Here is a 1,145,725-nt window from a genome sequence, read left to right as displayed (position 1 = left end):
TAAGAGAGTTCCTGTTGCTCCACAACCTTGTCAAACAAGATATTACTGTTGTTTGTGATCTTAGCTACTCACTACCTCCAGCACTGCACTAGGCATCCTCTCCAGAAACCGAGACTGGCCCTCGTCCTCCTTCCCACTCAGGTCGAGTCATCCTCGACCCCTCACCCTTAAGCCTTCACAGCCTGTCCATCTTTCAGTCCTGCTGACCTGCTCTCAGAGCTCTCAAACCCTCCCCCTTCTCATGCCGGCCTCACCACCCCACCAGCATTTAGGGGCTCACCCCTCCCTCATGTGGACTGAAAGCTGACCATTCACTTTCCTGCTTAAAATGTTTCAAGGCTCCCAGTTTCTACACGCTAAAGTCTAAATTCTAAGGTCTTTGTAATGTGGTCCCAAACTGCATCTCTAGCCAATTCCCTGTATGCTCGACCTGTTCCGCAATTTTCTGAACAAGGCTGGCCCTTTCAAGACTCTGTGCATTTGCACATGCTTGTCCCCTGCCTAGAATGCCATTCCCACATCCATTTGTCTCCATTTGGAATCACCCTAAATGTCATCATGAACAGTAACTCTAACAGCAGCTCCCATTCATCGAATGGCCACAGGGAGGTCTTCGTGCTGACCTCACATGTCCTGCTTCCCACCTCCTCCTGCATACTGGATAGATCTGCACTTCCTGTCCCCTCAAAAATTAGGCATAGTCATAAGAAGGTGTAGTGAAATGTAAAGAAAGTGACTGGTATCTCTTCTGAGTTAGAACTTTTAAAGCCTGAGTGCGGTTTGCCAGATTTTTTTTTTCCCTCCTGACTTAGGGTCTTGAAAAAGCAAATGTCAAGATAAAACCATGATCTTTATCTTGATGATGGCTTTACCTTTGAATGGTTACAAAGAACAGGGACCACATTAAATGGGTAGTGTGAGTGAGAAATAAACATGTGCTGTGCTTGGTCACCGAGATTTGTGGGTTATCTGCTACTGTAACATAACCTCACTTATCCCGACAGCTCCAACCCTGTACGCCAGCTGGTTGTAGTTAAACACTTTACAGGTGCTCTCTCATTTTGTCCTCAAAACATGAGGACTCTGTATCAGCCAGAATGGACTAGGTTGTATTGCAGCAATGCATGACCCTTGGAAATGCAGTGGCTTATAGTATCTATTTCTCACTCATGCCACATGCCCATCACAAGTTGGCTGCAGCTCTGATCATCGTCATCCTTACTCTGGGAGCCAGGCTGACCAAGCAGCCCTACATTTGGGCGTTGCTGGGGTCATGATAGAGGTGAACAAGAGATGAGTGTCATGAGCTCACTCTTACAACTTCATTGGCCCAAGTAAGTCACATAACCACGACTCATGAGTTAAAAGGGCAGGGAGGGACACTATAGGTCACATGACCACATGACCTCAATGGCACACGTAAGTACAATCCTCCCCCAAGGAGGGACTACAAATATTTTGCACTATAGCAGAATCTACAACAGTACTCATTTTATAAATGAACAAACAGGCGCCAAGTCACTTCCGAAGTCACCCACTAGTAAGTGGCCGAGCTGCGATTTACCCAGGTCTGTGTGAATCCAAATCTTGTACAGTCAGCCCATACTAGCTGGTACTAATGTAACTACCTCTCTGCCACCTTTCCCCTCTGTGACTGCCCAGGTCCCACAGGGAGTTCAAGGGGGTCTCTTGGTTCTTTTCGCCACTGGGAACTGTCTGGAGAGGTGGCCTGAAGCAGTACCAGGATGGATTTTTCTCCAGTGAAAGGCTAGACAAAAATCCAGCCACCCACCTTAGTCTAGGTCACAGTGCCTCTGGGTAGAGAATGTCTAAGAACGCTGAAATGTGCTAAGACCCATCAGAGAGCAATGTTACCAGGGAAGGACCCAGGGTTGTCATCTGGCCACACACTCAACGTTTAGTGATTTTCTGCCCCTGCAAAAGTAACACTCATGATAGAAAATGTGGAAAGAAAGGAAAATAGGAAGAGTGTTGTCCTGAATCCAAACATAATTACCAGAAACCTTTTGGAGTGTCTGATTCTGGGACCTTTCAAGAGAGAGTTTTGTTTTTACACAATCATGATCATACTTTATTTTTTGTATTGTATTTATTTTAATGAGATATAAATAAACAGAGACGAAAGTATATTATTACAATCCCCCACCTTTTGAATATCGATTCAAAGAAATCAGTATTAAGATTCTGACATCTGGGCTTCCCTGGTGGTGCAGTGGTTAAGAATCTGCCTGCCAATGCAGGAGACACGGGTCCAAGCCCTGGTCTGGGAAGATCCCACATGCCGCGGAGCAACTAAGCCCATGCGCCACAACTACTGAGCCTGTACTCTAGAGCCCGTGAGCTACAACTACTGAGCCCGTGCACCACAACTACTGAAGCCTGTGTGCCCTAGAGCCCATGTTCTGCAACAAGAGAAGCCACTGCAATGAGAAGTCCGCGCACCACAACAAAGAGTAGCCCCCGCTCGCCACAACTAGAGAAAGCCCGTGCAGAGCAACGAACACCCAATGCATCCAAAAAAAAAAAAAAAAGATTCTGACATCTAATATGTTAGAATCTTTTAATGTAAGAAATAAAATCAGAGATATTGAAGCTCCTTTGCATCCCTTCCTAGTCTTAATCCTCCCATTCTCTTTCCAAATTCTGCCCCCAAATTTATGTTTTCTTCTCATCCATGCTCTGTTCTTTAACACATGTACATGCATTATATCATTTTATGTAATTTTAAAATTTATACAAACATTATCACATTGATTGCACCATATTGCAAATTGCTTTTTCTCTAAGCCTTATTTTTTCAGCTCTACCTAGTTTCTTTATTGATCTCGAATGCTAGGAGAAAACAAACAATGGTGTGCCGGAGCCTGCCCCAAGAACCTTCTTGCAGGAACGGATTGTGTGTTTCTCTTCCAGACTCTGTGTTCAGTGATGTCATGGTGGTAACTAGGAATCAGCCCTGGTGGGAGTTATTTACAGCCCGGAAATCAGCAAATGCTACAGATTCAGGCTTTTTCCCTTAGATAGTAGGTTGTTAAACATTCATGAGCAGTGACTGCAATTAATTTATTATTTCTCCCATCCTCTCCACCCACTTGGATGGATATCTAGGTTGTTTCCAACCTGTAGGAATTTCAAACAACAATACAGTGACATCATTTTACCTGGTTCCTCATAACAAGTATGGACACCTGGAGGCAGGATTATGGTATATGTATATATTTAACTTCGTACATGTTGCCACAGCAAGAAACAATTTACACTCCTACAACAGTGTATCGAATTTTGAGTAGCACTTGAAACTGAGTAAATGCACCTCAAGTTGGTGGGTGAGCTGATAGATGATGGTTGTCTAATTTGCATTTCCTGATGACTAGTGAGGCTGAGAATCTCCATTTCCTCTTCTAAGAATTGCCTGATCCTCCCTTGCCCCTTTGGCTTTTTTCTTACTGATTTCCTGGAGCTTCTTATATAATTTTACTACCTATCCTCTGTCTTATCGTGGGTGTTGCAAACATTCTCTTCTAATTTGTTGCTTTTCTCTTAAATTTGTTTATGGTATTGTTTTCCTTCAGAAGTTGCTGATTTTGATGTAGTGAAGTTTATCAATATTTTCTTTTAAGTATTTTGCCTTTTGTGTCCTCTTCAGTAAATACTTCTCTACCTGCTGAGTTATGAAGGTGAGCTATAGAATGTCTTTCTTTTATATTTACATTTAGCCCATCTATAGCATAATGTTCTGTTTGGAGTGAGGTAGGGATCTAATTATACACTTTTTTTCCACATGAAGTACCTAATATCCAAATCATTTATTGACTAATCCATCTTTCTCCCTCTGATTATAATGCCAGCTCTCGTCTATACCAAGTTCCTGTATATGTGTGGGTCTATTTCTGAACTCTCTATTCTATTCCACTCGTCTTTTTATCTGGGCTATGTGCCTTAGATATTATAGTTTTATAATAAGTCAGTATCAAGTAGATCAAATGGTATAGTCTTTGTTTTTCTCAAAATTGTATTGACTATTTTTGGACCTTTGCTTTTCTATATAAATTTTCAGTTTATCAGATCCCATTAAAAAGCCCGTTGTCATTTTCATTGAAACAGCAAAGAATTTATAAATTTAACCAGGGGGAAATGATATTTTTCTAATGCAGAATTGTCCCATCCCTGGGCATGATCTATCTCTATATTTATTCAGATATTCTTTCATGTTCAATTGTGCTGTCATTTTCTTCCCAACAATAATAGCAAACATTTATATGTACCAATTACTGTTCTAAATGCTTATATTTAACTCAGAGGTACATATTATTGTCTCCCTTTACAAATGGGGAAACTGAGGCAGAGAGTGGTCAAGTACTTTACCCAAGCCAATTAGCAGTAGGGCTATAATGTAGAACCAGGCATTCTGAGTTGGAGGCTCTTCTCTGACCCGTGCTGCTATACTGCTTCCATACAGGGCTTGTACATCTGTTCTTAGATTTCATCTTAGGTACCCTATAGATTTTACTGCCTTTGTGAATGGAGTTTGCCTCTCTTATATGTTCTCAATTGTATTCCTGTTCAGGAGAAGTGCTATTGACTTTAGTGTGCTGTCTTGTACCCAGCAGTTATGTTGAACTGTTATATGATTTTAAATAATTTGAGAGATTACCTTGGATTTTCTATGTAGACAATCATGTCTGCAATTAAAGACAATTTGTGTCTTTTCTTGCCAATCTTTCCCCATTTTATGTCTGGCTCAGCTGGTTCCAGTATAAGGTAGAGTTGAATAGCAGTGGTGACAGATGGCATCTTTGTCTTTGGTTTAGCAATGCTTTTAAATTTCCACATGAAAAAATGTTTGCTGTTGGGTTTTGATAGGTGCCCTTTCTCACCCTTCCTAGTTTTCTGGGAGAGTTTATCAAGAATTACTGTCAAAATTTGTCTAATGTGGGCTTTTTTTGTTTGGCTAGTTGCTTTGTTTTGCTGTATCTATTGATATGATTATCTGGCTTTTTCCTTTTAATCTATTAATGGAGTGAGTTAAATTAATAGTTTATCTTTAAACCATTCTTGCATTCCCAGAGTGGACTCAACATAGTCATAAAGTTTTCCTGACACGTAGCCATACTCATTCATTTACGCATTTTCTATGGCCACTTTCGCACCATAATTGCAGAGTTGTATAGTTGCAATGGAGGCCATAATGTCCACAAGCCTAAAATATTTACAATCTGTTTTTTTCAGAAAAGTCTGTTAACTTTTCCTAGAAATTTTATAGGTTTGGGCTTTCCGTTTTGGTCTATGGTTCATTTTGAATTAATTCTTGTGTATGATGCGAGATAAGTTTCATTTTTTTGAAGTATAGAAGTTCATTTTTACACACACACAATTGTTTTAGCACCAATTGTCTATTTATTCTCCACTGAACTACCTTTTTATTTTTGTTCGAAATCAGCTGTATCAGCTGCCGTAAATGTGTGGGTCTATTTCTGGGTTCTCTATTCTGTTCCATTGATCTATTTGTTTACCTTGACATAATACCACCAATACCAACATCAATTACTGAAACTTTATAATAAGTTCTTGAAATTAGATCGTATTAGTCCTCCAAATTTGTTCTTTTCTTTCAAAGTTGTTTTGACTATCTTAGATCCTTTGCATTTCCATATGAATTCTAGAATCAGTTTGTCAGTTAAAAAAAAAAGCCTACTGAGATTTAATTTGCACTGTGTTGAGTCTATAGATCAACTTGAGGAGCATTGACATGTTAACAATATTGAGTCTTCCAACTGGTAGAACACTTTCTCCTTATTTAGGTTTTCATTAATTTATCTTGTGTTTTATAATTTTCAGTGCATAGGTTTTTCACATCTGTTAGATTTATTTCTCCATACTTCATATTGTAAGTGATATCTTTAAAATTTAGACTCTGATTGATCTTATATCCTGCAAACTTGTTAAATGTATTATTAATTCTGGTAGTTTTTTGTAGATCTCATTGGATTTTTACATAGACAATCATGTCATCTGTGAATAAAGACAGTTTTACTTCCTTCTTTCTAATCTGAATGCCTTTTATTTCTCTTTCTTGCCTTATTGCACTGGCTCTAACCTCTAGTACAATGTTCAATAGTCATGGTACAAGTGACTGTCCTTGCCTTGTCCTCTGTCTTGTGGGAAAGTATTCCATATTTAAGACCATTAAGTCTGTGGGTTTTTCAGAGATGTTCTTTATCAAATTAAGGAAGTTCACTTCTATTTGTAGTTTGTTGAGAGATTTTTTTTTTTTTTAAATCAGGAATAGAGGTTGGGTACTGCCAAATGTTTTTGTGTGTCTGTTTAGATGATTGTATAGTTTGGATTTTTTATTGTTAATATGATGAATTACATTGATCAATTTCCAAATGTTAAACCCAGATGGCACGCCTGGGATAAACCCACTCAGTCATGATGTATTATCATTTTTCCCTGTTGTTGGATTAGATTTGTTAAGAATTTTCGTGTTGTATATATGTCCATGCCTCTCTCTCGCCCTGTCACAGCTCACCCTTCCCCCTATACACGAACAAACGTAAGGTAGATAGCTAGTGGGAAGCAGCCGCATGGCACAGGGATATCGGCTCGGTGCTTTGTGACCGCCTGGAGGGGTGGGATAGGGAGGGTGGGAGGGAGGGAGATGCAAGAGGGAAGAGATATGGGAACATATGTATATGTATAACTGATTCACTTTGTTATAAAGCAGAAACTAACACACCATTGTAAAGCAATTATACCCCAATAAAGATGTTAAAAAAAAAAAGAATTTTCGTGTTGATGTTCATGAGGGATATTGATATTGGTTTGTAGTTTTCTTTATTCAAAATGTTCTTGTCTGGGTAATGCTGCTTCACAGAGTGATTTGGGAACTGTTCCCCCTTTTTCAATCTTCTGGAAGAGATTGTGTAGTATTGGCATTATTTACTCATTAAATATTTCATAGAAGTCATCAGTGACTGGGCCTGGAGTTTTCTTTGTGGAAAGGTTCTAAATTATCACTTCAATTTCTTTTAATACTTATAGGACTACTCAGGATATCTTCTTCTACAGTAAGCTTTGGTAGTTTGTCTGTCAATGAATTTATCCATTCTATCTAAGTCACTGAATTTATTAGCAAAAAGATGTTCATAATATTCCCTTATTATTCTTTTAATATCTGTAGGATGTGTAGTGATGTCACCCTCTCGTTCTGGCTACTGGTAATACTGTCTTCTCTCTTGTTGTCCTCATACGTCTGGCAAGAGGTTTATCAATTTTATTGATACAAAAGCTCAAAGAAACAGCTTTTGACCTCATGAATTTTCCCTATTATTTTTGTTCTATATTTTGTTAATTTCTCTTCTGATCCTTATGATTTCCTTTCTTCTTCTTACTTTGGGTTTAAGTTGCTCTTCTTTTACTAGTTTCTTAAGGCGGAGCCTAGGATAATTGGTTTGAGAACTTTCTTTTTTTCCAGTATATATGCTTAGTGCTATAAATTTCCCTCTAAGTATTATTTTAGTCACAGATTGTGACACATTGTGCTATATATGCCATAAACCACACACTCTGTTGTCATTATTTTTGTTTCAAGAGCAAATTATATTTTAAAGAGACTAAAATAATAAGGGAAAATATTATATATTTACTTGTGCAGTTACCACGTCTGATGGTAATGCTCTTCATTCCTTTGTGTAGATCCATATTTCATCTAGTATCACTTTCCTTCTGTTTGAAGGACAGCCTTTAACATATTATATTTAGGATCTGCTAGAGGTGAATTCTTTTAGTTTTCATAGGCCTGAGAAGACTTTATATTGTTTTTATTCTCTTTTTTTTTTTTTTTTTTTTTTTTTGCGGTACGCGGGCCTCTCACTGCTGTGGCCTCTCCCGTTGAGGAGCACAGGCTCCGGACGCACAGGCTCCGGACGCACAGGCTCAGCGGCCATGGCTCACGGGCCCAGCCGCTCCACGCCATGTGGGATCTTCCCGGACCGGGACACGAACCCGCATCCCCTGCATCACCAGGCGGACGCCCAACCACTGCGCCACCAGGGAAGCCCTATTTTGTTTTTATTCTTGAAAGACTTTTTTTTTCTGGATATGGGATCTAGGTTGACAGTACATATTTTTTCTTATTCAGTACTTTAGAGATGTTTCTCCACTGCCTTCTCACTTGCATTGTTTTCTACAAGAAATTTACTGTAATCCTTATCTGTGTTCCTCTGTATGTAATATGTTCTTCTCCCCCCACCCTCATCCTTTCCAGCTACTTTTAAGATTTTATCTTTATTATTGATTTTGAGCAATTTACTTATAATATGCCTTAGTGTGGGTTTTCTTTTTTGTTGTGCTTGGGTTCGTTGACACTCTTGTATTTGTAAGTGTATAGTTTTCATCAAACTTGGAAAGTTTTTGGTCATTATTTCTTCAGATATTTTTCTATTCCTCCCTGTTCACTATTTCAGGAACTCCAATTGCACATATATTAAGCATCTTGAAGTTGTCTCACAGCTCACCAAGGCTCTGTCTCTCTTTTAAATTATTATTTTTGTTTTTTTATTCTCTATGTTTCTTTTTGGATAGTTTCTACTGCTGTCTTCAAGTTAACTAATCTGTTCTTCTGCAATGTCTACCCTGCTGTTAATCTCATCCGTTGTGTTTTGCATCTTAGACATTGTAGTTTTCATCTGCAATAGCTTGGTTTAGGATTTTTTATATCCTAAACCAAATATCTTTAATATCCAAACCTATATTTATTGTATGTTCCATCTTTCCTCTAACTTTTTGAACAAATGGAGTAGAGTTATAATAACTGGTTTGGCATCTTTGTCTGCTGATTCTAACATCTGTGTCAATTCTGGATCAGCTTCAACTTACTGACTTTTCTCCTCATTATGGGCTGTATTTTCCTGCTTCTTGGCATGGCTGGTAATTTTTACATTGTTTTCTGTCTTTTATTTTTTTAATTTTGAAAACAAGTTTTTTGAAATAGAGTTGATTTACAATGTTGTGTTAGTTTTAGGTGTATAGCAAAGTGATTCATATATATATATATATATATATATATTCTTTTTTAGATTCTTTTCCATTATAGGTAATTTTTTACTGAATGTCAGACATTGTGACTTTTACCGTGTGGGATGCTGTGTATGTTTGTATTTCTATAGCTATTCTTGAGCTATGTTCTGGCTTGTTTTTAACTCAGAAACAGTTTGATCCTTTCAAGTCTTACTTTGGTGATTTGCTAAGCACATTTGGACCAGTTCTCAATCTGGGACAAATTATTCTCCAAGACTTGCCTGAGTAGGCTGCCCAATGCCCTGTGAAATGTGAATTTTTCCAGCAGGCACTCTTCCCAAATCTGTGTGTGCTCGAAACACTGTTCCCTCTGGTCCTTTTGGGTGGTTCTCTCCCTGACTTTGGGCAATTTCCTCCCACGTATGGGCTGAACAATTCTGAGCTGAGTGCTCATGCTGGACCTCTCCATACCTCCAGAACTCTCTTTGTAGCTCTCTCCTCTACATTATTCTGCCCTGGGTACTCTAACTTCCTTGATTTCCCCAGAATCTCAGCTCAGTCTCCTCAGCTTGAGGATTTTACCAGACTCAGCTTGGACAATGTCTCCCTGACACATGGCCAGGAAACTCTCAAGGCATAAGCTGGAGCAATCATGGGCTCTCCTCGTGTGCTTTCATTTCTCAGTGATCACTGTCCTTTACTGCCTATTGTCCAGTCTCTTGAAAACCACTGTTTCCGATGTTTTGTCTTGTTTTTCAGTTGTTTTGGGTGGGAAGGTAAATCTGGTCCCTGTTATTCTTTCTTGGCTGGAAACCCATCAGGTACATTTTAAGCTTTGAGTCATCCATCCACACTTGGCTCCAGAGAATGGGCAAGTACCTTCTCTTCCTCCCACTTAGCGGTGATAGGAGCCTCAGCACAGCCCCCTCCAGAGCAACACTCCTCATGACTTCCCGTCATTACCCACCACCCTACCCTGTCAGGAAGGGGTGGAAGAATCCTTACAACCCACTCTTAACATTTTTCTTTGAAAACCCGTTTCTTCATCTGGTTCCCCACTTTGGTGTATTATATTTATTTTATCTGGATATCTCAGTGAGGATTAAAGAAGGTGATATACATAGAGCCTGGTACATCACAGGTGCTCAGGGAGTATAGATTGCCCCTCATTTCTCTGATTCTGCCAGCCTACCACTCAAACAAGTAAGTCAAGCCTTGAGGGGATCGGGTGCTCAGAGCAGCACCTCTTTGCAGTACCAGGTAAAGCAAGAGCCCCTCCCCCCATTTAAGCCCCTGAATTAATCCCATCCACAGCTTTCAAACTTAATACCAAAGAGAAATGGACGGCATCCCGTTTTACCCCACAGACTGGATTCAAGCAAAATAAATGGGCACAGAACTAATCCCCACACACCAGGCCAGCCCTAGGGAAATTTGGAAAACAGGCAATTAAGCACGATGGAGCAGTTTGGCCTAGGAGGGAAATGACCTTGCCTACACATTACTCTCTGGTGATCAATAATTCACAGCACTGCCAGCCGAGTGTGCAGCCTCCACTCAGCCTCCCCTCTGACCAGACCTTGCGAGAGGGTCCTGAAGGTCCCATGCTCATCCCCATGGCCCACCCAGGCCTGGCGGTATCAGGGAAAAAGACTCCAAGTCTCCTGAGGGCAGGCTCCCAGGAGATCGGTGCAGCAGCCCAGAGCCAGACCCTCATTTGGGGACACACGTTCATCTTTCAAGGGGAGGCTCCAGGACCCAGCCTTCCACAGTGAGACGGGGTTCTTCTTTCCCACTGGCAGTTCCAAGCCACCCTCTCATGACACTTCCTCCGTGAAGCCTTCATTGATTACTTCAATGCTTGAAGTCATTGCTGAGTCCTTACAGCATTTATTCACCATCCATTAATTTAATTAGAAATTATTGATCACCATTAAGTATCAGGCCTGCAATGGACATTGGAGCAGAGACCAATGACTAACACACATTCCTGACTTCAAGGTCTCAAGTAAACTCGAGGGACAGATTCATGGGGAACCAGACGGACAGATGGACGAGAGCCATCCAGATGATCACAGACCACATTAGCGTTTAAACCTCAAAAATGAGGATCATACTCCTCGCTTCTCCTGAGCGTAACATTCCTGGACACGGAGCATGAGGGAATCTACACATCTCAGGCCACGAAGAGAAGGTAAGATTGGGGAACCACTCACATGGCATGTACTGTGCAAATGCTCTAAATGCATTATTTCACTCCACCTCCAAAACCTCAATGGGTAGGCACTATTAGTGTCTCCATTTCACAGATGGGAAAGTTGAGGCTTAAAGCAGTTGAGTAATCTCTGTCAGACCACTCACGAGCAGCAGATGGGAGGTGAAGCCCGGCAGCCTGGCTCTAGCACTGGGTTCCAACCTCTCCCCATGCTAAAAAACGGGCACCACCCCATCTAGAATTGCAGGCTTAGCCCCATCATTTCATACCCCCTGCTCTGCTTTACTTTTTATCTCTTTAGTAATTATCACTAACATAGCATATATTTTAACAACTTATCTTAGTGTTTTTTTCCCCCACTTCTCCCATTTCAACCTTGGAGAATGTCAGCTCCACGGTTGCAGGGACTTTTGCTTGTGTGTTCAGTGCTGTGTTCCCACCCACCTACCATGCCCCATCACCCCCACCCCCACCCCCACCTCCAGTGCCTGGCAGGAAGTAGAAGCTTATGCAGTACTTGTTGGATGGATTAATGAACGAATGGTTGATTGGGGAAGCCTGTCAGCAACGCAGATGGCCAGCCCCTTTCCTTCCCTCCCACCACAGTGGCTCCCATAGGGAGTGGTGCAGGCTGCCCCACAAAGTTTTTGCCATGGGCCGATGGTGCCGGGCCGGCTCAGATGTCTCGGTGGGTCAAGCCAGGGGCCATGCTGGGTGGCAGGACCATCCCAAGCATCCCTCAGGGAACCAGAGAGGCAAGTCCAATGGGGCTGTCAGAACCCAGGGGGCCTTGGAGAGCCAAGGCAGAGGCAACAGATTCATACAGGAGGGCAGCTGTGCCTGTCACGGAGCAGGGCTGGAGTTGGGGCATCTGTCACTGTGGCTGGGATCTACCTACTACCTTGCTGCAGAGCCTGAGAACTAGGGTCCTTGAGGGCCCAATTGTGCCAGGGATGATGGGAAGCGTTGGCCAGCACCCTCGGGTTGCAAGTGACAGAAAGGCGGTCCAAACTGGCTTAGCAAAAAGGGGACATGAATCCAAGCCTCAGAAAGCAGACCCAACCTGGGGACACATGGCCCCTGGGGCGTGAACTTCATCGGACCTCATCCGCCTCTCCTCTCTGTTTCTCCAAGGGGCTGGCCTCGTTCTCCGCCTGCTACAGGCGGACTTCTCTGGGTGTGGGGAGACCACGGCTAGCAGCAGCTCACATCTCACAGCATCTCTACTGGAGCAGGAAAACCGTCCCCACTCTCTGCACTCACAGACCCCAGCCTGGACACCTGCCCACTCCTGGACTAGTCCCTGAGGCCAGGGAGGTCCCATCTTTGGCCTGCCCAGGGTCATGGTGCTGAAGAATGAGACTGGTGCTGGGAAAGACACCACAACAGCCTCCGCCGTCCTCTGGTTCTAGCCGCAGCTGCGGTGGACCATTGGCCAGGCTCCGACTCGCCCGGCTGCCAGGTCCCCTCTAGCACTCTGGCGTCCTGCTGCGGTCTGCTCCCAGGCCTCACCGACACCCCTGGGTCTTGAGCCCATGCAACCTGGAGTGCGCGGAGTCAGTGCCACCTGGGCGCCCCTGACTTATTTGGAAGAAGAATCCCTGGAGAATTGCTGCTGCCCCTCTCCTTCAGGGATCAGTTCCAGACCCTTCCTTCCACGTCTCAGTGGACCGGAGCCCCCTTTCCCCACAGCAGGGAGCAAGCGATGAGCCCTGGGCTCCCCTCCCAGGTAGACTGCCTGCACCCACATGCTTTCCAGGCTCTGATTGCCAGGACCTCACGCTCAGCCCCGTCACCGAGAGGGCCCAGTGCATTTGGGAGACTGAAACATGGACACAAGGAGCAAGACGGCCCCCCGCGGCTGGGAGGCCTGTGTGCAGGGCACGGGCCTCGGGTCTGGGACTGGATTTCGGGGTCGGGATTCTGACCTGGGACCAGCATGAGAGGAGCACCGAGCGGTCGCTGAGGCTGGGGCGCTGCATGAGCCGCTCCCGCCCAGGGAGCCAGAGGGATGGCCACTCCCAGAACTGCAGGCTCTCACAGTTGTCCTTTCTGCCATATGATGAGCACCTACGGTGTGCCAGGCATGGTGCTAGGTGCTTTGCTGGCAATAGACCAGGTGGGTGTCACGGGAGCCTCTTTGCAGTTGAGGAAGTGGAGCGTCCACGCAGCCATGAGCTCCCCGGGCAGATTCAGGCTTTCCCTAGCCTCCTTCTCTTCCTCTGGTCCTTGTTCAAATATCCCCTTCTCAGACAGGCCTTCCTGGATGTGACGCCATTGCAAATGGCGGCTCCGTCACTCTCCGATTCCTTCCCTGCTCCATTTTTCTCACAGCACTTAGCATTATGTGATAATTTAGAAGAACATAGTTGACATAATATCATTTCCTTGTCTGATTATTCACTCTCCATCTGTGTCTCTAGAACATACACTTCACGAGCACAGGGCTTCCCAGCTAAAACAGTGCCAGGCCATAGTAAGCGTGCAATCGTTTCTGAGGGGGTGACTGAATGAATGAAGGAACGGAGGTGGAGTTCGTTCTTCTCCTACTTCCCCACAGTCACCAGCGTCCAGGTGCCAAGTCCTGCACATTTGCTGCAATCCCCCCTCCAAGCAGAGACTGAAGGGGGCTCGGAGGCAGAGAGGATGCAGCCAGAGGAACTGGAGCTGGGCTGAGACCCCAGAAGGCACATCCTAGCTTCTTGGAGGCCGTGCTGTCCCGCCCTTCAGCCCAGCCGCCTCCAGGCCCCTGGGAAGTCCCTGTATTGGTGATAGGGGTGGGGTAGAGAGACGAGGGGGGCCTGCAGGGGTCTGTACAGGGTTAGGGCTCCCAGGGGCAGCTACCAGTGTACACAGTGAAGATGCATGTGTGTATGTACATATGTAAGTATGTGTGTATGTACTATGTATGTACGTGTGTGTATGTATGTATGTATGTATGTACACATGTATGTATGTATGATGGGACAGAGCCCAGTTCTCCAGGACTGGGACCAGCACCTGCCATCTGAAAGATGGAATCCTGGAGCCACAGGACACACACGGGCCTGCAAAGAGCGTGTGAGTGTGGGAGAGACACAAACTGCAGTGTACGTTCCTCCCAGCTAACCGCCCTCTGCCCCATACATCACTCCTCTCTCTCTCTCTCTCTCTCTCTCTCACAGGCTGCTCTGCACATGTCCATCCACCCTCTCTACCTGCTCCCTCTCTCCCTGTCCCGTTCCCTCCCATTCATTTGTTCAATAACCACGTGCTGAGTGAGCTCTGGGGACCAGGTGTAAATCAGCCTGGGGACAGGCCATGAAGGGCCCATGGTCTAGAAGAGGAATCCGAAGCCCTAATGTAAGTGTGGCGGGGGGAGGTCCTGGGGCTGCAGGGACACCAAACACAAGGAGTACAGATGGGCTCAGCAAAAGCTTCAGAGGGAGCGGACATTTGAGCTGAGGCTTGAAGAATAAGTAGGAGTTTGTGGGAGGAAAAGGCAGGTAAGGAGCCAGCAGGTAAAGGCCCAAATTCAGTCTCTGCCACTCAGCAGCTTGGACCTCCTGCTGGCCCTTCCCCAGGGGCCTCAGCCTGCTTGCCCATGAACTAGGTAAGTGAGTCTCACCCCTCTCAGGTGCACAAACCCCCAGCACAGGACCTGGCACAGAATGGGCCAGTGAACTGCGGTTTCCCCTCCCCACCAAGTGCCCCCCTCTTCCTGCCACGAGGTCCTCCCAGTGGCCTGAGAACCCCACATGATCTGTTTCCCTCTCCCCACTCCTCCCACCTCACTCCACTCTAAACACACTGGCCTCCCTGCTGTTTCTCCAACCTGCCTCAGGGCCTTTGCACCTGCTGGATTATCCCTCCACCTGTATTGTTCTTCCTTTATCTCCAAGGCTTAGTCTCTCACTGCCTTTAAGACTTTGCTCACATATTTTCTCAGTGAGGCCAACCAGGGTTCTCCTATTTATGACTGCAACCCCCCCACACAAGACACTCACCCCTACTTCTGGACCCCTTTACTTGGCTTTGCTTTTTTTACTTTGTAGCATAAAATACACTTTTCTTGTTAAGTGTGACTATGATTTAGTATCTGTTCCCCCCAACCCCTCCTCTGAATGTCAGCTTCACCAGGTGGGGACTTCTGTCTCGCTCACCCTGGAACCCCAGCAGGGTACACAGAAGTATCAGTGAGCGCTCGGAAAGTGAACAGAGCTGGTGAGAGGCTGGAGCCCTTTGTAACCTAAGTGAGGACGATGAATCCTGGCCATCAAGATGACACACTTCACACACACTGCTAGTTTTGCACACTAGCAGTGCTGTGTTAGAAATCGGACACGTACTAAATCGATTTACTGCGAACTAAAAGGTAAATTCACGCTGATGTCTTTCTGAAGGAGAAGCCATGTCAGCAGCTGGCTCTCCACCCTCGCAGCTGAACGCACCCGGGAAGGATTGCAGACATGGAGCGTTGGCTACCCTTGGCTTTGCTCTAATTGCTGCTCACCGCTCCTGTCCTCTGGGCTGCATTTACACTCTCCCCCAGCCCCCAGCCCGATTAATGGTTTTTTCTTTGGTCAGGAGCCGCAGCTTTAAAATCACACCCGCCTCAGTGTACTCTGTTACCTAGCAACAGCCATAAATCAACAGAACATGCTGGAATGTTCAAGCCAACCTCCCTGGCTGTTAGATGCTTCGGCTGTTTTTAAACCCAAACATGTTCATTTGCCCCCATGCCTCTTCTGCACCCACCTTTCCACCACTGGCTTCATAGAGCGCCCAGGTTTGTATATTTTTAAACTATCTTATGCCCTGTCTGATTTTGCAGCAGGAATCTTTTGTGCTTTCTCCGAACTCTGGCCATTGCCCAGGAATGGGACCAGGCCTGTCTGTCCAGCCTGCATGCTTCCACTTCAGCCCTGCAGCCAGGGGACCTGGATCAACCCTGCAGAGTGTCTGGACACATGGGATCTCGGTCCTTATTGCAGGTCCCCAAATAGCTTGTCCACATGGTACCCTGGGTGGGTTGGTATGGATGTGAAGTCCCTCCCCTGGGTACCCTCACAATGACGTCTGTCCTGCATTCACTCATTCGTTCGTTCAATCATTCAGTCATTCAACAAACAGTTACAGAGCACCTCCTTCATGCTAGGCCTCTATAGGCAGAGAGGAATAAGGCCTGGTCCCTGCCTTCAAAGATCTCTCATTCCACTGGCGGGGAGCTGACCAGAACACAGCAATGCAGAAGCGACACAATCTCCCAGGCTGAGGCCATACTCAGTGCAGACACTCAGGCTACAAGAGGCAACAAGACAAACCCGATACCAAACTCTAGATGCTCGCACCACAGAGTGGCAAGCCACACCGTGCACAGATGTTCACGGTGCACAGGGCGGGTTGGAGAAGGGCCACATGACTGGGCAGGCCAGACCAGCCTTCACGGAGTGGGGGCTGCCTGCACTGAGGCTGAAGGAGTGGGAAGGCATCAGCTGGGCTCTAGGCATGGGAAACAGGGGAGCACGGTGCACCCGGCCCCTCCCTAGCTGCCCGCCACCCAGTGTGGCTGGAGAATCAGGGTCTGACCCCACAGTGCAGACTCCAGCAAAAGAGCTGTGCTGAGCTGCTGCCGCCAGGGTTTGAAGCCAGTGGGAGACAGGAGCAGAGAGTTTTGATCCGGAGGCCTCTCTCTGGCTGCTGGGAGCAGAGGCTGCCGTGGGGGTGAGGACGGAGGCAGGTTGCTGACCGGGATGTTGCAATTGCAGGGCCTGGGGTGCTGGTGGCCTGGCTTGGTGACTCACTGCAGGCAAGAGGAGAGGAGACACTGAAAGTCCCAGAAAAGGGACTGGACTGGTGCAGGGGCAGAGGGGCTGGGGGGGAGGAAGGGAGAACCCTGTGCCTGTGTGACGAGGGAAGCTGGGCACGAGGGAGCAAGTGCGGGAAGAGGCATAGAAGAGCCTGGCCCCGCCCACGAGCTCCCCACCGGCCGAGGGCCCTATCTCCAGCTGCCAGCCCGCCTGCCAAGTGGCCTCCACAACCAGGACGAGAGTCATCTAGCCGAGACCATGGTGTTGCTGAGCCAGCCAGCAGCTCTTTGGGTCCAAGTGTGAGAGCCTGGACCAGGCTACAGAGGGGCCACCACACAGCCTGGCCCTCTGCCACTGGCACGGCCGCCTCACCAGAGCCCACCCTAGTGACAGCTGGTCGGTGTCAGCGAAGTGAAGGCCACACCAACCAGCGAGGAGGCTGGGCCCCGGGACATGGTGGCAGGGGCAGCCAAGGCCGTTGATGGGCTGGACGTGAGGTCCACTAATTGAGACCCAAGAGAAGGGACAGTGCTGGGCGTGGTGCTGGCACATGGTGGAGGCCTAGGGCCTGGTGCGGAGAGATGACTGATCCCATGTGGGCTGAATGACATTTCTGTCTGCCCCCCACATCCTCCCAGTGAGGGGACAGGCTTGAGGTCCCATCTGGGCTCATCCCAGGCTCTGGCAGTGATTCAGAAGGAAAGCAATGCTGGGGCGAGGGGAGAGGGGTGAGGACACTTCCTCTGCCTGGAAAATAGAGATAGAGGTCCCCGAGCCTTTCTCCTCGGGCTGCGGAGAACATCAGCTCCAAGAGAAGGGATCAAAGGCTTTGGAACAGCACCGCTGTCCAGGAGGGAGGAAGGCTCTAGGCTAGTTTTCCCAGCTCTCTCCTGATGCGTGTGTGAAAATGAAGCAAGTCAGGGCTAGTGGGAGGCAAGGCGGGAGGGAGCAGAAAGTAGCAAGAACAACTCAGTGCAGGAGAGTCATACCAAAAGAATAACTACCTGGCCCGTCTTGCAAGATGGTTCCAGAGGCTTGCAGGCAATGAGGCTTGATTTGAGCCTATGATCCAGCGGGAGTTACTCAGAGGAAAGAGGGAGAGGGGCGCCCCAGAGAAGTGAAACAGCACCAGTGCAAAGGCAGTATGACAAACAGTTGAGTGTGTTCGCTAATGCAGGAATAGAGTAGCTAGTTACTTATCTTTAGAAGAGGAATGGATTTAGGAGGAGGGGCACTTGCACGATCAGATAACAAGACATTATAAAGCTTATTATAAACCTTAAGGCAGTGTGATATTGGTGCAAGGGTAGACAATTAGGAACAGAATAGAATCAGGACAACACATGTAAGGAGATTAGATGTAATGTGGGGAGGATGTTATAAATCAATGGGAAAGAGTAGGCCACTCACTAATGGTGCTGGAAGATTTGTTCTCCCTTTGGAAAAAAATAATTTAGATCCCTACCTCAAACCCTACAGAAAAATCAATTCTAAGCAAATTAAAGATTTAAATGTGAAAAACATTTTGTGCTTGAAACATTTTGCACTTTGATATTATAAAAGAGTATCCTTATGACCCTGGGGTAGGATGGAATTTCTTAAGTCAAAAGAGGAAGACATTCTGCTGCTTAACGTAAGAACTTAAGACACCATACACAAAGACAAGACACATGCAGGGAGAATGCCTCTGCCACATATGCAGTGAACACGGGATTAACACAGAAAATATACAAAGAACTTCTAAATGTCAACAAGAAGTGAAAGAAGGTGATAAAAATGTTTGCCCAAACCAGGAACAGGTGTCTCCTAGAGGAGGCCATGAGAAGTGCCTGGAAACATATGAAAAGATCTCCAGGGAAAATTAAACTAAATTCATAGGCAAGACCATTAACACCCACCAGACTGGCAAAATCTAGAAGGTCTGTGAATATGGAGAGTTGGTGAGGTCTTCCGTTGCTGGGGATAGTCAACCGGCACAGCAGATTCAGAACACTGTCAGTGTTCCATGAATAAAGCTGATGACGTGACACCCCAAACCCAGCAATCTCTCTCTAGTCGACACTCTAGAGAAACTCTTACAGCCCATATCCTGGGAGATACGTACAGTAACGGCCACAGGGCATCATCTTAAGAACAAAGCATGGGCAACAGCCCAAATGTCCACTCACAAGAGGATGGATAAAGTCTGGCACATTCATATAAGGGAATGGTGCACAGCAGTAAAAGTGAACGCAGAACGCTACACGTATCAACACATAACCTTGAGTGGAAAAGGCAACTCCTTGAAGGACACACACAGAATGTTCTGTTTACATAAGTTCAAAAGCCAGGCTCAGCTAAGCACTAGGTGGTTTAGGGCTACAGCTTTGTGATGAAACTGTAAAGAAACAAGGTGATGATAGAGATACCATTCAAAAGAGTGGTTACTTTTGTGGAGGGGGAGGGGGAGGGTTTGGGCAGGAAGGAGCACATAGAATAGTATGTTTGTTCTAGGCTCAGGGTAGGGTTCACAGTTGTTTTAATTTAATTTTATTATTATTATTTTTAAAAAATTTATTTTATTTATTTATTTTTGGCTGTGTTGGGTCTTCGTTGCTGCACGCAGGCTTTCTGTAGTTGTGGCGAGCGGGGGCTACTCTTCATTGTGGTGCGTGGGCTTCTCATTGCGGTGGCTTCTCTTGTTGTGGAGCACGGGCTCTAGGCACACGGTCTTCACCAGTTGTGGCACGTGGCTTGGTAGTTGTGGTGCACGTGCTTAGTTGCTCCACAGCATGTGGGATCTTCCCAGACCAGGGCTCGAACCTGTGTCCCCTGCACTGGCAGGCGGATTCCCAACCACTGTGCCACCAGGGAAACCCCACAGCTGTTTTTACTTATTGTTCTGCTTCATGATCTACACAGCATTATGGTATATCTATCTGTATGTATCAAATAATCCTTAATTTTAAAATATATAAAAATAGAAACTAAAAGTGCCAAGGATTTAAAACAGAAGTGAGGTGGGAATGATTCACTGGGTTTGCTGTGGAATATTAATGAGGGACAGCAGTTTGCCAAGGGGGCTGTGAGAGGTGACACCCTCAGTGTTCATTCCAAGGCGTAGGAGCAGATGACTGTACAGAGCCTGGGAAACCAGGGCAGCAGAAGCCACCCAAGCAGATGGCTCATTCTCTTGTACAAGAGACACCTGTGGAGCCCAAGATACTCCCAGGCTGTGCGAGGGCCAGTGGGGGGGACACAGTGTGACTCCAACAGTTACCAACAAGGGAAAGGTCTCTTCCCTGAGCCTTGGTTACTTTTGTCACCTTTCCCCATCCTGGGAGGGACTTCATTATCTATCTTCACGAGGCTGGTATTGCAGCAGGTGCCCCTAAATCTAAACCAGAAATCAAGAGGAATTTGGTCTGGAAAGGAGATGGCTAGGGACCATCTCTGTCCTTTCTGATCTGAAGGGCTGCCTGAGCAGTGGGATGAGCAGAGTGGGGTGTGGTGGATTTCTGGGGAGAGGAAAAACGGGACAGAGCGCTTCTTTCCATGTCAGAATGACACTCCTGCCTTCAGAGCTTCTCAGCACTGGAACCAGTGAGCCCTGGAGCATCCCCTGTCACACGGGCACAGGGTCCTCCCTTCCTTCCTCCCCAGCCCCTTGGCCCCTTGGCCCCTACACCTGTCCAGTCCCTCTTCTGGGTCTCCCAGGGTTTCCCCTCTCCTCCCTGCAGGAGAAGGTGGCTTCACAGGGCAGATACCAAACGGCTCTGACAAGCTTAGAAGAACTAAACTGAGATTTTAGCTGCTCCGCTCTGCAAACACATTTACTGTTTGAATTCAGAAGTTAACTATCTATAAAACAAAAAAAGGCAACACTCTTAGGTGGAACATAATAGAATCCAGAGTGTCTACAACATTTTGCTCACAAAGTTCAGGGTACAAACCAAAATCACTTGACATGAGAAGAAACATAGGAATCAACTGGGACTGACCCCAAATGTTGGAATTTGCACCTGACAATTTTAAAAGAGCTGTTATCACTGTGCTCGAGGCTGTAAAGGAAAATGAGTTCGTAGTGAATTAAAAGATAATCTCAGCAGAAAAATAGAAACTACTAAATGAACTAAATGGGAAATCTAGAGCTGAAAAATATTGCACCTGGAATAAAAAATTCACTAGATGTACTAAAAAGCAGTACAAATCTGAGAAGAAAAACTCAGTGAACTTCAAGAGAGATCGATAGAATTTACCCAATCTGAAGTACAGAGGAGGAAATTTAAAGTAATAAAAACCAAAGTCTCAAGAACAGGACAATTGACTGGACAGGGGAGCCAGAGATCTTTTTGAGGTGATGGGGTGTCCAAAAGCTGATTTGGGTAAAGGTTACACATTTGTCAAAACTCATCAAATTATACTCTCAGGATACACTTTACTGCATGAAATTATACCTTAATAAAAAATTTTTTATTTCAAATGTTGACATGGATCTCTGTGTTATGACTTTGGCATTTAGGCAGAAGACAAGCTGCTGACACAAACCCCACCTGTAACACAGCTCCACCAATGTCCACACCAGATCCTGTTCCCATGAACTCAGAGCACAAGGCAGCTACTGAGGCAACCAGCACACAGGACTGATGAGGCCTTTGAGAAGTGACCTTTGAAGAGATGATTGAGGAGAAGGGGTCAATTGTGAAAGATCTGAGGAAAGAATTTTCAGACATGGAGACAGAAAAGGGAAGATCTTGGGTAAGTGTTCCAGTCAGCTGCTGCTGCATTACAAACTCTTCCTTAAATAGCAGTGTCTTTTCACCTTCCCTGGTTCTTAGACTGACTAGGCTTAGCCGAGCTGTTCCTCTTGACTTTCCTCATGAGGTTGCAGAGGGCTTGCTACCTTGCTGGACTCTCCCTTGGAAAGATAGCAGGCCAGTCTGCCTCCAGCTGTTCTAACCATCCTGGCTGGGGCATCTTGAATCCCAGTCAGCATCCACATGACTGCTGGAGGTCACTGAGCAACCCCAGGTTGACCAGCAGAAGAACCACCCAGCTGAGACCTGCCCAGATTACAGAATCATGAGCAAATAAATGGTTGCTGTTTTCAACCTCTAGATTCTGGGGTGGTTTGTTACACAGTGACATCTAACTGATACACTAAGTAAGGCCCATCTATCCACTCCCCATGTCCTATCCTAAACTGGTCCTGTTCAAGATCAGCCCTCATTCTCTGGGCAAATCTTGCTTAGAGCACAGTTTCCTCATCTATCACAAGGTAGGGTTGATCTTATTGGTGAAGTACCTTTCAGCTCTGAAAATTCGATAACACTGAAAGACCTGACTCAAAGTTAGAGTGAACGTCAGGGTGTGAAAACAACAACAATGTAGTGCTCAATTCTTAAGAAAGATAATCCAACCATTGTTTTAACCACAGTGTTGAAAACATCTCAAACTTTTCAGACAGGAAGCTAGGTGAAACTGGGTTTCCTGTGGTTGAGAAAAGACAATTACAAAGTTACAACACTCTAACTTTGAAAACAAAAGCCTCAAACAGGAGACTTTCTTGAGAGATGGTGACTTAGCCTGCATCTCTATTTTTCCCATAACAATCCAAAGACAGAGCTAGAGCAGTGTGTCAAGGATTTGTGAGCTGAAACACAAGAGATATTCAAGAGGGAAAGTTGAAATGGGAAATTTAGAAATCAGTAAGTGCAATGAAAAAAAACCAATTCAGACTGTGGCATAAGTAAATGGGAGATAAACCTTTACACTAGAGGAAATGGCACATTCAATAAATCTACCCAGAAATCCAACCACACAAATTCCAATTGCATTCAAGGGACCCACCTACCTCTGATCTGATGAAGCCACCCCTGCCAGGAGCTCACAGCCATCAGGTGTGAACAAGGCTACCCTGGACTCACTTTTCCACCTGCCCTTGAATCTGTCTCTGCTCCCTTCTATCTGTGTGAGCTGAGCAGTCCATTCCTCAGTTCCTCCTTTGGTTTCCACAGTGCCAACAGCGGTACCTTCCTTCTCTTTTCTTCTATTCCAACAACACACCTGAACGGTGTCTGGCCTGGGTAAGTGTTCACTGTCATCAGGGTCTTTAGCCTTCTTTCTTGCACCCCCATGTCTAACTGATCAGTTCTTGTTGACTCCGTTTCCCCAATGGATCTCAAATGTTTCTATTCCCCCACTTCCATGGTCATCACCACAGTCCGGACAACTACCATCTCTTGCCTGGATGACCACAGGCTCCTTCAGACTGGTCTCCCCATCTTTAATCCTGCTTCCCTTCAATTCTGTCTCTACACAGCAGCATGGATGGCCTTTTAACACATAAGAAAGGCCATGCCATTGACCTACTCAAAACCCTTCCCACTGCACACAGAATAAACCCAAACTCCAACCCTTACCCACATGGCCTGGCCTTGCCGCTCATCCCAACCTTACTCCCAGCTCTCTCCCATGCTCAGGACCCTGGAGACTCACTAGCCTCTTTCTCTTCCGAACATGGCTGGATTGTGGCTGGTGTGGGTTTTTGGCATTTGCTGTTCCCTCTCCCTGGAATTCCGCCAACAGATCAACCCCTTCTTGTATTTTCAGTCTCAATTCAAATGTCACCTACACAGGTATTCCCTGACCAGCCAGTCTCAAGTAGCCCTGCCTCGCCACCTTTGTCGCATCACCCTGCTTTAACTGAATCACAGCACTTGTATCTCTCTGAAATTGTCTTTGTTCATTTATTTGTTTACTTCTTCATCGTCTATGTCTTTGCCTCACTCAGATGTACACACCCATGCTTGCTTGAAGGCATGCACATACACATACATGCACACACATGCATCTGCCCTTACACACACACACATACACATGCCCTGTGGAATGTAAACCTCCTGCCTCTGTCTTCTTAGTTCTGTACCTCTCAGCCCCTGGATTGGTGCCTGATACTAGGAGACCCTCTCAGAAAATATTTGCTGAATGAATGAATGAGACTAAGCATCTGATTTGATTTTCAGCTCTTTCACTCACTAGCTGGGTATTTGAGAAAATCCCTGAGTTTATCCTAATATTAGTTTCCTCATCTATTAAAAATTGAGATAATAATTGTGTCTGTTTTATGGGGTGTGTTGAGATCTACCTGAAAAAAACATGTTAAATACTGAGGCAAGTGCCTGACATGGAGTAAGCGTCCAATATTAGTTGTTCTGGTGGTGATGGTAATAGTGATAATGGTGGTGGTGACAGTGATGATGGTGTTGATTATGGTGGTGACAGTGGTAATGGTGGTGGTGATAATGATAGTGATGACGGTAATAATGGTAATGATGGTGGTGTGGTGATGGTGATGGAGGTGATGATGGTGATGTTGCTAATGATGGGGATGCTGCTGCTGAGGATGGTGATGATGGTGACAGTGTGGTGCTGATGGTGATGGTGATGACTAATGAAGAAAACGTTCAGGATGACGCATCACCTGGGCCCAGCATCCCGTACGATGATGGAATGTATATAAAAGTGCCCAGCATGGTGCTTGACGAATGGTAAGTGCCTAAGAACTATAGATTTCAGTTCAAAACAAATGTATCATCTTATGATAAAATTCAGTGAAATCAGATCCAATATAACCGTGCTTATAAAATTCTGATTTAACAGCATTAGCTGGTCATATCAGGATTATGGAAAGGACTTCACTGCACTTTATTGCATCTTGGGGAATTTTTAAAATAATATAATTAAATTTGCTCTCAATGTGAGGGTTTTAAAAAGATTTGCTGCAGCTAATATAATTTGATTACATCTTAGGGCTTGAAAAATCTTCCAAAGGAGAACACCTGATTCAGTCACTCACTTACCCACTAACTCATTCATTCATTCACAAACATTTAATAAACTTCCACTCAAAAATATGCTCAATTTCGAGGACCTCAGATATTAATGAATTGATTGTGTTACTGGAGGCCTTGTTTTTCAATTCAATGGGACGAACAGGCACTGGATTGGGATGGGGTCTGTCCGAAGGGTTTTGGCCTTCCAGGAGCTGTGGAGCAGCAGGTAGAGGGGAGGCTGTGTCAGCCCAGAGGAGCCCTCCCGGGCTGGGAAGGAGGGGGAGGGGTGAGCAAATGAATGCCTTCCTAGGAAGTGGGAGGCTCCACAGGAACTTGGAGGGAGGGGCTTTGGTAACCCGGCTGCGCAGACTGATGCCTGTTTGTGCGGCTCTGAGCCACTAGGTGGCGGGCTGGAGTGAGGCAGGTGAGCATGAGGGGACAGGTGCATTGTGTGACAAGCCTGGGCTAGTTCATGAAGGGCATCCCAACCGAGCCAAGGAGCTTCAGCTTTCTTCTCTGGGTGATGCAGACTCAGGGAAAGTTTGCACCCAGGAGAAGCCCCTGGCGGGGTGGGAAGGGTGCACCTAGAGGCGGGAGGCTGGGGAAGTGTCCCTGCAAGCCCCCATCTCCTCCCCGCTTGCTCGGTTTTGTGCATCGGGGAGCACCCGCCCTGCAGACACCACCTATTCTCTCCCCGAATGAATCACCTACAGTTCAAAATAGGCAAATATTTTGCAAATCTCTGGTGAAAATAAATTAAATCAACACTAATTTTGAGGCATTCTAAAAGTGTTCAAATGGGGTGTATAAATCGGGCCTCTTATATTTAGGAAGCTGAAGAATACAAAAGCAGAGCCATGTTAATGAGCAGTGAATTCACTTTATGTAGGGAAAGAATAACTTACCTCCCTTTGACATTTTTTTCTTTTTAGAAAGTACAAAACCTGGTATAATTGAGTTATTCTTTCCCCATGTATCTAAATTGCAGGTGAAAATATGGTGCAATTAATCTTTTCAATTTTGTGAGCCTATGATATTAACAGAAATTTAATTTCATCTATTGAATGAACCGCCCCACTGGGGGTTTGTTATTTTATTCATTTCAATTCAAGAAACGTTTGTTGAAGATCAGGTAGAATCAGGTACTCTCCAGGTGTTTGCACATCTGTCCCACTTAGTCCTCACATCTCTCAAGGCAGTGCCGTTGTGGCCACTTTTCTGGAAGAGGCGGCTTGAGGTGTTGCCTGGTGGGCCCAAGTTCTTAGCGCCGGTAAGTGACAGAGCTGAGCACTTAATCCGCTACTGGCTGACTCCAGAGCCCTTGATTTTTCTAGAACTGCACCTCCTTGCCCTGCATACACAGAGATGTAATGCACAGAGGGGAGAACGTTCATGTCATCTGAACTATTAAATTGGGGAAGTTCAGATACCTGAGTTCTAGAATATGCTGGAAGAACGTGGGGTAGAAGTTAGAAGAGGATGACCACAGTCAGCCTGTGGCAAAGCTTGGGGTATATATTCATTTCCTGGGGCTGCTATAACAAAGTACAACAAACTGGGTGGCTTAAAACAAGAGAAATATGTCCTCTCTTAGTTCTAGAGGCCAGAAGTGTGAGATCAAGGTGCTCGCAGGGCTACACTCTCTCTGGAGGCCCAGGGAAGGTCTCTTCCAGGTCTCCCTCTAGCTCTGGTGCTGATTAGCAATCCTTGGCATTCCTTGGTTCTTAAACGCATCACTATAATCTCTGCTTCCTTCATCACATGGCATTTTCCTTGTGTATCTCTGTGCCTCTTCTTCTTCTTTTTTTTCTTAAATGTATTTAATTTATTTATTTATTTTGGCTGTATTGGGTCTTTGTTGCTGCGCGCTGGCTTTCTCTAGTTGCAGTGAGCAGGGGCTATTCTTCGTTGCAGTGCACAGGCTTCTCATTGCGGTGGCTTCTCTTGTTGCAGAGCACGGACTCTAGGCGCCCGGGCTTCAGGGGTTGTGGCTCACAGGTTCTAGAGTGCAGGCTCAGTAGTTGTGGTGCACGGGCTTAGTTGCTCCACGGCATGTGGGATCTTCCCGGACCAGGGCTCAAACCCGTGTCCCCTGCATTGGCAGGTGGATTCTTAACCACTGTGCCACCAGGGAAGCCCTCTGTGCCTCTTCTTATAAGGACACCCATCATGTCACATTAGGGCCCACCCTAATCTAACATGACCTTTTCTTAATTTGTTTGCATTGGCAAAGACCCTATTTCCAAATTAGGTCATATTCACAGATACCAGGGGTTAGGACCTTCACATATCTTTGGGGGTGGACATAATTCAATCTACAACAGGATGCTAATAGAGATGAGGGCTGGTCAGGGAAGACCTCTTGGAGGAAGTGACATTTTTAAAGATAGAATCAAATCAGCCCTTATTCAGTGTATCTCAACCAGCAAACCAGAGACTCTGGCAGCCTGAGGTGGGAAAGGAAATCCTTCTCTTGTTTGAAAACCAAGGACTGTCATAGAATCCCAGAACCTTCTCAGCACAGCTGGGGAAAAGCAGTGAACACGTATGGGGTAGTCAGCATCTATTGAGCACCTACTGTATACCGTGCCATCAGCAGGGAGGCAGTATTGCAGTGCTGACCAGCCAGGGCTCTGGACTTAGAGCAGCTTACAAGACCCTAGCAAGTGGCTTGTCACTCCGTGTCTTGGTTTTCTCCTGCATAAAATGAGAACAGCAGTAGTACTCTCCTCAAAGCATTGTCCTGGGCATCAATGAATGAGTACCCTATAGTGCTCACAGGAGCACACGGCACGGAGCAAACACACGGGAAAGTTCAGCTCTCATCAAATCCTCAGCTCTTTGCCTGCTATACAGCAGGCACTCAATAAACATCATTCCTTCAGCAAACATTTGTCAAGCTCCCACTCTGTGCCCTACCTGCGTTAGGCATTTGTGTCAGTTTGCAAGGCTGCCGTAACGGAGTACTGCCACAAAATTCTGGAGGCTAGAAGTCTGAAGTAGAGGTGTCAGAGGATCCTTCGTGGCCTTCCCCTTGGCCACCCTTGGCTTCCTCGACTTGTAGCTGCAGCAGTGCCATCGCTGTCTCTGTTGTCACATGGCCGTCTGCCTGTGTCTGTTCTTACCAGGACACCAGTCATATTGGATTGGGGCTCACTCTAATCCAGTATGACTGCATCTTAACTAATTATATCTGCAAGGACCCTATATCAAAATGAGGTCATGGGGCTTCTCTGGTGGTGCAGTGGTTAAGAATCCACCTGCCAATGCAGGGGACACGGGTTCAAGCCCTGGTCCGGGAAGATCCCACATGCCGCAGAGCAACTAAGCCCGTGCACCATAACTACGGAGCCTGTGCTCTAGAGCCTGTGAGCCACAACTACGGAGCCCGTGTACCGCAACTACTGAAGCCCGGGTGCCTAGAGCCCGTGCTCTGCAACAAGAGAAGCCACCGCAATGAGAAGCCCGCGCACCACAACGAAGAGGAGCCCCCGCTCGCTGCAACTAGGGAAAGCCCGCGTGCAGCAAGGAAGACCCAACACAGCCAATAAAGAAAGAAATAAATAAAAATGAGGTCACATTCCAAGGCACCAGGGGTTAGGATTTCAATATATATTTTGAGGGGACTCCATTCAACTCATATCAGCATTGGTAATTTCTTTTTCTGGCAGGCCTCCTTAGGACACACTTCTGCGTGCTCCCAGCTGCCCACTAACTCCAGTGCATCCCCAGAACCCTGACCCAGGCAACTCCAGGGGCCCCAGGACCACCCTACCTGTGCAACCTGCAAAGAGGATCGTGACGAGGACTTCTCGTCCCGACAACAGAGCTACTGCAAATTCTCATCCATTGCCCCGTCTCACTCTCAGTACCATCCTGCGAGGTGGGAGTCAGCATCCCTATTTGCAGATAAGCCAGCTGCATCTCAGAGAGGGGCTAGGTATCCTCTTCACCCCACACCCACGGGACCCAGCATAACGCCCAGCCTCCCGACCTCGGGCCATCTGTCCATCTGTCCACCCTTCCGCCCTAGGTGTGGTCAGCACCTCAAAGCTTTAGGGTCTGGGACTCTCCACCACCAGGCCCCAGGGGCACGTGTTGTCCATCACTGTTTTCATCAGATTCTGGAAGAATTAGAACAGCTAGGACACTGCACTGAATTTTCCATTAAAAAATGTACTCAATTTCCTGGCTGGCCCTTCATTCTAAGATTATGCAATTTCTTCTTTTTTTTGGCATTAACAGAGTGTTTCTTTTATGACACGATGGCGATAATAAGTGATCCTGTTTGTACAAGTCCTTACTTGACAAAAGGAACAGCTGGCGACATGGCTGGCCCTTGAGTTTCCGTGGAAGATGTCTCTGGTTCATGAGATCCTGCCCCAGCTGGCCCCGGACTCCTTTCCACTGTACAATCACCCAACAGTCGCGGTGCGCAGTGCACAGGCAGGGCGCTACCTATCTCGCCATCCCAGAAGTGTCAGGAACTCAGAAGGAGTCAGGGGCTATATATAGATAAGCACAGTTTTCTTTAAAAAGCTCTGCCGCAGCTGGCCCCTCCACAGTTCCCCACACTCCCGGAAAACGACCTGGTGGGCCTTCCCCTTCCCCAGGACCTGGTGGCCAGAAAGAGAGCACGATGTGGATACCCACCCTCCTCCCCAGCGAGGCCACCAGGTGGCTCACCTGGCAGAAGGTGGGCAGACCCTCTGGGTCGGGGGTGGGATTGGCCCTCCCTGATGACGCCCACCCCCAGGGACTACTGTCGGGTACCTGCCCTGTGTGACAGGCACCATGCCGCAAACACAGCTCACTTGATCTCCACGCAGCAGGGTACCCTAGAAGCAGCCCTCGTCATGTCGTCCAAAGCCAGGCTAGGCAACTTGGCAGCTGGGTGAGCCCGGGAAACTTACTTAACCTCTCTGAACCTCACAATCTCTTCCATGAAATGGTAATGAGAGCGACTACTTCCCAGGGATCATATGAAGAGTACGTGTGACACCGGAAAACATTAGCACACAGAAAGCCCTGCTTATGTGTTAGGCACTGCTATTACGACCAGTCTCAGTACATATCATCCCCATTTTGCAGACGAGGAAACAGGTTCTGCATCACTAGGAAGTAGGAGAGAGAAGGTGTTACCTCGCAGGCTACCTGGGAAGTCCTCCTACAGAGACGCATCCCTCCCTATCCTCCTTTCCTTCGTTCATCATTTCAGCAGGCATCCCTGGTTTGGGAAGGAGGGAAAAGTCGTGGGTGTGAAAACCAGGCAGACGGTGTTCGGATCGCAGTTGTTGCGCTCCTGGCACGACTGAGCCTCTGCCCCTCTCTGCCCTGGGTGTCCCGGCACAGTGGGGATGCCTGCGGTCCAGGGCTGCCTGGGCTTGGGGTGAGTCCGGCCAATTCTGGGGCTCAGTCTGGGGAGCCGCTTGTCCTCAGACATAAACCACATTTTCCACTGTCAGTTTCCTTGGTCACAAGGCTGCTATTTTGATGTCCCTTCTGCCCCCTTTTTGTGTCTGCCATTTGATTGGCTCCAAACCTGGCGCACAGGTGATTTATTGGCCCCTGGTATTCCACTCCCTCCTAAACCTACAGCCAACAGGCATGGACTTAACCTGCCGAACAAACCTGGGCCTCCGGAGCCTGTCCTCCCTCCCTCCCTCCCTGGAGGGCACCTCAGCTGCTTCCCTCGCCACGACCCTGGAATTCAGCCTAGCCTCATTCTCCCTCCTCTCCTCTTCCTATCTCCGCTGCAGCCTCTCTCCCCCAGGCGTCTCCCCTCACCTGGAACACCTGGAGGGAAAGTGCTGATCAGCCCTCGCCCCTGCCCTTAGCCCGCAGGCTGCCCACGGCTTCCTGTCACTCCGGCCCTGCAGGCTGGGTTCCGGCGCACAAACTGCCCCAGGCGCGGCCCTCCTCTGGGCGTTCCGGAGACGCCTCTAGCTTCAGCTCAGCACAGACCCCCCTACAGACACCCTCCCACAGCCCTTTGCCCGGCTTCTTTCCCAGCACATCACACGCCCTTTCCTTAGGCTAAGGAGGTGTCTGACGGGAGCGGAAAAGAGCTCGGACTCCCAAATCTTCGAGACCTGGCTCAGCTCCCAGCTCTGAGCCAGCGGCACGGTTTTAAGCCGAATGGGGAGACTGGCAGCTGGCGTCAGATCCTGCTGCAGGGTCAGTGGTGGCCCTCCAAAAAGGTACATTCGTGCCGAACCCTGAAACCTGGGAAGGAGGTCTGTGAGGGGTAATTAAGTTATGGATCTTGGGGTGAGGTCGTTACAAGAGGAAGGAGAGGGAGATTTGAGACCCAGGGAGAATGCCATGTGACGACGAGGCAGAGACCCAGGTGATGGGCCTACAAGCCCCAGGGAAAGAGCAGTTCTGTCCGTGCGTGTCCCCGTCCACCCCTCCTTTTGGACAAGATCTCTCTGTCCCACATTCGCGGCAGCCCTGCCGTACCATCCTGGTGAAAAACGACCCGGCCACACACAGATGAGGGGCTGCCTGGAACAGATGATGACAAGGCCGTCCTGGAGTGCCAAGCACAGCCCCCAACAAATAAAACCTGGCAGCAAGACTCTGGCCTGATGCTCAGCTGAGCTTCACGATTCAAGTCTGACAGGCGCACGGTGAGAGCCGCCATCCACCCCCCACCAGGGCGCTCCTCACCCCCACGGCAGGGCAGCGGGCGGGATGCAGGGTGCGCTGGGCTTGGGGCCTGAAGACTTGCCACTTTAGGAAGGGCCATGATGTGCCCGGGTGTGTGCGGAGTATTCTCTACAATGAGGAGGCACACATCCTGCACCCCCCCACCCCCCAGCTGTACTGGGCACATAGAGAAACTGAGGCATGGGAGGGAAAGGACATCTCTTAATGACCCACGGCTCGAAAGGGAAATCCAAGCGTGCCCCGTTTCCACACTCTTTGTACAATGCTCTGTTGCCTCCCTCTGACAACCACGTTGATTTCACCCAGGCTCAGTTTCTTCATCTGTGAAATGGAGAGGCTGAGCCTGTGTTAAAAGGTCATTCTGAGAAGAGCAAGTTTAAATGGAAAGAAACCCACAAGACCAGTTTGGAGGCTCAAAATCATTACACAAATATTAGGTGTTATTGCCATGTCTCTCACAGAGGCAGAAGAGGGTGGGAGATTGCATGCTCTGGTCAAAATCCTGACCTCACCACATACTGGTGAAGACGACAGGCAAGTTACATGTCCTCCCTGGGCCTCCATTTCCTCGTCTGTAAAATGGGCCTAACGAGGGCACCTTCTGTGGCTTGTGCCTTGGTGCAGACTGGCTGAGATGATACGAAGGTTTTAGAATTTACCTGGCCCCTGGCGAGTCCTCCAGAAATGTCATTACAGTATTCTTACTGTCACCTTGGGGACCTCTGGGGTTTACAAACCTCCTTGTCCCGATGGAGCAAAATTTGGGTGAGGAACAAATTCAACTCCCTCAATTTACAGAGTCTGAAATGCACAAAGCTCAGAAAGTAAGGTTCAGAAAGGTTAAGTAACTAGTCTGAGGCCACACAGCATCAGCAGCAGAGCTGTGTTGACTCCAAGTCTGTCTGACTCAGAGCCCGTGCCCAAATGCTTCTAATATGCCAACAGAACATCCAGTTCCAAACCTTTGCACCACAGGCCACTTTGCTGCACAGCTCCTGTGGGTGAAAGGTTACAAACATTGGTATGTGGAGCATGAAACACTTATTGGGATATACTAAAAGATTCGAAAAACTGAAAAGGGAACTGCCGGATGACCCAGTGATTCCACTCCTGGGTTGATATCCAAAAATACCCCAAACACTCTTGCAAAAAGATACATGTACCCCAATGTTCATAGCAGCACTATTTACAATTGCCATGATATAAGAGCAACCTCAGTGTCCATCAACCAATGAATGGATAAAGAACAGGTGGTATGTGTATATATATATAAAAAAATATTACTCAGCTATGAAAATATGAAATTTTGCCATTTCCAGCAACATGGATGGACTTGGAGGACATTATGCTAAGTGAAATGTCAGACAGAGAAAGGAAAATACTGTATGATATCACTTATACGTGGAATCTAAAAATGTAACAAACTAGTGAATATAACAATAAAACAAAATCAGACTCACAGATACTGAGAACAAACTAGTGGGGACCAGTGGTGTGGTGGGAGGGGTACTATAGGGGGTGGGGAGAGGGAGGTAGAAACTCTTGGGTGTAGGACAGGCTCAAGGATGTATTGGACAACATGGGGAAATAGTCAATATTTTATAATGAATGTAAATGGAAACTAACCTTTAGAAATTATCTTAAAAATTGAAAACATTTTTTAAATAAAATTTTCAAAAGATTCAATATTCTCAAAGAATATTCGAAAAGTAGATATGCATTTCTCTAATTTTTACCTTACTGAATGCACTTTAAAGATGTGAGAAAGTATAAATACGTGACGGTGGGGGGAGAACAAACTGTGGCACCACAATTTATAACACACACACACAGATACACACGCAATCAACAAAAAATTCTGATCTGTTGATTCAGTTATAATGTGCTTTATTAACATAGATCATGACTTCCTTTGTGAATCATCAAATATGCATTCATGGCGTCCTTTTCAAAGGCTTCTGTCCATTCCCAACACAAGTGTTAATCCACCCTCCACTGCTGCCTTTGATTTACTTTCAGACAAATCTGTGATGCAAACAACTCCGTGCTCTGAATCTTTTGGGGTATGGGGTCTCAGCTCCCCTGAGGACGGGTGGTCATGCCCTCCTCCCGAGTACTCCTGCTGGTCAAGTGGGCCCTGAGAGGAGAGGGGGCTAAAGGACCTGAGGACTAAGGGTATCTTTGTGTAGATTTCTAAGGGCCACCCTCACACAACCCTAAACCCACCATGTGATTCCCACCAACCCAGCAGCATGTCCCCTAGGCAACAGCAAGCCCATACCTATTCCGGAAGGAGCTCAGCCCCTACGAATCAGGCCCAGGGAACCTGCACTTCTGGAAGTTCTTACCCCAAACCTTCACGCTACTCAGTGGTCTCAGGTGCCCTCTGCCATATAGCTCTAGCTCAGTGCTACTGAATACAGGTCTGACAGAGTAACATCGGCACCAACAAAAAGCTTGTTAAAGATGTCATTTCATGAGCCTCACAGGAGAATCATAATTAAGAGTGGGGCCTGGGTTCCCCCCAGATTTGTAAGCACTTTAAAGCTTTGGAAGAAATGTTTGCTACGTGGCTCCCATGAAGTTTCTCATTAGTATTACACGATGAGTATTTAGCAATAACATCACCTGTGCCCTCCCCACAGTCTCTTGATCTGGGTGGGAGCATCTGCGTTGTTTTAACTCCAGGTGATTCAAAGGTTAGGCCCGGTTTAAGTACGAGGGCTGCTTGGGTACCTTGATGAGAGTTGCTTCCAGTCTTTGGTCCTTTTGCCTCTGGGGAGGTGTCGGTGTCTGCTCTACGTGGGATTGGAAGGGGCAGGGCGGTGCAGCCCACTTGCTCTATGCTGTAGCAGAGTTTCTGGGCATCTGTGTGAGGGCAGAGCACGTGTAGACAGGAAAGAAAAAGCTCACAGGTTGGTCTCCACGCAGGAGCTCATTGATCCTGAATTTCTCTTTTTCTGAAGGTTGGCATTTCAGCGTTTCAAGGCCTTTTGCCTGTGGGTATGGTGGGAACAGGTGAAGGAGCTGTGCTGTTGCCGTTGAAGGCATATTCTCAAGATGCTGATGTGATTCCTCAACATGATATCAATGAGAAAATGATCAAGAGCAGGAGGTAGAAGAGGACGAAATGGCAGTTTCTCAGGTAAACGTCCTGTCCTGGGTCAGAGGCTGTGTCTGCTTTTCCTCCTGAAACGTCATGGATTGAGAACCTGCAAACCTTTCATTTTCTAATTCTGACGTTCCTCCCTAGCAAGGTTGTTTTCAACTACTTGTTTTTTTCCTTCTTATGATAGTCATAGTCAGCTCTTCAGAATATTTCTCCCCTGTGTTCCAGAGCCTTTTCCCCATTGTCTGCATCCAGGCTCCCTATAGAGCACGGAGAATTCTCACCATGAATTAATGACCTTCAACTATCGAAATTCCTATTCCTTTTGTGAAAGATCAACACGGGAAGGCATTAGTATCCAAACTTCCCTATGGGATACTTTCAGGTGTTGAGGTATTAGTGAAGAAGGGGAGATGCAATGATTAATGTACATCTGAATGCAACATCAACTTATCACAGCAGGATTAAGAAAATGCACTTTTAAATGGGATGGCATTAGTGGTCCAGATAGCTCAAAGTTCTGAAAAAAAAAGTAATTAGGAGAGACTTGATCTGTATATTGAAAAGAAAAACTATTTAAATACAGTATTAGAGTCAGAGAACATGGGAGGTGTATGTGGACTGAAATTTGCTTAAAACTGACATTTTTTTCATGATAGATTCAGATTATGATTTTCTTATGTATTTTGCCCAGAATACCAAGGCAGTGATAATGTTTTGTGTGCTTCAGTCACCTGATAATCGTTTGTCCCATTACACCTGATGTTCACTGGTGCTTTCTGCAAGCTTCCTCCTCTATGAAGTTTATATGTTTTATCTTTAGCAAGGGTTTGGTGTGATTCGCTGAGAAATGTGCATAAACCATCATGGTAAACCTGGAAACTCCCATTTCTGTTTAGTTTTCCTTTGCTTGTAGTTTGGTTTAGAAAGTGAACATTGCCATCTTTGTTTATTAACGATATTGGTTTTTCAAGTGAAGTCTGTAATCAGTCAAGGCTTGTTCTTGTAAGTTTCCATGATATTCCACACTCATGCAACAGACATATGGTTCTTTATCACTTCTTTGCATTTTCCAAAAGGTTTACAAGGACCATATTATTAATGTATGCTCAGTTGTGTTAAATTTCTGAAATATAGCTCACCTCAAATGATAAATATTTTCAAAGACATCAAAGATTCAGAACCAATAGCTCTAACTGCTTTTATATCAGTGTCTCCCCTAGTGTATTTATAAAATGCAAATTGTATCATCCACAAATAGATTCATAAGATTTATCCTGTTAAAAGTAATTCATATTAATTCTTCTTTAAAAGTTTGGTAGAATTCACCAGTGAAGCCATCAAGTCTTGATATTTTTTGTTGGGAGGTTTTTGAGAACTCCTTAACAGTAGTCAATCTCCTTAACAGTAGTCAATCTCCTTAACAGTAATTTGGTCTGTTGAGATTGTTTTCTTTCTTCATTATTCAGTCTTTTTATTTTGTATTTTAAAATTTTTCCTTGGCTCACTGATTCTTTATGTTGTTTAATTTCCATATATTTGTAATTTTCCAGACTCTGTCCTGTTGTTCACTTCTGGTTTCTTACCCTTGTGGTTGAAAAATACTATGTAAAGTGAAGTAAGTCAGAAAGAGAAAGGCAAATACTATATGATATTACTTCCATGTGGAATTTAAAATATGACACAAATGAACCTACCTATGAAACAGAAACAGAAGCACGGGCATAGAGAACTGAGTGGTGGTTGCCAAGGGGGAGGGGTTTATGGGACAGTGGAGTGGGAGTTGGATTTAGCAGATGTAAGATTTTATATATAGAATAGATAAAACAACAAGGTCCAACTGTATAGCACAGAGAACTATATTCAATATTATATGGTAAACCATAATGGAAAAGAATATTAAAAATATAAAAATATTAAGAATGTGTATGTGTGTGTGTGTGTGTATATATATATATATATATATATATATGTAACTGAATCACTAAAAAAAAATGCTTAGTATGGTATCAGTCTTCTTAAATTTGCTAAGACTTGTTTAGTGACCCATCACATGATCTGTCCTAGAGAATGTTCAATGTGCAGTAGAGAAGAACATGTATTCTGCTGCTGTTGGATGGACTGTTCTGTTTTTGTCTGTTAAGTCCATTTGGTCTAATGTATTATTCAAGTTCAATACTTCCGTATTGATTTTCTTTCTGGATGATCTATTCATTGTTGAATGGTGGGTATTAAGGACCCCTACACTATTTTGTATTGTCTAGTTCTCTCTTCAATCTGTTAGTATTTGTTTAATACATTAAGGTCCTCCACTGTTGGGTGCATATTTATTTGAGTGTTGTCTTCTTGATGAATTGACAACATAATCGTTATATAATGACCTTAAATTTTTTCTTCTTGCAGCTTTTGCCTTAAAGTCTATTTTGTCTGGTATTTTGTCTGGTGTAACTCTAGCTACCACTGCTTTCTTTTGGTTTCCATTTGTATGGAATATCTTGTTCTAAAGCTTCACTCTGAGCCTAATTTGTGTTTTTTCCACTGAAGTGAATCTCTGATAGGCAGCATATAGTTTGATCTTGTATTTTTTTTCCCCTAATTTTTATGGAGTATAGTTGATTTACAATGTTGTGTTAGTTTCAGGTGTACAGCAAAGGGAATCAGTTATTCATATACATATATCCACTTTTTTTTTAGATTCTTTTCCCATATAGGCTGATCTTGTATTTTTATCTATCTAGCCACTCTATGACTTTTGACTAGAGAATTTAATATATTTATGATTACAGTAATTATTGATAGGTAAGAACTTACCAATGCCATCTTATTGTTTCCTGTATGCTTTGTTGTTTCTTGTTCCTTTTTACCTCTTTTGTTGCCTTTATTTGTGAATTAGTGATACTCTGCAGTGGTATGTTATGATTTCCTTCTCTTTATATTTTCTGAATCTACTGTAGGTTTTTGCTTTGTGGTTCCATGAGGCTCACAGAAAATGTCTTATAGATACAACAGTCTATTTTATGTTGATAACAATTTAACTTCCATCACATCCAAAAATACCTACTCTTTTACTCCCCTCTGTGAATTTTTGTATATGGTATTACAATTTACCTCTTTGAATATTGTTTATACATTAAAATTTTTATACCTGCAGTTATTTTAATAATCTCATCCTTTAACCTTTATACTAAAGTTAACTGGTTAACACACCACCATATCACACTATTAAAGTATTCTTACCTTAACTGTGTACTTAGATTTACAACTCTATGGTGTATTTTCATGTTTTCATGGTATTATTTAGTGTCCTTCTATTTTAGCTTGAGGAACTCTTTTAGAATTTCTTCTAAGACAGATCTAGTGATGATGAACTCCCTCAGCTTTTGTTTTTTGAAACGAGTTTTTTATCTCTTCATTTAAGGACAAGTATGGTGGATAGGATATGCTTGGTTGGCAGTTTTTCTTGCCTTTTCTTTTTTATTGAGCAATTTGAATATATCATCCCACTCTCTTCTGGCCTGTGAGGATTCTGCTGCGAAATCAACTTTTAATCTTATGAGGGTTCTCTTGTTAGTTATAAGCTTCTCTCCTCTAGTTGCGTTTAAGATTCCTTGTTTTTGAGAGTTGACAGTTTTACTATAACGTGTTTTGGAGAAGAATTTTTTTTTTGAGTTAAGTTCGTCTGGCGCCCTATGAGCTTCATGAACTTGGATATCCAAATCTCTCCCGAGATTTGGAAATTTCTCAGCCACTATTTATTTAAAAAAGCTTTCCATCTCTGTCTTTTCCTTCTAAGACTCCATAATTCACAGAATGTTTCTTTTGTTGGTATCTATAGATCACATAGTCATTCTTCAACTCTTTTTATCTTGGTCTCCTCTGAGTGTATATTTTCAACTTACTGTCTTCTAACTCACAGAAAATTTCTTCTGATCTGTTTATTTATTTTCAAATTTATCCATTTATCTTTGGCTGCATTGGGTCTTCGCTGTTGCGTGCGGGCTTTTCTCTAGTTGCGGCAAGCGAGTGCTACTCCTCGTTGCGGTGCGCGGGCTTTTCATTGCGGTGGCTTATCTTGTTGCGGAGCACGGGCTCTAGGTGCGTGGGCTTCAGCAGTTGTGGCTCGTGGACTCTAGAGGACAGGCTCAGCAGTTGTGGCACACGGGCTTAGTTGTTCCGCGGCATGTGGGATCGTCCCAGACTAGGGCTCGAACCCGTGTCCCCTGCATTGGCAGGCGGATTCTTAACCACTGCACCACCAGGGAAGCCCTCTTGATCTGTTTAGATATTGATGATGCTTATTGTGTTTCTTTTATTTTTCTTGTAATATACTGAACATATAATATTATTTGAATTTAAGGTGTACAGCATGGTGATTTGATACATTTACATATTATACTATGATTGCCAAGGTAGCAGTAGTTATCACAGCTATCATGTCACATAATCATTATTTCTTTACTGTCTTTGGAAAAATTAAGATCTGGTCTATTAGCAAGTTTGATCATAATACGATACCATTGTTTATGTTCACTATACATCAGATCTTTAAGAATTATTTACTATTAGTTAATGTTTGTACCCTTAAACAACATCTCTCCTATTCCCCACACCTCAGGCCCTGGTAACCAACATTCTACTCTTTGTTTTTATGAGTTTGGCTTTTTTTTAAATTTTATTTTACATATAAATGATATCACATAGCGTTTGTCTTTCTCTTTTTGACTTATCTCAGCATAATTTACCCAAGGTACATCAATATAAAAAATGGTCGAATTTCCTTCTTTCTTATGGCTGAATAATATTCATTGTGTGTATGTATATATACGTATAGCTATCACATCTTTCTTATCCATTCATCTGCTGATGGATAAATACCAGAACAGGATAAACACCTGCCCCTAGGTTCTTCAGAACCATTGTTTTTTTTTTATATTCCATATATATGTGTTAGCATATGGTATTTGTTTTTCTCTTTCTGACTGTAGCTCTATTTACAATAGCCAGGACATGGAAGCAACCTAAGTGTCCATCGACAGATGACTGGATGAAGAAGATGTGGCACATACATACAATGGAATATTACTCAGCCATAAAAAGAAGCAAAATTGAGTTATTTGTAGTGAGGTGGATGGGCCGTTGGATTTTTAAGAGAGATTTCTTTGAATCTACCAATGGCGGGCGTTGAGATAAGTACTTTTTTTTTTTTTTTTTTTTTTTTTTTGCGGTACGCGGGCCTCTCACTGTTGTGGCCTCTCCCGTTGCGGAGCACAGGCTCCGGACGCGCAGGCTCAGCGGCCATGGCTCACGGGCCCAGCCACTCCGCGGCATGTGGGATCTTCCCGGACCAGGGCACGAACCCATGTCCCCTGCATCGGCAGGCGGACTCTCAACCACTGCGCCACCAGGGAAGCCCTAAGTATCTTATTTTTGATGCTATTGTAAATTAGTTTATTTTTTCAGATGTTTTACTACTTGTGTGTAGAAATACAACTGATGATGTATGTTGATTTTATATACTGCCATTTTACCCACTTTGTTGATTAGTTACAACATTTTGGGATTCCTTGGGATTTCTTATATACAAAATCATATCATCTTCAAATAATGAGAATTTTTGTTCTTCCTTTCTGATTTGGGTGCCTTTCTTTGTCTTTCCTGATTGCCCCAGCTAATACTTCCAGTACTATACTGAATAAGAGTGATTCACTGGGCATCACTGTCTTGTTCTTGATCTTGGCAGAATAGCTTTTACCTTTTTACCATCGAGTATGATGGTAGCTGTGGGCTTGTTATGTATGGTCTTAATTACGTGGAGGTGTGTTCCCCCTATACTCAATCTATTCAGAATTTTTCATCATAAAAGAATTGTATTTTGTCCAATGCTTTTTTCAGATCTGTTGAAACGATTATGATTTTTATTTTTACTCTATTAATGTGGTGTACCCCACATATTTATTTGTGTATGTTGAACCATTCTTACCTCTCAGTGATAAATCCCACTTGGCCCCAGTGTATAATCCTTTTCATGTATTGTTGAATTTGCTAATATTTTGTTCAGAATTTTTGCATCTATATTAATCAGTTTTATTGGCCTCTAGTTTTCTTGTAGACTCATTGTCTGGCTTTGGTGTCATGGAAATGCTGGCCTCATAGAACAAGTTTAGAAGTATTCCTTTCTCTTCAATTTTTTGGAAGAGTTTGAGAATCATTGGCATTAATTCTTCTTAATAGGTTTGATAGAATTCACCAATAAAGTCATCTGGTCCTTGAGTTTTCTGTGTTGGGAATTTTTTGATTGCTGATTCAATCCCTTGTTATTGGTCTGTTCAGATTTTCTATTTCTTCCTGATTCAGTCTTTGTAGGTAGTGAATTTCTAGGAAGTATCAGTTTCTTCCTGAGTATCTAATTTGCTGGCATACAATTGTTCATAATAGTCTCTTGTGATCCTATGTATTTCTGTAGTATCAGTTGTAGTGTCTGCTCTTTCATTTCTAATTTTGTGTCTTCTATTTTCCTAGTCTAGCTAAAAGTTTGTGAATTTTATATTTTTGAAAATCCAGCTTTTAGTTTGTTGATCCTTTCTATTGATTTTCTTGTATATGTTTTATTTATTTCCACTCTAGTCTTTATGATATCCTTCCCTCTGCCAACTTGGGAATAAATGTCTTCTTTTTCTGCTTCCTTGAGGTGTAGAGTTAGATGTTTGAGAGCTTTCTAATTTCTTGTTGTATGCACTTATCACTATAAACTTTCCTCGATGAACTGCTTTTGCAGCATCTAATAGGTTTTGGTATGTTGTTTCCATTTTCGTTGGTTCTGAGATTTTAAAAAAATTTCCTTTGGCTTTCTTTTTTGACCTACTTTATTTTTTGGAAGTGTGCTGTTTAGTTTTCACATATTTATAGATTTTCCAGATGTCATCTTGTTGATTTCTAGTTTTCTATCACTGTGTTCAGATAGTTGGTATAATTTTGATCTTCTTAAATTTGCTAAGACATGTTTGTGTCCTATCATATGATCTATCCTGGAGTATGTTCCATGTGCACTTGAGCATAAGTTGTTGGATATAATGTTCTACATATGCCTGTGAAGTCCATTTGGTGTAGTATATAGACCAGGGTTTTCTTGTTGATTTACTATATGCATGATCTAGCCATCGCTGAGAGTGGAGTATTCAAGTCCCCTACTATTAATATATTGTCTATTTTTCCCTTCAGATCTGTATTTGCTTAATATATTTAGTTACTCTGATGTTGGCTGTGTATATTTACTTCTTGATTTATTGACCCTTGTATCATTATATAACGACCTTCTTTGTGTCTTGTCATTGCTTTTGGCTTAAAGTCTGTTTGTCTGATATGAGTATGGCTACCTCCACATTATTTGGCTTCTACTTGCATGGAATATAATCATCCATCTCTTTACCCTGAGCCTATGTGTGTCTTTAAAGCTGAAATTCATGTCTTATATAAAGAACATAATTGGGTCTTATACATTTTTATCCAGCCAGCCACTCTATAGCTTTGATTTGTGAATTCAACCATTTACATTTAGAGTGATTTTTGATATGTAAGGACTTATTACTGCCATCTTATTAATTGCTTTCTGATTGTTTTATAACTCCATTGTTTCCTTTTCCCCTCTGTGTCTACCTTTGTAAGTTGGTGCTTTACCATGTTGCTGTGTTTCCTTTCTTTTTTTTTTCTTTTTTTTTTTTTTTTTGCGGTACGCGGGCCTCTCACTGTTGTGGCCTCTCCCGTCGCGGAGCACAGGCTCCGGACGCGCATGCTCAGCGGCCATGGCTCACGGGCCCAGCCACTCCGTGGCATGTGGGATCCTCCCAGACCGGGGCACGAACCGGCGTCCCCTGCATCGGCAGGAGGACTCCCAACCACTGCGCCACCAGGGAAGCCCTCCAATGATTTTTAATAACCAAAATTTACAAGATAAAGACCATATTCTCCATTATGGTTTTAAGTAGGACTCTCCCTCATAGACAAAACTTCTAGTTTCAGGAAAGCCTCAGCTTAAAAAATGCAGACCTTTTCATCCCTACATAGGTGTCTATTTATCCAGTTTCCCAAATTCCAGTCACTTGCACACTGAAGACAAGTAAATGTTAATTAATTAATAGCTTCCTACTGACATTATAACTTAATATTTTCCTATGTGTTGACTCGGTTTCTTATTAATTTACCAATATTTTCCTTTATTTTTCTTTCAGTTCTATTGAGATATTATTGACATACAGTACTGTAGAAATGGTGGGTGTACAGCATAATGACATATGTTGTAAAAGGATCAGCAAACAATTTAAATTTTAAAAAAATTACTAAATACTTCATATGACAGTTTAGTAGCCTCCATTTAAAACATAAGTTAAATTTACACAATTCATAACATTACATGAGATGGGCTGTGCAATTCGCAATATTATCTGGTGTTCTGAAATTTGTACATAAACCACAGCTGGGGAAGTGCTAATTCATGAGACAAATTCTGCTCCTTTCTTCTTTCTTTTACTCCAGTAGTCGCCTCTGAGCCCTGTTAGCCTGGAGGCTGAATCTTCCGTGCCTTGGGGCAGGGCGGGTCAGTCCCCTCAGAGGAGACCAGAAGGTCCTCCTGGAGAATGTGGACTGGGATATGGGTCAGTATCACCCAGGTTCCCCTAAGAGGTGAAACATCTGACTTGTAGGAGAAAGCTTCTTAGGAGGATGAAATGAAAGGTGTTCTGAACCTGGAGCCCTCCCCGCATCCCTTGTCCCATCATGAAGACAATTCTGAGGGGTTGGTCTGGAACATGCGTAGATGGTGGAGGTTGGGGGACAGTGCAGGCCTGGATTGGGCTCAGGTGAGGTGAGTTGGGTAGAGGCTGGGAGTCAGTGCTTAGCATTGGGGCAGGTGTCCTTATGGTCATTTGGTGTGCCTGTGTGAATCCAAGTCCAGTTGTACTGGGAAGAGGATAAAGGCTGTGGATAATTCCACAGATCAGGTCTCTGAGTATCCTCAGAGGATGAAAGGGACCTGAGTCTTACATTTTTGTGAGGAGGGGGTAGGTAGGAGGGGAAGATCTAGCAAAACAGGATGGAGACCCAGGCAGGTCTCTTGCCTGCTGCCTGAGTTTGGAGTCCTGATCACATTTATGTTTGACATTCTCTGGTCGGCACATTGAGTCTACACGTCAGTGCTCTGTGGTTGGTGACATGGTCCAGACCAGATGTCTTGGTGGCAAGCTGGGGAACGTCATAGGAGAAGCTCCCAGGCCTGTTGGCAATGATGTTTGAGGACTGGCCAATGTGGTTTGCTGTAGGTTGTGAGGTTTAACGATATCCTCATCCTTTAACTGGCCCACAAGTTGAGAGCAAAGAGCTCAGTACAGAGCTCTTGATGTAAGGCTGTGCATGGCAGATGGCCCTCATATCGAGTGTCTTGAGTGATGGATGACCTGTGAAAACAAGTTCCTTGACAAATTTTTTTAGTGACTGTGTGCACAGTAATTGGCTTGGAAGGATGTGGGAGAAGACACCACAACTATAAGGTATATTTGAAGTGCCTCTCAATCAAGAGAAAAAATAGAAGCAAACAAAAATATCTGGAACCTATGAAATTAAATTTCACTGTAAAGAAAAATGATCATTTTACACATGAAGAGGCACCCAACCTCAATGATGGTCAGGGGGAAATAAATTACAAAGCCAATGTAATCATTTTTCTTCTCTTATATAGAAAACGTAAAGTGCCTTTGTAGCGTCTCTTGTCAACGTCAGTGGAAACAAGCCCTTTGATGTCCTCTTGCAGGGAGTATACATGACTAATATCCCTTTTGAGGCAGTTTGTCCCCTCGTTTGCTTCCTCACATTCTGGACTTTAGGGGTTCTGTGGTGCTGATGTCTGTGTGATGATCTGGAAATTTGCTCTGTCCTTCCACCTCTGGTCAATCTCCTTCAGGCATTGATAACTTGATTTCCTGAAGTAGAAGAAAAAAGGCAAAAAAATCATATACACATTGAGACAAGACAGTGGAATAGAAGGGCGTGGAGTTCAAAAAGAAAAAGAAAACCAAACCACCAAATAGTTCTGTCTCATTACTTCAACCTCACGCTTCGCCCCCAGACAAATCCCAACTCCTGGAAAACCACTCTGCAGAGGGAGCTGTCCTCTGGAGGTGGGGAGACTGTAAGGGAGGAGGCTAGAGGTGGGAAACTCACCAGCAAGAGACCTGGCGACCAGGTAACTTTTCAGAGCTCTTCCAGCCCAGAGAGTCCACCGTCCTTTGGGGGTATGGGGCTTCGTTAGGGGTAGGAGTGCCCACCTGGATCTGGAGACTGTGGTCCCACGCAGATGGGACCAGGCACTACAGGTCCGAGGAGGGCTCAGTTGCTGCACCATCCTTCCCAGGTCCCTCTGTCCCAGCTCAGTCCAGCCTTGGGACCCAAGCCGGCTCATATTCTAGGGATAGCACAGCAGCCCGGGTCACTGAGGCCTGAGGGGAACACACGAGGCATTGTTTTAAATTTAATTTTCATTTTATATTGTAGTTTACTTGATTTATCATATTGTGTTGTTTTAGGTGTTCAGCAGGTTGATTCAGTTGCACATAGACATATATATGTTCTTTATTCCTATTCTTCTCAATATGTTATTAAAGAGTGTTGGGTAGAGTTCCCTGTGGTAAACAGTAGGTCCTTGTTGATGATCAATTTCATACATATTCCGGCATATATGCTAATCCCACCTTCTCATTTGTCCCTTCCTGCTACCTTTCCCCTTTGGTGAACACATGTTTGTTTTCTAAGTCTATGAGCCGGATATTGTTTTATAAATTGATTCCTTTGTTTCAGTGTTTGAATTAGACCTATAAGTGATATCATGTGAGATTTCTCTTTCCTTTCTGACTTACTTCGCTTAGTATGATCACTTCTAAGTCCATCCGGGTTGCTGCAAGTGGCATTATTTCCATTTTTATGGCTGAGCAGTATTCCATTGTCTATATGTACTCCCTCTTCTTTGTCCATTCATTGGTCTGTGAACATTTTCTTTGCTTCCATGTCTTGGCCATTGAACATACGGATGCTACGGCCGTTGGGGTATGCAGGTGTTTTCGAATGCTGGTTTTCTCTGGATATCTCCAAAGGAGTGGGACTGCTGGATCATCTGGTCTCTTTATTATTAATTTTTTAAGGAACCTCCATACTGTTGTTTATCGTGGCAGTGACCAGGTTCCGTTTCCACCAGCAGCGTAGGCACGTTCCCTTTTCTCCACGCTCTCTCCTGCTCTTATTGTTTGTAGACATTTTGATGATGGCCATTGTGACTGGTCCGAGGTGATACCTCCTTGTAGTTTTTTTTTGGTTTTTTTGCGGTACGCGGGCCTCTCACTGCTGCGGCCTCTCCCGCTGCGGAGCACAGGCTCCGGACGTGCAGGCTCAGCGGCCATGGCTCACGGGCCCAGCCACTCCGCGCGGCATGTGGGATCTTCCCGGACCGGGGCACGAACCCGTGTCCCCTGCATGGGCAGGCGGACTCTCAACCACTGCGCCACCAGGGAAGCCCTAAGTATCTTATTTTTGATGCTATTGTAAATTAGTTTATTTTTTCAGATGTTTTACTACTTGTGTGTAGAAATACAACTGATGATGTATGTTGATTTTATATACTGCCATTTTACCCACTTTGTTGATTAGTTACAACATTTTGGGATTCCTTGGGATTTCATATATACAAAATCATACCATCTTCAAATAATGAGAATTTTTGTTCTTCCTTTCTGATTTGGGTGCCTTTCTTTGTCTTTCCTGATTCCCCCAGCTAATACTTCCAGTACTATACTGAATAAGAGTGATTCACTGGGCATCACTGTCTTGTTCTTGATCTTGGCAGAATAGCTTTTACCATCGAGTATGATGGTAGCTGTGGGCTTGTTTTGTATGGCCTTAATTATGTGGAGGTGTGTTCCCCCTATACTCAATCTGTTCAGAATTTTTCATCATAAAAGAATTGTATTTTGTCCAATGCTTTTTTCGGATCTATTGAAACGATTATGATTTTTATTTTTACTCTTATTAATGTGGTGTACCCCACATATTTATTTGTGTATGTTGAACCATTCTTACCTCTCAGTGATAAATCCCACTTGGCCCCAGTGTATAATCCTTTTCATGTATTGTCGAATTTGCTAATATTTTGTTCAGAATTTTTGCATCTACATTAATCAGTTTTATTGGCCTCTAGTTTTCTTGTAGACTCATTGTCTGGCTTTGGTGTCATGGAAATGCTGGCCTCATAGAACAAGTTTAGAAGTATTCCTTTCTCTTCAATTTTTTGGAAGAGTTTGAGAATCATTGGCATTAATTCTTCTTAATAGGTTTGATAGAAATCACCAATAAAGTCATCTGGTCCTTGAGTTTTCTGTGTTGGGAATTTTTTGATTGCTGATTCAATCCCTTGTTATTGGTCTGTTCAGATTTTCTATTTCTTCCTGATTCAGTCTTTGTAGGTAGTGAATTTCTAGGAAGTATCAGTTTCCTCCTGAGTATCTAATTTGTTGGCATACAATTGTTCATAATAGTCTCTTGTGACCCTATGTATTTCTGTAGTATCAGTTGGAGTGTCTGCTCTTTCACTTCTAATTTTGTGTCTTCTCTCTATTTTCCTAGTCTAGCTAAAAGTTTGTGAATTTTATATTTTTGAAAATCCAGCTTTTAGTTTGTTGATCCTTTCTATTGATTTTCTTGTATATGTTTTATTTATTTCCACTCTAGTCTTTATGATATCCTTCCCTCTGCCAACTTGGGAATAAATGTCTTCTTTTTCTGCTTCCTTGAGGTGTAGAGTTAGATGTTTGAGAGCTTTCTAATTTCTTGTTGTATGCACTTATCACTATAAACTTTCCTCGATGAACTGCTTTTGCAGCATCTAATAGGTTTTGGTATGTTGTTTCCATTTTCGTTGGTTCTGAGATTTTAAAAAAATTTCCTTTGGCTTTCTTTTTTGACCTACTTTATTTTTTGGAAGTGTGCTGTTTAGTTTTCACATATTTATAGATTTTCCAGATGTCGTCTTGTTGATTTCTAGTTTTCTATCACTGTGTTCAGATAGTTGGTATAATTCTGATCTTCTTAAATTTGCTAAGACATGTTTGTGTCCTATCATATGATCTATCCTGGAGTATGTTCCATGTGCACTTGAGCATAAGTTGTTGGATGTAATGTTCTATATATGCCTGTGAAGTCCATTTGGTGTAGTATATAGACCAGGGTTTTCTTGTTGATTTACTATATGCATGATCTAGCCATCGCTGAGAGTGGAGTATTCAAGTCCCCTACTATTAATATATTGTCTATTTTTCCCTTCAGATCTGTATTTGCTTAATATATTTAGTTACTCTGATGTTGGCTGTGTATATTTACTTCTTGATTTATTGACCCTTGTATCATTATATAACGACCTTCTTTGTGTCTTGTCATTGCTTTTGGCTTAAAGTCTGTTTGTCTGATATGAGTATGGCTACCTCCACATTATTTGGCTTCTACTTGCATGGAATATAATCATCCATCTCTTTACCCTGAGCCTATGTGTGTCTTTAAAGCTGAAATTCATGTCTTATATAAAGAACATAATTGGGTCTTATACATTTTTATCCAGCCAGCCACTCTATAGCTTTGATTTGTGAATTCAACCATTTACATTTAGAGTGATTTTTGATATGTAAGGACTTATTACTGCCATCTTATTAATTGCTTTCTGATTGTTTTATAACTCCATTGTTTCCTTTTCCCCTCTGTGTCTACCTTTGTAAGTTGGTGCTTTACCATGTTGCTGTGTTTCCTTTCTTTTTTTTTTTCTTTTTTTTTTTTTTTTGCGGTACGCGGGCTTCTCACTGTTGTGGCCTCTCCCGTTGCGGAGCACAGGCTCCGGACGCGCATGCTCAGCGGCCATGGCTCACGGGCCCAGCCACTCCGCGGCATGTGGGATCCTCCCAGAACAGGGCACGAACCGGCGTCCCCTGCATCGGCAGGCGGACTCTCAACCACTGCGCCACCAGGGAAGCCCTCCAATGATTTTTAATAACCAAAATTTACAAGATAAAGACCATATTCTCCATTATGGTTTTAAGTAGGACTCTCCCTCATAGACAAAACTTCTAGTTTCAGGAAAGCCTCAGCTTAAAAAATGCAGACCTTTTCATCCCTACATAGGTGTCTATTTATCCAGTTTCCCAAATTCCAGTCACTTGCACACTGAAGACAAGTAAATGTTAATTAATTAATAGCTTCCTACTGACATTATAACTTAATATTTTCCTATGTGTTGACTCGGTTTCTTATTAATTTACCAATATTTTCCTTTATTTTTCTTTCAGTTCTATTGAGATATTATTGACATACAGTACTGTAGAAATGGTGGGTGTACAGCATAATGACATATGTTGTAAAAGGATCAGCAAACAATTTAAATTTTAAAAAAATTACTAAATACTTCATATGACAGTTTGGTAACCTCCATTTAAAACATAAGTTAAATTTACACAATTCATAACATTACATGAAATGGGCTGTGCAATTCTCAGTATTATCTGGTGTTCTGAAATTTGTACATAAACCACAGCTGGGGAAGTGCTAATTCATGAGACAAATTCTGCTCCTTTCTTCTTTCTTTTACTCCAGTAGTCGCCTCTGAGCCCTGTTAGCCTGGAGGCTGAATCTTCCGTGCCTTGGGGCAGGGCGGGTCACTCCCCTCAGAGGAGACCAGAAGGTCCTCCTGGAGAACGTGGACTGGGACATGGGTCAGTATCACCCAGGTTCCCCTAAGAGGTGAAACATCTGACTTGTAGGAGAAGGCTTCTTAGGAGGATGAAATGAAAGGTGTTCTGAACCTGGAGCCCTCCCCGCATCCCTTGTCCCATCATGAAGACAATTCTGAGGGGTTGGTCTGGAACATGCGTAGATGGTGGAGGTTGGGGGACAGTGCAGGCCTGGATTGGGCTCAGGTGAGGTGAGTTGGGTAGAGGCTGGGAGTCAGTGCTTAGCATTGGGGCAGGTGTCCTTATGGTCATTTGGTTTGCCTGTGTGAATCCAAGTCCAGTTGTACTGGGAAGAGGATAAAGGCTGTGGATAATTCCACAGATCAGGTCTGAGTATCCTCAGAGGATAAAAGGGACCTGAGTCTTACATTTTTGTGAGGAGGGGGTAGGTAGGAGGGGAAGATCTAGCAAAACAGGATGGAGACCCAGGCAGATCTCTTGCCTGCTGCCTGAGTTTGGAGTCCTGATGACATTTATGTATGACATTCTCTGGTCGGCACATTGAGTCTACACGTCAGTGCTCTGTGGTTGGTGACATGGTCCAGACCAGATGTCTTGGTGGCAAGCTGGGGAACGTCATAGGAGAAGCTCCCAGGCCTGTTGGCAATGATGTTTAAGGACTGGCCAATGTGGTTTGCTGTAGGTTGTGAGGTTTAACGATATCCTCATCCTTTAACTGGTCCACAAGTTGAGAGCAAAGAGCTCAGTACAGAGCTCTTGGTGTAAGGCTGTGCATGGCAGATGGCCCTCATATCGAGTGTCTTGAGTGATGGATGACCTGTGACAACAAGTTCCTTGACAAATTTTTTTAGTGACTGTGTGCACAGTAATTGGCTTGGAAGGATGTGGGAGAAGACACCACAACTATAAGGTATATTTGAATTGCCTCTCAATCAAGAGAAAAAATAGAAGCAAACGAAAATATCTGGAACCTATGAAATTAAATTTCACTGTAAAAGAAAAATGATCATTTTACACATGAAGAGGCACCCAACCTCAATGATGGTCAGGGGGAAATAAATTACAAAGCCAATGTAATCATTTTTCTTTCTTATATAGAAAACGTAAAGTGCCTTTGTAGCGTCTCTTGTCAACGTCAGTGGAAACAAGCCCTTTGATGTCCTCTTGCAGGGAGTATACATGACTAATATCCCTTTTGAGGCAGTTTGTCCCCTCGTTTGCTTCTACACGTTCTGGACTTTAGGGGTTCTGTGGTGCTGATGTCTGTGTGATGATCTGGAAATTTGCTCTGTCCTTCCACCTCTGGTCAATCTCCTTCAGGCATTGATAACTTGATCTCCTGAAGTAGAAGAAAAAAGGCAAAAAAAATCATATACACATTGAGACAAGACAGTGGAATAGAAGGACGTGGAGTTCAAAAAGAAAAAGAAAACCAAACCACCAAATAGTTCTGTCTCATTACTTCAACCTCACGCTTCGCCCCCAGACAAATCCCAACTCCTGGAAAACCACTCTGCAGAGGGAGCTGTCCTCTGGAGGTGGGGAGACTGTAAGGGAGGAGGCTAGAGGTGGGAAACTCACCAGCAAGAGACCTGGCGACCAGGTAACTTTTCAGAGCTCTTCCAGCCCAGAGAGTCCACCGTCCTTTGGGGGTATGGGGCTTCGTTAGGGGTAGGAGTGCCCACCTGGATCTGGAGACTGTGGTCCCACGCAGATGGGACCAGGCACTACAGGTCCGAGGAGGGCTCAGTTGCTGCACCATCCTTCCCAGGTCCCTCTGTCCCAGCTCAGTCCAGCCTTGGGACCCAAGCCGGCTCATATTCTAGGGATAGCACAGCAGCCCGGGTCACTGAGGCCTGAGGGGAACACACGAGGCATTGTTTTAAATTTAATTTTCATTTTATATTGTAGTTTACTTGATTTATCATATTGTGTTGTTTTAGGTGTTCAGCAGGTTGATTCAGTTGCACATAGACATATATATGTTCTTTATTCCTATTCTTCTCAATATGTTATTAAAGAGTGTTGGGTAGAGTTCCCTGTGGTAAACAGTAGGTCCTTGTTGATGATCAATTTCATACATATTCCGGCATATATGCTAATCCCACCTTCTCATTTGTCCCTTCCTGCTACCTTTCCCCTTTGGTGAACACATGTTTGTTTTCTAAGTCTATGAGCCGGATATTGTTTTATAAATTGATTCCTTTGTTTCAGTGTTTGAATTAGACCTATAAGTGATATCATGTGAGATTTCTCTTTCCTTTCTGACTTACTTCGCTTAGTATGATCACTTCTAAGTCCATCCGGGTTGCTGCAAGTGGCATTATTTCCATTTTTATGGCTGAGCAGTATTCCATTGTCTATATGTACTCCCTCTTCTTTGTCCATTCATTGGTCTGTGAACATTTTCTTTGCTTCCATGTCTTGGCCATTGAACATACGGATGCTACGGCCGTTGGGGTACGCAGGTGTTTTCGAATGCTGGTTTTCTCTGGATATCTCCAAAGGAGTGGGACTGCTGGATCATCTGGTCTCTTTATTATTAATTTTTTAAGGAACCTCCATACTGTTGTTTATCGTGGCAGTGACCAGGTTCCGTTTCCACCAGCAGCGTAGGCACGTTCCCTTTTCTCCACGCTCTCTCCTGCTCTTATTGTTTGTAGACATTTTGATGATGGCCATTGTGACTGGTCCGAGGTGATACCTCCTTGTAGTTTTTTTTTTTTTTTTTTTTTTTTTGCGGTACGCGGGCCTCTCACTGCTGCGGCCTCTCCCGCTGCGGAGCACAGGCTCCGGACGTGCAGGCTCAGCGGCCATGGCTCACGGGCCCAGCCGCTCCGCGGCATGTGAGATCTTCCCGGACCGGGACACGAACCCGTGTCCCCTGCATCGGCAGGCGGAGTCTCAACCACTGCGCCACCAGGGAAGCCCCCTTCCTTGTAGTTTTGATATCGGTTTCTCTGATAGGTAGGGCTGCTGAGCACCTTGACTTTTGCTTTTTTTTTTTCTTTTATTCGTGTGTGTAGAAGTTACCTCTTTAAATTGGCTTCTTCACGGTCGTCAGAGTTTTAAATTCTTTTTTCCATTTCCTACCCAAGGACATTTCTTGAGGGCAGGTGTCATTTACAGCCCCCCAGGCTTTGTGAATATGAAGTGCTCATAAGCACTGGTTTTAAAGCTGTCGTTGCGGTATCGGCCACAAGGTGGCAGGATTTCTTCATCCCCAAAGCTGGTTATTCTTGCCACAAGAACCTGAGAGAAAGTTGTATTTCTGGGTGTAAATTCGAGTGGTATGGGGCTGAAAAATCAACCAAGGAGACTTCCCTGGCGGTCCAGTGGCTAACGCTCTGATCTTCCAGTATAGGGGCTCGGGTTCAATTTCTGGTCTGGGAAATTGGATTGCCCATGCCACGTGGCCAAAAAAAAAAAAAAAAAGAGAAAGAAAAACAACCTAAGGGGTTGCGTCTCATTAATTCTTTGCCCTTACACTTCACCCCCGGGCAAATTCCAACCCCTGGGACACCATACTGCAGAGAGAGCTGTTCTCTGGAGGTGGGGAGACTGTAAGGGAGGAGGCTAGAGGCGGGAAACTCACCAGCAGGAGACCTGGAGACCAGCTGACTTTTCAGAGCTCTTCCAGCCCAGAGAGTCCACCGTCCTCTGGGTGCACTGGGCTTGGTTCAGGGGTAGGAGTGCCCACCTGGATCTGGAGACTGTGGTCCCATGCAGTCGGGACCAGGCACTACAGGTCCAAGGAGGGCTAATTTGCTGCACCATCCTTCCCAGGTCCCTCTGTCCCAGGTCAGTCCATCCTTGGGACCCATGCCAGAGATGTGACACAAGCACAGGTCACCGAGGGCTGAGAGGGACGTAGGAGGCATTTCGTTTTTGAATTTGTTTTATTTTATACTGGAGTAGATTGTTTAACAATGTTGTATTGTTTTAGGTGTTCAGCAAGTTGATTCTGTTTTACATAGAAATATATCTGGGTTTTTTTTCTGATTCTTTCCCCATATAGTTTATTAAAGAGTGTTGGGTAGAGTTTCCCAACATACAGTGGCATACAGTAGGTCTTTGTTGATTATCGATTTCACATAGATTATGGGGAACATGCTATACCTCATTTGTCCCTTTCCACCACCTTTCCACTTTGGTATCCATACTTTTGTTTTCTACGTCTGTGAGGCTGTTTATGTTTTGTAAATTGGTTCCTTTGTATTAATGTCTGGTTTCCACCTTTAAGTCACATCATGTAATATTTCTCTTTCCTTTCTGACTTACTTCACTTAGTATGATCACCCCTAAGTCCGCCTGTGTTGCTTCAACGGGCATTATTTCATTTTTTTTTTAACGGTTGAGTAACATTCCATCGTCCTGGGCGTATAAACAGCAAAAACCAGAATTTGAAAAACTTTCACCCCAACATTCACTGTAGCACTATTTACAATAGCCAAGACATGGAATCAACCGAAATGTCCATCAACAGATGAATGGATAGAGAAGAACTGGTACATAGACACAACAGAATATTATTCAGCCATAAAAAGGAAGGAAATTATGCCATCTGCAGCAATACGGAGGGATCTCAGACGATCATACTAAGTGAAGTAAGTCAGACAGAGCAAGACAAATATCATATGATAACCCTTATAGGTGGACTCTAGAAAGTGATACCAGTGAACTAATTTCAAGAGAGAAACAGACTCAAAGTTAGTTATTAGAGACGTGCAAATCAAAACTACAAAGAGGTATCACCTTGCACCAGTTAGAATGGCCATCACCAAAAAGTCTACAAACTGTAAATGCTAGCAAGGGAGTGGAGAAAAGGGAACCCTCCTACACTGTTGGTGAGAATGTAAACTGGTCACAGCCACTGTGGAGGACAGTATGAATGTTCCTTAACAAGCTAAAAATAGAGCTACCATATGATCCGGCAGTCCCACTCCTGGGCGTGTATCAGGAGAAAACCAGAATTTGAAAAACATGCACCCCAACGTTCACTGCCACACTAGTTACAACAGCCAAGGCATGGAAGCAACCAAAATGTCCATCAACAGATGAATCAATAAAGAAGTGGTACATCGAGACAAATGAATATTATTCGCCATAAAAAAAAGACTGAAATAATGCCATTAGCAGCAACATGGATAGACCTAGAGATGATCACACTAAGTGAAGTAAGTCACATAGAGACAAAAAAATGTCATATGATATCACTTAGTGGTGGAATCAAATAAGTGATACCAAGGAACTAATTTGTAAAGGAGACACAGATTTAGAAAAACAACTTATGGTTACCAAAGGAGAATGTTGGGGGGAAGGGATAAATTAGGAGGTTGAGATGTACGTAAACACACTAATACAAACGAAACAGCTAATCAACAGGGACCAACTGTATAGTTCAGGGAACTCTACTCGACACTCTTTAATAATCTATTGGGAACAGAGTCCGAAAAAGAATAGATAAATGTATATGTATAACTGAATCAACTTGCTGTACACCTACAAATCACAACATTGTAATTAAACTTTACTCCAGGAAAACAACAAAAATTAAATTAAAAAAAAACAAGAAGCGATTATCACAGGCATTTGGGTGTATGTTCTGGTTAATTCCCCTGTAATTTACAACACACAGAGGAGTGCAACTAAGGCTCTGGTTGCCCCAGTAACCAGTGTTGGGCATGAAGAAATCCTTCCACCACCCTGTGGTCATTTTCTTTAACAGCAAGTTACAAACCAGGTCATTTGGGCACTTCATATTCACAAGCACTCCTGGGCTATGAATGACACGTACCCTCAAGAAATGTCCTGGGGTAGGTAATTGAAAAAGAAGTCAAAGACGGCAGCCTTTCAAGATGCCAATTTCAATAGGTAAATTTTACTCTCACCATTTAAAAAAAAAAAAGCACGTGAAAATTTGTTCAACATAGCTAGCTAATTATTAGAGACACGCAAATCGAAATCTCAACGAGGTATCACCTCGCGCCAGCCAGAATGGCCATCATCAAAAAGTCTACGAACTGTAAATGCTGGCAAGGGTGTGGAGAAAAGGCAAGCCTCCTACACTGTTGGTGGGACTGTAAACTGGTCACAGCCACTGGAGAACAGTATGAAGGTTCCTTAACAAGCTAAAAATAGAGCTAGCATATGATCCGGCAGTCCCACTCCTGGGCGTATACCTGGAGAAAACCAGAATTCGAAAAACATGCACCCCAACGTTCACTGCCACACTAGTTACAACAGCCAAGGCATGGAAGCAACCAAAACGTCCATCGACAGATGAATCAATAAAGAAGTGGTACATAGAGACTACTGAATATTACTCAACCATAAAATAGACTGAAATAATGCCATTTGCAGCAGCATAGTATAATCATCCCTAGGTCCATCTGTGTGAAGTAAGTCAGATAGAGAAAGACAAATATCATATGATATCACTTGTAGGTGGAATCTAAAAATTAATACCAATGAGCTGATTTACAAAAGACAGATCACAGACTTGGAAAACATACTTATGTTTACCAAAGAGGAAAGGTGGGGTAAAGGGATAAATTAGGTGGTTGGGATTAAATATACATACTAAGACATATAAAATAGGTGATCAAAAAGAACTACTGTAGCACAGGGAACTCTGCTCAACATTCTGTAATAATCTATGTGGGATAAGAATTCAAAAATGAATAGACATATGTATATGTAGAACTGAAGAAGTTGATGTTGACCTACAAAGGAACACAACATTGTAAATCAACATTACTCCAACAAAAAATAAAAATTAAATTAAAATTAAAATATAGGTAATGAGACGCAAGCTTTTGGGTGTTTGTTCTGGTATAGTTGACGCTAATTTACAGCCCAGGAACGTGAATCCCACTAAAGCTCTGGTTGCCTGAGTAACCAGAGTTGGTCATGAAGAAATGCTGCCGCCTTGTGGCCGTTTTCCATAACAGCAAGTTAAAAACCAGCGCTTCTGGGCATGTAACACTCACAAGTACTGTGGGGCTGTAAATGAACTTGCCCGGAAGAAATGTCTTGGGGTAGGCAATCAAAAATGAATTCAAAAGAGGACAGACTTTGAAAAAGCCAATTTCAACAGGTAAATATTACTCACACTGTTAAAAAAAAACACGTGCAAAGACGCTAAACATCACTAATTATGAGAGACATGTAAGTCAAAACTACAAGGAGGTATCACATTGCACCTGTCAGAATGGCCATCATCAAAAAGTTTGCAAACAATAAATGCTAGATAGGGAACCTCCTATGCTGTTGGTGGGAATGTAAAGTGGTCACAGCCACCATGGAGGTTCCTTACCAAGCTAAAAATTGAGCTACCTATGATCCGGCAGTCCCACTCCTGGGCATATAGCCAGAGAAAACCAGAATTTGAAAAGACACTTCCTCCCCGACTTTCACTGCAACACTATTTACAATAGCCAAGACATGGAAGCAACCAAAATGTTCATCAACAGATGAATGGCTAAAGAAGAAGTGGCGCATGGGCACAATAGAATATTATTCAGCCATAAAAAAATAATGAAATACTGCCATTTGCAGCAACACGGGTCAACCTAGAGATGATCATACTAAGTGAAGTAAGTCAGAGAAAGACAAATATCATATGATATCACTTATAGGTGGAATCTAGTAAGTGATAAAAAATGAACTAATTTGTAAAAGAGAAGCAGACTTAAAGACTTAGAAAACAAACTTACAGTTAACAAAGCTGACTGGTGGGGGGAAGGAATAAATTAGGAGGTTGGGATTAACATATACACACTAATACAAATCAAATAGATAATCACCAGGGACTAACTGTATAGACCAGGGAACTCTGCTCAACACTCTGTAATATCCTATATGGGTACACAATCTGAAAAAGAATGGATATATGTATATGTATAACTGAATCAACTTGCTGTACACCTACAAAACACAGCATTGTAAATAAACTTTACTCCAATAAAAATAAAAACTAAATACACTGTGGTTCTTGTGCCCCAGGAACCAGAGTTGCGTATGAAGAAATCCTTCCACCTTGTGGCCATTCACTGTAACAGCAAGTTTAAAACCAGTGCTTTTGGGTCCTTTAATAGTCACAAAGACTTCAGGGTTGTAAACGACAGGCGCCCCCAATAAATGTCCTGGGGTAGGTAATGGAAAAACAATTCAAAACGGGGCAGACTTTCAAGAGGCCAATTTCATGAGGTAAATTTTACTCACACTGTTTCTTTTCAAAAAAAGCACATGAAAAGATGCTTAATATCACTAATTATTAGAGACATGCAAATCAAAACTACAATGAGTTATCACCTCCCACCCGTCAGAATGGCCATCATCAAAAAGTCTACAAACAATAAATGCCGCAGAGGACCTGGAGAAAAGGGTACCTTCCTATGCTGTTAGTGGAATGTAACCTGGTAACAGCCACTATCAAGAAGAGTATGAAGGTTCCTTAAAAAACTGAAAATAGAGCTAGTATATGATCTGGTAGTCCCACTCCTGGGCGTATATCGGGAGAAAACCAGAATTCGAAAAGACACATGGTCCCCAACGTTCACTGCAGCACTATTTACAATAGCCAAGACATGGAATCAACCAAAATGTCCATTGACAGATGAATGGCTAAAGAAGTGGTACATACAGACAGCTGAATATTACTCAGCCATAAAGAAAGAATGAAATAATGCCATTTGCAGTAACGTGGATGGAACTAGAGATGATAATACTAAGTAAGTCAGATAGAGAAAGACAAATATCATACGATATCACTTTTATGTGGCATCTAAAAAAATGATAGAAATGAACTAATTTACAAAACAGAAAGAGACTCACAGACTTCAAATATCCTTTAGGGAGAAAATTTTAAAAATCTATTACAGGTCATTAAATGTCAACCTGAAAAAAATAAGCAATAATTAACATTGTAAAGGTATTTATTCTCCTCCAATGAATCTGTACAAGGCATTAGCACACTAAACCTGCAGATCACATCCAGCCCACCATCTTCTTTTGTAAACAAAATTTTATTGAATGGCAAAAAAAGAAACCCACGAGACATCACGTCACACCTGTCAAAATGGCTATTATCCAAAAGTCTACAAATAACAAATGTTATTGAGGATATGGAGAAAAGGGAACCCTAGTACGCTGTTGGTAGGATTGTAAATTGGTACACCCACTATGAAAACAATACGGAGGTCCTGAAAAAACTAAAAGTAGAACTATCATATTTGCCAACAATTACACCACTGGGTATTTGTCCAAAGAAAATGAAAACACCAATTTGACAGGATACATGCACCCCAATGTTCATAGTAGCATTATTTCCAATTGCCACAATATGGAAGCAAACTAAATGTCTATCAACAGATGAATGGGTAAAGAAGATGTATACACAATAGACTATTACTCAGCCATTAAATAGAATCAAATTCTGCCACTTGCAACAACATGGATGGGCCTAGAATGTATTATATCTAGTGAAATAAGTTAGAGACAAATGCTCTATGTTCTCCCTTGTATGTGGAATCTAAGAAATGCAAGAAAGGAATGTATACAACAAAATAGGAATAGACTCAGAGAATAAATTAGTGGTTACTGGTGGGGAGAGTGAAGGGGGGAGGGAATGATGGTAGTTTGTTTCTCTTAATCCAATACCCCTATGTAGAAAATAAACAAATTAGGATGTATTGTACAACCCAGGGAAACATAGCCGTTATTTTGTAATATCTTTAAATGGAGCATAATCTATACAAATATTAAGTCAATAAGTTGTACCCCTGAGACTAATGTAATATTGTAAATCAACTATACTTCAATTTAAAAAATCCATACAGTGGCTGAGTGGATTAAAAAAAGATCAATTATATACTGGGTACAAGAGATTCGTGTGAACTTTAAGGCCATACGTAGGATAAAACTGAATGACTGGAAAAAAGGTATTTCATGCAAATGATAATTACCTGACTAGTCTATTATCAGGCAAAAAAGACTTTAAGTCAAACCTCTCACAGAAACAAAGGCTATCATATAATGATAAAGTGATTAATTCATCAAGAAATTATGACAATTATAAATATGTATGTATCCAGCATTGGAGCCTCTAAACATATAAAGAAAATATTAACACATATAAAGGGGAAAATGTGCAGAAATGAAATAATGGTAAGAAATGTCAATACCCAACTTTCAACACTATAGATCATCCGGACAGATTATCAATCAGAAACTTGAACACACACTTGATATCAAGTGAGCCTAACAGACATATATAATACATGCCACTCAACAGCAGCAAAATTTCCATTCTTCTTAAGTACACACAGAACATTTCCTAGGATAGATCAAATGTTAAGCCACAAAAGAAGTCTTCAAAAATCCAAGAAGATTGAAATCGTATCAAGTAACTCTTCCAGCCACAACGGTATGAAGCTGAAATTCAATATTAAGAAGAATAATTGAAAATTCAAGAACACTTGGAAATTGAACATCAAGCTTCTGAAGAGCCAATGCATACAAGAATAAATGAAAAGGGGAATAAAAGACATAAAGCAAACAAAATTGGAAACAAGAATAAATCAAAAGGGAAATAAAAGACATAAAGCAAACATAAACTTATGGAATACAGAAAAATCAATTCCGTTCAAAGAGTTGTATTTACAGTTATAAATGCATATATTTAAAAAAAAGTTCTTGACGGGGATCAAGATGATAGAGTAGGAAGATACTGAGCTCCCCTCCTCCCATGGACACACCCAAATTACAACTTACACAGAAATTACCTCTGTCATGACCTGAAGACTAGCAGAGAAAATTTTCCACAACTAAAGATATAAAGAGGGAGAAACCACAAGGCGGGTAGGAGGATTGGCAACACAGTCTAGTTAGAGCCCACACCTGCAGCACAGTGACCCACAGTTGAAGATCTCACAACTGCATAGGTCCTCCACAAGGAGGGCAAGGTCTGAGCCCTCCACTAGGCTGCTCAGCCCAGGGTTCCTGCATTGGGAAGAAAAGAACACAGCGGGTCTGGCTTTGAAAACCTGCAGGGCTTACTTTCAGGAGAGCTGGAGGCGAAAGGAAACCGAGACTTTGCTCTCATAGGGCACACACAAAATCTCACGTGTTCTCAGTCCCTGGGCAGTGCTGGTGGTTTGAAAGACTCCTGGGTCAGACCTACCTGCTCATCTCGGAGAGCTTCTTGGAAAGGCAAGAGGCAGCTGGGACTCTTGCTAGGGACTGAGACATTGGCAGGCAACATTTTAGAGTCTTCCCTCTAACTGATTAGTATCAAAGGCCTGCCCCATCAACCGCCATGCTTACAGCACTTCTGCATCACCAGGCCTCACAACCAGACACACTGGGGGCCTACCCTATCTACCTGTGCACCTGGAGCGCCACACAGCCACCCATAATGGAGGTGTGCCTTTCCTACCAGCACCCACGGCAATCACATAATGCTGGGCCTCACGTCAGTTTAGGTCAGTGTCCAACACCGCCTCCCAGCTTGTCCACAGTAGTTGGCTCTGCCAGAAGAGAAAGGTGTATGAAGCCCAGAGAGGGGACACCCCTGGAACATCTGGCTCTGCTGGCCACAGGAGAATGTGCTGCTGGGCCCTATAGGCCATCTCCTGTATAAGGCCACTTCTCCAAGACCAGGAAAGGTAATGAACTGGAGCTAATGACTAGAAATGCACAGAGAATTGGGAAACATAAGGAAAGAGAGGAGTATGTGACAAATGAAGTAACAAGACACAACATCAGAAAAAGAACTAGATAAAACAGAGATAAGCATTCTACCCCCTCCTCACACACACCAAGAAAAGTGTTCAAGGTAGTGATTCTAAACATGCTCACTCAAGTCAGGAGAAGAATAGATGCACATGGTGAAAACTTCAACAAAGAGTAATAAAATATCAAAAAAACCCAAACACCTGAAAAATACAATAACTGAGATTAAAACACACACACACACACACACACACACACACACACACACATACTCACTGTAGAAGGAAGCAACACTATATAATACAGAAGAAAAGATCAGTGATCTGGAAGACAGAGTAGTGAAAATCACCCAAGCTGAGTAGCAAGAAGAAAAAAGAATTAAGACAATAGGTAATGGGACCTCTGAGGCAACATCAAGAATGTTAACATGAGCATTATAGGGGTCCCAGAAAGAAAAGAAGAGAGAAAGGGGCAGAGAACTTATTAGAGGATATAATAACTGATAACTTTCCTAACTGGGGGAAGGAAACAGACATCCAGGTCCAGGAAACACAGAGTCCCAAACACGATGAAGACAAACAAGTCCACATCAAGACACGTTATAGTTAAAGTATTAAAAATTAAAGATAATGAGAGATCATAGAAGCAGTGAAATAAAAGCAACTAGTTATGTGCAAGGTATTCCTGTAAGACTAGCTGCTGACTTTTCAGCACACTTTGCAGACCAGGAAGGAATGGCAGAATATATTCAATGGGCTAAAAGGAAAAAAGCCTACGAAAAGAATACTCTACCAGCAAGATTACAATTCAGAATTGAAGGAGAGATCACGAGTTTCCTATACCTGGGACTTCCCTGGTGGCGCAGTGGTTAAGAATCCACCTGCCAATGCAGGGGACACAGGTTTGATCCCTGGTCCTGGAAGATTCCACATGCCACGGAGCAACTAAGCCAGTGCACCACAACTACTGAGCCCGCGCTCTAGAGCCCACGAGCCACAACTACTGAGGCTGTGCACCACAACTACTGACCCTGCGTGCCACAACTACTGAAGCCCACGCGCCTAGGACCCGTGCTCCACAACAAAAGAAGCCAGCGCAATGAGAAGCCCGTGCACCGCAACGAAGAGTAACCACACTCGCTGCAACTAGAGAAAGCCCGCGCACAGCAACGAAGAACCAAGGCAGCCATAAATAAATAAATATTTTTTTAAAAAAAGGTTTCCCAGACTAGCAAAAGCTAAATGAGTTCATCACTAATAAAGCAGCCTTATAAGAAATGTTGGAGGAATTTACTTAAGCTTAAAAGAAGTGTCACTAATTAGTAACAAGAAAACACACAAAAGTAAAAATCTCACTGAAAACGTATACATATAGTAAGAGTAGTAGATCAAACACTTATTAAGCTTCTGTAAAGAATTAAAGACAGAAGTAGTATTTTTTTTTAAAGAGAGAGGGTCCAAATAAATCAGCAATGAAAGAGATGAAGTTACAAGAGACACCACAGAAATACAAAGTATCGTGAGATTACTACAAACAATTATACACCAATGAATTGGACAACCTAGAAGAAGTGGATAAATTCCCAGAAACATCAGTCTTCCAAGACTGAATCAGGAATAAATAAAAAATCTAAACATAGCAATTACTAGAAATGAAATTGAATCAGTAATCGAAAAACTCCCAATAAACAGAAGTGCAGGACCAGGTGGCTTCACTCATAAATTCTACCAAACATTCAAAGGAAAGTTGACATCTATCCTTCTCAAACTATCCCCCATAATTGAAGAAGTATTGTTTCCAAACTTATTCTGAGGCCAGCATCACCCATGGATGAAAATCAGATAAAGACTCTACCAAAAAAAGTAAATTACAGGTGAAAAGCCCTGACGAACATAGATGCAAAAATCCTCAACAAAATATTAGTAAACTGAATTCAACAATATATTAAAAGAACCATACACCATGATCTAATGGGATTTATCTTGCCAATGCAGGAATGATTCAATATATGCAAATCATTTAAGTGACAGACCAGAGTAGCAGAACAAAGGATAAAATCATATCACCATCTTCATACCTCCAGCAAAAGCAGATGGCAAAATTCAAATTTTGATTTATGATAAAAACTCTCAACAAAGTGGGTATAAAGGCAACATACATTTCTATAATAAAGGGCATGTATGACAAAAACAGAGCTAACATCATACTCAATGGTTAAAAGCTGAGAGAATTTCCTCTAAGAACAGGAGCATGACAAGGATCCCTACTCTCACCACTTTTATTCAACACAGTATTAATAGTCCTAGCCACAGCAAGAAGACAAAAATTAAAATTAAAATTGGGGGCTTCCCTGGTGGCGCAGTGGTTGAGAGTCCGCCTGCCGATGCAGGGGACACGGGTTCGTGCCCCGGTCTGGGAAGATCCCACATGCCGCGGAGCGGCTAGGCCTGTGAGCCATGGCCGCTAAGCCTGCGAGTCCGGAGCCTGTGCTCCGCAACGGGAGAGGCCACAACAGTGAGAGGCCCGCGTACCGCAAAAAAAAAAAAGGGATCTAGTTTGTAAAGGCCATAAAACTGTCACTGTTTGCAGATGACTTGATAATATGTAAAGAAAACCCTAAAGATTTCACCAACAAATTAGGATAAATAAATTCAGTAAATTTGAAGTATATACAATTAATATACAGAAATCCGTTATCTTTCCCTGCACTGATAACAAACTATCAGAGAAATTAAGGCAAAAACATTTATGATTATATTAAAAATAATAAAATGCCTAGGAATAAATTTAACCATGGAGGTGAAAGATTTATATACTGAAAATTATAAGACATTGATGAAGGAAATTGAAGATGACATAAATAAATGAAAAGATAGCCCATGCTCTTGGATTGGAAGAATTAATCTTTTTAAAATAGCCATATTACTCAAAGCAACCTACAGAGTTTAAGCAATCCCTATCAAAATACCCATGACATTTTTCACAGAACTAGAACAGATAAGCCTAAAATAAATATAGAACCACAAAATACCCACATTGTCAAAGCAATCCTGAGAAAAAAGACCAAAGCTGGAGATAGCATGCTCCCTGACTACAAAGCTACAATAACCAGTCTTACAGACAGAGTTAAAAAATTGGTGGTTGCTAGAGGGGAGGTGAGCGGGTGTTGGACAAGACAGGTGAAGGGGCATAAGAAGTACAAAATTCCAGTTATAAAATAAAAATTGACAAGAATTTAATATACAGAATAAAGAATATGGTTCATGATATTGCAATAACTGTGGATGGGGACAGTTGGTTACTAAACTCATCATGGTGATTATTTTGTAATAAACTTAAATGCTGAATCATTATGTTGTACATCCGAAACTAACATACTACTGTATGTCAACTATTCTTCAATTAAAAAAAAAAAAAGAAAAGGAATGCATGCCTGACAGCATTTTAACTGAGCCATTTCTTGGGAGTGTGTTTGTAACAAACAGCCTTGAGGAGTGAGGTAATGTGTCTCCCTCAGACAAGCAGTAAGCTTGCTAAGCTCTCATTTTAAAAGCAATGGAGTCCTCAAACTCAGTGGAGTTCATCAATGTAACACAACTGAGTACACATAACACTCAACTGGATCTCTGTGTCATCCCTGTTGTAACTGGTGGGGGAGGGAGACCCAATACAATATTATGCTCACGCTTGCTGTGCCATAAGTAATAAAATCTTTTGTCTCTGAAAAAAAATCTCAAATAAAGAACCTAACTTTACAACAAAAGGAACTATAAAAGAACAAACTAAGCCCAATATTGGCAGAATGAAATAAATAAGGATTAGCGGTTATAAAAGTAATAGAAGGACCTACTGCATAGCACAGGGAACTCTACTCATTATTCTGTAATGACCTATATGGGAAAAGAATATTAAAAAGAGTAGATATATATATATATGTGTGTGTATAACTGATTCACTTTACTGTACACGTGGAACTAACACAACATTGTAAATCAACTATACTCCAATAAATTTTTTTTAAAAAGTAATAAAGGGCTTCCCTGGTGGCGCAGTGGTTGAGAGTCTGTCTGCCGAAGCAGGGGACATGGGTTCGTGCCCCAGCCTGGGAAGATCCCACATGTCGCGGAGCGGCTGGGCCCGTAAGCCATGGCTGCTGAGCCTGCACGTCCGGAGCCTGTGCTCCGCAACGGGAGAGGCCACAACAGTGAGAGGCCCGCGTACAGCAAAAGAAAAAAAAAAGTAATAAAGACCACATATATAGTAGAAGGATAATAATATTAAGGAGTTTTTTTGGAAAAAGATAAAATTGACAAACTGTTAGAATAACTAAGAAAAAGCGAGTATATATACATACATTTTATATATATATATAAAGCCATTACACTGATGCCACAGAAATACAAAGGACAATAAGAGACTACTAAGTATTATGCAAACAACTTGAATTACATAGAAAAAAATGGACAAACTCCTAGAAACATACAACCTATCAAGACTAAGTAGTTAAGAAATAGAACATCTGAACAGACCAGTAATGAGTAGAGAATGAAACAGTACTGAAAAACCTCTCAATAAATAAAATCCCAGGACCAGGTGATTTTACTGGTGAATTATGCCAAATATTTAAAGAGAAATTAAAGCTAAGACTTCTTAAATACTTCCAAAAATTTAAAGAGAAGGGAACACTTTCAAACCATCTTATGAGGCATTACTCCAATATCAAAACCAGATGAGGGCACTAGGAGAAAAGTACAGATCAATATCCCTGAAAAACATAGATGAAATATACTCAAAACACTGGCAAACTAAGTTCAACAGCACATTAAAAGGATCATTCACCATGATCAAGTGGAATTTATGCCTGGATGCAGGATGGTTCAATATATGCAAATCAATAAATGTGTTATATCACATTAAGAAAATAAAGGGAAAATATGGTCATATTAATAGATACAGAAAAATTATTTGACAAAATCCAACTTCATTTCATGAAAATTACTGTCAAGAAATTAGTTATAGAAGGAATATACCTCAACACATTAAAAGTCATATGACAAGCCCAAACTAACAGTATATTGAATTATGAATCATGAAAGCATTTCTTCTAAGTTTTGGACCAAGACATGGTTACCTATTCTTGCCTCTTCTATTCAACATAGTACTGGAATTCCTAACCAGAACAAGTAGGCAAGAAAAGTAAAGAAAGTAAATCCTCATCATAAAATTAAAGCTAAATTTTCTCTGTTTGCAGATGACATGATTTTATATCTACAAAACCCTAAACATGCCACCTCCAAAAAACTGTTCAAACTAATAAATAAATAAAGCTGCAGGATACAAAATCAACATACAAAAATCATTTGTGGCTCTATACACTAACAACAGAAACTATCAGAAAAGGTTAAACAAGTCCCATTTACAGTAGCACCCAAAAGAATAAAATACTTATGAATAAAGTAAACCAAGAATGTGAAAGACCCATACACTGAAAACTATAAAATATTGATGAAAGAATTTGAAGATGCAAAAAAATGGAAAGATCACCCATGTTAATGGATTGAATAAATTAATACTGTTAAAATGTCCATACTGTCCAAAGCAATCTACAGAGTTAATGCAATTCATGTCAAAATTCTGAAGACATTTTCCCCAGAAAATAGAAAAAGAAATCTCAAAATTCATATGGAACCTTAAAAGACCCAAAATATCCAAAGCAATCTTGAGCACAAAGAGCAAAGCTGAAGGCATCATGTTTCATAATTTCAAACCATACCTCAAAGCATAGTCATCAAAGCAGTATGGTAGTAGTATAGAAACAGACATACAGAACAACAGAACGAAATACAGACCTCAGAAATAAATCCACATATTTCCAATCCATTGATCTTTGACAAAAGTGCTGGGAATATACAATTAGGAAATGATCCTCTCTTCAGTAATTTAGTGGGAAACTGAATATTCACAAGCATAGGGAAGAAATTAGACCCATATCTCACACTATATACAAAAATTAATTCAAAGTGGTTTAGAGAATTAAATATAAGATCTGAAACTGTAAAATTAATAGAAGAAGATATAAGGGAAAAAAAACTTCTCTACAGTGGTATGTATGGGCAATGTATTTTTGGATATGACCCCCAAAACACAGGCAACAGAAACAAAAACAAAAACAAATTGAAAAATAGATTGCTATAAAGGTTTGGACTTCCCTGGTGGCTCAGTGGTTAAGAATCCGCCTGCCACATAGAAGAAACCTAAGTGTCCACCGACAGATGACTGGATGAAGAAGATGTGAACATATATACAATGGAATATTACTCAGCCATAAAAAGAAAGGAAATTGAGTTATTTGCAGTGAGGTGGATGGACCTAGAGTCTGTCATACAGAGTGAAGTCAGTCAGAAAGAGAAAAACAAATACCGTATGCTAACATATATATATGGAAACTAAAAAAACAAAAAAAAGGTTCTGAAGAACAATAAGGGCAGGACAGGAGTAAAGATGCAGACGTAGAGAATGGACTTGAGGACATGGGGAGGGGGAAGGGTAAGCTGGGACGAAGTGAGAGAGTGGCATGGACTTATATATACACTACCAAATATAAAATAGATAGCTAGTGGGAAGCAGCTGCATAGCACAGGGAGATCAGCTCGGTGCTTTGTGCCCACCTAGAGGCGTGAGACAGGGTGGGTGGGGGGGAGACGCAAGAGGGAGGAGATATGGGGATATATATATATATATATATATGTATAGCTGATTCACTTTGTTATAAAGCAGAAACTAACACACCACTGTAAAGCAATTATACTCCAATAAAGATGTTAAAAAAAAAAATCCGCCTGCCAATGCAGAGGACACGGGTTCGAGCACTGGGCTGGGAAGATCCTACATGCTACAGAGCAACTAAGCCCGTGCGCCACAACTACTGAGCCTGCGCTCTAGAGCCCGCGAGCCACAACTACTGAGCCCACACACCGCAGCTACTGAAGCCCGTGTGCCTAGAGCCGGTGCTCTGCAACAAGAGAAGCCACCGCAGTGAGAAGCCCCTGCTCGCCGCAACTAGAGAAAGCCCATGCCCAGCAACGAAGACCCAATGCAGCCAAAAATAAATAAAATAAAATAAATTAATTAAAAAAAAAAGATTGGGGCTTCCCTGGTGGCACAGTGGTTGGGAGTCCGCCTGCCGATGCAGGGAACACAGGTTCGTGCCCCGGTCCGGGAAGATCCCACATGCCACAGAGCGGCTAGGCCTGTGAGCCATGGCTGCTGAGCCTGCGCGTCCGGAGCCTGTGTTCCGCAACGGGAGAGGCCACAACAGTGAGAGGCCCGCGTACCGCAAAAAAAAAAAAAAAAAAAAAGATTGCATAGTTTCCAGGGAAATTATTTTTTAAAAAACTATAAAGATTTGAACAGCAAAGGAAACAATTTACAGAGAGAAGAGTGTACCTACAAAATGGGAAGAAACATTTGAAAAACATATCTAATATATAAAATACATAATATGCTCAAACAACTGAGTAGGAAAAAAACAACAAATAACCTGATTTTATTTTCAATGACACTTTGCTTTGCTTTAATATTTGTCTTTTTCTGCCTTTGAAGTGAGCTCTTGATTACAAAATATCAAGTGACAGTCAAAAATGCCAGCCACTGGCACAGAATGGAGAAGCCCACAAGTAAGGACATATAGCAGCAGGTGGCAAGAGGTGGGAAGTGATTGAAGCAGTGGTTACAAATGTTCACAAGAAGCTAAAACTATCCAACAGATTGTGCCCTAATGTTAGTACAGGTTAGACTAGTCACTACCTTGGTGCGTGACCTCAGTATTTTTGGCTTCAGATTGTACATGGCAATACAATTTCTTCCAGTTAAGAGTTCTTGGCTTGCACCAATGACGGTAGCTGGAGGGCACCGGACCAGTCTATTAGTTTTTCAAAACGCTGTTGTAGACCTGAAAGATGTACTGGGAGACGTCAGGAGCTCTGCACTTAGTGACAGCGTGTAACTGGGGTTTCCTGGCTGGTCTACAGAGCTTGGCCAAAATCCAAATGCCATTAGTGAGCTTCAGGGATTGATACAGAATGTCCTGCTCTTCCACATTCGTCTTGGCAACAGTATCAACATTGTTGTTTTGCAACTTGCTGAAAACAGTGTCAGCATTTAAATGACATCCCTTAATCTGAAACTGAAGTTCATTTTCATTGGGAATATCCTTCCATGTTGCAAGGAAGACCTGGTACTCCATTTTGCTGTCTTCTACAAAAAACCACGTTGAGTGGGATGAGGCAGCTGAAGCAGAAGACATCAGTGTTGTTTTTCACAGCCACCTGCAGGTTGTTCAGAGGTTCTATCTTCATGAATGGGCCCAAGATGCTGAGAGGCAGGGAGCCATCAACGCTCTGGTTTGGCATCAGTGGTGTAGGGATGGCCAGAGGAGTGCTGGGGATGACACCAAACCTATTATTGTTAAACTGAATTGCAAAGTCTGTCATGTGCTGCAGAGCTTTGTTGGTGAAGGTCATTTCCATATAGATGTGCCCTTGGCGGTGAGTAAATATTCCCGAAATCTCCTTTAGCCTTTACTGCAGGCAGCCAGACAGCCTTTGAAGCCACATATCCACCAGGTGCCATGCCTATCCTCATGGAGAGGTCAAATAGGTCATTCAGACCACTGCTGACCACAGCAGGAGTAGGTGAAGGAGCAGAGGTTGCAGGCACTGATGATGGATGAAGGATTGTCCCACCAGACTATCTAGCCCTCCACCCAGGAGATCCATCTTTTCGAATTATAGTTTTCTCCAGATATATGCCCAGGAGAGGGATGGCTGGATCATATGGCAACTATACTTTTAGTTTTTTGAGGAACCTCTATACTGTTTTCCATAGTGGTTGCACCAATTTACATTCCCACCAACTGTAGAACGGTTCCCTTTTCTCCACACCCTCTCCAGCATTTATTATTTGTAGACTTTTTAAATGATGGCCATTCTGACCAGTTTAAGGTGATACCTCATTGCAGCTTTGATTTGCATTTATCTAATAATTAGTGATGGTGAGCATCTTTCCATGTGCCTTTTGGCCATCTGTATGTCTTCTTTGGAGAAATGTTTATTTAGGTCTTCTGCCCATTTTTTAAATTATTTTTTTGTGTGTGTGATTGAGTTGTATGAGCTGTTTGTATATTTTGGAAATTAAGCCCTTGTTGGTTGCATCATCTGCAAATAGTTTCTCCCATTCAGTAGGTTGTCTTTTCATTTTTTTTTACGGTTTCCTTTGCTGTGCAAAAACTTGTAAGTTTGAATAGGCCCCATTTGTTTACTTTTGCTTTTATTTCTATTGCCTTGGGAGACTGACATAAGAAAATGTTGGTACGATTTATGTCAGAGAATGTTTTGCCTATGTTCTCTTCTACAAGTTTATGGTGTTATGTGTTATATTTAAGTCTTTAAGCCCTTTTGAGTTTATTTTTGTGCATGGTGTGAGGATGTGTTCTAACTTCAATGATTTACATGCAGCTGTTCAACATTCCCAACACCACTTACTGAAGAGGCTGTCTTTTCTCCATTGTATATTCTTGCCTCCTTTGTCGAAGATTAATTGACCATTGGTGTGTGGGTTTATTTCTGGGCTCTGTTTCATTGATTCATATGTCTGTTTCTGTGCCAATGCCATGCTGTTTTGATTACTGTAGCTTTTGTAGTATTGTCTGAAGTCTGGAAGGGTTATGCCTCCTGCTTTGTTCTTTTTCCTCAGGATTGCTTTCGCAATTCTGGGTCATTTGTAGTTCCATATAAATTTTAAAATTATTCTAGTTCTGTGGAAAATGTCATGGGTGATTTGATAGGGTTTGCATTAAATCTGTAGATTGCTTTGGGTACTATGGCCATTTTATCAATATTAATAATTCCAGTCCAATGGGATATCTTTCCATTTCTTTGAGTCATCTTCACTTTCCTTTATTAATGTTTTATAGTTCTCAGCATACAAGTCTTTCACTATCTTTGTCAGGTTTATTCCTAAGTATTTTAGTTTTTTGGATGCAATTTTAAAAGGGATGTTTTTCCATTTCCTTTCTGATATTTCATTTTTAATGTAAACACATGCAACTGATTTCTGTACATTAATCTTGTATGCTGCTACCTTGCTGAATCTGTTTATCAGTTCTAGTAGCTCGTATGGAGTCTTTAGGGTTTTCTATATATAGTATCATGTCATCTGCATATAATGACAATTTTACCTCTTCCCTCCCAATTTGCATACATTTTCTTTCTCTTTCTTATCTGATTGGTATGGATATACTTCCAATATTATGTTGACTTAAAGTGGTGAGAGTGGGCATCCTTGTCTGTGTTCCAGAGGCTAAGTGCTTTTCACCATTATGTATCATATAGGCTGTAGGTTTGTCAGAAACAGTTTTTAGTATGTTGAGATATGTTCCCTCAATAGCCACTTTCGTAAGAGTTGCTTGTGAGCTCCCAGAGCTCATAGAGGTGGCACCAAGAAGGAGGCTGCTATGGCAGCTCTGCCCCTCCCTTCACCCGCCCCTCAACAATGGTGTTTTGCTTCTATGGCCGGCCTGTGCTTCTTCTGCATACACCCAGGTTGGGCCGGTACCACACTCCAGCCCCTTCAGGCTGTCTCCATGCAGCCAACCCCAGTCCTCTCCCCTGGTTTTTCCTCTGAAGCCCCAGTTTTAACACCCAGCCCCACCCCACATACCAGTAGGCACACTTCTTGGGCTGGGGACTGCACAAGGTAGCACAGATCCTCTGTGCAGGTCTCTATTTTGTCTGCTGCAAACTTGCTGCTGGGCTCTCCTCCAACCCTCTGAAGCTCCTTTTCTGCCCCAGCTGATCTCCTCACTGGTGAAGGGGCTTCCCAGGGTAGGGTAACCTTTCCTCTTTCACAGCTTCCTCCCAGGGGTGCAGGTTTTCTTCTTTTTTTCTTTCATCCTATCTCATTACATGGAGACCTTTCTTGCACTTCTGGGTGTCTGAGATCTTCTGCTAGCATTCGGTAGGTATTCTGTGAGGACTGTTCCTCATGTAGATTTTTTTCTGACATATTCATGGGAGGAGATGAACACCGTGTCCTTCTATTCCGCCATCTTGATTCAATCTCTATATGATTTTTTTGCCTTTTTTCTTCTACTTCAGGAAATCAAGTGATCAATGCCTGAAGGAGACTACCAGAGGTCCAAGGACACAAGAAATATCAAGGTCATCACACAAACTTCAGCCCCACAGCACCCCTAAAACCAAGAACCTGAGGAAGCAAAAGAGGGGACAAACTGACTTAAAGAGGACATTAGTCATGTATACCACATGCAAGAGTATATCAAGGAGCTTGTTTCCACTGATGTTGACAAGAGACGCTACAAAGGCACTTTAAGTTTCCAATACAATGGGGAGGAAAAAATTATTACAACATTGGCACTGTAATGTATTTTTCCCTGACCATCATTGAGGTTGTGTCCTCTTCATATGTAAAATGATCGTTTTTATTTCTTTTACTGTGAAATTTAATTTCATAGGTTCCAAATATTTTTATTTGGTTGCTTCTATTTTTTCTCTTGATTGAGAGGCACTTCAAATATACCTTATAGTTGTGGTGTCTTCTCCCACATCCTTCCAAGCCAATTACTGTGCACACAGTCACTAAAAAATTTGTCAAGGAACTTGTTGTCACAGGTCATCCATCACTCAAGACACTTGATATGAGGGCCATCTGCCATGCACAGCCTTACATCAAGAGCTCTGTACTGAGCTCTTTGCTCTCAACTTGTGGACCAGTTAAAGGACAGGATGAGGATATCGTTAAACCTCACAACCTACAGCGAAGCACATTGGTCAATCCTCAAACATCATTGCCAAGCTGACAGACAACAGGCCTGGGAGCTTCTCCTATGATGTTCCCCAGCTTGCCACCAAGACATCTGGTCTGGACCATGTCACCAACCACAGAGCACTGACGTGTAGACTCAATATGCAGACCAGAGAATGTCAAACATAAATGTGATCAGGACTCCAAACTCAGGCAGCAGGCAAGAGACCTGCCTGGGTCTCCAACCTGTTTTGCTAGATCTTCCCCTCCTACCTACCCCCTCCTCACAAAAATGTAAGACTCAGGTCCCTTTCATCCTCTGAGGATACTCAGAGACCTGATCTGTGGAATTATCCACAGCCTTTATCCTCTTCCCAGTACAACTGGACTTGGATTCACACAGGCACACCAAATGACCATAAGGACACCTGCCCCAATGCTAAGCACTGACTCCCAGCCTCTACCCAACTCACCTCACCTGAGCCCAATCCAGGCCTGCACTGTCCCCCAACCTCCACCATCTACGCATGTTCCAGACCAACCCCTCAGAATTGTCTTCATGATGGGACAAGGGATGCGGGGAGGGCTCCAGGTTCAGAACACCTTTCATTTCATCCTCCTAAGAAGCTTTCTCCTACAAGTCAGATGTTTCACCTCTTAGGGGAATCTGGGTGATACTGACCCATGTCCCAGTCCACATTCTCCAGGAGGACCTTCTGGTCTCCTCTGAGGGGACTGACCCGCCCTGCCCCAAGGCACGGAAGATTCAGCTTCCAGGCTAACAGGGCTCAGAGGCGACTACTGGAGTAAAAGAAAGAAGAAAGGAGCAGAATTTGTCTCATGAATTAGCACTTCCCCAGCTGTGGTTTATGTACAAATTTCAGAACACCAGATATATTGAGAATTGCACAGCCCATCTCATGTAATGTTATGAATTGTGTAAATTTAACTTATGTTTTAAATGGAGGTTACCAAACTGTCATATGAAGTATTTAGTAATTTTTTTAAAATTTAAATTGTTTGCTAATCCTTTTACAACATATGTCATTATGCTGTACACCCACCATTTCTACAGTACTGTAAGTCAATAATATCTCAATAGAACTGAAAGAAAAATAAAGGAAAATATTGGTAAGTTAATAAGAAACCGAGTCAACACATAGGAAAATACTAAGTTATAATGTCAGTAGGAAGCTATTAATTAATTAACATTTACTTGTCTTCAGTGTGCAAGTGACTGGAATTTGGGAAACAGGATAAAATAGACACCTATGGGGATGAAAATTTCTGTGTTTTTTAAGCTGAGCCTTTCCTGAACCTAGAATTTTTGTCTCTGAGAGAGAGTTCTACCGAAAACCATAATAGAGGATATTGTCTTCATCTTATAAATTTTGGTTATTAAAATTCACTAGAAATGGTATTTGGTTAGTTTCTTCATGATAATGAGATCCTCTCAATGTTACATATTATACAGATACTTTCACTTCCAGCCATCTCTTGTATGGTTTTTTGGTTTTGTTTTGTCACCAAGTTTTATTTACTTGAGTGTAAAAGAGGATGTTAGTAGTCTCAGTGTAGTCTATGTCCCTAAATTGTGTCAGATTCAAACTCTCAGGCACAACTCACGTCTCCTGGAACAAAAACTGCATTTTAACAATATTTTCAGGTGACTCACATGCACAATTTTTACTAAGTAGGGAAAGTATACTTATTCGCACTTTGACAGCAAATTTGAATAACATGGTGATCTTTTAAAAATACTGATGCCCAGAAATACTATTTTACTGAATCATTTTCAGTCCTGGGCATGGGAATTTTTTAATGTTTTCCAAGTAATAATGATGTGAGGCAAAGTCTGAGAATTCCTGTAGGTGAAGAGCAAGGGAAACAGTTCCCTGACTTGTTCTGGTCTTTATCCAGCATGGGAAGAAACTCTGACCTGGGTCAAGAAAGTGTGGGTGGTTTTTTTAGAGAATGGGATTGTATTAGGAAGGGCAAAGAGCCTAATCATTTTTCCATGTGAGAATCTGTCTCAGGGAAGCTTCTCTCTCTCTCTCTCTCTCTCTCTAGCATTTCTTCCCTTAGTGAGGAAGACTCCAGACGGCCTCCTGATTGAGGTCTCAAGACCAAAGAAAAGATAAAAGCAAAGTAAAGGAAGCTCAGATTGAGTTACTCAATTTGACTTGAATATATTTCAGGGAGGAGTTCCATCAGCATTAAGTTTGAAGAACATGTGCTTCATGTACCCCTTCAACAACAGCTTGGCTTCATTCACAGACAAGTGTCTTTGTGGGAGGTGTAGTATACAGCACCATACATCAAGGGGACCAGGAGGAATCTCACCCATCTGTGCACAGGGTAATAGGCATAGAGACCTCAGTCCCAGCTCTGGACTTGGCAGTCATCTGTTAACTGGCTTCTCTTGGATAAAGCCCAGGGGCACCTGGAAAATACTATTTTAATCCATCACTCATGAATAAAAGAGGCTTTGAGGATATCCAGGTTTCTAGTAGAGAAGTGCTAGCACAATGTTGGAGGGGGAAAAAAAAAATATATATATATATATATATATATATATATATGAGTTTGGATACATTGGACAAAGTAAAGGGAATAGTTTCACTTTACCAACATCACACCCCCACCAAGATTGCACAATTTAGGGCCAAGAGAGATCTTCCTGGCCCATGATTTCCCCTGCAGGGGCAAGTGAGCGCATGTGAGTGAGCATGAAGCTTCTCCAACTGTGTGGGATGCTGCCAAAAAGGCCTGTTATTTTCTGGCCCCTTCCAGAGTGCTGAATCATGAGCTGCATGACTGGGGGTGGGGAAGACGTAGCAGATAGGATTCTGGTAAGGCATTAATGTGCTGCAGAGTCTACTAGCTGTATTACAGACTCCATCAAGAAGCCCATCCATGAGCCAACAGGGAGGCCTCACCCATAGATCCTCCCAAATGGCCAATGGGCACCCTTGGTCCTCTGTAAATTGTACCAACACAAATCCTCACACTGTGGTCAGTTCAGCATGTGTGCTCCCAACCAAGCCACTGAGGGAAAGATTTGGCACACAGCTTGAGAACACACACAGGTAGACGGCTCACATCTGCAGGCCAGAGACAGACCATAAATTTCTGCATTAGCACCACCCTTAGGAGAAGAAAAGAGGGGCTGTCAGTACCCAGCCTATTGTGTTTCAAGATCAAAAGACAGCATATAAGCTCAAGAATTCTGCCAAAGATGTGATAGGAGCCGTGAAACAGGTTTATCCATAAAGGTCTGAGAAAGCTTCAGAATCTCTAGAGGGCTGACAGAAGGTGTTTCTCTCCTGAAGACAATTAGTAAATGCTGGAGGAGGTGGCTACTACTTCAGAAGTGAAAACAGCAGCAGAAAACCCCAAGAATATTTTTTAAAAATCAAAGTAATCTAATGACATTAAAGGATTGCCAGTCTTTCATTTATCAATCCCAAAGACTTAGAAATCTACAATCTACCTAATAAATAATGAAAAAACACTGCTATAAGAAAGCTCAGTGAGCTACAAGGAAAGACAGAAAGACAATTCAATGGAATCAGAAAAAACATGAAGAAAAGAAAAATACAACAGACAAAAATTGTAAAAAAGAACCAAAAAAAAAATCTGGAGCTGAAATGAATGAAATGAAAAAATTAATAGAAAAATTTATAGCTATGATAGTGTTTTAACAAATATGCAGATAAAATGAAGTACCTCATGACATAAAAATATGAAAGGAGAAGAATAAAAGAATGAAAAACTTATAGGCATACAAAGATAAGTTGCTATTAGCATAAAATGTACTGTTTTAACTATGAGATGTTTTATGTGTGTCTCATGGTAACTACAGAGCAAAGATCTTTAGTAGAATCACAAACATTAAAAAATTAAACACAGCATACTGACACGGTAAACCACCAACTCACAAAGGTAGATAGACACAGAGGGGAAAAAGAAACAATGGAGTTACAAAACAATCAGGAAGTAATTAATAAGATGGCAGTAATAAGTCCTTACATATCAAAAATCACTTTAAATGTAAATGGATTGAATTCACAAATCAAAGCCATAGAGTGGCTGGCTGGATAAAAAAATATAAGGCCCAATTATATTTTGCATATAAGACACTCATTTCAACTTTTTTTAAAAAAATTATTTGTTTATTTTTTGGCTGCGTTGGGTCTTCGTTGCTGCGTGGCTTTCTCTAGTTGTGGTGAGTGGGGGCTACTCTTCATTGCAGTGTACAGGCTTCTCATTGCAGTGGCTTCTCTTGTTGCGGAGCACGGGCTCTAGGGCTTTAATAGTTGTGGCGTACGGGCTTAGTTGCTCTGCGGCATGTGGGATCTTCCTGGACCAGGGCTCAAACCCATGTCCCCTGCATTGGCAGACGGATTCTTAACCACTTCACCACCAGGGAAATCCCCTCATTTCCAGGGGAAGTCCCCTAAGCTTTAAAGACACGCTTAGGGTCAAGGTAAAGACATGGATGATTATATTCCATGCAAGTGGAAGCAAAATAATGTGGAGGTAGCCATACTTATATCAGACAAAACAGACTTTAAGCCAAAAACCATAATAAGACACAAGGCAGGTCATTATATAATGACACAAGGGTCGATACATCAAGAAGATATAACAATTGTAAATATATACACACCCAACATCAAAGCACCTAAATATATTAAGCAAACACAGATCTGAAGAAAGAAATAGACAATACAGTAATAGTAGGGGACTTCAATACTCCCTTCTCAGCAATGGATAGATCATCCGTAGAGTAAATCAACAAGAAAACACTGGTCTATACCTTACAGCAAATGGACTTAACAGGCATATATAGAACATTCTATCCAACAACTTGTTCTCAGGTGCACATGAAACATACTCCAGGAAAGATCATATGATAGGACACAAACATGTCTTAGCAAATTTAAGAAGATCAAAATTATACCAAATGTCTGAACACAATTATATAAAACTAGAAATCAACAAGAGCATAAATGGAAAATCCAAAAATATGTGGAAACTAAACAGTACACTTCAGTGGGTCAAAAAGGAAAGCCAAAGAGAATTTTTTTTAAAAAAATCTCAAAACCAATGAAAATGGAAACACAACATACCAAAACTTATTGGATGCTGCAAAAGAAGTTCAAAGAGGAAAGTTTATAGTGATGAATGCATACGACAAGAAATTAGAAAGCTCTCAATCTAACTCTACACCTCAAGGAAGTAGAAAAAGAAATTTATTCCAAAGTTGGCAGAGGTTAGGATATCATAAAGACTAGAGTGGAAATAAATAAATAAAACATATACAAGAAAGGATCAATAAACTAAAGGCTGGATTTTCAAAAATTTTCAAATTTTCAAACTTTTAGCTAGACTAGGAAAATAGAAGACTCAAAATTAGAAATGAGAGAGGAGACATTACAACTCATACTACAGAAATACATAGGATAAGAGACTACTTTGAACAATTGTATGCCAACAAATTAGATACTCAGGAAGAAACTGATACTTCCTAGAAACTCACTACCTACAAAGACTGAATCAGGAAGAAATAGAAAATCTGAATAACAATGTAAAGCTATTATACTCCAGTAAAGATGTTAAAAAAAAAAAAAAAGAAAATCTGAACAGACCAATGATAAGGGATCGAATCAGTAATCAAAAAAGCTCCCAACACAGAAAACTCAAGGACTAGATGAATTTATTGGTGAATTCTACCAAACCCATGAAGAATTAACACCAGTAATTCTCAAACTCTTCCAAAAAATGAAAGACTAAGGAATACTTCCAAACTTGTTCTATGAGAGGAGGATTTCCGGGACACCAAAGCCAGATAAAGACTCTACAAGAAAAGAAAACTGGAGGCCAATAAAACTGATTAATATAGATGCAAAAATTCTGAACAAAATATGATCAAATCAAATTCAACAATACCTGAAAGGGATTATCCACTGGGACCAAATGGGATTTATCACTGGGATATAAGAATAGTTCAATGGTACACAAACAAATATGTGGGATACACCATATTAATAGAGTAAAAATAAAAATCACATGATCATTTCAGTAGATGCTGAAAAAGCACTGGACAAAATGCAATTCTTTTATGATTAAAAACTCTGAACAGATTGAGTATAGGGGGAACATACCTCCACATAATTAAGTCCATACATAACAAGCCCACAGCTAACATCATACTTGATGGTAATAAGGTAAAAGCTATTCTGCCAAGAACAAGAACAAGACAGTGATGTCCACTGAATCACTCTTATTCAGTATAGTACTGGAAGTATTAGCTGGGGAAATCAGGAAACACAAAGAAAGGCACCCAAATCAGAAAGGAAGAAAATTCTCATTGAAGATGGTATGATTCTGTATACAAAAAATCCAAAAGAGTCCCAAAATGTTGTAACTAATCAACAAAGTAGGTAAAATTGCAGTATATAAAATCAACATACATCATCAGTTGTATTTCTACACACAAGTAGTAAAACATCTGAAAAAATAAACTATCTAATTTACAATAGCATCAAAAATAATATGATACTTAGGAATAAATTTAGTAAAGTTGGTGAAAAGTCTCTACATTGAACACTACTAACTAATTTTTGACAAGGTAACCAAGAACAACCATGGGGAAATAATAGTGTCTTCCATAGATGGTGTTGGAAAACCTGGATAAATGTAAGCAAAAATAAAATTGGACCCCTATATAAAACAACTCACAATAATTAACTCAGGATGGATCAAAGACTTGAACCTAAGACTTGATACCATAAAAGTCCTAAAAGAAAATGTAAGAAACTCCTCCACATTGGTTTTGATGATGTGACTTTTTTTTTTTTTTTTTTGGATATGACACTAAAAGCACAAACAACAAAAGCAGAAATCAACAACTGAGAATAAATCAAACTTAAAAGCTTCTGTGCAACAAAATAAACAATCAACAAAATGAGAAGTTAACCTACCAAATGGGAAAAAATGCAAATTATATATTCAATAAAGGGGCATACAATCAAAGTACATTAAAAAAAACCTCATAAAATGCCACAAGATACCAACTAATCCAATGTACAGATGGGTAAAGGAAATGGTTTTTGTTTTTCCAAAAAAGACATACAAATGGCCAATAGACATATGAAAATGTGCTCAACATGAGTAATCATCAGTACAATGCAAATCAAAACCACAATAAGACATTATCTCACACCCGTTAGAATGGCTATCATCAAAAAGACAAGAGATAAGCATTGGTGAGGATGTGGACAAAAGGGAACACGGGAACTGTTAGTGGGGATATAATTTTTGCAGCCACTATGAAAAACAATATGAAGGTTTCTCAAAAAAGTAAAAATAGATCTATTATATGATTCAGCAATTCCAATTTCTGGTATTTATTCAAAGAAAATAAAAGCACTAACTTAAAAAGATATATGCACTCCCATATTTACAGCAACATTACCCACAATAGCCAAGATATGGAATCAACCTAGGTTCTTATCAACAGATGAATGGATAAGAAAGATGTGATATTTATATCTATATATTTATCTACATATACATACACACAATGAATATTATTAAGCCATTAGAAAGAAGAAAATTCTACCATTTTCCACCATTGATGGCCTTGGGTACATTATGCTGAGATAAATCAAAAAGAGAAAGACAAATACTACCTGATATCACTTATATGTAAAATCCAAAAAAAAAAAAGCCAAACTCACAAGAATGTTGGTTATCAGGGGGCTGAGATGTGGGGAATAAGAGAGATGTTTAAGGGTACAAACTTTTAACTAATAGTAAATAATTCCTAAAGATCGATGCACAGTATAGTGAATATAAACAATGGTATTGTATTATAATCAAACTTACTAATAGACTAGATCTTAATTTTTCCAACCACAATAATGAAACAATGATTAGAAAATTGAAATAGTACCAAGCATCTTTTGTGCCCACAACACTATGAGATTAGAAATCTATTTCAGGAAAAAAAAAAACTATAATAAACAAAACAGGTGGAGGCTAAACAATATGCTACTAAATAACCAAGAGATCACTGAAGAAATCAAAGAGGAAATCAGAAAATACCTAGAAACAAATGACAATGAAAACATGATGACCCAAAATCTATGGGATGCAGCAAAAGCAGTTCTAAGAAGGAAGTGTATAGCAATACAATCCTACCTCAAGAAACAAGATAAATCTCAAATAAACAGCCTAACCTTACACCAAAAGCAACTAGAGAAAGAACAAACAAAAACCCAAAGCTAGTAGAAGGAAAGAAATCATAAAAATCAGAACAGAAATAAATGAAACAGAAACAAAGAAAGCAGTAGCAAAGATCAATGAAACTAAAAGCTGGTTCTTGAGAAGATAAATAAAATTGATAAACCTGTAGCCAGACTCATCAAGAAAAAATGGGAGAGGACTCAAATCAATAAAATTAGAAATGAAAAATAAGTTACAACTGACACTGCAGAAATACAAAGGATCACAAGAGACTACTATAAGCAACTATATGCCAATAAAATGGACAACCTGGAAGAAATGAACAAATTCTTAGAAAGGTACAACCTTCCAAGACTGAACCAGGAAGAATAGAAAATATGAACAGACCAATCACAAGTAATGAAATTCAAACTGTAATTTAAAATCTTCCAGCAAACAAAAGTCCAGGACCAGATGGCTTCACAGGCGAATTCTATCAAACACTTAGAGAAGAGCTAACACGCATCTTTCTCAAACTCATACAAAAAATTGCAGAGGGAGGAACACTACCAAGCTCATTCTACTAGGCCACCATCACCCTGATACCAAAACCAGACAAAGATACTACAAAAAAAGAAAATTACAGAGCGATGTCACTGATGAACACAAATGCAAAAATCCTCAACAAAATACTAGCAAACAGAATCCAACAACACATTAAAAGGATCATATACCACAATCAAGTGGTATTTATCCCAGGGATGCAAGGATTCTTCAATATATGCAAATCAATCAATCTATGTGATACACCATATTAACAAACTGAAGAATAAAAACCATATGATCATCTCAATAGATGCAGAAAAAGCTTTTGACAAAATTCAACACCCATTTATGATAAAAACTCTCCAGAAAGTGGGCACAGAGGGAAGCTACCTCAACATAATAAAGGCCATATATGACAAACCCACAGCAAACATCATTCTCAATGGTGAAACACTGAAAGCATTTCCTCTAAGACCAGGAATAAGACAAGGATGTGTATTCTCTGCTATTATTCAACATAGTTTTGGGAGTCCTAGCAATCAGAGAAGAAAAAGAAATAAAAGGAATCCAAATTGGAAAAGAAGAAGTAAAACTGTCACTGTTTGCAGATGACATACTATACATAGAAAATCCTAAAGATGCCACCAGAAAACTAGTAGAGCTCATCAATGAATTTGGTAAAGTTGCAGGATACAAAATCAATACACAGAAATCTCTTGCATTCCTATACACTAACAATGAAAGATCAGAAACAGAAATTAAGGAAACAATCCCATTTACCATTGCAACAAAAAGAATAAAATACCTAGGAATAAACCTACCTGAGGAGGCAAAAGACCTGTACTAAGAAAACTATAATATACTGATGAAAGAAATCAAAGATGACAAAAATAGATGGAGATATATACCATGTTCTTGGATTGGAAGAATCAATATTGTGAAAATGACTATACCACCCAAAGCAATCTACAGATTCAATGTAATCCTTATCAAATTACCAATGGCATTTTCCACAGAATCAGAACAAAAACTTTTACAATTTGTATGGAAACACAAAAGACCCCAAATAGCCAAAGCAATCTTTTCTTTTAATTAATTAATTTATTTATTTTTGGCTGTGTCGGGTCTTCATTGCTGCGTGTGGGCTTTTTCTAGTTGTGGCAAGCGGGGGCTACTCTTCATTGTGGTGTGCAGGCTTCTCATTGCGGTGGCTTCTCCTGTTGTGGAGCACAGGTTCTATGCACTCAGGCTTCAGCAGTTGCGGCTCAGGGGCTCTAGAGAGCAGGCTCAGTAGTTGTGGCACATGGGCTTAGTTGCTCCTCAGCATGTGGGATCTTCCCAGACCAGGGCTCGAACCCGTATCCCCTGCACTGGCAGGTGGATTCTTTTTTTGTTTTTTTGCAGTACGTGGGCCTCTCACTGTTGTGGCCTCTCCTGTTGCGGAGCACAGGCTCTGGACATGCAGGCTCAGAGGCCATAGCTCACGGGCCTAGCTGCTCCATGGCATGTGGGATCTTCCCGGACTGGGGCATGAACCCGTGTCCCGTGCATCGGCAGGTGGACTCTCAACCACTGCGCCACCAGGGAAGCCCTGGCAGGTGGATTCTTAACCACTGTGCCACCAGGGAAGTCCCCACCGAAGCAATCTTGAGAAAGAAAAATGGAGCTGAAGGAATCAGGCTCCCTGACTTCAGATTATACTACAAAGCTACAGTAATCAAGACAGTATGGTACAGGCACAAAAACAGAAATATAGATCAATGGAACAGGATAGAAAGCCCAGAGGTAAACCCACACACCTATGGTCACCTAATCTATGATAAAGCAGGCAAGAATATACAATGGAGATGATAGCCTCTTCAATAAGGAGTGCTGGAAAAACTGGACAGCTACATGTAAAATAATGAAATTAGAACGCTCCCTAACACCATACACAAAAATAAACTCAAAATGGATTAAAGACCTAAATGTAGGGGACTTCCCTGGTGGTCCAGTGGTTAAGACCCTGCATTTCCAATACAGGGGCCCTGGGTTCGATTACTGGTCAAGGAACTAGATCCTGCGTGCCGCAACTAAGAGACCGAATGTCGCAACTAAAGATCCCACATGCTGCAACTAAATATCCCGCATGTCGCAACTAAAGATCCCATATGCCGCAATGAAGATCCCTCATGCCATAATGAAGATCCCGCATGCAGCAATTAAGACCCAGTGCAGCCAAATTAAAAAAAAAAAAAAAAAAAAGTAAAGTCCTAAATGTAAGGTCAGACACTATAAAACTCTCAGAGGAAAACATTGGCAGAACACTCTTTGACATAAATTGCAGCAAGATCTTTTTTGACCCACCTCATAGAGTAATGAAAATAAAAACAAAAATTAAAAAAATGGGACCTAATGAAAATTAAAAGCTTTTGCACAGCAAAGGAAACCATAAACAAGACCAAAAGACAACCCTCAGAATGGGAGAAAATATTTGCAAACGAAGCAACTGACAAGGGATTAATCTCCAAAATATACAAACAGCTCATGCAGCTCAATAGCAAAAAAACTAACAATTCAATTAAAAAATAAAAAATGGACGGAAGACCTAAACAGACATTTCTCCAAAGACATACAGATGGCCAAGAGGCACATGAAAAGATGCTCAACATCACTAATTATTAGAGAAATGCAAATCAAAACTACAATGAGGTATTACCTCACACCGGTCAGAACGGCCATCATCAAAAAATCTACAAACAGGGACTTCCCTGGTGGTTCGGTGGTTAAGACTCCATGCTCCCAATGCAGGGGGCCGGCTTCAATCCCTGGTCGAGGAACTAAGATCCCACATACCACAGCTAAGCCCACACAGCACAACTACTGAGCGCTCGTGCTCTAGAGCAGCAGTCCCCAACCTTTTTGGCACAAGGGAGTGGTTTTGTGGAAGACAATTTTTTCATGGATGGGGGGAGGGGGGAATGGTTCCGGTGGGAATGCGAGTGATGGGGAACAATGGGGAGTGGCAGATGAAGCTTTGCTTGCTTGCCCACTGCTCACCTCCTGCTGTGCAGCCTGGTTCCTAATAGATCAGTGCAGCCTGGGGGTTGGGGACCCCTGCTCTAGAGCCCGCATGCTACAACTAGAGAGCCCATTCGCCGCAAAGAAGAGCCCACATGCCGCAAGGAAGACCCAGCACAGCCAAAACAAACAAACAAAATCTACAAACAATAAACGCTGGAGAGGGTGTGGAGAAAAGAGAACCCTCTCACACTGTTGGTGGGAATGTAAATTGATACAGCCACTATGGAGAAGAGTATGGAGGTTCCTTAAAAAACTAAAAATAGAACTACCGTATGACATAGTAATCCCACTCCTGGGCATATACCCGGAGAAAACTATAATTAAAAAAGATACATGCACTCCAATGTTCATTGCAGCACTATTTAAAGTAGCCAGGACATGGAAGCAACCTAAATGTCCATCAACAGAGGAATAGATAAAGAAGGCCTGGTACATATATACAATGGAATATTACTCAGCCATAAGACGGAATGAAATTGTGCCATTTGCAGAGACGTGAATGGACACAGAGACAGTCATACAGAGTGAAGTAAGTCAGAAAGAGAAAAACAAATATGGTATATTAACACATATATGTGGAACCTAGAAAAATGGTACAGATGAACGAATTTGCAAAGCAGAAATGGGACACAGACTTGGAGAACAAATGTATGGACACTACGGGGGAAAAAGGGGGGGTGGGATGAATTGGGAGATTGGGATTGACATATCTACAGTACTGTGTATAAAATAGATAACTAATGAGAACCTACTGTATAGCACAGGGAACTCTACTCAATGCTCTGTGGTGACCTAAATGGGAAAGAAACCCAAAAAGGAGGGGATATACGTATACGTATAGCTGATTCATTTTGCTGTACAGCAGAAACTAACACAACATTGTAAAGCAACTATACTCCAATAAAAATTTTAAGAAAAGAAATAATGATTATGTGACATGATAGAGGTGATAAATATTGCTACAATGGCAATCATAGTATAATATGTAAATGTATCAAATCACCATGCTGTATGCCTTAAATTCAAATAATATTATGTGTTCAATATATTACAAGAAAAAAATGCAATAAGCATCATCAATATCAAAACAGATCAAGCAGAAGAAATTTTCCATGAGTTAGCAGACAGTAAGTTGAAAGTATACACTCAGAGGAGAGCAAAGATAAAGAGTGAAGAATGACTATGTGATCTATAGATACCATCAAAAGAAACATCCTATAAATTATGGAGTCTTAGAAGGAAAAGGTATAGACAGAAGGCTTATTTAAATAAATAGTGGCTGAGAACTTTCCACGTCAGGGAATAGATCTGGATATCCAAGTTCATGAAGTTCATAGGGTACCAGACAAACTTAACTCAAAATAAAAAAAATTCTTCTCCAAAACACATTATAGTAAAATTGTCAACTATCAAAAACAAAGAATCTTAAAAGCATCAGGAGGAGAGAGGCTTATAACTTACAAGAGAACCTTCATAAGATTAAAATTTGATTTCTCAGCAGAAACCTCACAGACCAGGAGAGAGTGGGATGATATTTTCAAATTGCTCAATTAAAAAAACAAACAACAAAAAAACCCCTGCCAACCAAGAATATTCTATCCATCATAACTATCCTTCTTAAATGAAGAGATTAAAAACTCTTTTCAAAAAACAAAAGCTGAGGGAGTTCATCATCACTAGATCTGTCTTAGAAGAAATTGTAACAGTTCCTCAAGCTAAAATAGAAGGACACTAAATAGGACCATGAAAACATATGAGGATACACAATAGACTTGTAAGTATATAGTTAGGTAAGAATACTTTAATAGTGTGATATGGTGGCGGGTTAAACAGTTAAATTTAGTATATAAAGATTAAAGAATTAGATTATTAAAAATAACTGCAGCTATAATAATTTTAACGTGTAAACAGTATACAAAGAGGTAAATTGTAACACCATATACAAAAATTCACGGATGGGAGTAAAAGAGTAGATTTTTTGTATCTGATGGAAGTTAAATTGTTATCAACATAAAATAGACTGTTGTATCTACAAGACATTTTCCATGAGCCTCATGGAACCACAAAGCAAAAACCTACAGTAGATTCAGAAAATATAAAGAGAAGGAAGTCATCACATACCACTACAGAGTATCACTAATTCACAAAGAAAGGCAGCAAAAGAGGAAAAAAGGAACAAGAAACAACAAAACATCCAGGAAACAATAAGATGGCCTTGGTAAGTCCTTACCTATCAATAATTACTATAAACATAGATATATTAAATTCTCTAGTCAAAAGTCATAGAGTGGCTAGATAGTTAAAAATACAAGATCAAACTGTATGCTGCCTACCAGAGATTCACTTCAGGGTTAAAAACACAAATTGGCTCAAAGTGAAGTTTAGAAGAAGATACTCCATACATGTGGAAACCAAAAGAAAGCAGTGGTAGCTAGAGTTACACCAGACAAAATACCAGACAAAATAGACTTTAAGGCAAAAGCTGCAAGAAGAAAAAATTTAAGGTCATTATATAATGATTATGTTGTCAATTCGTCAAGAAGACAACACTCAAATAAATATGCACCCAACAGTGGAGGACCTTAATGTATTAAACAAATACTAACAGATTGAAGAGAGAACTAGACAATACAAAAAAAGTGTAGGGGTCCTTAATACCCACCATTCAACAATGAATAGATCATCCAGAAAGAAAATCAATACGGAAGTATTGAATTTGAATAATACATTAGACCAAATGGACTTAACAGACAAAAACAGAACAGTCCATCCAACAGCAGCAGAATACATGTTCTTCTCTACTGCACATTGAACATTCTCTAGGACGGATCATGTGATGGGTCACTAAACAAGTCTTAGCAAATTTAAGAAGACTGATACCATACTAAGCATTTTTTTTTAGTGATTCAGTTACATATATATATATATATATATATATACACACACACACACATACACATTCTTAATATTTTTATATTTTTAATATTCTTTTCCATTATGGTTTACCATATAATATTGAATATAGTTCTCTGTGCTATACAGTTGGACCTTGTTGTTTTATCTATTCTATATATAAAATCTTACATCTGCTAAATCCAACTCCCACTCCACTGTCCCATAAACCCCTCCCCCTTGGCAACCACCAGTCAGTTCTCTATGCCCGTGCTTCTGTTTCTGTTTCATAGGTAGGTTCATTTGTGTCATATTTTAGATTCCACATAAGAGATAACATATGATATGTCTTTCTCTTTCTGATTTACTTCATTTACTAAGTATTTTTTCAACCACAATGGTAAGAAACCAGAAATGAACAACAGGACAGAGTCTGGAAAATATACAAATATGTGGAAATTAAACAACACGATCCTAAGGAATCAATGGGCCAAAGAAAGAGTTAAAAAATACAAAATAGGGCTTCCCTGGTGGCGCAGTGGTTGAGAGTCCGCCTGCCGATGCAGGGGACACGGGTTCGTGCCCCGGTCTGGGAAGATCCCGCATGCCGCGGAGCGGCTGGGCCCGTGAGCCATGGCCGCTGAGCCTGCGCGTCCGGAGCCTGTGCTCCGCAACGGGAGAGGCCACAACAGTGAGAGGCCCGCGTACCGCAAAAAAAATAAATAAATAAAATAAAAAATAAAAAGACTGAATCATGAAAAAATAAAACAATCGCAAACTGACAAAATTACTATTAAGGACATTGAATCAGTTCTGAAAAACCTCCCAACAAAAAAATACCAGGACTAGATGGCTTCACTGGTGAATCCTACCAGACTTTTAAAGAAGAATTAATACTAATTATTTTTAACTGGATAAATCTTACGAAGCTATTTGTGGATGATACACTTTGCATTTTATAAATTCACTTGGGGAGACACACACTCAACGATATACAATAAGTTAGAGCTATTGGTTCTGAATCTTTGATGTCTGAAAATATTTATCATTTGAGTTGGGCTATATTTCAGAAATTTAACACAATTGAGCATACATTAATAAAATGATTCTTGTAAACTTTTTTCAAAATACAAAGAAGTGAAAAAGAACCATATGTCTGTTGCATGAGTGTGGAGTATAATGGAAACTTACAAGAGCAAGGCTTGACTGACTACAGACTCCACTTGAAAAGCCAATGTCTTTAATAAACAAAGGTGACAATGTTTATTTTTCACAGCAAACTACAAGCAAAGGAAAACTAAGAAGAAATTCGAGTTTCCAGATCTACCATGATGGCTTATGCACATTTCTCAGCGAATCACACCAAATCCTTACTAAAGATACAAGAAATATATGAGCTCATAGCAAAGGAATCTTGCAGAAAGCACCTGAACCAGTGAACAGCAGGAGTAATGGGACAAATGATTATCAGGTGACTGAAGCACACAAGACACATTATCACTGCTGTGGGATTCTAGGTGAAACACATAAGAAAAACATAATCTGAAACTAACATGAAAAAATGTCAATTTTATACAAATTTCAGTCCACATATACCTCCCATGTTCTCTGACTCTAATGCTGTATTTAAATAGTTTTTCTTTTCAATATACAGAGCAAGTCTCTCCTAATTACTTTTTTTTTCAGAACTTTGAGTTATCTGGACCACTAATGCCATCCCATTTAAAAGTGCATTTTCTTAATCCTGTTGTGAAAAGTTGATGTTGCATTCAGATGTACATTAATCATTCCATTTCCCCTTCTTCACTAATACCTCAACACCTGAAAGTATCCCATAGGGAAGTTTGGATACTAATGCCTTCCCGTGTTGATCTTTCACAAAAGGAATAGGAATTTCGATAGTTGAAGGTCATTAATTCATGGTGAGAATTCTCCGTGCTCTATAGGGAGCCTGGATGCAGACAATGGGGAAAAGGCTCTGGAACACAGGGGAGAAATATTCTGAAGAGCTGACTAGAACTATCATAAGAAGGAAAAAAACAAGTAGTTGAAAACAACCTTGCTAGGGAGGAACGTCAGAATTAGAAAATGAAAGGTTTGCAGGTTCTCAATCCATGACGTTTCAGGAGGAAAAGCAGACACAGCCTCTGACCCAGGACAGGACATTTACCTGAGAAACTGCCATTTCGTCCTCTTCTACCTCCTGCTCTTGATCATTTTCTCATTGACATCATGTTGAGGAATCACATCAGCATCTTGAGAATATGCCTTCAACGGCAACAGCACAGCTCCTTCACCTGTTCCCACCATACCCACAGGCAAAAGGCCTTGAAACGCTGAAATGCCAACCTTCAGAAAAAGAGAGATTCAGGAACAATGAGCTCCTGCGTGGAGACCAAACTGTGAGCTTTTTCTTTCCTGTCTACACGTGCTCTGCCCTCACACAGATGCCCAGAAACTCTGCTACAGCATAGAGCAAGTGGGCTGCACTGCCCTGCCCCTTCCAATCCCACGTAGAGCAGACACCGATACCTCCCCAGAGGCAAAAGGACCAAAGACTGGAAGCAACTCTCATCAAGGTACCCAGGCAGCCCTCATACTTAAACCGGGCCTAACCTTTGAATCACCTGGAGTTAAAACAACGCAGATGCTCCCACCCAGATCAAGAGACTCTGTGGGGAGGGCACAGGTGATGTTATTGCTAAATACTCATCGTGTAATACTAATGAGAAACTGCATGGGAGCCACGTAGCAAACATTTCTTCCAAAGCTTTAAAGTGCTTACAAATTTGGGGGGAATCCAGGCCCCACTCTTAATTATGATTCTCCTGTGAGGCTCATGAAATGACATCTTTAACAAGCTTTTTGTTGGTGCCGATGTTACTCTGTCAGGCCCGTATTCAGTAGCACTGAGCTAGAGCTATATGGCAGAGGGCACCTGAGACCACTGAGTAGCGTGAAGGTTTGGGGTAAGAACTTCCAGAAGTGCAGGTTCCCTGGGCCTGATTCGTAGGGGCTGAGCAAGGTATGGCCTTGCTGTTGCCTAGGGGATATGCTGCTGGGTTGGTGGGAATCACATGGTGGGTTTAGGGTTGTGTGAGGGTGGCCCTTAGAAATCTACCCAAAGATACCCTTAGTCCTCAGGTCCTTCAGCCCCCCTCCTCTCAGGGCCCACTTGACTAGCAGGAGTACTCGGGAGGAGGGCATGACCACCCGTCCTCAGGGGAGCTGAGACCCCATACCCCAAAAGATTCAGAGCACGGAGTTGTTTGCATCACAGATTTGTCTGAAAGTAAATCAAAGGCAGCAGTGGAGGGTGGATTAACACTTGTGTTGGGAATGGACAGAAGCCTTTGAAAAGGACGCCATGAATGCATATTTGATGATTCACAAAGGAAGTCATGATCTATGTTAATAAAGCACATTATAACTGAATCAACAGATCAGAATTTTTTGTTGATTGCGTGTGTGTCTATGTGTGTGTGTTATAAATTGTGTTGCCACAGTTTGTTCTCCCCCCACCGTCACGTATTTATACTTTCTCACATCTTTAAAGTGCATTCATTAAGGTAAAAATTAGAGAAATGCATATCTACTTTTCGAATATTCTTTGAGAATATTGAATCTTTTGAAAATTTTATTTAAAAAATTTTTTCAATTTTTAAGATAATTTTTAAAGGTTAGTTTCCATTTACATTCATTATAAAATATTGGCTATTTTCCCCATGCTGTACAATATATCCTTGAGCCTGTCCTACACCCAAGAGTTTCTACCTCCCTCTCCCCAACCTCTACAGTGCCCCTCCCACCTCCCCACTGGTCTGTTTGTTCTCCATACCTGTGAACTTACTTCTTTTTTGTTATATTCACTAGTTTGTTGTATTTTTTAGATTCCACATATAAATGATATCATACAGTATTTTCCTTTCTCTGACTTATTTCACTTAGCATAATGTCCTCCAAGTCCATCCATGTTGCTGCAAATGGCAAAATTTTATTTTTTCATAGCTGAGTAGCATGGTGTTGTATATATAGTTAAGCCCCTACATACAAACAAATTCTGTTCCGAGAGCACGTTCGTAAGTCCAATTTGTAAGTCCAGCAAAGTTAGCCTAGGTACACAACTAACACAAGAGCTATATAGTACTGTACTGTGATAGGTTTATAATACTTTTCACACAAACACATAAAACATTTTTAATCTTACAGTACAGTATCTTGGAAAGTACAGCAGTACAGTAAAACAGCTGGCATACAGGGGTTGGCATCGAGTGAACAGGCAAGAAGAGTTACTGACTGGAGGAGGGAGAGGAGGTGGGAGATGGTAGAGCTGAAGGATTGTCAGCAATAGGAGATGGAGGGCAAGTTGCAATTTCACTCGCTCCTGACGTTGATGGCACAGGTTCTGGTTCCTTTCTGAAACCAGATGCACGTTCGCATCTTTGAAACTTGATGGTTTGTATGTAGGGGACTTACTGTGTGTACGTATGTGTATATATACATATATATATATACACATACATACATACACACACCACATCTTCTTTATCCATTCATCTGTTCATGGACACTGAGGTTGCTCTTATATTATGGCAATTGTAAATAGTGCTGCTATGAACATTGGGGTACATCTTTTTGAAACAGTGTTTTGCAGGTATTTTTGGATATACACCCAGGAGTGGAATCACTGGGTAATGTGGTAGTTCCATTTTTCGTTTTTCAAATCTTTTAGTATACCCCAATAAGTGTTTCAGGCTCCACATACCAATGTCTTCAAGATTTTAGTGGTTTTTAAAAGAGCCTTTTTTCTTTTTCTTTTTTTTTTTTTTTGGCTGCAAAGCTTCTGGGATCTTAGTTCCCCGACCAGGGATTGAACCCAGGCTTCGGCAGTGAAAGCCAAGTCCTAACCACTGGGCCACTAGGGAACTCCCAGACAAATTAGATTTAAAATAAGGACTGTTACAAGAGATAAAGAAGGACACTACATAATGATCAAGTGATCAATCCAAGAAGAAGATATAAAAACTAAGTATTTATGCACCCAATATAGGAGCACATGAACACATAAAGCAAATATTAACTGACATAAAGAGAGAAATTGACAGTAACAAAATAAAAATAGGGAACTTTAAAACCCCACTTATAACAATGAACAGGTCATCCAGACAGAAAATCAATAAGGAAACTCTGGCTTTAAATGACACATTAGACCAGATGGATGGATATATACATATATGGCATATTTCCTCCAAAAGCAGCAGAATACAGTTCCTTTTCAAGTGTACATGGAACTTTCTCCAGGACAGATCACATGCTAGGCCTCAAAACAACCCTCAGTAAATTTAAGAACACTGAAATCATATCAAGTATATTTTCCAAACACAGTGCTATGAAACTACAAACTGACTATAAGAAAATAACTGAAAAAAAACCCAAAACACATGGAGGCTAAACAATATGCTACTAAACAACCAATGGATCACTGAAGAAATCAAAGAGGAAAAAAAAATACCTAGAGACAAATGAAAGTGAAAACACAACAGTCCAAATCTACAGGATGCAAAAAAAGCAGTTCTAAAGGAGAAGTTTACAGTGATACAAACTTATCATAGGAAACAAGAAAAATCTGAACTGTACAACTTAACCTTCCACCCGGAGGAGCTAGAAAAAGAAGAACAAAGCTCAGTTAGTAAAAATTCTTTTAAAAATCATAAAGATTAGAACAGAAATAAGTAAAATAGAGAGTAAAAATCAATAGAGGGCTTCCCTGGTGGTGCAGTGGTTAAAAATCTGCCTGCCAGTGCAGGAGACACAGATTCGAGCCCTGGTCTGGGAAGATCCCACATGCCACAGAGCAACTAAGCCCGTGCACCACAACTACCGAGCCTGCGCTCTAGAGCCCACGAGCCACAACTACTGAAGCCCGCGCACTCTAGGACCCGCGTGCCACAACTACTGAGCCTACACACCTAGAGCCCATACTATGCAACAAGAGAAGCCACCGCGATGAGAAGCCCATGCACTGCAATGAAGAGTAGCCCCTGCTCGCCGCAACTAGAGAAAGCCCACATGCAGCAACAAAGACCCACGGCAGCCAAAAAAAAAAAAAAAAGAAAAAAGGACAATAGATTTGAAAGATCCTCTTTCACAAAAGAGGGTATCAAAATGGTCAATAAGTGTATAATATGCTTATTTAAGAGTCATAAGATGTTATTACTCATGAAGGGAATTTAAATTTTAAAAAAAAGAATTGAGGATTCTAATTTAAACATGTAATTAAAGCTAATAGGAATAAAAGAGAAACATTTCAGTACACAGTAGGAAAGCAGGATGTGTGTTTTTAGTTATAAGGAATGGAATTACATTTTATTGAGGAAAAAAAATTCTGTGCATGGTCAGGATTAACTAAATTTAGATTGGAGTTAATTAAGTAAATGGATTTGTACTAGTAAGCTAGTACAAGACTGGAAGCTGAACAAAGTTTCTTACAGTTTTCCTTTTTGATAACAGATTGCGTGAGGTTCTGTGGCCTTAAGTGATCTGTATTTTTTTTTAATCTTTTTGTGACTTCCGTTAAATAAGTATTGTTTCATAGAGACCTATGATCCTGTTGTGTTTTAAAACCTTTTTGATATTTTTAACAAACTTCCCAAATATCAAAATCTAACTAAGTCTCTTTTAGCTTCCAACTGACTCTGGGGTGCTTTAAGGAGCATCCTGCGACAGCTCAGAGATGAATGTTACACTAACTAAGTTTATTTGGTATGTTAACTTACTTCAAAACATTGTCAAGTGATGGGAGGTGAACCTTAGGTTATAGTGTATGGATAGATGTTATTAATATAGCTATTCCAAAATTTATATGAAATTCCTAACATCTAATATAATGTTATCAGCCAAATCCTAGTTATTCTAAAATGTTATATGTCACAGAAGTATCCAGTTTCCTGATAATTGCACTGTACTCAAATCTTTAACCATGCTCTTTTAAGTTTTGTCCTTTATAGACAATCATTATTTTACACTGATGCTTTTACAAAATGAAGATTTTCAAGAAGACTCATAAAAAGAACTTTTAAACAAATGTAAGTTTCAGATAGCCTTTAGATAATACCACTGAACTGGGTAACAAATGACAAAACTCTAATGGAAAACCTGATTACTTCATCCAGATCAACAGGAATTAATTACATGGGACTGAACGAACTTTTGTTTTCCAGAAACACCTTTTCTCTTATGCTATGACCTACAACAAGTTGATAAAGCATATCTTTGTAAACAAAGATGAAACATTTATCTTTTTCTCTCTACTTGATCCTTCCAGAATTTGGCTTCTCCAGCTGGCTCTCCTGTGGACTTGATGGTTTATTATTGGGTTGGCCAAAAAGTTCATTTGGCTAGTGAATACATCGTTCAGTAAAGTTCTTTGTGAAAATGAAAAACGTGTCTTGGGACTTCCCTGGTTGTCCAGTGGGTAAGACTCTGAGCTCCCAAAGCAGGGGGCCCGGGGTTTGATCCCTGGTCGGGGAACTAGATCTCACATGCATGCTGCAACTAAGAGTCTGCATGCCGCAACTAAGAAGTCCACATGCTGCAACTAAAGAGCCCACATGCCTCAACGAAGATCCCGTGTGCCACAACTAAGACATGGTGCAGCCAAAATAAATAAATTAATTAATAAATTTTAAAAAAAAGAGCCTGGCACAAAGTATGAGCTCAATGTTAAAAAAAAAAAAAGAAAAAAGTCTTTTAACTTAAAACCGAACGAACTTTTTGGCCAGCCCAATACAACTGGATTACAACTAGTTATACTAATCATTGTTTTAATTTGTTCTTTGTTTCCAAATTGTTTATGATTTGTCTCCCTGCTGCACTATGACCTTGTCAGTGTTACTACCTACATTACTTATACCCTGCCTATTTTGCTGTCTCTTACAGTACTCAATGTGTAACCAGGCCTCCAACAAAATTGATGGCTAAACATCTTGAGGAAATAAATCACATTTGTAACTCTACATAGAATAATTGTAATAGTGTGATCCGAGGTATGGGGACAAGCAACAAGGGAAAATATCTCCTGGATCATAATAGACTAGTAAGACAGAGGATCCAGAGAATCTTTATCAACGGGGCCTAACCCAGAAATTAGCACCTGGAGTGGCGTATCAAAACGAATTTTCGCCTGATCTGGGATGAGCCTCCTAGCGCCATGGGACAAAAATTGGTCATGAAATGTCTTCCAAATATTGGTCGAATTTCAGACCAAGAGGAGGAACTGATAAATGGAATATTGCCTGCCATATCAATAAACAAAAGATGTCACAGTCATCAGCCACCTCATGGTGAGCTGGTGAACCCTGAGGGAACTCAGGAAGGAAAAGAATACCTGACATCTAGCAGCCATCAGACTGCAGCTACTCACAAAGGTGAGCCCTGAGGAATCTCAGGATGTGAAAACACAGGATACTGGCCCAGATAGCTGAGGTGCACATCAAAGGAATGATTTCAGTGAGCCGCCCAGACTCTTGCACCTTCCCATACATACAAAAGCGCTAAATTCCTTAACTTGACATATCTGTCTTTCTTTAACTAACAACAATCTTTTGACACTCAGACTACCTGCCCTTTGTCGCAAAACTCCTGTATATGCTGGCTCACGGAGCAGTTCTCTCAGGGTTACTTGACGTGCTGCCTCCCAGCTTGAATTCCTAAAAATTCCTGCCAAATAAAACTTTCAACATTGAGGCTGTAAAAATATTTTTGAGTCGACAGGTGTGACTTCCAGGGCAGAGATGCTCTCCTAACCCCGCTGTCTGTAGTGGCCGGCAGCCGAGGGGACCAAAAGGACCACAGGGTGTGAGGCGGCCCAGGCGCCCCCAGCCCAGCTCCACCCTGGAGCCCAGCAGCCCCGCAGCGCCGCTCCTCCACCCAGTCCCACCAGCCGGCCGCCACAGCCGTGCTCCAACTCCACGTCACTGCCCAAGGCCAGCTTGGCGGAGGCGGCAGCCAAGGCCCCAAACGCACCGTCGCCGGCGCACGGGCAGCTGAACATGCCCCAGAAGCGGCGCCGCATCGCGCCGGCCTGCAGGCGCAGGGGGAATCGGGGGGAGGCGTCGGGGAGGGCAGCGCACACATACAGCCGCCAGCAGCCTGCGACCTCGCCGCCACGGTGCGCTCCGCCACACCTCCGTGGGTCCCCTGCGCCAGCCACCGGCCCGGCGGAGTGCGCTCCGCCGTTGGACGGCGGCCTCACGTGACGCGAGGCTTACGTCAGCGGGTTGGCCAATGGAGGGTCCGCGAGGGCCTCGAGGGGCGGGGCCGCCAGCTGCGGTCCTGTTGCCCTTGTCCCCAAGGTGAGCCGCCGCCGGGTTAGGTTTAGGCTTTCCGGGGAGCCCTCCCGGACCGTTGTCCGAGGCTGACAGTGGTACTGTGCTAGCTGTTGTAGAATAACTCTTCGTGGTCTAGCAGTTTCAGTCCTTGCCACTGGGGGAGGTCAAGCATCAGCTCCCCCAGGGATTTCTTAAAACGCCGAATCCCGGTCCTGCCCCACACCCATTGAATCAGAATCTGCCTTTTAACAAGACTCCCAGGAGACTGACCTACACCTTCTCGTTCCGGAAAGGACAAAACGTAGAGATGCTTCGGCAGAGGGCGCTAGAGACCTGCAGACTCAGCAAGAAAGCGGGCTGCGGGGGTGGGGCGGGGGTGGAGGTTAGGGCGTCTCACAAATCAAATGGCCCAGATGGATACAAGTTCATTGTAGGAAATTTAGAAAGCATAATTAGGAGAAAATGTCATCCGTAATCACGCCACTCAGATAATCAGGATTAACATTACTTCCAATTTCCAATGCACTTAAATACTTTTAAAATGTTTTCGTTTAAGAAGTAGTACATTTCTTTGAAAATAAACTGCTATTGAGGTGTATAAAGGCCTACTTCCGCCCTCCAGGAAAGTCATTGTTATTACAGAACTTTTTCTCTATGTATAGCTTTATATATAGCACACGTTAAAAAATAGTATATGTGTGGGACTTTTTTTCTAAACATGATTTCACAGTGTGCATACTGTCCAGCAGCATTCTTTTTTTCCATTCAGTAAATTTTCATGTTAGTCCTTACTTGCCCTTCTCTCTCACAAGGTGGCTTTGTGGCTCTAATAAAAGCCAGGAAGGTTAGGGACTTCCCTGGCCAGTCCAGTGGTTAAGACTTCATGCTTCCAGTACAGGGGGCACTGGTTCAATCCCTAGTTGGGGAACTAAGATCGCACATGCCTGCAGTGCAGTGTGGCCAAAAAAAAACATGTTACAAATTGTCTCATTTTGCAGCTGAGAAAATGGAGGCTCAGAGAGGCACGGTGCCACTGAACAAAGAGCTGTGTGAGATGATCCCCTTGGAAAGCTCTTATGTTACTTGGAACCTACAGGAAATTGAGTGGTGTTGCACTGGACAAACTCTTCATGCTTTATAAGGAGTTTTCTTAAATGATGCCTCCACCTAGCACGAGAGCATCTCAGAGCTACCTCCTCTGTAGGACGAGGTTGTGTGGTTATGTGTCTGTTTCCCTGTTAGCCTGCAAGCTCCTTGAGGGCAAGGACACATTTATTTCTTCTCTAGTCCCCAGTGCCCAGCACAGGGCCTTGTTCTGGTGATGACGGTTGAGTTGATACCATTTTTGGACACCCTGCTGGGAAGTGATTTCTGTCTCCTGGACAAAAGCTCCTGTGTGCATACATATCACCTGCTAGCAGTCTTGTTAAAATGAAGATTCTGATTTAGGTCTGGAGGTGGATTGAGGTTCTGCATTTCTACCAGGCTCCCAGATGGTGCTATGCAGGCGTGGTGGGGTGGCGAGACCACGCTGATTAGCAAGACTGTAATTGACCGTTGCCCTCAGCATACTCACACAACTTGCAGCATACTTGCCTCTCTAACTGGGCTCCATCAGGCAGATGCCATGCACGTTTTCTCTTTGTTTCTGCCACAGTGCCCAATACTGTGACCAGCTCCTGTCCTTGCTACAAGTGTCTGAGTGAACAGACTATGATTTGATTATAAAAGATAAATACAATTTAAAACTTACTAACAGCATTGTAACCGAAAGTGGGGTCCGGCTGCTTGCCACTCAAAAGCCAATAAAGCGGCAAGATTGGCGGAAAGGAAAGTTTGCTTTATTGCAGTTGCTGGCAACAGTGGGTTGGGGGCGGACTCCTCCCCAAAGGCTGACTCACCCCCACCCCAACCAGTGGGCAAGAGCTTTTATAGGCGGAGGGAGGGGGCTACGTGCAGAAACAGCACCGTCAGCTCTGACAGTCGTCTTGAAATTGGTCATGCGGTGGTCTGACCAGCGTCATCTTGATTGTTTTAAGTACGGTTAATCTTCAGCTCCAGGGTCGATTTGTTTCCATTTCTTTGAGGCCAATTCTCAAATTGTGGCAGCTTATGTCATGCTTACCTTCTGGTTGTCATGTAGTTAACTTCTTCCACCTGATGGGGGTTTCAGTATCTCTAAGACAGCTGAAAGGATGCGGCTCAGAATGTTATCTGTAGCCCTTGAGAAGGAACTAAAGGTCCTTGATTATGCTTAATGACTAAACTATTATTATTTGGTCTCCTTTGACTGTTTTCCTTTGTTTCTGCATTTTCTCACTTCTCTGATTAAACTTATTCTTTGGCTAAAACTTTTCCACAGACAAAAGGCAGGCTGAAGACATGGGGGGCAAGGACTATAGGGTCCTGATTCATTTCAGCATCATGGTGCAAACTGGAGCACCCTGAACTGGGAGTATGGAGGGGAGGGAATACTTCATCCCACATTTATTTAAAAAGTAATGAAAACAAGCCTCAAAGATGGCTTATGGACAAAAGATGACATGTTGAGTTCTGGGAGACCCATTCAAACTCTCCCTCAGCTTTAGGGGCTAAAGTCACACATTTAAGAGGCCTTAGGGACCAAGGAGGGAATCTAAATATGAGAACCACACCGCCCACCCCCGTGTGAGACAGGAGGGATGGGTGTGGCCTGTGACAACCTAGGGAGTGAATGTCTTCTCTCTCTCTTAAGCCTCCTCTCCAAACTTACCTCAGTCTCTTCCTCTCTCTCTTTTCTTTTCACTGTGTCCATTTATTTCTCTGCCAAATTAAACAAATGAGCACACAGGTACCCTGGGCCAGGCCTGTTCCAGGCAGTGGAGTTGCCAGGATGACTAAGATCCCTGCACTCCTTGGGTTCTGGGGTTTTGCAAAACATTCAGTTCTAACTCCCTGTCCTGAACTGGCTTAAGGCTTTATCTCCTTTTCCTCGCTATGAGTGATGTTATGGGATGAATTGTGCCCTCTCAAAAGATATATTGGGAAGTCCCTGGTAGGCCAGTGGTTAGGACCCCGCACTTTCACTGCCAGGGTGCGGGTTCAATCCCTGGTCCAGGAACTAGGATAACACAAGCTGTGAAGCAAGGCCAGTAGATAGATAGATAGATAAATAGATAGAGAGATGATAGAAGTCTTAATCCCTGGCACCTGTGAATGTGAACTTATTTGGAAATGGGGTCAATTGCAGATGTAATCAAATTAAGATGAGGTCATTAGGGTGGGCCCTCATGTGACTAGTGTCCTTAGAAGAGACAGAGACCCAGGGGAGGATGCCATGTGACCACAGAGGCAGAGATTGGAGCGATGCACCTACAGGCCAAGGAACACCAAGGGTTGCCTGCAACACCACAAGGTGAGACAGGCATGGAACAGTTTGTCCTCTGGAGGCCTGAGCCTTGCCAACACCTTGATTTTGGACTTACAGTATCCAGAATTGTTAGAGAATAAGGTTTTGTTGTGTTTTTGTCAATTTGTCATGGCAGGCCTAGGGAACTCAAACAGGTGACCAGACCCAAGCCTCTTTATTACCAGCTTCACTACTCCACCTTCTCCCACCTCCAGAGCAGTCAGAGCCAGACCTGTAAGGGATGCCTTTGATTCAAACAGTCCCCTTAAATCATGGGACTACCGATGATTCAGTCAGGACTCTTGTATCAAGAGGCTCCCGTTGATTCAGTCAGCCCCCAAAATACACAACTCCCATCGATTGAATCAGATCCTTAAATAGCCTCACTCCCATTGATTAAGTCAATTCCTTTAACTATTGGGACCCCTGTTAACTCAATCGTCCTCCGAAAATCTCTTAAGCTTCATTAAACCAATCAAATGCCTTAGATTTCCTGACTCCCATTAAATCAACCTGCCTTCCTAATTCTCCCTACACTCATTAAGAAGGATGATTGATTTAATTAGGGTCACCAATTTAAGAAGGCATATTGAATCAATGGGAGTGCAGTGATTGAATCAATGGGAGTTCCCCCTGGGGGACAGCCAGGGAGGGGTGCTGTCCCCCATGGGGGGTGCTCGGGAGCCCCATGTAAATTAGTTCATTTGTACCAATTTTTGCATTCCACCTATAAGTGATATTGTATGATATTTGTCTTTCCCTTCCTGACTTCACTGAGTCTGATCACCTCTGGGTTCAACTGTGTTGCCGTTAAGTGGCATTATTTCATTCTTTTTTATGGCTGAGCAATATTCCATTGTCTATACGTACCACATCTTCTTTATCTTTTCATCTGTCTGTGAACATTTTGGTTGCTTCCACATCTTGACTCTTGTAAATACTGCTGCAATGGACGTTGGGGTGTGTGGGTCTTTTCGAATACTGGTTTTCTCTGGATATATATACCCCCAGGAGTGGGATTGCCGGATCATCTGATAGCTTTATTTTAATTTTCTAAGGAACCTCCATGCTGTTCTTTATAATAGCTCTTACCAGTTTCTATTCCCACCAGCAGCATAAGTGGGTTCCCTTTTCTCCATCTCTGATGATGGCCGTTATGACTGGTATGAGGTGATACCTTGTTGTTGTTTTGATTTGCATTTCTCTGATAATTAGGAATGTTGAGCATCTTGTCATGTGCTTTTTTTTAAAACAGTGTGAGTAAAAATTACCTCTTGAAATTGGCTTCTTGACAGTCTGCCCTGTTTGGAATTCTTTTTCCATTCTCTATGACAGGACATTTCTAGAGGGTAGTTGTCAATTACAGCCCCCCAGGCCTTGTGACTATGAAGTGCCCATAAGCATGTTATGAGAGGCCCCAAGTTAACAGGATTTCTTCATACTCATCTCTGGTTATTCTGGCAACAAGAGCCTTAGAGAAAGTTGTGCTCATGGGTTGTAAATTCGACTGGTATGTGCCAGTCCAAGGGGACTTCCCTGGCGGTCCAGTGGTTAAGACTCTGAGCTTCCAATGCAAGGGGCGCTGGTTAGATCCCTGGTAGGGAACTAGGATCCCATGTGCTGCGTGGCCAAAAACAAACAAACAATCCAAGTGTTGTATCTCATTACTTCTTCCCCCTTACTCTTTACCCCTGAGGCAAAATCCCAACCTCTGGAAAACCACTCTGCTGAGGGAGCTGTCCTCTGGAGGTGGGGAGACTGTAAGGGAGGAGGCTAGAGGTGGGAAACTCACCAGCAGGGGACCTGGAGACCAGCTGACTTTTCAGAGCTCTTCCAGCCCAGAGAGTCTGCCTGGACCTGGAGACTGTGGTCCCATGAAGAGGGCACCAGGCACTACAGTCCAAGGAGGGCTCATTTGCTGGTACATCTCTCCCCGTACCCTCAGTCCCAGGACCGTCCAGCCTTGGAACCCAAGCCTGCTCAGGCTCTAGGGGTGTGACTCCAGCCCAGGTCACCGAGGTCTGTCGGGAACATAGTAGGCATTTCTTTTTTTTTTTTTTAATTTAATTAATTGTTATTTTATATTGGAGTATAGTTGATTTACAACGTTGTGTTGTTTTAGGTGTTCAGCAACTTGATTCAGTTCTACATAGACGTATATCTGTTCTTTTTTGGATTCTTTTCCCATATATGTTATTATGAGTTTTGAGTAGAGTTCCCTGTGCTGGACAGTAGATCCTTATTGATTATCTACTTTATATATATGTTAGGGTGTATGTGCTAATCCCAGCCAAACATGGCCAAAAATAATAAATAAAATAAATAAATTTATTAAAAAAAATAGTGACTCAGATCATGCCATTGCTCTATGGAATCTCTTTCCATTGCAGTTAGAATAAAATCCAAACTATGTACACTGGCCTGTCCATCCTGATCGCTCTTAAAAATATTTTATTGAATCAAGTCCTGCTGGTTTGAGCGCCATTTTTCTTCTTTTTCTGGTGACTTTAGGTAGCTCTGCTCTGATCTTAAAACAGCTCCCAGGGGGCTTCCCTGGTGGCACAGTGGTTACGAATCTGCCTGCCAATGCAGGGGACACAGGTTCAAGCCCTGGTCCGGGAAGATCCTACATGCCGTGGAGCAACTAAGCCCATGCGCCACAACTACTGAGCCTGTGTTCTAAAGCCCATGCTCTAGAGCCCTCATGCTACAACTACTGAAGCCTGCGCACCTAGGGCCCGTGCTCCGCAACAAGAGAAGCCACCTTAATGAGAAGCTCGCACATCGCAATGAAGAGTAGCCCCCCGCTCAGGCAACTAGGGAAAGCCCGTGCACAGCAACGAAGACCCAACGCAGTCAAAAATAAATTGAAAAAAAAAAAAAAAAAACGGCTCCCAGAGAGTGATTTTTAAGTTCTTGAGGGAAGCCTATGGTTCTGAGAACAGTTACCATTATCATTAGGCAGGGTACGTTCCACTTACTTTTACCTTTTCTTAATTACTCAGGAATATCACTCTGAGCATCGCTTACTGGACTACACTGCAAAGCCGAAATGCCAGGCTTCTGTGCTCTGCCCAGGCGACGTGATCCATATGCAGGGTCTCTGGGAGTGGGGTCCAAGAATCTGCATAGGTAACAATTTCCCAGGTGATTCTGCCCCTGAGGTTGGAGGAGGACTGGCTGAGAACACTGTCAGAGATTGCTAAGGTACGGAGCTTTCAAGCCATGGTGCTAAAAACCTGGAAGAGATTTTTAGAAAACCAGCTGCATTTCCCTGATACTTCCCCCTTCCCTGTGTCGCTGGCTGTCACACCTCATGGTTCAGAGGCCCTGAGGCTGGAATCTCGTGCTCCTCACTGGCTGTGTCAAGGCAGTTCTGCAGGGCAGAGTGCATGAACTTTGAAATAGCTACTGGCTGCTCAGAAGTCCCTTACTTTCAAGTTTCTGCCTGTGTCCCACATAGCTGTGGGTGCTATAGGTCTTACCTAGGTAAGTGGTGTTGAACTCATAACCCATGTTTTGCAGAAAACTGTGCTTTTAAAGAGCTACATGACCTAAAAATGCTTTTTTTTTTCGGTTTGTTTTAAAAGAAAACCAAGCTTTGTTCAACTTAGTTTTATTGCAAGCTCCAAAAGTGCTATTAGACCTTTTGAAATTTGGGCTTATTTAAAAAATAAAAAAAGCCCTGGAAATTGTGTCTTCATTTGTCTATACAAAGTTCAACCTGATAATGGGAATAAATAGACATCAGCCCAGTTTTCGTGTTTGTTTTCAAAATGTATCAAATCCTTTTGCTAAAGTTCTTTCGGATTCCTGTCAGAAACAGTACGAGAATAAATGCTCACCACAAGGGGGAGCTGGACCACGAAGAAATGAATGGGTTGTTTTGGAAATAGAAACAAAAACTGGGAGAGTGCAGGTGATTCAGGGTAAAACCATCAGGGTTGGCATGAGTGATATTCACAAGTGATGATTCCATTCTTTTAGTCGTTCAGACCAAAATCAGAGTCGTGCTTGATTCCTTACTTCCCAATGAATTAAGCCTGTCTTTCTCTTCTGATGCTTTGCCATCTGGGGCCTTGCTGACCCTGGGCCACCAATTCCTTGAGACAGCAAACAACTCGTCCTTTCATATGCAAACCAACCAATCCAGAGCCCATCTTGCAACCAGCTTCTTTCAGGACTCTTAAAAGAAGAGCCCAGGCCTCTATCACCCCAAGGCCAGGTACCAGGTGACTAAAAGCAGCCCCTATACCGCAGAGCCCATTGAAATTATTCAAGCTAATTCTAAACCTTCCTGCCTGTTTCTTCCCCCAGAAACCACAATCAAGCCTCTTGTCCCTGTTTTCACCTGTTCCCTGTGCCTCCTGACAGACCCTGGAGCTTCCCTGCGTGGCCCCTGTGGCTTGGTGTCCCCTCCCCTTGGGAACTGTGAGTAATGAGCTCTCTTTTCCTTCCACGGCACTGATCTGTTGGCCTCCCTGTACCTGAGAAATAATAAGACCAACACCTTAAAATTGCTACTCCATATCTCAGCAAATCCTACTGTCTCTGCCTTTATGGTGTAGCCCCAGTTCAAGCACTCATCGCCATCGCCCCTGTGTCCCACCCACCATCATCTTGTTCTTCCTGTTTCCACCTGCCCACCACCCCACTCCCTGCCCCCTCATTCCAGGCTATTCTGCACCCTGTGAACAGTCAAGGTGAGCCTGTCACACAAGTAACGCAAGTCTTATCACTCTTCCCTTCAGAGCCCTCCAATTGAAGCCCTAACGGCAATTACGGTTTCAACAGCGTTTTTGGAACCTTCAGGAAACTAAGTTGGATAAAGCTGGTTTGTTTTTAAAAACACACAAAAGTGGTTCATGTCATCGGTTGACTTTCCATCCACTCTGAGTTAAAAACCCAGTCCTTAAAATGGCTTTGGGGGCCCCTATAGAATTCCTGCTTGCCCTCTGAGCACAGCACCCGGCCGGCCCTTTCTCCTTACAGCCCTGGCCTCCACCCTACCAGACCCCCCGATTTGCACTCCCTCCCTCAGTGTGGTCCCCCATCTAACCACCACACCCCTTGCCTTGTTCCATAGCACTTACAGCCATTGCTGGCTCATGATCAGGGTCGCCATGAAAACGTAAGCTCCACGAGGCAGGGACTTTGTTTTTGTTCACTGCCAATTTGTTAATGGCTTAGAATAGTGACTGCTACATGGTAAGAAATACGTGTTGATTGAATGAGCAAGCCGAGAAAATGATTTTTTTTAAAACGACACTCCAGCTCAGTCATTCTTACATCAAGTATTTGGAGAATGCTTTGTATGCATCCAGAAAGACACACTTGCTGGCCCCGAAGCCTGTCATCTAAGGGGGAGGCCAGCAAGGTGTTTCACTCATTAAACAATCAAGAATACAGTGTGGCCCGAGATGTCCATGGGTGCAGAAAAGCAGGGGCGGGGGGGCAGTGAGGGCAGGTCATGAAGAGTGAGGCCAGCTTCTCCTGCCCCCTCCATCCCCCACCCCCCCAAAGGTGGCATTCCAAAGCAGAAAGGACACAGTTAGTGAGTCTGCTCCATGGGTCAAGCACTCAATCTTTTTTTTTTTTTAGGTATCATTATTAATGTAAATTTACAAGTAAGGAAACTGAAACATAAAGAAGTTTTATCATACAGTTGGGAAATGGCAGCGCTGGGATTTCAATCTAAGATGATTACCAAAGCTCTCTTAAACATTACCATCTGTGGACTCCCGTTCAGTTTATTGAGTGCTTACTATGTGCCTCACATTAAGGATCCATCAGTGAATGAAACAGACTAAATCCATGCCCACCTGGCGCTGACAGTCTAGAGAGAGGAGAAAGACAGTGAACAAACATAATGGATAATGAAATCATATAGTAAGTTAGAAGGTGAAAGTGGTCTGGAGAAAAAGAAAGGAGGGTAAAGGGACTCGGAGATGCTGCGGAGAGGAGGATGCTGCAATTTAAGTGGATGGTCGAGGAAGGCATTTCAGCAAAGACTTGTAGGAGGCGAGGGAGGGAGCCATGTGGATCTGGGAGAAAGACACGCACAGGTGAGAGGGGAGCTGGAGCAAGCCTGGCATTTCTAAAGACAAGAAGGCAGTGAGAGTGACTGGAGGGGAAGGAAGAAGCTCAGGGAGGGAGGAGGGCTTGCAAAAGCTCAATCTTTATAATCCCCAAGCAGCCCTGTGCAGCAGGTGTTATCCACGTTTGCTAGAGAGCAGTCTAAAGCCCGCTGTCCTTTGGACAGTGGCAGAGCTGATGCAAACCAGTCTGACTCCAGAGCCCAGGTCCCGTCCATCACATGACCCTCGCCAGTGCCACCACAGAGAGGCAGTGAAACCTCATCACTGAGGGAGCTGCACGTGGTGGGGGTGAGGAATGAGAAATAAGATGGGATGGAGAAGCTACGACTGGAATCAAGGCAGAGGGGGTGAAAGTTCCGGATCAGGGCAGAAGGTGATGAGAGCAAAACCGTAGGAAGGTGGTCTGGATACTGACGCTGAAAGCTCAGCTTCTCTGTATACCGGTGCCGAATCAAACCTCAGAAACAGAGTTTGGGGTGAAGCAGAAAAGGATAGCTTTATTGCTTTGCCAGGCAAAGGGGGACACAGCAGGCTACTGCCTCAGAAAACCGTATGTCCCAACCTGGGAGGATGTGATGAGTTTTATGGTGGTAGTTCAGGGGCGGGGTTGCTGACAAGATGAGGGTGTGTGCAGGGTCTCAGGTGGTCCGTCTCCTAATCTTGATGGGCTTCTCTGGTCCCTGTAATCTGGCCTCAGGTGGTTTCTTAGCTGCTCCTCCCTTGATTAGCAACTGTTCGAATCTGCCCTTTGGAACTCAGGGAAGGTCATGGAGGCTGGAGTCTTGCCTACAAGAAATGGGGGACAAAAAGGCCTCCAGGCCCGGGAGCCCCACAGGGCCCCGCTCGGTTTCAGTATCGCATGGATTGGACCGAGGAGGGATGGGGCCTGGGAGATCAGTCGATTAGCTGGCTAAGCAAATGATCAAGGGAAAGAAGACTTACACTAAGGATATTAATAGCTGGTTTTACCCTGTGGAGAGCATGAAGAAGTGAAGGGCAGGAGGAGAGAGGAGCTATAAGCCATAAGTGTGGTTAGGAGAGCAGCCTGGAGCCCAGCTGCCCGGCTTCATGCTTTGCCTCTGCCACTTCCTTGTGAGTTCTGCGACCGGGTTACCTAACTGCAAGTCAAGTTACTTAACATCAGTATGCCTCAGTTCTTCCCTCTCTAAAATGGGGTGATAGCAGTACCTGTATCACATGGCTGTTTGTGAGATAAATGAATAACCTAAACATTTAAAACTGCCTTTAAACTTGACCTAAATATATCTTTGTAGAACTCTCTCCCACACCAGCCACTGGAGAATTCTCGGAGTTGATTTGATTAATTAGAAAATCCATTTATGTATCTGAAGAAACTATTTCCTTTCTTCTCTGAAGAAAATAAGACAAAACCTGTGATGTAGAAAAGGCAGACACTGTGAGTGGTCAACCCAACTGTCTTTTCTCCTTTCTTCCTTGCTGGGAGAATGCCAGCTTCGTTCAGGCCCTCTACCCTTCTCCACACAGCAGTAAGCTTCCCTCAGGTAATCATGGTGCCCCCATGGCCCTGCAAGGGATTGGTCTAGGTTTCCTCCATGGTAGAGACCATACAAGAGATTTTCCTTTTCACCCACTAGATGTTGCCAAATCTGGCTGTGATGTCTGCAACTGTGATACCCATGCTGTGACTGTAGGGTGAACTGGGCCCTCAGGGCAAACCAGACCTGCTAAGAATTGCAAAGCAGAAAGATAGAAAGTTGGTTAGAATTAACCAACTCCAGGGTCACTCAACACTTCTTGTTATGTGAGATAGTAAATCTTTATTGCTTCAGCTATATTGAGGCAGGTTTTTAGGCTTCTTGAAGCTGGAAGCATTCTGATACTTGCAATATCAGAATGATACTGATACCTGCAAAATCTGATACTTGGCAATAAAAATTTGGTAGCAATCTAGATGGAGCCATTCATCTTTTTCTATATACATTATAAGAAGTGAAGCTCTGGGGCTTCCCTGGTGGCGCAGTGGTTGAGAATCTGCCTGCTAATGCAGGAGACACGGGTTCGAGCCCTGGTCTGGGAGGATCCCACATGCCGCGGAGCAACTAGGCCCGTGAGCCACAACGACTGAGCCTGCGCGTCCGGAGCCTGTGCTCCACAACAAGAGAGGCCGCGATAGTGAGAGGCCCGCACACTGCGATGAAGAGTGGCCCCCGCTTGCCACAACTAGAGAGAGCCCTCGTACAGAAACGAAGACCCAACACAGCTAAAATAAATAAATAATTTAAAAAAAAAAAAAAAGAAGTGAAGCTCTAAATTCAAAACCATGGCTTTTGGTTTTCCCAAAGAAACAAAACTTTAAGAGAAACACATACCAGTGTGTTGCAGGGGAGTTTGCATCATCTTTTTATATAAAAGGCAACAGCTGTTTTCTAAAATACTTTTGGGGCAAAACTTTCTAGTTGAACAACCCCAAACCAGTCAGATGCATAAAATCCTTCTGAATGATTGTTATCTAATTCTAATTCTAGAAATGAATAATTTCTGAAATAATTTTAAGTCTAGTGTGAATTAGCAGGCTAAATGGTCTGGAACATTAAAACCCAAAAGCAGATATTTAGTAAGAAGTATATGTGGGACGAGTATTGAGACTAAAACAATTTGGTTTCAATCTTCCTCACAATCCCTTATGCTACAACACTTGAGCCTACATCCATCTTAATCCACAAAAAGTTGCCTGTTCGTATGGACACCAAGAGGGGAAAGGCGGGGTAGGATGAACTGGGAGACTGACATATATACGCTAATACGTATAGAATCGACAACTAATGAGAACCTGCTGTATGGCGCACGGAACTCTACTTAATGCTCTGTGGTGACCTAAATGGGAAGGAAACCCAAAAAAGAGGGGATATATGTATACATAGAGCTGATTCACTTCTCTGTACAGCAGAAACTAACACAACATTGTAAAGCAACTGTACTCCAGTAAAAACAAACCAAAACTGTTGCCTGATCGTTCACTTTTGAGAGTTGAGCTTCTTAGACTTGCCCCAGTTTTATTCAGCTTTTAATTTCACACCCCTCTCCCACACAAGGAGGAAGAATATTAATATTGTGTGTTAGTGGGCGAAACTCTGCCTTAAAGTTCCAGTGTATGGACGTGTCTTCATCCAAGTGGGGAAACTGATCTAGCCCGGTTTGGACTGAGTCATCTCACTTGCTTCAATGGAAGGAAGTGTGATAAGATCAAAGAATGGGCAACCGAGGGAGGTAAGATAAAGCAGGCGGGCTCATGGGCTGCTTCAGTTTGACACCCAGCTTACTGGAATTCACGTCTTTGGGACCATGGGTAGATGGCCCAGCTGATAGCAAAGTACTATTTTTACCTCCTTTGTCACTGGCCTTTGTGCTTTGGGAATGTTGTAGGGGAGAGTTTGGGAACGTTGGCAGTGATTGGGCAGAAATAAGGGGTTTCTGGCTTCCTTGGCTCAAAGCTGTCCTAAGATCACCAAGATCTACCACAACATCTAACAACGTTCCTGTATCTTCAACCACAAGTGGAAGTTTCCCGTTCTTCAGATATTTTCGCTGATCTTCTGATTTACGTTCAATATCCTTAACATTTATGGAGCCCATCAGATACATCTAGCTGATGTGGCTAATTTTTCTGGATCCATGGGTGTATGGGGTGCCATGCCAAATACACAGCAGGCTCCTCACCTTTCATACCCCTCCCTCAGGTCTTACTATGATGCTTTGAAAAAGGTAAAAGGTTAATACAGTAAGTCCCCCACATACGAACCTTCAAGTTGCAAACTTTCAAAGATGCGAACGTGTGTTTCATCAGCGTCAGGCATGAGTGAAACTGCAGCTTGCCTTGCATCTCCTGTTGCTGACGATCCTTCAGCTCTACCATCTCCCACCTCCCCTCCCTTCTCCAGTCCATAACTCTTCTTGCCTGTTCACTCGATGCCAGCCCCTGTATGCCAGCTGTTGTACTGTACTACTGTACTTTTCAAGGTACTGTACTGTAAGATTAAAAATGTTTTCTTTGTTGTTTGCGTTTGTTTTTTATGTATTATTTGTGTGAAAGTATTATAAACCTATTACAGTACAGTACTATGTAGCCGATTGTGTTAGCTGGGTACCTAGGCTAACTTTGTTGGACGTACAAACAAAGTGGACTTATGAACGCACTCTCAGAATGGAACTCGTTCGTATGTAGGGGACTTACTGTAACATTTTTAAACAACTTCAAATGTAAAGTTTGCATAGTAATTTAAATATACAGGAAGACATGGCAGAGAAATATGTTACTGCCTTCCTGCCCCAGGCAACCAAAGGAAGACAACGACAGGTGATTGTATATTTTGTTTAATACTTGCATTGTTTCTATAGCGCAATTATAGCAATCTTTAAATTTACTTTTCATTACAAATATTTGTCAAGTTTTGTTTCAGAAACATTTTTCCTACTCTTGCACATGCACCCAGACACACTACAAAAAACTCATTCATAACACAGTAAGGGCAAACATTATTCATGTAAACATCTTTCATTAATTTCCCATAATTTAAAAAAATCATAGAATTATAGATATTGAATAAGGCTCATAGATTTAGTTCAAATTCCACAAAAGACCAATCAAAGATGCTCGTTAACTGTGATGAGGTTAACTTTTGGTTGCAATAAATGCCGAAAGCATTCCCCTGGCTTCCAATCCTTAAACATACCTCACAACCTAATCAATGCATTTCAGGATAAAAAGAGAACACAGAAAACCCAGGAGGAAAAACTTTTGAAGTAGGGAGCTCAGAACCATGAACCCAACTTTCCTCTATGATAAGCAGACATCATGTAGTCCCTGTAGTTTCCCAGTACATGACTTGAGATGAATGACAGTCACCCAAAATGTAACCAAGTTGTATGTTAAGATACATTGGTATGTGTGTACATATTGCTAGTATACACAGTGAAAATTTGTCATCATATTTATCATTTCATTATATCCAGGACTAAAGCGGAAAAAAAAAAAACCACTCAAGTTGAATATCATTATAAAGGAGTGTTCTAGTAAGAGTCAGGGGAGTTGGGAGGTATGTCCTATAGGGAGGTGATTGGTCTTGATGTTAAAACGACTTCTAACAACGGTGTGTAAAGTCACAGACAGAGGAAGCAAGGATCTGCGTTATCCGAGGATGTCTCTCTCTGGTTGGAAGTTTGGTGCTTGGGTGCATAGTTTCCCAGAGCTGAGACCGGAAGTGTACTGTGCTGAGAAATGGGCCCCTTGCCAGCAGGACCCTCCTCCGTCCTCTCTCGAGGTGGAGGCCCAGAGGCAGGGACTGCTGGCAAAACCGTGAGGTCCCACCCGGGGGTCTGAACCCCAGCTCCACTGAGGGCAGCCTCCCTGACGTGTGTGACTAGGCAGTAAGGAAAGCGGTGGATGGCGGCCAGAAAACCCGGTTCCGAGGTTCCCGTGGCCACGTCTGGCTTCTGATTCTGCTGCCCTGCAAAGAAATTGTGCTCCGGATAACTGCACCGGTGTCTCTAATGCCTCTGAGTCACTCACGGGCCCCCAAAGGCCCGGAGTGATGTCACTAAGGGTGGACATACCTCCACGAGCACCTAACTTCCACCAGGAAGCGGCTGAGGCACTGGGGAAGCCTACGAGCTCTCTCCACGTCAGGTGCAACAACGCGGGGAAGTTGCCACGAGTCAGAGTTTTCTGTAGGCTTTTTGATTTTGTAAAAATCAAAATTGATCTGCATTATATCTCAATAGACTCAGAGAATTCTCACCAAAAATGTTTGCAATTTGTTTAAATAGCACTGGAATAATTCAACTTCACTTAAATATATTCATTCTACCATGAAAATAGTTCATACAAACATCTATTTACATACAAACACGTTAAAATTTGTGAAAAGGGTTTCCATCCCTGTGGTTGTATGGCTTGAAATAGTTTTCATTGCTTTGAGTATGTCTGCACCCATTTGGCAAAATAAAACGATGACAATTTAGGATTTTAAAAATCAAAATGGACACTGAGGCTCCACATTCCTGAAGGGAAAGATCAAAGACAAAAAAAAAAACCCAGTCTATCAAGGTACCTCAAGTAGATGTAAATTCAATATATTTTGTGAACCTTTGATCTGCGGCAAATAAACATTACGACTATCAGTCTTGCAACATGGTTTTGCTTGTTTTTCTAAAATGAAAGATGTCTGGATTCTAAATCACTACTCTTAAGACAGAAACTTGAGGCAACTGTTTTAAAACAAAGCACAACAGAAAACAATAACCTTCCTGGAAGATCTTAAATGCATTTTGCAGCGAGTGATTTAAAATTTCATATAGTAAAGGAAATTTACTAAAGTGCCACATACCACTCACTGAGAAGACAACCCTCGAACTCACTGTTCACAGTTACTGCAATTTTACCCTTACAATTAAATGTTGTCAATGGTTACACCTGGCCTTCACTTGGGCCTTTTCAGGTTGTTGGTGATAAGGAAATTGTTTTTCAATGTGAAGAACCCCCAGAAGGCAAATAAGTTTAATGACAGCCCCAGACAGGTTCAAAGGGGTCTTGAACAACGAATTTCCTTCTCAGTTTCTCAGGCAGACCAGGGATGAAGCAGGTTAAAATAAGAATAGGTAATGCAAAACTCAAGTCTTCCTTGCCTGTAGCTTTTAAATCTCATCATTCCTCTGTGTCAGAAATTCAGTCCTTACGGTTGTTTTTTGTGAGTCCTTTCAAATACCCATTTGGGGACATACTCCTACAGATTAGTTCCTATTCCTAACTCTAACACAAGATAATATTTTGTCATTGAAAAGCTGCTAAGGAAAGATCTAGTCATGCAGGAGTTGGACTGAGACAGCTCTGAGTGAATCTGATGGGGACCATGGCATCAGGCACCCTCCTCGGCACCGGCCCTTTTGCAGGAGAGCAGAAAGTTACTCCTTTATCCCCACCACCTGGACTCTTCCACATTTGTTACGATGCTGATGAAACTACCTGCTTCCTGACATATTTCCTTCCACAGCGGACATCAAGATTCAGTAGAAAAATACATCCCAAGGCTTCCCCCTCAGCTTTGGCTCAAACAGGGAACAAACCCTATTCCCTCACCAGTTAATTCCTCATGGGACCCCAACCCCCTTGACTGTTTCATCTACCTACAGAACACAGTGAATCTCAAGGCCCCCTATGACCCCACCCTGTGACAAAGCCTTACATTTGGTTGGGGGGGGGTGTCAGGGGGACAACAGAAGCAGCAGAACCAGACATGGACACAGAGTGATGGAGAGAGGTACTCGCAGAGGGACAGACAGACAGAGAGGGTCCAATGGGCCAGAGAGACTGGGAGGAGAGGAGGGAGAGAGGGAGCGGCCAGAGGGATCAGCTGGCACGCTGTTATGTACAAACACCAGCCATTCTCACAGACAACAGAGAGAGAGAGAGAGGAGCGGGTAGGGCAGGAGAAAGAAGAGCCAGAGAACAAGGGAGACAGGAGAGAGGACGTGGAGAGGCTCAGCTTGGATGTACTGCTTCCTCTGATTTGTCTGAACGTCACAGACAGACACACTGCCAGGCTTTAAACTCAGAGAGTTATTCACTATCTTATTTGAAAAATGGATTCGCTGGTTAATCACTATTTCCAACTCTTCAGCCACTTTTGTCAAAAGAAATGAAAAATTCCATTTGAATGGGGAAGCCCATTGGGACAGAAATTACACCCCATGGCAGCCGGCAGCCTGAAGTCCTTGCTTTGCAGTCCTGCGCCATCCTCCCCCGACCGACCGCACTCCCTGATCTGGCTCCACAACCCAACTCACTGGGGCTGATTAAAGCCATCTTTCTCCTGAAGACAGTCACTTTGGGACGCGTTTGAATGAAAGCACCTATCAGAATACAAGTCCCAAGACTCTGCCCATCGGCCAGTTTATGGAACGGTCTCTTTCTACAGAATAGAAGCGATCCTATCCTGGTGCCTTTTAATCTAAAAACTCTATTCAGTTCACTTCGTGGAAGATCTTCCTGGCAGCCTCAGAATTTCTCACGAGTGAACAAGCAGCTTAGCTCCCTGAAACCATGGCCACCCAGCTGCACTGCTGGGGACAGGGGAGCTCTGGGAAGCCTGGATTTACCAAGGGAAAGGGCCACTTCTGTCACTGTCTTGAAGGCTGAATCCTGTGCCCAGGAGCTGCCAGAACTGAAAGTTGTGAGCAGCTCTGGATGAAGCACTTTTGTTAAATTCTTCCCAAGAGCAATGTGTCACTGACATGAAATAGCAAACTTCCTCCTGCCTGTTTCTTTTCTCTTTTCCTGCTCCCAGCAAGCCTTCCCTACTAGCCAGAGCTACAGTGTGGAAGGCTTCAGCTTTCAAGACCAAACTGACTCGGTGACAGGTGCCCCAGCTGACAGTTGCAACTTGTAGCAACTGCTGCTTTCCAGACCTCCCAGCTCCTCAGCTGGGCATCTGAAGAGGACACAGCTATGGCGTGTGGTGAGGGCACTTACAAAAACCCCAAACTCCCAGAATTCCCCCAGAGTAATCCCAGTCAGGTTACATACCTAATTAGCTAAACTAAAAAACAGGGGCTTTTCTCCTTATTTCTGCAGTTGTGATTACACACGGCTAGCAAAAATGGCTGAAATGCTATTGATACCGTTGCTTCTAAACTATACAGGTGTTAGTCTTAATTCACAAGGCTGTGAAGCAGATAAGTGCTTTGAAATTACAATGATGAAGAGTTTTACCATTAAGGTTTGATTTGTACCTAGTGATCAGTACGTCTCTCTTAACAGTAGCGATTTTAAAAAAAAAAAAACGAAAAACGAAGAAAACCTTTTGAATTCTGTGTTATAATTCAAGTTTGCTATTTGACTTTTGAATTCAATGCACTGTGCCACAAGCCAGACTGCTCTGTTATGTACATTTAATGTGTACCCAAGGAGAAAAAAAATTACTAGCACTATTGAAGATATTGCAAAATTGCCACGTCTACTGCTTAGAAATACTAATTTCCCTCTCTTCTTTCTTAAAGTATATGTTACAACTCTTCCATAACTTAATGCAAACAAAGTAAATTCATTTCTTCTCACATCTTAAAGCAAAGATACCTTTGTTTACATGCGAGAATAATAATTCTATAATAATAGCCCGGCCCTAGGAGCCAGGTCTTTATATTAGGACATAATAATGAAACAGTGATATAGAGAGAGCCAGAGAGACCTACACACTGGCACTGAAACGAAATCCATTTGGAAGTTTTCTCTTGTGAAAGATACCTAAGATAGAGAAGAGGACTAAGGGGTGAAGTGACTCAAAAAGTGGGGTTCTGTTCGCTAGGGAAAAAACAAAGCCATTCTATTGCAAGAACAGATCAAAGGTTAAAAGGCAAATGATACTACATTTAGAGAATAAAAATGTAGTAATTCTCTGTCCTCCATATGGCGCATATGCAAGTGTGATAACGCAATTTGCACTGGCCACAGAAATAAACCTCATGGAAAAGCCACTGACTAAAAATGACTGAAAAACCCCCTTTTTCCCTTTTTTCAGTCTAATCGTTTGGCATCTCTGAATGTGGTACAGATTTAGTCTTGAACCACCCAAGAACATCACGCTGTCTTCTGTCAAGTGCTCAACAGTACCTCTCAGGAGGGCGTTGTTGCTAGCTAATTTTAAATCTGGTATGAGTAATACAGTCAGACCTAGTTAGTATTCGAGAAAGTTGTAGCGAACGCAGAGTGAGAGGATGTGATGTCACAGCATGAGCAGTCCCTGGTTGTCCCGTTGTCGGATAAACGTAGTGCATAGATCCAAGTTTCTATTCCAGGTCTCTGAAGCCCAGAGCCAGGCCTTTCACTTCTGCTGGGTGGCCTGGAAGGCCTTCAGCTCCACCTGGTACCACTCGGGGGCTTCAGGCCCACTCTTTCCCGGGGGGCTGTGGTCGTAGCCATAGGCAACAGTGAGTTCCTCGTCGGCCTCCACGGCTCGGAGCGTGCGAATGCATTTGATGGGTCCAAAACGGGGGTGGACAAACCTAGACATCAAGATGCACATGGTCATTCCCGGGCCGGACCGGGAGGTCAGATGCAAAGGCTAGAAGGGCTGAGGCGGGAATCACCCGTGTGCTTGCTGCGCCCTGGACACCACCGGCAGGTCCTCAGTGTGCGGGCCACCGAGGAGCCGGCATCAGCTTCCCCTGGGAGCCTGGTGCTCACGGGGCTACTCCGGGCTTCCCCACCCAGACCTGGTAGTGGAATCTGCATTCTAACACCCCGCCACCCTCCCCCTCCCCGGTGATTCCTATGTACATTAAGGTTTAAAAAGCACGGCCCTATCTTCCTTTCTGAGCCTATTTGCCACTCTGTATTTGTAAATCAACAATCAGGATCTTCAACAAAAATCTGTCTTTAATGAGAAATCAGATCCAGTGCAGCCTGTCAGCATTTCAGCTGTACCTCGGGGAAAGGCTTTGCCAGGGCACTTCTGGAGTTGTAAGAAAGAGCCCTGTGGATTTTCAAAAGTGAAAACCTCTGTTTTCCATCCTGCACCTATAGAGGAAGAGTTATTTTCTAGCATAAAAGTAAATGAAGGGCTTCCCTAGTGGCGCAGTGGTTGAGAGTCCGCCTGCCGATGCCGGGGACACGGGTTCGTGCCCCGGTCCGGGAAGATCCCACATGCTGCGGAGCGGCTGGGCCCGTGAGCCATGGCCGCTGAGCCTGCGCGTCCGGAGCCTGTGCTCCGCGACGGGAGAGGCCACAACAGTGAGAGGCCCGCGTACCGCAAAAAAAAAAAAAAAAAAAAAAAAAGTAAATGAAGATTTTTTTTCCCAAGAGGGAAGCCCAGACCGCTCTGCCATCCTGCTTCTTTCAGATTTCCCTCCGATGCACCCTGTGATGGGAGAGGCCGGGCTAAAGCTAGGATTATGCTCCTCTGCCAGAGGCTCCCAGCCTGGCTCACCTGCACAGCTCCCTGCAGGGGAACGGGAGCTAAATAAGTATTAAGAGACTCATCTCCTCTAACAGCTGCTGAAACCCAACACCGATACCTGCAAGGCAGGCCAGAAAGAAATTAACTTTGTTTTCCTATGCATCTGGTCAAATCCATTCATTTATAGTTACATTTTGAACAAAGGGCATTGAAACACCAAAGGAGGAGGTTCCAGGCCGGAAGTCAGAGGTACATGGGGCTTGATGGCAAGTGCTTGGTGGGAGAGGAGTGTGTCTGCAGTGTATGGACATATTTTGTGGGGAGTAAAAAGGAACAGCCACAGCCTCACTCCAAGGGGGCCTCTATGTCCACCCCCTTTGGCTGTCCTGTTTCTTGGAAAGCACACTTGATTTGGGCCCGAAGACTTTGGTGTGAGTCCTGGTGCCACACATTATTACTGCGTCCTTGTGGAAAGCTCGCCTCTGTGTCTCTGAATCTCACTTTCCTCACCTGCCAAATCATGATAACACCAGTAATCCTTATCCTCCAAGAGTCATTGTGGTGACAAGATAGGGTCACATAAATAAAGCACCACACGCAGCGCCTGGCACAACTGAAGACTCCTATCAGTTGTGACATGTGTAAGCAGGCACGTGGGTATATGAGAGCACGCACGTGCACAGGAGTCTCAGACTGTGCTCCAGCACAGAGGACATCCCTGGATCAGGGATTTGGGAATTCCTTATTAAAATCACAACTCTTGGTCTCTAAATTAAAATATTTCATTAAAAAATAATACTCCTTATAATGGAATATTACTCAGCCATAAAAAAGAATGAAATAATGCCATTTGCAGCAACATGGATGGACCTAGAGATTGTCATACTAAGAGAAGTCAGTCAGACAAAGAAAAATATATGATATCACTTACATGTGGAATCTTAAAAAAAAAAGATACAAATGAATTTATTTACAAAACAGAAATAGACTCGCAGACATAGAAAACAAACTTATGGTTACCAAAGGGGAAAGGCGGGGAGAGGGGGAGGGATAAATTAGGAGTATGGGATTAACAGATACACACTACTATATATAAAATAGATAAACAACAAGGACCTACTGTATAGCACAGGGAACTATATTCAATATCTTGTAATAACCTATAATGGAAAAGCATCTGAAAATGAATATATGTATATCCAAATCACTTTGCTGTATACCTGAAACTAACACAGTATTGTAAATCAGTGATACTTCAATAAAAAAAAATACTCCTGAAATGGAGCTCTAGGTAACCTTCTGGTACACTGGAAAAAAATCACACAAGAAGCCTAAGATTTCTCTTAGCGTCCTCTTGTACTTTAATTTTCTTGCTCATTATCGTTATTCTCAGTAGAAAATGGACAGACTGAAAAGACAGAACTCAATCTCAGGTGCTGATTCTTCAAAGCAGCCCTAAGGCACAATGGTTAAGAGCACTTCTCCACTTTGACAAGAGCCCTGCGTTTCCTTTCTTTTCTTTTTTTTTTTTTTGCAGTACGCGGGCCTCTCACTGTTGTGGCCTCTCCCGTTGTGGAGCACAGACTCCGGACGCGCAGGCCCAGCGGCCATGGCTCACGGGCCCAGCCGCTCCGCGGCACGTGGGATCTTCCCAGACTGAGGCACGAACCCGCGTTCCCTGAATCGGCAGGCAGACTCTCAACCACTGCTCCACCAGGGAAGCCCGAGCCCTGCGTTTCTTGTCACTGATCTGGGACCAGCAGTAATACCAGGAGCCCCACGAAGTTACTGGGAGGATTGAATGACAATGTGCACAGAAGGCTTTAGCACAGCACCGACCTAGAGGAAGTGCTCAGGAAACACTGGCTGCACGATTAGCACTCAGACCAAACCTCTGGGCCACCCTCTTCGGTCCCTTGTCGACAAGTAACCTATATTTACAGCGAGAAATGTAGTTCCTGCCTATCTGTCCATGTGGCACGCTGTACCAGAGTACAGTTAAAACAGCTTATAGAACTGCTGTTCTGTTTAAGTTACAGTGTGCATAACAGTACCAATGATTTTAGAAACAAATGAATGCCATGGATTGGTATCTGAATGTTATATTTGATTATTATTCAGCTAGTCTCCCCATGACCCCAAATAACTAATCGTTCACATTGGGCTTGGAAAAAAAAAACTCTGAGGAGGGACTTGATTTTGCACAAATGGTTCCTTCTCTTGTCTCCTGTGCTCTCTTCTTTTTGATGAGAAAAATCATGTTCTTGCCATGAAATCACACGACTCATTTGTTTTAAGGGGCAGCCTAAGTAGCATTTGTTATCCTTAGTTACCACTGCTTTAAAGGGTTGTTGTTCAGCTGCGTGCAGCCTGCAACGATGCTTTGGCCTAATTCACACTGGCCGCGAAAGCCTTGGAGTTAATAACAGTGTCAGTTTCATTTCACATGACACATGTCCTTTGCCATTTCTACCCGCCCTTTAAACAGAAGTTGTAGCTTCAGTACTTGGTACTGGCTGACAAGGAGAGCAAGTCAGTGCCAGAACAATTTTAAAGCCATCTCAGGGATGCAAGAAGGGATATTCAAATCCTGGCAATTTTCCTACAGATTAAATGCACATGATCAGATCCTGCTTATGTTAATGAGCTAGAGAACTAAGTGACAGCAAACTACAGCTGAGCAGAAAAGGTTGCACACAGCTGCCTAACTCCTAGACTCCTAGCCTGTCCTCAGGCTGAGTTAAGGACAGCAACAACATGGAATCTCAGCTGTATCCTTTAAGGCACAGTCGGAGATGCTTGCCTTTTGGAAGAGAGGGTTCGGAGGGCACATGAAAACTACTAAGATATTTGTAGGACTACTATGTGGAAGAGAGACTGACACTGTACACAAGAAAAAAAGGGAGGTAATTAGGGCCAAGGGCTGGATATTACAGGGAAACCCATAAGGGCTCAACAGAAGGAACTTTCTAATCATCAGAGCCCAACAGCTAATTCCATGATATGTATTTGTTTGTCCAGACAGCCGCCTTTGTGGATAATGGTAAGGTTCTCATCAATGGAGGTTTCCAAGAGGTTCAATGCACCGTTGGAAGGGGAAGTAGGATTATTTGGTTTTTTAAAATAATGATTTTGTTGAGATATAATTCATGTCTCATAAAATTCATCCATTTAAAGTGTACAATTCAGTGGTTTTCAGTTGTGCAACCATCACCACTAATTTTGGAAGCTTTCATCAGCCTCAAAAGGAACCTCCACGCTCATTAGCCATCAACTTCTACTCCGCCCACCCCCGCCCCCAGCTCTAGGCAACCACTGATCTGCATTCTGTCTCTGCGGCTATAGTGGACTGTTCATATACATGGAAATCATACACTACAAGCTCTTGTGACTGGCTTCTTTTTTAATATTTATTTATTTATTCTGGCTACACTGGGTCTTCATTGCGAGCACGCGGGATCTTCGTGGCAGCATGTGGGATCTTCGTGGCAGCATGTGGGATCTTTAGTTGCGGCACGTGGGATCTTTAGTTGCGGCATGCGGGATCTTTAGTTGTGGCATGCAGGCTCTTAGCTGTGGCATGCATGCGGGATCTAGTTCCCCCACCAGGGATCGAACCCAGGCCCCCTGCATTGGGAGCGTGGAGTCTTAACCACTGGACCACCAGGGAAGTCCCCATGACTGGCTTCTTGCACTTAGCATGTCTTCAAGTCTCCTCCATGTTGTAGCACGTGTTCAGTATTTCATTCCTCTTGATTGTTAAATGATAGGGACTCTGATTTTACACGTTTTTTTCCCAATACTGAGAGCTCACACCCTAGGGCTTAGGATCTTTGGGTTCTCCTTCCTTGCACATAATAAAAGGATTCCCTAATCTCCACTGTGCAGAGTCATTTCAATTTGTACTATTACTTCAAAGGACACTACCCTTACTTTTCCAGAATGAGACAACTAAAGGACAAAAAAGCCACACTAAAACAGCAACCACTAAGTACAGCATTTCCACAGCATTTCTACTCTTCGAAGCACTTTTCCATTTCTGAGTTTCAAGTTATAACCATGAGGCCCCTGGCCAGAGGACCCTCGAATATTCTGAGGAAGCCACCTTCCTCGAGGCAGGATGACACCTTTGAGGTGCCCTCCTCATTCTCGGGGCCCCAGTCACTGGCCGCTTGGTATCCTACTCACATGTCATAGATGCAGTTCGGAGTGAAGGAGTGATTTGCCTTGTGTCCTAAGGAGGCACAGTACTTGGATACACGGTTGTAGGGCTCAGGCACATCAATGACCGTTTCTTCATCGAGGGAGAGGGTGTTCCCATTAAGAGTCCAGTCCCTGCTATCAACCTGCAGAAAACAAGAAAGCGAACATTAGAAAGGCCCTTCCTCCCAGGAGCTCAAAGGACACCGGAGATATTAACTCATTTATCCTTAAACTTCACGGTTTGAGTGCCATATACATGGAAAGAGCCTAAGGCATCCCTTGCACCTCGATGGTGCAAACCCAGCACACTGATGGTGCAAAAGGCGTATGTGGGCAGCGCCGGGCAGCTCAACTTAGCATTTATTGATTTTCCCCTATCTTATATGAAAAAAAGGATTTAAAGTCCCTTTACAAAGACACAAAAAAGTAACCAGATGTCTACTTTTTCTAACATCTTTATTGGAGTATAATTGCTTTACAATGGTGTGTTAGTTTCTGCTTTATAACAAAGTGAATCAGCTATACACATGCATATATCCCCATATCTCCTCCCTCTTGCATCTCCCTCCCACCCTCCCTATCCCCTCTAGGTGGTCACAAAGCACCGAGCTGATCTCCCTGTGCTATGCGGCTGCTTCCACAAGCTATCTTTTTTACATTTGGTAGTGTATATATGTCCATGCCACTCTCTCACTTCGTCCCAGCTTACCCTTCCCCCTCCCCGTGTCCTCAAGTCCATTCTCTACGTCTGCATCTTTACTCCTGTCCTGCCCCTAGGTTGTTCAGAACTTTTTTTTTTTTTGGATTCCATATGTATGTGTTAGCATATGGTATTTGTTTTTCTCTTTCTGACTTACTTCACTCTGTATGACAGACTCTAGGTCCATCCACCTTACTACAAATAACTCAATTTCGTTTCTTTTCATGGCTGAGTAATATCCCATTGTATATATGTGCCACATCTTCTTTATCCATGCATCTGTCAATGGACACTTAGGTTGCCTCCATGTCCTGGCTATTGTAAATAGAGCTGCAATGAATGTTGTGATACATAACTCTTTTTGAGTTATGGTTTTCTCAGGGTATACAGTGGTATATAGTGGCCCAGTAGTGGGATTGCTGGGTCATACGGTAGTTCTATTTTTAGTTTTTTAAGGAACCTCCATACTATTCTTCACAGTGGCTGTATCAATTTACATTCGCACCAAGAGTACAAGAGCGTTCCCTTTTCTCCACACCCTCTCTAGCATTTACTGTTTGTAGATTTTTTGATGATGGCCATTCTGACCAGTGTGAAGTGATACCTCATTGTACTTTTGGTTTGCATTTCTCTAATGATTAGTGATGTTGCATCCTTTCATATGTTTGTTGGTGATCTGTATATCTTCTTTGGAGAAATGTCTATTTAGGTCTTCTGCCCATTTTTGGATTGGGTTTTTTGTTTTGTTTTTAATAAATTTATTCATTTATTTATTTTTGGCTGTGTTGGGTCTTCGTTGCTGCGCACGGGCTTTCTCTAGTTGCGGCGTGAGTGGGGGCTACTCCTCATTGTGATGGGCGGGCTTTTCATTGCAGTGGCTTCTCTGTTGCAGAGCACGGGCTCTAGGCCCGGAGGCTTCAGTAGCTGTGGCGCATGGGCTTAGTTGCTCTGCGGCATGTGGGACCCTCCCGGACCAGGACTCAAATCCATGTCCCCTGCATTGGCAGGCAGATTCTTAACCACTGTGCCACCAGGTAAGTCCCAGGTTGTTTGTTTTTTTGATATTGAGTTGCATGAGCTGCTTGTAAACTTTGGAGATTAATCCCTTTGTCAGTTGCTTCATTTGCAAATATTTTCTCCCATTCTGAGGGTTGTTTTTTCGTCTTGTTTATGGTTTCCTTTGCTGTGCAAAAGCTTTTAAGTTTCATTAGGTCCCATTTGTTTATTTTTGTTTTTATTTCCATTTCTCTAGGAGGTGGGTCAAAAAGGATCTTGCTGTGATTGATGTCATAAGGTGTTCTGCCTGTTTTCCTCTAAGAGTTTCATAGTGTCGGGCCTTACATTTATCACCAGATGTCTTGAATTAAAAGCAGGTGAGTGTTATGTCAACGAGTCAAAGATGGCGTCTGTGTATGGGCCCCTAGGTTGTTTATTTCTTCACTACTGGCTGAGACCTGTTACCTTAAAAGCCCATCACCACCAACCTTAAATTTTTACATACCCCAATGTTATTTTAAATAGCCCAAACAGAGCAGAGTTTTAGCCATTCAGAGTTTGCTTCATCCACAAAACCTCACCCCACATCTGCTAGGAGCAGATAGATAAACCCAGGACCATAAAGACGCCAGACTGTAGCTGTCCTTTGGAGTCCTTTGGCCCAGAGACCCCTCCCAGGCTACACATCACCTAGACATGTCAACCCCCTCTCCGGTCCTTCTTTTTCCCAGGAGTTCCGTTGCCCTGCTCCCCTCTGGACCTTGGCCCCTGTGCCATAAACCTCTGAACGGCCTCATGCTGGGAGGACACCCCGTCTCATGCAGCCCTGCCCAATCACCATCCCATATCTATAAAGCTTGTTGTGTGCTGCTGCCTCTTGTGGTCTTTTTCTTTAATCAGCCCTCAAATCCCTTGAACCTCTACAGAGAGAAGGATGAAGCCAAAGAAAAATGAAAGTAAGAACATCAAACAGAACCGGAAACCTAAGGAATGCAAAACTGAGCGCCAGAAAAGTCCTACACCTTTGCTGCAGATGGGCAATCGGTGTGACCAGCAGAGTCACGGACAACCAGTGTGCTTTCTCACCCACAGCAGGACGCACTATCCGCTGTGCAAGCAGCAGGCATCCCTTCTCCCAACCAGTCCTGACCAACAGGCCCCAGCATCTGTGCATGCCAGCAAGGACAGCGTTTCAGAACTAACAGGATCACACTTTCATTCAAAAACTGTTGACACTCAGAGGTATACCATCTCTCCTGTCTGTAAGCTACAATTATGCTTTTATTTGTATCTGATATTCATTCAACAGATACTGACTGAGCACCTACCATATGCTAGGCACTGTTCTAGGTGCAGGGGATACAGCAGTGATGAAAGTGAAAAAATCTTCGTGGATCTTAATATTCCAGACCTGTTATGTGATTTGATATATGACACTCAGGACCATCTTCCTTATGTTGCCACTAGTTGTGTATTTTTCTCATCTAAACTTCATGAAGGCAAGGAGGCATCCTCATTCATTTATATAGTGAGTTTCAGCACAGAGCCAGATTCTGCTGTTAGAAACCTTGCTTGAATTCTGCCAGTTACTATATTTGTGACCTTAGGCAAATTGCTTAACCCCTCTTGGCTTCAGTTTCCTTAGATGTAAAACATTTGAATAAATTATGTATCAGTATCCCGCGCCACCGTCCACAGGCTGAATTTCTTGGACTTTCTGGATTGACCATCACAAGGGGACACTGCGAGGCAGATCACAGCTCGGTTTCTGCACTGACATCTTTGTCTGGGCGGCTGCTTTGAATGTACCGTGACTTGATTATTTCTCAGCCTTTTGCTTTTTATCATTCCATAGGAACAAAAGAAAAATGAAGACGTGAAGGTGGGATGTGAGTGACCGGCTTAAGTCCCACCCAACTTCACACAAGTGAGACCAGGATGGACAGAGCCCTAGCTGTGCTCAAAGCATCAAGCTTTCACCCTTAAGCAGACACTTAAGGAAGCTAGTTGTGAAGTAAAGAAACAAAAACAAAAAAACATATATGAAATCTGAGAAGTGTATCAAAGATTGTGTCTTCAAGGCAAGAGGTGATTCAACTCTTCAACTTTTAATTTTTTTTGGAAATAGAACCCTTCCAGGTAAGATGGAGGCTACTGTATGGCTTTTGCACAGACAGAAGTAGGGGCCCTTCCTGTAAAGCACCCCACCCAAGGTCATAAATTAATTATTGACAGAGTCCGGTTGGATCTCAATTTTTCAGATACTGGGTGTAGTCCAATACAAAGCAATTACTGTCTCCCTGATGGTACCAGCCCACTCTCTATAAAATAGCTGTGGAATGTAAAAAAAAGAAAAAAAAAATCATATTAAGGCTCAAAATAAAGAGGAAAATTGGGACATCCCTGGTGGTCCAGTGGTTAAGACTCTGCATTTCCACTGCAGGGGGTGCGGATTCAATCCCTGGTCGGGGAACTAAGATCCCACATGCCGTGCAGTGTGGCCAAATAAATAAATTAAAATATATTAAAAAAAAAAAGATGAATGGACTTGATTTCACAACAATTAAAAAGAAAATAAGAGGAAAATATCTGCTATAGACTGAATGTTGATGTCCCCCCTCCAAGCATATGTTGAAATCTCATCCCCAATGTCAGGGTATCCGGAGGTGGGGTCTTTGGGAGGTGTTTAGGTCACGACAGCAGGCAGAGCCCTCATGAATGGGATTAGTGTCTTATAAAAGAGGCCCCAGAGAGCTCCCTCATCCCTCCTGCCATATGAAGTTACAGCAAAAAGAGGGACATCTATGAACCAGGAAGCAGGCTCTCACCAGACACTGAATCTGTCGGCACCTCGATCTTGGACTTCCCAGCCTCCAGAACTGTGAGAAATCAATTTCTGTTGTTCATAAGCTACATAATCTATGGTGTCTTTGCTAAAGCAGTCTGAGGCTGGCTATAAGACAATATCCAAGCATTTTACAAAAAACCCTAGCTTTTTGCTCCTTTATATTCCTAGTGAATATTAAAGTAAAAGGACTAATGAGAAAATTAATAAGGGTGCTTGAAACAAAACCCTTTAACCAATCATGCTGATTTTCCACTTCTACCCCGCTCACCTCTTGGTGTGTAATTCGGACTCCATTATAAAAAGACATAACAGTATTGGGTCCCACTGCTACCTTTGAAAACAGTCCTTCTCCAGCACTGGAAATGAGAGATTCCGCAACATAAACCCTAAACAGAAAAAAGGGGCAAATAATGATTTTTTTTTAGTTTGATATGTCATCCCTTACCTCAACCACCAAAATAGTCTTATAGCTACGGGATACAAAATGTCAGTTCATAATAATCCAATGAGGAAGTAAGAAACAGTGAAACCACATATTTTGGCATTAGAAACTGGAGAACTGTTACTTATTTCTCTCACTGCTCTCTAATAAAGGGATTATTAGTATATATTCACAAGGTAACTCAGTGCTTGATAGAAGGTTTTTAAAAATTTGTCTGTTTTAATTAATGACAATTTCCACTGTCTTCCTAGACAAGGCAAACATTTCCCAAAGCTAATTAAAGCTATACCTAAGTTTCTCAGTGCCAAATAGGAGGGAAAGACTGTTTTAATGGGGCCCCAAGATGAATCTTTTACATAATAAAATATATCCAATAAGCACTTCCCAACAAAGGAGTTTATAGCAGATCAGCTCAAGGACCGAATCTGGCTGTGTCCATTTTTGTAAATGAAGTTTTATTGGGACACAGCCACACCTATCTGTTCAATATTATCTATGACTGCTTTAGCATTACAAAGGTAGACTTAAGTAGTTGCAGTAGAGACGCACAAAGCCTAAAATACTGACCACATGGCCCTTTATAGGACAAGTTTGCCCACCACTGGTTTATAAGAAAACAGCACTCATGATTACGGAACTGGATTTAGTAAGTAAGTACATGCCCTGTCCACAGGATTTCAGTTCTTCTGGCCCCTGTGATGTAATGACTCTGGTGGAACTGGTCATCTGGGATTTTTGTTATGTAGATCTCCTGCTTATTTGATGGGCTGGAAGGCTGAATTATTGCTTTTACCTCTTGACTCTCTCCCTGGGACAGAATTATACGTCCTGCTGCTTGGCCGCATGACTGCCCTTCAGCTTGGGCTGAGGATACATCCCTGCCTGACTGACTTTGGTCTTGGCCATATGATCTGCTTTGCAACTAGGCAGAAGTGACTGCAAAGCTAGGTCTCGGATATTAAGAAGCATGGCAAGTTTCTGCCAGCTTCCTTGAGTTTCCATTCATCTCCACAAGAAGAAGATGCCCCGGGGGGCTGTTGCTCCCTTAGCCTGAGTCTTGGAATGAAGGCATGTGAGACAGACTGGAACCCAACTTGAAACCTGGAGTGTAGCCTAGTCCAGCTGAGCCGAGTTGAGCCCAGTCAAAAGTGGCTGAATGTCAGCCAATCTACAGAAGCATGAGCGTAAAAGAAAATGTTTGCTTTCATAAATCACCGAGAGTCTGAGGGTATTGTTATGTGGCATCATCACAATGACAGTAACAAAAAATGACTGATGCATACGGTTATGGTACTGTTGTGTTTTGGGGGCTAACAAGAGACCAAACCTTTCTCCCTGCAAACAGGCCAGAGCCTCGTGTCAAGAAAGAGGCCATTCATTCATTGTGACATTGTGGTGTCAGCCATGTCAGTTAAACCAGGGAAGAGGCCTTTTCTCCGATGGGGACGGGACAGAAACTGAATAGAAGCCACGCTTACAGAGTGAGGCCAAGAGAAAGCCAACTGCAGATGGCACTCTTACCCACAAACAGGCCAGTCGCTGGGGAATAAGAACCCCAGGCAGGGGACCAGAGAAAACCATACCAGGAGCTTAGAGTTTAGCTAGGGTATGAAATGGAACAGGGCTTGACACTCTGGGAGGGATCTTAGAGAATCAGAAACTTGTAATTTATAAGCTGGAATGTTTTTATGCTTCTTGCATTTTCTTTGTTTCACTCCTGTCTTCCCTTAGTGAATAAAGAAATTATCTCACATTCCAGACCCCCTCAGCTGGGCTAAGTAGAAAAGGAGGCATTTGGTCCCTGCCTCAGCTAGAGCTTTCAAGAGTGTGAAATGCTCCCTAGGGGCCAGCAGGGGCTAAGGCACAAACTGTGGCACCAGAGCCCCAAGAAAGGGGACACTTGAGCAGGGCATAGCTGGCTGCCTGGCCCAACTGCTGTCTTTGTAGAAGCTTCATTCTGGGACTGACACACAAGCTGTTCTGTGCTTTATGGGTGGAAAAACTTCCTTACAGGGACAGATTCTATATGACAATAAAAACACTCTTCCTCGGAATATATGACTATTTTTTTCTGCTCAAGAACTCGGCCTTAGCAGAGGGCCAATAATTCCTACCACAAGGGTTATTTAATCTCACATAAATGGTGCTGTTTAAACCACATGGAAAAAATTACCTCTCTGATTCATACGGATCTGGAAGAAGGGCATTGGTAGAAATGCAAGATGAAGTTGACTTATCAAAGTGGTACACCGAACCTAAAAAGCAAACAAAAATCTCAGTACAAGGCCCAGAGTTAGGGAAGAGCGTTCTCTCTATCCACAGGACCAGAAAGAGTTAAATAATGAAAAGTGTTATTCAAGTCAGGCCAACTAGAATGAAATTCTTCAATATAAATGGATAGTTTTCTAAAATGATAATAGGTTTTTATGATAAGAAAGTTTACTGGCACGGGTTAGGGGAAAAGAAAAGTTTACTTATGCTGAGTGTGCAAACATAATAAATTTCTTAGCTTCATTCTCCATCATATTCACATGAATCTCTTGGTGATTAAAATAACATCCATTATATTTAAGAGAATTTACGATTGTGAATAGATAAACCCCAACTCCTCATTTTGTTACGTAGTAAAAGGTACACATATGGGTTTTATTTCTTTTCCTGAATATCCAAGTGGAAAAAATACATACAGATAATCAGGAAAAAGTTAATCTAAAGAAATACTTTTTTTATATTACTCCTGAAATGCTTTCACTTTATTCAAGAATATAATAATGAAGATGGATATCATGTTATACAGCATAATTTACTTTCTGTCTTTCATTCTACAAATATCTGGAATTACCTGGGTGCTCTACATGTAAGCATCACCCACACCATTTGGTACAACTGATGTTACACCTCTAAGATCACTTATGATTGGAGAATCATAAGTATAACAAATATTGCCATAACGTCAAATATTTTCATACGAGGGGATTAAAATCTGCTGTTTTGTTTGTTGAACTTTGTGATGTCGAATTGAGTCGCTAAAAGATATTTTTAGGTTATTACTGAATACAGCGATTGGATGCTTAGTAGATGGGAACGGTAACATGTGGTAATATTAGTTCTAATTAAAATATGTGATAGAGGGACTTCCTTGGTGGCGCAGTGGTTAAGAACCCGCCTGCCAATGCAGGGGACATGGGTTCGATCCCTGGTCCGGGAAGATTCCACATGGCATGAAGCAACGAAGCCCATGCACCACAACTGCTGAGACTGCGTGCTGCAACTAGTGAAGCCCGTGTGCCTAGAGCCCGTGCTCTGCAACGAGAAGCCACTGCAATGAGAAGCCTGAGCACTGCAACGAAGAGTAGCCCCCGCTCGCCGTAACTAGAGAAAGCTCACGCACAGCAACGAAGACCCAAAGCAGACAAAAATTAAAAAATAAAATTAAATTAAATTAAAAAAAGTTCAATGCCAAGGGAATATTGTGTAAAAAAAAATATGTGATAGAATGAGATAGTAGCTGACTGGCTAGGTAACATGCTTCCTATAGGCAGGTTTACACCAGTCATTACAGATTGCTGTGCAAGACATAAATGGATAGTTTTTAGGTTTGTTCTGGAGTTTCGTTCTCAGGTCTTAATAAACAGCCATCAGAAGTATCTTTTAAAATCCCATTTTTGCTTTTGAATTTTCTTTATTCATATGGTTTAAAAGCTGCTTGTTTAATTACAATTTTTAATCAAGAAAAAGCTTTGTCATGAAAATTGGAGATCTCTCTGGTCAGATCAGATTGGATAATAGTTTTAAATTTTTCTTGTGGTTTTCTTGATACTAGACACAGTCTATAGACTCCAACCACCCACCCTTGGCAATTGTCTCCTTCACTAAAAATAAATTCAGCCTCAGCAGAATTAAGGAGAACAGACTGCTTTTGATAAAGCATTAACAAAGTCATCTTATTTCTATTAAAGTGGTTCAGAAGCCAATTAGTAATTTATTCCAGAAACGAAGGTACACAACCGTCCTAGAATTAATGTTCGTTCTCTGCAAAGAATTAGCTTCAGAGCATCCTCCCAGAGCACAAGGAAGATATACGGTGTTCCAAAGGCTAATAAGTAAAGAAACAAGTTTTGGAACTGGAGGGCTTACTCCAGCAAAGTCAATTATTTTAGGTACTAAGGCATCACAAATTATTCCACTAAGCAATTCCTAAGTGGTCACCAATGGCTACCAGGTCCTCTTTCTGTTTCCTTTTTTTATACAATCAAAACCCAAATTAATGGGCTTCCCTGGTGGCACAGTGGTTAAGAATCCGCCTGCCAATGCAGGGGACAGGGGTTCGAGCCCTGGTCCGGGAAGATCCCACATGATGCGGAGCAACTAAGTCCGTGCGCCACAACTACTGAGCCTGCGCTCTAGGGCCCACGAGCCACAACTACTGAGCCTGCATGCAACAACTACTGAAGTCCACGCTCCTGGAGCCCGTTCTCCGCAACAGAGAAGCCACTGCAATGAGAAGCCCGCGCAGCGCAACAAAGAGTGGCCCCCGCTCACTGCAACTAGAGAAAGCCCATGCACAGCAACGAAGACCCAACGCAGCCAAAACTACAATAAATAAATAAATAAAACCCAAATTAATGTCTCAAAGTAAAAGTCAGAAAACAATCCAGATCACTCGGTGTCTAACCAGGAAACAGACCATTTGAGTATTTCAGAGAGAGAGAATTTAATACAGGGAATTGGTTACACAGAGGCTGGAAGAGCTGGGAAGCCAAACAGGGCAGTGAAGAGCCCAGAAACTGGCAAGAGCAGGAGGCCAAAACCCTGAGCCACAGGGACAGAGGCAGAGGCATTCCTGGAGCTCTAGAGCTGGGGGAGTCCAGGGAAGCTGGACCCGTGGGGGACCGTCCTGCTGGGAGATGGAATCAGGAGACAGGCCACTGCTGGGGACTCTGCTGGACACAGAGAGGGCTTCTCCCTGCTCCTGTCCGTCTCCGTGTTCCCAGCCTGTGGCCAAAGCCAGACAGAAGCCCCAGGCACAAGAGCCTGGGGAATGCAGCCTGCAAGGGGCAGAAGCCCCATGCAGTAAAGCAGGGCAGGGAAAGGCTGAGGAATGCATCCGGACCAGCACACAGCCCATTAAAGGAAGTTAGTTCAAAAAAGAAGAAAAAAACACTTTCAAACCAAACATTTCTGTGGAATACACATTCTATTGTGCAGAAATTCTCCTGTGAATTCCCATCTCCCTTCCTTAGACTAATACTTTCCTCACGAATGTACTAAGTGCCAACCACACGTAAAGCACTGTGTTAGGGGCTGTGCAGATACCAGTGGGAGTCGCATCTCTTCCTGCCCTCAAGGATGCATCTTCTTCAACGCATACCGTCCCTCCCTCTACTCCCTTAGACAGGCCTGTGCTCCAGGAAAACAGAAGGCACCCTTTCCTTTTCCTCCTTTCCCCTATCGTTGGTACTATGACCTGTGACTAGAATTCATCCATTCACTTGACAAATGTTACTTCTAAGAGGTGAGCCAAGCTGTAAAGATAGAATAGGCAGGGACTTCCCTGGCGGTCCAGTGGTTGGGACTCCTCACTTTCACTGCTAGGGCCCAGGTTCAATCCCTGGTCGGGGAACTAAGATCCCACAAGTTACGCAGCCAAAAAAATAAAAACTAATAAGGGCCTACTGTATAGCACAGGGAACTCTACTCAGTCCTCTGTAATGGCCTATATGGGAAAAGAATCTAAAAAAGAGTAGATATATGTATATGTATAACTGATACACTTTGCTGTACACCTGAAACTAACACAACGTTGTAAATCAACTATCCTCCAATAAAAAAATTTTTTTAAATCAAATTTAAAAACATGGGAATTCTGATTTAATAGTCCCAAAGTGGGCCTGACAGCCTGCATTTCTAAGAAACATCCAGGTGATGCTGATAACTGTGTTTAAGAAGAAAAAAAAAAAAAAAGATGGAAAAGACATTGGCCAGGGAATGGAATTCCTATGGAAAGAAGCAAAGAGATGAGGAGAAAAGAAATTCCAGGCAGAGGCACAAGGAGAAACTCAACAAGAAGTAAGTGGAGACGGAGAAGCAGTTTGTGGATCCAAAAGCACAGAGAAAAAGGAGAAGGAGGTTGTAGGAGGATTTTAGGTGAGATACTCGATTTCTGTTTTCCTCTTCCCCTCCCTCAACCACTGGACCAGAGGCCACATGACCCGAAAGCCCTCATCTGTCAGCCAGTCAGTGGTTCAATCACTGTAACTGGAAGAGGAAGGAGAGAGAAACAAAAGGAGCAGAACACAGAGTAAAGAATGCGCCCGGTGCCTCCCAGTCACCCAGAGCAGCTATGGTTCCTGACCCTTTTGAGACCCAAATTGTTCAACCTATCCTTAAAAGAACTGGGACCTGCTAGAATCTTGCCAATAAATCCACCCCCCTCCTTTTTTTGGCCTTAAGTTAGTTTGAAGAGGGTGTTTGTTATTTGCAACCAGGAGTTCTAAGAAAAATCATCATTCCCCTCTCACTTCCCAAAATGTGTTTCGTACTTATACTAAGAAGAATGTAATAACCACAGTAACTTTCCTGATGGGGGCTTTATGGTAGGTGCCACTATCTGTATTTTATAATGAAAAAACGGGTTCTGAAAGGATAACTAACCTGCCCCAAACCATAATACAGTAAATGTTGGCACTGAGACTCAAACGAGGTGACTCTTAAGCCCAAGACTCTTGCCACTAAAAATGCTGCCACTTCCAAATGCTGCCACTTTTAAAATCTGCATCACCAAGTGGGATCCTCCTCTAGCTGGAGTCTCTTCATTTCTAAACCTTATAACACTGTCTCCTTTTGGAATGGATGTGAAGAGTGCAGATATTAGAGTTTGAAGTTCAAAGATTACTGTTACAACTTAAAAAACCCTTCATTTTGGAATGATTTTAAATTTACAGAAAAGTTGCAAACATAGTAGAGTTCCCAATGCCCCTCACTGCTTCTCCTAATGTTAATTTCTTGTGTTACATGGTACACTTGTCCAAATTAAGAAACCAACATAGCTGCGTTAGTATTGACTGAACTCCAGACTTTATTCAGATTTCACCAGTTTTTCCACGAATGTCCTTTTTCTGTTCCAGGATCCAATCCAGAATCCCATATTGCATTTAAAATGCCTCAATTTTTAACTTAAAAAAACAAAACCAGAGACATTTATAACAACCCAAGTTGGACCTAAATGTAAAGTGCTAGGCTTCCTATTTTTGGACTACCACCCTTTGGAGAATCTCCTTCCAATCCAAACAGCTAAATATTATTTAGGCCTATCAATGCCTATATATATTATCTTTTCTTTTTTTAAAAAAATATTTATTTATTTATTTGGCTGCACCAGGTCTTAGTTGCGGCATGCAGGATCTTTAGTTGAGGCACTCAGGATCTTTAGTTGCGGCGCTCGGGATCTCTAGTGGCGGCATGTGGGATCTAGTTCCCGGACCAGGGATTGACCAGGCCCCCTGCATTGACAGTGTGGAGTCTTAACCACTAGACCACCAGGGAAGTCCCTGTATTATCTTTTCTACTTTATTCTCCTTATACCTTAACTTGGATTGGAAATACATATATGCATATTTCAAGGAATCAGACCGATTTAGCTTTCTTAATATTGTGCCACTGCAAATACAAAATCTTGATGTTTTTCTTTGTATATCTTCCAGATTTTCTACAAGAAATAATTTTATACTCAGAAAAAAAGTTTGGTGTGCCATCCTGTACTTCTAAAAAGAAATAGGATTTTTTCTAACATTGATTCCAATAGGATCATTCATGTATGGAATATGTCCTCCAAGAAGATGCTAGACTTTGAAGAGGGCCCAGGTGCCAATGTACATTTATCCTTCCCAGTCAAAGCTCAGGCTGAATCAGCATTATAATCTGTCCCAACTTGGAGATCTACCTAATTTGATTCTTTATCAGTTAAATCATTAAACAGTTTTTTTCCCTGAGATATAATATTTAAAACTGATTAAATTACTTCTGTCATTTCTTCACTCCTTCTGTGCGTTAGAATTATACAGCTATGCCCTCGTCAGATGACTTTTTTAGCATGTGCCACTAAAGTGCACGGTGTATATTACCCTGTCTCACTGATGTCCGCCTTGGCCATGTGACTTGCTTTGACCAATGAGAAGTGGGTGAAAGGGACTTTGTGTCAGTTCCAAGCTGAGGCTTTAAGAGGCATCATAGGTGTCTGCTCATGCTCTGGCTTCCTGTGACCACCTGAGAAAACTGACCCAGGCCACCACTGTCCCTTTAGATTGGGCCCAAAATTAAGACATAGAACAGACTCAGAGCTGACTAGAAGCCTCAGGTCCAGCCTGGCCTGGCCACGCCCCACCTGGACCAGTCGAGTACAGTTGCTTAGCAGACCTGTGTTTGCTGTTGTAAACCACTGAGATGCTGAGGTATCTGTTATGCAGCCAAGCTAATACACCAGACTAGACAAAGAAATTAACTTCTCTTAAGCCTCAACAACCCATTTTTGGAATTAGAGCAACCCGTCTGAAGCAGATTCAACTTACTTCCAGGCATCAGTTCAAAGTGAGGCCTTCCTTCTTCAGTGGACAGAAGAGTAGCCAGTTTCCCTTCTATCATCTCTCCATCAATGAATTTTCCATACAGGGCAGTCCTCTCATCAGGGTACACATATGCTATCTTTTCTCCAGTCATCTCTCCATCTTCATTTACTTCTCCTACAAGGCTGCCTCCATCCTGATGGGAGAAACCCAAAACCAGAAAATATTATATATAGTATTTATCTATATGACATGAGTTCAAGACATTTCCCTTGTGCACTGCCATTGTTAACAGCACTAACATGGATCATAACAGTCTCAGAACGCAGAGCTTTTCACATGAGCGTGAAAAGCATGAGGCAGCTCTCTCCTCCCCATCCAGTCCCCTATAAGTTATATGCACAGGGGGCATATAGCCTGATTTAGAGAGTCAAAGACGGAGCTGTGCTTTATGATCCTTGGACAAGCTACTGATACTCTAACTTGGTTTGTTATCTAAGAAACAAACATGTTGTATTTGTGATGTAAGTTACAATCATCGAAAGGAAATGTAACTAAGGGTTACTCTGGGGCAATATCAAATGTGATGAGGTAGCAGGACAGTCTTACTATTCCTATGATTTCACTTCTCAAATATTGAATTCTGGATTTCTGGTCTAGTAAGAAAATCTTTAGTTCAAAGGTACTTAAGAATTAGTTCAGTATACATGAGTAATGAGAGGCATCCGCACTTTCTAAGGGATAAACAAAAGGACTTGTGGACACTGCCTTTCTGAGAATTCTATTCCATCACTTTTTTTGGAGTTAGAAGGAAAAGTGATAAACGATCAACTAAATTCTACGCCCTTCCCCATCACTTCTTTCTTCCCACTCGTCTTTATTTACTTCTCCCTTCTCCCTCCTTCCAGGAGAGAAGTCAGCTGTGCTTCCTCTTTAACTGTCATTTGCTTCATTCCAAAGGGTCATTAAATGCTTTAGGGCAGAGGCTATCAGAGAATTCTGCATCCTGGTACCAGTGCTAGGGATACAGTAGATGATATAAATATTTTTAAAACTGAATTGGGATATTAAACCAATAAATAATTTTAAAAAAATCTAATCTAGGGTGCAAGAGATGTTTCCCTTTTTTTTTTTTTTTCCCCATCCAGAAGGTCCTTATGGTATAGCTGAAAATCTAAGGCCTTCGTGGGTCTGACACAAGACTAGTAAGCCCATGACATCTTCTAAAAGCTTCGATATTCCCCCAACTGAAAAGTTCTAGAAGCAGCTACTCAAAGTCAGTGACGTGGGACGACTTTCAAGTGATTCCAAATGCTGTTTACAGAGAGACAGCAGGAAGAAATACCACCAGGTACAGGATTTCTACAGTTCATCATAGTCCAATTGCTCTTTGGAGAAAAAAGGTTATCAATTAAAAAATGAATCACAGCACTTCCATAGAAACAAAAATACTTGGAAGCATTTTTCATGGATAGAAAGTGCATTAGCGACGTATTATTGCTCTTTCTCCTTCCCGAGTTAATTCTTAATAACCCAGCCCGTACGGGGATGATACTTTTTGCAAGATCTGCCTTCAGGCTTTCAGTGACTGAGCTGAATGGTGTATTTATGCTTCTTATATGCCGTAACTAATATAAGCCATCAACATGATTATTTCTTCAGAACAGGATTCTGTCTTTCTAGGGTCTCACGTTTTTCTTCCCCCTTATGTGCTTTAAACTTCCAGTTTGGGGGGCAAATGATTTTATTTGTCTAGAATGATAAAGCAGAGATTCTTCTTTTTTTTCCAAAAGGAGTTAGGAGTTGTTTTTCTTTTTTTGCAGTACGCGGGCCTCTCACTGTTGTGGCCTCTCCCGTTGCGGAGCACAGGCTCCGGACGCGCAGGCTCAGCGGCCATGGCTCACGGGCCCAGCCGCTCCACGGCATGTGGGATCTTCCCAGACCGGGGCACGAACCCGCATCCCCTGCGTCAGCAGGCGGACTCCCAACCACTGCGCCACCAGGGAAGCCTGGAGTTATGAGTTTTTAATTAAAAACTTTCATCACTGTTTTAAGGTCAAATTTTGAAAGAAATAAACTGTCCTTAGAGTGAGCTTACAAATCCTGTAGGGAGGATCATTATTTTTGCCTCCCCTTGTTCCTGCTTTGACTTCATGTCACAAACACTTCTTTGTTGGCTGTGTCAGGGGTGCTGGGGAAGAAACTGCTCCTTTTTCTCCTCTGCTCAGTGGCTCCCCCTCATGGGAGGAGAAATCGTTCACTTGGTTAGTGAGAAGGCAGGATCTGACACCCACTGACACCCAATTCTACTGGGTAGGGGTTAACGGCATAAGGCTGCTGCTCTCATGTGTTCTGCACTTTCGCTCACCTGTCCTGGGAACTGACAGTGCCCACAGGCTGCACCTGCTCCCCTCTCGGTCCTCTCCTCTCCCTGGGGAAGCTCCCCCAAGCAGCCCTACTCCTCAAGGGAAACCTGCAGCTTTCTAGCTGCTCTGTGGGCAGCTGGCCCATCCGTTTAGTTCAGAGGGGCAGGAGTAGAAGCCCAGGCCACATCTCCAGTCCAACTCCACCATAATGAAACCAACATCCTGATCCCTGACACCTACGTCTATTTCTTAATTGATTCCCAGTCCAGAGAGCAGAGCAGTGGGGTGTGATTACCAGCCTCCCCCAGCCCCGACCCCAAATGCCAACAGATACTATATACAAAGTGTTATCAACCAAGTTGATTTTTAAAGCTTGTGACTCCCTAGTGCTTCTTCCTTCCTAAGGCAGAGTCTTCTCTCGGTGCTTTAAAAGACAGTGATTAAGGCTGAAGGCTAAAATGCAGCTGCACATTCTAGGTTTCAAAATGCAACTACATTGAGCCAATCGGATCCATTCACCTCAGTTCATCGTTGATCTCCTCTAGGGACTTAAACTGATCATAGTCACAAGTAAAATGACAGGTAGTGGGAGAATCTGGTAATCCGTGACCTCTTTCCTAGACCCACCCTCATGAGGAATTCCACGTTCCCAGGCTTCAAGATTCACTGTCATATCGGCAGCTCCCCAGCACTGGGCAGCAGGAAGCTTATCCTGCCTACTGATGAAGCAACGAAAGTTTCAGGCTTCCTAACTTGTAAGTACCTCCATCTCTTCTCCCTCTGTAACTGAAAGGACTTGTGAGCTATTGCAGATCCTACCAAGAGAATGTGTAAATGCTTTCGTAATTATTTTAAAGAATGTTTTACAATATTTTTTCTTATGCCTAGAGTATAACTTACTTTTTAGGAACAATAACGTGTAAATAGATTTAGCTGGGACTACTCTTCTTGTTATACATGTTTTTATTAATACTTTTAAATCAAAAGAGGATATGGTTAAGACTAAGAAAAAAACGTATTTTGACTTAAGCTCTGGACAAAATAAAATATTTCCTCAGGTTTATTTTCTGAAACATTTTCTGGAAATTCACTACAAACAGATGATGTATTTGAAATGCAAACAAAAATTACAGCATTAATTCCCAGCCATGGGTTTTGCCACATTTTTTTGCTCTAGTCAGCTCCAGAAAGATCATAAAATGTTATCGAATACTCAGAGGCAAGTTAATTTTAATCACCTTGATTTAAGCAAGATAAACCAGAAAGCAGGGAGTAGGATTGTAAAATCAAGTAACAATAGTGTAGTAAGTCCAAAAAGATGGGAAATTGCTGGATTAGTTCTTACATATGAGAAAGAATAACATTAATTGCAACAACGAGACATTCCACCATCTCTTTCTATATCCCAAAGGAATATTTTTAAAAAGCAATATATTTTTGTCTTTATTAGTGGTACAATCAAACCAGTTTGTCCCAGTTTGTTTTCATCATGACTAATCATTCCTTTCCAAAGCCACCCTGAGGAGAAATTCATAGTAGATCGGAGCACAACAATCGAAGTCAATAGTGAAACTGTGAGAGGATATCCCCCTAAGCTGTTGGCTTCAGCTACCGACTCTCAAGTTTCACAGCCTCACATTTCCTAAGATAGAGAATACATTTTGTTATTCATTGGGAAGACTCGAAGCATTGTCTTAAAACTCGTTACTTTCCAGCAAAATGAACAGTCGTGAGGCTTACTGGGTAATATATCCAGCACACTCCATGCCGAATGTTATCTTTATATTGTCCCTTGAAGATCAGTCGTCCATCTGTGTCGTACTCCTGGGCAGGTCCATTCAGCTCTCCGTCTACATATGTGCCCTGGAGAACTCCTCCATCCTCATAAGTGTAAACTCCCTGGCCCTGCAGGGCATCATCCACATAATATCCCTCCAGGGTGCTGTGAGAGAAGGGAGGACAAAAGAGAACAGTCAGACAGTGACTCAACTCTCTTAAAAGAAAGGATCACACCACGCCCAGCTCTGTTCCAATGCTGGCCTGTATTCAGTACATCCTCCTGAATTCTCCGAGATTGCTAGGAAAAATACTCCCAAGATATGGGTAGGATTAGATACTGAAAGGGAGATTTAATTCCTAATCTCCTGGTTCCTATTAATCCAATCTCTCTACTGGAGGAAATACAGAAGAAAGAAGCCACAGGTGGAAAAGAACAAGCCTCATCTAAGTATGTTTCCAAGGCTAGATGCCAACCAATACCGGGCAATAGAAATTCTGGTGTTACCCTTTCCACACATAAACCACCCTTTCCACACATAAACCACTCATGCTTAATTTCCCTCAAGAGTTCCAGAATTCACTGGGAGTTCTCAAGGGTCTTTCAGATGGCTTGTATATAGTGGTCTCTAGTAATACAAATGTGGTTTAGAACGTGTAGATGTCTGCTTATCTGTCTTAAGCCATTAATGCATTATTTATCGGTGACAACCATAACTGGTATCCAATCAAAAGTATCCCCATCCATCTCTTTGGAAGATATATGGGGATTTACTCGTGTGTGCGTGCGATCATGGGAAATAGGGGCAAGTAAGGAAGATGGCCCGCTCAACCTTGCTACTATCATTAGCAGCCTGATAAAGTTTGAGACCCGTCGTCCTAGAACAGAAGAAAGCTCACAAGGGTGCTCAGGGTGATTTTACAAGAACCTTTTTCTCTCCTCATAAAACACGTCTGGAATTTCAATACATGTTTTCAGTGTCAGCCTCGCAAAGGCCATTATGCAATGAAACTAACTTTATCCAAAAATTCCCTTCATGAACTGGAATCTGGAATGAGGGGAAAGACCAGCTCAAATTATTTTTTACAATTAAAAAGTAAGATGTTTAGCAACAAAGACAGTTTGATTATTTTAACATGTGCAGATAACACTCATTCATTAATTCAACTAACAGACATTTACAGGGTGCCTTCAAGTAGTGAGCGTCGTGTGAGGATCTAGAAAGCATGATGAACAAGACAAACACAGAACCAGGAGACAGGTACTGGGGACAGGTGGGACCCAAAGGGGGCCATGGGGACCGAGGTGGCTGCACCTGAGTCTGCCTGGAAAAGTGCTGTCTTGTTCTAATGAATGACAGAATGATCTGTAATTATTAAATGAAAAGCACAGTCTAAATAACGATAGCCTCTGATTACATTGTAATTATACCATTTGTAGTCTCCCAAGGAGATAAATCGTTCTCTTTCAGTTTTGTTTGTACTATCAATGATAAACAGGCCTAGTAAATTCACGAAGAGAAAAAGGTGCACTTTAGCACAGCCCTTGCATCAATAATCAAAATTCTATGTCAGTGAGGTCAGCATTAAGGAGATTCGGCTGTCATTAGACTCCTGCCATGAAAAAAAAGAACCTTGGTGAAGGATTACTAATCAACTGACATAATGATGCAATAGACAGGGCAAAAAACTATTTAATCATCTATCTTCAGTTTGGGGATTGCCAGATAAAACAGAATATGCTCAGTTAAGTCTGAATTTCAGATAAACAACAAATAATTTTTTAGCATAAGTATGTCCCAAATATTGAACTGGATATAGTTTTACTAAAATATTTTTCGTTGTTTATCTGAACCATTTTAACTGGGTGCCCTGGATTTTTATTTGCTAAACCTGGTGACCCTATTGACTTTGAATTCTCAGCAGCATTCAAAATGTTACTGTGTATGTTTGGGCAGAATTATCCCCTGACAGACTAGTCTGCCAATGTTTCTTAGGTTTATGATGAAATCTACAAGGCATGGGTCTCACGAATCAGTTAACCAGTCATGTGGGTTTGCACATATTTCCCCCAGGTCATGTCCTGTAGTTTGTCCCGCCCTCCCTCAGAGCAGAACCTTCCCTTATTAGTATCATAATCCTAAGAACAAACTGCTCTTTCCCGTAGCTCAACGAACGTTAAGATTCCCAAATGCAAATTCTTAGGTACTGGAGAGCAAAACTTACTGCATTGTTTTCCAGCCCCTGCCTGAGGAAACAGCTTAGCTTCCTTAGTACATTTTTTTGGTAGCTTGGATGGAATCTGATAACAAAAAGGGGGCATGTTATCACATGAACTGGGGTCTCCAGGGCAATAAAAAAATGATAAGGCTTTGAAATCCTTTTATTTCAAAGGAAATAAAAGCTTCTTAGTCTGGTGTTAAAGGCACCACCTTTCTTTCTAACTTTTTCCTCCAGAGGAGGCTGGCAAACCATGGCCAGCTGCCTGTTTTTGTAAATACAGTTTTACTGGAACACAGCCATGAACATTCCTTTCCGTATCCTCTGTGGCTGCTTTCATATGACAACAGCAGAGTTGAATAGTTGCAACAGAGGCCGAATGTGGCCCGAGAAGCCTACAATATTTACTATCTCACCCCAGGCAGAAAAAGTTTGCCGACTCCCGCTCTAGAATCCTCTGCTCACATTAGTTTATTCACTGGGCCGAAGCACACAGCTATGTATCTTAGCTCCTATACTATGTTTTCCCTGCCTCTTCCCTTAAAACATATATAACCAAACTTTTAAAATCCCTGAGGACACATTCAGGAAAAAAAAGTTACGGGTCACATTTTCCTTTTTTTAAATTCAAAACAAAAATGACTTTGGGAAAAGAATGAATATTCTCCAACCTCTGGTCTTTTTCTATTTCAGAAAGAAATCAACCATGAGAAAATGGCACTATTTTGTAGCAACTCAATCATTAATATCTGGTTATATCTGAGAAGTAGCTATGGAGGAATAACTTTCTAATCTTCCTTGCTGAAACTGGATTGGGAGCTGTGTTATGAAGGAAGGTGTTCTCATCACTGGCCTCCCCAGAGCCTACCCATCCTCCATATGGAGCCGTACTTCCCACAGAGTCTACCTTGACCTCTGCAACCACAGTCACTGAAGCCTAGTCATGGACTAGTACAGGATGTGCCACGTCTTTATCCATGATCAGCTTACGGGTCCTATTTCTCTAAATAGATTGTAAGCCCTTTACAGGAACAAATTAGGCATTATGTATTCCTCCCTAACATATAAACACAGCATATCTTCAAGTGATATTTCCTAAATGAAAGAGTGGAACTGGGATAATCTTGCTTTGAGAAGAGAAAATTGAGAGGGAACATAAGGATGTTAAGAGTATTTCTCAAGTGCAGGGAGGATTCTTTATATGAAGTGTATGTGCATACAGTCTGCAAGTTAGGAAAGTTTCTTAAACGCTCTGCTTTATTTCTCCATTTGTAAACTGCAGCTGCTAATAGGGTTATTAAAAAGTACATGGGTTGATACATATTAAGTGCTTAGAAGATGATCTGGGACATAATGATTGCTCGAATAAATAACAGCTATTGTTATTAAGCATGCACTTTCATGTACATGATGGTGAGCTTTCTACTGAGAAACTTGGCCTAAAACAGCAGCAGCAGGGAAATAGTTATGAGACACTGGAATAGATCATCAAAGAAACTGACAACACTGCTCTAAATCTACTTAAAAAAAAAACAAGTAAGGTCTTCCGTGGTGGCGCAGTGGTTAAGAATCCGCCTGCCAATGCAGGGGACACGGGTTCGAGCCCTGGCCCGGGAAGATCCTACATGCCGCAGAGCAACTAAGCCCGTGAGCCACAACTACTGAGCCTGCGTTCTAGAGCCCGTGAGCCACAACTACTGAGCCCACGTGCCACAAACTACTGAAGCCCATGCGCGTAGAGCCCGTGCTCCGCAACAAGAGAAGCTACCCCAATGAGAAGCCCACGCACCACAATGAAGAGTAGCCCCTGCTCACAGCAACTAGAAAAAGCCTGCGCGCAGCAACAAAGACCCAACGTAGCCAAAAATAAATAAATTATATATATTACTTAAAAAAAAACCACACAAGTAAGAAAGATCCCTCTCTGTCTGAGGGAAGGATGGAATAAATGCTTCTTTAAGTGAAAAAAGTAATATGTATTCATTGTAAAGTGAACAAATAAATCAAATACTACAAAGATGTAGAAACTCCCAGTACTCTTACCCAATTTGGCAATTTACCATTTAAGACTTTTTTCCATTTATATATTAAGCACTTTCCCACCTGTGTGGTGTTTTTTTTTTTTTTTTAACAAAAAAGGGGATCATATCATACACAATGTTCTTGACTTGTATTTTCTTAAAATTTCTTTCAACATCTTGGCAGATTTTTTAGTATGTTAAGAAGCTGCAAAACTGGTTTGATTTTTCTGGTACCAGCATCTGAATCAAATAACTCGAAAACATGGAGAAAATTTAAAAATCAATTTTAATTAGATTTCTTTCTTTCCATATACACAGACCATTTTCATCTGTTTTATCAAAGCTCTTGTACTTAAATTTCCAGTATTAAATTGAATGAGAAAATCTAACTTACAAAGAAATGAAAATTTTTTATAATTGTTTACCTAGACTGATACAGCTGCAATCTATTCAACTATTTTCATTTTAAAGTTCTCTTTAATATCGAATACACAAAAGTGTTCTTAGGAGACTAAACAGCTTTGGCTTTTCCTTCATATTTTGGCCTCTAGAAGGTTTGGGGTTTTCCAGCTCCTGAGGCATAAACTCTGTTCCCTCCCCCACTGTGTTGCCTTTCTTTTGTCTGGTATAGAATCAAGAGGGAAATTTTAAATGAATGATAATTTTACTTTAAATTCCTGTCTCTAACCAAATTAAATTATGACTCTTAGTATTAAAACATTGTCTTAAGAACTAGTTATATGACAATATATATTATCTCTTTTTTTTTAATTGAGATAGTACTGACATATAACATTATACTACATATTATCTCTTAAAATCTTGAAAACTAAGTAAAGAAGAACATCAATAACAAACCCAAATCATCTGCTGGGGCTAGATGCAACGAGAAACTTCAGCTTCTTCCAAGATGTGACAAGCAAACTGAATGGAGCTCTGTAATGCTTCCATGTAATCCAGTGCACTATCTTCAAAGTTTCTTATCCTTTAATAGAAGATCTATGAGTCCGTAGGTTCTGATTGTTATAAAGTCTCAAGATAACAGTAAAATATTTGAAGAGCAATTAGTGAAATTTAGTTTTGTTCTCTAAAAATAAACCCTGAGAAAACCCTGCTGGCCATTGTTATCAACGGATAATAATTAACAGCAGTAATAAAATATAATAGGAATAATGATAACAATAATAATCCATCCTTGAGCTTGAGGACCTTATGCCAAGTGAAATGTCAGGCAAAGACAAATACCGTTATGTGGAATCTAAAAAAGCCTAACTCATAGAAAGAGAGTAGAGCAGTGGCTGCCAGGGGCTGGAGGATGGGGAAATGGGGAGATGCTGGTCAAAGGGTACAAACTTCCAGTTCAACTTGGCTTGAATCTCAGCTCCAGCTCTTACCAACGAGGTCACCTGGGGCAAGTTAATTCATCTCTCTATGCCTTAGTTTCTTCATAAGTACAACAAAAAAGGATTATAAAATCTACTTCACAGATTGTTGTGAAGGCTACGTGTCCAGCGTTTGAGCAGATGGTAGGTATTCAAAGTTATCCACCTCATTCCCTCTCCCTTTCTTATACATCACAAAAATCTTTGCCTCGACCAGAACTGTTCCTCAGAATACAGATGAATATATTTGTTGAGACTGGTTCCAACAAAAGCGATACAGAAGGGACTTTTGCCTTGTGTGGGAGGTTGGGATACATGAGTTCCAGCTCCAATTTCTCTAAAATGTGACCAAGCACTTTCTAAAAACCAGACAAAAGAACTCCTGCATGGACCTGACACCTGGAAAACATCAGCCTTCTCAGTGGCTCATCAGATGGGCAGCTTCTCTTAGGCTACCTGGTCAATGATCAACTACAAGGAGCCCGCTTAGCCGGATTCGTTAGTGGAGCAAATCAACATCAGAAGATGACTTGGGCAGAGGAGGATAAGTCATGGAGTAGCAAATAATATCTTGAAAACTAATTGGCATGTCCGGAGGAAGCATCAATAATGTAAAAAAAAAAAAAAAAAACCTGAATGAATTCACTTATCTCTCTCTCATAATCAGGCTAAAAACCACATGATGCCCTAATATGTCACAGCCCAAAGCCAATCTGCATTGAAATATCTCTTTCTTGTTACCATTCTAAGATTTCGAGAAGTCCTGCTAAATTGTCTTTACATCCACCAACCTTGTTTGAGATGAGAACAATTCAGGAAAAAAAAATACATTAACATGAACATCCAGAATCTGGGATTAGTATAAAAAGTAGAGATATGTAGGGCTTCCCTGGTGGCGCAGTGGTTAAGAATCCACCTGTCAATGCATGGGACATGGGTTCGAGCCGTTGTCCAGGAAGATCCCACGTGCCGCGGAGCAACTAAGCCCGTGAGCCACAACTACTGAAGCCCGTGCTCCGCAGCAAGAGAAGCCACCGCCATGAGAAGCCCACGCACCGCAACCAAGAGCAGCCCCCGCTCGCCGCAACTAGAGAAAGCCCGCGCGCAGCAACGAAGACCCAACACAGCCACAAATAGATAAATAAGTAAATTTATAAAAGACAAACAAAAAAATATCTCAAAACTAGCGAACATTCTGAAGCTTCTGAAGCTGACACAGTAGTAAAAAGGTAAAAATGTACATTTTGGCTATTTAAACTGGTTTAGAAATAGATAGCTAGTTCCTTATTTTACCTCGAGTATTCTCTGCCAACAGTGGTGGCAGAGAATAAGATGCTTAAATTCTCTGCCAACAGTGGTTTACCTCTGTGACCTGAGGACGGGGGTAAAAAAAAAGGGGGGAGCATGTTCACTTTACACATTTCTGTATTTCTGGAAGTTCTTCTTTCTACCAAGTATTTGCTACCTATGTAATTAAAAAAAAATAAAATATTCTGCTTCTGTTTTTCCAGGCCATCTTTCCTGGTGATCTGAATATTTAAAATTCTTATTCAGGTTTATCATATTCTATGTAAAGGGGAAGACTGATTCCAGAACTTTCTTGATATAAATTTTTGTTTGAAACGTTCTCACAAACCACACACCCAGTCTATGACATAGATTGTGGTGACAGTTTCATGAACGTATACTTAACTCTAAATTCATGAAGTTGTATATGTTAAATAGGTACAGCCTTTTGTATGTGAATCATGTCTCTAGTTTAAAAAAAAATCGCAATCAGGTTTTATATAAGATTAGAATGCATCAGGCCAAATCTTCTGTCACTACACTAGAATTTTCCAAACACAGCCTCCTGTAACTGCAAATAAAGCCTCTGATGGGAACATAAGCGAGTACTACAGGTTGGAACAACTTTTAAAAACTCTACCATAAACCTTTTGTTTCCTCAACTGTTATTTCAAAACCTTGATGTCACCCTTTTGGGAGGAATTTTTCCAGACTAAAGCCTCCTGACTGGCAGTAAAAGCACTGAGTGCCCACTTTGTTGTTTTTTTTTTGCGGTACACGGGCCTCTCACTGTTGTGGCCTCTCCCGTTGCGGAGCACAGGCTCCGGAAGCGCAGGCTCAGCGGCCATGGCTCACGGGCTCAGCCGCTCCGCGGCATGTGGGATCTTCCCAGACCGGGGCACGAACCCGTGTCCCCTGCGTTGGCAGGCGGACTCCCAACCACTGCACCACCAAGGAAGCCCCCACTTTGTTTTACCTGATACATCAGACCCTAAAAATGGGGTGCAGTAATAGGGAGAAAAGTTAATAGAGCAGTGTAAAGTAAGCTGCTGCTTCATTAGAGGTGACTGACTTCTCCACGACCACTTCCTGCATCCCCCTTAGAAAGATCTAACAGATTCCACAGCCTTTATTGCAGTCATAAGACTCACTAACTTTTCCGCCAACCCTTTTAGCAGATGTCTCATAACATGATCATCACTGGGCTTACGAATGAAGGTGACGAGGACCTTTTGAGAAACTGTCACCACACTGCTTCCTCCCATGTCATAAAAGCAGTGATACTGACCTTCTCCCCTCAAGGTATTAACAAGGGTAAACTTTTCAGGTCCTTGCTAATACCACCACTCTTTGAGCCTACCATTGGACCCAAGTCTCTCCAGGTGTTTGAGTGGTAGGTACAAAAACCAGTGAATTCGCGCCTCTAAAAGAAAAAAGAAAGGCAATGAATTTCCTTCTATTCCATAGTTACTGGCCTAGTGCTTCAGCCTGAGCCACTGCTCCAGCTTTCCCTGGTCATGACTCCCATGCAGATCACTGCATTTGTACAGCACACTGGGGGAACTGGATGAAGCTGGTCAGAGCCAGACGTGACTGGCTTGACACAGGGAGGGAGGGAGGCGCTTGGGAAGTCTCAGGCCCCACTCAGCCCCGCAGGGCTCATTCCTGACACACTGGTTGGGAAGCTCAGCCTAGCCCTTCAGCTCGCTGAGTCTCAGGTCCGTGAAGCGAGCCAATAACAAATACTAAACTCAACGAAGCCTGCTGGACTGTTTTCCCAGAGTCAGTCAGTTACTGGGTATGACCTCCAAACTATGAGATTTAAAACAGCAGCGTGTGCACGTGTGTGTGCGTGTGTGTATGTGTGTGTGTGTGAATGCTACCCTCTTTTTCGTCTCTCATCCTCATTCAGCAAGAATTTTTTTTTTTAATACCAAATTAACAGAAAGTGCTATGAAGCATAGAAGATGGAACAGATACAGACCGTGCCCTCAAGGAAACCTCTCTCCTGTAGGGGAAGGAAGACATTTATATAAATATATATTTGCTGAATGAATAAAAGAATAATTGCATGAGGTAAACAGTGACACTTTCCAGAAAAGAGTTATAAATAAACTTCTATGGAAGTGAGGCAGGAAAAGTTTCCTTCTGGACAGGTTAAAGGAATCGTGAGAGAAGAAAGCACTGATACCACACCGAGTAAGAGGCTGCTACGGGACTCAGTTATCCACCAGGGCAGAAGAAAGGAAGCAGAATATTCGACCATTTAACATGAATAGTTTGGAAACCAATTTCTGCTAAAAAGAGGTGGGGTGTGGGGTTGAGGACAGTGGGAAAGAGAAAGTTGGAATTAAAATAAAAATTTACAAAAGTTCTCTGATAGGTTTTTATTGCTTTCCCCACCCCTCCTTATATCAGATAATTGAGAGCCTGAGGACCTGTTAATATTTTTTAAAAGCGACTCATTCCACCTACAGAAAAGGGATTGTGGGTTACAAGCCAGTCCCTGCGATCACCCTTCAACTATCAGCTTAGACGTTTTCTTTCCTGAAGGAATTCCAAGGAATAAGGAAGCTTCAGCTCATCACCAATGTCAAGAGTTTACAGTAAGCGGTGCTGTGGCCCACAGAATTCTATAACCTGCTTTAGCTAAATCCATTTCTGAATTACCCAGTCAAGTGGTATGAACAGAGCTAGTCCTTCCATGGCTCTGAATTCCTCTAAATGCTGGAGAAATTCACACGACCGCTTTTCATTTCTGAAGCGGACACGGCTTAAAAGTCACTGTTGGCCCATGCAACCCCATCTCTTCTTGAAAGAGAAAAGTCCTAGTTATTTCCACCTATCTCAAGAGGGTGAGAAGCTTCTGCCTCACAGCGTTCTCATACGGGGGGTGAAAGCAAGGTAAAAGAACCCTGCTGTGAAAAGTATTTTCACTAGTGGTAGAACACAGGAAATACTACTTACGACATCAGCATTAAGGTATCGCACACAATGTCCAGTCATCCCAAAGACAAGCATTTAGAACACTGTGAGTCTGCAGCTGTACCCCTCCTATATCTACCCATCTTACTGCTTGGACCGCGATGACGTGGCTTTGAAGAACTTTGCTAAATAGTCTCTTGACTAATCTCAGGAGGAAAGAGAATATGCTGAGAGAATTATGAAGTTGCAGAACCAGTAAGGTGGCTGAATCTTCTTTCAAAAGGAGATCAAGAAACTGGACCATGATGTCTGAGAGTGTGCTGAACACAGAGTGAGTGTGCATTACGCTTGGAAAAGAGTGTCAATCAGCCACTACTGGAACTACACACAGTGGTCCCTGACAAAAACAATCCCCACCTGTGTGACTTTATGGAGACTCATTACCTGAACGAGGAGGTGAAATCCATCAAAGACCTGCGTGACCACCTAACCAACCTGTGCAAGAGGGGGGTCCCTGAATCTGGCACGGCAGAGGCTCTCTCTGACAAGCACACCCTTAGAGGCAATGATGGCAGAGCTGAGTCTTAGGCCATAGCCACGGGGGTGTAACTAAGCAGGACGCTATGGGACCTTCCCGAGACAGACCCCTCGCCCATATCCTCCGCTGGAGCTCCTCTCTGAAGTACCCAGATAACAGGCGCTGATACACATTTCCGGAGTTGTTTTGCAAATGCTAAAACCACCACCAAATGGAAGAAATTAACTACCTGAGGTCATACGTGGTCATGACTATGTAGCCCACAGACCTACTGGTAATGTTAACCCCTGTGACACCGCCCTGTTCCCTCACCATCAACCAAGCAGAGATATGTGTGCAAGTTGATCACATGCTCCGGGACTCCCCTCCCTCACCTGGTGTTTAAAATGCTTTCCCGAAACCCACCTGGGAGTTCGGGTGTTTTGAGCACTAATTACCCTGGGTTCATTGCTTGGCGCCTGCACTCAACGCTGCACTTGCCTTCACCACAGCCAGATGTCAGACTGGCTTTACTGCACACGGCTGAGCAGACCCAAGTTTGGTTCAGTAACAGGGGGTGGCTGACATCCCTGGTCCCCCAAGCAGTACATGCACGTTGGGGTTACTTTGACTTTTTCTATAAATGGTACTAAAATATTCACTTAAATTCTCTCATTCATATCATTCCTCCAAATAAAGTAATTTGGTACCTACTCCCCACCCCCCCAAAAAACAAAATAAAACAAAACCGTGAGTGCTACCTGCCATCAAAGAAGAAGAACTTCCCCCGTCCGTTCTTTTCTCCGTGAATGAAGTTGCCCTCAAATCTGTCTGTGGAGGAGTAGGTGACTGTGCAGAAGCCGTGCGGTAATCCGTCATCATCCAGGTGCCCTGGAGAAAGGGAACCACAAGGCAAACCTTAACATCGTCCATGCTCACCCACCATCATCTGTGCTCAGATGCTGCCAGCAAGTGCCCCGTGCAGCTCAAGGGTCCCTTCCCTGCCTGAGGGGAGAGCGAACACCAAGGTTTCCCTGCCCGCATCAGCACCGTCAACTCCGCTCTTAGGTACACTTTAGAAAGGACGGGTCCACAATAGAGGGCCTTAGACACGTGTACGGTTATGAACCAAAACACGCTCATATTTCACCAGGGACTGAGAGTTATTCTCAATAATAACACCTGCAGTGTGAGTTTCAGCTGACCCAGTACTTCCCCACAGGGTACTGCTCACGTTTGGAATTAGTGCCCCCGAGCTCTCATGCTTAACGGAAACATAGCTGAGACGGCACACTGTCTTGGCAATAAGTTATCTGGTTCTAGAACTAAGTATACAATACGACTTCATACATCATTATACAGTATGTGGAGCCCTGCTAGCCAGGCGCCCTCTGAAAAGGATAGAGCCACGGCTTCAAGACTGCCCGAATATCTACACCTCATGGTACGAACACACGAACTCAGAGTCCCTCTAAGCTTAAACTTAAGCTTAACATTGAACTTACTGCTTTACTTCACAAAATCTTTCAGCTTTGAATGTTCGGTAATCACCTTGTCATACACCCTCTACCCACTGTGTTCAGAGGGTTTGTGCTTTAAATGTAGTTAGAAGTGTCCACATGACCATTTAAGCCGTGATTTTGAACATCAACAGCGATGATTACACTGTGATCTTTAAACTGCTGGTTCTTCTTGGGTCACCGATTGGTGTACTCTTATATTTACGTTTACAGTCAATGTTTAGGTTTTTTATTATTATCTACATATTTCACAAAACCCAAGAGTCACCTCACTGGTGCCTCCCCAGTCATTCTGGTGAACTAATTTTGCAGAGGCGGGTGAAAATGAAGGCAGCAGTTAAATCTACTGGCTTTCTCCTGGGTTAATGACCTGAGTCATGGATGAAAAAGGTATAAAAGCATTAAATACTGTGTGCAGTGCAGGGACATTAAACACTTAAATGTGGCTTCCAGATGGCTCACAAACATAAAAGAAAACACAAACCATTTCACCACAACGAATGCTTTACTCTCCTAAAAGAATTTCTTCTAAAGTGATAAACGAATGTCATCCCTTAGAAGAGACAGGAAGTAAGCTCTCTTATAAAGAACGAAAAAGCTCTTTATTTGTATTATTACATAAACATAAAATAAAAATGAACAAATGCACTGTTTTATTGCTACATCTGATTCTGCATAGAATGAACTACCTGGAATATATTACATTAAAACATGGCTACTTAAATAAATCACAATCAATAAGGTTCCTTTCCTCTTAACCCAAATTGTTTTCTAACAAGGGCCAGGAAATTAATGGTTAGGAGGGAAGTAGGCCACAATTGTTTCCTTCTTGCTTAAAAACCAAAAACTGTACCTGACATAATTCAATGACACTTGAGTCATATGAAGTGATTTGGACAATTATTTTCTAAATATCTACTGATGGCGTTTCTCTCATTGAAATAAATTATATCTACTTTTTCTCCTTTCATTAAAAAAAAACCACTCAGTGTATAGTTAAAAGCTTCCTTTTATGAAATGTTGCTCAGATCAAATTAAATTTAGCTACTTGCATTCCTACAAATTTAGTATTCCACTTCTGATTTAGGTACAACTATCAGAATAATCATTTTCACTTTATATCGAGGTACTTACTAATTTATTGAAAACGCTTTCCCCATAGAAACAGTTCACATATTTCAGACTTTATAAAGTTAATGTTTGATAAAATTAGTTATTCTACTTTAGATCAAGAGAAATATTATGATAAACATGAACACTAAGAAGAAAAAAAAAATCCAATGTTAATTAATTTCCACCTTTGCTCAGTTGCAATAGTCCTATCCTATTTCTGAACAAACACTGCAGGTGCACCCTCAGCAATGGCATTTAGATATCAGAGAAACTGGGAAGCATCACAGAACACACTAAAAGCACTTGAAGGACAGTACTGAACCCCACTGAGATGAAAGCAAAAAAATCACCCCTGCTCCATGAAGGATGCTTATGCCCATGCCTCCTTCCACAGGCCAGTGAACAGAAGTCCCATCACCTTGTCAGGCTCTAGGGAGGGAGAACAGAGAAGCTGCTGAATGATGGCTGTTTCTCTGGGGACACTGTGTGTTTAGAAAGAAGGCTCAGACTTGTGACGATTCCCTGCCTTTCTAAAGGTGTTTAGGCTGCTTGTTGTGAGAAATCTCCCTCTATCAGATCACAGCAGAATCCTCTGGTTGGCTCATTTGTTTTGTTTTCTTCTCATCCTTCCAAAAGGAGGATGATGTGATCAATGACCAGGATGTGATCAATGACCGGGATCAATGAAAAGGAGCTAAAAGTTAAGGCTTGCGATAATTCAAGACTTCCACCCTGAATATGTAACAGCCGGGGGTGGTGTTCCTAGCAGTAGAACTTTATGTTTAAAACAACAGCCACAACCAAAACAATAACAACAACTAAGGGACCTTCCGAGGAAAGAAACGTCAGGAAGAAAAGACATTAGGCTGGGACTTCCCTGGTGGAGCAGTGGTTAAGAATCTGCCTGCCAATGAAGGGGATACGGGTTTGAGCCCTGGTCCGGGAAGATCCCACATGCCGCGGAGCAACTAAGCCCGTGAGCCACTACTGAACCTGTGCTCTAGAGCCTGCGAGCCACAACTACTGAGCCTGTGTGCCACAACTACTGAAGCCTGCATGCCTAGAACCCGTGCTCCGCAACAAGAGAAGCCACCACAATGAGAAGCCCGCGCACCGCAACAAAAAGTAGCCCCTGCTCGCTACAGCTAGAGAAAGCCCCCGCGCAGCAACGAAGAAGCAATGCAGCCAAAAATAAATAAATAAATTTTAAAAAGAAAAATAAAGAAAAAAAAAAGAGAAGAGATTAGGTTGCTGAGACCTCATATCTCCTATCAATGTTAGTGCGAGAGGAGCTTCTGGTACAACTCTTGTTCCGCTGCCATTTGGACAATAAGATCATGTAATATCTGTCTTGCCAGCAACAGTCAATTTAATGGAGAGGGAGACTGATACACAGAGAAGAAAAAACTCTGTATACCTACTATGCATCAGGCACTGGGTTATGTAATTTCCTGTTATCTAAATTAAACCTTACAACCATCCCTCAAATTCCACTCTTATAGATGAGGAAGCCACTGCTATGTGCCCAAGAAATACATTAACTGCTACCCTGAACGCGTTCATGGATGCTGAAGGCCCCTTCCCCCAATCCTCCAATCCCTCTTCTCTCTGGTCAAGGGCAAACTGGCCGAACACCCTTTCTTCCCTGCCGATGGTGGAAGAAGCAACCTCTAAAGAGGGAGGTGTTCTCAAGTCCCAGGCAGAGAAGTGGAAGATGCCTTTGTAGTTAAGATAGTTCTCACAGAACCACCAGGATCTTCACCAGCACATCCTGGTGGCAAATGCCTGTCTCTTCCAAGTGTTACTCAATGCAAAGAGAAATGCTAGTCCAGCTTGCTCTGATTGAGATCAATCTGTGCAATGCGCCAAGTCAGCCAACAGCCTTCCGGGCCAATTCCCACTCAACAGAGACTGAACGCCAACCCAAACAACAGGGAAAACCCACTTGAATGACTGCTCTGTGTTGGGAATGCGGTCCCAGCTCGTGTGCCGTATATCTGTCTGCAGCATGGTTTTAAATATTGACTGAAGTTAGAGGAAGAGGGAATAAAACATAATCGTCTCACAAGTCTAGTTTTCCACTCTGTTCTAAAGATCATTATCTACTGAACAGAGAGAAAGTTCAATTTTTTCCCCACGGGTTCCCTCGGAGCTTTCTCCTGAACCTGATGAGAGCCAGGCCTGTATTCTATGCAGTGACGGTACCTCTCAGCACAGGAAATTCCCTCTGGGTCGGACATCTGGCTGCTTACTGCCTCAGACTTATTCACAGGACATCTGGGTGTGTGTGTGTATATGTGTGTGTTTCCCTCAGAACCAGAGGCCCTTACATGCATTGTTGGTTTTGTATAATAGAACTACTTGAAAAAAAAAAGTAATAATAATAAAAAGGCAAACTTATTCTGTTTAGTGCAAAGAATGTGCCCTCATGATGATACACTTACGCTGGTGGTTAAAGACATAATCTGAGGGCTTCCCTGGTGGCGCAGTGGTTGAGAGTCTGCCTGCCGATACAGGGGACACGGGTTCGTGCCCCGGTCCGGGAGGATCCCGCATGCCGCGGAGAGGCTGGGCCCGTGAGCCATGGCCACTGAGCCTGTGTGTCCGGAGCCTGTGCTCCGCAACGGGAGAGGCCACAGCAGTGAGAGCCCCGCCTACCGCAAAAACAAAAACAAAAACAAAAACAAAACGTGATTTGAGTTTTGAGAGTAATCCCTTGCAAGAACTCAATTATTAGTTGTGAGGGTCTTAATTTTAATGTGAGGCCTCCACGTAGAGGGTGCTACCAGGACACCTAGCCTGTATTTTTCCTAAGTACATTGCATGAGCAGTCTTATTAGAGACAGGCAGGATGAGGTATTGGGGGACTGTTAGAAATGCTCTTAGTATTTGAGGGGTTGGGACAGTGAAACATGGAGATGCTCGTTTTCATTCTGGCCCCTTAGTTCTGGAGACTCTGCTATTTCCCATTTTTGAGGATTCTTCCTCGATGTCTCCTTTATGTTTCGAGGCCTTTCTGTTTTTTCCTACCCTCGTGACCGCTACTGCAAAGAGCCTTTTAGGTGATCGCCTCACCCGCTCCCCACTGCCCGTTCATCCCATGCTCCCGCCCTCCCAGAGCAGAGCCTTCATCCTCCATTCCCAGCTCTAAAGAGCCCTCACATGGCCCACGGCCTCCAGGACAGAGTCCACAATCTCGGCCTGTGACGAGCCGCCTTTCCCTGTCTCACCTTCCACTTTTCTCCTCCTAGGCCCTCTGTTACAGCCGAACCCAGGGATTCATCTCTGAATGTGCCTGCATAATTCCACTCCTCTCTCTCTCTTTTTTTTCCCCTTTCTTTTTAATGTCTTTGTGCTCCTGGGTTAGTACTCAATTAGCTGAAATTCCTTGATGATATTAATGAATCACACGTGAGGGTGTCCCTTTCCTTGTCGGATGATATCCGTCTCATTGAATTTTGTCAATGTAATTAGAGAAAACTTTTATCTCAACATTTTCATTTGTATTTATTTAATGAAATTGTGTCTTTTCAAATGCTTATTGGTCACCTGCCTTTTTCTTGTGAATTATTGTTTCATTCCACACCTCTCTTTACTCCCAAAGTTCCCCTCTGGACTGGACTCATCTCCACGCCACCTCTTCCGGGAAATCCTCCCCCATCTATTTCCCCAAGCTAGATGCAATTTTTACTTCCTCTCAACCACCATCATTCATCAGTTTAGATGTGATATATTTATTTCAAATTATATTAGGGACCACATTGTATTCATCTCTGTGTCTACGGGTGGACGAAGAAATAGACGTAATGACGATTTCTAGTCCCAAAGCTAAACATCACTCCCTGAAGAACGAATGAGCCTCAAAGAGTTTTTTAAAAACCACAGCAGGAGCTCAGGTGATGTCTGCAGGCCTGCTGAGGCCCAGGGCTACCTTCCCAAGGGAGCACAGCCAGCACTGTACACAGACACTCCCTCCAACCACCTGCCCTCGGGGGTTCATCCACCCTGAGCTTAGAACTCCACCCAAGCCACAGTTCCACCCGACAGAGAATCAAAATGTACGTGAGGTGACAAAAGACGCAAGTCCTGAAGAGACCAATTTCTTCCCCAGAGTATGTTTCTAAGGAGGAAGAAAAAGAAGAAAAAGGCTATCTGTTGCAGAGGCTGTAAGTTAAATTCTCTTTCCCCAAATACATTTTTCTGAAAGTCACCAAACTCTTTCAGAACCAACCTCTAAAGAGTGACATTAATAAAGAACGACACCGATGCAACATTTAACTGTGGCTTCCAAACTCAGTTACCAACTACTTCATATACTTGACTGACTCATTAAAAAAAAAGAAAGATGTAGAGAGACAGTCTGGTATGGCGCAATGGGGTTCTGGAGGTCCAAGCCTGTCTCCCACCTGGCTGAATGTCCTCAGATTAGTTCTTAACTTCTCTAAGCCTCAGTTCCCTCCTTTGTAAAATTAGGATAATATTACTAGTCATGTGATAAGACTGAATGGATAATGTGTGTGTGAAACACTTAGCACGGAGCCTGCACACGTAAGGACTAAACAATTACAGCAATGATAATTTCAGCTAAGACAAACTACCGAGAGCACAGGCTCTGTAAGTGGAGAGAGGTAGGTTAGTTGGTACTTCAACACCAAGATATTCAGACTGGCCTTTTACCAGTCCCCCAGGCATGTGTTAGATGTTAAGTAAAGACTATTACAGACAGCACTTAAAAGTCCAAGAATGGCTAAAGAAAAGCCTACTTTTACACATGCAAGCTCTAGACACTGTGAGTCTGAGCCTTGGGTGCATCTAAGGACTTTTTAAATTTCTGTGTTACTCTAGTTGTTTACTGTTAGGTACAACTGAGTCACCATGTGTCCCAGATTGCCCCAGACATTCAAGGTTTAAGCCAGCTGTCCCAGCATAAGTATTAAACAGTGACCCTTCTCAAGTATGTTCTGGTTTTGGACAATAATGCATATGGTCACCCTATATAACAGAACCTTCCTTGCTTACATGAAGAAATTTCTCTGCTTTCACCCACTGAGCAATCTCAAAAACAACATCGGTGCATTTCTAAAGCTGCTTGTTCACATTCTGCAAGGAGCCTGGGACCGTGGACAACTGGGCCTTGTGTTTCCAAACAGCTTCAAAGGGGAAGATGGGTTAACCTCGGGAGCACTGCCTGTGATCAAGGGTTTGCATTAAATTTTTATGAGTAAAAGTAAACTTTGAAGAATGAGAGCCAGTCCTAACAATTTGAGAAGAGCATTTTTCAATTATCTTTCGTAATATGAAGGCACACGTAGTCAATAATTTACATTTAAAGAAGGCTTCCAACTAACATCTTTGGGCCCCAGTAAGTCCCAGCATTGGCTTTACTCATTGGAGATAAACAGTTCAGGACACTATGAAATTAAAACACCACCATCAACACTCCTTGAAGCTGGATAAAGAAATAAGAAGTTTCAATAGTTACATTAAGACAGTTAGCTTTTATAGAATTCAGAAATATTATTCTACTTAATCTCTCCTTAAGACCTTGGGACTACAAAAGGAGTCAATTATGTTGACATAAAAACTGATTTTTTTTTCTCCCAAAGTAGCAATAAGTATGCATCCTCTTTCTTTACCGTTTCTGAGAGCTTGTTTATACAAATTAGATAGATATTCAACCAAAAGCTTAAAAAATATTTACCTAGATATCTGGTTAAAATATTCCGGAATAATATCACGCAACACTGCAAAACATGACGACGTACTGTGTACGGCAGAATCAAATAAATAAATACGCTAAATTGTATTTTCCAGTATTCACTGTTACAAAATCATAACATCTCCTGATACAAACAACTAGATTGTATAACGTCCCCACCTCGCTTTTTAGAACCAGCAAAAAAAAAAAAAAAGGTGGAGAAACTCAGCAAAACAAAGTGGCGAGAAAAGTCGGGGGAGGGGCGCTGGAAGCGAAGGGGCGGAGAAACACGACACCAAGGCGGTGATATCACCCACAGCCAACTGCATGGAATTCAGAAAGTTAAGTGTCACCCAGCAATTTCAGTCCGGGCTTGCGGCGCGCCTGCACAGCGTGGCGGCGGCGGCACCCGCCTGGGAAGCAGGAAGGGGGAAGGGCGGTTTGACTGAGTTCGCTCGGGGGCAGCAGAGGCCAGGGCCACCCGCCTCCCCGCCGGCGTGCGTTCAAGCCCCGGGTCGGGAGCGTTGTCCATGGCTCTGCAATGATTTCATCGTTTCGGAGAAGCGACCGCCCGGACCGCGGCTGCCACGTGCCTGGTCCGGCCCCGTGCGCTGCGCCGGGGGACGGACCCGGACGCGGCCGCGGTCACCGCGGGTCGCAGCGGCGAGCGGAAGGAAAGGGCTGGCGCCCGGAGAGGGGCTCGGGCTTGCCAAAAACGGGCGGGGGGATTGCTCCACGGAGACGGCCGGCCGCGGGGGGCTGAACTCCTGCGCACCGCCACCTCCCATCCCCGAAAGGGGGAAGGCCGGAGTGCCCGGCAGGTTTCGCAACTCCGAAGGCGGATGCAGGCGGTGACCGGGCGGGATGGAGCAGCAGCGCTCGCCCGGAGACCCCGGCCCAGCCGAGACCCGTTCCCGGCCTGCGCCCCGCCGCGCAGTGCGCGCTCCCAGTGGCGTGGCCGTGGCGGTCCGGCCCCTGCCCAAGCAGCGGGCCACCCGCGTAGGGGACAGTGGCGGCCGCGGGGCCCGGCGCCGCGCAGGTCGCAGCCCGCCACTCCTTCCGCGTTCCGTGCCCTCGGCGCCTCCTCCCCGGGCCCCAGAGAAATGCCTGTACCTTCCACAGCCTCCTCCACCATCTCGTCGTCGCTATCCATGGCGGCTGGGGACCCTGCCCAGCTCGGAGCCGCGCGGCTGCCTCCCGTCCCTCCGGGTGCTCCCGGCGGCTGAGCGAGCGCTGGGGCTGAACCCTGCGAGTTTGGAGGAGGAGGAAGAGGAGGAGCAGTCGGGGCTGGCTCGCACTGCCTCCCCCTAGAGCCCTTTCAATTCCTTGGCCTTAAGCCGCTCCCGCAGCAGCCGTCCCTCCTCCTTCGCCCACTTGCCCCTCGCTTCCGAGGCTCCGGGGTGCCGCCGTGGCCGCCGCCGCCGCTGCAACTTTCTCCTGTAATACCCCCTCTTTGTTATCGAGCAGCTGATCCGCTGACATCACCCAGCGCCGGTGCGCTCCCTCCCTCGCTGATTGACAGTTCCCCGTCCCTTCCCAGAAGTGAGGCTCCTTAAAACGAAAGACGCTCGGGGTCCGCGCTGACGCTACGCCCCAGCCCACCAGCCCCTGGGCCCATCAGGGTTTATCTTCTGCTTCTGCGAGGCTTGGTGCGCTCCGAGCGCCAAGCCTGGTCCTGGGCGCCGCGGGCTCCTCGCGGGCACTTGGGACCTCTGGGTATCCGCCCTCTGGGGCTCAGAACTCCGACCTCCAACTGTGCCGGGGACCACTTGGAAGTCCGCGTGCAGTGCCCGCCAGTCCCCCCTCGGGACAGCCTCCAAAGAGCAAGGCAAGCTAAGGCAGCGTTCCTAAAGCTCCAGCGCCTCAACTTCCTCTCGCCCTCGCCCCCACTTCACCCCGTTTGCCACCCGGAGCTGCACGAGTGCGGCACGCACTGGAGAGCAGGTGTCTCCGCGTTGCCGCATCACATCCGCGAGCAGGTTTCCCAAACTCAAGGGGGTGACATCCAGCCCAGATGCGGGCCTGCGGCTCCCACCCGTGCGCGCTGCGTCCCCACCCTCCTCGGGACCGTCAGGCGTCTCGGGTGATTCAGAAATTCAGCAGATCCAAATGGCAGCGGGCTCTTTATCAGGCAGGAAACAAGCGGCGCGGAAGGCCTGGCAGTTCCCTCCTCGCGCTTGTGGTAAAAGAAAAGGAGCCACCGAGCGGAGCTACTGAGGAGGGACCCTCCGTCTGGCACGCCTCCCCCCCTGTACGTGTGATGTCCCCAGCCGTCTCCCTGTTTCTCCAAGTGCCAACCTTCCACAGATTCGGGCTCTTTAAGCGGAGAACATCACGGGGCACCCGCTTCGCAGCCCCGCCACTTAGCGTCATTATGGCGTTGCCTCTTACAGGTGGCGGCAAAGGGCGGCTGTAAATAGCTGGTTAAATGGATGCAAATGTACACAATGTGCCGTGGAATTACCGGGTGCCGCTTTGGGTGTCTGCCAAGAACAGCTACTGCACGGAGGGGGCGGGGGGAGGATAGGAGAGAGCCGAGAAAGTTGTTCCATTTTGTTTTCCGAACCACGAATGAGACTTTGTGGATTTCAAAGTACTTCCAGTACCCGGGAGACCATGCCTTGCTTTTGACTTTGTGCTTAAATGCCAGGTATTTTTATCGAGTATTGTGAGTTTCTTATTAAATTCAGTTTTTCCTCTGCGAAAAAAGAGAACAATGCTAGGGACATTTGTCCCATACACTGCCAGAAATTTCAACCCCTTCTGACTGTTTCAGAAAGAGAGGGAAGGGCCCTGGACCAGGCGTTAGGAAACTTGGGTCCTCGTGCTGCTCACCTGCCTAAGGGCCCTGGGAAGACACACCTCCCAGCCTGAATTCCTCCCCTAGGAGATCCCAGGCTTCGGCTACACTGGTGTCAGGCCCTCCAGCTTAGACTAGAGGCTCTGAGTTCCCCCCAGCTTAGGCTAAGTTGATGAGAGGTCCTTCCGGCTTAGTCGATACCTTTCTGAAGTCTTCTGGCTTAAATTGAACCTCCTTAAAGTCCTCCAGAGCAGATACCTGGGCTCCAAAGCTGCAAAGAGAAGAGGTTCTTGCAGTGGAAGATGAAAGCCCCACTTTGGATTACATCATTTTCAAACATGACCCACAGAAACAGGATTTTATTTCTGATTAAAAAGAAAAACAAACAAAAACCAGCCATCATGTACTGAGCTTGGTCACTCACTGGTTTTGAGTTATATGATATTTTTTGTCATTTTCCCCTTTTAAACATATCATCTCCTCTCTTACATGTTACACTGATGCACAAAAACCTGCCAGATAATCATCTTCTCCAGTTTCCAGGGCAAAAAAAAAGATGCCAAGGGACTTCCCTGGTGACGCAGTGGTTAAGAGTCTGCCTGCCAATGCAGGGGACACAGGTTCGAGCCCTGGTCCGGGAAGATCCCACATGCCGCAGAGCAACTGAGCCCGTGCATCACATCTGTGCTCTAGAGCCTGTGAACCACAACTGCTGAACCCACATGCCACAACTACTGAAGCCCCCGCGCCTGGAGCCCGTTCTCCGCAACAGAGAAGCCACCGCAATGAGAAGCCCGCGCACCACAACAAAGAGTAGCTCCCGCTCGCCGCAACTAGAGAAAGCCCGCGCGCAGTAACGAAGACCCAACGCAGCCAAAAATAAATAAATAAAATAAAATAAAATAAAAAAGGTTTGCTCATGAGGCAGGCAACACCTGGGACACAGTCCCAGCCCCCTCCCCCCACCACTCGTGCCTGCTGGCTCCGGGCCCAAAGTTTAGGCAAAATGTTTTGATGACTCCCTTAAGAGCCATTTGCATTTTTACACATCATTTTGTGTGTTTTCAATCCCCTTCTCTAGACTGACTGACTGATTCTTCTTTATAGCCCCAGAACCCAGCACAGTGCCTGGTACAGAAGGAAGGTGAAGCTTTGTCAGTGATGATTGTGCAGAGAGGAATATTCTGTTTTATATAAACAGTGCTGAGTCTTTCTCACACACTGCATCCTCTTCCTGTGTTTGGCAAAATGCTTTGTTTCAGTTCGAGTCTGAAGAGCGTTTTTGAGTTCTATTTTCCCACATCTACTGGCCCCAAATCTGCTTCCATTGCATTCTTTCCCACAGTTTTCTTCATTGAGAGCTCATTTCATAAACCCTCTTTCCACTTGGCTTCCCGCCAGTCTCCTCTGTCATACTCTGTCCCCACCAGTGTGGTCATGGGCTAGAAAATCAATCATTGAGCTCTTAATCACAGTGTGGGGCGGCGGCAGCAGAGCTCAGCTCCTAACTCAGCAGATCCCGATGCACCAGAACAAGCCCTACCAGGGACGAAAGGGGTGGCTCAGGACACCCCACAGCCAGGCTCTGGGGTGGGACTGGCTTCCACGCTCACGCCAAGGAGTGGCTCTTCTGAGCTGCCCTGCCTTTCTTCCTCTGCATCCAAGGATAAATCCTTTTCTTCCCACTCAGCTTGGGAAACAGAAGTCCCTCTTCCACTGCAGGAAGCAGTCAAAATACTGAGTTATTTTATTCATTTTACCACCCATGTCTTTCCACAGAGAAGGCTGGTGCTTACTTACAGGACTGATATAACTTTTGCAATAAATATCTTTTCATAGGCATCATGTATTTTATGCGTCTTTTTACACTGAGGGGGAAAAATTCTGTCAATTCACCACTATGTGTGCTGGCAAATAGCGAAAAGCCTAGTGGATGTGGGACTTGTGTGGAATTCATTAGTCTGGCTGTCACTGAGCCCTCATCCTGTCCTGCTGGTAGGGGCTGGAGGGGCCCAGGAGGTCTTCAGGGTCTTCATGCTCCTATGAGGCAGAGCCTCGTCAGGTGTCCTGGTGGATCTATGACTGGCGTGCCCGCTCTGCTTTGATCTTTTGCTTACACTAATGGCAGGGAGATGAGGGCAGAATGAGTGAAGGAACTCTTAAATAATCATCAATACTCTTATCGGCACTGCTCACCCCTTAACAAGACTTTTTCCCACCACATCTGCCAATGTGATTGAGTTTTCACCCTGTTTGTTTTGGTTCCTCCAAGGGCTAGCCATGCAACTGGTCAATTAAGCCCTCTGGACCTTAGTTTTCCCATCTGTAAATGAGGAGGTTGGGCTACCAAAATGCTAAGCTCAAACCTTCTCTGTCCACCTTTCCTGGGGAAAAGCTAAATAGAGCATGAAGAGCTCTGGGGACATGCACAGAAAAAGAAAGGGGAAGAAGCAGGGGCAACCCTGGCAAATGGAATATTCAAGCCCCCGTGTCATCTCAGAGTAAGGGCACTGAGATCTGGGGGTGAGGGAGGAACTTCATCTTGCTCTAGGAAGAGAAGCCTGGGCCTTTCAGAAGAACCAAGGTTCTTGGCTTCTGAATCACTGAGTTACTAATCAAATGGCTAACTGTGTTAGTGACAACTGCAGAAGCTGGAGGGAGGGGCGGGGAGAGCAGCACTGAGGAGAAGGGTGTGGGGGAAGAGATGTGGATGAAAGGGAAGCATTTACAGCATGTGGAGCAAAGAGCAACTGGTAACATCAAGGGCACCAAATAAAGGTCCGGGAGCAAAGGAAGAGATGGAGAAAATTCATTCTGCTGGAAATAGACACGACTGCGGTCATGAAGAGGACTCACAAATTCAGGGTGACCTGATTTGATTACAGCAACAGGAAGTGCAGGGGAGAGAGGGCAGGGTGACCTGACCTGAGGAAGTGAATTAAATAAGAGAGAAGACATCACAGTTGCCATGGCATTTAAATATCTTGCACCACATTAAGCTTATTTTTCTCTCTTTGGCTTGATTCTTGTTCTTGCAACATGTTAATGTCATCGCAGTATATCCTGTAAACTAAATTTAGCCCTTTGGGGGCATGGAGGAAAGGAAGACACAGCCCAGGTCTCCCTATTTGGGTCCACTCTGGACAAATATTCTTCCTCCGCAGTGTGCCTGCTTCTTTTGGTCTTCCATTATGGGATATGAAAACCCTTGTCAGGCTTGGGTCTGGTGAAGCTATTGAATGACATGATTTGAAAAAAAAAAAAAAAGAAGAAAGAAAAATTGGAAACGATTTCAAAGAGGTGATTGCTTTAGAAAGTACTTCAGAAAAATCAATAGGATGCAGGAATTTGAAAACTACAATGACCATCAAAACCAAATATGTTTTCTTAAGTATCAGTTTATTTTATTGCTTTTAAAAAAATTATTTTACTGGGCTATAATTAAAGTTATTGGGTCCTGTAATCAGTCGTATGCAAATGCTAACATTGCAGGGGTGGGTACATTACTGTCCACAGAGTGAATGGAAGGGCATTTCCAGCTGTCTTATTTATCACAAATGTCACAACATTCATCACGGCCGAGATCCTGACCTTCCTCAAATAAACTCGCATTAACCAGACCCCAGAGACTGTTGGACATACCCAAATTATGACCAGCAGACCAGAATACTCACGTTGCCATGCAAGATCAGTCTCTATAGATAAATGTACTTGAGAAGACAAGTTCCATCCAGATGTTTGCTTAGCCTGGAGTTAGAATAAATGAAATTTGTTGTATGGTCCACAGAGAAATGCCCCTGACACAATGCCCTGAAAGAATGAGGCACCCACCCCACCCCCATCCATCCTTGCTTATATGGCCCTGCCACCTTCTGAGAGTTTGGGCTTCCTTTCCGTATGCACTAGTCTCTTCAAACCAGTTTCTCCACACAGCATCCTATACACCTAACTAGGCAGACTTACACTTTTAAAGTCATAATCACATTCCATATCTACCTTCCTGATATTGCAGTCAAGTCACTTTGATGGGAATTTGGGGCATTTCCAAATTCTTCGGTCACAAATTGTCACTGTCTTGGTCTACTCCCGCTGAATTCTAGTCCAATCCATCATACGCGCAGATTTTAGTCTAACTTTCTGAGGGTGACCTGGTTTCCAGATTCTTGGAGAAGCAGCTCATTTTGCTTCATGGGCTACCAACAGTGACCTAACCTTCCTTTGGCCACCATGCACTTTGAATAAAGAGATCAGGCTTATTAAGGTCCATAGGTCCTGTGATGTGATAGAGTTGTCCACCTTTTCCTGGGCACCCAACTCAAAGATATCTTTCCTCTTCTCTGCGTGAGAAGAGAGGCTGGCCTTTTGCTATGATGACTTAAGTTGTGAAATTTCACCTTGAGGATGCAGGTACTATCTACTCCAACATAGATGGAGAGCAAACAGGACTCTGATTTTGAACTCAATCCAGAAATGAAAATATTCACATGGCCTTGTTAACTCAAGTTACCAACAAGGACAGATCGACAGAGTGTTTCTGGAACCCCTGACATTGAAATGACATCCTTGACACATAGGTAGCCCCCACCCAGAGGGGTTCGTTGCTAAGCCACCCCTTCCCCAGATGGACTTTGTTGGGGACCTGCAGCCTTTTTAAATGTAGAGTGTCCTTTCAGGTCATTTAAAGTCCTATCGATCCTCCTTGCTGAGTCCATAGATCAGTTCCCAGGAAAAAGTGCTGTGGCCAACTTTGGAATATCTTTCAGCCCAATTTAAAGAACCCAGCTCAGATGCTCCTGTGCTCAAGATAGAGGAACACAAAGAAGAAGCCCCGTGGCAGGACAGTGCAGGGCCTTGGAGAACAATGCTAGTTGAGCAGCCGTGTTATGCGGGCAGGTCTTCTACAAGCCCTGAGCATCCTTTCCCAACCTGGCATCTGGGCAGTTCCTCAAGCATGGGCTGTGCATGGGTTTTCTATGGGTGTGGGCAGCCTAGTTATTGCTCAGCTGGGAAGACAGGGCACGTTCTCCATGCTGACTATGCTCCCCCTCTCTGGACTGGCCTCCCCTGGGATTCCCTGCCCATTCAGGTGTGACAAAAGATTGTGATTTGAAGCAGGCTAGGTTCATTCTAAGTTGTGTATAAGAAAGAGGGGCAAGTCAATTTTCTCTTACCTCCCACCAATCCTGTATAAGATTTGGGTATTTTGCAATTAACTTTCCTATTTCAAAATGCTTACTGAAAAATTTGGGGTTATGCAGTGGATGTATCTCATTTATAGATTCATTTTTTTCCAAGGGCCTATTTCTCTTGTTACCATACTCTTCTAGTATCTCAAAGTAATCCTCAAGACCATGATGATTTAAAGACTTGCCCAGGATCCCACATCAAAAACATGGCTGAATGGAGCTCAAATCAAGGCCCATTGGGCCTTCACATACCACACGTCTCAGGCAGAGTGATGAGATCCTTTAGATGGTGGGCATAGGAGGGCAGGAGACAAGTGAGAAGAAAATGGTGCTCAGAGACAGTCTACTGTATCCCAGGACTTTGATCCATGTGATTTCTTTTAATCCTGAAAATGACCTTATAGAGTATTATCTCCACTTACAGATGAGGAAAACTGAGACTATAAATTTAAATAACTCATCTGCGGTCGTATCAGGAGTGGTATTGGGATTGGAGCCATAGCTGTCCAGACCATGAAAAGCCACATACAGAGGAAAGGGGAATGACAGGACAGTGGTGGAGAAACAATTCTAGGAGCTGGCTGGGTAAAGGAAAAGTACTTGAGGAAGCCCTACATCAATTTCCATGGTGTCAGGCAAAATGGAATTATGGGGGATGAAACCACAGAGCATATATGTATACATGGCTGGCCTCAGACTGCAGAGGAAACTTCGACTTTATCTCTGAAGGTATGCTCACCCCCTCCCCCTCCCAGTTTTATTGAGATGTAATTGACATATATCACTCTATAAGTTTAAGGTGTACAGGATAGTGGTTTGACTTAGATATACTGTGAAATGATCACCACAGTATGGTTAGTTGGCATCCGTCATCTCATATAGATACAATAAAAAGAAAAAAAAAAACAGTTTTTTGTTCTTGTGATGAAAACCTTAGGATTTACTCTCTTAACTATATTCCTATAGATCATACAGCAGTGTTAACTGTAGTCACCATGGTGTACATCACATCCTTAGTACTTACTTACATGGTAACTGGAAGTTTGTACCTTTTTTTTTTTTTTTTTTTGCAGTACGTGGGCCTCTCACTGTTGTGGCCTCTCCCGTTGCGGAGCACAGGCTCCGGACGCGCAGCCTCAGCGGCCATGGCTCACGGGCCCAGCCGCTCCACGGCATGTGGGATCTTCCCGGACCGGGGCACGAACCCGTGTCCCCTACATCAGCAGGCGGACCCTCAATCACTGCGCCACCAGGGAAGCCCAGAAGTTTGTACCTTTTGACCACCTTTGAAGGTATGCTTTTATGGGGGCGTCCCGGGTGACCTTCTCGTGTTTGAGATGACATACTACTTGGTGCACGTTGTTTGGTTTGTTTTTCTGGTGATGGTGGCTGAGGTAGAGGGCAGAAGTTACGTTTGCTGCTGCGCTAGGCACTTGGGGTGCCTAGTACAGTCTGGACACGTAGGTGTCTAGGAGATGTGTGGGAGCTTGTTGCCAGGAGGTGTTCTCTGCCATTGAAGGACCAATCCAAACAAGCCCATCAGGAACAGGTTGCTGAGAATAGCCATCTTGGGAGCAATTTATGTTTGACAGATGATTTTTGAGCTATGGACATGGAATAGGACAGAAAAATGTTTTTTGAAGAACTTCATTAAATTAAAAACAATCCAGTCTTTTTTTGGGGGGGCGTGGAGGGCAGTGCCTCATGGCTTGCGGGGTCTTAATTCCCTGACCAGGGATGGAACCTGGGGCCCTGGAAGTGAAAGCACCGAGTCCTAACCACTGGACCGCCAGGGAATGCCCCAAAACAATCCAGTCATTTTTTTAAAATTTATTTTAATTTATTTATTTTTGGCTGCATTGGGTCTTCGTTGCTGTGTGCAGGCTTTCTCTAGTTATGGCAAGCGGAGGTTGCTCAGCAGTTGTGGCTCACGGGCTCTAGAGTACAGGCTCAGTAGTTGTGGCACATGGGCTTAGTTGCTCAGTGGCATGTGGGATCTTCCCGGACCAGGCCTCGAACCCACGTCCCCTGCATTGGCAGGCAGATTCTTAACCACTGCGCCACCAGGGAAGTCCCAACAATCCACTCTTTATTTATTTATTTATTTATTTATTTATTTATTTATTTATTTATGGCTGTGTTGGGTCTTCGTTTCTGTGCAAGGGCTTTCTCTAGTTGTGGCAAGCGGGGGCCACTCTTCATTGCATGCACAGGCTCAGTAGTTGTGGCTCACGGGCCCAGTTGCTCCACGGCATGTGGGATCTTCCCAGACCAGGGCTCGAACCCTTGTCCCCTGCATTGGCAGGCAGATTCTCAACCACTGCGCCACCAGGGAAGCCCCCCAACAATCCACTCTTAAGCTATAATTTTAAATCACCATTTACTTTATTACTTTTAGGAGAAAAACACTACTTGTAGAGATATTAGAAAAGTAGAATATCGAAAAGAAGAACGTAAAACTCGAAATCCTAGCAACCGATAGTAACCTCTATCAACAATGCGGTATGGGGCTTCCCTCATAGCTGGGTTTTGGTGTTAGTGTAGAAGTCCCTCCTCAGGGAGGCCTTCCTGGCCACCCAGTCAAAAGGAGCTACCTGGGCGCACCTCTCCGGTTTAATTCTTCCTCTGTTTCACTTTCATCATAGCACTTGCGACATGTTGTTGTTTATTTGTATTATTCTGTTACCTCGTGTCAGTCACCCCACAGACCTTGTTTGTTCAGTCAGAATTTCCGCTGGAATACCTAGAACAGTGACCAGCTGGTTGTAACACTCAGTATATAGTTGCTGGATGATTTAATTAATTAAGTAAATTATCTTTGTCAAGTGAATGAACAGTTCAGTCACTTCCCACCACCTTCTCCGAGGGCTGGAGTTTTCCTAAAGAGGAAGAAGGAGTCATATCACTTTATTTCTAACCCTCTCTGCCAGTTAGAAAACGGATGATACAAACATCAAAACCGTTTATCTCTTAGGCTCTCCCACATGTGGCCAGACTCATAGCTTTCCAACCCAGATTGAGACATTAAAAAAAAAAAAGGGCTGACTAGGTTTCAAAAGAGAACCCTTGGAGGCTTTCAGTCAGATACATGAGGCTGGACAGGCAGTCCCCACTCTACAAAGAGGTGGTGTTCACCACGTTTCTCTGTGTATGTTGTTTGTTTCCAACACAGAATGCATTTTTTTACTGGAAACAATGTTCCCAGACTAGCCCACAAAAGCCTATTTAACCTACCATGCTCAGTAGGAAAAAAAAAAAAAACAAACCTTGGAAATCTAGGAAACAAAACTGGGAAAATGAATAAGAAATACAATTGAAATGTTTACCTTGAATACTAATGCTTGAGGAAAAGCAGCTCCCAACAAAGGAGGAGGGGGCAGTAGGGTGAATGGTGTGCACGATTCAGAGGGATGCCCAGCTGTCATGGCCATGCCTCACTCCTGCATCTGATGGACCGAGGCCGTTGACAAAAGCCACATCTCCTAGGCGCGGGCATGTCTGAGCCTGTCTGAGGGAGCAGATCTGTGTGCCAACAGAGGGCAGGCAGGGCTGACACCAACTCTTCACACGCTTAATTCTAGAGGCTAGAATCAACATGTGAGAATTCTTCCATAAGGTCAGGCTCCAAGTATGTCATACTGGTGACCCATGAGCTTTCTCAGGAAATTTCTGCTTGAGTTACCTACGTATAAACATGACAACACAGCTTAAAAAAGAATAGGTTCCGTTTTGGTTTCATCATTGAAAATCATCATTTCATCATTGAAAATACCACAAGGTAATTTCAGTCATGTTTTCCCTGTATCTGATCTTTGTGCTGCCACTTTGAGGTCAAAGCTTTTATTGCTTAAAAGTTAAGCTTCAGAAAGCAGGGGAGCTCCTTTGATGGGAGCTTCTAAAATTTCTTGTATTATATTGCATAAGAAAGTGTTCCGTTTGAGAAAGACCCATTATCCTGAAACAACTCCCATCAACCCTAATTCTGGAAGTTTGTACAGAGCATCTCTAAGATAAAAACTTCACTCTCTGAAGTGGCTCAGTTTCGTCAACTGTAAAATAAAAACAGTCATACTTGTTATATCACTGTTTTTGTCACCTCTGTTACAAATACGTAGACTCAATCATTGTTCAGCTTATATTAATAGAAGCAGGGTCTTATCCCCGCTTATTTGATTTAAATCTCAGATGACTTAACTTAAAACCATTTTACATTTTACTTAATGTGCTTTGGTATTTACCTACTCATAGGTATCTGGCCTGCAATTTTAAACAAAATAATGATACTAGGCCGTAAATATTGGCATCAGTCGTTGAGGAACTGCTTAGGTTTACTTTTCTAGGTTTAGTTCTTCCACGGAGGCTACTCTAGGGTCAGCAGCAGTAAGGCTTTGGGGTCAGATAGCCCGAGATCAAGTTCACATCCCATTCCTTTTTAGAGCTGTCTAATCTTCAGCAAATTTCTTAATCTTACTTGGTCACACCCACCTTTTTTAAAAAAATGGAGAGGACAATAAAATAAAAGTCGGGATGATAAATAAACCCATTTCATGGTTATCGAGAGGATTAAATGAGACCATGCATGTAAAACCAAGCAATAGATGGTGGCCATTATTGTTGTTGTTATTATTATTATTATTTTAAAGTCTAGGTTGGTAATTGTATTCGTTTCCTAGGGTTTCTGTAACAAAGTACCATAAACTGAGTGGCTTAAAACGATAGAAATGTATTGTCTCACAATTCTAGAGGCTAAGTCCAAAATCAGGGTGTCAGCAGGGCCCACGCTCCCTCCCCCACGCTCCCTACTGAAACCAGTAGGGGAATCCTTTGTCTTTTCCCAGCTTCTCGTGTTTGCCAGCAATCCTTGGCTTACAGGTGTATCACTCCAGGCACATGGCATTTTCTCCATGTGTGTCTTTACATGGTCTTCCTGGAGTGCATGTCTATCTCTGTGTATTATTTTCCTCCTTTTATAAGGACCCAGCCACACTGGATTACGACCCACACTCATGACCTCATTTTAACTTGACTTCTGCAAAGATCCTGTTTCCAAATGATGTCACATTCTAAGGTCCCGGAATTCAGACTCCAGCATATCTTTTTTTTTTTTTTTTTTTGTGGGGTGGTGGTTGGAGACACAATTCAACTCATAACAGTAATAGAAGTTTTTTTAAAAAGCCTCCAGGGACTTCCGTGGTGGCCCAGCGGTTAAGACTCCGCGCTCCCAATGCAGGGGGCCTGGGTTTGATTCCTGGTCAGGGAACTGGATCCCGCATGCCACAAATAAGACTCTGTGCAGCCAGATATATTAAAAAAAAAAAAAAATTCTCTAAAGTAAGAACTAGCATCTCACGTTTTGCTGTCTAAAATCTCTTCCCCACCAGATGTTATTATCACTGAAATTTTGCTCTTCAAGGATATTTAGAAACAAAACATAAACTCTTAAGTTGGCTGTGTTTGTCAATAAACTTGAAAGCAAGGAATTTGCCTTGTTTAAAGGAGTCACCCTTTCCAGCAGGATTCTGTCAAGTACATGTTACCAGTGCCCTATCCACTCCCTTCCATCCAGACAGATAAGAGCCAAACCCCATTCTCTTCTGGGTGGCAGCCAAGCCCCTCCCTGGGTCTTGATTTCAAATGGTCATTCAAATCCATCCTCATCGTCTCTGTTCTGCAACAGAAACCAGTGTCCCTGCTTTCTGTGACATTTGGGATGTACTTGGCAATACCAGCTATGTGGTGATGCTATCAAGTTGCCCTTAGTGGGGTAAGGGAAACTATCATAAGTCCTTAGAGTTGGAAGGTATCTTAGATATCATCTCATTCAGTGGTTCCCAAATCTGGCCGTGGGTAGGGATCACTCAGGGAAATTTTAAAATATAGCAATTCCTAGGCTTCATCTGAGAGATATTCACTCAGAGTGGCAGGGGAGAGCTGGACCTTAAAAACGCTCTCCAGAAAAACAAAAACAAACAAACAAACAGCTCTCCAGATGAGGCCCAGAGAGGCTGACTGACGCTGCATGCTTGCTCAGTATTTAGTAGTTGACTGACTCCTAGTTAAGGGCTGGCTCCATGCTCCAACTTTCTTCTCCGATGGTGCCAGGGCTTTAACCCTGGTGAGGTTTGCAAGGTAAGCACGAAGACTCTCACTGCTGCTTGTTCCAGAGAGCCTTTCCAGGGCACAGCAGGTGTCGGAGGCGTTTGTGATTTATTCGTCGTGTAGCTTTGCAGTGGGCTGTGCAGGTTGATACGTCTCCTTCTAAGGGTTCTGTCTTTTATGTTCTTTGTTCTGACATAATTTTTTATATCACTGAGCCATGCTTCCACGTTTTAAAATATGAATGTAGTTCTTTTTTTTTTAAAGGAGAACTAAAAGGATAGTTATAAAGAGCTGTCAACACCTTTCCATCAGAAACCACCCATGAGAGGTAGAGAGGTCAAAGAGAGCGGGGGCAGGGCAGAAAGAAAAAACGGCAGGAAATCAGGTTCCCACAGAGGTGAGAGTTTGGGATATAGAAGAGGAGGGAGGGGAGTATGATGCAGCTGCACATGTTAGGACACTGTCTGGCTCTCGGTGCCGCTTGGAATGAGTCAGCCGTCTCAGTTAAGCTGAATGTAGAGGAAAGTTAGGAACACAGGTGTTGGAGTCAAGCAGACCTGGCTTCACATTCAAGCTCTCTCACCAATTAGCCACATACTAATGTCTCTGAGCCTCAGTTTTCTCATCTGTAACATGGGGGTAGTAGCACCTCATAGGATGGGGGTGAGACTTGGGGTGTCTGATACCTGGTAGACAGTATACGAATGGCGGTGCTATGATCATGGAAGAGTTATGTTTGGGGGACTTGTGGGGACATTTTTCTGTCTTGCTTGAGGCCTTCTGCGTATATCCTTCCAAGAGAGAGCATACCACTTTAGCAAACCATGTGGTATGAATTGAACATGGCCCGACTTTGTTATCAGAGGGAGGAGGCCCTGTCTCTGGCCATCTGTTCCCCTTTCTGGTCTCTTGTTGCTGTATCTGAACTAGCAACCTTTTACTTTGCAAAAATGTGTCAATGCAGGAGAAGCAAGTTATGTTGGGAGGGGAGATCGAGGGGGAGGCCTCGAGTAGAAAAGTGTAGCTGGCTTTGGAGAGGACCTGAGGTGAGGCCAGAGAGGGTAAGCCCCAGACACTAAGGTGTTGGGCAGACATGAGGTTGAGGACACAACATCTACAAAGAAAGTAAGACAAAATGTAGGAGCAGAGAAAGTGGGGCCGACAAAGACAGGACAGGCTTCTGAACCTTAGAACTCCACCTAGGCCTACCTTGCTGGGTGAACTTCATTTTTTTTTTTTTTTTTTTTGCGGTACGCGGGCCTCTCACTGTTGTGGCCTCTCCCGTTGCGGAGCACAGGCTCCGGACGCGCAGCCTCAGCGGCCATGGCTCACGGGCCCAGCCGCTCAGCGGCATGTGGGATCTTCCCGGACCAGGACACGAACCTGCGTCCCCTGCAGCGGCAGGCGGACTCTCAACCACTGCGCCACCAGGGAAGCCCTGGACTTCATTTTAAGCTTTGAATTCCTTTCTGGATGATGACTCGTCCACCTGAGCACTTCTCCCCAAGTCCCAAGTTTTTCATCTCTAAGATGGACAAAACCCAAGGCCTCCCTCACACATTGATTAGAACACGTGAGGCGAGATCAGAACAGCTATCAAATTCTTGATTGTATTCCTTGAGGGATACATTAAGAGACCCTCCTACACTGTTGGTGGAAATGTAAATTGGTGCAGCCACTATGGAAAACAGTGTGGAGGTTCCTTAGAAAACTAAAAATAGGGCTTCCCTGGTGTCACAGTGGTTCAGAATCCACCTGCCAATGCAGAGGACACGGGTTCGATCCCTGGTCCGGGAAGATCCCACATGTCGCGGAGCAGCTAAGCCCATGTGCCACAACTACTGAGCCTGTGTTCTAGAGCCCGCGAGCCACAGCTGCTGAAGCCCATGTGTTACAACGACTGAAGCCCGCGCACCTAGAGCCCATGCTCCGCAGCAAGAGAAACTACTGCAATGAGAAGCCCGCGCACTGCAATGAAGAGTAGCCCCCCGCTTGCTGCAGAGAAAACCTGCACACAGCAATGAAGACCCAACATAGCCAAAAATAAATAAAATAAACAAATTTATTTTAAAAAAACAACTAAAAATAGAATTGCCATATGATCCAGCAATCCCACTCTTGGGTATATATCCAGAGAAAACTCTAATGTGAAAAGAAACATGCACCCCAATGTTCATAGCAGTACTATGTACAATAGCCAAGACACAGAAGCAACCTAAGTGTCCATCGACAGATGAATGGATAAAGAAGATATGGTGTATATATAATGGAATAATACTCAGCCATAAAAAAGAAGGAAAAATGCCATTCGCAGCAACATGGATGGACCTAGAGATTATCATACTAAGTGAAGTTAAGTCGGACAGAGACAAACACCGTATCATATCACTTATATGTGGAATCTAAAATATGACACAGATTAATTTATTTATAAAACAGAAACAGATTCAGAGACATAGAGAACAAACTTATGGTTACCAAAGGGGAAAGGGGGTGGAGGAAGGATACATTAGGAGTTTGGGGTTAGCAGATACAAACTACTATATATAAAATAGATAAACAACAAGGACCTACTGTATAGCACAGGGAATTATATTCAGTATCTTATAATAAACCATAATGGAAAAGAATATGAAAAAGAATATATATATATAATATATCTGAATCACTTTGCTGTACCTCCAAAATTAACACAACACTGTACATCAACTACACTTCAATTTAAAAAAAAGAGATCCTTGAGGGATCCAAAGCCCTCTCCCCTAGGGCTTTGGAAGGGGCAGTCTCTAGCCCTTGAAAGGACTCAGGCAGGTCTGTGGGAGCCAAAATGCATCAACCCTATTTCTAAACTTTCACGCTCTTTGACTGTGGCTGAATTGGTTGGGTTGTATTAACACAGGGGTAAATGCTGAATTCTGCGTGAGTCCGCTCTTCATGCCTCAAAGACAATGCCCAGATGTTATTTTTATCCCAGATCTATTCTTGGCTTCTGAAGGTTTCTAAGCCCTTTGATATAGTGATTATCACTCAATCACTTAATACCTTAACAACAAAGTTTCTAGACAAAACAGCTATCCAGGTCATATCTTCTCTCTGAGCCTCGGTTTAATACGTAAAAGAAGGTCGTCTGAACAACAACTAAGGCTCCTTATTGTGATAAAGTCCTACATCTCGAGAAGCAATGGCCCCAGGCAGTCCTCGGTGGGGATAATGCAGGGCACGTGGCTGACTGTACCAAGCAGGCGAAAGTAGGATAAAATGTGTGTCGAGCGTTCTCTCAAAGGGGAAGAATTAAGCCATTCACTCTTCTTTTACCTTTCGTTTAATAAACATGTGTTGAGCAGTCAGAATGCATAAAGGGGGACTTCCCTGGTGGTGCAGTGGTTAAGAATCCGCCTGCCAATGCAGGGGACATGGGTTCAAGCCCTGGTCCAGGAAAATCCCACATGCCGCGGAGCAACTAACCCCAGGCGCCACAACTACTGAGCCTGCGCTCTAGAGCCCGTGAGCCAGAACTACTGAAGCCCGTGCGCCGCAACAAGAGAAGCCACCGCAATGAGAAGCCCGCGCACCGCAACAAAGAGTAGCCCCTGCTCGCCGCAACTAGAGGACGTCCGCGCGCAGCAATGAAGACCCAACACAGACAACAATAAATAAATAAATAAATATTTATTTATTTTTTAAAAAAAGAATGCATAAAGAAAGAGTGCAGAAAAGACAGGTTCTGAGGAAGCTCCCGATGGAAGGAGGTGGGGCGGAGCACAGACCTCTTAGAAGGGCTTGGGCTGGGGGAGAGATTGTCCAGGCAGTGACATGGGATGTAATCTTTACCCTCTGATTTAGAAAAACCCACCTAGTTTCTCTATAGGTACCTTTCATTTGTGAGGCAGTTAACCCTATTTTGGGTTCTAAACATTTGATCAGGGTGGCCATGGGGTAAGAGAGAATCATGAAAATTACCCTCCACAAACATCATCTGATATCACTTATATGTGGAATCCAAAATAATGATACAGATGAACTTACAAAACAGAAATAGACTCACAGACATAGAAAACAAACTTATGGTTACCAAAGGGGAAAGGGTGGGGAGGGATAAATTAGGAGTTTGGTATTAGCAGATACAAACTACTATATGCATAAAATCGATAAACAACAAGGACCTACTGTATAGCACAGTGAACTATATTCAATATCTTGTAGTGGAAAAGAATCTGAAAAAGAATATATATATAAATTATAAATATATATATTATAAAAATATTATAAAGAATATTATATATATATATATCTGAATCCCTTTGCTGTACACCTGAAACTAACACAACATTGTAAATCAACTATACTTCAATTAAGAAAAGGCACCTTCGCAACCGGTGCTCGGTCGTTTGCGGGTCAGCACAGCCTCGAACTGGCAGATCCAGGATGAGGAAGCAGGTTCCGTGATGTGTTCTAAGTTCCTAAATTGGCCCACCAGGGAAAGGGCTGTCCTCACCGGAGAAGAGACTGGTGGTGAGAATGATGTTCCACACCCAACACTGGCCTCTGATCTGCCAGTAGAAGTGGCTGGACATGTAGCTAGAGATGCAGCAAGTCAGGGCATACAAGATGGCTGCTGAGTTAATGGCCCCAGGATGGTGCACACTGAACATGCCCAGCAGTGCCATGACAATAATGCCTGCAGGGTGGTAGTGGAAAGCCTGTGTCAGGTTTCACCCAACCCTCTTCTGGCAATTTCAGAGGAATCAGCTAGCCCGCTTTCTCCCAGACCCAGGGCTTCCATCCAAACAATATCCCCCAGTTCTGTTGTCTAGAAAACCCACAATAGAATAACAATAGAATATACACATCCTTGCTAGAGCCATCCACCCCTTAGGTCTGCCCCTCACCTTGGACAGAAGAGAAGATCTGCAGATCTTTTTCTGAACAAACCACCTACTTAGTTCTACCCCTTGAGAGAAATCCCTGATTAATTTTTTATCACCTCACCAGTGCCAAGGGCCAGGAACTGGGCACCCACACCAAGCACAGCACAGAGCAGACCACGATATGGAGGGAAGTGGAAGACATCTGTATAGATCATTTCCTAGCCATTGTCACCTTGGTCAAAGTCATCACCAGAACCTCCAGAGATTGGCTCTTCATCCAAGTTGTACCGAGCCAGGTCTTTTCGAAGCACACGCATGAGAATGACAGCCACGAAACCCACCAGTAAAAGCACAAGCACCATGGGATTGATGATGGACTACCATTGGATTTCCAGTGTTTGGGGAAAGAAACCGCCATCGTCGCCACGCACCTGTCACTCCAATGCTCACCTGACGTCTCAGACCAGCGCACGCTGTAGGTGTGGGTGAGGCCTAGGAACTTATGAGGTCGTAACCCATCTAAACTGGGGGGCTTGACGTCCCGCCCTGAGACTCTGGCACATATAATCCAGTCTCTGTGGAATTCTAGGTGGAAGTCTAAATGGGTCCAGAGTCCTGCCTTGTGGCTGTGAGGCAGGAAGCCACTCTCCTCCACGTAGCCCACAAAGCCACAGATTGGCAAGTTGTCCACCACAAATTCAAAATAGTATAGTTCCTTCATGGCCTGGCGCAGCCGTTCCACCTACAAAGAGCAAGCCAGGAGTCAGACAAGGCTTCCCCAGGCATTGGATTAGAGCAGGGTTTCACCCTCAGCACTAATGAAATTTTGGGCTGCATAATTCTTTGTTGTGAGGCTGTCCTATGCCTTGTACGATGCGCCATCCCTGGCTTCTTACTAGATGTCAGTAGCGTCCCCCAGTGGTGACAATCAAAAATATCTCCAGACATATCTCCAAATATCTCTGAGAGACAAAAGCCCCTGTTGAGGGACTGTCCCGGTGATCCAGTGCCTAAGACCCCTTGCTCCCAATGCACGGGGCCCACGTTCGATCCCTGGTCAGGGAACTAGATCCTGCATTCCACAATTTAAGATACTGCAAGCCGCAACTAAGACCCGGTGCAGCCAAATAAATAAATAAATATTTTTAAAAAAGAAAAAGCCCCCTGTTGAGAACCACTGGTTAGACCCTAGTATGTTGAGATTCTCCGAAATGAGCAAGTATGACTTGACAGGATGAAGGCCTAGAAGAAGAGGGATAAGGTGTAGGAAGGTCTGGAGTAGACTAAGGAAAAGTGCCCTAAGATAGAAATTGCTGAAGAAAAAAGCATGACAGGGAAAATTAGGTAGAGTGTACAGGAGCCAGTTTAAAAAGCCGAGAGGTAGGAATGGAAGAAAATGACTACGTAGGAGTGATAGTTGGGACCTTATTACCGATAGAGAAGCTTCGAGTCAGGAGCCCTGGGTTCTGATATCAACTCTGCAATCCACTATCCATGTAATCTTGAAGTTACTTCTGAGCAAGTGTGTTTCTTCATCAACCAAATGCAAATACTACTACCTGCTCTGCCTGCCACATGAGGCTGTAGTTAGAATCAAATCAGATCATTTCCCATAAAGGTGCTTTGAAAACCAAAAAAAAAAAAGAGACACCCTACACCTCTCCCCACCCTCCCAATCAGAGGGACAAGCCAAGGGCTGGAGTGGCCCCGTCTGCCTTCTTGCGGTGTCAGTGCTGGGTTAGAAGCTCAGGTTATTCATGTGCATGAGCTAGGGAGTCTTTACAATCCTAGCTTTTCCCCAATCTCTCCCTGAGTTTGGGAGGACGTGGGTGAGACTGGCCTGAGGTACCTTAGGGCCATCTCGGCCTGTGGCTCTTTTCTCTTAAAAACTTCTTTTCTGGAGGTTGAAATGAATCTCCCCATCAATCTGTGATGGGGGGAGGAGGGATTATTATCGCTCATATTTCACAGACAGGAATAGTAAAGAATTAAAAGCTTAAGTAATGTTCCCAAGGTCAGGTGGTGAATTAGTAACCGAGACAGGGAAAGGATTCAGGTTTCTGGTCCTTTCAGTTTTGTTGCCTCAGCATTAGATCTTGCTGTCTCTTTAAATCTCACATGTAGTTAGGAGTAGGGTCTGTAGCTGTGTATTAGTTCCATCTTAACTTTGCTCATTAAAAAAAAAAAAGTGGGGCAACCCTTCCTTTCCTAAACTTCTACTGCAAATCTGCTTTGTGACTTTATTGGGCAAGACCTAAAAGATGGTCGTATTTTCCCCCAGCACAGCTGAATATCCTTGTTCTTTTGGCTATTGGTATTCTGCAGCAGCTGTCTGACGGAGATGGAGAGCTCTGACAAGGATGGGCCGGAACTCCAGCTGCTGGTAAGCAAGTGTTCACTATTTATAGCGAGAGGGGGGCTGCAAAAGAGTGGAATTTTTTCCTTCTGAGTCGTTTTGATGCAACCAACAGGAAGTGGGCTCTGATAGATGCTAAATCTGATGACTTGAATGAGGTCTATTACAGCACTTCTCAAACTTGTCTGTGCATCAGAATCACCCAGAGGGGAGGGGCTTGTTGAAACACAGACTCCTGGGTACCACCCCCAGAGTTTGTGAATCAGTAGATCTGGGATGGGGCTTGAGAAAGTGCATTTCTAACAAGTTTTTGGGTAATGCTGATGCTGCGGGTTGGAGAACCACTGCTTTATTGTAGTGGGTGGAGTGTCCGGGCAAGGGCCATTGTACATGGTAACAGATTGAACCCAAGAAAGGCACTGACATGCACCAAAAGACTCTTTCTGGTGATCTTACTGTCCTTGTCCAATCAAAATCAGTCACTTCTGAGCCGGCATTTCCAGGGCAAAGGTATTATTTTATAAATAAAGAAAATGGCATAAGATTTAAAGGATAGGGTTCATAAGAAATATGTGTGTATATTATTTAATAAAAATTATTCCCTCCCCCCCACCCCTTTCTCCAGTGAAAAAAGTGTGACTTGTTAGGTCATTTTATCACATCGTAATGTTTGGAGTCAAGACTGGCAGATTTCACCTCCACTTTCAACTCCAGCCAGAGACACACACCGGCCTTGCCAGCTGAGGTATCCACCTTTGATCGATGGCCAGGAAAAAGCAAGCAGACAAGTCCTGGGAGAACATGGCTGATCTGCTAAGTAGACCAAGACTTTGGCTTTGCCCTCTCAATTTCTGGTATGAGATGGGCCTGTTTAAGTTCCTGCTTCTTTTTGAATGAATTTTGATATTTTATATTTTCCTCAAAAACGATCCATTTCACTCAGACTTTGAAAATAGGAATACATATTTGTACAAATGATTCTTTTACAAGAATTTTAATTTCTTACATACAAATATCAAGTCATTATCATTATTTTACACCTGAAACGAATATGATGTTATATGTCAAATACATCTCAATAAATAAAGTTAAGAAAAAGAGAATTATAGTTTCCTATATATGTGTGTTAATCCAGTTTCTAATTCCTAACGTTATTTGTATTTTTCCTCTTTTTCCTTGATTAGACTAACTTAGTGGATTATTTATTATTGTAGCTGTTTTCTCTTTTCTGTGATGAACCAGCTCTAGATTTCCTTATCAATATGAAGACCTGCAAAGGGTCTGAGATTTTATCCTATTTGCAAGCTAACAGGTTAGTTAGTCTGTTGGTAGAGCATGCAAGCCTCCCAGATCCAAGACAGCTAGAGTATCAGCATTTTTGCCACTTCCCACAGGTCCTTGCCATGGAGGCCGCGTGATGCTTTCTCACGTAGCAGGTTGGAGGAGAGGAATCCGAATCCTAAGCTTAGCAAACTCAACTCTTTCATAAGGAAAGTAAGAATGCCTGCCCTTGGCTCCAGGTAGGGGCACTCTCTCTAGCTTCCCAAGCTGTTTGCTACACAAACCTCCTTGAAAAGATAAGTCTAGGACAAAAGTAGTCAGCGTGTCTGCTCCTGAGATGTGCAGAAATGCAAGCCACCCATGGGAGCACTGTCTCCCAACAATCAATTCCACTGACTTTGTTTTCAACATCATCATATTCTGCTTTCACTTTAAATTCTGTTTTCCTTAGATTTTAAAAGTTATTCTTTTTTTAGTCTTCTTGAATAGTCGCTTCCTTCATATTCATTCTTAAGCTAAAAAGGTTTTAAGATTATGACTTTTCCTCTGAATAAATCTTTGACTACATCTCATAGATGTTAATAAGTAGTGTTCTCTTGATCATTATTTGCTAAATTATCTAGCTTTCCTTTCTTATTTAGGAGGTTCCAAGGGTTTGAACAAAATGAATCAATCATCTTTGGCTCTGCTACTCTCTCAGTTTACTCTGGAAGCTGTTGTCTTTTCCTCAAACTTTGTAGATTAAAGCCACAAAGCCCTTTTTAATAGGATCTGTGTGACTTGTGTGCTAAACAAGTTTACATTGCACTTTATTGCAGTTTAAGAGGAAATGGGATTTGGAAGATGAAGGTTCAAGCCTGACTCTGTCACTTCATACTGGTAACCTAATAAATGCCCATTTTGAGTCTCACTTTTGTCTGCAAATGTCGGATTGAATTATATTATCTCTCATGTCCTTTTCAATTTATGACTCTAAGAGATTTGGAATTAGTTTCAATTACACTCTGAATGATTTCTAGGCTGACTTGTTAGTGGAAGCAATACGGCGAAGTGGAAAGCTCTCTGGCCTTAGAAACTGGAAAAGCTGAGTTCAACCCTTGCCATGGGCAGCAATTGCTTGATTCCTCACATGTTTTCTTGTGTGATGCTTTCAGAGGAAAGAAAATCACATGGCCGTGGCAGCTCATTTCCTCCCCTTTTTGTAGCAAGAAGCCAGCTCAGTTGGTCAGAGTTAACTAAGGAAGAAAGAGCCTGGGACTTCCCTGGTGGCACGGTGGTTAACAATCTGCCTGCTAATGCAGGGGATATGGGTTTGAGCCCTGGTCCGGGAAGATCCCACATACCGTGGAGCAACTAAGCCTGTGAGCCACAACTACTGAGCCTGCGCTCTAGAGCCCGCGAGCTGCAACTACTGAGCCCGCGTGCCACAACTACTGAAGCCTGCATGCCTAGAGCCCGTGCTCCATAACAAGAGAAGCCACCACAGTGAGAAGCCCGCACACTGCCAGGAAGAGTAGCCCCTGCTCGCTGGAACTAGAGAAAGCCCGCGTGCAGCAACGAACACCGAACACAGACAAAAATAAATAAATAAAATAAATAAATTTTTTTTAAAAAGGGAGGAAGAGCCTGATGCTGGAGGCTGAGCCTGGGAGCTTCCCCGTTCTAACATGGCTGTCTGTTTCATGGCTCAGGAAGCTCCATTACTACAGAATTACCTAGATGTTCCCGTGCTTCTTTCTCTAAATGTGTGTGGAGCACTAAAGGCATGGAACACCTCTCCTGGGATCTTTCCATGATGTGTCTGCCTCCTATGCTGAGTCCCACACACCTCTCTGGGGCACGATGGGACCTCAGAGACCCACCAACACTTGTTACTTCTATGCTTTTAAGTTTCCCCCTGATATCCTATTTTTAATTAACACCATGTGTGCTATTAATATGTGTGTTCCTGTCCTTTTCGTACAACCCATACTGTTTTGTTATTTTTAAAATAAATTTATTTATTTATTTTTGGCTGCGTTGGGTCTTCGCTGCTGCGTGGGCTTTCTCTAGTTGCGGCGAGCGAGGGTTACTCTTCCTTATGGCGCGCGGGCTTCTCATTGCGGTGGCTTTTCTTGTTGCGGAGCACGGGCTCTAGGCACACGGGCTCAGTAGTTGTGGCTCACGGGCTCTAGAGCTCAGGCTCAGTAGTTATGGCGCCCGGGGTTAGTTGCTCCGTGGCATGTGGGATCTTCCCGGACCAGGGCCCGAACCCGTGTCCCCTGCACTGGCAGGCAGATTCTTAACCACTGCACCACCAGAGAAGTACCCAACCCATACTGTTTGGTGAGCATCATACTAAGTGCTTTATACACAGCATTTCATTTAATCCCCATAACGAGCTTGACTGTCAGGTATATTATCCCCATTTTACAAACAGGAGAAACCTAGTGCTCAGAAAAGTTCAGCAATATGCTGGAAGAGGCAGAGCTAGAGTTTGAATCAAATTGTTTGGTTTTTAGGCCTGTGGTTTTAACTCTAAAAGGGCTCCATTCACATCCTAGACATCACAGGTAATTTTCCTGCAGCTGGCGCAAAAGGGTCTTATTTAAAAAAAAATCAGTATGTTAAGACAACTTTTTTAATAGATGAAGATAAAGTGTAAGGGATGCCTTTTCCAATGTGTCTGAAAGCACCGTGTGGATAAGCAGTAGCTCTGATGTAACATGACTATGTCGTGAGAGGCAATTCATACATGGTGATGAAAATGTTTTTAGGGTTTGTTTTTTTTTTTAAGGAAAGGTTCAATTCAAGATGCATTCAGCACTCTTGAGAATGCAAAGCCCAGTCTCAGAGGGAGGAGGGAAGGAAGGGCAGGGCTGGCGGTGGTGTTTCAGGAAGCCCAATACCTTGACCTCTGAGGTCCTAAGTCCAGAACATTCAAGGTAACCGCAGCTTCTCATTCTTTCCCTGCTGCTCTGTTGACACGATTTCCCAGATCTCACAGGAAAATTATTGGGAGCTCTAGTGTCTGTGAGAGTTCCACAGCACCGCTGCTTAAAGAAAATAATTTGTTGTCCTACTGGTGACATGGTAGACCGTGACTAGGAACACCCGTATAACAAAGGCAGGTGGGGGAAATCTTCATTTTTAGGAAATTAACTTTATTATGTTTCATGAGCTAAAAATGACCCTTTGGATCCATAGTGCTACAGACCCACATGGGTCTGTAGAGATTCCCTACCTTCCTAACAGCATTTTGCTACAAAATACTCTTTAATTCTTTTCCATAAGGCTCAAATGTCCTACTTTGACATGCTATTTTCAGTTTTTGTGAGCAAAATACTCTTCTGAGACTTGCCAGCACTCACATTAACTCATTCCTTTCTTTTCTCCTGGCTCAGCAAATAACAGATTCTCCGGGGTCCGAGCAGGGCCTAGTCTTCTAGATTCCCCCTTGACTCGCCTGTCATCTGGTTTAAGCAGATTCTCACTTCAGGGGAGCCAGCAGTCCTCCAAGTGTCCCCAGAGGACTTGTGATAGCAAATATGTGTATATACTCTCAACACCCAGATATGTATAAGGATGCATCCTCACTGGGCGATGTGCCAAAACAGTGAGGTGAATGGCCTCACTGGGCTTGTGAAGTAAAGCACAAGACTTTGCTGGTATACCTAAACGCAGATGCACGGAGAGCCACACAGAAACACATGCACGTCCATACAGAAATAGATACATTACCCAGAGACAGCAGATGGAGGCTCGGAGGACTTCCTATAAGAGGTATATGTCAGGGAGGAAGAAACTTTCCTCTACGCTTCTAGGTTCCTTTGGCTGGTCTAAGAATTAATTTGACACGAGATGGAAGAACAGGAGAAAATCAAACAAAAGTTTAATAACATGCATACAAGGGAGAGACCCAGAAGTGAGTAACTCGCCAAAACGACCGAAACCCTCACCTTAAAGACCATCCTCAGTTAAAGACAGAAGAGGATGTTGGGAGTGGTGGTTCAGGATCTCAAAGAGGGAGGAAGGAAATTGACATGGAGATGGAAAAGCAAATGTTTGGTGAACAAATGTTTGCTGGGCCATGCAGAGATAACAAGACATGGAGAGGAATTTTAACAAACAGACCTTGCCAGGTTCCTCCCTGTCTGCACACCTAGTTCATACAATATTTACCTATGGTGAAGGCTCCCTTCCAGGAACTGGTCCTCTATCTCCATCCTTTAGGCAGTTAGGGGGAAGATCAAAGGTTCTTCCTGAGTCTTTTGGGCCTTGATTGTGTTCAGCTCAAAATAATGCCAAAGAGAAATTTTTGGGGTGGTGAATTTTGCTCCCCTACACCAACAAATACCTTCAATAGACTTTTTTTTTTTTTTTTTTTTTTTTTTTTGCGGTACGCGGGCCTCTCACTGCTGTGGCCTCTCGCATTGCGGAGCACAGGCTCCGGACGCGCAGGCTCAGCGGCCATGGCTCACGGCCCCAGCCACTCCGCGACATGTGGGATCTTCCCGGACCAGGGCACAAACCCGTGTCCCCTGCATCGGCAGGCGGACTCTCAACCACTGCGCCACCAGGGAAGCCCCTTCAGTAGACTTTTGATTTCAAAGGATGCCAGGAACTGGGAGGCAGGTAAAATTGGCACAAACTCAAGAAGACAGCTGCCTTGATGAGAATAGGTTCACAGACAGCTCAAAGCAAAAAAATAGGGCCCTGGAATTTCATGAAGGTCTAGTTCCTAGCTTGGCATCTAGGAAAAGGAATAATTCTAACAATGTGACTTGCAGTGATTCTTCAGCACCACCAAGAGAGGGGAGAATTTGATCCACACAGGGGTGTGCCTAGTAGGAAAGTGGTTTTATGTAAGTTGTATGGGTGACTTGTGTGAATGTCCTTTAAACCTATGTAGTTTCCTTTTTACTGATCCCAGGTTCTTCTGTATTAGCCTTCTGATAATTACTTTGGCTCCCCGAGAGGTCTCTAACTACTGCTCAACTCAGCAGAATTGTAGTAATACCAAAGATAGTTTCCCTTGGAGTTTTTTTGGGTGCTTCCTAGAGAAATACTAAATCAGGTATGTCTCCCACTACAAAAATAAAAAGTATATCCTGGTGCATAAATTAGTCTCTTGAGAGTTGGGGTAATACAAATTCATTCACTAGAATTTGAGCTAAGAAAGTGGAGTTGATCTTTAACATCAGCCAATATAGCACTTCCTAAAAGAATTTACACTAACCCTTCAAGAAGCAACCTCATAGCTTTCATTCATCCATTCATTCATTCACTCACTCATTTGACAAATATTTATTTAGCGCTTTATATATGCCAGGCCACCTTCTAGACGGTAGGGATACATCAGAGAACAAAATACTCAAAACTCTCGTGGAGCTTATATTCTGGTGGAGTTAGTGCCTTGGGCTGTCCCTTTATGGAGCTTCACACAGCGTGTTGTTACTCATTTGTGTGATCATTTGATTCGTTTTTTTCCTCTTCTGTAAGGTCCATGAGGACTGGGTCAATTTTGCTGAGCATTGAACATCTAGGACGCACACAGGGCCAACTCGTAAAAGACACTCAATAAATATTTGTTGAATGAGTAAATTAGTAAATTCTCAGAGTTTCACAGCTGGACTCTGGGCCTCAAGCAACCGTTCCTAAACCCTTAGAACTTTAAGGAGTATGCATGCTTGGTAATGGCTAATGGGCATTGCTCTCTTGGCAGGAAGTGACAGAGCCAGGATTCAAATCCAGTCTTTCTGACTCAAAAGCCGATGTTTTTATTCACTGTACCAGTGGTCTCAGACTGAGAAACCTATCCCGAAGGTATTCAGAGACATATCACAGGGAATGTAGGTGCAGGAGCTCTTAAGGGTATGGTTGATTTTATTTTCCAAAAATGGCTTAAACAGTATTTCCATCCACATCCTTTTCTGGAACCTTGCCACACCCCCATCAGAAGGAGGAGTCTGTGTATCTTCCCCTTGAACCTGGGTGGGCCTTTATGAACATCTCAACTAATAGAATGGGCAGAAGTGATGCCACGTGACTTCTGAGGTGAGGTCCACCTGGACCCTTCTCTCGGGATACTTGTTTTTGGAACCCAGCCACCGTGCTATGAGGAGGTCCAGACCTCATGGAGGGGCCCACATGAAGAGGAACTGTGTCGGGGGTCCCAAGGCCGCCCCCGGGTTTGATGATTCACTGTGAGGTCTCACAGAACTCAGCATACGGTTGTGCTCGCGACTAAGATTTATTATATGAGTGGATACAGTGCCAAATCAGCGAAGGGAAAAGGTGTGCGGGGCAAAGTCAGGAGAAACAGGCGCAAGTCTCTGGAGTCCTCTCCCTGTGGAGTCACACAGGGCGCGCTGAATTCCTCCAGCAACGAGCTGAGATCACGCGTGTGAAATGGCATCTACACAGGAGGGCTAAGAGACAAAGTGCCCAAGGTTTTTATGGTGGGCTGGTCATGTAGGCACCCTCTGCCTAGCATGTCCCAAGATTCTAGACCCCCAGAAGGAGGCTGGTATTTAGCATAAACCACATTGTTTGTATAAACAATTTAAGCACAGAGAGCCACTCTTATCAGTTAGGGAGGTGAGCACCCTCCCCAAATCCAAATTCCCAAATACTAGTCAAGGACCAGCCTTGCCAGTAGGCCTTTCTAAGGAGAGCAGTCAGGCCCACTGCACAGGATATGAAGCCTGCAGCCTCAGCCCCGCCTGAGCTCCCAGCTGACAGCCATGGACAACTTGACATCCATGTGTTGTCTTGGAAACCCATCCCCCAGCCCTTAGCTAAGTCACGTGGAGCAGAGGCGAGCTTTCCCCTGTCAGCCCTACCCAAGTTACAGATCTGTGAGCAAAGTAAATGACTGTTCTTGGTTTAAGCTACCAAGTTTTGGGTAGTTTGTTATGCAGCAATAGATAGGGAATCATTTGCAGATTCGAATGCACCATTTGTCCTCTTCTAAAATTGATCATCTTAAGAATCCAGCATCACAGTAGATCCTTTCACAAAGGCCAGTCTGCACTGTACAATTAAGGTGTGTAGTTACCCTCCTGACCCTTACCAGGCTGCTTTGTCCTAGATTTGCCTGTAAAGGGTCGTATAGCAGATATTTCAGAATCTGTGGGCCACACACCGTCTCTTTGAATGTTCGTCTGTGTGTGTGTGTATGTGTGTGTGTGTGTGTGTGTGTGTGTTTTACAATCCTTTAAAAATGTAAAAACCATTCTTAGCTTGAGGGCTATACAGAAACAAGATGGGCAGAATTTGGTCAGCACCAGCTGACCTTAGTTTGTCAACCCCTGTCCTAGATAATTAAAAAAGCAAAACATCACAAACAAATAAAACAAAACCTCCAGTGCAGCAAAGAAAGGGACAATTTGAAATAATGGTGTCAATACTGAAAAAGAGAATGGCTCAAATATTTGGTAACAAACACTTTTGCAAGCCAGGTGGTTTCTAATTTTTTGCTTTCAACTGTATTGAAGGAGACCTAATCACATTTTTAGCTGGTAGGTCATAAAAAATAATTCTAGATGTTAGATCACTATGAGATTGTTGGTCTATAACTTGGAAGGCATTCAGAGAATTAAGTAAAATTGCAGTTACATAATTCATTCCATTTTCATGTCAACAATATTCTTTGGTGCTGTGTCTATAAAAAATAAAAATTGGAATAGAATTCATATAGAAGCCTGTGTCATTCTAGCAATAAGTAATGTTAATTAAAAAAAAAGAACTAGTTTTGAAAAGTCCCATCTTATTAAGAGCTACATTTCCAATAAAATTTCACTTTTCACCTTTAATAAATATATATATGTTGTTTTGTTCAATCGTATATTACTAATAATTGTAATACTAACTTAATCCAAAATAAAAATTTTAAAAACTCAGAGCCTAGTAGTTACAGGAAATTTAAATAAATTTCAATTTCAACTTCTGTGCATACATTTATGACAGATATGCAAAAGAGTGATCAATAGAATACTTTTAAGAATAAAATATATTATATTAGCATAAAATTCAATGGAGGAAATAGGATGGAAATAAAAGCTCAAGGAGAAAAAGGAGCAACATGAAATTTCCAATTGTCAAGAAGAGCTTATTCTTGTATTTTTAAAAATTGGATGATGTTGGCTCTCAAATTGCTGCCACTTTTAGATTCCACTGGATGTATTTAAAGGAGTGATATGACGGTTTTATTTTAAGATGTCAATATTTACAATACAGCAGAACAGTAGTTCTCAAAGTGTGGTTCCTGAGCCTCAGCACTGGGATCACCTGGTAACTTTACAGAAATGCAAATTCCCAAGCCCCACCTGAAACTTATTGAATCAGAAACTCTGAGGACGGGCCCCAGCAATCTGTGTTTTCACCTGCCCTCCAGGTGATTCTGATGCCTACACAAGTGTGAGGACCACTGTGCCATCAGTTGCTGCCTTTGCAGTTACTTAAACTTATAATAGAAAAATTTTAATGTCAATTTAAAATGTGTGAGGTACTTCCCTGGTGGTCCAGTGGTTAAGACTCCACACTCCCAATGCAGGGGCCCGGGTTCGATCCCTGGTCGGGGAACTAGATCCCGCATTCATGCTGCAACTAAGAGTTCACATGCTGCAACTAAGAAGTCAGTGTGCCACAACTAAGAGTCTGCATGCCGCAACTAATGCACTGTGGTATCCTAAATGGGAGAGAAATCCAAAATGGAGGGGATATATGTATATGTATGGCTGATTCACTTTGCTGTGTAGTAGAAGCTAACACAACATTGTACTCCAATAAAAATTAATTTAAAAAAAAAGAAGTCCGCATGCCACAACTAAGAGCCCGCATGCTGCAACTAAAAGATCCTGTGTGCCACAAATATAATCCGGAGCAGCCAAAATAAATAAATAAATAAATATTTTTAAAAATTAAAAAAAAAATCTGTGAGGGAACACACCGACTTATAAAAAATTATTTGACGCATACACAAGCAAAAATGTTTGAGGACTACTACACCAGACCCTGAACCTCTTATATCTTTCAGCTAAAGAAAGTTTTCTCCTGAAGAGGAATTAGTGGCTTGGACAAGTACTGAGGATGGTTTCACATAGAAACTGGATAGGATTTGGACAGGCACAAGAGAGGACAGCATGGCAGGCAGAGGTATGGAAAAGGCTCAGAGGTGGTCGAGCACAGGCATGGGTGATGGAAGAGTTGGGCTAGGCTGGAGCATGGGGTGTGGGGAGAGAGCAGTTGGAAATAAACCTGGAAAGACAAGATTGCAGTGATGCCAGGACTTTATTTTGAGCAGGAGAAAGGTATGGTCAGAGATGTGCTTTTATGGAATGAGTCTTGCATAGATCAGGTGGGAGAGACTGGAGGCAGTGAGATCAGATGCTAGGGCGCCACCTTGGAGCCCGTCCGCACCCCAGGAGGGTCACTACCCTCTCTTAGCTGGAACGGTCCTTGTCTGCCATCACTGAAAAGTGCAGATGATGCCCACTGGGGTATAATAAGTATATCTGGACTTTCTCCCTGGTTCCTGGCACAGAACTCCTCAAACCCTTGGAATTTCCTGAGTGACAGGAGTGTCTTTTGTTCTTCATAAGGAGCCCCCTTTTGAGCACACCTGAGTTTACGTTAATGAGGTGACTTAAGGTGGGACCCCTAGATCCCCTCAGATGGGGCTGGTCACCAGAAAGACCAAGTGATTAGAAGGTTGGAACTTTCAGCCCCACTCACAGGCTGGGAAGGGGACGGGGTGACGCCACAGATAAGCCCTATTAAAACTCTCAAACAATGAAATTTGACGAGTTTCTGGATTGGTGAATGCATCCATGTGCCAGGAAGGTGGTGCACCCTGGTCCCCAGGGACAGAAGTTTCTGTATTCAGAACCCTTCTGGACCTCACCCTATGTACCTCTTCATGTGGCTGTTCATCTGTATCCTTTATAAATATCCACTACAGTAAACTGACAAATGTAAGTTAATGTTTTCTGAGTTCTGTGAGCAGCACCAGCAAATGACTCGAACCTGAGGAGGGAGTCGTGGGAACTTCCTGTTTACAGCGAGTTGGTCAGAAGCACAGGTGACAACCTGGACTTGTGACTGGTGTCTGAAGTGGGGACTGTGGGACTTCAGCCCTGAGCCCCGTGGGATATGAGGCCACCTCCAGGTAAAGAGTGTCAGCACTGAGTTAAATTTGTAGGACAGTCAATTCGTGTCCACTGAGAACTGGAGAGTGGCTGGGTGGTGCTGGAAAACAGTCCAGGACAATGTTCACCCGACCCAGCGAGACTAGCAAACCCTAGGGACAGAGAGAGTCATGTTGTTCTGAGGCAGCTATGTCCATCTGTTGCTTTGGGCTCATTTGAAATCTTGGCCGTTCCCTAAGTCGGGAGCCCACCTCCTGAGATCAGTGAGATGTGTACAGAATGCCAGGAGTTGTTCAGGCAGAAGGAATTTACAAACCCCTGGAGTACATTATTGTTATCTTTGTTTCCATTTAACCAAGGACTCACCAGGGAGAAAAGATATTACATCATCAAAGCACTCTCTCATTGGCTGCCCATTCCCCAAGGGGCAGGTTTTCTTTCCAGTTGCTTAGTTCTCCTAAGTATTATATGCAGCACAGAGGCAGGTCCTGTCACTTCAGTTTCCAGATTCAATGCCTCTGATGTCATTAGGTTATGGCAAGAGAGTGAGATAACACAATGATGGTAAATTTTAGTTGACAGTGTGATGCACCTTAGAGTAAGCTGCTCTGAGCCTCATGTTTTCCCCTTTAAGGTTGCTTTCAACTTTGCATCGCTACATTAATTCATAATGCAATATGCATGAGGGATGGGGATAATGAAATTGTGACACTAGCTCTTCTACTCAGTGTCTTACAAAATGGGATGTAAATGAATTGGATCTGTCGGTGCATTTTATCACAAAGCTTTGATCTACAGTTCCTACAAGGATTTCTGTCCATGTGCTGATGAGTTTCAGGTGCCATCTCAGTTTTCATTATCTGTCTCATTTTTTGCAGATTAATAATTGAACCGATTTTTTTAAAAGTCATATATAATTATGTTGAAGAAAAGGAGGAAATTGTCACAATTTCTTTTATCCAGACCTGAATTTGATGTTCCTTTTGGATGAGAAGAGTTAAAACGAATACCTCATTTTGGGGGGGCAGTTAAAAAGCAACATAATTCTAAAGTGAAATTTCACTTAATCTACCACACAGTCCTAATCAGTTGAGGAAAAAAAAATGTCAAGAATAAAATTTCAAAGGGATTCTATTTAAAAATAGCCACTGGACATGTACTGTAATAAAACTTTTAATGGCCATTTTATTTTTCATTTCTGTGCTCATCTTTAGTGAAATTGATTGGTGGTGAATAGAACCAGAGTGATGGCCTGGGAGACAAAACTCCTTGATTTCTGAAATAATAACAAGTAGCATCCTCTGGTGACTTAAGACTCTTTCTCAGGAACTTACAGCTCCCTCGAAACAGGCTTGCCCCATCCCAGGCACATTCATTCCCTCTGGGCTAGAGGGGCTGGAGGGGCTGGAGGTGGAGAATAGTAATACACCAGCCACATTTCTCCTGGTCTTCCAGACGTGGCGGTGAGGAAACCCTGGGGGGTGCCATAACTTTTCTGAGGATCCACAGTCCCTGATCAAGTGAAACTGAGGCCTGGGGACTCCTGGGAAGAGCCTGCCCATATACGTATAGCTCTTCCAGAGTTACACACCCAGCAACTTCATGGTTCCACAGTTAGGGAGGCTGCAGGGGAGCCAGATCTCCTGAAGCCTCTCAGCATCACACAACTCAGGAGGATCTGACCCAGGATGTGCTTTTTTTGTTGTTTTTTTTTTTCCCCCCTTTCTCACAGTAGTCTTTCTGGAACACAAATCAAATTCACTGTAATGATGTCCAAAGGAAACCGTCAATAAAATTGTGTTTTGTGAAGGGCTTTTCTGATTTCAGAGGGTGTTTGGGGTGATTTTTTACATCTGAATGTTAAGAATCAATAGAGTATTGTGTTCAAAGCTCAGGCTTTGGAGTTATACTGGGTTGGGCTCCTGGATTCTGTGGCCTTGTTAATGGAAACGTTTTGAGCCTCAATTTACTTCTCTGTAAAATGGGGATACAAAATCTACATCAGAAACTTGGGGTATGGATTAAATAAGATTATATGTGTGTGCATACATATAAATAATATTTTATAGTACAAATATATAATGCTTAGCACAATGCCTAGCACATAGTAAACACTCAAAGTAATTCGATTTCTTCCTGTTACCACTACTATTATAAATCTGATCCTTTGTTCACAAGTTCTAGATGCTGAATCCTTTTTGCTATGCAAGATAAACCAACAAACTCTGAGCGAACTGGGGTAGAGAAAGAAGTACTTTTTTTTCTTTTCTTTTTTCAATACATTTATTTATTTTTATTATTTATTTTTGGCTGTGTTGGGTCTCCATTGCTGCGCTGCGGACTTTCTCTAGTTTCTGCGAGCAGGGGCTACTCTTCGTTGCTGTGCATGGGTTTCTCGTTGCGGTTGCGGAGCACGGGCTCTAGGTGTGCAGGCTTCAGTAGTTGCAGCACACGGGCTCAGTAGTTGTGGCGCATGGACTTAGTTGCTCCGCGGCACGTGGGATCTTCCCAGACCAGGGCTCAAACCCCTGTCCCCTGCATTGGCAGGCGGATTCTTAGCCACTGCACCACCAGGGTAGTCCGAAAGAAGTACTTCTGATCTCCTCTTAAGGAGTCCCTCTCTTTCCTTGGTTCTGGGAGACTGGGTCCAGGCTGGGACAATTCTGTGGTGTCCCCAGCCGCACCCTGAGCAAACTGAGGATTTTCTGTCAGGTACAAGGGTACGTGGGTCTGCAGAGTAGCCATGGGATAGATCTCTCTTCCAAAGGGCTCTAACTGTTCCTATTTCCCCAACAATTTCTGTCTTTGGCTGGAATTGGAAACAGTCTACCAGGCTAACCATTTGAGAGGACAGAACATTTCCAATCCTTAAAAAAAATCTTTCTAAAGAAGTGTCTCGGCTGGGGACAGAGTGGAGACTCAGATGGTCCTGGTGAGGACGGTGAGGCAATAGCCTTTTCTCCCATCAGGCTGTTCACAATCTCTGACTCCCCAAGGGCTGAGGAGCCTTCTGGGGAACACACGTCCTTACTGACCTTGAGGACCACTCACTGTAAAGGGCTGAACTGCCTTTCCAGAACTGCTTCCCACCCAGGCAGCACGACTTCATCCCCTGGGGGAGAAAAGGGCTTTGTGCCTGAATTGAAAGGGCTTGTGACTAAGGCTTATGACATTCTGAGGCTCAAGGACCCTTGTGTTGTCAACCCCGTAATTGAATGTAACCAGGGAATGTTCTGACTTCACCAGCGAGAGGAGCTAGTCTTCTGCTCGGAGTTTCAGAGCTGTTCCAGCCCCAGGGACGCCCAGTGGGGCAGTGGCTCTGCGCAGCCACTAGCATGGAGGGGCTCTTCTGGGGTCAGGGCTGAGATCCCCTCTCAGAGAAGCTTACAACTTTAGGGACACTATAAATACACACCCTGGGGATTTCCTAATACACTCAAGGGAGGGGAATTTGGATGTCAAGCTGGTGGAGGCTGTGGGTCATGGAGATTTGGATATTAATATTGATGAAATCCCATTTGCGGTCACAGACCAGTGAAGCCTGAGATATTCCGGCTACAGGGACACAGAAACAATTTCACAAGATGTATTTTTCAGGATTTAGCACTCGATTCTCTAATCAAACCACTTATTATCATTCACAAAAAAGCCAAAAACTGCTTAAGGTTTTAAGCTGCGTCTTTGGGATGACCACTTGGTGGAAAATCTAACCCATGGCTTCATGTTACTTCTCCCCTTTCCACCCCCATGAATGACAAACAACTTGCTTAACTCCATTGATTGATTTGACCAGATGTTTGCCATCGTGTAACAGAATTCAATCAAAATGATGGCATTTTTTCACTTGCCTAATTGCTGTCTTGGTTCCCGGTGACTACACTATTCTCTAGCAGTAGTTTAGAACCTTTTAAAACAGTTTCTCTGACTGATTTCCCTCGCAGTCCTATGAAGGATATAATAAGGCCTTCACCTCAGGAGCTTCAAATGAGAAGAATGCTGTGATTCCAGGCAGCGATAGCTCTTGACGGTTTCTCCTACCTTGTGTGGGGTTGAGACAGATGCCTTTCTTTCCCTTCTGGGTCAAATGCAGTAAACACTGACCTGGTGAGAAGGCTTTGCTGATCAAATTAAGAACGCCAACGCTTTGAAAACATACTTCATTATGAGGAACTTCAGGGTAACTGTTATGATTTCAGTCAGATGCCACTGGCTTTCCCACATCATAAAACAGAAGTTACATGAAAATTGCACAATTTTGTTATAGGAAACTACAGAGGAAATTTCACCTTTCACCTGAAGCCCTAGGTCTGAGAATTTGCAACTATGATGCCATGGTCAGAATATGGAGTTGATCACTCCTTCCTCCTTCCAGCAATTTCTCCACCCAGCTTCTAGAACCTTACACATTTCTGTTTCTCCTCAACCTGCCCGACTTCCCTTCTCAGATCTTAGCTGCATCCTCCGAACACTGGCATGGCTTCTCTCGTTTTTCTTTCTTTTTTCTTTGACCATGCTATGCAGCATGCAGAATCTTAGTTCCCCATCCCCAGCCAGGGATTGAACCCACACACCCTGCCTTGGAAGGGCAGAGTCTTAACCACTGGGCCACCAGGGAAGTCCCATGGCTTCCCTCTTCTGTCTTCATCCCTCCCGGGGTTACATCACAGGCCCCATGGCTTGCCATGCTGCCGCATCCTGGTACCTCCGTACTTATGGCTCAAGTCCTTCACTGCCCTCAGCTCCAGGTTTGCTCATCCAGCTGCCCGCCCAACATCTCCACTGAATATCAAGTAAGCCTCTCAGACCTGACGTGTCCAACACTGAGGTCCTAGCCTCCTCTCCCAACTCTGTTCAACCCATATCTTCACCACCTCACTTAATGGTGATTACATCCTCATGGTTGCTCAGGTTAAAAGCATGGTCATTGCAGTGAATTCAATGGTGTCTCCCAAAAAGATACAGCCACGTTCTAACTCCCAGTACCTGTGAATGTGACCTTATCTGGGGGAAAGGTCTTGGCAGAGGTAGTTAAGGATCTTGAGATGAGATCATGTTGAATTATCTGGGTGGGTCCTAAATCCAATGACAAGTGTTCTTATGAGAGACAAAAGAGATGACGTAGACAGAGGAGAAGGCCATGTGAGGGTGGAAGCAGAGACTGGAGTCCTGCAGCCTCCACCTAGGGAATGCCTGGATCCCCAGAAACTGGGAGAGGCAAGGAGCAGAATAGCCCCAGAGCTTCTGGACTCAGGGCAGCCCTGGCAACTCCTTTGTTTCAGCCTTCTGGCCTTTAGAATTGTGACAGAATAAACGTGTGTCGTTTTAAGCTGCCAGGTTTGTGGTGTTGTGTTCCAGCAGGCACAGGAACTAGTAGGGTGTTCTTTAACCTTTCACTTCCTTCTTCCTCTTGAGCCAGCCTCCCAGAAAATCCTGTCGGCCCTTTCCCCAAAATACACCCAGAAGCTGACCACTTCTTACCACACTACTGTCTTACCACCCTTGCTGTCTACCTGGTTTGAGCTCTTAAAATCTCTTACCTGGAATATGGCAATCCTACTAGTCTCCCTGGTTCTGCTCTTGACCTCCCCCACCCCAACCGAGATCCTTTTAACACAGAAGTCAGATCATGTCATTCCTCTAGCTGCCATCTCAGAGTAAGAGCCAAAGTCTTACTAACAGTGGGCTACCATGGCCTTCGTGATCTGGGATGACCTCTTTGATGTCTCTAACCTCATCTTAGACTACTTCCCCCTTCCTTACTCTGCTTCAGCCATTATGACCCCTTTGCTCTTCCCTGTATGTACCAGTCATGCATCTGCCTCAGGGCCTTTGCACTGACTTTTCCTTTTGTCTGGAACATTCTTCCCCCAGATACTTCCATGGATAACTTCCTTAATTCAAGTCTTACTCATATATTTCCTCAGTGAAGTCTCCTCTGACAATTCTATTTAAAATAACACCCCTTATATGTGTTTTATCCACCCTCTCCATACTCATATTGCCATCTAAATATTGTATATCTTTTTTCTTTTATTTATTTTTTCTTTGTTTTTTTCTTTTTTTAAATTGAATGAAAGATTCTTTAAATTCTATAGTGTTTTACAATTTTCAAAACTTTCACACACGATTTCATATAATCCCATAATGACCATTCCCCCCACCCCTAAGTTGCCCCGCCCCTTCCCTCTCCCCACTGATAATCACGTTTGTTCTCTATATCTGTGAGTCTGCTTCTTTTTGGTTTTATTCACTAGTTTGTTGTTAAATACTATGTATCTTACTTGTTTATTTTATTTATGGTTTTTCTCCACCTGCTGGAAGGTAAGATCCCTATGGATAGGAAATTTAGAGGACCTTTTTTGTTTGCTGTCAGCCTCTAGAACAAGGCCTAGTACATAGTAAATGGTCAGTAGATATTTGTTTAATGAATAATTGAAAATCAGACCACCTCGATGCAGTGGTCTAAGGAATAAATGCCACAAGATGTCACATCCTCCCTATTTTATGCTCCCTCTCATCTGGAGACCAAGAAGAGGGAGGGAATTCTATGCCATCAAAAGCTGCACTCTTAAGAAATATATTTACTTAAAATTTTTAATTGTGGGAAAATACACGAGTTACCCTCTTAACCATTTTAAGTATACAGTTGAGGGGTTTTAAGTACATACACATTGCTGTACAACCATCTCCGTCATCCGTCTCCAAAACTCTTTTCATCTTGCATTCCAGAGAGAAGGTCACAGTTCCATAACCTTGAGAACCACAGAAGCCCATCATGGGACTGCCTGAAACCAGCCTTGAAGGTTCTGAGATGATCCAGGGATGACAAGAATGCAAGCACTGCATGCACCCTGATTCTTTTTTTTTTTTGGACGGACTGGTTCTTTATTTCAAAAAGACATTATCAGTTTTCAGTATCAAAACAGTTACAGTATTGGTTTTTCTTTCTCCCAATCGGCCCCCAAAGAGACCACACCAAAGGAGAGTATATTCAAGCCAAGTAAGCTGTAGGATGCCCACCTAACAGACCTCACTGAAACCTCACCAGAAGGGGGGGGATTGGGTAGAGAAAGAAACTTTCAAAGATCAGCACGCTGCCAGCCCACAGACTGTAGACAGCTCTCACAGCCAGATGGTGTACCCTGCTTCTTATCTACAGCCCTGCTTCTTTGACCACTATTATAAGATTCCGTGCTACCCTCCCCAAGGGAGGACACAGTTTTGGGGCCACTAACCTGCTGTGTCCCCCTTTGCCTGGCAAAGCAATAAAGCTATTCTTTTCTACTTCACCCAACAACTCTGTCTCTGAGATTTACTTCGGTGTCAGTGTAGAGAGGCCAAGTTCAGCGAGAATGCCTCCAGCTTTATTCTTCTTTTTCAAGATTATTTTGGCTATTTGGGGTTCATAACAACTTATAACAGAGAGTTACTATCTTTACCACCATTTTATAAATAAGGAATATGAGGCACAGGAGATAAAATGACTTTTCCGAGGGCACAGAACTCATAAATGGCAATGCTTGTTTTCAAATACAGGCAGTCTGATTCTAGGATTTATACTCAACTATTATAGTCTATTGCCTCCCAAGTCTTTAAAACAATCTTCACCTCTCTACCCTATTCATATCTCTCTCTCTCTCTCTCTCTCTCTCTCTCTCTCTCTCGATATATATATATATATATATCTCTCCTATATATTCATATATATATATATATATATATATATATATATACACCCCATTTCTCTCTAGAAAAAAAAAACAAACTGTAAAATCTCACCATTTGAAGAATCATCTTGCAAAGCAGTTGCACCTTCCAGAAAGCATTTGCATCATAATGCTTGGGTTCTCCTTCTTTTTAAGAAGAACCTTGGGGACATCAGTTTCTCCTCTGGTGGGTTTATACAGATATACAGTGCTTTAAGCAAATAGGAAAGTGAAACTAGGAATATTCAAAACAAAGTCAGAGGGTGGTTGTTTACATTACCAAAGGACTCTTTAATTTAGAAGGGAAACCAGTGTTGAGTGCCTATATATAGCAGCTCCCTTGTGCAAATCAGTGCTTGTTTATTTGACCAAATGGTTGAGGTCAGAAACACTTCAAACTCAAATGTTAACAGGTCAGCACGATCCTTGGAAAATCATCAGAGATGATGGTAAGTTATCGCTAAAATGATGATGTAATCGGTGAGAAAAAAATGTATTTACTTTGTCCTCCCAAATTATCTTCAAATGGCACTTTGGAAAACACATCTTTGACGTGAAGCTAAGCATAGTCATACACGCGGTTGCTATGTGGAACTGTCTGGCATTGCAACTCACACAGAATTTAAAATTGGAAGACTGTGTAGCTGTCAGCATTTTTACAAGATCAGGAGATGAAAAGTAAGTCTGTTTACAGACAGGCAGCCAGACCCATAACTTCTCATTTACAAACAGCACACAGGCATCTTTTTATGTATGTGGTTTGTAAAAAAAAAATAGCAACTTGTGTCTTCCCTGGTGGTCCAGTGGCTAAGACTCTGTGCTCCCAATGCAGGGGGCCTGGATTCGATTCCTGGTCAGGGAACTAGATCCCACATGCTGCAACTAAGAGTTCGCATGCCGCAACTAAGACCAGGCACAGCCAAATAAATACATTTAAAAAATATATAGCAACTTGATTTTCAATCTCAATAAAGGTTTAAGGGCTTTGGAAAGCACTTAACTCTTAGTTATCATAAGCAGCCACTTACAATACGGTGTTAGTTTTCCAAATGATATTAAATGCTACCATGAACAACATGGCTATTTGAGGAGAAAGTGTAAATGCAATCTGAAATTTCGTATTTCACAAGGAAATCTTAATATTCAAAACAAAACTCAAGGTGACACCTGCAAAGGCTTTGGAGGTTATGTGGTTTATGTAACTTTTATCGACTTCATGGTTAAATACATCATTCCAGTTGATTTCTTTTAACGGTAAGGAGAAAATTCAATTTCTTCATGAGAAAATCGCATACAGCAGCAGGTAACTAGATTTGTGTCAATCTTGACAGACTTACGAGACAATTCACTTCTGTCACCAGAGGGCACCAAAGCTCAAGTTGCTAGGAAAATTGCAAACCACTGGGTCACAGCTGTCGAGGGGCTAGAAACTCCTGAAAGGTCATTCTGGGGTCTCTAGACAAGACATTACCTAATTATTTCAGAGGACTGAGAATATCTCCTATAAGGAACCATTTCCCTAGCTTGTTTTCATAGCTCAGTCTGTTATTTATCAACTCTCCAAGCCAAGAAATTCTCAATACCAGCTCATTGACTCATCCATCTCATAGATATTTATTGAGCACGTACTATGTACTATGCCCTGGGGAGCAGTAGTGGACTAGATAGGCAATCTCTGCCCTCTTGAACCCGTAGCCCAGAAGAGAAGACTGACTCTAAACAAACCCTTACAATTCAGTGTGATGTGGGTGATGAAAAGGGCAGACAGGAGCTGTGGGAGCAGTGAACACACGTGGCCTCACCTTGTCTCTGAGGTCACGGAAGTGTACTCCTTTCCTGTTGCTTCTGTAACAGATTGTCACAAACTGAGTGGCTGAAAACAACAAGAAGTTATTCTCTGGCAGTTCAGGGAGCCAGAAGCAGAAACTAGGGGCTGGTAGGGTCGCACTCCCTCCCAGGGCTCTTGGGGAGAATCTGCTTCTGTCTGTCCCTCTTCTTGGGGCTCCAGGCATCCCTTGGTTCGTGGCTGCATCACCCCAGTCTCTGCCTCTTGGGGCACATTGCCGTCTCCTCTTCTCTGTGTATCTTCTCCTCTGTGTGTCTACATTATAAGGATCCATGTGATTGCATTTAGAGCCTGTTGTGGACTGAATGGTGTGCCCCTCAAATCCACGTGTTGAAGCCCTAACCCCAATGTGACCATATTTCCATATATGGAGATAGAGCCTTTAAGGGAACAAGGTTAAATGAGGTCATAATGGTGAGGCCAATTCAATAGGATTGGCAGCCTTAAAAGAAGAGAAGGAGACATCAGATATCTCTCTCTCTCCCCAACCCCCAACCCCCTCCCGAGGAAAGACCATGTGATGACAGTGAGAATTCAGCCATCTGCAAGCCAGGTAGAGAGGTCTCAACAGAAACCAACCCTGCCAGCATCTTGATCTTGGGCTTCTACCTCCAGGACTAGGAGAAAATAAATTTCTGTTGTTTAAGCCCCCCAGTCTGTGGAATCCTGTTATGGTAGCCCAATGCGCTGCCCCACCCCAAATGATCGAGGAAAATCTGGAGATCCTTAGCTTAACCACATCTTTTGCCATATAGGGTAAGAGTTACAGGTTCCAGGAATTAGGATGGGGAATAGCTTTTTTTATGTTTGGAGGGGGGATGAAAGGCACTATTCAACCCATCACTGAATGTCTCATCACCTCCTGAGAAAGTGACGTTGAAGCTGACACTCGAGGCTCAGGAAGAGCTAGACTCGTTGGGGGAAGGAGAGGAGTGCTGGAGGACTGTCTATGGGGTGAGCTGTGGGAAGCAAGGGAACAGGAAGAGAAGTGAGGGCCCTGGGAGCCGTGTCTGAGGGTCTGCTTTTTATCTCAGGGGCCGTGGGAAATCTTAGAGAAATTCAGAGGAAGGGGAGAAGGTGCAGGACACAATCTGATGAACATCGTAGGTCAGTCAAAGCTGTTTGCAAGAGTGAAGACAGGAACCTGGTGGTCCAGTCAGGAGGGTTTTGCTATACCACCCCAAGTAAGGGCTGGTGCCTGGACCAGAAATGGCAGTGAGGATGGAGAGACGGAGCCAGAGGGACAGCTTTTTGGAATGGACAATTTGAAGACTTGACTACTGATTGGATGTCAGGAGTCAAGAGAGGGAGACTTCAAGAATAACACCTGAGTTCCTGGCAGAGCACCAGGGTAAAGAGTGGGAGAATTACTGTGAGCAGGGGAACCTGCCAGAGCCGTGAGCTGGGAGGAATGGGGGATAGTAATGAGTCCAGCTTGGGACATGATGCGTTTGAGGGATTTGAGATAGATCTGAGGGGAGGAGTCCACTGGTCAGTCGGCTACCCGCAGCTCAGAAGAAAGATCTAGACTAGATGAAAAATCTTGAGCATCTTTAGACTTTATTTTTTTTAATTAAAAAAAAAAATTTTTTTTTACATCTTTATTGGAGTATAATTGCTTTACAATGGTGTGTTAGTTTCTGCTTTATAACAAAGTGAATCAGTTATACATATACATATGTTCCCATATCTGTTCCCTCTTGCGTCTCCCTCCCTCCCACCCTCCCTATCCCACCCCTCCAGGCGGTCACAAAGCACCGAGCTGATCTCCCTGTGCTATGTGGCTGCTTCCCACTAGCTATCTACCTTATGTTTGGTAGTGTATATATGTCCATGCCTCTCTCTCGCTTTGTCACAGCTTACCCTTCCCCCTCCCCATATCCTCAAGTCCATTCTCTAGTAGGTCTCTGTCTTTGTTCCTGTCTTACCCCTAGGTTCTTCAGGACATTTTTTTTTTCTTAAATTCCATATATATGTGTTAGCATACGGTATTTGTCTTTCTCTTTCTGACTTACTTCACTCTGTATGACAGACTCTAGGTCTGTCCACCTCATTACAAATAGCTCAATTTCGTTTCTCTTTATGGCTGAGTAATATTCCATTGTATATATGTGCCACATCTTCTTTATCCATTCATCTGATGATGGACACTTAGGTTGTTTCCATCTCCTGGCTATTGTAAATAGAGCTGCAATGAACATTTTGGTACATGACTCTTTTTGAGTTATGGTTTTCTCAGGGTATATGCCCAGTAGTGGGATTGCTGGGTCATATGGTAGTTCTATTTGTAGTTTTTTAAGGAACCTCCATACTGTTCTCCATAGTGGCTGAACCAATTCACATTCCCACCAGCAGTGCAAGAGTGTTCCCTTTTCTCCACACCCTCTCCAGCATTTATTGTTTCTAGATTTTTTGATGATGGCCATTCTGACTGGTGTGAGATGATATCTCACTGTAGTTTTGATTTGCATTTCTCTAATGATTAATGATGTTGATCATTCTTTCATGTGTTTGTTGGCAGTCTGTATATCTTCTTTGGAGAAATGTCTATTTAGGTCTTCTGCCCATTTTTGGATTGGGTTGTTTGTTTTATTGTTATTGAGCTGCATGAGCTGCTTGTAAATTTTGGAAATTAATCCTTTGTCAGTTGCTTCATTTGCAAATATTTTCTCCCATTCTGAGGGTTGTCTTTTGGCCTTGTTTATGGTTTCCTTTGCTGTGCAAAAGCTTTGAAGTTTCATTAGGTCCCATTTGTTTATTTTTGTTTTTATTTCCATTTCACTAGGAGGTGGGTCAAAAAGGATCCTGCTGTGATTTATGTCATAGAGTGTTCTGCCTATGTTTTCCTCTAAGAGTTTGATAGTTTCTGGCCTTACATTTAGGTCTTTAATCCATTTTGAGCTTATTTTTGTGTATGGTGTTAGGGAGTGATCTAATCTCATACTTTTACATGTACCTGTCCAGTTTTCCCAGCACCACTTATTGAAGAGGCTGTCCTTTCTCCACTGTACATTCCTGCCTCCTTTATCAAAGATAAGGTGACCATATGTGCATGGGTTTATCTCTGGGCTTTCTATCCTGTTCCATTGATCTATCTTTCTGTTTTTGTGCCAGTACCATACTGTCTTGATTACTGTAGCTTTGTAGTATAGTCTGAAGTCAGGGAGCCTGATTCCTCCAGCTCCATTTTTCGTTCTCAAGATTGCTTTGGCTATTCGGGGTCTTTTGTGTTTCCATACAAATTGTGAAATTTTTTGTTCTAGTTCTGTGAAAAATGCCAGTGGTAGTTTGATAGGGATTGCACTGAATCTATAGATTGCTTTGGGTAGTAGAGTCATTTTCACAATGTTGATTCTTCCAATCCAAGAACATGGTATATCTCTCCATCTATTTGTATCATCTTTAATTTCTTTCATCAGTGTCTTATAATTTTCTGCATACAGGTCTTTTGTCTCCTTAGGTAGGGGAGTGCTTTCTTGTTTTAACTTTCAGATTTTTCATCATTAGTGTATAGGAATGCCAGAGATTTCTGTGCATTAATTTTGTATCCTGCTACTTTACCAAATTCATTGATTAGCTCTAGTAGTTTTCTGGTAGCATCTTTAGGATTCTCTATGTATAGTATCATGTCATCTGCAAACAGTGACAGCTTTACTTCTTCTTTTCCGATTTGGATTCCTTTTATTTCCTTTTCTTCTCTGATTGCTGTAGCTAAAACTTCCAAAACTATGTTGAATAAGAGTGGTGAGAGTGGGCAACCTTGTCTTGTTCCTGATCTTAGTGGAAATGCTTTCAGTTTTTCACCATTGAGGACGATGTTGCCTGTGGGTTTGTCATATACGGCCTTTATTATATTGAGGAAAGTTCCCTCTATGCCTACTTTCTGCAGGGTTTTTATCATAAATGGGTGTTGAATTTTGTTGAAAGCTTTCTCTGCATCTATTGAGATGATCATATGGTTTTTCTCCTTCAGTTTGTTAGTATGGTGTATCACATTGATTGATTTGCGTATATTGAAAAATCCTTGCATTCCTGGAATAAACCCCACTTGATCATGGTGTATGATCCGTTTAATGTGCTGTTGGATTCTGTTTGCTAGTATTTTGTTGAGGATTTTTGCATCTATGTTCATCAGTGATATTGGCCTGTAGTTTTCTTTCTTTGTGACATCTTTGTCTGGTTTTGGTATCAGGGTAATGGTGGCCTCGTAGAATGAGTTTGGAAGTGTTCCTCCCTCTGCTATATTTTGGAAGAGTTTGAGAAGGATAGGTGTTAGCTCTTCTCTAAATGTTTGATAGAATTCGCCTGTGAAGCCATCTGGTCCTGGGCTTTTGTTTGTTGGAAGATTTTTAATCACAGTTTCAATTTCAGTGCTTGTGATTGGTCTGTTCATATTTTCTATTTCTTCCTGATTCAGTCTTGGCAGGTTGTGCATTTCTAAGAATTTGTCCATTTCTTCCAGGTTGTCCATTTTATTGGCATAGAGTTGCTTGTAGTAATCTCTCATGATCTTTTGTATTTCTGCAGTGTCTGTTGTTACTTCTTTTTCATTTCTAATTCTATTGATTTGAGTCTTCTCCCTTTTTTTCTTGATGAGTCTGGCTAATGGTTTATCAATTTTGTTTATCTTCTCAAAGAACCAGCTTTTCGTTTTATTGACCTTTGCTATTGTTTCCTTCATTTGTTTTTCATTTATTTCTGATCTGATCTTTACGATTTCTTTCCTTTTGCTAACTTTGGGTTTTTTTTGTTCTTCTTTCTCTAATTGCTTTAGGTGTAAGGTTAGGTTGTTTATTCAAGATGTTTCCTGTTTTGTAAGGTAGGATTGTATTGTTATAAACTTCCCTCTTAGAACTGCTTTTGCTGCATCCCAGATTTTGGGTCGTCATGTATCCATTGTCATTTGTTTCTAGGTATTTATTATTTCCTCTTTGATTTCTTCAGTGATCTCTTGGTTATTAAGTAGTGTATTGTTTAGCCTCCATGTTTTTGTATTTTTTACAGATCTTTTCCTGTAATTGATATCTAGTCTCATAGCGTTGTGGTCGGAAAAGATACTTGATACAATTTCAATTTTCTTAAATTTACCAAGGCTTGATTTGTGACCCAAGATATGATCTATCCTGGAGAATGTTCCATGAGCACTTGAGAAGAATGTGTAGTCTGTTGTTTTTGGATGGAATGTCCTATAAATATCAATTAAGTCCATCTTCTTTAATGTATCATTTAAAGCTTGTGTTTCCTTATTTATTTTCAATTTGGATGATCTGTCCATTGGTGAAAGTGGGGTTTTAAAGTCCCCTACTATGAATGTGTTACTGCTGATTTCCCCTTTCATGGCTGTTAGTATTTGCCTTATGTATTGAGGTGCTCCTATGTTGGGTGAATAAATATTTACAATTGTTATATCTTCTTCTTCGATCGATCCCTTGATCATTATGTAGTGTCCTTGTCTTTTCTAATAGTCTTTATTTTAAAGTCTATTTTGTCTGATATGAGAATTGCTACTCCAGCTTTCTTTTGGTTTCCATTTGCATGAAATATCTTTTTCCAACCCCTCACTTTCAGTCTGTATGTGTCTCTAGGTCTGAAGTGGGTCTCTTGTAGACAGCAAATATATGGGTCTGTTTTTGTATCCATTCAGCCAATCTGTGTCTTTTGGTGGGAGCATTTAGTCCATTTACATTTAAGGTAATTATCGATATGTATGTTCCTATTCCCATTTTCTTAATTGTTTTGGGTTCACTATTGTAGGTCTTTTCCTTCTCTTGTGTTTCTTGCCTAGAGAAGTTCCTTTAGCATTTGCTGTAAAGCTGGTTTGGTGGTGCTGAACTCTCTCAGCTTTTGCTTGTTTGTAAAGGTTTTAATTTCTCCATCAAATCTGAATGAGATCCTTGCTGGGTAGAGTAATCTTTGTTGCAGGTTTTTCTCCTTCATCACTTTAAATATGTCCTGCTAGTCCCTTCTGGCTTGCAGAGTTTCTGCTGAATGATCAGCTGTTAACCTTATGGGGATTCCCTTGTGTGTTATTTGTTGTTTTTCCCTTGCTGCTTTTAATATGTTTTCTTTGTATTTAATTTTTGACAATTTGATTAATATGTGTCTTGGCGTGTTTCTCCTTGAATTTATCCTGTATGGGACTCTCTGTGCTTCCTGGACTTGATTAACTATTTCCTTTCCCATATTAGGGAAGTTTTCAACTATAATCTCTTCAAATATTTTCTCAGTTACTTTCTTTTTCTCTTCTTCTTCTGGAATCCCTATAATTCGAATGTTGGTGCGTTTGATGTTGTCCCAGAGGTCTCTGAAACTGTCCTCAGTTCTTTTCATTCTTTTTTCTTTATTCTGCTCTGCAGTAGTTATTTCCACTATTTTATCTTCCAGGTCACTTATCCGTTCTTCTGCCTCACTTATTCTGCTATTGATCCCATCTAGAGTATTTTTAATTTCATTTATTGTGTTGTTTATCATTGTTTGTTTCATCTTTAGTTCTTCTAGGTCCTTGTTAAATGTTTCTTGCATTTTGTCTATTCTATTTCCAAGATTTTGGATCATCTTTACTATCATTATTCTGAATTCTTTTTCAGGTAGACTGCCTATTTCCTCTTCATTTGTTAGGTCTGGTGGGTTTTTATCTTGCTCCGTCATCTGCTGTGTGTTTTTCTGTCTTCTCATTTTGCTTATCTTACTGTGTTTGGGGTCTCCTTTTTGCAGGCTGCAGGTTCGTAGTTCCCGTTGTTTTTGGTGTCTGTCCCCAGTGGCTAAGGTTGGTTCAGTGGGTTGTGTAGGCTTCTTGGTGGAGGGGACTAATGCCTGTGTTCTGGTGGATGAGGCTGGATCTTGTCTTTCTGGTGGGCAGGTCCACGTCTGGTGGTGTGTTTTGGGGTGTCTGTGGACTTATTATGATTTTAGGCAGCCTCTCTGCTAATGGGTGGGGTTGTGTTCCTGTCTTGCTAGTTGTTTGGCATAGGATGTCCAGCACTGTAGCTTGCTGGTCGTTGAGTGAAGCTGGGTGCTGGTGTTGAGATGGAGATCTCTGGGAGATTTTCGCCGTTTGATATTATGTGGAGCTGGGAGGTCTCTTGTGGACCAGTGTCCTGAAGTTGGCTCTCCCTCCTCAGAGGCACAGCACTGACTCCTGTCTGCTTCACCAAGAGACTTTCATCCACACGGCTCAGAATAAAAGGGAGAAAAAGTAGAAAGAAAGAATTAGTAGAAGTAGAAAGAGAGAGAGAAAGAAAGAAAGAAAGGAGGGAGGGAGGGAGAGAGGAAGGAAGGAGGGAAGGAAGGAAAAAAGAAAGGAGATAAAATAAAATAAAGTAAGATAAAATATAATAAAGTTATTAAAATAAAAAAATAATTATTAAGAGAAAAGAAAAAAATTTAAAAAACGGACGGATAGAACCCTAGGACAAATCGTGGAAGCAAAGCTATACAGACAAAATCTCACACAGAAGCATACACATACACACTCACAAAAAGAGGAAAAGGGGAAAAAATCATAACTCTTGCTCTCAAAGTCCACCTCCTTAATTTGGGATGACTGGTTGTCTATTCATGTATTCCACAGATGCAGGGTACATCAAGTTGATTGTGGAGCTTTAATACGCTGCATCTGAGGCTGCTGGGAGAGATTTCCCTTTCTCTTCTTTGTTCTCACAGCTCCCAGGGGCTCAGCTTTGGATTTGGCCCCGCCTGTGCGTATAGGTCGCCGGAGGGCGTCTGTTCTTTGCTAAGACACGACTGGGTTAAAGGAGCCGCTGACTGGGGGCTCTGGCTCACTCAGGCCGGTGGGAGGGAGGGGCACGGCGTGCGCGGGGCGGGCCTGCGGCGGCAGAGGCCGTCGTGACGTTGCACCAGCCTGAGGCGCGCCGTGTGTTCTCTCGGAGGAGTTGTCCCTGGATCCCGGGACCCTGGCAGTGGCGGGCTGCACAGGCTCCCCGGAAGAGGGGTGTGGATAGTGACCTGTGCTCACACACAGGCTTCTTGGTGGCCGCAGCAGCAGCCTTAGCGTCTCCCGCCCATCTCTGGGGTCCGCGCTTTTAGCCGCGGCTCGCGCCCGTCTCTGGAGCTCCTTTAAGCAGCGCTCTTAATCCCTCTCCTCGCGCACCAGGAAACAAAGAGGTAAGAAAAAGTTTCTTGCCTCTTCGGCAGGTCCATACTTTTCCCCGGACTCCCTCCCGGCTAGCCGCGGTGCACTAGCCCCCTGCAGGCTGTGTTCACGCCGCCAACCCCAGTCCTCTCCCGGCGCTCCGACCGAAGCCCGAGCCTCAGCTCCCAGCCCCGCCCGCTCCGGCGGGTGAGCAGACAAGCCTCTGGGGCTGGTGAGTGTCGGTCGGCCCTGATCCTCTGTGCGGGAATCTCCCCGCTTTGCCCTCCGCACCCCTGTTGCTGTGCTCTCCTCCGCGGCTCCGAAGCTTTCCCCCTCCGCCACCCGCAGTCTCCGCCCGCGAAGGGGCTTCCTAGTGTGTGGAAACGTTTCCTCCTTCACAGCTCCCTCCCACTGGTGCCAGTCCCGTTCTTATCCTTTTGCCTCTGTTTATTCTTTTGCCCTACCCAGGTACGTGGGGAGTTTATTGCCTTTTGGGAGGTCTGAGGTCTTCTGCCAGCGTTCAGTAGGTGTTCTATAGGGGTTGTTCCACGTGTATATGTATTTCTGGTGTATGTGTGGGGAGGAAGGTGATCCGCGTCTTTCTCTTCCGCCATCTTCCCGGAAGCCTCTAGACTTTAGATAGTAAGTGACGTCTTGAGAGTAAACAAGCTCATGCAGGGAGAGCTTGAAGAATGAAAAGAGAAGAGGGCCTCGGACAGAAGAACCCTAGGAGTAAACACAAAACAAAACACATCATGTGTGGAGGGGTCTCGAAAGGAGACTGGAAAGGAGGGGAGAGAGACAGGGAAGATAGGAGACCAAGAGAGCACAGGTATCACAGGAAGTGAGAGAGCAGGGCGTCGTCTGCAGGGGCAGACGTTGCCTGGAGGTCAAGAAAGAACCAAAGTTTACTGCAAAAGAGTTTGATCTGGTCAGTGGGGTTGAAAGCTGTTTTGGTGCCATGGGAGCCTGAGAACAACTGGAGTGAGATGAGCAAGGCGTGTGGATACAGAAAGCAGACAGGTCTTTCACGGAGACTAAGGAGACAGGTTAGAAGTGCCGACTGAGGGAGAGTTTTGATTTTATTTATTTATTTATTTATTTTTGCGGTACGCGGGCCTCTCACTGTTGTGGCCTCTCCCGTTGCGGAGCACAGGCTCCGGACGCGCAGGCTCAGCGACCATGGCTCACGGGCCCAGCCGCTCCGCGGCATGTGGGATCTTCCCGGACCGGGGCATGAACCCGTGTCCCCTGCATCGGCAGGCGGACTCCCAACCACTGCGCCACCAGGGAAGCCCTGATTTTATTTTTTAAGATGAGAGATAATGAGTATATTTAAATGCTGATGGGAAGAGTCTGTACAAAAGGAGAGACTGAATATTGAAAGCTGAGCCAATCTGTGCCTGAGAAGGTGGTAGAGGAGGGATTCAGGGTCCAGGAGGATAGGATGGATGAGGGTAACCCGTCCGCTGTCACCAGAGGAAAGGGGGAAGGTGGAAGAAGGCGGGTGTGACGATTTGGTGGCACATGTTACAGGTGCTCTTTTCTGACAGTATCTACTTTTTTTTTCTGGAGGAAGCAATGTGTGGTGATCTGCTGAGGGTGCAGTGGAAGAGACAGGATTGCAGGTGGAGGTTTGCAGCAGTCACCCTGGAGATCAGGAGGGTTGAGTCAAGAAGGATGGGGGAAAAAAAAGAAGATAAGAAACAAGGCGGGGCTGCAGAGGTCAAATAGATGCTACCTGGGCAGTAATTAAGGAAGCTAGTTGGAAGAGTAAGAAATTACTGTTTTAGGTATGATTTCCTAGGAGGCGTGGATCTGGTGTTACAAGGTCAAGAGTATAACCATGAAGTGAAGAGTGCTTGTTATCATGGTGGATCTTGAGGTCACCCAAGATGCTGACAGGTTTCAGAGTGGAGAGAGGAGCTTAGATCACGGGCCAGAATCTTCACTGGAAGACAGGAGCCTGAGTGGAGTAGGGTTTTGAAGGTGAGAAATCCTGGAGCCAGGACTTTAGAAACGGTGTTCCTCTGGCTGACAAAGGTCTACAGACCAGTCCAAGGATGGCCTGGGTTTTTTTTTTTCAAACTGTGATAAAAGCTAATTAAGATGCCTTAGTGAAAAAAAAAGCCAAAAATAATCTATCAACTGGTCCAGTCAATTGTGCAATAAATGAACGCAGCAGGGGAAAAAAATTCTGCAAAACAGTCTATGGTTGTCTTCATAAAGACATTCCCTTAATACGTGTCGATGACTTCACTTCATAGACATTTTTTTCCCATTATAAACTGGTTTGCATTATCCATTCCTTGATTCCTTTTTCTAAGTGTGTTTAATCCAGAGTTGGGTAAATCTCTACTTTAAATGCCACAGTTAAGCCTCATAATTCATTTCTGTCTTAGTGGCAATGGAACGGAGCTGACCACTATACTCATCATAATAGCTTTTAATATCCTTACTGAAGACAGCTATTAATTTCACACACTCTGCCTTCCTTTATTCCAAGTTAAATCCTGCGTCTGTTATCTCTTTCACAGTGTACATTTCTCTACCCCTTAATAATTTTATATGTAAGCCTAAAAATCCCCCTTTTAAAAAGCAACAGATTTGATAGAACCATGTATTTTTATTAAGGGCATCTGAAGACAGGTCGATACATGGACATTGGAGAGATTATGTCTAGGAAAATTTCTACCATAAGAAGGGATTAGTTTTTTGCAGATATAATTTTTGCCATCCTGTGGGTAAGCTAGGGTCTCTGTCTGATCTTCAGCAGAATGAAACCAGCCCCAGAGGAGTTTCTTCTTACAAACATCTCTACTGGTTAGGAAGCTGCCATAGGTACAGCTATTGTATGCCATTAAGTGAGAATTTACAGTGTGCCAGGTTCTGGGCTAAATATCTTATATGCACCCCAATTTTCTTTTTTTTTTGGCCGCCCCATGGGGCTTGTGGGTTTTAAGTTCCCTGACCAGGGACTGAACCTGGGCCATGGCAGTGAAAGCCCGGAATCCTAACCACTGGGAACTCCCAGTACACCACATTTTAATGTCACAAAGCCCCTATGAGCCCCTTGTATTACCCCTATTTTATGGACAAGGAAACGGGCTTAGAGTTTAGGTATATGCCTGATGGGCACAAGTCAATAAATAGCAAAACTTGAATTCAAAACAGATCAGTCTAAATCTAAAATCCATGCAGTTAATGTATTGTTTGCTGCTGTGATAAGAATGCAGGATGAATGTGCATGCGTGTGTGTGTGTGTGTGTGTGATGTGTGTGTGTGTGTGTGTGTGTGAGAGAGTTTGGTGTGTGTGTGTGTGTGTGTGTGTGTAAAAGAGAGAGAGAGAGAGAGTTTGGCAGTAGTAAAGATGTTGGTGGAGGGACAGGGACAGGCATATAGAATAAAGAGCGTGGCAAAAGGTTTGGGAACAAGTGAAGCAGAGAAGCGCCAGAACTGAGAAAAAATGTAAAGAAGCACAGGTGTATATTTAATGGTGAAACTCCAAAATGAGGTGTGTGGGAAACCCTCACCCCTTCAAGAATATGCTTTTTCACTCTTTTACTCCGTGCAAATCAATAGGCACAGCCTAGAATCTAGGGGCAGCCTAGAATAAATTTTCTTAACACTATTCTGATCTTCTTATCTGTAATCAACTTTTCTTCTTGGGTGGGAGGACTATAATTGGAAGCCTGGCCTTCCTTTAGCCTGGGAGCAGACAGGTGACTCCAGTTATGAGAGTCACATGTTCATCTCACTTTGGAACTTGACTCTTAGTTGCACCATCTCATCCCAGTGGTTGGTCCTCATCAGAATTTTCCAACCCTGTGGTTGCTATTTAGACTTTAATTTTAAATCTGGACTCTCAATTCCATTTCCTTGATCTATATGTCTTTCCTTATGCCAGTACCACAGTCTTGATTATTGTTTCTTTGTAATAAGTTTTAAAATTGAGAACTCTGACTCATCCAACTTTGTTCTTATTTTTCAGGATTGCTTTGGTTATTCTGGGTCCCTTGCATTTCCATATGAATTTTAGGACCAGCTTGTCCATTCATTTCTGTACAAGAAGGCAGCTGAGATTTTGATAAAAATTGTATTGAGTCCATAGATCAGTTTGGGGAGTGTTTCCATCTTAATGACGTTATCTTCTAATCCATGAACTCAGGAAGTTTTTCCATTTATTTAGGTCTTTTAAAATGTCTTTCAGTGCTGCTTTGTAGCTTGCAGTACTTACGTTTCTTTTATTAAATTTATTCCTTAATATTTGCTTCTTTTTAAAGCTATTGTAAATGGAATTGTTTTCTTAATTTCACTTTTGGATTGTTCATTGTTAGTATATAGAAATACAATTGATTTTTGTATATTGATATTGTATCCTGACATCTTACTGAATTTGTTTATTAACTCTAATAGTTTTTTTAATGGATTATTTAAGATTTACTATATAAAAGATTATGTCATCTGCAAAGAGAGATAGTTTTACTTCTTTTCCAACTTTTATCTCATTTTCTTGCCTAATTGCCCTGGCTAGAACCCACAGTACAATGTTGAATAGAAGTGGCAAGAACAAACATCCTTGCCTTGTTCCTGATCTTAGAGGGAAAGCATTTAGCTTTTCACCACTAAGTATAATGTTAGCTGTGGGTTTTCCATAGATTCCTTTTATTAGATTGAGGAAGTTCCCTTCTATTTCTAGTTTGAGGTTTTGTGGGGTTTTTTTTCTTTTTTTTTTTTATCATGAAAGGATGTTAGAATTAACTACATGAAAAAGACCTGTGTTCTATCCATCATTTCCCCACCCCATATATGAAGTAGATCCACTCTACGTGACGGAATAGCACACAGATAGGCATCATGTTGCTGGAGCTTTGATATACATCATATCATGTTATAATTGCTAGGATTATCTTTGCATGTAAAAAAGAATACTGACCACAGTGGCTAAGCCAAAGAGTGGCTCATTTTTCTGATGTAACCGTCTGGAGGCGGTCAGTCCGGGGCTTATGTAGCTGCTCATGGATGTTGCCAAGGACCCAGGACCCTTCCAGCTTCCTCCTCTACCATCATCAGACCTGGTGTTCGTCTTCTTCATTGAATGGCTGTTCCACCTCCATGACCACATCTATGTTCTATGCTGGACATAGAAGAAAATAGTGAAGGGCTATAAGGATGAACTAAGTGAGTCTGTGCTTTTTCTCTTTTCTTTCTTTTTTTTTTCTTTTTTAGTTGTGAAAACAGTAGTATTCCCAAGAAGCTCCATTCAGCATATTTCTGCTTTTATCTCATTGATCAAAATGAGTCACAGGGTAATCTCTAGTTGCAAGGGAGGCTGGAGCGATGGATATTTTTAACTGGGTACATTGCTGCCTGGTTAAAAATTGAGGTTCCATTGGTAAGAAAGAATGGGAGTCAGGGAGAAAAAATAGGTGTCAGAGTCAAAAAAAAAAAAGTACCATATAGCCAAGAAAAGATCCTTCTTTCTTGGAATTTTGGAAAAATAGATTTGGAAGTTTAGATTTTCTTCTAATGCTCTGTGTATTTTTCAGGTTTCTCATGGTTAATTGCAGTTGTGTTTCTAAAGAGGACTGAATCTGTAGGTCCCTCATCATAGAGCTGGCTTAGAGGGCAGCCCTCCTGCGGTTGCGTGGCAGAGAAGTTGCTCCCTCAGGCCACAATCTGCTGTTCTGATCCTCCAGTCCAATGGTCTAAAGCAGGGGTCAGCAAACGTTTTCCTAAAGGACCAGAGAGTAAATATTGAAGGCTTTGCGGGTTACATGGTGTGATAGAGTGAACACTGAGAGGTCCACATCCTAGTCACCAGAACCTGTGATTTTGTTACTTTCTATGGCAAAAGAGATTTAGCAGTTGTGATTAAACTAAGGATCTTGAGATGGGAGATTATCCTGGATTATCTGGGTGGACTCAGTGAAATCATAAGGGCCATTATAAGAGGGATACAGAAAGGTCAGAGTCAGAGGGAGAGAGGATAAAATGCTACCCTGCTTGCTTTGAATATGGCGGAGGGGACCATGAGCCAGGGAATACAGATGACCTCTAGCAGCTGGAAAAGGCAAGGAAACAGATTCTCCTCTAAGGCCTCCAGAAGGAACGCTCTCCTGCCGACACCTTGATTTTAGGACTTCTGACTTTCAGAACTGGAAGAAAATAAATTTGTATGGTTTAAGCCACTCGTTTGTGGTCATTTGTTACAGAAGCAACAGGAAATGAATATGTAACAGTTTCTACCACAGCTACTCGCTGCTGCTGTTGTAGTAAAAGCAGCCATAGATAATATGTAAATGAGTGGGCGTGTCTGTGCTCCAGTAAAACCTTATTTACGAAAACAGGCAGGCTGGATTTGGTCCATGGGCAACAGTTTTCTGACCTCTGGAATAGCCTCAGATACATACCACTATTCTATGTAATCTCTAATTTTGAGACATAGTTTGTCTCCATATTCAAATTACAATACATAATGTTCCAGTGAACATTCTTGTGGGCAGTTCATTGGGCCTATCTCAGATTACACGTCCAGAATAAATTCTAGAAATGTGATTCCTGAGTCAAAGTGTGTGTATCCTTTTCCCTAGACTGACCGTTTGCAAAGCCACGATAATCCACACTCATGGGGGAGCACAGGACGGTCTACCACACGCTCAGAGTAGCCAGTTTTTCGTAAGCAGATGTAGAGACTGGAGTAAAACACCAGGATAATGGCTCACGTTCATATTTTATACACAAATTTTAAAGCACTGGGGCAGGTTATTTATCTGGTAACCCTGAATTTAGACTGTTTAATGTGCAATTTTAAATATGGGCAACAGAAAATAAAATATAAATTCTTACTTCTGACACTTAAGCATGCTAATAAATGATTATAATCTTTACATTTTATTTGCCCCTGGAACTCAGTATGTTCTTAGTTGGCAACAGTACTTGGATTTGGTACTCTACATGTTGGCCCATTGGGAATGAAAATGGCTGGGTGACTTTCTCATCAATTGTTTAAATAGAGACTTTCAAGGACAGTATTTCTGGAATGTGCTCTTTTTTTAATATAAATTTATTTATTTATTTATTTGGCTGCGTTGGGTCTTTGTTGTTGCACGTGGGCTTTCTCTATTTGTGGCGAGCGGAGGCTACTTTTCCTTGCCATGCGCGGGCTTCTCATTGCGGTGGCTTCTCTTGTTGCAGAGCGTGGGCTCTAGGCACATGGGCTTCAGTAGTTGCAGCATGCGGGCTCAGTAGTTGTGGCTCGTGGGCTCTGGAGTACAGGCTCAGTAGTTGTGGCACACGGGCTTAGTTGCTCCGTGACATGTGGGATCTTCCCAGACCAGGGCTTGAACCCATGTCCCCTGAACTGGCAGGTGGATTCTTAACCACTGCGCCACCAGGGGAGTCCTGGAATATAATCAAGTCCTCTTGATCAACTTATTTTTATTTTAAGAAAATTTATCCTTGTATTCACAACCTTATTTCTGTCAGTCTCTACAGGAATTTGGAACCCCTGATATGGGGTGGTAGCATACAGGGAAAATGATTAGTCGATTCATTCGTTGCTATTTGGAGGGAAGAAAAATCAATACCTCCTATTTTCTAGCAAAATTCATTGTTTTTCTAAGACTGTTCTTTGACTCTTTTGGTTTTAGCAAGGATCCTCCAATTGGGGGTTATATTCAGATTGGCCAAGAGTTTTTGTATGATTCTTGGGGGAACTCCACGGGTACAGTGTCAGGATCCTGTATTCGAACGAGATACAGTGTGTGTAGATGCCAGGTGCGCACGAATAATAACTAACATTTGTTGAGGATTTAGCACATTCTGGATAGGGAAAATTACCCTGATTAACTCCGGCACCATCTTTGGGATATAGTCATTACTATTATCTTACCAATATTATTGTTGAGGAAGCCAGGAGTAATAAGTAACTTGCCCTAGGCTAACAGTTAATAAATAGAGTTGCTGGGAGAGAATTCCCTGGCAGTCCAGTGGTTAGGACTCAGTGCTCTTACTGCCAGGTGCCCAGGTTCGATCCCTCGTAGGGGAACTAAGATCCTGCAAGCTGCAAGGTACAGCCAAAAAAACAATAGAGTTGCTGGGGGTTGAACACAGGCAATTTGATTCCAAAGCCCACACTTTGCATTATGTATTATAATAAATAATCAATAGATGCATTCTTCCTTTAATTTATCCAATCAGTCGATCAGTAGGTGTTTGTTCATTTATTGGGCTTAGTATATATCAATAAGCAAAACAGATAAGATTTCTGTCCTATTAGAGATTACCTTCCAGTGGGGGCCAAGACATAAAAAACCAACAATTAACATACTAAACATATTAAATCAATCAATCAATCATAAAGTATGTTGGAAGGTATTAAGTACAATGAAAAAAAATGAAATAGAGCAAAGGTAATGGGGGCCAGGAGTGGGTGTATAGGCTTCACTGAGAGGGTGACGTTGAGCACAGATTCAAGGAAAAGAGGGAGTTCTTTGGATTCCTATCCAACCCTTTCTTTCTATACTTGTGAACATTTCTCAGTGAAATTTAAACCAGAATATCTGCCACCACTTATCTAGAGGGTGATATTGTATTTACTGTACCATCTGTAGGCTCCTTTGAATTTTCATCCAGCAGAGGACTCAAACTTAGATTATCAAGTTACTGGAAAGTGTTACTAATAATGTATAGCTCAGCCTCAATTATTTGGACATTAGATGAAAATAGAATTCCCCCCCCCATACCAGTATATCTGATTTATGTACGTATGTTGACTCAATCGCAAGGACGTCTGTAAAACTTGGGGGCAAGATACACATCACAGGCAACTGACATAGAGAACCAGGAGAGAAGCTACTGAAAAATAAAACCAAACACCTGTTTCCTCTCTGGCTTTGGTTGTCAGGCAAACATTTTCCAGTGAAAACAGCACAATACATGAGAAGTACTGAGGGTTGTTTGTTTTCACTTTAGATGCCTGGTGTCTTAACATAAAATATTTATTGAACTGCATTTGAGATATATTTTGGTAGATCACTTATCACAAAAGAAAAAGGAATTAAACTGCATCCACATACACATGTCTGGGCTGAGTATCCAGTTTGTTTCAGTCCTTCACGGGATTGTAAATTCCATGAGGCCGGAGTGTGTGCCTTGTCTTGGGAGGGAGGGAGGGAGGAAGGAAGGGAGGGAGGAAGGGAGGGAGGGAGGGAGGGAGGAAAGAAACCTAGGGAAGAAAAGAAAGAGTGGATTCTGTTTATTCAGGAGCCTTAGATATATACTGAGCAGTATTCGAATAGAGGATAGTAATGTAAGATTAGGCTGCAGGGACAAATCATTTAACTTTTGTGCTGTATGTGTGTGCACTAATTGTTTTTTGACTATAACAATTGTGAAAGAGGCATTTGTGCTTGCAAAGAGAAACACATTCACTCTTTGGCTGGTAAGCTGATGCCTGTCTTTGGGAGGTGAAAATCAAGGCAGTGGCAAGAATTTTCATAAAGATTTTTTTTTCTGTACATCCATGTCAATCAGTATTTGACCATATATGGATTTGGGCTGAGAAAAGATCCTTTTATTAGTAATTTCCAAATTGCAGAAATCAATCTAATTGTTTGTGTTGAGCACTTCTAAAAAATGGTGCAGAACAGAAAAGAATCGAACAGACCAGAGTGCATTGTGTGCTGTGAGGGTGAGTGTTGCATCACATATGTGTGTACTGGATGAAGAAGTAAAATGCATTTCTTACTATGAAAAGTGTTTATTTTTTATTTTTTTTATTTTTTACTTTTTGGCCACGCTGTGTAGCATGCAGGATCTTTGTTCCTCCACCAGGGATTGAACCTGTGCCCCCTGCATTGGGAGTGTGCAGTCTTAACCACTGAATCTCCAGGGAAGTCCCTGAAAAGTGTTTTAAAGAAAAGTTTGAAGTTCAAACTTTGAATCAATGAAGTGATTGGATTGGTATAACTACGATCTCCAGGTCAGGAGCAAGCCACTGAAATCCTTCTGAAGCTCAAATCATATTGAGTTTAGTAGAGAAGTATTGAGTGAACTTCTATCCTGGTTTTAATCCAACTTCTACCACTTCCTAACAGCCTGACTCTGGGCCTTTGTTTCCTTATGTGTAAGATGGAATAATAGTAGTATCTACTTTAAAAAGTTGTTTTGTGTATTAAAAATGAATTAATATATGTAAAGTGCTTAGAAAAGTGGCTGGCACATGGTAAGGACTATATGAGTATCAGTGATTGTTATTGTTATTTTTGTTGCTGTTGTTGTTATGTGATGAGCCCTGTGGGAGAAAATACCCAGACAATATCTTATTTAACCCAAGACCAAGTATTAGTTTCATCACATGCAATACTTTGTACCTATTTGAAGTCGAGTCTGGCTATCTGGCTTTTAAGCAGAAACATCCGACACCTTAGAAACCAATCATCTCCCTGGATGTTCTTCTATTGATACATAAGATCATAGGTAGTAACTAGGGGGCATGTTTTATTTGGATACGCAGTGTTTTTTGTGTGTTTCTGTTTAAAAAAATTTTTTTTAATTTTTAAAATTTGAATGCCCCAACTTCTTGTGGTAGAAACCAAATTCCTTTTAATATATTACATATATATGTAACACTCAAGTGAAATATATGTACTTTGAGGGGATCTATTTATGTTCCATTGGGAGTCATTCCTTCCTATCGGGAATCTCACCTGTTGTTTTGTGCGTTTGGTCAGATTCCTGGCATGTTTTGTTTCCTGTTGTTTAGTAAAGGTGCTCTTCCCGGGATTTGCTAAACCTGGTGACTTTTTTGGAAGATTTTTTTCCTTTTGATTTAATATACTGAGAAAGGAATGGGAAGGTTAAGATCAATTTTAGGAGTGCTTCAGCTTGTGTATTAAGTAGCCATTCATTCTGGAACACGAGGGTAGGATTGTAATAAAAGGTGATGGAACAGCAAGAAAAAAAAAATTTACCCCAGTTTTTATCACTTCCTATTGGCTAAAGCCACTTGACAATTTATGTTATCTGTCAGATCCCTCGATGCATTTGACTTTTAAATCCCTGCTAAAGATTGAAGTGCCTAAAACTTCCTCACTCTGCACCCAGTTGCTCGTAGCTTCAGATCTTTAAACTGAATTAACACATTATTACTTAACTGGTCTGCCCGCTTTCCCCCATGTCTCCTGGCATTTTACCTGGATGCAGAGGGCGGCAGTTGCTCTGCTGTAAGCATCTTATCCAGCTATCTTATGGATGTCACTCTAGAATGGAAAGAAAGGCTTCTATGAAGCACATATGTTTCCAGGCACAAAGACACACGCATCCATCTAGGGACCACACCAGACTCCTGCACTGAATTCCAGAACTCTTACGATGGCAGGTAGAGGAGGTGTGGGAATATTCTGTGTCTATATTGCAGCCTAGAGTACAATAAAATATATGTAAGTTGGCACATTATGGGCTTTAGCTCATTTTTAACAAGGTCTTGAATTTATATGGCACCATTCTCTAAAAAGCTAGCAATGTACACAAACTGGGTCTAATTCGTCACCACACCAGTTCCTTTAGAGTAGATAGGCGGGTGGCATAGAGTTGGGGAAGATGTAGCCGTCAAATGGCTGCTCACATTAAAAATATCTAAGGTTAGATAGTTGCAAAAGCCATAGGTTTCAACTATTCCACAAAAAGAGTACAGAGGTCTGACTTTTCTGGTTAATCTGATGGATGTAGGTAGCTCAGAGCTATATCATCTGGCCATCCCTATTGATAACATTGGCCATTTCACATAGGGCTGCATAAAGACTCCCGAGGTCTACAGTTCCCTCAACGGCCACTAGAGTCACTGAGAAGAAAAAAAAAACTTCAGAAAACACAGCATGAATAATGGCAGCAAGAGAAGCTCCTGGTTATAGCCCACTCATATATTTTTGAAATGTAGGTCAGATTTAGAGGAAGTGAAAGAAACTTCCTGTTGAATTTTCGTTTATAGCATGTGTCTGGAAATCTCTAAATGTAATTTCTTGGTGTAAAGTAAACTGCAGAAATCTGGGATGTGTCAGTCTGCTTTATGTTTATTGAAGCCATTCTATTTGAAGCTGAAATGTAAAATTATATAGTGGAGTGAAGAGCTACAATTAGTTTAACAGACATGACCGTATTCCTCAATTGAAAAGCTGTCAAGACCTCAACAATCAGATACAAAAAAGATCCAGGAATGCTATAAAATCTTGTCTCCTAGGAAAGATTACATTTCCCTTTGGTTGCTACACATCGCTCTGAATATTGTACTATCTTCTATCCTCTTTTTAAAATTTTTAATTTTTAAAAAATTGAAGTATGGTTGATTTACAATGGCCTGTTAGTTTCAGGTTAACAGCAAAGTGATTCAGTTATACATACATATATCTCTCTATTTTTTTCAGATTCTTTTCCATTATAGGTTATTACAAGATATTGAATATAGTTCCCTGTGCTATACAGTAGGCCTTGCTGTTCTACCCTCTTTTTTGTGGTTTTAAAAAAAAAAGCACCTTCCTAAAAGTCACAAATAATGGGGTATTTATTTTATTTTTTAAAAATTTTTGGCTAGGTCTTTGTTGCTGTGTGCCGGCTTTCTCTAGTTGCGGCGAGCAGGGGCTACTCTTCCTTGTGGTGTGCGGGCTTCTCATTGCGGGGGCTTCTCATTGCGGTGTCTTCTCTTGTTGCAGAGCACGGGCTCAAGGCGTGCAGGCTTCAGTAGTTGCAGCACGTGGACTCAGTATGTGTGGCGCATGGGCTTAGTTGCTCCGTGGCCAGTGGGATCTTCCTGGACCAGGGCTTGAACCCGTGTCCCCTGTATTGGCAGGCAGATTCCTAACCACTGCACCACCAGGGAAGTCCACAAATAATGTTTTTTATAAATTTGAACTGGTTAGAACAACTTAGATGTTCTCATGACCACAACCAAGCTCTCAAAATAAAAAGGGTTTCGGCAAAACTAAAATTCTCATCACTACCGTGTGGCAGACACCCCCATCTAACTTATCTATAGTCTACTTTGATTTTGGATTTTCCTTCTAAATTGAGATGCGGACGCCATTAGTGGCAAGAGGAATGCTACTTGATGACACTTGGTGTCACCTGTTGCAGACACTGTTGGCGGCCTAGGCAACCAACAGCAGAAGCTGATTCTGTGGTTGTGTCCACCCTAATATGCTCTGTGAAGGTCACCCTATTTCCTATCTGGGGGGATAGACCATCATTTTGCTGAGCCAGTCATGGTCATCCCATTCTCCTTGACAGTGAGAGCAGAGAGATGGAGTGAACCTGGGTCCTTCATGATATCATGAAACCATCAAACCCTGAAGCAACCTACATTGAGGCTTTTAAAAATGTGAGGTAATTAATTTTTTTAAATTTGTAAGCCAAATTCAGTCAGGACTTTCTGTTACTTGGTTCCCCAGACACCCTAATACTGCTGCAAAGAAAGTATCTCTATAATGCTATTGGGGGTAGAGCCTTCTGCTTCATGGGCAGAGCTAAGACTTTGCCTCTGATAGACTAGAAAGACAGCATACTATTGAGCAAAGAGCCCTGGATTTAGGGGCAGAATAACCAGTTCTAAATCACACCTGTCATTTACTGTTTGTGTGCACTCAGGCAGGTAATTTAGTCTGCCTGAGTCTCAGATTAACAATACCAACTCATGGGCTCATTATGAAGGTTAAATGAAACAATGTGTTTCACAGGCCATCAGATGGAGTATGCTTGAGGGCCAATATTGTGTTGTGCTTATCTTTGTTATCCCTGTCGCACACTGGCCAGCATATAGCAGCAAATACTTATACATCATCCACTCTGTGCCCATGTTTTTCATGTATTAAGTATTTTTCATGTATTTTAAAGCTCATTTAATTGTATTAACTCATTTAATTGTCACAACAACACTATTCTTTTATTCCACTTTACAGATGAAGAAAGAGGCTCAGAGAGATTAAATAATTTGTCCAGGGTCATCCCGATAGGAAGTAGTAGAGACAGGATTTGAATCCAGGCAGTCTTTAAAGTCTAGGGTCTCAACTACACAATATTCTACATAGTGGGGGCTTAGTATTTATTTAATGGCTGAATGGTACCTGTGAAGTTCAGTGAAGATATATTGAACAGGTGGGATGTAGCAGTTGAATAACAACTTCTTTTTCTTAAGAAGAAATGTTATACTTCGATTTTTTTTCTCTTGGAGAAAAAAGTAGTTCTTCCAAGTTTAATGAGATTCTGTGACCATGGATTACTTTGGGGGGCATTTTTCCATCCATGTTAATGAATGTGGCCCCCAAGGCAGCCACCAGTAGGATCAGGTCTGAATACAAGGATTATTCAGCACCCTTTTATCACATGACTCCCATGTATAAACAGCCCCCAAATCACGTGACTCCAATTGATTAAATCAGCCCCTTAAACATCCCAACCCCCATTAAATTAATCATCCTCCTTAAATCTCCTGACACCCATTATACCAATCAAACCCCTTAGGTTTCCTGACCCCCCCAAATCAGTCTGCCTTCTTAACTCTCCAGACACTCATTAAGTCATTGTGCCTTCTTAATTCTCTTGAACCCCATTAAATCAATCACCCTTCTTAATCCCCCAACAGCCCTTCAAACAATAAGCCCCCTTAAATCACGTGATTGCTTTGATTCAGTCAGTGCCCTTAAATAGTGGAGCTACCAGTGATTCAGTCAGGCCCACTGCATCACGTGACTCCCACCGATTAAATCAGCTCACTTAAATATTGTTAACCCCTTTAAATCAATTGTTCTTCTTAAATCTCCTGACTTTCATTAAACCAACCAAACACCTTAGGTTTCCTGAGTCCCATTAAATCAATCTGCCTTCTTAAGTCTCCTGACACCCATTAAAGAGGATGATTACTTTAATTAGGGTCACCATATTTAAGAAGGCAGAGTGAGTCAATGGGGGCCCAGCCCAGGAGGGGTGCTGTTCCCCATGGGGGGTGGGGGCAGGGTATCCCCAAGGGGTGGCCCTGGCATCCCCCTGGGGTACTCAGTTGTGTATATGCATTGTGTACACAAAGTTCTTTTGGGGAAACATAGTATGTCCACCGTTGTGTATATGTACTGTGTACCCAAAGTTCCTTTGTGGAAACAGTATGTACACTGTTGTGTATAAGCATTGTGTACTCAAATTTTTTTGTGGACACATAGTATGTATACAGTTGTGTGTATGCATTGTGTACACAGATTCCTTTGCGGACACATTATGTACACAGTTGTGTATATATATTGTGTACACAAAGTTGCTTTGTGTACCCATATTCCATACACAGTTGCATACATAGGTGCTGTCCCCCCTGGGGGGGTGGTGCTTGGGCTGATTCAATCAACCCCTTGGATAACGTTACTCCTATTGTTAAATCAGTCCCTGTAAATCAGGGAGGGGTGCTGTCCCCTCTGGGACAGTCTCTGAAATGCAGAATACGCTTAGTTTTGTCTATCATCTCCTCTCCCAAATGGTTAGTTAGAGCACATGCTCGGACAATTCTGGCTACTAGAACATCCTGGCCACACACCCATGAGTTGCTGTAGCTAAAATCTGGTTAGGTAGGTAAGTGTCTCATTTCTCTGCCGTGTCCCCATTCCCTGGGGCACTCCCATGCCTCGGTCACATCTTCAGCACCAGTGGTGCTCTGCTCACCACCCCCAAACCCCCTTCCCCCATTAAATCCTGTGGTCAAACTGTCCAGAAGTAAAGAATTCTAACAATGAAATCAAACACATAAATGACAAAAATTATGAATTGCACACCAAGTTATGTAGTTGACTCGTAGCTTAACGGATATGTTCTTCCTCTGAGGACAGTGGATAGAAAGACATTTCTCAACTCCAAGAGGTCAAGCTGACAGGCCCGCAGGAAAGAGCTGGTTGGGGAAGGAAGCCTTCTCCAAAATGACAAATGACAGCTTAGAAGGAGACCACCTACTTGTATTTCCAACAGTTAGTTGTCTCAATGACCCTATCACCTCTGAAGTAGGTGGCCTTCCTCCTTTCCTCTCCAGGCCTCCTTCTGTCCTCCCAGGGAAGTCACAATTTCCATTATCTGCCTAAAGTCTAGTATAGAATGAAGAAAGCCAGCTGTAGAACTGGTCTTTGTGGAAATATTGCTTTCAAATTCCTTCTGTTCCAGACTTCATACACCTTATAAATATAAACAGATCAAGAAATTTAGCGATTTTATAGAAAGAGGACCTAATAAACATTAAACTCTAAACTTAGCACTGTCCAGTAGAAATATAATGCAAGCCACAAATGTGAGCCACATACGTAATTTAAAATTTTCTGATAGCCACATTGAGTAGAAAGAAACAAGTGGAATTCATTTTATTTTATTTTTTATTATTATTTTTAAATTTATTTATTTAATTTACTTTTGGCTGTGTTGGGTCTTTGTTGCTGCGTGCGGGCTTTCTCTAGTTGCGGTGAGCGGGGGCTACTCTTCGTTGCGGTGCACGGGCTTCTCATTGAGGTGGCTTCTCTTGTTGTGGAGCACGGGCTCTAGGTGCGCGGGCTTCAGTAGTTGTGGCTCGCGGGCTCTAGAGCGCAGGCTCAGTATTTGTGGTGCACGGGCTTAGTAGCTCCGTGGCATGTGGGATCTTCCCCGACCAGGGCTCGAACTGGTGTCCCCTGCATTAGCAGGCGGATTCTTAAGCGGTGCGCCACCAGGGAAGCCTGGAATTCATTTTAATAATATGTTATTTAACCCAGTGTTTTAAAAATACAACCATTTCAACAGGTAATCAACATAAAATTTTTGATGAGCTATTTTATATATTTTTTCATATTAAGTCTTTGAATCCAGTTTTACACTTATGACACATGTCAGCTCAGACTACCCATTTGTACTACACTAGCCACTAGTACTACATTTCCAGTACTCCACTCCACTAGCTACATGTGGCTGTTGGCTACGGAATAGGACTGTGCCTTCATATCTTTTCACATATTCTCCTAATTTTTCTGAAAAGTTACATGTGTTTTTGCATGTATCTAACCAGTTGTTCAAACTCTCTTGGATTCTTTTCCCCTGAACTACTGTGTATATGAACACATCACATATATTTTATATGTGGCGTGCATTATGCATATTTAAATATGCAATATATATTTATCTCTAAGACTGGTATGACCCATATAAATAGCTTATCATTTATAAAATCAATCTAATAATCTTCTGTTGTGTTACTATACTGACTGTATGGGCATTCATCTATTGGACATCTGGGTAATTTACCACTTTTCTCTGTTACAAGTATTACTGCTATGAATGTCTCTTTTTTTTTTTTTTTAGAGTGGAATTTGTTTTTTCTCTTTCTATCGTTGTCCTTTTTTTCCCTATTCTACTGTCTTTTTCAGGATTACAGAAAATGAGATTGAGAAACCCTCCTTCCTCAGTTGGTCCAGGATCAACCACCTTTCCACTCTACAAGTGCTACCTGGGGGCATCTCTGTCTTCTGTGATAAATTAAAATCAGTTACCAACCCTGGGCCCAAAGCGGTTAATTCATCAATGTGTAAAGAAGAAACAAAGATGATGGGGGCGGGGGCTTGAAGGGTATAGAACAAACAGCTTCTTTCATAAAGGCTTTTGCAGGAGAAAAGCAAAGCCCCTTTCATTCTGAAGTGTAAGGAGAGAGGATGTAGTAGCAATAGGTAGGAAACACAGGCATGAATATGGATATAGTTTTCCACACGGCCCCACTGACTTGAAGACAACAATGAAAAAGCTATTATGGCTCCTATTACAAAGGTGATGGGCTGGATATAATTAGGGATTAAATCTGAAATTCCCAGTACCTACTCAGCACCTCGGGAACTTGACAAGCTGCCATCACTCCAAGATCCCTGGGAGGAGCAGTGCGGCTGGCTTAATCAAAGAGGGCATCAGTGGGGCCCGCTCATAGCAAGCCACTTATCACAGCGCTAATGAACAGGGAGGCCTTCGAAGAGGGGAAGTGGAGCAGTGGTGTCACTTTCCCTTTGTTGTGTGCACATCAGCTGGCTTCTCCGCAGGGGCGGTGACTTGTCAGAAAGGAGACAAGTTGCTAGGTAACCAGGGAGTATGAGGGAAGCCCCCTCCCCCATCCCCAGGGAAGCAAAGTGCCAAGGGGGCTCCAAGAAGGATTTGTTGGTTAAAAAACAACCCAAAACATCCATAGCCTCAAACGTGGAAAGATTAACTGCTACCCTGAGGAGCGCAGGCTACTTTTTTTTTTTTTTTTCCGGAAGGGGAAGGCTAATTGGAAGAGAATTACTGTGACCTGGGAGTCGAAGGAGGGGGAAGGAAAGGGAGGGGAAAAAGCCAGAGAGTACAGGGGGAACAAGTATTAAAAAGAGGGAGAGGGAGAAGATTGTGGGAAAGAAAGCATCTGCATCAACTCTGGAAATGACCTTATTACAGGACAGTATACTGGGGCCGCCATGAACTCCAGGGCCCTTAGAGGGTTCAGATGGTCTGTGCAATAAACAAGCTAAAAAGTATGGTCTCTGTACCAGCCATGTCTTATCTGGAAACTTGTTGGAACATGTCAAGCCCCGACCCAGGCCTACTGCTTTAGCAACTGTGTGTGTTTTTTTTTTTTAATATTTATTTATTTATGGCTGCATTGGACCTTAGTTGCGGCGGCCCTAGGGATCTTTCGTTGTGGTGCACGGGCTCTTTGTTGCAGTGCGCGGGCTTCTCTCTCGTTGTGGTGTGTGGGCTCAGTCGTTGCAGTGCACAGGCTCTCTGGTCATGGCACACAGGCTCCAGAGTGCATGGGCTCTGTAGTTGCAGCGTGCAGGCCCTCTAGTTGTGGTGTGTGGGCTCAGTAGTTGTGGCTCACGTGGCTTAGTTGCCCTGTGGCACGTGGGATGTTAGTTCCCCTACCAGGGATTGAACCCGCATCCCCTGCATTGGAAGGCGGATTCTTAACCACTGGACCACCGGGGAAGTCCCAGCAACTGTACTTCTAACAGGCCCTCCAGGTGATTCAGAAACATATTAGTTTGAGAGCCACTGCTGCAATGGAATGAGAAGCGTTTGGAGGCGTGAGCAGGGGCATGTCAAAGCAAAGATTGCACCCAGCAAAGTTAAACAGGCAAGGAAAACTTCATTCAAGGCTATTGCAATAAGGGAGAGAGGCCAGAACTCAGTCCGAGCTTAACTCCCCTGGACCAGAGGGTGGAAGGGTTTTTAAATGCTGGGGTGAGCTAGTGGAAAACTACTGGGTGGTGTTAGGGTGCTGTCAAAGGCCATCTGTGTTTGCTCATAAACCTCTCCTGTCTTTTTATATATATATAAATTTATTTTATTTATTTATTATTTCTGGCTGCATTGGGTCTTCATTACTGCGCACAGGCTTTCTCTAGTTGTGGCGACCAGGGACTACTCTTCATTGTGGTGCACGGGCTTCTCATTGCGGTGGCTTCTCTTGTTGCACAGCACAGGGTCTAGGCACGTGAGCTTCAGTAGCTGCAGCACGCAGGCTCAGTAGTTGTGGCTTGTGGGCTCTAGAGCGCAGGCTCAGTAGTTGTGGCACACGGGCTTAGTTGTTCCGTGGCCTGTGGGATCTTCCTGGACCAGGGTTGGAACCCGTGTCCACTGCACTGGCAGGAGGATTCTTAACCACTGCGCCACCAGGGAAGTCCCTCTCCTGTCTTTATGGCAGAAGTTAGCTTTACAACTGGGAGCAAGGTGTTCTCTAATGTTAGGCTTCTACCCTCCCTCAGAGGCTGAGAGATAGAGAAGTTGTCTCCTCTGATGATTGCCTTTCAAAGAGATGGTCCACAGGTCCTAGAGAAGGACATTCCTAGAGCCAAATTGAAGGTGACAGGGATGAAAGGCAGTTTATTCCAGAAGGAGACTTCTTCAGGGTGATGGAGCGGGGAGAAGGATGGAGTGGCATGGGATGGAGAAAAGAGCTCGTGTGGAGTCTTTTCTCTCGATGCTGCTGCTGGTTTCATTTCTTTCACGGGAAACCAGACAAGGGCACACAGAGAGGGAGGGCAGCTTGGGCTTGATTCACGTGATTCTCTCAAAAGGTTTTCTGAAGAGCTGATAACATTCGCTTGGAACGAAGTGTCTGTGGTTAAGAAAACAAGCCCACGGCTGTCCTAGTCAGCTTAAGCCAGGTCTTTACTGCTGCACCAACAATTGTAACTTCCCATAGGCCTGCCTTTCAGGGACTTGGCCAAGAGGAATTGCCTTCCAAGATGGATTTACTGGAAGGCTTCAGTGCCTGTAACTGTGGGGTTCCTGCGGCAGGGTATGGCCACTCTTGTCCTTGCGCATTAGAAGTCCTGCCAGAAGGGCTGGCTTTCTTCCCACCTCCATTGTCTGCCGTGGCTGTGCTTCTTCCACATAACTGGTGACCGAGCACGCAGCACTGATCAAGCCTGAACTGTTCCAAAGGACGAAGAGGCCTTTTGCTAGTGACCTTTTAGATAATCTGCCTCACTCCACCCTTTTTTGCTTTTTCTCAGAATGGTAAGGAGACAGCTGTTCCTGGAAGCCTAGCCAAGGCCAGGCATGAGAGTGTGGCTAAGGCACTGTGGGAGGCTGTGTAGCTCGTGTATACCCAGTCCTGGTCACCACACATCCTACAGCACCATGGCTCAGCTGACCTGCCTCCTGCTCTGACCAAGGGGTGAGGCCACCAGGACCAAGGGCTCTGGTGCTTAAGGTTGGCTCAGCTGAAAGACACATGCACCCCAATGTTCATAGCAGCACTGTTCACAAGAGCCAAGACATGGAAGCAACCTAATTGTCCATCAACAGATGACTGGCTAAGAAGATGTGGTACCTATATACAATGCAATAATTACTCAGCCATAAAAAAGAATGAAATAATGCCATTTGCAGCAATATGGATGGACCTAGAGATTACCATATTATCATTTCTCTCAGAGAGAGAAAGACAAATACCATATGATATCACTTATATGTGGAATCTAAAATATGACACAAATGAACTTATTTACAAAACAGAAACAGACTCACAGACATAGAGAACAGACTTGTGGTTGCCAAGGGAGAGGGGTGTGGGAGAAGATGGAGTGGGAGTTTGGGATTAGCAGATGCAAACTATTATATATAGAATGGGTAAACAATAAGGTCCTACTGTATAGCACAGGGAACTATATTCAATATCCTGTAAAAAGCCATAATGGAAAAGGGAAAAAAATAGGCTCAGTTGAGTACCAACCAATGTCTGCCACAGCCCATCTCATTTGTAAGATGCTCCTGGGCCAACCAGATGGTGACATTTAATAAATTAAAAAGGTGAGAATTCCCTGGCGGTCCAGTGGTTAGGACACTGGGTTTTCACTGCCAAGGGCCTGGGTTCAATCCCTGGTTCGGGAACTAAGATCCTATAAGCCTCACGGCATGGCCAAAATAAATAAATAAATAAATAAGCTATGAAAATATCCATCATTATCACTTCACCCTGTAATCACTAGCTCATTTGTATCCCTAGACTGTGGACTTCTTAAGGCAGGGCTGAATCCCAATAAATGCCTGTGTCAATGTATGAGTAAAAGAATGAAGGGGAGGGCTTCCCTGGTGGTGCAGTGGTTGAGAGTCCGCCTGCCGATGGAGGGGACACGGGTTCGTGCCCCGGTCCAGGAGGTTCCCACATGCCGTGGAGCGGCTGGGCCCGTGAGCCATGGCCGCTGAGCCTGCGCGTCCGGAGCCTGTGCTCCGCAGCAGGAGAGGCCACAACAGTAAGAGGCCCGCGTACTGCAAAAAAAAAAAAAAAAAAAAAAAAGAATGAAGGGGAGCCCCCAGGACTCCTTTTGTCCACTCTGTGGTTGCCTCTTACCATCCCTTTATTTTTCTGGGTTTTTTTTAAGAATTATTTTTTATTGAGGTAGAGTTGATTACAACATTATGTAAGTTTTAGGCATAAAACACAGTGATTCAAAAATTTAAAGGTTATTTTCTATTTATAGTTATAAAATATTGGCTGTTTCCCCTGTGCTGTACAAAGTATCCTTGTTTATTTTATACATAGTAGTTTGTACCTCTTAATCCCTTATCCCTATGTTGCCTCTCCCCTCCCTCTCCCCAGTGGTAACCATTAGTTTGGTCTCTATATCTGTGAGTCTGTTTCTTATTTGTTATATTCACTAGTTTGTTTTACTTTTTAGATTCCACATAAAAGTGATATATGATATTTGTTTTTCTCTTTCTGACTTGCTTCACTTAGTATGATAATCTCTGGGTCCATCCATGTTGTTGCAAATGGCATTATTTCATCCTTCTTTATGGCTGAGTAGTATTCCATTGTGTATATGTACAACATTTTCTTTATCCATTCATCTGTTGATGAACAATTAGGTTCCCTCCATATCTTGGCTACTGTAAATAGGGCTGCTTATCATCTTTCATTTCAACCATAAAAATCTTTTTGAGCTCCAGAGACCAAAATAAAACCCAACAACAACAACAAAGCTGTGCTTTTTTCACCATTCTTTAGAGTTTGAGAATTGTTTCCAGAAGAACTATATGTAGACTGGCAATCTTGGTAACATTCATGGATATTAAATTCATAAAAAAAACTAAGTTAACCAGAGAAGAACATCACCTAGCACGTGGTAACACTTTTTGGTTGAACTGCTAATAACCCAGTGAATCCAGAGGAAACACCTATCTGTGAAAATGACTTACAAAAATGGCCAAACCAACATTTTAGAGTGTGAATTAGTCTCAGATAAAAGATTAATGCGACCACACCATAAATAATTCACCAAGGAAATTATTTAGTGAGTGCTTACCGTGTGCATGGCAGGCGCCTGACCAGACACAGAAACGCTAAGGCCACATTTACCTCCTGCAGGTCTCTGCAAGCAAGATACCCTGATGATGAAGAAAGAAGCCCAGGGAGCCTGGAATTGTGCACATAAACATAACATTTGCAAGGCAAACGGTTTTAAGAGACCCATTTAGAAGACACTATTCTAAATAAATTTAAAACAAGAACAACATTAAATGGTTCCCAGGAATACCCGGGCAGTCCAGTTAAGACTCCACGCCCAGAAGCCTCCTCGCTGCCAAAAAAACGCCACCCACCCAACCAAACAAACAAACCGCCCCCCCGCCCCAAAATACATTAAATGGTTGCCATTTTAAACTGTTGGTCCTGAAGAACAAAGTAATTTTCCTTGTGATATAAACTCTCAACACAGCAAAACCAAAGGATGATCTGGAGAAACTAGTTTTAGCCATAAGAGGAAAAGGTTGGAAACGAACCAAGCCATATCCCTCCAAAGTGTCTTTATTCCATCTAATTTTAAGGAACAAGCCGGGATGCTCTTGTAAGTATTTGCATGCAAAGGAGTCTGGAAATTGGCCTTGTTTAAACAAGTGCTCCTAGCAAGGCCTCCCTCCGCCGCCCACCCTTGGCATCAGGGACCTGCCGGCCATAAAAGAGGCAGCCACGTGAGCGTTGCAGCTGAAAAGAAGCCTCTGAGTCGCTCAACTGTTTAAGTAATTAATGCAGTTCTCCCGCTAAGGTTAGAAATGAAAGGAGGGGGGAACAAATTTCTGAGCGATCCACCACTTTGGGTCCATTATGTGCTTGCAAAGAGAGATGCAACGTCCCCACGCCCGCATGCGGCTCTTCAAGCCTCTTGCGGAATCCTCCGTAATCCCGGGCATTCCCTGGAGCGCAGCGAGGCCTTTGGCTGCAGAGTGGCTCTCAATGGGTCGATAACCACAGGAAAGACTCTATACATTTATTTATTTATTTATTTTTGTTTTTGGCTGTGTTGGGTCTTCGTTGCTGCGTGCAGGCTTTCTCTAGTTGCAGCGAGTGGGTGGTGCTCTTGTTGCAGTGCGCGGGCTTCTCATTGCTGTGGCTTCTCTTGTTGCGGAACACAGGCTCTAGGTGTGTGGCACAGGCTCAGTAGTTGTGGCTCATGGGCTCTAGAGTGCAGGCTCAGTAGTTGTGGCGCACGGGCTTAGTTACTCCGCAGCATGTGGGATCTTCCCGGACCAGGGTTCGAACCTGTGTCCCCTGCATTGGCAGGCGGATTCTAAACCACTGCACCACCAGGGAAGTCCCAGGGAAGCTGCTTTTGATCCTGGCATAAATCAGAAGGAAAAAACAAAACAAAACAAAACTAAAGAACAAAACCCACACCTCCCACCACGGAACTTTAGTTATCTAAACTGGGATGTTTAAAAACTAAGCAAACCTTTGAGAGGTCTATAAAGTGACCCAAAGTGAAGGCAGAGGGCTCCCAACTCAGACAATTGCTTTTGCTAGAGGCAGAGTATTTGCCGTAGTCTGACAGCCAGCCCCAGAGATCCAGGGAATGGGGAACAGCAAAGGGGGGCTGGGGAGGTGCGTGGGCTGGCCAGGTGAGAGCCAGTGTCTTGTTGTGCGACAAATCCGCCACTGTCACATCCCTCCCCTCTCCCTTTCCCTCTCCCTTTACACCACTAGAGCCAGACCTTTGCAAAATTATGAAGAGAAATCTAGGTTCAGCATCCTAGACAAGCCTCCCCCCCTTATTATTATTTATATTTATTATTATTAATTTTTTTCCCCTGTGTTAGTCTGCTTGGGCTGCCATAACAACCGTACCACAGGCTGGGTGACTTAAACAACTGAGATGAATTTCCTCATGAACCTGGAGGCTTGAAGTTGAAGATCAAGATGCTGGCAGGGTTGGTTTCTGGTGAGGCCTTTCTTTCTGGCTTGCAGACAGCCACCTGCTCTTGTGTCCTCACACGGCCTTACCTCTGTGCCTGTCAACTCCTCCTGTCTCTTCTTATGAGGACACAAGTCCTATTGGATTAGGACCCCACCCTTATGACCTTACTTAACCTAGTTGCCTACTTAGAGGGCCTATCTCCAAATTTAGTCACACTGGGGGGTTAGTGCTTCCACATATGGATTTGGGAGACGTACAGTTCAGTCCATAGCACATCTCTTTCCTCTTGCTTTCACTTTAGCAGGCCTGTCCTTTTTACTTCTCTCCCCAAGACTCTTATCAAAATATTCGCTCAGGAAAGGGCATAGTTGGCACTGCCCTAGGCATACTGGGGGGAGATGTAAAGAACTGGATGCTTGGGAGGTGCCCTTTGTTAGAGTCTCCTCAAGATACCATGAGTGTAAAATAACTAGACTGCAGGGCAGAGTATCGATCCTGAGGAGTGCTGGAACTAAGTGGCTACTACACTGTTGTTCTCCTTTTCACATTTAGCTTCTAGAAAAAGTGAGTCACCCTTGTTTTATCCATTTTCTTATTACTCTTCATCCCCTTCTTATTCCCCACTTGGGTTCCACCACAGTTCTGAAATGTTTTTTATTGAGATGGCTAAAAAGTGCCTACCAAGCACCTCCTTGCGTTACACTGTAAAGGGAAACCTGTTCCTGTGCTTCTCTACTTTCACACTTCTGACACAAGATGTGGGCTTATGCCCACGCTGACCAATTCTGCAACACCAGCTGGGTGTCCTACAATTCAGTTCAGTTCTGACACTCCCTACCTAGAGCTGGCATCAGATTCCACAGGTAAGGGCTCAGTCCCACAAGACTGTCCCCATCCCCAGATGCCAATCGCAAGTCCAGATAGTCACCTGTGCTTTTGACCTACCAGCTGTAGGTCGGAGGTTCTCACGATCTCCTCCTCCAGTTCCATTAATTTGCTAGAGCAGCTCACAGAACTCAGGAAAACAGTTTACTTACCAGGTTACCAGTTTATTATAAAAAGGTATGTCAGGAGCAGCCAGATGGAAAAGATGCATAGGGCAAAGTGTATAGGAAGGGGCCATTCTCCCTGCACCACCATATGTTCACCAACCCAGAGGGTCACCAACCTCCAACAGGTCACCAGTAGCTCCAGTGGCTCTGGAGCTATTTCAGGAACCAAGGCCAAAGACTAAATATTATAACAAAAGATGCTCCCATTCTCTTATCACTTAGGAAATTCCAAGGGTTTTAGGAGCTCTATGGCAGAAGACCAAACGTATATTTGTTATTATAAGTCATGATGTCATACACAACTATGCACATTTCATTCATTAATTTAAGCATGCATTCAGCTGAGCACTGCATTTAGTCACAACCCACTTTCCCCAAGTCTGCATCCCTGGGGCCTTGCAGACAAATGTATCTTTGGTTCTTGGATCATCTCCTTATTAGACTGGGTTATGCAATTGTACGTACAATTTCTCTTCTCATACTTGAATTAGAAAAGTGCTTTTCAGATTTTAAACACTGTGGTTTGCATGATGTCATTTTAACTTGGGTAATAACAGGAAAGTGAAAATTTTGCTTTATTAGAATAATGCTATGCCTGTTGCAACTTTGTATTTTGGGGAAGGGGCAGAATTCCTCTTAGAGGTTGATGGCTCTTTTGTTTAGGAAAATACCTTGACAGGCCTTTCGGAAATAAAAGGTGGGACCCCCGTGGTGGCAAGGGTTGTGAAAGGACTGCACCACTGAATGTGTGTTCCCTGTATGTGAATTTAAGAGCATTATCCCGGAAGCTTGCAATAAAGGGAGGTTGGGGGACCAGATGTCCCAAAGAGGAAGCAAGGTAGAGAAGGGTCTCTGTAGAGAGAGATGACCTGAACAAAACTGGCAGAGTCAGGACCCAAGGGGAAAACTGGTCCTTGAGAAATTCCTATTAAGGACTCTAAGACTTCATAGGTGATGTTTAGTTTTAAGTTATTTCTGGCCTTATGCTCTGCTGTGTCTCCTCTTTTATCTGCAAATAGTTGGTAAATGTCTGTTACACAGAACAACTTTGTGCCAGTGGGGCTTGGGGAACGAGAGTGACCGTGGCCACCATCGAGGGCCATGGTGAGAGACAGGACAGCAGAGAGAGAAGAGGAGAGAACAAGCTGGAGCCCCGCTCTCCAAGGTTTAAGCAAGAGAGGAGAGACCCAGATCCTTTAGCGGTCTCAGGGGGGGTCTTCAATATCCACGTAGAATCCACTCAGCAGTAATCCTTCATCTCCTCATTTCCATTGCTCTTGTCCTCCAGCCTGTCTCTGCCACTCACTCTCATGGTCTTATCTATTGCTGCATCTCTTCCAAAAGTTTGATTTCAAGCATCCTAATCCCTGATTACCCTTGCATACCCTTTCGGCTCACTCCCTGTAGCACCTCTGCTCAAAAAATGATCAAGTACACGTGGATTTTTAACCCATTGGCTTTCCCATCTCTGCATTGCTATTCACCCTTTCATAACCTCACTTATCTCTTAACCCAGCCGAGAGTCTTTGGGTCATTCTTAAAATCATCTTCAGCTCTTCCTTCCATCGGTTTTTCTTGGCAAGACTCCAGTGCTACTTAGATCCAACTCTGCCTATTCTCTGTCTACACCTGAAGAAAGCTGACGGCTACTGGGAACAATCACATGCTCTGCTGATTGGTGTCTCTTTAACTTTATGAACTCAAACTTCAAGTGGGCTGTTATCAGTCTGGGTCCAACCAGGCAAAAAGAAACTAAGTGTTTAAAAGAGTGGGAATCTGATACAGGGAATGGTTCTGTAAGTGATGGTCAGACTGAGAAGTCCAGGTCGCCGGAGAGGCACCCCAAAGCTTAGCAGTAAGCATGGAGCTCTACCAGCCTTAGGCTGGAGACAAAGATGGAGACAGCATCCCCAGGGCCCAGGACCAAAGTCACTGGGTGACAGGTGACCACGGTAGGAATGTTCCGAGAGAGCCAAGATGAGATGATATAGCCCGCGTGGATCAGTCCCCTGCAATAGTTTGTTCTCACTAAAATAGACACTTATCCTGGATACAGATTCGCCTTCCCTGCCTGAGATACATCTGCCCAAACCACATGCGGCCGGACTCACAACTACTGCACATACGCACTTGTGGCTCCAGCATCGTATAACTCTACTGCACCATGATATAACACGTGAGTGCAGAAATCTGAGGTCTGGAAGAAGGCAAGAAACCCTTAAGAGGGCTGAGTAGGGGCTGGGCTGAGGATTACTTAGGTTATCAAACTGGTGTTAGTTTTCCCTCTGAGGGGACAGAAGAGCAGTCTGAGAACAGGAAGGTGCTGGAGATCCATAGATGTCAAATGACCACACAATCATTCTCCAGCCGAGGGTAACCCAGCCCTCAGCCTCTGGTCATGTTGGCCACTGTCAGACGGGAGCTGCCTTCTTTATTTTCTAATTAGGCATTTCTCTTGTCTTTCATCCACAGTTCTCCCTTGGGGAAGAGACGACCTCTTTGGGATTTCTTAATTCTCTATGAATTTCTTCTAAATGAGGCTCCATGTAGCCTGGCTTGGGGACATTCCCAGATTCAACAGACCCTCTGGCCTAATCTTTCAACCTGGGGACGACTGTGCCATCCCTACAGCCACCCAGGGTGTGTCGGGTAGATCCAGGTTGCCATCCAAGAGCTGTCTCCCAGGTAGACAGACCCCAGGCAAGGAGGGAGCTCTGTGGGCTCCGGGAGTGCACTGCATTTGGGGGTGTTCAAAAGAGAGAGATGAGGGGAAACTGCTTTTCAAAGGGAAGTAGACGCTGATGTTCTAGTTAGTTCATCGGTTAGAGACCCCAAACCAGATCCATTAGGGTTACCATGTGAGCCCCACGATGGGTCATTTTGCAATTACTTGGATTATTTCAGCTATGTTTATCCTTAACATCACACACTTGATGAAGTTCATGAGCACATTGTGACCTATGACTTTTCCTGTGACCTCTTGGGGCTAATATTAAACACAAAATTCTGCCCTCTCCTCAGGATGTTTAAACATTAGTGATCGGATCCTGTTATGGACTGAATTGTATCCCCTCACAAAGTCATATTATTGAAGCCCTAATCTCCAGTACCTCAGAATGTGACTGTGTTTAGAGATAGGACCTTTAAAGAGGCAATTAAAATAAAATGAGGCTGACTGTGGAAAACAGCATGGAGGTTCCTTAGAAAACTAAAAAAAGAAAAGATGAAAACTCTAATTTGAAAAGACACATGCACCCCAATGTTCACAGCAACCCTATGTACAATAGCCAATATATGGAAGCAACCTAAATGTCCATTGACAGATGAATGGATAAAGAAGATGTGGTCCATATACACACTGGAATATTACTCAGCCACAGAAAAGAACGAAATAATGCCATTTGCAGCAACATGGATGGACCTAGAGATCATCACACTTAGTGAAGTTAGTCAGTCAGAGAAAGACAAATAGTGTATGATATCACTTACACGGAATCTAAAAAAACAATACAAACGAATCTATATACAAAACAGATACAGACAGAAAACAAACTTGTGGTTACAAAAGGAGGATGTGAGGGGAGGAATAAATTAGGAGTATGGAATTGACAGATACAAACTATTATACATCAAATGGACAAGCAACAGGATTTACTGTATGGCACAGGGAACTATATTCAGTATTTTATAATAACTTATAATGGAAAATGAATCTGGCAAAAAAAAATAACCAAATCACTTTGCTGGACACCTGAAATGAACACAATACTGTAAATCACTATACTTCAATTACAAAAAAAAAGAGTAGTAATGCACACAAAATAAAATGAGACTGCTTGTATGTGCTCTAGTCCAGTCTGGCTTGTGTCCTTCTAAGAGGAGGAGAATAGGACACACAGAGAGATCTGGAATGCTCACACAGGGAAATGGCCATGTGAGGACACAGCAAGCCACAGAGAGAGGCCTCAGAAGGAAACAAACTGTCCTCACCTCGGCCTTGGCCTTCCAGCCCCCAGAACTGTGATACTTTGTTATGGCAGCCAAGCAGACTAAGATAGGTCCTTTAGATTTGGGGGGCGGGGTGGGGGGGTCGCGGGAATGCTGTGATGGTCCACGGGTGGGAAGGGTCTGTGTGGGAAATGGCCCACCAGTCGCTCTGGGGACCGCTGCAGGCTCCGACTCTGCACCACCCAGCCTGCCTGCTGCCCTCTCTCTTCAGGACACACTATTCCCTGATGTGGGTGGGACTCGTGCCCTGGTGTCAGAGTTGGAGAGAAAATAGAATCGAGATGTGGGTTAGCAGTAGGATGGGGAAGGAAGAAAAAAGCAAATTCATTTATAGTCTGTGGAGAGCCAACCAAGGATCCCGGTGGGAAACAGGGCCGGGCAGAAGGCTCCGCTTTCCTAAATAGAACTCTGTTTTGACACTCTCCCTGCAGCTGTTCCACCCCACGCTTGTCTGTCTCGCCAAGGGCGCCGGTAAAAAGCAGCAGGACTTTAGCCTCTCACGGCGCCATCTGGTGGCGCGCAGGGAGAGGTACAGTGGTTCTTGTGCCCACAGCCCGGTCTCCCCACAGCCAGAGAAATGCCTTCTGTTCTTTAAGAGTAATAGAGGGGTGGGAAGCAGCCGCGGGGCGCAGGGAGATCAGCTTGGTGCTTTGCGGCCGCCTGGAGGGGTGGGATAGGGATAGGGAGGGTGGGAGGGAGATGAAAGAGGGAGGGTATATGGGGACATATGTATATGTATGACTGATTCACTTTGTTATAGATCAGAAACTAACACACCATTGTAAAGCAATTATACTCCAATAAAGATGTTAAAAAAAAAGTAAGAGAGGGGTGGATACAAAGACTCTAGGGAAGAAAGGGATGATGCAAAGAGCACTGGACTGGAGTGAAAAAGGGACTCTGGCTTTGAATCTTATTAGCTGCACAATCTTGGGCACGTTGATGAATCTCTTTGTGCCTCAGTTTCTTCATGTAAAAAATATGGGTGACTAATACCAACAGGATTTTGTAAGGATTCATTGTGATAAAGCCCCAGAGCAGGAAAGTGGTGCCTCAGTGAATGCTTCATCCCTCCTTTTCTTCATTCCTCCTTGTACTCTGCCCCCGTCTCCCCACCCCGAGACGATTTTGTAAATAATCAAAAGTTATTACTGCTGCAGGCACGGCCTTTTTAATTTTAGCGGAGGGGTTGAGGGAACGGGGTCTGGAAGAACCTGAAACTGTGTGTTGGGAGAGCAGCAGGGAGTGGGTCCCGGGAGTCCCAGCTGGGACTGGGAGACCCCTAGGCTCTGCCCTCACAGGAATCAGAGTAGCTCAGACCTGTCCTTAGACCTGACCTTGACTTCTTGTTTCAGAAGAGGATCCTGCCTACCTGTGGTAAGGGACAGGAGGTGGCAGGCTCCCATCACCTCAGGCATCCAGGCACTGGTGATTGCTTTGCATTATTTCTTTTTGAGATCTCCTCCAGGCTTAGGGATATTATAAATCCGTGAACTAAAGCAACATTGACAAGAGCACCAATTATCTAAACATGCAGTGCAAAACAGGCTAACATCTTGCATATACAGAACATCTGCAATTTGGGTTAAAAAGTGAGAGGGAAGAGAAAGGGGTGCTGTATGCTGAGAAAGGGTTCCAACATATTAAAGGTAACTGAAATATTTTCCCCACACATTAAAAAAAAAATAATAAGTAAACCTGATGGTATCTCTCCTGCCAGCACTGGGATATAGGGCATGCGTTTATATATGGCAGCTCGTGCAGATGCCGTGTTCTTTCCTGGAGGCTCCCTTTGCCTTCTCTAACACACTAGCCTTGAAATACATAATTCAGCGGGACAAGGGTCCCAACCAGAGACCTGGAAAAATATTCATTGCACACAAAAGAAGATTCAGGGACAGGCTCTTAAGCCCTCTTGGGGCCCTGGAGTCTTAAGATCAATGACTTTGAGCCTCTTGGGTGTTCTGGGCTCCTGCTTCTTGCCGTATCCAATGCACACACAGGTACCTCGAACTGAGTCCCCTCCTTTTATCCAGTTCCTCTCTCAGTAAATTGCACTAATGATTTCAGTTAAAATCATTAATCTACCTGGTTGCTCAAGTCAGAAACCAGAAATGTGAGAATCCTTAACTCCTGCCTTCCCGCTGCCTCACCCCTGTATCAGACATATTAGCACACCGTGCCTGATGCCTTAACCTTATGTCTCTCCTGAATCCTCTGCCACACGCTCTACCTAGGCTCCACTGTGGTTGGCTGACTCCCTGTGGGGTATCTGTAATCTGCCATCTGAGGACCCCCAGCCATACTGCTGGTGTCCCTGGCTCCTGTCTGAGGTGCCACATGGCAGGGCTTGGGGTGATGTCAGGCCAAATGATACAGACGAGAAGGCTGAGTCATTAACCTGTAGCAAGGGTGTCCCAGTGACTTTGGGGGTGACAAATTACCCCAAAGTTCAGGGGCTTAAAACAGTCATTTAATTAGGCTCGTGGATTATTTGGGTCAGTAGGGCACAGTAGGACTGGCCTGTCTCTGTTCCTTGATGTCTGAAGGCGGAGCTGGGTGACTCATGGCTATGAGTGACCCTATGCTCGTGCAATAGAATCATCTGAAAGTATCTTCACTCCCAGGGCCGGCAGTAAATGCTGGCTGTTGACAGGGTCTGTGGTTGGAGCTATGAAGCAGAGCCCCTCCACCTGGGCTCTCTGTGTGGCCTGGGCTTCATCCCAGCACAGTGGCTTTAGGGTCGTCAACTCCTTACAGGACAGCCAAGGACTCCAAGCACAGGTGCTCCAGTGAACAAGGCAGAACCCGCATGGCTTTTTATGACCTGGCCTTGGAAGTCCTACAGCATCACTTCTGCTGTGTTCTCCTGGATTTGAGTGAGTAATTCAGGCCAGTCCAGATTCACGATAGGAGATACAGTTCCCATCTCATGATGGGAGAAATTTGCAGATGTGGGTTTTTTTGTGTGTGTGTGGTATGCGGGCCTCTCACTGTTGTGGCCTCTCCCGTTGCGGAGCACAGGCTCCGGACGCGCAGGCTCAGTGGCCATGGCTCACGGGCCCAGCCACTCCGCGGCATGTGGGATCCTCCCGGACCAGGGCACAAACCCGCGTCCCCTACATCGGCAGGCGGACTCTTAACCACTGTGCCACCAGGGAAGCCGTGCAGATGTGTTTTACTGGGAGATTTTGAAGACATGTTTTAAAACTGCCACGGGGGAATCTTTGACCAGTGAGAGATGGGAGATAGAAGCTATATTCTCCTTCCTCTCTCCAGTGGACTGTTCTAGGGTGCAGTTACTCCAGCACCCCATCCAAAGATATCCTGGGTGGCTGGCTGGGTGCCTGTTCAGTGACTAGTTGTGTCTCATCACAGCTCATCTGGAGCAGTGGTCTGGGTGGAAACGCACTGCTTCCCATCATTCTGCCTTACTTCCCTTTCCCTCGCTCTTGCTGCCCTGGTACCGTGCTGTCCAAGTAAAGCACCAGTCTTTAAGCCTTGCCTCGGGCTTTGCTACTTTCAAGAGCATGGGCTAAGATACTCACCACAACCAATCTGTCACCCAATCCCACTGATTTATTCTTTTAAGTATCTTCCTTATCCATTCACTTTTCTCCATTCACACCGACATTCCCCAAGGCTGGGCCACACCTCCTCTTGCCGGACCACAATAGATCTTCCCAACAGATCGCTTTAGAGCTACACTAATAGTTCTCTCCCATCAGTCCACACTGAAGTTAGAGTGATCTTTTTGAAATAAATCTCATCGCCAAACCTCCCAGCCTAAAACCCCTGCGTGGTTCCTGATTCTCATTCTAAACTAGGGCTTTTCCTCTGCAGCATCGTTGACATCTTGAGTGGGAGAATTCTTTGCTGTGGGGCTGCCCTGTGCAGTGTAGGATATCTACTCCCCAGATGCCAGTAGCAGCCTACTCCCAGTTGTGACAAGTAAAAATGTCCCTGGAGGGGAGGGAGGCAAAATCGTCTCGGTCGAGAAGCTCTGGTCTCAAGTAAGCATTCCTGACATCCCCCTGCGTGGACTGGCCCTGGCTCACCAGGTGCCACCCTCTCCCAGGTCTTTATGTAACAGCCAAGGCTAGACTTCTCTCAGCATCCTCTGAACCATGCCAGGGCCTTTCCCTATTCAGGCCTTCTTACTGCTGTTCCTCAGCCTGGAACATTCCCTTTTCTCCTGCCTATCCACCCTCGACACACACACCTGCACAGCACTCATCTGGCTCACCCTTTATCATCAGTCCTCGGCTAAAACGTCACTTTTGTGAAGGCTCCTCTGGCCTCCCAGACTAGGTTAGTCCGGTGATGCATGCTCCCATGGCATCAGCGACTACGCACTTAACAGCATTCATCACAGTGATGGTGAATTAATTAGCCTTGGGAAGCCCTGTTAACGCTTTCCTCAAGCCTCTGTAACCTCCACCAGAGCGTGATGCTGTCATCTTGCTCAGCCCTGTATCTCAGTACTTAGCACAGAGCTTGGCGAGTGGTAGGTGCTCAGCGCATTTGGGAATGAATGAATGAATGAACGGACAAATACTACTTACGTGTATTCTTGAGAATCTTCACATTCCTTTCTTTCCTTGCTTTAGATTTTCCTCTGTCACTATGAAGCGGGACTCTCACTGCATGTGTGGGTGAAAGCCCCGTTCTCTGATGTTTTATCAGCCAAACTCTCTGACTGATCCTGAGAATCTTTCCAGACCCTGCTCAACTCTTTGACCTGCTCCTCTACAAAGAATTTATGTAAAGTACTTTGCAGAGTACTTTTAAATTTTACTAAACTATTCTAGAAGCCAGAGGTACATTGAAGGATCAAAGTCCAAGATGTGGTATTTGATTCCTCAAAATATTTACCGAAAGATGGAATCTCGGGCTTCCCTGGTGGCGCAGTGGTTGAGAGTCCACCTGCTGATGCAGGGGACACGGGTTCGTGCCCCGGTCCGGGAAGATCCCACATGCCGGGGAGCAGCTGGGTCTGTGAGCCATGACCGCTGAGCCTGCGCGTCCGGAGCCTGTGCTCCGCAACGGGAGAGGCCACAACAGTGAGAGGCCCGCGTACCACAAAAAATAAATAAAATAAAATAAAAATAAAAAGATGGAATCTCCTCTCTTGGCTGCTTGTCCACCAAATGGGACTTCTTTTGTCTTTTCTCACCTCTCATTCCTGACTACCTCCTGCAGGGATGCCAAATGTGACGTGTTGCGTCCTTGTTTTGGACCGTTTCTCAATGGAATGTAAGCCTTTAGGGCAGAGTCTGTGTTTGGCTTGTGTCTAGTTTTAACCAGGACTAAGGGTTAAATTCTGGTCATTTTACATTTAAGCACCAGTGGGTTTTGTTCCTATCACAAGCTCTTGCTGGGAAGTGTCAATATGCTGATTTCTGAAAACCTGACATTTTTTAGGGCATCCTTTAGAAATGATTCTGGAAAACAGTGTCTGTTAACTGACTTGTTCCAGTTTTGCTGATGTGCATTCTCAGGGCATGTGGAAAGCTGGAGGAGGAAGTTTAACTGAGCCGGGAGGCTGGCCCGTGGTGACGCTCCAGCTTCCTCCCAAGGTTGCTGAATCCCTGATTTCTGGTAACCCTGGGATTTACTCCCCCTAGTGGTTTGACGAAATATAACTTCTCTCGATGGAAACGACGAACTTTCAGCTATGACTCCCAGCTCTGAATGTGTGGCGGCTCAGAATCTTCCGAATGCAAATCAGGGATGAAAAGAGATGATAAGCCAATGGGTGCTCTGAGAAGGGGTGGGAAATCGGATCATGGAGGTGGGAGACGCAGAGGGCGGAGGAAGCTGTTTTGTCTAAAATTCTGGTCCCAGAAACTGCCAGAGACTGAAATCCCGAGGATGCTTTGCTAACGAAGTCCCAGCAACAAAGGCGAGAACCAAACACAATCTAAGGTAAAGCAGGAGGGATAAATAAGAAGAAAGAAAGGAAGAGAAAAGGAAAGTGAAAACCAGGCATCCAATCTTTGAAATTCCTTATCCTCTTGCTAAGGTAGCAGAACAAAGCGGTTATAGGCCTTCATGCCTAGGTTTGTGTCACGCTAGGGTTTTCCTCTTGGGGGTGATCCACTAGCATGTGGGACCCTGTGGCAGCTGACTGCCGTGAGAGATGTCTTTCTCTCCCGTTATAGTGATAATATCCTGTTAACCTCAGCGTCTCTTCTTTCCAGTTTAAAAGTAGCAACCCCATGCTTGTGGCTCATCTGACTGCATGGCGATGGCTGTTGAATGCAGACGAAACACAAGACCTGGATTATCTACAAAATACAAGCCTACCCCTCACCCATCACTCCTAAACAATGATAGACACAGGCTTTAGGGATATTAACTCAGGGACAGGCTTGTGAATTGGACGTGGCCAGTTACCCAGAAATATGTATACTATATATATGTATGTAGGTATGTGTGTGTGTATATATATATATTCTTTTTCAGATTCTTTTCCATTATAGGTTATTACAAGGTATTGAATATAGTTCCCTGTGCGATAGAGTAGGTCCTTGTCATTTATCTATTTTATATATAGTAGTGTGTGTCTTTTAATCCCAAGCTCCTAATTTATTTTGTTATATTTCTTCTTCTGCAGGACATGACTGGGCCTTCGATCTGATAGATGGGTGTCTTGTGAGTCATGTTGGCCCAGGCTGGGCTGTGAGGCAATTACCATGGTTTGGCGTGTCAGCCCCGTGGCAGATTTAGTGCCACATTTCAAAGGCCGAGCTGCTTTTAACTGTTTGCTCTTAATCTGCGACCTTTTGTGTTTTCTCATCGAGAGGGGGAATAGCTGCCCTTTCCTAGGCTTTAACAAGCCCCAGAGAGACAGGAGGGGAAGCCACAGTCCCCCCTTTTTCTGAAGTAGCCCAATCACACTGCACCCTCTGCATGCTAGATTTCTGTCCCACCTACATAGGATAGGATGCCTAGTGAAGGGACCGGGCAACGCACGAGAGATGAACTAACATTTACGCCTTAAGGACAAGCCAAAGAGAAACGTCGTGTTTTAGTTCAGAGGAGGCGAGCTCTCTTCCTTTCGTGTGTAGAAATCTCAGTAAGTTTTCGGAGGCAGTAGCTGGCCGTGCTGATGTCACAAAATCCAAGAGATTTCTCAGTTAAATTCGTGTCTATTTCAAAAGCGCCTTTGGTGATTCTAAAGTGAGAACTGCCTAGTCTCGATGGACATCAAAACCAGTTAGTGGGCAAGTACTGGTGGATCTGATGAGGAATTAGCTGGGACACCGGCTCCAGCCAGACTGCTCTCTACTGAGACCTCGGAGCACCCCTTCTCCCCCACCTCAGCCTCGATTTCTCTCCTGTGTCTGTCTTTTCCTCCTTCCTCCACCCAGGCACCCGCAAAGTCCTGCCGTGGAAATCTCCCTCCATTTCTCCCGGGCTGCACCCTGAGGCCCCCAGGATCCCGTTCCTCCCACCCTCACCTCTTCCCTCCTGCCACTGCAGAACCTGCCATACCCGTTCCTCTTCCTTCCCGGGCTCCAAGGACACCCACTTTGGCTTCCACCAGCTGCTTCATTCCCCCAACCGCACCCCAAGATGGTGTGTGATCGTTCCTCTTTGGGAAGCAGTGAGATGGTGCGACTAGACCAGCTTCCCAAAGCTCTCTGGGTCGCAGTGTCCTTACCTGTAAACTGAGAATAATTTACAACTTTAGAGCAGTGTTGTGTGAGTTATATGAGCCTGTGGATGCTTAACCAACATGAAACTGATGTTCAAAAACGGATCCCGAATGAGGCCTAGAAATCTGCGTGTTTATATCACCTCAGGTGATGGTGGCAGGTGGTGAGGACCTCACTGAGAGACACTGGTTAAGACGGTGGTTCTCTACCTTGACTGTGCACTAGAATCATCTGGGGAGTTTTTAAACAGTTCAGGTGCCTGGGTCGAACCTGAGGTCAATTAAATCAGAATTGCTTTTGGTGGGGAAAGCTAAGCGCCAGTATTTTTAGTGACCCCGGGTGATTCCAGTGTACAGCCAAAGTTAAGCACAAGGGCTTTGGGAGCAGCAGGGCTGGGCTATACTGACCTTGGGCCAGTCACTAACCCCTGAGCCTCCGTTTCTCCATCTGAACAATGGGAATAAAACATTTGCTTCATTGTTGATTAGGCAGATTAGTTGAGACATTTCTGCATGGGGCCTGGCACAGTGCTCGAAACTTCCCTTCTGTTGAGTGGAATTGGGAGCTGGGGTGGTGGACATCAGAGCCCCCGTCAGACTGAGGCCCGTCCAGGGTGTCTCAGCCCTCTGGGCCCAGGGTCCTCCTGCCTTTTGCTGCTGTGGTCCCAGAAAGTATATATGAATCCAGCTCTGAGCATGGCCCACAGGGAGCCTGGCTTCTCTCCATGGGGGGGTGGGAAGGGAGTTTTTGCCAACAGCCCTCTTTTAAAAGTGCTTCATTTCAAATACTATTTGGTTTAAAAAAATTTACTAACGATTAAACGAAGAGGCAAATGAAGTGTTAATTCCTCTCGTTGTTCAACCGCCAATATGCAGCATGTTACCTCACTTATGGGTTACAATTTTCTTTACCGTGAAGCCACCTGAGAACATGGCCACCATTTATAATGTTATTTTTGTAAGAATATGTGCCTTGAAGTCGAAACATTCAGTTTACAAATCCCCTTTGGAGACATGAGGGTAGAATGTGTGTGTGTGTGTGTGTGTGGGTATGAGTGTGTGAATATATGTGTTAGTGTGTGTATTTATGAGAATGTGAGTGTGTAGGAATGTGTGTGAATCTGTACATGAGTGTGTTTATGTATGTGTGCACGTGTGTGTGTGTGTGTGTGTGTGTGTGTGTGTGTAGGGCTGTGTGGGCTGGGGCTTGTCAACAAGAATTTCTAATTCCCCTCCCCGGTCCCTAGATCCTGCTTTACTTTATCCTCTCCCAAGCCTTATGTACACTTAAGACAACTCAGGTTCAGACCTATTACTGTCAAGAGCCGTTCTGAAGCAATTCAAGTGCTCTGTTTCCATTCTGGGAAATTATAACGGCATCCTGTGATCATTGCTGCTTTGTACTGGGCCCTTCCCTACAAATAGATCTTGTCTCTTCTGCGTCCACCAGGCCTGAGGGCATGGAGGGGGCGGCAGAGAGACCTCGTGGATGCCCTGCCACGTGCCCCGTTCTGTGCTGTTTGCATCCCGCGTGTTACTTCATTGTCATCAGACGGACCCTGTGTGGTTGGTCCTATTATTTCCCTTTGAGAAAATAGGTCAGGGGATGTTTAGCGACTCGCCAACACCATACAGGGACGTGAGCCTAGATCACTAGCTCAAAGCTTGTGCTCTTCTCACTACACTACCCTGGGGACTCATCTTTAGTTTCCTCTCCTTTCTGCTCCCCTTTTGTCTCTGCCTTTGAGCCTGGATGGGACATTCCTGGTGTTGGATGGCTGTCAGTTTCTGCCTGAGGCTTGGTGTAACCTGTAATCCTCTGCCCTGTGCCCTGCCCATCCCAGGGCAAAGGGCTCCCCAATGTAGGAAATGCCTTAGCACTCTGTAGCTTGATTTCCACACCCAGGGTCACAGAGCAAAGTGCTCCAGCTTCTGAAGGGGGAGAAAATGTTCTGCAGGACCGCTGCAATTCCCTGAATTTTTGCAACATGTAGGCTGGGGCATAGTTTCTCAAGTTTGGTTAATCTGAGTTTTGTTTGCTGCGTTGTTAAGGTGTTTTCAATTGGTCAGGACTTCCAGCAAGAGAATGAAATAAACACTAGGCACGTGGAAACCCTTTTCTGGGCTAGTTTTCAATCAGGAGTATTATGGTCCTTGATAATTGTGATCACTGACGGTTTCTGGGCATCCTCGGGCAGGTGGTGTGTTTTCTGTCTCTCTGTGGCCAGGCCTGTTGGCAGCAGAGACGGCTTGCCGTAGTACCAGTGGAAACCAGGACAACAAGCTGTCGTTTTTTGGAGGGACAGGGATAGAACACAGAGGGTGAAGTCAGGGAATAATTGGGGGGGATGCAACTGGTCTGAGAGAACATGTCTATAGTTATATATATATCTTTTCATCTATCACCAAAATTATTCAGAAATAGTTACATTTAGAGTTTACATTTCATAACAACAGTTCTTTCACATGGTTTGGGGTTGTTTTTATATTACCAAACTTTTCTCTGGTTTGCCTTATCCAGAGTATAATTTTGGTAACAAACACTGATTAATAAGCTAAACTCTCACAAACTCTTGTAGTTTTTTTGAGTTTATATAGGGAACATAAACCTTTTAAAAACATTTTACTAGGGCTTCCCTGGTGGCGCAGTGGTTGAGAGTCCACCTGCCAATGCAGGGGACACAGGTTCGTGCCCCGGTCCGGGAAGATCCCACATGCCACGGAGCGGCTGGGCCCGTAAGCCGTGGCCGCTGAGCCTGTGCATCCGGAGCCTGTGCTCCGCAGCGGGAGAGGCCACAGCAGTGAGAGGCCCGCGTACCACACACACAAAAAAGTTCTCAGCACAAGAAAAAAACTGTAATTATGTGAGGTGATGGGTGTTAACCTAAACTTATTGTGGTGCTCATTTTGCAATATATACATATATCAAGTCATTATGTTGTAATCTGAAACTAAAACAATGCTATATGTTAATTATATCTCAACTAAAAAAAATTATGGTCACCACGATGATGGGAGAGTTGGGGTGACAGTGGGAGGAAGCCTGGCAGGGGGCTTATGGCACTGTTGGAATATGCTGGACATGGGTTCAAATCCTAGATCTTCCATTTACTAGGGAATAAAGTTAGAATCGGCTTAAATTAGCATGTTAATCTCAGTGGGGTTAAATAAAATCTTCCATCGCCTCTCTTTTCCCATGGGAGGTGGGAAAGGTCTCATCAAGGCCTTGGAGCCAGGCAGGGGACTAAGGAGTCCAGACTTTGGAAGAGAAGGAGAGGGAATTGTTTTTGAGCTGGCTGAGACGGGTTAGCCGCAGGTGCTGAGGCTGGAGGGCTAACCCCGCAGGTCGGAGCTTGAGGAGATCTGAAGCGGGTCGGGGAAGCTGTGCCCGATCCAGGTGAAGATCTTCGACAGACAGCCTGGACCCGCCTGCCTCTCTGATTCCTGTTCCAGGGCAAAGGTCACGCAGCCGCTTGAACCTCCCTTTTTTTTTCTCTCTCCTTTCTCAGCTCTGTTCGCCTTATAAGGAAGGTCAGCCTTGCCAAGTTGAAAGTGCCTTTGTTATCTTCCCCTCGATTTCTGCGAATAGTCCCGTGAACCAGAACTTTCCACATGAAAGATGGCTGCTCTCTCTGTCCTCTCTGCCTGTCAGCAAAGTAAGCGTCCCGGGTGTGTGTGTGTGTGTGTGTGTGTGTGTGTGTGTGTGTGTGTGTGTGTGTGTGTGTGTGTGTGTGTGTGTGTGTGTGTGTGTGTGTGTGTCAGAGAGGGAGCGTTTTGGGGTTTCTGCTCACTTGCTGGTGGTCCGTGGGCTTTGCAGAGCACGCTGTGCTCAGGGTCATCGGTGCCCCCGGACAGGCAGAGATTTGGAACATTCCAGGGATTAGTTCTTCCAATGGGGATGCCATGGGCCTTTGAGCCCAGAGATTCTGCATCATCTCTAGTTAGAACCCACAGCCTAGTTCGAGTGAGCATTAGAAATGCGGTAGGTAACCTGGGGGAAGTGGGCTATAAATATTAGTCTGGAGTGTTCCAAAGGTAACATTGTACCTGCTTATAAATCATGGCTGTGATTTCTTGAACCCTGATCTTTTAATTACTGTGTGTTTCTTAAATAAGCTGGGTATGGCAGGTATGATTATCAAGTTAAAAAAAAAATCTCCTGCAAAAATATGAGCTTCAGATTAAGTAATTCATTCTAAATTTTAAAGTGCCTTCCCACTAGGATTATTCAATATCCTGATTTCCTGGTTAAATAGAGGCTTCTTCTCCTCTGGGGTCACTTTTGCTCAATTCATATTATCTTAGGCATGTGCTTCCTTAACATGCAAAATGGGAAAAAGGGTCTGAGCCCTGGTGAGCACGACTTAGGAAGAACACGTATTTCTTTATTTTCCCAGTGTGCTTGTACCAGGAAACGGGGCAGAGCAGCGGACGTCTCAGCCCAAGCACGGGGCACCACGGTTTAGGATAGATAAAGAGTCTGCACACACACTCAATGGCAGACTTGCTAGCCAGTCTGTTTTGTGAGTTTATGAAAACATTATACCTTAAAACACATGTTTTGTGGTTTGATTTACCGTCTTTTCTGGAGTAAAGCAGGATGCTTATAGCCAACTAAAGCAGCACTTGGGTCTGAAACGCCTTGTGTTGACCCTCTACACGTAGGCACGGTCCACCCCGTGTGTGCCCATGTCCTGGCCCTGCAGAGAGCACAGGGGCAGCTCCACGGTTGCCCCAGGCTGGCATAGCCTCTGCCATCCCCACAGAGAGGTTCTGTTTGCTGGTGGGTGCAAGGGATGGTGTGAATTGCAGTCTGAAGTTCAGGCAGCTGAGTTGGGAAGGGGAGACGGGGCCAATGGTGGTTGGTGATAGATAGGGAAGAGAGAGAGAGGGAGGGAGTTGGCATTAAGAACCAGAATTCGCTGCTTTAGCGAAAGTCTGGTGTTTACAGAGGTGAGACGCCCTGTGCTATAGTAGAAGCAACTCAAGGCTTGAAAACAGACTTGTATCTTCTGGTCCAGCCACTTACAAGCTGGGTGCCCTTGGCCGGGAAAATCTGTCCTTCAGTGTCCTCATCAAAGAGGGTTAAACAGGACACCGGGTAGGAAGTGCCCACCATGGTGCCTGGCCCAGCGTTGGTGTTCAGCACAGTCACTTCCAGTCCTTGGCTGCTTCCCCACAGAGAGAAGCTTCTGGTGGATTGAGAGGCAGCCTTGCAGTGAAGAAGCCCAGCTGTGGCTGGGCTGAGAGTGGGGGCAGGATGAGGGGTCTTGATTCACTTTCCCCAGCACACGTGTCCCGCTGAGGCCCCTGACCTGAGACTCCTTGGAACTGGAGCTGATGCAACTGAGTCCTCCTTCCTGGGGCTGGAGGTGGGCGGGGTCTTCATTTACTGAAGCTCATTCCTCACATTTGCTGCCGCTCCAGACAGATGCCGACCAGGTGCAATGAACAACCAGAAAAAGCCAGCTCTGCAAAGCTTTCACTTATTCGCCTGAATTTTGAAGCTCTAGGTTCTGGCGCCGTTGCCAATAGAGAAATTTAGGAGCACACATCTTTCATCGTTTCCATTTTATCGTGAAAAGCAGAAGCCTTGCCCGGTGTGTTCTCTGAGGCTGCGGAGCACGTTAGAAGCAGTGGTAGCAGCAGGGTCCAGGGTGGCCAAGCCTCACTTTTCCCCTCCATAGATAGACCTCCTCTTTGGCTCCAGCTGAGGCCGTGAGCCACTGGCCTCTCCAGCTTTATGCTGCCTTGAAAAGCCTTAGCCCAGGGTTGGAAACCGTCAGTGCCTAATCCCACACTTATCTTCACTCTACTCTCCCAGACTTCAGTGATATGACTACAGTTTGAACGAGAAAGAGGCCAGTCCACACTTAGATGTTCAGCTGTAGCTTCTAAATCAGGACCAACACTTTATTTGCAGCAGAGGGGAATGAAGGGGAAGGAAAGTAGCCGGCTGTGAGAGGCTTACTCGACCAGGTTCAGTATTTACTGACTTCTTGTTGGAGGGGAGATAGTACCATGATTCAGGAGGAAACACATGGCCCCTAATACTGTCACACAGTGAGAGACTGAAGCTGTAAACTTGGTGTGGAAAAGGAAATTATTTGTAAAACATTAGCAAGTAGGAAATGGATATCAAGGTACTAAAATAAGGGAGACCAGAACAGTGTTGGAGAGAAACTGAGAAACTGAAACTGGAAGAAATAATTTGAAGGGAAATAATAGACCCCAGAAGTTAACTACGGGGTAAAACGAGGGAGATAAGGACAGGAGGTGAGAACTATTTACAGAGGAGGAGGTGTGGGTCTGAAAGTGAAAGAGGGTCACAGAACTGATGATCAGAGGCAGGTGATCCCAGGCATTGGGGTTTCATAATCTGATGTATTTTCCATGCAGCAAATGCAGAAGAAAGTCATAATCATTTCATAATAGGGAAGCTGAGTCCTGCAGGGAGCCATCATCCCCAAGTTTTCTTGTGACCCCCCCCCCCCCCCCCGCTTCCTGTCCTTCCTCACCTCCAGGCAACTACTGATCTACTTTATGTCACTGTAGATTCACTTGCATTTCTGAGAATTTTATACAAATAAACTTATACAGTAATACTTTTTGGGGGGTCTTGCCTCTTTCATTTAGCATAAATTTTTGTATAAAACATTTAATTTATTGGTCTTTTGGGGGAATTCAATGCATCACCAGTGTATTACAACTGAGCCATTCATCTTGTAGCTTCATCAGCATTAACTGGTTCGTTTTCATGACACTGCTGAGGAATCAGCTGTTTCTGCAGAGGTTCAAGAGAAAGGCCTTTTGAGAAGTGTGCAAGTTCCTTTTGTATATCTACGAAAGCTTTATTCACTCAGTTATCTTTTTCATCATTCACAATGTTTATCTTAAGATTAGTGGTAACTGGTTTTGCTTTATTTTTAACCTTAAAGCCTTTTTGGCTGGCTATGTGGAATACATTCCTGGACTTCTGCCCTCTTAGTTTGTCCTTGGCCATTGTCAGACCTCCGATACCCCTCGTGCAGCTGCTCAAGTTCCAGGTGACACCATCTGCACACACCTCATTCTGCATAATTATTCTGAGATTCATCCATGTTGTTTCATTTATTAATAGTTCATTCCTTTTTACTGTTGAATAGTATCCTGTTGTATGGACAAAGCACAAATTATTTATCCACTCACTGTTGATAGACATTTGTGTTAGTCGGTGTTCTCCAGAGAAACAGAGCCAATAGGATACACACACACACACACACACACGTACACACTCTCACATATCTATTTTAAGAAATTGGCTCATATAATAGTTGGGGCTGGTGAGTCTGACATTTGCAGGATGGATTGCAAGACTGGAAATTCCAACAAGAATTGACGTTGCAGTCTTGGGTCCAAAGGGAGGCAAAAATCTCTTCCTCTTTGGGGGACCTCAAACTTTTTTCTTAAGGCCTTCAGCTGATTGGGTGAGGCCCACCCACAATATGGAGGGTCATCTGCTTTACTCAAAGTCTACTGATGGAAATGTTAATCACCTCTAAAAAATACCTTCACAGCAACATCTAGACTGGTGTTTGACCAAACAACTGGGCACCATGGATAGCCTAGTTGACATATAATCTTAACCATCAGGGAGTTGTTCCTAATTTTTGGCTATTACAAATAAAGCTGTTGTACACATTTGTGGACGGGTGTTTTTATGGATGTATGACTTAATTTCTCATGGGGAAATTCTAGTTGTGGAATGACTGAATCATATGGTCAATGTATGTCTAACTAAAAAATTCCTTCCAAATGGTTTTCCAAAGCAGTTGTATCATTTTACATTCCCACCAGCAGTGTGTGAGAATTCCAGTTGATTTTGTATCTTCACTTGTCTGTCTGTCTTTTCTAGTTGGTATGATCTGTCTTTTTAATTTTAGACATTTTAATAGGTATGTAGTGTATCTAACTGTGGTTTAAACTTGCATTTTACTAATGAATAATGATGTGCCACATGTTTAATGTTCGTTCCTCTTTACTTGCAGGTTATTTCGCTTTGCAGGCAGGAAAGGCGAGATCAAAATACAAAGTCACACCCCCAGCAGTCTCTGGGTCACCAGAGTTTGAGAGAATATTTCATGCACAGTGAGTAATGCTTTTCCCTTCAGGGGTATGGATCTGCCACATACACACAATTTCTAATTAGGGGAAAGATACGCAGAGAAGATATGCCATTATAACAAACCACTCTTCATGGCCAAGACCCTTCTCATGATCCTTGAGGTTTGAAGTAGACAGTGCATGGAGTTTCTACCCACCTCTATTACAAATTCAGAGGATACATTTACAGAAAAGGCTGGGATCTTAGGGGGGATTGCTATATGTCTCTAAGTGTGGCAGTTTGGTCCAAGAGCCTGGAAGGGGCTCCCTGAGAGTTCAGTAGCCTCATGTTGGAATAGTTATGCTATCAATTTTCTATCTGAAATCTTTACTTCTTCCTCTCCACTTCAAAACAGAGGTAGGTCAGTGTTATCCTCTGCCAATAACCCATTTCCTAAAATCAGAAACCTATAATAATGAGAAAGCTTTCTATTTCATGTGTATTCATAGTTTTTTTTTTTTTTTAACATCTTGTGCTCCTTGCCTTTTCAGATCCACACAGAATGTTCCACTATAAACACCACGAATTTGCCTGATGCAAGATGCTAGGGCTCCCTTTACATTTAATCCCCCAAACCCGGTGCTTTTAAAAACATTGCACATATCACCATTTATACATTGCTTGGTTCTTTTGTTAATAGTTTGGGATTTTTCATGTTTGTTCATGAGTGAGGTTGGACTATAATTTTTCTTTTTTTGTATGGTCCTTGCTCATTTTGATATCAAGATTATGTTAGCCTCACAGAATGAATTAGAGAATTATTTTCTGAGTTTTAATAAGATTGGAAGAGTGTGTTCCTTCAAAGTTGTTAGAATTCACCTATAAAATGATCTAGACCAGATGTTTTTCTTGTGAAAAAAAATTAAACTATGAGATTTGATTTCTTTAATGATTATGGAATTACTTAGTTTTTTTTATTATGTCTTGAATTAGTTTGGGTCAGACATGGCCCTTGAACTGTGAACATTGGTCTCTTGTCCATCTAATTGCTCCAAGGAGGATGGCACACACTATTTCCTTAGGCTTGAAAGTGTGATGAACACCACTGGTAGTACAAGAGATAACTTTAAGAGGTGCATAGGCATGTTTCAACATTTTTTAAAATGTGGTAAGAATGTGTAACTTGAGCTCTACCCTGTTAACAAAATGTTGAGGGTATAATATATTACTGTTGACTAGAGGTACAACGTTGCACAACAGATCTCTAGAGCTTATTCATCTAACTTGGCTGAAACTTTATGCCCAAGGTATGATTTTATTTTATTTTTTTAATTAAAAAAATTTTTTGTTTATTTATTTATTTTGGGTTGCATTTGGTCTTTGTTGCTGTGCGCGGGCTTTCTCTAGTTGTAGAGAGCAGGGGCTACTCTTCTTTGCAGTGTGCGGACTTCTCATTGCAGTGGCTTCTCTTGTTGTGGAGCACAAGCTCTAGGTGCGAGGGCTTCAGTAGTTGTGGCACGTGGGCTTAGTAGTTGTGGCCTGCGGGCTCTAGAGTGCAGGCTCAGTGGTTGTGGTACATGGGCTTAGTTGCTCTGCAGCATGTGGGATCTTCCTGGGCCAGGTCTCAAACCCGTGTTCCCCTGCATTGGCAGGCGGATTCTTCACCACTGTGCCACCAGGGAAGTCCCCCAAGGTATGATTTTAGATAACATTGGACCACATGATGAGAAAGTCATTTCCACTGTCTTTGAATATTTGTGTTATATCAAGTGGAAAGTATTGATTTGGTGCTGGTATGTCCCACATCCCCAAATATTTATTTTTAGCAGGGTAACACATGTATGTAGTCTGAAAATAAAGTGAGGTTACAAGCCTTATAACGACAAGTAATTCTCCTTATCCCCAATCCATCCCCAGAGACAGCCATTGGCCCTCCTTTTGACTACTACTTTTGGTATTTATTTCCATATTTCTAAATACTATGTGTTCACTGCTATTTATTGATTCACAAATTTTAGACATTATCAATTGACTTCCTTTTATGGCAGAAAAAATTTCATGCTCCTCTGTTTCCTCTTTTCCTCACTTCATCCTTCCAGAAAAGTTATATCACTTTGTTGAGTTAAATCAATGTTTATGTTGTTGTGATTAAGTAAATAATGTTCAAAGCTGAATCAAGTAGTATACTGTGGTTACATTTCCTTCTTGTGTAGTTTTTTGCTTTACATGGGGTTAATAATTGCCTCTTTGTTTGTTTGCTTAGTTTCATCTCTGAATCTTCAGCAGAACTGAAAATTTCCTCTCAGTACATTTAAATACATTAAGTAAGCTAGTCATACCACTTGTTTTTCCTTGGAGTCATTTGTGCTTTAGTCTTCCATATTTCTTCTCCAATCTGGAGGTTGCACTTTAGATCTGTTACGTAGCTGTCATCCCACAACTTCCTGTCATCATCCTAGGAATTTCCCTTATACCCTACTGATTTGGATCACCTGTTTCCTGGATTTCATATTATCCTATGTATTGGTTTTTCTCTCTCGTTTTGGTGGAGCACATCCTCCAGACACTTCCTGAGAGAAGGGGAATGGTAGGTCTTGACACTTCTGAATATGCCTCTGTTTCTCTGTTAAAATCCTTACCCTCAGAATTTCGAAAACATTGTTTTCATTATTATCTAATTTCCACGGCTATTGTTGAGGTGTTCTGTGCTGTTCTGATGCTTTGTTTGGAAACTGTAGAAGCTTTAGGGTCTTCCCCTGATCCCCAGCCTGAGGTGTTACAGTGCTGTGCTGGCTCAGAGGCATTTTTCTTCACTATGCTGAACCCTAGAGGAGTTTTTTTCACAGCCTGAAAACTCATACCCTTTTGTTCTAGAATATTTTAAAATATTGTTTACCCCTAAATTTTGTCTTCTTATTTTCTCTGTTCTTTTATTCTTTTAAAAAATATTTATTTATTTATTTGGCTGCACCGGATCTTAGTTGCAGCACGTGGGATCTTCGTTGTGGCCTGTAGGATCTTTTATTTATTTTATTTTATTTATTTATTTAAAAATATTTATTTACTTATTTATTTGGTTGTGCTGGGTCTTAGTTGCGGCAGGTGGGCTACTTAGTTGCAGCTCGCCAGCTCCTTAGTTGTGGCATTCAGGCTCCTTAGTTGTGGCATTCGAACTCTTAGTTGCAGCATGCATATGGGATCTAGTTCCCTGACCAGGGATCGAACCAGGGCCCGCTGCACTGGGAGTGGGAGTCTTAACAACTGGACCACCAGGGAAGTCCCTCATTCTTTTTTTAAAAAATAGATTCATTTATTTATTTATTTTTGGCTGTGTTGGCTCTTCATTGCTGCGCACGGGCTTTCTCTAGTTGCAGTGAGTGAGGGCTACTGTTCATTGCGGTGCGCGGGCTTCTCATTGCGGTGGCTTCTCTTGTTGCGGAGCACAGGCCCTAGATGTGTGGGCTTCAGTAGCTGCAGCATGCAGGCTCAGTAGTTGTGGCTCACGGGCTCTAGAGTGCAGGCTCAGTAGTTGTGGCACACGGGCTTTGTTGGGCTTTGTTGCTCTGTGGCATGTGGGATCTTCCCGGACCAGGGCTCAAACCCGTTTCCCCTGCACTGGCAGGCAGATCCTTAACCACTGAGCCACCAGGGAAGCCCTGTCCCTCATTCTTAAAATATATATTAGTCGTAAGTTGACCTCCTGGACTGATCTTTAGTTTTCTTTCATCTTGAGTTTTCCATCTTCTTGGACTTTTGTTCTTTCAGGGAATTTCTTGAACTTCCAACTTTTTACTGATTTTTTAAAAAATTCAAATATGAATTTAATTCCTAAGAATTAATTTTTATCCTTTGATTGTTCTTTAGTTCTTCTTGTTGCTGCTGCTGTTATATCATTCCTTTCTTGTCTCATAGATGCAGTTTATTCTCTTCTGAGGATTTTAATGATTTTTTAAAAAAAATCTTCCTTTATCATTTCTGTTTCTTCCAAGTTCCTTCTTACTTTTCTATTTTGGCCTTTGCCTTTAATTTTTATTTGTTATTCACCTGTTAAGTGTTTTTTGAGCACCTCTATGTATTAGGCACTGTTGGGAGATAGTAGTGAACAACTCCAACAAGGATCCTTGCCCTCTTGAAGTTTATCTTATAGCCAAGGAAGACAGAAGATACACAATAAGCAGATAATACCATAAGAAAATAAGATATTGTGTAAGAGGGTGGTGTTAAGCTATACAACAAAAACGACAGCATTACATAGGGACGTGGGGGAGGGCTGCTGGGGGGTGAGCTAGAGTGGGTTGCAGTTTAAACAGAGTGGTCAGTGTAGTCCCCACTGTGAAGGTGGCACTTGAACAAAGACTTGAAGCAGGTGAAGGAATTAGCCATGTGGCCATGTAGGGAAGATGCTTTTGAGATAGAGGAAGTAGCCAATGCAAGGACTTTAAGTGGAAATGTGACTGGTGGGTTAGCAAAGAAGTTAGTGTAGCTGAGAGAGGAAGCTGGCAGAGAGTGGTAGGAGGGAAAGTCAGAAAGGTAATGGATGACCAGACCAGGCAGGGCCTTGAAGGCCATTGTAAGGACTTTGGCTTTTTCTCTAAGTGAAATGGAAAGTCGTTACAGGGTTTTAAGCAGAGGAGTAACATGATCTTGTATTTTAAAAGGATTACTTTGTCTGTTTTGCAGAGAATAGACTGGGCGCATTGGTAGAAGCAGAAAATTCAGTTAGGAAGCTACTGCAAAAATTCGGGTGAGGGATGATGGTGACTTGAACCAGGAAGATAGCAGATGACGTATGAGATACGGCAGATTCTGTATATATTTTGAGGGTAGAGCCAATAGGATTTCAACAAATATGAACTGTGAGAAGAGTCAGGAACCGCTTTCAGATTTTTGGCCTGAGCATCCTGAAGGATGGAATTGTGATTAACTGAGTCAGAGAGGGCTGCAGGAAGAGCAGTTTTGGGGGGAAGACCAGGAGATGGGACTTAACGCTACAGCTAAGGAGAGGCTCTAGACACTGTGCTCTACTAAGCTATTTGGATCGTTTGTTATTACATCATAAACTGGCTAATACATTGTTGCTTACACATCCAAGCAGAGATAGAGAGTAGACAGTTGGATATACCAGTCTGCATTTTAGCAGGGAGATCTGAACTGGAAATATAAATTCAGGAGTCATTGGCACATGAAAACCATTTAAAGCCAGGACACTGGATGACATCTTTAAGGGCGTGGGTATAGGTCAAAAAGAGGAGAGGACCAAGGACTGAACCTAGAGCCCTCCAGCGTGATGAGGCCAAGAAAACAAGGGTCCAGCAAAGAGATCAGAGCAAAAGAGACCCTAGAGGCTTTACTCAAATGTCAGGTCATTCTTGATTGGCTATCTGTGCAATTTAAGAAAGAGGCACTAGGGAGAGAACTGGGGGCTCTGTGTGCAGAGATGGGGCTTACTGAGAAGGCAGCTTCACTGAAGGGTGATGGATCAGGAGGCAGCCTTCTTCTGGGAGGACCCCAGATGATGGCATCTGTAGGTCATCTTTATGGGACCGTTAACTTCCTCTAGGAAAAAAACCCTTAACTCCCCTGTGAGGGAGGAGGGAGTGAAGGGTGAGGGAGGAGGGTGGGTATATTAGGCCTGCCTTCTAGTAGTCTGACAGTGTGGTGGGTGAAGGAAGGAAGCTTCTTCCACTCTGCAGTATGTGAATTCGCACTATGATCAGTACAGAATTTTACCCTCACGCTCCATTGTTCTTGGAGCCCCCAGAGATTCTCTGGTTCAGTTTCTCCAGACAATAATCCTCCCATCTCCTCTGATGGAGGAGTAGGGTGGGGCTCAGAGGTGGAGCAGAGCCAAAGGCCTCCTTCTACAGTCTTTCAACTAGTTCTTCTGTTTCAGCCTTTGGCCTCCAAGGGACCTGGGCCCCAGTTGCTGAGCCTCTTGGGTTCTGGGATAAGGATTGTCTCAGTCTTTTTTTTTATTTGCCGTGCCGCGTGGCTTGTGGGATATAAGTTCCCCCACAAGGGACTGAACCCGGGCCCTCGCCAGTGACAGTGCGGAGTGCTAGCCACTGTGCTCCCGGGGAATTCCTTGTCTCAGTCTTCACTGCTTCTTCCTCCTACAGGCACGTAGCTTCAGCTTTCCGCACTCTGCCAGCTCAGCTATGGTTCCCCTTGTGCTGGTTTTCCGTCAGAAATTTGCTACCATCTCTCTTCCACTGCTGTGTCTGCTCCCGTTCTCTCTGTTCTTGAAGACTTTCTATCTATTTTTTATTCCTTTACTGGCATTTTAGTGAGGTTTCAGGAGGGAGAAGAAACAAACACGGGTTCAATCTGCCATGTTTAGCAGGAAGTCCTTGGGATGTGTTCTCGACACCATCTGGACACCCATTTCCCCCCATTCAGCAGAGGAAGGGTCTCATGCTCAGAGTCTCCAGCAATCAATAGCATCTAATAAGAATCTGACAACTTTCTGTTTTCATGGCATTTATTTTTATACTTATCTTTTATTTAGAAAGTTACACTTTTACATCACTACCGCAAGTGGGAACAATTTCATTTTTCCGAATTTGTCTGAGTCAAAAAGAAGTTGATTCATAGAAAAATAATAAGAGGTATATGGAGAAGCTAAATTTTTGACAGTAATATATTAATGTTTGGAGTTTGGGAGATACCATACTATTCATACAAATGATCACAGGAGGAAATTCTGCATCTTCTCACTTTGTCTTTCATGTTCTGAGACTTTGTTGGGGAGTGTTGGATTTCCAGCGGGCTAGATTCTTGGGTCACTTCTGGTTCTATGTTCGTTCACATAGTTTTCACAGATTTGATTTTCTTTCGAGGTACTGCTCTCTCCTTCCTTTTCTGCATCTGGACGCCTCTTGTCCTGGGAATAAAGCTGGACACCACTTCCAAATATTTCTCTGGAGTTGCTGTTTATAAGTATCCAAATCCAGTTTCCTTGTTAGATGTGTTTTGTTTGATTACTCATGGCAGAGCAGAGAGGGGTTAACAAATAATAGCCAATATTAGGGTGGGGTGGGGGATTCGGAGCCATAAAATACCTTTAAGGTCACAGTATAGTTGTCCTGGGTTCTCTCTGAAGGGTGGATGGGAATGGTCCTACTCCCTTCTCTGAATTTCTTCTTGGATATTCCAGGGCACTAGCCCAGTTCTTCCCTTAGGTTCGAAGGTTTACGATGAACTTGGCCAGATCAGAGAAGATTCGTGGCTGATGAAGCCACTTCGACTTTATCTGAGGTAGTTAGGGCAGGAGCCCCTGGGATAACCAGTTTATTCCAAAGCCTACTCGGCTACCTATTCTCTTTTTCAGGGAAGGCTCCCTTGAGCTCTGCAAATCCCCAAGAGGGAATGCACTTTCTTTTCTGGCTCTTCTGCACCAAAGCGTTGAGTCCCTTCGGCCTCCCTTGAAGATCTTATGGCCTCATGAGTAACAGAAACGCTGCCTCTTCCCCTACTCTTTCTCCTGCTGCTTTGCCCTAAGCGTAGTCAAGAAGCCCGCTGTTATGACTAATTCTTTCTTTGAGCGGAATTTGGCATCTCATAGCAACCATTTCAAGGTCCCTCTGACCACCCCTGAAGTCCCTGTTTCCTGTCCGAGGGTCGCCTCAAGTTGGATACTTACCTGTCAAGCAGCGAGGATCATTATGGAGCCAGGGCCCCTTCTCTAGAGGCCCCATTCACTTCCTCTTCCCTTTTTCCAGGGAGGGCATTAGGGGTGACTCTTTCTAGAGTTTTGCAGTTTTTTGCCAGAATACACTCTTTGAAATTATGAAAATAGCAGCTATAATTTCACGGAGGGCCATTTCTTCATGGTATTGCTAAGGTTAGAAAATTCTATCTAGTCTAATTTGAGCACCTTGATCCCTTTAGATTAAAGGCTTTTATAAATTTAAAAAGTAGATCCAAGTAATAAATTGATCTTGTTGTAATTTAAATATATTTCCTCTGATTCTGTCCTCACCGGAAGAGAAGAATAGCTGCTGATGACCTCACTCTTTTTCATACACTTGAGGACCATTATTAAATGTCTTTCATCTGCTGTATTTTGAGGCTAGGTAGCAGAAATTCAGCTTCTTTTTTCGATCATTAAAAAATTTGGTTGTTCTCTTTAGACTAAAATTTTTCGTATTATTTCTAAACCTGGAGCCTAGAAATGTACCTAGTATCCCAACAATGGTTCCATCAGTTCTGGGTGAGGTAGAAGAATTGCCTCTTACTTCTTTCTTGTATGTACTCTATTTGCTTAATGCTGAATTATTAAGTTCCTGTTCCAGAATTAACCTGCCACAAGGCACAAGTAAACCCAATCATCATGAACCTGAGAACTCTTTAGAAATGTTAGCCTTTTCTTACTCTACTAGAGTTCTTCTTTTTCTTCTTCCTTTTTTTTTTTTTTTTTGCCGTTTACTAACTCCTTATAGTCACTTTGAATCCTGAAATTAAAACTGTTGACCATAATACATGCCTAAAACCTATGGAGAAAAGGAAAATTCACAATAGAGTAATTTTTCAAATATTCTGCAGCACCAGGTTTATAGTAATGTGAGTCACCTACTTTTGTAGTAAGTACAAAAATGATAAATAATAGAGAGACAATAAACACATCTCCATTCTTATTACAAGTGTACCGATCTTAGACATTAGCTGAAATCCCAAGATGTACTTTTTCACTGAGTTATAAAGGGCTTGGGTTCTCCAAGATGAGAGAGTGACTAAACGATGAGTCTTCACACTCCACCCTCCTCTAAAACCCACCTTGTATGAGTCAGCTGGGGCCACTGAAACAAAATGCCATAGACTGGGTGGCTTCCATGACAGATATTTATTTTTCACAGTTTTGGAGGCTGCAAGTCTAAGATCAAGGTTCTGGCTGATTCTATTTCTGGTGAGAGCTTTCTTCTCTTGCCTTAATGTGTCCTCACATGGCCTTTCCTTGGTGGAGGGGTGGGAGAGGGAGAGAGGGAGAGAGAGAGAGAGGGAGGGAGAGAGAGAGAGTCAGAGTCAGTCAGTCTGGCAGGTGTCAGAGAGCTCTCTGGTGTTTCTTCTTATAAGGGCACCAATCCTATTGGATCAGGGCTCCACACTTCTGATCTCATGTAACCTTAATTACTTCCTTACTCCAAATACAGCCTCACTGAGGGGTTAGGGCTTCAGCATGTAAGTTTTGGAGAGACAAACATTTAGTCCACACCACCCCCAAACAGCTTCTGTCACACAAGCTGGGTGATTCTCAGGTAGTCAGGGGACGAGAGGCAGCTAGAATTTGGATGAGCTGCCAGCCTCACTCCCTCATCTCCCCATCCTGTTCCTTATCAGCAGTACCACTGAAGTGCTAGTTAGATTTCATGCCCTCCTGCCATTAGCAGCAGCCTCCCTCCCGTGTCCCAGAGGGTTACTTGACAAGGGACAATTTAGATAGTTACAGGTCTATATAAAAGGATTAGCTCCAGCAACCTCTCATCCCCAAGCCTTTTCTGAGCATATTAACCTGTTGCTCTGACCCTCCAGCCAATGTAATAATCCAAAACACTTCTTAGGGTCAAAAGCCAGCAGACCAATTCTGGGTCTCTGTTAATAGTGCAAGTAGCTCATGGAGGTGTGCAACCTACTGGTGGTGTTTCAGAACAAGTCACCAAAACAAAAGAAGAAAAAGGAGCAGCAAAAATCTTGAACGAGGGAAACCTCCTTTAAGTTGCCTTGTCTGCGTTTTATTTTTAAAAGTTGTCATACTCTAAGCATGGCATTAGAGGTGTCCTCCGGCTGTCCAGGTTTTCCTCTATGGGAAATGGTTCAGATTTTCTATGAACGTGATTGTCATAAGCAAAGTTGCGTGTTGAGTGCTTACGAGAAATCTATCAAATAGCAGAAATATTCAGAAGTGTTTTAAGGCCAAAGATTTCCCAAGTGATGTGTACACATTGAGGGGCACACTAAGGACTCGGCTGTGGGAGTGAGGAAAACATTGGAGCTCCTATTTATATTTACTGTTAAAATATCATCTTTTAATTTCTAGTTTGTGTTTGTTTTATAATGTACATGATACTCTTTTCCAGTCGAATGTATTAACTGTGCTGATGGATCAATCCCATATTCCCAGTGGTTTAATGTAACGGAAGTTTACCGTTTTTCTTGCTCACGTCAAGTCCTGCATGGGTGTTCCTGGTTAGGTGGCCTTTCACATGGTCATTTAGGGACCAAGGCTTCTTCCATCTAAGGGTTTTGTCCCCATCCGGGTCCTCAGCATTCTCTCCACGCAACCAGTGCGTGGGGTGAAGGGAGCTTGGCACACCAGCTGCTTAGCCATCTGGCTCAGAAGTGACGTATTTCATTTCACTTACTTTCCATTGGCAAGAAGTAGCCCCACTAAGATCCCAGGAGGCGGGGAAGTGTATCCCTGACTGGGCAGCTACTGCACAGCACCAACTTCACACCATCCCTGTTGTCAGCCAGCCGCCTCTGCTATAGTAGGACGTGCAGATATTTTTTATTGGGGTTGTGCAATTAAAAAAAGTCAGAGACTAGGTTTAGGCACTGCCAGAACACAATATGATTCTTTCTTTTCCAGTATGGGGTGAGCTTTATAGTACATACACTTAATGACGGAGATAGGGCCCAAGCAGTCCTTAGTTTAGGACTACCTTCACTGCTCCCAGCCTTCGGGTCCAGACAGGGATCTGCAGTGGTCACATGTCCTGAGCCCCCAGGCCCAGGCTCCCTTGGAGTTGGGGACGGACGATGAGGGCTTTCAGTGGCTTTAAATATTCAATCTCCATTGGCTCCACTGGCCCATCTTCTAGGGTGACCAACTCTTGCCAGTTTGCCTGGAACTTTCCCAGTTTTAGCACTCCGATTTCTGTGTCCCAGGAAATCCCTCTGTTCCAGGCAAAGCCCGGATTGTCCTGGTTTAAAAAATCAAAGTCCCCCGTTCTGAAAACCTGTTCAGTCCAGGGCAAACCAGGATGGCTGGTCGCCCCACTGTTCTTCCAGTAAAGACTCTTTCTGTTATTACCCCTGGGTGGAACTTGAGGCCCATGGTGACATCTGCCTATAACAAAAGAGAAGCTTCTCCCTTATCTTTTTATGGGAAGCTTAAATATCAAAGAGCACAGGATTATAGTGCAAAGAGGGCTCTCACAAGGGAATGAGTAGACAGACTCATTTTCCCTCAGCGTGGACACGCAGGAAATGGGGCGGTCCAGCGATGGTTAGAACCAACATTACCCTCTGTTCCCACGCAAAGGGAAACTGACACAGCTGCTGCCAGCTGATTTCTGTCCCATTTCTGTCCCCTAGATTTCTCCTGAGGATCTCCTATAATATAATCTGCCTTCATGTCCAAAAAGAGATCATCAATTATTTTCACTTTGGTTTTCCTGGCAAAGTGACTGTAATTAGTCACTGATAGGATTGTGCAGGACACATTTTCAGTGTTTGGTCCCCTTGAGTTAAACAATGTCTGTGGACAGCTCACTGTGAACAAGCTGCTCTGGAGCACATCCGGGCGTGGACCACTTAACGGTGCTGTGGGGTCTGCAGGGACCCGAAAGTGCTGGTGGTGGAAGGACATGGTCACGTGGTGGAGGAGGTGCGGGAGGTCAGACTGAGCAGCCGGAATGGGATTCCAGTTATTTTAAGGCCAAGCAATACCTGGTGTCTTCAGCAGGCAGCAGCAGGGAAGACCGTTAGCAATAGCAGGGCCCCAGGCTGGCTGTCAGAGAATTATTTTCAATCTCTGAAAGGTGATAGTGGGACACATCTTCAGGGCTTAAGGCGGGTCGGTAAACAAGGGACTAGGAGAAAAGTACAACGAGCGCAGCTGGGACAGGAGGTCAGGGTGAGACCAACAGTGACTAACGGCTTATAGGGGACAAAGAGTCTCATTTCTTAGGAGAGGAGGGTGCAGAGATATGGTACTGAACTGCCCACATCCACCAGGCTGTGCCCTCTGGGAGCACAAATGCAGTTACACTCACATCCCTGCCTGAGTCTCCGTGACTTCTAACCGCTCCCCCGGGACCTCGGCACCCCTTTCCTCCATCTTCTCAGTTACTTCCTGGAGCCCCCGGGCACGTGGGCAGGGACAGCTCTGCTGCCTAGCAATTGAAGTGGGGGGCCATGCCACTGCCGTGCTCCAGTCCTCTGGTCCTGTGAGTTCGGGATCCCTCCCCAGGCCCTGGAGTCTTCCGTGACTGCTCTCCGGCTGCTCTTTGGTCTGTGGCAGAGGGAGGTGAGGGCTGTGGCTCTCTGCAGCTGTTTGGCACTTCTGTCTGAGGCATAGCACTGCAGGCATCTGGAGTTTCACCAGTCCTTTCATGAAGACCGTCCTTCAGCTTTCAGCCTGGTCTCCACTCAGGTGTGAAACCCGTACCCTGGCTTGGGCAGGGGTGGGAAAGACCCCAGAACATCCCTCCGTTTTCCTCATTTCCTCTTTCCTCACTCTTGCTTGCCCAGAGAGCTTCCTCTTGCAAATAAGAGACACAAAAGCGCACCTGCATCTCAGTGTGTGTGGACGGATGCCCACAGGGGCCACAGACCCAAGGTTCTGCCTCTGCAGCTCAGTTTGGGCTTGGCTGGGATGCTTTTATATAATATCATCTGCCCCACATGCCTAGCCAAGGCTGCTAGTACAGTGGGGAGAAAAAACCTTCTAAATAGTTAGTCTTTATGAAGAATAACATGGACTGGTTTTGAGGGTGATTTTTTAAAATTTTTTTATTTATTTCTTTTGGCTGCATTGGGTCTTTGTTGCTGCGTGTGGGCTTTCTCTAGTTACAGCGGGAGGGGGCTGCTCTTCGTTGAGGTGCGGTGGCTTCTCTTGTTGTGGAGCACAGGCTCTAGGCACGTGGGCTTCAGTAGTTGCAGCATGTGGGCTCAGTTGTTGCGGCACGGGCTCTAGGGCGCGCAGGCTTTGGTAGTTTTGGCACGCGGGCTCAATAGTTGTGGCTCGCGGGCTGTGGAGCGCAGGCTCAGTATAGTTGTGGCGTATGGGCTTAGTTGCTCTCTGGCATGTGGGATCCTCCTGGACCAGGGACCGTGTCCCCTGCATTGGCAGGCGGATTCCCAACCACTGCGCCACCAGGGAAGTCCGAGGGTGATTTTTTATTTTTTAAAAAAATCTCATCATGGATAATTTTGTGTCATGCTGTGGAAGAACTTACCCCTTAAATTTTGGGATAATTTAAGGTGTTTTACAAGACTAGATAGAAGATGGGACAATTGTGTTTTGTTTCCAAAAAGGATAAAACTCATAGAAGAAGACAAAGGGGATAATATCCTTGACATTGGGTGTGGAAAATAGAGCAGCCTTCTGCTCCTGTTCTCTTTTACTTCATGGAAAACAGACCCATGGATTTAGCCGAGGAAAAGGAAATGTTTTTTAACATAGCTGTAATTATTCTGACTTCGCATTTGTAAAGTATCTTTCCACGTAAGCTACCATAGGAACTCACAAGCTTTAAAAGACGTTGGTAAGAATGCAACCATCAGAAGCAAAATAATGCCAAGGATAGGAAATGGCAGAAAGACGACGCTCAGTTATTTCCCTAAGAATGAGAAAGTTGTGGCTATGGTTTGTGAGGTATCAGTGTCAGGCCCTGGACAAGATATTCCTTAGGTCATTCCAGTGGCCTTTCAGGCCTTAAAGGCAACAGTAAAAAAAAAATGAAGAGGAAAGCATTTGGCATTCGTATTCTGCATCTCTGGTGTGCCAGGGGTCTGATGGTCGCTCTGCTGGCTCTTAGAGAGCTGAGTGGGTGACATTACCGTTGTCATTGCCGGCTCAGGGTTAGAAAGGTCCACTCGTGCTTCTGACTCTGCACCAGCTGTGGTCTATATATGAGCGCTGAATTATGCAGTTAGTTATGAAGCTTCCTTACCCAGCTTTAAGAGATGGCTGAATGATTAGCAGGGAGTTTTTTCTAATGTAGTTGAGTCAGAAACTAATAAGGTTGAGTTAACCCATCCACAATTTCCTGTAGATTTATGGAGAATGAGGAAAGAATTATGCTTTGTAATTAGGCTTTCTTCTCCTTTTTTTGAGTTAGAGATTTTTTTTCAGATTTATTGAGGTGTAATTGACAAAATTGTAAGATATTTAAAGTGTACAACATGATGATTTGATAAACGTATAATTTGTGAAAGGATTTCCGCCACTGAGTTAATTAATACATCCCTTACCTTACATATTTACCCTTTACATATTTAGTCTTTTTTTTTTCTTTTTTTTGGTGAGGGCACTTAAGTTCTACTCTCTTAGCATATTTCAATTATACAATAAAGTGTTATGAACTATAGTCACCATGTTATATATTAGATCCTCAGACCTCATTCCTTTAATAACTGAAAGTTTGTACCCTTTTACTAGGCTCTCCCTATTTTGCTCACCCTCAGGCCATGACATCTACCATTCTACTCTCTGTTTCTGCGAGTTCACCTTTTTTTTTTTTTTTTTTTTTTAAAGATTCTACATGTAAGTGATACCATGCACTATTTGTCTTTCTTTATCTGGCTTATTTCACTTAGCATAAGGCCCTGCTGGTTCATCCAGTTTGTCGCAAATGGCAGGATTTCCTTCTTTTTAAATGTTGAATAATATTTCATTACATATAGGTATATCACATTTTCTTTATCCATTCATCCACAGTTGGATACTTAGGTGGTTTCCATATCTTGGCTACTGTGAATAACACTGTAATCAAGATGAGAGTACAGATATCTCTTCAAGATGGTGATTTCATTTCCGTTGGATATATACACAGGAGTGGGATTGCTGGATCATATGGTAGTTCTAGTTTTAATTTTTTGAGGACCCTCCATACTGTTTTCCATAGTGGTCGCATCAGTTTACACTCCCATCAGTGGTGTATAAGGTTCCCTTTTCTCCAAGTTATTGCCAGCACTTGTTCCTTGTCTTTTTGATAATAGCCATTTTAACAAGTGTGAGGTGATAGCTCACTGTGGTTTTGATTTGCATTCCGCTGATGATTAGAGATGTTGAGCACCTTTTCAGGTACCTGTTGATCATTTATGTCTTTGGAAAAATGTCTTTTCAGGTTCTCTGCCTGTTTTTTAATTGGGTTATTTGGTTTTCTCTGCTGTTGAGTTGTATGTGTTCTTTGTGTATTTTGGGTAGTAACCCCCTATCAAATGTGTGGTTTGCAAATACTTTTTCCCATTCCATAGATTGCCTTTTCATTTTGTTGGCAGTTTCCTTTGCTGTGAAGAAGCTTTTTAGTTTGATGTAGTCCCACTTGTTTTTTTTTTTTTTTTTTTTTTTGCGGTACGCGGGCCTTTCACTGTTGCGGCCTCTCCCGTTGCGGAGCACAGGCTCCGGATGCGCAGGCTCAGCGGCCATGGCTCACGGGCCCAGCCGCTCCACGGCATGTGGGATCCTCCCGGACCGGGGCACGAACCCGTGTCCCCTGCATTGGCAGGTGGACTCTCAACCACTGAGCCACCAGGGAAGCCCTATTTTTGTTTTTGTTGCCTTTGCTTTTAGTGCCAAATCCAAAAAATCATTGCCAAGGCCAATGTCAAGAATATTTTCCCCTATGTCTTCTTTTATGAGTTTTATGGTTTCAGGTCTTATGTTCAAGTCTTTAATCCATTTAGAGTTGATTTTTGTGTATGGTGTAAGACAGGGGTACAGTTTCATTCTTTTGCATTTGGCTGTCTGGTGTTCTCAACACCATTTACTGAAGAGACTGTCCTTTCCCCATTGTATATTCTTGGCTCCTTTGTAAAAACTAATTGACCACATATGCATGGGTTTATTTCTGGCTCTCTATTCTGTTCCATTAATCTATGTGTCTGTTTTTATGCCAGTACTATACTGTTTCAATTACTACAGCTTTGTAATATAATTTGAAATCAGGAAGTGCAATGCCTCCAGCTTTGTTCTTCTGTCTCAAGATTCCTTTAGCTATTCATGTTCTTTTTTGGGTTCCATATGAAATTCAGGAGTTTTTTCTATTTCTGTGAAAAATGCCACTGGAATTTTGATAGGAATTGCATTGAATCTGTAGATTGCTCTGAGTATTATGGACATTTTAACAATCTTAATGCTTCCAACTTATGACCATGGAATACCTTTTCATTTATTTGTGTCTTCTTCAATTTCTTTCATCAGTGTTTTGTAGTTTTCAGTTTACAGGTCTTTACCTCCCTGATTAAATTTATTCCCAAATATTTTATTCATTTTGATGCAATTGTAAATGGGATTGTTTTCTTAATTTATCTTTCTGATAGTTCGTTGTTGGTGTATACATACACAAATGATTTTGTATGTTTATTTTTTTAAAAATTATTTATTTATTTATTTTTGGCTGCATTGGGTCTTTGTTGTTGGGTCTTCATTGCTGCGTGCAGGCTTTCGCTAGTTGTGGTGAGCGGGGGCTTCTCTTCGTTGTGGTACGCAGGCTTCTCATTGTGGTGGCATCTCTTGTTTCGGAGCTTGGGCTCTAGGCACACAGGCTTCAGTAGTTGCGGCACATGGGCTCAGTAGTTGTGGCTCATGGGTTCTAGAGCACAGGTTCAGTAGTGTGGCACACGGGCTTAGTTGCTTCGTGGCATGTGGGATCTTCCTGGACCAGGGCTTGAACCCATGTTCCCTGCATTGGCAGGTGGATTCTTAACCACTGCCCCACCAGGGAAGTTCTGTGTGTTGATTTTGTATCCTGCAACTTTACTGAACTTATTAGTTCTAATAGTTTTTTGGTGGAGTCTTTAGGGGTTTTTATATATAATGTCATCTGCAGAGACAGTTTTACTTTTTCCTTTCTGATTTGGTTGCCTTTTATTTCTTTTTCTTGCTTAATTGCTAAGATTTCCAGTACTATGTTGAATAGGAGTGATGAGAGTAGGCACCCTTGTCTTGTTCCTGAGTTTAGAGGAAAAGTTTTCAGCTTTTTATTGTTGACTATGATGTTAGCTGTGGGCTTATCATACATGGCCTTTATTATGTTGAAGTGTGTTCCTTTTATACGCAGTTTATTGAGAGTTTTTATCATAAAGGATGTTGAATTTTTGTTTTGTTTTGTTTTTTTGTTTGTTTTTTGCGGTACGCAGACCTCTCACTGTTGTGGCCTCTCCCGTTGCGGAGCACAGGCTCCGGACACACAGGCTCAGCGGCCATGGCGCACGGTCCCAGCTGCTCCGCAGCATGTGGGATCTTCCCAGACCGGGGCACGAACCCGTGTCCCCTGCATCGGCAGGCGGACTCTTAACCACTGCGCCACCAGGGAAGCCCAAGGATGTTGAATTTTGTCAAATGCATTCTCTGCATCTATTGAGATGGTCATGTGATTTTTATCCTTCATTTTGTCAATGTGGTGTATCACATTGACTGATTTGTGTATGTTGAATCATCCTCGCATCCCTGGGATGAATTCTACTCAGTCGTGGTGTATGATCCTTTTAATATATTGTTGAATTCAGTTTGCTAAAATTTTGTTGAGAATTTTTGCATCTATGTTTATCAGGGATATTGACCTATAATTTTCTTTTCTTGTAATGTCCTTGTCTGGCTTTGGTATCACAGTAATGCTGGCCTCACAAAATGAATTTGAAAGTGTTCTCTCCTCTTGTATTTTTTGGAAGGATTTGAGAAGGAATGGTATTAACTGTTGTTTCAGTATTTGGTAGAACTCACCAGTTGTGGTCCTGGTCTTTTCTTTGTCAGGATGTTTTTGATTACTGATTCAATCTCCTTACTAGTAATTGGTCAATTCAGATTTTCTATTTCTTGATGTTTCAGACTTTGTAGGTTGTATATTTCTAGGAATTTATCAATTTCTTTTAGGTTGTCTACTTTGTTGGTATATAATTGGTCATGATAGTTTCTTATGATCCTTAGTATTTCTGTGTGATCAATTGCAATGTCTCCTCTTTCATTTCTGATTTTATTTATTTGGGTCTTCTTTTTTTTCTTCTTGGTCTAGCTAAAGTTGTGTAAATTTTGCTTCCCTTTTCAAAATATCAGTTTTTAGTTTCATTGATTTTTGTCTTTTTAGTCTCTATTTCATATTTTTTCTCTAACCTTTGCTTTTTCCTTTCTTCTACTAAGTTTGGGCTCAGTTTGTTCTTCTTTTTCTAGTTCCTTGAAATGTAAATTTAGATTGTTTATTTGAGATCTTTCTTTTTTTCTTAATGTAGGTATTTGTCACTGTAAACTTCCCTCTAGAACTGCTTTTGCTGTACTCCATAAGTTTTGTATATTGTGTCCCCATTTTCATTTGTCTCAAGATATTTTTTGATTTCCCTTTTGATGTTTTTCTTTGACTCGTGTTCAAGAGCATGTTTTTAAATCTCCACATATATATGAATTTTCCAGTTTTCTTCTTGTAATTAATTTCTTGTTTCATACAATTGTGGTCAGAGAAGATGCTTGATATGATTTCAATATTCTTGAGTTTATTTATTTTTTGATCTATCCTATTCCATATGCACTTGAGAAGAAATGTCTGTTTTGCTGTTGTTAACTGGAATGTTCTGAATATGTCTGTTAGGTCTACTGGTCTAATGTGTAGTTTAAGCCCAATGTTTCCTTATTGATTTTCCATCTGGATGGTCTATTCATTGTTGAAAGTGGGGTATTGAAGTCTTCTACTCTTATTGTATTGCTGTCTGTTTCTCCCTTCAGATCTGTTAATATTTGCTTTATATATTTAGGTGCCCTAATGTTGGGTGCATAAATATTTACACTTGTCATATCTTCTTGATGAATTGATCCCTTTGTCATTATGTAATGACCATCTCTATATCTTGTTAAAGTATTTGACTTAAAGTCTGTTTTATCTGAATCTCTTTTAGGCAGCATATAGTTGGGTCTTATATTGTTTTATCCATTTAGCCACTGTGTGTTTTTTTGATTGGAGACTTTAGTTCATTTACATTTAAAGTCATTATTGATAGGTGTGAACTTTCTATTGACATCTTGTTAATTGTTTTCTGGCTGTTTTGTAATCCCTTTGTTCCTTTCTTGCTCTCTTCCTTTGTGATATGATGATTTTCTATAGTGCTATGCTTTGATTCCTTTTTCATTAACTTTTGTATATCTACTATAGACTTTTTTTTTTTTTACTATAAACTTTTGCTTTGTGGTTACCAAGAAGCTTACATAAAACATCTTATATTTATACAGTCCATCTTAAGCAGATAGCAACTTAACTTTGAATGCATTCAAAAGCTCTATATTTTTACAGTCCTTCCCCATTTTATGTTTTTGATGTCACAAATTGATATTTTTCAATATTGTATAGCTATTAATAAATTATTATTGTTTTGTTTTTAATACTCTTGTTTTTTAACCTTTATCCTAGAGTTGTAAGTGACTTACCCACCATCACTGCAATATGAGAGAATTCTGAATTAAATTATATATTTACCTTTACTGGTGAGTTTTATACTTTCATATATTTTCATATTAGTAATTAGCATTCTTTCATTTCAACTTGAGGACCTATATTTTTTACATATGTCAGTATTTTTATTAATTTTTAAATAAAAATTTCAAAGGTTACTTTCCATTTACAGTTGTTACAGAATATTGGCTATATGCCCCATGTTGTACAATACATCCTTGAGCCTATCTTACACCCAGTAGTTTGTACTTCCCACTCCCCGACTCCTCTGTTGCCCCCTCCCACACTGGTAATCACTAGTTTGTTCTGTCTCTGAGACTGCTTCTTTTTTTGTTATATTCACTAGTTTGTTGTAAATTTTTAGATTCCACATGTAAGTGATATCATACAGTATTTGTTTTTCTCTGAAGACCTCGCTTTAACATTTCTTATATCAAGTCTAGTGGTGATGAACTCCTTCAGATTTTGTTTCTAAAATTCTTCATCTCTTCAGTTTTGAAGGACAACTTTGCAGGGTAGAGTATTCTTCGTTGGCAGTTTTTTCTTTCAGCGCTTTGAGTATATCTTCCCACTCCCTTCTGGCTTGCAAAGTTTAAAATTGCTTCTTTGTTTGCTGTGGTCCTGTGACTTGTGAGTGCAAGCCTCATTGGCTCTCAGAGCTGGGTGATTTGGAGGCCGGTCCCTCAGAGAGAAGCTGCAAAAGCTGGGGTGCCAGATGTGTGTACAGACTCCTTCCAGACAGATGCTGGCAATCTGGTTTTATCAGTGGAGCAAACTGAAGGCAAGAGAAGTGCCCATGATCTCCCCTGGGCTCCAGAGAGGATCTCAGCTAGCCCTTGGATATGTGCTAAACTAGAAGCTGGGTCTCCAGGCATCAGCTTGTAAAGTATGCAGTCAAACCCTTTCTAGAGAAAGACTGGAGACAGGGGTTTTTGCCTGCTCCCTCTGCACTGAGCCCTGGAGGCTTAGCTGTACTGAGTATTCATGTGCTCTGGTAAGAATTGCTTCTTTGTTTGCTGTAGTCCTGTGGGTCTCATGGATGCAAGCCCCAGTGGCTTGCAGAACTAGGTGTTTTGGGGACCCAGCTCTCAGGTGGAAGTCTTAAAAGTTGGAGTGCTAGATATGCAATCTAAGCCCTTTGCTTCTCCCCCAGGGAGAAGCTGGGGGTTGAGGATTTTCTCCTGAATGTATTGTGCTGTGCCAGGGGTGGTGTTTATGATGAGAGTGTGTCTCAGCTTCTCCTGCTTATTTCAGTGTGGCTACTATTTATTTATTTATTTTTCGGCCATGCCACACGGCTTGCAGGATCTCAGTTCCCTGATCAGAGATTGAACCTGGGCCACAACAGTGAAAGTCTGGAATCCTAACCACTAGGCCACCAGGGAACTGCCAGTGTGGCTATTTTCTTATTCGCCTGATGTGTAGGAGTCATTCAGCTGACTTCTGGATTTCTTTCCGAGGGAATTGCTCTGTGTGTATCCGTACATTCAGTGCATCTGTGGGAGGAGGGAAGTTTAAGAGCTTTCATGTCACCATCTTGGTCACAAAAGAAAAGAAAACAAAACACCTTTTTTTTTTTCATTAAGAAAGAAAAGAGAAAAAAGGGAAGAAAAGAAGGAAGAATCATTCATGGTGACCTGGGTTAGAAGACTCAGCCTTCAAGAACCAGAATCAACTGTTTCTGGGTCAATTGCCTCATAACCTTACATACTTAAGCTGTACGGCTTAAGGAAGCATGTAGGATCATTTCTAATCCTGTAGACTATGACTCTTCCACCAGGATCAACTCAAAACCTCATTATGAATTACATTAAAGTTTTTTTTTCTGGTTGTGATATTGTCAGGAAAGAGCTCAGCCAACCTAACCAAGATCACTTGGGGGTGTAGCACAGGAAGGAAGATGAATATAGTTCATCTTTTTTCCTTTTGCTAGGTGCAGATGAATTAATTATAGTTCCCAGAGAAGCATTCCCTTTCGCTTAAAATAGTGTCAAATTTTCCATCCAAGTCTTCTATGAATAGAAGCTATTTGACTTGACATTAGGACAGAGCTTTGGAATCTGGAGATGACACAGACTACCTCTGTTTCTCTGCAAGGCATCCATTAGCTTGGGTTCTCAGTCTTTAGGTTTTTTTTCCTCCATAAAATGGGAATGAAATACACTCATTCATTTATTTCAGGAGGCTTTAGGGGAATTATTTAAAAACCATTTTTAATGTGCTGAGTAACTCAAATGGAAGGCAGTAGATGCAAGGGAATTCTGGGGAAGAAATCCATTTAATATGAATTGAGTTATTTTCTGGGTTATTTGGATAAGATACAGAATGATCTTTAGGCTCGGAATCAGGACCATCTCCAGGCCTGTCTTTTGGAAAAGAGCTACACTTCATTTCTATTGCTGGCAACTTACATGTAGGAGAGTGATACTTAGCCCTGCTCTGAGGTTTAAAAAATGTTTGAGTCCCACCTTGAAAGGCTAATTTTACCTGTAAGGACATTTATGCTCTTTAGGTTAATTCTTATAGTTATTTTTGTAAGAAGAGGGTGCACATGTACCTGTAGATGAAAACTCACTGCTTTGGTTTATAGTTTTTTTCATAAAATAACCCACATCTTTATTTTCTTCCTGCAGACAAAACTGTGTGGAGTTTTACCCAATATTTATGATTACATTGTGGATGGCTGGATGGTATTTCAACTAAGGTAAGTTTAATGACGACTACGGTCCTTACAACTATTAAACAGCAGATACGCAACCAGACATCTACTGACCCTGGAAGTTGTTCTAAACAAAATAAGCACTGTCTGTTTGCATCCAAGGACACTGTGTTGCAGATAGGCTAACTTTGGCGTCATTGCAATTTAATTCAGTGATTTTTTAAAAACTTGGAACAAACTGTACGTGGGGGAATCCAGAATGAATATGACATGCGATTTTGTCTTCAAATCTAATATGCTAAATTCTAATTTATTTGCAGGAACAGAACACAGAATTAACAGTTCACCCTAATAATTATAGCTAATATTTATTGAATACTTACTTTGTGCCAGGTACAGTTTTTTTTTTTTTTTTCTTGCGGTACGCCGGCCTCTCACTGCTGTGGCCTCTCCCGTTGCAGAGCACAGGCTCCGGACGCGCAGGCTCAGTGGCCACGAGTCACGGGCCCAACCGCCCCGTGGCATATGGCATCCTCCCGGACTGGGGCACGAACCCGTGTCCCCTGCATCGGCAGGCGGACTCTCAACCACTGCGCCACCAGGGAAGCCCCAGGTACAGTTTTTAAGTGTCATGCATGTATTATCTCATATGTAGGATTTACCTTCCTCTGTGGCAGTGTCTGTAATTCATTCCTGCTTTACAGGTGAGGAAACTGAAGTACAGAGAGGTTAAGTCGTTTGTCCAACTTAACATTCCCCAATGTAGGAGAAAAGTAGCTTTCGAGTACAGAGCAGGGTTTATAGGTATTTGACCCAACAACCCATGTACTTTTTGTTAAAAGTTTCCAAGGATGTAGTGCTGCTACTACTGTATGTAGAAACTCTATAAACATCTGCTTTCCATTTGAATGGGGTATCCTTGGCGAGCTGAGGGCTTTACCCAAACTCTGCCCGCCCCTTTCACGGGAGCTCAGACTAGCATCAGCTACCTTATTTGGAGAAATTCAATCCCTTTTTCTTTCTGATAACTCTCGTGGCCTCATTTGGGTTTGACACTTGATTGCTACGATTTAAATAACCCCCAATCTAGCTGGTTTTTAAAGGCAACCCTATCACCTCCCCTCCTGTAATTTTTACTGTCAACTGAGAAATTTCAGCTAAAATGTGCTCTAGAGAATGACTTAACTTTTTTCTAACTTACATTTTTATCCCTTACGGGCAAGAATGAAGGCGGCAGGCCCTTGTCAGGTGAGACCACATTCACAACTAATAACAAAAGTGCCCTTTGATAATGGGGCTTGGCCTCTGCCATTTGAACCTTTGAATTTCACTGTGATGGGCTGAATGAGGCTGACCGCCTATTTTCTTCCTGCAGACAAAACTGTGTGGAGTTTTACCCAATATTTATGATTACATTGTGGATGGCTGGATGGTATTTCAACCAAGGTAAGTTTAATGACGACTATGGTCCTTACAACTGTTAAACAGCAGATACGCAACCAGACATCTACTGACCCTGGAAGTTGTTTTATACAAAATAAGCACTGTCTGTTTGCATCAAAGGACACTGTGCTGCAGATAGGCTAACTCTGGCGTCAAAGGATATCTTGGGTATCTTGTTGTAATTTGCACTCTTTCTTATCCAGAGTAGGTTGCCTATTAACTGCCTTGAACAGTTCTCATTGGATTTCTGGGAGTAATGGATTAGATAGGGAGTTTCTAAACCACAGCGTGCTCAGAACCTCTCCCCTTCCTCAGAGGCCAGGTGGCCCTTCCACCCTTTCTCCTCCTGTTCTCGTCCTTCGGGGCCCAGCACAAGCGTCACCCCCTCAGAGGGGCCTTCCCTGACCCTTCCTAAAGGCGGCCTCCTCCAGTTCCTGGTGGCCCATCCTCCTTCATTTCCTTCACAGCACGTTCAAGTCTATTTTTCTTGTTTTCCCCTTTGTTGTCTGTCTTTGATGATAAACTCCATAAGGGCAGGGAGCTTGTATCTTTTTCACAGCTAACTCGAATCCTTAGAATAATACCTGGTGTATAGTAGAAGCCAAAAAAAATGTTTATGACCTAATAAAATAAAGAATTTCATTTTATCCAGCATATCGGAGTCCCACAGACAGACTTCTAGTGTTTCTAAGAGGGCTCTGGTAATTTACATCCGTGAAGTGCTGAGGAAGACAGAGGGTTCCTAGTGTAGGGAAGATATTGAGAGTTTTCATTGGATTGGATGGCAGAATACAACCCCACATTTTACCTTTCTTTTAGGTAAAATTTGTATTTAGTGAAATGTACAGATCTTAAGTGTACCATCCGATGAGTTTTGACAAGTGTATACACCTGTGTCATTCAAATCCCTATCAAGATATGGAACGTGACAACCACTCAGAAAGTTTCCTCAGGTCCTTCCCAGTCCCTTTCAGAGGCAGACAATGCTCTGAATTTTTAAAATCACAGTTTAGTTTTGTCCATTCGAGAACTTTCTATAATTGGAATCATAGTATGTACTCTTGTATAATGCTTCATTCACTCAGCAAAATATTTTTGAGATTCACCATGCTGTTTGTTTCACCACGTTGTCTGTTTCTTTTCCTCGCCAGTGGGCCTCTGTTGTATGGTTATCACAGTTTGGTTATCCATTCTCCTGTGGATAGATTTCCAGGCTGTTCTCAGTGTTTGGCTATTATGAATAAAGCTGCAATGACCATTGTGTACAAGTCTTTTTATGGACATGTGCTTTCATTTCTCTTGGGTAAATACACAGGAAAGGAAGGAATTGCTGGGTCAGAAAGTAATGTTTAGTTTTATAAGACACTACCAGAACTTTTCCCAAAGTGGCTGTATCATTTTGCATTCCCACCAATAATGTATGAGATTCCAACACCCCCAATATTTTATGCTTCAGTCTATTTAAAATTTCGCCCTTCTGGTGGGTGTGCAAGTGGTGTCACCTTGTTGTGGTTTTAAATTGCAGTTTTGCTGATATTGAATGATGTTGAATAATGTTGAAAAAATTTTCATGTGCGTATTGGTACATTTGTTTATCTTGCTATGTGAATTTTCTATTCAAATATTTTGCCTATTAAAAACATTAAGTTGGGCTTCCCTGGTGGCGCAGTGGTTGGGAGTCCGCCTGCCGATGCAGGGGACGCGGGTTCGTGCCCCAGTCTGGGAGGATCCCACGTGCCGCGGAGTGGCTGGGCCTGTGAGCCATGGCCGCTGAGCCTGAACATCCGGCGCCTGTGCTCCGCAACGGGGGAGGCCACAGCAGTGAGGGGCCCGCGTACCGCAAAACAAAACAGAACAAAACAAAAAACAAAAAAAAAAACATTAAGTTGTTTTTCTTTCCTTATTGAATTGCCAGAGCTCTGCACACAAGTCTTTTGTCAGATACACGTTCTGTGACTGTTGTCAATTTTCACACCGCGTTTTGAGAGGCTGCCATCATGTTCTGTGTCTTTTTTTTTTTTCTCTATAGTTTTTTGATACTTGTCTAAGTCTGGTGTACATGTATGTCCATCACCAGTATTTCTGCGGATACTCAGAAGCTGCTAAAAAAAAGGTAAGGAACACCCAAGAATTGTGTGTTTAGACAAAAAGTAGCAGGATGGAGTCTATATATTAGCTTCCTGTTCCTGAGAGTAATACAGCACTGATGGCTATGACGGCAGAAGTGATCTACGTTGCCTGAGGCCAAGTCTCATCAGGTCCTCCACAACTAGGTGTGAGACAGGAAGTTGCAAGGATAAAACTGTACACTAAGTGTGCACTCTTTTGACCACCACACTTGAAATCCTTGCAGACATTTTGCACTATCTCCCAAATTGATAATCCTTATCCCAGCCTTGATAATCCTTTGAGTGTTCAGAAGGAGCCACTTGACCTCTGTGGCTAGGCATCCTCTTTAATTTATCTGATGAATCAAAATTTTCAACTGGCAAAAACATGGAAGTTCTGGGCAGTGTCCACAATGAGAGTTCTGCCCCAGGCTCCCCAGCTTCATCCCTGTAGCCCAGTTTATTTATCACCTCTCTCTCTCACAACCGCCTGCAGGATCACTGGCTTCCGGTTGAGTCTGGGGGTTTTGGCCTTGTTGACTGTCCTAAGCACCGTGGGGATTGCAAACAGCTTTCTGGATGAATACCTGGACTTCAGTGTTGCCGAGAAACTGAGGTACTTCTAACGTTCCCCCCTCCCTTTGCTCAAACGCTTGCAGAAGATGTTTCCACTCTGAAGGTTAGATGGTGCCACTTGTTCAATTAAAAGCAGTCAGTCTCCTTTCTTTTTGAAATGGCTTTGTAGAAACATCCCCTTTAGATTTTCCTGTTAGTTTAACGACTGAAGTTTGCTCTGAGGGGGGAGGATCCGTAGCATCAGTGGAAGTGTGTTGAGCCCTGGTTTTAGGAGCACATGCCAAAGTCATGACTGCCGGTGTAGGGAGAAAGCAGCCTGACCTGTCTGTGTCTAGGGCTTTCCGTGGACCACTGCTATCACTCACCTCTAAGACTGCTTCTCTCTTGATGGGAAGTTCCAGATAGATGCCGATAAGGCAGCTGAGCCCACTTCATTAGTTGCAGGAATGCAACAGTTGGTGAGGGAAGTCAGGCAAACACATCAAGTAGCCAGAGAAGAGAGTCATCAACTAACAGCACAAAACACATCTGGCTGTGAAAATGGACTTTGTAACGAACAAAGGAAAAAGGAAAGAAAGGGTCTGTCATTTTTAAGAAACCATCCAGAGAAGTGTGGTCGGGGAATATCTTGCCCCTGGGCAGGGGAAGGAGGGTCATGGTCATGGCTGGAGAGCCTAGGCTGGGTTCCACTGCACTTCCCGTGCCACGCGGGGCTGGGGGCCTGCTGCTGTTGGACCCTGATGTGCAGTCACTGTCTGGCACAAGGCAAATGACCCTTCTTCACTTTCTTCATCTGTAAAATGGGAATGAGTCTTCAGGGACCTTAGCAGAATGGAATTATGAGCATATATAACTTTTTAGCATCAGGAAAAGCGCTCTCTGTAATTTTTCTAAAGAAAGTGTGACAGCCTTGAATCTGGTGTAGGCATCTCCAAGAAACTTTTTATTGGGCCTTTTTTGGTGTGTCGGTACAAAGGCAGTTACAGAGGCTATGAATAATAGAGAAAAATAAAGGCATTAAAACACTAGCGTTTCCAAAATAGTAGGGGAGAAGACACGACAGCCTCTTGCATCCCAAATAGCTGGGCTAAATACCCTGGAGTACACTGAGAACGACCAGTCTGGGAATGGGGTATCCGGATATCAGCCCAGTTCCCCACTAACTGGCTCTTTGACTCTGGATAAGGCAGCTCACCATAGAGGTTGTGCAGCAAAAGAAGTGTAGACTCCAGGGCCACTCAACATGAATGCTGTTCTACCACTCGCTGGCTATGCTACCACAGCCGTGTAGCTCTCTGCCTCAGTTTTCTTCTCAGGTAAAATGGGGCTAATATTTTAAAATGCTATGATTCTGTGGTCTTTTTACTTTTTAGTATTTCAGTCAGTTATAGTGACTCGTATTGTGACATTTTAGTTGTTTTACACATTGAAGACAATAAAGGAAGAGAAAGTGCAATTTTTTTTTTTTTATTTTCATGGAGAACTTAAATTTAATGTGTCCCGCCAGGGGGTAAAGTGCAAATTTTTGACCATAAAGCATAATTACTGCAAACTCATTATCCTTTGGAAGTGGGAAAAACCCCACAACTTTCCAAATCTTACACTTGAGAATTTTTAAACAATTTCTATCTTGCATTTAAATTGGAACTATTTAAAGATGTAAACTATAAACACATACACACATACACACACACACACACACACACACACACACACACACACACACACACACACACAGAGTTTGGTTAAACAACATGTGGAAAAAAAATGATGGTCCCACCCGCATATCAAAGCTTTTTATCTTTAAAAATATCTGAACTATAGAATTTATTTCCTTTGTTCCAATTCTATTGTCACCAAGGCAACCTCTTGACGATTTTAATTCCTATAATTTGGTTACAGGGAGCAAACGTGTTGGCTAGGGAGATGTGGGTTTCTGATCTGACATACATATCTTTTACATATTAGTAAATTGACTGATTTTATTTTTAGAAATCAGATTCCTTGCCTCAGAAAGTCAATGTTATAAACAAAGGGATGGAGAAGAACTTTTCTGCATTAAAAGATACCCTTAAGAGGCATAAAACCCAAATGGCAATGTGGGATCCTTGATCAAATCCTGGTTAGAAAAAAACAGCTATGGGAGACATTTGGCACAATTTGAATAAGGAGTGAGAATCAGATATTAGGGAATTAATTGTGTTAGGTGTGATAATGATGTTGTGTCTAGGAAAGAAAATGCCCTAATTCTTTGGTGAGGTATGCTGGGAGGTTGAGGGGTAAAGTGACTGGGCGTGTACAGCTTACTTTGAAATGGTTCCACAAAATATGTATTTGAAGCCTATACGGTGAAGTGTTAACAAGTATCAGATCAAGTTGGTAAGTGTATAGTTATTCATTGTACTATTCTTTTTTTCTGATTGTGTGAAAATGATTGTCATACAAGTTTAAATATCTGAGGCAAAGTTAAAAGCTAAAGTCAGGTTCTCAGTAGCTCTGAAGAGTTTTATGTTGAGTGCTGCATCCTTGACTTGGGATCTGAGGTAGGGATAGAACCGTAGCATTAGCTCTGGCCCAGCAGCTGTCTTAGACGTGGCAGGGACGCTTGGGCCCCAAGTGTGTGAACGTTGCCCTAATTACCTCCGCTTGTTATGAAATGAAACAGGTGTCTGTAGTAACTTGTCCAGAGAACACCAGCATGGAAATATAGTGTCCTTAGAACTTAAAATGAAAAATAAGTTAGAAAGGTGAAGGACTGATTACACAAACAAGCAGCCCTGCTCTCTTCCAAGGTATTTTTCCTCTCGCATTTTGCAGGATTGGAAGTAGAGGAGGTGTGGCCAAAAAAGTCATTAATAAGGAAAAATATCAGGTCATTTGTTTTTTATCCTTTTTCTCTAGACACAACCTTCCTTGAAAAGAATGGTTAAAGGCAGAAATAGCTCCTTTAATGCTTTTGAATGTGCCTTAACTTTCAGCGATAAAATACCTCCTCCTTATGGGGCAAGTGCCTAGTGACTTCTTGGAAAGATGTTTATTCTCCTTCTTCCCCCGTTATACACTTGCTGTGCTGGGACTTTATAAAGGTCAACACGATTATAAATAAGAAACCATTTTAAAGGAGAATGGTATTCCATCCATCCAGTGCAGTAAATAAAAATATGTGGTTTTGCCTCATCAGGACGAGGAGCCCTTCTCAGACTTCATGTTTTCATTCTGTTGTCAGCCTTCCCATCCCCACCCGCGAATCAGTTCATTTTTGATCTCATGTCGCCGAGCCCATATCACTGGGACAAAGCCCAGCGTCACATTGTTTTCTACATGGTGTTATTTGTCAGCTGGTCTGGAACCACAGCCCACCATGGGTAGGGCTGGCCTCTTCTTCCATAGTCAAGTTCATTCTTTCTCTTGGTTTGTACATATCAAAACTCACCTTTGCTTTGGATCTATTTTTGATGATGACCTTATTCTATTCTTGTGGCCTCTTTTTCTGCTTCACCCAGAGTTTTGAAACATGTTGCTTTACCATGCTTTTTAAAGTTTGATGGGAAGACTTAGGTCAGGTCTTCTAGAAGTGGAGTGGATTCACATGTGTGTGATTTGTCACGGAAGGGCTCCCAGGAGGGGAAACTGAGGGAGTGGGGGAAACAGGGCAGAAAAAGGCAGGAAGCCAAGCAAGGGGGCACCTTCTGGCAAAGTCCCAGCCTCTGCCTGATCCTGCAGGGGACCTTGGGACAGAAATGCTATCTCAGGGTTTGTCCAGGCAAGTTAACTGGGCTCTCATGCTCCTGGCAGGTCATTGACTAACGTCAGTCTGGAGGGCTGTAAACTTCTAAGCACATTCAACTCTCTGTGGGTGGTGCTGGCCAGACTCTCTTCTTTTTACCTTTGCCACATCTCCTGGAGTGCAAATATAGAACATTTTAGTAGCGTGGTGGAATTAAAAAGGCTAGGAATGATTGATCTCCACTGTTACTTAAATGTTTAAATAATGATATAAAAATTTTGAGACAAGAACTGCAGTTAATCAGTTAAAACCCAGGCATAATCCATCTGCTTAACTAAGGCTGGAGCTCCAGTGACAGTCCTAAAATACACTCAACTTTGGATTGGTTCAGATAATGATCTTTTATTTTTTTTTTCTTTAAAAGTGGTATGTCAACATCACTTCATTTCTACATTTCAGAGTTCTGTACATTTCTTAAAAGGAAATAAGCAATGCTCCATGTACAAAGTAAAAACAGAAAACTAGAAAATCTGAATCAAATGGAGGAAGTTGCCCGAGGTCATACAGTACAAATTAGTAATATGATGTCATCTGAAGTGCAATACCACTGCTGGGATGATGAGTTAAGGAATGAAATAAAAATACTCTATTTTAAACAAACAGTATATATATATTTATATGTATATTTTTTACAGATAGTAGACCCAGTGATATCTGTCATATTGTAAAAACTTATTTACAAATAACTTTTTTTTAGACATTACATATACATCAGCACCGTAGTAAAAACCAAAACAAAACAAAACCACCTTGTTAAAATCTACCTCTCTATGTAGTTGGTCCCAGTACTGAGCATTCGGAGGAAGCTTTAAAAAGAGCATGGAGTGGCCCTCCCCCTCCATCACCACCTCCAGTTTCTCATCATTTCTTATACATTTCTTTCCTGTACCTTTCAGAAAAAGGTAATTATATATTCTGTGTCTTCTCATTTGTTTACTTTCTTCTGTTTGTTTTTGGTTTTCATCTGTTTCCACTCAAGAGTTTCCCTGGCAGTGTCCCTCCCCACACAGGGAGTTCAGTCAGCCTGCCCCCCACCACCTCTTCCCAGGGGTGGCCCACTTGTTCTCCATCCTGCCCCTGGCTGAGTAGGGCTATGACCTTAGTACTTGGCGAGCAAGCCAAGGGCAGTGTTTGCCTGCCTGCCGCCTTTCTGTATCCTCTGCCCCATCTCTTCATTCGAACCCCCTTCCTTCCCAGGACCCGCCGCCAGTGCAGCCAGTCCGGCTCCCGTGGCTGGGCCGGGGCTCTGATGTGGCGAGTTACACGTGAGTGCGCGGAAGCGAGCCTGCCTTTTGGACGCGGAGGGAGGGGGTGGCGGGAGGAAAGCTCCCACCACTCCCACTCACTCAGGACAACGGTTATGCCACGCGCCCTCCAAAACGTGACAGTGGGAGGGGAGGAAAGGACAGATGAGATCAGCTTTACGACAGTGGAGGTTGTGGATCCCTTCAGACAGACTTCAGTTAGGGCAGATTTGAGTGAATTACCATGAGAACGACCGTACAGAACTTCAGGAGTGGATCGCTTCGCCCACAGGAAAGGAACCATACCTGCTTGCTTTCCATTATCAAAAACGTGTGAAGCGGAGCAACTGATTTTTCAGTTCCTCAGTTTTCAGGGTGTGAGATTTGTCTTTCTGGTGGGTAGGGATGAAGGGCCAGGCTGACTTTAGAGCATCACCCCTGGGCTTTTCCCAAAGGGAGCCAGAGCCAGCGATGTCCAGGCCAGTCCTCCCTGGTGTCCCAGAAGCATAGAGTGGCCCACTTAGTTCCAGGCAGAGAAAGGAAACTCCAGCGTCACCTTTGCATTTCAGGCATTGTCCAAGTTCTTCTTGCACCTATTTCCCCTCTGCCCGGGCTCCCTGAAGACAAAAACTTCATTTCTTCTTGGCTGCTCTGCAAGGAAGAGCAAGTGCAGGCTCGGGTAGAGGCGAGGAGGAATAAGGGCAGGGACCGGGGAGAAAGGCAGCCGTGCTAGCGGACACAGAGCGTCCAGCCGGGGCCTCTCCATCCTCGGCCTCCAGGAGTAGATGGGAACTGCCAAGATGTGTTGGGTCCTGTCGGGTCCTCAGGAGGCTCCAGCTCAACGCCCCAGAGTGACGGCCACCCCGGTCACCAGCAGAGGGCTGCCCGCCCGGGACTGCCAGGACCCTTCTCCAAGCTCACCCTGTGAGGCAGTCGCTCTAAAATTCCTGAGGGTCATCACGGGCAGGAGACAGGCCTGTACGATTCTGTGTCTTCCTGTGACATCTCACTGTTCTTTGCACCCACCCTCCAGACCCAATAGCATGTCTTGAAGCCTGACATCTCTTTGTAGCCGGAGTTCAGCGCCTTTCTGACGTGTGCTCTTGGCTTGTGCCACCACCCAGCAGGCTCCATGGGACTCTCAGTCCCGGGCTCTCTCTCCTTTGTGTCTCCAAAGCTACAGCCTCTGGACCAGGGCCAGGAGGGGCTGACGGCCACCTCAGGTCAGGCAGCAGTCTGTCTTGGCCAGAGCGGCTCTTGCTGGGCCGGACAATCACAGGGAGGGCCGAGCAGAGGGGCTACGGAATCATCTTCCCCACCTGTCTATGGTGCGTCCCCCTCTTTCGCAGCGGTATTCGCAGAGCGTCTGTCTTGACTGCTGTGTGAAAATCAGGTGAAATGAGGCCCGGTGGGGCTGTGGATTGGCACCTGGATCTTCCACTGTCAGCCGGCTGCAGTTTTGCTCAGATTACGCAGGTCAAATAAACAAAAAAACAAGGATGATGCAACATCCTGTTTCTCTTTCACGGCTGAAGCTTTAACCACTAGAGTTGTGGCTGCCGGGGCCCCTCTTGACTAGGGGTTTCCAAACAATTCATCGAGCTCCTGCATCCACTCGTCCCCTGGCCCACCTTTGATGATGGCATCCACGAGGTCGGCACTGTCCGAGAGGCTGGGGAAGGACGCCCCGGCTGCGTCGCCACTGTAACTGTATGACATGTCCTGAGGGGGGTTCCGCTCATAGCCTTGGCCCTGGCTGCTCGAGGCAAAGCTGCCACTGGACATCTGCTGCTGTGCCGGGGGCTGGCTGAACGCTGGCATGCCGGGAACGCCCTGGCTTAGGCCAGACATGACCATTGGCCTGGCCTGGCCGGTGCCTTGCTGCCCCGGGAGCGGTGGCATCATCTGCCGACCCATGGCAGCTGGGTTGAGGGTTCTCACCGTGCCGGTGTTCGCATCCACCACCTGGCTCAGTCCCTGTGGGAAGTGTTGCTTGGTCAGCCTCGGTTGGCCAGCTTGCAGTGGGTAGCTGGCGCCGTTGTTGAATGATGCTAATTCTCCACTAGTCCTCCCAGGCATCCCCTGTAAGCTCCTCTGTTGCCAGCTCTGTGCTCCCTGCTGGACCGTTCCCATAATGCTTTGCAGCCTCGGTGGGCCCTGGGGCCTGGGCAAGGCCTGGCCTACCGGCCCCTTCATTTGCTGGTGCTGCTGGGTGATGGCCGAGTTCACCAGCATGCTCTGACCAAAACCACTCACCATCCCAACCCCTTGCCCCGGGGTGGGCTGCCGCGGCCCCGGGGCTTGGTTGTGTGGGATACTCAGGCCGCTTTGGTTTGGGTGCTGCAGCAGCTGGGTCATTCCTGTGCTCGTATTGTACATTCCCGGTTGGCTGGTAGGTGGGGTGCTATAAGGCGCCAGCCCCATCTCCGACTGGGCTGCTGCGGCCATCGTCCCTGGGTTCTGGGAGGGTCCCAGTCCCATCATGCCTGCGTTCTGTGCCATCAGCCGTGAAGTTCGCATGCTCTGGAGGGCTGTCTGGCTTCTCACGGCTGCTATGTCCTGGGGAGACCCTGCAGGGAGAAAAGGACAGACCCGTTCACTCATCTCTACAAGCAATGTATGGTAACAAGTTGTTGGACTTTTCTTTGGGACTGACAAAATTCTTTTAGATGAAAGGAGCTACTCATAATAAATCCTTAAAAATACCAGAGTATTATTTTTCTGACTGTAACATATGCTGATTGTAAAAAATTTGGAAAATAGTGGAAAGCATAAAGATGAAAATTAAGGTCATTCCCATCGTCCAGAGATGACCACCGCTAACTTACATTAATATATAAATAGACACATGAAAACTGGGACCATGAAGTACATAGGCTTTTGTAGTTGACTTTTCTATTTGATATACCCTGATTTTATTTTTGTTCACATTTCAGAAACAAATCGTTTCTCACCCGTCTTGATATGATGCCATCCTCAACCAATAAGATACCATCGTTTTGGAGGTGAGAGGAAATTCACCTCCTGGGCTAAATTAGGCAGAAATGGCTGATCACTTTGCATATCCTATTTGTGAAGTGGAATATGGTTCAGCAGAGAATACTATCAATAAAGGCCATTAGGCTAATTTCCCCTAAGACTTGAGTAGGATTTGAGAGGTTAAAGGCTATCGCTTCTGCTAAGAAGCTATTTCGACAGATGGGACATTTCTTGGAACCACTCTGTAGACTTCCACATGCTCCAGATTCTCTGAATCATAATATGTCGGTGCGAACTGGCCAGCTTCCTGAGTTAGAAAAAGAAACCATCCTCCTACTTGCTACTTGGCAATGAACTTTATGCATTTCTCCCACAAAGGCCACTCCTTCAAATCAGCAATGACCACTAAGGCAGTTTTAATGACGCTGCTTAAAAGTTGACCAGAATATCAATGCCAAGTCACTCAACCCTAACTAGACATTTGAGTGAGTCCTTCTTTACACGTTTCCGGGAAATTTCTAAACCAGTCAAGAGAATAGAAATGTCACCCCTAGAACCCGTCAATGTTGTCAAGGGCTAGGAGGTGCACAGAAATGGATTTTTCTGTGTCCCTGCTAATGATTAAGTCTATGAAAAAAAAATAGTTTTTTTCCTGGACATTTAAAAAAGGTGCAGCATGGGAGCCAATCGATACTATAAGCAAATTTGATCCTACCTGGAACCTGGATGAGAAACCAGATGAGAATAGTGTAACCTTATTAAGCCTGGCACCTTGGCAGATAACTGAAGTGTGTTTTTGTCTTCCTGATTGGGTTATTGATTTCTGGGCAGCAAATATGTCTCCATATTTTCTTTCTTTCTTTAAGAAAGAAAATTATGGGAATTTTGATTATGACAAGTTTTTGCGGCTTGAGATCAATATCATGCTGAATTGAAAAATGGAATGGTTACTGTGGGGAAAGCAGAAAGATCTGGGGGGAGATCCCTAGAAACGTTTCAACTTTTTGTTTTGAGCTTAATTGTATCTAAGTGGAGTTTTTAAAAAAAGTTCCTGATTAAACACTGGATGGTGGTATATATTGCAACTCGCAATCTTGTTATGAAGCTTTGTGACCTTAACAACTAAATTTGTATTGACTACATGGCCAATCTGATCAACTGTGGTGAAATGGGTTATTGAGTTGCTTATAAAAAAATTTAAGGGAAAAATATTGCTGACTCAGAGATTGATTGGATAGACCCACTTTACATAAAACAGGCTGCTGGAAACAGATGAAAGGACTTTCATATTTCGGACATTTTTGTTGTAACTTAGAATAAATATGTTGAGGGATTAGATATTGACTGGACTAATTTTGTGAATGAGAAATAGTTTCCTTTCTTTAGAGGGCAAAAATGCTGCAGTGCCTCTTAAGAAGTATTGAACCATTAATCCAAGCCAACCTTTATTTTTACTTGGTGTCCATGACTACACTATCCAGATGTAGTTCTTATTAAAAAAAAAAGGACCTTTTAATATCAGCAGTCAGCACCATATTTTCAACCTAAGAAAAACAAAAAACCTCATATTAATCTGGTTTTATGAACTTGGGTGATTTTAAATATACAAAGGAAAAAAATTCAAATGCCTTCAAAGAATTAACGTGTCTTTATCTGACAACTACGTATGTTAAACAATGGACTACTTTTTCTTCTTTTTTATTTTTGTCTAAGATACTACTGTGAGATACTGTAGTCAAATTAATTTTCTTGTCTGTTGGTTAACATCACAACGTCAAAGAAAATTTTCCATATTCAAACAGAGACGGTAACATGCAATTTTTTCCCTAAAAGGGTCTGTGTTCTATTTTCACTCACAAGAAGTCTATATTTATGTAAAATAAGCTTTTCCCCTAGGCATGTAACATTGCCCAGAGACACAGAACTCAGCAAGAGAAAGTGCATCTTTAAAACCTTTGAAAACTGTAGTGGTCAGTGGACCTGTAGGTCTCAGACAAATTATTCCTAACAGAACTTCTCTCCAAGGACAATATTTTTTATCTATCAATTTGCTGTTTTCCCAGATACATAACATTATGATATCTAGGATGTCAGTAAAATTACATGAAAATACAGAAGAAAAATTTAAAAGTTATCATATCAACCAGCTTAGGAAACCTAAAATGTCGCTGGTTGTTTGGCCTAAGTGGAGCTAAGTTTTCTAGGTTGATTACCTGTGATTTGGGGTTTTAGAAAAGTTCAAAGAGTAGAACTTTTAAATTGGACCCAAACCATTCAGAATAACTCATAACATAGAGGAGTTACTAAATTTTGGTGGGCCCCTGTATTCCAAAAAATAATACATGGGTTATGAACCTAGAAAACTCAAGGGACACAATACCAGGTTTATCAGATTTAATGGTTTAAATTAGTTCATAATACAAAGCACCAGTTCCCAAAGTATGGCCCCGGGCCAGTAGCAACAGCAACTGTGGGGAAACTGTTAGAGATGCAAATTCTCAGGCCCTGCTCCAGACCTACTGAATCAGAGACTCTGGGGGTGAGGGCGGGCTTCTGTTTTGAACCAGCTGTGCTGGTGATCTGATGCAGGCTCAAGTCAGTCTGAGAGCCACAGGTACAAAAGAGGGCTCCGGGTCTGCAACAAAAACTACGCATGTAACAATGACTATTTCCCACTCCTCCCCACCACTGACCAAGTGAGAAACAGAATTCTTCAAAGAATATTGGCACTAATTTAGTGCACAGAACAAACTCCCTTTGTCCTTCCCTGTGTCGAGTCCAAAGGGATCTGAAGTGATATAAATGTCCCAGGGATGGGAGGGGGTGATAGCGGCTCAAGCCCCAGGGGGTCCACAGGCAATCTTCAGGGAGATCTGGCCGTGAACATCAGTGGCTTTCAGACTCCTTAAGCCATAACTCACAGTACATACACATGTGGGTTTAGGACAGAAACAAAAGTTGCCCTAATTATGATACACTCCAATCATGTCTATTATTTCGTTAAAAAATGTTGGTTGTGGCCAATCATCTTCACAACCTACTTGAGTGTTGCAACCCAAAGACCGAAAAAGGCTACCCTAGATCACAGAATTTTCACCCACAGTCTATGGAAAAGGGTAACACTTGTGAAATGATCCACAAAGTTTGTATTTATTTATATATATGGATATTTCTGTGCAAGGGGCTTCATAGCTTCTGGCAGATTGTCAAAGCGATAGGTAACATTTGAGAAATTAGGATGCATTGATCTAGGTCTTCAAAAAGGACAGAGGACAGGAATGAGGATTTCTGCTGCTTCATGACCCCTGTGGCCCCCTGAAAACTGTGGATGAGATTGGGAAGGGTCCTCAGACTCATCCTCCACCCCATACAAGACCCCCAGGGGCTCCCATCTCTAGATGGGAGCGATTGATATTTGAGTGGACCTTCTACTTTACAGAGAAATGGCAACGCCACACAAACAGTGCACCCATTGCTCCTGGGGCCATGATTCAGGATTTGTGCAAAGGGCGGCAGGATCAAGAAAGTCCAATCAAACTCAAGTCCCTATTTGTCTTCTATGTTCAGCAGAGATTAGTGGTTGCCGAAAGCCAGATTCTTTTACCTAGGTTGCTGGAAGTGAGGGCTTTGGTCAGCTGACCTGCTGGGATTAGCAAGAAAGATGTGACACGGGATTCCCCCCACTCCTCCCCATGGCCACTGAGATGACGACCCAGACGTAAACAGGGCTGATATTAGGTCAGTCGGCACCAGTATGTCTTTGCTGGTTGTTAAACCACCGAAATACTTCCGTACCTTTGGTAAAGAACAGCTGCTCCAGTCCCAGTCCCACCGCCACCCCGCCCCCGCCCCGGGCCCACCAGGACCTCTCTGGGGCCCAGCGACCCAAAGGTTAACGCCTGGGATTCTGATTGGTTGGCATCATCAGTTCTTAAATATTTTTAATATTACCTGGACACAAACACAGCAGCCGTGGCATTGTCACTGGCTCTACATTCACTTACACTTGCCCACTGGAAGGGATACAATGGCAGAGGTGTGCACCGGCCTCACCTTGAAACTGGGCGACCTGCTGCACTGGGTACGGGTTGCGTGGCCGCTGGAGGTGCTGCCGGGGTAACTGTGGCGGCTGCAGCTGCTGAAACGATAGGACAAGGAGGGCCGGGGGGGCGGGGCGGGAGGAGGCGCACAGTTAGATCTCCTGGCTGTTCTGAGGAAGGGGTTTTCAAAAACTGAACTCTGTACTGAAGAATAACACGCATACAGGTCAGGGCACAAGCGTGTAGCATCCGTGCCCCGTGCGACGGATTTTCACAAAGGAACACGCTCGTGGGTCGAGACGCAGAATGCTGCTAGAAGCCCCTCCTGCCCGTTCCCAGCCACTGCCCTTCACCTGACCCGTGGGCACACTATCCCAGCCTAGCAACAGGTTACTTATATCTGCTTCTGTGCTTCAGAGAAGTGGCCTGAGACAATGTACTTGAGCCTGTTTTCATCGCGTTTGGGAGCTCCATCCACGGTGATGCCTGCAGTGGGGTCCATTCATTCTCACTGTCGAGTAGTATTCCCCCCATAAGAACATCCCACGATGTCTTTGCCCGTGCTACTAGGGGTGGCTGCTTAGGCTGCTTCTGGCTTTCGGCTGTCAGAGCCCCCTCTGCTGCAAACATCCTCGGTGAACATCTGTGGCCTTTCTGCTGTGTGGACCTGCTGGCTTATGAGGGAGGTGTAGCCAGGGAGGCAGTTCTGACTTTGCTTTTCCGACGTCAGCCTGCGTGCTTTCCTCAGCACGGTGGGTACCGAGCTCAAACGGACAAGCAGCTAACTTTTAAGGACCTAAAATAGATGCTTCGGGTATAGGAAGATGAGATTCTCAGGGCCTATTAAAAAAAGGGCTCATTTTATTCCCAGGAAGCCACCCTGCCTGCAAAATACATCTCCACAAGTCAAACATACAGCATTTACTGCCTTGAGGAAACCGCGTGGGGTTCCACGTACACCAGGAGCCAGGAGGCCTGCGTTTTAGTTTTTCTTCTTCCAGTCACGAGGCTTCTGCACTGCCGGCGCTGTTACCAATATACAGGGAAGGCTATTATGATCATTATCGTGCTGTATGTGAAAAGGGAGAGAAAGTAAGAGTGAGGTGGAAGGAGCAAAGAAAGGGGTTTTCGTTCTGGGTCTGCCATCAAGTAGCTGCGTGACCTTCGGCATGTCATCTGGCCTCCTCTGCAGCTGTGGAATGTGCATCAAGCACCTCTCATCTGCGAGGGCTAGGAAAGCAGACAGCGAGGGCCCCGCTCTTTACAGTGTTCATTATAAAAATAACACACATTGACCACTTCTTAACCCATGTGTTTATCTCTATTTTTTCCTCTTGTTTTTGTTCCTGGGCAGCTCTATAATTTTCTTTTTCTTTCTTTTTCTTGACAAGGCCAGCCAGCACGGGCAACCAAAGAAAAGAAGGGCCTCTGTTCACCCCATCCTGCGGTGTTTTGCATGAAACCGTTGCAATGAATTAATTGTATAGACACAGCGTAGACAAGAAACCATGCTAATCTTTTAGGCAGCAATCTAAGAACATTCCTGAGAGTAAGGTAAGCATTTAAAAGCTTCTCAGAAGTCAAACTTCCCATATTACGTAAGAATTTAACTGTCCCACTTAAAACTGGGCATCAGCCCTGGGGTAGCCTGGGGGAGTCAGGGGGCCCAGGTGCCAGTCCTGGCTCTGCCCCTCTCTAGCTCTGCGATCTCTGAAAAAAATCATGTAAGCTCCCTGGCTTCAGTCTCCTCGTGTGTAAAATAAAGGGACTCCATGATCCTCAATGTTTCTTTCAGATCCAAAATTCCAGATTCCGTTGAACCTTTGTGAATGGGTGGGATTTGACACGCTCTGTGCTCTTGAGAATAACGCATTAAATGTTAATTCACACCTGCTTTCAACTTGCTCTGTTCTGATTTCTAAGTCCACTGAGAACCATTTGAAAGTTTCCAAAGATACGCAAGATATCCCCAGTCTTTCTGTTTTCCCTCACATGTCCTTTCCGGAAACCCAAGTGTTCCCAGTACGCTGTTGGCAAAATTGAAAGTGTTAGGATGCTTTCACTGCCGCTGCAGGGACCAAGGAAATCAGCTTGGCGTTGATATGGCCACATTCAACCTCAAAAGTGTAGGCATCAATAAGCACTTTCCCCAGGTGCAGGTGAGATGCTACATCCCTCTGACCTACTTCTGGGCTAGTCCCACAGGATGGCTGGCACGTGTGGCTGCAGCTCGTACACTACCTTCTGTGACCCCAGGGTCAAGTGGCAGATCCACACCTTGTGCAGTTTCCGAAGGGTTTTACACGCATTACTCATGCTGAGCATCAGGAGGAAGGCTGGGAGATCAGGAAAACCTTATGTGGCAGATGAGGAGACAGGTTAGGTGGCTTTTCCAAAATCATACCATAAGCAAAGGATGTGACCCAGAGTGAACTGTTCTCTCCTTGGTCCCTCTTCAGCTCCCGGAACACACAGTCGTTAAGGAATTATACTCATTTTTTTTTTTTTTTTGCGGTACACGGGCCTCTCACAGTTGTGGCCTCTCCCGTTGCGGAGCACAGGCTCCGGACGCACAGGCTCAGCGGCCATGGCTCACGGGCCCAGCCGCTCCGCGGCATGTGGGGATCCTCCCGGACCGGGGCACGAACCCGTGTCCCCTGCATCGGCAGGCGGACTCTCAACCACTGCCCCACCAGGGAAGCCCTATACTCATTTTTTTTGCAGTTTCCCATTTCCTCATCTCTTCTGAGGAGCCCTATGTCTGTCTTTCCGTGTCCCGGGTTCTGAGGGGTCCCGCACTCTCTCACCTCATGGTCTGTGGGCACCATCCTGTGAAAGCAATGCTCCCGGTCTCCCGCCTTCCCCCTCATTCCCGGGGCTGGCTGACCTTTCCAAGTGGGGACACCCCTGGGCTGGCACAGCTGAGTTTGGCCTGGTTACCCCGACTCCCCTTTGTGTCTTGGTCACAGCACAGACATCGAAGACCATCCCTCCAAGTATCAGGCACACCTGAAATTTCCTGGGATTGGCTGAGGGGCGGATCTGCAAAGCCCAGCTTCCCCTCGGCAGCTCCATTTATCACTGTCTGAGAGATACGAGCATGGCTCCTTGTCACACACCTTATGCAGGGTGAGAGGGATAGAGGTTTGTTTGTACAAGAGCTGCCGGGAAGCTGACTGACCTCAGTAAAAAGGGAGATAATTACACAGCTGTTCAAGAACAAAAGCGAACAAGGGAACATAAGTGAACTGTGCTCAACAGTACAATTTTTCTATTTGGGGGATGACTGGTGTTACTTTGAACTGCTGCCCTTGGTTACTAAGGACCTCGACGTGTCTCGTGTCCTACACAACCTCTCCTATAGATATGGTGGAGGATGCTTAATACATTTCCAAAATTCTGATCCTATTAGAAACATTCTAGAAGGGTAATTGTGGGCCTTGAGCCTTAGATGACAGCCTCACGTCTCCTATAATAGAAGGGTGAGACGTGCTGGATAGGCCCCCACGGGAGGCATCCAGGGACTCCTGGGGAAGTCCTCAGGCCTTTCCCGAGATAACACGAAATCAGGCACGGGCACCTCGAAAAACAAAACACACTGGAACTGAGAGGAGTAGCCCGCATGGAAGGCTTTCTTTCAAAGCTGGAGGAATTATATATGTCAAGGGTTGTCAAAGACGCCTAAGGCAAAGCTTTCTCTGTGTTAGGCCTTTAACTCAAACATTTCCTGAGCTGTGTTCAAAGCTGCTGGGAATTTTCTCAAGTTTGCACCCTTTCTGTGACCCCGAGTTCAGGTTTCCAGGTAGTTCTGTGGGCCCTATTATTCTGCTATTGTTCCTGTTCCATTGTTCATGACCAATTCTGTAAGAATTCTTCTCAATCCCTCCTTCTGACACTTTCCTCCAAGAAGCAAAGTTCTCTGAATTATTTTCTTTTTTCTTCATGCTGGAAATACCAGAATTTACGAAGCACGTGAGCCAGCCCCCTTCCACCCTCGCCCCCCATGCTGATTCTACAGACCCCTGTACCAGAAGCCACGAGAAAAGAGCCAGACTTGAACTGAAGAACGGTCTCTGGCAATTGGGTCTTCAAATGGATGGCGGAAGCCTGTCTTTTCAGAACAAACTAATTCATTCGAAGAAAAAGCCTAACTAACGGAAAGGTCTACATTCTGCAGGTTCTTCTGTGATCTCAGGAAATGCTGGCCTGTGAATTTCTTGATGAAGGACATGAACTGAGACTCCCTCACAGACACCAGGCACTGAATAAGCGTTTGCCGAACGAATGGATCACACCACGGGCGTGAGTTACCTGCTCCGCCAGAATCTGCTGCTGCTGCTGCCTCTGCTCCCGCAGGAACTGTTGCTTCTGCTGCCCCATCAGCTGGGCCCGCTGATCAATGAGCATCTGCTTCATGAGGGCTGCCTGGGGCTGGCTGCCCAGGAAGCTGGGCCCCGCTGGACCAGCTCCGGAGACCATGCCGCCAGAGCCCGGGGGTATGGAGGACTGCATGGGGCCCGTGGTCCGGGGAAGCCCGACTGGATGCTGCTCCTGGAAGGACAGGAAGAGAAGAGAATGCAGCCACTCCACCTCTGAAGGAAAGCACAGGGGTTAGGGGGATGGGGTAGGGCCCGGCTTAGGGACCTACGGGATCCCGAGAGGCACACATTACATTTCCATAAAAAGAACCCAGTGGTCCTCAAACCTGGCCTTACCACAGGCGGGATTGGAGAGGCTACAGGGCAACAGTAATAGAGCACGGCTCTGGGAAAATCTGAGACCCGGTCCAGTCTGTTTCTGATGGGACTGGCTAAGGAACAAGAACCGCATTTTCAGCTAGCAATCTGTAAGTCTGGAATGAGGCATCCTCACCTTACCTCTTCATCCTTACTGCCTGCCTGGCTAAACTGCGCTTCTTAGCTAGTAGGAGAGACGTTCACAGAAGACTGCTGGAAGTGATTCATCAGCAGATTGCTATTTGATGAAATTCTAATTAATTGTGACATTTGAAAGCTTTAACATGTGTAAAAAAAAATCCTGCTAGTGAGAATTGTTGATGGTGAGAAGTAGGAGTGTGTTACCCTGACCAAAGATACGAAATCTCCCAACATCTTTAAAGATAGAATTGGGTCTCAGGTGTCTGGGATAACTTAAACGCGGGGGGTTGAATTGGGTCTCTTGATTCTATAATTATGTGTCCGTCAGTCAAATCAAATGATGGCAACTTTTAAGGACTGGTCCTTAAGGAACAGGAGGTAAAGTGTTAGAGAACTCCTCACACACAGCCCAAGCCACTACTCGGAGACTGTACTCAGAGGGGAAGTAACAGCCCGACGGTGTAGACCATTGGGGAAAAGCAGCTGATGGGAAAAGTAGGTTTGTGACCGTAAGATGTACTTTCTCGATGCATTCTTTCCTGTTCCTTCTACCAAGCATAGCTGGTAATGGCAAAGTATTGTCTGAACATTTCACAGAAAGGTTTCTTTTAATTCACTGAAGTTTCAAGTAATTAGTCTGAACAAAGAGAAGCTGCTGAGAGGTACACAAGTTAAATGGGTATACGTGTAAGGACATACACAGTCATATCATGAGGCACAATTATGAGACTTAGATCATGAGAAACGAATGTGAATAACTCTACAGTATTTACATTTTTGTATCCAGTTAAACTGGATTAAAAAAAATTTCCTCATTGTAAAATCTAGATATTCATTCTTTTTTTCCACACTGGTAATTATTTCCAGTTATATGGGGTGAAGGGAATTAAGACTACACCGATGTCTACAGGCAAGTGACTACCTTAAATGGATGTGTAGTAGTTATCACATTTTATTTGCAATGGTATTTCCATCATTATTAATGCATTCCTTCATTAATGCATGCCACTAGCCTGCTCTGTGAACAACATGAATTTTATCCACCTCTTCTGAGCCATCCTATATGAAAAACAGGGTGCAGTCAAACTGGATTTTAATATTTGTCCTCTTTTTGCTTTGCTACCTCTTCAGTGTTGGTACAGTCAGTCACGTGGGCAGTTTCCTCTCAAAACAGAGAGTCGTGTTTGACACAACTCCTAGAGACGCAGCCCTGCATTGGAGCCCCCATAGCCTGGGCTTGTTGGACCCCCCTTCCCGCTACTGTGTGGAGCTCAGCCATTCACGTCCTTCTTTCCAGGTACACCGAAACCCACATCTTCAGGTACTCTTCGTCCCTCCCATCAGCACCCAAAGAAAACAAAACAAGCAAAACAAACAAAAAAACCAAACAAAACCCCTTTACTCCTCTCATCTGGGAAACAACAGCTCAAGAAGTTTTGGTTAATCAGTGCGGTGGCCCAGGTCACACAGTTAGCAAATGGAAGAACCAGAACTTGCAGAACTGGAACACTGACTTTGAGTCTAAATTCAGTATTCCTTCCACAAGCATAGGCCTTTCCCAGACAACGGGTCCACGGTGCCAAGCATGTGCCTAAGAATTGCCTGTAGACTAAATATATAGTATGTCTCCCATAAATACACTGTGTTCTATTTTTCAAATGGTAAGTGTGGTGTTACTGAAATTAAAACTTCTTGTCTTTGTGTATTTTCTCTGTACATAGACAATTATTAGGTAGAGAGCTATGAGATATTAATAATAAAAAGACCTTATACTCAGCAATGCCTGGAACTTTATGCCACCAAAAAGTTCACTTTATGACTGACCCCTGCAGAGGTCAAGATACTTCACTCTTTCCTTTTCCCCCCAAACTTGCCACCTGTTTTCCAAACCCTTCCTTCCAATGGGATGAAGCTGTTTCTTGCCACCTTTGGAGACAAATGGCTGACTGACTTAACACTTTAACAAACGAATTCACACGGAAGTGCAGATAGTTGACCAATCAGTGAAAATACAGATATAGTTTTTTCTGTGTATTTCAGAATATTTGATATTTTCCAATTTTGATAATGAGGAGGGAGTTGGAAAGAAAATGAGACCCAAGGGAAGATCAAGTTCTCTTTGGCTTGGTTTTATGAGAGGACTGGTCTGGGCTGGCCCCGTTTATCTTTGTACACTTTGAGATATTCTTGTCCTGTGAGACTAGCCGTCAAGTACCTGGTGAGCTTGCCCAGGAGCTGTAAGTAGTGATGGGTTGCTCTCCCAGCCTTCTCTCCACCCAGAAAGAAAGGGAGAGGCAAATGAGGTGAGGATGTAGATTCATCTAAGCATATCTAGTCCCTGTCTTCCTAGACCAAAAAGAAATACAAGTCCGCCACTTTTCAAGAGTTCAATTTACGCCACTCCCCTTTTATGAAACACCAACACTAGTATCTGTTTTTAGTAACTGGAAGAAATCTGAAGAGGATTTTCGCTTTTACAAAAGAAGGTGAAAATCTAAGGTAGCGTTCAGTGTTTGTTTTGCAGAGTGATTGTGGAGACAGCAGGCTCCTCCAGTAACAAGCGTGGCAACACCAAGCTCCTTCCCCAGGAACCACACTCAGCAGCTCAGCACCAAGCTGCCGTAGCTTTGAACTGTGTGAGCATCTGTGCTCTCTCTCTATTTATTTCGCACATTCTTAGCAAGATGTGTCCTAAGGTGCTTGCTTCTTCACTGTAAGCCATTTCGGATTAGGAAAGGTTTCATAGGAACGCTCTCCTTTCAGATGGGGCGGGGTGTTGCTGAACTTCTAAAGCACAGTGCGTAAAACCCTTCCCAAAGGGATAGTCTGATTATTACCTCCCAGGGTTATATATGTCCCCCAATGGTTCCCTCTCAAAGATTTTGCCTTCAGGTTTCTCACCAAAGACCTGAAGACCGAGAGGCAGGAGGGCTATGTGCACTTTTGCAGGACTGCCCTCCCTATGAAACATTTGTGAGCCTAGGTTGAGCTCTGCTGCATTCAACCGCGGGTGAGTGACACCCAGAGCCCCAGCCTCAGGTGTGTATGCCAAGTGTGAAGACGTGCTGAGTGACACCTTACAAATGGAGCTGGCTGAGGCCATTAGCTGATGCACATGACATGGTGGATTTTAACCCCCCGTCTGAGAGGGCTTAATGAGCATTAGTCTGTCGAATTTCAGAATTTCAAGCCCCCGCTCTTGTTTCTAAGGAGGACACACACTGTGCGTGCAATCAGAGAAAACCAGGCTGGGCTTTCGTCACCAGAAATGTAATGCCTTGAAGCCAAATGATGCAGTATTTTTAGTTTTAATTACTAGCTTGTTCTCCACTCCACCCCCTGCCCAACGACCTCCCTTGCCTTCTACCCAGAATCTTAATTCAGCCTCTTCCTCTCAGAAATCCAGTTGACTACATAGATCTTCATTACTCCCCAAACCTCTCACTCTTCAGTAAAATAAAGGGAGGGGGAAAAAAATCAAAACCAACGAACCTATTTTACATATCTTCTCTTCTAGGGAAAAGATCTTAGCAATTTTCTAAGGGCTGGAGATAGGTCAGAGGTGTAAAAAACACCCTACTTCCCTCAAAGAGGCAGTTTTTACTTCAAAAAGCAGCTGTGGTAAAAATCTCTCAAGAGTAGCCATCTGTTTATTTATAAATCTGTGCGTAAGGAAGCTTTATTTTCTCTTACGTGTTTTCAAGAACATGCCTCGTGTTTGGGTAAGAGAGGCCGGGGTTGCTGGCGGTGGACCAAAGACTGCTGGCTCCTTGGAGGGGGGATTGCAAGAGGCTTCCGGCGGTGACTGGGACTGGGGTGCAGGGGCTTAGTGGAGAACTGGCTGGAGGATGCTCGGGGCTTCGGCGTTTTTTCAGGTGCTTGCGTCGGGGGAAACAAGGAACAGCTGCTGTTCCTCCTCGGCCCCAGCAGATGGTGGTGTCAGCCCGGTCCTCGCCGCCAGCCCGCCCGCTCGCCCGCGCGGCGTGTCCCCCCCGCCCCCCCTCCCAGCCTGCAGATGGCTTAATCAGGACTCGCCTTCCTCCCCCACCCGGTCCCCCCGGCCCCGCGCGTCTGGGCTAACGCTACGAGCGTGGAGCCAGGCAGTCAAGTGTTACTGCGTATAGCAGGTAGCCTGGCAACTGAGAGCATAATACCGAGCAGATGGTGTGCGCACGGCGTGATGGACATCACACACGACAGCCTGAGACAATCCAGGAATTCCCTGGTGACTCGAGGCCCTCTTTACACAAAATGAGTTCTCTCTCCATTGCCGTGTATCTCTGGGGTTATCTCCCTCCTCTCTCCGACTGACACTGAACTGGTTTCTTATTACCGACCTTGCTGCCAGCCCGAGGGGAGGGAGATTTCTCGTGTGGGTGGGGGAGGCCGTGGAAGGAAACGGAAGGGCCGGGAGATGGAGGAGGTGATGGGGGCGTTGGCGACCCGAGAGGGGAGGGACAGTGGCGTACCCCAGACCCAGGGGCGGAGTGTCCGAGAGGGTCAGCGTTCTCCGTAACCCGGGCTGCACGAAGCCTGCGCGGTGAGGGCCGCGCCGGGGGGCGAGCCTGGGCTTAGTGTCTTTGCCATCGCATGGCTTACGAACAGCCTAAATGAAATTTAGGATTTTACTTAAAAAGCCCCCTGGGGCGTAATTTAGCCTCTCGACTCGAGCGTATATGCTTACAAGTCCTTAGGGGGCTCTAAGAAGTCAGGAGTGAGGCCCGTGCGCCCCTGCCGGGGCCGAAGATGCGTCTCCGCGCAGGCGTCCTTAACAAAGAAACCGACTAGGCGGTCTGGGCGCGGGCAGGGGCAGCGGAGGGAGGGCGTGCGGCGGCCGAGCCGCCCAGGGGCCCCGAGATCCTCGGCCTGCGCGCTGCTCCGCAACCTGGGAGGCCGCTGCGCGCTCCCCGGGGCGCATTTCACCTCCCCCTCCCCGCCACGTCGTGTGGGCCGGTCGCCGGCAAGGAAGTGGGAGCCGGAGGGCGCTGGGGGGAGACAGGAGGGTAGTTCACGGTAGGAAGAAGTAAAATTAATACATAAACAAAAAGCATGTCCCAGAAGACAGACCTGTGCTTTTCACACACACTGAAGTGGATCAATTACAAAAAAAAAAAAAAAAAAATCCAGCCCCAGTGGAATTTTTCCTAGATTCTATACAACAAGCCGCTTCTCTGTCCAACCTCTCACCACTGTCAGGGGTCTTCTCCTGCAAAGGTACTGTTCAAGTTTTAAGTTTCAGAAGGAGGAAGTCTTTTCAAAGGTGGAAGCTGACGTTTCACGCAGAACCTCACACTTGTTGGGAAGTTCAGTACATTCATGTCAGAGAATCCGACACCCACTGCAGAGCCGGCTGGAGGCATCCGGCTGTGACAACCTGGGGCTCAGGGTGGTGAACTGGCTTCCTGAGGCTCAGGGGGCCATCTGACCTCTGGGTCTCAGTCCCCACCTCTTCAAACGGAAATCCTATCCATAGGACTCCTCCCTCGACAACGGAAACTTTGGAGATAAATAAGCTATAGAGGGAAAATGGCTAAGAAGGTGCTAAAACTTCTTCCAATTTAAGTGTGGGCTGTTGGGGAACCATGAGGGCTACATCAGGGGTTCTCAAAGCGTGGCTCCAGGACCAGCACCTGGGAGCTTGTTAGAAATGCAAATTCTCAGGCTCTGCTCCAAGCCTCCTGAACCAGAGTCTTTAGGAGCAATTTAACATGCCCTTCGATAATTACCATGCCCCACGTTTTGAGACTCACTGGGCAAATAGTCCTGGTTTATGGGCACTGACTGCAACCTGGGGTATCAGCGCTCTCTGTGATTAGATTGCAAACCCTGCACTTTCAAAAGCAAGTCAGAGTGCTGAGTTACTTAAGTTTCTATTGCCAATTCTTCTGCATTTGGAACAGAACTCTCTAATTTTCAGAGGGCTGTGCAAGCAATGTAAACTCAAGAATTCCGAAAGGAGCCTATGCCATGATTCCTCCAGAAAGGTCGGTGCTCCTGTAGCTCTGCTCCGGAGGCACAGCCAAGAGCAAGGAAGGGGTGAAGCCAGTTAAACTCCCTCCCTTACTCAGGGAGGAAGCATCAAACATCACTAGACTTCCCGTCCCCTGGTCCGCTATAAGGTAGGAAAGCTATGATTTGAGGAAAGTCCCCTCTTCAAACAAGAAGACGACCAGAAGCAACAGTGGAAGTAACACTTATGGGGCACCTACTGTATGCAAAACACTCAGCTCAGTGTTTTCTCCGGTGTACTTAAAACTCATTTTGCTGATTAAAAAGAATCCGAGTCTCTTGAGAGGTTAAATAACTTGCCTGATGTCCCACAGCTGATGGTGGTCTTTGGGATTCTGACTTTTCCACTGACCAGAACATGCATCTGGTCTAAATTGAGCAGACCACCCAAGAGGACTCTGGAGTAATGAGAAATGGGAAGGGGTGGGGTGGGGGGAGAGGAATGGGCATAAAATAAAAAGGTAGACACTCTATTGGGATCAAAGGATGAAGCTGAAAGAGCACAAAAATATACATCATTTTTTATATGTTGCCTGATACCCCAAATTAGGATGCCTCTGTGGTATCAACTTTGACATTTAAAGAAAGGGCATAAGATTAGACCGTTCAACCAGAAATGGAAGGAAGAAACAAAATAAAACAAAACCTTAGAATTCTCTTTGAAGTTGATCAAGTGTCAGGGCAGAAACTTGGTTTCAGGATGGTGGCTGCTTTTACAGACTTTCTTTGTGCTTGTCCAGGATAATTTTTCAATGTGGGTTTGGAGAGTTGCTTGTAATAAATTCATAGCAGAGCCCCAATAGGCCCACCCCAAGATAATCTGCTTCTTCAGCAGATTATTGAAGAAATTTGGATTAAAAAAAAGTGTTTTATGATGTGTAGTGGCTGTGTTGCCAAGACAGTTGAGGTTTGAGGCAGTTTACCGATTTAGGAAGCTTATCACAGACAGGGCAGTAACTTGGGGCCCAGTGCTAAGCCTGCTAAGTGGGTTCAGAAGAGATCTTTGTTCGGCTTCTAAGAAGGAGCAGTTTACATTGGGGGAAGCCAACAGGCTTGGGTAGAGACTCAGCTCCATCGAGGGTCCAGTGACTGGCACGTAACACATAGCTTGTTATCACTATTATTGCTATAACCTCTTGATTATGCAGCTTTAGAAAGTCAGGGGGAAGGAAGTGCTATGGCTCTGCTTCTAGCTTAATTCCTAAGATAATGAGGTCTAAGACTTTAAACTTGGTTTTCTTTCTAGATTCTCAGTGAGCAGGATGGATGGCATTCCTACCCAGACTTTTTTTTTTTTTTTTTTTTTTTGGTACGTGGGCCTCTCACTGTTGTGGCCTCTCCCGTTGCGGAGCACAGGTTCCAGATGCGCAGGCTCAGCGGCTGTGGCTCACGGGCCCAGCCGCTCCGCGGCATGTGGGATCCTCCTGGACCGGGGCACGAACCCGTGTCCACTGCATCGGCAGGCGGACTCTCAACCACTGCGCCACCAGGGAAGCCCTCTACCCAGACTTTTGACTCTTTAACAAATGCATGTTTTGCTGACTTTGCCCCCGATCACGGGGAAAATTTAAAAATATTCTCTAAAAGTATTTTAAAAAGGCAACATTCATTTTTAACACTCACAGGCAGCCATGTTAATATTCTGATGTGTCTCTGTGTTTCTTCTCAGCTCCCTACCCAGTGCAGTAATATATTTTCCATGCTCATGATCATGGTATATACATGAGTGTACCACTATTTCTTACTAAGTAACATAGGAGAGGTAGAAAGTTCCAGCTTTCCAAATGCTTCTAAGCAGTAATTTTCTGGTAGGATATTACCTTATGGCAACATTCCTGCAAGGTCTTTAGGTTTCTGTTATGAGGCTCCCAGCATCAGCACAGAGCTAGGTCCACGGTTGCAACAGAATAAATATTTGCTGAACTGAACTAATGGTCTATGATGAATTGTAGCTTAGACCAAGATCAGGAATGACCAGAGAGAAAAGATAACCCTTGTAATGGACTGCTTCTCCAAGCTACCAGAGCTTCTGCTGAAGATGAAAGAAAGGGTTAAAGTTGCTGGTGCAGAGTAAGATGGGAGAGTGCCGTCAGCCACAGGAAGGTCAGTTTTTCAAGGACTTACTTGGAGGTAAAAACAACAAAAATACCATTTGTCCTTATCAGTGCTTTGAACATAGTTACCATAGGTTCCTCCAGTGGAAACACAACTTTGAGAGTTATGCTTTTCCTCTGCCTTTGATGTAAATTATAGAGTCCTTCTGATCCCTTTGTTGTGATTAATTCCACCACCAAAGCAACTCTAAACTGGTTAGAAGTTCATTAGTGTGCAACAATAGGAGCTTGATTAAATAAATTATGGTACATCCATACCATGAATGCTAGGCAGCCAATAAAAATCATGCCTTTCAGATTATCTAATCAAAAAAAAGCTTACAATATACAGTGAAGAGGGGAAGAAAAAGCAGTTATTAGAATAGTAGCCATAGAACAATCATGTTAGGGGAGGATTTTAAGTGATTTTTATTTTCATACTCTTTCAAATTTTCTATTATGAACATATTACTTCAAATAAATATTAAGTCTCATGCTCTAAAACTCTAAAGTCTTTAGATTGACAAAAAAAAGAAAGAAAAGAAAAAGGGCCTATTTACTTGGTTTCAAGGAGTCCACAGTTCTGATGTGGAGTGAGGATCCCTTAGTTCCTGAGCAGCTCATGGCATCTTTGAAGGGGACACATCTCTGGGCCTTCCGCCAGGAAGCACCTGACTGTGCCTGGGGAGGGGACTGAAGGCTTCCCAGAGGAAGCGATGTCTTGGAGTGGCTCAGGTAACCAAGAGGGGAAGGGGTTCCAGGGTGGAGGGACAGAATGATCAAAGACTTGAGTACATCATACCCTGAAATTCCATTTCTAAGGACTCGTCTCCTGGAAATATTCATAGCTTTGTGCAAAGATTTATCTTGAATAGCGTGCATGGTTTTGAGTAGCAAAAAAAAAGAAACAACCTAAATGGCCAACATTTAGAGGATTCATTAAACTATAATACAACCTCCCTGCCTCCCCGAAAAACCCCCCAAAACCTCATTAAGATTATTTAGGCTCAACAGACCAGGAATGGAACGTAGCGAGTTTGAGAGGGGCTCAGGCTGTACCCGGGATCTGGACTATTTCCACCACTCACACTGTGGAGTGTGCCACAGACATCCTTAATGGGGTAGTTCTCCTGTCAAGACCTGGACATGGCATGAATGTGAACAAACTGGGTTTGGCTACAGATTCAGTAACTAGGCTAGCTTTTTGTTGCTTCAACACAGAGCCCCCAAGTGCCAGAGGAGGCTCCGAGGGGCCTGCCATCTTCCAAGAATCCTTTGGGCCTCACCCTGCTCTCTGGGGTTTTTCTCCATTCTAGGCTCGAAATCACAGAGCAGGGGCAGAACCAGCCCAGCCTTTAGAGTTTAAGAACTTGCGAGATGAGTGAAAACCGCTGTTGACCTGTATAGGCAGCCTCCTCCACAGGGCTTAAGAAAACCCAGCCCAGGGGCTTGAAACCTGCCCCACAGAGGTGGATACCGCATCTGCCCGCATCCAAGTGACCACTGTCCCGACACGACTGCAAGTGGTTTGTCAGTGGCTCCAGGAACTAGGCTTTTTACCCAGACGCCTGCTGCCTTTGTTTCCCCCTTGATTTAAAAATCGAGAGGGGGAAGAAGGAGTCTCAGCTGTCTTCAGCAGAGCTGCTGGGAAATCTTCCCTCCCGAGCTACTGTTCCCCCATGCTGTACCTTTCTCTTTCATGGCCCCTTCCCCCCCTCCCCTTTCTGATGAAGTCATCACAGCCAAGACTGCATAACTGCTGCAGAGACCTGTCTTGTGTTACACTGGGAGTCAGGCCAATGTTTCCGTTTACAGCCAAGAGCACCACCATGCTGCCAAATGGCGCTCTCTGCTGCAGCCACTACAAGACAGGAAGAAGGGAAGGAAGGCTTGGAGCTGGAGGGCCTGCTGTGCAGAGAAGGCTTGGGGACATCCTCCATGCTGTCCATCAGCCTTGGGAGCATGGCTCAGGGATGCTCCATCTGAATGCCTGGGAAGAGCCACTTCCCACAAAGTGGTCCCCCTATTGCCCCTGGCCCCCAGGAGACGCTGCCGGAGGGAGGGTCCGTGTCAGCCTGCTCTGCTGGTTTTCTCACGGTTGAACCTGTCTGTGGGCAAACCGGGTGTGATCACAGCGAGGCTCTGGAGGACAGCCCTCACCACAGCCCCGAGAGCAGAGCTAAGCCAGCCGTCGTGGTGGAGTTACGGGAGGCCATGAGGAAGGAGAAAAAAGAGGAGGAACATTTAGAAATCTGGGGTTGGTGCTTTACACACTTAGAGATTTGGGCTGAGAACCAGGTTCTTAGAGTAAGCAAGTCTAGGACAGGGGCTCACACTGGGTCAGGGAGGGCCGATGGGCACGTGGCGATGGGGGGCCACTGACCCCTAGGCCTTACATCCACAATGGTCTTCCAGTTCAGATCATCAGATATATTCTTTTTTTTTTTCTTTTGGCTGCTGCGTGCAGCATGTGAGATCTTACTTCCCAGATCAGGGATCCAACCTGTACCCCCTGCAGTGGAAGCATGGAGTCTTAACCACTGGACCGCCAGGGAAGTGCCTAAGATCCTTAGATATATTCTTCACACAAGGTTTTACAGGGGGTCACTGAGAAACCCTGATATGATTGAAAGGTACCTCCTATTTTATGGCTTAAGTTGTGTCCTGTAACTAGATCACAATGCTCTAAGTCCATTATGAATTAATATTCTTTGTTAAGTCCTGTGTTTATCTTGTGAATGATATAATTACACCAGACTGCGTTTTTTTTAAAATAAACTTTGCTTTCTTTTTTTTTTAAAATAACTTTTTTTTAAAAAAAAGATACAAAAGACACCGAATAGCCAAAGCGTCTAGAGGGAAAAAAACAGAGCTGGAGGAATCAGACTCCCTGACTTCAGACTATATTACAAAGCTACAGTAATCAAGACAACATGGTACTGGCACAAAAACAGAAATATAGATCAATGGAACAGGATAGAAAGCCCAGAGGTAAACCCACGCACTTATGGTCAACTAATCTATGACAAAGGAGGCAAGGATACACAATAGAGAAAAGACAGTCTCTTCAATAAGTGGTGCTGGGAAAACTGGACAGCTACATGTAAAAGAATGAAATTAGAACATTCCCTAACGCATACACAAAAATAAACTCAAAATGGATTAGAGACCTAAATGTAAGACCCGACACTATAAAACTGTTAGAGGAAAACATGGGAAGAACACTCTTTGCCATAAATCACAGCAAGATCTTTTTTGATCCACCTCCTAGAGTAATGGAAATAAAAACAAAAATAAACAAATGGGACCTAATTAAACTTCAAAGCTTTTGCAAAGCAAAGGAAACTACAAACAAGATGAAAAGACACCCCTAAGAATGGGAGAAAATATTTGCAAATGAATGAACGGACAAAGGATTAATCTCCAAAATATATAAACAGCTCATGCAGCTCAATATTAAAAAAAAAAACAACCCAATCCAAAAATGGGCAGAAGACCTAAATAGACATTTCCAAAGAAGACATACAGATGGCCAAGAGGCACATGAAAAGCTGCTCAACATCACTAATTATTAGAGAAATGCAAATCAAAACTACAATGAGGTATCACCTCACACCAGTTAGAATGGGCATCATCAGAAAATCTACAAACAACACATGCTGGAGAGGGTGTGGAGAAAAGGGAACCCTCTTGCACTGCTGGTGGGAATGTAAATTGATACAGCCACTATGGAGAACAGTATGGAGGTTCCTTAAAAAACTAAAAATAGAATTACCATATCACCCAGCAATCCCACTACTGGAATATACCCAGAGAAAACCATAATTCAAAAGGACACATGCGCCCTAATGTTCACTGCAGCACTATTTACAATAGCCAGGTCATGGAAGCAACCTAAATGCCCACTGACAGACGAATGGATAAAGAAGATGTGGTACATATATACAATGGAATATTACTCAGCCATAAAAAGGAATGAAATTGGGTCATTTGTTGAGACATGGATGGATCTCGAGACTGTCATACAGAGTGAAGTAAGTCAGAAAGAGAACAACAAATACCGTATATTAACGCTTATACGTGGAACCTAGAAAAATGGTACAGATGAACCGGTTTGCAGGACAGAAATTGAAACACAGATGTAGAGAACAAATGTGTAGACACCAAGGGGGGAAAGTGGTGGTGGGATGAATTGAGAGATTGGGATTGACATGTATACACTGATGTGTATAAAATGGATGACTAATAAGAACCTGCTGTATAAAAAAATAAAATTCAAAAATTCAAAAAAAAAAAAAAAAGAAAACATATGAGATGCCTCTGCTGCTGTAAAAATAAAAAACCTTATTGGCATTTCTTCCATTTGTAAGTACACCTGGTGACTTCAAAAAACAAAAGTGGTCCAGGTCTTTTGTTAACTTTGAGAAGAGTTGGGGACAAACTGGGATAAAAATAGCCTTAGAAGAAGTATGGGCCTCGAAGGGACTTTCCTCCATCACAGTGAACACAGCTACACACACACACACACACACACACACACACACACGCACAGTAACCTAGATAAAGGAAGCTGGAAGCAATTAGAAACCATCCTTTCCACAGATCTTAAACTTTTCGCTCATTTTACCAAAACTTCTCTCAGGTAGCGTGATTCAGCAGTGCTCGGCATATAGCCAGTGCTCATAAATGTTTGCAATCATTATCATCAATATTAATAATAATGAGGAATTAGAAACTTTAGGCCGGGCCTATATGTTCAGCTCATATTCTGTTCTTTCTTAATGGTCAGATCAGTTCCTCACCCTTCCGGAGAAAAAAAATCCCTGTTCACAAATGACCACCTTTCGCTTAGGATAAAAATTAAGTTGGTAACTAAATATGGAACTAGACCCTGGAATGAGAGTGAAGTTCACGAGAAACTTTCATTTTCGTGAGGAATAAATCCATTCGTGTTGGCAACAGCAATAGAGGCTTCTAAGATGGGGGTTATGGGCCACATATCTTTTGCCCCACATCCCCTCTAAAAGCCTAAGTATTTTTGCTTAAACATCTGGAAGGTATCACCAGTTTCCTATTCCTTTCTACCAGAAGCTAAAGCCTGGTCTGACCCCCTTACCATAATGTCATCACAAATGCCCACCCCTCCCCACTTTCCCCCAAAGTTTCTCGTGTTAATTCTTCCTCTAGTTTAGCCAGCTTAATACCCCCTCTGCTCTGCTTCCCAGATCCGGTCGCCTCCTTTACAACGTACAAGTGATCAAGTACACACTTCACCTAAACCTGCACAGCTCCTTTAAGAGCTTCCACAACTGCATCTTCTCTCCGAGTTGACTGCTCCTAGGAGATTAAAATCAGAACAGGAGGGTCAGGCTGATTGATGCTGGAGTAGGACCAGCAGATCTAACCTGCTGCTCAGGGTATCTATCAACCTGGGAGAGCTTCCCCAAGCCTTGAGGAGCCTATTTCTGCACTTACTTTACCTTTTGACCATTGCTCTAATACACGCTTAGTTTCTTTTACGTTGGTCCAACTAATTTGCTTTACTTCCTCCTCTTTATCCTCCCCCTATCTTCATAGAGAATTTCTCAATCAGAAATGATGAAATCCTTCCAAGTCAACCAAACCTTTTCTGGAAGCTGAGATGGAGTATAAATGGCTGGAAGCCTTTATATACAGGGGTGGGGATGACGAACCTCTGAATTCAACTTTAAGTCTGTCTCACGTCCCCATCATGTGACACACAGGAAACGCCAGCGAGAGTAAGATTTCCTTCTTTATTTACCTTAGGTTCTCATTACTGAAGTTTACTTTTTATGTAAGGCCCAGTGAACACTACCTCTTAATTCATATTTAGAAGCATGTAAAACAGGCTGACAAGGCCAATCTTTCATTCCTTTTTGGATATAGTCGTAGAGAATTTCCCAGCAAAGAAGGAAGCCACTGAGTCCCCATTAGCCAGTAAACATAAGCCCTCAGGAGTGGATGTCCATGTACAGTCTTCCCTGTGTATCTTCAGGGGTACCAGGACCCCGCTGCGGATACCCATATCCACGGATCCTCAAGTCCCTTATATAAAATGGTGTATTTGCATATAACCTATGCACACCCTCCTGTGTACTTTAAATCATCTCTAGATGACTTATAATACCTAATACAATGTAAATGCTATGTAAATAGTTGTAAATACAATGTAAGTACTATGTCAACAGTTGTCAGGCGCAGCAAATTCAGGTTTTGCTTTTTGGAATTTCTGGAATTTTTTTTCTGAATATTTCTGATCTGTGGTTGGTTGAATCTGCAGATTCGGACCCCGTGGATTTGGAGGGCTGACTATACAGAATGCTGAAAGATATCTCACAACATGGAGGGGTCAACCCCTGCCACAGGGCCCAGCCACGTCACCACGGAAATACCTGGGGCTGTTGCCGGGTCCCCCTCGCTCTTAGCATGACCCAGAGGCTCACTGGGGACAGGGCCCCAATATATTCCATAGTCAGACGCACAAACACCCTGGGTAGGAAGCTAGAGAGGTCTGGAATACTCTGATTCACTTTCTGCTAAGGGACTCAGATACGGAAGGGTGACGAGGTCAGTGAGATATATTGCCAAGGCTGCTAAACTAACGGAAGTCCAGGGATCTGGTTCAAGAACGTGGAGCCTTATGCCTGTCACTGGACAGCATGGCACAACCCGGAGTGCCGTTTTTAGTTCAATTTCCAGGGCTCAGAATTGATTAGTCCTAGAGAATCCTCGGCCACAGGTAAAACCAACAAACCAACCAACAGAACAAAAAAGCGAACAACTGACTTGTTTAATCAAATACCAAAAATCCATGGGCATGGGTTGTGTTTACAACTTCACTTTGATTTTATGTGCAGTAGAATACTACAGTTCCATGGCCAAAATGGAAACCCACCCAGAAAACAAGCATACACCACAAACCCTCCACCCGTAGCTGGAGCTCTGGAACATCATGTGCGGGATGTATAATTTGCCATTAAAGTTTTCTTTCAATTCAGATATAAGATCCCACTTTTAAAAAAGTTTTGATTGCTCCAGGAGTCCACAGGGCCCTCCAGCACCCCAGCACAATGGCAGGTGTTATGGGTGGAATCTAAGAGAAGGGCAGCCGTGGCCTCGGTGCTGGATACTAAAGTCCCAGAGGAGAGACAAAGTTCCCCTTCACTGAAAAGCTCAAGGATGATCCCAGCCTGTCAAGGGTTAGACTGTGGCATGTGCCCTGGTTCCACAGGATTTCCACAAAGCCCTCCTGGTCAGACCTGGGATGGTCAATTACACAGTGGAAAGAGGGTGGAAGGGGACACAGGACACAGGGGTTCTAGGGATTGTTTGACCCAGGGAAAGTCACTGAACATCTCTGAGCTTCATATTCTCCTTTATCAAATGAGGACACCTGCTCAGGTGAGCTCTCAGGGTCTATCTGCCCTAAAATTCTCTGGGAGGAGCTTTAAGGATAAGGGGGGGGACTTGACTGGGAGCCTCGATGTTAGTGTAGATTTGGATTTGAGGGAGCAGAGAAGGAGGGAGGAATAGCCACGGGCAAGGAGGGAGGTGGCCGTACTCAGGCCCCAGCCGAGGTGTGTGCTAGGACGTGAGGGAGAAAAGCCTCGAGGGGCAGGGTGGGTCTGACCACGGACAGGTCTGAGTGCGGCACAGACATGTGACCCAACAAACAGCCAGGTGCCACAGTAGGCTCTTAGAGGAACTAAAACGATAAAATCAGGTAAGGCAGAGATTAGAATGGGGCTGGATCAGAAGGAAGAAAGTGGGGAGGCAGGTTTGGGAGAAATCCATCCAGGACCTGAAGGGGAGGCGGCCAAGAGAGACTTTGTTACTGACAGTGGGAACTGAAGAGTAAAGAGTCAAATTTAACTGCAAGGTCTATTTCGACAAGAATAAGAATTCACACGCTCTTTGCTGAATGCAGATGTCTGGGGTCACTCCCTGGTCCACTGGCTCCCACCTCCTCCTGTTCACTCCCAGACCTTTCTCTCACTTGGCCCTCATGTGGCTACTGGAAATCTGGCAGAGATAGAGATCCCTGCTTAAAATTTGAGTGGCTGTATCAATTTACATTCCCACCAACAATGCATGAGGATTCCCTTTTCTCCACACCCTCTCCAGCATTTACTGTTTGTAGATTTTTTGAGGATGGCCATTCTGACCAGTGTGAGGGAAATTGATAACAGCCACTATGGAGAACAGTATGGAGATTCCTTAAAAAACTGAAAACAGAACTACCATATGACCCAGCAATCCCACTATTGGGCATATACCCAAAGAAAACCATAATTCAAAAAGACACATGCACCCCAATGTTCATTGCGGCACTATTTACGATAGCCGGGACATGGAAGCAACCTAAATGTCCATCAACAGAGGAATAGATAAAGAAGATGTGGTACATATATATACAATAGAATATTACTCAGCCATAAAAAGGAACAAAATTGGGTCATTTGTAGAGACATGGATGGACCTAGAGACTGTCATACAGAGTGAAGTAAGTCAGAAAGAGAAAAACAAATATCGTATATTAACGCATATATGTGGAACCTAGAAAAATGGTACAGATGAACCGGTTTGCAGGGCAGAAATTGAAACACAGATGTAGAGAATAAACATATGGACGCCAAGGGGGGAAAGTGGTGGTGGGATGAATTGGGAGATTGGGGTTGACATGTATACACTGATGTGTATAAAATGGATGACTAATAAGAACCTGTTATATAAAAAAATAAAAATCTATTTAAAAACAAAACTGAATGTAAATCATTCCACAAGGAACATTCACTTCCTTGTTCTCCCGACTTTTTAAAAACTGACTTTATTTACATCTGAATTCAGTACAGGGTATTTTAAACATAGCACCTGGCTTTTAACCAGGAGTAGGATGGTAGGTGTATACCTTCAATATTTTCAAAGCCCTGACAATATATCCTGGGGATGAAAATGCCAAACAATAACAGGAAATATGCCCAAAACTACTTGGAGAAGAAGAAACCTTTTCATTTTTGTGCTTCCTTACCTGGTTCCCCCAACTTTCTACTTCCTGCTAAGTGTTTCACTTAACTTTTTTAAGAAGACCTGATGAAGAATAATGAAAGTTAGAATAATAATGAAATGATAATAATGAAACCCAATTTCATTAACCCAATTAAAGGGTTTTAATGACAAGTAGAATTCGTAACAAACATGATAACTAAGTATTTCCACCAAGGCCATTAGTGGGTTTATGCTCTCTGATGGATTTTTTATTTTTATTTATTTTTTATTTTTTTGGCTGTGCCACACAGCTTGAGGGATATTAGTTCCCCAATCAGGGATCGAACCCAGGCACCAGCAGTGTAAGCGCTGAGTCCTAACCACTGGACCGCCAGAGAAGTCCCTCTAACAGATTTTTTTAGAAGTCAGCAAATCACTCTGAGTCTTCATGCTAACCGTTGTTTGCAACACAAGTGGTGTGATATATTTTCAGAAGATAGTTAACGTTGTATCTATTCCACCGATCTTTTAAATCTCAACTGGAGATGGGAGTAAAAATAATTTCTAATAACATAGTTAGTTAATCTCTAAGAATCCAGTCAGGCCATTGCAAATTTATGACTGAAGAATACGTTGGTGGCTCCAGGTGAAAACATGCTTTGTTCTCAGCAACTTGGAAACTAGGTGTCTCCTCTGAACAAATGAAAAATCTCCTTCTAGAACATCTTCCTACCCGGTATTGAGAGAACGCTGAGGAGAAGCAGGCGCTCTGGTCTACAGCGCTCTGAAATCTCCACGGGGCTCTGGAAAACGCACTGCTGCTACCTATTTGTTCTGTCTTCTAATCTGAGGGCGGGGCCGCAGATCTCCCCAGCTGCCTCTCCTGCTCGCTCTCGCTGGGCCCCTCGTTGCCGTGGTCTTTCCCACAGTGTCTGAAGGAACAAGATTCCTCTGACGCCTGACACCGGACCTCTGCAAGCCGCCAATTTGTTTTTCTCTCGCCTGCCCCTCCCCCTGCCCTCTCCCTTTCTATTAGAGCAGATTCTTTCTGTGCATCCACCAAAAGTAATGTGTCAAACTATGATTATGTTTTCTTTCATTAAACAACTAGAAGAGAGACGGATTGCTTTCCTTCCTTTGACCAAGTAAAGGTAATAAAAGGCCCAGGGAGAGCAGAGGTGGGAGGGGCCTGCTGTGGTCTGCGGTCCCGGGCTAGGCCAGCTCTTGTCGGGGGTTCATCTGAAGGAATTCTGGGCCACCCGTTCCCAATTTTACTCAGTGGCCAAAGGCCAGCTGCAGCAGGCGCTCACGGTGTCTGCATTCTGAACGGCTGAGTCTGTGCAGCCTGCAGCCCTCTTGGCCTGTGTTCTGGGGAGAAGCAAAAGGGGTGAAAATAGAGGGAGGCCCTGCCCTCCAGATGTGCAGGGAAATCAGTACTTAAAATATCGTTTCTGTACGATGGGTGGCTTTTGAAGGGAGTTAGTAGGTGGGGAAAAAAAAATCCATTGAAACCCTTAACACTTACTACCAAATCCATACTATCTACACTGCTGAGAAAGGAAATATAACTTGGGAATTTGTGTGTTGAGGAGAAGGGTAGAGCGCTTAGGGAAATTCTCTCTCCTTTTACACAGGGATTTTTCCTTAAAGTGTCTCTATCCCTTCAGAATTAGAGAATGATTTTGGGGGGGAAGAACTTTAAAAATTCTGGTAGGCTAGTTATTCCCTGCTGACATGATTTTACCGTGACACCTGTTAGGTGCATCAGGAATGCACGTGTAGAGCTTGGTGGGCCTCCGACAAGGACTCACAGTAACACCGGCCTTCGGTGCCTCGGCTTCCCTCCACTCATGGGCTCTCTGTAAGAGTGCCTCCAGCCCTTTATTTTTTTTATTTTATTTTTTTTTTTTGCGGTACGCGAGCCTCTCACTGCTGTGGCCTCTCCCATTGCGGAGCACAGGCTTCGGACGCGCAGGCTCAGCGGCCATGGCTCACGGGCCCAGCCGCTCCGCGGCATATGGGATCCTCCCGGACCGGGGCACGAACCCGTGTCCCCTGCATCGGCAGGCGGACTCTCAACCACTGCGCCACCAGGGAAGCCCCTCCAGCCCTTTAACTTGTCAGGGGGCTCATTGAGAGGGAGTCCTTGGGAATTGAGACTCAGATCACTTGGGCCACTTCCTAGGTTGGGGTTCTGGTGCTGGTCACCACGAGTCTCTCTGTCAATTACTTGATCACTTTCCTTTTAGGGGCTCCGGAGAAACAGGACCACCCCTCAAAACAGAGGCACTAAAGCCTTCAATACCAGGAGGAGGGGCTAGAAGCCGAGAGGAATGGAAGTCAGGTCAAAAACCACTGGAGAAAAGGATATCTGGGACTGAACTGCAAAAACAGACAAAATGCATCAATGCAAATGATTGCAATTGAGGGAGCAAGATGCAATCGGAGAAGAAATCAGGCTGAGAAAAGTCCAAGAACAGACCCTGGCTGGCAGACAATTCTATCTCCGTCCCCAAAAGCAGGACGAGGTATGGTTTGGAGAAATTCTTATCCAAAGCTGTGCTTTCTGGTGCCTATACCTTTGCGGGTTAAAGCCTGAAAGCACTATTGGGGTGACATTTCTTATTTTTCCTTTACTCCCAATGCAAGTAGCTTTGGAGAGCCAAGCAATTTCGAGCAAATGCTTCGGAGGTTTTAGACAGTGGAAGGGCAGGGGAAAAGTCAGGAAGGTCTTAGCCTGACCAGATATTTTGTCGACAGCCGTTTTCAAGGCCTGCAAGCTCACCCCAGCTTTGTGTTGCTGGCCTCAGAAGATAGCTTGTCTTGGGGGCCTCCCTTTGTGTGAGCACCATTTAGAAGATCGTGTGTCACTGGCCAGCAGAGTATGGGCATGATTTGTGGCTGCTTGAGCCCTGGAAGCCCCAGAGGGTACCTCCTCCTTCCCGTCTGGGCCCTCCAAACTGTCATCAAAAAACCCCAACAGTTCTAAACAGAGCTCAAAGGGAACAAATAATTTCTTCTTCAGGAAAGATTAGGAATTTCTTCATATTGGGGAAAAACAAAGAATGGTTTATACATGTACAGGTACTATATTTACAATGATATGATTCACCCTGATTATATAAAATGAAAGCAAAGTTCATATTTGACCTGACACTTCCGCTTTTTGGGTATCTTTGCCTTAATACCAAATTTTAAAATATGAAACATATATTCATGCTAGAATACTAAAAAAGGTTTCCACTAAGACAAATGGCTACTCAAGCACCATGGGGCCAGGGTATAGCTTTGGTGGGTTTAACACAGATATTTGCATGTATTCCCTTCCTAATCTGTTTTCTCACAGTGAAAACCTGATTTTTTTTTTTGTTGTTTGTTTGTTTTGAGGCAAAAGCCCAGCCGCAGGAGCAGCTCGTAAAGCTCACCACAGACACAGTACTCGTGGCAACAGGAGCTGTTTCTTTTGGCTTCTGAGCTCTGGTAACTGTCAAGGGTGGGGGTCACCGATCAGAGAAATCTGGAAAGACACGAGTCTGTCAGAACACGTGAAAGCACTTGACACGGAGGCCACATTCGTGTTGCACAATTTGCATGAACACTTCTGAACAAATTCTGTTTTCACATGCAATTCACAGACCCGCAGCGGCAGGGCTAATTGGTGAGGTTGCCACTCAAGTGTGGTACTGAACAGGGGCTCTCACTACACGGATGAATAATACAGAGTTTTGAGCAACTCGGTAATTATTTTACAGTTATTTTGCATCACCAGCATTCCATTACCTCTTTGTCCCATTCTCCCCACCAGAGTGGAGTTGAATAAGAGAATCCACCCCCCTCGCCCCAAAAAAGTGAGACTCATGTTACTTGAAATCAGCTTAAGAATAGGAAAAGACATGGCAAGGAACAGCTATCATTTCATTACTATGGATGGATTATTCACGTCACTAGAGTGACAGTGAATCTGATTTTACCCTGAAGTGCCAATAGGATGCCAAACACAGCCGTGAAAAAAAACACAAGAAACTCTGGACGGTAGCATGCTTTGGAATTCATCTGCGAGAATTCCAGTCCTGCAAGATAAGGTAGCTCCTGGCCCACGTGATATTTCAGTGCTAAGTGGGAAGGAAGAGAGGGTTAAGATTCCCTGGGTGCACCCCTCGCCCCCCTATACGAGAAAGAGAAGGGAAGGTAACAATTCCCCAGCCCCTTCCTAGGTGGCATTAGAAGCTTGAGAAACTTAACCCGGGCAGGCCCTCTCCTGTGGTTTACTCTCCACCTCCAATAAAATCAATGGATTCGGAGGGAAGGAGAGGCCGTCCTGCTGGAGGGTCACTAGTTCTCCTTCTGCAGACCATCCAGCATTTGCTGCCTCTGCACTAAATGCAAACCAGGCTGCCTGTAGAAATAGTCTTTGGTGCAGTTTTGGGCTTTCTTCCCCTTTGTTCCTCGGAGATATTAAGCCCTGTATCCTCTTTGACTCTGAGTTACTGATGGGGCTGTGTCTAAACCACGTTGCGTCACGTGGTGAAATCTGACACACTGGGTTCCCCCTCCTCCATTGTTCACTCTGTCTGACCTCAGTGCAGAGCCTACCCTGGTGCAGCTGAGAAAAACAGACATTTAAAGAGGCAGTTAGGCTCTCTTTGGGCTCAATTCGCTTCTTTTTCTTTTTCACCTAAAAATGGTCTAAGACTACTGTAGTTTTTTTTTTTTAACAGTGCACTGAATGAATAAACTTATTTTTAAGTTTACTTAATTTATTTATTTATTTTTGGCTGCGTTGGGTCTTCGTTGCTGTGCGCGGCCTTTAGTGGCGGCGAGCGGGGGCTACTCTTCGTTGTGGTGCGTGGGCTTCTCATTGCAGTGGCTTCTCTTGTTGCGGAGCACGGGCTCTAGGCGCGCAGGCTCAGTAGTTGTGGCACGTGGGCTCAGTAGTTGTGGCTCCCGGGCTCTAGAACACAGGCTCAGTAGTTGTGGCGCAGGGGCTTAGCTTCTCCGTGGCATCTGGGAATCTTCCCGGACCAGGGCTTGAACCCGTGTCCCTTGCACTGGCAGGTGGATTCTTAACCACTGTGCCACCATGGAAGCCCTGCTGTAGTTTGAATTTCAAAAGTCAGTGATACATTTTCATCCTGGCATTTCCCATCAGCCAATCTCATCACTACCACCACTACCCCCTATCTTTTTTTTTTTTTTTTTTTTTAATGGAGGTGAGAGGAGGTTTGGGAAGAAGGGTTTTTGTTTTGCTCTCACATTTCTGATTTCAGCCTTAGTTGAAAATGATTATCCTTTTGTGGGCAGTAGGAGCAGAAGTGTCGCCTCCTGGTTGGGACAGCTAGCAAGCTGTCTCCTGTGATCCAGTCATTCCTTTTGCCATGTTAAAGACTTTCAGACCTGAAAATCAGCCCAAGTTTCAGCCTCTAAGTCTGGATCTGGCATGGAGTGTAGGCAAAGGACGAGTCTTAAGTGGAGGTAGGGTGGGTAGTTACCTGTAGGTATGATTTGTCAGATAACAAAATGCCTCTTAAAGATCTCTCTTCCAGGTCTCAATCTCAGTGTAACATTTTCACCTATGTGTTTAGGTTTTCTAGAAGATTGCTATGATACTTAACATATTACTGAGAGCGATATATATATAACCCACACAGCCCCTAGCTCTAGAGAGTTAGGTTCTAAGGGGTGACACACAGGACTGGTAGGTTCAATGAACCCCGGGGTGCCAGGGGACAGGACCTTGCGCCTGGCAGGAGGGAAGGAAAGGACACTGAAATAAACCCAGCCCAGTTAGCCGTTTTGCCCACAGCAAGTCACAGAGTTACAATGACATCTGTGACCTCTAATCCACAAAGGATCCATTCTTACTTTTTGTAGTGTCTACATGCAAGGTTATAGCCCCTTTGTTAAAGAAAGGTACACATTCAAGCAGAGACTTCCACGGAGCCCGCATGAGAAAGGAGGCCTGTACTGCATTTATTACTACTGCGCTCTGGGTCCAGCAGTAGAAATCTGAGGCTCACAATAATTAGCCTGACTCTGAAACACAGACTTGTCTCCTCCCTTGCCCATGACTCAGAGATTCCAATTCTAAGTTTCCTTGCAGGTAGGGATTGCAGCAATTTCTACAAAATGGTGCAGATGGCTATCTTTAGGTTCTCCCTAATATGTCGTATTTCATCAACTCTAAGACTCATAAACTTTAAGGCACACGTTATGTTTTTGGTTTTTTGGGGTTTTTTTGCAGTACGCGGGCCCCTCACTGTTGTGGCCTCTCCCGTTTCGGGGCACAGGCTCCGGACACACAGGCTCAGCGGCCATGGCCCACGGGCCCAGCCGCTCCGCGGCATGTGGGATCTTCCCGGTCCGGGGCATGAACCCGCGTCCCCTGCATCGGCAGGCGGACTCTCAACCACTGCGCCACCAGGGAAGCCCGGCACACGTTACGTACTGCTAGAAAGAAAGAAGAAAAGGTACGTACGAAACTATGGCAGGTCACCAAGTGTAAGGTGCATCCTGATTTCAGAGATGTAAAAACGTGTATCTGAGGCTCAAGGGGAGATGGTGCTTAGGCCCACTGGTTATGTGGGCCCAGACTTGGGCCTACGCTCCTGTAGAACCAGTAGGACCAGAGCGGTGGTCACTCCTCCACCCACAAGTGGCGTCCACCCTGGACTTAGCCATGCTCTCTCTGTGCTCACGGCCCCGTCTCTGAAAAAGGGTGAATGACGACACCCACCCCCATCCTGTTCTGTGGGAACGAGCGGGGAGAGTGGCCGCGGGTCACCAGAGCTTCGGCCGCCAGTGTTTCCCTCTCACGGCTTCATTCAGAGCAAGACCTGGAACAAACACCTTCTGTATTTTTCTAAATGATAGTTAAAAAAACAATCTTTACCACAATGCATTGCACATATTTCTTCCAAGAGAGCATGTGTATAGATAAGAGGTGGCACGGCCAGTCAAATAAACCCAGGGCTAGCACCGAAATAATTTTAGTTCGATTCTAGAAGAAAAACGCTAGGGGAAGGTAATAATTTTAAAGGAAAAAAATGAGCCCCTACATTTAGAACCACAGTTCTTCATCCTGCTAATGCTTATGGCCAGCCGTGGCTTCCTTGTGGTGACAGCGGGACGAGCTAAAAGGAAGAAAGAAAATGGAGCAGCAAAGCTTTTGCAGGCTGGAGTGATTTTTTTTTTTTTTGGACCTATCTGCTAGGTCAAGATAATAGGATACAAGACAAACCTGAGGAATTTATTCTTCCTGTCTTCAAAAAGACTTACTGCAGTCTTGAATCGTATTCAGGAAAGGGCTCAACTAGTAAAAAACAGATTTATAGAAGGATTGGGTGCCACACGACTCAATTTCTAGTTTCCTTCCTTCCTTCCTTCTCTCTTTTCTTCCTCCCTTCATTTGTTAATTGTGGTAATACCCGATACTCCTTCATGTATCATTTCAATCATTTAAAAATGTACAATGCAGTGGCTTTAAGTACAGTCACAACACTCGTAACCATCACACTATTTCCAGAATTTTTTCATCATGCCAAGGAGAATCTGTGTACCCATTAAACAGCCTTCCTTTCTTCTCTGTTTATTTTTGCTACGATCATTTTCACTGCTATTATGGGTATTGATACAAATTTGGAAAGGAATGTGACAAAGGCAAAATGGGAAAAGTCCCGATCAAAAAGTTAAAGATGAGTTTTAGAAGCTGGTAAGAGAACTGTTATAAACAGGCCTTTATAACCCAGGGCCTAAAACTTACTGTGAAATTAAATGCCGATTTTACCAAATGACTAAAGGGGAAAAATCCATATTGGGGCAACTGCAGGCCTTTTATGCTACTGACCTACACACTTCCCTGAGGCTGAGGTCAGAAGCAGTATGTTTGCATGGCTCCTCAAGCCGGACAGATACTAAACCATCAAATCCTAGCCCTGTTCACTTCTGTCCGTCCATTGTCCGTCTCTCCTTCGTTTCACGTGTCCAGCTTTAGTGAGCAGGTGTGATACATGTACCGGATCCAGTGCTAGGCATTGTGGCTACAGAGACACACAGGCACTGGCCCACCCCCAAGTAACTCCTACATCAGAAAGGAGATGATTATGGAAACAAAGAATTATGTAATGAGCAAAACACAGATGAGGGAACGAATAATTCTGTCCTTGGACTGGGGTGCAGGCAGGAGGTGGGATTGAAAATCCTCGTCACCCAAGGCAAACTTAACATACCTCCTGTGTGATTGTACATTAATATTTGATACTGTTACACAGTTATAAATATGGATGTATAGGCTATGTATAATATGTTCAACTATAACGTTAGTTGAAAAGCAGACTATAAAATAGCATACGCCCAATGACTGCTACTGTGTTAAAACTTAAACACGTGTATAATGTGAAAAGCATAAATATGTCGTGTTAGGTTGATGAACTTTGGGTGTTTTTTTTTTTAAATTTAGAAATGTAAACATGCTCTTATATTAATATAACATTCATTTCCTTAAAATTGTTTTTCTTTTTGATTATAAATTTATCCACCATAGAAAAACTGGACAACCCAGAAAAATATAAAACACGAAAGCAAAAGCACTGGTAATCTTTATCAAAAAATGATAATCACTTGGTAATTTTCCTTCCAAAGTATTCAGTCAAATAAAATAAGGATCATATTATTTCATTGTATGGCTGTGTTATCATTTATTTCACCAACTGTCTACTGTTGGACATTCAAATCATTTTCAGTTTTTCACCATTTTAATGCATGCTGAAATGAACACTCTTGTCCATAAACATTTGTGCATATCTCTGATTATTTCCTTGGGATAGCTTCCTAGAGGTACAAGTCCTGTGTCAAAGGGCATGAATATTTTTAAGGCTCCTGTTTTAGAACATATTCCCAAACTGCTTTCTGGAAAGATTTAAACTATTTACACTTGCATCAGGAATACACAAAGGGTCTCTGTATTACACGTTACATTCAATTTTTTAAAATGACCAATTGCTCCAGGGCAATTATGATTCTACGTGTTTCCTCCCTAAGGAGTACAATGGAAGATGCTGCAAATAAGGTTAATTTATAGCATGTTATCATCTCAGCTCTTCCCTCAGTTTCTTTGCCTCTACCCAAAGCCTGGGGAGTAGGCCTGGTCAGGCTCTGCTTTCGTCAATCAGCATGCTGACAGCAGACGCCTTCTGCCCGGCCTCTTCAGGGTGGTAAATGCCTGGGTGCCACAAACACTATTCCTGGGGGCTGTCACCCGAGATTCTTCAGTTGTCTGCTCGGAGCCAAGGCCCCCGTGTATCAGAGTGAAAAGGCACGTCTTTCTTCCTGGAGTTGGCCCGGCCAGCTGGCCAGCACCGATTCTTATGAATGACAGCTGGTCTGCTGTTCCATGTTTCAACAGCCCTAAGCCAGGATAACACCTGTAGGCTCTGAGAATGAAAAGTGCCTGGAATGACACTGGAGAAAGGCTGCTTTTGTTATCTGGCTTGGACATCACACTACTTTAGCATCTTGGATCAGAGATAACTGTGCCAATAATGAGGGCAACCGATCAAGTTAGAATCTACTGCTCTGTTACAACTGCAATTGATTTGATTCAGGGTTTCAAATAACTTTTTTGGTTCCCCATACGTGGTTCACTACAATAATGAAGAAAAGAAAGAGAGTAAGGTTTTGTCTGTCAGTACCCGATAAACATCGATGCACATAACAAAGAGACACTGGCTACTTCTGATGAAACTATTAGAGGCTAGGAAGTGCTACCGAAATTTCTGGTTGTCTGAAGTTCAGGCGGTGCATCAGGATATGACAATAATTAAAATAGAAAAAAAAAAACAACCCCAAACTCTTAACTCTGTAATTTCCAAGTCAATGTATTTAATGGACATTGTGGGGTCCAAAGCTGGTTGAGAACAGTTTTTTTGCAAGTTTGAAGTTAAATTTCTATTTCTTTAGAACTTACGTTGGGGTACTTTTGGTGGTCTGAGAATAGATACAAGTGTGAGAATGGGAAATGGAAAGTTAACTTAAAAGTTATTTGTTCATCTACATAATTCATCAGAAAAGCTGCACATAAAAGACGAAAAAAAAAGCAGCTTTCTGTAGACTATTGAAGCATGTGGGTTGTCTCCGGAATAATGTTCTTTGAGCTTTCTAATCCCAATTTATTAGCTGTTTTAGTATGTTTTACAAGTAACACTCCCCCATCGTGAAAAAGTTAATGATTTTGAGAAACGTGATGTGTGCTGATAAAGGGTTGTTCACTTTAAAGTCTACCATGGTGTTGAATGAAATGGATCTCTAATTTTGAGAAGATTTTTATTATGCCCCTCAATACAAACTAAAGCCAGAAGTATGTGGGTCTATGTAACAGAATCACATCTGGCTGAAAGATGGCCTTAAAAAGTCGTCCCTCAACATTCTCATAGAGTAGCCCACAAACTAAACCTGGGAGTAAAGCACTCCAAGCCTAGATCTCAAATAGACCCAGACGTACCAGCTACATCTAACCTCAAAGGGAAGCTGCCCTGGAGAAGGTGGGCTGCAAATTCAAGCTACTGGTAATAAAATATTCCTGGAGATGACTTGGATGCGTCTAAGCAGTTGGGCGGTGCTAAGCCGGTTTAGGTTCCTGCCCGCATGGACCAGCTCTTTGCTCACTGTACACCCCTTCCCCACCTGCAACTTTTCGTCTGGACTCCGTCAGCGTCTGACAGCTTGGCACCCGTGAAACAGCTGTGACTAGGAATATCAACACACAATATTCTTGAGAACCAAAGTAATTCTGAGAACCAGGTAACTCAGAACCAAACAATTCCCTCAGGAAACATCCAGGTTTTTGCAAAGCCCGAATCCCCTGCCCTTCTCCCCAAGGTTTTTTTTTTCTGGGGCAGGCTTTCTAGCTTTGCAGGACCTGATATGAATGCGTGACTAAGTCTCCTGCCAGTACGGCTCTACCACCAACAGCTTGGAAGCAAATTCTCACGGCAAAGAGATACTCACAGCGGGACCATAATGAAATCAGCTACCCTATGTCCCCCTGCCCCTTGCACTCCAGCCTTAGACTCATGCCCCTGAGGATGGTGCTGCCATCTTGCTAGCCTGATGTCTGGCCCAGGGGGTCATCCTAGACTCTTCCTTTCCCCTCTCATTCTCCAGGTCTACTCCATTAAAGAATCTGGTAGCTTCTATCTCCTTTATATCATCCCACCTGCTATTTCACTGGTCCATGTCATCAACACTTCCCTTGGGTCACTCTGTTAGTCTCCTCATTGGTTTTCCATTTTTCTCTCTTGTTGCCCTCCAGCATAACCTACAGCCACCCAGCCACGAGGCTAATCTCTCTGATGATGCTTGTACGACTCTTCATCCCGCCCCCAGCCCTTAACTGCACGCAGGGTAAAAATCATATTCTTCAGCAGGGTGTGCTTCGCGACCTAGCTCTCCAGCCCCATCTGTTGATGGCCCCCATCCTACCACCCGGCAATGCTAACTCTGGCCTCACCAAACTACTTCTATTTGGCTGAATGTGTCTTGCGCTCCCCGATCTGTGTCCTCTGCGCCAAACCCCCTCCTTTCATTCTTCACCTGGCTAACTCCTTCTCATCCTTGAATGCTGAATTCTAATACCAGACGCGAGAAGCATTCCCTGTCATCAGCTCGGCTGGTTGCTTCCTCTCTGAGCATCCAAAGCACCCTCTGCTTTTTCTCCGTTGGCCTCCTCATTGCCTGGGTTAGGATCATGCACTCACCTGTCCATCTCCCCTGTTGGGCTATGAGTCCCTTGCCAGCCTGCATCTTTGTACTCACCTGCCTCTTGCAGTGCCCATCACACGGTAGGCACTCAATGAGTGAGTGAATGAACGAATGACAGAAAATAGGTCTGTGATTAGCTCCTTCATATAACCTTCTAAATTCCCTCTCGACCCCTCCTCAGGTCAACTCTGGATAATAACCTTTTTTTTTCGTCTTGGGAGAGAGCCGTCCGCTCCTATCTAAACTATAGCTCTCAGCATCTACGGAAGAGAAGGTGTTTTCCTACCTGGCAAATGCCTGTGTACACATTACTGTATAAAAGAAAAGAACTGAGGAGGCACTGTGGGACCTAAGTACATCTTCTAAGGTTTTTTTTTTTGACAATATTGTAAGACGTGCCCACTACAGCTGATGGTTATCTATCTGTGTGTGCAAAAGTGGCCAGAAAGACTGACGTGTTCCCAACTGTTCATTTGCTACCAGACACATAATTTGATCTGCGTCTGAAACCTCCACTTGTATGACCTGCTGTTGCCTTTTGAGGTTAAGTTCTTGACATAATGGTTACTTCCATGTTCCTTTATCCTCTCCTGCCATGTATGACTGCAGGATTAGGCTGGGGTGTCATCAAACACTTCTTCTGGCCCTTTCTTGTTTTCCTCCTTTATTTTCCATCAGCAACTTTCCCAGGACAGGCTTTTCCACATTCTTATCTATGCCATCTGATGACTAGCTTGTCTCTTCCCCAAGTTCCTCTAGACAACTCATATTTCCTCGAGGCTTTCCCTAGACCATAATGAATTTTCATGAAGATTGCCAGCCACTGACAAATATACCAACTGATATCCCTGTTTCCAAAATATCAATCACACATTCAAAGAATCACTGAGCTGGAAGGGACCTCTAGGCAGCGCTGCACCTGAACTTCTCTTGATGAGAATCTATAAGACATTTTGTTAGATGTTTGTCCATCCATCCATCTGTGAAAAATCACAGTGATTGATTGAGAGATTGGTTCTAAACTGAACCTAATGTATTTGGAGACAGATGTCCAACATATCACAGTCACCCAGAGGGAACCTTCTCGCCCATATGATTCCTCTTCTAAACTCTGATGTTCAAACTGACGTTTGAGGGGAAGAGAGAAATGTGTCCAGATAGAACTCTCAAGCTGGATAGTAGGGGGCACTGCAGTTATGACAGAAAGAGGAAAACCACAGCTGGAGAGCAGCCAAGTAATTCCTCTGGGGAAACAATATCAAGAGGTTTGGGGACTACCGTGTGCTGCCTTGAGCATCAGCAGAAACAACACACACTTGGTTGAACAGGGAGATGCCCTGGGGGTCCCACCATACATCCCTCTCTTCCTGGGGGCCCAGTCTTCTTCCTCACCTTGCACCAGCAGCATTTCTGCCCAATTCTCCTTCTTCTTTTTTTTTTTTTTTTAAGGTTTATTATTTACTTATTTATTTTATTTATTTTTGGCTGCGTCCGGTCTTAGTTGTGGTATGCGGGATCTTCGTTGAGGCATGCGGGATCTTTTGTTACGGCACGCGGGCTTCTCTCTACTCTAGTTGTGGTGCATGGGATCCAGAGCATGTGGGCTCTGTAGTTTGCGGCACACGGGCTCTAGTTGAGGCGTGCGAGCTCAGTAGTTGTGGCGCGAGCTCAGTAGTTGTGGCGCGTGGGCTTAGTTGTGGTGGTGCGCGGGCTTAGTTGCCCTGAGGCATGTGGGATCTTAGTTCTCTGACCAGGGATCAAACCCGAGTCCCCTCCATTGTTAGGCGGATTCTTTACCACTGGACCACCAGGGAAGTCCCTCCCTAATTTTCTAGCTACAGCCTAAGGGCTGTAGCTCCTGTTCTAGGTGTGGGAAATCAAACCTAGGTCTTGCCATAAATTATGTTAGCACATAGGCAAATTGCCTTCTAGATTATAAAAAGAATTAGGAGATGTCAGAGGCTATCTCTAGGATTACTGGACCATTTTATTTTGTGTTTTCTTTACCTATATTTGTACTTGCCATATTTTCATAAGAAGTATACATTAATATTTGGGGAAAAGAAAAATGATGAAAGCTAAAACTTTTTTTTTTTTGCTTCTGTGGTGGTAGAAACACTGCTGATGTTGAAATGAATGAATGAATAACGTGAGATTAGAATGAATAATGAAGCCTAGAGTCAAGGCGATAGCTCACTTTCGCACGGGGAGTAAAGGTGAACATGCTATTGATGTCTGGCAAAACTTTTGGACAAAAGATTAAACACTTAATTTGTGAAAATAAATTAAACAAAGAATCCACCTTCTGCATTATTTCTTACTGTTGTTAATCTGTTAGAGTGGAGGCATGCTACGTATATAACGTACCTCAAACCAATGTGATATTTAACGGTGTCTCTCATGACGACTTTTGGACAAAAGAGAAAAAGGGGCAGAGAATTCAAAGGTAGGTTGCTTGGAAGCTGATGGAAATCCTGGGTCCTACTGGTGCCCAGATGGTGTCAACCCAGAAGGAGTTCTCTAATGGGGAGCTAAAAGGCATTGCCGTTGATCTGGAACACAGGTATGATGAAAGCTGAGCAGATGAGCTCAAAACTCTACCCGTGGAGTTTCTGAGATGCTGGAAACTTGAGGAGAAACTCAGCTCAAACTTAACAGAGCTAACTGTGGCAATGAGGTGAAAAAAATCAGCTACACAAGTTCAGGATGGGAGGTAGGGCAGTGGGTTAAATAGAATGTGAGCTTTGGACAGTCTGCTGAGTTCAAATCCCAGGACTTTGGATAAATGACTTAACCTCACTCAGCCTCAGTGCAGATGGGAGAATTAAGGAAGGTAGTGATGGTACAGCGATCCCCAAGGTGCCTGGCTCATGGGCACAGGATGTGCTCAATAACCGGCAGCTGCTATTAGCACAATTATTAAACGTGGTCTGAGGAGTCTGTCGTATGCAGAACACGAAGGAGTTTCACTGCCCACAAGAGTAGTGAGAACTGACAAAGTGACGAGGCTGTAAAGCAAGGGAATTCGACATCATACCACTATAGCCCATACTGATCAGAAGCCCTCTGGAACATACTGTTCAGCTCAGGACACCATGTCTTAAGAGGGACATCAGGAGGCTGTAGGGTGTCCAGTTGTGTGACATGATAGGGAGAAATAGCTGAAGGCACTAGAATGATTTCGTAAGGAAAAACGAATCTGACATGGGTCACAATAACGCCCTTCTGATACTTGAAGTGTTCTTATATAGAAGAGTCAAGTTACCCTGCTGTTCTAGGAGACAAAGCTCTGAAAATCGTCAGCAGCGTTTGCTTAACAAAAGGGAGAACTTTTCAACAGATGTGACAGAGGAACAGATTGCCCGGTGAAGCAGCAAGTTCTCGGTCACTGCAACTGTTCAGAGAGAGTCTGGGTGGGCGTCCCTTAAGGGAGATGAGAGGGTTTCACAACGGCTCCCCTTCTTCCCCTGCTCTCCTCCAGCAGCAACTGCCTCTAGTACTCCCCCCACCTGGCTCCCTTTTGTCCCATTAATTACTACCAGGTAAACGGAGAGTCTCCCGATTCCCAACTTTTTCCACTAGGGCAGAAGGGACATTCTCACGTCCAGATGCATATGCACCCCACAAGTGTTCATTGGCAGCCGCCTGCAGGGCAGGACCTGTGCTATTCGACAAAGGCAACAAAGGATGGAGCCAGCATGCGCCCAGGGAGCACGCAGGCTGGTGAGAAAACAGACCCCTCAACAGACGCCCGGGAAGGGGTGAGGCCCAGTGCAGTGATACAGATCAGCACAAGGGGCCCCGGAGGCACAAAGGCAGTTCAACTAACCCAGCCGGACTGGGGCAAAAAGGGTCAAGGAGGGTTTTCTGGGGGGGGGGTAGACGCTGGAAGCGGTGCAGAGATTGGTCAAGGAAAGTAACAGAGGCAGCGGGAAAAGAAGAGCAGAGGGAAGGAGGTAAGATACAACATCTCCTGTGTCGCTGGACTGGGAAGTACAGAGCATGGGACAGGAGGAAACGGGGCTGGAGAGTTGAGCCCAGACAGTCCCCCATGGGTTTCTTTTTCTTTTCTAAAAAATTTTATTTATTTTTGGTTGCATTGGGTCTTTGTTGCTGTGCGCAGGCTTTCTCTAGTTGCGGTGCGGGGGCTTCTCATTGCGGTGGCTTCTCTTGTTGCGGAGCACGGGCTCTAGGCGCGTGGGCTTCAGTTGTTGCAGCACGCGGGCTCAGTAGTTGTGGCTCGCGGGCTTAGTTGCTCCGCGGCATGTGGGATCTTTCCAGACCAGGGATCAAACCCCTGTCCCCTGCATTGGCAGGTGGATTCTTAACCACTGCGCCACCAGGGAAGTCCCCACCATGGGTTTCTAAGGGCTCGCAAGCCACATGCACAAACTTGCACCACACACAGGACTCTTCCTCAAGCTGCAGAGTCCCAGCTGGTCCCTGCCCTCTAGGAATTATTGTGCAATTGTTTGTTTCACACCCTTAGGTCTGCTCTGCTCCCTGCGGGCAAAAGCCTTGTTTATCTCCTTCACTGTTATATTCCCAGTGCCTAGCCCAGGTACATGGCACATAGTAGGTGCCCAATAAATATGTTTTCACTGAAAGATTGGGAAAAGAAAGGATGCAACCTCACAGGATTGTTGTGAGGTTTCTCCACGTTACTATGTATGTCTTGTTTTGAGCAGCCCCTGGCCCTAGTAAATACTAATAAGGGAGAGTTGTTATTATTATGACTGTTACTCATTAGTGTTTCTTTTTCTCCTGTCTGGTTGGCTTTGCAAGCCCACTGCTTAGTACCTTTGCTTTTGTGGCCACCCGTGCTGAATACATTTTGATGAGCAATGGAGTTTGCCAAACGATAAGAGCCCAAAAAGAAATCCTCAGAGAACAGAGAGTTACGGAAATATTTAGCGTCATAAACCACAAAATGACATGTGAAGGAGACAGTTGAGAGATTGGTTCCCTCCATGGGATCCTCAGGCCTATCTTTGCATTTCTTGGAGAGAAGGTGCACGCGTCAGACAAGGCTCCTGTGCCAGGCTGATGGCTAAAATGTGTGCCCCCAAAGTGGCCTCTGGGTAAGAGGCAGGTGGAACACTGGGAACAGACAGGCTCTGCAGACCCCACTGACCCTAACAAACGTCCGAAGGGAGTCTGATCTGGTGGGGTGAGGGCAGGCACGACCCCATAGCCTCCATAAGGAGGGCAGGAGTTGGGGGGAGGTGCTTATTTGGTGGTCCAAGGCCCAAATCCAGGCTTCCTCACATTCCTCTGGCTTCTCTGGATGTAGAGTCTTCCTGGTCTGTGGATGGCCTGGGATTGGCTGATCTTAGTTATAGGGAAACTGAGCAAGGGTGTTTGGTGTACACTCCTGCTTCTGAAGATTCATGGGAAACATAACTTTCTCTGAGAATCCAAGGCCTTATCCAGGAACCACGATTTAACTGTTTAGGGTCTGGTAGAAAGGTCAGTGCACCCCCTGTGGACAAGAACTTAACTCCAGAGGGGAAATTTTTCCTTTCACAGGTCTCCCATGAGCCCGGGAAAGAATTTAACATTCTTCTCCTTTCTCAAGTCTCAAAAGGATACGTTCCTTAAAGAAAATCCTGGATCCCTCTCCTCCCCTCAATGACTAAGGCCCTAGGCAAGGTTGTAGAAGAGTCTGGATTCTGTGAGAACATGTACGGAGCTGCCCTGAGTCTGTTGCTGTGTGGCCGTCTGTTTAACCAGGTACAAGTATGGGGCTAAGAGGCGCACGGAATTAAAACATACCTGGTATAGGTCCCTGTACCTGAGCTTCTGGTCGGATGTTGAATCAGGAGAGAAAATGAAGCCTGGTGTTCAAAGCTCGAGTAGGTGGAATAACTTGGACTGCCCAAGTCACCACAATTAATTAATCTAACTGAAAAAACCTGTTCAGTACTGGCTTTAAGAAAATCATGTTGATGCTGCCCCTGTTCATTTGCTGAGTGCTGGGCGGAGGGGGTATACTTAGCCGCACTGTGCTTTTGCAGGATTGCATCTTGCAGCTCAACAGGAAGTATCTGGAGTCACCGCTAAAGATACCTCTGCATGTTCAGAAATTTACAGGCAGCTGTAAAAGTGGAGCTCTGGTGGTCAGAGGGCTGGAACAGGCCCCCTTTCAAATGAGAGAGGCTGCTGAATTAAACACTTGCATATACCAAGTTCACGGCAGGCGGAGGGCACCTGATAGGCTAAAAATACCCAAGGTGGCAGCACTTCTGTTGCTAAAAGAATACTGAACTGATATACTCCTTTTCTAAACCTACAAAGAAATGGGTGAGGGGGGAAAGGGTGGGCTCTGAGATTCCCAAAAGGGGGTGAGAGACCATGCCAAAGTGAAGGAAGTAATCTCCTACCTTTGTCACTTTTCAAAAATAAATAGCTTCCCTAAGTAAACTGAAGCGGCAGTAATCAATACGTTATTTTTTAATAACGCAGGACAGAAATGGTAGCACCAAAAAGACATCGCGTACCTGGATCTGTAGTCCTGCTGACAAGCCACCCTGCCGACAAGCAAACCCTTTCCGTCTCGGTCAGAAACCATTTACTTTTAAACGTCATTTTGCCGGACTCCCTCATCAGCAACCCTACGTCCTGCTCACTAATGCCCGGCTGGAAAGGTCCCAACTTACTCGTGTCCCGTGCCTGGCAGAGCTACTTGCTTGAGTACGGACAAGGGTGAGTATGTGTGACTGCGTGTCGGTGGACAGAGCAGGCCACTACCCCTTCCAGAATGCCCAGTGGATCCAAGCACAAGTTCACATTCATTCTTTCAAGAACTTCATTCCTAGGACGTGGCCTCACCTCCCCAAGTCTCAATTTTTTTAAAATTAATTTTTACTGGAGTATAGTTGTTCTACAATGTTGTGTTAGTTTCTGCTGTACGGCAAAGCGAATCAGCTATACGTATACATAGATCCCCTCCCCTCTTTTTTGGATTTCCTTCCCATTTAGGTCACCACAGAGCACTGAGTAGAGTTCCCTGTGCTATACAGTAGGCTTCCAAGTCTCAATTTCTTTTTCCTAGAATGTGGAGCTAAAACAGCACCCTGATGACCTACTAAGGTTGTCGTGGAGATAGAACAAGCTAATGCAGGCAAGAGCATTTTGTGACTCTGAAAAGCTGGAAGCTGGATGGAGGAAGTGTTTGCTGTTGTGATTGGGCATTTACTGGAAAGGCAGGGAAGGAACAGCAACGTCTCATGTGATTAGAAAGCGCTGTGCACACAGACTGTGTTCTCCTGTGGGATGGGGCCATCTCAAGCAGGTAAAGGCAATGCCCACATCCCAGCTCAGAGCAGCAGAGGGCACAGGATATTTTCTGCTTGCTTTCAACCTCGACTTGCTTCCTTGTCATAATCGCTGGCTCTACTCTTGTTTCAGGAGCTGCTCCTGGGTGGCTCGCAAAGCAGGGTTAGGCCTGGAGTCACTGGAAGCAGGGACCGAAGCAGATGTGGGCCCAGCCTTGATGTGAATGGAGCTAGGTTATCCCCAGGGCCTCCCCGGGACTGGTCCCCCAGGCTGGTTAGCTCTAGCTGGGAGGACGAGAGATGCCCATCTTCTCTGAGGCAGCCCCGCTAACAGCTGCTGTTTAGACATCACCTAACCGAGGTGACTGAAAAATATACAGGGGTGTTGTCTAAATCTGGGAGGGAATATTAAAAACTGAAATCACTTGTGGTGTTAGGATGGTGGGATGATGAATGCTTCCCTTGCCTCTTTCCCACACTATCTTTTCCTTTTCCTGGCTGCACCAGACAGCATGTGGGATCTTAGTTCCCTGACCAGGGATCGAACCCGCACCCTCTGCACTGGGAGCACAGAGTCTTAACCGCTGGATGGCCAGAGAAGTCCCTTTCTCACACTATCTTAATGTTGTTAGTCTTTAAAATAAAGAAGGAAAGGAACTGTAATTGGAGTTGTAACATTTTATAAAATGGCATCTGGTTACCCTGATTTTGCCTTTACTGGGCTTGAAAGTGCAAAGTTAAAGAAATGCCACGTAGGCTAAAGTATTTCAACGTAATAATTATATTTTCACCCTCTAAAATATTTTAAGGGTGGCCTCCTTCACTTCAAGGTACTTTTTGGAGTACGCAGTAAATGGCAAAGGGAGTGAGAGGTTTAAAAACTGGAAATCATATCATAGCTTTTTAATTTGGAAAATGCTTTGACATCTATAATCTTTTCAATTAATGAAGGAAGGACGAACTGTTTATTGAGAACCTACTATGGGCTGAACATCGGGCTGAGTGTCGTGTATTTCCTCTTCATGCATCTTTTTCCCTATTCTCCTACCCCAAAGGGATCATCACTGGTTGCTTTGTAAGGCACTCAGCAGTGACCTTGCTTCATGCATGATTTTAAGCTGTAGGTGCCAAAATAACGGCAGTGGGGGGAACTTCTAATAACTTGGGGTTCCTCCAACGAACAACAATAAACCATACAAAATAAAGCCCGGCACCTTAGGGCAGACCTTAGCTGTTTTTCCAGGGGACAACAATAGAAGGGGCAACTTCTCAGTCCCTCTGATTTTTCTGCACACCATTTCCTCTAGCTTGATTTCAGAAATCATTCACTCTATTTGACAAGGAGGTACATGGAGACAAGGTGAGGTGAAGGTTCCGGTTGCAGGGCACCCAGCAGAAGAGGAGAAGAATGGAGGAAACAACCAAGGTTTGCTGCTACACTGTCTCCCTGGACCCTGGCTCTATAAACAGTGGAGCTGGTGAGCTTCACAAGATTTTATGTGTGAGGCTGACCTAGTTACTTACTTTCTGTACTTCAGAACAGTAAGTCCCCTACATACAAACCTTCAAGTTGCGAAATTTCAAAGATGCGAACGTGCGTTCCATCAACGTCAGTCATGAGTGAAATTGCAGCTTGCCTTGCATCTCCTGTTGCTGACGAGCCTTCAGCTCTACCGTCTCCCACCTATTCTCCCTCCTCCAGTGAGTAACTCTTCTTGCCTGTTCACTCGATGCCAGACCCTGGATGCCAGCTGTGGTACTGTACTGCTGTACTTTTCAAGGTACTGTACTGTACGATTAAAAATGTTTTCTTTATTTTTTGTGTTTTTTTCTTTTTATGTATTGTTTGTGCGAAAAGTATTATAAACCTATTACAGTACAGTACTATATAGCCGATTGTGTTAGTTGGGTACCTAGGCTAACTTTGTTGGACTTGCGAACAAACTGGACTTACAAACGTGCTCTCGGAACAGAACTCGTTTGTATGTAGGGGACTTACTTGTATACATATGAAACACTGGACGTAACGATACACGGTCCTCCCTCCCTCGCAAAAATGTCTTGGGTACACATAACAAGTGTACACATCACCGTGATTGCCCATTTCATTAGCATACAAATTTGGTCACTTACATAAACCAATTTATCTCTTTGCCTCCCAAAGAAACAAGCACACAAACAAGAAGACATCAGCTCCGCAACTTTCCAGTTGGTGCAGGTGATTAATTCTAACCTAAAAACTCCACTCTGGGTCAGGCCCCCCATCCATCCTTTCAGCTCAGCACTGAATCTCTTTTGGAGGCACCAAGGGACAAGTTGAGGGACATGTGAAGGAAGATGGCTGTCAATGTTGATGTCAACCTCAGATGGTTAGGGCCACGCACCAAACCATTGAGTTTTCTCTAACATCCCTCATCATAGACCTATCATCCATGAAATTGGTTTAAGCCATTTTAGAAATAGCTTTGAAATAGCCCTGGTGGCGCAGTGGTGAAGAATCCGCCTGCCAATGCAGGAGACATGGGTTCGAGCCCTGTCCTGGAAGATTCCCACATGCCGCAGAGCAACTAAGCCTGTGCGCCACAACTACTGAGGCTGTGTGCCACAACTACTGAAGCCCGCGTGCCTAGAGCCCATGCTCCACAACAAGAGAAGCCACCACAATGAGAAGCCCCCGCACTGCAACAAAGAGTAGCCCCCACTCACTGCAACTAAAGAAAAGCCCAGGCGCAGCAACGAAGACCCAAAGCAGCCAAAAGTAAATAAATATTTATTTTTTTTAAAAAAAGCTATTTGTAATTCTGGCCTTACCACACCTTAAGTTAATGAAATTAGGGACTTTCCTGGTGGCACAGCGGTTAAGAATCCTCCTGCCAATGCAGGGGAAACGGGTTTGATCTCTGGTCCGGGAAGATCCCACATGCCGCAGAGCAACTAAGCCCGTGGTGCCACAACTACTGAGCCTGTGCTCTAGAGCCCGTGAGCCACAACTACTGAGCACGCATGCTGCAACTACTGAAGCCCACGCGCCTAGAGCCTGTGCTCTGCAACAAGAGAAGGCATTGCAACGAGAAGCCCGTGCACTGCAATGAAGACTAGCCCCCGCTCACCACAACTAGAGAAAGCCCGCGCGCAGCAACAAAGACCCAATGCAGCCAAAAATAAATAAATAAATATTTTTAAAAAGTGATGCTTAAAAAAAAAGTCAATGAAACTTCATAATCTTACACTGCCATGTAAATCAGTGATGCTATTTCTTTTTCTTTTTCAATTTGCCTCTTTCAAACTTCAGGGTGGTCCTCCTGATTTGTCTTACTACATCAGGATTTGGTGAAAATGTCCGTGTTGGCACTCACCACACACTTGGTAATTTAAAAAAAGAATCTGATTACATACAGCTTCTCTCAGTCTTTCTGTATTGAGACAGAAGAATCCAAACTTTAACATTTATTCTCACATAGTATTTTTTAAACCAAAGTTTCTTAACATTGGTCTGAGTACCACAAGTCAGCCACAGATGGGCGTGAGACGGCATGCAAAGTTGTGTGTGCACGTGCTTGCTGTTCTCTCTGAGATTCTCAAAGGCTTCTGTGACTCCAAAAAGCTTACGGACCACCACCTTTGATCACTTGGTTCCTTCCTGAAGCTTCTCTAGTTCTGGTTAGCTATTTCTTGAAATATAGTAGCCAGAATGGCATGTAAGGTTCTAGATGAGGACTGTCAAAATTCTGAACAAGATTATTTTGTTATATATTTGTAATCCTTCACCAGATAACGTCTGTTATTTTGGTGGCTTTTTCTGGCCGTAGTAGCTGCCCCTGTATCCATGTCTTCAGACAATGGTACAGAAGGACTCTCGTGTGTTTTCTGAACGGAATCCCATACCTTGGGATATTATCATACCATTAGTGCAAACTAATTTGTATCATTTCCCCTAGATACACTGCTTTCCGTTTCTCCACACTGAGTTTCATCTGCTGCTTATCTACTTCTCAGCTGTAGAACCAACAGATCTTCTGGAATTTATATAATGTGGGTTTGAGTTTTGGTTGTGATAAAGTGTCCTCTGCAAACCTGCATATTCTCCTGTGTACTAAATCACTTTAAAATAAGTAACCAAGTCCATGTGGCAGAAAGAACTTACTGCCCCCCAAACATTGTGCTCCTCTGTCCATAGTGAAGAGTCACAACTGGGAAGGGGGCGGCCTGGCAGAGACCACAGTTTCCAGAATGCCTTGTGTTTAGCCAGGGCCAAAAAACTGGTTCTGGCCAGTGGGATGTAATTGGAAGTGAATGGTGTCCCTCTGGCCAGAGTTGTTTAAGAAAGGGGGTGCCTTCTCCATCACCCACCTCCCTCCCTCCACTTGCCAACGGGATACAGAGGACTCTGGGAACTTGCTGAGGACAGAGGCCCAAGAGGGAACAAACTTGTGTTCCTGTGTCACCATGTGAAGAAGAGCTACCCTGGTGATCAAGGACACCCACATCAGACTGTTAGGTGAGAAATGAACATCTGTTGCTCCACTGAAATGTAGGGGGTTTGTTTATGACAGCAGATAATATTCAGATAGGCCACCACTCAGACTATTTCCATCCATGGAAAGTTCCATCTCTCTCTCTCCTGTATTCAAAGGTGTCTATATCATTTCCCCAACCACAAGAAAAAGGTCCTCTTGTAAAATCCTAGTGTCTAAAACATTGTAATAGGTTTTGTAAGATACCATATCAAAGGTATTTTTTTAAATAAATTTATTTATTTATTTTTAATTTTGGCTGCGTTGGGTCTTCGTTGCTGCGCGCGGTCTTTCTCTAGTTGCGGCGAGCAGGGGCTACTCTTCGATGCGGTGCTTGGGCTTCTCATTGCGGTGGCTTCCCCTGCCACGGAGCATGGGCTCAGGCACGTGGGCCTCTGCAGTCTTGGCACGCGGGCTCCAGAGCACAGGCTCAGCAGCTCCGCGGCATGTGGGATCCTCCCGGACCAGGGATAGAACCTGTGTCCCCTGCATTGGCAGGCGGACTCCCAACCACTGCGCCACCAGGGACACGCCAAAGGTATATTTTTTGATAGTCTTATGCCACAGGTTTAAGTGATTTGCCTGAATCCAGGTTCTAGTAAAAGGTAACATATCTGAAAAGTATTTTTGATTCTCTGAAAGCAAGTTGCTTTATAATTCCCACATGTCAGTATTTATTATTGCTCAGATTAATCTGGCCTTAACAATATAACAGTGAGGGCTGTGCCAGTCAAGTATAAACACCCGGTTGTATTTACATGTATAAGTACCTCCTTATGAATGGTAAGTAACACCAGATCTTTAGGGCTTCCCTGGTGGCGCAGTGGTTGGGAGTCCGCCTGCTGATGCAGGGGACGTGGGTTCGTTCCCCGGTCCGGGAGGATGCCATATGCCACGGAGCGGCTGGGCCCGTGAGCCATGGCCGCTGAGCCTGCACGTCCGGAGCCTGTTCTCCACAAAGGGAGAGGCCACAACAGCGAGAGGCCCGCGTACCGCGAAAAAAAAAAAAAAACAGATCCTTAAACTGTTCTACCAATGCTTATGAAATACAGCAATATCAGTGTGAATTCTGATCCTACTCTTAGTACCACCATGAGAGAGAGAAGGTGGCCTTGGTGGCCAAGGTGGAAACCAGCTCTGCTGTGGTGTGACTCGGTCCTGGCAGATGGATGGGTTTGGGTCGAGAAAATCAAGGCCGGAGAGCTACTGCGGTGCTTTTGGACCACCAAGCTGGACGATCTCCCTTCAACAACCTCTTTCCCCTCAGGTCAACAGTGTGTTTCCCCCTTCTTTTCTCCCAGGTGGTAATATAGGGCAGGAGGGTTTACATTCACCTGGCCTCTGTCAGCATTGACACAAGTGTTCATGACTATGGGAGTGGAAGAAGGAGAGACCCGGGTTGTGGTTAGGCCCAGTCTCGGCTGTGGCTGCTTTGGTAAGAGTGTGGTTTCAGGAATAATATTCCAGTCTTTTTCCGAAGCTCACCTCCTGGTGAATTCACTAAAGGAATTCCAAGTCCCGGCAGAAGCAAAGGCCCTACCATTAGCAAAGGCTTGGAGAACTCCGAGGTTGGAAAAGAACCCTTGGGCTCTGAGGACTCGGCCAGGAGCTGGGGGCAGGCGGGTGGGGGTGGCTGCTAAGCTGCATGGGGGCAGCCCTTCTCTCACAGAGGGTGGGCACCTCCCTCACACTGGAGGGGCTCTGAGGCCCCTGAATCCTGATGTAGCAGCAGGTGAGGTAAGTTGAAACACGCTCCGGAGGACACATCGCAGGAACATGGAACACAGAAAATGCTGCTTTCATGAAGTGTACTCTCCTGTGCACACTGTGCCGTAATCCATGGGAGAAGGCCATCTGCACAACAGTGACACTCTCTAGTTGACTGAAACGAGACTTTTCTAGGAAACCCATTTTGAGTGGTGTATCTTACACGAGGTGAATATATTAACAGTATAATCACCAGGAAAATTTACATGTATATATGATGCTTATCAACGGTCAAGAATATCTAAGTGCTGAAGACCTTCCACGTCAAGGCTCCTTTTCTCAGGAGGATTCAGAGACATCCTGAGAAATATTTTCATTATCTCTGAATATGAATAAAGTAAACAATGGTACTGGGGAAAAATCTTTGGACCCTTCTGGCTTCAATGGGCTTAGGGTGGAAGCTCTCAGAGTCTAGCAGTTATTCCTACGGATGAGGAAGGAAAAGACCGTCCCCACTTTAGTACTTAACTCACTAAGGACTATCTGTTCGTGTCCCTGGTAACAAGCCCCTTCCGAGGTCCTAAGGGACCCGATATAGAGGGTGGAGGAAGAGAGACTGGTCATGGTTGGGATGAAGGACGGGATAGGATCCTGATGTCAGAAGGCCAGGCAGGCACTCAGTTGAAAAGTTGCTCTTTGTTGCATATCTAACAAACAGAAGGGCCGCAACCCCTCTCCTTTAAAGAGGCTCTATTTGGGGAAGGTTTTGGGCAGCCGTCATCTAGACCGATTACGCGCTGTGATGGGTCCAAGAATCACTTTCGCTCTTCTAAGGTTGAGCCTCATGTGCTGGGCTGATAGGCCTGTGTATAAAGAGCTCTCACAATCCAAAGGGACTCTTTTTGCAGAGTCCGTCCTAACGATTCCATTGTGCAGCCAATTTAAGACCAAATGCATAAACAGAATGTCAAACAGTGAAGAAGACCTTCCCTTCCCTGGAAGAGGAAAAGGATTCTGTGAGCATTGGTGCCCATGCTCCAGTACATTCTGCCCGTCAGCGGACACTGGGAAGAAGATTCACTCAAACCCAAATCATTATTTCCTATAGCAGTAGCTGGGGCTATAGGATGTGAAATGATGAGTAAAATCACTAGTCAATCTACATACTGTGCCTCCAGAATTCAGCTGTTGGGAATAATTTTCTGGTTGAGGAAACAGAAGATGTAAAAGATTTCTCGGGGACTCCTTAGTTTTATCAGAGTCCAAATTTCCCAGCCTAGGCCAGAGTTTCTTCATTAGGTGGTTCAGAGAGACCATGGGTACCAGAATCAGCTGTAGGTGCTTTGGAGATTCCAGGCTTGGATCACAGACATCGGGCCTGAGAATCTTCACTGTGAGCAAGCTCCCTCACCTGCTGATCCTTTTGCACACTGAGGTTTAGGAATCACTGCTATGTCTTTAACCTCCCCTTGCTCTTTAAAACAAGCAAACAAATGAAAAAAAGGACATTACAGTTCTTCAGGTATAGCTCCTGCTCAGCCAATTCACAGACATTTTAAAGAAGTTAGCGTAACATTATTGGCCCGCCATTAACTTTTTGTTGTTGTTGTTGTTGTTGTTGTACGCGGGCCTCTCACTGTTGTGGCCTCTCCCGTTGCGGAGCACAGGCTCCGGACGCGCAGGCTCAGCGGCCATGGCTCACGGGCCCAGCCGCTCCACGGCATGTGGGATCTTCCTGGACCGGGGCACGAACCCGCGTCCCCTGCATTGGCAGGCGGACTCCCAACCACTGCGCCACAAGGGAAGCCCCCTCCATTAACTTTTACATGTATTATAGCAGGCCTTAAAGAATAAGCTGTCCCAAAATGGAATGGGTTAGTGAATTTTCCGTCACTGGAGGTGTTCAAGTAGAGGTTGGAAAACCACTTAGCAAGGATACTGTAGAAAGGATTCAAGTGTCAGTAGAGGGTCCCAGTCCTGAAGTAATGTATTACATTTCCTCCAGCTCTATAATCCTATGATAATATTACAACAAAACCAGCTTTAATATATCAAATACTATATTTTCAAAAGTCTAAGTGTACACTCAGAAATTTTACTGGTAGCTTGTAAAAGCAGCAAGAAAACCAGTCTATAAATCTGAAGTCCAGAAGCTGAGGACAGAACCAACAACAAACATGGGGATTCTTAGCTTTAATTCCAGCTCTGAAACTTACTGGCTGGCAGGGTGCTCATGATGACAAACAGATAAAGGACAAAGAGTCCGTCATCCTCACAATGGTCTACACATCCCAAGCATCCCGATATCTGATGTCACGGAAATGACTGCTGAGCCTTTTCACCCTTCATCTTGGTGTTCATCAGATCATAGACCTTAAATCCCTCCCAATGCTTTAGGTTCTTCAACCCTAGAGAAGGCTATCACTAAAGGACCAGGGAATCACAATCCTCGCGAGGATAAATGCCTGCCCGTGCTGGTGGCTGGAGCGGTTTTCTACCACCCTAGCGTTTATTCTTCACTGTTCAGGAATGTGTATGTGTGCGATCATTGCTACTACACAAGAAGAATGCCGGCAGAGGTGGGGGTGAGGGTGGGGTTACAGTTAGCATATTACCCAAAGGCTCAGTGTAATGGGAACAGAAGTAGGCTTGTGCCAAACAGAATAAGAGGGGGACCCTGAGGTTCCCCAATTAATAACACCAGCGATTCATATGAAGCGCAGAGTGCCTTGGTGGAGCCGGAATGATTTGCTAAAACCATTTACAGGTATCCTCTTGATGAAATGACTGCCAAAGCGCCCACCCTTCAATCCACGTCGTATGGACTGTACACAAGCACCTTGACAGATGTGGACCTCAGACGTGAAAAGAGCACCTTGAGGTGATGGCTAAGAAGAGGAACGTTCAGCTTGATAGAAATTACGACGACAGGACCACTGTGAAGCCACATGTATGGATTCTTTCCAATCGTGCCCTTTACTTCTGAAACGCTTTTCAAGTTTTGGAATTTAAAACAAACGGAATCCAAAACCGCACCTGGCCATCCTAGCACTGTGGTTGGTACCCAGTAGGCGTTCAATCCATAGCTGTGAAAAGGATGAAAAGAGCGAGTGAATGAATGAATAAGTGAATGGATGAATAAGTGAACAAATGAATGGAGAGACAATAGTAGATTCCAAAAGTAATTAGGGCTCAATCCTGTAGCCCACTTCTAAGAATGACAGCCTTTTAGAAGATGCTGGTATTTTAGCTTCAGAGATTGCTAAGTATAATTTTGTGACGTATGAAACAGGATTTCAATTCTGCTTTGTTCCTGAATGATCAAGACAGAAAGACTCCTAAGAAGGGAAAAGAGGCAAGGGAGGGGAGGATGGCAGGAGGAAAGTCATGCTGAAGAGCTAATTGAAGATTTCTACTAGTAATTTTTAAATCTTAAGAGATGAACTGCCTAAGCCATGATAACTGAATTCAGTGCAAATGCTGGTTGTAGGATGGCTTGAACTGCTACGTGATATTTTATTGAATCTTCACACTGCAAATTTTGGGGAAATTAAGCTGTTTGTAACTTACTTTGGAGGAAAGAGAAATAATGTGCATGTAAACGTTAGCCAGGTCGATGACCTGTCTTTTGGTGCAATTTGATAGCTCCACCTGGGATACTAGCCAAACTCTCTTTGGGGAAAGACCTACTTTTAGAATACCAGCAATCTCCAAATCCATAATGGTGAATTACACGGGTCTGAGAATAAGAGGAAAAGCCACCATGACTAGAATGAAAGGATAATGCAGGGGGACTTGGGCTTCTCCGGGCTGCATGGTAGATGATTCTTTGGGTTTTATACTGCTCCTTCCTCGGCCCTGAGAACTCTTAATCCTATTTTCATTGCCCTAGTAAACCGGTAAATATTTTCCCCTCCTAGACTGCAGTTACTCACACAATAAACAGGTAATAAACATTTTACTGCCCTAAGCAAACTTCTGCTAGGCAGGCAGTCAGAAGAGAAAAGCCTGTGCAGAGAGTAACCCCCTACAGGATAAACTGCGGGGGGCCAAAGGATGTGAGTAACCCTTTTAATGTCCTACACCCTCTCTGGGCTCCAGGAGAGTGACTAGGAGCTGCTGGGGTACATTAGCCGGCCCCCGGGGTCTGGATTCCTCTCTGCTTGATGCCAGTAGGGAAGATCTGATTTCACCAAAAGGTAATTTAGTTGCCATTTCAAAGCTCTGTCTAGCTAAATTAAGGATGAGGAATGAAACTGGAGTTTACAATCTCCCAGGTGAAACCATGGGCTGTGAGGCTGGAAAACCAAAGAAGTGACACTTAGCAGCTGACTGAAGTAGTTCTGGCAAGAGAATGATTCTGTTCAATTTCTGCTTGATCTCCAGTTTGCATGCTATTTTCCAACACATCCTGGTTTCATTGTGACTGTTTACATCCTCCCCCGATATCAAATCAAATAGTTGTTAACATGTGTTGACTCTGTGAAAGGCACGGTGGACATCCTTTGGCATCCTGTTTTTCCACTGTACTTAGGGTTCCCTCAAAAGCCCGTTACCTTCAGCTTAGTTGAGAGCATCTTATAGTTCCAACTGCATAGGAAATATTCCAGTTTCCTTTAACCTTGAAGGTATAGCTTGCAGCTATTAGAAGACTCGGCACCTTTCCCCATCTCAGGGAAATAAGGGCAGAGCCAAGGAGAATATGAGAAGCTCTGTTTCTTCCTCTGCCATTTAACTTATTTATGGGAGATGAAAATCTTACTTACATAAATATTTTCCACCAAATAGCATGCCAAATGTGAATGTATTAACCCAAGGCAAAATGATAAACGGATCTGCATAAACAATTTTCCAATTCATCTAGGTTGAAAGAATGATTATTTCGTAAATCAACAGTTCTTTGATATCATTTGCAGTTAATTTATGGTATTTTGCTCTAATTTTATTTTGGAATATTCATTTTTGTTGTATTTTATGGCAGAAGTGTTGCGATTTGTCTAGCAAGAACTAAAACATGCTGACATGTCTAAAGAGATCTATTTGAGGTCAGATCACATCCAGAGTGGCTGCTGTCTTGCCTACAGGACCCTAGAAACCCCACACCCACTTCTGCTTTTGCTTTTCTTTTGAACCTTTCTTGAGAGGGTCAAGGAAATGACTCAGCAGATAACAGATTAGAAAGCACTTTGAAGATGCACATTGATAAATAAAAGAAAAATAAAGAAGCTACTGGCCACTACTGGAAAAAGTGCAGGGTGCTGCCAGGCTACCAGCCATTCTGGCAGAGGTTTTCCAGTAGAGTCTTTCCCTGAATTGTGCTTGAATGACTCCTACAAAAGCAGGATGGAAATACACCCAAAGCAGATATCTGCAAAGTGGAGCCCTTAAATCCCCAAACAAAAGGCACAAACACTGGATGGCAAAGCATAGGTATAGTCAGAAGCAAAGGGGAAGAGATCACAGGTGGACCAAGGATCCAAGTCAAGGGGTTTGTGGAAAAAAGGGGTGGGGCGGCTAAAAAAGTGACTAACAAAGAGCAGGAAACAATCCTTCTGTTTGATCGGCATTAGGCTGATATTCTGTGTCCTACTTTGGTTCTGGCATTTACAGAATGACATGGAGAAAACTGGTGAGGACCCAGAGACCGGCAACAGCCATGATTCAAAGGATAGAAAAAGGGGCCTCAAAGTGAGATGAAAGGAATTGGGTTGTTTATCCTGGAGCAAAAAAGGTTAAGAGGTGACAGAAACAGTATTCAAATACAGGAAGGGTTTTGGAGGGGGACTGACCAGCTTCTCCACGTGCAGGGAGACTGATGAGAGGTAACAAGGGGCTTAAAAAGAAAGTTGGGATAGCCTCATCCACCAGAGGCCAGACAGCAAAAGCAAGAAGAACTACAATCCTGCAGCCTGTGGAACGAAAACCACATTTACAGAAAGACAGACAAGATGAAAAGGCAGAGAACTATGTACCAGATGAAGCAACAAGATAAAACCCCAGAAAAATAACTAAATGAAGTGGAGATAGGCAACCTTCCAGAAAAAGAATTCAGAATAATGCTAGTGAAGATGATCCAGGACCTCGGAAAAAGAATGGAGGCAAAGATTGAGAAGATGCAAGAAATGTTTAACAAAGAACTAGAAGAATTAAAGAACAAATACCTAGAAGAATTAAAGAACAAACAAACAGAGATGAACAATATAGTAACTGAAATGAAAAAGACACTAGAAGGAATCAATAGCTGAATAACTGAGACAGAAGAACACATAAGTGACCTGGAAGACAGAATGGTGGAATTCACTGCCGTGGATCAGAATAAAGAGAAAAGAATGAAAAGAAATGCAGACAGCCTAAGAGACCTCTGGGACGACATTATACGCAACAACATTCGCATTATAGGGGTCCCAGAAGGAGAAGAGAGAGAAAAAGACCCGAGAAAATATTTGAAGAGATTATAGTTGAAAACTTCCCTAACATGGGAAAGGAAATAGCCACCCAGGCCCACGAAGCACAGCAAGTCCCATAAAGGATAAACCCAAGGAGAAACATGCCGAGACACATAGTAATCAAATTGACAAAAATTAAAGACAAAGAAAAATTATTAAAAGTAACAAGGGAAAAACAACAAATAACATACAAGGGAACTTCTATAAGGTTAACAGCTAATTTCTCAGCAGAAACTCTACAAGCCAGAAGGGAGGGGCATGATATATTTACAGTGATGAAAGAGAAGAACCTACAACCAAGATTACTCTACCTGGCAAGGATCTCATTCAGATTCGACAGAGAAATCAAAAGCTTTACAGACAAGCAAAAGCTAAGAGGATTCAGCACCACCAAACCAGCTCTACAACAAATGCTAAAGGAACTTCTCTAAGTGGGAAACACAAGAGAAGAAAAGGACCTACAAAAATAAACCCAAAACAATTAAGAAAATGGTAATAGGATCATACATATTGATAATTACCTTAAACATGAATGGATTAAATGCTCCAACCAAAAGACACAGGCTTGCTGAACAGATACAAAAACAAGACCCATATATATGCTGTCTACAAGAGACCCACTTCAGACCTAGGAACACATACAGACTGAAAGTGAGGGGATGGAAAAAGATATTCCACGCAAATCGAAATCAAAAGAAAGTTGGAGTAGCTATACTCATATCAGATGAAATAGACTTTAAAATAAAGAATGTTACAAGAGACAAAAAAGGACACTACATAATGATCAATCCAAGAAGATATAACAATTATAAATATATATGCACCCAACATAGGAGCACCTCGATACATAAGGCAACTGCTAACAGCTATAAAAAAGGAAATTGACAGTAACACAATAGTAGTGGGGGACTTTAACACCTCACTTACACCAATGGACAGATCATCCAGACAGAAAATTAATAAGGAAACACAAGTTTTAAATGACACAATAGACCAGATAGATTTAATTGATATTTATAGGACATTCCATCCAAAAACAGCAGATTACACTTTCTTCTCCAGTGAACACGGAACATTCTCCAGGATAGATCACATCTTGGGTCACAAATCAAGCCTTGGTAAATTTAAGAAAACTGAAATCATATCAAGCATCTTTTCCAACTGCAATGCTGTGAGATTAAAAATAAGTTACAGGGAAAAAAATGTAAAAAAACACAAACACATACAGGCTAAACAATACGTTACTAAATAACCAAGAGATCACTGAAGAAATCCAAGAGGAAATCAAAAAATACCTAGAGACAAATGACAATGAAAACACGATGATCCAAAACCTATGGGATGCAGCAAAAGCAGTTCTAAGAGGTAAGTTTATAGCAATACAATCCTACCTCAAGAAAGAAGAAAAATCTCAAATAAACAATCTAACCTTACACCTAAAGGAACTAGAGAAAGAAGAACAAACAAAAACACAAAGTTAGTAGAAGTCAAGAAATCATAAAGATCAGAGCAGAAATAACTGAAATAGAAACAAAGAAAACAATAGCAAAGATCAATAAAACTAAAAGCTGGTTCTTTGAGAAGATAAATGAAATTGATAAACCTTTAGCCAGACTCATCAAAAGAAAGAGGGAGTGGAAGGACTCAAGTCAATAAAATTAGAATAGAGAAAAAAAAAAAGTTGGCGCACGTTCAGTTGCCTAGAAGGAAGAATTCAGGGAAAGGCAGGATAAGTACTATATGCAGGCTAATATGGACCTTGGACTTAACATGTCCAGAACAGAATTTCTGTTCTTTTTCCCCCCCAACTCCTGACACTCATGACGTCTCCTCTATTTCAGTAGACAATACCAACACCGACCCTGTTGGCCAAGGAAAAGTCCTAGGAATCATTCACATGTCCTTCTTTCCCTACCCACCCCAATCCAGTCCTTCAGCAGATCTTGTCAGCTCAACCTCCAGAACAAAGTCTGAATTGGCCCACTTTTCAAACTGCACCACTATCTTCCCCATCCAAGCCATCAGCATCACTTGCTTGGACTCAAGCCAGGAGGATCCTTATATCCTCCTTCAATCCATTCTCCATAGGGCTGCTTTTTAGAGCATAAATCAGACCATGTTGCTCCCCTGCTCAGCACCGTCCAAAGACTTCCCATCACACTTAGAATAACTCATCCTCTTTACCATGGCCTTCAAGGCTCTACATCACCTGGCTCCTGTCTACTGCTGGGGCCTCATCACCTCCTCCATCCCTGTCTCCCTGCTGCTCACTTTAGCCACACTGACTTCCTTGATGTTCCTGAACAAGCCAGCCTTGTTCCGTCTTTGCACCCGCTGCTTCCTCAGCCTGGAACACTCTTGTCTGACCTCTTCACTCAGCTGGTTCCTTTTTGTCAATCAGGCCTCAGCTCAAGTGTCACCTCTGCAGGCCTCCTCCAGCCACTAGCCATGCATAGTCTGAGGGTGGGGACTTTATCTTTTTCCCAATGGTGTCCTCAAGCCTCAAACAGGTACCTGACGCATTGCAAGTAATGCAATAAATATTGGTTTAATAAAGGATAGGTTGACTATAAAAGGAGGTTGTTATATCCCAAGAGAGCTGGAGATGAGAAAAAGAAACTGCTGTGAATGGACTAGATGATGTTTTGGTGAGAGATTCACAGGGCTGTGTATCTTTGAAGTGGGGAGGGGGCCTAGCCTACTCCATTGAGGTCCTAGAGAAGAGTAAAACCAGTGGGGCATCATCCTTACTAGGGTCAGGGAATTTTAGGAGAGTTTCCCTGAGCAAAGGAAAAAGCACTGAGGGCTGACCTTGGGTCTTGGAGGATAGTCACGGTGGAAGGAGAGAAGGATGGGGATGTAAGATCCACTACCCCACTCAAAAACCATTGAGCTGGGCTTCCCTGGTGGCGCAGTGGTTGAGAGTCTGCCTGCCGATGCAGGGGACATGGGTTCGTGCCCCCGTACGGGAGGATCCCACATTCCGCGGAGCGGCTGGGCCCGTAAGCCATGGCTGCTGAGCCTACGCGTCCGGAGCCTGTGCTCTGCAACGGGAGAGGCCACAACAGTGAGAGGCCCGCATACCGCAAAAAAAAAAAAAAAACCATTGAGCTGGATCACCCGTTAGGATGAATTGAGATGTCTATTCCCTTTTTACTTCATAAAGAGTCATGAGAGGCTCAGCTGCTCCCTTACTCTTCCTGAAAGTGAGTCCACAGCTCTGCTTCCATAACATTTATAAGGCCCTAGTGATTTTAAGTTACCATAGGAAATGCTGTGAGTCATCACAAATCTACGTCACATCGTCTACTTTTTAAAAACAATTTTTATTGGAGTAGAGTCGACTTACAATGTTGTGTTAGTTTCTGCTGTACAGCAAAGTGAATCAGCTATATATATATATATATATCTCCACTCTTTTTTAGATTTTTTTTCCCATATATGTCATTACAGAGTATTGAGTAGAGTTCCCTGTGTGATACCGTAGTTATCTTATTATTATTAGTTATTAGTTATCTATTAGTTATCTATTAGTTATCTATTAGTTATCTATTTTACATATAGTAGTGTATATATGTCAATCCCAATCTCCCAATTTATCCCTCCACATCTCTGATTCAGAATTGGACTAAGAAGGGATAGGAAGGACCACTGGAAGACATGGTTGCAAGATTTCTGTAGGCCTTGCATGCAATGACTTTCCATTGCCTCAGCCAGTTAGCCAAGGCTTTAAGATCAGGGTCAATAGTTTCAATTTTATTTTTGCCCTTAATGTCCCGGAAAAGCCGAGGGCAGCCTTTGACGGGGGTGGGCGGGGGAGGGGGAACTGTGTAAATGTTAATGATTGATTGACTCATAGACCTCACAGAATGCAGACTCTCGCAGGTTTCTAGTAGGCTTTGCTGCCCTTCAGTTCAAAATTTCAAAGTGTTATAATCAGGTGGCTGATAATAATTGAAGATAACTGAAGTAAATTTAGAAATTTAATTTAAAGAATACTTTATGACACCCCCCCCAAAAAAAACCCCTCCAAGTGGTCACAATTTTAATTGTGTTTTTTAAGGCTTATAGCCCTGATTGTTTCTATTTAACATTGTTTCTAAAATGTTTAAGAAAGGCCAGTGAAATCTCCTTAAATTTAGAAATACAAGTTAATATCTGCTGTCTATTTCAAGAAGTATTTCTTGGGCTATATCTGTATCCTGGGATCTGCTAGCAATACATATAAGCATAGGATATGCTGACAGACTGGAACATGGGCTGGATTCTTTATAAATCAATAACTGGAGGAGGGACGAGGGACTGGCTGCTTTGGTGATTTCATTTTTAGCCACAGCTGGCCGGATTGCTTATTGGAAAATAAAAGTCCTGGCAGATTGAGCTTGACAATAACCAGGCTTGACTACATTGGCCCCTTCTCCACTCTCTGCAATTAGAATGAGTGGAGGAGGGGAGGCCGACAGGGAGAGACTTCTCCCCTCCTCTGTCACAGATCCGTCTTAGTTTATTTTGGAGGGCACAGGCCATATGTCGCCCATGTAAAGTGCTGTTCCCTGTCAGCTCGTGGACTCTGCTGTTTTTGTGCCTCCAGGCCAGCTGAGGTGCTGCTGTTTCAGACTTCCAAGCTTCTTAAGAAGCACATGAAAATCGGGAGCCAGGCTATCCAAAGCAGTGTCACTATCTGCATTTAAGTAAAATTAAATAAAAAATTCAGTTCCTCAGCGGTACTAGCCACTTTTCGAGCGTTCATAACCACATGTGGCTAGTGGCGACTGCCTGGGACCATGCAGATAAAGGACATCTTTTATATCCCAGAAAGTTGTATCACATGGCCCTGATCCAGAAAACTCACTTGGTGCCAAGAGGCCCCTTCCTTCCTCTGTTCACAGCTACTGAAATCTTCACACCTTCGTGGTGATGAAGAGAATTGGGTCTCTTAGAAGTTGAGAATTTTCTGGGTGCCATGCATCTATGTAAAATGCGGGTACCACAAATCTGTGACATAGCTCAAGGAACCTCAAACCAAGGACTCTGAACGAACCTCAGATTTCTCAGTGGAACCCTACCCTGTGCTTTTATTCTACCAGACTGAGAAGGCACATGGAACGCTTTACCCTGTGTTTGCTACCTTTTCATTGTTCATCACCTGTGATCCCTGACAGAGATGCATTTCATCCTCTGTGGGGCTCTGCATGTGTCTCCCTTTTCTGATGACGAAGAACTACGGAGGCTCTGAGAATTAACCTGTGCTTCTAGGGCAGTCACTGAAATCATAACTTCGATGCTCAGCAATCACTACAACTGGTTCCACTAACTTCTTACCCATAATGCCTTAGTCTCTGAATGCTGCTTGCATTGCATATTACGAATTCTAAGTTCTTAATTTACTTACTGCCCTCAAAATGTGTTGTACATCATCATCAAAAAAATAAAGTTGCAGAAGAAAACCTAGAAACACCCTAGGACTTCCCTGGTGGTGCAGTGGTTAAGAATCCACCTGCCAATGCAGGGGACAAGGGTTTGAGCCCTGGTCTGGGAAGATCCCACATGCCACGGGGCAACTAAGCCCATGCGTCACAACTACTGGGCCCACATGCCGCAACTACTGAAGCCCGCGCACCTAGAGCCCACGCTCTGCAACAAGAGAAGCCATCACAATGAGAAGCCCGCGCACCACAACAACGAAGAGTAGGCCCCGCTCGCCGCAGCTAGAGAAAGCCCGCGCACAGCAACGAAGACCCAACGCAGCCAAAAATAAATTAATTAATTAATTAAAAAAAATTTAGAGACATCCTAAAACATGAAGCAATATAACACACTCTTTCCAACTCGGATCAGAATTTATTCTGTACAACTCAGTTGCTGAACTTTTGGGGTGTGAACAGTAAATGGGAAAGCCCTTTATACTCACAAATTGATATAAAACTGGGGAGTTCTACATTTTGCAAGGTTGAGGTGTGGTGAATAAATTTGGTAAACTTCAGGGTCTTGACATTTGATAAACCTCAAAGTCCCAATTCTATCACTAGATTGGATTTATGGTAAGAGCTTGATTCTAATGATTTTGAAGCACTCATCCATGGAAGCTGCGCTGCACACCCATTATGGCTATTTTCTCTGCACAGGCCTCATTTGTTTCCCTGCATTAGGCAGGATTAGCTATTATTGTTCTAATGTCATAGGTGGGCACACCGAGATAAAAGACTCACGCCACCCCACAGGCAGTGAAGTTTGGTTTTACTTCCAGGACACGGAACACAAGCCAAGCTTATTTCATGTCTAGACCACGTGGTATGGTGATGCTGCCTTTTCTGCAAAACTTGAGAAAATATCTGGCACCCAAAGGTCAAGGCAATTGAGTAAAACGAACAGCATAAAACGGTAACGATGACAAAATCCCTTCACAGCATTTCCCCCACGCGCCAGCACCCCGTTTATGTCATTTGATTAGATAATATATTCGATGATCCCTTTGGTCCAACGGAAGCTGAATCTGACTGGAGGCAGGAGGATGCTGAGTCCCAGGGAGAACTGCACTACAGAACACGAACATTGAGATCATGTGGTGGGATGTGGAAGGGAGAGGAAAAATGATGACACTCCAAATTAAGGCTAGATCCATATGCCCAATTCATAAATCAGCTTTAAAAAATAATCAGGCAAAACATTTTTTGGAAGAATTTAAGTGACTTGCAGGCCAACCTGGCATAGTGAAATTTAGAGGGCACGTTTTGAGGGCAGTAAGTAAATGAAGAACTTAGAATTCATCATACGCAATGCAAGCAGCATTCAGAGACTAAGGCATTATGGGTAAGAAGTTAGTGGGAACAGTTGTAGTGATTGCTGAGCATCGAAATTATGATTTCAATGACTGCCCTAGAAGCAAAGGTTAATTCACGTGGACACAGAAACAAGTGTTGGCTCACATACCTCTGTAGAAAAGACTTGGACGGCTCTCCCCATCTTAACAGGCTCTCAGGAAGGGCAGTACACAGGCTAAGTGGAGGTGAGCCTTCCTCACACCTCTTTCAGTCAGTCTGTACTGAATGGCACAGTCCAGCCCAGGAGCACCTGTGGGCTGCCCTCTTTTATTGTGGAGGAGGTGGCCAGGGCCCAGTGGTGTGTGTGCCTGGAACCCACAGCATCTGGGGGAGAGGCTTCACTTTAAACAGAGGTCTCTGCTGTCAACCCCTCAGCTGTTTGTGGCTGGAACATGTCCGGGGCTCAATTCTGAATCATTTCTTACCTAAAAGCAGTCTTCCCCTCTAACTTTCAGATGGGGATTTGCGACATCCCAAGTAGGGCCTTACAGTTTTATTTGCTGCTCTTCCCTAGGCTCCAAATTTGGCTGTAGGCTGCCTATTTCCAGTGTCTGGGAACCTCAAGAAGGGAGCAATGCATAAAACCTCCAGCTAATACGAATCCTTCCCCAGGGCTTGGCATTTAGCTGCAGCTCCATCAGGCATTTAGAATTGTGGCGGTGGGGGGGGGGGGGGGGGAGGCACATGCAGCCTCCCTGAGTCCAGGGGCCTTAAAGACAATGTGTTCCTTATAAGCCCGTTTGTGCTCCGACTAGCTGTGGCACAGGACAATGGACACGTGTAGCCTGCTGTTCCTATGTAAATGCCACGTCCAGGGCAGTCTGCATCCGGCAGATGGCTAATTTCTCTGCTCTAACCTCATTTCTCCAGTGTTCCTGTGTTGGTGTGATGTTCTGCCCCTGGAGTCAGGTCCTAATGGCTGTCAAATGTTCAGAGACAAAAGTGGCGTCTACACATCATTCCTGCAAAGGCCGCGACTGGCTGGGAACTGTGGCGGCGGCGGGGGCAGCGGCTGTAGCCCAAGCTGCGTGGTGGGCGGCACCTGCCAGTGCCGGGCTGCTCAGGGCTGGCTTTTCTGCGTCTAAGTGTCAAGTGCAACACTTTCTTTTGTTATCGCCTGCAGCCCCTGGACCCCAGCGTGCTGAAAGCCCTGTGTCTTTCCGTTGGGATCAACAGCCACTTCCTTAACTGCCCCTTGCTAGCTCACACTGCCTCTTGGCATCCGTCTGATCGTGCACATTTGGGCAGGGCCTCGTCACAGATTCGGGGGTGGCGGTGTGAACCCGTGGCCCCTCGGAAGCCCCGCTGCAGCGAGCAGACAGGTAATCCTCCTAGCCGGGGACCCTGCCCGTCAGCGGTGGATGCGCATTCATCTTCAAATTATGTTGTGTGACAGCCTGGGCTGCTAAACACCATTTTAACATGCAGATTGACTCCTCTGAGCCTCTTCATTATGCATGTAGCGGTCTGTTTTCAGACTAACCAGCATGTCAGAGAGGCCCGCCATCCTTTTTCCACCTGGGGGAGGAAACAGCTCACTGACTGTCGGCGGGGGGGGGGGGGGGGGGGGGCATGGATATTAAAATGCATATGTTTACATTCCTGAGCATCCGCACACAACCGCTTTCCCTGATGCAAGAGAAGCCGGAGAAGAAAAGACAGGACTCTTGATTCTGCCATTCTAGGGCAATGGCCATGCAGAACAAGGTGCCTGTGTTGCAGACAGGAGCCAGCTAGGCAAGGCCAACCCGATGCCCACTAGCCAGCCTGGGTGCATCCACACAAGACCTCCCCTTAGCGACACAGACCCCCTCCCCGTTCTCACACACACAGCCTGAAGTATTTTAAGCAGCACACTTGCAATTTCCTGTTTCTAAAACCGTCCTGCATCTCCAACGGCATTCCAAAGGATCTTGGCGAGTGACAGGATGAGACGATTAAGAGCGCACGAGCACAGGGCCTGGTTAGGCGGCTCCGGGGTTACCTAGGAGGCTTGGGGACCCCCTTACCACCCCTTCCCTCTACTCTACCTGGTGCGATTCACTTCCACTTGCTAAGGATACTTCCCTATGGCCCTAGGGTGTTACTGCATGAACACTGATGTTTTCGTGTGTGTGTGTGTGTGTGTGTGTGTGTGTGTGTGTGTATCTCCTTTCTCAAGGATCTCTTTCCCTTCCTTAAAAAGGAATCACGTTTGCATTGCTTTGTAAAATCCTACCTGTTCCTATTCAGTCCCCTGGTGTGGTATTTTGTCCATTTTTTAGGGCCTTACGCCTTCACCCGGGTATGCCCTGGCCAAGGCAGCGGCCCCCTTCTTTCACCTCCGATCAGCAGGGGCTTCCAAAACTGGGGATTAAGGGGCTCCCCTGCTTCATTTCTTTGTTGCCACCAGAGACAGATCCTGGACAGGCTTAGAAGGCTAGCTTGGACACAAAAGCTTACGAGCCCAGGGCTGACACCTGGCTTCCTAAATGACAGCCACCCTGCCACATGCCTTCGGGGTGGGGGAGAACGGAACCCATTGTCTGAACTCCATCCTGCCCCTTAGCTTCTGGGTTCTCCCAGGCATTGCCAGATCCTGATATCAAGAGCATGGATGAAGTTTTGCTATTTACATGTTTAAAATATTAAACAGCAGAGTTCATTTTAGTAGGGCTCTGGGCAGAAAATAAAACTGACAGCAGAGCCGTATTCTTAATTCCCTTGGAAAGGCTGTGAGTAGGAAGAAAATGGTTACCGATGAGTGCCCTGGGCAGTAAATACGGCTTTTTATTTTTGTACGGAATACGGTGATCCCCACTGACAAGAACAGGTTGCATGTGGTTGCTGGGCTGTTGCTCGGCTGGTGTCACACTGTACAGCACTGTTTGGAAAGACATCCCCCAGCAAGAACAATATGGCTACCCAGTGCCTGAGGTGATGTGTACAGAGATCTGTCCCCTTGTTCACATACCACCTGCCTAAATATTTTTTTTTTTCCTGTGATAAAGCAAATGGATTTCCTGAATTTAAAATGCTACTGAGGGTTTTTGGTCCTGGAACTACGCTGGGTTTTAAGAAAGCCCCTTGACTGACAAATGAGCACGTGCCAACTTGCGCTCTGCAAGCTTCTCAAACCTGTGAGAAGGAGGGTTGTGAATCTCAATTCCCATAGTTACTTGCCAGGTGGACCTGGGGAAGTCACTAAATCTTGAATTTTAAGTTGGTGGTGGTGCAATGGGTAAAATGCATGGTGTCCCCCACCAAATTCATATGTTGAGGTCCTAACCCCTAGGACCTCAGAATGCGACTGTGTTTGACATAGGGTCTTTAAAGAGGTAATTAAGGTTACATGAGACCATTAGGGTGGGTCCTAATCCCGTATGACCGGTATCCTTGTAAGAAAAGGAGCTAGGACACAGACACACACAGAGGGAGGATCTTGTGAAGACAGTGGAAGAAGACAGCCATCTACAAGTCAAGGAGAATGTCTCTCAGAAGAAATGAACCCTGCCAACACCTTGGACTTCCAGCCTCCAGAACTACGAGGAAATAAATTCTTTCGTTTGAGCCACTCAGTCTGTGGTCCACTGTTACTGCATCCCAAGCAAACTAACACAGGGGCGATGAGTACTAATGTACCTCAAGGATGTGAGAAACAATAGAAGGGGAAAAGGGGCATTTAACAGTATTTTGGGGATTTCAAGCATCATTTTAGCTGATCTGTTTTAAGAAGCCCCGTAAATCTCAGCCCAGATGCTACTTTCACAGAGATTAGGTGGAAATTGGGTTGTTTTCTGTTGGCAGAATACCTGCAAAAGACTGGCCGCTCTTTGGCTTCCTGTTCTTAAGGCAGAACTGACATCTTGAACTGAGAAAATGCTGTGAAGGACCTCGCTGGCCCTTCAAATAAATCGCTAGATTTTTGTTTGAACCAATCAATCGGTTCTCCAAGGTGGCAGCTGGTAACAAACACATCTGTCAATACGACAGTCTTGCGGTCCCCGGGCAGGTTGTGTTCCCAGCAGGAAGCACGGCTCAGCAGTTACTTATATTTGGAAAATGGATAACCGAGGATTATGTGTTTCAAGAGGTGAGGCTGAAGTGGGGTCCAGGTTAATGCTAGTACAGTTTCCACTGGAGAAAGAGAGCACCGTCTATTGATTTCAGGGAAATGATACGTGTTCCCAGCCTTGCTTTCCAATATCCTGCTTCTCATCTGTGTGGGGCCATCCTCCGGCAGAGTCTGAACACCCTGCCTTCCAGAAGCACCCCTGCCAACTGTTGCTGTAGGAAGTGCTGAATCACGAGAGCACGGTCGGAGCAAAAAGAAATATTCTACGTCTAAGAGAAACACGGACATGACTTAATTGGGTTTGCTGAGTTTTCTCTCCTGGGCTACAGGCACCACTCAGCTGAGCCCTCCCCATTCTGTATCCCCACTCAGGCCAGTATCCCGCAGGGAGTTTCCTTACACTTCACTTACTCATTCTCAGCCGAACAGACACAAATGTTAATGTAATTCTGTGTCCCTTAATCAAATACAAGTCCCCTCCTGGAACAGGGAGACCTACAATTTAAAGGAACACTGGTTAAAGATCATCTGATATCTTTGTTTAATATTCTTTTTTGTTGAATTCACTGAGTGTAGCCTTTTCATATCATAAGACACCAGAACCAAGGAGGAAGCACCCCTTTCTAAATTGTTTTTCCTCTTCTCTGTATTACACCTCCTCTTCTTTCTTCCAAAATGCCATTTTCCAAGTCAGTAAGCTTATATAAATCCCAAGTCACACTACTTTTCTAAACTATTTTCAAGTCCCTTTTCTGGGATTTAATATCTCCTATGATAACCAAAAGTAGACACAGAATAGCATTAATGTTTTCCATGTTATTTTAAGTTTTCTATATTATTTTTTCTTTTAACCCCCAAGCATCCTATTGGCTTTTTAAATTGCTGCTGGATAGCAGACAGATATTTTCCCCAAGTTACCATGACTCTTAAATTATTTTACTATGAGTTCAGAGCCTATCAGAGATGATGAGAAGTTGAGATTATTTTCCCCAAAGTGCATTAGTTGACACTTAACCAAAATGGATTTCATCTGCTGTCACACTACCCAGTCCCCTAGTTTGCTTAGCTTTGCCTGAAGTGTTTCATAGCGATCCTTAATTTTTTATTAACTGTGCCAATTCAAAACTTCCTACTTAACTCTCTGCTTCAGAGCTTTTGCCCTCCACTCTCTTCACACTTTTGAAAATCAGTGCCTTTTAAAAGGTGTGGAATGAAGCACTATTTGGGTAGATGCTATGCTAAGGGATACATAAAAGATCCCAACAAATTAATGACAACACACCTGAAGGTTAGGCTCCAGAGTAAAATTCAACCTCAAGAAGCACCTTCATTCCTATGCTGAGAAGAAATGATCCTAAAATGTTTCCCCTTTCACTGGGATATTAAATTAAAAACTCAGATAGGGGGACTTCCCTGGTGGTCCAGTGGTAAAGGATCCACCTTACAATGCAGAGGATGCGGGTTCGATCCCTGGTCAGGGAACTAAGATCCCCACATGCCGCGGGGCAACTAAGCCCACAGGCCACAGCTACTGAGCTCGCACACCTCAACTAGAGAGCCCACGTGCCGCAATTAAGACCCAACGCAGCCTAAAATAAATAAAAAATAAATCTTAAAAAAACCCCAAAAACCTCAGATAGGAATCCTAGCAGGGAGCTAATTTTCCTGTAGAGCCACCCCCTCTCTTCTGTCTTCCTTTGTGGTGGCAGCCGGGGGCCTGCCGAACACTTGTCTTCCTATCCCTCTTCACAGTGCTTACTTCTTTTAACTGAATAGAAACTAGGATCAGTGAGTTCATTAGATGCTCTTCCATGGTTATTTCCTGGTTTCTTTTCTCGGATATTAAGAGAACGATAAATATGTTGCATCTTGTCACCAATTCTTTACTCCAAGTTGTCTCTAATCCTTTCCGCTACACAACCAGAAGAGGAACTAATAAAATGAAATCCTCCAACTTCAAAATGACCATTAAGAATATTGCTCTTGGGCTTCCCTGGTGGCGCAGTGGTTGAGAATCTGCCTGCTAATGCAGGGGACACGGGTTCGAGCCCTGGTCGGGGAGGATCCCACATGCCGCGGAGCAACTAGGCCCGTGAGCCACAGCTACTGAGCCTGCGCGTCTGGAGCCTGTGCTCCGCAACGAGAGGCCGCGATAGTGAGAGGCCCACGCACCGCGATGAAGAGTGGCCCCCGCTTGCCACAACTAGAGAAAGCCCTCGCACAGAAACGAAAACCCAACACTGCCAAAAATAAATAAATTAATTAATAAACTCCTAACCCCAACATCTAAAAAAAAAAAAAAAAGAATATTGCTCTTAAACTGGACTTCCCTAGCGGTCCAGTGGGTAAGACTTTGCCTTCCAATGCAGGGGGTGCAGGTTCGATCCCTGGTTGGGGAGCCTAAGGTCCCACATGCCTTGCAGCCAAAAATCCAAAACATAAAAAGGAAGGGATATTGTAACAAAATTCAACAAAGACTTTAAAAAATGGTTCACATCAAAAAAATCTTTGGAAAAAAAAAGAATATTGCTCTTATGGAAACAACCAGAGTGTCCATCAATGGACAAACGGATAAAAATGTGGTATATGGAATACTGTTCAGCCATGACAGAGGAGGAAATCTGGCTGTTTGCAACAACTCAGACATACCCAGCGGGCACTATGCTAAGTGAAAGAGGTCAGACAGAGAAAGACAAATATTGTATGATCTCACTTATATGTGGAATCTAAAAAAGCTCAACTTGGAGAAACAGAGTAGAATGGTGGGCAGTGAGGAAATGGGGAGTTACTGGTCAAAGGGCACAAACTTCCAGTTATAAGATTAACAAGTTCTGTGGACCTAACAAACAGCTTGGTGATTGTAGGTAATAATGCTGTATTATATACTTGAAAGTTGCTAAGAGAGTAGATCTTAAACATCCTCACCATAAAAGAGAAATGGTAATCACCTGAGGTGACAACAGTGTTAGCTAATACTATGGTGGTAACCATTGTGCAATATATAAATGGATCAAATCAACACGTTGTATACCTTCAACTTACACAATGTTATCTGTCAATTATGTCTCAATAAAGCTGGAAAAAAAAGAATGGGGCTGAGACTACTAGTTGCCTGTCAAGTATCCATTTCCCCCATTTTTAACTGGTCCCTCTGCTATCCAGCTAAAAGACTATAATCCCCAATCTTCCTTGCAGATAAAAAGTGGCCAAGAAACTAAAAGTGATGTAAGTGATGCAAGTAAGATGTAAGTGAGTTTGGGGAGATCTTCTTGGAGATTTCCTTCAAAGAGGGCATGCATTCTTCTGTCCCTGGAAGTTCTGCCTGGAACTCTCATGTGATGGCTGGAGCTCTAGAAGCCGTTATAGACCATGAGGGTCACAAGTTAGGAATGGCAGAGTAGAGAGTTGGAAGAAACCTGAGTTTTTGATGGCTTTGTGGAGCTGCCATACTAGCCCTGGACTGCATACTCCTGTACTTCCTATATAAGAAAGAAAAATAAACTTTGCTATTTTTTAAGCCACTATTTCGGGAGTGGGGAGGTGAGGGTGAGGGTGGGGGTGGGGAACCTCTGTTTTTGCAGCTGTATCTAATTTTTACCGATTCAGAAAGAGTTGGCTTAGGTTTATTTCATATAACCAAGACCTTTTAAGGCTAGAGAGTGGCATTAGAGATCATCATGTAAAATCCTTTTAAATACAGCCAATTTATTTCATTTGTTGAGTCTACTATGTGAAAGTCAGTAGACTAAGTGCCATAGAGGAGGCAAAATGCTGTGAAATATGGTTTTCCCTTAAAGGAGCTTTCATCACACAATTGAAAATAGTATAAGGCAGAATATGTCAAACATCGTAAGACAGGAACGCACAGTGTACTGCAGAAACATTGGGAGAATTACAATTGATGAGGAGGCAGGATGAGTGGTCCTGAACCAGGGAAGGCTTCACAAAAGGTGTTTGAACTGAGCCTTGAAGAGGGGTAGCGTTTCACAGCAAGGGTGGACAGAGGGAAATACAATCAAGACAGAGGGAGCCTGGTGAGCTAAGAAAGGTGAAGTGCAGGTGAATCCAGCCTGGGTAGGAATTGTTGGTGTCCTGGTGTGAGCAGATACAGGAGGATGTAAAGATGCAACAGGGGTAAGGCCTGGATGGGAGCTTGGAATCTGAGTCTTGATTATCATGTAAGTTTTTATTTTAGTCTGTAAGTACTGGGAAGCCATCAAAGTTTTCTGCCCCGAGAAGTGATATATAATCAGTTTTTTAAGGGAGTCTTGGAAACAGGAAATATTGGAAATGAGAGAGGAGGTTACTCCAAAGATATTTTACAACCTCAACGAGGGCAACGTTGTTCAGAAAGGAAGGGGGTGATGCAAAGGGCATGGAAGGATCTGGATCTCGGGGCTGACGCTGACTGAACGTGGGTGACTGAAAGGCTTTGAAGCTATTAACCAGACTTTGAGGAGGCCAAGCTTGAGGCGCCAGAATGATATTCTCAGGAGAAGTCCAGCCGACTGCGGGAACGCAGGCACGTGGGACATTCAGACCTTGTTTGGAAGCTCAAGTGGAAAACTAATTATTCAGACTCTCAGCTAACACGCCCTGAAGAGGCTGGAGGCAGGCAGGGCGCAATGTGGGATGAAGGGCCACCCACCTAGCCTGAGCCATTAGTTGACTCTACTCTAGTGACCAATGGAGAGAGAGAAGGTCCACATCTGGAATGAAGCAGAGGGCTCCGGGTACAGAAGGAAACCTAGAAGGCACGAGTCCCAAAGAGACGACTGAACACACACGTCAGCAGGTGATGGAGCAAGTGAAGCGTGGGAAGAAAAGTGAATGGCAGGAAGGCCTCTGGCGAACTCACCATTTCATTTATGGTTTATGGGGTAGGTAGAACAGGAAGAGGTCAATGAGGGAGACCAAGGGCGAGTGGCCGGAGCGGCAGGAAGAGAACGAGGAACGCAGTGAAGACGGCTTCCTTACAGAAATCGCGGGGGCTGTTAGAGAGGGTCTGGGCCATGGACTCAGGGGAGCTTGGTGTGGACCCCGGATCCACCCTTTCATGCCTGGGTGACCTCAGGGAATTTAGGTGAACTCTGCAAATCTCAGTTTTATCACGTGTAAAACCGGGGCACTGAAAAGTACTAACTTCTCAAGGTGTGGTGAGAATTATAAAAAGCTTAGTAAGAGAATTATGGTAACAACTTGAGGAATACAAGTCAAGGAGAACAAACTAATAATAATAAAGAAAACCTCAAGAATATATTCTTCTCCACCTCCTTTTAAAATTTTCACAGACAATTTCACAAGAAATTGTTGTTTTCTTGATGTGTAGATAAAACCACTTTTTTAAATTGTGGAAAATATACACAACAAAATTCATCATTTGAACCATTTTTAAGCGTACAGGTCAGATCAGTGGCATTAGCACACTGACAATGTTGGGCAACTATCACCACTTTCCATTTCTAGAACATTTTCGTCATCCCAAATGGAAACTCGTTGCCCATTAAACTACCTGCTTACTCTCCCCAGTCACTGGGAACCACTATTCTACTTTCTGGCTCATGAATTTGCCTATCCTGGGTACCTCATATCAATGGAATTGTACAATATTTGTTCTTTTGTGTCTGACTTATTTCATGTAGTATCATGTTTTCAAAGTTTTCATCCATGCTGTGGCATATATAAGAATTTCCTTGTTTTTTAAGGCTGAGTAATAATTCCATCATATACCATTTGGGTTATCCACTTATCTGCTGATGGACATTTGGGTTGCTACCATCTTTCGGCTACTGTGAATAACGTTGTATCTGAGTGATTTTTTAAAAATTTAATTTAATTTTTTTAATACAGCAGGTTCTTATTAGTTATCTATTTTATACATATTAGTATATATATGTCAATGTACCTGAGTAATCTTAAATTAAAATCTTCTTAATCAATCAGCTTTTGACTAAGTCCCCACAGCAACAGGGAGAAACCTGAAAATTTTTCTAGTGTCCCCTCTTTTTTTGTTCTGGGATTTTGGCAAAGGAGGTTATGTCATTTTAAATCACCATATTGATGAACATTAAACAGAATTTTTGAATAGAAAACAAAGCTGACATCAAGACATTAAATCAAGCTTAAAGACAGTTCTGCTAGAAATTTTGCTTAAATTTCTTCTTAACTCTTAATATGTACTGAATTTCAAAAGTTTTGTAACAGAACTATCCTTATTGTTACATAAATCTTTAGTCTTATCCACTGTCCTCAAAGACAAAGGTATCCTTTAACCCAAACAGACTATGTCATTGACTTACAAAGTTATAGATAAATTTTCTCTAAAGTTGCATGATATAAGTAAGTGTTCCGTTCAGTGCATTTATTTATCTTTTAACACTATTAATTTCAAGATGAGAGTTAAGGCAACTTGCTCATAATACAGGGATATTCACCTCCTGAAGGTAGCCATTGAGCTGTTTGGCCACAAGGCACATTATTCCAAAACCAGTATTATTCCCAGAACCCTGAGCATATATTACAGCGTTTCTAGTGCATTGTGTTCTAGCCACATGTTCTGTATTGCTTCTTCACCAACTTAAGCTACTGTTAACAGCCAGCTCCCTGGATTGTTATAGAAGGTGTTCCTTCCCACAGCAGCCACTGGAGACAGATGGCCACAGCGATTACGGAGGCTCTCTCTGCTGGAGAGTGCTGGATACGCTCTGGAAAGCTCTGAACTTAGAGCTTTTCAGTATTTGGGCCAATGTATGTTATAGGCTAGAGAAGCATTAATACAGACAGTGCTACATAAGCTTTTGCTGCTTTGAACAAATGAATTCAATTCAGTCATTTATTGAGGACTTGCTAAGTTTCAGGCACCGTGACAAAGGCCAAGCATGCAATTCTCATGGCGATAAGGAGAGAGAAGAACAAAAACTGTCACATACAAAAGGCTGAGACTCAGGCGAATAGTATATGAAATCTGAAAGCGACCTAAGAGGTCATCGACTCAAAGTCCTCCCTTCACAAGGAGCATATTTAAAACAGTATAGATGATTTTGGAACAGAGATTTAAGCTGATGTCTTAACGCCAATTCAGTTTTTAAATACTTAAGAAAGAAATTTTCTTTGACATTGATTTATTTATGTCCTTTATAAACTAATATGCTCTGAATTACAAACATTCTACAATAAATACTCTCTCACAACTCTACAGAGTTTAAGTGAATTAACCAAGATCATACAAGCTTTTCTGTTCTGGTCTGTATTTTCAGATAGAAAGCACTAAAAATGTCACATACTTTGTATGTGTAAGTCACCCAGACAGCAGTAAGACTAATGCAATGTACTCAGAGCCAGACTATGCCAAAAACTCTTCTTTCTCTGTTTACAAGATTTTTAGAAGCGACGCACACTATTAACGTTTCTTTGGATGGTGGAATTGTTGCTCTGGTAGAACAGTTTTCTTTAAGAATGCTAATAAGGATGAGTGGCATTACCTCACTGGTAGAATCCATTCTTATTTATCCAAAGAAAGGATATGCATTTATTCACATAGAAGCTACCTCTTATACTATATGCTCTTGGGTCATCCCTTCCACCAGCCCATCTGACCTAAACTGAAGAGTTATAGATTCATGGAAAAAGCACTATCCCCACCTGCTCGTATCAGAGATGTGAACATGAAGATGCGGAGTGGCTGTGGGACCTCTCAGTAGAGGACCCTTACTGATGCTAGTTTCCCTATTCTCCCTTTTGGTATCGGTACCCCAATTTCCTCTTAGGGAGCCATCTCCACTAATGCCTGTGGAACCACTAATGCCTGTGGAACCACCAGGCCCTGTTCTCCTCTTACCAAGGTGTCTGCATATGATCCACTGGCCATACAGACACTCTCTCCTAAGTCTCTGAGACTCAAGCAAATGGATACAAGGATGGAAAACACCTGGAGTTGACTCATTCTGGCAGCGGCATCCTAAAAGCCTGAATACCACTTCCTGTGAAAAGAGCCCCGGAGTTGCCCTTCTTCTCATGCTTTTCCATGGTTCTCCAGCATTCTGGAATCTGTGAGCTACCTAACAGCTTTCCAATCTTTTTTTCCGCTCTGGTTCACACGAGTTGATTTCTACTGCCTTCTATACCGGAGAATCCAACTTACATACTGAGTTCAGAAATGCTGATCTTCAGCCCCAGAGGGTATTGTACACATTCTTCTACAATTTATTTATGTGTTATCAGCGAGCATCTACAGGTGCGTGTTGCATGTTCCAACTATAGTGTCCACCGGTGGGGGTACAACCAGTAATAGAAGACGATTACTATAGCTGTGCAGTGAGAATACATTACTTTTCTAATTAGAAGGAAGAAGAAAAAACAAATAGCGCTGCACACCTTGGCTACTCATCTTTTAACGTTAGCCAGAACTTCCTGTCGGAAAGTACTCATGTCCCTAAGGCACAGTCCTACCTGGGTGATTGCTTTGTGCCTATGAGCCCTGGGCTCTATTATGGTCCCAAAGTAACATGTAAATCGTTACCAAGTAAAGATTACATCGTACTTCCTTCATTTAATGTAATGTATTTTCTGGGAAAATTAACAACATTCATGATCCCTATTCAAGTTACTTCAATAAGATGAATCAGAACACCATGTTTCCTTCAAATGCCAGATAACAGACAAAGGCATCACATATCCTTGGCCAAAGAAGGATGCTCTACCTGGGAAGGCTGTCCTTCTCTCTGACTCGGTGTGTAGTACCACACCGAGGGTCACGTGCAGAATGGTGCGGAGGCTAGTAAGCTGGCTGGATCAGCAAAATCAACCCAGACAACAAACGGGGGGGCCAGTGTCCTCACACCCAAGTTGACTGTGCACTGAACGCCCGGGTGCCTTACTCGCCTCTCTCTGTTCCTGGCCCTGCCTATATGTCTATTCACAAGGCTTTGTGTAAGCATCCCGTCATTTCTAACCACTTCCATCTCCATGTTGGCAATTCCTTGGCTCTATAATGTGAACCCCAATGACTTACTGAGATGGCCTCCTAATTTGCGCTTCTACTTGGTCTGAAAAGCTCTCTTCCAGTTTTCGAAAGGACCTATTGGAAAAACGCTAGCCTCTCTGATCCCAGTTTTGTGGCAAAAATGTAGCTTGAGGGAGCACATCTGGATTCTATGCGGGAGGAGCACATCTGGATTCTATGCGGGAGGAGCACATCTGGATTCTATGCGGGAGGAGCACATCTGGATTCTATGCAGGAGGAGCACATCTGGATTCTATGTGGGAGGAGCACATCTGGATTCCGACTCCTGCTGCTGGCACCGCCAACAGCCTTTACTCCTCAGTGGAGCCGGCCAAGATTTCCTGTCTTCACGCTGCTTAATAGACTAGGGTCAGGTGCCAAGAGGTTGCCTGCCCCGAAGCCTTCTTTTCTGAAAGAGGGTAAGAATTGGTGGCAATAGATGATCTTATTTGCAAAGCAGAAATCGAGACACAGATGTAGAGAACAAATGTATGTGTACCAAGGGGGAAAGGGGAGGGGGTGGGAGGAATTGGGAGATTGAGATTGACGTATATACACTATTGATACAATGTATAAAATGGACAACTAATGAGAACCTACTGTATAGCACAGGGAACTCTACTTAATGCACTGTGGTGACCAAAATGTGAAGGAAAGCCAAAAAGGAAGGGATATATGCACACGTATAACTGATTCATTTTGCTGTACAGTAGAAACTAACACAACATTGTAAAGCAGCTATACTCCAAGAAAAATTAATTTTAAAAAAGAAAAGAAATAAACAGCATAAGATTAAAAAAATTGGTGGCAATGACACCTAGAAACTCCCCAATAGCTGAATTTTTCAAGGGAAACAATCACTCTGCCTTACCAATGTAGTTATCTCTCTTAGAAAGTGACTGAAACTGAAGTTATATTGCTTCTTCCCCAGGGTTTAGAAAGGGCAGCTCCACAAAGTTAGGTGAGAAAGCACAGGGGAATCAATGGAAGTTCTGCTTCATACCTGTCAGGTATGTCAATAATCCATCCTGAAATTCAGGAAAGCCTGAAAGACCGTCTCAATGGAAATGTCATTAATAGTAGTAATAAAAAAAAGACTAACCCAGCCACAGCCCTATCACAATGCTGAGTTTCAGAGACATTTTACTGAAGAGGAAAACAAGCAAGTAAATTTGGATGCCCCTTAAAATGTAGACTTCTGGCTGTTGTTTTGTAAAAACAAAAATATATAAGGATGTTGACTAAATTTGAATTCAGTTGAATGGGTCATGCTTTGTGTGTCATGCATCTTATACATGAAATGTCTTTGAATGCATTTTAGCGAGTGTTAAGGGTGAAATTAGAATGGTTTACAAATCAGAGGCAATTTCCTGTTAAATTGTCAAAGCTATTTTGTTCTAGGAGCTTCTCGGGAATATTTAAGGCACTACAGTTCTTGTGTTCTCAAGAAACCGAAAAGTGGAAGAAAGATTCAAAGTCATAGTTTCCAGGAAGGAATGGACTCTGTTTTTTTTTTCTCCATGCTACAGACTTCTAGGCGTCAGGTTGACAAATCTTCCTACCACAAAGATGCAGTGTCTTGAAAGCTGCAGGCCAGCAAGGAGCTTCCGTCCTTTTAGCAGACCCTCTTGAATGAAGTTTCAAGCTGATACCACTTATGACATGTGGTAGTGTTGCTGTCGGGATGTAAAACGCTTCTGGAGGATCCTAAATTACTCCAGGAGAGAGTGGTCCACTGTGTTCCCACGTTTGTAAGTGCTCAGAAAGGCACCCACAAATACATTCTCTCCTTCTGTCTTTCACAGGCAGACACACCCACTTCACGCACCTACCTACCTGCCCCCAGTAGGACTGTAACTTCCTCAGCACAGGTGTATACAATGCCGGCATTTCGTAGGGTAAGATTTAGGTACCACTGGAAATCTCTTCCCTGAGATTGGAAACTAGTTTCTTTGGGGCAGGCAGTTTGAGGTGAGAGTTCATCAGACGTAGAAATGTAGGGGCTTTAGTTTTTTGTTCTACAATGCCTTTTCTATAATTTTTTTTACAAACAAAGGATAAGATCAGTCTCTGACATTCAGTCAGATTTGTTACGCATTATAATCCTTGGTTTACAGACGTGACGGACTATTACGACGCTTTAGGAAGTGCTGATATCTGCTAGGGCTCTAGAGAGAGGAAAAACTTTGAAAAAAGAAGATACTTTACGCTTCACATGTCTGACAAGGGTGTGTGCGGCCAATTTACAGCAGGGGCTTAATATATTTTTGATGAAAATTGCTGCAATGTGGCACACAGATTAAAGAGAAAACAGCTATTTTGTAATGACAGCAGTAGATTCTGAAATGAAGCCCAGCTGGCACAAAGATCCTACATGGATTTTAAGAGATGCTACCGTCTTCTCAGACGCAGTTAAAAGTCCTCCAGGCTAGAGGACCCTATCAGAGTCTTCTGTGGGTGTGAACTCTGTGGCTCCAACCTCTAGAGGAATTAGTCCATTATGATGGAAAACCTAGTTATATGAATGTGTTAAAAAAACCAACAAACCATCATGGATTTACAGGCCATGGTTTAGCTCACCCTTCCAGAAAATACAGCAAATACTTCATATTAGAATAATGAGACTTAAGGCAGCGGGTAGTTCTATAATTCTCTATAGCAATTATAAAAAGGTTACAATATATATGTTTTAAAGTGATCACACATCAAAAGAGGGAGATAAATTAAGAATATGAGATTAAGAGATACACACTACTATATAGAAAATAGGTAAGTAACAAGGATTTACTGTATAACACAGGGAACAATATTCAATACCTTGTAATAACCTATAGTGAAAAATAATCTTAAAAAAAACGGAATCACTTAGATGTATACCTGAAACTAACACAGCATTATGAATCAACTATACTTCAATAAAAAACAAATCAGAAGAAGGGTATTCACCAAAGCCAAGCATAATGCCTGGGACATAGCAAGAATGAATGACTAAACGAATAAATCTGAATGAATGAACGAATGAATGAATGGCGATTAGCACAAAGACTCAGTAGTTAGGTTTCACAGATCTTATTTTACACCTAAGCACTGGACTTGGACCCAGAAAACCTTAGGTAGATTATTTAATTTCCCTTATACTCTATTTCCTCATCTGTAAAATGAGGTTAGTAATTCACAGGATTGTTGAGATGCCTAAAAGTGTAATGTCCAAGGGCCCGGCCCCTGCATGTGTTCCAGATGAGATTGCTTACTGAAACTGAAGCTTTCCATTTGTTCTTGTAATTGAAGAAAATAATATCTATGTCATGTGAAACTTTATAGTTTACTTCAACTAAAGTTTGTATTATTTTAAAATCATAAAACCCACGATGAGATATACACACATAGACATGCCGATGTTTATAATTAGAGTCCCCTTAAGGGGTGGTGCTGGCCCTCTGGGCTACGAACATGTCAGCAGGATCATGGTGTGGGAGCGGTCTTGGGGTCAGGAAAGCGGGGTGAGGGGCCATGGCTAGGCTCACTTAAAGCTAACAACTTCCTGTGGCGGTGAAGAGATAAATCTACAATGTGACACTGGACAACTGACCCAGTTTCTTCAAGTCAAGGGGGTATAATAAAAAGGAGGCAGGGGGATACACTGCTCCAGGTTTATAAAAAGGAGACTTAAACCAAATACCCCATTCTTGGTGGCAAGGGGCACCCTCCCATTCTTGGCAGCAAGGGCACTGCTGGCTGGCCAGCAACTGTGCGGAGAGGTAGAGATTGAATTCAGGTGGATTTGGAATTTGCTTTAAAAATACTTCAGCAGCAGGGCTTCCCTGATGGCGCAGTGGTTGAGAGTCCGCCTGCCGATGCAGGGGACACGGGTTCGTGCCCCGGTCTGGGAAGATCCCACATGCCGCGAAGTGGCTGGACCCATGAGCCATGGCCACTGAGCCTGCGCGTCCGGAGCCTGTGCTCCGCAACGGGAGAGGCCGCAACAGTGAGAGGCCCGTGTACCGCAAAACAAAACAAAACAAAAAATTCAGCAGGAGGAACAAAAGAATAAATGAAATAAATGTGCTCCCCCCGCCCCCCCCCCCCGCCCGCCAAGAAAGAGACTTAAATATTTAACACCCAAATCCCACGGGTGGACTCTGGATCATGACCAACCATAAAACCAACCATAATAAAACTCAAAAATTCAAAAAAGCACACAAAAAACAACCAACCATAAAAGACATTTTGAGACCATGTTCATATAGACCAAGCAAAGACTGATAATTTTAAGTGTGATAATGACATTGTGGTCACCTAAATATTCATATTTTAGACATGAATATGTATATATACAGTGTAGGGGCAAAGTGACCTCAGGTCTAGGACTTACTTTAAAATACTTCAGCACAGGGGACCTCCCTGGTGGTCCAGTGGTTAAGACTGCGTGCTTCCAATGCAGGGGGTGCAGGTTTGATCCCTGGTCGGGGAACTAAGATCCCACATGCTGCATGGTATGCCCCAAAATAAAATAAAATAAATAAACTACTTGAGCACAAAGAAAGTGTGCAGGTATTAGTGAAGGAAGTGTGGCAATATCTTGAAAATTGAATTGGGGTGGCATATATGTGGGAGTTCATTGTGGTAGTCCCTCAACTCTTGTTTCATTTAAAACTTTTCATAATGAAATATGAAAAAAATAATTTACCCTTCTTGGGACTTGGTCAAAATATTTAGAGTGAGTGGTATGCATTAGGTCGATTCATATGAAATTACCAGTTTTGTAGATCAGAAACCATTGTACATCAGCAACTTCATCTGGTCCAACCCAACCCAATCCACAGACTCCCAAAGCACCTTTCATCTCTGATAGTCTATCCCTAATCCTAGACAGATCGAAACTCTGCACGCAGCTCAGTATCCAAAGGTGCTGGAAATTACAGGGATGGGCAAAAAAGTTAGACAGTTTGCTAACCACCTTCAATAACTGCTTCTATTACAACTGTATTGCATTTGTTAGTATTGAAAGGCACGGGCCCAACCAGACCTGGGACGAAGCTTTGGAATTTTCCTTCGTTCCCTTGAACTTACCTGCCTGCAGGAGCCTCTGCATCCACCTTTAAAGTGTGGATAACAATGCTACTTTCCTCACAAATTAATTCAAGCTATAATGATGTGTTTAAAGGGGCCAGTTAAAAATTTCTCTTTTAAACCTCTCAGAAATACTGAACACAGGGTATGAAATGTAAGTAAAAAACCAAAAATGTCCTTGTCTTTTGTACCATACGTCTTCTTATCGTAAAGTGGAAGGGCAAGATAAAGTCAGCACAAAGGCCGCAGCTGTTACCTGCCTTGGCTCCTTATGGTTGGGCCTGCTAAGCACTGGTCACGGTGTGCTTTCCTGATGCTATTTACCCCAAGTATCCCCCTAGTACAAGTTATCACATCACTCATAGTCTATGAGATAAGACAGATGAGGGCGGTCCCACCAAAATACTGCTTCCTCCGAGTATAGAAAGTGGAAGCCCTCAGAGACTGACATTCTGCCGATTTCTAATTTTAGTCCAGGTCTCACCTCCAAAATTAAAGAAAGTAACAAAACTACTTTTGGTAATGTACTTTAAAATAGGGAAAGTTCTCCAATTTAACTAGGATGTATAAGTATTCCGTTTAAATCCTGATCTACCGGGCCCATTTGTGACTTTCACCCATTACATTTTGTAATTTTTTAATATCTAATAAATTTATCTCTTTATCTGAACTGGGCAGATTAAAGGCAGCTGAATCTCTTGGCCTATAAGTCATCAGCTTAGGCAGTTAAAGTTTTGAGTTTCTTTCCCCGGCTTTCTTCTCTGTACCATGGATAATAAGAGCATTCTGACCCCAGCCAGCCTTACTGCAACCCTGCTCTCCAAGGTTTAAGGATTGGGTGAGAACATTCAAAAGCATGACCTTTAGTGTTCGTAGTGGAGTAGGGTCATTTTTGTGTGTGTGAAGTAATAATTAAACGACCCACTGCTTCTAAAGTGAGTCACTTCCATGAGTTATAACCATTTCTCTTTGTTTGGGATCAACAATTCCTCAAGTGATTCTTGCAAGGAAACCGCCGCCCTGGATGCTATACATCAACCTAATGCTACAAATTGTCTAATGATCAAGGTGGCTCTTCTACTTACAAGGTTAAAGCAACTCAACTCAGAACATAACTGGACAAATTTTCACAGATAAAGTGTGCGTGTGCGTGCGTGTGTCTGTGTGTGTTAAGGAAACAGATGGCTAATTTAAACCCTGGGCAGTGGGAGGGAAACTCAAAAATCCAAGGAAGGCAGTTAACTGAACTCTTTTTGTCCTCATATGACAATATATTATCAGGTTCATGTAAGGAAACTGGAAATTAAGCTTATAAACCAGAAGTAGGATGAGACTGGGGCGGGGGAAGGGAAGGAAGACAGGAAGGAGTTTGAGTCTCATCTTTTCTCCAGGTTGAAGGGATCCACGTCTTCTGTTCTCTAGAAACAAAAAGACTGGACTTCTGAATCAGGCAGTCCCCTGCTGCATCAATGAGGACCAAGCGCAGCTACAGCTGATATCAATTGTGGTACTTTACAATTATTTTTCCAGAGGGAGGGCTCCCAGTAAGCCCTGTGACTCATATTTAAACAGAAGCAAATGTACTTCAATATTTACCCTCTCAAGTTTCAGGAGGAATAAGGGAAACAGGAGAAAAGCGGGAATATGAGATCAAATATTTATACTACCAAGGAAAACGTGTAAATCTTTGTATAAAACATAACTGCACTGTAAAAGATTGTATTACTTCTTCCACCATATTAAGGAACATATATTATTATAGTATTAAACCTATGCCAAACATTATTTTCATTTTGGAAAAGAGTAGCCAGGCTAGTTCGTTCAGACTTTAACAGCTCGTACTTTCTTTTTAAAATGTTACATGCACCACCCACAGTAAATATTCTTAAATGTTTCCTGATGCAGGTTGATGAGTGCAGTGTTTTTTGTTTTTTGTTTTTTTTGCGGTACGCGGGCCTCTCACTGTTGTGGCCTCTCCCGTTGCGGAGCACAGGCTCTGGACGCGCAGGCTCAGCGGCCGTGGCTCACGGGCCCAGCCGCCCCGCGGCACGTGGGATCTTCCCGGACCGGGGCACGAACCCGTGTCCCCTGCATCGGCAGGTGGACTCTCAACCACTGCGCCACCAGGGAAACCCAAGTGCAGTGTTTTAAGAGTCGTCAGAACTGGAAGAAGGCCATTTCTATGTCTAGGTTTGCTTAATGATCATCTGTGCCATCTTCCTTGAAAAGGCAGAGTCCCAGAGCACCCAGAGAAGAGTCACACAGAAGCTGACACGTGCGTGGTCCCAGTAAAGGCAAATTTATAAAGATGTGGCTTTTCCAGGGTCTCAACTCTAGTATACGGGAATACCTACGTACTTAGTATTCGATTTGATGAGGAGGATAAAGAAAGATGAAATGGACAACGAGGTACATAACTCACTGAAAATTATAAAGCTTCTTTCTCAAAGTTTTATGGATCAGAGAGATTTTAAAAAGCGAAGAAAAAAAGAAGTGCTGCACCTCTTCAGTTGGACCTTAGTAACAAAGCAGGCCTCCTTCACAGAAGACTGCGCACATAAGACAAAGCAGAAAGAATCCCAGAGGACTCTGATTTGTTTTTATTTGAAAACTCAAAGTCTGCTTTAATTTTTGAAAGGAATGGAAGATGATGACCCCAAATATGGTAGACTAGTTTTACAAACAGGCATTTGCCCAAAATGAATAATAATTTTTCATGATGAGTTGTAAACAGCCCTGATTTCATTTATTTTGCAACCAGTAATCCTGTTGAGGAGAGACAGGGCTGGCAAATTGTTTGAATTATGTGCAATGTTTTTGGCCCTTACTTGGAAAGTTGGAGGAAATCCTGGCTGAGAGAAAAAATAAGATGACATTTGCATGCTTGTAAAGAGCTGCTTCCAGGTGGGAAGATTTATTTTCAGGGATCTGGTTTGGTGCTTATGGGATTTCAGATGTGCCTGGGCCTGACGGACAGATCAAGTGGAATCTGCTTAGTTCCTAGAAATAAGCAGGCTTCTAAGGGACCTAGGAGCCCGCTATGGGATAGGCCAGTTTCCATGGCAAAGCCCACCTTTAGCACACGGCTCTGACCATCACCAGACCTCTCCCTGGGAGGGCACTGAGCATTCTCCTGAGGAGAGCTGCCGGATAAAATACAGGACACCCAGTTAACTTTGAATTTCAGACAAACAACTTATACTAACACAAATACATACTAAAATTTGTTTATCTGAAATTCAGATTTAACCGGGCTTCCTGTTTTTTGTTTGTTTTCTAAATCTGGCAACCCTACTCCCCAAATAAGGTACTTTGCCACAGGGCAGGGTGCAGCAGCACTGCTTCTGGGAGTGTTGAAGCCAGAGGCGGGAGCAGGGGCAGATGTCACAGGCTCAGCAACAGTGGACTTTCCTCCTTGGAAAGGAAGGCCATGATCTGTCAGAGTGAAGACGGTAAACGTGAGGATAGATTTTGACTTGGGTCAGCATCCAAAGGAGGCCCAAGTGTAAGAGAGCAGGAACAGGGTGTGTGTGTACACATGTGGGCACACATGTCCGTGCATGTCCACATCTTTGGAAATTCCAGGCAGCAGCGATGCTTAGTAACAGGAGCAGAGCAGATAACTAAAGTGGGAAAGTTGTTCAATGAGAAGAAAAGATGTGAAATAGGAAGGAGTACGGTCTTGTAAAGAGTCAATTCCCAAGTATAGGCAGGTTGCAGCTGGTCTAGGCTCCCCAGATGCCCAAGTGACCTGGGCAGAAGGGGGCCAGATGAACAGACAGACTGCCCTCTTCAGGATGGCGCTGGGGGTGTGGTTCAGGGTGCTGTGGTCTGGCTATTTATTTTTTATAAATTTATTTCTTTATTTGTTTTTGTTTTTGGCTGTGTTGGGTCTTTGTTGCTGCGCACGGGCTTTCTCTAGCTGCGGCGAGGGGGGGCTACTCTTCGTGCAGCGTGCAGGCTTCTCATTGTCGTGGCTTCTCTTGCTGGGGAGCACGGGCTCTAGGCATGCAGACTTCAGTAGTTGTGGCATGCGGGCTCAATAGTTGTGGCGCACAGGCTTAGAGGCTCCGCAGCATGTGGGATCTTCCCGGACCAGGGATCGAACCCGTGTCCCCTGCATTGGCAGGTGGATTCTTAACCACTGTGACACCAGGGAAGCCCGGTCTGGCTATTTCTAAACACCAAGTTTCTCTTTTGCTAAACAACAAGTTTCAATCTTAGATCTCAGATCAGCATCACGCTACTTCCAAATCCCAGCTACCAGTGATGGGGAGAGCTCTAACTCTAGCCCACTGGGATCCAGCTGGTCCTGGATGGGGTGGGTAGAGCGCAGGACAGAGAAGCCTCAAGATATCCTATAACTGGGAACATTTGGAATGAGCTGGTTGGTTCTTAGCTGACTAGAACCTCCTACTGGAAGATCACACAGTTGGCTCTCTGTATCTGAGGGATCCACATCTGTGGATTCAACCACCTTTGGATCTCTGTGGTTGGTTGAATCTGCAGATGAGGAACCCAGGGATACGGAGGGCCAACAGTACCTTGTCATTTTATAGAAGGGACTTGAGCATCCGAGGACTTTGGCATCCGTGGGGGGTCTTGGAACCAGTCCCCCGAGGATACCGAGGGATGACTGTATACATCTTTTATTGTGAATCTTTCCCCCCAGAGTGCCTGGATACAGCTGGGTCCGTGTCTGTCATAGTGTTTCTTTCTCTCTCCTTGATTCCCTATCTCTCCTATCCAGAGTTTACTGTTGAGTTTGTTCACTATTTTCCCATGAACAACTCAGTTCTTTTTGCCCTCTGCTATGCCTGTCTTCCTCTCATTACCTTAGCTTTGGCTTACTGGTTTTCCTTTTGTTCATTCATTCTCTGAATAGTTTTCTATATTTCCCTTGACTCAAAATATTGGCATAATACAAATTGCAAAAAAATATATATTCTTTTAGAAAATCAAATTGAGTATAATTGTTTGTTATAGGACCAGAGTCTTCCAGGTGGGGCTGTCTTATAACCTCTGAGAGATGGATGGAAGTCAGAAGAGTGGGGTCCAGTCCCAGGTCTGCTGATGGTTCAGTGTGGGTCTCCAGTCAGTCAACCTCCATTCCTTCATTTTAAAAATGAAGATAGGGCTTCCCTGGTGGCGCAGTGGTTGAGAATCCGCCTGCCGATGCAGGGGACACGGGTTCGTGCCCAGGTCTGGGAAGATCCCACATGCCGTGGAGCGTCTGGGCCCGTGAGCCATGGCCGCTGAGCCTGTACGTCCGGAGCCTGTGCTCCGCAACGGGAGAGGACACAACAGTGAGAGGCCTGCGTACCAAAAAAAAAAACAAAAAAAAAAACCCGAGGATAATCATTCCTTCTTAACAGGACTGTTGAGAGTATTAAATAAAATGCATGTTTATACATTAAATATAAGCACTTGTAAAAGTGCTTTGGAAACTGAATAGCACTTTTCAAATGTAACGTATTATTATCTAAATGACAAAAATGCCTTATGCCTCATTGTACTCTACAGCAAGCAGTGTTAAATGAATATATATTATAGTACTTAGAAATTATACAAGTACCCTTCATAAATATTCCCCTCTCAAATAGCCAGATTTGTGGCTTTTCCAAGATACTTAATAATATGAACTGGTGAGTGCTCTATGAAGTTTAGGGACCAATTTAAAATGCAGTGCTGCCAGAGAGTTTCCAAAAAAAAGTTTCCAAAAGAAATGTTTTTTTTCCTTAAACCGTAGTTTACCATACTCCTTCAAATGTTATATAGCTTACCTTTTTTTTTTTGGAAAAAAAATAAAGATTTTATAAAGCAAAACAAAATAAAAACAGAAGCCCTATTATGAAGTTCTAAGAGTTGTATGTTCTTTTTCTAGGCCTATCATCATAAAGAGAATTGTCAGCAGGTGTTTGGGAGATGTGTAAGTTAATGACTGTGTTTTGCTATCAAAGCAGTGGAGAGGGCTAATTAGTACTGGGAGTCTGGCTCTGGTGGAGGTTGAGATGTTTAGTGTATACGAGGTGGCAGCTGAATGTTACCAACGCTGCCACATGCGTCCACTGTGCCTCCTTTACTGCAGTTCCCCCAGAGCCATGATGAAAATAACAGCTAACCCTCTAAGCACTTTACAGGTTATAAAGTACTTAGGTATATATGGGCACACACATATCATCCCATTATATCCTCTCTAAATTCCGTGAGTAGGTCTTACTCCTCACAATTTCATAGAAGAGGAAACAAGAGGCCAGCGCTGAATACTTTGCTCAGGGTCACACAACTGGTGAGTCCAGGGCCAAATCTCAACTTGGGGCCTGGGCTCCAAATTCGACACTGGTTCCACTGCACCCAGGTCACGTGACGTAGGTACACAGGGTGTGTGGGGATATGATAGAATCTCCACACACAGCGTGCAGAAAAGTGTCGCAGAAAAAGCTGGGGATCAGGATACCTGACGTCCTGCCTCGGCCCTGGCCCAGAAGAGCTGTGTGCCCAAGGGTAGGTCTCCTCAACAAGTTGGGCCTTTGCTTTCTCTTCTGACGAATGAGAGGTTTAGAGCAGCGCAGTCATTAACTGTTTGTAGGGTCTTGGAGAGTTGGCAAGCACGTGAAATTCAGCTATAGACTCTCCCCTCAGAAAAATGCACAAACACAAACTCGCTAACAATTTCAGGGCATTCATGGATCCCAAGAAGACTAGATGGCTTTTGGCTAGTTGATTTTTAAGGTCTGTTTGTGCCCTAGAATTCTGTAACATATCCTCTTTCTACAAACATAGTAATTTAGGTATGCATTATGGTCTCGTCCGTGTGTGTAAGTTTAAATGGTGCTACACTAACATGTTTACTTTTGTCCTGGAAAAATGTATGCTTTTGGAAATCAAGTTTTACTGAGGTAAGGCCTGAGATTTGACTTAGGAAGAAGTGTGACTTTAGAAGTAGGGAATAATGGGTCTAGAACATTGTTATTTAGTAATGATAAACAGCAATGTGTTTAAAAACAAATTTATTATAGATGTGAAGTTCATTTATTTCTCACTTACTTATTGACTAAGAGTGGTGTATTCTTAGGGATAGTCATTGATGGTAATATAAGAATAGCAGTTGGGGCTTCCCTGGTGGCACAGTGGTTGAGAGTCCGCCTGCCGATGCAGGGGACACGGGTTCGTGCCCCGGTCCGGGAAGATCCCACATGCCGCAGAGCGGCTGGGCCCATGAGCCATGGCCGCTGAGCCTGTGCGTCTGGAGCCTGTGCTCCGCAACGGGAGAGGCCACAACACTGAGAGGCCCGCGTACCGCAAAAAAAAAAAAGAATAGCAGTCGGACATTTCTTGTCTGAGAAATAATACCTTAAAATGGGTTAATTTAATCCAATTAGTTTTTAGATGGAAATTATTTAATTACTAATGACTTCTAGCTTGTCAAGTTCTGTTGGGTGTTCTCATAGTCTAACCCCAATTTAGCTAATCAGGACCCTCCTTTTAAAAAGGCCACTTTGCAGTGATTTCAGAAAGAGAAATAATTAAACACTTGAGTTACCCAGGAATAAACTTAATAAGAAATGAATAGGAACTATATGAAGAAAATTAGAGAATCATAAAAGAAGGCTTGAATGAATGGAGATAAATTTCATATTCCTGAATGGAAATACTGTACATTGTGAAGAAGTCAATTCTTCCCGAATTATTCTATAGATTGAATATAATTCAAATCAACATTCCAGAGGAATTAATTTATGAATCTAATGAAATGTTTTTTACAGTTATTCTGGAAAAATAAACTGAGAGGGAGAGCTAAAGCAGCTAAGAAGAGCAATGTGTGGTATTATAATCTACTATAAAGCTAGAGTAATTGAAATTGTGCTATTGAGGTAGAAATTGATGGGTCAATGGAAGAGAAATGATAGTTCAAGAGGAGAGCTTAGGAACTTATATGTTAAAAATATGGGGAGGGACTTCCCTGGTGGCGCAGTGGTTAAGAATCCACCTGCCAATGCAGGGGACACAGGTTCGAGCCCTGGTCCGGGAAGATCCCACATGCCACAGAGGAACTAAGCCCGTGCGCCACAACTACTGAGTCTGAACTCTAGAGCCTGAGCCACAACTACTGAGCCCGCACACCACAACTACTGAAGCCCGAGCGCCTAGAGCCCGTGCTCCGCAACAAAGAAAAGCCACCACAATGAGAAGCCCATGCACTGCAACAAAGAGTAGCCCCCGCTTGCCACAACTAGAGAAAGCCCGCACGCAGCAACGAAGACCCAATGCGGCCATAAATAAATAAATAAACAAATTTATTTTAAAAGAAGCGTTTAAAAAAGTATGGGGAAAAGAAAGATCATTAAATAGATAAGAGTTGGGAGAAAAATTTGAAAGTAGATCTGGACTCACAACTACACCAAAATACATGTTCTGGAAAGCATATAATTAACTGTAAAAAATGAACTGTAAAAAATGTTTCAAAAGTCAATATTTAATGATTTTGGCATTAAGTCTAGGTATAAAAATAACTAGAAGTTACAAAAGAATAGGTTAATAGTTTTCCTTACATAAATATTTTAAAACTTTAAAAAATAAGAGGCAGATTAAAAACTGGGATAAAATATTTGCAAAAAATGCAAATTTTAATATGAAAGTTTTTTTTTTTCTTTTCGGTACGCGGGCCTCTCACTGTTGTGGCCACTCCCGTTGCGGGGCACAGGCTCCGGACGTGCAGGCTCAGCGGCCATGGCTCACGGGCCCAGCTGCTCCGCGGCATGTGGGATCCTCCCGGACCGGGGCACGAACCCGTGTCCCCTGCATCGGCAGGCGGACTCTCAACCACTGCGCCACCAGGGAAGCCCAATATGTAAGTTTTGAAAAACAAGAAATATCTCATTTTAAAAATGAGGAACAGGCATGAATAGAAGACAATTTATGAATGAAAAATATAATTTAGCCAATAACTCTTAACAAAGATGTTTAATCTCACTAATGATTATACAAATGCAAATAAAAATATCAAAATATATTTTTTACTATTATATTGCCAAAATTTTTTAATATTCATAACTCTTAAAGCTGGAAAGAGTATGGAGAGAGCTCACTCAGATGGCTGGTATATATTGATAAAATCTTTCTGAAAACCAATTATGCAACACATGTCAAGATCCCAAAAAGTTGTTAATAACTTCCAACCCAGCAATTCTTCTTCTAGGAATCCATACTATAAAAATAATCAGAAATTCCACTGAAGATTTGTTTACAAGGATGTTCGTAAACAAAAACGGTAAATAAATAAAATGTTCAACAATCAGAGATGGATTAAATTTTAAATAATTTATGCTATAGTCATACCAGAGGAAATTATACAGGCATTAAAAATCATGTTTTATAAATAATGTTTAATGACAAAGAAAAAAGTTCTCAATAAAATAAGCGAAAAAAATAAGATGTAAAGCCGAACGCTGCCTGATTTAATGCTGAATATATCAAAGCCTTATATTAGTCTTATGTGTGTAGAAATGACTAGAATGAATTGCTTCAAATGATGTCAGAGAGACCATCTTGGATGGTACAATTATGCATGATTTTTTTTTTTTATGCATGATTTTTAAAACACTTCATGTGTATATTTTTTAAAAGTTTCTAAAATAAACATCTTTTTAGCATTAAAATATAATGTAAAAAGTAATTTGCTAAAATTTGCCACAATAATTTAGAAAGACAATATATGCTCAATGACAAATGAAACTATATGTTTCATCAGCTGCTTCCATAGCTGTTTCTGCCACTTATTTGCTCTATGACCCTACATAAGTCACTTATCTCCCTCTAAGCTTTGGTTTCTTCAGGCTAAAAATAGCTACCAACAAGACCTTCCATATGGAAAACTGCCTTGCCAACCGTAAACCATCACACACACAGAAGCTATTATTACTGTGTGTGTGTGTGTGTGTGTGTGTGTGTGTGTGTGTGTGTGTGTGTGTGACTGAATTTAGAACTCCCACCTAAACGGACCTTGCGGATTAAAGCAAAAATGTACTAACCTATATGTGAGAAGCCTCGGTCGAGAAAAATCTTAAAATGAAATGTACATACTTGTGTTCTCATACACAGGAGCCATCTTTGGTCTCGTGTACAAGCACATGCTGACCTGTAACTACTGGCTTCGTAGCCAGGAGAGGAGTGATTGACCACTTCAAGGGTTATGGGTGGAGAAGATAAGAGAAGGATCCAACCCAGGAAGGGCTGAGCTCAGACTCCACAGGATACATCACCCTAAAACACCTGGCGCCTTCATGACAGAAGTGACTTGGGGTGGGGCACACCTAGTGTTCAGCCTGGGGTACAGGAGGTGGAACACAGTTTGTGGCCCACACTCCACTCTCCTTTCGAAGTGAGTAACTTGGTGTCAAATAAATTGGGAAATAAATACAGAGGGTTGATTTTATTATTAGCTTGACAAAGGAAAAAGGGCTCTGGGCATGAAGGATGCATTCCAAGTTTGATATTTTTTCTTAACAAACAAAACACATGACCGTGAATTTTAGCCTAGCAGTTTCCACGTTCGTGGTGAGGGTAGACAGGTCTGATTCACAGCTTGGGTTAGGAGACAGTCAGGATTGAAGGGCAGTAGGTGGAAACGTATGCTTCTCCACTCACGTCCAGCAATTCCTTTCCCTCACTTTCTCCTCTGTCCACAGGCACAAAGCTGAGGATAGCTACAACGTACAGTGTGTGGAGAGGGACAAGTCGTCCATCTGTCACAGAGGCTGTGCAATTTTCCTGCTTTTCAAGCTGTGTTCATAACACAACGCTGAACTCTACTCATCCATCATTCATTCATCCAACTATCCATTCATGTATTTATTTATCCATCCATTCATTCTTCAAACAGCTGTGTGTGCCTGCAGGCCCCTCCCCCCTCCAATCTCTGGTGGCCTCAATATTTTCAATGAACATACATCAGGGTACAAGGGAAGGGTGTATATCACCGGCCTGTGGCCAACCGCTGTAGGCACCACACCACTTCTAAGCCCTGTTATTTGATTATCACCATCTTTATTGGCCACAGAGGGGAAGGGATATTACAGCTCTGTGGCTTCTGAGAGTTCGGTCCTGAGTGAACTGCCAAGCCTCAGCAGCAGCTCCCAGATCACAGTGCGGAGGATTTTTATGACCGCATCTCAGTTCTCACCAGAAAAGGCAAAAAGGAGGAAGCAGGTGACACATCACAGGATACACAGCAACAGAGAAGCCCAACAAAGCCAAATGCTAAGCATCCCCCTCTTACCTTTGTGTTCTCTCCCTCCCACTTTCCCTGTCAACCCTCCCGATATCCCCTCCCAAACTGTACTCCAGAAGAATTTAAATTGGCTCGAGCTCAAAGAGAAGGAAACAGAAAACTGAGTATTCACTGTATTCCGTGCCATGCTTTTTTTTTTGTCAACATGGATCGCTGAGGCCACCCTGGTGTGAGCAACTCCTGAGCAGAGGGGGTGTGCATATGGGTGAAAGTACGTATGTGTGGGATGAGCCAGAGGCAAAGGCACAATGTGTGTGTGTGTGTGCGGGGGGGAGAGAGAGAGAGAGAGAGAGAGAGAGAGAGAGAGAGAGAGAGAGAGAGAGAGAGAGAAATAGAATGTCGGTGTGTGATTCCCCCCCTTTCTAACCATGGAGCCTGAGAGGCACTCCTCTCTCAGAGCAATTACTACAAATGATCTATGTGGCCAGTCAAGAGGGCCTGCCAGGGTTCTTATTTCATCTCCAGAAAAAGGAACTCTGCTGGAATGTTATCAGGGAGCTTGGGATTAAACTGACAGCTGCCTTTTGTTTTCCCTGTGAAACAGCTTCTCCTTTGGACTCTGGCGTTTGGCTTCTACACTGACAGCCAGAACTCAGTGGAGGCAAAGCCCAGCTAGAGAAGGGCCTCGAGGGAAGGGCACCATTTTTAAATGGGAGAGGCTTCTCTCTCTCCCTTACGGTATTTCTCTTGAGAGGATGTGTCTGTAGCTGCTGCTTTTAGGAGGCAGTCTGGCTCGTGGGGATTGGAATAGGGCTTCCTTTTCACTGCACGGAAATATCCGCAGCACTAAACCTCTCCTCTGTTTCCAGTGCTCACTTAGCCGGAGAGGAAAACAAAGGTCCCTTCCAATTTGTTATTACATGTGACCCTGCTCCCTGTCCTCTGCTAGGGTGGAGCATGGTGACAGGGCCTGGGGTGTGACAGGTGATAGGGCATGAGGTGTAAAACAAGGCGGGACTCAAAGCACTCAAAGTACATACAGGCAGGAAGATTCTACGGACAAAAAGAAGACAGAAGCCGTATGTGTTCTCACCCTCTGGCTCCCAAACTTGAACAGACCACTGCAGTTTTCATAAATCCTCAGGTGTGGCTTGGTTGGCCACAGTCCCCCTCTCACATTAGCTTCCCCACCTCCTCGACTCAACCTGGTTTATAAGGTCTTCACACGGCTTTGCTGGGTGAAGGGAGCAAAGGGGCAGTCAGTCATTGGGGCCGATTAAAGAAACACACACACACACACACACACACACACACACACACACACACACACACACACAGTGATGGTCCAATGACTGCATAATAAAGCTTTGTAGATAAATAACAGTAAATACAAATTAAGGAAACTCTCAAGACATCAAGGGAAGAGTGTGGTAAAAAGAGGTTGATGGGGGGCGGGGGGTGAGAGCTATAAAGAGAAGGGATATAAAGGAAGATTAAGGATTATAATAAAAGACATGGACTGTAAAATCATCTTTATAATCTTATATTCCGCTGTGTCTTTATATGCAGTTATTCTATGCTAAAAATACACTTTTTGACTTGTGATCCCCAGATCTCATTTTTACTAAATGTTCTGCCAACAGGTACTGTGTAATGCTCAAAACAAACTTAATTTTTATCAAATAATATACATCTGTATAGGTCTTCACAGCATATGCTAACAGCGTGGTGTGTTCGGAGATCAGAGTGGATCACAGGGAAGGGAACTAACATTTATGAAGGGCATATTATGTGTCTGGTATGGTACTATGTTTTCTTCTAAATATTTCCTCCTTTATTTTTCACTGCAAGTCTGTGAGGTAGGTATACTTATTCTCACTTTACCAATAAGGTTATAGGTGCCAAGGGAGATTAAATAACTCGCTCAAGGATATACACCTAGTGTGGCAGACACTACTGGCTGCCCAGCTAATATTCCTTTTACTTTCTTCGTTAAAATACTGATTGTATTTGAGGAGGGACTTCCAAGCTTCCCTTGCAGCTAGGGTGGTTATATAATGCAGTTCTGGCCAATGAGAAGCACGGAGAGTATGCTGGGAATTGGTGATTGCCCCCCCCCCCCGCCCCTTGTCCCTTTCTTCTTTTTCCTCAGCTTCCAGAGTGCAGGCGTCAGGCTGGTGGTAGAGATACTATCTTGTGACTTGAAATAACAAGTATTAGGATAAAAGCCACAGACTTGGGGTGGAAAGAGAGAAGGAGGTGGGAAATATCTGACATCACAGATCAGTTGCATTTCCTCTCATCTGGCTTCTTATTACATGAGGAAAATGAAACACCTTTTTTCTTTTTTTTATATTAACCTAGTGCTTTTGCACATAGACAACTGTGATCCAAGGGGCAAAGCTAGCATTAGAACCTAAATCAAATCTCCCTAAGGACATTGGTCATATTATGATACTATGATAACACCATCATACTATGATACACTGTGTTTCCAGAGTGCCCACAGTCTAGAAAAGCCTAGGACAAGGGGATGGCTGGATTTCTTCAGTTTGTAAGGAGTCTCATAGCTTAGGTACTTCTAGTTCCTTAGGCTCCTCTTGAGTTTGGGCCTGGATCTCTCTCATCTTCCGTAAACCAGGGAAATCTGATTTATGTTACCTGGGATAGCTCTAAATCTCACTGCATTTCTTAAGAGCATTCTGATGCACACCCACATCACTATGGCAGCCCCAAGTGGAAATACTCCAGGACGTGGGCCTTGCCAAGTAACCCTGACAGTTTTATTTTGATGCATATAGAAACAGTGTATTCCTTAGAAACAAAGGGTCACTCGTGAATTGCAGTTAAGCATGGCAGGTTGAATACATGTTTATTTCCACTCCTTTTCTACCATACCTCCTTACACTCCATAAAAATGACAAAAAAGAGATGTTTTTTGAAAGAGCAAAACTCTGCATAGAGTGGATAGGGAAGGAGCCAAAAGCAGACATGAGATGTCAACAGAATTTTGGAAACTGGAAAGCAGATGAATGAGTGGTAACTAATTTAGCAGAGCAGAAAGAGCCGTAATCTAAACTTTCAATGGGGGAAGCTAAGGAGAGGGAAGTCAATGTATGTTAAGAACCTTAAAAAGCTCAGGAATTGGAGGCACCAGATATTTCTGATGATGGGGTGTAAATGGGGCTAAAAACAGGAGAGTTGGTTGAAAGTCTGTATAAGAAGCATGAGACTCTGAGACCCTTTTCCTACTGCACATGGCCATGTGACTATTTCTTCTCCAGCCTGAAAGGGTTGGTGGCTTCCTCTTTGAAAAAGCAGAAGCAAAGGGGTCTGGCACTTGGACACAAAGCACAGTTGAAGTGGGGTTGTTGTACTGGAAACAAGGTAATTAAGTGGAAACGTCCACGTCACTGGTGAGATAAGCTTCCCCAACTCCAAACCCTTCCTCTACTTGCCTTCAAGAACCCTGGCAGCATCATTAAAAAGTCTACAAATAACAAATGCTGGAGAGGGTGTGAGAAAAGGGAATCCTCCTACGCTGCTGGTGGGAATCTAAGTTGGTGCAGCCACTATGGAGAACAGTACGGAGGCTCCTCAGAAAACTAAAAACAGAGCTACCATATGATCCAGCAATCCCACTCCTGGGCACATACCCAGACAAAACTATAATTCAAAAAGATACCTGCACCCCTATGTTCATAGCAGCACTATTCACAATAGCCAAGAAATGGAAGCAACCTAAATGTCCATCAACAGATGAATGGATAAAGAAGATGTGGCACATGTATACAGTGGAATACTACTCAGCCATAAAAAAGAACTAATGCCATTTGCAGCAACATGGATGCAACTAGAGATTATCATACTAAGTGTAGAAAGTCAGAAAGAGAAAGACAAATACCGTATATCACTTAAATGTGAAATCTAAAATATGGCACAAATGAATCTACCTACAAAACAGAAACAGACTCATAGACACAGAGAACAGACTTGTGGTTGCCAAGGGGGAGGGGGGAGGGAGAGGGATGGACTGGGGGTTTGGGGTTGGTTGATGCAAACTGTTACATTTAGAATGGATAAACAACAAGGTCCTAATGTATAGCACAGGTAACTATATTCAATATCTTGTGATAAACTGTAACGGGAAAGAATATTAAAAAAGAATGTATATATGTGTGTAACTGAGTCCCTTTGCTGTACAGCAGAAATTAACACAATATTGTAAATCAACTATACTTCAACTAATCAACTATAAATTGTAAATGAACTATATATTGTAAATCAACTATAAATCAACTAATAAAAATAAATAAATAAAAAATTTAAAAAAAAGAACCCTGGCAGCCAGTCTTACATCTCCTAGACAGAAGGTCAGCATACTCTTCTCTAGGGAAATGAACCAGCCTAGGAGAAATGACTGATAGATCTTGGATGCCCCATGGCTGGGTTCCAGGCCAATCATCACCACTTGAAAGTCTTCACATATAAACACAGGACTCCCAGTTAGACTGTTAATACTTTCCTCATAACAATGAATATATAGGCAAGAATAACCACACATTTGAGGAAAACCTCTGACACAAAATCCAGACTCCAAATAAATGAAAAAGAGAAAATAAAAGCAAAAAAGAGAACATTTAAAAAACTATTAATATATTCTCAGGAAACATGCATTGAACCTATGAATTAAGAACAGGATGGGGCTTCCCTGGTGGCGCAGTGGTTGAGAATCCGCCTGCTGATGCAGGGGACACGGGTTCGTGCCCCGGTCCGGGAGGATCCCACATGCCGCGGAGCGGCTGGGCCCGTGAGCCATGGCCGCCGGGCCTGCGCGTCCGGAGCCTGTGCTCCGCAATGGGAGAGGCCACAACAGTGAGAGGCCCGCGTACCGCAAAAAAAAAAAAAAAAAAAAAAAAAGAACAGGATGGTATAAGACTAAGCATTTAGAAAATTAAAACAGAATTTCTATAAATTAAAAACATGGTAGCAGAAATAATATCAAAGTAAAGTGTGGAGAGGTAAGTTAAAAAAACTTTTGAAAAGTAAAATAAAAGTCAAAGAGATGGAAAACAGAAGAAAAAAGATAAGAAAATAGGGGCTCAGTCCAGAAGGTACAACATCCAAATAGTAAGTCCAGAAAGGAAGAGGAGAAAACAGAGTGGGGGAAATTATCAATGAAATCATACAAGAAAATTTCCCAGAATTGAAGGACATGAGTTTCCATATTAAAAGGGCCTAGAAAATTCCCTGAACAATGAATACAAAGAGAGCCATAGTAGGGTACATCACTGTGAAATTTCAGAAAGCCACGAATTTTAAAAAATGCTCTAAGTGTCCAAAGAGTGGGAATTAGAATGGCAATGGACATTTTGACAGTGATCTTGGAAGCCAGGAAAAAAATCCATTAAGTGCTTCAAAATTCTTCCTGAGAGTTATTTATAGCCTAGAATCCTATATCCGGTCAGATATGAGAGAAGAATAAAGCTGTTTTCATATATGCAAGGCCTCAAAAATTTACCTCTCATGTAAATTCGTGAGTTCTTAGGCAGTGATTAGAGGATACACTATACTAAAATGAGGACAAAGCCAAGCTAGAGAAGACTTGGGATCTATGAACACTGGATCCAACATAGGAGCAAGGTGAAACGAAGGGGGGAGATGCCAGCTCTGCAGCAGCCTCAGCACCAATCCAGGTGGGGGCAGAAGGATGCAGACCTCCAAGAGGAATGACTCCATGAAGAAGTGGATTGGTTTCCTGATGTTTACAGATGTATCAAGAGGAGATCTACACTGCTGATGAAGATTCTATGAATGATTTAAGGACAGGAACATAAGAAAACTAAGCAAGCAAATAAAGCAATAGAGCCAATAACTGCAGGAAAAACAAGAGATGTACGAGATAAAAATGTGATCAAAGTCCACCATTTGGCTCAGCTGTGAATGACATTTATCGAGCCATAACACACACACACAATACTGATTTCACCGAAAGTTGTGATACAACGGTCGTTAGGAAGAGTGAGGAAGATGGAGCATGTTTGAGGGGTTGAAGGAGTAAGTGAGATAAATCCATATTTCCCATGGTAAGGTGTCAACAGGTAATAACTAAAACACAATAATCAAGAGATAACTGTACAAACATGTCATTTAAAAACACAGAGGTTCAGGACTTCCCTGGTGGCACAGTGGTTAAGAATCCGCCTGCCAATTCAGGGGACACGGTTCGAGCCTTGGTCCGGGAAGATCCCACATGCCGCAGAGCAACTAAGCCCATGCGCCACAACTACTGAGCCTGCTAGCCACAACTACTGAGCCTGTGTGCCACAACTACTGAAGCCCGAGTGTCTAGAGCCCGTGCTCTGCAACAAGAGAAACCACCGCAATGAGAAGCCCACGCACCGCAAAGAAGAGTAGCCCCCGCCTGCCGCAACTAGAGAAAGCCCGGGTGCAGCAATGAAGGCCCAACGCAGCCAAATTAATTAATTAATTTTTAAAAAACCACAGAGGTTCATACCAGCAGAAACAGCTAGAATATGTTAAAACTTGGGGGAACAGCCATCAGGAAGGGAAGAGGGGTAGGGTAGGGCTACTGCTTTCCATCATAGCAGCTGTACAGAGCTATGTGACCTCTCAAATTATGAATCCATGTTATCGCGATAAAGATACTACTGAAAAACAGAAGAGCTGACTAGTTATCACCGAACACTTAAACACAATGAAGGTGACTGAGTGTGTCTAATTCCCTCAGGCTTTGGAAGCCATCCTGAGGGTTTTTCTTGTCCCAGGGGAACATTTCAATGCTAGTAGCACTGCTTCCTACAAACTGGTGCCTAAGCTTCTCTGAGTCCTGACTTGTGGCTGCTGTGTAGATATGACCACACTGCAATGAACTGTGCTTCAGATCATTTTCGATATGGCTCTGAAAGCTGAAAGGTGGGTGGTGCAGCTCCCCCCTAGATTTGGCAAGCCAGAGTAATAATGCAGTGCTTGGGGGGCTCTCAGACCTGCTGGGAGTTTCCTGAGGACCTTTTGGATCCCAACTGATCTGATCTCCACGACCCTCCATTGGACTGTTGCCAAATGAGGCCAGCAGCTGGCCTTCCCTCCCCCCTCCAGTCAAGGAGTCAGGGCCGGAAGTGATCTAGGGACTGGAAGACAAAGGGAGAACTTCTACAGAGAGTCTTCTATGTGATTCCGGTGGCTCTGTTATTGAAATGAAAGAGTATCATTAGGGTTTAGAGTCTAATGAGGCAGCATTAGATAAGCCAAGGAAAAGTCATTGCATGTAAAATATGATTACTTGGAGAAGAAATGCACTTGGATTTGGACCACATGAGAGCCAAAACCTAATTCTGATGAAGTGAGAATAAAATTCTGGCTATAAGCAAGGCAGATTGGAAAGCTGGAAGGCTCTACTTTTCAATGAAAGACAACGAGGTCTATTCTATAACTTTGTGCCCACTTAAGTGTCCATAAAACGGGTGGCTTGTAAATTCAGAAGTAAGGGACGGTAAACTCCCAAGGTGCACTGTGCTTGCGAAAGAAAACTCTTTAAGGACTCAACCACTTATCTTAAGACAGGTAAAGACAGCCTGTTGAGTAATAATAGGCAACATAATTATTGAGAGCTTATAAGGTGCTAGACTCTGTTTTAAGCACTTTATAAATATTTGCTTATTTAATTCTCAAGACAGTTCTATGAGATGTGTACTATGATGTATGCATGCGAGGAAAGAAGTCTCCATTTTATAGAAGGGAAAATTACAAAGAAATTAAGTAACTAGCCTAAGATTACAGGTAGTAAGTGGCAGAGTGGAATTCAGACCCAGACTCTTAATTTACATCATCTCTAGAAATGGTCACACTGAATGATAATGATAAATAAATGCTAAAATGGTAGGAAAAGCTATTTTGCGTTAATGGTGCCTTCTTCAAAGGTAATATTTTTTTACAGGCCACGTTCTCTTTACATGGATCCCAGCTCAAGCTGCCAGAATTCCACCAGGATAAAGTTAAGTTTCACTTCAAAACTGCACTTTTCTCTAAAGATGAGTTTCAGAAATCAGCTCTGGGCTCCCTCCCTTGCCTACAATTCATCTTAGACTTCAGAGATAAACAGTAGCTTAAGCAGCAAGACTGCACCAGTAAGGATAACATAATAAATAATACTTATAACATTTGAACCCCTGTGTCACTAGAAAAAAAACACACTCTTTATCGAACGGTAGAAATATATCTGTGCATATGTTCACCTCAGCCCCAGTATAATTCTTTTAAGTCTGCCAAGCTCTGAGACCTAGAAATGGTGAGTCATTCGGGAGGGAGGGAAGAAAGGGGGGGGGAGCAAAGATAAAAATAGAGATGTTGATTGCATTGTTCCTAATTCCCTTTAGCTCAAACAGCCCCAGCCTGGGGAGTCAACGGCAGGGACAGGAGGACACGAGAAAGCAAGAGGCACGACGCTCTACGGGCAGAGCAGAGGACGTGCAGGCGGATGCAGACGGCCACATCAGTAACTTCACGTCACAACCAGACCAACAGCATCGAGGCTGTGGTGTGAGTTCAAAAACAAACAAGTGGAAAGTGCCGAGGGATAAAATGGGCTCAAATCGATGAGCGGCAGTGTCGCTGACCCTCTGGTAAAAGGCTGCCTTTTGTAAGAAGCCCCTGATTGGGGGGAATGGGGCCTGCAGACCGGGAGCCTCAGAGGCCAACTTACAGCGTTCAAACAAAGTATTGTTTCCTCCGGGGTATAAGGCTTACTGTGATTCCAGACATGTCGCCATGGCAGCAGTGGGGGAGGGAGGGAGAGAGGAAGGAACAGATGGGGGTCACCAAGGTCCCAATTCTCATGCAAGGGCCCCATGCTCTCCCCTTTCCCCTTAGGGGGTCCAGTGTGGAGCTGCGTCTTCTCTCACTACTCCACGGACATCAGTGCAATTCCATTTAAGAGATCTTTTTGAGGGCCTACTATGTGTAGGTCTTTCAATTCTAATTAATATTAGCTCCCGTGAAAACACCCTACCTCTACTTGATTATGGAAAACTCAAACGGGAAAAAGGCCTAGTTTCCACACTCTCAAAGTTTGTCTTTTCCTATTCTCAACCTTATAAGGAGACATAGGTTAACGATACACAGTCATATACATGGAATATAATGAATGAATGTATATGAATTTGATTGTGGTCCCCAAATGCTAACCTTATATTTCAATCAGAAAGAATGAGGTAGTCTTTTGGCATCCTTAGAGTTACTGTGATGGTCTTCCTCTAGTTTCTTGACTGCAGGTGACACTGCTAGGTCCATCTTCTCAAAACATACCTACCTACGTGATGTAACCCTGCTTACCTTCAATGGTGATCCAAAATTATTAGCTTGGAATTCAAGATCTGCTATAGCTGGTCCCCATCTAATTTTCCTCTGTCTCAAATGTTTCCATGTTCTTGGAAGGGCGTAATAGGTAGAATGAATAAATAAGTGAATGAATACATAAAAAAGAATAAAATAGGGAAGCAAACCTCACAAAACTCATTTCCATCTCAATCCTTTGGCTCATGCGGTTACCAGAGCTCCCCATCAACATTATGTTTTCCTGGCTTTCATCCGTCCAATTTCCACCAAGGTCTAGTTCATATCTCAAAGGGTCCTTAAACTTAACATGATCCAGATAAAACACGTGATCTCCACCCTCTGTATCTCAGTGACTGGAGCCTTCACGATCAATCTAGTTCATAAGCCAGAAACCTAGGCTCCGTCTGAGAGAAGCATCTTTCTCTCTCAATCCCCATTTCAAAATATTGCCAAATCCTTCCACTGTCACCGCCTGAATACATCTCAACCCCATTCACTTCCCTTTGTCTCAATATCCAATCACTCCATCACTTCTATCAGTCTCCAAATTAGAGAACTTAAGTCTACTTGCTCTATCAGTTCTCTTGTGGTCAGAGGGATGTTTTCAAAATGCAAGTGTGATCATATCACACTCTTGCTTACCGCTCCTCAGTGGCTTTTATGGCTCTTAGGACAGTGGGTAGAATCCATACAACGGGCCCTGAAGCAACGTGACCCCGGCATATCTCCCAGCCTCATGCCACCCCATTATCCTCTCTGCGGGGCCTCCTGGCAGCTCCACTTCTCGCCATCTTGCTACCAGCTTGGACTTCACTACTCTCTCTCTCCCAGCTGGAATGCTCTGCCCTCCGTCGCACTCCGCCCCACCTCATCTGCTGGTGCAGTGGTTCTCACACGTTGGGGCCCATCACAATCACCTGGAGTGCTGGCCAAAACCCAGAATGCTGGGCCCCACTCCCAGTTTTTGATTCAGTGGGTCTGGGGTGGGACCCGATCATCTGCAATTCTAACAAGTCTCCAGGTAAGGCTTTTGCTGCTGGTCCTGGAACTACACGTTGAGAATCACTGCCCTAGTTACCTCCTACTGGTTTTCTAGATCTCTGAGAAATCTCCCTTGTCTGTTTTGCCCTTCGCTAGGCTATACATGTTCACGGCCATCTATACATTTCCTTCCCAGCGCTGGCCTTCCTCCTGGGCTTTAATTACGTGTCTGTGTGATCATCTCACTAATGTCTACCTTTGTATTAGACTCCTGTGCATGGGGTTAGGGACCATGTCTGTATTGTTCAGCGTCCCGTCCCCAGCGGCTACTGAGTACCTGCACATAGTGTGTACTCCACAAGTATTTGCTACATGTAGACTAATCTCTTCTATGACGTTTCCTTTAGTTCACTGAGGTCATACTGCCCTTCCTTCTTGTGCTGCTTAATTTTATGTGTTGATCTGACTGGCCTAAGGGACTCCCGGATAGCTGATAAAACATTATTTCTGGGTGTGTCTGTGAAGGTGTTTCTGGAAGAGATCAGCATTTGAAACAGACTAAGTAAAGAAGATCCCTCTTACCAATGTGGGTGGGCATCATCCAGTCCACTGATGGTCAGAATAGAACAAAAAAGTGGAGAAGGGGCCAATTCACTCTCTTTACCTTGGCTGGGACGTCCCTCTCTCCTGCCCTTGGACTTTGACCCTCCTGCTTCTCGGGTCTTAGATTCCGACTGGGACTTAGACCATCAGCCCCCCCTGATTCTCAGGCCTTCAGACGGGGACTAAATTATACCACCAGCTTTCCTGGTTCTCCAGTCTGCAGATGGTATATTGTGGGGCTTCTCAGACTCCATGATCATGTGAGCCAATTCCTATAATAAATCTCCTCTTACATATGTATCAAAATCTATATCCTCTTGTTTCTTTTCTCTGGAGAACCCTGACTAATATACTTCCTATGCATGACTATTTTACTTATAAGAAGCCCACCTCACTTCAGAGTTGACATACTCTAGAGCTTCCCTAGAGTAGGAAAATCATCAAATACTGTCGAATAATACCTGATACCAATGTCAGAAGCAGAGAAGCTGCTTACAAAACATACTAATGCCTGTTGTGAGGCCCACTTTGAGATTGAATTAGGCAGATACCCAGATATCCTGCATGAATGACAGCCATCAACTCCCACCACGGCCTCCTCCAAGGCCAGAGAGAGAGACACCCTGCAGAGAAAGAGGCAGACTTGGTGTCTATGCAGTGCCCTTTGGTTTCTTGGCTAAGAGGCTCCTCCAGTCTTAGTTTCTTATCAGCAAAATGGGGATAATAATAGTACTTAAGCCTCATAAGATTATTGGAATGATCAAATGGGATGTTATATGGAAAGAACTTAGTGTAGTGCTTAGAATGTAGCAAATACTCAAAACTGTTAGCTGTTATTATGGGTTGGTATTACAGCAGCCTTGGCAATCTGGGTCTTTTAGGACTAGTCTAATTTCAAATATTCTGTCCCAAGGTCACATTTCTTGACATTTTTGGTCCGGAAAACATGGCTGCACGTATCTTCATATTCATATACTATCTTGTATTTGACTGAATTCAGCAAACATGTATTAAGCGACTACTGTATGAGGTCATCCGGCTTGGCATCCATCAGAGGTATTCACAGACGAGTAACAATCTGATGGGGGAGAGAAACATAAATCGCCGGCTAAAATGTAAGGCAGAATGAAATAAACATGAGATGGAGGTACCTATAGAAGTGTACAGGTATGGAAAGGAAGGTCAGATCATTTCTGACTGAGGTGGTATCTGATTGGACCTGAAAAGTAGACAGTGATCCTGATGAGCAAAGAAGCAGAGCGTTTGGGGCCATTCTGGGCCAATGGAACATCATTAGCTGAGGCTCCGACACCCTGAAGTGCATGGCTCACTCAGGGGAAAGAGAAAAGAACAGTGTGCCTGCAGAGATGAGAGACATAGGGAGAGGGAGAGAAAGTTGGAAAGATATTTGGGGTCAGAATGTATATAATGTTTTTTTTAAATTTTATTGAAGTACAGTTGATTTATAATGTGTTAATTTCTGCTACACAGCAAAGTGATTCAGTTATACCTACATACATATATATGTGTGTGTATATGTATATATACACACACATATATTCTTTTTCGTATTTTTTCCATTATGGTTTATCACAGGATATTGAATATAGTCCCCTGTCAGATTATATATAATCTTGAACATAATGCTAAGAACCTAGTATTTTGTTCCATGGGTAACAAGGTTCCAACTGCCTCATCTATATGACTCTTCCTTCATGTGTTACGTTTTTTCTCAGGTCTGGCTTAGGGTAGACCGGTGTGATGTCTACAATCCTTTGATTGGCTAGATTTGCAAGGCTAACCGTCCATTTGCCTTCTGGGGCATTTGGGGTATTTTCTTTCATGGCTTTATTTTCTAAACGCCCAAAGGTTCTCAGAGATATAATAAATTGTGAAAGCCAGATGAGCCCAAATATCTAGATATAATTAGGTAGCTTTCTTACAAATTCTTGACTCGGATTTCTCTCCACTCTAACCCTACCGAGATGCAAAGCCTTTTTCAACTGGTTCTGAGTGTTTACATTTTACACTTTGTCAGAGCTGGGGGACACACAGAGTCCTCCTCTAGAGCTGTCTTCTCACGTGTTGAAGAACCTGTTCATTTTCTTCTGTTCTGACATGTCTGGTAAGATAGGATTTTGATGCCTTGGGCTTTCTCACTTGGTCAATGTTACTGTGCTCAGCACTCCAATACTCAAACTTTCTCCCTCTCTTTCACCCCTAGAATAACAGAGAAATTGCCTTCTTTCCATCCGTATGACTGCCACACGAGAGGAAGGCGGGTATGATGAGTGCTGCCATGTCAGCAATGCAGATCTCCCACCTGCCATTTTTCGGATCAGGAAAACGTTTGTCAGACACTTCACCAACTTTGAAGAACTTGGCAATAAAGCAACTGTTACACAAACGGCACAGAGAGCTCTGCTTTTCTTTGAAAGAGACTGCTTTTGAAGGAACATGAAATTGCAAAAATATCGGCTTTGATGAAATATAACTTCAGGTTAAATGTGTTTTAAAGAAAAGAAAAACACTTAAGAGGAACATAAAGTAGTTTTAACACTGATGTTGAGCTATCCTATCACTCATTTTACTGGGAATTTATAAGAGAAAGTATTTCTTCCAAAGTCACAATTTTCTCCAGGTTATTTCTTCGAACATTTACTCCAGATTTAGTTATTGGGAAAAAATTCCTCATACTTATCCTCTATTTCATTAAACCAAAAATCCAATCTCAAGTTGTTCTCATTCTCACTCTTCTTAAAATATTGGGCTCATAGGTAGTTTTATATTCTACCTTATTTCATTTATTATATCAGGGCCACTTCCCCATGTTATTAAACACTCTTCTAAAATAACAGTTTTGAAATATTCTTTCAGTTGAATGTATCATAATGTATTCAATGAACCCCCTACTTTTGGTCATACAGTGCTTTTTTTCCCAACTTTCACCACTATAAATAATGCTGCAGTGAACATCCTTATATATACAGAAGTAGAATTGCTGGTTCAGGGGATAGGAGTACTTTTGAGGACTTCTCTGCATACTGCTTAACTGTTCTATGCCCATCTCCCATGTGGAAAATGTTTGGTGACACCGCTTGAAGGTTCCTATGAGAAAACCCATTGTCAAATCAACTGGAAGCAACAACTTCTATTATCAAAGTAAATCTACTGCTATCATTATAGGAATGCATTATTTTGTATGCTTGCCCGGAGCTGATCACTGAGTTTCAGTTTCGTCAATTAGATGTACTATCTATTGCAAAGGTTGTCAGACACATGTATTAGGCTATAAGATAATCTAAGTAAGCAGGGCCCAGCTGCCGGGCCTGTCCTTCTACCACCAATCAGAACAGAAGAGTCAGGGAACCTAGTCTGGCTGTTAGAACCCACCCTTTCTGAGTTCAAAGCCTGACTCTGTGCTGGTAGCTGGATAACTAAACCAGGCTCATTTTCCTCCTCCATGTAAAGAGGAGAATAGATAATCCAAAAGTAGAGGATTCATTAAATAAATTATGATACATTCAACTGAAAGAATGTTGCAAATAATAGTGCCTAAATTCAAAAGAACGCATGAGGATTAAGTGGGATAAAACACTTATCACAGTACCAGCTGAATGGTAAGCATCCAGGAAGTACTTATTTTTCAAAATTATTAATTCCACGCTCACAATTACCTACGGAACTTCAGTATTTGGAGAGTAGATGAAACCAGAAATAAACTGTCTATTTGGGATCCGAAGTTTCTAAATTGCACACAGCTTCCTTAGTCCTGTGTGTGGCTAAGGCAACTGAAAGTCAGATCATCATCACGGTGGCAAACGAGGGAGTTGGGGCCCTAGAGACAGACGGAAAGGGCTGCGGCTGGCCATGCCTCCCACTCTGTGCTCATCGTTGAGTTTCTAGTGTGAGTTCTTGGCCCCAGGCCTCCTGCCGGTCCCACTCTGGCTCTCTGGGCAACAGGTTTACTGGAGGAAGAATCAGGCCTCATGCTTCTCAGTCTCAGGAGTCTCCTTATTGGCCCCAGGCATACATACAGGCAGAGCATTTCTGCCGGGGTAAACGTTCTCCACACCTAAGCACAGTATCTGCTCCGTCAGAGGCAGGGCTTCCTTTGAGTCCATTCCTTCGTTTTGCTGACCACAAACAAAAAGGAAGCAGCTGCAAAAGTACACACAGACATCAGGATTTCGGCAGGACGGCTGCCTGCGCTGGGGAGTGCGGACCCACTTCAGTGATCTGCTCCACAGTCCAAGCCCTAATCAGGCAGGAAGCCAGGAGTCCTAATTTCAGTCCCAGTGAAGGAGTGGAAAAGAATCAATCAGAACTCTATCTGCTTTGCTTTTGAACTAAATCAATGCCATCACACACCATCTTTACAGTGATGCAGGAAGCACAGCACTGATCCTGAAGAACAGAAGAAATGATGGTCTATTACCTCTCCCTGAAGTGCTCTGAAATCAGGCAGGGTGATGGGTGTGGGCATATTCGCCTTGATCCTTCCTATTTAGCTGCAGGTGTAGAACACATGCAGGGAGGGAAAGAAACCATAGTTTTTAAATGAATGAAATGGACCAAACACAGGGGAACACTTGGACATTTTGTAGTTTTGTCTTTGGGTGTTAAGGAACTCTTAGTACTGGCTTAGTCCTTCTTAGAACATCAATAAATAATTCCTCATCATTCAAGTCAGCCACATTTTAATAACTGTACTTTGTGATTCTATGAACATGACAGTTGTCAGGAAAAGATTAAGTTTGACGCAGCAGGTTACGTAATGAACCACTGGCAAAGCAGAAAAGGAACCCAGAACTCTAGCTGGGAATCCTGAGATGAACTGGGACTGCTAAGGCCACCCCTCCACCCCAAAGGGAGGGCCTTAACCATTTCGCCCACCCTCTAACCCTGAACTCTTTCATAGACACACACACACACACACACACACACACACACACACACACGGAGTGTACCACTGGCCATGGCAGCCCTGGCAGGTACAATTAAGATACCCAACCACGTCTGCCGCCGCCGAAGTCACACCTCTCTTGGGTCTTCAGTTTCATGTGTCTGTGTGTGAGGGTTGGCCTCCCCTGTCCTTGGCGTTTGGTGTGGGCGGCTCGTAAACCCATGGCCCAGGCAGGACCTTCACTCTACCCTGTGTTCAATTAATTAAACAATGAGACCACTGGATTGAGGTGTTCTGATACCTTAGCAGCCTCTGTAAGCAAGCAAACAGATACCTAAGCCTGTGATGCCTCAAGGTTAAGAAATCAAAACCTAAGGACAACCAATTACAGCCAACCGGGCTTTCCCAACTAAGACGGACGTAGAAGCTATAGCCAGTCAAAGAATTTCCTTCTTTTGCCTCCGCCTTTTCTGTATAAAAGTCTCTCCCCAGCTCCTGTCGGTGCAGCCCGCCTCACAACTTCTGGTTTGGTGCGTCCTGATTCGAATCCATTTCTGCTCAAATAAACTCTGAGACATTTTAATATGCCTCAGTTTTAACACCTCCTTTACCCTGCTCTACTTCTTATTTTTCCACAGCATTTACAACATTTACAACTAACATACTATATAATTTACAGTCATTTATTATGTTTAATGTCTGCTAGAACATAAGCTGCGTAAGGGCAGGCATCTTTATCTTTTTCATACACAGATATGTTTCAAGCACCTAGAAGAGTGGTTGGTACACAGCAGGGACTCGATAAACATTTGTTTAATGAATGAATGTTTATTTGCCATTAGAATCTAATTAGAATTTACATCCTAGTTAAACAATTGCTAAGTTTGCAGCCCAAGACCTGTTCATCTCTTTGAAATATTTACCCCCAGCCTCCATCCCTCAGGCTCAAAGCTGCTCCCGGCGTCCACAAAGCACTGAGCTCTGACACTGCCAAACAGTCACTGTCACTCGGTGAAACTGAGGAGGAAGTAAAATATTTACGCAAGCAGAAACTCGGGGTGGGGGGGTGGGGCGGCAGAAGTCTGGGTTGTTTTCACTTAACTAACGATGCCTGTTGACTTCCCACCCCCATCTTGGTATTTATTTCAGAAGCAAAACAAGCCACTGTAGGACTTTGATCTGTGATTCAAGAATATTCTGGGTTTTTGTTAAATCTGCAAATTGCTTATACTGCTACTAACTCAAATGAGAAAAGATTCTTGCTTAAATGGCTCTCCATCCTCAGAAGGTCTCACACCTTTGTTTTCAGTAAATGTTTGAGAATGACCTTGAAAGTATGCAAGAGAACAGACGATAAAAAATAAACGCATACTGAAGCTGGGTATCTTTCAGGTTCTCCCAGTCGCTGAGAGGTATAATTAGGGCAAATAGATAATTTTTTGCCCGAACCAGAAGTGGCATCAACAGGACTTCTTGGGCAGATTCTAAATATGGTTTATCTTAGGTACAATCAGCTTCTGTCACTACAGAGGATGGGAAAGGGCCAGCAACGATTAGTGCCTCTGAAAAGGTCAAAAGCATTGTGGTTTGCATCCCATTCCGTTTGAATTCAAGGGTCAGCGGATCAAAATATTCATATCGCCAATTTACGCTAATTTCACTAGTTTGTAAGTATTAGGCAAGACTGTTCAATCAATGACCTAGCAAATTAATCTATTTCCCCCCATTAGTTTCTGATTCTCCAGCATGACAATATCAGATACCCTGTTAAAGCAAAGGCCCCTCAAGCTGTGCAACTGACGCCTTCTGATTCCTCCTCCGAGGCCCATCTGTCTCCTAACCGCCCCTCCCAGCACGATGCCCCCTCCTCCGCTCCAACCAGGCCCCTGTTTTCCCGTTCTTTCAGTACAATCAGAATAAGTGAAAGAGGACCCTGATGTTCCAGAGGGACCAGGCAGTCTGAAAAGGTACGTCTTCAACATCATTAGCAGTTCATCTTCTAAAACCTCAGGGCAGCCCCTAGGCAGCCCCTCCTGCAATCCCCCTCCCCCCTCTCCCCCGCCACCCCTCTCTTTTGGTGTCGGCTTATCAAATTAATGAAGCCTATCTAGACGGGAGGAAGTTGGGGTAGAAGACCAGTGGCTTAAGAGCAATTCAATGCAAGCCCCTCCCCCCCTTAAAAAAATAATGGGGGAAAAATCAGAATAGCTTTCTCTTAGAATGGGAGGAGGAAAGGGGAATGCAGCTGGGCGTGGGGTAGGAGGTTGCCACGACTGTCTCCGAGTTCCCTGGAGGAGGAGATGTCTATTTACTCTCCCCGATGAACATTTGCATGTTAAAAAAGCGCAGTTCCTTTGTGGGCAGGATTTATCTGGGCCGCGTTTCCGACTTGACAGAGCAGAGTGGAGGGTGAGGACGCCAGGTAAAGGATAAAGCAACTTCCCTCTCACCTTTTTATAAGACAGTCCCCTCTCTCACACAGAGGTTCAGGGAGGCCAGGGTGAGATTTCTGCGACCCTCCGCAGCGGCTTGGCGGGCGGCAGAGGGCAGATCCCACCCTCCGGTCGCGGGCAGCGTGGGCTGCGGGCTCCGGGCGCAGGCTGTGCCATCAGCGCCTCACCTGCCCTCAGATCCGGGGAGGAAGCATCTCTCAGCGCGAGGTACAAAACACATCAACATCCCTCATCACGTCACTGACCTAAATATAGACAATGACTTCAAGGGGAAAAAAAAAGTTGCACATTCTTCTATACCTGCAAACGCTGCAGAGCTCTTCAAACAAGCCCTGGCAATGAGGAACAATAGATAACCAGTCAGATGTGAAGGGAGAAGGGGAGAGATGGGTGTTCTAGAACGATTGCTGTGATAAGGCCATTAGAGTTGCTCAGCTCAACATCAATCCTCATTTGTAACCCGGGGTCCCGATATCACTCTGGGAGTGGTTTTGTGTCCCTGGCAGCTTCTCCACCGGGAGCCCTGCTGGAGAAAGGGGGCATGTGCCATGGGTCTGCCTGGCTAAGCGAGGCTGGTCTTTTCACTGTGTAAGGCAGGTCTCTGATTCAAAGAAAAAAGGCCACTTGAATGAGAAGTGTTTCCTTCCCATTGGGGAAGAGCACGTGGTGTCAGTTTCTTTGTCGTTCTTGAGCAGCCTTCCCCAGAAGCCACTTTTAGCCATCCCCAATCCCAGCCTCCACTTTAGCATCCCAAGTCGATGCCCTCTTCCACATCATTTTTTTTTTAAGTTTATTTATTTATTTAATTTTGGCCGCACCGTGTGGCAAATGGAGCTTCCCCGACCAGGGATCGAACCCGTGCCTTCTGCATTGGAAGTGCGGAGTTCCAACCACTGGAACACCAGGGAAGCCTTTCCACATCATTTTAGGCAAAACCTTACTAAGGACTTGGGAAAGCTGGCATGGGCTAGCTCACTTTTTACACCACGAGGGGTGTCAGGAAAGATTACTTTTCCCTCACGGTATGAACCTGCATTGGGTAGAGTCTTTTAATGCCATGTTGATAAGAGTGCTTGCCTTTTTATTAACTTGGGGATTATTCACTGGCTGGGTGAACAGAAGGGCCATAGTAGAAGCTTTTATGAACACGAATCCCATAACTAGGGACCTTGGGAAAGATATCTGAACAAATGTTAAGTATGGATGGAACAGTGTCATCAGCAGTTAGGACACAATTGTGGGCAATCAATCGCTAAGGAGAAGTCACATGTCTCTCACATATTTCTGTTCCCTCAGTCAACTATCTGCATAAGAACAGACTGCGTGGAGGCTTCCCAAGTGTAACATAATTGCCTGCTGTTAGAGAACCAGCAAGCCACTTCAGGCTTAAGCCGTCCACAACTCTGGTATTTCTGCTGAAACACAAACTCCTGCTCTTTCGTGTTAGCAAAATGTCCACACGTAAAGCCATCAGTTTGTTTCTTCAGAGAACACATCCATGTGTTCTTGATAGGAACATATTATACCATCATAAAAAGAGCCGTATCCCTTGGAAAAATAATAATGGGAAATAAAACACATCTCATACAAGATAATATAAGGATGCTAAAGACACCACTACAAATGAAATAAAATAAAAACAGTGGAAGAATCCTAACAAGAGTTGAGAACAAAAAGGAAGTAAACCAGAAGCTCTAATTTAAAACAGCAACGATGAAGAAAAGGTCTTGGCAACAGCAGACCTGTATTTGCCCAAGGTTAGTACAATCTCTGTGCATGACAGTCTGGGTACCAACATCTCTGTGGTTTCCCTAGCACAGTGAATATTCCGGTGCTCACTGCTCTTCTAAAAGATGAGGCTGAACCAGAGCAAGGAAAATAGGGAGCTACACGTTCTCAGAATGAAAGGCACCCAGAGGGTGATGGAAAAAAATGGCTCTGGATTTCAAATACCAGTTTTAGGTCACCACAACCAGAACAGGAATCTAGCTGTTTTATGATGTGTAACAGATTCCCAGCAATGTCCTTCAGGAACAAAGACTGACCGCTGATGGTTTCTAAAAAGGAACTGGGGACCGGGTTCAGGTGAAGGTGCTGGGAGATCCTGACACAGTAACAGGGAAGTCTTCAGAAAATTTGCCTCTACTGGGTTTTGGCTTCCCTACATAGACCCTTGGAAATACACTCTCTCGGATAAGTGCATGCAATTAAAAATTACCAAGGACTAGAGGGAAAAAAATAGATAATAATTTGGTCAAGAAGAAATATGCCCAGAGTCACTTTTTTCCAATCCAATATCTTTGTTAATTAAGCATTTTCCAACCTCTGCTGAGAATACTAATAGTAATCTAATACTATGCTACTCATTACTAATAAAACATATTTATGAAATGGAAATATAATGTGCCTATTTCCAAACTGTCCTTCTAAATGACTTACTCTAAGCCACAATTTAAAATGGTTTGAGAAATGAGTCTTTAATAAAGAATTGATGAGGATGATGACTGCTGATAATAATTCTATTTGGTGAGATTACATGGTTTGCTATGGCAATGTGAGCTGAGTTACTGCAAGGAACTAATATAGGGACATTTAATTGATGATAAATATAGTGGTGGTACGTCAACTCTTGAAAAAGTGAGCATGTAATTGAAGAATCCAGCATCATCTTGTCTGCTGATTACGCTGCCATTACAGGGCTGTCAGAATGTTATTTGTCTGACATATCTGCACACAGTAGGGATATAAGAGGTGAGAGAATAAGCACCTATAATTATCCCTCAATGTGGGATCCTATATGCAATTATAGTTAATCATAAACCCAATAACATTTAGGAAAAAACAATTATAGTATGGCTCAGGATAGAGCCATCATGGTGTTTGTAATCATCAGTAAAGTGGATGTTCAGCATGGTTAGAAAGCCTTGACACTAGGGCACGAGCATATAGCCTGAGCTTTTTAAAGGGAGCGAAGAAAACAAACCACTGAAGCTCACTCCTTCGTTAATGATATTACTCCACCAATAGGTCAGGGTGTCTTGACTTGAGCAAAGCATCGGATGTAACTTCTTTCCCCATCCCTTTGAACAAAGAGTAAAGTATAGGAGCAGAACTGTAGAATATTGTATTCACATATAATCTTACTAAACACCAGACACTGTCTGAGACAGTGGAAAGCCACAAAAAACAAAACACTCTCTATCAAGGAGTTGAAAGTCTAGAGGGGCCAAAAAATGAACAAGCAGTTAAAGCCAACATAATCAGTGATAAATGTTGCAGTAGCTGTGTGAAAACAGGTGCTTCACGGAGATGAAAGGTTGAAAGTGGGCCAGAGAAGGCTTTGCAGAAGAGGCATTTCTCTTTTTTTAAAAAAAGTTTATCTTAATTGTTGATGAATTATGGTCTTTATTTATAATGTCAAAATAAAACAAAACAGATGTTGGCTTCAAGGGTTAGCTGTGGGGTGGAAACCTCTGGTGTGCCCCCAGCTCCATGATCCCAACAGAGCTGAAGAGGTGATTCTTTTTACTTTTTTACCAGAAATACTTTTATTTTTGTTTTTACTCTTCTTAACTCTGTTCATTTGTGCAGCATTTTTCTTTTTTCCTTCCAGTTTTATTGAGATATAATTGGTATACAGCACTGTATGAGATTATTATATAGCAGAAGGATTTGACTTACATATATTGCGCAAATGGTTACCATAAAAAGTTTAGTTAACATCTGTCATCTCATATGGATACAAAAAAAGAAAAAAGAAAAAAGTTTTTTTCCTTGTGATGAGAACTCTTGGGATCTACTCTCTTGACTTTCAAATTACCATACAGCAGTGTTAAGTATAAGTCCTCATAATAATGCTATTTGCAGCAACATGGATGGACCTAGAGATTGTCATACTGAGTGAAGTAAGTCAGAGAAAGACAAATATCATATGATATCGCTTATATGTGGAATCTAAAAAAATGGTACAAATGACCTATTTACAAAACAGAAATAGAGTCACAGATGTAGAAAACAAACTTATGCCTACCAAAGGGGAAAGGGGGGGAGGGATAAATTGGGAGATTGGAATTGACACATACACGCTACTATATATAAAATAGATAACTAATAAGAACCTGCTGTATAGCACGGGGAACTATACTCAACACTCTGCAATGACCTATATGGGAATAGAATCTAAAAGAGAGTGGATATATGTATATGTATAACTGATTCACTTTGCTGTACAGCAGAAACCAACACAACACTGTAAATCAACTATGCTCCAATAAAAATTTTAAAAAATTTTTAAATAAAAAAGAAATCTTTCTGAAAAACCGTATAGCCATTACGTTGTACGTTACATCGCTAGTTCTCATGTATCTTATAACGGGAAGTTTGTACCTTTTGACCACCTTCGTCCAATCCTCCCCAACCTCTGAGACCTCGCATCCACCTCTGGTAACCACAAGTCTGTCCTAAGAGGTGATTCTTGAGTTAAGCATTAAAGGAGGAGTAGAAGTTTATGAGTCACAGAAAACATGGCCAAAGCCTCCCAGGCAGAGAACCAGCATGTGTGAAGACAGGAAGAACATGTGTGCTTTGAGGAACTGCAGCAGCGGGTCTCAGAGGATGTTTGGGGGGGATGGGGATGTTTGGAGATGAGGCTGCCAAGGTTGACAGCGGGCAGATGATGGAGTTGGAGGATGTACCCTGGGGGGTCTAGATTCTCCTGCGTGGTGATGGACAACCACCCCTGAAGGAATTTTGCCCTCTGTTTACATAAGTGATTTGTATACTGGCATAACAAGCAGGAAGGATGACAACTACAAGGAAAAAGAATGAATTTTACCAGGTCACAAAAGGTAAGCATTAATACTTGAACACACAGATTCATAAACACTAATTTCTCTTGTACTGCATTAGGAAAATCTTGTCTAAATGTGGTTTCTATGAAATTTTTAATTGATGCATGCACCTTTAGGCTGCAGACAAGGTGTGGTAATTTTTACTGAACTCTGTGTTGGTCAAATGACATCTGGGGTTTTGTATACAGATCTGGGAATCTCATTTTTAACAAGATAGCACATCAGGGGCTTCCCTGGTGGCGCAGTGGTTGAGAGTTCGCCTGCTGATGCAGGTGACACGGATTCGTGCCCTGGTCCGGGAGGATCCTGCATGCCGCGGAGCGGCTGGGCCCGTGAGCCATGGCCGCTGAACCTGCGCGTCCGGAGCCTGTGCTCTGCAACGGAAGAGGCCACAACAGTGAGAGGCCCGTGTACCGCCAAAAAAAAAAAAAATAGCACATCAGAAAGAGGACAGGCTTGGTGACAAAGGGTCAGATAATCATGCTAATATAAGGAATAGTGGAAGGAACTGGGAATCCAAGTTGGGAAAAAGAAGATAGAGAAATATGAAAGCTTTTTGTTAGTTCTCTAAAGGTTGCATATGAAAAGAAGGGTAGGTTTACCCTGTGTCAACAGAAAAACAAGGTGGTGGTTATGTGGAGATAGATTGCAGCTGAATGCAAGGAAGGACTTTCAGATCATTCCATATCCAAAAAATGAAAATGGATGACAAGCCAGGACTCAACAGTTATCCTGACAAAGAAGAGTTTTAGAGGAGATTCCTGCTCTTGGCCAGAGGCTGAGCTGGATGACCTTGACCAAAATTTTGATGCATAGATTCTGTAAAATGGCAATACATCCTGGCTCTCTCAGATATCTGTAATTTCAAAATAACTAATGATCCCATGCCATTTACATCTCTGGAAATCTAGTTCATGTTAGAATAATTACCAACTGTTTTTGCACATTGTGCCAGTTTTTGAGGAGGGTAAAAAAGAGAAGACATGATCCTATCACCTCTCCTGTCCTCAAGGAGGCACGCAACATGATTCTATGCACAGTCACTGACCTTTTATGAAACTGGGGCTTGATCCCAACTTGTCACTAATTTGGCAGCAGAGATCATTCAGAAATAGTTTTATTAGCAATGGAGCTTATAATGGCAACTTGAAGATATGAAGGGCTCCCTTGAGTTATAAAAAAACAAAACAATAAAAGTGATATTGAAAGAGTGTTTAGAGCGTATCAGGCACTCCACATTCTGGCTGGTACTCAATAAGGAGACTATCAAAAAACAGAGAAGTTTTCTTTTCCAAATTTGTGCTGAGGACACAATGATGATCACCCAAATCCCTCAGAGACTAGGGGGAGGTTTCAACTTTCATAAGCAAGGGGCCATCAATGAGGTCATGGTGAGAAGGTTTCCAATTACTTGCTGCTAAACCAGTAGAAGTATCAATTTCATACACCAGAGATCCATTTCCACCTATTATTTATTATAAACTCCTCAGGGTAAAAATTAACTTGAGACTGCTGTTTTAAATTTTTTAATGATTTTTAAAAGCCCAAATGAAGGTCTTTGATTCCATTGGGGGAAAAATAATCAACATTTAAAATCTTAAAATGAAAAATCTGAATGAACCAAACATTTTAAGATGTATTGACACCAGGTTCCAAACCCAAACCCAAGGTCCTGATTAGAGCGTTTAGAATTATTGGCTTCCGTCTCACTGTGGTCAGTTTTCCTGTATGATAAATACACTACTCCCTGCTTATTAATAAAGGCATGTTACATAGCAACTTCTTCTATCACTGACCAAGAGGCTGTGGCCTTCCTGATTCCAGTGACCAAGGTGACAACCAGAATAGTACTTCTCACCTGACAAAGGTACCAGATACATGTACACACTGGAGAGTAGCCTTAGACCCAAGCCCAGGATCGCCCTCTCCTGTGTGTGGCCAAAGCCGGGATTCTGAGCATGTGGCCAGGAGGCAAAAATCAATCAAACCGAACATGATATCCTGAGGAACAAAGGCCAGCACCGTCCTGGGGACTTGATTTCCCCACATATTTTAATCAGGATTGTTTTCCTCCAAATGTGCAGGAGGCTTGAGGGAGGAGGTGCATGTAGTTTACTGTCTGTACCTCTCATCCCCCTAGAGAGAGAAGAGACAGGAAATACAGCAGGAATTTTGCCCGGTACCTTTTTATGAAATCTACAGCCTCAAAAGGAAGGATGTGCAAAAGTTATTACTTAAAAATAATTTTTTTATAAAAAAGAGAAGACCTTCAGATTAAAGTGAAACACATAGAAAAGCAGAGGTCCACGTGATCCCATCGTCTGTGTAAACGAATGATCTTAAAGGTTATGTGGCAGTAAGTTTAAGTATCTGATATTTGGATGTATCATCCTTCCGTGACCAGCATGGGTTCTTCCTCTTAAATTTTAAAAAATAACCTTGGAAGAAAGGAGACACATCTCCCTTATTTCTAGTTAAGAAAAACAACAACAGGTCAGAGAGTATAACAGTAATTTATGATTTTGCTGGTGTATTATCATCCAGTAATAAGTGCAACTTGAAACTGCCAATTATCTCATGAGAGGGGTATTACCTTCCCGTTCTCAATGACTCCTTCAATAAACGAAGGTTCAGCGCACTCACTCTTCTTCATGTCACCAGCAGCTTTTTAGCCGCAGAAATATGCCAGGGCAGCACAGAGGGGGAAAAACCCAAAACAATCAAGACACAGACACTCAAGTCAGCCCAGCCTCTGGCTCGGGAAGCCAGAGAGGGGCCGGAGGAAGGCAGAGAAGGCCAAGGGGAGGGGGGCTGCGGGGAATCGCCTGGAGCGGTCGGTAGGTCACACACATGCGGTGCTCGGCAGCAAACTCGGTTTACAAAGAGACATCTGTTCCATTACTCCAATGCATTGTGGCTAATTACATCCTGGCCCGTCTGTGAAATGACAGCCACTTATTCTCCAGTGAACCGTAAAATCTGTACATGTTCGATTTGGGGAGTGAGAGCGGCGTGTGGAGGCTGGAGTGGGAGGCGAGAGAAAAGAGGAGAAAACCCAAGAAATAAGGTTTTCTGGCAAGACGATCCCGGTGGAAAGAAGACGAGGAGAAACAGAGTGTTTCGACGCCCCAGGTTTAAGAGGGAAGAATGTGCTTTCGCGGCTGTTGCTTTTCCTTCCTATTCAAGGACGGCAGGGCCCAGGGCTGGTGGGGAGAGTTCTCCATCACCGTTGCCCGGGGTTGCGGCTTGGGGACAAACCCACTTGCCCTTTTGCTTGTGTCCCCAGGGGCAGACCCAAGAGACGCAGCTGGTCGGAAGCAGGGTGAGGCTGCTGATGGGGTCAGGTTGGGGGTCCTTCTAGAAGCTCTTGAGAAAAGTGAAGAGCTGTATCCATTCTCACTCAGGGAACCTCCACATGCACCCCCTGAGAAGAAAGGGTCTTTGATACACTGTGGGTGGGGCTCGGTTCCCTGAAGAGTGGGAAGAAATCTACATGAGGATTTTTAAGAGGAAAAATCAGTGAAAGAAGCTGGGGGCGGGGGGGAAAGATGCTCCCTCGTGCTTTTGGTTGACATAAAAAACTTTACCCTAACAAAGATCCCAAATCACTTGAGTAACTTGGTGACAGGTACAAGGGAAACAGAAATGGAAAGTACAGCACAGTACCATTTTGGAATTAGGCTTCAATCCACTGTGGGTTTTAATAGGAAATTTACCTCCATTCCCACACGAAAGCTTTCTGCCAGAGGATTTACACACTTCTTTGGGAATCTGTATTCAACAACTGATGATAGGGGTTTCTAGTGTGGTTAAACATCGATCTTTTCTTCCGTTTGGAACAATACTATCTTCTGTGGATCACAGCTGCCGGCTTGAGAGATCTGGTAGTTCTCTGGAGGGGAGGGTTGCCCTAGAGCCTCTGCTTGCTGCCACCACTAGACGCAGCCTGGTCCTACTCTTGAAAACCCAAATTGCCGCCCTGCTACGAGGCCTGGGGGATCCCGTGTGCCATCTGTACAACAGTGCTCTTCGAGCTTGGAGGTGCACAGCAATCATGGGACTGTGGTGAAATGCAGAATGAATTCAGTAGGTCCTCAGTGGGGCCTGAGCTCCTGCATTTCTAAAAAGTTCCAAAGGGAAGCTGATGCTGCTAGCTTTCTGGAGAGCAGCAAAGCCCTAAAATTACTACCCTGCGCCCCCCAATTCTGCCCAATACTAGTCGGGCCCGCGTCTGGGAACGGTGGAATAAAGGAGAATTTCTTGAACGTGAAGCACTGCGTAGAATTGCTCTGGAAATTTTACTAATTTTGAGTCAAAGGAATTTCAACAACTCCGGATGGACTACAGAGATCATGAAAGGGGGACCACCCCTTCCCGGGACAGAGGGGAGGGGAGTTAAGAATAGTTAGAGAGAGGGTATGAAACATGAAGCAGGCCCTGTTCTTCTTCTTACCCCCAGAAGTGAATATTGTTCAGTTCTCAAGGGAAAAGTCAGCTTAAAGGAGTCCTGGGCTTTTATTCACTTTCCACCAATACATTTCCGGTTGGATGCAAACGGCTCTGGCAAAGATTCCAGTTACAGGGACAGGGGTATGGGACACGGGGAGCTCCCTTCTTCTGATACGTGTTCTCGCATAGCGATTTGGATTTAACGGAAGTTAACTACGGTAAATGTTTTCGTTAAGAGCGGGGGCGGAGGGAGAGCGGTGACCCCTTCATCCCAGCTCAGAGATGGCCCCGTGTGTCCAACAGCCTGTACAGGTACCCTTGGCTGTGTGCACGTGTGTATTTCTGTCCTGTGTTGGTAGTGAATGAGTTTTAGCTCAGGCGCCTCAGGACACCTTATATTATGCTGCAAGTCTAAGTGTTCAGTGAACGTTGCTGATCAATTAAGACGCGTGAGTTCTGCTTTCATTTATTATTTGAGGTATCCTAACACTGATTTCATTTCGGTTCTTGCCATATTCCTTCCAGACACTGAGCCTATAGGTTTCCGTGAACCAGAAAGCCTGTGGTTGGGTTTACAAGTCCGTCCAGCAGTGAGTAAAACATACAGATACCAAGGATAACATTACACGTTCCCAGACTGAAAAACTAGTTTTTTTAAGGCTGAAAGAAGGCTAGAAATGATCTAATTCGACCTCCCCATTTTACCAGTAGGGACTGTCCCCATTGTCACTCGATGACCTGTAGTCACTGAGGGAAAATGAGTGACTGGGTCGTGTCAGCACTTGGACTTGAACCCAACCTTCTTAATTCTCATTGGGAGTTTTTTCTATCACATCCTGATGCCTCTCACCCAAAGTTTAAGATAACTTTTCCAAAGAGGTCCTTCATTTCCTTTGTACAATAACAGAAGAATCCAATATTATTTTCATGAAGAAGGAATTTACTGTGGCTCAAAAGAAGCAAATCTAAATGCAAAGATTATAAGTGAAATTCCACTTACGTAATAAAAAAGAATAACTTTATAATTCAGGGAACTGATATTCAGGAACATGTTTTTAATGCTTATCCTTAAAGGTAAAGGAGCCCCGAGTGAGGGGGTCTGGGGGCTGCACCAGAAGGTGCAGATGACACAGAACCTTATCAGGGAAGCCAGTGAAGGTGGTGGCTCATGTGGCCCTTGGCTCTCTAGGCCTGGAATGCCAGTAAGAAGATGTTAAGACTCATCATTCTGTCTCTGTACGTCCATAACAGTTTCTATACAGAAACCACATTATAAAGTGCACCAAAATAGAACATACATAAATAAACGTAAATACTAATAGGAGCAGGAGAGTGTTACAGAGACCAGACGAACATCTGCATTTCAGCCACTCAATCAATTTCTCTGCTTTACACGCCTACTGTCTGCCAACTGGTCAGTAAAAGAAAAGAATCTGGAAAGGGCAGTTGAGAGAAATGCATCAATAACAATAAAAATCACAGACCTATACAGTATAAGATTCCATGAGCAGGAGTTAGCTTGGTGATAGGAAATACCCTCAGAGGGTTGTTATCAGAACTATTTCCAATGTAAAACAAGGAGGACGATCAACTTTATTCAATTATCAACTTCTGCTGTCTTAAGGCCATGTTTAGGGGTGGTCAGATTACCAATTAAAAATGGATACCACAGTTCCAGCAAGCAAGCCCCAGGGGCTTAGTAAAGTGCTGGAGCCCTCCTTTGATGGGGGGCTGGGGCCCTTCTCAGCTGCCTGAACCCGTGCGTTTCTCCAAAGGCCAAGGAATGCTGCAAAGCATGGACAACTGTACTCTTGATGGAATACATCATTACTCCCACTTACAAACCAATACTGTCTTTATTATGATGCGACTATTTTCCCAAGAAGCTATGGCAAGCTTACAGATCACCTTTAATTTGCTGGAGAGTTACTAACCCCAGTACTAACCCCCAAACCATCCCTTTCCCAGTCTCTTTTCCCACAAGAGCACAGTTCAGTTCTCTCAGATTGGGTAAGAGAAGGTACTTTTCCCACCATTTTTTATAATACATTATTTTATATAATAGTCATCTATATTAATTATATGTATACTCCAACAATTATTTTATAATACTATTAGTTGTAAGGATAATAAAAACTATCTCGGCCGAATAAATAAAAAACATACGGTCCCGCCTGCATTAGATGAAAAGGATAGAAGATGAGCTAGTTGGGAGACCTGTCCGTGCTAGATTATACTCCCAATAAGTGCACAGTCTGCATCAGCAGAGACTGGGTTTGGGATGCATTTTCCTAGGTCATCCCGATCGGGATAACACAAGGTGTTAGAGGCTGCCCTGTACATGCCACTCTACCAAATCTCCCTCAGGTAATAAAGGATGTCTTCTTTTGGTTCCAAAGCTAATAGTGGTATTAGCATGTATGAGAATCTACTACTAATTCTCAGCCAGGCACTAGCTTTTTAACTTTTTTGGGGGTGGTTACTTCTGAAAAAAATACTGCATTTCAGCAGTACTTCCTTACCTTACAGATATTTACCTACCCTATAGGTATTCCCTCCTGTCTAGTATCATTTCATGTCTAATTTTGGGGGAGGAATACTATCCTCTAGATATTGTCCAATCCATCTTTTTCTTCACCCCTGAGCACTCCTGCTTTGTCCATCGAACTAGTTTGGGGAAACCAAGATGTCTTTCTTAGAAACAGGAATCCTAAGGTTAGAAATGCATTTCTGAGAAAAGGGAATTCTGGAAGTGTTGCTGTTGAGGTCCCTGAATCAAAAATGCTTATTCTTGGTTCTTCTACGCATTTGCTTTTTGCGTCTCTTTCTCTTGTAAAATGGGTGAACTGTGTAAATTTCCTGTAGGAAAATGGTGTTGTTATGTTTAGGACAAGATGCAGTTTTGCACATTCTAGCCCCTTTCACCCTGGAGCAGAAAACCCATTATGATGATGACTCACTAACTGTCACTTTCAAAGCCTCCCTGTAGAATCAAGGTATGGTACGTGCACCTCCCTTTCTCGGCTTGAAATGGTGAGGTTAATGATGGCGCAGTGGCCTGTCTGGCACTTGACACAGTGTCAGTGACATGGCACTAGATTTCCGAGGTCTTCGCTTCTGATCCGTGGCTGACGTCACTTGAAAACATTCACCCTAGAACATTCAGGTGGGCTAAGTGCGAGCCTTAGCCACGTTCTCAATAAAGCGGAAAAGCTGTTTCAGGGAGCAGATCTCTGGGAGCCAGGTGGCTTGCACATCCGCAGGTCTGGCTTGAGGACACCGTTTGCCATCAAGAACCTGCTGGCATAGCTTCTCGTCAGAGCAGCTTACTACCCCCCACGTGCCCCTCCCCACTCCTCGTGGGCACGGAGGCATCTGATGCTCAGGTGGCATTGAAAGTCCATAGCTGTCCACCGTCACACAAATCAGATCCTACAAGAGCAAGGGGTCGAGGCTTAACCACTCTTGGGACACCTGCTTTACCAGGATGGGGGCTAAGAATCAATCGCTTTCGGCATGTTACCCACACTTTCCAAATACAAACCACGATGACCCAGCTCAACTTCCGCTACAGGGTACCCCATCGTAGCAGACGGCTCCATTCTTTTTTTTTTTTTTTTTTTTTTTTGCGGTACGCAGGCCTCTCACTGCTGTGGCCTCTCCCGTTGCGGAGCGCAGGCTCCGGACGCGCAGGCTCAGCGGCCACGGCTCACGGGCCCAGCCGCTCCCGCGGCATGTGGGATATTCCCGGGCCGGGGCACGAACCCGCGTCCCCTGCATCGGCAGGCGGGCTCTCAACCACTGCGCCACCAGGGAAGCCCTCCATTCTTTTTTAAAATGGAAGGCACTTCTGTTGACATGCCTTTTACACCTCCCTCAAGAGGAACTGCGTTTGGGAGCAGAGATGCAGCCCGTGTGTACACCCAGCATGTGTTTTCTCGTTCCCACCCTACATTGTTTGTTGAAATAAATATGGAAATAAGGCTGAGCAAGACAGCCAAGCCAGCCAAACTGAAATAAATTCATCACTCATGGGCTCTCAAGGGAAGGAAACCGTGCATTTTTTTCTAAATGATTATTTCTGAAGCACTGAAGGAATGGCTGTATCACTAATGAGGCCTGTACGCCATGACTGCTGATTATAAATGACCCGCAGAGAGCCAAGGAGATGGTGGGGATGAAGGGGAGACCGTGGGGGGGGGGGGGCTGTTGCTGGGGACAGGTGGTGGACACGGTACCTGGAATCAACTCCCCCTGCTTTTCTGACCCAGCACTAAGCCCCCAGCAGAGCACGTGACTTACTCTGAGCCAGCACAGGTGAATGGGCAGGTATCAAAACCCCCCAAAGACAGAAAAGCATCGTGTGTAGAAGTACTTATGCCACTACGAACCCCTCTCTCCTCCTGCGCATGGAAGTCCTGGGCAGCATCCCAGCACCTGGGATGCAGACAGCAATGACGTACAATCCAGGCTACGCCACTAAATGGCGCCAAGGCCCCTGGGATCCCACCTTGGTGGCTGTGTACTGGGCATATAGGAAAAGAAGAGGCAGATATAAATACAGTTCATGGGATGGGATCTCTCCCCAGAACAGCTGGTGAATTCCAAGCCAGGCTGACAACAATGGTCTTGCAGACTGGGTATCATAATGTTTGGACAGAGAAAGCCACGACAGATCCTGATAACACTTCTCAGAGCTTCGTGATTCAGTGGCATGATGACGTCATACGACGCACTTTAGGAAAATGCCCAGACGTCTCCTGGCATGACCTAATACGAATCATTCAGACAGAAGAACCCGCTGCGCTGTGTTAGCAGCAGCGGCTAGAAGAAAGACCTGGCAAGGGATATTCTTGACAGATGCAGTGATCCAGTCTCCGAGGGCAAGGGAAGAATGATATGGCATTGCTTTTTAAAATGGGTGTATTATTTAACCCAAGGAAATGCATTAATTATCCTTATATCCTTACGGAAAGGTAGAGGTGGAAAGGAGCTTCTGCTGCCTGTCAAACAAAGAAGCTGCGACAGGGCGTGAGATATGTTTGCAACGTGTAGTAATGCCAGAGGTCCCTGAACTCACAGAGGATGGTTGCCCTGCCTGCCCTTTGCAGCCAGCATGCTCTCACGCAACACTGATGGCGCTGCAAGGCAGCTTCTCATGGGTCACGTGCATCCTTCTGCACGTGGATTCCTGGATTGAGACTCATGTGGTGAGAGTGAAGGCTGCTCTTCAACTCTTGATGCAATGAACACTCTAGCTGTACTAGGTTACCAGCAGCTTGTCTGCTATCGGGATTGCAAAATGAACTGAGGATTCTGGAATAGACCCTCCATTTCCTGTATGTCCAAAAGGATAACAAGCCTGGAAGCAAAAGATAAATGGCTTCAAGCATTATAAAGGCAGTCTGGTCCCCAAATCTGTCCAGGGGATGCTCATAAAATTGAGAGGAAAAAGGAGGAAACAAAGGATGAAGGATAAAGTTCCGCTCCATTTACTTCTGCTTTTCAGCCTTGTTTGCTGTGGTAAGAAAGACACGTGCATTTTACTCCCTCTCTGCAGCTCTCCTGGGCAACAAAAAGCCACATGTTGGCAAAGATTAGAGCAACACACGGAGGGTCCCAGCGTTCCTCTACTTCATCACGGGGGGTGCGGTGGGGCGTGAGTGCTATTCCCAGACCTTTCTTTCTCTCTCATCTTCTCCGTGGATGGTTAGAGAATAAACAGGGGTTCTCAAACAATCATAACAAAGAAAAGAATTAAAAGCCACCCTTTCCAAGATTCGGTCTCCTTGCTTTGCTGCTCCCTACAGAGGAGCAGAGAGAGTCCTGCCGGATGCCGCCTCCCAGTGCTGACGCTCTAATGAATCTGACCCCTGGCTGCAGCTCTAAAAGGGTGCAGCAGTGTGTCAATGTAAACAGCTAAACCTAGTGTCATGTCAAGTGGTAACAAGGCCACTGCTGGTTTTTTACAAGCGCTGTGCACTTAGCAGATAAAAATGAGCATGCTATCGCCGGCCTCCACAAGTCACACTTATCAACAGTGAAAAGAAACAATGCTTTGTTCGATAGGTGTTGCTTGGTGCCAGTGACAGGAAGTCAAATTTCTTACGGGCTACCCATTAGCATGATGAAAGGGCGAGTAACAGCCCGCATTAACGAAATCTTTTTGCGTGTGTCCACGGTGACCAGCCCAGAGATCCTGATGTTCCCTCCAATTAAGAGAACTAATTACCCTCCACAATGCCACCTGGGCTTGAGACAACCAGTGACAGGAAAGGGCTTTGACAAACACATTTATTTGTCCAGGACCAAGTCCAGGGCCAGCAACCTCCATTCTTCCTGGTATCACAGTGGAGCCAGATGCACAAAAGATCAATAAAAGGTCCCGGGTTCACAGCGGGCTGGGGGCAGGACCTGCAGACAAGGGATCCCCTGGGAGGCCGTGGGCTTCCAGCCATGGCAGCCACGATGCACGCACGCCCAGTGCAGAGAGCAGCCCTGCAAGTGCACCTCGACTGGGCTCAGGGTGAAGTTCTCCTTTGAAGACAGCCAAGAGGTTTGAAAGATGTCAGACAAGGAAGGGGAGTTGAAAAGAAGGGAGAGTTGTTTTACTGATGCTCAGGTAGTTACTCTTTTTTTTTTTTTAAGATTTTTAGAAATTTCATATAATGTCTGAAACATTTATATTAACATATTTCCATACAAATAACCCAATGAAAGTTTAGTATTACTTGTTTTGTTTGTTTGTTTATACTGCAGGTTATTAGTCATCAACTTTATACACATCAGTGTATACATGTCAATCCCAATTGCCCAATTAAGCACACCACCATCCCCACCCCACCGCGGTTTTCCCCCATTGGTGTCCATACTTCTGTTCTCTACAACTGTGTCACAACTTCTGCCCTGCAAACTGGCTCATCTATACCATTTTTCTAGGTTCCACATACATGCGTTAACATACGATATTTGTTTTTCTCTTTCTGACTTACTTCACTCTGTATGACAGTCTCTAGATCCATCCACGTCTCAACAAATGACTTAATTTTGTTCCTTTTTATGGCTGAGTAATATTCCATTGTATACATGCACCACATCTTCTTTATCCATTCGTCTGTCGATGGGCATTTAGGTTGCTTCCATGACCTGGCTATTGTAAACAGTCCTGCAATGAACATTGGGGTGCATGTGTCTTTTTGAATTATGGTTCTCTCTGGGTATATGCCCAGTAGTGGGATTGCTGGATCATATGGTAAATCTATTTCTGGTTTTGTTTTGTTTTGTTTTTTTACAGTACGCGGGCCTCTCACTGTTCTGGCCTCTCCTGTTGCGGAGCACAGGCTCCAGACATGCAGGCTCAGCAGCCATGTCTCACGGGCCCAGTTGCTCCGCGGCATGTGAGATCTTCCCGGACCGGGACACGAACCCATGTCCCCAGCATCCGCAGGCAGACTCTCAACCACTGCGCCACCAGGGAAGCCCCTATTTTTAGTTTTTAAGGAACCTCCATACTGTTCGCCATAGTGGCTGTATCAATTTACATTCCCACCAACAGTGCAAGAGGGTTCCCTTTTCTCCACACCCTCTCCAGCATTTGTTGTTTGTAGATTTTCTGATGATGCCCATTCTAACTGGTGTGAGGTGATACCTTATAGTAGTTGTTGTTTTTTTTTTTTTTTCCGGTACGCAGGCCTCTCACTGTTGTGGCCTCTCCCGTTGCGGAGCACAGGCTCCGGACGCGCAGGCTCAGCAGCCATGGCTCACGGGCCCAGCTGCTCCGCGGCATGTGGGATCTTCCCAGACCGGGGCACGAACCCATGTCCCCTGCATCGGCAGGCGGACTCTCAACCACTGCGCTACTAGGGAAGAAGCCCTCTCATTGTAGTTTTGATTTCCATTTCTCTAACAATTAGTGATGTTAAGCAGATTTTCATGTGCTTCTTGTCCATCTGTATGTCTTCTTTGGAGAAACGTCTATTTAGGTCTTCTCCCCATTTTTGGATTGGGTTGTTTGTTTCTTTAATATTGACCTGCATGAGCTGTTTATATATTTTGGAGATTAATCCTTTGTCCATTGATTCGTTTGCAAATATTTTCTCCCATTCTGAGGGTTGTCTTTTCGTCTTGTTTATGGTTTCCTTTGCTGTGCAAAAGATCTGAAGTTTCATTCGGTCCCATTTGTTTATTTTTGTTTTTATTTCCATTACTCTAGGAGGTGGATCAAAAAAGATCTTGCTGTGATTTATGTCAAAGAGTGTTCTTCCTATGTTTTCCTCTAACAGTTTTATAGTGTCCGGTCTTACATTTAGGTCCTGAATCCATTTTGAGTTTATTTTTGTATATGGTGTTAGGGAGTGTTCTAATTTCATTCTTTTATATGTAGCTGTCCAGTTTTCCCAGCACCACTTACTGAAGAAACTGTCTTTTCTCCATTGTATATCTTTGCCTCCTTTGTCATAGATTAGTTGACCATAGGTGCATGGGTTTATCTCTGGGCTTTCTATACTGTTCCATTGATCTATATTTCTGTTTTTGTGCCATACCATGTTGTCTTGATTACTGTAGCTTTGTAATATAGTCTGAAGTCAGGGAGTCTGATTCCTCCAGCTCTGTTTTTTTCCGTCAAGACTGCTTTGGCTATTCAGGGTCTTTTGTGTCTCCATACAAATTTTAAGATGATTTGTTCTAGTTCCGTAGAAAATGCCATTGGTAATTTGATAGGGATTGCACTGAATCTGTAGATTGCTTTGGGTAGTATAGTCATTTTCACAATATTGATTCTTCCAATCCAAGAACATGGCATATCTCTCCATCTGTTGGTATCATCTTTAATTTCTTTCATCAGTGTCTTACAGTTTTCTGCATAAAGGTCTTTTGTCTCCCTAGGTAGGTTTATTCCTAGGTATTTTATTCTTTTTGTTGCAATGGTAAATGGGAGTGTTTCCATAATTTCTCTTTCAGATTTTTCATCATTAGTGCATAGGAATGCAAGAGATTTCTGTGCATTAATTTTGTATCCTGCTACTTTACCAAATTCATTGATTAGCTCTAGTAGTTTTCTGGTGGATTTTTAGGATTCTCTATGTATAGTATCATGTCATCTGCAAACAGTGACAGTTTTACTTCTTCTTTTCCAATTTGTATTCCTTTTATTTCTTTTTCTTCTCTGATTGCCGTGGCTAGGACTTCCAAAACTATGTTGAATAATAGTGGTGAGAGTGGACATCCTTGTCTCGTTCCTGATCTTAGAGGAAATGCTTTCAGTTTTTCACCATTGAGAATGATGTTTGTTGTGGGTTTGTCGTATATGGCCTTTATTATGTTGAGGGAGGTTCCCTCTATGCCCACTTTCTGGAGAGTTTTTATCATAAATGGGTGTTGATAAAGCTTTTTGTCAAAAGCTTTTTCTCATCTCTATTGAGATGATCATATGGTTTTTATTCTTCAATTTGTTAATATGGTGTATCACATTGATTGATTTGCGTATACTGAAAATCCTTGCATCCCTGGGATAAATGCCACTTGATCGTGGTGTATGATCCTTTTAATATATTGTTGGATTCTGTTTGCTAGTATTTTGTTGAGGATTTTTACATCTATATTCATCAGTGATACTGGTCTGTAATTTTCTTTTTTTGTAGTATCTTTGTCTGGTTTTGGTATCAGGGTGATAGTGGCCTCACAGAATGAGTCTGGGAGTGTTCCTTCCTCTGCAATTTTTTGGAAGAGTTTGAGAAGGATGGGTGTTAGCTCTTCTCTAAATGTTTGACAGAATTCACCTGTGAAGCCATCTGGTCCTGGACTTTTGTTTGTTGGAAGATTTTTAATCACAGTTTCAATTTCATTACTTGTGTTTGGTGTGTTCATATTTTCTGTTTCTTCCTGGTTCAGTCTTGGAAGGTTATACCTTTCTAAGAATTTGTCCATTTCTTCCAGGTTGTCCATTTTATTGGCATAGAGTTGCTTGTAGTAGTCTCTTCGGATGCTTTGTATTTCTGTGGTGTCTGTTGTAACTTCTCCTTTTTCATTTCTAATTTTATTGATTTGAGTCCTCTCCCTCTTTTTCTTGATGAGTCTGGCTAATGGTTTATCAATTTTGTTTATCTTCTCAAAGAACCAGCTTTTAGTTTATTGATCTTTGCTATTGTATTCTTTGTTTCTATTTCATTTTTTTCTGCTCTGATCTTTATGATTTCCTTCCTTCTGCTAACTTTGGGTTTTGTTTGTTCTTCTTTCTCTAGTTGCTTTAGGTGTAATGTTAGATTGTTTACTTGAGATTTTTCTGGTTTCTTGAGGTAGGCTTGTATAGCTATGAACTTCCCTCTTAAAACTGCTTTTGTTGCATCCCATACGTTTTGGATCGTTGTGTTTTCATTGTCATTTGTCTCTAGGTATTTTTTGATTTCCTCTTGGATTTCTTTAGTGATCTCTTGGTTATTTAGTAACATATTGTTTAGCCTGTATGTGTTTGTGTTTTTTACGTCTTTTTCCCTGTAATTCATTTCTAATCTCATTAGCGTTGTGGTCCGAAAAGATGCTTGATATGATTTCAATTTTCTTAAATTTACTGAGGCTTGATTTGTGACCCAAGATGTGATCTATCCTGGAGAATGTTGAGAAGAAAGTGTCATCTGCTGTTTTTGGATGGAATGTCCTATAAATAGCAATTAAATCTATCTGGTCTATTGTGTCATTTAAAGCTTCTGTTTCCTTATTTATTTTCATTTTGGATGATCTGTCCATTGGTGTAAATGAGGTGTTAAAGTCCCCCACTCTTATTGTGTTACTGTCAATTTCCTCTTTTATAGCTGTTAGCAGTTGCCTTATGTATTGAGGGGCTCCTATGTTGGGTGCATATATATTTATAGTTGTTATATCTTCTTCTTGGATTGATCCCTTGATCATTATGTAGTGTCCTTCTTTGTCTCTTGTAACATTCTTTATTTTAAAGTCTATTTTATCTGATATGAGTATAGCTACTCCAGCTTTCTTTTGATTTCGATTTGCATGGAATATCTTTTTCCATCCCCTCCCTTTCAGTCTGTATGTGTTCCTAGGTCTGAAGTGGGTCTCTTGTAGACAGCATATATATGGGTCTTGTTTTTGTATCCATTCAGCAAGCCTGTGTCTTTTGGTTGGATCATTTAATCCATTCACGTTCAAGGTAATTATTGATATGTAGGTTCCCATGACCATCTTCTTAATTGTTCTGGTTTGTTTTTGTAGGTCCTTTTCTTCTCTTGTGTTTCCCACTTAGAGAAGTTCCTTTAGCATTTGCTGTAGAGCTGGTTTGGTGGTGCTGAATTCTCTTAGCTTTTGCTTGTCTGTAAAGCTTTTGATTTCTCCATCGAATCTGAATGAGATCCTTGCCGGGCAGAGTAATCTTGGTTGTAGGTTCTTCCCTTTCATCACTTTAAGTATATCATGCCACTCCCTTCTGGCTTGTAGAGTTTCTGCTGAGAAATCAGATGTTAACCTTATGGGAGTTCCCTTGTATGTTATTTGTCATTTTTCCTTTGCTGCTTTCAATAATATTCCTTTGTCTTTAAGTTCTGCCAATTTGATTACTGTGTATTGGCATGTTTCTCCTTGGGTTTATCCTTTATGGGACTTGCTGTGCTTCCTGGACTTGGGTGGCTACTTCCTTTCCCATGTTAGGGAAGTTTTCGACTATAATCTCTTCAAATATTTTCTCTGGTCCTTTCTCTCTCTCTTCTCCTTCTGGGACCCCTATAATGCGAATGTTGTTGCATTTAATGTTGTCCCAGGGGTCTCTTAGGCTGTCTTCATTACTTTTCATTCTTTTTTCTTTAGTCTGTTCTGCAGCAGTGAATTCCACCATTCTGTCTTCCAGGTCACTTATCCGTTCTTCTACCTCAGTTATTCTGCTATTGATTCCTTCTAGTGTATTTTTCATTTCAGTTATTGTATCGTTCATCTGTTTGTTTGTTCTTTAATTCTTCTAGGTCTTTGTTAAACATTTCTTGCATCTTCTCGATCTTTGCCTCCATTCTTTTTCCGAGGTCCTGGATCATCTTCTCTATCATTATTCTGAATTCTTTTTCTGGAAGGTTGCCTATTTCCACTTCATTTAGTTGTTTTTCTGGGGTTTTATCTTGTTCCTTCATCTGGTATATAGCCCTCTGCCTTTTCTTCTTGTCTGTCTTTCTGTGAAAGTGGATTTTGTTCCACAGGCTGCAGGACTGTAGTTCTTCTTGCTTCTGCTGTGTGCCCTCTGGTGGATGAGGTTATCTAAGAGGCTTGATGGGAGGGACTGGTGGTGGGTAGAGCTAACTGTTGCTCTGGTGGGCAGAGCTCAGTAAAACTTTAATCCACTTGACTGTTGATGGTTGGGGCTGGGTTCCCTCCCTGTTGGTTGTTTGGCCTGAGGCAGCCCAACACTGGAGCTTACCTGGGCTCTTTGGTGGGGCTAATGACTGACTCTGGGAGGGCTCATGCCAAGGAGTACTTCCCAGAACTTCTGCTGCCAGTGTCCTTGTCCCCATGGTGAAAGAGAGCCACCCCCCCCACCCCCCCACCTCTGCAGGAGACCTTCCAACAGTAGCAGGTAGGTCTGGTTCAGTTTCACCTGGGGTCACTGCTCCTTCCTCTGGGTCCCGATGCACACACTACTTTGTATGTGCCCTCTAAGAGTGGAGTCTCTGTTTCCTCCAGTCCTGTGGAAGTCCTGCAATCAATTCCCGCTAGGCTTCAAAGTCTGATTCTCTAGCAATTCCTCCTCTCGTTGCCGGACCCCCAGGTTGGGAAGCCTGACGTGGGGCTCAGAACCTTCACTCCAGTGAGTGGACTTCTGTGGTATTAAGTGTTCGCCAGTCTGTGAGCCACCCACCCACCAGTTATGGGATTTGATTTTACTGTGATTGTGCCCCTCCTACCGGCTCATTGTGGCTTCTCCTTTGTCTTTAGATGTGGGGTATATATTTTGGTGAGTTCCAGTGTCTTCCTGTCAATGATTGTCCAGCAGCTAGTTGTGATTCTGGTGTTCGCGCAAGAGGGAGTGGTAGTTAGTTACTCTTTAATAGAAGAATTTTAAGCAGATCCACATATGCTGACATTACTATCCCTCGTTTCATATACAAGGAAACTAGAGTACAGAAGAGGTCAGTGACTGCATCGCACATCCAAAAAAAGGAAGAGAACTCACATTTTCTGAGTACCTACTGGGTATCAGTCATTTTCAGATACATTTTCTAGTTGAATCACTTCCACCGTCCTAAGAGGTAGGACTTCCAGACACACTCACACAGAGACACACACACACACCCCTGAGGAAACTGAAGCTGAAGGAGATTCATCAACTTGCTCAAAATCACTCTCCTAGGGCTGATTCACACTTCGATCCTTCTGACTTTAAAGCCCTTCTCATCCACTCCAAGCTGCTCAAGATCGTTTTGGCTCTCAGCCCGTGCGCAAGAAGCCAGGTGATCTGATTTTTAGAGTTATTCGAGTACTTCTGAAAGCCACAGGGGCCTTTAGGAAGCGTTCTGTCTGTCTGTGGCCCTGTTCCATCAACGAGGCTTTAAGACAGTAAACAAGGAAAACAAGCATGGCTCCTTTTGTTAGTTGCAGATGCTTTCTTCAACTCCTTCTCCCTCTAAAGGAAAGGTAGGACTAAAACTATAACTCACGACCTCTGTTCTTCCCCGAAGCTCTACGTGTATCCATTTGATAATGGAGCTCTGGGAATTACCTAGTTTCCCCAACCCAACTCCTCAATCTACTGTAGAGCTTAGCATTCAACAGAAGGAATATGCCTATCTTTTGCCCGAAGGTGAGTATGGTACTAAGACACAGCACCTTTCTGGATCACGTGGGTCACATTTAAAAACACACCAGATAATAACTTGATATGTCACAATTTTAGATTTACTACCCAGTCCCAAGTACACAGAAGTAGAGGGTATGAACTAAAATGCCAACTTACTGGCAGGTCTTAATTACCCATGTTTGAAGACAAAGCAAAAATAAAAACAAAAACCTGTTCGTTAACATTCATGATAATTTAATCTAGCCCATATTTTTGGATCTTCCTCAGCTCATCAAGTCTTTTTTTGGAAAAAAATTTATAGACTCCCTGTTCATAGATATAGGTAATTACATACAGTTTGGGTTTTTCTAGAAATTATTCCTAAACTAAAGTACCTTAATTCATTTGCGTCTTCTAATGAAATGGCTACTATCCTCAGTTTAAGATCCAGAACTCTCCTGCTTGGTCTGGTCCTATCCTAGTCCTGGTCCTGACTGTTCATGGAAGGAACATCCCCTGATTTCCGGAGCCCTCACTCAAAGGCCTGATGAAGTGACCTCCTACGGGTGGCATTATGGCCATGGCGAAAACCCCACCCACCCAAGGAAAGACCTCTGCCCACACGGCCCCTGGGAGTTGCCATTTTCGTCTTCTATTGCACTGCACTGACATTTTAAAATTATAATGACTCCATATCCCAAATGGGTCCTAAGAACATTCCAAATCAGCTAATTAATAAATCAATTGCTCTTGAGGATGGCGTTTATCAAATTCACAACTAACATGTGAGGTGGGGTAAGAGCAGGAGTCTGCAGCTGCTACACCGCTGGCTCTAGCAGGCGCCACTTACAAAGGACCCAGCTTGTTCCCAGACCTTCGCCACTCTCTGGCTATAAGCTAACGTGCACCTTCAAGCAGCTGTGCGTACTATTTGAGTCCACTGGGGCACAATTTCATCGACAGAGACAGCAACTTACAGATTAATGAGTGGTCGCTTGAAAGAATGAAGAACGGGGGCATCCCTACTAATCAGACACTTGGTGTCCCATATGGTGATAGTAATTGAAACATCCTTCTGGTCACACTGTTGACCTAAGATTAAAATCAATTAGGTGCCACCGTTTAAACATTGGTGGCATTCTAGTGTCTTTATCTTGTTCATTAGGCACAGATTTGCTGTGGGAGTAACAGTACCAAGCTGGGCATACTCCTTGGCAAAGAGTAGACCATTGGTAATCTCTTCAATCTCTGAAGACTGTATACTTTTTCTAGCCGGCTTCAGAATCACTGCCAACACATCTGAACTTGGTCATGACAATTAGGCTGTCAGAGCAGCTTGTACTGCTCTTAATCCTCTGCTTGGTACCTTGTGAAATCTCCATTTCTCAACCACAGGCTGTACCCTCCCCATCATCCAGCCACTGCTTTGCTTCACACGTTGTTAAGGGGCTGGAATTGACAGTGTGGGTGAGAGAAAGGAACTATGGGGAAACTGCCCAAGTGTACAGGCCACCAGTAGCGGAATGACATGGAGTCGGACTAGAAGACAAGGCAGCAGAGAGCCTGCAGACTTGGTGAGCAGAGAGGCAGAGAACCACTGCTCAGAGGCCAGAGGGCTGGAAAAAGCCTATCACTGGTTTAGTCTGAATCTGGCCCATACTATTCACCCTCCTTTCCTTCTTTATAGTGTCAATGTGGTTTTTGCAAGGTTTTTCTCCTGGAGGGGACTTTTTTTTTTTAGAAGAGATAATGGGTGTTGACTTCTCAGTCAAATAGTCACTAAAGCTTAATGGCTCCCAGAATTGAATTCTGAGGGCAGACATCAAGGAGAGTGCATGTGTATGTGTGTGTGTGTGTGTGTGTATCAGAAATGGCACAATGTCCAACAGAGAGGACACACCAAAGAAGTAAGAAGATGGAAGTAATATCTTTTTTGATCCACCTTCTAGAATAATGAAAATGAAAAATAAACAAATGGGACCTAATTAAACTTAAAAGCTTCTGTACAGCAAAGGAAACCAACAACAAAATGAAAAGATAACCCACAGAATAGGAGAAATATTTGCAAGTGAAGCGACCAACAAGGAATTAACCTCCAAAATATACAAACAGTTCATGAAGCTCTACATCACAAAAACAAATAACCCAATCAAAAAAATGGGCAGAAGATCTAAACAGACATTTGTCCAAAGAAGACATACAGATGGCTAAAAAGCACATGAAAAGCTGCTCAACATTACTAATTATCAGAGAAATGCAAATCAGAACTACAATGAGGGGACTTCCCTGGTGGTCCAGTGGTTAAGAATCTGCCTTGCAATGCAGGGGATGTGGGTTTGATCCCTGGTCAGGGAACTAAGATCCCACATGCCGCAGGGCAACTAAGCCTGCATGCCGCAACTACTGAGCCAGTGCGTCCTGGAGCCCACGTCTCACAACCAGAGACAAGTCCGTGTGCCACACCAAAAGATCCCGCATGCCGCAACCAAGGTCCCTTGTGCCTCAACTAAGACCCGACTCAGCCAAATAAATAAATAAATAAATAAATACTAAAACCCCCCACAAAACTACAGTGAGGTATCACCTCACACCGGTCAGAATGGCCGTCATCAAAAAGTCTACAAACGATAAATGCTGGAGAGGGTGTGGAGAAAAGGGAACCCTCCTACACTGTTGGTGGGAATGTAAACTGGTACAACCACTATGGAGAACAGTATGGAGGTTCCTTAAAAAACTAAGAACAGAGCCATCTGATCCAACAATCCCACTCCCAGGCATATACCCAGAGAAAACCATAATTCAAAAAGATACATGCACCCCAGTGTTCATTGAAGCACTATTTACAATAGCCAGAACATGGAAGCAACCTAAGTGTCCATCAACAGAGGAATGGATAAAGATGTGGTACATATAGACAATGGAATACTATTAAGCTATAAAAAAGAATGAAATAATGCCATTTGTAGCAACATGGATGGACCTAGACATTATCACACCAAGTGAAGTAAGTCAGACAAAGAAAGACAAATATCATATGATATCAATCATATGTGGAATCTAATTTTTAAAAAAAGATACAAATGAACTTATTTATAAAACAGAAACAGTCTTACAGATATTGAAAACAAACTTATGGTTACCAAAGGGGAAGCATGGCGGGGGAGGGGGATAAGTCAGGAGCTTGGGATGAACAGACACACACTACTATATATAAGATAGATAACCAGCAGGACCTACTGTATGGCAAAGGGAACTCTACTCAGTATTCTCTGATAACCTACATGAGAAAAGAATCTAAAGAAGAATAAATACATGTATATGTAAAACTGAATCACTTTGCTGGACACCTGAAACTAACACAACATTGTAAATCAACTATACTCCAATAAAATTAAAATATAAAAAACAAAGAAGTTAAGAAGATGGAAGGGGAGAAGTGGGGAGGGTGAGAAATGGAGAAGGAATTGGACATATGGCTGTATGAGACAGAGTACATACATACAGGGGTATGCCAACACAGAAATGGGAAAAGCCATAAATTAAGAATGAGTGTCTTCTTTTTGAAGTATAGTTGATTTACAATGTTGTGTTAGTTTCAGGTGTACAGCAAAGCGATTCAGTTATACATATATATACATATATATATATATATGTTCTTTTTCAGATTCTTTTCCCTTATAGGTTATTACAAAATATTGAGCATAGTTCCCTGTGCTATACAGTAGGTCCTTGTTGTTTGTCTATTTTATATATAATAGTGTGTATATGTGAATCCCAAACTCCTAATTTATCCCTTCTACCAAGAGGGAGTGTCTTTATCCAAGGTCGAGGTGTCTGAATCAGGTCAAATTGGCAGAAATACCCAGATAGGAACTGAAGTTAGAAAAACTAAATAAGAGCAAAGAAATCACATTCTGCTGCATGGCAAGTTCATTTCTGAAGACAGAGACATCAGAAAGTTTCAATTTATGTCTATATCCTCTTCATGACTGCACCAAGATCTCACAGAGTAAGTGATATCAGCAATTAGACTGGCTTGAGACCGAAAGGAAGCAGGAAACCACTTTGACTACAATTTTACTTAACTCAGTGTTTTTGGATTTGAAGTAGATGCTCATCTGAACGAAAGCATTTGTGATGTGATTTCTTATTTTCACATATGCTGGGATTTCTTATTTTCTCTTTTGTAGTCCCATTTCTAAAAAAACTATGGTAAGTGGTATATAATAGTTTCATTGACACCACCATCTCCTATGCCCAACATTATCATTCTAAAATGCAAACTGAATAAATACATAGGTAGGTCATTTTGAAAGTGATTTTTATTTGCTCAACAGATTGAATCCGGGCAGTAGTAAAATTACAGTTGGTTAAGTAAATCTTGAGTCAGAGTAAGGTTTATCAGGGTAATGCTGATCTCTAACCCTTAAGTCTAGAATATATCTTTAGGAGTGGGAGGAAATCCTAACATCCCTATAAACAGAGAATTCAGAGTCTGAAATGCCCCAAGCAGACTTTTTTGCGGTTATTTGTGACAGCTTGACAGTGACCAAAAAAAAATCAGCAGCTGAATTGGGAGATTGGGATTGACATATATACACTAATATGTATAAAATGGATAACTAATAAGAACTGTATAAAAAAATAAATAAAATACAATTCAAAAACAAAAATCAGGAGCTGGAATGCTTTCTCCCCAACTTTGTGGCTGAATTTTTATGCAATCTTCCCTGGATTATTTTGTGCCTTAATTTCCCTTCCTGCAGATTGCTGGAAGCTATAGATTATAAGCTATAGCTAAGCTATCGATGACAACAAGCTAGCACTGCACCTTATTTTTATTTTACTAGCCAGATTCTCTCACCAAACTAAGCATTTCTGTCTATGAGGGGAAGAGTTTAAGAAATAAATGATCTGTGCATAATAGTTTAAGTATTATTTTATATTCAAAGATGTACTTTCAAAGAGTCATTCGTTGATGACTTTTGGCGGCAGACAGAGCTTTTGTCTAGAGTTACAGTCCTTAAAACAGCTCCATTTTAAACATTTTTGCTTCTTCCCTATACTTAAAAATACCTTTTGCGTGGCTTTCTCAGGATATCCTGTAATTTAGAAAATCAAGGTGATTCATTTTGATATTCTGGAGGAAAACTGTGTGGTTTCCCTGGGAAGCTACTGATCCATGTAACAGCTCTTTGAGAGCAAAGCGGCAGTGCGGAGGGAGCCCAGAACAGTATCATGAGACTGGATAGATCTGCTTTTTCTCACATCATTCAATAAGATTTTTTCACAGTTCACACCTAGTATTTTCTGAATCTAGGCAGGCCAGCCATAGGGAAATGGGACTTCCCTCTCTCTTCTCTTTCTCAGTCTCCTTTCTCCATTGTTCAGGTTGTGTAAAATTAGAACATTAAAAAACCACACATACTGCCCTTTTCTTCTGGGTTAAGCACAGGTCACGGTTAGTCCGGGTGAGTGTGGGAAGTTGGGAAGCTGAGGGCAGTGTGCAAAGAACACGATCACTCATTGATTCAATCTGTGGAGCAAATCATAAAAACATTTTTAAAGTGGTTCCTGCGAGAGTCATAAGGAATTTCAGAACGCTTGTTTTAAATGTGTTTCCATGCATACCTGATCCTGTCATTTTCCCTCAAGGACTTCTGACAGCTCAGGTTATAAGGAAGTGTGTGGTAAGCTAGAACACTTTTTCTGGGCCTCTCTACGAAGCTTTCTAAATCTGATTTAAAGAATTGGGAATGATTAAAAAACAAAAAAGTGCTGTGGCTATCGCTAGCAAGTGGACAGTACTGGTGAACTGTTCAAATTAAGCACAGAAAATAGAATCTTCAAAAATACTTTCCAGGGCTTCCCTGGTGGCACAGTGGTTGAGAGTCCGCCTGCCGATGCAGGGGACAGGGGTTCGTGCCCCGGTCCGGGAAGATCCCACAGGCCGCAGGGCCGCTGGGCCCGTGAGCCATGGCCGCTGAGCCTGCGCGTCCGGAGCCTGTGCTCCTCAACGGGAGAGGCCACACAGTGGGAGGCCCGCGTACCGCAAAAAAAAAAAAACAAAAAAACTTTCCAATCATGCCTAGTCGCTGATCACCAAGCCCCCGGTAATGAAAGAAAACAGACTTCACCTGATTATTGTAACAACAGAATACACTGCTGCTTCTATTGTTGTGAAAGACTCGCTTGAAAAGGAAAGTTAATCTGGAGGAATGAATGAGCGAAGTGCCAAACCTAGGTTACCAAGCCCAGGGGCCCTCACAAGCAGAAACTTCTGTCTACGTGGGACTCAGGAAGAAACAGAATTGGGAATATTTGTTTGTTTGTTTGTATGTTTGATTTGGACAGAAGACTATTTTAGGGATCTCCAGTCTCATCCGTTTGAGTTATTTTTCTCTTAAGCATGTGCGCCTAGTGAATTATATATTGTTAGCGACCCTGGGGTGTGCAATCCCATCTCTTTTAATACACTCTTCCATTCTGACAAGGAGCTTCAGTGGCTTGGAATAATCTCCTTCAATTGACAAAAGCAGCCCCCAATTTCTAAGTTTTTAAACCATTAGTGGCTGATCAGTTGCAACAAATATGCTGCCGCCGCTGCTGCTGCACCTAATGATTAAATTTTAAATATTCATGATGGATGGATGTCTGTGTGTGTGCACAGAAATGACACGTCGACGGCTGCTTCTCACCAGGGCACCGTTAAAGCTAGGCAGAAGCTGCATATGTCAGGTATTTTCTGGTTAAATATTCCAGTCATTAAAAAAATTATTCTATAGATGCAGCAGCACTAATGTGTGAGATACACACATCTGCAAATATAGTGTTGAAATGGGTAGAATCCTTCCCTCAAAAATAGCCCTTTAATCATTAAAAAACAAAACAACAACAACAAAAACACCGCTGAACACACCAGCAATTTTGATAGTGGTTATTTTGGGTCATTGTGATTTTTCAGTGATTTAAATTTTCTTATTTCTGCTTGTCTGTATTTTTCGAAAACATTTTCTACAATAAACACAAATTATTTTTGTAATAAGACAAAAGATAACTTAAAAATCCCATGCTAAGAAACATAACAACATTATAATAAAATTTTGACCAATGAAAAAAATTCCTCATGGAGAAATATGCACTTATAGGTTACAAAAATAAACACAAAAGAAGAGAAGAGAGTAAGTTTTGTCTAAGTTTTAGCTATGAAATAAGTGGGAAATAAGACCTAATTTTCCTCTAAGTATAGAGAAAATGCAAGTCAATTTTTAGAGGAAATTCAATAGAGAGGATACAGCGATCTGGAGGGACACATTTTCTGAGATGAAATTAAATCAAATGTATTCTTTGGCCATTGTTTGTGGCTGAGACTACAAACAACTGAGAAAAATTAGCTGAACTGAAAAATGCCCGTGGTTTCAGTCTGCTAGGATGAACCCCTGTTTCTTTCTTATGTCTCTCTTCTTCCTGTTCAGCAATATCTCCGCTCCCTTTTTACTGTTTTCCTTTTCTGGAAATCTTCCTCACATACATATTTAAACACCATTAAATCTCATTGTTTCTTGCACTGTACATGCATACCGTCTTTTTCCAAATGGACACCCATTTGATAGCATAGATGACTATCCTGATCACAGGAAAAGGGAAAAATAATGAACAAACACAGGAATCGGAGACGACAAAACCAGACACGCTTGACCTGCTCTGTGTATGCGAGCAAATACTCAGGCTTGTCATTCTGTAATAGGATTCCATTAGCTCTCAGACCAGTGACTAACTGGTTAAAAGGAAGACTGTATCAACCGCTTGGCTCTGATTGGTCCCTAGAAACTTCCTGTAGAAAAGAATTAGAGCAAATACATTGAAAAGAGGGCCCAGATCCTGCGCCTACAAGAAACATGGGGGAAAAAAAAGACAAGGTCTGACCTCACTGTTGATAGGTGGATTAAACTGTATACCTGTGTCCGGCTCCCCCCAGTTAAGAGGTTAAACAAGGATTTTAACCAGAAGAAGAAGGAGAACCAGCAGGGATGGGAAACGGTGAAGGCAAAACCAGCGTCACTGGAAAGAGTAGTTTAAAATTTTGAGTCTGAAAATCACTTGCGTCCTAACAATACTGAGCTTGGTGGCAACAAAATCATCAAGTACAGACTAGTTACCAACCCAAATGAGATCCACTGTCACTTAACCGCTCAGCTTTTAATGTGTCATGTTTGTTCCATCCTAACAAAATATCCCTTTACAGTCCGTTTGCGGTTCAGTTCGTTTCTTTGAAATTTTAAATAAAATTCTGAAAAGTTATTTTTCTATAATTGTTAATATTTTAAATAGTATTTGTTACTTAGAGAAGTTATAGAGGAAACCATCTCATAGGAAAACATGGTTCAGGATGCTTACTAGAAACAAAATTACACATGGACATTTTCACTATATAAAAAACCTCGTGTTCCATGACTTCTATGAGGTTTACAGGGGAACAGAACTCCTGGTTTTGTAGACCATATCGTTTCAGTTTGCTTAAAATTCTCACTTGACTAAAATCTAATTTATTTAGAATCACTGGCTTTTTTCGTTTTTGTTTTCTTTCTAGACCTTGTGCATTTGTAGCTAGTTGACCTGTAGCTGTATCAGAACAAAAGAAACAAGAGCGAGTAGTATTTTATGAAATCTAAGCTTCTATATGATTCTATGTAAAAGAAAACATTTAAACAATGGCAAGACAAAATCCCAAAAGATAGTTTCAAGCCGTCATTACTGTCTTAGCCCTCTCTCCTCTTCCAGTTAACCTGACCATGCAAAATTAGGATGATGGTATTTCCTGATTTGCTCAGGACCTCTCTGGCTTACAGCATTGTCCCGTGACCCGTTTGGTGAGTGCCCCTTTTCACTCTCAAAAGTGTCCTGGTTTGGATGAAAAATTAGATGGAATTGCCCAGGGTTTTCCACGAGCCCACAAGATAATCTAGGTTGTGTTGTCAACATCTAGCTTTGGTGTAAACCTCAACCACATACATTTTCTTTGCTTCCAAAAGGACTGTTGAATAAAGCTCTTGCTGTACATATACACCCGTGTTAAGACAGACAGGACTACTTGCAGGATGAAAGGAAGTAAAGAGAGAGCATTCTACCAAAATGTAGACAATGGTCGACCCTAGAAGATTACTCATCTTTTGAGAGCCTCTTGCCAGAAAAGTGGCAAATTATGGTAGTTTTAGATGAAATTTCTTTGGATTTTTAACATTCACTCTTTGAATGACTTAAGTTCCAGAACTTTCTCTAATTACATTCTCCTTTCAGATACCGTACTCTTAGGTGCCTTCTTTCTGAAGGTACCAATGGCTCTATAACCTTGCAGACTACCCAGTGGGGTTCTGATAGCTAACCAGAACCGGAAACTGAAGGCCAACCTCTTCTCAGATACAGAGCATCACAGTTATGGCAATCCAACTTTTTGGGATGCTGTTTATGTATGGTCTAGGTCTGCTATTGGCTGGCATGTTTCGTTTCACAGACTTAATATGGACTCCTTTCTTCTTCTCCAGGGCTTTCTGAGACTCCTCAAAAGAAAGACAACTTCCTTTCACTCTGAAAATACGATTTATATTGCCAGTGCCCAAGGCTGTAAATGCTGGAGCTTGGGGAGAAATATGGAAGAGAAAGAGCAATGAAAGGGCGACCAAATTGTTTTAGAGTATAGAATACCTTCAGGCTTTTTCTCTTCTCAACTGCTGACCGCCTATATATAAATAGTTCATTATTCCCTTTTTCCATATAGAGGGCCCACGTTCATTCTGGGCAACATGGGGCTGATAGAAAGAATAACTGAACTAAGTTGGGTGGGCAGACCGACCCAGGCCCTTATGCAGAAAGTGGATTTTGAGTATGTGGCTTCAGGACTTCTCTTGAGAGTGCAAAGGAAAATAGGAAAGCATGGTCATGTTTGTAGACTGTGATCATTTCGGTCATGTTTGTTGACTGCTCATTTCGGCTTTCTCACGTTAAAACAATGGCTACTTGTGAACAGCTGATCATGCAAGGAGGGTGAAGGGCCGCTCCTGTGTGAAACTGACCTTACGACTTCTTGAGGGAATAGCTGAGGAGTCGCTAGTAGGAAGTAGAGAAGTGAAAGCCACCCTTCTAAGTCTGTACCTGGTCTCTCCCTAACAAAGAAAGGGGTTCTAAGAGCCTGACGACCTCAGGACTTGAATTGTGAGTTGGGCTGGCAACATAGCAATCTTCATCCTGGTTCCACCAGCTACATCACAGGCTATACTAACTATAGCAAGTAAGAGATTCATAGATTCACCACCTATGGGAATCAGGCTCAAAGGAGGTACAAGTTTTGGAATTATTGAAAGCACATTTTGGGACACTTGTTGTATACTGCTAAAGATCATTTAATCAAGTATATCATCCCTGTGTTACTGAACAAAGCTTGATGAAAACTTCGTAAGGCATAATTAGTTTTAGGGGGAAGTTTCAAGCTTTTTTTTTTAACTTCTCTGCAAATCAACCTGTGCCCATGTCATAGTCACAGAGTAAACCATAAAAGATATAGAAACCATCCCGGGTCTAAAGATGTGTGAAACCTATCATCAACAGCTTAATTTTATTCCCAGTGTTCACGAAGATTCAGAGGCTATGTACCTTTAGTTGAATGGCACTCTTCCCGGCTCTGGACTTGTAGTGATCCATTCCCGGAACTTCACCTTTGCCGAAGTGCATGAGAAGCATTCTGGTTAATTGTCTCTGCCTTTCGTACGGACTTGGCTATTGTGAAATAGAAAGAGCACATGAGGTTTGCCTCCCGGCTCTGCTCTTTACGAGTTGGATGATCTTGGCCAAGTCTTGAACCCTCTATGGGCCTCAGTTTCCTTATTTATAAAATACTTGTCCTTGCAGGTCAGAATTAAGAGAAGTAACATATGTGAAAATAACCTGCACGTGGGAACGCACAGTACACACATTATCACTGTCTTCTTGTGTTACAGATGAAGAATTGACGGCACCGAAAGACTAGGACAAAAAACTGACCAGAAGCACGAAGCAATTCCATTACAGCCCTGCACTCAGCCAGCACCTATGCATCAGGGCACTGTGCGCCCTCTCATTTCTGCTTCTACCTATGCACACAGACGAAGGACAGGCTTCTAATCCACTTAAAGTTTCATCAATTTCAAATGGTACCATCAAAAAAGTTGCTTCTTTCTTTATAATAACAGTATGTTCCCCCTTTGAAAATGGTAAAGAATAAACCAACTAACCTTGCCAAGGATGCCCGTATATTCCAGATCCAGAATACATAGTCTTTACATTCTTGAATAAACAGAGTGAAAGAGGAGCAGGTGGGGGCCTGCAGGTGTATTTGCTGAGTGTGATGAGGGAGCAAAGCTGGAAGGATGCTTTGGGCATTATGGGGACGGCCTGGAGGTCACCAGGGGGTAGGGTTTTAAAGACTGGGTGACAGGAACACAAAAGGCTCTTCAGAAGGCAAATGATCTCTGATCACCTCTGTGCCGAGGAGAGCAGCGAAGCTGGTGATAAACCCCTCAGTGTTAACTCCCTTGCTAAGGTCTTTAGACATCCTAGTCAGAAAACTGGAGGATGTGAAAGGGGGAAGAAACTTCAGTACCCCCCAAGGTTAAGGGAGCTGGACGTGGTTCAAATACCCTCTCTGCCTGTTACCAGCTATGAGACCTTGGGTAAGTTCCTTATCCCTTCCATGTCCTCACTTAAAAATGGAGGAAAATAGGGCTTCCCTGGTGGCGCAGTGGTTGGGAGTCCGCCTGCCAATGCAGGGGACACCGGTTCAAGCCCTGGTCCAGGAAGATCCCACATGCCACAGAGCACCTAAGCCCGTGCGCCACAATTACTAAGCCTGTGCTCTAGGGCCCACGCACCACAACTACTGAAGCCCACGCACCTAGAGCCCGTGCTCCGCAACAAGAGAAGCCTGCACACCGCAACTGGAGAAAAGCCCACGCAGCAACGAAGACCCAACGCAGCCAAAAATAAATAAAATAAATAAATTTAAAAATGGAGGAAAATAATCTCATGGGTTGTTAGAGAATTAACTCTGTTGTCTATAAATCGTTCACCTCAGTGCCTGGCAAATCGTAAGTGTTCTAAAAATGTCAGCTGTTTTTGCTACGAATTCAGCTTCTTCAGTTCCCAGCAAGAAAACTGAGGGCCGGAGAGGTATAGTGGCTTGCCCAAATTCACAAGGTTCAGATTAATGGCAAAATATGGACTACACACCAAATCCTTTTGCCGATGTTCCAGTACATTTTCCTCCACATCCTATGTTGATTCTGAGGTCCACTGTGCCCCAGGGACGGTCATCTGTTGATGGGCTCCGAGGGCCCTTCTAGGTCTATAGAATCGATGATGTTAAATGGCAGAGTAGCACACACAGCATTTCTCAATGTTCTGTGTTTCACGGATGACCCCAGGCTGCAGATGATCCACTCAATGCTGATTCGGATTTGGTGGCAACAACAGAGAGCAAAGCCACGATCTCCAGTGCGGGGGAATCTCTTTTTTTTTTTTTTTTTTTTTTTAACATCTTTACTGGAGTATAATTGCTTTACAATGTTGTGTTAGTTTCTGCTTTATAACAAAGTCAATCAGTTATACATATGTTCCCGTATCTCTTTCCTCTCGCATCTCCCTCCCTCCCACCCTCCCTATCCCACCCCTCCAGGCGGTCACAAAGCCCCTAGCGCAGGGGATCTCTTGATCCAGGCTCAAGATCATCTCTCAGAGCCTAGTGCTGTTTAGGGATTGAGGCTGGCCCTTTGCTGCAGGACATGATGTCGGGCACTCTGGTCATCTAGGGCTCTCGGCACAGTAGCTGTCAGACCAACTCCACTGGAGGGATGACCTCCTCTGTTGATGGCCTCAGCCTGGTTCTGGAATCTGAACCTTAGATACCCGTCGTAAGGCTCACTCTGAAGCTTCTCAATCTCCCCTCCCAGCTTCCCTCCAGTTTCTAAATCATCTATGTGCTCTCACCCTGGAGAAAGGGAAATCAAGCTTGTTTAATCACTAACCTGTCTACTTTCAACACCCAGTCAACAGACTTGGTCCTGAGGGTTACTCTGTGTCTTAAACTCTGTCTCTTATCCCTAGAGTTGGATCTGTTTAGATGTCTGAGGTTTCTAGAAGATTCACCAGAGGATGAATGGGGTGTCAATGGAGCAGTTGTCATACGGTAAGCAATCCTGTTCTCACCCTATTTGAATGTGAACTTCGTCTTGTGCTACATGCTGGTGGCTCATAAATCTCGGGGTCTGACACCTTTGGAGGTCTGAGGGAATGAAGCCACCGCAAGATAAAAAAAAGTTTCATGCAAAGAGATGAACCAGTATCAGAATAAAAAGTTTATCAATGTATATGTTAGAGAAAAAAGAAATTGTCCAAATAAAATGGCTTCAGGGATGTGTACGGTTGAAGCAACTGTAAAAAGCAGCAGCCCTCTATCTTTCTCCCTGTTTTTCAACACATGTACTAGACTTATCACCCTAGTGGCATAGCCACATTGCATAATGTTCTTTGCTTCCTATTTCCAAAGGATTTCAGTTCTTCAGATTTAAAATCACGAGGGAATTTATAAGGAGTGAAAAATAGTCCAAAAAGGTTGTTTGATAATCCTAAATGGAAAACCTTACATTGTTATAGCTCCCTTTACTTTATGAAATGCTTTTCTATACATTATCTCATCTTTATTACGGGCATCAGAGGTTTGATACTGTTTGGAGAGCATGAGACTAGTTCAGGTCTGTGGAGACTGTATTACAAACCCCTTCTTTCTAAGTTTTAATTTTCACAGGGCAGCAAAACATTTCATAAGTCTACAGGAGAACAAAATAAACTCATTATGGGGAAACCATTACAGGCTTCCTCATAAAAATTCCTTAGAAAAATTGTTCTGTTCCAAATGTTGGCTCTGAAAAACTCCCACTCCCCTTGAAAACTGATAAGGTCTCACTTCTTTCAGGGCACCTGGCTCACACACTGACTCCTTCGCCTTTGTCTAGATGTGCATCCTTCCTCCGACTCCACATGCACCTGCCTTTGCCAGTACCCCAGCTTATTCACGCTACACTGCAACCAACTATCTCCCCTCCTACGTACCACAAGCTCCTTGAGGGCATGCCAATGTTTTTTATCTCCCCTGTTCTTACAGAGTGAGACACTTGGGAGGGATTCAATATATATGGAATGAATGGAGAGAAAAGCCCATAGGGAACACATAGATACCTTATGGAAAGTGTGAGCGTGAACTGGGTACCTGCCTGTGTAGTCAAAGAATATTCTGAAGCAAAAGGAGGAATACAGCTTTTACAACTTATGAAGTCAAAGTCAAATGGAGCAGAGGACAGCGGTCAGGAGAAAGATTCCCCTGTTGGAAAAAGGACAGTTACGAGGACCTGCAACGTAGGGGGACTGGATGGATACAAGCAGTGACTGACCTTAACTCTCTCTTCCAGCTTCCAGAAGTTCTCTGGATAGAATGATATGGGGGAAGCAGAATGAGCAGGCAGTGCTCAGAGTCAAATGCCAGGTATCAGAACGCAAATGAATGGCTTCATCCTGATGTCTTTATACCCAGGCATTTGAGGCTGGAGTAAAGCCTCTTGTCAAAGTTCCATGAAGTGCTGGAGTCTGAACTCAGGCTACACATAAGTCAGGAGAAGCTTGCACCTTTAAGAAAAATGGCCATCTTTCACCTTTAAACTGTGCGATTCCGGGAAGAGTACTGGGGAGCGCTGGTGGCCCATCCCCTTCACCAAAAGAAAGTAAATCAACTATTATAACCTTTGCTATTATTGAAGAACATTACTTGTAGCTCTCAGGAGACTGTGACTAATGAACTGTATGTATATGCTATTTTTTAACAGTAACAGGTCTTCAAGACAATAATATATATACACCAAGGGGAGGCAAAACTGTCTATGAGTACCCATGTGGTTCCAAATTTTAAATTCGAGTAGTGGAAATAGGAAGGAAAATCCAAACAGGAAAAAGTCATGAAAATACGACATAAAAAAAGATAATTAATTAGCACAGCCATAATGAAGTTTTGTAATTTTAAACAATAAAGTGAACCCAAAGCAAACAGGAAACACAATTATCAGTGACATTAAACACCAAAAAGAAAGAGGAGTGGGAGTCGACTTAACCTCTGGGATGGGTTTACTGCTGGCTGAGGCAGGAAGAGGTTTAAAGGAGATTAAGAAAGATAAACAGGGGGCTTCCCTGGTGGCGCAGTGGTTGAGAGTCCGCCTGCCGATGCAGGGGACACGGGTTCGTGCCCCGGTCCGGGAAGATCCCACATGCCGCGGAGCGGCTGGGCCCGTGAGCCATGGCCGCTGAGCCTGCGCGTCCGGAGCCTGTGCTCCGCAACGGGAGAGGCCACAACAGTGAGAGGCCCGCGTACCGCAAAAAAAAAAAAAAAGAAAGATAAACAGTAAGCAGTCTGTTGTGCTACTCTTTATTTGGCTGCATGCGTCCAGCCAAGGGGAAGGTCTGTTTTTGAGCTAGTGGGCTCATGTACAGCCAACAAAGCCAGGAGGACAGGCGAGGCGGGAGTACTCGCTCTGGAACACGATGGAGGTTCCAGACCTCACTGCCCCCAGCCCTCCCCCATCCAGTGAGCATGAAAGGAGAATTGCCACCATCAGATGCCGATCTGATGGTCTTGGAGCTTCTCCTTTGGCGTACAAAAAAAATCAATATCTTGATGATAATTTTTCTGGTCTATTGTCTTGACTAAAATAGCCCTGTTTATTCTCAAAATCACAGAATTTCAGAGATCGGACATTACAGGTCACCAAGTCCACCCATCAAGTGGCCATCTGGCCTATCATCGCCTCTCGTGACAAGGACCTCATTTCTTCCTGAAGCAGTTCTTACCCTCCTCGAGCAGCTCTGATTATTAGCAAATTCTTCCTTAGATTGAGCTAAAATTTGTCTTTCTGAAATATCTACCTTTGGCCCCTGGGGAGAGAATAAATCTCAACCATCTACAATATGAGAACCTTTCAAATATTAGAAAATGCTATTATGTACTACTCAAGCCTTCTCTGCTACAGGCTAAATATACTTTGTTCTTTTAACCTTTTGTCTTATGACTTTAAACTTTCTCACTACTGTTGCTACTTTTCTCTGAACTCAATCCAGTTTTTCTATCTCCTTCTTATTCACTGGACATATGTCACATAATATGGTTTGACAAGCACCAGTGACAGTGAAACATCCCCACCATTTTTGGGGCTACCATACACTCCCATCAGGCAGCTGCAGACCAAAAGGAGTATTCATCACATGTACTGAGCATCTATGATGGGACAGGCATGGTAAGCACTTTACATGCATTGAGTTCAATTCTGAAAATGAGCCTATGTGTAGGGGCTGCCATACTTCCTATTTCACACCTAAGGGCCCAAAGACGTAGAGAGGTTGCATAACTTGTTTAAAGTCACACAGTAACTGGCAAGCCTTCCATTGATTCCTGATATACTTTATTTTGATAGATTCTGTCCAACTTTCCAAATTGTGAAGCTCTTTTTAGACCTCCATTCTTTCCTTCAGTGTTCTGTATTCATCATTTCTCCCAGCCCATGCCATGTCCAACTCGATAAACGTGCCCTTTATAACTTTATCCAAGTCATTCATAAAATTTTGACCAGGACAGAACAATGGCTGGGCTGCCTAATGACTCTTGGCTCCTTTTTTTTTTTTTTTTTTTTTTTTTTGCAGTGCCAGTGGAAATTATTCCATTTGGTCAAATGAGGCTTTATTTAAAAAATGAATTCATTGTAAGCTCCTTGAATGCTTGTCACATATTTCTTTGCATCCCACACAGCTAGTTTAATACTCAGTAAAAATCGTTGAAAGAAGTACTGTGTTCTGAAATATGAAGCCCGAGGAAAGGTTCAAGGGGGTGGCATATGGACTGCCTGCAGTTCTAGGATAATAGGCAAACAGTTTCTCTACCACTGACTGTTCTGACATCATTCCAGCCTTGTTCTGTTGGCTATTCTGTGCTTTTCACAAGCCAGAAACAGTGGTGAACAGATCCAGGATATAATGCTTTGGAGAAAGGGGATCTAACGGGACACTGAGAATTTTAGAAGATGAACCACATTTACGATTGAATTTATCACACTGGATCAGAAGTCATGTCATCTGTAATAAAGCCATAATGAGAAGTTATCTGTCCACCATGACAAGAGTGGAATCTAGGAGCTAGAGTAAAAATAAAGAGAAGTTTGAGGCATACCCCTCACCTCTGAGGATGCCGTCATGCATTATTCTTACCCCAGCTCTCAAAACATAATAGCACCACGATATCAGAGGGCAGCCCGAGACCTTACAAACCACCATCCATCTCAGCGTGCCATGGATCTGCTAATACGGTAGGCCAAATCAGGTCCCCAGATCTGCACTCACAGGAAGAACAGCTTGGATTTTATCTTGAAAAGTCTTGTCTCCCGACGCCAACGTTATCAGAGTTTCTACTCTACATTATATAAACTACCTTGAAGTTCATTGGAATAAAGAGCCCTGAGAATAGTGTTAACTTCCAAAATAATAACAAGCAATTGGTACTTAATAAGTGTCAGGAACAGTGTTAACTGATTGACATGCACTCTCTCATTTAATGGTCACAAGAACTTTATGAAAAATATACTAAAATGATTCCCGATTTACAGATAAGTAAACTGAGGCAGAGAGATGTTAATTACCTTGCTTATAATTAGCAGAGCCCTAAAGCTTGACTCCAGCATTGTTGAACACTTATCCTCTTAAATACACTGTGCGTTGGTCCAGGTCTTCCAAGAAGTAGACACCAAGACAGTAGTGAAGGTGCCAAGATCTCTCTTTTTTTTTTTAAAGGGAAAACACTCGTGTGAGAGAAAATGGAAAGAGAGGCTGTCAGATCGTGCTGCGAGGCTACCCCAAGGGAAGGCGAGAGGGGGACGGTCAGTGGGTGGGGTCTTAGCCCCGCCTTCTGGGGAACCCCCGAGCCAAAGTCAGAGGAGCCCCGGTCCGCCCTGGGCAGGGCTGCCTTAGTCCCCGGTTGGCTGGGAGCCAGCGGCCGTGGCAGCGCGGCCTCTGCAGACAAGCAGCGGTGGAGCCGGAGAGCAGCGCCCAGAGTTCAAGGTCAGCCAGGCACAGGTTCACGGCCGCACGCTGCCTCCACAAGGCCTCCGGAGAGAGGCCCTCAGTCTGTTCTTAAGGTGTAAAATGGACGTCTCATCAGGAGGATTTTCCTTTGTCAACGAAGACGTTTCAACACCCACGGCCTGAGTTGCTGGAACCACTAATTCTCAGGCCGCAGAAGCGGAGGGTCGTTGCCGGTGGGAGTCTGAGCGGGTCCCCGGCGCCTGAGAAAGGAGGATGGACTCGTTTCCTACCAGCATCAGGAACAGACTTGCTTCAGGTTTATCCCTCTGCTTCCAAAGAACGTTCTTCTGCAGATGGTTTCGTGGATTCTCTGAAAAGCATCTGGGAGAGGGGTTTCTCGTGGCCATATTCCAGAAAGTTCCCAAAGAGGATTTCCTATGCGTGGATCTCATGGAAACAAGCAGGGAATTTCCAAGGACGACTCCTGGCTGAGCAGATGCTGCTAACACACGGTCCTTTAATCTTCCCTTTCTTGTCTTTTTCTCGGGTCCTAATCAAACCAACCATTGCTCTCCCACAAAATAAAGTGTGACAGATCCACTGCCTTTATCTTGTTGAAACCCGAGGAGAGCCAGGCTCATTTGTTCACTCTGGCCGCTGCCCTGCACCCACTCCATCGGGACTGGGTCAGGTACCACTTCATCCATCTTCTGAGCTCTGGCTCCAGCTCAGGCTGTGAGCACAGATCACACACACAGGGCATCCAATTATGCCTTGTGAACGTGCCTACACATATATACCTACCTATACATACAGAAACACACAGAATATACATATATGTGTAAAAAACTGTCGGAACTAAAGACGAAGCCCCACTGATCCCCGGCAGACTTGGGAGCACCGTGCAGTTCATCTGTCCTTTTCCAGCCATTGACCTCCTGACCTCTCTGTAGTGTTGCCTGGTGGCCACCCTCAACCCCACGACATCACTCCTCCCTGGCTGTCCTCATAGCTCCCAGACTCCCAGCTACTTCTTTCTCTTTTCCTCCTTTTGTTTCCTCCTTACTTGCCTAATCCTTAAATACTGGTGTTCCCAAAGGCTTATTCCCGGCTGGTTCTCCTGTCCCTGTGTGCTTTCTCGCTGTAGGATTTTCTGCACTCTCCCATGCTAGAAACCTTAGGCAGCCTTGGCTTCTCCTTACAGATCTTTCTCCTGTCCCTTCAGCTTTGTCCTACCATCAAAATTCCAACCAACCTATCACAAAATAGCCTCGCCATCACTATTCCACTGGGTTAAGGGTACTAATATGTATGAATGTCTGTCCAATGTCACACAATCTGTCAGGTGTTTTACATATATATTATTTCACAAGCCTTACAACAATCAAGCAAAAAAGAGCCTATAAATTCCTATTCCAGATAGGGAAGCTGAACTCAAAGAGTTTTAGCTCATAGTCTAAAATTTAAATTTGGTCACGAAGGGTCTTTACTTTGAATCAAGGTCTTAAACTCAAAAGGGCAGGCTCCCCCTTCAGCCCACCATCAGGCCCCTGCACACTTGCTTCTCCTGCCGGATGGTGGCCTCCAGACACTCCCTGCTTGGGGCACTCTGGGTGTGGACAGAATTACTTTTTCCAGAAATGAGTATGATCATGTTTCTTCCACAAGCCCCTGTTGATGTACTCCAGGATTAAGTCCTTCCTAGCTTGTTTGGCCAGTGGTTACCAGGCTTGTCTGAACATTGGAATCACCTGTGGAGCTTTGACAACTACTGATGCCTGCATCCCACCCCCAGAAACTGTGAGTTCACTGGTCTGGAATGTGGCCTGGTTTTGACATTTCATAAAATCCCAGGTCATTCTAATGGACAAGCAAGTTTGGAAACCACTAAGTTAGGCACCAATGTCCCTCCCATTTTGACTCTTCCCTCTCTCTTCAGCAAATATGATCTCCCCAGCTCTAAACCCTACTGTGGATTAAACCATCCAGTTCCCTGTCCTGGAGTCCTTTCTCTCTTTGACCAACTTCTACATCCTTTGATATTCAGCTCAAATGTGCCTTTGAGTTTCTCTGGCCTGACCACCCCATGCTGCCCTTTGTGTTTACTTCCTAATATCTGGGCCTTCTTCCACCTTCTGTGATATTATCAGAGCAAACATTTTTCTTTTACACTGTACCACAAACTCTTGACACGTAAGGAGAATACATCCAGAAACATCCTTACATCCAAATTTGCAAATACTACTAGAGTGGATACATTTCCCCAGAAAATACAACCAACTATAACTGAATATTTCATTAGGGTCACACCTTCAGATCCACAGTGATTTGACCAATATGGGACCAAAGGAATTTTTAAAGCTTTTAAAATAATATCTGCCGCAAAAAAAAACTGCCCACCATAGGTGTCAGTGACATCACTATTATCGTAATGCCAGACATGAACTTAACCAAATTTGTAAAAATCTAAACAGTACTGATGGATAATAACAAATTCTCATCTCATGAGCAGTACTTTGAGGTAGATGACAGGCAGAAACACAGAGAGGGAAAGAAAAGCCAGACCCTGGGCCATCCTGGGCCACTGTGGGCTCGTTCACAAACTCTGACTTGCTTACTCCTTGTACTGGTGTCAAATTCATACTCCAGTATAATTATTAATTACCTATACCATGGTTCTTTGCCTTTACTTGTGATGAATAAAAATCTTGAATGATAAATTTCTGAATACTGGAAGTCAACCATGTTCACTTACTTTTTCCCTACAGTTGCCATCAACGTGTTTTGGGGCCAAGGGACAATGCTAGGTGGGGTTAAAGGACCCAAGGCCTCTCAAATTCCCTGCCTGATTAGAAATAAAGCTAAGTATGGATAAAAATACTTCTAGGAAATAGTAATACAAAGTTGCATCTTGATTTTTTTTTTTTTTTGCTACAAAGCTTAACTTGTTACTCATTTTCTTCCCTCCTCAATCATTCAAATATTTTATTCATAGAACAAAAAAAGAATTTGGGCTTCCCTGGTGGTGCAGTGGTTGAGAGTCTGCCTGCCGATGCTGGGGACACAGGTTCGTGCCCCAGTCCGGGAAGATCCCACATGCCGCAGAGCGGCTGGGCCCGTGAGCCATGGCCGCTGAGCCTGCGCATCCAGAGCCTGTGCTCCGCAACGGGAGAGGCCACAACAGTGAGAGGCCCGTGTACCACACACACACAAAAAAAAGAATTTGTGATATGGAGATAAATGATAAGTATCATTAGAATTTTCTCCAATTCCACAAAGTATATTTCTTCAAAATATCTTTTCCTCTTTAATTCTGCAAATAGTGCAGTTTCAAATACAGCAACCATCCTCTCTTTGTCTAGCTAAATCTTCAATATTTATAGTCAATAATCTCCATAAGTTATTTTTCAGTATTCTAAAAAGTAATTTTTTTCTCCTTGGGGAATCAAAATTAACCCTCAATTTCGTTCTCTTCTGGGGAGTACAATATGGTGGAATGCTTCATTCTGAAAGGGTTCAGGGGCCAGTATACAGCAGGCAGATGGCACAAAGTGCAGGAGGAAGATGGGGCCAGGGGCCTTGAGGAGAAATCATTCCCAGTCTCTGCTCTTAGCTCCAAAACCATCATTCCTTTTTTTTTTTTTGCGGTACACAGGCCTCTCACTGTTGTGGCTTCTCCCGTTGTGGAGCACAGGCTCCGGACGTGCAGGCTCAGAGGCCATGGCTCACAGGCCCAGCCGCTCCGCAGCATGTGGGATCCTCCTGGACCGGGGCACGAACCCGTGTCCCCTGCATCGGAAGGCGGACTCTCAACCACTGCGCCACCAGGGAAGCCCCCATCATTCTTTTTGCCTTTCATATCTCTTGTCACTGAATTATAGAGCCCTTTGGCTTCTGGAAAAGAAGATTTTTTCATTCTCTAACTAAACACGATAATAAATGGAGTCCCTGTCTTTGTTAGAGGTGGTCCAGGTCTGGCCTTCTCCCTTCTTTCCATCAACCTCTCTTCCAGCTGTTTGGCTGCTCCCAACTTACCACCCACCCTGCCCCTGAATGAACTGAGCAGCCTTAATGACTGTGACTTAAACACATGCCTCCCTAAGTCTTCCTCCTTCTCTTCAGTTTTGCCCTTTGACACAGGCATTGAGGGGCCCCTGCCATGACCCCCAGGTTTAGAGGGCCCAATCAGGTCTTCCTCCAGCCACCCCTCCCCACCCCTCCCTACCAGCCAGCCACCCCTCCCTACCAGGGCAGGTAGTCAGCAGGGCCAAGGCGAGAGGAGCCCATGTCTTCCCTTCTAGACTGTGTCCTGGATACCTGGAATCCCCACATACCCTGCCCAGAGAGCCTCAAGCCTGCTTTCCGAGCTCTTTGCTCTGGAAGGTGGACACACAGCTGTGTGCACTTCCAGGCCCCAAAGTGGACAAGGCGGGTGTGCATGGGGCTGTGGGCTAGAAGGTCCCAGAAGTGTGGGAAGCCCCCCTGGTACAGCACAGAGCCAAGGAAGGGAAGAAAACTAGATGGTCCAGGGAACCCACGCTGCAGTACCGATTCTGCATTCAAACCTGGCCTTCCCAGTTGCTATGAAGTTGCAGTTGTCAAAGTCAGATGATAGAACGTATTTTACTTAACCGTTAGCTAGAACTAATACATATGAAGCATATGGTATGTAGGTCTACCTCTGTACGCTTGTCTTGGGCCCATAAATGTTAGGGGCAGGCCTCTTTCTCGTCACGCAACAATTCTCTTGCAGATCTTCTCCCATGCCCAAGGCCCATGCCATCTCAGCTGTGACGACTATCAAAGTCTGGAACCTCAACGTGTTTATTTCCCTTCCTGCCCGACAGGCCTTCTTCTTTGCACTATTCCTCTCCTCTTCAGATTCAGTCCCTGACAGAAGACCCTGCAGTTCATTTGTAAACAGGGAAGGGAAGCTGTCGTGTGTCCCACTGAGAGGTTTTCACGAAGCCTGGGTCCTCCTGGGTCAGCCCCTTTCCAACATGGAAGCTGCGTGCAATGGTAACCACAGACGGACAGGTGACCCCTTTTTTCTTTGCGGATCTTCCTCCCTTCCTCAGTGTGTTATTTCATCCCCTCATTTCTAAAACGTGTTTCAGACACAGAGGGAGCGGCTGTGATGGAAGTCGGCCAAGTAAAGATACAGGGCGGGGGAGCAGTGGGCAACTCCAGTTTGACGCTAATGATTTGTGTACAATTCAAGGTCAGAGAATGATATGCGAGGCTTGTGCGCCCACCCACACAAGCACACACAATTTAGTGCTTGATTATATCAGCATATAGCGCTAATACAGCTCACGCGGCCTTGTTCACTTGCCTCTCCAATTAGAAGGAAACGCTGAGGGCAGGGGACCACATGTTAAGCTGCCTTTGTTCCCCATAACACCCACCACCTTATTAGGCACATAATAGGCATTTGACAAATACGTTTTGTTAAAAGAAGCTTGTCTCCGTTAATGAAATGTGTGTTCTTGAAATGTTCTGAATCAAGTGAGTTTTTTGGTAAACAATTCCATTTTAGCGATACTGGGAAAGTTGCGACGGGAATACTAGGATACTAAGCGATCACTATTCCATTTGGATTGTCATACATTTTTAAACTCTTGGGTCTGAACTGGGGAATCTTATTCTGGGGGCGGCGGGTGAGTGCCTATGAATCCCCTGTAATTGTATCCACATTTGTTTGGGGAATGTGTATTTTTCTGGTGATACTGCTGTAGCTTTCATTGTATGTGCTACTCAAAAAAGAAAAAAAAAAGTTAAAATCCATGAGCCTGGAAGGTACTCAGGAAGTTGGTCTAAGCTTCTAGGGAAATAGTTCAGCAGCTTTGGTACGCAGAAAACACTAATCAGAGCCAACATCTGCTGAGCCTCTGCTCCACGCCAAACATTTGACATTCACCATAGTTAATTTTCCCTGCAAGGTAGGCATTATCATCTCATTTTGCAGATGAAGAAACTGAAGAGACCTGCCCCAGACACACAGTTATTAAACATCCAATGTGAGGTCTGAATCAGGATCTGCTGGGTTCCAAATTAGGAAGCTTTTCATGAAAACTGTCTGTCTCTCTCTGATGCCCTACCTAAAATAATGATAATAAAAAATAAATTAACCTTGGGTAGATTATTATTATCCCCACTTCACAGATGGGAAAATTGAAGTTAAGAAATATATATGAAATTCAGATATACATGATACCTTGAGGAAGACCCCACAGCTGGTAAGCGAAGGGGCCAGTGTTCAAACTAAGGTCCGTCCACTTCCTGGGCCTACTGTTCCTCACTGCCTTTCACAGTCCCCTGTGGGGATGGCCTGGCCTCCCCGTGACTCTTACACAAAAATCATGTATAAGAGTCCCCATGACTCTTATACCAAAAAACTGGTTCCTGGTTTCAATATACCATAATACTTTTTAACCAGAATTTTGGACACTGTTTCTCATACATGATGGTACTTAGGGCTCTTTAGGAAAACGGTGGCTGGGCCCTCAGTGGAGCAGCTGTAATGGTCCCTCTTCAAATTTCAAGGAATACTACCCTCCACATTTATAAGGACCTCAGAGACAGTACTGTTGATACTGGATATAGACGGAAGGTTGGCTATAGGATCATTCAAGATTCATCCGATATTATGAATTCATTCCACTTAGCTACTCAGCTTGATATGAGCAGAGTAGATTAATATGTGAAAGTGCTGTTAGCTCTTTGAGAGAAAATAATATTGAAATTCAGGTTTAACTGGAAGGCAGTTTTGCACAGTAGTTAAGCAAAGCCTGGGCCCTGAATTCAAAGAGATCTGAGTTCAAATCTCCACTCTCCCCTTGACTAGCTACACGCCCTTAGAAAAAAAAACCACTTGACCTTTCTAAGCCTCAGTCTTCTCACATGTAAATGGAGATAATAATACGGTTATGACAAGCTTCATGAAGATTAAAGGAAGACACATAGGTAGGCTGTGTAGAACAATGCTTGAAACATTGTATTCACTAAAAAAAAAAGGTAGTATTTTGGTTTTTTGACTTCATGTCTAAGGAAATCGGATAAGGAATTTGTAAGATTTCTCCCTCAAAATCAAAACAGGATAAAGGATACAAATAAATTCTCCTTCTCCTTGAGTGACAGCACTGGTATTAAAAAGAAACTCAATCCTGACCAAAAAAAAAAAAAAAAAGTTCAGAGGAAAAGATTCTAAAATAAGTCTTTTCCTGTGCATAGGTTTATCCAAATTTCCTTCCTAATTATATTTATTACTGTTGACATTTTATTACTTAAAATAATCTTGGGTGATCCTGAGAGAGTCACAGAAATGGGTGGGGCACACTGAACTGTGCTATGGTCTTTCTGTACATGTCACTGTTAGAACTAATTACAGTGTATCTGTGGGTTGGTTCCACATCTGCGGAGTCAACCAACTGTGGATCAAAAATACTTGAAACGAAATTCCAGAAAGTTCCCCAAAGCAAAAGAATTTGCCACGCAGCAACTATTTACATAGCATTTACATTGTAGTAGGTATTATAAGTAACCCAGAGTTGATTTAAAGTGTAAGAGAGGATGTGGGTAGGTTACATACAGATACTATGCCATTTTATGTAAGGAACTTGAGACATCCTCAGATTTTGGTATCCATGGGGGGTACTGGAAACATTCCCCTTGGATACCAAGGGATGACTGTATTTCAATCCCATGTTGGTGTGGGAAACATGGCAAAGTGAAGACAGATTGAAGAGCCTGATTGATACTTTCCAATTCTTGTTTCTATAGTAATTTAGTATATGTAAGACAAAAGCCTTTAAAAATACAAAATTTCGGGCTTCCCTGGTGGCGCAGTGGTTGAGAATCCGCCTGCTGATGCAGGGGACACGGGTTTGTGCCCCGGTCCAGGAGGATCCCACATGCCGTGGAGCGGCTGGGCCCGTGAGCCATGGCCGCTGAGCCTGCGCGTCTGGAGCCTGTGCTCCGCAACGGGAGAGGCCACAACAGTGTGAGGCCCGCGTACCAAAAAAAAAAAAAAAGTACATCAAAGCACACGGCTGATGTCTTTCAAAACAAAAGAAAAACTAGAACATGAACAAGTTATCCTTCTGCTTATATTTCAGCTACTAGTTGTAGCTAATTATATATTACATTAATAGGGTGTACAGATTATTCATAAATGCTTGCTTTATTTTGGTTTCAAAAACACATTTTTCATCAGATTGGGTGGAATGTATTTACAATACTAGGAAGTCAACCCCACTGAATGACTTTCTTGTAGCAGTATTTCTCATCAATGTACATGCATTTACTTAATCCAAAAGACAGCTAGTTTTCTCTATTAAAAGGTATACAAAAGAATAACCTTTGAATTTCATCACTGTAACTTGGACAACATGTCACTCTATTGAATATAAATAGGAATCTGTATGCTGTTATTACTTAAATTTTTTTTTTTTTAAATCCAGCTTTTACTAGAGGATAAACTTCTTAAGGGCAGGAACCGTGCCTTTTACATCCTTTGTGATGCTCACAGTAACGGGAATATAGCTTCGTTCGTGTGCAACTGGTCTTCAGGAAATGTTGCTAGGTGATTCATATTTGAAGGGGAAATGGAAAGAAAAGCCCGAAGGACTTAAAGGATTTGCATGCACACATCTTGCTGTGAATAATACAAATGTGGAGAGAGATGACTAAGTGGACAGCATGGGGCACTGTGGGCTTTGACCCCTGTAATATGCAATAATAGGAAACTACAACGTGACTAACGGCAGCACCCAGGTCATAAGATGGAAGACGGAGGAACCGAAGGATGTACTGGAGGAACTCTGAGGTGCCGTGGAACTGCAGCATCAGCATGAAATGGCTTTCAGGGAGAAATACTTCAGTAGGAAACACAGCACAGAGGACGAGGGCAAGGATAGAAGCCATAGGATAGAAGCCACAGGACAGAAATGCCTTCAAGTGAAAAGATGAGGGAAAGAATTCTTAAAGCAGAAGTGAAAAAATCACGTAACTAACAAGGTTGGGTTTAGCGTCAACGAGATACTAGCTCAGATGCTAGGTCTTCTAAAATTGTATTGCCTGCTTTAAATAAAAGCAAAGGCTTCTTCGCACTGGACCTCAGAATTCTACATTAATTCTCTGCCACAAGGCATATTTGATATTAGGACCAGGGCTGCAAAATAAAGAGAAGCAAATTTCTGGCGTGTTGGAGCCTATGATTTCCGGCCTCCCTCCCCTCCCCTCCCCGACTCTGGACACCACGCCCACCCACATACCCACCAGATGAGTCTGCTCATCTTTGCCAGCTCAGTTTTCCCCTCCCTAAGCATCTCTGTGCCAATACCACTTAAGCACCTTATGAAATGTCAAAAGCCTTTCATGGTAATTATGGTGTCCACAAATATGTCCACAAATTTGTGACACTCCATTCAGAGGGTAGAACTAATTCCCCTCCTCTAGAAGGTGACTGGACTTACTGACCTGACTCAAAGAAATAGAATAATGAAGAGGCAAAGGTCTGTGACTTCAACGCGATGTCATACAATGTATGGTGACTTCTTCCTTGCTTTTTCCTGAATCACTCACTCTGGGGAAGCCAGCTGCCATGTTATGAGAACACTCAAGCAGCCCTGCGGAGAGATCCATGTAGTGAGGAACTGAGGCCTCTGGTCAGCTGCCATGGGAGGGAGTCCCCGGGGGGCAGATCCTCCAGCCCTCGTCCAGCCTTCAGATGACTGTGGTCCAGCTGACAATGGGACTGCGACCTTATAAGAGATCTTGAGCCACAGCCACCCAGCTCAGCTGCTCCTGGATTTCCTCAGAACTGCTTGTTCTTTTAAGCTGCTGAATTGCTGGTGTAATGTGTTACATATAGATAGAGAACTAATATAGTAAAATTTCCAATAGAGCTCTTATTTATTTTGGAGTTAAGTTTTAAACTTAAGTTTTACTAAAATGCCTGTTTTACTCTAACCAACTCCCCAGAGAGAGAGAGAAAAAGAGAAAGAAAAAAGCAGTTTTAAAGTAATAATAGTTTTCATTATTTGGGGAATACTTGTTTACCTGCTCCTAATACACAAGAAGGTTAGATGTTCTAAGTGTTCATTTGAATTAAATCCCATCTCCTTTTAAGCTTCTGATTTTGACAAAGACAAATGATTTTTGCCATACAGTAAGATTCTAGAAATAATCAGGCCTCAAATAGTCTAAGAGACTTCTAAGGTAAGGGATGGGGAAGTAGCTAGATTTTCTGTTGAGGAGTTTTTGCTCATTTAACAGAAATGAACAAAAAGTATACATATTCATATTTTATGTTAAAATATGACAAGTAATTTTAATTTCAAACAGAGGTAATTGCAGGAGGAACAATCTTGTTGTGGCCAGGATGAAAGAAAACTCTTTTTATCAGCACTTAAAACTTGCTAATAGTGGGTTTTTAAAAGAGAATATTAATACACTTTTGCCGTTTCGTTTGCAGTCCCTGTCCACATAATTTTCACATATATGATAATATGTTTCTCCCAGAATCTTTCCATCTTTGTATGCCCAATACCTAGATATTTCAGGTATATAATCAATGCCTACTGAATGAATGAATGAAGTTAGAGGAAAACTGAAACACAGTTATACTCTCCTAGAGGATTAAAAAGGTATGAAAAGCTTATGATATGATTAATGTTTTACATTAAAGAAAATGCATATAGTACATATTATGGGTCTGATACTATTCTAAATGCTATACATAAATTAAGACATAGAATCGGCATAACAATCCTATTATTATAGTCCCCATTTTCTAGATGGAAAAACTAAAGCTCAGAGAGAGCTTATGTAATCTGCCCAAGATCCTACAGGTAACGAAGAGGTGAGCAGGATGTGAATATCCCTCCTAGCTCCAGAGTCCACTCTCTTTTTCTTTTTTTTTTAACATCTTTATTGGAGTATAATTGCTTTACAATGGTGTGTTAGTTTCTGCTTTATAAAAAAGTGAATCAGTTATACATAAACATATGTCCCCATATCTCTTCCCTCTTGCGTCTCCTCTTGACCTGCCAGGGCAGCGCCCTAACTGATCTCACGTGAGCTCACACCTGGCCGGTTCTCAAGTCCAGAGAAGGTGCAGGTGGCCGGCGAGAGAACTGTACCTGCTTTGTGGCGTTCGGGGGAATTGTGGTTATTCACGAGTTTCTCTCACTAGACCGCCAATTTAACACTCTGTCAACTGTCCAATTATTCACGTTTGCGTGGAGCTAAGTGGGTTCTTCTCCAGCTGCACACCTTTTTTTCTCAACATAATTAATGAAGCTCATCAAAACCCTAGAAAACAAGCCCAGAGCACCAGCCACTCTCATTGACATGTTAATAGGAGGTCAGGCGCTCCTGACCCACCGCAGGATGTTTATATGGCCCCAAGGCTGCTGCTCGCAAATGTTATATGTTGACAATAGGGTTTGAATGAATAAGGGAAGCCCCGGGTAACAAACGGCTGTGGAAGTATCTGAAGGCCGTGGGCCACGCAGAGCAGGTGAATTCGAATGACAAGGACACAGAGCCTGCTGTGTGTGGCTCTCGGATGTCGGGAGGGCAATGGGAGGCACCAGTCTATTCTGTCCAGTCTATGCTGTCCAGTTTAGGGTCACAGAGCTGTTAAGAGTTGACATAAAGAATCAGCGGCTCTGAAACAGCCAAAACATTTTCATCCTGCTTCACCTCTGGTCCTGCCAATCGCCTTTCTGATCACACAGCAGACTTTTGCTATTGTTGTTTCAGACCTGCCCTGTCCAACACCTGGCCACTAGCCACGTGTGGCTACTGAACACCCAAAACGTGGCCTCTGCAAACTGAGTTGTGCTGTAAGTGTAAAAGACACACCCGATGTCAAAGACTTGGTATGAAGAAAACAATGTCAAATATCTCATTAACAATTTTTATATTCTTCGACATCATATTTTCATACATTGGGGCTAAATAAAAATAGATTAAGGGAATGCCCTGGCGGTCCAGTGGTTAGAGCTCCCCGCTTCCACTGTAGGGGGCACGGGTTCCATCCCTGGTTGGGGAACGAAGATCCCATGTGCTGTGTGGCACGGACAAAAAATAAAAATAAAAGCCTGGCTTAAATAGTCAATTCATTTGCTTTTTAAAAAATACACATATATATATATTAAAATTAATTTTATCCGTTTCTTTGGGCCTTTTGTGACGTGGCCAATAGAAATTTTTAAATTCCATGGTTTGTATTTGTGGTTTGTATGATATTTCTATTGGCAGTTCCGCTCTCGAGTTTGGTACACCTACACCCGTCACAGCTCTGAGAGGCCAAATGATTTTCTTGGGGCTTTTCTGCCACAGCAAGGAAAATCTTAGTAAGAAGTGATATTGAAACTAGCATTGTCTGTCCTGAAGGCTGCTCTACAGTCAGATGTGAACCACCCTGTATTCCAGGGCCTTTGGTCACCCTTCAACCTGATGGTTTCACATTCCAGGCCCCTCGGGGACAGCACAGCATGGTACCTCGTGGCACACGGTACTTGGATTCTTACTGCACGGACCTGAGAAGCTGACTCTCTGCTCTGCGCTTTAGTGGCTTTTAGGGAATGAGCAGGTGTACCAGAGCCCCAGCCTGTGGTTGTGCAATTCATGAATAGCACAACAGTGTCCAGTGGAGGGTGCAAGGGGGCTGCAGCTTCAGTCCATCTTCTCAGAGGGGGTGACCATTTCCCGATTCTCACCCAGGCACTAGAAACACTAGCAGTGGCCTCAGGTGCACTGCTGTCTCCACCCAGAGATGACCTTTTGCCTTGCACCACTGTCTCCCTTCAGCTTGGCACTGCAAGCATTGGTGGCCTAGCAAGCTCATTAAAGTCCTTTGTATGAACTGGCTGGAGCCCAGTGCAGAAAAGAAGCCCAAATACACTTTCAAATGTGTCGGATGCAAAAGCAATTAGGGAGTGCAGGTATGTTGATAAAACGTCTTCTAGGAAATCGTAATATTAATACATGAGAGTTATCAGTTTGGATACTATATGGAGTCAATACTTACTCTTTAGTAAATGAAAATGTATAGATAAGCTGCATAAGCTCATGAATCATATTAACTAATCATGACAATGGATTAGAAATGTAACTAACTCAGGAAAGGTATTTTGATTCTTTACGCACTGGGTCAGAGGCAAACCATTTGGTGTCATAAAAAAGATGAATTCCATAGACTTGCTCAGAAACCAAGATATAATAGAATATCTTTGTATCAGAAAACAGCACTTTGTTTTTCAAAGAAAAGTCCAGAGTTGCCATGAGTAGTTAATGAGTGATGACGTACTATGTTTGAAAGCTTGGAATCCTGCGCCTCTGATATTCTCGCATGATTGGCTATCTTTAGACAGGACTTTCGAGTAATAGGTAAGATGTGACCAAGTAAATCCTTATGATAGAAATATTAAGCAAAAGGAACATATAATAGTCTATTACTACTCTAATGAAAACAACTATTTTCATAATAATAGGAATTTATTGAAAACTAAACCCTTGTAAAAACAAAAAGCCCAACTACAAAACACAGAAGCTATTTGTGGCTCAATTTAACACAAACTTTTAAAAAAGTGCTATGTGCTGGCTTCACCCTGTTGCAGAGCGTGGAACCTTGGCCAATGAGAGAAACAAATCAGCAGAATAAGATAAATAATAACAACTGTTTGAGTTGCTTTTAAATACAAATAAGTTTGGATATTTCGATGTATATATGACATGCTTATCATCTTTCAGAAACTATTATACTACCCTAATATTTAACCTTATGGTCATAAATATTTGATTCATTTCCCTTTCATCTCATCATATATTCAATCACCAGGTTCTGTTATTCCTTTCCTCTAAACGCTGCTGTGTCTGTTTCTCCTTCAAATTTAAATGCCACATCCGGATCGAGATTCTTACTCTCTCCTACTTCAAATAGTAGGTCCACTAGCTGTTCTCCCATGCCTTTCGCTTCACTATTCTCCAAGGGTAACCTTCCCTCCAGACTGGCCAGAATCTATATCATCTCTTAAGGAACAACCCCTTGCCTGCGCCAGAGTGTCTTTCCACCACCTTCCACATATCCAACTCCTACTTATTCTTGGTCTGCCTCAAGGCTTACCTCCCCCTTGGAGGCTTCTCCTTTCCAGTCCCAGCAGTCCTGACCCTCGCCTGTCTCTGCCCATGAGCCTTAATGTAGAATTTAGTAAGATGGCACTTAACCACTTGTTGCCTTGTATTTACTTGTTTCATAAGCCTTCTCATCTCCCCAACGAGACTGCCAGACACTGCAGATGATATATATATATTTTTTTCACAGCCATGGCCACTGAGCCTGCGCGTCCGGAGCCTGTGCTCTGCAACGGGAGAGGCCACAACAGTGAGAGGCCCGTGTACCGCAAAAAAAAAAAAAAAAAAAAAAAAAAATCATTCTATCCTAAAAAAGAAAAAGAAATCCAGGAAGCGCAGAGTACCCTAACTTTTCCATCTTACTTCAAACGATACAAGTCGGAGACCTTGCAGAATTTATAGTTCCACAGACAATTTAAGCACATGCAAATACTGAGCAGTGAAATAAACACAGGTTGCTTTAACTGTAGTTCCAGTTATCTTATGTACTATTTCTCCAATAGAAAATGGTGGTGGATTGCTTATTAACATCCACCTTCCCAAGCCTCGTCGTAGACCTACTGACTGTGCATCTTTGGCAGTGGAATCTGATCCCCTGTATCTTGAACGATTTCTCCAGGTGATTCTTAGGCCCACAAAAGTTTCAGAACCACTGTCTGACGGGTTGTAAGCTCCCTCAGTAAATAAGAATATTCTCATCCCACAAAACCTTTAAAGAGTATTCTCATAGGGGGCTAATTAAAACCTCTTTCTTCCACAGTACTATTATAAAATGAATTCCTTCCCTAAAACTTTTCTTTTCCTGCTGTTTACTCTTAGCCTCATATTTCTAAGACTCCGACAGAATATCAATCAGGATTTTCAAAATATGCCAGTATGTGGATGGAAATGACCTATTATGCCCATGAATTGGAACATTTCATTTATTATCTGGAATTTGGTAGTGCTTCTGCCCACGGGTTTCCCCTCAGCTGGGAGGCCCTGGATTAAGTCAGTGATGAGGGTTCTGTCAATATTTTACCTTGCATCTGAGTTGCCAGATGCTATTGGCTTAGTCAGGGTCATGGAACTTAAATTGTTTCTATAGTCCTTGAAGTAATTCAATATTTTCAAGATTCTAAAAACTACTCAATGGTTATAACCACCAGATCTTATTCTAAAATAGCATGATGGTCATGTTGACACTGCTGTCTTTCTGAACACATGTATTTGACATGTACATTTTATGTCAAGAGAGCACTTTAGCATTCATGAAATCCGCTCTATTAAAGCCCAAAATGTTAGACGCAATAATGTGAAATATGCTGTAACATATAAATTTCAATATCGGACAGTATTCGATATTCAGACAGAAAGGTGTTGAAAGTCGCCAAGGAAGCCTCCGGTAGACTGAACATCCACATTTGTCTTTGATTTTCCAACTCCCTGGTATAGTGACAATGAAGTAATAAAAATGACATAAGCATCCAAAAACAAAGAGCGTGGGGGATGGAAATAGCCATCCAGGGTGTCAACAAAATTCTGGAAGATGAAAATCAGATGGTGAACGACTGAGCTGTTTAGGGAAAGCTACATCTAATCCGGCAGTGGGGGAAGCCAGAAATAAAGCAAGATGGGTCAAGTTAAAGGATGCTGTACAATCTCAGGAGTCAGAAGCACCTCTGAATGCCAGGGGGGGAGGCGTGGGGTGCACACAAAAGGAAAACTGGCTAAAGTTCTGTTTCATGAAGAGGTGGACCAGATACACAACCCCAGACTGGAAGGAGTCGGGAGAGGTGAAGCCACAAAGCTCTGGAATCCTGCATCCCAGCCCTGGCTGAGGGTGGGCTGAGGAGCCATACAAAACAGGGAACTTAAGTGAAAGTCTACAAAGTATTTACTGAGATACCCCTCGCCATCACCGCCACCTGCCGATTCCCTTCCTCTGCTCAGCTCCTGAAAGCCGGCCTCTAGATTTACAACTCTCCATAACGAGGTTGAGGGAGTCTTTTCTGACTGGCCCTGGGGGGAAAATCTGTAGACGCTGGCCCAGTGAAGTGGCTGGGTTCTAGCTCAATCCCCCTACAGTGAGGCTCCGCATTTGACAAGCCCTATCTAAGCGCACAGAGCAACTAGTTAGCTTTACCGTGCCTCACCCTTTAACTAAACAAACGTGAGAAAAGCTTTCAATGTGAAAGAAAGAAAATTAAAATGAGCATACGGAAAAATGGTGCTTAGGAGAAACAGAGACAAAGCAGGGAGTACAAGAAAACTTAAGTTTTAAAATGATAATTAATAGCTTTAGATCGAAAAAGGGTAAATCAGAGAACAAGGAAGAACTTATGGAAATTAAAAATGTGATAAATAAAATAAAATGTTTAATTTTAGAGTTGGAGCATAAAGTTAAGAAGATCTCACGGAATGTAGAACGGAAGGACCGAGATATGGAAAACTGAAAAGATACGAAAATTAGAGAACAATCCAGGAGGTCTGATACATGATGAATAAAAGTTCCAGAAAGTTAAAAAAAAGAGAAAAGGGAAGGGAGAAATGATCAGAAAATAATACAAGAACATATCTTAAGGACACAGTTCCAAATTAAAAAAAAAAAAGGTCATAGTACCAGACATAGTGAATGGAAAAGGGCTATATTAAAGCATATCATCAAGAAATTTTAGGGATAAAAGAAGATGTGAAAAGCTCTCAGAGGGAAAAAACAGGTTACACACATAGAGTAGGAGATCCAAATGTCACTGGACTTAGCAGTATGAAGGCCACAGGATGGTGAAGAAATGCCTTTACAATTTGGACGGAATATGTTTTCTTGACTATAATTCTACATCTGGCAAACTATGAGTCAAATGTTAGGATAAAGACATTTTCAAAAATCATTTTCATAAAAACAGTCTCCTGTGCACCATTTCTTAAGAAGCTCTGAGGATGTGCTCCACTAATTTAAGGGACTAAGCTGAGAAAGAAGAGGAGGAGGGATCAAGAAAAACAGATAATGCAACACAGAAGGGGGTGAAATATTCCAAGAATGATGGTGAAGGGCAGTTGTATGACTTCAGTTAAGCGGCAGACCAAGAAAATGTAGGACAGAAGAATATTGGCACAAAAGCATATAAGCCTTCAGGAGAGACACCGAAGGAAAGAAAGAGAGTGAGAGAGAGAGAGAGAGAGAGAGAAGGAGAAAGAGAGAGGGAAGCAGGAGGTGGGAGGAGAGGGAGGGAAGGAGAGAAAGAGGGAGAAAGAGAAAAAAAGAAAATAATAAAAAATAGAATATTTGATGTACTTGATCATAGTGAAAGTTGTAAACGGTCAGAAGGGTTGAGGATAGACTGAAAGTAGGTACAGAGATAACACCAATTAAAAAAAGAGGCAGTTAGGGCTTCCCTGGTGGCACAGTGGTTGAGAGTCCGCCTGCTGAGGCATGGGGACACGGGTTCATGCCCCGGTCCGGGAAGATCCCACATGCCGCGGAGCGGCTGGGCCCGTGAGTCATGGCCCCTGGGCCTGCGCATCTGGAGCCTGTGCTCTGCAACGGGAGAGGCCACAACAGTGAGTGGCCCGCGTACCGCCAAAAAAAAAAAAAAAAAAAAAGAGGCAGTTATAAATTCCAGGGAAAACAGAAGGTTATACAAGAAAGGAAATATAACCATAGTATACTACGTAGCTAAACTGTGAGGCACTACGCAAAAGTCAGCCATGTAAATATGCAATACCTTCAAAATCATAATTTGTGATATATTGAGTTCTACTGAGAGTATGCGAAGAGAAAAAGAGAGGCGGTGTGTGGAGGGGGGTGTTTGTGAGAGGCAGTGTAAGTGAGTTAAATCCTCGTCTTTTATAGAATCGAACAATTGAAATACTGAGGAACAGCAGCTTATGGAGATAAATAAGAGAAAACAACTTCATGAACTGAAGCAACTGCCTTTGGGAAGCAGAAATTAGAATGGAGGGGAGGAAGCGGGGGGCTGCTGCTTCCCATGATAAGCCTTATAGTACTATTTGATTTTCTGAACTAGGTCGTGTATTATTTGGATAAAACAAACAATACAGAATTTACAAAAACTAAGCAAAGAGGCACCAAGTTTTTAAGGTTAAGAAAAATGTATCTTCAAAGAGATTTCCATGATGTCTGTGAATATTGGAGCTCTGGTCCTTCCCTGGAGATTTTTATGGCTCCAAAGCTTATAATATACCTCACAGGAGACCCAACAGATTTTGGTCAAATAAAATTGAAAGGGGAAAACATTCTGTAAAATATAAGCACATAGGGACTCATTATGATAGACCCAGCCACACACAGAAAACACACATATGAAGAATAAAGTAGCAAAGTGTCTATGATTTATCTAGTCCTATGATTGCAACTAGTAAAAATTAACATCACATTTTGGAAATCATTCACTTTCCACTCTTCCCCGTAGGAATTATTCTTGGGCTCTGGGTATCCCTGTACCCTTCCTTGACCAGAAAGTAGTTATTTGCTTTTGCTTTACTTCGTTCATAGTTGCTCCATTGTTTTTTCACTTGTGGGACACAGAGACAGAGTTTGCCATCCCAGCAATCTCATTGTTGTTCCACTGGTTCAAGATAACCACCTACTATCAAAGGATTGTTTTTAGACTTGCCTTTCCAGTTCTTCTATTTGATCTCAATGGCAGCTCTGTGTTATCTGTGCTAACGCTCTCCCCATTGGAGCTGATAATCAACTGTGAGCATATTTTTGGTCCAAACTTTGATCATTGCCGTCAAATGAAACATCCTTATGTTTAAGACACGGCGTTCTGTACTATACAAAAATTAGTAAAAACAGAGAGAGAGAGAGAGAGAGAGACAGACAGACAGACAGAGGGAGAGAGGTCCTGTCTTTGAAAAACAAGATCAGGAAAAGATAATAGACACAAACCAAAGTAAGTTCTGGTTGTTTCACCACAGAAACACATATTTTAAAAATTAGAGAGCAATTCAGAAGGTCCAATACATGATGAAGAGGAGTTCTAGAAAGTGGAAAACGAGAAAAGGGAAGGGAGAAATGATCAAAGAAATAATAACAAGAGCATAACTCAGAGAAGAGTTGAAAGCTTATAATGGTGGAAATTTTATTAATATTTTCATTGTCACTATTTTAGCTGATTTTCATATGAATTAAGAGAAGATTGTAAGGAACGACAGGCGATGTGGAGAGAGAAAGGAAAAGAGAGTGAAGTGTGGGGAGAAGGGGTTTGAACTATCTCCTAGAGCAAGGATTCACAACTCATATATGTAAATGAATAGAAAGTAATGATGTCACCTCCATCCTACTGGCAAATTGGATAACTAAGGATTTTTTGAAAAGAAATCAGTAGAATGTAAACATTTAAAATATAGGGTATTTTCCTTCCTTAAAAACATTTTTTTCCTAGTGGTAGAATTAAACATACATGTATGATGAAACATTAAAAAACTAAGTGAAGTATAAAGAGGATTGCTCAAAAAGATACATGTACCACAATGTTCACTGCAGCACTATTTACAACAGCCAGGACACGGAAGCTACCTAAATGCCCATCAACAGATGAATGGATAAATAATATGTGGCACATATATACAGTGGAATACTACTCAGCCATAAAAAGGAACGAAACTGGGTTATTTGTAATGAGGTGGATGGACCTAGAGTCTGTCATACAGAGTGAAGTGAGTCAGAAAGAGAAAAACAAATAGCGTATGCTAAAGCATATATATAGAATCTAAAAAACCGGCACTGATGAACCTAGTGGCAGGACAGGAATAAAGATGCAGACATAGAGAAGGGACTTGGGGACACAGAGCAGGGAAAGAGAAGCTGGGACGAAGTGAGAGAGTAGCACTGACAGATATACACCACCAAATGTAAAATAGGTAGCTAGTGGGAAGCAGCTGCATAGCACAGGGAGATCAGCTGGGCACTTTGCGACCACCCTGAGGGGTGGGATAGGGAGGGTGGGAGGGAGGCTCAAGAGGGAGGGGATATGGGAATATACGTATACATATAGCTGATTCACTTTGTTGTACAGCAGAAACTAACACAACATTGTAAATTAATTATACTCCAATAAAGATGAAAAGAAAAACACAATAAATACTCAAATAAATGAAAGAAAAGTATAAAAAGGAAAACAATAATCACTCATAATTTTACCATTCTTAATACCATTAATACCATTAATACTTCTCTCTTAATACTTAATACCAGAAATACCATTCTTAATATTTTAGCTATTCAGTATTTTTCTATACCTATTAAAAAACATAATTTGGATTGTGACATACAAGCTGTTATTTGATCTGCTCTTTTCACTCATACTTTGTGCATTTCCATGTGATTAATCATTCATTAATAGCATGATTTTCATGTACATTATTCATTTTTCCAAAATGCTTATTTTGGTCCTAATTTTCACAATCATAAGTAAAACCATGAGCATAACCTTTGTACATAAATCTTTGTTCAATTCTCTAATTATAAGGAATAATATGTAAATTCTGAGAAGTGGAACTATCAGATAAAACATATTCAAAATTTTGAAATAAGTTGTTTTTTTTTTTCTCTCTATTTTTGGCTCCCTCTTTCTCAAAACCTCCAGGAACAGAGTGAATTTCTATCTGTTCCCGAGAGAAATGGCTTTTGCTGCAAATGTCCCAAATAAGTAAACATCTGTATAAGAAAATTATCTTGAAATAAATGTTCTAGTGTTATTGGCTTCAGTGCTCAAGTTACTCATTAAAACTAAGTGTTCATCATGGTCCTTGTGGCCAAGAAAGAGTAAAGTGAATTTTCACTAGCAACAGCAGAAAACAAATTTGAACTATACCTATGTATAATTATACTTTATATCTTGCCTGTAATTCACGCTTGTATTTGTGCAATGTACTCCCGTAGAGTGTAATTAACTATTCCAAGAGCTGTGTCAATACTTCTCCACAATCAGATAAAAGCATGAAATAAATGGTATGTTTGCAAAAAGATAGTCACATGTTTATATATGTATGTCAAAGCCTGTTTCAAACAGTGGTGAGTTAATATTTCATTAAAAAGCATGCTTTGCTTGATGGTCCTTTATGAGGTTAAGAAATGATTATTCTAATAAGGAAGATTCTGTCCATACTGAAAGCACCTCGTGAGATGGAAGGAGGAAAGGAGGAGCTCACAGGTTTAATCTAGAAAACCATCACTTTTGTTTCTTCATCACTTGACTGAGCCCTTTCTCAACATGACCTCTGCAGCTCAAGGCTTTGGTTACTCATAGCCAGGCAAGCATAAGGACCTGAAACAAGCACCTTCAAAATTCATGTTCCAGCAAAGACAGGAGCTTCGTCCCAAGCTGGCAAATTTCAAAAGACATTTAAGTGAGGGTGGGGAGTGAGGCTGGCTTACGTTGCACCCACATGTCTGCAGAGTTGGAACCACTGGTCTGGTTTGGAGGAAGGACTCTACCGTAGCTGGTGTGAAAAACAGCAGATGTAGAAGCACGAGATGCCTTAAGATTAAGAGCAGACCATTCTGACAGCCTGCCATCTCATAAACCTCTGGGCTACAACAAACATCCTTGTGTATTGCCTATATTCTTGCCTGCTTCAGAACTTAATATTGAAATGTGTAAAATGCTGCCTTTTTCCAATGGTATATAGGGTTTCAATGAAGCCAAGATAAGACATACAAGTTCCCATTTCCATGATGTTTTTCTACCAGCGACTGATTGCCGTTGATGTCAACCAAGCTATAGTTTTATTTCTCCAGGCAGAATTTCTCTAGAGCTGGTCAGCATGTGCAGACAAGAAACCACTATGAGGTTCTGGGGTTGGAAGGGCTGTGAAGGACAAGCATCAAGCCACAGAGCTCAGGCCTGTCTCTGCAGGCCAGCACCGCCTCCAGCCCTGCAGCCTCCCTCAGGCTTGGGGAGGTGGGGTGGGGGGCTGGGGGAGGGCGCACACAGGGAGACGCAGATGCAAACAGTGCCTGGTGATGCAAGATCTGCCTGCCTTTCTTCCCAGCGCTCCCAGTGCATCCCCCTGTGGGTGCATATCCAAGCACTAGTCTGGACCCGTTTGCACAAGGGCCCCTAAAGCAAAGACTTTCCTGCGAAGTCTCCAACTGCAATGCAAATGTGGGCGTCCAGGGAGGACTGAGGCGCAGAATTGTGCCTACACAACTGACAGCAGTTGGCAATAAAACGATGGCTCATGAATTCACCCATGTCGGGGTAAGATCAGTAGAACCGCGGATCTCCCTTCGCGCCCTGCCAGGTAGATGACGTGCTAAATTAAAGGAGGGTTGGCTGCTTGCTACACTGGTTAGGGTGAGGAGAGCCGATGCTTGTCAATGGGAGTCCACTCCCCAATGGTTGCCACTCATTTTTACCATGGATCCCTGAGAGCTCTACACCCCGATACCAGGATGTCATGAAGAAAGTGGGAAAGAGGAGACCTAATAGAGCACTAAGAGACGGTCATCATCAAATTCTCCCGAATCAGAGCTGAACGAATTGGAGAGGTTTTACTAAACTCTCAAGTCACGAGGTTGAAACAGCTTCTAATGGTGCTAGTACATCAACAAATGTTAAAACGTTACACGGTCCTACAAAAATCTATCCTCCACTTCCCTTTGCAAACACAGAAAACTCTCCCACCTTTGAACGTCAAGAATCCAAATTTCCATGATTCATAATTCAGTGAGACAGGCCAAGGTCATTCAGAACCTTCTCAGACGGTTGTAGAGATCCCTAAACGCTCTGGCCTTCCCGCCATCCCCAGTCCTGGACCGCATGACCCAGGAGAGAAGCTACAGGAGGAGAACCACGTTCTGTCATGGGACCTCGACAGCCTGCTTCCTTCCTAGTGAGCACGTTATGTCATTTTCGCTTTCTTATCTGCTCTCCAGAATAAAAGAAGTTCTATTCCCAGGCATTCAAATACAGGCAAGCATCCTGTGCCGCCTTTCCCCATCTCTTAGGAAAAAGAGGAAAAAACCGCTCAAACAAACGTGCTAACTACATGAGGCGATGTAGGAAGGATTTCCACAGGCGATTAACCCCCTACCACTGAAGCACGGGGAGCATCGCACGTTGACGGTCTGCAACGCACGCCGAGAGCACCCCCAAGCGCGTCCCACTTTCACACTTACCTGACCGTGGGATGGAAGCGCCGGGTAAGCCATGGGCTGATTCATCACTCCCTTCTGCTTGATGAGAAGCATGCGTTTCTGGTCCTCACTCAGGTGTGCCCTGGGGGCCTGGAGCTGCGGCTGCGGCTGCGGGGGCTGCTGCTGGATGTAGGGCATCAGGGGGTTTTTGCCGGGGTTGGCCATCGGGGGCGTCATCCTCTGACTCAAATCTGCATTAAAATGGGTCAGAGGCTTAGTGTTGCCGTAAGTAAGAATACTGTGCTGTTTGTTTGAGGAGTTTGTACCCAGGTTATTTGGCTGTTGATTGATCATATTCATGTGATTCTGAGGGAGGTAGTTATTCATGGTCGTCTTCTGCAGGTTGTTGGCCATCGGAGGCACTATAGGATTTTGGTTGTTAAAGGCTTGGGGGTACATCATTGGGCTATTTGGTTTTTCCGCAGTGAAAGCTGCCCCGTAGGGACTGGATGGAGGCCCTAAAGGAGACCAACTTGCAGTCTGATTTGCGTGTTGCTGCTGCTTCTGCTGCATGAGTTTAGCCCTTTGCTGTTGCTGGGCCGCCATCTGCTTGAGCTGCTCAGCCGGAGACAGCTCAGAGCCGGGCACAGCCCCAGGCCCCGACCCTGAACCAGCCACTGGCACGGCGGCCGCATTAAGGAGATAACCATTCCCAGGCCGAGGGGGAGCCTGGCCTGGAGTGTGGGCTTGGTTTGGAGTTTGAGGGGACTGGACAGCACAGTTTGCTGGGGAGCCGGCAGGGTTGGGGGCCGCGGGAGTGCTGGCCACGGAAGGTAAACTGGTGGCCGTGGAGACAGTAGAAAAGGGAGGGCCAGAAGAAGAAGGCCGGGCCTGGGGAGAGCCCATGGAGACGTGTGCAAAAGGAGAGTGAGATGATGGGTCACTCTTCGCGCTGGAGCTCTCCTGGGAGACGGGGGTCTCCGTGGCCGGCTGCGAGAACTCTGGTTCCTTCTTCTCTTCAAAGTCTTCATTGAACAGGTCCTGTATGTCATCTTCAGGAACTGTGTTGGCCAGTTCATCTATTAATTCTTGCCACTCCTGATCATTCAGGTTAATGTCTGAGAACAGCTTGTTCTGATTCGAAAGAGACGTTTCTGATGTGTCTATGCAAGTAGGGTCATCTAGAGGTTCTTGTTTGAGGTCCTTGCTCTGCAAGATGGTGAAGCTGTCCTCCAGGTCACTGCAACCATTCACAGGAATTTTAAGTTCTGGGAGTCTCCCATTCTTACTCAGATCTTCCAGAAGCCCAGGAGTGTGAGTCCCACTGTTCTGCAAGGGCAAAGAAGGCTTCAGGTCAAGTTGGTGAAGAGGAGAAGCCGAAGACAGTGGCATGTTGTTGGGCAAATTGTTGATGGCTTCCATCCCTGTAGGAATGTCCTTTCGTATTCGCTTGCTAGTTGGAGAAAAACTCCCGTCACAAGCACCATTCTGCTGGTCTCCATTAAGGGGTGATCGGGCTCCTTCCAACTTCCTTTTCACAGTCTCTTGGAGCTGGAAAAGAAACAGGAAAGAGAATGACTAAATCTCCAAGTCATGGTTTACTTACTCATTAAGCATGGTGGTATGCATTGCGACGAACTCATTTTTAAATGGTTTAGAACACATCAGAAAGATGTTATACTTCTAATTTCAAAATTGGCCAGGCTTCAATTCAAATTCTACGGGAAAAGGTTTTGCCCAAAAGCAGCACTCACACGGCTAAGAGATAGAAAGCAAACTAAAGACTGGAGGGTGGAACAAAAGGAAAGAAAGAGTTAAGGCAATAAGTCTCCTATTGGGAAGCATCGTCATATTATTATTTTTCAAATGAATGCTACGTGTGAGACTTGGACCAAAATGTGTCATGCTCTAGAAAGGTGCTAAAACCTATCTTAAGTTCTTGTCGCATCTGACTTGAGAACGTTAAGGAATTAAATCAACAATACTTTAAAGAACACTGAAAATCCTCTAAGATTACGGAATTTAACACATTTACTGAATAACACAGAAATGAAGATTAATGGTTAACATAACCAGAAACTTCGTTTTGGTTCTTATTTTACTTGACCTCCCAGCACTTTGTGACACAGTAGCCTGCTCTGTTCTAAAAGTGTGCTTCCATGGGTTTCCACGATACCACACTTTTCTGGATTTCCTTCGTTCTTTCCATCTGTGCTTTCTCAGTCTCTTATGTATTCTTCTTTCGTTCTCCTAAGTGCTGGGATTCTTCATTGTTTGGTCTTAAGCTTCCTTCTGCTTCCAAGGCACAGTACATGTTGTTTTCTTTTCTTGGAACATACTTCTCCCCTTCCCCTGGTAACAGCCACTCATCTTCCAGGTTGTAGCTTAGACTTCACTTCCTCTAGGAAATCTTCTCTCACATCCCTTCACCCCAACTACAATAGGTACCTCCTTTGACCCACCTGCACTGGGTTGGAAATCCTGGAATACGTTTTTCCAAGCAACCTCTACTTCCCCATCATAGCTTCTACCATACTTTGGGGCAATTGCTTAAGTGTCTGTTTAGTGAGCTCCAAGAAGGACTACGGCTGACTTGCTTACTGTGTATCTGTGGGGCTGCAGGTAGTGTTCAGTTCAAGTTCATAGCAGTGGTTAATAGTGGCAAAAATGAATGATTCTATTGTTTAATTCACAGGGGCTGAAGGAGGTGAGCTTGGATCAGAGCAGGAGGCAACTCCATTGACATTAAAGAATGCTTGACTTTGAGCTTCTACATTCCTGGTAATGGAATCTCTCACCCCGGAGAGTGCTGTGTCCATTTAACTGGACTCCTTTGAAAAGCCCGGGGGAAACGCTTGGTGGATGACGACAAAGGGAAGGCAAACTGGGTTAGACAGAGGTTTCAGTAACTTTGCAGAGCTGAAGGTACAAGGCAGAGTGACCTGGGGAAGGAGGGAAGAGGCAGAAGAGCCCCCCTTGGGCACTCTCCTATCCTTGCCAGAGGGGTTGCGTATCACAGGAGCAAGGGGGGAGAGGGGCAGGCTCCCCTCTGGCGCTGCACTCACACATGGAACTGGGAAGGCTCCCCAGGCGCCACCTGTAGAATAAAACCCTTCCGGAGACAATCTGGGGGATTCTAAGAAGTGCTACTGTAAAATGGAATAGAGAATTCCATTTTAAAAGGAAACAAAAGAGGTTCTTAAGTAAAAATACAGTGGAACCCTTGCTCCTAAACTTGCTATTTTTAATCACCAAACATTCTGTAGTTGCTTGGTAGGTGTTCCTGAATTTCCGAAAACAAGGCCCCAACTGGGACACACTGGGATTTGACTTCAAACAAGATCTGGCTCAATCCATCATCTTAGGTAGAACCTGCTAGAAAATTACGTTATTATTATTATTATTTTTGAAAATTACGTTATTTATTGAACAAACCAGGAAACCGTGGTTCTGATCGTAGATATGGCAGATACTTGAATGTAGCTCCAACACACAGTGGCAAGTTCAGATATGACAGCTTCAGGGTCTAAAGGAAGTAAAGCTCGGGGCCCTCGGCACCTCCTGCAGGGATATTAACCTTAAAAAAACAGGCACTTGTCTTAAAAATGAACCTGACTTTATTTTTAAAACTACAGGTCCACGATTCTGTTCTAGGCCATGAAATGGACGGGGCAGGATGGAGAAATAAAGGCAAATGCTCTGTTTGTTCCGCTGGAAAACAGTGGTGGCCGAGACCATGGAGACAGACAGGTCTGGCTGGGAACACCAAGCCTCACCTCTTATCAGCAGAGCAGGCCTAGGTGGGTGAGTCACAATAGGGCAGTAGCACAGGGAGATCAGCTCGGTGCTCTGTGACCACCTAGAGGGGTGGGATAGGGAGGGTGGGAGGGAGACGCAAGAGGGAGGGGATATGGGGATATATGTATATGTATAGCTGATTCACTTTGTTATACAGCAGAAACTAACACACCATCGTAAAGCAATTATACTCCAATAAAGATGTTAAAAAAAAAAAAGGAATAGTAACACAGAACGGTAATAGTAACAGTAACACAGAAACAGCCCTACTGGCCCTGGAGTTAGAAAGCCTGGCTTCAAACCCAAGAACCCCTGCCTAAGAGTTAATACATATAAGTATTGTCTGGTACTTCATAAATGTTAGCTACGATACCCTCCATTAGAAAGTGAGTTACATGAAGGTAGGGATTTTTCTGCGTTACTCCACTACTGGGCCCCTAGTAGCTCAAAGTAGATAATAAATACATGTTGAATGAATGAATCCTGGAAAACTTATTTAAACTCTCCTAAGCTTTGGATGCCTTATCTGTAAAAGGGTTAATAATATCTAGCTCCTATAGTTACTGTGAGGATGAACTTAAATGAAGTAATATGGAAAGCACTTAGCTTCATGTCTGGTATCGTGTAAGCACCCACTAAGCCTCAGCTATTACTATTTTAAAAACACAATTAAAATTTTTTAAAATGCAGTGATATCAATAGTCACAACTGTAGCTGAGATAGATTAGTTTCTGGATCTCTAAAAACAAATAGGTAAAATGATAATACTTCTGTTCCCTAGCCTGCAAAAGCCTAACGTTTTCCAAGCACCTTGTATAGCTTTTTAAATATGAACAACAAAAGATCAAATTTGCAATTCAAGCCTGAGTCCAAGTGCTAATGTATTTGTGTCCTAGATTGTGGAACAGCACTGGATGGTTGAGGTTCAAATCAAATACATTTCCAGGATGCAACCTGAAGGGAGCTACTGAGTATTTCCTTTTCCTTCAGGGCCTAGAGTTCTCCATTGCTGGCCCCTTTAACCCAAATCTTGACATATATTTCCTGTACCAGCGTTGGAAATATAAGAAAGACATCATGGAAGATACACTGAAACCATGTTATAGTTTTTAGTTGTATCCAAAATAGCAGAGCCATCTAAGCATCCCTCCTGTGTCTCATCATCCTTTGCTAGTCTAACTCTCTCCTGATTCTCTCTTGGGAGATAGACGGAGAGTGGGCAGGAGGAGATAGGACCTGCGGGCTGAGGAACTTGCAAGCACTGTGCTCAGTGAGCATGAGAACGGGGCAATGTCCTGGGGACGCCCCATCCCCGCAAGGATTCAGGTCAGGGTCTCATTCCGAAGAGCCTTATCTCAGGAAGTCCCTGGCCCTTCTGCCTCCCAAAGCTGGAAGCCTCCTTAGTACAATCTGTGCTCTTGTGGAAGGATCACAGGAACTCTTGACCGACTTCAGCTTCCTTGTGCCGGTATTCTTGTATTATTACATACACATGTTTTCTCCCATTAAGGGAGGCTGTGGTGCCAGGAGCTGAAGTTGCTGTTCATCCCCTGCCTAGTACAATGGGGGCCGCTCTCATGTGTCAGTTACTCTAAGGGAAACCATTCCTCCTCCACAGTGGCTCCACCACGAGTCTCTTGCCTATAGTGTGGCTTGATGGCTTGTGTTTCTGTCAAACTGTGTGTGTGTGTGTGTGTGTGTGTGAGAGAGAGAGAGAGAGAGAGAGACAGAGAGAGACAGAGAGAGAGAGACAGAGAGAGAGACTTAGAGGCAGGGAGATACAGAATGGGTTTGGGAGTGGTGATATGACACCCAGACCAGTAGTAATAAGAACAGCTGTGCCTTTGGGGTTCTAAAGCACTTTTACATAGGATCGTATATTATCCTCATAGCAGATCTTTGGGGCAGGTCATGTGCTGGTCTGATGGTTCAACAGAGAAAAGGACAGTGTTTCGGAGGAGGTGGAATGGGGAGGGTGGATGACACCCAGAACGAGGAGGCACATGGCTAAGATAGCTAGGCCTCTGCGGACATTCCCAGCAGATTCTAACGGGTCCCCTGGGCCAGTGTGTCCATGATGAAGATATTCTTTCTTCCTTTAGACTCTTAGCAGTGCTAGTAAGTTAAAAACAACAACAACAACAACAAAACTCTCATTGACTTGTCCCAGACTTTGAATGAAATTGGGGAGAATCACGGAGCTTGGGAAGAAAAATGATGGTCCTACTATTAAAATAACAAAGATTTTAGGATAGACGATATTGGGGCTAACAGATTCCTGTCTCTTACTCCTAATGATTCTAAAAGGTGGGTAGGATTTATTAGAACCACTTACAGAGGATAAATTTTAGGTACAGTGAGATTAAGCACTGTGTCCCAGATTACAGAGCTGCGGGTTGGGGGGAAGGGCGGGCGCTCAACCCGGATTCAAATTCAGACTCAGGTGTGACTGCATGGCCCACACTCCTGATTCATGCGGGCGGTGAAGCACAGTCATGCCTTCATCAATGGCCCTGGGTTCCCATGCTAATCGTGATAAAGTTCTTTCAGACTGTTTTCAGGACTCATCCTTACTTGATTCCACCCTCTCCCCACCATCCCAAACCAGTTACACTTTGAGGACTATCTGTTCTTATCCTTAACGATTTTTATTCTCATTTTCCACCCCCGACACCCCTACCTTGGTTCAGATCATCAACACTGCTCTCATGATTTCTGTAGCAGCTCTTGACTAGCCTCTCTGCTCCAGTCTTGCCTCTTCTCTAACCGATTCTCTGTGTTGTGGCTGTGATTTTCTTTATAAAATGTGGACCCAGGGCTTCCCCGGTGGTGAAGTGGTCGAGAGTCCGCCTGCCGATGCAGGGGACACTGGTTCGTGACCCGGTCCGGGAAGATCCCACATGCCGCGGAGCGGCTGGGCCCGTGAGCCATGGCCGCTGAGCCTGCACGTCCGGAACCTGTGCTCCGCAACGGGAGAGGCCCCAACAGTGAGAGGCCCGCGTACCGCAAAAAAAAAAAAAATGTGGACCCATTCTTCACTTGCAGCTCCTCTGGAGCTGTCTGCTGTCGTCAGCATCATCTAAGGCTCACACACCAACCCTCCACAACTTAATCCTCACTCCCTGCTTGGCTCTCCAGTCTCAGCTGTCACCTCCAACCTTCTTCCCCTCCACTGGCCCTCCAACACCAAGCAACTCTAAACCTTCAGTTACACTTAATGATTTGCCATAGTCGGGATGCATGGCATTTGTTCTCTGTCTCTCCGAGTCTTTGTATATGTTATACTCTCACCCAACTTCTTCACCCGACCAATTCTATTCGTCCATCACCATTCAGTTTAGACATTACGTTCTATACAGTCTCTCTTGACAGTCCCTCCCCACACCTTCAAATCTTGGAGACCCTCTATGTGCTCCCAAGGCATCCTCGTACACATCATACCATAACGGCTTGCCTTTTCCTTCATAAGATTGTACGAATGAATGAAAACTAAAAAGATTTCTCAAACAACCACACTCAGTTTGTGTAACAAGATCCCTAAAGCAGGCATTTGAAAATGTTGGCCTGTATGGTGTTTAATGACAACTGAATAAATGTACAATTTATTTTGGTTATTTTAAAATGCTGGAGATGGCTCATAGACTGTCCCTTCCATAAGATTTTTGAGGACTCTAAGGGTCCAGGAAACCTATGCTGAGACCAACTCAAGAGCACATGAAGAGCATCGTGGAAAGGAAAAGTGAACCTGAAACCCAGAGACTTTATATAACATTACCAAGGTCAAGTGTTTTGACATGGATGTGAACTCAAAATGCTGGATGTTTTCATAGTTGAATTGTAAATTTCCTTACAAAGGTTTCAAGTGGTTTTCACCTGCCAAAGCACCCCCTCCAACCAAAAGTGTGAGTGAACTTCCTTCACCAAATATTAGAGACTCAAGTATTTCCCAAGAATTAAAGATCCATTGGAATCTCAGCCTGCAGATGCTATAACTAATTTAGAGGCTCCAAGAGAACATTCTGGTCATTCTGATCTGCTCTGGTCAAACCAGAAGATGATTTGGTTTAATGATATCAATTTTCATATGGTTATTTTCTTCTCATTCGACCAGCAGATAATAAGCATATGAAGACACAGATAATTTTTTCTTAACATCTTTATTGGAGTATAATTGCTTTACAATGGTGTGTTAGTTTCTGCTTTACAACAAAATGAATCAGTTGTATATATACATATCTTCCCATATCTCCTCCCTCCCACCCTCCCTATCCCACCCCTCCAGGCGGTCACAAAGCACCAAGCTGATCTCCCTGTGCTATGCGGCTGCTTCCCACTAGCTATCTACCTTACGTTTGGTAGTGTATATATGTCCATGCCTCTCTCTCGCTTTGTCACACCTTACCCTTCCCCCTCCCCATATCTTCAAGTCCATTCTCTAGAAGGTTTGTGTCTTTATTCCTGTCTTACCCCTAGGTTCTTCATGACATTTTTTTTCTTAAATTCCATATATATGTGTTAGCATACGGTATTTGTCTCTCTCTTTCTGACTTACTTCACTCGGTATGACAGACTCTAGGTCCATCCACCTCACTACAAATAACTCAGTTTTGTTTCTTTTATGGCTGAGTAATATTCCATTGTATATATGTGCCACATCTTCTTTATCCATTCATCCGATGATGGACACTTAGGTTGTTTCCATCTCCGGGCTATTGTAAATAGAGCTGCAATGAACATTTTGGTAAATGACTCTTTTTGAATTATGGTTTTCTCAGGGTACATGCCCAGTAGTGGGATTGCTGGGTCATATGGTAGTTCTATTTGTAGTTTTTTAAGGAACCTCCATACTGTTCTCCACAGTGGCTGTATCAATTTACATTCCTACAAACAGTGCAAGAGGGTTCCCTTTTCTCCACACCCTCTCCAGCATTTATTGTTTGTAGATTTTTTGATGATGGCCATTCTGACTGGTGTGAGATGATATCTCATTGTAGTTTTGATTTGCATTTCTCTAATGATTAGTGATGTTGAGCATTCTTTCATGTGTTTGTTGGCAGTCTGTATATCTTCTTCCGAGAAATGTCTATTTAGGTCTTCTGCTCATTTCTGGATTGGGTTGTTTGTTTTTTTGTTATTAAGCTGCATGAGCTGCTTATAAATTTTGGAGATTAATCCTTTGTCAGTTGCTTCATTTGCAAATATTTTCTCCCATTCTGAGGGTTGTCTTTTGGCCTTGTTTATGGTTTCCTTTGCTGTGCAAAAGCTTTGAAGTTTCATTAGGTCCCATTTGTTTATTTTTGTTTTTATTTCCATTTCTCTAGGAGGTGGGTCAAAAAGGATCTTGCTGTGATTTATGTTATAGAGTGTCCTGTCTATATTTTCCTCTAAGAGTTTGAGAGTTTCTGGCCTTACATTTAGGTTTTTAATCCATTTTGAGCTTATTTTTGTGTATGGTGTTAGGGAGTGATCTAATCTCATACTTTTACATGTACCTGTCCAGTTTTCCCAGCACCACTTATTGAAGAGGCTGTCCTTTCTCCACTGTACATTCCTGCCTCCTTTATCAAAGATAAGGTGACCATATGTGCGTGGGTTTATCTCTGGGCTTTCTATCCTGTTCCATTGATCTATCTTTCTCTTTTTGTGCCAGTACCATACTGTCTTGATTACTGTAGCTTTGTCTGAAGTCAGGAAGCCTGATTGCTCCAGCTTCGTTTTTTGTTCTCAAGATTGCTTTGGCTATTCGGGGTCTTTTGTGTTTCCATACAAATTGTGAAATTTTTTGTTCTACTTCTGTGAAAAATACCAGTGGTAGTTTGATAGGGATTGCATTGAATCTGTAGATTGCTTTGGGTAGTAGAGTCATTTTCACAATGTTGATTCTTCCAATCCAAGAACATGGTATATCTCTCTATCTATTTGTATCATCTTTAATTTCTTTCATCAGTGTCTTATAATTTTCTGCATACAGGTCTTTTGTCTCCTTAGGTAGGTTTATTCCTAGATATTTTATTCTTTTTGTTGCAATGGTAAATGGGAGTGTTTTCTTGATTTCATTTTCAGATTTTTCATCATTAGTGTATAGGAATGCCAGAGATTTCTGTGCATTAATTTTGTATCCTGCTACTTTACCAAATTCATTGATTAGCTCTAGTAGTTTTCTGGTAGCATCTTTAGGATTCTCTATGTATAGTATCATGTCATCTGCAAACAGTGACAGCTTTACTTCTTCTTTTCCGATTTGGATTCCTTTTACTTCCTTTTCTTCTCTGATTGCTGTGGCTAAAACTTCCAAAATTATGTTGAATAAGAGTGGTGAGAGTGGGCAACCTTGCCTTGTTCCTGATCTTAGTGGAAATGCTTTCAGTTTTTCACCATTGAGGACGATGGTGGCTGTGGGTTTGTCATATATGGCCTTGACTATGTTGAGGAAAGTTCCCTCTATGCCTACTTTCTGGAGGGTTTTTATCATAAATGGGTGTTGAATTTTGTTGAAAGCTTTCTCTGCATCTATTGAGATGATCATATGGTTTTTCTCCTTCAATTTGTTAATATGGTGTATCACGTTGATTGATTTGCATATATTGAAGAATCCTTGCATTCCTGGAATAAACCCCACTTGATCATGGTGTATGATCCGTTTAATGTGCTGTTGGATTCTGTTTGCTAGTATTTTGTTGAGGATTTTTGCATCTATGTTCATCAGTGATATTGGCCTGTAGTTTTCTTTCTTTGTGACATCCTTGTCTGGTTTTGGTATCAGGGTGATGGTGGCCTCAAAGAATCAGTTTGGGAGTGTTCCTCCCTCTGCTATATTTTGGAAGAGTTTGAGAAGGATAGGTGTTAGCTCTTCTCTAAATGTTTGATAGAATTCGCCTGTGAAGCCATCTGGTCCTGGGCTTTTCTTTGTTGGAAGATTTTTAATCACAGTTTCAATTTCAGTGCTTGTGATTGGTCTGTTCATATTTTCTGTTTCTTCCTCATTCAGTCTTGGCAGGTTGTGCATTTCTAAGAATTTGTCCATTTCTTCCAGGTTGTCCATTTTAGTGGCATAGAGTTGCTTGTAGTAATCTCTCATGATCTTTTGTATTTCTGCAGTGTCAGTTGTTACTTCTCCTTTTTCATTTCTAATTCTATTGAATTGAGTCTTCTCCCTTTTTTTCTTGATGAGTCTGGCTAATGGTTTATCAATTTTGTTTATCTTCTCAAAGAATCAGCTTTTAGTTTTATTGATCTTTGCTATCATTTCCTTCATTTCTTTTTCATTTATTTCTGATCTGATCTTTACGATTTCTTTCCTTCTGCTAACTTTGGGTTCTTTTTGTTCTTCTTTCTCTAATTGCTTTAGGTGCAAGGTTAGGTTGTTTATTCGAGATGTTTCCTGTTTCTTAAGGTAGGACTGTATTGCTATAAACTTCCTCTTAGAACTGCTTTTGCTGCATCCCATAGATTTTGGGTCGTCGTGTCTCCATTGTCATTTGTTTCTAGGTATTTTTTGATTTCCTCTTTGATTTTTTTCAGTGATCACTTCGTTATTAAGTAGTGTATTGTTTAGCCTCCATGTGTTTGTATTTTTTACAGATCTTTTCCTGTAATTGATATCTAGTCTCATAGCGCTGTGGTCGGAAAAGATATTTGATACAATTTCAATTTTCTTAAATTTACTGAGGCTTGATTTGTGACCCAAGATGTGATCTATCCTGGAGAATGTTCCATGAGCACTTGAGAAGCACTTGTATTCTGTTGTTTTTGGATGGGATGTCCTATAAATATCAATTAAGTCCATCTTGTTTAATGTATCATTTAAAGCTTGTGTTTCCTTATTTATTTTCATTTTGGATCATCTGTCCATTGGTGAAAGTGGGGTGTTAAAGTCCCCTACTATGAATGTGTTACGGTTGATTTCCCCTTGTATGGCTGTTAGTATTTGCCTTATGTACTGAGGTGCTCCTATGTTGTATCCATTTTTGTTTGTATCCATTCAGCCAATCTGTGTCTTTTGGTGGGAGCATTTAGTCCATTTACATTTAAGGTAATTATCGATATGTATGTTCCTATTCCCATTTTCTTAATTGCTTTGGGTTCGTTATTGTAGGTCTTTTCCTTCTCTTGTGTTTCTTGCCTAGAGAAGTTCCTTTAGCAGTTGTTGTAGAGCTGGTTTGGTGGTGCTGAACTCTCTCAGCTTTTGCTTGTCTGGAAAGGTTTTAATTTCTCCATCAAATCTGAATGAGATCCTTGCTGGGTAGAGTAATCTTGGTTGTAGGATTTTCTCCTTCATCACTTTAAATATGTCCTGCCACTCCCTTCTGGCTTGCAGAGTTTCTGCTGAAAGATCAGCTGTTAACCTTATGGGGGTTCCCTTGTGTGTTATTTGTTGTTTTTCCCTTGCTGCTTTTAATATGTTTTCTTTGTATTTAATTTTTGACAGTTTGATTAGTATGTGTCTTGGCGTGTTTCTACTTGGATTTATCCTGTATGGGACTCTCTGTGCTTCCTGGACTTGATTAACTATTTCCTTTCCCATATTAGGGAAGTTTTCAACTATAATCTCTTCAAATATTTTCTCAGTCCCTTTCTTTTTCTCTTCTTCTTCTGGAACCCCTATAATTTGAATGTTGGTACGTTTAATGTTGTCCCAAAGGTCTCTGAGACTGTCCTCAGTTCTTTTCATTCTTTTTTCTTTATTCTGCTCTGCAGTAGTTATTTCCACTATTTTATCTTCCAGGTCACTTATCCGTTCTTCTGCCTCACTTATTCTGCTATTGATCCCATCTAGAGTATTTTTAATTTCATTTATTGTGTTGTTCATCGTTGTTTGTTTCATCTTTAGTTCTTCTAGGTCCTTGTTAAATGTTTCTTGCATTTTGTCCATTCTATTTCCAAGATTTTGGATCATCTTTACTATCATTATTCTAAATTCTTTTTCAGGTAGACTGCCTATTTCTTCTTCATTTGTTAGGTCTGGTGGGTTTTTATCTTGCTCCTTCATCTGCTGTGTGTTTTTCTGTCTTCTCATTTTGCTTATCTTACTGTGTTTGGGGTCTCCTTTTTGCAGGCTGCAGGTTCGTAGTTCCCGTTGTTTTTGGTGTCTGTCCCCAGTGGCTAAGGTTGGTTCAGTGGGTTCTGTAGGCTTCCTGGTGGAGGGGACTAGTGCCTGTGTTCTGGTGGATGAGGCTAGATCTTGTCTTGCTGGTGGGCAGGTCCACGTCTGGTGGTGTGTTTTGGGGTGTCTGTGGACTTATGATTTTAGGCAGCCTCTCTGCTAACGGGTGGCGTTGTGTTCCTGTCTTGCTAGTCGTTTGGCGTAGGATGTCCAGCACTGTAGCCTGCTGGTCATTGAGTGAAGCTGGGTGCTGGTGTTGAGATGGAGATCTCTGGGAGATTTTCGCCGTTTGATATTATGTGGAGCTGGGAGGTCTCTTGTGGACCAGTGTCCTGAAGTTGGCTCTCCCTCCACAGAGGCACAGCACTGACTCCTGGCTGCAGCACCAAGAGCCTTTCATCCACACTCCTTAATCTGGGATGATTGGTTGTCTATTCATGTATTCCACAGATGCAGGGTACACCAAGTTGTTTGTGGAGCTTTAATCCGGTGCTTCTGAGGCTGCTGGGAGAGATTTCCCTTTCTCTTCTTTGTTCTCACAGCCCTCAGGGTTCAGGTTTGGATTTGGATCTGCCTCTGCGAGTAGGTCGCCGGAGGGCGTCTGTTCTTCGCTCAGACAGGACGGGGTTAAAGGAGCCGCTGATTTGGCGGCTCTGGCTCACTCAAGCCGGGGCGGGGTGGGGGCGCACGGAGTGCGGGGCGGGCCTGCGGCGGCCGAGGCCTCCATGACGTTGCACCGGCCTGAGGCGCGCCGTGCGTTCTCCCGGGGGAGTTGTCCCTGGATCCCGGGACCCTGGCAGTGGCGGGCTGCACAGGCTCCCCGGAAGGGGGGTGTGGATAGTGACCTGTACTCGCACACAGGCCCCTTGGTGGCGGCAGCAGCAGCCTTAGCGTCTCCTGTTATTCTCTGGGGTCAGCGCTGTTAGCCGCAGCTCGCGCCCGTCTCTGGAGTTCCTTTAAGCGGCGCTCTTAATCCCCTCTCCTCGCGCACCACGAAACAAAGAGGGAAGAAAATGTCTCTTGCCTCTTCGGCAGGTCCAGACTTTTCCCCGGACTCCCTCCCGGCTAGCCGTGGCGCACTAACCCCCTGCAGGCTGTGTTCACGCCGCCAACCCCAGTCCTCTCCCTGCGCTCAGACCGAAGGCCGAGCCTCAGCTCGCAGCCCCGCCCGCCCCGGCGGGTGAGCAGATAAGCCTCTCGGCCTGGTGAGTGTCGGTCGGCCCTGATCCTCTGTGCGGGAATCTCTTCCCGCTTTGCCCTCCGCACCCCTGTTGCTGTGCTCTCCTCCGCGGCTCCGAAGCTTCCCCCCTCCGCCACCCGCAGTCTCCGCCCGCGAAGGGGCTTCCTAGCGTGTTGAAACCTTTCCTCCTTCCCAGCTCCCTCCCACTAGAGCCGGTCCCGTCCCTATCCTTTTGTCTCTGTTTATTCTTTTTCCTTTTGCCCTACCCAGGTATGTGGGGGGTTTCTTGCCTTTTGGGAGGTCTGAGGTCTTCTGCCAGCGTTCAGTGGGTGCTCTGCAGGAGTTGCTCCACGTGTAGATGTATTTCTGGTGTATCTGTGGGGAGGAAGGCGATCTCCGCGTCCTACTCCTCCGCCATCTTCCCGGAAGCCCCTCCTCCACACAGATAAATTTGATTTGCTTATTTAATGCATTTGATGAGTGACCCAGAATACTCATGTGTTAGATATTTTAATTAGTAGAATATGAATAGTGTGCGAAACAGTTCCCGAAGTGTCTTCTAGATTTAAGTGTTCTTATAAAGGATCTTTGGAGGTTTATTTAGAGGTTCAATCTTCTAGACCAGTGATTATCCGACTTTAAAGTGACTTGAGAGGCTGTTAAAAATGCAGGTTTCTTGGTGCCACTTTCTCAGTTTGATTTAGTTGCCCAAGGTAGGGCCCAGATTGGGACACACGCTGGCAGCACAGGCATCTAAAGAAATATAATAAAACCCTCTGATTTCTCTAAGGTAGTTGGTCTAGCATCCCCAGTTTTTAGAAATTCTGATCTAGAAGAACAATTCTGTCGGAGTCCTGAAATTCTGAAGTTGTTTGTTTGATTAAAAAAATATACACACACACTAACCCAATGTCAATATCAAATGTTCCTGAGTTGATTGGTGATACTCTGGGACAGCTCATCAACAGGACTAAGAAACAAAGCTCTAGATTTCAAAGCGCAGAGGATCTTGAATACTGCAGGAGCTCGCTGGATTTCTACAAGACTTTGCATGAAAACGTTTATTTTTTACCTTTTCATTCCTCATGAACTGAGGGTGTGCTGTATGCCTGTGTGCCAGGTGCAAAGGAATGGATTCATTCCCCAAAACAGAGACCACATCAGAAAGTGAACACATGTCAGCTATATATTGACAAAAGTTGAGTATGTTTGTTTAAAGGGGATCTACATGAAGGGTAGCACAACACACACAAAAAAGAGATCTCTTATCACAAATCCTGAAATACACCTTGTCAGCCTTATATACTCCTAAGATCATTTTAGAGAGAAAACAAATTTATTACATAATAAAAGTCATATGAATTTAAATACACACACACACACACACACACACACACACACACACACACAATTTCCCTGAGAGCCAAGAGTTTAAAACCTCTGCTTGTGACCATCCCAGGATAGATACAGCTTCTCTGGACCTAGTCAGTAGGAAATGACGGGTCTCCGGAGCGGATGTCAGTTAAAAACCTCTGTTCTTGGGACTTCCCTGGTTGTCCAGTGGTTAGGACTCAGCGCTTTCACAGCCGTGTCCCCAGGTTCAATCCCTGGTCAGGGAACTAAGATACCACAAGCCTCGCGGCAGGGCCAAAACAAAATAAAACAAACAAACAAAAAACAACAACAACAAAACTCTCTTCTGAAATGCTCCAGGAAGAAAAGGATCATCGCAGAAGGGGCCTCGCCCTCCTGGAAAGCATCTGAACCCTCAACTACAGAGGCCCAAGGGAATGCTGGGGTACTGCTGAACCCCCAGCCCAAGGGGAACAGGACCTTGAGTTTATTTTTATAAATGACCATGATCGTTTTCCTTTTTGCTATGAGCCAGATTTAAAACTCTATTCCTAAGAAGTTTTAGGTATGTACACACAAGAGTGGTCATACCTCTTTTCAGTGTTTGGAACATGGATGCCCACCCAATTCCAGCTGCGAGCTGCCAAGATAAGAGACTCTTTAAAAGCATTTTAAATCTTTTGTGCGTGGCTGAATTTTTAGGGACGCTTTTATCCTTCAGTTATGCCTAAACTGAACCAACTTTATCCACAACGAGACATTGAGAATGGATCATAAAACAACAGCAGCAGTGGCAATCAAGGTCCTTGACACTGAGAAACACTTAAGTCCCAAGATCTCCTCAAATCTCCATATTTCCAAATACATGAATGTTCATAGAGGCTCTTGGCTTTCTCTCAGTTGAATGAATAAAGTATATGTTCATCACAAGTCACATGAATTCTGTGTACTCTTTATATCTGAACTAATGAGGTTTTTCACATGCTCCATACATGTAGTCCAAACTGGTGTTTCAATGAATTTATTAGCTACTCATTAAAACCGGAACTGTTATCCCTGCAAATGCCAAGGTTATATGACTTTCAAATCTCCGCACATAGTTATCAGTAGAAAGCTCTAAACTTCGAAGTTTTTACTAGAGACTTTGGTTCACTGCTTACTAAATATTTCAAGATTGGCATTTAATATTGTAATTGGCTGAGAACTTCTAAAGTACCAGACATCAAGCTAAATGCTTTACCTGTATTACCTTGGTTAATCCTCACAATACCCCTATGACGAATGAGGAATGGGCTCAGAGAGGATGGTCATTTGTCCCAGGACACACAGCAGAGGCTTACTTGGTTCCATCTACCTCTCACATCTGCGTTCTCACCTACTGTGCTGTTCTGCATCTGATGACACCTGTTCTGATCAAACACGAGCAAACCTTGCTTAGAAATTCTGGGAAAGTGTTTTAGACACCTGTGTCATGACGGCCCTTAGGAGGATGTGTTCATGTTTTTGAGTCAGAGCTGCCCGATTCACAGAAAAGTGTTGTGTCCCTCTACACAGAAGGATGTTGCTCTGTAAATTTAGCATGTGTTTGAGAAGTGATGATAGCTGAAAACTTCAGGAGGGAGCAGATGTGTGTATCCCGGTGGCAGCTCCCTTTATTCAGTAGCTTTCGGTAGGAAAAACTCCGCTGAGATCTGCAGTTGCCAGTCGCTATCAGAATACAACAATCTGACACTGAACTGCTCTGTCTTTTCAGATACATAAACACACGCACACGCACACACATTACACTACATTTATTTTTAAGGACAAGAAACAATTTCCTTAGGAATATCTCCTACTAGAAGTCACGCATACTTTATCTACTCAAACACGCCTGTATGCGTGACCTTGTATTACAATCTGAAATTCCTAATGGCATTTTATTTAGAGCTGTAAAGAAATGACAGCGAAGGAGGTCAGGGAAGAAGAAGGGAAAACCATAGGGAGGAAGAGGGCAAATGAAAAGATCAGATCTTATCTACACCCTTCACAGCTGGAGACTTACACCGACAGCTCAGACCAAAGAACAGGCATATTGGGACGAAGCATGAGGTTTCAATCTGTTTATTTTCTGGGAGGAGGGAGGCAGGAGGAGAAATACTTCAGGAAGGCCGAGTACTTTTCTCTCCCTTGGGTAGGAATCAAGAATATTTTTATTTCAGTGTTTACTCAACATGTCCCTTCTTTTTCAACGAGAAATTCTCCTTTTTGTTTTTAGCCCTTTCCAGGAGTGCCTCCATGGCACTGAAGTCCCACACCAGTTCAGGGGACGCAAATAGCCCACTGTGCCTGGTCCTAACACAGCTGTTGAATAAAATCCCAGCACTTGCTATCTCCCTTTGGAAACAAAAGTATCGAAATAAGATCTCCTAGTCTATAAAAAGCCTCTTGTTTCCCTCAAAGAGGCAGGCGCTGCGCTTCCTCGGGCAGTTGAAGCTTTCACAGAAAGCAAAGGTAAGAGCTACCCTCCTGGAAGAGAATTCTCCATCTCTCTCTCCCTTTCACACAGGCGCAAACACATGCAGGCGCGGACACATGCACGCACACACACACACACCATCTTAATGAGCAAACAGGACATTTTTCTTATTTCTGGATGGCATCTGACTCCCATACCTCCATTTCTTAGCAGGTTTTTACCCCAAAGCTGAAAGCTAAGGGACTTGCCTTCATTTGCCAGCAAAGGGATCGCCGTTATTTACATCTTTGGAGTAACTTTGTTCACAAATAGGAAACAAGGCTGGAGGAGAGGATTTTTGTCTCTAGGATGAATCCTCCGTGGGTGACGAGGCCCACGTGTAGAGAGGCGCTTTCTCACATTCAGGCAAACACGGGTATGATTTAACTGGCTCTGAGAATGTTCCAGTGGGCAGAGGCAGGCAGGGCACCAGGCACTCAACCCATAAACAGCTGGGCTCCTAAGACTGTCGGCCGAGCTTTCATCTGTGGGGAGAAGCTGCTCGGCTTCATCCCACCAGCTGAAATTCATCTTTCAAAAGAAATTAGACGGAGGTACTGTTGTTATAGCAACAGTCAAAGTCACTTACACAGCCTCTTCCCCACAGCCTCACTATGGCCAGTGATTTCAGTTACGCACAGGGAGTGACCGAGGCTGAGCCCGGGTGGACCCTTTCTTTGCCCTTTAAAGAGTGGAAGCCTAGATCTCCTATGTCCAATCTGAAGCTAGAAGACCAGATTCTTATGGTCCACAGAGTTCTCCCAGTCCTGAAAGTCGACGAGCAGAGAAGCTCAGAGAAAAACCTTTGCATCTGATGTTTTCATCTCTTGGGTAGGAACTGGACACGTGACCACTGAATTTCCTGGGGTTAACCACGTACTAGTGGTTTCAGAATGGGAATTTCCAGTGAGTTTGGTAATGTTGGCCATCACCACCACATTCTCAACTTTCGTCCTCCAGGAGTTTATTCTTGGGGGTGTGGAACTCCCAAAATAATAGCCTAGTCCAAGCCCCAGAAACAACAGTCAATTCCAAAATGCCCCTTTCTTGACAAAAATATACACCTATTACCCAACCTTTCTAGCAAATAACCTTCCCAGGCAGATGGCAACAGTCCACATTCACCCCAGAGGTACCCCAAGGTGGTAAAAATCTATGAAGCCAGTGCTCACGATGAACGTGAACTGTGTCCTCCCCAAATTTGTATGTTAAAGCTCTGACCCCCAACAGCTCAGAACATGAGGGCGTCTGGAGATAGGATCTTTAATGAGGTCCTATGGGGGGCCCTCATCCAGTCTGATGGGTGTCCTTATAAAAAGAGGAAATTAGGACACAGATACCCACAGAAAGAAGACCATATGAAGATACAGGGAGAAGACGGCCATGGACAAGCCAAAGAGAGAGTTCTCAGAAGAAACCAACCCTGCCGACACCTTGATCGTGGACTTCTATTCTCCGACCTGTAAAGAAATGCATTCCTGAAGTTTCAGCCACCTAGCCTGTGTGCTACTCTGTCATGGCAAGCCCAACTAATAATCTGATTTAGACATATCTCTGTCTTCTCAGCATCTTACACAGGTTAAGCACTCCATAACTATTTTAAAGGAAAATCTTGCACGGATGTGTTCACGCTGTGATTCAACTAACGGTACACCTACTGTGTGCCAAGTTCTAGATCAGGCACTAGGGTCTCGAGAGTGAACAAGATTCAGTCTCTGACCTCAGGAGCCTTCAGAGTGGAGGGGAAAGAAGCGGATGAACAAGGACAAGATAATTGGACATAGATGCCTGTGCTGTGGAAGCCCAAAAGAAGGGCGTGTTACTCAGTCCAGATGAGGTAAGGCTTCCTGGGGGGACTGGTATGTAAGCTGAGACTTGGAGGATTCAGAGTGAGGAGAAGAAAGCATGGCCTCTAAGTGAAATTCAAGTGGTAGCGTCTGGCTTGAGCCAGAGTGCAAGGGGGAGGCTGGAGAAAGGAGAGCTATACAGATCATGGAGGGCTTGTCTGCCATGTTAAGAAGTTTGGACTTTATCCAGATGCTCTGAGAGACACTGGAGGAAAAGGGGTCACTTGCAATGCTAACTTCTGATTTCATAGTGAGAGACACTGGTTGCGAAAGGTAAGGCATTTGAAGTGATCTGTATTAGTTTGCTAGGGCTGTCATAACAAAATACCACAGACTGGGAGGCTTAAACAACAGAAATGTTATTTTCTCACAGTTCTGGAGGTGGAGGTCCAAGATCAAGGAGTTGGCGAGTTGGGTTTCTCCTGAGGCCTCTCTCCTGGGCTTGCAGACAGCCACCTTCTCACTGTGTCCTCACATGGCCTTTCCTCCTGTGGGTGTGCATCCCTGATGTCCTTTTATGTGTCCAAATTTTCTCTTCTCAGAAGGACACCAGTCAGATTGGATGAAGGCCTACCCTAACAGCCTCATTTTAACTTCATCACCTCTTAAAAGGCCCTATCTCCAGATACAGTCCCATTCTGAGGGCTTCAACATATGAATTTTGGGAGAAGACACTATTTCAGCCCATAACATGATCCAACATCATTCCCTGCATGGCTGATTAAGCCAATGGCTAAAGTCATCCTTTTTTAAAAAAAAATTTACTTATTTTATTTATTTATTTTTGGCTGCGTTGGGTCTTTGTTGCTGCGCGCGAGCTTTCTCTAGTTGCGGCGAGCGGGGGCTACTATTTGTTGCAGTGCGTGGGCTTCTCACTGCGGTGGCTTCTCTTGTTGCAGAGCACAGGCTCTAGGTGCGCAGGCTACAGTAGTTGTGGCTCGCGGGCTCTAGAGCGCGGGCTCTAGAGCGCAGGCTCAGTAGTTGTGGCGCACGGGCTTAGTTGCTCCGCGGCATGTGGGATCTTCCCGGATCAGGGCTCGAACCTATGTCCCCTGCACTGGCAGGCGGATTCTTAACCACTGCGCCACCAGGGAAGTCCCTAAAGTCATCCTTAACTTATAAATCAATACAGCGCACACTTGGTCTTGAAGCAAGTAGCTCAACAAATGCTATTCGGTACAGAGCTTAACAGCCTATTTTTTAAAAAAGTGTTTGTCTCCCAATTTTAAACCCAAATTCAAAAGATGCTTCATATCTGCCCCTGAACTATTAGCGAAGAAGTGTAGTCAGAGATGACTGCAAGCAAAGCCTCAGAAGTAGCCCGTCATGATTTAGAAGGCTCTGAAAAATGACCAGCTGTTCCCTTAAGTTTAGTAAATGTTACTTTACACTGATAATTCATGTGACCTCAGAGAGACACAGAGGGAAAACCGAGGCACCGAGAGACTAGGGCTACAACCTAACCCAGAAAGCACAAGGAATGATAGAATTTCCTGCTCCAGCCCGATGCCCCGTGCAATAAATCACTTTGCCTGTAACGGATTCAGAGTTTGTCAACTTTCTGTTCAAATTGTGGGGCACTGTAAATGTACTGTAACCGTGTAGAGTCGCAAGTGTGTATTTCAGTGGTTTTATCTCTTACCTAGCCATCCACATATTATTTATGTGGTTTCCATCATAACGCTACAGTGAAGTTTGCATAATATTTTCTGTAACCACCTACTTTTGCATGGTTATGGCTCTCTAAAGTCCCCTGGGACAGATTTGTTTTCACCTCGGTCTCAGTTCTGAAGTAAATTTTTTTTGGTAACAACAAATGATGACTTTGGGGATATTTTGAAGTTATGTGACTGTAAAAAAAAAAGAAAGGAGGATTTTTTTACTTCAATGAATATTTTGTTACCTCTTGTCCAATCGAACAGCACAAATCAAAAAGAGCTGAACATAATAAAGGCATCAAGGAAGGCAGTGTAATAGATTTCACTGAAGACTGCCCACACTGCCAGATTTAACTAAATGAGGTTTGCATTCACATGCTTATCAGTATTTAAAAATACCCTGAGTGCACACAACCGAAAACGTCAGGAAGTTGAAAAGCAAAACTGTGCATGTGGTGTTTTCCAGCTCTCACTGAAGCACGGCAATTAAACAAACTTAATTATGTGATCCGGCAGCAGTGCCTTAACCTCTCTGGACCTCCGTTTCCTCAATTGTAAAAGGAGAGGGCTGGACTACCAGATCGCCAAGGCTTGCTCCAGCTCTATTTAGACTCTGGATTCAAATCAGTGACTCACTTTCAGAATCACCCTGGAAGGCACTGTGAACTCAGAAGTGCAGCTGTATTTGGCAGGTAGTTACTGAGTAACTAAGAGCCTCATTTTAAGTCAGAGAGCAAGAATCCATTACACCCTTCTGCAAATGTTTCCTGGCTTTCGTAAATTAGAAACAAAAATTACACTAAATATTAAATCAGAGATCTTTTAAAAAACCAGAAACCCAAGGGTGTAAATCACATGGTTCATTTAAAAGAATTTCTCACTTTATGATGGTCTGCTTGGTATCAGGTACTGAGCTGGGTGCAGAAACAGGAAAGATGCAGAGGATCCTTGCTTTTAAAGAAATTCAGAGCCTGCTGCCATCTTCCTTTTGCTCCTAAGTATCTATTGGATACTTTCAGGAAACGCTCCTGTTGTGCTCGGTCGTTTGTCCGGACATAGACAACAGTGATGTTTCCATTCTGGTGACCAAAACTTGGTTAACTTTGCTAATTTACAGGATAATGCAAAGCTGCTTCTTCATTTCCACCATGAGTGATTTTTGAATAAATGATTTTAAATTACATGAAGAGTCAGTGGGTAACTGGTTACTGCACCAGGTTACAGGGAGAAGCTGTCCACATTTTCTGGGCATGGATCATCGTGTATTTCACCTAGAAGATGCAGATGGGTGTGGGTCTAATCATAGGCTTAGATTCACGGGCCCTGGGTCCTAGAATCACTTCTCTCATGACCAAGCTGTGTGTTCTGTGGAAATCAGGTGACTATTCTCCACCTCCATTCTCTCCTGGACAAAATACTCTCTAAAAATCCCCTATAGATCTAACAGCCTAGAATTTTAATCTTTCTAGGTCAATTTGGATATAGTTGGAAGATGAGCCAACTGACATTTTAGGTTTCTTTTTAACCTTGTGGTTCTTTTCTAAAATATGTAACTAATTCCTAGATTTGAAAGAATGAAAAAGTTTGTGACTATCGCCGTTTCTAAATACATTGTGTAGTAAAACCTAATTCAATTCCTGCTAACTTTGCCTTTAGCTGTAACTTGGCTAAGGGCCAACCTGATATTTATCCTTATGTAAAAAAAAAAGAGCTCACTATATAAAAGAATAGGTATAATAAAGATTATAAGGGGAATGCTTAAGCTACTTAAGACAGAAATGGGTTTCATGGACTCAAGGACTCAGGAGACTCAAATTTAAATAAACGATGGATACAGGTATTATGATTCCTTTTCATATATTAATTAAAGTAATTCCCGAGGATACTTGTTTACTAACAGTTTGATGGTCTAGTTTGAATTGCAGCTGTTACTTTAAAATATATCACAGGTAGTATATATTTACTACTATACTTCAGTTCTTCTCAATTTGGGCAACAGTTTGCCCAAATTAGTTTAAATTAGGGAGAGTCGACTGTATTCATAAACTCCTCATCTAAATGGCAGAAATGATGACTATAAAATTCATCTTAGCTTTGTTGGAATTCTGAAGCTTACCATTTAGTCGGAGACTCGTAAAGAATGAACACGGAATGATTAATGGCCATTGTTGAGTTCTTACAGCTGTAACTTATCAGAATATGTATACTCTAACACTGTACCCATGGTAATTATCTCATTACTATGAAGTGTCACAGAAATGCATTATGCGAAGTACACGGTGAATCCCATTTAGCAATTTCTTTCTATGTTTAAAACCCCGAAGCTTAGTGTTCGCTAATAGTTGGAGCTTTGTATGCAAGTTGCGGGCTTATGCAAGAGAGTTGGGGGCTTTGCAGGGAATTGGGGGCTTAGCATGGGAGTCACGCACGTGAGCTGCAGATCCCAGGCAGGACCATCACCAGCTCTGTGCCTCTGGTCTCTCTTTGAAACTTTTCTGCACCTTAATTTCTCATTTGAAAATGGGCATATTCGTGCATGACCCCTACTATACCTCATGGAAAGGATTAAGCAGATTAAGTCTATAAAACAGTGGGTCACTAGGAGGAAAGGCATTAACGAAATTACTCAGCACACTGCAGTGGTGACTTCTCCAACTGCATGAATATTTAATAAGCAGGTACACATAACACTTGACATTTCTGTGGAGCTTTTCATGCAAGCATCTTAACATCACTTAAGGAAAAAGAAATGCATGGCAACAATGATCAGAGATCTGAGAAGTGTCAGCTCATTGGCCAGAGAGGGTAGAGACACAGAAGCTTTGTTTCTAACACCAGAGTGTTCAAAAGGAGTAGGGCATCGAGATCCAGTTGTTATCACATAAACCTGAAGATAGGGCCTTAGAAATAAGGCGGTGTTTATTTGAGTCACCCATCCATACATCTGAGGTGGCCTGAACAACGTGAGAGCAAAAATTCCCAAAGAAAGTGAACACGTGGTTGGAGATGGGCCCTCTTTTTTAAATTAATTAATTAATTAATTTTTTGGCTTTGTTGGGTCTTTGTTGCTGAGTGTGGGCTTTTCTCTGGTTGCGGCGAGCGGGGCTACTCTTCGTTGTGGCACGCGGGCTTCTCACTGTGGTGGCTTCTCGTTGCGGAGCATGGGCTCTAGGCACACGGGCTTCAGTAGTTGTAGCACGTGGGCTCAGTAGCTGTGGCTCACAGGCTCTAGAGCGCAGGCTCAGTAGTTGTGGCACACGGGCTTAGTTGCTCCGCGGCACATGGGATCTTCCCGGACCAGGGCTTGAACCTGTGTCCCCTGCATTGGCAGGCGGATTCTTAACAGTGCGCCTCCAGGGAAGCCCCGGGCCCTCTTAATTAGATGAGAGCAGTCAGCAAAGAGACAAAGAAACAGTATCAGTGAGAGATTAAAATAAAACATCAGGAAAGTAGGACAGAGCAAAGAAGAACAATTTATGGTCAGATTTGTCACACCAGTTGCAGCTTTGAAATGAGACCTAAGAGACCATTAAATTAGTACCAGAGTAATTCAGTGGGAATCTAAGAAAGGGTTCCTCCAGGACACCCAGCAGCATCAGTATCACCAGGGAACTTGAGGGAGATGCAAATTCTCGGCTAGTTCCCCAGACTTCTGATCAGAAACTCGGAAGGCGGGGCCCAGAGTCTGTTTCAATCAGCCCTCCAAGTGATTCTCCTGGGCTGAGAATCCTTGTTCAAGAACAGTGCAGCCTGTCCAGCAGAACTTGCTGAGAGGATGGAGATGTTCCGTATCTACGTTATCCAATACATTAGTCTCAAGCTGCATGTGGCTGTTGTGTACTTGAAATGTGGCTAGTGCTACTGAGGAACCAATTTTTAAATTTTGTTCATTTTAATTAAATTTAAAAGAGCTGGGCTTCCCTGGTGGCACAGTGGTTGAGAATCTGCCTGCCGATGCAGGGGACATGGGTTCGAGCCCTGGTCCGGGAAGATCCCACATGCCACAGAGCAACTAAACCCAGGCGTCACAACTACTGAGCTTGTGCTCTAGAGCCCGCGAGCCACAACTACTGAGCCCGTGAGCCACAACTACTGAAGCCCATGTGCCTAGAGCCCGTGCTCCGCAGCAAGAGAAGCCACTGCAGTGAGAAGCCTGCACGCCGCAACGAAGAGTAGCCCCCTCTTGCCACAACTAGAGAAAGCCCACGTGTAGCAACAAAGACCCAACGCAGCCAAAAAAAAATTAATTAATTAATTAAAAAAAAAAAGAGCTGCATGCAACTAGGGGCTACTTTATTGGATAGCAAAGTTCTAGAATGCTGCTGTGAATGAATGCCAGGTTTTTGGTCAGTAAGAGAAGCAAATGGTGAAGAATGGAGATGCTGTCTGTGACCCTTCTACAGAAGAAATCTCATTTGGAAAAGTTGGAGGGAAAGAGGCATCATGGCTTTTATGTCAGGAGGTGAAGTCAAGGTTTTTCAGGAAAAGGAAATCCTGAGTGGGTTCAAAGGTGAAGAAAATCAGAGGGCAGGAGAGGTGGACATTAAGAAAGGAGGGACACATGAAAAATTGTGTTGCAAATGTCTAATTGTGCTAAAATACCCATAATACAAAATTTACCATCTTAACCATTTTTAAGGGTACAGTTGAGTGGTATTAAGTCCTTTTACACTGTTGTACAACCATCTCCACCATCCGTCTCCAGAACTCTTTTCTCTTGCAAAACTGAAACTCTATACCCATTAAACAATACCTCCTTATAGCCCCTCCTCAGGCCCTGGCAACCAGCATTCTGCTTTCTGTCTCTATGAATGCAACTACTCTAGATAGCTCATAAAAGTAGAATCATAGAGTATTGTCTTTTTGTGACTGGACTATTTCATTTAGTATAATATTCTCAACGTTCATCCATGTTGTAGCATGTGTCAGAATTTCCTTCCTTTTTAAGGCTGAATAATATTCATTACATGTATATACTTATCTGTCCATAGACGTTTGGGGTGCTTCCACCTTTGGCTGTTGTGAATAGTGCCTCTATGGAGATGGGTTCATAAGTATCTCGAGACCTTGCTTTCAATTCCTTTGGGTAAGTACCCAGAAATGGAATTGTTGGATCATATGGTAGTTCTATTTTTGATTTTTTTGAGGAACCACCATATTGTTTCCCATAGAGCTATACTATTTTACATTCCCATCGAGATATTTGCTTTTGAACCAATGAAGAATGGCACATCGGAGCCATCAAAAGACGGCTCTAAAGTCAAGCGTGGGGAAGAGGTATGTTGAGATGGAAGTGTTGGGGGGGAGGGGCGTGTGGACAAGGCTGCTCGGCTCTAATGGTTTCAATTTTTTCACTGAAGTTGATGCAAGGACCTCACCTCCAAGGAAGAACACTGCTAAGGAAAAACCAAGGGCTTGAGGAAAGAAGTGAATGAAGGTGTGTAAAGTTAGTCCTTCATAAGAGAATAACAGGATGAATGGATAAAGAAGATGTTGTATGTGTGTGTATGTATATATATATACATACACACACATACATACATGACAGAATACTACTCAGCCATAAAAGATAATAAAAGAACGCCATTTGCAGCAACATGGATGAACCTAGAGATGATCATACTAAGTGAAGTAAGTCAGACAGAGAAAGACAAATATCATGTGATATCACTTATATGTGGAATCTAAAAACTGATACAAATGAACTTACTTACAAAACAGAAACGGACTCATAGACATAGAAAACAAACTAATGGTTACCAAAGGGGAAGGGCGGGTAGGGATAAATTAGGAATTTGGGATTAACAGATACAAACTACTATACATAAAATAGATAAACAACAAGGACCTACTGTATAGCACAAGGAATTACATTCAGTACCTTGTAATAACCTATAATGGAAAAGAATCTGAAAAAGAATACGTGTATATATATATATATATATATATATATATATAACTGAATCACTTTGCTGTACACCTGAAACATTATAAATCAACTAAACTTCAATAAAAAAAATTAAAAAGAGCGGAACAGGGAAACTTTCCCAGGGCTCTGAAGCAGAGGTATAGCCAGGACTGTTACAGGACTGAATTGTGCTTCCAACCAAAAGATATGTTGAAGTCCTACCCACAGGACCTCAGAATGTGACTTTATTTGGAAACAGAGTCACTGCAGATGTAATTGTTAAGATGAGGTCATACTGGAGTAGACTGGTTCCTCATCCAACATGAGTGGTATCATTCTTATAAGAAGGTGAAAATGTGAAGGCGTGGAGACACACAGGGAGAATGCGACGTGATGGCAGACGCAGAGGTTGGAATTATGTCGCTGCAAGCCAAGGAATGCCAAAGAATGCTAGCAAACCATGAGAAGCTAGGAAGAGGCAGGGAAAGATTCCATGCAGAGTCTCAGAGGGCCTGCTGACACCTTGATTCTGGACTTCCAGGCTCCAGGGCTGTGAGACAATAAATCTCTGGTGCTTTCAGCCACCTAGTCTGTAGTACTTCATCATGGCAGCCCCAGGAACTAATACAGCTGCAGAGTATGAATCTGCAATAGGCCAAGGTCATCCCATGCCAAGGTCAAAATGAGTACCTCCAAATTACTTTGCGTCCCACCTACCAGCAATATGCTTTCTGATATACTGCAGTAATACAGGTCATCAGTCAATGTAACATATATTTTGAATCACAGTTCTCGCTAAAAGATTTTCTTTCTGTCAGGAACAAATGGTGCCTGCAGATAAATTGTATGCTTCTAAGAACCAAGGGAGGAAAGAAATCCCAGAATCTTAGGGGAGGAGCACGTGGAGTAGATGTGTACAAGCAGTACCTCGGGGCTGTCATTACCTGGAATTCTTCTTGAATTAATTCATTCAGACAAGCTTGTTAAAACAATTAGAGGCTTGCAAACTTTACGGGGAGGTGGGGAGATAAGGAAAGCATCCTTATCTCTTGCTCAGTGGTACATACCATTACAGCCAGCAATGGCCGCATCAGCACAGCACACGCATGGGCTTTGGGTTTAGACTAACAGCTGTCCTTCCAGCTCCCTCACTAACTGTCCAACTTTGCACAAATCACTGAATCTCAGTGAGCTTGTCTCCTTATATAAAATGTAGATAACACATGGGACTGCTTTGAGATCATGTCTTTGAAAGTACCTAACAAAGTGCCTGGCCCCCTAATAATAGGTTCTCATTCCCTTGCTGTCCCTAGTTATGCTGTCCAAGAAGGCAGCCCTGAGACACCTGTGGTTACTGAGCACTTGAAATGCAGCTACTGCAAGGATGAAATTGAAATTTTAATTAAATTTAATTTTAATTAATTTAGATTTAAATGTAAAAACTGAAGCAGTGTAAAATTTTTCTGGTAAATACAACTTTAGCATAATGGTAGGAATACACTTCACTTGGATTACGGCATCGCATAAGATACAGTATTACTATTATGTGTGTGTATCAGGCACCAGCATCATTTCTAATGCTGCACATAAACGCTGTCACTGATCCAGCCAGTGGACATCCTGATTCATTTCCCCTGAATTTTTTTTCTGGGCTATAAGTCTTAGTATGGCTCTTGCTTCATCTGTAAAAATCAAAGACTTTTCTAATTTTTTAAAATTCTTAAGTTTGTCTGCTTTTGCTGACTTTGGTCTTTAAATGCCAATGATTTGGGGAAAACAGTAGTACAATTATTTTCCTACTTTTACACTCGAGTTTTATGGCAAAAGTCAGCATTAAGGTGACGAGTGCCTAGAGATTAAGCCATTTAAGAAAAAGTTGCCTGATATATCCAGACAAAACTATAATTCAAAAAGATACATGCACCCCTATGTTCATAGCACTACTATTCACAATAGCCAAGACATGGAAACAACCTAAATGTCCATTGACAGATGAATGGATAAAGAAGATGTGGTATACATACACAATGAAATACTACTCAGCCATAAAAAAGAATGAAATACTGCCATTTGCAGCAACATGGATGCAACTAGAATATTATCATACTAAGTGAAGTAAGTCAGAAAGAGAAAGACAAACACTATATGATATCATTTATATGTGGAATCTAAAATATGACACAAATGAACCTATCTACAAAGCAGAAACAGACTCACAGACATAGAGAACAGACTTGTGGTTGCCAAGGAGGAGGTGGGTGGGGAGGGATGGCGTGGGAGTTTGGGGTTAGTGGATGTAAGCTATTATATACAGCATGGATAAACGAGGTCCTACTGTATAGCATAGGGAACTCTCTATTCAATATCCTGTAATAAACCATAATGGAAAAGAATATTTAAAAAAAAGAATATAGGGCTTCCCTGGTGGCGCAGTGGTTGAGAGTCCGCCTGCCGATGCAGGGGACACGGGTTCGTGCCCCGGTCCGGGAAGATCCCACATGCCGCGGAGCGGCTGGGCCCGTGAGCCATGGCCGCTGAGCCTGCGCGCCCGGAGCCTGTGCTCCGCAACGGGAGAAGCCACAACAGTGAGAGGCCCGCGTACCGAAAAAAAAAAAGAATATATATATATATAACTGAATCACTTTGCTGTACAGCAGAAATTAGTACAACATTGTAAATCAACTATACTTCAATTCAAAAAAAAAAAAAAACTGCTTTATTATGAATCCTGGGTGAGTCTATGCCAGAGGCAGATGTACAGTGGTTGTGAGAGCTGACGGGTGTAGGGTCAGCACTGCCACTGACTGCAGCACAAGACAAGGGTTGAAATCCTTCAAATGTCCTACCAGAAGAGTCTGTCTGGCACACCTTGTAAGGGGAGCTCAGCCATGGCTGACGTGGAAGCGATGTGAGTTATTTGGTTGAGTAGGATAACCTTGAGTGTTTGCCAAGTCAAGACACAAGTCCTAAAAACAAAGTCTTTCCCTTGCTGCCTACTTGTCCTCCTCCCTTGAAAACATACCTCTTGCTTTTGTTAAAATTCACCTACATCCTAGTAAAAGATGAGCTATGAACTGCAGTTATAAAGAAAAAAAATCCAGAAACATCTCAAGTTTTAAATTTCTTGACAAGAAATGTATCCAGTTAACAAACTCCCTCCTGTCTTGGCTCCCTTCCACAGCCCCTCACATTAAGAAAAAAAAAAAAAGCAATTAGACTCTGGCTTGTCATGAAATGCACACAGTAAAAGTATCACTGTTCCAAAATTCCAAAGCAATTTCACAATCCTAATGAAATGAGGGAGGAAATGGTTTTTTCTTGAAGTGTTGAAAACAATCACCCCGTTGCTATGTGGAGTATCTTTATAAACTGTAAAGGGATTTGCAAAAATTAGGTTGTTCCTTCAACACACACTCACTGAGCATCATTTATGCACCAGGCGCCACATGAGAAGCTGGGGATACAAAGATGAATAGGACGTGAGCGGTCTGGAAGAGCTGACAGCAGAGGGAGAGAGTCATGATTATTACCCATTATAACGTGGCCAGGCTTCCCATGCCCTCTTCCTACCTCTAGCTCCAGGAACCTTGATTTTAATTCACAAAGAACCATACTGTGGAGAGAGGGGAAAAAAGAAAAAGAAAATGACCACAGTAATGCCTGTAAAGGTGGCAGGTCTCTCTAGAAATATAGCTACTCTGTGAGTTTAGACCTCCTTTAAACGAAGGGTGAGGAAAGAACACAGCAAAACGCCTAAGCAAACTGTACCAGGCCCAACCACAACAGACACCTAGGGCTAGACGAGAGGAATTCAAAACAAATTGGGAAAGAAAATCATATACTGTGTAAAAATCAGTTAAAAAGGAAAACGAAACAACCCGGAATAGAGTGAAAAACATCTTTCTCTCCTTGTCCTTTGCAGAATTGCCCCAGAGTCACATCCGAAGAAAGACATTACCTTCAGCTCCACTGGAAACGTGAGGTTTCACAAAGTAATCCAAGTTTGGAATTGATAACCCAATTTCTACATATTTTGGTTTTAACTCAGATTAAACAACTCAAATATCCAAACTCAGGTTTTCCTGATGTGATTTTATGCCTGCTTAGAATCAGAGGCTATGGAGAAAAGTATATACACAATAAATCTAAAATCATTCCATTACCTTAAGTCAATTGGGAGGCTTATATTTACTGAGAATAGGCATTTGACTCCCACAGTACAAAGACAAGCAAATGGCTCCCATGTTGCAAAATCATTCTAAGTAGGTTATTACTCTGTGCTCGGTTGTTCAAGGGGCAAGGAGAAAGGCTTGGGAGCTTGATCAGGAAAATGCTACATCTGTCAGCTGGCAGCAACAGCGCGCCGACACAGCCTCTTGAATGGACTGCCGAATGAGCATCGGCTCACAGGAAGGGAAGAATTCAGCCCCTCTTGGGAAACAGATTCATGCTGCAAAATGAGTCAAGTTAATTTCCTTCAGTTAATTAAGCCGGTTTCCTTATTAGCAAAGGGAGATGACCAAGTCTAGTTCACATCTAATGACTCACAGAATGATGAGGTTAGCTAGCCCCATCTCTATATTTAAACTTGACTTTTAGATAGCGTCTCAGAGAACTTCCATAAGCAGTACTAGCCCTACCCAGTATTTAGTTCTGCTTTTACTACTGTGGAACCAAGGATGTGCTCAGAAATGTCCACGTGAACTACCACGGAGGTCTGCTAACTGCGAAAATTCACATACTGCTTCATCTCAGAGATGTGTATGTGTGTGCGTGCGCGCATGTGTGCGTGTGCACACCCAAGGTACCACGACATCCGGTATCCCTGAGAGGCTGGGGACTAAGTAGTATTGGGGTGTCCTCTAAACGCCCCTGTGACATGACACCTCACGTGGAGGATGGGTCTATGGTGAACACTTCCTCTTTATCTTAAGCAAAATTTTGACAGTGATGAGGGGTGGGTACAGGGACAGGAATTCCTCTGGAATGGCTCAGGGATCCAGGTCCAAACCAGGGTAAGCCTGATGGTATTGCTGAACCAAATCTACTGTTACCCAGACGGGCCCCAACAATTTAAGCCCTCCTCCAAGTCACCAGCAAGTAGCAAACATTCATCGTGTATCCATTCTATGCCAGCCAAATCCCAAATCTTTTCTCTCAATTCCCACATCGACCCTGCAAGGTAATAAACATCATTTACACAAATGAGGAAACTAGGGCTCCCGGAGATGAAACAGACCGCCCAGGGTCACACAGCTCATGTGAGAGAGTTGAGACTTGAATTCCAAAGCCTATGCTTTCCGTTAGTTACATGCCTCTGCGCTTGTGAATAGAATGTGTTTCTTATTTCCAAACTATTCTGAAATGAGTGTGGCTCTCAAATGAAATAGGGAAGGAGGGGAGGCATCTTCAGAACTGCTCTTTCTATGCAGTGGGCGGTTGGCACATAAGGAAGTACTATCTGAAAGGGGATTTCCTGTAAGGGCTGCAGTTCTTTCAGATGTTCTCAGAACAGTTCTGCAGCTGTCTGAGTTGCTCAGGTAGAGATACATACTGGCCACTAACCCAACCCCAGTCTGATCCTAAAGAGCATGGCATGCCGCCCATGTAGGCCACGGGAATGGCCAATCACATTGACGACCACCCTCCAGGGACATCTCTACAAAGGCACCAACACAAGGACGCATTTCCCAGGAAACCAAACTTGCTCATCCACCATGGTTCATCTCTGGAGCTGTAAAAACTCACACTATACTGGCACTGCCTTCACCTGGATCTCTGTAATTCTATGTTTCTTTACTAATATCCTTCACTTCAATTTCACTTTCCTCATAGACAGGGCTAATATTCTGTAGTTCAGAAGACGACTGTATACACTAAATGAGGTAACACAAGCAACGTATCCAACAATGCCACGTGACTTCCTGTAACTCTCCTCTTCCATTAATGGTTCCGTAGTGACCTGTAGGGATTTCCAAGTGGGTGTTCCTCACCCCCCTGTTCAATATTGTTATCAAGTATAAAGATAATGCAAATATACAGTTTTCGATGATGGATCCAGGGTTCCACAACATGAATACTGCTGATTTTTTTTTTTTTTTTTGCCGTACGCGGGCCTCTCACTGCTGTGGCCTCTCCCGCCACGGAGCACAGGCTCCAGAGGCGCAGGCTCAGCGGCCATGGCTCACGGGCCCAGCCGCTCCGCGGCATGTGGGATCTTCCCGGACCGGGGCACGAACCAGCGTCCCCTGCATCGGCAGGCGGACTCTCAACCACTGCGCCACCAGGGAAGCCCAATACTGCTGATTTTTTAACTTGAGGTCTACATAAAAATGGATTTTAGGATCTCTAAGAATCTCCAAGAATTGTATGCAGAATTTTGTGGTTATATGCCCCTTTTTTCAGGAGAGAGGATCTAAAGCTTTCATCAGATTCTCAGTGTGGTTCGTGATCCTCCAAAAGTGTAACAACAGGCTGGCGCGGGCCGCCATGTTGCAGCAGGACAGTAATGATGACATTGAAGATGTTTCACTGTTTGATGCAGAAGAGGAGACAACTAGTAGACCAGAAAAATCCAAAATCAGTCACCCAGTGGCATCATTTCTCTATTTATTCTTTCGAGTCAGTGCAATTATAGTCTATGTTCCCTGTGAATGGTTCAGCACCAGCTTTATTGCCTGTATGGTGACAGTTATCTTGTTGTTGTCATGTGACTTCTGGGCAGTCAAGAATGTCACAGGTAGACTAATGGTTGGCCTGCACTGGTGGAATCACACTGATGGAGATGGAAAAAGCCATTGGGTGTCTGAGTCCAGGAAGGCCTTTCCTCAAGACAGTAAAACTGTTTCAGAGGCTGAATCAAGAATCTCCTGGTTAGGACTCATCGCCTGTCTGGTGCTGTGGGTAATATTTGCCTTTAGTGCCCTCTTCTCCTTCAGAGTGAAGTGACTAGCGGTGGTTATCATGGGTGTGGTGCTGCAAGGGGACAACCTGTATGGCTACATCAGGTGCAAAGTGGGCAGCAGGAAGAATTTAACCAGCATGGCTACATCGTACCTCGGAAAGCAGTTTTGAAGACAAACCACTGGAGACGATCAGACCTCCTGAAGACAGTGAGGGAGCCTGCGTGCTCTTTCCATTGGGAACAACTGAAGGGGGTCTGGACTCTGAACCTTTAGAACTCAGTACCTATTGCAAAGAGGAGTGTTGGGTTTGGTTTTCCATTTTAAAGTTTACTTTAAAAAAAAAAGGAAAACTAGTTTTCATATTAAGTTTTTACTTTCTAGCATATGGGGCTTGAAGGTGTGGTGTAGCTAGAAACATTGTTAACATTTGGTTCACGGTGTACATATGTGTATGCACATAGTCGTGTAAGATCCGTGTGTTAAATTAACACAAGTGTTTGTGTTCATGCCCATATGGAATGGAGACCTTTGCATTTTGATCCACAGAACAAGAAGGATGTTCCTAGTCTATCTCAAAACTCTCTGTGTTTACATACTATTTCTGTAGATTATTTTAGGTTTTGCTTCCATGGTAAGAGTGAGCACTTTGGCTTATATACAGACTTAGAAATAATTGTTAATTTTACACTTAATATATACTTCATGATGAAACTTCTTATCCTAGGCATTTACAGGCAGGTAAAAACCAAATTTGGGCTATTGGTGTTAACTAGTTTCTAAAATTTTGTTTATTTTTATTTGTAATGAGTCACGTACTTAAGGCCCAGTTAATATAAAAGGAATTTTCATAGTTTATGTTCATGGGATACGTAGGCATTGCTGCTGTTCTATTTATTTGGGGGGAAAGATAGCCAGATTTTACTTTGGAACCTTCCAGAAGCTCTTCAGTGGTCCTTGGCCTAATAAAGTCTATCTTTTACCACTAAAAGAGTATTATTCTTATGTCATAGTGAGAATAATCGTTTCAATACTTGGCATTGTAAATGCCTAAAAGACGTTTTATTTTGCCAATCTATTTTTTTTCTTGCTATAATGGGGATATTGTAAATCATGTATTTGTATTAATGGTATTTCTTAAAACAATATATGTAACAATCTGCAAACTATTGTAGGCATCTGTAAATTCTGTTGCAGGTACTGTAAATTTTGTTTTAATCGGCAGATTGATTATTTCGTGATTGTATTTTTACACTGTTAAAAAATTTTTGAAGATGTTTTGTCTAATTGAATGTATCTTACTGGCATGATAGCTTTAAAGGTGCATAACTTTATATTTGTATAAAACTCTACCGCTTACAAAGCAAAAAAAAAAGTGTAACAACAGCTCTCCTACTGGTTAGCAGGAACAGATCAGGTTGGGTGGAACCTGTTTTATAAGCAGCCCTGATTTCCTCAGAGTTCAAAGCCATGTGTTCTTGTAATTCCAGGTTACAGTAATGAATGTACATTCTCCAGATCTGGGGGACTGTGTATGTTCTACACTCATGGCAGCTGGAAGGCTGGGCTTGGTTCTATGTCTTCATTCTCATCAGGCAGCAAGAGGGTATAACCAGGGCACAGAAGACCCCAGAAACCATATCACGTGAGAAACAGATGAAGAAGCCAAGTATGTTTTGCTGGAGAAAGAGAAGAACTGGGGAGTAGGAATGCCAGAGCTCGTCTTTAAATAGCTGACCATTGCTATGTAGGAAATGGATTAGATTTAATCTAATGTAGCTCCAGAATATGGAACTAAGATCAAGGGTTGGAAATTATGGGGAGAAATTTTCCAGCCTCTCTATAAGGAGGAACTTTTGAAAATACAAAGGGCTTCACTGTGAGGCTATTGAGCTTCCTGTCCCTTGAGTTTTCATACCAAGCTGCATGTTCATCTACCGGGGATTTGTAAAAGGGATTCTTTATTGGGTGGAGGTAGGGGAAAATGACCTCTACGATTCCTTTGCATTCCATGATCTGTCTATTAAGATTTTATATCTCTTATTAAAAGTTATAGTCAAAGACACATACACACGTTCCTTCCCTTACTTCACGTAATAGATCCTTGTGGTGAATCATTTCATAAAGGGGATAATTACTTCTTTAAAACTTTTGATTTCTATGGATTCTGTTGCCTTAAAATGGAGCAAACCTATGCCTGGATGCAGCGTCTGTGCTTTCAGCACACCCTCCGCCCATCTACCTCCTTGTCTGAGTCTCCCCCGCCCCCAACAGCCTTCAGCCCACCCTCGCCTCTCCCCGGGCCTCTTGTGCTCTCCACCTAACCAGTTAACATTGCTTCTCATCCTACGGTCTCTCCAATCTATTCTCCACGAGCAACCAGAGGAATCGCTTAAAACCATTCATCAGAGCATGTCTTGCTGCCTAAGGTCCTTCTATAGATTCCCATTCTCTTAAAGTCACCCTCATGGCCTGGAATCGCTGGATGACATGGTGTCTCCAAGCCCATGTCAGGCCAGGCTCCCTCCTCCACCATGCTCTGGCCACCCGGGCCTCTCCTCCTGCCTCTGCACCTGCTTCCCCTCTGCCTTGAACCTGCCCCTCCTACCTCCTGGTCATCCTTCAGGTTTCAGCGCAAGTATCAACTTCCTGGCCATGCTGTCTCAGTTAGCCTCACCCCACCCATGCTCGAGCACATCGCTGTTTTATTTCCCTCACGCTCCTTATCACAATTTATAACCATTATGCTTCTTACTTTTGACTTGGTATTCTTCCCCCATCCAAGTGTAGCTCACTGGTGATAAGGACCTAGTCCACGTTGTTGACTGATGTGTCGGTGCCCAGTGTCTAGCACAGGGACTGGCCCATGGTTGAGGTCAGTAGGTATTTCCCGAATGAAAGAATGAATGAGCGAGTGAGTGAGTGCATGAACAAGTCTGTCCAGTACAGATGGTCAGCTCTGCGGCTGTGCGTGACCTTGTTCTCCTCTTAGACTGAAATGAATACACTTCCTTGCTACCCGTCGTTCCTCTTATCTAGGACAGGGCTGTGTAAACAGCAGGCCCTCTAGAGGATTTTCCATGGGCCCCCAAGAAGCTCACTAATATAAAGCTAAAGATTAGAGAAAAACAACCTTTGTTACTGAAGAAAGACATTAGCCATGCCTCGGAGTGTCCACTGAGGGGTAAAATCCTAGAGAGGACTAGCCCAAGTCCCTAAACCTGGGACAGCGTGTCTCTTCTTCCTCCGAGGGCTCTCAGAAAACAAGTGTTCTGGCTGAGAGGAACAGGAGATGCTGGAATGGGTTGCTGAGGAGGTGGTAGGATCTCCCTTTCTGGAGATCTTTAAAAATAGAACAGCCATCTGGGATGATGTAGATATGGTCTCCATTGAGGAAGGGGGATGAAAAGGGAAGGAAACATCTCTTTAGGTTCCATCTCATCCTTGATTTTCTGATATTTCACTTTAAGTTTTGATTCATGGCAGAAGCCTGAAAGGAGCTAGGAATTCACTTTTTCTTTTTAATGGAAATGGAAGTCCCATTTTACTCTGAACTGTAATTCTGCTGCATGACTCTCCTTCTCGCCTCAAATGGGCAATTTGGATGTCATGATTTTTTGGTTAGGTAGAAAGTTTGGATGACACTTAACTTCCATTCTCTCTCCTAGAAAGGAAAGCAGAAGAATCGAAGATGGAAAAGCTCAGATGCTGGGAAATGACAGGGTGAAGAACACAAATCCGTGAGGGTCCTGCTCAGGCCACTGAAAAGGACTGAGGGACAGAGCAGCCCAGGAAAAACAGGCAAATTTTTTTAAGTGTTTAATACTTATTCTACCTTTTTTTAAATTTATTTTTTTCATGGAAAGGCATTTTATTTCAAATATAGCCGTGTGTACATGTCAATCCCAAACTCCCAGTCTATCCCTCCCCCCTCCCCCCAACAAGGTAACCATCAGTTCATTCTCTAAGTCTGTGAGTCTAAAACAGGCAAGATCTTGTGGGATGTCATACATCCCACAATAGGGACCTGCCGTGGTAACATACAGAAGTTAAGTCTAGAAGTGGTCTACTGTTTGTAACAATTCTTCATTTTTTGTCCTGCTTTGTTTTTTAATGGAATCAAGCTTGGGAAAGTCAACATGTAAACAGCATAAGGCATATTTTTTCTTATATATGGCTATGAAAGTATGGCAATTGAACTATTTCCTAGCTCTGTTCTTATGACTCTTGCTTGATTTGTCAAAGCTGCAGAGTCGAAAGAATAGTAGATTTTAATATACAGAGCTTGGATTTGACTATTTTGACTATAGAGGCCACACTGTAAAAAACCTTGTTTAATGTTCCTCAGAAGTATTTGTAGCCATAACTGTATTTCTAACCTAAGTAAACCTGGTTGTGATGATCAAATACATTTATCTTTAGATGTTCATTACAGGCACCGTTGTACATAACAAGCTACTGGCCAACGGGACTCTAGTTTTGTTTTTTCTTTTTTCCAAAAGGAATACAAATGGCTTTCAGTGATGAAATTAACTCTTTTGCCTTCCTGTAAGTTAATGGATAATCCATATTTTTATGGAATATTGTGTTAAGTCAGAACGAAGTGTGACCATAAAGGTCTTCACAAACCATACTTGAAAGACGGCCCTGTCACTTCACAGGACATCCATCAAAGCTACGTCCTCCTTCATCTGCCCACTGCTTCCAGAACGTGGGCTGAATGTCCATGGGCGACGTCCCTGTGGACCTCTGGGTGTGTCCGTGTCCACTTATGCTAGAAACAGAACCCGAATGCTGGACGTTCACAGAAAGAAAATTCTAAGGTAGAAATAAGAACAAAACAAACAAAACGAAAAGGCAGAAATGGGATATTCTCAAAGGGCTGGAACATGAATTACCTTAAGGGGCCTTCATGATATAAAATCCACACACCATTGTGTTTTGGTCCATTCTGTTGTGTAACTCTTTGCTAGAGTGGCTACCACCCACCTTTCGCTTCTGGATAGAGGACACATAAGGGTTCAGGGCAGAGAGAAACACCTGATCCTTTAACAGAGCAGGATTAAGTGTCTGCAGGAAAGTTGTAGTTTCTACAGAACATGGCTCCAACTTTTCCTCCCATGAGGACGCTGTCTCAGTGCTGGAGCCCCTGGGGTTACTGCCGGGCGTGAGTGAGTGAGGCGCGGGTCCAGCTCCGGCCAGAGCTACAGAGCTACGGCACTCGGGGATTTAATCCCTGGGGTGAAGCCTGGAAGGGTTTGGGCCCAGCCAGGTCGGATCTGAAGAAAGCAAAACCTCCTCTTCCCGCACCGCCCCCCGCCCCCCACATGCACACACAGAACCTTCTATCTGCTTTATCACCTTCCCTTTGCTCCACCCACACTAATAAGGGCAGGTGGCAGCAGCTGAGAATACAGCCTCCCACATCCCACAGGCTGAATCCCCCTGCCCTCTTTTCTTCTCGTTAGTCCTCATCTGTCTCCTCTCTGCCTTATGCTAGCTTGGTTGATCCCGGGGAGCCCTGGGCAAACTCAGGGGACAAGTGCCACACTCTCTGGGTCGCCTGAGTCTAAACCTGGAGCATGTCTATCTACCACTGCACACACCCAGGCTCCAGGATGGCTCATGCTTCAGACCCACTGTCTCCCTTTCCTGGCTTCCGGTCAACGCTCCTCCCTCTGCATCACTTGCCGGCACCTTGGAAAGCTGGTCACTTCGTTATTTACAAACTCTACAGTTTTCCGTGTCTCAGTTCACTGTACTGCATTGGTCCCTATCGCTCCTTAGGGGTTTGCTCGCAGCCTTCCCTCACAAATTCAACACCACCACTCCCTCGGTGCAAAGCAAGTGTGTGGAGCTTGCTGGGACTTGCAAAAAAGGGGGGGGGGGCGGTCAGTGCTGCTTTCCCACAGCTCTTCCTCTGGCACCGCAAATATTAACGCCTGTCTGCGGGGAGATTGCAGTTCTAACATAATGAGGTATTAATGAGCTTTGCACATGTCCCCAGCCACATTTCCCTCCCCCCCTCCGACCCCGCACCCTCCTCTTCCGCAGAGAATCTGCTCCTTTTCTGACACTGCAATTCCTCCGCCTCCCCTCCCCGCCTGCCCTCTCCCGCTCCAGCGGCCCGGCTGCCCTGTGCACCTCAAGCTGCCAGTACTACAGAGCGCCAAATGGGCTGGCACCGCCTTGTTTCCTGGCCTAATGGATGCTTGTTTAAACACTGGGGCTGTTTGCATTGCTGCGGCTCACTGCATGTTAAACACAGTCCTCTGAAACCCTATGCCAATCCAATAAAGGTATCAGCAGTTCAGTGCGGGGAGGCAATTACTAGATGGTCCCAAGTGTGCCTTCGAAGCTCTAGGAAGGAAAATTTGATCGAACAACTAAAAGGAAAATCTGATTCGGCTCAGCATCACGTGGAGGACACAAGGCTTAACTGCAGCCAGGTCTTTGGAGGGCAGAGGGAAATCAATGAGGGGCCGGAGGAGCACGTACGCAACGTTACAGGGCCGTGAGCCAGCCTGTTAGGAACCCCGGCTCCTGCCTCTGCCGAGAGACACCTGCCTGTCCTCCCACTTGGGTTCCCTTTATCTTCCTTTCTTCTTTTTCTATTCCACGGGGTATACTTATTTATTTTTTAATGAGAAACTGCTATCCTTCTTAACACCCTCCACCTCTCACTCACCTTTAATTCCTTAAGCACTCATATTAAGGAAAAAAAAGGCTTTTCTTGTGCAAGAGCATTACCATATCAAAGGCAATAGAGAGCACGAGCGCAAAAATGATAGAGGGGTAATATAGCAGCAGAGAGAAGGCAGGCCTGCTTCAGAGACGACGGTGGGTCCCTAACCTCAGGCTAGCGATCCCAGTCGATAAGGCAATGGATTGGTTTTCTGCCTCAGCTAAGTCGGAAAGATCAGGGGAATCACACACAAGATTTAAATTTATTTCTCACTCAAGAAGCAAAAGTTTTGGGAAACCCTCTATTTTTAAGTTCTGGGCTTCGGTTTCTTTTACTTTTCTCTGTTTTTCACTTTAAAATCTGCCCCGCAATGGCCCTTGTTTCCCGAGGTAGCGGGAGAAGGCAGCGGTGGATGTCTGGCAACGCTAAGAAACGCTACGCACGGCGCTCACTGGGGCGCCGTCCATTTGCCAGGAGTTTTGCCAAATCCCTGTCTCTTCCCCGAGGTTCCTGGCACAAGGGATACAGCCAAGATGGAGCAGAGCTGCTGTCAGCGTTAGACTGCAGCAGCCCCCCGATCCAGTGGACGTAAGGAAAAAGCTCTCCCTTCAAGGAGGATGGCGCTGGAGTGCGAAGGCGGTCTGCGGCCCGTGTGAGCTCTGCCCACGATAGGGTTCCAGAAAGGTAATTAACACGCTGAAAAGTAGTCAGTCTGCAAGCATGTTTGTGGAGCCTCCAGACCAGCATACACTGAGTCCCCAGAACAACAGAGGACCTGGCCTTGCACCCCTGACTTGCCTTTTTGTTACTCGCTGCACCTGCTGTAGAAAAAACTCCGGCTCCCACACCCCAGGCACCAGGTGGTGGGGAACCGGACAGTGAAGCCCCACCGGGCCAGCAGCGTGGCTGCACGGCCCCGCCTGCAGGGAGGCACGCACTCCTGTACCTCCGCCTGTCTGGGAACAGTCATGGCAACTCACGAGGACAGTAGCTTTCAGGGTCCATAACTGCTGACGTCAGGTCAAGTACTACTGTTTACATAAGCAAGGAATGGTGTATTTGGTTCATTTGTGTTCTCCGTGGTTTCCTGACTTAACATTCACGGAATTGCCTCATCGTCTCAGGCCTGGAAATACCGGTGAGTGCACTATGGTAAAACCCTTCTGAAAATTATAGTAAGTGCCTTGCTTATCCTGCACTTCGGGGAATGAAGTATTTCATTTAAGATACACACACGCACACTGAGGCTACATCTTTTGAGTGCCAAAATAATTTTTAAAGATTTGAAACATTTATGATGAAAAGCTTTCTAAAACTATTTAGATGCTTCCCTAGTTTATTAAAACGTAGGTAATTTTTTTGAAACTCATAGGGTCCTAAGTTACTGACCCTGTTGTTGGTTATAGGTCAGCTGCTTAGTTACTTTGGCATGGTAGTTGATTACTACCTCCCTTTATTAGGAAAGAAGAGCCCTGCAAAAGATGATAGACCAATATATTTAGGAGACTCGCTTATAACCCTGTCTTGAGACACCACCTTGCTATATTTCCAGAATCTAATGTCTCTAGGAATGCTAGATCTGTTTCTCAACAAGACATGAACTCTCTCCCATCCCCACTCAGCAGAAACATTACATTTTAATTTATTTTTTCTTCTTAGTGTTTGAATATCACCATGGAATCAAAAAAACGTGATACCGACCCCAGACGACTTCAACTTACTCTCTTTATCTCTCCCCAGACACAGAAACTCACAAAATCTCTGGGCTCCCATAATGTCACTCTCATCCAGAGATAGCAGCGGAATTATACTAAAATCTCAGAAAGAAATTCTACTGCAAAGATGGAGAAGTAGGGTACAAGAGAACATGCTGTTAATAGCAAGTTTGAGATGATCAAAGTAGACGCAACAGTCACAGGTGGACAGATATTCCTCTTCTTTTGATTACTTCTTTGTGTGCACATAAAGAGGCTATTTTAACTTAAAATACATAAAGATCCATCTCTGAGATCTCTACTTTTATGTTATTTACAGCAAAATGTTTTCACTTTTTTTTCTAATTTGTAACACATACAATTTTCTCTCCATGTAAGCATCTTGAATTCTGTTATCCTGAACCAAGAAATGGCATTCCTTCTCACCACCATGAAATAAAAATCATACCCTATTGTAAAATTTTTAGATGACTATGAAAATCACTGAAGTCAGTTATCGCAAAGTATACTTTCATCATCTGGCAGGTTTCACTCCCAAATACTACTTCTCTCAAAGAGGTGTGGCTTTCACGCTTTGGTATCCTACTTGGATACAGATGTGAAAATCTCTCTTACCCTCAGGAAATGAGCATCTTATTCATCTCATTTCAGTATCCATTTAGATCATCACTTTCCGATGACCAAAAATTGCTGGAATGCTTTGTTAGGAATAAAACCTGGGATTCCTAAACCTGAATTACTGATGATGGAAAAACCCAGATTAGCAACTGGAAGAACTCTGGTTTGGTGACCTTTCATTACCCTTTTTCCTTCAGGGTTTAGTCACACAATCAGCAAAACACGATTTCAGCTTCTGTTAGAAGGATCAGACTTTAGAGCAAAAAATGTCTTTAAGATTAGAGTAAAAGCATAAATTAAATTTGTGCCCCTAAGCAAACGTTTAAAGAGGTCCCTCTTTCATTAGGCACCACAGAAATGACCTCAATCTGCATTGTGCAAAGGGGTGGGAGAGTGGACTTCGGGGAACCCTCACTGGAGCAGTTGTTCCTACTGATAAGATAAAGTGGCCAAGAAACAAGGCATTGTCCCTAAACTATGAGTATAAAAATAAGTATGAATGAAGTGTAAGAACTGGGGCCAGAGCTGTCACCTTCACCCTCAGCATGCAGAATACAGACCATTGATGACCCTTGGAAATGGTACCTGTCTGGTGACGAACAAGTTCACAAAGGGTTTATTATAGTCTCTCTATTTTTCTGTATGTTTGAACATTTCCAAAATAAAACGTTTTGAAAAAAAAGTATGTCGACTGGTTCACTGGAAAAGGAGAAGGCACAGAGGGCAAAGGAGGTGAATACTGTACCAGTCCAGTCATCTTAGGACTGGCGCCATCTTGAGCACTCCACCAAGTCCCGATGCAAGAAGACACAGGAGGATGGAGAAAAGCACAGGAACAAAGATGGCAGCCTCTGCTCTTGCTAAAGAACTTCCCAGGGAAGGTCCAGGCAAAGGAGAAAATGCTGCTGTTTGCATCACGTTGTCAGAAGAGATTTCAGACAGAGCCCCGGTCAGCTAGGAAACCCAAACATCCACATACAGGGATGGCATATGTTCTGTAGTTTCTGACCAGAAGGAAAGAGCTTTTGTGCACAGGCTGTTAGACCCACATATCTAGAAACAAGTGGAAACAAGAGATGTAAGACATGGAAAAGAATGATGACTAGAAAGAATACAAAGGATGTTTGACTGCTGAACTTCCTTTAAAGGTAGTTTGGATCCTCTCTGGATTAAAGAAATGTTTACAGTATTAATCACTAATAGCCTTCCTTTAAAAAGTTTTTTTTTTAATTTTGAACTATTTTTTGACCTACAGAAAAGTTGCAAAAATACTACAAAGCCCTTCGTATCCTTTACGTTGCTCTCCTGCAATGTTCATGTCTTACTTAACCACAGTAGAATGATCAGGAACAGGAAATTAACATCCATACCATATTGCTAATTAAACTACAGACCTTATTAGAATTTCACCATTTCTTACACTAATATCCTTTTGACATTGCAGGATCCTATCCAAGATGATCCCGCATTGCATCCAGTTGTTATCTCTCCTTAGTCTTTTCCAGTTTGTAACAATTCCTCCATCTTCCCATGTCTTTCTTGGTCTTGACACTTTTGAAGAGTACTGAACAGTTATTCTGTGGAAGGTCCCTCAGTTTGGGTTTGCCTAATGTATTGTCATGACTCGAATGAACTTATGCCTTTTTAGCAAGCATACTACAAAAATGACGTTGTGTTCTTCTCAGTGCATCGTATCAAGGGGGTCATTATGATGTCATCATGGCTTATCACTGGTGGTATTTGCCTTGATCACTTGGTTAGAACAGTGCCTGCTTGTTTTTCCACTGTAAAGTTTCACTATCTTTCCCTGTGTAGTAACAAAGTATCTTGAGGGGGATATGCTGACACTATACGAATCCTGTTTCTCCTCAAATGTTACCCACTAATTTTAGCATCCATCTGTGGTTCCTGCCTGAAATAATCGTTACTGTGGTGTTTGCCTAAGGGTGATTCTGTTTCCCAATTTCCTTCCACATTTATTATCTGGAATTCTACTTAAGGAAGAGCTGTCACTTCTCCCATGTTTTTTGTTTTTTGTTTTTTAATCAGTATGGACTCCTGGATATTTATTTTATTCTACGGGTTAAAATTCAGTACTGTCTTTAGTTTTTTGCCCAAGCTGTACCAGCTTTGGTCACTAGGAACACATTTACATCGACTCCTGTGTTCTTTTGACAAGCCCTTGTCTTTTGAGGGGAGTGTTTCCTTATTTGCTGGCACTGTTAAGATGTTCCAGGTTCATTTTGTATTTCCCCTGCCTGAGGCCTGAAAAACAACTGCTTCTGCAAGGAGGCTTGGTTCCTTTTATTGGAGAATGGTGTTTAGAAACAAGATATGGGTGCTGAGTGAGCTTCTTGTTTCTCAGCAGATAGAGCTAGGTAATATATGTATGCATATTAACCCATTTATATACATACATGTATATTTCTGTATCTCTCTGTGTACATAGAGAGTAGTTTATGCTACTACTCTGATCCTGACCCAACACCATAGGGTTCATTTTAGCCTTCCTCTCTCCTTATTGATACCTTTTTTCTCCATCAGTGTGATGCCCATAATAACTTTCTTTTAACTTAAAACATAGTTTCACTTAATAATCAACTCCAAAGCCATTCGTTGATTAGACTGGAAATGGAGTTATTGATTTAGCAAATATTCATTGACAAGTACCGTATTTGTTTAAGGCCCCATACAAAGCTCTCTGGATGGAACAGGGATGACTCTTAGACCCTGCCTTCAGGTAGTTTATGGGCTACTAGGAAATATATAAAAATAATACAGAAAGTAAGGAGTGTTAGGAGAAACAAATAAATGGTGATGGGCGTGAAGAGGAAGGAGAAATGCATTCCTGCTAGAGGGATAAGGGAAGGCTTCCTGAAGAAGCTATGGACCTTTAAGGATGGGCAGGGTGGGATCTGTAAAGATTAGGGGGAAGCACTCCAGGAAGAGGAAACAGCTTGAACGAAAGCACTGGACGGAGGCTGTGGAGGCAAGGCGTAGAAAAAGAACAGCCGTGTCACCAGGGGACCAGGCCAGTGAAGGCAGCATGGCGGCTGGAGCTGGATCACAGAGCACCGTCGACAACTGGCTATGGTGGAATCTGGGCTCTGTCCGCGGGCAATGGAGAGCTCCTGAGACTTTGCGAGCAAGCAGTGACCAGCTAGGAGTGACATAGTGGGACTCAGAAGGGAGGGGGGAATCTGTGGACCAGAGAAGATCAATGCAGGAGAGAAAGCAGTTTGGAGGCTACTGATATAGGTTAGGGGACCAGGGATGGTCTGAACTGCAGCAAGAATGGCAGGTACGGAGAAGAGGTGACGTATGTGAGGACACAATCAACAACACCTGACAACAGATTAGATGAGGAGAGTAAGGAAAGAGTCAAAGGTAACTTCCGGATTTCAAGGAGGTATATTAAAAAACTATTCGAGTTAGAGACTACAACATAAGCAAGATAATGGGAAACTGTCCAACGGCCCCCAAAATGCAGGGTTGAGGTAGATCACTTCCCATGTGATCATTTTGGTGCTTTGTTATGAGTGGACAGGAAAGGAGAGAAAAATCAAATGTTATATCAAGCAGTGTTGCTCCTTTCTAGCAGCAATGCTAAAGATCCAGTACAGTAAAAAAAACTGCATTAAAAAGCAAGATGAAATTTCTAGATGATAATGAAATTTCATTTGCCCATAATGCTGGTTAGCCATTGGCATTGCTAATCACCACAAAGGGATATTTTCTTTGAAGTTGGATAGTTAGCACTCTCTAGACTAGAAATTGCCCACATTTTATCCATCATGATTTGGAGGCTAGTAAAACAGAGCCATTATAACTCTAGTCACCAGGGAGTTCTAGAACACTGAAGTTAGAATGAAACCATCACAGCTCCTCTATTAATGTTGTATCACTATTCAGATGTGATAGTTTATCTCAGGGAACAGCTGAAACTCAAATACACTAGCATCTATACAACCATGACAGCACTTATTAGTACATAATATACAGGCATAGGCTGTGTTTGCTGGAGTATATTTGGCTTTCAGGCACAAGAAGCAACTACAAGTCAACTGTTGTTATGCCACAGTCTCGGTTGATTGTGTTCTTTTTAAGGAAGAAAGGAAAGAGCTACATTTGTTCATTTGTTTTGCAAGATGCTAGACACTTAATCATGCTATAGGGCAACAGAGAAGACAGAAGTGGAGGAAGACAGCATGTACTTTTTCTGCTATTAGATCTGATGAAGTTTGGAACTGCAGACCCATTGGCTGTAGGGAAGTCTGGCGTGGATGCCCAGCCTGGCCCCAGCCAGGTGACCACGTGGGGATGGGCCAGCATCCACTGTCCACTATCGCCTGCCCCTCCTTCCCCTGGCTGTAGAGGTGAAAGATCTTCAAGCCTTGTCTTAGACAAGGTGTCTCTCCTACACTAACGGCTCTCACAGAGTAAAGCTGCTGGAATGGTTTCTACAACAGACATTCTTCCGGTAGAAATGGAGATCCTTGTAATCAGGTGGAAGACAGAGGCCTACTATTCTTCTTAAGTGGAATCAAAGGAGTCACACTGAAGGAGAGAAGTCCATGTTGTCCCGTCCCATGAAAAGCTCTGTGACCAAAAGAGTTGTCCCACCAGAACACATTTCCAGGCAGAGTCTGTGAACCCGAATTCATACCCTGAGTTGACAGAGGGGTTGAGGAAGATCCTGCGCTGGACCTTCACTAGTACAAAGACGGACTGAGGACGCAAGGGAGGAGAGGCCAGTCTCGCCATTTTGAAGATATGCAACAGCCATTCCCGCAGGGATTAAGCTCCCTCCTTACGAAATTGCCATATTAAAAGACATCGTTATCAATTAAGGCAAGCAGGGCTGGCAGGACTGGAGGGTCAATTACAAGTACTCAAACACAGCAGCAAGGAAGAGTTAAAGGCAAAAATTGCAATGCAGTGGAGACACGTCATTGTGCGCTGTCCCCGTCCCCCCACCATAACCTCCTCCCCTTCATGTCACTTTCCCTTTTCTCTGTCCTTCTAAGTCCCTTTTTCTGCTTAAATGGGGAGTAATGGGACACTAGACCTTTACACTGTTCATTGATTAACCACACATTAGTATGTTCATTGCTTAGGTTATCATATTACTAATTGATTCCATGATTTTTTTTTTTATTTCTAATTATGAAATTGAAGGCTTTGTCAGTGCTGTAGGAATTTTCAAGGCTTGCCCAGTTGTAGGCTGTGTGAACGGAGCAGTCAGAAGGGCAACTACGGTCCCATTTTTAGATCTCTAAAGAAGAAGTGAGGTGGCAGAGTTGGAAGATGAGTCCATGCTTCCTTTGTTATCCTGGAATCACTTAGGTTATGGTTCTTGTGTCCCAAGATGCTGTGAAGGAGCGTCCAATTCCAGTGAGACCAACTCTGTCACTTGTAGGACCCAGTGCTAAATGAAAATGCAGGACCCCTTGATTCAAAAATGAAGACTCTCAAGCTGGTGACAGCAGAGCATTAACCCAGATGCCCCAAGTTCCAGGAGCCATGAAGCCCGGCTGTTCTGCCTTCATGTGCCTCTTCCCTGAGCAAGCCTGTCGTTCTTGGCACTAAAATTCACCAACAGGCTAAGACACTGCTTGATCGTGACTGGGTTTCATCTGCCGTTTCTTCTTTGGACCTTGTACCACCTAGAACTGCAGAGACATATTAAAATGTTTTCCACTTCGTGTTTTGCTATTTTATGCGCTATTTAATTACATTATCACTTTGAATGCGATGTTCTAAGCACGTCCCCACCTGCTCTAATTATTTTGTAGGTCAATGGAAGGCATTCTCTTCATCAGGGGCCTTTATCTTCCTCCTGCTTAAACATCTTCACAGTGTCAACAACCCTCCCATGTCATCTCCTTCAGTAATCCCTGTTTCTGGAATCACTTTCTGAAGAGTGAAAAGAACTTTAAAAAAGTACTTTAGAAACAATTTCCTGATTTGCTTAATTCTTTGAATAGTGCTTTTTTGACTGCCTTCCTTTGACCAAACTTAAGAAAAGTAGCTTGTAAATAAAAGGCATTCTGTTCTTATTTCTCCGATCAGGACACTAATTTTCTCTTATGCTTGAATTTTTTTGTTTGATTAAAAAAATTTTTTTTTTAATTTTATTTTTTTAGAGCAGTTTAAGGTTCAGAGCAAAATTGAGGGGGGAGGTACAGAGATTTCCCATATACCCTCTGTCCCTAGAGTTAAATTGTCATTGCTTAATTTATACAGTCATCCCTCGATATTCACAGGGGATTTGTCCAGAACTCCTGTGGATACCAAAATCCACAGATGCTCAAGTCCCTTAAATAAAATGGTGTAGTATTTGCATATAACTTACATACATCCACCTGTATGCTTTTTTTTTAATTTATTTATTTGATTTATTTATTTTTGGCTGCGTTGGTTCTTTGTTGCTGTGCGCGGGCTTTCTCTAGTTGCGGTGAGCAGGGGCTACTCTTCATTGTGGTGCGCAGGCTTCTCATTGTGGTGGCTTCTCTTGTTGCAGAGCACGGGCTCTAGGGCGCGAGGGCTTCAGTAGTTGTGGCGCACGGGCTTAGCTGCTCCACAGCATGTGGGATCCTCCCGGACCAGGGCTCGAACCTGTGTCCCCTGAATTGGCAGGCAGATTCTTAACCACTGTGTCACCAGATAAGTCCCTGCTGTATGCTTTAAGTCACCTCTAGATTACTTATAATACCTAATAGGTAAGTGCTATGGAAATACAGTAGACCCTTGAACAATGGGTTTGGACTGCTGAACCGCAGGGGTCCACTTATATGTGGATTTTTTTCAATAAGTACTACAGGACTACAGGATCCACTGTTGATTGAATCTGCGGACGCTGAACCACAGATATGGAGGGCCGAGACACTATTTTCCAAACAAGTCTCTGCTAGGCCAAGGAAATGTCAACCAAAAAGCTAAAATCACCACAAATTCCAAGTAAGTATCGTCAACTAATAATCTTTATTTCTAGAAAAATGTTACCCAAAGTCCCTCTAAAAGTAGGTTTGCATGAGAGACAAACCATTGGAAAAGATACTGTGATACTCATAGACCTAATCTATTGATAGTTTCAAATACTTTCACCAGCAGTGTTGATCTCCCATATCTCCATTTTAAATGAAGCGACCAAATTCTACCAGAATTTGTAGCTTCATTGGTCATAGCTGATGGAACCAAGGAGGAACGCCTGATCCAAGGAAAGCCTGCTGTCTCTGTATGACACGGTCTGGCTTGAAAGATGAACTTGCTCCATCAGCTTCTGACTCTGGGAGATATATCGGGGAATGTAGAGAAAGAGATGCAGTTGGCAGTGCAGTTTAGCGGAACCAAAAGGATAGCAACACAGAGAGAGGCCAGGAGCTGGGGTGAGCCGCGTGGGAAGATGGGGTTGCAAAGAAATTACTTTGAGGAAATAGAGAGGTTGAGAGAGGAAAGAAGGAAAGAAGGGAGGGAGGGAGGAAAACAAATGAGAGAAAGAGATACGTATACAGACAGGACAGATGACAGACCACGTGACCCTTGAGGGCGTGGTTTGCCCCTAGAGATTCCCTTGTTGGCTTTTTCCACTCAGGCGCAGCCCATAAGCCTCCGTAGAGGAGCCTCTTTATCTTCTGAGGTAAAATGAATCTATCACTGTTCCTTATTCTGTAGCTTGCCGCCAGAGATTAACCAACACATGCCAAAACATCTTCCTAAAACGAGCAAAGTAAGGGGCCCTGGGGTGTGTGTTTGTGGCGGGGGTGCAGGATGGAGAGACATCCAACACAGAATACATTTTACACTGAAGAGCCTTCCTTCTTATAAATGTGAATTTTGGGAAAATTTTTATTGTATATTGGAGTATAGTTGATTAACAATGTTGTGTTAGCTCCAGGTGTACAGCAAAGTGATTCAGTTATACATATACATGTATCTATTCTTTTTCAAATTCTTTTCTCATTTAGGTTATTACAGAATATGTCATTATCTGTACAGAACCACAAAGGGCTCTTTCTCTGGGATGGTAAAGGCCTGGGTCCTGCCTGTAAAAGCCAGCAGTAGCTGCTGTACTGTCGGGCCTGATGCCAGGGCCGTTGGTGGAGTCTGTCACAGTCCTTTGATGTTCCCAGACAGGACAGCTTCTGCCTGCTAAATATTTATTTAATTCAATTTGGCCAATCAAACTTCAGGTCTAATAAACAATTACAGTAACAGGCAACTCTTAACCCAGAGTCCTTCTACTTCCTGAGGTCAGCCTGGGGCTTTGTTCAAAAACCAGGAGCTAGCAAAGCAGGGAGGGGGAAACCCAGAGAGAGAAAGTGAGAGAGAGAGTGTGTTGTGAACATGTTTGTGAGTGTGTGTGTGCGTGTGAATGTGTTGAGCGGGGGAGGGAGAAGGAAGGGAAGAAATGGAGAAAAACCACGAAAGGAAATGGGAGGCTGTGTGAAAAGGCATGTAGAAATCCTCCTCTCTCAACTGAACATACAGATTAACATGTAAAAAAGCCAGCCGTGGACTGGGTGTTCAGCCTCCCTTAATCAGAAGGCAGACGCCCCTCACCTTCCTCCTCCTGGCCCATCATCCTCTCGGAAAGAGTGGGGAGGAGGTCAGCGGGGGCTCTTCGGCTCCTATTTCTACCTCCATCCAAAGGCAAGTATGAACCACGTGGCTCTCCCTACCCCTCACTTAAGAGCATGTGGAGAGAAGGGACCTCACCTTCCAAAGGGCTGGGGAAAAAGGGACCTCACCTTCCAAAGGGCTGGGGAAAACACCCAACTCAACTCTTACCGCGTGCTTTCCTCTGTGGCGAGGAAATCTGGTGGGCTGCCACCGTTGTCTTTCTAAACCTCTTTTCCCTAACACCACTTTGGAACATAACATGGAGTGCAAGATTCTTTATCTGCAGAGAGAAGATAAACCCTGAGGCCTACAGCAATTTTCTGCTTGTTGAATCTTGTGCCTGGTTCGTTTCAACAAAGCCCGGTTTCGTTAGCATCGCCTGGTTCACTATAGAACGGGCACTTCCATGCGGGTGTAACCGTGTTCAGCAAAAGCTCTCCGCTTTGCCAGACACTTAATGTCCTGGTCAATGTACTGCTGCCAATATCCACTCAATTAGAAGGTATTCATCATCCATTTTACTGCTCTCCCTACTGCCCATCACCCCCCTTCCTCAGCAAGACATGGGGCCCAGCAGTCTTCTCCTGTCATCCAGCCTTCCCGGCAGATGCAGTTACATGGCAACCATACAGACACTTCTTTTTTTTTTTTTTTTTCCCACGACTGATATTCTATGAATCCTTACAAATTTATTAGTTCTGACTCATAACAATCCATCAGCCATAAGTGCAATAAATGATGCTTGTAAGTTAATACCCACATTTCAGCAGAGGAGGTTTTACATATTAAATTATCTTTAAAGTTATAAATAAGTAACCTATGTGAAATAGATTGAAGCAACAGACATATCTCCACAAACAATACTCAGGAAGCTTCCTTTTCACCAAGCAAAAGCGATTTCAGCAATGTCTTGTTAATAGACGCCCCCTCTCCACATTCCCTGCCTTTCCTCTCTTCTCCTGTAACATCATAGATCCATCACATCCAATACCGGGGTTGTTCCTTTCGTAGGAAGAAGGGTGCTTCCTTTATCTAACACTCATTCTCAATGCTCCGGCTGGCTTACTGTTTTAAAAGAATAATTTAGAAAATTTCCAAGATATATTTACTTCCACGGCCTCCTGTTTACCTGTGCCCCCATCCCCCCAACAATGCCACTTGAATAGCCTTTTTAAAATCACTGTCTTCATTTTTATATAACACTTTTATTACATGTGTATAGATCTATAAAAAACATGGTGTTCAGGTTTTTTCCTGTCCTATAATCCTGTCCTATAATCAGTGTGTTGCAGGTAAGTAATAGTACACCAGATTTTATCTTTACTAAGTAATGAAGTTATGGCATTTGTGGTAATGAAGTATCGAGTCATGGAACACAGTTTCATTCAATAAATTGTTTTGTGTAAACATTTAGGTTCTTAGAGTTGAATGTTGGGTTTTGGATATGACCTGAAAAGACTATCCCAGAAGGATCCTTAAGACCTCATTCCCTACTGAAAATTCTCCTTCAAGTATCTGTTTCAGCATTTAGATTGGGCTTTACCACTGACCTATAGGCTTCTTCTACCTTAAGAACAGACATACTGAATTTGAAAGTACCTTGTCTCTTTCCCTATGTATCTATAAAGTTTTGCTTATCTTTGCAATTTATCAAAAGAGTATCATACTTTAAGTAGGGGGTTGATTTTTTTCACTCAATATTGTATTTCTAAGATTGAATAGCTTTGGGCTTCCCTGGTGGCACAGTGGTTGAGAGTCTGCCTGCCAATGCAGGGGGCACGGGTTCGTGCCCTGGTCCGGGAAGATCCCACATGCCGCGGAGCGGCTGGGCCCGTGAGCCATGGCCGCTGAGCCTGCGTGTCCGGAGCCTGTGCTCCGCAACGGGAGAGGCCACAACAGTGAGAGGCCCGCATACCGCAAAAAAAAAAAAAAAAAGATATAGATGATGTATTTTATATGTATCAAAGATATACTTATTGTATCTATATTAAGTAATATATCTGTGTATATATGAATATATTCTAAAGGTATATATGTGTATAGCATGTATTGTAATTTAAAAAGTGAGACTAATTTTTTTTAATTAACTTATTTATTTTTGGCTGCATTGGGTCTTCGTTGCTGCGCGCAGGCTTTCTCTAGTTGCGGTGAGCGGGGGCTGCTCTTCATTGCAGTGCGCGGGCTTCTCATTGCGGTGGCTTCTCTTGCTGCGGAGCACGGGCTCTAGACGCGTGGGCTTCAGCAGTTGTGGCTCGCAGCCTCAGTAGTTGTGGCTCATGGGCTCTACAGCACAGGCTCAGTAGTTGTGGCTCACGGGCTTAGTTGCTTGGCGGCATGTGGGATCTTCCCGGACCAGGGCTCGAACCTGTGTCCCCTGCATTGGCAGGCGGATTCTTAACCGCTACGCCACCAGGGAAGTCCTGAGATTAATTTTAATGTATGGCCAATGGTACTCACAGTGCAATCCAGTCCACAAACACTTTCGGATATACACAAACCCAATTACTATAACGTGTGGTACAGCTGTTGTCTTTGCCAGACACAATATTCCTAGTCATCTTTTCTAACCTTGATGTACATATGACTAAAGAAGAGTCTGTCACTAGTAGTGCTTCCTGCACTGCAAACCATGAAGGCTGGCTTCTAATTTAAGTCTCTGTTCCATGAACAGCTTTACTTCCTCTACCTCCTGGAACACAGGATATCTTTACTCAGAAAGACGCATGGCCACATCACTGATTCTTTGCTACTCTTCATTCTTCACATTCTGATGCTACCTCTTCAATGACTGTCTCTTGTATGTGTTTCTTCCTCTTTCACTGCCACAGACTTGGTTGAGGTTCCCTTACCTTTTATATAAACTATTCCTGTAAAAGTCTTGATTCTATCCTCATTCCTCTTCATTCTTGACAGAGGCATCAGAATGACCAGCCTAAAGCACAACTCCAGACATCATTCAGTTACTCAGAAATCTTCCATGGCTCCCTACGGCTGAGTGAAGTCCAAACTTCTTGGCATGACCTCCCAGATGCTCCCAAAGATGGCTCAGTCTGGCTTACGACACTGACTCAATCCTCTAGGCATCTCCTGGTATTCCTATCAAGTTCCTACCGACCTCTGTTTGGAATGCCCTTTTCCCACACTTTTATCCCCACCCCAGGCTCTGTCACCACCAGCCAGAGCACTGTGTATCCTTCAAGGCCCATACTCAACAAATCCTTTCCCAAATCTCTCAGTTACAGTTTAGTCTCTTCTCTCCTGGGCTTCCACAGCACTCTGTTAATATCTCTAATGGTAGCTCTTAATACATTATTATATGTCTTTTTTCTCCATTCAACTATACATTTCCTGAGGGCTTTGCTACCTCCTATATGTCTGAACAAGGCACCAGTACAGAGCCTTCTGCACAGTACTTGAATTTGAATGTACCTCTACACGCCGAATCATTTGTTAGTGCTGTACTTTTCCGACCCGCTCTACCTCTTCTGCATTGTTTAACATTGTTTTTTAGGTGTACCTTTACACTTTCCCTTCCTCGCCCTTCCACTGCCCCAACCACTAATACTTCATTTAATCTGCCAGCAACCCCCTTCACTTGTATTTAGCAAACTTATTTTCTCCACATTTATTCCAATTAATCTAAGTCATATCGGCACAATATCTGTCTTAGTCCATTTGGGCTGCTGTAACAAAAATATCATAGACTGGGTGGCTTATAGACAACAGAAATTTATTTGTCACTGTCCTGGAGGTTGGAAGTCTGATATCAGGGTGCCAGAATGGTCAGGTGAGAACCCTCTTCCAGGTCAAAGACTTCTCCTTGTGTCCTCACATGGTGGAAGGGGCAAGGGAGCTTTCTTGGCCACTTTTACAAGGGCATTAATCCCACCTAATCATCTCCCAAAGGTCCCACCTCCTACTACCATCACCTTGGGGGTTAGGTTTCAACATATGAATTTGGGGGACACAAACATGCAGCCTACAGAAATATCTCAAGGTTTACTAGGGCATCTAAAGTAAAGGATGATAGGAATCTGCACCCCTTACTTCCTGTCTATATGACTTCAAGCAAAGTACTTAACTGCTCTGAGCCTTGGTTTCCTCACCTGTAGAAAAGGACGGCAATTCTTCAACTCCATGAGGACTACTGCAGTAGTAATACAGGGAAATCACCTGGCATAGAGGAGGCATCCAATAAATAGTATGTGGTAGAGTTTAGACCTGGCCAAAGAAAGTCGGCTGAGAAAGGAAGCAAATTGTTCCCCTAAGCCTGAGTTAGCTGCCTCAAGAATGAACCCCAAACTTGGCTCCCTCCTTGGGGGCCCACTTGGCTTCTCTCCAGCACAGTGGCTTTCTGAATTCCCTCACGTGGATGCCATTACTTATCTCTCTTCACGTGTACAACACGATGCAATGCCCAGCACACGTCACCCTTCACTTTAAGAGCACAGTAGAGCTCAGTCTCCATTTCTGCCGTGTCCCGGTACACAGAGATATAACACCAGGGGACTGATGTTCATTAAGATTTACTTACGTAACTCAGGAGTTGGCTCAGTTCTCAGACTTTGTTATTAATGATATTGTCCGGTGATCTATGTTAAATATAGATCATGAGCGACGCTGATGAATGAGTTGGATGTCACATTTGTGTTAGTTCAGTTACAATCATACGTTAAAATGCTCTCCACCTCTACTATGGGGATTTGGTCTAGGGTTTCATTATGATGACATAATATTCCTTTCATTTTCATAAAGACATTTTTATTTTGTTTTCTATTTCTAGATTTAGCTGTACATTATTGGCAACTTATGCTGCCCACATTACAGAATTTGGTAATAACTTATACTATCTTTGAAAATTCTTTTCAGGGTATAAGATATTCTAGTCTGGGGCTTCCCTGGTGGCACAGTGGTTGAGAGTCCGCCTGCCGATGCAGGGGATACGGGTTCGTGCCCCGGTCTGGGAAGATCCCACATGCCGCGGAGCGGCTGGGCCCGTGAACCATGGCCGCTTGGCCTGCGCGTCCGGAGCCTGTGCTCCGCAACGGGAGAGGCCACAACAGTGAGAGGCCCGCATACAGCAAAAAAAAAAAAGATATTCTAGTCTAAATTGTTCTATGTGTTTAATATTTGGTTTTCCTACCATATTGTAGATTCTGCGAAATAATCCATGGACTCGTGAATTTATCACTGTAAGTTTCTAAAACAAAGCCATCAACACACAGAGGTAGGTCGATGAATCAGGTCTAAAACTTTCAACCTGTACTATATTAAGAAGTTTTCTCCCCAAGTGTCATGCTGTAGCCTTCTTCCAATGCACAAAACTAGGGTAATCCTAATTTGCCATCACTGCTGATGGTGGTACTGGAGTCCTTCTTTCAGGGTTGGGGGAGAATTCTGGAGGCAGAAAGAATGATAATAATGACCAGACATCAACAAGGCATGTGCATATATGTGTGATAATGTGCATGTAGGTGTGTCAGCACGTGTTGTGTGCATGTGTGTATGTTTACAGAGTTGAGATACACGCTAAACCTCACTAGTTGCAGGATATGGAGAGAAAGTTAGCTTCTGGGCCCTTTGATCTAACATGCTCTCATATTTCAGGATGAAACATACACCTGAGTGAATTACTCAATCTCTTTTACTTCCCATTAGAAACCTTTAACACCAAACAAAGAGGCATAGCATCAAGGAGGACACAACCCAGAGGATTCCATTACCTTCCTTAATAGCCAAGCTAAGAGATTCAGGAGTCCATGCCCACTTAACCGTGGGCTGATGAACACAAACACAGGGCTGCAGCTTTGTTCCTTCCCACCCTCTGCCCTGCTACAAACAAGTTGTGGCCTGGAACACCGTGTGATTACTGAAGTCAGTTCTCTGTGATGAATCTGGTCATGACACTGACTGGAAGAAATGAACCAGACATCTCATCTGAGAGCCACTACTTTATGACCATGACATGAGGCCCTTGGGCCCCCATCGCCTTAGGTTGTATCTTATTTAAATCACTCATCAGAAAGATGATTTAAAGCAAACTTCAAGAAGGTACAATTTCATGACTCTTTTTTCTTACTGAGGTATGCCCCCTGTTGTATATATTCCTACCATTGAGGAGAAAAAACTCAGGTTTCTGGTTTTCGCATGTAAAAAAGACACATAGTATATGTGTCTTAGAAACACATGTTGGAGTAGTTACATTAGAAAACTGACTTGTGATTTGGTTATTTTATTCCTCAGAGCTAAATAAAGCAGCTATCTATGAAGTTACAGTGAGGCAAAGCATTTTCAGCTTGACAGGTTAGTTTGGGCAACTTTTTTTGCTCTGCTATATTAGAATAACGACCATGATAATTCAGAACAACTGATACTAAGTTTTCGCCAAGGTAAAATGTTTATATAAACATGTTTGTATTTTGATCTTTTTCTTCAACGAAACATATAATTTCATAACAAAAATATAAAATCAAAATTTATTTTACTGATACCTATGAAATGGGGTGCTGACAAAAATAAAAAAAGAATGTTTCGGGCTTCCCTGGTGGAGCAGCGGTTGAGAATCTGCCTGCTAATGCAGGGGACACGGGTTCGAGCCCTGGTCTGGGAGGATCCCACATGCCGCGGAGCGACTAGACCCGTGAGCCACAACTACTGAGCCTGCGCGTCTGGAGCCTGTGCTCCGCAACAAGAGGCCGCGATAGTGAGAGGCCCACACACTGCGATGAAGAGTGGCCCCCGCTTGCCACAACTAGAGAAAGCCCTCGCACAGAAACGAAGATGCAACACAGCAAAAATTAATTAATAAACTCCTACCCCCAACATCTTAAAAAAAAAAAAAAAAAAAGAATGTTTCACTTAAATAAAAAGATTCTTCCAAAATGAAACACTTAAAATATAAGATTGTTTTGAATAGCACCTTGTCCCTCCAATCATATAATATCAAAGAATAGAAAGCTTCTTCTATTAGAGGAAAAAAGTTTAGAATCTTTACAGCATATGGAGGTAAAAGGAGATACTGGAGAAACCAGGCATGATTGACAGGAAAAGAATAAAGAGGACCCACAATTGACGGGGCCTGGAAGGGCTCTAGAGAGGTCACAGATTGCCAGGGGCTGGAAAAGTAAAGTGGCCCTGCTTTGAAAATAGAGAAAAGAGGTAGAGAAGAAACAAACTGAACATTAGAGAAGAAGAAAAGGAATCCAGTGGAATTTGAGCCCCGGGGTGGGAGGTGGGCTACGGGGGAATGGGCACAGGAGGATGTTTACGGTTTATTTAAGGAGATAAGCCCATTGCAGCAATCCTGGAATTCTAGGGAATGATCAGCTGTGGATCCACGTGATTATGTAGAGTATCATTTGGGCTAAAATGCAAATAGAAAGAACCGGGACCAAGCATGGATGTGTATCGAGTTAGATTTAATACCTACACTGAAGGTATGTGATTTACTTGTTTAGAATACGTTCAATGGAGATCTTCTTGCAGTAGCAGATTTTATATGCTAAATAGCTCCCTTCTGTTGATTATCCACAATCTGTGGATTATTCACTACAAAAAGTCTGAAATACAACATGGTACTAAATGTTAGGTTGCAGTCCAAAGGCAAAAGTTTAAAAAAATGGAGGATTCCCTCACCCCAAGTCCTAAGAAAGGATAAAGGCAAGTTCCAGGAACTTCTGATTTGAGGTCGTCTCTGCGCAGTTTCATTCACTCTCCCAGGCTTCCCTTTTTCCTTATTTCCCTGGGCCATTAAGGGGAGTTTTGCTTCTCTGCTTTTTAAATTTCCATTTCTCAATTAAGACTAAATTATTCCAAGGCAAGTAACTCTTCCTATAGGGCACAGCATGGTGACTAAAGTTAATAATAGTCTATTGCATATCTGAAAGTGGCTAGGAGAGTAGACCTTAAAAATTCTCATCACAAGAAAAAGAAACTGTAATGTGTGGCAACGGATGTTAGTTAGACTTATTGTGGAGATCATTTCACAATATATACAAGTATCAAATCATTATGTTGCACATCTGAAATTAATATAATGTATGTCAATTTTACCTCAATAAAAACATCTTAAATAAGTATTTGCATATCGTATCCTGAATTTATCAGAAGAATTTTTTTAAAGTTAAGCAAAAAATCATTTAATCTTAAATTTGAATTTAAAATATCAGTCTAAGTCCATGACAGTTTTTCTTAAAAAAAAACACACACAGTTCCTAGCTCTGTCAACTGAAAGGCCTAAGAGCAATGACAATGCTGTAGCAAGGAGCGCCCCTAGGGCCCAGTTTGTGGCCTCCAAAGACTATCTTCCACTAAAATGAAGAAGGGGTCCTTGGAAGAATGGCTGATTCCAGATTTTTTTTTAAAGACTGAATTATTCCAAAGCAAAGAACTCTTTCTATTCCTGCAGATTATTTGAATTATCATTTTACTTGCTTCTGAAGAATTCAGATGTTTGAATGACTTCCAGCAATACACTGATGTGACTTTGTCAAAAACCTTGTAAAGAAACACTTAAAAAAAGATGTATCCTTGGGCTTCCCTGGTGGCGCAGTGGTTGAGAGTCCGCCTGTCGATGCAGGGGATGCGGGTTCGTGCCCCGGTCCAGGAAGATCCCACATGTCGCGGAGTGGCTGGGGCCGTGAGCCATGGCCGCTGAGCCTGCGCGTCCGGAGCCTGTGCTCCGCAATGCGAGAGGCCACAGCAGTGAGAGGCCCGCGTACCGCAAAAAAAAAAAAAAAAAAAAAAAAAAACAACCCCGATATATCCTCAAGCCCGGAAGTTTCATACTTGGTATCATGGATTGATGATTGCTGGATGCCAATTTCCTCTTTTTTAATAGTCAAACATTTATCCTTAATACTAAAACTAAACCACAGACAAGACAGCATTTTCCACAACACTCTTTCGGATACAATTTGAAGTCAAAGTTTTAACTGCATGGAGGTATTTAAAGGTTAACAAATCATCATGTTAACTTTAGCTTCACCAACTTTGTTTCACTGAGTTTAGATAGCCTGATACTAGATAGATATTTAATAAATGTTTGTCCTAGGCAGATTTTCCCATACATTTTCTAAAACTAAATCAAAATTTTATTTCAATTGTTAGAATGTTTCAATTCCTCTAGGTCATGGTTTTACCAGCACAGCTTCATCTACCTACCCATGTACATCATACCAAAGCATTTAAGCAGGCAGTGGTTTTTAATAAGCCACTGTATGAAACAAACAAAAAAAGGGGGGGGAAGGTGTTGCCTGGGAGCTAACAGCTGTAATGAGGAGCCAGCGGATTGCTCCCTGATAAGTTTATGCACTGCACATCTCCTCAGTCCTGATTGACTACATTCTATTTTAGCATCAGATATCTTTTTTTTTTTTAAGATGCTGGGGGTAGGAGTTTATTAACTTATTTATTTATTTTTGCTTTGTTGGGTCTTCGTTCCGGTGCGAGGGCTTTCTCTCGTTGTGGCAAGCGGGGGCCACACTTCATCGCGGTGCGCGGGCGTCTCACTATCGCGGCCTCTCGTTGCGGAGCACAGGCTCCAGACGCGCAGGCTCAGTAGCTGTGGCTCACGGGCCTAGTCGCTCCGCGGCATGTGGGATCCTCCCAGACCAGGGCTCGAACCCGTGTCCTCTGCATTAGCAGGCAGATTCTCAACCGCTGCGCCAGCGGGGAAGCCCTCAGACATCTTCTAATGAGAAAATGTTAAGTTTCCCCAAATGGTATGATGGTAGAATCAGAATGGAAATTACCAATAAAACTTTGTGAACACTATATACCCCCCAGATGTGGGCTGGTTTCATCCTTCTTAATTCCATCTTGATGTCTTTTGAATTAATCATTCAATATACACAATAGTGAAAACTTAAGTATGTGCAAAGTGTGACAAAATCTTAATGTTCAGAAGCTATAGATAATATATGTACCAGACTCACACTAAAGTCTTTAAAGGCAAGGTGGTATTTATTATTCTTCTAGATAAACCATCCAGGCTGATTCTTTCAGACTCAGGGAATGTGGGTTTCAGCAAATTTTCATGGTTGATAGGAAGGACTTGTGGCCAGAATCAAGTACTTTTCAGTCTGTGAAATGAGCCTGACAATGTGAATAATCTCAATGCAGTAATTTTTTTTTTTGATGCTAAACACACAGGTATGTACAAACACAGAAAGGTAATTCCTGAATAGTCAAGAAATAACTAGACCAAACACATAGCTGCTAATTCTGGGGATAATATGATGAATAATTACAATTTTTTTTTAAAATGTAAGTTTCCGTGCTGGAAAAAATTTATTTCCAGTAGAATAATTAGTGCATTACTTAAGTAAAAATCAAAATGAAAGCCTTCCAAATAGCCTAAGTTGACATCCCTGGTTTTATTCAAGTAAACAAATATTAAGTACTATGGTAAGAGCTACAAAAAGAGGAATAAAACATGCTTCCTGCCCTCAGGGAGCTTATCAATTCACTGAGAGTCAAGAAATAGCATATTTCTTAAAATACCATATATCGACTCCTACTGATGCTTAAAGGAAAACAAAAAAGCACCTGAACTTCTCCAGACACACACACACACACACACACACACACACACACACACTCCCTTTACAAAGGCAAAGGTTGCAACATGCTATAATTAAGCTCACATCCTGGCAGTAAAAAACACAAAGTTTCATTCTAACTATAGAGGAAGACTCTCCACATTGCACAACCTCTCTGACTGTTGTTGTAAAACTTTCATCATTGACATGTCAGCATCACCGCTGCATAAAAGAATCACTCTTTCTGAAAATACACAGACAGTACACATGAAAATTGGACCACGTTAAATTTTCACTTGCAGTGGAGATTTTCTTAACATCTCGGGTAAATTTGATTCCTTCCTTGTTCCTCCTCTAGCTTTAAACTGCTATTTAAATGGCATTTTTCTTCTTGCTCCCAAGGTAGTGAAGTGCTGTTTGCCAAATGGACATGAGAGCTAGCCACAGCCCAAGGCTTAGGTCTCAGTCCCCAGATCTCCTCCAGGGATGAAACTGGTCCACAGCAGAGAACCTACACACACAGGCTGGCTGTCAGGTACCCAGGGAAAGTCCTGCTCAGTGAAACACCAACAACACTAGCGTGAAAATGACCACTTCCTAACACACCAGATTGGACTCAGTACTATTTAATAAAACAATTACAAACCTGAGAGCAGCTGAGCGCACACCTTGCAAAACACCCCCAAGCCCCTAGCAGAAGGTAGGGCTGATGTGAATTTACGGAACTTAAAGAACATTAGAGGATTGTGGTAAGTGTTTGAATTTACGGAACTTAAAGAACATTAGAGGATTGTGGTAAGTGTTTGAGCTTTTGTATTCCTGCCACCTGGAATTCAGCTACCCATGGTGAACCTGGAGCAAGGTAACCCCTCTAAGGGTTACCCCTTAGAGTAACCGCCCCGTTCCTTCAATGGAAAATAGTGATAATAATGGTACCTTCTTTGTTGGATTATTGTGAAGATTACATGTGATGATACATATAAAGCCTTCAGTATGGTGCTTGACGCACAGAAAATCTTAATAAAAGGTAACTAGTATTAGTTTGTAGGACAATAAAAGCCACTGCTCTACACCAAAAAGTTATACGTGGAAGTATACAAAACAAAACCCATGTTGAAAACCCAACAGTTTACAGAGATAAATTAGATGTATAGGAAGGAAACACACTCCCAAGTGCTGCTTCTACTCTGTGCTACACTTGGGAGTCTAAGAACAACTGACAGGCCTTTCGGGGAAAATATTTCAGCTTTCAAATAACTGCTTGGAAAAGGACTAAAACTATATTTAACTGCCTCTCGGGCAATTAGACCGTGGCCATTGCCACATCTGCTATTTGCTCATCAGGAAACTGCTTCCAAGACATTTAACATTCATAGCTGTATTAGCTCATTATTAATACCCCGGAAATTCGCCATGACACTATTAACTTTAGCGCAGAATTGGATACAAGGAGGCTCCACCTTGGTTTCAACTCACCTAAGGGGATTATGAGCGGAATTCCCTAAAGGACAACACCAGAAAGTAGTCTCAAACATGGACTGAATTAGAGCAAAGTTCTAATGCTTACTCTACTTCTAAAAACTTTTCTTCAACCATCTCCATCTTCTACTCAGACTTTATCTCTTCATATTCCCAGGAAGTAATCATTATAAGAGCAAACATTTATGCATCACTATGTGTCTGTAAGTGCAGACACTTACATATGTTAATACATTTAATCATCACAAGAGCCCTAAGAGGTAGAAACTATTAGTATCATCCCCATTATACATAGGAGGAAACTGAGGCACAGGTGGGTTAAACAACACACCAGTAGTGCCTGAGCTGGGATCTGAACCTGGGCAGTTTCATCGCAGGGTTCGCACTCTCCCCTCTAGCGATGCAGCCTCTGTGCCTTATCGACACGCTTCTCAACGTACAGAAGTGGTGGTAGAAATTACTCTCAGGCTCTAATCATAAGACAGAGGCGGGATCAGGAATTGAGCTCTCACTTTTTCAGTGCTCTGCGTTAGCCCATGTGCTATTCCTCTGACATCAAGGTAAAACGAACTCTTTCCAATGAATGCCCATTAAGATCAGAGATTACACCAAGTATAATTTGTCACAAGGAGACCAGCAAGCACGTCAATGAGACAGCCTGACCTAAAACATGTTTTACTCTAAAGAAATTTCTATCATTTGACATATCCTCTGAATATAACGTCCCACTCCCAATGTACAAATTCTCCATGTGATGGCTAATTTTATGTGTCAACTTGACTAGGCTATGGTGCCCAGTTCTTTGGTTAAACACCAGTCTAGATGGCGCTGCGAAGGTTGTTTCTTTAGATGTGATTAACATTTAAATCAGTAGACTTTGAGTAAAGCATTTCCCTCCTTAATGTGAGTGGGTATTATATATACATCCCTATATATGTATATGTACATATATACCCACACATTGTTGACATATAGGACATATGTGATATATATAATATATATGATGTATATGTGTGTACATATATCTATCTCATATGTAAGGTATATATATATATATATATATATATATCTCTTATCTTCATCTATATATATATTTACACACACACCCCTATTGGCATATATACCCTATTGGATACGTAGATATATGTATCTATATATCCTCAAATGCATATCATAGACATATATTTGTCCTCTTGGTTCTTTTTCTCTGGGGAACTGACTTATCCACCCCAGAACCCAGCCTCTATCACTTTTACATACAAGGCTCTCAATGTACAGTCACGAATTGTTCTAGGTAGAGCCTCCTTCCTGATTTCCCGTTGTAGTCCTTACAAGAAAAGATGAAGCTGGCTATCTTAAGCACAAGCACACAGACTAACAAACTTTCTGCAGCTGGGTAACACACTCTTCCTGGTTTGACCATGGAAGATTCTAATCCACACGCCCTCTGTGAATGGTTGTGGTTTGACAGGCTACAAAGACACACACCCTGGCCTGTGGAAGTCCCCAGACAGGGCCCCAGAGACCCGCTGCTGCCCAGCTCAGAATCCCGCCAAGTCCCGCCCCATGGGAAGGGCACCACCCACCATCGTGGCTTTGGGTGCCACCGTGGGCCAGCCTTGAAGAGGTGATTTGGTTGACAATGGTATTTTGGTAACCATTTCCTCCCAAGATCTGGCGAACTCCCTCAGGACTCCAATGGCTCCCAACTTCTATCTGCACGTGGGTTCGGTTGTCATCCTCTCACTTTGCTGGCTGGCAGTCCTCCCATTCATTCCAGCTGTCCGAATTCCTCTCCTGTCCCAGCTCCCAAAGAAAGGACCCCATAGAAAACCAATATTTACTTCCTTAAGAAAAGATCTCAAAAGACCGATCTCCTTCTGTCTTTCTCCCCATGCCACCCAAACCACAGAGCCCTGGACTTGGTAAAGGGCCAGCGCTGGGAGCCGGGAATAAGTCACACCGAGAACATCCGCAGTTGCCCAGAGCTGTTTTCCTTGTGGCTTCTTCAGTAGCAGGCACGCTGCCTTCAGTGTTTACAGTCAGCAATTTCGAATGTGCTGACATGGAGAACCGTGACCACAGAGGCCACGCAGACCAGCAAGGAAGAGAAAACCCAGGCGGAAATGCCCAGGGGGACGCGAGGCCTCTTTCCTCCCCTGCCTGCCGGAGCTCCACCGGTGAGGCCACCGGTTCATAGAGGCCGGGCTGGATGGTAGGGAAAAGATGCGGCTCACCTCCTTCTGCTTTTTCCTTCCATCACTGCTTCATCTCAAAGCTTCTATTCTGGGGGCTGACGCAGGCAGAGCTGTGGAGGAGGGAGCCATCCTCCACCACTGACAGGAGGTGGCGGGAGGGAGGTTAGGCTGCGATGTTCCCAGCAGCTTCAGAACTTCTCCCTCTCCAACATTTAACTTACAAAAGTTCTTTATGTTGCTGATTTGTTTTTGCTCATTTTTTTCCCCTCTAGTAGCAAAGAAAGTTTTGTAAGTAAAAAAAAAATTGAAAATTGCTGTGTAGCAAGCCTAGCAAGAGAGGAGGGCGTGGGGAGGGAACATTAAATTAAATCTTGAAAAGGACAATAAGAATATTGCTAGAATGTTTTATAGGTAGACTGGGATTTGGGGTTGCTGGAATCCCTCTATTCTTGGCTCTATCTGGGTTAGATAATAGGGAAATCATTTAGTTTCAGGAGGTCAAATAGTGTTCAGCTGGGCAATGGATTTCCCTGTTCACAGACAGATGCAATGGGGCGGTTCTGGGACCTGGGCTCACGTACTAGCGGGGGCAAAAGCTGAACTTGATCTTTGGCTTCCTTTATAAAGTGGTCATTCTCAAACTCTCACAGGTCACATCTGTGCTATAAAAATCCCTTACCAACCTCCCTACTGTTCTCCCATATGCCAAGAGTCAAAAACCCCACTCACTGTAATTACAAAAAAAGCCAGGTACATTTGGGGATGAAAACTATGGCAGAATGACTAGCTGTCCACCCAAGATGTGTGCCCCCCTTCACCTGTATGGATTGGATACTGGTGATTGGTTGCCCAGTAAAGAACTACATTTCCCAGCTCTCCTTGCAGCTAGAAGGAGATATTCGATTTAGTTCTTGCCAAAGGACTATGGGCAGAAATGATGTGTGCCATTTCCAGGGGTGACCCACAAAAACCTCCAGCAAGAGTCCCCATGATCTTCTAGGCTCTCTCTTTTCCCCATCAGCTGGAAGCAAAAGGTTCCAAAACCCATGGACATACTTCAAGATGGAAGGAGCTGGTTGCTTGTCCACTGAATGCCCACATTGGCCTGTTGCACATGACACAAATGAACTTTTAGTGGCAAGCCACTGGGGATTTTAGCGTTCTCTATTACAAAAGCTACAGCACAAAATCAGTGCGTCATCAGAGGAAAAGTATCAATTTAATTAGACACAGTGACATAGATGTTAAACATGGATACCATTTGGGTTAAAAAAAAATATTCGCTCACATATGCATATATATGCTTTGGATGTCACTAGAAGGAAACATAAGAAAATGGTAACAGTGGTTGCTTTTAGGAAACAGAACTGGGAGACAGGAAAACAAGGGGTGGAAAAGAGATTTATCTTCCACAATATACTGTTCTGAACATTTTGAATTTTGTGCTTTGTGCATTTATTACCCAGTCAAAAGTTACATTTAAAAAACACAAATTCTGAAAGCACCCCATTTTCTGACCACCTGGAGAATGCTTACAGACACGACTATTAGTCCCAAGGGCCTTTTTTGAAAACCAGTGGTATGAAGTGTTGACATTTAAAAATACATAAAACTGTACTTTTCTTGAAAATTCCAGGGATGGGAAGAAGTAGCTGCTATTCCCACAGTGCATCTGAATTCTTGGGGTAAATTTCCTCATCCTCTTAGAGACTTTCCTTTCCTTCCAGTGGTGACAGGATGCTGAAACGAGAGAGGAGTTGTCCCTTCTGCTGGATCAGGTTACTGCTGTGTGTCGCACAAGTTATTCATAGTGCTTGGTAAAAAGAAGGATTCCTGGACCTCTTTCCTGAAAATTTGGATTCAGTAGTTCTGAGGTGCAGCCTGGGAACCATATTGTTAACAAGTGTCGGTGGACTCCCATGCCCAGGCACGCTTGGGAAACCCCATTCTCATCTGTCTGTGTGTCCTGCCTGTCACCTCGGATGAGTTGCTTCATTTTCACATTTTATCGCCCTGGAATACAGAGAATGAAATTTCTGACCTATGAAACTCAAAAGTGTCTGTTGAGACTAAGGTGATGCCTGTGAAAAAGGCTGAACTCCCCACGTCATGCGATTTACATACAAATGCCAATGATGATGATAATTACTGTTGGCATGTGTGTTTTGGATTCCTATTTTATGTTTTAAAATCCACTTTATCAAAAAACTACTTCATTTTGGGGCTTCCCTGGTGGCGCAGTGGTTGGGGGTCCGCCTGCCGATGCAGGGGACATGGGTTCGTGCCCTGGTCCGGGAAGATCCCACATGCTGCGGAGCGGCTGGGCCCGTGAGCCATGGCCGCTGAGCCTGCGCGTCCGGAGCCTGTGCTCCGCAACGGGAGAGGCCACAACAGTGAGAGGCCCGCGTACCGCCAAAAAATATATATATATTCATTTTGAAAGAGAAGGGTGGGGGTGAAAAACATGTCTCTGTTTCTGTGGAAAAGCTTTTCTAAGAATTTCTGCTGTGCTGATAGGTGTTCAGTAGGGAGCTCACACTGGGCCGATTCTCCAGCCATGACAAGTACGGCTGCTTCCAGAATGCAGAGAGCAGGGTAGGAGCCACAGGGAAGCTCCGTAGGTGAGTCCACTGGCTGGAGGCGAGGGCAGTTCAAACACAAGGATATTCAGGCAGCAACTGGTTCTGTGGCAGATTACCATATGGAACGGGGATGGATGCAAGAGATTCACTTTGCATGAGAACAATCTCACGCAGTCCAGCTGGCCCCGGACCATTTTATTTCCTGTTCAGCTCACAGGTCCCATCCTTATCTCTGAATATTCTAAAATCTTTCACACCAAAAGGCCATCCACAGCCACGCCCTCTATGCAGCTCAGAGTCAAGCTGGTTCATGTCCCTGATTGCAATTTTCCTGTACATCAATTATCCAAACATAGAGAGGACAAACCATGGAGATGCTTATTTCCTGGGAAATAACCTGAGTGGTTAATAAAACTTGTTTGGAATGACACGATGCGTTTTCTAAAATATCTTAAGAGTAAACCTTGATATTTCCTAAGGAATAACTTGAAGAGTTTTTTTTAATTTAAAAGTTTCTCTATAGAACAGAGGGGAGAGGAGGGAGAGAATCCGTACATTTAGATCACAAGTTTTCTGTTTACTTTTTGGAGAACATTCTAATTTTTTAACTATCAGGTCCAAAAAGAGAACAATATTCACCAAAAAAAAAAAGAAGAAGAAGAAGAGATAAAGATGTGAAGTGATGGACATTAATTAACTAGATGGGGGGAATCCTTTCACAATGTATATGTATATCAAATCCTTTCACAATGTATACATATATCAAATACCTTACAATTTTATTTGTCACTTACACCTCAGTAAGGCTAAAATTTAAAACAAACACAAAGGGAAATGTTAACATGACCTATTGTGAATACAAATTATTTCCCTTTTCTTTTTGGCAACTACCTCATACATCAGGTGCTGTTTAAATTGGTTTTATCTCTTTCCATTCTTCTCAAACAAATGAAAAAAAGTCCCTGTTACAATATTTATTATAAAGCATCCTTAATTCCAAATGGGCTCCCTGTACTGCAGAGTGTCTTTAAATGGACCACCTAAAATCCTGCAGTAGAGACTTCCGGGCCTCATCAGAGCTGGCTGTCCTCCTTTTCTGAGTGTATGGGAGGATTTCCCAGGCTCCCATGTGGTTAATCTGGGGCCATGCAGCTAGTCTGGCCAATAGGCTATGAGCAGAGAAAGAGCCCCCGTGAATTCTCCACCTTTTCTTCTGCTGCTGCAGCAAACCTTGAGGTCACATATCGAGATGGCAGTGCCCAGAGATGGTGGAGCCTCTGTCAGCCTGGATCCCTGAGTGGCCAGGTGGAGCAGAGCCTCCGCACCCTTCTCCCACGAACATCGAGTTGGAAATGTGGCAGGAGCAACATTTGTTGTGTTAAGCCAGTGGGATGAGGGGGGCAGGTACAACTGGTTACTGCAAGATAATCTTGCCTTTTCTGATTCACCAAAGCTACTGGTCTAAAATCTCTGAGTCCCAGTCAGGACACTGGACTTCCCATCAACGTAATTAGTAGACAAGTCACCTAATCTTTCTGAGCTTAGGGTTTTTTGTTTATTGTTTGCTTTGTTTCGGTTTTTTAACTGTACAATGGGAATAACATATTCTGGCATGTTCACCAGCCAGGGGTATGTGAGCATCAAATGAATTTTTCTGAAAGCATTTTGAAATCTGTAAATCACAACCCTGGATGTGAAGTGCTAGCCTTGCTGTGGTGGGTATATCTGGAGAACTAAAGGGGCTAAATTTGACTGCTTTTGGGGGGATCAGTTATTAGAATTCACGGCTTCATCATTCTTAAAAAGCCAAGCAATTCATTCCACTTATAGATCAGGATCATGAAAAGTCACATTCTGATACCACTTGGAGAATAATTTGTTATCTTAAAAATGTCAGGGCTAGCTGAATGGTTTCAGAAGCCTCACTTCCAGCAAAAGCAAACTCAACTATTTTGCCTTTGGCATAAAAAGAAAGGAAAAATAGAGGCCCCAAGTGAAAGGTTTGGCACAAAGCCCTTCATTCCTCCCACAGCCTGTCAGAGGGGAGGAGGGAGGGAGAACACAGGGGAGGAACAGAGAGCTTGGGCATTCCAGACTCCACCCCTGCACAGAGAGGCAGGGAGAGCCATGTATATGCAGGAGGGGTAGTACAAATCTATGCTTGTGTTACTCTCACAAAGAAGACAGATTTCTCCGTAGAGGAGAGGGGAAACGGGGGAGATGGGCTCCACACAGAGAAGATCTAGAAGCAGGGCCAGCGTCTGTGTGCCCTGCTGTCCCTGACAAAGGGCCGAGGCACTCTGCTTATAACCCAGGAGAAGGGCTTCCTGACCCTGACAGCAGATGACACCGATCCACAAACAGATCTGCGGAGGGCTGTTGTCACCCAGCTGCTTGGATTCTCAGATAATAACAGCTGCCTTTTTTTGAGCGCTTAATAAATGCCAAGCACTGACATTTTAAATACCGAGAAACTGAGTCACAGCAAGGCTAAGTAACTTGTCTGAGGTCACAGAACTGGGATATGGCAGAACCAGGACATGTACACACTGCTATATGTAAAATGGATAACCAACAAGGACCTACTGTATAGCACAGGGAACTCTGCTCAATATTCTGTAACAACCTAATTGAGAAGAGAATATGAAAAAGAATAGACACATGTATATGTATAACTGAATCACTTTGTTGTACACCTGAAACTAACACAACATTGTCAATCAACTGTACTCCAATACAAAATAAGAAGTTAAAAAATAAAATAAAATAGATAACCAAAAAAAACCCCACAAAAAACAACCACCCAGACAGTCTAGCTCTAGATTCTGCAGTCTTAACCACCACATTTATCACGGAGGGATAGAAAAAGGGAGGGAAAACAGGGGCAATCCTATCACCTGCTACGTGCCTTGCAACGGGCTTCAGACACTTTAACTCCCTTCATTTTCATATCTTTTCTAACAACTGGTATTCTTTCCCCATTTACAGGTGAAGAAACAGAGGCTCAGAGAGGTCAATTAAGTTGCCTAAAGTCACAGAGCCAAAAAGTGAAACGTCAGGAATCGAGTCCAACCTGACTATGCCAGATTAAAGGTTTCTGGCTGAAGAATATGCCAGAGTTTGGGGAAGAAATCAAATACAATAATAAGGCAGAGAAAAGAAAGACTATGGAAGGTAGGTAGAAGCTGGTACTTCTGGGTTCTGAGAAATAGAACAGATCTAAATATAGGATAAAACCTATTGATAGAGTTCCCTTTACCACAGAGCCTTTTTGTCCTTAGGGTAAAAAAGATGGTGCATTGACTGTTTGGACCAAAGAAAGATAGTCCTGCACATCAAGCAAACCTTTTTTTTAACTCAGCAAATGGAGTTACTACGAAAGTAGCTGGTCCCTTTTTTGGGGGGTGGGGGTGGGGCTGTCTTTACATCTACTCACACTAAATTGTTATGATCATATACTTCCACATTCCCTAAACTTATGAATCACTGAATAATTTTTAGTTGTTTTGTTGTTATTTTGCATCATTTGCATAACCCACAGCTAAAATGTTCTCCCAACCTCAAGCTAGAGAGGCGCAATGCAATTATGACACAGGAGCAAAAGCAGCTCATTAACATACCCATGACTGACACGGAAGATCATTAATTAGGCATTCTGAGCATAAGTATATATGTATAAATTAGCATCTATTCACCATTTAAACTGTAAGAGATTTTTCATATCTGAATATTAACTATGTTGGAAAATTACGAAGTTTTCCTGAGTGAATTCCACAAACAATACCCAACCCCGATCCCAGAAACAAAATGAAGAGAAAAGCTTCTGTGAGCAGACCAGACACAGTGGAAGGAGTCAAATGATGTTACGACTCTTCATCTGTCAGTGTCTTCATGTGTCTGTTTCCTCTCGTTTGTAGCTGTGCCTGTGGACCCTTTTCTGTCGACAGAGCTTAAATATGGCTCTACCACTGATAGTCTAGAGATGCTCTGCCTATTTCTGTATTCTGTCATTGCTCAACCATTCATTCTTTCACTACATATTTATTGGGTGTGATCTCTGTACCAAAGACAATGTGGAGAATACATACATGCATATGGCAGCATTTCTACTCTCAGGGACTTTATAGCATAGCAGGAAAGGTGAGACATAAAGTGTACACACAGCTAAAATGTTAAGGGACGGAATTACACTGCCAAAGAGTACCAACCTGACTCAAAGGAAGAGCAGACTCCTTCAAGCAGGGGGAGGACTGAGGAGTACTTCGTGGAAGAGACAGCACGTAAGCAGGACAAACAGGAAGAGTAGAGGAAGTGGGTCTGACCAAGTTTGGGCCATGTCAAGAGAGTCACCGGATGGCAGAACCATAGGTGAGTCAATGTCTATCATCACACTCAGGTCTGTGCTAGGTTTGTAGCCAGCAGGGCTCCTTCTCCATTTTTCCAACGTGGCTAAAGTACCTATCCCCTTGGGGCTCTGGAAAACTATTAGTATCAGGAGCACAGTGATAATAACACTCCGTTGTCCTTCACATATATGACAATGATACTAATTACTTTGTAGAGCTGTGCTTGCATTGTTTGTCTTGCAGTAGTGTTGGAGTCATGCCAGCACATCCATCATCCTCTATTGATTTCTCCTGGGACAGTGGCACACTTTTGTAAGATGGCTATCCTGCATGGGAGCTGGAATTCACAGTTCTTAGGCCATTTTTTTCCCTAGGTGGAGCTAACAAGTCTCTGTGGGGACTGAACGAAAGAGCTTGGTCTTTTGGGCACCAGACAATAACCATCTGAGCGCACCAACCACATGTGTTTCACTGGTATGTCTTTTCCAGCAGAACGAAAGCATTTTAACAAAATCGTCAATATGAAGAGAGGCAGCCAACTGGGTAGACTGTAAATAGGGTAAAATCTCAGAGTCTCCCCAGGCTTTGACATCTACCAGTACAAACCAGGTAGCCCAAAGATCGATGATGCCCAGAGCGTGGGCCTTTCCTAGCCCTCTTGAGACTGCATCCAAGGGGATTCAGGTTGTGGGGCTGCTGCTTTCAGGCTGAAATCCTTCTTCTGAGGCCTCCATAGCAGGAATAGGATTCAAGACGTATCTCCTTCATATTGGGTACCACTCTACAGCAGAAAGGAAGGTGGCCATCATCAAGGTCGGAGTTCAAGTGTGCTCATGGAATTAAACAACTAAGTGGCCAGCAGTAGTTTTCACGATTGTCTGAGCCTTTTTGGCCTCAGCTATTGGCAGGTATTGAAGTTTCTGAGGCATTCTGGGTCCTGAAGGGAATGAACAGTTACTTGTAATGGACTCATCTGGCAAAACATTGACTGTCATTGAAGAAAAAACTAGGATGATGACTGCTGATTTCTTCCACGCTCCTAGGTAAATAGAAATCTATCTTCTGTTTGTAGGGCAGATACATGTACAGAAAGTATAAATATTCCATCTTTCTAATGGAAGAACTTTTTAAGGCCATTAGTACCCCTGATTAAAATGCTAAGAACATCTTGACTCTTAGATCATTATAGTGGGTAATAATTACTTAATTGAAGCATCATTCACTGAGATGGTGTTATATATCTCACCCCACACCTGACAGGTAATGGACACATACAAAACGGAAAACAGAGACTATCATTTAGTTGGAGGGAACCACAGAGATCCGAGTTATGCTTGTCCTAGAAATTCAGAGGAAAAGAAAGCTCACAGTGGTCTGAGGTCACTTCAGGAGGCCTACGTGAGGGAAGGAAGATAAGGGGTTGGGTCCCACAGAAAATGAGAGTTACATGATCTTCTTGGTCAGAGTCACAGCTCTAATCTTGGAAGTACACGCACAAAGCATCTGAGTCAGATGATGGCAGTAAAAATTTTCTCAAATTTCCTCATGTCAAAGAAGGAATATAAACATGTTGTCCTGGGGGCATCTGTTGAAATGCATCTGTTTTAAGAGATGACCGGCTGTAGCCAATGGGTATATTTACCCTCCTCGCCCACTACCTTCTAGAACTGGACAAAGCTCTTCCCAAGGTGGTCATCTGACAAAGACTGAATCCTGGATTTTTAAGCTGAAATTCCTCTGCTATATCAAGGGTAGTTTGTTAAAGCTTCACAGAAAGAGATGCTCTGAGCCCAGCCTACGGAGACGTGTTCCAATTTAGGCTGTGGAATGAAAATTACAGGGCAGTCACAGAGGCAAGTTTAAAATTAGGACAGACTTCACTTTGGGCCTCTTCAGCCTCAAAGAGGTAGTAGAAGAGGCAAAGGAAAATGAAAAAAAAAAAAGAAAAAATTAACAGTAGGAACTTGAAAAGCCGAATCCTCAGCCGTCTGCCCCTTCCTATGGTCCTCCTGACACGCTAAGCTTTTGCACATGTGAACATCGGCGCAAGCAGCTTGCTTAGTCCCTCAGCAGCTTCACGGGAGCCACGGCCTCTCAGGGCCTGTGAGGCAATGCTGGAGGCAAACAGATCAGGAAATCCTGGCTGGGGAAGAAGGAAGAGGAAAAGAAATGGGGGAGATATCCCCCCAGCCCAAACCCTTTTACTCAAGTCCCCGCGGCTCAGTCCACCAGTTACCTAGGAGTCACCCAGGAGACAGGTCTGTTGCAGACATGGAGCCTTCTTAGAGAGCGGCTAAGTCACTAAGCACAGTCCAGCAACAGAGCTGTAGTTGCAAGGTAACAGACAGAAACTGTCACCTCTTCGTTGCCCTGCACCCTAACAATGGCCGTCCTCCCGAAAAGGGTCGTCTCTGGGAAAGTGACTGGGGGCCGCTAAGCTGGGTTTACTTCTTAGTCTGCAGTTTCATGCCTCTGTTTCTGAAAGTTAAGAAAACAACACTACCTACCTTTACCTTCTTTTGAGAATTTTGGCTGGGTCCTTTGTTGGTAAAGAGTTTGAATTCCTCTGAGGAATTCAATGATTACCAAATGGGAGAGGAATTATTTTTATTATTCCACAAAAAGCGTTCTTTTCACTTGAACTCAATTTTCAGAAAGCTCAAGGGTATACATACTTAGCAACCAACAGACAACCCTCCATTGGATTGTCCTGAAGCAGGTACTGAGTATTTGAACAGGGTGGGGAGGAACCAGTCAGATGTGATTGTCTTTGCAAGGTCCCCAGATGGGCCCATCCTGGGACCCCCTTTTTCAAAATCATTTGTTAGATTCACTTCCTGGTCTGGCTTCCTGGAAGTAGACTGTCTTTTTGGCTGCACTACATGGCTTGTGGGATCTTAGTTCCCTGACCAGGGATCGAACCCGGGCCCTCAGCAGTGAAAGCATGGATTCCTAACCACTGGACTGACAGGGAATTCCCTAGACTGTCTTATATGTGCCTTAATTTCTGGTTCTACATTCCTAAGAACCAGAAAGTAGAAGTCAATAAAATGTGGAAGAATGGTTGCTGTCATGTTTGACTCTTACTGATGGTCTGAAATATACTAACCAAGTCTGTTAAAGGAAATGCCCATTTTTGCTGTCTCTTTGGGAAAAAGTTCTCAATAAATGGGAAACAGAATGAGTCTCCAAAGAAAGTGTAGATACACTCCTGACCTAATTCATCAAACTAAGAAGTCAGACATAGTAGAGAGTTGGTTATTGCTCATCTAAGGCAGCCATGTTAAACCTAAAACTTTCTTAGTTCAGAGAGTATTAATAACTCAAATCATCATAACAGAGGGCCTCTTCCAACAGCTGTTGCCTCTTAGGCTGCAAAGCTTACTTTGTCAGAGGGATTTCAGCTCGAGTTAGAGCACAACTAGTTATACAACTTGATCTCATTGAAATATTGGTGCCTGCTGATATGTTCAAACAAATTCACCAGATCTTGATTATGTTCTGGCAATTAAAGCTATTAAGTCAGTAGATAGACAGCAGGTTATTTCATTGCTGGTGGAAAAAGCCAGCTTTCTTTTCTCCCCTTTTTATGTGACAGCACTGTAATTAGCCTTAATCAAATACTATTTGTGTTAGGTGCTGCAACTTTGCTTCCTTAGCCAGGAAACTCTGCCAATCAGGGAGAAGTAAATACAACTCTGGTCAAAAATCAAGAGAGATGGATAAGCATGAGGTAAATGGGAACTCTCTGTTCTATCTTTGCAACTTTTCTGTAAGTCTGAAACTGTTCTAAAATAAAGGCTTTAATTTAAAAAATTAAGAGAGAGGGAAGAAGAAGGAATGAGAAAGAGAACTGCTATTTAATGTGAGCCTTCAACTTTAGCAGGTTACCATGTAAAATCAAGGTTTAGAAATAAATAGTCCAAAAAATATGGTTCCCTTTGGAAATTCCAGGTTATTCTCTCTCTACACTGGGGATACGGCTGTGCTTCTTTTTTTTTTTTTAACCTCTGCAAATAAGTTTGTAATGGGAGACTAGAGGCAGGTGAAGGGAAAGACAATACCATGAATAAAACTGATTCTTCGGCCATTTATCCAAACTTCCAGTTTGTTTCTCTCTGTGTCTTAAACCTACCATTTCTTTCAAAGAGCAAAGAGCGCCTCAGAGAGTGAACAGATGAGGCAGCGTGTCCTAAAGTTTATGTTCATACAAATCACCTGGGGGTCTTGCACATCACATTCTGATTCGGTAGGTCTAGAATGGCCCCCAAGATTCTGCGTGTGTATCAAGCTCCTGATTGGTGCCAAAGCTGCTGGTCCACGGACCATACTTTGAGTAGCAAGGGTGTAAGGAATAGTACTTGGGTGAGTAACTGCTCCCGGCCAGAAGCAATACCACAATATCTTGACTACACGACTGACAACGAGAAGTCTGCATGAAGCAGTTGCCAGCAAAACAGGTACACGTTTTCTATTTTCCTTGGCCAATCATCCCTTGTGTCGAAAATTTGAAATACCTCAGTAGAATGGCATTATACCAGGGGTCAGACTGTCCATTAGCTCAGAGAATCCCAATAATAGAAGTAACTCTTTATTCTTGTTCAAAGTGCCCCAGCATCAGGGAACATGGGCAAGTGGCAGGGTGGAGGGGTGGTGTGCAGGGATCTGATTTTTATTATTTTGACTCAATGTCTCCTCACACTTCACATTCTACAATATAATTTATAAGATACTAGCTATTAGAGCTATTAATATTTTGAGGTTAAGGAAAAAATGTCATGTAACTCTTCGAGCTTCCCCAGAAGCATCATATTATTTTCAGAGCTGGATCTTAGCTCTCTTCCACAAGGGGGGCTGTTGCAAGAGGAAGGACCCCCTGTCCTGTGGCTGATATTCACTTGATGAAGATATGATTCATGTTATTCCATCCAAAATGGTAAGACGAGGCCAGCAGCTACTTTGAATAACAGAAAAACATATTTCTTACAACTTGTGGAAAATATTGTGGTAACTGCCACAAATGCCACATTTCTGGTTCTCCTCCACTAGGCTGTTTACCCCTTTAATACATTTTTGAATTGCAAACCATGGTTCTACTTCTTTTGGATTTCTCCCATAACTTGATTTATGCAACTCAGGCTTTACATCCAGTGATATGCTGATAAATATTTAATAACCAGCTCTCCAGGAAAAAAAAAAAAAAAGCCCTGGTATGTAGCTTTTGCCAATGTTTATGGTGTAAATACAGCCACTGTGGCCGATTTCAAGTACCAACCTGACTTTACTGAACCAAAAAACTAGAAAGAATTGTGCAAAGTCACAAACCTATATGAATCAGCTCTGGTACACAATAACAAGTGACCCTGAAGACATAAAACACTGTTGTTTTCATAATTAAACTGTAATAATCTAAAAAGGACTAAAAATATTCCATCATTCCAAAATAGCTTGTTTCTTAAAGTGTTTTTACTTTGTTACTGAAGAAGTCCATAAGCCCTTGTGTCTCTATAAACCAAAAATAACTCCCTGCTAGTTTGTTTTTTTTTAAATGACAATCTCGCAATCTGTATGATCACCACAAAATCTTACAAAGTAAGCCATTTGGATTTTAATGACACAAACATGCTGAAAGTTCAGAATTCTTCTATATGACCTCGTGAGTTTTTGTTTTAGGCTCATTCTAAGCTCCTCCTTTCATGAACTCTAAGGCACAGCTCAGTCGGCCTCTGTGGCCTAGGGATCTGCAGAAAAGGCTGAAATCACCATCACTGTGGTTTTTATTGTTCCCTACAGCTACTTCTGAGACTAAAGGCAGCTTAGTGTCTTTATTTCCTCCCCTATATCCGAAATGATTTGCTTCAAATTAAAAAACTATTTTATATTAAAAGGATACTGGAATGAGAAAACTGCATGTAAACAAAAAGTTATAACATAGGTGTGTTTTTTACATATTTAACGTATATAACTCTTTCTAACATATCATTCCTTCATTCCACCTTTAATCTACCTGAGATTCTTTATTTAACTATTTCATATTTTTACCCATGTACACCTGCTTATTGCCAGTGAGCTTCTTAGAGGAGCACAAAAGCAAAGAAGGCTTCAGCTCACAGGATGGGGGAAGGGAGGATACTGGCGAAAAATATCTGGCCAAGTAATGTCATTAAGTTGAAGAAAAACATTTGCATCAGGACTACACTCATGTCTTTTTGCATCAGCAAAAGCCCAAACCGAGCAAACAAAAAGCCACCACCACTTGCCCACCACCCCGAGTGCAAATGATTTTGTCAGAGCAGCCGACATGAAAAAATACTGCTTGAAACAAATCAGCGGAAAAACACTGCTTCAAATCAAGTCTTCCTGCTTGCTCCCATCCTGCTCACTTTGTGTCTTTGGAATTGTGTACCCTGTGCACCTATTAACTCTTCGAAAATACATGTTGTCAAGTCTTCCTAATTCTTGAACTTTTAAAATTCTCTTTTTACTGAGTACCCCGTTTAGGATGAACGCACTAGGTTATAACGCATGCAAAACACAGCACAGTATACTCCCTGCCGTTTGCCAGATGTTAGCAACTACAAACATGCAAGGATTTTTCATGTTAGAAAAATGGTGGAAGTCAGCCCATCAAAGGTAAAACAGGCAGAATCTGTCCCTGCCTCTCCTTTTCCTAAGATGCGTTTAAATTCACTAGGTTTGTCTCTAGTTTGACAGGATTATTAATGGGATGGGCTTACCACTCCTGTGGATGAATCTGTTAGCCATAGGAAAGCCTTTTACTATCCTGGATGTTTCTTACCAGTGCCTGATGACTGCCAGCAATTCTTCGCATTAACTAGAGATTTCTGGCTGGTGATCAGTTTCTAACAGAGTCGATCGGTAACCTTATTATCACTAAATTGGAGCCCGTTTTTTTTTTTTTAAACAGACATTTTTACATTAACCAGAAGACTGGCTAAGGCTTTAACAGTGACAAAATTATTCATCATGAAAGACAAAGTATTCACAATATCCAGTTTTCTTGAAAGATTTTGACAGAGACCTCTTGACTCGCCACTCATCAAGTGCACTAGCTCTGCTGCATGAAGACATTAAAAAAGAGACGTGAAGAATACAAGTTCTATCTGAGGGCTATGTATAGAATGAACATGGACATGGAAATAGATGTAGACATAGATCTATCTGGTAAACAAATGACTATTCATGCCATTTTTAACAACTGGGAATAATTATACTTAATTTAAGAGCAAAACCAAAAAAAAAATCCTTATATTTTCCGTCAGAAAAAAAAACACACAAAATAGACAAAAATATACAGCAGCAATGGAAAAGAACTCTATTAGGGAAACTTCACAGATATTTGGGGATTCTTCTAGTGAGTAAGAGGTGAAGGGGAGAAGGAGATGGACAGGAGACACTTAGAGGTCTCAGTGAAAGCAGTCACCCCTGTTAAATACACAGTTCTTTCCCTGAGGCCACCTCTCTGTCTCTGTGTTTGTGCCCTTCCTGTTGGTAGCATTTGGGAAACAAAAGAAGGAAAAGGGATTGAGAAGTAAACTGGCATTTAAATAGTACAATCTTACTCTATCTTCCTGCAGAGCCTAGAGTACATGCCTCTTTAAACATAACATGAAAAAATATCAAGTTGGTTTCCTATGTAAGGGACACACACATGCGCGCGCACCCGCGCACACACACACATGGGCAATTCGTCATCCCCAGCAGTTTCCCGAATGAAATCTGCTGTCCTGAGGTTGCTTGCAGAAGACAGCAAGAGAGAGGCTGTCCCTGCCAGGTCTGAAGAGTTCTGGAGGGCACCTAAAACTGAAAGCTTTTAGCAAAACACAGATGCAAGCAAATGGCAAAATCACAGTGCTTGCAGGACTGAATTCTGGTCGGCACAGGTCTGGATATGATTTTTTCAAACACCTGGGCAAAGGGGAATGGAGCCTCCCTGCCTCTTGGCCGGCCCCGAACTGCATTCAGGGTTCACTGCTCTATTTATTTTCTTGCTATACTGTCATCTAAACTCAACTTCTCTTTCCCAACGGACACAACCCCACGGCTCCATCTGATTTTAGAGTCACATTAGGGTGTCTATGTTGCCTTAAGAATATGCAGAGGGTGGGCAGAGGCCCATGACAAGTTTATATGCATTTTAAGTCAAGCAATACTACGTACTCTACCTGACCTCCGTTAGCTAGCTGCCTCCGCCCACTGCCTCAGTCTCCTCTGGTCAAGAAGGCAGCTAATCCCTCTTAATAATTCATTTCAATTAGCATAAACTGAATTCTTGAGCAGCAGACAAAACCATTCTTACAGTAACAGTAGCTTGATATTTATATAGAGTTGATTATGGGCTAGACATTCTTCGAAGTGCTATGTCTATGTTAACTTGCTTAATCCTCACAAATTCCCTATGAAGTGGGTTTTATTACCCCCATTTCACAGATGAGGACACTGAGGCACATAGAGGTCAAAGACCTGCCCCCCTGAGAGATAAAGGGGCTTGAAATCCTACAGTGCCACTTCAGAGGCCGGTGCTTAACTACTACCTCTTGTAGGAATTTTTCCACCAAAGATGACTGTTTAAATGCGCTCATTTTCAAATACCTTAGTGGTTGTGGGGATTACAGAAAACAAACCCTTTCTGTTGAAGAGTGGAGAACAAGAAGGCTACTGATGCTTTCATTTACCAGCATTTTCCTGTTCTGGGGAAGCAAGCCGACCAGTGTGTAGCCCCAGACCTGCCCAGTAGCATTCAGACAAGTGACTATAAACCAGACCAGATGGCAAGAGAAACAGGTAAAGGATGCTGGCTGGCCTGAGCCAGGGTGAGGAGGGAGAAGGAGGGAGCAGAGCCAGACAGCTGGTAAATGGAAGACCTCAGGTGAAAACCCATGAACCTGCAGCACGGATCATGATAACATGGTAAAGGACTCGGATCCTTCCCTGACCAGCAGGGGAAGCTTGCAGAGTGTTAAGGGAGGGATGGTCTGCAATCCCCTTCCTCTTTCCAGACCTCCCACTGCGTTGGTAATGCTGGGTCGACCAGAAACGTGTACATAATTCCCACAGCACAGTTTAGATAGATAGATGGATAGATAGACAGACAGATAGATGAGAGAGATTGGTTTAAAATATCAAAGACTAAGGCAGTCACCCCTCACTTCACCTCTACTCCCTTCTGCTGTCCCACATTTTTGCACCAGAAAATTATACTTGGAAAAATGAACACACACACACATACACACAGTATCTCCTTTCAGCACATTCTTTTGTCAAGGACCTTTATAAGGATGAAGAATTTCCACATTTCATAATTTATAACAAACTTTTCATTTGAGTATTAAAATGTAGACATCTGAAAAGCTCCCTGACACCACTTCTCCCTACAATGGTAACATATTTATGTAAAAGAATTCACAATACAGATTTTATGTTAATATTCCTTAATCTTTACTTCTGGCATTTCAACTTAACTGCCCTCATAGGAAAGAGCTTTCAGACTCCCCTTCAAATACTCATAGGGCGTACAGTAGATGGGGAAATTATGCTCAACAGAAACACATCCATCCCGACTAACCCTCAACCGGGCTGCCGCTGAAATTTCAGGAGCCATGACAACACTGGAGATTCTGCACCACGGACTCACAAAGAAGTTTCTGCAAGATGAAGCAACTGATGGAGTGGATACATGCTAGGTAATGTCTTGGAGTTCCTAAAATCTTGATAGAGATCAGATGAACCAGGTTTTTAGACTTGGATCTTCCACTTAACATCTGACCTTGGGCAATATTCAACAGCACTGGATGAGGGTTTATTTATTAACTCTGGGCTCTGAGGTCAACGGGTTAGGAGGGATGCAGTCCCTGCCAAAGTCTTCCAGAGATTTAGAATTTAATGAAAGACCTAGAACTATCAACGCTAAGCATAATCAAAGCAGAATGCGACCGTTGTCCCAGAAGTCTGCAAATGGGCATCGTGGAGACGCAAAGAATCAATAATTAAATTGAACTGGGAGAATCAGAGCAGGCTTCTTGGACCAGGTAGCATTTGAGCTGAGCTTTGAATGCATGCATTGTTTTTGATAGGTGGAAAGAAGCTGGGCAAGAAAGAACATGAGCAAAAGCTGGAAGCAGGAAACGCTGGCTGCGCGCTAAGGCAGGAGAGTGAGCGGGGGGTACTGGAGCTCAGTTCGTGGAGGAGCGTAGTGGGAAGAAAGGAAATCGTGGCTCTGAATCATGGCAGGGACTCTGGACTTACTCTGCAGGCAATAAAGATCCCCTCAGAGTTTTAAAAGGAAGACGGAGCAGTGGTTTTAAGAATGGACCAGAGAATCAAGAGATTAGTAAGCAGAAGGGAGATTAGGATGCCCAAGTAGTTTAGATGACGAGGAAAGTCATTTAATGGCTCAGGGCCTTAGTATCATTTTTTTTCCTCCAAATGAGGGGAAAAGGTCAATCATGGGATAGATGAATCTAAGTATCAATATCTTGCGGTAGACTCATGGGCTTTTTCTCCCGGGTTCTAAGTGTGCCTGGTACCTATCTTCATGACAGCAAATTTCATGGAATTCTCGTGGTTCACATTCATGTCTGTCTTCTCACTATTAGAAGTGCCTTATGAGCAGAGCCTATGCCTTTTCATTCTATTTCCAGAGACCTAGAAGGGTACCTCGCACATAGTAGGCAGTCCAACATCTGAATTACTCTATTATTTCCAGTTCCCAGATAAAGACGTGGAATTTCCCATGATCATCGAGAACATAAGAATCTACATCTCGGGTTTACACTATTCACTAGAAACTGTTATACTAATGCTACGGCAGCCTTAGAATCTCTATTTATGTTTTAAAGACCTTGGGGTTAGTTTGCAATCTCTTCATATCCCAGTTTTCCTCTCTAGTTCGCAAAACGACAGCCATCAGCCTCCACCCCCTTTGAATGATCTCCCCCTTTGAAGGATCTCCACCATCCTCTGAGCGATTTAAATGGCACTGCAGCTCCAACTCACCACAGCCTACTGGGCCTCTGTCGATCAACTACCAATCCAGTGACTGTACACTAATCTACTGAAAGTACCCAAAGGACTCTCTTCATCCCTAGTGCAACAGATTCTATTTCAAATGTCAACTTCCCCCATATTCTTGGACACACCAGATATAGCTATATTTAACGATGCTGGTATCTAAACTAACACAACAGAGCCTACAGAAGAAAGCCTCAATCTTTATGAATCGCCGAATTCAGAAATACAATAGCATATAATTTGCCTTGCACTTCATACTAATATAAATATGACTGAAAATGTAAGGGGTCTCTTCGATCCCTATTGACTTGTTTCTCTCTTAAGGAATTATTTTTTGCATTAGCCCAATTGTTCTCTGAAATTATTTAATTTTTTTTTTTCATAGAGTAAATTCATTAATGGCCGTCAACACCTCCATTCTACTGGTTAAGAAAAATTACTTTCTAGCCCTCTTCACTTCCATCTCCAATACTACTTTTAACTTTCTTTGGGGAGCTGTTTATCACAAAGACACCATGCTTCTATCACTCTATGAAAATTCCCTCATTCAGACTTGGAAGAGATCTTTACAATGGTCAGTGTTTTGCAGCTGGGGTGACTTGCAGGGGGCTTGGCTCACCCACTAGTGAACACACTTACTCTTGTACCCATCCAGCTCATAAAGTCGAGACTCAGACTTGTGCCTTGGCAGAATTACAAATTTCTTCCTGTCTCAGATCTTTTGGCTTTTTCAAAGTACACAAAATGTTCAGGCTATAAATACCAGGGGCCTATTAAGGAACCAAATAAGTGTTGTTCTTCATAGTAGTGGCCACACTGGGAGACAATACCAGGGTTTATTACACAATATATCCAATCCATTGCTCAAAATGTTTGTGGAGCTCAACTTTGAGACTGTCAGAACCAGTTTACAAGCCACATCAGAAAACAGATGCCATGATTTTATAGTCACATCTTGTTGATCTCCAGCCACTCAGCCACTGGACTTAGTTCCCTACGTTTTTCAATTCCTGCAGAAGTCAAATCCACTAAAGTAGTTATCACCAAACAAAAGTAATCGTCAAAAACGTGCTAAAATGAGAGGACTTCGGGGAAAGGTTAAAATGTTCTATATCATAATCGTGGTGGCAGTTACACAAATATATACATTATCTAAACTCATAGAAATGTACACTAAAGAGTCATGCATTTTATTTTATGTAAATGATGTCTCGATTCCAAAAATGGACACAAGTATGAACTCTAAGGAAAATTTCCAAAGAGGAATGGTCCATGTCCTAAGTATGGAAATAAAAGGATGAAGCGTTTTACAACTCTAAAGGAACAACATTCAATTAGAGCACTTAGAGAACTATAAACACCCAAGGAGTTACCACAGAGGATATCTTCCCTATAATATGCACAAAAGTACCAGATATTTAATTTCATCTTCCACATGAACACATATCTGGATTCTTTTTCAGTAAGACTATTTCTGATGCGTTCATCGAACCATTTACAATTTATCTTGGACTTGTGACCACCGATACTCATCTGTTAGACGGCTCCTTAGAGTAAGGGTCCGTTGGGCAGCCATCACTCAAGCTGCTTGGCTCGATCAGGAATCTCCTCCTTCCTCTTAGCATTACTGTCATCAACGATATGCTCAGCTAAGTTAACTGACCTAGTCGTAAAGTCGGACCATGGGTCACTAATACCGGGCTTTAAAAGCCAGAAGGATTTCTCCACAAGGTATTTCAAACCTCAGGAGCTTTACTCTGGCTGCCATGCCTGAAAAGCAATGGCAAATTGAGTTCGCTTTCCATACTTTTTCCAGTTGTTTTTATCATACGTAGGCCAAACTCAAAACAGTGCTGAATTTACTGGCAAAAACTGAAACGCTGGAAAATCATTATTGATTTGTGTGGGTGGGTCTAAAGGTTAAGTGTAAAGAGTCTATGTTCTGGACAACAGACTCTCGGAAACCACTTTGTTTTGTTGTGTACTTATTACTGGAACAGCATCTTAGCATCACCCCCACGTTGGTGCTGTGTTTTCAAGAAAACCCTATGCTTCACAAGGACATCTCTGGGTCACAGGATGAATTAGGTCTCCTGAAATAGTCCTGATAGGCCGTCAACATCTGTACACATCGAGCGATCGTGTCTGCCATCAAAACCAATAATTCTCCAAAGAAACAGCTCAGAGGATGGGACTCAGCCATGACTGGTCTTTCCCTTTTGGACAAAGAATGATTAAAAAAATTTCAATTTCAATCCAAATTGCTTTGATAAATCTTATTGAAATATTGAAAATAGCTATATCATGTAGGGATGATAGAATTACCTTTTAGCATTTCATCAGAACAAATACCTACATGAAAGGCAACATGTTTCATTCTTTCATCTAACCACGTTCACAAGCAAGTCCCTAAAATCCAAAGCCAAATCACACACAAGTATTTTACTTGGCTTTCTGCATCAGAATATCTGTGAATTCAAGATGTGGCCGATGCAGTAACAGGCTATAGTGTTCCTTTAAAAACAAACAGACAAACCAAAAAAATCAATTTACTTTTACATTTAACTGAGCTTAAAAAGCATCTGTTACATAAGTACTACGTTAGCTACTACTACAGGGGACTTTGGAGAAGTACAAGGCATGGTATCACACATTAATGAGCTTATAACGTCATTACGAAAGGCTATTTACTACTCATTAACCACTAGCTAAGTGGATCTGAGTAATGTCCTAAACTCTGCTGAGCCTCAGTTTCATTTGGAAGGTGGAGTCAGAACAGATGATTCCTGAGGCCCTTCCAGGTCTCAAATTCCACAGACCTTTTGGTATGATACCCATGAGACCTGCTTCCAAAACAGGGCAAGACGGTATATGATCAAGTCCAAATGCATGTTTTACATAATCAATAAATATGATAAAAGCAGAGAGAAAGCAATGTTGGGTACACAGGTTTTCTGGAAAAGCAGAACTTTCACCTTGAACTTGAAGGGTGGGTAGAATCTGAAGGGGATGGGGATTGTTCTTTTTACTGAGAGGGCAGAGGGCTTTTGCAGGACGAGTGGGAAAATTCTTGAGTAGGGGCCAAGAGGATGAGGTGATGTGGATAACGGGATTATATGCTGTCAAGTGGTGGGTTTAAGCAGGGGAAGTAATGACTTGAGGATATGATCCTATTAACCTGTAAGTCAGATCACACTACTTCTCAGGACCATCCAACAGCATCCCATCCCTCCAGATAAAGGCTGAAGTCCTTGCAATGCTCCTCAAGGCCCTGAATCATCTGTTCCTCCCCAGCCCCATTGACCCTCTCACCTGACCTCCACCTTCTCAGACCTTTCCTCAAACACCTGACATGCTTCAAGATTTTACAAATGCTTTTCCTCTGCCTGGACTGCTCTTTCCCTGGGGATCTACATGTTTGGCTACCTCTTCATGTATTTGCCTAAAAGTCACTTTCTCGGTGAAGCCTTCCCTGTCACCATATTTTAAATCAAGCCCACTCTTTCCCTACACACACACACACACACACACACACACACACACACACACACACCACTCCCTATTTCCCTTCTCCACTTTGTTTATCCATAGTATTTACCATATTCTACCCTACTCTATCATTTATTCATTTTGTAAAATGTCTGTCCATATACAACCCTCCCCCACTTGCCCTGAATGGAATGTAAACTCCATGAGGGCAGGGATTTTTTTTTTTTTTTTTTTTGCGGTACGCGGGCCTCTCACTGTCGTGGCCTCTCCCGTTGCGGAGCACAGGCTCCGGACGCGCAGGCTTAGCGGCCATGGCTCACGGGCCCAGCCGCTCCGCGGCATATGGGATCTTCCCGGACCGGGGCACGAACCCGTGTCCCCTGCATCGGCGGGCGGACTCTCAACCACTGCGCCACCAGGGAAGCCCGAGGGCAGGGATCTTTGTCTGCTTTATTCATGGCTGTATTTCCAGAGCCTAGAATGATGTCTGGCCCACGTGAATAAATGCACGAATATAATGAAAAAGGCTTGAAGCCAATGAATCTCACAAGTTGAACTGCAAGGGGGAGAGCCTCGAGGTTATTACCATCAGGGGAGTGTGAGGTTATGAAAGCTTGAGCTAAAGAAGGGCCATGGGAAGAGGGAAAGGGCTGACTTAGAGATCACATCAAGAAGTAAGAACCAAAAAGGACTGTTCATGAATTCAACATCCAGGCATGGATTAAAGGAAAGATATTCACCATGGGAGTTAGGAGAATGTTCAAGGGCAAAAGAGGAACTGGAAATGCACTGAAAATAAAATGGGGCATAGTTTTATAAACAAATGTCAGTTGGATTTAACTTCAGTTGTTTCTCAACATAATTGATTGCAATTTTCTTCCTGCTTACATTTCTGAGAATGGCTGAAAGGAAACTAAAAGAAAAGGAAGGGGGAAATATACAGCATGCCATGTTTTCCTTTTAAGGCAACTTCAGCCTGAATGACAGGGCAAACCTCACCCCCATTTCACAATTTCTTCTCCAGCAGCTCTTAGGAACACAAAACAGAATACAGGAAGGACAGATCTGGTTCTTCTGGGGCTTGGTTCTTTCCCTTTCTTCTCTTCATTGGGTTTTCTCCTCGCATAATATAGTAATCAATGCAGATGATAATAAATCTTTCGAACATCAGTTTTGGTGTAATTAAACATATTGGAACTGGAAAAAGCAAGAGAGTTTGTGACACAGTCTATCAGTATTTGCAGGCTGGAAGATTTGACTAGAGTCACAGCAAGAAAATACTATATATGTGAGGGTGATGTCTTATTCATGCATTTCTTAAGAAATGATTAAAACATGGTATGTTAACATTCAGTCATCCCATATTATTTGGAATCATATGTGATATCTTCAGAAGGAAAAAAGGTGGATGGTCCTCTTTCTTTTAATGATATCTCAAGTGCAACTGAGAAGGTACAGACGGTGGTATATATGTAGGAAAGGAGCTTTAAAAGAGAGTCCTACACTTCTGCTAACTCAGATTTTACTACTACCTCTTGAGAAATTCAGTATTTTTTCCCAGAGGCACACGCATAATTAAGTTTGCTTCTATATTTATTTTTCTGCCTTTCAAATACATACAACACATCAGCCTTCAATCAGTGGTTCTCAGTTGGGGGTGATTCCTCCCCCACCCCGGGGCCACATTTGGCAATGTTTAAAGACATGTTAGCTGTCACAAGTGCGGGAGGGTAGGGGCTGCTACTCGCATCTAGTAGACGGAGTCCAGGGATGCCGCTAACCATCTACAAATACACAGGACAAACACAACAAAGAATTATCTGACTCCAATGTCAACAGTGCTGAGAGTGAGAAACCCTACCCTAAATCATCTCTGACAGAGATCACCAAATTATGAAAGAGTAACAACCTTTTTCGTCTAAGTGTGTCTTTCACATAAGACTAAGTAGAAAAAGTTGAAACTCACAACTTGCATTGTTTAAAACTGCAGTCCGGCTCTGCTTTGGAATGTTCTGTCCCTATTGGTAATGCTAATTAAGAACATGTAGATTAAATCTCCAGATAAGCATTAAAAGGATATTCTATGCTCTCTTCTGTTCTTACACGGAAATTCAGGGAAATGGAATCGGGAGACACCAAAACTGAAAGGGCCGTTAGAGGTTATCAGGCGAACCCTCTCATCTTACCATGGGGGTAGGAGGCGGGGCGGCGAGCAATGCCCAGCGTGCTCAGGGCGCTTGCTTCCCGACCCACGGCTGGTTAGTTTTACAGTTGGGACTGGAACTCACCTCATCCCCCATGTCTGTGCTCCTCCTACTTGAATGAGAAGCAGATGTGAAAAATGGAGCCCAAGGAGATCACAAAGAAATCCTTGGACCACAGTCCACCTCTAGACACCAGCCTCTGAGGCAATAAGCTACTAGAGAGCCGCAAGGCCTGCCGGGCTCTCCGTCCCTGGGAGTGGCGAGCTGCCTGAGCAGAGGAGGATTCAGCACCACGTCTGGCTGCAGACCTCTCCCCAGGCCCAGCTAGCACTAGCCGGGACCTCTAGAGGGGGCTTGTTCACGTGAGGACAGAACAAGTCCAACAGGTGGCAAGGGCGGCATCTCAGGTACCACGTCTCTCTGACGGGAGAGTCCTACCAAAACGGGAAGATCTGGAAACACTTTAAAAACGAGCAGCCTCGGATGGCCTCTCCGCTCTTTCTCTTCCCGGATCAGGGGCAGAGGCACCCCCACCACACCCTCCAGGTGCTCCCCTTGACTTCCCAGCACAGCTGCATCCTAAGACGGGGAGAAGACACAAGCGCACTGGGCAGCTGCGACACCGTCTCTCTCAGGTCTCCAACCCCGGCCCTGGGGAGTTGGTTGTCAAAGAACCCGGGGTCCTCTCTGCCTCTCCACCCCCCATCTGCTCTCCGTGGCTCTTCCACCCTCCCACGGATGACACGCCTCCCACAGACCTGGCAGGTCAGCCTGCCCCTTTCCAGCTGCCACCACCTGGCCTTTCCCTGCAGAACTGGCTGTAGAACAGGAAGCAGATTTGTCACTTCTCCATCTCCAGATGGCACTGAAACAAAGACACATTCTCCTTTCCCTTTCAAAGGGCTTTATAACTAGTTACTTTTAGAGAAACTGACAGAAACAAAAGCCACAAGCCTTCCTGTGTGGTATCAGTAAATCATAAGCTCAGCCACTGTTTATTAGGCATCTTGTATGTGTCTGGCCCTGTGTTAGGAGTCATTCCGACATTATCTCCATACCTTTCAATAACCCTGTAACGCAGGTATTTTTACTTTCATTTTAAAGGTGAAGGAACTAAGGTTAGAATGATGTAAGATCACAGCGCCAGTAAATAAAATTTCAAAACATTTTAGTCTAAGCTGCCTTTTGCTTCAACATGATGTAAACAAGTCTAGACTTGCCTGGCTCATAGCTCCCTCCTTAAATCTTTTTCTTTTTAATTTTTTTTGGCTGCGTTGGGTCTTCGTTGCTGCGTGCAGACTTTCTCTAGTTGCCGCGAGCGGGGGCTGCTCTTCGTTGCAGTGAGCGGGCTTCTCCTTGTGGTGGCTTCTCTTGTTGCAGGGCACGGGCTCTAGGTGCACGGGCTTCAGTAGCTGGTGGCATGTGAGCTCAGTAGTTGTGGCGCATGGGCTTAGTTGCTCCACAGCATGTGGGATCTTCCCGGACCAGGGCTTGAACCCGTGTCCCCTGCACTGGCAGGCGAATTCTCAACCACTGCGCCACCAGGGAATCCCTCTCCTTAAATCTTTTTCATTGTGTTCACTTAAACCTGCCTTCTGACGTCTTGTGCCTAGAGGTCAAGCTCTTCCATCCTCCCCTCTGTGGAGACCAGCATCTTCACCCAGCTGTCTGCCCCATCTGCCGGGCCCTTTCCACACTGCCCACAATGGTGTCCTCCATCTGCTGTCTCAGCTCTACCCAGGACCAGCTGCTAACAGCTGGACTATCCACCATTAGCACATGGGGTCTGAGACTATCCTATTGTCCCACGCAGGGTCTAGGTGGGTATGGACAGAGTCTCAGGGCCTGACTGAGCATTGAGCTGTTTCCCTGGACCATCCTGCTACCTGCTTGGCTGGCCTGCCACAGAGCTTCTGACATATGGTTCCCCACCCATTCAGTTTCCTGCAGAGACTAAGCCCAGCCCTGGACCTAGCTAGCTGTCTGGAGGCTCTCATTCCTACCAGTCTCTTTATCCTAGCATGGGAGCTTCATCTTGAAGGGCCTCTTTGGCTTTCAACACGTCTACACATAGATGACAAAGCCTGTGTCTGCCCTTAGCATCAGATGCCACCCTCCATCCTGCTCCCTTTGAGACTCTCTCTCCCCTGCCCACATACACACCTCCCCTGGCTGTTACCACTGCCTTATTTTGACTTGATTCTGTCCCAGTCTCTGAGGCTTGATGAGGGCCTCTGGGAAGTCAGTATGCCCTGCCCTCCATTCCTGGTTCAGACTCAGGCTGCTTCTCAGACGGGAGAACATTTCAAAAATCAAATACCTTGGGCCACACGGTTTAGAGTCTGCCCACCCTCTAGATCCCAGCAACTTAGAAAGATGCATAGAAGTGCTTCTAGTCTAATAACAGAAGTGAGTAAGTGGTCCACATCAAGAGTTCCCCTACTCCAGGGGGATTCATTATCCATTCAGCAAATAATTATGGAGTGTCGACTAGGCAGCCAGCACGGGTGCTGGTGTTTGGTGCTGGGGATTCAGCTGTGAAGGAGACAGCGAAGGTTCCTCCTCTCAAGGAAGCCATATTCTACTGCAGGAAGACTAGTGATAAATGAATTAACAAATGAGAAAAATAACCGTTGGTGGTAAGCTCCATGAGGGGAAGTAAAATAGGGTAATGTGATGGTGTGGTCAGAGAAGGCTCCTCTGTGGGTGGTCTTGAGCTGAGATCCGAATGAACAAGAAAATCCAGGCAAAGGTCCTGCGTTGGGTCTAGAAAGAATGCCAGTGTTTTTTAAAAAATAAATGTATTGACTTATTTATTTATTTTTGGCCGCTTTTGGTTCTTCGTTGCCGTGCGCAGCTTTTCTCTAGTTGCGGCGAGCGGGGGCTACTCTTCATTGCGGTGCGCAGGCTTCTCATTGCGGTGGCTTCTCTTGTTGTGGAGCACGGGCTCCAGCCGCGAGGGCTTCAGTAGTTGTGGCTCTCGGGCTCTAGAGTGCAGGCTCAGTAGTTGTGGCGCACGATCTTAGTTGCTCTGAGGCATGTGGGATCTTCCCAGACCAGGGCTCGAACCCGTGTTCCCTGCATTGGCAGGCAGATTCTTAACCACTGTGCCACCAGGGAAGCCCCAGTGTTTTTTAAAATAACCTTTAATTTAGAATAGTGTACTAGTTTGCTAGGGCTGCTCTAACAAAATACCACAGCCTGAGTGGCTTAAACAACAGAAATTTTCTTCCAGGTCTAGAGGCTGGAGGTCCAAGATCAAGGTGTCAGCACTTGGGTTCTTCTGAAGCCTCTCTCCTTTGGCTTGCAGATGGCCATCCTCTTACAGTCTTCTCATACAGTCATCCCTTTATGCATGTGTACCCCTGGGTAGCTCTTCCTTTTCGTAGAAGGGCACCAGTCATACTAGGTTAGGGCCCCACCCTAATGGCCTCATTTTAACTCAGTCACTTCTTTAAAGACCTTGTCTCCAAATATGGTTATATTCTGAGGTACTGGGGGTTGGGACTTCGGCACATGAATTTAGGGTGGAGGGGGACACAATTTAGCCCATAACAAAGAGTTTTAAATTTATAGGATAGTTGCGAAGATAGTATAGAGAATTCCCATATACTCTATCCCCTATTATTAACATATCAGTATGGTATATCTGTCACAACTAATGAACCCATACTGACCCATTATCATTAACTGAAGTTCATACTTTATTCAAATTTCCTTAGTTTCTACCTAATGTCACTTTTCTGTTCCAGGAGCCCATCCAGGACACTACAGTATTTCTAGTCATTATGTCTTCTCAAGCTCCTTCTGGCTTGACTTGGGGATCATTTCTCAGACTTTCCTCGTTTTTGATAACCAGTTTGGAGAGGACTGATCCGCAATTTGGGATCTGTCTGCTGCTTTTCTCATGGCTACACGAGTGTTACAAGTTTTTGGGAGGGAGGCCACAGAGGTGCCATTTTCATCACATCTCATCAAGGGTGCATGATATCAACATGACTTACCACTGTCGATGTGAATCTTCATCATCTGGCTGGGACAGTGTTTGCCAGATTTCCTCACTGGAAAGTCACTCTTTTTTCCCTCTTTCTTCTTCAGGGGGAGGTCACTGTGTGACTCTGTGACCGCTTCAGGGGGAGTGGGAAATTATGTTCCACCTCCTTGTCAGTGGACTAGTTCCATAAATGATTTGGAATACTTCTGTGCAGGGGATCTGTCTTTCTCCCCATTTATTTCCTTATTCAATCATTTATTTATATCAGTATGAACTCATGAATGTTTATTTTATACTTTGGGTTATAATCCAATGCTATTTCATTTATTTCGTTGCTCTGATGGTTCCAGCGTTTACCACCGGGAGCTCTTTCAGTTGGCTCCTGTGTCCCTTTGGCATACCCCCATTATTGTGGGGGGTTCTTTAAAACACTTCCTTACTTCTTGACCTTACAAGATCTTCCAGGCTCATCTTCCTGCTCCAGCCCTACAATCAGCCATTTCTTCAGGAAGTCCTGGTTCCTTTTACTGGAGAATGGTATTAGAAACCAAGATCTGGGCACTAGATGGGTTTGTTGTTACAAGGGTGGAGCAAAGGAATGTATGTGTGTACAGTAACGTGTATATACACACATCTACAAATGTTTCTATTTGTATGCAAATGTACCTATATTAAGCCAAACACGAAATCATACTAATGTCTCCAACTCTATTTATGAATCATTCTAGCCTCCTCTGCTTGCTTTGCTGTAACCCTCCACCTCAACAGTGAGACCCCCTGCCTCCCACAATCCACCATTCATTTACTTAATTGTTCAATTCCAACATGCATTACAGTTGTTTCAGAACTATTCATCTATACTTCCTATAGGGAAAAGCTATCAATTAGAGTACAGTGCTCATGTATAGCTCCTTTTGCCTTTAGTTTTGCGGGCTTCACTCATTTCTAAAGCTACTTAGGTCAGCACCTTTATCCTCCATTCCCTTCAGTGAAGTTATATCATATATATAGATTTTTTTGTCACACTCTACATTCTATCCTGGGATCCTCTGACTCCCTAAATATATATCTGTATATTTAATTTGTATACATTTGGCTTCACTTTTTGTGCTGAAAAGTTCAGTGGGTCTTCACAAAGTCAGTGTCATGTATTCATCATTACAGTATCAGACAAAGAATAGTTCAGCACCCTAAAAACATCCCCTGTGCCTCACCTAATCAACCGTCCCTTCCCCTCAAATTCTTGCCAGCTGCTATTCTGTTTATCTCTGTCGTTTTGCTTTTACAGAACTGTCATAAAAATAAAATCATACAGCATGCAGCCTTTTCAATCCAGTTTGAACACCAATGTTTTTATAGCGGGGTGATGGTTAAGTGTGTTAACTGTTGCTGAGTGGTAAATAAGTACAGAAGAGTGACAAGTATTAGCATAGCACAGGCTTGATCTAGAAGTTCCCAGCAACAGAGCTGAAATTACTGATTGCTATTTTAGTTCTCAGTGTCAGTGACTCAAGAATGAGAGGAAGACTGTAACATCAGACTCCAGAGAAGGGAAATCTTGCCATGGAGCAGAGCTGTGGAGAAGGAAAGATCAAATCTCAAAGATCCTCAAATCATCAAGGATCAATACATCACATGTTAGATAATAAGCAGAAGATGAGCCAATACTTTGCAATAATTGAAGTCTCGTAGCGACAATAAAATGTCAGCGCTTTTAGATGTGTTTCATCTATTTATTTGAGCTAAAATGAATTGTGACCAACAGTGAAACATGCCTGTCTAACCTGGGAATTACTTAAACCAGCTGTCCATGTCACTTAGCTAAGAGGCCCCGAATGAGGAATGACTATGTACAAGGATTAAGATCCTGTCCTCTCTAGAAATGACCGTGTGTAGGTAGGTGTCCTAAAAAGCGTCATCCAGGAACACTGCATGCACAGATTCGCCCTAGCTTGTGGGGAATTAGCCAGAATTCCACTGTGTGCTACAGATACCAAGGAGTGTTAAAAAAAACAAACAAAAAACACCAAAAGAGGCAACAAAGATCTCCACTGAGATCCTTACAACCGTTTCTATAAATCATAGAATACCAGCTCTTGAAGGGTCGCTATGGAAATAGGCTGGATCTCTTTGCTGTCTCTAAGGTGACACCTCCTCATGTTCTTTCCAATCTCATTCCTGATGGCCTCCCAAGTTCACTGGTGGACCTAGTAACACCTCTCATGTTGTTTCTTCCAGCTCGACTGAAAGCAGTGTGAAGATGAGCAGAGCAGACCAATGTGTGCTTTCTACCATCCGTGGCTCTCGTTTTTTTTTTTTCCTGTAGGCTGCTGAGTATAAACTGTGCTTTTTCTGATTTTGGTCATAGACAGTATTATCACTTGTCATCAGAGTACCATCACACATAACAGTCATTTCTTTATTCTTCTCCTCCCAGCTGACCCCCTCCCCCTCCTACTGTGTTTCCTTGGGTTGAGTACCGAAGTTTCTTAGTATATATCAGGGACAGGCAGATTTGCCAAGATCCAAGGATACAGCATCTTGGAAGGAAGCCAAGAAAATGGTGTAGCCACTGAATTTCTACTTCTTTTTATAACTACTTTTAGTCATTATCACTGGATTAAACACATGTGCACGCACAAAACTGATTAGTTCTGGTTGTTATTCATTATTCTCCCACTTCTTGTTTCTAAAAAAATCTGCATTACAAACAACCCTCCAGGATCTTACTCCAATCAACCTATCTACAGTCTTACAATTAATATTAATAATACAGCCACTATGCTGTTCGACTTTTTTTTTTTTTTTTAAGCAACAAAACGGAGGCCAATGAATCACAAATCTCCATGAAAAGGAGGCCAGAGAGGTTAACCAGAGAGTAAACTTGACACTGCAGAGCAAGAACCACTCCCACCCCGCCCGTGTTTCCCTGCTCACTAAAGCTAGTGGTTTTGGTTAACACAGGAGACACAGTAAACACACAGTAAATTGTACACACAAAGCAGCCATCAGCAATTTGCCTGGTGGGGTCAGATAGCATGTGGCTGATAGGTCTCAGGAGATGAGGAACAAACAGCCATGATGTATTAACTGATTGCCATTGGCTGTGTGCTTGCCCTGCATTATTTCACCATGGACAGTAATCAATTGCTAGGAACCAGTCACGTTACCAATCAAACGCACTTAGCACTTCTGCACTATCAACCTGAGGGCTGCCGACCTGCCAGTCTGAAAAGGCTTAAGGCTGTGTGAGAAGTGATATGTTCGCCTTTAGAGCAGCAGAAAGCAGGCTTCTTTCCCTTCACGTTGGAAAGATAAATGGATAAATTAGCCACTCACCTGCCCTACATTAAGGTTTTGTTGAAAACTTGCACTATTCTCCCTTTCTCTCTCTCTCTCTCTCTCAAGGGGATGACTGTTTATAAACATTTGGGCATAATTTGAGGTATCCTGGTCAGCAGTTTCATGTGAGCCAACAGCCTCAAAGAAAATGACTGCACAGGAGCTGTGGTCAAGCAAGAAAGACAGCCATCCTATTGCTTCTGGATCCCATCAGTCACCATAGAGCTCTGTGGCTATGATGCCACTCACTGTTCGTTCTGTGATGGAAACACTACGCAACATCACTGTATGCCCAGAAGGCTCCTTCTGTTCTCTATGTTGTCCATGAGAAGCTGAAAAGGAAGCCAGCCTCTCTGTGTTCCTAGCATGTCAAAATATAAGTCAGTTCCATCTCTTCCTGGGCTTGGGGATCTTTTTTTCTCCTTTCACGGTCATCTTCATTTACAATATGGGAGTTCTCCGGAAGAAACACAGAGTTGTAAGTTTATGGAGTCTTTCTTTTCCAACCCTCACCGGGCTTCTGGTGCCCCCTCTTCTGTGGCCTGTTTGTTTGGTGCCAGTCTTCTATGAAATAGTGGGCTGTCCCACAATGACTACTTGGATGGACGTTTGGGCTTGACAACAGTGGTAACTAATCAAAAGGGCAGGGAGCCTCAGAAGAGGTGTCCCACACTTAATTCTTAAGGTTTATTTTTGCTGCGTTTTAACAGTTTTTCCAGACAAGGATAAATTCCCTTTTCATGAGCTGGAGAGAACAGCAAAGTCTAAGTCCATTAAAGGCTTCCAGTAAACTGCTGTTTACAAATCACTTCAGTTCTTTAGCTGTCCCGGCTGAAACTTACACAAAACAAGGATGGGAAGGGGCAAGACAGAGCATTTTAGGATGGTGGAAATGGTGTATATCTTCGGTACCGTGGTGGTTACATGAATGTATACATTTGTCAAAGCTCAAACTGTGCACTTAAAATTGGTGCATTGGTTCTATGTAAATTTTATCTGAAGAAAATTGAGTTTAAAAACTCTGGATGGCCAAGCAACTCCCAACTAAGGAGTCAGATCCTCAGATGGGGAAGTGAGATAAACATGTCCTTGTCTTACCCCCTATTCAACAAGGGGTTATCATTTTCAAACACTGCACATTCCTTGGAGAATCACCCAGCCCTGCTCTGCCCTCAGAGCAGCAGTGCAGGATCCAAGCTCTCAGAGCAGCTGTGCAGGGTCCAAGGCAGCGCTCACTGCTTGAACCTGCCCCTTCTCTGGCTGCCGGCAGCTGCTGGGTACAGATGTACTAAGTTGCAAGTCGCCTCCACTGGCAGAACTCCCTCTTCCCGGGCATTTATGAACTCTGTCTATCCAAGAGCACAGCCCAGAGGAGGGCTCTGGCAGGGAGGGAAACAAGAATCGTGGCCAAGGACACAAATCTCCCAGGACCACCAAAGACGTTGCCCTCCAACAAAAGAATGTTGGGAATGGATTCTTTGATATTCCATAACCAAGATTTTTCCTAATAGTATGCGCCACCTTACCTACGCCACAAGGGCACTGGGAGAATTAATGAAATAATGAACCCTCTGGAGCACTTTCCCAGAAAGAACGCCAGGAGAATCAGAACCATCAGCCTCCCACGAGCCAGCATTTAAGGACAAAATACTTTGATGGTTTTAACTGCCTTTTCCCTGTTCTTCGTCCCTATTATGGTTATTCTATGACGCAAACCTGGACAAAGATTTTGTTGAACTTGTCACTGAATGTGTATAACTTTTCAGCTGAACTTTCTCTGGTTTGGGATGTTATTACATGTCCAAGAGTCATGGAGCTCACAGGACTCACTCTGAAACCCAGAGATTCTACCTACTTCCTATCCCACCAGCCTCACCAAATGATTTGTGCTAAGCTTCCTCCTGCTACAAAGGATACATAATCTGATTGTCTTTCCACCCAAATGCTTTGGTCACGCTACACTTTGTCTCTGAAAACTAGTGGCCCAAGGCCTTTAGAGGGCTGGATCACAGCAGGGAACATGTGAACACGTTAATGCTATAACTGTGACCCTGGTGTTTTAATAATTTTGTTTATCTCGTTCCTGCACTTAGCATCACTGTTTCTGCCATGCGCACACACATACACACACACACAAAGTATTTACTTCGAGAATAATTTAACTACCCAAAGCAATCTACAGATTCAAAACAATCTCTTTCAAAATTCCAATGGCATCTTTTAGTGATATAGAATCCTAAAATTCTTATGGAACCACAACAGACGCTGAATAGCCATATCAATCTCTCTTTTTTTGCGATACGCAGGGTTCTCACTGTTGTGGCCTCTCCCATTGCAGAGTATAGGCTCCGGACGTGCAGGCTCAGCGGCCATGGCTCACGGGCCCAGTCACTCTGCGGCACGTGGGATCTTTCCGGACTGGGGCACGAACCCAAGTCCCTTGCATCGGCAAGCAGACTCTCAACCACTGCGCCACCAGGGAAGCCCCAGCCATATCAATCTTGAGAAAGAAGAACAAAACTGGAGGCATCATACTTCCTCATTTTCAAATATATTACAAAGCTACAGTAATCAAAACAGTATGGTACTGGCATAAAGACAGACATACAGACCGATGGACAGAAAGCCTAGAAATAAATTCATGCATATACGGTCAACAACTGGTATTCAACGAAGGTGCCAAGAATACACAATGGGAAAGGGGTAGTCTCTTCCAACAAATGGTGTTGACAAAATTGGATATCCACGTGCAAAAGAATGGAATTGGGCCTTTCTCTTATACCATACACAAAAATCAACTCAAAATGGATTAAAGACTTAAAGCCCTGAAACTATAAAACTTGTAAAAGAAAACATAGGGGAAAATCTTCATGACATTGGTCTTGGTAATGATTTCATGGATCTGACACCAAAAGAACAGGCAATGAAAGCAAACATAGACAAGTGGGACTACATGAAACTAAAAACCTTCTGCACAGCAAAAGAAACAATAAACAGAGTAAAAAGGCAACCTACATATTATGAGAAAATATTTGCAAACCATATATCTCATAAGGGGTTAATTTGCAAAATATACAAGGAACTCCTACAACTCAATAGCAAAAATACTAATAATCCAATTAAAAAGTGGACCTGAACACCTGAACAGACATTTCTCCATAGAAAACATACAAATAGCCAACAGATACATAAAAAGATGCTCAACATCACTAATCATCTGGACAACACAAACTCAAACCACAGTTGAGATATCACCTGCCTCCCACCAGGATGCCTCTTAACAAAAAACAAAAGACAACAAGTGTTGGCAACGATACGGAGAAACTGGAAACTTTGCACACTGTTGGTGGGATTAAAAATGGTGCAGCTGCTATGGAAAACAGTATGGAAGTTCCTCAAAAAATAAAAAATGGAACTATTGTATGATCGGCAAGCCCACTTCTGGATATTTATCCAAAAGAACTGAAATTAGGATCTTGGAGAGATATTAGCACTTTCATGTTCATGGCAGTACTATTCACAACAGCCAGGATGTGGAAACAACCTAAAGGTCCATCAGTGGGTATGTATAAAGGAAATATGGTATATACATACAATAGATTATTATTCAGCCTTTGAAAAGGAGGAAATTCTGCAATATGTGACAGTATGCATAAACCTTGAGGACCTTACGCTAAGTGAAATAAGCCAGTCACAGAAGGACAAATACTTCATAATTTCACTTATATGAGGTACCTAAAATAGCCAAATTTATAGAATAAAGAGTAGAATGATGGTTGTTAGGAACTGGGAGTGGGGAGGGATAGGGGGAGTTACTAATTAAAAGGGGTAAAGCTTCGGTTAAATAAGACGAATAAGTTCTATAGATCTGCTATACAACATTGTACTTATGGTTAACAATACTGCATGGTACACTTAAAATTTTTTTAAGAGGGTAGATCTCATATTAAGTGTCCTTACCACAATAAAATAAAATTTTTTTAAAGTCATAATGGTGGTTACTTTTTTGGGGCATGTAGTAAGTACTGGAAGAGGGCATAAGGAGAGCTTTTGGGTTTCTTGATCTTGATGCTGGTAACAGTGAGGTGTTCATTTTGTGAAAATTCATCAAGGTATAACTTAAGATCTGTGCACTTCTCTGTATGGATGCTTTGACAAAATGTTAAAAAACGAATAAATATTTTAAATACTAATTACTTTTAAAGTAAATTGGTAGGTAAAAGAAAAGAAAATCAGGACTGTAAGAAAATAAACAGGATAGAACTAGAAGATATTAATTATTTTGCTCTAACATGAAATAATTTAAAAATTTTTTCCCTTTTTTCAAACTTTTCAGAGTCTGATGTACTATTGATTACAACTTCTATAATTATATGAGTAACTAATCCCACCACCCAGAAATCTTAGTATTTACTTACCTGGACAGACCTAAAAATCACATGTAATAAAATAAAATCTGATCATGACACTACTTCTAATGATTATGAATCACATGTGCTAAAAAGATATGTGTATAGTAAGAATAATATTTACTAGCTTTAAATGGCAATATTAATATCAATTAATACATTTACAATGTAAATCTTGTCCTTGAAAATAGTATTACTGGAGGTTTACGATGTAAGCATTTATTTCTGGATTCTCAATTCTGTTCCATCTGCACCAATATTGCATTTTCTTGAGTATTCTGACTTTACAGTACATTTTGAAATACTATATGGAGTAGAGTAAGTCCTCCAGCTTTGCTCATCTTTTTCAAAACAGTTTTAGCTATTACAGGTCCATTACATTTCCCTATAAATTTGAGACCCAGCTTGTCAATTTCTACCAAAAAAAAAATCTAGCTGGGATTTTCATATAGGGGCTGCACTGAATTTATGGATCAATTTGGAAGAACTGCCATCTAGACAATATTTAGTCTCCCAGTGTATGAACTGGAATGTCTCTCCATTTATGAAGGTCTTTAATTTCTTTTAGGCATATTTTATAATTTTCAGTGTTTAAGTTTTATACTTCTATTAGCTGTATTTCTAAGACTTTCATTTTTCGATACTATTGAGAATGGTATCAATTAATTTAATTTTAAAATTGTTGCTTATAAGAGAAACTGAATGTTTTTTATATATGAATCTTGTATTCTGCAACCTTGTTAAACTCATTTATAAATTCTAATTGTTTGTGTGTGTGTGTGTGTGTATTCCTTGTATTTTTGTAGATTTTCTACATACAGGATCAAGCCATCTGCAAATAAACTTTCCATTCGTGATGCTTTTATTTTATTTTTGCCTTGTTGCATTGTCTAGAATTTCTAATATAATATTGAGTAGAAGTGTTAAGAGCAAACATCCTTGCCTTGTTCCCTATCTTAGTGGGAAAGCATCTCATCTTTCACTATTCTGTACGATGTTATTAGCTGTAGGGTTTTTGTAGGTGCCCTTCATCAGGTGAAGAAATTCTTTTCCATTCCTAGTTTGTTGAGAGTTCTTATCATGGCTGGGTTCTGGGTTTCGTTGCTTTTTCTACATCTATTGAGATGAAACGGTTTTTATCTTTTATTCTATTAATATGGTAATTACATTAATTAATTTTCAACTTTACATTAATGGAACACAATTTCTATGAACTGCTTTTATTCCTGAGTATAGGTCACACTCTCTTCTTTCTTTGCATATCCCACAATATTTTGTTGAAAATGGACATTAAAGATGGATATATTGTAGCAATTCTGGATTGTGATATTTTCCCCCTGAAGGTTTTTGTTTCTGTTTATTTCTTGAGTTGTTTAGTAATTTGCCTGGATTAATTCTGTGAAATCTATCACCTCTGTAGTGTGAGGTCACCGATGTCTCCTCTCTGTTTGGTTTTCTTTTTTAATCTTTGTTTTTATTTTTAATTCTTCTTTCCTAGTTGTCACCCCTGTGTCTGCATAGCTTAATGATGGGCCAATGATCTGACAGAACTGTGATCAAGCACCCTAAGCCAGTAAGACTTCCCATTCTCTGCTGATGGATCTGTCTGTAGATAGAGGAGCACCCTCAGAGTGCAGGCCACTTTCAAGCAGATCTCAGCTTTGGCTCTTCACCAAGCCCTTCCTCATTTCCTCTGTGTACGTGCTCAGCCTCAGGATTGGCCAGGAGTGCATGGATAGCTCGACCCTCTGTTGTCTGCTGCATATGTGGGCAGCCTCATCCAGAAATACGCTTACCCAGCCACATCTGCAACCCCAAGATAACAGAGCCACTGGCCCTCCCCAATCCCTAGCCACCATTCATTACGTCCACCTCTGGTCATGAGTGTTGCCCACCATTCCAAACCAAGTGAGTCCTCTTTGAGAGCAGCAGCAACCTGCCAGTCCTTGGGGACTGTGGTCTCCTCACCCCTACAACCTCCCCAGTGACTGGGGCAAAGGGATGGGTGCAGCCGCAGGCAAGAATTCCATGAACTCCCACTATTCTGAACAGAAGTTCGGCACTTGTTCTAGTATGAACATTTCTCAGATTGTTTTTGTGCCTTTATTCAATTGCCGGAGCACTGAAATGATTCTTTTTGTTCATTTTGTCCAATTTTATATTTGCCTTTTTAAAGAGAGGATTTGTTGACCTCCTTACGGAGCCAGAAGTCCCGCCCCAGGATTTATTTTTAAATGCTGTGGAGACTACATGGAAACTTGGTACTCCAAATTATTTATATCCCATCCAATATGATTTTTACAGTGTCAAATGTTATGTAGTTCTTTGTAGGTCTGATAAAACATTTATCTTTTCAAGTAAAGAAGGCCCGACTTGAAACTGTGGAATAAAAACACTATTGATAAATTAAAGATTTAAGTCAAACCATTTGGGGTCCCAGTTCTGGATACTCAGTAGAAACTCAGTAAATGACCCTTGCCTCATAGATGTGGATTACCACATATATTTTGAGAAGAAACGTGCTATTTCCCCCCATTTTTTTACAGTATTTCTGCCCACTATGTTTCATCAAGCATTTATGACATATGCCATATGAAGGATACAATTAAGGATTACTTAAAAAATACCTTCCCTAAAAACATCCAATCATAGCTACATTTTACTTTTTCATATGATCTTCCTCTTGCAAATCACAGTGGGTTTTCCATTTAATCTCAAGGAAGCATCTGATTGAGATGTTGTTAAACAGCAAAGCAGTTGATTAATGTATTAAAACTGTCAATAGTCATCTTCATTTACCTCAATAAAGAAGGTTCATTACTTTCAATGGTGCTTTATTGCTATAAGTCTGAAATTACGGGACAAAAAGAGCCAGCAAAGCAGCAGGAGATCCAGAACCTCTAGACCCTATCTCTGAAATTAAAAAACAACACAGCATTTCCCATGGCACGATTCAACCTGGGAATAAAAAGCGCTTTGCCAACATCAACTAAAACTCACCACAGCTGGTGAAGTTAAAATCAATACCAGCCCCTTTTAGGAACATAAACGTATCTGCCTGAGATCATGTAGTAAATTGGTACAACAACCAGAAAAGTGGACCAGAATGCTTGTCCTTTCATCACCATATCCCAGTCTCCCTCTACTTACATCAAAACCAAACTATAGGACCAGTTACCCAAACCTTTATCCCAGCACCACTTCTGCTTGAGAGTTTTCCTAAACACCAAGAATGGTGGTGTGGAAGAGGACAGAGATTGGTTCAAGATCTGGTTCATGAATTGGTTCAAGAATCACTTAAAAAGCGTCTTAATGGCACCCTCAATAGAGAAAGAACCAAGAATTAAGAAAAGATGTGGTCTTCTTTCCCTTCAAATGGATTGCAAGTATGATCGCAAAACCAAATCTCAAATAAACTAACAATACACAGGTGGATTTTGCTGTTTCAGCTCAGAATGGAATAGATGTCTATTAAATTTGCAACATTCTTCTCTAGTTTTCCCCATGAGCAGCTGCAGTTTTAGCCACCATCAGTTTTTACCAGGTTAAAACACATTTTCAGAGCTTCTTCTCTATAATGAAACCACTTTGAAGGTTCCAAATTGCTTTCTCATGGGGGACATTATCCCATATATCCTGATTCCTGATAACTATTATAGTACTCATTTAAGAAAGATAGGGAGCAGGTATTATAATTCCAGTGAAAGGAAAGCCAAGAGCTTAAAAGATGCCATGAGGTCTCAGAGTTCATAAGTAGCAGAGTGACAAGTCAAAGTCGCTGAAGTTGGTACAGAGCTGTGTCTAAAAAACTGGGCTCACCCCTATCCTGAGTGCTTATAAGAAATGGGTCAAAATTACAGGTGGGGCTTCCCTGGTGGTGCAGTGGTTGAGAGTCTGCCTGCCAATGCAGGGGATGCGGGTTTGTGCCCCGGTCTGGGAAGATCCCACATGCCGCGGAGCGGCTGGGCCCGTGAGCCATGGCTGCTGAGCCTGCGCGTCCGGAGCCTGTGCTCCACAATGGGAGAGGCCACAACAGTGAAAGGGCCGCGTACCGCAAAAAAAAAAAAAAAAAAATTACAGGTGAATACAAAAGCCAGATGAATACTCTCACCTGTTTGCACATGCATACACATGTACACCTTGATTTATCAAAGGTATCATTCTGAGTATTAATTAACCCAACAGTGTTTCCCAATTTATCCAGATGACTCTACAAAAGCACAATGAGTCTTTCCCCATATACTATAACTTATTTGGATAATGAAATCTATGTTTGCCTCATAAAAGTTTATTACTATTTAATCACATCCCTGGCTTAACAGATACTGTCCATCGACACTGGGGGACAATTTTCCTTTTCAAAAAAACCCAGCAAACCCAGATTCACACCTGGACTACGATGCCTTTTTCACAGCAGCATGGAAAGATGAAAACCACTCAAATGAACACTATTGATTTTTCTCTACCTGAAATCTGTTCTGTTGAACTTCTAATTACATTTGGAATAAGTTAAAAAATCTGAAGTTATTCCAGTTGAGGCCCCAAATGGGAAAATTTACATAGAAGTAGAAGCAGAAAACACAAATTAGGATTTTTAATGTCACAGTGGGAAAGAGTAAGATTAGTCAACTTCCTATCAAATTTATTTTCATGATACATTCGTAAATATTCAGAGGACAATACTGACTTCAAATTCCATCACACTAGGGGTGCTAAATACTAGACTTAAAATCAGAAGACCGGGAGCTTACTGTTATTACCATTAATCACTTATGAAGTAGCAGCCCAGCCCTAACGCTGTGTCATTACATGGCTGCCCATAGAGGCTTACACTTTGGTGTAGAATCAGAATATCCACACAACACAGAAAATAGAAATTACATGAACACTGCTTCCCCATCACTTGATTTGTTTACTAGATATACCCAAACCATTTGGCAGAGAAGAAACTTGTGTGTATTAGAATTCTTTTCCAATTACACAGCATCCCTTGCCATCCTCCTTCACCAGTAGCACCAGTCCCTTGAGCAAGCACTGGCAGACCCACGTGGAAATGCTCTGTGAAGGGCACCCGGAGAGCAGTGCGGGGACAAGGCACCCAGCTCCAGTGTGAGACTAAAGATCTGGGCGTCCAGGAACCTGAGCTTTTAATAACACAATCTGACTGGGTTGATGCTTCAGTTGACCAATTCTTTCCCAAAATTCCTCTCCGTAAATGTATATGAGGATTTAGGATTCTAGAGTCCACAGGAGTTAATACGTTTTCCTGAACTGGTACTAACCAGGACTTGATCTCCTGCCCCTGAGCCTGTCCTGTGTTGATCCTGCCACACCAGATTGGGGCACATTTGGAAATGATGCTAGCATTGCTTCTTGGGAACATGGGTTAGGCCTGGGTTACCTAAGAGAAAATTTTAGGAGGAGCTCTTGGACAGAGTTCCAGATATACTGGGAGGGAAGTACCTAGTGAAAGAAAAATGCAGGACACACGTTGGGTATAAGGAGAAAAGGCGCTAAGTGGTGTTGAGGGAGTGGATAGGTCAGGGAGAGGTGCAGGAAAGAAAGGCAGAAACAAGAGCTCTGGCATGGCTGGGGCCAAGGGTCTGGTACCTGTAAGGCCAACACGAATAATCTCAGATAGCTCAGGAGGGCTGTGAGAAACACAGGGTCCTATCTCACTGGCTTTGCCATAGAGGGCTAACACCAGGCAATGCTCTCGTTCTGTGTTTAGGGATAATAACATTTTGCCAATGACATCTTTCAAAGGGGACTGAGATATTAGCATGTGCCTCTGAAGGAGTCTTGAAAGAGCACCAGATTCAAGCCCTCGTGTGGCCGCACGTGGGCTCAGTGTCCTAGGAACCATCCTGAAGCATCCTCTAGGCTCGGTTTCCGTATCTCTAACAATGAGGCTCCTTGAATTAAGTGTGTCCCAGCTATATGATTTCTTCACATGGAGTGCTTGAAGTGCCCCCAAGGAAAGTTTCTGTGTCAATTACAAATGGCTTTCAGAGGCTTGTCAACCCCACCCTTCTCCCCTGCTGTCCTCCTCCTCAGCACAAGCAAGAGAATCACTTAAAAAGCATTGTAAGCTACAAGTAACGGGCAGAAGAGAAGAGAGACTGTAAATGAGCTCTTCAGAGTGAAGCTCCACTAAGCCATTATTAATGCCTTACGCCAGCCAGAATGCGGATGCACGTGTTTATTTCAGAAGCCGTTCTCAACACGTACCTGGCCATTTAAATTCACAAGGCATTTGTCATCACATTTCGTCTCTTGTTAACAATGGCACAGAAGCCAGGGCACACTGACAGTACTCTCCATACCCCCGGAATACTGGGGGAGGGGGTGTTCCTCAGCAGCATCCCCCTTTACCTATTATTGGTGTGCTACTTAAGGACGAGCCCCAGCCCCTCATTCACGTCCCGCCCCCCCCCCCAGTATAGACTGTCACTATAAACTGTTACATCAAGAACATATAACTCCCAAATCCACACAGGCACACTGTCCATTTTAAAGGCATCACGTCTTGTGTCTTTGCTTCTTTGAAGCTCATTAGAAGCTGGACCTTTTGAGCATTTACTTCACTAAAATCCTCTCCGATCACTTGAATCACAGAACCAGTAAAGGGCGGGGGACGGGAACGGGGTGTAGTGGGAATAGAAAGAAAGAAAATGGGATGAACAGAGGCTGAGGGAGACTGGCTACGGAGTGGAGTGTGTGACACGAGCTACCCACCGCAGACAAAGAACACCAGGCGACGGAAGGGAGACAATGAAGGCTCAGAGCAAACGCAGAGCACGCGGGGCTGGCAGGGAAGCCCCCCAGCAGCCCCCTCCCCAAATCCATGCTCGCTTGGCGCCAGCTGACGGGCTCACAGCAGCTGCTCCACCGCGAGAGACTCACACAGTCATTTCCTGGCTAAAAGTATTTCTACCGTTTTAATTAGGTTTGCTTTTTTTTTTTTTTTTTAAGATAAGAAATAACACCTCCCCATCCCCACATTCCCCAAACACAGCTGTATTTTCAACCATCCAAAGAACAAACAATGATTTCAGTTTCTTGAAGAGTTGAGAATTGCTTGTGAAATAAATAATTAAGAGGAAAAAAGAAGTTCAGCAAAGTAGTTCAAATCGGCGCTGGTTTGAAAAACACTGGTAGAAAAATTGGGGTCCTAAATGGAATGGGGGTTGGGAGACAGGGGCTGTTAATGTCGGTAAGTTAACCTTAACCCGATGGTATCAGCGCCCTTTGTCCTGTTTAGCTGTAGTGATAAGGCAATGCAGAGGAGTCGAATTTTTAATGTTTCATCTCTCTTCTTTCCCCAGAAAGATCTAGAACAGGTTAATTCACTCGTGAATCCTCATCATCCTTGACAGAAAAAGAATTGGGGATTTCACAAGTAATATGTGTAAAATCTTCCTTAACCTAGAAAACATCAGGGGGGAAAAATCAACTCAGAAGTGAGATCTAAAACTAAAACATGGAAAAGAGGCAAACTAACAGTTGCAGGGGCTAAACAGCCACGCTAGGCTGCTGAAAACATGGTCACCACACAACTAGATCTTTTAAAAACCACCGTCTGTTTACAAACAAAGCACTTACTAAATACTACCCCAGGTAATAGATGATGACAGGAATAGGGTTTGCTCTTTCAAATAACAACAGACTGGAAAAAAATATTTCAATTCCATCAGACAACAAATTAAAATGAAACATCCCTTCTAAACTGGAAGAATGCAGATCTCGCTGGGAAAATTGATTTCCACCCACCCTCCATTCTCCCGAAAGGAGATTAGAAAGAGAAAAAACTGAAAAACATACGTCCTGGAGATGAATTTTGGTAATGAGCTCTATAAACATTCATAGGGAGATAGGTTCCTATTTCACAGGTCTTTGAAAAAAAATATTTCAACATGCACACATTAGTCTGCAGTAAAATGCATTTAATGTTTGATTGTTTTTATACCCTGCAAGAGGGAGTTAAAGTCTTGTCACTCACCTGAGGAAATCTGATCTCTCTCAAATCAACTCAGCGTAAGGTGTTAAAGATGTTACTGCTGTGACATAATTCAACCTCAAGACATCTTGTGGGAAACATGGGTCAGTTTTAAAGCACCAGGTGGGTAAACAGTCAGTATTTGAATATTCTCAGATTCAAGTATCCTGACCTTGAATTTTAGAGGTTGTATACTCATCTGTTGCTTAGGGGCTGCCACTTGACATCATGTGCCTTACAAGGGTTTTCCAAATTTAAGTGGGCTTTATAAAATAAGCTGATTCTTTTTTATCAGAACAAATGAGGCATCCAAAAAAAAAAAAAAATACTCTTCTGCCTTGTCCTTAACTCTAAGATGCCTTAGAGAGAAGGAGAATGGAAGGAGGAGGGACCTGCAGCCCTCCCCTCCCCAACTCATATTAGTGTGAACAAGACGTTAAGTTAGGGAACACTTCAAAAACCCTGAGCAAAATGGAGAAAAGGGTGGTTGGCATGTTTTCTCATTCAACGGAAGTAGTTCTGTTGACCTCTAATGGGCAAACCATTTCCGGGCCAACTTTGCATCCAACCATAGCTGACGATGAACTGAAATTGACACTCTATATTCTTCCATCAAATTAAAACAATAAAACAGGTAGTAATAATAACAGCAAATACTTACATATATCTTACCCTGTGTCAGACACTGTTCTAAGTGCTTTGCATGTATTAACTCATTTAAGCCTCCCAACAACCCCGAGGTAGGTACGGTATACACGTGAATATAAACTTGGTTATATCTGAGAAATAAAAAGCTTCATGATATTGGTGGTATAATGGGATACAGGTGGGTAATAATTTTGAAATCTCTGAAGACTACACATCCTATATCATAGGATATTGCCCTATATATTGCTGGGGGTAAATGTTACAAAAAGAAAACATATAGGGATCTCTTATTTGCATTTTGTTTAAATAGCTTTGCTCATAAATTTCCACTGAAGAGAAAACTAATCTCTGTCGAGAAAAACGTAAGATTTTAAAAAGATTAGAAAAAGAAGAGGATACGTAATAAAGGGTGAAAAGACTTCAAAATAGCTAAAAAATCTACCATCAACTTGAGGAAAATTGTCTACACTCATTTCAAGAGCAAAAGAAAATCTCAGAAGACTGGGCTGGTCCTTCTTAGAAATCATAATCAGCTTTTACTTCCTGGGATTCTTCCTAATACCAATTCCTAGCAGCTAAAATAACAATAAGGATATGGAAAATGAAGCAAAGGGAGAATAGGGAATGTTTCTGTATTCTATTACATTTGTGGGCAGAGCGGGGAAGCCTCAGAGATCTAGAAAGAAAGAGGAAAAAGAAATAATTGAAAAAGGATTCCTGTATCAGTTACTTTTGCCTTCTCACCCATTTTAAATTCAGCTCTTTGGAACAAAAAAAAGGGAAGGATGATCAGGTTATACTGCAAAGCCACCAGCCCAGGACAGCCTTGGAAGACCAGGTTGATCACACTCTTCCAACAACAGCTAACTGGGAAAGTTGGGGGAAAACACTAGTCTCACCAGACTCCAATTCTTGACCCTCTATCTTTCCCATACCACCCTGGAGAAGCCACCGGCTTCCATCCACTAACACTGCTTCCCTGCTCTTTGACTAAACTCTCTGGGAAAGCCTTTCAGTGACGTGGCCCTTTAGGCCACATTAATCCAAGAACTCACAGTCATTCATTTGGCCCTACTGTCAAAGAGAATTTTTCATCAGTAAGAAATGGCATTGTTCGGTGTTGTTAAGTCACTCTCGACTGCTGAGAAAAGAGATTCCAATGTCTAGGACTAATATTTGTGATATTTACTCTAGAGTTAGAATATTTTTTAAATGTTTTCACATGGTGTTTACAGGTTGCTGACCTTTTAGAATCATATCACATGGTGAGGACCAAACATTTTCTGACCAAATATTTTCTCAAATAAAGTAGGTTTATTAGAAATACAGTTTACCACCTCTCATTCCCTTATGGCAGTGGTCCCTGAAGGAACTCCGAAGAGAAACTATGGGCCGATAAGAGATGAAAAAGCAAACGACAAATCTTACCCTTTTTTTTCCTCACAAGTTAAAAGCCTGCCTTTATATTGATTTTCAGATACTGAATATACATAGTTCATCTTTCAGATAATCTCAATGTGTCTTACTCTAATAAACAAATAAAATTTATGAGAATGAAAAAAAGAGATGGATCTATATCTGTAAACAACTTTTATACACACACACACACACACACACACACACACACATTAACCTGATACGCAATTGACTCTTTGCCATAGAAACAAACTCTTTACCAATGGATTTGACAGAAAGGGGACAGTGAAGTTGCTCATAAATTATGATTTGTACATTTGGCTTAATCTTGAGTTCCTTGAATATCTAAAACGGTCATCTTTCCTGAAAATTCTAACACCTTCCAAACTGTGACTCGATGGTAGTTATTCCTGTGAGTTCGAGTTCTCACTATAATACCATGATCGATACCCAAAACACAGGCTGTGTGACACCACTGTACAGATATAGGCATCTCTCTGCTCAGGTCTGACAACAGCTAACCCTGGACAGAACGTCAGCCCGAGCCTGTTGTTAACATGTGATGTGCATTTCAGTCACTAGAATTTTGGTTTAGTAACTGGGAATTGCCAGGAAGAAACAGACAGGGGTCAAAGTCAGGAACCATCGAGCCCCTGGTTCCCAGGCCTCATTCTGCAGCTTGAGCTCTCTCACTTTTCTTAGAATAAGCTTTCCCTCAGCCCTCCCATCACACATGTTGCCGATCCTAACCCACTTCCCTAGTCCGGGCCACAGTTAAGTGCAGACAGAATGCATTCTCCCGGCCTCTTCCTCGGTCTCTTATTCTGGTTAACAAGACATCATTTCCTATAAAGTTTTTTGTCCTCAATCAACCATGCTGATCAACGTTTAAGAATCTTTACATGAGTGAATTCTCTTACTCAACTGTAACATGTATTATAATAATAATATATCTTAAACATCACTTCACTAAGAAGTTCTCCTTAAATCAAGGAAACCCGTGTCCCTTGTATCCGTAGGCGGACTCTCAACCGCTGCGCCACCAGGGAAGCCCAGGAGGAACAAATTTAAATCAGATGTTTTGACTGGGGTGATTGGAAATTTGTACCACTAAACACTTTATTCTGATGACTTTACAAAGCAGAGAAAGGATATTCATTAGTTATACTCCAAGGAGGGTTTTTTTCCCCTTTTTGGGTCACATACACTAAGGGCCCTAATGATTTTTCTTAGTGCTTAACATTTGGCTATATACATCTAACCTCTCGTCCATCGGTAGACTGGCAAGTTTCTACATATGTGGAGAAGAGATGCTTTCATTAGCATATTACTCACTTTTCCAAAGAGCTATAAACAATTTATTCTCTTAGTCAACCCATCTTAAACATTCTACCTCTGGGAAAAAAAAAAAAAAGGGAAAAGGGAGGAAAAGCTTTTTCATGGAGAATTACAATGAAAATTTCTTCTTGCCTAAATTATCGAAATTTCTGAATTAGTAAGCCTAAATTGATTTTTACATATATTAGAGAAGTAATATAAACCTCAAAAAAAAAAGTCTTACTGAGGTTTTACGCAGTCACCTATTATTTAATAACTCTTCAATCAGACAAGCTTTCTGGTAAGAAAGGGGCCTTAAAATGGAAAGTTTTGAAAAACAGAATTCCTGCAAGTTTGACAACCAAAACAAAATTTTACTTTGGAGCTAATTCAGTGAGGAAAAGAAGATGAAAGGAGTGCTGTTTAGATTCAAAAATGAGTTTTGCTTCTGAAATCTAAGCTTCCGTTTCCCTGATGTATGACAATCTATTATACTGTATTTGCCAGAAGACATAAACTGTGAGTGTTATAGGCTGTGGTGACAGACATACCTGGAAGGTCAATGTGATCTCCGTTGTCCCGCCTCACTCCCTCTTCCCAGCTTCCATCCAGCACATCAGCTCTTTCTTTGTGTTGCCTGCAGCTCTCAGTTTCCTTCTAGCTGCTGTACTCCCATCCAAAGTCAGCATTTATGACCTTATACCTATATTTCTGAATTTACCGCCAAGGGAGCTCTCTGCCTTCGTTCACCCATGCCTTTCACCACCAAAAAAATGTTCCTAAATTTCATCTGGGCACTTGTTTAACAGTCTTCCAAGAGACCTCTTTGATTAACAAATAAAATCCATACCTTTTTAACCAGCGAGTCAAGTCTCCCCAGGGTCTGGCTCTAACCTACCTCTCCAGCTCTGGGTTCTACTGCCATCCTTCATCCTTCACTGTCCAGTTACGTAGACACCCAATGAGACAGCTGCCCTGGCACCATCCCATAGGGGGCACTGAAACACCACTAATAAATCGGAAATCCAATGCCAGTTAACTTGGGTTTCTACCCTCAAACTCCTTTACTCACTAGTGAAATGTAAACCAGACCCACTCCCATCAAAGCAAACAATGCCTCGAGCAAAGAGCCCACGTGTCTGTAACCACGTAGATTACCTCGATCCACGGGTGGGTACAACTAACTGTATCCAATTTTGAGTGATTAAAGAAAATTAAAATGAAAGACAAGTCCAAATAAGTTAAAATATCATGCTGCATTCAGAGCATGTAATAGACATCTTAATTTTTTTTTAATTTTTATTTACTTAGTTATTTCTGCTGTGCCAGGTCTTAGCTGCGGCAGGCATGCGGATCAAGTTCCCCGAACAGGGATCGAACCCAGGGCCCCTGCCTTGGGGAGCACAGAGTCTTACCCACTGGACCACCAGGGAAGTCCCTAGACATCTTATTTTGAACATATAGAAACAGGAAGAGAAAAGTATACTGATCTTATTGATAGAAAATCATTTCCCCCTTACTCTCCCACTAGGAAATGTTCAACAAATATTCAAGGGGCACCCACATAGCTCTTCACCCTTGCCACCTGGTCTACCTACAACCCCACGAACACACCTTGCCATTCTTCCTCTTCCCGGACTCATGTCTTCCCTTTCTCTGGAATACCTCTCATATTTTTTTCTCAGCCACCTACAGTTCCAACTGTCCTTTAAGACTCTACTTCCTTCTGTGGCATCTTCCTTAATCTCACTAGCCATACGCAATCCCTCTGCCCGCTGAAATTCTATATTATCTCTGACACAATGCCATACATCCTTCTGTGCCATTTTTCTTTTTTTTTTAAAAGTGTTCAAAATATATTCAAAATATATTATAAACACATTCTAAACATATAACAAATTTAACAAGATAAACATAAATAGAATTAATTATTATTTTAAGTAAGAAAACATATCTTAGCATTTATTCATTCATCCCTGTGGTAGTATTTGTCACTTTATTAAAATGATATTAACTGAATTAGATTGGTGAATTTTTCTTCGCCTATAGAAAATTAAGATTAAGAATATTCTGCAACATTTTTTATTCTAGTAAAAAATCAATATTGCTTGATAATAAATAACAACATTAGTAGCTTACAATAATCAAGGCCATTCCTTTCTGAATAAATTAAGGAATATATTGCCAATAAATAATTAAAGGAGTTGGCAATTATGTTGAATATTTCTTAATATTTTGAAACCTAATCTAGTGGTAATCAAGGGAAAATTAATGAATTATGTTAGTATTTGTTTTATGTCATTACTTTAAAATGTATTATATTGCTGTATAAGCAAAATGATTTTATGGGAAATAATACAGATTATACACACAAATAGTTAAATTAATTATTAGCAAATCACTCTATAACTTGTGCCAAGAATGAAAACATGGTACAGCTGGGAGGATGGCCAGTAAGAGGAAAAAGCAACAAGGGCTTTCAAGAAGTGATACTCCGGATTGCAAGTTGAACATTCTGCACCAATCACTGTCCAGTTCTAGAGAGGGATGGATTTACTCCCACATTTCCTTGAGTGTGACACTGCACCATGATTATGCAAGGTAAAGCCTTTAGTTATTTCTGTATTAAACGTAAGGATATTTTTAAATCAGGAAAAATCTGATCTCCATTTGAAAAAAAATCTATAAAACTTGCATTATCCTCAATAATAATTTTATAATGGATTAATTGTTTAAAATCTGGAATAAAAAATACCAGTATTATAGGAAATAGAAAATATTTAAAAAATCTTTAGATGGGGAAATAATTTTTTATCAGTACACCAAAAATTGATATTCTAAAGGTAAAGGAAGATGTATCTACATGAAATAATATCATTAATATTAATTATATTAAAACTTATATATGGCAAAGAAAATACATACCAGTGCCTCCCCTACCACACACGCAAAAGCACAGTCAATACAGACACGAATGCAAATTGAGACATTTGATATAATATGACAAAAAAGGGTTAATGCCTTTACTTTTTTTTTTTTTTTTTTGGCGATAGGTATACCTGGTTTTAATTCTCACTTCTACCGCTTGGTAGCTGGATAGCCTTAGGCAAGTTTCATACCTCCCTGAAATTCACTTAATTCAGTCTGTAAAATGGCATAATAACTTATTATAGCATCCTTTTAGGAATTTTAAATCAGTTCTTGAAATAAAAGTACACAATATATAGACAAGTATGGATTCCTCAATAGGTGTTTGACCTTTCATTTCTCCAGTATCCCACCCGCATCAAATAAAGAAAAATACTTTTTAAAATTTACGAATATTTCATTGTTGTAAAGTTAAAGCCATAAAAATAATCAAATGGCCTACTATCATACCGTTAGAAGAAAAAAAAAAGGTGTTCATGAGAGTTCCATATTAGAATACAAGTTTTCCTTAGGCACCTGTTTATGTATGCTATTCTGCTCTTTACAATAAATAATTAAATTTAAAAGACTTAATTCCTCACTTTTAAGACCTTATTAGTTTACAAATTACATATTGACCTATGCTAAATTTTATACCGACCCATGCTAATGAATTCAGTACAGAAAACAAAAAACACTGCACTCAAGCAAACTACATATATATATATATATATATATATATATAAATATATATAACTTATATGAGAATTGCTACTCCAGCTTTCTTTTGGTTTCCATTTGCATGAAATACCTTTTTCCATCCCCTTACTTTCAGTCTGTATGTGTCTCTAGGTCTGAAGTGGGTCTCTTGTAGACAGCAAATATATGGGTCTTGTTTTTGTATCCATTCAGCCAATCTGTGTCTTTTGGTGGGAGCATTTAGTCCATTTACATTTAAGGTAATTATCGATATGTGTGTTCCCATTCCCATTTTCTTAATTGTTTTGGGTTTGTTATTGTAGGTCTTTTCCTTCTTTTGTGTTTCTTGCCTAGAGAAGTTCCTTTAGCAGTTGTTGTAGAGCTGGTTTGGTGGTGCTGAACTCTCTCAGCTTTTGCTTGTCTGTAAAGGTTTTAATTTCTCCATCAAATCTGAATGAGATCCTTGCTGGGTAGAGTAATCTTGGTTGCAGGTTTTTCTCCTTCAACACTTTCAATATGTCCTGCCACTCCCTTCTGGCTTGCAGAGTTTCTGCTGAAAGATCAGCTGTTAACCTTATGGGGATCCCCTTGTGTGTTATTTGTTGTTTTTCCCTTGCTGCTTTTAATATGTTTTCTTTGTATTTAATTTTTGACAGTTTGATTAATATGTGTCTTGGCGTATTTCTCCTTGGATTTATCCTGTATGGGACTCTCTGTGCTTCCTGGACTTGATTAACTATTTCCTTTCCCATATTAGGGAAGTTTTCAACTAGAATCTCTTCAAATATTTTCTCAGTCCCTTTCTTTTTCTCTTCTTCTTCTGGAACCCCTATAATTCGAATGTTGGTGCGTTTAATGTTGTCCCAGAGGTCTCTGAGACTGTCCTCAGTTCTTTTCATTCTTTTTTCTTTATTCTGCTCTGCAGTAGTTATTTCCACTATTTTATCTTCCAGGTCACTTATCCGTTCTTCTGCCTCAGTTATTCTGCTATTGATCCCATCTAGAGTACTTTTAATTTCATTTATTGTGTTGTTCATCGTTGCTTGTTTCATCTTTAGTTCTTCTAGGTCCTTGTTAACTGATTCTTGCATTTTGTCCATTCTATTGTCCATTCTATCTCCAAGATTTCGGATCAACCTTACTATCATTATTCTGAATTCTTTTTCAGGTAGACTGCCTATTTCCTCTTCATTTGTTAGGTCTGGTGGGTTTTTATCTTGCTCCTTCATCTGCTGTGTGTTTTTCTGTCTTTTCATTTTGCTTACCTTACTGTGTTTGTGGTCTCCTTTTTTTTTGCAGGCTGAAGGTTCGTAGTTCCTGTTGTTTTTTGTGTCTGTCCCCAGTGGCTAAGGTTGGTTCAGTGGGTTGTGTCGGCTTCCTGGTGGAGGGTACTAGTGCCTGTGTTCTGGTGGATGAGGCTGGATCTTGTCTTTCTGGTGGGCAGGTCCACGTCTGGTGGTGTGTTTTGGGGTGTCTGTAGACTTATTATGATTTGGGGCAGCCTCTCTGCTAATGGGTGGGGTTGTGTTCCTGTCTTGCTAGTTGTTTGGCATAGGATGTCTAGCACTGTAGCTTGCTGGTCGTTGAGTGAAGCTGGGTGCTGGTGTTGAGATGGAGATCTCTCGGAGATTTTTGCTGTTTGATATTATGTGCAGCTGGGAGGCCTCTTGTGGACCAGCGTCCTGAAGTTGGCTCTCCCACCTCAGAGGCACAGCACTGACTCCTGGCTGCAGCACCAAGAGTCTTTCATCCACAGGGCTCCTTAATTTGGGATGATTCGTTGACTATTCAGGTATTCCACAGATGCAGGGTATATCAAGTTGATTGTGGAGCTTTAATCCGCTGCTTCTGAGGCTGCTGGGAGAGATTTCCCTTTCCCTTCTTTGTTCTCACAGCTCCCAGGGGCTCAGCTTTGGATTTGGCCCCGCCTGTGCGTGTAGGTCGCCGGAGGGCGTCTGTTCTTTGCTCAGACAGGACGGGGTTAAAGGAGCCGCTGATTCGGAGGCTCTGGCTCACTCAGGCCGGGGGGTAGGGAGGGTCACGGAGTGTGGGGCGGGCCTGCAGCGGCAGAGGCCGGGGTGACGTTGCAGCCTGAGGCGCGCCGTGCGTTCTCCCGGGGGAGTTGTCCCTGGATCCCGGGACCCTGGCAGTGGCGGGCTGCACAGGCTCCCCGGAAGGGCGTGTGGCTAGTGACCTGTGTTCGCACACAGGCCTCCTGGTGGCGGCAGCAGCGGCCTTAGCGTCTCATGTCTGTCTCTGGGCTCCGCACTTTTAGCCGCGGCTCGCGCCCGTCCCTGGAGCTCTCTCAAGCAGCGTTCTTAATCCCCTCTCCTCGTGCACCAGGAAACAAAGAGGGACGTAAAAGTCTCTTGCCTCTTCGGCAGGTCCAGACTTTTCCCCGGACTCTCTCCCGGCTAGCCGCGGTGCACCAACGCCCTGCAGGCTGTGTTCACGCCGCCAACCTCAGTCCTCTCCCGGCGCTCCGACAAAAGCCGGAGCCTCAGCTCCCAGTCCCGCCCGCCCCGGCGGGCGAGCAGACAAGCCTCTCGGCTGGCGAGTTCCGGTCGGCCCGATCCTCTGCGCTGGAATCTGCCCGCTTTGCCCTCCGCACCCCTGTTGCTGTGCTCTCCTCCGCGGCTCCCAAGCTCCCCCACTCCGCCTCCCGAAGTCTCCACCCGCGAAGGGGCTTCCTAGTGTGTGGACACTTTTCCTCCTTCACAGCTCTTTCCCGCTGGTGCAGGACCCGTCCCTATCCTTTTGTCTCTGTTTAGTTTTTTCTTTTGCCCTAACCAGGTACGTGGGGGGTTCCTTGCCTTTTGGGAGGTCTGAGGTCTTCTGCCAGCGTTCAGTAGGTGCTCCGTAGGAGTTGTTCCACGCGTAGATGTATTTCTGGTGTATCTGTGGGGAGGAAGGTGATCTCCGCGTCTTACTCTTCCGCCCCATTTTTCTTTTTTTAAGAAAAAATTTACACTTACCTCTTGCCAAGCTCTAAGAGTCTTAACATGCATTGTTTCTATTTATTTTTCAAAATAACCTTAAATAGTATCTTTATTCCATTTTACACATGAATAAACCGAGGTTTATTGAAGTTAGATAACCTTCTCAAAGCCATATATCCAGGAAGGGGCATGGCTTAAACCCAGATGTATCTAATTCTGCAGCCTGAGCTCTTACCACAGCACTTCAGTGTTGCCTCCCCAGCCATGGTTTAAGTTATTTGAGGGCAAGCATCATATTTTTGGTATCTATGTGCTTCTCCACAGTCCCCCAAAGAGATCCTTTCTTGACCATCAGGCATAGTCAATAAATATATGTAAACAATGATGCTGGGACTCCTTGCCTCTTCTGACAGAAGTGCTGTGCATATTCCACTACACCTTCAACTGTTCTGAAAACACTTCAGCATGTGAGGAGACTTCCTCTGGTCATATGGGCAAAGCCAGTCTCTGTAGGAGCAACACTGCAGAAGCTACACAATTTGCAACCACCTTTCCATGATCTTCTGCTAAATTAGTCTTACACGTTTTAGTTACAGGTTTTAAATCTTTCCTGGTCAACCTCTTTCTCAATTCTTCTAAAGAGCTCACCATCCAACACTGTTCTGACTTCCCAACACTGTAGTAGAACAGTGAAGTAATGCTATGTGCTCATTTGTTAAGAAGCTTGACATAAGTATCCAACCAAACAACCAGAGAGTGGAATCATTAAAATGACAAGACACTATGCGGGATGTCTAAAAGTCTAATGAAAACATAACGCAATTTGAAGTGAGATGGTTCATCAAAGCAGGAGGGAGTACAAAGATTTAGTTATATGTCTATCATTGCAAAAATTGGGAACAGCCTAAATGTCCAACATAAAGGGACTGCTTAAATAAACAATGGTGTATCCAAACAATGGAATACTACATAGCCATCAGAAATTATTCAGTCATTCAACAAATGCAAATGAATGCCTGATTTGAATGAGCTAAGTAAGAAAGAAATGACACCTGCCTTCATGGTGCTTAGAGTCTAGATGATGATATAGAAGAATATGTAAGGAAAAACATTTTTACACAGTGACACAGTGACACAGTGGGTTACAATGGAATATAATTTATATGAATTAACTTTTTGTTGTTGCTTTTTTTTATAACTTGAAGATATACTTGTTCTGTGTTCATAGCCTGCCTTGAAGAAATAGACATCTTCATGAGCAGGTTTGGCAATATTTAATTTTATAGGATAAAGTAAAGCTGCACATTCTAAAACAAAATTTCAAGTGAAAAGGAGGCAAGTATAAATCAAATAAAGATTAATTTGAATCTCAACTGAAACTAATTTTAGGATAGCTTTTTGAAATATTTTTATATACTCATTATAAATATATATTATTTTAAAGTGTGAATTAAAAGGCTTCCATTAGTCAATTATGATGCAAAGGTATTGTCTATTGATGTGTTAAAAAAACAGAAAGAGAAAGGAATCAAAGTCAAATATAAAAAGCAAAAAGAAATTTTAAATCTCTTATGAAATGGCAATAAAAAGGACATCTACCTCTCTGGGTTGTCCTGTTTTGCGTAAGTCCTGAAGATATATCCAACTAGCAAGAATATAAACTCTATAAGAATATCTTAAGCTAAACAATAATAACCTATAAGATTTATAATATTCAAACCTCTTTACTCTTTCAAATTCTTAATTTTTAGGAATAGAGGGAAACTTCTCCAAATTGATAAAGAGCATCTATAAAATACCATATACTTAATGTTGAAAGACTGAGTACTTTCTCTCTTAAAATCAGGAACAAAGAAAGAATGTCTGCTCTCACCACTGTTAGTCAACAAAGTATTAGAAGTGCTGATCAGGGCAATAAGGCAGGAAAAAGAAATAGAAGGTATACAGATGAAAAAGGATCTGTTCCTGTTTGCAGAGGACATGATTGGCTAGGTAGAAAACTGTAAGGAAGGTGCAAAAAAAGTTCCTAGAACTTGTGAGACCAGCAAGGTAGCAAGATATAAGATTAACATACAAAAATACAGTTATATTTTTACATACCAGCAAAAAATGTGGGCACCAAAATTAAAACTATAATGCCATTTAGAATCACTAAAAATGAAAAAGATGTATATCTAACAAAACATGTAAGGACTTATATGCTGAAAACTAAAAACAATGATAAATGAAATCAATGAAGTTCTAAACAAATGGAGAAGCTTGCTGAATTCATGGACTGGAACATTCAACATAGTAAAAAATGTCAATTTCATCAAATTGATATAGAAGTTTAATACAATTTCTATCAAAATCTCAGCAAGATTTCTTGTAATTACAAGAATATTCTCAAATTTATATAAATACACAAAGAAACTGAAATAGCTAAAATTCTTTCTAAAAAGAAGAATAAAGTGGAAGGAATCAGTCTACCTAATTCCAAGACTTAACAGTAATCAAGACTGCAGTACCAGTATGAGAGATAGACAGTAGATCAATGGAACAGAATAAAAGACCCCCAAGTACATCCATACAACATAAATATGTTCAAATGATTTTTTACAAAGGTTCAAAAGCAATTTCATGGAGGAAGGATAACTTTTTCAACAAATGGGTTGGAGCAACTAAACATTCATATTTTGGGGGGGACAAAAAGAACTTTGAGCCAAACCTCACACCTTACACAAAAATTAACTCAAAATGAGTCACAGACTTCAATGTAAAATGTCAAACTAAATCTTAGAGCATAACGAATGAAAAAATCTTTGGGATCCAGAGCCAGACAGAAAGTTGTTAAACTTTCTACCAAAAGTAGAATGAGCAAAAGAAAAATGAATAAATCAGACTTCACCAAACAAAAAGCTTTTGCTCTGTGAAAGACTCTTAAAAGAGAGGTTGAAAAGACAAATTACAGATTGGGAGAAAATAATTGCAAACCACCTATCTGACAAAAGACTTGTATCTAGAATATATAAAAAATTCTCAAAACATAGCAGTAAGAATTCTCAAAACACAGCTAGCAAAGATACAGGAAAACTGGATCGATCGCACATTGCTGGTGGGGAGGTGAAGTAATACAGCTGCCACAGAAAATAGTTCGGCAGCTTCTTTTAAAAAACTAAACATGCAACTACCATACGATCAAGCGATTGTAATATCCTGGGCATTTATCCCAGAGAAATGAAAATTATGACAGCAGAAAAACCTGTACCTGATTGTTCATAGTACCTTTATTCACAATCTGGAAATAACTCAAATGTCCTTCAAGAAATAAGTGGTTAAAAAAAATCTGTGGTATTTCCATACCATGGAATACTACTCAGCCATAAAAAGGAATGAACTATTGATACATACAACAACTTGGACAAATCTCCAGAGATTTACACTGAGTAAAAAAAGCCAATCCCAAAAGGTTACAGAGTGCATGAGTCCATTTATATAACATTCTTGAAGTGACAATATTATAGAAGTGGGGAACAGGTCAGTGGTTGCCAGGGTTAAAAAAGGTGTAGTTATAAAAAGACAATGTGAGGGATGCTGGTGGTGATGGAAATGTTCCCCATCTTGACTGTATCAGTGTCAATATATTGGTTGTGATATTGTACTACAGGGCTACGGATAAATGGGATCTCTCTGAATCATGTCTTATAACTACAAGTGAATCTACAATCATCTCAAAATTAAAAGTTTAATTTGAAAAATCAAAAGAGAAATGAAGATCAGTGCTAGTCAGGGTCAGCTAACATTCTACCAAATCTAAGAGGCTGTCTACACACAAGTGCTGGTATAGATATCCCAAGTTCAAGTAACCTAAAATTTTAATTTAAGAACTAACCCTGATTCTAATTTAAAACCTCTACATGTCCCTTTCCCCCATGTAGCCACTTCTGCTGATATATGTACTGAACGAAAACCAAACAAATGTGTAAGACACCATAAAAAAATTAAAACTCTTCACACATAGTGTTAAAGTGGAAAATGAATTAATTCCACATATCTACTTGTGGAATATGATAAATAAGTCAAACAATATTGTTGTAGCAGTGACAGAGTAAATGTTCTAAATAAGGAAAACAATCTTGTTTCTCTTAATATATTAATTTCACTAAATGAAAAGGAATAGAAAAAAGCATAGGACAATTATTTGACCCTGAATTACTAATTTCAAATATTACATTCATCAAAATAGTTTTGTCCAATTTCATGCAATTCTTTTTCTGCAGTTAATTTTTTTTTGTGAAAGGGAATATCCAACAGCCTCTTGAGGCCATGTTTCCCCTTTCATTTGTTAATGTGTCCACAAGCATTTTTGAGAGTCCTTTATCACGTACTGAGGGAGGCAAGAAGATGAATTAGAAGTGGTCTCTGCTACTCATGTTTTAATAACTTTTAAAAATGGGTTGGAAAATGAATAACTCCTCAAACCTTTCTTATAATTTTTTCCTCATTGTAAATAGTGTTTTTGAGTTTGCTGCCAGTTTATGTAACTAATCCCCTAATGTTGGGCATTTATATGTTTTCTCAACTTTTCATGATTGTAATTAACAAAGAGCAGTAATAACTGACAATAAACTAAAAATTTTAAAAGACAAAAAAACTAAAAGATGAAAAATTATTTAAAGAAAGATGAAATCTTAACCTCTCAGCTTAAACTGTTAATATGGAAAATCATTAATTGGAGGATGATTTTTTTTTCTCTTCCAAATTGTTTAAACCTCAGCTTCTTGACCAACTTGGGTTCCAACTGGTTTCTGTTGACCCATTTTTAAGTTACCCTTGAACTCTATCCTCCAGCCATGCTGAACTACTTTCAGTTCCTCTAACCAGCTATGTTCTTTTCCAGGGATTTGGTGTGTTTTCTCAGTCTTGAAAACTACCCTACCCAACATTTTGATTATCTCCTACTAAATCTTTGGGTTTCAAAGACAATTTTTTTGTGAAATCTTCCCAGATCGCTCAGAAGGCTGGATGAAGCATACCTCATGTGTTCTGTAATTGTTTCACCATATTGTAATTACCCCTTTACTTGTCTGCCTGCCCCGATGGACCTAAAACTCTTTGAGGCAGGGATGATATTTTGTTCACTATTTTATCGCCAGCATTGAGAAAATGGCCTGATCCATAGCAGATGCTCAGTGAATAACTAAGAGTTATGAAAGAATGAGAATGAATGAATGAATGAACGAACGGTTTCTTAAACCTCTGGCATAGGAAAATGGACAACTCCTTGGTCACCCCGATAACTGATTCTCACTTATGAACATGGTCAACAGGATGAGCAAGCTCCCTGGAGATGCCCCAAATCTATCTTAGAGCTTCATCTTTCCATTGCTATACAATCAGAAGCTTAAGCACCTTTGCAGAAAACACCACCTATTCTAACAGGTGTCTCCAGTGAGCTACTCTTGGAAGTACCAAAGTCCTTTACAGCAAACACTTCAAGGTCCTCAAAAAGATACATCACGTAGCTTCAGTGCGCAATGGGCAGCTAGGAGTGTCCCCAGAGAAGCTGGCATAAAAGGCTGCCTGCAATGTAATATTTAGGTAGGTTAACCTGACTGCTTCATTTTCCTGGAGAAATATTAAGGACCCGGGTATTTTAAAGTGAGGATTTCCTGGTACTAAGAGTCTGCCACTAAGTTGCCATCTTTCTCAGTATTGAGACTGCCTTAAACAGCAGTTCTGAGAGAGCTCGGCAGTACTCCCAGGGACAAAGGCCTTAAGACACAGGATGTATGCCAGCCTCTTGTTTTCTCACCTATCATTTCAGAGAGTTCTTCCCACTGCAAACAGCAGTGCTATTTTTTTTCCTCCTGACCTTTGTCAACTGTGTTGCTGTACTGCATTTGGAAGTATTAACAATGGTCATTACCTGCCCTGTTTATTCAGTGTTAAGTATTAACAAGGGCTGTGCTATCTTAGCTGCTGCCATATTTCTCCAGGAAAGACGTGCCTATGTAAATGCCCTAATGCAAACAGGAGCCTTGTCTTTTGCTAGGTAGGGACAGGGAGGAGACGTGGAAACAACTGAAAGGCTAGAACAAAACAGTAGCCATGATAAAAACATCATTTTCAGATACACATAAAATAATTGCACCATGTGGGCTTCCCCGGTGGTGCAGTGGTTGAGAGTCCGCCTGCCAATGCAGGGGACACGGGTTCGTGCCCCGGTCTGGGAAGATCCCACATGACGCAGAGTGGCTGGGCTCGTGAGCCATGGCCGCTGAGCCTGCGCGTCCGGAGCCTGTGCTCCGCAACAGGAGAGGCCGCAACAGCGAAAGGCCCGTGTACCGCAAAAAGTAATAATAATAATAATTTCACCATGAAATCTTGTTCATGGCTGATTTTTGTCTGTGCATTTGGCCACTTGAGGTTTTTGCTAATATAGGAGATACAAAGCACCTATTTCTGGGTTTGCTTATAATGGCTTCAAACAGTTTGCTATTGAATAAACAGTGTATAAATATTTCACAGAATAGAGAGAAAAGAAATAAGCCTTGGCACTGGACTCTCTTTGCTTAGGATTTGCGTGCTTGGTTTCTTGTGTGGAACAGCTATGTGGGAGTGGGAGGGAGCCTGTTTCTGAGGGGATGGAAGAAAACTGATCATATTTACTTGAGCACTAAGAAGGGTGAAGGGTTTGATTAAAACTCCTATCAGCTACTGCTTGTTAGACAGTGAAATTGCAAAACTTGCAAACAAGAGGGCCAAACACCACACAGACAAGATGAAATACAAATAAAAAACTGACTTGGGGTGGGGGGGAACCTTTCACTGGAGTCAGCTTTTCTGTAAAAACTGGCTCACTCTCATTAATTTACCTAAGTTTATTAGGCTTGGGTCAGGTGACAGGGCAAAATTCCATCTTCGGAGAATTGCTGGGAACATAACTGCCAGTGAAACAAACTGAAGCCAGATACATATTTCCTGGACAAGATTTGATGCATGGAAAGCAAAGATGGGGGTCACCTTTTCATTTTTAAAGTGCCCAAGCAGTTACACAGAAATAAAACAGACAACGTATGGAAAACAGAATACTGTTTCTTTTCTGTGTGTAGAGCCTTAAGAAATGAAACAGTCATACTATTTCCCTTGGGATTTACAAATTTATGTGTTGTTTAAGAGCAAGAGCTTTGGAATTACACTTGCAAGCTTCGAATCCCAATTCAACCATTCTGTAGCTGTGATCTTGGACAAATTAACTTTTTGATTTTCTATTTTTCAAAAGTGAGCATGGATTACTAATATAAGAGAGATGAAATAGGGATGAAAAAATAAAGACTGATTGCCTGGAAGTACTTTAGCAACATAACCTTTACATGAGAATAATTGCTACTATTTATTGACCGTCTCCTATGAACCAGGCATTTCAGACACATCATTCTAAACTTTATACAGTCCTGCAAGGTTAATACTATTATTCTCAGTTTATAAAATAAGAAAACTCATGTTCAGAGTAGCTAAGGAATTAGACTTGGTCTCAAAGCTGAAAAATGGCAAAACCATCTACCTACATCATTTTTTTTCTCATTTTTAAAAAATGACCCAAGAATTTTCCTTCCCTTTCTGAGTCCTTTTTTTCCTAATGCTATTCTAAGTCACAACTACTTTGAGAGTCTTTCTTCCTTCTTTCCCTTCTTTGGCCAGTTTCACTTTCCTAAAATCACGTACCTACTTCCTGGTACCACTGACCCTAGTACTTCTACTTAATTCGGTTTGGTTTGAGCCCCGTCCTCAACCCCACTACTCCTATTAGATCCATCTCCACCATTTGCACCATCATCATGATGATAGCAGACACTTATTTAGCACTTTTCTATGTACTGGATACCTTATGAGATAGTTACCTTACCATCATTGTCCCCATTTTAGAGATGTGGAAACTGAGTCACTGAAAAGGCAAGTAGCCTACCTATCAGGGGCCCAGACTTCAGCAATCTGGCTCCAGAGTTCTTCATCTAATCCTACACTACACTGCTTCCACGACCCTGGAGAAACCCGAAGTAAGTCACTGATTCCAGCAAGTAAGTCGGAGCAGGAGAGAGAAGTACCTGTTTAAAAAGTGTGTGAATACATTTTATGATGATTGAAATAAAATTGCTTCCTTTTTTGTTGTAAATGTGCATTTTAAGAAATCACTATGGGGACTTCCCTGGTGGTCCAGTGGTAAAGAATCCGCCTTCCAACGCAGGGGACGCGGGTTCCAACTAAGCCCACGCGCCGCAACTACTGAGTTCACGCACCTCAGTGAGAGAGCCCGCATGCTGCAAACTACAGAGCCCACGCGCCCTGGACCCCGTGCACCACAATGAAGAGCCCACGCCACAAGGAGAGATCCCGTATGCCTCAACGAAGATCCTGCATACCGCAACTAAGACCCAACGCAGCCAAAAAAATAATAAACTAACTACATAAATAAATAGTTTTTAAAAAGGCAACAAGAAATTCTTGATACTTTTTTAAAAAGTCCCTATGGATAAAATTATTTTATACTGGGCTAGCCTAGGAACGTTGTTTTCATGGGAACATAAGTTCTGAGTTTTCAAAAAAGAAAAAATCAAAACAAAACCAAAAACTATTGGAACACCCTGCTCATAAATTGAAGGCTTCCTTTATTTTCATTTGGGATAAAGTTAGGGAAACAGGAAAAAGAGGGGAAAGGAGACACTTCCAATTCCTTGTAGATATGATTCAGAATGCGATCTGGATTATACATCCCAGCTTTCTAAGTGCACTAAAAATAAACATAAATGGCTCGTTAGAGCTAATTTGGCAGCTAAAAGTGAATATTAATAACATAGAAGATCAATAAGATGCCTAGCAAAGAACAATGGATTCACTTGGTTCTAGAAATAGCAAAATTGGTGTAGGCCAGGGAGGAAGGCATGAGACAAGAGGCGGAGTCAGAAGAAAAATTCACCTCTTCCTGGTATGATTCAAGGAATTGAAAATAGACAATAAAATATGGCCATCTCTTCTTAGCTCTACCCACTAAATAAGCAGTTTAATCAATTTTTACCTTTCCTTCCCCATCTTCATCTGCCACCGCTAGCTCAATAGGAGAATGTATAACCCCTAGTTCAAATACAGGTCAGGATGACTATTATAAATACTACGAGCTTATGCTATTACTTTCTCCCTCTATTCTTGTGTTGTGTACTCTATTTAAGAAAAGGACTGCATGAGGGAGTTTTTATTAGCCAAAGCATATTCAGTACAATAGGGGTTCCATGTTCAAATAAATCTGAGAAATGCTGCATGATTACCCCCCTTTTAAGAGATTGAGGGCTCAGAGTCTTTCAGCAAAGACACTTGCTTAACATAGGTAACCCAGTGTTTCCCAGGCCTTTTGGCCATATCATCCTTTTTTCTTAACCCCTATAAACATCTCTGTGCAGAATGAAGGTGAGAACTCTGGACCAGGAGGAGGTCAAACTGAGTTCCCATCTTTCCTTCCTGTGAGACCTGAGTCACTTGACTTCCAGGACTTCAGTCTGTTTAGCCACGAGGTTCTAAGAGTATGTTCAACTCGTCAGCTTAAGTGGCCTTGGTCAGCAGCATGGCAGCCGGGCTCTGAGGAGGCACTGTGGACCAGCTAGCTCCTCCTTGCTGGGCCCACACCTCCGAGGTCCTCACATCACCCAGGAGCAGCCTAGACAATGGGTTCTTTTACACCCTTCACATTCGGCCCTTTATGCCCAGGCCTGAGCGCTAGTACTGCAAAGGCTGCTTTGGGGGGATAAGTGGCGGGAGGGAAATTTGTAGAGAATTGTTAAAACAAGCTTACGTTTGTTCTTTGAAACATTTGCTGGCATTCAGACATGACTGTTAAAATAGTTTCTTGTGCTTTTTCATTTAATTATGCAAGTTTAATAAACATTATTCATCCAAAACAGAGAAATGAGGCAAACTCTTACAACTGATTTTTAGGCCTACGTTCTTAGTCTCTATTCCAAGCTGATTTCACTTGAAATGCTGTTAACCCTGACATTTCAACTTTTCTGGGGAAAAAGTGATCACGATCCAGAGAATGGTTCCTGATACTGAAAACAGAACTTTTATACAGTTTCACAAATTATTCACCGTTTCCTTTTATTTACATGTTTTTCTTCTTCAAAACCATCTAAAGAAAACTAAGGGTTATCTATCTACAAGTTGAGGTTGATTGACTTTCTTGTTTTTACAACAAGGACATATTAATGCTATCACAGCAATAACTAACACATATAAGTGCCTAGTATGTGACACACTTTATTCTAAGCAATGTGTGCATGTGTGCCGTAATCTCAACAACAACCCTATAAGATGGGTACTGTTGTTATCCCAATTTTACAGATGTGGAAACTGAGGTGCCAAGAGGGTAAGTGATTTTCCAAAGCCACATACCTCTAGGAAGTGGCAGAGTTGAGATTTGAATCCAGCAATCTGTGTTCTTAATCGCCAGGCTATATGGATCTCTTGCTTAAATTTGTAAAACAATAGAACCATCACATAAAAATAAATAAATCACTGAGGGACACAGGTGGGGTTACATGAACTCCATAATGTAACTGAAGACCCCTTGGTTCTACTGAAGTCAGATCAAGGGGGAAAGGCCTGACCTATATTAGGAAGGATACTTATTAGATATAAGAAAACACGTCTGTCTTTTCAATGATATGAGACTGGCTTAGCTAAGGAGGCTGAGAAATCTCTTCCCAAAATGCTTAACAATAAAAGTGAGAGAACCATCTGAAATATTCTGGCAAAATTCTCACAGAAACTGAAATGGGCCAAGTTAACTGTCCTCAACCTTGTTATTCCAAGTCCTTCCTGAGAGTACTCCATGATTATTTTTCCAAGTCATTAAAAGAATGTTCTTTAACATGTTAATGGGGATGGGAGGGTGACGAAGGAAGAGAGGAAGCAGGGACTGAGATTTAAAAGATTTAAGAGCCAGAACAACCAGTGTAATGTGTGGACTTTGTCTCCATCCTGATTGACATACACCAACTAGGAAAAGGCTATTTTGAGATAATCAAGAAAATCTCATTATGGACTGGGTATCAGGTGATACCAAGGAGTTACTGTTCATTTCATTAGGTCTGGTAAGAGCATTGTGGTTATCTGACAGATCTCCATAATTTGGAGAGGAGCATCCTGAAGTAAATAAGGGTGAAACAACACAACGGCTGAGATCTTTACTTTGACCAAAAAAAAAAAAAAAAGAGGGGGCTGGATGTAGCAAGTGTGGCAAATCTTGGTAACTGTTGAACGTGTTGGCATACAAAGGGTCATCGTACTGTTCCTCTGCTTCTGCACGTTTGACAATTTTCAAGATAAAATATGTTGATAAAGAATATGGAAGGGTTTTTCCCTCCTGAGGGAAAATACTTTGAAAACAAATACACTGAAAACAAACTACTCTAGCAATGGCCAGATGTGTACCTAGGCCAGAAAAGGAAGTAAGAATGGAAGGGAAGAGCATGGAGTGACTATGGAATAGAGAGAGACAGGAAGGAAGAAGCACAATTCCATCATTTCAGGGAGATTTTTGAGGACTAGCCTGATTCTAATAGCTTAGACTATTAGAATCTAATAGTCTAAGTCTAATAGCTAAGTCTAATAGCTTAAATCTAAGTCTAATAGCTTAGACTTCCTTTAGGAATGTGCTTCTCACCCAGTATTCTCAACTACTTGGAAAAACAGTAAATAAAATGAGCCTGGTATCCCTGTTCACCTTGGGTGGTTGGTGTTTATAATCTCACCCACCGACTGGCTCTCAGTCCTTAGGACCAACTGGCGTAATCATTGAGGGTAGGTGGGTGTTTGTGTGTGTGAGGAGCCTCTCCATTATCGTGTTGGTTATAATGTACATCCTTGTCTTTTACCCATTGAATTACAGCTTTATTATAAGACCAAGAGCCACGTTTCCATTTGGTATTCCAGGCGTGCTTACTAAACATCCATCTTCAGGAGAGCTGATACCTCTCAGTAGTTAGGAAGTAAGTCTTTTTTTCCCAAAGAAAAACCACACAGCTAAAACACTATACTTTCCCTAAGTACCTTTACTAGAGGCTCATCAAAACATATTAAAATACAAATAAAAACCTTTAGAGACAGGAATAAACACACGGAACAAATTAGTTGGTCAGACTCAACAAACACTACATTTTATAGCATCCTCTTCCCCCCTGACGAAAACAACCACTGATATATTTTGTTTCTAAGCACACACTAGCTTTTTGCTTTTAATTACACTCTATGGTAAATTTTCCATTCTAGTTTTCTCACCTAACATTAAAAGATGAATATTTTCCTCTTCTAATTCTTCATAAACACCCATGAGTGGCTGGAGAATATCCATATCCTCACAAGGGAAGACAGGAAACTTAAATTTTTCCCAACTACTGGATGTCAGGGGGTTGCCATTGGTTAATATTATAAATAATACTCTAATGAACATCTTTATGTGCAATATTTCTTACATAATTATATGTATTTCCACAGAATTGATCCTCAGAGTAAAATTAAAACATGAAACGAAGAATAGTATCTAGTAATTTATCGTAACACAAGAAGGAAAAGAATAATTTAAAAAAAGGTCCCACTGAGAGGTGAGTTTGCACTAGACGAGCCCTGATGTCCTGACTCCAGAATCTGTGGCTCATACTGTGTGCCTGAAGAAGAATGTCGCTCTGTCTTGGTACTTCTTGGTTGCACACGGGGTTAACCTTAACCTAACCCTAGTCACTTCCCCTAAATGCTTCTTGCTCCCTTGTTTTTCTTACAGTGTAACAACATGAATCTGCAGTCCTGGCTGTTCTGTTTAGAGTTTCATCATCCTCCTTTGCTCCCACAGCAGTTTGCTCCACCTCCAATGTTGCACTTCCTTCATTCTACCTCATCCTGTAGTCCGTTGTTTTCATTATCTGTCTGGTGAGTCCCTTGAACTCATCCCTAAAGCTCCAACAGTGCCTGGGACTGTGCCCTGCAGAGTAAACACTGCCGGAACATTAGTTGATTTCAATCCAATTATTAGCATCATTCTGTTCCTGAGCACGTTGGTTCCCTTTTTACTGTCCTCAGCCCCACCCAGTGTTTAGAATTCCTCTCTACTTAGCTTCTTCTATAGGTTTAATGAATGGCTGTTTACATCCTTTCTCGGATAATTAATGAAGATGTTCAGTAAGATCTTGCTGAACATAGATTCCCACCTTCCCCTAGACTCGATGCATTGCCATTTATCATTACACTTTCAGTCCTTTAGGCAATTTTCAATCAATTTGAGACCTTTGAGTCAATTTGAATTCATTTTCCCATCTAGATTTTATAACACCTGGTATCAACTCTTCCATTCACATCTGGATGTATGTAGAAATAATAATATATTCAGTGCATTCTTTTTTGTCCACTTGTTTTCAGATTTTCTAAAACAATAATCAGCTAAGTTGCTCTAACATAAAAAGCTTGATAAATCTATGCCAGTTGTGGCTCATGGCTCTAATATCCCCTAGATGTTCGTATATTTACCCATTCAAATACTCTATTTGTTAGCAATGTAGTTTTCCTAATTCATTTATTTATTCCACAAGTGCCTAGGAATACAGTTGACCCTTGACCCCTGAGCATCACGGGTTTGGACCGCATGGGTCCACTTACACATGGCAGATTTTCAATAAACATACAGTACTACAGGATATGTGGTTGTGGAACTGCAGATACTGAGGGCCAACTATGGGACTTGAGCATCCACGGATTTTGGTGTCCCTGGCAGGTCCTGGAACCAATGCCCTGTGGATACTGAGGGATGACCGTACGTACCATGGGCAGGTACTGTGCTTGGAACAGGTTTAAAACTAATTCTATTTAGAAATGAATTATTCAGGGCCTCTTGTTCTGTGAAATATACAGGACAATGCTCTCTTAAACTGTTATTTTTACTATACATTAGCAACACTGTATCATAGATGGGGCAGGAAGAAGAGACAAAACTGAGTTTGGAGTCTTATTGGAAGGTATGATAAACAGGTTCCTGGGGTAAGAATTCTGAAAAAAAAGAAATAGGAAAAGAGAATGGATCTGTGCTTTACCTGTGCTATCTCTGCCAACAACTGAATATTCATTCTTGGACACTGGATAACCATGCAGTGTCAGTCTCTCTCTCTCTCTCTCTCTCTCTCTCTACCCCCCCACCCGCCATTATCCTTCGTGATTTCCAAAGAAGAGCAGCCATATTTTGATGAATTCATGATTACTTCCATTAACACTGGTTAACACATCATCTAAGACCTTGCCTATTCATTTGTTTTCTTCTTCTTTTTTTTCATGAAACAGGTCTTCATTGCTATTTAATTATCCTTATTTATCTTCTTAAAGGCCAGTCTTAAAAAGCAGTTCAGCAGCTCAGCCATTTTGCCATCAATAGCTCAGTCATTTGAGCATAATCATTATACTTATCTCCCTATTCATTTAACGTGAGGCCTCCTTTATCTCTGGCATGCCTTCCTTTCTCTTCTTTATTATGTTTGTATTATTACCCTTTGCACCACTGATTGCCATACAAACTTCTTGGTTGTAACTCTGGAACCTCTTTGATGATTCATGCTCTCCTGTGAGAGTCCTACAGACAGACTTCATCTAGTTGCAGGTTTCTCCGTTTTCTTCCCCTATTTTTGCACAGTTGTCACTGTCACTTGGATATTTCTTCTGTTTTCCCAATGACCTCTGGCCTTTGTGGTGAAACCACTGACCCGAGTTGAAGCCCTGTCCCAATGTTACAGGGTGAGAAATGCCACAGAACCATGGGAGCAAGCTCACGGGTCAGAGGCCGCTTAGATACACACTCTCCTGCCCCCATGGGACAGATTCCATCTCCTCAGCAAAACCAAACTCCGCTCAGCACAGTGGAGCTGATTCAACTGCGGAAAAGGGAGATGATCCCTATTTGTGAATCTCCCACCTCAAAAGAGCAGACTGGGCCACTTCCAGCCACAGTCCCTTTCTTCAAAACTGGCACTGCCATTAGGACAATTAACTACCTTCCCTCATTTATCAATTATGCCTCAAAGACCACAAACTAAGAGAAATACTAAATTATCTTTCTTTTCTGGGTAATATCCATGCTTATATTTGACTTTAAATATTCACTCTCTTTTTTATCCCATTGTTATTCGTGTGCTACCTGAATTTGTGACTGTTAATTGCTAGGCTAGGTTAATTTCCAACTGGCTTTCACCCTGTATTACAGCACAAAAAAGTATGTTTTTTAAAAATAGGAAAATTTTAAGAAAAAGATTCATTTTAAAGAGTCCAACTAGGAAGAAATCACAAGCTAAAGAAAAAGAGGGTCTATAACTATATTAGTAAGTATAATACTATTTGCAAATATTACATCTATCACTTCAATTATATGCTTCTTTTTAAAAGACTGAAATAAGATACCCCTAATTATTACATAAATGCCAGCTTAGCAAATGTGTGCATTTTTGTTTCAAAACCGAAAAAAGTAAAGGTGTCAATTCATTATGTTCTTTAAAACTCACACCAAATTAATCAATCTAAATTTTTTGGTCCCAAACCTGTATTTTTAACTAAAGTTATCGTGGATAGTTTAAAGAGGGCTCTTTGCTTGGTTTGGCAAAATAAGACGATGGAGACAAAATGAGTTGATTTTTTTCCTCCTCTTTCTGAGCGACAGCTAGTCAAACATTCACACTCTTTTCATTTGGGAGTGCATATAGCATGTCCATGAGGAAGAAAAAATGAATAAAGTGAAGTACGGATCTTTTTTTTCCCACCACATCTTTCTCTTTGCCCATCCTGGTTTCTCTGTGTCCATCTGGCTCCCAACTTACTTCCCCCACAATTCTTTTCTCCTCCTTTAATTCTGGCACTGATCCTGTCCACAGTTCACTCCACCCCTCCCCTCCCATTTTTAGGATAATTGCATTTTTCATCTTTAAATGCCACACCAAACACACAGCAGTAACCTTGTGGCAGCTTCTTTGGAAACAGCGGATTAAATTATTCTAAAATTACCACCATTTATTGATAAACTACCACACATAAGACGCTGGACAACAAACACCAGCTTTGGCAACTGGTCCGCCCTAAATTGTCCACACACATGCGAGGGGAAAGACTGTCTCCGGGGGGTGAAGATATGACACAGGAAGGTAAAATCCGCTTTTCCTAACAGGTCCAATGAAAACAAGGGCCAGGCTCGGATCGGCTTATTCCAAGGTATGTCATCCTCATCCCATCCACCTCCTCCCATCCTTTCCTTTTCTTCTAATTTATTTTTCTTTCCTATCCATTTCTACTTCTGTATTTCCTTAAAGCCACAGGTTCCTTTACCGCATCGCAGCTTCTTCCCCTTCAACTCTCAGGCATCTAACCCCCCGCCAAGGCCCCCCTCCCGCCACTGCTGCTCCCCAATCCCTTGCTGGCTCTCCATCCTAGTCTCCCAGCTTGCTGAGACACAAATGCAGGCTTCCAACACTGCCAGCTAAGTGCTTCAGGAAGAGAGAGTTCTGAAGTTACCCGCTGCTACTGGGCCAGCCTCATAACAGAGAAGACAGTTTAAACCCCAGGGATGGTAAAAATCATCATCATTATTACGTCTCCAGGCACTGCAGCGCTAGACAGAGATTAAGGCTGCCACCTTTGATAATGAGAAACTCAAATTACATAGGTTGGTTACACAGCATCAGCATATAATACCATCTGAAAAACTCAAGCTCTAGTTATCTCACAATAGGCAACGACAGCAGAGATGAAAATCCAACCAGAAAACAGCTGCAGAATCTAACGATACTGAGCTTCTGCACTAAATTACCCTTTCCTTCAATAGTGCCACTAGTTGGGATTCTTCTCTCTGGTCTGTTACATTAGAAAATTTAAAAATTGGGCATTTAAAACAAACTGGAGCACAAATAGATTAACAAAAGAGAAAACTTGTCCACTATTCTTCCAAGGCTTATTCATTCTATGGTTTAAATATTTATTCCTCAAATATAGCCAGTGAGTGTCCATGTGAAATCATCAGAACACTGGACCTTCAGCTCTCCTCTGAGGGTCAAAGCTGAGGTCGTGTGTATGTAATATTATTATAGAAAGAATAAATATTTAACAGTGAACCAATCTTTTTTTCTTGTAGACTACCGTGGAGAACAAAAAGTTTCACGTTGGTTCAAACTCTGAGGAAGTTTGTGACTGTATGTGAGGAAACTGTAAAGTTCCTAGGGGATAGACAAGAAACCCGCTGAGCCTGTCACAATGCTTTCACTGAAATTTTGTTATGTTAAATTTTGATTCAAATAAGTAATCTATTGGCAAAGGCTTCACAATATTGGTTATACAAATATTCTCAACAAATGACAACGTTGAAGTGGAATTTAACTTGAATTTTATAATAATCCCGTAGTAGTGGCATGGAAACTTTTCTCCACAAATTTTAATCTTTCATAGAGTTAGTAAACATGATGTTTTGGAAATGACAAGATTCGTTGAAACGGCCTTCCGCCATCTTTACTTGCCAAGCTGTATCTGAAAAATTTCTTCTTTCATAAAGATTTTCCTTCTCTCCCAATAGGTGATCTCTCCAACCTCTGAACTACACTCAAATTCTCTTACGGGTCTATTTCCAGCCTCGCTTTATCCCCAAGCCTGAATGGAAGCGATTGTTGTATCAGTAACTGTAACTAACTCTGCAGCCTCTGCCTTGGCTGACCGGCCCGGTGTCTTCTGTAGCGAGTACTAAATAAATAAAAACTGTCCAGTGAAAATGTGGAATTTTGTATTCTAACCCTAGCTCGGTCTCAGATTTGCCTCAGCTTTTAACTAGACAGGTCTCATTTTCCCACCCACCCAACAGTACTCCCGTAACTCCAGGAGTTTCCATATCGATTTGATCTATGGTTCTAATAGAATCATCCATGGAGATGGTTCTAGATATAATTTAGTTCAACCCACTCATTTTCAAAGATAAGGCAAGCAAGGGAAGCTCAAAGAGGTTAAGTGCCCCTTTTACCAGAGTTGGTGGTAAACTTCAGACAAAACTGAAAGGGGTTGCTCTGCAGCAGATGACCTGGTCTTGGAACTGGTTAGACCTCTAGCACTGAATGCAGAGTGAATTTAATCTGAATGAAAATTTCAGACTGGAAATTATTCTGTTCTCCAGGAGACCGAAATTGTTAATTAGTTATAGTTAAACCAGAGATTTAAAATCATCTCACTTCTCCATTCAGTTCCTCACCAAGCCTCAGCAGGCTTAAAGTCCTCTGAATATAAAAACTGTTATTTATTTGAGAATAATGTCTATTGCACCTTACATAAAAGTAAGAGTACTGGACTCACACACACATTGCTGGTACAAGTAGGTAATGGGCACAATCTTACTGAAGGGTATTTAGCCAGATGTTATAAAAGATTTTAACATGTGAATTCTCTTCAACCTGTCAGTGTCACCTCTAAAAATTTATTTTAAGGAAAACTCACTAGAGATCTAGGAATATGATCAATTTTTCTTTTTCTTTCTTTGCACTTTTGGAGACATTCCAAGGTTTCTTACAATGAATTTGTCAGTTCTGCCACTGGGAAAAAACAAAAAACAAAAACCCTCTCGTTGTAAAGAATGAGGGGATAGAACAGGTTGCTGACCCTCCAAGGTCCCTTTTAGCTCTCATGCTCTGCTTGATGTTTTCTTTTCTTCTGGTCAAAGGTTATAGAAAGGGAAAAACTGTGTTTTCTGGAAGAGGTCACCAACTTGTAACTGTGAGAACAGCTGTTCAGAACATTAGTTGGTGTCTGCAATTTTTTTTTTTTCTTTTCGGTACGCGGGCCTCTCACTGTTGTGGCCTCTCCCGTTGCAGAGCACAGGCTCCGGACGCGCAGGCTCAGCGGCCATGGCTCACGGGCCCAGCCCCTCCGCGGCATGTGGGATCTTCCCAGACCGGGGCACGAACCCGTGTCCCCTGCATCGGCAGGCGGACTCTCCACCACTGCGCCACCAGGGAAGCCCTAGTCTGAAGTTTTGAAAAGCTACAGAAGAACAAGGATCCGGCTGAACCTCTTCTGTGCATATGGATTTCACATAATCAATAGACCTAAAAATACTCATTGAACACAGCCTATGACCGGCATGGCACTGAGAGCTCTGTAGAAACACATCTCAGCAGCATTTCCTCACCCTTCATGACTATTTCTGCCCTGTTGCAATGACATAAGCCCGTGAAAAGATGACCGGGAATGAGAGGTATAATTAATTTCCAAATACAAAAGGTAGGCATTTAGAGAAGCGAGAAGCTCAGGCTTCATGATGTTGAAAGGCTTTGCAGAACAGGAAGGATTCAAGACTTGAAAAAGAGGTGGAGGCAGAGTCTGGGAAAGGGCCGACCTGGGAAGGGCAGTGGAGTAAATAAAGGTATACAGGAAACAAACATATGGGTACCAAAGGGGAGAGGGAGGGAAGGAGGGCCAAGTTAGGAGTATGGGGTTAACAGATACACACTACTATACATAAAATAGATATGCAACAAGGATTTACTGTAGAACAGGGAATTATATTCCATATTTTATAATAACCTATAATGGAATATAATCTGAAAAAATATATATATGACTGAATCACTTTGCTGTATGCCTGAAACTAACATGATATTGTAAATGACCTATACTTCAATTAAAAAAAAAAGGTCTGCAGGGCCTCATGTTCGTGAGACATTTCAAATGTTTCACCTACAGGATGAGGTTAAAACCGATGGCACACGGAGCCCTTCCCAATCTCACCCAGACCTCTAGCTTCAGTTCTCCCTGCTGTTCGGAACTACCTTCCAGTTCCTCATTCCTTGCCTTAGCATAGGCTGTTCCCTCTGTTCTTCCTTATTTCTTCACCTGAAAATTCCTTCATATTTTAAAGTCCAGCCCAAATGTCACCCGCCCCATGAAGCCTTCCCCTAAGTGTCCACACATTCTGTGACACCCTCATGCTTTGATTATTGCTTCTTTCTATAAAAAAACCATAATTACTCTGCTTATGATTCTGCCCCCCACCTTCTGACCATGAACTCCACAGGCACAGGGGCCAGGTAGTACTTTGTTTTATTTCCCAGACTTTGTATTATTAATCGTGAGGAGTGCGTCAAAAGAATTGTTGCCAAAAGAATAAGTGAATGAATGAATGAATGTAAGTAAAAGTGAAAACTGGAGGACAGGGTGAAGAAAGGTTTTTCTGGTTTTGAGTGGGAGAATACTGAGAAACAAGTCAGAGGGAAAGGCTGACTGGGCCCAGCCTGAAGGGCACCTTGAGTCTCTAACGTCATTTATTGTATTTTATTTTATTTTTATTTTTTTATTTTTTTATTTTTTATGCGGGCCTCCCACTGTTGTGGCCTCTCCCGTTGCGGAGCACAGGCTCCGGACGCACAGGCTCAGCGGCCATGGCTCACGGGCCCAGCCGTTCCGCGGCATGTGGGATCTTCCCGGACCGGGGCACGAACCCGTGTCCCCTGCATCAGCAGGCGGATTCTCAACCACTGCGCCACCAGGAAAGCCCTAACTTCTTATTTTAAATTGGAGTATAGTTGATAAACAATGTTGTGTAAGTTTCAGGTGTACAACAAAGTGATTCAGTTATACATATACCTGTATCTATTGTTCTTCAAATTCTTTTCCCCTTTAGGTTATTACAAAATATTGAGTAGAGATCCCTGTAATATACAGTAGGTCCTTGTTTGGTTATCCATTTTAAATATAGTAGTGTGTACATGTCAATCCCAAACTCCCTAACTATCCCTCCCCCTCCCCCTTCCCCCCCTGGTAACCATAAGTTCATTCTCTAAGTCTGTGAGTCTGTTTCTGTTTTGTAAATAAGTTCATTTGTATCATTTTTTTTAGATTCTGCATATAAGCGGTATCATACAATATTTGTCTTTCTCTGTCTGACTTACTTCATTCAGTATGACAATCTCTAGGTCCATCCATGTTGCTGCAAATGGCATTATTTCACTCTTTTTAATGGCTGAGTAATATTCCATTGTATATATGTACCACATCTTCTTTATCCATTCTTCTGTCAATAGACATTTAGGTTGCTAATGGCATTTGACCAAACACTCACTGGGGGTCTATTTTGGGCCAGATGCTACATGAGGCATACAGTGCAGTGGTGAAGAGCACTGAGTAGCTGGATTCAAAACAGCTCTGATGCTTACCAGCTCTGTGATCTTGGACCAGTCACCTCATCTCTCTAGGTCTCAGTTTCCAGGTGTGTAAAATGGGTATCAAGACAGCGCCCATCACACAGGGTTGTCAGGAGGATTCAATCATTTATTGGTGAGAACAGCGTAAATGGTGGCACACTGGCAAGGCACTGAGCATAAAATGGAATGACGTCTGCCTGCGTTAAGCAGCGGAATGAGACTTTGAAACTTTCTTCAATTCTTATTTTTAAATCATCATAAGATATATTAAATAATTTACCTGCTTTTGAAAATACAACTGCCTGAACATAAATGGTTTTTTTTTTGTTGTTGTTGTTGTTGTTTTTTGTGGTACGCGGGCCTCTCACTGTTGTGACCTCTCCCATTGTGGAGCACAGGCTCCGGACGCGCAGGCTCAGCGGCCATGGCTCACGGGCCCAGCCGCTCCATGGCATGTGGGATCTTCCTGGACCAGGGCACGACCCGTGTCCCCTGCATCGGCAGGGGGACTCTCAACCACTGCGCCACCAGGGAAGCCCATAAATTGTTTTTTGATGACTAATCATCTTGCAATGGGTCTCAGAGTCATCGTTACACACAGCTCTTCTCACAGTGTAGACTAATAATAATAATAATAACAATAACGACAACAACAACAACAGCTTTGTATAGCACCCAAGTGTTTACCAAAGACTTCTATAGCTTTCACAAGAACCCTGTGAGGTAAGCCAGCCAAGTATCATGATGGAGGCCAAGCTAGGACCCAGAGTTTCCATGTACCTGGCAGGGGTCCTACTGCCTACCAAGTGACATCATAGAAGAAAGGGGGCTAAATACAACCTGATCCCTTGTCCCAACCTGAAAGTTGATTCCTTATAAATGAACATCTGATGTGTGGTAATTTGGTTGTGATTTGACTTTGACAGAAATTTTTGACCAAAAAAAGGAAACCCTTAATAATTTGTTGAGGTTTTACTGTCCAGTGTTCATATATCTATAAATTCAACTATTCAGTAACTGAGCAGTAACTTGAAGGGGGGTAATAAAGAAGGCATTTCTATTATTTGATTGTATGTGACTCCCTGCTTGTCTAATTCCAGCAAATTCCACTTAATGATATATAACCAAATCAAATCATGCATTGGTGGGAGTTATATATGGGTAGAATCAGACAGAGTAATGTTTACAAACCCTACCGGAAGGCAATTTACCAGACGCAGGTCAAAATGTCTTTAGTTGTCCAACAATATGAGTCTAGGAAGACCTAAGGTTAAACCCTCAAAGATAGAATGTCCATGTTCCAAATGACTGAGATCAATACAGTCCTTTTCAGAACTGATGTTTGAACTCAAGACCAGGTTTTCCTCCCTGTTTTTATCCAATACCACAATCAATGGAATCATCACTTAATAAAATACAGGTTTTAAGAGACAAACCATGTCTTTACCTCTAGGGAAAATATGTAAGTCTTTCCCCTAAAATGTTCATAGAACAATAAAGTTTAACACCAAATTGCTCCATCTAAGGTTGAGGGGTAAAGCTTTAGTTTATTTCCTTTCAGAACTTACTGTTTACTTCCCCCCCACCATCCTCCCCGCTTTTATTTTTAAATTTTTTTTTTTTTTCAGTACGCAGGCCTCTCACTGTTGTGGCCTCTCCCGTTGCCGAGCACAGGCTCCGGACACGCAGGCTTAGCGGCCATGGCTCACGGGCCCAGCCGCTCCGCGGTATGTGGGATCTTCCCAGACCGGGGCACGAACCTGTGTCCCCTGCATCGTCAGGCGGACTCTCAACCACTGCGTCGCCAGGGAAGCCCCTATTTTTAATTTTTAAAATTGAATTATAGTTGAATTGCAACATTGTGTTAGTTTCAGGTGTACAGCTAAGTGATTCAGTTTTACATGTATATATATATTTTTTCTGATTCTTTTCCATTATAGGTTATTACAAGGTACTGAATATAGTTTCTTATGCTATACAGTAGGTCCCTGTTGTATCTATTTTATATGTAAAAGTGTGTATTTGTTAATCCCAAACTGCTAACTTATCCCTCCATCCCCTTCCCCTTTGGTAACCATAACTTTGTTTTCTATGTCTAAGTTGTTTACTTTTTTGTTAGAGGTTTTTCCCACTGTATTTCTTATCGAGGAGCTCACAGAAGATGAAGCAGCAGAGCTGGCTTAAGATGAACTCAAACCAGAAACAAAGCATATCTCCAACAGGGAATGGCTCGTACAGTAAAATAAGGATCGGGACATATTTCTTTTCTAAATGGCTTGTCGTTGTATCACAGCCTTATGCTCTTCATAGTATTCCTGCTTACATACCCTGCCGGTCAAGGTTTTCTCTAAATACCAAGCATGTGTGTTTTTCTAATGCATCTGAGGCCCATTCTGACAAAGTATTGCTAATGTGAGGCAAGAGGAGAAGGTACCAATTGCCCAGGTTGCAGCCTGCACTGCTGCAGCCGGTGGATACGGCAGTCGGGGAGCGGGATGCAGAGACCTCAGTCACCCAACACGCAGGAACATGCGTGTTTACCGACTGCATCTGCACTGTCAGCGAGCGCTACACGGAGGATGAAAGAGCTACAGTCATCTCAAACCTACCCCTCTTGAAACGTCCATGCCACTGCTGTGCTGCACAACGACCCTTTCAAGTCGGCACCTTGGCCTCGAGCCCTCTCACTGCTCAGTGCAGACGGCATGGTGCGGCCACAGCTCCCTGCACAGCTACAGTAGCAGGATCTCCTTGGGCAGAAGGAACAGAGATGCTGAGAAGGAACAGGTCCCGTTTCCCGCCTCAAACACACTTCCAGTCTTCCTTTTCCCACTCCAAGGGAAATGTCCTTTCTTCCTCTTTCTACTTAATAGTCACACAAGGATAATTTACTTAAAAGTTGTTAGGTCACAAAAATAATCATGCTCTCTTTCATTTCTTTTCCCAGCAGTTGGTCCCCTAGAGCTGATCTCAAGCATCAAATTCTTGGTGTGTATTTTAGAACATCTTGAAATGGGGAGAGGAACATGGGGAAGGGCTGGTGAAAGGCTACAGAGTTTCAGGATGCAAGATAGGTAAGTTCTGGAGACTGTACAACGTGGGGCCTATAACGAACTGAATTGTATACTTAGGTAAATCTGCAAGAGGGCAGATCTTATGTTAAGTGTTCTTACCACAGAAGGAAAAAAAATTGATCTTCTAAAAAATAAAATAGAGGGGGCAGAAGGAAACTTTTGGAGGTGATGGCTATGTTTAAGGTCTTGATTGTGGTGATGGTCTCACGTCTGTATTCTTATCTCCAAACTCAGCAAGTTGCATTATATTAAATATAGACAGCTTTCAGTATGTCAATCAGACCTCAATAAAGTGGTTTTAAAGAAAAAAAGCAGGGCTTCCCTGGTGGCGCAGTGGTTGAGAGTCCGCCTGCCGATGCAAGGGACATGGGTTCGTGCCCCGGTCTGGGAAGATCCCACATGCCGCGGAGCGGCTGGGCCCGTGAGCCATGGCCGCTGAGCCTGCGCGTCCGGAGCCTGTGCTCCGCAACGGGAGAGGCCATAACAGTGAGAGGCCCGCGTACCGAGAAAAAAAAAAAAGCAAAGAAGAGCCCTTGAAGGTGACAAGGCTCAGGAGCACAACACGCTACACGCTGCGATCACAGCCCTTCTCCTGGGCTCCTACGTCTCCCTTGCCAACACGGACTGAAACTGCCTTCAGCCATAAGAATTTACGTCATACCGATACTGGCACAAGTTCCAAGGATCCCAAGCATAAGCTGACATCACTGTGGCCCTGCTTGGGGGTGACAGAAGCGACGGAAGTAGAAGACATATTAGTTCACTGGCATCTCTTACTCTGCTGCTGATTGTGTTACACAATTCAGTAGATTACCGGGAAAGTGAGGCACTAAGAACCCTGATTTTTCTTTCCCGGAATATCCCAAAAATTAAGGCTGTTTACAGTGAAGCACTATAAATGCCTTCTGACCCTCTGCTTAAAAAATAAAAATAAAAAAGACTAAGACGTGAACGAGAAGTTCCCTGACTTAGATTTTCACGTAAATCCTTACCACGTGAGGATCTTTCCACTCTAAAATAAGAGTTTGCACTTTAAACAGAGATTTCAATAAATTAATGCATTAGCTATAAAGAAATGGCCTCAACTGAAATGACTAAGCAAGTGACCTCAATATTATTTCCTCTCAACAGCCTAAGCAACATAAAAAGAAACTGAATCCAAAAAGGAATCTGAGTAATGCCCTATGTCTACAAGATTGCATCTGAGGAAGAGAGCGTCTCCGTGTGACATACTTGTGGGAGGGCTTCAGTTCTGCAGCTTCAGTTCTGAACAAACTGCTGTCTCTGTTTCACTCCGCACAAAGCTAACTAGGTATCCCAGCTATCCAGGTTTGAAACATAACCAGAAATGTCCCCTCCTCCTTCAGTAAGACAAGGCCCAGTGAGCTTAGGGGTGACCCAAGACACATGTATTTCAAGGCATGTCAAACTGTACTTTTCAGAAAACCATTTCCTTTAACAAACTCTTGGCAGGCACCCCGACTAGACATCATCTATAAGGGCCTTTTGTCTCAGGCGGTGCTGCTCTGCTGTATGGGACTCTCTTTGCAGGCATAATTGGTTTGGCTGTCCATTCTACCCATCAGGTGATAGAAAACTATCAATCAGGCTAAATGCAATTGAGAGAAGTCTCTTTAGCCAATTAGTCAGTAATGAGAACATTAGCCACGATATCTTCTGCAGAGGGCACCTTAGCCATTCCACTCGAGTCTGAGAAGAGGACAGTCTCTGTGTGATTAATAAAGATCACAGGCTGCTTCAGAATTTCTGCATGGGGGAAGAAGAAAATCAGAGAGCGATGCAATCGGAAGCGCTAGATGTTTTCAGTGTCATGAGTGCTCTACACAAAAACACAAAAAACACAGAACCAGAAGACTTCAGAGCTGGAAGCAACCTTGAAGATAATTTGATCCAGCTCCTTCATTTTACAGATAAGGCAGGGAACAAAATGACTCGTCCAAGGTCACACAGCTGGCTGGCAGAGGTGCACCTCTCATTACTCGAAGTAAAAAATTTAAAGCTCGCAAGAGGGAAGAGATATGGGAACATATGTATATGTATATATATAACTGATTCACTTTGTTATAAAGCAGAAACTAACATACCAAAAAAAAAAATTTAAAGCTGTTGAAAACAAACAAAGAAACCAAAGGCAACACAGCCTACACAAGGCTTCTGATTTTTTTTTTTTTATTTTAGCCGACCCTCCCCCAGGTCATACAGAGGTGCAGGTGTGTCGTCCTTGCTGTCCTCCCCATTCCATCTGGGTGATCCAGGTAGAGCGCACCTAGGTAAAGAAATACCCTCCCCACCACCACCAAACATCCTCCCCAGTGTCGTAGGATGTCCTACCCCAGACAACACTGATATTTTTAAATGCGTCTTTTGCCTCTTCTCAGGGCAAGGATCTTGCATCTTACTTCCCAGAATTCCTAAGGGAAGCACAATGACTGCATATGGTATTTTGAGGAAGCACTGTTTGTATTTAGAGCAATGACTTCTAAGCCGTACAGTCTGAGTCCATAATGCCAGTTCCGCCACTGACTAGATGTGTGGCCTCGAGCAAACAGTGCACTCCTTGTATCTCAGTTTTGCCGTCCATAAAATGGGCATAATAAGAATACCTACCCCTCAGGGTTGTTATCAGGATTAAAGGAATTCATCTACACCAAACACAAAGGACAGGAGCTGACACGTGCAAGCTCAGCTGTTATTCGGAAGGTGCTCTTGGGATGACAACTGCAATGACAGGGCTACCTCTGTGTGTACAGGAATAACGCAGTGGTAAGTTAGGGCAAAGTAAACAAATTCCGTAACTTTCCTTAGGATGAGGTCTGAGGGGATGACGGAAAGAAGAGTTAAGTTTCAAAGGGAGAGGCCAAGGTGAGGCTGGTGTGGTAGAGACAGTTACCTGTGAAAGATATCACTGAAGCTTCGGATGATGATGTCATAGCATCCTCCTATCTGCCTGCTGGAAGGCTCCCCAGTAGGGTCACCTGAACACAGGAGGGGGAAATCTGTGTGCCCACTCACTCCTGCAGCCCACCAGCCAAGGGGCCCTGCTTCAGGTGCCTTCGCTTGGCCACTCAGCCCGAGTGGTCTGAGAGCCCAACACACCTTGGTCAGAAACATCCCCATTCTTGGAGTCTCCTCATGTGACAGATCCAGGTGACGTCACCTCTTCCATACGGCTTCCCTCACCTGTTCCTCCCATTGGCCCCTTGCCCTATCACTGCTGGTTTACTTGTATGACTCCCCCACTCATTCCAGTTCTGAATTTCCTACTCCCCAGGAGTGCTTCCTGAACTCAAGGTCAGGCAAGAACTTGACAGAAGGGCCCCTTTGGTGGACTGTCCCTGTGCCACACGCACCGAACAACACAGAGCTACTCTGATATGGGGCGCTAACGCACTGGCAGAAGATGCCTCTGAGACTTTGCTCTTTTATCTTTTAAGAACAAATACACTCTTCTATCACCTCTAGCAACCATCCCCCCGCAAAGAAAAAGAAGACACACATGAGAGCAGAGGCAAACTCCTCTGCCACTGCTGGGGCAGGGGGACAAACACACTCAAACACTCACAGAAGCTAAACAAGAGGATGTGGGAAAGGGAGCACAGGGAGACACGGGTGGACACACGCGTGAGACCACAAGGCACTTGAGACCTGAGCATTTAGTGTAGAAAAGGAAAAGGGGAGGGATGCTGCCTGACTTCCGGCTCTTTCCCTTTATATAGTATGAATATCGAGTCTCATATGAGAAAAACAGAGGGAAAGGGAGAGGAAGGGCGACGGGAGGGAGAGAGGGAAAGAGGGAGAGGAAAAGAGGAGGAGAGAGGGATGCCTTCTCATTCTCACTTCTGCTCCATCACAGTGTTGAGGATGTCTCCAATCATCTGAATGAATGAACTGATATTTGGATAGGAGACAAAGAAATATATCTTGAACTTAGGAGACGCCTCTCAAAAGTTGTCAGAACTCCCAAGAGCAAGGTGCTTCTCGTGTGGTTCTCAACCACTATGTAGAATTCACAAAGGGAATTCATCTCTAGGCAGAAGACGATGAATGTGCACAATTAATGTGACCCTCTCTCTCCCATACAAGGTTAATACAGCTGCCATCCACTAATGTGTCCATCCCTCCTTCCTCTAACCCTTGGGTAACACATTATATCTAACATGATATTAAACAGAAATCAGAAACTCCAATGCACACCACCTCAAAAAAAAAAAAAAATCAACAATACACAGGGTGAAGTGCTTAACAAAAGGACATCCTAATTTTGTGAAAAATGCAAATGTTAAATTACACACAGAGTAATTGCCATCTTTATGTCTTTCATGCTGACCTCATCTTGCCAAAGTATGGGAATCAGCGTCAGGAATGAACCTGTTACTGATTTCAATAGGATTCAAATGTATATATTATGCATAATAATAGTCTTTTTCCGCTATTACATAAACATAAAATATTACCCTCCTTCCATTCTGGAGACTTTATGACAATCTGAGCTAATACGCTTAATTCAACTCAAGTTCCCGAGAGAACAGAACTACAGTTACTGTTCAGCCAAGTGCTGGATCCATTCTGCTTGTCTGTGAAATGCATTCTGTGAAACTTGCATGGAATCATTGTGTTGTATGACACACCGTGAATATATTTTAAACTTTTATAGTCCTGACATTTAAAATAAGACTTTGTTTTCTTTAGATAAGAGTTATTTAACGTCCAATACTATGCAAGCGTTTCTATACAGATGCATATTGAGCTATCTTAATTTTAGAGAGGCAAATTACACTGTTTTGGGAGAAAGTCTTGAAGCCCCAACTATGAATGAGCGTGGTATACACCACCGGCTGGATACTACACCCTCGCCAGCCCAGGCTCCGTGGAGTAGGGCAGAGGTAGGACGATGACAAAGAAAGGCAGGAAGAAAGAGAATAGAAGAAATAGAAGAGAAGAGGGGGCGAGGCAGAAGCATAACTACTCAAAACTGGGGAAAGAGAATTAATTCCATCCCTCCTGCCCTCCCCGCCAGCAAACAATCAAAGGCGTGAACTCACCTCCAGCACTGTTTAAGATGGGAGAACATTTTTTTTTTTTTAATGATTCAGACAAGGAGAGATGCAAAGAGAAACCAAACTAGGATTTAAAGGGAATGTTGCGATTCCATCATCCAGAGAGGGTGAGTATTTCACGAGAGATCTCTAACTAGAGGAGATCCTCGTGGGACTAGGTGGGTAGCCATCTCTCGTTCGTGAGATAGAATAGAACAGTTAACCTCTACTAAGGTCTTACTAAGTGTAAGGTGCTGTTCGGAGCACATATTAACTCACCGAATCCTCACAAAGCTCTGGGGAAGTGGGAACTATTATTATCCACGTTTTACTAGTAAAATGTAAGGAGTGTACCCAAATCACACAGCTGGGAAATGGCAGAGCTGGGGAGTCAAACCCAGCTGTCTGACTACAGACCCAGCACTATTAACCATTTCATTAGGGAGGGAGGGAGTGAATGAATGAATGAATGCAAAAGTTACGCTGATTGTTTCTAACTTGTGGCTTTAAAGGCTGCTGGCAGAGCTTGTCCCTACCACAAAGAATTGCCTTATAAACGTGGGTCACCAAAACCATGCCTCACGCACACCCCTATCCGCACTGCACCCTCATCCTGACCTGGTCCTCTCTTTTCAAAGGGGCAGAGTCAGAAGTAAGGCTGATGTCTCCTTTGTCTGACCCTGTCACATCGGGACCATGCAACAAGGCAGTGCTGCACACAAGAGTGACTGCGGGGCTTCCTCTGGGGCCCACGGCACTTCCTGCTGGAGGAGAGAGATGGGTCCTGGTGCCCTGGCAACGTTCCAAGTGGGCACACACTTTACATGAAGTTTGAAGTTTCAGTTAGTGGCAGGATCTCCACTTCCTGTTCCAAGCTGTTCAGTAACAGTCATGCACCTCACAGCCCTGAGGTGTCTCTGCTTGCGTGGTGAAGACCTGAGAGGCTCATAGAGCAGGTCTCCCCTATGGGGCCAAAGAGATAAAGTCTTCAAATTCATCAGAACTGCCCCAAGATGCACCACAGCACTAAACGTATGACAATTTGAACATGACATGCATGTTTTACAATGTATTTTCCCCTTCCCCTCTGCTTCTCACCCTCCTTCCCTTTATTTCTCGAGTCTTCACTTATGGAGGCAGAATAGGAGACATTTCCAGACTCATTTACCTCAAGTTCTGTTCCACTCTCAGATCCCAAACAGCATGCTTTTCCTCACCCAGCTTCGATTTTGTTTCCCTACCTTTGAGAAATGTGCTGTTTCAAAAGCCCTGATTTTTAGCTTATAAGAATGCAGAGGAAGGGGCCCCCCAGAAGGCAATACTGTAACATTTTCCAAGCAGTCATCTGGGGGATTCATGACCTTACAAAAAGTTCTGGTGGTTTTTGACATCCAACTTCCTTCCCTTCCCCAAACTCTCTCCCTCTCCCCACACTCTGCCACATGTTTTGGGGCAAGTATTTGGATGAGTGAAGAATTAAAAACTGAGAAAAGTGAAAACATCCAACAGTCACAATGATTTTTTTTCTTTTAAAATTGCAGCATTGCAGCTGGAGCGGTTTCACAAGTATGCACCATATATTTTAATCATATCAACTGTGCCCACCTAGATTCAGCTCTTGGGAAAATTCTAACAAAGACAACACTCTCCATCAGTTTTAAATAGTCTATTGTGACAGGAAAGTACCTTGAAAATTGGTGAAGACTCACACGTAGAACCAATTTCCCCTCTAGGGAAAATCAGTGACTATAAATTCATTAGGGCAGTTAATTCCACCACGTAAGCAGTTCCTGACATCACGGTTAATACTTGGAAAAATAAGCAGCCTTTTCAAATGAACAGATTGTAAACCCTAAAGTGAAGATGGCGGAGTCCTAATTATGCTCCCTTATAAAAAGGGAATCGTAATACACGTTCTTTTTCCAGGGGGATGTCTTAAGAATAAATAAGACAAACAGGTAAAAATATTGGATTGGCCCAAAAGGTCATTCGGGTTTTTCCGTAAGATGTGACAGAAAAACCCGAACGAACATATTGGCCAAGCCAATACTTTTAGTTCTTGTGGGTAAGGCACTACCTAATTGCAAGATAGTTCTATAAGAAAAAAAAAAAGATTGGTGTGTTCTCTGAAGTTGTTCTCTGAAGTTTCAATGAGGGCTATGGGCCCAAAATGTTTTAAAAGCAGAAAACTGTTAACACTGGAGATACTGTCAAAATACATTTCCTTCTGGTTAAGAAAAGGAGGGAGGACTAAAAGGGTGGAGTGGAAAGGAATTGTCATCAAAGCATTGTTAATATGAACTGAATTATATTACAATGACGATACTTCAACATGGGGAATGAAAATTGTCCCGTATTATTGTGGATTGACAATATGACAATCGTTCATTGAGAGTGGATGACAGCTGTAGCATTAGAGCTCGGTGAACAACACAGGATGAATGAGTGTTACAAGTTCTTCCAGAATGGGCCCCTATTTCACAGGAGTTTGTATCAACCCAAAATAAATACATGCCAGTTTTTCACTATCTCAGCAAATTTAGCATCTCTTGACAAACCCCTACCAGCGGCCTCAAAGTGCCAGTGGCATGTCCCTGCTTAGTGGATTTGCAACAGCTGTGAAATGTCAAGTCAAAATGCCACGAAAGATCTATACAGCGCCTCAGCAAAAGAAAGGGCAAGAAATGGTAACATGCCTACGCCCGGACAAGTGTGAACTGACATCGAGCTGTCTCCTGATTCACGGGAACACTGCTTCTACACCTCTGCCTTGGTACCAGCTTTGTTCCACCAAGCAGGAGAGTCATTTGCGTGCCTCTTATTCATGTAAAAGAACGAACACCAGGTATGCTACTTGAAATTAACACAGACGCCAGAGATATTTACATTACCTCTTTATACGCTATACAAGTCATTCCTGCTTACTTAAGAAAAGCAAGGGAAAAAGCACAAAAACCACTCATAATATTACCACAGAAAGATGAGCCCTGGTCATATTCACATTTTTCTTTCCAGTTATAATGCGTTTTTATATTCGTATTTTTCTTTCCAGTTATATGCATTTTTAAAAAGCAGAATCGGCTCTTCGTTCTGTTCTAGTGCCTGCTTTTAAAAAATTTAGCAATCAATATATTGTGAACATTTTCCCAATCTCATTAAATATTCCTCTAAAATATAATTCGAATGGCGACACATGCTCCATTTTCTACATATACCATAATTAACACAGTTAATCTGCTATCGTTGGACATTTAGGCTGTTTCCAACTTTTTTACTATGAAATATAATGCAGCCAGTATGTAACATGTGTATACTCTCTAATCTCTTGGAATAAATTTATAAAAACTCATACTGATTTTCTACGATCCTGACTGTGACAACACTAAGTGAACCTGGGAGGCAGTCCTTGGATAGGTGTCTAGAGCATAATTTACCCATCATAAGAGCCTCTGAAGTATTGGTGAGAGTAGTTGAAGAGGTATAAACAATGGGCAAGTTCTTCACTTCATACTTCGAGAAAACAGAACCACTTATCCCTTAATTGCCGAGGCCAAGCCTTCTAGAGCCAAGCAAAGCAATCTGTCTTGGTGGGTGAGGGAAAGAAGATGGTATGTAAAGGGAGAGGAATTATGTGAATATTCTCTACACTTCCAAGCTCAGTATTAAATAGAAACTTCCTCTAAAAGCCTCTGAGTGAATAATAAAATGTGGGAGTTATTTTATGCTATTTTCCAAATATTTCTAACTTGCTATCTTCCAGGCACACAGCAGAACTGCACTTCCTGGCCCTCCTGTGGTCAGATGGGATCATGTGACCAGTTCTGATGAATAAAGTGTGAGCAGAGTGCCAGGTACCATTTCTGGGCTGGAACATTAAATCGCTGACGTTAGACCCTCCTGAGAGCTCTCTTTCCTTTGGCTCAGCCACTGGTGTGAGATAGCGGCCAGTTTCATCAAGCGTGAGTCCCTGAGTGCTGATGATAAGCAGAGTCCCCCTTCCCCCTGGCCGACCCACAATAAACATGAGCAAGAATGAGAGTTTTGTTGCTTCAAACCACTAAGATTTGGGGGCTGTTTGTTACTATATCATCACCTACCCTCTCTTGATGGATAAATACGATAATATTTCACGGACCTTTGCTGTCTCATGATCTGATTAAAATATTTACATAAAAGTCCATCCTTCTCTACACATATAATTTGAAAACCTGGAGAGTTACAGACCTAATCTTTAAGGTCTCCTGGGCTTTATGATGTGATCATTCAATGGGTATTTCCAGTGCCTTCCGGGTGCCAGGAACTTGCGTTACATGCTTCGGGAAATATGGAGACACAGCTGCGGCCCCGAGAAGCTTAAAATAAAGTGGGGAGGATACAGTTTCAGAATTTCTATAAAGGAGGAATTTAGGGTTAGCAATTGGGATGCAAAGGGCACTTGGGAGACTATCTTGAAGCTGTGTTTGCACAGCAAGCGCAGTCGGTGTGTAATTATATATTTATTTGAAGTGGCTTTGCAGGGAGGCTGATGGGGAATATTGTAGTGTCGAATGCTCTCCTCTGAGCTGCCCTTAGCACCGCCAGGGATACAACAAATACAACTCAAAGCAGATTGCAGAGAGCTTCTAAAGAAAGAGGCTGTGGTGTTCAGAGGACTGGAAGACGCGGTCTGAGTGGGAGAGACTGAGAGAAAACGTTCACTGAGGAAACTGAATCTGAGATGGGATTTGGGGGGCCAGATTGCCACAGGGAGAGACTGGAGGAAGAGAAGCCATCTGGAAGGAAGGCCCAGTTTAAGCAAAGACACAGAGAAGAGAAAACAGAGGACATATCTAGAAAGGTATCCAGGGCAAAGGTATCCTAGACTAATGTCTAGGAAGTTCGTTAGACAAGTGCAAATTTGGGGAGAGAGTGCTGAGGGGCTTAGAGGGATTTGTGCTTGAATAGCTGAGTCACGGAATTCAGGGCAGCAGAGGGAGGCAGGATGCAGGGGTTTGAAGGAAGAGAATGGTCAACTCATTCTCTTCCTTCAGCAGGCAGAGCTGGTCCTGGCAGGTTGACGTGGCTGAAGCATGGCGCCTGTGTCCGAACAATGAAGGTGATAGAACCGAGAGGGCTGCAACCCAGAGAGGGAGGTACCAAGGCAGACCTGGCTTGCACTGTGTTTCTAGCTCAAAACTTTCAGCACAGGACTGAACATAAAATAGGCGAGTGGTAAATGAATAACTGCTAACAGTACTACCCCACTGACCGACTGAGGGGCAAGGCAGTTCTACAGGACCGGCTTGCCAGTCCCCTCACCTCCTTTTAGCTTCTTTGCCCACTTTCGGAGTTTTATTTTGTCATTGTGTCTCCCTTCCAAAAATGGGCACAGCAGAAGATGAAGGTATCACTCAGATCTGAGCAGTGGGCTACCTGCAAATAGTTCTGATTTAACCTGGAAGAGCCTGAAAGTGAGTGAAATGATGTCTGTAGATTATCTAGGAATTGTAGCTTTAAATGGTATATGTGAGAACTGTATTGCCTGGTTTTTACCTCATGATAATAAGAGAAAGATAAATTCTTAAAAAGGAAAACATTCCAGGTACTCAGCATCTGCGAAGGTTTTTCACCGGTAATTCCCTTTTGGTTAATCTGATCCCCCATGCTTCCCTTTATGAAACCATTTTAGCTTTGGTTCAAAAAAAAAAAAGAAAGAAAGAAAGAAAGGATGACAAAAATTAGTCTAAAGGCTGGAAAAAAGCAGGTGGAGTGGGAGAATAATGATCACTTTTCTGTATGATACTGAGTAAGTAGATTGGACTTCTGGCCCAGGAGTACGATAGTATTTCAAGTATGAAAGGAACATTTCTTGAGGGAAATGGACAGTTTAACCACGAGTAGTGTCCTTTTGATATCCCACCAAAACACAGCAAATCCAAGAATAGGTTACAGGAAACCACAACTCTCTTGACTGAGAAGCAAACACAGGTTATTTTTTCCAAAGGCACATGAACGCCCAAATAATAAGCCACCTCCAAAAGGTCAGAAGAAATTTATTGAGAATCTATTGGACACAGAACCAAAGAAAACCTCCCTGTAATTGGACTTCACCTGGTTGCAAAAGCAGTGGATGCCTTTGCTACTTTTATGGCCAAAGATAGCAAACATTTCCCGTGGAGAACTTAAGTGGAATCTGTTTTGTTCTAAGGTCAGATCTACAAAGCCGTAATCACCCAGGTAACTTGGGTCTGATGCTGCCCAAAATATCCCGGTAATTATAGGAGAAAGGTCATTTTCTCTGTTTAATCGCAACTATACCACTGGCTGTCTACACTGGCACTTATCCAGTTAAGAACTGCCTTTCATTTCACTTTGTGCTTGCACAGACCTTGCCAAAGACAATGACATTCTTAACAGGGGATTTTTTTTTAATTGCCTTTATAAATATTCCTCCTCTCTTGTTCGTCCCCTAGGATAACCTGATGACTTCCTCCACAGGACAAGATACAAAATATCCTCCGCTAATTTGTACGTTCTTTCCGGACTGGGAGAATACTGTGAGACAGAAAGGAAATGGACAGGTGAAGAGGAAGAATCAACAGAGGGTGCCAAGATCTGCAAAATTGGGGGGATGAAAAGATTCGTAGCTATGGAGAGAGAGAGAGAGAGAAAGAGAGGAGAAGGAAGCAAAGCAGATGTGCAGGTCGACAGACGTCTTATTCAGAGTTTGAGCAGTTTGGGGGCAGAAAGCAGCACTTGTGCCCGCCTGTGACTGCTCAAGAGAAGCGCCCATTCCTTTTCTTCACAAAGAAAAAATGGCATTTATCTCAAGTACAGCGAGGCGTACGAGGCTTCACCTCCCCCACCCTCTTTCTTCGCTCTTCCTCCTGCCGGCTCCCTCCCCGCCTCCCCTTCCTGTTGGAAAAGAAAAGGTGGGAGGGGAGAGGCGGGGGGAGGACCCACCGGCCACAGACAACGCGCGGTGGGAGTCTCTTTTCTTCGGCTTTTACCAGCCTATGGGGGTCAGGATGCGATTGGTTCAGCTTTATGTGTGATCTGGTGCCTCTCACTTAGCAACAGCGAGCAGGGAAGGCAGGAAGCGACGCCACCTGCCTCTGGCGAGGGTGCGGATGGCTTAAAACGCGCCACTCGCTCCGAGGGAGACAGAAGCGGGGCGGGGCGGGGCAGGGAGGGGCGGGGCGGGGCGGGGCGGGGGGGGGGCAGTCTGAGCTTCGCGTATTGTATCGCTGAGAGCAGGGCTGAATCAGGGTGTTAACTACAACTAACCAGCAGGCTAGGGGAGGAAGAGCGGAGACTGGACAGGAGCTATTTTTAATGAGCATCTGGGTATAAATCATATACAGAAAGCCTTCATGTATTTCTTGTTTGTTTTGTTTAAAGGACAGACGACACCGTGCTGCCTGGGTGGTGCCTGGGGAGAGAGGTGGGTTCTCTAGGCAAAAAAATAAGAGAGAAGAGGAATCTGAAACTGTCCAGTGGGTTTACTCCGTTTTATTTTGTTTTCAAACCAGGGTGCTACTAGGAAAGGAAAAGTAAAAGTGGGTGTACTTGAAAAAGCAGTTGGCTGTGTAATCCCAGGATAGGATTTTTTTTTTTTTAATTAGTCAACACAGTAGCTGTTTCTAAATCCTGAGTTCCATTTTAGCGTTTGAGAATTAACTTTCTGGAGTGGAAAGTGGCAAAAGAGAAGTACATCTCTGCTAGAGAGAGATTTTTTAATTTCTGAGGAGGATGCCGACAGAAGTTCTGATAGCTCACACCGCCTGAATATAACAGGGCCCAGGGCCAATAACAACAAGGAAATGTATTCTGCTATTCCATCTTCTTTCATTTCTCTTAATAGAATTTTCCCTTCCCCTCCATCCCAGGTCCCCCACCAGACTTGAGAAGGATTATCTCACCTATTTACCCACCTCAACTCAACCCACCCCATCACATCAAACAGCCTAGTCTCAGACTCTAAACTATAGATGGGAGAGTATCTTTCTTCCCTTCTTAGAGAAAAAGGGTGCCTTTCAGCATGGACTGGAGCCTTTCATTGGTATCAACTGGGGCCCTAGAGACAAAGACAAGCAGCCCGGAGGGCACAGATGGACCTCTATCTGCCCAAATAAACCAGACCCAATTAACCCCTTCAACTCTGAGCAGTAAAAGCCACTGACTACAGTGACACCTACTGCCCGGGGCGCAGCTATACAATCTGGTATCATCTACCAGGTTCTCACAATTTGCTCCACTGGTGTGGGCTCCACTGAATACATTTCTCTCTACTAACAGCTGAATGAGGACACTTTTAGCCTCTGACTCTTGGGCCAGCCTCACCACCTGTAACTCAGGACCTCCTCAGGGGCCAGGGGTCCTCACCGCTGGGGGTACAAAAACTCCCATGTATTGAATATAAACTGACTCCCTCTGGCAGTGATTCTACACATGAGGGAGAGAAAACATAGTTTCATAAGAGCCCACACCCCGTTCAGAATCACTACTAAGGTGAAATCACTTTTATCAACAATCCTCTTTGACACCTGATTAAATTATCCTGATTAAACGTCCACGGAAGTTTCCAGTATCCACAGAATGGTACTCTGCAGGGAAAAATATGACAGTGAAGGGCTAGTACAATGGAGATATTTAGAAACTCCACTTCCATAGTTTATATAATAGCATGTTAATCAATCCACATTTCTTTTACTCTATGTGCTTAGTCAGATCCCAGAAATTCCCTCCCGTTGAAAAAAGAAAATCCATGTCATTATGAAAGTTAAAGTTATACTTTTCTGAAAGCACAGCAAAAATGCCATGTTAATGACAAAACTATCCACAAGTCTTATGATTCTTTTTTACAATAAGGACAAGAAACAATGTCGCTAACAGAATCCATGATTTCTCCCAAAATAGGCACTAAGTTTAAAACCATATTAAAGATGCCAGGATGATTATAAAAGTAATGGGTCAGGAGGTACAGCTTGATTCATTTTTGGCAAAAAATATCTAATGAGTCTTCACCAAGATAAGTACACATTGAACAGAACACTAGCAATGCTGGAAATTCAAACGTCACTCATCTTTAAGGATGCTCAAAAGTGCTCGTAGATATTCTGCTTTTTATTCCCAACCTCCCACTTGGAATGGTAAGTTGTGATACTCTCATTTCCCAACTGGCAAACAGAGGAGTCTTGCAGCTTACCCAAGGTCACAAAGCGAGTCAGTGGAGGTGCTGAAATCAGAACAGGCTTCCTGATTTCAAGCTCAGGGCCTAGCCTTTGGGCCGCTAGAACCAGGCCATTCTCTGAATCACAATGAGGTCTCCCTCATACCCTTACGGATACCTCATCCCTGTGTGTTAAATTTCTGCTACTGTCTCAGGGTTGAGATGTCATTCTACTTACATTCTCCTTAACGTTTCTTATTTTGTGATGTCATTTATCAGGTGCTTTCACCAAATGGGTTATTAAGGAAAAAAATTAGTATGTGGGAGGCTTGAGTAAAACCTACAAAAAAACCCAGAAATGGCTCACGCATGTCAAATGAAAGGCTAAACGTACCCACTTCCAACTACCAACTGTCTAGCATTTTAACATCAAAATGAGTATTAAGTGAGGATACTCTGAAAAGCAGTTGTAGGGACTCACCACTAAGATACAATCCACAAGGTGGAGCTGCTCTGGGGCATCCGGCTACATGGTCTAATTATAGCACAACAGGGAAACTTTCATTCTTTTTCACAGAAGTTCACACCGACAGAACATACCTGGAACACAAACCCATATTGTGTGTGCACAGTAAAGCTCTACCTACCACTATGCCACAAATCACACAACCCTCTGTGCAGAAATCTGGTCAGTGGGGTGAGGGTGGTAGAAATGGCATCCACAAATGTCCCTCAAAAATCGCACATACTTTTTTATAACGAGAGGCTCCTTCCCTCAAAATATTCTTAAACTTAAAACTATTTCCCCATAATAGGGAAATAAATGGTGATCCATCTGTCCCCATGATTCCTTTCCAGGCGCTGTTTTTTTTTTTTTTTGCAGTACGCGGGCCTCTCACTGTTGTGGCCTCTCCCGTTGCAGAGCACAGGCTCCGGACGCGCAGGCTCAGCGGCCATGGCTCACGGGCCCAGCCGCTCCGCGGCATGTGGGATCTTCCCGGACCGGGGCACGAATCCGTGTCCCCTGCATCGGAAGTAGGACTCTCAACCACTGTGCCACCAGGGAAGCCCCAGACGCTGTTTTAACATGAACCCAAACATCCAGCATTAACCTAATGGACATCACTTACGAGTTGTATACGAATAGCTATAAACAGGCACCGAGAACTCCCCTCATTCAAAATGTGAAAGTTGTATCTTTTCAAATCAATCGTGCAAGATGCAATCGCACAGTTTTGAGGGATTACACATTCTTCAGACGGTAACATGAACTGTCGGCACCAACAACCAGTGTTCTGGTTAGAGTTGGATGGACCGCTTCAAAGTCAGCAAGTCTGATGCTTGCCTCTCCAAAAAGTCCCCTTCGGGGCTTCCCTGGTGGCGCAGTGGTTGAGAGTCCGCCTGCCCATGCAGGGGACGCGGGTTCGTGCCCCGGTCCGGGAAGATCCCACATGCCGCGGAGCGGCTGGGCCCGTGAGCCATGGCCGCTGAGCCTGCACGTCCGGAGCCTGTGCTCCGCAACGGGAGAGGCCACAACAGTGAGAGGCCCGCGTACCGCAAAAAAAAAAAAAGTCCCCTTCAACAACATTCTTCACGTCTTCCACAGCACTAACCTGGAGGCGGGGGCACCTCTGACTGCTCCCCACCTCGTCTCCTTCAGTGACTTAACCCCTTGGACTATTCTTTTGGAACATCTCACATCTGGCTCCCATTCCCATCTGAATTCAGGTAACCCAGGTTGGGAGCACATCACTTTACACCTGTATCACTGCAGGGACCACACTCCCGGATCCTGGATCCTTGGGTTTCTCCTCTGGGCCATGTAGCTTCGAGACACTGTCTGCCCTTTGCCCTCACAACCAACAGTGGTTCTTATTTATTTAATTGTTTCAGATCTAAAGAGATTTGCTGTAAATGGCTCCTACATTTCCACTTTTATAAACAAAATAGAACACCATAAACATGCATGTGTGTGTATATCTATAAAATTTTTTTTGAAAGCATAGACCAGGGCCAGCAAAGGGCCACTTAGTAAACAGTTTAGGTTTGGAGGACCAAAAGGCAAAATTGAGGATTTTATGTAGATACGTAACGAGAGAGAAAAATTCCCACAAACTTCTTATTGACAAAATTCAATACTTTATTGGTGGACACAGTTGAATTTCATACAATTTTCACATCTCATGAAATATCCTTCTTGTGAATGCTTTTCAACCATTTAAATATGTAAAAATCATTCTTAGCCTGTGGGCCACCCGAAAACAGGTGGGGTGGGGACGTTTTGGCTCACGGGCCATAGTTTTGAAAGTCCTAGAATATACACCAAGTGGTGAAAACTGTGGTTAGGTTGAGGGAATGGGCAGGAAAGCAAAGAGATAAGTCCTTTTTTTCACTTTTTAATTAAGACATTTCTGTATTATTTACCTTTTCATTACAGGCATGGATTACTGTACTTTTATGATTTGAAAAACAGTCATGGAAGACGTGATGTGACTGATTAATTAAAGACTTCTTCAGAGCTTTCAAATTCCTCCATATCCTTCTTATTTAACTTAATTTCCATTACTATTCTCTGTGTCTCTTCATTATTTGCCTAAAACCCTATGCCCCCCTCTTGTTTTCACACCTTTGCTGCCTGGGAACATCGTAGTCGTATTTCAAGGCTTACTTCCTAGTCTTAAGTTCCTTAAGACTCCCATATACCCAAGAGAGTAAAGGGAAAGCTTCAGTTCTCTGATCACTTGTCAGTTAATTTAGCGTGTGTTTGTCTTGAGTTCCCCACAGGCAGGGACCACCTTGGAACCTTCGGCAGCACCAACCACTAAGAAATCTCCACTTAGGTGTTCGACAAACATTTGACAGCTTTTTGGTCACCCTATGCTAAAATACAATTGTAGAATAGCTAATAAATAGTCTAGGATCCGTGGATGGAAGTTAGAAGGATAGAAATGTTGGCTTGATATATGAAAATATTATTTTCTAACTTTCAAAACTGTCCAACAATGAAATACGCTGCCTCTTGAAATAACACATTTCCTGACACTAAAAAGTATTCAAAACACAAGTGGGTGACCATCTGTCAGGGATTCTATGGAAGGAATTCCTGTATTATTTAGGTCAGACCACATGGGCTCTCAAGTCCCTTCTCACTCAAGAATTTGTTATTCTTATCGATACTCTGCCCCTACCCCAAATATCTCATTTATTGTTAAAATTAAGTGATTTGAAGTAACAGGGGTGACACATTCACAACTCAGATCATCAAAAACTCTACTTTGCCATTTGTTGCAATTCTGTGGGTATGACAGGACGGTATTAATCAGCTTGCTCTAGGCAAGCTTAGTATATTTTTGATAAACCACCAATACTGCCGTGAAAGACCCCAGAGCCGTGAGGATTTTTGCCTCTTGTTTAGACGGCTCCCTGGGGATGGTTTTCTTATTGTTTTTGCTTATCCATTTGTTTGTTGGTTCTTTTTTTTTAAAGGTTCTTGGGTTGCTGTCACAATCAGCTGTCTGAATGACGACATGTAAATCGTAACCACACCTATATTTTGCTTACCTTGCATCCAGCTTTCTAGAGCCTTTAGAACTCTGGGAAAACCTCAGGTTCAAAAGGAACTTAGACACACATACCCCACAACCTCTTTGGAGGTAAAAAATATAACCTCTGAGCACTCTGTGACATGTAAACGAAGTTCCAAAATTACATGTCATGGGTTCTTTCATCATGTTGCTACTGAATACCCACCCTGGCCCAGGCAGTGCGCTAAGTACCGGGGACAGACCGTAACTCGAGGACTTACACTGTCACCTAGAAGGGCCAGTCGGTGTAAAAAAGGAAAGAAATACATCGACTGGCTTTCAGTGTCTATCAGAGACCAACCTTTTTATTGAAGAGCCTACAAATGGAGAGCTGGTAACAGGAGAGATAACAGGGGAGAAAGAAAGGCATAAAGGAGGAAAAAAAGGAAAAGAATGAGAATCAGTTGCAGCAACAAGGCCACGTGGCATTAGAAGTAAGGAGACGCTGATAGAGAGGAAAGGGGGCACCAGACGCTATTTAGAGCTTAATACTGAACCTTCCAGACTTCCAGAAGTCACGGGGGCGCCTACTCCAGGTGTCCACAGCCTCCAATGCCACATGGTGCCTTCACTTTAGCAAACTAAGCGGTGTTCATAATCAGGAATCACTTCTCTATACCTGCATGTCCCAAGGACTCTCTAAGGGTGTCCTGACATAAGTTCTAAAAAGCCTGGAACACACAGTACACCTTCAGCTAATGTTGGTTTCCTTTTCAAAGTCTCCTTGGGTCATTAAGAAAAGATTCTATCATGTTCCAGCTGTAAAAACAAATCAGGGAGTAATATTAAGAGCTTCTAATTATCGAGTGCTGACTGTGTGCAGGCACTAAGCTAAGCGCTTTAAATGGATTTTCCCAGTAGCCCTATTACATAAGACCCATTTTTTGGACGTAGAAACTGAGGATTAGAGAAGTTAGAAGCTTGCCCAGCATCATAAGGGTAGTAAGTAACAGAGCCAGGACTTAAACCCAAGTGATCTAACTCGAAATCTAGGACTCTTAAGCACTGAGTTAGAATGCAGCAAAATGCCTAAAATACCACACTGACTTGCCTTTTCAACTTCAGAGCCCTTCTCACCTTCAGGCCATGCAGGAGCTGTTTAATGTTTGAACATCAGAGAATGAGACGGTAACAGTTTACTTGTTAATAAAAGTTTAAAAGTTCTTCTCTTTAGAAAAGAAACCACAATGAATAAAAACTATATCCTAGGAATCCAAAACAAAATTTGCCCCAAAAGACTGATCCAGACTCCAGGGAGTATTTGCCAGAAGCTATTTTTTTCTGAAATTATAGAAAGAGGAAAAATCAATGTATTGGCATTAAAACAAGAAGTCTAGGGAATTCCCTGGCGGTCCAGTGGTTAGGACTCCACGCTCTCACTGCCGAGGGCCCAGGTTCAAACCCTGGTCAGGGAACTAAGATTCCGCAAGCCGCACGGCACAGCTAAAAACAACCCCAAAAAGTCTAAGGAACAGCCTCTTGGTCAGCGAAACAATGTTCTAAGGTGATGGCTAAGATAACACTTTATCTGGCTTTAAGAAAAATATGGCATTCCACATAGTTGAATTATCCAGAGAACAAAGTTTAGTCATTGAAGTAAAAAGCTATCTTGATGGAAATCTTTCTAAAACATGACATATTTATATTCATATATTCTTAAACAGAAACCATTTTCTCGATGATTTATTACAGGATCATCATTATGAATATTATTAGTAATAACAGGCTGCTATTCAATTACTTCTGGGGGGGGTGTTAAACCCAGTAGAGCTCTTTGCCCCTGCATTACATGACCTCACGACAGATGACCCCAAACTGCCATGCCTTCCAGGTCTCCAAGTCTGCCTTTTATATTTCTTTTTATCCTCCTCTCTGCACTTCTTCTTCTTTTTTTTTTTTTGTGGGTTGTTTTTTTTTTTTGAATTTTATTTTATTTATTTTTTTATACAGCAGGTTATTATTAGTCATCCATTTTATACACATCAGTGTATACATATCAATCCCAATCTCCCAATTCATCCCACCACCACCCCACCCCCCTGCGGCTTTCCCCCCTTGGTGTCCATACGTTTGTTCTCTACATCTGTGTCTCAATTTCTGCCCTGCAAACCAGTTCATCTGTACCATTTTTCTAGGTTCCACATATATGCGTTAATATACAATATTTGTTTTTCTCTTTCTGACTTACTTCACTCTGTATGACAGTCTCTAGATCCATCCACATCTCAACAAATGACCCAATTTCGTTCCTTTTTATGGCTGAGTAATATTCCATTGTATATATGTACCACATCTTCTTCATCCATTTGTCTGTCGATGGGCATTTAGGTTGCTTCCATGACCTGGCTATTGTAAATAGAGCTGCAATGAACATTGTGGTACATGACTCTTTTTGAATTATGGTTTTCTCTGGGTATATGCCCAGTAGTGGGATTGCTGGGTGATATGGTAATTCTATTTTTAGTTTTTTAAGGAACCTCCGTACTGTTCTCCATAGTGGCTGTGTCAATTTACATTCCCACCAACAGCTCTCTGCACTTCTTGCTTTCACGCTGCTTCTAGACTGCTTTCTTATTTTCCACATGGTTGGTTTGCTGAGGATCGCAGGGTGGCTCCGTACCCTCTCCAGGGTTAATTGTAAAAGGTTTCCCCCTGCTACCTCTCTCTGAGTTTTTTGTTTGTAATGTTTATTTTGGTTTTCTTTGAAACTCACTTCCCGGTTCCAGATGCTTGAGGTTGATGGAAGCCTAACCTCCAATCAAAGGTAGAATTACTCTAAATTTTTTCTTTAAAAAAAAAAAGTGTTTCTTCAAAACCAGAGTGTGGATTTCTGGAGAAGCTTTATTTTATTCACCTGAGAAATCAGGACCATACTCTTTTAAAATTAAATATCATCATACAATGGAACAGGAAGGGGAAAAAAGTGTGATTCTTTTAAAAAGTAAAATAGAATTTTGTTTTCCCTTAAACATTTCATTTGTTTTTGGTGATAGTCCTTCAAGTTTAGAGTATTTTTTTTTTTTTTTTTTTTTTTTGCGTTATGTGGGCCTCTCACTGTCGTGGCCTCTCTCGTTGCGGAGCACAGGCTCCGGACGCGCAGGCTCAGCAGCCATGGCTCACGGGCCCAGCTGCTCCGCGGCATGTGGGATCTTCCTGGACCAGGGCACGAACCCGTGTCCCCTGCATCGGCAGGCGGACCCTCAACCACTGCGCCACCAGGGAAGCCCTAGAGTATTTTTTTTAATTACGGATTTAAGTTACATTGGTGAGAAAAAGAAGCCAACATTTGATGTAATTCTTTCATTACATCATATATATAACCTTTCATATATATATGAAAGGTTATATATATATAACCTCTTTCATATATATAACCTTATATATATTATACATATACATATTTACAAACATATATATGGCATTATTGATACTATGTATGTTCACAGTATTTGTAGTCTGCCTGTCTCTGTTATGTTATTTCATGTTTCCATGTTTCAACAAAGTACCCAATCAGTATGTTATAGCTTTCTGAAATTCCTATTATTTTAGTTTCGCTATTCCCCTATTACTGAGCGTTTCATTTGTTTTTACAATTTTGTTGTTGTTTAAAAAAACATGACAATGAACGTTTTCATAGAAATTACTTGTTCCTCTGAATTAATCCTTTGGGTTTAAATATGGACCTTTGCTATTGACCCAGTAAAAAAAATCCAAGCACAGTTAGAAAAGAGAAACAGAAGAAAAAGCAAATGAGAACAGGTATGAGAGAAATGAAAGAAGAGTCTGGGGATGTGTTTTCTCCTGAGAAGGCTGCATCTTGTATGTAAAACGCTGGTTATATCATCTGTTCTACTGTGAATGCTGAACAACACTACAATTTGGGTGAAGATTGTTTTTCTCACTGTGATTTCACTTATGGCCTAGAAATTCTAAATGGAGAGCAGAAACAGGGTTCAGTGCTTTCTAGAACAACTGCCATTATTTCTACTTGAGGTTTACTTTCATTTGTAAAATTTGTCTAAATGGAGTTGGATACTACAAAGAAATAGTTATTTTATCAAAAGCTTTTAGGGTGACTTTAAGCTTGGAAGTGAAGAAAAACAACTTTCTTATTCGCTGTAGTATCCCTAGCACATTCACGGGAACACAGTAGGTAGCTGATAAGCACAGTCAAGGGAATAAAGTTAGGAGTGCAGTAAACACTTCCGGAGGGAATGATGGGTGGCAGGAAGTTGTTCCTTTCCCTGAAGGAAATCACTTTCCCCTACTCTACAGCATACTTATGGATGGAAAAGTCTTTAAAATCTGATCATGCATAGTTCCGAAGGAATGTGCTTTAGGAGCATTTGCTGACGGGGATGCAGGTCAAAGGAGAAAAGAAATGCTCTTATATTCTCATGATCTGGTTATTAAGGAAATAAAGTAAACCCTTATTATAGAATAAACACATAAAGAAATGGGGTGAATAATCAATACAGGGAATACTGCGTCTGAACCAGAAGACAGTCTGATACAGGTCAAATTTTATAAATTTGTGTTTGTATATTCCTCGCTGAAGGGAGTCAACTTTATAAAGAAGGCTGGGGTAAAAAACAGACCTTGGTGATTTTAAATATGTCTGTAAGAGTTAAAGATCAGGTTAAGAGATAGGAAAAAAATAAAAGGATTTGTTAGTTTTGCAGAAACTGTCAGGGTTTCTATGGCATTGCAATGGCAAAGTCAAATATACATCTTTTTCAAATAGAAAGGTAAGAGGCGTTTAAAACATAGGTAAAAATACTTTTCTCTGACAAAATAGTTACTATACTTAGAACTCAAAAGAGCCTTAATTTTTGGTATATGATGTGATCTATGAAGCAATATCAATTTTTATTTATATTAATGAAATCTGGAAGAGTCTAGCTGGGATTTGCAAGGGTTTCAAAGAAAAGGGAAAGGGAAGCTATTAGAAGTCACAGACATGATTAGCACAAGCTTGAAATCAAAGTAAAAACTGTGAACCAAGATGCGCTAACTTAACCCTCAGACCCTGCCTCTGATACAGCTTAATAACACAGATCCTAGAAAACATTATAAAGATTTCTTTGGACAGTGCATTAGATCAGTGTTAACATGGCCAGTCACAGTAAATGCACAGAAAGCCATTTCAAAGCCAGATACTAAATTAAAAGGAAAATTAAAGTCTCATTTTATGGATTTCCCCTACAGAGAGTGTCAGATCCTACATTAATGTTATAAAACACTTTTAAATAGCCATTGCCTGACTATCACTGTTATAAATGATATTCTGATGTTCTTAAATATCTAGAATCTATTTAAATACAGGTACTGAATATTTTGTACTGTTCATAACAGAAGCAAAGGGTTTGACCTATTCCTAATTACAGTATTAATGCAACGATCTGTGTGATCACATATAAATAGAAATCTAACTACACATGCCACTGGATTTCAGCCAGAGGGTCCAGGTTCTAGCTGAAATTCAATGACATCAGCAGAGAATAATCCACTCAGCTAAACAAGCAGGGAGAATAAGCAACTGTGGTCGCAGAAATTTTTGTTTTTTATTCCAAGTTACCATCAAGAAATATGATGGCTCAGATTTTGTATCATCAGTAGTGACAATGAGGCATGCACATCTGATGTGGATTTCTACGTAGCACTCACATGCAGAGATGGATTTTTCAAAGCTCTACTCATCTCCCCCTTTCTCCCCCACTCCCTCAGCCATCAGCACCAAAGTCTAGAGCCATATTTCATTTCTCAGTGAACACCCTGGGAACAGCCATCACTTTTTCCCAGAACTGGACTCAAAAGAAAACACCATCCCTAAGTAAGTTAAACAGTTCAATGCACCAAGGAGATTTATCATAGAGAGAGATCTGCCTAATGAAAGTAATCCCCTAACCATGACACGGAAGACTGCTTTCTCTCTCTAGTTAAAAAACACACTGCCTCTGACAGAGAAGGAAGACAGCACTCAGGCACCTCTAATATTAGCAAGAAACAAAATGCTGCTCTTAGAAGGTCTGGTATTAGAAAATTCCGAACGATATCTGTAATCGGAAGAAAGATCAACGTACACGACGATGCAAGCGTTCCAATATATCAATTCAAGGAAAGTAACAAGACTAAGTTTATACCCAGTTACTGAAATGCAACCATGGCCAATAATAATTTTTGCTCATATAGATCTCTGTTCCTCCTACTTAATGACAAATTTTAAAAATCCGAGGTTCAGAATGGAAACGGGCCTCAGGAGCAAAGTGGTTGCCTCTTTCACAAATGGTCACCTTAGTCCAAGACTTCTTACTTAGACTTTATTTGGTGTTGGCAGAAACTGCCACTAACTGGCAAAAGGAACTAAGAAGAGAATGACAATATGGTGCCTGTATATTGCAACTGCCACAGAGCCCAGTGTTTTGACATTGTTACTGAAACACACTCAACTATTTATGAGAGCTAAGTTGAATCAAACAGTTGGTGTGGCAGAAAAAACATCTGTGAAGTCTTTTTGTCTACAAAGTCACTAAGAAAAGGATGAGGAAACACAGCAATCACACAAACACAAAAACCTCTAAAAATATCATAAATAGCACTGTGAAGCGGGAACAGATACCTCCTACCCCCAACATTGTAACAATCCCCTGCAGGCGTGGCCACCCAGGATTCTCAGGCAGTGCATCACTGTGGATGGCCAGCTCTTCTGGAGAGATGAAAGTTCCCTCTTTATCCACAAAAAGTACTTTTTAAAATTAATTATTTTGAATATAATATCTTTCTGACTTAGACCGTCTTGGGGCCAAGCGATCTGTGTTTTTAACAAGGTGAGTTTGACATAGGCTAGGGTTTAAGGACCAGTGTCATCCACTAAATGGCTCTGAATTTCTGTGCTCTTAAGAGTTTTCTGTCTGCTTTCATTGGGTTTTCCTTTTATTTGTTATCGAGTTATTTCTGCCCACCATGCATCTGCCTCTATATTGGTCCTTCTCCCTTCCAATTTGCTCCTTTCCAATTTGCATCTAATCTTTTACAGACTTAGAAATCAGTTTTCGCGGTAGTTAAAAATCATGTGTAAAATACAAATACATAGGATCAAATGAGTCAAGAACTGCATTCAAAACTGGGAAAGCACCCTTATGAGGGGAATGCGTGGTACTTGGACATAGATTTTTGAGGTCTATTTTGGCTATTTAGAGGCTCTTCTGCTTACTTCCTTAATTGTACAATATTTACTTGCTTTTATTCTGAGCAGTAGAGGAGGTTGCTGAATAACTGAGTCCCAGAAAATGAAATGTTTCTATGGTTTACGAGTGAGTCTCTGCAACGTTCATCTTAATATTTTTAACAGGACTGTAGTGACTACCATTCATTAAATATTTGCTATGTGCCAGACACTGTGCTATATGCATTTTATATACATTATTTAATCAGATCCTCACAACAAGAAGTAGGTTATTATTATCATTCTAGATGAGGAAACAAGAGGCACAGAGCCATTCAGGAACCTGCCTAAGATCACAGGGCTATTAAGAAAAGTAACCCAAATTCAGGTTAGCTGGATTCTAAAGCCACCTATTTTCTTTTTTTTTTTTTTTTTCTTCTCCTTCTTCCTTTCTTCTTCTCCTCCTTTTTTTAAAAAAAATATCACTGGGCTATGTAGCAAAGAAGCAGCCAGGTGGGAACTCAAAGCTTAGAAAAAGGGGGTGGGAGCAGGGATGAATCTCAAGAGTTGGAAAGGACTGTGGTGAGTGGCCAATATTCAGAAAAGGACACAGAAGATGTGTTCTTCCCAGGGAGAAATCAAGGAAGACAGAAGACTGAAGTCATGCCATCCTACCTAGAAGGTCAAAACCTGCCAGTGTCCACAATAAGAGAGTCTCCTGATCTGTTTTCCACAGGGCTCCATATTCCCTTTTATACTCTACTCCAGGGTCCTTACAGTTATTATTTAAGCTTGTTTGAAGCATACATGATCTTTACATTTGTAAACATCATGAGGTCAGAATCTTCTGCCACATGGCTGAGATACTATAACTGATAATAATTGACCATCCAGACTACTATAAATTGAAACATCCTCTTTACTTCTTACTTGGTTTGGAAAGGGAGTTCCAGTTCTCTTTCTCTTAGCCTACAATTTTGCTAAACACACAGTAGCACTATATGCTGTTCAGTACTCTCTAAAATATTTAATGTACAAACAGATGCTATGCGTGGGTAATGGTAGAATAACACACATTGGGCATGTTGAAAAGAGAGCTCGCTTAAGAATGTGTGTCATGACCAGTCAGAATGACCATTGTTAAAAATCCACAAACAGTAAATGCTGGAGAGGGTGTGGAGAAAAGGGAACCCTCCTACATTGTTGGTGGGAGTGTAAATTGGTGCAGCCACTAAGGAGAACAGTATGGAGGTTCCTTGAAAAACTAAAAATACAGTTACCATATGATCCAGCAATCCTAGTCTTGGGCATATATCCAGACAAAACTATAATTCAAAAAGATACCTGCACCCCTATGTTCATAGCAGCACTATTCACAATAGCCAAGACATGGAAGCAACCTAAGTGTCCATCGACAGATGAATAAAGAACATGTGGTATATATACAATGCAATACTACTCATCCATAAAAAGAATGAAAAAACACAATTTGCAGCAACATAATGGACCTAGAGATTATGATACTAAGTGAAGTAAGTCAGAAAGAGAAAGACAAATATCATATGATATCCCTTACATGTGGAATCTAGAATATGACACAAATGAACTTATTTACAAAACAAACGCACAGACATAGGAAACAAACTTATGGTTACCAATGGGGGAAAGGTCAGGGAGAGACAAATTAGGAGTTTGGGATTAGCAGATACAAACTACTACATATAAAACAGATAAACAACAAGGTCCTCCTGTATAGCACAGGGGACTATATTCAATATCTTGTAATAACCTATAAAGAAAAAGAATATATATATAGGTATGTATAACTGAATCACTTTGCTGTACACCAGAAACTAATACGACATTGTAAATCAACTATGCTTCAATTAGAAAAAAATTTTTTTAAGAAAAAAAGAATGTGTGTCACACAGCATCAAGGCAGACCTTGTGCTCCCCTCTCCTCCCTCCTTAGAGCTGCTGGGAAGACTCCATTTCTTATTAAAGAAATCAGAAACAAACTTCTTATTTCACCAACTGTATTATAATCCATGTTTAATCACATAAATGGGTCTCTGCTTTCTAAATTACAAACAATCCACTTTGATTTGATTCCTCAAAGGATCTGATCTTTAAGGAGGTATTTCAGGGAAAAAATGCAACCAATAAAGTACCTATGGGGTGACCAAATTGAGCGGGGAAATACCTGATTGTTTCACTAAGCGAGATATCTTAGCATTCTGATTTAACACTCATGCCAGAGTAAATGGAAGAAACACATTATAAGCCTTTTGTGTTTTGATGAGGAAGACATTACATAAGACAAAAGGGGGAGCACAGTCTTACCCAAAGTTTACCAAATTGGTGCCATCTAAGTGCTCTATCATAGGCTTTTACTGAACTGTACGTGTTTCTGTTGTTGACGGTTGGGCTAGAGGTGGCTTTTTGCCATTTCACACTTCAAGCATTAGTTTGTCCGGCTGACTCCTCAGGCACAGGTGGAGGGTAGCCATCGAACTTGGGCCCTCTTGTTCCTGGAAGATCAATAACTGGAGCCCTTCTGACTCTGCTGTCATTTTTGGAAGCCAATATAGTAAGTCCCCTACATACGAACGAGTTCCGTTCCGAGAGCGCGTTTGTAAGTCCAATTTGTTCGTTAAGTCCAACAAAGTTAGCCTAGGTACCCAACTAACACAATATAGTACTGTACTGTAATAGGTTTATAATACTTTTCACACAAATAATACATTAAAAAATACAAAAAATAAAGAAAACATTTTTAATCTTACAGTACAGTACCTTGAAAAGTACAGTAGTACAGTACAACAGCTGGCATACAGGGGCACGTTCGCATCTCTGAAAGTTCACAACTTGAAGGTTCATATGTAAGGGACTTACTGTATTTCACAGTATCTTGTACTGATCAGCTCAGACTATCCAATGAGACCCACACACCTTCCTTCCGGTCTCCCTAACACAAAAACCATCACTTCCTTTCTCTCATGACCTTCATCCCTCCTCACCTTACCCAAAACCAACAGAACAGCTATGCCCTAATTATTACAGTGGGACTCTTTGATCTTATTCTTTAAAGCTCTCTTCTAATTACCAGAAGGTTTTCTCAAGGCTCTTTTCAAATTGCTGAAAGGTTCCAATCACTCCAAACTTCCCATCTCCTTAAACTGAAATTTTTTTCACCATTCCCTCTGACTTGAGGTTGTCTTTATCTTTTGTTGACATGTAAAGTCACTTACAGGGCAGAACTCCTATCCACGAAGGCATCTCCACCATCAAATGCCAAGACTTCATAAGGAAGTAGAAGGAAAAACGTGTTTTTCTACAGAGGATTTACAGCAAAATCCAAAAGCCACTCTGTGATGGGTACGTGTATGGAAGTGAAAGTATGAACTGACATTAAATTCTCAGTTGTGGTTGGAGTTATGGTTTGCTTTGACTTTCCTTTGTAAAATCCCATTAAGGTAGAATCCCATCTCTCTTTTTAAGTTTTTTGTTTTCTGATACACGTTGCTAGTATTTATTTTATTGAAGCAGAAGGAAAATAAATATAATAACTGCTCATATCAGTTGTCTCTACTGATGGTGCTATTTCTCATATAAAATGCAGCTGATTCCTTCTGCCTCTGGAAATCAGAAGCAGCCTTTCACCCACAGAGCTGTAACTTTTCAGAATCAATGGTTTTACCATCTTTGAGACCTTCTGGATTAAACTCAGTCCAGACAGTCTCTGCTGACCTTCACAAGTCATAAGCCTTGCAAAGCTAACAGAGTTTGCTGTGAGAGTGTGGGTCTTGACTCATCCATATTAAGATTTTTGAAACCTTTGGCAGAGCCCTGCCTTAATAGTCTCTGGTAGCCCACAGAGGCGTTGTAAGTTTCACTCCCTCTTTAAAAAGTAATCTAACATGTGAAAATCCAAAACTATAGATCAACTGGATCCCTGTGACATTATTCTCATCATAAAACGGGCCCTCCTCTGCCCAGTCCCCTGGCACCATATTCCTGGCACCTCCACCAGACAGACGCTCCATGTGGAAGCGTGCCACAGCTCAGCTCCTGGCATGAAGAAGCTGCTCGATCAGTGAATGGCATACTAACTTCACAGAAGGATTTACTCAAGATCTTCCTCGTTGTGAGAGCTTAAAAGTCAGGCCTCTTAGTTAGCACACACTGTTAGCAATGATTGATTTACCAGCAATTTTCCAGGACACACCCATGTGTCTCATGCACCAGGCAGTCCAAAAAAGATGGGTGAAGATACGTAAATCAGATGTACAAATCATCCCCGATTAGCCCTTTGCTCTTCAAGACTGGTGTGTTAGAATCAGAATCCTGAAAGGGCACAGATTTGAGCAGCAAACAGACCTGAGTCTGAATCACAGCTTTGTTATTGGGCAGAACTGTAACTACTCTGAGGCTTGATTTTCTAACAAGGGAAGTGGGCTTGCTACCTTTGAAGCTGCTGTGAGGAGTAAATGAACTATGAAAGTGCTAACACAGAAGACATGCAAGAAAGGCCAGCTCTTGACATGTCTGGTTCCCTGAATAAAGTCTGCACCTCTCTGCTTCCTATCCAAAACAGAGGTTTTAGGAAGTATCATCCTTACACTTACAGAGTTCTCTCTCAAATATACACCTCTCAGACCACATAGATCGGTGGCTGGCCCAATGTGACATGTATGTGGATAGATGTGCCCTGGAATTAATCTGAGAGGAAGGAGTTCCACTTGAGTTCAGGATACAAGTATATCCACAAGAACAGGAGCAGGGGGGAAAAATCACATTGCTGGAAATGACCAACATGAAGTTTGGGGATTCAAAGCTGAATAATTCCAAAATAATAAATGGTGTTAAGTGAATCCCAGCTGTATTCCCACTAAGGTCACCAGAGGCAGGGATTATATGTGACACCGGAGGCTTGCATAGGAGCTGCTGTAGAAAGCTACAGCCTGACCCGGTCTGGAATGGCCCAGCATTTGGCCAGCAGGGCCAGAACTGCCTCAGAGTCTCCCATCCTCCTAGCTGCCGCTTCCTTTCCTGGAGATCACATCCAATTTTTGATTAGTATCACTTTGAACCTAATAGCTTTAGATCAGTGTTGAGAGATGAACCACAAATCTTTTTATCAATCAATTATTCAGACACGGAAAGGGGTTTTATCCCACACAGGCTATTTTTAATCTCAAAGACTCCCAGTCTTTTATGTAAATGGGTTATAGGACCAGTATCCCTTCCACGAGCCGCTACAACAACGATGTGCACCAATGAATACCTGAGTGACCCTGAGAGGCATTTGGCATGCTTCTTCTCCAATCTCAAGGCTTTCTGGAATACTTTCACTAGTTTGGAAGCAGGGAGAGGGACTCAGGATAGTAAAGGAGGAAATCATGAAATATTACAACGCCAGTGGATCACAGGAAGTGTGTGTGCATGGGAGAGATTGAGAGAGAGAGAAGAGAATAAGAAAAAGGAGAAGAAAAAAGGAAAGGAACAGAGGAAAGGAGACCCAAGGCTCTCAGAAAGGGTTCAATTCCCTCTACTGCTCAGGTACATGACTTGAGTCCAGTTATCGAAATGGCCAAAAGTTTGCAAATCTCGTCAGGGGAGGGAGAAAGCATAAGTGGCATTTACTACAAAACTTGCTAACCATTTCTCTATGTTATTAAATTATAATGCCCCGGAATATAAAAGTCATTGGAGTGGGGAGGGGTGTGGTTGAAAGTATTAAAGTCCTAAAACAGCACAGTTTTCTGTATTGTCTCTACTATTCTACAAAAAAAATACTCAGCTACCAAGACCACGCAGCTATTCTATTCGTGATAATAAATGTAATACAACACTGAATTTTTCCCTGTATTTAAAATGTATACTTCGGGTAATACGTAAATGTCAATCTTATCCTGATTTTATCTGCTTTTAGTGAACAGAAAAGGAAGGATAAACTGAGGAATAAAGATCATACAATAACTAGAGTAAATACTGGTAATTTTTAAATGACTACAGAAACCACTACGTTTGGAATTTATGCCATCTCTAAATTAAGTGACCACTGTTAACACTGCAATATATTCAGATCATAAGCTACGATCCTTTCCAAGAAAATCAGTAAAAAATCATTAAACCACAAAATATTTGGTATTAAAACTTGATTCATTTTTAAATTCTGGAGGCGGAGCTGATTCCTGTAGTTATAATAGCCATTCCTAAATCTCAGTGGCTTAGAACCACCATTTTGTTTCAGTGAGTCAGGAACTTGGGAAGGGCTCATTGCATCGTCAGATGGCTATGACAGGCTGGCTACCCAACGTGGTCCATCCACACGGCAGGCAACCGACAGTAGCCGTTAGCTGGGAGTTCCACTGGAGCTGTCAAGCAGAGCATCTACCAGCGGCCTCTCCAGCGTGGCAGTGTCAGGGTAGTCGGACTTATGTTGCGCTGGCATCTAGAGCAGAGGTCTTGGGAAAACTGGGTGAAAGCTACCATGGCATTTTCTGGCCTAGACTTGGACATCTTGGAAATCACAAAGCATCACTTCCATGTATCGTATTGGTCCAAGAAGTCACCAGCCCACCCAGATGCAGACCTCACCTCTCAATGGGAAGAGTGTCAGAAAGTTTGGGCGTCAGGTTTTACAATTGTCACAATGGTTCTGTCAGTCTTTGCGTTCTCTGTCATTCTTTGCAGATCGCTGAATGTATGTCCATGAGCCTGAGCACACACAGGCTTTGTACGTAGCATGTGTTCGATAGATGTTTGAAAGGCATATCAAGAGTACTTTTCTTAGAGGGAAAAGTAGGTCATGGCCATGAACTTGAAGTCAACTCACAAAGGACTGTTCAAAAATCTGGGGTGTATCTGCGTGCTTAACCAAGGGTCTCTGCCTAGGCACTTTTCAGACTAATTGGGCCAGTTCTTAAATTTGTAAGAGAATGAAAACAAGCATGGTCAGTAAAGAGATCTCAACCGAGAGCTCACGCTGTCAGCTTTCAAGTGAGAAAAATGTGGCGCTGAATACTGACCCTATCACTTACACACTGGACGTTAAAACGCACAACTTTACCCTTCTAAAACCTTTATCTCATTTTTAAAACAATAACAAATAATACCACCTATCTCATAGTGCTGTTGTGAGGATTAAATGTGTAAATATCTATAAAAGGCTAAAACTATGGCCAGACACATAGTTGGCACTCAAAAAGTACGTGTGGTTTTTGTATCCTTATTACTATTCAAAAGTTCTTAGGCCACTCCATAGTACATGGTAAGCACTCCTTAAACGTTAACTTTTAATATAATTATAACCTCTAACCCTCATCTTGTTCAGTTTCTATCCCCCTCTCTACCTTCCCCCTACACCCAAACATTGAAGGGGTTGCTGACAAAATTCACAATTTGACAGATCAGACTTTCAGAACTTCTTACACTCCTTATTTATGATCTGAAAAATGTGAAAAAGAACAATGGAAATGCCCAAAGATGGGCAACTTTAAGAAAGTTCAGGCTTTGTAGGTTCCTTGAATATTCGGATAATCAATATGTGATTTTATCAGCTTGGACTTGACCTATGGAAAAAAATTTCCCCTTGAATGCTGCAACTTCAGAACGTTATTATCCTGTAGAAGGTGAAGTGTGGAGTCTTCTTCTTTCCACAAGGTTCCACTATAGCGTGGCTGCCTCTTTCTTCAGTAGAGGAGAGAGGACAAAGCAGCAAAATTCAACTGCTAAGTCTAGAGGTATGATGCTAGGAAAAGAGGAGGAGGGATGACTTTTGTAGCAGAGGGCCTACAGATTAGAATATATAGTTAAATCATTCTATAGAGAAAGATCACACTAGGGTTGGGTTTTTTTCTGTTTTGTAAATAAGTTCACTTGTATCATTTTTTTTTTAGATTCCACATATAAATAATATCGTATGGTATTTGTCTTTCTCTGTCTGACTTAATTAACTTAGTATGATAACCTCTAGGTCCATCCATGTTGCCGCAAGTGGCATTATTTCATTCTTCTTTATGGCTAAGTAGTATTCCATTGTGTATATATACCACATCATCTTTAACCATTTATCTGTTGATGGACATTTAGGTTGCTTCCATGTCTTGGCTATTGCAAATAGAGCTGCTAGTTTTGGGGGGGTTTTTTAATAGTAAACTAAAGACAAGATAGGCTCTTAAGTTCTGTGACGTCTGTCCAGTTCAGTGTTGCATTTCTGAGACCCACTTCAGTATCTGGCACTAAGCAAAGGCTTCAGAAGTATTTGCTGAATGAGCTGCATAAATTCATGTTAAAATCAATGCCTGGGAAAGGACCCCTCTAGATGTTTTAACCTAAGTAAGTGCTTTGACTTGGAGGCCCACAGAGCATCTTATTTTAATCTGTTATAATCTTATTTTTCCATGATGAAAACATTTCTCCCTTTTGAAAGGGAGCTTACTTTTTCAGTGCACTGATGAAGATAATCAGAATAAAGTAGGACACACTCTGGAGGGGGGGGAAAGGCAAAAGCAACAAAAGTGAACGCAGCATCCCCCAAACAAGCAAACAAACTGCACAGCGGCTCTCAGTAGACACCCAGGAACCAAAATGAAATTGGCCTTTGCTTAGCAAAGCCTAAATTCGAATCTTGAAAAATAAATCCCTGAAATAAAAATGGCACCTCTGAGATGATGAACAACTTCTAAAGCCTCAACACAGAGGGGGCAAATGCCTTTAAACGAGCCCCTGGAGAGAGGAGGGCACCTACCGAAGGCAGTCAGGCTTTGACTCATTGTTATCTGTTTCTGCACTTGATTGAGCCTCGTTGGTACACAAATGATTTTTCCCCTTGCATCTGGTCAAGGCGGTCATCGTTTAAAATCGCTGGGAAGTAGAAATGCCCCCTTCCCTTTCCATGGGGGAACCTCCTTCATGCCAATAACCTCACAGCAGGGTCTGGCAGCCCAGCCTCCTTGCCAGCCCAGGGTCCTTGTGAGAACCGCCAAACTTCCCACAACAGACAAGAGTGTGCCGCGGAAACATGAGGGCGGCATTGTTCGGCCCCCAACTCCAGCTCCCGGGATCACTTGCTTAAGTCTCGTTTTCTGTAGCCTCCTTTGTCTCAGTTCCTGGGGGTTCGTACCATGCATTGTCATTGTTGGGGAGGACAAATACAACCGGCGGTTTCTCAACAGCTGTCTGCAGGAGCTGCCGCAGAGGACACACATGTGCGCGGGCACACACACACACACACACACACACATCCCCTCCCTCCCTCAGAAACACCATCCACACAGGGTGCAGGCTGCCCTGAACTTGCCCCACCCAGTTGGCTCTGCCAGCCAGCCTTTTCCTGGACATACATTCCTGCGCCTCCAGGAAACCAGGTGGGAACCGACACTTGCTGGGCTTTCTCATTTTACAGCTTTTACACAGAGGTGAGACCCCCTCCCACATTCCCATTGCCCCCATGAGCTTTAAATGTTAACAACAGAGGGGTGAGGATGCCCACTTTTTGAACACTGAGAAATCCAAAGTGGCAGGCAATAAAGCTCAACACGTACACACCAGGCCAGGACTTTTTAAAAAATCACATCATTTCTTAGACTCACAGCCTCACAGTAATCATAATTAAAAAAAAAACCGCAATGAAAATGGATCAGCAGACATCCTCTTTCAGATTCAATGATAGAAATTGTTACATTTATAATTTTACAAGGACTGGGATTAAAAAAAAAAAAAAAGAGCATCTGCCTTATGGTCTCAGTGACCAGCTGGACAGATGGTGAAGAATATCATTAGTTAAGAAAGCTCTCATTCATTATCTGCAAGTCCCTTGGGCAGGCCGGGGTGGGGGGCAAGAATGTCCCAGAATGTAATATTTGAAGAATGTGTGTGTGTCTGAGATATGAGGCCAGGCGGTGGACATGGGGTCGGAACACACCGCCCGTTGTGATCCAAACAGCAACCATGAACACCTCAGCAGCGGCGTGTCGCACAGAGACTTCCAGCTTCCGTTCTACCCGCTCCCTCGACGGTATTAACAGTGAAGAAACCATTTAGAGGTCACCATAGCTGCCAACGATCCCTCCTTCTGTAGACGTTAAGTACCTCTCCATCGGAAAAACTAAAGGGGCACAGAAGAGGAGATGCTGAAACTGTCACTTCTCTGGCAACTCTTCTGGGTTCACATGGAAAATGACAAAAGAAACAGGGGGTCTGGTGTGTTCATCTCAACCACAGGGATTCCAGGGTAAAACGCCTCTAAATTTAAGTCACCTCTCCACCTGGGTAACAGAAAGTGTGTGTGTGTGTGTGTGTGTGTGTGTGTGTGTGTGTGTGTGTGTGTGTTTGCCGGGTTGTGGGGGGGGAGCGGGGGCAGAGGATAACAACAGGCCCCAGTGAAAGTGATGGAAGGACCAGAAATCAACAGATCTGTGACTGTCCGGTTTTCTGTACCAATTCATATCTACCTTTTCAGCTTAATCTCTTATAAACTTCCATCAGAGAGACTCTGGTACTGAAAGGATAGATGAGTTCCTTGGCCCTTTGGATCTGTCTTTCCACCGGGCACTGAACACCTACTGGGTATGAGGTGCTCTGCTGGGAACCCACAGGAATACAAGAGAAGCAGAGGTATGGGGATCCCCGGCCTGCCATTGTGGGGTAGAGGGTGCGTATGAGTGGCCATCAATCAAAACTCACAGCTTCTGAAGCTGGAAAAACTAGTCTTCAAAGTCACTCATATACTGATTTTTGCCAACAACTCACATTGGTACTTTGGCGAAATCTAAGAAATTGGTGAGAAACTTTAAGGGTTAGGTAGGAACCAGGATCACCGAAGCCAAATGGGAAGCCTGGTTCAAAGAAGGGAGCAAAGAAATCAGAAAAAGAAGGATGATTACGATGAAGGACAGGGTCACTATTCATCCCCAGCTGGCCCCAGCTTCTCTGTTTTCCTTCTATCTGCCAGCTCTCCCTGGTTCTTGGAAAACACCTCAGGCAGAATCCTCCGCTGCCACCACAATGACCTCTAGGGGGAGAAAACTAATAGCAATGACAATAACAATCATTTTTTCCCATGTTGAGTGCCGACTGTAGGCTCAGCATCTGTTCAGTGCTTGAGATCTAGCACTTAATGCTCATAACGTCTCTCGGAGGTTGGTATTATTGCCACTGTACAGATGAGAAAACTGAGACTTGGAGAGGTTAAGTGATTTGCCCAAGGTCACACGGCTAGCAGGTGACAGTGGCAGGAACCAGACCCAGGTATGTCCCCTTCCAGTATCAAGGCTCCTAGCCACTTCACTATAGGGAGTCTTTCCTATACTCTGGCCAAGACATAGCTGGGATTTTCCAAAACTAACTTTACTGAAGAATTAAGAAAAAACTAAAATATAAATTCTTGGGGAAAAAAAAAAACCAAGTTAAAACACAAGTCTCTTGGGCTCTTTTTGTTTTTTGGCTGTGCCGTGCAGCATGTGGGATCTCAGTTCCTCAACCAGGGATCGAACCCAGGCCCCCTGCACTGGGAGCACAGAGTCTTAACCACTGGACTAGCAGGGAAGTCCCAGCCTCTTGTGCTCTTAACATCAAAAGCTAAATGTTTGTCAGTGAATAAATTTACCAGCCAATTTTCCTCCCAGGATGTTAGGAAGAATATATAACACATGTATACTTTAAATAGTTTAAACACAATATAAAAGCTATTTATTATTCATTCTTCCTAGGAATATTCCTTCTCTATCCCCCAACTCAAGGTCTGTGAGGATTAAATGAGATATTATGACTGAGGATTCTGCTTTAGATCTTTATGCGCAATCGAAAAATAAGAATATTTAACATTTAAACTTTGTATCTTTAAAATGAAAATATAGGCCTATTGCATTTATAAAGCAAACAACAGAAATAATAAAGCAAACTAGACTCCTTGACTGGTGGAGATCTTAGGATGAAGGGTACACATGAAAATGGGACACATGAGATTTCTGTGCTCAGATTCAGAAAAGTCTCCAGTCACTTTGTCTTGACTTTGCAGTTTTCTTCTCTGCCTCTTCAAGGTCTCAGGCTCCAGGCCCCCGGCAGTCCTGCCTTCACCTCTACCCCACTTCTCTCGTTGCCCTTTGGTTCCTCCGACTTTGTTGAGGCTGTTTCAAAAGCTCTTTTCCTTTGCCCTTTATTCTGAGCTAGCATTTGGCCTCACTCGTGGCCTCTGCACGGGGTCATCTTGACCTGAAACCTGCCTGCATCTTTTCTGTCCCTTCCAACCATCCACTGCAGTTTGTTCTTCCTGAAGGTGAGCTGTCACACACAAGTTGCTACTCCCTGACTGGGGCATGGCTCCCGCTCATAGGCAGACACAGAGACCACAACTCATCCTCAGTAACTTCTTCAAGTACTTTCATTTGAAACATCCCAAAGAGCCTTCTGTTCATCTCTCCACGTCTAGAGCAGAAATCTTATCAATGTAGTTTTATAACACCAATGTTCCTAATTTATAGGAATCTGCCCAGTCGGTACTTCCCCGAAAGGTATTAGAACAGCATTAGAGGCTGTTCCCTCCACACCCAGCAAGATCTGGCGGCCCCATGTCAAAGGCAGCCCTGAAGCGTCTCTCCACTGTGGAGGCCAATGCTTTTAGGCATCGTAACACCCCTTCCCAATACGCTCCTGGGTTTTGGAGTCAAAGGGATTTGAATTCAAATTCCAAATCTCACAAAGCCCTGAGACATTAGGCAGGTCATTAAACACTCCGAGCCTCGGTTTACTCATCCTCAAAGTGGGGTTGATGGTAAATAGCTATCTTACGGTTGCCATGGTATTTACGAGGGATGATGCATATCAAATCTTTGCACAGAGGACTAGTAGTGTTTATCAAGGGAGGCACTATCTCCTTCTGAGCAAAGCAGAGTTAAAAACAAGTCAGCTCCTTCTGTCCCCAAATACTTCTAGAAATGAATCAGTTGCAATCAACAGTCTTCTTTCCTAGAAGTGAGGGCTGTTCCTCCTTCCCTCTCACTCTTTCCAAGAGGCCTGAAAACAACAGGGATAAAGAATGTAGGCTAAGGACACGAAGGCACCACAGTGTCCACTGCAGCGCCAAGGAACAGAACTAGGATGATGGGTTTCATAAAATATCACCCACTCCCACACCAGTCATTTGCAGCTTGATCAAACTGCTACTGCGAGCCTCGGGACCCCTAGTTTAGTTTAGAAATGGCAGAAGGATCCTAGAGAAAATGAGAACTCTTTTAATCATTACCGCTTTTATTACATTTCTGTGCCTTGCACACAGTGCTCTGAGAAAACCTACAAGAGCTTGGGGCTGTTAATGGGACACCAGCTCTGCCATGGGGATGGGGGTGGCCACTTAGAACTTTACTTTTAGAAGAATCCCACACTCTGCTCCTGAAGCCTGCCTGGACTTGATGAGCCATTTAGAAGGAAAATTTAAAGATGGAAAGTGAAAGATTCAAGGAAAGAAGGGAGTAGGGCAAGAACAGACTAGAAGGGCATAAAAATGAAAAGGCAGCTATAGAGTCAAATACATTCAGCCTTGCCTCCAGCACCCACTGCCCAAAGACAGGAGCTGCTTCGTGCTGGGCTCAAGGGTAGGGAAGCTCCCAACTCGGCACAGGTTCACCAGAGCCCATCCTGAAGACTGGAAAGGAAAAGAAACAGAGGGGGGATCGCAGCCCCTAGGTCCTGAAGACCACTGTCACTAGAAGAAAGACAGGCAGGAGAGAGAGAGAAAAGTTTGGGTGGGTGCCGTTACCAAACCATGTCCACAAGGGCACGTGAAAAACCCCAAGGGCTCTGCTCATCCAGACATGGGAGCTCTGTCTTCTAAATCCCCTTCTGGGGTCACTAAGAGAACTGGGCAAAATCGGGACCAGGAGCTCAGGGCCCTCTCTTTTCTAGGGCTCACCACTGGCAAGGAAAGCCCTGCCTCACTTTGCAGAAAGGAGGGCAGCCTCTTCAGCAAAATGGGCTTTTTTTGGCAGCACCACAGGGCTTGTGGGATCTTAGTTCCCCGACCAGAGATTGAACCAGGGCCCTCGGCAATGAGAGGGCGGAGTCCTAACCACTGGACCGCCAGAGAACTCCCAGGATGGGTTTTTAAAATAGAACAAACTGGGGGAATTTGAATTCATGAGTGAATGCAGTTCATGTAAGAAGCAAATGGTAGTTCTACATATCTGTATTTTTACTCCTTTCACTGGGAAACTAAAGAGTAAACAACTCCCATCTCCAAAAGAAAGTTTCCTCTAAATCCTAAAAAATGTTTAGTCAAGGTTAAGCCATATGTAAGAGTAACTGACATTTCCCAGATGTCCCGCAACCAAATACTGACTCTGCATTACTAATCCCAGGACTTTCTTATTTGCCGCCCTGTTTATACGCATTCAAAGCCAAAGACATGAAGTTAGCAGAATATTCATTTTTTAATTGTTATGTAAAAGTCTCAGACTGACCCGTAAAATGTTTGGAATCACAGAAGGTGTAATTCACTCCGAAATACATGTTTACAAGATGCAAGAAGGTTGTTTGGATTTATTTCGAAAGTATTAAAGAAAAAAAAAATACGCTACTCCCTTACACAAAGAATACCAGAGTGTGTGGTAGTTAATTCGGGGAAAAAGAAGTGCATGTAATCATGTAGATTTTTGAAGTAAAAGTTAATCTGCAGGAAGCAGGAAGTTAAGACGTGTAATTAACCCCAAGGTACACAATATAAAGAATGGACAGCGAAGACTAACAAAGGAGCTAGAATGAGCTAACACAGAAGTATGTGTAGAAATGACACACAGCTGAAATATCTCTTCTTTAGCTCTTTTCCTCCTTTAACCATCACAGACAGACGCTCTGGTCGTGGGTCAGAATGTGCCCGAAGACAGTGTTATTCAAAGTATGGTCTATGGACCCAGTACTCATTGCCAAACCGATAACGTTCCACACGCCCAAGGTAAGTTCCAGCTTTGCGAGTGCGACATAGCAGCTGTCATAGAGATCTGTAACTGAAGGAACATTCCAAGCAGGTGATCGTTTTTCTAGCAATTCATTTTTACTGGGTTTTCTCAATGTATCGGTCCACCATGGATTGGAAATGGAAGGAGAAGAAACCGGTCTTTCACCAGAGGCAGTCTGCAGAGTGCTGCTAAAAACCTAAAACCTAAAATTGTAGATGGTAAGCTCTCAACATCGAGTTAAGAAAACACAAGAAATTTTCCATTGTTCAGTTTTGACCTTTGATTTATGTTTCCCCGATGCAGAAGGCTGCAGGGCTGGTGCAGAAAATGATGAGAGAAGCAAGATGTGATGGCTACTTTAGCTGAAGACGCTGATTCCCCTCAACCCCACCCCCGGTTTTAAGCTGTTGATCTAGTCCACATAAGGCAAAACCCCACATAATCTTTCTGTTTGTTTGTATGTAAAAAAGGATTCTGAATGGAACAGTCTACTCCAGAGGAAAAGGAATTAAGAGTTTTAATGCTTAAGCACAGCCAAATATTTATACATCATTAAACGCAAAATACATGAACGGCTAGATGGGTGCATTTCTCTCCCATGCCTTACTGTAAAGGAATGTGTTACAATACCTGGACCGCTTTACATTCTCGATCTCTTCTTTATTTTTTGTTTTACTCTCTGTAGTTACAGCAATACGATTTTTATCTTCTAAAAATATTTGAGGCTTCCTCTGCCTAGATATCTTTTTCCCCTAGCAATCGGTTTATGAGGAGGTGTGGGCATAAAAGATGTCCCTGTCATAACATTAAGCACATCAAAAAAACCAAAATATACATTCACATTTGTACATGAGCACAAGTGTAAACACACATCTACAACCCACTCCTGAAGTCCCAGCAGCACAATCTTCCCTGACTCACTGTCTCATCACTGAGAAGAAAAACAGTATGCCTGGGGACCACGCGAGACAACACTCCCATTATTTACCAACAGTGAGTGTTTACTGAAATAAAACCTTTCAGCTATTGCCTTGGTGACAGTAAGTCAAGTTCAAGTTCAATATGTAAATGCTAATTGCACTAAATATGCAGGCACTGGTTGGCTGAAGAAGACAGGGGCTCTGAGACTGGGTGAGCCGGGGAGAAGTAGATGGGGAGGTGAAAACAAGTCAACAGGGACTCAATTTGAGAAATCCTGTTAGTAAACACTCAAGTCTCACTGGCATGATCTTATGAACAGCTTTAATATTCAGCCGCTCCCACAGACGCGGGGGGTCATCTACGGGGAAGGTAAGAAACAGACTTCACGCCCTACACCACTGAGGATGTGAACGGTGCAGACCTGCCCCTAGATCTTCATAAACAGGCCCCTTTTCCCATCAAAGGCCTTTGCGGAATGGAGCTGGAGTTGTTTATCCTGCTTTCTTTTTCTATGAGGTTTACTTTCCCGATGTTAAACCCTGTCAACTTTACTGCCCAGAAACCTGTCTTCAGAATAGGACTTTCCGCTTTGAAGACTCCTTTTAAGAAATGTGAAGGGGCAGTAAACATAAAATAGGATCCACGGCCCCACCAATGACAACAAAAACCGGGCCCAAGCTAATCAGTCTCGTCCATAAAACACAGGCTCTATCTCTCTCTCTCTCACACACAGTAGCAGCCCAATAAGATCTGTTGAGTGAATGTAAGCAACAGAGTAGGAAGCAGCTGAAGAGAAAGAATTCCTGCTGTGTTTTCCCCTTGTGCCTCCTTCCCAGTCAAAAGCGTTCAAGAAAAGAATGTTTTATGGCATACTGCTGTTCACCACTAGCAGTGCAAGTTTATTCTGCCCGGGGGGCCCAAGTGGGATGAGTTTGGTCATCTCCATATGTTCTCAAAGTGAAATTCTTCCCTTTCTTCCCTTTCATTTTGCAGGCCTGGTCTAATTTAAAACAAGCTATACAGAGACACAACACACTCCATGGTAAAGCAGCGATGCTCACTCTGAGAGGAGAGTTAGGCCTGCAGGATGGAACGGCCGCAAGAGAATGTGAGGAAGGGTTTCTTTCCATTGGTATCTCACGGCCTCCCTCCTTACCTGTAGCCTCTTGGGCCTCACATAGGGCTCTGCCCACAGTCAGTGCCGTTACCATGGCCAAAAGCCTGCATCAATGGAAGACCATCGGAGTCCTCTGCACGTGACATCTAACGTCACAAGCTAAGTCCATCTCAGCGACGGACGTCGGGAGGTGAAGGTTCAAATGAGGCAGTCACTGAAGCACCCACCGGGCTGTCCCCAGATCAGAACTAAAACCACTTAGGGAGTTTTTCAAAAGAAACTGAACTGGGGACTTCTCAAAACTGCTACAAATATACCCTGAAGTTGGAGACCAGAGTGAGACTCTTGGGTCCCACTGGGACTCAGATCGTACCAACAGCCCTAAAATCAAAAGGAACCAGAAAAGGTTCTGTTTACAAGTCAGCTGTGCTCCTGAGGCTCCATCCAGCAGGAAATCTCCGAAAACAGGCGAGGCCAGCCAACAACTCCAGTAAAAGGCGTATGTTGTTATTATTACTTTTTTAATAACAATCCTCTGACATGTGCATATAGCGCTTAACAGTCTACTCTGCATTCTTTCTATGATCAGTTTCATTTCGTATTCACAACAAATCTAGCAGGGAGAAGGGTAGAACTGATTAGTCCCATCTTATGGAAAAGGAAACTAAGGCTCAGGATGGCAAAGTGATTTTCGCAAACAATCTGGGTAGTGAGTAAAAAAACTGAAAAAAACCCTCAGGTCTCAGCTCTTTCCCCTGCCTCACAGCTCACCTTCAGAAAAAAGCCTTGCCTTTTTAGAAGCAGTAAAGGATTTCTCTTATTCTTCCCCATATTGCCCGTTCTCCTTAGGTATGGGAAGAAAATACCTCCTACATTTATCCATACAGCTGATACTCAGCAAATCCTGTCTGAATCAATGGACACTCCCACCCCATCCCATTTCAATATACCTTCATCCTTCCTGCCCTGGGCCAGATTTAGAATATCTGTGTGCTGCATATGGAATCCTAATAGTCAGAAGCAAAAGAAGAAATCCAGATGAATATGCTCCTTGTTTGCACATAAAGGTCATCTGGAGTCCTCAGGCCTGACACTAAGACTTCCCTGAATCGTGTTCTTTTTCTCATATGCAGATCCATCTGGAAAAGTTATGCCACTAGGTCGCCATCCACCTCTCTGGAAACTCCAGTTATTCTTTAGTTTTACCAGAAGGTTCCCCTAAGTCTTCCCTGTTTTAACTAAGCCAAATGATGTATTGTTCATGGCAGAATTTGGGGGTTTGCTTTTGTTTTAAAATCATCTAGCCAGTCCCCGTCTGTCCCAAGCTGTTAACAGGCATTTGGTCCCCTCCAGACCCAATTTCTCTCCCACACACGGGCTCCTGCAGCCTTCAGAGGAGTCAACTGGCAAAAGAAAGACTCTAGGTTTTTTAAAAAACCAACCTGCTGACAGTGGACCTCAGCCCTAGGAATACCAGGTGCAATTCACTATTAACTCTGCTGCCAGCAGAGAATGGCCAAACCCATCTCATTTCTGCAGATATGTCGCCAACACTCAGCAATCAGTAAGAATGGATGGATGAATGAATGAATGACTGAATGACTACCATTATCCTGTAATATGCACTTAAGAGAAACTTTTCCAAACTCTTAGCGAAAATATAAATGACTGAACAAGCTAAGGATCAATGATCACTTAGATATTTATCCGTTAGCGGCATACACAACTTTAAAGCTGTTTGTCTTGTTACAATCATTTCAATGTTGTACTTGTTTACAGAACTTTTCTCAACTATTTTTGATGATTTGCTGTCATATGAGCAACGTGATATGCGTGTATACGCCAGTAAAGTGCGTAAAGTTGGCACTCTCTTGTTCTAAAGATCAGACTCCTCAAAGACAACTGAAATATTGTTGATCTCATTACACACTGTTACTGGTAGATCAGCCATTTTGAAGTTTATTTCTTCCTAAATCCTCCAGCTTCCTGTATCTGAGCGTTTATGTCTCAGATTTCCCCCATCACCTCATTTCCCATCACTTTATTCCTAATATTCTGCGTTTCACTTCAAGTTACTATGACCTCAAACCAGCATTTATTTCCTGACCTCCAAAATGAAAAAGACTCATAAAGAAGAAAAAAGAGGAACTTTTTTAGCAACAATTTTTGGACCCCATAAACAAGTCTTATTTTTCCAGAGAGAGAGAATCCTTTAATCTACTTTGTGGACTAAATCATGCCTTGAACACATGAGGTTCAAGGTTTTATCAAAAATGGGGAAAATACAAAGGTCTAATATTTAAAATGCTAAGATTTTTTCCCTACAATTAACCACCTAGTCCAACAGTAACCTTAGAAAATATTATTTTTAAAAGGACAGTTCACACAGTTTGGTGTTGTGTGATTGCTACCGTTTCTGGGGCCGCAGTTGCTGAGTGATAATTTGCAAATGCTCCCTTTTTAAGTCCTCTCTAAAGCTTTCCGCATCTGAGGATCTGCTCCCAGAACCACAACCAAGCTGTTAGCAGGATGTGAACAAGTTCACAAAATCGAGGATTTGTTTACATTCCAGCCATAGTATAGAGAAGCTGAAAGATCTAACTAGCTGCTGTCTAACCTGTTCTTGTCTTTGCTTATTTCTTCCCAAGCTCTTAACAAACAGGTAATGGGTAGTAGTTCAACATTTGGGACCAGTTATTCATCTTGCTTTGCAGATCACAGGGCTGGTCCCAGCAGAGCATCCAGTAACTTCAAAGGACACCCCTAGTTTGCATCATTTTCACAGGGGACAGAGCCTGGGCCCAAGGGTGCCCTCCTAAAACTCAGAACCATTACTTCATTCCCCGCCCCTGGTTACCTGAGCCACTTGTACTCCCCAATCATAAGCCAAAAGGGCTCCCTACTCAGCGCTATTTGACTCTCTCTGGAAAAGGAAAACAGAAGATGGGTCTCTGCCCTGGTCCCTCCCACTTCTTAATGACTCCCACTCTCTGTGCCCAGACACAAGCTACTTAGAAAAGTCGTGTTTTTAGAGCTACTTGGTCAAAGCAGGCGACACACTGTATGGAACTGGGAATTCTGAAAATACTTCCAATTTCTTTTCTTATCTCTCACCCAAGAGCATGCTTAGCCAACATGTACCTTGTAGTTTTAGTTTACAGTACAGTTTCAAAATGAACAATGAGGCACCCAAGTTGTTTAGGAACACGCAAAATCCTACCTGTTGGGTAGAGCTACCTTCATTTAGAGTCACATTTTCCCAGAAACTCTAGCTCCAGGTGTACTGAAAACCATCATTTAAAATTATTTTACACCTGTGTCCATTTGTCCTACAGGCAGCTTCTTAGGCCTCTAATATTTTTGTCAATATTTATGCTTTCTCCTTTAACTACTACTGGTCTAAATTTACTTTACTAAAGGAAATTCTGGCCCTAACTAAACTCATATAAACTTTCCATTTCACCAGGATGCTTTCTCTTTTGGGATTCAGCATGTCTTTTCTGAATCTAAGTAACAGCTCTTAAAGGCCAGCCATGAATGTTTATTTTCCAATATAAGAGCACCTTTCTATACATACATAAAACATTAAAAGCTTCATGGAGGTGCCCAAAGTCGCTCTAAGTTAGGACTAGCTGATGTTCACAGAGGGTTCTAATGTCCCCATGTGGGCTCTGCCTCAGAAGTGTGGCCCTAAGACCTTCCCCTCAGTATCCACTGCAACTTTTCTTTCTTTAATTCCACTTTGGTAAACATACATTTTCAGACTCAAAACTCTCACCAGTTCATCTCTAGTATCCATTTCTTTTATCTTCTTTTGTCTCACAATAGAGTTAAATAATATACTATTTAATTGTCAAGATGCTTCAAGTGATGTTACCTGTTTTATTTCAATGGTCTTCTACATCAGTGTGAGACAGAGAAGATCAGGAAATTTAAAATATCAAAAATTATGTGACTAGCTCCAGCTCATTCAGGTATGACAGAATCATAGCTGAAGTACCAGCTTTCAGACTCTCACTGATAGGGTTAATTTGTCCTACTACTCTGTCTGGAGAATATATAGTAAATATAAATGGAACTTGAACCACTTAAAAAGGGGAAGGAGGAGAGAGAGAGAGAAAAGAAGGGGGGAGGAGACAAAGTAATGAACAGTAAACTACTTCACTAGAAATTTTCTTCCTGTTTTTTGACTATGCCCCCATTTGACTCAGGAAAAAAATGAAAACACAAAACGGACTCTTCTACCAATCCCTTCCCTGTATTACAAACTTCCATTTTTGTGTGTGACTAGATTCCTTTAGCAAGCATGCTCTCTGCTACTCAGCAGAGGGTCCATCTATCTTGTACATCTCGTCACTGAATATTATTTTAGATACTCATGCCTGTCATAGCATCCCATTCTAAGCCAAATAAAATATCCTATTAAGCAACATTTGCCTTGACAGTCTGTTATTTGGAGATTTGTACTGTTTTTAGTTCTTCACGGTTGTAAATAATGCTGCCACAAGAAACTCCACGCTTTACAAGTATTTGGGGTTTTCTAGAAGGCTATGAAAAGTCACATTTTAGCTCTTTTTTACTTAAAGCAAGATTTTTCTCTGCATATATCGTATTCATTTACAGAAATATCAACAAAGTGTAAGCAAAGATGGTTTCCCACATTTTGATCAACACTGGGTTTAAAACTTCTATTTACTTTTTCAGTCTTCTAGGCATGCAACTTCATCCTAAAGTTGTCTTAACATGTGTTCCTTTAACGCCTAACTAAGGGGTGCCCTTTTCAGAGTGATAATTTACAGTCTGTATTCCACCTATGTAAAAACTGTCTTCTTCACTACTCACACTGCCTGTTTTTAAGCAATGAATCATGCCATCAGTAGGAAAAGGGGTCAAAAATCATTGTCTGATCATAACTAACTATGCCATCAACTCTTGAGGACAAAAACCACAATTCTTAAGGAATTATGTTAAGGAAAATGGGAAATATTTAGTCTTCTAGAAATGAGTAACAGTCAATCATAAATACTTATTAACAGGTTGCCCCATATGCAAAATCATTCCCACAAAATTTTGTTGGCACAAAAGTGACCTAGGAACAAAGGGAGAAAGCCTTTTCGCTTCCCTGCCTTACTATTCTCCACCATCCACTTACCACCCACCCCCTTCTCCCAGACACCCTAATTTGTCCATCACATCAGGACGGCCCCTCCAGTCACCCAGGGCACAATCTCATAATCTTCTTTGAACGCTCCCTCTTTCAACCAGTTCTTCGACCTCCAAAACACCTTTTCCTTTCCAATCCCACTGCCCCAATGGGTTGACTTTCCTCACTTCTGTTCAGACCGATGCATTTCCCAGCAAGCTTGCTTCCCAGCTTCCAGTCTCTGGCTCTCCATCCATCCCATGAGCTGCTACCAGATAAATCTCCTATAGCACAGACCTGACCTGTCCGTCCCTGGCACAAAATTCTGGGGGGCTTTATGCATCACTAAAACACATCGCAACTGGTTCCCAACCAAGAAACCACATTTCCAATAGCACTCTATTTGTATCTCTCTTTGGTACTTGTAAGCTTCTTGAGGAAAGGGAGTTTGCATTATCACCTTTACTTCTTCATAGTGCTTAGCGAGATTTTGAGCGTATTCAAAAGAACTAATTTGAATTAGAGTTTCTCGTGTACCCAGTTCTTAGTACCGATTCAAATGTAAGCTTCTTAAAAAACAGTGTCTTAATTATATCTCCCGTGGTTCAGTTCTTCTATGTAGTAGAATTTCCACAAGTAATTGTTTAACAAATGAATTAAGGAACTGATAGCTCTTAATTCCAACCTGGATCCGCTAGCTGCATGCTCCAGAAAAAGCCACCTAGAAACATATTGGTATTAAAAGGTCAACTGAGAGGAAGATAGCAATATTCAGGATACTCCTATAAATTAGAACATGCTGTAAACATCAAATAAATAATAGGCCTTCAGGCTAAGCTCTATTACCAAATCATAATTAACATACTGATGTGCCACAGAAAGAAATGTGTTACTAAGAGACTAATCCATATACTTTCTAAAGAAATTACAACTCTTCGAAATCTACTTCTTCCAAAATTATCATAAATAAGGCTTACTTTGCTTGATCAGATCTTGACCAAAAATAAGAAGAAGAATGGATCTCCCCCCTGACATCAGCTACCCATTTTTCTTAATCCCAGCATGATTTAGCAGATGCTGCCTGGACTAATTGTAGGAAATTCCAAATTCATGCTCTTTCTTTAATTAGCTTCATGACCTTGGGCAAGTCACTTCACCCTAGGGGTCTGTTACTTCACCTGGGAAATAAGAGGGTTTGGCGCTGATCTTTAAGCTTGCATCCAGCTCTAAAATTCAATTCAATGATTTGTGAGTTAAAAATAAGCTTTTGGCTGATACCCACAACAGCATGAATGAATCTCAAATGCATTATGCTAAGTGAAGAAAGACTCAAAAGGCTACATACTCTATGATTACCTTCACATGACATTCTGGAAAAGGCAAAACTAGGAGTAGAGAACAGATCAGTGGTTGCTAGGGATTAAAGGGGGGGGGTTGACTACAAAAGGGTAGCATGAAGACATTTTCTTTGGAGGTATAGCAATGGAATTGTTCTGTGTCTTAATCGTGGTGGTTATGTGACGCTGTGCATTTGTCAAAATTCACAGAACAGTGCACCGAAACGAGTGAATTTTGCTACACATGAATCACATGATTCAAGGTATTAAAAAACATATTTCTCCATATCCAATGCAATTTTCGACAACATAATGGACAGTTTCTCCCAAGAATAACACTGACCTTCTATATTTGCTGACACCATTTTGTTCCAAGACTGATGAACCAAGTTTGTATCCAAGCAATTTGCTGCTTGTTTTTGTGGTGCTATTGTTGTTTTTAACCTTTAGACAAACAGTCTACGGAATCCTTTCTGTGAAGCTAATTTCCCAGTGTGGCACACCTAACAATGAAAAAGTAAAATGAACCCAAGAGGGAATGATTCTTGGGCTGCCCAGGCCCCCCCATGGTGTTCACGGAATGTTAGAATGTTATTACTCTCGTGATTCATACCGAAGATATGAGGGACAGAACATGAATAATAACAACAACACAGCAGTAACAACAGCAGCTAACATTTAATTAGCACTTACTATGTTCCAGGCACTGTTGTAAGTGCTCACATGCAGCCTTACTAAGTGCTACAGTAACTCATCTACTTTTCGGAACAATCCTGAAATGGGTTAATGCTATCCTCATTTGACAGTCGAGAAACTGAGAGATTAAACAGTTTCTCAAGGTCAGATGGCTAGTAGGTGGCTGAGTCAGAAGGCAAATCTAGATAGTCTAATTCTTACCACAACGCTAAGATCCTGTGTAGGAAAGTTTATTTAAAGGAGCAATCTATTCATCTTCTTGGACGGTCTTATTCATTAGCTACTACTAATGTGATTCCACAAATTCTCATCCAGGCTTTCTTCAGAAATTGAACAGAAAGCCTTTTCTAATTACACAAGTCAGTAGGTCTACCTCTGCCTGGTGAGTTCACGAAGAAGTGGGCATAGCAAAAAACCAGCTGTATCTTCCTAGTCTGCACTCAGGGCCTGCAACAAATCTGGCCTCAGCTGAGAGGCAAGCTTTTCTCGAGGCCTCCCAAGACTAGGCAAGAGAAGGACTGTGCTTCTACCTGCCACTAGGAAGGGTCTACTTTTTCCTGTAATCATTTTGCTGATTTTTGTAGGTTTGGGCCTCCAGGTAGAAACACGTCCCAAAGCAGACAAGTGCCTGTTCCTGAAATAACCAGTTCTCTGCACAAGGCAAAAGAAGCTTTCAACCAGAAGGGAATGGCTGCTAAAACCTAGGCTAGGCTGAAGGAAATCAACCCACCCAAAGTGAGTCCATTAGACAGTACTTGTGAGGTATTTAGACCCTGAGAACTCTGTTTGAATGCAGAAAGGCAGATTACACAGAGAAAGGCTTCTCAACTAGTTCCTGCGTTTGTTTAGTCTGCTTACCTCTAGTCCAAGCTAATCATCTTAATGGTTGTTTATGACCAGAACAGGGTTGAAATGGCCTTTCAAAGAAAGCAGGGCAGGCCTAGCCCAGCCTACACTAGTTTGCAACTTCCTCTTTCCCCACTCCTTCTGCAGGACCCCAGACTTCTCCTTATTATGGATCTCCACTCCAAGTAAAACAACACATCATGGTTTTTGTTTGTTTTTTTCCTTTTTGGCTGCACCACACAGCATGTGGGATCTTAGTTCCCCAACAAGGGATCGAACCCACAAACCACGCATTGGGAGCACAAAGTCTTAACCACTGGACCACCAGGGAAGTCCCAACAGACCATGGTTTTATTTATGTCTTATCCTTCTCTTCAAACCAGACTATAAGCTCCCCAAAGGGCAGGGACCTTCTTTGTTGTTCATTGCTATATCTAGCTAATTGATCACTTTTGCAGTAAAACTTAAACAAAACAAACAAACAAATCAGAGGGTTAATGGACTTCTTGGAGGGAAAGAAAGCAACTTGGACTGATTTTAAGGCCCCACTTTTCCCTGATGTAGACACCAGAATCTTGTGACCGAGAGTTAAACCTGTCCCTCCCGTAAGAGAGCTTTTAACAAAATCTTCACACTAAACCAACTACCGGTTTACCCGAATCCAGGGCAAAAATTTCCAAAATTCTAATCCGACTGGAGGTCGGGGGGCGGGGGGGGGGCGCGGAGGCAGTCAGCACAGCCACCCTTCTCCAGGCCACCTATACTCCCCCTCCTCAAAGCAGAATCAGAGGAGAAACCGGGTGAGGCAACGTTAACCGGGACGCCCTCCTCCAATTAATGTGTTATTGCTCCTTTAAAACCGAGAACAAACGGCCGGCAGCTCGTGATCCCGGAGGCTGCAGTGCGGTAATTGTCACTTAGCCACTTAACTCCCCGCCGCACTGCTCGCTCTCTCTCGTCCTGGTTTCTCTCTCAGCCAATTACTGCCGTCATTTGCGTTTCAATGTGTGCCGTCAGGGGCCCGGCCCAGGCGACGACCACGGAACAGGAAACCCGGGCCGGACGTTGGCTGCCAGGCGCTGCTTTGTGGGAGCTGCAGGGGTATTCAGGAGAGGCCCACAGAACCGCTCCAGGGGGACCCCAGGCCACCCCGCCACACCCCGGTTTTGTTATGAGCCTGGTCTACACTGAGGCCGCCAGAAGGAGGGATGTCTGACCCTTAAGAGCCCCAAGTTGATAATAATGATGGTGATATTAACCATCACTAGAATTTTAGCTGCTGAGCGTGACAGCAGACCAGAGACAAGCAGGGGAAGTAGGAGGGACGACTGCAATATATTATTGTGAAATCAAGGCAGGCACAGTCGCCAAACGTGAAGACAGCAAGATCTTAATTCAGATCTCACTGCTCTTTTTGCACTCAGATTTCCACACAGGGGGGTTATGCATCTGTAATTTGACCCTAAAGTGTAGGGAACGTGAATCTTCCCAGGCAACCCTGAGCTGAAATATCTAAAAATTCTATTTGTAGCCTGCTGTCATCTTACAGGTTTGTGGTAGATATGTTAATACTTTGTCCAAAAAAAATTGATTAAAAAAAATTCCTTAAAGGCATAACCAGATGTGAATTTTTATAATTAAATCGGGGGGGGGGAGGCTTTGCCAGATGATGTGTCCAGATTTTCAATTTCTAAAAAAACGTCCTTTCTGGTTGTTCAGTAGGTCCTAACCACGAAAGTGAAGGCTAGTCTTTTCAAATATTTTATTTACTCTGCCTTCCTGGATCAAATCTATACCACTGTTCGCTGCATTAAGGCTTTTATCCCAGAAGGTTTAAACCTCCCGCTTGCAGAGAAAGCATCATAGTTGAAATGTATTAGCCTAGCTTGAGACATCCTTTGGAATACACTTGGTCTACTTGGGATATAAAACACGGGTTTTAAACCCTGACTACGGGAAGCAAAGGGGAAAGGATGAGAGGCGGAGGAACAGCCCGAGTCTTTTATAACCGCCTCCTGCCCGATGCACAACGGTTAGCAGCCACTAGGAAGGCGGCATGTGCCAGTGCGGAGGGCAGGATACCGGCTAGCTGGGTGGTAAGCGATCTCTGCGTTGTCAGCATCTTCCTTTTCCCAGCTGAAGAGCACTGAGCTTGTCCTGCTCACCCTGCCTTTAGCAGCAAGCTCCCTCTTACAGTCCATCCTCTGAAGCCCCAGCAAGCGCGGGAGGAGGGCCGGCAGCTGAGGCTGGAAGAGACCTGTTCTAGCTGGATCCAGGGGGCCCAGTCTCTGGGTCTAAAATAAGACTCTTAACTTCTCTGCCAATGAGGTTCGCCGGGCCTGATGACGTAACAGGCGCCGGCCGTTCTATTTGCAGGCTAGGTCCGTGTACACCAGGATTTCATTCAGGTAAGGAGGAATTGGGGAGGGGGAGGGGGCGAGGCGCGAGAGGATGAACCTGTCCTCCTGCTGTGTGTACAGCGAGGGGCTGAAAGGCCTGGTGAGCTGCCCAAGTAATTGTATACCTCATCTTGGGCTGTGCAAAGACGAGCTGGCCAGGCTCTAGCGAATCGCCATCCTCAGGCTACATGCTCCCAACTGAATAACAGAGAAGGGAATCTGTTCAGTGCCCAACAAAGAAAAACCACAAGTCATATACAGCTAACCAGGAGCCCCCCCCTCCCCCCGCGTGCTGACCGTGGCAGCCACACTGGGGGAGACTCGGATTGCCCTCACTCGTCTCCTCTCGGCTCTTCTAATTAAGAAAACTTTAAACCTCAACCGGTTTGCTCCTTTGTTGCTCCTTTTCAGTCATCACCCTGACCCATCTCTGATGAGAGAGAAAGCACTTCAAAAGATGGAGAGCGTGGTCCCTGAGAGACCTAGGGGCCAGAGTGTGAATTTCCTAGTTAAGGACCAGCACAAGAGTAACTTTCTCTTCCTTTCCACTGTGTTTCAGGCTGAACAAACTATTCAGGTATCTTCCCCCCCCTTCCTCCCTCTTTCCTCTGTCCGTTTGTGCCTGTTTCTCAGCTGATCCATAGCTTCTGAGTTATGAAGTGTGCAATAAACTGTTCTTTTTCTTTTGTCTCAAAGCCAGAAGTCACTTTGTAGAAAAACAAGTTCCTCTTCTCTGGCCCTACCCCCGGTGAGTGGCAGTCTCTTGGAGGTATGGATGGAAGCCTGCCACTGATGGCCCAGAACAAGACCCAGGCCAATCAGCAGGGCGGATCTGAGCCCGCGTCTGCAGAGGGGCTGCCTTGCCACAGGCTGGGCTGCTGCCACCCACCATCCCCAGAGCTGGGCCTGGGCTTGGGGGTGGGGCTCAGCTAGGAGCCCCACCTTCCTCAAAGTGTCACAGAGTTCCCTGCCATCAGGGTGCAACATACATTTCCCTCTTTTGTCAGGTTTAACTTTGGCTGAATGAGAAGAACCTTTGTTCCCACCTTATCTATTCCCAGCAATGCCAGCTGCTGTCTCCAACTTTCACAGAGCAAATCCGTGGGACCCTCCAACCCCAGATTCTCCAAGGTCATACTGAGAACTCAGCCTGGACCACCAGTGCTTCCCTAGCCATCTTCACAAAGCTGAATCCATTATCTTCCTCGCCAACGTGACCCTTCCATTTGGGACAGCACCTGCACTCGGGACCAGGGCTCATGCTTTACTGCGCCCCTCTCCTCACCGCCTGCATCCATCAGCACGCTTTTTTTTTTAACACCTTTATTGGAGTATAATTGCTTTACAGTGCGGTGTTAGTTTCTGCTTTATAACAAAGTGAATCAGCTATACATATACATATATCCCCATATCTCTTCCCTCTTGCGTCTCCCTCCCACCCTCCCTACCCCACCCCTCTAGGTGGTCACAAAGCACCGAGCTGATCTCCCTGTGCTATGTGGCTGCTTCCCATTAGCTATCTATTTTACGTTTGGTAGTGTATATATGTCCATCCCACTCGCTCACTTTGTCACAGTTTACCCTTCCCCCTCCCCGTGTCCTCAAGTCCATTCTCTACATCTGCATCTTTATTCCTGTCCTGCCCCTAGGTTCTTCAGAACCTTTTTTTTTTCTTAGATTCCATATATATGTGTTAGCATACGGTATTTATTTTTCTCTTTCTGACTTACTTCACTCTGTATGACAGACTCTAGGTCCATCCACCTCACTACAAGTAACTCAATTTCGTTTCTTTTTATGACCATCAGCAAACTTTTTGAATTTTATTTCACACACATTTCTCAAATCCAGCTCCCAGAATCTAGAGATGAGGCCACGACCCTAGTTCAAGCCCAAACCCCTCCTGCTCATAACTCCAGTGCCCCCAACACACACCCACAGGAAGGACCTAATCCGTAACTCCAGTGCCCCCAACACACGCCCACAGGAAGGACCTAATCCGTAACTCCAGTGCCCCCAACACACGCCCACAGGAAGGACCTAATCCGTAACTCCAGTGCCCCCAACACACGCCCACAGGAAGGACCTAATCCGTAACTCCAGTGCCCCTCTCCTCTGCCTGCTCGCCAGGCCCCTCGTCGTCACATGCAGAACCTGTGCTCCTGTCCACTGTCACTGCAGTCACTCCCTGATGCGCAAACTGCACTCAGCACTGCCCCCCCAGGGTTCTTCCTGTCCCTCCTTCTAGCTCAGGCTCTCCTGAGAGCAGCCCCTCCCCCACTTCACCCAGCTAATAACGATGACTTTGCCCAGGCTTCATCTTTCTTTGACTTCTCCACCTCCTGAGTAGGTTACATGCTGCTCCTCTGGGCCCCCATCATGTCCACACACATTTCTCTGTGTGTGTGTGTGTAACATTTCTGCTTGTGGTCTCAGCACCCAGTTCACACAGTGGGCGTCTGCTACAGGCAGCAGGTTCTCAGCAATTGGGATGCCTCACTCGTGCTTTCAGATGGCTGGTTAAAGCCATCTATTACTGCAGGGCAATCAATACCTTGGTCCGAATGAGATCCATTTTTGTGTTATCTATTTAAAGAAGACAGACGCCAAGACACCAAGGACTGTATCTACGTAACATGTTTTGTCTGGCAACTTATCTACTTCGGGTACTTAATAACGTGATGGACTTGAAGGTAATGACGATGACAGTGACGTCAACCGTGGCAGGAAACTGGAGATGATTAGACATCCTTTTATTCTCGGAGGCTGGGTCGTTGCTTAAAACAGTACACGATGAGTCACAGGATGACAGCTCACTTGTCTTGAAACCTTAACTAACCAGAATACAGGCTGGAACCTCAGTCAGACACACTCCAGAGATGCCAAGTATCAGAAAGTGCACAGGGCTTCCCTGGTGGCGCAGTGGTTGAGAATCCGCCTGCCAATGCAGAGGACACGGGTTCGAGCCCTGGTCCGCGGCGCAACTAGGCCTGTGAGCCACAACTACTGAGCCTGTGTGTCTGGAGCTTGTGCTCCGCAACAAGAGAGGCCGTGATAGTGAGAGGCCCTGCGCACCGCGATGAAGAATGGCCCCCGCTCGCCGCAACTAGAGAAAGCCCTCGCACAGAAACGAAGACCCAACATAGCCATAAACAAATAAATAAATAAGAAAGTGCACAGAGTAGGACTTAAAGAGAGAACTTTCATGGGGGCGTCTGGTCTGCATTCACAGCCTATTTGTTCTCGCTTTAACTCCACCCTCCAATAATCTGCCATCTCATGCCCCAGGCACGGCAAGTTAGATGTAAAATATGCGGTGAGGTGCGGTGGAGAGGGGCTCCCAGGGGCCGATGCAGTGGTAGCGATACAAGGGGTAACACGTGCAAAAGAGGAGACAAACTTTAAAAGAACAAAGAGTACACAGCAGTCTGGGGACACTGCACGTTTAGGGACAGTGAGTCCCACACGTATGAACAGACCCTAATGACACCATCACACAACGGAGGTGCAGTATTTACCCTCATAATGATGACTGAGATAGCAAGAGAGACTCGAATTCTGTCCGGTATTCTCTACTGGCAGAGAGAAGGAAATGTAAAATATTTTAAGAACGCTTTCTAGCAGTGTGTGGTTGAGTTTTTTGTTCTGTTTGTTTGCTTGTTTTAAGTTTTAGCACTCACTGGGGTAGATTGTGTTTATCTGGAAATTTTACACTGAGATACCCGACAAATGAACCATTACTCACCTTCACCAGATTGGAACTGTTAAGCAACCACGTCACAGGATTTGCCCACCAAGAGTGTGCGACCTACAACTTAACACCCTAGAGAATTCATCTGCACAGGCAGCTTTATTTTAAAACACAGTGAAACAGGAAACCCTATCTGCCAAAAAACTACCAAATATAGCATGTCCCACACCTCCATTTCCATGCAAAACACTCATGGACTTAGATTTAAATTCAGGTCAAGAGCACAAAAATGGATCTATCTCAAGGCAGGTCCCATTTCCAAAATAATTTTTTTTAGGTCTTGATATCAAGGTCCCTCTCCTCTCGTGATCATGGTATCTCCCCTGCAGGTAAATATCTCTCCCCTCCTCCCCTCTCTCCGACGCCTTTCCCCACCTTTTCTCAGACCCTCAAATGTACAGGAGCAGCTCAGACGAGGGAAAAGGCGGATACTAGGTTTTGTTCGTTTCAAGCCAGTCATGTGGGCCTCGTTTCTTCAGTGGTTCAGCCAGTACAACCCAGGTAAATCCAAAGAAGGGGAGGGCTGGGGATATCTGTTTATTTTTCCACAAAAGATAGGAGTTTGAAATGGGATTAAAAGAAAAGGCTGTCGGATTAAAAATATTAAAGGAGAAGCTCTTTTAGAAACAGGATATTGCAAGAAGGAATGTACCCTGGGGAAAGAGAGGATGGAGGCTGGCCAGAAAGAAGAAATGGGTTAATCCTACGAACAACATCAAAGAGTTAAGGGAATGATGAGAAAGAAGGTGAAGTTCGGCCACTCATCTGACCATTCCTGAAAAACCAGAAACTTCACAACTGCATCTCCCAGCTCACTGTTTCTTCCCTTCCTGGTGACAAGAGGGAGGTGATCACTCTTAGCAAGATGGGAGAAATTACTACAGTAGTCCCAATTTTGTGTTCCTACCAAATGTTTCCAAACCAGCACAGGATAGGAGGCATTGACCAGCTATCTCTGACTGGTTTGGCATTTTCTCAAACCCCCCGTGTTAAGAAACTAGTCTTAAAAATAACTTTTTTTGTTTTGTTTTGTTTTTGTTTTTGTTTTTTGCGGTACGCGGGCCTCTCACTGTTGTGGCCTCTCCCGTTGCGGAGCACAGGCTCCGGACGCGCAGGCTCAGCGGCCATGGTTCACGGGCCCAGCCGCTCCGCGGCATGTGGGATCTTCCCGGACCAGGGCACGAACCCGCATCCCCTGCATCGGCAGGCGGACTCTCAACCACTGAGCCACCAGGGAAGCCCAAAAATAACTTTTTGAAAGCTAAAAACCTTCAAGTCTTCCATATTTTTCTCCACAATAGTTAATGACAAAGTAGTAGACTAAAGAGAAAGAAGCACTAGTGATTCATTTAGTCAACATTCATTGAGCACCTACTATGTGCCTGGTCCAGTAAATTAGAGTTCTCACATTTTCAAACTGGGCTAACTTCTATTTTGCATGCGTGAAGTGTGTTGACTGATACCCAAACAATATTCTGGTAAAGAATGTAATAGAGTACACTCAAATGGGCAAAGGTTGAAGGGCTATATAAGTCCAGGTTCGAATTCCAGCCCTATTACATGCAAGGTGCTTGTCCTTGGGCAGGTAACTTCTCTAGGCATCAGTCTCTTCATTTGTTTAAAGAACGACCACGTTTCATTGTTTTGTGAAGATCAAATGAAACATGGGATGTCAAGCACCAAGCAGAACCTGGCACCTGGCATTTAAGCAATCAGTGAATTCAGTGAATATTCACTGAGCACCTACTACATGCAGGCTCTGATCCAGCCATGGAGTCTCAGCAACAAAAAGGAGAAGAAATATCCCTCTTCTCCCCTCACCCTTTATATATCACCACCCGGACTCATCAGGGTTCTGAAAACCTGTGAATGTGAAACCAAGTGGATACCGTACCGTTACTCCAGATGTCTTGATTTTCAATATCTCATTTTGATGTGCATCAAGAATTGCATTTTTAGGTGAGATTCTGCTTGCAGCCCTGAGTCCTGAGCACTCGGGCACAAAGCCTCTGTGGTTACTGGGCCGTGTCAGGCCATTCACCCCTGGCCTTCAGGGTTTAGGCAGAAATAGAACTTTAGAGACATAGATTGTTGTCCCTTTTGCTCTTAAAATGAGCAAGGTGACTTATTGGGGGGGGGGGCAGGTCTATACAGAGTTAGTTCCCAAATGAACTGCTACATTGTTTCCCTTACTCTCTGACTCATTTTTACTTTTCCTTCCCAGCTCTGTCTGTGGCACAATACTTTCTTTGTGTACAAGATTCTAATATACAATAAAAACAGTTACTAGACTCAGACTCACTTAGGCACAAAAAAGAGAGACAGTATCAGGTAAACTGACATGAACTGTGTCCTTTACTTTCTTATCTTACTTTTCTTTATTGATAGAATCGATAAATTGTTATCGCCCGTTATTTTCAGCAGGGCGAGGCAATGAGGTGTTGTGGAGAGTCAGAGATGGTTGGCTTTGAAGCTCAGCCCTCCTCATTTCTAGCTCTCGAATGTCAAGGAGGTTCTGAAATGTTTCTAAGCTTCAGTGACCTCATCTGAAAAATGGATTTTTGAGAGAAAGAAATTAGATAAGGGATATAAGCAGAGTGTCTGGACACAGAGAGGCATTCAGAAAAAAAAAGGTGTTCCACCACCCCAACCCCACCACACACCAATCTCAAAACCTTTCTCTTCCATTCAAATGCCCAGTGACCGCTCCTGGACGACTGCCCTCTGACTGGCTTCTTGGCCACCTGTCTGCAGTTCATCCAATCCATCCCAAACCTGCTGTGAGAAATGGCACTCAGAATCAGAGATCGGATCATGGCACGCCCCTGCCACAAATCCCCGCGTGGCCATCACATTCAGAACCGCTCTGCGCTCAGAGCCCAGTCTGCATGTTCCCCACCCATCTGCTTGGCCTCACCACCCCACGCCAGCCCCACCTCTGCCCTCTGGACGACGGCAGCCCAGGCTCCCAGCCACTGTTTGCGGGTCACACCATCTGCTCTGCGCGCTCACTCTCCCTCCTCCCGGATGCCATCCCCCCTCCACCCCCTCCCATCTGTAGAGACCACTGTCCTTCTCAAGGCTCAGCTCAAATGCCGGCTCCCCTTTGAATTCCTCCCTGATTTCCCGGCTGACTCAGCACTTCACTCACACTGATGATATCTTTCCTAAATGTATTAAGTTTTGTGTTCTAAATTTACCCACATCCATGACAGTCCTTCTCCACTGCACTGTTAGTTCTGCCATGCTAGAGACCACAGGGTTTTGGGGGGTTTTTTTGCGGTACGCAGGCCTCTCACTGTTGTGGCCTCTCCTGTTGCGGAGCACAGGCTCCGGACGCGCAGGCTCAGCGGCCATGGCTCACGGGCCCAGCCGCTCCGTGGCATGTGGGATCTTCCCGGATCAGGGCACGAACCCGTGTTCCCTGCATCGGCAGGCGGACTCTCAACCACTGTGCCACCAGGGAAGCCCAGAGACCACATTTTATACACTTACAAAAAGAATCCTCAAGCTTTATCGTTCCTTACATGAAGATAGAACCAAAGGTAAAAACAGGGCAAGACATTCCCAAGGTGCTTCAAATTCAGGCAAAAGAAAACTGAAATGCACTAGAAGTGAAATCTTGGGTGTATTCAGAAAAAAAGAAGAAGATTTTTAAAAACCCCAGCAGGGCTTCCCTGGTGGCGCAGTGGTTGGGAGTCTGCCTGCCGATTCAGGGGACAAGAGTTCGAGCCCCGGTCCGGGAGGATCTCACATGCCGCGGAGCGGCTGGGCCCGTGAGCCATGGCCGCTGAGCCTGCGTGTCCGGAGCCTGTGCTCCGCGACGGGAGAGGCCACGACAGTGAGAGGCCTGCGTACCACAGGAAAAAAAAAAAAAAAACAAAACCCCAGCAAACCAAAGAGGTGTATGCCATCTGTGGTGGATTCAAGATGGCCACAAATTCTTTGATCCTTCTTCCACTGACAGGTGAGTCTATTTCCCTCCCATTGAATATGAACTGCCTGTAACCAGTTTGACCAATAAAATGACATTCTTTCAAAGCCTAGCATTTCCTACGACTATCAGCTTTGGCCTTGGTCCCTTGGAACCCTGAGGCTCCCTGTGAGAAATCTGATTACCCTAGTGGAGAAACCTCATGGAGAGGCCCAGCGTCTATATGGAGAGGCAGAGGGACCCAGGGGAGATCAGCCTTCCTGGAACCCTTGCCAAGGTGCCAGGCAGGTGAGTGAAGCCATATGGGACCCTCCAGACCAGATCACTGAATGACCTGTGATACACTACAGGGAACAGAAGGGTCACCTGGCTGATCCCTGCTCCAATTCATGATCAACAAAATCACAGATATAATTAAATGGTGGTTGTTTTAAGCCACCAACTATTGGTGTGGTTTGCCAGCAGCAAGAGGTAACTGGAACACCATCTTCATCAGTTTTGCCACAGCGTCCCAGCCTAACTACTAGAATACTTCTCCTCCAGAGGAAATACTTCTCCTCCAGAGGAAATACTTCTCTTTTTTTTTTTTTTTTTTTTTTTGCGTAATGCGGGCCTCTCGCTGCTGTGGCCCCTCCCATTGCGGAGCACAGGCTCCGGACGCGCAGGCTCAGCGGCCATGGCTCACGGGCCCAGCCGCTCTGCGGCATGTGGGATCCTCCCAGACCGGGGCATGAACCCGCGTCCCCTGCATCGGCAGGCGGACTCTCAACCACTGCGCCACCAGGGAAGCGCCAATACTTCTCTTATTTATCAATAGATAGAATAGTTGGGGGGAACTGAATTTATCTTAAAGAAATGTTCATTACACATAACGCACGTGTATGATAAGCGCAACTGTCCTAGAGCCGGGCAGAGCTCTCATCTCCTCAACTAGATAATCAGCAACGCGAGGACAGCACCCACGTCTCACAGGACACCTTTATCCCACAGGATGAGTTACACAGCTAGTGCTCAATACTATTTGAGTCTGATTTATTGACTGCCAGCTTAGTAAAGAGCATCGTATTAGAAGCCCTGGAGGTACAGAGCCTAAACTCTGCTATTTACTGTGAAAAAGGAAAAGACAGACTTGTCCACTCATATTTGAACAGATGCAGTTCATAGAGAAATTTAGGAACAACCCAGTGGATCACAGCACAGGAAGCCAGGAGACTCTCCATCCAGTCCCTAACCAGCTCCACCTCTTATGCCTGTGAGGAAGAAAAGCTATGTGCCTTCATTTGTCTTACTCTCTGATGGGGAGAACCATATCTGATATCTCCTGGATCAGTATAAGTTAGAAGTGAAATGAGGTTAAGGATTGAAAACACCTTCAGTTCCTTGGCCAAACAATAGTGGGTAAACTCAAGCTTCTATCATTATTTTGCAGATATACGTGATTCTAGTATATAAAACAGCCTGAATTAATAGATGCAACTCCATGTGCTGGGTTGGCTGAGCATTTGTTTGACATTTACTACATTTCCCTTTTACTGTCTTTAAAGTAAATAAAACAACACCCAAACGTACAGGGAGAACTCAACTAACTTTTGAAGGAGATATATAACATGTGTTGGAACCGAAAAGCATCATCTGTGCCCTAAGTCTGGGTCTTCCCTAAGACATCAGCCAGGCAAAATGCGGTGGGAAACTCCAGACTCACATGTATAATGCTTTGTGTTGTTTTGTTGTAGTGCTTAGTGCTCAGCAAAAAGCCTGGGCCATTAGGAAATGAACGCTAGCCTGTGCTTGTGGGCATCCCTCCCTCCATATATGACGTGGCACCCATGACGCACTGTATCATTTATTCTCATACCAAAACCCTGTAACATGAGAATGATGTCTGACTCCACCTTAAATTTAGATGGGGAAATTGAAGCCTAGAGATTTTGTAACTCTCCTGTATTAGTGTCTATTGCTGCCATAACAAAATACCAGACTGAGTAGCTTAAGCGACAGAAATTTATTTTCTCCTAGCTCTGGAGGCTGGAGGTCCAAGATCAAGGTGCTGGCAGGTTTGGTTTCTCCAAAGGCCTCTCTCCTTGGCTTGCAGGCAGCTGCCCTCTCACTGTGTCCTCACGTGGTCTTTTCACCGTATACAGTCACTCCTGGTGTCTCACTCTTCTTACAAGGACACCATTCATACTGAATTAGGGGCCCCACCCTTTAACCTCATTTAACTTTAATTATCTCCCTAAAGGCACTATCTCCAAATACAATCACATTGGGGGGTTAGGGCTTCAACCTATGAATTTGCGGGGGGACATAACTGAGTCCATAACACCTGCCCAAAACACAAAGCTAGTCAGTTGTGGAGCCAAGGTGTACCTACTGGCTCCCTTCCTATGATCCACCCAATTGCTGCTGCTTTGCCATCCCACCAACGCCTCATTCTGTGTCCGGAATGAAAATGGCCCGTTACACAGTTATGGGAATGAAAGCCAGAGTATGGCCATGAAGAGAGAAAAGAAGTCGAAATGCCGAAAATCCAGAAAAACTGACTCTTTGCAAAACAGGAAATGCAGCTCACACCCAAACTTATTCTTCCGTGGCCAAGTGTCTCCTCGCACCCCCATGTTGCTGGCTTTGTTTTAACAGTAGGAAATTCCCTCATCCTCTCAGATGGTGAGGAAGGTCTTAGGGACCAGTGCTTGTTCTACTAAAAGCCATTGGACTGATATGACCCAATAATGTGCTTTTTCCAAAATTACAAGATAATATACAGTTTAACTCTTTTCATCATGTTTTTTGTAACCAAAAAAATTTCAAAGACCCTCTTTCAGTGCTATAGAGCTCATAAATGTAATTAATAAAGATTTTCTGATTAGCTAGAATATGTTAAATTCGAAAAAGCCAGACATGCTTTTCTCTTTCTCTCAGATAATGCAAGGAAGAATCTTATATTTATAAAAGCACAGGCTTTCAACTATATTGGATTTTCCTTTAAAAAGAACAATAATTTAAAGTGGTTGCTAGCAGAGAATTAGGTACATTTAAATGGGTATTCGTGCTCTGAAAATCTTAATTGAAACTCCTGTATTGTTGTTGTTTATGCGTGTGTTTGTTTTGGTTCTGAGGGACAGATGAGGTTCTTTTGTGCATTAGGAAGCCTTTCATCTGAAACTGGTTTCCTAAAAAATTAAGCCGGCCTATTGGAGATACAGCTTTATATAAAGCATAAAGACATGCTAAAAATATTGTTTTAAAAAGATATGAAAATCAAAATGGTTCTTCTGTGTGAATCATTCTATAACAAATATGAGGCACAGCAGGACTGATGTAACTTGGAACGAGATGGCATCTGTGTTGACCATTTACCTGTCCTCATGATAGCACTTTCCTGGGCTCTGCAAGACGGTCCAGCCTTACCAGCTAGCCCCAGGAATAGCTAGTAAGGTAAAAATTCCACCTCGTCTTCAGTCTTGTTGGCTCCTAGCACACTGACACCAAAGCAACATTGTCAGCTTCATCACGGCAGAGACCAAATTTTGGTTTATAAAGCAACCCATCCCACTGGTCAGGAAATGACTCAAACAATAATATTTCTCCACTATTCTTCTCCCAGTACAGTATGTACTGTTGTACACATCATATGAGTAACCTCTGTTCTCGAGCAGAGATGCTCATTTGGTACTAAAACCCAGTAATACCACAACTTAAATAAAAGAATTAAGGCACCACTATAAAGGGGAGTGGGGGATTGGGAGTTTGAGATTAGCAGATGCAAACTATTATATATAGAATGGATAGATAACAAGGTCCTACTGTATAGCACAGGGGACTATATTCAATATCCTGTAATAAACCATAATGGAAAAGAATATGCAATAGAATATATATGTATGTGTGTGTATAAATGAATCACTTTGCTGTACACCAGAAACTAACAACGCTGTAAATCAACTATACTTCAATAAAATAAACTTTTTAAAAAAGGAATTAAGGCATCATTATAAAACATTTTTTTACCAGCCAAAGGGATTTTAAATTACATATATATGTCATGTGTATATTTTAATAGTCTAATAGCGGCACTGTCCTTCATCTGAGATATTAATTCAACGCCCTCTCAGCTTTTCTCTCTAAACTTCCTGAATGGGTGTAGGGAGTCCAGAGTGCTTCTGTAAGGAGTAACAGATAATCCTATTATTTTTACTGGGATCCTCTGCTTAGCAGGAATATATCCCAGGATCCTTGTCCTGAAGCTCCTTGACTTGGCTGACCACAGAAAGCTTTCCACTCTCTTCAAAGCCACCACCACCAGCATGGAACTTCCTTAGGCCTTGTGACCTATCACAAAAAAAGATGTTGCGTGGAATTCCCAGGTGGTCCAGTGGTTAGGACTCGTGCTTTCACTGCCAGGGAACCCTGGTCAAACCCTGGTCAGGGAACTAAGATATCGCAAGCCATGCAGCTAAAAAGAAAGAAAACAAAAAAAGATGTTGTGTAAAATAAAGTCCTTTTTTGGGTACTTCATATTTTCGGATAAAGCATTTTATTCATAACTAGAGAAAAAACCCTTTAAAATAGTGATCAAAATAATCATGACACTAGATTTAACCAGTGGTGGATCCAGAGGTTTCATGTGAAACTAGATTATCATGGTCTTAGCCTGACACTCCACTTCAAATTCTCATCAAGTCTACATCTCCTGTTCTACTTTTTCAGAGCTAACTTAGGTGCAGTTTCGTGTCAAGGATCCCTACAGAACCTCTTAGTACTTTGTGCAATGAATAACAGGAATGAAACATGAAAAGACCCAAGAGGTCAGCCCAGCCTCTGTCTCACAAAACAGGGCATCTTCAAGTTAGAGCACATCTGTTTTTCTTGTTTACGAAGCCTAGTATTGATAAAGTATAACAAACAGTTGCCTGTTTAAATAGCTTAATTGACAAATTAATAAGTGAGCATGTAACTCTAAGAAGCTGTTTGTGAGGAACATGGAGGAAAAACAATGACACCCTCTTCCACAGTCTGGTCAATATATCCATGACATACCAGTCGAGTGATGGAGCTACTGGCCCACTGATGCTGAAATCCTGATGTGCAAACACCCAAAGGAATAACTAGGGAAACATTTCTGTCCTTGAAGAAATTATAACTGAATATGATTCCAAATTCAATAAAAATTTTAAATGAGCTAGCATGGTTTTTCCACCTCAATGCTCCTAATCCCACTTTTTTTTTTTTTTTTTTTTTTGCGGTACGTGGGCCTCTCACTGTTGTGGCCTCTCCCGTTGCGGAGCACAGGCTCCGGACGCGCAGGCTCAGCGGCCATGGCTCACCGGCCCAGCCGCTCAGCGGCATGTGGGATCTTCCCGGACCGGGGCACGAACCCGCGTCCCCTGCCTCGGCAGGCGGACTCTCAACCACTGCGCCACCAGGGAAGCCCTCCACTTTCAAGATTCCTTACTAGCCCCATCACTCTGCATTATGCTATACCACTGGGGACAGTCATTCTAAAATGAACAAATCATTTGGCATCAATAGTTCAGGATATTTCTTTGTAAAAACTCACTTTTCTTAGGGAAAAAAAAAAAAAGAACCACTCTAGAGACACGTGGAAAGACGCTAGGAGAGGAAGCTTAAATTAATTTTCCATTTCCTGCTGTTTCCAAAAATCTCCCTCTTTGATTAGACATTCCCTGCTTGGAGGCAAGGGTGGACTGACTAATCCTTCTCTTCAGCCCTGGGTATCACAAGAATATTCTTTTCCTTCCAAGTGTTCCTGACTACCATAAGCCTCAGCTCTGGTCAATGGATTTATAGCACTGGGAGTAAATATCCTTACATAACACACTGTCACACTGCCATATGCACGAGTCTTGGGCATACCAATCCAACAGAAGTATACATTCGTGTGCATGCCCCACAGACGAGTGAGCTGTACAAGTCAAGAAGAATCTTCCTCATGTGACTGGGACCTTAGACTCTGGTTTCTTTGAACAAAACAAAACCAAAAAATCGGTATTTCCAAATACCTCTAAAAGTAGCAGGATCTGAAATCTTATATTAACAAACTAGTTTAGTGTGGCATGGAGACTGATGTACACCAACACTCAAATTCCATCGCTTTTTATGGCTTTAATGTTCACCTTTTTCTTAATCATTGGTACCATAATTGCCTGGACTGCTTGGAAATCACTGACAATCATAACTTGAGAAAAATTCATTATTTTTCTCTTTTGATCTAAAATAGACAACAAGGCTTTGGGAATCCCCTGGTGGTCTAGTGGTTAGGACTCTGTGCTTTCACTGCCGAGGGAGCGGGTTCACTCTCTAGTTGGGGAACTAAGACCCTGCAAGCCACGCATATAAAACATTTTTTTAATTTATAAAATGAAAAAATATAAAAACAAATAAAACAGACAAGGCTTAACAAAATCATGAGATTAATTTCAGAATAAAATCTATTAATCAAGGAGTTAGGTTTAAAAGGAGCAGTGCCTTTATGAAAACAAGAACACAAAAAGCAGAGAATTTATGACCATTATTGAACGGAGGACTAAAATCTCCATTATGTATATAAACTACATGATGAAAATATATTGGCCAGCAGTTAGTACAGAGACTAAATCTGAGTCTAGTTTTCAATCAGCTACTTGGGGCTTAAACCTGAAGAACCATCACCACTGAGTCCTTTGGATGTACAAACCTTCCTCATCTTAATTATTTAAATTATTTCTCTGGACTGATGGCTGACCAGACTGTTTACCTCTTCTGCCTACTAGCTCCTTCTATTTAGGTTTCTTTAGGGAAACAAGAGAGCCCTCAACCAGAATGATGGGGAAAAAAAGTGGGGTAAGCAAAAAATATTCTGAAAAAAGAGAAGGCACAGAGGGAAAAATAGAAATTAAACAAAATCTAGAGGGAACTATCATGCAAGTCAACAACCTCTAGCTTGTAAAGACTTAAAACAGCAACCACAATCTTTGGACCCCAAGACACACACACACACACACACACACACACACACACACGTATATATACTATGCTAACTCTAGAGAATCACTTTATACACCTTTCCCCCCACCCATCCATCAACTAAGTAACTCAACACACGAGTACACACACACACACACACACACACACACGTATATATACTATGCTAACTCTAGAGAATCACTTTATACACCTTTCCCCCGCACCCATCCGTCAACTAACTAACTCAACACACGAGTACACACACACGCACGCATGCGCGCGCACACACACACACACACACACACACACACACACTTGCCATTCCAGAATATGTCATGGTCTCATTCTTTTGTGTCTTTACCCATGATGTCCTCTTAGCCTGGAATTCCCTTTTCTCTTCATCTACCTTCAAATGATTTACTCTTCCTGTAATAACCAGCTACAGCATGAACTCCTCTTGGGAGTTAGACGCCCCCTGCTTTGTACTCCTCAGTACATATGTCTGTTATAGCACTTAACAATCCGTATTGTAATTACTAAATGTTTCCCTGCGTCTCCAGTGAAACTGTGAGCTCCTTGAAGGCAAAGCACATCGCCTGAAACCACATGATAAGGAAAAAATACATGGAGTCTGGAGTCAGACATTTCAATCTTGATTTTGCCAAGGCTATTTTCTGCAAAATGATAATGATATGTCAACTTTTTAAGAATACTGTGAGAATTAAAAAATTTAATTACTTTTCACATAGTAGGCCCTCAACAAATGTTAGAGCTACTTCCTTCTGAAGCCAAGTACAAGCAAAATACCTACTATTAAGTGCATGTCCAATACATGTGTGTGGATTAAACTGAATCCCTAGGACTCTGACTGGTCAGTTATATGCCAATGGCATACAAAGGTAATTTTACCTACTCTTGTTAACTTAGCTTTCAATACTGAAGAATATACCAGAGAGGATATTTCAAATAAAATATCAGAAGCTGGGGCCACACTGTCTAACTCAGGGGCCCATCAGGAATGAGCGACTGCCTCGTCTGTTATCCTGACTCACCAATGAACAGACTGAACCACCCAGGAATACTTCTTTTTAAACTCCATAGAACCTCTTTTTCCTCAAATATAACATGGAAATGGAAACATACATGATCTTCTTCTTCCTGTTTACCAAGATAGCATTATTAAATGAGAACTACAAAGCTAGTTTCAACTTCTTGAGACAAGGCACCACACACTTACTTACACACACACACACACACACAAGTTATATTCATTGTTGCTTAGCATTTGAGAGTTTCAGTTCAAAGCATTTATAAATGTTTAAGGAAAGACAGAAAACACTGAGAACAGAAGAGATGAAGAGAGAAGAAGAAAAAAAAAAAGAGGAAGAAATAGGTGTGGTAACAGTGCTTGACAAAGAGGAACCTCCCCACATTTGAATGTACCCTCCTACATTCAAACAGATTTAGTCCAATATGCACGGCTGAGTCTAACACTACACTCTACGGAATACTTAAAGCGCTGTATAAGAATTCCACAATACTGACTTCTTACTAACAAAATTTCAGTGAAGCTCTCCGGAAGAAGAAGGACGCAAACCTCTTGCAGTGTGCACAACTGGTTTCCCAGCCCCCCAGCAAAGCTTCTAGACCACACGGTGTCTCCTTCTCCTCTTCTGAAGCCACTACATTATCACATTAGCTCAAGGGGGAAGAAGAAAGGCATTGTGTTAATTACGTGCATGCAGACAGCAGTGCAACATCCAGAAAACAAATTTTTTCTTTTGATAGTCCACTTTCCTCTTATTAATAAAAAGTAAAAACTCTGATTTCTTCAGAAACACCTAGAGCTTTTAACGGAAATCTTCAACTCGTCTCACTTTTCTCCAGCTGATCCTATAAACACTACTGGCAATTTTTTCCCCAATGCCTCTAACATATTTTCACTTAGCACCAGTTTGATGTATAAGATCTGACAGCCCAGCAGTTATAGGCCACCTGCATCACTGTTGCCATGACAACAGTGAAAGACAATCCATGATCCCATGCCCTGGTCACACGTTTCAATACAGCTTATCTGTCCAAAGCCACTGAGTCTAATGGAAGAGAGTAATTACCATCTTCCACTCATTGTCAAAATTCCCACCATATAATGCTCTTCAAAATTATTTTATTCCTCTCACATGGCTGCTTTGCAAAAACTAAAAGAAACCTTAAGTGGGAAGGGGGGTGTGGGTGGGAGAAAGGGGAGGCTGTGACTGGTATAAACGTAGCTGACTGTGTGTGAACTGTCCCTTTGCAGCGGAAGAAGGCACCAGCCAGCGAGAGGGATACAGAAACAGGTCGAGTTCGTTGGATACCATCTTAAGATGTTTAAAAATCTGAGTAAGGAAATTAGTAAAAATTCCCAATTTCGGCCTATGCTAAAGGCATTTCATTACTACCACTGCAACCCTTACACTGGTATCACGATCCCCTTACAGTACGTGGCAGTCACGGCAACAATGAACAGCTCACAAGGGTGGAAAGGAGGAAGAAGCAGAGGCCTTCAGTCTGGATCCTTCTCCTACAGTCGTTTTTTCCGGTACTCTTCAACCCCTCTCCTTCACACTCCAATAATAAAAATGAATGTGTTACTGTCCGATTTTTGAATTCAGTACTGCACATTCTCAGTGGTGGGTACAACAGTGTCTTTAAGAAAAGTCTCATTCTTACAGTATTAAAAAGTGAACTTCGACCAGCAAACACTTTTGTGGAAAAACCTTGTGAAGAAAAGCACTTACAGGAAAGAGTCGTTAAACTGAAAGACAAAGTCAAAAGTCACATGGACTTGAAAAGCAAACTACGAAGAGCAAAAAATGGACAAAAGGGCAGAGAAAGGTGATCCCCAGATGCAGGCGCTCAACTCTTGGTAAGACTGCACCACCCTTCTTTAACTTCAGTCATTTTCATAGAAATAAAATCATGCCCATCAACTACTCATTAACTCCAAAAAAAAGTTATATGAAGCGGTACCTAGCTTCCTGGTTAACAAAAACTACTCCCATTAAGACAAAATAAGCAATTTCAAATGATGGAACCAACACCAATCCACAAAAGGACGAAAGTAATGTGATGTTTAAGTATAAAAAATTAATTGTTAAATTAGTATTGTACACCTGTCAGAATGAGCCTGAAATGTTTTATTTAGGCTAAATCCTAAAAACCACAGCCATAAAACATTTAACCAGTTGTCAAAACATTATAGTTATGAACTAACATAACCTACACTATGTATTAAACATGGCATTATGAAAATTATACAACAAACATGAAAAGTCTGACTAGCCAAAGGTCTCCGTGACACAGGCCTTCTTAACTTCCCTTGAGCGTCCTTTGGCTACATTGCTGTTCATTAGCAGTCCTCACTGGAGGCCAGAAAAAGATGGTCTGGGAGGAAACTGAGGCTGAGCCTCCTAATGGAAAAATTCAATAGCTTGTGTAATTTTCCATAGGACACCACAGATACAGATGCCAGCAAACACTGGGGTGTTGACTAAACCTCTAGTCAAAACAGCCAACCCATGACCAGAACATTCCAATCAAATCAGCCAACTTAAAACACTTGGACGAAACTTTTTTTTCGGGGGGTGGGGAGAGGTTAGGGGGGTGGGGAGGGGATCAAGCCATTTTATAGAGGGACTTTGGGGGAGGGTCTTAGGGCTCGGAGGTCAATGAGATCTGAGTCCTTCTCCCGGCCAGGATCTCCCCAGCTTCACAGTGGCTGAAAGAATGAAACATTTTTATATAATCGTTTGTGGATTTCACTTAGTCATCCTAGCTTTGTCCCCTCCTCCTTATGGTGGAATTTGAAAAACATCATTTAGATAACAAGAGCCAGATAAATATAAAGGTATTGACAGAGTAGAGCCTGTAAACTCAAGTCACCATCAGCAAAGAATTTCCTATCTGTTACCCCCAACTGTGGGAGGAGATCCAACTTGTAAGAGTCTTCTCTGATGCCTTTTGTAATCCTCGTTTAAAGGACCTTCCCTCCCACACCACCTCATCTGAAGAGCGAAGTCTGAAAACTGGTTCAGAAACCTGTTCGTGAGCAAGCCAGTAGCTGCCACCACCGACCCAAAGAGTAGAAGTATTTGTTCTCCCCTTTCCAACCTGTCCATTCCTGTGGTCCCTGCCCTTGCCCTCCTCAGCAGTCCTCTGTCTTCTTGATCTTGACGTTTTTGAAGATTACAGGCCCATTCCTTTACAGAACGGAACGGGTATGCCTGATGTTTCCCCATGATTAGATTCAGGTAATTCTTTTTTAGAATAACACAGTGTACCCTCAGTGCATCATACCAAGAAGCAGGAGATGTTGGTTTGTCTCTATATTGTCAATGTTAACTTGGATCATCTGGTTAAAGTGATATCCCCTAGGTTTCTCTACCATAAAGTTACTCTATTTGTCTTTGTAATTAACAAGCAATTTGTGGGGAGATACTCTGAGACTATGTTAATATCCTGTTCCTCACCAAACTTTCACCTACCAGTCTTACCATACATGGGCCATTTTGCAACTCCATCCTTCCTTTTATATTTAGTGGTTGGCCTTCTAAGTAAGGGTTTTACTCTCTCTCTCCCCACTCTATTTATTTACTCAATTCCTGTATCAGTATGGACTTAAGGATTCTTATTTTACTCAATTAGTTATAACCCATTGCCATATTTATTTTGACATTCATTTTCTCCCAATTTGACCAGTGGGAGCCCATCAAGCAGGCTGTTCGACCCTTTTGATTCTCTGACCATTCCCCACTTCTTTCTGACTCAACAAGATGTTCCAGGTCCATGTTGTACTTTCCCTACCCCAGCCCAGGAAATGGCCTTTTCTCCGAGTCATGCTCCATATTTTTAAAGGTACTATGTTGACTTGATGGTTTCTAAGACTATAATGCAAATACATTAAAAGGAGCAATGTAAAAATGAAGGTTAGTCTGTTCAACATAGCACAGAAACATCTCTGGTCATGGAAATATCGCGGGTCCATCTAGAGATAGTAGCCTTGTGCACCTTTTTCATGTCCTCATTGCCAGCGATATCAGAACTGGCTTTGCATCTGGCTCTACACAGCTGGGCTATGAAAGCCATGGGGCAGCTGTAGGTCAGAGAGGAGAAAAGTGAGAACACAGAGATCAGTGCAGGACAGTGGACACAAGGCACGGCATGTAGTCTGCCCTGGGCAGGGCCAAACTCAGCAAAGATTCTTTGCTGGACCAGTAGCACCTACCCAGGGAGCCTACAAGGAGACCCTTCCCTTCTCCCATCAGTACCAAATTAATTATCACATTTCACTTGCTCAGAAAATAGCTTCTGGTTCCATGTTACATACAATTGCTTAGTAATCTCTGACTGATTTGTGAGGGGGAAGATACTGTGATCTGTTCTTTTCAGAAAGGAAAAGTAAAGCAGAGAAGCTTCGAAAAAAATGCTCAGGAGCAAAAAGCAGTTTCAGGTTTTGTGGGGCCTGAAGCTTGCAATATTTAACTCTTTAATAGTGAAATTACTAATATAAAATAAAGCATGCCTGTATGAAAATTTCTCCCAGAACTCTGTGAAGGGCTGGGCAAGGGAGGGGACCTGACACTGAAGTTTCATTCACTTCATAGTAAAAATCCACCTCTGCTCAGAAGCCATTTCAGCTTCTTGCTGTGGACCCTAAGGTCTAGCAGCAGGAGAATAATTCTTCAAGGAGGCTGGTCAGACATCCCTCCTCTGGTCTGAGAGAATCGGAGCCTCTAGGATCTACTCCAGGAAACAGTACATCTACGACTTGGGCTTCAAACCCCACCAGTATGTCTCAGCATAAAGTAGGAACGCAACTGGAACTCCCACAAACGCATGAGAGCAACCTGTTTGGCAGAGCAGTGGAGAGTCTTGTTGGCTGTCTGTTAGCCAACTTCATCTGTACACAGATGCCAGTCTGTCTCCCCGAGTGAAGTGACACCGCAGCTAGAACCCCTTGATCAAACTCGGGTGACAAATCCTATCCAAAGTCATAGGTATAGCTTGAAACTGGACCTGGAAGTTCAGGCTAACAGGTCTAAGGGATGCTACTCTTCAGGCTGTGGGGAGAACTCACATTCTGGATCTGACTTTCATGTTCTGGTATCTACCTTCTCCTCCACTGCACTCACCCCATTTCACCTGGCGCTTCACGTTCACCGAGCCTATTACCATTGGCTGAATTCATTCTCACCGCTCCGCGCTATCGATTGTGCTGCTTTCGATGCCTGCAAAAGCTTTTCCATCTTCTCTGCCTAGAAAAACCCTACTCATCCCCCTTAAGGCCCAGATCAGAGGCCAGCTCCCTGCACAGTCTTGCCTGACATGCTCCTTACCTACTCCCCTTGACCTACAAAAGTAGATTTAAATCATTCTAACCTTTGTGTTCCTATAATGGTTTTTTTTTATAAGTCTATTAGAGCCCTTATCACGTTATATTGGGGAATGACATGTAAAATTCTTACCAACTACATTAGTACAAGGCCCGTATCCATGTTCTTCTTTGAATTTCCAGCAATCTCTACAGTACCTGGTACAGTGGGGCTTTAAAACAATGTTTGCTGAATTAAAGACTGTTGCCAAAACTGCAAATGTTCTTTTCTTTTCTAAGCCTTATCTTAATTCAAATAAAACTACAATATTATTGGGTTTTAAAACCATGTATCTGTAGTTGTATAGAATTGCAACATAATCAAACTGCTGACATTTTTAGGCACCCCTTTCCCTCGAAACCCTCCTTAGTTACCTTTGACAAAGTATCAGTATATTTCTACTGTATAAGTTCTGTGTATGTGTGTGGCTTTTTCCATTTTTTAAACTTTTTATTATCAAAAATTTCAAACATACAAACACAGAATAATGTAATGAATCCCCACTGTCCAGCTTCAACCCTTGGCCTCTCCTGTTTCATCTATTCCTCATACCCAATGCTCTGGTCTGAATGTTTGTGTCCCCCCTCAAAATTCATATTCTGAAATCCTAACCCCGAGAAGTGATGGTATTAGTTGGTGGGACCTTTGGGAGATGCTTATGTCATGTGGGTGAAGCCCTCATGAATGGGATCAGTGCCTTATCAAAGAGGGTCCAGAGAGAATCCCTAGCCCTTTCTGCCACGTGAGGGTATAAGAAGAAGTCTGCAACCCAGAAGAGGACCCTTACTAGACCATGCTGGGACCCCGGTTTCAAACTTCCAGGTTCCAAAACTTTGAGCAGTAGGTTCCTACTGTTTATAAGCCACCTAGTCTGTGATAATTTGTTATAGCAGCTCAAACAGACTATGACACCTAGTTTCCCTTCCATATATATTAAAGCAAATCCCAGTCATCGTATCATATCTGTAAATATTTCAGAATGTACCTTTAAATGTTATTGCCTCTTTTTTCAAAAGCATAGTCATAATACCCTTAACAAGTCTAAAAAGTACTCAATAATAATTCCTTAATATCATCAAATATTCAGTTAGTGTTAAAATGTTCAACTGTCTCAATCTTTTACACTAGATTTTAACAGGGAAAATATACTGTTACTTCATACAACTCATAAACAAGTTGCCCTGTTTAAATTAAGAAACCCCAACTTGTATCCTAACATTCTGTAACATTCCACAGGACAAGACTCATGAAGCCTCATTTCACTGCAATGTACTAATTGAGCTGCTGAATTTTGTTAAACATTTGTCCTATATAGACATGTAAAATAATTTGTTTTCAGTTCATTACATTTCTATCCAAAGATTTTATTCCACAAAGATTTCCACATGAGTTAGCACTAGTTTTGAGTTATTCATGGCCCACAACAATACATTTTATTTTTAAGTCTTAAAGCGCAAGTTCTTCCTCTTCCTGAAACTCAAGGGTTCACTCTTAATTAACACAAGTACTTTCAGTCTAAATTTTCACTTTTCAAATAAAACTATGGCCAGAAAAGAAATGCCCTCAAGAACAATTCAAAGGTAAAGTATGCAAACCTATCAACGATCTCATAATTTTTACTTGGACATGAACATTAATACAAAAATGTTTACATCCATAATAACACAAATCAACGAGCACAAAAGACCAACACCAGGATAAATCTGGGAAGCAATCGGTCTCTTCAGGCAGAACCTAGGACGACGGGGATATTGAGAAGCAAGAGAGAGATTTAAGAACAGTTTCCTAAATTCGTTTCTTGATGACCCCAGACACATAGTATATATTCCTTGATTTGAAATCAGAAACTATGCGTGAAGAGCACAATGTAAGTGCACTTACTTTATGCAACTGAAATGAAAAACTGAATACAAATAACCAAACATTTATATGCAAAAGTCTTGCCATTAAATGAATACTAAGGCAGAGACTTTGAAAAATTAAAACTCTTTCCTATAATGCAAAAATCACCCTTTTTAAATTTAAGTTTTAATATAGAAGGCTTCCCACCAAAATCACAAAGTCACTAGAAATGCAGATATCAATTTAAATATAGAAAAAATGTATTAATTCACACTGACAGATGTTAAAGTGGTATGGACTAATAAAAAGTTAGGAATTACTTCAAAATAGATACAATGTTATATAGACTACGAATATGTGCTAAATACATGTCTTTTAAGATCCTCACTTTGGTGATTTTATTTGTAATTACTGCTTCCCCTGTTTAAAAAAACAGACGATTCTAAATAAAAGCAGTTTGTTTTATTTAATGGGTTAAATATCCTCTCCAATTTTTGTTTTATTTACTCAGTTAACTTGTTTACTGATACCCTTTTATATATGGTAAAAAGCCATATTATAATTACCACACGTTCTGAACATCCGGGTTCAACTTAATCAAGTCATACTGTATTCCTATATTCTTAATGTTTACTTTTTTTCATGTGTTCCAAACAACTCCATCCTATATCCAGGGTCCCCAGAGAATGGACCCTTTTGTACTTTAAGATTCAGGGAGCTCCTTACCCATCGCTGGCCCGTAAGTGTTCCTAGGGAAGACACTTACACACAGAACATTGCACTGGCGTGTTCAAGGCTATTGCCGGGCTTGGAAGTCAAGAGGGTGTCTATTCTACTTCAGTACAAGGACGGGGAGGCTGACAAAGAAACAAAACACAAGTCACGTGGAGCCAGCTGCCTTTTGGATGCCTTGAAGGATTCAATTCCTTCAGAAAGTCACTGAGAAACTGCCACTCTCACCGCGGGCGCCAAACCCCTGCTTCCAAAGTTGTTATTCCCTTCCATCCACCACGGCTAGGCCACTTCCAGACCCGCCGTGAGAGCTGGTTAATACCCTACAGGGCAGGAAGGGAATCATGCTTTAGTCAACTGAAAGTGCAGCAGATTTTCAGGAAGCTCAACACAGACAACCAAATTGAATCAGTAACACTTATCTTGTAAAGCAGTGTCATGGGATTGTTATTGATGACAAAGGATTAGCACTTTGGATTTACATCTCCCCTGGTAGATGAGACTTTTAAAAAGCATGGGGCGAGAATCAATCTAGCATAAGTTAAAGGAAAGTAACACATGATAGTGTATTAGAAGTTGTTGGAAGATGGCGGAAGAGTAAGACGCGGAGATCACCTTCCTCTCCACAGATACACCAGAAATACATCTACGCGTGGAACAACTCCTACGGAGCACCTACTGAACGCTGGCAGAAGACCTCAGACCTCCCAAAAGGCAAGGAACCCCCCACGTACCTGGTTAGGGCAAAAGAAAAAACTAAACAGAGACAAAAGGATAGGGACGGGACCTGCACCAGCGGGAGAGAGCTGTGAAGGAGGAAAAGTGTCCACACACTAGGAAGCCCCTTCGCGGGTGGAGACTTCGGGAGGCGGAGTGGGGGAGCTTGGGAGCCGCGGAGGAGAGCACAGCAACAGGGCTGCGGAGGGCAAAGCGGGCAGATTCCAGCGCAGAGGATCGGGCCGACCGGAACTCGCCAGCCGAGAGGCTTGTCTGCTCGCCCGCCGGGGCGGGCGGGACTGGGAGCTGAGGCTCCGGCTTTTGTCGGAGCGCCGGGAGAGGACTGAGGTTGGCGGCTTAAACACAGCCTGCAGGGCGTTGGTGCTCCGCGGCTGGCCAGGAGAGAGTCCGGGGAGGGGTCTGGACCTGCCGAAGAGGCAAGAGACTTTTGCGTCCCTCTTTGTTTCCTGGTGCACGAGGAGAGGGGATTAAGAACGCTGCTTGAGAGAGCTCCAGGGACGGGTGCGAGCCGCGGCTAAGAGTGCGGAGCCCAGGGACGGACATGGGACGCTAGGGCCGCTGCTGCCGCCGCCAGGAGGCCTGTGTGCGAACACAGGTCACTAGCCACACGCCCTTCCGGGGAGCCTGTGCAGCCCGCCACTGCCAGGGTCCCGGGATCCAGGGACGGCTCCCCCGGGAGAACGCACGGCGCGCCTCAGGCTGCAACGTCACCCCGGCCTCTGCCGCTGCAGGCCCGCCCCACACTCCGTGACCCTCCCTACCCCCCGGCCTGGGTGAGCCAGAGCCTCCGAATCAGCGGCTCCTTTAACTCCGTCCTGTCTGAGCAAAAAACAGACGCCCTCCGGCGACCTACACGCACAGGCGGGGCCAAATCCAAAGCTGAGCCCCTGGGAACTGTGAGAGCAAAGAAGAGAAAGGGAAATCTCTCCCAGCAGCCTCAGAAGCAGCGGATTAAAGCTCCACAATCAACTTGATATACCCTGCATCTGTGGAATACCTGAATAGACAACGAATCATCCCAAATTAAGGAGCCCTGTGGATGAAAGACTCTTGGTGCTGCAGCCAGGAGTCAGTGCTGTGCCTCTGAGGTGGGAGAGCCAACTTCAGGACACTGGTCCACAAGAGGCCTCCCAGCTGCACATAATATCAAACAGCAAAAATCTCCGAGAGATCTCCATCTCAACGCCAGCACCCAGCTTCACTCAACGACCAGCAAGCTACAGTGCTGGACATCCTATGCCAAACAACTAGCAAGACAGGAACACAACCCCACCCATTAGCAGAGAGGCTGCCCCAAATCATAATAAGTCCACAGACACCCCAAAACACACCACCAGACGTGGACCTGCCCACCAGAAAGACAAGATCCAGCCTCATCCACCAGAACACAGGCACTAGTACCCTCCACCAGGAAGCCTACACAGCCCACTGAACCAACCTTAGCCACTGGGGACAGACACAAAAAACAACAGGAACTACGAACCTTCAGCCTGCAAAAAAGGAGACCCCAAACACAGTAAGATAAGCAAAATGAAAAGACAGAAAAACACACAGCAGATGAAGGAGCAAGATAAAAACCCACCAGACCTAACAAATGAAGAGGAAATAGGCAGTCTACCTGAAAAAGAGTTCAGAATAATGATAGTAAGGTTGATCCGAAATCTTGGAGATAGAATGGACAATAGAATGGACAAATTGCAAGAATCAGTTAACAAGGACCTAGAAGAACTAAAGATGAAACAAGCAACGATGAACAACACAATAAATGAAATTAAAAGTACTCTAGATGGGATCAATAGCAGAATAACTGAGGCAGAAGAACGGATAAGTGACCTGGAAGATAAAATAGTGGAAATAACTACTGCAGAGCAGAATAAAGAAAAAAGAATGAAAAGAACTGAGGACAGTCTCAGAGACCTCTGGGACAACATTAAACGCACCAACATTCGAATTATAGGGGTTCCAGAAGAAGAAGAGAAAAAGAAAGGGACTGAGAAAATATTTGAAGAGATTCTAGTTGAAAACTTCCCTAATATGGGAAAGGAAATAGTTAATCAAGTCCAGGAAGCACAGAGAGTCCCATACAGGATAAATCCAAGGAGAAATACGCCAAGACACATATTAATCAAACTGTCAAAAATTAAATACAAAGAAAACATATTAAAAGCAGCAAGGGAAAAACAACAAATAACACACAAGGGGATTCCCATAAGGTTAACAGCTGATCTTTCAGCAGAAACTCTGCAAGCCAGAAGGGAGTGGCAGGACATATTGAAAGTGTTGAAGGAGAAAAACCTGCAACCAAGATTACTCTACCCAGCAAGGATCTCATTCAGATTTGATGGAGAAATTAAAACCTTTACAGACAAGCAAAAGCTGAGAGAGTTCAGCACCACCAAACCAGCTCTACAACAACTGCTAAAGGAACTTCTCTAGGCAAGAAACACAAAAGAAGGAAAGGACCTACAATAACGAACCCAAAACAATTAAGAAAATGGGAATAGGAACACACATATCTATAATTACCTTAAATGTAAATGGACTAAATGCTCCCACCAAAAGACACAGATTGGCTGAATGGATACAAAAACAAGACCCATATATTTGCTGTCTACAAGAGACCCACTTCAGACCTAGAGACACATACAGACTGAAAGTAAGGGGATGGAAAAAGGTATTTCATGCAAATGGAAACCAAAAGAAAGCTGGAGTAGCAATATCAGACAAAATAGACTTTAAAACAAAGACTATTAGAAGAGACAAAGAAGGACACTACATAATGATCAAGGGATCGATCCAAGAGGAAGATATAACAATTGTAAATATTTATGCACCCAACATAGGTGCACCTCAATACATAAGGCAAATACTGACAACCATAAAAGGGGAAATCGACAGTAACACATTCATAGTAGGGGATTTTAACACCCCACTTTCACCAATGGACAGATCATCCAAAATGAAAATAAATAAGGAAACACAAGCTTTAAATGATACATTAAACGAGATGGAGTTAATTGATATTTATAGGACATTCCATCCAAAAACAACAGAATACACATTTTTCTCAAGTGCTCATGGAACATTCTCCAGGATAGATCATATCTTGGGTCACAAATCAAGCCTTGGTAAATTTAAGAAAATTGAAATTGTATCAAGTATTTTTTCTGACCACAACGCCATGAGACTAGATATCAATTACAGGAAAAGATCTGTAAAAAATACAAACGCATGACAGCTAAACAATACACTACTTAATAATGAAGTGATCACTGAAGAAATCAAAGAGGAAATCAAAAAATACCTAGAAACAAATGACAATGGAGACACAACGACCCAAAACCTGTGGGATGCAGCAAAAGCAGTTCTAAGGGGGAAGTTTATAGCAATACAAGCCCACCTTAAGAAGCAGGAAACATCTCGAATAAACAACCTAACCTTGCACCTCAAGCAATTAGAGAAAGAAGAACAAAAAAACCCCAAAGCTAGCAGAAGGAAAGAAATCATAAAAATCAGATCAGAAATAAATGAAAAAGAAATGAAGGAAACAATAGCAAAGATCAATAAAACTAAAAGCTGGTTCTTTGAGAAGATAAACAAAATAGATAAACCACTAGCCAGACTCATCAAGAAAAAAAGGGAGAAGACTCAAATCAATAGAATTAGAAATGAAAAAGGAGAGGTAACAACTGACACTGCAGAAATAAAAGAGATCATGAGAGATTACTACAAGCAACTCTATGCCAATAAAATGGACAATCTGGAAGAAATGGACAAATTCTTAGAAAGGCACAACCTGCCAAGACTGAATCAGGAAGAAATAGAAAATATGAACAGACCAATCACAAGCACTGAAATTGAAACTGTGATTAAAAATCTTCCAACAAAGAAAAGCCCAGGACCAGATGGCTTCACAGGCGAATTCTATCAAACATTTAGAGAAGAGCTAACACCTGTCCTTCTCAAACTCTTCCAAAATATAGCAGAGGGAGGAACACTCCCAAACTCCTTCTACGAGGCCACCATCACCTTGATACCAAAACCAGACAAGGATGTCACAAAGAAAGAAAACTACAGGCCAATATCACTGATGAACATAGATACAAAAATCCTCAACAAAATACTAGCAAACAGAATCCAACAGCACATTAAAAGGATCATACACCATGATCAAGTGGGGTTTATTCCAGGAATGCAAGGATTCTTCAATATACGCAAATCTATCAATGTGATAAACCATATTAACAAACTGAAGAAGAAAAACCATATGATCATCTCAATAGATGCAGAGAAAGCTTTTGACAAAATTCAACACCCATTTATGATAAAAACCCTGCAGAAAGTAGGCATAGAGGGAACTTTCCTCAACATAATAAAGGCCATATATGACAAGCCCACAGCAAACATCATCCTCAATGGTGAAAAACTGAAAGCATTTCCACTAAGATCAGGAACAAGACAAGGTTGCCCACTCTCACCACTCTTATTCAACATAGTTTTGGAAGTTTTAGCCACAGCAATCAGAGAAGAAAAGGAAATAAAAGGAATCCAAATCGGAAAAGAAGAAGTAAAGCTGTCACTGTTTGCAGATGACATGATCCTATACATAGAGAACCCTAAAGATGCTACCAGAAAACTACTAGAGATAATCAATGAATTTGGTAAAGTGGCAGGATACAAAATTAATGCACAGAAATCTCTGGCATTCCTATATACTAATGATGAAAAATCTGAAAGTGAAATCAAGAAAACACTCCCATTTACCATTGCAACAAAAAGAATAAAATATCTAGGAATAAACCTACCTAAGGAGACAAAAGATCTGTATGCAGAAAATTATAAGACACTGATGAAAGAAATTAAAGATGATACAAATAGATGGAGAGATATACCATGTTCTTGGATTGGAAGAATCAGCATTGTGAAAATGACTCTACTACCCAAAGCAATCTATAGATTCAATGCAATCCCTATCAAACTACCACTGGGATTTTTCACAGAACTAGAACAAAAAAATTTACAATTTGTATGGAAACGCAAAAGACCCCGAATAGCCAAAGCAATCTTGAGAACGAAAGAAGGGACTGGAGGAATCAGGCTCCCTGACTTCAGACTATACTACAAAGCTACAGTTATCAAGACGGTATGGTACTGGCACAAAAATAGAAAGATAGATCAATGGAACAGGATAGAAAGCCCAGAGATAAACCCACGCACATATGGTCACCTTATCTTTGATAAAGGAGGCAGGAATGTACAGTGGAGAAAGGACAGCCTCTTCAATAAGTGGTGCTGGGAAAACTGGACAGGTACATGTAAAAGTATGAGATTAGATCACTCCCTAACACCATACACAAAAATAAGCTCAAAATGGATTAAAAACCTAAATGTAAGGCCAGAAACTATCAAACTCTTAGAGGAAAACATAGGCAGAACACTCTATGACATAAATCACAGCAAGGTCCTTTTTGACCCACCTCCTAGAGAAATGGAAATAAAAACAAAAATAAACAAATGGGACCTAATGAAACTTAAAAGCTTTTGCGCAGCAAAGGAAACCATAAAGAAGACCAAAAGACAACCCTCAGAATGGGAGAAAATATTTGCAAATGAAGCAACTGACAAAGGATTAATCTCCAAAATTTATAAGCAGCTCATGCAGCTTAATAACAGAAAAACAAACAACCCAATCCAAAAATGGGCAGAAGACCTAAATAGACATTTCTCCAAAGAAGATATACAGAGTGCCAACAAACACATGAAAGAATGCTCAACATCACTAATCATTAGAGAAATGCAAATCAAAACGACAATGAGATATCATCTCACACCAGTCAGAATGGCCATCATCAAAAAATCTACAAACAATAAATGCTGGAGAGGGTGTGGAGAAAAGGGAACCCTCTTACACTGTTGGTGGGAATGTAAATTGATACAGCCACTGTGGAGAACAGTATGGAGGTTCCTTAAAAAGCTACAAATAGAACTACCATATGACCCAGCAATCCCACTACTGGGCATATACCCTGAGAAAACCATAATTCAAAAAGAGTCATGTACCAAAATGTTCATTGCAGCTCTATTTACAATAGCCCAGAGATGGAAACAACCTAAGTGTCCATCATCAGATGAATGGATAAAGAAGATGTGGCACATATATACAATGGAATATTACTCAGCCATAAAAAGAGACGAAATTGAGCTATTTGTAATGAGGTGGATAGACCTAGAGTCTGTCATACAGAGTGAAGTAAGTCAGAAAGAGAGAGACAAATACCATATGCTAACACATATATATGGAATTTAAAAAAAAAAAAAAGTCATGAAAAACCTAGGGGTGAAACAGGAATAAAGACACAGACTTACTAGAGAATGGACTTGAGGCTATGGGGAGGGGGAAGGGTAAACGGTGACAAAGCGATAAAGAGGCATGGACATATATACACTACCAAACGTAAGGTAGATAGCTAGTGGGAAGCAGCCGCATAGCACAGGGAGATCAGCTTGGTGCTTTGTGACCGCCTGGAGCGGTGGGATAGGGAGGGTGGGAGGGAGGGAGACGCAAGCGGGAAGAGATATGGGAATATATGTATATATATAACTGATTCATTTTGTTGTGAAGCTGAAACTAACATACCATTGTAAAGCAATTATACTCCAATAAAGATGTTAAAAAAAAACAAAACACTTTTTTTTGAAAAAAAAAAAAAAAAAAAAGCATGGGGCACCTCACCCACAGATACAGAGCCCAGCTCCTGAGGCCACCTCTGCAGTGTCAGTGCTCACACTGCAATCGCTAACAACTGAGGCACGTCAACTCGTGCTGGAATCTCTCTACTCACAAAATAGGCCTAGTGCCTGCTGGGACTGTCTTTCCTCTTCCTCAGCAGAACAAAATAGTGCTACTTTTTATTCTCAAAATGCAGGCTTACTTCTCTCTTTTTTTTTTTTTTAACTTATAGTTGATTTACAGATTTACAATGCCAGTGATTCAGCAAAGTGCTTCAGTCATACATACGTATGTTCTTTTTCATATTTTTTCCATTATGGTTTATTACAGGATATTGAATATAGTTCCCTGTGCTATACAATAGGACCTTGTTGTTGTCTCCTCTTTTATCTTTAGGGTGATTTTTAGGGTCCTAACACAAATAAAATCCTAATTATAGGGAAGGCCATTATCTTATATCCTTTTTTACTATAATCCCAAGGTAAATGTTTGGGGCTCCTAATTATACTGATCCAAATATTTCCCTCATGTTTTCTTAAACACTCGTTGTTGTCTCTCAAATAAGACTTTTAAAAGGTGTTTCCAATAAAGGGAACCTCTATAATTACACTTTTAGGGCTGCTGACCACATAAAAATCCAATCTCAAAAAATAAAGTTAAATTTGAATGCAACTTTATGTTTTTAATCATATGCTAAACATAAAATTTTAAAAGTATGATTTATAGAATACTCATTTCCTTAAGAAAATTTCAAATGATCCATCAGTGACAAAGCAAGGTACTGCAAATCAGAAATCCTTTGAAAGATATAAAGTTTTTTTTTTAATTCATGAAACACGTTAAAATAATAAGTAGAGAACAGAGAAACTGATCTAATCTGATGCCACCTTCTCAGGTTTCATTAAAATACAAATTAAAAGTTTCTAAATAACAGCTATATCCTTAATAAAATTACAAAAGCCTGAGATTATCCAAGGAGCAAAACATGTTCTCTAAGTATATCAGACAATGGGAGAGGTCCACAGTTCAGATAAAAGAGGACCATTTGATCTGGTAACTCTCTGAGCATTTTGTGTGTACATGTTTTTAAGGCTTCTCTGAGATAAACACACAAATATATATGTATATGCAAATATACAAAAGAAGTCAAACCCTAAACGAACACACTAAATTGATTTTTTTATAATGATCTAAAATAAGAATCATGACATCCACAGCAGGCATTTCTTCAGAGTCTATAGCTAGACATTTGCCACAAAAGATTTTCTGTCTGACACCATCTACAACCCATAAGGCAAAATAAATATGGGTTTTTCCTGTGGGAAAAAAAAAAAGAAGAAAAAAAACTGTGTTCAGTCTTTTAAAAAATAATAGTCATGAGCACGGACTCTAGAAGCAGCCTGCCTGAGTTCAAACCACAGCTCTACCCTTACCAGTTGCCTGACCTTGGTCAAGTCTCTTAGCCTCTTTGTGCCTCAGCTTCTTCACATGTAAATACCCATACTTCATTGGTTGCTTTGAAGATTAAATGAACTAGTAAGTGTAAAATCTTAGCACAGTGTCTGGTATGTAGTAAGTACCATACAAGTATTATTAGTTAGTAAGAAAAATAATTATATATATATAAATACCAATATACATATAAATATACAAAATATATTTTCGTGTAAGGATCTGGTAGTAGAACCATAACCTTAACCTTCACTATCTTTGTAGGGCTTCTATACTCCAGTGTGAAAAAATATGAGTTCCTAACAAGACAGACGTACATAATGTTGAAAATATTTTGGACAGCCCTAATTTGTTCCTCTGGTCAATGTTTATATCGCAGCCCCCTGGAACTGAACAAGCTGTAGCAGCAGAAGAGAGCAGCTCACTCACTCCAACTGCAAAAATAACATACACAAGAGCCGCTTCTGATCAACTGATCCAGGTGGATTCGATTCTATTCCTCCCGCCAAAGCCTCTGACGACACAGGGGAGGGGCACAGGGGCCTACGTTCTAAATGCAGTCATCCAAGCCAACCACATTATTTTTTGACAAGGGATTTGGAAATGAGCGTCGGCTTGTTCGCTAGAGGAATGGCAGCTAGAAGCAGCTTCTGTTCAAGGCAGCTTCCATAGACATTCTGAAGTCGAAGTCTATATGACAGCATTTCCCACAGAATTCAAGGCAAAAGTTCAGGGTGGTATAAGAGGGCTTTCAGAATTCACCCTGAGAAGGTCGAACTCAAGGTCTTGTCCTCAGTTCCAAGCTCACGTGATAGGAAAACCTACTCAGTTTTTCACTACATAACCCATTCTAAAACCATTGGGAAAGATGTTACTGTAAAATGGACGATTTTTAACAGACATGCTTGAAATGAAATTGTAAACATTTGTCTACTCGTTTCAGACGACATGAAAAGACCTACCTTCAGCCATTAAAGTCTTATCATCTATAGAAATCAATTTAATTCAACTAATTCAACGGACACCCTTTTCTCACCTTCCTCACACCTCACAATCCACACCTGGATATGAACTGGCAGTTCATTTAGGGCATGGCCATTACAGACTTCCTCAATACTTTCCCCTAAACAGACTCTGGGACACACAGTATTTATGCATTTCAAGACAGGCATCCTTCTGTGGTCAAACATCTCTAAACCTCACCATTTAGTCCACTGCTATTAGCTCTACCAGAGAAGCAAATTAATAATTACTGTGGACTGGAGAAAAAGACTTCCAATGACAATCCAGTTTGTCTCCTAAGGTTAAAAGCTAACCAAAGTGTGACGCCTACCCTGTGAATCTAAGTGCCTCTCCTAATGAGTAAGCAGCAGGCGGAAATTACAGGTTACTACCGATACGTTATACAAAAAGCAGCACATTTCAAGCTAGATGATGTCTTATAAAACTAGTTATTAACCAAAGCGTAATTAATGAAACCTTTGACTAAACTGATATTCTTGTTTCTCTATTTCCCTATTGATAACATGGAACTGTGTGAATGTCTAATGTAGATTAATATTTTAAATGTATCTAATCCTTAGGCCTCATGCTTCCACATTAATCTTTTGCATTTTGTTGCATATAATCCTTTTCCCACAGTTCTAATTTTAGATATAGTTAGTCCACTCGAATTAATCTTTTCCCATATAAAGACTGGTCACAGCTAAGATCTAATAGTTTCTCCTTAATCTTTTTTTTTCCCCTCATGGAGAAACATATGGATTATGTTATTAACTCTTCCTTTTACTCTTTTTATTTTGAAATTACCAACCAACACGTAGGGAAAGGGTGTCCTTCACCTCTTGTTCCCAGAGCTAAAGAATCACAGTAACATCCAGTTTGCAACTCAACAGCATCCTTAGGAATGGGTTATATCGTGGTGATCTTTATTATTTTTTTTAAAACAGGGTGGTTTCAGGGAAAATGTATGCTTCCAATATCAAAGCAAATCTTTCAGGCTAAAAACTCTGAATCTAGCCTAAGGGACAGACTTAACGTTAAGCTTTTTTTTCAAGCTTATTTTTCTTTTTTAAAATTAATTAATTTATTAATTTTGGCTGCACTGGGTCTTTGTTGCAGCACGCGGGCTTGCTCTAGTTGCGGTGAGAGGGGGCTACTCCTGGTTGCGGTGGATGGGCTTCTCATTGCAGTGGCTTCTCTTGTTGCAGGGCACAGGCTTCAGTAGTTGTGGCACGTGGGCTCAGTAGTTGTGGCTCGCGGGCTCTAGAATGCAGGCTCAGTAGTTGTGGCACACGGGTTTAGTTGCTCCGCGGCACGTGGGATCTTCCCGGACCAGGGCTCGAACCCACGTCCCCTACATTGGCAGGCGGATTCTTAACCACTGCATCACCTGGGAAGTCTCTAAGCTTTTAAAATAGTTTGCATTTTTCTAAGCTTGCAGAAGAGCTATTTTACGGAAAACTCTGCCACTGGATATGTTGTAGATAGAAACGTCAAAAGGGAAAGTCATTTTCACTTGGGTGCATAAACTGTGATGATCTCAGACTCAATTTCTTGGCTTCTTAAAGCTTTTGTTTGTTTTATTTTGCACCGTGGTCTCCGAAGCTAAGAAAGTTGTCTGTCGCTAGTTGTGTCAAATAGGCTCAAGTATTAATGTCTCAGTGGGACTTACCAGACCCCAGGTACAATTTAAAATGTTAAAGACTCCTTATGTTTACATAAATAATCCGACCTTTAAAGTCTTAGAAACCTGGCTCGGCCACTTTACAACATAACATGTCTTTCCCTTGATTCTAGTGGTAAGTTCCAATGTTCTTCTGAAATCAATCAGAAATATTCTTCAGCTGCTGATCATGACTAGTTTACCACTTCTAAAAGGAAAAAGCGGTGACAGGCTATGTAGACTCTGGAGGTGAAGGGAAAGCCTCTATTTTTATGTATTAGCCACTGCTTTACTTATGTTGATAGAGACTCAATACGGCAAAGCAAAAAGTAGAGTTTTCCAGATAGACTTTAGGTAATGAATTGACTTTGTTTCCTCAAAGTGGCATCTAGACAAGTTTTATAAAACGAAACAAAATTTAGAAAATATACTAGAGGTATCTGTACTTAAAAGGTGCTGAGGCTGGGACTTCCCTAGTGGTGCAGTGGTTAAGAATCCACCTGCCAATGCAGGAGACACGGATTCAAGCCCTGGTCCGGGAAGATCCCACAGGCCGTGGAGCAATTAAGCCCATGCGCCACAACTACTGAGCCTGCGAGCCACAACTACTGAAGCCTGCACGCCTAGAGCCCATGCTGCACAACAAGAGAAGCCACCACAATGAGAAGCCCGTGCACTGCAACGAAGAGTAGCCCCCCTCTCGCTGCAACTAGAGAAAGCCCACGTGCAGCAATGAAGACCCAACGCAGCCAAAAATAAATAAATTTATTTTTTAAAAAGGTACTGAAGCTAAAGATTTATCTAAAGAAAAACACTTTGGTGACAGGAATAATCAACCTTGACTCCATTTAGGAAAACCATTTGTAAAACTGAAAGCATCATCATTTCTTAAAGCACAGCAATATTTAACTACTAAGTAAATATCTACAAAGTACTTCAAGTGCTTAGAGTTTTGATCCCACTGATAAGGTCTGAGCTTTCCTGAAATACTTTTCTTCCTATCTCATCCTTGCACATACTTTCATATATTCTCTCTCTCATATCTAACTTTCATTCAGTCTTCTGTTTCCTAGTTCCTAAGTCTGATGGGTTCGGAGGCCTCCCCTCTCTGGCCATGGACAAAAAAGCACAGCACAGTCCACCACATCAGATTCATGTTTGACAGCCAGTATTAGGCCTCATAATTTAGATCTGAGTGAGATGAAGCATTTACAGAGTAAAAAAATTTAAATTTAATTTCGTGGAGCAACATTGTTAAAGGATGGCTGATTTCTTTTTGTGGAGCCAGGCACTGCATAGACCCTCTGAATAATGAAATGAAGATGGGGAGAGAACTCACTTATAAATAAAAAAAGGGAGAAATGGACAGCGGGGGGGAAGTCTTTGTAAGGTTTTTGGGATACAGCAACGTGAGGTCTTTTTTATTCAGCCTCAAGACAAACATTCGTTGTGTCACTTTTCACTGCAAACCCCAAAGTGAATAAGGTTTGAGATGCAAATCCCTAAGGTTTACTCCAGTTTTTAGGAAAAACCCTGTCCGATTTTCCTCCAACATTTCTGAACATTTACCAATAATTAACTATTCATTTTCTCTCTCTTCTCAAACTTCTAACTTGAGCAGTCAAAATGCTTTTCCTTCCAACAGACCACACTTTAACCCTTTCTCTGAGGTTTTTAACCATCACACTTTCTGTCTGTTCTCTCCAAAGTTTCTATGAGGCTTCCTGTACATCTAATCTTCATCCACCACTGTGCACACTGCCATGTATTGATACGTCAGCATATTGAACAGAGAGCTAAAAAAACGACTGCTACTCTGAAACAATGCTCAAGATCCTACCTTCTTGATTAGCCCCTAAATGTACCCAAGACCAAGCCCATAAAGATTTATTTTTACAGCTCCTCGCAGGTGCCGAGGGCAGCACTCTGTCCCTGATGCATGATGCAGCCCCCTTCAACTGCACTGACCAGGTCTGGTGGGAAAGTCTCTAGGAAGGAAAAACACTCAGACGTTTCCAAGTCTCTCTTAATCTGGAGACAAATAATAACCATTAGGAAGTGCTCTCTCAAAAGCCCTGGGGACCCTGCACAAGTTATCCCTGAGAAACACAATAAAATCCAGATGAAAGAACAGAAGCCAACAGCTATCACAAAACAGAAGCCCAGGCACTTGTTTAAAAAGGAGAGCAACCAGGAAGGTGGATTTAATGTTTAGACTATCAAGGCTACCAGGCCTATTTCCAACTCTAATTAGTCTTGAGCTGACCCTTCTTCATAGTCATCTAGCTGGTAAGCTCCTAGAGCATATAGATTACACCTTGTCCTTACTACAGAAAAGCCCATGATGCAGGCGGCAGAGCCTTGAGCAACCTGGAATTCCATGATTAGGGTCATGAACAGAGTAACTTTTGTCCGGCATCCGAAAATCCCACAAAAGCCAAGTCTCATCAGGCTGATACCCAGTCTACAAATGCCCTACATCCAATGCAAACAGTCAAGAGTCTATAAGGCAGAAGAGGCAAATTCTTCCAAAAGAAATGATTCATAGAAACTAATCATTCTCTAATGTTCTTTAATTAAAGAAACTGGACAACGACTTTGGTTTTTTTAATTAAGCCCAACTTTAGCTTAATTTTTCAATATCCTGAAGTTTTGACGTTCAATTCGTATAGATTCTATTAAAAGACACTCCAACTCATATCAGAACAGAATATTAATATATATAAACTGATACATAATAAAAAGAACATTTTTTTTTTTACAAAATAAAAGCCATTAAATGTGTATTTTTAGAAACAATAAAGAATTCACCACGAAATATGTATCGGTAATCACGTGGCTTTATTTCCTCTTATTTGTCCTTCACAAGAATCCAAATTATATTATACATATACACTTACTCATACACAAGGCAAACCAACTGATCATATCACTCCTATGAAGAGGAGAATGTATAAGTTTTAAAGAGGCAACACCATAATTCAATTTAATGTACCCTTTTAAAAATAATAATAATTAGACCATAATATGCATTGTAAAAACAACTACTACAAAATTACAAATAGTTAAGAAACCCTAATCTCCAATAGACTTACCAACTACTTAAAGGGGCCCCTCTCTTTAATGCGAGACCTCGTAGCCATCTCCCTACCTTCCCACGCATGCTGTCTTTTCCTGTCCAGCCAGCCTCTCCTCTTCCACACTTTCCATTCACCGCCTCCACACACACCATCCCACTGTAATGACTCTGACAAAAAGCCAGGAGCTTCCAGTTGCCAAATCCCAGGGCACTGCTTGGTCCTTATCCTGCTGCATGTGATACTACGCTCTCCTTAGTTTTCGATATACCACTCTCCTGGGAGTCCTCACCAACTGGACTATTCCTTCTTTATCTCTTTTGGAGGCTCTCCTCCTCTAAAAATACACTGAATGCTGTTTTCCAAGGTTCCTGACCTCCTTCTCTTTTTTCACATTATACACCCTTCGCCAATTTCATCCACTCTGGAGTTTTAGCCATCTTCAATGACTCTGCCTACAACTCAGAACTCTGGGCTAAATTCTAAGGCCTGTATATCCAAATGACTGCTGGACATCCCTTCAGGATGGACCATAATCTCTTTAAACTCTGCAAGTCCAAAGATGAACTGATCATCTTCTCTCCAAAACCTAAGGCATTTCGTATACTGGGTGACGATGCCATTAGCCAAGCCAGAAACCTAGAAGTCATCTCTATTGCTATCGATAATTCCTGTCTACTCAATGAATTACTTCCTCGATCTTTTTTTTTTTTTTTTTTTGCGGTACGTGGGCCTCTCACTGCTGTGGCCTCTCCTGTTGCGGAGCACAGGCTCCGGACGCGCAGGCTCAGCGGCCATGGCTCACGGGCCCAGCCACTCCGCGGCATGTGGGATCTTCCCTGACCGGGGCACGAACCCACGTCCCCTGCATCGGCAGGCGGACTCTCAACCACTGTGCCACCAGGGAAGCCCTCTCGATCTTTTTTGAAAATGGTTTCATGCCTCCATCTCTGCCTAACACTCTCCTACTTCAAGCTCTTCAACATCTCCGGCTGGAGTATTCAAAAATCTCCTAACTGACCTCCCTGCCTCCAATCCTTGTCTCAAACCCACCCTTCACGTGGTGGACAGAATGCTTTATCTCAAGTTGGCTGGCCACGTCACTCCCTTGTTTACAACCCTTGAATGGTTTCTCTTCACCTGTATCATCGGATTTAAGCCCTTGAGCATGGCATTTAAGGCCCTCTGCCTCCTAATACCTGCCTATCTTACCAGCCTCCTCTCCCACCATTTTCTACCCTGAAACTTCCGTCTCAACAACACTAAGCAACTCGCAATTCTGTGCTGATGCCCTGTGTTTCACACCTCCATCCTTCATTCGCCCAAATACTCTTCAAGCTCCTCCAGGGCACGGGCGGTAGTTCAGTTATCACTTCAGTGCTTAGCCCAGCATCTGGCTCATTAAAGGTGCCCTGTGAATGGTCAGGGATAAATAATGAAAGACAGTGTATGGCAAGTCCAAAATGAAGGACACTGACAGAAAGTGTTGAAGGAATTTGGACTCATGTTGAAAATCACTGCAATGGGGTCTACACATGCTGAATACTTTCCACACAAGAAGCACAAGACAGCCTGCCTAAGCTCGATTCCTCCTTACAACACCTACCACACACCTAGAGTCATGCTCTATTTTTTTTTTTTAGAGAAAACGTGTTGGCTACTCCCTGAGCCTGCCATCACGAGGCACAAAAGTGGGCATCTTGGTGATGTGCTAATAATAACAGCTGACATTTATAGAATGTTTATTGTGTATCTCGAACTTTACTGAAAATTCTACATGAATTATACCTCTCAGTCTTCACACCAGCACTATGAGGATGGAACTACTGTTATCCCGGCTTTACAGGTGGGGAAACTGAGGCCCAGATATTAAGTAACTTCATTCAAGGCACAGAGATTTACTATTAAGGATACTGTTCAGCAGAACACAAGCCAAGCCTCCATATATATTTCACTTAGTTTTCAAAATTATATGTGTGTATCAACAGCTGACCCTGAATGAAAAGTCAAAAGAATCTATTGTGTCATCAACCCTTTGAGCCACTGCTCTCACCAAATAAAGTCACTTCACTAAATTACAGAATCATGCCTTCATCCAGTGCTTCGCAGACAGTGTCATCAGCATATCAAGACTTAAGTGACAAGAGAGACAGTTCCTCTTCTCCCCTTTCCCTGTGCCCTGACTCTCTTTCGCCCCCTCATCTGTCCATATTCCTCTCTGGTTTGCTCCAAACTTCTCCTCCCACCTTTGATTATGGAAGCTGCATTAGAACACGTAAGAGGCAAGATCTCTTCTCCATAAAAACAGAATGCTCATCACCTCAAGAGGTACAGAAGCCAAAAATATTCATAAAGAAGGATTTAGATAAATTCATGGGTGAGAGAACTCTGGTGGTTTCTAAAAAGGGAAAGATGGAGAGGGAAGTATGGAACTCAGAGAGGAAACCTTATACCAAGGGACAGCCATGCTTGGCTCTGCAATTAATTAAGGTACATATGGAGCACCTACTCCGTCCAAAGCACTATTCTGGGCCCAGAAGACAGCAGGGAATAAAAGAGACAAAAATCCCTGCCTTTCTGGAGGTTCAAGCTCTGACCACTAGTCGTTCCTGTTAGGAAGCATCTGTGCACCTCAGCAACTGGGTCTGTGGAGCAGAGGCTGACCCTAACCTTGAGGACCTGGCGCTCTTGGAAAACCTTCTTTCCGTGTGCTGTCAAAAAAGGGGCATTTTCGGGCTTCCCTGGTGGCGCAGTGGTTGGGAGTCCGCCTGCCAATGCAGGGGACGCGGGTTCATGCCCTGGTCTGGGAAGATCCCACATGCCGCGGAGCGGCTAGGACCGTAAGCCATGGCCGCTGAGCCTGCGCGTCCAGAGCCTGTGCTCTGCAACGGGAGAGGCCACAACAGTGAGAGGCCTGCGTACCCCGCCCCAAAAAAAAAGAAAAAAAGAGAGCATTTTATACCTAATAGTTTGTGCAACTATACTTCAATAATAATAATAGTAAGGTGCACACACAGGCTCTCATCAGGCACTGCTCCAAAGGCAGCTATGCTAGTCCTCTAGATTTGTGCTGAAGCCCACATAAGATTTTGACTTTGGCAATCTGGTAGAGGAACAAATTGATAAAAGTAGACGGTACATTTTGAGAACAGCCATGGCTATCAGGCCACACACAGGAGCCAGGCAGCCCAGAGCTGACCCCTAGCAACCCAGAACCGGCACCCTGCCCTTAAGGTCAGTCTGAGTGGAAAAAGCCGTCAGGGAATAAATGGTGAAGAGTAGCATCTGGGTGTGGACCTTCAAGATTTCCCTTCAACCATGTTCCACAGTACAAGTAAATAGTCTTCCAAAGTCCTAAACCCATCGTTCTCCTCCTAGGACCAACAATGAGAAGTAGTTAGACACCGTTGTTAGTCACACATACGCTGGAGGAATATTGTCTGGGTTTGAATCCCTGTCCTACCACTCATTAACCTTGGGAAGTAGTCAAAACCTGGGACTCAGCAGCCTCATCTTTTAAATGGAAATAACAATTACAACAGCCTCACAGGATGGTTGTGAAAATTAGAGAGATGATAACATGTAAAGCATTTAAAACAGTGTCTGGCATTCAGGAAATGCGAGCTGCTACTATTATTACTCTTTCCATCAATAGGATCATGGAGGCCCCCTTCCAGGTCATGGCAAATTCTGGAAGCTACGTAGTTGTTATATAAATGAATAGCTCAGAAGCATGAGCTGTTCCATTCTGAGGTAAAACAAAAATCCAACCAAATTTCTAAACACACACAAACACACATACACACACAATTCTAATGCATGCCTTCTTTCTCCAAGTGAGACAATTATTTTTTTTTTATCCTTCTTTCTTAATAACTGCCCCCGGCCCTCTGGAAGGACAGGCTGAGACTCTGTCTGCCAGAGAGCTGAAACAAATAAAAAAGAAAATGGAAACAAGAGCAGTTTTCAGGCTGATGGCCAATCAGTATAGCAACTAAAAGAGCCAAAGCATACGTGGTCATTTACAATCAACACACCCTAATATTTGTTACTATTCTAATGAATATGCAGTGATGGAAAGGTCACCAGTAATAAATCTAAGCCAGTGTTAGCTGAAGCACAGACACAAGAAATAGGTGAGAAAAAATTAACTCAGGAAAAAACCTGTCTGCAAACTTAAAACCAAGAAGGTTAAGGTTTTTGGTTTGTTTTAGGGATTTTTGTTTTGTTTTGTTTTGTTGCTTAATTGTGGCATGGGATAAGACGTTTATCAGTGTATCACAGCAATAGAATCACCCGTGTAAATCCCAAGCCTAAAACAAACATTAGACTCAACCAAGTTCATTTCTTGTCCTTTTAATTTGATTGGAGTGACTTTTATCTTTCACCTTGGAATTATAAAACAATATGAGTTGTTAGCAAAACAATCTGAATGTGACTTAATTCTGGGGCTTTCTCCTGGTTTTTTTCATATGCTTGTCAAAACTACTCAGACAGGGCTTCCCTGGTGGCGCAGTGGTTGAGAGTCCGCCTGCCGAGGCAGGGGACGCGGGTTCGTGCCCCGGTCCGGGAAGATCCCACATGCCGCGGAGTGGCTGGGCCCGTGAGCCATGGCCGCTGAGCCTGCGTGTCCGGTGCCTGTGCTCCGCAACGGGAGAGGCCATGACAGTGAGAGGCCCGCATACCGCAAAAAAAACAAAGAAAAAAAAAACAACTACTCAGATAGAACCAGAGAGAAAATATGCTTGCTTGCCCAAAGGAGAAGATGCAGAGGACAGAAAAATGGCTTTGTACCCAAGAATCTGCTAGATAGTGTATTCCACCTAAAAAGCTTTTTGTTATTTTTCTTGCTTTGTTGAGATGATCCAAGCGCTCTAATTTATGAAATTCTTTACTTAGAAAATGTGCTGGTAAACCTACTACAAAGTAAACATCTTAAGAACTGAAGAAACAATATCTACATTTACAGAATGTGTCTTCCTTGTTTGCATAGTTTGAGTTGTATAAATTGGCCCACTGCTCATCCTCATAATTTTATCTGCCCAAATGCATATTTCTAAAGTAAACTCAGCTAAAATGCTGTAATACAGTGTTACATTGTTTGAGATAGTCTACTAGTAAGAAATTAAGAGTCTAAAAGAATCACCCTGAGGGTCACCTACACATACGTGCTAAAAGGCCTGTAAACTGAAGTTTGTACAATGACTTTCAAAAACTGATTAAGATCCCCGGGATATTATTTAGCCTTAGTAAAGGAAGGATAATAATTTGTAAATTTACAAATCATTAAGAAATGGTACAAAAAAGGACACATTGGTTTCGCTATTAGATGGCAGGTGGATACGTGCTGATTGAAAGATGAGAGAAAAATGGCTTCAACTAACTAGAAAAAAAAGTTGGGTTTTCCAGCCACATTTTAAGACTCCAGCCCTGAAGTTTAGGTCTTATGCCATAATTAATAAGGACGTGATGAAATATCTCAGCCAATATTACAGTTCAGGTCCTTTCAAGAAATAGCTTTGGGGGCTTCCCTGGTGGCGCAGTGGTTGAGTCCGCCTGCCGATGCAGGGGACACGGGTTCGTGCCCTGGTCCGGGAAGATCCCACATGCCACGGAGCGGCTAGGCCTGTGAGCCATGGCCGCTGAGCCTGCGCGTCGGAGCCTGTGCTCCGCAACGGGAGAGGCCACAACAGGGAGAGGCCTGCGTACCGCAAAAAAAAAAAAAAAAGAAATAGCTTTGGAGTTCCTCCTATACAACAGGCTCAATCTCTGCTTTAAAGAAGGTCGTCACACAGTGTTGGCCACTCACCCATAAAAGCTGTACAGGACAAGAGCCACTCATGTATATGATGCTAGGAGAGCATGAGAGGGAAGGAGGGGCCCAGAGTTCTAAATAGAAAGGACCAGCAGAATTAGGAAACAATTCTTCACATTCTGCTGACTTGTCGAATTTTACACACCCTATTTCCAAGCAGGGCACGTGCACATACACATTAAATTTATAAACTACCATCTGTTAGACAAAACCCTTCAGTTAGTTCAGTGAACGTTGAGATCTCTTTTGTTTCTGTTTCTACCTGGTGGGAACCTCTAGGTAGCCTGAAAGAAGGACGCAGATACTCCTAGGCTTTCAGATAGTACCAGCATGGCTACACAAAGTTACGAAACACTTGGATTTTAGAAATATTTCCTTCCTACTGTAAAGTGTCCTTACAAATCAATGGAATCAAACCATGAGTTTTGTGGTCCTAGAAGACTCAGTGATTTGCTCAAGGTTATATAGTTTGTTGGGGAAATGCCTGAACTAGACCTGATTTCCCTGCTCTCCATGTAATGTTCTTTGAGCTAGAACAAACTGTACCCCAACCATGGGGATGGGAGCCAGAGACAGAGGATAGTGGGAGCATTTGTTATATTTGATAATCAGAAATTCTGTCTGTATTATACATAGAAGAGAGATTATACAGCCACCCAGAGGAAGTTACCAGCTTGGTGGGGGTTGAACCTGGGAACCCTACAGTGCAGGTCAGGAGAAAAACAAGGAAAACCCTGACAGCAGCAGACCTCCGCCGCTGAGACCAAAGGCTGGCGTGTTCACTTGCGCCCAGCACCCACCACCCAGACAGCACGGGGCAGAGCCCTCGTCAAGGGAAGGATGGGACTCCCTGGGTAAGGGGTTAGAGGGAGGAGACCCTCTCAAGAGGTGGCCTCGCTTCCCCCCCTGCAGAACCACAATCTGCAAGAAGGACCCAGTGCAGAGGCAGAAGGTGCCTGGGAATTTGTGCAGAACCAAAAAGATGTGTCAGTAGGGAACAAGCCATGAAGGAAAGTCAGAGTGGGATTTCCACGAGGCTTCCCATGTATCTCCAAGACACGTGCAGAAACATTTCCTCTCACTATTTCAAAAAGCAATGAAGGGTCCACGTCCAAACGTCTCCCGGCGGTCCCTGCACCTTCTTTACCTCTTTTCCCCCCTTTCTATCTAGCTCTCTTCCCAGAGCCCCTCTCCTCCATCTCCACTGGTGGTGACAGTGCGGCAAGAACATCTGCAGTCGCCCACTGCTCCCAGCACCAGGCCAGAGGCTGAGAAGCAGCAAAGGAGAAGGTTCTTTGGGTCATCTGCCTCCAGCCTCTTCTCAAGAACGAGACCTCTGGGTGTCCCCCAGTCTCCTGAATACATGAATGCTCTCTCCGATTTCTATGACATCAGAGATGTCACCACTTCCATATGCTTCTCTTAATAAGAAAGGTTAGGACTTCCGTGGCGGTCCACTGGTTAAGACTCCATGCTTCCACTGCAGGGGGCACCGGTTCGATCCCTAGTCAGGGAACTAAGATCCCGCATGCTGTGCGGGGCGGCCAAACACAACAACAAACAAACAAAAATCTACTTTAAAAAAAAAACAAAGGACCATCCTTCTAAAGGCACAGTGGTCATGAGACTGTTCAGCACTTGGGCAAAAGGGTTTTGTTCACCTACAGTAAGGAGCGGCCAAGGTGGGTTCTACACCAGTGTAACCATCGCCCCTGGTCTCGGGCTTGTCCACACTCTGCAGCTTGTCCCTGACCTCTTAGCATCACGCATGCATCACTAATAACAAGCTTAGGAAAGGGAAAAGGAGGAGAGCCGCATTCTCTACGAATGCCTGTGTTCCCTGGTCCTTCTCTCCCAGAAGAATAGAGTTAATCAAGCAAGAGACTCAGTAAAACTAAGAAAAAGAGACGTTCTTATTCATGTATTGACACTCGCCGCAAAGTCTGGCCTATCTCAACGCGCCACTTTCCTTTCGCATCCACCTGGTCCCCTCATAGGACCAAAAAAAAAAAAAAAGGAAAAACAAAGGTGACTTCCAGTTAACGATGTTCCTCACAACTGTGTAGTCAAGGGGAGGAAAAACACCCTTTCTAACTTCCTCTGGCACTAACTGAAAACTCTGGACTTTGGGGAGGCTATTAGAAAAAGGTTAAATATGAGACTCGATAATGACATACCAGGGGACTCATGTCAGGGTTGTTTGAACACTACTCAGAAGCAATTGCTGTCGAGAGCTGGCGACCACTTTAAAGAGCTCTGGAAGAGAGGCGACGTCTGCAAGTAGATGCCTCCGTGGTGCCCTGAGAGGAGCAGGCTAAAGACTTCTTATTTTGCACGAACATCCTTGAAAATATTCATTCTCCGTTCTTTAATTCAAAGATTACTTGATACTCATATCCAGTAATTCTTTCCCATATGTGGCATATTTTCTTGTATTGTTCTTTGTTTAATTTTCGTTTTACAAAGACATAGCTTTATGTGCGCACCAGTACCCTCCCCTTTCTTTCACTGCTATAGCGTTTCTGGTCCACATCTTTAGACTTCATATTTCATTTACGCTAAACAAATTTGTCAATTATTTAATATCATCCGCAAGCATTTACTTCAAAAATCATATTGGTATAACTTAAAAATGAGTATGCAACCCTTTCCTGCCCCTAAAGCTAGATCATTCTCTCTTCTAAAATTTGTAGTTTTACCCAAAGCTCTTTGTACTATCAATTACAGGGTTACGAACCACCAGCCACTAACGCTACCTGATTGGCTTACCATCCCCTGGTGCTTTATAATGGTAACTAGGTAGTATATAATTACACAGTCCCCAGAAGATACTTATAATTGAATCACAGGGCATTTTGTGAATGTTTGGGACAACAATTAGAGGACCACAAAGTGATAGTATTTCTAACTCTCGCCAGCTGGAATGTAAATGAAGCACCCTAAAATTCAATTATAAGAGTCCTTTAGGTATTAAATAATTATAATACAAATCACATTGGGGGGGCAAGTTTTTTTTTTAATTGAACTCTCCCCATAACCCCTGAAGATTTTTATTTCCTAAGTATAAAACAACACAGCTGGATTTTCAGATTCACCGTTCTTCATCCAACCGGAAAAGCTGTACCAAATGTAGAACGTCAATAGCCTGTTTCTACTTTTGCTTTGCCACCCACTCATTTGGTGACCTAGTAAGTGAGCTGAGTCTCACTGTAGCTCCACTTATCCCATAAGCGCACTGTGTAATTAGAATATCCAATATTATTGTGCAAATATAAAATAGCCAAAAAGATATTTACAAATTTAATTCAATGGAAACAAGGATACTTCGTCTAGCCAAATGTTCACCTATTCTTTTTTTTTTTTTTGCGGTACGTGGGCCTCTCACTGCTGTGGCCTCTCCCTTTGCGGAGCACAGGCTTCGGACGCGCAGGTTCAGCGGCCACGGCTCACGGGCCCAGCTGCTCCGCGGCATGTGGGATCTTCCCGGACCGGGGCACGAACCCGCGTCCCCTGCATCGGCAGGCGGACTCTCAACCACTGCACCACCAGGGAAGCCCATTCACCTATTCTTAACATCCCAAAATGTCTTATCATTTCTTACCCTCACCTTCTTCCTCTTGTCTCCTGCTTTCCTTTCTAGCTCTTTCTTTCTCCCCTATTCGTCCCTTCCAACTTCTCTACCAGCTGCCCCTTGAGGGAGGCTGTGATAGTTGTAGCAAAACCTCTAGAGTAGCTGTGGGTAGCTCTACAGGTGCCCAGGACGAGGAAGAGGGAGAGTCAAGTGTAGGTCTTTTTTAGTCATTCTCTTCTTGCTTCCATATCTTAAAGGGAGACAAGGTTAAGACTGCTCCCCTAACTCAGGAAACTCAGGAAGGTAAAAGCCGAAATACCTCTCCCTTGACTATGACTTGTGAAAACACACCATTAAGGGAAGGTTGACAGAATGTTCACACCATCAAGGAGCTCCTACAACCAACCCAGCAAGTAAGCAGCAAACAGCACCCCACTCATTCCTCGGGATGCTCTGCACACATCCAGGGCACAGGCATCCACTCTCCCAGGCCCTGAATGCGACGGCAAGTGCCTCTCCACTTATACCAGATTTCTGGCAGATCGATTTTCCTCCGTTTAGAAACATTTTTTTCAAGGCCAGTGAACACAAGTGTAAAACTAAAGGCCTGAAAAAATATCAGTTCCCCCAGAAGAGCGTTCAGATGTAATCTCTGATTAGTCATTAGTAGAACATCACAGAAATAAATAAATATACATACACATACATATGTATATTTTTTTTCCCAGTAGATTCGGCCTTGGAATGACATTTGTTCACGAGAAAAAGAAATTCACTCATTCCAGCTTCAGAATACAAGCTTTATGGGTGTTCTGCAAAAAAAAAAAAAAAAAAATCCATAGAGATCAAGAATATGGTGACATTTGGTGCTCCTCCATCGTCGTATCCCCCCCCCCACCCCCCGTTTTCTCCTTTCAGCTCCTGAAATAAAAATATTCTCAGGCAGGCAGCACAATAGCACAGGCTACCGCCCTTCCTCATGGAGTGTGATTCTCTCTGAGACTCGCCTTCTGCTATGTTTGCAGGAACCACTCTCCCAGGACCGTGCGGCCCTTCTGGGTCTCCCCTTGCGCTTTGGAGTCAAGAAGAGAGGAACCAGAATGAGTGACCCTGACTCCGTAGAGGCTGGCGTCATAAAGGCTTCAAGGATGATGGCACGACTCCGGCCGACGTGGGGCACATTTGCGGGGCGGCCAAGGAGACCCCTCTGAGGAAAGTGAAGTTAATTAGTCTTTTTATGCGCACACACATGCCAGCTTCACACATTTAAAAAAAAGACCCATGCTAAGCAAAGGGCCTATTTTAGCAACGTCTTTTAAAAACTAGATAGACGGGCACACGCGCTCCCTGGGAGCAGCAACACACACTAGCCCTAACATACTTGCTGGCTTTAGCTATTCTAGCCTTTAGAATGAAGAGGGAATGTGCAAAGTGCATCTGAAAAGCACTAAACACAAAACAAAACAATGGTTACTCGCGAGAAGAAGTGAGCCCCCGGTGAAGTAATGCATCCCTAATAATTCACTGGCATTCCTGCAGAAAATTTTCCTTTGGTAATGGAGCCACTGGGCTGCCATGGAGAAAAAAGATCCCAGTTTCTCCTTGCGGAACAAATGATCTGATTAGTGACCAAAGGAAGGAGGCGTGAACGCTCCCCAAGCCTGAGCTTTTCCTCGTGGCCAGAGTCAGCCACCGTACAGCACGGCTGGCCTGGAGCCAAGAGCCCTCCTGCCAAGGAGACTAGAAGTTTCTGAAGAGCCACCACAGGCCCGGTGCTGGGAGAGTCACCCAGACAAAAGCGAGCCACCGAGTTCAACAACTGGCTTGCAAGGCACCATATGCTCCGCAATATTGTTCTGCTGCAGCACGGGGGCCTGTGCGCGGGGTTCCCGCGTGCTGCACAGCTGTCAGCCCAGGAGCTGTTTTATCATTATTTTCACTGTTTTATTACTTTTCTGGGAATTCAAATCAGTGTAACCGCGCTTGATGCACCGGGTGAAAAATGGTGTCTCCCTCCCCCTCCTCCTTCAACCTAATGAATTGCCTTTTTTCATATCAAAGAGTAATGAGCACCAAACCACATAATATTTATTCATGGAACAAAAGATAGAGGAATGGAGCGGGTGGGGGAAGCAGAAGCAGCTCCTGGGTGTGGAGAGGAGAAAAGCTGCACATTTTAAAGGAGCTCTTCACACTGATCCCCGGTGAAGATTCCCTGCGCAGTGAAATGCACACCTTTCCACTCTCCCCACCCCCTCCTAGCCCACCTTCAAGCTAGTTCCGGGTCAATGCTTAGAGATCCCGCAGCTGAGAGCTGACAGTCACCTAACGGAACTCATCCCATAGACTGGACCGTAAACTGTCTCAACATTTTCTTTCTCAGTGAAACTCCCCTACAAAGCCTTCTCTCCGCTCCTATGAGCATTAAACCAGTATATCTCAGAACGTTCTAGATAGATCCCTTTTTTCCATATCATCATAACCTCCACTGTGGATGAGGGCATGATTTGGCCCAGGGAGGAAGCTCTGTAGGAATAATGGCTACACGGGAGCCTCATTTGCTCATTTCTCTTACTTAGATGTTGCGAATTTTACCCCGCCCCCTTCCCTTTTTGACACAGTCAGCCTCTCACACTCCGTTCCACACATTTTCTTTTTAATCCAGAAAAGAGAAAATAATGTACGATAGTCGGAATAATTTAATCCAACCAATGAAAAAGAATACATATATTATTATATTCATATATATAACTGCATCACTGAAACTAACACAACATTGTAAGTTAACTATACTTCAATTTAAAAGTGGTTAAAAAAATGCTATGCTGGGATCACTAATCATTAGAGAAATGCAAATCAAAACTACAATGAGATATGACCTCACACCTGTCAGAATGGCCATCATGAAAAAAATCTACAAACAATAAATGCTGGAGAGGGTGTGGAGAAAAGGGAACGCTCTTGCACTGTTGGTGGGAATGTAAATTGATACAGCCACTACGGAGAACAGTATGGAGGTTCCTTAAAAGACTGAAAATAGAATTACCATATGACCCAGCAATCCCACTACTGGGCATGTACCCTGAGAATACCAGAGTCATGTACCACAATGTTCATTGCAGCTCTATTTACAATAGCCAGGACATGGAAGCAACCTAAGTGTCCATCGACAGATGAATGGATAAAGAAGATGTGGCACATATATACAATGGAATATTACTCAGCCGTAAAAAGAAACGAAATTGAGTTACTTGCAGTGAGGTGGATGGACCTAGAGACTGTCATACAGAGTGAAGTAAATCAGAAAGAGAAAAACAAATGCCGTATGCTAAAACATATATACGGAATCTAAAAAAAAAAAAAAAAAAAAGGTTCTGAAGAACCTAGGGGCAGGACAGGAATAAAGACGTAGATTTAGAGAATGGACTTGAGGACACGGGGAGGGGGAAGGGTAAGCTGGGACGAAGTGAGAGAGTGGCATGGACTTATATATGCTACCATATGTAAAACAGATAGCTAGTGGGAAGCAGCTGCGTGGCACAGGGAGATCAGCTCGGTGCTTTGTGTCCACCTAGAGGAGTGGGATAGGGAGGGTGGGAGGGAGACGCAAGAGGGAAGAGATATGAGGATATAGGTATATGTATAGCTGATTCACTTTGTTACACAGCAGAAACTAACACACCACTGTAAAGCAACTGTACTCCAATAAAGATGTTAAAAAAATTTATGTTAGGAATAAAAAAGTATTTTATAAACTATGAAAAATATTTAAATTCTTAAAAATCACACAATAATCCACTTCCTCTTATAACCCGGGCCATCCAGATGGTTGTGAATTTTAACACTGAAGAATTTATCTGGATAATTTCCCTCAAACCCAGTAATGGAATCCTTTGCTTAAGCAACCCTCTTGCTTCCTCCTTTTACAGTCTCAGTTCTGTAAGTCTGTCAAAGCTAATTATCTCTCTTCTCAAATTTATTGCTCTTCAGTGTATCATGAACACACAGATTACAAAAAGTTGAAGAAAACAAGTGAAGTGTGCATTACACTGTGAAGGAAAAGACAGACATAAATAATTACTCAGCATATCTACTCTCTGTTAATAGAGTAATGAAAATGGCATTAGGAAGAAAGGATGAGAATACCAAAGCCGGCCAACCCCCCTTCCCTCTTCCATATATGGTTGTCCCCGCCCCCATGAGCCAATACGAGAAACTCCAACACCATCACTTTAGGGTAGAGAGGAAAGCAAAATTCTTATGTTGGCAGTCCTCTGACATTCCAGCCCACAGATAAACACGGAGCCTACCAAACCAGTAACACAGACAATCTGCACCTCAGCAGAGGGAACAAAGACACGATTCTCCCAGGCACACACTGTCATTAAGCTCCCTTCCTTGAAACTATTGTTACATATTTCCAAGTGTTCCATCTGGAATCTCAGACCACAAACTTCAGGTTAAGAAAAAGCCCTTGAATGATTCATATCAGTCCTTTCAATCTAAGACCAGGGTCAAACACTGAAGGAAAAAAAAAAAAAAGCACCAGTCCATTTAAATTTCAATAGCCGGGGTGCCAGATTTCCCAGATCCCCAAAGTACCAGTTTATCCTACTTTGCTACCCTGCAAGTTACCATGACATGGTCCAAGTTCATCGCGGGCTCCAGACCTATTCCACTCTAACATATACAACCTCCCCCCAATTTTTTTTTTTGATATGGTTATCCAACGTTATGACAAACAGCTTTTTCAAACAGTCCTTCAATAGGTTCCGAGAAGTGAGCAGCATGAAATCCAAATCTCAAGTCATTGTTTCCGTGCTTCGTGGAAGAAAACGAACGTGTTTTGAACATGTTTTTAAAAATCCAATAACAGCTGCAAACCATTTAGGAATTCCCAGTTAAACTGCAAAAGACATTTTCAACCGTTTTAGCTGCAACAACTTCTAAACTGAGAAAGCTGCTTCTTTATATAAACCACCTCTGTTTACCCAACACCAGAGGATCTCGCAGGAAAGGGCTACTGCAGGATGTGAACAGTAAGAGAATGTTACAACCAGGGAGGTGCTGATCTGCACACACCACTGTGAGGAAATACCTGAAGTGATTAAAGATAAACACCACCTGCATACTCTGCAAAGGCAGCCACTGCTGCAGCCACATTTCTTGTCAAGGAGGCCGGGAGGAAGGATGGACTGAAATGCCACAGTGGATTAGAACTGGGGAAGAAAGGAGCCCAGAATAGAGGATGGGAGTGGGCCTAAGGGATGTATGTTTTACCCCCGCTGGGAACTCACTTAGCCATTCTGCAGCCAAAACTCAAGAACCAACCGTTAAAGCAGTTTTATTTCTTTTACTTAGTATCCAGAAAGTTTTGTCCAGCTCTGACAAACTGTCCGATTTCTTTGCATAGATGCTAACGTTAACCTCCAGATATACCTCTGAATGAATTTATGTCCATAGTTATTGAACTCTCTTCAAAACAACAGGTCTGAAACACTTCCTTTTTGTAAGATATGTTTTTTAAAAACTCCATAAATAATGAGATAAGACTTGATTCTAAGCATTTATTACCTATTCCAAATCATCTCTGGACTCTTTCAAAGAGAAATAAGAAAATGCTTTTCAAAGGAATTAGCCATTAGAAGTTTACTGCAGCATAGCTGTAATCTCACCAGCCTTTGGAAAGCAGTTTTTAGCTAATAACTATAATCAGATAGCTATGAAACAACTAATATTCAAAAGAGAGAAGCATTTATCTGTCTACAATCACGTAAAGGTAAAATGTTATACTTGGGGCAAAATGCAAGGCAGCTGTCCACCTTATACATATGTGGAAGTCATCCTTCAAAGAAGACATTCTAGTGCTAGAAATGAAAGAAACAGATCCAGGAAAAATCAGAAGCAAGCACAAAAAAAGTCAGATGACACTCCTCAGAGGGACAGTAGACTAGCAAAAACTAAACTCACTGTTTAAACTTGGCTGTCAGCAGAAGAGTCAAAGGTTGAAGTTGTATTGCGTGACCAGAGCAGCAACTTGAGGAACGTCTTCGTTGATCGTACTGGCTGGCCTAGTTGCAAGATTAGAAGCAAGGTTCTTATTTTATGTGCCCAACCAACTCTTGCTATGTAAGCTACTGAAGCAGAAGCTACCCAGCTGTCTTTAAACTGAAGCCCCCTCCCCTAAAGGCTGCACTGGGCACACAGCTGCATTTGCTTAGCAGGCCAAAGGGGTTTTTCCCACGAAGATGCTATGCAGTGCAGCTAAGTGGCAGAAAATGGCTGCCGCTACCCAGTATCTAGGTCATCAGTCGAAGCAGAGCGCTTGGTTTATTGGAATCACTTGGGAGAGAATGACCTCTGAAGTTGACACCAATCACCTACATCTCCACCCTCGGTTTACTTCTGTTGTTCACATCACTGCCACCTACCTTTTGTACAAGTTTCCAGGTCCTCCTGTCACTTGACGAAGGTAAAACATGAGACGGTGGTAAAGGAGACGAGGAAAGAGGGACACATGAGGCCAGAGGTATGTGAGGCCGAGAGACAGCAAAGGGGGGGATCCTCGTTAGAAAACAGCAGGGCCAGCCGAGGCAGCACTACCACGGATCTTCACGTGGGCTCCTGTTCAAACCGATCTTAAAACCTAAAGGAAGTTCAAATAGGTGAGGATTGCTCCTTGGGAGGTCATGGTTAGTTAGAGAAGGCAGCTGCTCACTCAACCTTTTCAAGAGAAAACCCTTCAGTCAGGTGAAGCCAGAATAATGTTGTAGAGCGTAAAGACAAAAAAAAATGTAAAGAGCGTAGATCCTAGAGCCAAACTCCTCCGGCTCCGTAAAAATACAGACTATAGTTCTTAGTATCTCGCGGTACGGCTGCTTCCAGGCCAGAGGTAAATCAAAATGACCAACAAGCCTGAAGGAGGGCGGTCTCGAGACCACTTCAGCACCTGTGTGTAATGAAAACTGATAGGACTCACTGTGGAAACAAACGCTGTAAGGCAACTGTGGAGGCAAGTCCATTTGGATGCATTTTCTACAGCTGGCCAGGTCAGCAGGTTGTTATTACCATGTTACACAGATGACTGGATTAGTCAGGGTAACTGAACCTGTAGGAAGTGGCAACTCACGGACCTGGGATTTTTATGACCACTCAAAGGCGCACCCGCTGCCACCCCAGGTACTGTATCACCAATGGATACACATTTGACACTAAAGCCATGCAGGCCTGGGGAACACAAAGCTCAGGAAAGGTAAAGAGAACTACAAACTTGTTCAAGACAGTGAGTTTCCCACTTTCACAGCATGAACAGGAGCTGTTAACTAGACTCCTACTCACTTGGTCATTGGGACCAGATGAAAAGAAAGTCATTGGTGTAAGACGTGTGGCCAGATATACAGCCTTTAAAAATTCACAGTGTTCACACAGACTGCAAAGACACACACCAGTTGCTAGAGTTGATACTTTTTTTTTTAAGCCATATTTTTCAGGAACACAATGATCATTTGCCCTAAAATAGGTTGTAATAAGATTCGAGGCCTATGTTAAAACAATATTAGATTAAGAGATTTTTTTGGCCAACTTCTTCTGTTTATACATATTACATATACGGAAAAAAGTCCAAATCTGTGCTACAGAAATGCTCACATATACAAGGATATATGGATAAGGATGTTCATTGCAATTAAGTAAGGCTTAATTGGCAGAAAATGAGGAACTACCAGAGTCTCTTGAAATACGGGATCATTCAATAAATTATGGAACGTTTTATTATGGAATGCTATATAACAGTTTAAAAAATGAGTTGAAGATCTATGTGGATTGAATTGGACAGGTCTCCAAAATATATTATGTGGAAAAAGTAAATCTCAGAACCACATTTATAATATGATTCCATTCAAGTAGGAAAAAACTAACGTGTGGTGTGTGGTGATGTACACTTATAGTATATATGTGAGCAAAAAGTAGAAGGTCTGGAGAGAGATATTCTAAACCGTGATAACTTCTGGGGGCAGAGGGGAGACACTGAGGAAGAGGAATCAAGTCACTTAATCTACTCATTTTCATTGAGCAATTTATTCCACAAATATTTGGAATTCCTCCCACGTACAGGTAGGTCTTTTTTTGTTGTTGCTTTTTTATTTTCTGGCCGTGCCACGTAGCTTGTGGGAACTTAGTTCCCTGACCAGGGATCGAACTCCGGCACTGGACCTCCAGGGAATTCCCAGTTAGATCTTTTTCTATCATGAGGATATAAAGAGGATTAAAGAGACAAAAGCCCTATCCTCTTTTCACTGGTATTTTATTTTTATATTGTTTTAAAGTTTTATAATTTAAAAAAGATGTCATCTATTCTCCAACATTTCAGCTAATTGAACAACTTTTGCTGGCGCATTTTCGCTCATCAACACAGCCCATTTCATCTGTGAACAGCTTCCATTTTCATATAATTGTTTTTTTAATATATTAAACCAAACCTTACTCCTAATAACCGCCAACCACTGATTCTAACTTTATCCCCTTGAGGCCATAAAGAGCACACTAATCCTTTTTTCACATGACAGCCCTTCAAATATTTTAAGAAAGCAATCATATCATCCCTGAAATCAGACTAAACACCGCGAGGTCTCCCAACTGTTCTTCATGTGACATGGTTTCGAGTCCCTGCACCTTTCTGCTTGTTTCTTTCTAAATGCTCCCTCTCTGTCTAATTTCCTCTAAAAGCTTGATGTCAAGCGGTGACTATGGTGCTACAAGTGTTACCTAGTCCAGAAAAAGGAAAGAAAGATGATCACCAGCCTCGTTTTTAACAACCATCCTTTAATCTTATTCTCCGCCACACCAACTAACCCTCTCCCCTCCACAAACTGATTTTATTTGAAAGACAGTGAAATAAATGTTGCTTTAGAAAGCAATGCAAGAAAGCTATAGAAAGCTTGCAAGAAGATACAAAGCATTTAGTATCCTTGGGATTTTCCTAAATGTTGGGTTATTAATGACTTCCATTAACACGTTCTCAGGAAACCATAAAGACCATTTTATACAGCTAATCTGAAACATGAATGATGCTCTGCTGTGAGTCCAACCAGAGCAAGGACCCTGGTTCACTACTGTATCCCCAATGCCTAGAAATAGTGTCCAATATGTAGCAGTTGCTCAAGCCCTCACCATGAGATCTTGGCTTATGCCTTAGTGAAATACGCCCCAAATCACTCTTAAGTCTGCACCTGGGTGGGAGGCAAGCAAATGAGCGATAGGACAGTAATTCATAAAAATAAGCCTAGCCTTTGTGTAGCACCATCAAGTCTTTGGGACTCTTAACATATATTAATTCATTTGAGCCGAACAATCGCTCCGGGAGGTAAAAAGAATGACCACTGTTCACCTTCCCAGCATGAAGTGAAAAGCCAGACTGTCCCATGGCCAGAGCTGAGATGCAACAGGGCGGCCGGCGCTTTGACTTCTTCCCAGGGACTCTCTACCTCCCAGCAGCATCCCCACCCCCTCCACCCGGTTAAGTAGTAAGAGTGTTTTTGAAAAGCTGTAAGGAAAGCCACACTCTGTACTTTCAACATTCTAGGGGAGCTCTCGTTTAAGGCAGGGTTTCTCAAAAGCAGCAGCATTGGTATTTTGGACAGGGTGACTCTTTGTTGTGGGTGCACTGTAGGATGTTTAACAGCATCCCCTGGCTTCTACCCACTAGACAGCAGTAGCACCCCTCCAGTTGTGACAACTGAAAAATGTGTCCCAACATTGCCAAATGTTCGGGGCGGGGGCAAAATCTCCACCGATTGAGAATTTCTGACTTAAAGGAATCCTATGGTAAATCCATTTAAGTGGCAGAAGTAGTCATTTAAAGGAGCATGGAAATCTTTTAGGAAATGATTTTTTTTCCCAGATATTGCAATACAAACAACAATGCCATTAGCTCTGAAAAATACATATTTGAGTTTTAGTAAGGTCTGCAGGTTCAGAATAGACTACTAAAAGCACATGTTATCGCCATAAACTCCCAAGGCGCCAGGATACTATCTGTTTACCCCAAATGAGCAAAACCAATCACCTCTTTTGCCACCCATTCCAGGAGATGCCTCCAAGATCCTCAGCCCCTCTCGCCTCTCTTAACCTTACCACTAGAGCTCCTAAAGTCCTTTACTGGGTACCAGTCCCTTTAGATTCACTCTCAATCACTGAGTTACTTTCAGCATCTAACAAACAATCAAAGAAAGAAAAATAACCCACCACTGTGAGAATGAAGGGCACTAGTAGAGCTTGTCTTAGAGCTGTGCAATCCTTTTGAGTCACAGTTACGACCCAGGTTGAATCTGCACAAATAGACTCAGCACTTCAGCCTTTTCTTTTGAAGGGAAGGAAGCCCCGGCCCTGCCATGGGTTTTCTGGAGGTTGAGAAAGATCTTGCGAGAGGGAAGGAAAGAAATGATACAGTAATGTATCCTAAAAATCATCTTCGCACACATAAGCACAAATGAAATGTGTTGAGGACTGAGAGTCCATAACGTGAAACATTACAAAACCAGATTCTACCCAACAGAATGGAGACTTCAGGAGTTAGAAATTCTGGAGGTTGTTTAAATAGCTCGCTCAAGTTTTCTATGGTTGTTAAGCCATTGCTTAAGGTGGATAAATGTTAGTTATTCTTACTTTAAAAGATTCTACTTCAGCATAAAGGTCATTCCAACCAATGGAAGGTCCAATATAATTAAAAGAGGTGTCTAAATTATTCTTAGGAAATCACTTTCCTTATGTCAGAGGAAGTACTGAAGGCCTTTTGAGATTTTTATTAAATTCCCCCAAGAACAGAATGCGCAGCTTGCCATAAAAAAAAAAAAAGCACTGAGCCATAGTAGTAATGGCTTTTTCTATGCACGTGTGTATTGTGGCCCTAAGGGAACACCGTGTTTCTTTCCCAAATGGAGTTGCTTATCCACAGCTCAAAAGCCCCTCAACTGTTTAACAGATGGAATAGCCAGGTATACTTTTAAAACAAAGTGTGCGCCTTCTCTGATCCACGGAATAGAACCCTATGATCTTTAAGTATTCATTATACGGCAGACCCTCAACTCCATTTTCTGAGTGATTTTATCCAGTCTTATTCCTTTAGTTCTTTAAACTTTGTTAGATTTAAACAACAAGAAAAGGTTGGGGTTTTTTTTCCTAAGTGTTTGGTGATAGCTGATTTTCCAAAAGCTCCATTTCCATCTCACAAACATGAATAGTGATTTTTTGAATGTGTCTGTCTGAAAAGCATGCTGTATTTTTTAAATGAAAATTTGATGTGGGGGATCCAATAACTTTGGCGCAGACATCTGTAAATCAGCTTCTTTTGCAACGTCAAATTAGTTTGAAACAACATGAAAGTAAGCATACTATTTTACTGAAAATGTCAAAGGAAAGGGGAATAACTCAGCCAGAAACTGTTGAGAAGTCACTGACATCAAGTCTAATGCTGACTGAAAAACAAACACCTGTTATTCCCTTAAACCTAGCTTAAACAATACTGAAAATCTAAAAAGAACATACTACGCTGTCAAAGTCTTGGATGCAAGAGTGTGATTTAGCTTTTTCACTTCCATGAAGCACTACGGACTATGTACCAGAATCACTGAATGAATGAATGACATTTAAAAATCCAGTCTATTCTCTATGATTTTCACTAATGAAGAATAAATGGTATACTGAATCAAACCCATAATTATTCCAAAATAATTGGTATCTTATCCAATTGTTTCATTAGTTATAGAGGAGGAAGCACCAAAATTAAATTTCTCTTCTTATTGCTTCTTCCCACTCTTTGGTAAAAGTGCTAAAGATCAGTGAAGAGACCAAAAGGTTGGCAGTAGGAGGCGGAAAGAAAAACAAGGCAAACAGCTGGATCTGAAAACTCAATAATCAGCCTCTGAATAATAGAGGGAAAAATGCAAAGCTATTTGGGAGAATCAAAAGGCAGATATTATGAAAATCTTGGGACTGAGTTTTAAATATGTTCCTTTTTATGAGACTTTGAGGTCTGATTTATTTCTCAGTTCTCTATGATGGGTAATGTGGAAAGAGATGACGGAATTTAGCCATCTTAAGCTCAAGAATGTAGTACAGAAGTGTTAATTAATACACATGGAGCACTGATTGCAAGTAAAACTCTGTAAGCGACACTAAATAAACCCTAAGTACTTCAGACATATCCAAGAACTACTACGTACTGTGCAGAATGGCTTATCATACTAGATTCCTCCTATAGTAGCAGCACGGATGAGAAAGAGGGAGAGATTCCCCCATTCTTATCTCAACCAAATGGAAAAACCTTGTCAGGAAACCTTTTTAACAACAGTTGGCTGTATTGGTCTCAGAGAGGTATTTAGAAAATAACTCTATGTAATTCCATTTTAAGGTTTAAAATCCTCATCCTTCTTACAGAAATGTCAGTACACCTTGTCCGGGGACTGTTCATTTTCCTCATACCAATTGGCAGAAAACCTCCAAAGATTCTAAAGCTTGCCCTTATGATTCTAATGCAACTGGATAGAAAGTATCAAACATGCCATCTGCCTGAAAACTCAGCATTCCCTGGGAAAGGAACTCAGCCTGAAGAGCATTTTGTAGATCATGATGAATGATTAACTAACTATGCCTGTACTTTTCTGATCGTTGGCTGCCCATTACTAAATAAAATGTACAACTAAAGTACATACATAACACAATTAAACATGTATTGTAGCGCTTTTTTTGTTCAATGCTTCTTGAGAATTAAAAGACAAACACTTGTTAAGCACAGGGAGATGAAATTTCAAAAAGTTTTCACAAACTTAAGGCACACCCTGTGTGGGCTATGGAAGGTTTTTCAAGGGACACTATCAATCCTATCACCCAGGAAAGCAGAACAGGATAAGCCAAAGAAAAGGTTCATAGGAAAGATTTAGAAATGGTTTCACATTACAAGCTTGCCAAAAAACCTAGATACAAAGCCAGTAATTTACCTTCAACAGGATAAGAAATGGGAAACCGGATTCATTTATACGGAGTTTTAGCCCTGGACTAGTATGCTGACATTTCCTGGATCTCTTCCAGGAGTAGATGGGAACATTTTGGATAGGTTGCAGTTTTCTCTAATACTCAGCGTTTAATATGCTTATTATCAAATGAATTTTATGTGATAAACTCTTCAGAGCAGGAATCACATGGATTTATACAGTCTTTAAGCTGTGTATAAATTAAGCACACTCTGAAAGTTATGATGGCGCTATTAGGTAGAAAGGTTATCAAAACACGGAATTTATCCAGGTCAAGTAAGACTACCACCATTTTGAAATTCTGAAGACTGCACTGTCATGCTTTTTGGTATGCCTGAATGATTACACCTTTGTCAAGCCACTCTGTCTTTGGCTTGAGAATGACCCTGTCAGTTGGAAGTTATCTTAAAATTTTAACCAGGACTTCAGGTTTAAGTACAGAAAATGAACAATGTCTCATTCTGCTACCACAAATTAAAACTATTTTAGGAGAAGACACCTTTTCAACGAGATTCTCTAATAGGTGAAATCAATAGTTCTCACCAACGACTCTTTTGGAGGGGAGGAGGGGGAGACCCTTCTGAATAAAGAAAGTGTGTGCGGGGAGAGTCATTTGACTACATGTCCAGAAACTACCTTTCACCTGAAGTAATGTAGCTTCCAACCCAGGCCTGGGCTATCCACTCTCTAACAGGGCTATTACGGACCCACACAAAACTGAGGCCCCTCCCAGCAGCCTAAAGCCAAAGGAAGATTTCTATTTCACCTCACCCACCCTGCTTCGGGTTTGCTTGTTTGCTTTCCATGCCTATGCTTGTAAACGTATAAGAAAACAAATCAAAAGAGGTAAAGCCTTGATTAGACTGCCTTCTTAATCCAAGCCAAGCAGAAAGAGAACTAATCAATATTTAGTACTTTGGACATACTGGCCCTCAGAAGGTAAACAATAGCAATAAAACAGAAAAGAATCCTATTCATCTTTATTTTTATCATCACCATCATTATTATTTGCCTCTGGTTGATTATGGCTTTCCTTTAGGGGTTTCCAAATAGCTCAATCTGAGAACTAATTATAATTGCTCTGTGCCCCGCCCCCCTCCCAGAGCCCAACTAAAATCCAACAGCGAATTCAAAAATGGAAGATTAACGTGGTTTTCTGCAACCTGTTCTCAAGATTTTATCTCACACACAGGCTAAGTTAAAATACTCTTTCATTTCAGGGGCCAATGTACAATTTTAAACTATTTTTAAAGGAAAAATAACTTGTAGAGGAGGACGTTAACTTTTTTCCTTTCTTTTTTGTGGTACCTAGAATTCACATGCAACTCTTTGCTTAAGGTTTAAGGCTGTTTAATTTCATTACACTCATCACACATACTTGGACCACTTATATCAATGGGAGATGCATATATGAAATACAGTTAAAGGTAGAACATACTCCTGTACATCGGTATAATCGATACGCTAAATTATTGTCACAAAATTGATAGAAAAATGTAATTGTCAGGCAATCATTTTTCAAGTCTGTTAACTTGCTGAACTGGGATTCACCATGAAATTTACTGCTTCGGTCTCATCCACTCAAGTAAGCACTATCTTTTTGCATTTTCAAAAGTAAGCTCTGGCTTGGGCTTGCTACCTCCTTCCAGGTAACTTCAGGACCCTGGGTTTGCTCCCACCTGCGGTTGTATCATAACCCAGGCGCGCGCACCCGGAGTGCCCCCACTACCCTCCCAGGGCCGACATGGCACCCTCGAGAGAACACAACCCAAACGCTAAAACTTTCCGGCCGCAAACTGTACTGCTCTCGCCCGCGATCAAAAGCGACCGGGCACCGGCTTTTTGTTCCAGCGCTGGTCAGCTGGCGAGGTAACGCCACAACACTCCTCCATCCCCAAAGGTCGGGAGAGAGGCCGTGGGACTGAGATTTTTGGAGCCTCCCGAAAAGCCCATTCCTACGCAATCCGAGCGTGTGGGGCGTACAAACACAGGAAAAGAGGGCGTGGAGCAGGCAACGAAGATATTCTCAGCGCCTTTCAAATACTACTTGTCTCAGGTTCACGAAGTGAGTCTCCCCATCGGTGGCAGAGCGCGAAGGGGCGGCGGGGAATGGGAGACGGCGCGGACCCGGAGAGAAATAGGTACCAGCAGGGCATGCGAGACACAGTCAAGATGCAGGTCCGACCCCGCCTCCGGGTACAATCAGAAAAGCTACAGTGTGTCAGTGGCTTTCGGCTTCCTGTTTGTAAAGCGAGAACCTCCCTCCCTGACTCTGTGACCGTCGTTCTCCCTCCCCACCGAGTCCGCCTCTTCTTCGCGCTCCGGGCTAGCTCGGAGGCGGGGGGCGGGGTGGGGGGGGAGCGCGGGCCCGCGGGGCGGGGGCGGCCGCGGGGGAGGGGCAGGGCCTCGGGGCGCAGCGCCCCTCCCTGCCGGGCGGCCTCCGGGGCGAGCCGGGCCGCGAGGCGGACAAAGCGCGTCCCGCTCCCTCCCCCACGGCCGCGTTCCAGAAGGGAGGGGGAAGGCGGGCTCGAGGAAGGTGGGAGGAGGAAAAGGAGTACGGAGGGGGGCGAGGAAGGGGAGGAGGGAAGGTGCTGCCGGCGGGACTGGGCAGGATCGCGCCGAGGAGGGAGGGGAGGGAGGAGGGGCTGGGCGGCCTCGGAGAGCAGGGAGGAGGGAAGGATTCTTGAAGCCCAAGATAAACAAATTGTTCCTCTTCACGTGCGGGGTGGGGGGAGGTGGGGAGGGTGGGGAGTGAGCGCGGCGGCCTCTCCTCTTCCCCTCCCCCAAGCCGGCTCTTTGTCACGGAACGCCCAGCGAAAGCCCGCGCCCGCACCCGCACCACCTCCGACGCCGACGACTCCCAGACCGGGGACGTGCGCGTGTTATAAGCCGCACAACGAGAGGGCCTCCCGCGCCGCCGATCGAGGTGCGGTCTGCAGGGGAAACGCGAGAAGGCGCGCGGCCCCGCTACGCTCCCGGATTCCCACCGCCCGCCCCACTCCGCACACGCGCGCAGCCCAAATCCGGGCCGTGCGGCGGTGGAGGGGGCTGCAGACACCTTTCTCAAGCTTCCGGCTCCCCCCCACGAAAGGAAAGCAAAAGAACCGGAGAGTGGAGATAGGAGAAAGGATTCTACCCTCAGGGTTAGGGGGTGGGAACTGCCCCTTCCTCCCGGAGAAGTTAAGCCATTGGCTGCTCCTCCTACCTCCAACCCACCCACCCAGCCATTTAAGCCTCTTTCACCTCCCCGCTACCTTCCACTCCTCCGGGCTTATCAGACTGGCCCGGAAAGTTGGCGGGGAGCGGGGCGGGAGAGCAGCGGAGAAAGCTCTGTGCAAGCAAGTTTAAGAGGAGGAGGGGAGAGAATGCCCGGCGAAGTTGCGTGGCGGGGACTCTCCGCACAAGCCCAGGGCGTCGCTCTCCCCTCCAGCCCCGGCGAGTGCCGCGACCCTCGGAGCCGCTCCACCTGCCGGGCCGGCCCGGGGTCTCGAGCTGCGAGGGAGCGCATTCGCGCCCGCATCCGCGCGCGCTCTCGTGGACGCGCGCGCGCGCAGCCACCTTCGCTTGCTTCTCACCCACCTCAAAGTTCATTCACAAAACTCTCAGACTTTCTCAGCCCAAAGAGGGTGAGCTGGGGAGAGGAGGCGAGAGCATCTCCCTTCCTCCCCCTCCTCCTCCCCCCAGGTTCGAGGGCCTGGTGCCCGCCCAGAATCTGCGACAGCATCCATTTCTCCCTGCACTCGGCGGACGTGCTGAGAGGGGTGGGCGAAGGGGGACCGGTCTGGGGAGCCCAGGCGGCCAGGCGAGGGGTGGGGTGGGGAGCGGTGAAGAGGAGGAGCGAGGTTTCAACTCTGGGTTCACTCTTTCAAATCGGTATCTAAGAAAGGGAGAGGGGGGTAAAACTTTTCCAGGGCCTCACTCCGACGCTCCTCCAGGCTCCCTCCGCCCCTCGCAGTCGTGACTGGCTTCTCCCCCTCTCGCCCCCTCTTCCCCAAATCTGACAACCCTGACAGATGAACAGGTAGCGGCGACGGCAGCTTTTACCTCACAAAAGTTGACGTTAACCCTTCGGCTTCAGCCCACTTCGCCCGCCGTGCAAATCAGATCCCCGTGCCCCCCGTGTAAGAAGCTCCACGCCCCCCCCCACGCGCGCGCCCCGTGCCCGCTGCCAGCGCGCCCTCACCATGATCAGCGTGTGGTTCCTCTGCTCCGCCGAGGCAGCCTCCGCATCTTGCTGGGGTTTGCTCTGGTGCTGTTGCTTGCCCGTGCCGGCGCCCGATTTCTTGGCCCTCTGCTCCAGGGTCCGCTGGTAGAGGCTCACGGTGTCCCGGCGCTCCAGCTCCAGCTGCGCCACCTGAGCCTGCTGATACCTGTTCTCGCAGTTGACGTGGTGCCGCCGGCAGCCCTCGATGCGCTGGCGGAGCCGCTCCACCACCGTGCTGTGCTTGGGGACGGCCGCCGAGCCGCCGCCGGGGCCCCCGGAGCCGCCGCCGCCGCCGCCGCCGCAGCCGGCAGCCGGGTGATTGCTAGTCGGAGCAGCGGGAGTACTATTGGGAGTATTATTCACACCGATCCCGGCCCCGCCGAGGCTGCTGTTCAGGCTACTGTTGATGCAAATACTACTGCCATTCGCGGCAGCAGCGGGGGCTGCGAAATCCCCCATCCTGCTCCCCGGGCACACTATTTTGGAAGAACTTTTTTTATCCACCCCCTATCAGCCTCCTCCTTGGGTCCAAGGATTAAAATAGTTTAAGTGGAACGCGGGGGAGACGCAAGCACATGGATGGAAACAGCGATCCCGACCGGGCGAAAAAAAGGGGGAGAGATTTTGGGGTGGTTTTTTTTTGTTTCCTTTTTTTAAACTGTAAAGCTCGAGGGGAAAAAAGGGGGGTGTTATCAGAATACCATCAGACACCTATCAACAAAAAGAATCACAACAAACTGAGCCAGCAGCAAATCGGGTTGCAACTCAAGGGAAGATCCGTTCTTCGCCTGCCTTCTTTTTATAATCCATTATTTTCTAATAAATTCCAGGAGATTTCCGGTGGTTGGCAAGCATTTTCTCCCTACGTACCGAAAAACACACCCCATGTACACACACAAGCATATGCCTCCAGTGCGGACACGCGCGACACACACTCACTCCACACCGCATCGGAAAACGGCAAGCTTGCTTATTGCATTTTCCTTCCACAAAAAAAGTTTTGGTGTTTATGCCGCCCCGTGTTCTCAAAGTACTTTGGCTGCTCAGTTGCATTTCACAGGAACCTAGATATCGAATCCTCGGGCTGGGGGAAGTAAACACATGGACAGTCCGAGGCGACTGCAAAAGTAGATCGGTGAAGTCCTTTGCAAAACGCCGCGCGGAGAGCAGCCCCTAACGCTCGGCTGGGCTGCCGCTGCCGCCGCTGCTCCTGCCACCATCACAATGATCAACTGCTCGCCGCCGCCGCCGCCGCCGCCGCCGCCTCCTCCTCTCGCTCCTCCACCTCCTCCTCCTCCTCCATGCCAGCGGAGTGATATCAGGACGCGCGAGCTCAGTAAACACGGCAGCGGCGGCGGCTGGAGGCCGTGAGACAAGCCCGGGGACTCGGCGCAAAACCCGGCGCGGACTCTCCGCCGGCAGGAGCGGGTGCGGCGCGCATCGGCACCCGGCTCCCGCCTCCCTCTGCTCGTCCTCCCCGCCCCTCCCACGCCCCCAACCTCACTGCCACCCGGACTGGGAAGCCGGCGCTGCCAGAAAAGAGAAAAAGAAAGATTCTGGGGGATCTCGGGAATGAATCAACTTTTGACGCGCGCGCGCGCGACTGTGTATATGTGTGGATGTGTGTGCGCGCGGACGACCGTGGGGACGCGCCTGGCTGGATTTAATTTCCTTATTCCAAACGAGGTATCAAGTGATCCAAAGTTGTTGTTATACGTTTATACATTATATTGCAGAACTGTGCATGACCAGGCAGAAACATTGAAGCTTCGCAGCAGTTGTCTGTTACCCCTATCCATATGGCAAGAAGACAAATGAGTGGCTTGTTTTTAAAACCCAGGTAATAAGTCCTCGCTAGTAGTAACCCTGCTTGTGGACACTTGTTCAAACTCTAGGCCAGTCTTAACACACAAATGCCAAATTATGAACAAAAAGAAATAGGCAACAAAAAACTTGGAATATTATTTAATTGGCTGTACATAATGATTGTTGCTATTAGGGCAATTATTGTTTTACTTACCCTTGGAAAAAAATTAAAACAAAGCAAGCAGGGACTTGGAGGTGAGACGAACAGTACATTTTAACAGACTGTTTTGAACACTAGGTGCTAATGACAGCAGTAATTAAGGGTCCTTCGTAAATCAAGTGGAAAGATTGCAGATTTCATGGATTAGAACTATAGGAAAAACACAGTATTTCACAGTTTGTCATAACAAAAACAAGCAAATATGACAGGCATACTTTATTGCTAGATATATTTCTTTCTGTTTAAGTGAATTCACAATAAGTACAATTAAAATGGAAGAACAACCACAGAAAGTAATCTAAACTTTCTGTCATCTCCCCAGATATTGAGTATCCAAAAAAAAAAAAAACCCCACTAACAACAACTAAGGATCAAATATAATATCCTTGAATCTGGACTTAACCCATTGCAAATACGTAATTTTGAAAAAATTAAAATGGACAAACTGTTTCTGTGATCATTAGTAGGACAAAAATCTTGATTGTGAGCTGTTAATAATAAGGCATTTTGTATTATCTCAATAAATCGTATAGAATTAGTTTTTTGGGTAAAAATACACCTCAGTTTTCTAAAATAGCCAGGAATAAAAGAACTTCAGATCTCATGCATTAGTCATGAGATCTGATTTAAACCATCTTCATTTCTTGGCATTGCAGATTAGCATAGGATGCTATTTCTAACCTCATAGTGTCAGCAATAAGAAGCTATATTTTTCTTCAATTAATCAGGTCTATATGGTGAACTATATCTTTAATATCCATTGAATTATCTGGTAAAATGGGCAGCAAAATCTTGATTGGCATGGTGTGAGGTTACCTCCAAGCAGTGAAACCAATGTGAAAGAGTATCTTTCACTGAAGTTGCCATACTTTTTCAGAGGGCTAGTTAGTTACCATACAACTTTGTGGATCATAACTATCTGCCCCTCCTTCAAGTCTGTTAGGAAATTAAACTGAGTTCTATAGCAAAAAGTCAGTTCTGATTCTAAAAACATAGAGAAAATTATAAGAAATCATAAGAAAAAGACATCACGAAGTGGCCTTTGTCTATTGCACATGTTCACTAAATAATATCTGTATTAATTCAGGAAACATATGGTTTCACTGCAGAGAGGAAGCTATGACTCTGCATTCACTCTCCTCTCTCTGCACTAGAGTCTAATTCTTATCCCTCCTCCCCCGTGGCACCTATATCACCCATACAAGACTGCAGTTTGATTTACAGAGGCAACAAGTTTGAGGGTCTTGAGCATTGAGTCTTCAGTCTGGAGACTTGGGTTCTAATTCTAGCTTTTTTCCTATGCCTCAGAGTTTAACTTTTCACTGAGAGTTTGTCATTCTGAAAAAAATATTCCAACGATAGCAGCAACGTGCATTCCCATTGAGCTATTTACCTCTCCTATGATGAAAGGAAGCCAAAAATACACAAGAATTTGCATCCTTCCCTTTGAGGCACGAGCAGGTGGAGGATCACGTTTTGTGGCTTTACCCCAGAGCTCCCCGAAGACAAGTGGAGCTACTCTTGCACAGCCCCAGTATAGTTTGCTGCCCGAGTTTAGTGCATGAGTGGACTACAACACACACAAAAAGGCTGGCTGACTGTTCATGGGTATATGTACATACACACACACACACAAGGCATCAATCTTGTATCTCGTCAAGATAGTGGGAGTGGCAGCCATGAGCTCCAAGACCGAAATGCGGAGAAAAGAAGGACTGTGAAGCTGTGTGATGGCGAATGGGGGCGAGTCTTTGAGGAAATTGACCTGTGAAGTAAGTCTTCCACTGTGACACACTTGAGGTCGGAAACCCCATCCTAACTGTGCAGGACGATTAGAAGAAAAAAGCAGGAAGTGAACAAGACTGAAGTCTTGAGCAATATAGGCAAGTTACCCTGAATTAGAGATGTTCATCTACTCCAGTGACTTTAGAAGAAGCAAAGGCTTTTATACTGGCTACTTCTAGATTCTCATGATATCTTCTTCTAAGGTTGCCAGCTTTGCTGGTCACCATCGTAAAGTACTCCTTGAAAGTCATAGAGAAGTCCATTTTCTGGGGAAGCGATTTTAGTCCCTTCCCCCTACCAAGCACCCTGGTATCACGACCCTCTTTATCTTTTATGTGAGCCTGCTACAAAGCCAAACTGCCGGATGGGAGCTATTGGACACATCATGAGTGCTATTGCTCTAGAATGGCGAAGAAATCTGAGATGCCGTAGCAGTGACGAGAAAGAAATGACGTGGTTGTATCCCGAGACTTTGATGATATCTCCCTGGATGCCAAAGAGAAGGGCTGGATGAAGAAGTACCTGTGCCAGGTTGTCCTGAGGCTCTGCCTCTAAGCCAAAGCTGGCAGTTCTAAGAAGTTGAACCAGATTCCCTGTTCTTTAGGTCAACTCTGCATCATCCTCCCATGTCCATCTGATAGGGCTCAGTGTCTCAGAGTCAAGAAAGAGGTCTCTGTGTAGAAACTCCAGTGTATGTGCCACTTCTGCAGCACTATTAATGTGGATCAATAGCACTGGCTTCCTAATTGTCCCCTAAAGAATACCTGGTGACCAAGGGAGAATAGGAATCCCCTGTTGCCCACCTACGGGTAAGCAAACCTTTATATGTGCCCACAGAGTGGGCCCAGGCAGTCCTGAATTACTAGCAGCAGTGGGGTGTGCCCTCAACCATCTGACGAGAGCTATCACTTCAGTAATTCCACAAATATAGTTATGGTCTGCTGTGTGCCAGGCACTGTGGTAGGCACTGGGGATGCAGCATGACAGTGTATAGAACACAGTCCCTATGAACCTGGAGATGATCACACTGAGTGCGGTAAGTCAGACAGAGAAAGACAAATATCATAGTATATCACTTTTCTGTGGAATCTAAAAAATAGTACAAATGAACTCATTTACAATACAAAGACAGACTCACAGACAGAAAACAAACTTATTGTAGAAAGCAAACTTATCGTTACCAAAGGGGCAGGAGAGGGGAAGGATAAATTGGGAGTATGAGATTAGCAGATGCACAGTAACCACATATAAGATAGGCAAACACAAGGACCTATTGTATATAGCACAGGGACTACATTCCATACCTTGTAATAAACTATAAAAAAGAATTGAAAACAAGAATATAGATATATACATATATATGTATAACTGAATCACTTTGCTGTACACATGAAACTAACACAATATTGTAATCAACTATACTTCAACAAAGAGAAAAAAAAGAAGAACACAGTCCCAACCTCAATGATGGCCAACTAGACTCAGGGCGGTAGATGCAGGGACTAATATGAAGTGGGTATGGGAACACGTAAAAGAGGCCTCAAGTGCATGCTTGGAGGTCTAAGCAGGCTTCTCCAGAACTCATGCTCAAAACTGGGTAGACATGAGCCAAGCTAATGTTGGTCGGGGGTATGAAGTGGGGAGCTAGGAAAGAGTGGAGCAAGGCTCTGAGACCTATTGTTTCAGCAAATCCACACTCGTTTCCTCTCACAGGAGCATGAGTGTGAGAGGGTGTGATTAGAAAGGAGTCCAAGGCTGGGAGAAAAGCAAGAGCCAGACCGTGCAAGGCCATCCAGAAGCCTAGACTATATCCTTGGGACCAGGCTACCATTGAAAGGATTCAAGCTGATTACACTTTTTACTTTGGCAATGCAGCAGATGTATTAATAACACTGTTTTCTAGAGCGTGTTCTGAAGAACCTGGTCCTGTAAGGTGTTTCACCAGAAAGGTTTCTGAGTCAAGTAAGTTTAGGAGATGATCTGTACGGCATCTCTCTCTCAAAGATTCATTACCACGGTGAAGGCCGCAAGAAATCTTTCAACAAAGCATGTTTAACTTTGTTTAGCCTAGCGGTGCCAAAGTCCTGTTATCTCCCACAGAATGAAACACACTCTAGAAAGCTCTGTGTAGGAGAGACTAAATATCGAAGGCAGTTGTAAATCTCCTGAAGTTCACGATTGCCTGGGCAGGTAGTCTGTGACAGAGACCACACCCGCCTTACCATCTGCTTTGCCAGAATCACTAGCACCCCGGTTCAAGACCCTTCCCTAACCTTAACTGGATGTGTTGAATTCTGACCTTTAAGCAGTAGGGAAGCAGCAACACAAAGGCAAAAATCCCAGAAGGGGGAATTGACTAGACTTTTTCAGCATTAGTACTTTGAGTGTCATGTTAATGTCTATCTCTGTATAATAAAACCTCCTTATTAGGGAGAAAGGTCAGTAGTTATTTAACTGAAAATCTTAACTATGTAACATCTTTAAAGATTTAGAGTTTTATAACTTTGGAGGCATGCACTCTGCCTAGTCTAACAATTACTGGCCTCTTGGAGCTACTTTAATGAGCTCCTTCTACCTAGTAAACCAATTGTATGTAGGTGACATCCCCATGGACAAGGGGTGTTTCAAAATTTTGTTTCCTTAAGTATTTAAATATTCCTAACAAGACCCTATTTACACAGACTTCCCTGGTGGCGCAGTGGTTAAGAATTCACCTGCCAATGCAAGGGACACGGGTTCAATCCCTGGTCCGGGAAGATCCCACATGCCGCAGAGCAACTAAACCCATATGCCACAACTACTGAGCCCGCGTGCTGCAACTACTGAAGCCTGTGCGCCTAGAGCCCGTGCTCCGCAACAAGAGAAGCCACCGCAATGAGAAGCCCACACACCACAACGAAGAGTAGCCCCTGCTCGCCACAACTAGAGAAAGCCCGCCCGCGTCCAGCAACAAAGACCCAACTCAGCCAAAAAAAAAAAAAAGACTCGTTTATGTGATCAATTTTCACTTTTTAATTACAAAAGGGTTTACTTAGCTCTAGACCAGGTCATAAATTTGAGAGGAATGTGAATTAATGGGGTTTATTTTCTTGTTCATGTATCTTAATATGTATATAATAGTTTTATGGTTATTAGGAGAAAGTTATCTAAAGTCCATGGTAGACAAATTTTTTAAAAGCCTTTCTTTCTATTTCACATGTGCCTCTATTCCCAGTGCTAAGTAGTTTGAGATAACAAGGCATTTGCCTTGAACGAGGTCTGGCTTCCATGTAAGACGTTGAAGACCTCTGAAATTTGGGGAAAATATTTATAAAATCTCTTATTTATTGAGGCCTATCAGCAGCCAGATTGTTAACTTCAAAAAAAACTATTTAACAAATAATCAAAGAACTGAAAAATTGTACTTTTTTGTAGTAAACATTTACTGGTGATCAGCAATGGCCTAGGATATAATTTTAATGGTCAACAGTCACTGAAAACTTGCTCTATTGCAGGTTCTGTTATTAGGCCCCCACTTCACTGGTGAAGAAACTGAGGCACAGAAAGCTTAAGGAACTTTCCCCAAACCAGAGATGAACAGTGGCAGAGTCTGAACTTGAATCCAGGCTCTCTGACCCCCAGAGCACACACACTATTGAAGAAACATGACATTAGAAGAAGATCCCTAAGTTTCCTTCTAATTTTAAGGGTCTACATTTCTATGAAATTAAGATCACTGACTTTTATCCAGATCTCACTTTAACAGAAGGCTCTTGCTGCAATGCTTAGGAGGGTTTCAGTTAAGGAGAAATTCTTCCAGGAGGCTGTCTTTGGCCAGGCTTGCCTCAGTCCCAACTCTGGGTTAGTCACCTTCTTGGTGCTCTGAAAATGATGTGCAGTTCTCTGTCTTGGCACTTATACTATCACATTATATTATAATTGTCTATCTACTTGTCTGTCTCTCGCTTGTGTTCTATTAGTCTTTGGACCTAACACAGGGCCTGGCCATGACAGAGCTCGGTAACTGCGTTAGAGAGCATGAATAAATGAAAGAGTGAATGGTTCAGTTTACCAAAATTACAAAATGGGAAAGGGAGTTGTGACCAGTCCTCAACAGTAGTCCCGAGGAGAGGAAAACTGCACTACCATTCTGTAGAAACTATTTGAATGCAGTAGAAGAAAATCATAGTCAGGTGTGGCTTATTTTTTCAAAATGCTGTTTCTCAGGGGTTTGAGGTAATCTATAAATTGGCTTAGAGAGGTGCAGGGGTGGAAGAAAGGCAAATGGAGTAGAGCCAGCCTCTTACAGATTCTCTCAGAGCATCAGCTGTCTGTCAGCAAGGGGAATGGCTCATGTTTATTGTACACCCATGGCCATGGTCAGATATTAGGCAAGGCTTTTCCTGTGTTAACCAATGTAATAATCCCAACAACCCTAGGAGGTACGTAAACTAGAATTGGCCCAAATGTGCTCTAACGTGAGTTCAACTACATGCTCTCAGTTTTGTGTGTATGTGTATATTCCATCTCTTTCTTCTGTGCTCAGAAATGAAAAAGGGAGGGAGGGAAGTTGCTCAGAATCAGTAGAGGAATGTAATACACCATGTATATTTATTTCACTTCATGGATGGTGTAAGGGTTTTAAGGTGATTACAACTACACGCCTGAGAAAGATGTAACTCCACCATCTTTTTTTTTTAATAATTTAAATTTACTTATTTATTTTTGGCTGTGTTGGGTCTTCGTTTCTGTGCGAGGGCTTTCTCTAGTTGCGGCAAGCGGGGGCCACTCTTCATCGTGGTGCGCAGGCCTCTCACCATCGCAGCCTCTCTTGTTGCGGAGCATAAGCTCCAGACGCGCAGGCTCAGTAGTTGTGGCTCACGGGCCTAGTTGCTCCGCGGCATGTGGGATCCTCCCAGACCAGGGCTTGAACCCGTGTCCCCTGCATTGGCAGGCAGATTCTCAACCACTGTGCCACCAGGGAAGCCCCTCCACCATCTTATTATCCCCATTTTACAGATGAGAAAATGAAGGCTTAAAGAGTTTACATAATTTGTATCCAGATCAACACCAAAGCCTCTGTCTTATGCACCTGTCTGAATTCAGCTTTGTGTTTTGTTGTTGTTGGTGGTGGTGTCTTGGAGCCCTTCTGTTGCTGCTATTGTCACCCATCCAGCAAATATTTATTGACTATTGACAAGTCCTATATTAGGTGCAAGGTATGCATACTTGAACAGAAACATTTTCCTCCCCAGGGGAGCTTAATAATCTAGTGGCGAGAAGGAAAGATAAATCATACAACAGGCTAACATAATTGTAGTCAGCTCTTGATTGACCAGAGTTTGAGGGAGTCATAGGAATGGGTTTGTCACAGTTAAGACAAAACCTGTGAGAAGGGGATTGGAAAAAAAAAAATTAACCTAAGCTTAGTTAGAATGACAGCCAATATTAAGGGAAGATTTACCGTTCTGCACATGCCATTCAAAAGGTAAAAAATAATAAGATACAACAGTTTAAGCATACAACGCATCACTTTCATTGTCTGATGAAAAATCGCCCAAAGCTATCTGCTTAATGGTTTAATATTGCCTGTTCCTCAGCTGAACACTCCCTTTTTAACACTGGAACAAAGCCTAAGCAACATCAGTTTGTCTTTGAGCAAAGTGCATTCTTCTCTGTCACTCTAGTAGACAGTCTAGGTCAGCAGTTTTTAAGCCACGTTGAGCCCTAAGAATTCCCTGGGAGGGGCCTCAGGGGCTGGGCATGGCGGGGAGAGGACTTGGTTGGTTCTTAGCTGTTCTTCAACTCAACTCAAATTGGAGTAAGATTGCCTTTGAAGAAAGGGTTCCACAGCTACAAAGTGTTTGAAAATAGTTTTATGTTTCATCTTGTTTTGCGGGCAAACTCTCCTTCTCTCCCCAACCCAATCTTCGTCCTCCATCACACACATATTATCATTTCACTCTTCTTGATGTCACCAAATTCTGGTTCACACTGGCTCCGAATTGGTTAACTTTGGCTCCAAAATTTAGTGATCCACTTGTTAATGTCCGCTTCCTCAAATTTCTCTTCTTTTCTCTGAGCTGGGCAGGTATAAGGATGACCCAACTAAGTGTGCGCTGAGGTGGAGAAAACCATATTGTCTAGAAATACATTGGGGGAGCAGTGTGCATGTTTGGAAGGCATGCTAGCATCGTCTGCCTGGTGTAGTGGTGGGGTGGGGTTTGCGAGACCCTAGAGTCACGCGAAGGTAGACGGTGGATAATCTGCCTGCTAAGAAGGGTATGTCCTGGTACCACAAGGGTTTTGTCTTACTGAGTGGGGTATACAAATTTGGGACTACGGAGGGGGAACAGCTACTAAGGATGGAACCTCTTCTGCTACCCCCACTTTCTTCTTTGAGTAAATGCCAAACAAAGTGATTTCAAGGTCCACCAAATGATTAACCTATCCAGGCATCCACATACCTTGGTCCAGTCATGCCTCTGGTTATACTTTGGCTTCTGGGGAAGCCAGAAAATCATCGAATGGGAAATGTGACCATTTAAGGATCAGTGTATTAGTTAGCGCCTGTGAGATTTAAAACAAAGGTCTCAGCTTTGGCTGCCACGCTTTTCATTTCTTCTGCATCCCCTCCTGCCAATTCTCTGTTAAAGAAAATCTTCAGCATGGGGAAAGGAAAAAGCCTGTAATACCTCAGGTGCCATAAGGAACAGACGAGGCACAAGGAGGAAGTGATGGCTGCTCAGACAGGGGAAGTTTATTGATCCAGTTCTGCTCACCATCGGTAGATTACTAACTGACAGATGTTGCAAAAAGACAAGAAGAAAAGGCTGATTGGCAAGGGTCAGGGTCACCCAACCTTAAAGTAGAAGCAATATGGCATCTGTTGGTTAAAGTGAAGTTCCAGCCATGGACATTTTACAGATCTGTAGTCATTAAAAACTTTGGGGTTTTTTTGACACAAGCACTGGTGTTTTTTTTAAACTATGTTAATCTCCTTAAGTATTGTTGCTTTTGGCTTCTCAATTACCATGCACATGTCAGCTGGTAACAGAACACCTTTATAGCTTTTCAAACCCTCCTACCTACATTTTCAGCCCATGAACTTAGCAGTGGGGCGGGGAGACTGAACGTTCCCTGGTTGCAGGGGCATGGTGGTCACCCAGATCACCTTCCTCTTGACCACAGTGATTGATGCAAAGATGGACGTGTGACTCGGACTGGTCCAATTAAAGCTCTCTCTGGGAATTTTGCTGGAAATGCCAGAAAGGAACATTTTTCTCCTCCAGGAATCATGGAAGTTAAGGACGGTAAATGCCTGGAGCTGCCTGGGGCCAGCTTTGATATAGCAAAGACAAAGCCTATTTGAAAATAAAGCCAACTCAGAGGAAAACAGAGCCAAGAAATGGAGAGTCCTCGTGACACCATTTCTGTCCTGAATCCAGGTGGGCCTACGGCCAAGATGCCCTAGAAGTTTCAATTATATAATTATATAAGTTTCAATTATATAAGCCAATAATTTTAATTTTCCTCCCTCCCTTCCTTCTTTCCTTCCTTCCTTCCTTCCATTCTTTCAAGTGTGTGTGTGTGTGTGTGTGTGTGTGTGTGTGTGTTATAATTGAAATATACATCAATTAGGGACTGGCTAAATAAATTATATAATATCCAAACAATGAATTATATGCAATAATTTAAAGGATTCATATATTATTGCACACATGAATTATCGCATTACTTATCATAGCAAAAAGAAAGTGAAAACCACTATCGGGGGATGGGAAAACTATATTATATCCATACACGCAAATAAGCAACGGTTAAAAATGAGTCATATTCAGCTATATTGATTGACATTTAAAAATCTTTATGACATATAATTGATTTTCAAAAGCAGTTTATAAAAATGCTCTTATTTTATAAAATTATGTAATTTTGTGTATGTAAATCTAGCAAACGCTAGAAAGCTAGTTATTCATCATTATTTTGGGATTTTAGCTGCTTTCTACTATCATTTATTCTTTTCTTTATTGCTTTAATTGTATGCTTATATAATAAAGAGAGAAAATGAAAACTTTCTATTTTCTAGAAAGAAAGAACAATAGAGAAACGAAAGGAAGGAGAATCTGAAGAGAAGGAAGAATGCGAGTGTCTGTAGTCTGAAGTTTGCCTAAATGATTTAGGAAAAGATTCAAGGAATAGGTGATATCATCTCATGAATCTTTAAAAAATATTTTCCAGATGGACAGATGAGGAAAGGGCATCCAGAAAGATGAAACAGCAAACGTGAAGGGGTTCAGAAAAATGAGAAACCATGATGTCTTAAAAATACGTTTTCTGATATAGCTAAATCAGTGTTGGTAAATTGGCATTTAATCTTAATAACTAGGGCAGTGAGATCAATTAAAGTCGACGTTAATACAAGGAATTTCATATCAGGATTGCATATGGGATGCACAAGGGAAAAGAAAAGTACTGCATCTCAAGGACACTGGTCTATGCACCCAGTTGCTTGAGTACATCTCTCCTTTGAGGTCTAATAATATCTCCAACTTAACATGTCCAAAGCAAAACTCTTATTTCCTCTCCAAATCTGCTTCTGCTCCATAGTAGTAAATTTTATGTGTCAACTTGATAGGGCCACAGGGTACCTGGATATTTGGTCAAACATTATTCTGGGTGTTTCTGTGAGAATGTTTTTGGATGAGATTAACATTTAAATCAGTAGACAGTAAAGCAGATTGCCCTCCCTAATGTGGGTGGGCCTTGTTCAATCAGTTGAAGGCCTGAGCAGAACAATAAGGCTGACCCTACTGCAAATAATAGAGAATTCTTCTTGCCTGACTGCCTTCAAACTGGGACATTGGATTTCTCCTGCCTTCACACTGGAACTGAAACACATTGGCTTTTCCTAGGTTGTGAGCCTGCTGGCCTTGGGACTGGAACTGCACCATCCGCTCTCCTGGACCTGCAGCTTGCCAACTCACCTTGCAGATCTTGGGAACTGTCAGCCTCCATAATCACATGGACCAGCTCCTAATAATAAATCTCTCTCTCTCTCTCTCTCTCTCTCTCTCTCTCTCTCTCTCTATATATATATATATATATACATGTATATATGTGTATATATATATACACATATATATACACACGTGCTATTGGTTCTGTTTCTCTGGAGACTCCTAATATATTCTTCCTTTCCAGTGTCCCAGTAACAGAAGAAATGGCAAAATCAATCTACCAGTGCCTTGGTAATAAAAACCTTGGGGTCATCCTTGACTGTCCCCCTCTCAAACCTAAGATTCAGCCCAAAGCAAACCATGTCAGCGCCACATTTAAAATATATCCAGAATCTGACCACTACTTATTTTCCTCCTGTTACCATCATGGGCTAAACCTCTGTCTTCCCTCACCTGGACAAGTGCAATAGTGTCCTAACTGGTCTTCCTGCTTCTGTCCCTGCCCCTTTACAGACAAGTATCCACACAGCAGCCTGACTGTTCCTTTTCAAATATGTCAGTCAAATATTCTCATTTGGGGTGAAATCCAAAGTCCTCACCATGGCCTTCAAGCTCCTGCAGGGTCTGGCTGCTGCTTCTACCTCCCTGGCTCTGTCTTCTGCCACTACTTGTTCACTCTGCTTTCTGGCCTCCTTGCCTTTTCCCTTTTTCTTCTTTGCTGCAATAAGCCAGAAATTCCCTCTCTTGAAATGCTCTATTCCCAGATATCCATAGGGTCTTGCTAACTCCCTTCAGGTGTGTCCCTCAGAGACCTTCCTAGCCAGCCTGTGTGAAATAATCCTCCTCCACCATCTTACCCTTTTTTGAGTCATGTGTTGCCACCAGGCACACAGTACATCTTATTTTATTTATCTTCCGTGTCCCCTTCTGGGATGTGAGGCCCGTGAAAGCAGACAATTACTTTGTTTCTCTATCTTCTGCACGTGGAGCAGAGTCTGGCACCTGGGGGGCACTCAATACCTGTTTGTTGATGAATGAATGAGGTTTCCTTCCATACACTGAAGGAAACAAGATACTTTTGATGTAGTAATAGCTAACATTTATAGATCGCGTACTATATATTGGGCACTAGGCCACGCTTCTGATATAAATTAACTCATTTTTTCCCCACAACTCTAGCATTTTCTGAATGAGGGAGCTGAGGCAGAGGTAACTCTACCAGTGTCACACAGCTGATAAGGGATGGAGCCTGGCTTCCAGCCCAGGCCAACTCAAGAGGCCATGCTTAACCATTCAGAATATACTTCTTGCAAATTCATTAAGAGACACTGGAGAACAGCAAGGATTGAAAAAAGGCGTATTCCCTAAATTTATTTTCCAGGAATAAAAATATTTCCTGCCACATAGTATCTTCACCAGTTTACAACTAAACAGCACAGCGTGCTGAGAGTAAATAGACAGTAGAAAGCTTTGGACCCTTGCAGTTTACACTGTGACAGCTTTGAAGCAATTTGGGAGAGACTAACAAAGTAACAGCAAAGACTTGTTTGAAAACCTTTCTTGGGTCAAGCATACCTTGTAAATTTGGTAGGAGCTTTACAAACCCACTTGAAGATGCTGGCAGTCCTTTTTACCCTCGTGAATTTATCCTTTTGTGTATCCGGCCAATATTTACTAAGTACCATTAGGTGTCAGGCACAGTTCTAGGCACAGGGGGTACAGAAATATCTTCTTTCATAAACTCTCATTTCCACCTGTAACAAAATGGAGCTTATAGTGATTTGGAGCTAAACTCTGCAGTCAGAGACACATGGGTACAAATCCCAGCCCTGCTGTTACTGGCTACGTGACCTCTGGCCAGTCATATAACTTGTCTAAATCTCAGTTTCTTTGTTTATACAATGGAGGCAATATCGATTATGAGATCTACCACACCAGCTTACTAGATGGATTAAATAAGATTGCTTGGGGACTTCCCTGGTGGCGCAGTGGTTAAGAATCTACCTGTTAATGCAAGGGACACGAGTCTGAGCCCTGATCCAGGAAGATCCCACATGCCGCGGAGCAACTAAGCCCGTGTGCTGCAACTACTGAGCCCGCGTGCTGCAACTACTGAAGCCCGCACGCCTCGAGCCCGTGCTCTGCACCAAGAGAAGCCACCGCAATGAGAAGCCCACCCACTGCAACAAAGAGTAGCCCCCACTCGCCGCAGCTAGAGAAAGCCCATGCGCAGCAACAAAGAGCCAATGCAGCCCAAACAAAAAAAGATTGCTTGATACACACTATTTGGAAATATACTACCTGTAATCTCTGTGATCTCTGTGATCTCTGTGATCTCTGGTGATCTCTGTGATTCTGAGTATGGTTTTGCACGAATGATGACCTCAGAGTTTTGTAGATGTCTCTTCATTGAAGGGACAAGAGTTTGACAGAATTTTAGTGTCTTGAAAGAGTGCAGATTTAGTCAAGATTTTCAACCAGAGTGCTAGACTTTGTGATGAAGTCATAGGGTCTTACACTCACAATTAGACATCATAAAAGAACTATTAAAAGAACTCTGATTCACTAATTTGTTCGTTCTTTTCTCCTTCTGGGGCTATCTGGGAAAGCTGCCCATTTGCAGAGAGCTCCTTTGGCTATCTTCCTTTGCCTTTCAAAGCCCTCAAAAAAAGTTCTTAAGTACCTCATAATGGGTCCAGGAGATTGTTGATTTTGTTTGTAACATGTCAGAAGTAACAATTTTTATACTACTAATAGACTCACTATGAAGTATAAGGGATATCTCAGGTGGTTTTTGAATGGACCAAATATTTGTATTTATTTATAGGCCCTTCTGCCTTCATGGACCTTAGACCGGGAGTTAGGAACCATAAGTTCTAATCCTAGACCTGATACTAGTTAACTGTTTGATCTTGACTTTACTGGTGCTTTTTTACCCTATCTATCTATATCAGAACGTTAGTGTCTACATCATCTTCCAAATCTAAAATTCTACAATCACCCATAAATAAAACTCATGAGCAAGAAATCTACCCTACTTGGTACTTGGAACTGAATATGAGAATATAAGGATTTATAAAGGAAACGATAAGCACAGGGGCTCTTGCATTTCATGTTGCAAACACTGCTACAGCCATACAACAGGATAGTAATAAGGGTTAAAGTAATAATATACATCCTTTTTGTTTTAAGTATAAAGATATGCGATAGTTACCTTCATTTCCTTGAAAAAAATCAGACGTTAAAAACTTATTTGAAAGCACAAATGCTAACATAGCTAATGCCATGTACAAAAAGTTGAAAACTAAAGCTTTCCTTGCCCATTGTTCAGTGACTCTAACCAACCCCACAGCATATTTAGTTAGAATCAATATTAGACGTGAGATTCAGTCCAGACCAGCACTTCAGAGGAGGCTGATCTTCACATGAGGAGTTATCATCCAGCACATAACTTTTTGAAGGCTTTAGAGTCCTTTGAGATAAAAGGGACACTTTCAGGCTGAACCCCTGAAGAAACAGAATTAATAAAGTGTCCTAGCTTAAAACCATTTTACCCTTGGGAAACAGTAAAGCGCATCCAGGACACCTGGCTGTATTTTGCAGACTGAAAGGGACCAGTGAGTAAATGCTTTGCTGCTAGTATTGTCTTGGCAAGGAGAATGTTTCCTAACATTCCTTCTGATTCTCTGAAAAGTTGGACGCCTTTGCATAGAAGAATGAGTTTGTGGGGCTTTCCAAAGGGAGTTCGGAGACAGGTTGTCAAAATGGTGCCTAAGCCAGTAATGTTCTGAATCCATTGGGTTTCTAATTACTGTCCTCTGTGAGCCAGGCAAATTAACCTGGGCCCATTGCACTGCCTGAGAAGAAATAAGGGATCAGTTAAAAAAAAGGGGGGGGGCGGGTACTGTATTCTTGCATGCCTGTTACCCTTCAGTTTGATTTTCCTGGGAATGTGTGTGCAGTGTGAGTATTTTTGTTGCTGACACATTTTTGATTCCCTGAGCTTGATGAAATAGGTAGCTAAGTAGAAGATAAGACATTTTAAGAATTCTTGTCATTGCAGTGGAGTAATTTTTAAATAAAATAGGCACTTGGTTCGTGAAAATTATAGCTAAATAAAATAGAATGAATTTAAAGCATTCACCCTCCTGAAGATTTAGCTGGTCAAGGTCCTGAATTTTCCTTACCTCACTGCATGGCTTATTTACAGAAGTTTATTTACAGAAACTACCACCACCAACAATAATGAACATCCTCAAGAACAAGTAGATATGAAAAAGAACTGATTAGGACTTTTGGAAAAAGGCACTCTTTGAAATTAAAAATCTCAATAGATGGGATAAAGTCTAGATTGAAATCAGCCAAAGAGAGAGTTGGAAAAAAGTGCGGAGAAATTCACACAGAATGCAGCACCTGGAGACAAAAACTACTTAAAAGAAGTTAAAGAGTCATGAATAATAGATGGAGAAGCTCCCAAACAAATATTTAGGAGTTCCAGGGGAAAATAGATGAAAGAGAAAGACAGGAACAACGTTTGAAAAGATGAGACTGCGAAATTTCCAGGATTGAAGACATGTCCTCAGGCTGAAAGTTCACAGCATAAATAAAAATAAATCCATATTGTAGGAAAACTGTAAAAACATCAAGGGCAAATAGAACAATCCTAAAAGCTACCAGAGAAAAAAGACAGGTTGCCTACAGAAGAATAGCAGCTGGGCTGGCAGCCCACTTCTCAACAGCACTGATAGATGAAATAATTATCCAGACTGCTGAAGGAAAATAATTTCCCATCTAGCTAGATTCTCATGCCAAAACTAAACGAGCATTCAAAAGAGAGACAAAATAAAGATATTTCACCCATGGGAAGTTTATCCCTCGTAGATCCATTAAAGGATTAACTTGAATTTAAAGAAAAGAGCCTAATAATAATAATTATAACAATATCTAACGCTTTACATGCATCAGCTATTTTTAATCCTCACAATAATAATATGAGGTAGATAAATTTTTAACCTCATTTTAAAGTGAGGAAACTGAGGTACAGAAATATTAATGCCTCCCAGCTAGTAAGAGTGAGGATTTGAACTAGGTGGGCTGGGAAGATATTGGATGAAAGAAATAATAATAAGCAAAGAAATTAACAAAATAAGTGGATATATCTTAGTTAACCACTGACTGTAATAATTAACTGTTTTACTTAGAAAAAGAGGAAAAACTAAAACTATATAATAATAATTTCAGGAGTTGTTCTGTAAGTGGCTAAATCTTGCCAAGACCCTCAGTGTGTTTAGGAGAATGGTGGTAAAGAATAACTTAAAACTTTTAATGGAAATTTATTGTTACATAGTTAAAAATATAGGGGTAAAAACAGCAAGGATAGAAATGTAATTTATAGTTTCAAAATAAGCAGAAGAATATTTAATGGAATAAAGGCATTTACCAATTCAGCAGAAAACAAGAAGAAAAATTATAAAAAGGGAAAGAAAACAAAGACAGTAGTAAAGATATGTTCAAATATATCACTAATCACAATAAACAATTATGAAATGAAATTTAATTGTTAAAAGAATTTACTAATGTATTATATTTTTTTTAATTAGCAAAAAAATTCTGTTATCCAAGTTTTGCATCTGCCTCCTATAGATTAGTATCATTTTAATCGATGATATATTGAGAACATTCAAGAGGTGTATCCTGCATTATTTATTTTAAAAACCCATATTTAAAAACCGAGATGTGTGTTTACATACCCATTATAAGGGAAATTATAACCCAAACAGATGGATATTTATAAAAACTTATATTTCAGGAAAGGACTTGAAGTAAGAAGTCCTTTCCAACTCCTTCTTTAATGGGAGAACAATTATTTCAGAACTACATGTTTTCCTAATGGTAGTCCAGAGTAAGTCAAAGGGAAAACATTTAGCAATCTTAAATCTTTTACCTCCTAAAATTTTAGAAGGATAGCTATCAGAATGATTTTCCAATCAACATTATAGGAAATCTTCTAGTTGATAAAAGGCCACATGGCTACATCCTTCTTAAAAGTTGAATGACTTTTTAATGTACCCAGATGAGATCCAACATTTCACATATTGAATCAGAAGGAATAATTTTTATTGTCCATATACTGTATGAATATGAAATTAAACTGTAATTCTCCTTGATCAATACTGTAGATTCCATGTCATGATTAATTCCAAGAAAACAAATTTCTGCATCTTCTGTGGAAACTACTTTTCAATTGTAACAACATTCTCAGAAAGTTTTCAGGTTGTCATTATCTTTCCTTTTGGACGGCAAAGTGCAAAAGATTCCTGAACAAACAGCCTGCACAGAGAGAGCTTCCTGGAACTACCACCACAATCAAGAGAGAAAACTGTACCATCACCACAAGGCTCCCTACTGCTACCCACCCATCCCTAACCCCTGGCAACCACTAATCTTTTCTCTATCTCTATAATTTTGTTATTTCAAGAGTGTTATGTAAATGCAATCACTCAGTATGTAACCTTTTTTTTCACTCATCATTATTCCCCTGAGTTTCATCCAAGTTGTTGCGTCTATTGATATTTTATTCCTTCTATTGCTGAGTACTTTCTTTGGCATGGATATACCAGTTTGCTTATCCATTCACCCATCGAAAGAAAACTGGATAGATTCCAGGTTTGGGCTATTATGAATCAAGCTGCTATGAACAGTCATGTACAAGTTTCTGCATGAACATAAGTTTTCATTTCTCTGTGGTAAATGCTCAGGACTACAGCTGCTGAGTCATATGGTAAGTACACGTTTACTTTTAAAAGAAACTACCAAACGATTTTCCAGAGTGGCTATACCATTTAACATTCCTACCAGCATTGTATGAGTGAACCAGTTTTTCTGCATTCTTGTCAGCATTTGGTGTAGTCACCATTTTTAATTTTAGCCATACAGATAGGTGTTAGTGATAACTCAATTGTGGTTTTAATTTACATTTCCTTAAGCGCTGATGAAGTTGAACATCATTTAACGGGCTGATGTTCTCTCTGAGTGTTGGTTCATGTCTTTGGCCCGTTTTTCTAACTTGATTGTTTACTTACTGTTGTGCTTTAAGAATTTTTTATGTTTTCTAGACACAAATCATTTGGCCAGTATGTGTTTGGCAAATATTTTCTCCCAAGTTGTAATTTTTCTTTTCAGCCTTTTAAGAGAGTCTTTCCCAGAAATACAGTTTTTACTTTTAATGAAGTCCAAATTATTAGCTTTTCCTTTAGGGATTTGTGCTTTTGGTATCAAATTTAAGAACTCTGCCTAACTGTACGTCACAAAGATTTTCTCTTCTGTTTTTTCTAAACATTTATAGTTTCGCATTTTACACTTAAGTCTATCATTCACCTTGAGTCAATTTAGTTAATTTTTGTATACAGTGTTAGGTTTAGGTGGGTTTTGCTCTTTTGTTTGTTTTGTTTTGTTTGCTCATGGATATCCGTTGGTTCAGCCCATTTGTTGGAAAGGCTATCCTTCCTTCGCTGAATTGTTTTTGCACCTTTGTCAAAAATAAGTTGAGCATATTTGTGTGAGTCCCTTTCTGGGTTCTCTATTCTGCTCCACTGATCTGTGTGTCTGTTCCTCTATATATGCCACAATAGTCTTGATTACTGTAGTAACATATGTCTTGAAATCAGGTACACTGACTCTGCCTACTTTATTCTTTTTCAAAATTGTTTTAGCTATTCTAGTTCCTTTGCCATTTCACATAAATTTTAGAATAATCTTAACTATGTCTACAAAAAAATCTTATAGATACTTTCATAGGAATTGCATTAAACTTATTTATCAATTTGGAAAATTGACATCTTTATTATGTTGAGTCTTCCAATCCATGAACACGGTAATGTTTCTTCATTTATTTAGATCACCTTTGACTTCTTTCATCAGCATCTTGTAATTTTCATCATACAGATTCCATACATTTTTGTTAGATTTATACTTGAATATTTAATATTCTTTGAAGCAACTGTAAATGGTTTGCATTTAAAAAAATTTTTGTTTCCACTTGTTTGCTGTTAGTATATAAAAATGCAGTTGATTTTAGCTTCTTGATCTTATGTCCTGCGAACCTGCTGAACTCACTTATGAGTTCTCAGAGGGTTTTTATTGTTGATGGTGGTAGAATCCTCCAAATTTTCTAGGTATACAATCCTGTTACTTGAAAATAGAGACAATTTTATCTCTTTTAAAAGTTCTATTTTTTAAAAGTTAAGCTCTTTGCTTCTTTCAAGATACATGGCTTAAAAAGATCCTGAAAATTTGAAAACAAAGAATGAAACAAGATACACCAGGCAAAGACACACACAAACACACACACACACATATACACAACAGATGGTAGAGACTTACTAATATCAGAAAAATTAGAATATGAGCATTAATAAAGATAAAAATAGGACACTACATAATATAAGTATCGATCCACCAAGAATACATAATTATCATGAACTTCTGTGCAGCTAACAACATGGTCTTGATATTAGTTAAGTAAAAACTGACAATTATAAAGACAATTTTGCAAAATATAGTGGGTAATTTGAACACACTTATATTAAAAATGAATTGATCAACCAGAACAAGATTACAAGAAAATAGAAATTTGAAAAATAAAGTTATCAAGTCTGAGTTAATATATGTGCATAAACACACACACATCTTATATCCAACTAATAGAATAAAGCTTTTAATTTCAAGTACTAGTGGAACTTGTAAAAAACGGACCATCCAAATGAGGTTACAAATTTCAAAGTAAAGTGTCCATATAAACCACAATCCCTTGTCGTGGTACACTTAAATTAGAGACCAACAGTAAAAAGGACACCTAAAAGGTACATGTGTTTGAAATATTAAAGATACACTTAAGTAATCCAATGATTAAGTAGGAAATCACAATGGAAATAATAAAATATTTAGAAATAAAAACTATGAAATTACCACCTGTTAAAAACTGAGATAGGCTAAAATGGTATTTTAAAGATGCATTGTAGCCTTAAAATTCCTTTATTAAAAAGGTATGAAAACTGAAAATAAGTGAGCTACAGGAACAGAGTAAACCTGGATAGAGTAAAAAGGTAGGAAATAATAATAATAAAGCAGAAGTTATAAAATATCAATAGAAAACAGAAATAAGAGAAAGGCAGGCAAATCCAAAATCTGCTCTTTTGCTATTTTATTTATTTATTTATTTTTGGCTGCGTTGGGTCTTCATCGCCGTGTGAGGGCTTTTCTCTAGTTGCGGCACACGGGCTTCTCATTGCGGTGGCTTCTCTTGTTGCAGAGCACGGGCTCTAGGCGCCCGGGCTTCAGTAATTGTAGCTCACGGGCTCTAGAGCACAGGCTCAGTAGTTGTGGCCCACGGGCTTAGTTGTTCCGCGGCATGTGGGATTTTCCTGGACCAGGGCTCGAACCCGTGTCCCCTGCACTGGCAGGCAGATTCTTAACCACTGATCCACCAGGGAAGCCCTCTTTTGCTATTTTAAATTAGAAGAATCATTCATATTGTTCAAAATTTTAAATGTATGAACTAGTATGTAATTAAAACCTTACTTTCCATTTCTTTTACTTTGCCATCCAATTTCCCTGCCACAGACGAGAAGTATTGTCTTCTTTCTTATCTTTCCAGTGATAACTTTTGTACAGGAAGCCAGTACACGTAGATAGTAGCCCCTTCCTTTTTTTAGCTCTGGTAAACTGGATGTATTTTTCAGATCTTTAGCAAGACTGACATAAGAGAGAGAGAGAAGAGACAAACAGTATTGGGAATGAAAAAGAGGACATAACTATGTATATGGTAGAGATTCTAAACACCCTAATTAAATAATATGCCAATCACTTTTCATATGTATGCCAATAAAGTAGAAAACTCAAATGAAATAGATGATTTTTCAGAAAAATATAAACTACCTGGATCAGTCAGTGTTCAGTCATGAAAACAGAGCCTCTCCAGGTAGGCCAATAAAAGGGATATATTACAGGAGATTCGCTTCAAAAGGAAAACTTCAAAGTGAAACAGCAGGTGGTGAGCCAACACTGAAATTAGTCCCATCAGGAAGTTATTGCTACCGCTAAGGCTGGAGGGACAAGTGGAGCAGTTGGTATTACTGGGGGGTAAGACCCAGAGTCACCAGTGGGAGCTGGATTAGTGACAGGGGGCTGCGAGGGAGCTGGACCATGGGGAAGAAGTGGGAGCTGGAACCCCAGGAGAGACAGACACTGCCGGAGGCGGAGAGAGAATGGGAAAAATGCCTGGGCTTCCCTCTTCCTCTGCCCGGTAGTCCTCTGTTAGTGCTCACTATTGACCAAAACTAGCTAATTGCGTAGGAAATCTCAGTCATGTGGTTTGCAGCAGGAAGACAGAGAAATGATCTGAGAGCAAATAGGAAAGAAATGACAGTCTTAAAATGGACTCAAGAAGAAAAAAACCCCCAGCAACAGTAAACCCGCAACCATCTGCAAGTAAAATATTCTCTCTACCCTCCCTAACCTCCTAACCTCCAAAGACCTTGGACCCAGACAGTCTGATAGGAATTAAAATAGATAATCCTAATATTATAGAAATATTTTGAAAAACTGAAGGAGTGGAAAAGCTACCAAAGTCATTTTATGAAGCTAGTATAAGTTTGCAATTACAACTAGAAAGGGAGAGCATAAGAAAAGATAATCATAAAAACAACTGTATCTCATGTATAAACATAGGAAAATCCTACGTAAAATAAGAACAAAAATTGAATTTTACATATATATGATACATCATAATTAAATGGAATTTCCCCATAATGCAAGGATGTTTCAACATCATAAAATATATGAACACAATCAGCATTGTCAGATTGAAAAAGCAAAGTCATTCCCAACAGGTGCAAAAAAATGTTGGGGATGAAATTAAACATTTAAGATTTTAAAAATCTTAGTAAATTATAAATAGAAGGGAATTCCCTTCATCTTATTTCTAGATTCACTGTTTCCACTCTATCACCTAATATTTTCTCCTCAACCCAACGAAATCAGTCTATAACTATCACCATTTTCACCACCAAGTTTAATGGAAAATTATTATTTTGGTCTCTCAGCAGCTTTTGACACAAAGGATCTCTCCCTCCTTCTTGCAATACTCTCCTCCCTTGGCTGCAATGACCCTATGGTCCTGATTTTCCTCCTGGGTCAGTGGTCATCCATTCTCATTCTTATTCACTGGTGCCATCGTATCTTTCTGGTACGTACATTTTAAAGTTCCCTGGAGTTCAGCCCTCCATCCTCTTTGTTTTCCCTCCTCTCTTTACACTTGCCATCCTGATAATCTAATTCATTCCTGTGACTTTAAATACCATGTGTTCACTGATATGCCCAAAGGCATATCCAGCTCCAGCTCCCTGGTTGACATTCATTGTAACATAAGTATCTCAAACCTAACTTGTCCAAAGCAGAACTCTTGGTTTCCTTTTCTTTTGCCAACGCACAACCTTTTCCTCTCCAGGGACTTCTTAACTCTGTAAAGGCACTTCATTTACTGTTGCTCAGGCCAGATATGTAGGGTCATCCTTGACTGCTCTCCTTCCATCTACCATACATCCAGCCTCTCATTACACCTTGCTGGTTTCATCTTCAAATAAATCCTTAATCCAAGCAGTTCTTACTATCTTCACAGCTATCAACACAGTGAAAGCCAGCATAATCTCTTACACAATTGATTGTAACTGTCTCTCAGCTTCCACTCTTATTCCCTGTAGTCACTTCTGCCAACAGCAGCCAGAGAGAACTTCTTAAAATGTAATCCCGTTCAAACTGTGTCCCTTCTTATGACTTCTCAAAGCCTTCTGTTGGTACTCAGGGTAAATTCCAGTCTTCTTGCCATCAGCTACGTGGCCTGATGATGCTACCTCAGTGACTCATCTCCCACTGCTATTCTCCCTGTTTGTCTCCTTCTGGTTACACTGCTCTTCATCTGCTTCTTAGACATACTAGGCTCATGCCTAACTCGGGCGTTTCTTTCATTGCCCACTGCATGGACTGCCTTTCTTCCAGGTCATCACATGGCTTCTGATGCTCAGCCAGATTCCCTTCAGAGGGTTTCGCTACCTCAGCTTCTAGAATCTCAGTGGACAGCCTGCAGTAGATGGCCTCTTCCACCTTAGCTGAAGAAAGCCACCCTGTTCATGGTCGTACTACTTCCTGGGATAGCTGCATCTAACATCTGATCCTTGCAAGGTTGTAAAGGCGAAGTTCCCTTGCCCCTACTTATTCTACCCCTTGGATGGGGTCATCGTAGCTTAGAGCCCCCTACTGAAATGGGCAAGGCTGTTGCTGGACCTGCACTGCAGCTCCGCTTCTCCCTCTGCCCACTCTTCTCTCCTTCCCCTCCCTTCCTAATACACGCTCCGGGTGCTGAATTCCACTTCAGAGCCTGCAACACACAGCCCAACTCACTTATTCAGTTCTCTGCTCACGTGTTAATTTCTCAGAGAGGCCTTCTCTGAATACCCTATCTAAAATAACCATTCCCCTATAACTCTTTATTTTTCTACATAGCATGTATCAATTCCTGAATATGTGCGTGTGTGTGTGCGCACGCGTGTGTGTGCGTGTGTGTGTTTCCCTCTCTATCTTGTAAGCTCCATGAAGGACTTTGTCATATTCACCACTCTGTCCCCATCACTTAGAAAAGTTCCTGGCACAGAGTAAGCTCTGAATAAAAATGTGCTGAATGAAAGTCTCCGTAAACCTGATGATAGACATCAAATAGAAAAAGCAATAGAAGCCATTTTCTTAACTGTGCAATCTTAGAACTTTAAAGTAAGGAGAAAAACACGGATACCTGATACTACCCCACTCTTCAACAATAAGATGAAAATAATGATTAGAGGAACAAGAACTGGAAAGAAAGAGACAAAATTATCTTTATAGGTAAACTATATGATTGTCTCTCAAAGAAATACAAAAAAACGTGCTCAGACAATTGGTTACAACTAATAGGAGAATTTGGCTTACGTCAGTAAGATCAAAGTACAGCTCTACGGCATTTCTATAAACAAGTAATAATTAATCTGAAAACATAATAAATGAAAGAATTTATAAGAGTAATAAAAACTATAACTACTTAAGAATAAGTCTAATAAAAGTGTATAAGACTTTTTGAAAATTTTTTCAAAAAATTTATCGATGAACACGCAAGAAGACTTGAAAAAATGGAGTGAAATGCTATGATCATGGATAAGAAGACTTAATAGATTAAGAAGAATTCGACTGACTCTAAATTAATCTACAAGGTAAATACAACTCCAGTGAAAACCACACTGGAGTTTTTCACAGAACTTGACAAGCTAATCCTAAAATTCATTTGGTAAAGGGCAAAAATTAGCCAACATTTTTTGAAACAGAAAAAATGGGTATAATTCTGACTTAATATCAGATGGGAATATTTAAGACAGTGTGACTTTAGAGCAAGGAGAAACAAATCAATGACACAAAACATGAAAACATAGAAACTGGACTATGGAAAACTTGGGGTAAGACAGAGGTCACATCACAAATCATTATCGATATTAGTAAGTAGTGCTAAAACAATTTGCATGGAAAAGAAATAAGCCCTACTTCACACCACACCAAAAAGTTCAGAAGGATTACAAAATCAAATGTGAAAAACAAAATTTTTAAAAGAAAATATAATTTTAATCATAACAAATCAGTGTAGGGAAGAATTTATTAGATAAAATATGATATCCCAAACCATAAAGAAATAGTGATAAATGTGATGACATCATAATCTTAAAATTCAGCATCAAGAGCAAGATCAACCACATGACAATAACAACCAAACCCCCAAACATGTAAAAAGATAAGCAACAGGGCTTCCCTGGTGGCGCAGTGGTTGAGAGTCCGCCTGCCGATACAGGGGACACGGGTTCGTGCCCCGGTCCGGGAAGATCCCACATGCTGTGGAGCGGCTGGGCCCGTGAGCCATGGCCGCTGAGCCTGCGCGTCCGGAGCCTGTGCTCCGCAACGGGAGAGACCACAACAGTGAGAGGCCCTCATACCACAAAAAAAAAAAAAAAAAAAAAAAAGATAAGCTACAGACTAGAAGACATTTTGCTATGTGTTGAACTCACAAAGGATTAGTAAGACATACAATCCAATAGCCAAATGAACAAAAGATATAAATAGACAATTTATATAAGGAAACTGAATGGTCAATAAGCATGCTAAGATGGTCAGACTTACTAATAATCAGGGAAGTAAAAATAAAAATGAGATACCACTTCATACCTATTGGATTGGAAAGACTAAAAAGCCTGACTCTAACAGGGACTTTGGTGTGCTAACGTTGGGGATACAAATTGGTAGAACAACTTTGGAGGACAATTCAAATAGCAAAATTAAGATGCTTATACTTTTTACCATCCAGTTATTCCATTTCTAGGAAGTATTCTCTACTCAAGATAAACTCTTACACAAGGAGTAGAATATTCCCAGCTGTGTAATTTGTAGTAGCAAAATATTAGAAATTACCTAAATGCCCTTCAATATAGAGGAATGACTGTATGAATTGTCAAATACAGTCATATAGTGAAATACTGTGCAGCTGTGAAAATGAATGACCTAAAGCTATGTTTCCATGTGAATAAAAGTTAAAAAAAAATAGTGCTGAAAAAAGTAAGTTGGAGAATATATAGAGTATAATAATATTTATTTACAGTTTAAAAACAAAAATACAATGCTATCTGTTGTTTATGGATATATTATGCACTTACAGATACAATCCATATAAAACCATTCATGGGAATGCTACACAACAATTTCCCTTTAGGGAAGGAATGGAGCGAATATGACTGGGAAGGGGTACACAGGAGGCTTTAGTGACATGTATGTTGTTTTATTTCTTTTAAAAAAAGATTTGACCTAACTATGACAAATTGCTGGGATTTGTTAAAACTCAGTGCTAGGCATAGAAGTGTTTATTAGATTAGTATTTGCACTGCATGTAGGTTTGAAATATTTTATCTAAAACATTTAAAATTTAAGGTATTTTATTTTAAAATCAAGAAAAATTATCAAAATATCCAGTTTCTTCAAAATCACCTAAATGCCCATGAATAGGAAACTAGTTAAACAAATGTTAGTACATAATGAATTACTATGCAAATATTTTAAATGATGCTTTATATTTATACAATAGGGAAAGATATTGAAACATTCTGCTGAATGAAAAAGGTTATAAAATATTATACACAGTATATATATATATATACAGTATATATGGACATAATGTCCATATATATATCAGAAATGTTAAATAAAAATTTCTAAATGATTGTCTCGGGTTATATCTAGGGAGTAGATGCTTTTTGCTGTTGTTCTCTATTCTTTATTGCTCATGTGTATTTTTATAAACATAATAAAACTACTGAAATAGTTCTTCAGAAGTCACCTACCATAGAACTGTAAATTGTAATAGAAAAGAATGACAGGAAAGTGGCAGGGCCCAGTGAGAAAAGGTTTGGGAGCCAGCAGACCTGGGTTCTAGGCCCAGCTCTGCCCTTACTTGCTGTGTGAACCCAGACAAGTTCTTCTCCCTCTCTGGGCTTCAGGAGCCTCATAAACAAGTTAAGGAGGCTAAAATGAAAAAGAAATGCCCATTTTCACTTAATTAAATTTTCACTGATTTTTTCTCAATTTATAATATTGAGTGCTGGCAAGGCTGCAAGTAAATTTCACCCTCAATTTCTGACGTTACCTGTGTGAATCAGTATCACATTTTCTGAAAAGTAATTTGGTAATATGGAATAAGACAATAGGGAATTATCCCAAGGAAATTATCAACCATGCACACAAGAATGAACAAGTAAGGATGTTTTAGTTAACAATACTACTTAGAGCATTAACGAACTGGAAACAACATAGTTGTCCAACAACAGGGAATGGCTCAATAGATGACAGCACAAACAGGAAAATACTATGTTGCCAATCAAAAGCATATTTTTGAGGAATACCTAAGAAGATGAAATATGCCCACAAATAAAAGATATACTTCAAATTTTGTCGTATATGTATTTTAAACGACCAGGAAGAAACACGCCAAAATTTACCAGTGTTTATCTCTAAAGGTTAGATGATCAGTGACTTTTACTTTTTAATCTGTTTCTGTATTTTCTAAATCATATAACAAACAGAAATTTTCTGAGCTGAAAAAGCTACTTTTTAATAAAGAAAATAACCCTCATCTCTGCCCCTTCCTGTTTCAGCACTTCATCTCCTTCTCCAGTCCAACTGGCACTAGACCACAGAGCACATAGAGATCCCTGGGTTACAATCCACTGCAGGGAATTACAAGTCACCATTATAAATTGCCCCCTTGTCCAGACTCTCTTGTCAAAAATGTAAGCAGGATTAGATGCCTGTGCAGGTCAACAAATGAGAAAAGTTAGTGAAGGTTCAACATTTTATTCCCCAATCTTGCCCAAGTATATAAATATTCCTTAGTATCTATTGCTCCTGGTTTAATAGCCATTCCGTCGCCCTGAACTGGTTTGTGACGTGACCTGATACCATTTGTTGCCCCAGGGGAAGTGTTAAACTATGAGAAAAGAGGGGTGGATTAAACGAGGAAGAAAAACTACCTCTACATCATAAAACATACATGCTATTTCTCATTTATTCCTGTTCAGTTGAAGCAACATACCTAATGTGTTACTAACATTTCTGGTAATATAGTATCATTGCTCCCTTTAATAATGTGGAAGTGTCTGTAACTCTCATTTGGATTTGGTGAATTACTGTTTTATTTAATGAAAAAAAAGATAAATTGTACTCGATTTGTATTTATTAATTTCTATGAATTTGGTATATGACATTTATGAAAGCTTAGGCACATAATTTCTCCTTTCTTTAATTTAAAGCTGGGGAACCATTTAAATATAATTTTAAATGGTGCATAAAATGCTTCCTGACATGTTTGTCTTCTGAATTTCCAACACCCTTATTTGCCATTTCTATATGATGAACAAACATTTTCTCAAATTGTGGTGAAAGAAAAATGTTACCTGTTTAGTATTCCTTTATTAAATCTGCTCTCTTGTATTTTGAGTTTTCTTGAGGTTGATAAGATGAGTTGCAATTGCAATCTGGTTCATGCTTAACTCAATTTGATAGGTAAGGCTTTGCAGGTGTAGCAATCATCAATCTGGTGCAAAACCTCAGAACAAAATCTAAAAATAGATGTCATTTTGATAGTCTTTTGGGGTGCTAGGAGAAGTAAGTAATAGACAAAGTACATTCCTTAAAGAAAATTATTATTTCTCTAATTATTTCCTAAGCATAAAATAGCTTTTCCAACAAAAGAGGTATTTTTCTTCATATTTAATTTCTTTAAAATGATTCTATTTTTCCTATTCTGTATTTTGGTCAAGTTAATTTGTAACTCCTCTGAAAAGCTATATAGGTATTGTTCAGATAGGGTTCACTTATTCTAAAATTTCAATTTTTGAATTTTTAAATACATGCAAGCTTTACACAGTATTTTTTTTTCTTCAGAATAAGAATCAAGTATTTATTTGGCCTTATTTTTAATCAGAACATACTTGAAAAGAAAAATCACTGACTCTTTTATGAGAAATCAGTGAATAAAAAAATGGAAAGGCTCAAAGTACTGCTGTTCTACTGACTTCTGTCATTAAAACAGATGTTCTCTATAACCTTGACCAAACCACTCCATCCTCTAATCAGAAAGGAGCAGACTTGTTTGTGGATTTATGATAGATGTCTGTGCCAGAGCTGGGAAGACTGTCTAGGACTGTGGGCTCTTTATAGACTGGTTTTTGTGCTGAAATTTGGCTTGTAATTCTTATTTTAATTCGTCTTATATACTTTCACCCAAACATGGTTTGCTTTATATTTTTAAAAAAAGATCTTATTAATTGGATAGTTCAGATGTATTCATCGCAATTATGAGTCGCTATGGCTTTAAATATATGAATGACTTGCTGATGTCAGCAGCTAAAAACTAATGCTGCTGATATCAGCTGACAGGACACTAATTACTAGTTATGTGGCTATTGCCTGCTCAAGGAGCTATTCAGTGAGTTATGATTTAGAAAAGCTGGAGAGCACAGGGCTGATTTGTGCAGAGATATCGCATAGGAAAATACAACCGAAGTTCTCAGATGGATCCTCATGACAGAGATCTATCTAATTAGGAAGCGTCTATTTTAATACAGAACCACAGAGAAAGCCCAGCTGGAAAAGAAGAATTTACAGGAAGACACAGAGCCATCACTGGTCCAGCTGACAGCACATGCAATCTAAGCACGTTTCTCAGCGTTTAATCAATAGTGGCTCTAGGACAATTACTCGCTCACAGACGATCCATCTCGTCATCTCGAGAGGGAGGGTCTTCACAGGTGATCTGGATGGAGAGCCCCCGTTCAACCCCGCTTGTCTTACCTTCAGAACTGAGGCCTGTCCAGGAGCTAGACACTCACTAAATTATCACTGAGAAGGTGAGGCATGACAATGGGGAGAGTGCAGACTTCTAGTTCCATAGAAGGATTAGGTTGGTCAATTCTGCTGAGAGACCCTAATGTTTCTGAGGACAAGAACTTGTTGCTAAATTCATATTCTATGTGTGCTCAATAAAGACTGATGGACTGACCATAGAGAGATCTTTGGGTAAAAGAAAAACAAAAACAAAAACTATAGCTTTCCTCTGAGGCTAAAAAAAAACAACAAAAAATCTGGTCTTATTTGCCAAATATGAGAGGACACCAAACCTTCAGAGATCTGTCTTTCTCTGTGGAGTTCTTCAGGCTATGTCCATGCAACAGCTTAAGAACATGTTTGCGGGAGTGAAGCCAGGCACAGAGAGGCAGGCATTGGCCTTTACACCCTAGCCGGCTTCCGTCTTCTCTCGCCTCTCTGTCTGTGTTGTCAGTTGTCTTCGGAGAGTTTTACAAACATCTGCTGAGCAGGCTGTTAATGAGTCATGCCCACTCCCTGTCTTAACTTTGGCACGGCCTCAGTCTCTACGAAGGGAGACAGGACAGAGGAGGAAAAACTGTTTTGAAAACACTTGCTTATGTTGATACATGTTTTATCGTTGCTGATCTATCCATGGAATAGGTAGTAGGAAATCATCAGAGGTTATTCCAGAAAGATCAACAAATTGATTCCACATATTCTAGAGTCTTTAATCCAGAATATGAAACCCTGGCCTGGGCCACAGTGTAGGATGGAAGCAGGAAGGCTGTGAGGCCAAAGAGAACAGTGAGTATTCAGCATCCAGCTTACCAGCTGAGCAGGTAAGCAAGTTATACACCATCCTGTGCTTCAGATTATCATCAGTGAAGTAACTCCTTATAGCCTACGGCTGCGGAGAGGATGAAATAAGATCATGCCCATAACAATCTTAATATGATGCCAGGCACTGTAGGCATTCTGTCACCAATACTTGCCTTCGTCCTTTGTCTTATTTGGGGTTCCCCCCACAGCAGACCCTGAGACGAGGTGTCCAGGGCATGGATGCTCCAGAGCAGTGGAGAAGTGAGACAGGGACCAGGGAGCAGCCAACAGGATATGTTATTAAGATGGATACCCGTGTGGGTGACTGGAACTTAATCCCACAGAGAAACAGTGCAACACAGAACCTCAGTGTACCCCGCCGGAGGGAGGAGAGTGCTGGGGTACTTATACACCTAGTCCCAAGACTCATTGGTTGAAAACTACTGGGAGGGAAGTAGATTATATGCCAGGCAATTCCAGTTTGCTCTGTGCCTTCTGCTGTTCCAGGGGGAAAGCTCTCAGCACAGACATGCAATTCTGGAAGCTGGATGTCAGCTGAAGCACTCTGAAATTTCTTAGGGATGCGGGTGAGGCAATGACAGACCCAGTGGGGGAATACCTAGACATCTAAGACACAGTAGTTTCCATCAAGAAGCCACCAATCAAATAAGGAAGATAGGACTGTTGAAACTTCAAAGGAAAAGGTTTGTGATGCCAAGATGTCTGTAGATTGCAGGTGATATCAGCACCTGGATCTCCCCAGGGCAGCACTCACTACATCGGGTCCCCTGGCTCTTAGCCCAGCATTTGATCTGTCAGCATCCAGAGAGTGCATTCAGATGCGCTATCAGACTCACGTTAACCAAGACCCACAGAGTCTGAGCAAAAAACTCGAATGCCATGTGTAGATCTGCATTTTCTCTCTGTAGGCTGAGCTCCATGAAAGACCACATTATAATCTTAAAGTGGATTTTAAAATGGAGATTCAGAAAAATGGATGCTGTTAGGAATGGCTCCTTAATTGAGATAGTCGGAGGAACTCTTCTCCACCAAAGGGATGGCTTTGCCCATAGGGATAGAGGCAAACAGTCTATCCTCAAGTCCCCAACTGGCTCTGCCAAGGATGGACCCTAGCTCTCCTATTTGCGGCTTCCAGACAAACAAGGTACACCATGGTTAAGAGCAAAGAGTCTGGAGTCAGGACCTGGTTCAAATTGTGTACTACCGTTGTATTAGCTGGGTGACCCTGGCAGCTACTTCAACTCTCTGTGCCTCGGGTTTCTCATCTATAACAATACCTATTTTATAGAGTTGTGAGGATGATATGTAATACAGCTAATATAATACATATAAAGAGTCCAGAATAGTTTTTGATACCAAGTGAAGCGTTAGTTATCATGACAGCTGCTATTGAGACCACCCCTCTCCCCCAACCTTTAAGCTGACACAGTCTTTCTTTAGGTATAGTAATAGCTTTCGGCAAGTTTGACTCTCTTCTTAGAACCAGTTTATCTCACTAAGGTGTCCTTGCTTATTGTCCTAAAAGGTCTGTCATTTGTGGGTTGGGGAGGGGGATGGCTTTGTTTTCCTCCCATTTTCCTTGCTATGCATATAAATACAGAAACATCTCAATTGCAGCACAACTTGGGCAGAGCTCAGGAGACCGTCACAAAGTGCACCGAGGTTCAGAGGCCAGAGGGCTCCCTGAGGTATGGGACAGGAGCGGCGCAACCGCATCGGGCTGATGGCTGAACAAGCAGCGAGTCTAGAATTTTAGGTTAGGACAGTGTTTTCAAATGTTGCACAATGGAGAACATCTTTAAGTATTTGGCCCTGGAATGCGCTCTGGGATCCTGCCAAGCGTGTCTCTCTTACAACTTGGGGCCAAAGCAACAAATCAAAGCCACTGTCAGATTTAGCCCTGATAAGTGAAGTATGTTCCTTGATAGAACCAAAGATTTCAAACCATCCAGGAGAACAACAGGACTCCTTGAAAAGGGAATGGAAGGCCTCAGTAAAGAATGCATGCAAGTCAAGCAAGTCAGACAGAGAAAGACAAGTAGCGCATGAGATCACTTATCTGTGGAATCTAAAAAACACCGTACAAATGAACTTATTTACAAAACAGAAATAGACTCACAGTCATAGAAAACAAACTCCTGGTTACCAAAAGGGAAAGGGAGGGGGAGAAATTAGGAGTTTGGGACTAACCCTTACACATTACTGTATATAAAATAAACAACAAGGACCTACTGTACAGTACAGTGAGCTATACTCAATATCTTGTAATAACCTATATGAGAAAAGAATCTAACAAAGAATGAATACATGTATATGTATAACTGAATCACTTTGCTGTACACCTGAATCTAACACAACATTGTAAGTCAACTATACTGCAATAAAATTAAAATATTTAAAAAAAATAACCTATAATGGAAAAGAATCTGGAAAATATATATGTGTATATATGTGTATAACTGAATCACTTTGCTGTACACTTGAAACTAACACAACATTGTAAATTAATTACACTTAAATTTAAAAAAAGAATGCATGCATTGAAAGAACTGTTAGAAAACCTATCAGCTACAAGTGTGTTGGAAAAGATGCTGGACTTACAGGCCCTGCACAGTCCAGGAGAAGAAAAGGATTCCTTGAAAAGTGAATTGAAAGTATCACTGCAGAATGTGGACATTGAAAGAACTGTAAGGGAGCAGAGCAGGAGCAAGTGTGTAGAGAGGATATTAGACTCAGAGTGAGAAGCTCAGGTTCTATTTCAAATGGGTCGCTAATTGGCTGTGAGACTTTGGGAAGGTCATTCAGCCTTTCTGGACTTTCTCTAACAAATGAAAGGTTTGGTTAGTTGTTCTGTAAGATGCATTCCAAGTCTAACACTACTCTGTGATTCAAAATATTGACAGAGATGGAAGAGTGGTCGAGCTGTTTCAGTTGGAAAACAAAAAATACAGTGTTCCTTCAGACTTTCCCCCCATCAATCCACAGTCCCTGGCAAGAAACCTAAGTGTGCTAAAATGAAGCCAATTAACATTCCTTACTACTGCTCTGTCATCAATCATCGTTAACTCAGAGAAGGCAGATGGGTAAGCAGCTATACGACATATTCTTGTAGATTGGTTTGTTCATATCCCACACATTTAATTTCATCAAACCAGAACCTCATTCCATTCTTCAGAAGCACAGTGTACTGTGGACTCTCCAGGCAAACACAGAGAGAAAAGGTGCTGATAGAGCCGTTAGATGAGGACCATGCACTGTCCACTGGAGCTGAGCTACGTGGAGTCATTGGTGACTTGAAAAGTTTTGGTGGAGTGGTGGTGGAGAGAGCCTGATCAGCGTGGGCTTCAGGGAGAATAGGAGAAGAGAAACTGCAAACAGTGGGAACAGACAGTTCTTAAGTTCTGCTGTCAAGGGAAAGAGATAAATGGGATGCAGTAGTCAAGAGGGTTTTTTTTTTTTTCAAATGGGAAAATAACAACATGGTTGTCGATAATGAGACTTCTCCAGTAGAGAAGGAACCCTCGATGATACTGGAGGAGAAAGGGGACACTTGCTGAGGCAACATCCTTGAGTAGGTCAGAGAGGAGGGGACCCAAAGGTAGAGTATATGGGCACAGGGAGGTAGTGGTTGGATGTAGGTATTGGGAGAATCGCTTCTGTTTTCTCAGTGAAATTGGAAGCAACACCATCAGCTGAGAGCAAAGATGGGGGAGGAGGTGTTGGAGGTTTGAAGAGACAGCAGACATGAACTGGTCACCTAGGAACATGACAAAGTGATGGAACCAGGATGAGTTCCAGGCAATATCTAGGACCACCTGAGGTTAGTGACCATGAATTTAAAGTGAAATCACTCAGCATGTTTGGGTGTTTATCTGGCCATGCTGGGAGGGTAGAAGCAGGCAGAGGTGAAATTTAACTAGGGTTTCGGTTTAGTCAAGCCAGTACAAGGGAGAGAGGGGCAACGGAGTCGAGTCTGTATGCCAAGGGATGATTAGAAAGATAGACTGTGGAATTTAAACTGGGTGGGGAGGAGAGGGGATGGCAAGGGGGTGGAACAGTGAGAAGGTGATAGGAGCATTGGGTTAAAGTCCTGGTACAGAAGAATTGTCTATGTTGGGGTATGAGATCGAAAGATAATAGGCAGTGGTAAGAGAGTAGGATGCCTGAAATTAGGATTTTAAGGGTGTTGAATGTATTAAGAATGAAATGGTCCAAGGTATAGCCATAGAAGTGAGTACCAGAGATTGAAGAGAGAATGAGGCCATTGGAGAAAGGAGATGAAAAACTGAAAGGCCACTGTATTAGAAAGAATATCTGGTTATTGAAATTACATGAGTAATAATCAGACTGATTTTGAAGACAGTGATAGCGTGTCAGTTGCTAAAATCTTCAAGGAGTGAAGGGTAGTGGCCTAGGGATCAGCAAGAAGCTGAAACTAGTGGATGGGAACATCTGATGAGTGAGATTCAAAGCTGAGTGTTTTTAGGAAGGAGAGAGGGAGCACGGTCTCAAAGCAACACAGTAGAACCTGGAGAACACCTGTTCCACCCGGGCTCCATCTTATGAAGAGGAAATAACTACCAGACCACCTGAGAGGGTTAAAGGGAAGACATGTCCTCAGGGAGAGCCAGGTGTCAGCCAGAGGAAGGTCAAGAAACATTCTTCTTCCAAGAAGCTGAGAATATAGGGCAGGTGTCAGCAAACTATAGCCTGTGGGGCCCCCTGTTTCTGTAACAGTCCTACGGAGAGGTGTGGGGGGCAGCAAGGGAGTGAGGGGGGCTCTCCCTTGGGCCCTGCTGCTGCTCACGGGTAGGGTGAGGCTAACTCTGAGTGCACGCTTTCTCTTCACCTGTACTGACCAGTCTCCAGGCCAGCAGAGGGGCTGATGATCCTGGTGAGAACACATCATTACCAAATGTAGCCTCAGCCTTGATTCATTCCTCTTCTTAGACTGGGCATTGCTTGCCAGAGTCTCCAACACAAAAGGTGCTCATTCCAATTGAATATTAACGCTTCACTCAATTGGAGGACTTTCAGCCTGACCTTCAGTAAGGTTAGCTTGATTCTGCTTTATGACCAATGGTACCAAACACCATTCGTGTGCAATAACGTTAAAGAATTAAGTTAAACATTCAAAGCAGATGACTTAGAATACACTTGGCTTTCTTTGTCATTTTCCTGCTGCACACCCCAAAACTAGTGATCCGACTTAGACCCTTGCACAAGTGATGAGACCAGAGAAGAAACTGTGACACACACAGATTTGCTTTCTTTCTTGTTTTATTGACAAAGGAATAAAACAAAAGGGCTCTCTAATAGCTGCAAATTGGAATTGAAGCCACACGTCCGTAATCATTTCCCAGCCTGAGTCACGTCTTGCTCAAATGGCCTAAACTTGAGGATTGCCACGTTGACCAGGAAGTGCTTTGCCCTGATGGCGGGGATTAGCTTGTTGGTTTGCCTCTCTGTGAATCCCTTCCAATGCAGTGAGCACTTTCCAGCTGCCTCTACATCACACCCGGAAGGAGCACAGAACAGAGGTAATCCATTGGTGTGCATTCCCCAACATTACCTGTTTATTTGGATAATTTCATTTAAGCTGTCTAGAAGGTTTAGGTGGATAATAGTTTTCTTTTTTTTTCATTTGCTCATTTGTGCATTCATTCATTAAATGTTTATTAAGCAGCTGCTTTTTATTTTTCAGAATACTACTCAGCAAAGAGGAAACCAAGCCAACTTAAGATATGGTCCCTACTCTCGTTTTCAAAAAGGGGTGAGGGCAAGGTGGAATGGATTCTGGAAATTAACAGGCTTACTGATGGTTTCTGACAAGGTTTTAGAAGACACTATTGAGCAGATGTTTTGTGAGCACTTAGACCAGAGGGCAGTGATGATCGGGCGTCAGTGTGCGTCCACCAGAGATGCACTATACCTAACATAATTTTCTCTTCTGGTAGGGTTACGAGACTACTGGACCCAGGAAATAATATAAACCAGGTGGCTTAAGTAGCATTTCAGGGTCTTCACTTTTTCCTTGTGCACTTACAGGAAGATGAATATTAAAACAGTGGATGGATTTCATTCATTCTTTTATTTATTCATTCATTCAGCAAATGTTTATGGTGCCAAATAAACAGAGTGTAAGGTACTCTGTTAGGTGATGGGACGATTAGATGATCCCTGCTTTTACGGAACTTACCATCTATGGCAGGAATGAGACATCTACCATGCAAAATATACACACTGAAACGGGTAACCCATAGGGAACTCGCCAAGAATATTGGTTAATTCATTAGTGTAAGCCCAAAAGGAAGCTTCTAGTGGTTTGGGTGGCAGCCTTGGCTCTGAACTTACCCAAAGTTTTATCGGTAAATTGGATGATAATACAGAAAATATTATAATATTTGGGAGGAGAATTAATGTATGCCCATATGTTAAAGAACATGCAAAATCATTCTCAAATAGATTAAAAGTGCTAAGTAATTCAAAATTATATGAAAGTCTGGCAGAAAATAGACTAAGATGTTTGTAGATCTGTAGAGAAATGGTAATATTCTCAGCTCTAAAGAAACATAAACCATGTAAATAGAAGAGACCGACAAACGATGGGTTTAAATAAGCAGACTTTTAAAATATCTATACAATGCAGAATAACATCACTAATATTAAAAGGAAGAAAAACCAGCCTGTTAAAAAGATCTGCATCAAGTATGACAGAATAATATCTATAATACCGAAAAAACTGGATTTAAATTTATAAGAAAAAAACATGATGAATAGAAATAATAATTCACCAAAGAGGAAATACACAACATATTTAAAAGACACATTCACAGAAAGAAAGTTCACACTTTGCAGAGCAACAGAATCTCAGAATCTCTGGGTATCACTGTCTAACTGAAGGTCTGGCTTAATGATGGACATAGGGGTCTCGGCAGAGAAACCCCACCAACAGAAGAGGTGATCACCTCCCTGACATCCTTTGTGCTCCCATAGTATCCTTTGTGTATTTCTCTGGCTGTGCTTGTTACTTTCTGTTCTACGCCCATGGGCTAAATCTCCCTGAGTGAAAGAACCACAACAGGTATCTTTGTATTCCCAGCAGCATGATAGGGGCTGATACTTGCTAATTATGAAATAAGTAGCATGTACATTCTTGATCAAGAGACAATGGGTCATGGTAGGACATGGGGCAACTGGACACAGCAAATTAAAGAGTGGGTAACAATATGACCAGGCCCCTACACCTCCATGCTTTGAGTCTAAGAATAGCTCTTGGATCTCCTGTACTCAGGAAAACACTGGCTCTCCCTGGCTCTCCCTGGATATATCCTCATCCTTAGGAAGAGTTAAGAGGTGGCACAAGAACTTTGCCCACTCCTGGAAAGACCCTCACCCTTCTTTCTAACCCCTCTAAACACTGGCTGCCTCAGTATTTGCCTTGAGACCATCTGGACCAACCCCATCATAGTGTTTATTCCTGTCTACTTCAGTCATCATAGGATGCCCAGGATACCCTTCATCCCCAGGAGTCTTACTCACATGGGCAGTAATGCTGCCACTGTGTCTCCAACTCCTGCCTCCATGAAGAGGATCTTTTGTTCTATGGCCTCTGATTGGATTCAGCTAATGGAGGCTGGGGCAGGATACCACGGGCAGGAGGAAAGTGAGCTTAGGTATGTATTCTCCTGACATGCTCTTGGTTGGGTTACGAGGGATTGCCTGCATCCCTCTTCCCAAGGTCCTAGATTCTGCCAGGCAGCCCTCTCTATCAAGCTACTCTCTCTGAGTTTCTGTAACCACTCTCTTCCTGTCCTTTTAGGTGGCAATAGCTCCTGTTTGTTGCTAGCCCCTGGGCGCTACATCAGCCTTGGTTGGCTTCCTTAACCCCTGCCCATATTTGCAAATAATCCCTTTATTAAACTCTTTTCAGTTGCCCAGTACGACTGTGCCATCTGTCTCCTGCTGGGATTTTGACGAATACACTGCTGAATAATTAGTTGTTGGATGTATGCATGGCTTTGAATCTCTGTAAGAAAACTGAGATCACCGGGAAGCATTCTTTGCAGCAAGGGTAAGTGGCTGTGGGGATGGTGGGAATTTTCCTCATTTCGGTAGGTAACCTGACCCTGGAAGCACAGAAGGAAGGAGTGGCTACTTAGCCAACAAGGCAGAGGATAGAGGAGGAAGGGCACTCATGGATCGGAGGAAGGCGCAAAGACCCAGGCCCTGAGACATGGAGCCTACCGGAAGCAGCCGTCGACAGGAGCCACAGCAAAGGAGATGCTACCTTTGGGACTCCGCAGGAGTCCCAAGGAAGGAGCAGAGCAGTATGTCAGGCTGTGGTTTCACAATCCTAGACATGGAGGCTGGGCCAGAGAAATAATGCCTCCCCTCTCACTTCTTCCTACTGCCCCACCCACTGCTTCCTTATAGCCTCCATGGGCATGGGCAAGCAGCAGTTATCAAAGGCATGAAAATGAGAACAACCTGGGTCATATTACCTCTGCAGAATCAGCACTTATATAACTGGTGAAACTAATATACTCATGGACTTCGGTAACATTGTAAGTCAAGGCAACTCTTTCAGAAAGCTCTATGGCAATATGCATTGCATTTTAAATAAAATGTTGTATCTTGTGACTCTAATCCCATTCCTAAATGGGCACCCTAAAGAAAATTTGTAAAGACACATTTGCAATATGGCATTATCCCTAGTGTCGAACACTGTGTAATATACAATGTTCAGTGGAAAGAATCAAATGTAAAAGTGTATGAGGCAAGAATATACAATGGAGAAAAGACAGTCTCTTCAGCAAGTGGTGCTGGGAAAGTTGGACAGCTGCATGTAAATCAATGAAGTTAGAACACACCCTCACACCATACACAAAAGTAACTCGAAATGCCTTAAAGACTTAAATATAAGACATGACATCATAAGACTCCTAGAAGAGGGCATAGGCAAAACATTCTCTGACATAAATCATACCAATGTTTTCTTAGGTCAGTCTCCCAAGGCAATAGAAATAAAAGCAAAAATAAACAAATGGGACCTTATCAAACTTACAAGCTTTTGTACAGCAAAGGAAACCATAAACAAAATGAAAAGACAACCTAGAGGCTGGGAGAAAATATTTGCTGATGATGTGACCGACAAGGGCTTAATTTCCAAAATATACAAACAGCCCAGACACCTCAACAACAAAAAAACAAACTACCCAACAGAAAAATGGGCAGAAGACCTAAACAGACATTTCTCCAAAGAAGACATACATGGCCAACAGGCACATGAAAAGCTGCTCAGCATCACTAATTATTAGAGAAATGCAAATCAAAACTACAATGAGGTATCACCTCATACCAGTCAGAATGGCCATCATTCAGAAGTCTACAAATAATAAATGCTGCAGAGGGTGTGGAGAAAAGGTAGCCCCCCTACGCTGTTGGTGAGAATGTAAATTGATGCAGCCACTATGGAAAACAGTATGGAGCTTCCGCAAATAACTAAAAATAGAGTTGCCATATGATCCAGCAATCCCACTCCTGGGCATATATCCAGACAAAACTATAATCAAAAAGATACATGCACGCCTATGTTCATTGCAGCACTATTCACAATAGCCAAGACATGGAAACAACCTAAATGTCCATTAACAGATGAATGGATAAAGACGTGATATATATCGGGTTCGATCCCTGGTCGGGAAAGATCCCACATGCTGCAGAGCAACTAAGCCCGTGCACCACACCTACTGAGCCCGCGCGACGCAACCACTGAAGTCCGTGTGCTCTAGGGCCTGCGTGCTGCAAAGCCCACGCACCTAGGGCCTGTGCTCTGCAACAAGAGAAGCCACCACAATGAGAAGCCCGCACATTGCAATGAAGAGTAGCCCCGGCTCACCGCAGCTAGAGAATACCCGCACGCAGCAACGAAGACCCAACACAGCCTAAAAAAAAAAAAAAAAAAAAGGTAAATGTACAATGGGCAGAGATATAAAAGTAGGTACGCCTAGAGGCAAAATGTGAAGAAAATAGGCAGCAATGAAAATAGTATCAACAGAATAAAATTTTTCTTTTTATTTTGGCTGTGCCACACAACTTGCGGGATCTCAGTTCTCCGACCAGGGATTGGACCCGAGCCTCTGCAGTGAAAGTGCCAAATCCTAACCACTGGACCACCAGGGAATTCCCCTAGAATGAAATTTTAAATTATTTTTTCCTGAAATTCTTCAATGTTGCTGTAACATTTTTACAATCTAATGTAAAAAAAATGCTTTCTAAATTTTAAGTGAACACCACCAGGAGGGGTCACATCACTTCCTTTTCTATAACCTTCCAATATTCCAATGATTTCCTTGTGCAATAAAAATACCATGCAAATCTCCTTCTGTGGTGTTTAAGGTTGTATCTGTCAGGCCTCTGACACCTCCTGGATCTCATCTGTTGACTCTCCTTCCCTTGTCCACTATGTTCCAGCCCTCCAGGGATGTTATGGGCCTTGGAAACACCAACCTTATTCCTGTTTTAATCTCTGCTCTTCCTGTTTTCTTGGTCTAGAATGCATTTTCTTCAGGTCTTCTCACGGCTGCCTTTTCCCATCCTTCAGCTATCCCTTCAAATGTCACCTTTTTAGAGAGGCTGTGGAGACACTGACTATTATCTACCAACTGAACATCTCTAGCTCCCACCAGGAAACTCTTAAGGGTCGGGTCTTCTTTTACCTTCCTTGAGGAAGCTAAGACCTGGGCACATGGCTCAAATGCAGCCAATCATTTCCTGTTCCTACATTTCAAAGTTGAAGAGCGTGATGATGCATAGGGACAGGGATAGTTGCAGTTTCCTTGGTGGCTCTGGTGCCATGGAGAGTCCAGTAGAATCCTAATAATAGCTAAAGTTGGTGGTGTTCATCACAGTGATGGTTTAGTCCAGTGGTGGTGCTCTTAGCAGTGGCCATGGCTGGTTGGTGTTGAGCCGATGTGCAGACTACCATGTGATTTTTTCTTGGTTGTATCTTGCCTCCCTTGGGTCCTACGGAAGCTGGGTTCTGCAGTCTATGTATCGATGCTGTTAGTTACCTGAAACTCTTCCCCAAAATGTCTTTTCTGCTTAAGTTAAGCAGAGCTGTTTTCTATTGTTTGCAACCACAAACCTATACAAAGAACTTCCCTGAAAGCCTAAGCTAAAGCAGCCAGTTCCCTATATCCTGGTTGTTCTCTGTGACAGTACTCAGTTTTTCACAACATGTACCACTATCTGAAGTAATTATTTTGTGTATCTGTTTTTATTTGTTTAGTTCTTTTATTTTATTTATTTATTTATTTTATTGTAAAATTAATTAATTTAACGTAATTAATTTTATTTATTTTATTGTAAAATTAATTTTAATTTAAAATTAATTAATAATTATTTTAAAATTAATGAATATAAATATTCATTTCATAAATGACATAGAGAGTAGAATGGATGCTAGAAACAGGATTCCAAGAGACATAAGGACCAAAATTAATATGAAAAAATCTAATAGAATAAATATGAGAGCTGACTTTAGGTCAATCAATCAATCGCACAAGTACAAGATTGGGGAGACCTTACTTTTTAGGAATTTTGAGTGCTAAAAATGAAAAACCTATAGATTGTGATAGACTGCAAGCTCAGTAAGACTTGACTTCTAAAAAGGGTGCAAGCAATCTTAGGGTATTCTAACAGGAATACATAAGGGATTTCTGCTTCCGGCCAAGGTGAATTAACAAGGACCAGATTTACCTTCTCGCCTTAAATAACTAAAAACATAGGACAAAACATGTGAAACAATGTTTTTTTTCAGACACTGGACCACAAGCAGCCAGGAGAGTGATTACTGAGAGAGGGGATACGAACAGATGATCTTTACAATTGCCCAGTGTACTGCCTGGATAATGTTTTCAGGCCACAGCACAGGGAGGGGGAACCCAGGCAGAGCCAGGCAATCCCCTTAAATTGAGGAGATGGGGCTGGGATTTCAAGGACGTCAAGATAGCTGAAGTTCAATGGTCAGTGTATCAGAAAGAAGAGAGCTGCACAGGGAGAGAATCCCAGAGAACGGCAGAGTGTGCCCCTTAGTCATCAGCTAAATGCTGATTGGCGCATGTGAGTGAGAAAATAACCCATTCCACTCCTAGATATTTACTCAATAGAAATGAAAGATTTGTATGCGAATGCTTATAGCAGCTTTATCTGTAAGAGCCAAAACCTGGAAACAAACAACTTGTCCATCAACAGATGAACAGATACACAAAAAGTCCTATATCCATATAATGGAATATCATTCAGCAGTAGAAAGAACAAAATATTGATACACGCAATAATATGGATGAATCGCAAAATAATTATACTGAATTTACAAAGTCAGACAAAAAAATGCATACATTTGATTCCATCTGTGTAAAATTCTAGAAGAGGCAAACTGACCTATGGTGATCGAAAGCAGATCAGTGGCTTCCTAGGGATGGGATGGAGGACTGGGGTGGGGGGAATAAGGAAGGAGGGAATATGTATCAAGGGGCATGAGGGAACTTTCGGGAATGATTAATACGTTCATTATTCTGATTGTGAACATTTCATAGATTTATACATATGTAAAAGCTAATCAAATTATACAATTAAAAATGTGCAGTGCATTGTACACTAATTATACCTCAATAGAACAGAAAAAAAAAAAAAGAAATACAGCACGCAAGCAAGATATTTGATAGTGTCATGGTACCCCTCACCTAGAATCCTCACCCAGTCCTTCTCACGTGTGCTTTAGCATAGAGAACAGTAAGCCTGGTCTCCTACGCAGATGATTGAAAATCAGCTAGATTCACTCAGGAATGATTCCTGCACAAACGTCAACTAAATATTTGTTGAATGAATGTATAGATGGATAAATGAATGTATTCCTCCACCGAAGCCTATAGGATTCAAATTTGTGCCTCCAGAAAAAATTTGGCCACACAAAATTTCACACAAATGAAACATCACACAAATTCTTAAAACTGAAAATTTTAAATCCTCACAGGCTAAGGGCCTACGCCTCTATTCTGGGGACTGTAATTTAAGAGCTTGATGTCTATAAGAGAAAAGAAACAGATGAGAAGTCTGATGTTTAGCTGGGAGAAGTTTTAAAAGACACCTGAAAATTTTCTTCAACACACAGGAGGAAGATAAATTAAACACATTTTGTGTAACTAAAACCGAGGAGTTGATGGCTGAGAGATGGATTTTATTTTATTTTTTATTATTAATTTTTGGCTGTGCCATGCAACTTGGGGGATCTTAGTGCCCCAACCAGGGATCAACCCAGGCCCCATCAGTGGAAGCACAGAGCCCTAACCACTGGACCACCAGGGAATTCCCTGGGAGGTGGATTTTAATCCCAAAGTCAATCCTGAAGCTGGACGAGGTGCCCCTCCTCTCCTTTCCCACACGTCCATAACACACTGTACATGAGCCACTCTAACACTACTATACCCTATTGTGATTATTACTTTTTAAAAATGTTTTCCTGGCTAAATTGTGTACTTTTTGGTTTTAGATAGCAAGACAAAATAGGATAAAGATGTCAATTATTTCTAAATTCATCTACAATCTCACTACAATCCCATTTAAAATGTAAATAAGTTTTCCTCTTCCAACCTCTTATTGTTTTGAACTTGAAAAAATAAATGTGTCTGAAATCAATTTGGAAGAAAAGATGTGAAAATTGTCAAGAAAATTCCAAAAATAAAGGGGAAGAATAATGCTATCGCATTAAACTCTATCTACAGTAACTAAAATACTTTGATTCTGATGTCCAAATAGGCAGATCAATGGAAAATAGTGGTGTCTAGATGAATCAATGTAAAAGAATAAAATGCATCAATAAGTAGTGAGGTGGGAAAATGTTTGAGATACCCAGTTACACACAGCATTTATATTTGCGGGGAAAACTACACAAATAAAAAAATGTGTGTGTGTGCGTGTGTGTAGACTAGGGTGGGATTTATTCAAGAAAACTTTGCGAGTGATTTACTTTCATTGAGAACCAGGGTGGGGCAGACCTGGGGTTAGGAAGTGAAAATGGACGAGATGGGCACTGTTCTTTTCACTTTATTCACTTCTGTATTTTTGGAAATATTTTTATATATTGCATGGATGGTTTTTAATAAATTACAGAGGAAAAAGAGGAAAGGGGAGAAAGGAGAGAAAAGGGCACAGAAATCACAGAGAATGGAAGAAACTAAGGATGGGCTTTGAAGTCATAATGACAGGTAACTTCTCTAAGCCTCAGTTTTTTTCCTATAAGATTGGTATCATAACAGGGTCCCCTTCACAGAGTAGTTTTAAGCATTTAATGAAATAACTTATGTAAAGGGCTTAGCCCATCATAATCAAGCATTATACAACATCTATAATAATTATTATCTGCTACTACTAGTTACTATTATTTATAGTCCAAGAAATGTGCAGTTGGAAAGTTATAAGAACACCCCAGATTCCTTCACAATAACCTGGAGGTTAAGCTCAGGGAAGAAGGTGGCTATGAGATTATAACCAGGAAAGCTTTAATCTAATCAACTGCGTTGTGCTCTGTCTGAAGAAAGAGTGTGTTAACTGAAGTAGGAATGTGATCCATATGGAAAACACAAAAGTATCTATTAGGAGAAATGAGAGAGGGTTTCATCTGTTGGGAGACGGATGCTGATTAAAACAACCCTGGGATTAAATCTTAACTCCCTGAATAGATTTTGCTATAAAGCAAGAGTACTACTCTGACTAATCAACACACTGGCTCTTAAATGGATTATTTTGGTGTAGACATCAGCCTCTCTTGAGTTCAGTTTGTGTGCGGATCCTTGACAGTCTGATCTCATCTAGGCCGACAGAAGACAATTTTTGGATCTAAAAGCTGAAGTCCAAATCCTAGAACTTTATGATCTCCTACAAACAAGATTTTGTGCTATGGGCCTGATATGAATGAAAGGAAAGCAGTTTTCTGTTTTGGAGAATTAAAACTTCAGCATGAATGAACAAGTGGATGGATGAATGAATACATGAGTACTGGAAGGAGTTGTCATACAGAAGTGTAAACTCTGCATCATTGTGTTATTTTTACACGTGGGACTGCTTCTCCCTTGTTTCTAGTTGACCGTGCTATCCAGACGATCAACCACCCCTGCAGTAGCTGATCGCTGTCAACCTCTTCATCTTCTTCTTGCCACTTTCCCTCACCCACTGCACTCCAGCCTTCCTGACCTTCCCCATTCCTGAATGCAATGCCGCTGGCTCTCTGCCTGGCTCTCGCCTTCCCCTTACTTTACGTCCCAACTCAGCGGTCACTTCCTTAGAGCCTGGGATCAGTCTCCCCAGTGCCTCTCCCAGTTTCTCTATGTAAAGTAATCACCTTCCCACTCCCAGCACCACCACATTATTTTCCATCACAGCATTCAGCATCCTATATATTTTATGGAATATTTTAGTTCTTACCTGCTGAGAAGCAGATGCCTAGATGGAATTAAACGTACAAGAGATTTACTGGGAGAATTGCCTGTGATGGATAAAGGGAGAGGGAGAGAGAGGAAGTGAGGAGAGCCACCAGCTACAGGTCTGACAGCCCTGAAAGGGAGAGTGAAGGAAGGAGGGATGGGTAGGAAGGGTCATGAAGCGCAGCACAGTTCAGAGAAAGTTTTAGCCAGGACTGTGGGAAATCTTCCAACCAAAGTCACCTGTTGGGGGAATCCTAGCTCTTGAAGGAACAGGCTTTCATCAGCACCCGCCACTATGCCCAGTTATGGGTTGGGAGCCCACAGGTTAGGCCCTGGTGCAAGCCCAATGGTGGGTCCAGAATGGCAGCAGCTGGGACCACCAGTCACACTCCCTGTGGTTAATCATTTGAGAAGTGCATTTTCATGGTTGTCAGATTCTCTGAACTGAATGTTTGTGTCCCTCCCAAACTCATATGTTAAAGTCCTAACCCCCATTCTGATGAAATTCGGAGGTAGGACCTTTGGGAAGTATTAGGTTTAGATGATGTCTTGAGAGTAGAACCATGATGGGATTCACCCTTATAAGAAGAGGAAGAGACCAGAGCACTCTCTGTCTCTCTCCCTCTTTCTCTCCGTCTCTCCATTATGTGAGGATACAGCAAGAAGTCTACCCTCTGTAAACTAAGAAGTGGGCTCTCACAAGACCCTGAATCTCCTGGCACCTAGATGTTGCACTTCCCAGCCTCCAGAACTGTGAGAAATAAATGTTTGTTGTTGAAGCCGCCCAGGTTCTTCTAGGATAGGGGGGTCCCAATGTAGCTGACATGCCACCAAATGGCCTTCTACTCGAGGAATATTCCATATTGGAGCTCAGCATTGGTCTCTATTGCTGACAGGTTGGACATTCACAGGCAACAAAAGCTAGTCTGGCCTTGATAAACAGTGAGTCCTCTGGGCCCTCCAACACAACATATATAACATATCCATCCATTCCATCATGCCCACTTCCCTCAGTCTTCTTATTCCTTCCTTGACCACCTGCCAGGGTAACTCAGGCATTACACTTTGCTTGGCATTGTCCAGCAATTTCTCCAGGTTTCTAAGAAACCACCCTGTTCCCCAGGGCCCTCGCTAAGGTGTTAAAGCAGTGTCCTGAGAAAATGTCTCTGAAGCAATAAATTTCTGTTTATCCTGCCTTTCATTTGACCCTATTGATCAAGCACCATCAAAATTCAATTCCAGGGGTACTCCCCTGGCTTCTGCTGGTACATGCTGGCTAATTCTTGCAACAACTTTAGTAAATAATCTCTTTCTTCCCTTGTCAGGCACAGCACATCCCTAGCCAGGTCTGCTAGGGAAGTAACCCTAGTTATGAGTTTGGCAAGCAGAGAGGAGGTGGGGCAGCTGCTGAGGAGGGCGCTTGTGGCCCCTGAGAATGAGGCACTGCAGGGAAAGTGCTGGTCCTTCTTAGATATATTAGTTTTTTATCACTGCCTAAGAACTTGCCACACACTGGTAGCTTAAAACAGCACACATGTATTATCTCACAGTTCCCATGGGTAGGGAGTCTTTGCACCACTTAGCTGGGTCCTCTACTCAGTGATTCACCAGGCAGCAATCAAGGTGTTGGCCGGGCTGTGTTCTTTTCCGGAGCTCAGGATCCTCTTCTAAGCTCACGTGGTTTTTGGCAGAATTTGGTTCCTTGCGGCTGTAGGACAGAGGTACTCATTTTCATGCTGGCCTTAAAAATGTCAGCCAGGGGCCATTCTCAGCTCCTAGAGGTGCCCCCAAGTTCCAGGCCACACGTGCCTCTCATGAGCCCTTTCACAACCAGGCAGCTTCCTTCTTCAGACCCTCCAGAGAACTCTCTTATCTCCAGGAGGATCCAAGGCCCTCTTTTAAGGGTTTTCACCTGATTAAATCAGGCCTAACCAGGATAATCTCCCTCTTGATTAAGTCAAAGTCAATGGATTGGGGAAATGAATTACATCTGCAAAATCCCTTCACCTTTGCTATATTCTATTTCCTGCAAGCCAGCCACAAGTTCTGCCTGCACTCAAGAGAGGAAATAGCCACAAAGGCGTGACTCACTGGGGTAGCGTTAAGGTGTGTCTGCACATTAGGGAGGTGAGGGTCACCACAGGAGCATGGTGGTGGGCCCAGAGGAGCAGCAGCTGGACCTTTTGTCAATTATGGTCCCTGCAGAGGGAGACCTGAGCAGAACATTTTCATGGCTATTATCACAATAATCATTATGGTATTAACTCAATCAGAAACTCATGAATTTGATAATGTATTATATGTTTATTTTCTTCTCTACTGGACTATTAGTTCTTGCAGGGGTAAGGACTAAATCTATCCTTTACCCTTATATCATTGCCTAGCCCTCTCATGGCCTAGCACAATGCTTTTGTACATAGCAGATGCTCAAAATATTTGTTAAATGAATAAATAGCTTCAGTAGCAGCAGCCATTTTATTCTGACACTGTCCCCTGACCAGATTTAACTCATCTAAGTGTGACATCCTGACCCAAGCTAAGCCAATGAGGCTCTTCCCTAAAATCTTGAGTTGAGGCTGACAGATGATTGGGCTAGCTGCACTCTGGGTGGCTGAACAGTAACTGATAATATTCTCCAGAATGTCTTCTGCCTTGTGGACCAAGGAGCAGTGGCTGCCAGTCTGAGGCATGGAGGACATGTTGCAGATGCTCCAACAGAAATAGAGAGAAAGGAACCCTGCGGATACATGTTTCTCCTAGGACCTCTTCCCTGACCATCAAGAGGTTCCACGGTGTTCTTCCAAATTTCCCTGTTTTGCTTAAAGTAGTTGGAGCTGGATTTGGGGTCCTATGTAATATACTCTGGAGGTTAGAACATAAGCCAGCTAGCGCTCCCCACAGCCTTAGTTTGAGAAGCTGTGATGTGGGAAAGGGGGGTGGTGTTAAGGAATGAGAGGGGCCTTTTATTTTGTATATGAACCGTTCTTTAATCAAATATTATATATGCTGATGGCCTGTTCAATGCTAAGAACTTTTTGTTTGTTTGTTTGTTTTTGGTAAGAACTTTTATACAGTGAATAGTAACACCTCATGGCCCGCCCCCGCCCCCAGGGATTTGTTCTGGAAACTTAAAGTTTCTGCTATACTGTGTGCTGGAGTAGAAGCTGCATTCTAATAGGGCCACATGGGCTTTCTGATGAGAATATCTCTTCTTTGGTAACACTCTACTGAATTTTGGGAGTCAGAGCCTTCGGCACCTGGCTTTGTTCAATGTCTTCTTCCTGCTGTAGCGCCTATTGGGAGGCCCTGTATTTCTTGGCAGCTGTGCTGTTCTGACATCATTTTAAGTCAATTAAAATTATTAGTGTCATTTTTTTTTAATTTTTTAAAACATCTTTATTGGAGTATAATTGCTTCACAATGTTGCATTAGTTTCTGCTGTATAACAAAGTGAATCAGCTGTACATATACATATAACCCCATACCCCTCTCTCTTGCATCTCCCTCCTACCCTCCCTATCCCACCCCTCTAGGTAGTCACAAAGCACCGAGCTGATCTCCCTGTGCTATGCACTGCTTCCCATTAGCTATCTATTTTACATTTGGTAGTGTATATATGTCCATGCCACTCTCTCACTTTGTCCCAGCTTACCCTTCCCCCTCCTGTGTCCTCACATCCATTCTCTACAACTGTGTCTTTATTCCTGTCCTGCCCCTAGGTTCTTCAGAACCTTTTTTTTTTAAGATTCCATATACATGTGTTAGCATACAGTATTTGTTTTTCTCTTTCTGATTTACTTCACTCCGTATGACAGACTCTAGGTCCATCCACCTCACTACAAATAACTCAATTTCATTTCTTTTTATGGCTGAGTAATATTCCAATGTATATATGTGCCACATCTTCTTTATCCATTCATCTGTCGATGGACACTTAGGTTGCTTCCGTGTCCTGGCTATTGTAAATAGTGCTGCAGTGAACATTGTGGTACATGACTCTTTTTGAATTATGGTTTTCTCAGGGTATGTGCCCAGTAGTGGGATTGCTGGATCATATGGTAGTTCTATATTTAGTTTTTTAAGGAACCTCCATATTGTTCTCCATAGTGGCTGTATCAATTTACATTCCCACCAACAGTGCCAGAGGGTTCCCTTTCTGCCACACCCTCTCCAGCATTTATTGTTTGTAGATTTTTTGGTGATGGTCATTCTGACCGGTGTGAGGTGATACCTCTCTGCAGTTTTGATTTACATTTCTCTGATGATTAGTGATGTTGAGCATCCTTCCATGTGTTTGTTGGCAATCTGTATATCTTCTTTGGAGAAATGTCTATTTAGGTCTTCTGCCCATTTTTGGATTGGGTTGTTTGTTTTTTTGATATTGAGCTGCATGAGCTGCTTGTATATTTTGGTGATTAATCCTTTGTCAGTTTCTTTGTTTGCAAATATTTTCTCCCATTCTGAGGGTTGTCTTTTCGTCTTGTTTATGGTTTCCTTTGCTGTGCAAAAGCTTTTAAGTTTCATTAGGTCCCATTTGTTTATTTTTGTTTTTATTTCCATTTCTCTAGGAGGTGGGTCAAAAAGGATCTTGCTGTGATTTATGTCACAGAGTGTTCTGCCTATGTTTGAGAGGAGCCTTTTAGAAACAGCTAAACCTTGCTCTCCAGCAATGAGGCTGGTTACAAAGGACAGAGGCTGGGGATTCTGCCCCAAAGAGGAGCTCGCTGGAGCCCCTCAGGAGCCCCTCAGCAGCAGGAGCTAACGTACAGAGTGTGAAGCAGCCACTTTGGAGAAACTGGAAGTATTGTTACCACTCCAAGTTGCGTGGCTCAACCCACGCCATCCAGTCAGGCAGAGAGATTAGCCGGTCATGGGAGGGGTCAAGTACTCTTTCCATTGAAGTCTCCTTGGGACACCACCTAAGTCAATGGATGCAAATGGACATTTGCAGGTTATTCTGTAATATATTCATTTATACTTTAGTCATCACTGTTAATGTGAAATAAAGGTGGTTCCAATGCAAGGAAGAGGGTCTGGATGCTGATGAGCATAAAAACTGACTGAGGGTTGTTGTAGAGGACAGGAGACAAGAGGAGTAGAATGGGGCAGAAACAGGAGAATTCTGTAGAATAGAACGATGAATGTGAGAATAGAAAATTTTGGCAAAGTTTTAGGAGGTGTAAGTGGGTATCCAGTGATAGGAGGAAAGATGAAAGGGATAGAAAGATATTCTATTTATTCCCGTGGGAAAGAGGATAGAGAAACAGGTATTTATTTAATCATTCATATTTTTTCAGCAAGAATCCATGGGCACCTACTCTGTGCCAGCCACTTTTCAGATACTGATGACACAGTGGCAAATAAGAGCAGCAGAGTCCTTCCCTTCACAGAGTTAACTTTCTTGCGGCTCTACTTGGACAGAGCATCGCTCGTCGCCACTCTTTCTCCATGGTTAGGGAAGGACTGACTTTATTAGCACTCGGGTGGGCACACAGATCTCTCCCCCAACCCCTGATGCCATCCTTAGAAAAGTACTGAGTGTGGAGTGAGGGCTGGGATGAGGAGACCCTGCAGCATACTAAAGGCTCAATAATGAGGAGACAAGCAAGAGAAGGAAGGAGAACGGCCCTTACATTGGGCTCAGGCCCACTGTGGCAGACATGGCGGGCTGACCACTGCAATTCACACTTCCCTCAAAGCAGAGACGCAGCTGCTCAGCCAGAGACTACAGTTCCCTTTGTATCTAAATGTGGCTGTTGGAATGGTTGCCACAGGAATAGGAAGACCAGTGATGTATGTTACTTCCAGGCCAGGACTTTCTAAAACATCATAGACTCAATTTTCATATTTTAACATTCTACATACTCTTATTTGATAATCCCCAACTATATGACACCAGGTTCATTCCATTATTATTTATATATGATGATGTAATAAAACATTTCAAATAATTTTTCATACCTTTACTATATTAAATTTTATTATGAAGTATAGCATGTGTATATTTTTAAATTACTACTAATAACTTTCAAAAAGAATATGTATATACTCATTCCTTAACCAACAAAGATGCATGGGATTCCAACAAAAAGCAAACAACAATCTCCACTGAAGATAAACTCACACACAAAAATTACAAATCACACACAGGCAGCAATCTGCTGTGAAAAGAGAGCCAGCAGAAACATCAAACAGGGACATGAGGGCTTCCCTGGTGGCGCAGTGGTTGAGAGTCCGCCTGCCGATGCAGGGGACACAGGTTCGTGCCCCGGTCCTGGAAGATCCCACATACCACGGAGCAGCTAGGCCTGTGAGCCATGGCCGCTGAGCCTGCGCATCCGGAGCCTGTGCTCCGCAACGGGAGAGGCCACAACAGTGAGAGGCCCGCGTACCGCAAAAACAAAAAACAAAAAACAAAACAGGGACATGAGATAATGCAACATATTGAAAGAGGTAATAAATCAGCTACATTTAAAATTATGAAAGAGATAAGATATGGAATAAAAACCATGAGGGAAAAAAAAAGAATCTGTGGGAGGGGGGAACACAAAGAATTAGTGGGAGGGAGAACATGGAGAGAGGAGGGGACCATTTTAGTTAGGTAATTAACTAATTCGAAAAGGACCAGGTTCGGTGCAGATAGAAAAGTAAACAAGACCTAAGAAGACGGGAAGAATCAACAAGTAAAGAGGGTGAAGGGATGAGGAAGATGGGAAGAGAAAACTTAGCACCGAGTTTCTTAGCAGCAAAGGCAAAGCGGCAAACACATTGTACGTATTGCCCAAAAGTCAACAAATATAACAGTTCACCCAGGTAGATGAAGTGGTTCTGGCCCTGAGATGTTAGAAAAACGTATTCTGAAAGCATCTTTACATAAAGTGACTTGAGTGCCACTGTGAACTCTGTCTCCAACAGTAGATTTACCAAAAATGCAGAGGGTTCACATCTGGCTTTTCATTGGTCAGCCCTTAATGAAAGGGGAGGACATAACTTAAATCATAAAAGAAATTCTCTGGAAAGTAAGAATGATAATCATTTGGTGTTGGGATGACAAAACTTACCAAAGGAAAAAAAAAGAAAACCTAAACATAATGACATTATGTAATCATGTATATACAGGTTTATCACATTTTGGTGCTTCTCGACATATCTGAAACTTTTTCATTATTATTATATTTGTTATGGTGATCTGTGATCAACAATCCTTGACGTTACTACTATGACTCTCTGAAGGCTCAGACGATGGTTAGCATATTTTAGCAATAAAGTATTTTTAATTAAGGTATAAATATTGTTTTTTAGACATAATGCTATTGCACACTTAATAGGTTACAGTAGAGTGTAAACATAACTTTTATATGCACTGGGAAACCAAAAATTTTGTGTCACTCACTTTATTGTGATACTCATTTTATCATGGTGCTCTGGAACTGAGCCCACAATATCTCTGAGCTATGCCTGTATTTAAAAATGTCATAAAATTTTGGAACAATAGAGAAAATATTACTCTAATCCTGAGTTTGTCAACCTTGGCACTACTGACATTTTGTACTGGACAATTATTTGTTATAGGGAGCTTCCCTAAGCACTGTAGGAGGATGAGCAGTGTCTCCGGCCTCTGCCCAGTAGATGCATTAGCATCCCCTCCCCCCCAACCCATACACTCCCTCTGGCCAGTTGCAACAACCAAAAATATCTCTAAGTATTGCCAAAAGTCCCCTGGGGAAAAAAGCAACTCTAGCTGGGAACCACTGTTCTAATTATACCAAGTAAATACCATTACTTTCATATATGCAATCTTTTTCATATGTTATACATATATGTATACGTATATTGAAAGTTTCATTCAAAGAATGTTACAGATGGCTAGAGCAGACTCCTGGTGTTTGAGAAGGATACCCAAGACCTTTGCAAATCCCTAAGTCGGCAAATACCACTTTAGCACATAACATCTCCCATAATTGTGCTTGAGAATGGAAAGAAAACAGTGAAACTGCTCCCAGACTCAGATCACGAGCAGCTGACCAGCTTCTTTCAGTAGCCAAAGTATCTGGGTGTCTACTCTCCAACCTTACAGCTCATTTTAATCAAATTTGCCTCAGCTAAACTACAAATCAGTACAGGTCAAGGGTCTCCTGGGTCTCTCTGGAGTAATTCAAGCAGTGAATCTAAACTCTTTAAATGCCAAGGGACTACATGGACCTCAGGGCCTGTGCTGCAGATGCGTGACAGTCCTTGGACTGTCAGGCTGGAGGTCCAGGTGCTATTGCAGTGTTAAAGCCTAGTAGGGCATTCATTTATGCAAGAAAAGACCACGAGACCTAAGTGTTTTAAAAGTGGTTTGTTTTGTGGATAAACGTATTTCAAACATAGGCAATGGTAGAAGGGTGATGATTAAAAAAATAATACAGATGAAAATTTAGAGTTTGGTGTACAAGCTGGACGCCAATACCTGATGTTTCACATCATCTCCAAGGCCCGAAAAGCTTTTCTTGTGATGACCCAGCCCTGGGACTACAGAACCAGCCTGGGAAATTCGCCTTCTGCAAAGAGGAGCCCATGGCAAATAGTTTCTGCGCAAGGATGAGCTCGGTGGTCTGCTTAGATTCAGGACCTCAGAGACAATCTGAACATAACCTCAGGCAGTGCCACAACTGAAAGTCCTCTCGGGTATAGACAGAGCATTCGAGAGTGGAGAAGAAAACTGGATCAGGAGTGAGAAGATCCGTGCTCCTGATCACCTTGCCTCCCTGAACATGGCCAAGTGCAAGTTTGCCATGCAGCCAATACCATTTGTGAGGGCTACTGGGTTATGAGAAATTAATGAAAATAAGCTTTGAAAGCTTTAGATGGCAAGGCATTTGTGGCAAATTTGTCTCATCACTGAACACTGCAATGCACCCCAAAGTTACAGAGAGCGTAGAGAGTAGGTTCTGAACGTATCTCTTCACGTGGTCAATTCTTGGTCAGTGTAGGCTGTGATGTTGCTTTTCTCTAAAATCTTAGAAGGCCAGGAGCAAGAGTGAGTTTAAGACTTGGGAGTTAAATCAGAATGGATTTGTCTTTGTACTCACACCTAGAGGTTAAAATGAGATGAGCTATCAGGAAAAACTGTTCACAAAGTTTTCAAATCATTCAAGTCTTTAGTCCTGCCTTGTTCCCACTTCCCGTGGCCCAGTTTGGTGGTGCAGAGGAGAGAGGAAAACACTGGATTTTGTACCTCACTGCCACATAAAGGGGCCACTCACCAAGCCAGCTAATCTCTCTAGACCTCAGTTCCCTCACTTGTCAAACTGGAAATTGGGGGCATGCCTACCTCCTACGGTTGTGGTGAGGTTTAAATGCAGTGATGTGCTTGCACAGCTAAAGTACAAAGCCTTTTGAAAATATCAGGTAATATCCGGCAAATGTATTGCTCATTATCAGTTTCATTGCTACTTACTATCGACATATATACACTACCGAATGTGAAATAGTTAACTAGTGGGAAGCAGCTGCATAGCACAGGGAGATCAGCTCGGTGCTTTGTGACCACCTAGAGGGGTGGGATAGGGAGGGTGGGAGGGAGGCTCAAGAGGAAGGGGATATGGGGATATACGTGTGCATATGGCTGATTCACTTTGTTGTACAACAGAAACTAACACAGTATTGTGAAGCAATTATACTCCAATAAAGATCTATTAAAAAAAAAAAAGGATGGGTAAGGAAGGTCAGAGATACTGATGAATAAAAAGAAATCTGAGGGCTTCCCTGCTGGCGCGGTGGTTGGGAGTCCGCCTGCCGATGGAGGGGACACGGATTCGTGCTCCGGTCCGGGAGGATCCCACATGCCGCGGAGCGGCTGCGCCCGTGAGCCATGGCCGCTGAGCCTGCGCATCCGGAGCCTGTGCTCCACAATGGGAGAAGCCACAACAGTGAGAGGCCCACGTACCGCGAAAAAAAAAAAAAAAAAAGAATATATGTATCAGTACCTATATGTATATATACACAGACACCATATAGTATATATACACATATTTTATATACATACGTACACTCAGTGTATATGATATACAGAATAAAATATTAAGATTCTCCATGCCTCTAAAATCATATTCTAATAAAATCTTGTTGACATAAGATTTTTTTCCTCAGTTTGTTGTTCATGGGTCAGCATGGAACATCAGTAAGCCTCATCTGGAACCAGTTTCCTCCACCCTACTCATGTCCCACCCATTATGGACATCGCAGTTTTGCCAGTTTCTCATGGTTGCCCTGCATTTCTTGCCTGCCTCAGGCACTTTGCACCTGCTGTTCCTCTGCCAAAGGGGTTCCCTCCCCAGTCTCGCATCCTTTAGGTCTCAGCTTAAGCATCATTTCTTTTAGGAAGTCTTTCTGTCTCCTCTGACGAGGTTAGGTTCTCCTGTGACATGCTTCTAGAGTATCCTGCATATGTCCTTCCCAATACTCATCACACTGGTAAATACTTAATTTCTGTCTTCCCAACAGACAATAAACCCTAGAAGAGCAACGCCCATCTGTTTGGCTTACTGCTGAATCACTAGTGCCTAGCTAGGGCATCCAGTGAGCGTGCCACAATATGTGTTGAATGAATGGTGAGTGAATGGATGATGAATGGAGGGAGGATGGATGGGTGGATGGACGGACAGATGAAGGCATAGATGGCAAAACCCATGGATTCCCCAGCACGTATGAATATGAGATTATAAAATAAATTTTATCGGCTACATTTTGGGCATTGCTTCCTCTACTATTTTCTAAGAGCTTGATGAACAATTAGCACCAGCTCTAAACAGCTGAAAGAGTTGTCACTGAGATTTACCTTTACTATATTAATCTGGCCCAGCAATTGCTTCTTACTGACTGTAAGAAGTTTTGATTGGCATAGTGATGTCACTTTAAATGCCTCGATGAGGTCTTTCTTTCACTGCTCTGTAAGAAAAAGGACAGGTTCCTCTCCGAGAGAGGCACGGGATAACGCATTATCTGAGTTATCACTGTTCAGTCAAAAAATGCATGAAGGAGCCACATAATTCATCTAGACAGCAATCACCATGGAGTTATGCAGGCCTCTCATGTAGGTGATGAAACAGCCAAGTTCCCTGACAGTGGTGAATTACTCCTGTGTCGCTAAACAGCGATGCCAAAAGAAGTGTCAAGGCCACAGACGTGCAGAATGGGGGGGGGGGGCTCTTCAAACTGCACGAGTAAAACTTTGATATGTTTTATTGCTTTCTTTTCATCTTGATCGTTGAGGTTTTAAAATGAAATTACAGGGATGCTAAGCCTAGCCAATGGGCAGGGTGATTCATTTCTACTTGGCAGTGGTGTGAATATGGTGGCTTCAGTCCAGGCCAGGCCTGGGCTGGGGCCCCTGTGCCTCACTGTCCCACCACCACCCCTGTGGCTCAGCTGGCACCTCAAACCCTAACAAAGGGTCCATGGCATATGGTAGTTTTTCCTTTTTCATCTATAGTCAAACAATTCAGCAAATACATCTTTTTTTCTTGTGGCTAAAATACTGACCTGATGTAATAAACCTCTGGCTTTTAAAAGCCTTGCAGTATGAGAGACAGGCTAACATCGGAGTTTGAAATCTGGTGATTAGGAAGTGTTTTGAATGGCCTTGAGAACTGCAGGTGAAACATTAAATTATACTAATATTCTTGTTTAGTTAAACTTTTTAATATTTTAAAAAGCCCTTCACAATATTGTGGATAAGTAAATTCTTGGGCCCAATTCCAATTTGAGCCAAATTCCAACTAATAATGTTATACCCATAACCCTTCTCCTTAACACCCCATAACATTAAACTGAAAACAGGATTCTTAAAACACACTCTTATGCTGCCTACCCATGAAATAAGCATTACAGACTTTTACCAGATGTCTTTAATAGACATTGTTATTGAAAAGAATATTACATAAAATAAATTTAGACCGTTATTCTAGCACAATTGCTAAGGGAATATTGCTGCATGTTCAGGTAATCACATCTACACTTAATTGAGGGGTGAAAAAAAAACTGTGGCCATGATGATCTTTTGGTGGTGGTCAGGGACTCATTTATCCATCCAGCTCATTATCCCAGATTAGGACTTGTTAGTGCCTTCTCCATATCATAAGCCTCAACTTTCAGAAAATTAAAAGTTGGTCAGAAAAAAGAGCTTCAGTTAAGAAGCATCAGCCTAAGAGCAAATCCCTTATAAAAATCTTAGGGAAAAAAATTCAGCTCTTTTTCAGTTATGAGTGCCAAAAAAAAAAAAGTTTTGTGGTTTCAGGCACTTTTAAATTTTATAATTTGAAAATAAGTTAGAATTGAAGCAGAAAAAAGAAAGCTCTAAATCCATAACATGGACTTAATGCCTGTGGTATGTTTTGAAGACAACACAAAGCTAGCAAAAACAACCGAACTAGGCAGGGGAGGCGGCAGATGAACTAGGAGATTGGGATTGACATATATACACTAATATGTATAAAATAGATAACTAATTTAAAAAAAAGAAAGAAATACGCAAAAAAAGAAAAAGTGGAGAGAGAAAAAAAAAACAACCACCAAACTATTTGTTGGGAAATATGTTGTCTTGTGCCTGAATATTTCAAAAAATACCACTACTTGTGACAGAATTGAATTTTGTTGTCTGCCTCAGGCCTGCAATATAAAAAATATTATGCACTGTTGCCAATTAGGTAATAACTGGAATATATCTGACATTTCTCATTCTAGGGTATTGAACCAAGTAAGGGGGGAAAGACCCACTTTTCTGGTCAATGGTCTGTCCTTGTGATAGCGAGCTCCGATGGAGATAAATCAGGGGCAAATGGCCATTAAGACAGGCCTGATATTTTCATTTCCTGTTTACAGAGAAAGAATGTGAAGGAGGGTCTTAACCAAGATGACTCAGCAAATCAAAGCTGAAGTTCACGTCTTTCCCAGGTGAAGCTATATTTGCAGCCTGTTAGGCTGTGGCTTCATCCTTTTTATTTAGATACTCTTGCATTTGGGCAGGTCTGGGAGAACAGGATGGATCAGCATTTATTACTGGGGCGGTCCTGCCCGTAGCTGGGCCTGCGCAGAAGAGCAGGGGCCAGCATGGGTTTTGGATCAGACAAACCTCCATCTGATCCTTGTTCTGTAACTTACTGGTTAAGTGACTTTGGAAAGTTATGTGAGCCTCTGTCTATTCATCTGTAAAATGACGCTAAAAGAAATATATACCTCTTGGGTAGTTTCAGGCGTTGGATAAGGAAGAGATTTTTGGCAAGTAGTAACAGTAAATGTTAGCTATTATTGTTCTTCTCAAATTCCAAAACTTGCTTCCCAATTACCAGTAAGTTACATTCTGTAGATGTGGTACTATCTAATAGGATAGATCTTACTACTTTATATATGTAGGAAATAGCAGGCTATGATCATCTCCTTTTATACATATTTTGGAAATCTGACCATAGAGTTAGTTAAAGAAGCAGCAATGAGAAAACAGCTGATGCAGGATTCAGAAGACCTGGTTTGTGACCCAGCTCCACAATTTACCACTTAAGCAAGTTGCTTAAGCCTCTCTGAGCCTCAGTTGTTTTTTTTTTGTTTTGTTTTTTCAATCTGTAAAACTGAATGATAAATCTTACCTACCTCATATAGTTCCTGTGAGGATTGAATGGGAAGATAGATGTGAAAGCGTTTTGGAAACTATAAAGCACTTAGTTGAAATACATTAGAGTATTTTTTACAATTTTTATTAGGCTTAAAGTCACTTATGACGACAGATTTCTTTCTCCATAATTTTTTTCCCTTGAAAGTGTATTCTTATTGGGAATGATTGTTAGTTATGACTCATTTATTAATAGGCATAAAATTAGTTTTTATGACAGCCTTTTGCTAACAGTAAACCAAAAATGGATTCATGATTTTGTAGTGCTGTCCGGCTTTTCTCCTTTTTAGAAGTGGAGCCTTCACAACTTGTTGGAGCAAAGAAAAGGGCTGTATTGCTTAATAACTGTTCTACTAAAGTTCACCAAATTGTACTTGATGTTCTGACATTTACTGCTTACACAGAATATGTGTTTTCTACCTGGCCTTGTTAAGCGCATACACACACACAAAAAACTTGCTTTGACCAAAGCAGTCATACTAGTATGGTTAGAATAACTAGAGAAATTCAATTTGTCTGAAACTTCAGGGCTTCAAGAGCTAATCTCAAGTGACAGAGTTAATGAGAAATTTTGACCAAGAGAAGACGCTTACTTTCGGAAAAGGACAAACATTTTGTATAAACACACCGACTCCTTCCTCTGGCAAGGTTGTTTATGCTTAGTCATCGGGAAAGTTTCAGCTGATCTTTGATCCACGTGGGCTCAGTAATTACCAAGACATTGACTACCTACAGCCTAGAGAGAAAAGGGAAAGCCTGGCCTACTTGTAGCCTGGATACCTGAAAGAATAACTCAAGTTAACGAAATGCTTTCCTTGGAGATGCCATCTCTTTATTTTACGGTCACACCTGGTATAGTCGTCTGATACCAGGTCTGCTCTGCCCAAGGAAGAAGGAACTTTGAAGTAGGAGAGAATCATGATTCACATCTCCAAGCGTTATTCAACGCCATTCAGACTTCCGTGTCTTTAGTACACTTACTGTCTGCTCATCTTTAAGGAAGCAAACACTGCACACTAAAGTGTGATGACCTCTTGGTTAGGCAATCATTGTCCCTCAGCTCCACACCCACCCTTGTATACTTGGCTTTCCAAGGCTGGAGCTGGAGTCAGCAAACCATGATTCCCCTTTGCCAGCAGCTCCAATCTGAGAACTGTGGTTATTAGAGGGAGCCTGCAAAGCTGGAGGAGGAGAAGGGACTAATTCCTTCCCATGTGCCCACTACTGTCTCGACGTCTGTGAGCAGTCCCCCAGCCAGACTTCTTCACTCAGCAGAAGCAGTTCTTTCCCACAGCAGCGAGTGAATCCCGTGTTTAGTTTGCCCAGCATTTGCAGAACCAGCCACGTTGTGCATCCCTAGTCACCAGGGCCAGCCAAGTATCACCCCAGGGGTCTGAGTTTTAGCTCCATACAGTATCTCTAAGCTCCTAGATTTTGATAATTCCATCTTCTTCCCTTTTTCCCCCAACCCTAGTAGTATCTTACTATCCTCTTTTTATACTTTTAGTTACCTTGTTAACAATGTTGTACCTAGTTATGCATTCCTTATATTAAATTCTCTCTATTAAAATAACTAGGGCAGTTTCTGTCTCCTGACTGGACCCTGACTGATACACAGCTGACAACCTGGATTCATGTGTTAACACTCCCACAATATTGTCTGTTCTACAGTAGCTTGTAGTCAGCATCTATTGCATTTGTCTGCCCAGAAAGCAATCTTTTTATTTTGGCAAGCCTCCCTCAACTCACTCTCTGTCCCTATAGTTTAGGTAGGACTGTCTCTACCCCTTGCTCCATGGGAAGGCTTGTGACCCAAGTCCAACAAATGAAATTTTGTGTGTCACAGCCAGAGTGATTGCTTTAGTGGGTGGACATGTGCTCCCGATGGACTTGAAGTCAACGTCACCTCCTTAAACTTCCAAGTTACATAAGCCAAGAAGTTCTCATGCCTTAAGAAAGCTAGCTTGAGTTGTGTGTTTGCCACTGACAAGCTCTTAAACAAAAGGGATGAAACTTTAACAGTAGTACTTAAGTAGAAATTTGGTGGATGTGTGGGTGACAGGTAATTCTCCATGGCCTTCAAAACATATCTCCCCAATGGAGCTGGTAGTGGCAGGTAGGTGTACACCTCACTTGGTCCTCCTCCAGTCTGGAGCCTGGCTGGGACTCTTGTTGCCCACTTCCCCACAGGGCTGATTCCACGTGACCAGGGCTGGTAAGTAGAGAAAAGAGTCTTCAGGGCAGTGGCTTGGTGCTCTGGCGTCCACAATGTGAGATGAATGTAACTTTGTAGATGCACATTCTAATTGACGATTTAGCTTAATTACCTTACACGGTGATGGAGACGGGACAGAAATACTTCCTCCTATTATCTTCTAAACATGACCTACCTGAAACTGATATCTAAGCTAAGATCAGAATAGGAAGAGAATTGGCACTTCCTGAATACCCTTTTAGATAGAGATTGGGCTAAGCATTTTCTTTTCACAACCAACCCAGGAAATATATATCATATATATATATATATATCATATATATCAAATATATATCATATATACCCACTTTTCAAAGCTGAGAAAAGTGAGGCTTAGAAAGGACCCTAACCCTAAGCAACTTGTTCAAGGTCACAAGCTAATAGATTCAAATCCAGTCCCCTTTGACATTGAAATCCATTCTCTCTCACCACTTCAGGTGATGGCTTCCCTGAGGAAGTCAGCAGATAGTTCAAAGAGAAAAGATGATCACCGAAAACACCTTGTCTCTTACTTTTCTCCTTGTTTTTCCACATCTAAAGCCCCAAAGCAGAAACGTGGCTGGAAATTTGTCCTAAAGGCTGGAATTTATCCTGTATATGGGGGAAGCAAATCCAAAAGCAATAGTACTTGGAATGTTAGAAAAGTCTTAGGCTGTTTCTAGTCCAGCCACAAATAAACAGAGGTTTATATGTGTGGAGTGATTTACTATCATTCATTAGTGTATTTTATACTTCGCTGAATTTAGATAGGCAAATTATATAAACTCTTTATATATAAGCCGAACATGTCAGATGTCAGGACTCAAAATATGTGTTCAATTAAAAAAATACATCTCTTAAAACCAAAGCCCTGAATACATATTAAGTGATACCCTAATCTGAAGGTAAATGAGATATGCCACCTAACAGATATTAAGTGACCTACATTCAGTACAACCTCCATTAATGAGGCAAATGCATTCCAGTGGCACACTTTAGTGTCAGAAACTTCATTATCCAATGAGGCAATAACACAGAAATCATAAGGACCCCTCCAAGGAGGACAGAGAAGAAGTGGGTACAGTTTAAAATTATTAAATATGAACCAAAAGAATATAAATAGGTTGCCCGAAAACAAGACTCTGGAAGCTCTAAATTAGAGAGAGGAGATTAAGAGGGAATGGGACCCTCAGAGCTAATCTGTGCTCCTCCAGAGAAGTGGGGAAAAGGTTTGGAGGAGAAGCCTGCGGGAGTGGCCTGGATTGGAGCAGAATGGACCCCACCTGACTTGGTCACTCCAGCAACCCCAGACCAGGCCTGGAGGGGCTGGAACTGAACCTGGCCAGACAAGCCTCTGAAAGGACACGGCTATCCAGAGCAGAGAGACAGCACCTCTGACGCCACAGGGGCCCCCAAACGCACCAAGGGCATGCTCAGCATTGGAGTTACACAATTTCATTGCATCCCATGTCATCCCATCCATCTGCAAGTCCTTTCACAAGGGGGACGTCTGTCATTATTCCATTAGAATGAAAAGACCGAGTCCATTTACCGGGTGGAGGTTCCACATTGACTAAAACTCTCTTAGACTAAGTGTTGCTCACTGACCAATCTGACAATCAGTACATGACAGTGATCCCGATGACACCCTTCTCTTCCTTAACAAAAGCAAGGAAGTGGGGAAGTGGGTTGACACAGGGCAGCAGAAGGCACAGAGGAGGCAGCCAAAGGGTTATGAGACTCAAGAGGCCGGGGAACCCCTGCACTTTTGCTGATTTCGTATTTATACCGTAAACCATGCAGGACAAACATGCTCTATTCACCGAGGTATTTTTGTCCCGTACAGCTGTGTGGCTTAGCGGGAGCTTTGCTGCCGAGCCATATGACTCATGCCAACGCTGGCGCACATGATTTATGAAGACTTAAAGAAAAAGAAAACAGCCAGCTTCATTATGGAGGGTCTTCGCTTTCAGAGGATTTGTTCCTCAAGGATTAAGGTGCCATTTCTTGCTCTCTGGGTGAAACAGTGGGGCTGCCTCAGTCAGCAACGGGCTGGAGGACAGCTTCCAGCTTCACCCCTCCCCCTCCCCCCGCCCTAGCCCCAGCTAAATGAGGATGCCTCTAGTGTAAGAAGAGAACAGAGTCGTAGCCTGAGGATGTGTGGCCAACCGCCCTATCAGAGGTGTTGCTTACACCTGGTGCTGCTTCCCTCCCAGACAGGGTCTGCAGCCCAGGACATGGGAGAAGGCTGAAAAGGGACCAGGTTTTGCTGGTACCCAGGCTGGCAGTATCTGTCAGACTGTCTCCCTGCCTCACTGATCGGGAGAGAGAAGCTTCAACAGGACTCCTTTCCCCAGTCCCACTTACACTCCCCACGGCGGGTCAGAAAGAAAGGTCTGGGATCTCTTGCTCGAATACATTTCTAACTCCTACCTTCTAGAACTTTCCAAACTGGACTGACAAGCCTTGGCTCTTTCCTACTCTCCCTCCCTGTTTCAGCTTTCACTTTCAATCACAGCCAGGTCCACATTTACTCCTTGAAAAATGGGAAAATCAGGCCAGTTGGTAGCCCAGGTTTGTGGCTATAATCCTCACAGCTGCTTTGTGACAAAGTAGCTTGGACTAAGAAAGCGACTTTGGTGATATCCTGTTTATCTGCTTCCAGGAACGCGCTGTCACCCACCCATACCCTCACCACAATGGAGCAGAATAAAAGTTCATGAGAATTTGTGAATAATAACATGGTCATGGAGCCTGCACCTTGGATACTTTTACCTTCAATTAAATTGGGGGAGACTCAGGATAGTCTATATTCATGCTGACTTGTTCATCAGATGCTAAGTGTATCATTCCTATGCAAGATGAGAAGAAAACAGATTGGGAAATTTTGCAAAACAAGAACTGAAATGACAGATTTTTAAATATTAAAAGGATCTACCAGTTGCCAAGCAAGGTTCTATTCTAAGTCAGAAAATAAAACAAATAAATAAAAGTTTGGGTGGAATTTTTAACCTTCCAGCAAAAGTGTTCAATTAAATAGCTTATCCTTTGTTTCCTTTGGTTGCAGTTAGTTTGGGGAGAGTGCTTCCAGTGTAGCTTTCGGTTTATTTGTTTACTTTTTGTGTGGTCCAGTCCCTACCCCCACCAACACACACACAAAGGACCTGAACAACCAGTTACAGGTAGTTGCCATAATCTCTCCCCGTGGAAGCTTTGAAGGTGCTTCCAGCTGCATCAAAGTGCTTCATTGCTCTGTGCATCTCCGCCCACTTCAAAGCCCGGCTGCCAGGAACTTGTCGTGTGGTCTACCTTGTAGTTCTAAAGGAGCTATACTCTCTATTTATTGCGCAAATGTTTATGGAGATGCCCTGGTATCTTTCTTGACTCACAGCTTAGCCTCGTAGTAGCTTCTTCTAGCTGGGATTAGGACTGTCTAGGAAAATTATCTACAGGAATATGTAAGGGTCAGGACTGCCTGAGACTAATCCTGCTGACTTGAGGTCCTTTCAATGTCTACAATGTCACATGCTGTTCAACTATTTGACAAGGTTCTATTAGCACAGTAGCTGGGGAACTTTCCCTCAGGAACCTAAAGGGAGCTCATTAGTTTTGATTTAAGTTGTCGTTAAAGAAAAAAAAAACAGTTTCACCTTTGTAAAAGTTATTATTATTATTTTTTTTGCGGTACGCGAGCCTCCCACCGCCGCGGCCTCCCCCGCCGCGGAGCACAGGCTCCGGAGGCGCAGGCTCAGCGGCCATGGCTCACGGGCCTAGCCGCTCCGCGGCATGTGGGATCTTCCCGGACCCGGGCACGAACCGCGTTCCCCGCAACGGCAGGCGGACTCCCAACCACTGCGCCACCAGGGAAGCCCCTGTAAAAATTATTGGTAGAGGACTGTGAAAGGAACAGGAATCCTAAGATACACGAGAAAATAGATGCTCCAGGACAGGCTGTCTGATAGAACTTTCTGCAATGATGGAAACGTTTTGTAACTCCGTGCTGTCCAATACAGTAACTCTCAGCCCCATGTGGCTGCAGAGCACTTGAAATATTCCTAGAATGACTGAAGAACTGAATTTTCTATTTAATTTTAATTAATTTAAATTGCTGTCAATGGCTAGCGGCTACTGAATTGACCGGCATGGCTCTAGGAATTAACTGTGTGTGTGTGTGTGTGTGTGTGTGTGTTTAGAAAATGTATAACCTCATGTGGAAGAAAGAGAAGGAAAAGGAAGAAAAAATATTGCCTACTTGGATTCTACTAGAAAAATTCTTTCCACCCGTCACCATAATACCTCCACCCAGGCAATAAGGAGATTCTAGCCATCAGGCCCAAAGAGAATAGTGTCATCATGCATTTCCATTGCTCACGTGGGAACAAGACCGCAATGCCCACGCACAGGCTGGCACTTCTCTGCATTCACACCTTCTGGTTGATAGCATTTCCAGCCATCGTGTGCAAGGCAATGGACAAGGGGGAAAGGTAATGAAATGGACTCCTCGTTGACCAGCCCAAGCCCATCATGTGTCATTGCGTGGGGCTGTCACTTTTATACATCAAGGGTGCCCGTTACCAGGTAAGGCACCTGCCCTTTTAAAGCGACTTAAATCAGGAGCTGTACGAGTGGAGAGGGGTCATCAAGAGGCCACAGGAATCTCAGGCCTGTCCGCTGGTCTGATGTGGGCCTTGAAATTGTTCCCTGAGCTGGCAAAAACCGGATTCTGAGTACTTTGCGGGGGGCTCCCAAGCCGTGTGGATGCTGTAGGCAACCTCCCGACGGACCAGAGGAAGGAAGCGCAGAGAGACATGGGTGGGAGTGTCTGTATGTGTGACGGGAGGTTCTTGCTGATGTAAGGCTGGGCTCCAGACACAGCGGCAGGAAGGCAGTCCTCCACCCCTGTGTCCCACCCCGTCCCCTATGTTCATTTCCCAGCTACGTTCTAATTAGGAAACACTGAAGAAATCTTGGAAAGTATAAAGAACGAGACACTAACGAGTTTTTCTCCATCCAGGAGGGAAAAAAGAAAAACCAACTTGTTCATTAACCCACATTTCACTTCTGTAAAGTTGTCCTTTTTTCTTTCCCGCCTGATGTCCATATCTGGGCACAGCATTTAGCCTGGTACTGAAATGTTTTAACTGCTGCTGTGGCTGCCGTACTTTCTAGCCGGGAGAGATTTGCCTTCTTCATCATGAATTCTTTTGTTTTTCCCTGTGGCCAGCTGCTACAAAGATGCAGTCAATTTAGCTTAAACAGGCTGAGAGGTGCTATTTGATATGTCAGCCAGGCCCACTTCTCAAAATCCAGTGCTCAGCAGGTACAGCTTTCAAAAAAAAAAAAAGTCTGGGGGCTGCTTCCAGAAGGGCACAGACTTTGGTCGCAAGTCTGGGGATAAGAGCAGGGCTCCCCGGAGCGCAGACACAGGTCTCTCCAGATTCAGCCCCGGCAGCAGTGGGAACAGCTTGCGCCATTTCTTTCTGCCTGTCTTCACCCTCGTCCTACTCCTTCCATTCCCTTGCTGCCACCGGCTTCTATCCCTATTGTTCCCTTAAGCCCAGCAGCCAGTGTGCAGCCAGGCCCAACACACGCTCCTGTTCCCGCAGCCAGCAACTTCCTCTGAAGCTGCAATGCATAATTACAACCAGCTGCTACGGCTGCTGGCCGGCCAGCTCTGCAAACAAGCATCCTGATACCCCGAGTTCCAGGGAGGCAACAGCCTGCTCTTGGCAGCAGCAAATCCTCCAGAGGAAGTGCCCACACCCTTGGAAGACGAGAGAGCGCAGCCCTTGTCTCTCTTGTCGCTCCCGGAGGCCAGCTGTATCCTCTCTCCTCCGTGTCCAGAGAGGGTCGTTTTTACTGTTCATAGGAAGGTAAGCACCTTCCTTCTGTCACCTGAGGCTGCCCTTGCCCTGATGGCCTATTGTCTGTGCCGGTGTCACGAAGCAAGAGGTTGTGTCCTAGGCCTCACTCAGCGGGGGAAGGAGCACGAAGGAGCCTGGCTTCCAATGAGCATGTCAGCTGAGTCGAACATGCACAGCGAGATGGGGGTGGGAAATGCGCACTGCCCTCAGCTAGCAAGAGGCAAGGAGACAACTGATGTTGCTTTAAAAAAAACCATTAAATTAAAAAACATCAAAAAAGTTTTTCATTTAAAGTGAAAATCCAAACAAGCCTGACTTAGCCTCTCGAACTAAGGACAGCAGCAAGTGGGCACGAGAGCTGAGGACTCATCCAGGACCCGCCTCAGAGCTGTGGGTTCATTTGGGGGCCTCGATGATCTTTCGGGCTTGGCTACAAGTATGACTCTGATCCAAAATTAGGTTTTGAATGTGTAACATGAGGCTCCCTGCCCCACCGCCGCCTCTCTCTGCCCTTCGCCGTTTCTTCAGAGCCTGGCTCCGGGCCAGATCTGGCCCTCTGGCTCCTGGGGGATGGGCTGGCCGCAGGGTTCTGTTTTGTTCTGTTTCCAGGCAGGGTTTCAGGATGGGTGAAGGTGCACGGGCTATTCAGGAAGAAGAGGGGAAACTGATAACGCGTGGGAAGGGCATCTGACCCTCAAATCACTCACCCCATCAACCCAAAGCTGGAGGAGACCGTGCAGGTAGGAGGGCAGGCGTGCCACCCGGGGCTGCCCACGTGGCTTCTGCCCACCTGTGCTTTCCAGCTTGGAAAATAGGTCCCAATAGGTCTTCAGCAGCGAAAGGCGAGCCAGGCTGGGCCGGCTGCTCTGTCATGTCCAATGGCAGCCACGGAGATGGGGAGCCGCTGGGAGGCTGCTGTAGAAAAGGAGCTGCTCATTTTACAGGGCAGTTTCCCAGGGATGCTGGCCCTGGCAGGAGCAGCTCAAGCAGGGCAGACAGGAGCATCTTCGGAAGGGCTCGTCCTCTCTGTCTGAGCTTCGGCAGCCGGACCATGGGCGGCCACAGCGGGCTAGCTGGCTGTCATGTTGGGGTTCCCGTTCACAGCCTTCTTTTTCTCACTGTTTAAAACCCTCAGTAGAACTTTTTTGCAGAGTGGTACTGGGCAGGGGGTGCTTCCTTGGAAGGAATTTCAAAGCAACCTGGATTGGCAAAGGGCATGCAGAGAGCTAGTCACTCTTGAATGTGAGTAAACAATGGGGTTAGTGCCTCATCCGCTGTGGCTTTTCTGTGTTTCTTCATCAGTCTCTGATGATCTTTGCAATTGAATTCCCCACAGGAAAAAAAAAAAACCATTTAAAGTGATCTTTTGGTGTTTATCCCACGCTTTCCCTTTGGATTTTTAAGTCAGGATACACTTCAGAAGCACATACAAAGCAAACGCGTGTCTGTGAGAGCATCACGACGCGGCTGTTTCAGCCTGATTATGACTTGGTGCAGCTTGGCGCTCCCCCACTGAGAGCAGCGGAGAGGTCCCAGCGACTGGGTAATGTGATTTGGGGCAGGTTTTTCTTCGGGCTGGCAATGAGGAACAAGCTTAACAAGCAGTCATGTCTGAGCTCTCACTTTACCGCAAACCTTGCTTGACATCAGGCTTTAAAGGGCCCCGTTCCCAGAGAAGAAGCATGAGAAGGCACCTACAGCCCTGTTATATCGATAAGTGGAGAACAAAAGATGTGCAAGAACAGGAAGAGAAAAAAGTTCAGAATTATCAAACATGAGATTGAGAGGGATAAGCGCCAGATTTTGAGACAGGAGACTTAGATGATTTTCCTAACTGTGCCCCTAATTATCCTTGTGGACTTGGCCATCTATTTACTTCTCCTGGTTTAAGTTTTCTCATCTATAAAATGGGGGTGATGATACCATCTCGCTGTTAATCTACCATGGCTGTGTGTGTGTGTGTGTGTGTGTGTGTATGGTGAAAACAAGCACACTAAGAATGTTAAAAGTAGTTGAAATGCATTTTGTCATAGGAAAGTAAACTAGTATAAAAGCAGCCATATGTGCATCTTGTACATGCTTAGGCTTATTTGTTTATTTTTTAAACAAACATTTAGGCCCTGTCATTGAAATGGGTTTCATGGTACGCCACCCACTGATAAAGAAATGCAAGTACTTTTTCAGGTATAAGATCATCTGCTTATTTAAAAAATATACGTGGTCTGTAATTTTTCGTCCATCAGATGGGATTTTACTTGACCAAGTAAAGGGAAGCATGAAGTCTTTCAGGGCCCTTAGAGCATCTCTCAGTGCTTTACAAAGATGTTCCTGACACTCTGAGAGCCAGGTATCGTGTATCACTCTTTCCACCAACAGATGGAGAAACTGAAGCATGAAGAGGTGAAGCGAGGTCATCGAGGGAGCAGGTGATGGACTGGCTTTTGGTCTCTTGCTCCAAGCCCTCCTCCACTTTGTCTCTCTCACAAACAGCCATCAATAACTTCATCTCCAGGCCAAACACTGCAAACCAGGACCCACAGTGTACAAAGCATCTAAGTGCAAACGGGATCTCCACCAACCTGGGCAGAGCCAGGGTCTGAGCAGAAACGAAGGAAAGACAAGTGTTACCACTGGGGGCAGAGACTCACAGTGATGTGCCAGGAACAAGGAAGTGATGAGTGAAAGCTCCACCTGATTGGTCCATCCAGCACTAACAGATCAAGATCATATCAACCTAATGGCAAGACCTCCTCAATGTTTACTTTATTTAATAACAGATTTTTGACACTATACTTAGAGATTTTCCTTCCTTAATATCATAACTGGCTGATGACAGAATAATTAAAATTTCATGGGAGAGTTCATATGTTGTGATAATGCATAATCACGTATAAGTCAACCAAACCTTAGGCTGACTGAACATTTCTACTTAAAAATTAAGGTTGTGACCCATTTTCCTTTTACATATTATGTACCCAAATACATGCCTTATCTCTGTAGGTTTTCAGCCTGGCTCCACCACTTTGTGACCTCAGAGCAAAAGCTCTGAGCCTCAGATTTCTCCCCTATAAATGGGGTAATCAGGCCTATCTCAGATTTTTTTTTGTTAAGACTAACTGACTTCATGTTTGTAAAAGTATCCAACACAACCCTTGGTCCATGGACAGTGCCTAGTAAACGCTATTTCCTTCTTCCCCATCTTTGAATATATTCTTCATAAAGCGCTTTAATTGTTGGAAGTACTTTCATGTATACTGTGAGCAATTCAATAAGGCAGCTAAGGGGCGTGTAATTATCCCTTCCAAATATGTGAGAAAACTCTGTCCCTGAGAGGTTAAGTAATGTACTCAGAGTCACACAGCAAATTGGTGCAAAACTGGAAGCCTGGCACCTAGTCCTGTGATTCCCTGGACTTGTGATCCTTCCAGAAACTTCCATCCATGGCCACCATTGCCTCTACCTGAATAGAATCCCCTCACTTGCCATCTACCCCAAACCAATTCCAATTCTCAGGAGACGGCTCCTTGGTGCCTCTTCCTGGTCTTCCCTGCACTGCCCCAGCTTCAGTCCCATCCCATTCCTCAGGAAAGTCCCTCTACCTCCACCCGGAGCTGGATGGTCAGGGACTAATCCACGTGGCGTATAAATCAAAACGAATTGGGAAGGAATGTTCTTTTAAACAAAAGAAGTTGAATTAGATACCACCATACACATTATGTTGTTCAATATCTACAGCGTGATAAAATCATCCCAAATGTCACCAATCCCTGGGGTATTTTATTAATAATTAAGTATTTTTAGTTCACTTAGGAATTCAGATTCCATTTAACAGAGAATATACACCAAATATGTCTGTTATACTGCAGCTTGCAACAGAACATGTTAGAGATCTCAGCTGGGTTTCTCCAGGACAGATGACAAAGTTAATGAAGGTGTCAGTCTTTCCTAAAGGCAGCATAGGAGCCAAAAGTAGCATCCTGGATTTGTATTTATTAGGAGTGTTTATTAGAATGACTAATAATAGAAGACAGACGACTTGGCAAGACAGCTGAGAGAAGCCGAAAGGAAATGGGATGATCTCGCAGTATACAGGGCAGAGCAGAGACCCAGTGTCTGAGGTAGAGTAAATCATTTGTCCTCACACTAATTTTTAAGGTTTTTAAAGACTGAAATAGGTAAAGAAGGGCTTGTTCTATGTGCCTCTTAATACAAAGACTGCTCACAATTAGCTTACTCCAAAATGATACATGGCCCTGGACGCATACACACACACACACACACACACGCGCGCGCGCGCGCGCGTGCACATACCACAGACTTTTCTTTTAAAAAGCAGTTTTCTTTATTTGCTTTGTTTTGTTTAAAATGTTATCTGATTCTCTTTTCTTCTTCTCCATTTCCTGGGCAAAGTCAGAATGCTGAATATCTTGAAAGAAAGAAAGGGAAGCTAGCAGACAGATTGCCGATCTTCTTTACGTCTTTCAGAGATTTACTGTTTTTTCCTAGGCCCACAAAAGAAGATTCCTTTTGAAGATGATCAAGGAGAGAGAGAGAGAGAGAGAAAGAGAGAGAGAGAGAGAGGGGTAAGACCTGGGGAAATCAGTTGACCCCATCCTCGGCCCTGGGGCTCTCCTAACTAACTTTGTAATGTGTGATCTTTTGGGCCTGTTATTTAACCTCTCTGTCTCTAGGCCCCCTCCCCTACCAGTAGAAGTTTTCATGATCTAGAAATCCCTTCTAGCCTTAAGGTACCAGAAATCTAGGCTTGAAGCAGGGAGAAGTTTTCTTCTCAATGGTGGCTGAAGAATTTTGCAAGCTTTTAGCAGAAAATGACCATGGATAAATTCTTCCACTTCCTTGTTTCCTGAACTGAAACTATGTGCAAATCAGGCCACTTCTTTCCTCCCTCACTTAAATCACCTGCCAACCTAATAAAAGAGCCATAAATTTGGTCATAATGTCCCCAAGAAAGGAGAAGGATCCTCTCCTAACCAGGGAGGTTGGTGGGACAAGCTGTCACCAGGAAGTAGAAACTGCAGGGAAGATTGTTCTTGTGTCTACTGTAACCAACCTGGGTGCCAGAGGACTCTGCAAAGCCATGAAGCAGCAGGACTTACTACGGAAAGTGGACTTGGTTTGCTTTATAGCCTATTCACTTTCATCCTGATGTTATTAGGGGTCAAGGTCCAGCTAGTACTGCCTCCAGGGACTTCTGGTCTGAGAAAGGTATGTGTGTGTGTGTGTGTGTGTGTGTGTGTGTGTGTGTGTAGGAATCACTCCCTAAGTGTCTCTAAAACTAGTACTTCTTGCTGTTAGACACAGGGTCCAGACAAGTGGCCTTGAGTAGAGATTCCCACCCTTCTCTCAGGAAAGAATCGACATGGCTAGAGAGGAATGTGAGAAGAAATGGTGGATGGGGGAGGGGGAGAGAGCAGGGAGAGCTATTTATCACATAGCAGCCTTGGGAAAGGAGCAGAGGAGGAGGGGCCGAGTTTCAAAACAACCTGTGGACATAGACACTCTAAGTATGATGGAGGAAAGATGATTTAAAGTCAGATAGATTAATAAACTCAATTATCCTGGATGGCTTTCTTTAACTGTGATTTCCTGTTCTGAATGTCACTGTTGTTTTTTTCCTGCTAATACCAGCTCATCCCAGGTGACAACCGTGCGTATTCTATTTCACCATTTTTGGAAGCAGGTGGTGAGGTTTCTTACTTTGCCTTCACAGACACAACCACCACTGCCCTGAAAGTTTGAGGAATTACTGTCTCTTAAAAAAAAAAAAAAAAATCTAGACCACTCTTTGGGTATTGTCAAGGCTAATCCGTTGGAACTATGCTTATAACCAAGTGGAGTCCTATCACCTGCTGTTCACAAGTAGATGCTTCAGATGGACACTGAGAAGTTACGCCACAGGGCATGGACTTCCTCTTCAGCAGATTAAAATTAAGTGTATGTGTGTGAGTTGGGGCAAGGGGTTGTTATCTGGCTTAGCTGCTATAATTTCTCATGCTTTTGGCTCCTGGTAAAGAAAAGCATCTCTGCGATTTCTAGGGCTCTGAGCATAAACATAGATTTTCCCCACTTGTAGGAGTAGGGTGCAACCGATTCACTGCACCAATGCTTAAATTGTGGCCCAGAGAAGTGAGCCAGATTAAGTGTGGTCACTCAGCTGGTTAGCCACAGAGCCAGAGAAGGAAAATGGGCCTCCAGGTTCCTTGTTCTGAGCTCCTTCTACCCAGGTGGATTCTAGGAGATCTGTTTTGCAGAACTTCCTTTCCAGTTTGTATTCAGCTGGAGACAAGAAATCATATTATGGGTTTATATATCCAAAGTGTTTACCAGTCAGACATTCCCCAGCACTCTCCACTCTCACCCACACTGGTGGAAGGCTGTATATCTGCAAAAAGATATGGCAGGAGCACATATAGGCACAGCACAAATGTTCTTTTTTAATCAAAGTCCTTCGTCTTTGCCCCAAGGTTAATTTCCCTTTGGCCTCGACTTCTTTTTTATCCCTGTCTATTCACTTATATTAGTTTGTATGCTAACACTTAAATACACCACCTTTAAATCTGGGAGACACTAAACATAGCTAAATGCGACCCGTAGCACCTAAAAAATAATCTAAGTTTGTGTGATATTTCTTACGTTCACCCCTTGGTGATCACTTGATGGGTGGGAGCTTTGAAGTCATGTCAGTATCAACTCTCTCCTTCTGAAGATGAGGTTAAGTGACTTGCCCAAGAATAACAGGCAGAGCTGGAATGAGACGGTCCCCATAGACCCACTGACTTTTCTTCTTTCTATTATGCCACACTACCGACCTGCCAAAGTCGGGTTTTGTATCCTCTCTTCATTCTGTCCAACCCTGATACAGATAGATACTGATGGGCAACAAGATGGACATGATTTGGGCACAGACAGGAGGAGCATATGGGGAGGACAGAACGAGGCCTGAACCACCCAGCCTGCACTGCTCAATACACTAGCCACAAGCCATATGTGGATATTTAAAAAATTAATTACAATGAAATAAAATTAGAAGTTTAGTTCTTCAGTTCTTCACCTTTCAAGTGCCCAACAGCCACAAGCGGCTCGTGGCTGCCGTACTGGGCAACGCGCACATGGAGCATTTCTCCCATCACAGACGCTTCTACAGCACAGCTCTGCTCTACCAGACCATCAGGTCCTAATAAGAATAACTATCGTTTATTGAGCCTCAACAGCATACAGGCCTTACTGTTGGTGTTTTATGCCTATTATTTCATTAATCTTCACAAAACCCATGAAGTAGTATTATTCGCATTTGACAGAGCAAGGAACTGATATTAAAAATTCTTAGTAATTTGACCTTAGGTTTAGTAGTAAATGGCAGAAACACGAACACGGACCTGTTAATAACAAACTATAATATGAGCTCTAGTTTCCTGTGAGGAGCCATAAAGACTGATAATGTAACTAAAATTTATTGAGCACAGACTGTGTGCCAGGCACTGTTCTAACAGGTAACACGTACAATCATTGAATCCTCTATAAGGTAGGCATGATCATTATTCCTATAAAGAAATGAACTTAGAGAGGTTAAGAAACTGTCCTAATGTCAACCAGCTAGTAAATGATGGAGTGAGGATTTAAACTCAGGCAGTCTGAGTCTAGAAGCTGGGTGCCAAACCACTACACCATACTGATGACCAACTGGCTGCTGCTTCTATGTTTGTTGTATAAAAGGCAAGGACCAACCTGTGGCTTATGAGTCCAATTCTTGTTCACAAGGGTCAGTCACTCTTTCCAGATGGGCTCTTTCATGGAGCCAGCTGTCGTATGCCTCTGCTCAGAAGGATCGGCTCCATTTCTCCTTGCTTCTGGCCAGCAAGGTCTGTTGCTCTCTCTGCCACGGCTAGAAGTCGTCACAGAAGTCACGCTTGAGCGGTTCTTGAAAGCAGTCCTTTGGCTTAGTCCTTGGAGGTGTCCCACCTTAGCTCACCACAGGACATCTTCACGAGCATCCTGTTGACATTCGTTATTGACATTTGGTCGACCCAGCTGACATCCCTTCAGTCCTGGTGGACTGGCTGCGTTCCAGGCATGTTGGTGAATCTGTCTTACACTTTAAATTAAATTTCTAGCAGTAGACAATCCTCATGAGCTGACTCAAGAAGTTGGCTGTGATATTTATGGCACTGGTCTGTAGATTTTTTTTTCTTTTTTTCTTTTTTTTTCCGGTACGCGGGCCTCTCACTGCCGCGGCCTCTCCCGTTGCGGAGCACAGGCTCCGGACGCGCAGGCTCAGCGGCCATGGCTCACGGGCCCAGCCGCTCCGCGGCACGTGGGATCTTCCCAGACCGGGGCACGAACCCGTATCCCCTGCATCAGCAGGAGGACTTAACCACTGCACCACCAGGGAAGCCCAGGTCTGTAGATTTTTATTTACTCTTGTCTAGAACCAAGTGCCAAGTGGGTACCATACTCCACCTGCCAGCCTCATCAAGATACCCTGATTGCTTTTCGCTTAATTTTTCTATTGCTTTGATACATTTAGAGCATTACTGCTATCTGAGAAGAAAAATTCAATGGAGGATTTTTTCTTGTATTTCGGTAGTGAACTTCTTTTGGCTACTAATGGGATTTTCATTGCATGGGTTAGCATTTAATCATGGTCAACTTTTGCCTTCTCACACCTTTAGCAGTATTATAACTTTGCAAGATGGTCCAAAATCATTTGGAGGCTGTTTCAAGTAGGGTGGCTGCTTAGTAGTCACCACATAACAGCTCATGAATGGCTTTAACAGAGAATGGCCTGTGGGTTGTGAACTTGGAAGCACCTCCCTAAGACCTTGGAACTTAGCTTTCTTGATGTACTTTGGAACAAATAAATACTCAAGCCAGTCTCAAACTGTCAGTGGTGTGAACTGGCTGTAGGGAACACCAGTAAATACCTGGCAGAATCCCATTGAGCTTCTTTAGTCAAGTCAATGACAGATCTTGTGTAAATCAACTTGCATTATCAAAGACCTTTGTAAAATTGGTGGATACACTGCACTTCCTCTACTTGATGGACCACAAATACCACAGGAAAGTCACTCCCACCTCACCACTGCAGCCCAAATACACGGCTGTCTTTCAAGGGTACAACTGACCTTATTGTGCAATCACTGGTTTGCCAGGATGCTGACATGAATTTTGCTACAATAGAAAAACTGTTGAAAGTTTGTGAGAGCTGTTTGAACATTCTCATATATTTTTCTTCTCAAAAAAGTGATGAACTTGAAATCCTGCTGTGTGTTCTTGGCACTCTACATAACAAAGAATGGTAAATACAGCGATCTAAGTAGCTTCTTCCATTTCAACTTGAAAATTTCCTCAGATGCACGTCCGTGATCATAATTCATGATTCTAGCTTCCTGGTTGGAACAAACTCATATTTTTAAACTAAACCAGCATGGGTGCTTCAAGAGGTAGAACGTTCCTTCTTGTGAAGAGACTCAAACACAAGGTGATTGGGATGTCCCTGGCGGTCCAGTGGTTAAGACTCTTCCAATGCAGGGGACACAGGTTTGATCCCTGGTCAGGGAACTAAGATCCTAAGATCCCACATGCCACGTGGTGTGGCCAAAAAGTTAAAAAAAAAAAAAGGCAATTGGCTATTTAGAGGGTGAATCGTGAAGGGGATTTAAGAACTGGTCGGGTGGCCAGACTAAATTACCCAATCAAACCCTGACAGGCTATGATTTAGCATGTTTTCTAGTCTGCAAAGTTCTATATTCACAACGTTCTACTCTTTGAACACATCACACTTTTTCCTTCTCAGGGTCGTTGCCCACCTGGTATTTTTTCCCTGGAATGTCAACACATGGCTAAGGTTGACCTTTTTTATTGTTCAGATGCTGACTTAAATTTTTTCTTCTTAGGCCATTTCGAATGCCTGTATCTGTAGAGGTAGAGTACGTTATTTTCTATCGCTGAATCCATTTAATTTTCCCACCAGATGTATGCAGTTTGTGGGCATATCTACATTTGTTTGTGGGTCGGTTGTCTGTAGACTGTAAGGGGGGATACATTTCTGTTTTATCCATTAATGTTACATCTATACTCAGCACATAACAGGCATTAAGTAATTATTGAGGGACTTCCCTGGTGGTCTAGTGGTAAAGAATCTGCCTTCCAATGCAGGGGACAAGGGTTCAATCCCCGGTCGGGGAACTAAGATCCCACATGCCGGGGGGCAACTAAGCCCATGTGCCACAACTACTGAGCCCGAGTGCCTCAACTATAGAGTCCGCGTGCCACAAACCACAGAGCCCACGTACCACAACTACAGAGCCCACATGCTCTGGAGCCTGCACGACACAACTAGAGAGAGAAAACCCGCACGCCAAAACTAGATAGAAGCCCACGCGCTGCAATGAAGAGCCCACGCACCTCGACCAAAAGATCCCACATGCCACAACGAAGACCCGACGCAGCCAAAAATGAAAACAAATAAATAATTGTTGAATGACTAAATGAATGAATATTAAAATCAGATTAAAGGCATTTATAGAATCCAAGCTGCAGGACTTTTGAGATGGAAGACATGTTCAGAGAAATCTATGCCATTGTTTACCAGTGACGTATAAATATCCTCAGTTTCTTCTTTTCTACAAGGTTCATGGTTGAGCTATGGAAATTTCTAAGCACTATATAGCTATCTTTGATTAGACTGCACGTTGGAACTTGTGTACTGTACCATCAGAAATCCCAACAATAGAAAAAAAAGGGGGGGGTTGTTTTGTTTGTTTTTAAACAATATCCCGGGCTTGGATATATCTCGATAGTCCATCAGTTCCTTCCCAGATGGTTTGGAATCACCTGATCGTCCTTCAGCCTCCACATATCTGCGGCTTGTCTGAATGCAGTGGGTGTGTCCTTGAGGTCTTCCTCTGGTCCCATGGGTGAGACAATAACCCTGACCGTGGGACTCGTGGTCACCATGGTGAACTCTCCAGGTTCTCCAGGGGACACATCACACTGACTATGATAGGACCAAAGTAGAAGGCACCAATGACCAGATGCATTAGGAACAAAGAGGGAGGGAAGCAGGGTCTTGAAAATAGAAATCACATCAAAAAATGGATGACGAGTTGATAATGCCTTGAGGCCTTTGTTCAGGAACACTCTGGTACTATAGAGGGAAAAACGACAGTGTCATATTCTTCTGTGAAGTGTGAGTTGGTTTTTCTTCAAGAGTTCTTCCCAAAGAAGGCCTTGTGGGCTGTGGCTAACTCCATTTTCCATTTTTACTGAGATTTGTTCTTTAATGCAAAATGTTATTCTCTTGCCAAGGATTGCTGTATCATCACATTAGCAATAAGATAAACAAACTTGACAAAAATTCACTGAAAACAATAAGTGTGGTAATTGCATATTCTTGTCCTAGGTATTCCCTTTTTGTTCTCAATTAAAAAGCAGGCCCAGCAGTTGTGTACGCTGTATCATTTGTTCACCTTAAATAAATACTTTTGAATCTAAAAATATAGCAGAAATAAAACTTTCTGAAAAAAATAAAAAACTGAAAGTCAGAATCACATCAAAAATAAGAAATGGATTTTTAGGGGATCAGGATGGTCTTTAAAAAAAGGTTGAGGTTTCCTGACAAGCCAACTCTGTTATGACCCTAGATCCGTGGGGATCTAAGGGTCTATATAAGACAGGCAGCCCCAGACATCTAGCTGAATGGTACAGACGCCCAGGAGAATATTTTGGATTTGCTTAGACTTAATAGAACTGTGAGTTGACTACACTCATTGGCAGATATTTCAGGAAAGAACAGGATTTCAAGTAGCATTTGGTCAGCTCAAGACTATTATCTACTAATTCATTTTAATTAACTCTGCTTGAATTCAACACATGAGTCTTGACTGTGACTAGCAGTGAACACGTGTGAGACCCCTGCTAGGGGTGGTGTACAAGTGTGAGTTTGCTACTTTTAGGGGCATGGGCTCAGCTCCATGCTTTTCTCTCCAGATCACCGATGAAAATGACCAGGAAAACTTCGGGAAGAAGCAAAGTGACTGAGCACTCTAGCTTCCACATCTGATCCGTGGAGTAGTCCCGCTCTGAGCCCTTCAAGACATGGTAACCTGTCTCTACCCACCTGACCTACAGGCTTTTCAGCAGCCAGCTCCTAACATGGAGAGAGAAAGATCTGACACAGCCTCCTTTGCTGTGCTCGCACTTCCACCATGACGTGCTCAAACCAGCACATCAGAACAGACACGCTCATAATAAGACCAAAAAGCAGTGGCAGGGCTGGCAATCTTATACCTGGGCCAAGTGCCAGGACTGGCTCAGGGGGAGAGGTACAGGGAGTGGAGGAATGCCCTGCTCTCAACCCTTGGCGAAAACAAAGGTTAGGGCTACTATTAACTCAGTGCTGCTGGCAGACTGTAGCTTAAAGTTTTTTCCCAGAACCTTTGGAGGTGGGGCCTTCAACTGAGGTCAAGAGGGGGACTTTCAGACCCCAGACGTGTATTGGTATGTGGAGCCAGCAGAGGTGACCAGGTGAATGGGCAGGACCCTCACTACCAGCCCCACTTTGGCCAGCGGAAGCCCCCTGGCTCTTTTGAGTGTTGCTAAATTAGTCATCTACACAGTATCTGTACACCTGAAACAGGCCTGTTTTTTATCTCACAGTTTTTCTGTGAGTCAGGAATTCAGGGATGGCTTAAGGGTGTGTTTCTGGTTCAGGGTCTCTCACGACGTCAAGATGTCAGGCTGGGCTGTAGTCATCTGAAGGTTTGACTGGGGGTAGAGGACCCATTTCATCCAAGATGGCTCACACACAGGGCTGGGAAGTCAGTGCTGGCTGATGGCAGAGGCCTCAGTTCCTTGACATGTGGACCACTCCATACAGCTGCTTGAGTGTTTTCACAGCATTGGTGGTCGGCTTTCTCCACGGTGAGTGATAGGGGAGACAGCAAAATGGAAGTCACAATGTCTTTTATGTGCTGGCCTTGGAAGTCACACACTGTGATTCTGTAATATACACTTGGTTACACAGGTCATCCCTGCTTAACAGGGAGGGGACTACACTAGGACATGCATCTCGGGAGGCAAGGGTCATTGGGGGCCATCTTGGAGGCTGGCTACCAAGACTGTCTAGTGGCCCAACCTCTGCCCAAGGGACATGGTCTTCTCCCAAGAGCTATACAAATCCCTAAGCTCCTCCCAAGAGCTATACAAATCCGATGCTCGTGGAAATGCCCAAGTGTCCTTCTGGAGATGGGGCAACAGTTCCTGACCTCCTGCCTGCCTCAGGTAGGGGGTGGGTCAGTGTCACTCCCCAGCCACACCCCTGCTTGGGCAGCAGCACACATGTGATGAATGCTGACAGTCACCAAGTCACTGACTATCCAGGCACACACCATGGCTTAGAATGCAACTTTAAAGCGAGGCCCACCCCCAGAGAAACTTCCAGATGGAGTACTGCTCTAAAATGGGCATTTGGTGGCCCATTTTAATAAGCCTATTTAAGTGTCTGAGTTATACCCATGAGGCTCTGGGGAGAATGTACCCGCACTGGATTTCTACTCTTTTCCTGGAGGGGAAATAAAGCTTGCTGACTCAGAAAGGAGTAAAGAAGCTCACTGTTAGTAGTTTTGGGGGTTCAGCTTTGGTGGATGTCTGCAGAAACTCCAGTGATTGTTCATTATCTTTTGCAAGATTATCTAACCTAATTTCAACTGTAAACTTAAAAATTTACTGAACAGATAGTATTGGGTTGGCCACAAAGTTCACTTGCCAACCCAATACATGAATGAATTTTTTTGCCAACCCAGTACATGCCTAGCAGTTTAGAAACGTTATCTCCTTTAATCTTCACAGGAACTCTTAGGTAGGTATTGTGACCACCATTTCATAAAGCAGCAGACTGAAGCTCCACCCAGCTAGCAAATGCGGAAGTCAGAATTCCAACCTGAGTGTGTCTGACTCCAAAGCCCACGTCATACACTGTCTGTCTCAGAACTTTCCACCTGAGGAGGGAGAATGTATATCCAAGGGAGAGTAAGGAGAGGAGCAGGGCCTAACACAGCCTCGGGACAGGAAGAGGGACAGCATATGAGGGCTGCAGAGCGACAGACAGATGGCATCTTCTGTTGGGAGTGACCACTCTGAGGATGTGCCTCGGCTCTCCTCTTGGCCCCCTTCTCCTCAGTCTAGGCAACAGTGATGCCGGATCTGTTTCAAGGGCAGCAAACTGTGTATCTCCCTCCCCCTCCGAGGAGAGTCAGGTTGTTAATAATAACAGTTACTCTAGCCTGGCCTCCTGCTAAGTTAAGCACCGCTTTTGAAAAACCCTCACAACATTCTTATGAGGTATTACTGCCGCTTTTAATAGCTGGGGAGATGGAGGATTGGGGAGTTCAGGAACATCCCCAAAGGTTACAAAGCCCCAGGTGTCAATGCTCACGTTTCAACCCAGGCTTCTGACTTTAGGGCCATCAAGCATCGTTAACACCATGTCCTACTAGACAAGAGGTTGGGGGTCGGACGACCGTGTGGCCCGTTCATCGTCAACTGACAGCGCCAGCCCGCGACACGGAAGGGGCAGGATCGGGCAGACTCCTCCTGGAAGGAGGCTTGCTGATGGCGCCAGCCGGGCCCAGGCAGACACATGGGACCCTGCTGCTCTGGGGCTCGGCGGACCCTGCTGCTTGGGGACCTGAACCGCCGCCGATCCTGTCCCTGGTCTTGGCCTTGCCCGAGGCGGAAGGCAGCCCTGCACGCGGCTGGAGAGCATTTGGGGTGGCCTTGGGCTCCGATGCCTGGGATGCGTGAGCTGGGGAGGGAGGTGTCCGGGCTCAGGCGGGCACCAAGGACCGGGGCGTGGGGCTCTGCACCCAGATCACCAACCCCACCGTGCCCCCCACCCCCCATTCCCGCTGCCAGTGGCCTGTGTGCTCCTCTGGCCGGAGCCCTGGCCGGGCGCGGCAAGTTGGTGAAGGGTGACGGTGGGGAGGGGGGGCGCCCTGCTCCCGGGCCGCCCAGACCCCGGAGGCTTTGTGCGTTCGGAACCGGATTCCCCGCCTCCCATTCCCGCTTTCTTTTCCCCTAACCGAAGTCCCAGTAGAGTATCCAGCAATTAGCACGCGAGAGGGGGTGGAGGGCGGCGGCGGGCGGGCGGGCGTGTGGGCGACGAGAACCGCCCCCCGCGCCGGGACCGGTCCCGCGCTCCCGCCTGCGCTGCCTTCGTGCGCCACCTACCGGCTGCTCGCGGCCGCTGCGAGCCTGCCAGCGCTGTTCCTAGGCAGATCTTGATCTCCATGGACAATAGACAATGGGATTTTTTTTTTTTTTAACAATGATTTACTTTGGGGGGTGGGGATAAGGAGAAAGGAGGGAGGGAGGAAGCGGCAGTGTGTTTGTCATCGATTTAGAAAAAAATCTCTGTTCTATCATTGTTTCTGCATATCCATTATATTGAGGACAAAAGAATCCCGTTCTGGAACAACAAAGCCAAGGGAAATGTTTTCTGTGGCTGACATTTCATTGTGTGCGCAAGGTGCTATATTATCATGGGGAGAGATTGTAAAGAGGATAGGGCAGAGCTTCGGTTCAAACGCCTGACTTTTCTGCGTTAGGGTGTGGGCTTTCTTGTATGAGCCCCGTTTTATATGGCCTCATAGATCTCCAGAACACACAATTCCATGTTTCTATGTAGTTGCCCAGCCCATCACAAGGATTCCTTGTGGATTATTTTCGCACCACCTCCAAGGTCTATTACAGCCAACAGGGATAATTACGCTTCAGTTTCACAACCTCCCTACACATCCCTTACCAAAGGTGTCCTAATTTTTAGGAGCTGTTAGAGCCCTGGAGAACACTTAGTCCAACACCACCACCTACACACGCCCCCTGCCGGCTGTACACGTGAAGGAGAACACCTTGTCCAAAGTTACACAAATAATTAGAGATGGAGCCAGGACCAGACCCTTGTGTCCCGAGAGCCCTGGTTTCTATTAATGACCTGCTGTTTGAGGTCCTGATGCCCAGCACCCCATGACTCACTCACCCTCATGGCCTCCCTTCTGGCTGGAGAAACCCCTGCACTGTGAGCTGTGTGCACAAGGATGGACCATAACTCTGGATGGGGGTGGGCTGACATGTAAGCTGTCTTGATTGGCGGCAGCCCTTTCATTCCCTTTCCACCCCTTCCCCTCTGTACAGAGCGAGAATCAGGGGGCTGGTGGGGGGCTACAATATGGACGTCATCTTCATTAATTTTTATTATTTTGCTGTGATACGTTAATATGTGAAACCTATGCAGTTATCCACAACTCTCTAGAAAATGCTTCTCCTGAGATGCAGGGCTTGAGCAACCCCCCATCCTGCCCCCCTCAGTACTAACCCAGCTGCTGGGAACACAGAAGTCGTGTCCTCCATCTTTGGAAATCGTTTTCAGTGGTCTCTTGACAAAGATGGTTTGCCCTTGGGAACTTGACTAAGATTTCCTACTTAGGTTCATGAAAAATCCTTGGGGAGATGCAGATAGCTGCTCATATTGTAGAACAGAGACAGTTTTCTTCTGCCACCTTCCAAAACATGTTACAACAGACGGTGCTCCCCTTTCAACTCTTAACTGTGTCATACTAACTGAGACAGAAGGATTTTCAAGTCTTAGATGAGAAATTCAGTGAGCATCTTTGCACATCCAAAATAAGTCAACCCGTCATAGAAGTCTGTTTATTTTAAAGGTTGTTCAGTCTGTTTAAAGCAAATAGACCAATCTCACAATCTGCAGACAAATAGACAACAAGCCGAGGAGGTTTCAAAACAAAAGGCCAGAACATTCCCTAACTCTCTTTAAACTGTCTTCTAAAAGCATAGAGAAGAAGAAAACACACTTGGATTGCAAGCAATTCCTAAACCTTTCTGCTGAGTTTTGGCACTTTACGAGCTTTGGTTTATACAGGGGCCATGTGACATGTTAGCAGGGAGTTTAGATCTCTAAGTCTAGTTTTCATCTGTGCCATTTTTCCTACCCAGCAGTGATTCATCCTGTCTCTACAAAAAGACCCCCAGTTCAATGATATTTTGATATGACAACCACACACCTACAAACAGCTTGCCTCATGGATTTTATGAGAATCAAATGTGATCAAATGAGATGATGTAGGTGAAAGTGCTTTAAAAACCTAAAGTACTCTTCTGATGTGAGGAATTATTCCCATGTATTTGAAGTTTTGAAAGTACTGAAATCATTCATTGGAGCTATGCCATATCTCTTCTGTAAAGTTGTAATTCAACCCATTTTTCAGACAGGAGCTTAAGGTTACACATCAGGGGTAAGGTTTAATGTAAATTTTAGAATATCCAGATCTCATCTTAAAGAATACCCTCGCATCATCTTGGAATCTGGTAGATGCTAGAACACTGGTGACTCACTGCTTCCCCAATGTCCTTATTTGGTCGTATGCAAATAAAAATGATTATTTTCAGATTTAGGTTTTCTCAAATCGTGGTGCAAGCAGCTATTTTTGCTTTTGCTTTAGTCACCATTCTCTGTAGTAGAAAGTGTACTTAGAGTTGTAAAAACTGTTTTTTCATTTGCAGCCTAAATTTAGATATGGAATGCAGCAATTAAAGTACTCTCTTGGTCAGATACAGGACTCACCATAATTCAATCCAGTATCTCTGGCACATGGCCCTCATTTCTACACACGGAAGGACTCCACATCACTAACTTCACAAGTTCATGCTTCATAACACTATCTACATAGCGCCTATTCACATAGTATCTCTCTTCAGGACACCTCAAGTGACTGGCAGATGTTCTGCAACTGTCTCCCTTAATATCCGTATTGGAGAGATACGGATCCATTGAGATGACACTCAATTTGTGGAAAGTGAAAGCTCACCCAGTCGGCTGGCTTCTGTATAACAGGCCCATGAGGTGTAGAGCCCTGTACTGGCTCCTCAAGAAGAAATGACTGATGTTACCAAAGGACGAACGAATCTTAGAACCCCAACTTCCCCAATAGTTGTTGTCCTATCTTACTAAGACCAGCCCTGCTATCAAGTTTCTCCAGAGGTCAATGCCTAAATACCTCTTGCCCATGAGGTCGGCTGCTGGGTCAGGGAAGTTTTGGACCCATTACCTGATTCAACCCTAGGCCTTTACAAATCCTGCATCCCGGACCTGACTCAGCAAACTCAGCCGTGACTAACTTCCTGTGACTGGACCTTCAGTTGTGAATGTTGACGATGTCCCTTCTAGGATAACCAGTCTAGACTGGCCAGCTGCAAGAATGATTCCAAAGCGGTTTCAGTTAAACCACATTCTGGTGTCTATTTCCTTTCTCTTTTGTAAAGCTTCCCATGGTTCCTTGGGGCCAAGTTGGTGGCTCTAACTTCTTGGAAGCTTCTGTTTATGGGGCTTTGTGTTTACGAGGCAGGCAGATGAGTGTCAGCTGGGTCTCTTTGGGCCTCCTTGACTGTCTTGTCCTTTCAGGATCGAGATTGTGTGGTAGATCTGAATCTGACACCAAATCCTGATGAAACATGGGACAGGGTATTGCCACTGCAGCTGCCCTAAGAGCAGGTGGCTGGACCAGGAGATAGAGAGGATGCTGGCAGGTGTGGTGCCTTAAGTGACCGGGTGTGCTCTCCATGCCTAAAGTCACCTGCCTTATATCCATCCACCTCAGACCGGGGCTTGGTCAGTGCAGCTTCTCTCTCCCCTCCAGCTCTACCATCTGTACTGTGGACTTCTGCTCCTATAAATTCTTGCAGTGTAGGGAATGCCTAGCGGAAATGCAAAAATAATAATGTCATCTTTCACACATTTATGGTATTTTGGCAATGTTTCTAATAGCCACTAAGGGGCAAGAGTTTATCTTGCTATCTTACATCTCATAAATCTTTTCCTTTTTTGTTCATCACTAGCGTAAATTGTGCTTAGTCCAATAACAAGGTTAAAATTATAGTGCTCTTCATCATTACACAGATGCTCTTGCCTCTGATGGGGACGATGGCTACACTGGAAGCTTAGCAAATTTACTTTTTCCCTTTGCCTGCATCAGGGGGTCATCTGGAAGATAAGCAAAGGTTTTCACTTAGCTGCACACAGGCATTGTTCAAGGCCTCTGTGAGTGTAAACATTTACGGGAGAGGTCTGTAGCCTAGGGGACAGTCAGTTAATCTGTGCCTCTGCTCTTCCTGTGAGTTTGTTTTTCAGACAAATAAAGGGAGAGTCGTCTGAGGTATCTCGCAGTGTTGAGGAACCCAGGCTGTGTAAATACAGACAAGTTATTAAACTTCTCTGTGCCTCAGTCTCCTCATTTGGGGATGATAATAATAAGGTCTCATCAGTTTATTTGGAGGGTTTAAAGCAATCGAAAGTGCAAAGAGCTTAGTACAATGCCTGGCACATAACAAGCTCTCAGCGTCTGCCGGCATCCTTCTCCTCACTGTTTCCATCCTCCTGTTTCCATGTGAGGGCCTTCTGCCCTGGCAGGTCCCTAGAGCTGCCAGAAGAATCCATGTACCTCTGGCTATGGTGCTGGGACTTCCCATATTAACCTCTGCTCCTTGCGCAGGGGACACGCCCAGGCAGAAGTGGTGACAAGCTGGTGAAAACTCGCATCGCAGGCGGGAATGGCGCCCTGGGGTCCTGGGACAGTACTGCCTCTCCTTTCTACTACTGGTGGCCACTGCCCTTCCCGCAGGTGGTCATGGGGCTCTCAGCCTTCCAGACCCACACCACACAGGGGCTTTCACCCAGGCAGTCTGCGGAGATGCTCTTTCTCTACCCTCTGCCGAGCACTCTGCCAGCTCTGTAGATTCTTTCCCTCTGCCCACACAGCTCCGGAAGGCCCAGATGTGGAAATTACCCCCATTTTCTGGCTGCGACGTTTATTAACAATTTCTCCCCACCTTTTACTCATATCTGAACTGAGGTTGCATCTTGTCCCTTTTTCCGGAGTTACACCCTCATTGACCACTTTTTGCGGTATTCTGTGCATATTCCTCCATCCTCACGTCCATCAAACATCTAGTTTTTGATTGAGGGTTAGGTTAGGACATTTTCTGCCTCTCTCCAGGTAAGACACAGTCCGTATAATCAGGCTGTCCTCACCTGAGGCATTGGCCCTTTTCTCTGGAATAGCAGGCCTGTGCCATGCAAGACTCTCTCATTTAGTCTCAATATGTCAAGTTCCTTATTTACAGACTTGGTCAGACACTCATTCATTGTAGAAGCAGAAGATCCCCTTTCGATGGTTTGTGAGTTGGAGCACAGCTCTCCCTCAGGGGATTCTGGGTCTGCTTTCTCTTCTCTTTCTGAGCTATTAAGTAAGGCCCAAGAATAGCTTGCACCTTCTTCTCTTAGGAGCCAAACCCACTGTGGAAACTAGAGTTCAGGTTCAGTTTTTTGAAATGCTGGCACATCATATGGGCTGACCATTTCCTCCTAATGATAATTCTTTTGTCTATCATCTATCTATCTATCTATCTATCTATCATCATCTTTGGTTTTTTGCTAGTTACTTCTTTATATCTGACCCAGTGTACTTTCACTGAAAGGCAGATATGCCAAGATATGACTGATCACTGATACAATGGCCTGGTTTTTGTCAGACTCTCAGTTTGCTCTCAACAAGTGGAACTGGTAACATCTCACATTGGAATGCAATAGAGAAATGCCTGGAAATGCACACAGACAGGATTACTACTGAAGCTGATATAAGTCAATGGAAAAACGCATTGGCAAGGCTCAGACACAGAGGAAACATCTTGCCTATGAAAGGTTGACCAGTGACCAATACTTATCTAATGAAAAAGGGTGCCCATTTTGATTCCTCTTTCTCCTATGCAGCCCTGTCTCCCATTGGTCACTGAGTTCTGTTGTCCTTTCTTACTTCACAATATCTCTCAAAATCATTTCTTTCTTTTCATTCCTACCACACTCTAATCTTGGTGAAAGTCTTCTGACCTTGTTTCTGGTCCATTACAACAGCATTCCAGCTGGTCTATCTACTTCACATCTTTTCTCTTTAAATATCATCTTAAAACTGCCATCTGATTAATCTTTGTAAAATACTACTTTCTCCAAACTGCATGGCCCCCAATGCTTCAGTTTCCCTACAGAAAAATGTCCAAAATACTGATGCTATGGCATTAGCAACCCCCATACACACAAAGCCACTCTCCAACCTAGTCATCTATTTACCACTTTTATTACACCTCCACCTCTATCAAACGATTTTTACCCCTTCTCATCCAAAATGTGCTCATGTCATTCCAGTTCCTGGATACACCCTTCCCTTTTCCTTCCTGCCTTTCCAAATCTTCTCCCACTCGTAGAGATTGGGATCAAAAGCACTTTCAGGTTGAAATGATTGCTCTCCTCGGAACCCTCTGAGGCGTTATCATTTACAGTATATGATTAATTTCACGTACTCAACAAACACTAACTCATGACCTTTCTTATAGTGTTTTGAGTTGCTCTCTAACTTTCATATGCTTATCTCATCTCTCATGTCCTGGGTGGTGAGTTCCTTACAGATGGTTGATTCATATCCTAAGTTTCATTGGAAGTATCTTGCCCAAACCTTGCACTAAGTAGTCACTGAGGAACGTTGCATTGAGTTAGCAGACGAAAAAGCAACTGAAGGGCTTCCCTGGTGGCGCAGTGGTTGGGAATCTGCCTGCCAATGCAGGGGACACGGGTTCAAGCCCTGGTCTGGGAAGATCCCACATGCCGCGGAGCAACTAAGCCTGTGAGCCACAACTACTGAGCCTGTGCGTCTGGAGCCTGTGCTCCGCAACGGGAGAGGCCGCGACAGTGAGAGGCCCCGCGTACACCGCGATGAAGAGTGGCCCCCGCTCGCCGCAACTAGAGAAAGCCCTCGCACAGAAACGAAGACTCAACACAGCTATAAATAAATAAACAACAACAACAAAAAAAAAGCAACTGAAAAAGAAAATGAACCAGTCAAGCCATTTTCATCACCAACGCAGAATGACAGGTCCAGAGTTTTGTTCCTGTGCATGTTAAACTTGGGGGGATGATAGAGAATGTGCTTTTCATAGTGTTACCTATCTAGGAAGTATCTTGTGAGGCCATCTTGTCCAATTTCCTGGCTCTAAGCCATCTAAGACAAAATGAGATCTGTCATATGCTTAAAGAACTCAGAAATAGAATTCCTTGGATCTTTTGGATAACTGAGTTTCAGAGTTGCGTCAACTTTCCCCTTAAGCCCATGACAGTTCTCTCACTGGTCACTCTAGGTCAATGTCCTGAAATTTTAGTTTACCTTGGCAACTCCTATAGTGCGTGTTTAAAATGTAAGTTCCCAGGCTCACCCCAAAGAATAACATTGAGTGTGGGCACAAGAATCTGATATATATATATATATATATATATATATATATATATATATATATATATAAAATATATGTACATATAATACATCACTAGTAATTATGATACAAGTGGTCTAGAGGACACACTGTGAGAGTAAAAACCATTCTGATTTAATATTTTAAAAAATGTTAGTTCAGGCATATTGATCTAGGACCAATTTTTGTGAATATTAACAAACAGCTGATTAATAGTTTTTCTTAGTAATTATGTGTCCTTGCATGAGCATTTTTAACCCATCTTTATGAAGCTCTAAGAAACATTTGGTCTTCCACACATACTTGTTGAGCACCAATGTGCCGGTGTCAGAGTTATAAAGATGAATGAATTAAATACTAAGGTAGATAGAGCCTCATTTTTAGGAAGCTCACAGCAGAGCAGGAAAATGATGATGACGGTGCTGACCTATAACCTTTCATCTGAAGTTTGTAGACATTATGTAAGTTCGTGGCAGTCCAGCAGGGGCAGGGACTTGGGGTCCATGGCTCATGACACTAGGTAGAAAGCGGGTATAATGTGTCCCCCTAACTTTGTGCCTGTGGAGATAGTGAAAAGAAAATGCCATCGCTCCAACAGCCTTGCAGAAGAGATGAGCATAGTCAGTCGGTCAATCATGCCTCATTGAACATTTGGGATGACTAGTAGTCGGTAAGGCATTTAGAGAGGACATTGTGCCCCCTTCCCTCTGCCCTAGACTTTGCCATAACAGTGTTACAGCCCTTCCCCATCCGTCTGAGTCCCTTTGATTTCACTGCAACTCATGCTCAAAGCTGAGTACCCTCTTCATTCATGAAATAAACAGCGAGTAGTCCAATGTGCAAGGCACTTGCTAAATGATGTGATGAATATAAAGATGAATCAGGTACAGGTCCTACTCTTAGGGAACTTACATCTAGTGTAGAGATACATCTTGTATATAAATACCTTGTCACAAAGTCAAATATACGCAAATACACAGTGGGCTTACTTTCAGCCAGGGTTGGGGTCAAGGGGGCTGGAAGTATGGGAGGGGTGAGGAGGGACAGAGTGGTGCCTATGGGGGGGCAAGTTCAGATGTGTCAAGGTGAAGGTGTTGAGGACCTCCTGGTGAAGACGGTCAAGGAGCAGTTAGAAAATGTGTGACCAGAGCTTGGAAAGCGGTAAAGGCAAGAGACACCAGTGGCATATGAAGCTGCAAGACTAGGTTTTATTGTCCAAAGAATCTAGCTGGCAGAAAAGGGAAACTGACACTCAGGAGAGGTGACTCAGACATACAAGATTTTCTTCTTCGGCAGCACTGTAGTGACTGAGAGATGGAACTTGTAAAGTCTGAAAGATGAGTTAAAATATTTTAGTTACGAATATAACTAATACAGTACATTTTACTTGTTCCCTTTGCTTTTTTTGGAGAGGAGCTTAAAATGTTTCCATGTAGCCTGACCAATGTCTCTCTAGACCTCTGAGAGAGAGACGTTTTAGTATCAGATGAATCCCTCTGTGTTTGTTTCATTCAGGAGGAAGTGGAGGAAGGAGAGACAGCAGAAAGGAAAGAAGAGAAAGAGAACAGGATCTCTTTTTCATGGTGCCTACATTTGTTGACACTGAGGAAAACACATAGTCTGACTGTGACTTGCTTGGGATGATACTCATTTTGGAAGGCTGGCTTATTGTCAGGGTCTCAAATCGTTCAAAGTTGAAGACCCCCCTCTCTTTCGCCTTTTGGGTTAAAGCCGTAACCTCCAAAACTCAGCCCCACAGTCCTCTTGTGCTTTGCTTTCTCTCTCTTCTTGTCTTTTTATATCTTCCTCTCTCCTCATTTCTGAAAGAGAGTGTTGGGTTCAATGATTTGGGCTGCTTGCATAGGAGCAGAGAAAGCGGGGAAGAAGAAATAGCCATAAGAGAATAACATCGAAGTGTTGATTTGAAAATTCCCTTAGAGTAACCGTTAGAGGCACGTGCAAATAAAATCATGGGCATAATCCTGTTCCAATGCATTTATGTCTCTTGAAAAATCACATGCAGCTGGATGCTATCCTTGGAGGAGGGCCTAGTGGAGATTCCTGCCAGAGTAACTACAGTTGACCCTTGAACATGGGGTTCAGAAGTGCCAAAGGCTGCACCGTCGAAAATCTCCGTGTAACTTTTGACTCCCCCAAAACGTAACTATTGATACTAATAGCCTACAGTTGACTGGCGACCTTACCGATAACATAAATTGTTGAGTGACACATATTTTGTGTGCTATATGTATATATTATATACTGTATTCCTACAGTAAATTAAGCTAGAGAGGGACTTCTCTGGCAGTTCAGTGGTTGAGACTATGCTTCCACAGCTGGTAGGCCTGGGTTCCGTCCCTGGTCGGGGAACTAGGATCTCTCATGCCACATGGCGTGGCCAAAAAAAAAAAAAAAAAAAACTAAGCTAGAGAAAAGAAAAACTGATTGAGAAAATCGTAAGAGAAAATCGATTTACAGTACGTATATACATTTATTGAAAAAAATCCACGTATAAGTGGACCCGCACAGTTCAAACCTGTGTTGTTCAAAGGTCAAGTGAAGTAGATTATCGAAGACCTAGCGACTTACTTAACGTCAAGTTCCCTGGAGGAAATTGAGACCTTGTCTTCCACGACTTCATTCTGGACCATCAGTGTTGCAGAGCCTATAACCCACCTGCACAGAGGTCAATGAGAACGTGCTAACACACAGCTAATGGCAGGCTGGCAGGGAGCAGGCCCTCTGCCTTCTAGAGCTGCTCTCAGAAGCTCTTGCTGAGCCGCCCTGGTTGAGAGGTGAGCTAATTGCCTCTGAAACACCCCATCTGGGAAGCAGCCTTTGTTTGAATGTCTCCGGAAATAAGAGCAGGTTATCAATGCTATACCCAGTGGTCTGACAGAGCAAACGGAAGAGCTCCGTGAGGTGAGGAGAGGTGAGGAGAAGATTAGTGAGGCTCAGATGGGATCACTGGAAAAGCAGAGGGAAGGCAGTAAATTAGGCCTCTTTTTTTCTTGGTTGGTTATCATATCGCAAGAATGGATGAAATAGGTCAGCGACCCAGGGCTGTAAAGCAAGATCAGGGGGGTCCGGGGGGTGAGCTGAGGACTGAGGCATGTCTGAGAGCGAGCTGAGATGCTGTTGTTGGAGGCTCACGCTTAGAAAGAGAAACAGGACGGAGTAAGTAAACATCTCCCTGTGATTATCTGGAGGTCATACTATCAGAGCCTAGACCTGCCAGTAGGGAACAGGCTGGGGGGAAAAAGTCTCATGAATGGAGATGCAAATAAAGAAAGGGAGTGGTAATGGTTCCTGCGGTTCTGGATTGCTTAATGCCTGACTTCCACGCTGACTGCCTTCTCGTTCTGTGACCTTGGGAAGTTACTTAGCCTTTGTGTGCCTCTGTTTCCTCACGTGTGAGAAGGAAATAATAATTGTACTGATAACTTCACACATATAAAGCTCTTAGAACTGTTGCTAACACTTAGAAAACACTCATAAAGGCTAGCTTTAACAATTTAGAACATATTTTTCAACGCCCCTGCAATTTCTCTGTAGTATGCAGTGCCATTTGAGAGCATTTTACTCACAGTAGAACTTCTTACAAAATTGGAGTCAGTCCTGGACCTTCCCTGGGGGTCCAGAGGTTAGGACTCCGCACTTCCACTGCAGGGGGCACGGGTTCGATCCCTGACTGGAACTAAGGTCCCAACCGCCTGCCGCGTGGTGTTGCCAAAAAACAAAAAAATGGAGACAGTCTTCTTAAATCCTACCACTGCTTTAGCAACTAAGTTTATGTCATATTCTAAATCCTGTGTTGTCATTCCAACGATCTTCACAGCATCTCCACCCAGAGTAGATTCCATCTCAAAAAAACAATTCCTCATTTGTTAAAATTGTCTCATGAGATTGCAGCAATTCAGGCATCTGCAGGCTCCACCTCTAATTCCACTTCTCTTGCTATTTCCACCACATCTGCAGTTCCTTCCTTCACTGACACCTTGAACCCCTCAAAGTCATCCATGAGGGGTGGAATCAATTTCTTCCAAACTCCTGTTACTACTGATATTTTGACCTCTTCCCATGAATCACAAAAGTTCTTAATGGCATCTAGAATGATGAATTCTTTCCAGAAGCTTTTCAATTTACTTTGTCCAGATCCATCAGAGGAATCACTGTCTATGGCAGCTATAGCCTTACAAAATGTATTTCTTAAATAATAAAACTTGAAAATTGAAATGACTCCTTGATCCATGGGCTGCGGAATAGATGCTGTGTTAGCAGGCATGAAAACAACATTAATCTTGCTGTAAATACATCTTCATGAGAGCTCTTGGGTGACCAGGTGCACCATCAGTGAGCAGTAATATTTTGAAAGGAATCTTTTTTTTTTTTTTTCTGAGCAGTAGGTCTCAACAGTGGGCTTAAAATATTCAGTAAACCATGCTGTAAACAGACGTGCTGTCATCCAGGCTTTGTTGTTCCATTTATAGAGCACAGACATATTTCTTAAGAGCCCTAGGATTTTTGGTAAATGAGTACTGGCTTCAATTTAAAGTCACCAGCTACATTAGCCCCTAATGAGAGAGTCAGTCTGTCCTTTGAAGTTCTGAAGCCAGGCACTGACTTCTCCTCTCTAGCTATGAAAATCCTAGATGACATCATCTTCCAATAGGAGGCTTTTTGTCTATATTGAAAATGTGTTATTTAGTGTATCCACCTTCATTAATTATCTTAACTAGATCTTCTGGATAACTTGCTGCAGCTTCTACATCAGCACTTGCTGCTTCACCTTGCACTTTGATGTTATGGAGATGGCTTCATTCCTTAGACCTCAGGAACCAACATCTGCTGGCTTCAGACTTTTTTTCTGCAGCTTCCTCTCCACTCTTGCCTTCATAGAGTTGAAGAGAGTTAGGACCTTGCTCTGGATTAGGCTTTGGCTTAAGGGAAAGTTGTGGCTGGTTTGATCTTCTATCCAGACCACTAAAATTTTCTCCATTTCAGCAATAGGGCTGTTTCACTTCCTTATCATTTGTATGTTCAGTGGAAGACCACATTTAATTTCTTTCAAGAACTCTTCCTTTGCATTCACAATTTGGCTAACTGTCTGGTGCAAGAGGCCTAGCTTTCAGCCTAGCTCAGCTTTCACCATACCTTCCTCACTAAGCTTAATCATTTCTAGCTTTTGATTTAAAGTGAGAGACATGTGATGCTTCCTATCATTTGAACACTTGGAGGCCACTGTAGGGTTATTAATTGGCCTAATTTCAATACTGTTGTGTCCCAGGGAATAGGGCAGCCCAAAGAGAGGGAGAGAAATAGGGCAACGGCTGGTCGGTGGAACAGTCAGAACACACACATTTATCGATTTAGTTCCCTGTCTTATATGGGCACAATTCATGGCACCCCAAAACAATTACAATAGTAACATCAAAGATCACTGGTCACAGATCACCATGACAAATATAATAATAATGAAAAAGTCTGAAATATTGCGAGAAGTACCAAAATGTGGCACAGAGACATGAAGTGAGCAAATGCTATTGGAAAAATGGCCCTGTTAGACTTTCTTGATGCAGGGTTGCTACAAGCCTTCAATTTGTGAAAAATGCAATAACTGCAAAGCACAATAAAGCAAAGTGCAATAAAACAAAGTGCCCTGTATTGTCAAGAGTCATTCACCATTTCAGAAAATCACATCACGGATGGCAATACAACCACCTGTATGGGCTGCATTGTGACTATTATGTTCCTGGGGTCTCTCCACAGCGGGGAAACCTCAGGACGTCACTGTGAATTCTAGGTTCACAATGCACAGTCCCAGAGCATTTACATATTGAAATGACAATTATTTTCTTATAAATAATGTGTCTTAATATCAGTTAAGGTATGGTGTTGATTTATTTTTGAAATGTGTGAAGACGTTACACTTATTAATTTCATCAGGAGATTAAAGGAAGATTGCAAAACACCTGTTATAACAGCTTAGTTAGCTCTCATAGGTTTGAAAACCACAGGTTTTTAGAGCCAAGCTCAGTACAGTCATAACCGTTGTAGTTCCCAGATATTGCCCCTGAGACAGGCGAATCAGAACCCAAAGAGAGAGTGTTTCATTTGGTCTAAATTAGCTTCTGTCCTCTCTTTGTTAGGTATTTAAATGCTTGTTTGCTGGTCAGGGTATTTTGGTGTATAGCCTGCACCTGCCCTCAAGGATCTTGATGTCTAGTTCATGATTAAGACAGAGTGATCTGACAAGTTTCTATAGAATACGTAACTTCAAGAGGAAAGACCATCTTTTCTTTTCCTCATGTGATTGCTTCTCTCTCTCCCCATGGGAGCTAGATCACCCCAGGAAAACCCCTTCCTGTCCTCCTTCCCTGTGAAAAGACCAAGGCACGCAGGCAGGAAGGACTGGAGGACCCCCTTTCACTGGTGGAGAGCTATCTCCTCACCAGAACTGCAGTCTGGGGGCACCCACTCCCAGCTGGATAGATATGGCAGAATTAATTCTGAGGCCCCATCTCCAGCTTGATCGCTGTAAGTCTTTTCATAAGGGGATCTGTTTACCCCCTGACATGGGTAAAGAAAAAATAGGAACAGTTGCAGAGAAATGCTGTGGTTGAGAAGGTCTTATACACCTAGACAACGGCTACGTCACCTGACAGTCGTGGGGAAGTTAGCAAGTGGAGTCAGTGTTCTGGGGGTAGGTCCTGATTTCAGTTTCTTCCTATTAGTATATTAGAATAAGTTAATAGTGAAGATGTTAGAGCCTAGTCTGGCAAAATTAAGAAACAGTAAAGAACCATTAAATCTTAATCTAGGATTAAGCTGTATGCAGAGATGTACTGTTTCCCAAAGATTAAGTCTTACTGTCTCTAGGAATTACAAGAAAATAAAAAGGAAGGGAGGGAGGGAGGGAGAGACAGAAGGTGGGAGAATAGTTTGAGAAAAACTACTCATTAAGATTGAGGAGATCTGTAAAGGTTCTGCCAGGGACTCATCGTATTTTCAAAGTTAGTCACAGCAATATTTCCCATCCCATAAGCTCTCCTGCAAAGAAGAGGGGTCCAACTCCCTTCCCCCTTGAAGGAGATCCATGATGAGAGCAGAATACCACCTTGTGCTGGACAAGAGAAAACGTGAGGCTATTTCTATGGATGATTTAATACCAAACCCAGGCCATGTCTGTTGGAGCTGAGGATGAGCTTACAAAAGGATCACTGACAAAGCCACGCTGCTAAAGAGCTGGCGAGTCAGTGAGAGTCAGTGAGCTAGAAAGTAGCGAGCAGGGAAGAGGCAGGAAGAAGAGGCCCCAGCTGGGAGGCAGGAAGAGCAGGTTGACCAAAGCTGGAGATGCGACCAGGGTGGAGCCTTAACGAGAAAGACTGTTATTGGACAAGGTTACATCAGTGTAGTCAGAATAAATGCCATTGGCTGAGACCTTTGAGCAGCTGACAATGACCTTGGGCTGAAGTATAGATGTGTGCAGGATCCTGGCTGAGTGAGAATGGCTTCGTGGGCTTACTGCAGTGCACGCCCTGGCTCTTGCCCCTGGGTCTGTTTCTTGCCCTTTCTCTACCCTGTTCTGAATCAAAGGGTCTGACCCTTGCCGGTTGCTTTTCCCAGACTGGAGGATGGGAGGCACTGATGGGTGAATGGAGGGTGGGGTAGGGAGGGAGAAGCAGGTATCCTCCGCAGCTGCGAAACCTCCCTGGCTCCAGTGGTTGCCAGGCAGGTCTGTCCACTGTGGTTCCAGCCTGCATCTGGTGACAAGCCCCCCCACACACACACACACCGAGCTCTGGAATCCCCTCCCCTCTGTCCTCTGCCCTGCAGCAGTGTCAGCTTCTGACATTTGCAGTCTCTGGATGCCTCCCTGCCCCCCGGCTGGACTCTGGGCTCTTCCATCCTCTGTGTAATCAATCCCTGTAGTCAAGATCTCTGTTTTAAATTATCTGGTGGTTTCTTGTTTCCTGGTTAGATCCTGACTGATATCCTGCTCTGGTCCCAGGAGCAGGTCAGCTCTGATGCAGGGGGAAAGCTGCTAAGGACCAGCATGGGAACACCTTGCGAGGACAGATTTATTGGAAAGCACAAGGTCTTTGGGACAGCTGGGTGTGTGCTTGCCTACTCCCATTCTCTCCACAACCACAGCAGCTGTGGCCTTAATGGAGGGACTTTACCAGAGAAATAAGCAGAAGAGGACACTAGCTAAAGAATTCACTAAAACGGTGCCACCAAGGACCCCAGAGACAGGATACAGCTTATATCAACTCGGTTTAGAGATAACCGAGGTACTCTGGTCGGGGTTCATGAGTCGCTGAATTATCACGGCATTCTTGGTCCCATGGAATATTTGCAGCCTGTGTCTGGTTTCGAATACAACAGAGAATAGTGTTGAGTGCCTCTAATTTAATATTCCAATAATATTTCCACCACATCAAATTCCCACTAGGGCAAATGTATACCAAATGAATCATTATCATTTTTCCCCTTACCCCAGCCAAGCCGTTCGGGCCTCTGCTAAGAAATGTTGATAAAAATGATGAAAACAAAACAAAGCATACATTATAATGTGATTTAAAAAAATAAAAGATTTCCAGGAGATCCTTTGTTGTACTGGAGCACAAGCTTCATGTTTAAATGACTTTTTGTTTTCCCTTTTGGATAATCACAGAGAGTAATGCAACCAGAGTAATCCTTGGCTGCTGGTGAGCTCATCGCTGAGCTCCTGCTGACGTATGGGATCGGTCAGAAAGCCCAGGATCTCAGAGGGAGCACCGCCCTGGAGACATGAGAGGGGGCGTCACTCAGGCCTCCCGTGCTTCCTTTCAGAGACAACGGGAGCATCACGTTTGAACTGGCTGCACACGACCCCACAGCCTTGCTTGGGGACAGCGACAGGCGCAGACCTCTCACAGGCACTGTAGACTACAATGGGAGAGAGAAACACCGTCTGGGATTGTGTCCTTGCGGGATGTGATTTTTCATGCTGGGTAATGAACCTGCAACAGGGAAGGGCGTTTCACTGTGGGTTTTACTGCACCAGGCGATTCTGACAGGTATATGGACACTTATTCCCCCTCTCAGTCATAAGGTGAAAACAATAGTGCGGAAGCTGCTTGGCTTGCAATGATATATTTGGGGAGAGGAGTTAACATCAGAAATTCAGAACAGAGAATAACAGAATAAAATTAGAAAGTCTGAGGGTCATCTGCTTATTTGTTCCACTCACTTCACTAGCAAAAGAGCTGCAACCAAACATGTGGTAGTTTAAAAACACAGCCAACAAGTTCTGTGACACTCCTCCCCTTAAAATGCGGGATCCTTATCTCCTACCCTTGAGTCAGGAAGGCCACTTGTAAGTGCTTTGACCAATTGTGTACAGCAGAAGCCACAAAATGTGACTTCTCGGGCTGGGTCATAAAAGACCACGTAACTTTCACCCTGTTAGCTGGAATGCTTTCTTAGAGCCTTAAGCTGCCATGTAAGGAGTCTGTTTACCCTGAGGCGGCCACATGGAGAGGTCACATAAAGGAATTCTAGTGCACAGTTCCAGTGGCACCTAGCCTTCAAGCCATCCACAAGGTACCAGAAATGTGAAGGAATCAGCCTGTCAGCCAGGTAAATATCTCTGAGTGGCTTCTGTCAATGCCTCATGAAACAGAAGATCAGCCAGCCAAGCCCTGCCCAAATTCCTGACCCACAAAAGCATGAGATATAGTAAAATGATTGTTATTTTAAGCCACTAAATTTGGGGGTAACTTGTTATGCAGCAATAGCTAACTAGAAGATATTCCTAACTAGACAAATCTTTAAATCTACTCCCAAGTGTATCTTAGTAAGTAGAGCTTGCCACATAGTAATGTTTCAATGTCAAATAGCCATCAGCATCTTTTACTGAATGCCTGTTTGTAAACCTCAGTGCTGTGTGGGATTCGAGGTATATGGTTCAGTCTCTGACCTAAAGGATCTGATACAATAATAATTATGGGATATCATTTATTAAATGATTGCTATGAATTAGGCTAATGGCTCTCAAAGTTGGTGCTGAAACAGCAGTGTCAGCTTCACCTTGGAATTTGTTAGAAATGCAAATCCTCAGGTTAACTTTACTGAATTAAAAACTCTCAGGGTGGGCCCAGCAATATGCACTTTAATAAGCCCAACAGGTAATTCTAACACACTCTGTAGTCTGAGGGTCACAAACACTTTGCTTACTTTACCTCAATGAATCCTCCCTGTAACCCGGGGTTTCTTTTTTTTTTTTTTTTGCGGTACGCAGTCCCCTCACCGCTGTGGCCTCTCCCGTTGCGGAGCACAGGCTCCGGACACACAGGCTCAGCGGCCATGGCTCACGGGCCCAGCCACTCCGCGGCATGTGGGATCTTCCCGTACCGGGGCACGAACCCGTGTCCCCTGCATCGGCAGGCGGACTCCCAACCACTGCGCCACCAGGGAAGCCCCCAACCCTGGGTTTCTTGATTGACATTTTGGGTGAGATAATTCTTGCTGCGGGTGACTGTCCTGTGCATTGTAGGATGTTTAGTAGCATCCCTGGTCTCTACCCACTAGATGCCAGTAGCACCTCTTTCCCCAGCTGTGACAACTAAAAATGTCACCAGACATTGCCAAATGTTTCCTGGGAGTTAAAAATCATCTCCTGTAGAGAACCACTACATTAACCATATGAGGTAGTATTTTAAAATATACCCAGGATTAGTTTTAATCAGGTATGGAAAGATGCAGACATGGAAATGACTGTCATAAAGGAAGAAGATTTTACTCACGTTTCCCTAGAAACAGTAGTGGCGTGCCAAGGGGAGGCCATCTGGGTAAGCCCCAGGGTCAGTCAGGAGGCAGAGGGAGCCGGGGAAATCGTGGGCAAGAACATTTATCATGGCTTCTGTGGGAAGAAATGGGCAAAGTAGGGCAAGCAGGCATAGGATTGGCTGGTTTGAATAATTTTAGTGGGTTCTGGGGCCTATGGCCTGTCTCTAGTTGCCCTGGGGTAATTAGGGCAGGGTATTCATGGTCCAAATAAATGTGAGAGTCCATAAAGGAAGTGGTTGGAGCTATGGAATCTGGTTTGGTTGGTTGGTATAGGAAAGGCATGTCTACAGGCCCAGTCCCTTGACAATTCTAGGAACTGGCTAGCCCTGGGAGGGACATTCTCTCCAGAGTCAGCAAGGCCCCAGATGTCAAAGCATCGGAATAACAAAAAAACATGCTTAATGCAGGTAGACAGAATCACCTCTTTACAGATGGCAGAGCTGAAGTCCAGAGAGGTAACCTGCTGTAAGTCACATCTCCACCAAGGGGAGGACCCAGATTGAAACCTAGGTCTGCTGGACCCCTCCAGCCATGCTCTGACCCACTTGCCATACTGCTATTCATCTAGCTAATTAAGTATGGCAGCATCTCTAACTATATAAAAAGATAATTGACAGACAAAGGAGGAAGATGATTTCTATATAAAATAATTATACTAAGCGATGAGGAGATCAATTGTAGTGGTCAAAAAATGCTCTGTGGAAAAAAAATTTTACTCAGATTTCTGGTATCTCCACTCAGAGACACAGGGCCATCAAGCTCGCTGGGTGGGTCTTGAAAGTTGGATAGAATGAGACCAGGCAAAATGGAGGAGGGAGACTATTCTGAAAAGATGGGAAGTGATGTGATCACGAGGCTCAAAGGCAGTAATGTGCCAAGTCTGATGAAAACCCCAAGTGTTAATAGGCTGCTTTGGTTACTTGAAAGTCAATTAGAAGGAAAGAGAAAAGGGAGCTGCAGCTGGATGCCACACACTTTAATAAGCTAAATCCATCAGAAGCAGTGCCTGGATGTACAAAACACTCAGCGTGACAGACGGAACAGCAACGATATATCCCCCATCTAAAAGCAGTGCCATCATTTAAATGCCTGGGCAACATGAAGTGGAGAGTCAGAATCAAGCCGGAAACTTCCACTTTGACATCTTGCAAGACAGTAAGTTAGCTGGGAATCTCTGACCAACAGGGAGAACACAGACAAAGAAAGTTCTTTCTACTTGGACTGAACAGAGTGTTAAAGTTTTTGGCAAGTGGAATTGACAGCCGTTCGTTCACGTGGATGTTTCTGGGTGCTTATGCTGGGCCAGGCACTGCGCTAGGTGATAGGGAGTTATAAATCGTTAGCCATGTCCATAAAACAGGATCTCTGCTGTTGAGAGACTAACAAAGCACTGGCCTCACAGTCTCCACAGCACCAGACAGAGCAGAGGAGGCTTCTGTGCAGCCCAGCCTTGGAAAGGTGTAATGAATGGGCACCTGTCCATGTGCTGAAATTCCAAGAGGTACCTGCAGAGATGCGGGCAGCACAAGTCTCTCACCATCTCTGGGCGGGGAGTCTCACCTTGCGTCACCACCGATGGGTCCAAATCACCGGGGGCGGGCGGAAGGCAGTTAACAACGCACACTCTCACTGGGTCCCACCCCCAGAGATGCTGATTCCCTGGGTGATAAAAGAAGCACTACCATAAACCCTTCATAACTCTGTCAATCCCGTTGTTAACAGTTAAGATTTCAGCAGCTGGAATTGGCAAGCATTTAACTAGAAAGTAAGCTCCAGAAGGGCAGACATGTCTGTTTTGTTCACTGCTCTATCCACACTGTACTTACTAGCTCTTTCTTGAATGAAGCAATTGGATACATAGGCTTGGCAGAGGCAGGGGAAGGGAAGAAGTCACATCAAGAAAGAACAAGAGGGCTTCCCTGGTGGCGCAGTGGTTGAGAGTCCGCCTGCCGATACAAGGGACATGGGTTCGTGCTCCGGTCTGGGAAGATCCCACATGCCGCGGAGCGGCTGGGCCCGTGAGCCATGGCCGCTGAGCCTGCCCGTCCGGAGCCTGTGCTCCACAACGGGAGAGGCCACAGCAGTGAGAGGCCCGCGTACCACAAAAAAAAAAAAAAAAAAAAAAAGAACAAGAAAAACAGGGTGAGGGGAGGGATAGTCAGGGAATCTGGGGTCAACATGTACACACCGCTATATTTAAGATGGATAACCAACGAGGACCTACTGTATAGCACAGGGAACTCTGCTCAATGTTAGGTAGCTGCCTGGATGGGAGGGGAGTTTGGGGAGAATGGATACATGCATAGGTATGGCTGAGTCGCTTTGCTGTGCACCTGAAACTATCACAACATTGTTAATCGGCTATACCCCAATATAAAATTAAAAGTTAAAAAAAAAAAGAAAAAACAAGAAGAAAGGGTACCTCTGAATAAGGGAGGTGGAAGGGGATTGTGTGAACTTGGCTTTTACCAAAGTTCTGCTGTCAGGGGAGAAAGCCACAGGTCTTCACTCCGCTGAGCTACTGATAGAATTACAAGTTAAATGGCACCTCTTAAACCATTGTTCTAAGAAACTCTGTGCTTAGGGAACAATAACCGTTCAGTACCTTTCCAACCCTGTAAAGGCTCCTCTATCTTACTGTTTCTAGCCCTCAGCCCAGGCCATGTTCAGAGAGCACAAATACCAACATTTCCAAGCTACAGGAATTCTCTCTCAGGGCCCCACGTGCTTATGTGGTTCAGTGTGAACTCTGGTCCTGCCCCGGAATGCCCTGCCTCTTCCCACCTTCTCCCTGGGGAGAAGGGCATGCCTGCCTCAAAGTGCAGTGGGACAGGAATAGCTCTTGGAAAGGATGGAAGAGAAAAATCAGGACATCTCACCAACTTAAGCAAACACCTAATCAAACGTCTGGACTGAACGATTGTGTTTCAGGTTTTTAAAAAATTCTTTTCAAAGGGAAAGGCTGTTTTACTCAATATCTATCAGGCATGAGGCTTTCAACCCTATTTTTTTTGCCTGAAATCCTTATGTCCTTGAAAGAATTCTCAGTTCTGGTTTTGAATCTAATTCACTCTTCTATTGACACATCTTCTTGGGAAAGATACTTTTTTCTTATCCATTTTCCCCCTTCATTTCTTGCTCATCATTTCTGTATATTTTGGCCTAGTTCTCCTTTTGCTTTGGGCCAGCAATGGGTGAGCCTCCATAGGTAGGCAGGAAGGTAGCTGGTCTTTTGAACAGAACCAAGCAGATCACAAAATGTCTGTCAAATGAACATGTCGGCCTCAAGCTTCCCACTCTGATGGGGCTCAGTGCTGAGCTCTGATTTGCTCTAGTTAAAAAAAAAATCCCCCTAATTTCACTGTCAAGATTTTGAGAAGCATTCTCATGGTTTTAAAGAGATTATTGCATAATTTGTTCATGTTTAAAGAATTATATTGTTAAATAAATTTAGCTCTCCAGATTCTAAATGACAAAAACAAGTGAAGTTACATCATTTGAATTATGAAGTGATAATGTCTTCCAATTCTGCCCCAATCAAAAGTGTAACAGTTTAAAGCTTATAATAATCATGTTCAAACATATTCAGATTATAATTACTTTTCTTCTGATAATGATAGCCCGTCTGATTGGATGATTACCTATTTGACTTTGATAAGTCTCAGAGGTCAAAAAAGGGATAATTGCAGACATCTGTTTTCTATGGAAAATATAATCTCAGAAAATAGTGTTTAAAGTGACATCTGCAAATATGTGTTTTAGAAAGAAACTGGCTGCACGTTTAGAATCATAGGGAAAAGAAGCAATTCCTAAGCTACTCTGTATCACTCTGTCTTTGTAAATAGAAGAACAAGTTTAACGTACTAGTATTCATGTATGCGTAAGTAATTACAAGCAGGCATGATTATATTTTGTACAGGTAGAATTAGAAATGGAAATAGACTGTGAGAAAGGAATTTGAAGGAATCTATGATAGAAAATGACACAGAGGCTTTTTCTCTTTACTTTTGCTTAATTCAGTCCAGACATACATAGGTGTAACCATTTTCCTGGTTGGTTTTTATTTTGAAATTGGAGCTGGAAGATCTTGTGCCCTTGATTTCTCCTTGTAGGTGAACTTCTCCACTTGTGAGATGGCTCTTAGTGGAGAAAGAGGCTCCCTCCTGGCTGCCATGATTCTTTCTGTACAGGAGGGGCCAGTTCCTCTCTCTGCAGGTGCGTCAACATCCCAGTCCCCTTAAGGAGATGCCAAGAACCCCTCCCTCCCTCCCTCCAGCCAGCAGCTGCATTCTGCAGTAAAAATGGAGAACTTTTAAAAATGTTCCCTTCCACACATAGTAAAACTCCCTTGGTTTTAATTCATTAACTCAGAGTCTTTTTTAATTCATGAAAGACCTGGGTTATCACTTTTTCCAGATTAAGTTTCTTAAAATATAACTTTCACCAAGCATTTTCCTTTTCAAAAGGCTTCAATGGCTCTCCAGTGTCTATAGAAGGAATTCCAAACTTCTCAGCAATTCTTGATCCTTCATCATCTGACCTTAGCGGAACTTTAGTTCCCTGACCAGGGATCGAACCTGCACCCCCTGCAGTGGGAGTGCAGAGCCTTAACCACTGGACCTCCAGGGAAGTTGCTTTATACAATTTTAAAGGTTATTTTCCATTTATAGTTACTACAAAATATTGACTATATTCCCCGTGTTGTGCAATAAATCTTTGAGCCTTACTTGTACACAATAGTTTGTACCTCTCACTCCACTGCCCCTGTATTCCCCCTGCCACTGGTAACCGCTAGTTTGTTCTCTAGATCTGTGAGTCTGCTTCTTTTATGTTATATTCACTAGTTTGTTGTATTTTTTAGGTTACACATGTGAGTGATATCATATAGTATTTATCTTCTCTGTCTGACTTATTTCACTTAGCATAATGCCCTCCAAGTCCATCCATGTTGCTGCAAATGGCAAATTTTCATTCTTTTTTATGGCAGAGTAGTATTCCACATATTACAATGTATAACTATAATACATATAAGTACCTATTAAAATTTGACCCAAGTCTACCTTAAATCCTATCTTTTCAATAAGCTCTTCGTCTGAACACGTAGGGGTGATGACCCCGCTAAGAGGGCTCTTTCTCTCCTTTGAACTATTACAGTATTTATTAGCTAGAGTCTAGACCACCACTTGCATGAAACATACCACATGCTGCCTTGTGTCATGGTTGTGTCTGCAGCCACAGTTAGCTGTATCCTGCTATGGAGTGCATGCCCAGGCCTTCGTCCCAGCTCTGTAACAGCCTTTACCAAATTGTGTTGTAGCTTACTGTGTCTGTTTTCCCCAAAAAAGAGTAAGTTCCTTGAGGCCAGACTCCGTATCTCATCCATCTTTGCATCCCAAGTGCCAACCACAGTGCCTGACAAATAATGTTTAGCAAGCAGTCATTGAGTATTTCAGGGAAATTAGATTATAATTTCCTGGGAATTATAATTCCCTGGGAAACAGTGAAGGAGCCACAGAATTTCAGGCAAGGGATGGACCATGACATTTTCTCACAGTGCCTAGCAAAGTTCTGAGCAGATATAAGTACTCAATACTTACTGATTGATTGATGCTTAAACTTTTTCAGAAGAGGAATAAATCACATATATTAGGGACGGTGGCCAACTTATCTCAATTTTCTCCTAACTGTCCCAGTTTTAAAACAAAAACTTCTGTGTCCAGGAGTTACCTTGGGTCCCTGGCAAAACAGAATGGTCAGTCCACCTAGAGTTCTCATGCACATACTAGCAGTATAAATGCTAATATTATTCTCCCTCCTAGTTAAAGGTTTTTAAGGACGTCTTTTGCAATCTTCACTTGAGTTTCTGTATGTTTTTTTGCAAGTCTATATGATTTTATTAGAACTTGACCTGTACTTTGCTTATATAGCATTATTTTACCAATTTTCAACCTAATCTCATTGACTTGATTGTTGATAAGCAGTAGAATTATTCTCACATTTAGCTGATGAAGTGATGCAGAAAAGTTTTAAAATTTGGATGATATTAAATTTTAAACATCACAAAAGATGTTTAAATATCAGAAAAGAAATAAGGATTTTTGACAGTATGGTGACCTCATGAAATCTACAGGCTCCCTTCTTTTTTTTTGAATTTTTGAATTTTAATTTATTTATTTTTTATACAGCAGGTTCTTATCAGTCATCCATTTTATCCACCTCAGTGTGTACATGTCAATCCCAATCTCCCAATTCATCCCACCACCACCCCTCCCGCCACTTTCCCCCGCTTGGTGTCCATACGTTTGTTCTCTACATCTGTGTCTCTATTTCTGCCCTGCAAACCGGTTCATCTGTACCATTTTTCTAGGTTCCACATATATGCGTTAATATGTGATATTTGTTTTTCTCACTTGAGTTTCTGTATTTTTGAAAGTAACTTTTAAAAAAGTTTCTTGAAGATTAGTGTAAAATCCAGGACAAATTTTATAATTTTAAACTCTAAAAATGTATTGTTATCCCCCTAGTTTAAGTCTGTAAGATATGGAAAGGCAACGAGGAGACTTCCTTTCTCAGAGTGGGCTTTCTCTTTTAGGAGCTTAAAGAGACAGAGCTCAACACAGACTCCAGCCTGTGACTTTTTTTTTTTTTTTTTTTTTGCGGTACGCAGGCCTCTCACTATTGTGGCCTCTCCCGTTGCGGAGCCCAGGCTCTGGACGCGCAGGCTCAGCGGCCATGGCTCAGGGACCCAGCCGCTCCGCGGCATGTGGGATCCTCCCGGGCTAGGGCACGAACCCGTGTCCCCTGCATCGGCAGGCGGACTTTCTACCACTGCGCCACCAGGGAAGCCCCAGCCTGTGACTTTTTGACCACTCAGTAATTGGTGCTCCTTCACCTTCCAGTGGAGGCCACACCCCCTCCAGGCTGCAAGCCCCTCCCACTGGGGGGAGGCAGCTGCTGTGAGTCACCAAGTCCCTTTTGTGTAAGACCAGCCTCCTTGGATCCTCTCGGAAATCTTTTATTAAATCTAAGAATTTTCATATTCTCCACACTCTTCCATTTTTATTCCATTCCACATCCATTGTTATTGAGGGAATATTTACTTGCTATTGAAGGGAATCTTATGGGATGTACAGTCAATAATTTCATCAAGGAATAACTTATCTTTGCACTTTTGGTGAAAGGGAGGGGAATAGTTTCACTCAAGAAGCTTATGAGCTTTTGAAGAATATTTACAAAGAGATGTTTTTAGACAGACAAAGAGATTATTATTTTCCCATTTTAGTAGAAAAGCAGCATAAAAACATACAGGGGCTGAAACAAAACAAAACAGTAGAGACATATCCAGAGGATGTGATGGCCATTGATTTCTATATTAGTCACTTAAATTTCCACAGGGGATGTGTGTTTATTTCTAGTGAAAGTCTCAAATCATTATCCCGGATGTAACTTACATGACTGAGATTTGTTGGCTCTCGAAGGAGAGGAAGAAGGTAAAACAAACACAAAAACGTACCACAGGGCTTCCCTGGTGGCACAGTGGTTGCGAGTCTGCCTGCCACTGCAGGGCACACGGGTTCGTGCCCCGGTCCGGGAGGATCCCGCATGATGCGGAGCGGCTGGGCTCATGAGCCATGGCCGCTGAGCCTGCGCGTCCGGAGCCTGTGCTCCGTGACGGGAGGGGCCACAGCAGTGAGAGGCCCGCGTACGGCAAAAAAAAAAAATTTACCACAAAACTTTTTATTTTGTCAAAGGTGACAAAACTTCTGGCAAAAGCAAATTTTTACTATAGTGGATTCTGGAACTTTGGCACACTTGCAATTCATACCATTTACGTAATTTTGTGGTTTCATTTTTTGCCTTTTTTGAGATATCTATGTGAACTACATCTGGCTGCCTAAGGATGTGATTCCCTTTTATGCCAGGAAATTAACTTCCGGCTAACAACCATCTCCACTCCCTGACATAACTCTGGTCCTAATTGGTCCTCATTTCGTACCTAGGCAACTGTAATATTTTCCCTGCATTCACTCTGCACCCCATCCCATCTGTTTGTCACAATACACAGAGTCAGTGTTCAGTTTGTATATATAAGCATATCATCCTCCCCTCTCTCCCCATTCTCTGCTTAAATCCTTCCTTGGGTATCAAGTACTCTGAGGTTGAAGACCAAGTTCCTTAACATGGTCCTCAAGATCCTTTGCAATTTGGCTCCACTATTTTTCTGTCTCATCATGTACCACTCTCCCCCTGTCTCTCTGCACTTCAGCGAAGCCTTCATCCAGTTCCTCACACTGGCCATGCTTCCTCTCACCACAGGGCCTTTGCACACACTGTTGCTTCTACCTGGAACATTCTCTCTCTCCCATTCTCCACTTGGTTAAATTCTTTTATACCTCTGAGTGCAGCTCAAGCACATGTCCTTAGGAAAGCCTTCCCAGGAACTCTTATTTAGGTCAGATTCCTTTGGGATATGTTCCCTAAAGTCCATGTTCCTTCCCTTAAGCAAACTAATGTGAGTACATAATTACACACTCATTTTTGTGATAAAGTAACCTCTATCACCAACTATATGGACCATGAAAGCAGGGACCTTGTTTTTGCTTGACATTCCATCCCCAGTGCTCAGCAAAGTGATTGGCACATGGCAGCTGCTGGTCAACTGCTTGGAATTCCTTGGAAGGATTTGCTTTAAAGACTATCCTTGTATACCTGACACACTAAGTAAAGCAAGTACTGGACTTGGAAATATCAGAGGAAAATTCTAGCTCTGATTCTATTCTTCTGGCTTGCTAGAAGATATAATTCATTTGCCTTGCTTTCATGCCTATAACATCAGAATAAAAATGCCTGCTGCCACTGGGCTCATCACATCGAAAGTGCCATTTTCCAATGAGTCAGTATCTCTGCATATTGTATTAGCTCAAACTTTAGACGCTGGTTTGGCTGCTGTAACAAAGAGTCCTAAAAGTACAGAGCTTAAACAAGATAGAAGCCTATTTCTCTCCCAAAGAAAAACCCAGGTAAGCATTCCACGGCTGGTGTGTTGACACAATGGTGTCAGCCACCCAGCCTTCTTTTTTTAGGCCGTGACACTCAAGGCTTGTGGGATCTTAGCTCACTGACCAGGGGTTGAACCTGGGCCACAGCAGTGACAGCACCAAGTCCTAACGACTGGACCACTGGGGAAATTCCCCCAACCCCAGGCTTCTTACATCTTCTTACTCTGTCATCTCAACTTATAGCTTCCATCCTGAAGTACACGATGGAGGCTCCAGCTTCCCCCATCACAGCCACATTCTAAAAAATGGAGAAAATGGAAGGGGGGCTCTTCTTTCTTCCTTTTAGGGACATGAACTGAAGGTTGCACATACCACTTCCAATTTCACTCCCTTGCCAAGAGCTGAATGATATGGCCACACCAAATGCAAGGTACATTGTATTGTGAAATTTTCCACAGCGTTGTGTTTTTCCCATTAGACCTTGGGTTTGTTGAGGCTAAGAATATTATCTTGTCCTTCTTTGTGTCCCTCCTTAGTGCCTAAATGAGAGCCTGCCACATAACAGTCCCTCAGTAATTGCTTATTTAATTAGTGAAATAAGTCAGACTTGATGTGGGTCCAGAATAGCTGAATGTTGGGATGGCAGACATTGGCCAAATACCAGTGCTTTTATACACTCTTACAAAGAGCGTATTCAAGCTTTCTGGCTTGCTCATACATCAACTTGTATAATTCATCTTGAAGATGAATCAGGGTTGTTTCAACTGGTGTTTAAGCCTACATATCGGCTTCATAGAACTCATTTTTCTGGGGAGACGGTCCATGAGATTTTCAAACTGGATGTAACCTGAGGGTTTGAGAACCCCTGGTGTGAATGTGGGATTTGAGGGGTCCCAATGCATCTGCTGGAATTCAGAACCAATTGAGAAATAAGGCAAAAGACTAAGGCAGATGGAGGCCAAACTTTTCACCTGTATTGCTACAAAAGCTGATGTTCAAGAATGTGGCATAGTTATTTACAATAGCCAAAACATGGAAGCAACCTAAATGTCCATCGACAGATGAATGGATAAAGAAGATGTGGTACATAGGTACAATGGAACACTATTCGGCTGTAAAAAAGAACAAAATAATGCCCATTTGTGGCAATATGGGTGGACCTAGAGATTATCATACTAAGTGAAGTAAGTTAGACGGAGAAAGACAAATATCATATGATATCACTTATATGTGGAATCTAAAAAAATGATACAAATGAACTTATTACAAGGCAGAAACAGACTCACTAACATAGAAAACAAACTTATGGTTACCAAACGGGAAAGGGGGGGAAGGTTAAATTAGGAGTTTGGAATTGGCAGATACACACTACTGTATAAAAAATAGATAAACAGCAAGGACCTACTGTATAGCACAGGAAACTATATTCAATACCTTGTAATAACCTACAACGAAAAGAATCTGAAAAATTATATATTACACGTATAGTATACGAGTCACTTTACTGTACACCTGAAAACTAGCACGACATTGTAAATCAACTATACTTCAATCAAAAAAAAAGAATGTGGAATATCTGTTTTGGAAGACAAGTGGTCTTACCAATACTGAACACTAGACTTAAGCAAACTTACTCTACAGCCCTGTACATGAGCAGACCATCTTTTCCCCTCCCTACCAAGTGAGCACCTTCCCTGAAAGAGGCAAGCAGAACAGGCTTCCAGTGGGCAACTTATTCCCAAGAAAGACAGAGGAGGAAGAGGCCAGGTGGAACAATCTCTTCCAAAAGTCCCCATCCTATTAAGTCACCCTTTCTTCCCCGGGGTAAGGAGTGGGGGGAAGGCCAGGGGTTCTATGCTAACTACTCTCCTTCCATGGGTATGGGGAAGAAGGGTTCTCCCATATCAACCATGGTTGAAAAACTATTTCTGGTCATGAGTCCCTCTTTCTTCACTGGTTAAATGAACTGGTTAGACTAGGTAGGCTCCAAAGCCCTTCCCAGCCCCCAAAATATGTGAAACAATTGCAACTATATATTCATGGCTTCAATTTTTGGTGATTTGGGTTGTGTGGGAAGCTTCCACAGGCAGTGATGTATTTCCCACCTTTTAGCCCCAGTCTTTGTCACTTGGATCCCAGAGAACTTACCTCTACCTTCCAAGTCCCTCACCCAGCTACAGGGCTGGGGAGAGGGTGGTTCTCCTTTATCTCCAGGTTATTGGACCACTTAAGGCACAGGGAATATGAGGAACTTTGTTTGAACACTCCTCCTGCTCCCCTAATCAGCTTACTTAGGAAAAGCAGAAGAAATGGGAATGGGGAGAGTTGGAAATGAAGCCCCTTGAGCCAATGGAGAGTCTGGGAAATTGGGGGTCTTGGCATCTTGGTCTCTGACCTTGATTATCCCACTTTATAGCTGAACAATGCATTTTCCTATTTCAGGTGCTCTCTAGAATGAATCCCTTGCAAGTGGTAAGGAAATTGAGTGTCCTATATGCATGTAAATAGCATCCTTAATCATCATCAACCAATGCACTACACTTTCCTTGTAATGTTTCAAGAAAGCAACCCAGGCCTTTAGAGGGATTTTCCTTGATTCTGTAAAAACTTGAGCAACATTGAAGCTCTGTAATAATACCGAGCTACTTTTGCATTTATTCTAGTCTTAGATTTGAACATTATAATATTAGTTGTTTAAATTTTCATGCATTCCAAGGTTCAGAAGAGTCCTGGGGAAGTCATTTAAATTCATCCCCCTGCAGGTCTCTAGGTAGGTCTGCAACTTGGCTAACAAAGACAAATGGTTTTCTGTCTGATCGGAAAGGTCTCCAGGGGAAACATTCTGTAACCAACCACAGTAATCACAAGTTAATAACGTGAGGGTGTCCCCACTTTAAGAAAGCCTGACTTGTGAGTCTTAGAAGGCAGGATAATTTATTGAGATGCTAACCTGTGCTTTGTTTTCCTTAATTTGCCTCCCCTCCCTCTGCCTCACCCCATCCCTTCCCTGTGAAGGTGGCCAGCCCTCCTTCCCTTCTCTGGGAGGTGATAGGATTTACTTGTGCTGTGTTCTTATTGCTTTAGTAGACAGAGGCACAGGGAAATGGAGTGCATGTGCCCGTGTGCTAACTCTAAAGTCAGAATCCTTTTATTTTTAATTTTAAAAAAATTTTTTGTTGGAATATAGCTGCTTTACAATGTGGTGTTAGTTTCTACTGTACAGCAAAGTGAATCAGCTATACGTATACATGTATACATATATCCCCTCTTTTTTGGATTTCCTTCCCATTTAGGTCACCAAAGAGCATTGAGTTGAGTTCCCTGTTCTATACAGTAGGTTCTCATTAGTTATCTGTTTTATACACCGTAGCAATGGTGTGTATATGTCAATCCCCATCTCCCAATTCATCCCACCACCACCCTTTCCCCCTTGGTGTCCATATGTTTGTTCTCTATGTCTGTGTCTTTATTTCTGCTTTGCAAAAAATATAAAAAATAAATAAATAAAGTCAGAAGCCAACTCCTCAAGGAACTGTGGAAGGATACAGGCTCCTTAGAGGGCCCAGCACTGCCCTGGGAGACAGGAGCTGGAGCTACGTGTTCTTAGAAATGGTCTTTATCTCTTTGACCTCTGTTTGATCATCTGTAAAATGAAAGGTTGATTTAGTGACATTTAGGTACCACCCCGCTTTTGATTCTGTGGGATTATCCATCTCTTTAGCTCTGACTCCCCAGGACAGCTGTGGAGAATTTGCTCAAAGGCTTTGGTGTAGGGTGGCCAGCTTGAGCAAAGGAAAAAGGATACGCAATACTTGGAACAAACTTATACTAAAAATTATTTGTTGTTTATCTGAAGTTCGCATTTAACTGGGCATCCTATATTTTATCTGATAATCCTATCTGGGGGCACCTGTGTTATGGGAGGCGGGAGGCCGAGGGTGGAAGAAGTTGGCTTCTGTTCACGCCCGTCGAGACTGCACCCACTGTTAAGGAAGCAGACTCGTCTATTTCCTTTCCCAGTAAGTATATGCCTATTTTATTTTTAAGCTTAGAGAATGGGCATCTTGGAATGAAAACTCTGCCAGGACACTTTTCTTAAAATTTTTAAAATAAATATTTAACAGGAAAAATAAAAATGGAGTCTACCCACTTTATTCAAGGTCAAAAATTCTAAACTTGGGCTTCCCTGGTGGCGTAGTGGTTGAGAGTCCGCCTGCCGATGCAGGGGATGTGGGTTCGTGCCCTGGTCCGGGAAGATCCCACATGCCGAGGAGCAGCTGGGCCTGTGAGCCATGGCTGCTGGACCTGTGCGTACAATGCCTGTGCTCCGCAACGGGAGAGGCCACAACAGTGAGAGGCCCGCATACAGCAAACAACAACAACAACAAAAAAAAAAATGCTAAACTTTATAGAAATTAGAGACCAGAACAATGAATCCTACAACAAGGAGAAACCAGCTATTCAACTGATCAAAATGATAGAAGTTCTTCTATATCAGCTCTCCCAGGAAGGACGTGACAGGTATTATCAGCAGGAGTTATATTTTTCTACTGTCCTCAAAGTTTCTATGACACAGGAAAGCAAATGGAGTCAAGGTTCCCATCACCTTTTCTATAACACTATAGGCTTTTTTTTTTTTTTAATAAATGTCCCCTTGAACTTTACATTCCTTATTTTGGAATTGCATTTAATATCACTTTATGATTTAAGGAGATGATCTGCAAATCAAGCCAATCTGATGACACAAGTTGGGCTCCCTGTGATTTCTTGACACAAAACAGGTCAGGATCTACAACTGAACATAGAAAGAAAAACGATTTATATTTTGTCCAATTAGTGCATATATGACCTTTGTGTAAAAGGAACATGGCCTTGGGTGAAAGGACTCTCACTGATTTATCCCACTTTTAATCCAAGTAAGGTACCAACACATGTAGGATGCAGTAACTCACAGTCTCAAGATTGAATGCTGTTAAAATTTGCAACAAATTTAGTGTCAAATACGTCTTCACCCATAACAAGGAGGTCATTCTATTAGTGAGTAGGTCTGGGCTCCAAATTGGAAGTTCACTGTCCAGTTTTAATACTTCAGTGGAATCTAAGGCTTTGTGAGTGTGAATGACTGATTCAGTGCTGTCAGCGCATCTGTGTTTGAATTGAGATTAACATAAGGATGACGTGCAAGAAATAGGCACCCTTTAAGGATGAGTGAGTGTGTGTGTGTGTGTGTGCAAGAGAGAAAGAATCTGAGAGACTGAGTGAAAGCAATTCATTTATAAATGCTCAATTTTCCTCAATGTTAACCTGACTGCTCTCTCCTTTCGTACTTTATGATCTAGAAATAGGTTTGCTTTGAGTGGTAGGAAGTGCCAAAAATCCATCTATTACTCTGAATTTGTTGTGTCAAGAGATCTTTCTTGCCTTGCATTTATAGGAAGGGTAAGTGGAAAGCATTCTGGGGTCATGAGAGAATACCAGTGCGATTCGGCTGGGAAATACAGGGAGGGGCGTGGCCTGGATTCTGGCCCTGCTTCTGAAGTGCATTTGAAATAACTTAACGTGCTCAAGCGTTTTCTGAGGGGCAGGATTTTCCTGCAGAATAGATAAAATGGTCCAACTTCAAGTAGGTAGACAACTGTTTCAAAGAAAAATTTGGGGATGATTAGCCTTGGCAGTGTTCTGATGCTAAGCAGGGGTGGAGAGTCTAGTGCAGGGCTGAGCCCGGAGAGCACGGGCTGGGTTGAAGGGGAGAATTGCATCAGACGTGATGTTGCTTAATCAAGGTTAAAGCCTTAGCCTGTAACCAGGGTGAGCAAGAGCCAGTGAATCTGACAACAGAATTGCTATTTATCTCTCTCTAAAAAGGAAGGACTAGGAAAGGTGGGAGGAAGGAGGGGGGGACAAGCTTGGACTCTCTGTAGGTTATTTCTGAATAATGGAAATATTTTAAATTCTTGTTGTAATTAATCAAATCTATGTTCTTTCAGAGAACAAAACTAAACGGCTGCATCATTAATGGCTTACTGTAAAAGTACAATCATGCAAATTTCACCTAGTCTCCTATTCATTCCAGGTGAAAACTCTAATGATAATAGTGAACATCCTGAATTTTTCCCGGGGGCCAGACATCACGCTCAGAGCTTTGCACACATTATTCTTCTCACACCACAGATGAGGAAACTGAGGCTTAGACGATCCAAGCGAATCGCCACATCTCAAAGTTTGTACACGGTGTAAACGGGATTTGAATCTCTGAGGTCTAACTCTAAAAGTTGTGTTCATAGCCATTACATTATACTTCTTCTCCTGCCCCTGTGCAACAGACACATCCTTGCAATCAGGAGCAGGTTTTCTTAAGGAACCAAAGGAGAGAAGAGCCAATTTAGCTGATAGGAGGAAAATTCTTTGTTCTTCAAAGAAACAGGTCTTTGAAGATCCCAGGTGGCTGAACGGAATAAACGGAGAGAGTGAGCTTATTTGATGCGGCGCCTGGTTTCCTGCCCTAGCGGATCAGCAGTGGGCCAGAGGCCAGTCCCTTGAAGACACAGACTGAGGACAGAGCCCGCAGGAAAGGAGCTCTTGGTCATTGCATTCTTAGTTGAGGTTGTGAAAAGCTGGGGCATTTGTAGGTGTCTCTAGATTTTAATGTTTGTCTTTGGGCAGATTGGGGATGCCAAGAGACATAATATGGAAATAGGGCTTTTCCAAATTTCTGGAGAAATTTGATGAGAATGCAGTATTCCCCTTGTAACAAAGGTTAGGTAGGGAAAAAACCCTCTTCCTTTTTCCAGTGGACCCAGATAACGCTGAGCACTGACTACCGTGTGGTGGGCCCATCTGTAAGTGGGAAGGGCCAGACAGACCTGGCTACCCACCCATGCGCTTCCACGCAGGCAGGCCCCTTAAGCCCCCAGACGCAATTTCCTTATCGATTCCGCGGGATGAGAATGCTGACCTTGCTGGGTTGCCGTGAGCATCGGAGATCATGTAAGATTGTACCTGGCACAGAGTAGGTACTTGATAAATGGTAGTTACCACAGGTGCAAAGTTTTTACTGGGTGGGTAGGAGAAGGCTAAACCAAGAGAGGAAAACATTTTAAAAGGCTGAAAAAAAAAAAAAAGAGGGAGGGATGGGACCATGGCATCTGGTCCGTGAGCCCTGCTGCCGGCCCTCCCTAACTCTGTCCTTTCAACAAGCCATGTGTATCTTGCGATGGATGAGACCCGGTGTCTGCAAAGACAAACCCGAGCCAGGAGGTGATGTAACATGGAATTACAGCCCGCATCTCCCTCTAATGAGCCAGCCTGCTCGTTAAGGACGCACTGATGTCAGGGGCCCAGATGGGGTGGTGCGTGCAGTTGTGCCCCTCGCCCCCTCACATGCAGGCGGGTGGTTGGAGCACACGAGCATGACTGCCAATATCATGGCTGGTTAGTTCCCGGCCCAGCACTGGGCGGGGCGGTGTGATGTATGCAGGAGGAGGTTGTCAAGGACGACCATGGGAGTCATGCAGCCTTCACGCTACCTGGGAAATGGACTCTTGCCAGCCAAGAATGCTCTCGAGAGTTCTCTGAGTGGAGGTGCTCTGGGAGTGAGAGCGGCTGGTCCCCCAAAGGGCTTGCCGCTCAGCTGGAAGACCACACACATACGCCAATACACACATGCACTCTGCACACATGGCACACATATGCATGCCACACGCAGACCACACCTACATATCACGCGTCACACGTGTGTACACACACCACACACACCCTGTATGTATACCACACACATGTATACAATCACATGTACACAATCACATGCATACCTACCAGACAGGCCACAGACACATATACACACGTATCACACAAATTTACATGTGCCACGTGTACCACACATCACACATGTTTATATACCACATGCACCAGACTCATGAACACACCACACTACACATACCACATGCATGCAGCACACACACATATCCATATATATCACACGTATACACACATCAACCCCACAGTCCTCACGCATCTATACCACACAGACACTGCACATGTACACAAACTGCCCCGCATCATACCCCCAACATGTACACATTTGTGCTACTCCCCACAATTCCCTACATACTACATACACACCACAATACATATCACACATATACACGTGCATATATACTACATATCACACAAACGCACACTCCACACTCACAGTACAGACTTGAATACACGTGCACACACCACAGGAACACCCCCCACAAAATGCACAGATGTATTCACACCACACACATGAAAACAGATTTCCACACACTACACATATACCCACACACTATACATATACACCATGCATACATGTCTCACACATGTACAGAGATCCTCCCACACCCACATCACATGCATATTCACATACAAGCATGAACACATATGCATCATCCAATCCACCCAAACATCACTCACACATACACATACCACATGTGTATGTATACATACATAACACATACATACATACATACATATACACAATACATACATAACACATCCAGCCGTACACAGCACACACATCCATACACACATTCAAACAACTCCACTCCACATACACACACAACACAAAATACACATGCCGCATACCACGCAGTAGAAGAATTAGGGTGAGGGTCCCCAGAAACCAACTCTTAACTTAGATTTCTCTTATTCAGTCATAACTTTCTACCACTTTGGTTAAGTTGGGGAGAAGTTAAAGAAGACCCTTAAAGGTCCAAAGAACCTAAAAATAGAGACAGCTGTAACTAGAGCCTAAAACCCACACTGGCCAGTGTGGTAACGGCCATGGCTTCCAAAGCACCACGTAATGCTGAGGCTGGCCGTCTCAGACACATATTCCAGATGTGTCAGCCAGGTCACCCCGCTTGGAATGCCCATCTCCCTCCAACTTGCAAGTGCCTCTTTCCATCTATGAGTAGGAAAATAAGGCAGTGTCAATACCAAGGAAAGGTATCGAGGAGGCGGCAGTGACCTGCCTTACAAGTCTCAGTTTACCTCCCATGGAAGCCCTTGATGCCACCATGAAGACTAAGCGATCCCTGATTTAAGATATTATTGCTTCCGTGTGGGCTTAAGCATAAAATTTCCCTGCCCGTGTGAATGCAATTCTCTGTTTAATACCCAATTATCCTGCCCATTGCCAGGCAGGAACTTGGACCCTGGGGAGTTCATCTGGGTGCATGTTAACTGCCTGACCAACTGAATGAATTCTCTTGTTCAAAAACTTGGAAGAAATGACTCCAAATTCTAAAAGCAGGGAATTTTAGTGGCTATGTTCTGTTTCTGGGGCTAGTGGAGACTTTATTAAGGGTCACTCTCATTTCTAGACCCACATCTGACCACTGGGTTTGTGGTTCTAAGTTCATGGAATTTCAAAGTTAGAAGGGACCATACATATCATCCCAATGCAAACCCCGCCCATGACGTGAAAAGTTGGCAAGACTCTGATGTGGATGTACAGGCCTCGTGATGTCATCCATGTCAACTCTGCTGTCACATTTGCCTCCCTTTCTGCTGTTCTGGACACAGTTAGAAGTAGCTCCTGGACCACATTCTGGCTCTTACAGTTATTTGTTGTCCAGGGTTTTCTGTGTCCAAATGTCTGGGCCCTGTGACGTGAGAGCTTGAGAGCTTCCATACTGTGCATAAATGTAGTTATTATAATAAATCTGAAGTCAAATCCCATACTAACTTCCCCTAGCCAGCCCACATACTCCCATCTCACCATGCAATCAGCTGGCATATGGCTTAGGAAATATCAGCCACATACCAGTAAAAACAAGGCACAGTTAGGAAGCATATCTGCTGTCAAGAAACCATGCAATTAATTTCAAAGTAAAAAAGAATTGGATTATCTGTGCCGTGGCTTTCTTCATTAGCACAGGTTATTGGGAGAGTTTAGTAGTATAATTCCTTCCTACTTGAAGAAAGTGCTTATAATGTAATGATGGGGATCCCTCCCCTTGACATTTATCCCGGGTGGAAGTTTGTAGGCGCTCATGTCTGGTACCTTTAGTTGACAGGTAAGGAGCAAAGTACTAGAAAAAAGTAACCTTGGTGGCCTAGACCATGCAAAAAACATCGCTGAAGCCCTAACTATCGCCGCTCACCACGACCCCATGTGAACACGACATCTGCCACTCACAGCCACACTGGGGTTGAAGTCACACAGACGCTTGCTCTCCAGGAGTCAGTGGTCAGAGTCAGGCTGGCCAAGTGCTATCTGGCAGCGGAGTTAACAGAATCAAGCCACGCAGGAAGGAAACTGCAGGCAAGGGCTGGGAGTCAGCAAGAACAGCACGGAGGGGAGGCGATCCCCAAGGTGAAAAGGGACACGGCCCTGTCCTCCACGTTGTCCTGCCTGCTGGCTGGGCTTGGCTCAAACTGGGGTCAGAAGACCGCCCGCAGGGAAATCACCTGAGGAGCTTACAAAGATGAAGATTCCCGGGTCCCTGCCACAGATCTGTTTAATCAGCATCTTTGGGATCCAGGCCCAGGAATATATATATATATTTTAACAAGTTCTCTGGGTGATTCTTAATACAATGAAATTCCAGACTCGCTGCTCTGGGCACATTGGGCAAACTCTGGCAGGGGACGTCCACCTGCCTATTAGGTGTGAATCCGCATGTGATGGCGGCAGGCTCCTCGTGGTGGGAGAGGGGCATGTCTTCACAAGCCCCACTGGCCCCCATATTCACCAGGATCAAATCCAAAATGGGTGTTAATGAGCATGTTCTTTTTGAGAAATGCCGTTTCAAAATCCCAAGCAGGCGATGGGCAATCTCTTAAGGCCGAATATAAGCAAAAATTTATTTCCTCAGAACTGGTAAGGGTGGAGCGGCTGTCTTTTGTAGCTGCATGTGCTGAATTAGAACCTTGCAAAGCAAACGCAGTTCCCCGGGGGCCCTGCGCATGATTTATTTCCGGATTTAATGAATGGCCACGTGCCTGGGTTAGTGGAAAATAACCCGCACACCGGCTCATCCCTGAAGTGCAGGGGAAAAGCCTCTCTCGCTGAGGCCACTGAAGGATGCTGACCCATTTCCACAGCCTAATCTCCCCGCAAAGCAGGTGACACAGCGGTGGACCAGGTACACAGGCTGCCGCCTTTGCCTCTGAGAACACAGTTTCTCCACATCCTACGAAATGTCTATCGATCGGAGCGTGTAGCAGATGTCAACAGTGATTGTCGGAAGGGACGCTACTCAATATCACAAGGTCACGATGAGGAAAAAACCTCATAATTCACTATCCTGGTACACAAAGCACCGGGCATTGCTTTCTTCCTTCTTAACAGTATCTTTCCGTGGCTGCCCAGCGACTCTCTCTCCCTGTCACTGGCCTTGCCGTGGGATTTAGGTCTTACATTCGCTGTTATTTACCTGTTTCTCCCCTGGCTTAACTTTTCAGATTCATGTCACAGCCAACACCTGCTTTATATGCTCTGGCCCTGCAGCAGCTTCGTCGCACAAAAGGCTGATTTAACTCCTCAAGAGAAAGCCGTTATTTTATCAGCCCTGGGACTTTTCTGAATCGTCTTTTCTGCCTGTTCGGAGCACCATCTCTATACTGAAATAATGTTTATCTGTGCTTAATTGATTTAATAGGCACCTGCCTTGCAGATGTCCTGTCGGGCTTAATGAATTCATTAGTCTGTAAGGTTCTGTGACATTCAAGGAGGGAATGACGTCTGGTGGGCGCTGCTGCCCTAGCCCACACAGCACTCAGAGACAAATCACACAAAGCGCCCCACCTCCCCCTCCTTTCCCCCAATCCCCCCCCCACTTCAGGAAGGGCAGCCACCTTGATGGGAAGCAGGACAATTTTTAACAACACAGAATTATCTCCATCCAAATGGCTGCTCCTACCCCAAATTACGACGTAGGCAAAATTCATATCCAGAGGTACCACTCTCTTACTCTTTTTGCATATATTCGCCCCTTGATTCATTCATTCTCTCCTGTCCTCCCACGTCTGTCCCTCCTTTCTCCCCAACCCTCACCCTCTGTCTCCCTCCTTCTCTAGGGAACGTTCGTTGCTTGCACCCTGATGTCAGAGAACCATCGGATAAACTGATTCACATTAAGGAATAAGCGACTAATAAGGTTAACATCCCTCAACAGCATGCATCTTTTAAGAGGAAAATCTTAAATCAAAGGGCAAAACAGATGATAATGGTGGAAATTCACACACCAGCACAGAGGTCATTGTTCTGAAGTCACAGTACTAGTTAACATCCTTCTGCCTTTTCATTAAGGTTAATAGAAGCCTCTGTTTCTTGGATCACACCTAACAGGTATCAATTTCATTCCATATATTCAGGAGGGTCAGAGATGCAATTCTTTGCTTTCCCTTTTTCTTTTTGAGCCTCCATTCCTCTGAGGATTGCAGAAATTGAATTTCAATTAATTTGGCTTCTCTGCTCCCAGCGTTCCCTGGGTTGCATCTAAATTTTGGAGTCTTCCATAGTGCCAGGTATTGGGAGGGGACATCTGGTCCTCAGGATCATTCTCCATCCATGCTGGCCTCCCCCGAGGTGTCTAACTTGCCATCTGGTCTTCAGTTATTGGTTCACCAGGGGGCTGCTGAGTCATCCCTTGTTCCTGACCACGGGACACCTTCACATCCAGCTCTCTCTCAGCTCTTTCCAGGACCTCTTTGGCAGGTAGGTGTTAACTGCTTCTGCCACCCAAGTCTGGGCCTCAGAAGAGGCTGTCCAAAACCTTGCCCCATTTCTTTGCCACTCACATGATTCTGAGCAGTGCCCCACACCACGGAGGGGTATGAGAATAGCTTTATCTCGTGGGATCACGTTGATTCCCGGGCTTTAGTTGGGAACCTGGATGCAGGTCCCTTCCTTCTCTAGGCAGAACCAACGAAGGTGTGTTAGGAGGGCGTCTGTCTTTCCTCCTCAATCCTGCATGTCTGGACCCCTGGAATGTTTCTCAGGGACCCACCAGCCTTTAAGTGCTTGGAGCTTTCTTCCGACTCCCTCCTCCCCATGGCTAATTAGTTACTCCTCTTTTCTCTAATTTTTGCTGTGTCATCCTTTTCTTGAGGTCAAAAATGCAAAATGACTAAAAAGAGGGACGATCCAAGGGATGCAAGTAAAACGTGGACAAAGAAGGATTTTATTCTAAACTATTCAGCAAACTATAAAATGCTGTGCTAGCCATTGGGAGGGTTATAAAGTATTACAGAGCATAGGTCTATCTGCAAGAAGCCTACACAAATAAATGCAATGCTAAATACCAATTCAGGAGTCAAATGAATTGATAAGGAAAAAAGAAGTCAGTTCGTAATTGCCCCCCCCTTCTTTTCCTTTTTTTCATTTTTCCCTTTCAAGGAATTAGGACTCTTCAGCTGCCAGTGGACATTTCTTAAAGTTAGAAGCCAAATAGAATACGGGTCAGACTCTATATCAACAAAGATGACTATAGCTCAAATCTGTGATTAGACTCGAAATAACAAAGCTTTACCATGGAATTTACTTACTTCGAGCCGTACTGGATACAAATGAATTCTAAGACTAAAGGATTTGAACAGCCCCCTTTAGAATTGTAATGTCATTTGCCTCTTTAAAGATCTATGAGTTTGGAGCCTTTATTGCTAATACTTTAAAGATTTAGAGCAGCAGCCACACAATTTGGGGACTGGGGTGAAAGGAGATGGTTGTATTAGTTAGGGTAAGTAAGCCTAGCTCTTATAACAACCCCAAAGTCTCTGTGCCTGAACACAGTGAAGGTTACTTTTCACCCACCTTTGCAGTCCATTGTTCCCCAGAGTCATCTGGGGACCTAACCTCTGCCTTTAATGAGTGGCTCCCAAGTTCACCCTGGGTGTCGACACTGAGCCAACTAATGGGGTTGAGAGAGCGCGCAAGTCATGCCAGATGTCCTATGGGCCTGCCTCAGAGGTAATGACGTCACTTCTGCACATCTTTCACTGGCCAGAACTGTCACATGGCTCCATCTAATCAAAGAAGGCTGGGAAATGTCATCTAGCTGTGGACCCAGGAGAGAAAGGCAACAGGTTTGGTGAGCACATCGCAGCTTCTCTGCCATATTCGTAAGCAAAATTCTCTGACGGCACAAGGCTCCCAGTGACTAATGCTTTGTTAGCAAAGAACCAGAATTGTTTCATACATGAAGAGAGCTGGAGTGTCAGAGCAGCATGATGCTTCCGTGTGGCCTCCCTTCCTTCTTCCCGCTCCCCCTTCCTCATCTCAGTCCGCCCTCCTTGGGAGGATAGGCAGGCAAGGCTAGAGCCTGCATCTTTACATTTGCTGGTACCTTATAGGTTTCTTTAGAAAGCAGAGGCACTAGCAGTCAGAGCCCAGCATCTCCTGCAGATGTTCCTCAGTGCCTGACCCCAGATCAGAAAGCACAGCATATGAATCATCAGTGCTAATGAATGTCGGTCTCATCACTGGATGTTGGCAGAAGCTCAGAATAGCCCTGGAGAGAAAGCCGGGTAGCTATGCTGGGCAAGAGGGACCTAAAACCTACTGAGCATGTGGATGGAAGCCAGCCTGTGTCAGGAGGGCTCTCATGGGAGGTATTTTGGTCTTTCTTGTGCTGTTCAAGCCAAGCTCAGACTCCGTAAAGCACTCATTTTGCTGATTGAAAGGGAATCGTTCTGAGGCAGAAAATGTCAACAGCACTAGTAGGAATTCTGCTTTTGCTCTTTAGCATCTAAGTGGCTCTAAGGAAATGGATTAACTTGGTGTTTTCAGATGAAATAGTCTTCAGCTCCTGTCCTCAAACACATCATGTGTACAGGCAAGGCAGCCTTCTTCTGGAACGAGCCACCGCCTCAGGACAGAGGGCTGGCACCTCCCTAATGGCAGTGACATTCTGATCAATAGATCAAGCTTGAGGAGCTGGCTAGCTTGGGCAGCCATCTTCTTACATTACACACGCCTCAAAAAACCGGGGCCTGAGGAAAGGGACATTTGCCACTATGAGCTAAGCTTACAAAAAAGCAGAGAGGCTATTTAGTTCATGGTCCAGGGAGAAAGGCAGTCGTCACCCTAGAGTGGACACTGCAGACAGAAAATGGTGGAGAACTAACCTGGGCTTTTCTCCCAGCTTCAAGATGGGGGCATATTTGAAGCTGTAGGTGAGGAGAATGCATATATCTGATGGGGAACTTACAGCAGACAGGACTCTGTTGTTCTTTCCTCCATACTTCTAGTAAGTTCTAAAAGAGTAAGGTTTTGAATGTTCCTTCCTAGGGTCTTTTAGCTAAAAAAAAATTCATCTTCAATTCATCTCTGCAGAATCAGGATGGATAGAGTATACAAAATTTGTAAGTATCTGCCTTCTGATACTTCTGTACTCGTGGGCTTCACAAACATTCAGTCCAGCGAACTCTTTGGTGCTACATACAATCTCATAACCCTTTTGTTTACTACCGAGGGTCAAGCTCTTAATCATAGCTTTCCTCAGGGATGGCAATTGTACCGGCTGTTCATGCTAAGCCTCTCCTAGAACTCTGTCACCAACACCATTTTCTACTGGAGTGAGGTCGGGGTCCTGAGGGCTTTTTTTCTGGTAGGATGGATCCTTGACCAATCCTGCCTAGCTAAGAAAATAAAATGAGAGCCTGGGTCTCAGTTGTGAAGTTACAGACAGTTACAGTTGAACGTTGATAAATGCAAAGTACACATTTTCCCATAACAGTCAACCTGCCGTGGAATTACATAATCACTCTTTTCCTGAGAATTTATGTTTCTGTAAAGAATCCTAACTGTCAAAAGCACATGGAACATGCTTTTTATTTCTCTAGTCATGGATTGGATCAGCCGGGTTTTGTTTTTTGGGTGTTTTTTTTTTTCAGATTACAAAACTAGAGACAAGGTTCCATAACCACAGAAGGTCAAGGTGTTCTTTGTCATTTTGTTTTTTTCATTCTTTCCGTCATGCCCTCATCAATAACTTATTGTTAGAGATTTGCTATGGTCCTGGGGGTAAGTTATACAGGAGAGGAGAACCTAGTTGACAAAAGGTAGTAAAGAGATATGGTGCTTTGAGATTCTTGCCTTTAAAGAATTAGAGGAATTGAGGGAATAATCAGGAATCATGGATTTGATTTCTGGCATGGGCCCTGAACCAATCAATGTAAGACCGTGCAGAGTCAGTCACCTATCTAAAGGTTTTCATTTCCCTATTCATATGAAAAACCCTTAGATGAAATGCACTAAAAATAAGCCAGATAGTATTTCTAGTCCTGAAGTCATCCTAACTGGTCTCTCCAGAATGGATATCGTCCTCAATGATAATCAGGTGATTTGCCAAGATTAGAAGGGGAAATAAATCAGCTAAGTAATGCTTATGTCATTCACAAGAAACCAAAGTGAATATCAAGAGACATTATCAAGGTAGGTGTTCCTATACATGTATAGTGTTGGAAGCCAGTAATGAAAGTAGATTGTAGATGCAGTTACCCACTAGAACACTTAAATGTGTCCTTATTTGACTGTGCAATCACATAGCCAAATATATTCAAGGGCGGTTTCCTTTATAAGAAAAAGAAAGTAAATGAAATGCTCAAAGATGACATTAGCTCACTTTTATGTTTGAAAACTTAATTGCACCCAAGTGAGAAAATACAAAATTAAAGTTCTCACTGCAACAATTGAGCCTTACAGCACCTTGCAACAAGGAGAGATTTTGCCACACATGTTGGAACGCGGTGTGATGTGGGCACTAAAACCTGGACTGGGGAACTGCCTGCAAATCTATTATTGCACCTTTCCTAGAGCTCGAAGGAAAGCTTTCTTTAGAGATTATGCAAAGAGCCTTTATCTTGAGAGTTACACCCAGGAGTGCATCTTGGATTCCACCGATTGCAGGGGGTGACAGAAAGAAATTACCGTTTATTGATTGCCCTACTCCTGGCTAGACGTGTGTATGAATTTTACCTAAAAATAATTTTGTCTTTCTCTGTCCCCTACACCTTGTCTACCAAGACAACCCCACTGATTCAGAAAGATGAGACAAAGCCTGTGTGAGTGTGTGGAAGTGAAGCCTCAGGCCCCATGGTCCTGCCACCAACCTTGTTAGGTTATTGGAGCCCATGAAGGACTAGAAAGGCACTTTCCAGTGCCGTAGTTGGGGTCCTGATCTGGTTCTTTCCTTTGCAGCCTCCTGGAGTCTTGAGGATGTCTGGGATAGCTTCTCCACACTCAAACCAGCCCAGAAGAGCCCAGGTTCCTCTCCCCCTTCTCCAGGACTGTCTCCTGAGCTCCTGAGCTGGGGCTATGGACCAACACCTTGGACTCTTATGTCTTTGTGAAACACCTACAAGAATCTGGAGAAGAGGAAGTAGAACTCAGTCTAGTGAAAATGTTCAGAGATTTTTCACCTAAATTCCTCTTAATTCCTTTCCACTCTCCTCTAGGGCACACTTTAGGGGTAGAAGCGATAAAGAAGACAAACATGGCGTATGCCACCTCCACCGCCTGCTTGTAGATCATTCACTCATTTATTCAACAAATGCTAATTGAAAGTCTGCTACCGTGTTGTGCTAGTCTCTTCGGGATATTCCAAGATGATCGGACATGGTCCATTCCTTAAACTCATTGTGTAGTTTGAGAGATGACACATGCACAAACATCCGTAACATCAGCGTGAATGTGATGAGTGCAGTGGGAGAGACCCAAGTACCATGGGGGTTTGGGTTCCAGCGGAGGCTTCAGGGAGGGAAAGACGTGAGCTGGGCCTTGAAAGGGAAGAGCGTGATGCTCTGGCATGGCGAACCACAAGATGTCAGCGCCACTGATAGGATGACAGTAGATAAAGAGCGAAAACAGGGATTCATTTTTGGCGGAGGGCGAGGGACAGTAAGGTAGCAGGTAGGAGGTGGGGAGAGAGAGGGAGATAATGCGACTGACTCCAGACATGTTGAGTGTGAAATTCCATTTGGACCTCCCAGTGGAGCTTTCCAGCAGACAAAAAGAGCAGAGCCTTGAGAAAGTTCAGACTTGGGATCATACGTGCACACAGAGGCCTGTTGAGCTATTGGATGTTGCCTAGAAACTGGAGCTAAGCAATTAACACTAAGCAACAGATACTAATGTCTTCATTACTTGCAGGCAGGCCCTATACCAACACGCAGGGAGAAATTCAGCTTTCTGTCTGTGGAGCTTCTGGAAAACTTAGAAACATGGGGAGACTCTTTGCTAGATCAGTGCAGTAAGGTTGGTCTTGGTAAGTGGCTACTGTTGGGGGCATTTTGGTGCAGTGATTCCTGTGACTAAAAACTGACTTGTCTCTTTAATCGGAAAAAAAAAAAAAAGTGCTGCACTTTCCTCCTCATTTAGAGCTGTTTTGAGGTTGATGTCATGAGTACTCCCTTTTTTTCCCTCTTGATATCTGGTAGACCCTGTCTTCTCAGAATGATGTAGACATGCGTTCAAGCCCTTCTGTGATTTGACCGGTGCTGTACTATTATAAGCACTATTGATCACACAATCCATTAGGGCACCAGTCACCATAAATAATTTATCTCTTCAGGCATGAGCTTGTCTCTGCCACAGATGCCATCAGCAAGAATCCCCTTCAGGAGGTCTGTGTTGGGGGAAAAAACAAACACACAAACAAACAAAAAACCAACAACTGCATTGCAAATGTAGTGTGAACACACAAGGCCCAGGGAGGGTTAAAAATAATGACTGAGCAAACCTCATGCCTGGAGACTGCATTCTACTGGGGGTGATCTGTCAGATAAAGAACAGATCTGAGGTTTTTCAGACCAGCGTTGCTCCCACAGAAAGCATGCCGTCCTGACAAATAGATATAAGCCTATCTTCCTAGCTGAGGGAAGCCGTTTAGGCAGTATATCAATATTTGCTGAATACACTAGAGCAGTGCTAGATGTTATAATTGCCGGGACTGGAGGGACCAAAGGAGGGGTAGGAAAGGGGAGCAAAAGAAATAGTAGACATGCTCGCATTGCTGTATAGACCTTAGAATTCTATTGGTCAAATAGGAAAGTATGTATGATTAAAACTCTAAGATCTCTGGCAAAAACCAACAAGAGAGTGCAAGAGCATTGGAGCTCAGATTGCACCTATAACTTGCTAAGGCCATATTCCATAACGGAATGCTCAGATTTTAGGCTTTAAGTAGGGCTGCAAAGGAGGAAGAGTCATACAGACAGAGAGGTGAGTAGGAAAGATACTGTCGTAGGGGAGGAGGATGGGTGTGCAAAAGTCTGCAGTTGGGAGCTCACGAATCATGGGTACCAGCAAACAGATGTCAGCAGGGGCAAAGATTTCACAGTGTAAAGCCAGAGAGTGACAAGTCAGGATGCTGGCAGGGGGCTGCTGGGTTATGGCCTTCCTACACAACATTGGAGTCAGAGGGGCCTGTTGTAAGGTAGACAAGACCTGGGAGAAAATCTTCATCGTTTTTCCCTTTTGGGTCCTTATTTCTTGAGCTTCCCAAGCCTTCCCTGCTACTGTAGGTCTTGCTGAGAAAAAATTATCATTAGGCTTCCTTATGTTTATATATAACCCTTTGAATAAGCCAGAGTTGAGACAAGAAAACAGAGCTCAAGTCACATAGTTCAATAAAGGGAATGAACAGGGAACCTAGATACAAATAGACGGAAGAGCTGAAGAGCTAATAGGAGATGGTGAGGCAGAGACGCATAACAGCTAGAGCTGGAGGTATCAAGGAAGAAGAGCCTGGACTGTCCAGAGGACACTGGAGCCATGGCCAAGCTGCCTGGTGAGAGCTTGGACCACAAGGAAACACGGATACCGCGAGAGATGCCGCCCAGGCAGAGAGAGAGGGATGGAAATACCCCAACTTCTCCCCTTCCTGTTAGGGCCTCCCTTTGGCCTCACCTGAATGGAAGCCACTTGGTATGGAAACCTAGGAAATGCCGTTTGTACATTTGTAGGTATCTGTAGGGAAAGTGTGGGAAATGACTGGCATTCCCTCGTCAGTATCTGCAGATGACTCTCAAAGAAAAGCAATGCCTGTCTCTTGCAAGTGGATTTATAATTGGTGGAATCAGGCAGCAAGGGAGGCACTATCTGCGGGCAAGATGTTCTTAGTGACTCTGCAATTAACACTACTCAGTCCACTGCCTGTCCTACTGCAGAGTAGCTGAAATCAGAATCGTTGCGTAGGTCTCTCCCAAGGTGTCTGAGATTCCTTCCACCATGACTGCCCTAAGGTTTGCTCTGGAGTGTCTGACCCAGGAAGGAAAGGGCTGCAGGCTCAGTGAAAGCAGAGTAGGAACTGATCAAAGTCTGTGGTTTCTGCTTCTCTGACTCAATCCCAGAGGCAAAGTCTGTGGTCCAGAAGTGTCTGCAGTCTCTCTTTCCTTGAAAAGCTCCTCTGCTGCCATTTCTGAGCCTCTCTTGCTCCTCAGAGACCTCACACACCCCAGAGGAGCACGCCTGACCTGTCTGAGTCTCTTAGGCTTGATGTGAGTAACAGATTAAACCATATAAAAGTTCTGCCAAGCATTCCAAGGCCCTATGGACACTCCCGGACACTGGGCCTCCCATAGAAATCCTGTCCCCAAGGAGATGTTACTTAGTAACCTGTAGGGGTTGTATGCCTTTACATTAAATAGCTGGAACTTATTTCAAGTGACGTTCATCACTAGGGATGCCAATAAGAGGACAGAGGGGCTCTGTTGTGTTTTATCCTGAGGAGTTAACGTTGATGTGTATATCACACTGATTTAATATAGTTCACTTAATGTGGAGTGATCAACCACAGGGCAGATGGCCCTATAGAGACAGGATCCCTGCCCTTATGCCAATTTAGTCAGGGCCAGGAAGAGGGTGTCAGGTACTTGCTGGTGGCAGGAGCTGCTACAAGCCCAGGACTCTGTAGGCAGAGCACTGATTTTTCGAGAGTAGGATATGATCACTGTGCTGTTCATCTGTTTGGTGCTAACGCTGCAATTTGCTGGTTCTTAAACAGAGCTTGACAAAATAGGCTTGTTGTGAAGCCAGGCAGCTAATTGTGCTGGTAATTAAAAATTGGCAGTACTGAGTTTGGCCCACGTTCCCTACCTCAAAACCTTCCAAATCAGCGTTTGCCTTTCATGAGGAGAAAAAACACCTGCTCTGTTTCCCCCACTCATTTCTTAGGACTTTCAAATACCACTTAGCTGCTGCTTTCACAGAGCCTGGAAGGATTTCTGGTATTTCATTCAGAAAGATCGCATGAGCACTGCAGTCAGCAGGGCTATATATAGGCAGGGCCGAGCAGAGGGCGACCTCCGAGAATGCTCGGAGGAGCCGCGGCAGGACCGCGCCCGCGGCCTCATCTCACCCTCCTGCCGGGCTTCTTTGATGAAGGCACATTACGTTCAGATTTTCTGGCTCTGGAAAGCTCGAGTGTCCATTCCTGGAGGTTGGGGACCACGTGGCAGTCTGCAGCTCCCGGGCTTGTTAGCACACGCACACGCACTCAGTGATGATTGTCATCCTCCTATATTTATCCAGTTGCTGTTTCAGTGGCTCTGAGAAGTGTCTGGAAAACAACAAAGCTGCCTTCTCCTACTAGGCAAGCTGTCTGAACTCCAGGGACAGGCTCTAACGTCTCATTTGCATGTATGTGTGTGTGTGTGTGCGCGTGCGCGCGCTCTCACACTCCCATGGGCGCACGCAGGCAGGAGCCGTGGTTCCCAGAGCTCCTGGGTCACTGGGAGATGCCCTCCATCTCCCCCAGCCAGCCTAGCGCTTACTATTCAGAGGCCTGCCGCTTTCATGCTCTAGCCAGGGCCCCCTGTCCTTGCTCACTCCCAGGTAGGTCTGACTGGCAAGGGCACTATGTGCGCAGTGCGGAAGGGGAGTTGGCCAGGCCTCTGGAGCAGGACCAATTGGCGCCAATAGCTGCAGTAAAGAAGGAGAACCTGGAAAGGTATCAGTGAGTGTCACAGCTGAAAGGCATCCTTAATGTCATCTTCCCAAGACTGCTGTTTTGCAAGTGAGGAAGCTGAGGCTGAGACTAAGCAGCATTAGCTCTGGTCTCGAAGGCCTGCACTACTGAATCCCAGAGCAGTGACTTTCCACGGCCCTGTACCCAGCAGCTGGAACCTTGCTTCTCCAGTGGGCCATTCTTCACCAAACATCCTTCAGAATGGAAGGCCCAAAGACAACGTGCTAAAGACTGTTCACAAGTCTTAGTCAGGGAAGCCCACTGGTAGGTGACCCGAAGTGTGTTGGTGAGCAGTGCCTGGAGAGGTGATCGTACCTCAGGTCTCTGGCTTCTGCTGAGAGCCAGCTTCTAACATACCCTGTCACCGCTCTGCGCTTGAGCCACCGTCACATCCTGCTGCGCCCTCTGGCCACCTCCTGGGCACACCCTTTTACAATCACCACTTTACACGGTGTGGACAAGCTCGGCACCCATACCCACAGGGTGGTTCATTCTAGAAAGGTCCAAATAGATAGCTGCAAATAAATCTGGGCTTCTTTGCCATTCCTTAAAGCCTAACCCCTCATGATAACTTATCCAAGAGAAAAATAAATCCCATCCCCAAATCTTGAAGAGTGATGAAGATCTTTATTAAAGCTTTCTTTGATAGAGGTAAGAGTGACTCAGAAGTACCCATGACAAACTTGCTGCAAATCCCCTTCTCCATCCCTCTCTCCCCCAAGTCCCACAGCGCATGGCAGCTACTCAAATTTCTCTCTTCCAAAATCTCCAGCCCAGGTTGCCTCTCTTGTCACTCTCGCTTTCCCCCTCTCTTGCTATCCTTCTTGGGTCCTGAACATTTATGGTTTTGGTTTTGGTTTTTGCTTCCTTCGGTGGCTCTATGTCTTTTCCTGTTTAGATCAAACTACTTCTCTTCACTTTGTCCCAATTGCCCTTTCTACCCATTTTCCTGACCAACACACCAGAGACCTAAGGACTGACCAACTGAGATAACATCCTTCAAATGTGGGGAGAAGAATGGTTGTAAATTCTCATACATGGATTTTTTTTTATCTTTGCCACATGGAAAATCAAGTCAAATTGATCTTCAACTAGTTATTCTTGGTTGGGTTGCTCCACTATTGAATTCCTAAAGTGCTGGAAGTAATATAGTATTAATTAAATAAATCTAAATCTAAATCTGCTGCTTCATTATTTCAAATAGTCTGCTCCTGCCTCTCAGACACAGAAAATAGCCAGTTTCTCCCCTTGACAACCGTGTTCTTAGGATGCCAGGATGGGTGTGTTCCCAGCTACCTAACTGCTGCCAGCTGGATTCATTATCTCCTTTTTCATAGGTTATGATCAAATCTTAAATAAATTGCAAAGAACAATAGACTTTTCAGTTACCTTCACTCCATGTGCAATGGATCTGCGTCCCTGTTTTATACGAACAAGAACTCATCAAAGAAGCAGCAACCAACATGCTCAAAGCACTCGACACAACTCCTGGCATTTGAGGGACTCTTTCTTCTCCCTCACAGGGTTCTGGTCTTGGACTATATGTTAGGAACTTTTTCCCTTTTGAAAGCCTTGGGAAGTAGCTTCAGCTCCTCTCTCACCCTGTTTACTCTTCCCTGGGGGCCAAGTCATACCTTGTCTGCTTGGTGACTTTGGAAGAACTGAGCATGAGAAACTCAGCCCTTTCTTCTCCTTTCTTTTTAAATCTCCCCATCTGAGGATGGGTGTGTTTTGCTCACCTCCTGCCTCATGAATGGCAGTCATGAGGGGTGCAGGGCCATCTGCTGCTACGGCCAGGTCTAAAGACCTAGCTCTCACTTTGTTTCAGTGGAGGGCCACAGTAGACACAGCTGATGCAGCTGTTTTGCTCTGTATGTATGTTCTGCAGGGCCAACCCTTCTTTGGGTGAGTTGTACCAATTTTAGATTTGGGGAAAAAGCATTAGGGAGTCTGACTATGGCCACAATGAAGACTTACTCTTCAATCCAGCTTTATCATTGGTAAAACATATTTTACAAATCATCTGTCTGATTTCTGCAACTGTTTCTCAGTAGCACTTGGGAAACCATAATATCTGCATTCAGTTCAATTAAACTACCAATTCTGTAAATACCCCAAGGGAGAGAGCACGGTAACTCATATCCTTATAATGAGTAAATCTGTATCATACAATTAACTCTTCCCAAGTGTCCACCATGGGTGAGTTTAAAGCCAAGAGAAACCGTAGGGCCATCTTAGATTAAGTTCCTAGAATGATATCAAGGGTGATGGTGGAGACCTCAAGCGCACCATCCAACTTACAGTAGATTTTTATCTCAATGGCTGGTAGACTATGAAACTGCCCCTCTCCTCCTGGTGAGCCTGGGATGCTTTGGTAGCAACACAGTGGTGTGGTAAGGTGGACCTCAGGACCAGTGCTTGAGTTCATCCTTTCTTCACCCCAACAATAAGACCTTGGGCTGGCTGTTTACACGCTTTTTCCCTTAGATTCCTTATTTGGGAAATTGGGACAGTACCTCTTAGGATCATTGTGGAGAACAAAATGAGAGAATTATGTAAAGATCTTAGAACAATACCTGGCAGGTAGTAAGAGCTCAATAAATGTTAGTGATCATTAGTCGCAGCAATAAAATATTTTTCTGTCACCAAAAATATCCCAGGAGGATGCATCTTTAGAATATGTCAATGGGAAAATGTGCTTTGCGTTTAAAATAATTTTGTTTTGCAAATATTTTAGGAGGAACACTGTTAAGTGAGAAACAGCTACATAGCTTTCTAGCAAATACAAATTGGAGTTTACTTGTTAAAAAATAGAAATCCCATTTTTATTGCTTTCTCCACCCACAACATCTCAAGGAACATTTCTTAGCTGCTTTTACCCAAAGACATATGTCAGACCTAAGATCTAGTGACAACTGCCTCCTGAAAGTCTTGACGTGGGGTCCTAAGTCGGGGCATTTCTAATTTTGAAATGAGCTGTGTGGTTCAAAAGCTCCATGCTTTCCAACAAGTAGATGATTGATAAGACTTTCTCGTTCACTGATCAAGCTTGGTAAAAAAGGAAAAACAGGAACTAAAAATACCCTTTGTGCTTGAACCAGGGGCACTGAAAGTAAAAAGAGACCCAGATTTACATACGTGATTACATAATTATATATTTAATTTGTAGTTTAGAGTAAAATTATCTTTTCAATCTAGGGATTTCTGTTGTCTCATCTCATAAACATGTAGCTGTTACTGCAACAGAGCAGAATGCCTCTTTGCCACTTTCTTTTTTTTTTTAATTTAAAGTACTGTTCACTTTATCAGCTATGAATTTTACAACCTATAGAACTACCAAGAAATAAAAATTATTTGAAGGTCACATCCGCCTTCACATGAGTTTTCGGTAAAATTGAGATGACATTTTACATGTTAACTAAATAAAGGTGACATAATAAATGATGGTTGATTAGGTTCTATTCCTACCCTCCAATTGGAACGTCCAGGTGAGAGGCTCCTCGGGTTACCTCTCCCTGAGTCATGCTCCGTCTTTTCATGCCAGGGGATCTTCAGGTCATTTGATGCATTGTCATTCATTGTTGCACTTCTACTTGAACAAATTAAACAGTCACTAAGCTGAAGTTTATTCCGCAAGCAAAAAGTATCAAACTGGAAAAGTGGATTTAAACTGAGCATATGAGCTAGTGTGGAGAGTAATAGGAGCAAAACATTTCTCTCTTTTATTGCAAATCTTCCATTGGCACCTAAGAGATAGGAGTCTCAGATCTGAGAGCCTAAGCTAGTTTCCTGGGGGAGGTGGCCATTAAATTCAAGACCCTCTTGCTAATTTACAAATTAAAGCCAAGGGTAAGGCAGGAAGTCATCATTTCATGAAGGAATGGGGTCCTAATCTTTATGTCCTTTTGGGACTTCAGGGCTTCCTGTGAGTAAGAACTCAGCGCCATATCAGGCATCCTACACATTGGAGGAAAACAAAATATGCCAGGCCAATTCTTTCTCCTGCATATGAATCTCAAGGAGGCAGGGAAGCAAGAGCAGCAGGTGCAGAAGTTGGCAGAGAAGCTGGCTAGGTGTTCGGTGGAGACACTAGTCTCAGGAGCAGTGAGAATTTGGTCTCTGAGTGCAATGAGATGACCAGGGCTAGAGGAGCCACTGGGACCTGAGACTGTGCCCCCCAAGTCTCCAGGAGTCATGGCTATATGGTTGCTGACGGTTCCCTGCCTTTTTTTTTTTTTTTACTTTCCTGTCTATTCTTACAATAAGCTCCTACCACCAAATGGGTCTGAGTCCCCTGAACCCAAGAGAATCAAGCACCAGACCACACTTTCTATCAAGAACCTGAGGACTAGGTGGCAAGTCAGTGTCCCCATAACAGGTCAGGACTCCTACATAAAGAACCTGGTTCTTGACCCCAACAAATCCCCTGAACAGAATGTACTATTCTTTCTTCGCAGTGAGTGGAATAATAAAAATGCAAATCTCTATTCTTCCCCTGGATGTCAACAGACATTCCTTTTCTAGGGGGACATGACCTTTGAGTAATGATACAAAGTAGTATACTGTAGCTTAAATATTTTAAAAGGGAAGAATGTGGCTAATAATACCTAACATTTACTGTGTTAGCTCCACAGGCTCTGTACTGCATGCCGTGATCTAATCCTCACAATAGCCCTGTGAGATAGGTGTTAACTTGTCCCCTTTTTATATTTTAGTGACTAACCTGAAGCCACACAACTAGTAACTAGTAGAATTGGGATTCAAACTCTTTTTTTTTTGGTGTATAGTTGTTTTACAATGTTGTGTTAGTTTCTGCTGTACAACGAAGTGAATCAGCTATATGTATACATATATCCCTTCCCTCTTGGGCCTCCCTCCCACCCCCTTCTCATCCCACCCATCTAGGTCGTCAGAGAGCACCGAGCTGAGCTCCCTGTGCTATACAGCAGGTTCCCACTAGCTATCTGTTTTACACATGGTAGTGTATATATGCCAATCCTAATCTCCCAGTTGATCCCACCCTCCCCTTCTCCGCCATGTCAAACTCTATTTTTTATTGAAGTATAGTTGGTTTACACAGTTGTATTAGTTTCAGGTGTACAGCACAGTGATTCAGTTATATATAATATATATATTGTATATATAATATATATATTCTTTTTCAGATTCTTTTCCCTTATAGGATATTGAGTATCGTCCCTGTGCTATACAGTAGGTCTTTGTTGTTTACCTATTTTATATATAGTAGTGTATGTATGTTAACCCCAACCCCTAGCTGATCTCTCTCCCCCTTTCCCCTCAAACTCATTTTTAACTCCAGAGCCTGAGGTCCTAACCAGAGTCCTGTCATAGGAGCAAACTCTCAAAAACACACTTCATCCAGTCTCTGAATGGCATTTTCTGTTCCCAGGACATCTTCCATTAGCAGGTCCAAGGAGAGCCCACACCTCACCTCTCTGGGAAACAACTGGTTCCCCTCAGTGTGTCTCCAGTGATACCCACACTGTCTGGTGGAATCACAAGGAATAACCTTCCTCTCTCAGCATGCTTTTGAACACTTTAACCTAGATTTTTAGAAGTCTCTGCTTTACCTGATTCTTGCCTCCCCACCCCCAGAGGAGAAGAGTGCTATAATATGATTTTATTAGATCAGAGAGATAAACCCAACATGTAGAGCAGCTGTAAGAGATCAGGTTGCTGTGGCCTTTTGTGGCGGTGAAACATTTCCAAAAATAAGAAAGTGAGTCCCATAACCAGGTCCCTAACTGTGTTTTTCCACAATGGCATCAGACAGAAGCTCTGGAAAATGTGATACAAAATGCGTTATCCGCCCCCAACGCTTATTCCCATTGACAGAAACACTAGCAAAAAACACACACCTCTGCTATGGTCAAATCAAGGAGCTCTCATCGATAAACCAGGGCCAGGGGCCTCAGTCAACAGAACTGAATGGGAGAAGCCTGGTAATTCTCTCGATTGGGCACTTTGGGGACATTTTCATTCAGATGCTTATGTGAGTTTTACAGGATACTTCTTACGACCTCGGTGGGAGGCCAGTCAGAAGGAGGACAGTTTCCCAAGTCAATAACCACTTCCCAAGAAGGAAATACAGGGATTTTTTTTTCTCTTCTAGCCACAGATTCACAAATACACTTTTTTTTTTTCAGTTGTTTGTAATGCGTAAAGGTCATCATTCCAACTTATGTATATAGCACTATATGTTTTCACAGAAATACGTTTGCTTTACTTACACCTTTATAGGAACACACCTCCTGCTTAAAAGAGTCAAACTGTGTCTTTGCTTCAGGGTCCTAAGTGAAAAATAGCACACAGAACAAGAGAGAAGAGGGAACCTCAGGGAAGGGGTGCGCAAGGAATCGGTTTCAGAATCCCCTGGGGGATTTATTCAAAGTGCCTTTCCCCTGCTGTCTCTACCACCCCACACCCCAGGAGGAATCCTTACAGTTGAGGGCACATCCAACCTCTCAGATGTATCTAAGTGGGGAAAAATTTGGAGTCGCTAGAATCCAAAACATATTCAACAGAACAATAACTATGTCCCTGAGAATGAAATCCTTTAGTAGCAGGTATGATCCTCAGGCCACAAATTAAGGAGTGCACGCAATATTAAATCTGTAGTTCTAGAAATCAGCTAAATTCGAATTTGAGCCCCGATATTGCTGGGCTCATGAGAAAATATAATCTCCGTCACTCTGGTGAGCTCCCCTCCCTCCCTCAAGGTCTCATCAGGTGTCCAGCACATTCTGCAGTGTGAAGGTGTCTGTGAAGGTAAAGTACTCTGGTATTTTCCACCTGTCCCATAGGTTTCCACGAAGACTTCATTGTCTTTGGTTGCAAGGGCTTTTCAGGACTCGTGGCACTTTGATGCTTCTGTTGACCTAAATCAAATAGACTGCCAGATACTTCTCCAGCAAAGATGGGTTTATTCAGGATCAACAGAGAATTGCAATTTGGGGTCTGCAACCATGATTCCCCAGCAAAAATGGAGAGAACTCTTTTATAGAGGAAAAGGAAGTTGGGAGGGATAGTACACAAAGAGTCCATGGATTTTCATTGGATGAGTCCTTGCCAGGAAAAAATCATCTTTCTTCTTCCTGTCGGGCTCTGCTGTGGTCACAGAGCATGAGAGCTCCCTCTTCTGGTCTCTCAACTATTTCTTTTTTTAATTGAAGCGTAGTTGGTTTACAGTGTTGTGCCAGTCTCTGCTGCACAGCAAAGTAATTCAGTTATACACATAGAGACATTCTTTTTCATATTCTTTTCCATTATGGTTTATCACAGGATACTGAATATAGTTTCCCGTGCTATACAGTAGGACCTTGCTGTTTATCCACTCTTGTTGTTTATCCTTGTTGTTTATTACAAATGTAATAGTTTGCATCTACCAACCCCAAACTCCCAGTCCCTCCCTCTCCCTTCCCACCTCCTCCTTGGTAAGCACAAGTCTGTTCTCTATGTCTAGGAGTCTGTTTCTGTTTTGTAGATAGGTTTATTTGTGCCATATTTTAGATTTCACATTTAAGTGATATCATATGGCATTTGTCTTTCTCTCTCTGACTTACTTCACTTAGTATGATAATCTCTAGTTGCATCCATGTTGCTGCAAATGGCATTATTTCATTCTTTTCTGTGCCCGAGTAGTGTTCCACTGTATATATGTACCACATCTTCTTTATCCATTCATCCGTTGATGGACATTTAGGTTGTTTCCATGTTTTCGCTATTGTGAAGAGTGTTGCTATGAACATAGGGGTGCATGTATCTGTTTTGAATTACAGTTTTGTACGGGTATGTTCCCAGTACTGGGATTGCTGGATCATACAGTAATTCTATTTTTAGTTTTCTGGGGAACCACCATACTGTTTTCCATAGTGGCTGCGCCAACTTACATTCCCATCAACAGTGCAAGAGGGTTCCCTTTTCTCCACACCCTCTGCAGCATTTGTTGTTTGTAGACTTTTGTTTGTTTGTTTGTTTGTAGACTTTTTGATGATGGCCATTCTGACCAGTGTTAGGTGGTGCCTCATTGTAGTTTTGATTTGCATTTCTCTAATAATTAGTGATGTGGAGCATCTTTTCATGTGCCTACTGGCCATCTGTATGTCTTCTTTGGAGAAATGTCTATTTAGGTCTTCTGCCCATTTTTGATTGGGTTGTTTATTTTTTTGTTGTTGAGTCGTATGAGCTGTTTGTATATTTTGTGGTCTCCCAACTATTTTAATTCAGGTTTCTGTTTATCTTTTTTACACTTTCAAGTCATACCTAAGACCGGAGAATCTCTTGGTGGCTTAGGGGTCCTGTCTGCCCAGGTAGCATATACGGTGCCTCCTTTATGGCTTCTTGCAGCCTTCTCTTGCTCTAGTCCAAGGCCTCCCTCATCTCATGTCGGTACAGGGGTATTCTTTCCAGTCTGGGAAAGGCTCCTTTTCCTTGTGTTATCCTCTTTGCCTCTTCTCACAAACCCCCATGTGTTCTTTCTCAGCCAATCTTCTAAGTTATACTGCAGGCTCAGGCTTCAGGAAACAACACCCAGAAATTCTTGGAAGTTACTTCTTCCTGTCCTACTACATACCTCCCTTGAGGCACTGAAACACAGAATCAGCTCCAAGTTTGAGAGAAACATACAGAAAAGAAAAATCTATATAAATTACTGACACAGAATATTATTCCATCATATTAGTATACCCTCTTCATTGGTGACTCCCAGCTGTAGTTTCCAAATATACCTTGAGAGAGATTTTGGGGCTGTTGCAAAAATCCTCCAAAACTTTCAAAATCACATAAATGCTGATGAAATTTAAATTTGAAAACATAACTAACGGTTCTGGTGAAAGAGCAGAGACTTAAGAGCTGGAAAAAGCATTTCTCCCACCTTTCCAATAAGAAAAAAGCTGGATCAACGTAAAACTAACAACTTTTCCTGAACCTATCAGAGAACTGATATTGTAGGCAAACAACTAACTTAAAACCAAGAAAAAGACAAAGGCCTGCAGGGAGAAATAAGATTCAAGTGTTTGCTCACCTGAGACAGATGCTGCTGAATGCCCTAAAAGCTGGTAAAAAGATTAAACTAGAAATGCTTAAAGAACTGCTAAAGGCCAAGTGTGGGCCAGCTCGAGAGTGTGAAGCCCCAGGGGGCTGCAGACATAGGAGGGTTCACACCATCTTTAGGTTTTTCTTCCAGGAACGTCAGGTACTCACTTAGGGTTCTTTTAGGGGAGAACCCTAAGAAAATGCCCTCAAAGGTGCTAGCTAGGTAAGGAGAATAGCAGCTACTGCCCAGACCTGCTACCCTGATACATCTCCTTCATCTCCCCTAGGAATTACAGCAGACTTCTTGTGAGAAACTGTAGAATAGAAGCTATCTTCAATATGCTGAAAGGGGGGGGAAATGTCAATCCAGAATTCTACATTCAGAAAAAAATGTCCTTCTAAAGTATAGAAACAAAGACTTTCTCAGGCAAACAAAAATGCAAGGGCCTATCTACCAGCAGCAGACCCACGTTACAAGAAATGCTAAAGGACGTTCTTCAAGGTAGAAATTTGTCACAGCACTGGACCTGCACCGAGAAATGAAGCGTGTCAGAAATAGAATAAATAAAAGGCTTATAAAATCATTTTTGTCTTATTTTAACTGCTCTAAAAATAACTGACCATTTAGAGCAACAAGATTAACAATGTATTATCGTAGTTCTAACATTGGTAAAAGTGAAATGTATGAGAACAATGGCACATCAGACGGAGAGAGAAATTGGGAATATATTGTTATAAGGTTCTGGAACTACATGTGTAACAGAATAATATTATTTGAAGGTAGATTTAGATTTTTTTAAATGTATATTGTAAACCCTATGTCAACCAATAAAAACATTTTTACATGTTGAACTAAACCCAGGGAAGGCAGAAAAGGAGGCAAAAAGAAATAAATAAGTGAAAGAAATAGAAAATAGCTAGTAAGACGATAGATTTTAATCTAACCATACCAATAACTATCTTTAATGTGAACAATGTAAAACACACCAGTTGAAAGACAGAAGTGATCAGAATTGACTAAAAATAAAACAAGACCCAAGTATATGCAGTCTATGAGAAACCCACTTGAAATATAGAGGCATATTTAGGTTAAAAATAAAAGAATGGGAAAAGATATATCATGCAAACACAAAGTATTTACATTAATTTTAGAGAAGGTAGACTTCATAACTGGAAATACTTTCAGAGATAAAGAGGATATTACATTATGAAAAAGGTCAATTCTCCAACAAAATATAACAATCTTAAATGTGTATGCACCCAACAATAGAGCTTTAAAATACATGAGGCAAAAATCGGTAGATTATCTTAAAGGAGAAATAGGCAAACCTACAATTTTAGGTGGAGACTTCAACAGTCCTCTCTCAGAAACTGTTAGAACAAATAGGCAGAAAGTCAGTGAGGATACAGATGACCTAAATAACGTCATCAACCAACTTGTCCCATTTGACAGTTATAGAGCACTGAATCTAGTGCCTTCTTCTCAAGTGCACAGAGAGTATTCTCAAACATATCCTTTTAACACTTAAAAAGACTAGGAAATATATAAAGTATATTCTCAAACTATAAAGGAATTAAACTAGAAATCAATAATAGAAAGGTATCTGGTAAATACCCAAATATTTGGAAATTAGGTAACACATTTCTAAGTAATCCATGGGTCAAAGAGTAAGCCTCCAAGGAAATTTTAAAATATTCTGAACTAAATGAAAATAAAAATAAAACATATCAAATTTTGTAGGATGCAGCTAACGTGTCTTTAGACAGAAATTTATAGCATTAAATACTGATATCAGAAAAGAGCTACAGAATGATCTGAATTTAGTAACCTAAGCTTCCAATTTAAGAAATTAGAGAGGAACAAATTAAGTTTAAAGCAAGCAGATGAAAGGAAAAAATAGAAAACAGAAATCAACGAAATTGAAAAAAAACCCAAAAACCCAGTACATTAAATCAACAAAACCAAAAGCTGATTCTTTGATAAAGTCATGAAATTCATAAGCCCCTCATCAGGCTGACCAAGAAAAAGAGAAAGACATAACCTACCTATATCAGGAATGAAAAAGGACATCACTACTGACCTCACAGGCACTAAAAGCATAGTAAGGGAATACTACAAACAGCTTTATGTTCATAAATTCAACTTAGATAAAATGGACCAATTTCTTGAAAAACCAAAACCACTAAAACTCACTGAAGAAGAAGTACTTAAATTGAATAGTCCTATATCTAATAAAGAAATTGAATTTGTAGCTTCAAAAATTCCAAAAAGAAAACCCAGGTGGTTTCACTAGTGAATTCCACAAAACATTTAAGGAAGAAATAATGTCAATTATACACAGTATAGTCCAGAATATAGAAGAGGAGGTAATATTTCCCAACTCATTTTATGAGATCAGCATTATCCTAAGGCCTGAACCAAACTGTATATTGCAAGAAAATAAAACTACAGACCAAGATACTTCATAAATGTAAAGGGAAGCTTCTCAATGAAATATTAGTAAATTGAATCTAGCAATACATTGAAAAGATAATACATTAACAGTTGGGATTTATCCCAGATCCCAAGGCTAGCTCAAATTCAAAATTCAATCAGCATAATCTACTGTATTAACAGCCTAAAAAATACACACACACACACACACACACACACACACACACACACACACTTATCTCAATAGGAGTAAAAACAAAATTCTACATCCATTCATTATAAAACTCTAGAAAAACTAGGAATAGAAGAGAACTTAATCTTATATAGGGAATTTATGAAAAATCTACAGCTAATGTCATATTTAAGAGTAAGATACTGAATGCTTACCCCCTAGTTTAGGAATAAGGCAAGAATATTCAATCTCACTATACCTATTCAACATCATGCTGGAAGTGACAGCCCATGAAATAAGCTAAGAAAAATAAATAAAAGGCATACAGACTTGAAAGGAAAGAGATAAGACTGTCATTATTTGAAGACAACATGATTGTTAATGTAGAGAATTCCAAAGATCTACAAAGACACTCCTGGAACAAATAAGTAAGTTTTAAAAGGTCAATATACAAAAGCCGATCATATTCCTATATTCTGGCAATGAATAACAGGAATTTGATATTAAGAAACAATACCACTTACAATTACACCAAAAAAGGTAAGAAGTTAGGTATAAATCTAACAAAATATGTGCAAGATCTGTAAGCTGAAAACCATACTGATGAAAGATAGTAAAGAAAATCTAAATATATTGAGATACACTATGTTCATGGTTTAGAAGCTTCACGATTATTAAGGTGTCATTTCTCCCCAAATTAAAATACAGATTCAGTGCAATCGCAAGCAAAATCCCAGTAAGCATTTTACAGATGATAAGCCAATTCTAAAATTGATATGGAAAGGTAAAGGACCTAGAATAGCCAAAACAATTGTGAAAGAGAAAAGAGAAAGAAGTTGGAGGACTCACACTGTAGGATTTCAAGATATACTATAAAGCTACAGTAATCAAGACTGTGTTGTATTGGCTAAAGGATCAACGCAGAGAAGAATGGAAGTGAAAGGTAATTCATAAATAGACCCATAGAAATATAGTCTACTGAGTTTTGACAAAGGTGCCGAGGCAATGCAATGGATATAGGAGAGTCTTTCAAAAAACGATGCTGGAACAATTGGACACCCATTGGCAAAAAAATAAACCTCTACATATACTGAACAAAAAAGTTAACTCAAGATGGATCATAAACCTAAGTGAAAAACTTAAGTGTAAAATGATAAAACACCTAACACAAAACATAGCAGAAAGTTTGTAGGACCTTGGGTTTGGCAATGAGTTTTTAGATTTGACACCAAAAGCACAATCCATAAAAGAAAAAAATTAATGAATTGGACTTTATTAAAGCTTAAATCTTTGCTCTGCCAAAGATATAGTTAAGGAAATGAAAAGACAAGGTAGTCTGGGAAAAAATTTTTACAAATCACATATTTCACAAAAATTTGTATCCAGAATTGGTTAAAACTCAACAATAAGAAAAGAAACAACCCAATTTGTAAAATGGGCAAAAGACCTGAGCAGACATTTCACCAAAGAAAATATCAATGGCAAATAAGCATATGAAAGATGTTCAACATCATTTGTTACCAGGAAAATGCAAATGATAACCATGATGTGATAGCACCACGTACTTATTAGAATTGCTAAAATCAAAAAACCTGACAGTACCAAATACTGGTGAAGATGCAGATCAACAGGAACTTTCATTCCTTGCGGTTGAACATGCAAAATAGCAGAACTATGCTGGAAGACAGTTTGGTCATTTCTTATAAAGTTAAACATATACTTGCAACATGATCCAGAAATCTCATTCCTAAGTATTTCGACTCCAAATGAGTTTAAAAACTTATGTTCACACAAAAAAACTATATAATAATGTCTATAATAACTTTATTCGAAGTCATCTATACTGAAAACAACCAAGATGTTCTTCAAACGAGTAATGGATAAATGAACTTGATATATCCACACAATGGACTATTACTGAGCCATAGGAATGAATGTGCTTTTAACTCACACAATAATGATGAATCTTAAATGCATTCTGTAAGTGAAAGAAGTCAGACTCAAAAGGCTACATATTGTATGATTACATCTTTATGAAATTATTGAAAAGGCACATCTATAGGGATAGAAAACAGGTCAGTGGTTGCCAGGGGTTGGGGGAAAAGGGAGAGGTTTTCTACAAAGGGGCTGTACTGGGTAATTTTTAGGGTGATGGGATGCTCTACATGGTACTGGGGTGGTAGAAACATGACTCTATGCATTTGTCAAACTCCATATAACTGTGCACTACAAAGTGTGAACTTTACTACATGCACATTGAAAAACAGGATGTCCAGGAGATCCTTATTGGGATAAGGAATGCAGAAAAATACTATTTGCTGAGTAACAACTATTAAAGTATGTCGAAGAGTAGAAAAAAAAAAACCAGCAAAAAATATAGTGTCAAGACTTCAAAAATGTTGGTGCACAATCTCTTCACTTTTGTCCACTCCAGCGATGCATGAATGCTGTGTTAATGGAAGCTCCTAGGAGCAAGGCCTGTGTTTGTTTGCCTCCCTCTACAGGTGGGTGGGTTGCGGTACAGTTCTCCAACACGAGTAATCTACACATACCCCTTTTAAGAGTAAAACTTCTTATGGGTTGTCAACTCATAATGTTGATGTCTTTTACCATCTTGTCTTTTTTTTTTTAACATTTTTATTGGAGTATAATTGCTTTACAATGGTGTGTTAGTTTCTGCTATATAACAGTGAGTCAGTTATACATATACATATATCCCCATATATCTTTCCTCTTGCATCTTACTCCCTCCCACCCTCCCTATGCCACCCTTCTAGCTGGTCACAAAGCAACGAGCTGATCTCCCTGTGCTATGCGACTGCTTCCCACTAGCTATCTATTTTACATTTGGTAGTGTTTGGAGGTCCACATACACACTACCACTCTCTCACTTTGTCCCAGCTTACCCTTCTCCCTCCCCGTGTCCTCAAGTCCATTCTCTAGTAGGTCTGCATCTTTATTCCCGTCTTGCCCCTAGGTTCTTCATAACCTTTTTTTTTTTTTTTTTAGATTCCATATATATGTGTTAGCATACGGTATTTGTTTTTCTCTTCCTGACTTACTTCACTCTGTGTGACAGACTCTAGGTCTATCCACCTCACTACAAATAACTCAATTTCGTTTCTTTTTATGGCTGAGTAATATTCCATTGTATATATATATGCCACATCTTCTTTATCCATTCATCTGTCGTACCATCTTGTTTTAAGAATATGTATCAACATACAAATATATACATTTTTGTTTACAATTCATATATAGCTATGAAACCATAACAAAATTATAAATCAAACACAAAGAAAACTGTAGCCCCAATAAAGCTCAATCTAATAACATTAAATTGGTGAAACCAAATCACTGCTCACAATGTGGTTGGGTCTTTTGAGGTAAGCATCCCTGACCACCGTTAGGACTACTCAGTGTTCCTGCCATTACTTTCTCTGCAAACGATTACACAAACCTCCTTTTTTTACAGCCTACCTGACATTATGTAAGATGGCTTGAAGAGGCTGGAATCACTTCCCACAAGAACACTGTCATAACTAGTACTAGACTCTGTGTAATTATCCTATTTCCATCTGCCCCTAACCTGTGATAAACGAAATTTAATTCGAAATTTAAACTTGGTCCTCGTCCTCTGAGGAGCTTAAGTGCGAAGACATCACGAGGATGCAGATGGACATGATTTGTCTGTGTTTGAGGAGAAAAGACTATTGGCGATCATGAGGGAAGGCTCTGCTCTCTTTGCCCTGAGTCTCTGCCTGCTCTAGAAGGTCCTGACGAGAGGAAGGTGCAAACACCACCCTTAGGTGGGATTTCAAAATCTGGTACCACTACACTGATCTGCTGTGAACGATTTGCAACTCCCTAAGATTACAGTAATGTTTTCTATTGTGCTTTCAAGATCGAAAAAAATCACTCATAAGTGGGCAGCACTCATAACTCAACAATTTGACAGAAAAAATTTTTAAATTGACACCTGATTCTATTGATTACCTGTAATTTGGAGAAATTCATGCCACAACAACAAATAGTCAAGTGTTAATTCTGGAGTAATTTTTGCTATATGTCATACGAAAATAAAACATGTCTTTTAATTTTTGCAGTGGTGTGGCCAGCTTTTATTTGAGTCTGTCAGATAGCAAGTTAGGGGCTGGACTAGGGCTGCGTCAGAGAAAGACGCTGACGGGCATATTTTTCTGTAGTGCTGAATGTGGCTCCTGGTTGGGCAGCTCAACAGACAAAAGAGTCAGCGACCTCCCTTCTCCCTTCCTGCCCTGCATGTGCTCCCAACACCACGCCTGAGAAACAGCTGCAGGAAAGTGGATACGTGTGTGGGTGATGGAGCCAGAGGCTGGCAGCCATGCTCACCAGCCATATTGTCCTTGGGCAAATCACCAGCAGCTCTGGGCTTTCATCCTCTCGTCAGGAAAGTAATGGTAATAATGATGAGGTTCAAGTGAGGAGACGCATGTAACATCCTGAGAGAAAAGCTTGATACTAGGACATACTCTATAAACATTAGCTGTTATTATTGTCACAGTTAACACTTTGGGTTGGAATCACCCATTTCCACCCTTTGCTTTAAACTTAACTGGTCTATGAGTTCTGGGAGGGCAGGGACCATAACTCCTTCCCCTTTGTACCTACGGCCCCACGCACACAGCACTCAATCAAGGTGTTTTGAACTGAAGAGAGGGAACAGAACTGGAAAATTGTTTGAGAAAGCAAAGAGATTGCAACCAAGCAAGGGACAGAAATGAGTAATTTTCACTTTGGAGTGGAGGATAGTAATGGCTGTGTGCTACCTTAGAGTCAACCGCTGTGCCAACATAACTTCATCTCAATGCATTTAACACAATTTTTCTCACAGTGCCTTTCGGTAGACTACTGGAAGCGGTTCTGTAACTAAAGGTTGTTTTGTTTTCTCTGCTGCAAAATAGACCTGAATGCTAATAAGTAAACCAGGTTTCAAAAAGTCTTATCCTAAGGCGCTGGAAATGATTTCGATTTGAGTGTTGGTTATATATTACATATCTACAATCTTACAATTTGCACACTTTACTACATATGTTATATCTCCAAACAAAATCTTGAAAGGCCCTTTGCCTATCAATAGCAATTCCATCTGACACATGTTTACAAGATCACCGTTGCTACCCTGACAGTCCTTTCCTTGATACCTCTCAAAGGCATCCTGTGTATACATGGCGTATACAATTACGGGAAATCTCCTGTCACTCACTATGAATAGGCATAGTCCTCAAGGATTCAAAACACTGAAGCCAACACAGCCCACATACTAGGAACATACTGACACTAGCAAGCCAACCGATTAAGCTTTTCAGACAAGGATTGCAGTTTCCACACACAAGCAAGTATCAATTTCTTGGTTCCTAGGAGGGCATGTGAAATTTTATTAAAGTCAGATTTAATTCATGGGTTTATTTTTTTCTCCTCAACAGTAAACATGTTTTAATAATAAGAGGCAACTGATCTTGACGGCATTAATACTAATAAATGCCTAAGCAGGATTTGGATATGAAAATAAGGATAGTTCACCTTTGAAAAACATAGATTAGGAAGAGTTTTCATGTGGAGAAGTGAGTTCTGGCAATTTTTCTCCTTAATACGTGAATTTAATTTATAAATAAAGTTTGTACCTCTTAGAGATGAAAGAACAGTTTCCATTGCATCCATGTAGGACCACTGCTAGCATATATGCAAATTAGAAAAAGGCACACATGTGAAGTCTGGGGCACAGCTTGGTGAACAGGAATAAGGGATGGATTTCAAGCCCTACCTTCCTCTACCAGGCAGCTCTGCACGGGAATAATTGCACGACATTTTCGGCAGCCCGAGTCTGGGCAGTGGTGGCTCCAAGGGAATGCTTGAGGGTGGTTTTTAATCCTCTCTCTCCGCAATTATTTGATAAGAACAATAATCTTTTTATCTCATGTAAAATGTGGCTCCAAGTTGCCCACCTGCCCCCTTCCAATCAGAACACTGACCTTAAGTTCTTCCTAAAGAGAAATTCTGGACCCACTACTAAACTGTGGAAGTGATACATTTTCCATCCTGTTCTCCTCTGATTTCAATCTACCCTGCTGGAAAGGTCTTGTTGATATTTTCCAAGTTGCCTTTTTCGTTATACTTTCCGTTTCCTGATCACGCCCTAGCCCCTTATTTTTGTAACCGTGGATTTTTCTTATGGCTTAAAATTTTTTGTAGGGGGAAACTGAAACCAGGCATAAATATCTTACAGGCATAAATATCTTACAGTCGATCACGTCTCAGTTCGTACCTTAACTGACCTGACAACGGCTCTTAACCCCGCTGGTCACTCTGTCCTTTGGAAACAGTTTCTTCATTTGGCTTCTAGGACACAGCTCTTTGGATTCTCCTCCCATGCTGGCTGCTCCTTCTCCGTCTCCTGCACTGATTCCTCCTCATATTCCTGATTTCCACATGTTGACTGACATCCATAAACCATCCTCTCCTCTGTTCCGTCTACACCATTGTCTCAGAGATCTCACCTGGCCTGTGGCTTTACATGCCATCTATCCCGGCCAACTCCTAAGTTTATATTTTCCTCGACCTCTGCCCTGAACTCTAGACTCACAATTAACTGCTTCCTCAACATGTCCATCTGGATGTTTAAAGGCATCTCAAACTTGACATACCCCAAAGCAAACTATTTTCTCCCTCACCCCCAGGGGCACTTCCCACAGTCTTTTTCACCGGGGCAAATGGTACCTCCTTCTTTAGTTGCTCATACGGAACACCTTGGACTCATCCTTGGCTCATCTTTTCCTCTCACTCCCCACATCAGCGATATCAGCTGGCTCCAAATTTGAATATGTCTGGAATTGGACTACTTCGCACCACCAGAAAGCACTCAGGTGGAAGTCAGCATCACCTCTTGGCCCGGATTATTGCAAGTCTTCTAATTCACTTCCCTGCCTCTGCCCTTCCTCTCCTCCCCACTCTCCAACCAGAGTCAATTTTCTTCAGTACAGTCAGAATGATCCTAAATGAACCTAAGTGAGATCGTGTCTCTCCTCTGCATGATGTGCCCCACCTCCCAGAGTGAAACCCGAAGAGCTTGAAAGGGCCTGGAAGGCTCTATATGGGTAGGCTGTATTTCTGGGTATCTCTCAAGCCTCACTGTCCTTTGGGACCTTCTTTGAACATGCCAGACTTGCTTCCACCTCCAGGTCTTTGTACCTGCTGTTCTTTCATCCTTCAGATGTCCTCACATGTGCTTTCTCAACTCCTTGAGTCTCTGCTCATGTGTCATCTTATCAGATAGGCCTTCCCTCACACACTATATTAAGTAACACCACACTTCTATAACCCTCTCTGTCCCCTTTACCCTGCGTTATTTTCCTTCATAGAACTTCACAGTACTTCTCTCCATTGTATGTGCGTGTGTCTGGATATATACATTTGTATATATTGTACATACAGTATATTTATATTTCTCTCTATATTTGTGTATGTATATGTGTGTGTGTGTTTGATCATTGTCTGTCTTCACCACCAAGAATGAGGTAAGCTCTATGATAGAAAGCATTTTGTTTCATTCATTGTTACAGCTCCAGTACCTAGCATGTAGCAGGTGTTCAATACATATTTGTTGAATGAATGTTGAATCAATCTAGTCAGTTTATACACTGGCTAAAACTTACATGCAATATATAAAATAAAAGGTATTAAAATTTACCTAAAATTTTCCAGAATTGGACATCTTGAAAGGCATTGAAAGAAATACGGTATTTACCCTTGAAGCACATTGAAGCCATATAATGTCTGATGAATAGTGGACTGAAATCCACCATCTTTGTGCTCCGTGAGTAGACTGCCTAAAGGTCATTGGGCAGAACAGAGCTACTAACTAACATTACTTAACCGTTTGTTGGCCTTGTGCTGAATCACAAAACGTTCAATTTACTATATGTTTTTCATTTTTACCAATTGCTATTAAATTTTATTACTAAATACATGTTATATACCCAACTAAATGAGTATATTATGAATGCTGTGGTTCACTACTGCAAATGCTGAAGAATCCAGAATGATGCTTTATGAAGGAATATCCATCATTGAAGTCAGGAATTGTGTTCTATTTATGATCCTATTGCCAAAGCTAATTGTGTATGTTAAAGATTTCTTGATGTGAGCTGTTAGCATATTAAAGTATATTTACTGAAATTCAATACCTGATTCAAATGACATATAATTTAAATATACTTATGAAAATCACAAGATAAATTTATTTAAAACAGGGCAAAACTAAGGAAAAAATTTTACTTAAAATACCACACTAATAGCTAACCTAGTTCCTTGTAGACCAGAGAAGAGTGCAAATCTAAAATTTCCTATTTCCTTTCTTACATATTTTAGTGTTTGATCTTTATCTTTAAAATCAACCTAGAGTAGTAAAAATACAATATTAATCAGATTGTATATTTTGATGCCTGTGATTATAGAGGCCATGCACCAGGGTGGTTGGTGTGTGGGCTTTGGACTTTTATTGCCTGGATATGAATCTGGCTCCACCACCTCCTGGCTGTGAGTCTTGGGCAAACGATCTCATCCAAGTGTGTCTGTTTCCTTTTAAGGTTGTTGTGAGGAATAATAAGATGGTTACAGGTAAAACACTTAGAATAGTGTTAAGCACACAGTAATCACTCAACAAATACTAGCTATTATTATTAGCTACATATAATGTAAATAAAGTTCTGCCATCACATTCCCCCTTTGTAGCTAATGGGCTGAATTAATCCAATTTGCACTAATTTGTTGAAAATATCCAAATAGTCTCACGTGAAATTACTCCTAAAGAAAGAATCTTTTATACAGCAGAGGAATGCTTAGCACCTTCTTTAGATATGCCAGGTTCTCTCCAGGAATCTCCTGATCACATGCACTTCAGATGTCATAATTGGTACTCAGAGCCCTTAGAGATGTTTCCTGGGTTATTGCTTAGAAAAACCTCTGAGAAAAGCCATAGTAAACACTAGCTTCCAATGTGCTTCATTTTTTTTTGGCTGAGCTGAGTGGCTTGCGGGATCCTAGTTCCCCGACCAGGGATCGAACCCTGGCCCCAGGCAGTGGAAGTGCAGAGTCCTAATCACTGGACCACCAGGGAATCCCCAAAGTGCTTCATTATTGAAACTTAATTTTGAGATCATGACAGAGTGTGATAATCCTGATTAGTTTACTAATTCTCTTCATTTTAGACTTTCTTCAGCTCTCTTACCCCCAACACCCATTACCATGTACACACACACACACACACACACACATCACACACACACACACTCTTATATCTCACACACCACACTTAAAAATGAGCGAAAATGATTTGTTATATAAGTATATTGGCCTTAATGTATATGCTTTTGAATCCTGTTTTAGGGAAGATTGTATTTTAGTAAAGATTTGTATCCTTACCTTAACCTCCTTCCTAGCCTTATTAATTCTATGAGACATGGTAGACTAGTCTTATGCTGAATTTGAAATTGTTGGGTATGTTATGATTTAAGGTACTTCATTCATTCATTCATATTATGGATAGACAGGTAAAACATGGATAATTTTTTTCCTGATTGGATTTTCTTAATCGGTTCTAAAAAACTGAGGTGAAATTGACATAACGAACAATTAACCATTATAAAGTATACTATTCAGGGGCATTTAGTGTATTCCCAATCTGGTCAACCACCACCTCTCTCTAGTTTCAAACTTTCTTAACACCCCAGAATAATACCCCATACCCCTTAAGTAATCACTCCACATTCCGTCCTTCCCTCATCCCCTGTTTTATGACTCTATGGTCTTGCCTATTCTAGTTATATCATATAAAAGGGATCATACAATATGTGAGTTTTTGTGTCTGGCTTCTTTTCCTTAACATAATGTTTTTAAGGTTCATCTAACTGTACCATGTGTCAGTACTTTGCTCCTGTTTATTGTTGAACAAAATCCCACTGTATTTATATATCACAATCTATTTTTCCATTCATCCATTGACAGGCATTTGGGTGTTTCCACCTTTTGGCTTCTATGAATAGTGCTGCTATAAACATTCATATACAAGCTTCTGTGTGGATATATGCTTTCATTTCTCTTGGGTGGAGTGGAATTGCTGGGTCATATGGCAACACTATGTTTGACTTTTTGAGGAACTGCCAAAATGTTTTCCACAGTGGCTGCATCATTGTACATTCCCACCGGCAACATACAAAGGTACATATTTCATCATATCCTTGCCAATACTTATTTTCCATTTTTGTTGTTGTTGTTTTTTATTAAAGCCACACTACTGGGTATGAAGTAATATCTCATTGTGGTTTTGATTTGCATTTTCTAATGACCAATGATATTGAACATCTTTTCACGTGCTTATTGACCATTTGTATATCTTCTTTGGAGAAACATCTGTTCATGGCCATTTTTAGTTTTATTTTTTATTTATTTACCTATTTTTTTAAGAAGAAAAAAGAGAATTTTATTTGAGCCAAACTGAGGATTATAACACAGGCAGCAGACTCTCAGAAAGCTCTGAGAACTGTTCTGTCTGTTAGAAGGCATAGTCATATACATTTTTTAACATCTTTATTGGAGTATAATTGCTTTACAATGGTGTGTTAGTTTCCGCTTTATAAAAAAGTGAATCAGTTATACATATACATATATCCCCGTATCTCTTCCCTCTTGCGACTCCCTCCCTCACACCCTCCCTATCCCACCCCTGTAGGTGGTCACAAAGCACTGAGTTGATCTCCCTGTGCTATGCGGCTGCTTCCCACTAGCTATCTATTTTACATTTGGTAGTGTATATATGTCCATGCCACTCTCTCATTTCGTCCCAGCTTACCCTTCCCCCTCCCCGTGTCCTCAAGTCCATTCTCTAGTAGCTCTGTGTCTTTATTCCCGTCTTGCCCCTAGGTTCTTCATAACCATTTTTCTTTTTAGATGCCATATATGTGTTAGCATACGGTATTTGCTTTTCTCTTTCTGACTTACTTCACTCTGTATGACAGACTCTAGGTCCATCCACCTCACTACAAATAACTCAATTTCGTTTCTTTTCATGGCTGAGTAATATTCTGTTGTATATATGTGCCACATCTTCTTTATCCATTCATCTGTCGATGGACACTTAGATTGCTTACATGTCCTGGCTATTGTAAATAGAGCTGCAGTGAACATTGTGGTACATGATTCTTTTTAAATTATGGTTTTCTCAGGGTATATGCCCAGTAGTAGGATTGTTGTGTTGTATGGTAGTTCTATATTTAGTTTTTTAAGGAACCTCCATACTGTTCTCCATTGTGGCTGTATCAATTCCCACCAACAGTGCAAGAGGGTTCCCTTTTCTCCACACCTCTCCAGCATTTATTGTTTGTAGATTTTTTTTATATTGTAAAATGTTTCAAAAATGTTTTTTCTTTTTTTTTAACATCTTTATTGGAGTATAATTGCTTTACAATGGTGTGTTAGTTTCTGCATTATAACAAACTGAATCAGTTATACATATACATATGTCCCCATACCTCTTCCCTCTTATGTCTCCCTCCCTCCCACCCTCCCTATCCCACCCCTCTAGGTGTTCACAAAGCACAGAGCTGATCTCCCTGTGCTATGTGGCTGCTTCCCATTGGTTATCTATTTTACGTTTGGTACTGTATATATGTCCATGCCACTCTCTCACTTTGTCCCAGCTTACCCTTCCCCCTCCCCATGTCCTCAAGTCCATTCTCTAGTAGGTCTGTGTCTTTATTCCCATCTTGACCCTAGGTTCGTCAGAACTTTTTTTTTTTCTTATTCCATATATGTGTGTTAGCATACGGTATTTGTTTTTCTTTTTCTGACTTACTTCACTCTGTATGACAGATTCTAGGTCCATCCACCAAACTACAAATAACTCAATTTCATTTCTTTTTATGGCTGAGTAATATTCCATTGTATATATGTGCCACATCTTCTTTATCCATTCATCTGCTGATGGACACTTAGGTTGCTTCCATGTCCTGGCTATTGTAAATAGAGCTGCAATGAACATTTTGGTACGTGACTCTTTTTGAATTATGGTTTTCTCAGGGTGTATGCCCAGTAGTGGGATTGTTGGGTCATATGGTAGTTCTATTTTTCATTTTTTAAGGAAGCTCTGTACTGTTCTCCGTAGTGGTTGTATCAATTTACATTCCCACCAACAGTGTATGAGGGTTCCCTTTTCTCCACACCCTCTCCAGCCTTTATTGTTTGAAGATTTTTTGATGATGGCCATTCTGACCAGTGTGAGATGATATCTCATGGTAGTTTTGATTTGCATTTCTCTAATGATTAATGATGTTGAGCATTCTTTCATGTGTTTCCTGGCAATCTGTATATCTTCTTTGGAGAAATGTCTATTTAGGTCTTCTGCCCATTTTTGGATTGAGTTCTTTGTTTTTTTGATATTGAGCTGCATGAGCTGCTTATAAATTTTGGAGATTAATCCTTTGTCAGTTGATTCATTTGCAAATATTTTCTCCCATTCTGAGGGTTATCTTTTCGTCTTGTTTATCGTTTCCTTTGCTGTGCAGAAGTTTTCAAGTTTCATTAGGTCCCATTTGTTTATTTTTGGTTTTGTTTCCATTTCTGTAGCAGGTGTGTCAAAAAGGATCTTGTTGTGACTTATGTCATAGAGTGCTCTGCCTATGTTTTCCTCTAAGAGTTTTATAGTGTCTGGCCTTACATTTAGGTCTTTAATCCATTTTGAGTTTATTTTTGTGTATGGTGTTATGGAGTGTTCTAATTTTATTCTTTTACATGTAGCTGTCCAGTTTTCCCAGCACCACTTATTGAAGAGGATGTCTTTTCTCCATTGTATGTTCTTGTCTTCTTTATTAAAGATAAGTTGACCATATGTGCATGGGTTTATCTCTGGGCTTTCTATCCTGTTCCATTGATCTATCTTTCTGTTTTTGTGCCAGTACCATACTGTCTTGATTACTGTAGCTTTGTAGTGTAGTCTGAAGTCAGGGAGCCTGATTCCTCCAGCTCCGTTTTTCTTTCTCGAGATTGCTTTGGCTATTCGGGGTCTTTAGTGTTTCCATACAAATTGTGAAATTTTTTGCTCTAGTTCTGTGAAAAATGCCAGTGGTAGTTTGATAGGGATTGCATTGAATCTGTGGATTGCTTTGGGTAGTAGAGTCATTTTCACAATGTTGATTCTTCCAATCCAAGAACATGGTATATCTCTCCAACTATTTGTATCATCCTTAATTTCTTTCATCAGTGTCTTATAATTTTCTGCATACAGGTCTTTTGTCTCCTTAAGTAGATTTATTCCTAGGTATTTTATTCTTTTTGTTGTAGTGGTAAATGGGAGTGTTTTCTTAATTTCACTTTCAGATTTTTCATCATTAGTGTATAGGAATGCAAGAGATTTCTGTACATTAATTTTGTATCCTGCTACTTTACCAAATTCATTGATTAGCTCCAGGAATTTTCTGGTGGCATCTTTAGGATTCTCTATGTATAGTATCATGTCATCTGCAAACAGTGACAGCTTTACTTCTTGACAGCTTTACTTTTCCAATTTGGATTCCTTTTATTTCTTTTTCTTCTCTGATTGCTGCAGGCCAAAACTTCCAAAACTATGTTGAATAATAGTGGTGAGAGTGGGCAATCTTGTCTTGCTCCTGATCTTAGTGGAAATGGTTTCAGTTTTTCACCATTGAGGACGACGTTGGCTGTGGGTTTGTCATTTATTGCCTTTATTATGTTGAAGTAAGTTCCCTCTATGCCTACTTTCTGGAGGGTTTTTATCATAAATGGGTGTTGAATTTTGTTGAAAGCTTTCTCTGCATCGATTGAGATGATCATATGGTTTTTCTCCTTCAATTTGTTAAGATGGTGTATCACATTGATTGATTTGTGTATACTGAAGAGTCCTTGCATTCCTGGGATAAACCCCACTTGATCATGGTGTATGATCCTTTTACTGTGCTGTTGGATTCTGTTTGCTAGTATTTTGTTGAGGATTTTTGCACCTATATGCATCAGTGATATTGGCCTGTAGTTTTCTTTCTTTGTGACACCTTTGTCTGGTTTTGGTATCAGGGTGATGGTGGCCTCATAGAATCAGTTTGGGAGCGGTCCTCCTTCTGCTATATTTTGGAAGAGTTTGAGAAGGATCGGTGTTTGCTCTTCTCTAAATGTTTGATAGAATTCGCCTGTGAAGCCATCTGGTCCTGGGCTTTTGTTTGCTGGAAGTTTTTTAGTCACAGTTTCAATTTCAGTGCTTGTGATTGGTCTGTTTATATTTTTTGTTTATTCCTGGTTCAGTCTTGGAAGCTTGTGCTTTTCTAAGAATTTGTCCATTTCTTCCAGATTGTCCATTTTATTGGCATAGAGTTGCTTGTAGTAATCTCTCATGATCCTTTGTATTTCTGCAGTGTCAGTTGTTAATTCTTCTTTTTCATTTCTAATTCTATTGATTTGAGTCTTCTCCCTTTTTCTCTTGATGACTCTGGCTAATGGTTTATCAATTTTGTTTATCTTCTCAAAGAACCAGTTAGTTTTATTGATCTTTGCTACCGTTTCCTTCATTTCTTTTTCATTTATTTCTGATGTGATCTTTATGATTTCTTTCCTTCTGCTAACTTTGGGGGTTTTTTGTTCTTCTTTCTCTAATTGCTTTAGATGTAAGTTTAGGTTGTTTATCTGAGATGTTTCTTGTTTCTTGAGGTAGGATTGTATTGCTATAAACTTCCCTCTTAGAACTGTTTTGGCTGCATCCCATAGCTTTTGGGTCATCGTGTTTTCATTCTCATTTGTCTCTAGGTATTTTTTGATTTCCTCTTTGATTTCTCCAGTCATCTCTTGGTTATTTAGTAGTGTATTGTTTAGCCTCCATGTGTTTGTATTTTTTTACAGATTTTTGCCTTTAATTGATATCTAGTCTCATAGCGTTGTGGTCGGAAAAGATATTTGATACGTTTTCAATTTTCTTAAATTTACTGAGGCTTGATAAGTGACCCAAGATATGATCTATCCTGGAGAACATTCCATGAGCACTTGAGAAGAAAGTGTATTCTGTTGTTTTTGGAATGTTTTGGAATGTCCTATAAATATCAATTAAGTCCATCTTGTTTAATGTATCATTTAAAGCTTGTGGTTCCTTATTTATTTTCATTTTGGATGATCTGTCCATTGGTGAAAGTGGGGTGTTAAAGTCCCCTACTATGATTGTGTTACTGTCGATTTCCCCTTTCATGGCTGTTAGTATTTGCCTTATGTATTAAGGTGCTCCTATGTTGGCTGCATAAATATTTACAATTGTTATTGTAAAGGGATTGATCCCTTGATCATTACGTAGTGTCCTTCTTTGGCTCTTGTAATAGTCTTTGTTTTAAAGTCTATTTTGTCCGATATGAGAATTGATACTCCAGCTTTCTTTTGATTTCCATTTGCATGGAATATCTTTTTCCATCCCCTCACTTTCAGTTTGTATGTGTTCCTAGGCAAAAGTGTCGCTTGTAGACAGCATATATATGGGTCTTGTTTTTGTATCCATTCAGCCAGTCTATGTCTTTTGGTTGGAGCATTTAATCCATTTACATTTAAGATAATTATCGATATGTATGTTCCTATTACCATTTTCTTAATTGTTTTGGGTTTGTTATTGTAGGTCTTTTCTTTCCCTAGTGTTTCCTGCCTAGAGAAGTTCCTGTAGCATTTCTTGTAAAGCTGGTTTGGTGGTGCTGAATTCTCTTAGCTTTTGCTTGTCTGTAAAGGTTTTAACTTCTCTGTCAAATCTGAATGAGATCCTTGATGGGTAGAGTAATCTTGGTTGTAGATTTTTCCCTTTCATCACTTTAAATATGTCCTGCCAGTCCCTTCTGGCTTGCAGAGTTTCTGCTGAAAGATCAGCTGTTAACCTTATGGGGATTCCCTTGTATGTTATTTGTTGTTTTTCCCTTGCTGCTTTTAATATTTTTTCTTTGCATTTAATTTTTGAGAGTTTGATTAATATGTGTCTTGGCATGTTTCTCCTTGGATTTATCCTGTATGGGACTCTCTGTGCTTCCTGGACTTGACTATTTCCTTTCCCATATTAGGGAAGTTTTCAAATATAATCTCTTCAAATATTTTCTCAGTCCCTTTCTTTTTCTATTCTTCTTCTGGAACCCCTATAATTCAAATGTTGGTGTGTTTGATGTTGTCCCAGAGGTCTCTGAGACTGTCCTCAATTCTTTTCATTCTTTTTTCTTTATTCTGCTCTGCAGTAGTCATTTCCACTATTTTATCTTCCAGGTCACTTATCCGTTCTTCTGCCTCAGTTATTCTGCTATTGATCCCTTCTAGAGAATTTTTAATTTCATTTACTGGGTTGTTCATGATTGTTTGTTTGCTCTTTAGTTCTTCTAGGTCCTTATTAAACGTTTCTTGTATTTTCTCCGTTCTATTTCTAAGATTTTGGATCATCTTTACTATCATTATTCTGAATTCTTTTTCAGGTAGACTGCCTATTTCCTCTTCATTTGTTAGGTCTGGTGGGTTTTTACCTTGCTCCTCGTCTGCTGTGTGTTTCTCTGTCTTCTCATTTTGCTTAACTTACTGTGTTTGGGGTCTCCTTTTTGCAGGTTGCATGTTCGTAGTTCCCGTTGTTTTTGGTGTCTGCCCCCAGTGGCTAAGGTTCGTTCGGTGGGTTGTGTAGGCTTCCTGGTGGAGGGGACTAGTGCCTGTGTTCTGGTGGATGAGGCTGGATCTTGTCTTTCTGGTGGGCAGGTCCACGTCTGGTGGTGTGTTTTGCAGTGTCTGTGACCTTATGATTTTAGGCAGCCTGTCTGCTAATGGTTGGTGTTGTGTTCCTGTCTTGCTAGTTGTTTGGCATAGGGTGTCCAGCACTATAGCTTGCTGGTCGTTGAGTGGAGCTGGGTCTTGGCGTTGAGATGAAGATCTCTGGGAGGTTTTCGCCTTTTGATATTATGTGGAGCTGGGAGGTCTCTGGTGCACCAATGTCCTGAACTGGGCTCTCCCACCTCAGAGGCACAGCCCTGATGCCTGAAAAGTAGGGAGTAAACCACTGGGGGAGCATCCAGAAAAGCAAGGCTCTGTGCTGTTTAGGAAAAAACCATCCTGGACAAGCACCTCAGAGCCCCTCCTCAGACGTTGGGGCTCAGACAGGCAGCGCTTGTCTCTGGCAGACGTGACCACATGCAGGCACTTGTCTGTCCTTTTCCAAAAGTGGGTTGTCTGTCTCTTTGTGTTGAGTTGTTAAGAGTTCTTTATATATTCTGGACATTAAATCCTTATCAGCTATGTGGTTTGCAAATATTTTCTTACATTCTTTAGGTTGCCTTTTCGCATTTTTGATAATGTCCTTTGACATTATCAAAATGTACAAATGTTTTTAATTTTTATGAAATCCAATTTATCTATTAATTCTTTTGTTGGTTGTGTTTTTGGTGTCAAATCTAAGAATTCATTACCAAATTCATGCAATCTTCAAATTCATATGGAACTGCAAGGGACCCCAAATAGTCAAAACTTTATTTAAAAAAGAAAATATTCGAGTACTCACACTGTCTGACTACAAAACTAACCACAAAGCTACCGTAATCAAAACAGTGTGGTACTGACATAAGTACTGATGGAATAGAACTGAGATTTCAGAAATAACCCCCCCCAAAAACTCTATGGTCAATTGATTTTGACAAGGATGCCAAGACCATTCAATAGGGGAAAGAATAGTCTCTTCAACAAATAGTGTTGGGACAACTGGATATCTAAATGCAAAAGAATGAAGCTGCACCCCTACCTCACTGCATATACAAAAATTAACTCAGAATGGATCAACCTTAATTTAAGAGCTGAAACAATAAAACTAGTAGAAGAAAACATAGGAGTAAATATTTGACATAGATAATTTAAATCCACAGATAATTCTCCACTACAGTTAAAAGTGAACATCTCCATTATAACTTTGCCCAAAGACTATGGGAATAGTGGCAAAGCTGACTGACTTGAGTTTTATCTCTTTTCACTCCCCTGTCCATTAACATAGATACTTCATGAGAAATGTCCTTGAAGGTAATCAGAAAGAAGGCAAAAAACAAGTGCCTAGGCTAATAGTAACAAAAAGTACGATTGGCCATAAGTAATAAAAACAAAACCCAAATACATAGGTTAAACCAAATGCACACTTTGGTTTCTAAATTCTTTGCCAGGAAAAATGGTATAAATATAGTGATTAAGAGCACAGACCCTGGATCCAGAGGGCCTGGATTCCAATCCCAGCCTTACTTAGCTGCTTGTCTTTTATTTAATCTCTCTCCATTCCTCAGCTCCCTCATCTTTAAAATGGAAATAATATTAGTGCCTACTTCATGGGGTTGTTGCTTAGCACTAGTAACTACTTAAGTGAGTGCTATTATTTCTACGACTGACAGAGGATGGATCAGGAAGAGAGGTATTTCTATGCTTCCATGATTATATATAGAGTTGCTAGAAAATGCAGCTCATATGGTAGCCATGAGCATATGCCTTGTAGACCTCCAACTTTGGTGTAACTGACCAAGAGCCCCAGCTGCTGTCCTCTGAAATCCATCACCATATTTGCACAGAGGTCTCACTTCCCACCAGCTGCTCCCATCCAGTAACTAAGCACTGCAGGAGTGCTAAGGGAGACCATTCCTGGGAGGAACAGGATGCCTCTTAGGGTCAACTTCGGCTTGAGTACTCTTTGACAACCTTGTTGAAATTTCCCTAGTCTGAAGGACAAGCTAGACTTTCCATCCTGCTTTGTCAGCTCTGCATCATGTTCTGATGGCTCTCCCAGCCTTTCCTGGTTCCATCCCTGTATTCTCTCACCCTTTTAATCCTACTTTAGTGTCCGATTCTTAGAGGACTAACAGAGTCTGGCATTCAAAACTCTCTTAGCTATGAACTTAACCTATATGCCACCTTATCTACTATCTCTTAGCTGCATGTACCTTCCACTCTTGGTTCCCAAATGTGCCTAATGCTTCCTCATCTTTGAGCCTTTGTCCATGTCCCTTCACTGAGAAAGCACTCACCACCCGGCCATTTTTGCCTATTGGATGCCACTTGTCACTGATCAAGCATCTCAGATGTCACCTTCTCTAAGTCTTTCAAGATCTGCCAACCAGGTATACTCTTTACCTTCTTAAACCTCAATGAATCTTGCCTTTGAGCTTTTTAACAAGCTTATTAACAGCAATAGCTATTTCTTACTTTGAGCCCTCCAAAGTCCCCAGCTTGTATCAAATAGGCACATAATATGTGTAGGATGGAATTGGAAAATTAGGGGGAATTCTAGTGAAATTTAATTTTTAACATTAGGATTTCCAACAGCTTACATCCATTTTGCTTGATATAGCAATAATGAACTCAGATGAATAAAAGAAATCCTATGTATCAAAGCACTTAGGGCAAAATATAGCATGTAGTAGCTCAATTTTAATACCTGCTTAAAATTCTTCATCAAATTTGGCTGATTTTTTCCCCCAAAGAGTGATGATGTAAAATTTTTTTTAAGTTTTGTGTTTGTTTATGTATATCGAGGGGGACTGGGGCAAAGAAAAACAGCTGTACAGGAAAATTTCCTCCTCTAGCAAAGGGCCTTTGGCCTAAGGGCTGGCAAGTCCAACATCTCTCCCCTTTGGCTCCTCCAGAAATAGAGAAGGGAGATCCTGTCATTTTAATGAGCTTTCATGGAGTAATATACAGTAATATGAGAGGGCACTGATGAGCTTAATACATACAGAATCTTATTCCCTCACATATGCCTGATTGTTTGGAGTCATTATTAATCCTTACAGAAGACACTGTGATACAGGATAGGAAATTGAGGCTCTGTGACCAAGTCATGTGCTAGGTCACTGACCCAAATCCCTTAGAATTTTATTGTAGGTGTCCAAAAGATTTGTTAATCACATAAAACTCAATTTCTCCCCCCAACCTCATTCCAGGGCTTTTGGGGCAATGTTCTTGGACAATTCAGTCTAAGGAAACTGACACTGGATTGAAGGCGAGGTTTGACATCTAGCCAGAGTACAGCAGGAGTGCCAACTCAACAGCTTCAGGTAAAGGTTTGTAACTCTTTAACTTGGGTCCCTAATCATTTCCGGTTAGGTCCACAACACGCACTAAGAACTCCTCAGGTGGAAAGCAGGAAGAGGGTGGCTTGTGCAAGGATCAGATAGCACCTACGTGGGCGCTCATTTATTAATTATTTAACAAGGGCGATCACATGAGAGAACTGCCGTTCCCCCTGCCCCCATTTTTCTCACTAACAGGCCTGAAAAGTGAACAAGATGGACGGGTCCAGCCAAGAGGAAGAGGAGGATCGTACTTTCACCAACATTTCTCTTGCAGACGACACAGGTAAGGAAGAACCTGATGAATTCTGAAACATAAAATTCAGCAACTGCTCAGCTGTTTTTTAAAACTATAGTTTTTATTATAATGGTAAAACGTAGTCATTGTAGAAAACTTGAAAAAATATAGCTACAAAAATAAAACCAAAAAAATGTTTAATTAAGAGCTATTTTTCTTTTTCCTTTAAAATTAAGTGATTATTTTAAAGGTTCTTGTGGTTGAATTACACGTACTTTAAAAAATCAGTCGACAAATAAAAATATAAAACGTTTATTTCCTAAGAGCTCAGGAAACATGACCTCAACATATGTAAAGTGTATGTTATATATATAAAGTACAGACGCCCCATTTATATTACTTAGCACCAGTTTGCCAATATGAAGTCAGTGATGAGAAAAGACCTAAAACAACCTAGGATATTATTACCCCAATTTGTTCAATTATAGTCCACTACTTCTCTATTTCGTGAAATAATTTTACCATTTCTGAAAAATGAACTAGAATACACTGCAATTCGCTTTAAAAATTACTGCAGAAAATGTCCGGTTTTTAAGCAAGGACAAAGTTTGCTGAATTCCACACAAGAGAAGGAAAAAGAGGGGAGCAGTGGTTCTAAAACGCTGATGGAAGGGATAACTATGGCTCATTCAACATCCGAGAGAAAACAGACACTGCTGAGTGGCACAATGTTAACTAGAAACACTTCAAACCTATAAGCAACTACGTTGTGTGTGTGGGGGGGGGGGTTGGTGGCATTGTTTTGTATCCAAGTTCCCTTAGCACAGTCATAGAAGCCAGCAAGACTGCAGCTAAGCAATGGGGGTTCCTGATTCTGATTAACAGAGCAGAACATGAATATTTAATATCAATTGCTTTCATACAGCCACGCTTCTCCACTTTCTCCCTAAATGCTCAGATTCAAAAAGCCTCTTTCTAAAGTGTGGCCAATTAGCCGAACTGCCAGCCAGCCAGAGCTAAGCTTGGCCTCCTAGCACCGCGTAAACATGCTGGGGGCTTTGAAAATCAAACAGGCGCATTTTCAGCCTTTACGACGCGAGGAAAAGTACAAGGTCCCGGGGCTGTTGAAGAAGTGGGATACCGCTGGCCTTCACATGCTCCCATCAGGGCGTTTTAGAAAAATGACAGAGCTGCAGACGGCAGCGAAGGAAACAAAGACCTGGGAAAATCTGCTCCTTAGCTCGTGGAAGACACGATGAGCTCTGAGCGTGCGCGTGGGGAGTCCTATATGCCTTGGGCGCGTGCGGTTCCTACGGGGCGCTGGCTTGCTCCGAAGACGCCCCCGCCCAGCATTCTTTCTCCCTTGTGACGTGGGCTGGGCCTGAAAGCTGATGCTCGCTGAGGCTGAGAAGGAGCCTTTGTGAAACAGATGACTTTTCATCCAGTCCTCGGCACCGCCTCATCCCGAACCCTCCGCGTCTCATCCTCTGCCGCCCTCTCTCATCCTCTGCCGCCCTCGCGCTTCCAGGGCCCACAAAAGCAGAGGAGGGCGGGGATTTGAACTCAGGTGTCTAATCCAAAGTTGTCAACGGTTTGGAGAGGGACACCGTCGAAGTTATTAGCTAACCGAATGTGAGGCCGGCAGTAGGCGTGGAATAAAGTGATAAACTGGGACGGGGTAAGCAGGATGCCTGGGTTGGTGGTGAGCCGTCACAGCCGAGGGAGGGCTTTGAAGGCTCCTTGCTCGCCCTCAAGACCTCCTCATCCCTGGGCAGACGAGTCACAGAATCTTGGGGCACCAGGGGCCTTCAGCGATGGTCCAGCGTGGTAACCAGCAGTGGGCTGAGGCACTAGCTCTGATTCGTGCTGCTTCAGCTTTCCAAGACGGCAAATAGAAATTGCTCAGGTACTTGTAGCAGGAAAGAACTGAAACCCCATGTTCTTTGGCTTTTGGAGATAAGTGTATCAATTTGATGTGGCAGTACTGGTACGCTCTTGTTAATAAGAGGTTCTTGGTCTTTGATAAATAAAAATGGGAAGACAAATTATGATGAAACAAATGCAGCTTGTTCACAATTTCACATTAGATTGACCTACATTTCTTTCAATAACATCTATTTCCATGCTGAGTTTCCTGCTGTTAAGAAGGAAAACTTAAGAATGAAGTTTTAAAGAAATTGAAATTTCTTTAAGCTTAGGTGTAGTGTTTTTTTTTTTTTTTCAAATGATTACTAAGTTTTAAGGCCACAAATACTTATTAAGATGTTTGGACCTGAATACTTAATTTGTGGAACTGTTTGGTATTTCTCTTGGCCTTGGAGAACTGTAAAAAAATAACTTAAAATGAAGGGCACCATGAACCAAGGTAGTTTGGGAATCTCTGGTCTAAGCTGTACAGTTGTTGCACTGGCCTCCCTTCTGGGTGACAGACACACAGTGCAGGACAAAGACATTTGATAGTATTGATGTCCTTCCTTCCTGTCTTTCTGATCCCCTGGCTTTGATGCTACCACAGTTCTCAGGTTCTCCTTTAACCTCTCCTCATCATTCTCAGGCTCCTTTGGGAACCCTTTCCTACAAGGCTTTCCCCAAGATTCTGCCCTTGGCCTGCTTTCCTTCTCTCTCTGGTTCCATGCTATATACCAATGACTCTAAAACAGCTTGTAAATTCAAACACATTTAGGGCCAAGCAGTGTATTTGTGGGAAAGAGACAATGGTATATCATTGTTTATTTCATTCAGTTTCCAAAACAAACTATTGAAATTTCTATGCTCATTTCAGTTTATTAGGTTTCTCCATCATGTATCTTTTCTTTCTTTTTTTTTTGTGGTACGCGGGCCTCTCACTGCTGTGGCCTCTCCCATTACGGAGCACAGGCTCTGGACACGCAGGCTCAGCGGCCATGGCTCACGGGCCCAGCCGCTCCGCGGCATGTGGTATCTTTCTGGACCAGGGCACGAACCCGTGTCCCCTGCATCGGCAGGTGGACTCTCAACCACTGCGCCACCAGGGAAGCCCTGTGTATTAATTTTGTATGCTGCTACTTTACCAAATTCATTGATTAACTCTAGTAGTTTTCTGGTAGCCTCTTTAGGATTCTCTATGTAGAGTATCATGTCATCTGCAAACAGTGACAGTTTTACTTCTTCTTTTCTGATTTGGATTCCTTTTATTTCTTTTTCTTCTCTGATTGTTGTGGCTAAAACTTCCAAAGCTATGTTGAATAATAGTGGTGAGAGTGGGCAACTTTGTCTTGCTCCTGATCTTAGTGGAAATGGTTTCAGTTTTTCACCATTGAGGATGATGTTGTTTGTGTGTTTGTCATTTATGGCCTTTATTATGTTGAGGTAAGTTCCCTCTATGCCTACTTTCTGGAGGGTTTTTATCATAAATGGGTGTTGAATTTTGTTGAAAGGTTCTTCTGCATCTATTGAGATGATCATATGGTTTTTCTCCTTCAGTTTGTTAATATGGTGTATCACACTGATTGATTTGCATATATTGAAGAATCCTTGCACTCCTGGCATAAACCCCACTTCATTGTGGTGTATGATCCTTTCAATGTGCTGTTGAATTCTGTTTGCTAGTATTTTGTTGAGGATTTTTGCATCTATGTTCATCAGTGATATTGGCCTGTAGTTTTCTTTCTTTGTGACATCTTTGTCTGGTTTTGGTATCAGGGTGATGGTGGCCTCATAGAATGCATTTGGGAGTGGTCCTCCCTCTGCTATATTTTGGAAGAGTTTGAGAAGGATTGGTGTTTTCTCTCCTCTAAATGTTTGATAGAATTCACCTGTGAAGCCATCTGGTCCTGGGCTTTTGTTTGTTGGAAGATTTTTAATCACAGTTTCAATTTCAGTGCTTGTGATTGGTCTGTTCATATTTTCTATTTCTTCCTGGTTCAGCCTCTGAAGGTTGTGCATTTCTAAGAATTTGTCCATTTCTTCCAGGTTGTCCATTTTACTGGCATATAGTTGTTTGTAGTAGTCTCTCATGATCCTTTGTATTTCTGCATGTCAGTTGTTACTTCTCCTTTTTCATTTCTAATTCTATTGATTTGAGTCTTCCTCCTTTTTTTTCTTGATGAGTCTGGCTAATGGTTTATCAACTTTGTTTTTCTTCTCAAAGAACCAGCTTTTAGTTTTATTGATCTTTGCTATCATTTCATTCATTTCTTTTTCATTTATTTCTGATCTGATCTTTATGACTTCTCTCCTTCTGCTAACTTTGGGGTTTTTTGTTCTTCTTTCTCTAATTGCTTTAGATGTAATGTTAGGTTGTTTATTTGAGATGTTTCTTGTTTCTTAAGGTAGGATTGTATTGCTATAAACTTCCCTCTTAGAACTGCTTTGTCTGCATCCCATAGGCTTTGGGTTGTTGTGTTTTCATTGTCATTTGTTTCTAGGTATTTTTTGATTTCCTCTTTGATTTCTTCAGTGATCTCTTGGTTATTTAGTAGTGTATTGTTTAGCCTCCATGTGTTTGTATTTTTTACAGATTTTTGCCTTTAATTGATATCTAGTCTCATAGCGTTGGTTGGTTTTTACCTTGCTCCTTCATCTCTGTGTATTTCTCTGTCTTCTCATTTTGCTTAACTTGCTGTGTTTGGGGTCTCCTTTCCACAGGCTGCAGTTTTATAGTTCCCATTGTTTTTGGTGTGTGTCCCCAGCGTGTAAGGTTGGTTCAGTAGCTTGTGTAGGCTTCCTGGTGGAGGGCACTGGTGCCTGTGTTCTGGTGGATGAGACTGGATCTTGTCTTTCTGGTGGGCAGGACCACGTCTGGTGGTGTGTTTTGGGGTGTCTTTGAACTTAGTATGATTTTAGGCAGCCTGTCTGCTAATGGGTGGGGTTGTGTTCCTGTCTTGCTAGTTGTTTGGCATGGGGTGTCCAGCACTGGAGCGTGCTGGCCATTGGGTAGAGCTGGGTCTTAGCGTTTAGACTGAGATCTCTGGGAGAGGTCTTGCCAATTGATATGACGTGGGGCTGGGAGGTCTCTGGTAGACCAATGTCCTGAACTCGGCTCTCCCACCTCAGAGGCTCAGGCCTGACACCAGGCCAGAGCACCTAACCCTGTCAGCCACATGGCTTAGAAGAAAAGGGAGAAAAGAAAGAAAGAAAGAAAGAATTTTAATAAATAAATCAATAATATAAAATAAAATAATTAAAATTAAAAATTTTTTAAATTAAAATAAAAAAGTAATAAAGAAAAAGAATGCAACCAAACCAATAAACAAATCCACCAATGATAACAAGCACTAAAACTATACTAAGATAAACATAAAAGTCAGAAACAAGTCAGTCGCAGACAGCAAACTCCAAGTCTACAGTTGCTCCCAAAATCCACTGCCTCAATTTTGGGTTGATTCGTTGTCTATTCAGGTATTCCACAGATGCAGCGTACCTCAAGTTGATTGTGGGGATTTACTCCACTGCTCCTGAGGCTGCTGGGAGGAATTTCCCTTTCTCTTCTTTGTTCCCACAGCTCCTGGGGTTCAGCTTTGGAGTTGGTCCCACCTCTGCGTGTAGGTCGCCCTCATGCTTCTGTTCCTACCCAGACAGGACGGGTTTAAAGCAGTGGCTGATTAGGGGGCTCTGGCTCACTCATGCCGGGGGCAGGGAGGGGTACAGTAGTTATAATATGAATGTGGGGCGAGCCTCTGCTGACAGAGGCCGGTGTGACATTGCAGTAGCCTGAGGCATGCCGTGCATTCTCCCGGGGAAGTTGTCTCTGGATCATGGGACCCTGGAAGTGGTGGGCTGCACAGGCTCCCAGGAGGGGAGGTGTGGACAGTGACCTGTGTTTACACACAGGCTTCTTGGTGGCTGCAGCACCAGCCTTAGTGTCTCATGCCCGTTTCTGGTGTCCTCACTGATAGCCGCAGCTCGTGCCCATCTCTGGAGCTCGTTTAGGAGGTGCTCTGAATCTCCTCTCCTCGTGCACCCCAAAATAATGGACTCTTGCCTCTTAGGCAGGTCCAGACTTTTTTCTGGACTCCCTTCCACTAGCTGTGGTGCACTAACCCGTTCAGGCTGTGTTCACGCAGCCAACCCCAGTCCTCTCCCTGTGATCCGACCTCCGAAGCCCGAGCCTCAGCTCCCAGCCCCGCCCGCCCCGGCGGGTGAGCAGACAAGCCTCTCGGGCTGGTGAGTGCTGGTCAGCACCGATCCTCTGTGTGGGAATCTCTCCGCTTTGCCCTCCGCACCCCTGTTGCTGTGCTCTCCTCCGTGGCTCCAAAGCTTCCCCCCTCCGCCACCCGCAGTCTCTGCCCGCTAAGGGGCTTCCTAGTGTGTGGAAACTTTTCCTCCTTCACAGCTCCCTCCCTGAGGTGCAGGTTCCGTGCCCATTCTTTTGTCTCTGTTTTTTCTTTTTTCTTTTGCCCTACTCAGGTACGTGGGGAGTTTCTTGCCTTTTGAGAAGTCTGAGTTCTTCTGCCAGCATTCAGTAGGTGTTCTGTAGGAGTTGTTCCACATGTAGATGTATTTCTGATGTATTTGTGGGGAGGAAGGTTATCTCCACGTCTTACTCCTCTGCCATCTTGAAGGTCCACCTCTGTAATATATTTTTATTACTCTGAAATCACGAAGTGTGATGCCTCTACCTTTGTTCTTTTTTTCTCTCAGGTTTTTTTTGGTTATTTGGGGGCTTTTGTGGTTTCATATTACCTTTAGAATTGTTTTTTCTATTTCTGTAAAAAATGCCATTGGGATTTTGATAGGAACTGCGCTGAGTGTGTAGACTGCTTTGGGTGGTATGGACAATTTAACAATAGTAAAGACTAGTACCCTGAAAATTACAAAACAATGATGAAAGAAACTAAAGAAGATACAAACAAATGGAAAGTCATCATGTATCTTTTACATATAGCAGATATTACTCTTAATATGGTTTATTTCACAGTGATGTTTCAAGTTTAATTCTTTCAACAAGGACATGGTTGGTTTGCACATCAAATATATGGGAACATTATTAATTTCACAACATCATTTTCTTTGAAACACACAGTCCTCTTGGACTAGATTTCTTTTGCTACTTTTGATTAAGAGAACAAGAAAAGCTTACTTTTCTTTTAACTCTACTGTAAGCAAGGCAACAGCAATTGTGATGATGAGATAGCAACCAACGCTGAGCCTCTGGGCCAGGCGCCCAGCCAGGTGAGGACTGAGGCTCCTGAAGAGCATGTGCCCTGCTCAGAGAGCCAAGCTGCTTCCCACTTCTAGCTGACTGCTGTCATGAAAGAATGGAAATGCAAAAAAGCACAGTTTTCAAGAGACACCAAAAATACAGGGGTTTTTTTGGTGCAACTTCCTGATTCTTCCCTGTTTTCCACCTAATCCTAATTTTAAAAACAGTATCATGGAAGTCCAAACAAAACACATCTGCAGGTCAGCTATGACTGAAGAAGAATGTATTTTCAGACTTCTGTTCTCAAATCTTTATCGTTTGTCTTTATCTCTCTTCTTAGTTTCTTTTTTTTTTTTTGCGGTACACAGGCCTCTCACTGTTGTGACCTCTCCCGCTGCGGAGCACAGGCTCCGGACGCGCAGGCTCAGCGGCCATGGCTCACGGGCCCAGCCGCTCCGCGGCATGTGGGATCTTCCCGGACCGGGGCACGAACCCGTGTCCCCTGCATCGACAGGCGGACTCTCAACCACTGCGCCACCAGGGAAGCCCTCTTCTTAGTTTCTGATTCATAATCCAACTGCTTGCTAGAACCTAGATATGTCCCAGGTGTCAAATGAACTCATCTTACCCCTTGGGCACCCCATAATCTGCTCCCATGTAAGATTCATAATTTTAATGAATGGCCGCATCATCTACCCAGTTCCTAAAGCGAGAAATTCACATGTCGTCCCATTATCATTTCTCACAACCCAATCAAAGCACTGATTCCTGTTGACTTGACCTTGAAAATGTTTCTCAAATTAATCTGGCCTTCTCCAATCTTATCACCACTTCCCTGATCAGGCCCTCATCATCTCCCACATAAACCACAGCATCAACTGCCCAACTGTTCTTCCTATTTCAATTTCTATCCCTTCACATCTCTCCTCCACACTGCCTATATCACTCCCTCTCCCTGCAGAGACCGATCGATGCCTTGCATCCCCTGCTGGCTGAAGTCCAAGACACTTAACGTGGCATTTAAAGTCTCCCTCTTCCTGGCTCTACCTATCTCTTCAGTGTCATTTCCTGCCACAAAGTTTGGGCTCAGTAGGAAACACTTAATGTTCTATGCACATGCTGTCTATTTCATGCCTCTGGACTTTGCTCATACTGCTCTCTTTGCCTGGAATAACAAAAGTCACCCTTTCTTGCCTGGCTAATTCCTATTCATCCTTTAAGAACCCATCCAGGCATCACCTCCTCCAGGAAGCCTTCCTTGACCTTCCCAGGCTGAGTAAGGTTTCCTTTCTCCTTTCTGAGAATGCCAAGCTTATCTCTACCTATATTTTTTCACAGCATATTATACTTGTATGTATATGGGTTCCTTCCACCAACAGACTGTGAGCTGCTGGAAGATGGAACCTGGGTTTTAAAATGTCTGTACTTCTGGCACCTAACCCAATGTCTGGCACCTAATAGACACTCAAAACATTTTGGCCCAATAATTCTGATTGAGTTTGTGTGTACACTGGGATGAGGGCCCCTAGCTGAGAATAGACTCCTAAGGTCAGCTTTCCTAAATCATTTCTAGTTTTAAGAGTTTCTTTCCTATCTCCACTTCTGGGTCATTTAGTTCTGCTTTCAGAAAACATTTATTGAGCACCTACTATCACTTGCCAGGTAGTAGACAGGACCTGGCTATTTGGAGAATTGGCTCAGAGTAGTGTGGCAGAAAGGGCTTGAACTTTGGAGTCAGAAATGCCTGGACTTGAGTCTGTTGGACTTTTAGCGAGTTATGTAACATCCCTGAGCCTCAGTTTCCTAGGTCATGAAATGATCATAAGAGTATGTCTCTGAATTGTTTTGAAGATTAAATGAAATAATAAAGGAAGCTTCCTGAACCAGCCTGGCCTACAGTAAGTATTCAGTACGTTTTAGTTCCTCCTTTGCCCACTTCAAAGAGATCACACACAAGTTTCTTAAAAGGCTCCAAGATTTGTCAACATTGGCTGTCATGGTAACGGCAGCGCCCTGTGGATGCTGCTCTGTAAGCGGGACTGCTGATGTCTTCCTGATAAAGAGGCTTGTGGTAGAAGGGGGCGGGGGGTGGATACGAACAAACCCTTTAAACAAGAGCATGAGTCTCTTCTGATACAAATAAGACAGCTCCTCTTTTTCCTCTTCATCCTGGCCCTCACCTCTTCCCTGCCAATATTCTTCCCACCACTGTCCTCCTTTATGCCTCAGCCTCCTTCCTGACTCTGCTCTCTAAAATCTCTCCTGGATAATAGTCAAAGCTGCTTCTGCATCTGTTTTTGGCATCCCAACTAGCCCTCATTGTAAGGTGGTAATAAGCTTCCTGGAGAAGTGGCACAATTGTCGTGTGCTTTTATTTGGTACCTCTTCCTACCACCGTTTGGAAAATGTAACAATACCCCCCTCGTGCCCCGCTGAAAGCGGTCTGGGTTTGAAAAGCTTTCAGAAGGCCATCTGCCATCCCCTCAGCCAAGCAGCAGATCAGACACGACGCCCTGCATTAGTTAGCACTCCAAGTAGAAGGTATCAAGGGCCTGTATTCCTTTTCATCTCACCCTCCATTATAATATGGGCTAAAGAAGGAAACATACTCGTGGCTACCCAGCTGGGAGACACACTGAGTCATAGCAGGAGTCTTGTCCGAAAAAAGGGAGCAGGCTTTTCTTTTCTGATGGTGAATGGAGCCAGTGTTTGCAGCCAGCACCACGCTCCAGCGTCCCCTGCACTGCTGGTAATGGCTTGACCGTGTTACCCTGGACCTCATGGGAGGATATGGTGCTGATGACTCCTGGAGTGGAGGCATCCTTCAATAAGTACACAAGGATGAGGTGAGGGTTGGTCGCATGTGCTGGTCAGGAACAGTGAAGCGCTCCCTGCTTCACCTCAGTTTACACCTTCCAATGAATTTGGCCATGAATATTAATTTAAAAGATTATTCAGACATACTTAGAGATGCCAAAAGAGATCACCTCTAGAATGGTACAAGTGTTTTTGTTTTTAGTGGCTTGAACAAGGGTGTTCATTGCACCAGCAATGGCAGAAAGTTTCAGCAAATCTTAATTGGCATTTGGGATCCATATAAGTATACACAATGTCATCGGCCAAGTGAAATAGCTCTTCCTGTAAGCTGAAGGTAATATGGACAGTGGCATTAGGAATACCTCCCCTGGCCCAGCAAAATGCCTTTAGACTTAGCAGAAGAGATTCAATAAGAAAAAGGAGATCAACTCTGCTTCTCAGTAGCTTCTGAGAGTGCTATGACTCTGGGGTCACTAATGTATCGCTAGAAATTGTAAGTGCTCTTTCTGCGAAAAAAAATCTTCCATCAGAAGAAATCCACTTAACTGAAATAAAACAATCTAGCGTAATGCAAAAACTAGTTTTAATAAACAAGCTTAAGAAACAGAATGTTAGGGCAGTATCTAAATATTCTCAGTAATCTAGATTGTTCTCTAATTTTCTCATCAAAACGTAAGTATTAATATTTTGACTCTTCCCTTAAAAGACAAAACCATCCATCAATCGCCTTGTATCAGTAATGTGTTTTTTCTTTATTAGATCAACAACAACAAAGAAGGGAGTAAGAATGTTTTACGTTAAATTTATATGAAAGCCTTCATAATTGTGCTAACTTTTTTTCCTAGAGAAAAATCCAGAGGAGATTCAAAAGATCAAGGGTGAATTTGATTTACCTGAGCTCATGAGCTAATGAGATGCTGACCTTCCCCACGTCTTTTTCCTGTCAAGAAGGGAGCCGGGGGCTATTTTCCATCATGGGTACCTTCATTTCAAAAAGGCTTCTATTGGATTGGATCCACTTTGGACACATTTCCCCTCACAGGCCTCCAGCCTGCCTGACTTGTTCCAAATTTGAGGGTCAGAGCCTGGTTTCCTTAGACGCTTGGGGTTCCCCTGAGAGATTCTTTGAAGGTTCTCTTTGAGCCTTCAAACAGAATCTGGAGTGTAGAGAGAAGGAGGGTGATGCTTAAAGAGCAGGGCAGACTGGAGGAACCAGCTTCAGCTGTGCTCCTCAACCCTAGGAATGATGTTTAAGTGATTCAAAAGCTCTCAGTGACCCTACAGGAAACAATATGTACTCCAATCACAGAATCAGAGTTGTTGTAAAAGCTGTTTCAGAAAGACATGTTTTGCTTTCACGGATAGGCTTTAACCTTCATTTTCAATCCTTGAATTTGACATTGGAGATGGAAGGGACTCAGTGGCAGCCCCCATGAATGGTCCAGGAGAATAGTGAGCCTCCCTTGCCATCTTTTTTTTACATCTTTATTGGAGTAAAATTGCTTTACAATGTTGTGTTAGTTTCTGCTGCACAACCAAGTGAATCAGCTATATGTATACATATATCCCCATATCCCCTCCCTCTTGAGCCTCCCTCCCACCCCTCTAGGTGGTCACAAAGCACAGAGCTGATCTCCCTGTGCTATGCAGCATCTTCCCACTAGCTGCCTGTTTTACATTTGGTAGTGTATATATGTCAATACTACTCTCTCACTTCGTCCCAGCTTCCTCTTCCCCCACTGTGGCCTCAAGTCTGTTCTCTACGTCTGCATCTTTATTCCTGCCCTGTCACTAGGTTCATCAATAACATTTTTTTAGATTCATATATATGTGTTAGCATACAGTATTTGTTTTTCTCTTTCTGACTTACTTCACTCTGTATGACAGACTCTAGGCCCATCCACCAGACTACAAATAACTCAATTTCATTTCTTTTTATGGCCGAGTAATATTCCATTGTATATATGTGCCACATCTTCTTTATCCATTCATCTGGTGATGGACACTTAGGTTGCTTCCATGGCCTGGCTATTGTAAATAGAGCTGCAGTGAACATTGTGGTACATGACTCTTTTTGAATTATGGTTTTCTCAGGGTTATATGCCCAGTACTGGGATTGCTGGGTCGTATGGTAGTTCTCTTTTTAGTTTTTTAAGGAACCTCCATATTGTTCTCCATAGTGGTTGTATCAATTTACATTCCCACCAACAGTGCAAGAGGGTTCCCTTTTCTCCACACTCTCTCCCACATTTATTGTTTGTAGATTTTTTGATGATGGCCATTCTGACCAGTGTGAGGTGATACCTCATTGTAGTTTTGATTTGCATTTCTCTAATGATTAGTGATGTTGAGCATCTTTTCATGTGTTTGTTCCTTGCCAACTTTTTGTTAGAGCGACCTGAATCTTCCCTCCACCAGCCTCCCTGGGATGCACACAGCCAACAGTCACCCCTTTTCAGCCCTTACTGGCTTTCTTCCCCATTTAATCATTGCTCCCTTGTTTCTCCACACACACGTTTCATTGTCAGCTTAATGACTTTGGCTCAGACTACTTGGCTGTGCACATGCTTGGTTCTCTCCTCGCTGGTAGCATGACACGAGTAAAAGTGGAAAAAGCTTGCATTTTAAAACACATTCGTCCTTTCTTATCCCTCCTGAGAATCTTCACTACCTTTTCCAAGCAGACAAAAGACAATTATTATTCCTTCATCTATGTGAATATTTTGCTTTCATTTGCATTCTTGGTGAAAAGGTTAGTGGGTTTCTCTAAGGTCATGATAACTATTTAGAAAGCTTTGTTTATAAAAGTATCTAGAAGATTTTTTTTTCAACACTGTTTCTTATCCTTTTTAATTTTAGAATTTTAAATGGCTTGAGTTTCTTTGTGCTATGACAGTGTTCCTCAATGTACAGTGGATTCCTGTCCCTTCTGCTTTAAAATAGTGTAAAAACAGAATTTCTGTAAATACAACATAGTTGAGAATGAACTTGAGGACACGGGAAGGGGGAAGGGCAAGCTGGGACGAAGTGAGAGAGTGGCATAGACATATATACACTACTAAATGTAAAACAGATAGCTAGTGGGAAGCAACCGCATAGCACAGGGAGATCAGCTAGGTGCTTTGTGACCAGCTAGAAGGGTGGGATAGGGAGGGTGGGAGGGAGATGAAGAAGGAGGAGATATGGGGATATATGTATATGTATAGCTGATTCACTTTGTTATAAAGCAGAAACTAACACACAATTGTAAAGCAGTTATACTCCAATAAAGATGTTTAAAAAAACCCCAGAAAACACAGTTGATATATAATTTGAGCAAGTCACAGTTAGCAATGATGGTTGGCCCCTAAACACTAACATTTTCAGCCAGTGCCTCTCTGTGAAATACTTAGTGATCGTCAAACACACAATTGCCCAGGGAGAGCCTATGTTTCAAGGAATTTCTCAAAGAATAGTACTTGTAGAATATTTCCTGCTAACACAAACAGTAACTCCTTTATTGGTCCATTTTGTAAGTTGGGACATTATCCATTTTACATAGTATGTAATCATTTGACTGTAAAAGGAATTAGGCAAATTCACAGCTAACTGGTCATTTTTGAAAAGCAAACTGTATGTTTAATATTTCTGTCATGTTCCAATGATTACATTTTTAAGGGATTCTTTTTTTCCAACCTTTTGTTTTGGGGTGTGGGAGACAGATAATCTAAAGCAGACATTGAAGAAAGATGATTAGTCACCTGTCACTCTAATTTTCCTATAGATTCTCAATTCTGGAGACAATTAGGAAAATCAGTTGGTTTCTTTAGAAATCCTGGTGAACTCTTTGGATATTTGATACCATCTAAAAAATAACCCACATTCATCACAAATAAAACTAAGAGAGTCACAAAATTAAGTATTTGGAGTGAGCCCACATTCTATTAACTAGTCATGTGTCTCTTAGATGAATGTTAATAACATTTATTGAGAACTTAAGACGTCCCAGGTGCTGTGCTCAGAACTTCACATTCATTATCTCATTTAATCCTCACAAATAGCATGTGACAGACATTATTATCCCTGTTTTTGAGATTGAAGACTGGGGCTCAGAAAGGTTTAGGAACTTGTATGAAGCAGAGCTGGGATAGCAGCCCAAGTCTGAGTGACTTCAAAGCCTTCATCAAATGACAGTGCATCAGGACAGCAATTACCAGATTGCATAACTGCATTACACTGACAAGGTGGAAGCAATAAGGTGCTTTGCAGACATTGAACAATGTAATATGGTCCCTTAGTTATGTTATGAGGTCACTGTTTCAAAAATGTAATCACAGATTCAGAGGGCAAGAAGAGCCCCAGAAGCTCTCTAACAATATTGGAGTATGCTCAGACAAGAAAGGTAGAATATAAAATTGTACCTATGTTGTGATTACAACCATGTAAAAGTAATTTATGTATATGGACTAGGATGGGACGAGAACTTGGGAAAATGTATTTACTAATGTGTAGGGATTATGTTATTACATTTTCATGTTCTATTTATACAATAATTTTTTTCTTAAAGATAAGATTAACAGGTTTTTCTGATATATAGAAGAAAGATATTAATCCTAACATGAGTGCTGATTTTGAGAAGCATGTGAAAATACCAGTGCTAGGATTAAGGACACCTATCAAAACATCACTACTGCCTTTTGCATTTTTAGTGATGCATGCAAAAAGTTGTATTAGGAAAATAAAATGTAGAAAGTGGTAGATTTGGCTATAGGACACACCAGGAACAGAGGGTGGGGAGAAGGGGAGATAAGACATTAAATTGTAAATGCCACCCTTCAGCATAGTCATATCTTATTTGTTTAAGCTTTATTTTGAAACAATCTCAAGTGCCAAAAACTTGCAAGCATGTGAAGAAGGATCCTTTCTTTCTGAATTATTTGAGAGTAAGTTGCCAACTCAATGCCCCATCACCCCCAGACACTTTAGTGCGCATTTCCTACGAACAAGGACTATCTCCTTCATAATCATGATACAACCAACAAAGTCAGGAAAATGACATTCATACATTACTGTCACCTCATCTTCAAAGTGCATTTAAGGCTCACAGTTGTCTTGATAATATCCGTGACAGAAAAGGCACCCAGCTAGAATCATACCTTGCATTTAGTTGTCATGTCGATTTAGCCTCCTTCAATCTGGAACAATTTCTCAATCTTTACTTTTGTAACCCTGATACTTTTAAAGATTATAGAGCAGTTAGTTTATAAAAGGGTCCTCAATATTGATACACTTGGCAAGAATATCAGAAGTGATGCTGTATTTTTCTCATTGCACCCTATCAGGTGGTACATAATTTCTATTTATCCCTTTACTAGTGAGGTTCACTTTGCCCCCTTGGTTATGGTGGTAACTTACTCCTTTTTCTTTTAATAATAAGCAAGTATTTGGGGGGTGGGAGATATTTTGAAACTGTGTAAATATTCCATTTCACATCAGACTATTATGTATGTATGTATGTAAATCAGAATAGACTCATGGTTTCCTAATTTATTGAGTGGGTTAAAAAATCCTCAGCGTGCCCTTAAAGAAGGAGAAGAGGAAGAGCTACCTACTATCTTGAAATCTTTTATATGTAGTATTTTAATCAAGCATATATGGATTCTCTTCCTACTGCCTTGAGTTATTAAAATTCTCACTTACACTCACTTGATTTCTTCTTCTCTTATAAATTAGTCTCCAAAAGAGATATAGGAAAGAATGACCAACAAGGAAAAGTTGCACATTCTTTTGTCCATTCATCCACTCAACAAATATTTAATGAGAGACTACTATGTACCAGGTTCTCAGTTCAGGCTGTCACTTCAGTGTGTCTGGTTTGAGCCTCAAGCAGTGCTTCCCCTGCAATGAATGGCCACCACGTGGATGGTGGGTGTAGACAGCACGTGTTCCTATTACCATGTGTCTGGGCTCCCCAAAGTTGTTAACCTTAATTCCTCTCAGAAGATGGGATGTTTATAAGCCAAACACTGCTATTTCCACATGGACCTCAAATTCAGGATTCATGTTAGGGTTATGATCTCAACTTCCACATACCAGATGGGCCATGTTGACAAAAGGGTCAAGATACAGAGCAGAACTGTCTCTGTCATTTCACTAGACTACTTATTGTAACTCTTCCTCCTACGTTTGTTTTAAGGAAAACACCATCATATTCGGTCTCATTTTCAACATTCTAATAGAGGTTGATCCACTGTAGCATCTTTAATTTGTTGTACCTCATGCCTTCTCTTTTTTCTCACATCTTCCTTATTCCCTCCACAAATTTTAAAATCCACTCTGTTCTTTGTATTTACCTTGACTTTTCTCCCTCTCAACTGACGTCTCTGGTCTTGTTTCTCCCTTCCCTGCCTCGTTCTACCTCCCTCTTTTCTACCTTCCCTCCTTCCCATCTATGCTGTCCTCACATCTATGCTGTCCAAGGTCCTCTTCCTATTTCCTTCTTCCTAATCTCATGGCCTGACCTTTGCACTTTTTGCTCCTCTGGTCCAGGAGATGAAACAATACTTCACTAGTCTGAATTGAATGATTTTGGGGAAAAGTTTTAGTTTTATAATTTTAGTACATGGAGAAGAAGTCTTTAGCTCAGATAAATTTAGGTTTAAGCACATATAATTTGCACATTACAATTATTGCTGCTAAGTCTATTAACCATTCACAAATAAATATTGCTTCACAGGCTAGTTATTTCCCTTATTATTCATTTATGGAGGATGCCTTTTCCTTAGGCAACAGTGCGTAATAATTAAGTTTCCAAGCTCTGTAGTTGAAGGCCCTGAAATCAAGTCCTGGCTCAGCAAACTGTGGTAACACTGGGCAAGTTATTTAACCTCTCTAAGCTTTAGTTTCCTCTTCCATAGCATGGGGATACCAAGTACCTACCTTCTAAACATTTTGTAAGAATTAAATAAAATAGTTCTTGTAAAACTGTGGGGCACCTGGTAAGTGGGGAATAAATGTTACATATATTATAAATATAGTAAAAATACTTGTGATGTACAAGGGAAAATTCTCTACAACTAATACCCTTGACTAAACAAATGATTTTTGAAGTTTGTAAAATTGTCACTGCTAATATGCAAAAACTAAGCTCAAAATATGAACTTTGGGTTGTAGTTAGCTAAAATCCACCACAGTTCTTTATTGTTCCACCTGAAACAGCAGTTCATTTTCTTTTTCTGTCACCACCTCAGTCCTAATAATCCCTTCCCGAAAATTCCATAAGCTTTATGTATTTAAAGATATAAAAGGTGAACGACTTATGGTTAGGAGGCTTTAGAAACCTTTTTCCATCAGCTTGGTGACTGACCTAAAGGGGTTTACAGATGTTCTGGTCAACACATAGGACTCTTCCAGTGAAATGTCACCATGAGGTAAGCCCTTCCCAACCTCAGTGGATTACAAGGCAGGGAAACCACATCAAACCCAAGTGGTGAGAGAAGCACTCAGTGCTTCAGGAAAGACCTATAGAGTCTGGGAGATTCTGGGCTCTCTACACAGTGGTATAGTGTCACCAACCTACAAAGTCTAGGTCCTGGAATCACCATTTTAAGAAGGCAAAGTTACTGTGGAAGGGGAAAATCTTTCCAAGAAAATTCTTTGTAAGGAAAACATACAGAAAAACCAAAGCAAAACAAACAAAACAACTAACAGTTCAAGCTATTGAGTTCAAGAAGAATTAAATTCAGTGGATTTGGCCATCAAATAGGCTGCAGCTCAGAGCTAGGAATTTGCTCTAAGTTAGAACTTTGGAACCAGGACTTTCTTAGTCAAAGTTATACAGTTTGAGGTTGTTTTCTGAGGGAAGGACAAGGGTGAACAGGCTAAATAATACAGTTTTCAAAAGTAAGTCTTCTGCTAAACAATGATAGCCTTTCTCAACCAGGCTTCCTCAAAAGAACCTTGGAACATGGAAAAGGATCTGAGTGACTACTTTCTCAATTCTCTCAGGGATGACACATAAGAAGTACCTTTCTAGATGCAAGGGGAGAATTGATTTTATTTCATGCAATGAATACCTTAGGTGGGCTTAGTTCTCTCTCAGAACCTTGGGTGAAAAAGGGCTGGTGTCTGATAGGGTAACCCACCCAGGTGGCAGAGTTGCAACATGGTACTATCATTTTCCTAGAACTCGAGACTAAAAATCATGGTCATCTTGGACCCTTCCTTCACTTTTATCTTCCATGGTTGATTAATCTGTTAACACATCCTGCTTCTACTTTTTAAAAAATGTTTACGGTAATATCCCTTCGTCTCCTTTTCCACTGCCTCTACCACTCATGACTGAATTTTATAACAGTCATAGAATCGTATAACCTAGCCTCTAGGAATATCAGTTTTCTCATGTGCAAAGTAAAGATAATCACAGTAACTACCTTATAGGATTATGGTAAGGACTGAATGAATTATTTTATGTTCAGTGCTCAGTACAGCACCTTACAGATAGTTGGAACTCAGTAAATGTTAGCTATTACTGTTGTTATTATATACGCCTCCTCCTGTAGTGTCTTCCTACCGATTCACTCTGGATACTTAGTTCTCCATATATCTTTCTAGAAAACATGTCTCTCACCACCTTAGGAATCCACTGGATCAAATTCCTGCCTGGCTTTCCATGTCTTCCTCAGCTGATTCATTCATTCACTCTTTCATTTATTAATTTTTTCCAACTTACTTCCTACTACCTCCAAACACATATCATTCAGCCATTCATTCACTATGTTTATATTGCATCCCTGTTATGGGCCAGGTATTGGAGATACAGAAAGAAATGAAGGGAGAAGCACTGCCAACTCTTGTAATAATTGCAGTTGGGAGAATATCAAGTCTACTAGTCAGAAGGTCTCTCCATCATGTCCCTACCCCCAGATGTGTTCCTAATCCAGTCCCACTCTCTCTCTTCTCTCCAAAGTTCTGTCATACTTAGCACCACCCTGCTTTACAGTTGTTCTAGCTAATGTGGGTTCGATATGTCTTACCAACTAGATTATAAATTCTTTGAGAGATGTCTGTATTCTCTTAAGTGAGCAACACGTTAGGAGTTCCAATGATACTTTTTGACTGAGACTGACTCATTGATTTTTATAGGGTGCAGAACACATATATCCTCTACTGGGTCCATAGTTTCAAAATGTAAATATCTTTAAAATGGGTAGTTTAGTGGAAGAAGGAGAACTTATATTTCTATCAGTTAGAATATGTATTCACTTGGACCGAGAGCTCTTTGATTTATTATAGCTGATGTTTCTGACTATTAATAGAAGATTAACTAGTACCTGAGAGGTGTATATTATTTTGTATTTTTCATTATTTTGTATAGAATCAGAGAAATTTCCTAAATAAATTCTTTGTTTTGATTATTCTTGCTGTATAACATACCCCAAAACGGCAACAACCGTTTTGTTTGCTCGCTGTTCTGCGGCTCAGTGATTCAGGGGGGTTAGCTGGGCAGTTTTCCCTTGGGGATCCCTGATGCTGCTGCAGTCAGATGTCAGCTGGGCTGCAGTCATCTGAAGTTTGAAAAGAGCCTTAGACTTATTAGACTTTTAGTTCCACCCCTGAGGTGAGACTTCAGGCAAGTCGTTTTGTTTCTCTGGGTCTCATTTTCCACACATAATGAAATAAAACCAACAAATCCTTTCGAGAGCTCTTTCAGCTCAAAAGTTGATTCTATGAAATGAGAAAAATGTTTGGATATGAACAGCTACAAATAAGTCATTGTGCATAACTAAGGTCATTCTACAAGTAGAAAAGGTTACTACATGAATGGAAAACACAGGATTGATATAAGAAAGATCTTTTGTGGTGAATTATCAATAGAAACTGATCTTGAATCAATTTTGCCACTAGAGGTCACTAGCGTACCATCTCAAAGAGAACATACGCCATCAAGTCACTAGCAGTTCCCTCTCTCTGGCCCCTAAATGTTGTTCATGGTGTCTTTTAGTGTATTCTGAGTATCTCCCGACAGCTGCCAGAGACATAAGTTATGATGAGGTGACATCAGTTGTCACTCTAGGTGATGGTTCATGTGTGCCTAATGTTCTGTAAGTGTGAAGAACCACCACTTGGACCATAAGGAAAATGACTTCTTTGGCTTTGCTGCCCTCTCACTGGGATGTGTTAAGGGGCAGTGAGATAATTTGATAGAAAGTCATGTGAGCTCTGAAGTGAAAAGACACTGTGGAAATACTGTGTCATCCTCTAATGCAGCATAGATTGTCTGATTTTCATGAGACAGGAAAAGGAAGGACCCAAAGCAGAAAATTCATTCATTCACTCATTCAACCAGTATTTCCAGACACACATGTAGACACTGTACTGGCAATTGGGCTGCATTCATGAAGATCAGCTGGTTCTTCTTCAAGGGATTTAAGGAATCGGGTATAGGAGGGTTTCTATTCCGATACTCTCAGTACTCACAGACCACCAAGCACTCTAAATTCCCATGTCTGCAGGTGGTCACTTGCAGAATGGCAAAACCAGTGGCTTTTTTAAGCTGATGATACTTTTCTGAGGTGATATTAAGAGTAGACTATACACCTTTGACATCAAATCCAAAACTAAACCACAGAGGTACATACCAGAAAATGTTAAAATGCTGAGTTGGGTTGTGGCCAATGATGCTTGTTAGAAAATATACTAAAACGTATTTTGACATAAAACTTTTTAAGTGGGAGAAACAATGCTCTAAGTGAAATTAATGCCCTGAAACATAAAGATCTATAGAGATCACCTCTGAAGAAACTTCTGTGAGAAGGATGGACTCCAGGATGCCTCTGAAGGGCATATCAATTTTCTCCCCAAATGAAAATTACATCCTATTTACTTATAACTTGCTTCATGCTGTGCATAAAGGAAACCTACTTCAAACTCCAGAACTCACAATTCTACCATCAAGGATGAGTAGCAAGGAGTCCTGGGCTCTTTCCATAACTTGAGGAGTTATTTCTTCTACAGCTTTAAGGGGACTTGAACTGTTTAAATCAGTTGTCATCAGCGTTTAGACAAGACACAGAGGCCATATCTGAGCAGGATGGGCAAAGCCCCTATTCCTTAGCAGCAAGGTGTTCTCTCGTTTTCTGCCCTCATTAGCAAAGAAAAAGAAAGGGAGCCTGGCTGGATCTCTGCTTCAAGTTGGGGAAGGCTTGATCTGCTTTTGCTGTGATGGGTGTTAGTAATTATCCTGGCAATTATTAATTTTAACCGTTTGTTTTCAAACAAACTACAGACAACCTTGTCCTTCCTTCTGATTGTTGCAAAGTCTGCTGGAATAGCGAAAAAGAAAGGGTAGGGGGAATGTTACAAAATATGACTTGATTTATCTAAAAATGTATTTACTATGATTATGCCATTGACTTCTATCAATACTAATGTTTCTTCAAAGCCAGCTAGTGTAGTTTTCTTCCTTTTTGACTGATAGGCATCCCACCAACACTTTATGAGACATTTTTTCCTATTTCCCTCGAGATAATTGTATAAGGAAAGAGGAAGGAAAATAGGAATTTGTCACAAACTAAAGAGGTTAGAGGTTTGGGGGAGGGGCAGTCTGCCATGGGCCCTGAGTGTCACTGCATGTTCTTGCTGGTTTGCCAAGAGCACAAGGACCTGCCTGACCTTTATTCAGGCCGTTTCTGAGGGTGTGTTTGCAGAGAGCAACTCTAAGGGATGAAGTAATGCCTTCCCCTGGTTGAAGAGCAAGCTTGCTTCCACTTGCCGTAAAAGCAATAGCTTCCCTGAGCTCAGCGTTCCTCCCTGTACAATAACCCTCTGCGTGTGCAGGCATCTATGGGGGACTTGGGAGAAATGGGAAACAGAAGCAAACCAGCATGAAGTTCACGCCGCTGTGAGTAACAGAGTCCTTGGACTCTGACGCAGGCATGTCACGTCTTCTCCCAGCATTCACGAACTCATAGTAGGCTAACTTGTAAGCTTGCGCGCTGTGTAAAATCCCAAATCCTGACACAGCCTGACAGAGGAACTCTCCCAAGTTGATTATTTAGTGTAAACAGTTACCAGGGAAACAGAAAACTATGAGGATTACGTTTGTGCATCAAAAGTAAGAAAATCCATCCGCAGCCCAACATTTTAGAGACTTGCTAGCAACTCATGTGCATTCTTTTTATGAAATCTTATTTCTTGCAACCCTGACTCCTAGGCCCTTCAAAGAATCACTTTGTCTTATTAAAACAGAATCCCCTTTATGCTCCAAGAGCCCAATGATTAGTCTTGATTTTAAAGCAGATTATTTTATAAAAATTTAGTGGAACAGGTACTCAGCTGAAATGATTGATAGTGGTAGATTCATGTGTAGAGAATCACAGAAACCCCAAATCACAAAAGCTAAAATGGAGTGGCTCAAAGATAACTAACTCAGGAAAGCTCTCAGATGTTATGGCAGGTACGGTGCTAAGGGCTGGACTGTCAGACACAACCAAAGCATCAAAGGTTGACTCTTAAATATGGGGAACCAACTGCTATAATTCACTGGTAGTGTTACTTGATAAATTCCTCAGTTATTTTATACAATATTAGAGAGGCAGAATTAACTTTATCCCAATCCCTCATTTGAGGAAACAGGGGTCTATGGTAAAGTGATTCATCCCCCATAACCTTACAGTCAATTTCAAATATCTGAATATGCTACAGCATCTAGCTCTAAGGAACACTAAAGTAACTTTTAAACTAGGAAATATATGAAGAATTGAATGAACACATATAGGGTGAGTCAGAACTGGAACCCAGGTTTCCTCTTCTTCAAACCAATGTTTACTGCACTGTTGACAGACCAGGGTTTTCCAAACCAGACATTTGCATACCAACATTGCAATTTTTGCCATATTAAATTAACCATTTAATTAACATCACTTTTGAACTTAGCTTTGTTCTAAACAACAACATCTGCAAACTGAGGGTTATTTGTATTATTCATATTTTTCTATTATGATAAAATATGTAACTATTCATCATGTTCAACCAGAGCTGTAAGTGTCAATACTTGGGAAACACTGATTAGACAATACTTTGTCTAGAGAAAAATAAGCATCAAGACTGCACAGAATCATTCCTTACTATTTTCATTTTTGTCAAGAAGTTCAAAGCTTGATTCCATGGAGACCCTGAAATCCTTCTGAATTTTCATCTGAGAAGCACTAAAAATACACTGGTAATTTCTTACATTTTCTCTATTGAACAGATGAATGAAAATGATTCTGTTCAAATTAGCCAACTATTGGTTATTATCAGGAAATTATAATCTTCAGAAAAGTATACAAAAACAACTTAATTTCCAAATAGCAGTAGAGCATACTATTAAGTCTAGTCTTGAAATCAAGTTTCCACAAGCAGAAAATATTCTTTACTCACCAAATTCAGGACAACATTCATTCTCCAATGAATTCAATAACCTTTCAAGGGAAAAAAATAAGTAAAAAGGAAAATGTGAGTTCTTTTTTAGGAATGAGATGAAACACATTTTGCAAATTAATGAGTGTAAAGTAGGAGAGAACACACCTGGTTACACTTGAAAGTTATCAAAATGCCTCCATTTAGCATATTTCACTTTAAAATATCCACAGTATGTTTAGATCCCTCTAATTACTGCAAACAAGTTAAAAGTTTTTATGTGCTTGATGAGAGTATATCAGACTAGAACATCAAAACAACCTTGGAGGTTCTCTATTTTTTTATTTATTATTTCTTCCTCACATAATATTTTGTCTTGTAACAATAGTTTTCCATTTGGAGTTCCCCATTCTCTATGAAGAATATTTTAATTTGTGCTTTTATTTAGATGGTTTATAATATATGCACCTTCCAGATCACATGAATATCCATCTTATAATCAAATATTTCTATACAATTTCAGTGGTTCCTATTTGTACTTGAATGTTTTTCTTATTCAGAAGGGAATTTTGTGGCTATTTTTAAACGATTTTTTATTGAAAAATGTAACGCAAATATGAAACACCATGTAAGTAAATAATTTAATGAATGTTCACTTCATGACTAGTTTGCCAAGGTTTCTACTCCCTTTTTATAATCACTTGGGTATACTGTTCTTTCTTCTCACCTTTTTGCCATTTCAAGAATTTTTTTCTATTCATTGAAGGACAACTATCAGCAACACTGTTTTATCCAATTTGCAACATTTTGTGAATGATATGCTTCTTCTAATATTATGGTTACCTTTTTGTGTGTTATCTTCTTCAGATAGCTTGTCTAAAGACTTCCTTTAAGTTTAAATTCTCTAGCAAGATATATGTTTGATTCTGAAATTTTAAAAAGTTGAATGCTCTAGAATTACCATATCCTACTTATAGTAATCATTTTCTTGCATTTTAAAAATAGTTTTATCATCCAAGGGTGCATTCAAAATAAACCATAGGTTTTTTGGGTCTGTTTTTTAAAATGTATTTTAAGTGTCTTTTTATCTACAAGTCTTCTTTCCATTCTTTTTTCTTCCAGTGTGATTTATTTGTTAAAGGGCTTTGTTTCTTGTTATTTGTTCTTGTCCTGTTGTTTTGTTCCATTGTCAGATTTCGCTAAGCTTATCCAGATGGTAGACTTAACATATTTCTCTGTCCTCTGTATTTCCTGTTAAATTTCTAGTTTATGGACTTGATTAGGTCAGGCTGCATTAAAAAAAAAAACTTTCTTTGCAGGACTATTTCATAGGTGGTTTTCTCATATAAGCATTTAATGGTAAAGAAATTTCTCTAAGCACTGCTTCATTGCATCCCACAAATTTTGACATGTTTACATTTATTGAAAATATTTTCTAATTTCTCTTGTGACTTCTCTTGTGACCCATAGTGTCTTTAGAAGCAAGTAGTTTAATTTCCAACTACTTGGTTTTCTACAAATATCTTTTTGTTACTGCTTTCTAGTTTAATTCCTTTGTGGGCAGAGAAAATATTTTGTTATGACTACAATCATTTAAAATTTGTTGAGGTTGTTTTATGATAGAATATGGTCCATTTTGGTGAATATTCCATGTGCATTTGAAAAGAAGACAAGTTCTCTAGTTATTGGGTGGAATGTTCTATAAATGTCAAATGGGTCAAATATGTTGATAGAAGTTTTTATTCTGGTCTTTTATATCAACAATTTCCAAATTTGCCTGCACTCTGTTGAAATCACCTTTGTAAATTCTAAAAATATTCATGTCAGTATCCCACCCTAGAGACCATAATTTAATAAATCCAGGATGTAGTCTGTTCTTTGGAGTTATTAGGAGATTCTTAGGTGATTCGAATGTGAAGGCAAGCTTGGGTCCTGGGTTCTTTATCCTTACAGATTTTCTGTATACTTGTTTTACAAATTACAGAGAGGGGAGTGATGAACTTTCCGACTATTGTTGTAGGCTAGTTTCTTATTTCAGTTCTATCAGTTTTTGCTTCAGTGCCACTTTGTAGCACTGTTACAATTTTGCATCTTCTTAATGAACTGACCCCTTTATCTTGTTTTAATATCAATCCCCCTGATTACTAGTGAAGGTAAACATTAAAAGAAAATCTTTCTGACCACTCAGTTTTCCTCTTTTGTGAGTTTCCTGTTTATGTTATTTGAATATTTTTTTTATCTTTGTCAGAATTCTTTACATTTTCAGAGCTTTACTATATTATTTCAGTCTGTGGCTTGCTTTTAACTTGACATAAAATGTCTTCTCATCTGTGTATAAAACAATCAAAATTTAAAATCTTTTCCTAATGAATGACACTGTTTTGTCTGGTTTAACAAATCCTTCTCTACGGTGGTATCATAAAGACATCTGTGTCTTTTAGGACATCTTTTCCTAAAAGTTTAGAGTATTTTCACATTTCACATTTACTTCATTTGGAATTTAATTTTATTTTTGGTGTGAGATCAGGATCTAATTTCATATTTTTATACGAATAGCCAATTTCACTAAAACCACCATAATTTGTCTTTTATATAGCCAATTAACAAAGTTACTGTGCCAATTTTACTACCAAGAATAATGAGTAATAGTTTTTCCCACAACCTTACCAACATTTCTTCCTTACCAGACATCTTTATTTTATACCAACTTCCAGGTACAGGAACTTGCTTTTCTAACTTTCTGTCTATTCTTGTGTTAATATCGCATTTTTAAAAGTTGCTTTTAAAACAGAATTACCATATGATCTAGCAATTCCAATTCTGGATATATACCCAAAAGAACTGAAAGCAGTCTCACAGAGATATTTGCACATACCACGTTCATAGCTGCATTCATAATAGCTAAACGCAACTCAAGTGTCCACTGAAGGATGAATAGATAAACCAAATGTGGTATATACTTACAATGGAATAATATTCAGCCTTAAATAAGAAGAAATTCTAACACATGCTACAACACGGATGAACCTTGAGGATGTTATGCTAAGTTAGTCACAAAAGACAAATACTGTATGATTCCACTTACATGAGGTGCCTCAAATAGTCAAATTGATAGAGCAGAAAGAGTTGTGGTTGCCAGGGACTGGCAGTAGAGGTGAATGGGGAGTTGTTTAATGGGTATAAAATTTCAGTTCTGCAAGATGAAAAGAGTTCTGGGGATTGGCTGCACAACAATGAGAATATACCTAACACTACTGAACTGCACACTTTAAAATGGTTATTTAAATGGTAAGTTCTTTTATGTATATTTTACCCTATTTAAAACTAACAGGAAAAAACAACCCCCCCAAAACCTGTTCTTCTAGAAAAAAAAATCTGCATTTAATAGTTCTCTTAGTCTTTGGTGTTCTGCAGTTTCACCACGATGTGTCCAGGTATAGACTTCCTTATTTTAATCCTGCTCAAGAATAAGTGCTTCTTGAATCTAATTCAAATACTCCACAACCCTGAAAAATTCTTACTTATTACTCTTTAAATACTGACCACACCCATTCTCTCTAGTCTCTCTTTTTGACACTCCTGTTAGATTTATGTTCAATCTTTCTTATTTCTCATGTATTTAGCTCCTGCATTGCATTCTAGTAAATTTTCCTCATAGTGTGTATCTTAGTTCTAGTCCAATGTATAGATCTCAAACACTGAACGGAAAAAATTCTTATCTATTCCTTAAAAAAAGTAAGGCTCTATGTTGGCAAACTGTGCTAGAAGTAAAAAGTCAAGAGACAGGTGGACATATGACTCATTTCTACAACTCAGGAGTATGTGCCAAAGCAGAAACAATAATATTCAAAGCCAGCATGCTGCTTTGTGTCAAGTGCTAGGTACCTGTGAATGGTACCCAGCCTGATTACATTACATCCCAAAGCCTGGCACACAGCATTTCACACTGCGTCTATGACCTTGCGCAGGAAATTTATTTACTCTTAAGCTTCTTTCTGTGGGTTGCTGTGAGGATCAAATGGGATAAAGTGAGCAAAAGTGCTATACACTGAAGTAGTATTAAGGTATTTTCTCAATTCTAAAATATTATTAAACGGTCCGGCGCATTATGGATTTTAAGATAGTTTGGGGAAGATGAGGAGAGGAACAGTCCGTTAGACGTACACTTAAGAGACTTCCGATTTGGGAAATTAAAAATATGGAAAAGTCTGCTTTTAGAACTGAAGAACCAGGGTACTTTCTCTGTTATGTCCACACACGTCCTTTTCTTGAATTTGAATGATTTCTCTCTCGCCCAGTGTTAGGTTTTACCAACCTCCAGGTTTTACCAACCTCCTTCCTGACAGCTGTCAGAATTTTCCACAATTTTCCACACTGGATTTCTTGACCCCATTTTCACGGACCGGCTGAGACTGAGGAACTGCCTCGCTCGGACTGGCTTTCGCACGCTCAGCTTAGCTTCTGTACTGTCATTGGCTGTTGCTCTTCCCGGACCCGCCCACAACGACCTCAACCCTGATTGGATTCCAGTGCCCTTTTGTTATGGCAAAAGGTGGATCCCGAGGGTTTGAGGTAGGACGATTGGGGCGTCGTGTAGCTAATGCGCAGGCGTCCCTTCTTGAGTGGGGATTGGCTGGCGACGGGCCGGGCCGGGGCGGGACTCCAGCCTCGGCGCACGCTCTGTGGGCGGAGAGGGCGGGGTTGCCGGTGGCAGTTGGTCCGAGTGTCCAGGCCTGAGGTATCCTCCTGGTCCCTCCTCCTGCCGGCGCCTCAAACGGCAGGTGAGGGCCGTCATGGGTCGCGGAGGGCCTGGCCCCGAGCGACTGGAGTTGCGGCCTCGGTACTGACGAGAGCCTGGAGGGAGGGGCGGGATGTACGCGGCTCGGCGTACGGCGACCCGGGAAGAGCGTCCTAAGGCCTGGGCGTTAGGTGGGCGGCCGAGGCCTGGCTCCCCGCAGAACTCCTGCGCAGCCTCTTTTCTCATCCTCTCGTTGTTGGGCGCAGAGGTTCCTTTGTGGAGGGCCGCCCGCGGTCCGTGGCGCGGACTTCCTGCCGCCTTCTCCCCGCGGATCCTGAGGCTAAGGCCTCTGTCCGCCCTGAAATGGGACTGCGGGAGGGGCGTTCGGGTGGGTTGGGACCTGGCACGCCTGGACTAGCCCGCGGCTTCTCGGCGGAGAACTCGGAGACGGGGGCGGGGGAGAGGACGCGGGGGCGGGGAGGGAGCCGAGTGAGCGGTGAAACCAGGGCTGGCGACATCTTTTCAGGCTCTGAAAGTAGCTCCCGGGTTAGTTTCTCAATGGGCATCTTTCAGGGGTCCTGCTGGACAAGTTTGGGGACTTAGGATTGTTGGAAAGGAGAAACAGACATTCCTGAAAGACAGGCTTTTCGTTGTGTATCGATTCCAGTACTATGACGTAATAATATTAAGGACAGATGGTGTGCTCTGTTCCCAACACTGTACCTGAGAATCCAAAGCTCTGTCTATATATTCCGTGCCTGTACTCATTCATTGATTAAACTCAATATAGCTAGCCACTCTGGGGATCTCATTTCTGGTCAAATATTTGGCCAAACAGTCCCTTAATTTTGTGGAATTTAAAATTGGACTTAACCAGAACAAGTCAGAATGTGAAGGGACTTGAACAAGCCATGTTGAAAGTCGTTGCAGCTTGCAGTGAATGAAATTTACCTTCAGTTTTTTAGATAGTAGAAATAGCAAAGAAATTTGACATCAAGCGTTGCAAAATGTTTTGCAAATTTAGATTAGGGTCATATTAAAGTGCCTTCCATTGCATAATGGAAAAAGCAGGGACTTTATAGTTAGATCTGAGTTCAGATTCTCGGTACAGACTTCGGCTGTGAACTCTAAGGCAAGATATGTAGCCTTTCTGAGATACAGGGTCCTCGTTTGTAAAGTGCCATGTCCTGTTGATTTGATGAGCTAATATATGTAAAGAATTTAGTATATTAATGTACAGTGACGTTTAGTAGTCTTGCTAGTTCCTTTAGTAAGTAGATGACAGATGATGAAAATCAGTTTTAGATGCAGAAAAGTTGAGAGGTTTAGGTTGGGTGGATATCAGAAAAGTCTCAAAATCTCAGGTCTCTGTCGTGAGCATACTGTGATGGAGTGGTGGAAAAAACTAGACTGGGACATTGTATGTAGTCTTGGCTCTGTCTATGTAAGTATTACTGTGGTCTTAGGTAGGCCATTATCATCTTGGCCTTGGCTTAGTTGTAAAAATGAGGCAAGTGGACCAGGTAATTTTTTTAAATTCTTCTTGTGGCCTGAAGTACAGCTAAAAGGTAGAAAAGATAATAGCTAACATTATTGAATAACTACTGTCTGTTGTTGCAATCACATTATATATATCAACTCATAATGTTCTCACAACAAAACTATGAGGTACATACTGTTATTAACCTCATTTTACAGATGAGGAAACTGAGGCTGAGATGTTAATCTTACCTGAGGTTCCAGAGCTTATAAATAGGAGAGCTAGCATTTGAATCCAGGTAACCTAAATCCGTGTTCTTAATCACTGTGCTAAACTGCCTTTTATGAAGAGCATGTCATGGTACTGTTGGGCATACTAGAAAAGAAGGTAGAGGTGTACTTGGTAAGATGATAGCCTTTGGTCACAGTTGACTGTGAGGGCATGGAAAATGGGTCGATACTAATGCTTGCCACATTTCTGTATCCTTGTTCTTTCCATACTTTTGCTCCCTGGACTTAAGTTATCAGAATAACTCTAGATTCTCTTCCACTGACCAAGGCTAGATGAAGATAGGCACTAAAATTTACTGTGATTTTTGAGAAAAGTTTTATGAGATCTGACCTCGGCTTAGGTCAGAGTTGAGGAATCCCAGACAGTCATATCCATTGCAGAGAGCTAAGGCAGATTTTGGATAAACAGATCAGCTTTAGCACCCCACATTTATTTCGGTGTTCCCACACTTGAGATACTTTTGTCTGGGTTCTCTCTCTCTCTTTTTTTTTTTTTTTGCGGTACGCGGGCCTCTCAGTGTTGTGGCCTCTCCCGTTGCGGAGCACAGGCTCCAGAGCGCAGGCTCAGCAGCCATGGCTCACGGGCCCAGCCGCTCCGCGGCATGTGGGATCTTCCCGGACCGGGTCACGAACCCGTGTCCCCTGCATCGGCAGGCGGACTCTCAACCACTGTGCCACCAGGGAAGCCCCTGGGTTCTCTCTCTTTTAATGTCAGGTTTGGATTTATGTGCAGGAGCAGAAGGAGTTGAAAATGAACTCCTAAGAGCACATCTGACACAGCATTGGATTGATATGATAGCAACTATAGATTGAGAAGAAGAATTTTATAGTTGAAAAATTCAATCTTGTGTCAAGTGCATATTATGATGTAGTACTGTGCTAATGTAGGCATTGCAAAGTTTGAGGATTGACCCTATTTTGAAGGAAGTAAAATCCATGGCTAAAATACTTTGACTTAAAGAGCTCAACAAACCTTTTGATCCCATATATAAAATAAATCTGTTTATAACTCTGGATGTCCTGACAGACTTAGAATATATACAGGAGTAGCGTTTTGAGACTGGTCTATTTGATCACATCACAATAAGAAAAAATTGCTACTTGTGTTTTTTTGTTGTTGTCATGCAGAGGCAGCCAGTGATACTCTGGTGTTGCACACGGCTGCCATATACAGTTGGGCAGGTTTTGCACTGTTCAGCCCTCAGGGCAATCTTACATGGGCTATGATGTGAGTAGTGCTGTCTTGGGTTATGTGGTATATCCTATAGCACTGTCCTTGCGCCCTGCTTTTGTGCTCTTGCTTCCACCCCAATCTGGATGTGCTTTTCTAAGAGTAATTTTCTATTGTTTGGGTTATATGTGGCCAAAATTTCAGAAACTGGCTTCTTTTTCCTTACCTACTACATTGGTCAGCCTGGAACACTTTGCATTTATGGAAGACTTCTGGGTTTAATTTTAGTATTAGACTAAAATACGGGCAAAAGAAGTATAACCCATCCCTATACTAGATCTGATTTCAAAGTTGAGTGCATTGATTTTGTGATTATCTGTTGCTTTGACTGGTGTATCATATCACTCTTCTCAGCTGTCATGAGAATTCTGTTTCAGGTGTATTCTTAAAAAGACTGGATATTAGAAATCTGGAGGATTTAATATACAGGTTTCCCCCTACTATCTGAAAGTAGAGCATTCCTACCTTTTGTAAGCTGAAATGGCGTAAAGTGATGAAGCAATTATCTTAGGACACATCTTGCTAACAGATGCACAAAATAAATAAAACACGGATGCTCACAGACACAGGTCAAAGCTGTGGTGGCTTGAGGCTGAGATGCTGAGTGTAGTTCTCAGGGAAGGAGCTTGGCGTCACTGCTCAGAGTGAGTGCTGCCTCTTGTAACACCTTGCTGCAAAACAAACGCTGAATGCTATTTTTGTTTTTTGCCTTTTTTCACGAAAGTGAAAATCCTCATCAGATTTCTTTTGTTTAGCAAAACAGGTACTAATGTAGGTCTTTTATACAAGTGAAGTGGCATAAAGCAAACTTTTAAAAAATGGGGAATACTTCTCTCATGTAGCAGGGAAGATAGCCAAGTTGAAGTCTGCTGTTGCTGAGTATTCCCAAGATCACTTACTTTTGCTTTTGGCTGTTACCTCTGTCATCCCTCCCAGACAAGTATCAATAGTTGAAGTGGTATGAAAGTGATCTTCTCTCGGGGAGGGGCCAAATAAAGTTTTCACTGCTAGCACTCTTCCTCTTCAATTATAAAGACACATTGATTGAATGGAGAAGAATAATTTTTGAAGTGTGGTCTTCGAATACTATTATCCAAAGCATTTAATGACTTAAAGAATTTTTGAAAAAAATTTCATAATCTGTTTGGATTTGTGTGTGTGTGTGTGTATAGACATATATATACACATATACACACATATTTATACAGCTGACCCTTGAACAACGATGGTTAGGGGTGCCGACCCTCTGCACGATTGAAAATCCACATATAACTTTACAGCCAGCCTGCCATATACGCAATTCCGCATCTGCAGATTGAACCAACTGTAGGTCGTGTAGTTCTGTAGTAGTATTTATTGAAAAAAATTTGAGTGTAAGTGGACCCGGATAGTTCTAACCCTTGTTCAAGGGTCATCTGTGTGTGCGTGTGTGTGTGTGTGTGTGTATGCAACTATATCTACCTATCTAAAACTTTTTCTGAAGTACAAAGAACCTGATAATTAAAACCAGCGAGGGAGGGGCTTCCCTGGTGGCGCAGTGGTTGAGAGTCCGCCTGCTGATGCAGGGGACATGGGTTCGCGCCCCGTTCCGGGAGGATCCCACATACCGCGGAGTGGCTGGGCCCATGAGCCATGGCCGCTGAGCCTGCGCGTCCGGAGCCTGTGCTCCGCAACGGGAGAGACCACGACAGTGAGAGGCCCGCGTACCGCAAAAAAAAAAACAGGGAGAGTAGCGCTAATGCTGTGTAAGTGGGAAGACTTGGGGTAGATGTATTAAGCATTATTTTTAGTGTTACTTCTTTAATAAAACTATGTGTAAAGGAGGTTTAATATCTTTCTTTTTTAGACTGAGTGATCTCTTACTTGAGAGGCAGTTTATACATGTGTACACTGAGCATTCTATTGCCATGTTCATGCCAGCATCTGAAGTGTCATGAGGGAATATACAATACACTGATCACTGTTTTGATTGTGATTCTAGTTCTGGTATGTAGACATCCTTGTTCAGTAGGTTTGGGTTCTACTGTTCAGCATATGGAGGCATAACAATGCCTTGGGTATAGTAGGTGCTCAATAAATACTTGAAGAAAGAGTAACAACATTGACTAAGATCTAAGTTGCTTCACTGAGTAAATTAGATTGGTTAACAAATCTGTTTTCAGTAATAATCTGGTACATTATTTAATAAATTTTGAGCACATTGCATGTGAAATGAATGTTAGCAATAGAGCAGAACATGTTTCACAAGGATTTAGTGCTCTAATATTTTGGAGCCTTTTATGGACACAAGAAAATGTTAATATTTATTTACTCATTTACATCCTAATTAATCTATTTTAATAATCAGGAGGTGACAAGTACATATTTTTCATTTAACCCATATTAGTGTTTCAGATAATGAGTATTTTTCTTTTGAATTTTATGTTTAAAAAGTGTTAATTGTATATATGAAACAGTGTTTTAATAATGAAGAATATTTTTAGAGAGATTTGTCTTCCTTGCTGCCATTATCCTTAATGTAAGAGCTTTTTCAATTTGCTGTGTGTTCTTTATCCATACTAAAGATTTTTCACATAATTTACATCAGTGAATATACAATGGCATAAACATTCTTTCATGTTATTATAGTCATAATTATTTTTAGTAGCCGCTCCATTATAAATGGCAACTATAATCAACCAGGCTCTGAATGGACAGTTTATGTTGTTTCCAGTTTACTGGGTTATAAATAAGGTTGAAGTAGATTTTTATAGATGTAATTTTTTTCCTTCTTAATTTTTCTTAGGCTAAATTTCCAAGAGTAAAATTACTTTGTAAAAAATATTTAAATGTTTTTATGAATCTTGTTTATTACTGTACTACTTTCCAAAAATATTACGTTTAAAATTTGTGTCCAATATTTTGTGTTAGTTTTTCCATAACTTCGCTAGCATTTATCATTATCTTGTTTTAGAAAAATATTTTACGAAATATACAGTGGTATTTTATTATGCATTTCTTTGAGTACCAAGAAACTCAACATTTTCTCTTATTTACTTAATACTTCTCTTTGTAAACTGTAAATATTCTTTGCTTATTTCCCCACTGGGTATTTATTCTTAGTAAAGCATGTGAAAAGGGTCCTACTGGGTCACTTAATTTTCTTTTGAAAAACAAGCTTATATTTCATTACTCTATGTGTCTGTGTTTCTAACTTTTTCTCATTGCAGACCATTCATCAAGAATTTTGTATCCAAGGCCCAAAAGTTTGTTACCGAAAATGATGAATGCTGACATGGATGGTATGTTCTTCGTTTTCCTTTTTGTATGTTCCTGGTTTTGTGGCGCATACATTGCTTTATTAAGCAACAGAAAGATCAGAGAATCAATACTTAGAAGGCTTTGATCTTGGCCAGTGTACTTATTTATAATCCCATCTAGTTCTAGAAAAGATTTAAGGCAACTTCCATTCTTTAACTATGAGATGTTGGCAAAACATTTTACCTTCACCTTGGTGTCCTCATCTGCCATGTGGGATATAACCTTTTATTTTACAGGGCTCTTGTATAAGTCAAGTAAGAATGAATATAAACCATTTTGCAGATCTTTTAAGTGCTATACTACACAAATGGTAGCTAATATTAATAGTAAATCTGAACCTTTTCATTACAGCAGTTGATGCTGAAAATCAGGTGGAACTGGAGGAGAAAACACGACTTATTAATCAAGTGTTGGAACTCCAACACACCCTTGAAGGTTAGCTTGCATTTTGTATTTATCTTGACTAACATCCAGGTAATTGAAATTGTAATTGTAAGCAAATTGCTAAATTTTGTTTGTTACTGTGCAGTTTTTAAAAGTATAAATTTCAAAGTCTACTTTGTTTTTTTTCCTCTCCTGCCTGTAGCTTTGGCTGGTAATTTCAAAGAACAGATACGTTTCAATAAGGAGGTCAAATAGTGTTCTTATGCTTCCCTCTTTAAGGTCTAACATAATGAGCCCCGTTTAAGTCCCTGCGTTGTGTTACTAAGTCCACTTTAATAAAGCTTATTTGAGTGTAAAATCAGTGTATTAGCCTCAGGGATTATAAGGGAACTGATCTGAGTTTTTCCATTTTCTAAATGTCTTGCATAAAATTAATTCCACCAGTGAAACATCTTTTGGTTTTCAACGAAATTAAGAGGTGGTGGTGGTTTTTTCTGAAAACAGGTTGAGCAGATCATGTCATTCCAGTGGCTTCCCATCTCACAGTTAATGGAAGCCAGGTTCCTCTCTGTAAGTCTCTCACTTCCCTTTTACCTTTCAGTCCTGTCACATTCCCTGACTAGGACACTTCAACCTCCTTGCTGTTCTTTCAGCAAGCTTCTCCTCAGGGTCTTAGCAGTTGCTGTTCCCCTGTGCTTGAATCTTTTCCCTTAGTCATTTGCATATCTCTGTGGCTCGTTCCCTTACTTCCTTTAGGTCTCTAGCGAAATGTCCTTAATCAAAATAGCTATCCCTGACTATACTGTATCACAGGACAACCGCCCTTGGCTTCCTGTGACCCTTACCTTCTTGCTTTTTCTCCTGACCCCCACCCACCCTAAGCCCCATTAGAATGTCAGCTGGTAAATGGCAAGGGACCTTTTTTGTTACTGTTGCCTCTAGAACAGTGCCTGTCTCTTAGAAGGCACCTCAGTAACTTAGTTGCTGAATGACTGAGGTGTGGTATCTTCTTTTTTTAATCATCAAGACCTGCTCTTTTGAATTTCTTGCTAATGTAAAAATACAAAACGATCAATTGCTTGGAAACTGACTGCCTATATCCAGTATGTGAATTCAGTTATGTTCACCTACACTGTCTTAAATATTACTAGTAAAGACATTATGGTTTTATGATGATATGAACCAAAATTCACATTTTAAAAACAGTGTTTTTTTAAATAACCATTTTAAGAGTTAACTACTTAACAAAAATGCTGTTAAAGAATAACAAAGAATAACATTTAGCCTAATGTGAAATCTCTTTTTAGGGATTTTGGCTATTGATTTGCACTCAGTTTACTTTCTTTACCTTAACTTCTAAAGTAGTCTGAGTTTAAAAACAGAAAATTTAAGGATTGTATTTCTTTTAAGAATGAATCTTAATAACCATTTTATAACACGGAGTCATTGCCATCATTTTATTGACAATGTGCTTTTTTATTTTTCATATAGATCTCTCTGCAAGAGTAGATGCAGTTAAGGAAGAAAATCTGAAGCTAAAATCAGAAAACCAAGTTCTTGGACAATATATAGAAAACCTCATGTCAGCTTCTAGTGTTTTTCAAACAACTGACACAAAAAGCAAAAGAAAATAAGGGATTGATATCCCTTATGTCTTACGGAATTGCTGCTGATCTTTTTTTCTTTAAAACTTGGATAGATTCCAAAAGTTATAGTACTTTTGTTTGTGGCTTCACTGAGTATTTATGAAGATAATGTCAGACCTAAGCAAAATTAAGAGCATAACAGAAGACTTTCATGAGTTTGTGTATTATGTTAGTCTATGAAAATGTGCAAAGGTATTGTAGAGACTTTATAATTAGAAATGCATATATTTATGAAACTTGAAAATGAATGTTATATCAAGTTTGCTTTGATTTATAGGTTTAGCATTGTCTTTTATTATAGGCATAGTTAGAGATAAAAGAAAATAACCACCGTGTTGTGACAAAGTGACCAAAATCACGTACTGAATGCACAGCTTTATATACCCTGTCCACCATCGTGTGCCTCTTCTCCATTTGCTTTCTTCCCATTTTCCTTTCCCTAAGGAAAAAATTGGTTTCACATTTGTAAAAAGTAATTTCAGTAGTTAATCATCTAAGAGAGTAGCCCGAACTCTGTTGAAACTTAACCAAAATAAGATATTTTCTCAGTTTAGGGCTTATTTGTTATATTTAGTAATAAGATAGGATAGTTGGTTTCTGTTTAATCAATTGAAAACGGGGGCTATAAAGATGAAGATTTTTCTTTGAAACTGAATTATCGTATTGGGAAGATTTGTTGTTAAAAACTTCCTTTGCACAAAATAATCCACTTGATACCTGAAAAGATGAGCTCTGGTTGTGTGTGTGTTTGAAATAGAAAATTTTGAGGAAAAAATAGAAATAGGGTAGGAGAAGTATTCAATACTTGGTAAGTACTTGTAACCAACTCCAAACAGTTTTACTCCAGATTTGTGTTATCTCTGGCACAGATTAGATTTGGGCCGGGGGGGGAATATATAAGAAAATGGATTAAGTTTGGCTAACCTTATATAAACCATACCTAGAAGAGAATAAAATTTGGTCTCAGGTTTATTTGCAGTACCCAGATGATCAACTTTGCAAAGTCCCTTAAAAACTGTATTAAGTATCAGAATCATGAATAAAATGGGAGAGTTTTACATGTATACTAATTGATGCTTTCTCAGTATTTTATCTCACTACTTCTCCCAGAATTTTCTGTAAACCCAACTACTGGTTTGCAGAGTTTTAGTCATTTAACACTTTTTAAAAATTTAGTTTGTACATTCCATTTGGTAAAGAAATCAGTATCAGAAGTAATGTTAAAATATTAAATAGGAAAAGAGATCCACTAATATAGTTTATGGTTATTAAATTTAGGCTAATCATGGAATAATCTTAATGTTTGTATTGGTGTTAAGATTTGATGACTTTAGCTGTATGAATATATAATAGTCATACTGCAAACATTTTGCATCCCTTTGTGACCTAATTTTTAAACATTTAAAACTGTGTTGCCATTATGCTTTGCTGTTTAATAAAAAGCTGTTTCAAAAATTGCATGTGTTTTGATATTGTTGCGTAAGTAACTGGGATATATACAGCGGTGCAGTGGTGTATCGGGGTTGTTCAAAGCCACAGGATAAGTAGCATATCTTAAGTACCAGTTACTGGATGTTTAAGGGAATACTATTTTTTTTAACTAATTTGTATTATTTTTGGCTGCATTGGGTCTTCGTTGCTGCATGTGGGCCTTCTCTAGTTGCGGCGAGTGGGGGCTACTCTTCGTTGCGGTGCGTGGGCTTATTGCGGTGGCTTCTCTTGTCGCGGAGCACGGGCTCTAGGCACGCAGGCTTCAGTAGTGGTGGCTCGCAGGCTCTAGAGCGCAGGCTCTGTAGCTGTGGCGCATGGGCTTAGTTTCTCCGCGGCATGTGGGATCTTCCAGGACCAGGGCTCGAACCCATGTCCCCTGCATTGGCAGGTGGATTCTCAACCAGTGCACCACCAGGGAAGTCTGGGGATACTATTCTTATTAAAACAAATATAGGATATTATACCTTAATTTAAAAAATAAAAGCAAAGAATTCAAAGAAAAGGATCCAAGATTGCCAGGGGAAAGGTGGTTGTATTTTTTAGGTTAGGCTAAGCTCTTGTAACGAGATGCAGTGGTAAAAAAAACAAGTTTCTCTTCCAACTAATGGTTCTGAGGTGAGCATTGTAAACTAACAAACAGGCTTTGTGAGCTGAGGATTTCTCTGCCATTTTCAACCGTGGCTTCCAAGTCACACTAGTTATCACCATTCTGATTTGCAGAAAAATGCATGGGGTACACATGCACGGTTTTTGGGTTGGGCCTGCCTGGAAATGGCTCATGTCTTCTCACATTCCCAAGGGCATGGGGATTTAGATGCCAGAGTGGCTGAGAAATGTAGTTGCTGGCTGGAAGCCATATTCCAGCTACGACTTTATTATGGAAGCCGACAGAGGATGAGTGGCAGCAGCTTCAGCCACAGCCCTCTTCTCTCGCTATTAAGTATCTGTGCCCAGCCTTCTTCCCATACACACAATGTACTCAACCTCTCCTCATCCAGTTACTGACTCGGCTCAAAATCTAGGATCTCTGTCAAGGTCTGTCAGTTGTAGATGTGACTCCTAATAGTCTGACCGCCTCTAAACTGATGACAGATTATTTGCTCTGCCCATTTATAATGGTGTAGTGGGGATAGGATACCTAAATAAAAACTCGAAATTTGGACAACGGAATAAAGGGAAACACATCAAAGCAGTTGTGGAATACTTCTGAGAGAGAGACCCTGTGAAGATCCTGTCTCTGATAGTGGACGAAGTTCCTTGATTAGACCCTGACTGTAATCTCTGGCAAGGGACTTCCCTTACCCATTGCTCTCCATGGCTTCCCCCAACTGGAAAGTTATTCCTTGTCCATTCCCCTCACGGGAGTTGTGAAAGCAGTCCAATTCGCGCTGGTGTGAGTCTGCTGCCCATCGTTTGTAGGCCAAGCTCACGTTTCTTGGGCTGTACAATTCCCTCAAAAACAACCTTGTTGTCGATATGCTTCAGTTCCATAGGCTAGGAATCACAATTAAGCTCTTTTCTAGACCAAATTCTCAAAAGTTTGCTTGCTTTCCTTCCTCACAGGACCCTGCCTCTCTTTAATGGAGGCTACTTTGAAACCAACTGAAAATAAGACTGCACTGGGACTGCAACACCCAGGTGTCACAGCAGGGCTGGGTCCCTTTGATTGCCTTAACACTTGGAAGGGAAGTCTTAACTGGCCTTCCCCTTCTACCTCCCACACCTCAAAAATAAAACCATTTTGAACCTTTTCTGCTATTCAGGGTACAGAAGCAATTAGTTTTTCTAATCTTGTGAGGTACCTAATATGTGTGATCCTTCTCTATTCCCTTCCATCTCTGCTTGGACACTGGTAAGTTCCTTCCTGCGATACCTTGCTAAAAGCATCAAGGAACAGCCAATTCATTTCACATTTTGGCTTATCCAACTGCTGTCCTACAGCTGTTAACTCAAGTGACAAAATGTTACCTGAAATACATGCCCCACCTGCTCGTCATATGAATGGTAAACCAGTGCTATATATTCTGTTTTCATTATGGCAATATCTTCAGGATGTCATTTCTATATTAGAAATACAGGTGGTAAAAAAAAAAAAAAGAAATACAGGTGGTAAACAATGTGCACAGGGACTGTGCCTAGCTTCTGATCAAGACTCTCTCCTTGACCAAACTTTAACCAGGTTCTTCTGAGCCCTCTTTGTCTAGGCCTCATCTTAGGCCCTGTCTTCAGCCTGCCTAGTCCAGTTTTAGTAAAAATCCTGCTAAGTGAATCTGATCACCATGCCTGCCTTCAGCAAGAATCCTGTTAAATCGGCATGGCAAGCACCCTTCTACCCTCGATGTCTCCTCTTAGGAATTTTCCATCCACCAACCCTCCCCCGACCCACTCTGCTCAACGACTATAAATCCCCAGCTGTCTTCACTGTATCTGGAGTTAAGCCCATTCTCTCTCCCCTATGGTGATCGTCTTGGCCCTATTGCGATAGTCCTAAACAAAGTCTTCCTTATTGTTTTAACCAGTGTCAGAAGACATTTTTAATAGTGATACTTCCTAGCTCTAAATGCTGGTGGAATGATGACTGGCAGGATGGAATGATGACCCCGCTTTTCCTCAGGGTCTCCCAGTAGAACTTCCCTCAATACTAACACTAGTATTCCATCCAAAATTTGTCCTCTTTATATTCACTTTGGACTTTACTTATAGCAAGTTAATACAGCTCACAATCCCTTATCTGGAACTGTTGGGACCAGATATTTCAGAATTCGGAATTTTTCATTTCATACTTGGAATACTTTCAGTACTTGGAATCAAATACATTAATATTTTTGTAGCGAAATATATGAATTTAATACTAAGTTACGTAAGTAAAGACTACAGATAGCCTGTCAGGGAGGTCAGGTTTGGCTGCCAAATGAGTTTTGATGTCAAACATGAAAAACTTCAGATTTACAGAGATTTTTGGAATTTGGAATTGTACGTGTAACAATAAATTTGTGGAGAAATAACCAAAATCATCCAAGCATGCAGTTCCAACCAGTTTATGATGTCATATTTATATTCCTGATCAAGTCCTTTCTCCAAACGAGAAGTGAAAGGTGAATTATATATTCTAGCATTACTTTTATGGTCCGAAACAAAGCAAAACTGATCTTAATTCTTTAGAATGCAGTCTTTCTTTACTTTCCCCAATAATTTTGTTTTTCCCTATCTTGAGTTAACACCCTCTAGTGGTTGTCATCAGATATTTCTTCAATGCTGATATAATCAAAATTGCCAGCAAAGACCAGGTATTACTTAGTTGGTGAGACCACTTGTACATCGTGAAAGAACAGAGAATGTGACTAAATGAAAGGTTAATAATTGGAAGAATGACTTAATTGCCTCTAGGTACTCCATCCTAAAAGCAAGCTACAGTCTATTTCACTTAAATCATAGAGATTAATGGTATTTGAAGATATTTACTATAACACGGACTTTATGTTGGCTTTAGGACCTAATTTACCATATAATGGAAGGGGTATTGAGGAGTGATGACAGAAGCTAAAGTAATACATTGTAATCAATTGTATAATGTATTTGCCTTGTTTTAAATTTTCTATTATTATCTATAGATGGCTTATCAAATGTTTAGTCTAAGTAATTAAAACTTGAAATTACTCCAAAATTTTACAAAAGACGTAAAACTCTATTCATTTAAGAAACACAAAATATGTGGTAAGATACTATGTTAGGTGTTAAAAGATCATTTAAAAAAAATTATCCTGTTGCCCATTTTCTCTAAAATTACCATTGCTTTTCCACGTATTTGGATCTCTACAAACTTCAAATGCATTCAAAAATACATTTTCTCTCCCATCAACCTGCTTCATCTGACCTGTCGGATTAGGGATAATTTTATTTCCTTAACTCCTCACAGCTGTCATACTATGGAATGGGAGCTATAATTTGGAAAGAGATTATTAGAATTTATGTAGAAAATGCTACTATTATGTTTAAATAAATCCTTTACATGAGATTTAAGTAGTTATTCCAATATTAACCATATGATATTTCATCTTTAAATCCTGCTGAAGTTAAAAACAGAACCACAATTGAAAAGAGAACAAAAAAGCTTCATAGGTACCTAGAGTGTAATATATTTATGTTTTAACTATTCTAAATAGTTTTCCCTGAAAACTATTAGTTTTCTAAATTAGTATTCTAAATTTCCAAGGTACATTATATTCATAGCTAGTGGTTAATTTTAACACGTAAGCAGGTTTATCCTCTGTGTTTTGCAAATGTAGACTGACACTTTAAAAAGGCTCCTAGTTCTAGTAGTATGTATCTTCCTAGAGGAATGACCAATGGAAGCAAGGTTACCTTAAAAAAGTGTTCAAGGAAAAGGAAGTTACTTTAGCCTGGTCAAGTTAAAAAGCCTCTAAAAAGGCCAACTGAAATAAAGGGCAAAATACATTTATTTTTCTCCTTTATTAGAGGAAAGGATAAAACTTAAATCGTTTTAAACAATAAAGTCACATTACGGTGGTAAAAGGAAAAAGCCATTTCGTTATTAAAGAAGACTCTATGCTTTGTCTACTGCATGGATCTAATACACAAATTTAAAACTATCAGGCATGGTACATCCACAGGAAGGAGCAGTGAACTGGCAAAAACTGGTTGCTCAGATTTTACCACTACAAGCTCATGGAGTTGAACCAAATGTGAAAGTTAAAATTAATCTGCAACCAAGAAAGTAAAAACAGCTTTAATAATCTTTAGAAAAAAATGATCATATATAAGACACTTTTCGGCAAGAAGTTTTCCATAAAGTTAAGAAAGGATTTATCTCATGAAGTAGTAATTTACTTTCAGAAACAATCTCATCTAGAATCATTCAGTATATCTAGTTCACTTGGACATTCCAAATACAAAGCAAGAAAGGGAGTCCTTGCAAGATGCGTTAAGTTTAGTCAGTATTAAATAAATACAAAGTATGGTTAACTACATATTAAGATTGTCCACCACCAATTTATGGAAAGTTCAGAACACAGCAATGGAATAAAGCACTTATTTTCATTTTCAGTTCACTCCCTGAAATAAGGAGTGAATAGTGGCTATACTGGCTGTGTTTGGCTTCCTTTATGTCAGAGGAGAAGCTAGAGGCTCCTTTTCCTTATATATAAGCTTTAAATGTACTACTGGGGAGGGGCATGTACAGGAGGCGGGCTTACCCAAGGATGGGATGTATATGTCCATGAAGGAATCCAAAATATTACCCAACTGGTATAGCGTTCTCTAGATAGTTGGTATTAAAGTAGCTCCATGGTCTCAAAGATTTAGATCACCTTCCAAAGGGTCTGTCACCCAAACATGAAAAATTCTTAAATATGTTAAATGGAATAATACAGCTCTACTATAATGTACTTCTGTGACTTTTGGTACCTACAGTCGTTCCTTGGTATCCATGGGGGATTGGTTCCAGGACGCGTGGCAGATACCAAAATCCACAGATGCTCAAGTCCCATAGTTGACCATCCTTATCTGCAGATTCTGCATCAGAGGATTCAACATACCGTGTAGTTCTACAGAATTAATTGAAAACAAAATCTGTGTATAAGTGGACCCACGCAGTTCAAACCTCTGTTGTTAAAGGGTCAACTGTGTTTTAAAAAGAGGAGCAATAGTCTACCATAGAGGCAGCTTTGAAGCTAGATGAGACAATAGATTTGAATTTGTCAGAAGATAGATTTGACTTTGTCAGAAAAAAGATAAAAATACAAAGCATGATGATTGATATCTATTAGCCATTACAATCTCTTAATGATCAGATAAAAGAAAGACTCCCCAATAATAATTTACCTATTAAAGATGGTATCATTTAAAGAAGAAAAAATATTTAAATGTTATTTTCAAGAGCAATGTAGGCATAAGCAATCTTGTAAACAGAGTAAGCCATTCTGGCATAAAACAACTGTAACAGCTTCAAAAAAATCTGTACACCATTTCGTTTTGATAAACCTCTTATCTCTGTATTCAAATATAAGTATGCTGCACTATTGACCAGTGATTCTATGAATGACACATAGACATTTCAGTTTTGTTGATTTGTCTGTCAACAAAGCACCTCTTTAAAGGACTCTATAATTTACGTGAACAATGGACCATAACTATAATTTGACACAAAGGAGGTAAATGTGGGTCACATACAACACTTTCAATTGTTGATAGAAACAAACAACCATACAGAAACTTTATTGCATTTAGCTCTGTACAACAGAACTCACTCTTATGTATACTGTGGAACTACCAGTTATACTGTAGTATAGCCGTTTAAGGGGAAATTCCAATAACTGATTCTTCCAATAGCAGTGAAGTTGCTGCATATTATTTTGCTCTGTAGAAACCAAAACTTTCTCCAAACTATTAAAACTGTGTAACTTCTAATGCTATTAATCTCTTAAAATTTGACATGTAATGTGCCACTTTTCTTTTATTCTAAATTCAAAGACCAGGTTAACTTCAAAGTTTTTTTTTTTTCTGAAAAATAAGATTAAAATAAATGTCTGGAAGAATATCATTGCTAGATAGTAGAAACAGGATGTGCAGATTGAGTCTAGTTCACTTGAGAATGCCAACTCTTTCTCTTAGGAATTAAAAATACTTGAATACAGGTTACTCCTTTCGTACTCTTCTTTTGCGTACTGACTTTACTGGCCCATCTCCAGATCCTGTGCCCTCATCTGCTTCCCTCATCTAGGGAAAAAAAAATGAAAACGTTTATTTTCATACAGTGGGCAACTAGTAGAGAATAGTAAATAATGTATTTCTTATTCTCTAAAATACATGTTTCTAACAAAACATCTTTATGTTTATATATGTATATATCTTTATTTTTATGGTCCTTTACTTAATAACTGATCAAAAACGTGTATATAAATTGATGTTTCAATTTGTTCATCTTTTGCCATGATTACATTTTTAGAATAACTGTTTGTCAAATATGCATCTGACAAGGAATAATGCTAATAACTCAATTCATGATTTTATTTCATGATTTACAACTTAATCTAATGTCATGGTTAATTAAAGGTTACATGATATTTTCATTGTGGGATATTAAGCATTAACTATACATCACAATGTTTCTGTAAGTAATGAATTGCTGAGCTGGTTTTACAGAGACTTTTTCAGAACTTCTGGTACCTAACACTTTGAGAAAAATTAACAGAGAGGAAAGGGAAACATTAAACTTATGGTTTGGGCTTTTTCTCTCCTTTAATTCTATCCTTCCAGAATAATCATTTATATATAAATTAAACTTGTATAACAATAAAATAATGCAGGTATTATACAAAATAGTTATAATTATTTCTAAAGGTTATATTATATAAAAATTGATTTATTTTAGCTCACTGACAAACATATAAGAAGATTAAAAGACTGAAAAGATGGAATTTAGATACTTTTAAAAGTACACAAAATATTTTACAAAGCAAAATATAACTAGAATACACATTCAGTGAATGATTCCAAATATTATTATTAAAAGAGTGACGGCGGGAAACAAGGACTGCTTAAAACTCTGTTCTGAAAGAAATTATCTTCACCCAGCTCCCTCTAAATAAAGATATTCATACTAGATAATGAGCCCCAAAGCCCATTTAAAAAAAACTCACTAGGCAGCTAAGACCAGTAACCAGGTATATGTACCGAATAAGCTTTAGAAAACAATTAAAACAATAACAACAGAAGTTTATCTGGGAGATTTCTTCAAATAAACAAAATAGCAAGTTTATCTCATCACATGCAACAGTCCAGGCATAACGGACCTTTACCCTACCTAACTCTAAGCTATGAGAGTGCTGGGGACGGTGACCGGCAGGTGGGGTTATGCAGCTCTTAGAGGGCTAGAGAAGCAGAGAAAACAGGCTTGGGGGGTATATACTAGGTGAAAGAAGAAAGCTCGGGTTCTGAATTATACCTGGATGGTTTCTGATTCCATAATAACTGACTATAAAAAAAGGCACTGTGGAAAGTTCTGTCATACATCAGGATGGAAAAGGGGGCAGACATATCAAGTTAATGAAAAACTAGTTTATTAAAGATTTGAGAAAAACACCATTACCAGGCATAGTACTCAACTACCCAATGAATGCAATCTTTCAAAATGTTACAGTAAATAACTGTGACAGTGAGAACGTTTTCACAATGGCTAAAAGAAAATTGTCTTGTAATAAACAGACTTACTTTTTAAATATTCAGATGGTCTGCTTATTACACCTTTCAACAAAACACTTTAATGAAGTCATTTTTTACAGACGTAGCTCTCTCTTTATATTTTGTAAACCAAAGGCTTACTTTATACTGTTTCATTAGGCATTAAGAGGACATAAATTACATTATTTTCATGCTTTCCTTAAGGATACATTTTAAAGCAATATGTATGCTCTTAAGAAAGCTGGGAGAAATATGGCAAAAAATTCTTCAAAAACCAGATTGCTTTTATTAAATATTTTTTTATGGAATAACAGTCATACATAGAAACTAGTTTATTTTCTGTTAAAGAGTTGCTTACCTCATCCTCTGACCCAGACTTATTTGATTTATTACCTTCTTCTTGTCTTTCTATGATTTCAATTTCTTCTTCACTCTTTTCCTCAGGTTCACCTTCCTCTTCTAGAATTTTTTATTAAATAGATTTTATTAAAGGCAAAAACTCGAATTAGAATTTTGCTACTTAAAAGTATTAAATAAAAGTGGAGGGATGTATTTAAATTCCAATATTTATAAGCAATTTCTTCCATTAGACCTTTATAAAATTTAAATAGAAATATTTATTTTATCATTTTATAAATAAATCATCATATTTGAGGAAAGGGGCAGGTTTAAAGAATTTTAAAGCACTCTGTATGTAAAATGAAAACCAAAGAATGTGTGTGTGTGTGTATGTGTGTGTGTACACACATATACGTAAACATACGTGTGTGCATGTGTGTTTTGAGGGAGTATGTTTTTTAAGTCAACTGTTGCATCAACTATTAAGTTAAAAACAGTGCTCAAGATATAATTTAGGTTATAAAGGGCTCATTCTGGAGCCTGGCTTGGGATGCCTGACAAATATCAATAGTTTTATTGCTACCTCAATGTGCATAAGGAAGTCACATTGGAGAGGCACCAAAAAGCCTCAGCTGTCTTCAGTTCTAACATCTTCTGGAGTTTAGTAGAGGGTGGCAAGGGGACGTATGATTTAGCAATGCTTTCAAGAGATTAAACTGTTCGTTCCACATGATAAATTATCTGATAAACAACAGCCCTTGGGAGACTTGGTGTGGATTTTGTTGCTGCAATCACCTGCCTTAAACCGATTACTCTTCTACAGAAGCCATGGTCTGTACCTCCCATCTCATCCTTGGAGGGGAGAAAAATCTTTGCAAAAAGCTATGGCAGGGCTTCCCTGGTGACGCAGTGGTTGGGAGTCCGCCTGCCGATGCAGGGGACACGGGTTCATGCCCCGGTCCGGGAAGATCCCACATGCCATGGATCGGCTGCGCCCGTGAGCCACGGCCGCTGAGCCTGCGCGTCTGGAGCCTGTTGCTCCGCAACGGGAGAGGCCACAACAGTGAGAGGCCCGCGTACCGCAAAAAAACAAACAAACAAACAACAACAAAAACAAGCTATGGCATATGGGATTCATAGTTGCTAGGTTCTGAAGCAACTGAACAATTTTTACACCTCTTTCTTCCTAGAAAACAAAAGTCATACATTGGATGTCTGCTCAGGTACAACCCAGGCAAGGATGTTACTCCTCTTCGCCAGTCACGCCTTCTCGAGGATTCAAATGGTATAAATCTGACAATAAACAAGTGCAACAGCCAGTGTTTACCACTTAATCTACTATTTTAAGTGAGCTCTGCCCAGCTTTGTCCCCATTATAAATCACCGTCATCGTCTTACCTTTTTCAAGAATTTCACCATCACTTTGCTGTTTTTCCTCTTCCAAGTCTACTGGTTTCTCCAGGGCTGCTTTCTCTCCCTTTACTTCTTGCTCTAGTGCTCCCTTTGTTTGTGGTTTACATATGTCCAGTTTTTTGAACTCTGCATCTTCATATCTTTTCTGTCGCAGTTTAACACAAGCTATTTTTACTAAAAGCAAAGCACTATTTACAAAAAGATTTTTTTTGCAATAAGTGATATCATAGTGAACTATCAGTAAAAACTTACAGGCAATTTAGTTTATTACTTTTAAGAGCCACTTGCTCCAATATAGAACTCCTAAACACTAAGAGATTTTTTTTTTTTTTTTTTTTACTGTTGACAAAAATTCATTTTCTTTACCTTTACTTTTCTTGGCCAACAAAATGAAGTAATTAATGCTATTGGAAGCACTGCTGTCACAAGATAAATGAACCAAAGCCATGGGCGCTCTTCAGCAGCTGCCGTCAACTGTTTGAATATACTAGGCTAGAGAAGAAATAAGCATAAAAAGGCAATTAAGATTTTATAAACCTTCATTCAGAAATACAGCCTACAAAAACAAAAAACTTATTTCACCTAGGTGGTTTTATATTAAGGAATCGTGAATTTGTAAGATAAAAAATATTTTATTTTCTCATTTTATACTTCATAAAGTTTAAACAATTATTCGCATGCATTGCTGTTTGACACTTTGTAGTAGAAGGTACATTATACTATATAGGTGAATACTGCTAACCTACCAGCAAGAATTAGGACAGTTTTCTTTTTTGGTAAGTTTCAGGATAGAACTACTCCTTATGGATGTATTATCTGGTTCATTTAGAAGTACACAACTCTCTGATAACTCAACCCGTACATTTAAAAAACTTACTAAAAAAAAAAAAAATCAACCTGATAATCATTGCGTTTTCTTTTTCTTGTTTATTAACAAATTTTACACACAACCTTCAGGAAGGAAATTGTCTCTCTTACTAAAATAAAATCTAAAATCATCAAATGTTTTAGTTAAAAGAGTTTCCAAATGAGAATCCCTTTACCTTTACTTACTCTTCTGATGGTTTTTGCTAATATCCAAAGAGACCTAATGTGAGGTACACATTTTTCTTTACAGTAATTCATTTTAAAGACAGATTCTCCAAGATGCATTGTGTTGAAATACTTAGCTTATTCTTTTCTAAGTAGTGTTAAGATTTGGGGAAAAAAACTGAAACATAATAATATTAAATTTTAAAAGTTTCTATACTCCTCTAAGTGAAAAGTAGTTAAAATGAATAAAGAATATTTAGATTACTGTTCCCACTTAGGCCTTAAATTGATAGGTGACAAAGATATTAAGTCTCATTTCTAGTAGTAGTAGTGGTCTCATTTCTATAACCATCAAAAGGCACTCAATCCCATTATGCTATCATAATTTAATAAATGAAATGAAGACTTACATATATATAATTCATTATTAGTTTATAATGAAGCTGTATCATATTTGGTAAAGCTAAATACTCTGTCTACATAAATTTATTTAAATATGCTTCTTTAGCATCTAGTAATTATTGCACATTTATTTACCTTTTTTAAAGGCCATTTGTACAACCTATAACCAGGACCACATCCTATTATTACCATATGGTAAATACTGTACCTCATTATCATTTTCTATCATTATTTTCACTCCCCAACCATCTGCAGCCCAGCGATCTGCTACTTCCTTTTCCGAACAAATAATAAAATTATCAAAGTAGATATCAGAGGTCATGGACCAAAGCTCTAAACCAAGAGCACAGAAGGAAGTCAGAAGAAATGGGTGATTGTCTTCAAAATAATCTGGATTAGGAATTTTTCGAGGACTCCAGATACCCTGCGAGAAAAAATAATTTAAAGACATTTTCAAATAAAATAATTTCATTATAAATGTTACTCAAGAAGTAGTTGGTGTTGAATGAAATTAGCAATACTAACTGGAAAAAAGAAAACTTTAACTTACAATTAATTCATTAGTAATTCACTAGAAATAAAATCTTGTTTCTTCTTATCTGGAACACGATGTTCCCTATGAAATATATCCTGTACACGATGTTCCCTATGAACAATGACTTTAAACTCTGCAAAAGGGGACTTCCCTGGTTGTCCAGTGCTTAAGACTCTGTGCTCCCAATGCAGGGGCCCTGGGTTCGATCCCTGGCTGGTGAACTAAGATCCCACATACCACAACTAAGCCCACGCAGTGCAACTACTGAGCCCGTGTGCTCTAGAGCCAGCACGCTGCAACTAGAGAAGCCTGAGCGCCACAATGAAGACCCAGTGCAGCCAAAATAAGTAAAATAAATAAGTAAACTGCCAAAAAAAAAAAAAGAGGCAGAGTGAAAATCCAATACAGAAACCTGAGTAATTAAATTTCACAACTGACACTATATTAGACAAGTTGGGTTTTTTTTTACATTTAGTAAAGATATTCAAGACAAGATATCATTAAAATTGTTCAAATCAGAGATCACTGTATGGCAAAAATGGAACCGCACCTTTCAACATATACTTGTGATAGGCATCAATAATCAACCATGGTTGAATCTCAGAACAATTATTCAACACAGAAGTTCCATTACATCTTGAATGATTAAACTCAACCAAATCAAATAAATTGGACAATATGATCACTCACTGACTTATTCCACCATCACATATGTCTATTCTGTGCCAGGCACTATGCCAGATGCTAGGATACAGTGGTAATCAAGGCAGATATGGTCCCTGCATTATGGTGTTTAAAATCTAATGAAGGAGATAGACGTTAAAAAAGTTACCAAAACAGACATTTTGTGATAAATACTATGAAGAAAAACTACAGTGAGCAAAAAGAATATATAACTGTATATATAAAATAAATGTTAGAAAATATCAATGAATAATTAGATAAAACTAGAGGGTTAAATGGATAACATAAGGACTTCTACCTCCAAAACTAGGTATACTCAAAAAATATCTGATTCATATTAGGGAAAAAAATTCAATTTTAATAATACCAGAGGGTAAGGAGCATGTTAATTAAGCACAGACTTTAATTACTAAAATGTGCAACCTGAGTCTTCTTGATCAGAAGTCACTTTTTATATTTAATTCTAAAATAAAATTTTATTCCAAAGTGATCATCAGTATAAGGAAAAATATAGTATAAAGTAACTTATCTTTAGTTCTTAATTTTATTCCCCCAGAAAATTAAATAAGGAATGTTTCAGTTTTTAAACATAAATTAGTTGGAGTACTATGTTCTTTGACTTCTTAAGATAGCTAAGGCACACTATTATACAAATCAAATTTCCTTAAGTTAACATAACATTATCAATAACTAATTAAATAGCACAACATTTTAAAGTTTACTATGGGACTGGAACAAGTGGTTATTACCTGGTAGTTAGGGTTATCTATCATTGGAGGTGTCCATACTCCTTTGTATTTTGGGTTACCTATCATGGGAGGGCTCCACTCGCCACAACCAATCTGACATGCCGGATTAGAAATCTGAGGTGCCTCCCATTCTCCATCCATGTCTTCATTCCTTAGGATATTAGAACAAAGCAAATGGAGTAACCTCAAGTCTCTCCTGTCAGTCATATAAACTAGTAACAAAAAAGCAAGTAAGAAACATATGAAATTGACATTTGAAGATGAAGAATGCTTACCAGTCAATGGGTTTTTCAGCATTAGGATCTGGAATAAATTTCGGTTCATTATCAAGCCAGCCATCAGGTTTAACAACACTTGTATCTTCTATTTGGGCAGGTTCACTTTCATCCCTGTAAATACAGTATTTTATGCTAATTATTAATTATTCAAGCAGTTTAAAAATGCACGCTACAAAATTCATAAGGTACCAAAAGGCATTTCCTACCCTGTCTTTGTACCTACTACCTCCCCTCTCTCTCATCCACCTAAATCTTCTACTATACACTTTTTTATATATATTACTTGTTATGTTCTATACATACATGCACATATGTATGTGTATGTATATGTGTGTGTGTATATATATATATATATATATATACACACACATACTTTTTTTACACAAATGATAGCACTCTATACAGAGTATGTTAGACCTTGTTTTTGTTCACTTAAAAACTCATTCATCAACAAACATATATGGGATGACTACTACATGTCAAGACTGTTCTAGGAGCTCTGTTTTATATAAATATATATCTGCTTCATTCTTCTTAACAGTTGCATAGTTTTACACCTTGTGAATATATCATAATTTATTTAATCTATCTATTGTTGAGAATAGTGTTTTCAAAAACTTACTATGACGAATAATGCTATAATTAATATCCTGGAATATATTAGAAATTAATAAGAAATCAGTTGTCAGCTATATGAAGTAAATTTTTTTTCCAGTTTCTCATGCATTTTTTAATGTAGCTCATGGTGAGGTTTTGTTTTTTTTTGCCATGTAAAACATTTATTTTCATGTAGTTGAAATTTATTAACATTTTCCTTTATGATTCTTCAATTTTATGTCATATTTGGAAAGGTCTTCCCTACTCCAATATTATTTTTTAAAAACTCTCCATATTTAATTCTAGTAATTTTTATATTTTCATTAAAAATAACACTTAGAAAGTAAATTCTGAAGTATATAAACATAGTCACAGTAAGTAGTGAATAGAATTACTAACATAATTTTCGTCTTTACAGAAAAGAAAAAATTTTAAATAAGCTACATTACGATTTTCCAAACAAAACTTGAATAACAAACTGAAATAATCAACAATATATATGTAAAGACTGAGTAACAAACTGAAATAATCAAATCTATGTATGTAAAGACTTGTACTTGCCTGTTATTAATGTTATCTTAGGGTCTCTGAGGGCTCAGAGTAACCGGGGTTTAAAATTTAAGGGTGCATCTCTTTTAGCACTTTATAAAAAAAATTCTCACACATTTCACCAATCAGAATGAGGTTGGTATATAGTTTCTCTCATTGTACAGTTTCTCTCATGTCCCAGCCCTACTCTTTATGGGCAAACAAATGTGAAGCAATGTTAGAAAGCCCACATGGAGGGATGTAGTCCTACCTTTTCTGATAGCATGAATTCATGGAAGTGATACACTAATAAGTGACTTATTAATTTTTTTTAAAAAGTACTATTCTTCCTACCTTGCACAAGTTACTTCCCTATACTATTTCCCTTAAGGCAAAGACATTTTCACTGCTAACCAGTACCCCTATTTATCTAAAAGACAGTCAACAAGTTAACACTTTTGGTTTTCCAGGAGCAACATTCTATCTGAATAGGTGGTAAACCCCAACGTTTACAAACAACAAGAACTTGAAGAAATAGTAATAGACACTTTCCAAAATGAAGTACACAGAGAAAAACTGGTTTTAAAAAATGAATAGATTCTCAGTGACTTGTGTAACAAACGTAAAGCAGTCTAACACACATTTAAGTGGCATCCCAAAAAAGAGATGGGGAGCCATATATAAATATTTAAGGAAATAATGGCCAAATGTTACCCAAATTTGATACAAACTATAAACCCACATTTCAAAAAACTCAAAGAATCCAAAGCAAGGCAAATATACACACACAAACAAATGACATCAAGGCACAACAAAAATCAAACTATTGAAAACCAGTAACAGTGAAAATAAATCTTAAAACCAAATAGAAAAAAATGACATATTAGGTAAAGGAGAACAAGGATGAGAATAACAACTGACTTCTCATCAGAATCAGTGTGAGCCTCATGATAAGGAATGGCTGTTGCAAAATAACTATCAACCTATAACCCCATAGTGAAAAATCCTTCAAAAATGAAGGCAGAATAAAGAGATTTTCAGACAAATAATTTAGGAGAATGCAATGACAACAGGTATGTACTACAATGTATTAAGACAAGTTTATCAAGCAGAAGGAAAACAATAACAGACAGGAATTTCTATCTACACAAAAGAAGGAGAGTACCAGAAATGGTAAATATGTGGGTAAATAAAAGATCTTTTCCCCTCATAACTGTCTGACAAAAAGAGACTGATTGAAGAATAAATATGCATGGCCTTCACAGTATATAAAGAAGGAAATGTATGATAATAGCATGAAGGATGTACGGGAGAAAATATAAGACTCTCATATGATTAACTTAGACATGAAGTGGCATAACACTATTTGAGAGTAGACTGAAATAGGTTTAAGATGCATATTGCAAACCCTAGAGCAACCGGCAAAACAACCAACTACAGATGAAAAGCCAAAAAGCCAATAGAGAAGAAAAAATAGAAGACTCAAATAAAATATAACTCAATCTGAAAAAAGCCAGGAAAAACATTTTATAAAAAGCCACAGAATATATGGGACAAAGAAAAAACAAGTAGTGAGATGGTAGGTTTACACCCAACCACAGCAATAAGTGCATTAAATGTAGATGGTTTAAAACACTCAAATTAAAAGGCAAGACCCAAATGTAGTTGCCTACAAGAAAATCACCTGAAAAAGAAAGGCATATACAGGTTACAGGTAAATAATGGAAAATAATATTCAATGGAAACATGACTTAAAAGAAAATTGGAGTGCTGATTTAATATCAGACCAAGTAGACTTCAAGTCAGAGAGTATTATAAGAGTTTATAAAGAAGGACATTTTATAATAATAAAAAGGTCAGTTCCTCAAGAGGTCATGAAATACTGTGAATTGATCTAGTAACAGATCTTCAAAATACTTGAAGCAAAAACTAAAAGAACTCAAAGGAGATAAAGACAAATCCACAATCATAGTTGAAGATTTTAGTTCTCTTCTCTCAGTAAGAGAACAGACTGAAAACCGTTAAGAATATAAAAGCTTTTGAACAATGCTGATGTAATTGATATTTGTGAATGTTTTCTGACCACAATAGAATTAACTTGGGAGTTAAAATGAAAACCATATCTGGAAAATCCATAAATAATTGACAACAAAGCAACACATTTAAAAATACATGATTCAAAGAAAAAATCACTAGGGAAATTATATAACAGTATGAACTGAATATATATTTGTGGAACTTAGTTAAAACAGTGCTTAGAGAAATTTTACAGCTGCTTCTATTGAAAATTATTTTCTACCTTAATAAGGTAGAAAAGAGAAGCAAATTAAGTCCAAAGTAAGAAGAGGAAGGCAATAATGAAATAGAAAAAAGGCCAATGGAAGGGAAAAAACTAAAACAAAAGCTGGTCCTCCACAAAGCTCAATAAAATTGATAAACCCTCAGCTAGACACATCAAGAAAAAACACTAACTGCCATATCAGAAAAGAAAGAGGGGACATCAGTACAGATCATTAGACATTAAATGGATGATAAGAGATGCTGGAACAATTAGACACCCATATTTTTGAAAATTAATCTTGATTTATACCTCACACTACATAGAACAATTAACACAGAACAGAGTTTTAGTCAAAACTATTTGTCTAGAAAACAAAAGAAAATCTTTGTCACATTTAGGCAAAGACATCTTATCTTAGTAAGATGCAAAGAGCATGAATCATCAAAGACAAATATTGACAAACCAGACTTCATAAAAATTTAAAACTTCTGCTCTCTGTTACGAAAATTAAGACAAGCCCCAGAGTGAAAGGAAATATTGCATACTGCATATCTATATTAATTGACTATTGCTGCATAACAAATTACCCCAAAACTTAGGGGCTTAAAGTAACATTTATTACTGTGGTGTCTGTACTGTGAAATCTGGGTGCCACCTAACCGGGTCCTCACCTCAGGGACTCTGGCACTGGCAATCTCAGACTGAGGTAGGCAGCTTCTGAAATTGTTTTCCAATGATCCTACCTCCTGGTATTCATGTCCATGTGAAGTCCCCTCTCCTTGAGTGTGGGTGGGACCTAATAACGTGCTATTAATGAACAGAAATTAGTAATGGTATGCTACTTCCAAGATTAAGTTATAAAAGACTGTATATTAGTTTCCCTAGGCTGCTGTGACAAAACACCACAATCTGGGTGGCTTAAAGTGACAGAAATTTATTATCTCACAATTCTGGAGACTAGAAATTTGAAATCAAAGTTTTGGGCAGGACCATGCTCTCTCTGGAGGCTCCAGGACAGGATCTTTCCTTGTTTCTTCCTTGCTTCTGGTGGCCACTGACGACCCTTGGCATTCCCTGTCTTGTAGATGCATCACTGCAATTTCTGCCTCAGTTGTCACATCGTGTTCTCCCTGTGTGTCTGTGTCCAAATTTCCCTCTTCTTACAAGGACACCGGTAGTACTAGATTTAGGGCCCACCCTAATCCAGTATTACTTCATCTTAACTTGATTACAGATGCAAAGGTCCTAATTCCAAATAAAGTCACAATTACAGGTTCTGAGTAGACATGGAATTTTGGAGGACAGTGTTAACCCAGTACAGACTGTAACCTCCATCTTCTTCGCACTGTCTTCTCCCCTCCCTTCCCCTCTCCCTTGCTTCCGTTGAAGACAGCTACCATGTCGTGAGATACTCTGTGGTGAGGCCTAGATTGCAAGGAATGAAGGGATGACTCTGGCCAACACCCAGCCAGGAACCGAGGCCCTCAGTCCAACAACAATTCAGTCCCTTGAGAGACTGAATCCTGCCAATGCCCACTTGAGTGAAACTGAAACTGGATTAGCTCCTCGTTGAGCCTTTAGATGACTATAGCCCCAGCTGACATCTTAATTGCAGCTGAAAGACCCAGGGCCAAAGGACCCACTAAGCTGCAGTCAGAATCCTGAATCACAAGAAACTGAGAGATAACAAATGTTGTTTTAAGCCACTTAATTTTGGGGTAATTTGTTATACAGAACTAGATAACTGACACAACACCTGTATCCAGAATATAAAGAACTCTCATAACTGAATACAAAAAAATAACCCAAATAAAGCAGGGGAAAAAACTGAAAAGATACTTCTCCGAAGAAACTGATATGAATGGCAAGTAAATGAAAATTGGGGAGATTAAGGATTAGTCACTAGGGAAATGTAAATCAAAACTACAATTAGATACCACTACAAACCTTTTAGAATATTCAAAGAAAAACAGAAAAACAAAAACAGATAATACCAAAAGGTCAAAAGGTACAAACTTCTGGGGATGTAAGGTATGGCGTGGTGACTACAGTTCACCACACTATATCATATATTTGAAAGTTAAGAAGAGTGAATCTTAAAAGTTCTCAAAACAAGAAAAAAGTTGTTAACTATGTGAAGCGATGGATGTTTAACTAAACTTACTGTAGTGATCATTTTGCAATATATACATATATCAAATCATTATGTTGTACACGTAAACTATTACAATATTATATGTCAATTATATCTCAGTTAAAAAAACAGATAACACCAAATGCTGTTAATGTGTAACATCTGGAGCTCTTACATAATGGTGGGAATGCAAAATGGTATAGCCCTTTGGAAAAGTTTGGCAGTTTCTTACAAATTTAAACATACACTTATCGTACAATCACACTCCTAGGCATTTACCGAAGAAAAAGGAAAAATTATGTCTATACAAAGCCCTGACCACAAATGTTTGTAACAGCTCTATTCATAATTGCCCCAAACTGGAAACAACCAAAACTTCCATCAATATGTGAATGGATAAACAAATTATGATACATCCCTACAATGGAACACTACTCAGCAATAAAACAAAACTAATTACTGATACAAGAAAAAATACAGATAAATCTCAGAAAGCATCATTCTGAGTGAAAGAAATCAGAAACAAAAGTTATATACTGTATAATTCCATCTTATATGATATTCTGGAAAAGGCAAAGCTATAAGGGACAGAAATCACATCAGTAGTTTCCAGAGGTTAAAGGTGGAAGGAGGGAATTGATTACAAAAGGATATACAGGCCTTTGGGGAATGATGGAAATATTCTACATCACGACTGCGGTAGTGGTTACATCACTGTATATATTTTTCCAAATTCATAGAACTGTATATCTAAAATAAATGGATTTAACTGTATGAAAATTATACTTCAATAAATCTGACAGAAAAAAAAAACATGCAATCAGAATCCAGCAAACATCAAAAGGACAATACTTGTTGACCAAGGAGATTGCAAGGTTAGTCAACATTAGAAAATCAATCAATGTAATTCACCACACTAAGAAAATAAAGGAGAAAAACCACGTGGTCACCTCAATAGATGCACAAAACGTGTTTTACAAAATACAACACCCAATCATGGAGAAAAAAAACTCTTAGTAAACTAAGAATAAAACTTTTTTACTCATACTTAGTACATCTACCTTTATGTAGTCCCCTCCCAACTGTACTAGGGTTGGTCTGTGTGACAAACAGAATGCAGCTGAAGTGATGGCATGTCACTTTTGAGACTAGGTTATAAAAGGCACTGCAATTTCTGTGGTTGTGCTCTCTCCCTCTTGGATCACTTCCTCCAGGGGAGCCACCTGCCATGTCATGAGCTGACCTAAGGAGAGGCCTAGGTGGCAGGGAACTGAAACTTCCTGACAAAGGCTACAAGAAGCCAGTGGGAAGCCAGCTGCCCAAGTCAAACCTTCAGATGCAGGCAGCTCTTACTGGCAGCTCGACTGCAACCTCAGGAGAGTCTAAGCCAGAACCGGGGAGCTAGCCACTCTCAGATTCCTGCCTCTCAGGAACTGGGTGAGTTCATGTTTGTTGTCTTCAGTTTTTTGGTAATTTGTTACACAGCAATAGATAACCAATAGGGTGGGTTAAATACATAAAGACAGATAATCTCCTTAGCAAAACCATAATTAAGAGTTAACTGTCAGCAGGAATAAAAAAAGTTCTTAGGAATAAAGGTAACAAGATTTTAGGGAGAAATTACAAAACATATTTGAAGGACAAAGAATATCTCAGTTAAATGGAGAGATATAAAAGTATCCCTCACCATCTGAATTCAAGCTATAGGTAATCTGGAACTGAATACATTTCTTTTAAGGAAAATATTCATAATCCTGTAGAATGGAAACCAAATACTCAGCGAGTGAACATTTTATGGGTAAGCAAACTGGTATGAGTAAATCCTATATAAGATGCTGAGAATATGGCTTTTTCAGCCAACTAATCATTAACTGAGAACACCGCAACTATGTAAAGTATGCACACACATACATGATAAAGATCAAACTGGGAACTGAAATTAAAGTGTTGGTGTTTTAGATTCATGGAATTTTTTCCCCCACAGCATTGAAAACATACAAAATACAAATACTATATTGAAAAGGGCAACAAAATTAAAATATTAATTAAAATGAAAATTAAGAGGCAGGGGACTGCAAAATCCGTTTTAGAGAAGAATTTCACCCAAAATAGTCAAAATAAGTAGTACTGATGTTTAAAAGGATAAGCTTCATTGGTTGTAAACTTCACTTAAACACACGTTACTTCACATAAACACACGTTACTTTATGCCAAAGAACGCTTTGCTACTGAATTCTTTGCTTACCAGTCTTCTGGTTTGACAGCAGAAGGATCAGGGATTTTTGCTCTTTCATCCCAATCATCAGGTTTTTTATCACTGGGATCTTCAATTTCCTTGGGAGGATTGATAGGAGGAACCACATCCTCTAGTAGGTTTCCTTTGTTAACAACTATCTGATCAATTAATACTTCAAATGTGTCATCTGGATTCATCACTAAAGACCAATTTAAACATATTACACTTATCATATTGACAGACATGACATGTTAAAGATAATCTTCTACCCTAAACTTCATGGGTAAAATTTTCTCTCAACCACAATAGAGGAATTACCAACATATTAAATCAAAATACACTGAAATCACTAGATATAATGCTTTCTAAAACCAAAGATAAAATTTTAAGTAATAATAATACTTTAATAAAACACTCCATTACTTCTCAAATAAAAAATACCCAATAGCTAACTCAGCTTAGGACTCACATGACCAGTCAGCTTCACTCTTTCATAGTTACAGAATACAACCCAATCTTCACTATTTTAAAATAATTTTTTGAAACGACCTCAAACTTTAAAAGTTGCAAGTATGCTATAAAGAACTTTATTTTTTCTTGAATTACTTGAGAGTAAATTACTGACCTCATCCGTATCATCCCTGAATGTTTTAACGTATATTTCCTATAAACAAGGACATTCTCCTATATAACCCAAATCTGGGCACCAAAATCAGGAACTTAACATTGATACATTCTTATGATTTCCTAGAAATCTATAAAGCTCATTGACATTTCAAATTTATTGATTCATACACTATAGTGAAAAATGTCTTAAGGATGATTGAAAATATTCAACCTCACACTTTAGTACGTTTGTTTTGAGGTAAATTCTAGCTCTTTAAAAGTCCCTAAGCCAAAAGTTTCATAAAGGACTCCCTTATCATTGTAATGACAAAATAAAAGCTCTTTCTCCCTTCTGTAAACATGGGGTGGGGAGTCACTGAGTATAATTTATATCTTTGGAAAGAACTGTAGATGGAAGTAGCTGCCTAACATTTGCTTTTAGTAAGTTAAGGAAGTAGGAGCTGTCAATAAATGTCAGGATGATCCTGACTTAACTAGGTAAGTGGGCTACCACTTTCTGTAAAAGCAATGCTGAAGTAATAATCTCCAAAGGTTTCAGTCACAACAATGCCAAATTATTTATATCAAAATCAAATATTGCAATTTATATACAAACTCAAATAATGTAAATGAACACTCAGTATCTTCTCTTTTTTCTCCACCATTTCCTCTTCTATTACAGCTGAGATTATAAAACTATATTACTACACAAAGGAAAAAAGTCAAGATTGAAGCAGAACTGAGAATAAGATCTTAAATGCAAAAATGTGCTAGACCCTTTCTAATAAAAAAAAAGACATTTCTCAAGAAAAATCCTGAAAAGACTATTTTTCTGAATATATTTTGCATCTGAATTGTTTTAAAATTATAGTAAATCAGAAAAGCACATGACAATTACAGATACGTGAAAAGACATCTTTGCCCAAAATCTTTAGCCAGAAAACCTTTCCGTTTAGAAAACTGTATTCAATGTTCTAAATGAATCTACATCAAAAGACACTGGATTATAAAGTCTTTTAAGGGTCCCTGTAAGGTTCTTAGAACAACTACAGGATAATGTTATAAAAATATAGTAGTATTACATAAAGTTTTTTTTAAAAAGAAAATAGCCACTCGATAATCCTAGCACAACAAAGTTTTTGTGTATAGTAGTAAGAAAAGCAAATGTTTAAGAGTCAGACTTGAGTTTTAATTCCAGTCTTAACCAATTACTTTTGTTTTCTAGGGCAAGTTACTTAACCTAAATTAAGGCAAAATAGAGAGAAACTGCTCACCACACAGGACGGTTGTAAACAAAGTGTCTAGCATAGAGCATGGTACCTATCAGGTGATTAATAAAAATTAGTTTTTTCTAGTCTTTTTCTTTTTGTTTGCATAATATGTCTAGTGGCCATCAGGATGTGCCTCCAATTTGAATCTCGTTTTCTTTCCCAATTTTAATATTATAAACGTCTCTTCCTTGTTGCCAAATATTTTCATAGTTATCATTTTGTATTGTATAGAAAGAAAACCACTACTGTAACATTTGGGTTGCTTCCAATTTACAGTATATTTTTACACATAGGTCATTTTCTTTCTTCTGGATTATTTTCTTTGGATAAATTCCTGAAAGTGGAATTGTGGCCTTTGATTACACTACCAAAGTGCTTTTGACCAGGTTTATACAAAGTCTAATTAAAATTCATTTTTTCTAGTTATAATTTCTCATTATCTCTACATTTCTACAGTTTACTTTATGCTCCCCAAAATGTCTAGTACTATTTTCCAATTTCAGAAAAAGGTCTTTGATATCAATACTGATATTAAAAATAAAATTGGTCCCTGTGTTGGCCAAATGAATGTTTCTGTAACTGCAGTTTTTGGAAAGAAAACTGAAATACCTTAGTCTTGGATGGAGTTGTCCTGTTAGGTTCTGACATGCTGTGATTTTAAGTAATCATGGGCAGAACAAACCTCTATAATTGTATGTTCTTGGGAAGAGGAGAAACAATCCCATGTAGTGTTCCTCCTAGTCAACATATACGCAAACTCCTAGTTACAAAAGTAAAGCTAAGTATGTTAATAGATGGTCGCTCAATGCTTTCCCTTTCAAAGTTTTCCCACAACTACCATAAGGCAGGACCCAACAATGACAAATGCCTATAGAATAAAGTCTAATATTAAGGGCTTCCTCCTCTTTAACCTTTTTCTCCAGTTTTCTATTCTTTCAGCACCACTAATGTCAGGGTGCCTAAAATATCCCTTTCCTCTCCTATCTTCCACATTATATCTACACTTCAAGACTAAGTCAAATATAACCGCCTTCACTAGGTTTTCTCCAAGTTTCCAAACTGGAAGTAATATTGTTTTTGAGCTCTTAACTGTACCTCATACGACACTTTACTTTCTACCTGTGCTATGTGTGTCTTATTCTCCTAAAAATATAAGCCCTTAACAGAAGGACCTGTGTTTCTCCCAAAGCACTTGCCACGAAAACACTGGTAGTCAGCAAATATCTTTGAATTAATGAATGAATTAAAAGGACATACCAAGGGTATAAAGATGAGTCTTCCTGTCTGTAAAGAACTTTTTAAGGTCTACATCTGGAGGTTTGGCATGCTTCTCTTCAAAAACTCCAGTTTGGGGATGTTTATGTCTGAAGATAAAATGAAGTTTATAATCTTCTCCACATTTATCTGGTCCAAACATAATGGTATAGGATGTTTTATCATAAAAGTTTTCCTTCAAAGAGAGATGAGTATTGGGATTAGTCCAGAATTAGAGTATTTAATGGATTTCTCTATTCTACCCCAGTGGGTAGAGTTCACAAAAATGTATCAAATGCTAATTCACCAAAGAATTAGTTGACACAATTGACAATAAAGGATATGGAAAACACAACAAATTTTATTTCAAAATAGTTTTTTAAGTGCACACATTACTTCCATCCTCAAGATGTAGGAGAGAAGCTGGAACCACCCTAGCAACATCATAATGTTTTAGTTACTCTATATAGATTGTATTATTAATATTTTATTAAGAAAATTAAGCACAGAGAAAAGCATTCTGTGACTTAAGACTACAGTGCCTACTTAGCCATTACTACTATTCAGTAAGACACCAGAAAATGGCGCCCCTTAGCACAATGTGAAGAAGAGATTCAGACTCTTGATTTGACAGACTGTGTCTGTCAAAAGCAGACACTGCAACATGCTCCCCATTTCATAATTGGTCATTTCTCTTCATTTGGCATGGACACTGGTTAAGAGCATGGGATCTGGAGTTCAAATCCTACCGTTGCCTTTAAACCAGCTGTGTGTGGCCCTGAGCAAATTTCTTAACCTCCTTGTGGTTCTATTTCATTACCTCTGATGAAGATAATAATAGTACGTACCTTATAAGGTTTCTCTGAGGATTAACTGAATTAATTAGATAAAGTGCTTAGAAAAATACTTGGTATTTGACTTTATTATTGCCATTGTACCTTCAGGTGATCATCACCTCACAATACCTAAGTGTTTCACCATCTACTACAAATGGCTTCCCCTTTACCCGATCCTAATAACAGTAAATGAATCCTTTAATCTGTTTCATAGCCACGCATTCTGACAAATATCTCATTAATGTCTCATTTATCTTATTTTTGTTATATGCAGAAATCCTGACATAGCCTCCTGTAGGAGGATGCTATAAGAAATGTCTCCAAACCTCAAATGGTCCTAACGTAACCTGCTTCACTATGAAAACATTTTTAACTTAGTAAATTTTTGCAGACTGCCAATTCCTGAACTGGCCCGCCTTTTTAATTTGGTTCTTTGGCCATTGTGTTTTACTGCTTTGCTCTGTTATCTTACTTCTCCTGTGATTATTATTTTGTAAAGAAAATAACTGTAAGCTGATCTTTTAGTGACATTTATAAGCACCAGGTTATTTTTTATTTATAGACACAGCAAACTTTTTTATGTGGCTAATGATTACAAAACTGATGCCATCAAGTAACAAAGCTGTGTATGAAACTTGAAGGCGCACTGTAAAAGCTATATAAACTCATGGTGGGTAAAAATTTTCAAAGTTATTTTCGATTTCAGTTGAAAATGAAAATTTCAGTTGTGTCAATTGCTCCTTAAAAATACTTATTAACTTTAATAAGGTTTTCTTAAACATTAAAATATCATACCAGATTCAAACCATCAGTGTCTGCTAGGAGTTTAATGTATGCACCTCCACAATCAATACCATCTTGAAAATTTACTTCATATCTAAATGAAGGGAAAAAGAATCATACTGCTGATAAATAAAAATTACTAACTGTTCTTCAAAATCTAATGTATTACTCTCAATTCATTTAGACACAAACATTTTACATTACCAGAAAGCTCATACAAAGCATATCCACAACCTATAGGGAACAAGCAGAAATGACTTTTCTGTGCACATCCTTAAAATATTAAAAATAGAATGATTATAATCAACTATACAAAAGCCAACCAATTTGTTGAAATAATTTTTTCATCAAAACTGTTGAATTAAGAACAAAATACTTTGACTAAAACTTTTAACAGGAAACTTCCAATTAAAATAAGGTACGTACTATATATAGTCTTTATAAACTAAAAACAAAGACTATGGGGGTCATGGCTACAGCACAAATTTCTAAGAAATTGCTAATGATCCTAGATATCCAGTCTGCTACTAATTTGTCTTTTAGTTCAGCTACACTGAAACCATGTTAAATAAGTTGTACATTTAACTAAATACCACCAGCAAAGAGATTTCATAATCTCTGTCAATAACCTGGAATATTCCAGATCTTAACAGCCAGGAGATAGGGGAAACACAGTGTAACAGCTAAAAGAGTGAAGTGACATGGCAGTCTCTTCATAGATTTACAACACTCTAATTCTCAGCAAAAGTTCTGTTGTTGTTTTGTCTTATTTAGGCAATGACAGTCTTACTGAACACTATTTAGAAGAGATTTTTAGTAAATTGATGAATTACATGTAACAAACTGGTTATCAAACTGAAAAACAGTGAAAACCAAAAAAGTTATGATTTGGTTTAATGAATTAAAGCAAAAAGAGATGAAAACTAGAGGAGCAACAGGACACAGTGATAATTTTAATGAAGGACTATAGTGTAAAATGTTTCTGAAGAAAGTTTAGAGACAAAGTAAAAAAAAAAAAGCATTCAAAACTTTGACAGTTTGAACCCAATTAGTATATGTATTTTGCATAGAAAATACAGTAAACTTTTAAGTGATCATCTCTGAGTTGCTGGAGATTATGGTGATTTCCCCTCCCTACTTTCTACTCTGCTTTATTTCTCAAGATATCTGCAACAGTGGTTACAAGCAAGTACTTCTGAGTCAGGAAGACCTGAGACCTTGGCTAAAGGCATGTTACTGAAGCTCTAGTCTCTATTTGCTCATCTGTAACGTGGGAATATTGCCCATACCTACACCTCAAAGGACTACTATGATGATTAGAAGTTGTCATGCACAGTAATGGGCCAGTAAATGCTCAAAAATGTTAGCTTCTGTTATGATCAGAAGAAAAGTTTTGTTTTGTTCTTTTTCATTTTTTAAATAGTTTGTTTCCTCAAAGCCTTTCAATACTTTTAAGCAGTAGCTGATAAACCATTTTTTCATGAAACATGTCTTTGAAGAGTACAAAGTAAAAGAAATGGTGCATAATGTGAACTAAAGGTAAATATTTGCTACTCTAAGTAAAATAAAATAAAAAGAGATATAGTTTTAGCATAGGTGATCCAAGGAAAAAGGGTTCTGTGAAAAGAACTAGAGAGAACAATTGTGTAAATTGTCTCTATAAATGTTAAGACAGCTCTGCTGTCTTCGTATGCCTAGACTCGATCACTATGTCTATTTCATACGCTGCAAACTTCCAGATTTTTCAAATCATTAACTTGTGCCTAGTATAAATAGTTCACAATGGATTTGAGGATCAGTGAAATGTATGTCATAGAGCTTCACTGCTGCTAATCTTAGATCATAGGAAAAATGAGGACAAATGCAGAATATATGTTAACCCTATTTTCTTTAGAGTAGCATTTTCTAAACTGTCCCATGAAATAGTAATTATTGCTAAGGGGGTAAAAAACTTCTGTGGTCAATTATGTTTGCGAAAAACAATATTCAAGTTAAAAACAGGTTTTCATACAGAGAACTTCTCAAAGTCTTTAATGGGCAAATACGCTTCCTTATCTTTAAGGTTCAGATATTCTTAGTTTCTGAAACTTATATGACCACATAATGCATATTAATATGTACACAATTTGGAAAAAGCAGTTTTAGAGTAAAGTTATGTCATAAATCTATAGTATTTATAGTAGTTAATATAAAATTTTTTATTTATCTCATTTCATCAAAATTAAGAATAACAAATATTCACTATCCTTCTTTGAACTGTTTTCAAGTATATCAAACACTGCTATTCCATTCTTCTTGATTCTCCTTTTCTTTTTTCAGAATAATAATTTCACAACTGCTTTAATACTTTTTTTAGACTTACTATCTTTGCTTCTAATCTTGCAAGCTATCTTTCACTTGCTTGCCTAGCAGTGATTTATACTTCCTGAAAATACCCAATTTGATTCATTTTACTCTGGAGAAGTTAAACTTTATATTATTTTCCGTGACCCTTTCAGTTAAGCCACAAAGGATTAAAATAGAGAATGATATTATATTCACCTAACTTCAACAGAATAAGAAGATTACTTTCAAATTTTCAAGAAAAAAGAAACTCCAAACTCTGAATAATGACATATATCAAGCTCAAATATTAATCCCAATAAGTACTTATAACAATATTTTTCATTTGTTTAAATGGTTGTATACTCTTTGACATTATTTGATATTTTAAATTTATTGAAATAACAGTGCAACTAAGCCAAAGCATCACAGCTGAAAAATTAGCCCAATTATACCAAATGCCATATTGTTTTAAATTTCTAAAATACAAAATGGCATTTTAGTTACACCACATAGGAATATATTTAACACGTTAACAAAAAACTGAAGTGGTTCTGGAGTGTTAAGTTTACAGTTAATGGTATTTCCTTACACTGTAATTAACTTCGGACAGCCCAATCTTCTAAGGTAGAAAGTAACATTTCTACATGTCCTTTTCTTTGTTTTTAATATGAATTTCATTGGTTTTGTAATTGTATTTGTACACACCTATTTTGGTTTTACACCAGTATAGGTGAAACAGCTTGAGGAATTTACACTGGATTTTACGACAGTTACACATGCAAACAACATGACAATAAAACTAGTTTATGTCATATTGCAGGGGAGGGAAGGGGTGACTGTCTGTGACATCATGTGCCCTTTAAAAGGGCACTTCCTCTTTAAAAGGAATTTGCTGCCTTTGGATCTTATCACTGGTTTACCAGCAATATTTATGGTTCCATTCTGAATATACTGAGGTTAATATATCTTAATAGCAAGTCATTTTAAGTAAAAAGTTAAAATAAAAATGGTGATTTTAGTATGCACTATATAGTTTATGGTGGTGGAATGTTGCATATTACAGCATATATTATATAATTTTTCAACTAACCTGCTTTTCTCTCGAAACCTCAGGGTGTCTGTGTGTATACATGCATTGTGTATTTAAGCAAATGAAATGGAAAAGGAAAATCTGGTTTTTTATGCCCATTTTATACCCATTATACCTATATTCAGAAGCCAAATTATATAAAACTAATATAAATGTCAGAAAAAGTATTAAAAACATAATAAAACTTACTGTACTATCAGAGGTTTATCAGCAAAGATGAAAGGTTTTGCTAATACAGCAGATATTGCATGATGCTTTGCTCTAGATTTCAACACCAGTCCTCGGTCACCAGGTACTCGATATTCTTTCAATTCTTCTATTTCCCATCTTCCTAAAATACAAAACAAAGCAAGTTAAACTAAAACCAAAAACACTGACTTAAGAATTATTTATCAGAAGTGGTGACCAATAAGATTCTTCCATGAAGGCTACTTTGGAAAAAATAAAATCACATTTTAAATCAGAAAATAATATCTGCACCTGAATGTATGTATGTTTTCTTTTTCTCTTAAAGCTGTGGAAACTAATAAATAACAGACCCTACAGTATTTAATTAAAGCACCTCTAAAGCTGGCTTAGTTTGGATTTCTCTGAAAGACTGTAATCAATGAAATCACAAAATGTGGTTTGTCTCATACGGTCTATCAACTTGTATTTTTAAAATGAGGTATTTTTAAATTACACAGGAGACAAAGTACATCCTTAACAGAAAATGAGTTTGCCTCAGTCAATTTTTTTGAAATTTATGGTATCATCAGCTACTTTTCTTACTTTGCAGAAGTTATTGTAGAGATTTAAATTTTAATTTGAAAATTGTTATGCCCAAAGAACACAAACTAAAGTTAACACTTCCTAAGCTAAGCCAATCAGTTCTCAGAACTTTTGGCCAAGGAAGTCATACATACTAGATAAGCACTAGGCTGTAGCACAGCAAAGCTGAGTTAGGTCCTCTCTGGGCTGGAATTTCCCATGTTTAAGATCAGGAAGCTCCTGCAGTTAGATCACAGGCAGCATATAATGCAAAGCTAGACGGGTTAGCTGCAGCCCCAAAGTTGTGGATTGGACTTTCCTCCTTTACTCTTTTTAAAACAGAAAATAACTAATTTATATTAATCTGTATAAAATGTTCTAGCTTTGAAAATTAGAGGTATCGCCTATTCCAAGAAAACTCAATTTAGAGAAAACTGGCTATTTTCCGGTATTGTGCCAACTTGAAATATTAATGAGCACTTTTGAATTACTAATGTACTTTATACACGTTTTTTTCTTTCTAAAAAAACAACAGTGCAAGAACCTGACAGTCTCATGAACCAGAGAAGGGTATATTTTGGTCTATCATTGTGCACACAGTATTGGGTTTTTAAGAATTCATTTTTTAAAGTTTTCAAGTTTCTTTTCCTTTTTGTCCCCTAATTTGGCTATAGTGTACTTTTCTAAAAAAAGTGAATTCTTTTGGTTTTTCTTCTCTCACACTGATGAGCAACTGTATTATCACTGCCAACCTGTGGCTTGACCAAATCACAAAGGTCTTCTTTTAAGAAGTAACAACTTTATCTTTAGGGGTTTTAGGATACTGATAGTAAAGGCCTTTTTAAACTATGTTGCCTTCTTTTGTAATTACATGCATACATTTATCCGCTATGAAAAGGTACTATCTAAAAGTACTACTTTAATTTTAGAAAGCCTGTGACAAGGTGATATTCTTCAAGGACAAGAGGTTTTTCCCAACTTCAAATCAACAATAACTTTTCATTAACCAATCATTTACTCAAATTCTATACAGTGCCAGGTAATATGAACTCTGATGTAACTATAATTTCAAAAAGAATTCACAAAATTTTATAAGATATCCTGTAAGTTGGTCAATTAAAGAATTGGTGATTTTTTAAACAGCTATACTTTTATTAATAACTTAATCTGAAAAATTTAAATAAGTCTCCTCCAAATGCAAACCTTGTTACCCAGCACATAATGTTTCACACAGATTTGCTTACTCCTGAAAATACAGGAATTAGTTTTACTCAAGTGGCACTTGACAGAAGCTGTGATTAACGACTAGAAATACTAAATATTCCTGCAAAGAAACTGATATTGGTCTCAACTAACCACTATATAAACAACATTGCTAATATTAATATACAAAATGCCATTTTCAGGACCTGGAACTTTAAGAGATTCTGTATTTTTCAAAGTTGCTTTCAAGAAATTGAAAAAAGTCAACCAAACATACCAAATCTAATATGGTAAAAAATTATTTTCGTGGATAATTTTGTTTAATAAGACTACAGACCAAACTTAGATGTTAAGAAGCTTGTTTTCTGCTTGCTTGAGTTCTAATTTTAAGCTGGGGGGGAAAAACTCATTTAAACACTAAGTCATTTTTGTCCAGCAAGAAATAGAGACAAACTTACTCCTAAAATAGACCATATCCTAATTTTAGGAAAACTCCATCAAAAGATACTTCTAAAACACAAACATAAAGCAAATATCTACCCAATGCTGTTCTAAAAAAACTGTAAAGTAAGCTAAACATAGATGTTTTAAGTCAAGCATTCTGTTCGATGGCAGGTATTTCTGTGGGTATTATTTTAGGTAGTGTTCTATCTCTGCAGACTTGCTGCTTCTTTGAGGGAAATTATTCTTTTCTCTAAATGGATTTAGACTGAATGCAGTATTGCTTGCTCTGGGCATATGGTAGAGTTCTTTTTGGAGTACATAAGCATACACACTGGGATCGAGAACACTACAAAGGAAGACATGTAGGCATGATCTTTATCTCACACTAAAACAGACACTATGAAACGGAAGTAGACAGCTGCCATCCTATACATGCTGTTAGTTGTTCTGTTGTTATTCTCATGTAATGCCTGTTGGAGTCTCAGTGTGAGGTCACATCCTTATGGGTCTGAGGTCCTCTGAGAGAGAGGAAATTCCCACTATCTGTCACCTCGACAGAGGCTGATCCTGCTTTAGGATGTAACAACTAAGGAGGCTGGTTTTAGACTAAGAGGAGGAAGAAATTCTTCCGTCACACTCCAGGAGAGTCCTGTTGGGGAAGAAAAGTTGACCCTTGCATATAGGACTTTTCCTTCACAGTGAAGCGTGAAGATAACCTATCAGAGACGCAGTGATAATGGCTGTGGGCTAGGAGCCACATGTCCCACAGCTCTCATAAATGTCCTCTAGGAGGACCCTGCCGAAAGTTATAACTTGATCTAGGCGGCCCATGCTTGAGAGAAAACAGTAGAGAACAGCAGTAGCCTGGGAAATCCTGCAAGAGACTAACTGCAGTGGAGTGAATATTTAACTGTTCAGAGTTAGAAAACTGGATGGTGGCTTAAGTATGGATTACCTGGACTTCCAGAAATATTGGAAAGGAGACAAAAGACTCTATTTGTCTTTTGACAAGATTCTGTTGTGAAGCAGGATGGGGCCTCAGGTATATTTAATAAATATATAATCTCAAAAGCTAGTGAACTCTGGGTCATACTGCTTATGTTGAATATTTAAATAAATATTTTACCATCATATATAGAAATCTCCGCATCTGTATCATCTTTTTTTGCTTTTGATAAGACCCACCTATAAATAAAGTTGAAAGAAATGTATATCATTAAAAATAAAACTAACAATTTATAGATACAATGCATATCAGAAATACAACAGAAGATTACCCAATAGTCGCTTTTCCTTCTAAGATAAATGAATACTTAGAGGTTAAATAAGGATGTCTACACATAATCCTGTAAAGCTAGAGTTAAATTAAATTTAGAATCTGTAATTTACTAGCTGTGTGATCATAGCTAAGGTACACTAAGCCTCAGTTTCCTCACTGGTAAAAGGCAGATAAAGATAATTCTTACCCACCTACTTAGGACAGTGTTTGGCATATAATGATCAATAAATAATAACTTTTATTGTTTTTTTACCATTTTTTAGGATAAAACATTAACTTGAATTTGTCATCTGAAATTATGTTATTAATATCTGTCCTAAGGAAAGAAGAAATGTAAGTTTTCACTTTACATTCATGATTCATTTGTATATTTTCTTTGTATAAATGATAACAATTCAAATTAAACACTTCTATCAATAATAAAAATGTGTTAAGGTATTGGTTTACACCGTGAAATAAAGTATGTTAACCCTTTTTTAAGGTACTGTGGTAGAGGCAATTTTCATAGGCTAACAACCAATAACTTCAAAAAAGCTAATCAAGTCAAGGAAAAAATTCTCCTGAATGAATACTCACCCAGCCAACCTTCCACTATCAAAAGTTTCCGTAAAATATACTTCTCCTATAGGTTGAGGTGTCTTATATTTAATCTAGAAAATAGATTTTAAAAATCTAAAGTTATTCACCTTCACAAATATTTTAATTAAATAATCTCACTAATTAAGAACCTAGTATGGAATTCACATATAGGTAATATAGACAGATGGTAGGTGACATGGTCTCTGGCCTCAAAACTTTGTATTCTACTGGTAAGAAAATACAGAAGAATACAAGAGATACACGGTGGAAAAAAACTCTATGTGCAAACAGAATACACTGACTCCTAACACAGGAGGGATGGGAGGCAGTAATTAGCCAAGGCCTCGTGATGCAGTGGATGTGGCTTTGAAAGGATTCTAACAGGTGACAATATTTGAGGATAAAAAGTCATTAGAAGCAAAAGATGTAAGATGAAAAACATATAAGATGAAAAACTCAGTAAGCACATAGGTTAGTTTAAAATTAACTCTTAAATTTCACTGTTATGTAACTGGAGGATGATGACAACATTCTGAGAAATTAGAAACCCAGAGGAAAAATAAGATTCAAAAGAGAAAGGACTGCAAAGCAATTATCTCAAAGCATTGTTTCAAGTGCCATGTAAGTGTTAGCTGCTATGATGATAATGATGATGGGGGGGCGTGATTTGATGGCTCTTTTAATCCTCATAATATTTTTATGCGGGAAGTACTTTATTGTTTCCATTTTACGTATGACGAAACTGTGGGAGACAGGCAAAATAATTTGCCCACTGTCATACAGTTAGACACTTGCAGGACTTAAAAGATATGAGCCTAGGTTCTAAAGGTTATACACTTAACCACTACACTATACCGAATGCACCAATAAAATAATTTAAATTTATTGACAAATTGTCAAAAGATTTTTTTTTTTTTTTTTTGCGGTACGCGGGCCTCTCACTGTTGTGGCATCTCCCGTTGCGGAGCACAGGCTCCAGACGCGCAGGCTCAGTGGCCGTGGCTCACAGGCCCAGCCGCTCTGCAGCATGTGGGATCTTCCCGGACCGGGGCACGAACCCGTGTCCCCTGCATCGGCAGGTGGACTCTCAACCACTGCGCCACCAGGGAAGCCCTCAAAAGATAATTTGAACTGATGATGAATAAATAAAATTTTGCTTACAGTAATACATAAATCTTGGTCCTTTCTTAATCAGCCTTTATGATTTTACCTATATGATTAATTATGAAATTTCTTCTCTCAGCCTTAAGAGAAAAGGATACAGAAGTACTTCTACTATTTTCACTGTCCCTACCCTTCCCTAATAGTACATTTCCTGTCTAAGGGAGGAAAATCAGTAATTAAACAAAATCCTACACACTTACTAACAGGTCAATATTCTGCTACCCAAATTGCCAATCTCCCATGAAGTTTTCTGAATTAGAACTTACAACTTTACTGTTCTCTATATTTTTATGGATTGGCAAAAATGGGCAATGGTGTTACAAGAGGCTTCCTTCTGTTAGACGACCCTTTAAATCACCAGCAATTTATTTTGCGCTTTATTTATACTTCACTTGTACTTTACCATATCTAGATTGCTCATGCTATAAAATTAGAAGCATCAAAAATTGTTCCTCCCATTTCTTATCATCTTCTCAAATTATCATCAAATATAGTTAAGAGTCGTAGGTATCTGAAATTTCTTTGAAGTATTAACCTCCAAAACCCTCGCAGTAGCTGTATCTAAGTCAGCCATAAGCACTTTGATTACTACTTAGTTTCTGTGGATCACAGAACCAGGTTTTAAAAGAAATGTCCTTGTGGAGCTTAAAACTTAACAGAAGAAAGAATATTCACCTTAAGCAGCTAAACAACACTTGCATTTGCAAATTAAAAACTCTAAAAGGAAGTCTGTAACAACTATATATTATTCTCCTTGGCCCTTTAACAGCGGCTAGCACAATATAATTGATATTTCCTCACCAAAAATATTTCTGAAAAAATTTTCTGATTGTCTCAATATTAGATATGAATATTCTCAATGTGAAAGCTCTTATGGATTGTCAAAGTGTACAAAAACCTCCAGACTCCTGTTTTCCAGACTCCTATCAGTCACCACCTCAAGACACACATCTTAATGCTGAGACAGAAACACTGTGAGCCTTACTAAATGCCTACCTCATCATCACTCCCCTTTCTAATTCATCCTATTTAGCATTTTCTTCCCTCAGAGAAATAAAGAAACACTACTTTCTTTACTTCTAGGAAAAAATTATACTACCTTTTCTTTTATCTGAAAAGGGCTTGCAGTGTCAAAAATAAGACTAAAAACCTTTCCCTTAGCTAAAGTATTTAGTCCTCTTTAGCCAGTGATGAACTCCTAGTTTGATAGTAAAGACCTTCCCCATATTTATTTGGTAATAAAACTGTGCTAGGTGCCATGCACAAATTAAAAACACAGCAACAAATAGTTGGAAACAGGCAATGTTTTTCCTATTTATATTGAAACTAAAGACTATTTGAATAGAAGTGAATCTCAAGAAATTAGTCACCCTTATATTCATGTAAAAGAATATTTTATTACTTTTTTTAAAGATTTTTTTGATGTGGACCTAATTTTTAAGTCTTTATTGAATTTGTTACAATAATGCTGCTGTTTTATGTTTTGGTTTTTTGGCTGCGAGGCATGTGGGATCTTAGCAGCTCCCCGCCAGCCAGGGATGGAACCCGCACCCCCTGCATTGGAAGGCGAAGTCTTAACCACTGGACCGCCAGGGAACCCTAAAAGAATAAATTATAGCTTGTTTCTCAATAACCTTACCTCTGAGGAGAATTCATTTTCATTAGCATCAATCTCTTCTGAATTTTCATCAAAGTCTTCCATCTCAACATTATCATCCATAAATTCTGCATTAATTGAGATGAAAAGAAGACCCAAACATAGCCGAAAGCCTTGGAAACGCATATTGATTATCTGTGAAATTGACAGTAATCAGTAAAAACAAAACAAAGTTGTGAAAAATATGTGTAAGTATATTTACAAAGAAATAATTTCTCCTTAATACCTCTTTTTTTCTCGGATGGCTTTTAAAACAAATCGTTACCAAACTTACTTAAATTATGCTTTGAACAAGTGATAACACAAACTTCAAAATCTCACAGGAGTCTACAGCTAAAGGCCTGCCTCTAAAAGCAAAGAGCCAAAGGCACAAACCTAAAGATACAGATAACAGTGACCAATGAACTCATAATATGTGGACTCCTCTAAAAAGAAGAAAAAAGGATCGTGATTCCTAAATGTTCGCTCGAGTTACTTTTTTATCATAATGTTGTTTAAGTGTATATAACCATAAAATTGGAAATTTTACAATCATAAAACAAAATAAATTTATATGTAAACACCAAAAAAAGAAAAATAATTTTATCACAATTGAATGTGATAGTATTTTACTGAAATCAAATCACAGCTGGAAATTCAAACAAATATAGGATTTATTGCAACCAGGTTGAGCGCTATGCATAAAGTTCTTTTGCATTTATCATCCCCATAATACTGTGATGAGTCAACTGTATAACCATTTCTCTATTCAAATACTGCAAAACCTCTGTTCCTTATAGCATTAATTGAGATGAGTAGAAGCCAAATATTATTTGGCTTCCTCTTGGCAGAAATACATAATTTATATAATTACAGCCCCCTCTATTCCCATTAGCATGTTAAAAATGAAAGTTTTATTTCTTGGTGCCAGTGGACTTTTAAACAAGTAAATATGAATACTGAAATAGTGTGGCAGTCTTGGTTATTAGGTGGTCAGTCATTCAGATGCTCCAGAGTACAGTTATATTACCATCAACATGAAAAATTTTTTTAAAAAAGTATATTCTTAGAACTCTTAGATTCTGCAGAACATATCTACAGACCTATATGGGTCTACCTAAGAAACACTGAATTTATGAGATAGCACTCTACACCCACCAGAATGGCTATAATCAAAGAGAGATAATAATAACAAGTTTTGGGAGGCTGTGGAGAAACTGGAATCCTCATACATTGCTGGCAGGAATACAAAATGAGCTTTGGAAAACTGTGGCAGTTTTTCAAAACGTTAAAAATAGAATTACCTTATGATTCAGCAATTCCACTCCTAAGTATCTACCCAAGAGAAATGAAAACAGATGTCCAAACAAAAACTTGGAATGTAAATGTTTAAAAAAAATTGTTAATAATAGCCAAAAAAGTGTGAACAACCCAAATGTTCATCAACTGATGAATGGATAAACAAAATGTGGAATATTCATACACTGGAATATTATTTAGCAATAAAATAGAATGGAGTACTAATGTGTTACAAGACAGATGAATCCCAAAAACATTTTGCTGAGTGAAAGAAGTCAGTCCTAAAAAGACCACATATTGTATGACCCCATTTAAATAGGCAAATCCATGGAATCGGAAAATAGAGAAGTGATTGCCTAAGGAAAGGAAAGAAATGGGAAGAAAGGGTTAATGTGCACAGGGTTTCTTTTGAGGGTAATGAAAATATTCTAAAATGGGAATATGGTAATGGTTGCATAACTCTGTAAATATGTTAAAACCCACTGAACTACCCTCATTAAACAGGTCAACTTGTAGGCATGCAAATAATATATCAATTAAGCTGTTTTTCAAAAAAGAAGCATCAGACTATAAAAAGCATTTTTCCATTTGGTTAGCTCAACTAACCCTTTTAAATGAGATCAAAACTCTACATGAATATATGGGCCAGTTAGCTTTAATTTCTTCTAAAGGCCACTGGGTACAACTTTAAAGTTTACTTTGAAAATGCAGGTTTAAAAAAATCAACACCATTCTACCATAATATGAACATTCTATATTAAAAGGTGTGTTAATACCACCATTTTTACAGACAAAGACAACACAAAAAATGATGCATACTAATCATAATTAGAAGAGTTTAATCTCTCTTGAGTCATAAAAAAGAGGTTAACTGGGATAGAAAGTAAATATAAAGGGATCACTTTGACTTAATAACAGTAAGGTAGGGGTTTTTTAAATTTTCACTTATTGGCACAGATATGAGTATATTTACACATTGCTTATTAACTGTTAACGACCCTAAAAGCTTCATTGTTCTGAAAGTTTAAGAGCCTTCCATGACTTATATAACAAAGCAAAAGGTGTTTTTCTTGACTTGCTATCAATAACATTTCAGTAAAACAGAAATGCATAAAATAATAGCAGTAATAATGAACATTAATATCACTTTAGCCCCATATCTTCTCCTTCAAAATGAATGCACAGTTTAGTTTCTTAATAATTAAATTTGTTGAAAAAACATGTTCTAAGTGCTTTGTTTGAGCTCTGGTGGATTGGGCTGCCAGAGAAGAATTAAGGGGAAACCAAGCAGGCATTGTCCTCTCTGGAACCCTACTCTTACTTCAGCCAATTTTATTTGTTTTCTTTCTTTCTTTCTTTCTTTCTTTTGCTTTATATAATTTTTTATTTTTAAAATTTTTATTTTATATTGGAGTACGGTTTATTAACAATGTTGTATTAGTTTCAGGTGTACAGCAAAGTTATTCAGTTATACATATATATGTATCTATTCTTTTTAAAATTCTTTTCCCATTTAGGTTATTACAGAGTATTGAGCAGAGTTTCCTGTGTTATACAGTAGGTTCTTGTTGGTTACCTATTTCAAATACAGCAGTGTATATTATTTGTTTTCTACATTAGGTTCTTCCTAACTTTCTTTCAGAAACAGTTGCCAAAGCTTCAGAAAAAAGCTTAGAAAACCCTTTATCTGGAAAGTTTGTTTCTGCTCTAAAGTTCTATGACTATAATCATTCATTTGCATAAAGGAACTAGCTACTTTAATCTTTGCAACCTAGGACATCACGAGGATAGCCATCATTACTCCCAATCTACAAACTGAAAGCAGAAGGATTCAAAAACCTGATCAAATTCTCATGACTGGAAATGTGAGACAAGATGAGAATCCAAAACTTTACATCAATATACCATTCAACTTCTTATTTTAATATTACCCCACTGATTATATGTTTACTGATAAAGCAATGGAAAGAAATTGCAAAAATCGTAACATAACACATTTCAAACCTCCTGGAAATTTCCAAAATTTAGATGATTATTAGTATTAAGCTATGAAGATATTCACCCAGAAATGGTCATATCAACCTTACTACACAAGTGGAATATTTAAAAATAAACTGTAAGTGGTCATTAACCATTCTGCAGACAATGCAGTTCTACAGAATAGTCTCCATTAAGAAAATGATATAGTCCAAGGTTGTTTTTGCTATTTATTCCTTTCTTAAAAAATCAGAAATACAGACCTAACAGTTTCTGCTTAATTCTGCAGTATTCTATCATTATTCAGTGATAGCACCAACTGACAATTGAGAATTTTATCATGAAGTTTGCAGTATTACTTGGACGTCTACCATGCTATGGTGCCAACATGTCATCAAGTTCCAAACAAAACTGTGAGGTTTGTCACACATCATTTCTTAAGAAGAGAGGTAAGATACTGCTAGGCCTGCACTGGAGCTTTGAGAGGCCTGACAATGGGGTAATTTACAAAACACTGAAGTAACTAACTTGTGCAGTTTAAAATTTTTTAATTGTGGTAGAATGCACATAAAAGTTATCATTTAAACCAATTTTAACTGTTCAGTTCAGTAGTGTTAAGAACATTCACACTGCTGTACATCTTATCACCACACCTCTTTTTCCATCTTACAACACTAGAATCCTATACCCCTTAAACAACAACTCCTCCGTATCCTCTTCTCCCAAGCCCCAGGCAACCACCATTCTTTTGTTAGTTCTAACAATTTTTTTGGTGGAAGTTTTAGGTTTTCTACATATAAGATAATGTTGTCTGTGAACAGAGATAATTTTACTTCTTCCTTTTCATTTTGGATGTCTTCTTCTTGCCTAACTGCTCTGCCTAAGGCTTCCAGTACTATGTTGAATAGAAGTGACAAAAGCAGGCATCCTTGTCTTGTTCCAGATCTTAGAGAAAAAGCTTTCAGTCTTTCCCCATTGAGTATGGTGTTAGCTGTTGATTTTTCAAATATGGCCTTTATTACATTGAGGAAGTTTCTTTCTATTCATATTTTATTGAGTGTTTATCATAAAAGGGTGTTGGAACTCGTCGGATGCTGTTTATGCATCAGTTGAGATGATCATATGGTTTCTTTCCCCTCCGTTGACAATGTGATGCATTACACCAATTGGTTTTCATACATTGAACCATCTTTGCATTCCAGGAATAAATCTCACTTGGTCATGGTGTATAAATCTTTTTTTCTTATTTTTTTTTATTTTTTGGCCACACCACATGGCATGTAGGATCTTACTTCCCCGACCAGGGATCAAACTCACACCTCCTGCAGTAGGAGCGCAGAGTCTTAACAACTGGACTATCAGGGAAGTCCCAATCTTTGAATGTGCTTTTGATTTTTGTTTGCTAATATTTTGGTAAGGATTTTTGCAACATTATTCATCAGGGATATTGGTTTGCAGTTTTCTTGTTTCTTTGTCTGGTTTTGGTATCAGGGTAATACTGCCCTCATAGAATGAGTCTGGAAGGGTTCCCTTCTCTTCAGTGCTTTGGATGAGCTTGAGGAAAGTTGGTATTTTTCTTTCAGTGTTTGGTAGAACTCACCAGTTAAGCCATCTACTCCTGGGCTTTTATTTGTTGAGAGGTTTTTGATTACTGATTCAATTCCCTTACTAGTTAGAGGTCTGTTCAGATTTCCTACAACATCATGATTTAGTCTGAATAGGTTGTATGTTTCTAGGAATTTGTCCATTTCATCTAGGTTATCCATTTTGTTGGCATATGATTGTTTATAGCATTCCCTTATAATATTTTTATATCTATAGGATCAGTTGTAATGTCCCCTCATTCATTTCTGATTTTAATTATTTGAGTCGTCTTTTTTTTAATTCAATCTAGTTAAAGGTTTATCAATTTTGTTGATCTTTTCAAAGAACCAACTCTTGGTTTCACTGACATTTTCTGTTGTTCATCTATTCTCTATTTCATTTATCTCTTATCTAATCTTTATTATTTCCTTCCTTCTTCTAGCTTTGGGTTTTTCTAGTTCCTTAAGTTGTAAAGTTAGGTTGTTAATTTAAGATCTTTCTTTTTTACTGTAAATGTTTACAGCCATAAATTTCCCTCTTAGCACTGCTTTCAGTCTATACCATAAGTTTTGGTCTCTTGTGGGATTCTTTTTTTCATTTATCTCAAGATATTTTCTAATTTCCTTGTGATTTCTTTTTTGACCCATTTGGTTGTTTAAAAGTGTGTTTTTTAATTTCCACGTATTTGTGGATTTTCCTGCTTTCCTTCTGCTACTGATTTCTAGTTTCATTACACTGTAACTGGAAAAGATACTTAGAATGATTTCAACTTTTAAAAATTTGTTAAGACTTGTTTTGTGGCCTAACATATGGTCTATCCTACAGAATATTCCATGTGCACTTAAGAAAAATATGTATTTTCATCAATATTCATCAGGGACATTGGTCTGTAGTTTTCTTACAGTGTCTTTGTCTGGCTTTGGTATCAGGGTAATGCTGCCCTCATAGACTGAGTGTGTAAGTATTCCCTCCTCTTCAACTTGTTGGAAGAGTTTGAGGAAGACTGGCATTAATTTTTCTTTCCACTATTGTTAGGTGAAGTGTTCTGTGTATGTGTATTAAGTCCAATTGCTTTATAGTGTTGTTCAAGTCTTCTAATTCCTTATTGAGCTATATGGTTGTCCTAAGTTATACAGTTTTAGTGCAGCAAGAATTTGTTTATATGGTATAATACAGAACTTTTAGTGCTGACACCACCTCCTTGCCACCTTACAAATGTATAAAAGATAGCAAGCCCATGGTTCTAAGCGTCCTGTGTATTCCTCACTCCATACAGGTTGCTGAAATCACAAAATATCTGTGCCTTCATGAAGAAGAAAGGAGGCACTCGAGAAGCACATCTATTTGCATATATCTTTGATCTCCTGTATGTTCTCTGCACTGCCTCTGGGCTGGTTCAATAACAAATTGAAATATAAGTAACTTTGGCCAAGTATGAGATACTTGCGAGAGATTGCTGGCTGATCACCAAGCTATCTTCTCTTTTTTCAGGAGACATGACTATACTATATTTTTCTTGGAGTTAAGCATGACTCAGGTGAATGGAGTTAAATGAGACCCAGGAAAGCCAATGATGTAGTGCTAGTCTGAGTTTAAAGGCCTGGAAGCCAGGAGAGCCAATGCTATAAGCTCTAGTCTGAAAGCCAGCAGGCTCAAGACCCAAGAAGAGCCAATGTTTCAGTTCGAATCCAAGGGCAGGAAAAAAACTGAAGTCCCAGCTCAGCCAGTCAGGCAGGAAGAGTTCCCTCTTCCTCACTGGAGTATCAGCTTTATTGTTCTGTTCAGGCCTCCAACTGTTTGGATGAAGGACACCCACCTAGGGGAGGGCAATCTGCTTTACTCAGCCTACCATTCAAATGTTAATCTCATCCAAAAACACCCTCACAGACACACCCAAGATAATGTTTGACCAAATATCTGGGCACCCTGTGGTTCCAACAGGTAGATAGATACAATTAACCATCACAGTCATCTACTCCTCAGGACACCAGCAACCAGAACCTATGTTAGGCATCTGGGATTTTAAAATTTTCTATATGAGCATTATCTTATCTAATATATACTGTTAACTAAAACTGAGTATTTTTTTTCTAAATCAGAAGGACTTAGAAACAATGAAAATATCTCAAGAAATACAGTAAAAAGTGGGGAAAGAACCATAACAGCAGAAATAATAGTTGAAAATACAACTTTCTGGTGATTTAGGCAAAGACCTACAAAACGTTGCAAAGATTCTGGATCTGATCTTATAAAATTCAGAAACTACTGAAGGTCTGAGATTAGTGAAGTGATCGGAGCTGAAATCCAGAATATGGGGATAGTATTTGGTCATAGTAATTATAGAAAGAATGAACTAACTCTGCACTGGGTTTTAAAAACATAGCTACACACTAAAGTTAAAATGGACTAAATAGCATCATTTTCAAAATAATGGTTATATAAACATTATAATGATACATTTATTTATTTAGGATTTACACTACTTCTACATAGTTCCAAAAGAACTGCTTGAGGAAACTTGCAGCAGAAAACAGACAAAAATATAAGCCCACCGCGAGCCAGAATTCTTACTTCTGTATTCACAGTGCTAGCCAAAGAGTGCTCATACATGATAAACAGAGAAAGATATATATTCACAGAATGAATGAATGCATAAATGACAAGAAAAAAAGGTTATGGCTGGAGAGAAATAGATGTTACTAAGCAACAAACTAGAATGACTATTGTTGTAGCAGCACTGCAACGATAAATTTGGCAAAAGGGTTTCCAGGCAATTAGGGGAAGGCCAGAAATAAAATGAAGTTTTCACTGTCTATAAAAGTCTACAAGATCCTTGAAGGAAAAAATCCTTTTTTAGAATTTAACTCCTAGAAAAATTTATGGACTGAATCCTTATATAATAGATGTCTTTAACTATGGTTTTATGACAGAGAAATGGGTATGTCAATGCTTCCAACAATGGCCCTCTAAAGTTTTTTAGAACATTGTTAAAACTTAACATAGTTAAAGCTTTCCTATAGATAAGGAGATAATAATCTAGAAAGTTTGCAGTTTTATGTTCTAATTTAATATGGGGGAATTAAACATATTTTTCATTTTTACTCTACATCTATGAAGAAACATCTCATTGTGAGTTATTTCAGAATCTTGCTGTAGACATGCTGCATTTTAACAACTCAATTCATAATTTACTAGAAAAGACAGTAAACAAAAAAATTAGATGAAAAAATTCTGTGTTACCACATCAGCAAAATAAAACTGGACAAATTTTCACCAAAATTAAACGGTATTCTTGGAATTATCTGGCTATGTAGGCCATGTAGCACATAGAAAGTTCACTTTGAAGGATCACAAATAAGGTGGAGAGGTAGGTAATAGTGGTATCTTAAAGAGGCAGCCTTCTTCCAAAGAAGCTGCAAGACTCCATTCGAAATGCAGGTACTTTCTCACAGAAGAAACGAGCATCCTTCACAATAAGAAACGAGCATCCTTCACAATAAGCCGCACCAGGGATTTATTAATTTTGTGGTGGCTGATGTTTCCAGAAATTCAAGAGAGGTTAGCCAGGAGATAAATAATAAAATTCATCATTCACAAATTCATTTGACAAATACCTATGGTTGTCAATTATGTGCCAGGCATGATGTTAGACACTGAATTTACAGTAATTAGTAAAACACACATGGCCCCTGATCGCAAAGAGCTTATAGTCTGGGATGGAAATCAGACATTAAACAAATAACCCAGGTATATCACGTAAACTGTAACAAGTGACAGACTAGTAAAGAAGTTGTAAGAGTTGGTAATTGGGGAACTGAAATTACAGGGTAGGGGAAGGGGCAGAGAAAGCCTCCTTGAGAAAGTTACATTCAAAGTGAGGTGCAAAGGATGCAAAGGACTGATTCCCCTAGGCCAAGGGCAAAGGAAGCTGCACTTGAGAAAGGAACTGAAAAGGGAGGAATGGAACAAGGAGAACAGGAAGTGCTGTTTCAAGTATTTACTGTGTTTCAGACATGTTAATTCCAATCCTTACAGCTACTCTGCGGTGAAGGTATTAGTACCCCATTATACATAAGGAAAGCAAGGCTCAGGGAGGTAAGTAACTTACTCAAGAATACAGAATGCTAATAAACAACAAAGGCAAGACTCAAAGTTAGGTCTATTCAAACTCTACATTCCTTTCATTAAGGCTCTAAGGTTAGAAGGTTTAACAATTTAACTCACTAAATGGCAGTGAGGTTCTAGGCCTATAAAATACAAGGTTAAATATTTTGTTAGTATGTTCCATCCTTTAGACATCCATTCCAGTTTCTGTGGGCTTTATATTTTAAAAGCCATATTTTGATGTGTATCCAAATTATATTTTATGCACATATATCTAGTTAGCTGGTTAAATGCGTTTAAAATCTTTCCAGCAAAGATTTTAAAGCAGCTTAAGGCTACATAAAAATATAAAAACTAACAACTTCATTGTATTACCTTATACTCCTATGAGACTTTAAAATTTTATAGTGTTCACAGAAATTTCAGAGTATTTAAGAAGATACTTGCATTTCTTAGTTACAAAACTCAAGGATAAACAGTAAGGCTTACTATCGACTATAATTATCACATGCTACATAATGTAAATGTTTCTAGGTATCACCTTTCCTTAATAAAAGCATCTAGAAAGAATGTATCCATGAACTGTTAGTACTTTTAACTTCCTATGGTAGCCACAACAATGACCCCCCAAAGATGTCCACACCCTATTCATCCTGTGAGCGTGACCTCACATAGCAAAGGGGGCTTTTTAGATGGAATTAAGGTTGTTAAATTAGCTGACCCTAAAATAGGGACAGTATTCTGTATTATGCAAGTGGGCCCAACATAATCACATGGGCCCTTAAAAGTGGAAGAGGAAGTCAGTGAAAGAGGGCAAAAGAGATTTGAAGAGTGAGAGGGACTCCGCCCACCATAGAGATCTTGAAGATGGAGGAAAGGGGGGCATGAGCCAAGGAATGTAGGTGGTCTCTAGAAACTGAAAACAACTCTCAGCTGACAGTCAACAAGGAAACAGGAAACAGGAACCTCAGTCCTACAACCAAAAGGAAGTAAATTCTCCAACCAACCTGAATGAGCAAGGAAGCGGAATCTCTCCAGAGCTTCTAGTAAGGAATGATGCCTTGCCCACACCTTGATGTTAGCTCGGTGAGACCTGTGTCAGACTTCTGACCTATAGAACTGTGAGAAAATAAATTTGTGCTGCATTTAGCTGCTAAGTTTGGTATGGCAACAATGAAAAACTAATACTTTTATCATTCTTGTACTTGATTCTAGCTTCTTTGAAACAGCTGGTAAATGCAATAGCATTTTTCAGTCCTATTGCCTACTGCTCTCTCTTGACCTTGCCACTGCCTCCTTGAAGCCCTCTCCTCCCGTGGCTTCTATGATACTATTCCTGATTCTTGAAGATCTCTTCATTTGCTCTGCCACCTTCACGGGCTCTTTCTCTAATCTCCTGTAAATGTTGCTGTTCGTTAGGGTTCTGTCCCCAGATTTTCTCCTTACATTTCATATACTCTTGACTTCTACCTATAAAAGCTAGCTAAAAACTCCCAAATGTTATCTCCACAGCACAGAGGCCACTCTTTAGTTTCAAATCACTATCCATCTTCAAGGATGTACCAAAGCCTCCATTAATTTGAGGCTGGTCTTTCCTCCCAAACCTGTTCTCTATCTCCTCAATTCCCTTCTCCCATTAACTTCACCTCCAGTCAACCAAATTAGCCAAGTTGCTTTGCCACTATCTTAAGACTATTCTTTCTCATTGATATCCTGTATCATTGGTAACTAAGTGCATTTGGATATTTCTTGAATGTATCTTTCTACATCCATGCCACAGCCTTAATTTGGGAATCCATGGTTTCTAAAAAGGATCAGTAAACTTTGACTTTGCTTCTTCACTTCCAGCCTTCCCAATCAATCAATCTATCTGCCACCTTCTCTCCAGCATGAACTTTCTAAAAAAGAACAAGTCTTAATTTATTACCTATTTATAAAAATGTTCAATAGTTGTCTGTAGTTCTCAGTATAAATTCTGCCCTTTTAAGACTCATTTCTTACTCTTAACACTCACCTATTAACACATTCATGCTTTCTATATACTATTTCTTATAACTGAAATGCCTTTCTGCTATTCGGTTTTAATGGCTGACTGAGGACTCACCAACACCACTATGGCTCAAAAGTAGTGTTTGAAAAATCACTATTTAAAGTTTTAGTTGTCATGCAGCTTCAGGAGCTCAACTACAAAATAATATAATAGAAAGTACACTGAGCTTGGCACCATGGCACCAAGTGTACTGTTCTGTTATTAAAAAGGGAAGGGCTTCAAACTGTTCTAAACCTTTTTTTTCATTTGTCAAGTTTAAGGGTTAACCTGGATGATCTAAAGTTCCATTGTAGCTTTGTAGTTAAGAGCACTAAAACTTATTAGGTACTGAAAACAAGCAATAAGGTCAATTTATAGCACTGTTCAGCTTCTACGGATCCATTAACATGCATCATTCACACACAATAATTAACTTTATTAACTAGATAAAGGCTATCTTCAAAAGGATTTAGAGATAAGGTCTAAACGTGACTGGAAGATCAAACCAATTAGATATAAAGACAAAACTGAAAAGAAGTCAAACAACTACCAAAAGGAGGGCTACCAAGAGTGATTAAAAGACCTAGAGTGACGTAAAAATTTTAAAGCCAGCAAATTCAGAAGGCTAGATCAGGGTTTTGATGGCTTTTATGCATCAAAAAGCTTCAGTATAAAATAACTCTCTTCTAATTAGAGAGGTCTTCCCATGGCCATTCGATTTACTTTCTCCCTTCTGAGCTTTGTTGCCATTTGCTTTTTTTTTTTTAATTCTACAGTGATTTTTTAAAACATTTTTATTGGAGTATAATTGCTTTACAATGGTGTTAGTTTCTGCTTTATAACAAAGTGAATCAGTTATACATATACATATATCCTCATATCTCTTCCCTCTTGCGTCTCCCTCCCTCCCACCCTCCCTATCCCACCCCTCCAGGCGGTCACAAAGCACCGAGCTGATCTCCCTGTGCTATGCGGCTGCTTCCCACGAGCTATCTGTTTTCCATTTGGTAGTGTATATATGTCCATGCCACTTCGTCCCAGCTTATCCTTCCCCCTCCCTGTGTCCTCAGGTCCATTCTCTAGTAGGTCTGCATCTTTACTCCCATCTTGCCCCTAGGTTCTTCATGACCATTTTTTTTTTTTTTTTTAGATTCCATTCTCTTTGTCTCTCAGGCAGATGCTATAAATAAAATCAGCTCAAGTATCTGATATCGTAAACAGGCTTTCGGCGATAATGAGTCTCGAGTCCTCAGGGCTTCGTGGGATTCAACACAACCCTCTAGGGCCCTCCCTATCCGCGCGCACCGGGCTCCAGGCATCGCCCCGAGGGAGCGGCCGCGAGTCACAGGACACACCTCTGTGAGGGTTAGGTCCCTTCGCCTTTACAGAGGCGGGGAGGGCGTAAGCTGAGCCTATTTTGGTTTGGTTCGCGTTTTTGTGAGAAGTAGCCGGCGGAGTGAGCGGCGCCGAGAGGCTACCGGGCCCCTTCTCCATCCCTCGGGAGCGCGCAGCGGGGATCGAGCGTGGAACGGGGCTGAAATGGCAACCGCTGGAATAACGGACTCGGCTCCCTGGGGCCCCTTAACCGACGAGGACAGGCCAGGCTGAGGGGGACACCTGGCCTTCCCCGCGCCAGCACCCCCCTCCGGACACAGCAGTTCCGGAGGACCCAACGGACGCGGAGGTGGCCTCAACGCCCGCCGACCGGGCCGGCCTTCCCACTCCCGAGGCCAGGAGAGCCCGCCCAAAAACCTCGCTGGCTGCATCCCCATCCCCGAACTCAACACCCACCCCCTCACTGGCCCCTACCGGTTCCTTCTGGCGGCTCGCCAAAGAAAGGGGTGCGGCCCAGGAACCCCCGCTCTGAGGGAAGAAGCCAGGACTCGGACTCCTCACCCCAGCCCGTTGGCAAAGGGACGCGGGAAAGTGGCTTACTGCCCACGCACCTGCCTTGCGGGCCCGTTTTCGGCAGTGGCAGCTCAGATGTCCGAGTCGCTGCCACTTGGTCCCCGCGTCTCCCTAGAGCAATCCCGCCGGCGGCCGCCCAGCAGCGACTGGTAACTGCGCATGCGCGTGCGGCCGTGGGCGGGGAAAAGCCGGCGGCCCGAGGCGAGTGCCGCGCGCACCTGCACCGAGGGGCTCAACGGCCGCAGAGCGGCGCCGCTGGGCGAGGCAGGCGCAGTCGGGCGCACCCTCCCGACCACTCGCCGCGCCGCCGCAGCCGGCCAATCGTTCCGTGGATCCGACTCCGGAGCTGGCCTGGAATTCCACCTTATCCTTATCGTTATCCGTCCGAAGACTTTTCCCTCCCGCAGAGCGCCTGCCCTCTGCAAACTGTGAGGTTCTGCTTTCTAATGCACATAATTAGGTCCTGAATTTTGACTAAATCACATTTGAGCAGCGTCCAGTTAGTACCCCAGGCCTTTCATAGAGTTGTAGATGTTTTGATGAGACGTCATTGTGGTGGGCAGGGAGGCTTACTATTTCGTGACAGTGTATGATATAGATATGTTAAATGTTAACGTAATAAATGTACTATATGGTTTCTTTTAAATGCAGTCTCACCAAAACAACAAAATTTTGCTTAATGGAGAAATATTTTGCACTGTTTCCGTTTTTAAATTTAAATTTAAATTACTTAAAATATTCAGTTCCTCAGTTGCGTTAACTACATTTCAAGTGCTTGACAGCCACCTGGCTAAAGGCTACCATATTGGACAGCATGGGTCTACAGCACCAGCTATGATCTTATTAGAAACGCAGGGTCCCAGGACTCACCCCAGACCTACTGAGTCAGAATCTGTACTTTAATAAGATTCACAGGTGATTGGTGTGCATGTTAAAATTTGAGAAGCACCATCATAGACCCTTTTAATTGTTTTATCTTTCTCAGCATTGACTTTACTATAGTTCAAGTCTTTATTGCCTCTAGATGCACTGTTATAATTGTCTCTTAAATAGTCCCTCACCTCCAATCTATGTTTAATCTTCTGGAAACACTGCTCAAAGACTTTAAACGATTCCCGGGATGCTCAGCGAATAAAGTCTAAACGCTTGCCTTAATATAGGAGATCCGATACAATATGGCCACGACCTGACTTTTCCACCTTATTTCATTCACTAAACACCTCTGGTAATGATAAGCAAGCTGAGATAGTCATACTTTCTTACATTTAATACTTACCATGTGTCACTCACTGTGCTGTGTGATAGGTAAACAAACACAGATAAAGCCAGATTCCTGCTCTAAATAACTGACAATCAGGATGCAAGGTATAAGGGAAAGGAGCATATATTTAAACAACTAGGGGTTTCCCTGGTGGCGCAGTGGTTAAGAATCCGCCTGCCCTTGCAGGGGACATGGGTTCCAGCCCTGGTCTGGGAAGATCCCACATGCTGCCGAGCAACTAAGCCCATGCGCCACAGCTATTGAGCCTGTGCTCTAGAGCCCGCGTGCCACAACTACTGAGCCCACACGCCCAGAGCCCATGCTCCACAACAGGAGAAGCCACCGCAATGAGAAGACTGTGCACCCCAACGAAGAGCAGCCCCCACTCGCCACATCTAGAGAAAGCCCGTGTACAGCAACGAAGGCCCAACGCTGCCAAAAATAAATAAATAAATTTATGTTAAAAAATCAGTTAAAAAAACAATTATAAAATAATTGTTAAAATGGAATTATCCTTAAGTGCCACAGGCAAAGGGAGGCAGGAATGATTTTTTTTTTGAATGATTAATTCTTAAGGAAGATTGAAGTGTCGGGGAGGGAAGTGGGAAAGGTTTCAGAGAAGAGGGAATATTTGAAAACTTGAAGAAGGTATAGAATTTTGCATACAGCAGAGGGCAGGGAAGGGTATTCCTGACTAAGAAAACTACAACATAAATGCATAAGTATAAACTAGTATGGCGTAGTGAGGGGAAAGCAAGTGATTCACTCAGGGGTAGAAAGAAGGGGAAAAAGCATTGCGTTTAAGTACTGGCCCACTTTAAACTTATTATTCACTTATTTTTATACCCAGTGTGGTTCCAAAGAAAGAATATTTGAAGCAGTTGGTAGGAGATGAAGCTAAAAAGGTAAGTACATTTCAGATTATACCCCTCCACGTATGCTTTGCAATAATCAAATTACACTATGTACCATGCCCTTTAAACTCCCTATGAGTGGTTCCTCTACTCCTTAGTTTTATGGTGAAATATTTCAACATTACAAAGACTATTGATGACCTAAAACAAATAGACTGTCAGTTATTTCTCCACAAAAAAAAAAAAAAAATGAGTTTATTTGGTATCAGCAGAGAACTGTAATTCGGAGCCCATAACCATGGCAAGTGACTGCAAGTCACTACACAGCAAAGGAAGGAGCTCTCTTTTACAGAGGGGAAAAGGAAGTTGGGAGGGCTAAACAAAGAGTCCATGACTTTTCATTGGCTGAGTCCTTGACATTAAAGAAGAGGAGCCTTTCTTTTTCCTGTTGGGCTCTGCCAGCATCTCAGGGCATGAGAGCTCCCCCTTCTGGTCACTTCTGTTTGATTGCGGTTTCTGTTTATTAATTTTTTTTTAAGTATGTAAAAGTTTGAAAAACAATAATAAATCGAACATCCATGAACCCACTACTACCTTAGCCTTAGATATGCTGTTTCCTTCCAAGATCAAATTCCCCTTCCTCCCGTTTTGAGTTTTGTATTAATTGTTGCGTTTCTTTAAGGTTTTACCACTTTTGCAAGCTGATGCACATTTGGTGTTTAGACATTAACAAATAATATATGTATTTTCCTGTACTTGCTTCTTTTGCTCAATTTATGTTTTGAAATTCATCCATATCAGTAAGTCAAGCTCTAGTTCATTCATTATTATTACCGTAAAATGTCCCACTCTTCTGAATATACAACAACATTTTTAACTCTTCTACTGTTGAAAAATTGTTTTTAAATGCTATCAAGAATATATTCTGGTACATGTTCCCTAGTAAACACGTTCAAAAGTTTCCCTAGGATATAGATGGTGGTAGGGATGTTATTTTAAATATTTAACAAGCTATAAGGCATGGGTATTCGTCAGTGAGAAGAGAAGCTGGCCATAAGCCATTGATAAGGCTGCACACCAATTTCAGCCCTGACTAGTAGGAAAGTTGCTAGGACATAGGAAAGGCATAGGTTTCATCATGAAAGTGATTGAATGTATACTTCACATCCCCCCAAAGGGAAGTGTGTGTTCATTCCTACAGCTCCACATCCTCACCAAATGTCTGATTTCATAAGTTAAAATATCTGAGTGGTATGAAATGGTATCTTGTGTTTTTAACTTGCATTTCCTTGATTGCTCATGAAGTGTTTCTACGCTTGTTCAACACATGCTGTGCTTGGCCTTAGAGTCTACTTGGCTGATATTTATATAGCTATACCAACTTTCTTTTGGTTTGGGTTGCTGGTATATTTTTCCATCCTTTTCCTTCCAACATTTCTATGTCTTTAAAAAATTTTAAGTGTGTCTCTTGTAAACATCATCAAACAGGGTTTTGTTTTTATATCCAGTCAGGAAATAATTTAATTTCTTTTTTGGAGCATTTACTATAACTAGTGATATCATTATGCATTATTTGACCATTATTTTAGTAGTTAGACTAGAGATTTCAACATGAATCCTTGACTTATTACAGCTTAATACAAATTCTTACAACCTCACTTCTCAATGGTGCTACAAGTTGAGTACACTTAACTCCATTTATCCCCTCTCCTACCTTATCTTGTAATTGTTGTCATGCATTTTGTTCTACATATTTTATTTTTTATAAATTTATTCATTTGTTTATTTATTTTTGGCTGTGTTGGGTCTTCGTTTCTGTGCGAGGGCTTTCTCTAGCTGCGGCGAGCGGGAGCCACTCTTCATCGCGGTGCACAGGGCCTCTCACTATCGTGGCCTCTCTTGTTGCGGAGCACAGGCTCCAGATGCGCAGGCTCAGTAATTGTGGCTCACGGGTCTAGTTCCTCTGCGGCATGTGGGATCCTCCCAGACCAGGGCTCGAACCCGTGTGCCCTGCATTGGCAGGCAGATTCTCAACCACTGCGCCACCAGGGAAGCCCCCTGTTCTACATATTTTAAATTCCACAAGACATTTCAATTATTGTCTTGAACAGCCCACACTTGGATCCTGGACACTGCTGACTTAGAGGCTCCACGCTCTTTTGCAGGCATACTCCCACAAGGTTTTCTATGAATATATGCACACATATACTCTCTCACTCAGTTGGGGATAAGGGTGCCTTCCTTCCAACAAGATTAGAAAGAGAGACCCCAAGAAATTCACTCATAAAATCTGGGTGCTCCACAATGATCCCTCTCTCTGCTACGTCAGCGGCTGGGGAGCATCTCTACCTGAAAATTGCTGAAGTGCTGGACCAACAAAATGTCTGTAAAAGATTACACATCTTTTTTTGGAAATAAATTACACATCTTTTTGTAAATAGCTTGACAATTTTAAATTTCATATTTGGAAAGGGAATAGTTAAGTTGAAGTTAATGGAAGTATCAAAAGTACCAAATAATGTTGGCTCAGTCATTTTTTATATACTCTCATAGGTTATTATTTTGTAAGATGATGCATTTAATGTAGACTTTTATGAACTTACAATTAAAATAACTTATGCAGCTAAAAAAATATATATCATGGCAGATGAAAAGGGGCAGGAGAGAGGGAGGGAAATCGCTAAGCAAAGAGGGAACATCTGTGAAGTAGCCCGAAGGCACACAGCTAGAAGTGGCAAAGGTACCTGAGTCTGCTGTGGCTAGAGTGAACACTGAAGGTCACCTGAAGAGGGTCACCTGCAAGGCAAGAGAATCCTAGCGACAAGAGGCTGTGTTGAGGGCAGAGGCGGGGTGGGGGAGAGGCTCAGGTAGCAGGGAATGGGAAGTAGGGAGATCCCAATAGACCCTCAGAAGCAGCCATGAAAGACCCAGCCTTGGATGTCTGCCACACAGAAGCATCTTCCAGAGAAACTGAAACCATCATGCTGCCATCACACAAGGAAACCTCTGCCTCTCCAACTCCTTCTCATCCCAGTACCATAGGGGTATAGACCAAGGACCAAGGAGGGGTGCAGCAGATTTTCCAAAGATGACTTTAACAGCATCTCCCATAGCAAATGCTCTTCTACAACACGACCCTGCTAGTCCCTCGTCTGGAGGGAAAGTCAATTTCTCCACTCCCTGGTGTCTGGGTGAGCCCTGTGACTGCTGTGACCAGTAGGCTACAGCAGAAGTAATGCAGTAGCAGTTTGGGCTGGAGTCTTAAGTGGCCTGGCAGCTTCCACTTTCTGCCTTTCGAAAGGTAGTTGCCTTGTAAAAAAAGCACACCTTTGCTAAGATGACCATGCTGTGAGAAGCCCAAACCACCTGGAGAGGCCTCAGAGGATGAGCCGCCGCGTGGGAGATAAGAGAGATGCCCGGGTAAGGGGGACCTCTTGGGAGCTCCTCCAGCCCCGAGCACCCCAGCTGACACTACGCAGATCACAAACTGCCCAGCAGAGCCCTTTCTGAATTTGATTACTAACGTGAGAGTTAAACAAAGTGATTTTTTAAGCCACTAAGGTTGAGGAAGTTTTACACCAAACAAGGGGAAAAATGTCTGAAAACAGACCATTTTCTTCTCCTGCCTTTGCATTCCTAGAACCACAAGTCTAGTCTGTCCCTGTCCAGTAGGGAAATGACGAGAAAGCTTTTAATTAACTATGAGATTAAATTTTTTTAGAAGAACAGAATAGGTATTTAAAAACTGGAATAAGACTTGGTGAATAACCAAAAGTGACCAAAAGATACTTACTTAGAGTAAGTCTTCAATATTTCTATGAACGTCTACAGTTATCAGAAAAGGGTTCCGATAGGACACGTATGGGCAATAATTGGAAAAATAAAAAGTTGTTCATATTTACAGCCCAGCAAGTTGAACTGCTTCAATAAATCAGTTACACATATGTATAAAAAGGTATTCGTCTTTAAAACTTTTTTGAAAAAGGAATTGATCGTTTCTATATTCTCAACTGAATTGAGTACTGTATGCTTCCTACCATTTCAGTTTTCTTACTTTTGTATTCCCACTGTACAAATTCAATTTTTAAAAATGTTATACATACAAAAGAAAAACATGTAGTACGTAGGCAAGCTCTGCAGCATAATGTGAAATGCATACAATGGAGAAATGGAGTTGCCACGTACTGGAATGGTGAAGAGGAGAGGGGCAGGTTAGGGGGTGAGGAATCAATATTTCTGTTAAGAGTAATATTGACATCCCAGTGAAAGAGTTGAATAGGCGGTTGAATATATCACTCTGGGTCAGAACTAGAGAGATAAATTTGAGAGGGGTCAGAATTTAGTATTTAAAGCCATGTGATTGGATGGGATCACGTTGGGAGTGGGTGTAGACAGTGAAAAGTTCCAAGGAGTGAGCCCTGGGGAATTCCAATATTTCAAACTCAAGAAAAAACTAGGAGGGCTTCCCTGGTGGCGCAGTGGTTGAGAGTCCGCCTGCCGATGCAGGGGACACGGGTTCGCGCCCCAGTCCGGGAAGATCCCACATGCCGCAGAGCGGCTGGGCCCGTGAGCCATGGCCCCTGAGCCTGCGCGTCCGGAGCCTGTGCTCTGCAACGGGAGAGGTCACGGCAGTGAGAGGCCCGCGTACCGCAAAAAAAAAAAAAAAAAGAAAAAACTAGGAAACCAAGAGAGCTAAGCTAAGAACATGTTTCAAGAAGGAGAGTGTAACAGTGACAAAAAAAGGCAGATAGATAAAGTTCTTCAGCATAGTAATAAAACCCATCGCACCCATAATCCTTAAAGTCATCATTCACACATTATTGGTGAAAGCAGCAGCCACTTGATCTCCAGGGCCTTGATTCCAGAAGGTACTTCATCCCAGTCAACAACAGGTGATAACTGAGAGAACTTCTGCCAATGCCTATCAGCTGGAGACTTCCACTATCCCCCCCCCCCGCCCCCGCAGAAGGTATCCCACTGGCAGTGTGGTAGGTTATCACTGTGTTTAACCCCAAGTAGGGCAAATAAGCAATTCCAGATTCTCTTCCCCGAGAATGTTTCCTGGGTGATGCAGCCACCCCAGGGGCTCCTAGCCATCTGCTAGCTACCTCCCACACCTGCCACCACTGACAATACCGGACCTGCTGCTGCTGCCTGAACACCTGACACTCCGGTGAGGGCTAGTAGTTTGGTGGAAGAACCACCGAAAGCAGCATAACACTACCTTTTTGCACCCTCTAATCTGGCACAATTGCCTCCCACTGGCAAAACGTAATGAGAGCACAGCCGGCCAGGGCATCTGGGACAAGTAACAGATTTCTGGTTTTGATCGTGACAAAGAGAATTTAGAAGGGCATATAAAGACTGTCAGCAGCATTTTGGAAAGTCCAGGAACAAGGCAAACTAAGCAGCGTATTATAAGGGACATATATAAATAGATAAAAACTGTATTCTAATAAGCACATAATTCAGGAATTGATGTTTTTATCAATTTATGCAAAGGCATTGAGTAACGTTCTCGTTTTTCTTTCCTTCAGATAAGTACTCAGAAGTGGAATTACTGCGTCACATGGTAGTTCTGTTCTCAATATTTTGAAGACCCTCCATACCGTTTTCCATAGTGGCTGCACCAACTTACATTCCCACCAATAGTGCACAAGAGTTGCCTTTTCTCCACACCCTCACCAACAATTGTTTAGATGGCTTCCTATCTTACTCAGAATGAAAGTCATAACACTTACTATGGTCTCCATGATCTCATCCTCCTACAACTCCCTTCCTGTTCGTGTTGTCCTCCTGGCTTTTTCTCAAACATATCAAGATGATCCCACCACAGGGCCTTTGCACTTGCTTTTCTTGTTGCCTGGAAAACTCTTCCTGCAGCTATCCATATAGAATGCTTCCTCACTTCATTCAGGAATCTACTCGAATATGCCTTTCTCAGAGAATCCTTCTCTCACAACCCTATCTAAAATAACACTTTCTCTCTCCTGCCCCTGCCAACACCTGACATCATACAGCAATTACATCACTCATGGTGGTTGTTCATTTCCCCTAACCAGAATGTAAGCCCCATGAAAGCAAGGGTTTAAAAAAAATTTATTTGTGTAGTTCCTACAACATGAATAGGTAATTTTTAAATTCATTCACTCAACAAATATTTAGCATACGTATTATATGTCAGACATTTTTCAAGATTCTGAGGACACAGTAGTGAATCAAACAGGCAAAAACAGGAAAAAAATTCCTCACCTCATGAAGCTTACATATTTGTTGAACAAATTATTAATACTACTGAGCTTACAAAAAGAAATTAAAAGATTAAAAATTATTTATCTACACATAAAAATTAATTTTAAAGTAGGGAAAGAATAAAGCACTAGGTGGTGGCTATCTTTCTAATAAACATTCCCAAATTTTCATTGATAAGAATTATAACTAAAGATCAAATTTTTTAAACATTGGGATTATTTTGGTGTTTTATAAAAATCACTACTTCATAAGTCAGAAAGAGAAAAACAAATGTCATAGGCTAATACATGTATATGGAATCTAAAAAGAAAAATGGTTCTGAAGAACGTAGGGGCAGGACGGGAATAAAGATGCAGACGTAGAGAATGGACTTGAGGACACGGGAAGGGGGAAGGGTAAGCTGGGATGAAGTGAAAGTGGCATGGACATATATACACTACCAAATGAAAAATAGATAGCTAGTGGGAAGCAGCCGCATAGCACAGGGAGATCAGCTCGGTGCTTTGTGACCACCTAGAGGGGTGCGATAGGGCGGGTGGGAGGGAGGGAGACGCAAGAGGGAAGAGATATGGGGATATATGTATATGTATAGCTGATTCACTTTGTTATACAGCAGAAACTAACACACCATTGTAAAGCAATTATACTCCAATAAAGATGTTAAAAAATTTTAAAAAATCACTACTTTAGAAACTAAATGAAATTTGTGTTTTGTTGATGTAAGAACATCTCATTACAGTACTAGACTTGATTTCCTAATTATTTTAGAACTAGTTTCCATAGAAACACATACATAGAAAATGAAAAACCTGTTTTATCTGCTCTTTTAAGAGTAGTGTATTCTAAGGAACAATATCTCATTTTCTGAACTTGAACATACAAATGATGGGAATATAAACACTGGGAAGAACCAAACTTCTTTATCCTGGTCATAACTGAAAAACACATCAAAATGATTGTATGTATCGCAAAGTCTACCGTTTCATTATAAGAATACAAACTATTAAAATGCCTTCTGAGGTTACCAATCTAAATTGCCTTCCAAAATTACTGTAAGAAGAAGTTACCGTTTTGCTTTCTAATTACGAGTAACGGTTTATTTTTTGTTATAAGAGTGCACGTTGTTAATTGTTCTAAAATAAATAAAAACACATTTGGATAATATTCTTTATAGAAAATGACGAATAAAAGTGTATAAATGATTGAAGATTAGTCGTATAAATCAGATAAATTAATATACATTTCTGATCTTTCAAACAAATGGGGTAAAATGTTGATATTGTGTGTACATGACAAAATTTACTAGTAAGGGACTAAAACAATTTTAACATTAATGAGAGGGATGACATAAACATTAGAGGATTAAAGCCACTTCTAAACTTGACACTCCATTGTACTACCAAGATTACTCTGTGCACCCTGAGTCATACATAAATATGTTTAATAAGAAGAATGAAAATTTAACCGAAAGCAACCTAAGAATAATCTTGGAAGGCTGAGTTAATATATTTGCAGGGCTCCTACGTCTTAAATTCAAAATTCAACCATATGAACGCTAAAATGTTCACTACGGACTAGAGTTGAAAGAGAAAATACAGGAAACCTAGTTAACTTTGAATTTCAGATAAACAATAATGTTTTAAGTATAAATATATCCCATGCGGTTTTTATACTTCAAACTTATGCACTGTTCATCTGAAATTCAAATTTAACTGGTCAACCTCTATTTTTTTTTTTTTTTTTTTGCGGTACGCGGGCCTCTCACTGTTGTGGCCTCTCCCGTTGCGGAGCACAGGCTCCGGATGCGCAGGCTCAGCGGCCTTGGCTCACGGGCCCAGCCGCTCCGCGGCATGTGGGATCTTCCCGGACCGGGGCACGAACCCGTGTCCCCTGCATCGGCAGGCGGACTCTCAACCACTGCGCCACCAGGGAAACCCTCAACCTCTATTTTTATTTGCTAAATTGGCAACCCTACAGACAGCAATAAACTAAAAACCTTGGTGCGTTTCAAAGTGGTAACGCACACGGTCCATTTGAGAAAGTTCAGGTGCTAAACCAGCGCTCTAAATTGTTGATCACGTCTCCGTCATCTCATCCCTTTTCAGCTTCGCAAAACAAATACTTTAGGGAGCCTTCCAGTGTGGCTCAAAACTATAACGTAGGACACGAAAGAGGAGAGATTTGCTGGCTGTGTAAGAGGAGTTCCTTAAGTCAGACCTTCACATTTCCCTGAAAACGCTGGGGAAGAAAACGACGAAGTGTGGGGAAAGGTGGGCACAGAAGGGGCCCCTGAACCTCTGAGAGAAAAGGAGCCCGCAGACGCAAGAGAGGACCGGGCAGCCGCGCACACCAACCGTTGGTTGGCGCGAGCGCCCGGCAGGGGTCACGGCCACCCGGTGGACCAGGGACGCCCGTTACAGTTTAACCGCCGGCGGACAAGGGCGTGGTGTGTGTGTGTGGGGGGGAGGGTGCCCTACATCTGAAAGCTCCTAGTACGTCTCTCCCCTTCTCTCCGACCCGGCCTCCCCAGTCATCCCGGAGCCCCGAAGCCCGGGAGGCGAGAAGGAAGCGAGAGAAGCCAGCCGCCGCTTACTCTTGTGAGTCATGCTGGAGATGCAGAAGCAGGAGAAACTGAAGAGCAAGACGGCGACGAGCGCTGTCAGCAAGTTCACATGCCTGGTCCTCATGGAGCTGACTCGACGGGCTGCAACCGACAGCGCGACGCGAAGAGCAGAGCGGCAGCGCTCACGCTGCCTGCCGAGGATGGACACGCACAGCGCCTGCGCCCCGCTCCCCGGCGTCGCGGGGTGGCGGACCCCCTCCCTCCCCCCTCCCTGCCCTTTCCCTCTGGCAACCCTGCACACCAGCCCTATGGGAGCTCGCTTCACCGAACTGCACCCTTTACCTCCTACCCTACGGCTCGGCACTTCCGAGTCCTGAACCGCTTGCCAGGACTGCTGGTTATTAAAAGAGAGAAACTATGGGAAAGCTCCCCACTGCCAGGCTCGAGGTGAGTGCTCAATAACTTTATTGTCCTGTAGTAGGAAGTGACATTTGTGCCAGACTCTGGGCTAAACAGTTTGCATATACGATCTCGTTAAGTCCTCACAACATCTCAGTCTTTTTTTAAAGGTGTGAGATGAAGATACCAATAACATCTACTTACTATGCTATGATTATCTTCATTTTATACTTAAAAAAAATGGGCCTTCCCTGGTGGCACAGTGGTTGAGAGTCCGCCTGCTGATGCAGGGGACATGGTTTCGTGCCCCGGTTCGGGAGGATCCCACATGCCGCGGAGTGGCACGCCCATGAGCCATGGTAGCTGAGCCTGCGCGTCCGCAGCCTGTGCTCCGCAACGGGAGAGACCACAACAGTGAGAGGCCCATGTACTGCAAAATAATAATAATAAAGTTTGTGTTTCCTTATTAATTTTCTGTTTGGATCATCTGTCCATTGGTGTAAGTGAGGTGTTAAAGTCCCCCACTATTATTGTGTTACTGTCGATTTCCTCTTTTACAGCTGTTAGCAGTTGCCTTATGTGTTGAGGTGCTCCTATGTTGGATGCATATGTTTATAATTGTTATATCTTCTTGGATTGATCTCTTGATCATTATGTAGTGTCCTTCCTTGTCTCTTGCAGCATTCTTTATTTTAAAGTCCATTTTATCTGATATGAGCATTGCTACTCCAGCTTTCTTTTGATTTCCATTTGCCCGGAATATCTTTTTCCATCCCCTCACTTTCAGTCTGTATGTGTCCCTAGGCCTGAAGTGGGTCTCTACATTGTAGACAGCATATATATGGGTCTTGTTTCTTTGTCTATTCAGCCAGTCTGTGTCTTTTGGTTGGGGCATTTAATCCATTTACATTCAAGGTTATTATTGATACGTATGTTCCTATTACCATTTTCTTAATTGTTTTGGGTTTGTTTTGTGGGTCTTTTTCTTCTCTTCTGTTTCCCACTTAGAGAAGTTTCTTTAGCATTTGTTGTAAAGCTGGTTTGGTGGTGCTGAATTCCCTTAGCTTTCGCTTGTCTGAAAAGCTTTTGACTTCTCCATCGAATGAGATCCTTGCTGGGAAGAGTAATCTTGGTTGTAGGTTTATCTGTTTCATCACTTTAAGTAAGTATATCCTGCCACTCCCTTCTGGCCTGCAGAGTTTCCACTGCAAAATCAGCCGATAACCTTATGGGTATTCCTTTGTATGTTATTTTTTGTTTTTCCCTTCCTGATTTTAATATTTTTTCTTTAAATTTAATTTTGTTAGTTTGATTAATATGTGTCTTGGTGTGTTTTTCCTAGGGTTTATCCTGTATGGGACTCTGTGCTTCCTGGACTTGGGTGACTATTTCGTTTCCCATTTTAGGCAAGTTTTCAACTATAATCTCTTCAAATATTTTCTCAGACCCTTTCTCTTTCTCTTCTTCTTCTGGGACCCCTATAATTCGAATGTTGGTGCATTTAGTGTTGTCCCAGTGGTCTCTGAGATTGTCTTCAATTCTTTTCACTTTATTCTGCTCCTCTGTAGTTATTTCCACCATTTTGTCTTCCAGCTCACTTATTTGTTCTTCTGCCTCAGTTATTCTGCTATTGATTCCTTCTAGTGTACTTTTTATTTCATTTATTGTGTTGTTCATCTGTTTATTCTTTTGTTCTTCTAGATCTTTGTTAAACATTTCTTGTATTTTCTCAATCCATGCCTCCACTTTATTTCCGAGATTCTAGATCATCTTTACTATCGTTACTCTGAATTCTTTTTCAGGTAGATTGCCTATTTCCTCTTCATTTATTTGGTCTTATAGGTTTTAACCTTGCTCCTTCACCTGTGACATATTTTTTGCCGTCTCATTTTTTTTTTTTTTAATGAGTGGGATTGTGTTCCTGTCTTACCAGTGGTTTGGCTTGAGGCTTCCAACACTGGGGTTTGTAGGCTATTGGGTAGAGCTGGGTTTTGGTGCTGAGATGAGGAACTCCGTGAGACCTCACTCTGATGAATATTCCCTGGGGTCTGAGGTTCTCTGTTAATCCAGTGGTTTGGACTCAGAGCTCGCACTGCAGGAGCTTCGGCCTGACCCTGGGCTCACGAACCAAGGTCCCGCAAGCCGCCAGTTCACTTTGGGGTTCCTCCCCTCTTCTTGGGCTTCAGAGTCTCCCACCAGCGGTCACCAGGCGCCCTAGTTGTGGGGAGATGCTAACTCCGTGTCTTTCCACACAGCCATCTTGACTCCGCCTCTCATCAGGAACTTTTTGAGTCCCAAAATCCCAGTGGTCGCCACGAGGTGGCAGTATTATATTTCATTCAAAGCCTCCAATTTGCACGTATTGTGGTGTCAGAAACATTTAAAATTATGTATGAATGTGTGAGAATCGTAGGGTCTCAGCAGAATCCTTGGGCCACTACCCATTAAATATTTTTCATAGCTTGCCAAATATTCCTGTAAGGTGTTGTGTCTCCTTTTTATTGACAGAGTCCTGGAGGGGCAGTAACTTATTGTTTACCATTTATAAAATACCTCTGGTGGCCCAAAGTTATTTTTAGAAATTTCACTGATTTCACTAAGCTCTAAATCTTTTTAATTTAATCTACCATCTTTATTTTCCAAGCATTGTTTTGCTTACCAATGTGTATGTGTCCTATTTTTTTATTAATTTTTTTTGGAGTATAATTGCTTTACAATGTTGTGTTAGTTTGTGCTGTACAGCAAAGTGAATCAGTTATACGTATACAGATATCCCTTCATATATACACTTCTATGTATAAAATAGGTAACTAATGAGAACCTACTGTATAGCACAGGGAACTCTACTCAATGCTCTGTGGTGACCTAAATGGGAAGGAAATCTGAAAAATAAGCTTTAAATCTTAACTAGATTGATTCAGCTAGTCATACATGCCATGACAGCTCTCAAATCTCCTGAGTTTCTCCTTCCAAGGTGGGGAATGATCATGATGTAATCAGTATAATGAATTAATTTTGATGGTGATCATATCTAAGTCCACTCTCACCAAATTGTAGCAGTGAGCTGGAGAGGTCAGATGTCCTTGAAGAAGGACCATAAATATATTACACATTCCTTCTCATGCACAAGCAAACCGATCTCATTCTGAGAGTGAGATCAAGAAGATAGCATAGCTGAAAAGGGAACCCTCCCACACTGTTGGTGGAAATGTTAATTGGTGCAGCCACTATGCAAAACAGTCTGGAGGTTCCTTAAAAAACTAAAAATAGAACTACCATATGATCCAGCAATTCTACTCCTGGGCATATGTCCAGAAAAGTCAGAAAAAAAAAGTTACATGCACCCCAATGTTCATAGCAGCACTACTTACAATAGCCAAGACATGGAAGTAACCTAAGGTCCAACGACAGATGAATGAATAAAGAAGATGTGGCACATATAGACAATGGAATATGACTCAGCCATAAAAAAGAATGAACTAATGCCATCTGCAGCAACATGGATGGACCTAGAGATGATCACACTAAGTGAAGTAAATCAGACAGAGAAAGACAAATATCATATGATATCACTTATATGTGGAATCTAAAAAAAGAAAAACAAATCAACTTAGTTGCAAAACAGAAACAGACTCACAGACATAGAAGACAAATTTATGTTTACCAAAGAAGAAAGGGGAGGGGGAATAAATTAGGAGTCTGGGATTAATAGATACATACCACTATATATAAAATAGATAAACAACAAGGATTTACTGTATAGCCCACGGAACCATATTGAACAATAACCTATAATGGAAACGACTCTGAAGCTGTACACCTGAAACTAACACCATATTGTAAATCAACTATAGTTAAGTAAATTTAAAATAAAGAAGGTAGCATAGGTGAATCTATCACAAAAGCAGCTTGTTTAGCTTGTTGAACGTTAGCTTGTTCAACGTCTTAGGCAGTTTCTACAGTGCTTGGCAGAACAGACACTAATTTAAGTCATGGTAACTACCTTGTTCAAATCATGATGGCTAACAGTTATTCCCATGGGTCTTTTCTCCTGGGCCACAGAGGATTAATAGAAAGCATTAGTGGAGATTCTGCTCCCATTGTTTCCTAATGAGAGATGAGATTTACTGTGTCCTTCCCCAATCTGACACTGCCTGATATTTACTCCAAAGGAAGGTCTGAGCAATTTTCAGAGCTCCCATTTTGGGTGTCTAATTAAAAATCCATAAAGGGCAGACTTCTCTGTCTCTTAAAAGACATTTGGCTTTAAGCTGGTAGTGACAAGGAACTTCATCACATCCACTGTAATTACAGATTCAGATAAAAGGAGGCACTGGGTAGTTCCTACTTTCTTAGTTCTCCAGCTTCAGCTTCATCATGATTCTGGTGCTGCCTACCATAACATTTTCATTTGCTCCAAACTTCAATTTGCATACCTTAATATTGCCCTTCCATTCCCCTGATGATATTCTGGTACATTTTGCATCATCGTTAGATAATCCCCCAGAGGTTTTCCACTGTCCTCTGCCGCTCAACATAAACTATATCATACAATCTTGGACCTCCTAACAGGGGTCAATTGATGATTTCCTGACCCTCAAGTTAGTCGTCCTTTTCTACCACAGCCCTAATGATGAATTAAAATAACTTCCCTGTGCTAAATCCACCTTATTTCCCTATTTCAGCATCCTTAGCCCTAAACTCATCCAGGCTGCGATAATTGGAACAGATCTGATAGATTAACTTAGGTGAGGCCGACACAGGAGCCTGAATAGTTTTCCCTGCTCCCAACTATTGTTAATGTGCCACCAAACCCTCTGTAGGGAATCTGTCAAAATTCTTGCTTCTTTACTCCCCCTCACCCTTTTTCTTTAAAAAAAAAAACCAATCATATAAATAGTTCTACCTGATTCAATGGTTATTTCCTTTGTTCTGGTTAATATCTTCACCCCAGCCCATTAGCTTAATTTTGCATAGCTTAAATTTTCATTGGTAAACCCCGTTACTAGTAGCTGTGAGAACAGATTTGCCTTGGCATTCTGTGTATTTCCTTGTCCTTCCATTAAAAAAAATTATATGGGGAATCCATACACGAGGGGTTCCCCCTAAGCACAGTGTCTAACTTAGTTTCAGGAAAGTGCAACACAAATCATCATAAAACCAGTCAGGGTTGCCACTGTCCATAACATTTTTAATGCTTCTGCAGAAGTAATCCATTTCACTGTTAGTGAAAGGAGTATACAGTTTTCCTGCTCAGTATAAACTCGCTGCGTTCCAGACTTCACACACTCCACAAGAGGGCTTGATGTTTTATTTGGGTCCTCCATGGATCAAACCCCAAACACTGTAACAAATTGTTGATTAACAGTCATACAAACAACTCTTTCCATTAAGCAGTTTCTAAAATCAACAGTGCCTTTGTTGTTTAGTCTGAGAATCCAAGAAAAGCAGAGATTCCTCAGTACTACACAAAAATATAACCAAACTCCATTACACCATAGCCTCTTTCTTCCATGTAGGTGTATCTGATGAGGCCTGGTAGAAGCACACAATATAGTTCAGAGACCTAAGTAGGTCCCACTTTCTCCTTGAAGCCAGAATTCTAATCTTAGGATCTAACCACCATTTAGCCAGCCACAAAGAAGAAAGACAATAAAATGAGAAAGATAGAAGGCCAATCTTCCCTGAGGCACAGGACTGGTTTATTGTATCTGCTAGTTATATGCAAATGAATTCGTGGAAGACAGAAGAGGAAATCCATATGCACATGGCATTTTAATAGACAGTGATCCTGCTTCCAATAAATGCAGTTCAACCAACTTCTCAGGTTCTGACCGAACAGGTGAGCATTCTCCTCTCTTGGAGAAAAACATGGATAGAAGTGGGCCAACAGGTAGCATGGAGACCAGCAGAAGGGTCCCTCTCTGCACCACCACCCCCAACTCTCAGTGTAGCACATTGAAAAGGTAAAAGGATTTTATAATTGTACTACAGAATTATCTCACTTTCTATTCTATGAAGGTTTTGTGTAATAATAGAGAGACACCTGAAATATAGGTTTGTTTCTAGTTCTTAATTTGCCAATTTGGCTGTGTACTTTGCCTTTTTGAATCTTTTTATGTACAATAAAAAATATTCATTGAGATGATCTTTAAGTTCCTTTCAAGATCCGAGTCTGTTTTATTATTATAGTATATGTCCAGATTTCATTACCAAGTTAGTTGCTTCTATGGGGCAGGGATGATGGCTTATGCACCCTTCACATGTCTAGCGTTTTACAATTAGCACCTTTTAAAAAAATGTTGGTTGAGGTGTGGAAAAGTGTGCACTGCTGCTTCAGTTTGTGCTAACAAGGGGATGGAGGGGGTATATATATATATATATATATATATATATATATATATATATATATATATATATATATATATATATATTCGCATAGAATGTCCCTGAAGGTACAAACAAGCAACTAATACTGGTTGCTTTCGAGAAAGGAGGCTGAGGGACCAGGAGTTGTGCATGGGTGAGTGGAAGTTATTTTTCAGTGTAAATTGTCCTTTGTACTTGTATTTTACTCTCCCCTTGTTCTTTCTCCTCCAGGCATACTGCCCTTCTTGCTATTCCTCCACCTTATGAAGCATGTCTTTGCACTTGCCTTTCTAGTGTCTGGAATACTCTTCCTCCAGATACTCTCACTCCCTTACTTCATTCTGAACACTGGTCAAATGTCACCTTAACACGGAGACTCCCCTGTCTACACTGTATGTAGAAACTCTCCCTCCCTTCCCTAATACCCCTTTAGTACCACTTGACATACTAAATATTTGCATTTATTTAATGTATGACTCCCTCTTAGAACACTGCCTGGTGCATCAACGGCCAATTAACAGATACTTGGATTAATGAATGTACTGTTTGAGGTTGGATTTTTTTAAAAAGTCATGTGCATAAGTTACTTTTTCAAGAAAAAACCAGCTAAGGAATAAATGTTCCATGTACTATTAGATGTTTATCATTACAGGACAAAGTCTAAACTTCTTTACGCAACGTACAGGGCTCTCCGTATCTGCCACGTAGTAGCCATGGGCAAGTCATTCAACGTAAATTCTGTTTCCTCATCCATAAAGTGGGACTGTTACTAATTACTTCACAGAATTAAGATTAAATGCAGGTGAAAGCACTTTTGTTACCTTGGCGGTATGAAAGCTACGTAAAGCACATCGCTTCTCCCGTGCTTGGAATCTAGGAGTAGTACACCGTTTCAGCTTGCGCAAAAGACCTGAAATTTAAGGCGAGAAAAATCTACGGAGCCGCTCTGCCGAAGACCGATCTTTGGCGCGGGCCGTGCCTCAAGGTAGTGGTTGCCAGGGAAACCGTCGGGCGTCCCTAGAATCCGAGCACGCGCGGCGGGGCAGCCCAGCTCGACATCCTTTCAGAGATAGCGATTGGTGGAGCTCGGGCCAATCGGCGAGGGCGGCGGGGCGGGGCCGGGCAGTGTGCCGGGGAAGGCGTTCCCGCCGCTTCGCTCCCCGACTTCCGGGTCGCGGTGCTTGCAGGGAGCGTACCGCGAGTAGCGTCGTTTCCGTTGCCGGCAGTTTGCAGTCGGGGAAACCGAGGCAGCTCCAGCTCCTCCTAGTTCTTCCCGTTCCCGTGAGGTGGCTGCTGTTTCTTTTCCTCTCGCCCGGTGCAGCTTGGGTGCGGCTGCGCTGAAGGCGCGCGAGCCCCGCGGTGTCCTACGGAAAGTCCCGCGGGGCTACCGGGCCGGCGGGGCTTTGTGCGAGCGGTTCCCTCCCACTCGCGGGCAGGGCGCGAGCTGGGCTCGGCCAGGCTCCGGGAGGGGGGCTCGGCGGCGCAGCGGCTCCCAGAGGGCTGGGGAGCTCAGGCGCCGTGAGGCAGGCGTTCCCTCTGCTTTGCAGTTAGGCTTCTTTTGTCCTGATGAGCGCGGACCAGATGGATTCATTTTAAAATCACAGTTGAGCCAGTCTCTGTGCACTGATTCTGCACTAATCTGCGGGGATCTCGAATTTGACAGTCCCTCGGGAGATGATCTATCTGTGGGAATGTTTAAGGCAGGAAAGAGATGAGCATTTTTGTTTTTAAGTAACTCCTCCTGACTTTCATTTCCCCGACCCCGCTTCATTTAGGAGCCGAAGATTTTTCTTACGGCATAAAGATTCAGTTTTATCGAGGGTGTAGTCTATTACCCTTCTTAGTATTTCTGCCGTTCACCTGTTGAATGGAAAATCAACAATTAGCCAGGGTGTGATCTATTCCGTGTTCAGTTTGTGTACTTCATTTGTAAGCCGTATGTAGTGTTTTTATTTGCTGCCATCACCTGACTGTGGGACAGCTGTAACTGGGATTATCCACAGGGGTTAAGAAGACTTATTCTTTATACAAACAATTCTGATATATGGTATATTTGATTTAATTGTTGCTTTAGGTGGGGTCCTTTTGTTGTTGAACTGTTGAGCCCTGTTCTCAAAGAATAAGAAATTAAATAGTGAACTGAGAGCTTGAATCTAAGTAAGTAGTTTGATTTTTACAGTTAATTGTTTAAAATGATAAATTAACCATTTGGCCAGCATCATTTAATTAATCTAAATGGTATATATTACACCTGGCATTGTTTTCTTAGATGCCCAAACACTACTACAAAATAGACACAATGGAACAACATTATATCTATTAATATAATTTGGGATTTGATGAGTTGAATACACTAATTTTTTCTCTTTTTCTAAATCCAATTTAAGGTCGTTAAACCTGTCATATATTTCCTTCTCCAGGAAAAAATGTTTATTTCTTTGTGGGAGTTCTTCTATGGGCACTTCTTTCGATTTTGGATGAAATGGCTCTTACGACAGATGACTGGAAAATGTGAATTGCAGCGAATTTTTGATACCTATGTAGGTGCACAAAGGACACACAGGATAGGTAATGTTTTTCGAAAAAGGATAATTAAAAACGAATAAAAATTTAACTCTGAATGAATATTTTTCTCAGTACTGATAGTGACAATAGCGCTTGTGTATCACGATCAAGTCACTTAATCTCAGTTTCATGATCTTTGAAATCTCACTTTGAATCCTTCCAGCGCTAAAACTGATTCTATAGAAAAAGAAACTATTATTTAGTTATGCATCTGTGCAAAGAATTACCTTCTCTGGTTCCTGAAATTCATCAGTTTTACCTTAGATTATGGTTGCAGCCTACTTTCTAGAGAAAAATCTCTATACTTCTATAAGCCCTTTGAAATTTTCACTTCAGTGAAGGAGATCCATTTTTATATTCAGCATCCTTCAATCTTTTAATCTCTTATGCAGTTCATGAAAGAATAATAACAGGTATCTGGTGATCCCTAGGAAAGATTAGTAGACTAAAAATCTGCACTGTTCCATACTGTAGCCAGTAGCCACATGTGGCTATTGGACACTTGAAATATGATTAGTCTGAATTAAATGTGCAGAACTAGAAAATATACTCTGGATTTCAAAGGCTTTATATGAATGTAAAGGTATCTCATTAATAATTGTTTATATTCATTGTATGTTGAAATGATAATATTTTGGATCTATTGGGTTAAAATATATTAACATTACTTTTATCTGTTTCTTTTACTCTAATATGGCTACTAGAAAACGTTAAGGTACATATGTGGTTCACATTTGGGCTTGCATTATATTTCTGTTGAACAGTGCTGCTCTAGTACCTTCTAAAATTGATCAGCTTTCAATACTTACTTGAAAATATGGCTTTAAATTAGAACACAGATGAGTGAGAAATATCATCGAGGTCATTTCTCTTTGGCCAGAGTGAGGCAGACCAGGGATGGGCTGCCGTTCATGTTCACTGTGTCAGATGGAAAATCGTGACTTAAGCCTCTTTTGTGTTGAACAAGTGTGCTTCAACTAAGAAATCCACCCCTGTAAGATTTGAGGAGTGCGTGTTGGTAGCCAAGATAACAGGGGAAGAATGGCAGAGTAAGGAGAGAGTGAGCCTCAGGGCTGCTAGATGATTGAAGTTTAATTACCTCCCTAGATTTTTCACAACTTTGTAGCTGACTTAAATTATTGCCTGCTCTTTTGATTTGCCCTTTTGACTGCTCTGAGAAGAGCAAAGTACCTCTTGATAAGAACTCTTAGTAGTATTGATTGGTTTTTTATATTATGGCGGAAGAACACTTTAAGACTTTATTTTGCAGCAAGGACATTTTTCTTGAATTTTTCAAATTGCTGAGAAAAGGAGACTGTTTACTATTTGCCAGAAAAATTTGTAAACAGACCAGTAAAAAATGTTCTTGTGATTCTTGAAGCAGAAGGCAAGAACGAAAAAGCTGTTTTGCTTTTTGTCTGGTTAGAGAATGGTTGTCCAGATAATCTAAAGTCTTCCTTTTTGCCCCTTTGTTGTATGTTTTGTTTGCTAGCTCTTCAAATATAAACGCTTACTTCATAAGGCTAACACATGAAAAGGTAGGATAGAGCACTCTCACTGTATTCTTAAGATGAGTTTCTGGAACCCAGGCTATTCTGAGGTAGCCGTGGATGAATTTGCAGCAGTTAGTAGACACTTGCGGGCCCCCACAGAAACAGATGATTCTGGGGAAATTAGGTTGGTCTTACCTCTTTGGCTCTGGTATGTGTGTTGGGTTGAGAATTTTAGAATCATACTGTAAGGATAAAATTTTTTAATGTTTGCTATGTTATTCATGTAGAAATTATATCTTCTGGAACTATTAAAGTAATTTATTACTGGCTTGATATTTATACTATTTGTTTGTGGAGTAATTCACAAACAGCATTTAAGTAATAATATTCTTTTTTTTTTTTTCATTTCAGAAAATTCCTTGACATACTCCAAGAATAAGGTAGGATCATATCAAGGTGATTATTCTAGACAACTTAACTTGGAGATACTTTTTCTTTAAAAGAATGTCTCAATTTTAGAGTGAATTATTTTTAATGTCCTACTAGAAGAGTCTTTGCTGTAAAGAGTATTGAGTGAAATTTTCCCATCTTAGAAGAAATATTCTATTTTTTTAAACCTTTTTTTTCTGTGTGTGTATGTGTTTGTGTGCACTACTCATGCACAAAGAAGGTATTTGAATAATTTTTTCTGTTCTGAGGTTTTGCTTTATTTTACCTCAAAACTTCTTAGCTTTTGGGAAAGCAGGGTCTTAGGGGGAAAACTTTCTAATAGACTGTGTCCTTAAGATAGGTTTGGATAGTTATAGAAAATCCTGGGTCATGTACCTTTTGATCCAAAATAAGTCATACCTCATAATGTTTATTAGTCAGTTGCTGCTGTGTAACAAACTTATAAAATCTCAGGGCATAGGTTTATTATATAAATGCATTATAAATAAATGCATTATTTATTTCTTGCTCATGTGTCTGTGGGCCAACTGGGGAAGCTCTTCTTCAAGCTGGTGCCAAGTTCAGGTCTGTTGCAGTTGTCTCATTGTGGGACCTAGGTTGAAAAGGTACCTGGGAAATATTCTTCTCACAGTTGATCGTTGAACGTCCAGCCACAGAGGCATATTTTAAGTTTTCTTGTGTCATGTCCATTAATATCCCTAAAGTAAGTTACATGGCCAAGCCCAAGTCAAGGGGTGGAAAAATACATTATGCCCACCATGAGGCCATGTTAAGCATGTGGGTATATAATTCAATTACACAGGAGTGAAAAACAGGGACCAATAATTCAGTCCACCACATGCTTCCCTATAGTGTTTCGCAATATTTTTTCTCTATATATAGATTATTTGGTGTGGCAAAGTTAGAGTATGGAACATGTAGACCATTGTTTGAAATCCCATGGTAGATCACAGCCAGCATTAAACAACAACAACAAAAGGAATGGAATAGAAAATAATTAGAAAACAGCAGTCGTAGTAAGGTTAAATATGGTTTCATGAAAATTTAATTTTAGTTATCTGTGTGTGCATCTATCTCTGTTTTAGATATCCGTATATATGTTTGTATTTGGTCATGATGTACAATGTGGATCGAGAATATAGGGTCAAAAATTGTTGATTTGCTACTGTCTAGTGATATTAATATGAGTTACTGATTCATGCTGGAAAGAAAATGGACACTGCTGAATATTACAAGCATATCTGTTAAGTTTTGGAGAGTGACCTATAAAATAGGTGCTTTACTGATTTAGTTAGTCTTTTATTTATGAGTGGTCAATTTGGGAATAACTCATATATGTGAATGAATACCGGGGAGGGGAGAAGAGTCTAGAGTCCTACCCCTTTGTTTAGAATCCTATAAAGTGATTAATATTCTTTTTTTTAAAATGAGACTGTAGGGATCTAGAAAGTTAACAAGTTGCTCATTCTAAAAATTTGTTTATACCTATCCACCCGTATAGTTCCACTAATTGAAACTTCGGATGCAATTTCACAAAGTAACAATATCATAAATTGTAGATGAAACTCTGGAGGGTTTCTGGAACTGGGAACTCACTTTCACATCTGTCTGTGTAACCATCATTACCAAAATTGATTGTAATGACATTTTTGGTCGTAAAATTTACTTATGGGATTTTATATGTGGTAAAATTACCCCAAACTTAAGTAGGACTGCACACAAGATGATACTTTTTAAGAACTCTAGTGCCTTGGTCAAATCCTTGAGCGAAGATTTGAATGATTGCCGTATGTTCAATATTCCACCAGGGTCTTTGGTATATAAAAAAAAAAAAGACTGAAATCTAATGTAATTAAAATCAGGCATTTAGAGACGGAAGAGGTAAATGTGGGCTGAAGTGTTTGGAGGCTTTAAGGTAGTGGTTACAAGTTAAAGAAAATAAAATGTTCATTATCTTTTATCTCATTTACTGGCAATTAAAGTTCACTTGAAAAGTAAACATTAAAATTGTATTCTTGGGCTTCCCTGGTGGCGCAGTGGTTGAGAGTCCGCCTGCCGATGCAGGGGAGGTGGGTTCATGCCCCTGGCTGGGAGGATCCCACATGCCGTGGAGCTGCTGGGCCCGTGAGCCATGGCCGCTGGGCCTGCGCGTCCGGAGCCTGTGCTCCGCAATGGGAGAGGCCACGGCAGTGAGAGGCCCGCGTACAGCAAAAAAAAAAAAAAAAATTGTATTCTTATGAATTTATTATCTAAAAATATAAATTGCTAATTGTGTTTTGGAGGGCATACTAAAAAGGAATAGTCAACAAATGGGTAGTTAAATACTTACGGAATTAAATCACAGGAGCTTTGCTTTCTTGCGGTTTTAAATCTAAGGTAAACTTGTCAATAAGCTAATGGAGGAAGTCTCATCAGTTTAAATATACAATTTATGGTGTGTATTGTGTCTCATTTGTATATTTCATTTACTTTGTAGAGTAAAATTGAATTCTGATTTTGTGATATTTCTATTAACCCGCTCTACTTTTATATTCCTATGAAAAAAATCTGAGTTCAGATTCTGATTGTATCACTTTCTAGTTGTTTGTGCAAGTTACTCATTTTCTCATTGTCAAAGGAGGTATTAATATCTACATGGTTGTTTCAGGATTAGAAATATTATAATGAAAGCAGCCTAAGAGAATACCCAGTACCTGATAGGTATCACTAATATTATTTTAGTGATGATGGGATTAAACCAACATACACTACAAATTTTTAGAAGTTTAAGATATGCATGAAAACCTCTTAGTTATTTAAATACTTAACATTACCAATGATTGCTGTGAATAAAAGTGATTTTAATCTATTAAGGCCAGTTCCCTAAAGCAGTGATAGTGTGGTCCTATTGGGTTGTGAATTGTTCTGTAGTGGAAATTCTTTCCTTGATTGTTAAAAATTGAGTCTCATTTGCTTGTATTTTACATTAGGACCAACCACTTATCAATTATATATTAAGGATTACTAAAACTTTGGGATTTATAAATGAAAATGAAAACCTTTTTAGAACTTGAGGAGTCTATTTCAGTATTCTGCTAAGAGGTCTGGCTGCTATTCAATGTAAGGTAATGTTGCAGAGCTCCACTGTACTTATGCATATATGGGTATTTGAAAAATTTGAAATTTAGGGAAAGAACACTTTGTCAGTCTAGTCATGTTTTTGATTGGCTGTTGTTTGGTTAGAGCTGCTGTCTTAGCTCTTAAATAGTAGTGATAACATTCTAGCTATTGAATGATAAATTAGTTTTATAGCATCAGTTTACTTGTCTGTGCATTGATGGTATAGTAATGCACATTTGCATATTTTTTGGTCTCTAATTTCCCAAAATTAGACTTTAAGTATATAACCACATAAGCATTGTGGTTCAAAAATGAAACATTCACACTCTGTGGTTACACTAACACAAATGTATATATAATTTCCCCAGATTTGCTTGCATGGTGAAACTCACTGTTGATGTTTGTTGGCTATAAATATAATTTGGCTAGTCATATAATTTATAACTTACCATCAAGGTAGGTGTAATAAAAAAAGACTAGATTACTTTTATGTTTATTGAATGTTATTTTGTAATAAAATCATATGCATAAGCATATATTATTTTCTTACAAAATGTATGATAAGTGATTTGTATATGTTGCTTTCTTGTTTATTATCACCTACTTTTTCTTTAGCTCTAAAGTAAACATCATTGGGAAAAGGGTCTTTGTATACTTACGTAGTTTTAGGTTAAAAGAGAAAGTTTTAGAATTGCTGACCTAAGAAATTCTTTAAGTCCTGTATATTCCAGTATTGAATATACCTTCATGAGCTCCATGAGAACTTAGACAATGTTGTGATACATGAGAACTTAGAAAATGTAATGGGTTATATTTCTCCTCCATCCAGCTGTTATTTTGTTTTTGATTAGGAACCAAAGATCTACCAAAAGTTTAGAGAATAAGACAGAGATTGACAGATGGATAAAAAAGCAAGACCCAACTAACTGAATGTTATTTCAAGAAGCATACTCGAAACATAAAGTCACAAACAAATAGAAAGTAAAAGCGTATACCGTGCAAACAATAAGCATAAAAAAGCTTTTGTAGCTTTCTTTTAGAAAATATAAACCTGGAGTGTTACTGGAGACTAAATCTTTTTTTTTTTGGTAATGATAAAACGGCTAATTTATCAAGAAAACATAACAGTATTAAATGTGTATACACTTATTAACAAAGCTGCCAAATACTTGAAGCCAAAATAGACACAGCTAGACGGAGAAATGTATGAACCCACAATTGTAGCTGGAAACTTTACTGCATTCTCTCAATAAATGATAGTACAACAAGAAAAAAAAAATCGGAAGGCTCTATACAATTTGAACAATACGATTAACCATCTTGACCTAATTGACATTTATAGAGTGCTACACTCAACAAATGCAAAATACATATTCCCAAGTACACATGGAACAGTCATATAGATATATCATATACTGGGTCTTTTAAGTCTCAGTAAGTTTCAGAGGGCTGAATGCATACAGAGTATGTTTTCTGTCTCCAACAGCATTAAGTTAGAAATACGAGGACTTCCCTGGTGGTGCAGTGGTTAAGAATCCAACTGCCAATGCAGGGGACACAGGTTCGGTCTCTGGTCTGGGAAGATCTCACATGCCACGGAGCAGCTAAGCCCGTGTGCCACAATTACTGAGCCTGTGCTCTAGAGCCCGCAAGCCACAACTACTGAGCCCACTTGCCACAACTACTGGAGCCCACGTGCCACAACTACTGGAGCCCACGTGCCACAACTACTGGAGCCCACGTGCCTAGAGTCTGTGCTCTACAACAAGAGAAGCCACTGCAATGAGAAGCCCATGCACCACAACGAAGAGTAGCCCCCACTTGCCGCAACTAGAGAAAGCCCGCGCGCAGCAACGAAGACCCAAAGCAGCCAAAAAAATAAATTAATAAAATAAATTAATTTTAAAAAAAAAGAAATAAGTATAACATCTAGAAAATCCCCAAATATCTGGAAATTAAGAATCTGAGTAACCCATGGATCACAGAAGTACTCACAAGGGAAATTTAGAAAGAGAATTGAAGTGAATGGTAATGAAAACACAACATATCAGAATTTGTGGAGTACACCCAAAGCAGTTTTTAAAGGCCTGAAATCAGTGAGCTATGCTTATACCTTAAGAAACTAGAAGAGAGAAAATTAAACCCAAAATAAATAAAAGAAAGGATATAATGAAAATAAGAAACAATTAACAAAATAGTAAACAGATAAAAATAGGAAATACCACCAAGCTCAAAAGTTGATTTTTTGAAAAAATTAGTAATATTAATAGCCCTCTAGGAACACTGATCAAGAAAGAGAGAAAGCCCAAATTGCCCATATCAGGAATGGTAGAGGGGGCATCACCACAGCCCGTAGTCACTAAAGTATAAGGAGATGCTATGGACAACTTGATGCCAGTGAAGTCTATAGCTTAGATGAAAGAGACAAAGTGCTTGAAAAACACAGTTTAGCAAAACTAACACAAAGAAATAAAACAATTGAAATAGCCATATACCTAATAAATGGAATCTGTAATTTAAACATTTTGCACAAAAAAAATCTTCCAATATTAGCTTCACTAGTGAACTCTTACCAAAAGTTTAAGAAGAAAAAATGATACTGCTATTACATAAGCTCCTAGAAAGTCAAGTAGAAAGAAACACATTTTATGAGGCCAGTATAATCCTGATATTAAAACCAGACAAGGACACTGTATAAATGAAAATTACAAACCAATATCCTTCCTGAATATAGATACAAAAATTCTTCATTAGCAAATTGATCCCAGTAATATATAAAAAGAATATGTCATGACTACATTTTCAAAATCAATGAATGTAACTTACCACATTAACAAAGTAAATTAGAAAAAGAAGATCATTTGAGTAGATACTGTAAAACTGTTTTGGCAGAGCTCAATACCCATTCATGGTCAGAAACACTCAACTAACTAGGAGTAAAAGGAACTTCCTCCTCCTATTAAAGGCCATCTATGAAAACCCTGCAGCTAGCATGATAGGTATACAACACTGAATTATTGAATGCTCTCCACACTCAGTTGGGAACAAGGCAAGGATGTTTACTCTCCTTTTGTTCGGCATTGTGCTAAAGGTCCTAGGCAGTGTAGTAAGGGAAGGAAAAGAAATCTAAGACATAATGATTGAAAAGAAACTGTCTTTATTAACAGATGACATAGTTTGTGAGTATAGAAAATCCTAAGAAATCTATAAAATTAACCAGCATTATTGATAAATGAATTTAGCAATGTCGTAGGACACAGTATGTCCCCGTATGTTAAGAGCAAACTTTTGGAAAACAGAAAAAGAACAGTTCCACTTACAGTAGCATCCAGAAACGTAAAATACTCAGGGGATAAATATAACGAAAGCTATGCAACACGTCCGCATTACGACTCCTTTTCCTGAGAAAACTTAAAATGGAAAGATATACTGTGTTCATCAATTGGAAGAGTCAGTATTCTTAAGATGCTGATCCCCAAACCGACCTATGGATTCAATGCAATTCCAATCAGAATCCCAGCAAGCATTTTTTTTTTTTTTTTTTTTGCGGTATGTGGGCCTCTCACTGTTGTGGCCTCTTCCGTTGCGGAGCACAGGCTCCAGACGCGCAGGCTCAGCGGCCATGGCTCACGGGCCCAGCAGCTCCGCGGCATGTGGGATCCTCCCGGACCGGGGCACGAACCCATGTCCCCTGCATCGGCAGGCGGACTCGCAACCACTGCGCCACCAGGGAAGCCCTCAGCAAGCTATTTGTGAAGGGAGTGGCAAGTTCATTTAAAGTTTATACAGAATTTTAAGGAAACTAGTATAGCCCAGATAATCTTCTAAAAGAACCAAGTTAGAAGATTTATACTGACTTAAAGACTTTCTAGGCAAATAGATAAATATAACAGATGAGAGAACAGAAATAGACCATACATAATTTTTTAACAAGGATGCTAAAGCAATTCAATGAGGACAGGAAAGTATTGGAAAACCAATAAATAGTGCTGGAACAACTGGATATCCAAATTGGGGGAGGGGAGGCTCCTATCTCCCTCTACATGTGAAAATTAATTTGATATGGACTTTAGAGCTATGTTTAAACCAAAACGTTAAGGCTTCTCAAAGAAAGCATAGGAGAGGGCTTCCCTGGTGGCGCAGTGGTTGAGAGTCCGCCTGCCGATGCAGGGGACACGGGTTCGTGCTCCGGTCTGGGAAGATCTCACATGCCGCGGAGCGGCTGGGCCCGTGAGCCATGGCCGCTGAGCCTGCGCTTCCGGAGCCTGTGCTCCGCACGGGGAGAGGCCACAACAGTGAGAGGCCCGCGTACCGGAAAAAAAAAAAAAAAAAGAAAGCATAGGAGAATATACATCTTCTACCATGGGTTAAGCAAAAATGTCTTTTAGAGAGGACACAGCGTTACCATTTAAATAAAAAATAGAAAAATTAGACTGCATCAAAATAAAAACTACTTATCAGAGACACCTTTAAGAAATGAATTGGCAAGACAGAATATTTGCAGCACATATATCTGATTAGGGACTTATATCTCGTAAAGAACTTTTAGAACTCAGTAATAAAAAGACAACACAATTTTTAAAAGGACAAGAGCCTCGAATAGTCACTTCACAAAGATAAAAAATATTATTCATAGTAGTCTAAAATTGGAAGCAATGGAAATACCCATCACCGGGAGAATAAGTAAGCAAATTGAGGTGTATTCATACAATGGAATACTACTCAACAATTGGAAGGAACAAATTACTGACGAAAGCAAGAATGTGGATGAATTCTAGAAACGTTACTGAGCAAAAGAAGGCAGACAGAAGAGTACATACTTTATGATTCCATTTATATGCACACCACAAAGTTATGGTGATAGAAAGCAGAACAGTGGGTGCTTGTTGGGGGAGGGATTGATTGGGAAGGGGCATGAGGGAACTTTCTGCAGTGATGGAAATGTTCTATATTTTGATAGGGATGTGGATTATTTGGGTATATGCATTTGTCAAAACTGGTCAAACTGAATATGTAACATCCACTCCTTTCATTGTATTTAAATTAACCTCAATTTAAAGAAAAGTAATGGAATAGCTGTACATGACTTTTACTGAAACAGTTGCCTTTCTTAAGGTTTTCATCTGTCAAATATCTCCGTTCGATAATTATATGTCTGTTATCTCTTCTATACAGGATATGAAAAAATGAGTTAGATACAGTCTCTGTCCTCAGAGAATTTTCCACTTAATATATAAAAATAACTATACTATAGAAAGTGATAAGAGTCTTAGAAAGGTTACAGGTACATTATTATGCGGATTCCAAGAGAGGAGAGGTTACTTCCGCTTGAATAGAATCAGGGAAGGCTTCCTGGATCTGGTATGTGAGCTAGCTTAGCAATGGGAAGAATTGATATGTCTAGAGACTGGGAAAAAGGATCATTCCAGAAGAAAGGCCCAGGATATGCAGAAGCATAACTCCAAGTATGATTAGATTATTTTGTCTGGAGTATAAGGAATATCAGATGGAATTTTGATAGTAGCTTAAAGAGGGATAAGAGTTAAAGTAACCTTCTAAGGGTAAAGAAGGCCTGAACTTGCTTATTTCTTGAGAGGAAGGATCCAGTGGACATTTATAAGACATATTATTTAAGAAATCTGTTTTATATGCATAGAAAAAAGACTGGAAGGATATCTGCTAATCTGTTACCAGTGGCTATCTCTGGTGGTAGGATTGACAAGATTATTTGACTTTTCTTCTTTTTGCTCTTCTGCATTTAAAATTTAAACTTTTTTCCTTCTGCATTAAAATTTTGTACATATATTTTTATTATGTAATTTTAGAATTTTATAAAAAGTATTTGCTTCATAAGCATACTATGGTGGGAGCTTATTTGCTAAGAACTCATTGGCTTAGAACCTCTTGATTCTCAGTTAAGGAAGACGTCATCTAATACATCATGCTGCTTTTCTTCTATTTTATGTATGTATGATTTTAGCCCTACTGAAAATTTGAAACAAATTCGGTTTCATTTGGTTTTGCATCTTAATACACGCATTATGAAGCTGACTAAATACCTCAAAACATACTGTTCTTTTTCAGCAATAGGGGATTTTTCTCATTCAGCTTTGTTTCACACAAATAGGTCTTACAGAAAGCGACACTTGTTGTTCAGAGTGAAGTGGACAGATGTGTAGTAGACATAATGAAGGAAAAGAATATTAACCCCGAGAAGGATGCCAGGTATGTGTTTTTACGGTGTTCTCATTTATCGTATGCTTACATCCTGTGAGGCTGCAGATCTCACACAGTTGTGAAACGTTAGAGCTGAAGGGTTTGTGGAGATCATCTAATTCAACCCTTTCACTTCACTAGATGAGGAAGTGAGGTCCAGAGAGGTGAGTGATGGAAGCAGGACTAAAACCTATATCTCTGGGTTCCCAGTCCAGTACTATTGCCAGTTTATCATCTGCCTTCTCTAAGGTAACTTACCATTACTTTCCCAAATTTAAATAATGACTCCTGTGTCCTTCTTGTCCTTCAAAATTCAGTTCTTCTGTCCTCCTCCAGGAAGGTCCTCTATCATACATTTAACCCATTGTACTGTAGTCATTGATTTGCTCTTGTTCTTCCCCAAATAAATTCTGAGTTCCATAAGAGGACTTGACTTATTACATTTCTGTGTTCCCAGCACAAGTATATTGAGATAGTAAATATTTAGCAAGCTTTTCTTCATTTGATATTTTCTTTGTAAATATTGAGGAAGGAGTAATTTATTTGGGCTGAAGCAGGGGAGGGTACAGGAGAGAACTGTGACGATAAGTCCACAGAAGAGGTAACGTTTGAGCTGGACCTTGTTGAATGGGTAGGGGAGGACATTCCGTGCAGAGGAAGGTGCCAACAAGACACAGAGTCCTTGAGTATCTGGGAATGACAGGGAGTCCTCTGTAGCCGGAGCGTTGAGGCGCAGAGCAGAGGTTGGAGAAGTGAGTGGAGTGTAAGATCAGAGATATATTCCAAGGAGACTCGCATGCCACACCGAGAGATTTAGATATTGTCCTCTGATTTTTTTTTTTTTTTAAGCAAACAAGCTACATTATCAGATATGTATTTTAGGAAGATGAAGGGTAAACTTGAAGAAGTGGGAGGCTGGTAGAAGGAATAAAGACAGAACAGTCAGAAAACTGAGTCATTCAGGCAAGAGATGATGAAGCCATAAATATACCAGGGTAAATGGATATATATGATGAGGGCTTTGAGGGACATTTCAGAGGTAGAAAGGATAAGGGCTCAGGGACCTTTTGATGTATTGTTGATGGAGAGGAAGGTCAGAACTTGGAGCGTTCTAGCTTGGGGAACTAGTGCTTAGTGATTCCACTAATGGATTTAGAGTTGAGAAAGAGCATGCTTCTTCAGGGAGGATGAGCTGTTGTGTTTGGAAGCACGGGGAGAACCTGTCACGGCATTGTGTGTTGCTGTATCCTTGGAAAATTAGGTCTGCTGGTAGTGTCTCACAATGAAGATTGGGGAACACATGAGATTGCCCAGAGAAAACATGGAAAGAAGTGAACGAATCAAGGATTTACAAAGTTTGCAGTTTTGGAAGTTTGCCTTTCCTACCTGTCTTGCCCTCTTTGTAGGCCCTGTTCTGTCACATCTTGCATGATACTTTGTACAATGTTTTGTGTTTACAGAGGCTCTCGATGCTTCTTGTATTAAACCAAAAGCTAGGGAATGCTTTCTAAATAGACATATGAACCACAAGCTATGGAAGGCGTTACTTTATTGTGATAAAAAATTTTTTTTATAATAATAACTTTTCAAAATAAAAAGTTTTTTTTTAAAATAATAACTTTTATCATTTTCAGTTTTAAAATCTGTATGAAGGCATGCTTACTACAGATATCTGGTTATAAACAGCTCTATTTGGATGTAGAAAGTGTGAGAAAAAAACCATATGATTCTGATAACCTGCAACATGAAAAGCTGCTTCTCAAGGTAAGTTTTGGTGTTCTGTATTTGGAGTTACACTGGAAAATAAATCAGGCTTGAGCCAGTAAGGCCTGTGTGGAGAATCTGGAGGCTTACACAGCCATCTGATTTCTTTGCCTCTCAGAGAATTTTATTATATTGGTGAAAGATTTTTAGTTAACTATTTTTATAATTTCCTGATAGGCATCAATGAAATAGATTCAAATTTTATTTTAATGCTTTTAATTCTGAAATAAATTATAAACTTATAAAGGGAGATCTTTTCAACTGAGAAGTATGAGTCCACAAGCTTCACATTTTTCCCCCTACTTTTTATATAAATCCTCACATAAATTAGGCATTTTTTCAACTTACTCTTGAATTATGAACATAGATGTCCCTTTTCAGATTATTATGTCAGATCTTTTGGGATTTATGAAATGTGCCAAATATTGCCACAATAGATTTAAAAATTAGGAGAGTAAAGAAATTTACTTAGGACTTTCCTATTTCTTATTTCTGAAGTAAAAATGCATGAGGCCAGTGAGATGCTGAAATTCCAGAATATCAGGCCTGGAGTAAGCTTTCCAGATCATCCGATCTAGTACCTTTATTGTAGGGATGAGGTTAGTTCTAAGGCCTAGAGGAGATGAAGTCATTTGCTTTAGAAAGATCAATTCTGAAATAGAGCTGAATCAGCTGCCCATCCACTTCACCTATTCTAATTATATTTTTAAATGGTTATAGTTAGGGAAAATAGCACATGGCACCTGGTGTTAGGAGTCTGTTATAAACTAAAAGTGCAGTGGAAAGAAACAGACATTGAGAGTATTCAAGTAACAGTAAGAGACAAGTTTAAAAACAACAAAACTTGTTTTCAGGAGGAGATAAATATACACTTCACCTAATTTTAAAAATAAAACCTGATTTTGTCAGTGAGGATAATAAAACCACTCAAAGGACTGTTGCTGCGGGTTGAATTTTTATGTTTCAAGTGTTAGCACAGTGCCTGGCACTCACTAAGGGTTGACCTCTTTATAGCTTCCTCGTCATCATTATTCCCTTAACTTCAGACCCTCTCTACACAATACCTTCCCTTTAGAGAAGGGGTAAGACCCAAGTCCTAGCATTTGAGTCAAGGGAATTTTCAACTTGGTGATTCATCATGAAACTCATTCAGAGGTGAAGAGCCAGTTGCTGGCAGTGAATCACCCAGCCTCACACATGCTCAGCAGGGTAAGGGGCTCAGGAGATCTGTGTTTCTTTAAGTACAGTCCAAGAGCCACCTTCACTAAAGTTAACCAGTGTTTAATATTGAGAATCCAAGGTTCCACCTTTGCCTACGAAATCAGAATCTTCAGGGGTGGAACCCCGAAATTTGATGATATTTATGCATGCTGAATTTTGAGTTTTAGTGGTCTTACCTTGTCTCTCACCACATCACTGAGGCCTCATCCTTGGCATAATCAAACCCTTGCTGAGTTCATGGAGAGAGGCTAAGGTGAGCAGGTGCATGTGTGAGTAAATGAGAGAAGGGACCAGATAAAACCCAGTCTAATGATGGGATTCGCTTCAGGGCCAGAGTGCTGACCCTGTCTTACAGTAAGGTCACAAAGTCTTCACATTTCATTCTAGGTAACAGGATACTCCTTTCATTAGGAGTCCTTTACTCAGCAGTGCCTGAAATGGTAGTGAAGTGGGGAAAAAAAAAAAAAGCAAGTATTACTGTTTTGCAAATTTTCACAAACTTTCTTATCAACCTTTGTTAAGTCTCTTTTGTCTGATGACTTGTGGTGTTGAATTTAGAAAATGACTGATTACATTTTTTAAACTTTATTTTGCACTAATTGGTTTGTTGCTATCCAATATGTGATAGTTGTTCTTAAATCCTCAATCTTAAGGAATATATTTACTTACAACCAAGTCATATTCTTTTTCTTTTAAAACTATGAAAATTTGTAAAATAATGATCATATAGGTTTTAATACTATCTGTGTTATTTCTCCATGATTCCCTCCCTATCTCAGACTTATTTTCCTTCTGATTAAGGATAATCACCCGCCATTAGAATAGAGCCTACTTAAGTATATAGTGTTTGAGGCAAGGGCCAAGTGCCTGGCACTGTGTTCTTCTCAAGGAAGCAGTTTACTAATTCTGGTATATATGTATTACTTAGTAAGTAAAGACATCTCATTGTTTTCGATTTCTGTGTATTTGTTACCTTTTCAAAGTCTACTGTTCTTTGTATGTCTTTTAAATTGGAATAAGTATGCTACATTTTTTAGGCTAATTGAAAAGTTCTCTAAATATAGTCTTTGTTGAGCCTATGATTTGTCTACAAAAGTTGTTTAATTAAAAGCATTCGACTTACCAGTATATCAGCTATGAGAAGAAAAATGTCTTGGTAAATTACGAGCATCACTATTATTTGTAATATGGAAGCATGTTTGTACAGCTTTGGAATCTTCTAATGCCCACGAAAAAATTGAAGGCTAGAATCTCCAAGCAGTGGGCTGACATTGGTTTCCAGGGTGATGATCCCAAAACAGACTTCAGAGGCATGGGAATACTTGGATTAATCAATCTTGTGTAAGTGAAAATAAACTCTCTTTAATTCTCTAAATGAAATTACATGTAATCTCTAATCTTGTTAAATTTTAGTGAGAATCCATCTAGTTTTATACTATCTCTGAATTTTAATAACTGCTATGCTAAAGGTATTTACTAATGAGCTGGCAACAATATGAATACATAAGCCATATACCGTGTGTGTGCGCGCGCACGTGCACACGCGTGCATGTGTGTGATTTCTTTACTTCCCAATACTTGCCTCTTTCTTTCTCTTCCTGACCGCCTTTCTGATACCGTTTAAGGAACTGTGTGTACTCTCTTCTTACTCTCTTTATCCTCTTGCCTGTTCTCTCTTGGCTCTCTGACTTCATTTTAGGAGGTTTAACCAGATAAGATAATGATAAAGCCTCTAAACACTTCTTTGCCATCTGTGACAAGTAATTTAAAATCCCTGACTTTTCAGAGCCTATATGAACTGTCTCTTGTTTTTCTTCTTTAATATTTATGCTTGGGCACATGTATGAAATCTCAAAATATGTAACTAAAATCAGAATTGATAGCCAAAACTATTTTAGAAAGTAAACTGGAAGATTAATATGAATATGAATATGCAAATGAAGATAGTCTAGTGTTTGGGTCTGTCCTTGAATTGTGATTTATAGACTGTAAAATGCCTAGAATGGGAACGCTAACCATTAAGAAAGTTTGGATAATTGTTACTATGAAAAATTAGTCCTGAAACTGAGCTAATTTATGTTAATATTCAGAAAAGATATCTAGGTCAATATGGATAAGGCCGTTTGGGGGGAAAATAGAAGATAACAGTAGGGCTTCAATATCTACAATTTTTTCCAGTTACAAAAGTATTTCATTTTCTGTAGTACCTAAATTGTATGAGCATGAAAGTTTTCCATGCAGCTACTTTTCAAAGATAAAACACCGTTGTCTGAATAATAATAATAATTACAGAAAATGAGATTGCCAATTTTCCACTTTGATAAACAGAAACTTCCATTTGGGGAATTTAATTAGAATAAATGCAGTTTGTTTTCACTTGGAAAAATTATGAAATATTTTAAAATTCATTATTGTTCAGAACACATGGATGTTTTGTTTTTAGCGTTTAAAGACCATCTTTTTTCTTGGTACTTGTAAACTACACAGATAATTGAAACTTAATTAGACACACACATTCTTCTGATGCTTCCTTTCTTAACTTTTGCTGAGTAAGCTTTCTTTTGGTTCATTTCCTCAGAAATCAAGATTTTTCAGCATTTGCCAGAAGATAATTTAATTTAGCTTAAAATTTAAATAATTTAATAGAATTTGATTCAAGACTGTGGTAAGGAGTTCTGATAGACCTTTAAATGATTTGCAGATATTTTTACTCTATTTAGAGCTAGTATGTACTAATTTGAAAAATGACCAAGATTCAGATATATTATTTGATTGCCATTGATGTACTAGAGATGCTTGAAAACATAAAATTAGCTCTAATTTCTCTCTAATTATGTTTGTTGTCCTGTGTATGGAGCTATAACTCTTCAGGATCAAAATAAAGATACAGTCAGTAAGCAGGCAAGCTGTTCGAATACCTTTATGTAATGAATTTTAAAAATTTCTTGGCCTTTGTCATCAAATCTCTTGAAATATTTTGTTGCTTTGAAGGACAGCTGGTAATTTGATAGATAACAATGTTTTAGGTAAATGAATGCTCAGGCAGGCATAAAATAAAAAGGATATTTTACAGAACATGAATTGAAGAGAGACTGGAAAAATCTGAATAAATGAGGAAAGAGAAGCAGAAAGGTAAAATATACAAGCTAAGGCCAAAAATATATGTAGGAAGGGAGAGAAGGCAGGAAGGAAGAAAGGAGAAGGAAGGAAGGAAAGAAGGGAAGTAAGTCAGTGCAGATTATTGTAAGGAATAGGTCTCCTTATTTCATAGGTGCTTATTTTCCTTAGATACTGTTTACATAGGGGTTTCCTAGGTAAGTTCAGCAAGGAAATTAAAAGTTTCTCTGTGTTATAGATTGAATATTTTAAAAGTAGCTTGATTATTGAAATACTAATATAATACTGAATTGTATTAAGTATCATGCAAAAAAAAAGAAATATAAATAGTCTACTAAGGGCATTTTAGAGCCTGCCTCCAGATAAAGTAGAAAATTAGAACATGTAAAGAAAGCATTGCACTAAAACAGGACTTTTTTCTGTTTGGGGATTTACAGATCCCTTTGAGAATCAAATGAAAGTTTTGTATATTCTCTCCCCAGAAAATGTACACACAGAAAATGTATGAATAATTTAAAGTGATTCATGGATCCCCCTTCGTTCATGAATGATCATTCATTCACGAACTTCTAAGTTAACAATCCCTGTTTAAATGGGTTGAAAATTAGAGCCAATGAAGAAAAATGGAAGTCTGTAGTATTAACTTACAGAAGGAAAAATAGAGGGACATTTGGTTAGAAATTTCTATGCTTTATGAAAATGTCAATGACTGTGCCTTCTAAAATTTAAATAAACCATGGAAATCCATTTTTTCTTCTACTTCTTATCCTTACATAAACATCCAGCCAGTCATCATATGTGTATGAGTGTCAGTGCATTATGGGGTGATCCAAAGTTTGAATAGATTTGGTCCCTATCTTTAAGAACTTGAAGAGGTTGCATTAGTACAAGCCAACAGTATTTATGAACCTTTATATATTTCTCTGTTGTACCTGCTAATACTTCTGTTTTGTGGCCAGTATTTTAGTTACACCACTAATCAAGGAGCGGTTTTTTTTAGTGCAAAAGGAAGGCTATTGACTTTCTTCTGATTGCATTGACAGTGGCGTTAAGCAATATAGACTCAAGTTGCAACAGAAGGAATGAGCTCAGGTGAAAGGAAGTGTCCTAACAGGTACACAATGACTACTTTATAGAAAATTTAGAACAAACAAATAATCAGAACTCTAGATTTTCTTTTAAAATAGATAAAATTCTCTTGCTAGATCATTTATTTGTCAAAGTACTTCAAAGTCTAGCGAAGGGCTCATGTCCTGTACTAGATAGGCCTGATAGCTCAGAATTAAGTTTTGATTCGGAAGCATCTCGGAGTCACTGCAGTGACTTGAGATGGAGATTGGGATGCTTTTGGCAGTAAGACTGTCACTTTGACAGTAGCTTTTAAAATTGCTTCTGGATATCTTCAATTTGAATGACATGTTAATTTCATTATTTTTCTTAAACTTTTTCAGGTATTTCAGTGAAAATTATACCAGTGAAGCTCATCAGATTCTTTCGCGTTCAAATCATCCAAAGTTAGGGTAAGCTGGATGTGTTAAAGAAACCATAAACTCTTGAATTGAAAGTATTTCCGGGTATTTTTAAAAATTAGATTATTCTAGTTAATAAGAACTTCATAAAGAATATTGCATGATATATTATTTTATGGCTAAATGAGATCATAAACCAATTTTGTATGTAATTCAATATATTTTTATCACAAGGTATAGTTTATCTATAAAATGGAGATAAGGACCTTATAAAAATTTTCTGAGAGATAGATTTGAAAATAAGAATATAGGAAATGGCTTTGAAATGGGAATAAGAAAGTGAGAAATAGCTTTGAAACTTGTGAAGTGAAATGCAAGTTGACATCATATTATTAGCTTTATCATTATTCTTATAATGATACCTGTCTTTGAAAAAGCATTATAACACTATTATATCATAAAAATAAATACCCTGATAATGGAGGAGAAAATATCAGATTACTCAGTATATTTTAGAAATCAATGAGGGTGTATGTAGTACTCTTTTTAATTTTTTTTTAAATGATTTTGGTTTTAGATATTCACGTGGCCAGAGCTTTGTTTTCATATCTTAGATAATATCCAGAAAATCAACAGCCTCTAAAGAACAAAAATTAATATGTAGAAATTTTTGTAAAATCAATACAGTGTTAGAAATGGATCAATGTTACTTTTTCCTAATTCCTTGCATAATTTAAAATTTACTTTACGAGCTATTTTGCCTAGCTGGGATAACTGGTAATGTTTCTGACATAGGTATTCTTATGCAATAGTTGGAATCAATCTTACAGAGATGGCTTATAGCTTGCTGAAGAGTGAAGCTTTGAAGTTTCACCTCTACAACTTTGTTCCTGGTATACCAACAATGGAACACTTTCACCAGTTTTATTGTGAGTATTGAAATGAGTTAAAAGTAGAAATTTCTAAGAGAATTTTTTAATCCTTAGGAAAGTATTATATATAATACCTTTATCAAATATGTAACTTGTCATTTTACTATTTAGAATCTTTCAAAAACAGGAAGATAATGGAAGATGGGTATCCAAGAGTATCTTGTGCTTCAGTTTATATATTTGCTGATTTAAAAAATTCAGTGAGGCAATTTTTGACATGTATGCAAATGTAGGATTTACACAGTTTTTCTGTTGACATTTGTTTTCCAGTCAACTATAAAGTGAATTTTTCTTCTTGGATACTGGTTAGTGAATGCTGTTGAGTCAAGGACAGATCATTTGGTTGCTCTTGTAAGGAAATTTAAAGGAACCTTTCACACACACACACACACACACACACACACACACACACACACACCTTTTATTTCAAGGCCAGGTTTTCTTGTGTTAGGTCGGGGTATTAAATAACTGTTCCTAAAGCAGTCATATCACTGCTGTTCCATTAACTTTTATTGTGATAGTTGAACGCTGAAGGTTTAATTGAATGAACCCATCTTCTGAAGCTATTGCTCAGAAGCAAAGAATTCAACTCTAGCTTGGCTTCATACTCTATTTTTTCTTGATCTTTTTGTGTCTTTAGATAGGACATAGGAAACTAGCACATAGGAAACTACTTAGATAATAAGTGTCCAAATCATAACTTCTTCAACTCCATTCTTGAAGGAGTCATCCAGGTCTCTCTTTCCCACAACCTCCCGTGTTTACTTACTCCCTAATTCCAGGTTTGTCTACTTCTTAAATTTCTCTTGCACTTGTGTACTTTTTCCTATCCCATTGTAACTGCACGCCATCAGTCCTTTGTTACTACGTTACTGTAATAGCCTTTTCCCTAGTTTTTCAGTGATGACCCTCTTCCAAATCTCCACATTGAAGGTATAGTTATTTAAAATGAAAATCTAGTCATTTTCTTTCATCTTGTTGCTGAGGAACTGTTTTTTCCCCCCACCAGTCTGATTTGATTTCCTCTCCTACATCTCTCATTGACTTTGAGCATAGTGCCTAAACTCCTGGGACTTTGCTGACTGCCTCCAGATATTTGTTTTCTGTATGAAATAGATGCTTGTGTAGTGGTGCCTGTTGAACATAAAACAAATATAAAAAGATACAACCAAAAAACTCCCTCCCCCCAATCAAGCATTTTACCATATTTAAATAAATACAGGAGAGTGACAGGTAGGAAAGCAGTACAAAATGACCTCTGTGCAGTATTGTTTTCCCCTGCAGAGGGGTAGCTGGAGCATCTTTGGATACTGTTGCTTCCAGTGCCCTCAACACCAGCATCTCATTTGGCTCCTGACCAGGAAGAGCATCAAAGTAATATGTGAGGTGGAAAAGTCGTTACAGGACCTTCTTAGTTGCCTTGTTTCTATCAGTCCTATCCATGGAGCTGTGGATCATCAGGAAAACAATGAAGCTTATGTTTTTCAAATTTCTTGAAACATTTAAAGCAAACACACACACACGTACGTACATCCACCTTTTACGCAGAAGTTTCCCCCTCAAAATTGATTTTCATACCCTTTACCAATAAAGTTTCATGTCTTAATTAAGGCTCTGCTTTTCTAGGAAGGGGCGTATTCTGACTAGAAAATAATGTGAAACCTTATTTTTTAAACATACCTACCTTTTTTGGTTGGGGGACTGAGCCCAATTCATTCGTACGAATCAGTTCCAAGATAGTAGTTTCTATCTAAAAGAAAGAACTATATAAAGAGACTAGGTTTCACATTTTTTCTTTCCCCGCGATCTGTGTCCATCTCCCCTTTCCCCCTTTTCTCTCCTGCTATTTTGCTGTTGTGGTTCTCCATGGGCAAGGCGGAAGCAGTGAGTGGTAATTTAGCTCCTTAGCTCTGCTGTCACCTTTTGTACATCTAACGTGTAAGCACACAGTCACTGTCATCCTGGGAAATCACTGACCTTTGGTTTGGTGGTTTCAAAAAAATAACTCCTCAAATTTACAACCAAAAAGTTATGACTAGTAACAGCTTCATTGAGGTATAATTTATATACCATAAAATTTACCTATTTTAAGTGTACAATGCAATGAGTTTTAGTACATTTACTGAGTTGTACAAGCATCACCATAATCCAGTTGTAGAACATTTTTGTCACCCCAGTAAGATCCCTCATACCAGTTTACAGTTAATCCCCGTTCCTGTGGTTCTCCTGTTTTTAATCCCTATGGGAAAACCTCAAGCGTCCCTGCAGCTTTGGTTAGGGGCAGTAGAAGCATACAGGGAATTGTAAGTTTAGAAATTGTTTATGGTGTTTCTCTTGAGTCTGGTGTTCTAAACTCCTAGAGTCAAAAGGGCAATAGGGGTGCTTTATGGAAACAACTCTTTTCCATCACCTCATGGCAAGCTTTAGGAGTCTTATGCCATGTACGGCCCTGCCAGCATCCTAGAATTTCGGTATCTTGCAGTTTCCTCATGTCTCATTAAATCAACTTAGCCATTACAGTCTCAGTTTTTTGAGTCAGTCTTTTTCTGACACCAGTTTACATTATAACGACCTCACTCTGAAGCAAGAAATTTCTAGTATTTTACTCTTGAGCAGTTTGTTCTAGACTATACAGTCATTTGAATAGGTAATGGAAGCAATTTAAAGGAATGGTAAACAGCTAAAACCTGATAGCCAGAAATACGAAAACAAGTTGTATTCTATAAAATTTAGATGGATGTCTGACTTTTCATACTACCTAGAACATTAATCTCCAACGTTTTTGATTGCACACCCCTATCAGGATACTGGGGGTAGGGTGCTGGAGAACACAGACTCAGTTTATATATGGATGAGTAATTTCTGTAGATGTACTTTTGTGCTAATGTATACACAAAATAAATTTTGAATGAAAGAAAGACTTAAAATATTAGTTAAAAATAGTTATAAGATTACCATTCTCAGCTTGTCTTTTGGGAACAGGAAGCAGATGGTGTCCGTCTGCTCAAAGAGGCCTTATTCTTTGATTTGTCCCATATCCCGGTTGACAAAAATCTGTTTTATCATATATGAAGGGATTAATCTGAAATCTTTCTTCAGTGGACCTTCTTATGAAGTGCTGTTTCAGTGTTGAAGTGTCATGGTTCTTACCTGTTAATGTTTGCTTTATGACTAATGTTTTAAAATTGAATTTACGTTTATTTCATACTAGGCAATTATGATAGCCTAGCCACCCTTTTATGTAAAGTCACTGGCTTTATCCCCCTCCATTTATCTGAAATAAGTCACTTCTATCCCTTCTTGAATAGCTTTTAAGAAGGGGAAATGAGATTCTGGTGGAAACAAAGTCTAATTTACAACATAATAGAGACCGCCTGCAAACTATGTGATTTGGGCAAGTCATTTAACTTCTCTGCACTTCTATTTCCTCTACAGAAAAATGGGAATAACAGTACTGCATCATAGGATTGCTATGAGAGTGAATGAGCACATGGCGAGGACTATAGAAGCATCTGTTAAATAATTAAATAGATACATTTGGTTGAATCCAAATAGGGTTTAGGAGCGGTTTTAAATTCGCATTTTTTTGTTGTTGTAAATATGTCTGTTTACACATTTATCTGAATTTTTTTTTGCGGTACGCGGGTCTCTCACTGCCGCGGCCTCTCCCGTTGCGGAGCACAGGCTCTGGACGCACAGGCTCAGCGGCCATGGCTCACGGGCCCTGCCGCTCCGTGGCACGTGGGATCCTCCCTGACCGGGACATGAACCTGTGTCCCCTGCATCGGCAGGCGGACTTCCAACCACTGCACCACCAGGGAAGCCCTATCTGAAATATTTTTAACATTTTGAGTGTGAATTTGGCTACTGTAATAAGGATATTGAAAAACAAAAATATTAAGCCTATTTCGAGTTCATGTATTCTTTTCTAAAAGGGAAGGTGCTGATATGATAGTTCATTGAAAAAAGCAGAAATAACTTAGATTTATAAATCAAGTAGAAAACAGCTTTTCTATACTTTATCCATTTTCTTGTACTTTCATTTTCCTGTTTCAGGGGTCTCTGGGGATAACCTTTTTTTCCTATTCTCAAGGTATCTTTTGACAGTCTCTCTTAAATTTGAGGCATTTTGTTGATTTTTTTTGCGACAAAGAGTATATGTACTCTAAGTATCTTATTGAAAGTGATATTTATTTTGAACATACAAAAATATTTCTTATAAAGTTCCTCAGGTTTCTAGTAGTTTAAGATGGTTTCTGATCATTGAATCCTAATATGGATTAGGATATACTTTTAAAATGAGATGGTTGGATGTGATTTCACTGTTGAGCACTGTACTTATGGTTTCTTTTTAACTGCAGGTTATCTTGTGTATGAATTTGACAAGTTTTGGTTTGAAGAAAAGCCAGAAAGTATTATGTATTTCAACGTGTACAGAGAGAAGTTTCATGAAAAGATTAAAGGACTCTTACTGGATTGTAATGTATCACTTACTTTAAAAATATGAATCATCCGTAGTATCTTCTATTTCTACCACATTTTGCACACACAACAGAATTTATATGTTGTAATAGAAATTATCTGATCATTTACACTCCTTATATATAATTTCCTACAAAAATGTTTCAGAAATTCTATTTAAGAAAGCTAGTAGACAATCAGTGTATGTTTACACTTGTTTATACACTGTCCTCCAAAGGTACCTTATCCTTCCAAAGATCCCCTCTGTAGAGTCATGTGAGCTACAGTTTGGAACTTGGGACTTAACCCATTTAGTGTAAAACTACAAATCAGGTATTTTTATTAACTTGATTGATTAAAATGTGTAAAAACCAGTTTTCATGTTTATGTATTGTAGCTATCAAGCTGGTATCTTTTCAGAGCTCCTAAACAAAAAACAGATTTTTTGTTTTTTAGTCTGGAAATGATTGTTTTTTAATTTTCTTTGCCTTATTTTATTTGTAGGTTAATTAACAGAGAGATTCGTTCTTCATGGTTTTCTTTGTTTGCATTTCAATCACACGTCATACCGTTGCCTCATAGGAGCAAAAGGAGCATATAGATAAGTCAGAGACAACGAAGAATTATGGCCTTTTCGGTTTCTCTGATTATGTCATGTAATAGGTAATGAGGGAATGACAGTATTAGTGATTAGCTTTTTTGTTTTTAAATACCACACTGAAATATCACAGTGGAATTTTAAAGCTTAAAGACATTTTCTCATCTTCAGTATTTGCTTTTTATCAGTTAGAGAGAAGAACTTGTAGTTAGTGCTTGGTATGAGGGCCTTTCATGAAGCTTCTCTATGTATGTTTATGTATGTTTATGAAAAGAGATGCATTTGCTAAGAAAATCTTGATTATACTCAAAGAACAGGTGCTATTTCAATAAAGCTGTCTTTGAGTTTTAACAAGAGAAGAACAAAGCTTTTAAACATCTCAGTTAAACATCGTTGGTTTATTTTACTTACTGTTAAGTCTTGCTTCTCTTTGCTTTGACTCCACAGTGTTTCTAGATAACGATGTATGGACTTCGTGGGTATTCATTGAGTTAACAGTCTGTGGGATTCTAAAGTAGCCTAAGGATGATGACTGTGCTTTTTGTATAGCTTTATTCTCCGAAAATCTCAGGAGAGCAGCATGTGCTGTCAAGGATTATATAGTGATGAGATTCTAACAGGAACGATTTCTTCTCTGTGTGTTATAGACATTTGTACTCATAGCAAAACTAAAAGTTTAAAGATAGGTTCATCTGATTACCAGATTCTCCCTAAATCCTACAGAAAGCAGCCTATTAAACACATAATTTAATCTAAAACATGAGGATAGTTAGCACAGCTTTAAAATGGTATATATCAAGTGTTTAAGGACTGGCTTTTATGTGATATAGCAAGACCGGAAACTTTCAAGTATTTGTTTATGCCTATTGACAAACCTCTCTCTTTAAACTTGCCAAAGAGAAGAGTGGTTAAAAAAAATAAACAATTGGAAAATAACAGATGCAGTGTTGTCTAGCACATACATTAAAAATGCATGCATTAAAATTCTTTTCTCAACAAGATAAAACTTAAAAATTGGGCTCATTTTATTATAATAGTGGCAAAACGCTTTTCAGTATTATAGGAATTTTAAAACTGGTTTCTTATAGGAGACTTCTCAACCTTGGGAGTATCTTAACTTCTTTAAATGTTTTCTATGCTTTATCATCCAGCCAGAGCTCTGTGAGATAAGGATCAGGTATTAACCATTAAAGTTCATTTTATCAAGGTGTTTACCATTACATGGAAAGCAATTGTTAGTCTTTTAGTTTTAGAAAATGTTTACCTTTATAGTTTCATCTTTTAACAGATGAGGTCTTGAACTGATTTAAACCTTTGTCTGTATGCTTAATAAAAGAATGATTCAAGTATGGAAGAGGAAACTTTTCAAGTAATTAAGTTTTTCCCCTTCTAGGGAGTAAAACAAACTTTTTAATAATGTTTTTAAAATGTTATTAGAAACTTTGTTCAATAATATATTATTTAAGTCCACCTCTGTTTGTATAATGCATTGTTCTGTTTTTGCTTAAAATAATCTGTAACCATTTCAGATAATTCTGTAGCAAATTGGTCTAAAAGCCACCAACAGATTCTGAGGTTTGCTAGTTTGAAAGCCAAGCTAAGTGTCATCAGTTGTAAATTAGAATGTAACATGAGCCTTCTGACTTTCATGTGATAATGACATACATGAAAAGAAAAATATGATAATTGTGTCTGCCTTCCTACTTTTCCTTGCTTTCAACATATGTATGTTAGAATTTTAGGTAGTCTGAAAATCCGTATTTAGAATCTTACCTGTTTCTATAATAATAAAATACCAAAGTAGTGATAGAATTGAAGTAGCAGGAAAATTGTTTGTTTTAGCATCAAAAAAGTGAATCAGTGCTGAAATGAATTTTTGTATGTGCCAGATTGAAGAGTGAACCAGTGATAAGAATAGTCTAAAAATATAATTAAAATGGTTGCAGTTTAAATATGTTCTGAAAGACAATCTCTAAAGAATTGAGAGAAATCAGGGGATATCAGCGAACCTAGACCACCCCTTTCTATATATAAATATGGTGATATAGTTAGATATAAAAATCAGTGTCTTACTGGCACCATTTGCAATTTAGAAAACAGAATCTTTTTCTTAAAAATGCCCGTCCTGATTTTTTTCTATTTTAAGAGCAACTTGGATTTGTATGTATTTTTCTATGCGAAATACATGTACTCTTCATTTTTATTCCAGTGTTCGTAATTGTTTATGTGCTGTTTCTCCCCTTTGCATTCAGTGAAATAGAACTTGGTCAAAGATTTGCCCTAAGGAGAGAAGCATTACATGAGTGTGAAAGTGGAGTGCTCATTGCCAGAGCAAGAGATTACATGTTATCTTGGCACAGAAGAGAAGAAATTGGAGGGCAATATGTTTATTATCCTTCTTGAATTAATGATTGGGGACCAGCAGCTCTTTTCTCAGGATAAATGGTCCACCCAACTTCTGGGGAGGCTTAGTTTCCATTTCATATTTATGAACCTCTCCACAGAGTAATTTTTTTTTAATGAAGATTAAGGGAATTGGTAAAAATCTGAGAAAAATCGTGAGTGAGTTGTTTTGTTTTTTTTTTTCCTGGCTTCACCTTTCGATAAGAAAAATGTTAAATGTAGTGCAGGTAAGACCCAACTACTGCATTACTGTTATAGGGCGAGTCTATGTTTTTGTTAAACAAAGTATTCAAAAAATATTTAAGCAGTAGCTTTCCCTGGGGGAAAGAGTGCTGGTTGGCAACTTAAAGAAATAGATTTTTGTCTACTTTGGATAAAGCAATTAACTTCTTATGTGAAAGCAATAGTTGAAATGCGATGTCATTTTGTTTGGAATGTTGTGAGCAAATAAAAACATGTTGAAATTGTTATAAGCCTTTCTGTTAATACTTCTCGCTTCCCATCTTCCTCATCCCTTATTTAAGTCATTTATGTTCATGAAATAATACTTTTCTTATTTAATCCTTTAATCATGTTCCTATAGAGTAAATCAGAATATACAGAAATTTTTTTTTATTTTTGTGACTTTAACTCATCCACTAATTACCTATTTAAGATGTTATTGGATAAGAACAATTGATTATGAGACCAGAAAAGAAGCTACCATCCCCACCTCACCCCCGTTCTTAGAAAGGATAGGAATAATTCATACTTTGCTGCAATATGTTTTTCTTAGCTTCACAGTGTATCATAGATCTATTTTTATATTAATACATAGCTTCCATATTTTTTTACAGCTGCAAATCATTCCTCTGTGTGTGTGTGTGCATGCTCATTAAAGTTAGTAATTATAGCTTTAAATGTATATATTAGAAAAGAAGTGCTTAAAAATTAAAGACAAAACAATCATCTCAAGGAGTTTGATGAAGAAGTACAAAACAAACCTAAAGAAAATAGAGAAGGAAATATTAAAGACAAGAGCTTAGATGCATAGAAAAGAAATCATGCATACAATAGGATCAACAAAAATAAAATGTTTGAAAAGAACAATATTGATAAATCTTGGTGAGGCAAATAAACAATAAAAAAGAAAGCAAATAATAAATACTGTCAAGATATGAAACATCACTACAGATCCTACAGATATTGAAAAGAAAATATATTGAGTAACCTTGTCGAAATTATGAAAATTAGATGAAATATAACTATTTCTAGAAAAATACAACTTACCAAAACAAAACTATCCAAGAACAAATAGGGAAGCAAAAAGTCCTAGAGCTATTAAATGGGTTCAGCAGCTAAAAACCTTTCCACTAAAAAACCTGCAGTTTTATATGGCTCTCACCAGTGAGTTAACACATTTAAAAATAAAATAATGTTAGTTTTCACAAACTCATCCAGATAATTTAGAGTGTACACTCTGCAATTCATCAGACTATCATGTGAAGATCTTAATAGATGTAGAAAAAGCATTTGATAAAAATTCAACATCCATTCATGTTAAAAACTTTTACCAAATGAGAAATAGAAAGGGTTTACCTTAATTTTGTAAAATGCATCTTTATCAAATAAACTATAGCAAATATACTTAATTGTAAAACATTGGGATCAGAATTAAGAAGGGATGTCCTCTGTCACCACTTGTATCTGTCATTTTATTGCCACAATAACAATGTACAACAACCAACCACAAAAAAAATCTCAGTGGCATACAAAAACAATTTCCTCCTCACACAGGGGTAGGCTAGCCAGGCAGTTTTGCTAATCTCAGCTGGATTCAGCTGGCCTTAAATTGGGGCCATGGTTTCAGTTCCGGTCAGCTCCATGTGACTAATTCATCTGAGGTCAGTGGGCTACCTGAGGCATGCTCTTTTCATGGTGTGGCAGAAGCACAAGAATAAACCCAATTGCTCAAACACATTCAAGCCTTTGCTCACATCATGTATACTAGCATTCCCTTAGTTGTGGCAGGTCACATGGTCAAGTCCAACATCAATAGAGCGGGGAAATGTACTCTATTAAGAAGGGATAAGGAGCAAATCATTCAAGTTGTTACAGCAAATAAATTCAAAACTGCTAGAGGTCCCACCTACTGCAGGAAAACAAGTGGATGGAAAGAAAAGTTATTGCTTATAAATGATATGAATGTGTACATAGAACATCTAAAAGAATTGGTGGTTGGGTATTCAGGGCAGGGATGAGGAATTTGGTGTCAATAGTGATCACATGTTGAGGGTGAGGGATTCTGGCTAAACCAATTTAGCAGGATTCTGGCTAAAACTGGGCTCTTGAGGACATGCCCAAGGACAGGACCTAGTAGAGAAAACTCAGAGGAGCCCGACTAAAGTTTGGTAGCGACTTGTCACTACTGCCCATTGGCTGACCAGGATCCCAGCAAGTGAAGTTCTATGTTTTCTACCTTCCTGAAAAAAACATGCTACTCTAAGTTCGTGCTTTGTCTTAGTTTGGGTTCTCCCAGAGTCAGGCCTTGAGACAAAGATTTGTAATTCATTCAGGAAGTGATCCCAGGAAATACGGGTAAGAGAGTGGGGAACAGAGAGTGGGACTTGAAGTCATCCCATAAATGGTTTTAGAGGTAAGCAAAATAGCTCTGTGTGTAACTGGATTTTGATCGCTCAGAGGTATTCCACCTGACGTTGAGGGGCCTGAGATATTCACCGCCAACTCCCATCAATTATTGGTCCAGGGCTGCTCTCGGGGGGGGGGGGTGTTATTTTCCCTGTTCTTCTAGTGTGCCATGCACAGGTGGGCAGATATGTCTCTGGTGGCCAGAAGAAGACCCTAAAACGTACAGGTGCTGACAGGACAATAGGAAGTCAGGCCAGCATCACTAAAGTGGTCAGAGCCGAGTGAGCCGGGCTGGATATTAGGACATCTGCTACAAGACACTTTACAGTTAACAACTGGGGGGAAATAAGCAGGAGGGAAACCTCAGAAGTCAACGGGGGAGAAACACAGCAGTAAATGTAACGTGGAGCTGATTATGATGCCTGACAGCAGAAGGCACTGACAAGACGGTCTCAGAGACTGAGCTGGAAAGAATCAACTCAAAGGCTCAGGGCTCCTCCATAGGTAGCCTTTCGAAGCAAACGGACTAGAACCTGCTGTTATATAGTATATTGACACTGTGACAGAAACACTATGAGGTGCTGGAACAAATAAGGACAGTATTATGACCGAGTGTCAACAGGAACATATACTCTCAGGGTGATGCACTGTTCAGTTATAATCCCGTTCTCAGTGCTAATGGAAAATTCTGGCTCCTCTCATTTATCTAGGGCTACACATTTAAATACATGTTCATTCCCCTCGCAAACCCATCTTTAATTCTGGAGGTGAGAGAGAGTATCAGACTCTATAGAGTTATTTCTTGAGGCATCTTTAAGTGATAGAATAATGGAATAATGTATAACCATCTAAGAGTCGAATCAAATGAATGACTACTCAAATACATACCAAATGGTGTTACCGTGTACTAATCAGGGTTAAACAGAGGTATTTTCACCCTTTTATCACTTATGTAGGATAAGTTAAATGATTAGATGACTGACAATGATTCTCTTCCTTATTTTACATTCATATGCACATCACTATGTAGTGTATTTCTGTATTTCTTTTCTTTTCTTTTTTTTTTTGGCTATGCTGCAGGCTTTCGGGATCTTAGTTCCCTGACCAGGGATTGAACCTGGGCCCCCAGCAGTGAGAGCGCTGAATCCTGACCACTGGACCGCCCGGGGAATTCCCCATACTGTATTTCTTACCTCAAAATATTTGCCTACAAAAATTTGTTACCTAAGTCAAAATGGTTGCCTAACATAATTTCCCCTGCTACGTTGTCAAAAGAATAATGTTATCACCTTAGACGGGAACTCAAGCACTGAGATAAAAGCCACATCTGAGTATCGGATGTATTTTATTTGTTCACATTTATCCTACTTGAGGTTAACACTACTTCATTGGACAGTTTAAAAAATCATTCTGTAAACAAAATAAAAAACAGCAGCAACAGCTAAAATAAAGACCAATGGCTACTAAAATAAAGGAATGCATTGGAAGGAGTATTCTGCATAAGCAAAGAAAACGTGACCATGATTATGAATTCAACAATAAGAGAAAAAAGACTCCAACATCTGTAAAAGACAAAACTATAATAGGAATAAAAAAGAAGCAACAATACAAAGTGCAGGTGCGATAGTTTTCATTTCCAAGTCCATTCAGGAAATAGAGCATACTATTCTTTTATATAAAGTGACAAGTTCCGCTTTAAACATTCAGTTACGTTATCTTGCAGGTTGTTTTTTTCAATTTACATTATCTCTACTTTACATGGATTTAACTGGAAAGATGGTCATATGTGATACATGGTATAATTTCTTGAACCTACGGAGAGTACAGAAATGGTAAAGTTCATTGTTTTACTTTTTGCTTCATTTGCAATGAGTAACAAGAAGCTGAAAATCTAGTATGAGAAGCATCAGTATTTTTACTCCCCCCCCCAAAAAAATCCTGAGCCCTCAAATCATTTCTGTTGCCACTTTCAGATTCTCTGTAACAAAAGACTGTTCATTTCCCCTGAATTCTGGCCAGCTGACTTAAATCATCAGTTCTGTAAATGCAAAATTGGCCTGGTATTTGTCCAAATTGATCAGATAGAGGTGTTATTCCGGCATCACATAAAAATCACTCACACTTTCATAATTGCTTAGAACCTCAAAAGGGAACATCTGTGAAACATGATTTTTGAATAGAGGACTTTTAGGAAATATATTTCAAATCTTAAAAAATAGTTTTAATGCTCCCTAAAAGTGGTATAGGATTTACCCCAGCTGACAGTGCCTATTCCATTTAAGAACATTCTGTGTTTGTGGCATTCTACTTTCCTTAACAGCTCTAATTTTATTTAAAAAGCCCCAATACACGTCTGCCGCCTTATTTAGTGTTAAACAGCACTATGTATACAGCTCAACAGCAAGATTAAGAAGTTATAAATACACACATATCACGGACAGAGTCATCTTTCTTTCGGAATTCATTGAATAAAACCGTATTCTGGTAAATCCCCCTCCCCCGACAAGAGAGTGAACTGTGCCTACATCGAGGTGTTTAAGTACTCCTCCAACAGCTTTCATTGTATTATATTATGAAAACACTAGGCTTTAAGCCGGGTACTAATAAATATTTAATTTAAAAGGAAGAAAGAAACCCCAACACAGAACATAAAAAAGACCCTCCCCCCGCCCCCGGCCTGCGTGTCCCTACAGAAGGCGCGGGATTCACCCGGACATGGCCGAGATCTCGTAGTCACTGGCCGAGGTGAGGGGCTTGCCCATCATCCGGATGTTTTTTGCACTGGTGATTCGGGCCATCATGCACACGGGCTTGTCAAAGTACTTCACTAGGGCAGGTTCTGTCAGGAGGGAGGCCAGGAACTGCTCGAAGGTGATGGCCCAGTCCCGGTCCAGGCTGGTGCTCCGGGGCAGCGCCGCTGTGCCCTGGCCGCTGCGCACCAGCACCGTGTCCTCACCGATGTCCTCGCAGTGCAGCTTGTCCTCCTCGTGGGAGCCGGCACTCAGCACCGAGTACGAGGACATGGAGCTGTCGTCCTTGGTGTCGTCGTCGGAGATGAGCATGGAGGAGCAGGCCCCGTGGTCCCGGGGCGAGGAGTCCTCTAGCTTGATGTCCTCCATCTGTCCCCCCAGGGAGTGTTCCTCGCCGTCCCCCGCCAAGCTGGCCGGGAGGGGCTCCACGGGGTCCGGCGCGTAAGGCTGGCCCGGCCCTTTGTTGGGGAAGAGCATGCCGCCGGGGAGGCCCTGGTTGCCGGGTGGCCCGCCACCTCCGCTCCCGCCCTCCTTGGTGGGCTGGGTAGTGAAGAGCTTGCCCACTTCCCCGATCTCCAGCAGGAGGCTGGTCACCGCCGCCGTGGCGTGGTACAGCTCCTGCTCGTTGGGGTCCTCGCTGAACATGTTATACATCGTCTTACACAGCTCGATAAACTGCTCCTGCAAAGTGATGGAGGGAAAACACAAGCATGTGGCCACCTCATGAGGAGCACGGAGGCAGGACCCAAGTGGACTGCAAAGCCATTTAATATCAGGACTCCTACAAGATCCCGGAAGAGTCCTACCGTAGGGTGAATGGATGTGTAGTTTAAAGTCTCTTTCAATGCTTCCTTTTTTTAAACTGGGAAAACTTCTAACATCCATGAAAGCAGAAAGAATGAAATAATACGCCTTTATAATAGTACCTATCATTCTAGAGTCAAGAAGGACCACGGGGACCTCCCTGGTGGTCCAGTGAGTAAGACTCTGCGCTCCCAATGCAGGGGGCCTGGGTTCCATCCCTGGTCGGGGAAGTAGATCCCATATGCATGGCAACTAAGAGCCTGCGTGCCGCAATGAAGATCCCACGTGTCGCAACTAAGACCCGGCGCAGCCAAAATAAATAAGTAAATATTAAAAAAAAAAAAAGAAGAAGGACCATGTTATACAAATGTTTCACTAACTGTTTTATCCTTTCTTGCAGTATCTTAAGTAAATCGCAGATCTCACCTCATCTCATATCTACACACTACAGCAGGCAGCCCAATGTTTCCAAGGTCAGGTCAGCTCCAATCCCCTCTCCCATGACACATCTGCTGGTGTCCACGGACGGAAGTCATGCCTCCCACCCCCACCAGGATGATTTATCTGTTCTTCTGTTAGAAAACAGCATTTGCATCCTGTATTTTAATTATTTATATTGTTTTATCGCCCTCATTACATTTCAGCTGTTTAAGGAAAAAAATATGTCAGACACCTTTATAGCTGAGCACAGTGGTTTGAAAACAGCATGAGCTTGTCTTCCGAGTATCCGAGGGTATTTTTAAAGATTGGGATGAGAATGCATGTATTCTCAAATTTGAATATTTCATGGTTCACATATTCTCTGAGGAGGTCATTTTCTCACAACAGAGCATACTTTTAATGCACAAAATAGATCCAAACAGGTACTACTTAAGCGCCTTGAGGAGTACTTATTCTACGTTTATCTATGACTAGAAAACAGAGCGTCAAGGTTTGAAATGCATGAACTACACTGTTCGGTACTCACCTGATTCAATTTGGGTAAATCCTTTGCATTCTTTGATCTGGATTTATTTTCTGGAGTCCAGAGTCTCAGATAATTACGATTTTCTTGAGAATTTGCCCTCTTCCCTAAAACCCAAATGCCGAGAAATAAGTGTTCAAAGGTCAAGAAGCAACTGTTGAACCAGCAGTAAGGGAAACACAGAGAAGAGAAAGTCTGTACCTCTGTCGGGCTTTAGACTCACTGTAACAAAGCCATCGTCTGCACTGTGTTTGCTCCTGCTGTCCAATCCAACCACTACCAGGAAAGATTCAGAAGAAAAAAAGGAGAATGTTACATGATAAACCCATAGGTTGAGCAGGTGTAGTAGAAAACAGAAAAACCTCTAGGTAGAGTTGCCTAACACAGCAAAACAAAACAAAACCCCAGCACATAAATAATTAGGTAAACAACAAGTAGTTTTTTAAAGTGTGAGTTCCCACATATCACATGGGACATACTCACGCTAAGCAAATTATTTTTTGTCCACCTCAAATTCAGATTTTACTGGGTGTCTCATATTTGATCTGACAACTGAGTGTTGCCTGCCAGGTCAGTAAACAAAGGATGTTGCAGCCATCAAGCCAGCAGCACTGCAGCTGCCCCCAACTGTGCCATCTCCACCCTGCGGGGATTCAGGATGGAGAAAAATAGGATACTGGCCCTAGATAGCTAAGGTGCATATCAAAGGAATGATTTCAGTAAGCCCAGACTCTTGCATCTTCCCATACACAGAAAAGCACTAAATTCATTAACTTGAGATATCTGGTTTCTTTAATTAACACTAATCTTTTGATATTCCCACTACCTGTTTTTTTTTTTGCGAAAAAAATCTTATATATCCTGGCTCTCCTCCCTTATTTCTTCAGAGCAGTTCCTCTGAGCTATGCGTGAGGCTGCCCCCTGGGCTTAAGTCCTCGGTATGTCTGCCGAATAAAACGTAATTCTCAACTTTTAGGTAGTGCTTTTTTTTTTTTTTTTTTTTTTTACAATCGAAAAACTCTATCTCTAGGTGAAAGGTTCCCCAAGAATCCTTTTTCACAAGCAGGGCTCGGTGTATAAATAGGAATTAAAGGAATGATGTCATGTGGTGTTCAGTACTTAAAAAATGGTGGTGCCGGCCCCAGTGAATGCTGATTTCCCTCCTCTGTTACATTATCATCTTAACTTTGTATACATGAGATTGACCTGTCAGGCTCTGCAAAAGATCAAGAACTCACTTTTTAAAAAGAAACTGACGTCTATGTTGATAAAAGAAAACAAATGTCATGTGCTACTAAATTCCTTCAGATTCATAATCTGGCATTTTTTGACTTTCAAGAAAACAACTTATAATTGTTTTCTTCTTTCTTCTTAAAACAGGACATCCCAGGGCTTCAAAAGGGAGAGGTGTACTATCCCCCCAGTTTCCCATTCAGTTTGTCAGCTGTAAGAATGCATCCCAAGCACTTCCTCAGCCATACAAAAGGAGGCTGGTTTGCCGCATACGTAACCTTTACATATTTAGTGCCAAATTAAAACCTCAGCAGCTTTTAAGACAGACTGAGGACAATGAACTATATATGCCGTGGAGAAAGTCCTCTCCTCTTAATGTTGAACTAGCTTTAGGGAACAAGTAGATAGTCCAAAATGTTATGGTAAGCCCCATGCAATGGATATTATACAGCCAATTAAAAACCATGCTTTCAGAGAGTGTAAATGACATCGCAATAGGCTCACTGGATTTTAAGTGAAAAAAGGATACAAAACTGTACAGGCAGAAGAGGTGGACATGGCATGTGCCAGAACACGCTTGTTCTATGTTTAAATTGTTCATAAAACAATCCTTCAGCCAAAACAAACAAACGAACAAAACTGTATCGGCAGTTTGATCCCAGTTTTATATATACATTATGGATATTATTATAATTATATGGATAAAAAAGGAATACTTCAAGGTATTAATTATTATTGATAGTTATCTTTATATCATGCAGTTTTAAGATATCATTAGCTTATTTTATATATTTTGACCCATATTTAAAAATTTTTGATACAAAGCAATAGTACTTATGGAGTTAGAAAAAACATTTTTTTTTTTTTTTTTTTTTTTTGTGGTACGCGGGCCTCTCACTGCTGTGGCCTCTCCCGTTGCGGAGCACAGGCTCCGGACACGCAGGCTCAGCGGCCATGGCTCACGGGCCCAGCCATTCCACGGCACATGGGATCTTCCCGGACCGGGGCACGAACCAGTGTCCCCTGCATCGGCAGGTGGACTCTCAACCACTGCGCCACCAGGGAAGCCCAGAAAAAACATTTTTTAAAAAGCATCTTTTGAGGCTATTAAATGCTACTGGCATGTAACCATTCCTGAAGCATTTCTGAAACAAGTAACTCCTTTTCTGAGATGAGTTCCCACTAAGAAAGATGTGGCTAACATTTTGCAGCCAAAATATGATTGCTAAGGATTTGAAGAATGTTGTCAGATGTGCCAAGGCACTATGCTAAGAGGCTCACTACATTATCTCACTAAGTCCTTACTATACCCAATGTGACAGCTCTCATCTCCACTTTCCACACAAGGACCCTGGTGCTCCCAGATGCCCGAAGCTGCCTGAGGTCATCTAGACAAACAGAGCTAGCATCCTGTCCAAAACTCCTGCCCTTAACACCTATCACCAATAAGAATACTGTCTGGCCCTTGCTCCTCTCCACTCAATCACTTAGGGGCTCACAGTTTAAAAGCAGGTCTAAGCTGTGCTTATTTGGGGACCGTAAGATTTAAGAGGCAAAAGGACCCAGGAGCAACCCATGCTGACTTTCAACCTTGGGTGAAGTCAGGAGGCCGCCTGCCCTACGGATGAAGTATCAATAGGATGGAGATAATGCACAGCAGCAGCAAGCCCAGTCGCTGCTTCGATCCACACATGGCACAACAGAACAGGTTCATATGTAAATCTGGAGATATTTCCAATGAGCCGGATCATGTCTGTGTAGATCTAACAACTGCACAGAGCAGGGGTCAGCAAACTTTCTCCGTAAAGGGCCAGATGGCAAATATCTGAGGCAATTCTACCACTGTAGTGTGAGAGCAGCCATAGGCAATATATAACTGAATGAGCTTAGCTGTGTTCCTGGTTGTGTTCCAATAAAACTTTATTTATAGGCAGTAATGTTTAAATTTTATATTAATTCTTTGATATAAATTTTATATTATCGGGCTTCCCTGGTGGCGCAGTGGCTGGGGGTCCGCCTGCCGATGCAGGGGACACGGGTTTGTGCCCCGGTCCGGGAAGATCCCACATGCCGCAGAGCGGCTGGGCCCGTGAGCCATGGCCGCTGAGCCTGCGCGTCCAGAGCCTGTGCTCCACAACGGGAGAGGCCACAACAGTGAGAGGCCCGCCTACCGCCAAAAAATATATATAAATAAATAATAAATAAATAAATTTTATATTATCACAGGCTGTACAAATAAGTGGTGGGCTGGATTTGGTCCAAAGTTTGCTGATGTCTGTTACAGAGCAGCGTATCTGATGTCAATGCTAGTCCAGATTCTGGACAGCAGCATAACAACAGAATGACGCTCTTAATGAGCGCTTCTCCCTATCAAGGAGAGAGGAACAAAGTATATGCTCTCCAGTTAACGCTTTTTCTAAGCCAGCAGGACACAATGTACATGGTCCTTTCGGTGGGCTGAAGTTCCCACTCCCCAGTAGTTAGTCAAGTTCAAAAATTTAAAAAGAAAGTAGCATATCAGGCACTTGTATTCATTATACTTTTTTGATTGCCTAGCTTTGGAGGCAACTTTTCCCAATAACAGAGGGCTCTGTAGAAAAAGAAACAGAGAGGCCCTGACGAGGAAAGTCACTTACCATGTGTGCATTCTGGGGTGATATCTTCAAAGAAGTATTGAGTTGCTTCAAAAGCAGAATCTGGCTCGTCTTGATCAGAGGATGGCTCTGGAGAGGGAGGAGAGATGATTCTCATATTGGCAGGGCCAGGATTCAATGAAAGTGTGCTTTAATTGCTGAAGAAATGACACGGGGCTCATGAGAAGCTGAAGTTACGAAGGTGGGCTGGGGGGTCCCATCACTGGTGCAGGCCTTGAATGCCCACCTCCTCAAAACCCTTATGGGGGAGGGGCTCCCTCCAGTTCTAACTCCACCTTCCTTTATAACAACCCCACACTGAAGTGTCCCTTCACATTTGCCTTTTTTGGAGACTTTTCCTAAATCCTGTGGAATGAGGGTTTAAGGAACCAAACTTTGGGAAATTGTAACTATAATGATAATTCCCAAATCTGTAGTTTTACCCTATCTCTATCCTTGGAGCTAATCCCCCTTCCTCCCTCCCTTTTTCCTTCTTCCCTTTTTCCCTCCCTCCCTCCCTTCCTTCCTTCCTCCCTTCCTTCCTTCCTTTCTCTCTTCTTCTCCCTCTCTTTCTCTTTCCCTCCACCTCTCCCTCCATTTCTTTTTTAGTATTTGCTAGATATTTCCAGCTGGAGGCCATCCTTGTTTAAAACTGAACTCACAACTTCACCATCTTTCCCACTGTTTCTGTCGGTGGTAATAACACTGCTCCCCCTCGACTCAGAATCCCACGAGTTACCAAGTGTTATTCGTTCTCTTGCAGAAGCCTGCTCTTTTCTATTACTGCAACTCACACTTCACACAGGTGAGTGATCATTGAAATAAGCATCTGCTGATTCAGGAACTCATGTAAAAAGTATCGTTCAGTTTGTTCTCAGTGACCAAGGAGTGATTTTGTACATCAAAAAAAAAAAGGCAAACAGGTCTCGCCAAAAAAGACTTCAAGCCAGGCCAGAGTCACAGGTACATGTGCTACTCTGTGCGTCTCGCTTACCAGGCAAGACGTGCATTTTGTACAGCAGTTTGAGCTTCTCTGTGAGGTCCCCATGGCACGCGGCACCTAGAAGTCACATAAGTAAAAATGTGAAATGCACCATGTGTGCTACAATCCCCCCCCCCCCAGGCTCAGCATCCCCCGAAGCACCTACTTTTACAAATTGAAACCCAGGTATCGTGTGGCAGAAGGTTTGGCCAGGATGTATTTGGGTTGAGAGCTCTGGAGTCAGGATACCTGGTTTCAAATGCTTTGTACTTACTACGTGCCCTTGGGAGAGGGAACCTCTCTGTACCTCAGTTTCCCCTCTATGAGGCAGGATGACAAATTAGAAGATACTACCAGTGGTCTTGATATCAGGGCCCATGAAATGTGAGAACTAAAGGTGTTAACACTTAGAATAGTGGCTGGCACAAATTTAACTAGTGTCATTGATAAGAAAAGTCAGGTGACTGGGCCTCAACACCCTAAACACTTGCTAGAGTTCAGAAATAATCTCAATACACGTTTAAGAGTGCTTCAAATTACTCATTTTAGAAATCTTTTTTAGTTGCTTTTGGGGTCTCTTAAATATTTCTTCAGTTCAATTTAGCCTAACCTAGCCGCCATTATATCACCATTGCTTCAACCCAAAGAATCCTGTTACTTTTTCCCTTACAGTCCATACGTATTTCAGGAATCAGAAAATCCTTTGTAAACGCGTGTTCCAGAGCGCCTAGTTGAAGGTTCATCAGATTTGGGAAAAGGGGAATCACGGGATCTGGATTGGTTGGCAGGGGCACCAGGGGTTATCTCGTCCCACCTCCCACTTAATGCAGGGGCCTCCTCCCACACCCACATCCATGTAAGAGAGACGTCTGAACATCCTCAGGGATGGGAAGGTCATCACAACCAGAGGCATCTCATCTCACTGGGGAGTTCTAGAAACACTGAAAGGGCTCCTGTCATTTTAACTTTAGTCAGGACCCTTAACCTGCAGGTTCAAGTGCAAAAATTCCATGAACCACAAACAATGTAAAATGTGGCCATGTGCCGATGTCACTTTTTGGGAAGATTTCCACAGTCCTTATCAGATCTCAAAGAGATCACAACTCAAAAAAAGGTTTAGAACTATTCCTTTTCCTTCCTCTTTAGAGTAAAAAAAAAAAAAAAAAAAAAAAAAATAGGTCTATTACGTCTTCATTACAACGATCCTTCAGATTTTAAGGACAGCTGTCCTGTTCCTCTCCAGCTTATCTTTTCAAGGCAAATTTATGTCCCCCAGGCTATACCCTCTCTACATTTTTTCAACTTTCTTATAGGACATCGTTTGTACACTCTTCCCTATTCTTACCCACATCCACCTTATGTGTTAATGTGTGTCCATCAATAACCCTCTGGACAGAGAGTTCCAGAAGCTTCTAGTCCACTGCGGAGAATAGTGGAACTGTTCTTGACTCTTAGCCTAAGTCTGCATTCAACTCTTTATACTCTTCACTCTGGAGTTTCTTATTGACCACATAGTTAACTAAACCCCCAAATGCTTACACACTGACTAATACTAACCATGAAAATAATGACAGACATTTTTGAACCATTCACTTTGTGTTAAATCCTATGTTAACTACTTTCCATATGCATTTCACTTCTCACAATAATTCTATGAGATGGTCACAATTATTATCCCAACTTTACAGGTGAGAAGTCGGGCTTATTGATATTAAGTAATGTTCAAGGTCATAAGCTAGCAAGTGGCAGGCCCAGGATTTGAACTCAGATTTGTCTGACCCTAGATCGCATGGTTGAAACCACTATACTATGTATGCAGACATACAGTTCTTTTACAATCATTTCTTAAAATTTAAGATTTCTGATTTACCTCTATCAGTTTGTTTTTGCCAATCATTTCCTCCTCTGATTTCTTTAAATCTTGTTTTTGTCCTCCAACACAATGGCTGTCTCTCTTCACTTTTGTAGTGGTAGCTTCTCTACCTTTATAGTTTAAATCCCTGACTAAGTCAGGTAGGGGGGGATAAGCAGTAATTGTAGTGACAATAACTAACACTTTTTGAGCCAGGCACTGTTGTGGGAACTTTACTTGAATTATTTCTTTTAGTCCTGACAATAACTATTTTGCAAATGAGGGAACAATCACAGAGGTTAAATACCAAGCCCAGCATACTAGAGAACTCTCCATTGACCGTCATGCTTTGGGTGCAGGGTTCAGACAGTCATTGAATCACCAACATCCATATCCCTCCAACTTTCCATTTATCATGAGTTATCTGTCCAGTGACCAGCTGCCTCATGACATCTATGGCATGTTTAGAAATGCTGCCTTCCAGCAATACCACTGGAAAAGGAGGTCCAGCTAATTAGTGGCTTGCGATTGTAATCGCTCATCTCTAATTCCATAGAGATGTTCTGTTCACTAATTTCTAGAGGGATCTTTCTGGAGATGAACATTGAAATTATTGATCCATCTCTTCCAGAATTCATTCTTTAGTTTCTTAAGACTTGAACAGAAATTCTCTTTTCTAGTCTACTTGTCTGTCTCCATAGCTGTAATCAACCCGCATGACTGACTACAGCTCTTGAGACTCCGCCCGGCAAACGGGGTGGAGTTGACTTTGCTCAGAGAACTCAACTGCATTTTTAAGAAGCCCAAGTACTCTTCTCCAATGTTTCCACTATCTTGGACTGCAAACCTCGCTTTCCTTTTCGGAAGATTTTGAAGAGTATTTACCTTGTTGGGGTTTGACTAGGCTTAAGTAAATTAAATATTTATATTTATTCCTATCACTTTCTACACGTGTCTGGTATTTTTGTTGTGAACATCTTTGCTAGAAGCAGATTCGCATTACAACTAATTGGCCATAAGGCCATTTTGCCATAAAAGATAAAAATAACTGGTTGATGGTTACATTACATTAGAAAATAAGATGTCAATTTTTGCAAATCCTTCAGTGAGCTAATCTAAGCCAGACTGTGTTAAAATTTGCACCATTTTCAAGAAACTTACGCCCATCAGGAATCACATTACTATTTCCTTTTGGGGGGATAGGAGGAGCTTGATTCTTCGTTTGCCTCCAACGTCTAATACTGCGTGATAAATTTGGTAAAGACGGCCTGAGAGGACAATCTGTTGTATCCAAATTAGCTAAAGAATCAATCACTAATGTTCTCGAAGGCTGTTGTGAATTAGTAGCTGCTTCTTTTATATTTGCCATAGCTTGGTGAACTTTTGGTTTTGACGAGTGGGAGGCATGACTGTGCTCGCCGAAGGATTTATAAAAACTGATTTGTTATCTTTTTCTAGTATCGTAACTGTCAACCAATTATTTTGATCTCTTATGGCAAAATGGCCTTATGGCCAATGAGCTTTGCAGCAAAACTGGCTGCAGCAAAGATGTTTACGGCAAAAATTCCTAGAACCCTCTCTACGTGCAGAACCTGTCTCTTTTTTCTCCTCCTTATTTTTGTCCAAAGGTAATTTTAAAAAATCTCCCTTTTGATAGACACCAAGGTGATAATAATAGTTACTCTGGGGCAGAAAAGATTAGGAGAGGGTCAAAAGGGTCCTTAGCCTTGTCCGGATTGTTTTACTTTATTTACTTTATTTTGTTCACTTTTTTGAAAAGCAGAATGTATTTATGTTACTTTTGTAATTAAAAATTAATGCCTCCTTCTTCCCTAAAAAGAAAAAATCCTACTTGCTGTCCTTAGCACAGAGTAATGAGAACAGCCCTCATCTGAATCCTGGACCCAGTACGTACTAACTGTGCTTTTCAGTTCAATAACAGACATACACTGACTTGCTAAAAATGAACGTTCCAGCAAGTTGCTTAACTTCTCTAAGCCTCCATCTCTTTAACTGACAATGGGGGTATTAATAGTAAGCAGACAGGTCATAAAACATAATATTGATAGTAACTGCACAAACGCTGCTTCCAGGGTGCCTGAGTTCAAACTCCAGCTTTGTAGTTGTGTGCTTTAGGTAAATTAAATGCACATAAAGCATGAGGGCAGTGCCTGGCTGAGCAAATGCTATATAAATGTTAGTTATCAATACTGTTATTACCCTCAAAGGTCTGTTGTCTGGATTAAGTGATAAAGTACAAGTTCTAAAGCATCACAACAGAGCCCGCACTTAAAAAAGGCTAGTTTCCTCCATGTACCCCCTTTGAATGATATATCTGAGCGCTTTATACAAATAGTTTTTACTTATCTAAGAGGACCTTATCTACACCCCTTTGCTTTTTTAACAACCATCAGCTTTCTCTGGCCTTTAAGCCTTCCAGTCATTATTCTTAATGATTTAGGGTACTTTTTGGAATCATCATTGGCTCTATGTCTGACGCCTTCATCTTTCGTGGGCACAGGTCATTTTCAAGTGCATGGACCAAGGTCACAGAGTGGCACAACTAGAATTTTAAAAAGTCTTCCTTCTTATCTCATTCAGACAGCCTGACATAATGCCTGCTATATCCACAACCTCGTAATGGGCGGGCCAAGCTTGACCACCACGTAGCTTTTCTGCTCAAGTATTAATGGGACAAGAGTCCAGTGGAATATAGGACAGGAAACAGGTCAGACAGTGAGGCTGACAGGCAGAAACTCGTGCTGCTTGGGAGGTGAGGGTGTGCATTCTCAGGATGGACACGCTTCCTCCCCGTAAAATGGAGAGAAAAGACTTCCATTTAGACTGCAGGGCTGTTGCATTTTTTTTTCAGCTCTTTATTAAAAACATTATGAAATGTTTTATAAAATTTTATGAAACATATGTACCGTAAATATATTTTTTGACAAAGAAAAGCAATCCATCCAAACATTTCTTCCCTTGTAAAGTTATCGTGATTCGTGGTTTCAGTGTTTAAGTTGGCATTCTTGCAAACTCTCTGATAATGTATTTTAACTAGTGCTGAGGACTATCGAATGTAGAAGTGATTAACGATATATGATTAACGATTTAATCATATATCCATTAACTAAAAACGAATTTTACAGTCAGCTTGCAAACCTTAAAATGTGCTTCTCTGTCCTGTAAACCTTGTCTCCTGAAGCGAGCAGGGCTGTGGTCCTGAGGGCGGCACAGAGAACCACGAGGACCACGGTGCTTACTGACCTATTCCCCCCTCCCCCTGCCCCAACTCATGCAATAACATCACATCCTTACTCAGTCCAGAGACAAACTCTCGGAAGTTGATCAGAGAATCTCCATTTTCATCTAATAACTGGAATAAGCGCGAGGCAAGCACGTCAGAGTGAGTTCCACAGGCCCAGGGAAAGAGCAGAGCAAACATGCCCTTGAACAGCTCAAAGTCGATGCGGTACTGCTCGAGATATGGCAGGCTGGGGTCGTGCCGGTCCAGCGCATTGCTGCTCCCACCCCAGTAGCAGCTGGTTAGGTGTTCCGCCTGAAAAATCAAAGAACAGGAGGACTACTGGGGACTGCATCTCACAGCAAATACCAAGAAGAAAGGCCCTCCCTCAAATCTGGAAAAAGGCTTTAGGTCACCCGTGTGCATCTCCTGGGGGTGGGGGCAGTGGTCTGGTCGCAGGGCCCCTCAGCTTCTCTTCTACATATATCTCCACTTGACCCTGCTCCCCCCAAACTCCATGGCAACCATCTCTGTGTTTACATCTGGCATGAAAAACCCGGTTCAATTACTGGTGTAGGTGAAAAAAGAAAGAAAACCCTCCCCCCTCCCCATTTTCTTCTCCGCCTGCCCATCCCCACACTCAAAAGCATTTTAAGAAGTAACTCCCATAAAGACAAACTCTTTCTTTTCTTTTTTTTTTTTTAATTTTATTTATTTATTTTGGTTGCGCCGGGTCTTAGTTGCGGCAGTTGGGCTCCTTAGTTGTGGCATGCATGTGGGATCTAGTTCCCTGACCAGGGATCAAACCCATGTCCCCCGCACTGGAAGGCAGATTCTCAACCACTGCACCACCAGGGAAGTCCCAACTCTTTCTTTTTTTAATTTAAAAGAAATACATAGAATGTTAACCTGAAAAAAGGATCTGTAATTCAGGCAATCTGATCACCTTGTGTCCTCAGCGAGGATGGTACAGCCCAGAGGGTAAGTAGCTTCCACAGGGTCATCTAACCAGTTAGTCAAAGCAGAATCATCATGCGATTTTGAGTCCCCAAACTCCTAGTTTAGTGTCCTGTAAACCCCCTGCTTCCTGGTCATCAAAATCCCATTAATATTATCCTAGTCATCCAGTAGGCAGGCTACAAGTGTGCGGTCCTCCTGTTTCACACATCTGAAAATAGCTCCAGGGAAATTATGAGTAGGAACCACTAGGGTGAGGAGAACAGAGACCCAACAAAAGGCTTCTTGTTTCTGTCCTTGGAAAGAAGGCTGCCTCGTTATTCAGGAGGTCATATTGATTCTGGTAGAAATATACGCCCATTCTAGGAAGACCGCAAAGAAAAAACATCTAATAGAAAGGCCAGTACGGAACACCCCAGCTCTCCTGTATGTAGACATTTACAGTTAGCACTGAATGGTAGCCTGGGGAGATGGGAGGGGCATCCAGAGGGAGACTTTATTTTTTACTTTATTCTCTGTTGTACTGAGTATTTCATTATAAGCATATATAAATATTGCAATAGCAAAAGGCACTGACAAAACAGATCTCCCCCTCCCCCTGCCTAGGGGTTCTGAGAAGGGAGAGTCAGTGGTGAGTGCGTAGTACTTCAGTGTTGTTCTCACTTAGAACGGAGCAAAGAGGACCAATGTCTTTGTCCTCACTGTTTGCTGGGAATTGTAGCTAATAAACCCAAAAAGAGCGGAGTGAGAGTAGGCAAGAGAGGAGGAAGGAGAGGTTTCTGCAGGGCAGCCTCGGGAGAATAAAGGAAGTGTGTCAGGTCCACCAGGCTTCGGGGCTGCACTGGCGCTGTGGGTGGAGATGGGGGCGGGGCTTGGGAGGAGTGGTGATGGTGGTGACGTCAGGGAGAGGAGGGTCCGAGGGACTGCACTGAAGTGATGCCCAGCAGCCCTCTGGGTGGGACTGTGTTGGTGATACATCCCCAGGAAGGGTCCTCTTTACCGGAACTTCGTCAGTGGATGAAGGTTACCCAAAGCACTTCCTCCTAACTAAAGCGCTCACGTTCCTCTGGAAGCAGGCCTGAATGTGGTGCAGACACTTTCACCGTGCTCACAACCTTCAGGAAACGACAAGCCATGCAGACCATGACGCTCTTCTTTGATGAGACCCCCTACTCCATCACTTGGGCACTAGGGACCCGAGATTGAAAAAGGACTAATTTAGAAAGAGTTCAAGAGAAACTAAGGCATAGGGGCCCTGAACCACATTTTCCATCAAATCTGCCTCAGGGTGGCGGCCTTTCACCTTTTTCTACCAAGTTTTAGCCCAAAGCCCAAGGCAGAATGCTCCGTGGGAGACAAATGTCTCTTTCCTTTGTATCCGAAGGAAACCCCCCAGAAATTGGCTTTTTAAAGGACTAAGAGTCTGGCAGCGTGTCTGACACAGTCATGCCTCAATAAACGTTCGTTCAGATGAATTAAAGCCAATGAAAGTCTTCAAAAGACTCAAGAAAGAGTCGGTAACTGAAGTCTTTGTCTTGGGTTCCACAGTACCCGAGAGTCCTTCCCATTCCTGACACCAGCCAAGGGTCTCGGGTTCTCTCTTGGGGCGCTCGGCAGACTTGGGGAACTCGTGTTTGTCAACACACACTTAGGGCAGGGTTTTGGAGTGTAAAGAAAGCTTTCTTCAGGCAATATCCTCGGTGTACAAACGACACACCTGGTACCTGGAGGTGCACAGACCAGAGAGTGCAGGGGTGCCCGGGTAAGAAGACAAGGGCACCCCTGTCTCCAGTGATCTCTGGATCTTGGACTTCTGCACAACCAGCCCTGGTCTTCGTTTTCCCGGTGTGCCCCAGAGTCAGCTCCTCTTTCTAATGTTATAGCGCTTCCCATTATCTGTGCACGGTCTTGCCGCCTCCAGCTGCTACTCCCGCTTCCGTTTAGTTACCCCAAATCCTGGTCCTACCAGCACCACCCTGTGAAGCAGATTTCTTCCAGTCCTCAGTATCCTTTGAAAGTCTGATCTCAACTGGATCATTGTATCTTCTTGTTTTGATCCAAGTTGGATCACTGTAGTTTTTGCTTAACGAACGAAGAGGGACTCCCTCCTTACGGAAAACCAACGTACGCGGAGCAATTAGCTACCGCGCTTTACGTGTCTGAATAAAACACGAACGAGATGGCACAGGCTAGACACTTCGCCGTCAAGTGCTGAAGGCAGCCTGGTGGGGACGCAGTTGTCCACTCTGTTGGTCATGCTGCTGGGCTGCACAAAGCCATCAACCTCTCTCTGCCGGCCCCAGAAGCACGCAGAGATTATACTAGATGGAAAACTGATCACTAATTCACCTATGTATTCAACACACATGTTTGGAACACCTAGTGGGGAGAGACACTAAACTAGGCACCAGTGAGACAAAAGGAAATAAAACGGTGGTGCCTCCAGTAGCTAACAGGCAAAGCGGGAACATTTGCAAAAATATTCCCAGCTCTCACTTTGTCTGATCCTAAGATCTATTAGTGTCCAACTCAGATCTTTATGTTTGTCCCTTTATGTTCGTTCCTGTAATATCTTTGCAGTCCTCAACCGTCTTCCTTAGTTCTGGGAGTAAAAGGCTCTGTACACAAGAAGCTAGCCAATTAAAGATTGTGATAAAATCGGTACCCACATAAAAGGCATCTTTTAAAACTTTTTTCTCGGCAATTGCTACATTTTTACAATGTTGGTAATGACAGTTATGAAAGAAGTATTTTTTCTGGAAGAAAAACCATTCTATACTGCTTTATTTACTGACATAATATTTTCTTATTGAGGATCAAGATTGGTATGGGCTGACTTAGAAAGGAAAATTGCAGAAATTTAACAACTAAGCTTTTCCTTAGACATTTGAGCAGCTTTATTCTTGGGTTTTTTTGTTTTTTTTTTTGTGGTACGCGGCCTCTCACTGCTGTGGCCTCTCCCGTTGAGGAGCACAGACTCCGGACGCACAGGCTCAGCGGCCATGGCTCACGGGCCCAGCCGCTCCGCAGCATGTGGGATCTTCCCGGACCGGGGCACGAACCCGTGTCCCCTGCATCGGCAGGCGGACTCGCAACCACTACGCCACCAGCGAAGCCCTTGAGCAGCTTTATTCTTATTCTAGCTACATATCTCTTTTTAAGAGTGCTTTAATATAGATTAATATAGGAAATTGCAATTTACAAGAGTCTCAGGAAGAATTTAAACTTGATTGCCATCGTTCCAGTGAGAATTATAAAGTAACGCCCTATTTTCTTAAGACCAAGGAAACAGCTAAAATATTATATGAAGTGGAAGAAAGCTAAAACATCAATTTAAATGAGTTATATCTTTATTTTTTATATTAAGTACTCTATTTTTACACTCTCAGCTCTATCTTCCTATTTATGCATGTTGACACTCATGCTGTCCCTTCATAATTTAACAGAAAAATCTAGAACTAACTGAATTATTAAAGTGAACTCCTTTTTCCCCTGAATGTACATGAATTTTCTTTGAAACTCACCTTGAAAAGAGCATAAAGTTCTTCTAGCTCATCAATGGTAAAGGAAGTTTCTGTCACAATGGTTCGTACCTATAAGAAGAATAAACACAATGAATTTCACGAACTCAAAAATGTCATAATGGGAAACTTCCTGATTTTCTTGTTTTAAATCATCTTCAGTCTGTCAAGCAGGAATTTGAGTTGGTAGGAGTGTGAGGAAGGATGGAGAAAGAAGGTCACATGCCATTTCTCAAAAGACTCACCACGTTCCGTTTTGTAGTATCCTCCAGTGTCTGGATCACCTTCAGTCTCTGTTTGAATCTCATCTGCTCAATCAAATCCGCCCGGATAGTTCCAAATTTCTGGAAAAAAACAACATTGGTATTTCGAGAAATCTGCTAAAGCACCCGATATCATGTCTGCAGGACTGATGGAGATAAATCCTGATACCAGTGGGAAACTTCCTGCCAAATGACAGGCCTCCTAGACTATACCTTTATTTACTATATGGCCTTTGTTTATTTGGAGGCCATTAAACAACCATAAATAAATAACAAAAAATGCTCATGCTTCTTCACAGTTGAACCAAATTTCAAAGCCACATGAGGCTTCCTCAAATCAACAGTTCATGGGGGAAGGAGAGGGTTAAATAAGGCTACAAGGGCCCTTTGTGGATGAAATAATGCTTTAAACGAAGAACTTTCTTGGCAGGAAGAAAGGAAGTGTATAAGGCTAACTATTAAACTGGGAGGTTGTAGGAAATGTTGGAGTGAGGCTTCCTGTCCTGATCTCTAGCTCAATAGCATTTGTCTCTCATTGGCAGACACTGAGGGCTAGCAACCTTTTTTTTTTTTTTCCGGTACACGGGCCTCTCACTGTTGTGGCCTCTCCCACTGCGGAGCACAGGCTCCGGACGCGCAGGCTCAGCGGCCATGGCTCACGGGCCCAGCCGCTCCGCGGCATGTGGGATCCTCCCGTACCGGGGCACGAACCCGCGTCCCCTGCATCGGCAGGCGGACTCTCAACCACTGTGCCACCAGGGAAGCCCACTGAAAGGTCTTTTATTAAAGTGCCCTGTGCCTTCCAGAAAGCTCATCTCAGTCTATGGGTGAACCTGAAGGCCGGGACTTTGTCTTCTACGTCGGTGTATCTAACAAAACTGCACTCGGGGCGCACACAGAAGAAAACCGTCTCTCAGACTGTCCATACCATTCCTTCCAGGAGGGGCTCGGTAGGACTTCACAATGAGCACGGCATTTATGAATCAAGTTACCATCTCTACTCGACAGGAGAAAGCTGACCAACTGGCATCAACCTAGGGATCTCAAGGCTGACTGTGCTTTCGGTATTTTCCCTACTTTTCTATTTTCCTGACTAATTATCCTGAAGCACAGAAAGCAACGAGTCACCTGCTTCAGAACACCAGTGTTGTGCCGTATAACCAGGTTATAATGGGCCTCTGTGTCTAGTGGCCCCATTCTGCATCTAGGGCAGTGATTCTCAACCCTCGCCGGGCTCTTGAATCACCTGGGAACTTTAAAAAAATATTTATTCTTAGGCCTCCTACCAGAGATACAAAGTCTAGAATGGAGCCTAGGAATGTATATTTTTAAAAGCTTGGCTTAAAAATTGTTTTAAGTCGTTTTAATGCACAGGCAGAATTGAGGACCATCAATCTAATAGGTGGAAAAAAAAAAAAAGAAAGGCAAGTGTTTGTGGTGTTTTCTTTAGGATGGTCTAGAAGGCATTGGGAAGGCAAAGGAAACTTATGAGCAGGGCAGTGACACCAAGCAGAGAGGAGAAAACAAAAAACCAATCATCATGTATTGAAAGGCCAGGTAATGTAGGCATTGCTATAAATAAACGGGGTTGTCTTCCCAGGCAGAGGAAGGAAACTGCTGCTGTGTCCTGTGATAGGATATTTGGCAGCCTAAGAGTCACCATTAGGGACCAGGCAGACAGGATGGAAATGGAGACCAGCCCTGGTCTTGTCTCCATTCTCCTCTCTTTCCCATTAAAAATGGGCCAAGTGCTGACCTCAACAAGACCTTAGCTTATCTGCTGTCAAGAACAAAGCTGAGTTTCCACATACCAAGCTTTATTACTTTGGTCTAGAATTCTCTTTAAAATAAAGGTTTCAGGGGATGCCTTTAGGAAAACAACCCACAGCTATGATAGTAACTATTGCGTTCAGTCACATGGGCTCTTTTTCTGGAAAAATAATCATCCAAAATTTCTGACGGAGGACTACCCAAAAGTCCTGGGGCAATGATTTTTTAAAAAATGCATTATGGGGCTTCCCTGGTGGCGCAGTGGTTGGGAGTCCGCCTGCCGATGCAGGGGACGCGGGTTCGTGTCCCGGTCTGGGAAGATCCCACATGCCGTGGAGTGGCTGGGCCCGTGAGCCTGGGCCGCTGAGCCTGCGCGTCCGGAGCCTGTGCTCCGCAACGGGAGAGGCCACGGCGGTGAGAGGCCCGCGTACTGCTAAAAAGAATCTGCGAAAACCTGCAAACAATATATTAAATATCAGAGAATGCTCGTGATCTATTTTAAGTAAAAAATGGAATGGTACAAAACACTTTTTGGTATAAACTTATTTTTTAAGTGTAAGTTGCAAAAAATAAAAACATATTTGAAGACTTCCCTGGTGCCGCAGTGGTTAAGAATCCACCTGCCAATGCAGAGGACATGGGTTCGAGCCCTGGTCCGGGAAGATCCCACATGCCACGGAGCAACTAAGCCCATGCACCACAACTACTGAGGCTGTGTGCCGCAACTACTGAAGCCCGCACGCCTAGAACCCATGCTCCGCAACAAGAGAAGACACCACAATGAGAAGCCTGCGCACCGCAATGAAGAGTAGCCCCCGCTCGCCACAACTAGAGGAAGGCTGCGTGCAGCAACGAAGACCCAATACAGCCAAAAATAAATAATTAATTAAAATAAATTTTTTTAAAAACCGAAAAAAAAACCCCATACTTGAGGGAAATATGCTCACAGGATATGGTTTTTTCTTTCATATTTTTCTACAGTTTCTACATTTTTTTACAATAAACCTGCATTACTTTTATGATTCTAAAACATACCAAAAATGTTTTGTTTTCAATATATATGGAGTGTCAATGAAAATTTTCTGAAATACTAAATTACCAGTCTTTCTCCCATTCTGAGTTAAGGACACACATTTCTGAAAAGATGTCTGGATCCATGCCGATTTTTTTAAAAGCACCAAATTTTTGGTTCTCTTTAGGAGAGATTTTCCTCACCATTTCTCCCATATCCAGGCTGTTGCTAATTGAAGTGCTGACAGTCGCCAGTCATACGATCCCAAAACATCAGGAGAGGGTCTAGTGTGCTGAGCGGAACATTCATGCTCTTTCTTAATGATCAGGAGATGAACAAACCATGAGATGTTATGGGCACTGAGTCCTGGGGGACGCCACAAACCCCAAGTGCTATGGGGTACACAGGACCATGGTTCCTTCACCTCTAGACGCTCGTTAGTTCTTTTATGGGATTCAGGACCACATCTGGGGTCATCATGGACCAGGAGGCACCCTCCCACGCCTAGGTCAAGCAATTTTAGAGGAATCCTAGGACTCTGGTTCTTCTCTAGGATGGTATAGAGTATTCTGTGTGTCTTGGATGTAAGAGGATTGGCTTGTGTACTTCCCAGAAGACCTAAGGACTTGGCATGAGCATGGGAAGTGAGCTGATTTGTGCAGGTCAACCTCCCCACGCTTGCTTTCAACAGTCCCTCCTCAACCCACCCAGAGTTGAATAGGAGCTGCTCCTTGATCAGGCTTCAGGGTGGGCAAAGCCAAGAACCGGAGGGCCTGAGCTGGTCATGCCAATTGCTCTGTGGTATAAGATCCATTCAGTGTCCATCTCTGGAGCTCGAAGCCGTCAGCTGGCAGGGAGCTGTTCGCTTCGGCAACTAGCCCTCAGAAGGCGGAGGGAAGCAGGGACGCCCCTGGGTTAGCGACGGAAGCTGCGGCACACGTCCAGCCGAGCCCCTCGGAGCACTCAAGAGTGCTGTGATGCTCGGGCAGGGAACGTGACCTACCTCATAGGAAGTTCTGATGAGTCTGAAGATGTCGACCTCAGGATAGGGCTCCACGTCGTCACTGAGCAGGGAGTGGAGATGAGGGATGGGGGGCAGCGTGCTGTCCTTATTGGTCACACTGTCCAAATACCTGGAAGAAGAAATGAATCTGGAGTCACTGGGAGGTCCAGAGTCAATGAATCTGGAATCCCTTTACACCTGTCCACCCATTATCTGCAAACTCTGCATATCAAAACAAAAGACTAAAATTTCCTTAAGAGCAGAATAAAATTTCCTTCACTCCTTTTTTTTTAAATTGTATTTTTTTTTAATTGAAGTAGCGTTGATTGCCTTCACTTCTAAAGACAAAGCATATGAAAAGAAATGCTCAGCCACAGAGAAAAGTGGGCATTATGATTACCATCAGGCCAATTAAGACTCGTGAAACCAAGGAAAAAGATACACGGTAAGTACAGGGAAGAGGACTTCCCTGGCGGTCCAGTGGTTAAGCCTCCGTGCTTCCAATGCAGGAGGCCTGGGTTCGATCCCTGGTGGGGGAACTAAGATCCCGCATGCTGCGTGGCGTGGCAAAAAAAAAAAAAAAATGTACAGGGAAGAAAACCCCAAGGTAGTTTTCAAAGTGAGAAATACCTTCCCAAAACGGTCATGGCCTCCCCATCGTCCTTGCAGTTCAAAAGTTTGTCCACATTTGCGTCCAGCACAGCCAGGGCCAACTGGAATATCACTTTGATTCCTTCATAGAAGAAACAGTCGACAACCACAACTGCACTCTCAAAGGGCATCACGCTGAGAAACAGTGTGAGGAACCAGGACAGGGAGATGGTAGAAATCACACCCAGGTCCTGCATGCAGTCATACAGCTGTGGGACATAGTCCCGGGCAAGTTCCTCGAAGACACCCTGGTCCACCAGGGCACCTGCAGTGGAGGTGGACGCAAAAGGCCATGGGTCAACCAACTGCACCTTCTCACTAATGAACCCAACCCAATGGCTTGACGAAAATAATCCAGTTCACAACTGCTGCTGAGACAGAACTCTAATTACTATGTTACTAGACCAAGGTGTCAGCACAGCCAAGTCACCAGATGAGTTCTGGCTACATCGTCTCTTTCTGGGGTCTTCCTCTCCTGATTCTTTACCACAAAAGAGCAGTAACATGGGAACTCTGAAGCCTGTTGAAAAGGTCAATTTACAAAATTCTCCTGGCACACAATTACTTTTTTTGTTGGCAACATGATGTTTGGTTGGACATGAAATGTATATCTAAGTAGCCTCACTTCTTGGCAAACGCTTTAAAAAATAAAAAAAAATCGCTCGTCTGGATGCATGGTCCCCACATAGGAATCATTTCTCTAAACAATTGCTTCTTCAATTTAAAAGCGTTCCAGCTGTGGACATTTCTGGAGAGTATTTCCAATGAGTCGAATTAGTGTGCAAAAGTTTAGAAATGAAAACAGAACACAAGAGGGGAGCATAAAGCACACCTTTTGCTACACTAGCAATGAAAAGCTTATCCTGCTAAAGTGAATGTCTAACACTGGAGGGGATTATAAGGAGAAATACCAATAATTTGTTTAAATGCTCACCACCGTTGTTTGCTTTGCAATGAAACCGGTTCTGAAAAATACCTTAGAAACTGAGCTCTGGATACATTTTTATATGCTATTCTGCCCACTCCGTTTTTGAATACTTCTGCTTTCCATAGATTCCATGCTCTTCATGAAAGAACTGTTAAACCTTTTTGGGTTGATGATCTGTGTGCTTGGTGTAGCTCTCACATGGCACAGACTGACACCCACATTGAGTGTTTTCTAAAACAGTGAGACACGTGTATTCTCTCCATGGGGAGAAGCTCCATAGGGCTCCTTTGTGTATAATCTATATTGATTCAAGCCCTCTCATTCGCATCTTAGAAAGCTGCAGTAGTCTGAAACTCTTTTGACCAATGGTGACTGGAAATGGGGTTCCAGCTGGTATCCCGGTTCTAGAAACATTTTCCTGATGAGATAAGGGTTAAAATGTTAACTGCATCCTCACATACCAACCACCCTGGTGTTGTAGTAATCAGGAAGCATGCGTTCACACAAAGCCACCAGCAGCCAGAAAGCTTCCTCCTCTTTGGCATAAAGCAGCAGCACTGATGTGACAATGTTCATGGCCTAAAGGGATGAAAGAAGATGTCATCAAACACATTTTACATTTTAACATACAAGCAATTTTGTTAACCTGAAAAATGACTAAGTTAGTCCCACAGGGGCCAGCATACTTTTTCCTTAAAAAAACAGATAATAAATTTTTAAAGGCTTTGCAAGTACACACACATATTCTTCCAAGTTTTGTCTTCTTTCCAACTCTTTAAAAATGTAAAAGCCCTTAGTCCTTGAGCCTGTTAACTGTTAACAGCCTCCATGAACACCAATATTCACCCCCCATGCACGCAAACCCTCATTCAAAAAAACTTTGTCCAAAGGCTATTTGACAAAGCTTTTAACCTGTTAAAAAATCTTGGTGTTTTTAATCCTTAATTCAGAGAGGTAACTATTTCCTTTTTAATTCTTCCATAATTGTGTCTAAACCAAGTAAACATGGCTTGAGGCTCTCCTCGGGGAACAATGAAACCTTTCAAAGTTGGAGTCCTCGCCCATTATTTCCATCTGGATAAGGATGGTAGTGATAAGTAACAGGGATTTTATTCTAAAGTAACCTACTTTATTAAAAGATATTATCAGATAGCTCACAACCACTCAAGGCTCAACTACTTTAATGTCCTCTTAATTAAAAAGAGGAAGATCAAAAGATAAATATGAACTCTATTATATTAGAAGGGAACTCACTTCTGAACTTCTTTTGATCTTCTAGAAACCAGTAAGTGTTCATTAGGCTTCAACAATATAAATGTCAAAAGAGGAATTTTGGGGACTTCCCTGGTGGCGCAGTGGTTAAGAATCCACCTGCCAATGCTGGGGACACGGGTTTGAGCCCTGGTCCGGGAAGATCCCACATGCCGTGGGGCAACTAAGCCTGTGCACCACAACTACTGAGCCCGTGCACAGCAATGAAGACCCAACTCAGCCCAAAATTAATTAATTAATTTTTTTTTAAAAAGGAATTTTGGTCTAATAGGCTCTTTCTTGTAAGCCTTACTCAATAGCTTCCCAAGTGAAATTAGTAAAATTCTACTTGAGAATTCACCTGCCTAGCCCACGATCATGGTCATGGTTAGTGCCTTAGTCATTCAGTCAAGGTAAGTTCTTTCGAAGGTCTACTTGGTAACAGGCTCTGGACTAAATATTGGGGAAGGGGGGACACAGTGGTGACAAGTCTCACAGGGCACAAATGCTGGGGTCAGAGAGATAGAATAAAGACGTAAAGGTTGATTAATCAATTTGGATGTATATTTAAATTAAGTGCTATCAAAAAGATAACATGTGGTACAGGGAGACCTGTGCTCTGTGTGTGTGTGTATGTTTGTGTCGAGGTGTAAAGGAATTAAGCCTGCTTTATCTTTTAGCTAGATGGTCACGGAAGGTCTCTCTGAGTATGTATGTGGCCTTTACATCTAAGGACGTTATCTAGGAGCTTCCCAAATTGTGGTATCTGTACCTAGTATAAGAGATAATTGTAGTGGGTATATGGGCAACATTTTTTTATACTGAATTAAGCATTTATTTTAAAGTGCCTTAAAATATAACCATAGCATGTAAACGTTACATTCTCAAGGACGTTAGTTGCTTAGGAGATGCAGAGCAAGAGTCCTGTGGAACCTAGAGTCCAGGCCTGCTCAGGAACAGCTAGTGACCAGCTAGGTCATCAGATGGTGGTGGATCCAGAAAGGGCACTCTTGTGCCCTGGCTGAGAACCTCAGTGCAGTGGTTCTCAGCTCAGGGAGATTTCGCTCTCTGAGAGACATTTATCAACGTCTACAGACATTTTAGTTGCCACAGTTGGGGAGCTCTACTGGCGTTTAGTGGGTAGATGCTATTAAACGTGTTATTCAAAAGGACTGTTATTAAACATCCTACAAAGCACAGGACCGTCCCACACAAAAAATTATTCAGTCCACAATGTCAACAGTACCAAGGTCGAGAGACCCTGGTGCAGTAATAGTTCTCTTAACCATAACGCCTTTCTCATTACTTACTGGCTAATAAAACATTTTTTTAAAGTCTCACCCCTCTGTGACATTCACCTGGCAATACCCTATGTTAGGATTTCGAAAAGCATAAGCCGTTAAGACTCTCCTCAGAGCAGCGATGCCCATTTCGTTCTGGAAAGCTGGGTGCTCTGGGAGGGAGCGGTGCAGGTCCCTCTCAATCTCCTCCGTGGCAAGGTTGTACTTCCCCATGGACTTCTCCACGAGGTCTTCATAGTACCCGGGATGCGTGGCCTTCTCGTTGATAGCACCTGGGAAATACCCAACAGACACAACATCAGAAAGCGGAAGCCCCGCCCTTGGTCTGTAACCACAGCTGACTGACCCAGACTCTTCACCTTCCTTCCCCTCAAAGGACACTTGCGAGATAATTATGAAATCCCATGATGACGTGTCTGCTGCAATCACGGCCAGATTGTAAGTTCACTTCTGTCCTCCTTCCCTCTTCTCACTCCATAGTAAGCGGCTGTTTAAAAACCTCCCTACAGGGGCTTCCTTGGTGGCGCAGTGGTTGAGAATCCGCCTGCCAATGCAGGGAACATGGGTTTGAGCCCTGGTCCAGGAAGATCCCACATGCTGCGGAGCAACTAAGCCCGTGCGCCACAACTACTGAGCCCATGAGCCACAACTACTGAAGTCTGCCTGCCTAGAGCCCATGCTCCACAACAAGAGAAGCCACCACGATAAGAAGCCCACGCACTGCAACATAAAGTAGCCCCCACTCACTGCAACTAGGGAAAAGCCCGCATGCAGCAACGAAGACCCAACACAGTCAAAAATAAATTAAAAAAAACAAAACAAAACACCTCCCTATACTATATGATATCACTTATATGTGGAATCTAAAAAATAATACAAATGAATGTATATGCAATACAGAAACAGAGTCACAGACACAGAAAACAAACTTATGGTTACCAAAGGGGAGAGGGAATGGGGGAGGGACAAATTAAGAGGATGGGATTAACAGATACAAATTACTATACATAAAATAAATAAGCAACAAGGATTTACTGTATAGTACAGGGAACTATATTCAATACCTTGTAATAATCTTAATGAAAAAAAATCAGAAAAAAGATAACTGAATCTCTATGCTGTATACCTGAAACTAACACAATCAACTCTACTTCAATAAAAAAAGTAATAATGATGAATTAACAAAAAAAAAACCTCCCTAAGATAGAGGTTTCCAACCTAAAAACTGTGTTCCAAGGAACTTCCACAGACAATCCTGAGGGGCTTCTCAGAGAAAAAAAGGGAAGTGGGCAGAGAAAGCCGAACTGAGGCCTCCCCGGCCTCTGCCCTCCCTCAACCAAGCAGTTTTGCTTGTATTTTATTGGGGTTTTCCTTAGGATTTCACTTGAAAAAGGAGGGTCTGCTTCTCAAAATAAGTTTGAAAACTGTTTGCTAACGCATAAGCTTTGAAGGGCTCACAAACAGCCATACTGAGCGGTTGGAGGAAGTATTAGGACACGTGGAGGATTTTTAGAATTGCAGGGGGCGGGGAGGGTATTCCCGGCAGTGATGAGCCACTGCTACGGAGGGGAGTTCCTCAGTGCTGGGGATGACGATGGAGAGGTGGGTGAGAATCACTGCTTTGAGATATTTACATTTTATGATTCTTAAAGGCAGAAAAACTCTGGATGCAAACATTTGAATCTAAATCTAGTTAAATATAATTTACCTAAGTATAAATTATATATACATACACACACATACATAAATATATACAGATAAAAATACACATACCTATATGTACATATTATATAATGAATAGACATATATATGTTAAATATATATATATACACTATACACACGTATTTAATGACAGGGTAAACTGATTTGTGTTTCACTGATTAGAAATTAGAACCCTGGGCTGACCCAGTCCTTGCCACAGGGGGTCACCCGGAGAGCCAGCCTCATCACTCACACTTGCCCTGGAAAGGCAGTCTGGTTGACGGCAACTTAACATTGGCTTTGGCTCTCTTCTCAAGGGAGATTTGCAAGGATTTCTTGCCATCTGGCCTGCACCTCACTTCAGTGGGTACAGAGAGCCAGGCCCTGGTACAGTGGTCCTAAGAGTTATGGGAAGCAGGGCAGGACTCAGGCGGGGCTCCCCTGCTGGGGGCTGGGCTCTCCCCGTGGGTGGGCTGGCCTCCGTATGAACCCCACGCCCTGTGCACTGGGTGGAAATATGGGCTCAGTTCTCTACCCAACAGAGATGGTGTGTAGACCACATCACCCTTTGGCCTCACATAGCCCATCACAGTTAAAGAAAACGCTGGGTCTAACACTGAATGTGTCTTTATAACAAGGCTGTGGACTGTCGTATGCTGTTTCCCCGGCGGCTAACGTGTTTCATTTTCATCTAAAATGTGGCTGTAAATAACTTCCAATTGGAATAAAATGAAAATGGAATTTTTTGTTTACTCTGTCAGCGATCTGAATCAGGTTGTCAAGGTGACCTGTTCGCCACACACAAGAAAGACAGCAGACTGGATGGTAAGGATCTTCTTGGGCTGGACTGGTAACTAGAAATGATTTGACTCAAATTTGGGTTTCTAAATGAGGAGCTACGGCTGCTCTATGTAAAGCAAATGAAAAACAAGACGTGTAAATGAGGATAGAACAAACTAGTTTTACATGAAACAGATAAAGCCAATTATTTTTCAGGATTCTATCCCCCTCCTTCTGAGATATAATATATCTCATTATAGGCTATTGCCATTTATATCCACTTTTAGAAAGAGCTACAGGTGTTATTTTTTTCAAAGGTTTTCTTATAAGTCTGGTAACTATGCTTTTAATTTTAATGTCATTTTTAAAATAAAAGGTTTTGATAATAGTGCTTGTGTCAGATCACCTCACATTCAAATAAAACTTTTCACATGGGCCTATTTAAGACGATTACATTTCAAGCTTCTAACCAGATAAAGTAACTGATTTATATATTAAAGACTGGTGACACCCAAAGGAATGCTCTGATGTTTGTGACAGAATAGATCCCTGGCATACACCGGATGCTTAGTCTGGGAGGAAGGATGGGCTTAGCCCGAAGGACCTCTGGCTTCTGTAGCAGGGCTCAAAGGTTTAACCTGACAGTGTTGTATTTGGGCATGAGCCTGGCAGTGGGCCAGCGAGGATGGACACAGCTTTCCCATGGGTCCAGGGCGCGTCCCCCTCTGTCCTTCCCGGCATCTCCAGCTTGGAGTGTATGATCCAGGAAGGCTTTCGTTCCCAGGGCTGATTCTGGCGTCTCTTCCTGGTCTCCAGTGATAACCAGCAAATTCAAGAGGTGGCAAAAATCAAGGAGAAGCTTCTTCTATTCCTTCATTTCTACCCTCTCCCCCATCCCAACGAAGACTTTGACGGAGTGCCACACTTAAACATCCTCAATGAAGCTGACACAGCTGGGAAAGGACAGAAAGGACTCCAAGAATCACAAAGAATTACACTCTTTTTCTTCAGTCTCCGTTTTATCCTAAATAGAGTTAGTGAAGGAATAGAAGAGGTTATGAGGACTCGAGGGATGGTATCTTCAACATCTGGTCTGTTGAATACGTGTCCTGTATTTTTACTGAGGGAATTCAACACTCTGGCAAGGAACTGTGATCTAGCACTGAATCAGGGGGTGACATATTTGAAAGAGCCCTGATGCACGATGGAAGGCGGAAGGGCAGCCCCGGGGTCCCCAGCTCCCACCCCGAGCCCAGCCATACCTGAGAGCAGCAGCCAGAGCTCCCCGCGCATGCTCTCGGGTACGCCCTTCAGCACCAGGTCCCGTGTCTTTTCCGTGCGGTACATGCAAATCCCTTGCCCGTACTCAGCAAAGTGAATCTTCCAGGCTTGCTCTTTCAAAAACTCTTTGGCCTGAAAGGGATAATGAAGCAGCACTACATCCCAACGTACTTCGACAATGGTTAGGACAAGTTCGATGGAAGGTCAGAACTTTCCCTGGTGAACGGAGCAGTTAAGTTCCGGACAGAATTCATGAGAACAAAGAACTCAGATTTTCTCGAGTCCTTGCCGGATATGACACATGTATGCCCGTGGATCTGCCATGAAATTTTCTGTCCTAGAGTCAGAATTGTACTTACCTGAGTCAGCAGAATGCAAATGATATGTATGGCTTTATGTCTATACCTCCAAGTGAAACAGTGGATGTCTTTTAAACGTGGCCTGAGACATGACGTACTTATTTGTTGGCTGACTTATACAATAGTTAAAAACAAGACCAAAAAAGGTCAGCTGTACCCTCTAGAACATCTCCTTCCATGATGAAGCCACTCTGAAACCCAATGACATATAACCATGTCATTATATGTTATATTTATATGTCATTTGTGTTTCTTCAACAAAATATCCTTTACTTGTAGGAAAATATCTATTGACATGTTGATGAGTTTACTTTTACTTAAAAAGATTTTTTCAACGTTATTGTTCTAATATAGAAAGTTCCGGGCAAGAGGAGGCGGCACCCACCAATTTCGGGTTGAACTCCTCGGGAGACCGCCGCCGATACATGGTCATCAGGGTCTGTGTGGCCGTGGGGACGCTGTTGCCATTGAGGTTAAACTGGCGCTCGCCGTCAGCATCGGAGCTCGTGCTTCTCTGGGGACTGGAGGAAACGAGGCTGCTGGGCCGAGAATACACCTGCCGATGCAGAGAGCAACAAGATGCTGGAACCATTTTGGCTACAGAATCTACTTCTTCAGCGTCCTCTGGACAGACATCGATAGTTATGTCATGGTTCCTAAGAGGTTTCTTGTGATGTGACAAAATAGGAGAAAGGCAGCAAACCAGCACTTTGATGGGGATTAGATGGGGTCATGGGCCACAGAGCTTCAATGCCCAAAATAGGTTTCCTCTGTATTTTAGATGCATTTTTACAACAAACTGGTTGGCCACATGTCTCTCTGATTAGTATGCATGCAAAGCATGATGTGGTTGAATCAACTGCTAATGGGATCACCTCCCTCACCTCCTCTCTAGCTTCTGGTGCCTCAGAAATGCCTACAGAAGCTTGGAGCAGGAAGACGGGGGCAGGCATGTTACTCATGAGCTCACCATTTTTGCCATGTATTTTCGCTGCTAGTAAGTTGCTCTCTCACTTGAGCTAATTACATATCTGTCAGGGCTCCAGTTCTTTGGATGTCTAGGGCTTAATTCAATAGGGATACAATTCGTATTTTATCATCATCAAATCATCATAATGATGTTGTATTTCAGTTCTGAGTGACCTCTGTACCATTCCCAACAAGGTCACTTGTATATAGACCAGAGTCACTTGCTATGTAACCAGGACAAATTACTTAATAATGCTTTCAACAGCGAAAGAAGAGGGATAGACCAGATGATCTCTAAGATTCTGTCCGGCCCTATGATCCCAAACATAAACTCCATGAGATTTAAATGAGATACTGCTCTAGACATCAGAGTAGGTGGTCCATCTTAGCACAGCTGCAAAGCTTCAAGATCAGACTAACAGACAGGGAGGTGCACCCCAGGGAAGAGTAAGAAGATGAACCAAAACACCTGCAGGTGCCTTCCACAGACCTCATCATCTGAACTGTTGTAGCTTCCTGCAAACTCTTTGTCCGAGTATATTTTGGAGGTCGTCTGTTGCAGGAAATCAGAGATCCTCTGCACTAGAAAGTCTCTGTCTCTCAAATTGGCAAACAGGAAGGTCATCCTGTTCTTGGTGCTGATGGATAAAGGACTGGGGAGCACGCTGGAGCTGTCTGCCTTTTCTACAATCGTCACCTGAAAAGAAACAGGACACCAAGAGTATTATTTTCCAGGGATTATCCGACAGCAACCTCTGAGTAGCACTGAAAAGAACACAACACTCTTAAATCTCTGTAGAAACCTCCTCTATTTTATTGAGGCAAGTTTTTTGCCCCCCCAGGAGACATTTGGCAACATCTAGAGGCACTTCTAGTAGTCACGAGTGGAGGGTACCACTGGCATCTCATAGGTAGAGGAAAGGATGCTGCTAAAACATCCTGCAGTGCACAGGACCCAGGACAGCCCGCCCCCATCAAAGTCCGGCCCAAGATGCCAATAGTGCCAAGGTTGAGAAACCTTGTTGTAAAGGAATTCTTTGATTTTCATTAAAATTTAATGGAACCATAAGAGGAAGGATTCCTAGCTGTTGCTTCATCTGTAAGAGACAGAAACAACCGATGACACTGGGCCCTTTTACCAGCTTAACGTGGGGATGGCTTTCAAAACACCACCAATCCTTCAAACATCTCATTTAGACTCCAGGGCTTTGCACCCCTCACCTCTTGCCACTTCAAAGTTTTAAAGGCTCGATTCTGAACAGACATGACATAAACAGCTTAACTGCAACCCCATCTGCATTGGCTGACTGTGTGTGTGTGTGTGTGTGTGTGTGTGTGTGTGCGCGCGCACGCGCGCGCATGCATAGCATGTGTGGTGAAGTAAGTCTACCATGTCAGGAGAAAAGTAGGAAAGAGGGGCATGTGTTTTAGCTTTGAAATGACGACATATATTTGGTGGCTTATAATACGATTTTCATCAACTGGAAACTAGGATAAATGCATTCCAACTTTTTTCTTAGCACATTAGGAAGAAGATCTCAAGGTCAGCCCTAGATAAATGGTTTATTTGCAGCAGCTCTGACTCTGTAGAGTTAAGTTTCTTTCCCTTCTTCATTTCCACATGTAAGCAGTCTAGACAGGTTCAACTTCAACCTCTTCATCAGCATTTTCATGTGAAATACATTTCCTCCCAAGCAGAACTTTAAAAACTTTTCTCCCCTTCAAGGCTAAGGAACTTCTTGGAATTGTCTAAAAAGTTGCATGGTCCCAAGTGCAAACAGATATTACTGGGGTCCAAAAAGGGAAAAAATTGCAGGACCTGTCTTCTGTTCTCAGACTTCATAAATATGTACAAGTTAGATATATACTTACACTTTTTTAAAGGAATCTCCGAGATACCTGGAGTTGCACATAAAAGTGTTTTTTTTCCCTCAATGCAAAAGAAGCTAGAGAAACTGGGGGAAAGAAACCCAACTTCTTTATCATGAAAAGGATTTTCCCATAACACTTCAGACATGTGTTAAACACGCTTATTTTAAAAGACTGATAAAAACTTCCTTTTCTCTCAGTACATTTTTTGATTCTTTTAGTCACCAGGCATCTGAGATTAAATGACAGATGTCAAGGGAATTAATGGTTCAAGTTCTCTGCCTAAAACACAGACATCATGTGCATCGTGATGGAGTCAAAGTGGAAAGTCCTGTATCTAGCAGGATCACGAATACAGAGACAGCAAGAAAGCTCTCTCAGAAAACCTAGGGAGGTTCCCACGGGTTACAACCTATTTTTCACTGGCAAACGAGTTCTAGTAGAATTCTACCCCATAAGCTTTGTGCCACCAGGAACGGGCAACAGCTATATCTGAATATTCTACAGAATAATGAGACACATTTTCGTTACCAACTTGGGTTATAAAATAGATCAAATTTAATCAAATCTTGGTGTGTCATACGGAACACTTACAAGGTAATTTACAATTGAAAGAAAAGAGAGACTTTATCTGGAATCTCTAATGAGGACCCCGATGACTTCACTTTATCCTCCTGCTTTGCTGCCTCAGTAATTTCTATAAAATCTACAGCAATATGATTCTGTGTAAACATTTAACACGTATCGATTTGGTCTACCTTAAGTCTGTATGTAGAATATATATTAACAATCTCCAGTCAATATTTCTACTTATTTATAAAAAGTTAAATAAAATAACAATTCCTAGTCTACACAATCCTAAAAGTAGCCGTTCCAAGGAGGATGCAGTGTTCCCACGGAGGGTCCTGCTCATCAATCAGCTTAACTCAGTTCACAGACACACCACCTCAAACAGACCTGGATGGAGAGTGGGAGCCTCGTCCTAGTGTTTTTCTGTCATTATCATACCTAGAGGTAATAAAATTTACATTAAGTCCTTTGCTTCTTCCATTAGTCGAGGTTCGGGATTTACCATGAATATATCTCAGCGATTCATCAGGTTAAAGGACAGGGCACTGCTGTCTCATTGAGCATTTCTTTAAAGCTGCATCCTCCAACCACAACACTCTTTATTATTTTTTTTTTTTTTTGCAGTACCCGGGCCTCTCACTGTTGTGGCCTCTCCCGTTGCGGAGCACAGGTTCCGGACGTGCAGGCTCAGCGGCCATGGCTCACGGGCCCAGCCGCTCCGCGGCATGTGGGATCTTCCCGGACCGGGGCACGAACCCGTGTCCCCTGCATCGGCAGGCGGACTCTCAACCACTGCGCCACCAGGGAAGCCCAACACACTTTATTTTTAAATGCTACCTCTACCATTGTCCCTCTTCTGACTTACCCTGAAATATGACTGAATGATCTTTGCGCTACCGCCTGCTGGGGAAAACTAGCAAGCAGAAGGTGGGCTGAGGACATGAACCACTATTCTCTCAATTCCCCCGAACTCTCACCATCCTATTATAAATCACACTAAAATGTACACAGAGCACCTGGACCAAACCGGGAGGTGGGGAACAGGAGAGAAGACGTCTGGACAGCAGCTCCCAGCCCCTCTCTGCTCCTGAGTTCTCTCTGGATAAACAAAGTGATGATTCACTCAGATTCATAAATGACACATTCACGGTACATTCTTAATCCCAGGATGGGTTTCCCTAGCCAGTCCAGGTCACTCTGCTTTACTATGTTCAGGTAGTACTTGATGAAGAAAATTTTTAGTAGAGCAGCCTTGGTGATAGGTGTTAACTGGACTTATCGTGGTGATCATTCTATAATATATACAAATATCAAATCACTACTTTGTTCACCTGAAACTAATATGTCAATTACACTACACATACACACACACACACACACAGAGTTTAGTAACTCCCTAAGACAAAGTTTGCTGGAAAAAGTCATGAAATGCCTTTCAGAGCCAATTGTAAGTCCTGATGAATTTATCCATCTCAGAATTCACTCCCAACAATTCCTGGCCTCCAAATGTGTCATAATACCACTTAGTTCACCCTATAAGAAGGAGAACTAGATTTTTCAATTGCTTAACATTTTGCATTCTTTTTGATCCACCAATTAAACTTCTAGGAACTTATCACTTAAGGAAAATTATACATATGATTGGGAGAAAACTAAAAACAATGCAAAGGTCCAAGCACAGGTAACCTAAAAAGAAGCAATAAATTATACATATCCATTAATGGAATAATATGCAGTCGCTAGAAGTTACATGGTAAAAGAAAATTTTATGATACGGGGAAAAGTTTAGTGTACACCCACTGTTAAGGGAATTAAGAAAAAAATAAAAATTCTTTATGTTTTATATCTAAATAATATAAATGACATATACACAGCAATGTACAGAAAGCCTGAAAAGCTGTACAGCGGAATGTCAACATCGTCGTCTTCGAAGGGTGGGATTAGGACTGAATTTTGTTTTCTTTTTATTTGTAGTTTTACTAATTTTCTGTGATAATGATACAATATTTTTGAAACAAGAAAAAACAAACAAAATTTGCTTACATAAATGATTTTGTTAAAAAAAAAAGAAAAGAAGGCAGAAGGAAGCTTGAATCCTTTACTATAGAGAATCTTAATAAAGGGTCAATCTTGATTAAATAGCAAAGCTTCTAACCGTCTTAATTTCTAGAAAAGGACCAGAGTAAGTTGAAAGTTACCAGGTCAGAAACTGTGGGTCTGCCAGCCCTTGACATCCTAACTTTGAGTTGCTTCTCAACCCCAAACAGCAAGGCTTCCATACAAGTACCAGAGTAATCTATCACTGTGAGGACACGACAGAACACACCTCCACCCCAGATACAATAAGAATGTTTCTTAGTCTTCACTGTCTATGGGCATCAGCCTGGCACTCTATTAAAATACAGACTCCCAAACTTGCAGCGATCCAGAAGATCTGGGGTGGGCTCAGGAATCTGCCACTGTGGCCGGCGGTCCCAGTGGTTCTAATGCAAGGAATCGACAAACCGGACAGATCTGAACACTTGGCTTTCTGATTCACAACCTAGACTGTCTCCTCTGAAGACCAAGCTGCTCAGGCTGTGAGTCAGGTGTAGTAACTACATTTTCTAGCTTCTGTATTTGATGTTTTCACATCTTGGGGCCTTTTTGACCCAGAGTTAGCCAACTCCTGGAGATAGTAAAGGTCTCACCTGTGAGCAGGCCTTTTATAGGCAAACCAACCAATCCAAGCCCATACCCCACTGACCTCCTATATCTGCTCTCACACTCAGGGCCACATTCACCTGCCCTCATCACCCCAGGGCCAGGTACCAGACAACTAGGGGTAGGCCCTCTGCCCTGGAGCCTGCCAAAATTATTCAGCTCACCAATCCTAAGCCTGCTTACCCTGCCTCGCCTGTTTCTTCCCATGGAAACCACAATAAAGGCTCTTGCCCATGTTTTCCCCAGCTTCTTTGCCTGCTGACTCACCCTGGTGCTTCCCTGCGTGGTCCCCACGGCATGGCGTGCTCCCCCTAGTGGAATCTGTGAGTATAGCAAGCAATCTTTTCAATGACAGTCATCTCCTGCTCTGTTGGCCTCACCTTACCTGAACAAGAATGAAATCTACATTTTAAAATACCAGGCTGTCTCTGGAAGAAAATATCTCGCAGGTCCCATGGTCACTTAGAGCAATGACAACAAATAAAAGAGTGGCATGGGACTTCCCTGGTGGTGCAGTGATTAAGAATCCACCTGCCAATGCAGGGGACACGGGTTCAATCTCTGGTCTGGGAAGGTCCCACATGCCGCCCGTGCGCCACAACTACTGAGCCTGTGCTCAAGAGCCCACGAGCCGCAACTACTGAAGCCCGTGTGCCTAGAGCCCAGGCTCTGCAACAAGAGAAGCCACTGCGATGAGAAGCCCGCGCACCGCAACGAAGACCCAACGCAGCCAAAAATAAATAAAATTTTAAAATACATGAAAAAAGAAAAAAGAGTGGCCTGGCTTCCCTGGTGGCGCAGTGGTTGAGAGTCCGCCTGCCGATGCAGGGGACACGGGTTCGTGCCCCGGTGCGGGAAGATCTCACATGCCGCGGAGCGGCTGGGCCCGTGAGCCATGGTCGCTGAGCCTGCGCATCCGGAGCCTGTGCTCCGCAACGGGAGAGGCCACAACAGTGAGAGGCCAGCGTACCGCAAAAAAAAAAAAAAGAGTGGCAGATTCCACCAAAGAATTATGAACACTCACCTATGGTTAAAAGCCAACTCACGGCTGGTAAAAGATACACAGAAAAGTATTACCAGTAAAACTCTTAAAATACCCTAAAAGTTCCATTTTCACCTGCCACTTACCTCTCGGAGTGGGATAATGAGGCTGCACAGGTTTTCCTCCTTGCTGGTAAAGCAGATGTAGTTTGTGGACACAAACATCTGCCCCAAAATGTGCATTTTGTTGAATGGAGTCCAGAGGGTGCAGTCTGTGTGGCCATCTAATTTTTCATCTTTGGGCAGCCGGAAAAGTGCACGGTATCTCTCACTCTTTGCCCTGGCATCCAGATCGCTGGAAAGCAACAAAAATAACACCCCCCACAAAATAAAATTTCAGTACCTCTAAATGATGCGGCAATGGAGGTTCCCCAGCCCATCTTTCCCCTCCTCCATCTAGTGAGACTTATTCCTACCTTCTTGGCTTCCTACTGGCGTTAACTCCAAACTATGACCCGAAAGTATAATGAAATTATTTTAATGTATTTAGGTCCCTTGTGCAGCCATTTTGCAATCAGTATCCCTGAATGTCAAAGGATCTTAGGAAAACAAGGCCTGGCCAGGAAATAATTCTCTTTCTAAAAGAATACAGTAATTTCTTAAGAGATGACTACATTTATCCATGACTCATCCACAGCCACTCTTGGGGCCTTATCTTTTAAGAACGACCTAATGCAAATACACGCAAGCCACACGAATCTGCTGACTGACACTGTCCACATTGAGCAGACAATAAGACTGCCCAAACCACAGGAACGACCCACCTCCAGGACAACCAGAGTATCTAACCTCGTCTGGGTCCTCAGGTAACTATGATCTTTTCCCTAATGAGTTCCTTTATCCTGTTCATCATGGCAGCCGTTTAAACCTCTTTGCTCAAGCTTTTATGCCACTTCAGCCCCCTGACGATCCAGTTTCTGGCTTCACAGGGCAAAGACAGGTCCTCCAATTCCCTCCCTCCTGTCTCCAAAACCAACTCCATCCTCATCTCATCCTACTTCCTTTCCCTGTTTCAAAGGGGGATGTATCAGCACACATAAGCATCCTTTTCCATGTCCTATGAGATGTCACTTTTTAAATTATTCATTTTCTTCTAGCTTTATCTCCATGCTCCCTTCTGTCCCTGCACTTACCCCTCACCAACAAACTCTTCCCATCTGCCTACTTCATACCATCCTCTGGTCAAATCTTTTTCATTCTAAAATGAGCAAGCCCCCTCCTTTACCATTGAATTTCTTGAAAAAGCAGTCCGTACTGTCCTAATGCCCTTGTCTTGCCTTTCACGTGCTATTCAACCCACTGTAGTAACCCATCTTCTTCTTACTCTATCAAAACATGTCTCAAATCACCAAAAGCGTTTTAATTGCAGTGACTTCTTGTCAGGTACCAGCTGGATGGCAATGATTGCCAATTCCAGTTTGATGTCCTACAGGCAACTTAACTCAACACGATCAAAACTGAGCCCTCATATCCCTTGGACAAGCTCTTCCTTCCCTCATCCCCACCTCAGTTAGGGGTAATTCCATGCATACCATCATACTTTAGAGCATCAGCTTTTCCCTCACCTTCTCTCTAGCCCAGATCCAGACTTCCAGGCCTCTCTGCAGCCTCGCTTCATCAAATGCCCAGCCACCTTTCACACGTGCGATGGACTAACTTCCCTCTGTGCTTTTCCCTTTTGCTTCTCCCATCATGTTATTCCCTCTGCCTGAAATATCCATCCTACTGACTCTGAATGAGTAATGTCTACTATGTCTTGAGAGCCCAGCTCCAAGCAGCTCTGCTGAGAGGTCTTTCCTACACACTCTGCCCATCTCCCCATGTGTGTGCTCACGGCGCTCTGCTCATAGGAACAGAAGAGGTCCCATCCCATTGTACTGGAGCTGGTCGTGTCTGCCTCGCTTAATGAACTGGGAGTGCCTTACGTAGTCTTTTTCAGTTTTGTATCTATACCTGGAAAACTGTTCTGAACCCTTGAAGTTGTTCAGAAAAGGTTAACTTTCATAAAGGAACAGATGTGTTTCTTGTTTCTAAAGTCTCTAAAAGACGCTAAGTCTCTGACACCTACCGTTTTAGAGCAGACACTTTTTTAGGAGATTTCTTTTTCAGTTTAGGCAGGGATCGATCTTGTTCAAACCCCTCATTGTCTAAGAGTTGCCTCATGGCGATGTTGGCGAGCTGCTCCATTAACTTGAAGGTCTCATTGATGTTGAGGAATACGGAGAAGAAATGTTCGCTGGACCTTGTGCTCACTTTAATCACGTCAGGCAGAAGCAGCGTGGCGTTCTTCTCGAGCTGAGTGATGTCCACCCACCGGATAACCAGCTTGGCTAGCACAGGGAACAAGGTTGGGTCAACACACAGCTGCTCAAAATCCTTTCGAGATACTGGAAACTAACAACCCTGCCCGCCAATTTCACTGACCTCCTTTGAGTTTATGTGCCCATGTTTATCATTGTTCTGTTTGTTAGTTTTAACAGACAAACCTGGACCACAAAAATTCTGAGTTACAATTATTACGGATTTAAGTCCATGTCTACTAAATGAATTATACCTTTGGTGAATCTCTACTACTTCATAACTAATTTCGCTACAACCGCTGAGCCAAAAATGATTGGATTCAATTGTTAGGTCATCACAAAAGAGCGCTGGCCCAGTTACAACTACAGGTTTATTATTGTTGATGTCCGGATGTGGTTTATGCGTTCAGGGCAGGCAAACCTCAGGAGACTTTCAAAAGCTTCCCTCTGAAATTCTAGAGAACTCACCTTCCCTTCCCATCAGAAAAGAATAAAAGCAAAGGTGGTTAATACTGAGGTACATCCAACCCTGTCGGGGAACCTTCCCCTTCCAGTAGCTGCAAGAGTAATAGTTGACGAGTTTCTCTTCCTCAGGCATTCCAAACAGCCGATGGAACTTCACAATGGCTTCCTTGAACTTCTCTGTGTCATCATCTTCCTTCACATCATTGATTTTGTTATATTCTGCAATGATGCCCTAAGAAGCGATAAAGCACAAAACACACAACTGGTATCACCATGACTAGAGCTGCTTTTTCCCGTATCTTGTACATAACTGGAAAGGAACAAAAAATTTCTAAGGCTAGAGTTCAAAAAAATTGAATTATTTTCAAAGCCAATTCCCCAATTCTAAGCCAATTAACAAGCAGCATTTATGTACTAAAAGATTTCCAAAGAGCAATATAGATTTTCATATCTGTTTATTGGTACTAATCATTTTTTTAAGTTCACTTAGAATGAAGCCCATAGTTTTCTTTTACACATGAGGAGATGAAAAGATTTTGCTAGTTCTACTACTTTTCCTAGCTTATCATGATAGACTTATCCCAAAGGTCAACCAACATCTGCCTTTCTCAAAAACTCAATGAGGGGCTTCCCCGGTGGTCCAGGGGTTAAGAATCCGCCTTCCAGGGCTTCCCTGCTGGCACAGTGGTTAAGATTCCTCCTGCCAATGCAGGGGACATGGGTTTGAGCTCCGGTCTGGGAAGATCCCACATGTCGCGGAGCAACTAAGCCTGTGTGCTACAACTACTGAGCCTGTGCTCTAGAGCCTGAGAGCCACAACTGCTGAAGCCCGCTCACCTAGAGCCTGTGCTCCACAACAAGAGAAGCCACTGCAATGAGAAGCCCGTGCACCGCAACAAAGAGTAGCCCCCGCTCATTGCAAGTAGAAGGCCCGCACGCGGCAACGAAGAGCCAATGCAGCCAAGAATAAATAAAATAAATAAAAATTTAAAAAAAGTTTAAAAGGGTATATGTTGTTTTTCCAAATTAGCATGTATCTTAAGGGGCCATATCTTAGTCTTTATTGTGTCCTGCAGAGTCACAGATTTCTAAGTCTAAAATTGTTTGAGTTAGCAAAATTAACTTGGAAAGCTAAGTACCAAGTTGCTGACTCCTGTTCTTTTGTCATATGGGAGGATTGAATGGCTGGCATCGGTAGTAGCAATGTACTTCCCTGAGAGTATCTAAGGTAAGGTTGTTTCCTCTAATTACTTTTGGTGCTACTCCACTGGAGAATAGAGATGTTGGCTTTGATGGAGGCCAGGGGAGACCCATTTTGGACCTTGGCTGCTTTGAGGGTGAGCAGGCTTTGGTAGCGTGCTATCCTCCGGAACTGTAGACAGCCAGGAGGCAGCATGAGGGCACTGGACCTCTGGGTGGGGAGGAGAAGAAGCCACTTCAGAGAGAAGAGGGATGGAAACACCTTTGCCAGTTGGCACACACATCTACAGCCTATGTGACATTTCAAAGTTAACAGTGCCTTCAGACGGGGAGCCAAAAATATGTAAGAATGAAAAGAAGAAATAAATAAATGAATAGATGAAAGGGACTGAATGAGAACCACTAATAAGAAGTAGCAGTTGGGGGGCTTCCCTGGTGGCGCAGTGGTCAAGAGTCCGCCTGCCGATGCAGGGGACGCGGGTTCGTGCCCCGGTTCGGGAGGATCCCGCGTGCCGCGGAGCGGCTGGGCCCGTGGGCCATGTCCGCTGAGCCTGTGGGTCCGGAGCCTGCGCTCCGCAACGGAAGAGGCCACAACAGTGAGAGGCCCGCGTACAGCAAAAAAAAAAGAAAAAAAAAATTTAGTACAGTAGAAGAAATAAAATAAAAATTGATCAGTCTGTAGAATTTTAATGAGAAACACTGTTGGATCACTTCCTAGAATTCCTCCTTAACCTAGATTTAAAGAAAGGCTTCTATGACTGAACATCCAGATGCTATAATAGAAAAAATTGATGATTTTGACCAAATAAAAATGTAAACTTTGCCTGGCGAAAATTATCATGAGCCAAGTCAAATGACAAACATACATCATTGATACAGGGCTAACAGGCTTTGTATAAAAAGGACTTTTATGGGCTTCCCTGGTGGCGCAGTGGTTGAGAGTCCGCCTGCCGATGCAGGGGACACGGGTTCATGCCCCGGTCCGGGAAGATCCCACATGCCGCGGGGCGGCTGGGCCCGTGAGCCATGGCCGCTGAGCCTGCGCGTCCGGAGCCTGTGCTCCGCAACGGGAGAGGGCACAACAGTGAGAGGCCTGCGTACCGCAAAAAAAAAAAAAAAGAACTTTAAAAAATATGTATTTATTTATTTGGCCGCACCGGGTCTTAGCTGCGGCACGTGGGATCCTCATTGCTGAGTGCGGGATCTTCAGCTGCGGCATGCGGGTTCCTAGTTGTGGTATGCGGGATCCAGTTCCCCGACCTGGGATCAAACCTGGGCCCCCTGCACTGGGAGCGCAGAGTCTTAGCCACTGGACCACCAGGGAAGTCCCAAGAGCTTTTAAAAATTAAAGAAAAATAAGACCAAAGTCTCAGAGAAAAATAGGTAAAAGACATGAACAGTCTACAAACAGGGTTATAAAAACAGCCCTTAAACATAAGAAAAGATGTTTAACTTCACTCATAAATGAGATAAATACAAATTAAAACAATACTAAAACAAGCGTGCCACGGAGCAGCTAGAGCCCATGCACCACAACTACTGAGCCTGCGCTCTACAGCCCGCGAGCCGCAACTACTGAGCCCACATGCCACAACTACTGAAGTCCGAGCACCTAGAGCCCGTGCTCCCCAACGAGAGAAGCCACCACAATGAGAAGCCCATGCACCACAATGAACAGTAGCCCCTGCTCGCCACAACTAGAGAAAGCCCATGCGCAGCAACGAAGGCCCAACACAGTCGAAAATAAATAAAGTAATTAATTTAAAAAAAAAAAAAGGCAAATGCAGAGGAGCATATATACAGGGAGCCTTATGTATAAGAATTAAAGAGAAATAAGAAAAATACATATATTTCGCCTATTTTTACAAAAAGAAACACAGGAAAGATAAGCCAGAATAGCAATGAGACTGGTTAACTACGAGGGGTTGCGGAGAGAAGGGTAGCAAGGATGCAGGAGGAGGTAACACTTTTTGAGGAATTTTGACTTTTGGAAGCATGTTAATATCTTCTGTATTCAAAAAAAAAATAAAATTAAACTCTCAATGTCAGGAAGAAGAAAGAGCCTAAAATGGAAAGCAAATTGAAACAAATGGCCGATTCCAGGCCTGGGTCAGGGAAGGTACCAGGTGAGTCTGGAACACCCTGTTAGACCAGGGTAGGAAGCGCTCAAAAGCGTAGTGGGAGCAAGTCATAAGGACAAAGGAGGCATTTTTTTTTTTTTCTTTTTTAGTGTGGTAAAAAAAGATCCAGATATCTTTAGCCTTTCTGTACCATATAAAATTAAGAAGCCAAAAGTATATAAACTTAAACTTATGCTTAATAACGAATGTTTCAGGGCTTCCCTGGTGGCACAGCGGTTAAGAATCCGCCTGCCAATGCAGGGGACACGGGTTCGAGTCCTGGTCTGGGAAGATCCCACATGCCACCAAGCAACTAAGCCCGAGAGCCACAACTACTGAGCCTGTGCTCTGGAGCCTGCGAGCCACAACTACTGAGCCCACGAGCCACAACTACTGAAGCCCGCACACCTAGAGTCCATGCTCCGCAACAAGAGATGCCACCGCAATGAGAAGCCCATGCACCGCAAGAAAGAGTAGCCCCTCCTCGCCGCAACTAGAGAAAGCCTGCGCACAGCAACAAAGACCCAATGCAGCCAAAAATAATAAATAAATAAATAATTAATTAATTAAAAATATATAATGAATGTTTCAACATTTTATCTTAATTAGAAAAGGAGGCAATTGATAGGGGCTCTAGCCAAATGTGGAAGAGGGTGAGTACCAAAATAAGCCCAGCAATGAAACAGAAGCTAATGAAAAACACAGGAAGCCACAGGTCCATATCAATAATAAACAGATAAAAAGGTAAATAGAGGGAGGGCTCTTGCTTAGAGTGGAAGTGCCAACTACTAAATGTGAGGGAACACTGGAGTTGGAAAATCGTCATTTTGTAAACCATCACAACAAAGATTGGTTCAACAAAAAAAATCACTGATGGATGCTAAAGCAAGGGAGAAATGTTGATAAAGAGCAGGATATTTCTGGAACCTTAAAGTGTCTTCCTACAGAAAATTGCAAGGGTAAAATTAGTAACTCTCCAGGGGAGAAATTGGCTAGCACTTTGCTGGGTTTATATCACCAATGGGTGGTGGACGGGTGTCACGTGCCTCCAGAAAAGACACTCTGGAAAGGACACAGGATCACTTACGAAGTGTCCCATCCAGAAATGCATAATCTGAAGCAAATCATGCAGGGACATCTGACAAAACCCCAAATGAAAAATGTCCTATGAAAAAAACAACCATACACCTAGAAACAGTAATGTCATAAAAGACAAAGAAAGGCCATTGAATGATCCAGACTGAAGGAGACAAAAAACTAATCCAGTAGCTTGCTAGACTGGATCTTGCACTGGAATGGAAAAAAATGTTATACGTGACATTATTGGGTCATTTAACAAAATTGGAATATGTGCCAACTATTATAGTATTCATATTAAATTTACTGCAGGCGATAACTGTTGTTAACACTGTGTTGTTATTTAATAGAAGAGCTCTGTTCTTAGAAATATACACTGAAGCATCTGGAGGAAATTCCTCTAAAATAGAGTAATGGAGCCTACAAATAATAAAGTAAACGGGATAAATTGTTAACAACAGGGGAATATGGGTAAAGGGTCTACAGGTGTGTTTTATACAATTTTTATTTTTGCAACTTTTCTGTGTTTGAAATTCTTTCCAGTGAAAAGGTTTTTTTTTTTTTAAAAAAAAGATTCCATGTTAATAAACCACTACCTGTATTTTCCCTCTCACAAATGTGGTGATATCGTTCTCATTTTCAAAGATGGAAAGTGTCTGCAGCAGATTCTGCTCAAGCCATTCCCAGTGTTCGGTGATTTCTTTTCTGGAACCACCTGTACGAATGTGAAATGATAATAATAAATGTCAGCAAGTAGAAGATACTTTAAAAACCAGGCTCACTTCATCCATGTGCAGTGCCACGAAAGGAGAATACTGTTCCCACCAGCTCTGCCTCCAAACGCTTCCTCTCCTTCAGAAGGGACACACAGAAGATGCTGAAGGATGTAGAAACCCAAAGAGTAAGTACTGTGTTATGGTCACGTCTGATCAGGTGAGTCCAGAAACTTTTTGGACAGTCTTTCAGAGTAGAAGGCAGCAACGTTTCTCCGGTTCACTTTCTGGATTTAGCCCTATCCCCTTTTCTCCCCCAAGGACCTGCACTTTTCAGGGTAACGCAGATCTTGTAGGATACTAGGTTACAGCTGTTAAGTTGCAACAATATGAGGGCTCTGGTATGTCACTGGAGAGCTGATGTAACCACCTCCTATAATGGGCAAAAAATGATCCTCACTCCTTTCAATTATGAATGAGATGTGAAAATGGACTATCGCTAGGGAATAGCAGCCCGGCTCTCACCAGCACAGTTGCCCTGAATTGTAATGGGATGAGGTCATCCTCATAGCCTCCATCCAAATCAGAAAGCAGAAGCACAAGTCACCTCTCCTGGCAGCTTCCAAACTGAAACAACCTCCGCCTCGTAGCATAGATAACCTGGCACCCTGCTCTCTACTCACAAATGCAGGGCATAACAGGGATGCCAACATGACGTGTTTGTCAAGACTGTAATAAATTGCCTTCCTTTTTAAAATTTTTTTTCTTGCTCTGGGATCATTAATGATCCTGCAGAAGAACAGTGTGTTAGAAATCATCCATATCATATACATAAATTCAGAATTAAAGAATGATTCACCCCTTCAGATGTCTCCTTAGATTTTCAACTTATCTTTTAATTGATTTCTTAAAAATGGCTTCTCTCTGTTCTTCGTCACCAGCAATTCAAAATATCTCAGAATCTCACTCTCGTTCCTGACTGGGAAAGGTCAAAGATACAAATGTGTCCACAATGATACTCAGGCCTGTGAGGAACAGAACTAAAATCTCTTGGAGAATAAGAGGCAGGTTTGAGGGGTTTCAGATCCGCTGATCGAGGAAAGGCAAAACCAAACCAAACCAAACCAAACCCACGTTCATTTTCTTTTACTTTAAGCCTCAGCACCAAAAATTGCCTACATGGAATGCTTCTGCAGAGGATGAAGAGCAAATTTCCGAGGGGAGAGGCAGCCCTACGGAACACGAAAGAAGAGATTGTCTGGAGCTCTTCGCAGGCACTTTCCATGGCTCACTCTTTCGGGGCCATAGTCAACCACTTGGAAAAGCAATCAATGACTCAGTACTACGTTGTCATGGCAAGAGGTAGAACTCAGGATACCTGGGTTCCCCTCCCTCTCTGCCACCAGCCAGTTGGGTGCCTTTAGACAGTTTGCTTCATCTCTCTCTGTCTCAAACTCTTTACGTGTAGCATGGAGACAGATAAAAATACCCAACCCCTTACTCATATCAGAGCAATGTTGTAAAAAGAATCACACGGAATCATGTCTATAGATACACTTTGGCAAGTAGAAAACACTGTTCAGATGCAAAGTACAATGCCCATTTGGAATATTTAGGGAATGAGTCAGCCAGAGAGCTTTAAACATTTTAGACTTTAAAATTTTAAATAGGGATTGGAAAATGTTCTAAAGCATATCGCACCCTTCCTTGTCTGTAAACAGGTCACTCCCATCACCAGCTGTGACTGGCTGTGATACAGAGCCCAGTCCAGAGTGAATGCCAGCCACGTGCCCTCCAACCGCTGTCCCATCTGTACCTACTGGCAACAGTCAGATGTTCACACCTCAGGACAGAGGCACTTCCGGCCACCCAAGGGACCGCAGGATTTCTGCAGACCCACTGAGCACAATTCCCAGCGTCTGATTTTGCTTCTCCTCCGCCCCTGCCTATGTTGATCGCAGATGTGCCTTCCAGAGGCCGGTTTGCACACATCCCTTGGCTCTGCCGGGGCAGTCTGGCTGTTGACTGGTATCCCACCATGTGCTGCCCTTTACCAGGTGATCACACCAGGTACTTGACCTTGGAGTTCCTGTTATACTGGTGGTGGAATCTAACCACAAGTCAACCTCACTGTTCCTTGGTTATCCTGGACAGAAAAGTCCATCGGCTACAAGACCCAGGGCAGACCAGGTGTGCCCTCACCTTTGCACACACTGCCTTCGGTTTTTTTTTTGTTTATTCATACAGGTCCACCCCCCTCATCACCACCCTACACACACACACACACACACACACAGAGCCATGGTGGAGATGGTGTATGCGTACATGCACTCATTCAACAAACATTCACTCGTACCTCCGATTTTCATGGTTATTACATGAAGGTCTATAGGGCTGATCCCCGTCTTCAAGTAGCCATCTCAGCACACTTATATCGAAGTTCAGGTTTACTACTCACATTGTCCCCCCCCTCCCCAACTGCCTTCTCTGTTGCCCCAAGACCTCGTCCTCTTCACCTGCCCCACTGTCCGTCATTTCCACAATCTCCACCTGCCACCACCTAACACGACTACCAGCTCTTTTCTCTACTTCTCATTGCCTGGGACGTAGATCCCCACATTTCTGTCTGTAAATCCCCTCCCCCCACTGCTGCTGTTGTGTTGCTTCTCTGCTATCCTCCATCTCCTGTTGCTTCTCCCACACTTGTCACTGTCACATGAAAAGGCTGGCCTTTTGGAGTCATCGCCAGCCGCTCACAGCTCCCATGTATAGGAGAGGCGCTGGGATGTCAAAGCTCAGTATCTTTAGGTTTTCAACTGTTTCAGATTGCTGGGTGCTTTGGGACCACTCCTATGCTACCAAAGAGGTTTCAGAGGTTTCTTCTGGTTATATCCAGATCTAAGATTCCAAAGTTACAGAAGACTGGGGTGTAGATAAGGAAGAACTTTGCATACCATTATAAGAAACCATTAGCACCATAACTGAGGAAAGAAAAAGACACAAATGCCATCAGCCAATGGTAGTTTCAAGAATTACTTATGGATTCCGATCTATACCCAACAGATACTTTCCAGGGAGAGAAATGTAAATGTACGTTTTCCATTTATATTTACTGTGCAAATGTACCATATTCTCTGAACACTTTCCTAGATGCACAAAAAATGAGGACAGGTGTTCGAAGCTGCAGACTCTGGAGACGGGAAGCATGAGGATACCTAAAAGGCAGGGCTGGATTCCCTCCTCCAGCAGACAAGACACATTCTGAAGATGCCAATCTAGTAAAAATTATCTCTGGAAGCAGGTGTCCACTTCTCATCCCAGAACAAACAGAAAGTCCACGGTACCTCTCAGAGATCACAGAGCAAACATCCTGCTAACAGTTCAAGAGCAACTGACACTTTGGCCGGACCACCCTTTAGGAACCAGCAAAACTCCAAAAGAAACATGTTGGGATCCTCCATGTTCCTTATAAATGGCTCTTTCATTTCTCAAGAAAATAAGTACAAGTGCTGCCATATTTAAGCACCTGGAATTTTCCTTTTGTTACTGTGTAAAGTGAGATAACACAAAGCTCTTTTGCCACGACTCTGAAAAGGGGGCTGGTCTATTTACCCAACAGTTTGAGCAAAATGTGGTAGGCCTCAGAAGAGAAAGGAAGGACTTGGCAGTCAACTTTCTGGAAAGGCTGCACTTACAGAGATACAGCAGGAAAAACAAGCCGACCTGACTGTGCAATCAGCTGAAACAACAAAGAAAGCTGTGTTGGGTATGAGAAGCCTTCAGGAAATCCAAGGTAAAGCTTTCTGCTGTGGGAAAAACCAGATCAACACTTGAGGGGCTTAAGGGTATTTAGAAAGTAATTTTGGAAAAATGAGAATCTTTATCATTTGCAGTGTTGCGTTTTGTTTTGTTTTCAGAATACCAGCCACAGGCCCTGTGTGTATACCTGGGCAAAACTTAAAGACTATCTAAGATGATGGAAAATACTAAGTCAGCCTAGTCTAATTTCTCATCTGGGTTGCGATGTACCTTAAAGTGCAGGAAGTCCACAAAGAAGCATTAAAAGCGGACCCACAAAATTGATTCTACTGTATCTGGCCTCCGAGGATTAAGAACAAAGGCTTACAGACCCACCGATAGCTATTCAGTGGATTTTTTTTTTGTGAGGCATGATTAATAATAATACAATTTGGCCCTGGGACTGCAGCACTGACTTAAAAACCTGAATTCCAGAATATCTAAGATGGTAAATTCCTACCGATCAAGAGTGTGTGTATGCACACAGGTAGGTATATATTTGTGTATACAAGCAAAAATAATAACCTCTTGTGACACAGCAGAAAACAAAACAAAGCAAAACAAACCCACTAAACCTCCCAGAGATTAAAATGCAACCAATCCAGTATTTTCAGATACTGGAATAGGCTGCTTGGATCCCAGAGCTATCCAGTCCTCAAATGAATAGCACTTGAAGCTACTTAAATAAAGGGAACCATCTATTTTATGGCCTTAGCCACACACAACCTTAGCCCCAAAGATGATAATTTTGAAATTTAAATACTAAATAAAGTCAAGGGCAGTACCCAATACACTGGAGTGACACCTGCTGTCCCTGTAGGATTTACAAAGTACTCTCTACACCCAGAAAAAGGACAAACTTGTATTTGGAGAGGGCAAGAGATACAACGCCCCCAAATGTGGTGATTTGAACAGTTTTAGAAACAAAAGGGAGATTCGTGTTTTAAAACTCCACATCCAACTGAAGCTAAAATTTTAAACAGGTTAAATAGTGATAATGAAGTGTTTTCTATTACTTATTCGTGCTGGTTTAACCAAGGCCCAGCGCCATGCTTTCACTATAGACACGCAAGCTCACAGCAATCCTACAAGTAGGTCCAATTACACTCCTTTTATAGATGAGGAAACTGAGGTTTCCATGTTTCTATGAAATCAAATGCAGAGTTTTCTGCCTCCGTAACCTACACTCTTAATTGCTGCACAGTAGGCCCTCCTGACATATTTTAGACGTGTGGTAAGTATGCATAGAGGTTAGATCCTCTGCAGTAATAAGGGGCCTGATTATCAGGGAGACAATATTACCTAATGGCTCAGACCACAGACTTTGATGTCAAAAAAGTACAGCTGGGTTCAAATCCTACCGTGCCACATACTATCTTTGTGAGCACAGAGAAGTTACTTAACCTCTCTGCGCTCCAGATTCCTCATCTGTAACACGTAGGTAACAACACTTACCACAGCAGCTTGTGCTAGAGATTAAGGAAGATAATACACGTAAAGTCCTTAGCACAGGTCTGGAACATACAAAGCACTAAATAAACAGTTACTTTGCTATTATCATCATAAGCAACAGGACACAAAGATCTCCTCTTGAAATGTGACGCAGAAGACATTTCTAACTTCTGAGGTCAGAGCACTAAGAAACCAGTTGCTGAACTGTTGCCAGACCATATGTTCAGCACAAATCTCTCTGGCCCTGACACTATTATGTTTTGATTGAAAAGCGAATGTATGATTGAAGTGAAGCAGGCCTTTACTTGAACAATCTTTGTGTAACTATTATAAGCTTCTTACATAACTCTGCTTATAATCTCTTACAGGTCATAACAGTATGCTCATAGCTTTATAATCACTTTGAGAAAAGAGAGGCCCAGGTAACTCATCCAAGCTTGGCAGTAAGAATTAGTGGTTGATGTCGTTATTTTGTATACTTTACTTAAATGCCAAGGTCCTCTCCTACCCTGATGGATAGAATGCAAATGGCTATCTTTCTGGAGGGCAGTCAGGCTAATGACGCTAAAAGGCTCACACACATGCATATTCTTTGACTCAGCGTATCTACTTCTATAAATTTATCCTAAGGTGATAACTAAAGTAATGGGGAAATATTTTGTTCATAGGATATTCACTAAGGTTTTTCAAAATGCAGTTAACATTAAGGGAAAAAAACCTTAGATTTCCAAAAAATAGCACATAAGTTAGATAAATTACATTATAAACACAGTAAAATATTATCTACCTATTAAAATTGACATTATAGACATGTATTTCTTGACATAGAAAATCTATACATATATGTGTATATACAGACACATATATATATGTGTATAGGCATATATCTGTATAGACACACACACACATATATATAAAGTCTGGAAGGTGAAGATTTATAATGTGGTATTATTGTTTTTTAATATTAAATATTAAATTAATTATTAAATTTAATAAATTAATTTATTAAATTATTTAAATTTATTTAATAAAATATTTATTTAAATAAATATTTATTTATTTTAATAAATTTTATTTAATAAAATTTATTTTTATAAATAAATTTATAAATTTATAAATTTTATAAATAACAGAATTTATAAATTTTGTGACGCAGAAGACATTTATATAAAATTTATAAATTTTATAAATAACAGAATTTATAAATTTTATAAATAAAATTTATTTTAATAAAATTTATTATTAAATAAATATTTATTTATTTAAATAAAACTTATTTATTTAAATAAAATTATTTATTTAATAAAAAAGTATTAAATTTAATAAATTAATTAATTTAATATTAAATATTAAATAAAAATATTTTAATATTTTCTTTGCTTACCTACATTTTCTAATTTCCTGCAATAAACATGATTGCTTAAAGAAAAAAAGCACGTTCTTTTTTTTTTATGCTGCTGTGTTCCCAAGGATACAAGAATAGTTCTTAAGGTACACAGACCAAGAAAGGATGAAAAAACACTGACCAACCTCTACATTAGGTATATCTCATGTGGAAGGCAACTAAATCACCCACCATTTCGCTATCCAGAGTAGAGAAAGAGCAGAAGCAGAACCAACTAGCAACCTTTCATTAAACTCATGGTCTTACCAGCTGCCAACTAAAAGAATGTTTAATCATAAAAGCCAGCATGGTGCCGCTTAAAAAGGACGGGGCTGGGAGTGGGGAGGCCTGAGAACTTGATCTCAGCCCTGCACTGACTGGCTATAACTAGTAATGGGAACTTGGGCACTTCACTTTGCCCCTGTACCCTGTCACAGTCTGAGTGTTAGACAAGGCGGTGGCTAATCTATCTTTCAGTTCTGAAAATGAATGCCTATCTAGGCCCAGATGAGATTCTAAGATGGTGAAGAAAAGGGAAATTAATCAATGGGCAGGGGAATCGAGGTACCATTCAGGGCTGTGTTATCAGTGAGGTGTCCATCAAGCACACACCCTCCACCCCGTTTCCTTTATCGGTCCTGTTGGAAGGTCAGATGTATCCAGAGGGAACTGTCAACATTTCCTTCTATCTTTCCAACCGTAACGCTTTTGTCCCAGAGCCCTTTAAGTAATGTCCTTGGAACTACCTGCATTTCTATGTGCCCATATTCTCATGAGGCTGTATAACCCTTCTTATCGTTTGAACCTTCCAGTTCTTCTAGCGGGGAGAGCCAAATGGGTTGCTGTCTACTTAAGTACCTTGAAGCTCGAGGGGTGCAAAGGACTGGGCTCTCTCCTGCCTCTGGGGTACCAATGCCAAAACACCAGCTGTTGGGGGAACGCCTGCAGCTGTCTAGTGCCCTCGTGAGAGCACAGCTGTGAAATACTCAATTACTGGTGGGAGAGAGGCAGAATTGTCAGAGTATAAGCAGCTCAACAAAGCAGATTGGACCAATTTCTATGGTACTACTTCCTTTATGTTCTTAGAAATGGCAGGGAATTCCCTGGCAGTCCAGTGGTTAGGACTCAGTGCTTTCATTGCCGTGGGTTCGATCCCTGGTCGGGGAACTAAGATCCCGCAGGCTGTGTGGCGTGGCCAAAAAATAAATAAATTAAATTAAATTAAAAATTAAAAAAAAATAAAAGAAGGAAATGGCAAAACTGATACTTTACCGCACAAACCAGTGAAGAAAACGCAAGTCCGTAGGCTGGAATCGATGGCACAGTGGACTATCCACCAAAGAGACCGATGGCTTCATTTTGGGTAGCAGTGCAAAGGAAGAGTCGTTACTTAGGCAGGGATTTGGCTCCCCTTCCCAATTAAAGGTCTCAGTGCCAAAGAAACAGAAAAATCAATTTCTTCACAGATGATAGAAGATAATAAAAAGAAGCGTCTGAAAATAATGTTTCACCAAAGAACTCTTGGTTTTTATTCCCCTCTTCTTTCTGTATGGTTCATACTGTTAAGGGCTGGGTGATTACTATATTGGGGGTAAGTGAGACTAGGTCCAAAACTAGGTCCTGCCTGGCTTCGTGTGGCTCAAGTCTAAGGCAATCATACGACTAGGATTTACCACGAAGTCTACTGTTCTCGTACAGAAAGTGGCCTAGGTGAAGACACTGATGGTAGATGTGCCCTTAGTTCAATTTACAAAAAGCAAAGACTCACAAGGCCCATGGCATAAAACAAAGGTTTTGCAAAGCTATGGATTCTACAGGGCAGTGAGTTGGACATCCAATTTTCTGCTGAAGCTTCTCTTACAGCAACGATTCATGAAACTAGAGCAAATTACAAAGCCCTTGCCATACTGTCCCAGCAAATACCAACTTTGTAGTTTACAAAAAAAAAAACAACATTTAAAATTACAAACCGAAAGGTCAGCCTATCAAAGAATCCTTTTTAAGGTAGCAGCTTCCGCTCTTAAAATCTTCTCATGAAAGGGAGCCAGGCACTTGGGTTTCAGAGAGAAATTGATAAGAAGGAACAATTAGTGGGTGAATGGGACTTTCACAATGGTTGTCACTTCCGTGGTGTCTTCTACAAGGAAAGTCTGGAGCTGTCTCTACGTGTAATCAATATATATACAAAAGCTAAAAGCACTCTGGGTTTATTATAATGAGATCATACACTTGTGATGGGAAAACAAAAGTACATCTCTTTGAGGTATAAATTATGACATCAGCAATTACTACCCAGTGTTCCTTAGCCTTGGCTTGGCAAATAACTCAGGAATAACTCGGCTTTGTAACTCTGGGCTCTTCCCCACAGGAGCTTTCATAGGAGCCTCTGCTTGGCTCTTGTAGAGCCTCTGCCAACTACAGATTGGCACTCGCCACTGGCACTCGCCATCTACCTCTACGAGTATTAAATCCTGTGCTACTGCAGCTGCTGACTTTCAACACCCCCTGAAAGGAGTTCAGGGTGGAGATCAGGAAGTAGGCACTCCGTGCTCTGGGAAAAACTGGCGGAACAGGTCTTCAGATAGGTATTTTCAGGAGCCGATTTTATGAGCCCAATTCTTGCATCTCTTCATATCTAGAAAAGCACTAAAATCCTTCATGGTGATGTCTGCTCCTTGTGACTAGCAATAACCTTCACAAGACTGCCAGAAACCTTCTGCAAAAAAATACGTGTTGATTGCATGTACTCCCCCTTCACAAAAATCACCATCTTTACTGACCTTCCCCCCTGCCTCTTTGGAGCAGTTTCTCAGACCTACCTGAAATGCTGTCTCCCGGGCTATAGTCCTCATTTTGCCCCCAATAAAACTTAACTCGCAACACTCATGTTGCGTACTTTTTTAAAGTCGACAGTAGAATTGGCAAAGCCCCGGAAACAAAGTGAGGAGTAGTGATGTCAGGTAACAGGGGAGAAAAAAAGGATGGGCTGAGGGGGTGGGAAAAAAAGAGTCACAGATAGAAACCAGCTTGTCATAGCCCCATACATGTGCATTGATCTGGGAAGGCCCAGGAGACCCAAGGGCTCTGAGGACCTCCAGGCTGCACAGGTTCTCAAAAGCCTCCAGGCAAAAGTGATGAAAGTGCTGGAAGCTGAGTGAGAGTGTCAAATCCTCATTAAGTCCAGGGGCGTTGGCGGTTCTGCCTGATTTCTAATCTCCTTTCTCTTTCTTCACTTGCTGGCTCCCCTGTCTATTTTAACACCATTCTACATTGTTTGCCAACTAAAGGTGACATTTTCCCAACCAACTTCCACAGGGCACCTCCCCTTCTACAGTAGCCATTGGGTGTTTCCCTTTGTGCTGAATGAACCGCACAGAAGGCTGGAACTCTATCTTACATTGGGTTACACTGATAAGTCTGTCTTCCTCAGGGTCCCAGCCTCTCTCTTCCTTTATCCTTTATCCCCTTCGCTCCTGGGTGGTTTTCTCCCTGCCCACTCCAGATGCCATTCCTTCATTCAGTGGAATGCATAAATGCTGATTCATTTCATTGTTTCTCATGGAGCTATTTGCATCTGAACCAGAATAACTTTAAAGGGATACAACTACAATATTAGAATTTCGGTGTTACTAAATCCTTGAGGGTGCATTGCTAGGGCACCAGAGCCTTCCAGCAGCCTAAAATCACACCCACATAACTCCCCCTACCCTTGTAGAAGGCCGGCCAAGATTCCTGTCTTTCGTTGGAAGCCCCACCATGCAATGGCACTGTATGGTACTTGTTCGCACTGGGCTAGAACTGAGTATTTCCTTGTATTCTCAAAAGCAGGGGCCGGATCTAATTATCTTTAGATCTTTAGATCCCAGCATGACACTTCTTACCAAGCAGAGATCAATTTAAAAACTGAATAAAGTCAACTGAAAGAGCCCCCAATGGCCAAAGCTGGAATAATTTGAGCAATAAAATAAAGTTGTATTGGATTGTAGCCCAAAGTACAAAGTAAATACTCATGAGTCCTCAGTGATAAAAATAATTGAATAAAACTCCCCACTCTGTAAATGTGGGTTGTGCACGGTGACTTCCTTCCAAGGAGGACAGTATGGGAAGGGGAAAGAAAGAGTAACTTGACAGTGGAGAAACATGAAAAACACTGCTCCAGCCAGGTGATCAAAAACATCATCAGTCGTCAATCATCTGGACAGTAGGTGCCCTTGCTTGACATAACCTGATGAAAACAGCACTTTATCTCTGCGATCGTCCTCCTCATAAAAATACACCATCGCAGCCTAATCATGAGAAAAACATCAGACAAATTCCAACAGAGGGACATTCTACAATATACCTGACCATGATCCTTCAGAAGTCGCAGAGTCATCGAAAACAAGGAAAGTCTGAGTAACTCCTACAGCCAAGAGGAGATTAAATAGATACATCAACTAAATATAAAATGGTACACTGACTGGGACCCTGGAACAGAAAAAGGACATCAGGTAAAAACTAAGGAAATCTAAATAAATGAAGGACTCCAGTAACCATGTATTCATATCGGTTCATCCATTGGAACAAATGTTCTGTCCTAAGGTGTTCATCATAGGGGAAACTATGTATGTGGAGGGTATTTGGCTGCTTTCCAAACTCTCTGTTCAACTTTCCTGTAAATCGAAAACTGTTCTAAAGAATAAAATCTATTAATTAAAAAAAAATCAAGTGGAGGCGAAAAAATGAAAAGAAAAAAGGTAAGTGTTCAGTGCCCTTGCTCTTCCTATGGTTATTTGAAAAGCCACATGCAAACAAATAACTAAAAAAAATCTTAGCCACTTTGGACTGGTGGTTCTTGTGAGAGATCCGATAACAGCATGACTGTTTACCACCATCCCAGCACATTATTACAGGTTATCATCAGGAGAAATAAACAATCCCTACTCAGTAGGAAGGACTGCACTGGGATAAGTAAGTATTACTTAGTCCACCCAGGACTCCATCATTTCCCAGCTTCCCTGAAGACAGGCTGGGGCCATGTGACTAGTTCTAGCCAATGGGGTGTGAGTGGAAGTGGTGGCACTTCTGGGTCAAGCAAGTGAAACACAGGTGTGCCTCCACCTCCCGCACTTTCCTTGTAAGTTGACCCTGGAGCCTTTGTGTTCTAGAGGGTGTTACTGCAGGTGGAGATGGCCACAGGATCCAAACAAGACTTCACCAGAGTTAGAAAGAAACCTTTATTGTGTTAAGCACTGAGGTTTAGGGTTCATCTGTCAAAATGTGTTAAGCACTGAGGTTTAGGGTTCATCTGTCGAAATGGCTAGGGTCACTTACCCTAAAATACGAAGTGATTGCATCTCACAATTAAATGTTCCTTCCCTTCTGACAGAAAGTTGTTAATCATAACTTTTTTCCATATTTCCAAACACTGAACTTACCACAGGCGATGGTCCAATAGACCAAAGAATCTGGAGTCTGGTACAGGATGCGGTAAGGAGAAACCCGGGCACTGGAGTCCAACACAACATCAAGGGTGCCCACCAGGAGGCCTGAGGGTAGAAAAGGGGGAGAAATGAGTAAGGGTTTCCTCTAAATCCCCAGAGGCAGCAGTGTGGACACTCCCCTTCCGGGGGACCTGCCAACAAGCCCTCTCCCACCACATCCCACCTGGACAAAACTTTCCTCTCAGACGTGATGATGGTGACTCGACGTTACCATCACCCACCTCCAAGAGGTGTTACCATCACCCACCTCCAAGAGGTGTTCCACCCACCTCCAAGAGACACTGCACAAGCTAAAAGAGCACTGGTTTCAGAAACAAAACCAGCAAAGCTCCTAGCTCAGTCCCTGGCACACGGTAGTATTAATAAATGCCTGTTTCAAACAAAAGAAATAAGGTATTAAGCACTGATATCCTGGGGTCTCTGCTTTACCTACATTACACCCAATGTGTATTATTTTCTCCCCTCTAGCATCCTAGAAACAAATCCTTAATTTGAGTAACTTGACAAAGCCACAGGTACCAGTGACGTACACCTGAGTCTGTGTACCAGGCTGCCCCATGTACTATTTTCATGCACCTCATTTTTCTTTTGTATTGAGAAGGTACAGCTCAGCTCAGCAAACAATAAGTGCCTACTATGTTCAAGGCAAACCCTGTGGGCACGAAGTTGAATAAGACAGAGTCCCTATGGCATTTATAATCCAGTAGGGGCGAGGGCCAAGCAGTGTTTTAGGGCTGCATTTAGAAGTGAACAGGGCTGTGAAACAAGCATTTCTCCATCTCAACGGCACAGTCCTTTGCCATCGGTCACATCAATTGTTATAAGCAGAGATGCTTGAAGCCTGGTCTACACTCAGCTCTGCAAAGATGTAGTAATTAGGCTGAGGGTCAGGAAAGGTACTGTGGTGGCACAAAGTTGAGTTCTTCCAATTGACAACCTCAGTGATCTTGCCAGGTCCTGGGGGAAACTTACTCACATCATCCAAGTCGAGGCAAGCTGGAACATTCAACAAACGAACTTAGCAATTTATGTGTGAGAAACACAAACGTCCAGTGTACTGACGCTCACTTAAGAAGAGGCAGTGCCTTCTCTTGCCAGGAGTGCAAATTCTCTTATAACCACCTTTCAGCCAACATCCCCCCTCCAGGAAGGTGTGCCTCCTTTATCTGCACCAAGCTGGGATTAGACACCAAACATTTTCTATACTATTCTAAAATTACACGGATACACACACACATACACACATTCTACAAAGTCAAATAAACAGGATTCCTTGCTTGGCAGGATGAATCTAAAAGATTTCCATAAAGTAAATGCCCGTAATTACTCTAAAGTCAGATGCAACCCAGCATAGAGCAGGGTTTGGACTCAGAAGGACCAGTTAGGAACTGTGGCTAGTTGAATAATCTTAGGACATTTTTTTCCAATGTCTTGGTGTTCACAAAATGGAAAATCATATGATGTAAAATAGAAATGATATGATGATTACAAGATTTTTTGTTGTTGCTGTTTTGTTTTGTTTTGGCCATGCCGTGCGCCATGTGGGATCTTAGTTCCCTGACCAGGGATCCAACCCATGCCCGCCCCTGAAGTGGAAGCACGGAGGCAACTACTGGACCGACCACTAGGGAAGTCCCACAAGATTGTTCTTAAAGACTGAATACAATAAGGTTTGGGGGCAAGAGGCTGGTTGGAAGGAGGGGCTAGGCAACCTCTCTAGAACATGCCAAGATCTTCCTTTCTTTAATTTTACTTTTACTTAGATTGCATGGTTATTAAGGATGGCTTTGGTATGGAACTGATGGTAGCTGAGGCCGGGAGGGGGGGAGGTAAAGGCCGCCAGCCTCCCTTGCTCTGCCACAGCTCCGTCCTGGCTCTGACTCTGTTATGACCAGGTCTGGGGCACATGGACAGGCCATTTAACTTCTCGTGGCTTTCATTTCCTCATTTGTAAAGTGGTTGTAATAGCACTTGCCTTCCCAAACCTGGGGTCAAGCAAGAAGCCTAGGGCAGGTTAACATGGGGCAGCCCTACAGTTGTCCTTTTGGTCTTTGTCTAAGGCCAGGAATCCACTTGGGTTCACGGCAGACCACAGCGACCATTAGCTGACCTGCATACTCCAGGAAAAACAAACTTTCGCTAAAGGGTAAATGAATTCATTTGTTTGCTCTGGCCTGTATGAAGTACATCAAAAATCAAACATTTAGAGTCTACAGAGTTTTCCAAGGAGTCGTCTTCCATATACTACCACACACGTGTGCATTTTTGTTTTCTCTACGGTGACTTGGATTTACCGCAAAGACCTCTAATGACTCTTCAATTATCTGAAGATGGTAGAGTGTATTAATAGGGAAAGCAGAAGAGTGCTAGCTAAACTGGACTGCCCTCTGTGTTAACTAGAAATACAAAGACATGTGAAATACAGATTCATCCCTCATAACAACCGAATGTTGGTAATACTTCCCTCTTCTTGAATCAAAATACTGGAAGTATCACATACGCTGTTTCTAGGGCATACAGACTTCATCCCGGGATTAAGGAGTCACAGTCAAGGATTAGCCTCTGTGGTTTCATGAGCCTCTAAAGGAGTGTCAGGGTAGATATAGATTCTTCCAAGGGCAAGCGCAGCTCACTGGGCAGGGCAACCGACAAGAGGCAGTCCGGGTTCTGGAGTTCTTTAGTCCTGGCTCTGCCAACTCCCAGACCCAACCTCTCCGAGCCTCAGTTTCCCAATCTTTCACGTCTCACTAGACTTCTGTACTCTGTAACACCAAGGAGCAAAGACCTCTGAAACGGTCCGACCCTATCTGCACATCTTGACCACCACAAATGGCCCCCACTGTAATCCATCTCCACCATCCATTATCCTAATTAACAAAACCTCCGGTAAAGAAGTACCTTCTTTACTCAGAGGTAAAGAAAACTGAGTGGCTTCGAGGAGAGTTCCCTGGAGTGAGGGCTTCTGATTACATGCTAGCTCAGCAACGCTGAGCACGCATCCACGAAGATTTAGATGAACACTAACAGGCTCCCCCATATTTACCACAGGCTCCATGCTGAAATATTTGAAAGTAAATTATAGACAGTATAATACTGGGATGCTCACATTAGGTGCATGTACAATTAAAAACATTTTGTAAAAGTCCTCTGAAAACTTAAGGCCCTGGATATCCCAACAGAAAGTAATGTCGTGAATTGAGACTCATACTTGGTCAAATCAATAAATACATTCTTCCATTCACTTTGTAGCACTGACCAGGATTTTCCCTCCACCTGGAATGTTGTGCTTGCCCGTCAATGACCACTTCCCACCAGCTCAAACGACAAACTCCTAATTACCTTACACCACCTCTTTCTAACCCTGATCTCCCTCTGAGTTCTGCTTCTGTAATAACCACCGCATTTATTTAAAATTACATGTACATTTTGCCTTGTTCTGTTTCTTCTCCTCTTTCCAGACTGGAAGCTCCATGATGGCAAGGTCTGACTGTTTGCTTTGGACCCCTAGACCCTGCACTTTGCTTGGAGGACAGTGAGCCCTGAACACACGTCTGATGAAAGGACAAGTTAGGTATGTTTAGAAAACCTAAATAATAAGTTATTACTGGGCTGCTGTCTAATCTCTATTGAGACAAGGAGTCGAGACTCTGGAAAAGAGAAAATACTCCTCCTATACCCTCTGTCTACATTGAATACTAGAAGATGGGAAATCTGAAGTCTAGCCTAGAGAATCCCCGCCACCACCACCCCCAAAAAAAGTAGCAATCAGGATTTTCTTAGAAGTCTTATTACTTACTCATCCCTCTGAAGTGGCTGTCAAAATACTGAACTTTTCATCATTTCCCACACAAAGCACTGTTTTAGCAGCTGTTCTAGTCAGCTATTTCTGGTGTTAAACAATCTTTGATAGCCTGAGATAACTAAGTCAAATTATGGCCCTCAAAATAACTCTGCTCTGCACCTACCTATTACATTAGCTCAGGGGCATCTTGTAACATTAAACTGCTGTTTTCAAGGAGATTCAGAAAACACTCTGAAGAATTGGAACATTTAGGCCTCCCACCAGCTGTGGGCGCTAAAGGGTATGTGATGCAGACAGAGTCATTTCCACTCCCGGGCACACCCTCACCCCTCTGGGGGCAGGGATGTATCAGAAGAGTGTGGGACACATAGGGATGTGCCCATGGCAATGATCAATCCATCTACTGATGATCTTGGGATAATCTAATGTTAAAGTGGACAAGATCCTAAAGCTTACTTGGTCTCCCTCAGCTTTGTAGCCAGTCAGAGATAGAGCCCTACAGAGACCATGCTGGAGTGGTCTGGGGAGTGGGCTGTCTCCTGATATGGAAGCTACAGCAGTGCCCACTAGGGAATTCCCTGGCGGTCCAGTGGTTAGGACTTGGTGCTTTCACTGTGGTGGCCTGGGTTCAATGCCTGGTCGGGGAACCAAGATCCCACAAGCCACGTGGCACAGCTAATGTGTACTGAGTACCACTGTTTAATGAAATATCTCAAAACCACAGAAAAGTATTGAAAATTACAAAACACATATCCCACCACTCTGACTTTAACACTTGGCCTTATCTGCTTCAGATCTGTTTTGTTTTTTTAGAAGAAAATATAACATACACAGTAAAGGTCCCCCCTGTGCTCCCCTCAATTCTATTTCCCTCTCCATTCACCACCCTCCAGTTTTTTATTCTTCCCATCCAAGTCCTTATACTTTGACCCCCCTATGTATGAACATGAATATAGATTTAACACTGATGTATATTTTAAAATTTACATTAATGATAAAGAGTAGATATTGTTTTGCAATCTTTTTTACCCAATGTTTGGAAAATTTGCCCAGGTTATACTTGCAAATCTGATTCATTCATTTTAAATATTGTGTAATAGTCCGCTGTTTAAATATACTGTAACTTATCCATTTTCCTAAGGAAGGGTGCTTGGGTCTATCTTCTTCTTTTTTTTTTTTTTGCTATAATAGGCACTGCAATCATTCTCTGTACATGATCCTTAAGCATGTGAGCACTTTCTTTAGAATGGAATTGTTGGGTCATAGGGTGTGTGTTGAGACTTTATTAGTCATTACAAAACTGCTTTCCAAAGTGATTGTGCCAATTTACACCCGTACCAGGAAAGTGAGAGAATATCTGTTTCTCCATAATATTCCCAACACTTAGTATTATCAGTTGTTTTTTTTTCTCACCAATCTCAAGGATGAGAAGCAATATCTACTTGTTGTTGAAATTTGCATTTTTCTGACGATTAATGAGTTTGGGTATCTCTTCCTGTTTATTGGCCATTCCAGTTCCGTATTCTGAGTTATTTGCCTTTCCTACTATGCTGACATTTGCTGAAACTTCCAGATCAGAAATTCAGTTTACTATTTAGAGGCTTTCACTCAGATATACACCGGATTTCGATTCACTTCAGCAAATACACACTGATATTTCTAAAGCCAGAGGGGCAGTACACTTGGATTTACTTCTTTATATATGTTCTATATAAAGGCAAGACCTTGGGATCAGCATTTGCAAGCCCCTCTGCCTCTCTCCCATGTAAGGTTTCTGTAGGTCACAGGCTCCCACCTTGTCCTTCTACCTGCTGCTGCCTCTTTGTCATTGGTACCCTGCCTGTATGTCTTAGGACTTATGTGAGCTACATGGTAATAGGCAGAAAGCACTTAAACAATAACATCCAGAAGCAGTTGCTAATGGGTATATATACAAAATCCATCCACATCGTAATTTTTACACTTCTCTGGATAAATCTTTCTTGTTTGCTTGTCTGTTTTTAAAGCCTTCAAGCCTTCACCCAAGTTATTTTACTTGATCTGGAATGTCCTCTTTCTTTTTCTTTCTGGAAAACATCCATTTCCCTCAATATCCAGGTCAAGGGTCACAAGGCATTTTTTTTTGTTTGTTTTTTTAAAAAGTCTGTGCTTTTTTAAAAATGTATTTTATTTATTAATTAATTTATTATTTTTGGCTGCGTTGGGTCTTTGTTGCTGGGCGAGGGCTTTCTCTAGTTGAGGCGAGCGGGGGCTACTCTTCCTGGCAGTGCGCGGGCTTCTCATTGCGGTGGCTTCTCTTGTTGCAGAGCATGGGCTCTAGGCGCACGGGTTTCAGTAGTTGTGGCACGTGGGCTCAGTAGTTGTGGCTCGCGGTCTCTAGAGCACAGGCTCAGTAGTTGTGGCGCATGGGCTCTAGCTGCTCCGTGGCATGTGGGATCTTCCCGGACCAGGGCTCGAACCTGTGTCCCCTGCATTGGCAGGCGGATTCTTAACCACTGTGCCACCAGGAAAGCCGCAGGCATTTGTTTTGCTTTCTTCCCACACTCTCCCCATCCTCTCAACCCCCCCACCCCCAAATCTCCTGGCAATTAACTGTCCCCTTGTCTGTGATCTGCCAACCATCTTGCACTTCATATTACTAAGGCGATTATCACATTGTTTCCTAATGGAAAAAAAACTAGTTTCTTCCCACCAGGCTGTGAGCTCCGTGAGGCACGCACAGCCTTATCGACCTTGGAATTCCCAAAGCCTGGAATAATGTCCCGCACATCATGCTGAATATTTATAAAATGGGCCCCAAAGTTTCCAACCTGATGGACATTGGGAGAAACCAAGAATTATTTTCAGAGCTTATTCATCTCTGCCCCACAGAACCCAATATAACAAGTTCTAGCAAACTGTCCATAAATAATTAAACTGGCCTAAGAATCGGACAACGAAAGGAGACCAAGATTTGAGAAAAAGGCTAGAAAATCCCATCTCAGAGAGTGGGAGGTAATGCAGATCAAACTCATATCTGAAACTGAAATTTATCATGGGAAATTAACTTCTCTAATTTCTTTTTAATGAATATTGAGATTGATATGGAATGAAATTGGATCCAAAACTAGAGCCATTTAGGGGAAGGGTAAGTCCTTCTATTCTCCTACTTTTGGAAACTAGTCCAGAGATGAGCAGTTGTTGCCAAAAAAACACAAGAAAACACAAAGATGTAATCAATTTAAACTCTCGCATCCCGCCCCCACAGATCAGTAAACACTGTTTGCACATCATACTGGCCAGGGGACCTGGGGAAAGATCAGGGAACTGCATGTGCGCACAGCTGTGAAGGGGAAGGCTGGCATTGCCGGGTGAGGGTCAGCTCCCTACCTAAACCTGCACCTGAGCTTGTAATGTCACCAATGTGAAGGCCCACCTGGGCTACTGCAGGCCAGTCACAGTTGTGTGCAGAGAAATCCGGGCGATGGCTGGTCGCCGCCTAAAGAGGTAAGGGACAGAGGAGGTTTGAGGGGCGAGGTAGCTGCAGCTCAAGATGGGAGCAATGTGTTTTCTCAGTGTCATAACCTCAAAGAGTCTAACAGCCTTTCTCAAGCATGGGTATTACTGGCTAAAAGGGAGAGACCAATCCCAACACTGGAATTCTACTTTCAGCTTAGAACAGTCTGCGAGTGTTTTTGTTTTCATAAGTATTGCTTCTTTTCCAACCCCTCTCCCATATTTAGGTAAAAATGGTTTCTCAACACAGTTCAAACCATGATTATTGGTTGAAAAAGGCCACACACAACTCTTCCCTCTCACCTTCACAGCTGCCTCTCAGGACCCTAGTCCAGCCAGATGTATCTCACATCACGGTTGCCGTGAAATAGGACAAGTTGCTAGAGGGCAGGGGGCGCATCCACACACACACACACACACACACACACACACACACACACAACTTGTTTCTGTTTGTGGAAAGATGGATTAATGAGAATTCTGCTAGTGTAGGAAATACATTGCTGATTCTGTCAATTAGGATAGTTCTTAAACTATCTGTGGTTAAGAATCAGTTTGTTTTTAGTTTCCAGTGTGTTGCTCACTGAGACGTCTGTAAAATATAGTGCCTAGGAAATACTAAAATAGAGCTACAGAATAGGAAAAGAGACAAAGAAAATACAAGCCTCCAATTTTTCACCATTTAATTCAACAGACAAATGGCTCTAGCTTTCTAAATGCTTAATCTCAATTTCTATTCTTTAGCTCCAAGCAGTTGAAACAAACAGGTTGCAAACCAGCACTTTAAATAGCACCTAATTAGGGAAGGGGTGGCTGGAGGGCAGCAATATTCATGGGACTCTGTTTACTAGAATCACCTATAGTTTTAAAGAGTACGTTCAATTCTATAACTTTTTATTTGGGAAATGAAAAAAATTATTGCTCTGCCACTGCAAACTAAAATAAAATCCCACAAAGTCATTTCTCAGTTGAAAGCAAGAATACATGAATAGGGAAAGGCATGAGGTTTTCGCTGTATATTTATTTCGAGGGGCCTAGGTTTAAAAGTGTGGTGATGAATCAGCCTGAAACTAATATGATATTGTACATCAGTTATATTTCAATTTTAAAAAATAATAAAAATAAATAAAAGTGTGGAGAATCTGAACTAGCCTATTAGGTGATCCCTGAAGAGACCCTTGACTCATTTCTTACCGATAGGGGAGCAGGCTCGAGGGGGTAGAATGACAAGGTCCGAGTGGTGGGGCACCCCCCCTCTGTAGTATTTCAAACTAATTCTGGATCACAGGGTCTTTGAATTTCATGCTTATACAAGTACCCAGAAAGTTAGGGCTCAAAATATACGTTCATATTTTCCATCGCCAAAGATAAAGCACAGGCTGGTTTATAACTAAACAGACTGGGCAGAAAACTGAAATCGGAAGAGCATTTCTCCTGCAGAGCCTTTGTCAAGCAGCCAATTAGTTCTGTGCTGCTCAAATCTTCCAAGCACCCTTGAAGGCCAAGTCTTCCAGGAGCTGCTCCATTTCACCCTGCAGGCCAGCCTCTTAAAGTCACATGCACCTTCTTCTCCTGCAGAAAGGGAGGGCAGGTGGAATTGATTTTTCCTTCTCTTCTGTGTCTGAGAAGGAACCATTAAAATATCTCTTTAGGGCTTCCCTGGTGGCGCAGTGGTTAAGAGTCCGCCTGCCAATGCAGGGGACACGGGTTCGTGCCCCGGTGCGGGAAGATCCCACATGCCGTGGAGCGGCTGGGCCCGTGAGCCATGGCCGCTGAGTCTGCGCATCCGGAGCCTGTGCCCCGCAACGGGAGAGGCCACAACAGTGAGAGGCCCCCGCATCGCCAAAATAAATAAATAAATAAATAAATATATATAAATATATATATCTTTAATACCTTACTTTACACCCCAGTTAAGACCGGCTACATAATTTTTTGGGCCCTGTGCAAAATGAAAATGCATGTTCCCTTGCTTAAAAATTCTTAGAAATTCCTAGGCAGCCACAGCAGAACATTAACCCAAGCCTGGGGCCCTTCTAAATGCAGGTCCCTGTGCACCAGCATGGACCACATACCCAGGGGCCAGCCCTGACCCCGGCAGTGCCCCGGTGATTTCATCTCCACAGGCAAGCTGTTGTTCTCAGACTTTTTTCAGGGATTCAAGTCTGCTCTGATACAGACCAATGAGGACAATGGACTGAATTTATTCAAAAGCACTCCAGGCACCTCTGTGATCCAAGTCCTCAAGTAAGCCCTCAACCCAGGAAGAGGAAGGTAGATGCATATTCATTATATTTACAGCTGCTTCCATGTATACGATGGGAAATATTGATTCTCATCTTGTCTGTGGAGGCAAGTCTGAACACCTGAAACTGATGGCTCAAGGCCGGCCAAGGTCAGCCATGACAGCGAGGACGAGGACGCAGGAGTTCTTTTGGTGCTGGTGGGAGCAATTCATTGGTGAGAAGCCCACTATTTCTAACAGATAAGCGACACCCACCACCTCAAGGAAACCTGAGCGAGATGTTCCTCGACTCCTTTTGTCAGGTGGGCCGAATTTGCAGGAGCCACTGACTGTCCCAAGACGACTGCCCACCCTCCTCCTAATTCACCTAACCCCTTCTCCACAGTGAAATAATATCACGAAATAGAAACAGTTATGAATTTAAAATTACATCTAGGTAGAACCTCCCTGGTGGCTCAGTGGCTGAGAATCCGCCTGCCAATGCAGAGGACACAGGTTCCATCCCTGGTCTGGGAAGATCCCATATGCCGAGGAGCAACTAAGCCGTGCACACAACTACTGAGGCTGTGTGCCGCAACTACGGAAGCCCGCGCGCCTAGAGCCCGTGCTTCGCAACAAGAGAAGCCACCGCGACGAGAAGCCCGGCAATCAAACAAAGAGTAGCCCCCCTTCGCCACAACTAGAGAAAGCCCGTGCGCAGCAACGAAGACCCAACACAGCCAAAAATAAATAAAATTTTTTTAAAAATTAAAAAAAATAAAATTACATCTAGGAAATGACCTAGAATGTCTATATATATTATAGTACATCTATCAATGATATTTAGACATTTAAACTCATGTCCTCGAATAATTATTTAATGAGATGGCAAAACATATCTAGTATGTTATGTGGAAGAAACCCCACAAAACTCTAATTTTTGTTCTATATGATCCCACTCTGTCAAATTACAAGTATAATATTGTCTATGCTATGCATTATAACATTATTATTAAAGATTACAAACATGAACATATTTGGTGGATAAAACAATTTTACTTTCTTTTGTGTTGTTCTGTTTCCAAAAGTTTCTCGAACGTACATTCAATACTTTTATGATGTAAAAAAAATTTTTGTTGTTTTCTCAATTACTTCCAACCTTCTACTTTGGGCTTTCTTTACTCAAAGAGAGATCAAGTAAGCCATCAAGTAAATAGATGGTTACTGTGTTTACATTAAAGCTGCTCTTCCCAACCACAGGTTAGTAATCTTGTTGCTAGGATGCAACATGCCAGTTAGGGGTCAATATTTAAATGAATGGCATCCTTAAAACACTCTCCGATGGAGAGGAGTCTGGCCTTTGCCTTTCAGAAATTTTTTTTTAAGTTCATTTTTTTTCCCTTTAGTATATAAAGCACAGCGACACAACAAATTGATACATATTAATACACACAGGGCTTAACTCAGTTGTAGTGATTGGGTGTTTTTAATAACTAGCTTATCTTTAAGTCAGGAAGTTTATAGTCCCAAAATAAAAACCATAAAAGTTAAATGAATGAAATTAGTTTCTCAACTTTCATCACTGAGTATTCATTATATTTTAAAACTGCATATTCATTATATTTTAAGTACCCACAGTGTTGCCTTTGGCTACACATAAGTAAGGCAAATAAAGAGGCAATATGTGTTTATACCTACATTGGAAATGTCTGGAAGGATGTACATCAAACTGTTAATAATGGTTCCCTTTGGAGAATGACATCCGTATGGGGAGATGCCCCATAGGGAAGAAATTAGGAACTCTTTTAACTGTTAGAACTATATTTTCAAAAGTAATTGTTATGCTGTTAGAACTATATAAAACTTTGTATTCATAATTATTTACAAGATGCATATATTATAATAGAGCAATAACAAAAGAACTACTAAAGGAATACAAAATATCATAATGAAGATCCTGCCAGTAAGATTTCATAAAAGATGAGGCTCTGTAACCTGTCAGCTCCTGCTATTTTCTGTCATGGGCACCAGCCACCCTAAGAACTGGTCACCCTTAGCATGCACGCGTGGGGTCACACTGTATAAAATGAGGCTGCCTTTCACCCGGGACTATGATACACAGGGGCCTAAGTGGAAGATGAGGCTGGCCCATCACACCCTCCCAAGGGAATCTGAGCTGAGACAGAGGAAGAGGAAAGCCAAGTAGCTACAGAAGCGGAAGCTGAAAGGATTCCATGAGAAGCGAACGCAGCAAACAAGCCAGATGACACAGAGGCAGAAACACTGAGCTAAAGAACAGATACACAGCAGAGGCTGAGGAAGCCTGGCGTCTTCAGGAGAAGAGAGCAGAAACGCAGAACGCAAAGCAGCGGGCCGTGATAGGGTGCCAAGGGAAAGGCGGGGAGCCACTTCTTACAGCTGTCACAGGCTCTCTGTCAGCTCTCCAGGTCCGGTTCCAGGTGGCATGTATCCTGGCAAGGAAACCTAGGTACCAGAGGTAACTTGAGTCTCTGGTCCTTGTAACCCAAAGTGTCCAACTAAAATCCTAACTACCCCCCTGGCTCCATCTAAGATGGACTCTGAATAAATGTTCTCTTCTGTACGATGGCAAGGCAAGTGTTACATAACAAAGTGCCAAGGCATTAACAGCAATTTAATAATACGCTTTCCAGACTTGCACCCAAATATTCCAGAACAGATAAAAATAGCGGCTACAGAACTGTAATGAAAACAATCGGGCTATTTACAGGGGAGAGGTACAGTAGCAGCCTGGCTTGATCACTGGGTGTTTTGTCTTGACTTTACCACTTTGAGGGCATCCAACTCCACTGGCATGCACTCTGCAGAAGAATCCTGGTTCTAGCTTAGCCTCAAGTCACCTGGACAAGACTAAGGGCTGTTTCACAGAGACATTTCAGTTTGTGATGAATCAAGTGAAAGCAATCTTCACCTAAGGTCCAGATAAAGCTTTAAAGAGAAAACTAAGCTGGGAGGATCTGAAAATAAAAAGAACACCATGGCACCAACAAGTGGGAGGAACCAAACCAGGAAATCTGCCAAAGATGGTTTGACTTTGCAAAGCCAGGTGTGCGGTAGCAAGTAATGCCCTTATTTCGTCAAGTTGTGTATTATGACCTGACGCGTTTTTCAATATACGTTAATGACCTGCAAATGTAGGTGAGTCCCTTATGGAATATATTAAACCCAATTAAGATTTCTTAAGAAATAGTTCAGGGATGGCCTGGAAAATCCTTGTAAACTGCTCTGAAAAATATCAATAGTGGATGGCAGGAAAAAAAAAGGATCACTGGCGATAATAAAAGCAGTATACTGGGGGTGGGGCATTTTTTTGCAAAGTGACTTCTAAGTCATTACCTAGAAATTGTTCTTTTTTCATGCTATAAACCAGACACAATAGACATAGAGAGCAGTATGACAACCAACTATACAACACCAGCAATGTCACTGACTCATATATCTTCAAGCAGAGACTGATGAAGAAAGATGAAAGGTAGGGGGAATTATCTTTTTTTTTTTTTTTGCGGTACGCGGGCCTCTCACTGCTGTGGCCTCTCCCGTTGCGGAGCACAGGCTCCAGACGCGCAGGCTCAGCGGCCATGGCTCACGGGCCCAGCCGCTCCGCTGCATGTGGGACCTTCCCGGACCGGGGCACGAACCCGCGCCCCCCGCATCGGCAGGCGCACTCCCAACCACTGCGCCACCAGGGAAGCCCGGGAATTATCTTTTATATTATTGTTTTATCAATGAATGGGGAAACTGAAAGTAGTGAAGGTCATGCTTTGTTTCTTTCACCCTGAATTACATCTTCTATACCTAGCTTCTTAATCTCTAAGCAAAACTGACACATGCACACATAAATGTACATGCATACATACAGACATAGTATGCACATATATATATATGCATACACACATATTATACTATGCTCATTTAAAGCATGCTCATTTAAAATGAGATTAGAGTAGGGAAGGCTCTTTAAAAAAAACCCTCAAATTTTGATTTCTATCTTCGGATTTAATGAACACAATATGCAATAAAAGAATAGGATTACAACAAAATCAGTATTTTATAACTTTTTAAAAAGATAATCACGGGCAAGAACTCCTTTTACGCCAATGTTTCTCAACCAATACAGTTTTTGAAAACATATAACAGTTCCACACTATCTCCCTCAGATTCTTTTATCAGACCCTAAACATCCTGACTCTGTAGAGTCACCATATGTTCCCTGAATCCAGAAGATCCAGACAGAAGATTTTTGCCCCAACTTTTCTTCCTGTCACCTGTATTGGTTGGGGCGGGGGGTGGGGGGGGAGAGGGAAGAGGGAGAAATAGAGGGAGAAAAAGCCTAAGTTTTAAATATTTTCCAGTTGTAAATGAACGATATTTAAGATGCTTCTTCAAAATGCACAGGCTTCCTGTTCGACAGCTATTACATGGATGATTCTAGAATGTCAGTGATTCTTCCTTGATGGCTAATTCACCAGCCCTTATCCTTTTAGACATGACTCCCCTTTTCCTGTTGTGACAACATCTCATTTACGGCTCTCAAACTAATTTCCCAGCAGCATGTCAGCTACCAACCAGGGACTCAGGGACGTCAAGGAAGATACTGGAGACAAGGTGCTGAGTGAGGCAAAGGCCCAGCTGAGAACTGGGCAGTGTTAGGCATCCCAGCACAGCACTTCCAGCTTCAGAACTTCTTTGCTGGCTGAGGGCCAGGGCCTCTGAAATCTAGAACACAGATCAGGAAAACAGATTCCTTCCATGGCTCTGTCAAAGCGTGAAGATTATAAGATTGGGAGAGGCGTGTACTTCATGCACTCAGGGTTTCCACCAGTGCAACTAGTGCATTCTCTGAGACAGAGACAGCAAAGCAGGGCTCTGGGTCCCCCAGTGCCCAGCCCTTAATTCTCTGTCTATCAGGACAGGGCTTCCCAGTGGTGCCCCAGGAGATGGTGACACACATGGGGCAGCACACAGACTCCTCAGCCCTTTAGGGCAGCTGGGTGGGCACTTACCCCATGCGCCCTGTAAACACTACCAATTCCTAAGTGTGTTATGATGTGAAAATAGGTGGAAAGCTCTGGATAGACTAAACAAAGCACAAAAACCTTTCAGCACATTACAAAATTTCTGTATGTTTAATTTTGTTACATACTGACAGCATTCAAGTTGATAATATGTAGTTTTCCAAGAGTTTGTCTATAAAGTTATGCTAAACATGCTTTACTTTATTTAAGTGCAATGTACATATTTTTCTTTTTTTTTTAATAGGCAAAGAATACATCTAGCCATGTACATCGGGAGGTGACTCGTGACATTTTGCCTGCTCTTTGATTCTCTTTGGGTTCATTCTTGGAAAATTTTAATTAGGACAGAAAAATCCCCTCCTTGTAAAAGTTGTAGGATCTCTGATCCTTAGCCCTCACTCCTCTGAATGGACTCCGAGGAAAAGTGAGTCAGGGCCCCCACATAACCGATGCCCAGGCTCTCAGGCCTCCTGGCCCTCCACAGAAGGCCCAACGAATAAACAACCACGATGACTGAACACTTTAACAATTAGCAAGCCAAATGATTAGGAAATTACCAACATGCCTATTTCAAATAATTTCCAAAAAGATCATCAGGGAAACCCCTAAAAAAACTAAGTTCGTTTAAATTTGGGACAGCGCCAGCAATACAAGGGAAACATTTAGATGGCAGCGGTCTATCTCCTTGATGGGAATGGGCACGTTTCTAACATGGCAGGGCCCACCCAGGGTTGTGTAAAGTAACCAGAGGTGGCGAATTCAAGTTCTGGCTTCCCTAACTCACGAGCTGTGTGACTTCAGACAGGTCACTTGGCCTCTCTGAGCCACAGTTTCCTGCCACTAAGTCAAGAATCACTTATCTTCTCTGCCCATGTCCCAGGGTTGTTGGGTAGATCAGATGACATACTGTTCAAGGAAGTGCTACATAAACCGTAGAGTATCTTGTCCATGTAATGTATGCAGGATTTTTTAAAATAATGCTTAATTTGACAGCATGAAAAGAGCTTTAGGTCATAACACTTCCATCTTGCATTACGAAGGAGACTGAGTGGTAGGTGAAAAAGTGCTTGTCATGGTTACGTTTTGAATCTTAGTTAAGTGGTCACCATGGTTATTAGTCTCTAGAAGAGGTGAAGGAATCAATACGGTCTCATTCCTGGAGGCCAGGTTTTCATCTTTGTCATTACGAAATGTACACTGAGCTCCCGTGGCTCTCTTTGCTGGGCACTGGAAACACAATCTATCTCTGCTATCTTTGGGGAGACAAGGATCCAATTGGGAAGATGGAAGCAGCACATACAAACAGCAACCATTAAAATGCTCATTTGGGACTTCCCTGGTGGCGCAGTGGTTAAGAATCCACCTGCCAATGCAGGGGACACAGGTTCGAGCCCTGGTCCAGGAAGATCCCACATGCCACGGAGCAACTAAGCCTGTGCACCACAACTACTGAGCCTGCGCTCTAGAGCCTGTGAGCCACAACTGCTGAAGCCCACGCACCTAAAGCCACAAGAGAAGCCACCGCAATGAAAAGCCTGTGCACTGCAACGAAACAGTAGCCCCCTTTCGCTGCAACTAGAGAAAGCCTGCGCGCAGCAACGAAGACCCAATGCAGCCACAAATAAATAAATAAATAAATTTATTTTTAAAAAACTCACAGAAATAAAATGCTCATTTGCTTGGTTAGTTCAAGGGTATGTAGAATAGATGCTCCAGGGCGATTAACCAGGGCTGGGATGCTCATGCAAGAGAGTGTTTCGAACAGTGTCCTGGTGTTGGGCTTGGTAGAAGATAGCACTTAAAAGCACCAAGAACTTGGATGGAATCCCAGGTTGACTGCATCCTAGGGTCATGACCTTGCAGCAAGGTGTATAATTTGAAAAAAAAAAATCATAATTTCTTCACCCATGCAATGAAGATGATAGTATCTTCCTGACAGGGCTGTGGTGGGGATTCAAGCAGATAAGGCGTGTGGAACATTTACAGTGCCTGACTGCAGCTGCCCAAGTGTGGCAAGGTGACCCAGCACAGTGGGAAGGCACATGGCATGTTTGGGGCATGACTGAGGGTTTGGAATAGAGATCAGATTGTAGCTGGGCAGCCCCATGCTGCACTGTTTGGACTTTATCCTACCGGTGAAGGTTTTGGGGCTGGGGAGTCACACGTGTTGCGTAGAAATCCCTTGATGGCAGCATGCAGTCGTTAGGGAAGGGGGAACAGAAGCAGGAAAACCAGTTAGGAAATTTTATGAGGAGGAAATTAATTGAGCCCCTTCTTTTATACTAGGAACTGTCCTTACACAGAATCACCTCTTTAATCCTTGCAAAAAACCCAGATGAAATCCCCATTTCACAGATGAGGAAATGGAGGCCCAGAGACATTAAGTGAGTGAAGTCAGGATCCGTTCAACTGGCCGAGAGAGTCCACTAAGCTGCTTCCCACACACAGGGTGACAAGGGCCTTGGACTGGCAGGTGCAGCAAGGGAAACCAAGGACCACTGTGCTCCTTGGGTGGTAACACTGTCCACCCCAGGGAAGGTGGCAAAATCTCTGCTGTTTTTATTTCTATTCGGGAGAAGCCTTCTTCATCCACCTTCTCCTGGAGGGGACTAATCTTTGAAGAACTGGTTTCCAAGGTGGTCCCCAAGCTTCTACCAATACTGGCAAGTTCAGGCCTCGGAGTTTGGTATTTTCTGTTTATTCCCCAGAATGGAATGGTGGACCCTTGTGACTGAGACCAGAGACCAGCTCCTGTGTGGACACCCAGAGGAGAGCCACTGTGGCCCAGACAACACACACAGCTCCTTTCCTAGTTCCTAGAAGGTGATTTCTCTCTGAGATAAATGCCCTCGCTAGGACTCAGCCAGCCTTTGAAGGAAGTTTCCAGAATTACCCTGGCACCTCCTGAGGGTCTGGGGAACAGAATTTATGTTTCCACTAGAAGCCTTGTTTACACTCTGGTTGAAGAAATGGAATGAAATGTACTATATATGCCAAGCATATGTGTATTTTTCCAATTGACTTTAGAACAACAACCAAACAAAACCAATAATGGTGTTGACCATATGTCAGCTGCTATCCTAATCACTTTACATAGAGCACCTTCTAATTAATCCTCACAACATCCTATGACATTTATGCAACTCTTATCCCTATTTGATGGATGAGAACACGGGCACACCGCCACTTGGGTGGCAGCCCCAGTCAGTGGGTCTAGGGCGGTAGGACTCCAAAGCCTGTGCTCATTCTACTGCATCAGCTTCTAGAATAAAATAAAAAGAGTAATAATAAGAACTTCCAGCTTCCAGAAACTTCAACTTTATTTCAATGTCCTTATGTACTTTAGATCCCACAGCATCCTTTCTGTTTTTTTTAACTGACAATCTATATATATTACAGTATTCTCCTTAACCCCCACGTGTGTAGTTGTTAGCGATTTTCATAAATAAAGATGTTTCACAGTTAGGATGAAACACTGACAACAGGCATCACCTTGGAAACTGTGAGACAGTTGGGGTGCTGATTAGCCTGGTTTTGACCCTGACTTGGCCCCCAAGCCTGTGAGCCTACAGTGGTCCAAATGAACTCCTTCATCTCCTCTCTTTCTCCAGCTACCTAAAGCCCAGAGTGGAGGAACATAAAACCCTGGCACTTGGCTAATAGGCTCTGTTTTGGGGCAAAGAGTATTTGAGGAACCGCCATCTTCCTGCTGGTCCTATTAATAACAAGATCATTCTGACCCAGTGTCTAGAATTATTCCCCTGTGGCTGAACCCCAGTCTTGGTATCCTGCCGCCAACATTCCAATTCCCTGAGCACACAGTCTCCCTACTTGCTAACATCTGCTCATCTCTGCCCTGATCTTAGCCGGCTGCCTTTTACTGAGACTTTCTCAGACAACGTACCTAGCCTCAGTGGGTCTAAATTCCTACTCCAGTCTCCCAGGGCTGGACTGTCCCATCTCCAACCCAGGATTTATTCCTCCCCTGTCCTGGATCCCCACGAGACCTACAGCCTATTTTTTCAAACAATGGAAGTAATAACTGATGCCCAATTCATAGAAGCAGGGGACCTTTGGGGGATGAGAAAAGATTTACTCAGGCCAACCTTCAACAATCAGAATAGCTCCCAGGGACATTCCCTGGTGGCGCAGTGGTTAAGAATCCGCCTGCCAATGCACGGGAGATGGGTTTGAGCCCTGGTCCGGGAAGATCCCACGTGCCACGGAGCAACTAAGCCCGTGCACCACAACTACTGAAGCCCGTGCACCTTGAGCACATGCTCCACAACAAGAGAAACCACTTCAATGAGAGAAGCCACCTTAATGAGAAGCCCACGCACCGTAACAAGGAATAGCTCCCACTCACTGCAACTAGAGAAAGCCCTCACGCAGCAAAGAAGACACAATGCAGCCAAAAATAAATAAATAAATTTATTTAAAAAAAGAAAAAAAAGAATGACTCCCAATGACATAAAAATCAAGGACGAGAACATAATATCACATGGGTGTATGAATCAATTATTGTTTGTCAAAGCGACCACCACAGATGCCAGGACTAAAAAAGATATTTGATCATTCCATTGATCACTGATCATTTTACAACTCCACTCATTCATTTCCCATAAATGGAAAAAGAAAACAACTCCCCGCCCCCAAACCTCAGAGACAGAGAAGGAGTGGGGACAATGTAAACGGCACCCAAGTGCAGTCCTTGAAATCCTTTCCATTAACCTTTCCATCTGGTTCTACAAACAGGTAAATCACGGTCACAATAAAGCCAAGACCATAAATATCTTTATTCAGTCTGAACTGAGGTCAGAGACCTAAATATGTCCCAAACAGACGATTCATTTACCACTCAATCACTCATTCATCCAGAAACATTTACATAGTGACTTAACACATGACTGGTATTGGGCTGGGTCATGGCAATGCTATGTTGATCTTAATAAACCTTTGGTTTAGTGGAGAATAACCAGTCTGGCAACTAATATATGATAGATAACGCTATGATTCTGGCCTAATTATAATTCTTTAGAGTGGTACCATTCTATACTTTCTTTTCACTTTTCGACTGTTATTAAAACAATTAAACCCTTATTTTCTGCTAAATGCTGGAATTGTTTGTTTGTTTTCATTTTACTTTGAAAAGGCTCCTGGTCACTGAATTATGGCTAATGACTCTTTGGGGTTCTCTCTCATCATTTCTCATTCCCCCTCTTTCCCCTTCGATCCCCCACCTTGCCTCCCTCTTCTTTATTTCTTTCGACCTCCTCTGGGAGGGTGGTGAGCTTTTTATTTTTCTTAGACTATCAAATTACATTGTATGATGGAAATCATGGTACCTACGCATTAGGGTTCTTTCAGATGACAAAGGCCTTACTGTGTCTCAGTGGTTATGGCGTCCTGAATTACAAACTCTAAGAACTCCTAGTAATTACCCCTTCTATGCCATGCACTCGCAGCTTCCCTTCTCGAGACCCTGGGTGGCTGGCATAAAGAAAAAGATGTCCATATACTACAACTTGATCATTACAACCGTCTTTAAAGGGCTTACTATAAGAAGGCATCACTAACAGAGCCAGGCTCAAACTAACTGATTCACATCGTTACTTCCCAGTCTCTGACAGCTTCCTTCCAATCTAGACAGGCTCTTAGAATGACTGAAATCAGAAAATATTAATCTATGGGCTCCATAAAAATGTCAAGTTTAATCATCAAAGTGCTACTTTTTTAACTATACAAGTAGCATTACTTTCTGGAAAAAAAAGTTAATTAAAAAAAAAATCACAAAAGTAACAAGTGATGGAATATTTGTGAAATGGCCTGATTGACGCAAACAGGCATGACTAAGGTCATTGCACAGTTTCCAGGGTCAGCTGGCCATTTCTGCTCTATCTTTCCCTCTTACTACCCTCTCAAAAAATGCCCAAGAAAAAGAAACAGGATATAAGCTGACAGAGTTGGTCTGCTACTAGTTCGATAGGCAACTGAAAATACCCTTGTCCAGCTTTAGGTCCCCCAAAACTATGCCACAGACAAGGATGACAGGATGAGCCATAGTGAGCGTGAGGTCAAGGGGCTATGATGTAGCCCAGGGCAGCAACCTAATCAGCACCAGTGAGTCAACATCTTTGAAAGGTTCTTTCAAAATTCCCTTTGAGGGGCTTCCCTGGTGGCACAGTGGTTGAGAGTCCGCCTGCCGATGCAGGGGACACGGGTTCGTGCCCCGGTCCGGGAAGATCCCACATGCCGCGGAGCGGCTGGGCCCGTGAGCCATGGCCGCTGAGCCTGCGCGTCCGGAGCCTGTGCTCCGCAACGGGAGAGGCCACAACAGTGAGAGGCCCGAGTACCGCAAAACAAAACAAAACAAAACAAAACAAAATTCCCTTTGAATCAGGGAGTGGGAAGCCTTTCTAACTATGCCTCACAATTCAGAAACCACATAAAACCCCCAAACCTCTACATGGCAAAAGCCCTATACGTTAGGTCAAAAGACAAACTAGGGGGAATAAAAGATGCAACTCAGGTCACGGACAAAGGGCTCACGTCCCTAAAAGTAGTTCCTAAATGTTGGTAAGAAAAAGAGCAGCCACTCAATGAAAAATGGGCAAAGAACAATAAAAGACAGTTTACAGAAGAGAAAATAGAAATAGCTTGTAAATAGATGAAAAACTGTTCAACATCACTTACAAGAGACATGCAAATTAAAAATACACTGAGACACCATTTTCACTTATCAGAATGGCAAGAATCCAAAGTTTGATAACACATTCTCTTGAACAAGACGGGGAAAACAGGCATTCCTCACACATTACTTGGGAGAGTGAAACTTGGTAAAACCTCAAGGGAGGGTGATTTGGCGAGATTTATCAAAATGCCAAATGCATGGACCCAATGGCCCTGTAATTTCAATTTTTGGTGCTTGTCCTACAGATGTTTCACTTGGCTAAATGACATGGACAAGATTATTTATTGCAGCATTAGTTTTATAGTAAATGTTTGAAAACAGTATAAATGTATATTAATAGGGAAGCGGTTAAATAAATGATGACATTGATGGAATAATAGGCAGCCGTACAAAAGAAAAAAAAAGAATGGTGACATTCTCTGTCCTGCTACACGAAGATACATGTTCGGTGGTGCAGGAAACCTTTCTGTACAAAGGGTTGGGGGAAGGGTGGGATAAAGCTAGAGTTGGTATTTGCTTGAATGTGCAAAAAGGATCTGGGGAAGATACACAAAAAATGAATACAGTGGTTACCAAGAGTAATGGGACCGAGACATTTTCCACTGCAGACCTTTTAATATCTTTGGATTTTTCAATAATTATTTTTTCATTTTCTAAAAATTGAAGTATAGTAGATTTATAATAATATCTTCCGGGAGTTCCCTGGTGGTCTAGTGGCTAAGGCTCCGTGCTCTCAATGCAGGGGGCCCAGGTTCGATCCCTGGTCAGGGAACTAGATCCCACATGCCGCAACTAAGAGTTGCTATTAAAAAAAGTTCCCGCATGCCACAACTAAAAGGTCCTGCATGCCGCAACTAAAGATCTCGTATGCCGCAACAAAGATCTTGTGTGCCGCAACTAAGAGCCGGCACAGCTAAATAAATAAATAAATATTTTTAAAAAAATCTCTGGAGTTTTGAACCATATGAATATATTATTGCTCAAAATTTATTTAAATTTTAGAGAGTGTCTTTGTGACTGTGTCAAAGGCAGTTTTTGCACAGCACATTGATAAATCGATAACCTCAAGAATTAGGGGAGGCATGAGGGAGAGCTGGTAAGGGTCAGCAATTACAGCCTCTTCTCAAAAGTTTCCCAAATGTTAATTATGGACCTTAAAGGTAGAAACATTCTCACAAACCCCTCAGTACTACCCTTCCTTAAAATGGTGTGACTTAAAACACCGACACACATAAAACCAAGCATAAACTTCTCATGCTCGAAACTCATTCACAATTATAAAACCAAAATATGTTTACAAATCAAATACAGCAAAATTATGAAACCAATAGAAGTATGCAATAACCACATTAACTTATTGTGAAAGACTGGGTTGCTCTGTTGACACTAACTTGTGGCTTGGAGCAGGAATATTGCACAGGCTGAGTGGAAGTCAGCATACTTAGTTACCTTTTGTTACGCAATGCAGTGACTCTAAAGCCATTTTCCTCTATTCAGGTTCAGGACACCTTTGTGTAGAGTGCTGTGAAATCTTCTGACCTTATTTTGGCCCAATGCATCTTGTGCTGTTCAAGCTGCCTCGGCCACTTTCTCAATGGCTCAAAAACAACCGATATGGAGTCATCACAGTCGTAAATCCAAGTGCTAACTTGATCACTAACACGTGTCAGTCAAAAGGTGGTCCTTCTGATAACACAGAATAACTTGTATTGACTTTTATTCACACTATTAATTATAACATAATAAAAATGAAAACATCAAATTTTAAAATTCTGGAGAGAACTCAGACTGAGAGTGTTCACAGACCTCCAGCAGTTCACAGCTGCAAAATTAGCTACAAAACTAGCTGCAGGGGGCTTCCCTGGTGGCGAAGTGGTTGAGAGTCCGCCTGCCGATGCAGCGGACGCGGGTTCTTGCCCCGGTCCGGGAAGATGCCACATGCCGCGGAGCGGCTGCGCCCGTGAGCCATGGCCGCTGAGCCTGCGCGTCCGGAAGCCTGTGCTCCGCAATGGGAGAGGCCACAACAGTGAGAGGCCCGCGTACCGCCAAAAAAAATTAAAAAAAAAAAACAACTAGCTGCAAAACACCGCTGTAATTAGTTAATACATTTGAGGGGCAGTGCCTCTAGTCTCGGCCCCAGTTGAAGACTCTTTGCCTTGGACTTGCTGTTCAAGCCTCTGACGAGTCAGCTTCTTTGGCCCCTGAGTCTGCCTTCACCAACGATCCCTTCTTTGTGTTGCTGCCCACAGCTGTGAAGCAGTCCGGCCCCATTCCTGTGCCCACTTGCAGACTCTCAAACCTGAGCCTGGGGCAGTCTCAAACCACCCATATACTGGGATGAGAGCGTAGACCATCCATGATGGTATAGTCTCCGTTTAGCACAAATAACAATTCCCCATGGAGGGCACACACATATCAATCTGCATTTCAAAGCTCCTCTCATTAGGTCTTAACAAAACCCAAGAAACTAATTCCAGTATTAAACATCTGTGCAGATTCTTGCTGAATCCAGTTTCCCAGGCAAAGGGATGATGTCACACATTTCTGCATCTTCAGTGCCTAACTCATGGTAAGTGCCTAATACCTGTTCAACAGATAAATGAAGGAGGGAGTGAATGGATGGATAAATGAATAAAGTGAGTGATGAATTAGCCAGAAAGTAAAAATAGGGAAAAGGAAAAAAGCTCGTCCAACTGCTGCGTGCTCCTGAAGCATCAGCTGGCCTCTTTTTTACATCTCTGACGCCCTTCTTTGATTACACAGAAGCAGTGGTACCCTTTTCTAACTAAAATCTTTCTCCATATATGATGTTCTTTAAAAACCAGAGTCTACCGGAAAAATGTAGTAGAGTTGTCTCGACCATTTATTTTTAAAGCATTTGCAAGTTCAGCGTAGAAAGTCATTCTCACAGTTGGCCTGTCGCCAAGGCTAAAGCTAAAACAAGTAGACTCTATATGACTGAAGTTAATATAGACTGTAATATGGTAAACACTTTCCACTCAATGTGCACAGTGATTATAAAGGTCACTGGCTACATACCTCAGGCACATTCTTTCGATACCACGTTCAAAGTCAGCCAGGAACGTTGGCTACAACCCAGTATAAGGGGGAAAGGAAACAATTCGCTCAAGTTCAAGCAGTTTCTGAGTTACGTGAAGAATTTATTTATTTGTTTTTACTTTAAATGGTAAGAATTAACAATGCTCCTAAAGCTTTCAATTAATTTAAGTCAGCTGTGGTAGAAAAGATGGAAATCGACCTCCTTTGATGAGAATGTAGGCATATGTAAGGCAGATAAACAGCAGCATTTAGTGCCATTCTGGGGTCCTGGCATCACTGCTCTGTTCCCTTCTGTATCCTTAATTCTTTCTTTCTTTCTTTTTTTTTTTTTGGCTGCACCACATGGCATGTGGGATCTTTGTTCCCCGACCACGACCAGGGAATCGAACCCGTGCCCCCTGCAGCGGAAGCACTCGGAGTCTTAACCACTGGACCACCAGGGAAGTATCCTTAATTCTTACTCTTCCTCCTCTTTGGGTGGTCCCTATGTCACACAGTCCTTATTCACCCCAGCTATGGAATTGCCATTAACTGGTTACCCTCTCTCTCAGTTGAAATTTCAGTTTTCACGTGACTACACGGCAACACCACCTCACTGGACTTCAGAATGTGAAGCTCTCATAAGAGTAAGGATGGTAACGATGGATATTAACTCATGTGTTTTTCCTAATATGTTAGAAATATGCATGGTCTGAACAAATCCCTACAGTTTTAATGAGAGGATTCTGACGGTGTGAAGGTAAGATTGCATTCAGATTCACCCCCAAAGTTCAGCTTGTCCATCACGACAGCCAAGAGCCCAATATGACACCAGGGAGATGATAATTTCAGTTCCATTTAACAGGCTGTTCTCTCTTTCCTCTTGGTTTTCAAAATAGAAATAATGATGCAACAGGGTTTTCTCCCTTGCTACGCTCCTTGGTGAAAATCCCCTTTGAGCAATTATTTCATTTGGATCTGAGCAGGCACTCTGTTTTGGAGGGATATCAAGACCGACTCATCCAGACATTTTGTCGTGGCCTCTCTGGGGCTAAAAATTTGGGTAATAGTGAGTGGCAGGGATCATGTCTTCCCCCACATGGACTCCTAGGTAGGTAGCAAAAACCTCCACCCACTTGGTCTCTTCCCATAACTTCACAGAGCTTTACGCTTGAGGTTCACCTTCAGTCCAGGATGTGACTAGTAAGCCTGCAAGGGTCATCATCAGACCACTCCAGTGATTAACGTCTCAACTACAGTCTGGTGTGTGCAAGCTGGCCACTCTGAGACCAAGATCACCTAGTCAGGAAAAAGCCCTTCCCTCTAACTGCTGGAACCAGAGGAAATCAGATGTCAGATACCCTGACAAAGAATGGATCTGATGGCACTGAGATAGCAACAAGAAACAGGACACGCATCTGCTCACACCCCAAGGCCACCGAAACAACGCTAAGCAGCTGAGCGCCACAAGGGGTGCATGTGAACGGTCGGTGCTCCCCACCCCAACATGGAGAACACTGCAGACAGCCCTTCCTACTGCTGGAACAACCACTGTCCACCCTGCATATGTTCTGAGCTGCTATTCCATGCAATCAGTCAGGCATTACTTGTCTATCCTCAATGAACTCAAGTTAAATGATACCAACACTTGCCCTTTATCCAAAGAGGGTCAGCCACATTCTTATGCAGACCGTGGGGCCACTTAAACAAGCTTTTGAGAGGGAAATGCAAGGGGGAAAGGGAAGTTGGCTGCAGAGTGCTGAAGCAGGTGGACTCAAGGCAGGCTACCCTGGGCTCACACACCACCAGCTCAAAGCACTTACTGGCTGCGTGTGTGACCTTAGGCTCAGAACCCTCCTCCGCAAAATGAAGATAATGTTAAGTGCTACTTATTGGGGTCACTGTGATGGTCAAATGAGAGTGCCAGACTCTCAGTAAGCGCTCAACTGGTGTCACGTATTGTTATTATTAAGGAAGGTCACTATTATGAGGAATCTCACTGCCAAAATCCAGAAATTTTCTTCTTTGAAACCACTGAAACGACTGATTCACAAAAGAGTAAATGGTTTGCAAGCTGGTGCCTGTCTTGCGGAAGGAACACCTGGTCTAAAACCCTATGCGATTCTGTAGTAAAACTAAACTAAACATCTGTAGAGCGCTTCAGTGCTCTCAAGATTACTCGCTGATCTTGGCGAAAATCCAAGGTAGGTGTTATTTTTCTCGCCTTATACCTACATGTAAACATGAAGTTAGTAGACTTGGGACTCGAAGCCAGGCCAACTTATCCCAAATCCTCTTCTCTTCCCACTACACTGTGAAGTGAAACTGTTCCTTAACTGGTGCATTGGACCTCAAGGCTGAATCCAGTAAGAAGCAAGAGTACTTTGAGTTTCCACCTCTTCCAGCTAATAGAAACCATCACCCAATACGAATGGAGCCAAATGCCATAGGTTGAACCTCCCCACTCTCACTCCTTATATCGAGCACCATGACACACTGAGCTCTTACTAGGTTCCGATGGCTGTTCTCAACACTTTCCATCTATAAATATAGACAACTCCAACATATAGGCACTACTTTCATCCTCACCTTACAGATGAGAAGTGTGAGGTAGGGAAACACCATTTGCCCCAAACCACACCAGCTTGGAAGTGACATGCGGGTTTCAAACTCAAATACGTCTAGATCTCTGAGCTGTTCGTGCTTTGCATAAAAGTACCTGGATAAGAGAGATGGGTGGGGCTGAAATGTAGCCCCAGCTCTGCCCTGGGGGCTGTCTTCGCAGTGGCACAGCTCAGAAGGGATGCATTTTTCTAAGTGCACAGTGCCCTGTGTAGGACCTGCTCAGGTAGTGGCTCCAAAGCCACGCTCTTAACCACAAGTCTACATTCTTAAACACTTGACTGCTGTCCCGAGAGGTAGTACCAGCTGAAAATATAAACTCAAGAGTATTGATAAATGTATGAATAATATATAATACGTAATGGGTTAAAGGGGAATGGGATTTAGAGGGATGGGGTAAATTATACCTTAATCTTCTCTGGCTGACTTCCCTGTCAGACACCTGTCATAGGTCTTGTTTGTAAAGAAAATCAAACATTAACAGTACCTTTGTTCAGCTGCAAATATGTTGAAATGTGCAACCACATTCTGCCTTAATAGCTAGACATTAATGTAAGATAGTCTCAAACACAAGAAGACTTTGAGGAAACCAGAACACCTTTCCCAATTAGGACATTGTTATCATTTATTCACCCATGTTCTCCTAGTCCAAAACAAACACTGCTCATTTCTCATCTCACTGAGTGCTTATTTAATTAGCTGAAATGGAATCTGGTCTTGGTCATGTAAAATCAGCCACACACACCATTACCAGTTAAAACTGGTTTCGACACAGAACTCAAGTCTTTCCAGAATTGTTTATACCACAGGACACAGGACACAACACTCCACCAAGCCCCAGAATCCCATTCCTGTTACCAGAAAACCACTTCTCTGTGGAAAGTGTGATTACTAAAATCCGTAGCACTTTGGAGCTAATTTCAAACATGCTGAACGAATATCAGGGAATGAACATCCCTACTGATACAATTCAACTGACAGTATATATTTATAAATTATAACAATATGCATCAGGGTGACACCATACAATACAATTGCAATGTAAATATTGGCCTGTGACTAGGTATTTCGATAGGGCATGGACTCCCCAATTTGCCCTGGTCCTCACCACTCCCTATTGTCCCCCTGATTGGGGCCAAGTGCCAGTTTCCATTTATCACATGGTACTTTAAAAAAACTACAATCATTGTTCATAGGAATGAAATGTATCTCTATAAACATAAACTACATCTGCATCAAAGCTGGAAAGAAAAAAAGATAGACTGAAAGGGCTAGGAGTTCATAATATTTGGGAAAAGATAGTTCTTTGTGCAATGAAGAATATTCCTAAATGTTTAATGTTTTAAAAAATTGCCCTTTACAATATAGACAGTAGCCCTCTTCCCTCCTTCCTCAATCCCTTCAAAAATAATTATTTGAGTTTTAAATGCCAGGAGTTATTAAATATCCAGGTACTAATCCCTCCTTTATTTAGCTGGTGTCAGGACCAGACTTGCCCGGGGAAATAAGAAAAAATTTCCAAAGAAATGTCTTTCAGAGAGAGGTTTTCTAGATCCTTCAGGGGTTGTTAGGGATTGTAGATCTGATACTTCTTAACGCCTGGATCTTTGTTTTCCCTCTTAATTTCAGCACAAAACCCTACTACCTTAAACTAAGCAACATCAAATTCTTTTTACCTCAATTTGCACTCATTTCCATAAAACCAGATTCCTCTGACTGTACCTGGGCAAAAGGCCCCCCCAAAAACAGTTAGGCAGGCTTTCTCTGTTTCCTACTTGGATTATCCTGTAATGAAATCGTAACAAGGTACATGGAATCCAAAGGTACATGAAATCTCAAAGTACTTGGAACTACCTACGCTTATGTTTAACTCTGTGATTGATGTAAAATAAGGTATTAAACTACTTCCAAAGAAATAGTCAGTTTCACCTAGATTTAAAAAACTAAGGACCTGACAATTTACCATCCCAGACAGTTACTGTAACAAAACATTTTTCTTTTCCTTTCTCTTCTCTTCTTTTTCCTTTTCTCTTTCTTCCTCCATCTCTCCCTCCCTCTCTCCTTCCTTTTCTTCTTCTCATTCTTTCCTTCCTTCTTTCAGTGAACACCTGCTCCTTGTGGGCGAGGCCGTTTTATTTACACACCATTTTTGCTTGGTACGTGCTACCACTAAGCCGATAGCTGCCCAGTAGACTTCTGATACTGTCATTGGGTTGTTCCCGGTTTTGCTGGGTAGATGGATGATACTCTGACAAGAGAGGACTTCATTTGGAAACACGGAATCCTAATACCATATTAAACCTGACACTTCTGGCTTTCAAAGGACTTTCAACATCTCATTTGGCCCTTACGGGTAGGAGGAACCATGTCCATTTTCAGTTGAAAACCAGTCTCAAAGAAGTTAAAAACCATGGCATTGCTGGGTCTCCTTCCATTCCAGAAAGTCCTTTAAGATAACAACCACCAGAAATGTTTAAACTCCTTCACCCCAAATATAATTTATAATAAAAGACAATATAGAATTTCTTTTTATCAAACTCTATCTGCCATACGTGATCTTCAAAAGGAACAGATACCCTCTTTGACATTAACGTTCTATTTGAAGGACATTTCCAAGGCCCTTTCACAAATGATTGTTCCCATTTACAAAGCTTTTTGAAAATACTCTCTCCCGTTCTGTGCAGGAATTATGGATCCTGTAAGACAAAGATCTAGTTGGAGAGTAAGCGCAAGGCAAAAATGAATTCATTTCAGGACTTTATAAAATCCCTGTGTTCATCTAAACTTTAAAAAAACATGGGTTACAAGCACACAGAAATAGAAATCTGCAAGCGGCCGTTAAAAGCACACATGCTAAAGTTAAGTACAGCTGTAACATCCAGTTGCATTCAGTCCGTGTGACAAACTGAACCGTCCACAAAAAATATAAAAGAGGTGTCCTCTGCTAGCCAAAGTTTTTATTGGCACTAAGAAAGGAGAGACAGATCATAATTCATCACAGATATTTCTATCAAGGGTACAACACAAGCTACTGAAGTTATGAAAAGTCATGGGGTACTCCCTGAAACTGGAATCATAGGCACAAGAACAGCAGGGCTCTGAGAAGAACAGCCCATAAATGTATGACTCTTTTCAAAAGCAAAAGCACGTGGTGCCTTTATGACGACTCCACGGAATCTGCCATGAGGATGGGAGTTGTCAGAAGAGAGGAACACTGACTTTTATCAAGGAAACAATGACGGGGGAGGGGACAGTGGGCGCATAAACAGGTGAGAGCAGATTAATGGGTGAAAGTCAGAGGGCATATGGCACCCTCTTCCTAAAGCTCACAGGTTACACCCAAGCAGGGCCCTATTTGAGAGACCAGAGATGGTTCTTTTGCAAAATAGAGAATAGGAAGGAAGAGGAGTTTGCAGTTCCTAGCCTGAGGGTCAATACCCTGACGATCGTTTAATAAGTGGAGTGGAGTGCACGATCTGTAATGGTTAGCCATAGCATCCTATCAGAACTGCTGAAATTGATTTGATTTATTTATTTTTATTGAGGTGTAGCTGATGTACAGTATTATATAAGTTTTAGGTGTACAACATAATGATTCACGAATTTTAAAGGTTATACTCCATGTATAGTTATTATAAAATGTTGGCTATATTCCCTGTGTTGTACAATATATCCTTGTATCTTATTTACTTTGTACATAGTCATATGTACCTCTTAATCCCCTACCCCTATCTCGTCCTTCCCTCTCCCCACTGCTAACCGCTAGGTTGTTCTCTTTATCTGTATGTTTCTTTTTTGCTATATTCACTAGTTTGTTTTATTTTTTTAGATTCTACATTTAAGTGATATCATACAGTGTTTGTCTTTCTCTGTCTGACTTATTGCACTTAGCATAATACCTTCCAAATCTATCCATGTTGTTACAAGTGGCAAACTTTCATTCTTTTTTACGGCTGAGTAGTATTCCATTGTATATATAAATCACATCTTCTTTATCCATTCATCAGTTTGCAAACACTTAGGTTGTGTCCACATCTTGTAAATTATATGATAGCTGAATTTTATAGTGCAAAAGGGAAATGCCTACTCACTGTTCTGTATTTGGACCCAATTATTCTCTCCATTCTCCTGTAGGGAAGGAGAATTAACAAGAAAGAACCAGGGGATTTAGTTGTCAGAGTTGTACGCTCTACATTACAGAGCATCCCAGGGAGGGCTCCCTGATGGAATCATTTGTAAGGAAGGGAGCAGCTGGGGCAACATCAGTCCTTAGACTAAGGCAAGACCCTCCCCTGGCTTATCTAGACCCTGTTCCTTCTCTTCTTCCCCCCTCTACACACACACACACACACACACACACACACACTTCTAGGGTCTTCCCCATAACGAGAAACTGAGAAGTATAGTTGAAGGGCCACATACATGGGTATCAGGATAAGAGTAAGAAAGAACCACTAACACAACATTGTAAATCAACTATACTCCAATAAAAATTTAAAAAAAGAAAGAAAGAAAGAAGCACTAACATTTTTATCATTGTATTCAGGCAGTGATACATTTCTATTGCTTAAACACTATATAGCAAACTGAACATCTTTAACTGGTCAGAAGGCTAACAAAATTACCTGACTTTTACAAGTTATAATAATCCTGCTGCAAGGAATAGCAATGAATTCCTGAAAAATCACTTTGGTAGAAAATTCAGAGTTGAGAAAGGTAAGACCTTAGAGTACTGGCTCTTCATTTCTTTGATTCATAATCCACTTTAAGGAGCCAATGAAAGTGGTGGAGCCTCAGCTCCAGAAAAATACACCTTCCTAATGAATTCCCATAAATCTTGTATATAATTTCAGGTCGTTCAAAGACCTGAAATCCCCCTTTCTTCTACCGTATCTTTAAAAGAAAAAAAATAGTTTGGGGAGCCAAACTATTACAACAATCCTATAAAAAACTCAATATTTTTATATCCACAAAGAAAAAAGAAGAAGACACTAAATTCAAAACAATCTTATGACATTTGACACAGATTACGTTAATAAAAATCAATAGTGTATGTCAAATATACATTTTTCCTCCTTTGGTAGCCGTAATCTTTTTGAGATTGACCTCCCACACAGTAAACATGGATATTGGTTTTCTTTGTGCAATATCCACACAAACAGGCCTTTTCCTTCCCTGGTCCTCCATCCGGAGGTTCAATGCTCTCTCAGTTGTATACCTTGGAATGGCTCTATATCATGGTCCCAAAGACAGCTTAACTAGAAGGCTGGATATGGGGAAAGTTTGAAGACCTTTTTTAGGAAAATCCAGAGAGAGTTTTCAGGCTTCCTCCCTGGCATACAGTCAGCTAGCTGTAACCATGACAGCCACCAGCCAGTGATACCACACCTGGCTCTGCCTCTCCCCTTCACTTCCACGCTCAAGGTTGCATTTCTAAGACTGGGACTGACCTTGCCTCAGATCCCTTTGGCTTTCCAAAGGGTGCATTCCAATTTCATCTTCCTCTCTCCTTTTTCTTTTTTTTTTTTTTTGCGGTACGCGGGCCTCTCACTGTTGTGGCCTCTCCCGTTGCGGAGCACAGGCTCCAGACGCGCAGGCTCAGCGGCCATGGCTCACGGACCCAGCGGCTCCGCGGCATGTGGGATCTTCCCGGACCAGGGCACGAACCCGTGTCCCCTGCATCGGCAGGCGGACTCTCAACCACTGCGCCACCAGGGAAGCCCTCTCCTTTTTCTTTATCTCCCTTTTTATCCTTTTTTCTTTCCAAATGCAGGCAAACCTAAGTATAAATCCAAGCTCTGTCTGTTACTAGCAGGGTCTCCTCAAGTAAGAAACTAAACTTTTCCAGCAGGCAGTTTCCTCATCTATAACAGAGGAAAGAATAACTAACCTACAGGGTTGTTATGAAAATCAAATTAGTGATGTGTGAAAAGTTCTCAGCAGAATGCCTGAACCACAGAAGAATTTCAGCAAATGTTAGCTCCTCTGCCTTTATACTCTATATTAATTGTAAAAATAATAGAAAATATATACAATCAAGCATTAATAAAATAATATGACCACAACAACGACTTTGAAAATTAGCCTTTAGACCACACAGATTTGAAAATTATTACAAAGATGCTTTTAGAAATAATGTACTTTACATTATTCATTATAGTAGTAGATATGCAAATATTATAAAATGCCAATGGAGTAAACAAAAGATTAATGACTTCTTTAAAAGCTTTAATTAAAAAGTCCAAATGTAAATCTGTTAAGGCCTGCTTACTTTTATTAGAGACTGCTTTGGTTCCTAGGTTAACACAAAGATTTAAAAAATTCATTTGTACTACTGAAATGTAAAGAGTTTCCTTAGTAAGAATTAAAGGCAAGGAATCTAGAAAAAAAGAAATGAGAAAAACAAGAGTTCACCTTTTCTGTTTAGAGGGTAAACACAGATCAAATCCTTAATGTTCTACTTGACCTTCCCTCTAGCAAATACTTGCCCAGCAAGCCTAGAATAATGGAGCTGGAAGGTGGGCATGCATTTCACAGACCTCACCTCAGGGGCTGGATAGTTATTCACCTCGCCTTGTGCTCCTTGGGCTCAAACAGAAAGTAGAAGACTTGATTCATCCCAATGAAAGTTTCCAATCCAGATCTCCCCTGGAGAGTTAGGAGGACCTTAATGGAGCTCTTGATTGGATCCCACAGCCAAGGAACCCTGGCTCCCTGAAAGCAAGTGTAAATAACCAACAGCACCCTGTGAAATGCCATTTGGAGCAAACCAGAAGCCAGAGGCAATTGCAGAATGACTTGAAAAACGACTGGCTGTCCTCTGAACACATCCCCTGACAGGAAAGGGAAACAAAGCAAAGGGGAGAGTGGGTCAATGATTTCTTTACAAGTTCTCTGGTTTACCTAACTATTAGGTGACGACATTTCTAAATTACAAATTTCTGAATGACTAACCATGCATCTTTACATACAAAAATATATAGAAATATAAGGAAAAGGTGGCCCCTCCCCTTCCTCCCACCCCGGTCCTCTCCCTGGTGGCCCCAGTTTGCCACAGAGTCACTGAGGCCAGGAGAGAGGAAGGGAGGAGAGAGGGGGAGAGGGAGGTCTGTGTTTCCTGGCAGAGCTTTCAAAATGTGCATCCCCAGGAAGGAAGGGAAGGAGGGAGGAAGGTGTGCAGGTGGAATGATTTAAAGTTGCTGCTCAGTCTCCAAAATATACAAGCAGCTCACACAGCTCAATATCAAAAACACAAACAACCCAATCCAAAAGTAGGCAGAAGACCTAAACAGACATTTCTCCAAAGAAGATATACAGATTGCCAACAAACACATGAAAGGATGCTCAACATCACTAATCATTAGAGAAATGCAAATCATAACCACAATGAGGAATCACCTCACACCCATCAGAAAGGTCATCGTCAAAAAATCTACAAACAATACATGTTGGAGAGGGTGTGGAGAAAGGGGAACCCTCTGGCACTGTTCGTAGGAATGTAAATTGATATAGCCACTATGGAGAACCGTAGGGAGGTTCCTTAAAAAACTAAAAATAGAACTACTATACGACCCAGCAATCCCACTACTGGGCATATATCCTGAGAAAACCATAACTCAAAAAGAGTCATGTACCACTATGTTCATTGCAGCACTATTTACAATAGCCAGGACATGGAAGCAACCTAAGTGTCCAGTGACTGATGAATGGAAAAAGAAGATGGGGTAATATATACAATGGAATATTACTCAGCCATAAAAAGAAACGAAATTGAGTTATTTGTAGTGAGGTGGATGGACCTACAGTCTGTCATACAGAGTGAAGTAAGTCAGAAAGAGAAAAACAAATACCGTACGCTAACACATATATATGGAATCTAAAAAAAAAAAAAATGGTTCTGAAGAACCTAGGGGCAGGATAAGAATAAAGACGCAGATGTAGAGAATGGACCTGAGGACACAGGAGGGGAAGGGTAAGCTGGGACGAAGTGAGAGAGTAGCATTGACATACATACACTACCAAATGTAAAACAGATAGCTAGTGAGAAGCAGCCGCATAGCACAGGGAGATCAGCTCAGTGCTTTGTGACCACCTAGAGGGGTGGGATAGGGAGGGTGGGAGGGAGACACAAGAGGGAGGGCTTATGGGGATATATGTATATGTATGGCTGATTCACTTTGTTATAATGCAGGAACTAACACACCATTGTACAGCAATTATACTCCAATAAAGATGTTTTAAAATAAATAAATAAATAATAAAGTTGCTTATCAAAAATTCCCTTCACCAAAAAGCCTGAGTATTCACTTAACTTTTTTTAAGCCGCCTAAACCTCAGACAGATAACCATTTGCTATATCAGCACCTTTTAAAAATGCAATGTCTCTGTAAGACTTGAGTTGCTCACACACCGGTGTTTATTACTCAGAGCCAATGGCCTCCTTACACCTAATAGAGATCATCAGCGTTTGGAGAACAATGATGGGCCATCATCTATGAAGGGCTCCTTGTGTTTCCTGTATTTTACATCACTCATCTCACAGAATCCTCACTCCTGGTGCTGAAAGGTGATTAAGCCATATTATATAAAGAAATCAAGCTCAGAAAAGGAAGAGACACTTCCTAAATCACATCTCTTGGTAACAGATGGGGCTGGGATTTGAATCAGGTTCTGACTCCAGTTGTATGTTTACGAAGGGAAGGGCTGAAAAAGACTAGAGCCTTGTGAGGGGGGTAGAGAACACCAAAGAAGTAGTGAGAAGAGCAACCCTGGTGGCTTCCCAATTTGCCTGTAGCATTTGGTGCACTCAGGTGCCAGGAAGCATGCCTGGGCTTAGCCTGAGACCCAGGCCCAGCCCGGAGGTGGTACCCACCACAGCCGTCAGCATTACAATCTGCTCAGTTCCAAGCGACAAATTCCTGATTTGGACACAACTACAAAACAGGTTTTTGTGTGCAGGCCTGGGAACCATCCCACAATTTAAAACCTGATCTCTTCGTAAAGTGGTTCCCCTCACCTAGAGATCGTCATACTGAGTGAAGCAAGTCAGACAGGGAAGGACAAATATATGATATCACTTACATGTGAAATCTTAAAAAAATGTTACAAGTGACCTTATTTACAAAACAGAAATAGACTTACAGATGTAGAAAACAATCTTACGGTTACCAGAGTAGAAAGGGAAGGAGGGATAAATTGGGAGATTGGGATTGACATATACGCACTACTATACATAAAATAGATAACTAATAAGGACCTACTGTATAGCACAGGGGACTCTACCTCAATATTCTGTAATGGCCTATATGGGAAAAGAATCTAAAAAAGAGTGGAAATATGTATACGTATAACTGATTCACTGTGCTGTATAGCAGAAAGTAATACAACATTGTAAATCAACTATACTCCAATAAATAAATAATAAAGTGTGTCCCCTCTGCGTGTGATGATGGTAAGGCTGAAAACATACGCCGTGTCCCTAGAACAGGAAGTCAGCCTCAACTCCTCAACTTTCTGAAAAGGAGGCTTGGAGTAAATTTTCTCTTTCCTACTTTTGGAGATCAGTTTACAAACACCCGGAAGATGTCAAAAGCCATCTCAAATCCTACACAAATTACATGTATTCATTCTTACAGCTTTTTGTGTAGAATAATGTAAAGTCTCAAGACAAATTGGAATGGGTGACTAAATCATTCTGTGGACAAAATCCTCTTGAGGGTGATAATAACAAGCAGAGGGGGAGGAATTCATGGAACAAGCAAGCAACATCTGCTTTTGTCTAACCATGCTTCTTGCCAGCAGCACCTGCTTATTAAGTAAGTATATGAGCCAACCCCATACAGAACTATAGATCACTGCTCACGACAACACACAGTCATAACATTAGGTTCCACTAGGAACTAACACACACTGTACTGGCTTTTATACATAATTAATCTACAAAGAAAAATGTTAACTGCTAAGTGCAACTAAGAGCAATTTCATTAATACTTGGAAATTGGGGGCTTCCCTGATGGTGCAGTGGTTGAGAATCCGCCTGCCAATGCAGGGAACACGGGTTCGAGCCCTGGTCTGGGAAGATCCCACATACCGCGGAGCAACTAAGCCCATGCACCACAACTACTGAGCCTGAGCTCTAGAGCCCACGAGCCACAACTACTGGAGCCCATGAGCCACAACTGCCGAAGCCTACGCACCCAGAGCCTGTGCTCCGCAACAAGAAACCACCGCAATGAGAAGCCCGCGCACCACAATGAGTAGACCCCACTCGCCGCAACTAGAGAAAGCCCGCGCACAGCAATGAAGACACAACACAGCCAAAAATAAAAATAAATAAAATAAATTTAAAAGAAAAACTTGCAAATTGGCAAGATGAATGCATTTACCCTAAAAACAGGAGGCCTTCTAGAACATCGCTTTGTTGTCTCTCTCACTCCTGGGAGTTCTTTGGTGTAGGGAGGAAGTTTTCGTCCACCCTCTTTGACTCCCTGGCTGGGTTTGAAAATTAAACTGACAAAGACAGACTAACAGGAGAAAAGCATACAAATCGTAGTGAATCTGTACATGCACGCAGGAGTCTTCACAAGAGGATGAAGACCCAAAGAAGTGGCCAAAGGAGGAAACTCTTAGACCTTTTAGACAAAGAAACAATTATATTTGTGAAGAATTGTCAAAACAAAGGGGTTTGGGCTAGGGGTATAATCCAACTAGGGTTAGGTAGTCCTCATCTTACTTAACTAGGAAGATAAGGGATAGTTTAACAAGGTTTGTTTGCAGAGTCCTCTGGTGCTGCCTCTGGGCTGATAAGAGTCTGTCTCTAGCAAAAGGAGAATTTATTTCCTGCCTTTAGGCAGGAAAGGGGAAGCTTTCCCTATGTTTACTGCTTCTTAACTGCCTTCCTTTATCAAATGTCATGTTTCCCTAGTTGTGATGGTCTCCATGAGGTGCAAAAAGTCCATTTCCTGGACAGTCCACTGCTAAATCTCAGATCAAAATATTCTGATACAGTCTTAGTCTGTACTTGTATCATCCCCATGCCTATGTTTTTAGCTCTCCCAAATTTATTCATCCAGGTTTTTTTTAAAATATTTATTTAATTTATTTATTTGGCTGCTCTGGGTCTCAGCTGCAGCATGCGGGATCTAGTTCCCTGACCAGGGATTGAACTCAGGCCCCCTGCATTGGGAGCATGGAATCTTAACCACTGGACCACCAGGGAAGTCCCTATTCATCCAGGTTTGATCGTTGGTTAGTAATAGCTCAGCAAGAGAAACTTGCCTTTTCTTTCTTTTATATCTTTATAAAGTGCAGCCTTCCAAACACAGTTGGTACTCAAACATTTCTAACAGAACAGCTTTTGACTTTGGGTAATGAGAAATGGTCTCAATCTCTTGGTGATGTCCTCTAACTTAAAGCACCCATATTCTAATTCGCCAGGATCCATGAAGCTCCTAAAGTTGCATGTAAAATTTTTCAGTGTTTTCATTCTTAGGGAGGTAGAGTCGACTGCTTTTATTAGATTCTCAAGAGGGATAGTGAGGGAAATGAAGTTAACCTATGTCACTATAATTAGTCTTGTAAAGAAAAATAAATACAAAGTCAAATAGGCCCCCACTTATTAGCTGTGTGATCTGTGGCAAATCACTCCATCTCTTTAATGCCTTACTTTCCTTTCCTATGAAATGGAGATAATAGTAGCACCACTTTTAATGGCATACAAGGTAATTTGCACGACTATCTGCTACTGAGGACAACTATACAAATGGGACAAGAATGTACTTTAAATTATCAAAGAATTAAAAAGAGATAAATTACTTCACCTGGGAAAGTGGCTCAGAGACAAGAGCCCTACTTGGGAGGAAACTATTATTTGGGGAGGCATTTGCTTCTTCCCAAAGGGGCCGCTGAGTGGCTGAGAGTCTGGATGTGCTTTTAACAGAATCAGAAACTGGAAAGACAAGGGTAGCAATCAGTGTCGGCAAAGAAGCAGGAAAGTAATGATGCTCCTCTCTCTTTGGGTTGAGACCTTAGAGATCTACAACCTAATCATAAGTGTGAATCTTAAGTAGGCAAAACCACCCAGGTTAGAGCTCAGTTTTGAAATATATCAATACCTAAAAATAAAGTGATTTTGGTTTGCAACTGGCAGAAAAAAATTCTCTGCTACACTGTCTTCTATTTCAGATTACTTTTGCAAAGTAGAAGTACAATGTCCCTACGTAATGAAAAGTAACCAGGCATACAGGATGATATAATAGCATTAATGAAAACTAGGAGAAATGACAGACAATAGAATAGACCCACATGGGCTGAAGATATTGCAGTTCAAAGGGACTTTAAAATAACTATGCTTGCCATGCTCAAGAATGATTTTAAAAATGGAGAGTTCTGACAGATAACTGGAAATTATAAAAATGAACCAAATGGAAACCTTAGACTTGAAAAGTAATTAAGAATGGGTAGGCTTATACAGACTAAATACAGTTAAATAGATAGTGAATTGGAACACAGATCAGAAGAAAATAACCAAAATGAAGCAAGTAAAAATCAGAAGGTAACAGACATAGAAGATACAATGATGTCTAACATACATGTAATTGGAGTTCCAGAAAGAAGACTAAGAGAATGGGGTAAGAGCAATATTTGAAGAGCCATTGGATGAAGTTTACAAAGCCAATGAACAATAGATCAAAAAAGTCCTACCACCCCATGCAGGGTTTTTTAAAATCCACAAATAGCTGGATCATAGTAAAACCGCAGGAAACCAAGGTCAAAGAGAAAACCTTAAAAGCAGCTGGAGAAAAAGACATATTATTACACAGAAGCAATAATCCAGAGTGACAGTTTACTGCTCCAGAAAAGAGAGAGAGAGAGAGAGAGAGAGAATGCAAATCAGAAGACAATGGAACAATATCTTAACCATGCTTTAAAAAATTAACTGCCAACCATTCAAAACAAAAATGTACTTCAAGAATGAAAGCATAATGAAGACATTTTCAGACATAAAAAAGCTGAGAAAATCTGTCACCGGTAGGCTCTCACTGAGGGAAAGAGTAAAGGATGTTTTACAGGCAGTAGAAAAATGATTCTAGAAAAAAGAGCAGAGAAGAGGAAAGAACAATAAAAATGGTAAACATATGTGGAAGTCTAACTGAATACAGACTTTAAAAAATAGTAGTAATTATATATATGCTCTTGTGTGGAAAATATATAAAATATTAAAATACATTACAGCAATGGCATATGAATTGAGGGCGTGGGGTGGGGGTGAGGGGTAAATGGAGTTAAAGTAGCCAAGGTCCTTGCATTATCTGGGAAGAGATTAAAAGTATCAATTAAAAAAATGTTTAATAAAATGAAAATACCAATTAACAATATATTTTAAGTCAAGAAAGCATTATGATCTCCATAGTAACCACTAAAAGAACAGAGAAATGAATATAAAACTTCTAGCTGGACTTCCCTGGTGGCGCAGTGGTTAAGAATCCGCCTGCCAATGCAGGGGACACGGGTTCGAGCCCTGGTCCGGGAAGATCCCACATGCCACGGAGCAACTAAGCCCGTGTGCCACAACTACTGAGCCTGCGCTCTAGAGTCCACAAGCCACAACTACTGAGCCAGTGTGCCACAACTACTGAAGCCTGCGCGCCTAGAGCCCATGCTCTGCAATAAGAGAAGCCACCGCAATGAGAAGCCCACGCACCGCAACGAACAGTGGCCCCCACTCGCCACAACCAGACAAAGCTCGTGCTCAGCAACAAAGACCCAACGCAGCCAAAAATAAATAAATTAATTAACAAAAAACTTCTAGCTAATGGAGGCTTAAAAATGTAAGCATTAAAATAAAACAAAACCCCCAAAACCCATATGCTACCAAAAGGCAAGGAAGGAAGGCAAATAAAAAGAACATAGAGCCAATAGAAAAAAATAGAAAGCACTTAATAAGATAGTCAATTTAAACCCAAGTCACGTGTACATTGACTAAATAATCCAATTAGAAGGTGAAGATTTTCAAACTGGATTAAGAAAAAAAAATCAACCATCTACTACTTATAAAAGACATCTAATATAAGGATACAGGGACTTCCCTGGTGGTCCAGTGGTTAATACTCCGTGCTTCCGATGCAGGGGGCCTGGGTTCAATCCCTGGTCGGGGAACTAAGATCCCACATGCCCTGCGGCACAGCCAAAAATGAATTTTAAAAATATATATGTATACACACACACACACACACACACACACACACACATATAGATAGATAGACAGATAGATAGATGGATACAGAAAGGTTGAGAGTAAAAGTATGAAAAAGATAACCATACAAACATTAGCCAAATAAATCTGCTACAACTATAATGATGAAGCAAAGAGCAATTCTGGAGATACAAACATTTCATGATAAAATGTTCAATTCACCAGAAATATACTACAATTACAAGTGTATATATTCCTAATGATACAGCCTTAAAACATATAAAACAAAAATTGGAAGTACTACAAGGACAAATAGTCAAAACCACAATTATGGTGGAAGAATTGAACACAAGCAGCAGAGTTAACCACTGAACATAAATAAAGCATTTATCCAGCAACTGCAAGGCACATTATTCTTCTCAAGCACAACGTGTAACATTTACAAAAATTGACCATCAACTGGGAATAAAACAAATCTTACTAAATTTCAAAGCACTGAAATCATATAAATATGGTTATGGTTTCTAACTGCAGTAAAATAAATACCAAAATGTTTGAAACTTAAGAACTATATATCTAAATAACTCAAGATAACATGCAAAAAAAGATCAGAATGGAAAAAAACTATTTTGAGTGAAATAACCACCAAAACACTATATATCAAAACTTAGCTGTGAAGTGCAGGTAAAGCCATGCTTAGAGGGAAAAATTATCTAGAATAAATATACTAGAAAATAAGGCTGAATATCAATGAACTAATATCATTTTCAAAAGCTAGAAAAATAAGTGTATACTCAAAGAAAACAGAAAGAAGGAAATAATAAATGGTAGATATTAATGAAGTAGAAAATAAATGTAAACAGAAAAGGTCAACAGGTCTAGAAGCTGATTCTTTACAAAACTCATAAATTCCTAGAAAGACCGATTAAGAAAGAGAAGGCACAAATAACCAATGTCAGGAATAAAAAAGGGGACTATCACTGTACATCCTACAGACATTAAAAATATGAGAATGTCATTAACAAATTTATGCCAATATATTTGAAGATCTAGGATGAAAAAGATAAATCCTAGAAATAAGCAACTTATAAAACTGACAGTAAAAGAAAAAATTTAAACATTTGAATAGCTGTCATACCATTCAACAAACCCACAAAGAACACTTCAAGGCCAGATAACTTCACCTGTGAGTTTTGCCAATGTGTCAAGGTGAAACAATACTGCTATCACACAAAGTGTTCCAGAAAACAGAACAAAGAGTGAGCACTCCACAACTTATTTTTAAGGCCAGTATAATCTTGATACCAAAATTTGACAAGGATATTGTGAAAAACAAAAATTATAGGAAAATTCTACTAATTTATCAGGGTGCAAAAATCCTACATAAAAGATTAGCAAGTGATATTAAATAAACACATAAAAAAACCCAATAACATGTCACAGCCAAGTTGGATTATTTTATGTATACAAGTTTGATTTAACACCTGAAAATCAGTTAATATGTCACCACACTAACAGAATAAAAGAGAACAAATCAGACGATTACTTTAATAGATATAGAAAAGCATGTGAAACAATTCAGGAGCCATATATAATTAAAAACTTTTAGCAAACTAGGGATAAGAATTCCCTTTAAATGAAAAAAAAATTATCTACATGGTGCAGCCATTGTGGAGAATAGTATGGAGATTCCTTAAAAAACTAAAAATAGAGTTACCATATGATCCAGTAGACCATATGGTCCACTCCTGGGCATATATCTGGAGAAAACTATAATTTGAAAAGATACATGCACCTCAATGTTCATTGCAGCACTATTTACAATAGCCAAGACATGGGAGCAACCTAAATGTCCATCAACAGACGAATGGATGAAGAAGATGTGGTACATGTATACAATGGAGTATTACTCAGCTACAAAAAGAATGAAATAATACCATTCGCAGCAACATGGATGGACCTAGAGATTATCATAGCAAGTTAAATAAGTCAGACAGAGAAAGACAAATATCATATGATATCACTTACATGTGGAATCCAAAAAATGACACAAATGAACTTATTTACAAAACTGAAATAGACTCACAGAAATAGACTCACAATAGAAAACAAACTTATGGCTACCAAAGGGGAAAGGAGGGCAGGGATAACTTAAGAGTTTGGAATTAACATATAAACACTACTAAATATAAAATAGATAACTAACAAGGACCTACTGTATAGTACAGGGAACTATACTCAATATCCTGTAATAATCTATAAGGGAAAAGAATCTGAAAAAGAATATATATATATATATATATATATATATATAACTGAATCACTTTGCTGTACACCTGAAACTAACACAACATTGTAAACCAACTATACTTCAATTAAAAAAAAAAATCTACAAAAATCATCATAGTTGATGAACAAATGATAAATGTTGAAAGTCTTTCGAGACCTCAAAAGGGAAAAGGATATGTACTATCAGCACTTCTATTCAACACTGTACAATCTGCCTGTGCAAAATGACAAAGAAAAAATTTTTAAGCATAAAGATTAGAAAAAAAACAAATTTCTCAGATGATACGATTGTGTATATAAAAAATACATAAGAATCTACAGATAAATTACTAGAATTCATTTCATAAGTTAGCTAGGCTCTGGATACAAAGTCAATTTTTAAAGTTATATTTCTATAGGTTAGCAAAAAAAGAATTCGAAAATAAAATTTAAGAACGGAAACAATATACAGCAGAGTAAAAAAAATACCTAGGAATAAATCCAATACAAGGTGTGAAAGACGTTTACAGACAAAACTATGGAACATCACTGAAAGAAATTTTGAAAGCTCTAAATAAATAGAGGCATATACCATGTTCATGGACCAGAAGATTCAATATTATAAAGATATTAATTTTGCCCAAATTTATTAATAAACGCAATGTGATCTCAATCAAAATCCCAACAGTTTAAGTCTTTGTTGTTGCTGTTGTTTTGTTTTGGTGGAACTTAATAAGCTGGTTCTAAAATGTTGCATAAATGTAAAAGACAGAGACTAGACAAGAAACTCTTAAAGAACAAAATAAGAGGACTTGATCTAATGAATATAAACTCCTATTATAAAACTACAGTGTGGTATTGGTGCAAAAATATTCTCATAGACAAAAGGAATAGACTAGAGAGCCCAAACACACATTGGGACACTTGAATTATGAACAAGGTAGCCCCACAGGGCAGTGGGAACAGAATGGACTTACCAGTAAATTATGCTGGGATAACTGGAGGTCCATAAATTATTTTAATTTAAAACTTTAACCCCATCTCACACAATATGCAAAAATTAATTCCCAGTGAATTGTAAATATAAATTTGGGGGTTAAAACTGAGAAGTTTCTAGAAAAAAATATAGAAGACTATGTTTATAACCTCAGAGTAGGAAAAGACTTATTGAACAGAACACAATGAAACACTAACCATAAAGGAAAACGGAATCTGTAAAGGACTTGGTTATTAAAATTAAGAACCTCTTTTCATCCTTAAGACAGTGAATAGGCAAGGAACAGAATGAAGATTGTGCCACACGTACGACCAACAGTGAGCTCACATCCAGAATATATTTTAAAATACCTACAAATCAGTAAGAAAAAGACAACCCAATGACAAAGGGGACAAGAGACTTGAACAACCATGTCACAAAATATTGCAAATGGCCAATAAACATGAAAAAGTGCTCAACCTCATCAATAAGGAAAAAGCAAATTAACTCCACAATGTGATATTGCTGCAAAACCACCAGAAAGGCTAAAATTACAAAGACTGACAATGTTGGCAAGGATAAGGAGCAAGGGAAATTCCCATATGTTGTGGGTGGGAGTATGTTGGTACAACTACTTTGGAAACCAGTTTGGTATTATCTACTAAAGTTGATGATACACATAACCTATGAGCTAGCAATTCCTCTCCTGGGTACAGACCAAACAGAAATGCATGTCCACAGGCACCAAGAAACACAAACAAGAGTGATGACAGCCACCTTATCCACAGACCCCAAATGGACCATCCAAGGTCCTCCAACAAAACAGTGGATAAATGCGGATAAATGATTGTGCTATACTCATATAATAGTTTTCCGCACAGCATAGGGAAAGGAAAAAACTACAGTCACAAGCAACAACATTCATAAATATCACAAAGCAAAGAATCCAGACACATGTGAATACATACTCCATTACTCCATTCATTCCTTGCTCAAAAAGACAGGCGAAACCAAAATACTGTGTTTAGAGATAGGCGCTTTGTCGGAAAAACTGTAAAGAAAAGTGAGGAAATGTTTACCAAAAAACATCAGGACAGGTTTTCTGTTTTTTACCTTTGGGCAGGGGTGAGTAGTGATTGGGAGAGGGTCACAAGAGAGGATTCTAGGGTACTGGCAGTGTTCCAATTTTTATCCTCGTGTTGGTTACAAGGTGTGGGTTGCAAGGTGTTACGTGTGATAAGTCACTGCACTCTGCATCTCTATTTTGCGCACTTTTTTGTATGTGTACGAAATCTCAGTTAAAGGGGGTTAATAAATAAATCAAATGCATCTACAATTAAACAAAAAAACTTCATTGTGTCAATACCCATGTATATTGCCTGCAATCAAAAAGAGAATAGCTTGAAAAGCGGCGGGGGGGCAAGTATCCTCATTGAGGCCCATTATCTTTTTACAGCTTTTGTGCTAACACCTTATTTACAAAACTTGTTTACAAAACTGAAATAGACTCACAGAAATAGACTCACAATAGAAAACAAACTTATGGCTACCAAAGGGGAAAGGAGGGCAGGGATAACTTAGGAGTTTGGAATTAACATATAAACACTACTAAATATAAAATAGATAACTAAAAAGGACCTACTGTATAGTACAGGGAACTATACTCAATATCCTGTAATAATCTATAAGGGTTCACAAGCACTGTGAATCATTGAGCACTCCTGACCAGTTCACAATGAGTGGGTTTCCCACTCATCCGTAATCCATTCGATGAGTGGATGATGGTGCACTGGTCCAGATAATGCACATTATATAAAGGTCCTGAGATCTTCCAGAAGATCTCCAATAAAGGATACCCAACACCTGCTCTTCCCTCCTCTCCTCACAGGCCAATGTTTTTCTTTCTTCAGTTCTCAGCTCCAGGTCTCTTCTACAGGGAATCCTTCCTTGCACCTACCCCTACCCGGAATGGGGTAACGTCTCCTTTTGACATTAGTGCTGGTCATTCTCAGTTTGTCCCCACCTCCCAGTTCCACCCCTGGGAGGCTGATCCCTAGGCACTAGATCACCAGGACAGTCCATCCAGCCAGCTTCTACTGGGTTCCACAGAGGAGAGGCAACGGCAGAAGCTGGGAGGTGAGGAGAAGAGAGAAGTCGGACATGTCCTCCCCACCCTCTTTTGCTGTGGTCTGTGTTCCTAGGGGTGGCTGCTTCTCTGGAGGCCCAAACCCTTCCAGCAGCATCATTCCTGCCACCTATAACAGCTCTCCACTGCTGTGCCTTTCACTGGTCCTGGGAACCCTGCCTTCATCTGGGTTGTCTTTTCACTAAATTCTCTTCACTTGAACTAGGTTGGATTCTGTTTTCTGCTGGGACCCTGCGGAATGGAGATTTTATATTAATTTATAGGATAATTTTATCCGCATGTGTCTTCTCCTGCTAGGCTGTGAGCTTCATGACACGGGCACTTTAGAAGTTACCAACCAATATTTTAAATGATATAGTGAGTTAATGAATGCATGAATGAGCCCACATTAGAATTAGAATATACTGTACATTGTACAAGGATTTCTAAAATGCCCCTCATACATTTGATGTGGCACCAACCAATCTGAGCAAACATTTTTCCTACGTTGGTTGAAAATAGCCTTTGTTGGCAGGAATATTTTTACTCATTTCAATGATTTCAATTATTCTAGCGATAAGTGCAATAGCTATGATTTCTCAATTCAGAAGCTAAGTTTATCTGAAATAAGTCATCGATGATGAGATTCCAAATGGACTGCAGTTAATTACAGCTCTAAGAGTCAGTAGGAATGCAATAAAAAAGTTAACTAGAAAAAGAAGGCTCTGCATCTCTTATTTTTTATAACCTATTGCAAATGACTCTAGAAAACAAATACTTAGTAGTTGACGGTGTGGGAAGGGTTATCTCCAGGCAGGAAATGTTCTTTGTTAATACAAGAAACTATCTACTCTACATTGTTGCTTTAGACTTAAAGGACAATCTGGGCTGATACCAATATTAGATATGCAAGTTTCATATTAATGTACATAGTTAGACAACTTCTACAAAATGAACTGGAAAATACTGATTCTAGGCCACTAATCAGAATTTCTGGAACACAGTCTGGAGCTCTGCAGATTCCCTTCTTTTATCGTAGAAAAAGTGCAGAAAAATCAGATTATCTAGAGGTGCCCTGATGTGCAAGCAAACTAGTAGGTGCTGTACAGTGTGACACTTGAATTTTACTCGAGAAAACTAGTTCATAAATTAGAATCACAACTACATACACACTATATCAAGAATTTTGAGTTCATAGCAGGGCATTTTGAAAGCACCAATTTACCTAGCATGCAAGCTCCTGGTGAGGGATATATTCTGAACTCTGCAGAGGTCAAGGTTCATCTCTTTTCTACAATATCTTTCCTGGTTAAACCTCTCCTGTTCCTTCTGCTAACTTTTTCGTTCTAAAAAGCATCCCAGTTCTGTTCATTCTAACCACGAGGGAGAGGGGAAGGTCCAATTTCTCTAGTATGGTATGAGTTCAAGATTATCTGTCATCTCCCACCATGCAAACTAGTTACTTAATAAAAGAAGACCTTTCTAATATGGCACTACTTGGGATAGACATCTGATTTTACCATGTGGAATGATATGGCATGGTTTTAGTAATAGTTACAATATTAACAATACCTTGTGAGGGGGTTTGGGGAAGAGACTGAGTTAAAAATGATTAAAATGCAGTTATACTTCTGATTCTTTTTATAACCAGACAACTTGCTTTGTTATGCCTAATTAGATGCAACAACAACAACAAAATTCCTTTTCCTTCCTTTTTCCTTTTCTCTTCAGGCGTAACTAACATAGGAAATGACCACACCAGCTCCTTACTGATTGCTTCCCTGGAAACAAAAGAGCATTTTATACCTGATCCTGCCATTACCAAAAGAGAATCAAGTAAAAATTAACCGCCCTTCCCCTCTCTTGTCCATACAGAAAGCAGTATATTTTAAAAGGGGGAGAGGGGAAGTACCGCATTCAATTCCTAAGGACTGATGCTCCCCCCTCCCCAGACTCACTCATCTCCATTATCATAAACATCACCCACTTATGGGGCGCCCGGTACATGAAGGGCCCCATCGCCTGACAGGGTGAGAAAAGAAGCATCTCTTTCAGTCTGAAAATTACGACTCCTGATGCTTTCCACGCAGCAAAGCGGGCGGGTCGCCTAGCCCCAAGGGACAGGGCGGCGTCTCTCGGGTGCCCGCAGCCCAGGGCGGCGGGCGGCGCCGCAGCTCCCGGCCCCCCTCCCGCAGAGACCGGCCGCGGATCCTTACCCGCCAGTCCGCCGCCGCCGCCTCCATCGCCCGCATGCCCCTTCCTCCGCTGCAGGATGAAGTAGGGGTTGGCCCTCTCCGTGATCCACAGCGCGTTGGCCAGCAGCACCTCTTCGGGGTTCACCCACATGTTCCTGGGCGCCGAGGGCGCACGCACAATGGGGCGGCAGGTCGGGTCCCGCGTGCACCGGCGCGCACTCCCGGGCACACGCGCGCCCGCCCGTCCGCTCGCCAGCCCGCCAGCTAGGTGCGGCGGCGGAGAGCGACTTCACCACGGGGCGGCCCGCGGCGCCCGGGTCACAACAAAGCCCCCGCGGGCGGCCGGGGAGGATGGCGAGGACGCGGGCACCGCGAGCAGCATCCTCTCCCCGGCGCCGCCGCCTTCCGCGAGCCCGCGGCCGCAGACGCCCAGGCTCTTCGCTCCGCAGCCCGGCCGGGGCCCACGGCGGCGGGAGGAGGAGAAGGAAGGGGAGCGGGAGAAGGAGGAAGTGGTGTGGCTCAGTCCCGGGATCCGGCTCGGCCCCGAGCAGGGCTGCGGGCGCCGCCAGCTGATTCGACCCCGCGGGTCGGGCAGAGCTGGGCTGGGACGCGGCTGCTCCCTCAGCGCCCACCCAGGGTCCGGGCCGCCTCCGTCTCTAGCAGCTCAGAGCCCTCGCGCGTTAACACTTCGCGTTGGGGCCGCTCGCACCCTCGGTGAAGCCCAGCTCCCAGCTGGAAGGACGATCCGGACACTGCGAATGAATGACGACAGCGCGGCTCGCTAGGAGCTAGCCCGAGTGACACCAGCTTCCGCGGACGCGAATCCTCCCCGCGCCCTGCCGCAGCGGCTGGCTTTGGGGGAACCTTCTGGGGACCGGGTGGCGAGCACTCGGCCCCACGCCCATCCCAGCAGGGAGGACCTCGGTGGGTGGGGGTGTGTGTGTGTGTGTGTGTGTGTGTGTGTGCGGGCGCGCGCGCGCTATGTGTGTTTATGGTTGACGCTCGGTAGGCTAGCGCCACCCCTGTTCCCAAGAAATGTGTTTCAAGGTTCCAGACTTGGAGCTGGAGACCCGGGTCGGAAGTGGACGCAGCCAATGGTTGTCGATGTTTTTGTTTCCTGCATCCCTAGGGCAAGTTATGCGTCAAACGTGTCATCGCCTGTAACCCCGCCCCCTCTGCATTCCATGGTAATTAAAATGGCCCAGCTAAGTGCATTACATCACTTCTTTCCTTGACCTGTAGGGCATGAGCAATAGCGAAGTTGGAAGCAGCCCAGAAGCTTAGAGCAACTAATTCATACCACAGCTGTCCCTATATGAGGCGTCTGGCTCTTCGAGGACAGGACATGGCAGAATTCAAGGATTTATCCACACTTAATAGATGGATTTAAATTTGTTTTAAGAATTATTGAAATTAGAGACACACAACCCAGGCCATCCTTATCCCTAGACAGTTTTGCTTTCCCCCGGTATTTCGAGTCTCTTTGTGGTGATCACAGCCCATCCACCTAAGTATCTGATGACCTTTTCCTCACTTCTTTTTTACACCCAGGAGATCTTAATATAGCTGAGCAAAAAGAGTCTCCTCTTCCCAGATGATGGGAATTTACTAAGCTCTGCTTTGCCGCGGAAGCTCTACAATCCTAGGGACTTCTCCTTTTCCCAATGAGCAAAGCATTCAAATGAGACTTTCTTGTGGGAACTTCAAATTTTTTACTTATGTGTCTCGCACTTGGATTGCTGAATTCCTTCAAATGGGCGAGGGAGCGCATCCCAGCCATTTTAAAGAGGCTGCCTCTGTACCTGTTGGTGTCCTACCCGGTGGGCTCTGGAGAAATGGAAGTCTCCCTTCACATTATCACACTGACTGATCTTCTGCCTCTTTAGGAAACATTTTACATCTCTAGGCATTTGTGGAGACGTCATATTTTTAACACAGACTCAAAAATGTCATTTGGCACCTTTGGTCAAGGTACAGTGCCTTCAGTCATGAAAATCTACTGCAAATTTCAAAAAATAAACAATAAGATTGCAAATCATACATATGTAAAATTATTAATTTTATATTTATATAATATTAATATTTTGAAGTGCTTCCATAGACATCCTTTTATTTTATATGATTAGCATTTTTTAAAACTCCACTAAGTACCTTCATACTGTCTTTTGGAGTGTCCTTATCATACTGCTCGAAGCTGTGGCTAGACATCTCTACCTTAGCCCTAAAGTGTGATCTTAACTTAGCACTTTTTATCTGTTGGTGCTAAAATGGTACTTACTTATATAATTCATGCGTTCATTCACTCATTCATTCAAAGTGTAATTATTGAATGTCTACTCAACTCTAGGCCCTGAGCATAACAAGTGAACATAACATACCAAAATCTCTGCCTTCATGAAGATTAAAATGTAAAATTGATAATAAAAAAAAACTTACAAAAATTTGCTTTGAGAACAAGATTGGACACCAAGAGGAAAGAAGAAAACAATTTAAGTTCTTAGCTATTTTCGGGGGGGGGGGTGTTTGGGGTTTTTTGGATGATTTAGAGCACATTCTGTCCAGGAAATCAGGGGTTCCGTTATGATCATGAATTGTGATAACCTATGGTAAAAGAACACTGCAAAGAACCAAAGAAATTACAAGCAGTTTACGGCAGTTTGCCGGTCCCATACTGTTAACAGCTCACTTATTAAAATGTGGCTTTGTTTAAAAAAAAAAAAGACAATCAAATATGCCCGAACTAGAAATAACAGATAAAGAACCTAATTAATCCAACCAGTTCCTCAGTAAAATAGGTGTTTTTAGCTTTCAATTCATTCCCATTGGTTTTAAGCCCAAGGATTGTCTCAAACCACTTAAAGAGGCATTCGACAGATGCCTAGATAAGATAGCAGTAAGTGACTTCACAGTCTTTATGTCAGTTGAGATCTCCTACTGCCCCCCACCCCCATGGAAAAATTCTACTCCAATAGGGTTCTGATGGACCACTTTGGAGCAATCAGTGGGTTTACTACTTAGTGGGCAGATGTGATTGAAGCAAAATTACGAGGGTAGTAAATTTGTCTTTGGCAACTCTCATCCCCATTCCTACATGTTTCCATCTTTCCTGCTCTATCACCTTCACAGTGGTGTATTTTCCTCCGTATCCTCACCCCTTTCCCAGTAAGTCCTCTACTTTGTCTTCTAGGGACTTGCCTACCCTTGGAAACACCATGGAGTCTTAGGGATTTTATTTCTGCCCGCACCCACCTCCCAACTGCAGTGCCTACAGCATCATGGCCCAGTTCTCCCAGAAGTAAGGGCGTGAAGGCTGCAGCACACTAGTCCTACTAACCCTCCCCTTGCCCAGCAGCATCAGGAGTGGTCAGGCCAGTAAAAAATTCAGTTCTCGTTTCAGCAGAGAGAATTCACCCAGCAGATTAATAAAATGCTGAAGAAGCCAACTCCTTCCCTTGCCTTCTAGATGCTGAAGGTAACATGTCAATGAGGACTATTTTTTTTTTTTCTTCAATGCCCAGAACTTCCCTGTCCAACCTGGAAGGGCAATATTTCTAGGAGGGTGTTTGGGATTTCTAGTATCCAGTGAGGTAGAAGGAGAAGGGTAACCAGTTGAGACAGGGAAGATTAACATTAACATTGTTTCAAAGATGCAAGCCTTTGCAGTAGCTCTGATATCTGATATAGAGACCTTCACAATGGATCTGAGTTGCGACTCCAACTGGAAAAACTAGATCAACCAGTCACCGCAACCATCTAGTCTGCAAGTAATGGAGTTAATTGATGGTACAGAAGCCACAGTCTTGTTCTATCAGCTGTAAGTGGCTGAACAGATCTGCAGCCAGGACCATCCTTAACTAGAGCGGGATTTGAGGGAAAAGATTCTGCAGACTAGCTTTGATATGTAATAGTTCTACCTTGCCTCCATTCAGTGGATCACTCCACCTTTGAATTCTGAGATGCCCCGGAAATCAAAACTGAGTAAAACGTTATTTCTCTTCATGTTAGAGAAACTGTGGCCAGATGACCTCTGTCAAATGCATCTCTGTTCCTGGAATCAAAGAAGAAACGAAGATAACAACTTCTCCAGGGGAGAAAAATGAAGCAAAGTATTAGCAGAGGTTTGTTTTCTGAGTAACTGTCATTGAAAATGGCACCTTGTAATGACTGGGAAAGAGTGACAGGTAAAGAACTTAGACCACATGGAAGGGTGAGTAGACACTTTGCCTACTTCACGCTCATCCACTGCAAGTTCCCTGAGGCCAAGACTGTGAGATCATTCTTATATCCCCAGGCCTAGCACCGGGGCCTCTGTAAATGCCCAAAAAGGAAACACTTACAAGACTCCTGAGTTTCTAAACTTCAGAAAAGTTTAGAGATTTAGAAAGGAAAGGACTTTTAAGAGACGCTGAATACAGTTATGCTGAGCTCCTCATTTTGTATACAAGGAAACTGAAGCTCAGAAAAGGGAAGGGACTTGACTTGGAAGTTGGTCTTATTGTTTAGGAAACTATTATGACCCCAAACTTAACTGCAAGTTTTCCTTCTTTCTGCACACATTATTTGTCACATTTTTTCTCAAGAATTAAAATAATTTCTATTTATATAATTTTTCATGGCCATTATCTATCACTGTGGTCTGGGTGTTGGGATCCACTGATTGGCTAGAACTGAGTCACATGCTTACCCTGGGAAGGTGGTGACAGAGGGGAGGGGTCAGAAGATGTGGAATAGTCCCTAAAAGAATATCAGAGAACTGTTACCAGAATAAGGTGACTGGGCTGTAGGCAAGCCTGCACAAGAGATCTAATGGAAAACCTACTTTTGACAATCTCTTTCTTTCCCTTTCTTTCTTTTTTTTTTTTTTACAATTTGTTTTTTAATGACTATATCTTCTTGGTTGTAATTTTATATTACATAGATATAACATATTTTGTTTTGTTTAATGCTAAGAAACCTAGTGGTTTGACGCTTTTGATAATTAAGGTCAGAGGTCATTTAATTTACCTTAAAAAAAAAAAAGAGAGAGGTTATTGTAAGGCTTAAATAGACTAAATTAGGACCAGAGCCCTTCAGGAAGTTCTGGGACCAGTTTGTGTCTCTGCCTCTGTCTCTCTCACTCTCTCTGAATCTCTGCTTCTCTCTCTATATTTGTTCTAGCATCTTTTCTCCACCAACCAACCTCTTCTCCTTACCCATAGTTTCTGTTCCCTCATAACTCATGAGATCCTCTCTGGATTTATCTTTCTGTTATTGCTTTCAAGCTATAGCTCCCACCATTAACTAAACAGTTTATCTAGGTATTTCATAGCCAAAACTCATGAGAGAGAAACTGATGGGCTCACTGTACCTTTTCATCCAATGACCAGGTTGTTGCCCAGCTTATGACCGCTGCCATTTGGTCAGATGACCAAAACATGGCAGCTATGTATGTACGCATATTTTGTGCAACTGATACTTCAAAAATTCTCACTTAAAGATCATTTGTATTATAAAATGAGTCAGTCTGAGAGTGGACTTGGCCTTCAAATACTCTACTAGCTGGGAAATGTCTGACGTCTCCCCTCTTTTACCTAAGCCAAGCAGCCACATCAATGAAGGCAAACACTCTTTCATGTGGTACATAGTTGTGGACCCTGATGATTGTAAAGTAGCCTCAAGTGGCCTCCTCATTCCTTTTAGGGATGAAGTTCTTTTTCCCCCACACAGTCATGCTGTTCTTTTGCCAGTGACTCGTTTGTCCATTTTATCTCTCATGAAACACATACACACACACACACACACACACACACACACACACACACACAAAACCCACTATGAATAGTATTTCTTAAATCACCACAGGTACTAGTACCAAACATGTAAATATAGGTAAAAAGGAGTTTGGGACATTGATATCAAGGTAACAGTAGTGTTTTGTTTTGTTTTTTTAACTGCACACATGTCTATAAACCTAATAAATAGGTTTTTTCTATTTTTAAAATAGAAGAATACAAACTTTTTTCCTTCTAGGGTAAGAATTAATATTTTTATTGACCTTTTTGAAATAAAATTTTATTTGCATCCATTTGTTTTTATGAAAGAAAATTTTATTCAGATTTTCTATTTCAAGACTTCCTAAAATGTCGGGGAGTAAAAATGTTGAGCTTTAGAATGGGATCAAAATTAAGTTGTTATCAACTTAAAATAGACTTTTATAGATATAAGTTGTTATATGTAAGCCTCATGGTAACCACAAAGCAAAACCTGTAGTAAATACACAAAAGATAAAGAGAAAGGAATGTAAGCGTACCACTAAAGAAAGTCATCAAATTACAAAGGAAGAGAGAAAGAGAAGAAAGGAACAGTGAGGAACGAAACAAAAGCAGCTAGAAAGCAATTCCCAAAATAGCAATAAGCACATGACCTATCAATAATTACTTTAAATGTAAATGGACTAAATGCTCTAATGTAAGACATGGAGTGGCTGAATGGATTAAAAAAACTCAAAAAAACCAAAACCCACATAGATGCTGCCTAAAAGAGACACACTTTAGATAAAAGATTGAAAGAGAAGGTATGGAAAAAGATATTCCATTTAAATGGAAATCAAAAGAAAGCTGGAGTAGCTATACTAATACCAGACAAAATAGACTTTAAAACAAAGACTATAATAAGAGAAAAAGAAATGTGCTACATATTGATAAAGGGGTCAATCCAACAAGAAGATATAACATTTGTAATTAGTTAGGCACTAAATTTAGGGGTAACAAAATATATGGAGCAGAGACTTCCCGGTGGGCCAGTGGGTAAGATTCCAAGCTCCCAATGCAGGGGGCCCGCATTGGATCCCTGGTCAGGGAACTAGATTCCACGTGCATGCTGCAACTAAGAGTTTGCATGCCACAACTAAGACACCTGCATGCTGCAACTGAGTCCACATGCTGCAACTAAAGATCCTGCCTGCTGCAATGGAGATCCTGCATGCTGCAACTAAGACCAGTGCAAGGAAAATAAATAAATTAAAAAAGAAAAAGAAAAACAAAACAAAATATATACAGCAAATATTTACAGACCTAAAAGAAGAAATACATAGCAATACAATAATAGTTCAGGACTCTTAATACCCCACTTCCATCAATGGATAGATCATCCAGACAGAAAATCAATAAGGAAAATTTGGATACAAACTACATGTTATACCATATTTATGGAACATTCTATCTCACGGCAGCAGAATATACATCCTTTTCAAGTGTACAAGGAACATTCTCCAGGATAGATTATATATTCGGCTACAAAACAAGTCTTACTTAAATTTAAGGAGATTGATCATATCAAGCATCTTTTCCAACCGCAGTGGTATGAAACTAGAAAACTGGAAAATTTGCAAATATGTGGAGATTAAATAATATGCTACTGAGCAACCAATGGGTCAAAGAAGAAATCAAAGAGAGAAATTTTTAAAATACCTTAAGACAGGGCTTCCCTGGTGGCGCAGTGGTTGAGAGTCAGCCTGCTGATGCAGGGGACACGGGTTCGTGCCCCGGTCTGGGAGGATCCCACATGCCGTGCAGCGTCTGGGCCCGTGAGTCATGGCCGCTGGGCCGGCGCGTCTGGAGCCTGTGCTCCGCCATGGGAGAGGCCACAGCGGTGAGATGCCCGCGTACCAAAAAAAAAAAAAAAAAAAAAAAAATACCTTAAGACAAAAGAAAATGGTAATGTAACATATCAAAATGTATGGGATACAGCAAAAGCAGTCCCAAGAGGGAAGTTAATGGTAATAAATGCCCACCTCAAGAAATAAGAAAAGTCTCAAACAACCTAATTTTACATCTCAAGGGTATTAGGCTAAGTCAAATAAGTGAGACAGAGAAATACCATATGATCTCTCTTATATGTGGAATTAAGAAAACAAACAAACAAAACCCAAGCTCATAGATACAGAGAACAGACTGGTGGCAGCAAGAGGTGAGGGTTACCAGGTGGGAGAAATGGGTGAACTGTGAGGGTTTTTTTTCAGTTTAAATCAATTAAATTTTAAAAATTTAAAAAACCTCAGGGGAAAATTGCAGTTTCCTTTTCAGAATAATACAACTCAGCTCTCTTTCTATTATACTGACAACATTCTCATTGGAGAAATACTATAGTCTATCTTGAATCTCAAATCTTCAAACATTTTTATATGTGTATGACTAAATGATTTATAAGAAAGAATATCTAGGCACCAGTACTAACACAAAAGAACAACTTACTACCAAAGCCCTCTAACTGATCAATTATATTTTAATTTCCAGCCTCTCAGAGCTTTCAAACAAGATTACGGATCATAAAATTTATATGATCTGAATAGTCAAAAGTCTTTGAAAAACTTTAGGTATAAAACATGAAATGAGAAAATGAACTTATTCACTGTACTAAAGGAGAAATAACAGAGTACCGATCACTTAATTCCCAAAGGATAAGCATGAGAATTGGCTGTCGAGCTACCTTTATCAGAATTGAGGAAAAGGCGAAAAGTAACTCGCTATTTATTTGTCCCAAGGTTCTCAGCACTCTCCTTAAGCATTTATCACTGAGGTTTCTTTTACAGGATGTACTGCCCTTCTATGATGTCTTTTATTTCTTCTGTAAAATACAGACCTAAATAGGCATTTTCATCATAAAACTGTACTGGTGAGATTTTGCTTTTTTTTTTTTTTTTTTTTGTCACTTGCAATCCTCTTAAAGGCTGTGAAATGCAATCTTCCATAAAAAGAAATGTGTTAAATCACACTGATTTCTATTCCAATGAAAATTACACTTTGCTTTTAATGGGAATGACTCAGTCAATCAAATTGAAAGCTGAGACATTCTGTCCCTGAACGGAAGTTTTAAAAACATAATTTCTGCTTTCTTCCCTTACACAGAGCCACCCCTCACTCACCTAAAGAACACTGAGGTGGAAGGCACATACTGAAAAAAAAAAAGAATACCTAACAAATGCATCTTTCTCTACAAACTGTGGCCTTGGGTTTTAGCACAAAATCTAAATTTAAAATCTATCTCAGATGTGCCAATAGAAAATCACAGAATTCTAAATAAAGTTAGCTGGTTGGTGGTTAGATGAAACAGTGCTGCATTAGAGATTAGATCTGATCAAATCATCTCTATGTGACTATCTTTACGGCTACATTGGGACCCCCCGAAGCTGTAGGTTTTTCTCCTTCATCACTTTAAATATGTCCTGCCACTCCCTTCTGGCTTGCAGAGTTTCTGCTGAAAGATCAGCTGTTAACCTTATGGGGATTCCCTTGTGTGTTATTTGTTGTTTTTCCCTTGCTGCTTTTAATATTTTTTCTTTGTACTTAATTTTTGATGGTTTGATTAATATGTGTCTTGGAGTGTTTCTCCTTGGATTTATCCTGTATGGGACTCTCTGTGCTTCCTGGACTTGATTAACTATTTCCTTTCCCATATTAGGGAAGTTGTCAACTATAATCTCTTCAAATATTTTCTCAGTCCCTTTCTTTTTCTCTCCTTCTCTAGGACCCCTATAATTCGAATGTTGGTGCCTGAGACTGTCCTCAATTCTCTTCATTCTTTTTTCTTTATTCTGTTCTGCAGTAGTTATTTCCACTATTTTATCTTCCAGGTCACTTATCTGTTCTTCTGCCTCAGTTATTCTTCTATTGATCCCTTCTAGAGAATTTTTAATTTCATTTATTGTGTTGTTCATCACTGTTTGTTTGCTCTTTAGTTCTTCTAGGTCCTTGTTAAACCTTTCTTGTATTTTCTCCATTCTATTTCCAAGATTTTGGATCATCTTTACTATCATTATTCTGAATTTTTTTTCAGGTAGACTGCCTATTTCCTCTTCATTTGTTAGGTCTTGTGGGTTTTTTCCTTGCTCCTTCGTCTGTTGTGTGTTTCCCTGTCTTCTGATTTGCTTAAGTTACTGTGTTTGGGGTCTCCTTTTCACAGGCTGCAGGTTCATAGTTCCTGTTGT

At 42.2% G+C, this 1,145,725-nt stretch overlaps 7 protein-coding genes, 7 long non-coding RNA genes and 4 pseudogenes across 32 annotated transcripts; 8 read left to right on the top strand and 10 right to left on the bottom strand.

Moving 5' to 3' along the window:
• Positions 1-11,049: 11,049 nt before the first annotated feature.
• LOC137223986 (uncharacterized) lies at positions 11,050-29,030 on the top strand. The gene is made up of 3 exons (XR_010943167.1): positions 11,050-11,236; positions 21,548-21,783; positions 28,532-29,030. It is a non-coding gene; the product is annotated as an uncharacterized lncRNA (long non-coding RNA).
• A 13,730-nt stretch (positions 29,031-42,760) lies between these two features.
• LOC137223268 (uncharacterized) lies at positions 42,761-46,148 on the bottom strand. Its single transcript, XR_010942772.1, has 3 exons — positions 45,543-46,148; positions 44,851-45,125; positions 42,761-44,609 (listed from the first exon to the last, which is right to left on the bottom strand). It is a non-coding gene; the product is annotated as an uncharacterized lncRNA (long non-coding RNA).
• A 2,752-nt stretch (positions 46,149-48,900) lies between these two features.
• LOC137223983 (uncharacterized) lies at positions 48,901-96,885 on the bottom strand. 2 transcript variants are annotated; one of them, XR_010943165.1, is made up of 4 exons: positions 96,726-96,885; positions 89,872-90,050; positions 50,988-51,262; positions 48,901-50,745 (listed from the first exon to the last, which is right to left on the bottom strand). It is a non-coding gene; the product is annotated as an uncharacterized lncRNA (long non-coding RNA). The 2 variants fall into 2 exon arrangements; XR_010943166.1 differs by having other exon boundaries at positions 48,902-50,745; positions 51,092-51,262.
• On the bottom strand, positions 68,629-69,919 carry LOC137223267 (AP-2 complex subunit beta pseudogene; annotated as a pseudogene).
• A 13,968-nt stretch (positions 96,886-110,853) lies between the features above and the next one.
• On the bottom strand, positions 110,854-160,336 carry SETD7 (SET domain containing 7, histone lysine methyltransferase). 3 transcript variants are annotated; one of them, XM_067736828.1, is made up of 9 exons: positions 160,318-160,336; positions 159,133-159,265; positions 150,450-150,579; positions 139,301-139,502; positions 135,201-135,390; positions 128,807-128,888; positions 126,460-126,577; positions 121,633-121,790; positions 110,854-116,551 (listed from the first exon to the last, which is right to left on the bottom strand). In XM_067736828.1, exons 2-9 carry the CDS (start codon positions 159,170-159,172, stop codon positions 116,371-116,373), a joined length of 1,101 nt encoding a protein of 366 aa, XP_067592929.1. In that variant the 5' UTR covers positions 159,173-159,265; positions 160,318-160,336; the 3' UTR covers positions 110,854-116,370. The 3 variants fall into 3 exon arrangements, with proteins under 3 accessions (XP_067592929.1, XP_067592931.1, XP_067592930.1); XM_067736830.1 differs by lacking the exon at positions 160,318-160,336 and adding an exon at positions 160,055-160,302; XM_067736829.1 differs by lacking the exon at positions 160,318-160,336 and adding an exon at positions 159,954-160,087.
• Positions 160,337-175,814: 15,478 nt separating this feature from the next.
• LOC137223050 (transmembrane 9 superfamily member 1-like) lies at positions 175,815-178,549 on the bottom strand (annotated as a pseudogene).
• Positions 178,550-178,704: 155 nt separating this feature from the next.
• On the top strand, positions 178,705-180,140 carry LOC137223979 (uncharacterized). The gene is made up of 2 exons (XR_010943160.1): positions 178,705-179,355; positions 179,954-180,140. It is a non-coding gene; the product is annotated as an uncharacterized lncRNA (long non-coding RNA).
• A 6,668-nt stretch (positions 180,141-186,808) lies between these two features.
• LOC137223980 (uncharacterized) lies at positions 186,809-198,728 on the bottom strand. 4 transcript variants are annotated; one of them, XR_010943164.1, is made up of 4 exons: positions 198,519-198,728; positions 197,408-197,491; positions 194,710-194,840; positions 186,809-187,019 (listed from the first exon to the last, which is right to left on the bottom strand). It is a non-coding gene; the product is annotated as an uncharacterized lncRNA (long non-coding RNA). The 4 variants fall into 4 exon arrangements; XR_010943162.1 differs by having other exon boundaries at positions 194,778-194,840; XR_010943163.1 differs by lacking the exon at positions 194,710-194,840.
• A 14,611-nt stretch (positions 198,729-213,339) lies between these two features.
• On the top strand, positions 213,340-225,925 carry LOC137223265 (uncharacterized). Its single transcript, XR_010942771.1, has 2 exons — positions 213,340-213,564; positions 225,795-225,925. It is a non-coding gene; the product is annotated as an uncharacterized lncRNA (long non-coding RNA).
• Positions 225,926-252,507: 26,582 nt separating this feature from the next.
• On the bottom strand, positions 252,508-252,820 carry LOC137223264 (ribosomal biogenesis factor-like; annotated as a pseudogene).
• A 23,570-nt stretch (positions 252,821-276,390) lies between these two features.
• MGST2 (microsomal glutathione S-transferase 2) lies at positions 276,391-298,759 on the top strand. 4 transcript variants are annotated; one of them, XM_067736827.1, is made up of 7 exons: positions 276,391-276,538; positions 277,301-277,371; positions 279,398-279,481; positions 279,973-280,092; positions 288,020-288,088; positions 293,499-293,656; positions 296,280-298,759. In XM_067736827.1, the coding sequence occupies exons 3-6, from the start codon at positions 279,432-279,434 to the stop codon at positions 293,560-293,562; spliced, it is 303 nt and encodes a 100-aa protein (XP_067592928.1). In that variant the 5' UTR covers positions 276,391-276,538; positions 277,301-277,371; positions 279,398-279,431; the 3' UTR covers positions 293,563-293,656; positions 296,280-298,759. The 4 variants fall into 4 exon arrangements, with proteins under 4 accessions (XP_067592928.1, XP_067592927.1, XP_067592926.1 ...); XM_067736826.1 differs by having other exon boundaries at positions 296,061-298,759; XM_067736825.1 differs by having other exon boundaries at positions 293,494-293,656.
• MAML3 (mastermind like transcriptional coactivator 3) lies at positions 282,838-918,947 on the bottom strand. Of its 4 annotated transcripts, XM_067736821.1 has the most exons (6): positions 918,826-918,947; positions 914,515-914,555; positions 464,736-466,244; positions 296,414-296,653; positions 292,116-292,200; positions 282,839-287,653 (listed from the first exon to the last, which is right to left on the bottom strand). In XM_067736821.1, the coding sequence occupies exons 2-6, from the start codon at positions 914,533-914,535 to the stop codon at positions 286,659-286,661; spliced, it is 2,850 nt and encodes a 949-aa protein (XP_067592922.1). In that variant the 5' UTR covers positions 914,536-914,555; positions 918,826-918,947; the 3' UTR covers positions 282,839-286,658. The 4 variants fall into 4 exon arrangements, with proteins under 4 accessions (XP_067592920.1, XP_067592921.1, XP_067592922.1 ...); XM_067736819.1 differs by lacking the exons at positions 914,515-914,555; positions 918,826-918,947 and adding an exon at positions 725,676-726,977 and having other exon boundaries at positions 282,838-287,653; XM_067736820.1 differs by lacking the exons at positions 914,515-914,555; positions 918,826-918,947 and adding an exon at positions 725,676-726,977 and having other exon boundaries at positions 282,838-287,653; positions 292,116-292,197.
• On the top strand, positions 498,516-500,202 carry LOC137223263 (Golgi apparatus membrane protein TVP23 homolog B pseudogene; annotated as a pseudogene).
• Positions 794,850-798,226, top strand: LOC137223262 (uncharacterized). Its single transcript, XR_010942770.1, has 3 exons — positions 794,850-795,005; positions 795,606-795,736; positions 797,373-798,226. It is a non-coding gene; the product is annotated as an uncharacterized lncRNA (long non-coding RNA).
• Positions 918,948-919,093: 146 nt separating the features above from the next.
• On the top strand, positions 919,094-929,017 carry SCOC (short coiled-coil protein). Of its 3 annotated transcripts, none has more exons than XM_067736818.1 (5): positions 919,165-919,274; positions 924,079-924,218; positions 925,442-925,513; positions 925,884-925,967; positions 927,408-929,017. In XM_067736818.1, exons 3-5 carry the CDS (start codon positions 925,492-925,494, stop codon positions 927,548-927,550), a joined length of 249 nt encoding a protein of 82 aa, XP_067592919.1. In that variant the 5' UTR covers positions 919,165-919,274; positions 924,079-924,218; positions 925,442-925,491; the 3' UTR covers positions 927,551-929,017. The 3 variants fall into 3 exon arrangements, with proteins under 3 accessions (XP_067592917.1, XP_067592919.1, XP_067592918.1); XM_067736817.1 differs by lacking the exon at positions 924,079-924,218 and adding an exon at positions 920,930-921,009 and having other exon boundaries at positions 919,196-919,274; XM_067736816.1 differs by lacking the exon at positions 924,079-924,218 and having other exon boundaries at positions 919,094-919,274.
• CLGN (calmegin) lies at positions 927,988-978,748 on the bottom strand. 4 transcript variants are annotated; one of them, XM_067736813.1, is made up of 16 exons: positions 978,620-978,747; positions 975,652-975,763; positions 965,684-965,836; positions 962,878-962,951; positions 962,149-962,207; positions 958,815-958,956; positions 955,223-955,304; positions 953,595-953,787; positions 950,470-950,659; positions 942,682-942,795; positions 942,407-942,557; positions 940,647-940,862; positions 939,371-939,496; positions 938,990-939,149; positions 937,611-937,711; positions 927,988-935,788 (listed from the first exon to the last, which is right to left on the bottom strand). In XM_067736813.1, exons 3-16 carry the CDS (start codon positions 965,825-965,827, stop codon positions 935,708-935,710), a joined length of 1,833 nt encoding a protein of 610 aa, XP_067592914.1. In that variant the 5' UTR covers positions 965,828-965,836; positions 975,652-975,763; positions 978,620-978,747; the 3' UTR covers positions 927,988-935,707. The 4 variants fall into 4 exon arrangements, with proteins under 4 accessions (XP_067592914.1, XP_067592915.1, XP_067592912.1 ...); XM_067736814.1 differs by having other exon boundaries at positions 975,652-975,737; XM_067736811.1 differs by lacking the exon at positions 975,652-975,763 and having other exon boundaries at positions 978,620-978,748.
• Positions 978,749-997,421: 18,673 nt separating this feature from the next.
• ELMOD2 (ELMO domain containing 2) lies at positions 997,422-1,026,540 on the top strand. Of its 2 annotated transcripts, XM_067736809.1 has the most exons (10): positions 997,422-997,565; positions 998,354-998,436; positions 998,700-998,847; positions 1,000,749-1,000,777; positions 1,010,014-1,010,111; positions 1,011,737-1,011,866; positions 1,014,295-1,014,428; positions 1,017,656-1,017,724; positions 1,018,469-1,018,602; positions 1,022,967-1,026,540. In XM_067736809.1, the coding sequence occupies exons 3-10, from the start codon at positions 998,706-998,708 to the stop codon at positions 1,023,110-1,023,112; spliced, it is 882 nt and encodes a 293-aa protein (XP_067592910.1). In that variant the 5' UTR covers positions 997,422-997,565; positions 998,354-998,436; positions 998,700-998,705; the 3' UTR covers positions 1,023,113-1,026,540. The 2 variants fall into 2 exon arrangements, with proteins under 2 accessions (XP_067592910.1, XP_067592911.1); XM_067736810.1 differs by lacking the exon at positions 998,354-998,436 and having other exon boundaries at positions 997,431-997,565.
• A 3,483-nt stretch (positions 1,026,541-1,030,023) lies between these two features.
• Positions 1,030,024-1,135,916, bottom strand: TBC1D9 (TBC1 domain family member 9). Its single transcript, XM_067736808.1, has 21 exons — positions 1,135,783-1,135,916; positions 1,087,011-1,087,121; positions 1,074,843-1,074,961; positions 1,069,853-1,070,081; positions 1,069,153-1,069,414; positions 1,067,172-1,067,379; positions 1,061,392-1,061,598; positions 1,060,318-1,060,488; positions 1,059,555-1,059,705; positions 1,055,869-1,056,083; positions 1,053,721-1,053,838; positions 1,052,311-1,052,596; positions 1,051,681-1,051,810; positions 1,047,878-1,047,976; positions 1,047,636-1,047,704; positions 1,043,229-1,043,469; positions 1,038,074-1,038,139; positions 1,037,083-1,037,169; positions 1,033,415-1,033,489; positions 1,033,217-1,033,320; positions 1,030,024-1,032,126 (listed from the first exon to the last, which is right to left on the bottom strand). Exons 1-21 carry the CDS (start codon positions 1,135,910-1,135,912, stop codon positions 1,031,401-1,031,403), a joined length of 3,804 nt encoding a protein of 1,267 aa, XP_067592909.1. The 5' UTR covers positions 1,135,913-1,135,916; the 3' UTR covers positions 1,030,024-1,031,400.
• Between the last annotated feature and the right edge of the window lie 9,809 nt (positions 1,135,917-1,145,725).

The sequence above is a fragment of the Pseudorca crassidens genome, chromosome 4 (genome assembly GCF_039906515.1).
Source record: "Pseudorca crassidens isolate mPseCra1 chromosome 4, mPseCra1.hap1, whole genome shotgun sequence".
Lineage (NCBI taxonomy): Eukaryota > Metazoa > Chordata > Mammalia > Artiodactyla > Delphinidae > Pseudorca > Pseudorca crassidens.
Note: the sequence above shows the minus strand (reverse complement) of the source record. Positions and strands in the feature narration are given on the sequence as shown.

Excerpts from the sequence above, each read along its gene's own strand:
- SETD7 (XM_067736829.1), bottom strand. The coding sequence starts at position 159,983 with ATGCGGCAACGCGGAGACACCTGCTCTCCA. Across the intron at positions 159,266-159,953 it reads GCGGAGACACCTGCTCTCCA|GGTTCAGCCCCAGCGCTCGC; the intron begins GTGCGTGCCGCA and ends CCAAACTCGCAG. Across the intron at positions 116,552-121,632 it reads CCGAACTGCATCTATGACAT|GTTTGTCCACCCCCGTTTTG; the intron begins GTGAGTAGGATA and ends CTTGATGTCTAG.
- MGST2 (XM_067736825.1), top strand. The coding sequence starts at position 279,432 with ATGTCCATCACCAGTATTTCTGCGGATACTCAGAAGCTGCTAAAAAAA. Across the intron at positions 280,093-288,019 it reads AGTGTTGCCGAGAAACTGAG|AAACAAATCGTTTCTCACCC; the intron begins GTACTTCTAACG and ends TTCACATTTCAG. Across the intron at positions 288,089-293,493 it reads AAGATACCATCGTTTTGGAG|GCCAGCCAGCACGGGCAACC; the intron begins GTGAGAGGAAAT and ends TTTCTTGACAAG.
- MAML3 (XM_067736819.1), bottom strand. The coding sequence starts at position 726,155 with ATGGGGGATTTCGCAGCCCCCGCTGCTGCCGCGAATGGCAGTAGTATT. Across the intron at positions 466,245-725,675 it reads GGAACCACACGCTGATCATG|CTCCAAGAGACTGTGAAAAG; the intron begins GTGAGGGCGCGC and ends TTTCTTTTCCAG. Across the intron at positions 292,201-296,413 it reads AGCAGATTCTGGCGGAGCAG|CAGCTGCAGCCGCCACAGTT; the intron begins GTAACTCACGCC and ends CTATCGTTTCAG.
- SCOC (XM_067736816.1), top strand. The coding sequence starts at position 919,094 with ATGCGCAGGCGTCCCTTCTTGAGTGGGGATTGGCTGGCGACGGGCCGG. Across the intron at positions 919,275-925,441 it reads GCCGGCGCCTCAAACGGCAG|ACCATTCATCAAGAATTTTG; the intron begins GTGAGGGCCGTC and ends TTCTCATTGCAG. Across the intron at positions 925,968-927,407 it reads ACTCCAACACACCCTTGAAG|ATCTCTCTGCAAGAGTAGAT; the intron begins GTTAGCTTGCAT and ends TTTTTCATATAG.
- CLGN (XM_067736811.1), bottom strand. The coding sequence starts at position 965,827 with ATGCGTTTCCAAGGCTTTCGGCTATGTTTGGGTCTTCTTTTCATCTCA. Across the intron at positions 958,957-962,148 it reads GGAGATTTCTATATATGATG|GAAGATGGGAAATAGAAGAA; the intron begins GTAAAATATTTA and ends TTTGTATTTTAG. Across the intron at positions 939,497-940,646 it reads TGATAGAAAATGATAATGAG|CCTAGTATATTCAAACAGTT; the intron begins GTACAGTATTTA and ends TTTCTTCTCTAG.
- ELMOD2 (XM_067736809.1), top strand. The coding sequence starts at position 998,706 with ATGTTTATTTCTTTGTGGGAGTTCTTCTATGGGCACTTCTTTCGATTT. Across the intron at positions 1,014,429-1,017,655 it reads CTTGGATTAATCAATCTTGT|GTATTTCAGTGAAAATTATA; the intron begins GTAAGTGAAAAT and ends AAACTTTTTCAG. Across the intron at positions 1,017,725-1,018,468 it reads TCAAATCATCCAAAGTTAGG|GTATTCTTATGCAATAGTTG; the intron begins GTAAGCTGGATG and ends TTTCTGACATAG.
- TBC1D9 (XM_067736808.1), bottom strand. The coding sequence starts at position 1,135,912 with ATGTGGGTGAACCCCGAAGAGGTGCTGCTGGCCAACGCGCTGTGGATC. Across the intron at positions 1,060,489-1,061,391 it reads ACAACAGTTCAGATGATGAG|GTGTATTCTCGGCCCAGCAG; the intron begins GTCTGTGGAAGG and ends CTGCATCGGCAG. Across the intron at positions 1,052,597-1,053,720 it reads CTACAACACCAGGGTGGTTG|GTGCCCTGGTGGACCAGGGT; the intron begins GTATGTGAGGAT and ends CCTCCACTGCAG.